The sequence below is a fragment of the Panthera onca genome, chromosome D4 (assembly GCF_046562875.1).
Source record: "Panthera onca isolate mPanOnc1 chromosome D4, mPanOnc1 haplotype 2, whole genome shotgun sequence".
NCBI classification, from domain to species: Eukaryota; Metazoa; Chordata; class Mammalia; order Carnivora; family Felidae; genus Panthera; species Panthera onca.
In genome coordinates, this window is record NC_138351.1 from 82,725,310 (window position 1) to 83,878,742 (window position 1,153,433).

A 1,153,433-nucleotide genomic window follows, 5' to 3' on the forward strand; every position below is an offset into this window, starting at 1 on the left:
TTTTCAAAATCTGATATACATTGATTTTACTTGTTTACTGTCTTTCTCCCTCCACTAAAATACAAGCTTCATGAGACCAGGGATTTTTGTCTGTATATCTAACTTCTAGTACTACTGTAAGGATTCCATAAATATTTGTTGAGCGAATGAACAGCCAGAAGAAATAGTTTCATTCCATAAAATTCACAGATGTAGACAAAACACAAAGTTCTCCATTCCTATCTCCAGTTTATTTTTTCTTATGTAAACATATAGAATAGTTACATCCAAGGAAAAACAGCAAGGATTTTCTCTTGTACCAAAGTAACAACCTACCTTTCCAAGATCCTTTATACATTAATGCAGTAAATGAAGAGGCTGAACTCAAACATGTTGCATCTTTCCCCATCATATCAGAAACACAAACAACTAAAAGTGAATGTTTTAAATGAATAAATTCAACACTTTACTTTGCCATACCTGCATTTTTCAAAAGATTCTATTTTCCTGGAATTGTTTATATACATCATGCAAACAGACACTCTCTAGGAATGTTCTGAGATCACTGTGTGCTACTGGACAGGAATAAATAAAAATAAATAACAACCATCACTTTCACAAAACAACCCTTCCCCCCAAGCAAATATCTCAAAGTGCTTACCAAAAATGTCACAAGAATCTTACAAGGCACACATAAAACTTAAACATAGTTCAACCATAATTTTTTTTCAAACAGCAAAGATAGTAGATACCAATTCCTAAAAAAACAGTTTATTACTATTCTTTTACCCTTCCCTCCCATCTCCATCCCTCCCCCACAAAATTTCATCCTAGGAAGCAACATAAGAAAAGTACTTCAATCACAAACTATTTCTGAAAGAAAAATGTTTTCATACCTACAAATGGTCAATTATAGGTCAAATGGGAAAGAAAATTAAATGTTGTACTATCATGTTCTCCAGTGGAAGAAAAACACTACTTAGTTTAGAAAAATTCTGTCTCCAAAGTAGTACTCAAATAGCAACATTCATAAAGACACAAAACTCTCCTCTCTTGCTTTACCCTCTTCTCTGTTCTTAGGAACTCAGGAAGATTTAAATATAAAATCATGAGAACTTTAGACCTGGAAATGATTTTAGAAATTACCAAGTTCAAATTTATTGTTTTATATATAAGTTTAAGAAAAACTGATAGAGAAGTCACCTGTCCAATGTCACTAAGAAGGACATGGGGGAAGGGATATGAAGTTGGTTTTCTTATCAAAGATGAGAGCTGGACTCTTTAAAGTCTCTCCCAGAGTTAAATTCTATGGAGAATATATTTTTCCCAAAAATATCACAAAAAAGGATATTTAACATTTGTAACAATCAACATGTGATCAATCACAAAATTCTTATAAATGGTACAAAGTATATTACATTTTCAAATGTGGAAGGGCTTCAACAGAACCTAGAGATAGCAGAAATTCTACATAAAGTTGAGGTGAGTACAGGAGGAATAGAACATTTTGAAAGTAAGATGTATCCAGTCAGGCTTCTTTACTAAAAGTAGTTCCTGCATTTTAGAGAGTATGATTTTCCCTGCAATAGATTTTAATCTTTGTTATGATAATTAAAAGTCTCGCGTTATTTGTACACAGGGAGAGTAGAGAGCAATGGCTCATAACACAATAAAAAATATTACTTTCACTAAAATAATCATACAGTCATGGTTTTCCTTTTGGCTCATTTCTGGAAATACAGAAACTCTAGGGATGGTTAGGATTTTTGTCAACTTGTGGTAAATGAAAAATGCATTAATATAAATGAAGTTATTAATAATTAAGAGAACACTAATAGCTAGCCATATTTAAACTATTCATCTAGTGACAACAACATAATATATATGGCCAACTTAAAGTGAAAAAGGGAAGGGCGCCTGGGTGGCTCAGTTGGTTGACTGCCCGCCTCTTGATTTCGGCTCAGGTCATGATCTCGCAGTTTGTGGGATTGAGCCCCGTGTCAGGCTCTGCACTGACAGTGAGGAGCCTTCTTGGGACCCTCTCTCTCCCTCTGCCCCTCCCCTGCTCGTGTTCTCTCTCTCAAAATAAATAAACATGAAAAATAAGTTTTCAAAAAAAAAATAAAGTAAAAACGGAATAAATTATTAAAATACACACAAAGTGGATGACTCTCAAAGTCATTCTGTTTGGTGAAAAAATCATCTCACAAGGGAACACCAGAAGATTCCATTCTGACAATCCACAAAAAGCAAAATTACACAATGGAGAACTATTGCCAGGATTTAGAGACAGGTGGAGGAGTTGACTACAAAGGGGCATCATAAGGGAGTTTTTAGGGATGATGGAATGTTCTGTAACCTGATTGCAGTGGTGGTTGCACAAATTTACATGAATTAAAATTCATGGACATGTAGACCAAAAACAAAGGTCAGTTTTACTACATGTTAACTAGAAAATAAAATAAATTTTAAAAAGGAAAGAAAGAAGAATAGAATGAATATCTTTGGTAAGTTGGGATTTTTTTTCTTTAATGTTTATTTTTTAGAGAGAGACCGAGCACAGCTGGGGGAGGAACAGAGAGAGGGAGACACAGAATCTGAAGCAGGGGCCAGGCCCCAAGCTGTCAGCACAGAGCCCAAAGTGGGGCTTGAACTCACAAACTATGAGATCATGGCCTGGGTTGAAGTCAGATGTTTAACTGACTAAGCCACCCAGGTGCCCCAAAATTGGAATTTCTAAAAGAAACTTTTCAGAGTTTCATGCCAATGGTATAATTTCACTGGTCATAAAATTACTAAATACAACTCTGTTAAATAAAATTGAGAAACCTGGGCCCAATTAATCACTTCTAAATTATGTATACTAACAAGTCATGGAAACATCATTTTAAGATTAGCCCACGTACAAGGAAATTCCGCTACTCCCAAGTGAATTTGAAGTGTGTTCCCTTACAGTTTAAAACAAGTACCTTGGTACTTAGTTAAGAATCCAACAGTAGTTTGTAAATATATATATAGATACACACACACATATGTATATGTGTGTATATATATATATATATACATATATATATATATATATGTATTTCACTAGTTCTACAAAGAACTAATAATGGATCATAGCGGTTTTTTTTAAGTTATTTTCTCTTCCTGTTATCCTAATTCCTAAAAATTATTATATGGTTGGGATTTTACATTTATATCATTTATCTAGAGACTCAAAATCAGAACCTAGAAATACTGCTGGATCCTCTGTCACTGGAATCAAGAATATTTAAGACAGGAACATTATTTCTCTAGTTATACCACTGGGACTTACATATAATACATGAGATAAGACAGCATCCCATTAGCTTTATCATGTCTCCCACACTTTGGAACTGTTCGTAGAAGTTCAGAAAGAATAACACGTGTAGGCAGACCAAAATTAAGACCCAAAGATGGGGGAGGAGGGGAATGCAGTATAACTATACTGCTGCATTTCTACAGAAAAACTTGCCTAACAGAACGATACAAGGCTTACATAGCAAGGTGTGGTTCTAATTATAGTAGATTTTGCCTTTTGAGATCATGCCCGGGTAGTTTTTCACTACTACTTCTGCCATGGACAGAGGTTAAGTGCTTTTTGAGGGCAGATTTGTGTTTGAAATCCATGTCACAACAGTGGCATTTGTATGGGCGATCTCCACTGTGTATGTTCAAGTGGTCCTGAAGTGTGCTTTTGGCAGTAAAGGTCTTCAAGCACACAGTGCACTGAAAGGGCCGTATGCCCATGTGCCCTCGAATGTGCCGGTTGAGATTTTTCTTCTGTGTAAATGTTTTCCCGCACTGTAAGCACAAGAACAGTTTATGCATCTTAAGGTGGCGCAGATAGTTTTCAACATGAAGAAATCCTCGGGGACACCTGGGGCACTGGTGCCTCAGTGAATAAGCATCCTCCAGGTTCTGAATCTCATTCACTGTACCATGACTTCCTTCAGTATTCTCACAGAATAAGCTCTGATCTTGATTCCCAGGAACTTCTGCCACTCTGCTCTCAACTGTAGAATTGATCAGTGAATGCTGTGTTTCAGAGAAATACATGGTTGCTTTTGAAGAGGTACAAGGCTGTGAAAACTGCTCATTTTCTACACCGGCAGTACTGATAGATTCCACATGGAGGATACAAATTTCATTATCTTTAAAACCAATATCTACTGAAGACAGCTCTGGTGACTTCATTTCCTTCCTCTCTGATGTCAACTCTGCTGTAGACTGTAAAACATTGCTTTCTTCTTCTTTTACATGAAAATCTACGTTTATGGGACTGTCTTCTGAAATTTCAATTATCTCACAGTCTTTATCTGAATTTTCTTCTTCATTTTTAACATCTGGATCAGAGGACTGACACAGGTCAGTATGCTGATTGTTATTTTTCATAGAAAGATCAATTTCCAGATACTTTGACAAAGCTTCTGTGCACTTTTCCACAATGTGAACCATCTGCAGGTAACTAGCAGCAGTCAAATATTTCAAAAGCTCTTTCCTTTTAACTTCAAGTGCTCCTGTATAGCAAGACAGCAACAGTTTTCTGCCAACTTCTGCACTCTGCAAGATGGTGATTCTGACATGTTTTGACTGCGTAAGTAAAAACTGATCTCTCATGAAAGTGGAGCAAGCAGCTAAAATCACCTTGTGCCCCTGGAACTCGGTGTCATTAATATAAATTGACACATCACAAAATAAATTCTGCTGTCTCAAGAGATTCATTTTCTGCAAGACTACATCTCCTTGCTGTTCAAACTGGAAATGCAGGACATCGGATTCAGCAGCCATGGTCACAATCTAAGCAAAATAAAACACAAACATTGATGTAAAGATAGGAAATGCTTTCCTACACTGTGATGGTAAAAACAAACACAAATCCCAAACCTGAATTGGGTAAAAGAAGACTCAAATTCTAATCTGAGTACGAAGAGCGAAACCCTATGCCACGGTCTCACAACCCAGAAAATTGGAACGCATTTCTCTATGATCTCTTAACACACTTTTCATATTTTTGTTGCAGTACTTATTATACGGAGTTGTACTTAACAGTTTCTGTTTTTCTTCTTGGCTAAATTTTATCTATATTGTGGTCCAGGACACTGTTAATACCTACGAGTGAGAGGACTTAACATAGTCTCCCACATTAGAAACCTTAATGTAATCTCCAAGCTTCCTATTCCCCGTCAGTACTGCAGGTCCTCATTCTGTTCCCCGCGGGACCACTGCAAGGTCTTTCAACAGGTCTCCTTGATACCACACTCTCCCATATTCCCAGCCTCCTCAGTGCCACCAGAACTAACATCTTTTAAATTTTTTTTTTTTTTTTTTTTACTCTCTTCTACTTTAAATTCTCCATTGTTCTCCTCTACCTCCAGAACAGCCTACTCTTTTTAGCAGATAAAAGATCATTCACGATTTGGTCCTAACCATCTTTAAGGCGTTATCTTTTCTCGATTTTTCATCTGAGCTCCTTCCATATTGAGATTTTCACCACTGCCCAGACAATAAGACCCGAATACACTTTTGCACATGTTATGTTTGCGCTTCCAGGTCCTCTTTTCAGCTAGTGATGTGGCTCCTTTAAGCCCCCAAATCACTTAAGACCGCTGTTGACTCCTCCTTCGGTCTCCCCAACAGTCAGTTCCTCCGAAAAGCACCACGAAAAGGTGCCTGGTTCATCTCAGTTCCCGCAGCGAACGCAGGGGCCGGCACAGAACAGGCGCTGCTCAGGGAACATCTGTTGAACCGACCCGGACCCCAGCTGGCCTGGAAGATCCTGCAGCTCGCCACACACGGGTTCTTCCCGAGCTAAGCCCGCCAAGACCGTACGCCCTGTCGCCCAAAGGGTTGTAGCACCAGTGCAACCTCCCCGCCCGCGCTTAGGGGCCTTCCTCCTCCACCTCGCCCTCTTCAGGCTTCCCCACCGGCCCGTCCCGATCGCGCTAACTCACCGACTCAGAGAGCCAGAAAGCAGCTTTCCGCAGCAGCGGCGGCCTAGGCCGGAAGGTGGACTTAGCCTGGGAGGAAACACATCCGGTGTCAACTAGCTCCGTTCCTCACTGGGGTGGGCTGGCGTCCCGGAAGGACATCCTGAGACAGTCTCCCTTCCTCACTCCCCCCGCTCCTGGAATGACAGAGAGGCACCCGAATTCCGGCAAATCCCATCTCTCCTGCCCCAGTTTCGGCAAGCGAGCCGTTCCCCTTCGTGAGTTCTCCCCAACGTCCGAATCGCAGACGGGTTGTGAACTGGGGTACAGCGCACCTATTCGGAATTCCCTGCGCCGGAACCGCTGGGAGGCCCTCCTGGGCTGTTACGGGCCGGGCCGGCTTTTCCTCACTCGGCCTTCTACGATTTCAAAGGTGGCAGAGGAGAGGAGAGGAGACTGCCATGGGGATCAACATTCGAGATTGCCTAGCTAATGACCATCAGGATCTGACTCCCACCTCTGGGTCTCACTTTACCAATCCTTCGGGTGTCCCCGTTCCCCACCCACCAGTTCTCGTCGAACCCAGGCCTTGTATCTTAACTCTTGGGGCTGCTTCCTCCCACGTGCCCTATCCATCCTCCTCCCTATCATCCTTCAAAATCTTGTTCATAAATCACGTCATCCCTGAAGCCATCCTGAACTGCCCTTGAATTACTTGGCTCCCCGTTGGGAGCCTGTAAACCCTTTGGCTGCCTTCATTATTGCAATTATCATACCTGTAATGAAATCTGTGACCCATCTGATCGGAGGTATTTAGGACAGTGATTTATGATCTCCGCATTCTCGAAATCTGGCACTGAGTAGGCATCAGGTATTTGCCAAATGAAGTTATGTCTGAACCAATTCTGAAAAGCAGCAGCTCTACCCTTCAGTCAACAGGTTCTCCTGGAAGTAACCGACCCAACTAACAATTTCTGGTTAACCAGATTTGCTTCCGAGGCCAAGCTCAGCGTGCTTGATTAATAAACAATAGGAGTGAAGAAAGCATTTCTTTTTCAAATTCAGGCAATTGAAAAGGAAGGCAGGAGGGAGAGAAAAAAGAAACCACTGACACCACAGATTCAATTGTCACACTTTTATTAAGGAAACTTCCCCATAATAAGTGAAGAGGTAGTTCATAGTATGTCTAACATACAACAGACTTAGAACAGCTATTCACCAGCTGAAATAAAATATTCTGGTTTGTTTGTTTAGGACAATCTTTTAGAAGTGGTGACTCTGGTCACCATTTATAGATCTTCTAATAAAGAAACTAAAACAAAACCACATCTGATTTACTTCAGAGCCACTTCAGTTTGGAGTTTGTCTTTAAAATTAAATAAATAAATAATGGTGACACGGTAATTTTTTAAAAACCAAGTTATGGTAAAGACAGTCCTTTTTAGTTATCTTGGGGATCCATAAAATACAAATGCAGAATGACTAAGGTTTTAGAAAACCTTTCTTCTCTATAAGAATATGACTACTTTTGAAAGTCATCTTCCCTTATAAAATGTATTTGATATCAGTAACTTGACCACTTTGAAATACAATCTAAGAAACATGTATAAAGAAGGAGAAAAGTCAAGTCCCACCAAAATTAAGAAAATGTCTCACAGAAACAAAACACCTCTCCAGCCAAGAAATGGAGGAGACTGTAAATCACTTCAGTGGTTTGCAGTTGCAAAAGGTGAGAACCAGTTTTACTGATTAAAAAACCCCATCAAGATGCTGATTTTAAGTGATCAAAGAAAGCAAGGCATTTTCTTTATTATTCCCAGTATAAAATCACCTTCTCTAAGACCACATGAGACCATATGAGACCACATGAGACCATAAGCTCTGTGAGGGCAGGGACCTTAGCAATCTTACCTTCAATATCCTCAGTATCTAGCATAGTGCCTGGCAACAAAGGTACCCAATAAATGTTTCTCAAATGACTCAATGAACCCAGAAATAGTCTCCAACCAAAGAGACCAATCATATTGAACTCATGTCTTTTAGTCTTCAAACCAGTAACAAAAACAGGACATGAATGTAAGTGAAGGAAGCACTCCAACTTCCTATTTCCCTATGATGAAATGATGTTCAGAGAAACACTGGTTAACATTAATGTCTCACTGTTGCATAGAACTGGTACTCTTTGGCTGGATCATATAAAAATCAGAATGCTAGGTAGCATCATTAAACCATAAAATGAGTGACTTTGGGCATAAGATACCTATTAGTCTTATCACTCAATTTTATTCTCATTTTAAGGATTTTAACAAAAGGTAGAAATTATACCTCAAATCAGATTCACATGTAAATGCATCAAATTATAACAGCTCGCAGAATTCCCTGTGACTATTCAAGTTAAACTCAAGTTTTGGTTTATCTGTACATGCATTCTCATAGCTCAAAAGTAAAAACAAAAGCCCAATGGAAACTAAATAAACACTGCTTCCAGACAAAATCAGATTCACATTTGTTTCCTTCTCACATTATTCTTACTTGTCTTTTTTCTCCCTGACCACCACCTAGCAAATCAATCACTTGCTTGAGCAGAAGAATGTAATATTCATTCTAACCAAAAAAAAAATTAACAAAAATACATCCTTCCTGTGATGTTTTGTTTGTAAAACGTGGGCTGTCTCAAAAAGCCAACAGGGATTCCAAAAAGTGAAGCACAAACTAGGAGCTTTTTGCTGATAATAATACCTTTGATCATGTACTAAATCTTTTTAAGCTAAGAGATAGGGAGAAATAAGGAGAGATTAGCTCATATTTTTAGTCACTTCTCTACTTTGGCCAACCTTGGCCAGGCCACCTCTTTGGGCTTTGGATACCCCAGCTTAAATAAAAGAGGTGGAGTATATGATCGCTTAAAGATTCTCTAAGGGACCCTAAGACTCCTATTACCTAAATCTAATTCATGAGTCAAAAACTACTAAGACTCAAAATTTTCTTTCTGAACTATAACATGTGCTTTCGGAAAAACAATTGTGTCTTTCCATATTGGAAGATCAATTCTGCATTAGTGATCTATCAAACATGGCAAGGTGGGACTATGTACCTTTTTAGGACTATCTGAATGCAAAAAACCCAATTGCTCCTTCTGTGATCCACTTTTTTCATCCATCTTAGAAACTAGTGTACATGAAGAAATGAGGATACAGAGATTATTACAGTACAACAGACAAAACTCTGAAGGCCAAACTCACCTTTCGGAAGGCTAACCTCTAAAACAATCCAGAGACTGACTCCCAAATAGCCTCTTTTGAGAGAGACCATTATACTTGAGCACATTTGCAGTGTGCCTGGGGCAATCCTGATTTGAAAAGCATCAACAAGTACGATACACATTAATTATAAGCATTTGGCTTCTTTTCGGGAAGACCTCCCATGTAAGTGCTATTGTAAATTGTACTTCTATCCTTTGTTAATTATGCTTCTCATGCTAACTATTTGTCTGTAGGTGTTGCCGAAAACATTGTACTCTGGTCTATGTGAACAACACAGTGACATGAAGTTGGGCTATAATACTGTTGAAAAGAGTACAGAACAACCCAAAATACTTCATAGCCAGCTCCAAGACAAGTACAAATGGTAGGAGGCAGATTCATTATCAATAGGCAATTAACAATAGGCAGCCAGAAGTTTTATCACATATTCAGGCCAAGAGCAATATCCTCTTATGTCTCAGCCTGTTTTCTGCCAAAGAAAAATACTATTCACTTCTCTTAGCACAGCATCTATTAGTGGACCATAGGTGATGTTATTAACTCACTGGTACCCTCAGGATGTGCCCAGTGAAAAGCCTAAAATAGTGTCGGTCTAAAACAAAGGTCAATGTTAGGTAGACAAACGGAATACTCCTTGGAAAAGTAAAACAGACATCACAGGATAAATAATTCAAAACACGAAATGGGAGAGGGCAAAAGGAAGGCAAGACCACTCCAAGTGGTAAGTTGCCTGGTCTGTTAGTGCTTTGACTCACCCCTACAACCTGCACAGAGGCTTTGGAGAAGTCAAACTAGCAAAATCACTCCTAAAAAGATTCAAGACTATTGCCATGTTTTCAGTCAGTTCTAAGTTGTGAGCATAAAGCCCCTACTCAATTCACACAAGTACTATCGTTTCTTAAGTTCAAGACAGCTTGGGCCAGTTTACCTGCATCCAGGACCTGTGTTGCATCAGGCTGTGGCTGACACCCTTTAGAGTCTGAGACTGTTGTACATGCAAAAGAATCAAAATCCACTGTGAGGTCTTGCACATTTCTTTCATTGGCATTATCAAAACTGTTTTTGCCATGCAGCTGTTTAAGATGTTTCCTCAAAACTGGCTTATGTGCAAAAACCATGTCACAATAGTTACACTTATGGGGCTTATCTCCACTGTGAAGGTTAAGATGATCCTGTAAGGAACACTTCTGAGAAAAGGTTTTCCCACAGATCTTACACTGGAAAGGTTTAATGCCGGCATGCACACGCATGTGTCGATGAAGGTTGCCTTTCTGAGTAAAAGTCTTGCCGCAGAGTAGACACATAAAGAGTTTGTGCATTTTTAAATGGTTGGCGTAGTTCTCCAGGTGACGAAACACCCTGGTACACTTTGGGCACTGGTGATGCCACTGTAGGCCTTTGTCTACACCTCGAATATTAGGCCCAAAGACATCTTTTGAGGCCATGATGATATTATCACTGCCTGCGTAAGAGAGGGCATAATTGTGGAGATGGTTTTGTTCTATTTCACTTACTCTGTTTTCCACAGTTGAATTTATCAGGGAATGCTGGGGCTCTGATGAATGTAAAGCAGTGGGTTCAGAAGAAATAAACTGGTTCTGATCTTTTTTACTTCTAACCTCAGATACATCCCCAATAGATTCTACCTTAACAATCTGAATATCACTGTCCTCCATATCCATACTGTCTTCAGATGGATGAATACAAGGTGAATCCTGTTTTGGGGAGCCTCTGGCATCTCCCTGCTGTTCTTTTGACTGGGGAGAAGCACTCTGTGGTTCACATCCCTCTTTACTATCCATTGGTTGTTTTGGCTTTATAAACTTCCACAAGGCCTGTGTGCACCGTTCTACAATGTGGCTCATCTGAAGAAAACTTGCAGCAGTCAAGTAATTGACCAGTTCCATTTCAGGGAATTCCAGCACACCACTATAACAGGATAAGAGCAATTGTCTCCCCACTTCGGAACTCTGCAATATGGAGATTTTCACCTCTCTGGAATCATTCAGTAAAAACTGGTCTCTTAAGAAGGGGGAACCTGCAGCAAACACAATTTTATGCCCCTGTACCTCAATATCATCTATGAGAACTGTAACATCACAAAATTTATTCTCTTCTCTTAATTTGTTCATTTTTTGTAACATTGAATCTCCATAATTTTCAAACTTGAAGTGAAGGAGATCTGATCTTTCAGACATTTTGGCAGACCTAAAGAACAGAAATGTAAAAAGGATGAATTTAAGAAAATTCAAACAATTAAGAAACCTGGATTTTTCCTTCCAAAACCAAATTTGTGTTGTCATATCTCTTTGTATGTATCCAAATGATATTTTCCTTGAAAGAGGAAGCTATTGTAACAGCTTTCAAAGGCTGTTAAAAATTAGTCCTTACCAACTAAGGAGTGGACTTGTATTAGTGTACATAGCTTGGCATCCATTCAACTTTTTAAGATACTTAATACAAGAACAGTGTTTGAGTTACTCCAAGAGCATTTTCTTGCTTCTCAAATCAGAATTTTATCAGGTTTCAAAAACAAACTGAAAACATCCCAGCAAGTAATAACAAAGTAACTATTTTCTTTTGCATGATACTGTGAAATCCTGCTTCTTCAAAGACAAAATGTTTTCCTTTGCTTTCTATTTTTTAAAATAATGTCTTTTTTTTTAAGTTCTATTTATTTATTTTGAGAGAGAGATGGTGAGAGCACAAGTAGGGGAGGAGCAGACAAAGAGGAAGAGAGAGAATCCCAAGCAGGCTCTGTGTTGCCAGCACAGAGTCCAACGTGAGGCTTGAATTCACAAACCATGAGATTATGACCTGAGCCAAAATCAAGAGTCAGATGCTTAACCAACTGAACCACCCAGGTGCCCCTCTTTGCTTTCTATTTTAAAGAACTGCAGTGACATTGCTTGCCCCATTCCTTGGTAAATCCTCTTCTATTTAAACTGATGTGAATTTATTCATACAGGCATTTCTGCAATAAACTGAAAGTCACAAACTTAAAGGGACAATGTTTACACAGTATCAAAGGCACAGGTCTTTATCCTGTGCATTTTGGACAAATATAACTCTCAAACATTTCTTGATATAGAAAGTAAATAAAATATTTGATATAGAGAAACCAGATGAGCCACTTGGTGGGAATCTGAGTAGGAATAAAGTCGATCAAATGAATAGCTTAGAGATTTTGTTCCTTCTTCTTTATCCCTCTTTATCTATCATTACTCATCAACTGGACTATTAGAATAGGATCATAAATGTTCCTTGGGCTCCAGCTTCTGTACCTTCTAATCCAGCTTCTATACCACATGTCAGCTTTGAAAAATGTTGGCTCTGATTATATCTAACCCCCGCCTAAAATCCTTCTGTGACTTCCCATTGTCTCCTGGATGAAGACTAACCTTTGAGTATAAACTGATGAAGTAAAACCTCATAATAATTAAGGTCAACATTGGTGTAATGCACTCAACCATGGAGAAGGTGTCTTTGCCAAACTCTCTGCCTTTCTGTCCCTTTACGTAGCAATTCCCTTGGAGAAAGTCCCTATGTTTTGATTCCATACTCCCTAAATGATTTTCTGGTAATTTGGCTTCCCATGTGTCTCTCTACAGGGAAGAATGAATTAGCGATGCCAACAGGATAATTCCAGTCCCGCAGTCATTATAAAAAAAAGTAAACTGGCAGCCTGTTTATGCAGCAGTCTTCTGTGACATCAGGTATATCAGCTCTGCTCTTGAGAAATAATCTCAGTGCATCAATAAATTTACCTTGAATTTTGTGCATTCATCAACTCTGTAGTGGAGAATCACATGAGACAACCAGCTGTGCTTGGCCACATCTGGATCCTGAAGCCCTATCTTTACAATCTTATCTTCTACAACAGTGACTAAGCACGGCTCATAGAACATCAGCTCCTGAAGCAGAGTCCAGATCTTATTCATACTGCATACAAACTCATAGTGCATGACAGCACTCTATTGACTCCAGCTCTTAGCACAGTTGCAGTTCTCTCTTTAGTCTAGAGCACTACTCTAATTCGGACTCTTCTTCCTTCCTTCCTTCTTCCCTTCTTTCCTTCCTTGTAATCTCTACACCCAACATGGGGCTCAAACTCATGACCCTGAGAGCGAGAGTCAGACACTCTACCAATTGAGACAGCCAGCCAGGCACACTATGACTCCTTTATTTTATTTCTTGAGGCCCATACCTAACCTCTTACACTAAAACAGTTGTCTTTACTGGACCTATCGCATAGCACTTCCAATGTTAACACTCAAAATACTTTATTAAATACAGTACCCGTTCCTTCCCCTCCAACTGCAAGCTTCATGGCATTAGAGGGAAACATCTCCACCCCACTCAATGAGGCTGATGCTGGGAACCTGCATCTTCTAGGGCAAAACACTTTTTCCTTTTGCTTTAAATTCTACTTATTGTAGCCACATTACTGGCCAGAACCTCTTCTGTTCAAACTGGTGTGTATTCCCATCACCTAAATATTGTACTAAACATATAGTAGGTGCTCAGTTGGTATTTGTCGAACCTACAGGATCTGACAGCAGAAAGAAGGAAGAATTGCTGTTAGGAAGATCAGCTCAGAGTCTGTGAAAGCATTACGGCTCTGAGGCCACGAAAGCCTAGAAAGGAATGAAAGTGGGAATAAGGGGTAAAGAAAAATAGTAAAAGATATTTTGAGGAACTTGGTAAATGACTAGATCCAGAGAATGAAAAAAAAAAGGGATGTATAAAGGTTTCAAACTTAAGAGTTCAACTGAATGAAACTATCACTGAAAGAGGTGAAATATAGGAGGGGGAACTGGTATGGCACAGGTATATTAACAAACATATACAGACATAAATTAAAACTTTTCCTTTGAATGGCATTCTGAATGTACAGGTATGAATAATTACAATAAAAATGAGAGAGGAAGGAGGCAGAGAAGCAAATGCAGCATCAGAGAAAAGATGGTGAATATCAAAAAGGAAAAAATCTAGGAGATACAAGAAACATATCAAAAAAGAAAGCAGCAAAACTGTATTATCACTGGTTAGTTTTAGCAATCACAGTATCCTAATTCAGTCATTCTGGAAACAGTGAATGCCCCAATTTATAACCAGAAGTTATAAAAATGACTGTTGTTTCAAGTGGCCAAACAAAAGGGGCATTCTTTCTTAGAGTTTAGCTTGTCCTTAGTCACCCTCAGGTCAGTATTTTTCTACACATACCCAAAAATGATCATGAATTGCTTCCATCTATAGGATGACAATACACACAGTGTTTGAGACAACTATCCTCAGAAATAACTGTTCCTTGAAGCTCCAAAGATGAGGAGCTGGAGTACTTCCTATCAATCAGCCTCAAGAAACTTAACAGCGAGAGCAGCCCAACAGTTACCCAAAGAAAGTGCTGGCTTTGATTGCTCTGCTCTAGTCTCAGAATGTGAGGAAAATTGTCCTGTTTACTTTAAGTTTTCCCTAACATGTGTCAGTGCACTCTATTGGCTGTCTTTGATACACTCTTATTTCTGGGCCACGTAGTTTATCCCTTAATCAATTGCTGTTACTAGTTTCTCTTTTCAATACAATTTTAGTTATTTGAGGGCAAGGACCAACTGTTACTTGTTTTTTTAATATTTTTATTAAAAAAAATTTTCTTAAATGCTTATTTATTTTTGAGAGAGAGAGAGAGAGAGAGAGAGAGAGGGAATAGGGGAGGGGCAGAGAGAGAGGGAGACACAGAATCTGAAGCAGGCTCCAGGCTATGAGCTGCCAGCACAGAGCCCGACGTGGGGATCGAACTCACAAACCACAAGATCATGACCTGAGCCGAAGTCCCATGCCCGCCACTGGACTGAGCCACCCAGGTGTCTCACAACTGTTACTTTTTATACAGCTCATTCAACAAGACCAGCACAATAATTAACTTTTTAATGTTCCCTATGAAATCATTATTGTACTATGGTAGCGATGCTCTTCATTATCATCTTTTCCGCTTTTGAGTGTCCTGGGGAAACTTTTTTCTTGGGTTTGTTTCCAAAATGGTTTTGACAGTGTAAAACTAAATTTTAAATATATATACACATACGTATATACACATACGTATATATGTGTATGTGTATATATATGTATGTGTATATACATATGTGTATATACATATATATTTTTTTTACTTTTGAAAAATGTCAAAATAGAAAGGAATAACTGTGTTTCTTATAAACTGGCTTAACAACATGAGAAATAGTAGCTAATCTTTATTGAATCCTTGCTATGTCCCAGGTATAGTGCTAAGTGTTTTACCTAAATTGACCCACCTAACCCTCAAAATCTCTAAGAGGTAGGTATTATTATCATCTCCATTTTGCATATGAAGTCTTGGAGGATATAAGAAACTTGTTCAACTTATGAGAGGTGGAAAGTATTAAGTGTTAGAGCTGGAAATTGGGCCCAAGCTACGTGATGCCAAAATCCACGTATGAAACAAGACTAGCTGAAGTTTTATGAATAATGTTAACTGTGTAACTGCTCAGACTTCCCTCCTCATATCCATTCTAGCTGTGCAGTTATGATTTTCATACTTTTGTGTATTCAGTTATGCTTCAATAAAAGGTTTATGTTAAAAAACAAAAGAGTACAATGCAAAGCCAAATTTGTGTCAACTCTAGAGAACTTTAATAGGAAACCATTTGGGTACGAGTCGTATTCTTGATTGCATTTTATTCCCTCAGCCTTGTTTTTTATCTTCGTTTGTCACCTATGTTATGTTATTTTCCCATCTTTTGTGTATTTATATTTGTATACTAAGTCTGAATGTCATTTGCAAATAAAAGGGACTGTAGTTAACTTCTAAGCATAGTAGTTTTTCCTAAATTTCATAAAAATCACTCACATAATTCTAGATTATAGTAGAGCTTCTAGTAACTAAAAGTAAAGAACTTATCAGGTAGAAGAGGGACTTGGTCACCACATTGTTGATTCTTTTCACAGAATGACTTCCAAATTCTCTCTCTTTATTCCAGCATTGCCACAGTTCAGGCCCTTATCATCCATTGCCTAGGTGATTGCAATTATATCTGCATACTGCCCAGTTTCTATTAGCAAGCTCTGAATGACCTATTTCTCACACATCAATGTAACAGGAGTATTCTCACTTAAGATCACTTTTTCTGGGGCGCCTGCATGGCTCAGTTGGTTAAGCATCCAACTCTTGATTTCATTTCAGGTCATGATCCTACAGTTCATGGGTTCAAGGCCCACATCAGGCCATGCACTGACAGTGTGGGACCTGCTTGGGATTCTCAGTCTCTCTCTCCCTCTCTGCCCCTTCCCCCGCTTGCGTGCACACGCATGCTGTCTCAAAATAAACATTTTTTTAAGAGATCACTTTCTCGGGGCGCCTGGGTGGCGCAGTCGGTTAAGCGTCCGACTTCAGCCAGGTCACGATCTCACGGTCCGTGAGTTCGAGCCCCGCGTCGGGCTCTGGGCTGATGGCTCGGAGCCTGGAGCCTGTTTCCGATTCTGTGTCTCCCTCTCTCTCTGCCCCTCCCCCGTTCATGCTCTGTCTCTCTCTGTCCCAAAAATAAATAAAAAACGTTGAAAAAAAAAAAAAAAGAGATCACTTTCTCTTTGTTATATTTATACAATTCTTTCATAATTATCTCCATAACAAATATGCCAACTGATCTGAAAATTCCTGTTCAAACAGGAGTAACCAAAAAGGATCAATGGATATTCTAAGTTGGACAATGTTTACTGCTGTGCTACAGGCAATGAGAAAATATCCAAGTTTCTTATTTCATTTTAAAAAAAATATTTATTTCTTTTTGACTGAGAGAGAGAGCGAGCATGAGCGGGGAAGGGGCAGAAAGAGAAGTGGACAGAATATCTGAAAGGGTCTCTGCGCTGACAGCAGCAAGCCTGATGAAGGGCTCAAACTCATGACCCGAGTCGAAGTCAGAGGTTCAACTGACTGAGCCACCCAAGCACTCCAACCAAGTTTATTTCAAATGCCTCTAATAACGACTTACAAGGAAAACTTTTCTATTCCATATAATAAACTCCCAAGCTGTAGGTCAGTCTCTTTTCTCATCTACCTCATGAAAGTACCCTTATCTTTCAACTTAGCACTCATAACTACGTGGAAATTGTTCTTTGTCTCTCATTAACACCATACTTCATTTTCAAAAAGGTTACATTATATTACAGCCTTTATCTCTGTAAGCCTCAATCTTTTTCTTCTTATGGGTAACTTTTATGGCACTACATTTTCCCAAATTCTCAATCTTTTATTTTGTTTTTACTTTTAATTTTAAGTAATATACACAGAAATACATCTTCCTTGGAAAAAAAAATTTTAACTTTATTTATTTTGAGAACGATAGAGGGTGCATATGTGTGCTAGCAGGAGAGGGGCAGAGAGAGAGAAAGAGAGAAAGAGAGAATCCCAAACAGGCTCTGCACTGTCAGCGTGGAGCCAGACTCAGGGCTTGAACTTACGATTTGTGAGATCATAACCTGAGCCGAAATCAAGAGTCACACGCTTAACTCACTGAGCCACCCAGGCGCCCCTACATTCTCTAAAAAAAAAAATCTCAAAATCCCCATCCTCATGACCACCCTTAACCAAACTTAACTTTACCTCAAGCTACTCAAAAGTACCTGCCCTAGGCCACTATTCTATCATATGAAATGTATGATGCCTAAACTCCTGCACTGTCTAAAACCCAGCAAATCAAAAATAACATAACAGTGGACATGAAGGAGGTGGTATGCTATTACTCTAATAGATCGAGATAGAAATAATGAGGGCCTGAACATTGACAACAATCATATGGATACAGAGAGGAAACAGATTTGAGAGATATTTCAAAGAACTGATGGACTGCTGACCAAGGTGGGGTTCAAGAAAGGATAGTTTAAGATGACTCCAAGACATTAGACTTGAATGACTGGATTAATTTGGCAGATTGCCACTCAATAAGCTAGGGAATATTAGAGGGGATGAAAATGGGTCTGGTCTTAAAACGTTTAGCCAGAGAATCCTACATGACATAATGGGGAAGATCCATTACCTCGCTAGACATGGGTGCGAAGCTGAAGAGGAGACCCAATTATACATAGTAAGTGATCAATGAAAGTATGGCATAAGTTGACCTAATTGTGAAAGACACTGACCTAAAATGGCACTGACTTGAATAGGATCTAAGACAGAAAAAGAGAAATAAAAATCAAATATATAATACAAACATAAGCCCATTACTTACCTGCTCAATTCGGATCTCCTTCCAAGCCTCTCAATTTTTTTATCAATGAATCTATCTTTGCCTAAATTTTTCCCATTCCTGTCAGCCCATATTCAGTCACTGCTTAGTGCAGTGGATTAAACTATGGTTTCTGAAGCCATATTTCCTAGGATCAAAACCCTGTTCAACCACTTTACTAGTTGTGTGATCCTGGGCAAGTTAATTAACCACTTCTGTGCTTCAGTTTTCCCAACTGTCAAATAGTAATATTACTTCATAGGGTTGTTATGGTAAATTAAAAATTAGGTTAATGTTTTAAAGAGCTTAGAACAGTGTCTGGAATGTGCTTGATAAGCATTTGTTAGGTGAATAAACAAATAAAGCCTGTCAACTTTCTTTGTGAAATCCTTCACATGTGGTCTTTTCTCATTCTCATTTAACACCAAACCAGTTGAGGTCCTCATTATTTCATATATCACCACCTCATCACTCTACTAAAATTGTTTTTTAAAAGGTCTCTAACGATCTCTCTCTTTTTTTAAGTAATCTCTATGCCCAACCTGGGGCTCAAACTCTTGACCCCAAGATCAAGAGCCAAATGCTCTATGGACAGAGCCAGTCAGGCGCCCCACTAATGATCTCTAACTAAAGAAATGCAACCTTTTTTTTTTTTTTTTTCCTCATTCCCCAAATGCTCTGCATGCATTGTCCCGTGCACCTTCCTCAAAATTTTCTTCTCTTGATTCTGGATCTTCTTGGACCCTGCACTTTTATACATTATCCCCTACCTCAGTTTTTGCTGTCCCACCAATTCCTCTTTCTGCTTCATAAATGCACCCATTCTCCCCAAATATTCCCATCTTTCTCACTACTTACTTCCTGATGCCAAATATTACCACAGCTTCTACTTTGATACCAATAACTAAAACTTTTACCTCTAGCTACAACACTGGGGTTGAGCTGCGGATTTTCATTTCCAACTCTTTACTGGAGAGTTTTATGTGGCTATTCTATTATACCTTTAATTCAATATATCCAAAAAATAAATTTGCACTCTACACTGATTATGGTTTTGTTGCTGATAACGGCATCAACATTCTCCAAATACCAAAGGCCTAAAACCTAGGAATCAGCTTTGCTACCTCTTTACCCCTCAACATCCAATTTATTACGGAGTCTTCACATCATTCACTCCAGCATACTTCCCTTCTTTCCAGTTATACTGTCATAACTCCATTTCAGGACTTCATTAGCTTTCACTAGGCTTATCCCATTACTGCTTCAAAAGAATTTCCAATAAGAATACCCAGACATTAGCTGAAGAATCCATAATCAGCTTATACGTTCCTTTTCTATAGACTGACTTCTAGAACAACGTGGCTTTCTACAGAGCAAATCTGACTGTATAAGTCTCCTGCTTAAACCTCCTTAAAAACTACCCATCTCTTTTAGGGTTAAACCTTTCACTATCTGGACCTCAGCCTACTTGCCCAGCCTCTTATCTCATCCTATGCACAAGAGCCCCCTATTTCCTCCTCTTCACACACAATTTACCCTCAGTCATTCCTTCACAGCCTTGCAAACTGTTCCTTCTGCCTGAAAAGCTCTTCTCCACTTTATCCTCCCCATTTAGACGTCAATTTCATTCTTCAGCTTTCCTAGCAACTGCCCCTTAAGCAGTTCACACGTATACGACTGATATATATATCGCAAGAGTAATTATTTGTTTATATCTGGCTCCCAAACTTGACCCTGGAAAACTGGAAGGGTATCTTACGAAGCCCCCGTGCCTGGCATAGAGTCAGTAATAGAAAAGGTGCTGTGGCCAGTGGCCGATTTGGGGGAAACCCCGGCAAAAGTGTAACCTAGGGTCAGCACGCATAGTGAGTCTAGCGGGCTGGCACTGCGGCCTTGCCAGCGCCTCAGCTCTGGCACTTCTTACAAGATGCCAGAGTCAGGCGTCCAAGCCAACTGCTGGGCCCTGGGCTGGGGTCCCAGGAAGAGGTCCCTAGGGCATAGTTAGGCTCCCCACTCCAGGCGCGGGGAAGGGAAAGGGGCGGGGCACAGCATGGGCCGGGTCAAGGGTTCCTTAAGTTTCCCCGGGCCTAGGCCAGCTCCTCGACCCCATCCCAGAGCAGGTCCCAGCCAATCTAGGGCCCCAAGGGGGCTCCCTCTTGAGAGACCCCGTACCCCTGCCCGGCGCTCCAGCCGCCTCCGCACTTACAGACCCGGGAGAAGGCCACCGTCAGGATCCGGCACCGCCAGGAGCTCCGGCCCCTCGGGGCTCCGGGAAGGGGGAGGGGCAGGGAACCCGAGCCAAAGGGGGACCCAACGGAACCGGAAGGGCAGCCCTCGCCGGACAAAACAACTTCCAGGTCCCATGGTTCTCTCCACCAATCGGAAGGCTCGGAGGGCCACTGGCCCGGGAGAGGGACTTAGCGCGCGGAGGACCGGGTGCGGAGGACCGGGTGCGGAGGGCCGGGTGCGGAGGATCGGGTGCGGAGGACCGGAAGAGTTCTGCTACGAGGGTCTCACCCACGACACGGTGGCTGGCTGCGTTTTCGCGTCCGGGTCTCAACCCCTGGGTGCTTCGCCCCTTTGCAGCGGCTCCTCCACCTGCTGCCCGCAGAGGCTTGAAGGGCGCCTCCGCACTTAAGCCTTGGTAAGGCCCTCCCGACTAGGGATGTGGACTCGCCGCGCTGGGGCCGTGAAAGTAAAAGGTGGTGTACTCCCCTTGCTTTTGGATGTTGGTGATGCCCAGAGGTTTCTTTCATTCTCTAGCCTTCCGTTGCCTACATCGAGGTCTAGACTGATCTCTTAAGCCCCAGGGCCAACTTGCCCAGAAGACTTCTCCAAGTGGTTGTCCCAATCTTAATGTGTCTTTTAATTATCTCAAGTTCGTATGCTGACCTGCTTCTTAGTGCCTGTAGTCCTTATGTTGGTAAACGGCATCATCCACGCAGCCTTGCAGACCAGAAAACTTTAGTATCGTTCTAGAGTTCTGTTCTTTTTCCTTTCCAATCCAATTGCTCACTAGGCTCTTTTTTTTTTTTTTTTTTTTTTTTTTTTTTGGTACGAGGAGGGTGGGGGAGATTATTGTGATAAAACATATACTTATTTATTTTTAAATGTTTACTTATTTATTTTTGGGAGGGAGGGGGAGAGAGACAGAGACAGAGACAGAGACAGACAGAGACAGAGAGAGAGAGAGAGAGAGAGAGAGATTCCCAAGCAGGCCCGATGTGGAGCTTGAACTCACAAACGGTGAGTTCGTGACCTGAGCCAAAATCTGGAGTCAGACGCTTGACTGACTGAGCCAGCCAGTTGTCCTAAAACATAGTATTTATAATTTTAAGCAGTTTATAATTTTGTAAGTGTAAAGTTTGGTGGCATTGAGTACATTCACAATGTTATGTAACAGTCACCACAGCTGTACCCAACTTCATTCTTTTGTATGTGGATAACATTTTTCCAGCACCAGTTCTTGAAAAGACTTTCCTTTACCATTTCAATGGTCTTGGCACCGTTGACTATGTATGTGAGGGTTTATTTCTGGTCTCTGTCCTGCCACTTTTGAAACGAGAAAGTGTGAGTCCCCAAACTTTATGCTTTTTCATGATTGTTTTGACCCGTTGAAACTCCATGTAAATTTAAGGATGACCTTTTACATTTCTGAGAAAACGGATGTTGTAATTTTGATTGTATTGGATCTGTAGATCACTTTGGGTGACATTGCCATTTTAACGTCTTCATACCTATGAATACAGAATGTCTTTCGAGGTACTTAGGTATTCATTAATTTCACAGCAATGTTTTCAAGTTTAAAGGGTACTTAATTCTTCTTGATAATATTGTAAATGGAATTGCCTTCTTAACTTCATTTTCATATTGTTCATAGCTGGTAGGTAGTAATAACTGATTTTTTTTTAGTTTATTTATTTTGAGAGAGAGAGAGATTCCCAAGCAGGCTCTGAGCTATCAGTACAGAGCCCAGCATCGGGCTCCATGTCACAAACTGTGAGATCATGACCTGACGGGAAAACAAGAGTAGGACACTTAACCGACTGAGCCACCCAAACACCCTGAAACAACTGTTTTTGTGTGTTATTGTTATACCCAGCAAGATTGCTGAATTTGTTTTTGCTTTGGTAGCTTTCTTGTGGGTTCTTCTAGATTTCCTCTCTCTATAATCATGTTGTCTTTCAATAGAGATAGTTTTACCTCTTTCTCTCTATTTGCCTTTTATTTCTCTTTCTTGAGAAAGAAAGAGAATAGTTATAATAGTTCTGGCTGGAATTTGTACAATGTTGAATAGCTGCAGCAAAAGGAGGCATCTTTGACTTGCTCCTGATCTTACAGGGGTAGTTAAATTATTGAGTATGAAGTTAAATGTGGGTTTTTTCCACAAATACCTTTATCATGTAGAGAAATTTTCTCTACTTTTCTGAGAGATCTTACTATGAAAAGCATTGTATTCTGTCAAATGTCTTTTCTTCATCCACTAAGATGATCATGTGTTTTTTTCCCTTTGTTTTATTAATGTGATATATTACATTGATTGATTTTATGTCAAACCACTCTGCATTCCTGGAATAAATCCCACTTGGACATGGTGAGTAATCCTTTTAATATGTTGTTGGATTTGATTGTCTTATATGTTATTGAGGATTTTAGCATCTATATTCATGGGAGATATCAGTCTCTAACTTACTTATGATGCATTTATCTGGCTTTGGTATCAGGTTAATGAAGGTCTCATAGAATGAGTTAGGAAATATTTCTGCTTTAATTTTTTTGGTAAGAATGTGAGGAGGATTGGTGTTACTCATTAAATGTTTGGTACATTTCACTGGTGAAGTCATATGGTACAGGACTGTTCTTTGTTCCGAGGTTTTTGATTACTCATTCAATCTGTTATAATTGTGTTGAGTTTTCTATTTCTTCTTGAATCAGTTTAGATAATTTATGTGTTTCAAGGAATTTGCCTATTTTCTAGGTTTTTTGGCATACAATTGTTCATAGCATTCTTTTATAATCCTTTTTATTTCTGAACTGTCATAAGTAATATCCTCACTTTCATTTCTGATTTTAGTTATTTGCATGTTCTTTTTTGTCAGTCTAGCTAAAGATTTGTTGATTTTTTTCTTTTTAAAGAAACAACTTTTGGTTTCATTGATTTTTCTTTTTCTAGTCTCTATCTCCACTCTGATCTGTTTTATTTCCTTCCTTTTGCTAGTTTTGGGTTTAGTATCTAGTTTTTCTTGGAGTGCCTGGGTGGCTCAGTCGGTTGAGCAACCATCTCTTGGTATGGGCTCAGGTCGTGATTGTGGGGTCATGAGATTGACCCCGGTGTTGGGTTTCACACTGAGAGTGGAGCCTGCTTTGGATTCTCTTTCTCCCTTTCTGTCTGCCCTTCTGTTCACACGCACACTCTCTTGCCCTTTCTCTCAAAATATATAAATAAACGTTAAAAAAATAGTTTCTAGTTTTTCTCATTTTGTAAAGTATAAACTTAGGGTATTATTTTGAGATCTTTTTTAATGTAACCGTTTTCAACTATAAATTTCCCTCTGATTACTGCTTTCATTGCATCCTGTTTTGAAATGTGTCATCATTTTCATTCATTTCTAACGTATATTCTAATTTCCCGTTTGATTTCTTCTTTGATCCATTGGTTGTTTAAGAGCGTGTTGTTTAACTTACACATTTGTGAATTTTCCAGTTTTCCTTCTGTTATTGATTTCTAACTTCATCCCATAATGGTTGGAGAAGATACTTTGTGTGGTACCTATCTGTTAAAATCTATTGAGATTTGTTTTGTGGCCTAATTATATGGCCTGTCCAGGAGAATGTCCCATGCTACATTAAAAGAATGTGTATTCTGCTGTTGTTGGGTGGAGTGTTCTATATATATCTGTTAGGTTTAGTTGGTTTATCATGATGTTCAGGTGCTCTGTTTCCTAACTTATCTTCTATCTGGTTGTCCTATTCATTATTGAAAGTAGGGTATTGAAGTTTCCAACTATTTTTTTTAATTAAAAAATTTTTTCTTTAATGTTTATTATTTTTGAGAGAGAGAGAGAGAGAGGGAGAGACAGAGCGTGGTGGGGTGGGGGGAGGGGAAGAGAGAGAGAGGAGACACAGAATCTGAAGCAGGCTCCAGGCTCTGAGCTGTCAGCACAGAGCCCAATGCTGGGCTGGAACCCACCAGCTGTGAGATCATGACCCGAGCTGAAGTTGGACGCTTAACCGACTGAGCCACCCAGGTGCCCCTAAATTTTTTTTTATGTTTATTTATTTTTGAGAGAGAGAGAGAGAGAGAAACAAAGCATGAGCAGGGCAGGGGCAGCGAGAGAGGGAGACACAGATTCTGAAGCAGGCTCCAGAGCCTGATGCGGGGCTCCAGCCCACAAACTGCAAGATCGTGACCTGAGCTGAAGTTGGATGCTTAATTGACTGAGCCACCGAAGCGCCCCAAAGTTTCCAACTATTATTGTAGAATTGTTTATTCTCCCTTTTAATTCTGGTCATTTTTGCCTCATATATTTTGAGGATCTCTTACTAGGTATGTTAATGTTTATAATTTTTAGATAATCTTGCTTTATTGAAACTTATATTAATAAATAATGCTCTGGGGCACCTGACTGGCTTCATTGGTTGAGTGTTCCCTTTGGCTCAGGTCATGATCTCGTGGTTCATGAGTTCAAGACTTACATTGCTTGTTTGCTGCTGTCAGTACACAGCCCATTTGGGATCCTGTCTCCACTCTGTGCCCCTCCCCCACTTGAGCTCAGGCACATGCACTCTAAATGATTAAATAAATAAATAAATAAATAAATAAAATCCTTCTTTGTCTCTTGTAACCTTTTTTTGGATTTACAGTCTGGTTTGTATGATGTTAGTGTAACCACCCCAGCTCTCTTTTGGTTGCTATTTGCATGGAAATTTTATTTTTTTTTTTAAGTAAGCTCTAGGCCCAATGTGAGACTCAAACTCATGATCAAAAGTCACATGTTCTACTGACTAAGCCAGCCAGGCACCCCTGGAATATCTTTTTAATAATTCTTTCACTTTTAACCTGTTTATATCTTTGGAACTAAAGTGAGTCTTTTCTAGGCTACAGGTGGTTGTATCTGTTTTTAAAATCCATTCTGTTCAACTCTTTGAGGAGTTTATACCATTTACATTTTTTTAAGTTTACTTATTTATTCATTTTGAAAGAGAAGAGAGAGCATGAGAGAGGGAAAGGGAGAATCCCAAGCAGGCTCTGAACTTACAGCACAGAGCCCAACACAAGGCTCTGTCTCACTAACTATGAGATTATGACCTGAGTTGAAAGCAAGAGTCAGATGCTTAACCAACTGAGCCACCACCGAGGTGCCCTACATCATTTACATTTACAGTAATTACTGCTAAGGACGGATTTATTTCTGCCATTTGGCTATTTGTTTTCTATAGGCCTTTGTGCCCTTCTTTTATTACTGCCTTTTTCCTGTATTTATTTGAGTTTTTGCAGTTAAAAGTTTTAATTCATCTCTTTCCTTTTGTGTTTATACTATAGATGTTTTCTTTGTGGTTGTCATAGGAATTACATTTAACAGCAGTTATAACAATCTAATTGAATTGATACCAACTTCAATAGCACACAAAACCTCTCCGATATAACTCTGCCCTCTCTTTCTATTATTGATGTTACAGATTATACCTTTATACACTGTGTGCCCAATAACATAGGTTAATATTTTAATACATTGTTTTTTAAATCCTATAGAAAATGAAAAGGTGGAGTTACAAATTGTAATTACAACAATACTTAGTTTTATAATCCCCCACGCACTTATCTTTACTAGAGATCTTTATTTTTTCATATAGCTTCAAATTACTCTTGATCATCCTTTCATTTCAGCCTGAAGTATTACCTCATTTCAACCTAAAGGATTGCTGTTAATGCTTCTTGATGGGCAGGTTTACTGGTAAACTCCTTTAGCTTTTTTAAAATCAGAGATTATTTTAATTTCTTTTTCTTTTTTTTTTTTTGAAGTTTATTTTTGAGAGAGACAGAGACCGCGTGAGTGGGGGAAGGGCAGAGAGAGAGAGAGAGAGCAAGCATCCCAAGCAGGCTCCACGCGACCAGCACAGAGCCAGACGCAGGGCTCGAATTCACAAAACTGAGATCACCACCCGAGCTGAAACCAAGAGTTGGACACTGAACTGACTGAGCCACCCAGGCACCCCACTTTTTCATTTTTGAAGGACAGTTTTGCCAGATAGAGAATTCTTTATCAACAGTTGTTTTCTTTCAGCATGTTGAATATCATTAACCCAACTGCTTTCTGGCCTCCAAGGTTAAAGATGAGAAATTGGTTGATAATCTTATTGAGGATCCCTTATATGTAATGAACCACTTCTCTCTTGCTGCTTTCAAGAGTCTCTCTTTTCTTGGGCTTTCTACAGTTTGATTATTCTTTCTACCCTTTCTCTCTTCCCCTGGGACTCCCACAGTGGTATGTTGTTTCTCTTGATAGTGTCCCACAGATCCCTTAGGCTCTATTCACTGTTCACATTTCTGTTTTTGTTTTTTTTTTCTTTTCTTTTTGTTCCTCAGATGGAGTAGGAAGCACAGGAAATCCATTTCTCTACCTAGACAACAATTGCACTGGCAGAAACTGTCCGAAATAACTATTTTGGAACTCTGGAGTCCACTTGAATTCTTGCATCTTCCAAGGGAAAGTTTGGTTGGTAAATTGAGTTTAATTTCAGTCAATGTCAGACTTTAGTGTAATAGCACCTCCCTGTTTCCTACCCCTCAACCCTGTGGCAGGCAGCCATGTTCACATTCCTGGTGTGGCTTGCTGGAGCCGTGGTGGGAAATAAGAATCTTGTTCGCCAAATACCGGAGTTCTGTGTTTTGATTGCTGATCACTCCTTTTGAGTTCTGAGATTCAGGCACAGAATAGCTGCCAATGTTTCAACCCTCATTGGCTGAAGCTGGCTCTATGGGATTTGAAGGAACAGCTCCTGTTTTGTTTGTTTGTTTGATTTTTTTCCCTTCAACTACACTCCGGAGCCAGACATTTAAAGATTAGGACATTCAAAAGCAATCACTTACATAGGGAAAATTAGAAAGCCACCATATATAACCAGGAAAAGATGCAGATTCAGAAAAGAACTGAGAAGACCTTAATCTTTCACCTTAGGCTGATCCTGATCCCTGGCACAGAGACATCCTTCAACAATAAAACACAAACAAAAACAGCAATCCCTGGGAAAGGGGAAGAATCTGATTTCCACAGTTACCACATTATAAGATTCAAATGTCCATTTTTCAGCAAAAAAAATAAAAAGTCATACAAATAGGGAAGTATGGTCCATTCAGAGAAACAAAATAAATGAACAGAAACCATCCCTGAGAAAGATTGGACCTATGTCTTACTAGACAAAGACTTTAAATAGTCTTGAAGTTGCTCGCTGAGTTAAAAGAAAACATGAATGAAGTCAGAAAAACTATGAAAAATGGGAATAGCATTAAAGATACAGAAATTATGAAAGGAACCAACATGAAATTCTGAAGTTAAAAAGTACAATAGTAGAAATGAAAAATTCATTAAAAGGTTTCAAAATCAGGTTTGAGCAGGCAAAAGAAAGAATCAGCAAACGTGAATCTACTTCTGTTTTTTTTTTTTTTTAATTTTATTTTTTTTAACGTTTATTTATTTTTGAGACAGAGAGAGACAGAGCATGAACAGGGGAGGGGCAGAGAGAGAGGGACACACAGAATCGGAAGCAGGCTCCAAGCTCTGAGCCATCAGCCCAGAGCCGGACGCGGGGCTCGAACTCCCGGACCGCGAGATCATGACCTAAGCTAAAGTCGGACGCTTAACCGACTGAACCACCCAGGCGCCCCGAAGCTACTTCTGTTTAAAACACCACTTTAGCCCTCTTCCCACACCCCACGCCAATCCCATCTCCTTTCTTCATCATTCAAGCCTTTATTTTTTTTTTAAATGTTTATTCATTTTGAGAGCACATGCATGAGCGGGAGAGGAGCAGAGAGAGGGAGAGAGAGAATCTGAAGCATGCTCCTTGCTGTCAGTGCAGAGCCTGAGGTAGGGTTGGATCTCACAAACCATGAGATCGTGACCTGAGCCAAAACCAAGAGTCCAAGAGTCAGATGCTTAACTGACTGAGCCACCCAGGTACCCCTCAAGCCTTTCTGATCTTAGGCAGCCTCCAAACTGTCCCATTTACCCCATTTTGCCTTTTCTACTCCTACCAGAATGATCTTTCAGAAAATCCAAATCTGATATTTGGCACTGTCCTTGAAAACCTCTAAGGCCACACGTGTGTATCGATTGAATTTCCTTTTTTCAGTTTTAGCATTCACAGACTTTCCCATTCTGGCTCCAACGAACTACATTAATCCATTTGAGCCTTGAAGTATAATTTCCAGTTTCCAGGAAATAACAGGTCTAGAGGAACAAACGCAATGATCTTTGTGGAAACAACCATTCAGATCTAGAGGGTGGGAAATTTTGCACTTAAAGTGGCCTGATTCTTGAGTAAGCCAGTATCTTAACATTTTTCTTAAGTGCTTGAGTAAAAAATACTTGAGGGATAGAACAACCAGATGCAGTATGTGGCCCTGGATTGGATACTGATTTGGGAAAACTAGCTTAAAAAAATATATTTCAGGGTCACCTGGGTGGCTCAGTTGGTTAAGCATCTGGCTTTGGCTCAGGTTATGATCTCCCAGTTTGTGGGTTTGAGCCCCATGTCAGGCTCTGTGCTGTCAGCTCAGAGCCTGGAGATTGCTTTGGATTCTGTGTCTCCCTCTCTCTGTGCCTCTCCACCATTCACGCTCTGTGTCTCTCTTTCAAAAATAAATAAACGTTAAAAATTTTTTAAAAAAAAATAAAAAATATATTTCAGTCAACAGAATATTTGATTATCATAGATAATAGATGAGAGGAAAACTTATGGAAATGATATTACTGATTTGGGAAAGCCAACTGTAAAAATATCTTTAAGTTGATAAAAAATCAAATGTGATCTAGGAATTAGATGAGAGGAAAATTTACTGAAATGGTAAGATGGATATTGTTAATTGAATAAAGCAGATTGCTGAACTGTGATCTCATTTTTTCAAAAACAATATGTTGGCATCAAAGGATATGCATTACAGTATTAACGTTGGTGGGAATGTTATGTTTTATTTTTTATTGTAGTTTGTCTCTATTTTCTATTTTACTCCAAGGCACACTGTACTGAACCTACAATAAAATTTTAATTAAAAATTTTGTTAAGATTTACATATATATTTGGTGTATACATATGAATCAGAGTACATGAAGGCATTGCCACCGAAATATTAAAAGTGTGTCAGGATTTCAGGGGATTTCCAAACACTACATCTATTATTTGATACTACTTTAAAACGGGTGTGTATTATTATATAACTGTATAAGGAGAAAAGGAACAAATCTATTTTCCCGTGGGACTGCAGCCAAGTCTATTGTAATAGACAAGTCACAAAGAGGAAGGACTACGACAGAGCACGTTTTTGCTTTTTCTCTGGTTGATTTGGGTACATTATCCACAGGAAAACATTACATGACTCATTCACCAGGAAAAGAGCATAGGAAAAGAGCATTTGAATAAAGTAAGGGGAAGAGTGAAGGATAGGCTGTAGAATTAGTTTGTAAACTATCATGACTTAAGTAACACCTTTAGGAGCCACTGTTTTTGTTACCAACTACATTGTAAATTCATTCAGGACAGAGGCTTTAAATCTCATTCTGTTCCTTTTGCTTTATATATCACTTTTGAATTTTTATTTTTTAAGATTTTATTTTTAAGTATCTTCTACACCCAACGTGGGGTTTGAACTCATAACCCTGAGATTAAGGGTTGCATAGTCTACGGGCTGAACCAGCCAGGCTTCCCACTTTTGAGTAATTTTAAAATAAAATCCTAGCCCCATCTTTGAGTCTAATACTCTAAAACAATCTTGTTTATTGTCGACCTCTTCCCTGTGTCTCAAGTACCTCAAGGCAGCAGTGTTGTAGCCAGTAGCCCTTGGACTTGAGTCAAAAATTTTGCCTTTTAGACTGAAGTATTACTCAAGCTGGACTCCTTTATAAAATGAGAAAAATCGTAACATTCTCGTGGGTTTGTGGTAAAGTCAAATGAGATAACCATAAAAAGACCTATCCATATCTCGCACATTGCGCGCCTTCAATAAAGGCCAGGTGAGGTCAGTCAAGTAACACTGTCAAGGACTGCTTTTGAAATAGTACATGAACGTGAAAGGTGAGCAGGGGATTCCTTGCTCTTTGCGGATGTACCCCCTTTTGCCTAAAAGGCAAAAGCACTGCAACAGGTGCTACCTAGCCTGATTCCCCTGCCATACTGTTTCCAGTCCTTGAGGTAGTTCACATAGTCACATAGCCACTGCCAGTCCAAGCCCAGATACAGCGCTAAGTTCAGCTTCAATATTACTGACAGCGCAGGCGCAGACACCCATAACAGAGTAAAATCTCAGGTGGGGCTTCGAGGAAAGGAAGTACGCCCTCGCCGCCTGTTGTTGGGCCAATGGGGCTACTCTGTTTAACCGCGGGCCTATGAAACGGGGCAGGAGGCGGGGCGGAGGACGGAAGAAGCTGTTCTCACGTGAGTAGGGGGTGGGGAGGGAGGGGGCAGGGCGGCTAGGGAGGCCCAGGCGGCGGAGCCTCCGGGACGGCGAACGGCGGGCGGCGGAGGAGGAGACAGCGGGTCGGGTAGGGCCGCGTTTCCCCTCCTCGTCCTCGCACCCTCCTATCCACCAAGCCCCGGGGGATTCTCTGACAGCCCCTGCGGAGAGCCAAGCTGTGTTCTCATCCCGCGGGGCTGGGCTGGGCAGATTGCGCTCACCTCCCTCGACGAGCCGGGTTCTGAGGGTGCCGTGATTGGGGGGAGGGGGAGCTGTGGCGGAGGGGAGAGGGCGCATGCGCAGGCGAGAACGCTCCCGCAGCCCCTGTCCAAACCGGTTCCCCCTGTCTGGGTGGGTGTCTTGTCTGCCGAGTCCTGCGCTTGCGGCGGTTCTTCTGACCCCCGGGCAAAGCTGGATTGTCTCTTGACTTGAATATTTTGGGCCAGGTCCTGTTTGGGAATCTGACTACTCCCTACGCCTCAGTTTCTCCTCAGTACCAGCTGGGCCTGTATTTGTGACTTCGTTTGGCTTGGGCCTCAGGCTAGCTTCCTGGGTTGTGCCGAATCTGAAAGACTTGCTTTCTTTTAGCGTTGGCCTGCCAACTCGTGCTGGTCTCGTTTTACCCACTTGCAGTTAAAGTGTCTCACTCTCCCCATGTACTTTAAGTATCTGTTCTCAATACCTCATTGCTGTGTCTTTGATTCTTAGCAACCTTCAGGGTTTTAGAGGGTGAACCAGAGGAGAACCCTAGACTTCCAATTATTCGCTGTCCATTGCCTCGTAGTACTTTGGTCCCTACTCTTCTGGCATTCCGACTGTTATCGTTTGCACCTGTTTTTACGGCATCTCCGTACTGAGGGTTACTGGGGGATTCCTTTATCATAGAAGCAAGAGTCTTAAGAGACTGTTCAAAGTGCCATGCTACTAGTGCTCCGTTAGTTTGAAATCATGTTCCAACTTGAGTTTGCGATCTTGTGGCTTTTGTCGTTTTTATTAGAAAAAAAAAAACTGTCAGGGACAGGATTTCACCATTCATTTGATATTTTCATTCAAATAAACACCTGTGTTCACTTACATGTGACCGGAATAGTGGAGTATGAGTTTGTTTCCAGCTGCTTTATTTAAAAAGAGGAAAACAATGGAGGATGAATTGCACTGTTTGTCACAAACTGATGTTTGAAAAGTTGAAAAACTTAGATACCAAGGAAGTACACATTAAACTTTTTAAATGAAGGACCTGTTGGCTTTAATTCTAGTGTGTATAGGGTGCTATTTTAACATATACTGAAGGCTTTTAGGTGGAGTTTCCTTTAAAAAACTGAAAATATGGGAAAGAGTTCTTTATGATTTTCTTTTATAGACCTTAGATTGCATTAATAAGATTTGAATCCATGATTGATTTGTATTTACTGGTAACATTTAAAATTCACATGGAACTTAAATACAAATTAAATTCGTAATTAAAACTAAACTGCTATGTTGCGGCACACTTACTTTTCACTGTTGCAGTTTTATAACTCAGCATACTGTTGATTAACTTATGTCATTGGTGTTAAGTTATATATTTGGATAGTTAACCTACCAACTATATGCTTATTGGTCTCATTGGCATAATGTTGTGGGTTTTTTTTAATGTTTTTTATTTTGAGAGAGAGAGAAAGAGTGTGCACGTATGTGCTAGCAGGGGAGAGGCAGAGAGAGAGGGAGAAAGAATCCTAAGCAGGCTCTTCACTGTCAGCACAGAGCCCTGTATGGGGCTCTATCCCATGAACTCTGAGATCATGACCTGAGCCAAAATCGAGTCAGACGCTTAGCCAACTGAGCCATCCAGGCACCCTGTATAGTGTTTTATTAGCAGGTCACACATGCTTACTCTGGGTTAAGTGGTTGTTTAGTGGGATACTGTAAAAGTGAAGACACCTGTTTCCTATCTTTTATTTAAAAAACAATTTTTTTAAACGTTTGTTTATTTTTGAAAGAGCGCAAGCGAGGAAGGGCACAGAGAGAGGGAGACACGGAATCCAAAGCAGGCTCCAGGCACTGAGCTGTCAGCACAGAGCCCTACGCGGGGATGGAACCCCTATCTTTCATATTGCATATTGAAAGATGTGTATTTTGCACATTATGTACATGAAGAAACCTCATTTCCACAAATATATCTCAACTTTACAGCCCAGATTCTTTAAAGAAGTAATTTTCTTTTATTGAGTGTATTTCCAGTTAAACTTCATGGCCCAAACTCTTTTAAAGAAGTCATTGTTGGGGCAGCGCCTGGGTGGCTTAGTCAGTTAAGCGTCTGACTTTGGCTCAGATCATGATCTCATGATTCGTTGGTTCGAGCCCCGCATCAGACTCTGTGCTGACAGCTCAGAGCCTGGAACCTGCTTCAGATTCTGTGTCTCCTTCTCTCTCTGCCCCTCCCCTGCTCACTCGCGCGCACACTCTCTCTCTCTCTCTCACTCAAAAATAAATATTACAATTTTTTTAAAAAAAAGTCATTGTCTGTTATTGAGCATGTTTCCAGCTAATACATAGCCTACTTTGAAGGTCTCATCATTTCCCAGTGATTGTTTTCACATGTGACCTTTGAGTAAAAACCTCAGAAAATCATTTGTTTAAATCAGCACTACTGTTGACTGTCTTTTGGACACTAGTGTGCTGAAGTTCATATATAGTTCATATACATGCCTGTAATATCTTTGTAGTTTTCAGTATAATTAGGTATGATTATACTTCTCAGGCATATGGAATAAATGAACTTTTAAATAATCTTTCACAGAGATAGAACTCAAATATCAAAGAATTGCTAATTTAACCAACATGCATAAAGCAGAGTTTGGCATGATATTTGGGTGCTTTGTATGCAACTGCCTTGTTTTATTGGTTTTCTATAGATTTAGATTCCAAAGAAAGAAAATCCAAGGCCAAGGACTCAACATCCCTGGGTATCAATGAAAAAACAGTACATCAATTAAACAGCTTTCTTTTTTGCATAAATTGGTTACCTGGTCCATCCCTAATCCCTCACCTCCTATTCTGTGTTGTTCTGAGAGATCTTGATTCTTTAGAAAACTTTTAAGTCAAAACACTACTGGATAGATATTTAAACTTATAACCACTTTTGTTGACCCTAACAGCCTTGTTTCTCTTCCTGTACAGACTGGCCAATATGGCAGTTTGCAAATCATGACCACTTTAGTTTATAGAATTTAGCCTGGAAGTTTCTCCCTTTCCAAAGTAACCCTAATCTTTGAAGTAATCAATGAGACTCTTTTGAAGATTGTTCTTTCCAGCATAGTAGAGTTTTATCAGGCCTGACCTTCCCCCCAGATCCCCTTTTCTGTGGATCACCAAATAGTAAAAATAAAGCCCTTATTTTTAAGTTTATACCTGACCTTAAAGTCTGTTTGACCTTGGCTCTAAAGTAGGAAGTGTATCTTCTTAATTGTATGGCTGTGCTGCCAGATTTGGAGGTCCATATCTCTCAAGAGTTCATGCATGGTTGTTACATATCTCTAGTTAAGGTTGCATTCACTTTTATATTATAAATCAGTGCTTCTTGGGATCTATTAATCTTTTTGGGAATAAATTCTTCTCCATACTAAAGTCTGTCATTTACTTAGGTACGTTAGCAAATTAGTGTCTATGATAATTTTAACAACAGTGTTATTAAATGTAAAGTTTTAATTTGACTGTTACTAAAATTTATTTTTCTATTCCCTTATTTGTACATTTTGGTAATTATAACCAACAACCTTTGGTTATAATCTTATTTCCCTTTTTTAGAAGATGGCCTTTGTATCAGAAAAAGGAACTGATTGGCAAACTCTTCCTTTGGGAATATATTTTAAATATCAAGGGTATTAAGAGACAGCATGCAAGGCTAAATTGGATTAAATGTTGGGCATTTGTATAATACTGGGAAGAGCCACAAGTTAATCATTTTAATATTTTTAGTATAGAGGTAATAAACTCTTTTATACCCTTGAAGTATGCTGATAAACGGATTTTGGCAATGTAAGAGTGGGAACATGTCATGTAAATCTCTTTTGCTGTGACACACGATTTTCTATAAATAGACCTCTGATATATCTGCAGGAGAGAAATGGTTATATCCTTGTTGTAGCTACCTGTTGAATTCTTTGTGAATTGAAGAAAAATCAGAAATCTGTCTAACCACAAAACCTAATATTTCTTTTAGAAAAATTGTTTCCTAGCAGGAACAAATTTTATTTTTAATTATTTTTTGCTGTTGGTTATGAGAAACAATCTTTTCAGATTTAAAAACACCTGTGGAAAATTTGTGAATTTTTTGATACCTATTTTTTATTAACATAAATTAGATACCAAAATAAGAAGGTATTCTTAAGACTTATTTGTGAAATTTTAAATCTTACACAGTGCCGATTCTGATGCTATGAATGAAGATTGCACTAAATGTTTATTGGTTGCTCTGTAAAACACACTTGTTGAATGTCCCACCACCCTTGTATAACTATGGACCAGGGCCACCTTGTGTCAGAAGGTGCAGAAAACATGTATGTCTGTGCCAAACATTTGTGTTTTGTCTACACACATTTCCCTGAAAATCAAAAAGAAGTTACAGAAAAGAGAAACTGTATTTACTGCATTTATCTTAGGCTCTATCAATTAATTTGCTTGCTTGGCATTAAACTTACATAATTTAAGGACAATTGAATAAAATAAACATTTAAGATTTAAGTGTAGACAGGTTGCCATTCTAAATGGAATAGATCTTCACTGTGGATGAGAAGGAACTATATTGACTAATTTCCTAAAATAAGGGAAAGTCTTTGGGCAGTCCTGCATTGCTTTAAAATATTCATATTTTTAGGGGCACCTGGGTGGCTCAGGTGGTTAAGCACCCAACTCTTCATTTTGTCTTAGGTCATGATCTCACAGGTTGTGAGTTCAAGCCCCACATCAGCCATTGTGCTGACAATGCCCAGCCTGGTTGGGAGTCTGTCTCTGTCTCTCTCTGCCCCTCCCCTGCTCTCCATCTCTCTTTCAAAATAAATAGAAATTTTAAAAATGTTCATATTTTTAGACTTATAAAACACTAATGTAAATTATATTATGCTTTAGAAATTTCCAGAGAAAGAAAAAAATGAGGAAACTTTTTTTTTTCAAATGTGTATTAGAAAGGTCAGACATACAATCTGACTTTGTGAATGAGTAGTACGTTAGCATTAAGCTACTTTTCTTGTGTTCCCAGAGTTAGGTTTCTGTTGTGGAAATGGCATCCAAATAATTTAAATATTTAGTTCAGAGTTACTGTGTTGAAGGCATAAAGTCCTTTTACCTAGAATTCTGGAAAAAATTGAAGTGCTGTCTCCTAAAATATCCACAGGAACATGGGGAAATCACCTATATGGGTTTGTGTGTGTGTGTGTGTGTGTGTGTGTGTGTGTGTGTGTGTGTGTTTTGTTTTTGTTTTTTAATGTTTATTTATTTTTGAGGGAGGGAGAGAGACAGTGTGAGCGGTAAGGGACAGAGAGAGAGGGGGGAGACAGAATCTGAAGCAGGCTCCAGGCTCTGCGCTGTCAGCCCAGAGCCCGACGCAGGGCTGGAACTCACCAACCGTGAGAGATCATGACCTGAGCCAAAGTCGGATGTGCCCCCCCACTCCCAGCAACATGGTTTATTTATGTATTTTTAGGTGTCAACAGTATTGCATTCAAATAATCAACTCAGTTAAATGAATTATTTTGTGTACATTTCATCTTCTTATCTCTTGTACCTTTCATTAGAGGTATCAAGATATAGGGGATTGAGTGTGAACTTGGAATCAGTAATATCCCAGATCTTGCACTTACTTAGTATATGACTGAAAGTAAGCTACTGAATACTCCAAGACTTAGTTTCTGTATTTGCAGAAATGGAACTGCTTATGCTTACATCATGGATTAGGACTGGACAACACCTGGCCTGGCTACTTTCCTGGTTACTCCCATTCATAAAAGAATAGAAAGGTTCAGTACTCTCATTTCACATATCAGAAAACTGCAGCTACAACATTATTTGAGTCATGTCAAGGAGGAGTTCTGTTTTTTTTTTATATTGTACCAGACTATTAACTTTAATAAAGCTTCATTACTCATGACAAAGTGAGAAATAACTCTGAAAACATTGTCTTCCTTAGGCCCTTTACTGTATTGATTTTGTGAGTTTTATTCTAAAGATCCTATAATGTCATAATTAGGCTTTAAAAACTTGTACTGGCCAATGAATGAATAAACAAAATGTAGCATATTTATAATTTTTTTTAAATGTTACTTATTTTTGAGAGCGAGAGAGAGACAGAGTGCAAGTTGGGAAGGAGCATAGAGAGAGGGAAACAGAATCTGAAGCAGGCTCCAGGCTTTGAGTTGTCAGCACAGAACCTGAAAAAGGGCTTGAGCCCACAAGCCACAGGATCATGACGTGAGCCAAAGTCGGACACTCAACCGACTGAGCCACCCATGCACCCCAAAAATGTAGTACATTCCATGGAATGTTATTCAGCCTGAGAGAGAAAGGAAATTCGGACACATGCTATAATGTAGATGAACTTTGAAGGCATTATGCCAAATGAAATAAGTCAACCACAAAAGGACAAATGTTGTGTGATTCTGCTACTTTTTTGACGTACCTAGAGTAGTCAAATTCATAGAGACAGAGAATAGTGTGTTGGTTGCCTGGGAGAATGGGAGTTGGTGTTTAATGGATATAGACTTTCAGTTGGGGAAGATGAAAAAGTTCAAAAAATGGATGGATGATGGTGATAGTTGTACGTAAGTGTGATGTATTTAATGCCACAAAATTGTACACTTAAAAATGGCTAAAACGGTAAAGTTCTGTATTTAACCACAACTTTAAAAAGGTTAAAACTGTAAAATTTTTTAAAAAATTAAAAAACTTAAATCCTTTTGTCTTACTAATTTCTGTATTCCTATAATTAAATTATCCTTTTTTAGTTTATCTGGAATTGAACTAAAAGAGCCACTTCATAGTTTAAAGAAGTGAATTGTCACAGGCATTGCAAATTAAAATTTGCCTAGTGATGACTTTTAGATAAGCCAGTTTTTCTTGCTTTTAAGTGCTGTAGGCCCAAGATGATTGTTTTATTTCCTTTTTTTGGTTTTTTAAGATAAGATGGAATTATTCAGAAGGCTTAAATTAATATGGTTCTCTTAGCTCACTAAAAATAATTCAAAGAAACAGCCCTCAAATTCAGAGTCAGACTTCAACAAAGACACATCTATTGTTTAGCAATTAGTAGTGGTGGAAAGGAATTTACTTTTATAAAGAAGGGATGATTTTCCATTGAGTTTTGTTAGATTTGTCCCACCCTTCCCAGGGCTAGGCTATGAGAAATTCATGTGAAAACCAATGCAGGAAAACAAACTCTGGAGCCAAGGAAAAAAGAAAAAATTGAGATTTATATAGAGTGATTAAAAAAAAAAGAACTTCTTTGTCCACTTTAATTTTAAAGGGCTACAAACCCAGAGGATTGACCTGTTATAGCCTCTTTGAGACTTGATTTTTTTTCTTCCTTTTTGTTGTTTTCTGAACAGACAGCAATCTTATCAGGTCTGTGTTTTAGAAGGATAAAATTGGTAGCTACATAGAAGATGAATTAGAATCGGGAGAGAATAGAGTTAAGAGGAGCGATGTGTTCCGGAAAAGGACAGAAGCACCTAGATACCTGGATTTGGATCAAGATCCACAGTTTTATCTATGAACCTAGGCAGGTTATTGAATCAGTCTAAGCCTCTCCTTGTCATACGAAGTTAATGTCTTTCTGGCAAAGTTTGTGTGAACATTAGAAACAATGCGTGTAAAGCTTTTTAGTACCATATTGGACATTTAATTGTCTGTAGTAACTAATAAGTAGTATTGTCTTTTTATATTTAGCGAGATGATTTAAGTATTCCCCTTAAGATTTCCCAAAGTTGTACTCATTTGCTCACTGGTTGAACAACAAAAATTATGGGTATTGAGAGGGAAGTGATAAGAGAGTGTTTTGGTCCAAAAGGAATCTGAGGTATGTTTTCTGGCTCAGTGTTAACTGCCTTTGGGCTTGACAGTTGGAAATTTGATGAAGAGTCAGCCAGGCACACTCAAGAGTATTTCTTTTTGAGTCTCTTCATTCCAGTTGTCATCCATATCCACTTCCCCAAGTCACAGCATGTAGTATAGCATATTAGTCATTTGTCCTCCTCACATTACTTAGACCGTACCACTTAAACACTGATTAAAGAGTATTGTTCAACTAGATTTATTGAGTGCTGCCAGTAAGCAAGGATATAAAAATAATATGAATAAAATCTAACATCCCTGTACACAGATAGTTCACAGGGACTGTGTGAGCTCATTGTATGCCCAGCATTTACCATAGTGGTTTATACGTTATAATTATTTATGGAATGAATGACCAACCAATATAGTGGAGTAGGAAAGAGGTATAACATTATTTTACTGTGTGATAAATGCTATAGTTCTGTGATAGAATTAAAAAGCAAATAAAAGCCTTAGGAGCCCTAGAGCAAAATAATGAATATTGCAGAAGGAAATGGGGAGATAGAATATGAATATTTGATTGTATCATAAGATTGCTGGTGAGGGAGAAGGACTACCTGGAGAAATGAAGACATTCCTAGATTAGCCAACAGCATGAACAGAGGCTTGAAAGCATAAAAATGCGTGACATATTTGGTGAGTTTCTGGTGTGGTTTGATAGAAGGAGATAAGACTAGAATGATAGATTGTCTCCATATTTAAGACTAGAATGATGGATTGTCTCCATATTTGAAGACTAATGATATAGACAGTTTGGATTTTATTCCATTTTCAGTCGAGTAGTCAAAGGTTTTGAGGAAGGAATGGGATATATGATCAGATCTAAATTTTAGATGTTAGCTGTGGGACCTTGATAATCAATGCCTAGAGAGAGTCTAGAAAGGGAGACTTATGTTGCAGTTAAGTTGAAAGAGAATGAAGTACTCACAAGTCAGTGACATGAAGGACGGCAAGGAAGGAATAGGATTGGGGTATGTTTTGGAACTAAAATCCATTAGAGTTCCAAGAGAGAATGAGAAAACGAGAACTTTTTTTTTGACATCTCTGTCTTGGATCAGTGGTTGTTAACCAGGATAGGGAACCTATGAGGAAGAATATGCTTATGTGATGGATGGGAATTTACTTTGGACACGTGACATTGATTTTGAGGTGGCCATGGGACACATGTAGCAGAGTTGTCCTATGTATTCTCACAACATCCTTTGCATACCATTATTTTTTACCAAGCACTATACTGTTTTATAATTACTTGTTTATTTGTCCATTTTTTCTACTGTTGTAAGCCTATCAAAGGTAAAGACTACCTATTATTCCTCACCATAACATTATACATAGTTCCTAGCACATTGTCAGACACTTAATACTGAATAGAAAGGAAAACATAACACGAGTAGCTATATGGAATTAGGGAGAAAACGTAGAACTAACAGTATCATCAGCATACCAAAAACAAGAAAAAAAGTTACAGCCATGTGAGCTAATGAGAAAGTCAGAGAAAAGTAGAAAAAGAAGAGGGACAGGGTGGAATTTAAAGAATGGGCAGAAGAAAAGGAACCTAAGTGACAGCTGAGAAAAGGTAGTTGGAGGTAGAAAATGGAAGCAAGAAAAAGTTTCAGAATAAGGAAATGGTCAGTATTTTCATTTATTTCAGTGGTAAAAGATGATGAGAACTGTAAAGAATTCTTTGGGTTTTGAAATTTTGTATTGTTGTTGATTGATTTTTTTTTTTTTTTCCTTCCAAAATGATGCTAGGAGAGGGTAAACAAAATGCCGGGGCTACAGATGAGGTTTTAATACGTTTTTTAAGAGGTTCAGTGAGGGTTGGTGAGAGGTAGGGGAGCCAGATTTTTCATTGGGATTGCTTTCTGAGTAGGGTGTCCTGTTGAAGTGGTAGAAGTGGAGGCAGTTAATACTTCTTCAAGAAGAAAGAGTTTCAAGAAAACGAAGGAAATAAAGATACATTAGAGCCCTGGAATAGTGGCTGGGAACTACCACATTTTGTCTCAAGCATGTCAAGTTCAATTACAAGTATCATTCACACCTCTTTTATCAAGTTACGTAGGTCACTTATTGGGAGGTGATTTTTGCCTCTACTAATTGCACATTGGCAAATTCATGCCACTGCAAGTTCACTGTTTATGTTACTCTTCTGAATGTTAGTAACTAAAAAACAATACAAATAATCTGATAGTACTCCGTCCAAATAAAGACTTCAAGTTTTTGAAAAGTAAGTAAACACTGATTATGTCCACTGCTTTTGAAGGACTATCAGAAGAGCATTTATCATGGGCAGTTATTTTTTATTTTATTCTCCATTAGCTGGGTCTCTAGTGTTTAAAAGGAGATTGAGAATGAAAATGAATCTTCTTTTGGCAAGACCGAGGTGCATTCTTTGCCATGATCTTTGTAGAAGTCCATAGTTAAGCATAGGACCCTAAGCATAGTACCCTGTCACTTAGGGTACAGAACAGTGAATTTAGGCAAAAAGTTCATAAAGAGTTTTGATATCGTGAGACTAATTTTCTTTGTTTTATATTAAGTAAGCTCTGTGCCTAACATGGGGCTGAGACTCATGACCCTGAGATCAAGAGTCTCATGCTCTGCTGATTGAGCCATCCACGTGCCGCATAAAGCTAATTTTCAATTAGAAAATCTCTAGGGATCTTTTATAGGTCAGTAAGGATACAAGTAGTGAAAGAAATTGTGAATAATATAACATATTTGAACTTTTGGGTATGATGCAGGAGGCTGCATAATTAAACAAAATTACCTATAGTTTTACATGACTTACTGACTTATAAAAGGAGATAGAGAAGGAAACATCCCTGGACTTGACTCACCAACCTCTCCCTGTTAGTAACTAGACATGCTGGGGTCTAGGGTATCACTTGCATAAAAGAAGGAAACAGTTGGTGCCTACCAATACCAGGGTGTGCATAAGTCTATTATCTTCTTTAAAATGGGATAAAAATCCTTACTCTGTTTATGTTATGGAATTGTTAGGATGATAAAATGAGGTAATGAGTGTATATGTTTTAGTAATCTGTAAAATATCATACAAAGATGAAACATTTTTATTTAGAGTATTCCTTCACATTTATTTACATGTAAACAAATTAGAATGTGGAAAATAGGAAAGCTATATATTTTGTCCTAATATTGTGTTTCCTAAACTGAATTATTTAAATTAGTTGATACTATTTCTCTTAAAATTGGAAGTTAGCTTGAAAAGCTATAACTCTTGGGTGCTTATGATGTTCTATGTGTATTGTTAAATGAGATGTACACCTGTTCCTTAGTAATTTTTATAGTAGTTGTGTTTTCTAGTAGTTATATAGTAGTAGATAGTACCTCATTTCACTTATGAAAACTCAGGCTCGTTATGACGAAGCTTACACTGTCATTATTCTAACTTGGGTTTTTCCTAAATCTTAATTGTGTGCTTTACCGTCATAAATATGATTTCTTATTGTCAGTCTATAAAAGATGATCTTACCTTTTCATTGGGTGGCTCTTGCTCTTTTCCATCTTTATTTGCCATTTATCTTATTTAGTTTTTAGCAAATATTTGAGCACCTAATGTGTGCCAGGCATTGTTCCAGGTGCTAAGGGTATAGCAGTTAATGAAACAGACGAAAATCTCTGCCCTGATGGAATTTAGGTTCTAGCTTACATGATATTTAAAAACAAATGATTAAAATGTAAAGTGTGTCAAGTGGTGATTGATAGTATGGGGAAAGGTAGGAAGATACATGGTAGCGCAGCGTGTTTTGGTGAAGAAGCTTGTTTGCTTTGTCCATTAGTTTAAACTCAGTATTGGAATCTGAAGGATGAAGAATTACAGTAGGGGTCTTCTTGTGGTAAATGGTATGAGGGATTAAAAACAAAATCACTTCATGTGGTCTCAAGACAGAGGTTGTGAATACTCTACAATTTTTCCAGGAGTACACCAAGTTCTGGGACACCTCTTTATTGTGGAGGCCAGAGAAGGGGAATCTTACTGTAATTTTCCTGTACTACTTCATGTTTTGATAAACTCATTCCCACCGAGTGATTCAGTTTTTTACAGGTGCCAAAACAAATAGTATTTTATAAAGTGTATTTTCCTATCACCTCCTCAAAGGAAATAGGTTGAACTTTGAGTCTGCCAAGTCTTCTCAGTTCCATAGTGTAAATACCGAAGTATATTATTTTTTTGAGTCTAGAGTATTATAGAAAGTTGTCAATGTCTCAGATCATAGCTTTAGAGAAATTTCCCAGGCCCTGTGCTATCCTGTTAGTCACAATTTAAAAAATGGGAAAGGACTAATTAAGCATGAAAACCTTGCCTAAATTACTAGTTCTATAAAAGATAAAGGTTCCTTTACCCAATCCTGACTGTTTTTGGACAAGGCTCAAATTTGTGTCGTTGGAAAAGCATCATAATCTGACCGAAAAAGTATAGCTTCTGGAATCATAGATAACTGGGTTCAATTTTTGGCTTTGTCTCTAACCAGTTACATTACAGCCATTATCTTGAACAAGTTACACCATCTCTCTAGGTCTCAATTTTCTTATCTGTGTAATAAATAATATGAAGATTAAATTAAGAGGCACTCACCATCAAATTGTAATACATTGTAATAATATAAAAAATGTAAAATGCTATAGGAGCAGAAATAAGGCAGGCAATTTATTTGGTTCTGGGATGAGGATGGGCAGGCTACTAGGAGAAGAGGAGTTACATCATGAATGATGAGTTGGAGTTGGTGGAGTACAGAAGCAAAGAAATCACTTCAGGAAGAGGATCCAGGGAGGGCAAATAACATGGGAGTATTTAAGTATATATCCTTAGCAAGTACATTACCTCTTCTAATCTATTTCTCTTTTTTTTTTTTGAAGTATAATTGACATACAATATCCTACTGGTTTCAGCTGAAATTAGTCTAGGTCCTTGTCCCAACATGTTCCCATTGTTTTCTTTACCCTAAATCGGTACCTATTAACTTGTTCAATGTGCCTTTGTTTTCTGCTACACTATACACTCCTTTGGGGCAAGAATCTAATTTCTCGTGTGTATCATGTATTATTCTTTATACACTAGACAATAAGTATTCATTGAATGAATGAAGCAAAACTACGTTAAAAATTTTCAAATAAGTACATTTTGAAGTGTCTTTGAATGCCATACTATACATTTAAATTTAGTCCTATGAAATGTAAATCTGTGATAGTCATTTAAGCAAGGGAATTAATTTAAATAGAAAGCAGCAAAGAGTACTCAAGGGTTCGAGCCTTAGTTATGCCTAGTTAAATGACCTTCTCTTGGAGTTGCCATTTTCTCATCTGCTTAACAGTATTGATTATTTCTGAGTTTCTTTTGAAGTATAATATTCAGGGATTGTGTAATTCCTACTGCCAGGTGTTTATTTAGATGTGAGCCTTTGGGGGGAAAATAGTGCTTGGCACATGGTGTATGCTCAATAAATATATGTTCAGTTGAAAGCCCAAAGCATAAATCAGGACTTCTTAATTGGAGAGATTAAACAGACTCTCAGAAACTTTACCTCTCTGAGGTACATGATGAGCATGGAGCTTGGAGCTACTTTTGTTTATTGGTTAAAGCTCTCTGAGTATGTTGTATTGTTTGTTCTGTTGCTGTTTTGGCAACCAAATGGGAACATAGCCATAAAGTATGCAGAACCAGGTTTTTAAATGGTAGATGAGTTTAAGTTTTATTCCAGGAGTCAATAAATAATTGAATGGCTTTTTATAAGTGACATATTTTTATACTTCTTGCTGGGAATTTTTGGCATGAAACTCTTACTGGTAATGTTCGTGTTGAGTTGAGCTCTTAAGAAACCATGGGATGGGAAGATTGAGTTTTTAATGGATTTCTGATTTCTTGCTATGTAAGGTATTTCCCAGCTTTAGAATTTCTGCTTGCTCTGTCTTGAATTTATTTCTCTTGAGGATGAATATGAAATTTTATTGTTTAAAAACGTCTTGTTAATATTTGAAATTTAAGTATCAATAATATTAGAAAAACCTTATTGTCCTATGTGCTTTCAATTTTATTTATGTGTACAGCTTTACAGATTAAAGAGTAGAAAACAGAAGTTTAGTACTTTATAGTGTTCAGAGTCCAAGAATAGAGTTGTAACATATGCCAAAGAAATCACTGTAGGTAGGCAGTTGTTCTCAAGGGATTATGTTTTATTTATTTATTTTAAATCAGAAATATCTTGGCCCTGAATAGCATCAAATTCCTTTACTATCTAGAATAAAAAGCCTAAATTATAAGTAAAGTCTTGGGAAAATATTTTGGAAGTATTATTTTTAAGTTTTCCATATGTATTTTGTAAGAATTAGAGCATAACTGAATATCTGGCAGACATTCTATATGAGTATCTTTATGGTTTTTGTTTTTCAGGCATTTTTAAAATATTTAATCATTCATGAGTTGAGCTTCATTCTTGAGTCATGGATGACAAGGCTTCTGTTGGAAAAATCAGTGTCTCCTCAGACTCAGTATCTACTCTTAATAGTGAAGATTTTGTCTTGGTTTCCAGGCAAGGAGATGAGACACCATCTACAAATAATGGAAGTGATGACGAGAAAACAGGACTCAAGGTAAAACTCCATAACCTAAGATTTTTTTGCTTAGCCTTGCTAAGCTCATTGCACTTGGCCTATAATAGAAAGGTATATGGAGTGAAACTGAAAAAATGGAAATAATATCCTAATTTTCTTAATGCTTAATTTTATTTACAATTAGTGATGGTGACAAATTTATGTTTGATTAAGGAGTTTCAATTTGATTAGCTTCTAAATTTTCTAATACCCCAACTCTGAAAACTAGTGGTCATGATACAAATATTTAAGTATTGTTTTTATTCTCCCATTAAATTAGAGTTTATTTCTAATTATTTCTTTTGGGCCCAGTATATGTAGTGTAAAGACAAGGGCAGGTCAGCAATGCTATTTGTAAAAAAATAAATAAATAAATTTTAGGATTATCGAAACTGAATATTAAATACCTTGGTTATTGGCCACTGCAGTTTGTTATATTTTCTAAGCCAAATAAATGATTACTTTTCACATACTCTGTTGATCATTCTTTTTATGGATATAAATAAAAACATTATTGGTTAATGTCATTTAAAATGTAAATAGCTTTAAAAATATTACCATTCTTGTTTATGTTTATCCATTCAGAAACTATTTATGGAGTATTGATTGTGTGCCAAGTACTAAATACTGGAGATAACAGTGATGAATAAGGCCACAAAGCCCCCTACCCTCACAGAGCTGTTATTCTCAGACTTTAAAACAGACTGTAAGCAGATAAGAAAATGAATATGTTAAGTAAATTTAGGTGCTGTGAAGAAAATCAGAGTGGGATACATGGATAAAGAGTGAAGGGCTGTTACTATTTTAGAGAATGTCTTGAAATGACATTTGAGACAGAGACCTGAATGAAATGAGGAAGAAGACCATGGAGAAAGCTGGGAAAGAGCTTTTTAAAAGGAACAAGAAGATAGACCCTGAGGAGGACCACTCTTATTAGGACAGAAAGATTAGAGCAGAGTGAATAAAGTAAATAAAAAGTGGTAAAGTATGCTATCCAGTGATTGGCAGAGGCTGGATCATGTAGAACTTTGTAGAGCTTAGAAATTTGAACTTTGTTATAAACATGAAGGGAGGGTGTTGGAGAGTTTTCAATGGGGACATGATCTGATTTACATTTTAAAAAGTTCACTGGCTGAGAGATATTTCCAGCATGGCAGCATAAGGAGCTCTCTGGACCCATTCCTTAGCAAAATTGGTGACAATTATTTAAAAAAAACAACCATTTAAAGCCTTTGGAAATGTTCTAAAGGAAATATAGCAACTGAAGAAACATTTATTCAAGGAAGTTTACTAAAATTTGGTAAAGAATCTGTGGTATTTGAACCAAGCCCATTGCTTTCCTCACCTATCCCAGTTGAGGAAGATGGCCACTCCACTCCACATCAGTGCAATCAAGAAGACAGGATTTCCCCTCCCCCCAGCTCCTCACTGGAGGGCTGTCTTCTGGGAAGAGCAGGATGATTGCATTTCTCATCCTGCCCCCAACTACATTTTGCTAGCCAAGTGTGACTCAGTGGTGGGGGCTCCCTTTTTTTGCTCAGTCCTGTTCTTGGCATAGAGGCTCTACTTTGGGCACTGTGCTGCTGAGAATATTGAGAGTCCAGCTGCCTTAGCTTTGGCCTCTAAAGTAGTGGTTCCACACCACTACAGGCAAGCAAAAGACCTGAGACTACTGTATCAAGTCCTACACCCTCCAGGCACTCAGCTTCTAGAGATGGGGTGTCACTCAAAATAAAGCATGTTATTGTCCACCCTCCCAACTTTATAGCTGTGGCTTACAGATTTTCTCTGTAATGAGAAGGGCATCATAAAACAGCTCCTGATCTCTTCCCAGAGAAACTGACTTTATTTATAGCAGAGTATAGAGAAGTTCAAGCCTAAGGGTACTCTCATAAACCATAGAGATTGTGGCGAAAGGTAACTGAGAAGAGTTCGGTAGATTGATTGGACATATAGATTTAACTGTAGGCTTACTAGGAGGAAACTGACTCTTAGTGTCAGAGCAAATCTCAAACATTGACCTCCAAAACTCTCCCTTCAAACTAATGTCAATTTGATTAGTTTATTCTGTGCAGTAGTTTGTACTCAGGTGCACTGTTGAAAACTTTAGAGCAACTGGCCATATTAGTGGAGTTTAACATTTAGGTATGGTCAGAGAAAGAGACCAAGCACTCTGACAAAGTTGCTCTCATCCCAGGATGTCTGCAGGTAAAGCCAAATCATCCCAGAGGAACAATGGCAGAGGCTTAACACTATAGGAATTAGGGAAATAGAATTTCCTAAAATAAGCCATCTAGCTGCTAAATAAGCAAGCATAAAAAATAACATGTCCCAGAGTGGGGAGACCAGTACTGTGACTTGGTACAGTATATTATCTAAAATGTCAAGTTTCCAAAACAAAATTGTGAAACATGCAAATAAACAAGAAAAAATAACCTATTCATCATTAAAAAAAAAAAAAAAAAAATGAGACAGCAGACACTGCTTGTGAGAGTGACATGTTGGATTTAATATGCAAACTCTTCAAAGTAGCTATTAAGTTCAATGAACTAAAATCATGCTTAAAGAAATAAAGTATGATGATGTCAAATCAAATAGAGAATATCAATATGGAGATAGAAATTATAAAAAAGAATCAAATGGAAATTTTGAAGTGGAAAAGCACAATAACTGAAACGGGAGATTCAGTGAGAGGGGCTCAATAATAAATTTCAACTGGCAAAAAAGAATGAGAGGTGATGTCATCAAAATGTAGTCATTTTCAGGATTTTCAAGGAGTTTTCTACCATCGTACCCTCAGAGAACACTGATTTAGACAATTGCTCATGGAAGAGAGAGGCTTTGTGGAAGTTGAGGAACCCGTCAGAGAGGTTTCAGAATACTTGGAGAAAAAACATCCAAGATTGGATCCATTGAAGACAATAAAAGGAGCAGTTTCACTTTACCTGTGTCACCCTTCCCCTAAGACCACACACGTCAGTGCCAGTAAAGACTTACTCAGCCCATGATTTCCTCCGTATGGGGAAGTAAAAGCAGGTGATTGCATACCTGGATTCCACAGCTGTGTGAGATACTCTCCCAAAAGCTTACTTCTTTCTTACTTCATCCAAAATATCAAATTGTGAACTACACGACTTGGGGGGTGGATAGTTGGGAGAAGAGCATCTAAAGCTGGGAATGGAACATATCAAAGAGACACATTTTATTAACTGCTTTGGGAGCTCCATGAGGAAGCCCATTCATGAGCCACTGGGGTTGTCTCCCCTACTGGCTCATGGGTACCTCCAAGCTCTCTGCAGCTCACTGAGACACACCCTCACACAGTGACTGCCTTCTTGTGCATGCCCCTGAGGGCAAGAATGGTCAAAATGAGGGGCGCCTGGGTGGCTCAGTCGGTTGAGCGTCCGACTTCGCCTCAGGTCATGATTTCAGTTTGTGAGTTCGAGCCCTGCGTTGGGCTCTGCGCTGACAGCTCAGAGCCTGGAGCCTGCTTCAGATTCTGTGTCTTCTTCTCTCTCTCTGCCCCATCCCCACTCATGCTCTGTCTCTCTCTGTCTTAAAAATAAATAAAACATTTAAAAAAAAAAATGGTCAAAATGATCCTTTGCAGATGGCTAGTGAGCATGCATAGAGACTGGATTATTCTCTGGATAAGGAGAAACCACATGCTTAAGCAGCCATCACCACTTTAGGGAATGCAAATGCAATGGAAATCATCAAGGGCAGACTGAATCAAGCAGATGAAATTACTATGAGGTAGAAGACTATTTGACATTATCTAGTCTGAAAAAAAGGAGAAAAATGAAAATGAGTGAGGAAAGCCTACGCGAACTGTGGTATACCATTAAAATAAACAATGTATGCATTATTAGTGTTTCAAAAGAAGAAGAGACAGGAAAATGGACAGAAAGCTTATTGAGACATAATGAATGAGACTTTCCCAAATTTGGGGAGAGATTTGGACATCCAAGTTCATGAAGCTTATAGGTTTCCCCAAGATTTCAACCCAAAATGATTCTTTTCCAAGACACATTATGATAAAACTGTCTAAAATAAGAGACAGATTTTGGGGCTCCTGGGTGGCTCAGTCGGTTAAGCATCTGACTTGATTTCAGCTTAGGTCATTATCTTACAGTTTGTGAGCCCCATGTCAGGCTCCACACTGACAGTATGGAGCTTGCTTGGGATTCTGTCTCTGTGCCCCTCCCCTCTTTCTCTCTCTCTCTCTCAAAATAAATAATAAGACAAAGGTATTAAAAATAACTATAGTTAATGAAAATAATATGTGAAATGAATGATATAATAAATATACAATATAAAAAGTTAATATGTACATCAAAACTCTAAAATGTTGAGGAGAGTGGTGTGTTTGTATATGATTAAAGTTTTATGAAAGTCAGATATACTGTTGTATTAGTAAGATGTTTTATGTGAGCATTATGGTAACCACAAAGCAAAAATCTATGATAGTTACATAAGAGATAAAAAGAAGAGAATCAGGGTATACCGCCTTGAAAAATAACAGTTCACGAAGGAAGACAGTGAGAAAGGAACAAGGGAACTACAAAACAACCAGAAAACAATAACATAGCATTATAAGTTCATACCTATCAATAATTACTTTAAATATAAATGAACCAAACTCTGCAAATGATGTAGTGTTGAATGGATAAAAAAAATAAGACCTTCCCACTGTATTCTGCCTGTTAGAGACTCATTTCAGCCTTAAGGACACACACAGACTCCATGTGAAGAGTTGGAAAAGCTATTCCATGAAATGGAAACCAAAAGAGAGCAGGGATAACTAAATTTATAACAGACAAAATAGACTTTAACTCAAAAACTGTAAGAAGAGACAAAGAGTATAATGTAATGAAAAATGGATCAGTTCATTAAGAGGATATAACAAGTGTACATATATATGTACTGAGCATCAGAGTACCTAAATATATTAAGCAAAATAGATCTGAAGGAAGAAATAGACCATACAATAATAATAGGGAACTTCAGTAGTCTATTTTAAACAATGGATCATTTGGACACAAAACTAATAAGGAAACTTGGGACTTGAACTATACCTTAAACCAAGTGGGCCTAACAGGCATATATAAAACATTCTACCCAACAGCAGAATACATATTCTTCTCAAGCATACACAGAATATTTTCCAGAATGGATCATATGTTAAGTCACAAAACAAATCTTAACAAATTGAAGACTGAAATGATGCCAGATATCTTTTCTAGCCATAGTGGTACGAAGTTAGAAATTAATAACAAGAGGAAAATTTGAAAATCAACAAATATTTGGAAATTAACATATTCCTGAACAACCACTGGATCAAAGAAGAAATCAAAAGAGAAATCAAAAAACATTTTGAAACAAGCAAAATGGACACATAACATTTCACATTCCACAATGCGTATGTGGAATCTAAGTCAAAGTCAAAGTGAAATGGTGGTTGCTAGGGGTAGGAGGTGATGGTGGGAGAAAGGAGATGTTAAAGAGTACAAGTTTTCAGTTATGCAGTTATTAGGTTTTGGAGATCTAATGTACAGCATTGGGACTATAGTTAACAATACTGTATTATATAATTAATTGAAAGTACCTAAGAGAAAAATCTTAAATGCTCTCACCACACACAGAAATGGTAATTATGTGAGTTGGTGGATGTATTAACCTTATTGTGGTAATCATTTCACAATATATACACTTATCAAATCATGTTGTACACCTTAAACTTATACAATGTTTTATTTCAATTAAGTCTTGATAAAATTGGAACAAAAGTAAAGACCCTCCCATAGATTTTTTTCATAAAAAATTATCAGAAGTGTTTAAAATCTTTTAAAAAATGAAGTATTTTTACCATAGTCATAAGAAATATCAAAATAATTTGGCTGAGTGGAAGAAGACAGGTCCTCCCCCTGAAGAAGACAGTGCTACTTATGTATAATTGTAGAAGATGCAAACCTAATCTATAGTCACAGAAAGCCATTCAGTGGTTGCCTGAGGGTGTGATGATGGGACAGGGAAAAAGAGTAGGAGTAGAAAGGGCACAAGGAGTTTTGGGCATTATGGATATGTCCACTGACTTGACTGGTGTGTACATATGCCAGAATTCACCAAAGTGCATATTTAAAATACATGCATTTAAATGTACATGTGCTCACTTTGGGAGCACATATATTAAAATTGTAATGATACAGAGAAGACTAGCGTGGCCCCTGCGCAAGGATGACACATGATGCACATCGAGTATACCTTAACATATTTGCTTTTTTTAAAAGAAAGGATTAAACAGATTTTATTATTTTAATTTATTTTTTAATTTTTATTTTTTTTATTAAGTAGACTCCACCCCCAGCATGGAGCTTGAACTCACAACCCTGAGATCAAGAGTCACATGCTCACATAGGGGCGCCTGGGTGGCTCAGTCGGTTAAGCGGCTGACTTCAGCTCAGATCATGATCTCACGGTCCGTGAGTTCGAGCCCCGCATCGGGCTCTGTGCTGACAGCTCAGAGCCTGGAGCCTATTTCAGATTCTGTGTCTCCCTCTCTCTGACCCTCCCCCATTCATGCTCTGTCTCTCTCTGTCTCAAAAATAAATAAACATTAAAAAAAAAAAATTAAAAAAAAAAAAAAGTCACATGCTCACTGACTGAGCCAGCCAGGCACTCCTTAAAGAAGAAGTTAATAAACTTGAAGATTAGTAGAAACATCCAAAGAACAGAAAGAAAAAATAATGAAAAATGAAAAAAGCCTCAGAGAAAGATGAGATGTTATTAAGTGTAACAGCATACTCATGTGTTTCAGCAGAAGAAAGAAATGAGCAGAAAAAGTATTTGAAGAAATAATGTCTGAAAAGTCCCACATTTATTTATTGAAAAATAATAATCTACACATCTAAGAAGCTTACCACACTCTAAGATAAATTCAGAAAGATCCACAAAAAAGCTTATCTTAGTAAAATGTTGAAAACCAAAGACAAGAAATCTTGAAAGTAACAAAAGGAAAATGATTTGGTTCCTAGAAGGAGACCTCAGTAAGATTTATAGCTGACTTCTTAGCAGAAATAGTGGAGGCTTGAAGCCAGTGGGATAACCTGTTCAGAGTGCTCAGAGAAAAAACTCAACCAAGAATCCTAGCAAAGCTATTGGTTAGAATTGAAGCTGAAATAAAGACATTCTGAAATAAACAAAAATTAAGAGAATTTACTGCTATCAGAACCACCTTATAAGAAATACTAAAAGTTCTTCAGGCCAAAAGCAAGTGACTTCAAACAATAATTTTAATCCTTAGCACCATTAAAGATAATTGTATAATAATAGAGACCATATAAGTACATTTTTTTCCTTCTCTTTTGTATATATAATATGTGCATATTCTACCTATAACATAAATATGATGTATTTGCCAGTCACAAAAATGAAGTAGAAGCAGAGCTATATTACAACTTAATAAATGACTTAATATGGTAATTCAAAGCCACAAGAACAAATAAGGAGAGCTAGAATTGATTAATTTATAACAAGCTATAAATATATATTCTCCTCTCACCTTCTTTTAAATAATTCTATAAAGGAACAATTATAAAAATCTTTTGGATTTGTAACATAGATATAATATGTATAATAATGCCATGGTAGGGAATACTGCTAAATTACTAGAATTAGTATAAATCAGAAACTGATTCTAATAAATTAAGATAATACCCAGTACGTTCTAGAGCAACCAGTGAGATGGGGTGTGTGTATATATTTGTATGTATATCTATATCACTAAAGAAATGTCAATGCTATATTAGAAAATATTCACTACTAAAAAAAGCAATAAAAGATGAATAAAGGAATGGAAAATACATGAAACAGATGCATAAAAATTAAAAAACAAAATGGCATACCTAAATTGAACTGTATCAAGAATAACAAAATGGATTAAGCAATAGAGTTAAAAATACCATCAGCAGTGTATAAAACACCATGATCCAGCTGTATGTTCTCAGTAGGAGACACATTTTAAATACAAAAATAGATGGGGCGCCTGGGTGGCTCAGTTGGTTGGGCGTCCGACTTCGGCTCAGGTCACGATCTCACGGTCCGTGAGTTCGAGCCCCACGTTGGGCTCTGGGCTGATGGCTCAGAGCCTGGAGCATGCTTACGATTCTGTGTCTCCCTCTCTCTCTGCCCCTCCCCCGTTCATGCTCTGTCTCTCCCTGTCTCAAAAATAAATAAACGTTAAAAAAAAAAAATTTAAATACAAAAATAGAAACATTTAAAATAAAAGATGGGAAAAGACCTGTCATGCAGACATTATGGGTTACAGCTTAAATATGTATAGGAAAATTTCTACCTGTAAATTCCTGTATTATGGAAGAAGGAAAAATTCAAATCAGTAATCTTTTACTTTAAGACATTGGAAAAAGAAGGGCAACCTAAATGTAAAACAAGCCAAAGTAAGGGAAAAAAAAGATAAGAGCAGAAATCAATGAAACAGAGGATAGAAAAATAGAGAAAAAAATCAATAAAGCAACCTGGTTCTCTGAAAAGATTGATAAAATTGATAAAACCTTGGATTGGCCAAGGAAAAAAATTACTAGAATTAGAACTGAAAGAAAAGACAATACTACCAAACATATGTTAAACAAAAAGGATTATAAGGGACTATTAGGAATAGTAATATGCCAAAAAAGAACTTACTGAAATGGATAAATTTCTAAAAAAACACTAGTGAAACTGTGAATAGACCTATAACAAGAGATTGAATTAGTAATAAAAAATGTACCCATAAAGCAAGCTCTGGCCTACCTAGATGGCTTTATTCCCTGAATTTTACCAGATACTTAAGAAAGAATACCAGTTCCTCACAAACTATCCCCAAAAATAGAAAAAAAAAAAAAAAAGAATATTTCCTGACTAAATCTATGAGGAAGATACTGTGCCAATGCCAAAACTAGACAAAGACATCACAAGAAAACTACATATCTATATTTCTTATAAATTGGGACACAAAAGTCCTCAACAAAATACAAGCATACTTATTAATTCAGCAGTATATGAAAAGGATTACATATTGTGATCAAGTGGGATTTACTCCAAGAATGTAAGGTTGGTTTAACAACTGAAAATCTATTAAGGTAATATAATGTATCAATGGAACTAAAAACAAAACCACATGATCATTTTTAGTGGACACAGGAACAATGTTTGCTGAAATGCAACACCTTTTATGAAAATAAATTCAGAAAAAAAATCAACTATGAATGTAACTTCTTCAACCTGATTAACAACATCTATGAAAAACTCACAGCTAAAATCTTTCTTGCTGGTAAAAGAGTAGATTCTTTCCCCTTAAGTTCAGCCTAAAGACCTGGATGTCTGCACTTAACTACCTCTGGTCAACATTGTACTGGAGGGTACAACCAGGGCACTCAGGCAAAAATATAAAAGGTATCCAGATTGGAAAGAAGGAAGTAAAAACTATGTTTGCAGTTGACATGATCTTGTATATGGAGAACCCTAAGAAATCTAAAAAAAAAAAAAAAATTAAAACTAAGAAGTTTAGCAATATTGTAGGATACAAGATCAATGTACAAAAAATCAGTTTTATTTGTATACATTTGCAATGAACAACCTTAAAGTAACAGTGAAAAAACAATTTACGATAACATGAAAAAGAATGAAATAGTATGAAGTTAAACAAAAGTGCAAATCTTAGGCTTTGAAATCTGTAAAACATTGTTCAAAGAAAATAAAGAAGATCTAAATAAATGGAAGTCCATTCGTTGTTCATGTATCAGAAGACTTATTGTGAAGATGGCATTACTCCTCAAATTGATCTACACATTCAGTGCAGTCTTTATCATAATCCTAGGTAACATCTTTGTAGAGATTTATGTGACAGTTGTAAAATTCATTTTGGATTTCAGGGGACTCTGAATAGGCCAAAATAATCTTGAAAATGAAGAACAAAGTTGGAAGACTCAGACTTTGCAATTTCAAAACTTATTATAAAGCAGTGGTAATCAAGATAGTGTAGTATTGACATAAGGCTAGGCATATAGATCACTGGAATACATTTGAGAAATAGAACATTCAGAAATAGAACCATATTTCTGTGATCAGCTGATTCAGACAAGGTTACCAATACCATTCAATCGAGAGGGGTTTTTTTTTTCTTCCACAAATTATGGTGGGACAGCTGGATAGCCATGTTCACAAGAGTGAAGTTGCAACCTTACCTCACACCATATACAAAAATTAGCTTAAATGGATTACAGACTTCAGTGTAAGAGCTAGAAGTGTAAAACTCTTGGAAGAAACATGGGGTAAATTTACATGACTTCAGATTTGACAGTGGATTCTTAGATTTCACACCAAAGGAGCAAAGGAAAAAAGACAACCCACAGGATGTATTTAAGGCATATAAAAAGCTAAACAATCTAAATGTTTACCAACTACTAAATGGATAAATAAAATGTGATGTATAATGGAATATTATTTGGTCATAAAAAGGAATAAAGTACTGATACATGCTGCAATATAGATGAACCTTGAAGACATGTTAAATGACAGTTAAGTCAAAAAGTCCACAGATTATATGGTTCCATCAATATGAAATATCTAGAAGAGTTAAATCTTCAGAGGCAGAGGGTCAATTAGCTGTTGCTTATTTAGGGCTGGAGTTATTGAGGGAAAGGGGAGTTGATACGTGTGGTGGTGTTTGGGTTTTTTGTGTGGTTTTTTTGAGGTGATGAAAATATTTTAAATTTTTTTAATGTTTTATTTATTTTTGAGAGACAGAGTGAGAGCAGGGGAGGGGCAGAGAGAGAGGGAGACACAGAATCCAAAGCAGGTTCCAGGCTCTGAGCTGTCAGCATAGAGCCTGATGCAGGGCTCGAACCCATGAACCGTGAGATCAAGATCTGAGGTGAAGTCAAATGCTTACCGAGCCACCCAAGCACCCCATGATAAAAATATATTAAATTAACTTTGGTGTTGGTTGCTCCTCTCTGTGAATATACTGGAAACCATAGAATGTATGCTTTAAGTAAGTGAGTTGTATACGAATTATATCTGGCCTACTCTTTGGAGAATTGGCAGTAAAGAGACAAGACTGGTCGATAGTAAGAAGAGTAGATAAAGGCTGTTTTAGTCAGGGCGTCTGGGTGGCTCAGTTTGTTAAGCCTCCGACTCTTGATTTCGGCTCAGGTTATGATCTCATGGCTCTGATTCAGGGTATATTTCAAGGTAGAACTGATAGGGTGGGCAAATTAGATGTGGGATTTGAAGCAAAGAGGGAAATAAATGATGGTTTCTAGATTTTGGTCTGAGCTGTAAGGTATATGGTAGTGCCATTTACTAAAATGGAAAGAGATAGGACCAGGATCAGGTTAAAGGGATCAGAAGTTCAGGATGTTGATGAGATTGATCCTCCAGAGTGACTGTGACTAGCATCAACAGTATATAGATGGTATTTAAAGCTGTGGGACTGGGTGAGATCACCCAGAGTGAGCATTAGAAACTGAAGAGTTAGTGAAGAGCTGATTCTTGGAGGACTTCAGCATTGAGAGATGGAGATAAAGAGAAGCCAGCAGAGAAGAGTGAGAGGATATAACTAGTGAGATACAAAGAAAACTAGGAGATTTGGAGTGCCTTGGGAGAGAAATGAAGAAAGTGTTTCAAGAGAGTGGGAATAACCAGGTATGTTAGATTCTGCTGAGAGGTTGCTTTAGATGGTGACTGAAGAATGATAGGATAGAGGCCTGGGTGATCCTTAAGAAGGGTGTTTTTTTGCTTGTTTTTTTTTTGTTGTTGTTTTCAAGAGAGATGAGATCATTAGCATTAGTGTGGGTTGGGTTGTAAGTGGTAGCTGAGGAAGAAATGGTGATAGTATAGACAACTGTTTTAAGGAGTTTTGCTAAAAAAACAAAAACAGAAAAATGGAGTGGTAACTGAAGAGTAATAGGGATTCCAGTGAGAGATTTCCTGATATGTGTGTACTGATAAGAGTTATTCAGTAAAGAAGGGGACATTACTGGTACCAGAGAATTGCTAAGTCTTTGGTTAGGTTGGGAAGAGAGATTTCCTGTGTGTAAGTGGAGGGGTTAACCTAGGAGCAATTTCTGTAATATGAAGGAAGACAGCATAAATGAGTACACATGCAAATAGATGAGTCTTCTCTCTTTTTGGAGAAGACTTAAAATTGTCTTGTTAATTTTTGAAATACTGTTTGACTTACTCTTCCTGTTTCTAATTTGATGAATCATTTATGGTAAATGGGAAAGACCCTCAGGGCTCCTGCAGAGAACTTTTTTTGTGCTCTCTCATATCTTGTTTACTGAAAAGAAATGTTCTGTTTTTTAGACCAGGAAATTGAGCAATATGTTCTACAAATTAAAAATGTTTCCTGTATGTATTTCCATGTATTTTCAGTACATCTGGACAGTATATTGGTTTACTGTATGTAGAAATGGTAAGTGGAGAAGTAATAGAATTATTGTTGAATCTTTGATATTTTCATCAAAGTCAAGTATAATAGGATTACTGCAAACGTGTTGCTCAGTGATGCGGATGACTCTTTTTAAAACCGTTGTCTCAGCCACTACTAGATTGTAAAATTGCATTGGATTTAGAAAATACATTTTTTCCCCAAATTTTTATTTAAATTCTAGGTAGTTAACATATAGTATAATTTTGTTTTCAGGAGTAGAATTTAGTGATTCATCACCTTCATATAACACTCCAGAAAAATACATTTAAAAGTCTGTCATTCATCCACCCCAAAAGTCCTAATTGAGTGTTTTGTTGAATTATTCAGTTGATAGCTAGTAATCCACCAAATGCTGTTTTTAGGCACCGAAGTTGAGAACTCCCCATTTTTGGAACTATGATGACCTAGAAAACCTAAAAATGTCCTAGTACGAAATATTTAGGAGAGCTGGATGAAATATAACAAATACCTTTCATAGCTATATTCACAAGAAAGTAATCTTGAAAGAATAATAGCAAAGAGGGACACTGAAAGCCAGAACTATACATATATGCTGGCACTGGGTCCGTACTGGGGGAATTTGCTGCTTTATGATCAGTGGGCTTGGGTTTTGACTAAATTGGAGAAGAGATAAAGCTTTGGGTTTTACAGAGAGGGGTGTTGGAACTGAGATTTCCTTATATAACACCTTCAGGCTAACTGAAAGGATAGATTTGGAAAAAATAACTTGTTTATAGTCATAGGAAGAAAATAAGGAAGCTTATATATTTTAGGTTGGGCACAGGTTTAGAGGGGAGTCTTGTTGATAACTTGTTCCAGTGGGCTTGCCTTCAGGTATTTGAGATTTGAATTTATACTACCTGCATGTTCCTGGGTTGGTAATACTCTCAGGGCTCCTGACAGAATCAATTGCAGAACTATCTGGAGGGACATGCTTGCCACCTAGGCTGCATGGTATTTCTACAGATAACTTTGATACAGAATATCAAACATTCCAAAATTTACAAAGACCCAGAGTAGGCAAACCCCAGCAGGATCAAATCTCACCAACACTTGCGCATTTGAATTATTAGCTGTAACTTTAAGATAGATATGATTTAAATGATTGAAAATTTAAAGAAAAATTTGAAAATATTAGGATAGAACAAAATTATTTAAAAATTTAATAAAAGACCAAGCAAACTTCATGAAAATCAGAGCAAGTAAAGGTACAACTGATGTGTTAAATAGTAGATTAGACATGGTTGAAGAGAAAATCAAGTACCTGCAAAATCAACCTGAGGAAATTACTCAGAAAATAGAATAGAGTGGGAGAAAAGGAAATAACTTGAGATAATAGCTGAATATTTTCCACAAGTGATAAAAGATACAGATCAGCTTCAAGAAACAGAGTGAGTCCCAATCAGGATGACAGTGGGGGCACCTGGGTGGCTCAGTCTGTGAAGCAACCCTCCAACTCTTGATCTCAGCTCAGGTCATGACCTAGTGTTTTGTGGGTTTGAGGTCCACAGCAGGCTTTGCACTGACAGCACAGAGCCTGCTTGGGATTCTGTCTCTCCCTCTCTTTGGTCCTCCTCCACTTTCTCTCAAAGTGAAAAAATAAACTAAAAAAAAAAAAAGGGTGACAGTGAAACTGCAGAATATCACAGACAAAGAGAAGCTCTTTAAAGGGTGAATGAGAATAGAGATCAATTGGACATGGTTCCTGCTTATATATATAAGCAGATGCTAAAGCTTAGGGTAGATATATATAAGCAGATGCTAAAGCTTAGGGTAGATGACAGTTCAGATTCTTGTTGCAGTGGATTGTAGTAGTCTTTGCTTTGTAACAAACTACCTCAGATCTCAGAACTGAGTGGCTTAAAACAGTTTATTAATTTTTAATGATTTTATGCATTGAGTGGGTTGTTTTGCTGGTCTTGTTTTGGTTCATATAACTTCATTCAATTGATACATTGGCTGAAGACTGAGCTTAATTGGGATGGCTGAGTCTTTTCCTGTAGTCTTTCATCTCAGACTTCGTCACGGCAGCATGGTGGTCCTAGGACAGATGTGGAAGCTATAAGGTATCTTTTAAGGTTAAGGCTTACAAATTACATGGTGTCACTTCTGCCACATTGTATTGATCACAGCAAGTCACAGGGCCAATCCAGGAAATAGACTATATCTCTTGATGGAGGAGCTGTAGAGATACTGTGGCTATATTTTTAATTTTCAACATTAATGCAGTTAGATAAATGCTACGGTAGAGATTAACAAAGGGTGCTATAGAACAAAGGATGGAAACTTGTCTCAGCTTGGGGGAGGAGTCTGGGAAAGCTTCTTGGAGAAGGTAATGCTTTAGTTAAGCCCTTTAAAGAAGAGCTTTATATGATGATGTAGTTATAAAAAACACAGGTATTTATCTTCATAAAGTGTTTTGACAATTCACATCAAAATCGGAAAACTTTCATAAATTCAGAACATGTTGTATTTTCTCTACCTGACTCCTCTTGTGTAGGAATATTATACCCTTAGCTCTTAATCAAAGATACTCTATAAATCTTGGTTGGGAGTACATTGATGAGCCAATACTTCTTCGGTGAAAAGTTCAGTTAGAGAATTTTTTAATCTTTTTCTTCTTGAAAAATCCACCAAACATTATTTTAGTTGGAAAGAAGTTGCCAACCTGTATTGAAATAGCTGATAAAGAAGTCACCCCTTCTCACTTAGCATTGCCTAAACTAATTTTCTGACTTTGTATCTGATATTACTTGCTTTAGTATCAGGTGATCTTGTCCTCTAATGTAGGTCTTTTATTCAGCAAACAGAGTAACTGAACCATGAACACACAGTTTAATTAAGGGGATCAGGATGATGGTGGGGAGACACATAAGGAACTATGTCATTATAAAATTCATCAAGTACCAGAATATAGATAAGAGCAGATTTATATGAGAACATAATTATTGCCTATTAAAGCGAAGAAAGGTTTCATAGAGTAGGTAACAATTTAGCAAAACCTTAAAGAATGATTAAGAATTACTCAAAGAAGTGAGTCTGTGAAATGTAGAAAAATCAACAGGCTTGAAAAAGGCCTAGGGTTATGATCACTGCATACAGTAGAATTGAACGTGCTTGCTTTCCTTTTTTCTCCCAAATGGACTTTCTGTTATTTGTTTTCTCTAATTATAAAAATAATGTCTGCTTTATACATAAAATTCAGACAGTATGAGACGTAAATAAAACCCAGTCATAATCCTATTATTTATCAACACAATCATAAATATTTTGGGTCTTTCTTAACTTTTCAGGATGAATTTACAAGGTGCTGTTCCTTCTCTTTCCCTTTTTAAGTTAATGTTAGTAATTCCTAATGATAATTTTAGGTTGTTTCTCTGGTCCTTCCTTCATGCAGTAAGATAAAAAGATGGATAGCCAGAACAGCTGCAATTTATAAATGACACAAGGAAATTCAGTGATTTATCAAAGATCGCAGAATGAGTATGTGAGTGGGTTTGAAGTCATTAACAATACTTTCCAGTATCCAAATGGGACTTCTGGTTCTTTTGTGCCTTGCTTTCTGGTAAAACTGAGATTTATGTACTTGTTTCAAGATGCCTTAGCTTTTACACTGAAGCTGAGTAAAATTACTCAGTCTGAACCATTTTCACTTCTATTTTCATTGCAGTCTGACACAAGTAGTGGGAACTGTAGATCATCAGGAATTTGTCTTTAATTTTCTCAACATCTGTGGATATCTCAAGTGCACACTGTCATTTCATAAGCATGCATTTCCTAAGACAAAATCTCTACTGGAAAAAGATCCCAAACTGCCTAACGTAGCTTTGGATAACTGTCAAATCAAGTGGTGCCTAGTTGGTATTGTTGCAGAGAACGGAAACGGGCTATAAAGTTAGAAGTAGAACATTAACACCAGGAAATGACTCTGGCTTTTGCCTTTGAAACGTTTTGTCCTTTGCTTCTATAAATGCAGTTTTGCTCTTAAGGAAATAGACCTGTAGCCAATTCTACCCTATAAATTATTACTTTTATTTGATACATTTAGAAAGGACAAGTGTTACTTCAGTAATGGGTCTTACACATAAATAGTAGGTGTGTTCTTAGTTTTCTCTGGATAATGGAAAGTGGAAGAACTGCTTTTTTTTTTTCTTGTTGTTGTTGTTGTTACTTGGTTTTTCAAACCTCCTCTCCAGAAGGTGGGTCAGAATTTATTTAGAAATAGCTGAAAGTGGGGGTTGCCTGCTGGCTCATTTGGTGGAGCATGTGACTCTTGATCTCAGGGTTGTGAGTTCAAGCCCTACGTTGGGTGTAGAAATTACTTAAAAATAAAATATTTAAGAGGTGCCTGGGTGGCTCAGTTGGTTAAGTGTCCGGTTCTTGATTTTGGCCCAGGTCATGATCTCATGGTTCCTGAGATTGAGCCCCACATTGGGCTCTATGCTGACAGCGCAGAATCTGCTTGGGACTCTCTGTCTCTCTTTCTCTGCCCCTTCCTGCTCATGCTGTCTCTGAAAATAAATAAACTTTAAAAAAATAAAATCTTTAAAAATAAAAGCTGAAAGTGATACTAATTGTATGCTTACTAATTGACAGGTACTGTGATGTAGAAATGAGATAATCCCTGTAAAAATCATATATAATGCCTTAATTATAAATAATAAATGCCCAGTAAGCATATTATTATTGTATCATTGAATCCTCATGACATGACAGTCCTATGAGATAGATATTAACACTTTCATTTTAGAGATGAGGCAGTTGTGGCTCCCAGAGGGTAATTTGCCCACAGCCAACAGTTAGTATCAGAGCCATGTCCCAAATTCAGCTCTTACCGTGGAGCCCAGGATTTAAGTACAGGCTGCTGTTCACATGGTCTATATGTGAATGGTGACTCTGGAGTTGTGCCATAAGCCAGCTCTTGTGCCCACTGTTTTTACTACCACCCTGCTTTATAAGCAGAATTATGAATAAATCACTTGCCATGCAGTCTCTGTCCTTACAAACATTTATGTCTGCGTTTACAGTAGCTGCTAAATTGGCTACTTTATATTTATTGGGTTTTTTTCCCCTCAATTCAGGACTATTTCTTAAAGTATTCTCCCCTCCTCCTCTTAATCTAGTTTACACAGAGATGAACATAAATCTGAATATGACCATTGATTTATCCATACATACCTGCTTTGCTTTTTTTATTTTTATATTTCTGTTAAGTTAGAAGTCTTTGTTGGGCTTCAAAATAAAATTGTTTTGTAGCATGCTAATTGGTCTTGCCCAGTATTCTTAGTAAATGTTAAACCTTTAATGATTCTCTGAATAATAGAAAATGATGCTTTGTTTTTGTTGTATTTAAGTAAACAAAGCTAAAATAAAGCATTCAGATTTCATTTTTTATAACTCAAAATCTGTAGAGTATCCAGTATCAAAATTGGTAAAATAATACTACTTTGGCTTCTATTCTTTGCATTTATAAAACTCATTTCAGTAAACCTATATTGCAGGTACACTGTGCAGTGAATCTATCCAAAGCTTTGGGAATAATGTAAAGATACCTTAAGAAGCAATCCCTGCCACCTAATCCAGACTGGTTCAAGGTCTGGTTCTATAAAACATGTATGCTCATATGGTAGCACTCCCTAAGGAGGGACTAATTAAACCCCATATAGTGGGGTTAAGATTTCCCAGAGGAGGTAACAGAATTTAAGCTTGTTCTTAACAGAAAGGAGAAGGAGAAGAGGACTTTCTAGGAAAGGGAACAGTCTATAGAGTCTTGATGCTTGAAAGTTTATGATATGTCTTAGGGAAGTTGAGTAATTTGACGTGTCTGGTAAGAGATGAAAGCATAAATTGGGCAGAGTTGTGAAAAATTCATAGAATATAGTTACAAATTTGGGCTTTATCTTATGGAAATTGAGGAAACATGGAAGGGTTTGATCAGAACTAAGGTTTGCAATTGTAACTTGAATGGCCATATGACAGATCAGAGGGGAGAAAGAAAGAAGGCAGGGAAACTCTTACCTTTCCAGTAGACTTATGTAAAATGAAAGAAGCTGTCCTGTGGTATTACCTACATAGAGGGTGGAAGAAATGCACAAGTGAGCAAGGATCAGTAAGCTTTGTGAGTATTGTGGGAATGAGAGGAGTGACGGGTGATTGTGCTCTTCATAGGCTCACTAAGTGGATAGTATTACAATTCACTGATTTAAAACAACAACAACAACAACAAAGCAACAACAAAGCAAGGGTGGCGCCTTGCTGGCTCAGTCTGTAGAGCATGTGACTCTTGATGTTGGGGTCGTGAGTTTGAGCCCCACAATGGCGTAGAGCTTACTTTAAAAAATAAAAAGAATACAGAAGGAGGATCGGACAGTGAGTTAAGTTTGACACACTAAGTCTGGAATATCTACCTGAAGAATTCTCTCCAGTAGGGAGCTAAGGAAGGGGTTGTAGGTATATATTAGGGATTGTTTGTATATCATTGGCCATAGATGAGGTGGCCACAGGAGAGCCTGTAAAATAAGGTTATTGCCAAAAACAGAACCCTGGATGAATATCTTTTGGGATGCAATAGAAAAAAGTAAATACTTTTGTTCTTTTTTTGTAGAAACCACTTTTTTTTTTCTAATTTTTAAAAAACAGACTTTATTTTTTAGCGCAGTTTTAGGTTCACAGCAAAACAAAGTACAGAGATTACTTCTATAATCCCTGCTCCCACAAATGCATAGCCTTCCCCACTATCAATATCCCTTTTCTATTTTAAGTTTATTGAGTTAAAGTTTACACACAGTAATATGCAGCCCTTTTAGGTGTATAGTTCTATAAGCTGTAGTGAATATAAACTCTTACATGACAACCACCACAATTAAGATACAGAATATTTTTACTATTCCAGAAAGTTCCTTTGTACTTTTTTTTTAGTGAATCCTCTCATCTCCTTCCTAGCCCCTGACAACCAATGATCTGATTTCCATCGCTATAGTTTGCCTTTTCCGGAATTCCATATAAATGGAACCTTACGGTATGATGGAGTTTTTTGTGTCTGGCGTCTTTTACTTGGAATAATCCATGTTATTGTGTGTATTAATAATTCATTCCTTTTTACTGCTGAGTAGTAAGCCATTATATAGCTATATGGCAGTTTATGCACTAAGCAGTTGATAAACATTTATAGTCAGTTTTTGGTGATTATCAATACTGCTATAAACATGCACAAAGAGGCACAGGTGTTAATTTTCTTTGGGTAAATACCCAAGGTTTTCAGTTGTCATGCATCTTTGCGAATTCTTGGTATTCTCAGTATTGTCTTGTTTTTAATTTTAGCCAATCTTATTAGGTGTATGGAGGCATCCTATTGTGGTTTCAGTTTCTCTACTGGCTAATGAATTGAGTTTCTTTCACGTGCTTGTTTGCCACCTTCATACTTTTTTTGGTGAAAATGCCCATTTTTTAAATTGGGTTGCTTGTTTCCTTAATGAGTTATGAGATATTCTGGGTAGATGTATTCTGGGTATAAATCCTTCATCAGAAACATGATTTGCAAGTATATTCTCCAAGTCTGTGGCTTGTGTTTTCATTCTCTTAGTAGTGTCTTTTGAGTAGAAGTTTCTAGTTTTGATAAAGCGTGTTTTATCATTTTTTTATGCTACTTTTTGTATTGTAAGAAATCTTTGTGTCTCAGGATTTTCATAGATTTTCTCCTTTGTTTTTCTTCTGTAGGTTATATAGTTTCAGGGTTTGCATTTAGATTGTGACCCATTTTGCATTAATTTTTGTATATGATGTGAAGTATTAGCTAAGATTCATGTCTTTACATAGGTATGGATGTCAGGCTAATTGTTCTAACACCATTTATTACCTTTCTCCATTGAATTACCTTGCCATCTTTGTTGAAACCAATTGGTCATATATATGTCAGTCTATTTCTGGATTCTGTTTTGTTCCACTGATCTGTATGTCTGCCCTTTACTAATATTGCAGTGTGTTGATTACTTTACCTGAAGCTACATCTGTTTTAGAGATGATTGTGTTATCTGTTAAGAATGCTCTTGGCAGCAAGGAACAGAAAAACCCTGCTTATGGTGGGTTTATTTTGTGTTAATAACAAGAAGTCTAGCAATAAGCGGTTGTTGGTTTATTTAAGCTATTCATCAATACCAGAGGTCAACAAACTATAGTCTGATGGCCTAATCTGGCCTGCCACCTGTTTTGTAAATAACCTGTGGAGGTTCTTCAAAATGCATATGCCCAGCCAGGCTCTACTAAGGTGGGAGGTGAGGGGAGGGAGGAAGGAGCAAATATTTGAATTTTAAAATGCCTCCTGGTAATATTAGTAATTATACTATAGAGTCATGGTTAAGAACCATTAACCTAAGGTTGATTCTTAAGACTGTGGTCCCCAGACTAGCAGTATCACTATCTCCTGGAAATTTTTAAAAAATACACATTATCAGGTCCACTCAGAATTACTGAATTGGAATTCATTTGGGGCCCAACACTTTGCATCATAAAAGTTCTCCACGTGATTCTGATGCATGTCAGAGTTTGAGAGCCTTGAAAGTCATTGTGAATTATTTCCCAGATAAGCCCAGGGAAGACTGTCTTTAGAAAGAAAACAACAGGGTACCTGGCTGGCTCAGTCAGTGGAGCGTACTGCTCTTGATACCAGGGTCATTAGATCAAGCCCCATGTTGGGCATAGAGATTACTTAATAAAAAAAAATTCTTTTAATAAAAAAACAAAAAGCTTAATTGGTTTAAGTATGTGTATTGTAATGTCACAGACAGTAATTCTGAAATTAAATTGAAGGTTCACAAATGATCTAACAAAATTGTTGAGTACTGTCTTGGACCTAATTATCCAAAGCATATGTTGCATTGCTATTTTTAAGCAGCTTTTAAAAATCACATGTTTGCATGTGAACATTTCTTTTTCCTAGTCCTTAAGGAAGAGTTAAGGAAATGGAACACAGTTCTTATGTTTATAGATTTTATAAATGAGAGAAGAATGCAAGATGAACATGTGTAAACACAAAATACAAACATATAAACATGTTTTCTCTCAGGGTTAGGTATATTTTTGTTATTGTCAAATAATATGAAAATGTACGCAGTCTATCCAGCAGAAAACTTGAGTTTAATTACCCTGTATACCAAAGAACAAAATAGTACTTCATAATATGTAAAATGTCTTCTCTTTGATTTAGTTTGCTCTTTTAGTGATGGCTTCCCCAGTTATAATTACTAATTACCTAAACATGGAATTGAATATCTTTTCTCCATCTGTGTTTAGGAAGCTGTAACTACTACTTATGTATGTTCTTTCTCTCCCCTTGGAAAACAGACTATCAAATAGACCATCTTTTATTTACTGCAGGTGATATAGTAATTCTTCTCCAGTTCTGAAAGAATAAGAGGCTAATTGGAACTAAGCTGTGGTTTGTTTTTCAGATGGTTTAAAAACTTGTGAAAGTAGAACTTCTGAAAAAAGAAATTTGATTGCACTTGGATGTGTAAGATCAGGCAGAACAAAGAATTACAATTACTTGACCTGCTTTTTAGTTCCATTAGCAGTGACTGTTAACATAAAATGAAATTCACGGAAATAAACATTGTAACCGAAGCCAAGAGGCTGAACACTTGTCTGGCCTTTATTTCTAAGGCAAGAGTAGCTGACATGTTAAATTTCCTTGGGAAATGTCAGCAAAAAAAGATTTAAAACTGTTTGTTTCTCAATTATAATTTATAGCCAAAGGAACTTGAAGCTTATAGGGTTATAAAACTATGTTTGAACAGGGTTCTTTGGTAGTCCAGAGGTGTCTGTTATTATTGACATTTTCTTCCTAACTTCTGTGTTGATTTTACTGAGAAGACCTCATTCTCTGTAACAATCTCATAGCCCCACCCATTTTAACTTTTTGTCAGGTTTAGTCTTCAGAAACCCTCCTAAATCAGCCCCCTTTTTTGATTATGACTTTTCCTAAATTAATTCCTTTGTTAAAATTTTTTTTAGTGTTTCTTGAATAAGCATTTAGTGACATTGCTGGGTTTTGTCACTTGTGGTTTTCCTTAGCATTGGAAAGCATTACTTCCTTGTTGAGCAACTAATAATAAACCATCATGACTCTAGACAAATAAATACTTGACATTACTGAAATGGAGTGCTTCTGTTGCTCAGGGCCATTTTATATGTACAAGCTTTATTCAGGTGTCTCAAAGAAACTGTTAATATCAGAGAAGCCTTCCTTAGACTTATTTATAGTAGGAATGGTAAAATACATGTGAAAATTTATTACCTACTAAGTCTGTTTCTATGATAACTTTGCAAGCGAACACATTTTCCCTTTTTCTTAAGGATGAGCGAAGCCCCTAAAGATAATCCCATTAGCAGTGTTATTTCTCAGCAGAGAAATAAAATTATGAATATTTTCATTGCTAGTTGAGGACACTGTAGAAAACTTCTGTTTTATCGCCATAATTTTATTTAAAATTTTTTTAAATTTACATCCAAGTTAGTTAGCATATAGTGCAATAATGATTTCAGAAGTAGAATCCAGTGATTCACCCAACAAGTGTCTTCCTTAATGCCCCTTTATCCATTTCTAATAACATTGACAGACTATCACATACATTTCCGGGCATTACTCTCAAATTCACTATACACTTTTTCATGAAAAACTGTATGTATTAAGGGAGCAGCTGCAGCTCTTACTGCAGATCTTGATTTATTCTGTTTTTAAAAAACATTCAGAAGATATCTTTGTATCAAAAGAAATGCTGACGATCTCTAGAATGTGGACCCATTTGAATTAGTACTGGCCTGTCTTTCACACTTTGATGATTGCATGTATTTGTGACCCTTAGATTATAGGGAATGGAAGTGAACAGCAGCTGCAAAAAGAGCTAGCAGATGTTCTGATGGATCCTCCAATGGACGACCAGCCAGGGGACAAAGAACTTGTGGAAAGGTCACAACTGGATGGTGAAGGAGATGGACCTCTTTCTAACCAACTCTCAGCTTCATCCACCATTAACCCTGTGCCATTAGTAGGCCTCCAAAAACCAGAGATGAGCTTGCCAGTGAGACCTGGACAAGGAGGTTAGGATTGCTGCATTGCTTGCTTTACTGAAGGTTAATGTTTTTATTATGTGAGTGTCCACCCTATACTAGGTTTGATTCAGAGCAGGCAAAAAACATTATGTGTTTTCTAGAATCTTCAGATTTTAGATTTAAGGGGTTGTGTGAGGGGTAGGTATCTGTACCATTCTGATTTCCCTCTAAATGTGTATCATTTATATCAAAGAGATAACAGTAGTTAAATGACATTGAGGTCGTCTTATTTCAGAATGTTTCAAGATTTTTCCAAGAAAGAAAGAATTTGAGTACAGTGTTGGAGATGTGGAAGAATAATGCTTGGGAAGAGATACTTGTTCCAGGCCTGAAAAGCTCTTTGGGAGTAGTTGCCAGGTTGAAAAAGGGAGGCAAAAGGCACCACAGAGGAGGAATAGGGCAGTTATAAAGGCTCACTGGGAAAGTAGAGTGTTAAAACTGTAGAGCTTTGTTGGGAAAGGGAAAGCAGGGCCATTGAGAAAACATAATAAAGTGGCTAAGATGATGAATGAGAGAAATAAAGCAGTGCAGATCAGAAAGACAGAGATAGGATTTTTCAGAGTGATAAAATATTAAATGTTATTTTTTTACTTAAATACAAATTATAAAGTCAAAAAAAATTAGAAGAGGCAGAAATACAAATCAGATCTAACCTCAGATCACATTTTAAATTTGGGATTAACAGTAAAGCAATTCCTAAAAATTTTGGTGTCAGTGACAGAGTTTTAATATGAAATTTCTGACTTCAATGGGCATTTATTGTGGGGCAATGAAATATTATCTCATTAGTACCTTATTGTAGAACCTAAATGTAACCTGTAGATTTTTACTTGGTGTTCATGTCAACAAAATATCAGAATGAAAGTAACCCTCTATTAACATTTCTTTCAGATTCCGAAGGGTCAAGTCCTTTCACACCAGTGGCTGATGAGGACAGTGTAGTTTTCAGCAAACTAACTTATTTAGGCTGTGCCTCAGTAAATGCTCCCAGGAGTGAAGTGGAAGCATTAAGGATGATGTCCATCTTAAGAAGCCAGTGTCAGATTTCACTAGATGTAACCCTTTCGGTGCCGAATGTATCTGAAGGAACCGTGAGGTAAGACCAGCTTCCTGAAATGTTTGTACCATTGGATCAGATTTCTGACCTATAGATTTAGAAATAATAATGAACAAAATACATAACTTCTTATTCATATAATGTTTCATTCTTCTGGCACTTGTGTTATCTTGTCTTCCAGGGATTGTGATACTTGTGCAAATTAGTCACTCATTAGAACAGTTTTTTTATATACATTTCCCCATGCCAATTATGTGTAGTACATTAAAAATTTAAATGTTTGGGGATTAATTAAAATATGTTGGCCTGAAAATATGCCTAATAAATTTATTTATATTTTCCCTGTTCCACCATACAAATACTAGCTTGACACATTAGTTCAGTAAGAAGTTTAATATTGAATCTAACTGAACATATTAGAATCAATAATATTAACATTATCAGAATCAACACTTTTTTAAATTTTTTTTTTATTTTTAAAAATTTATTTATTTATTTTTGAGAGACAGAGACAGAGCGTGAGCTGGGTAGGGGCAGAGAGGGAGAGACAGAATCGGAAGCAGGCTCCAGGCTCTGAGCTGTCAGCACGGAACCCGATGCAGGGTTCCAACTCACCACAAGATCATGACCTGAGCCAAAGGTGGATGCTTAACCAGTTGAGCCACGTAGGCACCCCTTTCTTCAATTAGTTTTATATTATGAATCTCTTTACATATCAGTAAATTTGTGATGGTATATGATGGATTATTTAGAAATCACCAGTCTCTGGAGCACCTGTCTGGCTTAGTTGGTGGAGTGTGGAACTCATGATCTCCGGGCTGTGAGTTTGAGCCCTACATTGGGTGTAGAGATTGCTTAAAAAAATATAGTCTTACAAAAACAAAAAAAAGAACCAATCTTTTATATTAGACATTTTAGTGTTGTTGTTGTTGTTTTTAATGAGAAAAGTACTAATAATGGCTAATATTAAGCTTTTATTAAATGGGTACGTAAGTGCTTTACCTATAATTCTCCTATAAATAGTTATGTTTGAGCTAAATTTTTGTATGTTTGAAATTTCCTTAGGATAAATTCCTAGAAGTAGACTTACTGAGTCAAAAGGTTTCCCCATTTTCATTGTTTTTGATACAATGCCAAATAGCCATCTAGAACTATTGATCTGTTTTGTATTTTTATCAGCATTGTATGAGAATATCTGTTTCTGTGCCCCCAGAAGCATTTTGGGTTTTCATGGTAGTAGAATTGTACCTATATGTGGATAATAGTAGGTTACTTAATATTTAATATTTCATTTATCTGCATGTATAATTCTTCTTTTGAGTTTTTAAAGAACCATTGCACTTAGACTCACAAATCCTAATTTTAATGGTATTTATTAATGTGAAACTTTTTTTTTTTAATGTCTGTTTATTTTGAGGGAGAGAGAGAATCCCAAGCAGGTTCCACAATGTCGGCACAGAGCCCAACATGGCTCTCACAAACCGTGAGATGGTGACCTGAGCTGAAAACAAGAATCAGACGCTTAACCAACTAAGCCACCCAGGCACCCCTAATGTGAAACTTTCAGTAAAATTTGTTCAGCTCTCATTTCTGTATGCTTCTTAGTCAGTAGTCATGCCCAACTGAAGTTATACTTTGTTCTGATATATTTTAATTCTATAAATATGCAAAAGCAATTTCTCTTGCCCTATGTTTTCAAAGTTTTTATCTTATCACAGTGCCTTTGAATGTGAATTGGGTTCCCTTCCTATGTGTTTGCATTACACACAGGGACCCCTGGGGTTTCCCCATCCATGGCCTTGCCCATTCAGTGTTGAAATTGCCGTTTCTTTTCATTCCTTTCATATTTATGTCCTCATTGTCCAGGGCAGAGCCTGGAATGTTGTAGGTATCACAGAAGTATTATTGAACCAATACATTTTTGAGTGAATGACACATCTTTGATTTTCGTAATGATGTCCTTTGATTCTAGTAATTATCTTTTTTGTAGATATTAACGTTTTGTACAGTCTCTCTTATTTGCCATGAATCAGAAGAACATGTTTCATTATGAGAAAGCACATCAGTTTTTTTTTTTTTTGTTAAGTTTATTTATTTATTTTGAGAGAGACAGGCGATACGAGTGGAGGAGGGGCAGAGAGAAAAGGAGAGAGAGAGAATCCCAAGCAGGCTCCATGCTGTCAGTGCAGAGCCTGACACAGGGCTCGCACTGACAAAACCGCAAGATCATGACCTGAGCTGAAACCAAGAGGTGGACACCTAACCCACTGAACCACCCAGGCAGGTGCCCCAGCACAGCAGGTTTTTTATTCTTTTTTTTTTTTAATGTTTATTTTATTTTTGAGAAAAAGGGAGACAGAGTATAAGCAGGGGAGGGACAGAGAGAGAGGGAGACACAGAATCCAAAGCAGGCTCCAGGCTCTAGGCTCTGAGCTATCAGCACAGAGCCTGATGTGGGGCTTGAACCCCTGAACCATGAAATCATGACCCAAGCCGAGGTTGGATGCTTAACCAACTGACCCACCCAGGCACCCCAGTTTTTTATTCTTTAAAAAAAAATTTTTTTTTTAATGTTTATTTTTGAAAGAGAGAGAGAATGTGAGCAGGGAAGGGGCAGCGAGAGACAGGGAGACACAGAATCCAAAGCAGGCTCCAGGCTCTGAGCTGTCAGCACAGAGCCCGACGTGGAGCTCAAACTCAAGGACCTGAGCCAAAGTCGAACATTTAACCGACTGAGCCACTCAGGCGCCCCAGTTTTTTATTTTATTTTTTATTTTATTTTGTTTTATTTTATTTTAATTTTTTCTCATGTTTGTTTATTTTTGAGAGACAGCATGAGCAGGGGAGGGGCAGAGAGAGAGTGAGATACAGAATCAGAAGCAGGCCCGATGTGGGACTCGAACTCATGGAACGTGAGATCATGACCTGAGCTGAAGTCGGTTGCTTAACCGACTGAGCCACCCAGGCACCCCTATTTTTTTAAATAAGAAAGAAGATTAGGTTATTTTTTAGGAGGTAATGAAAAGCACAGCTTTAATGATTCATTTTGGTACTCTAATTTACCCATTGATCTAGTCTTTATTTACATACAGACTATATAAGAAACATGTACTTATTGTTTATGTCTTTCTGATTGCCTCTCTAAAAGTATAAGATTATATAGGTTTTAGTACTGTGGAATTATGTATTAATAACTTCAGTAATCCACATATGACTTATTTATCAAGACTAAAAATTAATATAATTAGCATACCAAAAATGGTTTATATGATCTTGATAGAAAGGGGAGTCTTGAATCATAATATGGATAACAGTGAAAATAGTCCATAATCCCTCTAAGCTCTTTATATGTTTTTTTTAACCAAACAGACTCTTAGATCCTCAGACAAACACTGAAATAGCAAACTACCCTATCTACAAAATCCTGTTCTGTGTCAGAGGGCATGATGGAACTCCTGAGAGTGACTGTTTCGCTTTCACTGAAAGTCATTACAATGCAGAGCTCTTCAGAATACACGTCTTCCGGTGCGAAATACAAGAAGCTGTAAGTCCTTACGAGAACTGTCTGCAAATGAAACTTCACCTGTACCCTCACTGTGTTGAAGTTATTGTAGTGTTTATTATGGTCACTTAAAAGCCAAATGAAATTCTGTGCTAATGTTTTATTTATTCCAGCCTGATGGGCTGAAATATAAAGAAACTAGAAGTTTGGGGAACCATAGTCTTCTTGCTGAGAGTGTCAGAGACCAGGGCTGCTTCTTGATTGGCTTAAATGGGCATCTTGGTTTCAGCAGTCACACATTAACAAACTGTTCTTTTAAAGCTAATTTTGTAGGATTATTTTTTATAATAAAGATATTCAGATCATCTCTAACAATTTAGGAAATTATTTTTCAGTTGGATTTCTCTTGTTCACAATCACTTCTTTTTTAAAAACCCCTTCTCATTTTAATGTTGTTTGCTTTCTAGGCCTAACAAGTTATGATAACTTAGCAAAAGAAATCAATGAGGGAAAGATGTATTACTCCCCCTCCCCACACATACACAAAGCAGGTAACCTTCAGCCTTAATAAAAGTATTTTATTTCTTGTGATAACAGCCTAACACATCTGTTGTAGGTCAGCCGGATACTTTACAGTTTTGCTACTGCCTTCCGCCGTTCTGCCAAGCAGACCCCACTTTCAGCAGCTGCTGCACCCCAAACTCCTGACAGTGACATCTTTACATTCTCTGTGTCTTTAGAAATAAAAGAAGATGATGGTAAAGGTTATTTTAGGTAGGGTATTTTATTCTATTTTTTTAAAGTGTGTATTAAAATGCTACATCATTTGTGGTTCACGAATGTCATATAACTTTCATAGTATAAAATGACTGCTTTTATAGGTAGAGTTTTTTATATTGTAAGTGATAAAGAAAAAAATAGATTTGCAGAGGAAAGATTTTTTACTATTAAAAATGTTTTAGATTTTAATTCCAGTATAATTAATATACAGTGTTATGTTTCAGGTGTACAATATAGAGATTCAAAAATTCTGTATATTACTCCATCAGTGCTCATCACAATAGGTGTTCTCTTAATTCCCTTCACCTATTTGACCCATTCCCAGCTCCCCCATCTCACTGCCAGCCACCACTCCACTGGTAACCATCATTTTGCTCTCTATAGTTTGAGTCTGATTTTTCGTTTGTCACTTTTTTTTCTTTGTTTGTTTTGTTTCTTAAATTCCACATAGGAGTGAAATCATATGGTATTTTTCTTTCTCTAATTTTGGAAACAGCCCAAGTGTCTATCAATAGGTTGAATGGATAAAGAAGAGGTGGTGTATATATATGTACATATACACACACAAAATGGTGTATACATACATGCATGCATATAAGGTGGTATACATGTGTATATTTATACATATATATGTTAGAATAGTACTCAGCCATAAAAAAGAATGAGATCTTGCCATTTGTAACAACATGGATGGATCTAGAGGGTATAATGCTTAAGTGAGATATGTCAGTGAGAGAAAGACTGATTTCTTTCTTTTCATTCTTTCTTTTTTTTTTTTTTTTTTTTTTTGGCTGAGTAACATACCATAGAATGAATGTGTGTGTGTGTTGTGTATGTATTGTATACACAACACACGCACATATATGCACACATGCACATATGTATACATACATATACACACCCTACATCTTCTTTGTCCATTCATCTATTGATGGACACTTGGCCTGCATCCATAATTGGGCTGTTGTAAATAATGCTGCAGTAAACATAGGAGTGCCTATATCTTTTTTAATTAATGTTTTCATATTCTACGTGTAAATACCCAGTAGTGGAATTACTGGATCATTTGGTAATTCTATTTTTAATTTTTTGAAGAACCTCCATACGGTTTTCCATAGTGGCTGTACCAGTTTGCATTCCTACAAACTATTCACAAGGGTTCCTTTTTCTCCATATCCTCGCCAGCACTTGATATTTCTTGTCTTTTTTGATACTAGCCATTCTGACATGTGTGAGATGATCTCATTGTGGTTTTGATTTGCATTTCCCCGATGATTAGTTATGTTGAGCATCTTATCATATGTTTGTTGGCCACCTGTATGTCATTACTTTTTATGTCTTCTACCCATTTTTAAATTGGATTATTTGCTTTTTGGGTGTTGAGTTGTATAAGTTCTTTATATATTTTGGATACTAAACCTTTATTGGATATATGTCATTTGCAAATATCTTCTCCAGTTCAGGAGGTTGTCTTTTAGTTTTGTTGATTGTTTCCTTTGCTGTGCAGAAGCTTTTTATTTTGATGTAGTCCCAATAGTTTATTTTTGCTTTTGTTTCCCTTGCCTCAGGAGGCATATCTAGAAAAATATTGCTGTGGCCCTGTGTCAGAGAAGTTACTGCCTGTGCTGTCACCTAGGATTTTTATGGTTTTAGGTCTCACATTTAGATCTTTAATCCATTTTGAGTTTGTTTTTGTGTATGGTGTAAGAAAGTGGTCCAGTTTCATTCTTTCACATGTTGCTGTCCAATCTTCCCAGCATGATTTGTTGAAGAGACTGTCTTTTTCCCATTGTATATTCATTCCTCCTTTGTCAAAGATTAATTGACCATATAATTGTGGGTTTATTTCTGGGCTCTCTATTCTGTTCCATTGATCTATGTGTCTGTTTTTGTGCCAGTACCACACTGTTTTGCTTACTGCAGCTTTATAGTGTATCTTGAAATCTGGGATTATGATACCTTCACTTCTGTTCTTTTTCTTTTTTCAAATGTAAATTTTGAGAGAGCAAGAGCACACGCGTGTGAGCGGGGATCGGGACAGAGAGAGAGAATCCCAAGCAGATCCCAAATAGATTGAGCAGGGCTAGATCTCAGGAACTGTGAGATCATGACCTGAGCTGAAATCAAGAGGCAGATACTTAACCGACTGATCCATGCAGGCTCCCCTTGTTCTTATTTTTCAAGACTGTGCTGGCTATTCAGAGTCTGTTGTGATGCCATACAAAATTTAGGACTAATTTTTCTAGTTGTGTAAAAAATGTTGGTATTTTGGTAGAGACTGAATTAAATCTGTAGATTGCTCTGGACAGTATGGACATGTTAACATTTGTTCTCTCAGTCCATGAGCGTGGAATGTCTTTCCAGTTATTTGTGTTGTCCTCAGAGTACAGGGCTTTCACCTCTTTGGTTAAGTTTATTCCTAGGTATTTTATTATTTTTGGTGCAGTTGTAAATGGGACTGTTTTCTTAATTTCGCTTTTCCAGAGACAATATTTGAAGAATTTTGAAGCTATTAAAAAAAATTCTTTCATGTGGGAAAATATGTCCTATTACCATGTTCTTTTAGACTGCTGATGTGAAATATGACAGAAGCTAAGCCTGCTGGATTTGTAGCTGCTTTTGTTTTGCTGGGTTTTTTGGTCTTATTGGCTGGTTACTTTGTTTTAATAATCTAAAGATCTTAAGGCTGTTGAAATCAAGTTTTACTATTATAGTTTATCTGTATACATTGGAAGAGAAGAAATGAGGTATGTGTGTCTGAAGTCTTAACCTTGCAGATAGGGTCAGAAATAACTGGCTTGGGGTTTTAGGTATAATGATAACTCTTGGTAGTGAAAAGAACTCTGGGACAGAAATAAAAACTTTAGTTTAATTATTGTTACTATTAACACTGTGGCCTTTTCCAAGTTTCTTTATATCTCCTGGCAGTGGTTACCTTATCTATAAAATGAGGTGGCTAGATTCTAAAGTCCTTTCTAACTTTAAAATACTGTGGTCACAAGATGATTGATTTTTCTTTTCCCTCCATAACCCGTATCACACATTGGGTGCTTCCTGGATCATAATTGATTGCTGCATATTAAAGTCTCTTTCCTCCTTGACTACCTCATAAAATGAGTAAAATGGAATTACATCAAAATATGAATGATTTTCTACTAGTTTGCTTTTAAATTAGAAAGCACAATGGCTGGTTCATTTGTTTTGGAGAACGCTTGGTCTCCCTGCAGACTTTTGGAACTATCCTGCCATCTGGTGGCAAATTTAGTGTACCGTGCAGCTTCACCTTTGATTTGTTCACTGAAGTATGAGACTTTGCTGTGGTGTGTGCCTTGCCATCAGCTGTGTTTCTGCTCTCACAGCAACCAACACTGGGATGTGCTGCTTCCCACCGAATGCATACCTACCCTAGGAAGTGGAAATTATAATCTACGAACTTTGTAATAGTTATTTTCCATTTTAAGGAACAAAAGTTTCTTTAAACTGCATTTTTTTTTCTTCAGTAAAGATATTTATGTAGATCCTGTTTGTAAATTTCAATTACAAATGGAAACAATTTCTAAGCTCTCTCAGAACCGTTAGGACTAGTTTTCTTCCTTCTGAACTCAGGCATGTTCAAGGTAGATCAGTCATCCCTGTTCCATTCACCCTCATACCAAGGAAATACTATATGGAAATGCTATATAGAAAATTTCTGGATGGTCATTTTGCTCTTCACATTTGTTGGGGCTTTGTTCTGTTTTTGTTAATGTGATTTTATTGAATTTGTAGTTTATAGTAGAAAAGAGTGTTGTGTAGCCTTATTATAATGAACTTGTTGAGAAGTTCTTTATCAGATTGAACTTGCTGAATGCAATTTTTTTTAAACCAGTGATTCTGTAATATCTACAGAATTTATCTACAGAAATAATCACTGAGATACAGAGAGAATTATCAAGATGGTTGCTCCTCTTAACACTATATATAATAACAAAATTAAAAAGTGGAAATTGAATGTTAACCAAAATAGCATGATTAAAGTATGATGCATTTCATAATATTAAGTATCGAAACATTATGTTGTACACCTCAAGTTAACATAATGTTGTATGTCAGTTATATTTCACTAAAAACATAATATAATAGTGCACCCATATGATTTAGCACCTATCCAAAAAATAACAGTATATATAAGTAACCATAGCACAACATAAATTGTGGTTTTACTATAACATAAATATACATAAAGTGCTGTGGCAAGAATTAGTGCTCTTCTTTTCGTCCCTGAAAAAGTATACTTCTTACGTTAATTAAAATTAGAAATCTACTTTCCATTTAGCCCTTGGGAAGATGGAGCATTTTCACTTATACCATTCAAAGCACTTTTTTGTCTCATTTAATCTACCACCTAACCCTATTAGATATGCTGGGTATTTAATATATTCCTTGTTTTATGGGTAAAGAAACCCAGAGAAGTTAAGCCTGGACCTCAGTATTGTAATTTATACAGTAGGAAGTAAATGTGAAATTATTTGGGTGGATCCATTCAGTGATATAATGACAATACTAGAAATACAATCCAGGGGCGCCTGGGTGGCACGGTTGGTTAAGCCACCCATTTCGGCTCAGGTCATGATCTCGGGGTTCACAAGTTTAAGCTCCACATCAGGCTGACACCTCAGAGCCTGGAGCCTGCTTGGAATTCTGTGACTCCCTCTCTCTCTGCCCCTCCCCTGCTATTTCTCTCCCTCACCTCTCTCCTCTCTCAGTCTCAAAAGTAAACATTAAAAAAAAAAAAAAGAAAAAAAGGAAGAAATTTAATCTAGAGTCCCTGACAGTAATGAAACGAACTTCCACTGCTTAACAGTCTCCACTCTGCTTCCTGTTAATATAATTTTTCCTTGCACTTCAGCCTTAGGACGCCGGAAGCAACTATATCTTTTGTCTTTTTAAATACTGCTGAAAGGTGGGATTATGTGTATTTCTGTGTCAGCACGCACAGAACATAAACACTAGTGTATCTGTTGTCAGTTGAAAATTGATAACCTGTCTATATCCTTATAGGTGAAATTTCTGTCAACCACAAATACTTTTAACAGTTTGGTATGGAGTTTTTCTTTGCAGATGTTTGTCATTTCTAGACTCCTTTGATAAGGTTCTTTGATTTTCTAATCTGTTTCATGTAGTGTTTTTGAGTTAGTTACTGTGTAAGTGCAGATGGTCTTCAAACTAATTTTATTTCTTCAGAGCCACTTTTTAGTTTGAGTAGGTACTCAGAACTCTCATGTAGCCTTTTCTAATATCTTCTAATGGTTCTGCTGCCATTTTTTTTTGAGTTGTATAGCACTAAGACATAATTTATATTTGCTGCATGTTGGCTGATTGCCATAGGCAGATGTTTGCCTTTGAGAACAAAGGAGCTAGAGCAGGTGGTGTGTGAGAGAGTAGGAGATTATTTTGGTAAACTCTAATTTTAAGAATATTTTCAACTTTTTTCTTAAAGTAATGTTTAACTGTATCATTAGTATTGTTTTTATAATGCCTGCACATGTTTACAGTGTTATCACTGCTTGAGGGAAGTGTTAGGCAACAGCTTACTTTTTGGCCATATCTTATATCTCTGTTATTTTTTGAAGGCACCTTGTTTTGAAATTCAAAGACTCCATGATTAGGTATTTTTTCTTTATTTAAACAAATAAGGCAATAATTATTTATAAAAAAAACCTGACTAAACTGAAAAGAAACTAATGTTTTTTTGAGTGTCTGTGCTAGATGCTATGCTAAGGGCTTTACAAATATCTAACTTAATTTTTACAGCAACAGAAAATTAAAAAAACTAAAGACATTTTAGGGAGCATAAGAGCGTTTTTTCTAGCTTAAATACATTGTTTAGCAGATTACATACAGTAATGGTAATATTTTCACATTAAGAGGCAGATGATGAGTTTTAAATTTCTGTTATGATTTGAAAACCAGGCACAGAAAAGAATCCTAGATTCAAGAGAAGTTGTTCTAGTATATGTCATAAGAAAATACTTTGCAAAATTAATGAAACATGTTGTCCTACAGTGCAGTTCCTAAGGAGAAGGACAGACAATGCTTTAAACTTCGCCAAGGAACTGATAAAAAGATTGTCATCTATGTGCAACAAACAACTAATAAAGAACTTGCCATTGAAAGGTAAACATTTTTAGTAAATTCAGCTTAAATATAAATTCTAGTTTTTATCAGTCTAGTGGGGTAACCATATACTATATTCAAAAATGTATTTGCAGGGTGCCTGGGTGGCTCAGTCGGTTGAGCATCCAGCTCTTGAATTCAGCTCAGGTCATGATCCCAGAGTCATGGGATTGAGCCCAGTGCTGGGCTCTGTGCTGAACGTGGAGCCTGGTCGAGATTCTCTATCTCCCTCCACTTTTCTGTCCTGCGCGCGCGCGCGCGCTCTCTCTCTCTCTCTCTCTCTTTCTTTAAAAAAAAAAAAAAAAAAAACACACACACACACATATATATATATATATATATATATATATATATATATATTCCCATATATATGAAAAATATGTTATTCTCTGGGGAATTCTTTTGGTTATTGAAGTGAATATTTCATTCACTTTGACTTATCTCCCATAAATCTGCAGCTAATATGCTGACTTCAACTGTGTGATAATAAAAGCCAAGCAGAATTTGTTTATGTAAATTCAAGAATTAAGGATTATTTGGGCAGTAGTTAATTTATTAATAATTTTAATGTGTCCTTTATCCATCAAGAAGAATTTTAGGTGACCTAATTTAAGCATCTTGTTTGTGTTATTTTTTTTCCAAATTTATGTCTCTTCTCTTTTTTTGGCAGGTGTTTTGGTCTTCTCCTTAGCCCAGGAAAAGATGTACGAAATAGTGACATGCACTTGTTAGATTTGGTAAGGATTGCTTTTTTTAAAAAAAATTTTTATTTTTATTTTTTAAATATGAAATTTATTGCCAAATTGGTTTCCATACAACACCCAGTGCTCATCCCAAAAGGTGCCCTCCTCAATACCCATCAACCCCCCTCCCCCCGCCACCCCCCCAATCAACCCTCAGTTTGTTCTCAGTGTTTAAGAGTCTCTTATGTTTTGGCTCCCTCCCTCTCTAACTTTTTTTTTCCTTCCCCTCCCCCATGGTCTTCTGTTAACTTTCTCAGGATCCACATGAGAGTAAAACATATGGTATCTGTCTTTCTCTGTATGACTTATTTCACTTAGCATAACACTCCAGTTCCATCCACATTGCTACAAAAGGCCATATTTCATTCTTTCTTATTGCCATGTAGTATTCCATTGTGTATGTAAACCACAATTTCTTCATCCATCAGTTGATGGACATTTAGGCTCTTTGCATAATTTGGCTATTGTTGAAAGTGCTGCTGGAAACATTGGGGTAAAAGTGCCCCTATGCATCAGCACTCCTGTATCCCTTGGGTAAATTCCTAGCAGTGCTACTCCTGGGTCATAGGGTAGATCTACTTTTAATTTTTTGAGGAACCTCCACACTGTTTGCCAGAGCAGGTGCACCAGTTTGCATTCCCACCAACAGTACAAGAGGGTTCCTGTTTCTCCACATCCTCTCCAGCATCTATAGTCTCCTGATTTGTTCATTTTAGCCACTCTGAGTGGCATGAGGTGGTATCTGAGTGTGGCTTTGATTTGTATTTCCCTGATGAGGAGCGACGTTGAGCATCTTTTCATGTGCCTGTTGACCATCCGGATGTCTTCTTTAGAGAAGTGTCTATTCATGCTTTCTGCCCATTTCTTCACTGGATTATTTGTTTTTCAGGTGTGGAGTTTGATGAGCTCTTTATAGATTTTGGATACTAGCTCTTTGTCTGATATATCATTTGCAAATATCTTTTCTCATTCCGTTGGTTGCCTTTTAGTTTTGTTGATTGTTTGTTTCCTTTGCAGTGCAGAAGCTTTTTATCTTCATGAGGTCCCAACAGTTCATTTTTGCTTTTAATTCCCTTGCCTTTGGGGATGTGTCAAGTAAGAAATTGCTGCGGCTGAGGTCAGAGAGGTTTTTTCCTGCTTTCTCCTCTAGGGTTTTGATGGTTTCCTGTCTCACATTCGGGTCCTTTATCCATTTTGAGTTTGTTTTTGTGAATGGTGTAAGTGGTCTAGTTTCATCCTTCTGCATGTTGCTGTCCAGTTCTCCCAGCACCATTTGTTAAAGAGACTGTCTTTTTTCCACTGGATATTCTTTCCTGCTTTGTCAAAGATTAGTTGCCATATTTTTGTGGGTCTAGCTCTGGGGTTTCTGTTCTAGTCCATTGGTCTATGTGCCTGTTTTTGTGCCAATACCATGCTGTCTTGATGATTACAGCTTTGTAGTAGAGGCTAAAGTCTGGGATTGTGATACCTCCTGCTTTGGTCTTCTTCTTCAAAATTACTTTGGCTATTCGGGGCCTTTTGTGGTTCCATACAAATTTTAGAATTGCTTGTTCTAGCTTCGAGAAGAATGCTGGTGCAATTTTGATTGGGATTGCATTGAATGTGTAGATAGCGTTGGGTAGTATTGACATTTTAACAATATTTATTCTTCCAATCCACGAGCATGGAATGTTTTTCCATTTCTTTATATCTTCTTCAATTTCCTTCATAAGCTTTCTATAGTTTTGAGCATACATATCTTTTTCATCTTTGGTTAGGTTTATTCCTAGGTATTTTATGCTTCTTGGTTTAAATTGTGAATGGGATCAGTTTCTTTGTCTTTCTGTTGCTTCATTATTAGTGTATAAGAATGCAACTGATTGCTGTACATTGATTTTGTATCCTGCAACTTTGCTGAATTCATGTGTCAGTTCTAGCAGACTTTTGGTGGATGCTATTGGGTTTTCCATGTATAATATGTCATCTGCAAAAAGTGAAAGTTGACTTCATTGCCAATTTTGATGCCTTTGATTTTCTTTTGTTGTCTGATTGCTGATGCTAGAACTTCCAACACTATATTAAACAACAGCAGTGAGAGTGGACATCCCTGTCATGTTCCTGATCTCAGGGAGAAAGCTCTGTTTTTCCCCACTGAGGATGATATTAGCTGTGGGCTTTTCATAAATGCCTTTTGTGATGTTTAAGTATGTTCCTTCATCCCGACTTTCTCAAGGGTTTTTATTAAGAAAGGATGCTGAATTTTGTCAAATGCTTTTTCTGCATCGATTGACAGGATCATATGGTTCTTATCTTTTCTTTTATTAATGTGATGTATCACATTGATTGATTTGCGAATGTTGAACCAGCCCTGCGGTCCAGGAATGAATCCCACTTGATCATGGTGAATAATTCTTTTTATATGCTGTTGAATTCGATTTGCTAGTATGTTGGTGAGAATTTTTGCATCCATATTCATCAGGGATATTGGCCTGTAGTTCTCTTTTTTGCTGGGTCTCTGGTTTCGGAATCAAAGGAATGCTGGCTTCATAGAATGATTGTGGAAGTTTTCCTTCCCTTTCTATTTTTTGGAACAGCTTGAGAAGGATAGGTATTATCTCTGCTTTAAATGTCTGGTAGAATTCCCCTGGAAGCCATCTGGTCCTGGACTCTGTTGGGAGATTTTTGATAACTGATTCAATTTCTTCGCTGGTTATGGGTCTGTTCAGGCTTTCTATTTCTTCCTGTTTGAGTTTTGGGAGTGTGTGGGTGTTTAGGAATTTGTCCATTTCTTCCAGGTTGTTCAGTTTGTTGGCATATAATTTTTCATAGTATTCTGATAATTGTATTTCTGAGGGATTGGTTGTAATAATTCCATTTTCATTCCTGACTTTATCTATTTGGGTCATCTCCCTTTTCTTTTTGAGAAGCCTGGCTAGAGGCTTATCAATTTTGTTTATTTTTTCAAAAAACCACCTCTTGGTTTCATTGATCTGCTCTCCAGTTTTTTTGGATTCTGTATTGTTTATTTCTGCTCTGATCTTTATTATTTCTCTTCTTCTGCAGGGTTTCGGGTGTCTTTGCTGTTCTGCTTCTGTTTCCTTTAGGTGTGCTGTTAGATTTTGTATTTGGGATTTTTCTTGTTTCTTGAGATAGGCCTGGATTTCAATGTATTTTCCTCTCAGGACTGCCTTCGCTGCATCCCAAAGCGTTTGGATTGTTGTATTTTCATTTTCATTTGTTTCCATATATTTTTAAATTTCTTCTCCAATTGCCTGGTTGACCCATTCATTCTTTAGTAGGGTGTTCTTTAACCTCCATGCTTTTGGAGGTTTTCTAGACTTTTTCCTGTGGTTGATTTCAAGCTTCATAGCATTGTGGTCTGAAAGTGTGCATGGTATGATCTCAATTCTTGTATACTTATGAAGGGCTGTTTTGTGACCCAGCATGTGATCTATCTTGGAGAATGTTCCATGTGCACTCGAGAAGAAAGTATATTCTGTTGCTTTGGGATGCAGAGTTCTAAATATATCTGTTAAGTCCATCTGATCCAATGTATCATTCAGGCCCTTGTTTCTTTATTGATCCTGTGTCTAGATGATCTATCCATTGTTGTAAGTGGAGTATTAAAGTCCCCTGCAATTACCACATTCTTATCAATAAAGTTGCTTATGTTTGTTATTGATTGTTTTATATATTTGGGGGCTCCCGTATTTGGCGCATAGACATTTATAATTGTTAGCTCTTCCTGATGGATAGACCCTGTAGTTATTATATAATTCCCTTCTTCATGTCTTGTTACAGCCTTTAATTGAAAGTCTAGTTTGTCTGATATAAGTATGGCTACTCCAGCTTTCTTTTGACTTCCAGTGGCATGATAGATAGTTCTCCATCCCCTCACTTTCAATCTGAAGGTGTTCTCAGGTCTAAAATGAGTCTCTTGTAGACAGCAAATAGATGGGTCTTGTTTTTTTTTTTTTTTTTTTTTTATCAATTCTGATACCCTATGTCTTTTGGTTGGCACATTTAGTCCATTTACGTTTAGTGTTATTATAGAAAGATATGGGTTTGGAGTCATTGTGATGTCTGTAGGTTTCATGCTTGTAGTGATTTCTCTGGTACTTTGTGGTCCTTGCAACATTTCACTCACAGAATCCCCCTTAGGATCTCTTGTAGGGCTGGTTTAGTGGTGATGAATTCCTTCAGTTTTTGTTTGTTTGGGAAAACCTTTATCTCTCCTTCTATTCTGAATGACAGACTTGCTGGATAAAGGATTCTCAGCTGCATATTTTTTCTGTTCATCACATTGAAGATTTCCTGCCATTGCTTTCTGGCCTGCCAAGTTTCAGTAGATAGGTGTGCCACTCGTCTTACCGGTCTCCCTTTATATGTTAGAGCATGTTTATCCCTAGCTGCTTTCAGAATGTTCTCTTTATCCTTGTATTTTGCCAGTTTCACTATGATATGTTGTGCAGAAGATCGATTCAAGTTACGTCTGAAGGGAGTTCTCTGTTCCTGTTGGATTTCAATGCCTTTTTCCTTCCCCAGATCAGGGAAGTTCTCAGCTATGATTTCTTCAAGTACATCTTCAGCACCTTTCTTTCTTCCTCCTGTGGAATCCCTGTTATACCTATATTATTGTGTTTCATCGCATCACTTAGTTATCTAATTCTCCCCTCATACTACTGGATTTTTTTATCTCTCTTTTTCTCAGCGTCCTCTTTTTCCATAATTTTATCTTCTAATTCACCTATTCTCTCCTCTGCCTCTTCATTCCAAGCTGCGGTCGCCTCCATTTTATTTTGCACCTCACTTATAACATTTTTTAGCTCCTCATGACTATTTCTTAGTCCCTTGATCTCTGTAGCAATAGATTCTCTGCTGTCTTCTATGCTTTTTTCAAGCCCAGTGATTAATTTTATGACTATTATTCTAAATTCTTGTTCTGTTATATTGCTTAAGTTGTTTTTGATCAATTCGTTAGCTGTTGCTTCTTCCTGGAGTTTCTTTTGAGGAGAGTTCTTCTTTTTGTCATTTTGGATAGTCTCTGGGGTGGCACGGAACTGCAGGGCACTTCCCCTATGCTGTCTGGAGTAACTTGTGTTGGTTGGCAGGGCCGCAGTCAGACCCAATGTCTGCCCCCAGCCCACCGCTGGGGCCACAGTCAGACTGGTGTGTACCTTATCTTCCCCTCTCCCAGGGGCAGGACTCACTGTGGAGTGGTGTGGCCCCTGTCTGGGCTACTTGCACACTGCCAGGCTTGTGGTGCTGCTTCTGTGGGATCTGGCGTATCAGCCAGGGTGGATCCGCAAGTTGCACAGGGCGGGGAGGGGTAGGCTCAGCTCACTTTGCCTTCGGTGGTCTGCTGCGGGAGGTGCCCTGTGGCACCGGGAGGGGGGGCAGACCCGTTGGAGGGATGGATCCACATAAGCACAGCATTGGGTGTTTGCGGGTGCAAGCAAGTTCCGTGAAGGGAACTGGTTCCCTTTGGGATTTTGGCTGGGGATGGCGAGGGAGATGGCGCTTCCTAGCACCTTTGTTCCCCGCTGAGCTGAGCTCTGTCTTCCGGGGCTCAACATCTCTCCCTCCCGGTGTCTTCTTGCCCTCCCTGCTCTCCGAGCAGAGCTCTTGACTTATAACATTCCAGATGTTAAGTGCCACTGGATGTCAGAACTCACTCCATCTGGCCCCTCTGCTTTTGCAAGCCAGACTTGGGGGCTCTGCCTTGCCGGGTGGGCTGCCCCTCCACCGCCCGGCTCCCTCCTGCCAGTCCGTGTAGTGCGCACCGACTCTGTGCCCTTCCTGCCCTCTTCCGGGGGCCTCTTGTCTACGCTTGGCTCTGGAGAGTCCATTCTGCTAGTCTTCTGGCGGTTTTCTGGGTTATTTAGGCAGATGTGGTGGAATCTAAGTGATCAGCAGGACGAGGTGAGCCCAGTGTCCTCCTACGCCGCCATCTTCCTCTTTGTACCCTGTCTTTCTGTCCTGGAGGAGGCCTTCCAGAGAAACAGGCACCCCACAAGTGCTAAAGCCATGAGCTCTGTCCAAGTCAGAGTTTGAGGTGTGGCGTTCTCCGCCCAGTCCGCATGGGCTTGTTGTTCCTCAAAGTGGGTGTGAGCCCCGCCCCCTACACAGGCTGCTGCCTTGTGACTCCCACATCTTTTTTTTTTTTTTTTAAGGTAATATACTATTTCCTTGATAATGTTTTCACTTTATCTCAGCCTGAATTTGGTGTTAAAGCACGTTTATCAAAGTGTTCTTGTGAGCTATAATAGCAGTAAACAAAGATAAGGGTATTTCCTTATTTCTGAATTGCTATTTACTAGTCTGGTCTTAGACCCATTTAGTGTTAACCTTGGTTTCTTGACTGTATAATAGTGAATAATCCTTGTTTATAATTTAGGGTTGAAGTGGGAGTCAGAAAATTCGTGAGAGAAGTGTTTACAAACTACTGTGAATTTTATAAAAGTCGGTGGTATTAGTATTGTTGCTTTTATGTGAAAATCTTTATTTTCAAAACTAAAATTTATGTGATAATTATTCACTTGACAACAGAATTCAGCATAGATTTAGGTGGTTAAGTTTCTCTGATGTTTGTACAATTTGATACGATCTACAAGCATTTACTTTATAACTTTCAGGAACAATTATATAAACAGTTGGCACATCTTTAATTTTAACTGTAATTAGTGTCATTCACATATATTTCTACCTTTTTAAAAAATATCTGACCCTTTTTCATACTATATTTTTGCAATTTCTCTATTTTCTAAAGGCAGCAAAATGGCAGTTGACTTATTTTGGCATTTATGTTTGTTTTTATTCTTTTCTTCAGGAATCTATGGGCAAAAGTTCTGATGGAAAGTCCTATGTCATCACTGGGAGTTGGAATCCAAAATCTCTGCCTTTTCAAGTTGTAAATGAAGAAACTCCTAAAGGTGATGCAGATTGCTGACACCATGAACAGAAATTTTAGTCCCAAGAAGATACCCAAACCTTAGGACCACTTATTTCACAAATATCCAGTGTTTTTTTTTAATTGTAGTGAAACCAAAGAATTTGTATAGGTCTTTGAGGTTGTTATGAAATTTAACTGTAAACAAAGTATCATTTTTCCCCACTTATTTCCCCCCCTTAATTTTTCCCTTTCCTGCTTTTTTTCTACTTATGTATTTATTTGTATACAAAATTCTAAGTTTTATTTATTTTTGTAGCGATAATATGTGCATATATGGTTAAAAATTAAAAGGATATGTAAGGAAAAGTAGAAGTCTACCACGGTCCTCAGGGCCCCGTCCCAAGGGGACCACTGTGACCAATTTTTTATGTAGATTTTCAGATACTCTGTGCTCAAGGTGTTTCATCCTCCTCATGAATGTCATTTAGTGGCTGTATAATATTCTGTCCTGAAAAATGTAACCTTGTAGTGCCTCTTATTGAGCATTTATTTTCCCCTTCATTTTTTCTTGTTATTCACAGCACTATAGGTAAATGGATAAATCAACCAAGATTTTAGAAATTGAGAATCCCCTGTATGGGTAAGAGTGGCATGAATAGGCCGTATGCACTTTTACAAAACAATCTGACAGTATGTTTCATAAACTTTAAAGTATCTAATGCTGTCACTAGTTCCAAGGAGTGTACCCAAGCAAAGAATTCTCAATACAGAAAAAGAATTTTCAAAACAGTAATTTATGTGATTATTTTAGATTTGTATTTAATTGATGTATTACTTTAAGGTATCTTGAAAGTTTGTTACAAAAGTGATTTAACAATAATTGTGTGAGCAAATGTATTTCCATTTTTTTATTTGCTTTTCCCCTCTCTTTCTAGATAAAGTGCTATTTATGACCACAGCTGTTGATTTGGTAATAACAGAAGTACAGGAGCCTGTTCGATTTCTCATAGAGACAAAAGTCCGTGTTTGCTCACCTAATGAGAGATTATTCTGGCCTTTCAGCAAACGTAGTACCACTGAAAATTTCTTTTTGAAACTAAAACAGGTACTATTCTTTTTTGTAACTATGGGAGGGGAGTAGATAAGAAAGGAGAAACTGTTTTTGAAGCTGATTTATCATTATGCTGTCCCTTAGATCTTTAAGCAGTCACATGTATTTTAAACATACTAAGAGGAAAAATTGCCTTTTATTTTTACCCACCTATTTATCATTTTTTTTGCTCTTCAATTCTTCCTGAAGAACCAAATTTCTGTCCGATTTCACTTGCCTTCAATCCAAAGACCTTACTTTAGCATTTCTTTTAGTGCTGATCTACTAAAGGCATAACTCGTAGAGGAACTTCCTTTTTTAAAATTTACTTATTCTCAAGTTAGTCAACACGCAGTGTAGTCTTGGCTTCAAGAGTAGAACCCAGTGATTCATCACTTACGTATAACACAGTGCTCACCTCAACAAGTGCACTGCTTAATGCCCATCATCACCATTTCCCCCATCATCACCATTTCCCCCATCATCACCATTTCCCCCATCATCACCATTTCCCCCATCCCTATCAATCCTCAGTTTGTTCTCTATAATTAAGAGTCTTTTATGGTTTGCCCCTTTCTGTTTTTATCTTATTTTTCCTACCCTTCCCCTATGATCATCTGTTAAGTTTCTCACATTCCACATATGAGTGAAATCATGTGATACCTGTCTGACTTATTTTGCTTGGCATAATACCCTCCAGTTCCATCCACATTGTTGCAAATGGCAAGATTTCACAGAAGAACTTCTTTATCTGAAAATGTTTTTATTTCACTTGCATTCCAGTGGGATATTTTCACTGGCTGTAGGATTCTGTGTTGACATTTTTTTTTTCAGCACTGTGAAGATGTCATCCCACCATCTTCTGGCTCTCATTGTTTTTGATGTGAAGTCAGAATGCATTTATATTGTTCCTCTGTATGTGATGAGTCATTTTTTTCTGGCTGCTTTTAAGATTTTTTTTTATCTTTGGTTTTCAGACATTTAAATATGATGTGTCAGGTGTTTTATTCTTTCTTATCTTCCTTGGGATTTGCTGAGCTTCTTGAATTTTTAAATTTATGTTTTGTTTTGTTTACCAGTTTTGAGGGAAATTTGGTCTTTCAACCTTTTATCTGGCCCCATCTCTCTTTTCTCTCATAGGATTCAAGTTACATATATTTTAGTCCTTTTGATATTATCCCACAGATCTCTGTTTTGTTTTTTGTTTTTTGTTTTTTAATTTATTTATTTTTTCTGTTTTCTTCGGGTATAGGAGACTCTGTTTTGCTCTATCTTAAAGTTGGTTTGCCCCTCCCCCCCCCTTTTTTTTTAATCATCCCCAGTTTGCTGTTAAGCCCATTCAATGAATTTTTTTACATTTCAGATCTTATATGTCCATTTGCTTTTTTTATACTTTCTTATGAGATTTCTTTGTTCTTTTAAGCAGATTTTCTCTTACATCCTTGAGCATGTTTATAATATTCTTTAAAAATTCTTAACTGCTGATTCTAATGTCTGGTGAGTCACATTTTCCTTTTTCTTTGTCTAGTAATTTTGTATTGTGTAGTAGACATTTTCAGTAATAGATTGTTATGGTCTGTTATGTTGTGGTCTCTTAGTTTAAGAAAAAAATCTGTCATTTAATTTGGTCAAAGTCAAATTCCATTCTCTTTTTCCTGTGGTGGGCAGCAGGTGAACTGTTTCCTTCTTTTAGCTTCTCTTGACTTCAGTTGCCCCACTACTTCTCCCTTTTTTGCTTTCCTTTGTATCAAAACTTATTGAAAAAAAGCAAGTTCATAGTGACCTAAATTGCTAAATCTGTGATCAGTCTGAGTTTTCATCTTCCTTGGCCTGTCAGCAGAATATGATACAGGTGATCACTCCTGCCTTCTTATCCCTCTTTCACTGTCACTTTCAGGACATCTCCAATTTACCATGTCCAAGAAGATAGCATTATTTCACCTCCCAACCCCCAAAATACTTTACTTGTCTGTCCTTACTATTTCAGTTCATGGATATCTTCTCCTAATTATTGCTTAGGCCAAGAATTTTACTTTTATTTTTTTTATTTTTATTTTTTTTATATCTTTTGATTATTCATAAAATTTTTTTAATGTTTATCTATTTTTTGCGAGAGAGAGAGAGAGACAGAGCGCAAGCAGGGGAGGGGCAGAGAGAGAGGGAGACACAGAATCCTGAGCAGGCTCCTGGCTCTGAGCTGTCAGCACAGAACCTGACGCAGGGCTCAAACTCACAGACCGCGAGATCATGACCTGAGCTGAAGTCTGGTGCTTAACTGACTGAGCCACCCAGGCACCCCTTACTTTTATTTTTTATACCCATATCCACTCTGTCAGGAAATTCTATTTACTATTTTACTTTCAAAACATATCTAAATATGGCTACTTCTTACCATTTAGATTATGTTAACCTCACATCTGAATCATCACTTTTACCTGAGTTACTGTAGTAGCATCTTCACTCATCTCCCTGTTTCTTTGTTTTCCCTCCTTTTGATATGTTCTCAATATAGCAGCCTAAGATAAAATCAGGTCATTTTTCTGCTTGTAACCCTTTAAACCTATTTTATTTTATAAAAACTAGAGTCCTTACGGTGTTCTTATAAGACCCTATCCAGTCTGCTGCTGTTTAGATCATAAACTAATTTCTCTCTTACTGGTCTTGTTTGCTTCCTTGGCTCTAACCATGTGCTTAGGGCCTTTGCTACTAACTATCTCTTCTGCCTAAAATGGTCTTCCCCCTTTTCCCACTTGCTGTTATTCGCCTCCTTCAAGTCCTTATCTTTAAGTTTTTGCTCAGATTTACATCTTAACATTTCATGACTGCCACATTTAACACTGCAGTTTGTCCACTCTTCCGGTGGTGCTGCCAGTCACCCCCACCCCCATGCTAATATACATATTTTAAATTTTGTACAAGACTTTTAACTTCCAATATATACCATATAATATACTTAATTTTATTTTGCTTATTATCTGTTTTTCCTGTTAGAAACCTCTACTAAGGCAGCATTCCTGATTTGCCTTGTTCACTGATTTATCCCAAGCATCTAAAACCTAGTAGTTCTCAGGAAATATTTGTTCACTTGATTTTATTTACATGTTCAATCTTCTGTTTTACAAAATTCTAACATTGCTTGTCAATTTAATTGAATGTACTTAAAAAGATTTTTTTTTAATGTTTTTATTTATTTTTGAGAAAGGAGAGACAGAGTACTAGTGGGGAAGGGCAGAGAAATAAGGAGATACAGAATCCAAAGCAGGCTACAGGCTCTGAGCTGTCAGCACAGAGCCCAACATGGGGCTCAAAACTCACAAACTGTGAGATCATGACCTTAGCTGAAGTCGGAGGCTTAACCGACTGAGCCACCCAGGCGTCCCTTGAATGTACTTTTTGATAGCGATAAATATTTTGGTTGCAGTGTATTCCAAGTTAGTCCTTTTGGTTATAGTTAGAAAAAGGTGGCAAACAGCACAGGAATAGAGATTTCTCTTCAGTGTTTTCTTAGGAGACAGAAAGTAAACCTGGGTCCTAGCACTGTTTTCCCAGGTCTTCACTGTGGCAGCAGAAAAGAATTAGCATAATGTTATCAGCTCTGGAGTCAGAGTATATTGATTTTACCACTAACTAGCTTTATGACTTTGAGGAAGTACCACCAACTCTGTGAGCCTGTTTACTCAACTGTCAAATGGCAGTGTTTTAATCTTGCTCATAGTGTTATTATGACATTAAGTGAGAAACCGTACAACACACTTGGCACATAGTATGTTCTTCATACATTTTAGCTATTATTCAGAGGACTGTGGAACCTTAGTGGGACAGAGGAAGAATAAAAAATTCTAAATCATGAAGTCAGAACAACATTGATATTAGTGGATCAGCCCAAGAGGAAGAACACTTCAGAAAGAAACAATTTACAGGTATCATTTTAAAAGTTTAGGGAGTAGGGATGATTCTTAAGTTTGTAGAGTTAGAGATGATAAACAGAAATTAATTCTATAATAATTTTAGTACAAATTTGTATGTAAGCAAACATACTCTCTTTAGAGTTCTGTCTCTTTTATCTTGGTGAACATAAGATTCCTCTGATCTTACTTTTCCCTTGAGGTCTTATACAACTTTGGATTCAAAGACTGCGGTGAGTTATAGGAATATTATATGGTTTGGTCTACTATAATATATCTAAGTAGGCTAACAAATGACTTGTCAGGGTGAACTCTCCAAAAACACATATACCTGAGACCTAGTCTGATAGACTACTCTAGACTCTGTTAAGGTTATAAGCTAAACATAGACTGAGCTGTCAATATTTTCTTTGCAAAAAGCAGAAGTTTATATGTGGAAGCTAGGAGGAGGGCAAGGAATTCCTGAGAATAATCTTTCATTTTTCTCCTTATTTGGGTAAGTCTTACTTTGGTGGGGGAGGAGTTTTGTGAGGGGTAAGGAATGGGAAAGAAGAGAGAGAGTGTGAAGAATTTGAGGAACTTGTTGCTGTCTTAGGGCACTTAGAACACTGTTAATCTCATTCCTTGTAACATCATAAACTAAGTTTATTTCCTCCTTTACATTCGTGGCATTAAAAAGTAATAGCTATAGTGGTTGAGGGCCTACTGTAGCTGTCACTATCCTAGCAACTTTGCTTTTTTCTGTCTTATATACTTTTCATAGTGATCCAGTGAGGATAATAGTATTTTCATTTTATAGATCCAAAGATGTAAAATATTTTATGGAATATTGTGTGAACAAAATGAATACCCAGGCCTTCTAAGAGTCTCAGGATTCTTTCCATAGGAACATGCTCCCTTTGTCTGTCTTTCTTTAAGAGCATTTTTAGAACTTACTTAAATTAAGCAGAATTTAAAACTTTAACCCTTTTGCAGTTCTCATCAGACAGAAAAGGAAACAATGCTGCCGACCAAATTTTTTAAATACATAGCATATAGTTTCTGTTTATTGCTGTCAGTATGGGAAAATAATTATAGAAATGTTTTTTTGGTTTTTTGTTTTTAAATGTTTATTCTTGAGAGAGAGAGCGAGGGAGAGAGAGAGAGAGAGAGAATGAGTGGGGGAGGGGCAGAGAGACCTGGGGAAACACAAAATCTGAAACAGGCTTTGGGCTCCGAGCTATCAGAACAGAGCCCGACACAGGGCTCAAACTCAGGAATGGCAAGATCGTGACCTAGGCTGAAGTCAGACACTTAACCGACTGAGCCATCCAGGTGCCCCTAGAAATGTTTTTTTTTTAATACATGCTTAAAAATTGATTCTTTCTCCTATCCCTAAAATTATCTGATGACTCAGTAACTCCTCTGTAGCCTGGAAGTCTTCCCAACTGTGCGGTTTATTATATTAAAATGGCATCATATCAGAGAAGAAACAAATTTAGTGAGGAAAGAATGATTGTTTTCTTGGATTTTAATTTTTAGATATCATTTACTAAAAGAGGAAGAAACTAATCTGAAGACTAAATATTCCATCAGTATCATAAGGTGAAGTCAAGACCAGCTAAGCATTCTTAGAACTATAGAATTACAGAATTTTATTGCCAGAGAGACTGCAGGGATCTTAAAATCTTTTATGAAATAATTTTATAAATGAAGCTGATGTCTCCATTGGCCAACATCATATAGACAAGTTATTAGCATAACTGTACTGGAAACCTGGGCCTATTATTTCTGTTTGGGGTGTGTGTGTGTGTGTGTATGTGTATGTATGTATATAGGGATATGCACTGAACCACTATACCTCTCAAAATAAAAAATATGGAAATGCTTTCTATAGTAGAGATCTTCAATTGCTAAATCAGGAGACATGTGATATCATAGTATTCCATTATTCCTGGGAAGTGTCACTGGGATTAGGTGGTGACCAGTGGATTTTTCCTTTGTAAAAACAGTTTTCTTTTTGTATTTAGCAAATAAATTTGGGGTGGTTCTTGGCAACTTCCAACTACCCAGTTCTCTACAACTTTCTAACTAATGATTTTAGTATCCATTGATAATCCTTCCCTAAATCAGTTAAGCTCATTCACATAATTTCAATAGTAATTTAATATTACAGGGTTTTCTTCTTTTCTTTTACGTTTATATATGTTTCTAATATTGAGTATCTTCTTAATTACAGTAATAGTAATGCATTCTTTGCTTTATCCTACTTTATTGAAGAATTCAAAAATAACAGTATTTCAGGAAATACCCTTAATACAGATCTTTATTTATTATTCCTAGCAAATTTATAACAAAATCTTTATTTTAATTTTACAAATCAAAAACTTGTAAAATGTTAAAAAAAAAAAAGGTAGTATTTATTGAATGTGTTTTTGAAATATAGATTTTAGTTATAAAATTTCAGTGAGGACAAGCTTATATATTAATGAATTTACTGATGAGGTAATTAAGCATTCATTAATAAACGTGCACCATTTCTTTTTTTTTTTTTTTTAATTTTTGTTTTAATGTTTATTTTTGAGATAGAGACAGAGCATGAGCAGGGGAGGGGCAGAGAGGGAGACATGGAGTGTCAGCTCAGAGCCCGACATGGGGCTAGAACTCACGGACCGGACCGTGAGATCATGACCTGAGCCGAAGTCAGATGGCCAACTGACTGAGCCACCCAGGCGCCCCTAAACTTGCACCATTTCTAAAATCTAGCTTGTGTTAAACTGCGATTTGTGTACAACTTGCATTGTACAAGTTTTTTACTATTGTAAATAAAACCTATATTTTAATATCCATATATAAAAATCACTATGTAACCTCTTAAATGAAAAGGTTTCCAGAATATTTCGAATATTCTGAACTTTTCTATAGATGCATAAATTTTGGGAGAAATATCTATTAATGTAACTGCAATACCTATGTATTACATAAAAATAGACGTATATAATATGAAATTATTTGAGTCCACACAGTTTCAAATTCCCATTTGTTGATATTCATTTCAAAAAGAAATCAGTACTCCAATTAATAATAAAACTATTGAGTGAAGTTTAAGATTTTATTGAACTATTTTTTCCCTTTGAACTATTCTAGTAAGATTATAAAATCAGTTTCTGAACACAGGTTCAGAAGTTAATTGGAATTTTTTTTCTCATTTATGTTACCACTTGACATATAGTTAGGTTCATTGGTTTCCATATTTTCAATTTGGGGTTGTTGGGTATTTTTTTACCTTTTTGGTTTAATTTATTTTTTTTGAATATTTAAATATAATGGTACAAAAGTCAAAATTATGTAAAAATGTACTCAGCAGTCATATTTACATTCATCTGTTTCTCCACCCAATCCCATAAGTAACCATTATTATTGGTTTCTGGGTTATCTTTCCAAAGTTTCTTTTTGTGAAAATAATGAAATATTCCTACATATTTTTAACTTCCTTTTTAAACAAAAACTAACATGTACTGTTCTACACCTTGCTTTTTTAATATATCCTGATGATCATTCCACAGTAGTTCACAGAGATCTTCCTCATTCTTAATGACTACATGGTACTGTGTTGTTCGGGTGAATCATGATCTTTGATTTTTAACATTTATTCATTTTTGAGAGAGAGAGAGAGAGAGAGAGAGAGAGGGAGGGAGGGAGGGGCAGAGAGAGAGGGAGATACAGAATCCAAAGCAGGCTCAAGGCTTCAAGCTGTCAGTACAGAGCCTGATGCAGGGCTCGAACCTACAAACTGTGAGACCATGATCTGAGCCAAAGTCAGACACTCAACCGACTGAGCCACCCAGACGCTCCATGATCTCTGATTTTTAAATTGTCCTCTATTGATGGTTTTTTTTTCAATCATTTGCTATTCCAAATAATGTTGCAGTATAGAACCTTGTATCATATGTTGTTTTGATTTTATGAAACTGCATCTTAGAGTAAATTTTTATTAGTATACTCATTAGCACATGACATAATTTTGCGTATGTAATTTTGTCATGTTTGCCAAATTCTCCTCTTTCACATTTGTAATCAGAGATGAGCAGGATATGAGAATACCTGTTTCTCCATATGTTTGTCATGAGTATATTGTCAAACTTAAGGATCTGATGGTAGTTTTAATTTATCCTTTGATGAATGAAAACCAGCATTTTTCATATGTTTAGGATTGATTTTAGTTTCCTGTTCTCTGAACTGTCTCTTCATATTTTTTGCTTTTTGGTTTTGGCCTTTTTTCTCTTAGTTGTTAGAAGCTCTTTCTGTAGTTGAGAGATTAACCCTTTGAGATATAAGTTGCAAACATTTGTTCTGGTTTGTCACTTAAGTTATGATGAATCTTTTCAGCTTTTTGACTGTATAGTTTCTTTTCCTGTACTTGAATTCATCGAATTTTTCCTTTAAAGCTTCTGGCTTTTGAGTTATAATTAGAAATGCTTTCCATACACCCAATAATAAAGAAATTTACACGTTTTCTTCTATTACTTATATGGTTTCATTTTTCTACTTTTAGAGCTCTGATTCATTAGTATTTTATTCTGTTATATGATGTAAAGTATAAATCTGATTTAATGTTTTTCCAAATGACCATACACTTTTTTAATGTTATGTTTACTGTGTTTTATTATGTTCTCTTCATTATGGTTTTTATGTTCTATTCCATGGGGTTTTTAGGTTACTCATGCACCAATATCACCCTTTAAATTATGTAGACTTTATAATATGTTTTAATATCTGATAGGGCTGCCCTCCCTCCCCAGTTCTTTTGTGGATTTTGTTTATTTTTCATGTAAACTTTAGATTCAAATTCTGTAGCTCTAGAAAAAAAGGATAGGTATTTTTACTGAAGAGAATTGACATCTTTTTGATGTTTAGTCATCTTACCTGAGAACACGTGATATTGTTCCATTTATTCAAGTTTTTGTTTTTCTTACAAGAGTGCTTTTTTAAAAGCTTTTTATTACAGAAAATTCAAACATACACAGAAATAAAAATAATAGCATAATAAACCCCCACATATTATTTCCCAGCTTCAATAATGAGTATCATTTTTAATAGCTGGAATTCTTGACTTACAAGCAAGGTTCAGTTCATGACTATGTTTATCTGACTTCAAAGGGCAGTGTTGGTCTGGTCAGTGTTATTCACAGAAGAGTTTCTAGGTGAACTGCAATGGTTATCACATTTTATAGTCTCTGAGAAATTTTTTTTAAAGGTAAAGAGCTATTGATCTTTGAACTTTCTTATGTAGTATTTAAGTAATGTTTCAGATAGTAATTTGTAACAAATCAAAAAAATCCTATTCCCTATCAAAGTATAATACTTAAAAATAATTAGAAATTTAGACTGAACATGTGTCATAGATTTTAGTTCAGTTCATTAAGTAACGAGAGAACCAGTAAGATGGTAAAACTGGCTTTATGTATTTGAGGAACTTGAGTTTATATAGTGCTTCTTTAAAAAATAAAAGTATTAGAACAAGATTGCTAGGTTAGAAACAAAACTGGTTAATGTCTTATAGATTAACTTTGGGTTATCTTTTCTACTGGACAGAAATCATTTGCCCATCTACCAGATACAAATTTGTAGGCTAATATATAACTTCCCAGAGTCTGGGTTTTTAATTAATAGTAAGTACTAAGTCAAAATTGTTTATTCATCTAGAAAATTAAATAATCCTTAGGTAGACCTGTTAAAACAAAGTTGTCAAACTACAGTCCATGGGTCAAGTCTGGCCTGGCCTTTGTTTTCATAAAGTTTCTTTGGAATGCAGCCATGGTCACCTTACTCAGTATCTGTGGGTGCTTTTGTACCATAACAGTAGAGTTGAATAGTTGCCACAGACTAGTGGTCCCCAGAGACTAAAATATTTATTCTTCGGCCCTTTACAGAAAATTTTACTGACTTCTATATTAAGCAGGCATTTCTGTACCTTATGAACCTTTTAATCCCCTTTCTGTATTTTTACTTTATGCTTGTACATCTTTCTCATTGGTGTAGCCACCTTGTGAGTTATCTTTGTATCTTTCCCTACAGTTCTGCCTTTTCTTCCTGCTCTGTATTTCACTTTTTCCCTCCTCCTTCTCCTTAAAACTGTCTGTAATGTGGACTATTAATATATTTAAATTTGGTACTGGCAAAGTTTTATATTCTCTGTCCTTAATTTTTAATTTAGGTGAGTTCAAACTGCTATACGTTTGCCTCAAAATACAAACTAATTTGAGATATAAGATTTTTGTGAATTAATCTCTTTTTTTGTTGCCCACCTTTACCCTCCCCCCGAGTTGTAGCTTTCACTGGAAGAAAAGTTCCTACAGTGCTTTAATTAATAAGTGAAAGGAGTGGGAAGAAACATGGAAATAAGAGGACTCTCTTAGTCCTAAACTTTGTTTTAGAATTAAAAAAAAAAAATTTTGTTTTAATGTTTATTTTAGAGAGAGAGAGGGAGCAAATGAGTGCAAGCGGGGGAGGGGCAGAGAGAGATGGAGACCCAGAAAACGAAGCAGGCTCAAGGCTCTGAGGTGTCAGCACAGAGCCCCACGGGGAGCTCAAACTCACAAGCTGTGAGATCATGACCTGAGCTGAAGTTGGAAGCTTAACCAACTGAGCTACCCAGGCACCCCTAGAATTTTTTTTTGTTTGTTGATTTTGAAAGAGAGAATCCTACCAAGCAGTCTCCACACTGTCAGCACAGAGCCCAACACAGGGCTCAGACTCAGGACCATGAGATCATGACCTGAGCTGAAATCACAAATTGGATGCTTAACTTATTGAACCACCCAGGCGCCCCTAAAATATTTTTAAACATTTTTTTTGATGGATAGTTTCATATAGGAAACTTTAAAGGACACCTTAAAGTAACAAGGAAACTATAGATGGTTAACGCTTACTAGATATTGGCAATTGCATATATGATGATACAGTATGAAGACAGTAAAATTGCAGAGCAAGAGTCCTGCCCAGTAAATAACCTATTTTCCTATGGGTTTTTAAATCCAAACATGTATTTTTATATTTAGAAAAGGTTACATTTAGTGTAGACATTCAAAGTGATACCTTTTTATTCTCACATCCTATATGAAATCAGAAGTATAGTGCTCAATTAAAAAATAATTTTACCACTTAGTAAATAATATTTTTTCGTCTTCAAGATAAAGCAGAAGGAAAGAAAGAACAATACTGATACTTTATATGAAGTTGTGTGCTTGGAAAGTGAATCAGAAAGAGAGAGGAGGAAAACTACAGCCAGTCCCTCAATTCGCCTGCCACAGTCTGGATCTCAGAGTTCCATGATACCTTCTCCTCCAGAAGATGATGAAGAGGAAGGTAAATTGTAGGGAGACCTTAATTTCTATTTTGGGGTGGCAAACCATGCAAACCATTATCATTTTGTCAGGGAATTGATAATGTGATGTAGCATTTGGAATTCTTTCAATGCTTATGAGAGTGTACTATATGCAAAGGAGTATGGGAGATTCAAAAATGGGGAATATAGGACATTCTTTAAGATAATTGTATCAGTTTGGAAAAAATGAGATTTATGGTCAGTGCTTTTTTTAAAGAGTCTGCCTATGCTATCTTAGTGTATTAGCACATTTTTAGAGCACATGTGACATAGATTCTACCTGAATACGTGTTCCTATCTCTGCTGATTTATTTTAGAGGGACAGTTTCATTTGCCAAAATGTGGCTTCCACACATGATCCTTTCACAAAATACATGTATTTAAATATACAAATTTATGTTTATACGTTATTGGATTTCCCACTGGTAAACTTTAGGAATCAACCAGTTCTTTTTTTTTTTTCTCCCACCCTCACCCCCCATGGTTATATCCATTAAGTAATCTGTCAGTCTGTTAGTCTCTGTTAAAAGCTACTATGTAGAAGTGAGAAGTGGAAAGAAGGAGCACAGGAAAAGTAAAAGTTTGGGAGGCATTTTCTAACTGATAATTTTGTACCAGGACATTATTTTTAAGAGGAAAAGACTGGTTATGATAGAAAGTCATATGAAGCATGTGTCTGTGTGAGGTTCATATGGAGTGTTCTGGAAATTCATACAGGAGAATCCATTTTTCATTGTGGGGAGATGTAAGGCATCGTGAAGAGTAGTTTTGGAGCTGGGACTCTTAAGGTGCAAGGAGAATAAATGGGCTGGTTTGGGCACTTCTGGCTCAGAAATTGCATTAACAAAGGCCTAGAGGTGGCTGGCGAGAATGATTGATACATACCCATGATTATATGTACTTTTTTCAAGTTAGAGCAAGCCCTGACTTTCCAATTCCCATTGTTCCCTATAACTTTTACTTTTCCTGTGAGTAATCAACAGGCATTTGTTAATATTAATGACCACCTGGTACTAGGTGCTTAATATGTGGTACTTTGTTTCTAAAGTAACATAATACTTTGTTTATATAATTCTCTCAAAAATTCTGAAAACTAAGATTTACTATTATCCTTATTTTGCACGTAAGGAAATGGAATCTCAGAAATATGAATTTGCCCAAGGTCACACAGCTAGAAATTGGCAAAGAGGGTCTTAATCTGGTTCTGAGAGTTAGCTGTCTGAGCTCTATTCTGTAATCATCTCTGTGCATTTAGTTCCCATAAAGCATTTTGAAGTGCAAAGAAAGCACACGTATTGTTTTGGGAGAAGTTAGAGACACAATTTAAAGTCTACCTTGAGAGCCAGTTAAATCATGTGTTAAAGCTGGGAAGGGTGGAATTGTTCTCACTGTTTGAGACTTCTCTATAACTAGCAGTCTTGAGACTTGTAGTTTACCTTCTAAGTCAACACTGCTTAAGGTGGAAGAGCAAGTAATGGTTTGGAGAACTCTTCTACCCTTAAACTCAGCAATAAAAGTAAAACCCACCATAAACTGAGAAAGACACTCTATTTTTATGAAACCAGAGAATGGTCAAATGCTGAATCTGAATGCTGTGCATTTTAAAGAGTATTTACCGGTTACAGAGAAATTTGGGCCCAACTGAAGGATAATATCATGTCTAACATCTAGTTGTAATCTATAGCAGGCATACATTTTTCAGTGTAACTGAGGAGTTCAGAGGACCTCCAGTGATAGTTGCTAACTAGGAGACATGAGGGCCAATGGCGGACCATGAGAGAGGGAACACTAGAACACAAGCTCTGGGAAGGAAGAACATGTATCTTTTTTTTGCCCACGCTGTTTCCCTAGTGTGTAACACCATTCCTGGTATGTAATAGATGCTCAGTAAATATTCGTGGGATGGGTACCCCTGCTGCAATCCATTCCTATAGTGAAAAACTAATGACAGGACCATGTTGCTGAAGAAAGCTGTGCAGACATGCCATCTTTTAATTCTCTAACATAATATATGGACCAAGGAGACCCATCCTGTTGTCATGTGTTTGCTCCCTGGAAAGAAATGTCCATGGTCCTGTAGAGAGGCTCCTTATTCCATAGGACATTTGTGCTCCCAGGACTGGAAGCCAGCAGATGTAAAGGGGAGGTGTTCAGAAGCAACATTTTGCATCTGAGGTTGCCTGCTCCCTTTCTACCCATACCCCTGCCGTAGGTACATGGAGTTGTAACCACATATTTCAGACTACTGTCCACATATGTTGAAAGCATCCAAACCAGAAAAAGACAATTTGATAAGGCAGATATTCCTGATCTCTTTAAAGGAATTGTCATCTCTTGTACATCTTAGTACATTTTTTATTGCTATTATTCCTCAAAGAGTTGTATTATATTGATATTTGAATGAGTGGAGAATTACGTGAGACCTTAGAAAGTAGGGTGAATTCTGACAAAATAATGAAGTTGGGGAAGTTTATCTTCGTGCCCTTGAGCCTTTATCTTTTCCTTATTGATCCTCCCATTTGTCCCAAAGGAGGTCTCACTTACACTCAGTCTGCGTCTTCCCTATCTTACCATGAAAACTGATGATAATGTCTAAGGCATTAGAATGTACAGATGTTATAAGTATCATGGATTTCTGAGCTGTCACTAGTTGAGATGCAAATTCATGATGTAATCATTACAGGTATAAAGATCATTACAGGTATCATTACAGGTATAAACTTTGTTTAGGCAGGTTAGGCCAAAAAACTTAGAAACAGCATTGGTGAGGACACATGTAAGCAAGTACCATTGTACTCAACAGTGGAAATGTAAATTGTAGAGCCATTCTGGAAGGCAATTTGTCAGTAAGTTACAGAATCCTTAAAATTATGCATTTTAGCCCAGGATCCACTTCTGGGCACATACCCAATGAAAGCAAGAGATATATTCATCCTGACACTATTTGTAGCAAAAAATGGAAAACTACCTAAGTGTCCAACAAAAGAAGATTGATTAAGTAAATGTCTTAGTCCATGTTTCCCACCCGCCCCCCCCCCCCTTCATGATAACTTCTAAAAATTCTTTCACAGGCCTTCTTTATCAGTGTCCCTTTTTTTTCACTGTCTTCCTATCTTATAGTCTTTAAATTCTTATTTGAATTTACTTTTCTTAATTACTAGAGTTCAGTTTGAAATAATTCATTTTGATCCTTTTTGATATTTTTGTGCTTTCTGTTATAAATTAATGCATGTCAGTGTAGAAAATTTAGTCATAAGAACATAGGGGGAAGAAGGAAATAAACCATAACTCCGTTACTCAGAGACAGTAATTGTTAGTGTCTTAGCATAATTTATTCCAGACTATTTTGATCATAACAAAGACTTATCAGCTCTTGATATTTTTACTTTATGTGGCATTTTGCCAGATTATTAATGTAAACACATGTCAGTGTGTAATCACATTGTAAACATCATGTATCATAATTTATTTAGCCACTCTCTGCTCTACTCCTGTTGGACACTTAGGTGGTTTGTAATTTTTTTTAACTGTTGTAAATAAGACTGGTACATATTTTCATAGATAAAGCTGTTTGCTTTGGAAGAGGAAAAAGAAGATACCATAATTTGAGTTTTACCATTTTATAATTAAATGGCTCTTTTCCTCAGTTGACATAATGTGGACCTCTATGGAAAGCTAAAGAAATAAAGAGATCACAGCAACATTCTACCTAGGACCATTTTCATTTTCTTTGTATTTACATTTATATGCTAAAAGAAATTATGACTTCATCCTCCCAGTAAAATCTTTCAAATTTGACTGTTATGTTTCCATTCATTCTTCTGGCTAGCATAGCCACTTTTGTTATCCTTTTCTGTGTGTTTTATTAAAGATAATGATGAACCCCTCTTGAGTGGATTTGGTGATGTATCCAAAGAATGTGCAGGAAAAATTCTTGAAACATGGGGAGAACTGCTATCAAAATGGTAAGTTAGAATAGTTCTCCTTTTCATCTGTAATTCTCATTTTCTGGGTAGGATATCTTCCCTTAACTACAGTATTCAATTTTGGAACTATTCAATTCTGGAACGTATCATAGAAACCAAAATATGAGGTTTGTATTCTAGAATCTCTGTTTTTAGCCGTTTTAAGGGTAAGTAGTGAATATCTGCAGTCAACTTTCAGAATATCAGAAACCTAATAGATTCTCATTGCTGCAGAAAATATTAATTCAGACATGGAATATATGAAAGGAATAAATCAACAAAGATGGCCTTTTTATTGATGCACTTAGGAACCACTGACAAAGATAATACACAACAATTAAGACAGTACACCTTTATCAGGGAAGTTTGGAGGATGCTTACACAATGTGTAGAGCCACAGTAGAGGCCTCGGGTGGGATTTTTCCCTATCTGTGTTATGTACAGCAGAGTGTTTTGAATGTGCTGCATACATTGGCTGCTCTAACAATTACTTTTCCTACAAACACTTGTAAGATTCAGGAATTTCTTGTCAAGAGAAATTCTGTGCTCAAGAGATAGCTTGACAACATTGTTAAGCACTATCCTGTAGACTGTCTAAAAAGGATCTACAGGTATTTATACTAATACTATACTAATACTATACTAATTTCAGGTATTTATTAATGAGACCAGAGACACTCTGGTAAGTCAGGTTGGTGAGACATTTATGTAGTTCCTTTTTCCTCTCTGTAGGATGCCAGTATATGCTGGGAAAAAAAGCTTCAAAAGTGATGTGAGCACTTCTCTAATTTCTGACTTTCTGGTTGTTAGAATTGTCATGTGAGTTCCCCGTGGGCCTGTTACTTTGGGGTCTGATTTTCTCAGAAAATTTAACTGTTGAAGCCTTTCACTCTGTTCTTAGAAAACCATGTTTCGGCATTTAAAAAATCTTCGTGTCCTTAAGGAGTGGGACTACAAATGGGCATCATCTGCTTCTAGCTCTCTCACATCTCTCACAGTGCGAGAGCTTTACACTTCTGGTGAAACGTGCTCCACATTGGGAAATGTCAAATGTGTACAGGAGGAGAATGCAAACCAAAGCATGGTTTGTCTTTACACAAGTGCTTTTAATAAATGAACTCTGCAAAAGCCCCCCTGGGATATAGTTCTCATTTATATTTGATATTCCTTTAGCAGTCAGGAGACAGACCTGCTGATGCTCTCGTCACAATTATATTTTCAGTTCAGTGAATTTGGAGTGTTTGGACTGCTGCTGGCAGGCATTTCATCTGAAGAAAAAGGTTTCTGCTCTAAAATAGAAATGTAATTGAATCTTGACATGGTTACATAACACTGTATTTAAAATCATTTAGATACAGCATTTAGACTCTAGGTTTTATTGGATGAACTCAGCAGCGTTTTATACAGTTGTTTGGAATTTGTTTTGTTAACAAGTTTTGTTTCTTCAGTTTTTGAATTTTTTAAATTACGTCCTTGTCCCATTTCCTCAAATATATTAACTGAGTTTACATTTTTGTTTAGGGCGTTTAAAACTGTTTTTGCTGGTTTGGGTCATATCTTCAGAAATGATAATGCAGTCTTTTTCTTTAATTCATTTCATCACTTTTTTCCATCATAGGAAACATGGCGATATTGTGGAGTTTTAGAGCCTAGTAGACCTGGCTTCAAATCCAACCTCTTTTACTTCCAAGCTGTATGGTCTTGGGCAAGTCACTTAACTCTTCTGAGTCTCTTTCTTCATTTAGAAAATACAGAAGTCTTTCAAATTGCCATTCAGGATTATTGTAAATTAAAAATAATGGATGTTGTACTAAGTAGCGATGGTAGTAAGAATTAATAAATTTACCATATGCCAGGCATTGTGCTAAGTTCCGTGTTTTATTTCAGTTACAACAACCTTATGAACTAGTATCCATTTATGCAGATGAGGAAACTGGCTCAGAGATTTAGTCAGCAATTTTAGTTAGTAAATGGCAGACCTAGAATTTTTAACACAGGCAAGTCTGATCCTAAAGCCGGTTTGTTTAATTCCACATTAGATTTTAGTGGCAGTATTAGCAGCAGTACATTTGAGCTCTAACTCTCCAAGTTCATTTAAACGTGACTCTTAGTGCAGAAGATAACTAATGTTGGTATAAAATAGTGTGTTGAGGTAAAGTTAATATGATCAATGACAAAATTATTCTGAAAATAATTTACCAATATAAATTAAGCTAGGGTTAGCAAATAAACCTAGGGTTAGGCTTATTGTTTCTGTAAAGGGCCAGGTCATATATATTTAGGCCATAGATACATATAGGTCATAAATATTAGGCTTTGTGGTGCAGTAATTTCTCTCACAACCACTCAACTCTGCTGTTAGAGGGCAAAAGCAGTCATAGATGATACATAAACAAAAAAGGCTGTCTCCACAAAAGTTGGTTTATAGAAGCAGGCAGTGGGCCACATTTGGTGCACAGACCATAGTGCATCAATCTTTAAATTAAGTAACAACTGCTTTTGTTCTTTCTGCCCCAACCCTTCAACTTTTATATAATTTTTTTTCCCAAGCAAAGACAAAACTATGTTGAATTGTCTATAGCTACTACATTAGGGTACTAGCATCACAGAATTAACCATTTTTAAACATACTGTGCCTTATTCTGTAGAATTCTAGGAACGTTTTGAGAAAAATCTGAGTCCTTTTTGTATTTTGAGAGTGGTCATTTTGTATCAGTAACTTACTGTTTAAATTTGATAGTCACAGGAGCCATTTCACATCAGAGTCCTGCTTTACCGACTCAGTATTGGTAGCTCTCAAATCACAAAGCAGCCATGATATCAGCGCATTCATAGGTCTTAGAGTTTGAGGACTACCTAAGTCATTTAATCAACTTCCCTGAACTTCTTTCTCCATCTGTAAAACTGGAGATACTAGCCACCTACCTCACATGGTGGTTGTGAGAATTGAGTAAGATTTCATGCAAACCACTTTGTAAATTGGTACCAACATTTCAAGATAAGTTTTCTTTTCCCCACTTTATGAGATAAATGAACCTCAAAGACTTTAATAATTTATTTTGATGTTACAATAGTCCAGTCAAAACTTCCTTATCCATCATAATCATTCAAAAATATTACTTGAAGCAAGGTATCACAAAAGCCGCTAAAAGTTTTATTTTTATATTTAAATATTTATTTTAACTTAGAATACTATTTTAACTTAGAACATATAAATATTTAATTCACTTGTGAATTTTGATGCAAGGCCAAGCCCTTATCTTTGGCTATATGTCCAGTGATTAGAATTTTGCTGTGTTTTTATTATATAAGCCACAACCATAAAGTTATGGTTTCCAGTTTTGATTTTTTTTAATTCTTTTTTAATGTTTATTAATTTTTGACAGAGAGAGAGAGAGAGAGAGAGAGAGAGAGCGCGCGCGCATGAGTGGGGGAGGGGCAGAGAGAGAGAGGGAGACACAGAATCCGAAGGAGGCTCCAGACTCTGAGCTGTGAACACAGAGCCTGATGCGGGGCTCAAACTCATAGACCGCGAGATCATGACCTGAGCCGAAGTTGGACGCTCAACCGACTGAGCCACCCAAGCGCCCCTTGATTTTTATTAAAAAAATTTTTTTAAGTACAGCAGTAATTTAAAGATACTTACAAAACAGTCTAGCTGCACAATTCTTTCCTCCACCCAATCTTTTACAGTTATCTTGGCCACATCTAATTCAATACTTTTTTTCTTTATTAGTATGTTACCTTTATTAAGTCTTTAAAAACCTTTTAGTTTAGTTTTCATAAAAATAATACTCTTTAGGGGCTCCTGGCTGGTTCAGATGGTGGAATGCACAACTCTTGATCTTGGGGTTGTGAGTTTGAGCCCCACGTTGGGTGTAGAGAGTACTTAAAAACAAGATCTTAAAAAAGAAAAAAAACCACTCTTTAGAGAATCTTTAATGTGCTTATAGATTATGGCTTTCTTTTTAGGCATCTCAATTTGAGTGTGAGACCAAAGCAGTTGTCGTCCTTAGTAAGAAGTGGTGTTCCTGAAGCTCTGCGAGGAGAAGTCTGGCAACTGCTAGCAGGTTGTCACAACAATGACCACCTGGTAGAAAAATACCGAATTCTCATTACAAAGGTAAGGGGCTGAGAATTCAGCCTCAGCATTTAATCCTTTTAGAAATTTGTTATGAAAAGATTATTGTGGCTATTTGATTTCAATTTTATACAACAGCCCAAAAGTTGTTTCTAGCGTTGGCACAAAAAGAAAAGGAAAAAGGTTTTTCTTCCTTGACTGACTTCACCTTGGAGGCAGAGGATGGCCTCTGTTCATTGTGTATCTAAATCCTTTTTGACCATAATTGCATGTTCAGTCAGATCATTTGTGCCATGCAATATGAAACACTGTCTTTTGTTTATTTTAATTGTTTTCACACTTCACAGAAATGTGCTTTTTCTAGGTAAGGCCTAGTTCTAGTTTCTACAATAGGAAGAACATGATTTTTATTCTCTTATACTGGAGTCCCTTTTAGCTCATTCCTCTAAAATGAAGAATTCTCATTTTTTATAGTATTCCCTCTCAAGTTCATGCATTCCTTAAGGTTTTGCAAACAAAACAACAAAAACTATTCTTGAACAGCATACAAGAATTTAATTTTCTTCAATATTAAGTGATGCTTCATGCCTTTGTGCCCATCTCATTGGTTTTAATTTTTGTTTTTATTTTCTCACACTGTTGAAGTATTTCTCTTTGGAAAGCAGTTTCTCCATTCCCAAACCTGGGTTATGAATGAATTGCTCAGAACCTTGAATAATACCTAAAAATTTTTTAGTATGACAAAAGGTGGGACTTCTTTTAAAAATATATTAAAACCTTCGATGAATAATATCTCCATAAAACTCTTACTGTAAAAAAATCTTATGGGGAAGAACAACATTTGAACATGAAATTGGACCTCTTACCAGAACATGACTTTTATATGATGACAATATTCATGTTCTTCTCATTTTATTTCTAGACAGATGTTTTTTCTTTCAAGAACTAATATTCTGATTTTTTTCCATTGTTGCTGTAACTATTCAAACAGCATTAACTGAGTGCCTGTCAAAACCACAGTGCAGGAGCTAGGAGGTGAAACCTATTGATTGCCGAGTAATACTCCATTGTATATATATACCACATCTTCTTTATCTATTCATCAGTCGAAGGACATATGGGCTCTTTCCATACTTTGGCTATTTTTGATAGTGCTTCTGTAAACACTGGGGTGCATGTGCCCCTTCAAAACAGCGTACCTGTATCCCTTGGATAAATGCCTAGTAGTGCAGTTGCCGGGTCGTAGGGTAGTTCTATTTTTAATTTTTTGAGGAACCTCCATACTGTTTTCCAGAGTGGCTGCACCAGCTTGCATTCCCACCAACAATGCAAAAGAGATCCTCTTTCTCCACATCCTTGCCAGCGTCTGTTGTTGCGTGAGTTGTTAATGTTAGCCATTCTGACAGGTGTGAGGTAGTATCTCATTGTGGCTTTATTTGTATTTTCCCGATGATGAGTGACGTTGAGCATTTTTTCATGTGTCAGTTGGCCATCTGGATGTCTTCTTTGGAGAAGTGTCCATTCATGTCTTTTGTCCGTTTCTTCAATGGATTATTTGTTTTTTTGGGTGTTGAGTTTGATAAATTCTTTACAGATTTCGGATAGTAACCCTTTATCTGATACATCGTTTGCAAATACCTTCTCCCATTCCATCAGTTGCCTTTTAGTTTTGCTGATTGTTTCCTTCGCTGTGCAGAAGCTTTTTATTTTGATGAGGTCCCGATAGATCATTTTTGCTTTTGTTTCCCTTGCCTCCAGAGACTTGTTGAGTAAGAAGTTGCTGCAGCCAACGTCAAAGAGGTTTTTGCCTGCTTTCTCCTAGAGGATTTTGATGGTTTCCTGTCTTACATTGAGGTCTTTCATCCATTTTCAGTTTATTTTTGTGTATGATGTAAGAAAGTGGTCCAGGTTCATTTTTCTGCATGTCCAGTTTTCCCAGCACCACTTGCTGAAGAGACTGTCTTTTTTCCATTGGATATTCTTTCCTGCTTTGTCAAAGATTAGTTGGCCATATGTTTATGGGTCTATTTCTGGGTTTCCTATTCTGTTCCATTGATCTGAGTGTCTGTTTCTGTGCCATAGTTTTGATTATTCTTAAACTTCATTTAAATGCAATCATACAACATTAAAAAAAAAATTAAAAAAAAAAATAAATGCAATCATACAATAATGCAGCTCATACCCGTTTGAGTAGGACTTCTTTTGTTCATCTAATTTGGGAGTGTATCAGGAGCCCGTCTTTCTCTTTTTGTTTTCATTTTTTTAATTGCAGAGAGTATTCCACTGTAGAAATAAAGCTCACTTGAAAAAAATCTATTCTGCTATTATAGGTATTTGGTTTTGCTTTGTTCTTTTCCAGTTTTAGCCATTGTGAACAAACCTGCTATGAACATTCTTGCATTTAGCAAATGTTATGGTGTGAATGTTTGTCTCCCTCAAAATTCATGTGGTGAAATTTAATTTCCAAAGTGATGGTATCAGAAGGTAGAGCCTTTGAGGGGCACCTGGGTGGCTCAGTATACTGAGTGTCCGGCTCTTGGTTTTGACGTCAGGTTCCACACTAAGCATGGAGACTGCTTGAGATTCTCTCTCTCTCCTTCTGCCCGTCTCTCCCACTCACCTGCGTGCGCGCTCTCTCTCTCTCTCTCTCTCTCTTTAAAAAAATGCGGGGCACCTGGGTGGCTCAGTCAGTTAAGCATCCGACTTCAGCTCAGGTCATGATCTTGTGGTTTGTGAGTTCAAGCATCCCATGTTGGGCTCTGTGCTGACAGCTCAGAGCCTGGAGCCTGCTTCTGATTCTGTGTCTCCCTCTCTGCCCCTCCCCTACTCGTGCTCTGTCTCTCTCTCAAAAATAAATTAACATTAAAGAAAACTTTTTTTAAATAAAAAATACGATAAAAAATTTTTTTAAGATGGAGGTAAAGCTTTTGAGAGGTGATTAGGTCATGAGGACAGAGCTCTCATGATAGCAAATAGTGCCCTTATGAAAGAAGCTCTAGAAAGATCCCTCACCACCTTCCATCATTTGAGGGCACAGCAAGAAGTCACCAGTCTGCAGTGAAGGAGAGGGCCTTCATCAGATCCTGACCATGTTGGCACCCTGATCTTGGATTTCTAGCCTCCAAAACTGTAAGCAATAAGTTTCTGCTGTTTTTAAGCCATCCTGTCTGTGGTATTTTGTTATAGCGGTCCAAATGGACTAAAAAAGCAAAGTTTATATATGTTAATATATGTATATAGACAATAATATTTACATGTATATATGTGTGTATATATATATTTATATATTACTAATTTTAGGAGTTTTTAATTTATTCTGGACATGGGTTCTTTGCCAGGTATATGCTTCATGTTCTTAAATTTCACATGTAATATTACTTTAGAGGTGTTTTGTTTTGCTTCTTCATAGACTAAATTTATGGCAGGAAACAGTGACTAGATTTATAGAATGAAGCTCCCCAAAACATTACCTTGCAAATAGAATTGATGAACATCTTTGTCGTCACCTTGCTTTAATTATCAAGCTTGTCTTATAAGGGGATATATGTAGGGTTTTTCCCATGTGACTTTTATAATCTAGGGACAGGTTACCTTTCAGCAATAGAAAATACATAGGTATGTGTGTATTTTGAAGGTGTTTCTTATTTCTAAAAATTTTTGTAATGTTTATTTATTTATTTTGAGAAAGAGAGAGAGAAAGAGAGCGCACGTGTGCAAGCAGGAGAAGGGCAGAGAGAAAGGGAAACAGAATCCCAAGCAGGCTCCATACTGTCAGCACAGAGCCCGACACGGGGCTCTAACCCATGAACCATGAGGTCATGACCTGAGCTGAAACCAAGAGTTGGACACCTAAACGACTGAGCCACCCAGGCGCCCCAAGGTGTTTCTTATTTCTAAAAGCAGTGGAGTTTGAGGGCACTCTTCTCCCTTTTTTTTTTTTTTAAGTTTTTTATTTTTTAGGTTTTAAGTTTTTTCATTATTTTTTTTTTAAATTTTTTTTTTTAACGTTTATTTATTTTTGAGACAGAGAGAGACAGAGCATGAACGGGGGAGGGGCAGAGAGAGAGGGAGACACAGAATCGGAAGCAGGCTCCAGGCTCTGAGCCATCAGCCCAGAGCCCGACGCGGACCGTGAGATCGTGACCTGAGCCGAAGTCGGACGCTTAACCGACTGAGCCACCCAGGTGCACCGGTTTTAAGTTTTTTTAAAGTGAGAACTTCAGATTTTTTTTTTCATCTCAAGAAGGGAAAAATAGTAGTAGTAGCTGCCCTTTTTGAACACATATGTCACATGCTGAATTAAACACTTTATAACCATTATGTCATAAATCCAAAGAAAATCCCTGTGAAGTGGTAATTACTATTTCCATTTTAGAAATGAAGAAACAGAGGTTCAGTGAAGCTTAGTAATTTGCTTATAATCATTCACATAGTAAATGATAGAGGCAGAATTTGAACTCAGAGATGACTCTAAAGCTGGTTCTTTTCCATTCTCCCTACTTGTCTATCCTTGAACTTAAAATTTCTTTATACAGCCATGTATGTACTTACACAAAATTTCCTGTAGACGCATGAACACATTTGTTTTTATGTGTAGTTTTTTATTCAGTTACTCTTCTATTGGATTTCCTTTGCTTTTACTTTTGCTTCCAGATTTTAGCCTCTAAATGATGTTTTACTAAAACATACTTAAACACGTTCTAAATCTCTTCTTTTTATGGAAGAGTGTGTGTGCAATCAGGAGTGTGCAATCAGGAGTGTGATTGCTCTGATTGCACACTCCTGATTGCACACACACTCTTCATTTAAAAGAGAGATTTAGAACGTGTATTAAGTTATTTTTGTAAACATTCATTTAGAGGCTAATAGTTCACCAGCGGTGTAGCAAAGTACCTGTTAACCCATATCCCAAACAATATTAGTTATCAGTAACTATTTAATTTTCTGCTGTCAGTGGATGTAAGTGATACCAGCATATCTTTAGTTTGCAGATCTCTGACTACTGGTAAATGTAAGCAATTTAGTCTTCTGTGAATTACCTCTTCATCTTTTTTAAACATATATTCTCAAAACCAGAGATGGAAGAAGATCACTTAGATAAGATAAAAATTATCAGGGTGCAAGTGTGGCTCAGTTGATTAAGCATCTGACTCTTGATTTCTGCTGAAGTCATGGTCAGCTCATGGGATCAAGCACAGAATCTGCTTGGGATTCTCTTTCTCTCCCTGTCTCTCTCTCTGTCCTTCCCCAGCTTGTGCTCGCTCTCTCTCAAAATAAATAAATAAACTTTAAAAAAAATCATTTACCCAAAAAAAGAACTCTGTACTCTATTATGTTTATTAATCCTTTATCTTCTTTATAAATATCTCTCTAAAACTTTAATTCTTTATTGACTTTACTGATGGTTTCATGCCTTACAAAACATTTTCAATTTTTATGTAGAAAAGTGTGTCTTGGTTAAGGTCTCTCCTACCTCTGAGTCTGTAAATGCAATTTCTGAGATTTTCTTGCAAGATTTTTATTGTATATGTTATATATTTATATCTTTAATCCATCTGGAATTTATTTTTGTACATGGCATATGATAGCGGCCCAGTTTTACTTTCTCCCAGATGGATAACCAATTGTGCTACTCCCATTTTCCTGCTGGATAGAACTGCCATCTTTGTTAGATCTTAAATTCTCATATATACTGGGATTGAGTTCTAGATTTTTCTGCTTATTGATCAGTTTGTGTGTCCCTATACCAATACTGTTTTGGTTTAAGAGGCTTTGAGTTATCTTTTTTCAAATCTTTTTTCACGGTTTCTTAATCCATATTTTTTTCTTATCTATTCTTTCATATATTTAATCTTCCATATAACTCTTAAAATCATTTTCTCCAGTCTTACCACCAGTGCCTCCCTGTAAGGTTATATAAGGATTCTAATTTGAATTTTATTTATTTTACATATTAATTTAGGCTATAAGTTACATTGTTATAGTGTCTTTATATCTAAGAGATGGTATGTCTTACCACTTGTTTAGGTCTTATTTTATGTCTGTTAAAGGCTTTAGAGTTGCCTTCATATATATGTCTTGTGCCTTTTTTGTTAAATTTATTCCTAAGAATTATCCTAGAGCATTCTTGCTGTTGCAAATGGAGTATTTTTTTTTCCTTCTGATTTCTATTTCAAGGACCTAATTGCTACAATAGAGAATAGACATTGGTTTTTTTTAATTCTCTATCCATCTGCCTCTTGATATTTTTATTAGTTCCCCTAATTGGATTCTAGCATCTTTTGAGATTTTCAGGTATGCAGTAATATCAGCAGCAAAAACAGTTGCTTTTTTTTCACTGTTCATGCAGACTGTTTGGTTTTCTTTGTATGTTAGAAACATCAAGACAGTGTTAAATGATGATGATGATGATAACTAGCATCCTTATCTAGTTCCTGATTTTACTTAAGGTGGTTTTAGTTTTTTTTTTTTTTTATTTTTTGGAAAGCATACTGTTCATTTCTTTGGTAAGTCTTAATTTTTATTTTTTTCACTTAAAATTTTTTTAATGTTTATTTTTAAGAGAGAGAGTGCAAGCAGGGGAGGAGTAGAGAGAGGGGGAGACACAGAATTTGAAGCAGGCTCCAGGCTCTGAGTTATTAGCATAGAGCCCAACACAGGGCTCAAACTCACACGAACCATGAGATCATGACCTGAGCTAAAGTTGGACGTTTAACCAACTGAGCCACCCAGGTGCCCCTATTTTTTATTTTAAAAAGTTTTTTCATGTTTATATTTTGAGAGAAAGCGAGGAGGGGAGGGGCAGAGAGGAGGAGACAAAGAATCTGAAGTAGGCTCCATGCTGTCAGCACAAAGCCCAACACCGGGCTCAAACCCATGAACTGTGAAACGATGAACCGAGCCCAAGTTGGATGCTCAACTGACTGAGCTACCCAGGAGCTCCTGTAGGTTTTATTGTATTTAAGTGATTTTCTTCCATCTCTGGCTTTGAGATTTTATTAGGAATCTCTACTAAATTTTATTAAGAAGTGTTTTTTTTTTCTTTTTTAGCATTTAATGTGATTTTTACAGATTTGTAGTGGAATAGATATATAATCTATCAACATTATGATAGACTTCTTGATACTGAACTATCCTTGGCTTCATGGAATAAATTTCTGCAGACCAAATACTCTTAGATTCTTTGTTTTCTATTCGTTCTGGCCTTTGACCAAAGGCTCCGCAATCTTGATCTCTAGATAGAACTTGTCAGACACATTGGGGAGGAACCTTAATAGGTAATCCATAGGGACTCCCATGGCGCTTTTTTGTAAATTCTCAAGTTGTAAGACCTGAGCTGTTTGGGTCTGGTGAATCAAACTGCAGTTGACAATGGAGGGAAAAGGAGACACTTTCTGGTCTCCAACTTCCAGAATCCACTTCTGGCCCTTCTTTCTTTTGATTATTTTTAACCTTTTATGCTATTGACTCTCTATTTATTTATTTAGTTTGCTTAGTAGCAGAAATTTATGTCAAAATTGCTTCCTTTATATTTCTAATTCCTTTTATAACCACTCAGCCTTGTGTTTTCTGAAACCTGTTTGCTTTATTTTCTCTAGTGGTTTTATTGATAAACTTTTGTTATAAGAATCTTTTGCTATGAATTTCAAGTTTGTATCCAAAATCTAAATTAATAAAAAGTCCATGTAACCATTCTTTACATTTTTAATTGTTTGTCCAAGGGAGGTCCTAGAGGCCCAGCCACATTTTACCAGTCTGGAAATTTAATTTAAATTCTAATTAAAATTCCATTATTATGCAGATTGTTTTGGTTTTAATTGAAAATATCTGTGGTAGACTTGGCAGTAGTGAAAGATTCAATAATATATAGCCTTAGATCCTAGAATAAAAAGGAAGTCAATTTAGCAAAAAGAGCACTGGCCTTGGAGTTAGGAAGCCTGAGTACTATTCCAGCTCTGCCACTAGCTTATATGAACTCAAATGAGTTCTTGACTTGTGACCATTCACTTCCTCTTCTCTTAAATAAGTTTGCTAAAGTAAATGGTTGATTTTCCTTTTAGCTTGAACATGCTGGAAAATTAGATATATAGCATGTTTGAATCCTGTCTCCCAAAATAGCCCATGATTCTGTTTCACAGCCGAGTACTCCTGCTGTCTGCTTCTATAAGAAAATAGGTTTTGAGTAGACTTTTAAAACTATATTGTGTGCTCCCACATAGCAGTTGCTGTAGTAGGTCTGCTATAGACTGAATGTATCCCCCTAAATTTCGTGTGTTGAACTCATAACCCTTACAATGTAATGGTATTTGGAGGTGGGCCTTTGGGAGATAACTAGGTCAAAAGAGAGCAGCTCTCATGAATGAGATTAGTATCTTTATCAAAATGACCCCAGTTAGCTCCCTTGCCCCTTCTGCCTTATAAGGACATAGTGAAGATGACCGTGGATCCTGATGGGATGCCAAATCTGCCAACACCTTGATTTTGAACTTCCTAGTCTCCAGAACTGTGCTAAATTTCTGTTGTTTATAAGTTATTCAGTCTGGTATTTTTGCTATAGCAACCTGAATGGACTAAGATACATTTTCTTCAAATTGGTATTTATGAAAATAATTTCAGGTCTCTATATCCTATCTCTGTAATATCATGTCTCCTGTAGTGAGTTTCTGTAAGTCATATCTGCCCAGGGAGTTCTAAAGGTTTCCTGAATTATAAGACTGGAAACATAATAGGCTTGATCATATTAAAATACCTGATTTTTGATAATTTTTGATCTACATATAGGCAATTTTATATGCATCGACCTAATAAATAGGTGAATTAAACTGTTACCATACTAGGGCTTTACTTGAAAGATCTTCATTCAGAATTGCCTATTGTCGGGGCGCCTGGGTGGCGCAGTCGGTTAAGCGTCCGACTTCAGCCAGGTCACGATCTCGCGGTCCGTGAGTTCGAGCCCCGCGTCAGGCTCTGGGCTGATGGCTCGGAGCCTGGAGCCTGTTTCCGATTCTGTGTCTCCCTCTCTCTCTGCCCCTCCCCCGTTCATGCTCTGTCTCTCTCTGTCCCAAAAATAAATAAAAAACGTTGAAAAACAAATTAAAAAAAAAAAAAGAATTGCCTATTGTCTTATTAGGCATTTGTTGTTTAGTCAGCCATAAATACCTTTGAAAGCCTGCTTGATGTCAGCCTTGTGCTAGGCTTCATGGATATGCCAAGAATAAAATATACCTGCTCCCTGTTTGGGAAAGACTATGGTTTAATGAAGGAAACAAACAATTAACTAACCAATTACAGTAAAGTTGTATGAGAGTTACAGAAGAGAAAATACATATTGTGGTGTGGCACATGACAAGGACTTCTCATCTAAGGATTTGAAAAGGTCTCTTGTTCAGAAATTACCAAAGAAGGGGATTGTTGGGCTGGGATAGGGTGCTTCATGGCATGTGTGATGTTAAAAATCAGTGGGAAAGCATGTGCCCAGGGGTGTGAGAGAGCTTGGCAATTTCATAGAGTGTGAAAGGAAATAAGGCCAGAAAACATAGGTAGGGGCCAGATCTTCGGAAGCTTAAATAAGTCATATTTGAGATTTCTGGCAATAGAAAGTCATTGAAGCATTTTAAGCAGACAAATCATATTCACATTTAGAAGGCAGTATGCAAAGTGGATTGGAGTATATGTCTGAAGCCAAATTGTCTTGATTCAAATCCCAGTTATACTATATTTAAGCCATTGACATTGGGCAGTTTAACATTAGACTTGTGTTTCCTTATCTGTAAAATGAGAGGATAATTGTACCTTATTTGTAGAGTTGTTAGAATGAACTTAGACAAAACATTAGGTACAATTTATAACCCATAGTAAGTATAAATTATTGCTTAGTTACTGCTGTTATTTGTGTTACTATTATAGAATGGTCATTCCAGTTACTTGAATTAGAATGGAGTAAGACTAATTGAAACAAAACCTGTTAGTGAGTTAGGCAAGAGATGATCGTGACTTGGATCAGAGCAGTGGCAGAAGGGATAAAGAAAGATATTATTTGAGAAGTTTCAGAGATAATAGAATCTTTGGAACTTAGTGATTGACTGAATATAGGAGATGAGAGGAGTAAAAGAAGAGTCAAAGGCCCTCAAATTTGTTCTGGAATGACATTGGTACATACATACCCACATTAGCTGCACTAAAATAATATGTTAATTAAATAAATCCACATTTAAACCTCATTTTTACCTAATAATAAGTAATGCCCAGAAGTGAATCTTACAGATTAGGGGAACTGAGATTGATCCTTTCTTATCTGTAATCATTAAGCCACTGAATAGGTTGAGAGAAGTATAAATATAATTTGGACAGTTTTTGTTTTGTTTCATCTTTCTGTCTTATTTCTTTTTTAGTTCTCTTTGTTGTTTTAATTATTTAGTATTAGGTTGAACCATACAGAAGTTACCAGTTTTACAGATCAGAAAATCTTTAACCAGAAATGAAGTGGTTAAATGTTGGCCATCTTTACATGGTTCATCCAGTTATATTCTCATTCTGTAGGATTTTTTTTTTTTTTTTTTTTTTGGAGACAGAGACAAGCCAGGGAGAGGGGCAAAAAGAGAGAGAGAGGATCTTAAGCAGGCTCCACAGTCAACACAAAGCCTTATGCAGGGCTCAATCCCATGACCCTGGGATCATGACCTGAGCCAAAATCAAGAGTCAGATGCTTAAGCAACTGAGCCACCCAGGTGCCCCTAATCGGGGCTCCAAGGGTCCATTTTGAGTTGAATTGACCATTAAAGACTGGAAGAAAATTGATGTGATGGCATAAGGACAGGTGGAACTGAACCCCATGAAGTAGGTGACTTAAACTTGGCATCATCCATTCAATGTGGCTCTGGGAGGACATCTTGTGGCCAGAGTTTTTGTTAACTTTACCAAAACGGACATGTTATATATTATTTTGGCTGGTTTTTTTGAAAACCTAATTATAAAACTAGTGCAATTGGCCCTTGACCAATGTGTGAGTTAGAGGGCATGAGCCACCGACACATTTGAAAAACCATAACTTTGGACTTCCCCAAAACTTAACTACTAATAGCCTACTGTGGACTGGAGGCCTTACCAATAGCATAAACAGTTGATTAGCACATGTTTTATATGTGTATTAAATACTGCATTCTTATAATAAAGTAAGCTAGAGAAAAGGAAATGTTATTTAAATCATAAGGAAGTGAAAATACATTTATAGTACTATACCGTATTTATTGAAAAAAATCCACTTATAAGTGGATCCATGCAGTTTAAACCTATGTTGTTCAAGGGTCAACTCTACAAAGAAATTAGGAAATCCAGAAAATACAGAAAAACGTAAAGAAAATTAAAAATCATTTTTAATCCCACCTACCATCCACTGAAAAGTAGAGTTGATTTCCAGTGTTTCCTTCCAATCATTCATATATATATATATATATATATATATATACACACACACACACACACACACACACACACATATACACACACACACCATATATATACACACACACACACACATATACACACACAACCACTATATATATATATATATATATATATATACATACATATATATACACACACACACACATACACACACACAAAGAAATGCTATTTTTTAAAAAAATTGTATCTATATCTATACACATATATACATACATAAGAGACTGCATTATTTTAAAAAAGAAATGTATAACGGATGGAGCTAGTATGCTGAACGAAATAAGAGAACCATATGATTTCACTCATATGTGGAATTTAAGAAACAAAATAAACAAGCAAACCAAGAAACAGGCCTCTTAGCTATAAACAACTAAGTGATGATTACCAGAGGGGAGGTAGGTGGGGCATGGGTTAAATAGGTGATAAACACCAGATGTTGTATGGAAATGTTGAATCACAGTATTGTACACCTGAAACTATTATTACACTGTAAATTAACTGGAATTTAAATTAAAACTTAAAAAGGAAATATATATATAGATTTTTTTTGAAGAAAGTATTTTTCTTTGATCTGAAACAAAACATTTGACTCTTGATTGATTTGATAAAGTGTGGCTCTCAGGCTTTTTTGTTTTTTTTTTTTTTTTTTTTTTTTTGAGTTTCCTATATGAATATTTTGATTATAGCCCCAAGAGAAATTTTACTAAAACAGAAATGAAGTTGGAAGAACTATTATTATGCTAGTGATAGTAATGTAATAGCTTGTATTTTTTATTACATTTTTAATTCTTTAAAGTAATCAGCCAACACAGTGTCTTTTTTATCACCATAATTGTCTAGTTTTATACATGAGACACCTGAGATGAAGAGAGAATAAGTTACATGACAGAATTCACAAGTAGTTAGAAAAGTTTATACTACTGACTTTGAATGCTTTTTTTATTTATTGAAATATAACTCAGAAATCTTTCCTTTTTTCATTCAATATTAAGCACTCAAACAATGAGACTTCAAAAATAAAGTCTGTGGTAAATGTATAGAATAGTGAATAACCTGGTTTGTCTGGAAGGCAAGGTATTGGGGAGGGGGGTGGAATAGTGAGATCAGATTGGAAAGGCAATAGGGAGCCATTGACTCTTCTTAAACTTTGGATACCATAATAAAGCAAATGCTATTGGATATTTAGGCAGAAATGAATGGATCAGAAAAATGAACAAGACTAGAAGCCCAGACAATATTTAATGATGGCCTAAAGTATTAAAAACTGAATTAAGAGCCACCATAGAAATAGATTCCCGGGAACCTGGTGAGGGGGAGAGAGTGGTCAAAATGATTCCTAGGTTTCATAACTGAGTGCCTGAGAAAAAAGAATGTTGGAAAAAAAAACAAAACAGGGTGATTTGTTGAGGAAAATGATTTTAATTTTGGACATGCTGTGGTTGAAGTCTACAGGATGTCCAGGTGGAAGATGTATATATAGTGTAGCAGGCAAATTAGAAATGGAAAAGAATGCTCAGGAGTGAAGTCAGGACTGGAAACATATAGGCAGAGAAATCATTAGTGTAGAGGGAATAATTGATGCCATATCACCATTCTATCTTTTCAGATACTTTCACTGCCTTGCATATGTATAGTCTTAATGCATTTGAGGAATGTGTGACAACAAAGTATCCAAGTGACTGTTGTGGGCCTCAGACCTGGGCATTCACAATAAGAGAATCCCTTTAGGTATCAGAGGACCCCATCCTCAAGCAGTACAACATGGTTGGCGGAAAAGCACAGACTACTTAGGAAGGATATTTTAATTGAGAAGAAAAAGAGTAAAGTTATATACTCTCTATATGCTAAGTATTGATAAGCCCTTTGTATGTATACGCTGTCGCCTTTATTTTGCAACAACTCTGTAAAGTAGGAAGTACCTTATTTTTATAAATGATGAAACTTGAGTGTAAAAGAGGCTAAGTAATATAAGAGCAAGGATTTGAATCAGATGGGTGTTCAGTGCCATAGGGTTTTTTTTATATGCCACACTTTGCTATGTTCTCCAGTAAGACCTGTCAAATATATCTCTCAAGCTTATGTGCAATACGTTCTTCAGTTTCTTGCCTTCATGTAATAAGCACAGTGCTTTTGATCTTAAAATATAATTAATTCAGTTCTGATCATGGGTGGCTGTTTACTTTCAATGAGAAAGCACATATGTAAAGCAAAAGTTAAAATTGGATCAGATAATGTGTATCTCTGTCCAGGTGTGCCGACTTTATAGAATACCTAGAAATGCCAACATTAGTTTATTTTCTTTTACTCTATTGGGTATGTGGAACTTTATTTAGAAGAATAAATTGAGAGTCCAAAGACACCTGGAGGAAAAAATACTAAAAAACACATTTCTAATTAGCTGAAAATTGTCACTACCAGAAGAGCCACGATGTAACTCCAACTTGCATTGTTTTAAGTAAGCACAAACAAGATTGTGTAATCTAAGATACATAAGCTAATTTGTACTGTGCATTTTACAGTTTTAAAGCCTGAGTGGAAATGGGTATATTTACTTGTCCATCATTTGTTTGTATATTTGTGTACCTGCTTTTCAGTAAACTAGAAGCAAGAAATGGTATCTCAAAACTGTGGAGGAGTATTGAATACAGAAACAACATGATTGTGTGCTGTTTCTTCAGTATTCAAAATGAGTGAAGTTTTCTTTATTTTCTCTCTTGAAAAACTGATTGTTTGCTTTGTTATTTTTGTCATCTATCTTAAAATTGGCCAGTATCCAGTGAATTGTGAGAGAAAATGCTAAATATTTAGCCTTCTAGCTAGAACTTCTTGTGCTGCTAAATTATGATTTCTCAGTTGCCCCGCACTGTTAGCACACTTTCATTCTTTAACATTGCTCTTTGTTCCTGAGGAAAATGCTATAAGAAAATAGGAATTTCCTCTCACCATTACGCCTCTGGCAGTGTGTTTCCATCTAATTCCTGGCTGGCACTCTGTCCAGGTTACAACCCCTTCTCATTACTAGCAGAGTCTAAATTCTGCTCATCTACTAAAAGGGGGATTCCAGACAGACGAGGAAACAGCTTTCAAACACTGCACTGCAGGCATATTAAGTTATTCCCCCAATGTGCAGTCGGGAAATCAGGGACCACTTCTCTGGCGATGAATTCTAATGAGCTGCTAAAGATGCCGAAGGGTGTGTGCACACAGACGTTTTCTTTCCCCTCCCCCCGTCTTCCTTTTCCCAAGCCCCCTCTTCTCCCCGTTTCCCCTCCTCCTCCTCCTCCTTTATCCCCTCCCTCTGTGTCTCAGTTCTGCAGTAAACGGGGCTGAGGCACATTCCTGCACTGCAAGGCTTTCTCTTAAGGATGTTTTGTGGCTTTTGTTTGGATTGCAGCATGCAGAATTACAGGTAACACTTTGAAATTGAGCTAGACAGATAAATTCTGTTGAAATGTTTTCGAAGAGGTGAAATAATTACATTGGAATCAGTGAAGAAAACGAGCTAATTCTATTAGTGGTAGTTATAGTAAGATATTTTCAGAAATGCCATAAGCAGATTCTTTTTCTCCCCCGAAAGGCTCAAATGAGAGGAAATGGGATTAGATTGATCTGGCTTGTGATGGTTTTTTATTTTATGTTGATCATGAAACTTGCTGTTGTTTCTCTTCCTCTGTAAAGTAAGGACCAGTTATGTGGGGTGCTGCTGAGAGTAGCCATGAATAGTTGTACCGGGTGGGGTGGGATGGAGTGGGAGGGTTGATACTAGCCTGAGCTAGCCAGGTTCTTTGATTAGGGCATTGGATGCAAAATGTAAAATGCTCTCTCCTTTTCTTCTATCAGCTGTTCAGAGGAGACTCATTACAACTCTTGCTGAAGCTCCTAATCTTCCTCCCTTCTCTTCTGCCCCTAACCCCTACCCTCATTGGCCTGAAGACAATGTACCCAGAGTTTGCCTTACTCCCCTGGCGCTATGTGTATGGTAAACCTGGTACTATGGCCACATCTGGGACTGGCCAGACAACTGCTGCCGGTTCTCCCTATTCCAAGAAGGATTTAAAGGGGAATTACACTGCAGGCAATGCACCAGAGCAGCATCAGGAGCTTGGGGACTAAGGCTCCTCTGGCATTATTACAGACACACAGAGCTGACCGCAATGACAGCAGCTGCTCCTTTGAACTGTTGGCAGCAGCCAAGCGGCAGCATGAAGTGAGAGATCACTCCTGAGCTCAAGATGAACTCTACCTTGGATGGTAATCAGAGCAGCCGCCCTTTTTGCCTCTTGACATTTGGCTATTTGGAAACTGTCAATTTTTGCCTTTTGGAAGTATTGATTATTGTCTTTCTCACCGTATTGATTATTTCTGGCAACATCATTGTGATTTTTGTATTTCACTGTGCACCTTTGTTGAACCACCATACTACAAGTTATTTTATTCAGACTATGGCATATGCTGACCTCTTGGTTGGGGTAAGCTGCTTGGTCCCTTCTTTATCACTCCTCCACTACCCCCTCCCAGTAGAGGAGTCTTTGACTTGCCAAGTATTTGGTTTTGTAGTATCAGTTCTGAAGAGTGTCTCCATGGCCTCTCTGGCCTGTATCAGCATCGATAGATATATTGCCATCACTAAACCTTTAACCTATAATACTCTGGTTACACCTTGGAGACTACGCCTGTGTATTTTCCTAATTTGGCTATATTCCACCCTGGTCTTCCTGCCTTCCTTTTTCCACTGGGGCAAACCTGGATATCATGGAGATGTGTTTCAGTGGTGTGCAGAGTCCTGGCACACCGACCCCTACTTCACCCTGTTCATCGTGATGATGTTATATGCCCCGGCAGCCCTCATTGTGTGCTTCACCTATTTCAACATCTTCCGCATCTGCCAACAGCACACAAAGGAAATCAGCGAAAGGCAAGCCCGCTTCAGCAACCAGAGTGGGGAGACTGGGGAGGTGCAGAGCTGTTCCGATAAGCGCTATGCCATGGTCCTGTTCCGAATTACTAGTGTATTTTACATCCTCTGGTTGCCATACATCATCTACTTCTTATTGGAGAGCTCCACTGGCCACAGCAACCGCTTCGCATCCTTCTTGACCACCTGGCTTGCTATTAGTAACAGTTTCTGTAACTGTGTCATTTATAGTCTCTCCAACAGTGTCTTCCAAAGGGGACTAAAGCGCCTCTCAGGGGCCATGTGTACTTCTTGTGCAAGTCAGACCATAGCTAAGGACCCTTACACAGTTAGGAGCAAAGACCCCCTTAACGGATGCCATATCTGAAGTGATTCAGATATTGGATCACTGTGTGTGTGTGTGTGTGTGTGTGTGTGTGTGTGTGTTTCCTTTTTATCTCTTTGTATCCCTAGCTTACTAGGAGATCTGGGACAAAATAATTCAACTCTAAGCAGTAGCAAACAAATGATCCATTGAACATACCTTCTAAGTTTGCAGAAATTATTTTCTAAAAAGTGCTTTGAATCGGAGAATCAGGATCATGAAGATAAATTGCTCTTGGTTCCAGTTTTTGTAATGTCATGGAAATGATGACATTTTGAAGATTTAAAATAAATAAAACCATATCTAACACCTCTCTTCAGCTGGCATGACTGAACCTGGGTGTGAAAAGCGTCAGCATTTTTAAAAAGTCATTTTCCTGTCGCTTTTCTAGGCTCTTTCTGTTTGGGCTTCATGTGCAATTGAATTCTTTTAAGGGGAATATTAAAAAATAGTGATGAATTAACAGGATTTAAATTTTGCTTTATATATGCCAAAGTAGAACTACACTGCAGATTTCAGCACTGTCGTTTAGAAAGCCAAATGTTTTATGTTTTAGGTCTTCTCTTGAGAGAATTCTCAATACATATTGTTGAATAACATGAACACCTAAGCATTAATTTTAGAATTTTGCAGTGCACCATGAGTGAAGCAAAAAGGCAGTCAAATCATACAATTTAGGAAAAATTGAGCTACTTTCTGTGGCATGCTTCATGGGGATCTAAAGAAATGTGTGCATGGAAAGTGATTGCGCTGTAGTGTTTTTGCCCATGCCTTTGTGTGTGTGTGTATTGAAAATGTTTGAATTTAGATTTCTCTTTACAGCAAAGTGTATTTTAATAAGCTGAAAAACAAATGATAGGTTAATGGCTGCCATTTTTATAATGGTGAAAATATATAGAAATGAATCTTCAGTCTTCTTTTTTTTTTAATCCACAAACTTTGATATGTCAGAATATCTGGGAGAAAAAGATGTCCTAATAAGCAACTGAGTCAGAAAATATACTGTATATTTAACTAGTTCCTTTTTTAAATAGAAGGGGATTGAGATGTTCTCTTTGTGGTTAAATGGAATCAACAAAGTAGCATCTAATCTTTTTAAAAGCTTTTTTTTGGTGTTAAGAAATGCACATTTGAATGTGAGAAGGAGAAATTCAGATTAAGTCTCTTTTATTGCTCTTCTCTTTCTGGACAAAAAAATCCTTTGATGTAACCGTTCTTTACTTAGTCTTTTTTTTTTTTAAAGCCAAAGTACTAGCAAAATCTATAGGATTTTTATTATTTATTCTGTAGAATTATTGAAAGTGCTGTGTATTGTATGTACTGGTGATGTTTTGTTCTTCAAGTGATTATCTTTAGAACAAGAAGTTTATTTTTCTAAAAGGAGAGAAGGATTTCCCAGCAGCTCCAGGCATGAGAGTATTTCCTCTGCTTTTCTACTGGTTTTAATGTTTTGGAAGTCTTCAGGGGGCTTATGTGATCTCTGCCTTTGGCTAGATGTTATAATCTGAATACAACAATGGTATTCAGTGAGATGGAAGAAACCCAAGGGAAATGGGTAAAGTGGAGTTTTGAATCCAACAAAGGATGCAGATATTTATAAAACAGGCAAATAGGCTTTGGTTTTCTGTCATGATATTAGAAAACCTACTACCCCTTTTAATATAAAGGGCAGCATTCTTAACGATTTTAGGTCTTAGATTTTAACTTCAAATGTGTGCTCTACTTTAAACTTTTTTATTTTAAGTGAATAAGTATTACATAAACATTTAAATTTCAGATTCTGAATTCTTCCCAAAAGCTTGCTTGCTCTTTATATTTAGTACTAAAAAACTTGATTCTAAGCTGTTTCAGTATTTAGAACTCAAGTTGAAATTGCAAGTTATATTAGCAGTGGCTCTGTTAAATTGCCATTTGAATTGAAAAACCTTTTCTCTTGGATTTTGAGAAATGGTTATGCATATTTCTCCTTTATTTACATGCCACAAATCTAAAGAAAAACAGAGTTTCCTTTTTCTTCATGCATGTTGGAGAAAGTAACCTGTTCAGATTTGCAGTTTGCTTGTGAGTTTTAGTTTAGCAAAGATGAGAATCTTAAAGATTAATTTTTATAAAAAACTGATGTTAAATCGGTGGAGTTTTGCTTTTGGGGGATGCTGAGCCCTTTTAATTTTTTCCTGCAGTAGCATTCCATCTTGTGAGAAAGAGAAAACTCTTTGAGAAAGATCTTATGGAAATTTTATGGAAAGAGCCACTGGAAGTGGCTAATCAAGCTGATCTTTTTTTTTAATTTTTTAATTTATTTTTTTTTAATTTACATCCAAATTAGTTAGCATATAGTGCAACAATGATTTCAGGCGTAGATTCCTTAGTGCCCCTTACCTGTTTAGCCCATCCTCACTCCCACAACCCCTCCAGTAACCCTCAGTTTGTTCTCCATATTTATGAGTCTCTTCTGTTTTGCCCCCCTCCCAGTTTTTATATTATTTTTGCTTCCCTTCCCTTATGTTCATCTGTTTTGTCTCTTAAAGTCCTCATATGAGTGAAGTCATATGGTATTTGTCTTTCTCTGAGTAATTTCATCAAGCTGATCTTTTAATGACTCAAAAGACACCTCTTTTAATAAGAGCTTTTGTTAACAGATTTTTACATTTTTATCCTGGTACCAAATTTAGATGTTATTAGAAATACTTTTTTCACATAAGAATCTCTGTCAACATCTCAGCCTAAAACTAGAGACTCCATACACTAATTTTAAAGAAAAATCCCCCCGTTCCCCCACTGGTAAACTTGCTTAATACCAGATGTCTTTCCAGTTTATCTGTCTTCATTGGACTGTATAAAGTCTACGTTTTCTTCCAGTTACCAGTTCTTTTCTCACATTCATTGATTGTCTATACTACCTTTTAATTTTTATTTTCTTGTGTGTGTGCATGTTAGGGGAGAACGGGGTGAGCCTGGATGTCAGCAGTCAATCTTTAGTGGCTAGGGGCATTTTCTATGTGATACATGTGGACAGTTCATATTAAAGTAACCTTTTCATCTTGGCATACTTAGTGCAACATTTGATGACGTTTGGTTTAAATACCAATCTTGCTAGTTCAGAATGAAAAAAAGTATATTTTTAGATTCAATTACCTTGGGCTTTGGCAAGACAGTGCATTTAACTATATATGGTATGTGACTGATATCAGAGGAAGCACAAGCTTTTGGTAATTGTGTTGAAATTATTTCATAGTAAATGTTCAGATAAGACAATACTAATTGTTACATTTGTAAATTAGTTATACGTTTTTATACAGTGATTTCAGAGAAGATGTTTTTTTTTCCTCTTAGAGCAGAAAAGCAGCTGCAAAAGGACAAGTGGTCTACTTTAATGAAAGAACTGTCTTACACCAGAAAGGATATTTGAATTTTTCATGGATCTGTTGACTCCCAAATTCCATTTTGTAAAGGGTTTTCCTTAAGCTTTATTGCTGGATGAATTTCTTTTTGAGCCTTTTCTAATGGCTTTTCCTTTTTACTTGAATAATGGTCTCAGTATTTTAAGGATTGGGAAAACTTGAATTTTTATACTATAAATGCATTGTCCACTCACTCTTTGAACTTGAAAATGAAGCAACAGGGTTACAAGTTCCCAGACAGTGGAGTGGTTTCTGGGAGAGTTTCCTCAGCCTTTCAGGTTTGATTGAAAAATCTGCACAGTGGCTTTGTAGGAAATGTTTTAATTTTGCTATGTGTTTTTGTATCATAGAAGACTTGTGAAATAAATTATTGGCAAACCAGAATTTTTTGTTATATGAGCACATTGTGGGAAGATTAAAGTGGGAGAAATGTGGCATTTACGATTTTTTTAAGTCTTCACAAATTGTTCTCTGTGTTGTTTTGCATAATTTTTCTATTTCAGGTTGAAGGAAAACTAACTATTTTATATTAAGTGTACATATTAATATATTTTACATGCCCTGGCATTATTCTAGACATTTCTTATAGCTGAAAATGAGTCATTTGGCTTTTCTTCAAAATTTGGGTGACAAGGGCACCATGATATGATTAAATTGAACTTTGAATTGAGAAAAAATCCAGGTTTCTGTTACAAATTAACTAGTTTTATAAGTGCAAGTCACTTCTCCAAGCACTTAATTTCTTCTATAAAAGGAGATAATAATCCCCTTATCCCTCATAGGGTTACTTTGGCAATTGAATTAGATAATGGATGTAAAAGTACTTTGTAATATGTAAAGTGCTTTGCAATAAAAATGAGTACTATTATTTGTATCTGCCATGGTTTCACATCTGAGGAAGTCACACATAATGGAATGGTGTCCCCCTACATTAAGGTCTTAGAAGCTCAGTGCTGGGTGACTATTCCTATGCTAGTTAGCAATCCCAAATTTGAGAAGAGAGGCATGATAAATCCTCGCCGTTCTAAAATGACAGTAGTGTTAAATTCATAAAACTGTTTTCATTTACTTCCTTTACTTGTCTGTAAAGTCTCTAAAGGCAGGGACAGTGTCTCTTCATATCTTCATCCCCAAAATCTAACATGGGAGCTGGCTCAGAGCAGAAGTTTTATAGTAAACTTTACAAAATTAATGAATGATTCTTTCTAATCATTAGTTCTAGTCATTATACAGCAGTAATGTTCAAAAGGAGGTCCAGAGCCCACAAGCACTTGTGTTTGCTCAAGGCTGTTCTAGACTGTAAATGACAAAAGATAGCTTTTTAATACCAAGAGACTAGTGTCGGAGTATATGTGCGCTGTATGGCAGGTAACTTTACACCTGGAAACCTGGTAGCCTTGACCCAGGGAACTTCAGACACTGCTGTCAAACTGCCAGTTTCTCACAGCATGGATAAGAAACAGGTATTTGGATCACATCACCTTCTTGGCTCTGAATGCAGATAAGGTAGGCTGTAAAAATCTGTCACAAGAAAAGAGGAAGTATATAGACTATCTTGGTGAAAGAAGCTATTCTGTGGTTTTGCTTTGTCTCTCAGTCTTTACCAGTTTTTTAGTTTTGTCTTCCTTTCTTTTCTTAACATGCGTTGGTCATGTATTCAGAGAGATGTGCTTCAGATGACACTGCTGCAGGTTGTGGAAAATTCTATTTGCAATAACAGTGGGTTTAGGGAAAGCTTAAACAATCGGGAAGCCCTTATGCACCAAGCTCCACTCTATACCAGACATTGCAAATAGCTGGTCTCAGAGGGATATAAAGAAGGATCACCGGGGCGCCTGGGTGGCTCAGTTGGTTAAGCGTCCAACTTCTGCTCAGGTCATGATCTCGTGGTTCGTGATTTCGAGCCCCACATCAAGCTCTGTGCTGACAGCTCAGAGCCTGGAGCCTGCTTTGGATTCTGTGTCTCCCTCTTTCTCTGTAGCCCTCCCCCTCCACTTGCACTCTGCTTCTCTCTCTCTCTGCCTCTCTCTCTCTCTCTCTCTCTCTCTCAAAAAAAGAAAAAAGAAAAGAAAAAAGGATCACATGCTTCCTTTCTTGTAAAACTTTATAGTTTTTAGATATTTCATATGGAAAAATTCTGTGATTATTTGCCTTTCCAAAAACCTCACCAGAGTAACCTTATCTGGAGGAATTTACCAAGACTTTCTGGTGGGACGCTAGGTATACTGTGCTTCTGTTTTGGGGGTGAGTTCGCTTGATACCAGTGTATAAAAATCATTATGTCACTTTATTAGTTTAAAATAAATCCATGGGGCACCTGGGTGGCTCAGTCAGTTAAGTGTCTTACTTTGGCTCAGATCATGATCTCATAGTTTGTAGGTTTGAGCCCTGTGTCGGGCATTGTGCTGGATCCTGCTTCGGATTCTGTGTCTCCCTCTCTCTCTGCCCCTCCCCCTGCTCATGCTCTGTCTCTTTATCTCTTTCAAAAATAAACATTAAAAAAATTTTTTTTTAATAACATAAGAAATCTGTAGTGGCAGTAGGGACCAGTTGTTCCCCAATGGTAGATCTTCATGAGAGGCCAAACCATATTCAGTGTGTTGCTTGGTGAAGGTAGAATTTCAGAATGTGGTTTTGTAGTGTGAACATTTATTGGTATCTGATTAAGCCCATCTCCACAATGAGAAAACCTGATCATTAGGATCATAATAAAAGTGGAAAGCATCTCTACTGGCCAACCCACCTTCTCATTGATGTTTAATTGACGTGTTATTTCTTAGGTTTAATTAACTTCTTTTGTACTTGTCAGTTAGTAAAATTGCTTGTAATTTGTAGTAGTCTTACAAGCCTGCTACTCATTCTTTCTTTTTGAGGTGGTTTTATATCACTGGTCTTACCTTTTACCGTACAACATACTGTTTCATGATTTAATATTCAAAGGGTAGCCGGCCATATTACTTTGTCAGTTGTGGGGACCAGCTCATTTTGGTTTTCATGCAGTACCTATATACTGTCTAATTAGAAAAGGAAGATATATGAAAATACTTATAAAAATTAACAGTGTCAGTCAAATAGGATTGAAACATTAAATATACAGAATGTCATATCTAGCAAAGGAGATGGGGAGGGACATTTGGACTATAAAAGATTTTAGTGCTCATTTGGTCTGATTCTCTCTTTTTACAGACAGTAAACCAATCCATTGACCACACATCTATTTATGATAATATCCAGACTTACTTCGAATCCATTGCCTTCTCTTATTACACCATGTTGCTTTTACAGAAGTGTTTGACTTCAATTAGCCAAGCCCTGAATGAGTAAGATTTAAAAAAATTTTTTTTACATGTTTATTTATATTTAAGAGAGAGAGAGAGAGAGAGAGAGAGAGAGAGAGAATGCACAAGTAGGGGAGGGCCAGAGAGTGAGACGGAGATAGAACCTGAAGCAGGCTCTAGGCTCCAAGCTGTCATCACAGAGCCAGATGTGGGGCTCGAACCCAGGGGCTGTGAGATCATGACCAGAGCCAAAGTCGGACACTTAACTGACTGAGCCACCCAGGTACCCCATGAATAAGATTTAAATAGACTAAAATGGTGTGTGTGTCTGTCTATGTGTCTACGTGTGTGTGTGGAATTTTAGGTACTGGACGCATTATGGGCAACAATATAAATGTTAATCAAGGCTTATTATGTTTCAGGAGAATTTTGTAAACTTTGTCTTATTTAATCCTTCCAATACTGCATGAGCTAGTGGCTAGCATTAACCCATCATGTAGATGAGGAAACTGAGATTTAGAGTTGCCAGAATTGTACAGTTAATAAGTAAAAAATCTATTGGAGCACCCAGGTGGCTCATTTGGTTAAGCATCTTACTTCGCTTCGGGTTGTGATCTAATGGTTCGTGAGTTCAAGCCCTGCATTGGGCTATCTGCTATCAGCACAGAGCCTGCTTCAAATCCTCTGTCTCCCTCTCTCTCTGCCCCTCCCCTGATCACTCACACTCTTCCCCCCCGCAAAAATAAATAAACATTAAAAAAAGAAAAGTAAGAAATCTAGGATTCAAAACCAGATCTTTCTGACTCCAAAGCCTATATTCTTACCTCATTTAGTTCTCACAGAAACCTTTCTGGTAGTTCTTTTTTATATCCCTATTTTACAGGTTGAGGAAACTTAGAGAGATGAAGAAAATTTTGTCAGTATATCAGCTGACTCTGAGACTTGAAAACATCACAGACTTTCTGCCAAATACAGCATATTGAGTGTGAATGTTTATTTCTGTTAACTGCACTGAAAAGAATAGCAAGGGTATAATACATGTGGACAGAGAGAAGAGGAGCAGAAATGATGGCAGATAAATGAAGCCAACAAAGGTTTGGAATATAGAAACCTAGCAGATAAGTGGTAAGTGACTCAGCAGTCAACAAAGCTGAATCCTAAAGTCAAGCTGCCCAGGGGCAAAAAGAAGCAAGCTGATTTCACTGTAGAACCTGGTAAATACTTGATAATTGGATCCCGAGATGCCTCTACAGGCAGAGAATAGTATGAAGCTGAAAACTGAAGAATTGTTAGGAAGTTTATGTAAGCAACATTTAAATACCCCTCCACACCACCTTGATCACCATCCCAAGCTGCCCCAAGCAGGCAACTGGTTTTTCACCATCCCAGCAGGAAGTGGGAGATTTCCTCTTTGGAGAAGAGGTCAAACCACAGACCTTCTGGATGCCAGACATAGCTGAGGATGGCACTAAGATACCTTTGAAAAGTTGGGTGTCATGAGAAAGTCTGCATATTAAATACTCAGTCTCCTTGTCCCTCTGCACTCCCAGAATGCTCTCAGCCAGCCTTAAATGAGTCTAGTCTGGGGACTGATGTTTGAAGGCTCCCAAACCAGTCACATTACCTGCCCAAAGCACCTTTAAGTTGGCGCTTCTCAGTCAATAAATTCCACCTATGCGTACAGAGCTTCCAAGTAACTTTTTACTCCTCTTTTACTATTAACAATCAGCCAGAGATCCTGGTCTTGTGAGAAAGTCATCTCATGTAATACACAGCCCAAAACAAAAGAAATCAGAGGAAATAGAAACAATTCAAGTCACAAAGTGTATTTTCCAAAATATATTTTCAGAGAAGCTTTTGCATCCATTAAAGGAGAATAGGATGCTATAAGAAATGAAAAGAAAAAAAGTAAGAGTTCTTATAATCAGAGCATAATCAGATATTTTTTAAATCCAAAAAGTTGGAAGATAAAATTGAAGTAGGCTAGATAGTGAAACAAAAGACAATAAAGTTGATAAAAACAAGACAGAGACTCAACAAAGGAGGCCCAATATCTAACTCATATGATTTTCAGAAATAGAATAGAGAAAAAAAAATGAGGAAATTCTCAAAGAAATATCAGAAGAAACATATCCAGAACTAAAGGCTATGAGTTTCCATAATGAAAAGGACCAGCTTAGTGTAATAAAAAGATTTTATGATGGCGAATCATAAAATTTTAGGATACTGGGGATAAAGTAGAATCTTGAAAGCTTCTTGGTCTGGAGTAGGGATGGGAAAGTGGGAATTTACTAAACACAGGGATCTGAATAGCACTGGTCTTTCTGGCACATTAAAGCAAGAAGATATAGGGAATAACTTCAGATTTTTGAGAAGTGATTTTTAACCTAGAATTTTATGCTCAAACTTTGATTCAAGTGCAAGGATAAAATAAACCCATTTTGAGATACGCAGGGTCTCAAAAATAGTTATCTGCCTTACATCCTTTCTCAGGAAGTTGCTGAAGGATATGCTTCTCAGTACAAGGGATGAAATTTTAAAAGTGGAAGAGGGGCACCTGGTGGCTCAGTTGGTTTAGCACCTGACTCTAAATTTTGGCTCAGCTCGTGATCTCTTGAATCGTGATATTGAGCCTGTGTCAGGCTCTGCACTGGCAGCGTGGAGTCTGCTTGGGATTCTCTCTCTCTGCCCTGTCTCCGTTTACATGCATGCATTCTCTCTCTCTCTCTCAAAAATAAATAAACTTTTTTTTTTTTTTTAAGTGGAAGCTATGGAACCCAGGAAGCAGGGACTCCCTACACAGGACAGAGGTGAAGAGAATTCCCATGGTGATGGGGAAGGGGAGCCCTAGGATGTCAGCTGTGCAGCAGACCTAGAAAGCCACTAGTCCAAATTGGAGAAAAGGAAGTAGGGCACTAGGAAGTATGTCTTTTAGGAAAAAACTGAGAGGAATTTCCAATCCTGTCAAGATTTGTAGGGGAAGAACTGGTGATAGATAACATAGAATACTGGAGGAAAGAAACAGCAAGTAGTAACTGCAGAAGAAATGGAAAATTAAAGAACAAAGGGTATTTAGTCATGATACACTCTGTGATTTAGTTAGCAATATTGATTTAACTAAAAATTGTAGCAAAATTACATTGGGAGTCACGATAAGGGGAAGGGAAGTGTGTGTGGTAGGTGGGTGGTGTTGGGGGCTATAACAGACAGAGTATCATCTCCCATACTGAAAGTCTGGAAAAAACAAAAACAAACCAGAAAATAGCAACTTAAGTATTTTATTTAGAAATAGGAAGGAAAAAAAAAAAACTGAAAAGACAAGAAATGGTTGCCTCTGGAGAACGGAGCAGGGTAGGAGGAGTGAGGGGTCTGGGTCTGCTATTTTTCTCTGTAAGCTTTGTCCTGTGACCTTTTCAATGACGTAGATGCGTTATTTTTTACGAAAAGCATGACTACATTTAGGAAAAAAGCAAATAAATTTGACTGGAAAGCATAGGTTTAGAACATACTCCTGAAGTAGAAAATGAGAGCGTACTAGCACTCTCCTACCTCTGGCCCAATACAGAGCAACTTCCTATTCATCATCTCTTTTTATCCTCCTAGGAAGACAGGCAAAGGGGAAATGATTCCTCTTGTACAATTGTGGAAGCCTAGTTTGGGGGCTCTAAGACCTTTTTGATTCCAGTCTCCTACATCACTATGCCTCATTGGTATTTGTTTGGGTCTTTTTAGATTTTTTTAATTTTGGTTTTTACCAAGGGAAGACAGCAGACTGGAAAGCATCTTCTTTGACATCCTGGGAAGGAAATCCTGAAAATAAACGTGTGTGTGTGTGTGTGTGTGTGTGTGTGTGTGTGTGTGTGTGTGTGATGAGTTTAGGTGTACTGGTGTACAGGCCTGGCAATATGAGATCACGAGAGGAATGCGAAGTGCCATGTGATATTCACAGGTAAAGAGATGTGTGTTAGGTGAATTTCCGTAGAAGGCAGTATATGAGATGGAGCCTGCTCTGAGAAAAGTAGGAATTCTATAATGTTATCTCTGCCCACCCCTTGAATGAAATTTCCATAAAGTATTCAGCCAGACGGAATTAGAGGAACCCAAAAGATCAATAGACAAAAGACCCTAATAAAGTGACCTACAATTATCAAGCAGTATATGACACAAGAACGCCCTTTGCAAAGTAAAAAGCACATCTTTATGTTAAGTTACCACGATTGTACTCAGCCATCAAAAGGAATGAAATCGTGTCACTTGGAACTATGTGAATGGAGCTACATTTTATTGTGCTAAGTGAAGTTAAGTCAGGGAAAGACAAATACCATATGACTTCATTCATATGTGGAATTTAAGAAACAAAACAGATGATCATAGGGGAAGGGCAGGGGGAAGAGGAGGTTGTTAACTATAAAGAACAAATTGAGGGTTCATGGAGGGAGGTGAGCAGGGGATGGGCTAAATGGGTGACGGGTATTAAGGAGGGCACTTGTTGTAATGAGCACTGGGTGTTATATATAAAATACTACACTATATGTTAACTAGAATTTAAATGAAAATTTGAAAAAAAATTACCATGATTGTAATCACTTAATGAAAGATTTATTGGTTTGTTGCAAAAAGATTGTATTGGCTTTGAACAAAATAGAAGAGTAAGAGTCTTTTCAAAGTAAAACTTTAAATTCTTTGTCAGGGGTGCTTCGGTGAATTAGTTGAGGGTCCGACTCTTGATTTCAGCTAAGGTCGTGATCTCACAGCTCATGAGATCGAGCCCCACATCAGACTCTGCAGTGACAGTGGGAGTCTGCTTGGGATTCTCTCTCTCCCTCTCTCTGCCCCTCCCCTCCCTCAAAATAAATAAATAAACATTTAAAAAATAAATTCTGTGTCTATTGGCTTTTAATAAATACATGTTGATTTAGTAAGACAGTATTTAGGGGAGAAAGCAGAAGTTACAGCATTAAACATCATGATTTATTTCTGAATTTTCCTCCAGAAAGAATGGGGAAACCCCCACTGCCAAAGCCATTTATTTATAGCTAGACCAAAAAAAAATTTTAAAGGCCATTTGTGGGTCTCTGTCTTCATTGGTGTCTGGGGAGCAGAATCTGACTGAAAAATCTGTTTCATTTTTTTAAAAAAAATCTTTGTTTATTGAGGGCGGGGGGAGGGAGGGAGGGAGGACATGCAGGGAGAGGAGAGAAAATCCTAAGCAGGCTCTGTGCTGTCAGCGCAAACTGTGAGATCATGATCTGAACCAAAATCAAGAGGCAGACACTTAACAGACTGAGCCATCCAGGCGCCCCAAAAGTCTTTTTCATTTTTAAAAGTTCTTTTTCTCCATGACATGGTATTTGTAGTAACTGAAACCTTTCCTACTTAGATTATGTTAGCGTCATGTGTTATTAACATCATTGTACTAAGGATGTGTGTTGTAGCCTACAGAGTACTAGAAATGAAGTTAAAACAAAATTTAGATCCTAGTTCTGTCAACTGATTAGGTAATCTTACTTTGTCTGAACTTCAGGAGGATACCCATACTTGAGTAATGATACCAGTATTAAAGGAGTTGGTTTAAGGTCAGATGCATGTTATAATAATGTAAAGCTGTTTACATTATTACTGTGATTACTTTATACTCCCCCCCCCCCCCCCCAGGATAAAGAGGAGAGTAGTGGAAAGAGCATGGATTTTGGAATCTCTGGCCCTTTGTTTTCTACTCTGTAAAATGGGTTTGTGCCCTTCATTAGACTTACTGTGAAAATTAGATACCGTCATGTTTTAAGTATATAGAAATGTGCATGGTGGCATCATAGAAACTCAGTAAAAGGTTGCTGCTTTGTCACACAGAGGTCAGAATCTCCCAGTAACCTCCCGGGCCTCCTGTAAAATGGCATATTCTCAGCGGAAAGGCCTTGTGTGAATGTGGAGTGGCTTGGAGCGGCCCACCCTTCTTGCAGGGTTTGTAAACCCCTCAAGTACTGCCATAATGGCTTATTCCATCAGTGCACTCAAGTGCACTCATGTCTTATGTACTTTGTCTTGCTTTTATAGTATGTTCTGCAGGAAGATTACTCCTATGTAATTCTCGGACACTGAGGTAAATGTATTTAGATGGACTTCATCAAGGAACAGGTCATTGAGTCTTACAGCAAGAGCTTTAGGAGGTTAGAGGTAGAAAGGAAGTTTGGGACTACGTGAAGAGGGGTTCCTTTAATTGAAATTTGAAGATAATTTTTATTAGAAAAAGAAAAAAAATAATGTCAAGGGATATTTTAAGCTTCAAAGGCCTGAATGAAGAGGGATTATTTATACACTTAAGGAATAGAAACTATATAATATATAGTGGTTAAAAGTATGTGTTTGAAAGGCAAGCCAACTTGAGTTTGAATTCTAGCCCTGCCACTTAATAGCTGTTACCTAGGGCAAGGTACATAATCCCTCTTAGTTCCTGTTACCTCAGCTATTAAGATTAAATGAGCTAATACATCTGAAGCTCTTGGCACACAATAAGCATTTGATACATGTTAGCAGGTCCTGCTATCTTGGTTGGTATTATACCTATGTGCTGATAAGTTTTAAGTTTTTAGGTTAATAGAAAAAGATCTAGGTAGCTACAAATTTGTACATTAATGATGTAATAAGATAGTTTTCAATATCTAAATATTTTATTTATTGATAATTTTTTCTTAAGATTCATTCTTCAATGGAAAAATTAACATTTTTCTTCTATATCAGGACTCAAGGAAACATCATTTTTGCCTGAAAGCTATATTAAAATATATAACTAAAATAGATACTGAAATCCAGAACATATAGTCTATTTATACAAATGCAGACCTCTTCTAGAATTCTGAATGTAGTTCAGCAGTTCACAGATGGAGATGTTTGTGATCAGTATCATTCAAACACAGATTCTCTTTTAATTGTGTTAACTATCCCAAGACTGGAAACTCCATGGAGTTGTAAAATCATTTTAATATATCGAACCATTTTATAATTGCTATACATTTTTGCTACTCAGTACGCATACTTGATTCTCTGACTTAAGACTTGTTATTTTCAAAAGAAACTAACTTTATTTTTTTAGGTATACTTATTTTGAGAGAGAGAGAGAGAGAGAGAGAGAGAGAGAATATCCCGAGCAGGCTCCATGTCATCAGCCTAGAACCCAACGGGGCTTGGTCTCATGAACAGGGAGAACATGACCTGAGCCGAAACCAAGAGTTGGATGCTTAACTGACTGAGCCACCCGGGTGTGCCCAGAAGAAACTAACTTTAAAGTAAAACTGAGTATTTGTTAAGCATTATGAAATATTCCTAAATATTTTCTTAGAAATCATAATTTGTTTATTTGGTTATATAAAATATAGCTTGAGGAATGGGTGTTGATCTTGTGTATATGTGGTGTCTATGAGTGGGTGATTTTGAGAAGATTTTATTCTTAGCATGTAATGCTTTACAAAGTCTTTAAGCAATTAATATAAGTCAAACAATACAATCTGTATTAAGCTGTACTAAGAAGGCATTTGATACATGGTCTTACTTGGTAATACAAATAATATAATTTAAATAAGTATTTGGAAATCATCATAGTTATCAGAAACATGTGTTTGAAACATGACTTTGTATATAATAATTCTGTGACTTCAAATTTAGCTGACTCATAAACTACCTCCCTTACCACCTTTTTAGTCAAAATGACACTTTTTGTGTTCATTTTTGTCAGGTAACAGTTCTTGAGTATTTCCTCTCCATGATGGATTACTGTGCAGAAGAATCAACAATAACAAAGCAGGAAAAGTTTGACAGTGTAGTTAGCATTTATGCCTTATCTATATATGATTTGGGACAGTTTTGCCAAACATTGAATAATTTTCCTGTGGGAAACTTGAGCCCTAAAAGGAAATGAACATAGCTAAAAGACTGCATATCACATGGGACTTAGACTTATTTTTAGAATGGCACTGTAATGCCATATTTGGATTGAAACAATCTGATAGCAGTGCATTATTTTATTTAAAACTATCTTTTCTGAAGTCATCTAATTTTCTATCACATTGTATGCTATAGAGTTAGTGTTAGAAGTATATAACTGTTTAGCTGACCAGTGCTAAAGCATGTATTAAAATTAGAAGCACTTGTTTGGCAGGCATTGCCAGAGCCCGCGTTCTGAGTCTGCTCTGTATAATAAAGATTCTGTGGCAGTTCATTGTCATAGTACGTAGTTGTCTTTTTGTTGTGTAGGTTTAGAGTAAGTTGTTTTCTTTATTGGAAGGGAAAAAGAGAGTAAAGAAAGATTAGTAGCATTGGGCGTTGGTATAGTTATCTGATTGTGGGAGAGCACTTTCCTAAATGAAACAAAAACAAAGAAACCCAAATGGATTTTGCCTCTGAGAAATGATTTTCTTAAAGATAATTAACAAAGGTATTTCATACTGAGCTCTACTGTGTTTTGGTTAGTGTCATTCATAGGCGAAAAGAAGAGAGAAAAGAACAGAACCCTCTTATTGCATCATTTATATTATGTGTCAGTTTTTCTGCTACCTGATTTATCTCCTTTATAATTTGATTTGGTTAAGATAAGTTATAATGTTGGTAATATACAGTGGATTTCTGAATTGTGTACTGTCTAAAATTGCAGATCCCCCACAGGGCACTAAGTCCCAAACAGGAAAATCTGCCAAATACATATTTTGTCCCTTGGCCTCTCTCCCAAGGTTGGAAATAGGCCAACATCATAAATCTCAAGTCTGATGGGAAAGAGCCACCACTGATGTAAAAGGCCTTATGATTAAGATACATCTTGGAATCCACCTAGCATTTAGGGAAAATGCCATTTGTTTGAATAACTTCTTGAAGGGCCACATGTTGAGGTTTTCTTTACTTGGTTTTTATGTATAAGAGCATTATATATTTCTCTGTCTTCATGTTACTAGGGCTTCAGTTATGTCTCTTTTACACTGAGCAGACTTTATCCAAGGAAGCGCTTTCATATGAGTAAAAAGAAAAAGCATATTGGGGCACCTGGGTGGCTCAGCCAGTTACACGTCTGACTCTTGGTTTCAGCTGAGGTCATGATCTCACAGTTCGTGAGTTTGAGCCCGGCATCGGGCTCTGTGCTGACAGCGCTGAGCCTGCCTGGGATTTTCCCTCTTCCTTTCTCTCTGCCACTCCCCTGCTCAAGCTCTTTCTCTCTCTCTCTCTCTCTCTCTCTCAAAATAAATGAATAAACATTTTAAAAAACATTAAAAAAAAGAAAAAGCATATTTTTTTTTTTTTTTAATTTTTTTTTCAACGTTTTTTATTTATTTTTGGGACAGAGAGAGACAGAGCATGAACGGGGGAGGGGCAGAGAGAGAGGGAGACACAGAATCAGAAACAGGCTCCAGGCTCCGAGCCATCAGCCCAGAGCCTGACGCGGGGCTCGAACTCACAGACCGCGAGATCGTGACCTGGCTGAAGTCGGACGCTTAACCGACTGCGCCACCCAGGCGCCCCGAAAAAGCATATTTTCAAAGTCTGTGTCATGTCGGTTTTAGTTAGATAGAAGACAAAAACTTTGTATCATATGTTAAGAACTGTAAATGCCACTCACTACTGATAAGGGAATTTCTTCCAGTTTTCCAGTATATTTATTTGGGTTAATACTGTGGGGCTAAAAAGCCAAAAGAGTTGGGTTCCAGTCCCAACTTCCCCTTTCTAGCCAAATGATTTAACTTCTTTCCTCATTTGTCAAATAGGGAAAATAATGGAACTCATGTCAGAGTAAGTTACGATAGACAGATCTGTCTATATGATGTGTCTGCATATAAGGCTCTTAAAGCAATGACACCAGATCCATCTTAGCTCTTGTTATTGTTGTTTAATTATTTTTAAGTCTCTAAAAGTGAATTTGGCAAAAGGAAATAAGTGGCTCTGAACCTTACTGAGTGTCTACCATTTGTTGGACACTCTTCTAGGAGTTGTAGATGGCATGTGAGCAAAACAGAAATCTCTGCCCTTGTGAAGCTTCACATTCTAGTGAATCCTTTAAAATCTGTGAACAATCTTCTTAGAAAAGTACACACAAAACATTGCATGCAGTGTCAAAGAATTTATGGTAACCTGGGAGTCTGTTAAATCTCAGAAATCTCTAAGAATATCATGCATACCTTCTTTTTATTTTTCAGAATTCCTGTGTGAGGCATTCCTTAAGAGGGATACTGTATTTGTTTAAGAGACAAGATAATTGTTACTGTTTTCCTTAATCACCTTTTTTGGCTCTAACAAATCGGAAATGCTTAGAAATAACATGATCAATTGAAATAAAATCTCCAGGTTTTGCAGATTTTTGTAGGACCATCTTGGTCTTTTCCAGACACAGGAACCTCTGTTTTCATAGGCATAAAAGTCTTACTCTTTATTTTTTTCACTTAAGCAATTCTGCTGTTTCCAGAACATATGAAATGAAATTACAAATGATGAGAGTTTTGTGTAACGAAGAGAGAATGATTTTACCTCAAGGATGTTTTCAGTCCTCATTTATTCACTTGTAAACACAGCACCCCTTCAACTTCAGTTTTCTTCTTTGGGGTTTTTATCCTAGGGGATTTTAAAAATTAAGTCTTTAAAATCACTCTCACAAGCTATAGCTGACTTTTTAAGAGCAAAGTATAACCAAAAACAACTTTTTTTTTTAAATTTCTGTGTAACATATTATAAAGATAGAACAAGGTATATAATAGATTTGAGTGGGGTTTGGGTGGTTTCCATTTTATTCTGTTTTCTTAAGTGTTGCATGATGACTTTTAACAAATCATTTATAACATTATAGGCTAGTCCTAAGAAGATCTAACTTTTTATTTAGGCAACAAGCTACTTTGGAAATAATAATCTTCCCTATGTTGGTTATTTCTCATGGCAGCCTTCCACTACATTTTCTTTGTTTGGGTACTTTCTTTTTCTTCCTGCCATTCTTAGCTTTCTATTTTTCAACTTGAGTTTACAAAGGGTGTGTATTCAAAGGGTTTCCGCCAGTTCCCAGTACCTTGTTAATCCTGAGAAGTTACCCAGTGGGCCAATTCTCACAGTAAGGTACAAAAATAGTTGTCCAGAAAAATTACAGAATGTGGTACCACTGTGATTTGAGCTAATGGATGACTTTCAAACTTAGATGGAGAGAAAGAAACAGTACATGAGTATTATCATTTCCTTAGATTTTTTTTTCTGTAGAAATTATTTTAGAAGAACCTTAAATATTTAAGAAAGTAACACATCCTCACCATTGCTTTATATTTTGTACACTAAAAGGGCATAAGAGTTGGGGCCAAGAGAGAAATCATCTGTAAATCTGTCACATGAGCAGAGTCTCCTTGTGATTGCTGTTGAGCTTGTTTATACCCACAGTGTTCATTTCACCAGTTTTATTCCACGTATTCAGTTCAGCTTTTTATTGAGTGCCTAATAAGTGCAGATCATTATTAGTATGTGAACTTTGGTAGCTTAACCTTGCTAAGCCTAAGTTTCCATGTTGTATAAGGAGATAATGCCATTTTTTTCTTTTAATAAATTTTATATTTAAGAATGGTTTTAGGGGCACCTGGATGCCTCAGTTAAGGCACCAATTCTTGATTTCAGCTCAGGTCATGATCTCATGGTTTGTGGACACCACAGAGCCTGCTTGGGATTCTCTCTCTCTCTCTCTGCCCCTTCCCCACTTGCATGCATGCACGCACATGCACTCTCTCAAAAAAAGAAAGAATGGTTTTAGATTTACAGAAATATTGTGAAAATAGTACAGGATGTTTCCATATAACCTGCCCTCTTTCCTCTGTCATTAGCATCTTAACATTAGTATGGTATCTTTGTTACAGTTAATCAACCAATATTGATAGGTTAATATTGACCAAAATCTACACTTTATTTAGTTTTCCTTAATTTTTACCTAATGTCCTTTTTCTGTAGCAGATTCTATCCAGGATAGTATATTACATTTAGTCCTCATATCTCCTTAGGCACCTCTTGACTGTAACAGTGTTTCAGACTTGCTTGTTTTTGATGACTTTGATGATCTTAAGGAATACTGGTCAGGTATTTTATAGAATGCCCCTCAACTGGAATTTATCTGTTTCTCTCACAAGGTTATGAGTTTGGGGGAAGAAGAACACATAAGTTAAGTACCATTTCATCACCTCTTACCAAGGGTAGGGACTACCAACATGACTCCCCACTGTTGATGTTGACCTTGGATCATCTGGCTGAGGGCATGTCTGTCAGATTTCTTCACTGTTAAGTCACTTTTTTTCCCCTTTCCATACTGTATTCTTCCAAAGGAAGTCAACTATGCCTAGCCCAAACCAGAAATGGGGTTCCTCTAAGAGGGCAGCATGTCTGCGTAAGTTACTGGGAATTCTTCTGCGTAGGATATTTGTCTCATTTCCCCCATTTATTTATTCAGTCATTTATTTATATAAGTGTAGGTGACTCATGGGTATTTATTTTATACTTTAGATTGTAATCCAGTACCACTTTCATTTATTTTGTTCAAATTGTTCCAGCTTTGGCCATTGGGAACTCTTTTATTTGGCTCTTCTTTCCCTTTGACATACTCCTCTTGTTGTGGATTTGTTTTCTTCATGGTCAGGGTACAGAGAAAGCACTTCCTTACGCTGTGGCACTTCTAGATGTTCTAGGTTCATCTTGTATATTTCCTGCCCCAGTCCTGGAATCAGCTATTTCTCTGAGGGGTCTTGGTTCCTTTTATTTGTAAATGGTGTTAGAAACCAAGATCCTGGCAGTAGATGTGCTCACTGCTACTGGATGTTAACTGCTTCCAGGCCCTCTCATCAACTGACAGAGTAAGGAAATATGCGTACGATAGTGCCTTTTGATCAGTCACCATGTGGGTTCAGCAAAAAATGCATAGGAATTAGTATGGGATAGAGTCAGTAAACTTCATTTGTAGTTCTTTGCAGCTTTAGATGCAGTTGTTAGTCATACATAGACTAGAGGGAGGACAAGTACATAAAAGACTATTCTAAAACAGCAGGGTATTTACTGTAAGGGCACTACTCATTAATGTTGTGTGTACATTGATTGGTATGCTTTTCTGGAGAACAAATTGGCAGTATAATTCACACTCTAAAACATGGGTTAAACTGGATCTTGTGGGGAACAAAGTGACTGTGGAAACTGTTTTTCCTTTAGGAATCGTGGTTTTACTTTACGGCCTTGTAGATAGCAAAAGAAGTAGAACAGCCTGAATATTCCAAAGTCAGAGATTTAGCATAATTATAGCATAGCCACGTGACAGATCATTGTACAGTAAAAAATGGCAGACGTGAAAGGATGATCATAACATTTTGCAGTTAGTAAAAATTAATTTTAAAAACAGTGTAAACTTTTATAACAACAATTACATAAAAAGTTAGGCATATACCTCCACCAAACATTAGTTACAGTTATATCTGAGTTATGAAATTATCTTTCATTTTTCTCATTTCCTCCCATTATAAGACAGCAAAAAATGTTTTATAAAAATAAGAAAACAAAAAGTTAGGTTTTTCCTTTTAAAGTGCAGTAAGGTGTATTGTTAATTTTGGGTTGTGTTTGGGCAACAGTCCCATTTGACAAGAGTATGAAGAGGGGAACTAAAAGAGATTTAGATTTTAGTATGAAGTGTTGATTCTTGGAATTTTTTAGTGAATACATTTTAAAAGAGCCGAAATATTAGGGGTACCTGGGTGGCTCAGTTGGTTAAGCATCTGACTCTTGATTTCTGTTCAGGTCATGGTCTCACAGTTGGTCAGTTTGAGCCCCGTGTCAGGCTCTGCACTGACAGCATGGTGCCTACTTGGGATTCTCGCTTCCTTCTCTCTCTTTCCCAAAATAAATAAACATTTAAAAAGTGCCAAAATTTTAGGGTATAATTTTTTTATTTTTTTAATGTTTATTTTTAAGAGAGAGCTACAGAGTGCGAGAAGGGGAGGGGCAGAGAGAGAGGGAGACAGAATCCAAAGCAGGCTCAAGGCTCCGAGCTGTCCGCACAGAGCCTGACATGGGGCTCGAACTCACCAGCTGTGAGATCATGAACTGACCCGAAGTCAGATGCTTAACCAATTGAGCTACCCAGGTGCTCCTAGAGTACAATTTTTAATTAAACTATTTCCAGCAGTGTGCATTGTATTCCATTATATAATTATACCATATTTTTTTGTCTTTTTCTATTGATGGATATTTGGGGTTATTATGAACATTCTTGGACTTTTTTTTCCTTGGATGTATATTTTTGGTTCTCCTGTGTAATACTGAGGAGGAGAATTGCTGGATCTGGGTAGATGTGTGTTTAACTTTACAAGTAACAGCTGCATAATTCACCAAAGTGGTTGGGTCATTTTACACCTCCTTCGCAACATTTGAGAGTTCCAGTTGTTTCATATCCTTACCAACATTTAGTATTGTCTTTTTATTTTAGCCAGTCTGGAATGTTTCAGTGCATATGTTTATGATTTCTGACCTGTACATATTGTTGGTATTGCTGATTGAAATGTAAGAAACAGGATGTCACTATAATTACAGGATTTCATTTAAACCTTTACTACTCTGGGGATACAGAAGCATACAGACTTTTGGAGAAGGCAGCAAACATTTTTAATGTTGATTATAACATGAAAAAGCGCATATGTTCAAAGGGATATACATTTCAAGTTATTGCAACTCGTTTGTGACAGAATGTCTGTAAAACATGAAATTAATCAACAGTATATTTAATATCATTACAAAATATTTAAAATCACTACAAAAGTCTTCTCTCTGGAGGCGCCTGGGTGGCTCAGCCGGTTAAGTGTCCGACTTCAGCTCAGGTCATGATCTCACAGTCCATGGGTTCGAGTCCCACATCGGGCTCTGTGCTGACAGTTCAGAGCCTGGAGCCTGCTTCCAATTCTGTGTCTCCCTCTCTCTCTGCCCCTATCCTGCTCATGCTCTCTTTCTCTCAAAAATAAAATAAATGTTAAAAAAAAAAGTCTTCTTTCTGTTCATATTGCCCATGAAAAATTACTGTAGTGTATATTTAGAGAAGGCCTTGGCAAACTGTGGCTTGGGAGGCAGATCCAGCATGCTTCTTGTTTTTGTAAATAAAGTGTTATTAGAATGCAGAAATGCGTGCTTATTTACGTATTATCTATGGCTACTTATACTCTACCAAGGGTAAATTTAATACCAGATGACCCAAAAGGCCAAAATTATTTGCTGTCTGGCTGTTAACAAAAAAAGTTTGCAAGATGTTAAGACTGCATAATCATATGATGCTCTAGTTTTCTTCTGGATATTAAAGCTGTTTTTCATAGGATGAAGTGGTGGAAACAAAACCAGTTGATGGGGAAAAAAAACCCCATCTCTGCCATAGCTTTGATAATTTACAGGACACATCTCAACTGATAGTCGTTTTGCCATTCCCTGCTCTTTTAAGGTCTATATCTCGGCATGATTGTCTTACGTACCCTTGTAATATCTTATTCTCTGTAAATATTTATATTTGGTTAACTTTGGGTGTATTTGGTTAAACTTCATCAGTTTAACCATGAGTAGTATTACCCAATATGTATTGCACCAGAAAGTTCCTTGTTTCCGCTACATCTGTGCTTAACTCCTTAGAAGTAAAAGCACTGTGCATTATGTAAACCTTAATGTTATAAGCCCTTGGGTTTGGCTGTTTTGCAGCTCTTTGCTGTGTTCTCTTAGGAAGAAGTCATCTATAATATTACTGTGATTTGTTTTCAGAATCTTTTCAAAGTTAATGATTCTGACAGGAGCTTACTAAATTTGTCATTAGGTTACAATTTCTTTATCATTTTTGTACAGCTTGGCTTCTGGCAAGTCAAATGGATGTATTCCCAATTTTTTCAGCATATTTCCTAAGACTAGATATTTTAAGTAAGTGGTTGACTAGATATTTTAAGTAAGTGGTTATCATTCTTGAAGACTTCAAATACAGCATGTGAATTTTCAGATTTACCTTCTGTAAAGGGCATATTACCCCTTAATTCTCTGATGACTCCCATGGTCAATGGGTGAAGGAAGCCAGATTGATGAGAACTGATCAATTATAGTATATTTTTAGTTTTGTGTTACTTTCCTTTCCTGTGTGCATTTGAATTTCCAAACCATAGCTCTCTGATAACTGTGTCAAGTTACCTTTATCACCAATCTATGACTAAAGTAACTGGCATAGTGTATTTTGAAGTTTTCCGTGTCCCTCTCAATTCTTCATTTAATTAATTTTTTTATGTTTGTTTGTTTATTTATTTTTTGAAGGAGAGAGAGACAGAGCATGAGGGAGGGAGGAGGGGCAGAGAGAGGGGGAGACACAGAATCCAAAGGAGGCTCCAGGCTCTGAGCTGTCAGCACAGAGCCTGATGCGGGCCTCGAACCCGTAAACCATGATATCACCTGAGCCGAAGTCAGAGGCTTAACCGACTGAGCCACCCAGGCACCCCTCTTCATTTAATTTATTTAACCTTCATGCTGTGTTAAGCCACAGTCTGTCATTCTCAGAATGTTTCAGAACTTTCATTGTTGTTTCATAGAATTCCTTGGAGTAAATTCATCTAACATTTTCTTTAAAAGAATTCTCTTTAGAAGTAGAGACATAATTCAAGAATAGAATTAACAAATCCTTTTAGAATAATTTGTAGCTCATTCCAAATATAGGTCAATATCATGTCTGTTCATCATATCTGGAAAGCTTTGTCAATGTGAAATTCATCTTAGTCATTGTTTTAGTGTTTTCAGTCTCCTTTTTTTCTTTCAAGTCCCAAAATCTTCCAGAAACTGCATTAATGCTGCTTTGGTTAATCTTTCTTTAATACTTTGGAATTATAATTCTGATTTTCCAAATCCTTATTGATTAAATTACTTGTCTCAGAGTGTTCCAGAAAGTAGCCCTTCTTATCACTACATATTCTCTTTTGGCACATTTTGGCTGGCTATCTCATTGTGGTCTTAACCTTTTCATTTTCTTACTTGCCATTTATATACTTTCTTTTATGAAGTGCCTGTTCAAATTTTTGTCAGTTTTATTAGGTTGTCTTTTTGCATTCTAGATGTATTTTAGTTTTTTTCACATATATGTACTGCTTGCCGGTTTCTTTTTTAATTGGCATGTGGTATTGTATTCTTTTTAGATTAAGTTTTTATTTGAATTTCAGTGTGGTTAACACACAGTGTATTAGTTTCAAGTGTACAATATAGTAATCCAGCAATTCTTTCCATTACTCAGTGCCCATCATGATAAGTGTTCTCTTAATCTCCATCACCTATTTCACCCATCTGCCCCTCCGACCTCCCCTCTGGTCACCATCAGTTTGTTCTCTGTAGTTAGTCTGTTTCTTGGCTTGTCTCTCTTTGGTTATCCTTTGCTTGTTTATGTTGTTTCTTAAATTCCACATATGAGTAAAATCTTATGGTATTTGTCTTTCTCTGACTTATTTTGCTTAACATTATACTCTAGCTCCATCCATGTTGTTGCAAATGTCAAGATTTCATTCTTTTTTATGGCTGAATAATATTCCTCTGTGTGTGTGTGTGTGTGCGCGCGCGTGCGTGTGTTCACCATATATATATATATATATATATATATATATATACACACGCACGCGCGCGCATACACACACATACACACACACCATACCTTCTTGATCCATTCATCTGTCAATAGACCCTTGGGCTGCTTCCATTATTTGACTATTGTAGATAATGCTGCAGTACACATAGGAGTGCATGTATCCCTTTGAATTAGTGTTCTTGTAATCCGGGGCGTAAATGCCTAGTAGTGTGATTTCTGGATGGTAGGGTAATTCTGTTTTTTTTTTTTTTTTTAATGTTTATTTATTTATTTTGAGAGAGAGAGAAAGGGAAAGAGAGAATCCCAAGCAGGCTTCACACCCAGCACAGAGCCCAACACGGGGCTTGATCCTACAACCATGAGATCATGACCTGAGCTGAAATCAAGAGTCAGATACTTAACCGACTGAGCCATCCAGGTACCCTGAGTAGTTCTATTTTTAACTGTTGTTTTCCACAGTGCCTGCACCAGTTTGCATTCCCACCAATAGTACACAAGGGTTCCTTTTTCTCCACATCCTCACCAACAGTTGTTTCTTGTATTTAAAAAAAAAAAAAATTATTTTTTATTATGCCTATATGCCAGGCAAGGTCTTGGTGCTTTGCATGAATTCATACTGAAAGTAGCTACTATTTTATCTCCCATCTTTTTTTTTTTTTTTTTTTAATGTTTATTTATTTTGAGAGACAGCATGAGCAGGAGAGAGGCAGCGAGAGAAGGAGACACAAAACTGAAGCAAGCTCCAGGCTCCAAGCTGTCAGCACAGGGCCCAATGTGGGGCTCACACCCATGAACAATGAGATCATGACCTGAGCCAAAGTCAGACACTTAACCAACTGAGCCACCCAGGCGTTCTTTTTTTAAATTTTAGCCATTCTGACAAGTATGTGGTCATATCTCATTGTAGTTTTGGGTTTTTTTTTTTTAAATGTATTTATTTAAGTAATCTCTATATCCAACGTGGGGCTCGATCTCATGACCCCCAAGATCAAGAGTCACATGCTTTTCTGACTAAGCCATCCAGGCACCACTCTCATTGTAGTTTTGATTTGCATTTCCCTGATGATGAGCATCTTTTCACATGTCTGTTAGCCATCTGTATGTCTTCTTTGGAGAAACGTCTGTTCATGTCTCCTGCCCATTTTTTTAAAACTTTTTTAAAATGTTGATTCATTTTTGAGAGAGGGAGGGGTAGAGAGAGAGACACACACACAGAACCCGAAGCAGGCTCCAGGCTCTGAGCTGTCACACAGAGCCCGACGTGGGTCTCAAACTCATGAACCGTGAGATTATGACCTGAACTGAAATCAGATGCTTAACTGACTGAGCCACTCAGGGGCCCTGAGCTGTCACACAGAGCCCGACGTGGGTCTCGAACTCATGAACCGTGAGATCATGACCTGAGCTGAAGTCAGATGCTTAACCGACTGGGCCACTCAGGGGCCCCTGCCCATTTTTTTTTTTAATGTTTGTTTATTTTTGAGAGAGAAAGGCAGAGAGAGAGAGAGAGAGAGAGAGAGAGAGAGAGAGCAAGCGGGGGAAGGGCAGAGAGAGAAGGACAGAGGATCTGAAGTGGGCCCTGTGCTGACCAGCAGCAAGCCCAGTGTGGGGCTTAGACTCACCGTAAGATTGTGACCTGTACTAAAGCCAGATGCTCAACTCACTGAGCCACCCAGGTGTCTCCTGCCCATTTTTAATTTTTTATTCATTTTTTTGAGTGTTGAGTCATATCAGTTCTTTTATTTATGTATGTATTTATTTAAATCCAAATTAACATATAGTGTCATAATTCAGGAGAATTTAGTGATTCATCACTTCCATATAATACCCAGTGCTTTTCCCAACAAGTGCCCTTCTTTTTTTATTTTTTTTAATGTTTATTTATTTTTGAGAGAGACAGAGACAGAATGCTAGTGGGTTAGGGGGAGAGAGAGGGAGACACAGAATCTGAAGCAGGCTCCAGGCTCCAAGCTGTCAGCACAGAGACCGATGCAGGGCTCGAACTCACAAGCTGTGAGATTGTGACCTGAGCTGAAGTCGGACGCTCAACCGACTGAGCTACCCAGGTGCCCCAACAAGTGCCCTTCTTAATGTCTGTCACCAATGTAGCCCATCCCCCCACCCAATACCCCTCCAGCAACCCTCAGTTTGTTCTCTGTATTTAAGAGTCTCTTACGGTTTACCTCCCTCTCTGTATTTATCTGTTTTGTTTCTTAAATTCCAAAATCATATGATATTTGTCTTTCTCTGACGTATCAGTACTTTATATATTTGGATATTAACCCTTTATCGGATATGTTATTTACAAATATCTTCTCCCATTCAGTAGGTTGTCTTTTGTTTTGTTGATTGTTTCCTTCACTGTGCAAAAGGTTTTTATTTTGGTGTAGTCCCAATAGTTTATTTTTGCTTTTATTTCCCTTGCCTTGGGAGACATACCTAGAAAAATGTTGCTATGGCCAATATCAGAGAAATTACTGCCTGTGCTTTCTTCTAGGATTTTTATCGTTTCAGGTCTCATATTTAGGTCCTTGATCTATTTTGAGTTTATTTTTGTATATGGTATAAGAAAGTGGTCTAGATTCATTCTTTTGCATATTGCTCTCCAGTTTTCCCAATACCATTTTTTGAAGAGGAGACAGTCTTTTTCCCATTGTATGTACATTCCTCCTTTGTCAAGGATTAATTGACCATATAGTTATGGGTTTATTTCTGGATTTTCATTTTGTTCCATTGATCTATGTGTCTGTTGGTGTGCCAGTGCCATACTGTCTCAATGATTATAGCTTTGTGGTATAATTTGACGTCTAGAAATGCGATACCTCTAGTTTTGTTTTCTTTTTCAAGATTGCCTTGGCTATTTGGGGTCTTTTGTGGTTTCATACAAGTTTTAGGATTATTTGTTCTAGTTCTGTTGAAAGTGCTGTTGGTATTTTGATAGGAATTGCATTAAGCCTGCAGATTGATTTGGGCAGTATAGACATTTTTACAATTTGTTCTTCCAGTCCATGAGCATGGGATGTCTTTCATTTCTTTTTTAAGTTTATTTATTCATCTTGAGAAAGAGCGTGCATGCAAGCTGGGAGAGGCAGAGAGAGAGGGAGGGAGAGAATCCCAAGCAGGGGCTTGGGACGCAGGGCTCAGTCCCACAAACCACGAGATCATGACCTGAGCCAAAACCAAGAGTCAGATGCTCAACTGACTAAGCCACCCTGGCACTCTGTTTCTTTGTGTCATCTTCAGTTTCTTTCATCACTGTTTTATAGGTATTTTATTATTTTTGGTGCAATGTTAATGGGACTGTTTTCTTAATTTCTCTTTCTGCTGCTTCATTATTAGTGTGTAGAAGTGCAACAAATCTCTGTACATTGATTTTTGTGTCCTGAAACTTTATTGAATTCACTTATCAGTTCTAGTAGTTTTTTGCTGGAATCTTTGGGATTTTTCTATATATAAAATCATGTCATCTGCAAATAGTAAAAGTGTTAATTCTTCCTTGCCAGTTTGGATGTTAATGGCATATTTTATAAGAAAATTTTAATTAAATCCAGTTTATTGCGTTTTTTTTCTCTTGATGATGCTAGAGGTAAGGTAAGTTTCTGTCATGCTGCAGTTTTAGAACTGAGACTGAGACTGTTTATAGTCAGTCCTTTGTTGCTTATTTGAGCTATTCATGAGATAGAGACTTACTAACGGTAAAGATTTCTTAATTCCCTATATGCCTATGGTTCTCTCTGCATTGCTGTTTCACATTGTGTGAGTTTGGTAAAATTAAAACTGAGTTCAAGAGATTTCATATATCCTAGGCTGAAAAAAAAAAATCCTTAATCCACAATAATATAGCTTATATTTCTGATATAGACCCCCTTTCCTTCTCATTTCTCTTAATAATTGTAGGATGATTCAACTTATTTTGCATTTTGGACTAAAAGATTCAAAGTCTTCACTCTGTTTTACTTTCCATGACTGGTATTTTCTGTTGCCTGCCTTTTACACAAGGAAGTTACAAATGAACCAATCATTTCGGCATTCTTGGTTTTTTTCAGATGTTTAGTTGGAATGTCTTTGAAATTATCCAGTTAGTAAGGTTCTTTCCTGACTTAGTTTGTTCCTCATTCACATGGATCTTGAATTAAACACTAAGCATTAGAGATCCTGGTTTAGGTAGGGCTGTAGACCACATGAGTGTTGCCATTGCTCAGTCCTAAAGGAGAGTTTGGACTCAGGGCTCCTGGGTGGCTGAGTCTGTGAAGCGTCCGACTTCGGCTCCGGTCATGGTCTCGTGGTTTGTGAGTTCAAGCCCCACGTCAGGCTCTGTGCTGAGGAGCCTGACGCCTGCTTCAGATTCTGTGTCTCTCTGCTCCTCCCCTGCTTGTGCACTCTCTCGCTCTCTCAAAAATATTTTTAAAAAATTTTTTAAAAAGAAGAGTGTGGAAATTATTAGGTATATTTATCAAGCTTTGACTGACTGTATGCTCTGCATTATGCTAATCTCTGTGGAAAATCTAAAACCAAATCACAATCTCTATACCTATGTGAATAGTTTTATAGGGGGGATAAGGTACACAAAAATAAAAATATATATTTTAGGTGCCGTGTGTGTGTGTGTGTGTGTGTGTGTGTGTGTGTGTGTGTGTATTTCACATATCACTGGTGAGTGTACATGTGTGGGTTCAGAGGAGAGCCCCAGCACTCAGCAGTGCTGGATGGAGATTGCTTCCTTTCACTTTTATCAAGTCTTTTCTATGTACATGTCAGACACTGATAGAAGTTGTTCATCTAAGAAACTGAGCCAACCTTCAAACTCGGCTATGTGTGCCTCTAAGCTATACCCCTGTTTTAAGATCTTTAGGTTAATATGGATTTACATCATTTTTATCATTTAGCTGTATATTTACCTAAAGTAGGATTCTTCTTAATCTGAAGAGTTTGAATCATCTTGGGTCTCTTTCATTTGTGTGGGTGTCCTTTTTTATTTTTCCATTTAAAATCAACCTTGTAATTTATACACAGTAAAATACACAAATTTTAAGTGAATGATTAAATACATTTTAACTACCACCATAGATGTAATGGGTAATATTTCCGTATTCAAACTTCCAAAAGTTCTTTCATGTCTCTTAATAATCAGTTTTCTCGGGGCGCCTGGGTGGCGCAGTCGGTTAAGCGTCCGACTTCAGCCAGGTCACGATCTCACGGTCCGTGAGTTCGAGCCCTGCGTCGGGCTCTGGGCTGATGGCTCGGAGCCTGGAGCCTGTTTCCGATTCTGTGTCTCCCTCTCTCTCTGCCCCTCCCCCGTTCATGCTCTGTCTCTCTCTGTCCCAAAAATAAATAAACGTTGACAATTCTTTAAAAAAAAAAAAAAATAATCAGTTTTCTCCTTTTAACTCTAGCCTCTTCAAAACACTGATCTACTTTCTATAATGTACAATTTTACCTTTTTTTAGAATTTCATACACTTGGAATTAATGGAAAATAATCTTTTGTGTCTGGCTCCTCTCAGTTACAAAATGCTTTTGAAGATCCATTCATGTTGCACGTATGGGTTTTTTTTTGTTTTCCTGAGTAGTATTCCACTATCTGGATTGTACCACAAATTATTTATCCATTTACCCATTGGAGCACATGTGTGTTGTTTCCAGTTTGGGCTAATATGGATAAAGTTGCCATGAACATTCAAGGTCAAGTCTTTGCATGTATTCATATTTTCATCTCTCTTGGAGAAATACCTAGGAGTAGAATCACTGAATTAAATGGGAAGTATATGTTTAACTTTATATGACCCTCCAGACTGTTTCTAAAATATTTGTACCATTTTGCATTCCCACCAGCAAATTTTGGGAGTTCCGGTTATTTCACACCCTCTGCCAGTACTTGGTATCTTGGTTCTTTTTAATTTTAGCATTTAGTAGGTATGTAGTAGGATCTCTTTGTAGTTTCAGTCTATATTGTTCTAATGATGTGTGATGCTGAAGTTTTGTCATGTGCTTATTCACCATCTGTATGCCTTCTTTTGTGAAGTATCTCTTCAATCTTATACCACCATACCCCGTTTTTATTTATTTTTTTTTTTACGTTTATTTATTTTGAGAGAAGATAGAACACACGAGCAAGGGAGGGGCAAAGAGAGAGACGGGGAGAGAGAGAATCCCAGGCAGGCTTCGCACTGATAGTACAGAGCCCGATATAGGGTTCAAGCTCACAAAGAACCGTGAGATCAAGAGCTGGATGGTTAACCTCAACTGAGCCACCCAGGTGCCCACCATTCCCCCTTTTTAAAGCCAGTTGTTTTTGCCTCTTTATCTTTTTTCAAAGTTTTATATTCTGGATACAACACCATTATCAGATTTTATAGGCATTTTGTCCTGGTCAGGTTTACATTTTCAGGTTCTTAACAGTGGCCTTTTTTTTTTTTTTTTTAATTTTTTTTTTTTAACGTTTTATTTATTTTTGAGACAGAGAGAGACAGAGCATGAACAGGGGAGGGGCAGAGAGAGAGGGAGACACAGAATCTGAAGCGGGCTCCAGGGTCTGAGCTGTCAGCACAGAGCCCGACGCGGGGCTCGAACTCACAGACTGCGAGATCGTGACCTGAGCCGAAGTTGGCCGCTTAACCGACTGAGCCACCCAGGCGACCCAACAGTGGCCTTTTTTGAATAGTACAGCTTTAAAGTTTTGATGAAGTCCAGTTTATCACTTTTTATTTCATGATTCATGACTCTAGATAGCTCTGCAGATCTCTTTCTTTTCAGCTTTTCCTATCCAGTAGACTGATCTACAAACTCTAGCTGCTTTGCCCTCTCCATATTCTTTTTATTCAACTCAGGGAGACACTCCCCACCCAGCTCTGTTTCAGGTTGCTCTCTGTGTGCTGCAGCCTGGAAGCTGCCACTAGACAATAACTACTGTAGTCTCAGGTCTCACCTTGGGTTTTGTCCTTTTGTCAGGGAGCAGCATGGTTCTGAGTTGCCTTAACTGCTAATAACATATTAAAAACTAGTAGTATACCAGGTAAAGGTCTTTAGAAAAGCAGTTTGGCAATGTCTTTGAAAGTTTAAATAGTTTACTTGTTAAAAAAAGAGCATAGGCTTTAAAGTTAGTCGATGGAGTTTGGGGGCATAAGAATGATAGTGTACAAACTTGTACTGAGTAGTAAATAAACCATTGAGACCTGATGAACAATATAATGAATATATTATGTAATGTAATAAATATGGATACAATGACAATCATATTAGAGTATATAAATGTATCAGAGTAACACACTGTACACCTTAAATTTATACAGTGTTACATGTCAAACTTGTTCAATAAAATTTTTAAATGTGAAGTTCAAATCCCACAACTGTAAAATACTTATGGCCCTAGGAACATGATTACCTAAAAGACTGGAGAAATTACTGGACAAGAGAAGAATATCACTTTGATTTTTCATCTTGAAACAGGAGTATCAGGCTGTTGGATGGTATGCTGAATATGATGTAGTCTCACCAAGGAGAAGCAAGTCTATTGTCTTATGAAAACAATGCATTGTTAAAATAGAAGGTCATGTTTCTTAGCTGTAGTTCTTTAGCATGTGAGCAAATAAAATTTAACAAGGGGTATTTATTAGAAATACCTGGATACTTGCTATGTGGTATGAAAGTTTGCTGATATTATTGACATATATTTAGTTTTCTCCACTGGCAAAAGAAAGGATATTTTCCCATAGCCTACTTGAATCCCTTGACATTTGCTGGTCTAGTTTCCTATTGAGTAGACTCTTGGGTGCATTTTTATGCCATTTGCCCTTAGGATAAACCCCAATTAAGGGACTTCTCTTTTCCTTTTGAGAACCTGGCACATGGGCTTCATGCCAAAGGATCATTTAAAGCAGCAGTTTTTGTACCCAGTTTTTCTAGTGGGAGCATTTTACCTCCTTTTGAGATTAGCTTGAATATTTTCCTATAGGAAGTCCATTTTGATTACATTTTCTCTCTTACAATAGAAAGGTCAGCAGCTGTACTTCCTTGCAACAGAAATGGAGTATACTTGAGGTATATACAGTAAGCAGGTTGCTTTTCTTCCATATTGTTTTTCTTAATATTTGATTTTGCTTTCGCTTGAACAGTTGGTGCCTGAAGATGTAGTAACTCTGGGCATGCATATGTGTATGTATGTCCCTGCAGTATTTTAAAGCATGTAAATGAGAAGACCTTGTTATATAAACTCACACAAGTACGTACATGATTGATTACTAAACCTCTTTCCTAATGTTTCCACAGGAGTCTCCCCAGGACAGTGCCATCACCCGGGATATTAACCGGACATTCCCAGCCCATGACTATTTTAAGGACACAGGAGGAGATGGACAAGATTCCTTATATAAAATATGCAAGGTATCTCACATCCAGAAAAAAACCTCGGTTTTGAATGGTCATTCTGGTTCTTTGAAATTACACAAAAGATAACTACAAAGTGTAATTTGCATTTGGTATTTAAGAAGGCAAAAAAGAAGAGAGTAGACTTTCTGAAATTGTGTTGTTACTTTTTAATTTTACGCTCATAATGAACAGGAAGTCAATTAGAAACACAATGGTTAGGTTTCTTTTACCCTTTCAATCAGGACTTTCAGATGACAGTCCCCTGGCTCCACATTTAAATTTTTGGCAGTGGGTTTTATGTTAAGAGATTCTGCGTCCTGTAACACTGCAAACTCCTTTTTGGTATTCACATTATAAATTACGAACTTGGCACCTAGGACCTATCCAACAGTGGGAAGTGCTGATGCCTATCGAGGTGGACTTTTAGCACTGCAGCATAATAAATGGTGGGAAATACTGATGTCTGTCAAAAAGTCTGTACCGGAAAGCTGTAAAGGAAGTGTTCAATTTCAGCAATCCATTTTCCAGAATATTTTGGTACTTCAGAGCCATAAGGCTAAAAGAGGACCTAGGACCAGAGTTCTTCAACCTTCCTCTGCCCTTAGAACTAGTCTTTAGTCTCCACCCACGTCCCCTCCCCCCCCCCCCCCAAATTAATTAAATACCTAGTTAGCATCTACCATGTAGGAAATACAGATGGGGCATGAGACATATCCTTAAGGAACTTACTATATATTACTGATTGAGAAAGTACAGCTAACAAGTTTTAGGACAGGCTAACAATAAAAGACAGGTTTTCCAGTGATAAACTAGATGCTTCAAACTATAAGGGGAGTTAGATTTAGAGAAATGTTTTTTGGGTTTAATTTTAATTTCCCCAAAGTTGTCCTTTCTTTTGTAATATTCTTCTCTGATCATTCTTTTTTAGCCCCTTCTCAGTTGTGCTTCCCCGTAAGCAGCCATCCAGCTATGCCTCATCTTACTGCAAAATTTCCCATAAAGAAACCCTGTGCCCACTGCCTCTGATCCCCAACCTCCTTATCTCACTGCACTCTAGTTTCCGTCTCATAGTGTTCTTCCTTGCAATTCTCTTTGCTCTTGACCTCTCTCGCCCTCTTGGTTTTGCTCTCCCTTCTCTCACAACATTGCTAACTCCCTTTTGATTTCTTTTCTCTCTCTACCTGCCCCTAAAACAGAGGCCTTCCCCTAGGTGCTCAGTCAGTAGTTCCTGTAGCTCTACCCTGTCTCCCTGGGTGACTCTTTCCACCCCCAGAGCTTCAGCTATCACCACTGCACAGATGTTCCCAAATCCACATTCTCTCAAGGCCTGAACTTCTAGCTGCCAGTTGTTCTTCATGTAAAAGTCTGTTAAGTACATCAAACAAAAATGTCTAAAAATAGAGTTCATTTAAAAACATGTTTTATTATAAGAATTTTCAGATATAAAAGTTGAATACAAATATAAAATTTGTATACATCCTCCACCAGATTTAATGTTTATGAACATATTGCCACAGTTGCTTCATCTATCCCTTTTTTTCCTGAAGTACTTCAAAGCAAATATCAGATATCATGATCCTAAATTCTTCACTATGCATCTCAAAATATAAGATCATTATTCATCTGTAGCTTCCATCATTATTGATCAATACCATCCAGTATCTGCCATATTCAGATTTCCCTAAATGTCCTCATACATTTGGTTAGAATCAGAATCCAGCGATATCCATATGTTTAGTTGTTACGGCTCTTTTAATTAGAAACCATCTTCCTTTTTCCCTCCATGCCATTATCATGCTGAAGATACAGTCATTTCTCTGTTAGTTTTCAGATCTTTCCTTTGGCCACATTGAGTTTGATAAGATTGATGTCTGGGGCTCCTGGGTAGCTCAGTTGGTTAAGCATCCAACTTCAGCTCAGGTCATGATTTCATGGTTTGTGAGTTCGAGCCCCAAGTCAAGCTCTGTGCTGACAGCTCCAAGTCTGGAGCCTGCTTCAGATTGTGTGTGTCTCTCTCTGTCTGCCCCTCCCCCACTCCTGCTCTGTCTCTCAAAAATGATAGGATTGATGTCTCTTATAGCTATACTTCCCTTTCTGAACATTTATTTATTTTGAGAGAGAGAAAAAAATGCACACATGCAAATGGGGGAGGGGCAGAGAGAGAGGAAGAGAGACTCTCAAGCTGGCTCCGTTCTATCAGCACAGAGCCTGATACTGAACTCGATCCCACCTACTGTGAGATCATAACCTGAGCTGAAGTCAAGAGTTGGTTGCTTAACCGACTGAGCCACCCAGGCACCACTTTACTTCCCTTTCTAATCACTGCCTGGTACGGGGCAGGCCTCTGTCATATGTTGCCAGCACTTTTACAAAAGCTGCCTTGCATTAGTCTCCCTACCTTTGAGTTATAGCGAACTTACTTTTTTCTCCATGTTGACCCCAGGATTGGATGATTTCAGGGCTTCCAGGAAAGCCTTTATTGCTTCCTCATAACCCACAGAACACTATCAAAATTTCATAGTTCATTTCCTGGTCCCAGATTCCTTAGCTTAGCATTAAAGACATTTTATAATCTATCCTGGCTTAATTCATAAATACTTTATGCTTCAGCTACATTGAACTTCTTGTTGTACTCTGAGTTGATTTATGTGTCCAAATGTCCCACCTGAACCATGAAGTTCTCAAGGGCAGAAATCACTTTATATATGTTAGCATCTGTAGCAGTTGGCACAGTGGTTGACATATAGTAGGTACTCATTAAATGTTGATGAATTAATGAAGTGCCTTTTCTTCCCCATATTTCATTACAGCTCTCATGAATTTTATATTCCAAACATTTCCCAAAGGTGTCGTGTACTTTCACATCTGTATATATTCCTTCAAGCTTTTCTGTGAACCTGAAAAATCTGCTCCCCTCCATTCTCTACCTTTAGTACATTTCATTCTGGTGCATAAGTAATTAAACCATGTGCTGAGCAATTTACCTGAGAGAGCTGAGAATACATCAAGTCTATGATACAAATACTATGATTAGTCTCATTTCTTACAAGTAAGAAGTATAAGTAATGAACCAAAGGTCCAGACCGAGACATTAGCAGTTGTGGGATTTCAACCCAGCTCTGACAAACTCAGAAGCTTCTGTTCTTTCTTGACCAATCAACTGTTAATTAACTTCACAGACATTGTCAGACTGCTTTCTACAGAGCTGTATTGGCATATATTACCACTAGCTTGTAACACAGTCTTATAAAAATTATTATTAATACTTATTAGTGTTTACTAATTGGACAGGTGAAAAGTGATGCCTTATTATATAAGCAGATTGTTTCTCAAGCCCTCTGCATATCTTGTCTTTGTCAAAGTATATGTGTTTTCTGCTCTGTAGCCCTCTCATTGGATAAGCTTTGATGACATGGGGAATTTAATGAGATTATATTAAATTCTACTTGAATTTATGAAAGCATAATTACCATTATATATATATATATATATATATATATATATATATATATATATATATGTATATAACATATATATGTATAAAATGTATTTCTAAAGCTATAGTTTTACCAAAAGCTAATGGTAAAACACATGTGTATATTAACTTAATTGTCATCTAATAAGCATTCACATCATATTTTGCTAACTGATCTTTTTTCTGAACATGCTCATTCTGAATTGCTTTCTTGGGATGCACAGACAGTGTGTCACAAAAAAAAAAGTGAAGAATAAAGGGAATTTCATCCGAAATAAACTTGTCAAATAGGGAATAGCATTTTCAATCTGTAGGAATTTCCCTTTCCACCACAGCCTACATGAGAACTGTAAATATTAATCATAAAAACAAGACTGAAAAACAAAGAACCAAAAAGAATAAACCACAAGGAATGTTAGATGTCAATATTCTGTTAAAGATAGTGTTCAGAAGAGATGGGTAATAATCATCTGCCGCCAAGAAAAATACAAGAATTCCAAAGGAACCCACAAATGGTTTCAGAGTAGTCCCTCTTATCAGAAAAGTTATTACTGGCATTGCGGAAAGGATTGTATTTTGGTGTCTTTGCCAAAAGATTTTTTCCCAGAAAGAAAAATGAGTAAAGTTAACATTATTTAGAGAGAGCCTGCTGTATGACTGGCTGGGTTGAAGGTGTGAGGTGCTGGCTAGGTTGGATAGGACGTCACCCCCAGCCCCTGAGAAGCTCACAGTCCAGTAGAGAAGATGGACATTTAAAATGCTGTGTCGGGGGCACTTGGGTGGGTGGCTTAGTCAGTTAAGTGTCCTTTGGTTTTGGCTCGGGTCATGATCTCTCTTGGTAAGATCAAGCCCCACGTCGGGCCCCACCCAGAGCATGGAGCCTGCTTGGGATTCTCTGTCTCCCTCTCCCTCTGCCCGGCTCTTGTTCACGTGTCCACGCAAGTGCATGCTCTTTCTCTCTCACAAAAAAGATAAATAAAACAAAGCAAAATAAAATCCAGTATGATAAGTGCATAATAACTATACTTGTGTAGCAAGTACCATAGAAGTACAGAGAAGAGAGGGAATCCCCAGAGAATGGAGTGCTTGGAGCCTGAAGGAAGAGCATATTTTTTAGACAGAAGACGAGACAGCATGAGCAAAGACAACGAGTTACAACAACCTTTTTTCAGTGCTGAAGTGATTTTTGCTTAACTTTACCCACTCCTGGCCTACAGGAAGTGGCATGGTGACAGTTCTGTTTATTGTAAAGAAAAAATTGCAATTGGAGAGAAATATTTGCATCATTCATTGACCATCAAAATGCCATAGTGGAATGTGGGAATCTTCTAGGTTCCTATGTTCAGAGTCCTGTAGGGCAAGTATGGCCCATGAGTGACTACATTCATTTACACCTCCTGTGTTTTTTCTTTTTCCAGGCATATTCTGTGTATGATGAAGAGATTGGCTATTGCCAGGGCCAGTCATTTCTCGCTGCTGTTCTGCTTCTCCATGTGAGTATTAGGTTTCTGTTACGATTTACACATGAGCTGCCTCAGCTTATACTAGCCTTAGACTCGAGCATGGTTTTACATTGGTTTTGGCCAGACCCTGGTACGTGAGTTTTGACTCCTGTATCTGGAAACCTTTACCTTAAATTAATGTAACATTGTCATGGAAGAGAAACATGGTAAGAATAAATGACAGTGTTGAAAACTAGTACAGGGTAGATTTCATTTTTATTGCTAGAATGATTGGATAGTCTCGGTTGAACTCTTAGGGACATTTTATATTCTGTAAGGTAGACTGTTCTTTAGTATTTATTTGGGGGCTCTTTGTATTAGAGGTGGAAAGCAGAGAAGTTGGCTATTTTTAGTGCCATTTTATTCATTTATTTATTCAGCAAAGACCTTTACCCTCCACCTTACTGATATTCTTTCAAATCCACAGCAAAATTGAAAAAAAAAGGTTAGGGTGCAATACCCATAAACTTTTGTTCTATTTTACCAATTAATATGTTATCACACATCTTTCTCCATCTCTCTATGTCTCTTTTCCTCTTTTTTTTTTTTGCACGCATTTTATTTTTTACCAAAAACATTTTTTGAAGTTATTTTTGGAAAATCAGTAACAAACATCACCATACTTCACTCCTAAATACTTGAACATGAATCTCCTAAGGACATAATCATAATACTGTAGTCACATCCAGAAATTCCACATTGATTCAGTAATGTCTTACACACAATCCACATTTGATTTTCCCCAATTGTTTACTTAGTGAAGTCCTTTATAATTTTTTTTTTTTCTAACCAAGATCAGTGACAATTCAAGCAATGCTTTTGGTTGTCCTATCTCTTTATTTTTTTTAATCTAAACTATCCTCCCCTTGCCTTTCTTGTGCTTTATGCCCTTGACAGTTTTGAAAAATTCAAGCAAGTTGTCTTGTAAAATACTCCACATTCTTGATTTGTCTGATCATTTCCTCTTGTTTAAAATTAAAATGCTTGGCAAAAATACCACACAGGTGATGTTAGTAGAGAGTTCATGGGTACTTCCATCTTTAGCACGGTAGATGCTAGAGATCAGGAGTGACTAAGGTAGACATGGTCCCAATCTTTGTGGATACAGAGCTAGTGAAGCTGACTGGTTATAATTAGAAAGTCACACAAGTACATCATTATTTCAATGGCGCTATAAAGGTATAGTAAAAAGTTTGATGCAAGAGTATAACAAATGAGCCTTAATTTATATTATAGACTTCTCTGGAGGTAACCTTTAAGGTGAACACTGAGAAATGAGAAGCGGTATCTATCATTCTCTGTTGTACTTGTTTGTATTGTTTAACTTTTTAAAGCTAACATTGCTAGGAAAATAAGAAAACTATTTTAAAAGCAAGAAAGTGGAGAGTCGAGCACTCCCAGTGAAAGGAATAGTACACTATGCAGAAGCACTGAGATGGGGAAAACTTGGCATATGGAAGGAACGAAAGAAGGGCAGTGTGACTGGACCATCATGGGTGTGATGAGGAATGGGGAGGAAACTGGACAGGTCAACAAGACCAGCTTAAGGAGGGCAGTGGAGGCCAGCTCAGGGAGTTTGGATTTTGTTTCTCTAAGTAAGGGGAAGCTTTTGAAGAGTTTGAAGCCATTTTGTATATAGGTTGTAATATGAGTAAAACCAAAAACCACTTTGTATCTTCTTACTGTGAGAACCTAGCTTATTGGTATTAGTAAGCATGTAAAAATATCATAAAGCTGTGACATCAATAAAGAGGTCAGGTTTTTTTTCCACAGCTCTATCGAGGTACAATTGACAAAAATTGTGTGTGTGTGTGTGTACATACAGAAGGTGTGTAATTTGATGAGTTGATAGGCTCTACATTGCAAAACGAGTACCACAGACAAGCTAATTAATGTCCATCAAAAGGACAAGGTTTAAATTTTTTTTTTAATGTTCGTTTATTTTTTTGAGAGAGACAGAGACAGAGACAGAGAGACAGACTGCGAGCAGGGGAGGGGCAAAGAGAGGGAGACACACAATCCGAAGCAGGCTCCAGGCTCCGAGGTGTGAGGACAGAGCCCCAACGCAGGGCTCAAACCCACAAACTGTGAGATCATGACCTGAGCCGAAGTCGGACACTTAACCTCAGGTGTGCCAAAAGGACAAGTTTTAAAATTTTGTTTGTTGGTTGTTTTTTTTTTTTTTTAAGTTTATGTATTTTGAGAGAGAGTGAGAGCTGGGGAGGGGCAGAGAGAGAGGGAGAAAGAGAATCCCAAGCAGGTTCCACACTGTCAGCACAGAGCCTGACTCAGGCCTCAAACTCACGAACTGCAAGATCATGACCTGAGCTTAAACCAAGAGTTGGACACTTACTCGACTGAGCCACCTGGACACACCTGTTCTGTTGTTTTAATAAGACTTGATATCTCAAAGTCTCTCAGGCCTGTATGGTTTGTCTCTGTTCTCAACTTCGGTCCAAGAACATTTGCCCCCATTTAGGTATCACAGTCTCTTTAAAATGGGTTTCCCAGACAAATCGCCAGTGTCTTGGTTTGAACTCTGTACTGCTTGCCATTGTGTTAAGATAAATGCTTGTTTCAGAGGAAAAGCAGATGTGCTGTCTGACATCAGAAATGCCACTCTGGGGCAGACCAAGTGTCCCTCAGCATGGGGACAAAATTGTGAAATTGCCTTCCACGATAGAGACCTCTGAGATCTGCTCCTTTGCCCCAAATGCCCTTACCTTTTCCAATAATAAATTGCTATGCTTTTATCATTTATTACTGAATCCAATTTGTTCTGTAGTTCTGCTTTAGTCTCTGATTTCTGTGTTCAGCCCACTTCCATCCCCTTGTTCCACAGAAGCCCGCCCACCTTCTTGACATTTTGAAGGCTTGCTACATCACACCAAGCCTTAAATAACGTTTCCAGTGCTTTTTTTTCTGTTTTGAAAACTAGACATTTTGCCAGGTTCTCAGGGAAATGTTTTTCCACCAAGCTATGAAAGATGTAGGTATTATTATAAACAGGGTAACATCTATAAATAGAATTGAATGGTGAGGGGTTTTGTAATATTTTATATATTGCCATGACCATTACTTTAGTACTTTGTGCATTACAATAAACCTTAGGATATTTAAGATTCTGCTATAATTGGCCAGTGAGGAAGAAAAACACTTTCAGTAGAAAGAAATAGCAGCTAAGGAGGCAAAATGATTTAATGAAGGCGTCATGATTTGAGAAGATGAAACCTACACTGTGTGTCGGCCTGTTGCTGCTCAGCTCAGATCCGGTCCTGCAAAGCCTATACTCCGCCCCGTCAGGCAGACTCAGGCCTTCTTGTTCTTGGATCCCCACTGATCTTTCTACCTAATTCATATTATGCTTACTCTACACTGATTGTATGGGAAACTTCTGGAGGATAGGAACAGTATCTGACACAGAATAGGTATCATTAATATTTCTTTATTGAGGGAATGCATGTAGTAAAACACAACTACCTGAGTTACTACATATCACTAAATGTCATAGTATTTAGATAGGGCTGGAAGGATGAATTAAACATACTGAGAAAACTTCTGTATATGTTTTGTGATCCCCACCTCCACCCCCACCCCATTCCCTGTCTGTTACAGATGCCTGAAGAACAGGCATTCAGTGTTCTGGTCAAGATCATGTTTGACTATGGTCTCAGGGAACTTTTCAAGCAAAACTTTGAAGATTTGCATTGCAAATTTTACCAGTTGGAGCGACTCATGCAGGTAAAAAGAGAAACCAGCTTGCATTCGCCACTAAGAGTACGGGACTGGGGAGAGCTGGATCCATGAATTGGTGCCAGGGAGCAGTGGTGGTTGCCTTAGCCATCCAACGTTAAGGACTGGTTTTATATTTTTCATTTCTCACTATGTGATGACAATGCCAAGATTAATAAGGTGTGAACCTGAATGGGTGTGAGCTGGTTTTTCAATCTCATAAACACCCAAAAGATCAGATGACTTTGTGGGGGACTTTAACATAGCAAACTAAATCAAGAAATATCCGCCAAGGCTCTGAAGCTGACTGGTTAGGAATAGCATAATAAAAGTGAAACAAACTTTCCCAAACATTTCATAACTTGGAAAGAAAAACTTTCATTCCAAATATTTGTCACCGTCTTGGGGATTCCTCTCGAGAGCTAGTTTGTGGACCAGAAAAGAGAGCCAAGTGCCTGCTTAATACTTGATGATAAGTGTTCTTTTGAGCACTTTGGAGGTTTGTAGGAAAACACAAATATGTGACTTTTTTGGCCTATTCCTGGCAGATTTATGAGTGGGAGTTGAACAGCTGCATATGTGCCCAAAACTAATTAGTTTGCTATTTCAGGAATACATCCCTGACCTGTACAACCACTTCCTGGATATAAGCCTTGAAGCACACATGTATGCCTCCCAGTGGTTTCTTACACTTTTCACTGCAAAATTCCCTCTCTACATGGTCTTCCATATCATCGACCTGCTTTTATGTGAGGTAGGTATCAGAGGCCAGAACACTTCAGCTTTTGTTTACAGTGCTCTCCCATGTCGGCTCCTTCAAAACAGAATTTGTTCTTAGTTATTTTATTTTAATGCTCAAAAATCCAGATTTAAGTAATGCTTCCTTGGGTTAAAGCGAGTGATCACGTTTTGTTAAAGGTGCTCTCGGCTTAAAAAAAAAAAGAAAAGAAAAACGAAAACCACTACTAGACATTTGTATTAGTATTAGGTTTGGCTGCATTTATTGAAGAAACTCAAAGTCACAGTGACTAAGGTAGAGGTTTAGTTCTCTTCATTCACATAAAAGAAACCAGAAGATTGACAGTAACCTGTCAGGGGACAGGGAGGGTCAGGGGACAGAGGAGGGTGTGTCCCCCTTTAAAAGAGACTTCCTAGATGTTCCACCTGAATTTGCATTTCTCTCTTATTGGCAGGAACTTAGGTACCTGACCACATCTAGCTACAAAGGAGAGTTTTTAAAAACTGGGTAGGAATTTGCTAAAAATTGGAGGGTCTGTTACTAAAACAAAAAAGATATTAGAGTAAGTAATAGTCTTTGCCAAGCATGGTTTGGCAGGGTGATTAAGAAAAGAATAACTAATTTCCAAAATAATATATGTCTGTTTGTTTATTTTGAAAGAGAGAGCACGTGTGCAAGCTGGGGAGGGACAAAAAAAATCCCAAGCAGGCTCCATGCTGTCAGCAGAGCCTGCCGAGGGGCTTAATCTTAACAACCATGAGATCATAACCTGAGCCTAAATCAAGAGTCAGATGCTTAACCAACTGAGCCACCCAGGCACCCCAATAATATATGTTTATTACAGAAACTAGAAAACAAGCAAAAAGTTCTAAAAATACTTCTAATTCCACTCTCCGGAGAGTGACTCTTTTAACATTTTGGTGTCTATTCTTTCAGCTTTTTGTGTGCATTTATTGATTTACATGTGTTATTTCTATATAGAATAACTTTTTCATATGGAGTATTATGTAATGTACATTATGGTTCTGTAGGTATATATTTTAAAATATTATGCTATATATGCTATTTAGTAATCTCTTTTCATTTCATGTATTTGAACATTTATAGACACACATCTGCACCTTCCTTCTTTTTAATTATGCCATATTCAAGGCATACAAAAATCCCTTGAAGAATTTCTGCCTTCTACCCAGCTTGAAACACTGTAAGATACACTATTACCAAATATGCCATTATTCTTACCTGCTACCAAATATCTCATTCTTTGGGTATACCATAATTTATGTAACCAATTCCTAGTCTCAGTCAACCCTTTAAGATTTATAGTTTTTCAGTATTATAAACAACCATTTGTTTTAAGTAGTTACTAAGGGCCTCCTGGCATGCCAAGTAATTTAAATAAACTTTTCAGCTAATTAGCTTAGAAAACCCTTGGGAGAACATTAGTTATGGAAACTGAGGTCCAGAAACTTAAAGAATTTAGCAGGTCTTAGTGCCTCCTCTTATCTTTTCTTTGTTCCTGGCACTCCCAAAGTGGTAGCTGAGGGAGAGGCAGGTTGGAGGGAGCCCTGAGCAGATTATGTTCTGGGGTAGAGGGCTCACACACAGAATGACTGCTGTATTTGGAGCGGGGCAGCACACAATAAGGGAAAAGGCCACCTGCAGTTATTTGCTGAGAGATCACAATTTTATGACTCTTATGTTTTGGTTGGGAAGCATAGAATACTTTGGAAAAGTGTTCTTGTTGAATGTGAGAATAGGGCTAAAGATTTCTTCTCTTGGGGCGCCTGGATGGCTCAGTCGGTTGAGCGTCTCACTTGGGCTCAGGTCCTGATCTCATAGTTCGTGGGTTCAAGCCCCACATCGGGCTCTGTGCTGAGCGCTCAGAGCCTGGAACCTGCTTCGGATTCTGTGTCCTCCCTCTCCCCTGCTCACGCGCTGTCTCTCTCTTCTCTCAAAAGTGAATAAACATAAAAAAAAAAAAAAAAAAGTTCTTAGAAGATTGGGAGACTGGGTCTGTTTTAAGATGTTTTTTAGTAGCAGACCTGTAATTATTATTGTCCAAGATATTTTCAAGTTATTCCATTTCTTTACTTAAGTTTTTATACTTTATCTTAAACTGTGGGGCATTCTGGGGACAGACAGCTGAATAGTCCAGATATGAACACTGAAAATATTCTTTTTGTGTTTTCTCTTCCAGGGAATAAGTGTTATTTTTAATGTCGCCCTTGGATTATTAAAGGTACACATTTATTTGTAAATTGAGTTACATCCCCTGTCCAGCACTTGCAGGATCTTGGTCTCGATCTCAGTCTAAGCAGCTGTGCTGTAGCCCTGACCCTGACAGCAGCTAATGGGCAAGTGGCTCGGGCAACAGCTAAGAAGTATCTTCTGGGGATTGTAAAGGTGCTCGTATTATACAGTGCTTCTTGTGCATCTTCATAGCCAAGACCTCTTTCTGTCCATGGTTGTGTTTTCTTTCTTTCGTCAAGACTTCCAAGGACGACTTGCTGCTGACAGATTTTGAAGGTGCCTTGAAGTTCTTCAGGGTCCAGCTTCCGAAGAGATATCGCTCAGAAGAAAACGCGAAAAAGCTAATGGAATTAGCTTGCAGCATGAAGGTAAAATAACATTTGCATCAATTTAGACTGTTTTGTTCAGTTACTGTCTCACCATTCCTGATCAAACTATGAACATTTACAATACATTAGTAGTAGTAATAATAATAATGTTTTCTTTGTATTTGTTTCCAAATATTCTCTTATGTAGTCTATCCTGTGCATCAAATCTCATTGCCTCTCCCAACCTTTGAACTCTAGTAATGGAATTATTATCCTTATTTAGAAGATATAGTAAAACACAAAGAGTCCTGCTGCTAGGTGGTGGCAGGACTCTGGTTTCGTGATTTCTATGTTGTCCTTTAACTTTCAATATTTGTTGTTATGGTCAGTAATTCCCTGAAATGAAACTAATAATTAATGAAGGGAACTCACTCCTTTTCATCACTTTCAGTGGCATTTATGATTTGTATAGTTTTTAAAAAAAATTTATATATATTTTTTTCATTTTTGAGAGAAAGAGCCTGAGCTGGGGAGGGGCAGAGAGAGGGAGACACAGAATCTGAAGCTGGCTCCAGGCTCTGAGCTGTCAGCACAGAGCCTGATGTGGGGCTCGCACTCACAGACTGTGAGATCATGACCTGAGCCAAAGTTGGGCGCTTAACTGACTGAGCCACCCAGGGACCCCTGATTTGTATAATTTTTTTTTTTTTAATTTTTTTTTTTTAAACATTTTATTTATTTTTGAGACAGAGAGAGACAGAGCATGAACGGGGGAGGGTCAGAGAGAGAGGGAGACACAGAATCGGAAGCAGGCTCCAGGCTCTGAGCCATCAGCCCAGAGCCCGACACGGGGCTCGAACTCACGGACCGCGAGATCGTGATCTGAGCCGAAGTCGGACGCTTAACCGACTGAGCCACCCAGGCGCCCCTATAATTTTTTTTTAAAAAAAGGCAGCATCTCTTTGTATTAATGTAATATGAGTAGGAGAAATTCCATTGTCTGCTGACCGGAGCATAGACTTGAAATCAGATCTGAATTTGAAGTTATTTTATCTGTTTAAGGCACAATTTCCTGATATATAAAATAACAGTAGACTTCCAGTTCTGGTTATATGTCAGACTAAGCTGACTCGAGCTACCATGCTTTAAACACTTGGAGGTAGCAAATAAAATATAACCCAGGAAATGTTTAAATACCTTGATGAACTTGAAAGAAAAAAAAAAAAAAAGAAATCCCAAGTACCTGAATCACAGTAGCTCAAAGCTAGTGTGTGTGAAGTGCTAAAACAGGGGAATGTGGAACCTTGTTGATTTTAATGCTCAGGAAGACATATAATATGATTTTGGGTGTTTGGGAGGCAGCTGAATCTGGAGTATTTGCATAAGTTAAGACCTTGGAATGGCTAACCTCTTTGTGAAAGGAGGAAATATAAAAACTACCTACCTGTTATCCTGAGGAACAGTGGATATCCTAATATAAAATGAATTGAGGATTTGACAAAGAAATAGAACCTCTAGATAATGAAATAACTATTAAAGTTATTATTCATCTTAAAGTGTTACATACTTCACAAGTACTACGGATAACATTTAATGGTATTTTCCCATGTGCCAGGGACTGTGGTTAAGTGCTTTCATATGTGAGGATTGTAACTACAATATGTATACAGTGCTTACGATGGTGCCTGGTAATTAGTAAGGGCTTAAGAATTGATGGCTCTTCCTATGGTTATTCTCCTCTGGCTTTTCAAGCAGTTATCAAATGAACACTTTTCAGTAACATTTTCATGGATGATGGGTTTGTGCACAGGGCACAGAACCAAGTGAGCTCTGAGTTCCTCTTTCCACCTCAGCCTGGTTCACATGAGAGGAAGCTGCCTCTTATTTGCTGATGATTTCCTCCCCTCCAAAACCTCCTTTCTTCGTGTCCCATCTCAAGTTTCTGGAACGTGGTTCCTCAGGCCAAAACCCCTTCTTATTCTGAGCGCCTCTTTCTCTCACCACATCTTGGTCCATCCCAGCCCCGCTGGCACAATACACCCTGAATCTGATCACTTTTCTCCCCTTCTTACTAACACCCTAGTATAACCATCACCTTCACTTCTTTTCTGGAATGTTCCAGTAGACTCCATGTCTCCCTGTTTCCACAATTTTTTTTTCTTGGTTTCTTGGAATAAAACTCAAGAGGTTTTGCCCTGGTGCACAGGGCACTGCACTATCTGACCTCTGGCCATCTCTCTGATTGCACCTCCTACTTTCCCCCCTCACATTTTCCACTTTACACAACCTGGCTTCCTTGCTGTTCTCAAACAGCAAGCATGCTAAGCATGTTCACTCCTCAGGCTTCTGCACTGGCTTGTCTCTCCACCCATCATGTTCTTCTCGATGTCCACATGGCGTCACCATCACCTCAGTGAGTCTTAAGCTCAAATATCATACCATCAGAGAGGCCTTCTCTAATTACAGTGTCTAAAGTAGCTGCTCCCTCAACCCTTTACACCCTGATCTCTTTATCCTGTCTTATTTTCCTCATATCATTCATTGTTACTTAACATTATTTTAGATCTTTATTTGATGCTCCCCTCCCCCCCACCCTGAACTAAACCTTCAGCAGAGGGGACTTTATCTTATTTACTGCCTAATCCCCAGCATAAGAACAGGATTTGGCATAAAAAATTAGTTGAACGAGTGAACAAATGAATGTGCTGCTGAATTTATACCAAGTGGTGTTTTGAAAAGAAGAGTTAGAGAGTTAATATGGCTTTGGTCAAGGCTTAAAATAATGTCCAGCTGAAGGTTTTATCTTTTGGGTTTTCAGTACCTTGAAACACTTTAATAATATATGAATCCTTTATTTCCATAGGCCAGATTCGAGGTGTCTAATGTCTTTTTTCCTTTTTTTTTTTCTTCTTTTTTTTTTTTGGCTTATGCTTTCAAGGAGTTAAGATAGACAGTGCTGCACAGCACACAAATTTTGTGCCTAAATACATAATTCCTTCTGGTCTTGGAGAACTCTGCATGGTGGGGGTACACTTTGGATAATGCCCCCTACTTGCCCATAGTCTCCGGTGAGAAAGATCGTAATCTTTCTTGAAATTGACCCATAGTGTGGAAAAGCCTACATATTGACCAGGACACGAGAATGAAATTTTTCTGCTAAAAGGTGGGATACAGTGTAGTTAGCAATGATTAGTTGTACTCTAGTAGGTTAATACTTAATGCCAAAATTATTAAGGGAAATATAGGCAACAGTTGAGCCAATTATTGGCAAAGGACCTCAGTCACTGTGATAATTTGCCAGCTCAAAAATAAGGAAAATCACTGTAAGCTCAGTCATGAGCGCTGCGTTATGTGGACTGCACGAGGTGGGAGTGCCTCCGTCAGCAAGAAAGTGCATCTGATCATCTGTGGCTTTGACGTCCCCTCTCTAGACATGGAAGAGGGGATCCCTGCTTTGTGAATGGCTTGGAAACTAGCTTTTTAACTTTTTGGTCTAGAATTTAGAAAGGGAGCATTGACTTTGTAACTTACTGAAATCCCATTCCATTATTTTTTAATTTCTTAAAAACCGTGGCTTCTGATTAAGGTGGGAATTAGGAATGCTTTGCCTCACATGCCAGTTGAGAAAACAGTTACCTACTTTTGTTGTTGTTGTGTTTTAACAGTTTTGATGTTGTAATTTCTGGTATTTGTATAGTTTTTATAGGTATCTCATTTCTCCCTCACAGTTCCCTGTGAGGTATGCAGGCCAAGTCGGTTTCCAAGTGGAAACTGAGGCTTATAGAAGTCTTGGCCAACTGGTACTAGCTGGGCAGTGACAAGAGCCCTAGTGGAACTCAGGCCTTCTGACTCCACATTCCCAAAGCTTCCCACTCCATTGCATTGCCTCTTCTCATTGCAGAATTGCAGCAGGAATTAAGTTTGGTGTGGCAATATCTGAAATGGCCACCAGATGGGTGTGTTGCTCAAAAAGGTCTGTATTCCTCTCTGCCTGTGTGTCTTCCTTTTTTCTATACATCTTTCTCTTTGTCTATCTTTACTTACCTCTTTCTCCTTTTCTCTCTTTTCAGTCCTTTTACTTCTCCCCTCCTCTCTCTTTCCCCTGAGTTTATTATGGAACTGATATAATTTATTTTTTTTTAAGTTTTAGATCTCTGCTCTTAGTCTAAAATTTAATAGCATACATCAGAACTCATTATTTGTCCATTGAGTTGCTCCCCTTTTATGGGTCATTGTCTTGAGATAGATTGTTCCTACTTTTTTTTTTTAAGTTTATTTACTTGAGAGTGCGCATGCATGCACGTGAGCAGAGGGGAGGGACAAAGAGAGAGGAGGAGAGAATCCCAAGCAGGCTCCATGCTGTCAAAGCAGAGCCCAACCTGGGGCTCAATCTCAGGAACCGTGAGATCCTGACGTAAGCCGAAATCAAGAGATCCTGACTTAACCGACTGAGCCACCGAGGTGCCCCTGTTTCCACTTCTGATAAAAGATCTAAAAGGACTTTGATTTACTAAAAAAAAAAAAAAAAAAGATTTTTAAGTAATCTTCTGCATCCAGTGTGGTACTTAAAACCACAACCCCCAGATCGAGTCACGTGCTATACCAAGTGAGCCAGCTGGGTGCCCCAGGATTTTCACTTTAAATAGATTGTTCCAGGAGATCATGAATGGTCCTAGGAGCTCCACAACACTTTCATACTCATAACTGTACTATGCATTGTGTTTAGAGGGAGAAAATTGGAAAAAAATATGAATTTGTAGGCCTTGCATTTTTTTAATTCAAGAAGTATGTGAGAGCAACTGTTTTTTTGTTTGTTTCTTTTTTATGTCTACACAGAGATGTTTGAGAATAAGTCAGATACGTAAGGCTAGTTTGGAAGAAGTAGGAGCCATAAAAGAGATAGCTGGTGAGTTTCTTAGATTAAACCTGAATGAAGATTTGACCCTTTCACTGTAGAATCCTGCCTAAGGTGAGATGGAATTCTGAGCCATTGATTGCTTCGTGGGGATTTGTTATTTCAGACTTAAAGTGAATGTACAAGACTTCAAACTACCTGTAGAAAAAGACACTACAGAAACCAAATAGCAGTATCTTGAAATTAATGTAATCCTAACCATTTGCTCTTTGGAGAAACAGAAAACTCTTTGGCATTTGGGTGTATTTGTTCTTGGGGATATTTTTATTTAAGACCTAATAGCAGAATTAGTTTGAAATTCATTCTCTGCTCAGATCATTTGTGTAGTTAGTGTGTGTTAGGATCTTAGGCCCTATGATTGCAGCGGCTTCATCAGTCTTGTCTCTTACTCTATTCACAGAATTTTGCATAGTGTCTACATAGTGACTTCATCCTTACAGTGATCATATGAGGTCATTTTACAGGCATGTATACTGAAGCTTAGAGAACTGAAGAAAACTCCCAAAGGGTATAAAGTTAGTAAGTGATAGAGGTGGGGTCAGATCCCAGGAATTTCAGACTCTAAAGTCAATGCTTACCATCATTGTGCTGTGGTGTAAATGAGGGGGTGAATGAATGGGACGAGAGCCACTTGTATTGGTCCATTTTTGCTGATGTTTGTCATGTAATGGTGGGTAAGCTGAGTCTCTGTCAGTTTGGCAAAGTTGTAGCTAAGTATAGCCAAGTTCAGTTTTCCTTATGACTAGACCAGGCTATAGTTTTACTTCTGTGTTTGTTTCCTACCTCTTATATTAGATTTCATGAGGAAACTTATGAGCGCTCTTTCTCTGCAGTGAACTATAAATTTTGCTGGTTATCACAAGGGTAGCACTGCCCGCTACCTTCTTATTTTATTTTAATAAGCTGGTCTTCCTTGGTTGTTTTCTTTGTTTGGGTTTTCTGCTACTAATTTGTTTCTTACATTTTAGAAAAATACTCTGATGGTGGAACCAGAATGCCTAATTCTATTTAGTGATCTTTGAGGGAGTTTGAGCCTGAACTCTTTGAACAAATTAAATAAGAAGGCTCAGAAATTAAATAGAATGTTGATTTGTTTCAAGTGGTTATAAGTGCGGGCTTGGGAGTCCCGCAGACCTTGGCTCTCATCCTGGCTCTGCCTCTGCTGTGTGACCCAAGGTAGTTTAACGTGACAGGGTTGTAGAGAGGGAAATCAGATGATGCCTTTAAAGTAGCTGCTGCTCTCCTGATGACTATCGTCATCACCACCACCCCCACCACCCCCACCATCATCATCATCATCATCATCATCATCATCATCATCATCATCACCACCAGTGCTCATTTGGCCTGCCCGGTTTTGACCTCCTCTGCCCAGGCGTCTGCTTTCCTTAAGCCAGTTCACGTCAACACGCATTTATAGATTTTCTTATGTGCTCAGTGTTGAACATGCTACAGAGATGGATGAGAAACAAGAGTCACTCCAGATTTGTGTTCCTGTGCTGCTGTTGCCACCTAATAGGCTGGGCCCTTGGCTCTAGATGAGTCACTTTCCCTAACTAGGTCCTGATTCCTCATCAGTGAAATGAGGTGATAATTCCTACTATACCTATCTCAGACAGTTGTTTTGGGAATTAAATAAAATAGTAGCTGTAGAGGTATCTTGTTATCATGAAAGTCCTGTGTAAATCTCAGGTTTTTAAATCATTAACTAAATAAAGCAAAAACCCTGCCCCAAGCATTCTAAAAAAGGAAGATGGACTTGTATCAGATTTCTTTGTTTAGCATTGAGGACTTTGGGGTCAAGATCTCCTCAATATACCAGACCTCTTCATACCCACCCACTCCCTCACACAACATACTTCACCCCTGCCATGTAGACCTACTAATATTCAACCCATCTCTCCTGCACTTGTGACTCCAGCCCAGTGGGGATTCTGACCTTTGCAGCAGTTTCTTAAGCCAAACTTGGGAATCAGCTCCTGTTTCTTATCCACAGCCTATTTCCTGTTCTTATGTGTTAAATGGATGTTGTTTAAATGGCTTGTTGCTTGCAACACATGTTCAGAGGGTAACTCTGTCTCTGATTCAAGATGAGAATGTAGATTTTTTTTAAGTTTACTTATTTTCGAGAGAGAGAGAGGGAATATGAACAGGGGAGGGGCAGAGCAGGAGTTCCAAGCAGGCTCCAAGCTCTCAGCACAGAGCCTGACACGGGACTCGATCTCACGAATAATGAGATCATGACCTGAGCTGGAAGAGTTGGGACACTTAAAGGAGCCACCCAGGTGCCCCATTAATGTAGATACTAATAATAACATGTAATGGCTGCCCTTTTTATTAAGAAGACCTCATGTGTTGGGCACTCTCCTGAACTCTTGATATGTTTAATATCATGCAATCTGGTTAACAGTAGTCCCGTAAGGACTACTGGAATTTTCTCAGATGAGGAGCCTGAGGCTGAGATAAGGCAACTCACCCTCCTTGACAGAGTAAGCCAGTGGCATAGCCATGGCTCAAGTCTGGGTCTGTCCACCTACAAAGCCCAAGTTCTCAGTGGCAAACTGTCCCACCTCCCTCCCACCCATGTTCACGGCCACTCTCCACTTTCTCCACTTTCTCTACCAGATCAGGTACCAGCTCTCCTGGGACAGATAGCACATGTTTTAAGAGAGAGCATCGTCCATTTCCTGTGATAGATAAATGACAAGTGACCCAGGAAGAGGTGTTTGGGATTAAATACATACTTCTATCAGGTTATCAAACTGGCATGATCTAAGTCTCCACCTTCTGTCTGACTCAGTGTTTCTTAACCTGGGACTGTGGTGGCTCAGGGAGCACAGGGATCTTCTGAAATGGTATGCAGAATGCTTTATTGCTGGTGTAGGGTGAGGGCAGAATTGGCTTCTGTGTTTTTTTATGGGATCCATGGCTTTCAGGAGACTTTTGAAGTAGTACTGTCTCTAACAGTGTTAAGAAACAATGTACAACTTGCAGCGGGATATAAAATTGGTTTTATCTAAATTATAAATGTAGTCTTATCACAGGAAATTATTAGTTTCCCCCCACCCCGAAAGTACATTTTAAACAGAAAAAATTTCAAAATTAATCGTCTTTAAGGGCAAAAATACCTGTGTGTGATGCTGTGGTTTCCATAGCCTTCTGATAGGAGTCCACTAATAGTAGGTATGATTCGGAGCTCTGGGGCTGATTCCATAGCTTCCCTGCTTCCTCAATTCAATTAGATGTTATTGGTATAAGTAAGAGACAGATAAAATGAACCTTAGACTTTAAGAGTGAGGACTGTGTCTCTATTGATTATTTTCATGCTTGCTGTGTACCAAGGCATTAGGAATTTTACAGTACTTGGGAGTCCCTGCCCTTGTGGAGCATGCATATTGTGTCCTATATACATCTTTGTATCACTAATGCCTCACAAGGAACACTGCACATGGCAGTGCTCAATTGTTGGATAAATAAATGTCCTGCTGCATCCTTATTAGGTTAAAAGGAAAGCCATTGGCTTTGATTTGTTCAGCATCTGATTATTGAGTCCCACTTATGTTCCAGGCATTGAGCTAGGTACCAGAGATACAGGGTAAGCAAAACAGATGTGGCTTGTTTCCCATTGGGAAGACAGACAATCAAGTAAGCACATAAATAAATAATTGTGAACTTGGACAGGTACCATGGAGGAATTGACTGGATGTTATGAGAATATATAATAACAAAGACCTGGCCTGATAGGGGAAGAAGGTGCCAGGGAAGGGCACTCAAGAAGTGACGTTAGAGCTCTGGTCTGAAAGGTGGATAGGAGTGAACCAGATGTGGGGCCGTCCAGGCAGGGGGACCAGACCTGCACCGTGTGCTCACTTCAGTTGCTATTTTCATTCAGAAGAAAGGTTGATGCAAAAAAGAGGAGGTCCTTTCTCATTAACTTAGCAGGCATTTCTGGGCATTCTCTTTGTGCCTGGACAAGGGACAGTGATGAGTGAGACAGTTCTGACCTGGAGAAGGCACTGATAATGGGACAGACAGGCTAAGAGGTGGTGATCTCTTGTTGGTGCAGCCTAAATAAGGAGGCTGGAATTGCTGATTTTGGTGCTGGTACCTGTTGGTTCCCCATTCAGGTATCAGGCATCTGCCTTTTCATGGGGTCCATTCCTCAGACATAGCCTGAACTGGTTGGCTCTGGTATACAGCTGCCCATGCTCCAAAAGTCAGGATCGGCTGTGAACCCTTTAGAAGCAGTGTTGGTTTTATTTATCTTTTGTTTGTGGTGGGGGTGGGGGGTGAGGGGCAACGTGGTGAAGTGGGGGATGGAGACCAAGAACAAGCGAGGAGGAGAAATCTGGGAGCAAAGCAGAACTGATGAAGTCAGAACTCTGGACCAGCGAGGAAGATGGTGGAGCTCTGTTTGTGTCCAGTCCTGAGGGGTGATCCCTGAGGACTGACTGAGAAGCATAGGTGGGGACCGTCATCTAGAGAAACAAGCGAGAGCTCTATGTTAGAGAAGCCCAGAATAATTATGAGAATTATTTTTCAGCAGCATTTATTTTGTTTATTTAATTATAAAAATAAATCATGCTCAAGGCAGAAAACTTGCAAAATGTGGGAAGTACATAAAGAAATGCCTGGATCCTGTCATGAAAATGTCAGAACCAAATGAGATAGCATATGTTAAAGGTTTTAACATCTATCAGGAACTCTGTGTACGGTAACTGCTGTTACAGTGCTGAGGCAGAATTAACCCTTCCGCTCTGAGAATGAGACCTTTATCATAAGGGGTAAGGAAATGTAGAAGAAACGGTTTTGTAATTAGCCTTTTATAATGTATGTTTATGGGGGAAACATGTTAGCCCTTCCTTACCCCAGAATGAGAATGAAAAGTTGAAGAATCCTGAAGATTTGTGAGAATGTTTTATAGGATTTATGTCAGATTTTTTTTTTTTTTTTAAATAAAGCACTAGGTGGAGCTTTATATCCACTGTCCTCCCTGTCATTTAGCCAGACTGACAGTGAAGAACACAGGGAGGAAGTGTTTGCTGCCCACAAGCCTCATTTCTTTTCTCTTCCTCTACTATTGATCTGTTAAGATTGTCTATGAATTTACTGATCACACAGATGTTTTATTGAGGTGCTTTCTTTGTGAATCACTTATGTACACAAAACATTTACCCCAGCATTGGCCTTAAACCGCAGAAGATCTGTCACTCTCCAGCTTGTGGTCTCACCCCAAGTGTTTAATGGGCATCTTTCTATAGACTGCAGCCAGGGCATTGTGTTATGTTCCTGGCTGCCTTCCTGTAGTAAGAGCCAGACTCCAGGAATAAGCTCTGATTGAGGCAGACCTGTAAACATCCGACGAGGGCAGTATCCATAGAGTCCATGGGAGGAAACACCAGGGCAGCTCAAGTAAGATGGAAAGGAAATCATGGAACAGGATTTGGAGATGCTGCACACTGGGGCTGCCCCACCCCCTTTCTAGGTCTCCATTTCTTTGTCTAGAAAATAAGGAAGTTAGAGGAGCCTACCTCTGAGATCCCTAATTCCTGGAACTGGGGGCTAAAAGTCCCAATTTGTGAGCCAGCAGCACTGTGCTGATTATTGAAGCTTCAGGAAGGAATGAGCATTTGCTTTATAATCAGTGCTTAAATTGCACGTATTTATTTTAGCACTTCTCTATGTCTTGTATTTCATAGTCTTTCAAAGTGTAATTTAAAAAATACCAAAGGGTTAGTGGTTTAGAGGAAGGAGTCAAACAGAAGTGTAAGAGTTGCATCTTGAAAGGATGCCCTTGGTTACGTTCGGGTTGAAGAAAAAAAAAAAAAAGGACCAGCCTATAAGAGGGTAGGGGAGCTGTTTAGGTAGAACGAGAGCCAAGAGAATAAAGAGAAAAAAGATTGCCTGGAGGGAAGAAGAGTCCGTTGGTGATGTTAAAGAGTGAAAGGCTGGAACTTTGTAGTCGAATTGGGGAGAATTATGACCCAGTGGATGGAGTGATAAAGAAACCACCAGTGACCTTCAAGAGAGTATTTTCTATAGAGTAGTCAGAACAAAAGCTTGATTTAGAGAGACTAAAGAGAGGCCATGAAGCAATGGAAGTGAAATGTATACATACACCTGTGGTTTGCAGTGGCTGGTAAGAAGTGTGAGAGAAAGAGGACAGTAGTTTGATGGGGTAAAAGAGCAGCTAAGCAGAGTGGTCGGCAGAATGGTGTTTTTAAGGGCAGAGGGAATTGTGTCTACTTGAAAGCAGCTCAGGAGCTAGTAGAGAGGAAAAGTGATAGATGGGAGGATGGTAAGGTGAGTTCAGCTTGGACTTTGCATGGAGTTTAGCTGACTGGGCTCAAATCCCCTACCTGTCAGTCCCTAACTGAGTGACCTTGGTCAAGTTATGTAATCTCCTTATACGTCCATTAACTTGCCTATAAAATGAGGATGATAATACCATATCTTGTAGAGGTGTCCTGAGGTCACAGATTGAAAGCACCTTTCGGTAGTGCTGGTATGTGTGAAATAAAATGGTGGAGGAAGAAAGTGGCAATTAGGAACAACAGGACCCAGAACTCAGGTAGGAAGGGTCATCACAGGGTATTCATTCTAACACTGTTAGTAAAAATCTTAGGAAGCCATTATCCCGAGCAGAACCCTAGACCCTAGTGATGAAGAAATCTGTGTCCTGAGCTTACGCTCCGCTGCGATGATTCCCCTCCGCAAATAGGAAACACCACTCCCGGAGTGACTGGAGATGCTCAGGTCAGCAGAGGTCTTGGTCTTCAGTGCAGGCCCTGAGACACTCACCACTTCTGATACTTTTTAATTTGTGCTGTGGTTTATCCTACAGATTAGTCAGAAGAAGTTGAAAAAATATGAAAAAGAATATCACACCATGAGGGAACAGCAGGCCCAACAAGAAGACCCCATCGAGCGATTTGAGGTTGGTTTGCTTATGGCCCGGGCGATGTGAAGACCTTTCAGGCTTCCCTTGCATATGATTGTGCCTATAACTAGCTTTGTTGAGTTCTTTTTAAAATTCAGTTCCACTGCTTCTGGGTTCAAGTTTCAGTTTGAATTTGCAAATTGGAAAGTAAGATCTGTTGTGCTTTAAGCCAGCTGCCTGGGTTGTCACAGTTCAGTGGACTTCTGTCACAGTTAATCTGAAGTAACTGCTTGACAGAGTCACTGGAACCAGTTAGGTATTTCTCACCAGAGACAGAAAAGAAGTGCTGGTTGCCAGCACGTTAGGACCAGCCACTCCTCCCATGATTTCCATAGGACTCAGAAATGAGTTTTGAGGGTTAGGCCTGAGAAATTGTCATTTTCATCACATTTCTACATGTTGTATGACTGGTTTCTTTCTACATTTCAGCGAGAGAACCGGCGTCTACAAGAAGCTAACATGAGGTTGGAACAGGAAAATGATGACTTAGCCCACGAGCTGGTAACCAGCAAGATTGCACTGCGCAAGGACCTGGATAACGTGAGTCTTACTTGGCAGAAGGGATGGATTCTGTTGAAACTCTTGGCTTCTCCCCTCGTCGAGTGCAGTCCTTGAATGGTAGTATTTATTGTCCTAACACATCACCTACAAAGTGTCCTTCCTGTGATACCACTTGCTCTTATCACTACTGCTTCCCTCCTTCCCTTCGGGGTTTTCAGTTAAGCCCTCCTTCCCACGTTCTTGTCAAACAGGCAGCCCTCAAACTCCTTTCCCATCATTGTTTGATAAGAGGACTTGTGACTAATTTGTATGCCCTCACAATTGGCAGGAGCATTTAATCATTATAATTTACTTACCTTCCCTGAGAAGAGATTCTGTTATCCTGCATGTTAGGTGCCTGTTGAAGAAGCATTGCTGATGGTTATAAGGCTCAGTGCCTCAGCAGCTTGCCATTTCACCAGTAATTTCAGTTGGCAGATGTTCTTTCTTTGCTCTTCCTAATCGTAAAGATCACGGTGATGGCTTTCCTGGCAGGGTATTTGTCCATTTTCTATACTATAAGCCTCCCCTTGAACAAGTATAGTCTTTCATATGTCGTTTAGGTCAGAAGTTGGCAAACTTTTTCTGTGAAGGGATGGATAGTAAACAGTCTAGGCTTTGTGGGCCATATGGTCTGTGTTGCAACGTCGAACTCTGCCACTGGCACAGAAGTAGCCGTAGACAGTAAGTAAAGGAATGAGCGTGGCTGTGTTCCAATAAAACTTTATTTACAAGAATAGGTGGCAGGCTGGATTTGGCACATGAACTGTAGTTTGCCAACATCTGACTCAGATTTCCTTGTCAGGCTCCTAAGATTACTGTTCTGCTCATTGGTTTCCTGAGGTTCTAGAGAAGGCTCAGGCTGTTGAGGGTTCCCAGGGGACTTACATGATATGTTGAACCCCATAAGATCTATGAACTTCACGGGGTCCTTGACATCCACCAAATATGTATGAAAATGCTGTGTTCTGTTTTTCTTTGAAAGTCCATGCTTTCATTAGTTTCTCAAAGTGGTTCACAAGTGAGATGAGAGAGTGAGACGGCAGTACATACTGGTTTTTATTCTCTTTAGAAATAGAATAATGGAGTAAAAATTTTTGGACAGACCTGTATTCTAGTAGCAATTACACTCCTTTCAAGTAGAGTAAAATGTGCAGAGGTAGAACAGTAGCGTGACAGTGAGAATGCCATGACTCGGTGTGTGTGAACAGCGCCACCAAAGTATTCGCCACAGGCAGTGTCAGTGCCTCTGCTTGGCAGCTGCACAAAGCTGCATGTAACTGGGAAGTCTCCTTTTTCCAGTTTTTGCAGGGAGGCGGTTTCAAGGTCATTAGCCCTCAGTAACCGGAACCTAGAGCTCTTACTGTCTTTTGGTTTACCACAGTCTGGCCATCAGGTTCGAGTCCCCTCCCTATGGTGCAGATTCCCGGCATGCCCTCTGTTCTTCGCAGGAACACAATAGAATCATCCCCTCCCTGTTCAGGCCTTTCTGCCAAGTGCATGGAGGGAGCTGGGTTACACTGAGCAGGAACTGCTGAAGCAGGGCCACCGCGCACACCTGCGGCGGCTCCACAGAAGCTGGAGATCATGCCGAAAGGAGGTGAAAAAGACCAAAGAAGACGGGTCCTGGGTAGGAGCTCTGTGTTCCACAAAGGAATGATATGAAGAGGCAACTTAAGCTAGGATCCAGGTGGATGTTTACTTGGAGCTGTTGCATTCTCATTGGACAGGCCCAGTAATCACACTGGTGTGCCCCTGTTTAAGGTGGATCACAGACTTCTTATGTTCTTGAAGCTTGCCCCTAAAAAGGTAAAGGTATAAACCTTTTTTCAAGTTGTATTATCCTGACACAGTAAAGAACTAGGTCCTTTAACATTCCTGATACCAAAGTGAGAAATAGTTAAAAATGATGTGAGTTCCCATTTCCTGATCACGTATGATAGGCACTGTGATAAGCACTTTGCTAACCTCTGGTATCTCATAACCTTGTCTCAGCCTTCTGAGGAGGGTTCATGAGCCCCATTTATGGATGAGGACTTTTTTTTAACAACCAGGAAACTTGAGACTCAGAGAGATGGAAGCGCCCCAGAGGAAGCGGAGCCAGGAACCCAACCCGGGCCCATCTAATTGGAATGCCCCAGTCTTTTCTACAATGCCACAGTCTCCAAAATAAATACGGAAAAGAGAGGCACCTGAGGGGCTCAGTTGGTTGAGTGGCTCAGTTGGTTAAGCATCTGACTCTTGATCTCGGCTCAGGTCTTGGTCTCACCGTTTGTGGGATTGAGCTCCGTGTCAGGCTCTGTGCTGACAGCGCAGAGCCTGCTTGGGATTCATTCTCTCTCTCTCATACTCCCTCTCTCTCTCTCCCTCTCTCCCCCTCTCCGTCCCTCCCCCCTTGGAATAAACTTTAAAAAATAGGTACATAAATAAGGAGCGAGAAGGTACGATTTGATGTCATTAACTACATCAAAACCATAGATCGTGATACATAACAGCAAACCTTTTTTGAGCACTTAATTAGTTCTAGGCGTTGCCCTAAGTGCTTTTTACTTACTGTCTTATCAGATCCTCAAAACAACCCATGTCATGTCAGGGATAAAGTGTGATCCCCATTTATTTATTTATTTATTTATTTATTTATTTTTAATATGAAATTTGTTGTCAAATTGGTTTCCATACAACATCTCAAAAAGTGCTCATCTCAAAAAGTGCCCAAGGGATACAGCAGGAGCGCTGATCCCCATTTTACTGGTGAAGACCTGAGGCAAAAGAGGTAAACTGTCGGACATGGATCCCACTGTCAGTCAGTGCCAGAGCCCTCAGATTGGAACCCAGATGGCCTGACGTCAGAGCTCACATTCCTAAGTTGGCTCAGAGGAGCAGGGCCCTGAACATCAAACTGAGGTCCCATCCTGTAGTGTCAGCCATCTCCACTAAGACAGACCTTCCCACAAGTCTGTCTGCTCGTTTCTTTTGAATCGTCACTGAAAACCAACTGAGGTTCTGAAGGGAGGGCTGTGGTGTTCTCTCACCCCTTTTTTTGGTTTTGGCCTTCAGGTACTCAGTCAGGTTTTTGAAAGAACTTCATTGTCTTCAGCTTTTCCCTTCTTGCATCCCAGAGTAAAATTATGGTATGTGACTTACCGGGTTTCCAGAACACTTTTCCAGTTGATGTTTTATGTCACTTTTATTGTTCCTCATCTGTCACTTTTGTTAATATGGAAATTACTAGTTAGCCACTGGGTCCCTAGGTGACCCCAGCCATGCTTTCTCCTCTGTGGCCCGGGAGTAATACCCAGATCTAACATTGTGCAAGGCACCTGGCACAAGGCCAACAGTGAGTCCCCTCTGGCACACTTGCTGTCTGCACTGAGCGCAGCGTCAGAGTGAGAGGGAAACTTTCGGGAGCCCTCCTGCTGAGATTTGGATTCTGGCTGCACTAAGCATTATATCTGTGACCTTGAGCAGCTTGTGAACCTTTCCCGAATGAATTATTTGGGCCTGTCAAGAATCAGTTGTGTGTATGGGTCTCCTCAGTTCCATACCTGCTCCATTAATCTATGTGCGTGTCCTTATGCTAACCCCACGGTCGTCATTGCTATAGCTTCACCATCAGAAGATCAGGTCTTGGGAATCCTCTTTGTTGTTCTTAAAAAACAGTTTGGTTCTTCTATCATCTGCATTTCTATATAACTAATAGACTCAATTTGTCAGCTTCTAGAAATAACAGCCTTCTGGGATTTTGAGTAGGGTTGCACTGAATGTATAAATCAGCTTGGGGAGAATTATCATCTAAATAGTATTTGAACCTTCCAATCCATGAATAGGTTATAATTTTCATTTATTTGGGTCTTTTTCAATTTCAGCATTGTTTTTAGTTGTCCGTTAACAAGGCTTGCACATTTTTAAATTTATTGTAAAGGATATTGTTTTCTTAAATGCATTTTCCAATAATTTCTTGCTAATCTCTAGAAACAAAACTGATGAGGGGCACCTGGGTGGCTCAGTTGGTGAGTGTCCAACTTCGGCTCAGGTCGCGATCTCATGATTCGTGAGTTCAAGCCCCGCATCGGGCTCACTGCTGTCGGCCCATTAGTGCAGAGCCCGCTTCAGATCCTCTGCCCCCTCTCTGCCCCTCCCCTGCTCGTGCTCTCCCAAAACTAAATAAATATTTAAAATTTAAAAATAGAAATAAAACTGATTACATGACCTTCTATCCTGTGACCTTGCTGAATTCGCTTAGGATTCTAATAGCTATTTTTGTTTGTTATTTAGGATTTTCCACATACACAATCATTTTATCTCGGAATAAAGACAGTTTATTTCCTTTTGAGTCTTTAGGCCTTTTTCTTGCCTTCCTGCACCGACCAGGATCTTCAGAACAGTGTTGAATGGGAGAGGCCCCCTCCCAATGAGGCTCCCTTGTTGCCGTGTCCCAGGTGTCACCTGTAGATTTTCCAGAGATTGGGTTGAGGAAGTTCTCCTTTCTTCCTATTTGCTGAGTTTTTGTCATGAATGGGTGTCGAGTTTTGTTATTCTTCCTGCATTTGTTAAGATGATTATTTACTATTTCTCGTAATTCTGTTAATATGGTGACATAATTTGATTTTTTAATGTAAACCAGCCTTGCATTCCGAGGAAATTTAGGGTTTCCTTTTTTTCCCTTCAGATTTTTATTTGTATTAAAATTTCTGTGTTCATGAGGAATATTTGTCTGGAGTTTCCTTAATTTTGTGTTGGTGTCAAGGTAATGATGGCCTTCAAAAATAAATTGGGAAGGATTCCCTCCTGTTTTCTTAAGGCCTTTGTGTAGTATTCTTCCTTGATTAAATTTTGGATTTACCTAGTGAAGCCATGGGGGCCTGGAATTTTCTTTGGAAATTATTTAATAATGAATTCAGTTTACTTCCAGACACAGAGCTATTCAAATTTTCTAATTCTTCATGTGTCTACTTTCATCATTTCTGTCTTTCACGTAACATAATCATGTCAGTTATCTAATGTATTGGCAAAGTCATTGGTATTTCCATTGGTATTTCTTTTAATGTTTATACGATCTACTGAGATGGTCTGTCTTTCATTCCTGATATGGAATGAATTTGTGTCTTCTTTTCCCTTAATTTGACATTTCTAGAAATTTATCAAGTGTGTTGATTTCTTCAAAACCCACTTTTTGGTTTCTTTTGTTTCTGCTTGTTTTGTTCCATTGATTTCTCCTTTCCGTTATTTTTTTTCTAACTTCTTTTTTAGTTTAGTTTGCTCTTTTTCTAGCTTTTTTTTTAATGTTTATTTTTGAGAGAGCATGGGTGGGGGAAGGGCAAAAGGGAGGGGGACAGAAGATCCAGAGTGGGCTCTGCACTGACTGCAGTGATCCTGATAGGGGGTTTGAACTCCTGAACCACGAGATCATGACCTGAGCCGGAGTCGGACGTTCAGCCAACTGAGCCACTCAGGGACCCCTCTTTTTCTAGCTTCTTAAAGGGAAAGCTTGATCATTAATTTTGGACACTTTTTTTCTTTTTCTTTAAAAAAATACTTTTTGGGGTGCCTGGGTGGCTCAGTCGGTTAAGCATCTGACTTCGGCTCAGGTCATGATCTCGCGGTCCGTGAGTTCGAGCCCCGCGTCAGGCTCTGTGCTAACCGCACAGAGCCTGGAGCCTGTTTCAGATTCTGTGTCTCCCTCTCTCTCTGACCCTCCCCTGTTCATGCTCTGTCTCTCTCTGTCTCAAAAATAAATAAACGTTAAAAACATTTTTTAAAAATAAAAATAAAAAAACCCTTTTTTTAAATTTATTATTTTTGAGAAAGAGAAAGCATGTGAACAGGGAAGGGGCAGAGAGAAAGAGGGGGGATAGAGGATCCAAAGCAGGCTCTGTGCTGACAGCAGACAGCCTGATACAGGGCTCGAACTCAGGAACCATGAGATCACGACCTGGGCAGAAGCCAGAAGCTTATCAACTGAGACACCCAGGCGCCCCTGGACCCCTTTTTTCCTAAAATAAGCATTTTAAAGTTACATATCCCCCTCAAGCACTATTTCAGCTGCATCCTACACATTCTGATAGGTTTGTTTTTATTTTCATTCAGTTCTTATTTTTTCTTTGACCTGTGAATTGGTTAGTATCAATTAGTATTAGTTTATTAAACAACTATTAGTATTAGTTGTTTAATTTGCAACTATTAGGGATTTTTCCCAGAGATTTTTCTGTTGTTAATTTCTGATTTAATTCATTTGTGGTTGGAGTACATATCCTTTCTGATTTTAATCCTTTTAAAATATATTTATGCTTATTTTAGGGCCTACTTTTGCTCTATTTGGGTGCATGTCCCACAAGCACTTGGAAAATGTGTGTGTTCTTTTGTTGTGGGTACAGTCTTCTATAAATGTCAGTTTGGTCAAGTTGATTGAGTGTTGTTAAAATCTTCCATAAACTTACTTGTTTTCCCTCTGCTTGTTCCATCACTTACTGAGAGAACAGTGAGGAAGTCTCTAATTGTGCATTTATTTCTCCTTTCAGTTATGTCAGCTTTAATTTCCTGTAATTTGAATTTATGCATACATTTCAGATTATTATGCCTTCTCGGTGGAATGAGTCCTTTATTGTTATGAAATGTCACTTTTTGTCTCTGGCAATACTCTGCTCTGAAATCTGCTTTGTCTGATACTAATGTAGTCACTCCAACTTTCATTATATTGCATGGTACATCTTTCTCCATCCTTTGGCTTTTAACATATCTGTGTCTTTCTATTTAAAATGGTCTTTTGTAGCCAGCTTATAGTTGGGTCTTGCTTAATTTTATTGAGTCTGATAATCCCCTTCTTTTAACTGCAATGTTTAGGCCAGTTACGTTTAATGTAATTACTTATATGGTAGATTAAGTCTACCATCTTGCTATTTGGCTATTTGTTGCATTTGCTTTTTATTTCTTTTCTTTCTCCTTTTCTGCCTTCCTTGGTTTAATTGGGTATTTTCATGATTTGAGTTTATCTCCTTTATTACCTTATTAGCTATTCCAGAGCTTTCTTATTTCCAGGCCTCTGTCAGCATCTCTGGCCCCTTAACTCTGCCTCCTTGATGTTTTGAGATGTGCTATTTGGAACTCTTTGCCCTACTTCTTGTCCAGAATGTGCCTCTAGGTAGAAATCCAGGGTGGTAGTAGAATCCATCTTGTTTGTTTTCTTTCTCCCAGGAACCACAGTCCTGCATTTATTATTTTCACTGTCTGAAAATAGTAGTTTCATACATTTTATCCAGTTTTTTGTTTACAGTAATAGGGTAAATCTGGTCCCTGTTAGTCCTTCATGACCAGAAGTGGAAGTCTGGATTTGTATTTATTCTCTCCAGACCCTCCCTCTTCCTGTGCTTATGCAGATGGAGTGTAGGGAGTGTGGTACCCTTAGGGGATGCTGGTCAGGCCAGTCCATTAGTTTCTGTGCACCTCCCTTTCACAGCATTGAGAGTCACTTCTTGGCGTGACAGCACCAACACTGGGCTTAATGTCACGCCACCTGGTTGTAGATTACAGCTCTGCTACATGCGCTGTGAGAACGTGAAGGAATCACTTCCCCATTTGCTTTTCTTTTCTTTCTTTTTTTTTTTTTTTTTAAACTGGGGAGCCAGGGTGGGCAGGGAAGACTTGACTTCAAAGACCCAGTTCATATCCTGACCATTTCACACTTCTTAGAATCACTACCATGATAGTGATGACGAATAGCTGAGAGAACGTACGAATGTGCCGCAGGCTCCAAATTACTTCTCAGAAGAGGATAACTGAGTCCAGGGGAGGGAAAAGAGAGGTAATAGGTTGCTCCACAGAGCAAAGTAAAACAAGTCTTTAACGGGACTTGCCCCTCTTTACTAGTTATTTCCTCTCTTGTTTGATTCTCATTTCCCTTTTGATTGCTTCTTGGGTTTGAGCTGTAGAAGAAGATGACAAGCCACTCCCCAGAAAGGACTGGCCTTAACTCTTGGACCCCACTTAATTGCACACTTGTGCAGTTTGCCTGTAATTAATGCCTTTTTGAGATTGCATTATCATGCCATTCTCAGTTCTCCATGTAAGGCCTCAGCCCTGCAGATCCTGATCCCCCCAAAGAAGATTCATCAGGGGAGGTGGTATAGTGGAATGTGCCAGGGGCTCCATGACACCTCTTTTTTTTTTTTAATTAATTTTTTGTAACATTCATTTTTAAGAGAGAGAGAGAGAGACAGAGCATGAGTGGGGGAGGGCAGAGATGGAGACACAGAATCTGAAGCAGGCTCCACGCTGTAAGCTGTCAGCACAGAGCCCGATGCGGGGCTCAAAACCACAAATTGTGAGATCATGTCCTGAGCCGAAGTTGGACGCTTAACCAACTGAGGCGCCCCTCCATGATACCTCTTTAGCTAGGTGACATCAGAAATGCTGTTTAGTTTCAGGGAATCCACCATCCATTCATTGTTAAAAAGGAGGTTGGTATATAACAAAGACCCTCCATATCTAGCGGTCTGTAACTAGGAGCTTGTGCCCTCTAACATGCTCATTCTTCACTTATCCTTGAAATGTCCAGTCTCAGGGACTCCTGTATCTGGCATAGGTGCATCATTTTCACTTAGACCCACAGATCTACCCACCAGACTTTTGTATGCTTTCAAAAAACACTGGGGTAGAGGGTGGCCATTTCAGATAATGAAAAGAGAGTGTCAGGAGGGAGGTGGCTTCCTTTATCAAGTGATGAGAATGAGGTGCAGAACTTGTTTGATGAAGCACATGAAATACTAAGAGTCTGGAGGAGGAAAACCAGGATTTATCATTACTATTATTAGTGATAATGACAGGTACCTTTTATTGAGTGTTTACTGTATTCAAGGTGCTGTGCGGAGTCCTTTCTGTGTTTTATCCCTCATATGACAAGCCTGAAGTTCAGAATGATTCTCAGTGACTTGTTCAAGTGGCACATGATTCAGGAATGATGGGAGTTGAGCCCAGGCTATCTGATGCCAAAGGCTGAGCCCCTCACCACTGTCCTGCACAATGTCTGTGCAAGAGACTGAGCCAGGCACTTGTGCATGAGAGTCTCTGTGTGACCTCAGGCATGTCATTTCCCCTCTCTGGATCAGTTTCCCAGTCACGTTAAAATGGGATTGTGCTGGCCAATTCAGACCCCATCCGGTTCTCGATTCTTGTTGTGTGACAGCATCTCTTACATGCTTCAGGCTGAAGAGAAGGCAGATGCACTCAATAAGGAGCTGCTTATGACCAAACAGAAGTTGATTGATGCGGAAGAAGAGAAGAGACGGCTGGAAGATGAGTCTGCTCAGGTAAGGGGAGCTCAGCCCTCCCACATGCCTCTGTGTCTTGACAGTCATGAATCCAGCTGGCGGCTTCCTGCTGCCACTGGGGAACCCGCAGACAGCTGGCTTCAGTTTCCCTCCAAAGGCTTTTTTTATTTACTGTGTAAAGCATAATGGTTGTTAATAATTAGAGCGTAGCAGGAGACAGTGGGGCAAAGACCATCCTTTCTTGGGGCAAGAGAAACTCCTGTGTGTCAGCATCCGAGTGTGACAAAGAAGAGAGTTATTTTAGCATTTCTGCAGAAGGAAAGCAGCCATCATATAATGTCTAGCTCTTCCCCTACCTGTCCGCTGGCATCTCCCCCACAGAGCAAACTCTGGAAGGCCTATCCTGAGCTAGCCTCCACAGTCACTGGGGGCACAGACCCGCAGCCGTAGGACGAAGAGCTTTGGATGCTTCGCACCACGGAGGAAGCCCTTTCTTGCCCTCATGGTTCTCCGTAATGGTCATGCTGTTTAGTCTCTGTCAGGACAGCCTGAATGAGAGCAGGGCGTTTTCTCCATCGTGAGGAAGGAGCAGTTCTCTGATGAGCTCTTGAGTCTGTTTGGTTTATGCTGTGTCCTCAGCTCAGGCTCACGGTTGTGCTGCACTGGCAGGGGGAGCCTTAGCCAAAGCCCCACTCCGAAACGGGGTTTGATCTTTCATGGAAGCATTTTGACTGTTCTCTCCCCCTCCTGGCATCAAGACCAGGCAGGTGAACCAGAACGCTTCCTGAGTAGGTTGGTTACTTTTTGGAAAGCCCAGAACAGAGCAGTTAGTGCCAGAGCTTTGTATTTCCTTTCAGACATTCACTTTTCCTTTTTTTTTTTTTTTTTTTAACACCTGCAGTTAAAAGAAATGTGTCGTCGGGAACTCGACAAAGCAGAATCTGAGATTAGAAAAAACAGTTCCATCATTGGTGACTACAAGCAGGTGAGTGAGTGCACTGTTGGTGGGCCACATGCCCTGGAAGCCCTGCTCGCCTGGATGAGTGTGTCCCCTCCACACCCTGGGCTTCCCGGCTCTGCCACCCGCACCGACCGGTCACTGTACTTCACCGGGCAAGTGACGTCACTGATTCTTAACGGGAAAATAAGAGAAATGGTCCCTGTCTCAGAGAACCGTCATGAGGGTTCCATAAGATCGTGTCTGTAGAGGGCCTGGCACCCTGCCCCACCGATAAATAGGCATTTAATAAATGAGAGCCACGCTCTGTTCTTACGGCCTCACATTCACCTATGCTCGTAGGCCGTAGAACCACTTCTCTCCCTGGCTGGTTTCAGTTTTAAGAACATAACTGAACTGGTCTTGTTCTTTCCTAAACTTGGATCTCGTGCCGGCTTGTGAGTCCGTCAAGTGTGTGTAAACCGTTGGCCATCGAGTGGGGCACCAGTGAGTTCCTCGAGTCCTAGGCCCATGGATATGGAGGTGGCCCAACCAGAGGAACCTCTGCTCTTCCCCCGACTCGACTCGTCCCCCCGGCACCCTCCCCCACCCGGCACCACCTCCACCCGGTGTGCAAGTACCGTCCTCTCCGCTCAGCACGGTCCAGCTTCCACTGCCGGATTCATCCCAAACCCAGGTTATGCGGATGATGACACTGCTCAAGAGACTGTCTCATTTCATTTGTTTCTGTAGATTTGTTCTCAGTTGAGTGAAAGATTGGAGAAGCAGCAGACAGCTAATAAAGTGGAAATTGAGAAAATTCGGGTAAGTTTTCCTCTACCAAAGAGATTCTGTACAGCCTACTTCATTTTATGGCTTTGTTCAGCACAACAGATTTTGGGAGAGGGTAGTTTGATTTCCCTTTGATTTCAAACGTGAGAGAAGCCACCCAGTACCCTGTTAGGTTCCTGTCATGGCCTGGCTGACAGCTGGTGGTGTGCCGGTCTCCTCTGGAAGGGAGTACAGATGAGACCCAGAGATCTGGTTTTCAATCTTAAAATACAATTGGCCTTTTCCTTATAAATCCACTTAACATCCTCTGGATATCGTGACTGAAAAAAAAATAAAAAAAAGGCGACCCAGGATTTCCGAATGTCGTCAGTACAGCAGGTGATCACTGCAGGGCACAGAGGTGAAGGAGTCCAGCCAGCAGTGGGTTTTGCTTGAGGGTAGGGGTGCAGAGACCAGGACCCTGTGGTATCACTTGTCATTCCCTGTGTTCTGTACACTGGGACACTCCCCTTCGGAGCTCAATTACTTCTGTTTATAATGGATCCCAAAACAACGAGGACTTTGTGTAATGTTTTTGTTTTGTTGCCAGTTTGGGGGCTTTTGTAACTTGGTGCTTTCTTTCTTTAGGCTGTCCCTGTGTTAGAAGCACTTACCACATTTTTCAGAGATGAGTAATTTACCGAAAGATGCTTTTCTAACACACTTACGACCCCGTGGACAGGAGGGTGGGAGGGATGTGCTCATGGCCTCGCACACACATCAGCAGTTTACCTGGAGCGAGAATACACCTGGCCTCCGCCCTGAGTAGAGTGTAAACAAGCAGTATCTATTTTTTAAATATGACTTATTATCTGATTCTAAAACTGTTAATGCCCACTGCAGAAAATTTGGAAAATGAAAGAAAACAAGCTCTTGTAATTGTATTACCCACAAATAACATCACCGTTATTAACACTTCGGTGTACATTCTTTGAGTTTCTGTGTTTATTTCAACGTACAAAATGCCGTTCATTCTGAGATACTCATTTTTTCCACATTCACATCTGAGAAATTGGGACATGCCTTATAACCGAGGGCTTTCTAAAGTGGCTTAATTGGAAGAATGTTTTCTTAGAGGAACATGAAATGGGGTTTCTTCCAGTCAAGGCCATCTTACTTTGATGAAATGCGGTAAATATTTGTAACCATGCTTTACAGACATTTCTGTTCCTTGGTCACCCAGCATTTAACCAGTTCACCGTGCTATGAAAAATTCCTCACAAACTTTTTAGAGGCTGCATACAAACTACCTTGTATAAATACAGCACAGCTCTGTATTTCCTCTCCCACAGCTGTTGGATAGTTTATACCCCCTGCCCCATTTTGTTTCTGTCTCTGATTCCACAGTGAAAATCTTTGTACATGAATCTTTACTCACGGCATCTTCGTTTTTTTAACCGAGGTTCCTAGAAGGGAGGTGACAGACCAGGACATAAGAATATTTTTATTGCTTTTAGTGTATGACACCACGTGGCTTTTCCAGTAGGGCATCTGCCAAAGAGAACATAGTTTTTCAGAAGCTGTGGTGCTCAACCGAGAAGCCATCTCTTGGCTCCCCAAAAAGGAGGCGCCCACACCTTCCCACAGGGCTGGTTTCTCTTCTTTGCCTCTTCACATCTGACCTTCAATTTCAGCAAAAAGTGGATGACTGTGAGCGCTGCCGGGAATTTTTCAACAAAGAAGGTCGCATAAAGGGCCTGAGCTCAGCCAAGGAGGTTTTAGACGAGGACACAGATGAGGAGAAGGAGACCCTGAAGAACCAGCTGAGGGAGATGGAACTGGAGCTGGCCCAGACCAAGCTGCAGCTGGTGGAAGCGGAGTGCAAGATCCAGGTAACGGCCGCCGCCCTGGGCCCGCCCGCGTGGGCTGGAAACCCTGGAAATGACCTTTATGGTGTGGGGGTTTTTTCCCTTTTAACCTTTGACCGTAATCCCTGTGGGAAGAAGCCCATTACTTACGATTTGCCAGCGGATGTTAATTAGTATTTGGACGGTCATAAGAATTGGACTTTATCAGAGAATTGTCCGTCAACCTTGGGATCTTTCTGGTGAAGCAGAGAACACCTGCTTTGAAATCACAGCTGCACCACCAAACTGTGACCTTGGGTTAGTACAGAACCTCTTTACACTTCAGAGTCCTTATCTGCAAATGGAGACAAGGCCCCCATCTGATAGTTTGTTCTGAAGACTACGTAGGATGATGCTCAGAAAGGGCTCTCGGCACTGTGTCCGAGGACTTCCTAACTGCGAACTCGTAGGTCCCAACTCCCATCATTTAACTAGCTTTGTGACTTTGAACGTGTGACCTGATTTATCTGAGCCTCCACTTCCGAAGAAGAAAGTGGGGCTTACTTAGGTCATCTTCACACTGCCGGGCCAGTTCCACGAGCACCAGTAGAATACGGAGCACAGAGTGGGCCCTAAGCACTGTGTGTGGAAGGGACTAAGTTCAGGACTAAAGCTTAGGGCCTGGTCTCCCACATCACACACATTCACTGGGCATCTGCTCTTTGCCAGGCCCTGTTCTAGGTGCTGGGGTTGCAAAGCTAAGACATGGCTTGTGTGACTGTCCAGGACAATCAGGAAAAGCACCACCAAGGCAGCAGTATGTGAGCTGTGGTCAAAGAATGAACCAGGGTTGCAGCTGCAGAAGAGAGAGAACAGTGAGCATCCCTGGTGGAGGGAGCGGCGTGCTGAGCGGCAGAGGGAGGAGAGGGCCTGCCCAGTGAGGAGTGCCAGGAAGGCAGGGGTGGAGGTGGGCACTGAGCTGGCAGAGTGTCTCTGGGTCCAGATTATGAAACATCTCAAATGTCTTGCTAGGGAGTCTAGACTTTAAAGGTCTTTGCTGGAAATTAGTGGCGTGGTCTTTGAACCAGACCATTAGCTCTGTCTGCCTGATGTGCAGTCGGTGGATAAGAGAAGGAAGCGCTCAGGAGGTTGTTTTAATAAGTAGACGAGGCAAGAAATGAAGAGGTCTTAACTAGGAAAAATCCCAGAACTCTAGGGATTCCAGACCCTTTTATGCCAGGTGGAGACTGGGGAATTTCCAGAGGCCTCTCAGGAATAAATAGGCTGAATTCTCATCTTGGCTCAGCTCTCGGGAGGCACCTCCCTTGACACTGGAGCCCAGCATGCTCACCGTACATTGTTCCCCTTGCAGGACTTGGAGCACCATTTAGGCCTTGCCCTGAACGAGGTACAGGCCGCCAAGAAGACGTGGTTTAACCGAACCCTGAGCTCCATAAAGACGGCAACGGGGGTTCAAGGGAAAGAGACTTGCTGAGTGAAGTGGCTGCCTCCAGACACCTTCAGAAAACACGACACCTTTTGTTGCCTTCTTTGGCCAGATGTGTGATTCTGTGACATGTCCCAGGACCAGAATGTACCTAAGTCAGATCCATAGCAGCATGTTGGTAGGTCATTGGACCAGAGCTCATGAAGCAGGCAGCCTCTGGGGTAAGGCTCTCCTAACTACTGATGCTAACAGGCCTGCTGGCTGAGTGACGCTCTGGACACGCTCTGGGAGACCATCCTCCGTGTGAGCTCCCAGGCCTCTTCCTGGTGTGGGTCACCACCTCACCCAGCCCAAGGGCTGAGTTGACATTATCGGAGTTTGGGGATCCTTCAGGCTTTTGGTTTTTTTCTAAACCTTTAATCTTTTTTTTTGTTTGTTTTTAAATATACATATTATATATATATTGTGGGGTGGGGGTGGGGGTGGGGGGGGCAGGGGATCAGTATCGCAAATAATTCTTATCTACTTCGTGCCAGCATAGGGTCCTCCAGGTAGACGCGGAGAAGCACTTTGTTTTAAATAGGAGGGTTTCCTGGTTGTAGTTGAAGCCACCTAGTTTTGTTAAAGAACACATTGCACAGGTGTTGGGTTTGGCATTATTCACGTTTCTGATCAATTCTATGCAACTCTTCTAGTTCCTCTTGTTTTTAGTGTTAGCTGCCAAAACGTCACAGGGCTGGGCTGGGCGACTTGACCGACTGTGAGACAGGGTTAATCATAACGTGGACAAATCTTATTTTGCTTCATGTGTCGTGTGTGTGCGTGTGTGTGCGTGTGTGTGTGTATAAATATCTTTTCCCAGTGTGCCCAACTGACAGTGTTTAAATCCCAGACTGAGACTGATCTGCACAACCTAATTATGTGGATATTTGGGCACTTAATGTCACTCCAGTTCTGCTGGGCTCCACTCTCCTCCCCCACCCTCTCGGAGCTGGGAAATGCTCCATCACTTCAAGGTCTCTAGTGCTTTTGCACAACAGGTCATACAGGCGAGGAGGACACTGCGCCGTGTGCATGCGTGCGTGCGTGCGTGTGTGTGTGTGTGTGTGTGTGTGTGTAGACACATGTGCGGGATGCACAGGCCCAGGCCCGGTCCTGCTGACCCGTGTCCCTCCCTGGCTGGCTGGGCCCCCGGGCCCTCCCCCGAGTGTGCTGGGTGCAGACCTCGCTGTTCAGATGGGCTGCAGGTTCTCACTTCAAAACTACAGAATGGAGGTTTTAGCACCTTTAAAAAAAATAACCTAGCCTTTTAATTTATATACTGATATGCTGACGGGCTGGCGCCGATGATCTGGTCTCCGCACGCAGGGTGCAGGTAGCTGTTCTAAGAGGCACTGGTTTGTGTATAAAGATTGTTGGGTTGTTTTGTATCTCTTTTCCTGTTGGCTATACTAACGCTTGCTGAGGTCACTGTGACAAGGGAGGTAACAATGGCAACCCCCACCCCCCGAACCACACCCTCCACCGCTTTCTGTGTCTTTCTTGTTCAGTTACCAAAACAGCTGTAAGCCCATCTAAAACTAGGTGCGTGGACATTGTGCTAGGGTAGTTTCAGTGTGTCAACTTTATGAACTGAAATATAAACCAGTAAAATTGTATTACTATTTCTTTTGTTGGTTTTATTTTAACAGCATATTCATTAAATATTTTGGTACAAAGAGCATCACTTTGTAGAAACCGGTTTCATCATTATGTGCTCCGGCCCCCTTCCCTGCTCCCACTGTCCGGGAAGAGCAGCCTCCGCGCTGTCGGGACAGGTGTGTGGGGGCCCCAGGCGCCTCCCCACCCCTACGGCTCCGGCGCGCCAGCGGCACGGGGTGTGGGGAGACGAGCTTCTCCTCTGCCAGGCCGACGCCTGCGCCACCACGGCAGACTTGACCCACTTGGTGAAATCCGGTGCCGTGTTCCCGGGGGAGGCGCCATTCCCGTGTTGGAGGGTTAAGGAAGTCCTACAGGAGGTGAAAGCGTCTCACCAGGCAAGAGATGGGAGGAATTCGAGGCCTGAAATGTGAATGTGCAAGAGAAGTAGCTGTGGGGGAAGAGGCAGTCCGAGTAGCTGGGGTGTAGCCCTAACACTTTTCAGGAAGAGTGGCGGCATGGACAGACACATCTTTCAGAAAGTTCCTTTCTACTTACGGGGGGTCCCCCTCCACCCTAAGGATGCACAGGGCCCCGGCCGTCCCTCTTTACCACCTCGCCCCCTTCTCTGCGGCAGGAAGAAGAGCAGTCTCCCCAAGCCTGCGGTGTTCCCCGTGTGACCTGCCCTTCAGGACCCCTTCTACACCCGGCCTTGAAGAAGGGAAGGCGGTGAGTGAAGCCTCTGCCCTGTCTTCTCTCCGCTGCCCCGAAGCTGGGCGGGTGCCTCATGAGGGGCCAGGACAGCGGCTCCACGGCACATTTGGGAGTCCTCTGCCATTTGCAGGCTAGAGAACCTATCTGTGGGATCCACACTCGCGGCTAGCTGGGGCAGGAGTCCAGAAGGGCCAGCTCGCTCTAGGCTTTTCCGGTCCCAAGGGTCCTGGTGTCTGGGAGTGTAGGGATTCGGCAGAAACCCTCCCCTCCCAGCTGAGCCCCGGCCCAGCGAAAGGAGTCCGTGTACCAGTCAGCCTGGGCACGTTAGGCCTAAGGTCACTCAGATGGTCCTCGCTCTCGGGGAAGTCCCCGAGCTGTGTTGAGACTCAGACTGAGAATACTAGGTGCCACACTGTATGCTAAGTGCTGAAACAGGTATGTGGGGCCCTGTGGGGACAGGGAGGTGAAGTGGCAGTGACCGTTTTCTGCACTGATGACGTGAGGGGGTTGTGGGATGGAGAAGCAGCAAGACATTTAGCTGCAGGAAACGCCAGGTGGGTACGCCATGGTCTGACGGAGCGAGACTGGATAATGAGGTTGAGGCCCCTGAGGCTGAGGAGTTTGAAGGCGGAGGGAACTACTGAAGGGTTTGAAGCCAACTTGCCTTAAAAACGGGGGGGAAGAGTCCTGTCAGTCCTTTAGGAAGAAAACTTGGAGAAGACATCTAGAGTCTTTATAAAGAGAGGTGGTAAAATAGGCCAGATTGGAGACGATTCCTGCAGAGTTACAGAAACTTGGTGAGAGAAAGGGGGAAGGACACAAAGGGAGAGAAATGGAGCTCTTGGTGTGTGGACTTGAGACTGTCCGGGAAGCACCACTGGGAGGTGCCCAGAATCCAGACGGCTGGGAGTCGCGTGGGTTTCGGGACCTTAGCACTACTGATAACCGTTTGTTGTGGGGCGCTGTCCTAGGCTTCTGGCTGATGAAGCACCCCTCCCCCCAACACTGCCAACAGTTGTCACCATCAAAAAGATCTCCACGTCCCTGTGTAGATGTGGAATCCTGAAGGGCAGGTAAGACCGTACGAAATGTACACACTGAGCAAGGGCAAACCGCAGGCCTACGCACCCCCATTTAAAGAGAAAGGGGCCACGGTGTGAGGCTGTGGCCATCGGGAGGAAAAGTGTAGCGTGCTCTACATCACAGCGAGGGCAGGACCAGAAAAGACTCATCGGTGACAGGGAAGTTCACTGGTGCCCAGAGCGGCAGCAGACGTGGAGGTGGCTGGAGGGAACCGTGGTAGAGCAGAGAGCATGAGGCTTCGTGCTGGAAAACTCAGATCACGCTTTTGACCGTGGCCACATCTCTTCCCGGACCGTGCTGTCAGGGATGCTCAAAAGCAGCGAAAGTACGGCACAGGCCGCGTGGACTGCAGGCCCTACTGAACCCCAGCTGCTCTCCAGAGCCTTGAGAAGAATTCCCAGGGAGGAGGCGGCATCTTCCTTAGTCTCCCAGGAGTGCCGCCACCCCATCTGCTCTGAATTCCAAGTCCCCGCAGCGGGAGCGAAGAAAAGAAAATCCACGGGAGCTAAAAATAAGCTGAGACCACAACTCCCGGCTCTGACTGACCCAACAGAAGCGAGCCCACGCACCGGGGAGTAAGGTGATTCGGGCCCCTTGTGACCTGGGTGAGGCCTGTCCTCATCAGTCTGACGGAGGTTTATGGCATTAGAGCGCTTCACTTGCTTAGCCTGCCTCTGACCCTGGGACACCCCCTCTCCTAGGACACATCTGGGGGGTGATGAGGTCAGAAGGATGAAACAGGTGCAAGGATTAGGACCACACCCAATGGCTGGGGCAGTGGCTCCCAGAGCGAGAGGCCTAAGCACTGAGTCTCTGCCCCTTCCCCATTTTATCGGAGAGGAAGTTGGACCCATGGGTTCCCGGCCCAGGCGCCACGGCCGTTAACCCGCACCTCTAGCTCCCCGTGACCGGCAGGGCACTTCACTGCCAACGACACACTTGCATGCTGGATTCTAGGCCAGACTGTGACCTCGGGTGCACCACTCATTTTGGAAAGTCACATGACCTTTCCGAGTTCTTCTCCTCGCCTGTATCCTAGGGGTTGCTGGGGCGCCATAAAGCTCCTGATCCTTCGCCTGTGTGCTGCTGGTCCCTCCAGCTGTCTGAACGCCCCTGGGAGTTCAGTGATCTTATCCTCAGATTTGTAAGCAGCGGTGGAAGATTTCCTGCCCGCCATCACAAGATCTGCCATTTCAACCTTCTCTCTCAAGAGCCACCTCCTCCTCTTCTGGGGCCCGCGAGCAAGACCAGCAAGGCTCCCGCCCTTCACTCCCCCATTTCAACTCCACAGGCTGTTCGCTGTGACTGTGGGGCAGGGGAGCAGCAGCGAGCGGGCCCAGGCCAGCCAGCTCTTCTGTGGCCAGTTCTAAGCACGCTCATGAATCCGGTGCAAGGGCGCGCAGAGAGGAGGTGGGCCCTGACTTACAAAGTGAAGCAGGAACACCCAGTGCCTTCGTCTACCCACAGTGGTTGCACTTACCTGGAAGAGGCATCAGCAGGCCTGGGCCTGGCTCTGCTTCCTCAGGATGTTCTGGGGCAGCTCCACTGTGGGACCCTCACAAGGGGGGGGGGGGGGGGTTGTGGAGGGGTGGAGTGTCAGCTCTGGATACAAACTGTTGCTGCCATTTAAGTTCTACTTTTATCTGTGAGCCTCAGTGTTCTGATCTGTCATGTGTGGGTAATGCCAGCCCTGGGGAATAGGCACGAATATAGTAAGACTAAGATGTGTGAAAAGTACCTGGTAAATTCTAAGGTTTAGAATTGAGCCCTCACTCAGCACCCGTAAGTCACCACTTACTACGCCAGGGTCCCAAGTTAAAGTTTCAGTTCGGTAAACATTTTGCACCATTAGCAGAGAAGCAGAGAGTTGTAAGGAACAGGACCGAGGCCTTGGTTCCTCATCCCTCTCCATGAAGGGAAGATCCTGCCACGTGTTCTGACCTGGAGAGTCATGAGGGCCAGGAAAGTGGTCCTGCACTCGGCCACTTCATCAGAGTCACAGCTTTCATTTAACCAAAGTGGGTCCACTGCTGTTGAAGACAGAAGCTTTTATTTTTATTCATCCAAAAGGGGAGAATGCAACATGTCAGGGCATTACAGACAGACTGCAGCAGCCAGACAAGAGGACCAGTCTACGGCAGAGTCCGACATAGTCAGTGCGAAGGAGCCACAGTGTGGGCGCTGGGGCGGCAGAGAGTCCCTTTGGATGAAGGCCAGGCATCCTGGACGAGGCACTGGTGACAGTCCACACATGCAGGCTGCTGCTTCAACCACGCCGAAGGTTTAAAGTTCAGAGTCCTACATGTAATCATTGCCCCAGACGGGAAGGACAATCCATGGTGGTCGCATTTGCCAATTTTTTCAACATAATACACAACGTAAAGTTATTGCCAAGGACTTTGCACTGCAAATGATACTATTTACACTTGCGTATTCAGAAAAAAACAAAACAAAACAAAACACAGCAAATAGATATACAGATAGATATTTTCAGTTGATACCTAAAAAACTACCTTGGCCATCACCAGACCAGAGTGAGAGTAAGCCATAGCCAGGAGTCCAATGTCATGTGTGTAACCGTGCAGTAGGGAAAGGTTTTCTACCCACAACTACACTCGGCCTTCTCCATGCCTCCTGGACTCCCCACCCCAGGGGCTGAGGCCGAGCAGGGCCACCTTGCTCCTTTATGAGAGAAGCCCCCTCTCGAATAGATCTGGGCCTTAGTTCTGAGCTAGCTGCCTCGTCCCCAGACCAGGAGTTCTGCATGGAGTGGGTGACAAGTCCTACAGGCCACTCTCTGGTAATGCCACATGGCACTGAGACCAGGGTGGGCGGGCTGTGGAGCTAACAGGCCGAGCCAGGCCCATCAGCTTCACTGCCCCCAGAAGTGTCCTCACCCTAATAATTAGGGTTCTCTCAGGAGACTGTCCTCTCCTAAAGCCACAAGCCACTTGGACAAGATGTTCAGCACAAGAGGCCAGCGGATGGGTCCCTGGTGAAAGGCCTGAGTACAAAACACTTTGGGGTAAGCGCTGCTGAGGGCTAATGTACGTAAGATTTACCAAATGAAGGGGCTTGTGCCTCACTAGAAGTCAAGAGGAACAAAGGCAGAGCACTCCCCCGTCAAGCAAGCATTCATTTTGTTTCCTCAAGCCCCAGGAAAGGAAGTACATCTGGAGTTGGGAGACTGCACGGGCGACAGCTGCCTGGGATTCCTAGGAGGTGTCAAAACTAAGGCCCTAGTCGGGGTCTTGAGGTTGCCTACGGTTTGGCTCCCCAGCTGAGTTTCTAGAAACAAGCCTTCCTCTCCAAGAAAGGTAGCAAAAAATGGCAGCTAAGCCACCTCCCACACAGCCATAGCCCGGCCGAGTGCTGAGAAACCACTGCATTAAGTGAGCGAGGGAACGGGTAGCTCTCAGTGTTCCCTCTATGAAGTAGGGGTGCAGTGCGAACCCTACCTGATGGCCCAGGGCTGGTCTGAGCGTGAGATGCCGTCCTGGTCAGGGAAAGGGATGCGTCTAATGGCAGCACTTCTGACACAAAAGGTTGAGAGAAGTAAGTGGGGAATCGGGGCTGGCCCGGCACGGAATTCCAAAGCTCCTGTGGGCATCGTCACTACCTCAGGGGTCAGTGCCACAGATGAGGTTACTCACGGATGCGTCACAGTGACACATATCCAGGAAACAAGCCCATCTGGAGCAATACGTCTTGCCCCTGACACAGCAGACCAACTCCTAAGCCCGAGGTGGGGAGCGGTGCTCAGCCCGGAAAAGGGGAGAAAGAGGCTGGACACTTAAATGTAACCTAATAAATTACCAGTGGAGAAGGGACTCCTTAAAGAGTCTTCTGCACTAACACTCCTGTCCCTACCCTTAGTTTCCATGAACAAAAAAAAAATGTGACTTTCCAGAACAACAGAAATATTTAGGTTAGAGTCAAAGAAAAAAAGCAACCTTCTGACCATTTATTTCGCTAAGAAAACGGCATCAAGCCTACGCTCAGGGATGAGGAGAGGGCAAGGGCCGGGGCCAGGACCAAGCTGCCTCTAACGGCCACACCTCGCATACAGCCAGGCCCACCTTTGTCCTTCCCCTTCGAGGAGCGGAGAAACGCCTATGGAAAACACAAGGAGTGCTCCTCCCTCGGCCAAGTCCCACACCTACCGTTAAGAGCACAAGAGCCCCCCCCCTCCACACCCCCAAAAAGACAAGACCAGGCAGCAAAGTCCGAGAGGCCCACCCTCCACCAGAGAGAGCCTGACAAGCAAGGCGGGCATCCAACATGCCCTGGAGGCACAGCCTCACCAAAACTTCCTTCCATAACCCTCACCTGGTTCCCAGCAAGGATGTCACACAGCTCCCCAGGGAGCCAGGGCAGCCACCAGACCCCTCACTCCTGACCAGGGTGCCAGCGGACCACGAAAAAACCACCTCTCAGTAAGGCCAGTGCGGACGCCACACCTCCTAGCCGCAGGCGCCAGGCAGCCTCACCCCTCCCAGGGGCCTGTGGGGGATTCGCTGAGACAGCAGGTGCACACACACTCAGATCAGGTGGCCTTTCTCCAGTCCCCAGGGGCCCTCCCATGGCAGCTCCCGACCCTCACACCTCACCTTGGCTCAGTAAAAAGCATCCTTCCACCTGCCTAGAAATCTCGGGGGGTGTGGGGGGGCGGGGGTTGTGGATATCGGGGAAATAGAAAGGACTATATACATTTATAGTTGTTTTTTGTCGCCCCAACTACATTGAGCACCTTGGGGCAGGCACCATGAGTGACTCACCTCCGTCTCCCCATGCACCCGCCAGAAGGCCTGGCCTCAGGCAGTCTGTGATACACCCCAGCAGTGTTGGCTTCGGCCTGTCACGTACGGGCATCTTGCCTCAGTGGCCTGTAGGCTTCTCCAGAGTCCTGACCATCCTCTGCACTTCTCGCAAGGCCTGTTTCGTGTGTTGGCTGCATGCCAACGGGAAGGGAGTCTGCTCCGTGAAGCTCTCCTGCCATGAACTCCATTCTGGAGCAAGGGGAACTCACTTTTACTCTCACACATCAAGGCCCCAAGCCAGAATCTAATCCTGGTTTTGTCTTGCCCTTATTTAAAAGGGTAGCAAGACAGAAAGGCCTGGAGACAGAGGACTTATCAAATTCCGCCAAGTCAGAACGGTAGAGAACAACCAATTCTCCGGACCTCTCCTTTCTACTCATAGCAACACCCACCCAACTCTTGCCTAAAATGTCCGGACAAAACCGAGATACCATCTGCAACCACAACTCTGGTCTTCTATGACCAGAGTGCCGTTTCTAAAATGCACCTGTGATCACTTTACTGTTCTAAACACAATCTCTCACTGGCTCCCCAGGGCCCAGAGAATGAGGCCCACGCTCCTTAGCCTGGCATTCAGGGCCCTGCCCAGGCTGGGCCCAACATGCCTGTGTGACTACACGGTTCTTGGTGTCCTCTCCCGAGCAGCTTCCTAGGGCTCTCCTGATTTGCCCTTAGCCCTTCTGTCACTGGGGCCCCGTCACCTTGGACTTCCTTGAGCCCTGTTCTGTTCTACATGTTGCTCTCACCTGTCAGTGCCCCACCCCCCCAAAACCTGTGGTCCTTACGGGCCAGGACTGCCCCTTCCTCCCCAGTGCTCATACAGAACAGATGCTCAGGAAGCCTTCTGTTTCAGGTAGATGGGCCAGGCGGCAGATGGAAGGAAGTTTCCAGTCATAATTAAGCCAAAGGGTCAGTCTCTACAGCCTAAGGCAGGGGTAGGCAAAATAAGGCCCACTCTTTTGTTTCTTTTAAAGTCAATTTTATCGGACCACAGCCACACCTGGGCTTATGCACCATCTCTGGCTGCTCTTGCGTGACCACAACCAAGCTGAATAGCCATGTCTGGAAGATTTGCCGTTTGGCCCTTTCCAGAAAGTTTGCTGACACCAGGTCTAAGGGAGTGCTCCCATATATTTCCACATTGTGACACACACAAGTGATACTTCTGTGGCCCAACAGAGTAAGAAGACAAGTTGCAGACACTTGACCCTCAGGTCTTGGCCACCCCAAAGGCAGACAGGATCACTGTCTCAGTGCACCTGTAACCTTGCATAGTTCTGACCTGAAGGTTCAAAACCACAGCTGCCTCTTTAGCCTTAGTCCCCAAGAGAGCTATATAAATAAGAGAGGTGCAGAAACCCACCCTGACTCCTTTCAGTGCTCTATGCCACCTGTCCAGGATGAGCCAGAGGTGGGAGGACTGAGCTAGACGCCAAAATCTTACATGGTTTTTTCCCCCCTCTCTTTAAAGTGCTCTGTGTGGCAAATCTGCAACTTCCCACTAAGTAAAAACCATGTTCTGTAGGTGCTGAATCCAAGGAGCTCCGGACCTTGCCCGGGTAAAGAAACCAAAACATTACTTTTTTAAAAAGCAGAGGGCCTCTATAGGAGTGAACACTCAGTACCTGTCACTCCCTTTGGTGAGACCAGGAGAGCAGAAACTCGGGGCAAGGGTAAGATGCTGACTGGCCAGACTGCACACCTCTCTATCCACCGCCAAAAAGCCACTAACCCAGACAGCACAAGAAGAGGGCTCACAGCCACCCACTGATGAGAAATTGGGCCCACCAAACCCCCATTTCCCAGCCCAAAAGAGATGGCCCTTCCCACACTGCCGCCCCTCTCCCATCGCCCACTCCTGCCCTGCCAGCACCTTCTTCCCTCCCCACACCTTCCCCATCTTGGCCCCAGGTACCAGCTGCCATCAGCAAGTACCTTCGTGCTGCTCCAGAAGGCTATGCCCTTTCTGTGCACGCTGTGCCCCCTTCTGGAAAGCTCTCCTTCATGACCCCCCTGGCAGACCTCCATCCAGTGCAGATGCCAGTCTCCGTGGGAAGCCTCTGCCACTCCCGTCAAAGCTGCTCAGGTCCTAGGCCTCCTCACGGAGCAGGAGGCCTGCCAGAGTCTTCCCCAACCACAGGAGACGGCTCTGACCTGGTCAGGCTCCTGAGCTCCCCCTTCCTGTGCACTCCACCTCGGTCAGTGGTTTCACCTTCTACTCTGCTGTCTAAACAGAAGATCTTGACATTTTCTCCAGCTGGGAGAGCCTGGGAAGCAAGCAGTAGTTGACAGTGAATGTTTCTCAACGAATCCACGTGCCAAAGAGGGGAGCAGTGGCCTTGGCAGTGTCACCGATCACATCGGCGTGCCATCCGAACCTGACATCCCGTGGAAGAAATCCCTCTGCACTGTGCAAATAGCTGGCTTGCTTAAACATTCCTGGTCACCACCGGCCTCGCTTCTCATCACACCTAATCTCCCAGGACAGCCCCACCATCTCGGGAGGCACACACTGCCCAAACTGCCCAACTGCTTTCCTACAACCGTCTTTAACCTTCCTTCTAGAGTCACGTACAAGTCAAAATAACCCTTTAAAATAGCTGATGGAAAGGTCCGTGATCTGCCCAGGTCTCCCCAGCAGCCTCAGTGAATCTCATTTGGAGGGGCCCTCGGCTTTCCCAAGTTCCCCAGGTGCCACCTTCCAGAGGTTTCTCACCTCCTAGATGATGTCCACGACATTTCCCTTAACATAGCCTCCAAGGACATGAGAGATGTTAGAAAGCGGAGCAACTTCTGAGAACATCTCCATGATGGAAGGGTCCAGTGAGATCCCACAGCATCCGAGCACCGTGGGCAATGTGTTACTGTGAGGATGACTCCTTTGGGTGGAGCAGATAATGAAGGCCTAGGCAGGGACAGACGACAGCCAACAACCAAAACATGGACGCAGAAGAATACGAAAATCACACTTCCAACAGCTTATCCCTCCCTGCCTACCAACCCCTGGGGGTCTCTCCAGCGGCAATCACTGGTCTACACTTGATTACAGAGTTCAGTTCTGGTACCAAAAAACGGTATGGAAACAGGCACAACAACAGTAACAGAATAGGCTGTCAGGCCCAAGGTTAACCAGTCCCCTAAGCCCAGGGGCAAGCTAACAGTTCCTCCAAAGGAACCAGAGAAAGAATAAGCCCAAAGTCTGGATTCTTTTTTTTTTTTTTTCCTCCACATGGCAGGGGGCAGGGCGAGAGGTGGAGCATTGGTTTTTGCTTGTTTTGTTTCAAACTACACAGGATATGTCCCAGAAGTGTGGAAGAGAGGTAAGCAGAATGCCTCAGAGAGAGGAAGGGAAACTGGGCAGGCAAGCAGTCTAGACCAGTAAGACAAACCACCAGTACCGAGCACAGTGCTGGCAGAATGGGTGGGCTCAGCCGCTTACTGCTGTATAATTTGGGGCAAGTCATTTTGGCTAAGCCTTCATTTCCTCATCTATAAAAGGAGATCATTTCTAGATCCCACAGTTGTTGTCTAATTCAACTCTCGTCCCCAAGAAAGGGCTTCTGTTAACTCCAAAAACAGTGGAAGACATGTCATTTCTTCTGTGTGGTTAAAAACTCATTAGGAGCCACAGCGTTTTGCCACAAACAAGCTGGGTGATCTGGAGAGCTCTCTGGGCTTTGACAGCCTTGCCTGCTCAGGAAGAAAAACAGTCCGTGCCCGGCGATTCTCCACACTGTAGGGGCAGGGTGGGAAACAGATCGGCCACTGGGAAAGAACAGCTGCTAAGCGAGTGCTGGGCCAGGTACTCACTCTCCTCACACAAGTCACTGCTCTGGAACTCGTGCAACCTGGGTTTAAAACCATTCCTTCCTCCTGCTCCCCTCCACCATCACGGCAGGTGGCGCAGAGAAATGGCCAAATGCCAAGGACAATGACTTGGGGTGAGGGAGGACTGTCTTTCCCTGGAGAGGATTCTGCCTCCATCCCCATCCCCACCTATCCCTAAGCAGAGACCCAGGTGGCAATTGTTAGCAAAGGAGCTGGCGACATGGTCTGCAGCAGCGGGAGACTCAGCCAAGTTCGGAAGAACGGCTCAAGTGCAGCAATTCAGAGACCTCAAAGCCATCCCAGCAGGGCTCACCAAGCGCGGCGCAACCTAGAGGGCCGCGTGCGACCTTCAGGCTGGCCACTGTCCCTGAAGCCTAGTCTGGGGAAAGTCCTGGCAATCGGAACAGGCCACTGCAATCCGGCACTCCCCAAGCTCTGTTCAGCACAGGACGGCTCCCGACACTTCTACCCCAAACCTGGGTTGCCAGCCCTCCAGGCCCCTCTTCCTTTTACCCTGTGAGTCAGAACCTTGCCAGCCTTGAGTGTCTTGGTTCAAATCTTCTAAGACATCCCCATCACCAATCTCAGGCCAGACAGAACATATACGCAGGAAGCATTAGCTGAATGAAAACCTATACCTCAAGTTGTCACTGATATTCAAACAGAAAAAAAAAAACAAGCTTGAAATACAAGGGCTTCCTCTGTTTATACAACCACACCTAAGTCTTCCAGCCTATCTTTCCAGTTATATAATCTTTCCCAATTGGTCTCACAAAAAACAGCCCCATTTTTAAAAGGCCAGGATATCTGGTCCAGAACAGCCTCAAGTCAGAGAGCCTGGCTTCCAGCACAGGAGGTGCCTGTGATCTCAGGACCCTGTGACCCCGTGTGAGGTGTGAGGCCCCCGCTGGGCCTGGCCCACGGCCTGCACACCTCCTTCCTGCCACCCGGCGCGCTCCTCCCCTTTGTCCAGACGGTACCCACAGCGCACACGGTGTGGTAAAAGAGGCTTTGGCATCGGACGGACTGGGGTTTTGTTCCTAACTCCAGCCCTGAACCCTGAGCCTATTTTTTTTTTTTTATCTGAGAATGAGAATACCACCTCCAAGAAGATTGTTTGAAAACAAGGTCCAAGTGCCCGGCACATGCAAGAGAGTAATTTCAGCATTTCTTCCTTCTCTCTCTTCTGCTCCTTCTCCAATCTACTGCTGCCCACAGCCCAAAATGACCTAAACAGAAGGCTCCTGTTAACTCCATTACCGGAGACATTCAGCTGACATGTGCAGAGACCACCCGTCCCAGCCGTACAGAGACTCGAGGCAGGCTGAGAGACTGGGCCGCAGGCAGCGCTGAGAGAACGTCCGCAGGCCTGCCGGGCTAATCCCGTGCCCTCCTAGGGCCAGAAGCAGCAGAAGAGGTGAGGACCACACATCTCCAGCCAGGACATGCTGGTCAGTCTCCCGTCCACTGCTTGGGCAGAGCGCGGAAGGGCAGCCGCACTTGGCAGAAATGCCAAATGGCAAAATTCTGCCACGAATCACCAAGACCCTGCTTAGAAGGACCAAGGGGTGAAGACGTTAAAACTGATTGGTCAAGGGGGGAAAAAAAAAAGAAAGAAATGAAGAAAAGAAAGGCCTTCCCTCAACCTTGGCTCAATGAGGAAATGACTCCACCAAACAGCCACAGCTGAGGAATGGGGGAACCTCTTGGATTTAAGAAAAGCCTCTTGCTTTGGGGGGACAGCAAGAGAGAGGCCGTTGGAGCCTCCCCTGAAGCTGTTGCTGTCATGCCCCCTTCTCTTTCACTTCTCATAGCTGGTACCATTAAAAAAAGAAGAAGAAGAAGAAGAAGAAGAAGAAGGCACGTCTTGACTATAACGCAAATCTACCTTATTTGCCTTTAAAGGTAATGCTCAGTCCCTACCGACACAGTTTTTATAAACTTGGAGCATCCCAGAACTCAATCTGTAATCCCCACCTAGCGTACGTCGTGCCGGCGGATGGGGATGCACCCGCCCATCCTTCCTCAGAGGTGCCTGAAGCCTGTGCAGAAAGGGACAGGACTATGCTATTCAACCAACAGCATCCGTCTCACCATCTACCCATCTTTCCTTCTGCTGAAGAGAGTGGGATGGAGAGGCAGATGTGTTTTCTGAGAGAAGAGCAAACAGGGGAGGCCTCGTGTAGCGATGAGTGCAGATTATTTCCAAAGTGGTGAAGCAAACTGGAAGAGAGAAGCTGCGGGAATGCTATGAAGGGGAGCGGCAGGGTCAGCGGCCTTCTAAGCGTGCCACCCAGGCTCCTCGGTCTGTGGTTTACAAGAACTATCGGCCCAACACCGGTGAGCTCCAGGCCTCGCTGAAATCACGCACCTCTTTTTTCTTATTAATGTACTGGTAGGAAAGTGGGAATCAGCAGGTTGATATTCTAAGCTCAGCCCTTTTGAAGTTCTAAGCACACTTAAATCCCAAAGCAAGGATTTATGAATCCCTGGCAGCAGACTGGCCAATGATTTCACCACCTCAGCAGAAACACGGGCACTCTCAGTCAGCATGGGTGTGCAGCGACCTCCCCACACTGCCTCGCTCACCAAGCATTTGCTCTGTGTTTCCTGTTTAGTCCCCCGATGCCAGGAGTCCTCTCTCAAAGACTGGAAGCACCCGAAACCTGCGACCACCAAGGAACCAATGCAGCTCCCCTGAGTAGGTCACGCACCTGCTTCTCAGCTACCTGCCAGCACAGTCTCGCTTCCCTCACATACCTTCTGTCACTTCAGCCAACCATGGCAGGAACCGCCAACACTGACCGAGAACTTCTGGGCACCAGGTACTATTCAAAGCACTTTGCGTGTATTAACTCTTCCAATTCCCAAGCCCCACGGGAATTTGCTGGAGGGAGAAAAATCCTTTGGCCCAGATTCCCACATGGTTTCTAGTCCCTATTTCTAGCTGTGCTGTAAAGCTTACATAACCTAATTTGCACTATGGTGCTATTTTTTTAAATCTCCAAAGATCACTGCTTCAAGTATCAATGGAAGCTGTTAGCTCCTACCTAAAATGATAATGTGGGAAAGGATCTCTATTCTTACAACTAACTCAACTTGAATTCTTGACTTAAAACAGTCTTTCTGGAAGATGGGATGAGGAAGGGAAGAGACTCACTCTTACATAAGAAGTACTAGTTTGTGCCCTGGAAGTAACTGCTAGAGAGAAACATCAGACTGAAACTCACCCCAGCAGCAGGTAGTTTCTGGACTCTGCAGCTGTTATTCATTTACTGCCCATCTCCCTGCCAGGCCTCCTTCAGACACTGAGAGACCTATGGTCACCGCATGGCGTGGCATCAGAACCTTTCTTGCTCTGAGGACTTCAGAGACACGCTACATCCTGCTCCCCACCACCGAGGACGCACTGGCCTGTGCTGAGTGGGAGGTACAGGAGGACCATTCACAGAGCAGGTTGTTTTCAGCTTTAACTGCTCTTAATGTCCCTAGTTTTTAGGGCCCTCGACTACTAGAAATCCAACTGCTGGGGGAAAGGGTGAAGGCGCATTGCAAGTCTTAGTTTGTTTCCCTAACTCACTATTGAACATTTACCTCCACTGCAGTTATTAAAGAAATCTAATAAACAGGCAAGTTATAATGAACGATTGATTGTAAGGGTAAAACTCCCCTCACTTGTCAAAAAAATGTGGTCAGTGTTTACAGCAACCACTTTGGTCTTTGCTATACTATAAAAACTGCTTAAAAAGGACTGGAATAATTGTTTTTCATTTCAATGCATTCACTTACTTGGAGAGAGGTCCAGGAACATAAAACAGAGTTGGTTTCAGGCTCTCAAAACTGCCAGGGAAATATTTAAAATGATTGAATTTCCAAATGATGGCCATTTCAGTGGTGTCAGAGGGCTTATATTATTAAATAATGTATAAATAAACTGCTGATCAAGGTCATTATCCTTTGACACTGCTAATGCATCATCTGCCTCCCAATGTAGGATATTTATAATCAACCCAATTTCACCAACAAGGACACTCTCAGACTTAAAATGCTTTCACTGGGCAGAGCCTCTGTTTTGCTAGTGCCCGGAGAAGGATCTGGCACATAACGGACACTAGGCTGTTGGATGAGAACGGGAACCTACGTAGTCCTCATCAGCTAGGCCTCATACAACCTTTTATGGGTGCCAAAGCCACGTTTGACGTACATACAGATTCTGTATGGGAGAAACGTTGTTCCAGCAACCTTCAAAGTTAGTAATAAAAAGAAAACCGCTACTGAGAGACACATAAAACATGAAATTTCATTTTAATCTCTATATATATGAAATACGGCCTCAGCACAGAACATCTATCACATATGAAATGTACTTATGGGACACACTAAATGAAGCAAATCCTTATTAAGATATTTGGCCTAACCCTCACATCTTGTAAATGAACTCCATGATGGTTGAGGAAGGTGGGAAATTAATCGTCTAGCTACCCGACCTTGGAAAAAGCTCGATGAATTGCCTGAAGTCTATTTGGTCTCTGCAGACTGGGTATTTACCATTCTGAGTCTTGCCAGAGTTGGTTCTGCAAATAGTTAGCTTAATGACAGTCAATGACATATTATTTTTCCATAGTTACCTTAATATTTTGGTTTTTTTTTTTTTTAATTTTCTATTGCTTTTTCTTTTTATGGCTTCTTACTGCTGTTGTATTGGGCATACAACACAGATCAGAGATTTGCATTTCTCAGAGAAATTTCTCTCCTTGAGAAATTGGCACTTTGATCCTCTGCTTGTGTAACAGCTACATATAAATGGATCCTACCAGCATTGTTACCAATCTTGCTGCTTATGAAATTCTAGCACTTTGGCCCAAAGAGTGCCCTGACGTTAAAGTCTTCTTAGGTGACTCTTCCCACCACCAAACTCTTTTACTTAAACAGGTGTGTGTAATTCACATATATGTTATATCATAAGTTTCTACACACATATACACATTTAACTCGTAAAAGTGAAATGTCTCTCTTGAATAAAAAGTAATTACAAGGGTATTAAAACAAATGCTGAAAATAACTATTTTACATTTAGATCATAAAAATTTTAAAGGTAATCATGATGACATAAGACCTAAGAGATCAAATACATCCTGTATGATTGTCATATATGCACGTTGTGTTCATTGACTTTTTCTCTTTAATCAGAAAATAAAAGAGCTTACCTTTGTTTACTGAGACCACAGCTTACAGTCACTAGATCTCAGCCTATTTTATACAAGTGATATGGCTACGAAGGTCCGAGGAGAACGAGAATAAAGTGAGATAAACGTGCTGAAAACTGCTTAAAAGTATTAACCTGAAATACACAGAGGGTCCAACACCAGTTTTAAAAATACATTAACGAGGTATTCCCAGCTCTTCAATTAATAACGGTGACTGACTGATTCATGATTTTCAAACATTCACCCAAATTTTAAAAAAAGAAGGAAAGGCTAATAGCAGAAAAATCTATCAGTGGTTTGTTCCCAGGTTAACGATTTCTGTGCGACTACAAACGACTCAGGACTCCTTGCTGCACGCACCATGCGCTGCATCTAGTCAGCATGAGGTATGTTGGGAATCTATTGGACCAATTACCTTGCACAAGAGAGGGGGTGCTCCTGCAGCCGGAAGAAGCCAGGGCTGCAGGCCACATCCCTGGCTGGGTGCCAGCCCCCATGCAAAGAATATGGCTTCAAGGAGAACCCCTATCTCTGAGAAATTATAATAGCGCTAACTGACGCAGTCGGGAATGCAACTACCCAAGTTATGTGCTAAAAAAGTTTAAAAAACTGTCAGAAGATAGCACAGCTCACACACTGATTCTAAGTTCTCCATTGGTCTGTAAACTCCCGGACAAGAGACTACGCTAGGAGGGCTTAAGTACAGATATTGCTAGGTTTCCAAAGGAGAAGTTTTAAAACAGACACCGTGGCTTTGAATAAAAGTATTGCTCTTCTGTAAAATGCTCAGTCATTGCTTTCCAAAGAAGGTGTCAGAGTGGTGTATCTGAAAGCTGGAAAGCCTCAGGGGGTCACAAGGCTCTTAAGACCAAGACAGAAATTGCCATTTCAAGCCAGACAACCTGATGGTTCTAGAAGTCAGAGAAGAAATCTTGAGGGCCCAAGTGAATAATAAATGGTGCGACGCTCAGAGGCTGGCAATAGGGGCTGTCAATGAAAAAACCACCTACAGTGGAGAAAAGAGCAGAGAAGCAAAACTTGGTGTTAATTTCACAGAATTTGGTGAAGCCAAGAGCTTCATTTATATTTCTCTGCTCTTTCAGCTGTAAGTGGAATTTTCATTACAAAATGGAGGGGGGGGGGAGGGCAGAAGGTGGGGAGGGGGACACTTAATTCATTACAAAATTTAAACAGTTGAACTTGCATGGTTACCACTTCTAACAGAGGACTGACAGCTCAATTATTTTAAGTAAAGCAGAGAAATGTAAAAGTTTGCAGCAACTGGGCAGGTTTACAACATGGTTAGTAACTTCCAACAAACAACAAAATTAAAAAAAAAAAAAAAGACTTGGTAGAAACCATTTGAAATGACTGCCATCATGTTGGAAAACAGCACAGCTCCCTTTTCACCATTATAGAGGGGTTAAATTCCAAAGCTGAGTCAGCTACTTCAAAAGAATTTTCTAAAGAGAAATCTCCAGAGAGATTCCAACTTGGAATGCAAATTTGACGATCAATTTCAAATAACAATACAGCTGCAGCTGCCAATTAATAGTATTCCAGAAACAAAAAGGACTATTGTAAATATTTAATTAATAAAAACTGGACACTACCAGCCATGCTTTTTCTTCTCAGTGATGGCTCCGTTTCATCCATAGGTCAGCAAAATGAATCAATGAAACATGAAAACTCCCAGCTGCAATGGGCCCTCTTGTTTATGTCTAGCCACTAATGCACAGGATGAGAATGATAAGTTCACAGCTATTTCTAGCAAGTGATGAGGTTTTATTAAAGTATCACCCACCACTAATAAAGACTAAAGGTCAAGGAGCAGAAGTAACAAGCCATTTCGTAATAAATACACATCTGAGAAGTGACACTGACGTTTGTTTTAAATTGCCCATCTCGTTCTCATTTAGTGGTCCCAGAGAAATCTGGTACATAAATTTGCAGTATTTCATGAAGCCCATTCTCACTGATGGGCACTGTTCAGCTCTGAGAAGCAGAACTGAAAAGGGAAGCTAATTCGTACTCAAAACGGACATTTTTAAGACACAGCGACTTAGAAATATCCACACAGGACCACACCGGTGCCTTCATGGGGGTGAGTACCTTAATGAAACCATTACCTTCTAGTAACATCATAGGCTTTCCAAACAAGGCGAGAATGCAAGGGGAAGGCTCGGGTCTGCACCCTTTACAGGACAGCACAATGTTACCGACTGATCATTTTTCACCAGCTTAATCAGATAAATTTTAAGAAAAACTTAAAAATAAATGCTGACCCATGGCTGAAACCTGTCACTTTTCACAGCAGCACTCAACAAGAACTGGGACAATCGAAGAGCAAGTTTTTATGGGGACCCTGTTGCTGCTTTAGATTCTGATGTAATTGAAGAGGAAAAGAGACCTTTCAATGAATCCCAGAAAAATCGCTAATCTTCTATCTGCATGAAAAAAGCCAGGGAAGTGAACACAATATCTTACAGAGTGAAGAAGGCCACAAGAACAAGAGAGGGTGATTGATCGATTAATTTATTCTCTTTTAAAACTTGGAAATTAGGAAACTAAAATAATCACATTCCTCCTTCCCCATCTCTGGGTAGTGCCATCATCTGAATAAGCAATGCTCGGATAACAGAATGTACCTTTATCATGGGGAGGCCCTTGGACAGCAGTACAAAGGGCTTACAAAGTGAGCAGACTGGCTCAAGCTAACAATTGCCTTTGCTTTGTTTTAGCAGTTTCCTTACAAATGAATGGGTTTCGAGGGCTAAATTATTATTAGTTTTCAATTCCTTGTAATTTGATACCAAAACATATCAAAAATAATAAGCTAAAACAATATTCAAACCCATATTTTATTGGCTTTAATTACACACTTCAGTATTTACAAAGTTAAAGTTTAAATGAAAAGTCTCTATTGTACTGTATTAAAAAAAATAACTACAGCCCAAATTCAAGTGCCCTGGGGCAAATACATATCAATCAGAGCTAAGAATCAGTGACTGCGTCAGGAACCAGGCAGTACTCTGTGTTACAACAAAGCAGTTTATTTGTGATCAGTGTTTGAGACTCTATACATCCTTCACAAATTTAATTTTACATAATCTGATACTCCTCTTAAAACTTAAACTTGGAACTGCTAGACTTATTTCCCTAGAACAGAAGGGCTGGTATAAGTTATTTTCCGGAAATGAGGTACCGTTTCACAGAACTAGTTTCTTTTTTGTTTTCAAGTTTTAGAGAACTAAATTTGCATTTGTTAAAATCAAAAAGTAGGAAAGATGTTCTTTACAAATAATTTTGATCAAGTATGTGTTCAAAGAAAGCAGGATAAAAAGGCTTTTTCTCTAACATTCTGTATTGTACTGTATTTGTTGTTCAATAGGAATTAGCTTCTGTCATTTGCTAAAAGAATGAGTAGTGGGGAACAGGATATGTTGGGAATTTCATAACGGGTAACAGAACCATTCTCTTGGGTAAACCTACAGAGAAAAGAAACGGAGAGGACTCCAAATAAGTTTAATAATCCAATAAAAATTTCAGGTTAAAAAATATCTTACAGTAATTATCGTTAACCTTTTCCAGATTAGTCAGTCAACATGAACCATCTGGGAGGAGACCCACAAACCTCTCAACAGATCTCCTGTTTTGAAATTGCTCCTAATATTTTGATCGTTAGTTATTTTCCACTCAAAATTAAGAGGGCTATATCCTAGGAAGAATGATATTCAGAAGGCAATTTCATTTGAGTGAGCAGCCATGAGTTCCAAAGATCAAAAGCAGTGCTACTGATTAATATTCCAGAGGGACTCCAGAAATCCAGAATCGTTTTCAATTTGGCACATGACATATTACAGGAGAAACAGGGATGGCTGTCAGTCAAGACCCAAAGCACAGCTTTCCGTGCAGGCCTCCGCTCCCCAGAGAGACCGCTCCACCTGGAGTCACGACCAGGTACTTACTTTCTTAATGGCTACTGCCGATATTGGCGTGGCAAATCTGGAAAGATTAACTACTTTCTTAATTTTGTAATGAACGAGTTCTTGTGGCCTCACAAACTTCTGCATACTCAAGCATGATTTGAAATCTGCTATTTCTAGTCTAATATTTAACCTATGGAGAAATCACAAAGCAGCAACAGCAGGTATTCAAGAGCACCAGATGATCAGAGGGAAATTACCCCACATGCAACAGCTTTACAAAGGCCAAAAGACATATTTACCTTACAGCCAAAATAAAGCATTGTTTTAGTAGGTTGGCATCACAGTAACATTTAAAAACCAAATCTTTTATGTGAAAAATGGGGGCATCAAATTTCACCAGCTTTGGAAGTCAGTTATATGGCACATGGAAGAGAGGAGCCTTCTGAAGTGGGGCTCAGAGGCCACAGGGTGAAAGTATAATGTTAGAGGAAAGGGAGGAACAAGAGAGAAAAATTAAAGACTGAGGAAAAACATGAATGCAGCTTAAAGCCTAGACAAACCAGTGTTTCAAGGAGAAAAATTAAGCTCTAGCAAACCTGTACCGAAGAACGTGAGACTTCACTTTGTCTAAAAGAAAGACACAGACTTAACAACCCGCCCCAGCAGGCGGGTGCTCTGCCGCTCACGCAAGACATAGCACGATGGAGCAGTGAGTCAAGATGCATTTGGATAAACTGCCCAGACCTAATTCACAGGAGGGATGAGGTGGCCAGGATACCCACAAGGTGGCTGAATGGGAAAAGCAAATGGCCAAAACCACAAGGAACTAGAGAATTGGAATTTAGAAGCAATTCTGGGTGAAAACATTTTCTTGAATAAGTTCTCACTTCCCAATCACCCCACATCAGGGACGTGGGGAATCTGGGGAAGCCCTGACCATACTGGAGTGTTCCAGAGGAAACATTCCGGTAGAGGAGGAAACCCCAGACTGGGCACTTTGCTGTAGAGAAAACTCGCCCCAAACATTTGACACTTGCAGCTTCTCCACATCTTTCCAGGATAGAAATAGTCTATCTTAAAGGGGAAAGTAGTAAAACTGTTCATTTTCTACTTATTTTTTACAGTTAGGACGTCAGATGAAGCTTCAATTTAGCAGTGTCGTAAGGACCCATAATTTTCATCTGAACAAAGATGGAAAAGCTGACGCATGAAGAGAGAAAGCATGATGAAGGGTCCTGAGACTCGTGTGCAGGGCTGACGCCACAAGCAGTGGGACGGTCCACGTCCTTCCCTGCTGTGCGCGTGCACATCCAGCCTGAGGTCGCACCAACACGTGCTCACGCGTGCGCGCACACCCGCTCGCGCCACGCTCTCTCACGCGCACGCACACCCGCGCTCTCTTCTTCTCGCGGTGGCAGACATCCTGCAGGTGGCGGACCCACAGCGTGTAGCGCCTCGGGGAAAAGGTCTAAGAGGGCATATCACTGACTCCAAACCTACTGCCTCCATTGCCACATAAACCTCATTCAAAAGTTATCCAAAGGGCCACTGAGTTTCATTTCTGCATTTACTTTTATTTTACTTTCTTATTTTTGGAGGGAGAGGAGACAATCCTATGATTCTGTAACACGTACCACAGACTGTCTGCAGTCAGCACTTCAGTAACGCTGCTGGTGAGAGCCCACTGCCACGCTGGGGCTCATTTACGCCACCTCTAAAGCAAAGTTTACGGAAAAGGACGATGGCTACAAATTTGAAGTGAACATTTCCTAACCCTAACTCAAGTCACCCACACGGTTTCAAGCCAGAAACTTCAGTGCAGCCATGTAACCGGCGAGCAGTCAAGCCAGAAACCGGGTTTGGCCCTTCAGTAGCCTTTGAATGGAGTGTAAGTTGGCTGTAAGAAGAACTACTTAAAATATTTAATTTCCATATGGTCAGAAACAGGCAATTAGAACAGGCAGTCCTTCAATCAGGCAAAGCAGAGAGAAGAGCAACTCCAACCAAACCAAGAACCACAAGGTTGTGGCATTTTCAAAGGGAATTTAAGTTGGGTCACTAGAATGAATACGTCTGAGATCCTCCAATTCACTGAAAGAAACCCTGGGTACAAACTGTGCTCTAGATTGCTGTGACAGCACTGCTAAGAGGAGAAATCAGAAACATGGCATACATACCATAGGCAGGGGCAGCGGTGCTGTAACCATACGGTGCTCCGTAGCCTGGTACAAAGAGAAGAAAGCAGATCATTCCAGAGCAAAGGGCACTCGACCGGTCCTGGCCCAGTTCACAAGGACTGCCTGGCCCGGCATCTTGGGCCCTGAGGACTTCTAGATGCTGGATGAACAAGAGCCATTCCCACAGTGGCCGCACCCTCTGTTCCCGCTTACCGTGAAAGATTTCTCGCATGACCTACAAGGTTCTCCTAACCCACCAGAATAGTCTTTCTCCTTGCAGTTACCACGCTGTGTTACAATTATCGACTCCGTGTGTGTGTCCCCCACTAGGGTGACAGACACCAAGTCTGACACCTTTGCATCACCACAACTTGGCAGAAGGTCTGTCACATAATAACCACTCCCTACATATACTTTGTTGAACAAAGAATGCTGAGAATCACTCAAATTACTAATTTCTTTAAAGTTGGAAAACAGAACTTTCCAGGTTTCTTCAGAAGGCAGTGCCAGAACAGGCTAAAGCCTCAACTGGTGCTAAAAATGGGCATGTGGATCAGGTTGTGAGCTTGGGGACAAGGTCCATGTCTCCTGATAATCTGAATTCCTGGCCCCAGCACAGAGGCTCTCAGTAAATGTTGGCAAAACTAACATTAGCATCTGGTGCCTATGGAAAAGGCTCACACTGTCAATAAAAACCAGTCTAAAGAACAGAGAAGTTTCTGAATCAATTTGTTCTGGCTCTAGATTCTTATATGTCCTTAAACATTTCATTTCTGAGTTGTCTTTCCATATCTGCAAAATGAGAAATCTTCCAAGCTTCTTTATAGTGTAGTAGGGATTAGAAATACTGTGTTAACAGAAGCCCCCATCTTTAACCTTTCAATAAAACAACTTTAAAAAATATAAATACTGGGGCACCTGGGTGGCTCAGTCGGTTGAGCGTCCAACTTCGGCTCAGGTCATGATCTCCCAGTTCGTGAGTTCAAGCCCCACATCGGGCTCTGTGCTGACAGCTCAGAGCCTGGAGCCTGCTTCGGATTCTGTGTCTCCCTCTCTCTCTGCCTCTCCCCGCTTGTACTCTCTCAAAAATAAATAAATATTTTTTAAAATATATCCATAAATACTAAATTGCTTGGGTAAATCTTTAGGGAAACTGGGTTCTAAAATAGAATGGGGTGCAGAGGCAGGGGCACGCCTGGGCAGCTCAGTTGGTTAAGCATCTGACTCTTGATTTCAGCTCAGGTCATGATCTCATAGTTCATAGGATCAAGCCCCACGTTAGCTCCATGCTGACAGCAGGAAGCCTGCTTGGGATTCTTTCTCTCCTAGCTCTCTGCCCCTCCCCCATTTGCACTCTCTCTCAAAATAAATATTTTTCTTAAAAATTTTTTTAAACAAAATAAAACAGAACAAAGGGTGCCCGGGTGGTTCAGTCAGTTGAGCATCCAACTCTTGGTTTGGGCTCAGGTCACGATCCCAGGGTCATGGGATCGAGCCTCACATCATGCTCCTCACTGAGCATGGAACCTATTTAGGATTCTCTCTCTCTCTACCCCTCCCCAGCTCACCTTGTCTCTCCCTAAAATAATAAAATAATAAAATACAACAGAATAAAACCTACATGAGCCCTTCACACTGTACCTAAAAAAAAAAAAAAAAAAAAAAAAGGATTTGTTTTAACATTACAACCCCTTTTTCTATAAGCATTTCTGCTGCTTGCAAAGATTTTTTTTCCTCCTTCTCTAGCTGCCCAACTACAACTCATCCTTTAGATCAGGACCAAATGTCACCTCTTCTGTAAAGCCTCCTGGGTTTGCTGTTCACTCCTTCCCCCCCCCCCCCCCCCAGGTTCTAACTTGTATCACACTGCACAGTGTTTACTCAAGTGTCTATTCCTACCTCATATGACCTCAAGCATTCACTGGGGCAGATGTTAGTCAATCTTCGAATGCACAGTTCCAAATCTCTTGATTAAAACAAAACACTCAAATGTATGCTGAATGAGTAAACTGCTTTTAGGGACTAACTCAAACATTTCCAGAGAGATGAAAATTTTCACTTTTTAGTCTATACTTAAGTCACATAAAACTGGGGATAGTACAACGAAGTCTTAGTCTTTAGTGCTCCCCAAATCCTGTCTTTCAAGAGGATGCAATGCAGCCGAAAGCAACACTAGGAAATATGAAATAGGAACAGTATCAGAGGCCAAAAGAGAAATTAATACTTTAAAAAGAAGTTCGTACATCATGTCTATTCCAGGAAAAGGTAGCTGGCTGGACGGCCAAGGCTACAATTTCAAGGGTTTTACCAAAGCCTCCTCAAGGAGAGATAAAACCACAACTACTAAGCTGGCCACTGATCAGGCTGTGGGATTCGAACCTCGACTCCGCTTTTTCACTAGCAAGGTGACTTTGTGCCTGTTATTTAACCTCTCTGAGCCTCACAGTCTTCTACAGTAATTGAGTTGGCAGGGGAATGTAATTAAATAATGTATGTAAAAATACTTACTACAGTCCCTGTTGCACAGAAGACACTCCGCAGATGGCATATAACCTATTCATAATCTAATTGACCTAATCTGAATCTTCTCTAGGCTATAAAAGAACTTCATTTTTAAAAGCTTCAGGAGACAGGCCTTTTCAAAGAGGCCAATGCGATGACATAAGAGAAAAGTTACTATAAAGCCAACAAGCCTGGCAACAAGCAAACACACATGATGCCTTCCACGATGACCACCACTAGATGATGGGTGTTTCCCACTTGGGCGGGGGCTAGGCATCGAAGACCAAGCAACCGCAGACGCTACCCGGATGGACAAAGCCCCCACTGAACACGTAAGCACAGGCAAGAAAGTTCATCTCAATAACTTGCCTGTCGTCATTTAATAAAAGCGGCTTCCTTTAAATAATGATGGAATAAAGCAAAACAGTACTAAGTATCAGTAGAAACAGTGAGATGCACAGAAGAGTGTCTTAGTTTGGGACATATATACAGAATCAAACCACAAGGAACCTTGTCCTCCTCCATCTCCCTCCCTGCCTCATCCCTCAGCAGTCTCCTTCTATGTCAAAGTCACCCACCCAGTTCTTCTCGCTGAAAATGCTGGGAGAAATCCTTGAGACCTCCCTCTTTTTTCATTCTCCACATTAAATCCATTAATTGGGCTTCTGCAGGAGGGTCTTCAATCTGGTCACTCCTTGCCATGCACCCGCTGGAGATACCCGCACTGTCTCTGCCCTGGGCTATGAGTTTACCAAAACCTTCTAACTTGTCTTTTCATATCCACTTCTATCCCTACAATCTATTCTTCACACTATAGATGGTGATCTTTATAAAAAAGTCTGATCTTGTCACTTCTCTCCTTAGAACCCTTCACGACTTCCCACTGCACTTAGCATTCTAAGGCCAAAATCCAAACCACAGACTCCAGGACTGGGATTGCGCATCCGGCTTTAGCTCGAATCACTCCCGTCCCTGTCAAGTCTCCCCCCGCCCCCCACCCAAAACACACAATGCTCTCCACGATACAGATGTCTTGGCCTTCCTCCATCCTTCTCACCAGCCAAGTTCCCTGGTCCAGCAGCACAGGGTCTCTGCATATGCTGCTCCCTCTGTGTGCAACACTCTTCCACCCCAGTCTTCCCTGAGTTAACTCCTCCTCATTCTCCAAAGCTCAGGTCAAGTGTCACTTCTTTGTGGAAGCCTTTAGGCCTCAAAGCCTAGACCCAGTTTCTCTGTTATGTTCCCTCACATTACATACCCTTCTCCTTCATTACAACCTTCACAGTTTATAATCGCGATTATTTCATCAGCATGTCTTACCCGATCATAAGCCATGACAGTAAAATCCCAAAGCAGGCACATGATATTTGAATGAGTGAATATATTCTTTGTATGACACATCTTTGCGCTACGCTCCCACTGGAATCAACTCCTACAAGTCTAATTCCAAAACCACATCATCCATAGAACTTCCCAAATAGCCCATTCTCTTTCTTAAACAAACAAACAAACAAAAATGGGGCACCTGGGTGGCTCAGTTAGTTAAGCTTCTGACTTCAGGTCATCATCTCACGGTTTGTGGGTCTGAGCCCTCCTGCATCAGGCTCTCTGCTGTCAGTGCGGAGCCCACTGCAGATCCTCTGTCCCCCCTGCCCCTCCTATCCCCTCACAAATAAACATTTAAAAAATAATAAAAAAACAAAAGAAAACAACACACACACACACACACACACACACACACACAATGTAAGTGAACTTAAGAATGTTACATAAAATACAATGATGGGGTAAGATTCAATCCTTATGACAATTTCATCCTGACCAACAACTACAAGCAGTTTACTTGTCAAAAGTTCCATACATGCAAATAAATAACCTTAAAAAAAAGTGTGGGTGGGGGCGCCTGGGTGGCTTAGTTGGTTAAGCATCTGAGACTGTCAGTTTCAGCTCAGGTTATGATCCCAGTTTCATGAGTGCAAGCCCCATGTCGGGCTCCGTGTGGACACTGCAGAGCTTGCTCACTTGCTCTCTCTGCCCCTCCCCAGCTCACGCTGTCTCTGTCTCTCTCAAAATAAATAAACTTAGAGGAAAAAAGCTCCATACGTTCAATACTGCAGACAACTTAACTTTAATGAGACAGCTCTGTATCCACTGCTGAAATGACGTGAGTATTAGAACAGAAGGCAAAAAGAGGGCATCTCTTCCCATCTCCCTCAAGCCAGGTGGTGAAAGGGAAAGAATATAAACTCTGCAACTGCAAACACCTACGTTCAAATCTCTGCTCTGATGTCTGCTACATGTCTCAGCCTGAGCTAGCTGCCTTCTCCCATTAAACTTTAGTTCCCTCATCTAGAAAATGGAAATAATTTCTACTTGAGGAAACACTGTGAAGATTAAAAAGCAATTAAGTGAAATCATTTATGCAAAAGTCTCTGACGTAGAGTAAGCTCTGGATTAAGTAAGTTCCCCTTTTTTTTCCTGTTTGTACTTCTGTAGCCTTTATTGAATCCCAAACACTGAGTTAAAGAAATGCTACTAACAGCAGGCTTCACCCCAGTGAGGGAGTCTCTTACCAGCAGCTTCCCTCTCCTGTCACACCCAACCACCTTCTGGGCCCCCGCTGAATGCACCCTGCTCAACGTCCACACCCCTCAATCCGTGGAGCAGCTGTTAGTTTCCTCACTGTCAAAATACATCCCCTCAACCAGGTACAATATCCTTCCTCTGTCACCTCTCTCCAGGAAGCCTCTAGTCACTCAGCAGATGCCAGGGGAAAGCCCATGACATTCCATAGATTCTCTTCTTTTGAATTTCCACGCACACCCGTCTTACACTCCTGCTATGTTTCCAGAGACTGTGTATAATTAACCCCAGAAAATAAAGGAGAGGCTGTTCTTCAAAGTCTGACCCGGAAGAGGAAGCAGGCCTCCTACAGGTTGTACTATACCTGGAGCTATGTAGCCAGGAGCAGCTGTAGCCCCAACAAAAGCTCCCCTCGTTAGAGTTCCTCTTCCTCTGCCCCGAACAGCTTGGACCGCTGCAGACACAGCTGTATTCACAACACCCTTTGCCTGTGAAAAATAACACATTTTCATTACTAAGAAAAATAAGAACTAACATCTCATCATCTCTGTAATGCACAACCTCTATGAGAAACTTGAGCCTGTAGATGAGTCAATGAGTCATCTATGACCTTGAACCTTAATTTATCGTCTATAAAATAAAAATGACACCTACCTTACAGAGCCGTTCTGGAGAATATGTTGGCTCATAAAAATATGCAAATAATTTCTTCTTTTCACTTGAGGGTTACCCAGAAAGAGTTCACTTTCTATACACAAATTTCAGCAGCCAAATTATATTTAAAGTCATTTTAGGCCTGACTAAAGGAATATGGGCACTTGATACCTAGGTTCGAAATCCACTGAATTCTCCACCTACAGACAAAAAAATACTGCAACAACCAACCACCACGAATCAACTGTGAACCTGAGTGGAGTTTAAACACACACACACACACACACACACACACACACACACACAAAAAACAGAACTATGACAGGAAGGCCAAAAATGAGAATTCCAGGAAGGTCACATGATTTCTTTGAGGCTGTTTCTGCTGCTGTATGTGTATGTGTGTATGTACCAATCATTAAATAAACACCACCTCTCAAGTCCCCTCTTGCTCTAAAATGCCATGAGACTCCTGTAAAGTCACATAATCTCTACATCTACCAGAGTCTCCCCACTAACTGTACAGTGAGGATAAGGATACCCACACTTTGTTTTCTTTACTTCAGAGTAGAAACAGCAACTGAGAAAATAGAAAACTCTGAAGAGTAGGATAAGGACTAACAGAACACAAGTCTGCTAAAACATCCCTTTCTAAAACTGAAATTTTAAGAAAATCAAGAACATCTAGTTGTAAATTAAACATTACACTTATTTTTTTTAACATAAAGACACAACAAAAACTCAAACTAGAAACTACAAGAATTCCCTGCTATAACCCAGGTGCAGGGAAGGAGGTGCAGAGAGAGCCTCAAAGCTCACTGTGCAATGAATAAAGTCAACAAGATCTCAAACAGCTTAAACATCAGAGCATACACACATTTCTCGCACACTGAAAAATCATCATCTTTCATTCCTCCTGGGAGCACCTGTACCACTAGAATAACTGGGGAGAAGACAGTTTCAAGGTCGAATGTATCATGCACAGGGACAGCCATTTTTTCTATTTGGCTGACAAAAAATGTAGCCCACACATCCAAAATAGACTGCTTCTTGGCTGTCAAGCACATTGAACACATGAGTTTTATAGCTTCTAGTATGGAAAATTTCTAAAAATGGGTGAACTTCATGAAGACATCTTTTGTTTTTTTTTTTGTTTTTTTTTTTTTTTTTAAACACAGTTTAATCCAAGTAGTCAGGAAGTAACAATCTGGTGGCAGCAGAGTGACTCTACACAAATAGAGCTCATGTCTACTAGAACCAAATTTAACTACCTAATAACTATCTGCACTAGCTTTTTAAACACTAAAATGATCCAATACAAGATGTAACTCATGGTAAAAACATACCAAAACAAACAAGGTAACAATTATCTTTCTACTAATTTAGCAAACATCCTGGAAGGTTTTAGGAAAATAAATTCCACTTATTCTCCCTCCACGTGTGTACCAGTGCAATTTAAACACTTTATTTGTATTTTGTATCTCAGTAAAAGTTAGTTTTCCTTGTTTACAGTTTGAATCCTAGAATTTAGACAATGTTTATTACGATGAGTAAAAGACAAAACAAATTTCTACAATGTCTATCATATGCAACAGAATGCCCACGGTCTTTGGAATTCCCGGAGAAGAACCCGATTTAAAGAGATCTTACCATTAGTTAGCTCTGCTACTAAATGCAGCGTCTTCATTTCTTTGGGCCTTGTTTCCTCATCTACAAACCGGGATCAATTCTACCCTCCTTGAGAAGACTCGGCATATGTAAAAGAAACTAAACCAACTAAAACAGAATCTTAAATAATCTAAGCTACCTCCTATTAGTCTACACATTTTCAAGTGACTTGTTTCTACCACATTACTGAACCAGCACTTTCCACCAGGGAGAACTTTCTACCAGGGAGAGAACATGGCTCATATTCACTAGTGTATCTCTTTTGCCCTCACAATCATGTACATAGCATATGTCTAGAAAATATTTTTGATGCATAAATAACAGAAGAACCTGTTATCCAAAAGCATGTAATTAGGAGGCCATCTTTTCTAAAGACGTTGCTACAATCCTGGGTCTTCAGCAGCACTGACATTCCCATTGTCAGGAATGAACAGAAGCAATACAGGGTCAAGTTTTACTGTGTCGCCCCCAAAGGAAAACACAAAATAAATAATGCAAAAGGACAAAACTGGAAAGGAAATGGAAGTGCGTCTGCAGACTCTGATGAAAGTAAGCCCCTATACTCTCGGCAGCTCCCCTAAACAAATACAACATCTCTTTAAAGTCCAGATCCTTCAATGCTCTACTTCATCAAGAGTGACCGAAAGCCCCCAAGTAATATTGATAGCCTCTTTTTAATATATAATTTGCCTACAAAGACCACAGAACACGGATTATTATGGTATTCACGATCTAACTCAAGGAAAAGGTTGTCAAATGCAAGAAAAAGAAACAACTTCAGAAAAAGTGGCACAAAGACAGAAAAGGAAACTTAATTCTGGTAATATTTTTCAAAAGTATTGCAAAGGTTTAATGCTTAACTCATACCTGAGGGATAATCTTCTTTTTCTTATTATTTGCTGCATTGGGTCCAGAAAACAGCTTCTCCAGGGCAGCTAAAGCTGCACTTGCCTTTGCCACTTTCTTATTTGGACCTGCACCTCTGAATTTCTGTCCATCTACTTCTACCTAAAATCAAGAACAACACTCTGCAATTATCTCATATAATTCCTCTATATAGTATTCATTTAAATGTATCACAACACAGGAAAAACCAAAAGTCACATAGTGCCAAAAGAATTAACTCAGTCTAAAACTTTTTTACATATGAGCTCAGGATATCCTATGTCTTTGAGGAGAAAAGGTTGGCTTGAATCTAGGTACACACCTCCATTACAAAGCGTTTGTCATGGCTTCCACCAGTCTCCGAGATGAGTTCATACTTAAGACCTCTTCTTTTTTCATTGAGCTCCATTACAGGATTTTTGCCACTTGCTGTGAGGATAGGGCCCTGAGTTCTTACCTAAAAGGAGGTTCAATCAAGTAAGATTTTAGAGTATTAAATTTCTCATTAATACAATTATACTAGGTTTCTGCTGAAAAGACGCTCAAAAATTATACTGTCAAGCATTTAGGAGCTAGAATGTGTGATCACCTCAATATACAAATGACAAAATATCTTTAAAGGTATAGAAACTCTACAGCAGTAAGCACGGCAATCAGTCATCAAGCCAATCTGCCTCTAGAGTAGGGCTGTCTCAACAGATCAGTATTCAAGAGCAACATGGCCTTGCCATTACGTGGCACTCTAGGGTCTGCTCTGTGGTGTTCATGATCTAAGAATAATACTTTAAATGACTAACAAAGCGGACAGAACAGTTGAGATTCACATGACATCTGAGTGTTCACTGTTTTTCATCTTTAGGGTTAGGAAGAAATAATTTTCAACTTGGGAGATGGGAACAAAATGTTCCTACACATCTCTCAGTTCTCTCTAAAGAGATTTAAGGGCACCTAAGGTAAAAACAGTAGGCTACAATCTATGGATTCTGAAATTTAAAAAAAGAATAAAAGCAGTCATTCTCTGCCCAAAGGAGCTAGAGTATAGCGGGACAGACATAATCACTTTAAAACAGTATATATTATAGAACAGATGTGTGCTATGGAAACACAGAAGGAATCACCTTCTATGGCAATCAGGATAGTTTTCCTGGAAGTGACATGAGAATTTGACCTTAAAGAGGTAAGTACCAGACCATGATAAGGTAGAAACAAAGGAGAAGGGCATTCTAGACAGAAGAAACAGCCATGGAAAGGCCCAAGAGAAGCAAAGAACATCTGTTTGAGAAACAGCAAGAAGCACAGTGTGGCTGTATAAGGGAGTGAGGACAGGAAGGCAGGACCCAATCAGAAACGCCCTCGAAGGAGCCAATTCATACAGGACTTTGCATGCCATGCAAATGAGCTTTGACTTTATCAAGAAGTATGCGGAGCCACGGAGAGATTTAATCTAGAAAAGTCAGGGCTAGATTTGTGTTGTAGAAAAAAATCATGCCAGGAGTGGCAGAAAGAATTCATTCGAGGAAGGATTAAGACTGCAATAAGGAGAAGAAGTACTTCACGTAAGAGTGTGAAGGCTCAAATGAAGAGGCAGGACAGCACCAAAAATAAAACAAATGACAAAATACTGCAACTATAATCTTGAGAAAGGAAAGACCCAAAGATTGAGCACTTTTTGAGGTTAGAGATCATGCCTCTAATTCTACCATAGTAATTGCTCAAGAAATGCTGAAGAGATGAATGCCCAAAACAATTATTATGTTACAAATTCAATGAACAGCAAGATCCTCTTAACACACTACTCTGTGCTGATTTGGTAAGTGGTTAATGCTGTAGAAAAAGTCAAACACTGGACCACTTTTCAAGCCTAGTTTAATAAACATGCCTGGGTCGAATGCAATAAAAAAAAATCACTTTTTGAAGAGTTTTTTGTAATCTATCTTTTTAAAATTTCAAAGCAAATGTCCAGTCTCCATCTTTAAAAGGTAATGAGTAATTTTTGAAACTAGGTCTATGGTCCACAAAATTTCAAAAACTAGTAATTTTTGAAACTCTCTGCTTTCCAAATCTGAAATCACTTTTATAAAAAATGAGTTAAGACATACAAATATTTGCATTTTAATATTTTAATTTTAAATGAAGAATTTAAATGAAGAATAAGGGCCTTCTTTCCCCCCACGCCCATGCCATGACTACATTATATAGAAACAAAGCATGGATGTGTTCACTACCAAAACTGCCACACATGGATGTGGCTATCAGTGCAGCCCACACTGTTCTCCCTCTCCTTCATTCCCCTCGACTTAATAGTCTGAGTCCCAAAATTAATGAATACTTTCTTTTCTAAGTCTTTATAACACTGCCAGTAAAACATCTTGCCCTGCCTGTGACCATCACCTGTGAACGAATGGGCCTCTCAAAAGCCAGGCGCCACAGTCTCTCCACAATATCCCATGACAAGTCAGGCCTCAGCCTCTCTCTGCTCCCCCACCCCCCACCAGCCCACCTGGTGCCTCTCAAACACCTACTTTCACAACCCCAGGCCATTATACCTCCTGTTCCTTTGGCCCCAATGCCTTCTTTCCACCTCTTCTCCACATAGCAAAATCTTCCTCATCACCTAAAACCTCGCTCACATTTTACTCCCTTTGATTTTATAGTTGTGTAAGTTTCCTAATCACTTCCTCTTTTGAGATTTCACATTATTATATTCATTTTGCCATTACGGTACTTATCATATTACATTATAATTAGTTATGAACATGCCTTTGATGCTTCTAGCCTGAGAACATCTTGAGGCTCTGGACATAATTTCTGCAGCATCTGGCAGTAAACAGGTACTACAAGGGGTTTACAGAGTAAAAAACTACATAGTCTACTAAGTCTCACATAAATACTCATGCCCACAAATGAAAACATTTTTTTAACTTAATGTAACCTCTCTTGCTGTTACTTTGAAGCCAATTTTGCTCATGCAGAATGCAATAAACAAGGGCCCCATGAATTCCCAAAAATGCTGGGTATACTCAGTACTTGGATTTTTGTCCCATTCTATTATCTGTGGCAATGCGCTCATAGGTCAGGACATACTCAGAGTCTGAGGAACATACAAGATCAGGCTATGCCTCCCTCAGGGCTAGACTGACTTGATGATGACCCACGGCCTCCCACAGCTCAGCACAAACTTCAAATAATCCTAAATTTCCTCTGCCAGATCTTCTGGTTTTTCACTCTTCAGTTATTGTTGATAGTGCTGATACATTATAACTGTGAAATACTGGAAGGAACTTCCGTGGCCAGCAAAAAGAAAATGCTAGTTACATGAGGGTACATTTATGTATTGTGCATTATACAGTTATCGTTACAGATATTTTGAGAGTGGAAAAAAAAAAAACCAAGATGTAAAACTGCATGGAAATACAACTGCCATCACAAAAATACTCCCAGAAAAAGGCTGGATGGAAATAAACCAAAATATTAATAATAACAATGGCTGCCTCTGGACTATATACATTTGTATATGCTTTTTTCTTATTCACACTTTTCCACATCTCTCAAATTTTCTATAATCTACATACACTACTTTTTTTCTTAGGAAAAAATATATAAATATACCTCTAAGGTACTGGAGGTTTCAGTTGTAGAATTTCCAGTATTATTGCTTGAGTTTGAAGACACTGTTTCATTTTTGCCTTCATTGTCTGACTTTTCATCGGAACTCATACATTCAATATCTGCATCAAAGCCCGTTGGGTATCCCATTGCTTGTAATACCTGTACAAATTACATTAAGATTCAGTTTTACTCAAACATCAGAGACCACTGAGAACAGATAAAATACTGAGAACAAGTTTCAAATCCACAACATTTGAATCTATGGAACACCTTTCAGGAAGAGCAAGATGGTCTAAATCTACAAATCCTTGGTTAAACAAAATTTACCTGCTAGAATTTCACCACAGAGAATGGGAAAAACATCCTCAGAGTAATTAGGTTTCAATAAAGGATGACAGAAATGCAAACCTGAGGCTGCTTCTGGTTTATTTAGTTTGGAGGCAAGAGGTAGAGAAACAGCATGGCCAAATTCAACCAAGAAGGTGAGGGGAAAAGTAAAACAGCATAATGTAAGAAGTACAATGGATAGAAAAGAAAAGATCTGGCAGTCTAATCCTGTATTTCTCCTCTGGTCCTCAATTTTCCAATCTGCAAAACAGGAAGACTGATTAGCTGACCTCTAAATTCTATGACTCAATCCATTAGGAGGAATTAGCACAGAAAGGGAATCAAGAAGTCTTCAGGTTGGAACCAATTTACCAGTTAATTTTTTGTGAACCTTTCTACTATTGTCCTCTTTGCTTTCAACTTAAACCATAATCAACACTTGAAAGGATTCAGATTCAAAGACTTATTCTCTATACTAAGTGAACCAGGAACAGTTTTAGGTTTGTATTTCCACCCCTGTCTCTCAAGGCCTAGTTACTTTATGACTTCTCCCAATATCCATTCTTCTATTACCATTCAATGCCCAGCATTTCGTATCTTTTTTAAAGATAAAGTTTTCTGAACAGTGTGTGTGTGTGTGTGTGTGTGTGTGAGCACGCATGTGTGTGTGAGCATACACACATTCAAGCATGGCTTTTAACATTTCCTTCCAGGTTATACTGCTTTTTAGATGTTTACAAGACAATATGTTCACTAGCATCTTTATAACCCTCTTTCAAGCAGTTGATGTTGCACTGTCAATTACTAATTTAAAGGTTTATATCAAAATATATGGAGATAGGTTCCTAAGGATTTCTGTATCTATTTCAGCTTTTGACTATTGTTTTAAGTTGCCGGAGCAACTTAATGTTGTATTTCTTTATGATCCCATCTATACCTAAGAGGTGTGTCAAAAAATGGTTATTATAGCCTGACAAGTGAGAGACCAGGCAGCCCAAACTTTATAAACAATAGCATCTTCTATAACAGATTCTGCCAACATAAAATAGTACAACTATAAAAAATGGACATAAGTAGAACTCTGTACCATGAAAACTTGAAACTGATTCACCCAATTCATATGAAGAACTTGGCATTGTGTTGAACATTTCAAATCATAAATACTTTGTCATCACAGGGAGAAAGCCAAGAACCCCTTTTCAATATCTTATGTTCTAGAAGTTCTCAGGTAGTACTACACATCAAGAATGTTAACATCTTATTCTTGTCACTATTTTATAAAGAAAACGTCTTCTCTATTATCTAAGTCCTGTAATACCCTCTCCTAAAATATCTCATCCTAAGAGAATAGTTATCAGTCTGGAATGAACACTAGCTAATACAAGCTACAAGTCGAAAGTCAAGACTCACAAATAAATCTGATTGGTCTATTCCAATAAAAACTAAAGACATGCAGCTTTTCTTAACATATATAATTAAAAGTCTAATGTGAATTATTTAACACCATTTCTCTCTGTGCTTTTCTCACATACCATATTCATTTATTTACTTGTTATTGTAGCAACATATTTCACTATACTATAAATAGTTTATACAACTGATGGATAAGCTCAAGGGATACAGTGTACTTGTAATATAGCCCAACTAACAAAAAAATGTCAAATTAGATCATTTTTCTATGAACACATGAGGGTATTAACTAGTATATGCTACAAGAGTTTTAAAAGGAAAAAAGTAATGAGCTCTCAGACATCTAAAACAAAAATTTGCTTAGAATCAACATTAAAATCAGAAAAACTAGTACACCAAAAAAAAGTTAGGTTTCAAGTGTCTAGCAAACAAATCAAACCTAATAAACACATCAACTGGGCTGAAAAATCACAAGACAATTCCTGGACATAAGGTGACTGGGAAATCCAGTGTAACCATGCCTTTTTTCCCCTGGAAGGGGAGTTGAGGCTGAGACAGATGATCCCCTCAAAGACTATACAAAAGTAAAATGGAAACATACTCTACCCTATGGCTCTCCACTCAAAAGAAAGTCCTATCCGTGACTTCAGAGAGTGAAGAAATGATGGCTCCAAGAACCTCTCCAAAGAGCCTTCGCTCCTCTAGCAGACCTTTTCCCCACAATGACTAAGATTCTTTTCATGGAATATGGCTGATTATGTCTCTCAAGGTGTTCTTTGTGAGGAACTAGCAGAAAAAGGGCCAGAAGAGTAAAGAAAATACTGGCAACTGATTTCCATCACTTCAGGGTGCCTGCGGCTGAGCAGCCAGGCTCCTGTGGCAAGATGGGTTTTTTTTTCTTATTTTGTTTTGATTTCATTCTCTGATATGATTTGTCTTAACAGGTACAGATCCCTACCAAGCTACTGAGTAAGGAATGTAAGAATTTTTATCTACTGGGACCTACTTTCATAAACACATGTTAGATATAAAACATAAAACACTCTGAAACTCTTGCTTTTTAAATTTTTTTCTTACTGTTTATGTTTGAGAGAGAGCACAAGTGGGGTAGGGGCAGAGAGACAGGGAGACACAAAGTCCAAAGCAGGCTCCAGGCTCTGAGCTGTCAGCACAGAGCCTGACACAGGGCTCAAACCCACAGATAGCGAGATCATGACCTGAGCTGAAGTCGGACACTTAACCGCCTGAGGCACCCAGGCGCCCCAAACACTCTCAAACTCTTATAAACAGAATCTGAGGGGCGCCTGGGTGGCTCAGATGGTTAAGCATCTGACTTCGGCTCAGGTCATGATCTTGTGGTGTGGATTCAAGCCCCACATTGGGCTCTGTGCTGACAGCGTGGAGCCCACTTTGGATGCTCTGCCCCCCTCTCTCACTGGCCCCCTCCCCACTGCTCAGGCACATGCACTCTCAAAACTAAACATTTAAAAAAATTTTTTTAAAATAATAAACAAAACCTGAAACTTACCATATATAGATGGCAATTTGACAATATATACCTGACATATAATAGGAAGCCCAACACATATTTACTGAATGGATCATTCAAATGTGCCCCTTCTTGATGCAGAAATTCCATTTCTAGAACACATGTTTACTTGTTTCTTTCTTTTTTTTTTTTAAATGCAAGCTTTACACCCAACATAGGGCTTAAACTCACAATCCTAAGATCAAGAGTCGCGTGCTCTACAAAAAGAACCAGGTGGGCACCCTAGAATATATATCTTAAGGGATAATTAGACTAATTCAAAAAGATATAAAGCAATCAACTAGAAGCATCGAAATCTAAAAGGATTATACATTACAGTACACTGATAATAAAAAAAATATTAGGCCATCACTAAAAAGGAGAGTAATCTTTGTGATAACTATAAAAAACTCATAGGGGCGCCTGGGTGGCTCAGTCAGTTGAGCGCCGACTTCGGCTCAGGTCACGATCTCGCGGTCTGTGAGTTCGAGCCCCACGTCGAGCCCCACGTCGGGCCCCTGTGCTGACAGCTCGGAGCCCGGAGCCTGTTTCGGATTCTGTGTCTCCCTCTCTCTGACCTTCCCCCATTCATGCTCTGTCTCTGTCTCAAAAATAAATAAACGTTAAAAAAAAAAAATTAAAAAAAAAAAACAACTCATATTTTTTGGATGAACAAAAAAGTACTTACTTTAAATATATATTTTATATACATATTATGTATGTCCTACCATTCCTTATCTAAAACCCTTGGGACCAGATTATTTTGAGAATTCATAGTTTTTCAGAGTTTAGAAAGCTAATACAAAATATTTACTATATATTTTCCAAATCCCCAGTAAGTTCAGATGCTACCCCACGTTTGTGCAAAGAAACATAAAATATTCACATTAAATGAAATAATAAAGACTAAAGTACTCCTGCATCAATTCAGGTCAGGTTTTCCCATCAAGTGAGTTCGTATCAAACGTAGAGAAGTATTTTTCATTTTCAGTGCTTCCTGGATTTTAGAATTGCAGTTTAAAAAAAAGGCTTGGAAAAATACATACCAAAATGTTAAAAGTAATTATGAGAACAAACGGCTCTAAATCCTGTCATATTACAAAATCAGCCACTGCTCTTACTCCCCCATATTTTACTGAATTGCAACTTGCTATGAGGCCACTAGCTTACATTAAAGGCGATTATAACAAACAATCCACAAACTGTCACTGCATAATAGATAACTTTAAAGGATATCACTGCTATCCTTTTAATGAAAACCTACTCAAGGAGAATGCCCACTTGATCTCTATACTAAAACAACTGTAACCCTCATACTCAACTGTCTGTTCTTATGTCACAGACAGTGACATTTCACAAGCTTTTGAGTCAGATGTTAGAGATCTTAGATCTAAATTTGTGACTCATTCTCAGCATACATTATAGCTAAGTTATTAAACTGTATTTTTAGCTTTCTTCCTGGATTTTTCCCTCATTTCTCATTAATTCTTTTTCTGCCTCATTTTAAACTCTTACTATTTTATCATACTTAAAGTACCCTTTTGTAAACAAGACATAACATAAATAATCTATTGTTTTATATTTTTACAGCTTATTATTTTTCTGCATTGTGCTTATTACTACCTGACATATAATTTACTCATTGGTATATTTGTTGTCTGTCTCCAATTCTTTCCACACTAGAATGCAGGCTCCAGGAGGCCAAGGGCTTTGTTTTATTCACTGATACATCCTTGGTATCTGGAATAATGTTCACATCTACATTAACAATACTTGCAAAGTGGAATGATCATGAAAACAGACCAATTCTATCTTATGCCATACTGTTACATAATAGAACTTTTCTTAAGTGAAAACCAATCTTTGGTCTACATGGTCTTTGACATTTTCACATTAATCTACGAGACAGCAAACGCACTCATGGAAAAATTCCAGTATTTAGGAACTTTCTACAAACCTACATGCATGATTGCTTGGTTCAATCCTGAACCTATTCCCTATGGAAATACTCTGGAATACAGAAAAGGTACCATATGCACAAATACAATAATTAAATTTATTTATGACAGGGAAAATCTGCAAACAAGAAAATATTCAATACTAGGAAGATGTTTAAACAAATAATAGTGCATCCAAATGTTATATCATAAAGCCATTAAAAATTATTTGTGAGGATTTTAATAACATGAGAAAACACTGACAATACAGTAAATGAAAAAAAAATCAGTGGATAAAATTACATACACACCGTAAGCTCAAGTTAAGACAAAAAAAACAAGGGTGCCTGGGTGGCTTGGTCAGTCAAGCATCCCGACTTCAGCTCAGGTCATGATCTCACGGTTCGTGGGTTCGAGCCCCGCATCGGGCTCTGTGCTGACAGCTCAGAGCCTAGAGCCTGTTTCAGATTCTGTATCTCCCTCTCTCTCTGACCCTCCCCTGCTTGCACTCTGTGTATTTCTCTATCAAAAAAAATTAAAAAAAAAAAAAAGCAAACAAAAAGATTGGAAGTAAATAAAACCAACATACTATATATAAATATTAGTGATCTGCCCATTTTTTATGTCTTTACTTTTTTCTGCATTTTCCAAACTCCATATAATCAACACATATTAATTTTATAACCAAAAAAGAAATGTTTTGTAATCCAGAGGTAACAGAAGTCTCTATGTCATTGTCATTAAAATCTTTAAAAATACTGTTATTTTAGGAAAATAAGCACCTTATTTATGACATATAATAAAAAAGCCCTGCTAAATAAAAGCAATACTGTACCTTCACTGCTACATGAAGTTTTGCTGTTTTCTTGGATGGCCCTGAGGCTTCATACGTTGTACCATCCACATCTACAGACATTGTGAAGACTGGGGCATGGACAGGGCCAGACTGAGATAAGAGCTTATATTGAAGCCCAGGCCTGATCTGATTTAGCCTCATTAGTGCATTCATAAGGTCTATTGCTTTACTATCCAGAACTGTTAAAAAAAAAAAAAAAGAGATAAAAAATTAAACCATTTTGCTTTAACCTATGCATTTGTAGGTTCCCAGTGATCACTATAAATTCACCAGGTTTTAAAAAGCAAGAATTTGAAGACACATATACAAATTAATTTCACTTCATAATTCTAAAGTCACTTAAATTATGCTAATATCATTATACAAGTGATATGAATTACTACATCAATTTTAGTTTGTCAATACTATACATCAATTTTAGTTTGTCAATACTAATATATCTTAAGCAATGAAACTTGAAAACAAAAGAAAGTTCTTCAATCATCAATTTTTGTTAAGATATGCTCTTAAAATTCAAATTCAAATCAATCAAATTCTTCACTTTGAAATTTTTTTTGTCTGAGACTACAAATCTTTTCTAGTTCACATCTGTAAGAATACACACTTTTCCTTAAGTTTCGTTTCATCTTCTTATTGGGATCTTTATCATCCCCTAATCCATCTTCAAATGGCCTCTTCAGAGCTGAAGACCCAGCACCTAAAAAAATTATAACAAATTCATTATCAGTCAAAACAATGAGGTCAGGAAGGAAAACCTTAGGAATCACAAGGACCACAGTACTTTCACTGATCAATTAAATTGCCATAGATATAAGCTTATAATAGCAAAAAATTGCTAATGAATCTTTAGGAAACAATTTAATACTATCCTTTTATATATTTATTTTCTCATTTACTCATATGAATTGGCATTCATTCATACAATATTTTTGCATTTTTCACACCTGTATATGCAGAAAGAGAAAAAAGTCTACAAAGATATATATCAAAATGTTAAAGGTAGTCATCTTTGATGGTAGGGTTTATTTTTATTTGTGTCTTTTCAAATATATCTGTAATTTAACATGTATTACTTATAGAAAATTTTTAAGCCCACATATTAAAATCTTATGCTTTGGAAAATCTAATCATTTTTCACACTAAAACAGACTTCCGCCTATTCAAATCCTACTCAAGATTTTATTATCAAAACAATATGGTACTGGCACAAAAACAGACACACAGATCGATGGAACAGAATAGAAAACCCAGAAATAAACACACAACTATATAGTCAATTTATCTTGAACAAAGCAGGAAAGAATATGCAGTGGAAAAAGGACAGTCTCTTCAACAAATGGACAGTAACATGCAAAAGAAAGAAACTGGAGCACTTTCTTACACCATACACACAAAAACATTCAAAATGGATTAGAGACCTATATGAGACCTCAAACCATAAAAATCCTAGAAGAGAACATAGGCAGTAACTTCCTTGACATTGGCCATAGCAAGTTTTTTCTAGATATGTCTCCTGAGGCAAGGGAAACAAAAGCAAAATAAACTAATGGAACTACATCAAAATAAAAAGCTTCTGCACTGCAAAGAAAACAATCAACAAAGTTAAAAGGCAGCCTAAGGAATGGGAGAAGATATTTGTAAATGACATATCCAATAAAGGGTTAGTATCCCAAATATATAAAGAACTGATATAACTCAACACCCAAAAAACAAATAATCCAATTTAAAAATGGACAGGGGCACCTGGTTGGTTCAGTGGGTAGAGTATGTAACTCAATATTGGGGTTGTGAGTTTGAGCCTCACATTGGTGTAGAGATTATTTTTAAAAGGAGGAGAGGGGGGAAGGAAAAGAAAAAAAAGAATAAAATAGGCAGAAGACATTTCTCCAAAGAAGACATACAGATGGCCAACAGACACATAAAAGATGCTCAACATCACTCATCATCAGGGAAATGCAAATCAAAACCACAATGAGATATCACCTCACACCTATCAGAAGGGCTAAAATAAAAAACACAAGACAGGTGGCTCAGTCAGTTGAGTGTACAAGTCTTGAGTTCAGCTCAGGTCATGATCCCAGGGTTATAAGATCAAGCCTTGCACTGGGCTCTGCACTGAGTATGTAGCCTGCTTGAGATTCTCTCTCTCCCTCTGTCCCTCTCCCTGGCTCGCTCTCTCTAAATTAATTAAATACACACACACACACACACGAAACAAGTGTTGATGAGGATGTGGAGAAAAAGGAAACATTTGCACTGTTGGTGAGAAGGCAAACTAATGTAACCACTGTGGAAAAATATGGAGGTTCCTCCAAAAGTTAAAAATATAGACCTACCCTATGATCCAGCAATTGCACTACTAGGTATTTACCCAAAGAATACAGAAACACTAATTCAAAGGGATATACACACCCTGATGTTTATAGCAGTATTATTTACAACAGCCAAAATATGGAAGTAGCCCAGAGTCCATCAGTAGATGAATGGATAAAGAAGATGTGGTGTATTATATTATATGTAATATTCCATTGTGTGTATATAAATATATATTATATATATATTCAACCATAAAAAAGAATGAAATCTTGCCATTTACAATGACATGGATGGAGCTAGAGACTATTATGCAAAGTAAGTCAATCAGAGAAAGATAAATGCCAAATGATTTCATTCATATGTGGATTTTTTTTCTTTTAAGTTTATTTATTTTGAGAGAGTAAGAGAGCACAAACAGAGGAGGGGCAGAGAGAGAGGAAGAGAGAGAATTCCAAGCAGGCTCCATGCTGTCAGCACAGAGCCCAACACGGGGCTCGACCTCATGAACCATGAGACCATGACCTGAGTCAAAATCAACAGTCGGATGCTTAACTGACTGAGGCATGCAGGTGTCCCTCAAATGTGGAATTTAGTGAACAAAACAAATAAGCAAAGCGGGGAGAGAGGGAGAGAGGGAGAGAGGGAGAGAGGGAGAGAGGGGGAGAGAGAGAGAGAGAGAGAGAGAGAGAGAGAGAGAGAGAGAGAGATCAAGAAACAGACTCTTAAAGAGAACAAACTGATGGTTACCAGAAAGGAGGGGGAATGGGGCGAGGGGTTGAGTTAAATATATAATGGGTATTAAGGAGTGCCCTTGTTGTGACAAGCACCAGGTGATGTGCAGAACTGTTATTCACTATACTGTATACCTAAAATGGTTTATCAACTAATTAGAATTAAAATTAAAACTTAAAAAAAAAAGAATTTCTTTACAGTTCATCTTTTCCATTAAGTTTTCAACAACTTTCCTCTCAACTTTCTAAAATAATTTCTATGATATCAGAAACATAAAGTGTCATACGTAGCCTTGTGTCATTGCCTATTTCATACATAGAGATCTTGTATTTCCGCTAAACTATAAATGTTAAAGATATTTGTTCCTTGTCTTTTATCTTATAAACTATGTGCATTAAGACTTATATACAATATCATGCAAAATAATATAAACAATATAAACAAAATCTAACTGAACTTGATATCAATCAGTTTCTTGGATAAAGAAGCTAGCTCATAACACTGTCAGACATAAGGCAGGAACTTGGCTGTCCAAGTTAAAAACAATCAGGAAAAAATCTCATCAATATGTCCAAGTACTTTAAAGAACTCTGTGTCTTCAACTTAAAAGATGGTTGTTGGGTTTTTCCAAAAGCAAAGTTATACTCAAGAGATTCATTCCACAAGATTTTCAGATACTTCTAATGAAACTCTGAGATTAACTACATATTCTCTGATCATCAAGATTTACTGTCCCTTGCGGTAAACATTGACTTCAGCATTTGCTTGAGTCAATACTTACCACTCAGGTCAATAAATCTTGATGTTCTCTTCAACAGAAAATAATATTTGCTTATATCTGCTTAGTATTGTATTTCACTTGCATTACCTAAAACTGAGAGTGTGCCAGCCTCCCAGAATGGAGTCCTTACGAGATCAAAGTTAAAAATGAACGATGTCTATTCAATCACTCTCCCACTCATTAAGTTACATTAAAAGCTGCATCCTGATTGCCTGGAAATCATAAGCTGGTTTAAATGCACAGATCTATTCTCTAAATCCTCCAGCTACATGAATAGAGTCCCATGGATTAAGCTTCATTCTACCATCCCAGCCCCAAGGCTATAAAATCTGGGGTTAATCATAATATGAATGTAAGCAAAAAAAAAAAGGGGGTGCTTTAAAACAAGCAAGTCATTTTCAATCTCTGCCGTATCTAGAAATGAGAAGTGATCATTTGCGAGGCAACAATTTTGAGAAATACTATGTGAGTGCTTACCATATGCCTGGTATTGTACTTACTTTAGCTGCAAATGGCTTCACTTAATTGTATTAACTTATTTAATCCTCACAAACACTATGAAGTCTGTACTTTTATCTTCATTATAATTTCATTCTTATATTCACTCAGCAACAAATATTATATTAAGCATTTTCTATGTGCAGGACAACTTTAGGTGCTGGACAGGTAATGGAAACAAAACACTGTCTCAAAGAGCTTACGCATAATGATGGAAACTAATCACGTCTTATGGTCATCAGCAAAATGAAGAAAAATAAGAGGCCTGAGGGGGTGGAGGTGTTGCTATTTCATATGTGGTGCTCATTAGCAAGGTCAAAAAGGTATCACTGATGGGGTCAAAAAGGTGACCCTCTGATGAAGACCTGAAGAAAATACGAGTGAGCTATTCAGCAATATGGGGAAGAGTCCCAGGGAAAGAAAACAGCAAGAATAAAGGTCTTAAGATAGGGACATGCTAAGAAACAGCATAAAGGCCTAAGTGGGTAGAGTAGCCTAGATGAGAAGGGGATGATTGTAGAAGATGAGGAAGGGCCACAGTTGACAACCCTAGCTGCCACTAATTCACCAAAGGAACTTATACAACAAAGATGTTCCACTACCCAGTATGAGAAAGTAAATTCAAAAAGCTTTTCTGACAAGAGCAATTAGAAAAGCTGGACAAAAGTGTAGAAAAAAAGATCTACTCCTGGGCACTAACAAACTGTGGAGTCAAGATCTGGGAGATAATGGAAACCCTGCACCTAAGGCCACATTTCCCCTAGGGGCATCTACCAAATCTATAAGAAGCCACTAAGAACTGGACAGAGTAACTTTTAACAGGCCCTCAGATCTCAGGCATCTAAAACTGAAGCTCACCCAGCAAAGACCTATTGAACCCCCCACACTGGGGTCTGAGCCTCTACTATGTCATACACTGGAAGTAAATAAAGTAGAAAGAGTCTGGATCTCACATGGACTAAAAAGTCCAGCTTCAAATCATCTCAATCCTTGATTGCATTAAAATGATCCAGGACTGCCAGTTCCACTAGCCAGCTCTCAGAAACAAATGTAAATCCTCCAAGATACCATTACTCTAGGTTTTAAATTCTCTACAACTGCTCATTTTACAGTCTCCAGCACTCATAATAACTAGGTACATGAGAAGACAAGATGTTGTGATTAAAAATCAAGAGAAGGAGCAGACAACGTGAACAGACCCAAAAGGGACGCAGATGATTGAGCTTTCAAAAACACACTGTATTAAAAAGAATGATCAGAATGCTTTAAAAAAAAAAAAAAAAAGACGACAAGAAGAATTTCTGGCAGAAAATCTGCATATAAAAGAGCCAAAATTCTAGAAATGAAAAATACAGTATAAATTAAAAGCTGGCAGACCTATAGGCAGAAATAGACCATCCACCAGAGAGAGGAAGAAAACAAAAAACTACAGTACAGGTATAAAAGATGTGAACAACACAATAAACAAATGTGACCTGACATGTAAAGAACATTCTGACCACCAACTGCAGAATGTACATACTTTTTCAGAGTATGAATCACTTACAAAAAACCATGTACAGGGCCATAAAATAAGATTCCAGAAATATCCAAGGACAGAAACCATACAAAGCATATTCTCAGATCACTCAAGAGGCAATAAAGAGGTAACTCGAAAATCCTCATTTTTCTAGAAATGAAGCAATGCTATCTAAATGGTTCCTGTGTCAAAGAGCTGATAATAAGGAAAAATAAAAAATAGTTTGAGTGAGAATGAAAATACTCATGTCAAAAGAGTGGAATGCACATAAATCTGGGTTTAAAACAAAAAATTTACAGCCTTAATAGCATGCATGATAAAATAAGAGGCCAAAAGAGAGCAATAATGTATTCAGCGATCTAAAAAAGTTAAACAAACAAACAAACCAAAAAACAGCAGCAAATTAAACCCAAAGAAGGTGGTGAGGAAAAACAAAGGATAAGAATACAGATCAATGAACTGGAATATAAGCATATACCAGATGATGATCAACAAAGCCAAAGCTGATTTTTTGGAAAAGACTCATAAAACTGATAAACCTCTAATGACAGTGATCGGGAAAAAAAAGGAAGCATAAAATGCATACAAGCGGACATCACTACAGATATTGCAGACAATTAAAAAATAAGATCTTACAAACTATTTCTAAATTTGGATAAAATGGACAAGTTCCTAGAAAAACACAATTTACCAAAATTCTGACATGAAGATGATAGTCCCTTGCCTATTAAGAAAATTAGACCCATAACTGAAAACCTTCCCACAAAGACAACCACATGACCAAAAGGCTTTGCTAATAAATTCTTACGAACATTTAAGAAACATCAATCTTATACAAACTCTCCCAAGGAACAGAAAAAGAGGGGATACTTCCCAACTTACTTTATAAGGCCAGCATAACGTTAGAGCCAAAACTTGACAAAACATTACAACAAAGGAAAGTTGCTGGCCAACCTAACAAATAAAAATTTATATTTTTGTGAACTTCTCACAAAAACCTACACAAGATTGTTTGCAGCAGCTTTACTTGTTTGCCCAAAGCAAACAAGGTATCCTACAACAGGTGCATAGCTCAACAAACTCTGGCTCACCCATACCGCAGAATACTACTCCACAGTAAAAAGGAATTAACTACTGACACACACCACAACTTGGATGGACCACAATGGAATTATGCTGGGGGAGGACAGGGTGGTGAGACTCTCAAAAGATCATATATAGTATAACTCATTTATTTAAAATTCTTGAGGGGTGCCTGGGTGGCTCAGTCGGTTAAGCGTCCAACTTCAGCTCAGGTCATGATCTCGCGGTTCCTGAATTCGAGCCCCATGTCAGGCTCTGTGCAGACAGCTCAGAGCCTGGAGCCTGCTTCAGATTCTGTGTCCCCCTCTCTCTCTCTGCTCCTCCCTCACTTGCACTCTGTCTCTGTCTCTCAAAACCAAATAAATGTTAAAAAAAATTTTTTTTTAATAAATAAGTGAATAAATAAAATCCTTGAAATGACAAAATCATAGAGATGGAGAAAAATACATGGTTTGCAGGGCTTGGGAATGGCTGAGAGGAGAGGAGTGGGTAGGTGTGGCTACAAAGGAGCAACACGAGAGAGATCTTGGTGGTGGTGAAATAGTTCTGCAACTTGATTGTGATGCTGGTTACACAAATCAACACATGTGATGAAAATGCCATAAAACAAATACAAGTTGTATCAATATCAGTTTTTTGGTTTTAATAGTGTACTTAGTCACATAAGATGTAACCTGCGAGAAATTGGGTGAAGGGTACATGCAACCTCTCTGTGCTATCTCTGCAACTTTCTGTGAAATCTGTAATTATTTCCAGATAAAAAGTTAAGAAAAAGAAATGAAAAAAAGAAAGAAAGAAAGAAAGAAAGAAAGAAAGAAAGAAAGAAAGAACGAACGAACGAACGAACCGCAGCTTTGTCGAAAACAGACACTGGGGACAAGGGCAGAAATAGGAAGACCAGATAGGAGAGACAACTGCAATAATCAGGGTGAGAGATGATGACAGGTTAGGTCAGGAACACAGCAGTGAAGGAGTTAAAGAAATAGCTCAATTCTGGACATACTTTGAGAGTAAAACAGACAGGATTTGCTGATGGTCTGGATCAGAGTCAAAGAAAAAGAGGACTCAAGGGTGAAGGTGTCTGATTTGAGTACATAGAGGGACAGAGTTCCCAACGACTGGGATGGGGATAACTATGTCAAGAGGAGATTAGAAGCAGGGTTAAGGACAGGAATTTTGAGTTTTAGACATCTTAAGTTTGAGGTGTCTCTTAGACTTCCCCATGGAGACACCAAAGAGGACTTCGGATATCTGGGTCTGTGGTCAGGGCTGGTAGTAGAGATATATATATTTCATGACAAGGGACTAGATGAGGTTGCCTAAAGAGGGGGTATAAATGAAGAGACGAAATAGTCTGAGGACTGTACGCTGGGACACTTAAATATTCAGAAACCAGGAAGGTGGGGAAAAACAAACATAACTGAGGAGAGGGCGGTGTGGCTAGAAGAACCAAGAGGAAGTAATGATCTACAAATCAAATGAGAAGTAGTATTTCATGTCAGAAAAAGTATGTGACAATGACAAATGCTGTTGAGGATATAGGGCACCAGGAACTTTTCATACACTGCTGGTCAAAGTGTAAACGGATATATATAACCATTTACTAGATCATATCCTAGCCTACAGTAACTCCTGGATATACACCCCAGGAGGCATGTACAAAAATGCTCACAGCAACATTGCAGGTGGATGCCAACAAATGAAAAGACCTCAAATGTCCTGCAAAAGTAGATGGGTAAATTGTAGTACATTCATAATGGAAACTATGTAGCTATTAGAATCAGCAAACATAGCTATATGCAGCAACATGAACTTATCCCAAACAATGCTGGACAGAAAGAAGTCAATCACAGAATTCAGTTTGTTTCCCTTTCTATGAAGTTATAGGCAATGTCAAATTGTTTATGAAAGCATATACAGGTGGGAAAGCTATACAGAAAATCAAGGAAATGACTATCGAAAAGTCAGGAATGGTTAGTCCATGGGGCAAGGAGGTGATGTGGAGAGATAAATAGGTGTTTTCTGAGAAGCTAACAATATTGTTTCTCGACCAGGGTGGTGACTGTATATAATTTTTTTAATCATTTTTTAAGTGGCATATGTTTTATACCTTTATGTATACATGAAATATCCTAGCAAAATTAATTTGGGAGAAAAAACAGTGCTCATCTGTGTCAACTGTGGCTAAAAATTCAGCTAAGATGAGGACTGAAAACTAACTGCTGAGTATAGTTAACATGAAGGTAACAACAGAGACTTTGGTAGAGCGGTGAAGGAAAAGAGCCTGATTAGAATAAGTTTTTTAAAAGTGAAGAAAAGGAGATGGGGCGCTTGGGTGGCTCAGTCAGTTGGGCACCTGACTTCAGCCCAGGTCATGATCTCACGGTCCATGAGTTCGAGCCCCACATCGGGCTCTGTGCTGACAGCTCGGAGCCTGGAGCCTGCCTCTGATTCCGTGTCTCCCTCTCTCTCTGCCCCTCCCGCTCACACTCTGTCTCTCTCTCAAAAATAAAAAAACATTAAAAAAAAAAAAAAAAAAACTTTTAAAAGTGAAGAAAAGGGGAAAAGAATAGGCCACCCTTTAAAAAGTACCTATAAAGGGGAACAGAAAACAAGACTCTGTTGGAGGGGGCTGCAGAATCAGGGAGTTTGGTTTCATCTTTCAAATGGGAGATATTACAGCAAATTTTTACACTGATAAAAATGATCCAGTAGAACGGGAAGAGTTGATGCTAGTAAGAAAAGAGAGAATTATTGGAATAACGTCCACTTGTAGGCAAAGGGGATCGGATAAAGTAGACAAGCAGAAAGATTGGTCTTAAGAGTCTGGACAGTCTGTCCACAGTCAAGGGAGTTTATCCAAAGTACATGAGTCCTTTGAACAAACAAAGTCATCAGATGAGAGCGAGGTGTTGGAAGAGGAAGTATGAAATGAGAAAAGGTGTAAAACTGTCATCTAGGACAACTGGAGAACTCTAGAACTTACAGGAGGATTGCCAGATACACAAATGGTCTATTTGCAATAGACCTAAAAGGAAAAAAGTCAAGGTGACTGTATTTTTCCCCCAATGATGTTCAACAGCCTGGTTCCGGCAGAGTTGGATTTCCCCAGTTAGAACTGTGCCAAGAAGAAAGGATCAAGGAAGTGAAGGCATGTGCTAGGGAGTGATCATAATGATGGGCCACTGAATCTAAGCAGAGAAGGGACAGAAGAGAACATCAGGAAGGTGAAGGACTCTGAGAAGGCAACAGAATCAATGCTGAGGCTCAATAACTGGAGCAAGGGTACCAGAGCGATGATAAGAGGCAGTCAGAGAGTAGGATTCTTGAAAATAAGATTATGGAGAGGGTACAGTTATTGAAGACAGGTCTAGGGTATGTCCACAGAATGGATAACTCAGGTAGGGTAGAAGACAAAACATTTGTGGGAGAGGAAATCAAGGAATTAAGAAGTCGGAATTTTGGAAAAAATCGTCTGAGTGCATCGTGAAATCACCAAGAATTACAAGAATAAAGTGTGAATACCAATGCCAGGAAGCTAGGTGCTAAAAACATGAAGATATGAGGAAGAAGACCATAAGGGTCTGGAGGCAATGGCCACGGTCCCTTCCTGCTATAGCTAAGGCACAGACAGGTAAGTGACTTGCCAGGCTCATGCAGCTAGTAACTGATAGTGCTTGAGTGGAAACACTTGACAGTCTGGTTCTATTTTAAGCTATAAATTGACAGACCAATAGTTGCCAAACTAATGAGAAAGACCTTTAAAGTTAAAAAAGAAAAAAACCCAACAAAGTCACATAACAGTAGATACACTTTTACTACCTAGTGAAAGACAAAAATACAAAACCAAAAGAGCTGCTATGAATTCAGTAATTCAAACAAAATTTTCCATACTAATCACAAAAATCTCTAAAGATATTTGAAAATTCTATTCAATCCACAGACAGTGCTTAATGTCACATGGCTATGTGAATCCTTTTCAAAAACTCTTTGCTGCTGTGTGAGCACCCACTGGAAGGTGTCTTTCATTGCACAAATACTGAGCACTGGTTGTTTTGTTTTGTTTTTTCTTAATGTTTATTTATTTTGAGAGAGAGAGAGAGAGAGAGAGAGAGAGAGAGAGCGCACACATGAAGGGGGAAGGGGGCAGAGACAGAGAGGCAAGAGAGAGAGTCCCAAGCAGGCTCCACACCGTTAGCTCACAGGGCTTGATCTCCTAAACCATGAGATCACGACCTGAGCTGAAATCAATCAAGAGTCAGATGCTTAACTGACTGAGCCACCCAGGTGACCCTCGAGCACTGGTTTTTAAGTTATACAGTAGGACCTGGAGAACTCCTTACCTCTGAGGGGTTTACAGCATAAGGCAGTGATTCTCAAAGTTTTAGTCTCAGGATCCCCTTATCTAAAAAAAAATTACTGGGGACTCTAAGAGCTTTGTTTTGTGGGTTATACCTATCAATATTTAGCATATTAGAAATTAAAACAACTTTAATACAAGAGTATACAAAAAACATCCCATTAAACATCAGAGAGATGATGCCATCACATGTCACATGCAGTCTCTGCAAAACTGCACACTATGGGACAAAGAATGGAAAAGACCAAAAAAAAGAAAAAAAGAAAAAAAGAAAAAAAGCCTTGGTGCTATTATGAAACAGTTTTGGTTTTGTGGACTCCCTGAAAAGTCGTTTAACCCCTGGAATTCTGCTGTCTAAATAAACAGACTGGGCCATTACACTACTTTTGTCCTATAAAAATTATTAGAGTAATATCCATTGTGGGAGATGGGCTGGGTCCCAAGTGAAGAACAACTAGTGGCCAACATCCTACTTTCTAGTATAATAGGAGATGGGGGATGGGGAGGGAACATCTATTGGGGCACCATGAGGTGACAAGTGATTCACATTTGAGTATCTGCTATATAATCCAGGCACTGAGTTGGGCATTTTAATCTGACATCAGACAATAAAGTGGAGGTAATAACACTACAGAGAGAGAGAGATGAACCCATTGCTCAAGGCTGAAAGCTAGTAAATTAGTGGAGGTTTTAGCTGGAACCCAGGCCATATTAGGTTCAAAACTCTGAGTTCAGACACATTAGGTCAAACGGAATAGTGTACTGAATTTTTCAGTATACTTTTTTCTCCTCCTCTATATCTTTCTCTTTCTTAGTTACACAACACTTCCAAGCATGACAAAGATCGAACTGGTCAGTGACAGTGGTAACAACTGCCTCCTAGCTTACGGCTTTTCTTCTTCGACCAGGGGTTCTCAAAGTGTGGTCCCTAAATCTATGCAGTAAAGTGGCTTGGAATTTGGTCGACATAGCTAAGTGAGTTTGTCACTAGTAAGAATAAATGATAGCAAGCTAAGTCACTGATGGGACAAAAGAAAAGAAAGTCAGGAAGAAAAGCAATACATGACTTGCATTAACAATAACACTCCCTTAGATCTAACAAGCGATGCATCCCATGAACATCACCACTGCCCACGTCCAACCCCAGTAAAACACTCACCTTCTTTATCAGTAACTGACCAGGAATATTTCTGAAAAGGTTTACTAGATGGAAGGGGGTCCATCTCCAGCACTTTATAAATCTGGCCAAAGGCTGATAGTCTGAGTGCATGCTAAAGAACAAAAGATTATGTTTATTCACATTTTAATGGCCACTCATAAAGCCCTTATGACATTTAAAGACATTCATTAAATGCTATCCTTATGATGGCAAAAGACCCTAGTAACAGACAAGAAATAAGTGTTTAAATAGAACACTTCAGAAAATAAAGTTATGATATCTCTCTAATAGATCACTGTGACATGCCCCATCTTCTACCTGTGCACTGTGGGTAATATCTTCCTTTTGCTGGATGGTCATATAGCTCAAAGCATCTGTTGGGTCTCGCTCACAAGGATCATGAAGACCAGGACCACCTTTGGCAAGGGCAAAAGAAAGACACAAGAACCATTTAGAACTGAGTTTAGAATTCCATGAACTAACACAAAAGAGAGAAAAGAATGGAAAGAAAAAAAATAGCTGAGGAACTAGGTTAAAAATCTGCTCAATTAAATGGAATAAAAAGGACACTCTCATTTTCAATATGTTAACACTCAAATGTCCTTATTTTACTGGAAGTCACTTGCATCTAACGACAAAATTGGGTCTTACTCTGAGAATTTAGAAACAGCATGATGAACCATCCCAGATCTTTAAAGGGATTACATACATAAAATAAGACCAAATTTAATTTTTCCAAATTAAAAACCTGACTGCAAACAGAACGAACTTCATACATTTTAACCAAACATCTACATTTGAAATTCAGCACTCTAGGTAAAGCAAATTCATAGCAGACACAATATCTTATTAGTACCTTTTATGTTAGTACATATAAAACAAAAATTACAGTTATTGAAAGAGAGTTTTATATCATGTTCCCAACATTCAAACATTCTAGTTGCTAACATTCCAAGCAAAATAACACCTACGCATCATTTTCCTGTGCAGAGGACAAATATAGCACATATTTAGAAAAATAAACTAAAATGAAATTTTTCTGATTCTTCTGCCTCCAGAGTTTGAAACCCTTACCAGGAAGTAGTATTCCAGATGCCAAACACTCCATTACTCGTCTCAAGGCCTCCCCAGCGCCCAAAGGTCTATTACAAGTACCTATAGACTTTTCACATATAAGCTCTAGTGGCTAGAAGATATTAAATTACAAATTAGTACATGCACCAAGTGTTAAAAGGATTCCAGTTAAATGTGAGCTGACATTTCTATCTACAATGGAGGCCAAAAAAGTGAAAGTCAACTTAATATTTAGGGCCCAATTAACTCTTCCTGCTTGATTTATCAACTTTTACCCCACCAGAGTTTTTAAATTAATCATTTTTGAGATAACATAGAAGACATTTTGTTACAAAAACTTCATTTTGGGCTACCCTGAAAGGATCACTTAAGAAACTGTGGTCATCTAGTTGATTTAACAAGCTTTATGTATCAGTTAGTAATAGCTAATAACTAATCAATGTTTAAACCCAGCCCACTTATCTCCTACTTAACCTAGGAAGCCATCAAACCACAATAAGACTTCACACAGCCTACCCCAAGTACTACAATTAGAATAAACAAAGGACCAAATCTCCACAGTTAATAAACTAAAAACGCATGTGCTATGTCAGAGTAATAATTGCTTGATTAATCTAAAATGATCCATTAGAGCTTTATTTGTTTTATAATGTTCTTCACTGTGGTATTGATTAGGTCAAGCATAATAATTTCTAAATGAAATAAGTTTTTGCACGATACATTATAAACCATGCCTATAGTTGTAATAACTGTACTGTTTGCCTGACTTTACTTACTAAAACAACCATATTTTTAAATGTCTATACTCAAAGAGAAAGAGGATAAGGGAGCCATATACAAGACATATCAGGTAATTTTTATTTTAAATGGAAGTAGCCCTGAAAGAGAAATGTGTCAGTCAAGGAGGCTTTCAGGGGCACTAAGTGAACAGTAATCAACCATCAGTACAGAGTAAAGTGCAAGAAGTCTCTTCTAACAGGCATAGAACGTTCTTGTCAGAAAAAATATCTCAGGCTCTGTAACATGAATATGATGAGGTAGGAGGAGACAGGCTATATGTGTAAAAAAGTATCTGAAAAGATGTACAATTTTTTTCTAGAACAAAAACAGGTAAGGCGCATCTAACTCAGACTGCAGCCATTTTACAGTAACGTGTAATTTCTACAGGATTTCATCTGACTATAGCTACAGAATTTGGTTTTAACCATAAGTACTTACCCATCCTTTTAATGGTGCCCATGTGGGAACTCTGTTGCACAAATCACGCAGAATGCGGAGGACAATTACACATGATTTTAATCCGTTTGCCCTTGCCTAAAACAAACAAAATGATTCCAATATCCCTGTTGAAATCCAATCTTTATTTTAAGCACATGGGACATGGATAGGTTTTTTAAAGTGAATACTAATTATCCAGTCATTCATCAGTTGTCAAGCAAACCAAAAAATCAAGTTATTAAAAGTAGTAAAATTGTAGTGTAGAAAGGCAGATTTTAAAGAAGAGGAAGCATATTATTAAAATAGCTTTTATAGCCTCCTGGTAATCCCATTCTGGGCAACCATCTATCTTAAATTTCAGCTTTTCTCATCCCTGTTTGTATTTTATAAGCCATCATCTGAAATTCAGAGTACTAAGCCAAAAAAGATTATGTGATAATTAAACATCATTAACTGTAATAGAAGTTGTACTCTGCATTTTACCTAAATTAACTCATTTACTCCTAAAATAACCCTATGAGGTAAAGCGCCCCCATTTTATACATTATGTGCACAGAAACCATTAAGTGGCAGGTGTTCCAAATGAAACCTGCACAAGGCTACAATAACAATAAGATAATAACAAAGAGCCAACCTGAAACCATTTGGCATGTCGAAGAGACGCCAAGGCGTCCAGGCATTTCTGCCTGTCCAGTAAGTCCGGAGGATCTTTCATCGCAACCTTTTCTAATAGGAAAACGGGATAAAGAGAGACAGATACAATTTGACCAAGGGGTTCCTGTCAAATTACCAAAAAATAAAAATAAAGAGAAGAGCAGCATCTGAATGAACTAATAAGACTCCCAGAAGATTTCACGATTTGGTTTTGTTGCTTTCTTCTTAAATTACGTGCACGATGATTACATAAGTAAACAGTTATCAGAGCCATTCTGTGCACAAGTACAACAGGAGCACAAGAGCATTCATCCAGTAAACAAATACATGACCACTGCTACATACAATCTGGGATCTTATTAAGCGTATGTATAACATTACAGGGACACAAAATAGGTACATAGCACTTTTGCCTTTGGTGGGGTGCAAAGAGCACAAATCTGGGACCAGGAGCAATAACAACTTTCCTTTACAGAAGAATTGCTGATGAGTTCTTGAGGAAAACTGGGACTCTCTCATGTAATCAATTTGAAATTTACCAAGAATACACTGAGTATAATTTTTTTTAACAACTAAATAAACTCATCCAACACGAAAACCCTTCACAGAAACTCTGCTCCACTGATAAGAACTCTTCAAGCATCACCTTAACTTCTCTCATTACTTTCTTTTCTAAAACAAAATTATTAAAACTATAATAATGGAATACACTGGAATATTTCAGGTTTTATATACCCTTTTTTTAAGGGCAGCAAAGAATTGTATCTAATTACAGTTATCTGACTTGCCTTAACATTTTAAAGTTGGATTAGATGGCCCAGAGCAGCAGAAGTAAGAATTCAAACATGTGATTAATGATAAATATCCATATCTGAGAGGATGTCACAATTCTAAATCCAAATTTGGATCATTAAATATATATTTCCTCTAAGCCACTAGGAAGTGAGTTTTTAAACGATATTTGCTGCAATATTTATAATGCCTACAACATACAAATATTTCCTGAGGAATCATTCTTTGTCTAATCCAATGCAATCAGATGCACCGTTCTCTTGTAAGAACTCTCGCAGATGTAGGAGAGTCCACCCAGTGCTTTTTCCTAGAATAATCATAACAGTCACAGAGGCAATATGTTTGTATAGGCCAAATGATACATTATAAATATTTTTAAATGCAACACAAGATCACTGATACTTTTTGGATTCCTTAGTTATTATAAGATTCTATTAAGGCACTGTACAATATATTCTGACAGACTGCCATTAACTAAAACCAAAAGCATGATGCCCAACAGAAAACAAATCTATGAAAGAATGAACTGTGGCTCTATCAGCTGCAACACTCGAAAGGCTAAAGTGCTACACACTTATTTTCTGACCAGGTGAGCTCTACAGCAGATATTTGCATTGTTTCACATTAACCTCTGCCAACAAAGCCACAACACAGGCTCTCATTCATTGCCCCATTTTACTCACAGAATGGGAAGCCTCAAAAAAAAAAACCAAAAACAAAAAAAAAACCCTATTAATGTAATTTATAAACACAGATATATTATGAATATGCAGCCATACACTATGGGTGTTCACTTTACCAATGATCTAGTTCCTGATTTGCTTAATTCTTTTTAATAACATGAAACATACAATGAACTCATTTTAATGTTTTTAAGTCAAAATGCTTAACTGTAGTCAATACAAGCATCTGTGTAAAGCTCATGTACCAGATAAAACAAACTACTGTAAATGAATGATTAGACTCTCTTAAAAGTTAGACATGACAAAGGTTGACTGACTGCTAAATCATGTAATCTCAAGAAAAGGCATGAACAGTACTTTTATTTTTTTAAGACTTCAATCTTCAAATTAAAAGTGATGCAAGCTAAGTTTTATTCAATCATCTTTGTAGGAGTGTTTGGAAGGTGCGGGGCGGGGTGGGGGGGGGGGGAGGGAGGGCTGCAGCGGGCAATGTAAGACAGGAGTGAGTCAGAGGAAGTTTGCATAGGAAAACACAAGGCAAACAAAAGCTCTTTTTGACCTTTCTGGAACTTTCATCCAGTGGTTGCAGCTTATAAGTAACATCTTATGCTCACTGCAACACATATATTTTAAAAGGGGAACAATGGCAAAAATATTTAGATAAATTCATCCCCAAGGTCAGATTATAATCACAAACTCTTATAAAAAAATAACAGACATCATCTTGCTACAGACAGTCAACATTTGGAGGCAGTAGATTCTGCTAAAAAGAGATGAAAGGCACAGGCAGTGAACAGAAGGCTTGCACTGGACTCCCTTCACATCACCACCAGAATGACCATGTTTCTTCATGCTCTCATAGTCAAAAAGTCCGAAGATCCAGAATGTTTCAATATTCATGAGGTAGGAAACAGGAGAGGAGATGTAATAACTCATCTCATTTTGTCTTCTTCAAAGCTTATTTTAAAACAGTATAAATTCATATGGCACTGTAGTGCTACTTATAAGCCCCGCTTGCCTATTTGCTTTCTAGAAAGATAATATAGTTTTATATTTTTTTATTCATTAAGAAAAATAACTATCACAGACTTGCTGCGGGAAAAACAATGCTACTTCTCGTAGCAGAACCTGAAGCTTAACATTTCTGTATGAACTTTAACACTGGTGTTTCAATTTTGTGAAGAAAAACTTTTCTGATAAAAAGACATTTGGAGTCTTTAAATTACAAACAATGGTATGGTGAGCCATTTCATTTTCCTACAGTGACCAGTAGAACAGATGAGAAACAGCAGATGGGATGGGCTTGGTGAGTGACAAAAATGCCGAAAGCAAAGGCAAACAGCTTTTCCAGCAAACTGGCAGAGGGCATGAAGGTACATAAAACATTCTGAACAATGGAAGCACTGGAAGACAAGTCTACTATGCCTAACTTTGCTTATTTGGTTAGAGGTTAGATCAGTGACCAGAAACACACCACACTGCAGGAAATGTTGGTCAGTTTCTCTCAATCCCTTTCCATGCAAGCAAACCCTCTGTCTCTTAACAAAACACTAGCCTGTTTTGGGGTGGGGTGGGGAAAAGCCAGAACAGGACTGTGTTAAATGAAAGTTACAGGTGTGGAACCTGGGCTCTTCTAAGGTAAAATAATTGTGCTGGATTATCATAAAGGCCTCCTTGACAATCTGGATGTAGCTGGGCTACTGAGTTCACGCCGACAGAATTTTCTAGTTAGCCTGAAGATATCCTGGCAGCCCCCTCTCTCAATTCTTGAGGCTTTGTGAGAGCAGATATTAGGCACCAAACCATTGTCCGTGCAAAACATCTGGCCACAATAATGCAGACAGTCAAATGAGGCACTAAGGTAGAACAGAGAGAGCACTGTTCTCCTAATTTATGGCAGAAGTATCACTCGGTAACTTTTCTTCAATGCCTCAGTAGGCAGCCGGCCACTAGAAAGATAATGGCTAAAGATCTGCCCTGGATAGTGTGGGGTCTAGCAGCTGTGGAAGGCAGGAAAATAAAGCCTACTGCATCATTATAATCCCAGTTGTGATCTCTGGACTGTGAGAATCTACTGCTTTCCACTTAGCAGGGCTCATGCTAGTGAGATGTGTCAGAAGTTATGTGAAAGGGACTCTTGGGCAACTTCTCTGTGAATCCCTAAATATTGAGGACAGCGGTTCACCTTAGCCTTAGCCACAAGAGTCGCTGTAGGCTCCCTATCCACCTGGTTTCACACTGCATTGTAAATATAATAAATAGCTGATTGACTACCCTCACAGCAAGTATACTTCTTAAAATCACAAGCACTAAAAGAAGCTGAGGCTGTATAAGGCTGAGCATAACTAAATCAGCTAAGAGGCTCCTACACTCATTCTGAAGAGTAATGTGAGCAGAGGGTACACTGGACTCCAAGTGGGAGGAGCTGGGAGAAATGGGAGACGTTCTTCATTTATCAAACACGGCAATTATTTACCTCATAGGGCTGCTGTGAAGGTTAAATTATATATGAGAAAGGCTTCTAACGCAGGAAGTTATAAAATACTTTAACACAGCTAAATCTTCAATATATACTGCTTGAATATCAAGATGCCCATTGTTAATGCTTCTTACACACCAGACAGTCCTATTTAATCCGGCAATGTGCTCACTATAAAAATTCATTTAACAGATTTGGGTGGCCACCTACCATGTATTAGGTACCACTGCAGGCACTAGGGATAAAGGACACGGGTAAGGAAAAACATACCTACCCTTGACGAGTCATAACCTTTATAACAAATCAGCTCATGATTAGCACTGATTAGCACTGCAGCAAATACAGAATACCGATTCTAATACTACACTTCAGTGGATGGTTAAGAGTTTACCTGTGTTTGGGTTCAGTTCCTCAGAGCTATCAAGTACATGCCATTCTCACTGTGAACTCGAGGCAGTTTGAGTGAGAGAGTTTGCACTGGGAATCTTTTTAGGAAGCTAAGTGTAACTACCACTATTTATTGAGCAAATACTTTGTGCTGGGTATTGTATAGCTCACATTACATAAATTCTCTCATTTGACCTCAAACTACTTTCTCAAGTATTTATTAGCCGCAATTTAAAATGAAGAAACCTGTCCGAGATCACACAGCAAGAATACCTAATGGAGTTAACGGGTGCCTGGGTGGCTCAGTCTGTTAAGTGTCTGACTCTTGATTTGGGCTCAGGGCATGATCTCACAGTTTGTGGGTTCAAGCCCTATGTCAGGCTTTGCACTGACAGCACACAGAGCCTGCTTGGGATTCTCTGTCTGCTTCTCCCCAATTGCACGTGTGCTTTCTCTCTCTCTCTCAAAATAAATAAGTAAACTTAATAAAAATATATTTTCTTAATTTTTTTCATGTTTGTTTATTTTTGAGAGACAGAGCATGAGTGGGGGAGGGGCACAGAGAGAAAGAGGCACAGAATCTGAAGCAGGCTCCAGCCTCCGAGCTGTCAGTACAGAGCCCATCATGGGGCTTGAACCCACAACCCATGACATCATGACCTGAGCCAAAGTCTGACACCCAACCGACTTGAGCCACCCAGGAGCCCTTACACTTAATTAAAAAAAAAAAAAAAGTACCTAATGGAGTTAAGAATTGAACACCTGACTGCCAGGCACAAAGGTCTGTGCTTTTTCTCCAATGCCTTCTTTAGCAGGAAGAACATGGTAATGGGGAATGGTTATTCTACAGGGCCTTCAAGTAAAGGGTCAGAGTATGGCAAGAAGACTGACAGCACAGGAGGAATCTTACCTGTGAAACAGTAAACAATACCAAAAAGATTCACTCCGCAGTCTGGCCACTGAAAACGTAAACAGTGATCTGAGTGAATAGTTAGACCCACTTCTGCAGAGACAACCCTGAGGAGCTAGGTGTGATGTTTTCACCTGCCCCAGTCCTCTGCTTCTCCCTGCTTGCAACCATGCTTTTTTCCTTTAAGATTTTACCCAAATATGTAGCAAGTGAAGAGAGGGAAGAGAATGATGTGAGTGTATATGTATTGTGAATAGTTGGTTTGTTTGTGGGGAGGGGAGATGTTGAGATTCTATAGGAAAATGTCTCCTCAAATAAAGTTACATCACATATTGTTTTAAACTTTGAGAAAAAAACTGAGTGGACATTTTGAAAAGGGGTGTATCTCTCAGTCTTAGAAATTTCTGGAACCCAAATGAATCCTGTACCTTTACCCCATGCAGCTGAAAAGAACTGCATCAAGGCAGGAGGAGTTGTCTGGTGTGAGGAAACAAGTCCTATAGAATCGTACAGCCCAGGTCTCAAATGCTCAGTTCATGCTGGACCCTCAAAGTTGCTCAGGAATACCCGAAACTGCAGCGCAGATCAAAATGAATCTTGAAAAAGCCCAGGTTAGACAAAATGTGCAAATTATAAGAGATAACAGTGAGTCAACATAGCTGGGAGGTTAAGGACAATATTTGCAAAGCAAATCTTTCTTCCATTCAAAACGAGAGGAAGTAATGTGTTTTACACATTACATCCAGGCAGATTCTTTCACCTTATCTGATCCCACACAATAACGTTAACATCAACTGATGAGATTCAGCTCATAAGGGTCTTGGGATCCCTTAGTAACCCGAACACCCTGAACAGAGACTATGACTCTCCCACTTTACTACAAACTCCATTCTACAATAACTAGTCTTCTAGTAAGGGTTGTGTACACTAAGAATTTGTTTCCAGCTTCTCTGTGTACAGAAATTAAAGTTATAAAGGTAACAGACTAAGCTTAAGGGTATCACAGAAAACTATGACATAATCTCACTTAAGTACACAAAACCATGAGGAAAAAAAGAAAGCCTTATGTTCTCTTAACATTTTCAACGAACTAACAAAAGAGATACCTACAGCTACAAGCAGATGTATAATTAATCTAGTCTTTGGCGATTTCAGTCTTTTTCTCACCTCTCTATACTATCTCTATTGTTAATAATACCTATAATTATAACTATTCTTAGAAGTGGTTGGCTTTACACTAGAGGGTCAAGTAGAACACAGCTTACCAGAAATAACAGAATTATCTTGACACTTCAGAAATCATTTTATAGTTCTACAGTTAATGGTGAACTGTAAAGCTGTTAAAGAAATTAAGCTGCTTAAGATTGGTTCTTCAGAGGTATTACAGATACTATATACAGCAAAAAAAAAAAAAGAAAGAAAGAAAGAAAGAACTGGCATAAACCCAATTACAGATTGGATGCACTTTAATTTCGAAATATGACTCATTATGTGTCTAGTTTATATTTGTGGGGTATGGTACAGCTGATTTTAGTTACCCCAAAAAACTTTTTTAAAAAAGAGTCTATCACTTTTACTTTAAGAGATCCTATGAGTCATGTCTGCCTAAACTCTAAATTCTAACATCACTAATGTGTCTTTTACTACACCTTTATTACCATCAACTTGACATAAATAAGGAAACTGACCAATATTTCTTACTGCACTGGTATTTCAGGGAGGGGACCTGCTGAATGTCTAGTGATGAAGAAACAGCAACAGCGAGTCCCCACTGGCCCAGAAAGGCCACACTGCCTCTAAACTGTCATGACAGAGAGGGGCCAGTTGGTCAAAGGTCTGACATAGGACAAATATCACATGGCAAGTGTTCCTAGGGATAGGACTCAGAGGCAGAAACAAGCTAACTTGACAGGATAAAAACATCAGAAAAAGAAGCCCATTATTCCTTCTCAAAACTGAATAGACTTCTCACTCTACTTTTATGAGGACGACACTGCCATCCATACAAGAATGCTTTTTAACTTCAGAAGAAAATTAATTTAAGGCATAATTCCCACATATGTCATATATAGAATGCTAACAGGATGACAAACTTCCTAGAAAAAAATGTACTAAAGATTAATTTTTAGAAAACAATGTCCCAATTTATATCTCTTACATTATAAAACATATTTACACATGGACAATTAGGTAAAGCATAAATCTTACAGGATTATAATAGTTACTGGAAGTCAAAAGCAATGTGCAAATGAGTCATTTGAAACAAGTGAGTAAATTCGAAAGCAATATTTTTCTGGACATTTAATCTTAAAATCAAACTACAAATCCTAATAGCCAAACCACATAGAACAGATTGGCTGATACCAATCACAATGCAATAGTAGACAAAGTGAAACAAAATACTAAAGTAGTATAAAAACAAAAGCAGAGTTAAGACCAACATGATAATCAACAGATTTTTTTGAATTAACGTATATCTCAAATGTATACATTTTTGCAAAATATGGCGATTATGCAGAAATAAAGCTTTTTAAAATACTAGGAGAGGTATAAAACAAATGAAGATAGTTACTTCTATGTCCATAAAGCACACTTAACATAGCATTCAAGAGAGGTCTTACATGAACAAAACAAATATATATACATGTGTACCTCCATCCTTCTTCTCCAATTCGTCCCTAATTAGCGGGGAAGTAAGTATCACCTTCAAAGTTAGCGTGGGCTCTTTTGTATTCCGAATTATAATAGAAGCCTCATCTACACATTGTTCCACTTCATATTTCTCTTCTGTGAGTTTCTGAAAGTCACCAAGATTTCAAAAACACCCAATTAGATTAAGATCTCAAAAAATGAATGACTCTTAGTTTTCAAATGTTATTAACTATCAGTATTACTGTGCTGGAGTAAAGTCTTTAATAGCTCTTTAGTTTAGGAAGAACATTTCTCTCTCCTCCCAACTTACCAACAAATCTTCTTTCTCCACCCCTCAAAAAGCAATCACAATGTCAACCATCTTTGCAATTATTAAACAATCTTTAAAACCATTCTTTCTAATATTTGAAAGTAAAATACCAACAGCATCATTATGTGATAACAGGTATACTGTTATTCTTGAAATTCTTACAGAGAACAACTGTACAATAATAAATTGCTGAGAATCCTCTCTAAGCCACATCCCTTTTTGACAGGACCATCTCAAAAGAACTCCTACTCGCTAAGGACATACAAATATAAAATTAATTGACTTTTATATAAGATTACATAGATTTTTAAAGAGAACTAAGTAAGAAAGAATGAAAAAGGATCTCTACATTGGCACTTACCAGGGAAAAAATCAGTATAAACAAGTAACTTCTTTTCCCAAAGAACAGGTAGGTCTCAGAGATCACTCCAGTGAGACCTATCATTATGGGACACGTTACCTGACATCCATAGGAAAACACACCGCTTCATCTAACATATAATTACATACATGTAATTCAAGGGCCTCCCGCAAAATAACATTTAGAATCACATATTAAATTACACTTAACATTATACATTAAACATATAGTTTAATAATTTATACAAGGTCTTTCTTGGTGGTGAAATTTATATCTATTACCTGACATAAATAGCTGAACGGAAACACTACTAGGTTTCTCCTCATTAGTGTGCACTAAAAGAACTCAAACCCATTTTCATAAAAATAGCATTCTGCCATTAAACATTTATATCAAAAAAGATAGCAAATAGAAAATTCACTATCCTAATTTTGAATAGAGGAAACCAAGGAAGGGAAAGACCACACAGTAACTGGAAAAACCAGAACTAGATTATAGAGAAAAAGCAGAAAACTGCTCACATTGCCACTATAATAATAATGATGTGGAGCAGAGAATTAGTCAAACTAACTTTCACCTATGCATGCAGATCACCACGGTATAAGTTTTGGGTTCAAGGAAGTTCTAAAATCGACCTAGAAAAGAGTATATAGGAAAAAGGTATGGTACAACTTTAATTAATTAAGGTAGTTAGATTACTGAAAGTTTTCCTATGGTAAGTGCTAAGGAAAAAGATTTTTTAATTCATAAGAAAATAAGATAATTATATCAGAAACTGATTTTCCAAACAAACACCAAGAAAACAATAGGGAGGTAGAGAGTAAAGGCAGAAATCACACTTAAAATGATTTTCTGAAATATTAACCATAATAGTAATAATATGTGTGTGTTTGTGTGTATGTATATTGGCAAATATGTGTACATGTATACAGTTTAATCTGAGATGGGGGTACAATTAATTATGTCCCCATTTCACTTGGATACCTTTACCCAAATACCTATAGTAATGGATCTAACCATCACACAAAGCAGTTGGTTTCAAGGGCTGGATAATACTATTGGCTATGTTAAAGTGAAATACCTCTCTCATGATGTCTACCACTGGTCTTAAGAGTTCAGGCCTCTTTTACCTTCTCTAAGAAGCCCTTCAAAGATCAAAAGGTATCTGTCTTTTTTCTTTTTTGTCTTCTCTAGCCTAAAAAGCCCCGGTCTCTTCAAATTTAAAATGGTTTACAGAGACTGCACTCTCTCCTGGGTCATTCCCTTGAACACTTACTTGAGAGCTCAACAAAAACATGTTAAAACTGTGGTGCCCAAAAATAAAGACCCTCGCCTAGGAGAGAAAAAATGCAGAGTTTACACAATTGTGATCTGCACAGAGAAAGCTCTATTACTGCAGACTAAAATTTGACCCAATCTCTCATATCAATACTGGAGACATGTGATAGATTTTCAGAATAAGAACTTTAGTTTGTTATAGTCCTGGTTCCTAACCCCTTTTCCACCCTGGCACAGCTGAGGAATAGGACCACTCTCGCAAGAAACAGGACTCACTGCAGGAGCAGAAGTGGAGGTGGGATGGTTGAAAGCCTCCATGTCCCACCCTGGGACTACTATTTTTACCCTAGATTTGATTTAAGAGTAACAGTGTTCACCATAATAAAAGCAGGAATACAGATTAAATTTTAAAACATAAAATACAGAAATGAGGAATTTTATTAACATGCTAGTAATAAAAAGTATAATTAGCCAGAAATTCGTTATTGAGCTGTTTCTTCAAAGCCCTACTGTATTCCACATTGCTCACCACTCTCCCTTCCCAAATGATAACAAACGGACTCAAAATAATTTTTTATAATAAATTTAACCCTTTGAAAGACCAAGAACATTTCTTCATGAGAAATGAAAATGGAAGCCAAATATATGCTCAGTAACCTAGAAAATCTTAAGATCTAAGGCAAAATGAAACAATAGTGCTCCAAAAATTAATATAGGTAAATGTGTCGATAAGTAACACAAATTTGAGTGCCAAAAACAGTAGATAAAAAAGTCAGGAAGGTGGTTTTGAAGATCAACTGGTAAATATGAAAGAAAATTATCCAGTAACAAAGCAAGTAAAAACAAATTTAGAATTCATATTACTTGGGGGAAAAAAAAGAGCCTGCTTACAAAAGAAACCGACTAAAGAAAAGAGAGCATTCAACTCAAAGGACTTTGGGGGACCTTGTGGGCTGTTATCTATTTATGTGACATGAATATAAGGACTACCAATATGAAATCATCAAAAAGCTACAATCTAATTATACCACTGACGACACATCTATAACTGAAAGGTGATCACGGTTTCTCAAACAGTGATGCAGCTGGCCTTGGAGCAGACTGGCAGAGCAGGTCCTAGGGTGGCCACAGCCCCAGACCAACCTGTTGTCTTCAGCCCTGAGGAGCCTTCTGACTTCACAACAGCATTTGCCAAAAAGGCATGCCAACATCAAAATTTTCTAAAAGCATCCAACTGGAAAAAGGTTTGGAACAAGGAATTAACAGGGACTTTTCCATTAACAGAATGAATGAATGGGTGACTATTAAATTAACTGAGTTTTCAATTTGAAAAGTTATCACCTACAAAAGTCTCTAGTTGTCTAGGCTCTTTTTGATCTTTTCTGCATTATACCACCCCTTCCAAGAGGTTTACAATGCTGAGAGACCTAGTCTGAAAAACATGAAGCCTCTGAGCAAGGCACACCTGAAAATTGAAGGGCCATCTTAATCCGATAAATATATCCTGAGTGCTAACCAGCAGAAGTTTGTTTTAAATGTGATGGATGAGTCACTGACCCAGAGTAGCAGCATTCCTTTCGTCTGTACCCTACCCTTTACTATTACCAATTTCTTATCATTGATTTCATCAAGGTCACTGTTTTCACCTTTTTACAAATTCTCCTAGAGGTGCAATTAAACTGTACTCACCTGAATCTGAATAGGAAGATTATCTTTGACTGTATTTAACAGGGTCTCTGTGGGTTTGTCTTTGCACATTAAAACCAGCTCCAAGTCCATATCATCTTTAATCAGCAAGCCTTTTGCAACCAGGCCAATCCTCATTACACCACACAATGTCCGACCACCTTGATCCCTAAAAATAAAAGTCTAAATGATTACTTTTACAACCTATTTCTCAAACTATCACTTAATCATCACTTGGCTTCCTGGATATTCATATGATCAAAAATTAAGTCTCGGAATTAAGACTAATAAAGTATCTATCTTCCCTAAGGAATCAATAGGGAGCATATTTCATACTACAGATCTTTTAATTCTTTATTATATCTATAGTGCTTATTAGCAAAGTCCCTAAATAACATTTTTTAAATTATTTTTAAACTTCCTCCTTTTATCTTTTTATTAGTAATTAAAGAATTTGTGAAAACCTGAACACCAAAGTATAATGAAAAAGAGCATCAGGGTGGAAATTTAAAAGACCTGAACTCTACTCTTAGAGCAGAGTAGAGCCTGCTGGCTCAGTATCCATAACTGCAAAACAGCTATCAGCTACATGAGCCTTCTAGCTGTATCATTCTAGGAATCCACAAAAGATTATGGGGAAAGCAGAATAATGCAATGAAACTAAAAAGCTGAGGAATGAAGGAAGAAACCGAAGATATTCTGCCAGTGTATGCATTCCAAATCCGGCTGTGGCTAAAAGAACAAACATTCAAAGAACATAGTCATGAACTGGTGCATCAAAATAATATGAACATCTATCCTTAATTTTAATACTAAAAATCTCTTATTGGTTCATTTCCCATATCGCAAAAATGTAACTAATGTTAGCCGTCATTCAACAAGTAAGCCTTTGAGAACAGAAAACATACTAAAGGAAATCCAATCTCCCCTGCTTCTGAGGCTTACACTCTAGTTAAGTACAAAAAGTAACCTGCTTAAAAGGGACAAACTGTGTGTCACAAACTCTGATTTAAACTTCACAACAAATTTGCATCTAAAAGACAAGGAATGTGGGGCGCCTGGGTGGCGCAGTCGGTTAAGCGTCCGACTTCAGCCAGGTCACGATCTCGCGGTCCGTGAGTTCGAGCCCCGCGTCGGGCTCTGGGCTGATGGCTCGGAGCCTGGAGCCTGTTTCCGATTCTGTGTCTCCCTCTCTCTCTGCCCCTCCCCCGTTCATGCTCTGTCTCTCTCTGTCCCAAAAATAAATAAAAAAAAAAAGTTGAAAAAAAAATAAATAAATAAATAAAATAAAAGACAAGGAATGTGAATCTCAGAAAAGCTGACTAACTGTTCAAGTTCAGAGAGATGGTAAAACACAAAGCCTGGGTTCAAACTTAGGTTGGTGTAATCACAACACTCGGATTCTTTACATTGTTACAGTTGCTTCCCAAGTTCAGAGAAAGAAGAGGTCAAAATTAGAGAGGTCAAGCAAGGCAATCTGAAAGTCTGACTTCAGCAGTCTTGATACGGTTAAAGAGAGAAAAGGTCATTCTGGCTAGGGCAGAGAATCAGCAGAGTGGAGAGTGGAGAGTGGAGAGTGGAGAATGGAGAATGGAGAGTGGAGAGTGGAGAGTGGAGAGTGGAGAGTGGAGAGTGGAGAGTGGAGAGTGGAGAAGGGAGAAGGGAGAAGGGAGAAGGGAGAAGGGAGAAGGGAGAAGGGAGAAGGGAGAAGGGAGAAGGAGAAAGGAGAAGGGAGAGAAACAAATTGTGGCAGTAGAAACAAGACAGGAATTAATCCATCCTGGTTAAGTGGCTGGCACACCTTAGAGATTCAATAAACATTAAATCAATAAAAAAACTATAAGGGTAGTACGAATACAGAAAGAAAAAGGGTTTTAAAGCAAGTGATCCAAATAGGAAATTATCTGATATTAAGAAGAGAGCCTTTCATTCTTTCTTCTTCTGTATCCCTGTCCTCTCATCTTCTCATTCTCCCCAAACTAGTAATAGTGATGAATTCTCCCTCCACAATCACCCTCAAACAAATGCCTTCAAACTAGCTTCTTTCCAGGCTCGCAGTGCCTCTCACCTAGACTACCTCAATAACCACCTCTTCATTGGCCTTAACGACTAACTTCTGCCACCTCCAATCTACTATATACAGTACACCACTACCAGAATAATCTTCCAGCAGCACTGCATGGATGGCACTTTGCCTATTTCTTTCCAGGTGTCCCACCGAACACTTAAGTAAACATTTAGCATCCTGGGAGGCAACTGAGAAGACAACATGACTTCCTGGTCCAGATTCTGGCTCTGCCACTCACCATGGTGACACTAGGTAAATTACAAATTACCTGACTCTTCTGAACTTACTTTCTCATTTGTAAAACAGAAAAAAAAAATACCTTCCTTACAGAGTGGTACTAAGAATATCATGTAATTTAATGTAAGTAATGAACTTAGCCCAGATCCCGGCATATATTAATAGCTCAATAAACAACAGCTATCATTCCCTAAATGGTCCCGATGCTTTCTCACACCTAGATCTTTGCTGAGATTTTTTTTCCCCCCACTTTTCAGCTGCTTACAGAAAGCCTAGCCATCCTCTGAGCCTACTACAGATGCTACTTCCTTCATCAAGTTTTTTCTGGTCCCCAGAACCAGCATACAATCTCTCCCTGATCTACATAGCCACAGAAATTTGAGACAAAGATGCGAAGAAAACTGGACCTGTGGTCCAACAGATGAATAGGAATCCTGACTCCACCACACACTCATTCACTGACCTAAAGCAAGTTAAAGTTTGTTAATGATTCTGAGCTACTCTTTTCATATGCAAATTCGAAGCAACTGAAAATTCTATAGTAAAATGGGGGCAGAAGAGGGAAACGCTAATCACAGAGACTAACAGATTTGTCATAACATAATGTGAAAAACAGTCTGGTACAGTAACTGGCACTCAATAAATGCGAGCCATTATTAACTAACCACTATTACTTGCTACTTAAACTCTATATCATAATTAGGATACGCTTGGTCTTAGGCAGAAGACAACAAGACTGAACAGAGAAATGAACTCCAACTTTAGTACTGAATTTAAATATAGGAGATATTGTAAAGCAAACACAGGGTATTACTTAACATTAAGAACAGAGCCCTCATATTCCTAATAACATAAATAGTGGGACCTTTCTTTGACTTTTGAGTAGTCTGTAAAATGAGCACACGGCGGGGCACCTGGGTGGCTCAGTCAGTTAAGCGTCTGACTTAAGCACAGGTCATGATCTCATGAACTGTGAGTTTGAGCCCCGAGTCGGGCTCTGTGCTGACAGCTCAGGGCCTGGATCCTGCTTCGGATTCTGTGACTCGTTCTCTCTCTGCCCCTCCCCTGCTTGCACTCTTTCTCTCAAAAATAAATAAACATTAAAAAAAAGTTTAAAAAAAAGAAAGAGTACACAGGTACAAGCTGCTTAACAGTGCCTGGCAATAGAAGGTGCTTAATAAATAGAAGCTAGCCCTCACCCACTTTGGTGCCCTCTGTAGTAATTAGCATACATCAGCAGCTCAATTCGTGTTTATGATCAGAAAACAGCTCTGTTCCTGGAAGATGTGCCTGCCTCTGTTTTATACAAAATAAGGATCCAAACATTCTGCGCTCCCTGAGCTCTACCACATGGGAGGAACTGCAAAAAGTGCTCAGCCTGGGATTGTTCACAAAAGGGAAAGACTTTACAAAGACAGTCAAGAGTACCCACACACAGAGCTATATTTACAAGTCCAAATGAAAATGTGGAGCACATGATCTTTTAAAAACTTTTAAAAACACAGTGACCCGATCCAGTTAAGCAAAAGTCTGCTGGAACACTTTTCAAAAGTCTGTCCAGCCTTAAAAATAAACAACGGAAGAAGTATTAAGAAGGCCTGAATTCCAACAATAAATGAAACTCCACTTAAAAATGGGTAAGCATCTGGGGCACCTGGGTGGCTCAGTCAGTTAAGTGTCCGACTTCAGCTCAGGTCATGATCTCATGGTTTGTGGGTTTGAGCTCGGCATCAGGCTCTGACAGTTCAGAACCTGCTTCAGATTCTCTGTCTCGCTCTCTCTCTGCCCCTCCCCTGCACGCACTCTCTCTCTCTCAAAAATAAATAAACTTTTTTAAAAAAATGATGAATCGTCTGACTCTTGATCTCAGGGTTCCTGGGATAGAACCCCCCATTGGGCTCTGCACGACAGCCCAGAGACTGCTTGCGATTCTCTCACTGCAAAATGGTATGGGGCACCTGGGTGGCTCCATCGGTTGAGCATCCGACTCCAGCTGAGGTCATGATCTCACAGTCTGTGAGTTCGAGCCCCGCGTCGGGCTCTGCGCTGATAGCTCAGAGCCTGGAGCCTGCTTCAGATTCTGTGTCTCCCTCTCTCTCTGCCCCTCCCCCACTCATGCTCTGTTTCCTTCAAAAATAAACATTAAAATTTTTTTAAATAGATAAATAAAAATAAAAATGGAAAAAAATGGCAAATTTTGTTATACACATTTCATCAAAATTTTAAAAAAGTTTTTGAAAGGGCATAAACACATTCCAAAGTACAATTTAAATATGGAGTGCATGACTATTCAATTTGCACAGAGACTGGGGCTAGATTACTGGATTCTACTACTAATTAACATAAGCCTCAAAATTTGGAAGTATCTACTTTAAAACCATAATATACAAGAAAAAAATTACTGCCAAGAACCTTCAAACTGACAAGGGTAGGACTATACACAATGTAGACATTACCTGCAAAGAGTTAACAAGGTTAAAGAATTATGTAGTTCAACTGAAAACTGAAACTGATTACCTTGCATCTGAAGATGAAACGGTTACACTGTCAGTGAAGAAAATCAATTTATCAATACTTCCCCACTATTCTTTATCTATTTATCACTTTTGTTTCTTTGTTTATTTCAGAGAGAGCGCGTGCACACAGAGGGAGAGGGAGAAAGAGAATCTTAAGCAGGCTCTCTGCTCAGCGTGGAGCCTGACGCAGGGCTCAATCCCACAACCTTGGGATCATGGTCTGATCCAGAATCAAGAGTCAGACGCTCAACCGACTGAGCCACCCAGGCATTCATCCTCTTATTTATCTAACACTTAGAAATGAAAGCTGAAGAAAAAATTCTATAACCTCCATGTTCAATTTATAAGTTGCAGCCAAAGCAATGCTCTTAATCCTATAAATACAGCAAGTCAAACGAGCTTCTCCTTTAAAGTAAATCATACTCATTCCAATCATAATGACACTGCTCAAGACAAGAAGCTTACTATTACGGCACACAGAGTTCCATGATGTGACTGCAGTTACCCTGCGGCTTCATCTAACTCATCTCTTACTATTGTTACAACACTGAGAATACTCTGCTATAAAGCTGAAGGCTCTGGCTCCCCTTAGTCCTTCATTCATTCCTCAAATACCCAATGAGCATTTACTAAGTGCAAGACACTGTGCTGAACACTAGGAATCAACAAGGTAGATATGGTCAAAAATACATTTAGAAACACATTTTCCTGCATTCTCTCTTTTCCACCAGGATTTTTAAGTACCTTTAAAAAAAAATGACATTTTATGATTTCCCCAGAGACCCAAAACACAACTATTTATTTCTGAATTTAGGAGGCTAAGCCAACACATGAAAAAGGTGACATTTCATAATCTCCAGAAATGACAGTTTTAAAGGGCTTGGTGCACTCTCAAAAGGCATCCTGAACAAGTCCATCTTCTTTTTCTGGTCTAATTATTATTCTTTTCTTGCTTTCGTTTCAAATGTAACTCAGAAAAATTCCACAAACATTTACTTCCTTGTCTACGGTCATATAAATGAGAAAACCTAAAGAACCTAACATAGCCCAGCGGAAGAGAACCCTGAGCTTTTCTGAGCGCTGCAGTAAAGCACCACAAAGGTCAGGCCACACTCACTTGGAATAGGTGTCTACGGCCTCATCCTTCTTCACTTCTGTCTCACCCTCTGCTTTTGTGCCTTTATTTGTTTCATCAAGCCAATCTGAGACATGTTTAAGAGCACATTCAACAGTAGACACCATATTCTGAACAGCTTCAAGTTCCTCTGGAGATGGATAGATTGTTGAATGTTTCACCATTACATGGCGATCATCATTGGCAAAAGATCTAATAGATCTCTGTCAGAAGAAGAAAGAAAACAATTACTTCAATACAAGGAATATTACCTGAAAAGTAGGATATGCAAATATTGAATATTTAAGTCAAATCATAGCATTAATTATCAAACTACTGTGAAACAATTAATGTTGAGACAATAAAAAAATTGCACAGGAATATGAAGAAAAACCTCATTCTACTAAACCACATCAGAAAATTAGAGATCCCAGGGCACCTGGGTGGCTCATTCGGTTAAGCATCCGACCTTAGCTCAGGTCATGATCTCACAGTTAGTGAGTTCAAGCCCCGAATTGGGCTCTCTGCTGTCAGGGCGAAGCCCACTTTGGGTTTTATGTCTCCCTCTCTCTCTGTCCATCCCCTACACCCTCTCTCACTCATGCCCTCAAAAATAAACATTAAAAAAAGAAAGAAAATTAGAGATCTTTCCTTCATGTTTTGGTTAAGATTCATCCAGGTTACTCTTGGTATAATGCACATTACCGTTTACCTCAAATCTAGTGTTTTGAATACCACTTCAAAAAAGGTCATCTGTATCACACATCATCTACGAGAAACAGATACTTCTTAGCTTTGAGAAAGTATCTAGAAATGCATGATGGTGACTCATGATAACCAGTCATTCCTTTCCAAATTGCTGAGGACTTTGGCACCTTAAAAAATTGAGATTTCATAATACAGTAATAATATAAAATACAAAGTTATGTGTCAACACTATAGAAAAACTATGGATCACATTAGAAATCTATTTACTATTTGGCATTGAAACCTCTGGTGCAAGGCCTTGATTTTTAAAATAGATTTGTAGGAGACATTCCAAACTCCAGAATGGGGAAAATATATACTGCAAAAGAATCAACTTCCCAAAGTAATTTACAAATGTATTACATTCTCAATCAAAATCCCCTCAAGATAGATTTACTTAATACTCAACAAAAATCATTTTAAAGCTCCTTTGGGGGGAAAAAAAAATCAATGAAACCATCAAGAAATATTGTACAAAGATGGATGAGTGGTATAATTACACGAAAACAAAATATCAAAAATTTAAAAAGCAATAATTGAAGTGACACGCTGGCCCAGAAATCAGTGGAGCAGATTAGAGCCTAGAAATAGAATGAATTTCATGAAAATTTAATAGACTATATCCTCCACACTCATGACTCACACTTCCAAAAACTTTTGAATATTTCCAAATTTACAAATACCATGAAGACACTTGTAACAGTACACTGCAAAATGAACAGGGATAAGATAGTTCAGTTTCCATAAAGCCCAAAGTATTCCATTTAAAGGGTGGCTATAGTGTCTTTATATGAACTTTTATGTGCTAGATGATAAATATTTTGTTGGTTTTTTTTAAATTTTTTTTTAACATTTATTCATTTTTGAGAGTTAGAGAGAGAGACAGAGCATGAGAGAGAGGGGCAGAGAGAGAGGGAGACACAGAATCCCAAGCAGTCTCCAGGCTCTGAGCCATCAGCACAGCGCCCGACACGGGGCTCGAACTCACAGGTTGCAAAATCATGACATGAGCTGAAGTCGGACGCTTAACCGACTGAGCTACCCAGGCTCCCCGATAAATATTTTGTTTTAAAGGCTACCACAAAATAAAAAATTCTCAATTCTTTATCAATCCTGTCTCTTTTGTTTTGTTTTTGAGTATTAATGTTTAAAAATCATACTAATTTGGACACTAGTAAATACTATAGTATTACTGTCCCCTATAAAATGAAGCAAACTATAAAAGGTAAATAATCCTTTGAAACCCTCAAATATAATAAAAGGATGAAAATCAATCACAAAGCTTTTTTTCTAGATAAAAACCATTTCTGTCCAGATTTTCTCCTTGCTCAAAGTTCACAACCAGTTTTCTAATTGGAGCCTTTTCCCACAAAGAAATAAACTTTTTCATCATTTCTTGAGATTTACTCTCATATCCCTAAATAAGTAACAAGAAAACAAAACAGACCTGTAACAAGTTGGAGACGCTAAGTTGTTCTAGGGATAAATTATTAAATTACTTGATTTGCTCTTTAGACAAGAAGAAATTTACTAATTTTTTAGTTATGGATGGCCGCAGGCCATGGGAGGTAGGTGTTAACTTGGGATCTTCTCTGTTATTTAGTTATAGGGTGAGTTACTAAATTACTTAGTTAGCTAAATTACTCAGCCCTCCATACTGGCCTCACCTTAACAAAATTACATATCGCTACATACCACAAACCTTTGGTGTTTCTCTCACAAATAACATAGACTGGCAATGTTAAATCCAAGAATCTTAAATCCATGAGTCTACTGGATGTGACAGGACAAGCAGCGTGAAACAATGATGAATGGAAGAATAAGAGGTAGGACAAAAAAAAGGGGGGGGGGGGTGCATCTTATTTACCCTAACAAGGTCCAAATGGATTTGTTTAAAGATTTATACATTTAAATTGGAAAAGAACTATGCAGAAACAGAAAGTTACCATTCAAATCTAAGATCTAAGAAGTAAAGCAATAGCATTGGAAAACACCTACCAACCAATTAAATTACTACACCAGAAAATCTAAATTTAAAATGAATAAACTAGGAAAGGAATTTGTTTTATCAACTATGACAAGTAATATTAAAAAACATTTAAATTGTAAAAATATCAAGACTATAATAAATAAATGAGCTAAAGAGGCAAATATTTCATATTCGAGAAAACACCAAGTCCCAGTGTCCTTTCTTACATCTCAACTAAAACTAAATGACACAGAAAATCCCAAGTTAACTAACATTTGCCCCACCATCCAGAACTAAAATATTTGGAGAATTTCTTCTCTAAAGAGGAAATCAACTAAGTTATAATCCCTAGAACAAATTTTTTAAAAATCAACTAACACTTAAAGAAATACCATCAGGCTTGCTAAACAACATATTTCAAACATACTGATGATTAATATTTTTGTGCTTTTTCTCCCACTTATAACATCTTTTTTAAGCCTTTTCTCACTTATACTTAGGGAAAAAATTCACACAACATCCTCCAGAACCAAAATACTAGAGGAAAAAATTCAACACATTTTACCAGTTAATACACTAGGCACCAAAGGCTATGATCTCATTTAACATCTCATTTGAGTATGAACTTCCCACAAAAAGCAAGGTTTCTTGAGAGAAGATTCAGTGCCCCCAATACACTCAACACTTGATCCTGTTACTTTGAAAGCATGTGGGAAAAGGTGACTTTTTGAGTTCAATACTCAAACTTCATAAACTCCTACACCATTCACATCACTCATTAAAGGACTGGTTCAAGATTTTTAATTTCCACTGGAAAAAACTAAACTTCAGAGAAACGACTAGTGAAAAATTACATAATTTCAAGTTCAAGGTCACCTAAGCCATCCTCCTATCAGTTTGCTAACACCAGTTTTATTAGAAAATATTATTTATGAGTATTTAATAATTTATGGCCTGAAGGCTCATGGGGCTCCATCTTGTGGTTTAAAGGGCTCATAATAAATCTGAACTCACTGGCTTTGCTTAAATAGTGGAGGGCCATCTTTATCTGATGCACGAGAGCCAAAGTTTAACACCATTGTTTTTTACTTGCCCTCGTCATTAACATTTCCGATTTTAAACTAATTGGAATTTATTAGAACTAAATTAAGGAAACATGAATAATACCTACCATGGTTTCCTATAGTGTTTTAGCTTCTTTTTCCAATCCTTTCCCCACTTTCTTGTCGTCTTCACTAGACACTGTTTTGTGTGACAGTACCTCCTCATAAGCCTGAGTCCCCTGACAGCTCAGAGACAATATGGCAAAGGTGTTTGAAGACTTATTCTCTGGAATACACCTGCAAGACAAAAAGAAAAACAACTTTTCAAAAATGCTTATTTACAAGCAGTTTCATATCTGAATGTGGAGCTTCTAAACATGCGTATTGACTAAAAAGAAATAATCTTTATAGAGGAAAATGACCTCATTTCAAACAAAAGCTAAACGTATCTTTTGAAGGCCTGGGGCCGAGAGCCTAAGTGCTAAGTGCTATGGCCAAAAAAGTAACCCCCCTGGTAGCCACAGTGCGGCAGCTGGCTGACTCATACTCAGTGAGATAAATACATTAACAGACACAGATTCAGTAAAGAAGTGTTACCTGAAGGGTGGCTCAGTCGGTTGAGTGTCCGACTCAGCTCAGGTCATGATCTCAGGGTTCATGAAATTGAGCCCCGGGTTGGGCTCTGTGCTGACAGCACAGAACCTGCTTGGGATTTTCTCTCTCTCCCACTCTCTCTGCCTGGCCCAGGCTCGCTCTCTTTCTCTCTCTCAAAGTAAGTAAACTTAAAAAAAAAATTTTAAATAATAATAAAATTAAAAATTTTTTTAGAATAAAAAATAAAGAAGTACTACCTGAAAAAGTACTACCACTACTGGTGGCAACAATGTTGCAATTAATCATAAGACTTTCAATTAGAGATTGGCGTTAGCCACAGGGCGCCTGGGTGGCTCAGTCAGTTGAGCGTCCGACTTCAGCTCAGGTCATGTGATCTTGTTCTAGTTCATGGGTTCGAGCCTTGTGTCTGGGCTCTGAGCTGACAGCTCAGAGTCTGGAGCCTGATTTGGAGTCTGTATTTCCTTCTCACTCTGCCCTACCCCCACTCATGCTCTGTCCCTGTCTCTTAAAAAAAATAAAATTTTTTAAAAAATTAAAAAAAAAAAATTAGCATTAGCCAGACCTATTCAAAAAGTAGATAATCCACCTGAAAATATAATAACACCATTAATTGAAATCATGAAGCTTTTCCATTTGATGTTGCCATCAGACAGTACATGTTGGCACAATGTTTCTTCTTTAATCATTTTTAGGCCTAAAATTCAGAATGCTTTTTTGGCTCTGTTCCCCTAACTCCTGAGAGACCCTGCTCCCAGATTTTAGCCTATATGTGCTATTATGCCAAATTCCTCAATATTCACTAGATCCTGACTTCATTACCCATGGATGACTGTAGTCAAAATCCCACCGTATATTTCTGCCCAGAGACTTAATTACTATTACCCTTTTATTCCATCTTTATGAGATTTTATTCCAGATAAGGTAAAAGTAAACTCTTCTGAGCACTGATGAAATCCTTATAAATTATAAGCCAAGATGTTTAAAAAAAAAAACAAAACAAAACAGAGAGTAACTATCAAAACAGAACACATGATTACCTACGTGGATATCAGGGATATCAGAAGTTATTTACACACCACAAAATAAACACAAAAAATAGCTTCCTCTTCATCTCAATATCTTTCCTTTAAATTTCCTTTAAATAAGGAACTTCCCCCACTCCATATTTTTGCCTGTAACAGTTTCCGAATACTATCAGTTGTTCCCTTAAAGAAAAACAAATCCTTTTTGAATTTTTGGGACTAGGAAAGTTAGAGGTGTAACATAACACTCCCCAATACTGCACATTAAAAAACAAACCCACAATTTTAGTCAAATGATACTCAGCTGTGACCTACATGCAAAACTATTCATATCCTGTAACCAACTTCCCTGACTCCACAAAATCCACCTGAAATAAGCTGAAGCTTGATTTAAAAACAAAAACAAAAACAAAAGATTATGTAACTGAACTCATCAATGGGGTTTACTTTATCACACATAACACACAAAGGAGAGAACACAGACATGCTACAATTCTTAGGGTCTTTTCATACAAAGAAGTTAAGAAACATGATCCCATGGTAAGATATGTCTCAAAGGTCCTTTTGTATACAGATCGTACTACACAAGTTAAGTCTGGCCATTTCCCATTCCCAACCCTGCTCCACCATTCTAGCAGATTCAACCATTTAGTATTTAGCTGTGAATCCAGCAGCCAAAAAAGATTGCTATGTGTTCAGCTGAGAACTGATAGCAAAGTTCACGTGCTTCACTCTAAAAAAGTAAGGCCAAAAATTCAACCATATTAAGATGGCAGACTGAAAGCAGGGAAGAATGCTGAGAAAAAGCTGGGGCGCCTGGGTGGCTCAGTCGGTTAAGCGTCCGACTTCAACTCAGGTCATGATCTCATGGTGCGTGGGTCGGAGCCCCACATGGGGCTCTGTGCTGACAGCTTGGAGCCCGGAGCCTGCTTCGGATTCTGTGTCTCCCTCGCTCTCTGCCCCTCCCCCACTCACATTCACTCTCTCTCCCTCTCTCTCAAAAGTAAACACTAAAAAAATTAATTGTTTGGGCGCCTGGGTGGCTCAGTCAGTTAATGTCCAACTTCTGCTCAGGTCATGATCTCATGGTTCAGGGGTTTGGGCCCCACATTGGGCTCTGTGCTGACAGCTCAGAGCCTGGAGCCTACATTGGATTCTAGCTCTCCTTCTCTCTCTCTGCCTCTCCCCTGCTTGTGCTCGCTCGCTGTCTCTCTCTCTCTCTAAAAAATAAACATTAAAAAGAAAGGTGATGTTAGTGGAGAAACTGTGGATCACCAGTGTCAAAATACAGCATTCCTCAGTCATTTAGCACAGAGAGTAACCACCCTATGCATGCATCAAGCAGCTCGAGGAACTTCAGGACTTATAGCACAGTTCAACAATCCATGATAAAAGCAACGTTCTGCTGGTGCTGTAAAAGCAACTTAGAAATCGTCTGGCCCAACGCCACCCACCCCTCAGCTTACAAAAGAACTATAGATATTAAGGGCCATACAACTAATCAAGGACAAAGGCCTCCTGGTCCCAAACCAAACTCAGAGTCAAGAGTTTTTCTCAAAACAAAACAAAACAAACAAACAAAAACAATTAACAGATAAAATTCTGGCCTTGAAATAAAAAAAACTCAACTTTGCCACTTAATAGCTAAGTGACTTTAGAAAGTTACATGACTCAGAAAATAATTTCATTTCTTTGGGTCTCAGTTTCTTTTATCTATGAAATGAAATTCTGCTACTAATTAATAAGGTAACATTTATGTAACTCATATTCTGTACCAGGCACTGTTCAAAGAGCTTTTCATATATTAACTCATTTAATCCTCAAAATTTCAATTACTATCTCCATTTAACACATAAGGAAACTAGAGCATAAAGAGGTAATATAACCTAATTGAAAACACAAAGCAAAAGTACACAGTAAAGCCAATTTAAACCTAGACAATCTTCAATAATATTTTCACTCGAAAGGCACTTACACTTATGTTAGGGGCTAAACTTTAGCAATCTCAAAAAAATCTGTCTATGTGAATTACCAAGTCTATATAGCACACAGGCTTTTGAGCCAAATGGGCCTAGACTAAAGCATCTGATTTGCCATGTCACTTCTCTGAGCCAGAGGTTTTCCACGTGTGCAATGGGGGAAATAGGATGTACCTCAAACTAAATGAAAAATACCTAAGAGTATTTGCCAAACAGTACACGCTCAATAAATGGCTTTAGGAGGGAGGGGGAAAAAAAGCCCTCAAATATCAAATAAAACATTTTGTTAACACATGAGTTATGTATACATTTAAAAACAGAGCATAGGAAAATATTAGGTGTGCTCTACTTATTAAATAAGAGCAGCTTTATGCAGCAGGTGGAATGTATATGTATAAGCATGTGCATGTGTTTCACTTTTTTAATCAAGCACTGCTTTTTCTTTTCTTTTTTTAATAGAGAAGGACAGTTACTATTCTTTTTGTTTAATGTCTGTCTGTTTTGAGAGAGAGAGAGAGAGAAAGAGAGAGAGATATTGAGAGAGAGGTAGATACAGGAGAGACAGAATCCCAAGCACATTCCATGCTGTCAGTGCACAGCCTGACACAGGGCTCAATCCCACAAACCGCGAGATCATGACCTGAGCCAAAATCAAGAGTCAGATGCTTAAACTAAATGAGACCCCCAGGTGCCCCAGCTACTGGGGATTCGAGCACTGCTTTTTCAAACAGTGGATTTTTTTCAGAGTTTCAGGTTTATAGAAAAATTGGGTGAAAAATAGAGAAAATCCTATGTACCCCTTCTCCATACCACACACATACAGTTTCCCTTATTAACATCTTACATCAGTGTGATACATTTGTTACAACTGCTGAACAACCAATGTTTATGCAACACTATTAAAGTCCATAATTTACATTAGGGTTCTCTTTGTGTTGTACATTCTAGTTTTGACAAATGTATAATGACATGCATCCACCATTACAGAATCATACAGAACAGCTTCACTGCCCTAAAAATCCCATGTTCCACCTATTCAAACCCTCCTTCTTCCAAATGTCATATAGTTAAAATCATACAGTATGTAGTCTTTTCAGATTGGCCTTTTTGATTTAGCAATATGGATTTAAGATTCCTCCATGAGTTGACATTTCTTTTTATCACTGAATAATATTCCAGTGTCCGGATGGACCACAGTTTTTTATCCATTCACCTACTTTAGGACATCTCAGTTGCTTCCAAGTTTTAGCAATTATGAACAAAGATGCTATAAACATTCGTATGCAGATTTTTGTGTAGACACAGGTTTTCAACCCATTTGGGTAAATACCAAGGAGAACGATTATGGGATCATATGGCAAGACAATGTTTAATTTAGCTTTGTGAGAAACTTCCAGACTCTCTTTCATCCAACACAGTTGTACCATTTTACATCCCCACCAGCAGTAAATGAGCCCCTACTGCTCCACATCCTCATCAGCATTTGGTGTTGTCAAAGTTTGGGACTTGAGCCCTTCTAATAGGTGTGCAGTGGTATCTCACTGTTGCTTAATTTGAAATTCCCTGATGACACAGGATGTTGAGTATCTTTTCATATGCTTATTTGCCATCTGTACATCTTTGGTAAGGTGGCCTGTTCAAATCTTCTATCCATTTTTTTTTTTTTTTTATTGGGTTGTCTGTTTTCTTGGTCTTTAGTTTTAAGAGTTCTTTTCATTCTCTTAATAGTCTCTCGTTGAGCAGAAGTTTTTAATTTTAATGAAGTCCAACTCATCAACTTTTTCTTTCATGGATTACACTCTTGGTGGTGATGTTACATCTTTTGTAACTGACCTTGAAAGGTAAAAGGCTTTGGGGCACCTGGGTGGTTCAGTCAGTTAAGAGTCCCACTCAGGCCTCAGAGGCTCAGGTCATGATTTCACAGTCATGAGACCGAGCCCTGCATCAGGCTGCATGCTCTGCTCTCTCAAAAATAAATACACTTAAAAAAAAAAAAAAAAAAGAAGAAGAAGAAGAAGGATGGGGCACCTGGGGGGCTCAGCTGGCTAAGAGTCCAACTCTTGGTTTAGGCTCAGGTCATGATTTCGTTCATGAGACCAAGCCCCATGTCAAGCTAAGAGCAGAGCATAGGGCCTGGTTGGGATTCTCTCTCCTCCCCCTTCTCTCTCTGCCCCTCTGTCCCTCTCAAAAATAAACAAACTTAAAAGAAAGGAAAAGGATAGGGCTCCTGGGTGGCTCAGTTGGTTCTATGTCCAACTCCTGATTTCGGCTCAAGGCATGATCTCACCGTTTGTGGGTTCGAGCTCTGAATGGGGCTCTGTGCTGACAGTGCAGTTCTCTCTCTCTGCCTTTCTTTCTGCCCCTCCCCTGCTCACCCATGTGCTCACTCTCTCCCTCTCTCTCAAAATAAATCAGTAAATTGTAAAAAAAAAAAAAAAAAAAAAAAAAAAAAGAAAAAAAGATGGGTAAGGTAAAATTAGAAAAAGACCTCACTGATACGCCAAGATCACTTTAAGATAATGAGATTCACAAGCAAATACATATGTACTAATTAACTGTCTATTCTGTACCCCGCACCATGCTTGGGAATACAACAGGGTATGAATCAACTCAGACACACAAAGAGCAAATACTCCTCCCCCAAATACCTTCAAATAAACTTTCTCTACATGGTGGTACGGAGTTTATATATAATACTCACACAAAAAGAACACCGAATTTCAGGAGTGCCTGGGCGGCTCAGTTGGTTAAGCATCTGACTTCAGCTCACGTCACGATCTCACAGTTCATGAGTTCAAGCCCTGCATCAGTCTGTTTGCTCTCAGCATGAAGCCTGCTTTGGATTCTTGTCCCCCTCACACTCTGCCCCTCCCCCCCACACATTCTCTCTCTCTCTCTCACTCTCTCATACACACACACACACACACACACACAAATAAAAATAACACTGAATTTCACAATGTTCCCCTGGAAATTCTCTTTTATTTTCTACATAAAAAAGGTACATAAGGAAAAACCAAAAAACCTACAAATTACATATACCTAGTCCAAAAATCTAGCTTTTCATCCTTACCCAAAATACCTAGAATGATGAAAAAGCTCAATCCCACCGTGTCATTTGAAGCCTTGCAACACTGGGCTCAGGTCAAAAGGTCCTTTATCAACTAACAGGATTTGTTTTTAAGATTTTATTTATTTTTTAAGTTTATTTATTTTGAGAGAGAGAGAATCCTAAGCAGGTGCCATGAAATCAGCACAGAGCCCAATGTGGGGCTCAAACTCACAAACCATGAGATCATGACCCAAGCCTAAACCAAGAGCCGGACACTCAAGTGACTAAGCCAGCCAGGCACTCAGTCCCAATTAACAGTTTAAACAAGAGTGGTACCCATGGCTACAATCCTAACATAGAATGGGCTGTAGGAGGGGCGCCTGGGTGGCTCAGTCGGTTGGGCGTCCAAATTCGGCTCAGGTCATGATCTCATGGTCTGTGAGTTCAAGCCCCGTGTCGGGCTCTGTGCTGACAGATCAGAACCTAGAGCCTGCTTCGGATTCTGTGTCTCCCTCTGTCTCTGCTCTTCTCCCGCTTGTGCTCTGTCTCTCTCAAAAATAAACATCAAAAAAAAAAAAAAAAAAGAAAAAGAAAAAGAAAAAAAGAAAAGAAAAAAGAATGGGCTGTAGGAGCTAGCTACATTGAACCAGAACACTTTCTGAATACTTACTGTCCCTGAGCAAGATGAAAAAGATGTTAGCAAGTAACCAGAGTGGTAACAGGAAAACATCTCCTCACTGAAACAGACACCAGTCCTTTCCAATCCTTGACAGAACAGTTACATGACAGAACTGTAGCCACCCAGTTAGATGGCTTGTTTGGTGAAAGAACCAACAGTTCAATGCATCTCAGCAAGTCTTTATTTGAGCACCTATAATATGCCAGCCAATATTCTAGGCTCTTAGGATGTAGCAGTGAACAAGACAGACAAAAATCCCTACCTTTGTTATTTAAGAGCAGAGAGGGAAAAACAACAAAGCCATAAGTACAAAACTAAGTAAATTAAACAGTATGCTAGAAGGTGTGAAGTACTATGAAAAAGAAAGAAGGGGGCAGTGCAAGTGCATTAAGGCAGTATACGAGGGGAAATGCAACCTTGCAGATGGTCAGCCCTTACTGAGGAGACACCTGAGCAAAGAATTGACGAAGTAAGGGAGTCAGCCAAGCACACATGTATGGAATGAGCAATCCTGGCAGGGAAAGGAAGAATGTGCCTGGTGAGGTGGAGAACTAGGAGCCCAAAGTCAGCGGAGGGCTAGAGAAGGATAAGTAGAGGGAGAAAAGGGTAGCAAGGACAGAGCGGTAAGAGTGAGGACCAGATCACTTAGGACAGAGGATGACAAATGTTTTCTTTAAAGGACTAGATATTAAATAGTTTAGGCTTTTCAAGCTGTAAGGTCCTTACCACTCAATTCTTCCTTTGCAGTGCAAATACAGCCACAGATAAGATGTGAACAAATGAGACTGGCTGTGTTCCAATAAAACTTTATTTACAGGCACAGATATCTTGATTTCATATGATGTTCACCTCACAAATATCAATTTTTTTTTTATTTTTTAAGGATTTAAAAATATAAAAACCATTTTAGCTTGCAGGTCATACAAAAACAGGCAGTAGGCCAAATTTGGTCCGTGGGCGATAGTCTGTCAGCTCCTGAAACAGGGGGTCCTTCTAGTCACTTTAAAGACTGTGGCTTTCACTATGAGATGGGGAACCCTTACAGGGTTTTGAGCAGAGAAGTGATAATTATCAGACTCATATTTTTATTTATTTTTTTAATGTTTATTTTGAGAGAGAAAGTGCGTGCTTGCACAAGCAGGGGAGGGGCGGGGCGCAGAGGTGGAGAAGAGGGAGAGAATCCCAAGCAGATCCCACACTGTCAGCACAAAGCCCGACACAGGGCTCTATCTCATGAACCTAGAAATCATGACCTGAGCCGAGATCTAAGAGTTGAGACGCCTAACGAACTAAGCCACCCAAGTGCCCCTTTTAAAAGATCACTATGACTGCCATGTGGAAACACATAATAGAGAGGACAAGGGTGGAAGAATGGAAACCACTGGGAAGTTAGTGATCAGATTATGTATATATTCTGAAAGGAAAGATGACGGGACTTAGCAAAACGGATGTGTGAGTGTGAGGGAACTGGAAGCATCAGGACCAACATCAAGGTTTTTGGCCTGAGCAGATGAGTTAGGAAACGTGCAGGAAGAGCAAGTTTTGGGATTAAGATCAGGAATTCAGCTTTGTACATGCTGAATCCCAGACACTGATTAGATATTTTAAGTAGTCAACTGGGTATTAACTTAGAGTTTAGAAGAGAGGTCTGAATCAAGATATAAATTTGGTAATTTTCAGGATAAAGGCAGAATGTAAAGCCACAAGACCACCAAGAGAGTAAGTATACTAATGAATGGGAGAGAGCAGAACGAAGAGGCACAACTACAGTCAGAGAAGGAGTGGCCTGATAGGTAGGAGGTAAATAAAGTAGGACTGTGCTATTCTGGGGGTGCCTGGCTGGATCAGTTGGTAAAGCAAGCAACTCTAAATCTCAGGGTCGTGAGTCTGGGCCCCACATTGGGTACAGAGATTACTTAAAACATAAATAAACAAACAAACTTAAAAAAAAAAACAAAAAAAAAACTGTGCTGTTCTGAAAGCCAAGTAAGGAAAACTTGTAAGACAAGCACTTTGAATTAAAAACAGGAAAAGGGATAGAGCATGAAAATGGAAATCCTGAGTTCTGCTCCTTGCTTTACTACAAAGGATGTTTCTAACTCAAAGATACCTGTATTCTCAAGTCCCGTATACTACAGTATCGAGTTTTGCCGTGTTTTACCATTTATAGGAACTTATCCTCTCCTACACTATTCTCTCTCCACTCCAGCCCTTCTTTATGGGAAAGTTTACCTAGAAAATATCACGTTCCCCTCCAAAACCTTCAATGACTAATCATTACCCAAGCAACCGGCATTCTATTCATCCACTCTGTGTGGCACCAAGGTCCTCCATAATACAACACTAATGTAATTCATTCTGTCCTTTCTCTCACCACTGCAGTTCCAGCCAAAATAAGAATAATGACTCTTCCCCCAAACACCTTGCAGTGTGCTAGCGCTAAGCTTTAAGTTAAACGTTTCCCTTATGTGGACTGCAACCTCTACTCCACCATGAATTTGTCATTGTTCTATTTATTCATCAACTGTCCCGTCTCAAATATAGCCCTCCATGAAGCTTTATCCAGTGCTTGAGTTGAATATAATTCCTCTTTCTTTGAGCCATCCAGCATTTTTTCAACTTCCTAATACTCAGCTTCAGCTATTTTTATCACAAGCTCCTGAATGAAATAACTTACCTTTATCCCCATAGCACCTAGTACAATGACCTGCACTCAAGAGAGGCTCAATAAAAATGTGAATTCAACCCCGGATTTATCTTTCCTTAGGGAGCACCTAACTGAAGAATCCAAGAAGTTTCCATCTGAAAGGTCACCATCTCTTCCCTTATCTCCATGGGAGATCATCATCTCAGTCATCATCACAGTGACTTACAGGGAATTTCTGACTCTTCCTCCATAAGCACAAATTCTATTATTTACTTGACTTATTTCACCCATCTTGGATTAATTCCCCAAACCCTCTCCCATTCCTTCAGGACTTTACTACTTAGCTCACTGACACACAATCAACTTCTACTCCTGGCATAATTCTTAGCAATTTCAATAACCACACAGATGATCCTTCTAAAATTCTGGACTCTCCATTCCTTGTTTTCCTTTCCTTGCATGTTTTCATCTTCTTTCCTACTTTAGACAACCACTCTCCACCAACGCCGGTAATCCCCTAATCCTACCACCTTTCACGATCCCTCACCCTTTTCATGCCCTCACTTCTATCCTTATCCAACTGAAATTACACAATCCATTATGTGTCACTCATTTACATCAGCAACTCCCTTTGTTATCCTCTCCCGGCAAAACTCCAACTCTGCTTAAATCCAACTCTCCAGGTTACGCCACACCGATAACCCTGGACAAACGGTATGACTAGGGAGGGGGAAAAAAAAACAACAACACACAATTGTGTTTATTGGTCGTTTTCTAAATTCATGATCAATCCTCAAAAGGCCCAATAATCAACAGTTCTCAAACAGTGATGGTACTGCAACCCTGTGGGATTTGAAAACGTGAGGTAGAGTTTCCTGGTTTTCATAATGACTAGGTGAGTAAGCCCCACATTTGGTATCCTGGGATGCTAACCATCCTGCAATGTCCAAGAAGCCCCATTGAAAAAAATAAAACTCATTCACTTTATTACTGATTATTTCCAATCTTCTCTTCTCTTTTCAAATGCCTGTACCTCCCTCCCATATCCTCACACGACCGCTCATCCTGCTTTCTACTTCATGCAAAATACCAACCTTGCTGCATCTTTTCCCATATATTGTTCTTCCTTGTTACTATGAATGAACTGTTCCTATTCCTATTTAATGGAGAGCTCTCAACTCAAACCCTCTTAGAACCCATCCCCTTTTGCCTACTCAAGAATATAGCTCCAGTAATCACTCCCTCTGCTCTCTGTCTCGCATAACTTTCCTTGATCTCTAGCTCCCCACACCCAATTCTCTGCCCCTTTTAAAGCAGAATTCTCTGATTACACTTCTGTTTCCATTTCCTCACCTCCCATTCTCTCTTAAATTCACCCCAATCAGCCTCTCACACCAATGCTCTACTGAAACAGTTCATGCCAAGGTCCCCTAGGACTCCCATAGTGTTTAAATGCTGTGAACAATTCTCAGTCCTCACCTCAGCTGACCTCTCAGCAACAGGTGACACAGCTGACTGTTCCCTACTCGAAACATTTTACTTCCCTTGGCTTCCATCCAGTACTCTACTCTTAGTTCTCTTCCTACTTCATAAATTACTCCACTGGCTCCTTTCTTTCTTATCTCCAGAGCCTCTGACTGCTGGAATGCAGCTGGACTCAGCCCTCACACTGAATCCCTTCACCACTGTACCTGCACTCATTTGGCAATCTCACTCAGGCTTGAGGCTTTAAATACCACCTATACACTGAGGGCAACCGAGTTTATATCACCCTTAGTTCTAGACTCACACTCAAATACATAATCAACACATCCACCTGGATGTCTAATAAAAGTTTTAAATATGCCCCAAATTAATTCCTGACCCATCCCCCCGAAAAAAACACAAAACTTTACTTTGCTCCTTCCAGTGTTCCCTCTCTCAAGAGAAGGCAACTACTCCTTCTGATAGCTTATCTCAAAAAGAGTCATCCTTGACAGCTCTCTTCCTGCCACACCCCACATCTAATCCATCACCAAATCTTTCACCTTTACCTTGTTCTCTTTACCTAGAGCAATAGCATCCACAGTGTTCCCTTTAAAATTTAAATTAGGTCATATCATGCTTTGCTCAAAACCTTCCAAGGGCTTGGTCTCTGCTTAAACACCTCTCTAACGGCCTACAAATCCCTAATAATCTGATTCCCCTGAACTTCTTGGCCTCCTCCCCTACTGCTCCCCCTTCAGTGTTCCATCCACACTGGTAGCCTTGCTTTTTCTCAAACAAGTCACACATTCCCCTCCTCAGAGCCTCGACATTTGCTATTTATTATCACAGATATGCACATACCTCTTTACGTCTTCAGTTGTCTTCTTAAACATCCTTACTACGAGCCCATCCCTGATCATCATATATAGCATAGCAACCCCTCCTCTAGGACTTCTCTGACCCTGTTTATATCTCTCCATAGGATTTATCACTGGCATATCTTTGCTTACTCTCTGTTTTGTACACCTAGAGCAATGCTTGGCACAAAGGAGAAACTCAAATGAATTTCTCAAAATATTTCTTCATACAGCATCATAGTCAATGTTCACAATCCCCTGAAAAGTAGTAAGATATGGAATTAATGGTATAATTTATTTTATAATCTTTAAAAATATGAAAGCACTGGGGTGCCTGGGTGGCTCAGTCGGTTGAGCGTCCTACTTCCGCTCAGGTCATGATCTCAAGGCTTGTGAGTTCGAGCCCCGCGTCGGGCCCTGTGCTGACAGCTCAGAGCCTGGAGCCTGCTTCAGAGTCTATGTTTCCCTCTCTCTCTGCCCCTCCCCCACTCATGCTCTGTCTCTCTCTGTCTCAAAAATAAATAAACATTAAAAATTTTTTTTAAATATGAAAGCACAAATATACAAAAATGTTAAATAATTTGTCTATGATCATACACCAGCAGAGCCATCTCTACAACTGGGATTGGGTCTCCAGCATTTTCCAATTCACATTACTGTGGCCATGAATAAATCAAAGAGCAGGTGTATATTTAATTTTGCATGGTAATCTTTAAAAGCTCAGCCTGGAGTGCCTGGCTGGTTAAGTTGGTGGATGTACAACTCTTGATCTCAAGGCTGTGAGTTCAAACCCCACACTGCATGTGGAGCCGACTTAAAAAAAAAAAAAAATTAATTAAAAAAAAATTCAAAGCTCAACCTGAAATCTAGTCCTTTATACCACAATCAAACATGAAGTAGTACCTAACTGTACATGCCTCAGTGGCTATTTATTTTCTTCCCACTAAAAGGCTGTGATAGCATCAGGCTATTTGAAATTTACATATCTTATTGTGACAATTCTGATCAAAAGGAAAAGGGAGCAATGAATGTGCCAAGAAACAGTTAAGTATTCAAGTATTCTCTATCCTTCCGTGCCCAACGCAGCACACTTAACTCTGAAGGGTAAGCCAGCACCTTGGTAAACAAGCTTCAAAGGGTATCTTTGGTTCTCAAAAGACTTTTTGTTGCCGTTGTACAGAACAGAGCATGGCAAAGAAACTGTATCTGGAAAGAGAATGGACATGATTATTTTTCTTAATTAGTTAAGCTTGCAAAACCACCTCAGAACCTGCAATCTAGTTATAAGCAAACAGTCATTTAGTGTTTTAAAAATCACCAATTTTAAAACAAATAGAAGTCATTCTTCACCTTGGCAAAATAAACAATTGGTTTAGTCTCAAAAAAAATGCATATCTTCACCAAGTATTATGTCAATACAGAAAAACTTTTCATATGTAACAGTACTAAAAATTAAGAAACAGATTAGATCCTTTAGTAATATAATAATTTAATTTCTAGACTCTTGCCAACACTCATTCTCCTCTTTCTGGCATCCTCTGCCACAGTTGAAACTGTGTATCTAGGTCAGAAAAGACAAGTAGCTTTTCAGAACAGTTCGATATCTTTGGCACAAGTGTTGATATTATAATTCAATCCTTTCACAAACTCCTTTTAAAATACACTATGATGTAAATCACAAGATTAGTACTGTACAGACAGTAGTCTAATATTGAAGAAAGCCACTGAAACAAATACTTTAAAATGCTAGATTTAGAAAACTGATACAGGTCCTGAGTTTGAGCCCCACGTTGGTGTAGAGATTACTAAAAAGTAAGCAAATAAACCAAAAAACAAAACAACAAAGCTGATAGAGGTAATGAGCTACAAAACAATATAAGGTAGGCAATACAATGTAATTCATATTAGAGCAATGGGTTTAGGGTAAGAAGATCTGCCTTCAAATTCCAGCTCTGCTACTAATAAACTGGCCAATTTTGAACAAATCTCAACCTCTCTGAGCCTCAATTCCTTCAGTTATAAAGTAAAAGGGTGAGACTACACCTAGATTACTTTTTAGGTACTGTCTTTAAACATGATTCTGTAATAAAAATAGAAATCTACAAGTAACATTTTATATGAGACAGATTAAACTTAATCCTTAAAAGTATATGTTTTTACAATGTAATCATATTTTAAATATTATAGATAAAACTAAAAATGAGATAGGTGAGAAAATTTGAACATGGAGTAATTTGTCAACATTATGGAATTAGTTCTAGAGGGTGATAATGGTATTATATAGGTTTCTCTTGGTGGGGGTATTCATATCTAATTTGAGAGATATTTACAGATGAAATTATATGAAAATCTGGGATTTTCTTCAAAGTAATGTAGTTGAGGGATAGTGAAGTAAGACTAGACTTATGTTGATAATTACTGTAAGCTGATGACACGTTATCCATGGTTCAAGGGGGTTCTCTCTACTTGCGTATGTTCAAATATTTCCTTATAGAAATTTAAGAAAGGTTTTTAAACAGGACCACATTTATCAAGAATCTAAACAGCCAATTTTCAATTTACCAGTAGTAAAATGAGATTTTCATGTCATATTTTCTTCAGGCACAACATATCTGCTTTAGAGAATCCATATTAACTGCACAAAACTAGAAATATAAAACCATCTTGGGGAGCAATTTAGTAATAACCAACAGTCAAAGATGTGGGTATCCTATAAACAACAATACTATTTTTTTCTTTTTTATAAGTTTTTTATTTCTGGGGCTCCTGGGTGGCTCAGTCGGTTGGGCATCCGACTTCGGCTCAGGTCATGTTCTCACGGTTTGTGGTTCAAGCCCTACATCGGGCTCTGTGCTGACAGCTCAGAGCCTGGAGCCTGCTTCGGATTCTGTGTCTCCCTCTGTTTCTGCCCCTCACCTTTAGTTATGACTAAATTAATATATATAATATTATATATAATATATATTAACATATATTAACATATGTAATAACATGTATTAACATGTTATATAATATATATTACATATATATGTTATATATATGTATGTAATGTATATATACATACATATAATGTATATGTATATGTATAATATATATATATGTTAGCATTTGTAATTACTAAATTAATATAACCTTTAGTTATTACTAAATTATGCCTCTCTCAAAAACAAATAAATGTAAAAAAAAACAATTTTTTTTAAGTTTTTATTTCTTTTGAGAGAGAGCACACATGCACAAGCAGCAGAGGCACAGAGAGAGAAAGAGGAAGAGATAATCCCAAGCAGGCTCTGCACTGTCTGCCCGATATGGGGCTCAAACCCACAAACTGTGAGATCATGATCTCAGAGAGTCGGACACCTAACCGACTGAACCACCCAGGTACCCCAACAATATTCTTTCTGGTTACAGTTACATTATCTAGAGAAACTCCAACACAAACACAGGTAGACGGGTTTAAATCAATGTTCAATGCAGCACTTTTTATAATCACAAAACACTAGAAAACTAAATGTCCATCAACAAGAGAATGGAGATACAAACTGCAGTTAAAGAATTACAGTGATACATTTCATCATTTCTAAACCCACAACAATGTTGGGTGGAAAAGCTAGTTGCAGATGAAGTATAAAGTGATTCCTTTCATGAAAGCTTAAAAATGCATAAAATAATGTTATATATAATTTATGGGTACACACGCACACTATTTTTAGTATAAAAATCATTCAAGGTAATGACAAACAAAAAATTCAGTAGCGGTTATTACTGGGAAAAAGAAGGAACAGAATACATACACAGTATGTATCTGAGTACTACTTCTTGGGAAAAGAATCCACAGCAAATTTGGAAAAAGTGAAAAGTTGTGTGTGGTGAGTACACATTATTTGCTATATTCTATTTTGTCTATATGCCAGAAACAATTTATAATTTCCAAATGTTTTCTTTTAATGTTTCTTTTATTTTTTGAAAGAGAGAGAGATAGAGCACGAGCACAGGAGGCAGGGGGTGGGGGGGACACAGAATCCGAAGCAGGCTCCAGGCTCTGAGCTGTCAGCACAGAGCCTGATGAAGGGCTCGAACTCATGAACCATGAGATCATAACCTGAGCCCAAGTCAGATGCTCAACCAACTGAGCCACCCAGGCGCCCCTTAAATTTCAAAATGTTTTTAAAATTATGCCCACATATGTAATACTCAGAAACAAAAAGGAACCTTGGTCCTCTTAAACAGAAAATTATTTTAGCTGTCTTAGCCCTTGGGGATTACATTTTTCAATTTAAACCAAATATTGCTATTGAATAAAAGATACAAAAAGTTCCCCCAACAAAGAAGATTATGAAGTGTGTGTGTATATTTAAGTGGAACAAGACATATTCCTACACAGATTTACCCAGGGGAATAACCAGACTTTCAAAGTATTAGAGTATAGGCTAAAGTCACTGTCAGTGCTTGAAGGTCTCAAACACTGCAGGGGGTAATACTGCTCAGAAACATTCTAATTCTAAATAAAAGACCAAGTAGTACTTTTGTTAGGGCAGAACTATGGAAACCCTAATACATTTCCCAAGTCCCTATATAACCTGGCAAAATTCAACCTCCAAGTTCTGTCTTCTCAGAAGGTTTTGTCAGGATTTGATTATAGGCTTTGTTATGGGAAGGCTCAGAGTAGGCTTTAACTCCAGGGCAGAAGTCAGAAAATCTTTTCTTTACAGGGCCACACAGTAAGTTTTTTTTTTTGTTTTTTTTTTTTTAAGTTTATTTTTGAGAGAGAGAGAATGAGAGGGAAGGAGGAAGAGAGGGAGGGAGAGAGAGAGAGAGAGAGAGAGAGAGGAAACACACACACGGGAGGGGCAGAAAAGGAGGGAGACAGAGAATCCAAAGCAGGCTCTGCATTGTGATCGCAAAGCCCAATATGGTGTTCGAACCCATGAACCATGAGATCACCACAGGAGCTGAGGTGGGACGCTCAAATGACTGGGCCACCCAGGTGCCCCCCACATAGTAAATCTTGTAGGCTTGCCAGGCCTACAGTCTGTGTGCAACTATTTAACTTTGCCAATCCTTGCTTTACCTCATGGTCTTTCTAGTGTTCCACCCACACGCCCAGGGTGTTGATCAGGTCTCTCTCTCAGTTCTGCCTGGGCCAGAGCTCCAATATCCCACAGCTGTACAACCTCTAGCATCTCTGTTTCATTCCCAGCTTCGGGGCAGCCACTCTGATGAACCTTCCAGCTTTTCTCCCCCATGGACAGCCCAACTCTTCACCAATAATTCACAAGGAACCCACACAAAAACATTTGGAAGCCCCTCCCATAGAGCTCCTCTTCTCCAGTGTCCTGCCCTAAAGATTCTAGCCATTTTAGCTGCCCCAAATTCTGATTCAACACAGGCTACCATGTTCTGCTTGGATTCCAGCTCAAGAAATTGTTCTCAGGCAGAAAGCAGGGGCAATTGTGGGGCTCATTTTACAAATTTCAAGATCAGAGGCCTGTTGTCCAAAGCCTGAAAGAGTTGCTTCACATATTTTGTCCAGTTTCATGTTTTTTATAAATTTTTTTTTAACATTTATTCATTTTTGAGAGACAGAGCATGAGCGGGGAGGGGCAGAGAGAGGGAGACACAGAATCTGAAGCAGACTCCAAGCTCTGAGCTGTCAGCACAGGGCCCGACGCGGGGCTCGAACTCACAAACTGCGAGATCCTGACCTGGGCGGAAGTCAGACGCTCAACAGACTGAGCCACCCAGGCGGCCCTAGTTTTGTGTTTTTTAATGACAGAAAGGCCAGTCCAGAACAAGATACTCCATCAAAGCCAGAAGTAGAAGTTGTAATCAATAAATATTCTAGTTTCTATTATATATATCAAGACCTGTACTGGCACATAGCTAAATATGAAGCAATGGTTTAATCCAAAGGGCATGAGGGTGAGAATAACTAGCCATTTATTCATTTATCCATCTATCCATCCATCCATCCATCCATCCATCCATCCATCCATCCAACAAATACTTACTAAGCATCTTATTGTACCAGGAAAGTGCTGACTTTATGTCTTCAAGCCTCGGTATTAGCACAGCCTACATTAGGACCATAACCTGCCCTGCCAATCACCCAGGTTTTAGGAAAAAGATAAGTTGAGAAAATGCATATAAAAGCACTTGACAAAGGCCTACACAAATACACATTATTTCTGTGATGGCAACAATCATACCCTTATTAATAAAGCACAAGTTCTCTGTGTACACTTGCCCAACAGCAGAAACATGAAAAAGGATGGCTGTGAAAGAGCAGGATATGTGTGTGTGCACATGCATGTGCACCCATGCTCTGGAGGGGAGGAGATTTCAGAATTCAAATCTGCCAGGGAACAAAGTGCATATACAAAAGTGACAGGAGATATGGGTACCTGCCATACAAACGCTTGTGACAAGATAACTGAATAACAGAACTGAATTTAAGTGAAGTCCCTTTTTGAAATTTAAAACCAAAATATAGAAAAAATAATCTTTGAAAATGTTTTATTGCAGAATGCTTTAATACAAATTTCTTTAAACTTTATTCCAACTATTTTAAAATTCAAGAATAAAAATAATTTCTACTATAAATAATATATTCATATCACATCCTTTTAATAAAATGGGTCAGAATGGTCATAATCATTTTCTCACCAATAGTCATTATTCAAAAAAAAAATTTTTTTTTTTTTTTTGGGAAACATGTAATAAGGTCCAGAGAAAAGGTAAATCATTCAAGAAACATAGAGGCTGGTGAGAGTTTAGGGAAAAATCATGACAACAGACCACTGATCTCCACTCGGGTAGCTGAGTTAGCACAGATGTGAATCTAGCTTTTAACAAGGGTTTATTTTCTATTGGGGTTAGGGATGAGCAATGAGTAGTCACAAACATCTTAAGCTACATTCTTCCTTCTCCGTTGTCCTACTACTGTAATCTCAGGCCTTTAAATAAATGTCAGCTGTAATGTTAACAGATATTGGCATACAAAATAAGAAAAACAAACAATTCCTTAAAGACACAGAAGTGTTGACCATAAAATAAACTGTATTTGAATATGTTAAAATGAAGAAATTTGGGCATCAAAAAACACCCTAAAGAAAGTGAAAAGCGAAGTCACATATTGAAAAGACTTTTGGAATACATACCTCCAACAAAAGTACCAAAAACACATAAAGACAACTTAAAATCCAAAAGAAAACCACAAACAAGCTAGGCGAAAGAAAAAACAAAATAAAAAAAAAAAAGAAGTCATGAACAAGCATTTCACAGAAAAAAAAATCACAAGACCAATAAAAACATAATACCATTTCTACCCACTGAAGCTGCAAAAATTTAATCTGACAATTCCAAGGGTTGGAAAGGATATATTCATAGAGACTTTCATAGACTGATAGTGGGAAAAAAATGTTTGGCATAATGTCTACAAACTGAATAATCCCATGTTCATTACCCAGGGTTTTATTCCTCAGTATACATGGAAAGAAACTTACGCACAAGAGACATGTATTAAAATGATCACAGCAAAACTGCTCACAGCAGCAAAAACCTGGAAAACAAGGAAAATGTCCATTCACAGGAGAATGAATGAATAAACCATGTTACATTAATGTAATGGATTATTCCCAGCAAAGTAAAGGAACTACAGTGACATGCAACAACGTGGATAAATCTTAGCAATGCAACATTAAGTAAAAATATTAAGTCTCAAAGGATTACATATAGAATGTCTTTTTTGTAAAGTTACAACCAAAATAAAAATATACACTTTCTAAGAATCCATAAAGATGTGATGAAGCTATACAAAATCAGAAAACTAGAGAATTCAGGCTGTGAGGTCTGGGTGAAGGGGGAGGAATGGGGTTGGGGAACCTAAAAGGTCAGATGTAGATTATTAAGGATCTATCCTTTTGTTCTGGTAGTAGGTTCACAGGGGCTTATTAAGTTTTTAAATATAAATTAAAAACAGGCTATATGTGAGCTAATAAGAGCATGCCCTAAACAAGGATTATGGCTAATCCACTATCTAATTCTATCCACAGTATATCCAATTTTTTATTTTATCTTATTTTATTTTTTTAATGTTTTTAATTTATTTTTGAGACAGAGAGAGAGCATGAACAGGGGAGGGGCAGAGAGGGGGGAGACACAGAATCTGAAGCAGGCTCCAGGCTCCGAGCTGTCAGCACAGAGCCCAACGTGGGGCTCCAATTCACAGAGTGTGATCATGACCTGAGCCGAAGTCGGATGCTCAACCGACTGAGCCAATCAGACACCCCTATATCCAACTTTTTAAAAAGCTTCCAAGCCTATGTTAACTAGAGCCTATGCTGACTAAACTGAGTTTTCATCTTCTTGATTGGAGTATAACTTTTTTTAAGTCAAATCTACTCAACTGTAAATAGCTGTTATTTTTCCTAGTGTGGTAACTTTAAAAATATGAATTGCTGACATAGTATCCTAAGTTATTATGCCAGTTATTATGTCTAAGTCACATACTATGATTGTACTCCTGGCACACCCAATACAACGATATTCATGAAACCGCAATTTAGTAAGTACTCTTAGCTTGCTACATACTGGAAAGGGAACAAAAACTTCCACGATCCATAGAAAATACCCTTGCATTTTACAAAATGACTTGTTTCTCGCCTAACCCTTAAAATATAGATGCCAACTCAAAAGAGTCTCATAACTCATAAATGACACTTTTAAGTCAACCTCGGTATTTTTTCCACAAACTTCTGTTCGGGAAAAGATCAAGTGCAAAAATTTTTCCTTAACGCAGATTTTCTCAGCTATCAGAAAACTTAAACTTAGGGTTTTCATAACAACGCAACCATTTAAGTGTCTACGTATATATTTAACATTCAAAAAAAATAAGACTGTAAAAACAATTTGTTCTACTCAATTTGTGCATTTTGTAATTTCCAGCTAATATGGTTTTTAAGAACTCCACATTTACCTACCTCTGACACAGGTTCAAGAGGAAAACAGCACATAAATAACTGACAAACACACATGAAAAATAATATTCATATGTAAAAGAGGTCCCCTTCTCTATTGTTTCTCTCTCTTGTTTCGGTGCGGGGGGGGGGGGGGGGGGGGGACGGGACAAACTTCAAACTTCTGAAATAATCTATTTATTAGCTGGAAAGTTTTAAGTTGTTTAACCATTTGGGTAATAACACTAAACCAAAAAAGTGAGAGAGAAAGATAAAAGGGGAACGACCAAGGAACACAAGTAATAATGTGAAAAATGAACTGTTATTTTGTGAAGTGTTATTATTCACCTGTCAAACACTCCCAGATCTAGGTTCTCCAGGCTACAGCATTCACATCACTATCAAGGATGTTACTCTCAAGTAAGTAGGATTAGAACATTAAAGGCAATATAGAAATAGGAATATTTCCTACCGGCATTATCATTAGGCAGATAAGACACCAACTAATGAAGAAACTTGTGTCTTAATACACACTACCTTACAACATTATACAAAACAATTCTCATAAAGCGATTCTACAAAGTAAATTCAGCATCACACACAATCCTGTGTGATTCAAAGTCTCATCATCTGACAGATGGAAAAACAGACTCATAAATTTAAGAACCCTTACAAGATCACTCAACTAGTAAATGGCAGCAATTAAATGCAAACTAGGGACACCTGGGTGGCTCAGATGGTTGAGCCTCTGACTTCAGCTTAGGTCATGATCTCACCGTTTGTGGGTTTGAGCCCCGCGTTGGGCTCTGTGCTGACAGTTCAGGGCCTGGAGCCGGCTCCAGGTTCTATGTCTCCTTCTCTCTCTCTCTGCTCCTCCCCTACCTGCACTCCGTCTCTCCCTCTCTCAAAAATAAATAAACATTAAAAAATAATAATAAATGCAAACTCAAATCTACTGACAGACTTCGATTTACAAAAAACTAAATGAAAAAAAAATAGAATATAAGTCAGGAGACCAGGGCTATCTAGTGTTGGAAAAGAGCCACAGAGACCTTTCCCCTGGCCCTGTGGATTCTACTTCCTGAAAAATAATACCTCCCACCCTATGTGCTTCACAAGGCTACTCTGAGGATCACAGACTAACAGTTGTGCAAAGACTTTGGAAGTTACAGTGTTATATAAACAGGGAAGATGACCCTTCCAACCTAACCAATGACAGTGAGTCGTGAACTCAAGGGACAGCAACACAACACCATGAGCTTGTGACTGGTGTTTTTTTTTTTTTTTTTTTTCAGTCTGCAACAAATTCTGCAGTTCAAGAAGAATTCAGACTAAATCTCAATTATTCAGTGTGTGATTCATAAATGGAAAAATACAACCACTGGGTTCATTTATCAAAATTTGATAGTTTATCAAGACAGGAGAACAGAATAAATTCTCTCTTGCCTAAAAAGGCCTCCTCAATCCCTATCAGTAATAATGATGAGGCCACAGTAATAACAACAATGCTTGCTATATGCCAAGGATTTGGCTAAGCATTTTACATGCTTTACTTCATTTAATCCTCAAAAACCCTCTGTAGGAGATGTGATTATATCCATTTTACAGAGGAAATAGTCTAGAAGAATGATTAATTTATCTGAGATCAAGCAGCCAGTCAATGGCAAAGTCAGGATTCGAAACAGACAACCTGTCTACAGAGTCGACAACCTGCAGCTCCTCATGACTCATTCTGCTCTGAAGCATCCACCAAAAAAGCCCACTCATCTCAAAGGCTACCTCTCCAGGAAGACTTCCTTCATCCAAGCCTAAAACCAATTCTCTCACAAAGCACCATTTCATTCCTTCTGTAGTGACACCTCTATCTGCCTATCTTATACAGTTATGAAAGAACAAATGCAAAAATCTATGAACATTATTATGAATCTTGACATCCATATACATACGTACACACGCATATGTGCATAGAAGAGCAAACATGTAACTATCTGAGTCTTGAGTGCCTCCACCCTAAAGAACCATCCACATCAAGACCATTTTGAAACTAAACAAGAATGTCTTCAAACATTCTTAACAGAGACATGAAGTTATTTGCCCTGTACCATAGGGTGAGTGACAGAGCCAAGATATGAATTCATGTTTATTTACATAGTAACTTACATTACTCAGTCAGCTGCCTGATTCCAAAGGCCAGTGTTCTTAGTACTATCTACATTGCTCACCTAATCATTTAGCCTCTCAGATCTTAATTCATTTTTAATTTTTTTAAATTTTTACTTATTTTTGAGAGAGAGAGAGACAGAGCGTGAACAGGGGAGGAGCCAAGGGAGGGAGACACAGAATCCAAAGCAGACTCCAGGCTCTGAGCTGTCAGCACAGCCCAACACAAGGCTCCAACACACAAGTCAAGAGATCCTGACCTGAGCCGAAGTCGGATGCTTAACCAACCGAGTCACCCAGGCGCCCCTCAGATCTTAATTCTTAAGGATGAAGGTGGGGTAGGGACCAGGCCATGTCAATCTCATTTGCTACTGAATCAACAAATATTTACTGTAGCAAAATTATAGAAATTAAGTACATTGTTGGTAATGTTTAAAACTCCATGAGAGAAAAAGCCTTCAGCTTCCAAGGGAGATTCTGGACTACAGGTTTTCTAGAGCACAAAGTCAGGCCTACTCCCTCCCTATCCCCAATAACAATGAGAAAAAGAAAGGATTTCTAAAATCTGATTTCCCAATTTTGCTGAAAATTAGACTCAAGCATGCTTACTCAGTAACCTATTCTCAGAAATAAGATGCTTGGGGCACCTGGTGGCTCAGTCGATTAAGGGTCCAACCCTTGATTTTAACTTAGGTCGTGATCTCGCAGTTCCGTGGGATCAAGCCCCTGGTCTGTGCTGCCAGCACGGAGCCTACTTGGAATATTCTCTCTCTCTCTCCCTCCCCCCTAACCCATCTCTCGTCCTCTCTCTCAAAATAAATAAACTTTTAAAAAGAAAAAAAGAAAGAAGATGCTTACCTCTTGGAATAAAATTTTCAAAATACCACCCTTAACTTCTTAAACCCTTTACCTTCACTAGGCCCTCAGCTTAGACAGCGCCTTCCGCACATAGCCTTCCCTGATCTTGAACTCTGCCTCTTCCTAACCCTTTGCCCAACCTGGACTGAATTAATTAGCCCTCCCATATTCTTCCACTACACTAGGGTTGCCTTATGTTGCACCGCTTACCAGTTCTGTAACTACATGATCCTTGAAGGCAGATACTATGTTTTGCTCTCTGCTGTATTCCTTGTATATATCACAGTACCTGGACGGTAAACTCTCAAATATTTGTCAAATGAATAAATGACTGATGACCCAATTATGACTCTGTCTTGGTACTTTTGTGGGAGGCATAGGAGAAACCTCTTCATCGTTCTCCATAGCTGTAGCGTGAACTCGTAACTTAAACAATCTTGCCATAGGGCTGTCTCTCTACTGGGCTCTGTTCAAGCAGGTGCTATGACCACAGTTACTGTGCACCCTTTGCTTGCTGGGAAGTAAATTAAAGCTTATAAGCGTGTACTTCAACTGAGATGCTGACTGCAATTCATTCTGCAGGTGCTTTATTCCCAGATAATTCACTCGAAGGACCTGCTCATATAAACAGCAAACACTGCCACCACAGCATACACAATTACATGACCTATCCTGTGAAATGATCACCTTGGCAGTTACTTCATTTTTGATCCTCCGTGCTCCAGTGTGTACAAGACACTTTACATTAATCATCTGATTTTCTATTTGCATCAGCCCATGATCAGTCTCCATTTTAAGGTTCCTCGGTTGAGGAAATGAAACTCACAAGGATAAATCTATAATTTGAACCCAAATCTGTTAGGTGCCACAAACCTGTGGATCTCTACACTAAAGTGTCTTCAAATAAAAGATACCTGCCTTGATTGTTTCATAAGGTATGGTCAGTTAATCAACTAAAAATTGAGCTAAAGGGGTCAGAAAGAAACAATCATCCAAGAACTTAAAATGTAAGATGAGGCTTTCCATTCAGCTTTAAATAGATTCAAACTCAACTCAAAAGATAAAAGGAGCTTCAAGAACCAAAACTGTCAAGGCTCCTGGGTAGCTCAATCAGTTAAGCATCTGACTTCAGCTCAGGTCATGATCTCACGGTTCAAGAGTTGGGAGCCCTGCGATGACAGCAAAGGGCCTGCTTGGGATTGTCTCCCTCTCTCTCTGCCCCTCCCCCACTCTCTCCAGTGCATACGTTCTCTCTCAAAATAAACTTAAAAAAAAATAATCAAAATTGTCATAATGAGAGTTATACAGTCTTAAATGAGGCTGTCATGAGAACATTTAAGTCACTGTTAGAAGCTGAGCTTTTTTCGAAACAGTTAATCAAAACGATGAGTACAAGGATAAACTGACCATCTGTTAACAGGGTGGTTAAAGGTTAGGAAAGCAGACCAGAAGAGAGGAAGAAAGAAAAAAAATCTCCTATTCCAAGAAAAACGGACCATATGCGAAGTTGTTCCCTTGCCAATTTACAGAAAACACAAAGAATATGGAAAATAGGAAAAATGTGACAGTATTTACAAGAATTTTCTTTTTTAAAAAAAGCTGCCAATTAAAACAAAAGGTTCAAATCATTAGTAGAGACCACAGAACATCTGACATACAATCTAAAAAACTGCACTATGTGTTTAGTTCCTCTAGACTTAGAGTATGTTCACTGAAAGGCAATTTCTCTAGCAAAATCATTCCAATAATGCATATCTACAAGATTTTTAATACAGTGACTAAAGTTAAACCTCACTTAAAATTACAATTAGCTACTTGCTGCCGGTAAAGGCATTTGGTTTAATGCTGAACTATTCTAACCTTAAAAGAAATACATAAGTGGTGTCCATTCTTAAATCATTTCCCTTTCTGCTTTATGACAATATTTGAAGACACTGGCATTTTAATATTGTAAATCCACAATGTTTCTCTGACATATGTTTGCTTTTCTATTTCTTAAAAGATTAATGAGCCCTCACTTAAATGCATTCCCAGTCCGTCAGTCCTGATGCTTCAATGGCTTTATACAATTTCCCTTGGAAAAAAAGGGTTTTTTTTTTTTTTTTTTTTTTTTTTACTCTTCATACCTATGGCAGAAGCTTAGTTAGCATCCTGAGGTTACACTCCATTTCCCGAAGAGACCATATTAAACAGAACCCAGAGATGTTTCTAAATTCAGCAACCAGTACAATTCCTACATCTTTCCTATGACATATTTACAGCCCCCTCCTACGATACACTGTTCTGTCACAGGTTTAACAATACCTCCTTCCCTCTCTTCTGACTACAGATTCTTAACATGGAATGCTTTCTTCACTATTATTGTTACTGACAAAATGAATCAACTGAGGAACAGATTAGAAATGATACGTAATATATAATCACAAAAGTGATGTAATGGGGAAATGACCTAAGTGAATTACATAGCTTTATATACATTAACACAACTTCAAAGGTTTAATATCCCCTACACCTAGGTGCAGAGGTATGAAACAATAATTTGGTTCATACTACTTACCCTATACTCATTCTACTGGTAACTAGGATTGTGATTCACTACATACCATGCATTGGTTACTATAATGTACATCATCTTATTCAGTAATAACAAGAATAAAATGATGTCGAATACTTAAATTGTGCTTACTCTGTTCCAACTATTGTTCTAAATACGTTGCATATATTAATTTATTTAATCCTTACAATTATGAGATAAGTACTATGATTATTTCAAATCCACAAATAAGGAAACAGGCTTTGAAAAGTTAACTAATGGACAGCATAAGTAAGGAAGTGATAGAGCCATAACTGAAACTGAGGTTGGAATATGGAGTCAGGACAAGCTCTTACCCTGTAAGTAATACTTTCTGCTTTCATTATAGCACCCCTACCCCCAACTTCTCTTCAAGGACTCCCTGTCACCTAAAAGACAGAGAAGAGGAATTTATGGCTCTCCGTAATGAGGCCCCACCTCACATACAACCTTATCTCCAACATTTACAATCTTCAGCTAGAGCCAATCAACGGTGCTGCCATCTCCAAAACCATTATCCATGCCTTTCTTCATGTGATTTGGCCCTGCCTAGAACAGCCTCTACAATTCTCTACCCTCAACAAATTCTGCCTGGGGTTCAGACAACATTCCACCTCCTTTCCAGGACACTCTTTGACACTTCCAACGAATTGTGAGATTCCCTGTGCATAAACTCTTTCAGTAATTACTGCAACCGATGACCATTTTAGCTAACAGCAATATACTGCCTCATTGCAACTTGAATGTTTTTGGCATGCTTTTCTCCAAACTATAAATTGAGGGTCAGAATTATTTCCCAAAATCTGATATCTGCCTCAGTCTGTAGCAGTGTTATACATATAACAGGAGCTGGATAAATACTGTTGAAAACATGAATATAGGGGCACCTGGTTGGCTCAGCAGGTTAAGCGTTCAACTTAGGTTCAACTTAAAAAAAAATGAATATACACTTTTCTTTAGTGACAGGCAGTAAGGCAAAGTGGGGAAAGTATAGGTGTTGATGTCTAATAGACCTGGATTTTCATCTTCCATTTGCTAACTGTTTGACATTGGCAAGTTGTCCTGAGTATTTCTATTCTCATCTGTACAAACAAAAATAAAACCTACACCCTACAGGGTTGTTATAAAATTTAAGTGAGAGAAAAAACACAAATTACCTTCAAAGGAGAGGCAGACTGACAGCTCTCAATATGTACAATGGAAGCCAGAAAATGGAGGAATATCTTCAATGTGCTTAAGAAAGTAACTTGCAATATAGGATTCTGCATCCAAGGAATATATCCTTCAGAAATGAATGCACTTTCCAGAAAAGAAAAAGAAAGAAAAAAAAAAAGTTTGCCACCAGCAAACTTTTAACACCTGTATTAAAAGAAATTCTAAAGGCTGTTCTTCCAGCAGAAAGAAAATTATCACAGATAAAAGATCGGACAGGAGGGGCGCCTGGGTGGCTCAGTCGGCTGGGTGTCCAACTTCGGCTCAGGTCATGATCTCACAGTTTGTGGGTTCAAGCCCCACATCGGGCTCTGTGCTGAGAGCTCAGAGCCTGGACCCTACTTTGGATTCTGTGTCTCCCTCTCGCTCTGCTCCACCCCCATTCACGCTCTGTCTCTCTCTCTCAAAAATAAATACACATTAAAAAAAAAAAAGAGGGGCGCCTGGGTGGCGCAGTCGGTTAAGCGTCCAACTTCAGCCAGGTCACAATCTCGCGGTCCGTGAGTTCGAGCCCCGCGTCAGGCTCTGGGCTGATGGCTCGGAGCCTGGAGCCTGTTTCCGATTCTGTGTCTCCCTCTCTCTCTCTCTGCCCCTCCCCCGTTCATGCTCTGTCTCTCTCTGTCCCAAAAATAAATAAAAAACGTTGAAAAAAAAAAAATTAAAAAAAAAAAAAAAAACAGATCAGACAGGAGAGGAGCAAACAGTTGACCCTTGAACAACACAAGGGATTATGGGTGCTGACCCCTTTCCATGCAGTAGAAAATCTGCATATAACTTTTGACTCCACCAAAATGTAACAGTAGTACTAAGAGCCCACTGTTAAGCTGAAATGGCCCCAATAACATAAATACTCAATTAGCACATACTGCGTATGTTATAGGTATTATTGTACTCTTACAATAATGTATGCTAGAGAAAATATTATTTAAAAAATCATAAGGAAGAGAAAATACATTTACAGTACTGTCCTGTATCAAAAAAATCCACATACAAAGGGACCTACGCAGTTCAAACCTGTGTTGTTCAAGGGTCAACTATAAATCCAAATTAATGTTAACAGTTCTAATGTTACAAAAAATAACAATACTGACTTATGGGGTTTAAACACATAAGTACACAGCTAATAACAACATAAAAGTTGAGATGAGGGTAAAGGAAGTTAAAGTGTTCTAAGATGCATACACTGTCAAGATAAAGGATAATGGTACCAAGTAAAAACGGACTCTAACAACTCAAAGAGGCATGACAAGAAGCACCTGGCTGGCTCAGTCAGAAGACTGAGCATGCAACCCTTGATCTTGGGGTCGTGAGTTTGAGCCCCACATTAGGTGTAGAGATTACTTAAATAAATAACTTAAAAAGATGCATGATGAATTTTCTTTAAAAAACCATCAAAAGAACTGAAAAAAGACTATACAACCTCCAAAGTAACCAAAGGGAAAAAGGTTATTTAAAAAGGCCCCAGTCAGGGCGCCTGGGTGGCTCAGTCGGTTAAGCGTCCAACTTCGGCTCAGGTCACGATCTCGCGGTCCGTGGGTTCGAGCCCTGCGTCGGGCTCTGTGCTGATAGCTCAGAGCCTGGAGCCTGCTTCAGATTCTGTGTTTCCCTCTCTCTCTCTCTGCCCCTCCCCCATTCATGCTGTGTCTCTCTCTGTCTGAAAAATAAATAAACGTTAAAAAAAAATTTTTTTTTTTAAAATAAATAAAAAGGCCCCAGTCTCCTTACCTTTTTGTTTTTTGTGTCAATGTCTTTTTTAGGAGTCCAGGTCAACTATCTTATGGAATGCCCACATCATGATTTGTCTGATTACTTCCTCATTTCTGGCAATAATACAACCAGAGGTAATGTTACACAGTTCTTACTGCATCAAATCAGGAAATACTTGATGTCAGCTTGGTGATCCTAAGTTTAATCACTTGGTTAAGGTGGTAAATGCCAGGCAGGTCTCCACCGAGTAAGATTATTTTCCTTATCTAAATAGTAAGTAATCTGTGATGTGATACTTTAATACCGTGTGAATATCCTTTTTCCCTAACAATTTAGCAGTTTTAGCATTTACTAATGATCCCTGCCTGAACCAAATTACACTGGGGTATGCAAAAAGGTGATTTTCTAATTATATCATTCCTTTTACATTGATTTTTCTGGTCATCTTATGCAAAGAAGACCCACAATCTTTCTCTCCACATCTTTCCTTCCTCCCCACCCTACTCATTATTAACTAATAGAATATTCTTAAAATTCAATGCCCATTAGCATCATTCTTTGTCATGCATACTCAAGTTGTCTCCAATTTGGCCAGTAGCAGGCTTTACAAGCTTTGAACCTTTGAACCTGAACTGCTAGTCTTTGATAGCTCTCCTGATTTTTGGTACAAGCTGTCACACAGTCAGCTAGCACTTTTCCTGTCCCATACCTGGAACCAGCTCCAAGGAACATTTCTCTAAGACTCCTTTTAGAGGGAAATAGTACTGAAAACTGAATTATCTGGGCACTGGGTATGCTTTTCTCTGCTGGGCCGGTGCTGGGCCCTTTCAGGAGACAGACCAAGTAAATGTATTTATTTATTTATTTTTTAAATATTTTTTTTTTTTTTTTTTTTAATTTTTTTTCAACGTTTTTAATTTATTTTTGGGACAGAGAGAGACAGAGCATGAACGGGGGAGGGTCAGAGAGAGAGGGAGACACAGAATCGGAAACAGGCTCCAGGCTCCAAGCCATCAGCCCAGAGCCTGACGCGGGGCTTGAACTCACGGACCGCGAGATCGTGACCTGGCTGAAGTCGGATGCTTAACCGACTGCGCCACCCAGGCGCCCCTTATTTATTTTTGAGACAGAGAGAGACAGAGCATGAGTGGGGAAGGGGCAGAGAGAGAGGGAGACACAGAATCTGAAGCAGCCTCCAGGCTCTGAGCTGTGAGCACAGAGCCTGACGCGGGGCTGGAACTCACGAACCGTGAGATCATGACCTGAGCTGAAGTTGGACGCTTAACCAACTGAGCCACCCAGGCGCCCCAATGTATTTATTTTTTAAATCATAAGTTCATATTGATATTTCCATGTCAGATTTAACATTACAAGGTTTTTTTCTTCTTGGTTTTATTTTCTTCCACTAAAAATCTGATTCTAAAAAGCACTTTATGTATGTGCTTTTTAGTTAACAAAAGTTTTGAAACGAGGCTTGACATCTCTTTATGGTATAAGCCTTCAGAGGCAAGACGCTTCATGCCACTTTATAAATGTTTTATTTTTGATTTCTGACACAAATAACAAGGGTGCTAGTAAAATAACAACAAAGCAGAAGAGAAGGTAGACAAGCCACTCTGGAAATACTATCATTAGCTAGTCAAAATTCCACATGGATTGACACTGGCAGAAGGTGAACGTCCTTTCTTTCCTAAATTACACTCTGTAACATACATTTTAAAGTTCCAAATCTTGGAATGCCACAGAATAAAATATGCTGAGAAAAAGAAAAAAATCCATTCACATTTTTATATTAGTTCTAATCTTTATAAAACAGATGTGAGCTCCCTTTGTAAAGATACAGCTAAGTGGCGCCTGGTGGCTCAGTGGGTTGAGCGTCCGACTTCGGCTCAGGTCGTGATCTCACAGTCCGTGAGTTCGAGCCCCATGTCGGGCTCTGTGCCGACAGCTCGGAGCCTGGAGCCTGCTTCGGATTCTGTGTCTCCCTCTCTCGCTGCCCCTAACCCACTTGCATTCTGTCTCTGTCTCTCTCAAAAATAAATAAACATTAAAAAAAATTTTTTTAATAAAATAAATGAACAACTAAGAACTAAGAGATAAAGCTGACCAAATAGATACCAGACCAGGCCTTGTCTAATCTGTGTCCAATCATGGGCCCAAATCTTTTTCTGTAATCTTTTTTCCTAAGAGCTGGGCACACCGTTAAACAAAAATGCAGTTCTTCATTCATAGAACAAAAAAGCTTTCATTAACTCTCTCTCCCAGTTCAGAAACTAAAAAGGGCTATCTATTATTACCTACAGAATCCAATCAGATTCCATCTGACTCAATTCAACCCCATCACCAGTTTCTAACACACCACTCACTTTTTTTTTTTTTTTTTTTTGGAAAGAGAGAGTGTGAGCACATACATACACATACACACACACACACACACACACACACACACACACGCACGCACGCACATGCACGCAGGGAAGGGGCAGAAAGAGAGGGAGCCAGAGAGAGAATCCCAACCAAGCAGGCTAGGTGCTGTCAGCACAGAGCCCAATGCAGGGCTTGAACCCACAAACCATGAGATCAAGACCTGAGCTGAAACCAAGAGTCAGACAGTTAACCGACTAAGCCACCTAGGTGCCCCCATACCACTTCTAATTCGGTCATCACGAAGTTCTCGCCCCTCAAAAAATGCCAAGATCATCCCAGCCTACAGTCTTTTACCTTTTTCATGCAACTTCCACTGAGTATTTACTACACACATTCTATCTTGATGAATAGGATAGCTCATATTTGCTTTCGAGTTTCCCTTGATATACATTCTATACCCTGTACTTACCACTAAGATAGAGATTTTTTTAAAAAATGAAATCTCATATCAAAGAGTTAATAATATAATAGACACATGGGACTGATTAGGTAGAATCAAACAAGTATTATCCTGGGGTACAAAGTCTTACTGAAAGGAAAGAGATGTCAAAAAAGATGTAACCAACTGGAACTCACATGTACTACTGACAGGAGTGTAAAGTGGAAAAAGTAATTGAGAAAACTTTTTGGCATTCTCTCTTCAAGCTAAACCGACACAGAATCCATGACCCAGTAACTCCACTCCATGTTACATACCCACAGAAATGTGTATATACATAAACCAAAAGATGTGCAAGAATGTTCACAGCAGCACTTACTTGTATTAGTCAAAAACTGGAAATAACCCATACTTCCATCAATAGAATGGATAGTGTTACATTCATACAACAGATCAATATGAAATAAACTCTTAACACACACAAGAACATGGATGAAGCTAATCAATGTTGAAGTGTTGAAAGAAATCATACATACCAAACATAACATACAGCTTTGATTATATAAAGTTGTTAAGAGACAAAACTAGTCAATGTCAAGATAGTTGTCACCCAGTGGAGGAGAAAGTGGGGAGTTTCTAGGAGAAGGCATGAGAGAGGCTTCTGTTAGTAATACTCTATTTCTTCTTCTGGGTACTGGTTAAAAGGATGAATTCACTTCATGAAAATCCATATTGTAAAATCCAGGCTCTATATACTTAGGATTTATGCACCGCTTCATTTTCCTTCAATGAGAAATTTATTTTAAAAAGACAAGTGATGGCGGGGGGGGGGGGGGGGGGGGGGCAGTGCCTGGATGGCTCAGGCGCTTAAGTGTCTGACTTTGGCTCAGGTCCTGATCTCACGGTTTGTGAGTTTGAGCTCTGCGTGGGGCTCTGTGCTGACCGCTCAGAGCCTGGAGCCTGCTTTGGATTCTTTGTCTCCCTCTCTCTCTCCCCCACCCCTGCTCATGACCTGTCTCTCTCTGTCTCTCAAAAATAAATAAATGTTAAAAAAAAAAAAAAAAAAAAAAAAAAAAAAAAGACAGCTGATGGAGCACCTGGGTGACTCAGTCAGTTAAGCATCCAACTCTTGATTTCGGCTCAGGTCATGATTTCACTGTTTGTGGGATGGAGTCTCTCATTGGGCTCTGTGCTGACAGCATGGAGCCTGCTTGAGATTCTCTCTTTCCCTTTCCCTGCTCCCTCCCCTGCTCACATGCTCTGTCTGTCTCTCTCAAAATAAACAAACATTTTTTAAGAAGACAGATGAGAAAGAAGTAGGTAAGTAAACTAGCATTTACATCCTACTAAGTGGAAAGCACCTAATAAGTTCTAGACACTGCATGGAAATTATTTTATCTAATCACAGCCACCTCTGGAGGTAGATATTTGAGGTACACATGTGTCATTTTAGTAGCCCTACATCTGAACCCCCTTTCCTATGTTTGGGGATCCCCCCTACCTTATGAAGCAGAGCCCACTCCGGAAAGTGATTCAAAAGTAATGACTCAAAAAGCTAAGTCTTCAGAGAATCCATTCAGGCAAGTGTTAGCTGCACTGAAACTTTATCAGGTTTCCAGGGACAGCAGTTTGACTTACAGTGTCTGTGTCCCCTGATGGTTTTGGCAGTTCAAACTGTAGTGTCGGTGCCTAGGATAATGTTCCTAGACACAGAACTTCTGAGCCTCTTTCTCTAGCCCTCCAAGGGATTCTTTGAACCACCAAATAATATCCTATTCCTAAGTTCCCTTGCCAGAGTCCATTTTTCTTGCTTGCCATTAAGAGTCCTAACAACCCATTTGATAAATGTACAATAAGACTCATCACTCTGAAAAACAGGCAGTTTTTTATAAAGTGAAATACACTCTTACCATCCAGCCCAGCAATCCCACTCCTATTTATGAAAACATATGTCCAGGCCCCCCAAAATATTTTGAATATACATATGATACACAAAAATGTGTAACAGCTTTACTCATAATTGTTAAAAACTAGAAACAGGGGCACCTGTGTGGCTCAGTCAGTTAAGTGTCTGACTTTGGCTCAGTCATGATCTCATGGTGTGAGTTCGAGCCCCACATCAGACTCCTCACTGACAGTGCAGAGCCTGCTTGGGATTCATTCATTCATTCATATTCATTCATTCATTCATTCTCTCTCTCTCTCTCTCTCTCTCTCTCTGCCTCTCCCCCATTTGCTCATGATCTCTCAGAATAAACTTAAAAAGTTAGCAATAAAATACATCAACTGGTGAATGAATAAACAAATTGTTAGTATATCCATATACTGGAATACTACTCAGCAATAAAAAGATATCAACTCCTGATACATGTAATAACATGAATGAATCTCAAAAGCATTAGGGCTAAATGAAAAAGGCCTGACTCAAAAGGAGTCACACCTAGTGATTCCATGTGTATGACATTCTGGAAAAAGTAAAACTATAGGAAAAGAAATTAGATCAGTGGTTGCCAGGGATGGGAGATAAAGGGAGGTGACTGACTACAAAGGGACCCAAAGGAACTTCTTGCAGTGATGGAAATATTTTATATCTTGGTTGTGGTGGTAGTGACATGATTGAGAAATTGTCAAACTTCATAGAATTGTATACCCAAAAGAGGGTGAACTTTACTAAATGTAAAGTATGTACCTCAATGTATTGACTGTTTCAATGTACAGTGTCCCTTGACTGTTTTAAAATACTCATATATACAGTAAGAAGCAGATTCAGTCCTAATTCATATGCCCATGTCCCGAAAGACAGAATTTGTGAAAGGCACAGAGAAGAAGGGAGTGGGAAGGAAAACAGATTCTATGCTATTCTTTTCTCCCCCAAACTTTTGCTTATGAAAATACTTCAAGACCTGCCTCTGATACCATCTCCCTCATACAGCCATCCATTTATTTGTTCATTCCACAAATATTTGTTGAATGGCTACTATGTGCCATCCACTGTCCTAAATATTTAGGACACATCAGTAAACAAAACAAAAATCCCCGTCCTTGTGGAGTTTCAGCCTAGCAGAGGGGTTGGGGGGGGGGGGGGGGGGGGAGCAATACATCAAAAACATCATAAATAAGTCAATAATACAGCCAATCAATGTTAAAGTCAAGTGTTATGCAAAAATAAGAGAGCAAAATAAGAGGAACCCAGAGTGTGGAAAGAGCAAATTGCAGAATTAAAAATTAGAGTAAGCAGGAGCGCCTGGATGGCTCAGTTGGTTAAAATATCTGACCAGCTCAGGTGGTGATCTCATGGTTCATGAGTTCGAGCCCTTCGTCGGGCTCTGTGCTGATAGCTCAGAGCCCTGGAGGCTGCTTCAAATTCTGTGTCTCCTTCTCTCTGCCCCTCCCCCGCTCATGCGCGTGCGTGCACAGGCTCTCTCTCTCTCTCTCTCTCAAAAATAAACATTAAAAAAAAATTAAAAATAACTAAATAAATAAAAATAAAAATTACAGTAAGCTTACTTCACAAGTTTAAAGAGGTGAAGAAAATTTTAAGCACAAGGAACAGCAAATGCAAAGGCCCTGAGTCTAAAGCATGCCTCACCTGTTTGAAAACAGCAAGGAAGCCAACTGAGTGAACCAGACAGAATAATGGTAGATGAGGTTAGAAAAGTAATAGGGTCAGGGGCCCCTGGGTGGCTAAGTCGGTTAAGTATCCAACTTTAGCTCAGGTCATGATCTCCTGGTTCATGAGTGGTAGCTAAGAGGCTGGAGCCTGTTTGGGATTCTGTGTCGCCCTCTCTCTCTGCCCCTTCCCCAATCACTCTCTGTCTCTTTCTCTCAAAAATAAATAAAAACACTAACAAAACATTAAAAAAAAAAAAAAGAAATAGGGTCAGATGAAACAGAGTGAAATGGAAAGCCCACGCAGAGTTTCGGCAGAACATGAGTAGGATAGGACATATTCTCAAGGATTATTCCAATTATTGTATTGAGGTAGACTGTTGGAAGCAAAGATACCTTAGCAGGGGATCTAACTAAGAATCTTTTACAAAGATCCAGGTGAAAGATGATGACCAGTCCATATGATGGCAAACAATAAAGGTGGTGAGAAGGGATATGACTGTGTATACTTTGAAGGTAAAGCTGTCAGGGCTTCCTAGAAGATTGGATATGGAGTGTGAGAAAGGAGGAATGAAAGTTAACACCGAAGTTTTTGGCCTGAACAACTGGAGGATGGAATTTTCATTAGACATGGGGAGACCCATAAGTAGAACAGATTATGAGGAGAAGAAAAGGGGCTTGGTTTTAGACATTTTCCATTTAAGATGTCTAGTAGACATCCTGGTGAGGCTATTAAGTAGGCAGTTGGGATATATAGCTCTGAATTACAAAAAAAGAGATCTTAGAGATACCAACTTGGGAGCCAGTGTACTAATAGTATCAAAAGATGTGTAAGTATGCATAAGATCCCTAATGGGAACTCCAATTTTAAAGAGGAGAAAGGAAGAAACAACAAAGGAAACTGGTAAGAACTAACCAATAAAATGGAAGGGGGCGGGGGGTGACAAAGATGTGTGGTATCCTGGAAGCCAAAAGTGAAAACAGTGTACCAAAGGAGAAATGAGTAATTAACCGTGTCAAATGCTGTTTATAGGACAAACACAATGAGAACTGAGAACTGACTTTGAATTTAGGTGAAAGGTTGCTTCAACTGAGAAGTAGGAAAAAAAGCTTATGAAAGAATGAGATGGAGAAACTAGAACTCACAAACATTGTTGATGGTAATGTAATGCAGTCCTTTTGGAAAAGTTCGATGGTTCCTCAAAGTATTAAACATACAGTTACCATATGACCCAGCAATTCAACTCATAGGTATGCACCCAGAGGACTGAAAACACCCATTCACACAAGAACCTGAATATGAATGTTCATAGTAGTATATTTTGTAACAGCCAATAAGTGGTAACAACCCAAATGTCCACCAACTGATGGATAAACAAAATGTGGTACATCCATTCCAACAATGGAGTATTCAGCCATGAAGAGGAACGAAGTACTGATACATGTCACAACATGGATAAACCTTGAACACATTACTAAGAAGCCAGCCAAAAATGGTCATATATTGTATGATTCCATTTACATGAAATATCCAGAATAGGCAGATCCATAAAGACAAAAAGCAGACTAGCAGTTGCCAAAGACTGGTAGCAGGAGGAAATAGTGAGATATTGCTAAGAATGAGGTTTCTTATGGGATAATGAAAATGTTCTGGAATTAAGATAGTGGTGATGACTTTGTGAATGTACTGAATTATACACTTAAGATGATGAATTTTATGGTATATGAAGTATGGTATGGTATGGTATGGGAAGAAAGAAATTAAACAGTTGAATAGAGACCACCCTTTCTCTAAGTTTTGCTACAAAGGAGGGCAAATAAATGGGACAGTATCTGGCAGTGAAAGTGGGATTAAGAGAAAATATTTTTAAAGTGGGAAAAATAACATGTTTATATGCTCTGAAGGATCCAATACATATCAAAACAGTGATGCAGGAGAACTGGAGTTAGGGGGGATTCTTGGAGCAATATCCTTGAGTAGTTGAGAGGGGGTGGTATGTAGTACACAAATAAAGGGATGGTCTTTGACAGATGCACAGACAGTTGAACTATAGTAACAGGAATGAGGGCAGAAGGCATAAGTACAGAGTACTTCAGTTTTCTTAGTGAAGCAGAAAGCAAGGTCATCTTGCTTGAATGGGAGAGGTGTTACAGGTTTAAAGAGAAAGTAGATGGTGTAAAAGAGCAGTCTAAGAGAGAGTGACAAAATGAATGGACTAGGGACATATGATTGCCTGGCAGCATTAAGGACCCACTCAAGGTCCAAGGTCATGATTTAAAAATAAGATCAGTTGGCACGGGTATGGGAGTGCGTGAGTGCACGTGTGTGCAAACACCTGTGTGTGCGTGTTTTCTGATACATTCAGATGTACTGGTGCACATGGAGTAGAAGAATCAGGTTTAACCAGAGTTATAACATTAGCTAAGTCAGTGATAAAGCAAGAAGGGCCTGGGAGTTGAGGGTATATGAGAAGTTTGTATAACTATGGAATTTAAGCTGGGTGAGGAAGGCAGTGTGTACATCAAGAAGGTAAAAGACAATGAAAAAAAATGGTAGGATCAATGGATCTGAGGTCCATGATCTGACTGATATCCACAGAAAACAAGATCGCTAGAGGAGGAGAGTTCAAGGAACCAGAGGCCAATGTGTTAGAAGAATCATCTATGTGTCAGTCATCCCTAAATGCTCAGGCCCAAGAAAGCATTCTGGTTTCTGAACAGCAAATGGATTCTTACAGTTACCAGATAATTTTGCATTCAGCTGTCATTTACATGCCCTCCTCAATTCAAACACTGGCATGCCTGGTGCAAGTCCCATGCATTTTTATCTATTCATTTTATCTATTTGTTTAGTAACTTACATAAATTTCCCAATATACTCCTGGGCATATTCCAGGTGCTATTAATACTTACTGATGGATACAGAACCTTGATGAGTTATAAAGCCATGCAGTGAGAGAATGACAGAACAGATGAGTGAGCAATTGTCCTTTCCATAATACAAATATTGGAGACAATCTCTCACCATTTATAGCTGTCTGCCTTCCAGACTACATTATACACACAATTCATTTACCAATCATTGTCCTTCATATTTACTATTCAAAGACACTGCAGCTGATGAGGCAATATTCTATGTTTGGCTGCAAAGACTATACACTATTAGTAATTGAAATTAGAGAAGACAGCCATTTCATCAAAGGAAAGCTGTTTTAAAACTGTTGTAACTAAAATAGCTACATCTTCCACATATTTCTAAGAATACATGTGCATCACTGTTTTAACAAAAAGTATAATTTTTTAATCTCAAGTATTAATGGGAGAAAAGCAAAAGGCATATGAATTATGTCCCAAAAAAAGAATAAACCTATACCGAGTTCTAAAGCAATTGCAAAATCCTCTTTGCACAACTCTCCCTCTGTCACAGAATGTAGGGAATAAGTGATCTTCCTGTAACCCACTGGTTCTCATTTCTGTGCATTAGAAGCAGAGGGAGCTTTTTTAGCTAGATATTATGCCCTCACACCCCCAGAGACCAATTAAATAGGCCTGGGGTGGGATATAGGTTATTGGTAATTTTTTAAACTCTCCAGAAGATTTTACTATATAGACAGGCTTGGGAACTACAGACCTAATCTAATCTAACCTAACCCCTTCTTAAGTATTGGCAGCCCATACTTTTATACTTCAGATTTCATATCCAACTGCCCTAGACACCCCAAATGCAAATGTGCAATCCTAAAGTCAGCATCTTTTTCCCCAAATGTATTTCTCCTGTTGTTTCTTTTTTCTTCAACATTTTAGATTGTGAAATATAACTTAAATGCAGAAAAATGCATCAAAACATACATGATTAAAGCACAATTTAACAGTCCTAAAAAAGTGCCCTGGTAATTAATTAGCTGCCAGATCAAGAATTATACCACTAACAGCACCTCAGTTTCCTATCTCATATCTTGGATGGTATCCCAATTCATCTAGTCACTCAGGTCAATAGATCAGGGGGCATCATCTTAAGAATTCTCCTTCTTCCTTTACATCCAATAAATCCCAAGTAGTAAAGACTTTACTGCCTAAATATCTCCCCTCTTCTTTTTCACCGCTACTTTCTTAGTCCAGGCTCTCAATGAACCTGCCTCCAGTTCATCCAGTGAAATGATCTCTTAAGGAACAAATCTGATAGTCACCCACTCTTTCTGGCTTCCCATATCTTAGCAAGTTAAGGTTTCTCCATGATCTGGGCCTGATCTCCCTCTCTAGACACTAACAAACCTGCCCTACTTCAACAATTATACTACAAATGTATAACATGCTTCAATTACCAAACACATTATGCTATCCGCTATCTTTCTACTGCTGCTCTTCTGTAGGACATATCCTTCCTTCCCATTGCTGTACTTGATTATCTTTCAAAACCCAACTCAGCCACCAATTTCTCCAGGAAGCTGTCACTGACCCCCACTCCATCCCTAAATAGTGATTCATTTGCCCTCTATGCTATTTTTGTACCCTGTTCTTGTCTATAGAATTATTTATCACACTTGTAGTTAGAAGCATTTTTCAGTGTCAGCCTCCTCACTTACAATAGCTTCATACTTGCTCTGAGAAGTGTCTCTTCTCTTCCCTGTACTGCGCTCCATCTACAAAGGTAGGATTCCAACAGGAGATAAGTACTTCAAAACCCTGCCAGCGACCAATGCTGAAGCAGGACTGAGCCAATGAAGATTCTACCTCCCAGGAATTTGGAATTGAAATTAAAATAGAAAATTAGTGTCTCTGTGTGGCTGAGAATTGTTAGTTTTAAAAGAAAGGCTGTGGGGGCAGCCATATTCTACCATATGTACTAAAAAGAGGAGAAAGCATATCTTCAAAGAGAAAAGAATGAACAGATGGGCAAAGTGAAATACAGGTAAGACAAGACAGTCACATGGGTAACTCAGGTCTTGGTTTCAGTCCGTCCAAAAGCTCCTCTGAATTCCTGCTCTTGGCTTCTAAAAGCAAGATCTGCATCTTTAAATACTGCCAGTTTCTATAATTTGCGACTAAAAGGTTTATGTACAATACTGAATTTACTTTCTTACACATCTTTCCCCTATTTATCCTACGAGCACCATGAAGGCACAGACCATGTTGTCATCTATTTCCCAGGCTAGCAGAGACCTTAGAAAATGTCAGGTACTCAATTAACGACTGGCCTCCATGGCACACTTAAGAACTGTAGATTTTTACACATGTAAATTTTAACTTAAAAAAAGTGTAAACTACTGAACTCTAGCTAATTACATGCATATCCAAGGGTTTAGGGGTAAATTGTAAGGATGTCTGCAACTCCTTTTGAAACACATCAAAAATAAGATGGACTTGGGACACCTGGCTGGCTCAGTTGGTATAGCATATGACTTTTGATCTCGGGGTTGTGGGTTCAAGCCCCATGTCAGGTGTCTATATCTCTTAAAAACAAAATATTTAAAAATATATATATATATATTTTTTTAAAAAATAAGATGGTCTGATAGATGGGACAGTGGGATAAATAGATATGGATATGTGATAAAGCAAATAAAACAAAATGTTAGGTACTGAGGTTGAGTTAGTTGTAGAATATGTGTTCACTGTATAATGCTTTCCATTTTTCATGTTTAAACTTTTTTAATAAAATGCTTACAGAAAAATGTAACAGCAATACATTTGCACTGACTTAAATGGAAAAGGTCCATTCACATACTCATATTAACTGATCGTATTGTCCTGTGCCTAAAAATGGAAATTCAAAGAACTTTAATACGTGCAATAGATACCTAGGAGATTTCCTTTCACTGATGAGGTTTTCCAAGTGTGTTGTCTGTCTTTCCAGTTCACATGCTTATTTTATAGTAGTGAGAGCAGTGAGGCACAATTACCATGTATAACCAACCTGGTTTTGTGGTGCAATGGACAGCACAGTGGCCTTCTAAAATATGTAACAAAATATTTCTAATTTTATGCCTCCTTTAAAACTAATTTTAGAAAACATATTAAAGTTAGGATAAATGGGGTGCCTGGGTGGCTCAGTCAGTTAATTCAATTCCAATTGACTCAGTCCAATTCTTGATTTCAGCTCAGGTCATGATCTCACAGTTTGCAGGATCAAGCCCCACAACGAGCTCTGCACTGACGGCGCAAAGCCTGCTTGGGATTCTTGCTCCCCCTCTCTCTCTGCCCCTTCCCATTCTCTTTCCCTCTCTCTCTCTCTCTCTCTCTCAAAATAAATAAACATTAAAAAAAATAATAATAAGGTTAGGGTAAGTTAAATCATGTTTTCTATTATCAAGACTATTCATCAAGACAAAAGAGAAAGAACTGGCAGCTTTATATTGTTAATTTTCTCTTGATAAGACAGAAAAACACCTTAGGAGAATTAGGAGATAATTAGAAACACAGAATGCTTGGGAATGCAAGCTGGTGGAGCCACTCTGGAAAACAGTATGGAGGTTCCTCAAAAAACTAAAAATAGAACTACCCTACGACCCAGCAATTGCACTACTAGGTATTTATCCAAGGAATACAGGTGTGCTGTTTCAAAGGGACACATGCACCCCCATGTTTATAGCAGCACTATCGTCAATAGCCAAAGTATGGAAAGAGCCCAAATGTCCATTGATGGATGAAATGGATAAAGAAGATGTGGTATACATATACAATGGAGTATGACTTGGCAATCAAAAAGAATGAAATCTTGCCATTTGCAACTATGGGGATGGAACTGAAGGGTATTATGCGAAGTGAAATTAGTCAGAGAAAGACAAAAATCATATGACTTCACTCATATGAGGACTTTAAGAGACAAAACAGATGAACATAAGGGAAGGGAAACAAAAATAATATAAAACCAGGGACGGGGATAAAACAGAAGAGACTCATAAATATGGAGAACAAACTGAGGGCTACTGGAGGGGCTGTGGGAGGGGGGATGGGCTAAATGGGTAAGGGGCACTAAGGAATCTACTCCTGAAATCATTGTTCCACTATATCCTAACTAACTGGGATGTAAATTTTAAAAAAGAAAAAATATCATTGTTTCACTATATGCTAATTTGGATGTAAATTTTTAAAAATAAAAAATAAAATTAAAAAAAATAAATAAAAAGAAAAAGAAAAAGAAATGGTGACATACACACACACACACACACACACACACACACACACACACACACACGAATATCAGCCACAAAAATAAAAAAGAAATCTTGCCATTTGTGATAACATGAATGGACCTTGAGAGCCTTATGCTAAATGAAATAAGTCAGACAAAAAAAGAAAACTACCATGTGATCTCACTGATATGTGGAATCTAAAGAAAAAACAAAGCCAAACAAAAAATGAGCTCACAGATGTAGAGCACAGACCAGTAGTGGGGATGGGGAGTGGGCAAAACAGGTGAAGGGGTCAGAAGTTATAAACTTTCAGTTATAAAATGAATAAATCATGGGGATGTAAGGTACAGTATGGTGACTATACCTAACAATACTGTATTGCATATTTGAAAGTAGCTAGGAGACCAGATCTTAAATGGTCTCATCACAAGAAAAAAAACTATAATTATGTACGATGATGGATGTTAACTAGACTTCCTGTGTTGATCATTTTATAGTATGTACAAATATCAAATCACTATGTTGTATACCTGAAACTGAAATAACGTTATGTCAATTATACCCTGCTTTAAAAAAAGATAAAAGAATCAAACTGAAAAAAAAAAAAAAAAAAAAAAAAAAAAAGAAACACAGAATGCTAAAACTGGCCAAATACAATGACAAATACAGTAACAATACAAGATCCTTACTTTTCAAAGAGAAAAACTAACATCTAAAGAGGTGAAGTACCTTGCCCAAAGTCACCAACTTTCCAGCAAGGCTCAGACTCCATCAAACCCTGGACTCATGTCTAAAAGTCCAGTGTTCTTTCCATCCTCCTTTGTAGTTTTAGACTCTTTCCTTTCTTTAAAGAGCAATATTGCATGTAATGCCTCATCTCAGCTCAAATATTCTGTATTTGTCCAACTCATCTAATTTTTTTGGACTAGGCATTCAGGTTATAAACATGAATGAATACAAGAATCACATTATATCCAGGATTCAAATGACATACTTTATAATTCACTGTAACTGAACTTCATTAAAATGGCCTGAACAGTCCTGTCCCGTTTTAGGCAAATAAAGAGGCCCTAAAAGAATTTTAGCAGTACATGTGTTTGCATTCCTGGTCTGTGGTAGAAGGCCAAAAGTCTACAAGTTATTTCCCAAAAAGCGCATAACCCAAAGCTATAAAAGCTGGAGAATAAACTTTTTTTAATTCAGTCTATTTTTTGGACTTTTTATTCAGAGTGTATATGTTGAAATAAAGGATTATAGAAGATCTGGGTAAGTGTATTTTTATTACAAAAGCATTCAAAGAATTCTAGTCTTATTGTATGAGGACCTCAATTAGGCTTCAGTGAATTTATGATTATAACCACTATATTTCTATTGAGATCTTACCACACAACTGAAAATCTAAGAAAAGACTGGATCATTTAAGGTGAAACCTCAGCAAAATACAATGTCATCCCAGAGAGCTATAGGTCACCAACCAAATGCAAACAGAATGGTATTTCTTTGTCTGATCTTTGTACCATTCGTGGCAAAATCAAAGCCATAAGGACTGTCAAAAAGGGTAGTTTATGATATGGAAAATAAATTTAGATCATGCTACTTCCATCTATTAAAATTCATCTGTACTAAAGTCACCTCTACTGAGATAACTTAGGAATAGAGCGCTTAACAAGACAGAGTTCCAAGAAAAATAATAAAAAATAAGTCAACCAGAATGAGCTTGCTGCCTTTGTTATATTAAAATGGGAATGTATAGCTGTCTCTTACTTTCTGATTAATAAGCAATCCATACAAATACTTAACATTCTGCCACAGTCTATAGCTTCCAATCCCTAAATCAGATTATCACAAACTCTGCCACTGTAAATGTACTTCACCAAGACTTCAACATTGATGAAATACTCAAAATACTAAAGAATGGCCTCTAACCTCCTAGGGTCAACAAGGAGAAAGGCCATCATATTTCCCAATCCCTCTGCAGCTACACAACACAATGAAACTAAGCCCTCAGCAATGGAAGTAAGCCGACATTGTATTCGCACTTTTTACCTCACCTGCTCAAGAGAAACTCTCTTGCCCTATACTTCCAAGCAGAACCTTGGAAGCCATGTATTGAAGACAGCAGAATCCCCACCGGCCCTAATGCCTGAAAGCCCTAAATGCCTATACAAAGGAGAACTACATGCTGACGTGGACACTTGCTCTGGACTATTCTACACTGTGTTTGAGGTTTTAGGCAATGTATTTCAGGGCTCTAAAGCAACAGCTAGGGTTACTTAACTAATACAATGGCCAAACCCCTCACACAAGGCGACGGGTACAACTATTAAAATCTCTACCAGGAACTTAACAAGCTTACAATGAATGCCCTCCCACAAAGTAACACATAAAAGTTAAAATTAAATTCCCAATATGACAGTTTCCCAGGAAGACATTATCTGAGAAGACTGTAAAGCACGGTGGATAAGAGAATAGGCCCTGATCCCTGCTCTACTACTTAAGTAAGTGTGTAACCTTGGGATAGAAAAACTAACATCTGTCTCACATCTAAAGTGAAAAAAAAAGCAATACTCATCTCACTGAGTTGTTGTGATATTTAAATGAAAAATATTCTATACGCAATTTTAAATCCATAAGCTTGGCAGAGTGCATGACACAAGTGTACTCAGTAAATGTTAACTTTTATTACTAAAATTATAAAATTCATCAGGCTACTGTACAATTTCACTGAGTTGGTCATGTATCAATAAGAAAGGCTACTAGAATGCTATCAAAAATTCCCTATAGTCCAGTTGGTGATACACAGTATTCAAGTAGATGTGCAACTAAACCTAGATTCCCTTAAAGGCAAATTAAAAGCATCTAACTTCCAGTAGCCAAAAAAAGCTGCATAAAAGAAGCATGACCTAGGGTCTGGCTATTTACAAATCATTACAGTGACCAAGAGAGAACAGTGCATTGTATTACCACAACCCAATTTCAACACAGGCTGTACAGGGACTCTGACGGCACTATTTTCCAAAACAAAAAGAGTCATCCCAGCACCCCACATATGTATGTGAATTTATAAATAGTTGAGATGCAAATAATCTAAAGATGTGAAGAGAGATTACCCAAGGAAATTTCAGAAATCTGCCCCACCTTTCTCACAATAAATCTTACAGCATAGAGAAGGCTTTGTGATTTAGACACATAAAAAGAAACCCCCTAACAGACATTAGTCCTAGGTATATCATAAAAGCAATTCCATATTTAAAAAAAAAAAGACATTACCAAAATAAATTCTATCCTATAATGCCATCTGGAGAGCAGGCACAAGTTCAATAAATTGTACAGAGAGAAAGGTAAATTTCATTATAACATTACAGAAGTTCCAGAATGAGAATTTTTTAAGTGTTACTAATGATTTCCTCAGCAGTGGCAATAACATTTATGCTTCGCTACCCCTAAAAATAAACTACACGTAAAATAAAATAAATAAAACAAAATAAAAGCCCTCTTAGTATACAGAATGTCTATCCCACCCTCCCTGACTGTCCACATTTTACCTTTTTTTTTTCTAGGCCACATTTAGTCTCATTGCCACAATGAGGCCCAAGGAAGACTGTCCTCTTTATTTGTATGTGTACCACAAATTTAGGCACTGGGGCGGAGACTTTTGGTCTGCCTTACATTAGCATGAGTATCACTTACCACCCAGAGCAAAAACTCTAGAATGGCAGAGATCATCATCTCCTTCTGCTCTGCAATTCTGACAGCCACAGCAGAGAAATAATAATGGTTTTATCACCTACAATTTACTGAATGCTTCATGTTGAGCTAGGCACTACACATAAATAATTTTTAATGGAAAGTTATGAAATATTTGATAATACAAATTACTAGATGAAACATTTGAATTTATGAAGCATGTTAATAAAGTGAGTACCTGAAAACCAACCATCCAACATGAGAATGAGTGCATTGCCATTACAGGTGAAGCAACTCATAGTCTTATCTTCCCAGCAGCCCTATGAGGCAAGCAGGTATGCCACCAGGGGAATAGAGGTTCAAAGGGACTCAACCAAGTTCACAGGCTGTTATTAAGAGATATAGCTCACATTCAAACCAGTCTTCTGACTAAAAAGCTGACTGCCTTTCCACCACACCTTATTCTATTACCTGGATTTGCTCTTCTCCTCTGCCTACTTAAGTCCTACTTATTCTTCAAGCCCCAATTCCTCTAAGAAATCCTCTGCAGCTACACTAGCTTAGACATTAGTATTCTTTTTTGCCTCTTTTCATCAAAGTTCAATAAAAGCAAGGTCTACATTTTACACTTCTTTTGTATCCCCCAATTTTAGTACTATGCTAGACCCAGAGTAGTTACTCAATCACTTACTATGTATATGCTTTCCTGATGAAGCCATTCCATTCTTCCACATAAAAATTCTAAGTACTCCATAGACCAATTTCCCTGATGAACATGGATGCAAAAATCCTCAACAAGATATTAGCCAACCGGCTCCAACAATACATTAAAAAAATTATTCACCACAACCAAGTGGGATTTATACCTGGGATGCAGGGCTGGTTCAATATCCGCAAAACAATTAACAGGATTCATCACATCAATAAAAGAAAGGACAAGAACCATATGATCCTCTCAATAGATGCAGAGAAAGCATTTAACAAAATAGAGCATCCTTTCTTGTTAAAAACCCTCAAGAAAGTAGGGACAGAAAGAGCATACCTCGAGATCATAAAAGCCATATATGAACAACCCAATGCTAATATCATCCCCAATGGGGAAAAACTGACAGCTTTCCCCCTAAGGTCAGGAACAAGACAGGGACATCCACTCTTGCCACTGTTATTCAACATAGTATTGTCTGATTGTCTTAGCCTCTGCAATCAGACAACACAAAAAAATAAAAGGCATCCAAATCAGCCAGGAGGAGGTCAAACTTTCACTCTTCGCAGATGACATGATACTCTTTATGGAAAACCCAAAATATTCCACCAGAAAACTGCTAGAATTGATTCATGAATTCAGCAAAATTGCAGGATATAAAATCAACGCACAGAAATCAGTTGCATTCTTATACACCAACAATGAAGCGACAGAAAGAGAAATCAAGGAATCAACCCCACTTACAGTTGCACAAAAAAACATAAAATACCTAGGAATAAATCTAACCAAAGAGGTGAAAAATCTATACACTGAAAACTATAGAAAGCTTATGAAAGAAGTTGAAGACAACACAAAAAAATGGAAAAAGATTCCATGCTCCTGGATAGGAAGAACAAATATTGTTAAAATGTCGATACTACCCAAAGCAATCTACATATTCAATGCAATCCCTATCAAAATAACACCAGCATTCTTCACAGAGTTAGAACAAATAATCCTAAAATTTGTATGGAACCAGGACCGAATAGCCAAAGTAATCCTGAAAAAGAAAACCAAAGCAGGAGGCATCACAATCCCAGACTTCAAGCTATACTACAAAGCTGTAATCATCAAGACAGTATGGTACTGGCACAAGAACAGACACTCGGATCAGTGGAACAGAAAAGAGAACCCAGAAATGGACCCACAAACGTATGGCCAACTAATCTTTGACAAAGCAGGAAAGAATATCCAATGGAATAAAGACAGTCTCTTCAGCAAGTGGTGCTGGGAAAACTCGACAGAGATGCAGAAGAATGAACCTGGACCACTTTCTTACACCATACACAAAAATAAACTCAAAATGGATGAAAGACCTCAATGTAAGACAGGAAGCCATCAAAATCATGGAGGAGAAAGCAGGCAAAAACCTCTTTGATCTTGGCCGCAGCAACTTCTTACTCAACACGTCTTCAGAGGCAAGGGAAACAAAAGCAAAAATGAACTATCGGGACCTCATCAAAATAAAAAGCTTCTGCACAGCGAGGAAAACAATCAGCAAAACTAAAAGGCAACACACAGAAAGGGAGAAGATATTTGCAAATGACATATCAGATAAAGGGTTAGTATACAAAATCTATAGAGAACTTATCAAACTCAACACCCCCAAAATAAATAATCCAGTGAAGAAATGGGCAAAAGTCATGAATAGACACTTCTCCAAAGATGGCCAACCGACACATGAAAAAATGCTCAACATTACTCATCATCAGGGAAATACAAATCAAAACCACACTGAGATACCACCTTACACCTGTCAGAATGGCTAACATGAACAACTCAGGCAACAACAGATGTTGGCGAGGATGTGGAGAAAGAGGATCTCTTTTGCATTGTTGGTGGGAATGCAAGCTGGTGCAGCCACTCTGGAAAACAGTATGGAGGTTCCTCAAAAACTAAAAATAGAACTACCCTATGACCCAGCAATTGCACTACTAGGCATTTCTCCACAGGATACAGGTGTGCTGTTTCGAAGGGACACATGCACCCCCATGTTTATAGCAGCACTATCAACAATAGCTAAAGTATGGAAAGGGCCCAAATACCATCGATGGATGAATGGATAAAGAAGATGTGATATATATACACAATGGAGTATTACTCAGCAATCAAAAAGAATGAAATCTTGCCATTTGCAACTACGGGGATGGAACTGGAGGGTATTGAGTGAAGTGAAATTAGTCAGAGAAAGACAAAAATCATATGACTTCTTCACTCATATGAGGACTTTAAGAGACAAAACAGATGAACATAAGGGAAGGGAAACAAAAATAATATAAAAACAGGGAGGGGGACAAAACAGAAGAGACTCAGAAATATGGAGAACAAACTGAGGGTTACTGGAGGGGTTGTGGGAGGGAGGATGGGCTAAATGGGTAAGGGGCACTAAGGAATCTACTCCTGAAATCATTGTTGCACTATATGCTAACTAATTGGGATGTAAATTTTAAAAAAGAAAAAAATTCTAAGTACTATCTGCCCACCACACTGAAATCTAGGGATACTGCATTTTCTTTAATGTTATCAAGTTAATGGATTCAAGGGGGCAAACTAAAAAGAGCCCGGCACCAAGGCTAAACCTTCTTACTCTTTGCTGGCTCTGCCTCCACCTCTTCCAGACCTTGAAATGTTCCAGTGTTCAAAGGCCCTGTCCTGGGCCCCCTCATCTACCATCATACTTTCTTTTGGCCTATCCCAGTTTCATGACTCTAAATATTGTCTATGTACAGATCACCATACTATACCTGTAATTCTGGCCTCTACCAACTGCTGACTGACATCACTGAAAACAAAGTGATCAAAACAGGACTATGAAAATCTTCCCCCAAAACCAACTCCTCTCCCAAGTCTCACCAATCTCACTAAACACCATAACCTTCTACCCAAACTCTTAAAAAAAAAAAAAAAAAAAAAAAAGTCCTGCTATACAGACTGTCAACATATCCTATCAACTTGTACCTCTAAAATACATCCTGAATCCTTTCCCAGCATCATCTTTCACCTGAACTGAAACAACCTCCTAACTGGTCCTCCTGCTTTTATTCTGGCCCCTAATACAATCTCTTCTCCATACAACCAAATCATCGTTTAAAACATCAAACCTTTCACTCCCTTATTCAAAATCTTCCACCATCTTATCATCATTCTCAGAATAAAAATCATACTCCTCAGGGCACTTGGGTGGCTCAGTCGGTTAAGTATCCGGACTCTTGATTTTGGCTCAGGTCATGATTCTGCAGTTCTTGAATTCGAGCCACACCTTGGGCTCTGCCTGCTTGGGATTCTCTCTCTCTCCCCCCTCCCATAATAAATAAACTTAAAAAAAAAAAAAAAATCATACTCCTCACCCTGGCTTACGAAGTACCAGTTGGTCTGGTCATTGCCTCCCTCACGAAATTCATCTGTATCTGTACCTCTCCCTCTCTCCCCTACCCCCCTGCTTCTTCTCTCTCCCTCTTGCTCATTATACTCCAATCCCTCTGTCCTTTTTAGTTCCTCCCACATAACAATTGTGTCCCTGCACTGCTCTAGCTGTTCCCTCTTACTGGAATAGTCTTCTCCCTCTTCTTCCTAATGCTGACTCTTTAACATTCAGATCTAACCATAAACAACATCTCTTCAAAGGCTTTCCCTGGTCATCCAGTCAAGTAGCCACCCTATCACTCTACTCTAATTATCAATCCATTTTAATTATCCACATAGCACTTAACTGATGTATTTCTTGATTATTTGCTTACTACTTCCCCACAGGAACATAAAATCAATGAGAGTAGGGACCTTGCCTGTCTCATTTACCACTGAATTCCCGTGCCTAGAACAGTGCCTAGCCTACAACAGACACTCAAAGAATGCTGAATGAATACAATTATGAATAAATGAACAACTGCTTCCATTTCCATTGCTCTGTTAATGGTGTTTTGATAGCACCAAAGAAGGGGGGAGGGCCTAAAAAGTTAACATTTTGTCAGTTACAAACAAATCTCTCTGTCCAGTTTAAGTACTTTCTCTACAGAACTACTTCTTTCTAATCTCATTCCAATCTATTAAAACCCAGTGGTAAAGACAGCCATAGTAAAGCTATCAAGTCTCCCCAAACTGATCCACAGATTTAATGAAATTCCTATCAAGGTTATTTTTAGACACAAACTTATTCCAAAACTTATATGGAAAGGTACAAGACCTAGAACTGCTAAAACAATTTTGAAAAAGAATAAAAGGGGAGGAGTCATTCCACACAATTTACACTAATTATAAGCTACCATAATCAAGACTGCCTGGTATTGGCAGGATAGATACACACAGCTCAATGGAACAGAGTACAGAACCCAGAAATAGATCCACACAAACATGCCCAATTGGGTTTTGACAAAGGTGCAAAAAGCAATTCAATGGAGGAAGGACAGCCTTTACAACAAATGATGCCGCAGGAATCAGATATCCAAAGACCAAAAAAAAAAAAAAAAAAAAGAGAGAGAAAGAACTTTGATCTAAACCTCACATTTTATACAAAAAATGGATTCAAAATGGATCACAGACTTAAATGTAAAACTATAAAAACGTTCAGGGAAAAATTATAGGAGGAAATCTTCAGGACATAGAGTTAGGTCAAAAGTTCTCGGAGGTGACATGAAAAGCAAGATCCATAAAAGGAAAACCTGATAAATTAGACCTCATCAAAATTAAAAAAACTTTTGTTCTATGAAACAGCCAGTTAAGGAGAAAAAAAGGACAGGGGCATCTGGATGGCTCAGTCAATTAAGCGTCCAACTTCAGCTTGGATCATGATCTCAGGGTTCATGAGTTTGAGCCCTCCATCAGGCTCTCTGCTGTCAGCCCAGAGCCTGCTTTGGATCCTCTATCCTCCTCTCTCTGCCCCTCTTCTGCTGGCAGTCTCTCTCAAAATAAATAAACTTAAAAAAAAAAAAAAAAAAAAGATGAAAGGACAAGCTAAAGACTAGGAGAAAATATCTGCAAACCAAGTATTCAGTAAGAATTCTATCCAGAACATATAAAGAACTCTCAAAAATCAACAGTAAAGGGGTGCCTGGGTGGCTCAGTCAGTTAAACATTAAACTCTTGATTTTAGCTCATGATCTCACAGTTTCATGAGTTCGAGCCCTGCGTTAGGCTCTGTGCTGGTGGAGTGGAGCCTCCTTGGGATTCTCTCTCTCTCTCCCTCTCTCTCTCTCTCTCTCTCTCCCTCTGTCTCTCTCTTTCTCTCTCTCTCTCTCTCTCTCTCTCTCTGTCCCTCCCCTACTCATGCTGTCTCTGTCTCTCTGAAAATAAATAAATAAAACTTTTAAAAATCAACAGTAAAAAAACAAGCAATCCAACTGTTAAATGGGCCAAAAACATGAAATTTAACTGAAAAGGACATACATATGACAAATAAGCATAAGAAAAGATATTCAATATCATTTGCCATTAGAGAAATACAAATTAAAACCACAACGAGGTATCACTACATATTGATCTAAATGGCTAAAATAAAAAATAACTTGGGGTGCCTGAGTGTCTGTTGGTTAAGTGTCAGACTCATGATTTCGGCTCAGGTCATGATGTTTTGGTTGTGAGATGGAGCCCCACGTCAGGCTCCGCACTGGGCGTGGAGCCTGCTTGGTATATTCTCTCTCTCTCTCTCTCTCTCTCTCTCTCTCTCTCTCTCTCTCCCCCTTTGCCCCCTGTCATAAAAAATAAAATTAAAACTAAAAACATATTTTAAAATAATGCTGGAAGGAATGCAAAATAGTACAGCTACTTTAGAAAAACATCTGGCAATTTTTTACAAAGCTAAGCATAGTCTTAACATACAATCCAGGAATCGCAGTCCTAGGTATTCACCCAAATGAGTTGAAAATTTATGTCCAAATACCTGAACATAAATGTTTATAGCAGCTTTATTCATAATTTCTCAAAACTGGAAGCAACTAAGATGCCTTTCAATAGGTGAATAAATAAACCACAATATATCCATCCATACAGTGGAAAATTATCCAGCAATTTTTTAAACGAGCCATCAAAAGAAGAAAAAGAGCCATCAAACCACCAAAAGACATGGAGGAATTTTAAATGCCTATTTGCTAAGTGAGAGAAGCCAACCTGAAAAGGTTACATATGTACAATTCCAATTATATGACATTCAGGAAAAGGTAAAACTACAGAAAGTGAAAGATCAGTGGTTGCCAGGGTTAGGGTGGAATGAATTGAGTACAGGAGATTTTTTAGGCTATTCTGTATGATACCATAATGGTAGATACATACGCACTTGTCAAAAACCCACAGAATGTACAACACAAAGAGCAACCCTAAAGTAAACTATGGACTTTAGCACATAATAATGTATCAACATTGATCCGTCAATTTTAACAAATTCACCATGCTAACACAAGATGTTAATAAAAGGGGAAGCCAGTAAAAGAGGAAGGTATATATGGGAACTCTGCATTATCTGTTCAATTTTCTATAAACCTAAAACTTCTCTAAATAATAAAGTCTAATATTTCTTAAAAAGCAGTGATAACATCAAATGCCAGTGAAGATGTAGAGAAACTGAACCACTGATACATTGTTAGTGAGGATGTAAAATGCTACAGCCTCTCTGGAAAGGTATAGCAGTGACTTAGAAAACTAAAAAGGCATTTACCATTCAACCCAGCAATTGCACTCTTGGGCACTGATCCCAGAGAAATGAAAATTTATGACCATAAAAAAGCCTGTATGCTAATGATCACATCAGCTTTATTGGTAATAGCCAAAAACCGAAAACAATCCAAATATCCTTCAACAAATGATTAAACAAACTGTGACATACCTATCCACCATGGAATACTATTCAGCTATAAAAAGGAAAAAACTATTGATCCATGCAACAACTTGGATATCTAATGGAATTATGCTGAGTGAAAAAAGCCAATCTTAAAAGTTTACATATTGTATGATTCCATTTATGACATTCTTCAAATGATATTATACAGAGAAATTATTATTGAATATTTCTTACAACAGCAAGCGATCCTACAATTATCTCAAAATAAGATGTATTTTAAGCTCCAAAGGTAAAGATATAATTATACTTCAAAATCAAGTATTTTCCCTTGGGTGGGCTGACAAATTTCCCAAAGCAGTGGGTCTCATGGCTCATGAGTTTGAGCCCTGTGTCGGGCTCTGCGCAGACAGTGCAGAGCTTACTTGGGATTCTGTCTCTCCCTCTCTCTCTGCCCCTCCCTCCCAAAATAAATAAATAAACTTAAAAAAAAAAAAGACTCCCTTAAGATGAAACCCAGGCATCTGTATTTTTTAAGCTCTCAAGTAATTACAATGTGCAATCAAGACTATCTTGCAGAGCAAGTCTTTTAAACAGCAACCTTTTATTAGCATGCCAAGATTATTAAAAAGCATTAAGGATTTGGCCATTAACAATTTGCTAAAATCTTAGCTACTAAAATCATTTCACTAATAAATGGAACTTTAATACAAATCTCAACCACCTTACAGAAATAAAAGACTCAAAAAATTAGCTCAAGAAAGACAACAGTTCGGGGCGCCTGAGTGGCTCAGTTGGTTAAGCGTCCAACTCTTGGTTTAGGCTCAGGTCAAGATCTCACAGTTTGTGGGTTTGAGCCCCTGCTTGTGATTCCCTGTCTCCTCCTGCCCCTTCCCCAGTCATTCTGTCTGTCTCTCTCCCTCTCTCTAAAGAAAAAAAAAAAAAGACAACAGTTCATTACAGTATATTTTTAAATAACGTCCCTACTTGGCAATCGAGTTTGAGTCAGAAGTTGAATACTAAATTCATTTTTATCTGTGAAATTTCTACAAATTCTACAAGTTCTAAAATGGAACTAATTAATCTGCCTTTCTAAAATCTTTCAAGCAAAAAAGGTTACCATATTCCATTTAGGATTTAACCTAAAATCAAAAGGATATAAAATGACTTTCACAAATTTAACTACCTACACACAAACCATGAGAACAGGGTACAGAACATGAAGAATTTCAAATGAAGTGCTCTTTTCCCCCTGCATGTGAAAAAGCAACAATGGCAGCAACACAAAAACTGGTTTAAAACTAAATGTCATGCAGGAACACTAAACACACCCAAACAAACCCACATACCACATAATTCAACACATCCGGGCAGCAGTGGCTAAGGAATGGAACAGCATGGATACTACAAGGATTTGGCAGACTGACGTAAAGAGAATCATATTTCCTTTGCCTTTAACCACGCCTATTATATTACCAAAGTAGTTTTGGGTTTTAGGTTTGGAGTGAGGAAGGTAATTAAACTATATAAATTATTAATGTAAAACATTCTCAGCCCAGGAAAATTAAGTAAGAAAACGAGTACACTATAACATAACAAAATTTGACAGTTGTAAGTTGCTTGAAACATTGAAGTGATAAGGTCATTTTTAAATATGTGTAATCTTTTTACAAGTTCAGAAGAACCACAAATTATGGAGCTACAAACCACCAGCTATTCAAAAGAAAATTGTAGCTTATAAAATACTGGCTGACTGCCAGTACAAATGAATTTTTTTCCTCATACAAGCTTTGTAAGCCACAATACTCTTTCAAAAGTGACTATAACCATATTATCCAATCAAAGAGTAATGTATTAGACAGTAAAAGTAAGTCAATTCTTGGCCTAAAACAAGCTGTAAAAGCCCACAAACTGTTCCTCACCAATATAGTGAAATGTCACCTTGAAAAAAAGAGATCTTGAAAACTTTAATTCATTTCTATTTGACCATGATTTCATCAAGCAATTAAGTAAATGACTCAAACATTAAAAAAACAAAACAAAACTCTGGAATCCAAATACCAATACATGTAAAAGGGGAGAATAACCACCATCCAGCTCCCCTCACCCACACACACACAAACAAAAAAATTGTCCTTTGAAAAATAGCTAAACCCCTACTACATTAGAAAAATTTGCCTTCAACTTGCTGCTCAAATGGAAAGGTAATAGATAACAAACACCTTGGAGATAAATGAGGGTTCAAATCCCAGCTATACAACTTCTTAGCTAGTAAGAACCTTGAGCAACTAACCGTTCCCAGCCTCACTTTTCCCATTATAAAATGGAAGCCTCATAGTGAAACTGTTGTAAAGATCTAAAGAGGCAATGCATGTAAAGCACCTAGCACAGTGCCTGAAACACAATAATAAGCACTCCACGAACAGAGGCCACAACACTTGAATTACTACCATTCAACAAATGGATATCACAATACTCTAAATCTTTTTTTTAAGTTTACCTATTTGAGAGAGAAAGAGAACAAGCTGGGGAGGGGCAGAAAGAGAGGGCGACAGAGGATCCAAAGTGGGCTCTGTGCTGACAGCAGAGAGCTCAACGTGGGGCTCAAACTCACAAACCATGAGATCGTGACCTGAGTTGAAGTCAGATGCTTAACCAACTGAGCCACCCAGGCACCCGTGGATGTCAGAATACTCTGAAGAGTGAGAAGTTGGATGTCTTATCAAACTGGTACATTCGAGATAATTCTGAGCTGAACAACTTACAACAGCAGCAACAATAATAATAGCTGTCATGAGCACCTTCTAGTGCCAGGCATTTTATAAATTTTTTTTTTAATCTTTATAACAGTCCAATAAGCGAACAACCAAGCACAAGGTATACAAAGGCACCTTAGGAAGCATTAAAATAGTTCTACAAAGTCTTGAGTGGAGATATACACCGTGTACATGCATTCATATATATTTTTCCCCAAAGAAAGGAATCTAAGTATTTTTTATTCTCCTCTGAGTATACATGTATTTTAATATGTGCAAATAACATATTACTCATATATATGTGTGCTCTTGGCAGATTTTACTTAATCTTGTTTTCTTATCTACCAAATAATGGTAACATTTTGATAGATATTTGATAGATCTATCCTACCCACATAACAGTGAATTCGTCTTTAAAAAGGCAAACAAGAACCTATAAAAAATACTGGAAACCATACAATCCTACAAAAATAGAGCAACAATGTAAGAATAAAAATATAAACTGCAACTTAATTTTGCAAGCCTACCTTAATTATTCTATATGAACTTTCCAGTGTAGCCCAACTCATGTAATGACTATCTTAAAGAGCACTGTAGTTCTCTTCCCAAGAAAAATGGCCTCTTCTCTCCTTTACCTATGTAAAACTCATTCTACCCAGCACTGTACGTCACACTTGTTACCAGAGGACACTGTATGATCTTTTCACGAAACTATGTCTTAACCTCTCCAGCTAGACTACAAACTACTGCAAAAGAATCCTTTTTCATAATATATCTTTAGTAGTACCTCAACACAATGTCTTGTCTATAAAAAACACTATAAAAAACCAATAAGATGGTTTCTAAGACTAGGGCTTGTACAACAATCTATTCCATTATAATTTCCAGATTATCCATTATTAAAGCTGCAGTCTGCAATCCTGGTCACTACCTTCAATTAGTTAACCTACAGTTAAAGTAACTCCATGGGTCAGGCACACTAGGAGTATTCAGGACCCTTTCAGGGTCATACAAGACCAAAAGTATTTTCCAAGAGGTAGGAAGGCATTATGTGCCTTTTTAACTCTGAGTGTAGTTTTCCAGAGGCTACATAATGTGTGGAGATATATAATGAAATGTGTCACATGTGGAAGCTCAACATAATTCAGTGAACCAACATTTTCCAAATGACCAATGCATGATATTATGATCATGTATGGATAAAAGATCCATTTGAAATACAACAGACCACTGGATTTTAATGTAACAGAATAAGAAAAGTTCACTGATCTGGCTTCAGATTCCATTAAGAAACTACAATCTGTCAAGTTTTGGTATAGTATATCAAAGAAGAACATTCACAATACTCCTACCCTTTTCCAGCTTCAAATCTTATGAAGCCAAATTTTCTCCTTTGTATACTTCAACCAGAACATAATACAACAGGCTAAATACAGCACCAATCAGAACCCAGCTGTCCTCTATTAATCTATACATTAATGAGATTTGCAAAAATGTAAAGCAATGTCACTCTTCTCATTAAATTTTTGTTTTGGAAACGTTATTTTTCATTAAAAATGTATCATTTGTGGGGCACCTGAGTGGCTCAGTCAGTTAAGCATCCAACTTCAGCTCATGATCTTGTGGTTCATGAGTTCGAGCCCCCACATCAGGCTCTGCTGACACTCAGAGGCTGGAGCCTGCTTCGGATTCTGGGTCTCCCTCTCTCTCTGCCCCTCCCCAACTCACACTCGCACGTGCGCACACTCTGCCTCTCAAAAGTTAATGTTAAAAAAAATTTTTTTATGTTCAATCACAAACACAGACACATACATATCATTTGTAGGAAGTGGGGGAAATGGGTAGATATTGGTCAATGGGTACAAAGCTGTAGCTACGTAGGATGAAAAAGTCTAGAGATCTAACGTAAAGTATGAAAGCTATAAGGAATAATGCCGTATTAGATACTGGAAATTTGCTCAGAGTAGACCTCAGGTGCTCTCACCACACACACACGCGCGCGCGCACGCACACACACACAGTAACTGTAAAAGAGACAGATATGTTAATTAGGTTGACTATAAGTAACCATTCACTAGGTATATGTATATCAAATCAAGTTGTACATCTAAAATATATACAATAGGGGGCACCTGAGTGGCTCGATTGGTTAAGTATCAGACTTCAGCTCAGGTCACGGTCTCACGGTTCGTGAGTTCAAGTCCTGTATCAGGCTGTCAGCACAGAGCCCACTTCAGATCTTCTGTCCCTGCTCTCTTTGCCCCTCCCCTGCTCATGCTCACTCTCTCTCTCAAAAGTAAACAAACATTAAAAACAATTTAAAGGGGCGCCTGTGTGACTCAGTCAGTTAAGCGTCCAACTTCGGCTCAGGTCATGATCTCATGGTCTGTGAGTTCGAGCCCTGCATTGTGCTCTGTGCTGACGGCTCAGAGCCTGAAGCCTGCTTCAGATTCTGTCTCCCTCTCTCTCTGCCCCTCCCCCACTCACACTGTCTCTCTCAAAAATAAACAAAGATTAAAAAAAAATTTTTAATAATGAAAACAATTTAAAATAAAATATACACATTTCTAAAAAGCAGCTCACCAAAGAACATCTGCAGTATGAAAGACAGAATTTATAATCACATAGAAATAGTTCTAGAAGAATACATGCTAAATTCTTGACTGCAGGAGTTGGAATGTGCATATGACAGGAATGAAATAATTTTTTACTTTGATTCTATATTATTTTAATTTACATGTACTACTTTTGTAATTTGAAACAAAAACTTCAAAACCTAAAATCTTAAAATATATATTTATATACATAATTGTATATATATTAACATATAATGGGTATTTTTAATGAATAATAAATATGTAAATTTTATCAGATATAATTTCCAATAATCCAAATAACAACAGATACAACACATAAACAAGAGGTCTTTGGAGTCCTCAAAAGTTTCTAAGGAGTGTCAGGTAGTACCGAGTTTAAAAGTTTGAGAACTGCTGGCCTAACCACATGTACATTGATTTGGATGTTCCTCATACTAGGTCCATTTCACTTGAGAAATGCAAAAATTACCCAGAAAGGAACCGTGTGGACACTGTACAACTTGGAGCAGTATTCACTAAGCTCTTGATGAATGTTCTGCACTCTTTTTGCAGTAAGCAGTCCTCCTACAATGAATAACTACTTAGATTTTCAGTGAAAGGATTTGGCAAAAACATCAACCATTCTCATTGATTCCTATTTCGTAAAGAATAACCACTTAGCTATACAACCTGTTTTAAGTAATCAAGAAAAACTGTACAATGCAACAGACAGCATTTATTGAGCCCGTAACATATGCCAGCCACCGTGCTTTACTTACATTACCTCATAATCTTCACTACCCTCCAAACAATGTGTAACAGAGCAGCTAAGAGACTCAGATGCACTTGTCAAAGGTCACACTGTTAACAAATGGTGGAATCAGGACTCAGAACCAGGACTGTGTGACTCCAAAGTCCAGCACACTTTCCACTCTACCAGGTTACCTTCGTAACAACTAGACTGGAAATCAGACCTGTCACTTGTTCAATGTCCTTGAGCAAGTCACAACTTCCGTCAGCCAGTTTTCTCCTCTACAGGATAAGAGGGTTAGTCTACCTGATCTCCAAAGTCCCCTCCACAGCTAATAGTCTTGGATTATGATTCATCACAACTTCAACCCTACAGTTGTAGAGTAAAAGGTCCTCTGTCTGCTTTTCTGAACACACTAAGAGAAGCAATACAAGTAATGGGGAAGTAATGAACACAATTGATAGACCAGGATATAGCTCTTCATGCTTAATATTAACAATCATCATAAAATATACTATAAACACTAAGCAGGCACTATGTACTCCTTTCATTCCAGGCAACCAGGCCTTCCTTCTTTGACAAAAGCTTGGGCATTCTGCCAGCAGACATCTCTAAAGGTGGTAAGAACCTGTTAGCATGCAACACAATAACATCTAACTGAAGGATTGCTATGGGAAGCAAATGCCTCATCATTAACCTCTATAGGAAGCACCATCTATTCTTTGAGGTAAATTATACAATAATCAATGGACATATTTGCCAAGCATTTCTGAGAAAAGGAGGGCAAGCTACAGGAAATAGGGAAAACTGACACACGGCACTTCAACACACACAAAGAAACAAAAAAATCCAAGAAGTATATTGATTGCAGGACAGTGTACATTATGAGATGAGGTTTTACTGTTTATTTATTTTTTAAATTTTTTTTTTTAACGTTTATTTATTTTTGAGACAGAGAGAGACAGAGCATGAACAGAGGAGGGGCAGAAAGAGAGGGAGACACAGAATCTGAAACAGGCTCCAGGCTCTGAGCGGTCAGCACAGAGCCCAACGCGGGGCTCGAACTCACGGACCATGAGATCATGACCTGAGCCGAAGTCTGACGCTTAACTGACCGAGTCACCCAGGCACCTGGAGGTTTTACTGTTTTTGCATACGTTGATATTTGTCCAAGCTACCAAAATTTAAGACTTCATTGTGCAACAGTTACAAACAACACAATTTAGTATGTGCCACACATTGTGCTGAGCCCCTTTGAGACATCACCCTCTAATCTTATCCTACAGAATTGTGAGGTATCATGTGCATTTTAAAAAGTGAAAGGTCTTACAGCTAGTAAGTGGTAGAGAAAGACTTTGAAAATAAAACTAACCAACTCCAAGGCCTGTGTTCTTTACAACATACTTTGGCTGGTTCCAGAATGAATAAAACTTGATCTCTAGGTCAAAACAGAAAAATAATGTGTAATGTTTGAGCCAAGTTACAAGGGCATTTTAAATTTTTTAAATAAAAGTTTTTAAAAGCTTGAAATCCATTTATGGAAGTACCTACTATTTAGATATTACCAAAGTCACAAGGTCACTGTCAAAAATCTATACTTCTTTGGATACCTATCAATATACTTAAACTCAAGTCATTTCAGGTGGCTGCTGTTGCTATAGCTTATTCTCGGTATGTATGCTCACATAACCTAAAAAAATCTCTTCTGTCCAAAGTAGCCAGGAAGCTATCTTTTACTTTACTATCCCTCTTACCCTAAACCCAGCATAGTGAAGCAAACTATTCCAAGAGAAGAGAAGTCATGTCATTCAAAACACAGGAGGAAAAAGATAAGGGGGCCCCTGGAGAGTTCTGTCAGTAGAGCATGTGACTCAATCTTGGGGTTGTGGGCTCAAGCCCCACGCTAGGTGTAGAGATTACTTAAAAAATAAAATATTTAGGGACACGTGGGTGGCTCAGTCGGTTAAACATCCAACTCCAGCTCAAGTCATGATCTCACAGTTCATGGGTTTGAGCCCCGTGTGAGGCGCGCTGTGTGTTGACAGCTCAGAGCCTGGGGCCTGCTTTCAATTCTGTGTCTCTGTCTCTCTCTCTCTCTCCCTCTGTCTCTCTCTCCCTCTCTCTCAAAAATAAATAAACATTAAAAAAATTTTTTTTCAAACAATAAAATAAAATCTTTAAAAAAAGAAGAAAAAAGGGGCAGCTGGGTGGCTCAGCCAATTAGGCGTCCAACTTCAGCTCAGGTCACGATCTCACAGTTCATGGGTTCAAGCCCCATGACGGGCTCTGTGCTGACAGCTCAGAGTCTGGAGCCTGCTTTAAATTCTGTGTCTTCCTCTCTCTCCCCGCCCCTCCGCCACTCACACTCTATCTCAAAAATAAACATTAAAAAAATATTTTAAAATTGTTTTAAAAAAAGAAGAAAAAAGGAAAATAACAAGGTTTATGAAGTGACTTCCTAGCCACTTTCAGAAGAATGACTGGAAACTATTAAAAACTATTAAAATTCTTTCAAACTTTAAAAAAGCTAAAAGGAGGGGTTTTTTAAATTGGGGCAAAGTAGAATTACAAAATCTTTCAACACCAATGTAATTTTACTCTTCATTGATATGAACTTTTAAAAGTATCTTAAAATGGGAAATCAACTGAGTTCCAATACTGTTAAAGATTAATAATTAACTAAAAAAATAAATAAAAATTTTAAAAAGCCTAATTTTTAACTACTCAAGCAAATCAACGATTTTAAAATCACACCAGTAATTCACTAAAAATAAATGATCAGGGGAAAAAAAGAATTTCTAAAAACAAAATCTCAGATGCTAGATTTTGATTTCTTCTAATCATTTATAATGTCCTCTAAAGAGTTCCAAAGGTTATTTCATATTTTGCTTTCCCTATATGCAATACAGATCACGACTGGTCAGGAGAAAGTGGCTACTATTGCAACCAGCAAACTGAATTCCCCTTCCTTTATACACTGCTCTGCTAAAACAGTACCAAATCCCTATGCAAGATGACTCCTTCCTTTGGTGCTTTTTGCCCGTCTACTTCCAGATTTAGTGAAGAGAATACCCAGCTTTTGGAACCAAATAGACATGGATTTGAAACCCAGGTCCACAACTTACCAATTAAGTGATTCTGGACTTACTGAACAGGCTGTTTTCTTATCTGAAATACAGCAAGGCTCCGAAAAAGGCTACTGTGAATATAAATAAATAAATAAATAAATAAATAAATAAATAAATAAAGGCTAGTGTGAAGATTCAAGATAATATGCATAATGCATACCTACTATTAGTTATTGTTAATCATTATGTGCCTGACACTTTCTTTCTTAATGTTGTCACTGTTTCTAAGTATAATACATCCATTACTAATCAACATAAAGAGGATTCACTTTATTTCTGACAAACCAGAGACAGGTGGCAAAGAACTAGGGGTGACCACAAATACAAACCTGCTACTGTCAACCTCTTCATGTAAAGACTTATATTTTAATTGCTAAAAAATTTTCAAACTATTTAATGAGTCAGGGGTTTCACTCTGGCGTGATGTAAATGTTCTGGAAATAGGTAGGGTGGTGGTTGCAACAATGTAAATGTACTAAATGTTCAGTTTAAAATGGTTAATTTAGGGGCACCTGGGTGGCTCAGTCAGTTGAGTGTCCGACTTCAGCTCAGGTCATGATCCCACAGCTTGTGAATTCGAGCCCCATGTCAGGCTCTGTGCCGACAGCTTGGAGCCTGCTTCAGATTCTGTTGTCTCCCTCTGTCTCTGCCCCACCCCCGTTTGCACTCTCTCTCTCTCTCTCTCTCTCTCTCTCTCTCAAAAACAAATAAAAACATTAAATAAATAGTTAATTAAAAAAATTAATTTTCAGAGGGAACAAGGAAAAAAATACCATAATTATTCCTACTTAAACATCATTAGACACCAGCAATGTGACCAGTTAAACGGAGTTTATTCAAGGTTTTCTAGTCAACATTTCTTTTTTTTTTTTTTTTAGAAAATTTTTTTAACGTTTATTTATTTTTTGAAACAGAGAGAGACACAGCATGAATGGGGGAGGGTCAGAGAGAGGGAGACACAGAATCTGAAACAGGCTCCAGGCTCTGAGCTGTCAGCACAGAGCCTGACGCGGGACTTAAACTCATGGACCGTGAGATCATGACCTGAGCTGAAGTCGGCCACTTAACCGACTGAGCCACCCAGGCACCCCTCTAGTCAACATTTCTAAAGAAGTGGCCTGACATAGTGGAAGGAGCCCAAGCCTGAAGGTCAAGATATCCACCTCTCACCTCAACTCTGTCACTAGTTAGGTGTGTGATTTTGGACAAGTCCCTTAACGACTCAAGATATATGCTGAGTTCTTCATCTCTCAAAGAACACAGCAGGGCTAAAAGAACCTCACAGGTTTCTCATAAGATTAAGATGTTATACTTTACATTCTTGGCAAACCAATTATGTGAAATAAAATTGCCTAAATTAAAAAAAAAAAAAGTTTAACTATAATATATGCCAAATCTGACTGACTAAAAGCCACCAAACCTCCAGTGAGCTGAAAAATGTGTTATCCTATACAGGAAGATTTTCTCATTTCAGGGTAATTGGGTCCTACTGACTCCTATTTACTGGAAAACAAAAACAGACCCTATAAAGACAGTGCCAAGATCACATTCACTGACATTATGATCTAAGCACAAAGGAAAAGACTTAATTCAGAGATGACTTAATGTGGTAATCTCAAGGTCAGCATTCTAAACCAAGCTGGTAAACTACAAGTTTATAACTGATAAACTCAAGGATGTCTTTTAATCTATTAAAAATGCATTAAGTATAAAAATATAAATATAATGCATCATTAGCCTATAAATAAAAATTGTACACATTAATCAACATTATTTTGCAAATATTTATTTTTTCCTATAAATGACCTTTGGGTTAAAAACTCTTCCTGCTCCCAGGTTCTGAAAAAGATATAAATCTAAAGGAATCTTATTCTGTTCTTACATATGACTGGAAGAGAAGCTAAATCCTCTGATATCTTCTGGTATTTTGTTAAGTGTAGGTTGTTAAAGACATGTTTTGGCAACTAACACCTTAACTACCACTAATTAGGGTAGAAGGCTTATCTTCTTCCAATATGCTTCTAAGTCCTAAGGGGAAGAACAGGGGGGTTGGCATGATCATGCAAACCTTTTAACTCAACATGATCTCAACGAAGTGATCAAGGTGACTTAGTTGGGAACTCTCAATCTGTTGTTTTCAAAAGGGTGGGACAGACACTGCTTAGATATGCATAGCCCATGAAGCAGTTTTTAATGCTTTCTTTTGAAAGCTCAAAGGATGACATCTAAGTTGTAACAAGTTGCTGAGAATACATGAAGTACTTTACAACCTAGAGCAACTAGAGCCACTTACAAATCAAAAGTCTGGATGCCTTATCAGAAGCTTTCCAAATCAATTATCTAGATTCAGACCTCAGTAATAGATTCAGCAATCAAGTCTTCTCTTTCTGGCAGTTAGTATCAAAATGAAAGCACAGAGCCTGCCTGAGATTCATCCTCTCTCCCCCTCCCCCCCCCCAAAAATAAACATTTTTAAAAAGTGAAAGCATAAAGCCACAGATGCATATCCTTTCTAAAGATTCCTGATTTTCTTTTTATCAAACCAATCATCACCTAAACCACACTTGCAAACTCAATACCAAAACTAAACCTGCCTCCAGACCCCACTTCTCTTGGATTCCCTACTTCTCTTCAGGGCACCCTAGCCTGCTTGAAACTTTGCAGACTGTCACTTAGCCCTTACATCCAGTTACCAAGTTTCATCAGTTTGAAGGCATCCCTTCTATACCCATTTATTTCCACTACCTTTATCACATTTTTCTACAAAATATTACAACAGCATCTTAGTGTATACGTTTCAGCCTCTCTTTTCACATAAAGTTATCAAATTCATAAATACAGCCCTAATAGTGCCATCCCTCCATTCTTGCTCAAAAACCTTTCATTAAGCCTTACTATAGAGTACTAAGTCTGTGCTCCTCACTCTTGCATTCAAGCCTTCTAACAATGGCTCCAACATTCCTCTCCAAACTTAGATTCTTACCAATTCGTTCCATATTACCTCACCTTTAACTACTGAACCACTTGTTCTTTCTCATATAGAAATCTTGAGCATTCTTATTTTGCTAATGCAATTTCCTCCATATGCAATTCTCTTCCCTATTTTCTCATTATCTAATCCTACTTGTTTTCTGTGGCTGAACACAGATACACATGTCACATCCTCTCTGAGGTCTCTCCCTTATTCTTCTCTTAGCTAGAAATAATTCCTTGCTCTTCTGAATTCCTGAACCATTTTATCAAAGTACATAAACTTTAAAAATATAGGGGCACCTGGGTAGCCCAGTCAGTTGGGTGTCTGACTCTTAATTTTGGCTCAGGTCATGACCTCATGGTTCGTGAGATTGAGCCCCGAGTCCAGATTTGCACTGACAGCACAGAGCCTGCTTGGGACACTCTGTCTCCTCTATCCCTCTCTCAAAGAAATATTTAAGTGTGTGTATGTGTGTGTATATATACATACACACACACACACACACACATATATATATACACACACATACACACACATGTATATGTATACATATATACATACACATATATATGCATTTATATGTATACATATATACACAGACACATATATATACTCACACACATACTCAGATATATACATACACACACATAAATATACACACACATACACACACACATCATCTGTCCTAACAGACTCTAAGCTCTTAAAGATCAGCGTCTATGTATACTTTATTCTTGTATCCCCCAATCCAACTAGCACAATGTATAATACAACTCAAAACTGGGGGGCCTGGGTGGCTCAGTCAGTTAAGCATCTAACTTGGGCTCGGGTCATAATTTCATGGTCTGCTGGTTCGGGCCCCCATTGGGCTCTCTGCTATCAGCACAGAGCCCATTCAGATCCTCTGTCCCCCTCTCTGCCCTTCCCTACTAGGACACATGCACAAGCTCTCTCTCTCTCTCTCTTCTCTCAAAAAAATAAAAATAAAAATGAAAAAAAAGATTTGGAGCGCCTGTGTGGCTCATTCAGTTAAGTGTCCGACTTTGGTTCACAATTAGTTGAGTTCAAGCCCCAGGCAGGGCTCTGTGCTGACAGCCCGGAGCCTCTGGATTCTGTGTCTCCCTCTCTCTGACCCTCCCCCACTCATGCTCTGTCCCTCCCTCTCTCTCTCTCTCTCTCTCTCTCTCTCTCTCAAAACTAAATAAACATTAAAAAAAAAGTTTAATAAATAATTTTTAAAAGACTCAAAATTATGATGAACAAATTAATAGTAAAACGAACAGCAGTCTTATGAAAGGATACTCATAAAGAAGAAAAACAGAAATACATCATAAAGACCTCAAGGTACATAGTATTCCATAGGAAAACCTGGAATTCCAACTAAAACGCTAGCACTATAGCATCTTTACCAAGTAATACTACAACTAATAAAAGAATAATTCATTCAACAAATCCTCAAGGACTTACTTAGGGCCAGGCACTGTTCTAGGTGCTCGGAATCGACAGAATACAAAACCAGCATTAATCCTCACCTTTGTGGAGCTTATACTGTAGTGAAGGGGAAAAGGCAATAAACAAAATAAATACGCAAAATGTAAGTTAAATGGTTTAAGTGGTAATGAGAAAAAGAAGGTGGGAAAGGAAGGCGAGGGAGGGCCAGAAATGGAGGAGCTGTCATTTTAACAGGGTGGTAAAGGAAGGCCTCACCAGAATGGGCAAATACGCACAAAAACTGACAAAGACGGAGCTGAGCGTATATGTGAACAACAGCATTCTAGGCAGGGCACACAGCAAGTGCGACGGACCTGAGATAGGAATATATGCCTGACACATTAAAGAACAGCAAGAAGGCCACTGTGGCCAGAATGGAATAAGCAAAAAGTAAGAGGAGACGAGGTCAGAAAGGAAAGAAAAAGGGATCTGATCACGTAAGACCTTGACAGGACCTATTCTGAGCAAGATAGGGGATGTGACCAGAAAGAAACAAAATCTGACTTACCTTTTGAAAAGGATCATTCTTGCTATGATATTGAGAACAGAATATAAAGGGGCAAGAGCAAAAAATGGACTAATAATTCTTCTGTAATAATTCAGAAGAGTTGATGTAAACTTAATTACTAGAGTTAATGAAAAGTGGTCAGAGTCTGAATATATTTTGAAGGTAGAACTGGCAAGATTTCCTGATGGGTCAGATATAGTGTGTGAGAGAGAGTCGAGCGTGACTCTTAGTTTTGGCCTTAGCAACTAGAAAGATGGAGGAAGTTGCAATTCACTAACATGGGGAAGACTACAAGGAGGGCAGAAGAAAGAGCAGGCAGGGTAAAGATCAGGAGTCTGGTGGGAATAAGTTTAGTTTGAGATGCCAATAAAATACGTAAGTAGAAGTGTCCATACAGGCAGTAGGACATACGAGTCTGGAGTTTCAGAGATAAAAATTTGGGAGCTGTCAGCATATACACAGTATTTAAAGCCAGAGATTGGATGAGATCACCAGGGGAATGAGAATAAAGAGAAGAGATTCTATGAAGTGGTCCAATATCAAAAGACAGCAGTAATGAGGAAGAACCAACAAAGGAGAAGCCAAGGAGGTAGGAGGAAAATCAGCCGAGTATGGTGTCCCAGAAACCAGAGCAGAGAGTATTTCAAGGAAGGAGACATCCACTGCACCACATGCTGCTAACAAGTCTAGTGAATTCAACTTGGTGGTTTCGGCAAGAGCAATTTCAGTAATTAGGTTGAAAGTCTCACTACCGTAGGTTCAGGAGAAAATAGGAGAACTGGAGATGAGCAGAAACAACTTTTTCAAGATGTTGAGAAATTGGGTTGTATCTACAAGAAACAATGTGGTCAAGAAAGGACTGTCTTAAAAAAACAGACAAAGTAACACCATGTATATACTGACTAGAATGAGCCACTAGACAGGGGAATAATGATGTTGCAGGAGGGAGGGGGAGAATGAACAGGATTTCAACTGCTCTAGAGTTTCACTAAGAGGGTCAAATAGCCCAATGAAGAAAAATTTCACTGGGTTAGTGGGCAGTAATTCCAGAGTATCTGTTTGTGATACTAAAGAAGGAGGGAGGGCAAGCCCATACTACTAATTTACATGCCACAGGAGGCTCAGAAGAGAGACTGGGCCATTTACTGAGAACTTTCATGTTAGGGCTTTCCTGTTCCTTCATTTAAGCTCAAAATAACTTCATGAGGTATTATCTTTATGTTACAGATAAGGAACCAGAAACTCAGAGAGAGCAAGTAATTTGATCAACACACAAAACTGGTGAGTGGTAGAGCTATGTTTCAAATCCAGCTCCTCCTGAGCATTAGATAAGGAATTACAGTTAATTTAGACAGTTAAAAGTTTTGTGGTTATGTCTTTTTTAGATTCCTGTTAGAAATACATACTGAAGTATTTATGGATGAAAGAATATGATGTCTAAGATTTGCTGTAAATACTCCAACAAAAACAACAGAAAGTAATTGTGAGGAACGGATGAAACAAAAGCAGCAAAATGCCAGTCAGTAATTGTTGAAGCTAGCTGACGGGTGTATGGAAGTTCACTGTTCTCTTTCATGTACGTTCGACAATGTCATGATAAAAAAATAAAAATCCAGGTCCTTCTGAGTCAAATTTTTCTCATTACTTCAAAGCTTGCCCTTAATTTCTCCTCAATCCTCCCTTCAAAAAAAAAGTTATGTGCTTCAGAGCTTACAGTTTTCTTCTTTAATCCTCACTATAACTCTGTAATTAAGGGTTTTATTCCAATTTTATACATGAGGAGAGAGATCCACAACTAATAAATAATAGGATCAGACCTCAAAGCCAGGTCTTCTGGTGTCAACAACATTCTACTGTCCAATACAGCAGTCAAGGTTACACCCAGGCATACAGAAAAGGAGAGTCCACTCAAGTGCTAGCTAGCCACTTTCTTTAGATTACTACTGCATAATCCTAGGACCCCAAATTTCCTAGGAAGGCCACGCATTGACTTGCACTCAGAGGCTTGACTCAAACAGGCAGGTTTCAAATTTGCCCGGCCATCAACCGTCCTGGCCAAATTTGGGAACCAACAGGTATTTGATATGGAATCTCTCAAACAGTGTTCTGAGAGTCTGCCTATCTCTGCTCTAGAGTCAACTCTTTGGACCTCCATTTCTCCAAATGTAACACTCTGCTGTCCACCCACATTATACAACTACAACAGAGACCAAAGTCCAGGTATGTGAAACCTGAGCTCTAGAAATAAGGAACACTACCAAACAATAATACTGACCAATTTCAAAAGCCAATTTTGAAGATTTTATTTAAGTAATCTCTACACCCAACATGGGGCTCAAACTTACAACCGCAAGATCAAGAGATGCATGCTACTGACTGAGCCAGCCAGGCACCCCTCAAAAGCCAATTTTGTATAATTCCACAACATTTACCACAAAGCTGGCATATGAGAGCATCACAGTTAATACTTATTTTTCAGATACCACCTTTTTAAAATTTTTTTTTTATTTTAGAGAGAGAGGGCGCACAAGCAGGGGGAGAGGGCAGGAGAGAAAGAGAATCTCAAGCAGGTCCCGTGCTCAGTAAAGAGCCCAATACGGGGCTCAATCCCACAACCATGGATTATGACTTGAGCTAAAATCAAGAGTCTGATGCTCAGCTGACTGAGCCACGCACGTGCCCCAAGACAGCACCTCATCACTAATATGTTTCATACCTGTTCTTCCATACTAACCTTGACATTAAAAGCCTATTTACAGCTTACTTCAAAAACAACTGAAAATATGCATACCAAGGGCTCCAGATGTTACTCTCTGCAGCCACTAGCCTACATTATCAAAACTGTAACACCTTTCCCCTCTGGTTCACTAGCTTTGCTAACTAAAACTGAATTTTCCAGAGTTAAGTCAAGAGCTACCCATTACCCTGTACTTCATTAGGTTAAAATGTAGGTTGTCTAAGTCACACAAAAGCCTGTGATTAGATCCAATGTTTGAGGACTTTTAGATTTACTTGGAGTTATAAATATCGTAAGAATAAACTGCCTCCATTTTAACTGTTAGAAACAAATCATCTCTTTATCAGGTCACTACCCATCTGTCTTTTAAAGTACACTGATTTTCAGTTATGCCAACTGAACACTGGTAACCAAAGACACAGACCCCATTTTCACATTAAGGGTCAATCTACCTAGGGAAGGATCTATTCTTTACTCAAAAGAGTATTATTAGGCCCTACTAAAAAATCTTCGGTCTGGCACAAAACATGCCTTTGAGCCTAAAGTCAATGCATGATTGCTGAATTAAACTGGCAGAACAGGTAGGCATGATTAAAAAAAGAAATCTAGACAGTCTTTAGGACAATTACTATTCGCTTTATGCCAATTGTATTAATACGGTTAAATTCAATTTATAAGCAAAACGCTGATCTGCCCAATAGGATATTGTGTAAAGTCCTGGTACCTGGAAAACTGCAAAGAACAGGAAATTCTGCAGGTGCATTAAGAAACTACACCTTATCCATGACCCAGAAATGCCTCAGAATTTATTACACAACATGCTGCAGAATTCTCACTCTTTAAGTGGAAATGAACCATGAAGTCACACAATGCAAGGCTGTGATTTTATAATGGATATAATGAACTATAACCCTTCAAGTTGTGCTAAAGTTAACTAAAGAAAGCAGATGTTCTACACAGTGTTAGCTATGTCATAAGTTAAGAGAATTTTAGTATCAAATAACTAAAATTTAGGATGGCATTCATTCACACAGCAACACACATATATGGAATGTCTTGTGACACAAACACCATACTCCTCAAAAAAGATGTACTTCAAGGACCCTTCAAACAAGATCTAGGTTAGATTAGGCATGAAAGTGACAATCCAGGTCATGTGGTTACCTCACTATTCAATGCAAGACCTAAAAGTTACAGACTTGCAGATCTTTCAGGCTCAAACCATTTAAATATTTATATCACCACTAATTTGGCCTCATTACTTTACTCTTTTCTGTTTTAACTGACATAAATTTAACTTACATTTCTCAATAAAGTTTTCTAAAATTAGACTGGATTATGAAGCCTCTCATAATTACCTGTCAGAAACAGATTTTCCACAGTTGAACAAATTTTTAAAAACAACTAATTTTCCAATGAAAGGAACTATGCAAAACAAATGAAAACAAAGAGCAGTAAGATGGGTAACGGGGAGGGGTCCAAACCTTATATAAGAGAGTAAAGAACAGATCAGCAGGGCACCTGGCTGGCTCAGCTGGTGGAGTATGGGACTCTTGATTGCGGTTATGGGTTTGACCCCCCACATTAGATGTGGAGATTACTTACAAATAAAATCTCAAAAAAAAAAAAAAAAAAAAAAAAATAGATCAGAGTGCCTGGGTGGCTCAGTTGGTTGAGCATCTGACTTTGATTTTGGCCCAGGTCATGATCTCACAGTCATGAGATCAAGCCCTGCATTGGGCTCTGCGCTAGCCTGCTTAAGATTCTCTCCCTCTCCCTCTGCGCCTCAAAAAAAAAAAAGAGAAAAGAAAAGAAAAGAAAGTCAGCTAGCACAGAAAGACTATTATCGGGACTGGGAATTACCAAGCCCAACTAAATTAAGGTCTAAAAAGCAACTTACTATTTACATTTTTGTAATGTCAATCACAACCAGCATTTTGAAGACTTTTTACAACTAATAAACATTTTTTTAAATATTCATTTATTTTTGAGGAAGGGAGAGAGAGGGAGGGAGGGAGGGAGGGAGGGAGAGAGAGAGAGGGAGAGGGGGAGGGAGAGAGAGAGAGAGAGAGAGAGAGAGAGAGAGAGAGAAAGAGAGAGAGCAAGCGCGGAGGGGCAGAGAGAGACAGAGACACAAAATCTGAAGCAGGCTCCAGGCTCTGAGCTGTCAGCACAGAGCCCGACATGGGACTTGAACTCACGAACTGTGAGATCATGACCTGAGCCGAAGTCAGACACTTAACCAACTGAGCCATCCAGGCACCCAACTAATAAACATTTTTAAAGCATTTAAATATCATTCCTCCTCAAACAGTGTATATAACCTGTCAGAAATGCCAAAAGAATAGGTAATAATTTGAGAATTAAAACTTGAAAAAGGAAAAAGTATTCAATAAATCGTAAAAATGAGGTTTAATGGGGCACCCGGGTGGCCAAGTCAGTTAAGCATGGGACTCCTGATTTCAGCTCAGGTCCATGATCTGTTGGTTTGTGAGTTCGAGCCCACGATGGGCTCTCTGCTGACAGTGTGGAGCCTACCTGGGATACTCTTGCCCTCTCCCTCTCTCTCTGCCCCTTCCCCAAACGCTCTCTCTCTCAAAATAAATTATAAAGTACAAAAAACAGTAATAACAAAAGAAGGCTTAATGCCACTGGAAGAGGAATAGCTTTATTCTCCTGTTCAAGTCACCTAGAATTAGCTGATTTCCTGCAAAATACCTAGGAAAATGTATTTATTATTCCTGATTTAGGAAGTGAATTCACTGAGTGACAGAAGTGCTCCATCCCTGGAAAATTTGCGCTTAGAAGCAATCTCGGGCTACAGCCACAACGCAGAATGTCTCTCACAATCTTCTGCTCATATGCAAGAATTCAAATCAGCACCAACACTCAACTGCAAAAATGAGCCAGGAAAGATAGAGACAGTAGAGCAAGAATGAACAAATTTCAATTTGCAGACATCTCTGACATTCACAGAAGTTTCATCTCTATCCAAGTTTCTCACTACAAATTAATCCGCCTAACACCAAATTCTTAAGTACCAATTATTACTTGACCACGCTAAGAAGAAAAAAGGAACCAAAGAAATAACATCTATTCCCTGTATTTTCATACTTGTAATCTTCCCGAAAGACTTAAACTTGTTTTATATAAACCATCTCAATTCTCATGGGAGGTAGATAGAGTCAGGTTTCTGGAGGAAAAACAAGCTCTAAGGGATTAAGTATCTTGTCCAGCAAGTCAACAGCGAAAATAAAACCAGACCCAATTATTTAGCCTACAAAGTCTAAATAACCTGCTTTCCTTGGTTCATAAACTTAGGACAGTATTTTCAAGTGCCTACAATGTATCTCAAACCACAGAATTTCACGGAACAATACATATAATCACAACACTATTCCAGAATTGAGTATTCAGAGCAAGAAAGTACTGCTTGCCCCAAATCAATAAAATGAACTAACACGATGGACTTAAAAAATACAAGGAGGAAACAATAGCCATATTGGAGAAAATTTTCAAAGGTCACTCTATTCATCTTACACCCTACTCCTCAAATTCTCTGCCAGGGAGCCAAAGGGGTCAAACATGTTCCTGATAATTACATTCTATACAAAAATCAAATCTCAAAATACTGCAAAGAATTTCAATGAAAGGTGTATTATACTTTAAAAACCTTTCCGTCCAAAAATAAAATCTTACAGCAATGACTTCAGAGCATTATTTTGTTGCCTTCATGATGCACTTCAAGCTTGGATTTTAAAAATGATTAGCTCCCAGTTTATTTTTTAAATATTTATATTTACAGATTCAGATTACTTAAAATGTGTTATTCTGCTCAGCCCTCATTATATTTAGGCAAGGTTCCCATTTCCACTCAAACTTTTTATCTGAACATACAATGGCTGCATTAAGATACTTCCTAAATTGACAAACGGAGAAAACTAATCAACCCAGAAAGCTTCCCAAGGTATCAAAGCAGCCCTTTTATTTGAAATCATACTAGGTACTACATTACACACTACATGAAGCTCTCAAAGCGATAATTGAAGTTATTTCTGCAACATGATGAAATAATTTATTTTTTTGCAAAATCTGACAGGACTGAATTTTCTACTGTCAAAAGGGAAATCGTTTTTCAAGATTCTAGAAAACCCTGCTTACTAAGGCAGTCTCAAAGTAGTTTCCTTAATCCTTCCAAATCCCAAAGAATCTAACACAAGCCACAGAACACTGAATGAGACCTGCGCTGAAATATCTGTGCTCAAACCCCTGAAGGTTATTTCCTATGTGTTTGGCAAGCTGATTGGCTTTATGTCCACACAACCCAAAAGTCTTTCCTCAATAAAGCTACCAATATACTCCCTAACTCAAATCAAAATACCAGAAAATCCAACAGCCTCCAACTAAATTTTTCTTCAACTATTTGGGAGAAAAAGTCGACAAACCAGGATCAGCTCTTTGCACCCTGAAAGGGAGTTAAAGAATCTCAGAGCTCCATTGCTGCCACTTTTAGGAGCTGGATGTACATTACCTCTGTCTGCCTCTAGCATGGGACTCAGATATTACATCACTCAAAGCCTGAAAACTGCCCCATTACCCAGAAAGCACCAGGGAAGCTGAGACACTGCACCAAGGTATCCCTTCCTCCCTGATACATAGCCTTCAAAGGCTACTGACACCGGGCCCTGCTCTCTTGCAGTATCTTCACAAAGACATCTGCCCTGCACCTGCTACAATCCTATTTCTATTCACTTGTGGTACACTCCAAACAACCCTGGATGGCTCTTCTACTTGCCCACTTGTCAGGCCAATGTGCTAGGACAATATCCCACCACACACCTCCTCCAAACTTGGGAGTGTGTACTACTGAGCTCTCCCTTATCCTTTCCCCATTCACAGAGTTCTGGAACTAAAATTGGGTTTCTTGATCTCTCTGATCCTAGAGGCATGAACTTCCAGGTATGGTACAAGGGCTTAATGTCCTCCATTTTTCATTAATATCATTCCAGGATACATACACACACACACACACACACACACACACACACACACACACACTCACACACACACTTCAGTTCCATGCCTAGAATGTAATTCCCTCTCTTTTGTTTTGCTTTTTGTTTTTCCAACTTCTGCACTCTGCCTTTTCTTATATTTCCAGTGACCTAAAATTTTTGGCTCTCTTAATTTCTCAAGACTCAAAGTGTTCCAATCTCTCACTTTTCAGCATCCTGCTCCTTCATTCTCTTTTAAGCAACCTGTTTTCCTAACTCCCTCCAACCTGAATAGTCTATTTCCTGCCCCTAAAACCTAGGTAATCTGCTTCCATTACCACCACCCCAATACCATACAGAACCTACCCCTTTCTAGTCACAGACACATTCACACACCTCCCTACCTTGCTCTTCTTTTACCCCATTATAGACACTATGCATTCTTCTACATCCTCTATCCAAAAATATCCTGTCTTCCCCGCCTTTCTTTCCTCTCTTCCCTGCCTAACCCCTTCTACCAGACAAAATCTAGCACCCCCAAGCCACACTTCCCTCTCTCTACATACTGTACTCTAGACCTGCATCCCTCCCCTCCCAACCCATCCCCTACCACCTCCCTCTACCGATTTCCCTTCACACTCGTACCACCCCCCTCCTCCCCAACTTCCCTCCACACTTCCTGCCCCCAAAACATTTCCTTCCATCTGTTTTCGTACCTCAGCAGCCACTCCAAGAACATTCCCCTCACCCCTCACACCTCTGGCCCTCTACCTCACACATACCCCACTCCACTTGTCCGCTCTGATGTCCAACCCCAAAGTTTCCTCTTTCTGCTCCCCCACCTACATCTATACTTCCCACAAGAACACCCTCCATTTCACTCCTCCTGCTACCCGCTAAATACCCTGCACACCTCCTGTCCAGACATCTCCTGTCACTGCCCATCACCCTACTCTAGTGTCCTCACTTCTCTCAAACTCTGGCCCTGTTCCAATCGCCTTCCTCCTTCCCCCCCATACTGATCTCCCCAGAGCAACACTAACACCTGCCTTCTCCTCTAACATGCCCTTCCTTCACATGGCCCACCTGTCCAGCCTCAACACCCTCCTGCCTCCTTCCTGTCTCCCCTACACACCTGCTGGCCAGATACAGTCCTCACATCCCTCACAGGTCTCCAGAAGCCTCTGGGCCTACCCTCACACACACCTCCTGCCTGGAAACCTCCATTTCCCTCACCATCACTCCAGAGTTCCCTAGACACCTCCGGTCCCTCTCTCCCCCACCACACTAGCCCCTACCTGGACACCTTCCTCCACATTTCTCTTCACATTTGTCCGGTGGCCTTCCTTCTGTCTGCCCCCTCTTCCTGCCCCTCACACGCAGCCCCAACCGGGACATCCGCTTCTTCTACTCCTCCCTCGAGTCCCTAATCTTCTCCTTCTATGCCCATCACACTCGCCCCTACCGTCCCCAAGGCCTCCCTCACACCCTCCCGAACCCCCCACAGACTGCCCCCCACACGCCTCAATGTCCTCCATCCCTCTCGCACTCGCCCTGGCCCCAGTGGGCCCCCGGACCTGCCCGAAGGCCCTCCAGCCCCGTTGGGCCGGATCCCTCCACCCTTCATTCTCCCCCCAAGTCTGCCCACACCCTCCACCAGCCCCCCGAAGCCTCGCTCCCTGCCCCTGCCCCCAACGTCCTCCAACACCTGCCCGGAGCCCCTGGCCCTCCATCCTACCCAGAGCCCCGGCGCCGGGTCCCCCCACACTGCCCACGCCCTCCCCTCGCTCGGGGCCGGGACCCCGTCCCCACGAAGGTGAGGAAGGCTGCCCGCTGCCCTTGCCCGAAGCGACCGGGGCACCGCAGCGGCGGCCACAATGCCGGAGCCACGGGGGCCAGGATTGCTCCCGGCTCTCCGCCCGGGCCGCCGCGGCCGCCGCCGCCGCTGCTAAGGACGCACAACAAACAATGCGGGGCCCGGGCCGGCTCCGCCAACCGCCTCAACCGCCGCCTTAACCGCCGCCCGCCCGGGACGGCCCGCCGCGCAGGCGCCTACCCCGCCGCCGCAGCCTACCCGCGCCGCCGCGCTCTGCCCGCGCCCGGTCCCCGCTCCCGCTCCGCCGCCGCCGCCACCTCGTCCGCCCGCGTCTCCGGCTCCTCTGCCCAGCGGCGGCGGCTGCGGCGGCTGCTGCCCTGGTGGCGCTCGCGGCTCCGGTCTCCGCTTCGGCGGCGGCGGCGGCGGCGAGCACGTGACACCGCCCAGCGCGCCCATTGGCCGAGCCGGGGGGCGGGCCCCGCGGCTGCTGGGGAACGGAAAGCCCGCCCCTTCGCTCGCTGCGCGCCCCCTCCACGCGCACTCTGCCGTACCTGAGAGCGCCAGCCAGCGCCCGCCGGCGCCGTGCCGCGCCGCCGCCTGCGCCAACTGCGCACCTGGGAGCGCGCAGGGACCACACGCTGGTGGAGGCCTCATGCACCTGCGAGCGGACGCTTACGTAAGCTGCGTCCCCGCCTTTCTCCCGGCGCCAGGCCCCCGCCCGCTGCAGCACCTGAGCCCTGCTGCGCTAGCGGCGTAACTGCTGCGGAGCGGGGACGAGCTGCGCAGGGAGGCAAGCGAAATCCACGGAAACTTCGTAACTTCCGAATCTGGGAGCGGCTCCCGGATGCCGCGGCAAGCGGGCCTCTTCGGCCCTGCGCCCCGGTGCGGAACGCCCCCCAAACCCAAAGGCTATGCTGCCGAGTAGGCTCCGCTACGCCTCCCCAGGTGAAGGACGGAGAGGCCAGGGGGCTTTGACTTAAAAGCTTCTCTCCCAGCCTCCGCCCCTCCTACACTTACCGGCTGTGTGACCTTGACCAAATTAGAGAACCATTCTGATAGTCCGTGTTATGGTAAGGGAAACTAGGTCAATAATTCCGATTTAGGAGCTGTTGGAGACATGGAAAAAGACAATAGGTGTGAATTCTCCCACCACATAGCAGGTACTGAACAGAAGTTGCAGCTTAGCAACCACCTCTCCTTTTCCCACCCCAGTGGACCTACCTGGAATTGAGTTTGAGGCCAGGACCTCTCTGACCTCCTTATAGTTGGGTCAGACTGGCTGGACACCTACCTGGACAATGCTAGGGAAGAAATGAAGTTTTGCTTTTTTATTTTACAGAATCACGCGTGGGCACTTTCTTGGTACAGCATTCTGCCAGCCAGTTCAGCCCCTTACTGAGCCCCTGCTGCATACCAGGTGCTGTGCTGGATAAGATGCACAGGTGAATGACACAAGGTCCTTGCCCCAAAGGAGTTCCCAGCCTAGGGTAGAAATGACCTGACCACCCAGCAACAGGATTTGGAGAGCTGGGAGTCCAGGAGGGATCCCCCACAACAGCTCCTTCTGGGCCCCTTTCTAACACGCCAGATTCAAATATTTTAACAGCTCTGCGTCATTCACGGAATACAATATGACTACTCTAAGTCAACTTAAAAAGTTTGGTGATCTGGCCTTAAGTTTCAAGGTACTTGTCCTTACCTTTGCCCCTCCTTCAGGCCACCTTAACCCTCCAGCCACACTGAACTTCAACACTGTAGTTACCAGAATCTGTAACACTTCTGAGCCACCTGAGCCAGGCCTCAAATCCCTTTCTACACCTGCCCCTACCTCCAATCGCCCTCACCTTTCTTTACCCTCCTGAAAGAGTCCTTGAGGTTCTTAGATCTTAGAGCACCAGATCGTAATTGTTTTGACTGTCACCTCCCCAGACTGTAAGCACCTTGAAGACATGAGTGGGTTAGGGAGGACTACACATGCACATGCAATGAGGTCATTAAAGCTGGGCTTTCCAAGAAGAACATGAATCTGCTTCAGGGAGAAGAGATGCTGTGGTATACAGGTCTGGGTTCTGTGCATACTAGCTGTGCGACCTTGGTGAATCAGTCTCTCCAGGTCTTAGTTAACTCATCTGTCAAGTGAGACCTTAGTATTGCATACCTCGTAGGATTGTTATAAGGATTCAATGAGACAGTATATCTCAGGCACTCAGTATAGTGCCTGGCACTAGATTAATTTCTAAATTGTTTTAAATAGGTGGATGGCATGGCATGAAGCATTCAATGGTATCACTTATTCCAATATCTTTATTGGGTTGATAACTCCAAACATTCCTGACCAAAAAAAAAAAAAAAAAACAAAAACATGCAAATGACAGGAAAGTAAAGAAACTAAAACTTTCAAGTGTGCCTCTCCCTTCCCACCCCCATTCGACTCCCTCCACCCCTAATCCCATATCCCAGAGCAGCTACTGTTAACTTTATCGTGCCCTACAGTGTATGTCTAGAGAGAGAAGAGAGTTGCAAAAAATATGTATCTATAATGTGTATGTTATCCTTGGATTCTGTGTAGAAAAAAAGGCTAGACAGGGTTAAACACCAACTACTACTGTTATGCTTTGAAAGTAGAGCTAGGTGTGGGAATAGAGCACTTTAAATACTTGTGCGTTGCTTTAATTTTTTTAAAGATACATATAAATAGAGGCACCTGGGTGGTTCAGTCAGTTAAGAGTCCGACTCCTGATTTTCACTCAAGTCATGATCTCAGTTCATGAGTTCAAGCCCTGTAACAGACTTCGCAATGACAGTGCAGAGCCTGCTCGTGATTCTCTCTCTCCTTCTCTCTCTCTGCACCCCCCCAACATCTCTTTCTCTCAAAATAAATAAACTTAAAAAAAAGAATATCTGTAAATATATATAAAAGAAAGAAAGACTTTTTAATGTTATTGAGGCATATTTACATATCATAAAAATTCATGCATTTCAAGTGCACAGATCAAGGATTTTTAGTAATGTTACCAAGTGATGCAAATCAAATCAGTTGTAGAACATTTACAGATTCTCCATAAAATCCCTCAGACTCATTTACTGTTAATCCCATTCCCACTCCCAGCCACAGGCAACCATTGATCTACTGTCTCTACATTTTTGCTTTTTTTTGGAAATATTAGATACATTTTTTAAATCAAATAGATGTTTTAGAAAGAAAAATAAGGGGCACCTGGGTGGCTCAGTCAGTTGAGTATCCAGGTCTTTATTTTGGCTCAGGTCATGATCTCACGGTCATGAGATTGAGCCCCACCGTCAGGCTTCACACTGGGTGTGGAGACTGCTTGAGATTCTCTCTCTCCCTCTCTCTCTATCCCTCCCCCTCCCCTACTTGAGCTATCTCTCTCTCAAAAACAAAGAAGGAAGAAAGAAAGAAAAATAAGTGTTTCACCTCTTAATCCCACCCAGTGATAGTAATAATTGTTCATATATATATAGTTCCAAACTTGTCCTATGCATATAAATATACAACTTTTACAAAGTAAAATTATAGTATACCTTCAGTTTTTATTTTTTCATTAAACAATATAAAGTAAACACACCATTTATTGTGGCATTGAATACTCTCTGGCATAACACATCTTAAGAATCATGTAATTAGGGGCACCTGGGAGGCCCAGTCAGTTAAATGTCCGATTTCAGCTCAGGTCATGATCTCATGGTTCATGTGTTTGAGCCCCGCATCAGGTTCTGTGCTGACACACAGAACCTGCTTCAGATTACGGCTTCAGATTCTGTGTCTCCCTCACTCTCTGCCCCTCCCCCACTTGTTCTCTCTCCCTCCCTCTCTCTCTCTCTCTCTCTCTCTCTCTGTGTGTCTCTCTCTCTCAAAAATAAACAAACATTTAAAAAAAGTTTTTAAAGAATCGTTTAATTAAACCAGCCCCCTATGTTGGGTATTTGGTTATTTTCCAATATTTCCACTGCTATAAAAAAGGTAAAATATTAGATATTGTAAACTTACAGAATTCGGTGAGCTTTTAAATCACACCTAAGTTCAGATACTAGCACTTGTTTCATCCATTCATTGCACAAATATTTACTGAGAACCTAGTATGTGCTAGTCCCTAGAGATATAAAAGCAAGAAAACAGCTACACTGCCCTACCCCTGTGGGGCTAGAGGCCAATGTACATTAATCAAATAACATTGAAGGGCCCCACAGAGAAGGGAACAGCCAACACAGGGGGACAGATCTGGCTCTCAAAGGGTTTCTGAAGAGGCATCTCGGGAAGACACCCTTGGCACAGCACTCTGTCATTCTTGGTAAAGGGATGTGGATCAGCCCCTGTATGCACAATGTGTAGCCCTTCACAGTTTACACCCTTAGCTCTATTGATCCACTCGCTGCACCCCCTGAAGAGAACAGAAGATATTGAGCCCAGATAAGGAAGTGAACTACCCAGAGTCACCAAGGGCACAGCTGAAATTGAACTCTGGTGTTACTCCTAACCCAGTGTTCTGGGCCACAAATGACACTGCCCTCTATAGACAGGGCTCATCTTTGAAGAACCACACAGAGATAGAGGCAGAAAACACACAACACTGGACTCTCTGATGCAACAGACACTAGCCACATGTGGCTATTTAAATTTAAATAAATTAAGGGGCACCTGAGTGGCCCAGTCGGTTAAGCGTCTGACTTCGGCTCAGGTCATGATCTCACCGTTTGTGGGTTCAAGCCCCATGTCAGGCTCTGTGCTGACAGCTCAGAGCCTGGAGCCTGCTTCAAGTTCTGTGTCTCCCTCTCTCTCTGCCACTCTCACCTGTTCATGCTTGCTCTGTCTCAAAAATGAATAAACATTAATAAATTAATTAATTAATTAATTTAAATAAATTAAAATTAAATAGGGGTGCCTGGCTGGCTCAGTCAGTATAGCATGTGACTCTTGACCTCAGGGTCATAAGCCCCACGTTGGGGGGAGGGGATAACATCAAATAATTTAATTTAATTTAAAATTTAGTTCCTCAGTTGCATTAGGCATGTTTTAAGTGTTCCATAGCTACATGTGGCTAGTGGCTACCATATTGAACAGCACTGATGTAAAACATTTCTGGGGTGCCCAGCTGCCTCAGTCAGTAGAGCGTGCAACTCTTGATCTTGGGGTTGTAAGTTCGAGTCCCCTGTTCGGTGGAGAAATTACTTAAAACTAAAATCTTTTTTAAAATAATTTAATTACTAAATAAATAAATAAATAAAATATTTCCATCATTGCAGAAAGTCCTATTGGTTAGTGCTGATCTAAAGGAAAAAAAATAACAATAGTATAGTAGTAATAGTAATAATACCTTACTTGTATATTATTTACCGAAGCACTTGCCCTGGGAGATAGAGAGGTCAGTCCGATTTCCCTACGCCTCTCCCTACCACAGGCCAGCTCTACAGAGAGAAGCTGAAGACAGAAAGGTGGCTAGTCATGTTGTGGCTGAGGGGTGGGACATAGGGAATGTTACATCCTTCAACTTCTTGCTGCCATGGTTCTAAATCTACCCACACACCTCCAGTCATTCTCTCCTTCCCCACTTTTACAAAAACCAACTCCTTTCACCAAAGACCAGGTCCTTTTCCTGGGCCTGGATGCTCTTCTTTCCTACCCTCTAAAGAACTTCATTCTTTAATCCACCCCCTCTGTTATGTTAGCCTCTCCCTTCCTTCTGATTCTTTAGATCTTATTGCCCAAATATCTTTTCTATTCTAAGGGAGGATGAAAGGGGAGGGAAGGAGTGGGAAACAAGATTCCCAGGTGATCACATACACCTTACAGTTGAGAAGCATGGCCCCAAAATCAATAGCTACAGATGCCAATTGAAGACTTGAAGACCACAGCAGAATTGCTGTCGCTGACATGATTTTTAGAAATGGTGAATAAGGGGCACCTGGGTGGCTTAGTCAGTTAAGCATCCAACTTCATCTCAGGTCATGATCTCATGGTTCGTGAGTTTGAGCCCTGCATCAGGCTCCGCAGTGACAGTTCAGAGCCTGGAGCCTGCTTTGAATTCTGTGTCTCCCTTTCTCTTTGTCCCTCCCCCACTCCTGCTCTCTCTCTCTCTCTCTCTCTCTCTCTCTCTCTCTCTCTTTCTCTGTCACAAAAATAAATAAACATTAAAAAAATTAAAAGAAACAGTGAATAACTCTTGGTAGAGTCTGAGCACACCAAGGTATAATCTTCATTCATTTTACATGGTATTTGCCTCCATGGAATATTTTTTTTAATTTTTTAATGTTTTATTTTATTTTTGAGAGAGAGAGAGATACAGAGTACAAGCAGGGGAGGGGCAGAGAGAGAGAGAGACACAGAATCCGAAGCAAACTCTGGGCCCTGGGCTGTCAGCACAGAGCCTGGCACGGGGCTCAAACTTATGAATCAGGAAATCATGACCTGAGTAGAAACGGACTGAGCCACCTAGGTGCCCCACCTCCCTGGAATATTAAAATCACACTAGAATGTACTTGGTCTCTATGTGAAAGATGGAGTTAGTTGTTAGGCTCAGATCATTGCATATAGGACTTTCACCTACATAAATGTCCAGTGCAACATTCAAAAGCCATACGATACTGTCCATGCAGTACAGGACATTTGGCATTCCTGGCTTCCCTCTGGTAAATGCCATTATGACTACCCATTTAGACTCCACCACAATTGTCTAAAAGCCCAATGTGAGAATGATGGCTCTAGACTCTCATTCAACAGCTTACTTGGACTCAGGGTCTCTATTTGGAAGTCTCAGATGCTACTTGACTGTTCATAACAGCCAGGTCTTTCCCCTAAACCTCAAACCCATTCCCCCCTACAGTTCTCCTTTTCAATTCCCTTATCAAGACTATGGTAGCTACTGATATTGAATGATCAGTAGACTGAAGGTTTCATGTGGGCAGACTGTTTGATTTATTCCATTTGCATGCTTTAGAATGTGCCAGGCATAGAGTAGTTACTTAATAAATATTTATTGAATGACTACCCAGCAAATTTTCCCATTCCCCTTCCTCAGGGAACAAACCCCAAAGAAGACAAGAAAGTAGCAAGGATTCCTGGTCAGGAAGTCCTGGCTTCTTACAGAATTTCTTCCAATATCCCTGATACTTTTATCAGTCAAAGATGCAAAACAGCCCAGAGCTACTGCTGAAACGCTCCCACCAAAGCTGTCTCACAGCAGGGGAGATGGAGACAGCCTCCCTAAGGTCTGGGGATGAAGCCCAAATTCATCAGGCTCAAGTACAAAATTTCTTTGAAGTCTCATGTTTTATCTTTATTAAAATTTTTTTTAATGTTTATTTTTTATTTTTGAGATAGAGAGAGGGAGAGAGCATGAGCGGGGAGGGGCAGAGAGAGAGGGAGACACACAGAATCCTAAGCAGGATCTAGCTCTGAGCTGTCAGCACAGAGCCCATTGTGGGGCTCAAACTCATGAACCGCGAGATCATGACCTGAGCCAAAGTCAGACGTGTAACCGACTGAGCCATCCAGGCACCTCATGAAGTCTCATGTTTTATCTTTAAAATCCATGCAAATTTTACCTCTTATTCCCATGTTTGTTTTAACATGAAAATAATGTTTCTGATTACTTCTCTTTAGGAGAAAAATTCGAACCCTCTTTTTCCAACTCTTCAAGTAGAAATTCACACTCCATGAAGATGCTCCTGATCTATCCTGTGGCTCTGTATTTCCTGGCACACCACCACCTAGCCCTGGTGGTAATTATACTAACAGCCAACATTTATTAAGCACTTATTATATGCCAGGCAGTAAGTATATTAAGCATTTAACATGCATTATGTCTTTAATCCTCACAACAATCCTATCAAGTAGGTACAATTTTCCTCTTAATTTATCATTGGCGAGACTAAGGCTCCAAGAAGGTAAGTCACTGGCACTACATCACAGAGTTGATAAGTTAGAGACCTAGGATTCAACCCGGTGCTCTCAATTAGTATCCTGTCCACCCCAGTTTGAAAAGCAAGCTTCTGGACTTTTAGAATACGAAAGATTTCAGGCAGCGGGAAAGCCCTAAGAAATCACCTAGCCCCAGGGTTTTGCAAAGCAGGGAAAATACGGAGGTGTCTGGATCTCTAGGTGGACACATTTTCAGGGGCCACAAGTTATAGGAGAGGTTTCTAAATGTATGTCTCAGTTTCAATTACAATCTACAAAAAACAATAAAATAAGCATATTCTGGAGCACTGTGACAGTCACCTTGTAAATGATTCCTGGTACCCCAAATTTAGTGCCCATGTTGGTGTAAAAGTGATTGTCTAAAGTGACAACTTTAATGTTAAATGCAGATATCTTAGATCAGAGGTCAAATTTTCAAGCCAGCAAGAAACTGTCTCCTTTAAAATGGTGATTCTTGGGGCACCTGGGTGGCTCAGTTGATTAAGCGTCTGACTTCAACTCAGGTCATTATCTCACAGTTCGTGCGTTTGAGCCCCGCGTCAGGCTCTGTGCTGACGGCTCAGAGCCTGGAGCCTGCTTCGGATTCTGTGTCTCCCTCTCTCTCGGCCCCTCCCCCACTTCTCAAAAATAAAATAAACATCAAAAAAATTTTCAATGGTGATTCTCAAGTAGGTGTAATGTTGTCCCCCCACCCCCCCCCACACGTTAGCAATGTCTAGAGATATTTTTAGTTACAACAACTGGCATCCAGTAAGTACATACCAGAGATGCTACCAAATACCCTCAATACACAGGATCACCCCCCCTAACAAAGGATTGTCAGCCCAAAATGTCAATATGCTCCCAAATATGCCCAATATGACATCAGCCCAAATGTCAAATGCTGGGGTGGAGAAAGCTTTAAAAGGGTTTCTATAGGATGGGCACCTGGGTGGCCCAGTTGGTTAAGCAGCCAACTTTGGCTCTGGTCATGATCTCACAGTTCATGAATTCAAGCCCTGTGTTGGGCTCTGTGCTGACAGCTCAGAGCCTGGAGCCTGATTCAGATTCTGTGTCTCTTACTCTCTTTCTGTCCCTCCCCTACTTGCACTCTGTCTCTCTCTCTCTCTCTCTCTCTCTCTCTCTCTCCTGAAAATAAACAAACATTTAAAAAGGGGGGGTTTCTATAGGGGAGAAAATGAACAGAGTGGAAGAGAAAAGATTGGAAGTGAGGCTTCTCTGAATGAGCCTTCTTAGATACCTTTGACTTTGAAATCACATAAGTGATTCATGTAAATATTTAAATTATTAAATCATACAAATTTTTAAATAAGCCCTAAAATGAAAAACAAGCCAAAACATGGACATGACTTTATAATCAGGTTGATAACATGACCACAGAAGAAAAAAGAATCACTCCAATTGACCCTAAAACAAAGTATTTTTGACCATATATCATTAATGAGATATATTCTAAGGATAAAGTTGGGGGGAGGAATCTTAAACTTTTCTCAATAGTCTTACTGTTAGTAATGATATTAGTGCTGCTACTTTAAAATAGGTCTATCATGGAATAAAACATATTAGCAACAACATCAATGTTGTTAAGATTCAAAATTTTTAGGACAAAAGTGACAAATGTAATAGCAGAGAAGTAAAAAAAAAATTTATGATCATTTAAATTGGTAATATCGTCATTGCTTGGAAATTTCATAAAAACTGGAGGGTTCTGTTTTTAAAAAAAGTTGAGCATTTATTCTGCCTTTTATTATGAACTAAATTTCAGGTAATCAACAACCCCCAGAGGATAAGAAAAAGTTCTATACAAAACAATTTCAGCTAATAAATCAGAAGGCATGTTAAAATTAGATCATCGTCATTTTGCAAACCCTAACAATATACCTGATTTAGGCAATGGTCATCAATAGATGGTAAAATTTTCATCAAGGATTGACAGGGAACATGACAAAGAAGAAATAAGGGTGTCACTACCTGAATCCACTAACAAATGTTAGCATTACTAAAAGTTACATAAAAGTACATTCTGTGCCTCCAGGTGAGATGCATTCTAAACTACACAGCATCTCTATCTGGGCCAAAAAGGTTAGACTGAATGCGATGAAGCTTTTAAATCAAACTTACCATCTATAGGAAGTCCAAGGGCTAGAGGAGCAAGTAAATGACACACTATAAAGAAGCAATTGGCTAAATTCAGAACATGTAATCTACAAGACAAGTGGCCCAATTACTTCAATAAATCAATAACATGAAAAAAGAAAAGCTGGCAGTAGGGAGGGGAGGAAGAAGGGATTGTTCTAGATCACAAGTGACTTTAAGAGTTTTAACAACCAGGAATGCCTGACTGGCTCAGGTGGTAGAGCCTGTGACTCTTGATCTCAAGGTTGTAAGTTAGAGCCCCATGTTGGATATAGAGATTACTTAAAAATAAAAATCTTTTTGGGGGTGCCCGGGTGGCTCAGTCAGTTAAGTGTCCAACTTCAGCTCAGATCATGATCTCACAATTTGTGAGTTCGAGCCCCGCATCAGGCTCTGTGCTGATGGCTCAGAGCCTGGAGCCTGCTTCAGATTCTGTGTCTCACACTCTCTCTCTGCCCTTCCCCCTCTCATGCTCTGTCTCTGTCTCTCAAAAATAAATAAATGTTGAAAAAAAATTTTTAAATAATAAAATATAAATATTTTTTAAAGAGCTTTAGGAACAAAATACAAACTACAATTTGTAAATACAAATACCAAATATATCTACTTTTGAACAAACTACCAGTGAGAGACGTTTTTTAGACAAACATGAAAATTTAGATGTGTACTACATATTAAATGCTATTAAGGAATTATTGTTGATATCATCAGGTGTCGTCAGAACCTTGTAATTGTATAATAAAATCTCCCTTTTTAAAACTGCAAACTGAAGCATTTAAGGTAGGGCTGCAAGATAAAATACAATGTTGCACAAAACATACTTATACTAAAAAATTATTTGCTGTTAACCAATTTAACTGAGTGTCCTGTATTGTCATTTACTAAGTCTGGCAACCCTAATTTAGATATGCCATGTTCTAGTAAGGGGGGGAAAAGGTGGGGACAAAAATTAAATACAGTATGGCAAAATGGAAATGATTTATCAAAACTAGATAAAGGGCACATGAAAGTTCACTGTGCTCTCTGCATCTGGGTATGTTTGGAAATTTTTATAAGAAAGGTTTTTTACATGGAGGAATTAATATATTACTCGGGCTTTAGAAACAACCCAATTCTACCCCAATCACCTTATTCTCAGAAAAGGAAATGAAAGCCCAGGGAGGGGAAGTGATTTGCCAAAAATAAAACGGCAACTGAGTGGCAGAGCTGGGACTCAGCTCCAGGTCTCCTGACTCTAAAGATCCAAGCTGTTTCCGTTTCAACCAAGTGGACAAAGGCAGTGCAGGCGTTTCGGGCTGAAAGCTTGGGCAGTCTAGCACCCCTCTCTGAGCCGAAGTGCTCGAGAGGAGGGGCTGGGTTGAGAGAAATGAAATGATGTATATAATAGGAAAGTGTCCAGCTGTAGCACCTACGGGACACGTGCTAGAGTGGTATGTGGTCAGTTCTGAAACATCTCTGAGCATCGTTTCATGTTCCAAAAGGAGTATAATAATACTTAATTCCAAGTTGTCGTGAGCAGTAAAATGAAAAGTGCCCAGCACAGTGCCTAGTGTTAGCAAAGATTGATGAAAATATATGATATTCTGGTTAGCTCTTTCTGTGTAACAAACCACCCTAAAATTTACCAGCTTAACACAATTTATTATTGTCTCTCATGGTCCTGTAGGTTGACTGGGCTCAGCTGGGTAGTTCTCACTTGGGGTCACTCACACAATTGTACTCAGATGTCAGCCAGGGCTGGATTCATCTGAAGGCTCAATGGGCTCAATGTCCAAGATGGCGCGCTCATGTACTTAGCAACAGACACTGACTGTTGGCCGGGGAGGAGCTGAAATGTTAGCTGGACTACCCATATGTAGCCTCTTCATCTACCTTGGGTTTCTCACAGCAATAGCTCTTATAAACTATTAAAGATTAGTTGTAGGACTGGCCCAGAGTCACTTCCCCTGTGTTCAGTTGGTCAACGTAGTCACAGACCAGACCCTATTCAAGGGAGCAGAGGCATAGACTCAATGGGGGAAAGGGATGCATGCTCTGGGAGGGAAGGAAAGGAATTAATGGCCCATCCAACGAGGAGGCCAGCTACATAGATGGGTATATCAGCCCTTCTGGGGCATGCGGAAATATCTTTCCCTTTGTTCACTGCACCATTTAAACCCCTCTCAAATCCACCCCCTTCTCTCTGTCTTCTCTGCCACTCTGAGAGAGTGCTGGCCTCATCTTCCCTCATTCTGTTGTTGGATAATTGTTGCATGCTTCCTGAGAGCTTTCTAGAAGACCAGATAGCCAAGATAAAATGAGCAACTTAGTAAGGTGAAACTACTCACTGGCTCACTGAAACATTTAAAGGGAAGAATTGCCAGGTCCTCTGATTCTGCCACAGCTGGTCACTATGTTCCTTTCCAAAGCTCACTTCTTGAAAACAGGTCACAGAACTCGTCCGTGCTGAGTCCCAGTGAGTTTGGATTTCTTTAAAAATAGCTTGTTCTTCAAGTGCAAAAAATAACATCTGAGACGTTTGTTTAAGTGTGAAACACACCTTTGTCATGACTCAGTACAGGCTGAACGGAAGTTTATTAAACTTTCCAGAAAGAAAAATTTCCTCTTGAACTAAGCAAGCCTGAGAGACGACAGCTCGGGAATGGGGAGGGGAGAGGTGGGAAGAGGCAGGTGGTACAAAAAAAGAAGTAATAGATCTTTCTCATCTCTGAGGTTTTCGCTGCGCTGCATGAGTTCTTTCCACCTTGAACGACCTTCCTCCTCTAGCCAACCTGATAATGTTCTCCTCCTCCTTGAAGCCTAATTTAAATTTCACCTCTGTGAAGCCTTTTCTGACCCCTCCAGACAGAGTTACTCACTCCCTCTTTGTTCTCAAAATGCTCTGTACACGTCTTTATTAATAGCACATTGTATTGAAGTTGTCAGTTTACTGGTCTGTCTCCCTTCTTAGACTGTGAACTTCTCATCAGCAGGGGCACCGGGTAAGTCATCTACTAGCCCCTCTGCCTGGCGCCTGGCACAGACAGGTGTTGGGAGAGGCTGTTGATAAGAGATGGCCTCACTGGGACATGCAGTAAGTCCTGAAGGGACTCTTTCATTCCTGTTCTGCTCTCCGAATGCCTCTCCTGACTCTCTCCACACCCTACTGCAAAGTCTTCCGATCTACCTTCATCTGAGCCCGATCTGAGCCCGTGTGGTCTGCCTCCACTCTGGACACAATGGAAGAAGTGTCCTCCCTGCTGCCTTAAGGCCAGCTGCTCCCCCGTGTCCACTGGCTCACATGCCCTTTGTTCCTTCATTTGTCCCCCTTTCTCCTGCATCATTAATAATTTCCCTTTCTAGTAAACTGCTTCCACAACAGAGAAATACTCTGTACTTTTTCTCAGCTAAATGCACACGCATACACACACACACACACACACACACACACACACACACACACAACCTGTCTCTGTGATTATCCTAATTCTTTCCTCAACCCCCTCCACTCTGCTCCATTTGATCTTAAAATCACCAGTGGCTTCCATGTTGCCACATCCAAATGGTTCTTTCTCTGCCTCAGCTTACCTGCCTCCTCAGCAGCACTCAAGAGTATTGATCCCCCTCTCTTCTAGAAGTACTCTCTTCCTGGGCTTCCAGGATTCCACACCTCCTCTGTATCTTCCACCTCACTGGCCACTCCTTCTCAGTCTCCTCGGCTGGATCAACCAGTAAATGTCGCAGTGCCCCGGGGCTCAGTCTTCAGCTCTCCACACTGTCAAACTCACTCCCTAAGTGATCCATCCAGTCTCCAGATTTGACGTAACCCTTGATAACACACAGATTTCTATCTGGAACTCCATCCAATGTGGACTCCAGACTCAGTGGCTAACTGCCTACTCAGGTCTAAAAGGTATCTCAAACTTAACATACCTAAAACCAAATGTTTGATTAGTCTCAACTCATTAGTTTCTTCCCCAGGAATATCCCCCTTATCCCAGGGAGGATAAGGTTCCCCCTTATCTCGGTAAATGGCACCACAATTCACCCAGTTGCTCAAGCCAACAGCTTTGGACTTCTCCTTAATCTCTCCTCCCACACCTTATAGCCAATATTTCAGGAAACCTTATTGGCCGTGCCTTCAAAATATACCACTTTCTCCATTCCAAATATTGTCCGCGTAATAACCTCTCAATCAACCCTCCTGCTTTTTCTTTTCTTTAAAAAAAAATTTTTTTTCACATGTATTTATTTTTGAGAGACAGAGAGAGACAGAACATGAGCAGGGGAGGGGTAGAGACAGAGGGAGATACAGAATCTGAAGCAGGCTCCAGGCTCTGAGCTGTCAGCACAGAGCCCTACGCGGGGCTCAAACCCGTGAACCGTGAGATCATGACCTGGGCCAAAGTCGGATGCTTAACTGACTGAGCCACCCAGCTGCTCCCCAACCCCTGCTTTTTCAATCTCTTTCAACCCAGTAGCTAGAATGAGCCTTTTGAAAGAAAGCTCAATCTTGCACACAATCTTCCAATGGCCTCTCCCTTTATAACTGAAATAAAAATCCTAAATCTTTATGCTCTACAAAGTCCCACACATTGTGAACCCTGCCTGCCTCTCCTACCTCATCATCTTTCGCTCTCTCCCTCATCCCCTGTGCCCAGCCACATTGGACTGGCTGTTTCTCAAACATGAAACCTGTTGCTGCCTCAGGGCCTTTGTACTTGCTGATCTCCTCCCAAACTCTAAACGTCTGTATGGTTCACTTCATTCAGGTTTCTGCTGCTTTCACTTACCCAAAGAGGCCTTCCCTAACTATTCCGTCTGGAAGAGCCCTCTCTAATCCCTTATCCTGCTTTACATTTCTTCATAGCACTTTTGAATTTTACATTATACAGTATATTGATTTGCTTTTTGTGTGCCTCCCTCCCTAGATTGTAAGCTCCACACTAGCAGTACTCTGCCATTGTCTCCCCAATGCCTTGAAAAGTGCCTTCTATAAAGGTAGTGTTCAATAAATATTCATTCAGTGGATATTTACTGAACACTGACTGACTGAATAAATGAATTCACTTTTTTCTGCTGCCCCTGCTTTAGGCCAGGCTTCACCATCTTCCATCCGTGTGGTAGCCTGCAAAATATGGCCACAAACTCATCCTATCAGATGCATCCTCCTTTGCAATGTGACTTTGCCACGCCTCCTATCAAGAGGTAGAGCCTGTTTTCCCAGCGCTTGAGTCTGTGCTGACCTTGTGAATTGCTCTAAGAAATGAGGCAGAAGTAACATTACATGACTCCCAAGGCTAGGCCTTAAAAGACCTTGCAGTTTCTACCCTCATTCTCTTAGAATACCGTCCTGAGAGCACCATGCAGAGAAGAAATCAAGGATCAAAGACCACGTTGAAAGAGGTCCAGCTGTTCCAGCTAGGCCAGTCCCCAGCCAAGCCACCAAGTGAATTCAGCTGTGCGAGTGAGGACAGAGCACAGGTCAGGCCTGCAGAAGAAGTGCCCAGCCAACCTACAGAATCAGGAGAAATAAGAAATCACTGCTTTCAGCCCCTGGATTTGTGGGCTATTTTGTTACCTGGTGTATGGAACCCTCCGTGACCCAGCCTCTGCAGATCTCTTCAACCTCATCTGCAAATACGCCCTCGGTGGGCTCAGCCCGGGCTGGGAGGAACGGTTCTCATACTCTCTGTACATTAGAACTACCTGGGAAATTGCAAAAATTCTAGTGCTCAGGTTCCTCCCCCAGAGACTCAGATTTAATTGGTCTGAAATGGGACCCAGGCAACAGCATTTTTTAAAAGCTCTCAAGGGGGATGCTAATGTGTAGTCAGGGTTGAGAACCATTGAGCTGTAGGATCTAAAAGTGTATTTTAAAATTGCTGATCTTGCCTTCAAGGAAATTCAAAAGCTTCAAGGAAAGATTAAATTATGCTCAGTGCCCTTTTAGCATTAAGTAAGCAATATTGTGTTCTAAGTTTTGGGAAATTGGTAATAGACTCTATGAGAACATTCTTTAATTATGTGAAATATTGAATTATCAATACTTTATTTCCTCACATTCTAAGACACACCCTTTTGATCTTTCAATGCTTCTGAGGTCAGGCTCCATCTTGTCATTACATGTGTACCCTTAACGTTATTTTATTTCACAAAAAACAGTAAGGCTTAGACTAAAGGTGTGTCTTATGCCAGTGGGGATTATAATCAAGGACACCTCTTTCTGGGACACAGCCTTATGCCGTGTGCAAAGTGCTATATGCTCTTCGATTCTAATCGATTCTCCCATCAACATCATAAGGTGGGGCTCTTGAGCTTCATTTTATTTATTATAACCGCTACAATTCATTGGGCATTTACCTTGGCCAGACACTATTCTAAGTACTTTATAAATACTATCTCATTTAAGCCCCACAGCACCTAAAAGGCGACCACATTTTAGGCACGGGGAAGCTGAGGCCCATCGTCACACAGCTGGGAGGCTTGGGGAATGCAGAGTATTATCCACAGGGACTCTGAGAATGTCATGGGGTTTTCAGGAGATGGTGCACCTTACTTGTTTCTCAGAATAAAATACAGATGCCTTAAACACAGCATTCAGAGCCTTTTACAATCTGTCCCAGATCTTTATTGCAACGGTAATGAAAAATTCAGAGCCCCTAGGTACAGAATAGCCATCAGCTGAGAAGAAGAATCCCAGTAGTTAAGGGCCTATTGTGTGCCATGCATTTTGCATGTACTATCTGTGATCCTCTGAAGGATTTATTTGCAGGAGACCTGGGTTGGCTTTGCTGCTAAGTGCCTCCTCCCCTTTCTGCTGGATTCTCCATTGGGTATCACTTCTGCCCCCATAGTTTGGTAGCCTCAGTGGGGCTGTCAGTCAATACTCTCCAGCCTCTCCTGGAGTAGGGGTGTAGGTAAGCCCCATCATATTCCCTAGGGATCTTACCTTGGACAGAGCCATGCACAGTCAGAGAAACTAAGTTGAATCATCCCAGCAACGGGGCCCTGTCAATAATAATAATAATAATAATAATAATAATAATAAGGCATTCCAGACGTTAATTCATTTAATCCTTGATATCTTCCGTATCTTCCCTGTCTAGCAGACGAACAGACCGAGGCAACAAAGCAAAGCCACACAGCCTTTCTGGGCTGAGCTAGGTTCAAGCCCCTATAGCCTGACTCTGGACCGCATGCTTCACCAGAAGTCCATAGCTTCTCAGATACTCTTCTTTAGATTCTGTCCCTTGGGTCTTTTCTTTCTGAGCCCGCCCTTTGTCCTTTTCTCTAAGTCGGTCATTTGCACTGCATTTTCCAATGAACAACTCCTTTTTCACTCAAGAGCCCAAGTAGGTGTCTGTTGCCTCTGACTAAAAAACCCTAATTAAAGTATCATTACTCCTGTTTGAGGTGAGGAGTCAGAAGCTCTCGGAGGTTAAGGAAGTAAAATCACCAGCTAGTCTAGTAAGGATAATAATGGTCATAGTAGCTAGCATTTATTTGAATTATGCAGCGCTGAATGAGTGCTTCCTGCAAGGCATGCTCTGTGCTAGGGGATTTACCTAAAGGCTCTCATTTAAACTTCACAAAAAAACCAGATTATGTTTTTTTCTCGAGATGTAATACACATACCACAGAATTCATTCTTTGAAGTGTATTTATTTATTTTGAGAGAGAGAGAATCCCAAGCAGGCTCTGTACTGTCAGCCCGACGACGTGGGACTTGAACTCACAAACCAAGAGATCACGACCTGAGCCAATATCAAGAGTCAGATGCTTTACCAACTGAGCAACCCAGGTGCCCCAAAATTCACTCTCTTTAGGTATACGATTCATTGGTTTTTGGTATATTCACAGAGTTGTGCACTCAGCGCCACTCTCTACTTTCAGAACATGTTTGTCACCCCAAAAAGAAAACCCCCTACTCCTTAACAGCCATTCTCCATCTTCCCTCGGGCCACCACCTAGCTACCCTCCATCTCTACGGGCCCGCCTATTCTGGACATCTCATACAAGTGGAATCCTACACCATGCGAGCGTTGGTGACTGGCTCCTTCCACTCAGTATTATGTTTTCAAGGGTCATTCACGTCGTATTCATGATGTAGCTCATCTTGGCACTTTACTCCCCTTTATTGCTGAATACTAGCCCATTATAGGGGTCTACCACATTTTGCTTATCCTTTCACTCACCGATAGAGATTGGGGCTGTTTCCACTTTTTAGCTGTTAATGAATAATGGCACTATAAATATTTGTGTACAAGTTTTTGTGTGGACATCTGTTTTCCTTTCTCTTGGGTAAACACCTAGGAGTGGAATTACTGGGTCATGTGGTAACTGTATGTTTACCCTTTTGAGGAACCTGGCAGGGCTATTATTATCGTCACATTATAGATCAGGAAATAATGGCCAGAGATGTTAGGGTATTCAGGGCCACAGAGCTAAAAAGTGGTAGCTGGGCTTTGGGTCTGGCCTAGCTGTCACAGGAGCAGACATCACTGGGCTCTCTAAGGAAAGCAACTCATTGTTCTAAAAATGACTGCTAACGGTGTGGGATTTTCCAGAAATTTTGACACCTGAGGAACCTAATGCCACCTCAACTCTCAGCAAAATACCCTTTCTTCTTCCTCCTTCCCCTCCTCCTCCTCCTCTTCCACATTCTTTATCATCATTATCATTATTATCAGCTACCATTTGCTGAGTGCCTACTATGTCTGTGGTATTTTATATACTACCTGTTTTAAACTCTAAAACAGATGGGTGCCTGGGTGGCTCAGTCAGTTGAGCGTCCAACTCTTGGTTTCAGCACAGGTCATGATCTCACGGTTCGTGGGTTCAAGCCCTGCATCAGACTCTGTGCTGGCAGCATGGAGTCTGCTTGGGGTTCTCTGTCTCCCTCTCTCTTTGTCCCCTCCTCTCTCTCTCTCTCTCTCTCTCTCTCTCTCTCAAAAATAAATAAATAAACATTAAAAAAATAAACTTTGAAACAGGGAAGCCTAATCGAGTCTTGGGGGTCAGACAACCCTCAGGTTTGTGTCCTGCTCTGCCACTTGGGCAAGCAATATAACCTCTCAGAGCCCCGGTGTTCTTGTCTGTAACATGGGAACAACAGTAGTAACTATTTTACAAATTGATTATGAGGCTCCATGACTTAGCACAGTAGATCAACAAATGCTAGTTTTAGCAAGAGCTTATAAAACCCATCTCCCAGGCAGATTTTCCAGTTGAGAAAATGGAGAGATTTGATGTGGCATTCTCAGGGTCCTGAAGATAGGGGTGGCAAAAATGACGCTTTTTCACCTTTGCTGTTTCTGCTCTCGGGCCATCCCTTGCTTTCCCTGCTCCATCTGTGGACCATTTGCACACCGGGGATTTCTCCATCCAGCCCTTCTTATGAAAACAGAGGAAGGGCAACTTTTGCACTCCCTACTGATTCCTGCTCGCATCCCTTTCCCCTCACATCTGTGTCTCCCAGGACATCTCCCTCCCCAGGAGCTCTGGCTGCACTTCATCTTCTCCGTACCGCTGGCTGGACATGCTCCCGGAGGACAACTTCATGAAGCAGAGAGAGCGGAGGCTCTCTGCCTACATAGTCTTGAGTTCAAATCCAGATCCACCACTTACACAAATAGCTTAATCCCTCTGATCCTCAGCTTCCTCAAACACCAAATGGGAAGAATTGTTACACTTTGTGGGACTGACGGGAAGATTTGAGAATGTCTGTGAGGCATCTTGTACAGATGCCTGCTGCACCATAGGTACTCAATAAATGTTCATTACCCTGTCTAGCCCGATGCCTCTGCTGCGGTAGCAAGGAGAGGCTGGGGTTTCTATAAGACAAAGCTCGAAGACGGGTTCCAAAGGGCTGGGGAAATAGCTTGGCAGCTGGAGTGAGAGCTAGGGAGGATTGGGGGTGGCCTGAGATCAAAGGCTAAATTATGCAGATTATTCCTTTGTTCCTTGTGGTTTGCACTTGCCTTGATGCCTCCTGGGGCGTGAAGAGAGGCAAGCTTACACCATATGCACCCAGATACACAAAAGCACGCATGTGCAAACATGCACACAAACCGAGATGCACGTGAAATACACCCTACAACACTACACACACACACACACACACACACACACACACACACACACACACACACGGTCATGGGCACACATGCATGCTCACAAATGCATGTGCATATACCCAAGTGCATTCTCATCTACATGCTCAGGCAGTCATTCACAAGTTCACATGCCTGTGAACATGCGTAAATGCACAACCATGTGGGTTCATGCAAGCACAGGCACACGCACGTTCACAACTATAAGACCACACGAGCAAGCACACAAATGCTTATCCACGTGTGTACACTCTCTTTTCAAATCCCCACCTCTAAATAGAAGCATAAGCTGCAGCATATGTGCCTTCCTGCCGTTTGGAGAGAGGAGGCTTCAGAAACACAGCTTTGCAAAATAAGGTAGAGACACTGACAGGGGTTTCCAAGTACCGGCAGGAAGGTTGAAGGGACAGAGGTTGTCCAGCAGCTGGGTGAAGGGAGACGGAGGACAAGAGGGGTCTCTTAGGGAAAGGACATGACCCCTGAAGTCACCCACCATTAACCTGAATCCAAATCAATCACAGGTTTGCAGCAGGGGCTCCCAGACTTATTGATGGCTCTTCACAACCAAATAAGGCTTGATATGAACACTTAGTACCTCCAATGGAGTCAGGCATCAGGCACTGTTCCAAACCCTGCATGCGGATTAACTCATTTAATCCTCAACAAAAATAGTCCACAGCAATTATAAGATAGCTATTAATAGTATTACTATCCTCTTCAATTTCCAGCCTGGGGAAACTGAGGCACAGTACCTGCCCAGCCCAGCTTCTGGCTTGACTCCAACTTCTGAGCACCCCTCTTAACTTGTTCTAATGCCATCTCCAGACTCCCTTGCCCCCTCCTCACTCCTGGGGTCTCTGCCACTCCTTAGCCCTCTGGGCACAGGCTGAGCCTGTGCCCTCACTCATTCATTCATCACCATATAGGACATGAATCATTTACTCATACTCATCACATATACCAAAGAAGGCTTATACAGCTTGGAATTGGAGGTGGGGACTGGGGGAGTTCAGGACCTGTCTCCCTGAGAAAGTGGCTTCTTTTTTTACAATTTTCTTGAAGTATAATTTATATTCAATAAACTGAACATATATTGAAAATACATGTTTTGGTACATTTTGATATATATTATACCCATAAACCATCACTACAATCAAACCTAATCTTCATCTTCAAAAGTAGAAAACGACTTTTAAGATAAAACATGAGGGGCGCCCGGGTGGCTCAGTCGGTTAAGCGTCTGACTCTCGATTTCAGCTCAGGTCATGGTCTCACGGTTCGTGGGTTCAAGCCCTGCGTGGGGCCCCGTGCTGACTCTGTGGAGCCTGCTTGGGATTCTCTGTGTCCCTCTCTCTCTGCCCCTCCCCTGCTCACTCTCTGTCTCTCTCTCTCTTCTCTCTCTCAAATAAGCATTAAAAAAATTAAACATGAAGTACACGTTGCCCAGGTGACAGAGGAGTGGGAAAGGAAATGTTTCGGGAGAAGGGACCGTTCCAGCTAAAGTTTCTATGGAAAGAAAAAGGAAATTTCAGGTGAGAGAATGAAAGAAAATCTGAATTGCTGAAATGCAGTGGTGGGGGTGGGTGGGTAAGGAGGTCCGACAAAAGGGGGGCAGGAGCAGCTCCAGGAGTCAGATGACAGCAAGCCTGCCCAGGATCCCACCCTTGGTGTCTAGGCTTCTCCAGCCTCCCTGTCCTACTACGTGTCAGCCTGGTCCCCAGGAAAAGGCGAACTGGAAATGTTTCTTCCATGGATCAGACAAGCAGGGTTCTTGCTCATCCAGGGACCAGGTTGCTGCTTCTGTAGCCTATTTCTGGAGACTAACCTTGCAGAACCCGTGGTAGCACTCGCTCTTAGCTTTGAGCCTTCAGGACGGCAGTTAACTGGTGGGTTTTAATACCCATAATCTATTTCAAAATCTGTAAAGATTTTTTACACTTGTTTTGAAAATTATTATTTTGAAGATATTTTAAAATAGCCATAATCCCCACCTACCCAGATATGACCAATATTAGCATTTAGGTGTATATTCTTCTTCTTCCAGACCCTTTATGTATACAACATATATCTATAAATATAATATATATAATACAGAAATATATATTTATATACATTTATATATCATATATATAAAACTTGGTCCTTATTTATTTTGAGGGGAGACGAGGGGCAGAGAGAGAGGGAGAGAAAGAATCCCCAGCAGGCTCCATGCTGTGAGTGTGGAGCCTGACATGGGGGCTCGATCCCACAAACCATGAGATCATGACTTGAGCCAAAATCAAGAGTCAGATGCTTAACCAACTGAGTTACCTAAAATTTGTTTTGTTTTTTTTTTAAAGGGATCACACCAAGGGAAGGTCTTGATCTATATTGAAAACATTTTAAATACGTAATACACATTTCCACATCCATAAATATAGTCTATAACATTACTGTAAATACTCTTTACTAGTATTTTTTTTAATGCTGTGGAAGGTTTTCCTGCTCATAAACTTGTACACAATTCCTTAACTATGTCTTTAAGTTATCTGAGGAATACAATTACAATACAATCTTCTTTTATAATTTTTTAAGTGTTTATTTGTGAGAGAGAGAAAGACAGGGAGAGACAGAGCATGAGTAGGGGAAGGGCAGAGAGACAGGGGGACACAGAATCTAAAGCAGGCTCCAGGCTCTGAGCTGTCAGCACAGAGCCTGACACGGGGCTTGAACCCACGACTGTGAGATCATGACCTGAGGTGAAGTCGGACACTTAACCAACTGAGTCACTCAGGCATCCCTGCACATCTTTAAAATCAGGGGCTCTTGGGTGGCTCAGTTGGCTAAGCATCTGACTTCGGCTCAGGTCATGATCTCACAGTTCATGGGTTTGAGCCCCACCTTGGGCCTGGGGCCTACTTCAAGTTCTGTGTTTCCCTCTCTCTCTACCCCTCCCCTGAAAAATAAACAAATAAACATTAAAAAAAATCTTTTTTAATGAACTTTACAGGGGCGCCTGGGTGGCTCAGTCGGTTAAGCATCCGACTCCTGATTTTGGCTCAGGTCATGATCTGCTGGCAGCACAGAGCCTGCTTGGGATTCTCTCTCTCTCTCCCCCACTCTCTCTCTGCCTCTCCCCTGCTTGCTCCCTCTATCTCTCTCAAGATAAATAAGTAAATTAAAAAAAATAAATAAAACCCACTTCATAGAGAAATTACACGTTTGGAAGGATTCTGAGGTAGACTGGCAAATTGTTCTTCAAGAAGCCTGAACCAAATTATACCCAGATCTGCAGCATACAAGTGCTTCTCTTCACACTGTTGCCAATGCATACTGTGTAACTAGCAGGCTCTTCTTCTAAAGTTGGTCCTTTAAAACATAAGATCACAACAATGCTTTAATTTGCATTTTTAACAATTAGCAAGGTTGAGCCTTCTTTGGGTTTATTAGTTGTGTCATTTCCATTTTCATGGATTTCCTTTGCCTTTTTTTTAACACAAAAAATAATTTCATTGCTTTTTCTAATTATTAGAACACTACATCCTCACTGTAGACAATTTAGAGAATAATAAATATAGGGAAGAAAACAAAATTTAGTGAGATAGCCACAGTTAACCCTACTGTGGATTTTTTTTTTCCAGATAGAGAGGGTTGGAAACAGATCACTATTTAGAAAACCAAAATAGGATCATGTTCTGTATAGCATTATATACTGCTTTTGAATGTATTACAGAACAGTACTTTTCCTATGTTATTAGGTATTATTTTAAAAACTGGATTTAATATGTGCAAAAATACAGTTTGACCACAATTAACTTAAAAACTGCCCTAATTTAGATATATACTCCCTTCCACTTTTTTGCTTTCATAAATAACAGAATGATAAACATCTTTACCCTCAAGGCTTTTTCTTTTTTCATTTTTTATTATCTTTAGCATAAATTCCTGGAGGAAAAATGTTTAGATAGAAAGATGCAAAGAATTATTTAAAGGTTTGCCATACATCCTGTCAAACTCTGTTCTGATGCACACTGCCGTTACCATATTAAAAAAGTGCCTGTTTACTGACACTCTCGTGAAAGTGGGTTTCAAAATATTAGTTGAAATAAGGTGTCTTGTTGTTAATTTCAGTCTTGTTCTTTGATTGGAAATGAGACTGAGAGAAACAAGATGGGGATGTCCACTCTTACCACTTTTATTCAACATAGTACTGGAAAAGCTAGCCACAGCAAATAGACAACATGAAGAAATAAAAGGCATCCAAATTGGTAAGGAAGAAGTAACACTCTCACCATTTGCAGATGACATGATGCTATACATAGAAAACCCTAAAGACTCCACAAAAAAGAATAAAAAACAAAACAAAAAAGTAGAACTGATAAATGAACTCAGTAAAGTTGCAGGATACAAAATCAATGTGAGGAAATCTGTTGGATTTCTACACACTAATAATGAAGAAGCAGAAAGTGAAATCAAGAAAATAATCCCACTCACAATTGCACCAAAAACAATAAAATATCTAGAAATAAACTTAACCAAAAAGGTAAGAGACCTGTACTCTGTAAGCTATAAAACACTGATTAAAGAAATTCAAGGCAACACAAAGAAATGGAAAGACATTCCATGCTTATGGGTTGCAAGAACAAATATTGTTAAAATGTCTATATTACCCAAAGCAATCTACAGATTTAATACAACCCCTATCAAATTCTCACAAAATTTTTCACAGAACTAGAAAAAACCATCCTAAAATTTGTATGGAACCACAGATGACCCCAAATGTCCAAAATATCTTGAAAAAGAAAAACAAAGCTGGAAGTATCACAATTCTAGATTTTCAGTTATATTACAAAGCAGCAGTAATCAAAATAGTGTGGTTCTGGCATAAAAACAGACACATAGATCAATGGAATAGGATAGAAAACCCAGAAATAAACTCACAATTTATATGGTCAATTAATCTTTGACAAAGGAAGAATGAATATACAATGGCAAAAGACAGTCTCTTCAACAAATAGTGTTGGGAAAATTGGACACCCGCTTGTAAAAGATTGAAACTGGAACACTTTCTTACACCATACACAAAAATAAACTCAAAATGGATAAAAGACCTACAGAGGTGAGACCTAAAACCATAAAAATCCCTGATGAGAGCACAGACAGTAATTTCTCTGACATTGGTCATAGCAACATTTTTCAAGATATGTTTCCTGAGGCAAGGGAAATAAAAGCAAAAATAAACTGTTAAGACTACATAAAAATAAAAAGCTTCTGCACAGCAAAGGAAACAACCAACAAAACTGAAAGGCAACCTGTGGAGTGGGAGAAGATATTTGCAAATAACGTAATCTGATAAAGGGTTAGTATCCAAATCTATAAAGAACAGATACAACTCAACATCCAAAAAACAAATCCTCCAATTAAAAAATGGGCAAAAGAACATGAACAGGCATTCTCCAAAGAAGACATACAGATGGTCAAGAGACACATGAAAAGATGTTCAGCATCACTCATCATCAGGGAAATGCAAATCAAAACTGCAATAAGATCACACTTATCAGAATGGCTAAAATCAAAAACACAAGGCACAAGTGTTGGTGAGGATGTGGAGAAAAGGAACCCTCATGCACTGTTGGTGGGAATGCAAACTGGTACAGCCATTGTGGAAAACAATATAGAAGTTCCTCAAAAAACTAAAAATAGAACTACCCTACTACCCAGTAATTGCATTACTGGATATTTACCCAAAAATACAAAAACACTAATTCAAAGGGATATATGCACCCTTATGTTTATTGCAGTCATTATCTACAATAGCCAAATTATGGAAGCAGCTCAAGTGTCCATCGACAGATGAATGGATAAAGAAGATGTGGTACATACATATGTACAGTGGAATATTACTTAGCTGTAAAAAAGAATGAAATCTTGCCATTTGCAACAACATGGATGGAGCTAGAGGGTATAATGCTAAGCAAAGTAAGTCAGCCAGTCAGAGAAAGACAAATGCCATATGATTTCACTCATATGTGGAATTTAAGAAACACAAGTGAGCAAAGGGAAAGAGAGAGAGAGACAGAGAGAAACCAAGAAACAGGCCCTTAACTCTAGAGAACAAACTGGTGGTTGCCAGAGAGGAGGGAGTGGAGGGATGGGTGAGAGAGGGGGTGGGGATTGAAGAGTACACTTCTCACGATAAAAAAAAAAAATTTAAAACAAACAAGACTGAGAATGAACTGATCATGAGTCTTCCTTCTCCAATCCAGCTGACGGTGTTGAGGTGGAGAAAGTATGTTCTCTATGCTCAGTATCTTCCTCTGCCACTGGCCATAGAGCTAGGCATGATGTTTTCAAGCCATCTTTGTTACTTACTTAGAATTTTAAAATACTTCTAGTAACATAAATAGCTTTATTTAAAAACCTACTAGTCTTTTCTGCCTCCAGCTTTGCCCTCTTGCAAATCACTCCCCAAACAGCATGAGTGATCTTTCTAGACCAGAGCTCTGATTGTGTCATACTTCGGTCTAAAGCCTTCAATGACTCACTATCGCCTAGAGGATAGAGACCAAGCTCCTTAGCCTGACATTTGAGGGCCTTCATGGTTTTGCCTCAACCTTTCTTTCCAGCCTCCTCTCCTGTGCATATCCCCCAGACTTTGCCTCTTTGACCCACAACTAATCTCTTAGCCACACCAGACCCCAACTTGCTATGTCCCATTCAGATATATTACCCATACTGTTCCCCCTGTCTAGAATCCTTCTCCCTTCTTCAGCTGACAAAGGCCTCCTGGGCCTTTGAGATCCAGACACTGTCCACATTCCTGATTCCCCAAAGAGAGAGAGCTTTGGTCCCACCCCTGTGCCCCCATAACGCAAGGTTTATACCTTGTCACTCGTGGTTCCTCCACTACACTCTGCGTCCTTACAGGCAGGAACTTTGTGCTCACGTCTACCTCTCCAGTGCCCAGACTAGTGCCTGGCAGAGAGTAAAGGCTTCATGCTGAGTCTCTCACATAATTTAATATTTGATTATAGAGCACACACCCTGACACAAAAACTGTCACTGAAGATGTATAAATTAAAACACAAAACTTCTCATCAAAATGTCTCCTAGGAACAGCTGGGTCAGAGCAGTTGGCTAGCTGCTAAGGTGTTTAATAAAACCCTAGTTAATTAACAAGAAAAAGATTCCTTTGTGGTTTGCTTCGCAGCGGAGGACAGCAAGAAGCTTGTGCCAGAGACGGATCTTGGCCCGCTTCTGCATCCTCTCAGAACTTTTAGAGTTAAGAGACTTACGGGGGAGCCAGGTGCTGTTTCTAACCTAGACCAAGCCACAGAAGGGCTGCCCTAATTCTCCTGAGTTTGGCATCCCCAGCCCTCCACACACTCCTGGAGGATTGGCCAGAGGATAAATTAATTGGTACAATCTCCTCAGAGAGCAAATTGGACAGCGTGACAATGTCTAACCACTCTGACCTCGCATCCTACTGCAAGGAACCCACACTATAGAAATACCAGCTCAAGTGCGTCAGGGTCTGCATCTGAGGAGGAGCGGTTACTGTGTTGTTCAGGGAAAGCATAAGCAAATGATGCTTTATCCAGGGGCGCCTAGGTGGCGCAGCCAGTTAAGCATCCGACTTCGGCTCAGGTCATGATCTCGCGGTTTGTGGGTTTGAGTCCCGCATCGGGCTCTGTGCTGACAGTTCAGAGCCTGGAACCTGCTTCAGATTCTGTGTCTCCCTCTCTCTCTGCCCCTCCCTGGCTCGCTCTCTCTCTCTCTCTCTCTCTCTCTCTCAAAAATAAAGAAACATTTTAAACATTAAAAAAAAAATTATGCTTTATCCAGGGCTAGCATCCAAGCAGATGTTCAAAAGAATAAGGTAGGTGTTTTGTTGTGAGATGGCAGCAAAATCCTATACAGGATTCCATTCTACAAAACAGCAACAATAGATTACAACCACAGGTGTGCACACACACACACAGTTTGTAAAGGTAGGGGAGAAGATTAGCAGGTTACACATCTAATCTCTTGGGGGAGAACAGTGGGGAGGTGAAGGAGTGCTTTCACTTTCACCGTCAAAGCTGTGGGCTGTTTCAATTTTAACAAGCATGTATTAATTTTATAGTTCAGAGGAAGATAAAGCCCTTTACAAAGCTGGCTTCCAACTATCTTTTCAACCTTGACTCATAGGGCCTCCTCATTCCAGGGATGATCGAGTTAGGATAATCACTAACAACTGTAAATTGTGTGTGTGTGTTTAAAGCCGACAATGCACCCTATGTGTTGTGATTGTCACCACAAATCTGTGATAGATACCACTATTAGCCCCTCCGTTTCCATCTCAGGAAACTTGGGTTCATGAGTGCTGGTCTTGAATTTATAAAATTCACGAAGACAAAAATCGCACCCCATGTTCGTGGAAACACTAGAACGGGCACCCTATGTTCTGCTGGTCGGAATATAAACAAGTCCAAGTCCGGGGGGCAATTTGACAACATGTATTGAGATTCTTTAAAGTCTGCATCGTGGTATCCTAGCACTTCCTTTACTAGAAACTTATCCCAAGGACATAATTAAGGATGTACAGCAAGTTTCAGCCACAAGGATGTTCATGTAGAAGACGCTTATGATATTGAAAAATTGGGAACCACTTAAATATCCAAGAATAGAAAATTACTTAAATAAATTATGCGCCATTCATATGAGAGAATACTATAAAGTCATTAAATCGTGGTGAAGAAGAATATCTAGTGACAGGGAACGCAGTTCATGCTGCATTTTTAAAAGTAGGTCACAGACAGTATATAGTACATGAGTCCATTTTTGCTTTTTTAAAAAAGAAAAAGAACAGGTATGATGAACATATGCTCATTAAAAGAGGAGGAGGAAACCACACCAAAATGTTAGAACTAGTTACCTTTGGGGAGTGAGGATCCCCAAGACTACCTCCTTTCCTTAATTGTATTTTTACAATTCCCCCTCCCTGCTAAATGTCTTACAACCAAAGTGCATCACTTTGAATAAGACAACATTGTATTAGATTTTATTTTTTTAATGTTTATTTATTTTGAGAGCGGGGAGGGGGGCGGAGACAGAGAGAGAGGGAGAGAGAGAGAGAGCGGAAGGGACAGAGAGAGAGGGAGAGAGAGAATCCCAAGCAAGTTCCATGCTGTCAAAGCAGAGCCCGATGTAGGACTCAGTCCCACCAACTGTGAGATCATGACCTGAGCCAAAATCAAGTGTCGGACGCTTAACCAACTGAACCACCCAGGTGGCCCTGTATTACACTTTAAAAAGGAGATTCATCTCCTTGCTCTTTCCCCCTGAAGCAACTTTTGTTGCTTGTGCCTGCCTTTGTGCCTCTCTCCCTCCCAGATTCCTGCCCTCTCTAGATTCCCTGCGAACCCTGCCCATCCTGCAAGGCCTGCTCCTCCAGGAAGCCTGCCATGATCTCAGCGGGCTTCTGGGCTCTCTAGCTCACACTCGGTTTTCTGTCCCACTTGCATGAGATACAAGTGTCATGCGATGCTATCAAACATGCTGGGATGTGGCTCATCAGCCTAGGAAGCTTAAGTCATCTCCAAAGCAACTGCTCAATCCCTGGTCCTTTAAATAGATCTGGCTGCTTACCCAGCAGGTATTTAGGTATCTAAAAGCCCTTGTCTCAGTGCCAACTCCATCCCCTTCACCAGTGCTCTATGCTGCTCCTACACCACCTGATGGAATAGGCGTGAGAGATGAGAAAACGGAGTTTGGGCCAGGTCAAGTCATAGTTCAAGGTCATTTCAGCAGAGCATCAGAGAGGCCTGGGAACTCAGCTGTGAGCAGATCCTGGTCTGGGTGAGGCACTGGATAAACGGGAGGGTCACAAAAGAGGAGAGTCTGGTGTAGGTCAGGAATGGGACAGGGGCCCCACCAGGAAGGCAGAGAAGCAGGTCTGGCCTCCAATCAAGGCAGGAGAAGTGAAAGCTGGGAAAGGAAGCTTCCCAGGGCTTCCTCCCATCCAAAACACCACCCACCTGTCTGGCACGTCACAGCCATTTCTAGATCATACCTGCCACCGTTCCCCTTGGCTTTGGGCTCAGGAACCAGGTGGGGCTATGTCTGCTGACAAGGGTGGAAATGGGGGCTCAGGGCCTTCTTGTGTCTGGGATGGGGGTTGAAAAAGCTAGAGCTATCACCGTATACCTGCTAGAAAGTGAGCTGCCGTGAGCAGAAGCAACAACTTATACCACTTCTCATCCATTGGGGGCACAATGTAAAACCCAGGTGATTGATCCTGCCTGGGTGCCTCAAGTGACATAATAAATCTGGGCCCCAAAGTTCTTGGCTCAGGTCCTGGCTCTGCCACTAATTGTCCCTGGGACTCTGGCATATCACTTTCCCTCCCGGTGCTTGGGGCTGTGCAGTGATGTGTGTGGGAAAGTGTTTTGAGAGCTACAGTCAAGAACAGCTGGTGCAGCCGCTTTGGAAAACAGTCTGGCGGCTCCTCAAAAAGTGAAACACAGAGTTCCCGCGTGACCCAGCAATTGCACTCCTAGGTATCTACCCAAAGAAATGAAAGCATATGTTCACACAAAAACGCGTACCCGAATGTTCATGACAGTATGCTCAGAATAGCCCCAAAGTGGAAACAACCCAAATGTCCATCAGCTGACGAATGAATGAACAAAATATCCTTACAATAGTAGAACGTGATTCAGCCTTAAAAATGAATCAAGGGGCGCCTGGGTGGCTCAGTGGGTTAAGCGTCCAACTCTTGGTTTCAGCTCAGGTCACGATCTCATGGTTCATGAGTTCGAGCCCCACATCAGGCTTTGCGCTGCCGGTGTGGAGTCTGTTTGGGATGCTCTCTCCCTCTCTCTGTCTCTCTCCCTCTCAAAATGAGTAAGTAAACTTTAAAAAAAAATCATAAAAAAAAAAAAGAATCAAGTACTGCTTCCATACTACAACATGTATGAACCCTGAAAACTTTATGCTCAGTGAAAGAAACCAGGCATAAAAAGCCACATATATATGTATGATTACATTTTTTAATGTTTATTTATTTATTTTGAGGGAGAGAGCGAGAGCAGGAGAGGGGCAGAGAGAGATGGACAGAGAGAGAATTCCAAGCAGGTTCCGCACTGCTGACAATGGGAGCCTTGTGTGGGGCTCGAACTCACAAACTGTGAGATCATGACCTGAGAGAATATCAAGAGTCAGATGCTTAATCGATGGAGCCACCCAGGCACCCCTGTGTCATTACATTCCTATAAAATGTCTGGGACTGGCAAATCCATAGAGACAGAAAGTATATCAGTGATTGCCTGGGGCAGGGAAGTTGGGGAGAGTGACTGATAACAGGTACAGAAGTCTCTTTTGGGGTAACAAAAATGTTCTGGAAACAGTGGTGATGGGTGCACAACCTTATGAATATACTAAAAACCATGAAATTGTACACTTCATTTATTTATTTGTTTGTTTATTTTTGAGAGAGAGACAGAGCATGAGCAGGGGAGGGGCAGAGAGAGAGGGAGACACAGAATTCAAAGCAGGCTCCAGGCTCCGAGCTGTCAGCACAGAGCCCGATGCAGGGCTCGAACTCAGAACCATGAGATCATAACCTGAACCAAAGTCGGACGCTTAACCAACTGAGCCACCCAGGTTCCCCTAAATTGTACCCTTTAAAAGAGAGAACTTTCTGGCATGAGAATTAAAGAAAAAGAAAAAAAGGATAGCTAGCATTTACTTGGTGTTTATTCCTCCAAGCTCTGCATTAAGCTCCTCCTATATTGCTTTATTTAAATTTTTTTTTTTCAACGTTTTTTTTTTATTTATTTTTGGGACAGAGAGAGACAGAGCATGAACGGGGGAGGGGCAGAGAGAGAGGGAGACACAGAATCGGAAACAGGCTCCAGGCTCCGAGCCATCAGCCCAGAGCCTGACGCGGGGCTCGAACTCACGGACCGCGAGATCGTGACCTGGCTGAAGTCGGACGCTTAACCGACTGCGCCACCCAGGCGCCCCTATTGCTTTATTTAATCCTTACAACAAGACTACCAGGGAAGAACTTTCTTATACCTGTAGACAAGGAATTGAAGCAGAGAGAGGTTCAATAACTTGCGAGAGGTTGCACAGCTATGGTGCTACGCACATGCAAGTTCATTGGAGACTGCACGCGCCGCCTCTGAGAGCCCACGCCCGGCACTTTGCACCTTTTCACGTGACCAGTCTCACTGTCCATGGAGGCCTGGGGAGCAGACGTCTTATCTGATGACTCCCTGCTCAAGGCCTGGATCACAGTCATTTACTGAATGGACGGAGTCTGGTGCTATCTTTGCCCTCTCGGCCGGTTTGCAGAGAAATCGACTTTTCACAAAAGCACAGCATCCGCTGTGACATCTTAAGGCTGCCAGGTGCTGCTTCACACTCACCCTGAGGTTGCTGAGACAGAGGCAAGAACCACCTCAAATCGAGACAAAATGCATTTGTGGTTTTGGAGGAGAGTCGTTAGAAGACAAAGTCTGTCTTCCAAGGCCAAGGTTGCTCCAATTCCGCTTACTTAAAGCAGAAAGAAGACGATCCCTGCCCCGTGAGTCCGAGCCAGCTTGCAGGAAGGAGGGTTTTTTTGCTGAGCATCCACCACTAACCGCAGGAGAGAGCAGACGGGAGACAGTGGGAGCCAAAGCAAACATTCTGAAACCAGAGATAATGAGAGAAGGTAGGAGGAATGGGAACAGGTTTGGAGGCCAAGCAGGAAGCCGGTCCGAGAGGAAGGGTGGGAAGGCAGGAAGTTTTCCACACTTTTATGAAAAGATGGCCCTCCTGAGCTTTGGGAGGAGCCCCCAGGAGCCTGGGTCAGCTGAACAGGGATCCGAACCACAGAGGTCCGGCTGAAACTACTCCCACAGCCTCCTCCTGGGCCTCCCTGACTCCAGCCTTCCCCCTCCACCAAGGTGTCCTTCTCACATACAGATTGCACCATCCCTCCGCTGCTCAAAACCCTCCCACAATGCCCCATTTCCTATAGTTCAGAGACCCCTCCGTACAACGCCTTCCAGGCCTCTGTGTCCACATGCTGGCCCCGTCTTCGTGTCTCTTCTGCCTCCCTTCCCACCTCGCTCTGTGGTACTGCCTCTTGTTCTTCCCTAAATGAACTCTGCCTTTCCCATTTTTTTTTTTTCCTTTTCAGATATATCGTGCCTTCTCAATTCCTTGAGGGACTGTCTTCTCCACTTCTTTGAGTCGCCCTCCGTGTCTAGCCGGTGCTGGCTATGGCCCGGATGCTCACTAATTGCAGCAAGAACTAACCAAGTCACCAAACAGTGGATAACAGGATTCCGGACAATGAACCTGTCTGGTAGGCTCTTATGTAACCTGATGTATTAGGTGGGGTGCCCCAGCAAGCAGACCCCGAGAAAACGACTGGGGTCCAAATGAGGCATTTGGGCGGTGAGCACCCACATAGGGTCCTTTCATGAGCAGGTGTCATTCCGAGCGCCTGAGGCCCCATCTCCCCAGAAACTTCTGGGAAATGGGGTGAAACATGGCTTAGAGTTGTTCCACTCCAAAGGGCAAGGGACACTGGGGGTATTTACCTGCCATCTTCCATTTGTCTTGGGTGAGGGCAGATCCCCCCGAGCGTTTACTCCTGGGCATCTGTGGATCTGGAGCCCCACAGGCAGGCTCCAGATGAGTGGGAGGGGGTGGAGGGGACAGCCACAGGGGCTGCTAAGTTTGTTAGTCTTCGTCTCAAATGTGGGCCCATTCTCCCAGCCTCTGTGACTTTGCTTATGCTGTTCCCATCCCTGAACTTCCCTCTTCTGGGCCTCTTCTCCACCACCCGGTGAACTAGGACACCTCCTTCACGGCCCAGCCAGATGGTCTCTCTCCAGGAGGCTTCTTCTGACCCACCGTGGAGGAGTTGGTGCCTCTCTCCTACCAGCTCTCATGGCACCGGCCCTGTGTTGTCACCATGTACGGTAACGGCCTGCGGTCCTGCCTGCCCGCCTGCCCATCTGGACTGAGAACTCCATGAGGGGAGGGTCTCATCTGGTTCATCTGTGTCCCTAGAGCATAGCAGTGAGGGAATAATTGAATGAATAGGCAACAGTAATATCAGATAGTTACTGAGTGCTTACTGTGTGCCAGACTGTGATCTAAATTCTTCACTCAGGATGACTTACTTAGTCTACACAGCCACCTACCCTAGAGGGAGGTGCTGTTACCATCACCAACTTACAGAGGAGGCATCTGAAGCACAGAGGACTTGAGGAACTTGCCCAAGGCCCCACAACTCTAGGGACAGAGTGAGGAATGACTGAGGGGCCCCTCCTAGTCCCTCAGGTGCTCCTCACCCACCAGGAGCAAGGCCAGGACTGGAGACTGGCAGCTGACCCAGGGCTCCTGGAAGCTGTCTCGGGCTAAGAAAAGGTCTGCTGGGAGGATGGTGAGCGAGGAAAACACACAGGGCTGCAGAGAGGGGCCTGGAGCCGGGGAACCTCACCATGTCGTAGATGAGTGAATTACAGAGGATCAGAGTGTGGGGTCCCACGAGGAGCAGCCGGGGTCAGGCCGTGAGGGTGTCAGGTCAGAGGGCAGTGGCAACAAGAGGTGCTTGTAGCCACACAGCCCCCTACAGACTTCCCATGTGCTTCTCACCTCACCCCAACGCCATGGCATGGGTTAAATGAGTCTGCCCAAGGTCACCACCAAAGCTGGGACTGGAAATTAGGTGTATCTGACCCTGAAGGCCACGCTCTTTCCACTGTCCCTAGTTCTCAGTCAAGATAGACCTGGGGGATCAGGCTTTCCTTGAAGGCTGGGGGGGAGGGAAGGGGAGACAGAGTACCAACATTAAGTAGGGCTCCCAGTCCATACCAGAAAAATCTCAGTGCTTTCTCATCACAACCTTAGAAGAAAATGGTGACCTCTTTCACCATTAAAGAAACTAAGGCTCGGAGAGGTCAAGCAACGCAGCCAAAGATACACAGCAAGGATGGGGTCCCAGTACAATTAGGCCCCAAAGCATAAAGTCTAGCAGGTAGATAGAAGAAGAGGGCATTGAAGGGATTGTAGAATGGGTTTTGCCAAGATGGATTTGACACTGGACTGTTTACCTACAATCTACTGATCCATATCCCTCATACCCAGAGATCCCGCACAGGAGACAGCCTGCCAGAGACTGGCAACTCATTGTCAGTCTCTGGCAGACATCCGTTCAGAAAGGATGAACATTTCATGGGAATCACAGGGCAGGTTTAGAGAAGACAGTCTTCTAAGTATTATGAGTGAGACTTTGAGCGACAAAGTTAGCTTTTAAGGAATGCTAGGCTTCTCTTTATTACGTTACATGGGTTTGGGATCAATAGGGAATTCAGCATGTAGTTAGGGTGGAATACACATAACAAAAACCAAAGGTATTTAAAAATTAAACACCAAGGGGCGGCTGGGTGGCTCAGCTGGTTAAGTGTCTGACTTCAGCTCAGGTCATGCATGATCTCATGGTTCATGAGTTTCAGCCTCTCATCGGGCTCCATGCTGACAGTTAGGAGCCTTCTTGGGATTCTCTTTTTCTCTCTCTCTCTGCCCCTTCCCCAAGCATGTATGTGCTCTCTCTCTCTCTCTCTCTCTCTCTCTCTCTCTCTCAAAATAAATAAATAAACTTAAAAAAAATTGCCTGGGTGGCTCAGATGGTTGAGTGTCCAACTTAAGCTCAGGTCATGATCTCACAATTCATGGGTTCAGGCCCCACACGGGGCTCTCTGCTGTCAGCGCAGAGCCTGCTTCGGATCCTCTGTCCCCTCTCTCTCTGCACCTCTCCTGCTTGCATTTGCTCTCTCTCTCTCTCAAAAGTAAACGTTACAAAAAAAGCATTAAAAAAAATAAACACCGGAATGCAAACTGGTGCAGCCGCTCTGGAAAACAATGTGGAGGTTCCTCAAAAAATTAAAAATAGACCTACCCTATGACCCAGCAGTAGCACTGCTAGGAATTTACCCAAGGGATACAGGATTGCTGATGCATAGGGGCACTTGTACCCCAATGTTTATAGCATCACTCTCAACAATAGCCAAATTATGGAAAGAGCCTAAATGTCCATCAACTGACGAATGGATAAAGAAATCATGGTTCATATACACAATGGAATACTACGTGGCAATGAGAAAGAATGAAATATGGCCTTTTGTAGCAACATGGATGGAACTGGAGAGTGTTATGCTAAGTGAAATAAGTCATACAGAGAAGGACAGATTCCATATGTTTTCACTCCTATGTGGATCCTGAGAAACTTAACAGAAGACCATGGGGGAGGGGAAGAAAAAAAATGGTTAGAGAGGGAGGGAGCCAAAACATAAGAGACTCCTAAAAACTGAGAACAAACTGAGGGTTTATGGGGGTGGGTGGGTGATGGGTATTGAGGAGGGCACCTGTTGGAATGAGCACTGGGTGTTGTATGGAAACCAATTTGACAATACATTTCATAATAAAAAATAATAATAATAATTAAAATAAAAATAAAAAAAATAAACACCGAAAGTTGCAAGTGTTTTTTGTCTTCACAGTGTTTCCCAAACCCACTCAATTTTTATGATATCACATGATCTGCATAACCCTAATATGGCAGAAGAGTAGGCAGCATTACACTTTTTATTTTTATTAAAACATTTTTTTAATGTTTTATTTTATATTTGAGAGAGAGAGAGACAGACAGAGCATGAACAGGGGAAGGACAGAGAGACGGAGACAGAATCTGAAACAGGCTCCAGGCTCTGAACTGTCAGCACAGAGTCCAACGTGGGGCTCAAACCCATGAGCAGTGAGATCATGACCTGAGCCCAAGTTGGACGCTCAACCGACTGCACCACCCAGGTGCCCCTATACTTTTTATTTTTTAAAAGCTTTTTTGTTTGAGATATGATTCGCATACCATGTAGCTCACCCATTTAAAATGCACAATCCATTGGCTTCCGGTACATTCACAGACTTGTGCAAACATCACCACTATCTAATTCCAGAACATTTTTGAAAATAAACCCTGTACCCATTAGCAGTCATTCCAAATTCCTTCTTTTCCCCGGTCCCTGGCAACCACTAATCTATTTTCTGTCTCGATGGATTTACCTATTCTAGATATTTTATACAAACAGAATCCTATGATATGTAGTGTTCCAGGTTGTACTGTGCTCCCTCAAAATTTCCCCTCAAAAGTCAGAGCCCCCAGTACCTTAGAATGTGACCTTATTTGGAAATGGGGTCGTTGCAGATGCAATTAGTTAAGATGAGATCATTAGTGTAGGCCTTAATCCAACATGACTGATGTCCTTATAAAAAGGGGAGATTTGGACTTGGGGGGAAACACTCTGTGAAGGTGAGGTTAAGGCTGAGGGCAGTGTTTCTCCAAGTCAAGGAACACCAGTGATTCCAGCAAACCACCAGAAGCTAGGTGAGGGGCATCCAACAGGTTCTCCCTCGTGGCCCTGAGAAGAAATCAACATTGCTGATTCCTTGATCTTGGACTTCCAGCCTCCATAACTGTGACACAATACATTTCTGTTATTTAAGCCACCCATCTTGTGGTACTTTGTTACGGCAGTGGACTAACACACACGGTCTTTTGTGACTGGCCTCCTTCACCTAGCGTGTTTCAAGGTTCACCCATATTATAGTAGGTAGCAGTACCTTACTGCCTGTTTATGACCAAATAATAGTCCATTGTATGGATTACATCATATGAATATACCACATTTTTTATGTATCTGTTCATTAGTTGAAGGACACTTGGGTTTCATTCCCCATTATATGAAAAACGCTGCTGTGAACATTCATGTACAAGTTTTTGTGTGGATACAGATTTTCGTTTCTCTTGGCTATCTGCCTATATTTCTGTTTGACAGGCGCGGAAACAGGCCTCATGAGGTGACTTGCCCGAAGGTACCAGCTAGAACATGGTCGAACTGCCCCTTTAACCTTGATCTGTTTGAGTTCGAATTCTGAGTTCTTGCAACTGTATTAGGCTCCATATACTCGCACTCATGCAGAGACATTCATACATATGTGCATCATGCTATAGCAGCACCTGGGTGACTCAGTCGGCTAAGGGTCCAACTTCGGCTCAGGTCATGGTCTCACAGCTTGTGGGTTCAAGACCCACATCAAATGGCCCAAACTTGGCCTTCAGTAGTGGGCACACAACTTCTATTGATTGCAGCGAGATTTCTGGAAACAAATGCGCTTTACCAGAAGATAGCAGGCAAATCAAGGATGGCTATGTGTAGAGAGCCACATTTGAAATCTGCTCTAACCATCCGGTTACTCGCTGAGGGCAGAGGAAGCTTGCGAAAGCAAAGTCACTTACGACGGGGTTAGTGCAGGAAGATTTGATCTCACCGTTTCTGTGAGTGAGCAGGGTCAGAAGCTATTCTGAGCGGCCTCAAAGGAAAAGCGCCAGAAATCATAAATAAAGAAGAAGTCAAGCGTGTCCAGTGGCCATAGCAATTGTGACATTCCTAATGAACGTGTGAACATGGTATCTTTCAAGCTGCTGATTCTTTGAAAAAAAAAAAAAAAAAAGAAAGAAAGAAAATACCTCGTCCCCAGCAACAATAGCATTCACCGCAACTGAAACCTAACATAAGGCAAAGTAATTTGGGACAGAAAGAAAGAAGTCACATTTACAAAAGTGCAAGATTCAGCCATTCGTGCCACAAATATTTGTTTTTGACGCTCCATGCCTGTCATTCTGTCCCCACCCTTCTCTAGTCCCTCATCCTGCTTCATTTTTTCTCTTACTTGCTCACTGCTACCAGAACAAATATTGTAAGTGTATTGTTTACTCGCTTATTGCCTGTGGTGGTCAGTTTTGTGTGTCAACTTGAACTGGGCTCAAAGGTGCCTAGACGTTTGGTCAAACGTTATTCTGGGGGTGGCTGTGACAGTGTTTTTGGATAAGATTAACACTTGATTCAATAGACTCAGTAAAGCAGATTGCTCTCCCTAAGGTGGGTGGCCCTTTTCCAATCATTAAGGAGATAAGTAGAACAAAAGTACTGAAGAAGAGGGAACTTTACCCTCCTGACTATTGAGCTGGGACATTGGATTCTTCCTACCCTCAATCTGGAACATGCACTGTGGGCTGCCCTGGTTTTCGGGTCTTTGGACTCAGGCTGGAATTAGATCACTGGCTTTCCTAGGTTTCCAGCTTGCCAAACTCAGTTCCTGGGACTTCTTAGCCTCCATAACTGCATGAGCTAATTCCTTAGAATAAATCTCTTGATATAGATATATAGATACAGATCTAGATATAAATATCGGTGTAGATAGATCCTGTTGGTTCTGTTTCTCTGGAGAACCCTGACACATTGCCCATCTCCCTACTGAAGTGTGAGCTCTCCCACTTGCCTCACTTCCTGATGATGCCTCCAGCCTCCTCCTTCGTCTGTCTGGTTCTCCTTTCGCCTCTTCCTGTACCATTTCCCACAAACTGGGCATGTCCTTCTCCTGCTTAAAGTCCTGAAGGTTTCCTGTGGGCTACAGAAGGTCGTATAGTGAGAGATGTCCAGGCTCCCTGTTCTTGAGCACCTGACAGCAGGCGGCCACAGATGGAGACACTTTCAGAACCCCTGTCTGACTTAGGTGATCTGATTTGTCTCCAGGTGACCACATGTCTCAGGCCGGCTCGCTCCCCTGATTTCAGCATCACCCCCTTGGGTGAGAGATCCCCATGGAGATCTTGGAGCACCTGTCAGCCAAGCTGGGCCACTTGCCCCCCTTCCTCCTCACCTTCCTCCAGGAATTCATACCAGCTCAGGCTCACCAAGTAGATCAGCCCTGTCCCTACAGCCTGGTAACAAACTCAGGCATACGCTCAGCTCACTTGCTGGCACACTGTAGGCACTCAAAGACTGGTACTACCTAAATTTGCTTCACAACTGCTTTTTTTAAAATTTTTTCTTTTACATTTTATTTATTTTTGATAGAGAGACAGAGCACAAGTGGGAGAGGGGCAGAGAGAGGCAACGGAGACACAGAATCTGAAGCAGTCTACAGGCTCCGAGTTGTCAGCACAGAGCCTGATGCGGGGCTCGAACTCACAAACTGCGAGATCATGACCCGAGCCGAAGTCGGACACTTAACCGACTGAGCCACCCAGGCGCCGCCACAACTGCCTTTTTGAGATTGTAATTCACATACCATGAAATTCACTCCTTTAGCTTTTATTATTTTTTTTTAATGTTTTAAAAATTTATTTATTTATTTTGAGAGAGACAGAGGCAGTGTGAGTGGGGAGGAGCAGAGAGAGAGGGAGAGAGAGAGAATCCCAAGAGGGTTCTGCACTGCTAGCACAGAGCCGGATGTGGGGCTTGAACCCTCAGATCATGACCTGAGCTAAAACCAAGAGTTGGATGCTCAACCAACTGAGCCACATGGATACCCCAAAATTTACCCCTTTAAAGTGCACGATTCAGTGATCTCTTCAGAGTTGTGCAACTATCATTCTTATCTATTTCCAAAACATTTTCGTCACCCCCTAAAAACCCTGTACCCATCAGGAGCCCCTCTCCATACCCCCAGTTCTCTAGTCCTTGGTAACCATGGATCCACCTTCTGTCTATATGGATTTGCCTATTCTGGAAATTTCATACGAAGAGAATCATACAAATTGTGGTCTTTCACGTCCGTCTTCTTTACCATAATGTTTTCAAGGTTCATCCATGTTCTAGCATATGCATCAATAATTCATTTTCTTATTGCCAGATAATGTTCCATTAAGTGGATGTGTCACATTTTATTTATCCATTCCTCATTTGATGGACATTTGGGTTGTTTCTGCTTTGGGTGATTATAAAAATGCTTCTGTGAGTATTTATGTACAAGTTTTTGGGTAGACGTACGTGTGGACATGGGTAAATACCTAGTAATGGAAATGCTGAGTCATGTGGCAACGGTGTATTTAACTATCTGAAGAAATGCCAAACTTCAAGCGTGGTTGTAGCATTTTACCTTCTCACCAGCAATGTGGGAGGGTCCTAATTTCTCCACATTCCCATCAACACTTGGCTTCTTTGTCGTAGTCATTCTAGTGGGAGTAGCACTTAATATTAATTGTTCGGTCTAGTGTACATTCTGGGTTCAAGAGTCCACCCAGCTTCCCTGTTGCCCATCTTTGACCACACTGGCCCATCTTTGACCCTAGACCTCATACTTGTTTCCACCTAGCAACCCACATCCTTCCCCTGGTTCTATCCCTCACCTTCCTATGCAAGGCGACACCTTTGTCTCCTTGTACCATTGTGATTGCCCCACTCCAAACTAGACAAACATCTAGAACCATGTAAGGCCACCTGTATGAAGAGCACACCTGCTATCTGGAGCCTCAGCTCTTAGGAACTAATGTTCTTGGCTACCAAGTCCAATCCACATTGAGCCCAAGTACCCTTTGGGTACTGTCCTTTTAGATACAACAGGGAAGGAGGAGTTAGCTCTGATTTGAGTTGTCCCAAAAAACAGGTAATGATGCATGGTGATAATAATAATATTGGGTAACATTTATTTACTCAGTGCTTACTATGGGCCTGGCACTAGGCTAAGCACTTACACATATGCTCTTTGTTCACCTTGTAATCTCATGAGGAAGTATAGTTACTCCCATTTTACTGATGAGGAAATTCTAGAGAAAGGACAAGTCATTGCTCAAGGCACACAGCATGCCAATATTGGAATACAAATCCTGGATTATCCGAGGCAGAATCCGAATGCTTCATTGGTGTGTAGTGTCTCCCTATGCTTCTGAGATGAATTAGGTATGGCCTGGCACCCCACTTCCAGATACCATAATCTGCATTAGTTTCCTATTGCTGCTATAACAAGTTAACAAAACTTCGGGGCTTAAAACAACACAGATGTATTATCTTATAGTTCTAGAGGGCAGAGTCCCCACTGGGTCTTACTAGGCTAAAATAAAGATGTCAGCAGGGCTGCATTCTTTCTGGAGGCTCTGGGGGAAAATCCACTTTCTCATCTTCTCCAACCTCTAGAAGTCACCTGTATTCCTCTGCGTATGGCTCCTTCCTCCATCTTTAAAGCCAGCAATGGCTGCTTGAGTCTTTCTCCCATGTTTCACTTTAACTTCTCTCTCACCTCCTTTGTTCAGTTATAAGGAAGGACCCTTGTGGTCCCATTGGGTACACCCAGATAATCCAGGATAATCTCTCTATCATAAAATCAGTTGGTTAACAAACTTAATTCCATGCACTACCTTAATTCTCCTCTGCTATGTAACCTAATATGCTCACTGGTTCCAGAATTAGGACATTAACATCTTTAGAGGCTATTATTCTGCCTACCACAGGTAGCTCAGGGGTTGGATAGGGTGACTGGCATAGATATAAATCCTTTCATCTGAGGGTGGGGGGAGGGTCTTAGTAGAAGGAGAATGTGCTGAGTTCCTATGGCCTGAAATCAAAGCTACTCAAGCTAATAATTTCACCTGTTCTTTTCTAGGACTCTTACACCACCTTATTCATGAAAGTCTTGTCAATGACAACCTACAATCTCTGTATCTTAGGGTTTTGCCACTTCTCCCCCACTGGTTAATATCCAGGATATAAGTGATTTTGGTAATTGCCTCATCTATTGGTGACGGACATGGGGGAAGGACCCCGGGGGACAGAGCTTGTACCAGAGACAGAGATGTCTATAAAGTCTGGATTCTTTCATATTTGTGAGTAGAGGGTCTCAGGATGCCAAGAGCTGTTGAGATAGGATGACACATGTCAGGATGAACAACTCTGAGTTCAGGACAAAGATACAGTGCAAAGCTGACAGATAACGCCTGTCATTAGACATTGTTACAGTTTGGAGGGGGAGCTGAATTTTGGGGAGGAAGGGTTATGAACAGTTGGAATGGAGAAGTTCTGTTCTTTGCCTTTTGATTTTAATAAACCTTCTAGGATGACCACTTTGGATCTAATAGGACTCTAAGTCTATGGGTCTCTTTTTCACTCAACTCACCCCAGGACCAAAAAGGGCGAAAGCAACCAAATGGGGCTCCAGGTTCTCACAACCCTTAAGTGTCCTGATACATGGAACAACATGGATGAACCTTAAAAACGTACCAAGTGAAAGAAGCCAGTCACAAAAAGCTACATATTGTTTGATTCCATGTATATGAAATCTCCAGAATAGGCAAATCTATAGAGACAGAGAGTCGATTTATGATCGCCAGGGGCTGGAGGAATTGAGGGAGAATGGTGAGGGACTACTATAGGTATGGGTTCCTTTAGGGGGTGCTGAAAATATTCTGAAATTAGAATTTCAGATTATTCTGATTGTGATTGTTATTGTTGCACAGTTCTGAATGTACCACTGAATTGTATAATTCAAGAGGGTGAATTTTGTGCTATATGCATTATATCTTATTAAAGCTGTTCCTTTCAAAAATGTAAAAGTGTTCCTTTCAAAAGTGTAAAAGGTGTTTTGGGACACAGAAGAGATCTTAGTCAAGCATGGGCTTTGGGAAAAACTCTTCAGTAGAGATGATGCTATGGCCACGGCTGGACGATGCGTGTCAGACGGTGGAAGATGGGAAGGGCATTCCATGCAGAAGGAACAGCATGGATAAAGACATGGAGGGGTGGGGTGCCTGGGTGGCTCAGTCAATTAAGCATCCAACTCTTGATTTCAGCTCAGGTCATGATCTTGAAGTTCATGGGTTCGAGTCCTGTATTGGGCTCTGTGCTGCTGACAGTGTGGAGCCTTCTTAGGATTCTCTCTCTCCCTCTCTCTCTCTCTGCCCTTGCCCCACTAGCTCTCTCTCTCTCTCTCTCAAAATAAATAAATAAACTAAAAAAACAAAGACATGGACGGGTGAATAAGTATGGCATCCCAGAGATCCCCTCCTAAGCCCAGTCTGCCTGGACCCAAGGCTTGACAGATGACAGATAGATGAATGGGCAGATGGATGGATGGACAGTGGGTGAATGGATGCAGTGGCCACAGAGGGACACATACTCCAATGATCTTATCTAACACTTAGCCCTTATGAAGCACTTTCTGGATGTTTGGGTCATGTTAGGAATTTAGGGAATGTCAAAGAAGACATTTGCAGTCTATTTGGAGAGAGAGAGTCCCAAGGGCAGAACAAAGGGGTCAGTTGCAAAGCCAAATTACTCTGCCGCTGGGGGACTTCAGGTGAGAGGGACCAATGTTACATTCAAGAGAAGAACAGAGGAACCAGAGAAAGAGCAGAGTCAGAGACATAGAACAGGAAGCAGCATGGGGTACCCTCACCCCTTAGCTCTGCAGGGAGACAAGCAGCCCTGGAACAGGCTCTCAGGACACCTCCAAGGCAGCACGCTGTGCAGGGGAGAGTCCCAGCCTGGGACTTGGGAGACCAGGGTGCTTGTCCCCCTTTCTTTGAATTCCTGTGTGACCACGGGCTGGTCACTAACTGTCTCTTTTTTACTTCCTCGACTATATGTTGATGAATGTGACCTAGAAAGCTTCAAAGGCCCTTCCGTGAGGCTGAGTCGGTGAAGTCTGAGCCGTTAGCAAAGCCAGGGCAGAAACACCGTTTCAAGTCCATGGCGGGCAGTGTGCTAGCGGAAAGGACATAATCCCTGGAGTTCGACGGTTCTGGATTCTTAGCCAGCTGCACCCCTTACTAGTGTCTTGAGCAAGTGCCTTAACTTCACAAGTCTAGCTTCCCTCATTTGCAAAAGCATGTTATTAATGCTTATCTCACAGAGTTGTGAGGATCGAAATCAATTTAAAACTGTATGGACTGTTTCTGAAGCACTCAATATGTCAATTTTTAAAAATGTTAATTCCTGCCCCCTGATCTTAGTTCTGTTTCGTGCACACATTTTAGGTCTTGGTCTGCATTGTCCTCCCTTTTCCCCCTGAGAAGCCACAGTAGCCATATCAATGCTACACAACCCTGTTCCCTTGGCTGTAGTTGAACCAGAGGTGGTCACCTGACCCAAACTGGGCCAGACTGAATTTAGAATTGGGACAGATACCAGTCAGACTCTGCTGGGTGCTTGAGACAGCAAGTGACTCATTTGAGAGTCAAGTTTGCTTGAGGAAACAAGGAGGGAGAGAACAAAAGAGAAGGGGAGGGAGGGAGGAAAAAAGGATTTCTTTATCATATCTTGATTCAGTTTGGTCAGCTATTAATCAAGGAGTTGGTCATCTCTGATGAGATATACCTCTGAACTACTCAGGCTGAAGGCAGGTGACATCCTGACTGATGTCACCACATCACAGCAGGGTTCTTCCTTTAGTCTGCCCCGCCCCCGACAGGCACCCCTCTGGGGAAGAGAAGGTTCAAAAGCAGACAAGAGGAAGGCTCCTGCTGAGATGTGCTGACACTGGCCAGAAATCACCTCCGCCTGGCGCCTGGCGCCTGGCGGGGCTGGGGCTGAAATGGTGCTGTAAGGCTGCCTTAAGTGATAGAGGACTCAGGTGGTTACTGTTTAGGGATTCCATTGAGGATACCTGTGACAATAAGGAAGATGGGAATCTATGCCACCTGACTGTGTTTTGTGGCGACAAAACCCTGAATGTGCTTCAGGGTCCATTGTTGTTCTAGCGCCCAGGCCACGGGCTGCCATCTGCCAAAACTGTTCTCTGTTTAGGGCCCTTCCCTTGTCTCCTCCACCTCGGCCAGCCTGTTGCTTCCCCTGCCCGTGAACGTCTCTCCCGTACCTTCATTTCTACCTTCCCGGCTACCACCGTCACTTCTTACTCATTCTTGGCTTCTAGTCACTGCCTTCTCTGTGTCTCTTGGCTTCTGCCCTTGCAAAAACAGAGCGCTGCCTCTCTCTGGAGGCTCACTGTCAAGCCCCAAGAGAAAGGTTGTGTTGGCTCCAGTGGTCACTGTGATCTGTGCTGGGGACTGGTCTCTTGCTGTGCCACCTCCAAAGCTGCTGCCACCGTGGAGGGGCTACCTCTATGTCAGGCGCAAACCTTAATCCAATGTGCGAGGGATGGGTCACACGGGTAGCTTTATTCTAGAAGGGGCAGTGGGCGTGGGAACTCTCAGAGCATAACACATCTCTCCCCAGAACAGATGGAGAAGGAGCAAATGAGGCTGTGAAGGTGGATATGCTTTTGAAAAGTATAATGGGCTGTACTGGCACAAAATATTAATTATTGATAACACTAACAAGGCCATTAGGTCGCTATTTGTGGAAGTTTTGCTCCCCTGGTACTTGTTGGCCAGGAGCCGTGGTTACCAATGGCCATGGTCTTTGATGCCCAAACCCTCTCTGGGGAAGTTGCTAGGACACCCAGCCTCTCCCTGCCTTCTCCCATCAGTGCTGTTCGTCTAGAATCCTCCTTACCTGCTTCCCCACTTCACCGCTGCAGCTCTGGCAGCTCAGGGCTCACAGCTCTCCTTCAGGCTCCCAAAGGGTCCCCAGGTGCTTTCACTTTAGAGCTACTTCCACTGGGAACCTAGAACATTCCAATGGGCTGGGGAATCAGCTTTCTAGTCTTTTCAGCCCTGCCCACAGGGACTTTGGGGAAGGAGGTGTGGCTGTCTTAAAGCCCCCTAGTTCACAAATTCTAGCCATTGGGAGAGAAGTCCTTTTCCTCTGTCAAGACCCCAAATTCCAGAGAAGGGACCATGACTGATTCAGCTTGGGTCAGATGTTCACACCAGGACAGTCTGCTATAGCCAAGGGCCCCGCAGCACAAACTTGGCTGCCAGGAGCCCACCTCTGTGGCTAGAGAGTGGGCAACAGCGGGGGTGGGGGGGGGGTTGTTGAGAGCCAAGCAGACACCACTAATGGTATCAGCTAGAGGTCCTCCACACAAAGGACACTGGCATCCATCAGAAGCTGCACTGTGCCTACAGCTCTCTCCTCAACATTGAACCCATGACCCACGCTGGTGATGCTCTGCTTCCTTATGGAGCTTCCCGCCCACCTCGGGTTGTCAGAGACAGCCTTTCTCCTCTCCCCTTTTTTCATCTGAGCATTTTTCCTTTATGCCCCAGAGCTGGATTCTCAGGCCCCAAATTCCTTTTACTTGCTTTGGAATCCAAGGAATGAAAGGTGGGGAGGGGGCCAGCTTATCAGACCTTTGGCCCCCAGAGTTCCCAGGCTGATATGTGCCATAGGCTCCTCTTCTCCTACCTCCTAAAAAATATAGATAAATAGATAGATATAGATACAGATATATGTAGATATATCTATATATATATGTAGATATATCTATATTTATATCTATATACATAATACTTCTTTTTTGGTAATAGCTTTACTGAGATATAATTCACATACCATACAATTCACTCATTTAAAGTGTACAATTCAATGTTTTTTGTGTATTCTCAACAATCACTTTCCAACATTCCCCCCACCACCAATCCCCATTAGTGTCACTTTCTCCCCCTAATACCCTCACCTCTGCCCAGCCGTAGACAACCCCTCCTCTACATTCTGTCTCTATGTATTTGCCTATGCTGGACATTTCATTCAAGTGGAATCTCATAATATATGATGTTTTATGATTGGCTTCTTTCACTTAAGAAGATTTTCAAGGTTCTGGCCAATAGACACATGAAGAGATGCTCAACATCACTCATCATCACGGAATTGCAAATCAAAACCACAATAAGCTATCACCTCACACCTGTCAGAATGGCTAAAATCAAAAACACAAGAAACAACAAATGTTGGTAAGGATGTGGAGAAAAAGGAACTCTCGTGCACTGTTGGTGGGAACACAAACTGGTGCAGCCGCTCTGGAAAACAGTATGGAAGTTCCTCAAAAAATTAAAAATAGAACTACCCTACGACCCAGCAATTGCACTACTGGGTATTAACCCAAAGAATACAAAAAACACGAATTTGAAAAGATATATGCACCTCTACGTTTATTGCAGCATTATTTACAATAGCCAAAATATAGAAGCCACCCAAGTATCCATCGATAGATGAATAAAGAAGATGTAGTGTGTGTGTGTGTGTGTGTGTGTGTGTGTGTATCATGGAATATTACACAGCCATAGAAAAATGAAATCTTGCAATTTGCAGAACATAGATAGATCTAGAAGGTATAATGCTAAATGAAATAAACCAGTCAGAGAAAGATAAATACCGTATGATTTCACTCACATGTGTAATTTAAGAAACAAAACAAAACGAAGGAAAAAAGAGACAAAAATCCCCCAGAGACTCTTAACTATAAAGAACTGAAAACCAGAGGGGAGGTGGGTGGGGGGATGGGTGAAATAGGTGAAGGGGATTAAGAGTACAATTACTGTGATGAGCACTGAATAATGTATAGAATTGGTAAATCACTATATTGTACACCTGAAACTAATGTAACACTATATGTTAACCATACGGGAATTTAAAAAATAAATCAATTAAAAAACCCTAAATGTATTAAAATAGGAACCAGGCCAACGTGGCCTGTGGACCATAGTTTGCCAACCCTAAGAATCCTTCTAGCTTTAAAATAGAAAAGGTTTGATGATCTGCCAAAAGAAAGAAGGAAAAAAGACTTTCAAGGTTCAACCATGTGGTAACAGGTACCAGTTTATTTCCTCTCATGGGCGAATCATATTCTGTTGAATGGATGTACCACATTCTATTTATCCATTCACCAGTTGATGGACATTTGGATTGTCTCTACTCTGGGAAATTATGACTAATGCTGCTATGAAGATTCATGTACAAGGTTTTGTGTGGACATGAGTCTTCATTTCTCCTGGGTGTATGGCTAGGAGTGGAGTTGCTGGGTCATACTGTAGCTCTGTGTTCAACTTTTTGAGGACCTGCCAGGTTGTTTTCCAAAGTGGCTGTACCATTTTGTATTCCCATCAGCAATGTATGAGGGCTCCAAGTTCTCTGCACCCTCACTTACACTTGTGATCATTTGTTTTCTTGACTCTAGCCCTGAGTTCTTGCTGTCCATCCTTGAGGGTCCCTCTGCAGTGATCCCTTCCTCGCTCCCTGGCGTCTTCCTTGGGAGCTCCCCACCTCCCCATCATCATTCCATGTGATGGGGCATTTAAAATTCAAGTGATGCCATGCCAGAGCCTCATGCAGGGGCCAGAGTCAGAACCAGCTCCCCTCTAGCATGTGGTAAGATTTGAAAAGAGATTAAAGAAAGCCCAAGCAAAACCAGATCTCCAGAAGCTGTTGTCACAGGTGGAAGTTTCCATTAGAGGTGCTCTTCTGGGACAAGAGGCTGGCCCTGAGCTTATTCAGGGCTTCACTGGTTGGTCAAACAGAAATTCACTTAACTCCATGTTAGAGATGCTGAGTGTGTGTGTGTGTGTGTGGTGGTGGGGGGGGGGGGCATTCATTCCCCATGGGTCTGGAAACAATACTTTGATTTTTTTTAAACCATTCTTCATCCTCTTAGTTTGTTTGGTTTAGGTGGGCCTGATCCTAATCCCCAGATCCAGAGGTAACGGCTCACTGTTTGACCAATCACAATGAATGGTTCAGGGTGGTCACATGATCCAAATCTGGGCCAATGAACATCCAAATCTGGGACCTTTACCTGGATGAGCCAGCAAAAACACAGCTCAGCAGAACTAAAAAACAAGAAGCAGATATGCAGAGAAAAAGCAGAAATGGGAGATTGTATGTGTTGGCCTGAGAGAGAGAGAGAAATGGAGTCAGAGGAACCTTTCCATTCCTGTGATTTCTGGTTATACTTCCTGCAGTGAATTCCATGCTATCCCCCCTTGCTTTATAATATACCCCATTTGTAGTTGAAATTCAAGATTCAACAGTCTTTAGTCAAGATTCATCCAATTTTACATGACAGAAGCTCAAATCAAACCAGCTTAAAAAAGAAAAGGGGGATTTCTGGGCTTATATGATTGGAAAGAAAACTCAAGAGCTGAATCTAAGTGTGGTAGGTTGCAGGAACTCAAATGAGATCACCCAGAAACTGTCTTTTTGTTTATGTTGGCTTCATTCTTAGGATTTCCCATGAGGTAGAAAAAACGGTCCCACAGCAACTCCAGGCTGTGTAGGAACCCCTGCAAAGGGCACCTCTTTCTCAATAATTCAGGAAAATCGAGCTAATTCCCATGAGGCCCCGGATCTGCCACTGCTGGTCACGGCTATCCACTTTCAGCCTAATGGGGAGCAGGGTGGGGAGATAGAGAAAGAGGAAGGAAGGGCATATGTTTGTTTAGTATTTACCACCACCGTAGGGTCACTGTTAGGCCCATTCACAGTCTCAGCTGGCCCCCTTTCAAAGGAGGGTCAATCCTGTTCAAAGAATAAGTCTTTTCTGTGCCTCAGCCCTTCCAGGGCTTACATATGTACAGATGTGCAGTATTTGGGATAATGCCCAAGAAGGATGAATTGTTCTGCGGAGGAGAGTAAGAAGAGAATTTGGAGGGGTTAATAATAATAGTAGTAAAAGGGGCGCCTGGGTGGCTCAGTTGGTTGAGCGTCTGACTCTTGATTTCGGCTCAGGTCATGATCTCATGGTTTATGGGTTCAAGCCCCATGTCAGGCTCTGTGCTGACAGCTCAGAGCTTGGAGCCTGCTTCATATTCTGTCTCCCTTTCTCTCTCTGCCCCTCCCCAACTTGTGTTCTTTCTCTCTCTCTCTCTCTCTCTCTCTCACAAAAAACCACTTAATAATAATAATAATGGTAGTAGTAGTAATGACTAACATCATTGAGCTAACACTGTGCTAAGGGCTTCCCATGAATTGCTTTATGAAATCCTCACCACAAATCCTGTTACCTTCAACTTTTACGATTCTCATAAAAGATAAGCTTGAGGTTCAGAGAGGTTAAGTAATTCTCCTATGATCACACAGCTGATAAGATGCACAGCCAAGCTCACAGAGACAGGCCCTTGCATTGAACCACTGCACTATTTTGCCTTTCAAGGAAGAGACATGCAAACAAGGAAGATAAAGAGCCAGGACTGGCTGGGGAACTGAGTGAGGTCAAAGGGCTCATGAAACTTCCCAGGGGTGGGGTGACCGGAGAACTTTTAAGAACAGGACGTCCAGTGTTCCGTTTGAAGTTGATTTAATTGTAGCACTTGGAACCATCCACCCCACTTCCCTAAATCTCCCTGTGCCTGCCTGCCTTACACACAGATACCTTCCTCAGAAACCTTCCTGGGTTTCTAGTGGAAATAGCGGAAGGTGGCCACTGCATTCCCTGTCTCGGCCAGAGCTGTGTAAAAACGAAACAGCAGGCCTGGGTCAGCGGCCCAATCCAGACACTAAACGAATTTACCAGAAGCCACAGCTCTGATGCAGAGGGGAGTGTGAAAAAACAAACCATTCCAGAACTCTCCAAAGGATATTAAAGATATTTTTGCATTTCCACAGGCTGTGGAATATGGATCTGAACCGGTATTTTTAAAATCGTATGGGACTGGGGGACCCCAGCTGACAAATGGGTTGCCTACAGATGGCCGACTGAGGCTTAGAGAGGCCCCGAACCCTGAGAATATCAGCTCCCGTCTGCATCCCTGTGGCTGCAGCCTGGAGCTAGGGTCTGAGGATCCTGACTCCAGTCTGTGTGGCCCAGGTTGGGCATATGTGACAAACATGGGACAGAGACCAGTGCCGGGGGCTCAGTCTCAGACACGGAGCATAAACCCTCTTGTCAGAACTGGGTGTGAAGACAGACGCAGACGCGCTTGGAAGGCTGAGAGTGCTAGCTTGGTGGGAGGGGTCCCCGGGCCTGGCACGAGGCTGTGTCTGCAGAAGGGGCCCCAACTGGCTCCTGCTCTAAGGAGAGGAGAAGAGAGGGGCAGGGAGCCAGGCAGAACTTGGCGAGAGGCTCCGGAGAGGGAATGAGACCAGGCTGGTAAACTGATGAGGAGAAAGTCTGGAACGTGGGGCCTGAGGGGGGAGGGCAGCTCTGGCTGGCCCCGGAGAGCGGCCCAGAGCAGTAGCCGACGCTGGAGGAGGGGGAGGCAGGAAGCGGGGAGGTGAACTTGTCCCGCTGCCCACCTGGGCAGACGCAGGCCATTAGGTTTCCCAGAGCAGCAGAGATGCGTCTTGGCAGCTGCCAGAGGGGGTCTGGCCCGGAGGGTGGCCAGGATCTGGCAGCTGCAGGCTCTTAGGCGAGTTCCTGCAGCTCTTCCTCTGGTTTCCAAAAGTTGGCTTCCCCCAGGCTCCCTTCTCCTCACCGCCTCTTCTCCTCCTCTCTGCGTTTGCACATTTGCACCGAGGTTGGAGGTATCCCCCGATGACTCCGAGATTTCTGTCTTCTACCCAAGTTCTCTCCTGAGAGCCCCTGACCTCTTATCCTTCACCCCTGGATATGCCACAGGCCCCCCCAATTCAGGGCCCAGGCTGAACCCCTCTCTACAGCCCTAGGCATGGGGAGCTGGGGGAGGCAAGAGCTCCCTCCTTCACCCCCTTGCTTCCCTTACCCCACCTCCACCCACAAGGAACTAGACGTCAGGAGTCAGATCCCTGGACTGAGCCATGTTTACCAGCAGGTGGGTGCCAGGAGGAACCCGATGCCTCATGCTGGTGTTCTCCCCTCCTTCCTTCTGGACCCTGTGCTCCACCTCTGCTACCTTCCCAGCCATGCTGTAGAAGCGGTGGGCTAAGTGGGGGCCAGAGGCTTGCTTCTGTTGGCTCCTTCCCCCCTGGAAGGTCATTTGTATGATCCCCTGCCTCACACCCATCCCACTGGGCCCACTTAACAAAGGGATCCTGAGATTTGGGTCTGACTTTGGAGGAAGCTGGCCTAGGGAGGGCTCGGAGTCAGGCCTGGGAGCAGAAGCCCAACCAATAACACAGTGACCCCGTTTCCCATAAATACGGCTCCCCCAGACCTTGTAGGGAGGGGTGAGTGCAGAGGCAGGTATCCAACCTTCCTGGGTCCCTCTGCCTAGTTCATTCAACAACACCTCACTCCATCCTTATGTCTAATCATCTTTCTCCCTTCAAATCCAATTCCCTTTTGGGGTTCCCTTTGTAAACAGCTTGTTAAGGACTTTCAGCTCATTAGGTTACAGTTATTTTTCTAATAATGGCTACCAACCAGGCCCTGTGAACTCTCCTACCAGTTGGGAGACATGCACCTTTGACAGTGCTTTGGTCCCTTTTTTAGCTCTTAGACCTTTTGGTTATAAAAGAAGGATCAGGGGTGCCTGGGCTGCTCAGTCGGTTAAGCATGCAACTTAGGCTCAGGTCATAAACTCAGTTTGTGCGTTCAGTCCCCGAATCAGGCTCTGCACTGACAGTGAGGAGACTGCTTGGGATTCCCTCTATCTTTTTCTCTCTCTCCCTCTCCCTCTCTCTCTCTCTCAAACTTAAAAAAAAAAAAGTCTCATTCTGGTTAACACCTGATCATTTTTAGGGGCATCTGGCTGGCTCAGTCAGTAGAGCAAGTAACTCGATCTCAGGATCATGAGTTCCAGCCCCATGTTGGGTGTGGAGCCTACTTAAAAAAGAAAAAAAAAAAAAAAACACCTGGTCATTTTAAAACTTCAGGTTCAGATTTGACCCAAAACTTTCTTCTTTTTCCACAAGGTAAGCTAAGCTGGGAGTTCAAGGTAAGCTAAGCTAGGGCCTCAAATTGTGTGTGTGTGTGTGTGTGTGTGTGCACGCACAAGAGTACATGCACTTGGGGGAGGGCTGGAGAGGGCAGGGTGGTCTCTGTCACACACACACACGCACATGCACACACCTCCAGGTTCACCTCTAGGGTGGAGGTTGGGAGAGAAGGAAGAGGGAAATGGCCGTTCCTCTAGTGACATCTGGCCAGGCTCTGGTTCCCTTGTTGGGAGTCAGGGCTGGGGCGGACTTAGCTCAAAGCCTGTAGGTCTGGTGATAGTGGGCGGAGGCTCCCAAAGATCCCACGGACCAGGGACTCAATTCCCGGGCCCTCCCCCGGGCACCGGTGGTCCCTCTCCAGACAAGTCTGCACCTGTCAGCTGGCTCCGCAGCCACATTGCCCCCCCTGCCGAGAGGGTGCCAGGGAGTCTGCAGCCCCCGCTCCCTTTGGCCCTCCACAGACTCTACTAGGCTCGGTCCCTGCTCCTCTCCAGAACCAGACCCCAGGGCCTTACCCTGGCCGTGTGTCCATGTCCCACTCTGGTGACCCTGGGGCAGGTGGCAGCCCATGGCTAAGCGGACATCCAACCAGGGAATGAAGCGTCAGTTTCCCTTTGTGGAAGTCACCCTGAAACTTTGCAAGCAGCTCCCTTGGGCTCCCATTGCTCAGAGATGGGGCGGGAACCACTGCAGGCCCCCCTTCTCCTCTGTAGGGTCCTGAGGGGCAGGGATGAGATCTTTGTGATGGTTCATTCCCTCAAAAGGCAAATTTCTCCAGGCCCCGGTGCTCTCTGGTAACACCTGCCGAACCAGTTTGCCCCATCCCCATCCTGGGGGCACCGAGTCTAGGGTGGCCCTCTCCTCGGAGATCCTGCACTGTTTGGTGACCTCTGGAGCAAAGCTTCCCATCAGGACCCCCCACAGTGCTGACACACCTGCCTGGCAGACAGTGTGCTCCCAGACTCCAAGTCAGGCCCCGGGGAAGCCTGGGAGGCATCCTCAATGCCTTCTTCTTCTCTTCCTGCCCCACAGCATCTGCTCAGTCATCAGACAACCTTCTCTGCTCCCAGTTCAGGGGAGGGGAGAGGTCTTCCTCTCTCACCTGGATGTCGGCACCCCCTCACTGGCTTCCCTGCCACCTCAGCAACCTTCCCGAGACTCCTGAAATGTTAGTCTTTGGTACATCCCTCCCCCTAACACGACTCCCTAACACCTGGAGAAGATTCCAGCTCCTTGGTCCCGCATTCTGGGCCTCTCTCTATTTGAACTCCAGCCTTTTCTCCGGCTAAGTACACCCTGTACCCATTGCTGAGCCCCTTGTGGCAAATAGGTTTCCTCTAGTGCACAGCTTGACAGCTGGAAGTGACCAGCCCCAGCATTGTGCTGAGGGCTGGCAGGTTGAATCCATGGGAAGGAGAGTGCAATGATCAATTGGTGATGCCTGCCATGGGCCCAGGGGTGACAGGTCTTGCCACTCTATTCCACTTGTACCGAACTGTCCACCTTTCCCCACCAGGAGTCCACCCTGGGCTCTCCTCCCGCCCCCTCTCCATGGTCCAGGTACCGGGTTATGGCCACCATAAACTCTCCACTTATCTCCAAACTTGCTGCATCCTTGCAAGTGCCATTACCCTGGCCAAGACTCCCTTCTCCCTGCCCCTGCATTCATCAAGTCTCTCCTCACTTTTCCATCCTTCTATTGAACTGCGGTGACCTCCCATCTCAGTTTGCTTGGGTTGATGCTGTGCTCCCAGCAGAACTGTTAACAGCACCCCTTTGCTTTCACGCATGTCCCAGTTTGGGATATGAATCGTGTACACTCACCCTGCCTCTAGCACAGGCGATGCTAAAGGCACTCAAGTCAGTTTTAGGTCTGTCTTGTCGGCGCCCAGCAGCCCGGTGTCTGACACAGATCGGGACCGTGGAGCGGAGTGGCACTGAACTGGCAGGAAGAAAGAGAGAAAGCAGACAGAGGGGAAAGAGGTGGCCAGTGTCAACTGGCAATTGAGTGTGGGTCCCTTGACCCCAGGGGACCGGTTACCGACTGTGTGGGTGAAGCAGTCAGGGCTTCAGGGGCTTCCGATCAGCCCAGCAGCTCAGGTCTCCGAGGGGAGGGCTGTGACGGAGACACCCGCCATAGGAGACTATAAAAGTCCCGAGGAAGGCCCAGATACTGCCAGCCCACCAGCCATCGGAAAGTAAGAGTTCTAAAAATACAGCTGGCAGACAGAGAGGAAGTGGGCACAGTGAGGGGGAGGCTGAAGCACAGCCGTGGCCCCGTCTGCCTGCTCCCCTTTGCCCAGGCCCAGAGGGGGTCCTCCCAGGGCACTGGGGCTGCAGGGTCTTCCAGCTGGAAGTGCTACCGCTGTAAATGTTCCTCCTTCCCTGGACTCTTCCCCCCATCCAACTCTTCTTCCCGAAGTTCTTGGCTTAAAGGACACTTCTAGAAAGCCTTCACTGACTCGTCACCTCCTCCCTGCAACCTGGATAGATTAGTTCTGATCTCTCCTCCACAGCTCTGTTAGATCATTACATATGTGATCATCTACCTAACCCCAACGAACCCCCCCCACACACACACACACAACTTTGATCAGAGGCTGAGAGCAGGGGCTCGAAATCAGGCACCTGGGCTCTAATTCCAGCTGCATCATTTGCAGAGGCTGTGTGACCTTGGGCACGTTTTGTACCTCTCTGTGCCTCACCTGTAAAATCTTGCCTTGCCTATAAAATGGAGACAGCTCCAGCAGCCACCTCACTGGGTTGTTATGAGGGTAGTGTGCCTTGAAGCATGTCGAGTGTTTAGAACCTTCCGTGACACATCAGAGTTCCCCTTATTATTAGCATTAGTGCTAGTATTACTCAAGGGCGGGGCCAAATTGATATTCTTATCTCATCCACAGCACCTAGCAAAGTGCCTGACCTGTTCAATAAGCAACTATCAAATGAACGTGTTTTTATTTATGTATCACCTGGTTCCCAAAAAAGGCTGGAGGCCACATGATGATGCATGTCATGAAAAGTTTGCAAATTTAAAGCACCCTGAAAATGATCATTATTTCTCCTTGACAGTCCAGTCTCTCTGTGTGACAGCTGTGCCTCCGGATGGTGGTCTGCTGCCCACTAGCTTACACCTGCCGGGACCTGCCTCAGGTAACTTCCGGCCATTGGTCCCAGCTATGCCTTCAAGGCCTCAGCCCCCTCCCCTGCCTTGGCCCAGGAAAACCTCCAAGACACCGCCTGATGAAGACGCTCTCAAGTCCTAGATGGACATATGGGTTGGGGCGTGGGAGCAGGGGCTGGGTCAGACCTCTGCCTGGCTGCTCCAAGAGGCGGCCCCCCCCCCCCCCCCGCCCAGGCCTCTGAGGGAAAGTTGGGTGAGTGAGGACAATGGAGCCATGCTTTAGTTAAATCGTTGCTCTTGGTGGAATCCCAGGGAGCCTGAATAATTGACAGTGTGGTCAGCAGCTGACCGCTGACTTCCCAACACGGTGGAAATCGATCTGGTCAACGTTTACTGGCCGGGCCCCCGGAGGCCTGGGGGTCAGAGGTGAGAAATACTGCCCCATCCTGAGTCCTAATCGAGCAGCATGACCGGAGTCAGGCAGACACTCCATGTGCTCAGTCCTGCCCTCCTCCGAGCCCGTTTCCTTCCCTCTCCTCACAGGCTCTTCACAGAACAGGAGGCGGTATGTACATCAGGAGGAGGGTGCAAACAGTGGGCAGGAGGGGAAGATGATGAGTCTGATTTGGGATGTGTTTGCGTCCAAAGTGCCCACGGCAGAGCCCGGAGGAGAAGGTCCAGTCTCCGGATAATTGCGTCTGGAGCCGATGGGAATGTGCAGCTTGAAGTGGTCCCTGAAGCCACGGGAGGGGAAGGGGCCATCCAGGGGGAGTGCAGAGCGAGGGAAGGAAGCAGTACAGGCACTGAAGGCCACTGATATTTAAGGAATGGCTGTGGGTCCAGGAAGAAGAGACCTCGAGAGGGACAGACAAGGAGCTGCGGGGGAGAAGCAGTGGGGGTGAAGGTCAGAAGGTGGAAGGCTGCCCAGAGGTCGGTGAAGGTCAGGACCTGCTGGATGGAGCCACAAGAAGGCTTAGCAGGGACCGCCGTGGGGGCAGTCGGGGATGAGAGAGGGTGTTGGGTGGGATGGAAAGAGAGCCTGATTTTCCTATTAGCAGGGTCTCTAGAGGCAGGGCCATGAGGGGAGCCTAAGAGCACCCACACGTTTGCTCATATAGATGGAGCTCAGGCATCATTAAGAACAGTTAGAATTTAGACCTAGATAAGCCACTACTTGTAAAAATCCCAATTAAAAAAAAAACTTTTTTTGATGTTTATTTTTTGAGAGAAACAGAGAGCATGGGGGGGGGGGGGAGGGGCAGAGAGAGAAGGGGACAGATGATCCAAAGCAGGCTCTACACTGACAGCACAGAGCCCAATGAGGGGCTCAAACCCATGGACCCGTGAGATCATGGCCTGAGCTGAAGGCAGACGCTTAACCTTGACTGACTGAGCCACCCAGGTGCCCCTAAAAATCCTAATGTTTAATCACTAAATTCTACTCCTGAAACCATTATTACACTATATATTAACTAACTTGGATTTAAATACAATTTAAAAAAAAAACCCCAAAACCCTGGGGCTCTGGGTAACTCAGTTGGTTGAGTATCTGGCTTCAGCTCAGGTCACGTTCTTACGTTTCGGTTCATGAGTTTGAGCCCCACACCGGGCTTGCTGCTGTCAGCACAGAGCCTGCTTTGGATTTTACATCCACATCTCTCTCTGCCCCTTTCCTGCTCACACTTTCTCTCTCTCCCTCTCTCTCAAAATAAAGAGGCATGAGAAATAATTTAAAAATCCCAATTTTTAGTCTGATAGTTAAGCCTTTTTCAACCTAGTCTCTGCTGTCTTTTCCAGCCTCTTCCCCCACAGCTCTCATCCAGAAAGCTCCTATTAACCCTTTAAATCCCACTTTGAACACCACCTCCCGCCCCATATGATTCCTGACATCTCCCCACGTAGACACACTCACCCTCTCCTCCGTACCTTGTTCATTCATTCATTCCTTCATTCATGGGTGCTGACTGCACACCTACTATGTGCCAGTCTCTGTGCAGACCCTGGGGATTCAGTGGGAATAAGACAGACAGTGACAAACTACATTTCCAACTAGCTGAGGCCAAAAATGGGGAACTTAAGGAAGCAATGAATAACCATACCTAAATGAATACCAAACCAGCAGGGTCACAACTAAACAAACCATGGGCCAGGATGCAGCCAGCTCCCTCTCCTTCCCTTTCCCCTCCCCTCCCCGCATCCCCCCCTTCTCTTTCTTCCTTTCTTCTCTCTCTGTCTCTCTGCCTCTGTCTCTCTCTCTTCAGCCTCTCTGTCCTACTCAATTGGCTTCCCTTACTTTGTGGGAAACTTGACCACTCTCAACTCTGAGCCCCCACAGGGAAGAGTGTAACTGGTGACCCCGAGTTCCACTTTAGAAAATCAACTGCAGAGGGGCACCTGGGTGGCTCAGTCAGTTGAGTGTCCAACTCTTGATTTTGGTTTAAGTCGTGATCCCTGGGTCATGGGATCAAGCCATGCGTCCCACTCCATGCTGAGTATGAAGCCTACTTGAGAGTCTCTCTCTCTCTCTCCCTCTGCCCCTCTCCCCTGCTCATGCTCTCTCTCTCAAAAGAAAGGAAAGGAAAAGAAAAAAAGAGAAAGAGAAAGAAGAAGCAAAAAAACAGCAACTGCAGAGAAGGGCCTGTCTGGCCTGGCTTGGGTCCAGAGCCCGGCCCTCCCTAACCAGTCAGCTGAAGCTGGAGAGTGGGGTTATGTGACACCATGGCGGCCTCTGCTGGGACCACCTACCTCTAGGGTGGGGAGAGGAGCTGGCCCCAGAAGGAAGTAGGGATCTCTTTCCAGAAAGAATGGCCCCGGGAGGATGGGGTGGTCCTCCAACCCATTAGGGGTCTCATAAAGCAAAGGGGCCTTGCATCATGGAGGAGGGAATCCTGTTACCAGCAGTCCAGGGGGGATCCTCACCTTTCTGGCGCCCCAGACCCCTCTGGCACTGAGCGAAGACGATGGACCTCTTCTCAGAATAACAGTTTCAAATGCATAAAATACACAGGATTGCAAAGAAAACCAATTATGTTGGTTCTGCCCACAGCCCTCTTGAGAACTTTGGATGTCGAAGGAGTGTGAACAGACAGGTTAATTAGAGATTTGCTCAGAATCTCCTGGAGGAAAGAGCCAGGAGCCTTGGCTTCTCCCTTGAGTGTGGAAGCTGTTAGTCCTGTGTGTGGGGGTGGGGGAGGTGGGGGGGGGGTCTGGGATGGCCCTGGGTGAAGCTGGCAGCAAAGGAAATCCTGGAGGGCGTGGGTTGGTGGCCTGGCTCCAGCACGGGCTGCATAAGAAGGGTTCTCGGCTGCAGTTAGTAAAAACTGACTCCAGTTAACCTAAAGGAATTGTCTGGAAAAGTGTCAGGTGGTGCATGCAAGGGAACTGGAGAAACAGGCTTAACAGGAACCCAGAGAGTTAAAGCCCAGCCAAGGTGCCATCTGCCAGCTGGTCCCTGGAGCTCCTGCTGGCACCTTGGGACATGGAGATGATGTATCACACATCACTAGATGCCATTCTGCTGCAGTGGCCTTTAAAGTTCGACTGGCCCTGTGCCTGTGTCACTGTAAAGATTCAAAGTCCTTGGGGTGCACCTGGGTGTCTTGGTCCGTTGAGCATCCGACTTTGGCTCAGGTCACTATCTCGCCGTTCCTGAGTTCCAGCCCCGAGTCAGGCTCTGTGCTGACAGCTCGGAGCCTGGAGCCTGCTTCGGATTCTGCGTCTCCCTCTCTCTCTGCCCCTCCCCTGCTTGTGCTCTTTCTCTGTCTCTCAAACATAATAAATGTTGAAAAAAATTAAAATACAAACAAAGCAAAGTCCTGGGAGGGCACGTCCATTTGGCCACACTCTGGGCCACATGTCCCTATTCTAGCTGATGGGGGTGCAGATATCTGCCCCGATCACCTTCTGTAATGGGAGGTCCTCTCACCATCTTGGGATCCCCCAAATAGATACTGGTTAACAAAAGTGGCAAATGTGTGCTATAGCTAGTTCTTTTCTTTTTTTTTTAAAGTTCATACATGTATTTTGAGAGAGAGAGAGAGAGAGAGAGAGAGAGAGAGAGAGAGTGTGTGTGTGTGTGTGTGTGTGTGTGTGTGTGTGTGTGAGCTGGGGAGGGGCAGAGAGAATCCCAAGCAGGCTCTGTGCTGCCCGCATGGAGCCCAACAACGCGGGGCTTAAACCCACGAACTCCAAGATCATGACATGAGCTGAAGTCGGACACTTAACCAGCTGAGCCACCCAGATGCCCTGCTATAGGTGGCTCTGAGGGACGTGTGCATACATGCATGTGTGCACGTGCGTGTGCACATGCATGCAGGTGAACTGAGGAGCCAGGCCATCTCTCCAGAGCTGTTCTATTGAGAGCCCAGGCCTGTGGCAGTGTGAAGTGACAGGTGACCTGGGGAGAGAGGCTCCCTCCACCTCCCCCGAAAAGGAAAGACTGCAGAGAATAGGGCCTTTCAGAAAATGAACCAGGCGCTCCAGTTTCTTCTCTGCAGTCTTTTAGAAACAGAGATCGCTGACTCCTTTTGGACTGAGTTGGCAAGGACCCCAGCAGTCTCAGTCTTATCGTGGGATAGGGTCTCTCTAGAGAGAAGTAAATAGACTTCCAGTGATCAATGGGAGGGAGGGCTCAAAAAGACAAGTCCTTATTCTGAACCTCAGGCTGAGGACATTAGCTGCCTGCACCTGCTACCGCACCCCACCGCCTCCACGCTGTGAGCCCCAAGAGGGCAGGTCTGCCTTCTTAGCCATCCCTGCCCAGGCAGCTTCTAGCCCAGGGCCAGACACTGAGACCTGGTCCACTACCCACCAGTCTGTGTCTTCTTCCTTCTGAACACACAGCCAGACTACACTTCCCAACCTCATTTGCAGTTAGGTATGGAATATGACTTAGGAATGGCCAGTGGAACATGCATAGAAGCAACATGGGCCACTCCCCAGCCTGACATTAATTACAACAAAAAAAAAGACTCCAGGCACTTGGGTGGCTCAGTTGGTTAAACATCCATGGTTAAACATGGCTCAGGTCATGATCTCATGGTTCATGAGTTCAAGCCCCGTGTCGGGCTCTATGCTGACAGCTTGGAGCCTGGAGCCTGCTTCAGATTCTCTGTCTCCCTCTCTCTCTGCCCCTCGTCCACTCACACTCTGTCTCTCTCTCTCCCCAAAATAGATAAGCATTAAAAATTTTTTTTAATTAAAAAAAACCTGTAAAAATCTGTAAAAATGTGCAATCTTCAGAATTCTTTCCCCATCCAGCTGAAAGTGGATGATTCTGAGGCCCTAGAGGAGGGTGCAGCCACAAGTAAGGAACCTGGGTCCATGAGTTACCATCTAGAAGGCTCATTCATTAACCAGAACACCTGCCATGTGAGCAAGAAAGACAACTCCATTGTGCCACTGAGGTTGAGGGCCTATCTATTACAGCAGCTGGGGCTCACTAATACACTCAGAAAACGGTTGCTGAACAAGGTGTTCTCTGATCTTGGACAAAGGACAGTCCTGGGCCTCAGATTCCTCCACTAGGAGAAGACTAGACCTGGTAATGTCTAGGGACCCTTCCTTCTAAAGAAAGGGAAGATTTAAGCCACGCCCACATATGCTCCTGCACTGGGAGCTGTTCCTGTAAGGACACCCTGGAATGCCTTTCTAGATACTATTTCTCCCAAGCACCCAAAGGAGGACAGCATTCTGGAACCTTGTTTTTAACAGACGTCAGTGCAACAAAAACACACGCTAATGACCAGTAAAATGTGCTGACCAACTCCAGTGACAAAATGTGTTTGTTTATATGTATTTTTATAGTTTACTGGATAATAAAAGGAACTGTATTTTAATCAGATGCTTTTGTAAATCAGGTGCGGACCTCCACACGCCTCTCTATGCACCACCAGCACTGCAGGGAAAGAGGAAGAGGCAGTTTTTGTTCTTAGTGCCTTGTGATCCTGTGGGACTATGTGGCCGTCCTTGTCACTGTTTTCTCCAGCATCTCCAAGGCTGGCAGGAGGGGGAGTGCGAGGGGAAGACGGGGAACAGCAGAAGTTGTTGTGGAGCTCCCTAGCAGGAGCTGGGGTCCTTCTCCCCTTTCTGATGGGGAGAACAGGCATGGGCTGGGACTCGGTCACGCAGGCCCTTGGACTGTCGTGATGGCTCACACTGTGTGTGCCAGGCACTGCTCTGAATGCTTCACATACGCTAACTCATTTAGACCTCACGATCACCTTTTGTGGGGACGAGGGCTCATTTTACAGATAGGGAAACCGGGGCACGGAGAGGTTGAGAACTAGCCCAAGGTCACACAGCTGGTGTGCTCTCACCTGGCCTGACTTTGGTTCCAGAACTGCCTCTCTCGGTGGGGAGAAAGATTTTGACCCTTATCCTAAAAGCCACCGACAGCAGAGGAGAGGAACAGCCTAGTAAACACAGACTCTAAAGCAGGGGCTCTCACCGGGGCGGAGGGGGATTTTGCCCCCGAGGGGACATATGGCGATGTTCAGAGACATTTTCGAGTGTCACAAGTGAGGAGGACGTGCTACCAGCATCTAGAGGGTAGAGGCCAGGGCTAAGACATCCTATAATGCACAGGAGGGCCCCCCACCCCCAAAACAAAGAATTACCTGGCCAAAAAGATGTCAATAGTGCCAAAGCTGAGAGAAATCTGTGCTCAAGTCAGACAGGCCTGCAGCCTCTGCCACTTCCTAGCTGTGTGGCCCTGGGCAACTGACTTCCCCTCTCTGAGCCTTAACATCTTTGGAGAACACTGGGCATGGCAATGATGAGAGCAAGCCCTGACACATGGGGAGGGCTCAATAAATGCCTCCTCTTCCGCTTCCCTGTGCTTCCCCCACCCCTCGCCCTGCCCCAGGCCCCGCCACATGTCTTGAGCAAGAAACAGAGCCCGGCCTTCCACAGTGAGTCTGGGAGAGTTATGAGTTTATATTCCCCTGCTCACTCCTGGCTGTGCCGACGTCCTCAGCTCCTCTAATTACTTATTTAAAGGCTATCGATTCCTTGGCTGCTGCCGGGCGGCCTCGCGGAATTGCAGGTCTCGCAAATAGCTGAAGCGCCCGGCAGCCACTGGGGCCTCGGCCTGACATAACCAGGCAGGGGGTTATTTTCGCCGGGGATGCTTGTGAAATATTCATGTGCTGATTTAAATACCGAGGATGTCAGAGCTAGAAAGGGCCAGAGAGATCATAACGGCAAAGCTTACCCTGATTCAGAAGAGAATGCAGCTGGATGTGGTTCGGAGGGAGCCGGGCAGAAGCGGAGACCCGTGCATGTAGGTTCAAGACAGATACAAGGCCCCGTGCTCAACGTGGGACCTCGGGCGGGTCGCTTGCCCATTCTGGGCCTTTCAACTGTAGTGAGAAAAAGGGGTTGGTGAGGCTGAACTGAGATGGGTATATAAGAATAAAGCCAGCACATAGTAGGCCTGCAAAATTTAATTGCATTTGAAGTCAGCGAGCCCGTCTGAGCCTGAATTTCCTCTTCTAGATATTTCCTAGGGTTGTTAAAGCTATATGAGATCACACATGTGATCACCATTTATCAGGCCAGAGACAAAGTGATAGCTGATAAATTTTAACTGTGTGTGACTAGCACATATTAGTGCCCAGGTGCTGTGCTAAGTCCCAGGTGCTGTGCTAATTGCTTAACAGGCAATAGTTCTCTGAATCTCCCAACAACCATGGTGAAAGTTGATTTATCGGAGTCCCGGTGGCCGATGTGCTGGTGAACTGACTGTCAGGGGCAGAGTGGGGATGGAAGGGGAGGCCGGGGAAATCCTGATTTGCAATGTTTGCCAATTTACGTGGTGTCAATACTCCCACCGTGGCCCACTCCAAGCTAGCGACATGACGTCACCAAACAGAGTTGCAGTGAGATGTGCACACTGCTGGATCTCTGTTCACAGATGAGGAAACTGAGGCTCAGAGAGGTTGAGTGATCTGCCCCAGAGAATTGGCTGAAACAGATCTATTCACCCCCTTAAATGTCAGCCCTCACCTGTCTCCCGGGTCAGAGCTGAATGGGGTCACCGAGGCTGACTTGGCCAAGGTCACATATCATGATGGGTCAGCACTAGAACATTCTCCCAGGCCGGGGTTCTTCCCGTCAGGTACTGAGCCAGGCTGGGGGCCCCACGTGACCTCCCCTCCCACCCCCGTAGCTTGGTCAGGAAGGTAATGGAACCACACTTTATGGAGCACTGGCTCTAGGCTGGACCCTGTGTTAGGCGATTGATCCCAGCCAACCTGTGCAGTAGGAATTCTGTCAATTAACAGAGGACACCGACATGCACACAGCTGAAGTGACTTGCCCAAGGCCACAGAGCTGGGATGCTGGAGGACAGGGTTCAAACCCAGGTTCTCCAATGCCTGCAAAGCCCACGTCCCTTCCTCTCTCCCATCTGGCCAGGCCCTCACCCTGAACCACCAGCCTACCGACAGCCTGCTCCTCAGGGGGCCCGATGTGGAAACCCCACAGGCATTACAGACAGATTAGTTTAAAAACAAAAAACGAAACACAGTTCTTTTCTCTGTGTCAGGGAGGTATATTGGAATCACCTAGGACTTTTAATAAATCAATCACCACGTCCCACATCAGACATTTGTATCAGGTCTTGGGAAGGAGGTGTGAGGCCCAGGTGGCTCTGGTGGTTAAATACTTTACGGGGAGTAAAGTCCCAGGGAGTCTGATGGGAAGCCTGTCCTGGGAGCCCCTGCCCTGTTTCTTTGTTGCCCTTTGTACCCCTCAGGACAGGCTGTGTTAGACCCTAAAGAAGGACCCCCGAGGGTTACTGTTCACGCGGCCCTCGAAGGAGCCAAGAATGTGTTAGCACTGTGTCGTTTCTGGGGCCTGAGACGGACACACATCAGCTTCAGCCTCGTCCTGAATTAGTCCCTCTGCCACAGAACTGACCTCCAAGAGCGAGAGGCCCCAGACAGCCACAGAAAGCAACTTTCTCAGTCCCCTTCCTCGGTAGCCCCTGTCCCACTCATTTTTACTTGCTACATATTTACCAAATGCCTAGTGGGGGCCAAATACTGGGCTGGGGGCTGGGGATACAACAGTGCGCAGGGACATGGTACCAGCCCTGAAACATCACACAGACCCATGGATGCAACTAGATGAAGCAAACTCGCATTCACTACAATCCCGGGAAGAGCCTGGCTTGGTTCAAAAAAATGAGGTACGCTGCGGGAGGCAGAAGGCAAAATGTTGATGTCTTGCTCCTGAAAAGGGAGGAGAGGAAGAGAAGGCAGGGCAGGAGGGAGAGAGGCAGAAGCCAGCAGGTGGAGAAAGCCTGGGGTGAGCTCAGGGAGACGGCTCTGGAGCAGGTTCCGGTAGACCCTCCTTTGCGACACCTACAGCTTTGTATAAGGAGCTCAGACGAGCTTCCACTCTGGGGCCAACATCATGCAGTCCAGGGACCATAAGGAGATGGGGCTGTGAAAAAAAAAAAAAAAAAGGTTTCTGCAGAAACGGCAGGGGCAGAAGACTCTAGCTGGATGAAGAGGTCCCAGGGCCCCAGCTGTCATCTGGGTCACATGGTAAGGCAGGCTTTTTATCAAGGAATTGCCCAAATGTGAGGAGGCACAGGAAGGGGAATTGCATGGCCTTGGGAAGTACACTGGGGTTCCCCACGTGGTTTGGGGAGAGGCAGATCACAGTTACCATTGATGGAACAGTCCTTAGGTGCCATTTTGTGCCACACAAATACTCACCAGCTTTTTGCAAGGTAGCAACTATTATTATACCCATTTTATAGCTGAGGAAATGAAGGCTCAAGGGGCTGATGTGACTTGCCTAAAGACACAAAGCTGTGTGTCACAGAGCCAGGATTTGAATCCAGGTCTTTAGGACTTGAAATGCCATGCTCATGACCCCGAAGCTGTAAAGGCTGCCTCACCTTCTATTTCTCCCTTATTGGAAAGCCCACAGGCCTATGGATAGCAGAAGGGACAGAATTTGCATGCACACCAGGCCACCTAAAGGCTGCACGCAAATGTGCATTATCAGGGGCGCCTGGGTGGCTCAGTCAATTAAGCACCCCACTTCAGCTCAGGTCATGATCCCATGGTTCATGAGCTCGAGCCCTGCCTTGGGCTCTGTGCTGACAGCTCAGAGCCTGGAGCCTACTTCAGATTCTGTGTCTCCCTCTCTCTCTGCCCCACCCCTGCTTGCACTCTGTCTCTGTCTCTCAAAAAATGAATAAACATTAAAAGAAAATTAAAAAAAAAAAAAAAGAGCATTATCAGTCTAAGTTACAGCTGAGGGACTCCCGGCTCAGAGTAAGGGAACTTGCCCAAGGTCGTAGGTGAGAAAGTTGCAGGGCTGGGATTGGAACCCAAGAACCTGGGGCCTTTGCACCGCCCCCCACATCTGTTTGAAGGCAGCGGCCTCCACCTGCCCCCAGCCCTTGAACCCCTGCTACTCTGTCAACTCGGGGGTAGCAGGCAGTCTGGGCTGGGTCTCTAGAGCAGGCCCAAGTCTGGGCCTCAGAGCAAGGTCATCGGGCAGCCCAGGAGCTCACCACCTTCCCAGCCCACAGGGAAATCTTTAAATGGTGTCAGGTTCATTGCCTTTGTGGTAGAAAAAAGAAAAAAGACAAGGCAGAAGTGCAAGGAAGATGGGGCCCAATTCCTGCTTAACTCATCCGGTTTGGCTGAGTCAGCAATGCAGCGAGGCCTCCCTGGCCTCAGAGGAGAATAGCAGGAATCTGCAGATGTGCTGGAATTTCTCCGCACTGGCTGGCATGGGTGGCGATGGTGCCGAGATCAGAGGGGAAATGGGCTGCTGTCGTGATTCTCTGGTTCTAGTTTCTTCCTCTACCCGCTCCCACCCTGCTTCTTGCCCATGGCTTTGAAAGGCCACTCGTTTCAGACTGGCACTCGACAGTCTAGAAAGCCCTTACAAAGAGCCCTAAGGTCTCCAAAGTGATTTATGAATTTGAAGTGCCTTTCAGATTATAAAAAGCTAATCTGCAACAGCCTCCTTAATGCGGCAACGTTCACAAAACACTTTGCAAGTCACTGTGTGGAGTACAGTTTGCAACCTCGTTTGCAGCCAAAAAGTGCCCGCCTCTCAAGAGAGGACTTTACAGTTTGTAAATCCCAGTTGCACCCCTCGCCTCATTTGAACTGCGGACCGCTCCCCTGTGAAGGCTAATAATAATATCTATCACTTTCAAAGCACTTTACCTACGTTAACACATTGCAGTGGCACGGCAATCGGATGATTGTTATCCCCGTTGACAAAGAAGGAGTTCCAGAGGTACAGTGAGACAGAGTATCACAGGGCTGTAGGTAGCAGAGGCTGGGTTTGAGGCACTGACATTCGATGGGACGAAGGCAGGTTTTGTGCCCATTTTTCAGATGAGGCAAATAGAGGCCCACTTCTGCCCTGTTCACTGTGTGACCTTCTCTACAGAATCAAAGGGATAAGCGCTGCCCTGCTCTCTTCCTAGCTCTGAACAAATGTGAGATATGGAAGTGACCAAGGAGGAGGGCCAAGCCCGAGGATACATGGTAGACTCATTCCCTGTGCCACGGCTATTTTTGGCAGGAGTCCACTGAGGCCTGGCTCTGTTCTGCACAGAAGGTCACCTGGAGGCCTCTCCTGAGACCTCCTGTCTCACACACAGGAGGAGGGAGAGTGGGGTAGTTGGGGGAATGGGGCAGGGAACTTCCCTGGGGGCCTGACATAGGGAAGGCAGCTGCAGAGAGGACAGCAGCCTCCCCCTGAGCATCTCTAGTGAAAGGCAGAGAAAAAAAATCATGCAGTCCAACCCACAACCCATCGTACAGATGGGGAAACTGAGGTCCAGAGAGGGGAGGGACTCACTTACGGTCATGCAAAGGCTTGGATGCAAAAGTGGGACTGGAATTTATTTCTAGGCTCTTCCCATGGCACATGCTGGGAATCTGGCTTTTGATCTAACAAGGTCTCAGATCATTTGTTCATTCATTCATTCTTCCATTTATCCAGTCGGTCAGCCAGTCATTCAACAAACATTTCCTGAGTATGTGTTACATGCCAGACCCTAGAGATAATCGTGGTGAATACAGTCATGGTCCTGGCTCTTGTCAGGGCATCGTCTAGAGCAGTGCTTCCCAGTGGCCAGTGCAGTAGCCGCATGTAGCCGTTGAGAACTTGAAATGTGTCTACTCCAACCTGAGATGCGTTGTAAGTATATAAGACACACTGGATTTTGAACATTTAGTAAGAAAAAAAAGTTAAAAAAAAATCTCAACAATTTAAAAAATCTGGATTACATGAAATGATATTGGAATCTACTGGGTTAAATAAAACATTAAAATTTGGGGCGCCTGGGTGGCTCAGTCGGTGACACGTCCGACTTTGGCTCAGGTCATGATTTCACGGTTCGTGAGTTCAAGTCCCCTCAATGGGCTCGCTGCTGTCAGCACAGAGCCTGCTTTGGCTCCTCTGGCCCCCTCTGTCCTTGCCCCTCCCCTGCTCGAACTCTCTTTCTCGCTCTCAAAAATAAACACTAAAAAAATAAAACATTAAAATTAACTTCAGCTGCTTATTTTTTTTTTTAAGTGGCTACTAGAAAATGCAAAGTAAAAATGCCGTAGGTGGGGCATTGTATGGGGCAGCGCCGGTCTGTTGGGAAGGTCTGAAGACGAACAGGGAACCTGCTGGCGGCCTTACCTTTGCCCCCACGCTGGCCAGAGGTGCAGACAGGTTCAGACCACATGTGGAAGGCTGGTCCAGACACAGCGAGGGTCCGAGAGACGGGGCCAACTTACTCCCATGACTTCTCAGTGGGTATCCAGTGCCCTCCGCAGGGGCCCCGGGAGCCCCCTTGCCTCTCTTCCTCCTCCATTTCCTTTCCTGCTCACCCCGGAGCCCAGAGGCCGGCTCCCTTCCACGTCTGTCTCACGCCACCCCAGATTGTCTCTGACAGATCGAAGGCCACTTCACCTGGTGTTGGTCATTGCCCGGCCCCGCCCATGCATCAGAGAGGGGCATTTATGTGACATGGCACTTCCTGAGGGGCCGAGCACTTGGGGGCACCCGCCCTGTGGCCGCGCTGCCTGCAGCTTGCCCCGTCTCCGCCCTCACCGGCTGTGGCCGCCACCCCTAACGACCCACCGGGTCACAATGGGGCTTCACAAATCGCAGGGAAAGCACGGGAGGGCCTCAGCTGTGGTGGGAGGTCGGGGGGAGGTGGCACTTGAGCTGAAGCCCCTAGGTAGATGTAACCAGAGAGGGACAGCATGCCCGGCAAAGGGAACGGGAGGTACGGAGGCACAGATCTCTGTGGCACAGAGAGCAGGACATGGCGGGAGGTGGGCTCCAGAGATGGTCAGAGGCCAGAGCACAGGATCTTAAGGGCCTCACTGAGTTTGGTCTTTATCTAGAGGACACTGGGGAGCCATGGAAGGCATGGAAGCAGGGGAGTGCCTGGAAGCCTAAAGCTCTCTCTGGCCCCGGACGGGGAGTGAGGGAAGCAGAGCCTGAAGCCCGCTTGCTGTTCTTTGGACGGCTGGGGCTGGCCCGTGGCAGGGCTTGCGGGAATCCCAGCTCCACTGCCTCCTCGCTGTGTGATCTTGACCAGACGACCTCCCTCTCTGAATTTGAGTTTCCTCACCTGTGAACTGGAGACGACAGTAGTGATTCTCTGAGGGGGTTTTGGGGTTTGGAGGAAGAATCAGAGACGTACTACTCGTGAAGCTTTTGGCACAAAGTGGGGCCACAAGTGGTCGTCCCCTTTCCTTTCCCTTCCGAGTTCCCACCCCACCTGTCAAACCCCGTGCCCCCACTCCTCAGGCAGCAGGAAGCAGGATCCGCGGAATGGTGCTGCACCGTCAGAGTATTTATAGCTGTGTTCTGTCAGCACGTTGTTGTTCAGTTACACATATATTTTTACATTCTCCTCCGTCACACATGGCTTCTCGGTGTGGTTGAGAAGCGGGGGGGGGTGGGTGGATGCAGAGGGTGGCAGGGTTGGGAGGTGGAGACAGATGGCCCAGGACAGCACCTAGGGACCTGAGGACCCAGCCTGGGTCATTTCTCTCCCAGCTCAGAAACCATCAGTGGCTCCCCACTGCCCTCTGCACAAAGTCCAGACTCCCTCACGGGGCCGGGAGGGGCCCCTCAGGACTCCATGGTGGCATTGTTTTGCCACTTGCTCTCGGCTCCACCCGTCTGAGCAGGAGAAAGGGAGCTGGACTTCACTGCCACTCGGCTCACCAGCTGTGTGACCCAGAGCAAGTCTCTTTACCTTTCTGAGCCAACCCGTGGTTTCCTCTGAGCTGGGGGCACAGCTTCCAAACTCTGGAGCTTCAGTAAGGACTAAACGTAAATGTGCCTGGCCGTGGGCAAATAGTCACTGCGACTGGGTGGGCTCCCGTCTCTGGCCTCAGGGCCTTAGAAAGGATGTTTGCTTCCTCTGCCATCCCCACTGAGGGAGGTCCCACAGGCCCACCTCCTCAGGGAGCCCTCGAGGCCTCCACTCCCACGCAGGGCACGCTATCCTCTCTTGGAGGGGGCTGTGACAGGTCTTCGCCCCAGATCTTTCTCCTCTAGAAGTGGCCGGCACACTCCTGGCGTGAAGGCTTGCCTGGCCCCGCTCTATTCCCACACTGTCCCCCCGACGAGTGGGCACCGTGTCCCCATTCTACAGATGAGGAAATGGATTCAGGAAGGGAAGTGACTCATACAAGATCTCCAGCCCAGGGCTTTGAACTCAGGGCCCCAGGTCACTGCTCTGGGCAGCTATGAACCCAGTGCCAGATGGACAGTCTGCAGAATAAATGGAAGCAGCCCTTCCCTTGGGTAGGTCTTGGGGCATTTCTCTCAGCCTTGGAGCCCAGCCAGGCCCACCTCTCTGGCCCTGGCCTTCGTGCCCCCAGCCTGAGAGCCCAGGGTCCCCATTCCCATGGGGGGCTTGGGGCTGGCTGCTTGTGCCCCAGCTCTGGCCAGTCAAAGGGGGAGGGGCCGGGGTGAGGGCATTGTTGCTAGGCAACAGCCTGGAAAGACCCCAGGCCATCTTGGGAGCAGAAAAAGCCCTTTTCCTGGGAGCTGGAGGTGGGACAGGTGTAATGGCCTTTACCTCTCCTGCACGCCACTGAGACCTACATCTCACCTTGGCTCCCTCTGTCCCTCCTTCAACTCCTTACTTACTTATTTACCTTTGCTCTTATCCATTCACTGGTCATTACTCACGCTTATCAATGAGTTTGCTGATTTATTTACCTGCTGCTTAGTGAATCACGGCCTTACCCCCTACTAGCCGAGTCTCAGTTTCCCCACCTGTGAAATGGGGCTAATAATCGTATCAACCTCACAGGGCTGTGCTGATGTGGCACATGGTGAGCACTTAGGATGGTTATTTATTCACGATATTTTCTAAGCACCAGTTGTGGGTGCAGTGTCGTGCGGTGACAGAGGTAAATAAACTCTGTTTAGTGGGAGGGCCAGACAAGACCACAGTGGAGTGAGCATGGGCGCTGCCCATCATATATCCGGATTTCCTCCCACTGTTTGCTGAGCACACTAGGGGAGTTGTTAAGAATATGGGCTGGGATTTGAAAAAAAAAAAAAAAAAAAAAAAAGATCACGGGCTGGGATTGAATCCTGACCCTTTACTTGCTAACTCTGTGCTCTTGGGTGACACAGTTAACCTCCCCTGGCTTTGGTTTTGCTGTCTGTAAAATGGGGTCCAGCTGCAAAAATCTTACTGGATCTGGTGAGGACGAAGTGGGGGTCACACATGACCTTCTTGGGGCACACAGCTTTCCACAGTAATCACTACTACTGGTATAGGGTGGGGACCAAGCTCCCAGGGTGCTAATGAAACCCCTGAGGACCACAGCTCAGTTTCTCCTCCCTTTTCTCTCCTTGCTCTACCTTCCTGAGTCTGTCTACTATCCCCACCTCCACACGTATGCTCATGCTGTTCCCTTCTCCTGAAATAACTTCTCTTGTGTTTCCTAAAACTCTGATACAGTTCTTGGAGGCTTCAGGCTCCAGCTGGGAAGGCTCACAAAGGAAATCTGGAGGGAGATTTTCAAAAGACCCCCAACCCTCACTTACCTCCCGACTTACTTCCTGCTGCAGCCAAGGAACCCCCATCTGAAGGTGGACTGGCTGCAGCCTCACCGGGCCAGTTGGCTCCGCTGGGGCATCATTCACCCTTTTCTCACAGCTTCTGTCCCCTGAGGCCAAGCCCATGGGGCTGTCTCAGCAGGTTTCCCGCCCACTAGTTCCCTGGGGCCCAGAGAACACTCCCAAGAGAGACGTCCTTGTTACATCCACTCACGACATCCTGAGCTGCCTCTTCCCAGCACTTAGCACAGTGGTGATGCATCCGGGCTTCGTGGGCTGTTTGTTTAACACGTGGCTCCCCTGCCAGCCTGTACACTCCACGAGGACGGGCTGTGCCCGCTCTGTCCCAAGCACCCAGGCCAGACCTGGTCCACAGTGAACGCTCACTGCACAGTTGTGGATGGAAGAATGCATGGAAGCGTGGGTGGATGGATATGTGCATGGCTGTAGGAATCAAATAATGGGAACTGGAGGGCCCTGAGAACGGCGGCCTGCCTGAAGCTGGGGCCAGGTCACCTTACACGGGCCCACGGACTGCCCACCACTCTTTTCCTGACTCCTTTGCAGCCCTGGGCACTTGCAGGGACTTGGTGAACAGCTTGTTCAGGTGACCCATGGGGCCTAGAAGCCCCTTCTGGATCTTGCTTTGGGAGACCAGTCTCTGCTTGAGCCTAGATCCCACAGAAGCACAGAATGGTCCAGGGTTCGAATGCTGGCTCTGCCATGTCTGAGGCACAAGGCAAGTCATTTCAGCTCTCTGAGCCTCAGCTTCCTCATCTGTAAAGTGGGTGATAATGGAACCTCATGAGGCTGTTCTGAGGAGGCAGTAAGACCACCACGTAGACCCCATGGCACGGTGCCCAGGACACACACTCCTTGCTCGAGAAATGGCAGCTATTAGGACCATTCTTATCATTCTCGGTTCAGATTTGGTTTTTCCATAAAGAAGATCCTGTTCAGTTGTCTCTGAAAAAGCCTTCTCTGGGAAGTGAGATTCTGTGACCCCCCACCTCCTGGCTGACTGGGCTGTCGGTTCATCTTCTCCAGGGAGGTCTGCTTTGGTCCTGTTCTCAGTCTACACCAGGCTCCAATCCCCTTCAACCTTCCATTTATTATCTCTTACTTCTGCCTTTGTCAATCCTCTGCTTCCCATGGGATACCTGGGCTCAGTGTGGGACGAGAAGCGGAGCTCGGACTGGGGCAGAATGTAGGCTCGGCCCATAAGCGGTACTGAGTACTGGTGACCTGGACTGGGTCCCGTTTGAGGCTGAGATTGGGCCCTGTCTGTGACAGGTACGATACGCAGAGTTCCTGGAAACCCGCTGAGCTGGAGGGTTACACACAGGTTTGTCAGGGCATGCCCTGGGGAGATACCATGGAAGGAAGGAGGAAGGCAGGACTGGGCAGAGGGAGAGGCTGACCCACAATGAGGCTGCAGCCGAGGCCCCTGTGGAGACCCCTGGGGCTGGGACAGTCCTTCAGGTTGTCCCAATTGGGGCAAGAGAGCTGGGCCTTGGTACCTTCACATGGGTCAGGCACTGGTTCCTGCTGCCCTGGCAGCGGGGGTAACCCAGTGAGCCATCAGCAGTCGGGAGTTCTGAGCAGCTGGGGTGGGTAATTGGCCCTGGAGCACCCAGTATCCCCTACAACCAGCCCCGGGCTCTGGCTCAGACCTGGCTTTCAGCCGGATACCGGGGATAGAAGATGAGACACAGGAGACTGAGCATCCCCGCAGGACGGGACCTCTGTCCCTAGCTTCCAGCACAGGGCCTGGCTGGGCAGCACAAGCCTCAGCCCACAAATGGAAGAAGAAGGGAACGTGTGAAGTGGGGTGGGCCGGTCAGCCTCTCCAGAGGCCCAGAGAGGGTAGGCCACCTAGCTGAGGTCACACAGCTGCTCAGGGCAGAGCCAGGATGGGAACCCAGAACTGGCGGAGTCCAGAGCTTATGTTCTCTTAACAATGCCAGGCCGTGAGCTTATTAGAAAGCAAAGGCTGCGAATGGGAGGAGGAGAGTCCCTCCCCCTAGTTCCCTGAGCAGCCCCGGCACCCGCCAACACTCTGGCAGCCTCTGGCTGGCCCACCAGGACCCATGCCCAGGGGAGGGAGTAGCATCTTGCGGGCGGGGAGCCCTTCTTGGGTAATGAGGCCCAGCCGGCCGTTTGCAGGCCCTACAATGTGAATAATTCATTTGCAACCAAGTCTGGGAATTAGAAACCGTTACTGGATGATTTATTTAATAGGGGTTGCTTGCTGCTTGGGAGAGGGGAGGACTTTGAGCCTAAGAGGGAAATGCATGTCTTATAGATGGGCTTAGAGACACCGACAGACCTGGGTTCCAATTCCATCTCTGACTTCCAGCAGCTGTGTGACCTCAAATAAGTGACCGGGACCTCTCTGGGCCTCAGTTTCCTTGGCTGTAAAACAGGGATAATAGTAGAGTTGCTAGAAGGATTAAATGAGTCAGAATTTGGAGAGCCCTTAGAATCATGCCTGGTTCACGGTAAATGCTCAGCAAGAGTTTGGTGAATGAATAAGAGAAAGCTTATACATAAATATAGGAACTGACTTACTTGCACATCTGCTTTGTGGCAGGCCCCATGCTTTTAGGTACACTATCCCACTGCATTCATATAAAGTATTATTATTACACAACAATTATGGATGAGAAAGTAGAAGCTCAGAGAGATTAAGGAAGCTGCTCAAGCTCACACAGCTAGTCCTGGCAAAGCAGAGATTAGAACCCAGCCGGGTTTCTCTGACTCCAGGGCCCATGCACCTACCCACAGTCCTATACCATAGATCTGGCACACAGCCGGTGCCTAATAAATGTCTTATTTTACTAAAACTTTCCCATTCCCCCCAAAGCGCTGCCACATCCATCATCGAATTTGATTCTAACAACAAACCTGGCAGGTGGTCAGGGAGATTGCGGTCCCTATTTCTCAGATGAGGAAACTGAGGCTCAGAGAAGAATGTGAATGCTCAGTGGCCCAAGGCCTCAGATGCAACCCAGATCTCTGGAGGCCTCGTAGATGTTGTCACAATGTGTAAAACAACAGCACAGCTCTGGGTGTGCCTGCTCACCCCTTAGACTGCACTCCTGGGGGCAGAGGCTTTGTCTATTTGTCTTTGTTTTGCCTGATTCAGAAAATGTTAAGTATCGAATGAATGAAAGAAGGAATCCTAAACCCACATAGTAGCTGAACTCCTCCATCTTTACTCTGCCCCTGTGCCCCCCCCATTAAGGAACACCCACCCACTTACTCCTGTTGGGTGGGGAGAATGTGGGGGCTGAGCTCCCGGCCCCCAGCTGCCTGGGCACTTGCTCCAAATCACCGCCAGCTCTTTCCAGAGGGCGTGGTGTCCTTGGCCTCTTACAGGCCCTCGTCCGTCTCAGATTCCCAGGCCCTTGCAGAGGCATGGCAGGGTCTCCGGGACACTCCACGCTGACCTTGGTGCCAGCACAGCCTGGGGGTGAACAAGAGGATATGGCTGTTTAGGCCAGAGTGTTGGCCTGTGGGTCTCACGGGGTGAGAGGTATGCTGTATGTGTGAGCATGTCTGTGAAAGTTCTAGGAGTCTCTGTGTCTGTTGATGCGTGAGTGCTGTGTTTGTAGATGTGTACTGAGGGATGTGTTGGTGGGTTTTTACTTTTTAATTTTAGAAAAAAAAAGAGCACGTGTGAGCAGGGAGGTGGGGGCAGGGAAGTGGGGCAGAGGGAGAGAGAGAATCTTAGGTGGGTGGAGCCTGACGCGGGGCTCGATCCCACGACCCTGGGATCATGACCTGAGCTGAAATCAAGAGTCAGACGCTCAACAGCCAGCCACCCAGGGGCCCCCGAGGGATGTTTTTGCATCTTATGTCTTTCTGTAGATATATGCATGTGTGCCGTGTGCAGGTACCTGGATACATTTGAGGATTCAGATTTGGACTGATCAGATAGTTGTGTGCACAAGCCCCTGTGTGTGTGAATGTGAGTATGTCTGTTTAGGTGTTTGGGTTTTCTGGGGGGGAACTGTGTGGATGTCCGCATACTTCTATGTGAGCATATCTGTGAGTTTGTGGATCTCATATGTATGCAGATATTTGCACGTATGAGTTTTCTTTTAATTTTATTATTTTTGAGAAGGAGACAGAGCACACGTGGGGAAGGGGCAGAGAGAGAGAGAGGGAGACACAGAATCCAAAGCAAGCTCTAGGCTCTGAGCTGTCAGCACGGACCCTGAAGCGGGGTTCGAACCCACGAACCGAGAGAGCATGACCTGAGCCAAAGTCAGACGCTTAACCAACTGAGCCACCCAGGCGCCCTTGCATACATGAGTTTGGAAAGCATTTCCTGTGTGCTGTGCAACGGTGTGAGGTGTGTGTGTGGGTGTGTGTGTGCAATGTGTGCAGACAAGCAGCCTTGTACTGAGAGAGGAGACCCAAACTTGAGAGTCAGGAGTCTTTGTTCCAGTTCCAACTTTGCCATATGACCTTGGGTTAGTCCCTGACCCCACCCAAGCCTCAGTTTCTCCATGTGGGCAATGAGCGCTATGTTGTCGAAACAGACTTCAGGTTCAGGGTTCTTGGTTCAGCTGAGGAGGCAGCTTGGAGTGAGTTCTGATGGCATTGCGTGTTTTGCTACAGATTATTAAAATCCTGCTGGTATTATTTTGGGGTGGATGTGCTCTTTCCATCAGATTTAAAAGGAAATGGATTTCCTCTTTCAGGATCTCCATTCGTTATTCATTTTTTGTTTTCATAAAACTTTAAGAGATTGTACCATTTAGACTCAAGTGGAGAGGCCACTTTTCCAAAAACTGTTCTGCCACTCCCCTCTCTGCAGCTGGAGTGATCCTTTGCAGATGCCAGGCTGTTCTGGCATTGAGCTCTCCTGGCACTCCCTCGCAAGAGGCCTGCTGAAGCCCCCCCACCCTTGCTCTCAGGCAGCATCTGGACTCCCTAATGGTGCCCCCATTCTCCCAGCAGCCTCTGGGCCACTTCCCTGCTGCCTGTACTCCAGCCAACTTGCCCTCTGCCCCATTCCTTAAACCTGCCAGCCTTTCCCTGCCTCCAGGCCTTTGCCTATGGACAGAGGCTCCCCCCCACCCTGCCCCGCCCCGCCTGGAATGCTATCTTCCCCATGCCTGGGGGTCCCAGAGGATGCAGGAGGTGGCTCAAGGGATCTTCCCTTCACCCCAGGTTCTTTTAGGAAGAGTCAGGGGGTCTCGTCAAGGTCACTTGCACTGTCCTAGTTCAAGAGCCGCTCTGACTTGGGGAGCTCTGGCCCATTTCCATCCCCAGCTGAGGACAGCAGTTCTGGCTGGCATTGGTGATTAGTATTGCCTCTGACAGTGATGTGAACTCGAGTGGGTTGCTCCCCTTCACCCCGTGAGAATAGAGGGTGAGGTGCAAGGTAAGACAGGACAGGCTGTCACTGCTGCTTGCCACAGTCCCCAACCTCTGCCTGCCACCTGCTCTCAGTTCAAGAAGTGCCCTTCCCCTCCGGCAAACCCAGTGGCTGGAGGACGGGGTGACCCAAGTCTATAAGCACCTGCACTTGGGCCAGGCCCTGGTGGGCCCTCCAAAGCCCACATCTGAGCAGTGTGGTGTCCTATCCCCTGGGGAAGGGGTGGAAACTGGCAGCTGGCTAGAGAGGGGAGCCTGGCCTATCCTGGAGCTCCCTCTAGTGACTCCAGGGGGGCCTGCAGCCAATCCTGTAGGGTGGGGAGGACTGAGTTTTGGGGGACCACCCTCCCCAAGCCATCCTGACTCTTCCCATCTCCACCCTGATCATTGCGTGGTTCACCAAGCGAGAATGCTGCAGTACACTCTGGCCTTCCTCTCTTTCTCAGCCCCAGCAGACCCGAAGGTCTGTTGTTTCTGCCACACAAATGCCCTCCCTTCTCTCCACCCTCGTCCCTGTCCTAATTAGACTTGTGACCTTTCCCTGGATTATTTCTACTCTCACCCTCCTATAGTGCATCTTCTACACTCCTCCCAGAGGTTGCAGACCGATCGTCTCATTCCCGTGCTTCAACCCCTCCCATGGCTCCCCAGTGCCCCCAAGGACAAAGCCCAACCTCCTTGGCACCTTAGAAGCTCTACATGAACTGTCCTCTGCTGATGCACCAGCCTCACCTCTGATCACAGCCCCTCAGCTCCTGACCTCAGGCCACACTCACCTGCCTGCAGTCCCTGAGGGCACGGTGGCACGGTGCCCTCTCTCACACCTGACCTTTGCGCCCACTGAGTCTTCAGCCAGGTAAGCCTTCTGCCTCCTCTCTACCTGGAAAACTATCCACACCCCAAGGTTCCACCTCCTCTGGGAAACTGCCCTTTGGCGGCTGGCCTCTCTGTCCTTGGGGCTCCCAGCAGGCTCTGAGCGAGTGTCTCCTGGCATTGTCCACGTGTCTGTCCTTCCACTAGATGTGAGTTCCTGAAGGCCGAGGGCTGAATGGCTCTCACCCGCTATGTGTTCTGCCTTAGGATGGTGCGGACCTAAGACTAGACTGGTAACTAAAACACGTTATGGTCAGTGCTGAGGTCTTCCGGGGAAGCCCAGAGTTCTGTGGGAGCACAGGAGAGGCCCCAACCAAGCCTGGAGGTGACCCAGAACCCAACCCAGCCTGGAGGGGGTACCAGAACCAGGTCTTAAAGGATTAGCAAGGCCTCAGCACAGCATTGAACCAGGTGGAGGGAGGAGTGGTGGGATTTCCAGGGAGCAGACCCTGGGAGCAAAGACTTGCCAGCAAAAAGCCAACTTGGTGTGTGTGTGTGTGTGTGTGTGTGTGTGTGTGTGTGTGTTCAGTTGGCAGCAAGGAGCAGGGGGTAGGGGAGAGGGCGGGGGTTACTGGTATGGATCCGCATCTGGAGGAAGGTAAGCAGGGAGCTGAATTATGAGGACTTTGGGCATCAGGCTTAGGAATTTGAACTTGGCCTGAGGTAATCGGAAGTCAACAAGCAGGAGACACAATTTGGGATTTGACAAAGTCCTTCTGGCAGTTGCTATAGAACTCGGGGAACTCCTAGGTGCTTTACTGGGGGGATTTTGGGGGTGCTGTCTGCTTTCATTATGACTGGGGGCCACCACCGGCATTTAGTGGGTGGGGCCCGGGGTTCTGGACACCCTGTGACGTGCAGAAGAGTCCACACCATGAAGAATGTCCCATATGCCCTTTGACTTCGGAACGTTCTACCAGACACCTAAGTAGAGGAAAAAACACCTGTCTGTGTCTGAGCAAGAGCCCAAGTCTTCCAAATAAATACAGAGCATTTTTGTATGAATATTCTGAATTTCGACATACACTGAAATTGCCAGAAATACAACTCCCATGTAAATTGAGGGAAGATTGCTCTTTATCCTGCTCAGAACCTTACCCTGAGTTGTCACCATTTCGGAAAATTACATACTTAATGTCAACACTACTTATGGTATTTGAGTTGCCAACTTGACATTCTCCTTAACAGTCCACACTTGTGGCTGTCACATTCGGAGGGGCTCTATGTATAGGCAGAAGTGTCTCGTTACTTTACCATGTCTTCTAGTGTGGTCGATAAAAGTATTTACAACTTGCAATACACATCCTCTTAAATTACTTTCCTTATTAGTTTAACCAAAACTTGCTTAGCTCTTAATGTGTGCCAGGCACTGTTCTAAGTGCTTCATGAATAATTAGTAATCCTCATAATATTCTACGCAGCAAAGTGCTGCACAGAAGAAAAAAAGATCCCTCCCCCTCCCTTCTTTTTTTACTGGAGGGCTAACTTAGGCACAGAGAGATGAAGTGACTTACCCAAGGTCACACAGCTGGAAAGTGTAGAAGCCACGATTTGAACCAGCATCTGTGCATTTCACCACTAGCCTCTAATGGCTTGTTCTGATATTTCAGTTAGGGCATTGGGATGGTTCTCCTTGGGGAACTATATACAAACATATGCCATTTCATTTCAAGGGAATAAAGGGTGATACAAGATATCTGTCCAGGGGGCACTGAAATGGTTAAGACCCACTGGCGGAGAGCTCACAGGTATAAACAGGCTCACCCAGGGAGGGAGGTGTGAGAAGGGTAGGGGGCTGGGAACAGATCCCAATGCACCCCAACATTTTGGGAGGAAAGAGAGCAAGAGAAGGCCAGGAAGACAGAAGGGAAGCCAGGGGAGACGGGGAGACTCCAAGGATGGGGGAGTAGGTGAGAGTGGAGAAGGCCTCTGCGAGATCAGAGAGATCAGGGCTGAAGGTGGCCCCATGTGGCCACAAAGGGTTACCTTTGAGCAGGTTTGCTCAAAAGAGCAGGGTTACCTGAGCTGGTTTGTGCTGAGGGAGAGGAGGAGGAGGAGGAGGAGGAGGAGGAGGAGGAGGAGGAGGAGGAGGAAACGCCCCGCTCCCCCTCCTCCCTCCCTCTTCTCTCCTGCTGTGCCTCCACTGGCCCCCTCCCAGAAGCCAGAGGGAAGGCAGTCCTCGGGACCAGTGGGGTGGAGGGGAGGAGAGGAGGGATCTGTGTAGAGAGTGGGAGATGGAATAGTGGACACGGCCCCTGGAAAAGGGAGATGCAGGACCCGAGTGGGGGGATCCAGGGCAGATGTCACCTTGGAGATCGCCTCAGTGGGGAGCAGCCCCGGGCACCATCCCCTCCCCCATCCAGTCCCTGGTGGCAGCAGCCCCCTCCTCACTGTACCCTGAGGTAGATACAATTATCCCAACTTACAGATGGGAAAACTGGGGTCCAGAAGAGTAAAACAGACCAACAAAACCCTGCCTAAGGCCACAGGGTAGAACCAGGATTCATACAAACCAGGGGGGATGCTGAAGCTGGGGCTTTACTGGCATATCTCCCTAGGCTCCAGAGGGGGTGGGTGCCCTCGACCAGGGAGAAGCCAGCAAATAATTCCTGAGCAGAGTGGAGTGCAGCTACTCAGCCTGGAGTCAAGGATTCAAGGAGTGGAAAGGGCTGGTGTCAGGGCACCCCGAGTTCAAATCCCACCCCTGCACTGACTAGCTAGCTGTGGGACGCCAGCAGCCAATCTCACCTCTTGGAGCCTCCGTTTTCTCATCTGCAAAATGGGGACAATGCTCACCTTGCACTGCTGTTGAGGGGGTGAAATGGTTATGCTGGTTCCCTTTCCCCCTCCTCACACCTGCCCCCCAGGCTGGGAGGATGGGAAAACGGACTCTCCTAAGGGCCCGTCTCTGCAGAGGGGCTGGCCTACTCTCACTGTCTCTTCTCCAGACCCGGACAGGGAGCGGTTTGCCCTGTCTAACTTCCGCCCGCCTGCCATGCCGTGGCTCCTGGCCTCCTCCTTCTCGCTCACGTGGGGCTCCCTGGCCCAGGCTGTTCATTTTCTGCATCCCTCCCTCCCCGTCCACATCCACCCGTCCTCCAGACTTCACAGGGCACTTCCAGGCCTGGCCACAAGGTGGTGCCCAGTGGCTGCAGGACACGGGCTGGGGCACGAACAGGAGTTTGGGCTGGCGTCCTGACCTCAGGGCTCATTGTAAAAGCGTGGATGTTTGTGTCTGTGTATCCAGAGCCCCAGGGGGCTGTGGGAGCCTTGCTGTCCTCCTGTCCGCCTCCTCCCCGGCTGCTTGGATCTCTTAGGAACCTCTGAGACACAGAATAAACAGACGTTGCTCTGCCGCTGCAGCTCATTAAAGAGCTTTACAGGGTGGGAACTTATTTCTGTTTCACAGATTAGGAAACTGAGTCCCAGGGAAGGAAGTCATATGCCGAGGTCACTCTGCTAATCACTGGTAGAGCTGGGTGTAAACTGGGATCTATCCAGCTGTGGGGCCTGTGCTTTTCCCTGCAGAGTTGAGAGGGGCTTGGTGCTGGTGGGGAGCTCCTGGTATCTGTGAGAGGCAGGGAATTTAAATAAAGGTGGTTTGGGAGTGAGGAGGGTCCCAGAGACCAAGGAGCACCTCCCACCCCAGAGGGAACAAGACTCCAGGGTGGGGATGGGGTAGGATGTGGATGAGGGGACCACCCAGGCCCTCGGCTCCCTCTCTGAGCACTTTGCCAGGGTTGGAGGACCAGCGGGGCCATAGGCCACGCATGTGGCATGTGATGCCATCACTCTTCTCCCTGCTCTTCTGTGGACCTGCTAGCACAGCCTGAGCTCCCCCAGTCAATCAGTCAATCAGTCAATCAATCAGTCAGGTCTGTCTCTCCAGACTATGCCCTCTGGGTGTCAGGTCACATCCCACAGCCCAGCACAAGGTCTGGGTGGCCAGAGTCCATGGTCGTTGAATTGAGCCCAATGGGGTGCACTGGCAGAGGCCAGTGGCTAGGTTCAGAAAGTCCTTTCAGCAACAGTTTCTTCCTCCCCCGGAGCTGAGTGCAGGGGAGGAAAGAATGGGCTGCTTTTTGATGTTGTGGTGCCTTAGAGATGGCTTGGATTCCCGGGTCCAGGTCCCCCAAAGAACCTCTCCTCTCCATGCAAACAACATTCCCTTTTCCAGCCGGCAGCAAGCAAACATCAAATGCAGCAAGAGATGGTAAGGTCAGACAACAAGAAGGACTTCCCAGCAGGGGAGAGGGAAAGTTTGCTTAGCTAGAGCTGCCATTCAGTAGAATGGGCTGCCTTGGATTGCAGTGAGGTTTCCCGAGTTGCAAACAGCAGAGGCAAAGATTTAGGCCAAAGGGGAGAAACAGAAAAGGTTCAGTTTGGCTGGTGAGGGAGACAGGGGCCTTATCCTGAGGGCCATGGTATGAGGGGCTATGTGTGGCAGCGTGGGGCCCCAGGGAGTGAAGGGGAGGGATGGGATTAAGAGATAGTGAGAAGAAGAGCCCCCAGGAGCTGGCGGACTGAGTGTAGGGAGGGGAAGGGGGTTTTGGCCGCAGGGTGGCCGAGGCCTTGTTCAGGTGGGGAGCACTGGGAGGGAACGGGCTGGGTGGGAGGGGCTGGGGCTTCTGAGCAGAGAGGAGGTGTGAGAGGCTGCTGGATGCTCAGGCCTAGGCTGGGGAGGGAGGCCCAGGCTGAGAGGAGATTGGGAGGGGGGTCCAGCAGGGTGGGATAACCTAGGATTTGGGAGTAGCTGGCATCATCTGGGGAGAACAGAAATCCCCCCTTCCCCTAGAAGCTGAGGCAGCCGGACCTGAGAGGTGGGAGGAGGGGGGGTGGGGGGGCACGGAGATCAGATCCGACTGCAGGGGCCCCTAAGGACTGTCTGGAGCCCTGGGGCTTGGGGAGACGGGGGTGGGTCAGACCCCTCCTCTCCAATCTGTCCCCAGTGGAGCAGCCTGGGAGGGCCTGGGGTGGGGGAGGAGGCGGGAGGAGAGGGAGGGAGGGGCCGGGCCTCTGTCCACGGCATTAGTGCTGGTTGGAGGGAGAGGGGGGTGTGGAGCCAGCCAGGCCGCCTGTTCCCACAGCCGCGAGCTGAGCGTGCTGCCATGGCGCTGGCCAGGCCGGGGACCCTGGCCCCCAGGCCCCAGGCCCCTCTCCTGCTGCAGCTGCTGCTCTTGAGTCCTGCCCTGGCCCTCCTGGGTGGTGAGTCGGGGCACAAGCCTTGGGGGGTGGGGGGCTGGGGGTCTGTCTCCCAAAGCAGACACGCCAGGCCCCGGGGCTCTCTGTGTGGGTGCCAGGATGGACTGCAGGGCTGGGCGCAGGCCAAGATGTGGGTGCAGAGGGGTGTGCTGCTGCCGGAACTTGCGTGGAAGAGAGTGCGTCCTGGGACTTTGTTGCTGTGTGGGGTGGGTGGGGGGGCTTTGTGAAGGGATCCTGGGATGGGCTGTGCGGCTTGGGAGGGGTGCTGGGGCTGGGAAGTCCTGGGCTGTGAGTGTGGGGGGTTGCAGGTAGTGTGAGCCTCACCCCAGGGTCTGCTGTGAGCGTGCGCTGGGCTGTGGGGTGCGAGCCGTGGGTGTGTTAAAGTTGTGAGCTGTCCCGGGTGAGCGGTGAGCCGTTGTCTGAGGCTTTCTGGGTGAGGTGTGCTGTGTCCGAGCACAACTTGTGGGACATAAGCTGTCAAGTGGGTTGAACTGTGTCTTAGCTCTGGACATGGGGACACGGGGACGTGGGGTGGGGGCAGCAGACCCCAGCCCAGTGGATTGCAGTGAAGGGGGAGGAGGAGATCAGGGAAACCCGGCAGCTACCTGCATCCCTCCATTTGTGTATTAGCCTTGCCTGCACTGGGGGGCTGGGGGTGCTCTGGGGCCCCTGGGGGTGGCCAGGCACTCAGGAGCATGTGTGCCCACCGCTGTCCCCTCTTTGGCACTCCCACGCCAAGCTGAAAGGGCTTCCTGAAGTCCGACCCCATTCGCCAAACGGTTTTGCTTTTGTCCGAGCAGATTCATGGATTCACGTGTGCACGCCTGGACTTCTTCCTGGGGGGTCTGGGGGACGCTTTGTCTCGGTCACTATAGCTACAGGGCCAGGCCTGGGAAGTCCCCTGACCCCGCCTCCAGTGCTGGAGGAGGGATGGGGAGCCAACCTGGGCGGGTGGCCTGGGCCTCACTGCAGTGGGAGGGGAGGCTGTGAGGGGACTCACCCCTCGGACTCTCAGGATGGGAGGTCAAGCCTCCCCAGGCCCCTGGGGGCTTCCTCCCCATTCACGGGGCCTGCCTCACGAAGGCTTCATCTCCTCCTCTCTGCAGGGCCCTTGGGGAGGGCGAGGACCCCATTTTGTAGTGGAGGGCACTGAGGCTCTGGCAGGGATGGGGGCTTATGAGCTGGGCCCCTAAGGCAAATCTGGGCTCATGAGAGGAGGTGAGGGTCTGCTCTCTGCTCTCTGCACGTGAGGGGCATGAAATCCTGGTCTGTGGATCTGCTATCCGTCCCTGCCCTCCAATGTCTGCACTCGCATATGCACGTGCACACAGAAAAATGACAGACTACCTGCAAACACATGCACACGTGAACACACAAATCACACATGCATGCACGCACACACACACACCTGCACACTGGTGTGGCATGCACAAGGGCACACAGCACCACATGAACAGGTGTCCACAGGCACACGCCTGCACACACCAGTGTGCGTGTGTCGACGTGTGCATTCATGCTGAAATGTACGTTCACGTGAACCCCGACGCAGAGTCGACACAAAGTAGATGGGTGCTACAGAAAAAATGGACACTGATGTACGTGCTCACCTCCGCACAACCCTGCTGGGGTGCCCAGGGGCGGCCTTTCCCACTGTGATTGCTGTGCGGGGGGCCTCCTCTGGGATCCCCAAAGGCTGGGGTGAGGGCACCGTGGGCATGAGCGTTTCTGGATACCAGCACCCGAGGCCTGAGTGCCAGGAGAGGGGCTGGGGATTGTGCCACCTGAAAAGGAGTTTCTATCCCAGAGGAGATGGGGGTTTCTGGAAGCCCTTGGGCCCCTGGCTCCGCTGCTCTTGCTTGCCAGGCCCGGAGCTGAGCCCCTCCACCCTGGGCCCACGCTGCCACAAAAGCCTGGCTGGTTGCTGTGGAGAGGGCCAAGCATCTTGGAGTACAATGGGGCGTGCTGGGCTCTCACATCCCTCCCCACACCCTGGGAGCCCACTGACAAAGGGACAGCAGTTCAGTCCCCCAAGTCTGGCCCCTCCTCCAACCGGGAGGGCCGGCGGGCGGACTGTGGGACAGAGGCAGGGGTGGAACGGGGCGCCACACACATGTGAACCAACCTCAAGACTGGCTGGATAGACAGCCTCTGCTCCAGGTAAAGGTTCGTTGGTCAACGAATAAATATTATCAGTGACCGCCACCTGGAAGATGCTGTGCTAATGAACTAACATGATGGGCTTTGTTATTTTTGTTTTTGTTAAAGATTTTATTTATTTATTTATTTACTTACTTATTATTTTTAAGTAACCTCTACACCCAGCGTGGGGCTCGAACTCACAACCCTGAGATCAAGAGTCGCATGCTCTACCGACGGAGCCAGCCAGGCGCGCCACAGGATGGACTTTGAATCTCACCATTGCCCTGTGAGGTCGGCTCTCACACCCCCAGTTTACAGAGGAGGAAATGAGGCCCAGAGAGGGTCAGGAACTTGCCCAGAGTCACAAAGCTAGTGTGTGGCAGGGCCTGCATTTCACAGCTGGCTTCAGTGCTAGCCTGTGCAAAGTCACGCCCCTTCTCCGTGCTTCTGCTGAAAGAGGGCAAGCCATGTAGCTCTGAGGGCCATCACAAGAATTTGATGAGAAAACACAGTGGTTCCCCAACTTAGGTTTGGCGTGGAAGTCCCAGTTTCTAAGCACATTTTAGACGGAGACCACTAACAGTTAACAGTGGCCTGTTTGGGTGGCAGAACCTCACCAAGTCCGTCTGGCCCTCACAGGGGCAGTGTCTCCACGGCCCTATGGCTCTGAGACCAAAGCCAGTGCTAGGCAGCGGGGAGGCGGTGAGTCCTGACAGCCATCGTTGCCATAACTGTTACCAAAATTATAAATATTTACCCCCTGCCCTCTTTTAGCCTTGGGGGGTAAACCTTTTTGTAAAAGAGTACTCCAAACTCTCCTGTCTTGTTAGAGTAACTTAGCCCTCTCCTGATGGCTCTGAGGCAGTATTTGTATCATATGGTACTGTTATTCAGTCCTGTCCTCGCGGCCTAGTGATATTATTAGATGGACAGTTTTTGCCCCTGTGTCAGAAGCTCCCACATCTTACAAGATCTTGGGCCACTTCTGAGAAATATCCTCTTTCTTGGAGTGCCTGGATGGCTCAGTCGGTTAAGCTTCTGACTTCGGCTTAAGGGCATGATCTCACAGTTCGTGAGTTCAAGCCCCGCATCGGGCTCTCTGCCGTCAGCACGGAGCCCGCTTCAGATCCTCTGTATCCTCTGTCTCCCTCTCTCTCTGCCCCTCCCCAACGTGACGGTGCCCTCTCTCTCTCTCAAAAGTAAACATTTTTTTTTAAGCATTAAAATTTTAAAAAAGAAAATAGAAGAGAAAGAAATGTCCTCTTTCTTGCTTTGTCAAGACAAGAAGCTTCTCAAAATCCACCCATGAGTAAACACTTCCCATGAGTTGTCAGCAGTGATCACTAGGCCTGTTATAAGTACACGTAAAGTAGGAGTTACTAAGCACTGAGTGAAGGACAGCTCGCTCTGCCCAGGCGGATCCTGGAACCTCCACGCCTGCTCCAGCCTTTAGAGACTTTTTCCAGTGCCTGGGGAAGGCTGGGCTGGAATGCACTAAAATGACAATACATGGCTGGTGATTTGGCATTTGCAAAGTGGGAATTTCACAGACTTTGGGAGATGTGGACCTTTCAGAAGTCTGGAGATGGCAATCTACTTAGTTTTTTGAGGGATGATTTGGGGCAAGTTTATAACCTCTCCGAGTGGGAAGACGGTTTTCTCACCCGGGCCCACCTTTCCTGGTTTGAATCAAATGTAATAATGTAATAATAGATGCAACACGTGCACCACAGCCTGGAGCACATAGTACGAGCTCAGTAAATGATTGCTGTTATATTATTATGATCGTTCTCTCTGGGGAGAGAATTCCCTTCCTGGTGTCAGGATCTGGGCCTTCCGGGGGACAGGGCAGCGGGTCAAAGGGGAGGGGCATGTGTCAGTTAATCCCTCCCCTGCCAGGTCGTCCCAGGCAGCCTGAGAGGTCAGGAAGGATTTGTAAAGATAAGCACAGGCCCCTCGTTGCCCTGGCGACAGGCCACGCCCCCCCAGGCTGGCTCAGGGACGGCCCCCCTTTGCCCCACTGCCCTCACCTCTCTGCCTCTCAGCCCAGGGCCAGTCTGGCTTTATGGTCTCACTCCTGCAACACAGAGGACCTAAGGTCAGTGGTTCCGTGCCTCGACGTGCAGAGGATTCCCAGGAAGCATGCTGCAGTGCAGATTCCCAGGCCCCAGGCCCCAGAGCTCTGAATCTCCAGGTCTGGAGCAGGGGTCAGAAATCTGTATTCTTAACACAGGCCGGAGGGTCTGGAAACCCCTGGGGTGAAGACCTGCGTTTGGATTCCAGCCTCTTATGGGCTGTGGGACGGTGAAGTCACTTCATCTCAAGCCTCACTTTCCTTAGCTGTAGAACAGGAATAACAGCACCATCTATCTCCTAAGGTGAACATTAATTAAGATTAATGGGAATACACAAGAAAGACGGCTGTCTCTCACAGGCAGGCTTTCGGGGCTACTGCATGCCTTTTGGGACAGGCAGCTCCCTCCCTCTCCACCTGGCTCTCACTGGAGGAGCTCCTTCCTCCCCTGTGGCTGGACTGTGTCTCCTGGGGTCATGGGCCACCTGCCCCACGGTGATGCAGCACCCGCCCCATTTCCCTCACACACTGTCTCCCCATCCTGGTCCCATCTGCTCTGAAATGGAAGGCTCTGAACTGGGGGCAAAGCCCCAGATCCGGGTGGGGGTCCCTTAGGCCACACGGTAAGGAGCAGCGCCTTGTTGGCATTAAATGAAGGGCCTGCTGGTGCAGGACCCGGAAGCTAGGGCTCCTCAGAGTGGGCGCTATGGTTACTGTCACCCAGTCCTGGGCTGTGCTGGGTTGACGGACCCTGATCAGAATGGCCACAGCCCTCACCAGGCACCAGGCTTCACGCAGGTCACCTCAGTGGCTCCTCACAACACCCCATGAGGTGGCACTGTTAGAACCCCGTAAGCCAGGCCTGTCTGATGCCCAAACTTGTGTCCTTTCCTCAAGGAGCTTGATTCACCCCCACCCCCATCCAGGCATCTTCCCACCTCCCTCAGACCATCTTTCCACCTCCCTCAGACCATCTTCCCACCCCCATCAGACAGCCTAGCCCTAAGGGACATGGCTCTAAACCGATCAGCCACAGTGGCTGGGGTGGGAAAAAGAAGGATGAGCTTCCCAGAAGCCCCTCAGAGAGACACAGACACCCTGCCCTCACCTACATGACCTGGCTTGGGAGGGGGGCTGGGGACTGATGCCTTGAGCTGGGGAGGGGCCTGTGGATGCAGGAGTCCTACAGGGTTATGTCCGCCTGCCCCTTGCAACGCGCTTAGCCCTGGGTGGGCACAAGAGCCCCGGTCAGGGAGTGAGGGAGCCCGTGTTGAGCTGTACCAGGTGCTCTGGGCACTCGGGGGTGGGGCTGACAGCCAGGTTCTCTCCCTGGCGCCATGGTCCACATCTCCATATCCCTGTCCCCCATCCTGCTGGGCCCTGGCTGGGAAGGGTGGGGGTCGGCCAGTGGACGGCCCTGCCTGGTGGAATGTGGATGACTCTGGAGAGGCTGTTGAGCCTTATCTGGGGGGTGGGGGGGGTCTTCACCAAGGTGGGGGAAGGGAGGCACAGGGCCTAAAGCTGTTCCAGGCCTGGTTAGTGTCTGGATGACAACCTGGGCAGAGGAGGAGCACCTCTCAGAGCCCCAGGTTGGGGGGGGGGGGCTCCTGCTCGTGGGTGGTTCCTCTCCCCCCATCACTTACTGAGTTCCCACAAGCGGGCAACTGCATACCTGAGGCTTTGAATCCTCCCACATTCTATGAGGCATGCCCTATTAACATCCCTTTTCTGATGGGAGACAGAGGCTCAGTAGGAGAAATGACTTGCTCAAGGTCTTAGAGCTAGTAATTGAGCTGGGATCTGAACCCCAGGCAGTTTTACTTAAAGCCTAAGTTCTTTTTTTTTCTTCCAAATTTTTATGTAAATTCTACAGTGCAATATCAGTTTCACGAATAGAACTCAGTGATTTGTCAATTACATACAACACCCAGTGCTCATCCCAACAAGTACCCTCCTTAATACCCTTAATACCCATCCCCCATCTAGCCCCTCCCCCACCCACCTCCCTCCACCACCCCTCAGTTTGTTCTCTATCATTAAGAGTCTCTTATGGTTTGTTTCCCTCTCCCCCCACCCCCCCTTTCCATATGTCCATCTGTTTTTTTCTTAAATTCCTCATATGAGTGAAATCATGTCAAAGACTAAACTCTTAATCCAGCACTACAGGCTCTCAGGCAGGTGGGGCGGGGGGGCGGGGAGCTGGCTCTCTCAGTAACTTGGCTTCTAGAGCAGCAGGTGACCCTCTAACATGGTGGAGACAGCACAGTGGCCTGAGCCAGGTGTCTGTCAGCAGGTCTCAATACCTGTCCTGTACCCTGTGACCTTGGCCATGCCAGCAGTCAGGCAGTTGCTGAGGGGAGATACAGTGAGTGCCAGGGATCCCCTGAGAGGTTTCTAGGCCCGAGGGGAAAGAAGAGGGTGGGAAGGAGGGACAGGGAGGGGGCCCAGCTCACAGTCCCTGCCTTTGAAGTCCTTCATCTCCGGTTTCACACGGGGATGGAGCTGCCAGACCCCTAGCAAGAGAGGCGGAGGGGACAGTGGGAGGACACCCCCCCCCCAGGAAACGGAGGAGCCACAGAAGGGAGACCCAGAGCAGACTCCCCTCCCCCCAGGGGGCTGAAACATGTGACAGGCTTGAAGGTCGTCCCAGTGCTAACTTGCTAACTTGCTGTGAGATCTCAGGCAAGAGTCTTTGCTTTCTCTGGAGCCTCAATTTGTTCTTTTGTAAAATGGGCATGACAGAGCCTGCCCCAAAGGGCCCCTGCAGGGAGGGGGTCAGACAGTGGAGAGCAAAGCTCCCAGAGTCAGAGGGGTCTGCCCTCTAATCCTGCCCGGGTGGGGGTGGGTAGCCAGGCATCCGGGTCCCATTTCTCTGCTACGGAGACCCTCCTGATGTGCGTGGCCTGTAGAGTCCCTGGCCCTCCCTCTATCCTCCTGAAAACAGACAGAGCCATGCTGCTTTCCGGCTCTGGGGTGCGCCTGAGTTGTGGGGAGGGGAACGTCCTGGCTCCCCCCACCCAGCCAACTTTCTCTCTTTGCAGGAACGGTGCCATCGGAGACCCCAAGTGTCTGTGCCTCAGACCCGTGCGCTCCAGGGGCCGAGTGCCAGGCTATGGAGAATGGTGGCTACACCTGTGGGCCCACAGAGCCCCGGGGTTGTGCCAGCCAGCCATGCCACCATGGCGCTCTGTGTGTGCCCCAGGGCCCAGATCCCGATGGCTTCCGCTGCTACTGCGTGCCCGGATTCCAGGGCCCACGCTGTGAGCTGGACATTGACGAGTGTGCATCCCGGCCCTGCCACCACGGGGCCACCTGTCGCAACCTGGCTGATCGCTATGAGTGCCACTGCCCCCTTGGCTATGCAGGTAACAGCCTCAGCCGCCCTGGGAGGAGGTCTGTAATGTCCATCCTGTCCATCCCGTCAGCGGCTCAGGGTGTCAAATCACGAATTCAGCTCCGACTTTAGTGTAGAGACATCCACTCTGGGTCTTGCTACAGAACTGATGCTTCTCGGGCTGACCTGGCAGCTCGGGATGAGAGTGCGAACGTGTGAGCGCGCATGGTGCCTGACATTTAACAGACACTGCCCAAATGTTATTTCAGTCCCTTCTAGAGTTCAGTTTGGCGCTGGGGGGTGGAGACACCCCCAGGCACCTCTGGTGGGACCGGAGTGCAGGTACGCCTGGTTTGGTTTTAGTAAGGACAAGCCTAGACAGTATATCTAGCATCTATTTACTCCAGACCTGTGTCAGGCTGTAGTGTAGACACCGTCTGGCTCATCTCATGGTTCTAGAGTCTCTACTCCTGGTATGGTTCAGCTTGCAACGTGGGCCCTCCTCCCCTCTGGGTAGGCCCTAAAGCTCCAGCAGGGAGACACTGTTGGTCCTGTTCAAACTGTGGACGCACCCCCAGGGATCCCTGCTATCCACAGGGGGATAACGCATAGACAAGTGCTGAGAAAAGTGACTGGCACCAGCACACGCTGGTTCTCTCCTCCAGAGCAGGGCCCTGTCCCAGGCCCATCCGCGTTCTAAGGCAGGAGCATCCTGGAGTGACTGCCTAGAAGCCAGGAGGGAGGGGGCAGCTGGGCACAGGTCTGGAAGAGGCCAGGTCTACTGCCCCTTCTGGAGTTCAGTTTGGTTCTGCAGTCTATACCTCAGTGGGGAGCCTGCAGTATAGACACTGCTGGTTCTATGTCAGCCCTGAATTCAGACAACTGCGCTCTGAGGGCAGAAGGCAGTTTCAGGTCACCCCGGAGCAAGGGGTACAGGCCAGAGGGACTGGGTTCCAGGGGAGATGGATCTCGGCACTTTGGAAACGGGTCCCATGTGTCTTTCTCACCACTTGAGAGTCTCGGTGTCTGGAGTATCAGTTGTGTGTGTGGGAGGGAGGTCACGCCAAGGGCCTGTGTGTCTGCCAGCATCTGCGGGGTGTCTGGGCTCCCTGAAGGTATTTGTGGGAAACGTAGGTGTGTTAGCAGGTGTGCGTGTGCCAGATGTGCGGTGCTCGGGCGCTTTGGGGGAACACTTTCTGGCTCAGTTGTGGATGTGAGTGGGGGCAGAGTCTGCCATGACTCATTTCTCTCCTCCTCCTTCCGTTCCAAGCCAGGCGGGGGAGGCTGGGATTCCAGGCGGCCAGGGCCTGGCTCCCCCTGGCACAGGGAGGGTGGGAGTAGGACTGGGGTGGGAGGAGTGAGGGGGTCACGGGAAGGAGGGGCCATGCTTTGTGCTCACTGAGCTGGGAAGGGGGGACGTTTCCAGCTGGAGCCAGCTGGGCTCCTGGCCCCCCAGAACCAACCCCGCTTAGGTGGCAGGCGGCAGGGCCTCCGGAGTCTATCATGACATGTGGGCTCCTGGATGAACTCAGGCGGCACATCCCCAGACCCCGAAATTCTCCATTTCCCTCTATCTCCACACATCCCCAGTCCCTGGCCAACTGTCTCAGTTTTGGCTCGGATTGAGGGGGTTCCCAGGACTTGCAGTTTTCGAAGCAAGACGGTACAGGGGGAGCCAGGAGAGGCTGGTCACTCCAGCATTTCTCGCAGGGGCACGTCCCTCCACCATGGAGGCCCTCTCTACACGCTCTTCAAAGCCAGCAGAGTGAGCCTTCTACAGTGTCCACAGCACCGGGTGATTCAGCTGCTTCCAACTTTTAGGATAAGCCCAGATTGGGGCCCCCAATGCCCCAATACCTCCACCCCTGCCTCGCCTCCTCCCCTCTCTCCTTTGCTCCTGCCCCTCCATGCTCCCCTTCCTGAGGGCATCATGCCCCAGCCCTAAGCTACTCCTGACCAGTTCCCCACCCTGGAATCCAGCTGCCATCACAGCCCCATCCCAATGTAGTGCGTGCCACTCATCTTTCAAAGGGCTCTTCTTCCAAGAAGCCTTCCCTGACTCCCAATACCCAAGGCCAAAACCCTGGCTCTTGCTTTTTTGGGATCCAGCACGCTCCCATTGCCGAGTTTATCACAATTAAAAGTCCTCATCTATGTAATACTGGCCCAATCACCGTCTCCCCGGCTAGACCGCTGTGGGCTCAGGAGACAGGGACGTCTGTCTGGTTTCTACCCCATTGCCACTGCTGGCTCAAGAAATACCTGCTCTAGATGAAAGGACCAACGGCTTCTCTCTGGAGCCTCAAGTTTCCACTCCATGTAACTGTCTGGAGCTGGTTTCAGGGCGGCCTGCCTGGGCCTCTTTCGACCTCCCTCTGGGAGTCCATCCGTCTGTCTGTGTCTTCGGCCCTGTCCAGGGGTGACCTGCGAGACGGAGGTGGACGAGTGTGCCTCGGGGCCCTGCCTGCACGGGGGCTCGTGCCTGGACGGCGTGGGCTCCTACCGCTGCGTGTGCGCGCCGGGCTACGGGGGCGCGAGCTGCCAGCTGGACCTGGACGAGTGCCAGAGCCAGCCGTGCGCGCACGGGGGCCGGTGCCACGACCTGGTCAACGGGTGAGCGGACGGAGGCGTGGGAGGGGGCTGCGCGGGGCGGGAAGGCGGTGGAGGCAGGTGGGCCCCGGGTGCCGTAGTGCTCAGTCCGGGCCGGCCGGGCCTCGCTCCCCGCTCCAGGTTCCGGTGCGACTGCGCGGACACGGGCTACGAGGGCGCGCGCTGCGAGCAGGAGGTGCTGGAGTGCGCGTCGGCTCCCTGCGCGAACAACGCGTCCTGCCTCGAGGGCCTCGGGACCTTCCGCTGCCTCTGCTGGCCAGGTGCGTGCGCGTGCTGGGGCGCACGGGCGCGGCCCCGGGCCATGGGGCCGGTGTGCGCCTGCGCTCACCTGCCCTCCGAGGGTGTGAGGGTGACCGCAGCTTCTCTGAACTCAAGGTTTGCAGTAATCTGCCAAATAGGGCTCATCACAGCACCTGCTCCTAGCATGGTTGCGAGGAAGGGAAAGGTGTAATGCCCGTGGAGCCTCGACAGGTGCAAAGTGCGCACTAGTGCTGCTAATAATGGTAACAGGACCCTGTTGAGGGCTGCCACGGTCGTCCCTACCCTCCTCATTGCATCCCTCCCTCACCGTTGGTGCCCCTATTCTGAGTTGTCGTCCCAGCCTGGCCCCGGGTTGGCCTGGCACCAGTGGTGGGGTGCGGCCCGGTGACACCGTGTGACGGGCTGCCCGCGCACGTGTGCCTCCAGGCTACAGTGGCCAGCGGTGCGAGGTGGATGAGGACGAGTGTGCGTCGGGCCCCTGCCAGCATGGGGGACAGTGCCTGCAGCGCTCAGACCCAGCCCTCTACGGAGGCGTCCAGGCTGCCTTCCCCGGCACCTTCAGCTTCCGTCACGCTGAGGGTTTCCTATGCCGCTGCCCTCCGGGCTTTGAGGGTGAGTCCCCCTACACCCTTCCAGGGAAGCAGGTCCCTCGGTGTCCGGATGCAGGCCTGGCCCTGCCACACAGGGTGCCACCTGCCTGAGTCGGCACTTCTTGCCGGGTCTCAGTCTCCATAGCTCTGAAATGGGCCCTTCCAAATCTAGTCTGGTTCTGAGGGCACAGGTGGGAACCACGGCTGGCCCTCTTGCAGGGGACGAATGTGACGTGGATGTGGACGAGTGTGCCTCACGGCCATGCCTCAGTGGAGGCCGCTGCCAGGACCTGCCCAATGGCTTCCAGTGCCACTGTCCGGATGGCTACACAGGTGCCTGGGGGTGGGCTGGGCTTCGGGGCAGAGCCAGGGCAGAGTTGGCGGGCCTGGGGTGAGAAGGTTCCTCTGGCTGATATGTGGAGGCTGGATTGATGGGGATGAGGAGATCAGGAAAGAGGCGGGTGTGGGGGTCCAGGTGACAGCTAAGAGGGGCTGAGTGGGGACTGACCGGGCTTTGGAGGTGAAAGCAGAGGAAACTAATTGGACTGAGAACCCTTAGGAGGGACACTCTTCCGGCCCTAGGGGTTAGTCCAGGTGTGAGTGGGAGATGTCAGGAATGCTGGCTGCTTCTGCCCTGGGTGATGTTGGGTGAGCCTTGTCCGTTCTGAGTCCGGGTGTCTGTGGAGCACCCTTAGGGAGGAGCCTGGGTGGGGGTTGGCAGTCCTGGGACTGGGGCCCGGGAAAAGCCAGAGACTGAGGGTCAGGAGTACAATTGTGGCAGCTGGGGCCACGGGTGGCCAAGGCTGTCCGGGAGAATGTGTGCAGTCATGCGCAGAGAGAACTCTAGACACCTGGCATCCAAGGGCTGGGCAGAAGCCGACAGGCCTGCAGGGAGAGGACAGCAGTTTGGCCAGGACAGAAGAGGTAAAGGGGGGCATCACCACTTGACCTCTGGGGAGCTGCTGCCTATGGGGCAGGAGTTGGGCTGCAGAAAGCGTCTCCCTGCCTCGGGTACCGCAGATGCGTAGACACACAGTTGCCCTTGCGCAGATACTGGTGAACCCGAAGAACTCACACACTCTCTGAGTGTCCCTGCCCCCTCTGGAATGCCTGTGACACTTCCCCCACACCGGCCCACATTCCTGCCTGGGCACACTGCCTCCTCTCCCTGGCAGGTTTCCTGGGCACTGGCTCCCCTGCCCAGGGGAACGAGGTGGTGATTACCGTCCCTCCCACCTCAGCTGCCCAGAGATGCTGGGCTCGGTGTCCCCTACCCCCGGGGTGGCCACCACCCCCGGGTGCCCTCAAAGCCCGTCTTCTGTGCCCCGCGGGCCGAGATTCCCAAGTCCTGCCCGGGAGCAGTGGCCTTGCAGGCCCCTGGCACACACTGCCCCCCCCCCCCCCCCACAGCACACGCTGCCTCTGAAGAGCGTTTCTGTGCATTTCGTTCCCTCCTTGTCACCCCACCCCCGTGAGGTAGGGTTCTTACACATGAAGTAATGGATGCTTGAGAGAGGGGGTGTCATTTCCTTAGGTTCACCAGCGTCAGCCAAAGCCCAGCTCCTCCCCAAGCTGAGCTCAGCGGACGGGTGACAGGGAGGTCAGGTCTGAGGTCAGGGACGGGGCGGGGGAACCCCGCTGTAGGGCTGTGCTGCTTGCCACTGTCCACCCTCATCCTCCCTTTGGGTCGTGCTGGCCTGGGGGAGGCCAGTGCCTGGCATTCCTGAGGCGGTTCTGAAGGAGGCGGCTGGCCAGGCGGGGAGCTCTGCTCCCTGGGCTCAGCACCCACCCACCAGTCTCGGCCATCCATGGGAAAATGCAATGGGGCCGCGGGCTCTGTGGACCTTCCTGGGGGGCCTGTGGCTCCTGGCAGGTATGCAGGGCCTTGGACAGGGTGAGGTGTGGCCGGCTGTCCCCAGGAGGCTGTGGTGTCTGTGGGCCGACTGGGACCAGGATTCAAATCCTGGTGGCTTTTCTGGGCCTGGGCCCCTCCAGCGGGGATATGGGTCGGGTCAAGGGCCAGCCTTGGTTGTTTCATGGAGGCTCTGACTGAGCTGGGGTTGGGCTGTGGTCTCTTGACCCAAACTGGGACCAGAGCACCTCGTGTGGGAGCTCTTGGAGGGGAGGGTGATGTGGCCCCTTCAGCATGGGGCCCTGGGGGCAGAGGGACTGGGGACTGAAGACTGGATGCATATGCCCACCCCCGCTCCCTCCTCCATCTGGCACTCTGTCCACAAAAGCTGTGCCAGACCCCTTGCTGGGCACCAAGGACATATTCAGGTCCCTGGAGGAGATCCCAGCTGAGGAAACAGATACTTTCAGTACAGGGTTCTGGGGAGCTGTGTCTGGGGGTGGGCAAGGAGTCGGGAGTGACACAATAGCTTGGGAATCAGAGAAAAAGCCCCTTAGGGCTTTTGAATTTGGGCTTTGCAGGGTGAATAGGAGTTTGAAGGCAGGGTCAGTGAAGAGGAGGCGGAGGCATTCCAGGGAACAGTATGAGCAAAGCCCCCAGAGAAATGCTGTCCAGGAAATGCCTGGAGGCACAGGCAGTTGGAGGTGTGTGGGGAGCAGGGTTGAGACTTGAGGGCCTGGGAGGGCCCAGCCCCTGAGGGATGTGGAATGTCAAGGTGAGTGAGTGAACCTTAAGCAGCAGGGGAATCTGGCCAGGCCAGGAGATGGATGGTAGGGGTGGTTGAAGGCAGGCAAAGTAGAGGACACTAGACTGTGGCCCTCAGAGCTGATGAGGCAGACGGGTGGAGTAGGGGAAAGGCGGGGGGTGGGCAGAGAGTGCTTAGGGGATTGAATCCACGGGGCATGGAGGCCCACCAGACATGGTAAGGGAAGGGGCATCTTAGATACCAGCCTCCAGGGACTTCAGGAGACCATGAGAAATCTTTTGGGAATTAGGAATTGGTTTGGTTGACAGGTGCTGAGATCCCTGTCCCAAAAGGTGTGTAAGTTCTGCATCAAGATTGTGGTTCTTGCCTCGAGTGCTGAACCTTGGCCTGGTCTCTCCTGAAGGCCTGACGTGTCAGGAAGATGTGGACGAATGCCTGTCGGAGCCCTGCCTCCATGGCGGGACCTGTGATAACACCGTGGCAGGCTATACCTGCTGGTGCCCGGAGACCTGGGGCGGGCACGACTGCTCTGTGCGGCTCACCGGCTGCCAGGGCCACACTTGCCCACCCGCTGCCACCTGCATCCCCATCTTCAAGTCTGGGCTCCATAGCTATGCCTGCCGCTGCCCACCTGGTACCCACGGACCTTTTTGTGGCCAGAACACCACCTTCTCTGTGGTGGCTGGGAGCCCTGTGCGGGCCTCGGTGCCAGCTGGAGGTCCCCCGGGTCTGGCACTGAGGTTTCGCACCACACTACCTGCCGGTGCCTTGGCCACTCGCACTGACACTCAGGACAGCTTGGAGCTGGCACTGGCGGGGGGCACGCTTCAGGCCACACTCTGGAGCCATGGCAACGCCACCGTGCTTCCCCTGGGGCCGCTGGACCTGGCCCTAAATGATGGCCACTGGCACCAAGCCGAGATTTCGCTCCGCCCGGGGGTCCTGGAGCTGCGGCTCTGGCATGAGGACTGCCCTGCCCGGCTGTGTGTGGCTTCCAGTCCTGTGGCCCCAGCTCCCGTGGCTTCCGCGGCCCCGACGCCTGCCAGGTTCTGCTCCGCCCAGCTGGGTGGCGCAGCCTTCGAGGGCTGCCTCCAGGACGTGCGTGTGGACGGTCACCTCCTGCTGCCTGAGGATCTCGGCAAGAATGTCCTCCTGGGCTGCGAGCGCCGTGAACAGTGTCAGCCTCCGCCTTGTGCCCATGGAGGGGCCTGCGTGGACCTGTGGACTCACTTCCACTGCAAATGCCCCCGGCCCTACAGTGGTCCTACATGTGCTGATGGTGAGGAATAAGCCCGGGGGACCCTGGGGCAGAGAGTATGCCTTCCCCTCGCTCACAGGCCTCTCACCTGATACCCTCTCTCCCCGCAGAGGTTCCTGCTGCCACCTTTGGCTTGGGGGGCACCCTGAGCTCTGCCTCCTTCTTGCTCCACCAGCTGCCAGGCCCCAACCTCACCGTGTCCTTCCTCCTCCGTACTCGGGAACCTGCTGGCCTGCTGCTCCAACTTGCCAATGACTCAGTAGCTGGGCTAACAGTATTCCTGAGCAAGGGCCAGATCCAGGCTGAGGTGCTGGGCGGGCCCGCTCTGGTGCTCCCTGGGCGCTGGGATGATGGGCTCCGCCACCTGGTGACGCTCAGCTTCGGGCCTGACCAGCTGCAGGGCTTGGGGCAGGAGGTGCACGTGGGTGGGAGGCTCCTCCCTGCGGACGCCCAGCCCTGGGGTGGGCCCTTCCGAGGCTGCCTCCAGGACCTGCGACTCAATGACCTCCACCTCCCATTCTTTCCGCCGCTGCCGGGGAACTCAAGCCAGCCCGGCGAGCTGGGCAGCAGGCAGTCCTGGAACCTCACCATGGGCTGTGTCTCCGAGGACACATGCAGTGTGAGTTCCCTGGGGAAAGGGGTGGGTCCCTTTCTCCAGGGTCTGTCGTGCATCACGGGGTTAGCATCCCCTTCTACTGGTGAGGAAAATGGCAGGAGGTGAAGCACCAGGTCACCACTGCTAGAGACTGGATTCACATTATTCTCTCTGGCCCAGCTGCTCTCGCCCTCTGGTGGTCCCCATACCTCCCTCCCCAGTCTTGGTCTGAGACAGACACCCGGGCCCAGGCAGAGGGCTGGCTGAGCCTTTCTGTAGGAGCTACCTGGGGGACAGGGACATCCCTGGGTCCATGAACAAAGCACCAGCCTTGGAATAGACGGAGTTTGAACTCTGGCTCCTCTATTTACTGGCTGGATGAGTCAGGCAAGTGGCTTCTCCTCTCTGAGCCTCAGTTTCTTGATCTGTAAAATAGGGACAATGGTGACATCCTCTCTAATTGTCTGTGAGGAGTTAATGTGTCTGTAGTGGTTATGGAGGGGTGGTGATAGCCCCCAGGCCTGAGCCAATCCCTGCCCTGATTCTTCTGCAGCCTGACCCCTGTCTCAATGGTGGAATGTGTCTCGTCACCTGGAATGACTTCCACTGCACCTGCCCTGTCAACTTCACGGGGCCAACATGTGCCCAGCGGCTGTGGTGTCCTGGCCAGCCCTGCCTCCCGCCTGCCACCTGCGAGGAGGTCCCCGATGGCTTTGTCTGTGAGTGTGTACTGTGGGCAGCCCACATGCTGGATCCCGGACACCCAAGCTGAGTTAGAGCCCACCCTTACCCTGAGGGCACATAGTGGACCAGGATGCCAACACCCCCAGCCCAGCATGGTTAGGCCGCTGCATGCAGAGGGACAGGTTTTCTGGAGGAAGACAGCATTGACCAGGTTTCCAAGGGCAAGACTGGGCATAGGGGAGGACATTTTAGGGAAGGACAATAGCACCCGCAAAGGCCCTGGGGTTTATAAGAACAAGTGAAACATAGTTACAGGTGTTGGGGTGGAGCTATTGCCAGGAGGGGCCTTGAAAACTAGGCCAGGCAGCTCAGGACTTGTTCCCAAGGGTCGTGGGGAGCCATGGGGCCGTTTTAAGCAGGAGAAGGACATGATCAGCATTTTAAAGAGATGACTGCATTTTATTAAAATGCATGATCAGCATTTAAAAATCTGCGTTTAAAAAAGATGCTGCAGTGAATAGCCTCAGTGATGAGACAGAGCCAGTACACTGAGGAGGGAAGGGGGCTGACTTTTTGAGGCATAACTGTTGCCTGGTCTGTGACCTGGAGGGTAGGGTGGGCCATGGTAGGGTAGGGGCAGGTGTCCCCAGCACGGCCGGAAGCTGGTTCTCCGAGGTACAGAATTATGAGTGGGTGGAAGCCACAGCCGGCGGGGGGGGGGGGGGGGGGGGGGGGGGGCGGGGGGGGTTAGTTCCTGGGATTAGATGACAGGCCGGTGTGTGTGACCCCTCGAGATGGGCAGGGGCAGTGGGGACGGCAGGTCTCTCACCCGGGTGCTTGGGCCCGGGTGGAGGCCGCTAGGGCATTCCCTGACGCTCCCTCTCCCCGCAGGTGTGGCCGAAGCCACGTTCCGCGAGGGCCCCGCCGTCGCTTTCAGCGGGCACAACGCGTCGTCGGGGCGCTCGCTCAGCGGCCTCTCGCTGGCCTTCCGCACGCGCGACTCCGAGGCCGGGCTGCTGCGCGCCGCCGCGGGCGCCCACACCGTCTGGCTGGCAGTGCGCAACGGCTCCCTGGCGGCTGGCGTGCGCAGCGGCCGCGGCCTGCCCGGGGCGGTGCTGCCGGCGTCGGGGCCGCGCGTGGCCGACGGCGCCTGGCACCGCGTGCGCCTGGCCATGGAGCGCCCGGAGGCCGCCGCGTCGCGCTGGCTGCTGTGGCTGGACGGCGCGGCGACGCCCGTGGCGCTGCGCGGCCTGGCCGGCGACCTGGGCTTCCTGCGCGGTCCGGGCGCCGCGCTCGTCCAGCTGGCCGAGAACTTCACCGGCTGCCTGGGTCGCGTGGCCGTGGGCGGCCTCCCGCTGCCCCTGGCGTCCCCGCGGCCCGGCGCGGCCCCCGGCTCGCGGGAGCACTTCTCGGCCTGGCCCGGGGCGCCGGCCCCGCGCCTCGGCTGCCACGGCGCGCGCGTGTGTGTCCCCTCGCCCTGCCTGCACGGCGGCGGCTGCCGAGACCTTTTCGACGCCTTCGCCTGCGCCTGCGGCCCGGGCTGGGAGGGCCCGCGCTGCGAGGCCCGCGCCGACCCGTGTCGCTCGGCGCCCTGTGCTCGAGGCCGCTGCCACTCGCGCCCCGACGGCGGTTTCGAGTGCCGCTGCCCGCCTGGCTTCGTGGGCCCGCGCTGCAGGTGCGGAGGCCCGGCGCGGCCTGGGCCCAAGGGGCCCTGTGGGTTGTCCGCGCGGGTGGGGGTGGGGGTGCGGCCCTCAGGGGTGCCGGGTGGGGCGCCAAAGTCCCCCCCCCCCCCCCCCCAGCCGATGCTCTGGTTCCGTGGGCCAGCCACTTCCCTTCTGGGAGCCTCCGTGCCCTCATCTGTGAAATGGGAACAGCAGGCCCCTAGGGTTGCCAGCTAAGACCCAGAACAGTTTGAATTTGAGATAAATAACGCTCTCGTCTGGGGGTGCAGGGGGAACACAGGGCTAGGTTTGGAAGAACACCTGGAGGCTTTCCTGCCTAGCCTCCCACCATTCACGTTCGTGCCCATTAGTCCCCTGAGGATGATGACGGGGGCAGAAGGAGGTGGTTGGACACTTCCCCCTGTCAGTCTGGTTTCGACTCCCTACTCCGTTTGGAAGCAAGCTTAGGGAGGGTTGTCTGGCCTGACTTCCCCCTTCCCCAGGCTCAAATTTTACGTTTAGGAACATGGTTTTTGTTCCAAGGAGAGTCCTGACATGTCATCAGCTTCTCAAAGGACTCTCTCTGTGGGGAGAGGTTCCCATCCAGGGTCTGAAGGTTGTGCACTATGTTGGGGGTGGGGACCACCCTATGCCCCATCCCTTCCACCTCAGACACCACTAAGTCTGTGGCAGGTGGGCCCCGAATTCCACAGCTCAGAACACAGAGGCTCCAGTGGCCTGTTGTAGCCTCAGGGGCTGGGGCCAGGTCCCCCGCATGCCACCCCCAGCGTAGACATTGTGTTTTCTCCCCAGACTGCCTGTCCTGCCAGAGGCGTGCAGCTTGAACTTCACCTGCCTCAATGGTGGCCCCTGTGAGGGTGGGCCCCGGGCTGCCAACTGCAGCTGCCAGGAGGGCTTTGCTGGCCAGAGGTGGGTCTGGGGGCCGGGGGCCTGGGAGCTGGGCACGGTGGGCCCCTGGATGCCCTCCAACCAGGGCAGGCAAAGTGGGGTGTGGATCCTTGCTCACCATCCCACCCCTCACTGTGATCACAGTGCCAGACAGCCTACCTCTGCCACTCGAGTGCTTTTCTCCTGGGCTTTCCAAGGCCGTCCTCTGTTATGCTGTCACCTGGGGAAGTAGTTGCCTGGTGGTGTTTCTTAGAGCCTCGTCCTCAGCCTGCCTGCCTCGGGTCGCCCAGGGAGACTGGACAGGTGCAAGTTCTGGGCCCACTCCGCAGAGAGGGCATCAGCACGCCTGGGCAGCCGCCCTGTGCTTCCGATGGAGCCAGTCATCCTCAGCCACAAGCTGGGGCAGAGGGGGGTGGTGGTGGAGGTCCCAGTATGCTTCAGTCACCTGGCAGGGACAGCCCATGGGGACAGCGGATGGACACCTGTGTATTGGTTGGGGGTGGGGGGAGTGTTGAGAAGCTAAAGCAGACGGGGGAACAAGGCAGCTTCCTCAGCCTTTACCTTCTCCGCTTCCCAGATGTCAGATCCCCTGTGAAGCCAACCCCTGCTTGAACGGGGGCACCTGCCGGGCAGCCGGTGGGGTGTATGAATGTATCTGCAGTGCGAGGTTCTCAGGCCAGTTCTGTGAAGTGGTGGTGAGTGATGCTACAGGGGCTTGGGGGGTGTCCTGTCTTGGACGTTAGCGAGATGATTGGGGGATGGGGGGTGGTGCGGAGAGCATGTACGGCCCACTGTTCCTGGACCAACCCTGTCCTGGGGTACGGACTAGTGGGGAGAGCCTGGGGGGGCCCGCCCTCCCTCTGGGGACTGGCAGGGAAACGGCTGGGCACGGCCAAGTCCTATTGGGGATCAGGATTCGGGACCCACAGGATCTTGGAATTCTGGGATTTCAGTTGGCCGATACACGAGCCTGTAATCTCCAGTGGTTTGTGTGCCAGAATTCTAGAGCAGGACGATTTGGAGAGCCCAGGATTCTGAGCCAGAGCAGGCTCTGCTGCCTAAGAGAGCCCGTGACCGCAGGGCGGCTCAGCTGAGGAGGGGCCCAATAGATGGGGCCCAGCAGGCCGCTTGAGCTTAAACCCCCTCCCCACCGAGGGGTGGAACAGGTGCCACAGGCCCAGTGGGCAGTGAGCCCACAGTGGGTGCTAATGGGAGAGACGTAGGCCGGGAGGCCTGGGGAGGAGCCTTGATCTCCACAGGCTTCTGGCAGCCCGGGTCATAAACCCGCAAATCCCCTCTGCTTCTGGGGAATGTTTCCTTTCAAGTTGAGCTTTACGGCCTCTGTCTCCTCCACCTACCCTCCTCCCAGGGCCAAGGGAGGAGATGGCTTTACAGCTCCCCAAGAAGTGCCCAGGGGTGGAGGCTGGTGAGGGCCCACTCGGGGCTGCTATGAATTTTTCTCTACAGCCTTGGATGCCTTTTCTCATTCAGGGCTGGGTACTGGGACTTGGGATGCAGGTCACAATGGGCTGAGAGGCTTCACGGGACAGAGGGAGGGCCGAGCAGTCTGAGACTCTTAGGCTCCAGAATCCAGGAATTTGGTGATTTAGTGGGAGGTGGGGGGGGGGGGGGTGGTTAACAATTCCAGGCCCGTAGAATCTTTGATGGTGGCATCCTGGCAGTCTGTGACTGGAGATGGAGAGGTCTTCTGGGCTCCCTAAAGCTTGGTCTCAGTCTCCCTAGCTGGGCAGACCCTGGTGGATTCTGAGCTCCCCATCAGCTAGGTCGGCCTGCCCCCCCTTTCCTGCCCTGCACAGGCCACCTGGCCGGGGAGCCTCTCTTACCGCTTCCCGAGAGGCCTCCCACTTTAGAGTTAAGCATGGTCTCCACAGACACTAAAAAACCAGACCACCCTTTGGGATGGGGAGGGATCAAGTCCCCGTGGGCTCAGATTGGAAGAGTTTACTGCAGGGAGGGGGAGGCCGAGTTGGGAGGCTGGGTGGCAGGGGCCATCTCTGGCCACTAAAGGGAGGGCCTGCAGCTGGAATTCAAGACTGAAGGACGGTGGTGTGGCCACGGCATGGGCACTGGGGGCAGACGGAGGAGACTGCCGTCCTGGCTTGCTAGTCGTGTGGGGGAATCTGGGCAAAGCCCCTGTTTTCTCCTTCAGTACTTACCAAGAGCTACCACGCAGGCCTTGCTCTGGGCACTTGGAATTTACCGGTGAACAAAATAAAGATTCCTGTCCTTAGGGACACGAGGGAGTGTCCTCACTCCCCCTCCGTTAGACCACTGTAAGCGTCACATAAAACCCCACGCACAGGCTCGCACCCTCCTGCTCCCCGGTCTCAGGCCTGGTGACTTGGTCTCTTGCAGAAAAGCCTGCCGCTGCCACTGCCGTTCCCGCTGCTGGAGGTGGCGGTGCCCGCGGCCTGCGCCTGCCTCCTCCTCCTCCTCCTGGGCCTCCTCTCAGGGATCCTGGCGGCCAGGAAGCGCCGCCAGTCAGAGGGCACCTACAGCCCGAGCCAGCAGGAGGTGGCTGGGGCCCGGCTGGAGATGGACAGTGTCCTCAAGGTGCCGCCCGAGGAGAGACTCATCTAGGCCTGCCTGGCTGCGGGCTCTGGCACCTGCGAGGTGCGCCTACCTGAGGACCCAAGGAAGCCGCTTCCAGGAGCCTGCAGGGAAGTGGCTGGCCTCTTACCAGCCTTGCGGAGCTGCCGGAGAGCCTGGGAGACCTGCTGGGCAAGTGTCACCTTTGCCGGCAGCCCCTGCCTGCGCCCCATTTGTGGACGGGAGAGGGGAGCACCGCGGGAAGCACTCAGGGAAGCAGACCGGGGCCTGGCAAGGCCGTGGACGTCTCCATCGGACCTGCCAGCTCTTGCCCCGGCAGGCGGACTGCTGTGCCGGGGAGGGGCACACGCAGGTGCACACGGTGCATTCAGAAGTGCGTGTGGGCACGTACCTGGGGACTGCTGATCTGCAGATGCCAGTGAGAGTGTTCTGGATGGGGCTTGTGGGCCTGTCCGTGCCTTTGCTGTGGGCGCGCAGGACCGTGTAGTGGGTGCAGGCCCCCCAGAGGTGCGGCTGGGCAGCGGGGATACCCTTCGCAGCCCTGGGGCAGGGGCAGTACATGTTCTCCGGGAGGCCAGGCCAAGGCTTGCCCAGGGACCGAGACCCCCCAGCTCTGGCGTCTTCTCCCATGTCTGAGGCTGTCCCCAACCTGGAGGCAACTGGGAAACCGTAAGGAGGGTGGTCATCAGCCAGCGGCCCCTGGCTCCCAGGACAAATGCTCCTTCCGGCAGCTGTGTGGCAGAGTCGGACCACAGCCAGGGCGGATCTGCGGGAGCAGAGGACGGGCTGCCCCCAGCCGTCCCACCTTGCGGCCTCCGCCTACCTCACAGCGCTGTGGTGAGGACCAGTGGATGACAGCGGGGAAAGAGCCCGGGACGGTGTGCGCTACTGGGTTGTCTGGGTCACCCTTTTAGCTTTCAGGAAGGCTTGTCCCTCTGGCTGGAGCCGAGAGAAAGTTGGGGGTGGGCTTTCCCGGGGGCCTGCAAGCGGGCCAGAGGATAAAGGAGCAAAACTTCTGCCTCCCCCCCGCACCCCCCGCCCCCCGCCACGTCCCGTCTGACCACCTCTGGTTCTCCAGGGCCAGCACTCCCCTGTCACAGCTGCCTGGTGAGGCCACTCCTTCACCTACAGACCAGTCATCTCTCTAAATGGCTGGGGGCAGTGGATTCAGGACTCGCAGGAAGGCCTCCGAGTTGTTTGCTGAACTCAGCAAATGTTGGCATGGCCTCTTTGTGTCGGGGCTGGTCCTGCAGACACAGACACAGACACAGGGGAAGAATGTGCTGCTTTCCTTCCAGTCGGTCCCTTCCCTGTAATGTCATCACACTGATCCCAGAGGAGCACCCGCCCTCCCGGCCCCCAGTGCCGGGCCTCCTCCCAGCCCCACGGAGTCCCTTTGTCCCTGACCTGGAGACATGCCCTTCTGTCTCTCCTGTTTCCTTGGCCAGCACCTCCTGTGCCAAGACCAGGGGACCCCTTCCCAGTTTTAGATTGGCGGTTGACTTTCCCCGGCTCCCCTCGGGGTCTCAGGCAGCTTCCAGAGGCACAGGATCAAATCTGTGGGAGAACCACGTGGTGATGAGGGGTAAGGGAGCATGTGGGCGGCTCAGACTGAGGGGTTCAGCTGAGGCTGGGACAGGAAGGGCCCTGAACGGTAGGGTAAGGGGCTTGATGAGTCCTTATCCTGTAGGAGGTGGGACCTTTCCCCCAACCTTCTCCACTATGACTCCTGGGAAGGTGGGGGAGGAAACATCCGGTACCAGCACCTTAGCCACAGCTGGTGCTTTGGTTCTTTACTTTATTAAATCAGGGATTTGACAAACCTATGTCCTTGCAGACTCCTAAGACACACGGAACCCCAATAAATAAAAGTGCCACTTTTTGGGGAGCCCTATGTTGTCCTCCTCTCTCGTCCTTTTCAAGGACAGCCCAGGGACGGGGACACGACCGGATGATGGGCACATGAAGGGTGACTGGGTGTGTTTAATACCTACTCTGGGTGCTTGGTCCCAATCTCCCCCAACACAACAGAGGTGTTGGTTTTTAAGGCTCTGCCCTTGCTAATGACCTATCTATGGGACTGAATTTCATGCTGTTCCCTTGAACTTGTTCCCTGGAGCGTGGGCACTTTCAACACCACCGGTGACCTGCAGCCCTGCTCCAAGGACTGGCCAGGCCTGGGCATGCCTGTGACTACCCCCCGCCCATGCCCTACTCCAGAGGGAAAAGGACCTGGTCTCAGAGGCTGGGGAGTGGGCCAGGGGTCAAATTCTTCCCTGACTGCTCTGAGCCCTCCCTTTCCCCCAGAGCTTCCTCAGGACACAGGGATACCAACCTTCTCCCCAAGAAGATTTTATTGAACGCACACACAACATTCACCCTTGGGTGCAAATTCAATCCAGCCAGTGAAGAGACAACAATGCTCTCGAGAACACGGAGTGCTCGCCACCAGCCCCCAGCACAGCCGGGGAGACCGACCACGGAGTGGGCTCTGCTTCCCTGGGGCCCCACAGCATCCCTCATCTCACACTTTGTCTCCGATGGGGCTTGGGGGGCTGCCCGGGGTGGGTGGGCGGATCTGGAACCGGTGCGGAAACACCTGAGAATCCTGGAGGTGCCCATGTGCCCAGACACCACGTGGCTCCCTCGCCACCTCAGCGGGCCGAGAACACGCAGAGATTGAGAGAGAGAGAGGGCTTGCCCAAGGGGCCGTGACCGGCTCAGGAAGGGGCTGTGTGCCGGCAGCTCCTCGCACCTGGTGTCCGAGAAACTCCGGGCCAGCCCTCCCGGCCTCACGGACCCACACAGGGTCCCTCAGACGATGACAAGGCTCCTTGGGGTTCCGGGGGCCTCCAGGAGCCCCCTGGCCCTGTCAGACACCTCTGAGACTGTGTGTCTGACCATTCACAAATAGGAAATGAGAAATCAGGTCAAAATGCTCACAATTTCCTGCATGTCTCAGATGGTTGTTTTCTTAAATGGTTGGGCCGTATTTTAACTCGGTTTATTGAAACTAGTCAATTTTAAGAATCGTCAAATCAATAAAGTAGAAAGGAAAAGATAGATAAAAGAAACAATAACAAAACATTTCAATTTAGCTTTGGTGACGTGGGCCTCAGGAATTTCTACGCTATGTGGGCAGGGGAGGGGGTGGCTCCTGGCCCTTCTCCGGCCTCCAGGCTGCAAGAAGCCAAGTTCATGCACTCCCCCAGGGCCTGGAGAAGGGCTCAGAGCCCCTGCCCATTCCTGAACAGCAGCTGGGACTCTTGCATCAGTCTGTGGCATTCAGCTTGGCTTCCCAGTTGGGACCTGGGTGCCTGCTTCTCAGCTCTTCCCCCGAGGTCCCACGCGACAAGAAGCTGGGCCCCATTTCAGTACATACTAGAGGCAGAGCACAGGACGGCAGCCCGACTCCTCCGGATGCACTCAGTTTACCTGTTGCTATTTTCTCTTCTACGAATCAAGAGTTGCTGGTGCTCCCAGCCCCCACGCAGGGCTGGCTGCGACTGTGTTTGGCTGTCAGAGGGTTCCCAAGGATCCCTCAGCCCCAAATCCCTCCCAAGCCAGAAACAACTGAAGGTTGGGGTTGGGTGAAGACTCAAGAAAGAACGAACGAGTGAGGGTATTGCTAGAGAGGGTTGTAAATGCCCTTCCAGGTAGGCAGGCTCTCCAGCCCGGGAGGGGGGCTCCTTACTCCAAACTCCAGACCACATGTGTCTGGTATAGACGAGCTCACACCGAGGCCACCACCGATGCCTGTGCTGGTTCCTGCGGGGGTGTGCAGGGCCGGGCTGGGGCAAGAGAACAGAGCTGGGGAGGGGAGGCCTTGTGGAGCCCTGGGGCTCCCGGCGGGAGGTTTCCAGGAGGACGGTGGGTAGGACTTGGTCTGGGGCAGTCATTCGCCCAGCTGACCTCTTTAGTGCAAAACCTAATCAAGGGTGCAGGGGAGGGGTGATGGCAGGGCTACTGGGGTGGGCGCCCAGGAGCTGGGTCCATTCCCAGGCCGGAACTGGCACCATCTGCTAGCGGCCAGACCTCAGAGATGGGTGGCGTGGAGGGGAAAGAGGGGCGGCAGAGAGGGGACCCATCCCTTCCCACTGGCAGAACCTGGGCGGAAACAGAACAGCAGGGGAAGCAGGGCCCGCCAGCCTCGGAGCACAGTGGCGGGCGGCACAGCGCGTGGCCCGGCTTGCCCTCGCTCTCGGCGCCTGGCTCACTCGAAGGTCTCCCACTGCTTCCTGAGCTGCTCTACTGAGCCTGGGGCAGGGGCCGGGCTCACATCTTGCTTGGTTTTCCGTAACAAATCCTCAAAGGGGTCTCTGGCCTCTTGAGGAGCAGAGGGCTGCAGTGCTGGCTCCAGGCCCTGCGGGGGTCTGGGAGGAAGGAGGGGGGCTTCTCCGGGCCTCAGGGCCAGCCCCTGCTTGGCCTCAGCGGCCCTGGCACTTGAGCGGGCCAGGGGCAATGTTCGGATCCTCGAAGGGGCGACCATTGGGGGGCCCAGGGGCTGCAGGGGACTGGTGTGGGCACCCATGGGCATCTGGCCGAAGAGGTTAGGCATGGAGAGGGCAGACAGGTTGGGCTGAGATCTATGTGGGACACAGAAGCCAGAACTGGACAGCAGGAGGCTGGGGGCAAAAGCTGGCCCCAGGGGAGCAGGAGGGGCCCCAAAAGGCCCGGCTGGTGTGGAGACCAGGGGCATGGCGGGCAGAGCCGCTGGCACGGTTGGCACAAAGGGATTGAGCGATGGCTGTGGAAATGGGGTGGGGGTCCCTGTTGGGGGGAAGCTGAACTGGGGTGTGAATGAGGTGGCTACGTTTGGGGCTGAAGGTCCTGGTGGAAGGGTACTGCCTGGCCAGGCTGTGTTAAGTGGGTCCAGGAGGGCCAGCAGGGCGTCACCACTTGTGCCTGCAGCCCCTGGGGCCAGGCTGAGCGGCTGCAGTGGTTCGGTGGGTCCTTGGCGGGTGGCGCTGGGGAGGAGCCCGGGGAACGGGGCTGGACTCAGGGGGGCTCGCCTTTCCCACTCAGCCTGCGGCCGCTCTGAGAAGTCCCCGAGGGCGGCGCTGGCCGCCTGAAGTTTGGCTGGGCGGGCAGTGGGGGGCGGAGGCACGATGCCCAACTCCGGGGTCTTCCTGCCCTGAGGTCGGGGGATGGTAATGCTGCCCGGAGTCGGGGTGGGCGCCTCCTCCTTGTCACTGGGGTTCAGGATGCTGTCCTGGGCTGGTGGCCTGCGGGGCAGAGCCAGGGAGCTCCCAAGCAGGGATGAGGGCTTCTCAGGGGAGCTGGCCGGGAGCTTGCTGGGGATGGCCATGTCGTCCTGGCCCAGGCTCCAGAGCTTGTTGTACGGGTGGGTGAGCTTCAAGGCCATTGGCATCCCGCGGCTCCTGTCGCTCCTGTTCAGGTCCAGCCTCTGTTGGAGAGAAAGAGGGAGGCAGTGACCAGAGACTGACCTGGACAGACTGGAAGGCAGCACATATCCATCCCCGTGCCCCTCCCGTGTGCCGGGTGGGCGCTGAGACTGGGATCCCAGGCGTGTGGCCGATCGGGTCCCTGGGACTCAGAGCAGCCGGGCCCAGGGCACCAGCAGAGAGCCCGGGTCTGTCCGGACGCCAAGCCCAGGCTTCTCTGTTTTCCTCTTTTCCGACTCCAAGTCACGCTTTTTTCTCACCGCACAAAGGGATTCCAGAGAAAGCCCTTGTCCTCTTACGTCAGTGTCGCCAAGTAGTTTTAGGAAAATGACTCCATTTATTGACCATCTACTGGCTGGGCCTTTTTTACTTTTCAAAGCATGTGGGTACTTTTAATCACCTGTGAGCTTGAAGGTGAGTGAGGCACGGGGTCTGAGCAAAGGTTTCTTCCCTGGCTGGCAGGAAAACAGGACTGGGCTCATGTCCCGGCTCTGCCACTCGCAAGCGACACGACCTGGGCGCCACTTTCCCCTCTCTTGGCCCGGACTTGGTCCTCAGCGGCAGGGGAACAGGGGACTCCCCGCAGGAGGGTGCGCTCGAATCACTGTACCCACGGGAGCTCCTGTCAGTTCCACAGACCCAGAGACTCAGCAGCCTCCACTTGCAAGTGGGGAGACAGGCGCAGAGAGGGGATGAGACACATTGGAAGTCGCGATGGCGGATCAGCGGTCCCATGCAAGTAATCCGGAATCCAGGAATTCTGATCCAAAGGTTCTCCAAGGAGACTTGATGGGCACGGGAGCACGCCCACTTGGATCAGGCGTCAAAGCCCCGCCTGGGGGTGGGGCTGGGGCCCTGGGAGAGTGGAGCACCAGCACACCCCTGTCTGATGCACAAATGGAAGTGAGGGGTGGATTTCCACCAGGTGTAGCATCTTCTACGGTGATCGCCGTTGAGGGTGGCTCACTGGCTGTCGGCCGGGCTGTTGGCCCGCCCGGCAGGGTTTGCAGTCAGACTGACCCTGAGCATCGGCCGAGGACCCTGGAAAAGTCACTGTTTCTCCCTTGGTCTCCTTCGCTGTCACACGGGGGGTATCTGCCTCGTGTGTGGAAGGCACCGGCCCTGACAGGTACCCACCCCACCCCGGTATCATACCTGATAGTCAAAGGTTCCTGGCTGCTCCCTCAGGTCTTTGGGGGTCCGGAGATCCTCCAAGCTCTTGGCCTGGCCCAGTGGCTGCAGTGGGACATCCATGTCCAGGTTGTTGAAGACGTCCTCCAGGAGGTCGATGCTGGCAGCTCGGTCAGGTGGAGCTGGGGCAGGGCCTGTGGGCTCCCGCACTCGCTGCTCTGGGCTCTCTGCCTCGTCACCTTCTGCGCTGTCTGACTCCTTGAGTGTCCGATATGGCTGAGGCCTGGGAGGAGGCAGAGCAGGCTGGATCCTCCCGCCCAGAGCCTCCACGGGAGGAGCCAGCAGCCCCCACCCCCAGGAAGAGTACACCCGGGAGGCCTGGGGACAGGTGAGTGTCCTGGGGTCCCTGTGAGTGCCGGAGTCTGGTCACTGGCAATCTGACAGACCTGGGGCTGAATTTGGGTTCTGTTGTTTATTGTGGGACCCTGGGCAAATTGCTTTGGCTCTAATTTGCACTAAGGGGATCCACTTAGTTCCTCTGAAAACCACAGGACCCACCATATGACTGGGAAGGGGGCTTGCAAGCCATCCAGACAAGGCATGAGGAACGGGACGTGATTAGAAAGGGAACAGGCAGCCTGCCCATTCCTGAGCCCAGTCTCTGCCCTCCCACCTCCCCGTGGCTCATGGGGAACTGAGCTGGGAGAAATTCTCCCCCCGGGTAACTACCCAGCACGCCTCAGGACCCTCAGGAATAACTGTCTGGGCCTCAGCCTGTGCTGACCTCTGTTCTAGCTCTGGTCTTGCCATCACTTGCTGTGGGACCTTGGGCAAGTCTCTTAACCTCTCTGAACCTCAGCCTCTTCCCCATTCCAGAGTGTATCTCCCTTGCTGGTGGTGGTGGTGGTTATGTGAACTACCTGCCACGGTGCCTGGCAAATGGCAGGCACAGAGGCTGTTAACAGCCTTCTGTACATTTGACTCAGGCATAGGTGACAAAAGGTTTCTCTAACTTTCCTTTTTCACAATCCTCAGCCCCCAGGGCACCACTGGGTACATGGAGAACGGTGCCTGGATAAACCCTGACTTGACTCTAGTGAAGACCAGGACAGAGGCTAGGGCTGGCTCTGTCCCCTGTGTCTCAGCAGAAACTGCTCACGGCTCTGGTAAAGTGGGGGAAGGGCGCCACCTGCTGGTCCCAAAGTCACACTTGCAGGAACCAGGGTAGGGAACCGACAGCAGAGAGAGGGCTCAGCAGTCAGGACTCCATCAGCCTTTAGTATCTTGAAGTTCAGAGAGGCTAAGTAACTCACCCTAGGTCACAGAGCAAAAGGTAGCAATGGATGCCGAGTTGGAGAGACTTCAAAAGTTTCCACTGACTCTGAGCCATCTGACCAAGGAATTAAAGACCTTTTAACCAAGCTTGAACACAACCAAGGAGTAAAGAAAAGTCAATGTGCTCCTTACACTTAAGGAAGGAAATAGTATTCTTTAAAAAGAAACCATTTTATTTGGACTTACGATGGGCCAGTTCCTTGTCTTTCCTGTGCGACTTATTTTTATTTATTTTTACTCCAGTATAGTTAACTTATGAGCCAGTTCCTGTTTAATAACACACACCACACACAAGAACCTCTACTTTTCTTAGGTCATGGCCAAAGGAGTGAGCGCTATTCACTATTTAAATAATTAAGGCATCAATTAATTTAAAAAGAACGAGACCCCCGCACTCTGTGGTAGGGGGTCCTTGGACATCACTTCGGCAGGGTGTTTTTATCTGCAAGGTGATTTTGAGTTGATTATGTGGATGAACAGGTCTTATTCCAATGGTTCTACCTTTATTTTAACTAACAGTAGAGATAATAATTGACACATTAGGCCTATGATATTAGAGATATTATTGCTGAGGAGAAGGTTAATTTTTTGAAGTTTTGACAGAAAAATTTTAAAGAAAAAGATTCAAGGTACAGAAAAGGTGGTCTGTGAAACTCGGGCAACACTGACTTAGGCCACCACCTTCTGAGTGAGGACAACGGGAGGGGACTGACTTGCCTGTGGTCACAGGTGAGCTGGTGGCAGAACCCTGCTACCCCAGGGGGTGATGGTAGGAGCAGAAGTGGTGGGTTTATCAGGTGCCCTGAGCAGCTCACAGGCCTGGCTCAGGGGAAGGGGCTGGGACGGGGTGGAAGGGAAGAATCCCCTCTTCCCTAAGATGGTTTTAATAGCTCACTCCCTAGAGGCTGGTTGTGGCCCCGTGGGTGTTCAGCAAAGGGCAGCTCCCTTCTGTAAAAGGCTCCCATTAAAAACATTACAACTTCGTTAACAAATGCAGACAAAAGCTGTCCCTCTGCTTGAGCCCAGCTGGGAAAAACTTGTGGGTAGATGGGCAAGAACTGGTAAAGAAGGGGTAACTACCAAAGCTTAACATTGGGCGGTGGCTGGATTGTGGGCGAACCTTCTTTTTTCTAAGTTGCAATTTATAATTAGCATGAGGCACAGGCGATAAACAGCGATGATATAAATTATCTTAAAGTCAGGCAGATCGATACAACATTTGGATCTGTCAGCAATAACATATACGCTCCATATCAATACGTGTTTTTTCTTTTAAGGTTAAAATCTGACCCTCCGTCTCCGTAGTTTTCTGAGATGGGCTGAGCTGGAGGAGGACCCAGGCATCCACAACCACTTCCATTAACGGTCAAGTGCAGTCTCCTGGGTAAGGGACAGAGACTCATGCTCCCGTCTCACACCTGTCGGCCCTGCCACCCTCCCGTCACCTCACTCCTCACCACAGAGCCCACGGGGCTGGCAGAATGAACACCCTGGGCAGAGGCACACACGGGGGACACTCACTCACCCCACGTGGTGGCACAGGGGCACCGGAAGGCAGTGGCTCCAGACGGCCCTCCCCACACACAAGGGCAAGCAGCACTGGCCCCCCTCCCCCACGCGGCCCAGGAGAGTCACCAAGCAGAGCTCAGGGAAATGGAAGAAGGAAGGAGAGACCATTCAAAGGGAGCGGAGAAGAAAAAGCTTTCGGTGAAGCCAGAGCTCGGGCCCTCTTCCCGCTGGCATTCATCGTCAGAGGAGTCTTCGGAGAGGAAGACCGCATAGTGTCGCAAGGGCTTTACCAGGCTGGGGCAGAGGAAGACAAGAGAGAAGAGGCAGTTAGGAGGCACCCTCAGAACTCCATGTGGCCGGTGGGAGGGGGGCGTCTGCGTTCGGCACCTGGCCCCCGCCTCCCTCTGCCAACCTGGGGTAGAGGCTCCCTGGAGAAGGCCAGAGGGGGCCTGACCGGTCCCCCAAGGTGAGGAAGCTGGTCCCGAACAGAAAAGAAACCGTGAGTTTGCCATAGGTGTCGAGAGCCTTAAACACGGATCCAGCCACCTATGACCTCGCAACCCCACGTCTGTCTAGAAAATCCTAAATGTAGCAAAGAAGGAGACACAAAGACATTCACTGCTGCCATGCTGAGGATATCAAAACACGGGACATCTTAAACTTCCAGCAATAGGAGTCTGCTGGAGTGAATTATGGTACATTTGGCTGAATATTACCCACCCATCAACTATAGTGTGTCTAAGAAAGAAGAATCTAAAAGCCAGGATGCAGAATTGTAATTGCACTGCGTTCTCTCGCAGCTACTTACGGGAAACCGCACAGAAAAAAGACCGGAAAGGGATGTACCTAAATGTCCACAAAATCTAGCGGGATTAGGGGCGAATCCCCCCCTCCCACACTGCCTCTTTTTATTTTTCTGTGTCTTCTACACTTTCTTCAATGTGCATACCTACTTCAATAATCAGGGAAAAATAAAAATAGAAAGTTAAAGAAGAAAGTGAGCCACGTGGAGGGGCACTGGCTAGAAGGCCCTTTTCTGATTAGCGGCTGTTCTCTGGAGTCTCCCTCACATGCCTCTTCAGAGAGTCTTTTTCATCTGTGATGTGGAAATTAAATATTCATTGTTATAAAAAATACATCTCCCTTGTCAGCCACCTGTGAGCTCTACCTCTATAAACACAAACACTACACAGCCCCGAGAAAGTCCGCGTGGCTGCCATGAATTATACACTGACCAGGGCCCGGGAGAGGTGCGGGCTTGGGAGAGGGGGAGCTGGGCCGGACAGACCCGGGGTCACATCTGGGCCCCACACACCGGGCTGGGCATGCTCAGATACCAGTGAGGGGGGCAGAGGTGAAGTTCGGGGGACGATGGAGTAGGAAGCGTAGGGGTGCCTGGGTGGGGGGCAGTCTCCTCTCCAACACCCCCAGCCAGAGCTGGCTCCTTTCTCTGCTTTTTTTTTTTTTTTAATTTTTTTGATATTTATTTTTGAGACAGAGACAGAGCATGAGCAGGGGAGGGGCAGAGAGAGAGAGAGGCAGACACAGAATCTGAAGCAGGCTCCAGGCTCTGAGCTGTCAACACAGAGCCCGACGCGAGGCTCGAACCCGTAAACCACGAGATCATGACCTGAGCCGAAGTCGGAGGCTTAACGGACTGAGCCACCTAGGCACCCCTCCTTTCTCTGCTTTCTGATGCACTTCTTTCCAGGTTTCCTTTCATAAAAGGGCACCGTGTCCATAAGAGTGAATGGGAACCACACCGGAGGGTCCGTGACGGGCAGCAGCTATTCCTGGTGGACCAGGAGAGCAGGCTGGGCTGTGATTTGCCATCGCCAGTGCTAAGGCAGTTGTCACCAAGAATATGCTATTCTTTTAAAAGGAGAACCCGGGGCTGGCTCCCAGAGCTGCAGAGCTCCCCGGCACTCGCATACCCAAACCCCCTCACTCCTTGCGTCATCCTTGGAAGTTAGGCAGGCTAAGCGGTTTGTCCTCATACTGAGGTGGAGACCGAGGCTCCCAGAGGGGAAGCCACTTGCCCAGGGCCACACGCAGGGAGGTGGCGGGTCGCTGGGCTCTTCCCCTTGCCCAGGCTGCCTGCCTGGGTGTCAGGGACTTGTCCTTCCCAGACCAGAGATAGCATCAGCCTAGGTGGGGTGTTCTCCTCCGGACTCAGGACAGAGGGCAAGAAGATGTGATTCACAGAAACGAGGCCACCCAGCTCCTGTCACACCCACTGGGGCATAAAACAAGGCACAGACGGGCCACCCCACACAGCCACTGGAATCCTGCTCTGATTCACCAACTCAACCTTGTCACTCTCCTGCTGGACACCTGCAAATCTACGACACCGCAGAGCAATTCTGAGGCAGCTGGTTGTGTGGTGAGTAGACCCAGTAAGTGGTAAGAATAATAACATCCAGGTATTCACAGGATGATTTACTCAACTGTTTAAATCCAGCACCGGACGGCTCTCCTGAGCAGGTGAGGAGGGGTGGAGGGTGGAGAGGAGGGTGGCCTCCTGCTCCACTCTGAGGAGCTCTGGAATGTGCTGGGTGGGCAGGGGTGAGGGTTGCAGGGAGGCAGTGCCCAGCGCCAGCTGCAGGCAGGATAGACACCACGCTGTCCGCCTGAGCCTGTCCACCCCTGCAGCCTCCTCCTGCCGCCCCCCTACACGCCCCGCAGACCTCCCTGACATCTTTTCCTGCTCTGCCTGCTGCCCTGACTGCGGTCTTGAAGACTTGGCTCAATGGGCCCTCTAGAAAGTCTCCCTGGAATCCCCAGCTGGAGCTTTCCCCTCAGATGAAGCTAGCTTCCCCTTGGGCTGAATGTTTTAGCACTTCATCCATACCATTTACCTCTTGCAATTCTGTTTCTAAGTCGAGTTCCTCAAGGGCAGGGGCCTGGCTCCTTCTTCTCTTTATCCCCACATGGGGCACAACATTAGTGCGATGGAGGTTTGCAGTCAAATGTCTGGAAGCCAGTGTGCTGGGGAGATGAGGCAGCCCCCATCCATCTCACCCACCTTTCTGGAGCCCCAGCACAGCACCTGTCCCTTTCATCAGCTTGGGGCTACGGTATAAAAGTGTCCCCTGAGGTTCCCCGTCTATCCTCTGAGACGTTGAGGCTGCAGAGTGGGACCACATTTGGGGGTGAGGGTGCTGGGTACATAGGAGCAGGCAGGAGTCTTGGAAAAATGTGTAAAATAATATCCACTGTGCCAGGGGCTTTACACAGATTATTTCCACCCCTCCCAACAGCCTAGCAGGGAGGTGTATCACTGTGCTGATTTTACAGAGGATGGGACTGTCATTAGTCCGTCCGTCCGTCTGTCTGTCCGTCCATCCAACCAACCATCCATCCAACCAACCAACCAACCATCCATCCATCCATCCATCCATCCATCCATCCATCCATCCACCCACCCACACTTCCAGGTAGAGGCACTTCCCGAGTGCTAGGTGAGCACTGGGCATCTCTGTGAAGGAGAGAGAGGTAACCACGTGACCTGGCCAGGGAGTGACAAGCAGAGATTCTAGGCCAGGGCCCTCACTGTCCCGTCAGCCGGGCTGCTGGTAGAGGCGTACGAGGGGACACACACCTCTGCTTAGGTCAACCTGAATGAAGCTCTTTGGTGTCCCTCAAATCCATCCCGAGTGCCCTTCCAACACCCATCCAAGTACGGTCTCCTCCTCTGGCTTCGACCAGAAAGCAGCAATCACAGCTTGGCACGTGAGCCGAATGCCAGGAAGGTCTGGACTCACAGAAGAGCAAGCAGCCTTTTGGCTTCACTCAACCCGGCTGCCGCAGTTCACACCCCCGTCAGAGTCCAGGGCCTCCCCACATCGGTGTGGTCGCGTAGCAGGCCTGCGGGGTGAGAGGGGCAGGAGGGAACCACTTTCCCTCTCCAGTCAGCTCTCCTGGCCTGGCCAGGCCAGGCGGGCCGGACAGTGGCTTCCACAAGAGGCCCAGGGTATCTCCGGAACATGCCGTCTGTCTCTCGAGAGTGACGAAAACCCTCGCCGGGTGGTTTGGTCAGATCAGAGTGTTTTCAGGCTTCGGGCCACGTGGATGATGACGACGATGCAAGCTAAACGCTGGCCGTACAGTTTCCTTAATTCCTTTATCACGTGCTCGCTTGGCAGAGAACGCCAAGGCTCAGAGAGGGCCAGTCGCTTGCCCAGCATCACACAGCAGCCATAGGTGGAGCCAGGAGTCTGGATCTGTTTGACTCCAAACCACTTTGTGATCCCGCCTCTTCAGTTCTGTGTATCTGAAACAACGCGATAAGGGGCAGGGTGTGCCCCCTTCCACTTTTAATAAAAGGTGAGATTTCAAAATAAACTGATTTAAATTCAGCTGCTCATGTCCTCCTCTGAAACACAGAGTCAGATATTTGTCAGAGATAAAGGATGAATCGTTGAAAATGTCCAGGTTTAAATTTTTTATTAGCTTAAGGCAGAATACGGGGAGAAAAAAAAAAAGCGTACCTCTTCCCTCATTAACCCAATTCAGCTAGTAGCCTGCAGTCTGCCACCCACCACTCGCCTGGATTTGATTACACACAAAGAGCTGTCTGTGAAAAGGCAGGTCGTGGTGAACTTGGCTACCCAGCGAGGGGCTGCCAGAGTCTTGGCGAGAAAGAAAGGCCCGCTGTCCATCACCATTCAGACCCCATCATCTCCCACGGCTGCTCCCGCCTCTGCCCACCTCATCTCGGAGTTCCCATGCAGATGACTTCCCGAACCCTTTCTAATGTTTGGTTTAACGTGTCGCCGGTTAGCGCACGCGTGTGACAGTGGTGACAGGCGCGGCTGTTCCTTTTTAAATACCATGTCAGAGACACGGCGTCAGGAAGCGGGGACGTGCTCTGTGGCTCTCCGCCGTGCCGGGATCGCATGGGCTTATTTTTTAATGAGGAAGATCTGCATCTCGAGAGTTTTTTTCATGTGTCACATCGCGTGGACAAATCAGCAGCACGTCACGCTGGCCCAAAATGAAATGCTGACAAATGTAGATATTTCAAATTTAATTGACATTTAAATGTACTTGAGATAAGGAAGGGAAAAATCAGCAAGGACTTGGTCTCCAGAGGTAACGAGGGGAGCCGGTGATCATTTTTTAAAGGATCATTTCACTCCAGCACAAAGGATCTTCGCTTTGTAAATGGCCGCCCTGGCATCCTTTGATTACAAGGCTCCTGTTGGGCCGATGAGCGGGGACAGGCCCCAGGACAAGGCCAGGTCCTGCCTGCCCAGTAGATGTGCCATTCTGTGCAGCTTCCCATCACCCCCCACTTCCCAGCCAGATGACCTTGGGAAAGTCATTTTACCTCCCTTCCCCCTAATATCTTATCTGCAAAATGGGGGTTCTACAGCCCTCCTGATGGTGTTGTCACGAAGTTGAATGAAATTATTCGTAAAGGGCTTGGCCTCATGCCCAGGGATGGTACATACTCAATTACTATCCATATGCCACATTCACCTGCTGACAGACAGATTCTGGGCATTTTCATCCGGTGTAGGGTCTTCCCTAGGTGTTCAAGGACGAATATAAGGTGGCTCCTGCTTTCAAAGACTTTCCTGGTCAGGGTTAGTGGTCCCCTAACTGGTTAGGTCAGGGTTAGGTCCCCTAACCTAGAGGGTTAGGGTCAGTTGGGCCCATGGTAGCACATCACAATTCCCACGCCATGTGTTGGTGGTATAGGGGTGAGCGTGGCTGCCTTCCAGAACTCCCACGCCATCTCTCCACCACCATAACACAGGACCAAGACTCCAGACCACACCCGGGCATACGCATAGATGAAAACAATAGAACAGAGCCCTGAAGCAAGTCAGAGGGTCTTTGGGGGAAACAAGTTGGTGCACAGCCCCCAAGGGAAGCTCCAGAACTGCACTGGAGCTATTCTCTGTGTGACCTGGGTTAAGAGCTAGGACCATTCTCAGGGAGGAAGAACTGGAGACAGATACAGAACCTCCTGGACACTGGATCTTTGCACTCAGTTGTATGTGATGATCTACTCTAAAACAGGAAGACTGAATCACTGCTGTCATGAGTCAAGATCACCAGCAGAGGGTGTTCTTCCTGTCAGGTCAACTGGTCTGGTGGGGATGGGTGGGTGTGAGAGCAACTTTTTCTCACCCCACTGGGAACGTGCCCTGCCAGAGGGCAGTGGGGGGGGGGGGTACCCCTGGTTCAGGGGCTCTTGGTTGAGGCTCCATTCGGGAGGTGATGTGGGAGCTGGGCTTCCAATGCTGAGTATGGAGGAGGCTGCAGGATGGCCTGGAGGGGTCTCTGGGAGGAGTGGGCACAAGGGGCTTGAGGTCAGGGCGGGAGTTTCAAGAAAAGACTGGCAGGGTTGGTAGGGACCAGGTGGTGGAGGAGGGCCTTGAACCCACAGGAGGACTGAGGTGACGTGCCAGATTAGGGGGTGATGTGAGGACTGGGGAGGGGGCCTTACTGGCTTGGCCTCATCTCTCTCGAGAGGGTTGGCTGTACCCTTTATCTTTCCAATCTTCATCATTCCATCTGTCTGTCAACGTTTATGTTCATTTATTCATCCCTTCTTTTGAAAAAACACTAGTGTCAACATGTTCCACACCCATCCCCGAGACGCCCTGAGAAGTCCTCCTTCCCAGTCCTTCTCATAGGCAGAGAAGCCCGAACACAGGACCCGGGCTTCACCTTCCCATTCTTCAGGCTCTTTGGTAGAGAGAAGATGGGGGTGGGGACACCGTCTACACGTTTCCTACCCAGAAGAGAAACTGTGTAGACTGTAAACAACAAGTAGCCCTCACCCCAAGGACCGCCTCTGCCTGCCCTGAGCCTGAGTCTCCTGTGGGGGCCCTGGGAGCAGTGGTGGAGGACAGGGTGTCTGGTGAGAAAGCAGTGGACGTGGCCATGGGACCCTGCAGACCTAGCTGCACATCCTGGATCTAAGGCCACCATTCCACCTGTTAGAGCCTTGGTTCCCTCACTGGCTGAACAGGTGAACACACCTGAGCCGTGATGACTTTTGGGGGCGTGTGTGTGTGTGTGTGGTGGGGAGAGTAGGTTAACCAAGGAGACACGTAGAAGTGCTGGGCCTGAAACAGGCCCTGAGAAAGGGTGACGGGGCTCCTGGAAGAGGGAGGGGCTCAGGAGAGGTGGCAAAACTTTCAAAGGAGGCTGAAAGCAGCAGGTCTTGGGGGTGGGGCACCTTCTCTCCCGGGGGTGCGCTAAAGGCTTGGGTTCTCAGCTGGAACTAACTCTCCCTGTCATGACAGCTCCTGGGAGGGCTCCTTCCTTCTGAACGGTAGGCAGAAGTGGCTGGGGACAAGGGAGACCTGTGTTTGCCTGGGCTGCTGCGCATCCCTGGGGACTCCTCAGCAGTTCCTTCTTTTCCGATCTGGGCTCAGGCTCCACGTCAGACTTCTGCCGTGTGGCTTTGTCTCCAGGGCCCAGAACCTACTGCTGGAGAGGGGAGGGGGGCCTGAGTGGGGTCAGGGGCCTCTCTCACATTGCTAATTGGGTCTGGGACCCTCTGCTCCAGGGTTTGAACTCTTGGCTGCTCAGGGAGTGGGTCCTGGCAGGCTGCCAGGGGGTCAGTACCGAGACAGCTGTCCCTACCCCTGGGGCCCAGGGCCCAGCTGGCATCTTGGAGACTTGCTCCTGGGGCTGATGGCAGTTTCTGGCTCTTAGATGGCCTGGGCAGGACAGGTGCTAGTAGCTTCACAGTCACACCCAATCATATTTGGCACACAGTAGGCGCTCTTTCCACATTTGTGGTTAACTGACATCCCTTCCCCATCTCCAGGGTGCTATGAGCTATGAGCTATTAGCTTCAACCTGTCTTCAGTGATTCCCTTGTCCATTCATTCAGTAGATGTCCCCGAGCAGAGCCCTAAGCTAGGCTCTGGTCTGGGAGTTGAGGAGTCAAAGCCGAAGGGCGCGTGACCCTTGCCCTGGAGGGGCTCCTAGACCCCTGTGTGTGTGACGTAAGAGAATACAAGGGGCAGGTCAGTGTGGTATTGGGGGGGGGGGCGCGGGGCCAGCCAGGGGGCTGTGGGCATGGGAGGGAGGGGCAGCTGATGAGGGAGGGCAACAGGGTGGGCATCAGATTGTTGACAGCAGCAGTCCCTGCAGGAGGGGAGACTGCTGTGCCCCGCCAACCTAGCATGCCAGTGTGGCTCTTGTGGGCGGTTTCCCAAATCATGTTCTTTGGGATGTGAACAGGCATTGTGTTAAAAAAAAAAAAAAAAAAAAAAAAAAAAAAAAGGGCAGGGGCGCCTGGGCGGCTCAGTTGGCTGAGCATCTGACTCTTGGTTTCGGCTCAGGTTATGATCCCAGGGTCCCTGGTCTTAAGCGTGGAGCCTGTTTGGGGTTCATTTGTTCTCTGTCATTCCCTCTCTCCCTCTCTGCCTGTCTCCCTCTCTCTCTTTCTCCCCCTCTGCCCCTCAGCTCATGCTCTCTAAAAAAAAAAAAAAAAGAAAAAAAAGGCAAAAAGTCTTGCCCAGGGTTTCTGGCTGGCAGCTAGTGGGCAAGATGCTGACCCAGGTCTGTCCCTGGCACCAGAGTCTTAGGCCACTGCCCTGGCAACAGTTCACCAACCACACCCCTGGGGCAGCTCTGGGCCTGGGTAGGAGGGAACGGGGCTCTACCCCACTGTGCTCTGTGGCCAGCACCACCAGGGGCTGTGCTGAGCCCTGGTCTTGAGGACATGGCAGGGTGTGGAACATCGTCTTTGGCCAGAGCACGTGTGCACCTGGCCCAAAGAGATACAACTGCAGTGTTCTGAGACCTTGTCTGTGGGTAGAGCTCTCACTAAATGCTTCTGGCAGCTTCCTCTGATCTTATTTTAATCTTCTGGGGCTTTGGGTGCTGGGGTCACGCAGTGCAATTTGGATGATCAGACTCTACAAATTCCTAAGCAGTGGGGGCTGGCCATTTGGTGCACAGACTATCAGCCCAGCCAGCACAGCCTGCGGAATTTCTCCTTGGTCAGAAGGATTCCTGGGGCACCTGGGTGGCTCAGTCGGTTAAGCATCCGACTCTTGGTTTCAGCTCGGGTCATGATCTCGTGGTTCGTAAGTTCAAGCCCTGCGTGGGGCTCTGTGCTAACAGTATGGACCTGCTTGGGATTCATTCATTCATTCTCTCTCTCTCTCTCTCTCTCTCTCTCTCTCTATCTCTCTCTCTCTCCCCCTTCCTCACTCACTCGCACTCTCTAATTAATAAGTAAATAAACAAACAAACAAACTTAAAAAAAGGATTCCTAATGCAGCCACATGCTCCTCTGGGTCCCCCCAGACTCAGATTCGCAGGCAGTCCAGAGTTTTGGTGGGAGTGCAAAGTGGTACAAATCTTTCAGCAAGTTATTTAGCAATTTAGAAATTTGCCTCTATGACTGGGTAAGGGTACAGGGCAGTGACAACCTCTCAGGGTCTCAGCTACTTCTTCTATAATATAGAGCTAATGATACTTTACCCTCACTCCCAAGATTTCTTGCGAGGATTAAATGAAACGGTGTATATAAAGTGCTTGGCCAGCATTAATGGTAGTTGTTAATCATTCCATTCCTTATGACGATATCAGATGAGAAAAGCTTTAAGAACAGGGGCATTTTTTTCCGGCGTTTCGGGTCTACAGATCCAATCTAGAGCAGTGTACAGATCCAATAGGAGGGGGCGTGGTGAGGCGGCCCACGCATGGACGCAAAATGCGATCTTGGCACAGTCACGCACGGCAGGGGTTACAAGGACACGGGCAAGTCCACAGGACGGAATACTGCAAGGACGCTGCAGCTCTACAAGATATATATAGGAAAAAGACCTGAGGGGAACCTGCAGAAATGCTGGTAGGCAGGGAGGTTCAGAATGATCTTGTCTCTTTTGCCCAACTTCTGGATTGTAAGGTTATTGGGTTATTTTTATAGACAAACAAAATCACTTGAAAAGAGCAGAGGCTCGCAGATCTGGCCAGCGAGGTGAGCAGGGCAATGGCTGGTGGGCCCTCGGTGCCTGAATCCTGACCATTCCTACTTAGTACAATGAAACTTCAAATAAGCAGCCTGCAGCCAGTCAGGACTCCTGGGGGGGGGGTGGTGCCTGGCTCGCCCGCTGGAGGGGAGACAAAGGTGTGCCGTCAAAAGGGTTCAGGCTCTGCAGCTGGTCGGCACGGGGCTCGTCTCTGATCTATACTGACTGCAAGCCTCTTCGCCATTAAGACTCAGAAGACAGCCCTACCCTTCTGGGTTGTCGTGAAGATTAAGCGAGGTGGAGGCTGTACGTGACTCTGTCTGTACCCTCAGCAACTCTGTGAGGGCCACTGCCCGAACCCCCACCACGGGGAACAGATGACGAGCAGCCCGGCCCGCGAGAGGCACCTGGGGACCAGCAGGCCACTCCTCTGTCTGCACACCGAGCACCATCCTGAGGGGCGGGCGGTACTGAGCCCAGCGCTGCCTTTGAGAGTTTGCCGCCGGCTCCTTCTAAGCGTCACGTTGGATGAGAAATTCTCCGATCCCTGGCAGGCCAAAGGGAAAATAAGTTGGGGCCTGACAGCCATGCACACTGCGGCCGAAATAACCTTTAACAGGTGGGAGATGGGAAACTCCTCGTGCCCACCGCAGCCCCCACTGTCCTCATTACTCACAGTAACTCATGGTCATACTTAGGTTCGTAACCAAAAAGCTTGGATGGTACCGAAGAAGGGGTGAGGCCTGTGTTATCAGACGGTCGATCGCACCATTTTCTAGCCCAGAGACCTTCAGCCAGTTCTAGAAGTTCTCTCTCTGAGCCTCAGTTTCTCTGTGAGAGGGGAAAGCCACCACCTACCTTTCTCAAGCTTAAGGGATGGTTCAGTAAAGGTCGTAGGCAGAGGCACTCAGGCACCAGGGGACACTGCTTCTTTGCCAGGAAGACGACTGAATGGCTCTAGATCCCAACTTCCAGGAGCCAGACAGAAAGGGTAGCGTGTGGGGCAACTCATCTTAGGACACAGAATCACCAAAATGACGAGGGGACCCCGTGGGCGGCAGAGTGTAGCGGAGAGAATGAAATCAAGTAGCATGTGGAGTCCTGGCCCCGCCACCTTCCGACCAGATGACCCCGGGAACAGCGGTCAAATGCATTTTCTGAGCCCTAGTTCCCACTCGGTGGAAGAAGAAACAAATACCCGCCGAAGAGGGCCTAGAACACAACAGGCGCTGGGCTGTGCTTGCTGCTAACTGGTCTCTGACCCCCAGCCCGCACTGCCTGACCCCTCCCAGCCCTGGCTCTCACCCTGGGGAATCCTCAGGGCATTCCGGCAGCCCGTTCTGAATAATGGAAGTAGCTAGTACTTCTGGAGAAGAAATAGTCACTGAATATTAATTAGCAGGTGTTAACTGGAAAACAGAGGGAATGCTTTCCCCAGAAATCTTTCTGAAGTGTTCCTCCAGTTGTCATCAGACGGTTGTCAGGGGCTGGGACACCCACCTTTGATTCGGAAAGAGCATTTGACATAGGAGAAAATTTCATTTTGGGGAAATGCAAGTCAAAACAGAATCGGCACGGGGATTCTCTTTAAAGGCTGCCTTTAAAAGATCCCAAATAGCTCACACCTGGTAGGGTTTTGAAGCTATTTGCTGAATGAATGGATGCATGAATGGACAGATGGACATCATCTGGAAAGAAAGAACTAGAGTCCAACGGGTGGGCCAGCCAGAGAGCTGGCAGCCGATATTCCTGGGCCTTGATGAATTCCAGACTCCGAGCTGCTGCGGGAGGCCAAGGAGACTGTCTTCTTGTTAATCAGCTCCATCTTGCCGTCCACAAAGTTAATTATTTAATGGTCTATTTGGAAGTGAGAGTTGGGGCAGAAGCCGGGAGGACGGAACCTCTTGCTCCACTTCAAAGATCTCCTGTCTCTTGCTGCCGTCCGAACCCTCTAAGTTGCCGATGCACTTTGATATTCCCAGCGGAGACAAAGATCCGTGAGTCCAGAAAATCCAGGCCAGATTAAAGGGCCAGGCACCGAGTCCACGTGCCCCACACGGAACCACCGGCAACAAAGGCCCATTAGGATCTGGCTCCTGCCTGCCGGCTTGTCTTCTCGTGTCTCCCAACACAATGCTGACAGATTGGTGGAGCTGCTTTCTTTCCCCCCCAGAACAATATTTTATGAGGAGTCTGTTTTATTAAAATATTTTCCGCTGGATGCTTCCTGTGTTTCAAGAACTTGGTCTTGCCAGCTGGAGCTGATGACAGTTGAGAAAAACACATCCAAGTGCTGTTGTGACATGGCATTTGGAAGTGGAGGAGCACAACGGGGGTGGGGGGGGTGGGGGTGGGGAGGTGGGGGGGATGGGTAGGCAGCATGGGAAGAGATGCAGGAAAATACCCCGGTTGCACCAGAAATGTCGCTGGTATTAGGGGAGAACGGCACCCCTCCCCCCCACTAAAAAAACGCGAACAAAAACTCTTGGAATAACATCCCCAAACGTACTTCTCTACCACCTGCAGGGCTGGAGCTGCCGTGGCGGACAGAGAACCTGCCATTTGCGTTCTATCACTGCCAGTGAACTAGCGCCCGTGTTCCCACTGGTTCATTTCAACCCAAATGTTTCCGGAACAGAAACCTAAAACACGGCGTATTGCACAAAGAAATGAAAAGTGATACTGGCGCAGTTGGGCTAACGACCAGGATGATGGGATGGCCAGACGCTGGCTCTGGGGCATGGACTGAAGAGGCTTCCCCTATCACTGGGCTGGGACAGCAGCGGCATAAATGAACGAAATCAGGAATTCTAACCTCTAATTGGTGCCCTGGTCACAAAATAGGAAATGGTTTTCAGTAACACGTGGAGTGTTGCTGGCTCTGGGTGCTCTTGGGCATGCACGGCGACTCTAGGCTTGCATTTCAGTATCTACAGACCCACAACTCTCTATCCCAGCATGGTGTCTAAAAGGTTTAGCCCGGTTTTAAAGACGTGGTTTTAAAGGAAAGTAAACTAATTTCATCTCTTCCTAAGGAGAAATCTTCAGGGTCTGAGGAACTCTGGAGCCATGGAGGACTTTCTCCACACGGGGGCAGTCATAATCCATGCGAGTCAGGGCCAGAACTATTCCTTAAGATTCCCACCGTCCTATTGTGCAGAGGACAAGTTGTACCTACAACCAACTTCAGGACTCCTCTCTTCCACAGTTCACATAAACAAGCATCTCTCAAGATGTGCGTGCTCACACACACACACACACACACAGGCCATCTCCCAGCGCTTTCTGGGCAAGGTTGTGTAGGCCTAGGTCAGCTGGTTCTGTAACAACACAGTGGCCTCCAGCAATGCCATACTGTAAACCAGAAATCCTGGAAGAGCTCAAGTGTGCTGCAACCTGGGTTAGGTCACAAGTGGACATTTCAGAATTTCTTCTTCCTTTTGGCTCCTTTTCTGGCTAGGGCCTGCCATTTCCTTTAGCTTGTTTCCTGACAACTTTTCTGAAGGTAGAGCAGACAGGAGGCACGTTCCTCGCCTCAGCCAAGGGACTTCAGGGTCCCCGGGGCAACAGTTTTGGTTCCCCTAACAAACCCTAGACTGAGAGGCTTTCGTGGACTTTTTCAAAGCATCGCAGAAAGCTGGTGTGTAGCTGCTGAGTTGTTTGGGGAGAGCCCCAGGGCTGTGGGCCTTGGGGACAAAGGGAAGCACTCCAAACAGTTTGGGACTTGGGGCCGTGTGCCGCTTCAAGCCTCACATCATCCGGGCAGCTCAATCTCAGGCGTTGCTTGCCCACCTGTCGTCTCCCTCGTCTATCCAGCATCTGTCCTGCATCGATTCTGAGTCGGGCCCTCTGCTGGCTTCTGGGCAGAACACCCAGTGCTTGCCTGCAGAACTCTGGGCCCGAGGGGAAGTGGAAAAGCCAAGCCCTAGTAAAATAAATGCTATGGCACAGGTGAGCAAAAGTACTGACGGGTGTGGGGCGACGGATAAGGACTGTCCTGGGTGTAAAGCCAAGCTTTAGAGACCTTGAGCACCCCAGGCCTAGGAGGGTGGTGGCCCTTGTTAAATGGGTCAGCTCCTTGACCAGGTTCCTAGCTCTCTCCTGCTGACCTTATACCTTTGGCATAAGAAAAGGCCTGGAACCTTCTTCTGAGCCTGTTTGAGTACGCTCTGGGTGTCACCACTCAAAACCCAGCCCAGATGCCTGGCTGGAGGCCTCCGGGGCCTCCCGCCGGCATGAGAACTGCGAGCAAACGCCGATGCGGAAGATCAAGCCTAGCTCCCCGACTGACCTCTTTGTTGAAACACCCGCTCAGGGCTCCAGGAAGCCCTTCAAAGGCCAGGGTTGCAGCGTGGACACCGCAAAGGCCTGGCCCACTGGGCTCTGGCAGACAGAGGGGAGGTGAGTGACGGGGTACTCACTGCTCGGGGCTTGAGACGGACGTCCTCCGGCCTTCCACCGTGATGTTGCTCTTTGGTCTCTTTACCACATGTGGACGGGGAGGGCGCACCTGCAGCGGGCACAGAGGGAAGTCCCCGAGGAGTGAGTTGGAAAAGCCACACAGGGACATTCCACACATCTAGATGAGCAGCCCCAAAATAAACGTGGAGGCATTTGCATAGCACAGGCTACAAAGCCTCTGCTTCTCGTGAGAACGTGGCACTGAGTGTGCAGCAGATACCCGCACGGGAAATCCGTGGCCTATTTAAGTGGGAAAGGTTCTTCTGAAGAGCTTGGTCTCCTCATCTGCAAGGAGGGGACGGCTCCACCTGCCCCCTCCTTGCGGGGCTGCCGTGGGAGTTCGACCAGACACTGTCCACGCGGGACCGGGATGCGGAGGCCCTCCTTGATGGTAAGTCCCCCCTCGCCTTCTTCTAGAATGCTGAAACTGGTTTGGTACAATGAAAAGGTTTCACTCGGGCTTTATTTTTAGGGTACACGTGCTTATTTCCTTCTTTTTACAACTGAATTACAGGATGCTTATTTTCCTGAGGAGGAGCGGGGAATAAAGCAAGTGGTCGCCATCACCGAGCACCAATAAAAATCATTTTTCTGTTCCCCAGGCTGTGTCCGTGCAGTCCTCCTGAGCACGGCTCGGCCTGGATGCCACACACCCCGTGGGGCTCCTACATTCACGGGGACCTAGCTTGAGGGTCGGTGGTAGGGGTGCGTGACGGGGAAGCATACGGCTTCCTAATCCACAGCTGGCCTGTGGCAACAAGATGTGGGCCCACAGAAAAGGACACCTCCCTCCTCCCCCACCAGAGCCTGTGATGGGAGTGAGGCTAAGAATTTCTAGGTGTCCTTAGAAGGATCCTCGTCTGTTCCAGTCCACGTTACGTGGCTTTAATTTTGGCCCCATCATCTCTGAACATTTCCAGTGCCAGAGAGGGAGTGGAGACAGCTAAACCAAGAAAGTCTATCTGTGACTTTTGTTGCCAATAAAAATGCCTGGACGTCCCCATGCAGGGGGCTGGCTCTCTCTCTGCAGATGAAGGGCCAAAGTGGATACAATGCCACAATTTGCTGAGGTCCTCAGACAAGACAAGGAAGAGCACACACATGCTCCGTTTATTGCCCCCCCTTTCCTGAGCCCCCTGCTCCCCACCCCCCAGCAATTTGTGGGCAACACAGCACAATGGCTGAGGAACACAGATTACAGAAGTTGGCTGCATGAAAGACAAGTCTTTATAGAGTCTCATCAAGCCCTCAGGTCTCTGCATGTCTGATCTAACCGAAGTTTTTCCTGTGGAGTGGCCAGTCTGATCTCAGCCTTGTTTGGCAAATCAGACACACGGTAACAGCCAAGTGCATTCCACGAAACTTGTGGTCTTCCCCCCACCCCATTACCCCCCCCACCCCCTCCACCAGGGTTACTCTGAATGAGGATCCAACCTCCCCCCCACCAGGGTTACTCTGAATGAGGATCCAATGAGATGGTCGCGGGAAAGCACGAGCAAGGAGTCTGGCACCAGCCGGGCTTCCCCGTGACCTTATCAGTAACAAAAAAGAGGAGGAGGGTGGGCTATCTCTGAATTAGAAGATGCCATCCAGGATGACCCTTGCCTAGCATCCTGCTCCGTGTGTAGTGTTACAGTGGTCACTCAGCAAGACTTTGAGGAACAGGTGAATGTTGCTGCTTGGAATCTAAGAAGCGCATAATACCGTTGCTATTATTGTTACCACGGTTATCAGAACCATGTCTGCTCCGAAGCAGACGTCCAGGCTCCGTCCGCTCAACCTCTGAACCGGTTTCCCCGCCCAGAGCCAGACTCCTCTCCCTCTCGCTGCTGCTCAGCAGGATCACGGGGCTGGAACGCTCCCCCAGACTTTTCAGCACAAAGGCGGATGTGCAGAGTGGGCTGACGGAGCAGTTCTGCCCTGCCCCAGAGGTCCCGGGGTGGGGGTTTCGGGAAAGGTCAGATATTAAGGCCTGTCAGCCTGTCCTCTTCGCACACGGCTGCTCCTCGCTACAATAAAGGCGGGTTTGGAATGTGAACTTGTGGCTGAAATGGGGGGATTAAGTTTGTGGCGACTTCAACTGAACTTGCAACGTGGTGAAACATGGGGAAAAAGAACAACAGAGCTAATTAGACGAGCTGAGCTGTCAGAGTGCCGCCGAATGGCTCAGCGCCAACAAACAAAAGGAATGGGTTGGCAATCAGCAGGATCGATGGAGAAGACTGCTTCATTAGGGATGATAAAACAGACAGAGCAGGGAGAGGGGGTGGGGGAGGGGAGCGGGGAGGCAGGGAGGCGGGGGAGGGAGAGGAAGGCACAACAGACCCGGAGACAGTCAGTCACCTGCACAGCTACAGACACACCCAGAGTCACACACACCTGACTGGTGTGGACAAAGCCAGACACAAATTACACTCACAGACAACCATCCAGAGACACGCACAGAGGCCTCCAGGCGCCGGCATTCAGCCTCACAAATACACACTCACGAGAGTCGAAGGTACGTGCACGAATCACACACTTGCGTGCACACACACAGCCAGAGACGTTCAGCTGGAGCCGCAACCAGGCACACACACGCGCGCGTACACACACACACACACACACACACACACAAAATGGTTTAATGAAGCCCGAATCACAAGACGATGCCGACTACTGGCCCGTCAGATTTCAGCGATCACATCGTCTTTGGGGGGTGCTTAGCAGGGGCGGGGGCTGGGGGAGGGGGAAGAAAACACATGCACGCACCACAGCCACCGGCCCCTCCAGTGTTGGGATCCCAGCAGCGCCAGGGGAGAAAATGCTAAACAGGGATTTTGAGCTCTGTTCAAGGGGGACTTGTGGGGAAAGTTGGGAAACCAGCCAATTCCCCACTGGATTTAAAACCTGAGAAATCTAAGTCGGCAGGGTTAAATGTGTATTGAATACAAAAGCACCGAGTACATTTGATTTTAATGGTGAGCAAGAAAGAATAAATACCGAGCTTATAAAGCGCTTCACATGCGGCCGGGCGCAGCCTGCCTCTCCCCTGCACGCCCCAGCCCACTCCCCCTAGTCCACCAGACACTGGCAAGGCTTTCTTCTGCTCTTTCCTTTCTCTTCTTGTTAAAAAGAAAATCTAAATCCTCTGGTAACATCTGAACTCCAGCCACAGGTGCCTGGCTACAAAGCTTCTTCCAGAAGGGCTGAACGGCTAGCCCCCATGCTCCTGCCACCCCGGGGCCAACGGCCGCACTGCTAACCAGACGTTTGTGGCCAAGTACGCGGTAAAGCCCGGCTGGGGGCCAGAGGCTCCTGACAGGAGAGCCGGTCGGGCCATTCTTTTCAAGGCCCTCGAGGGGCCCCGTGTCTCCCAGGGTCACCCGTAGCGGACAGCGGTGCATACTGGAAAGGCTTACACGAGTACACTCAGCGGGCAGATTCCGGGGCACGGGGCACTGCCGGGCCCAGAAAGCACGAGCCTTCCAGGACCCCCAATTTAGTCCCATAGTGACCCTGCTTGGCAGAGGGTGTGTGGGGTGGCAGAAGTGTGGTATACATGCCCACCTCATGCCAGGCACCACACACATGTGATCTCACTACCCTCACCAGGCCGGGGGCTGCTGAACCTATTTTACAGATGATCAAACTAAGGGTCCGAGAATTAAACGTCTTGCCTGAAGTTATACAGTCAGGAATTGCCAACCTGTGATTCAAATCGGGTCAGGCCTCTTCGACTTCCAAGCTCAGGAGAAATGGTTCTGCCAGGCACACTGCCCCGAGGGTACCATAACGCAGGGTGGGCAGAGCCCAGGGTACCGATCCGCTCGCCTCCTACACCAGAGCAGTGGCACAGGCGGGTACTACTCGAGTGTTTCTTGGGGTAAGGTTTGCCTTCCCAAGTCCTCAGTTGCCGGTGGGTGTGGCTGGGCCTCCCCCAGTCCACATGGATCCCCACGCTGGTGAGACTGCATGGAATCCACAGGAGCTGTCTCCAATACCTGAGCTTTCCCAGCAGGAGCAGTCCTGTCCCGGATCATGCTTTGCAAGAGAGCCCCTGCCTGCCTTGGATCCCAGGTCTCTACAGGGAATTCTGAGAGCAGCCCTCTCTGTAGGGCTGGCTGAAGGAGAGGCTGCTTGGTGAGGAGTGTGGAGAGGCAGGCCCGGGCTCCGTGGCCAGCTTGGCCTCTTAGCATCTCTGTGGTCTCGGCTGCCTGCTGGGTAAATAGCTCTGCCTCCTCCAGGCTGTGGTGGGGACACATGAGATCATAATTACACGAGGGCCCAGCACAGTCCTAGGCACGGAAAAGACGCTCAGTACGTAATTGTTAATTCTCTTCACCTCTGTGTCTTTGCCAAGCCCCAACACTACCCCAGAGATTCCACAGAAAGCCCAGCTCACTGCTAATGATTACTTTTTCTCCATCAAAGGCTCTGGCCCAGTATTTCACACTAAGGCAGATTCCATGGAACTGCAGGTGGAGGGTCTTGGGAGAGCTCAGTATGCCGGAAAGACCATGGGTTCTAGAGTCTGGTGACCCCTTTCTGCGTTTGAGGGACTTGGGTTAGGTTACCAAGCATCAGTTTTCTCATCTCTAAAATGGGTGGAGATGATGTCTACTTCAGAGAGTTACTGTGAGGCCTAGCTAGGATTACTTGCTGACTATAAAAAATCCTCGGCAAATGATAGTCACTAAGAAACTGAGTCACTCCTTAGAACTTCTAAGGTTCAGGGGCGCCAGGGTGGCTCAGTCGGTTAAGCGACCGACTTCAGCTCAGGTCATGATCTCCTGGCTTGTGGGTTTGAGCCCTGCGTCTGGCCCTGTGCTGACAGCTCAGAGCTGGGAACCCACTTCGGATTCTGTGTCTCTCCTTCTCTCTGCCCCTCCCCTGCTCACACTCTGTTTCTCTCTTTCTCTCTCAAAAATAAATAAATAAACAAACAAACAAATAAATAAATAAACAAACATTAAAAAAAAAAAAGGAAGTTCTAAGGTTTAAAAGCCTGTTAAGAGTATGAGCCACTGCTGTGTGGCAGGCACTGTGCTCGGTGCTTTACAAGGATCGTCTATGTTTTCTCTCTCAAGGCCTCTGGGGAATGAGGGCATGTTAGACAGAAGGTGGTTTTTTTTTTTTTTTAATGTTTATTTATTTTTGAGACAGAGAGAGACAGAGCATGAATGGGGGAGGGTCAGAGAGAGAGGGAGACACAGAATCTGAAGCAGGCTCCAAGCTCTGAGCTGTCAGCACAGAGCCTGATGCGGGGCTCGAACTCACGGACCGTGAGATCATGACCCGAGCCGAAGTCGGACACTCAACCAACTGAGCCACCCAGGCGCCCCCAGAAGGTGTGTTAAAGGGAGAGAGGTGGGGTGCCTGGGTGGCTCAGTTGGTTGAGCGTGCTTTAGGTGAAGGTATCTAAGTCCCCACCGCCCTCGCCCCCCCACCTCCACCCCTGCCCTCTAACTCCTACACACAGGAGGGAAGGGAAGGAAAAGAGCACCACAGAATTTTCCAACATCCGCACAGAAAGCAGCCACCCAATCGATGCTGGGCGTGTGCACCAAGTATTAAAAACAGACACGGTAGGGCCTGGCCACCTGCACCCCTCGCCTGCCACGTGTCACAAGATCAATTTGGATGTGTGCATTGGAAAAGGGGGAGCAGGGGTTGGGATGTGGGTTTGTGGGGCACTCTGGTCGCAGCTGGATGGGAACCTGACCTCTTGCTGGGCTGCAGGAGCAGTGGCTGCTTTGAACATAGAGACTGCTGCTTTGAGTCTGCTTTGAGACATAGAAACTCTTCTCTCGGTAAACAGGCCTCACCAAACGGTCCTGGCAAGTTTCCACTTTGAAGGAACCCATTAAAGTGGTTACGCCTCAGCACAGCCCAAGTCTGAGCTTCTAAGGAAAACGGGGCCCCACACCCAATACTTTTCCATGACTTTTGTCTTTAAAAACCTTGGATGGGGGGGCACCTGGGTGGCTCAGTCGGTTAAGCGTCTGACTTCAGCTCAGGTCATGATCTCATGGTTTGCGAGCTAGAGCCCTGCGTTGGGGTCCACGCTGGCAGTGCAGAGCCTGCTTGGGGTTCTTGCTCTCTCCTCTCTCTCTGCCCCTCCCCCCACCCCAAAGAAACAAACTTAAAAACAAGAACAAAAACAACTCGGATGGGTCTCTCTGCTTCGCCCACCCCATTCCAAGGTGTCGGTGGGTGTGTCACCCTGACTTGGGACTTCACTGGGCAAGGTGGAGCTCCACATGAGGCCTGGAACAGGAGGCCCTGTCTCCATCCGAGCTAGCTCGAGATTCTCTGGGCGTAGCCTCTGCCCTCGCAAAGGGACATCAAACGCATTTCCAAACCAAGAGCAGGCAGGAATGAGACCCCTGCTGCCAGACTTCTGCTTCCTTTGTGAGGAAAGGCAGTTGGAGCTGGGTTTTAAAGCTCACTGGCTAGAAGTAGGAGTCAACCTAGATGTGCTCAAGTGACGCACACACGCACACACGGCAAACACATCACACGGTGGCCCACGGCTACCTACAGCTCTGGCCTACAAGTCGTCAAACTGGTTCGGGGAAAAGGAGACAGAAGCCCAGAAAATGCAAGTTTGGGTTCATGCCACGCAGAGAGGGAAGCTGAAAAACCCAATTCCCGGTTTTGTTTTGCAAGGCAGCTGAGTTCAAACTCCCGAGGTTTAGTCAGGCAGGGAGGACGGCTCAGGCAGTGTTAGGCGAAGGGCAGAACCACTGGCTACTCACGGGCCTCGAGCGCTGTATCTTGGGAGGCGGCGGGCGAGTGGGACGGAGTCTTTGTGGCTGCATTAAAGCGAAACTTAAAACATCAGTACACATGGAGACGGTTTGATGCATTTCCACACACGGCACACGAGAGGACGCATCCAGTCGTCCAAGCCAGACCCCAAGAAGCGTCCTCGATGCCTCCCTCTCTCTCACTCCCATGTCAACTGGTCGCCGGACCCTGCACATGCATTTCTGAGGCCTGGATCACTGTAATCATCTCCCAACAGGATCTCCTCCAGCCCTTCTCCACATGGGCCCAGGGGGATCTTCTAAAATGCAATGCGACCTTGTTGCACCCCAACCTCGAGACCTCTGCTGCCCTTCCTGCCTCCTTGGGGGACAGCTCAACAAGGCTGTGGGATGGCATTCTAAGACCTGGGTTCTCTTGTGCCCCACACAGACCCCTCCCAATCTTCATCCTTGCTCACCAGGGCAGACCCTCAAATGGCCCTGGACTCTCATGCCTCGTTTCCTGCCTGCCCCTTAGGGTCGAATGACCCGCCCCATCCTGATCTGCCTGGCAAATAAATGTCTACTTGTCATTCAAGATAGTGGGTCACAGGCTGCCTTCAATGCTCCCCCTGCCCGGTGCTCCCTGCTACCTGGGACTTATCACCCGCTGTCTCCCTCCCAGCGCCCCCTCCCCTGCACTATCTTTCAAATGTTCATTTCCTTGAGGGATTCATCCCTGTTCCCGGGGGGGGGGGGGGGGGAATACCTGCAAAATAAATGTCTGATGAACAAATAAAATGGAACAAAACGCTTGGCTTTTGAAATCAGGATTTGAATAAAAACCAAGAGAGCACAGGCTTGTTGGCTGTCTCCTCCAACCCTTTATTTTGAAAGTCTAGCTTTGTCCTTTCAATGGCCTGCGTGCATAGATGCCCCAGACAGGTGTGGGGGGTGGGCAGGCAGAGGAAGGAAAGGAAGCCTTTACACTAGACCAAACCACGACCCTCCGCAAACCCTGGGAAGCTTCCGGTTGGTTCCTCCCCCTTCACCCAGGAGGTTCACAAAGTCTACACCTGCACTGCTCCCTTCGGCAGCCGATGGCCATGGGTGGCGGGTCTGAATTAAGATGTGCCATACGTATAAAATACACACTGACTTTCAGATACTCAGTTAGAAACATCTAAATGTATGTAAAGCATCTAAACAATTTTTTATATTTATTACTTGTTGAAATGAAAGTATTTTGGCTATTTGGTTAAATATCATTACGATTAATTTCATGTTCCTTTCTACGCTTTCGATGTAGTTACTAAAACATTTTTAGAATTCCACGTGTGACTTGCATGGGAGGCTCCCGCTAGGTTTCTCCTGGACGGTGCGTTAAAGCCTCATTTGGTTGCAGAAATTCTTTGGATACCAGACCTGCCTCGGAGCTCACTCTCTGGACCCAACTCCTGGAGAGTAGGGGCCATGTCTCAGGGGTCCCTGGGTCCCTGGGTCCCGGCACAGGGTCTGTCAGAGTGGCCCAAGGGGAGAGATGGCGGAGGCACTCGGTAGAGAATTTGGCCCCCCCGTAGCACGTCCAGAGCATGTCTGGATGGAGATACACTGGAGATACACTGAGGCTTTCTGGGCCCTGTGCTGTTTAGCTGGCAGCGTGGGCCCAACCGTGCTCACAGACCTGTCCTTGGCTGGAGCCCACCCGGGGGTTGGAAATGCCACCTGGGTGGAAATGCCAGTGAAATGAGCCCGGCAACCCACCGCACCCTATTTCTTCTCCATCATGTTTACAGGAAAAGTGTGGGGCAAAAGGGAATGGAGTCCCTCAGCCCACACTGATCAAGGGAAAGTAAAAGGACAGGGAGGGGGTGCCTCCTGCGGTGTGCACAGGCTGCCGCCTCGTCCCTCCCCCGCCTCTCCTCGTCACCCCGCCCTTCCCCCCCCAAGCCCTGCTTCACTTGTTTCTGGCCACTCTACTTCTGGATGACCAGTTCTCCAGCCCACACTCCTTGCGGCTCATCGCCTCTGACCGAGTCATTGTCACCCTGCTGGCGGGGGTGGCAGAACCCCCAGGAGGCGGCCTCTGGGGTCAGAGAGTCTTGGGCTGAACCCCAGCCCCCACCCCACCATTTGGATTTCCACAGGCCCATGATATAACCACCTGTGCCTCACTTTCCTCATCTGTAAAAGCAGGTAGTGGATTACCCACCCCAGGGGGCCGTTAGGGAGATTCAGTGAGACATGTTCGCCAAGATCTTCCCACTGTGCCGCCAGCAGACTTTAGCAACCATCACCGTTAGCAGGTCTCTCCCCCTCCAGCCTCTCCCCTCCCCATCCATCTCCACGCTTGTTCCAGAGTGGACTTAAAAAAATATATATATATACGCCCAATCGTGTCATTTGCCAGCTTAAATCATCTCAGCGGAAGGCCAGCGTCTCCCAAGGCATCTCCCACTGCATCCCGGGAGATGCATTGTATGAAGGAAGAAAAGGGGGTTCCCTAGCCTGACACGTCCGGGAAATGCTGCCTACCCGCCTTGCTCCTTTTGGAGATTCACAATGCCAGTTAGCACAGCAAAGGCTGCCAAGGCTTGCAGTAAAAAAACCCACCTTAAACAGGCAAATCCCTATTAACTTTTTTTCTTGTATCTCCTATTTCTCCCAATTTATTTGAACACAGACTCACTTTCCCTATAACAGCTGTTAATCTTCCCCAGAAAACGCTACCTGCAGCATTCAAAGCCCTCCAGGCACTGGGCGCCACCCACAGACCTCTGCTGTCTCCTCCCTGGTGTTTCCCCCCCCCCCCCCCCCCGCCCCATCCCTCCCCAGCCCCTCTACCCCATCCCACTCGGCTTACCCTCCTGTTCTCCCTGAGTGCTTCAATACTGGTCCCCTTGCCTGAAACACCTTTTCATTTCCTTGCGTCTCACCCTGGGTGCCTCGTATTTGTCCTCTGATGCCTGGCTCAGGTGTCACCGCCCCTGGGAGTCCCTCCCTGCACTTCCCTGCTACCAGTGTATTCACAGCACACAGGGTGTCATTTCTCTGTTTATCCTGGGATCTAGTAGAGTGCTGGTACATAATAGGCGCTCAGCAAAATATCCTTGGCTTAAAGTTCCTGGCACGTGCAGAGATTTGACAAATGTTCGCTCTCCAGATTTCGTATTTAACTTCTTTCCCTTTGACTGTCACCAGGAAGTGCTGGTCCTTTTGCAACTGAATTTATACATGGTGGGGGAGAACGTAGACTCTCGATCACACCCGACCCAGAAGCCAGCAGAGTAAGTCAGGGGGATTTAAAGTCACTATGAAAGGGTGATGTGGTACCTATGTTAGGGCCCCACTGCTGGGGTATATGGCACTTCCCACAGGGCCACGCACCAGCGGACACACCACTCCGAGAACTTCCCAAGTCTGCTGGCGTGGGATGGCAGCTGGGGACACAGGCTGGGGAGAGCTGAGTGCCCTGGGGACAATCAGAAGAGGCCACAAGGGTGAGTGGTGGTGATTTGGGTGGGAAGAGGGAGTGAAGAAAGAAGTCGGGGAAGGATAAACTCAACACACCACTTTGCAGAACGTGGCCCCAGTGCGCGGAAGCTGATTCGGGGACTAACTGAACGTGGCGGCAGGGTGGCCTGGGTGGCTCAGTTGGTTAAACATCTGACTCTTGGTTTTGGCTCAAGTCACGATCTCCTAGTTCGCAGGATCGGGCCCTGTGCTGGGCTCTGCGTTGAGGGTGCGCAGCCTGCTTGGGGTTCTCTCTCTCCCTCTCTTTTGGCCACGCTCTGATAAGGAAATAAACATTAAAAAGAAAAAAAAGAAAATGGGGGCTCTGGCAGTGTGAGCGGGGGCCCAGGGAGGCTGCAGAGCTGGCCAGGAGCCCTGTCCCCTACTCCCCAAGGGCAGAGACCCGCTCACATTCTTCTCTGCACCGCAGTCCCCAGTCCAGGGCCGGTACCGGCCTGTTCTTCTCTTCACATGGCCCTAGTATGAGGAGCATATCTATCTGTGAACAAGGAAACAGACTGCAGCGAGGCAAAGTAACCTGCTCATGGCCCCAACTGGTACTGGGGAGTCCTGGGAGTGGGTCTCAGGCCTCAACTCTGGAACCAATGTGCTTCCCACTGCTGGAGTAGGTGGAGACAAAACCAGAAGAGCCTTAAATCAGAAGGAGCAGAGCACTGAGAAAGCCAGGTCCGGGCACCTGTGCACAGAAATCACGTTGTATGCGGCCCTCAATTCCCTGGCTGGATCAAAATGCGGCTACACTGACTGCTGTTTCTTAAGTGAGTTCAAAAGGCTGGGCCTTTGGCAATCTTTTGCTAAGAAGAGTTCCATTCAGCATTTCATCTGGCACTTCCTGAGCTGGGCTAGGGTAGGAGGGATGGTGGGGCTGGAGGTTTTGATAATCAACACATACACCTGTTTTCCTGAAGGTTGTGTCCAATCAGGGAAGCAGACTCATGCTCACAGAGCGGAAGCATTCCTCCTACGTATGTTTGCAGAACAACTGCTTGGGGCCAGGGCCCAGAGACTCAGGAGAGTAAGACACAGTTCCTGTCCTTAAGAAATGTATGGTCTGGTGGCATTTGACCTATCGTAGAAAAACACCTTTCCGAGTTTATAAAGAGTATTTGGGCTAAAACCAAGAGATATACGTCGAGCTAGAAAGACGTGGGTTCATGTGTCAGCTCTGCCGTTTTCCAGTTGAGTTCAATACTGGTTCTGCCACTTGGGTGAGTTATTTAACCCAAGTCCCAGTTCACTCTTCTGCAAAATGGAAATAACTCCTGAGTCACATGCACTGGTGTAAGGATACTACAACAGGAGTTCAGTTGTGGCCTTGGGGGCTTTGGCCCAGCGCCTGATGATGAACAGGACCAGCCAATCCCCTCTTCCCCTGTTGGACTGACAAGTCTTCCCAGAAAGGTCCCGTGGATGTGAAGACCTTGGTTTTCCAAGGGACTGTATTGTCAGCAAGGCACTGTTGAAAGTGACTGGATTTTAATAATAATCTCTCTTATTTATACGATGTGTTTTCCTTTCAAAGCATTTCTGCTTCTCCTCTTTCCTCTGAGACTCCTATCCCTCAGTGAGGCAAGTTAAAGGAGGATCATTTCTCTGCTATAGTGGCAGGAAACAGGAGGCCCGGAGAGGTTAAGGGACTAGTATGAGGTCACACAGCTAGTAGCAGGAACTAAACAAGCAGGTATTCTTAGTGCATTGCACTACCCTTGTCAACCCAAATTTCCAGAGTCCTCTGGAATCCCTTCTGATGTGATTTTTCTAATCCCTCTGCAGACAGAATCTGTTGTTAGAGATCTGTGCCTAGGAGAAAACGTGCATGAGAGAGTGACTCACATCTTCCCCTTCCTTCCTTGAGCACGTCTTTCCAGTGCCTTCCAAAGGAGGTATGAAATTCATTTGTTCATTCATTTAACAAACAGTGCACATCAGTGAAGACGACACAGTCCTGTCCTCCAAGGCCTCCCACTCTGATATAATGGGTGATGATGCAGGGGGGATAGAGGGGTGTGGAGGTTGTGGAGGTCCACAGGGGGAGCTTCTCTACTGGATAGGGGTGGTAGAGAGTTCGAGTGCACGGTACAGGGGAACTACGGTGGCCCAACATGGCTAGAGCAAGGATAAATGTGAAGACAGGTCAGGCCAGGACCCTGGATGGGCCGGTGGGGGTCACATAATATAGGTCCTTGAATATCAGGCTAAGGAGTGTGGCTTTTCTCTTGGGAGCAGTCGGGAAGGATTTAGGTAAGGGGTTGGGGGGACATATCAAAGCCTTGGTGTAGAAGTTGGATGGGAGGAGGAGGATGGGTGGGCTTCTAAGGACAGGCATTCCCCCTCTCTGCCCACCGCCAGCCACAGGGCCCTGCCCAGGCCTCCATGTTGTGAACTCACTGCTCCCGGCCACCTGACTACTGCGCGATGTAAACGTGAGAGAGTAAGCCCGAAAGTGTGATTGACACGGAAGTCCCAGAGAAGAGAGGAACGCTTTGGCCTCTGCCCGGCCCTTGGCGTTTGTATCTGTCAGCCGTGTGAGCCAGGTGAGTATGTTCATTGGCTATGAAGCCCACATTTATGAGGACAGCATCTGATTTGCAGTTAATTTGTTGATGCAGCAAAACACATTGTTTCCAAAAGGTCAGGAGGGGAAGCCGTGTTGGAATATCAACTTAATTACCTGGGCGGCATGGATGAGCGGGTGCCCTGCACAGGGCTCCTGGTGGCAAATGCTTGACTGGAGGCACGGCCCTGGAGCAGAGGGTGCAGTGCGTGCTTGGTGGGGGTCGGGGTGGGGGGGTCAGCCTGCACAGTAGGCACAGCCAGAGCACTGCCTGCCTGTGTGGTATGGCGTCTAACCAGCTTGCTTGCTTGCTTGCCGGGGGAATCCTCTGGATGGAAACGAGGGTCGTTACCCCATTTCACAGATGAGGGGAGGCAAAGACTTGCCCAGGGCCACATAGGGCAGTGGATGACAGGCCTCCGAAAGAGGGTCAAAGAGCTCATCTGAAGTCAATTGTGGGTCGGGGCGGGGTCCTGTGATCTAAGTGGGAGGGGCTGGCTGTTTAGGAAGCAAAGCATGGATTTACTCAGTCCCCAAGGGGGACACATCTTAGACTATCCCTTCAACATGTTTCGAGGTCACAATCAGCATCGCCATTAGGCTGTTGGGAATGTAGGGGCAGGAGGGAGTGGAGGGACAGGTGCTACCTAAGGCCACACAGAAGGTGAAATGTCAAAGTCAGTGGGGAGATAGGCCAGACCCCAATCAGAGACTGGTGGCATGGCAAGGGAGGCATAAGAACAGAGATGCAGGAGGCCCACGGGATCCACGAGCTTTGTTGAAAGCAGAAGGCTGTGCATACAAAGCTTGGGGTGTGGAGGCAGCCAGGGCCCTCGCACTTCCCCCTTCTGAGGGCTGGAGATAGTGGATGTGCCTGATGGCAGCTGGAGGTCTCGGGTCCTATGTCCGAATGGTGCTCTGAGCTGCCTCTTCCCCGTCAGACTCTGTGTAGCCCATAAGGAAGCTGCCCCAGCGTCCCCAAAGGGGAGGCTGGATAGATGCCTGGGATTTCTCTATCCTAGGGATGTGCCCCAACCAGATATGTTGCCAGGAATGGAGAGGGAGAAAGAGGAAATTCACAATTAAACTCTGTCACTGTTTAAGGAGGAAAGAGTTCACCTGGTTAATTTTCCTGGCTAGTAGCCACATCAATTCTCTGACCTGTGCATGAGACGGCCCTGGTTGGGAGAGGAAGGCAAAGCGTTCTGTGGCTTTACAAAGGGCCTCCGGGCTGAGAGTAGGCCTCCTCTACTCCTCGGGACTGGAAAGCTGCTATTATGCAAGATACGGAAATAAAAGAAGGTTCCTTTTGATATGCCTCCAAAAAGGACTGTACTGGCGCTATATTTTGTGGAGAGCGTCGCCTTTGAAATGCCCAACCAGCTCTTTTGGGCACAGCTCCTACCTGTTTCCTAACTCCTGTCATTACCTGCAGTCCTCTCGTCCACCCTTGAGAGCTGGTCCTGCCTGTGGGAGGATCAAATGCCTGCCTCTGCTTCAGCGTTTCAGCAAGGACAGCTGGAGGGGCTGGGCGCTGGTGTCCCGGGGTACTCGCTCTGTGCCGACAGCGCTGGGCAGGGCCCTGGGCCCCTAGACAGGATTCCGGAACCTTCTAGCCCTGAGCACCCGCAGAGTTACCTCCATGCTCCAGGCTGTAATCTTGGAGGGACGCTCCTTACAAGATGCGGCACAGGGTGGACTTTCTACATCACGGCCGAGGATGAAGTTTCCAACCTGCCCACAGCGGGTGGCAAGGAGGTGCTTGTACATGGGAAAGGGAGGTTGGTGGGGGGCTCTTATCTTGGAGCACCCTGGATGGGCCAGTGTTACTCCAAATATCCCAGTCAGTCCTAAAACTCTGGACAGAGGCTCCATCATGATCCCTGTTCTATAGACGTAGAAACTGAAGCCTCTTGCTGAAACTCACACAACATAGTTAGGAAGTCAGTGAGGCCGGCTGCCGGGCAGAGGAGGGTCTCAACATGCCGTGACTTGCCGTCCTGAGGCATCATCTGTGAGAGGACACTCAGGACCAAAGGTGGTCCTCTGAGAGAAGCCGTGGCACCTGCCACTAGGTCTGTAAGCCATCATCTCCGGAAAGGGGATGCTTAGGTTACAGTCCCCTCAACAGGTCACCTTGCGAGGCCATTCTCTCAGGTTGGTCCCGGGCACTTTCTCCGCAGTGAGTGTGGAGCTGAAAGACCTCTCAGCCCGGTCCCGAAGAGCGGTGCGTTCCTCCCTGATGTTGACAGGAGTAGTATTTTGTAGTGGTGCTGGTTAATTTGTAGTGGCATTTGTGGTTTGAAGCCTTGTCAAGATCCCTGATTACCTCCCGTGCAAGGAGCTTGGCTGATGGGGAAGTTCACATGCTGAACAAAAGCGGCGAGGCAGCTGTGAGGAAGGCTGCGAGGGGGCCGGGTGACCCCAGCCGCTTGGGGGACAGAGGCGGGGGTAGAGAGGAGGGCCGGCAGTGGGGTGGGGGAGGGGTGCCTTTTGTTTTTAGTCAGGTGCAGCTGCTCGGTCTGAATAGGTGGCATCCCATTGGTGGCCGGAGGTCGGGCCCCAGATGCGGCTGGTGGCTGGGCAGGGAGCTTTGCTGACGCGTACCATTCTCTGCCCAGACAGAAGCAGGAGGCGGGTGCTTCGCTGCTACCTACACCAGGGTAGCCATCGGGGATGCCATCAAGGGTGCCTGGGTGACATTCCCAGGAGGTGGGGGGTCATGGGGAGGGGCTTCCAGATGTCGGGAGACAAAACTCCCGCGATATCAACATGGGCTACTGTTTTCTTGGCCCTTGCTACATACCGGGGCCTGTGCTAGGAGCGTTACACGTAAGGCCTCTAATGACATCAACAACCCTGCAGAGAAGGGAAAAATGGGGAAAAAATCCCCATTTGGTAGATGAAGAAACTGAGGCCGCATGGCTCAGTGACTTGCCCAGGCCAGACCTCACAGCTAACAGGTGGCAGAGCCAGGATCCAAGCCCAGGCAGGTATGTCTGACTCCGAAGAGGCCCACATTCCTTCCATCAGACCCGATATCCCACTAGCAGAAGGAAGATGCAGAAACGTATCCCCTCAAGGCCGAGGGTGCTCTCCTCTCCCTGGGGAGATCTCCCACACTATCCTTTGAGCTTTTTGCCCTGCTAACGTCTGTTCTGACCACACAGAAGCGTTCACCTCTGCAGCCACCTGCATTTCACCGGGCCTGTGTCCTGACTCGGTGAGGGTTTGCTCAGTGCATTTAAGGGCCAGGGCCAGCTCAGCAAAACCGAGGCTAATTTATCATCTCCGGAATGATGTCCACCCCAAGCAGTACGCCACTAGCAAATTAAAATAAAAATCTTCTCCTGATTTTGCAGTTGTACAGCTAGAACTGCACGGCATCCTCTGGACAGAGAGCCTGATGTCACGAAAGCCTCTCCACCGCTCTCCCTGGTCCGCTCGCCGCCTAGGGGAGCTGGGCCCGGCCCCACAGACTGTCCTTAGCAGGCTGTCCAAGGCCAGCCCCCACCAGCCCCATGACTCACCCCACAACAAGCAGCCCCTTCTGTCTAGCCCCAAACAGACCCCGCCCTGTCCGTCCTGTGCCACCCGTCTTCACGGTCAAATGCTCATCTCGTGTGCCCCTCTTGCTCTTGCCTACCCGATGGATCCTTCTCATCCCTCAGGCCTCTGCCCCTTCCCTGGAAGCCACCTGTCTCTTCCTGGCTCCGCAGGGCCGGGCTTCTTTCTTCTGTCCCTCTCCTGATGACACTGGGCCCCTCAAAGGTGGCACCGCATCCAGTTCACACCTGGACCACCGGCTCTGGGCGCAAGGCCGGCGCGTGGTTAAGTGCAAAGTACTTGCTTGCCCAAGACTGTGGAACCGGGACCAAATGATCAGGGAGGCCATCGCCCAGCATTTGACTCACCCAGACCAACTAGTCATTGTCCCCGGGCCCCAGCCGCTATGCCCAGAAGGCTGGCGGCATCTCCGGCATGCTTTTGATCAGGAAAAACTCCCAACCTAGAGGTATCCCGGTCCAACAGGTTGAGCCCCAGGGCCATGCCGAAAAGCAGGAGACTTTTTGAGAGGAATGCAAAAGTGAGAAGCAATACGATGCCCAGATGTGAAACATCCCCAAGTTTCCCCAGTGTGTCTGTTAAAGAAAGACAGTCAGGTTCAGGAGACAGAGGTTTTTTTTTTGTTTTTTTTTTTTTTTTTCCCCCTCCCTTGGAACAAATGGATGGAGGACCTGGTTTTAAAATTCCTGGACCCTGGAATACATTTCTATCTGTGTCAAAGTCTACCCCTCCACCGCCTCAGCAGAGTTTAAAATCCTAGCTAATAGGTTAACAACTGTTTTTCTTCAGCTTCAAATGGAGAATATCAGAAGGCCGGGGGAATATGCAGCTCTCCAATTTGTACGGACTGCACACAGCTCCCTGCAATGTGTGTTTGACAGGACTGACATTTTGTACCGCTGTGAGATGGGAAAACGTGTGACATTTTTATTCATGGTGGCGTACGCCCTTGTAATGATCAGCTCTGGTCGATGTGCTTACCGCAGCAGCCCCAGAGCCCTCGGAGAACAAACAGGAACCCAAGGTGCCAGCAGTTCGACTGCCTTATTAAACACCGCCAGGATCCTAACGAAGACCAACTACTGGAAAATCTCACTGTCAAATCCTCAAGGACATTGTCAGCGCACAGCTAACTGCATATACTTTTCATTTAAAATACTGAAATCCAGCATTGTGCCATTACGAGCGAGGGGAGGGGCGCTCGCTCCAGTGGCCATTCTGTCAGCCGCTTCTTCGGAGCTCCAGATGCTGGAGCCAGATGCCCAGTGGGGTTCACGGCTCGGAAAGGGGCAGCAGAGATGGGGAGCCGACCTTCTGAAAAGCCCAGCCCTACCTTCAGGGCGAAAGGCTGAAGGTTACAGGCCTCGGCTACGCGTCACCTGGAACGTCGACCCACGGGTTCTCTTTGTAAGCTGAAGCGAATCTGCGGAATTTGAAAATCCGCTCCCCTCTCCACCCCCACCCCCCACCCCAGCCAGCCATCTTTCTGTAGGCACAACCCATTACATCCTGCAACTTGGTGCTAATCAGCCTTCTGTTTGGTGGCAGACCTTAAGACATCTGTAGGAACACACGGCCGCGGCAGGTTTCAGACCCTGGCAGGAAGGCTGCGTGCCAGGATGCCCACCTGCATCCTCACCACTTGCCTCAATACAAAGGCCTCGAGGTCAGCGGGCAGGAGGACCCCCTCCCTTCCACTGATACACACTGATGGATGGAAGTCAATCACGTGGCCGACCCTCGGAGCTTTTCGGGTTGTTACGCTGGGTGATTTGGTTATGGCTGCATATACTAACATACTGATGTATTTATTTTGTAAATATGTGTTATTTATACGGTGCCTCCATTTCCATACTCCAGCCCTGACGCACCAAGGCACGCTCTGCTATTTATTTATGGGGTCCCTGTCGCAACGGGCCTAACAAGACGCCTGTGCGTGGTTCTTGCAGGTTTGCAACAAACCTTAAGTGGTCGGCTAAACAACCGGATGTTCTCCATCCATCACGGGCAGAGGCTTGCATTTTAAGGGGCTGCCCGTAAAGTTTAGCATAATACCGTCCATCATCCTTGGCAGAGATGACCTGGGACACCGGAAAGCTGGCAACCCAGAGAGCAGGAGCCGTAACACTCCACACTCCGGGAAGGGGGAGAGGGTGAATAAGGTATGGGTAACAGGACCCAGAGAGAGTGGAAAAAGAAAGGCGGCTGGTAGACAGCCTTGGGGCAAAAGTGGGACAGAGAGGGTGGAGGTCACTGTACCCTATTTCCCCCAAGCTGGCCGTTCTGTCCCTCGGCAGAACCTTTCACACTGGGCTACGGAGGGGGATGTCCACCCCGAACAGATACTCCCGCTCTCATGGGCTGTGCCTCAAATCTCATGAGAGCACGTTGGCGGGAGGAAGAGAAGCTCAGCCTGTGTCTAGCCTTGGGTCATTCTAAGGTGAACTTCAATAGCTCCCGCGGAGGGCAGCCAGCCGACCACCAGGTTGTGTCTCCCGGATCTCTCTCAAACCTTTCCCTTCTCTTCACCCCCATAAGCGGGGTCGTAGGTCAGACTCCCACTAGCTCTTGACTGTGAGTTAAAGGCCTCTTCGGCAGCCTCCCTGCTTCACCCACCTCCCACCCCTTCCCATGTGGCCTAGAAAGTCCCCGGATGCCACTCCCTCAAATACAATCTTCACTGGTTCCCTGACACCCACAAGACGCATTTCAAGCTCCCCCGAGACCTGGGCACTGCCCACCTCCGCGGTTTGGCTCCCAGCCCTGCCAATTGCTTCCTGGCCTCTTGCTTCCCCGTGTTAGCCCCCCTCTTCTCTGAAGAGTCAGCTTCTCCTATCCTTACATAGGTCACTCTGCTTCCCTGGAATGCCCTCCTCCTCCACCTAATATACAACTTATCTTTTAAGATGCAGCAGAAATGTCACCTCTTCTGAGAAGCCTGCCCTGGTTCGGCCAAACATCTTAGGGCCCCTCTCCAGCCAGTACACTATGTCCATTAGCATTTCTCTCTCCATATGGTTTGGAAAGAATGCCATGAAGGCAGGACCATATCTTATTCCTCTGTGACCCTGGGGCCTTGGACAGGGCTTTCAGCCGATACGCCTCGTTATATGTTGGATAAGTGAAGGAAGGCATTAATGAGGACATAAAAGAATAACTCAGAGTTCTGCCTGGCAAAAAAAAAAAAAAAAAACAACTCCAAGGCTTCAGGATTTTTACTCCCAAAGACAGAAGGGCAGCAGGGGAAGAAGAATTCTTAGCTGGTCATCATGGCTTGGGCAACTGAAGGTGTCTGGGAGATAGCCCTGGGGCAGAAGCTTCCCTCTCACCCTGCTTCCCCCATCTGTAGAAAGAACAACCCCTTGGTTAGCAGGCCTGGGAAGTGACAGTCTCCTGGGCTTCCTGACTGCTTTATTCCAGCCGGCCTCAAGGCACCATCTTGCCAAGACCCCACCTACTGGCCCTCTGCAAAGATTTTGCTGTCTCTTCTCCGGAAAGAGAGTGCAAACAGGGATCCACCTAGAAGGAGTTTGGGACCGGGGCATCCCAGGGAGGGCCGGGATGTACCCGTAACCATGGAACCGGATGGCTGATGGGGAGCAACACCTCAGAAACTCAGTTTCAACGGCTCCCAGGCAATGATAATCCCCTACCACACTTTGCATTTCAAGTGGGATAGAATCAACGATCCCTTGGGAGCAGTCCCTTTTATACGTTCTGTTTTCGTACTTTGATTACATTTTAAAATTCTCTGCAGTATCAACAAACAAACGCACCGCAACACTGCAGAAGACGCGGAACCAAGCAGACTGACGATAAAACCAACGTGGCAAAGCAATAGCTCAAATGAGGGACACGGTCAGGGCGATCCCAGATCCAGTGTGCAGGAGGCTGGCACGCAGCCTTTGCTGCCAAGGTGCCCCAAGATCAGGGGGCCTGGAGGTAAAGGGAAAAGCAGCTGGGGCTCTGAGTCTGAATCCATCGTACCAGCCAGGGGATTTAGGGTGAGGCCCTTGACCCTACTGAAGAGGAGGGCGGTCTAGATACCACTGCATCAGTCTGGGTAAGATAATGTGAGAAAAGGCAAGCACCCAGTACCCAGGCATTCAGAAGGGCAACATCACTGTTCCTTGTACACTCCTCACTCCATGGTGGTAAGGAATCCGGGACTCTGTAGGTTTATTCTGGGGAGAAAGCCAGGTCCCAAATCCAGGCAGCAGCCATGAGCAGAGGCAGAACAAAGTGCCCTTGACCCCCACGGCCATCCTGTCCACACTGCTGGAGTCTAAACCAGGCGGAAATGACGGCGAGAGTTTGACGAGAGGCTCAGAGTGAGGGGAGAGCCTGGTCTCCGGCGTCAGACAGACCTGGTGTGGAATTCTTGCTCTGCCACTTACTGTGTGACCTTGGGCAAGTCGCTTAACCTCTCTGGGACTGGCTTTCTGGAGATAATAATAACTGTATCAATCTTACAGGGTTGTTGAGAAGATTAAGTGAGGTGATTTGCCGGTGAGAGGCCTGAATCCCACAGAGTAGGTCCACGTTATAATGAAAACCAACCCAGTCCACCTGACCCATCCTTATGGTGCCACTGCTCAGTCTGTCATCCCTTCCTTCTCGGCATGGCCAGGTTAATAATTTACCTAGTTCACAGATGTGCTTAGGGATGGACGGGGGACAACACGACAGGCAGCTCCTGGCATAGCACGCTTGTAGCCATGGGGTGGGGACTCCCGGCATGGCCCCTGACACCATTCGAGTCCATTCTCCCAGAGGATCTTGCTTGTAGGAAATAACTTATTTTCAATATTTTATGTTTTATTTCCCCTTCCCTACCGTGATAAACTCCCCACCTTTGGCACAGAGAATTCTAATCTGAGAAAATGCCTCCTCTGGTCTCGCTGAATCAGATTTCCTGCTCTTGTCCTGCTGGGCTCAATATCTCGCTGGCAGGGAGCTGGATTCGGAGCTGCTCCAGCACAGACCTTAAAAGAAATGCTGTTTTTAGGCTCTGGTCAGTCCTCTGGCAAAGAGGCCCCGCTGTCACGCTGCGGAGCGTGCACAGACTCGGGGGACGCAGGAGGCCTGTCGCTCACGCACGGCACCACGCACGGGGGTTTCAAAGGGAACACGGGCCCTTCAGAATACCAGCCACCCCTGTTTTCAGTTTCTCCTGCTCTGCCGAACTGAGCGGCTGCTCAAGGCGCGCACGGAGCTACTCCCACCTTTTCCTGCAATTCTCCACATTTCACGTACTCACTCAGCACTCGGTCATTCCCCAAACTCTGTCTGCACAAGTCCTCTGTGCCAGGCCCCGTGAGGCTGCCAAGGTCACAGAGCTGAAGCTGATACCGTCCCCGTCTCGGGACAGTGTGTCAGGCATGGGGATGGGGCCGATCCAGAGCAGGGAGGGAAGAGCTCTGCTTGGAGGAGTCAGGGAGGGCTCCTCGGGAAAGAGGGGCTTGAGGGGGGCCCTGAAACATTGATGGGCTTTTGTCAGGAGGAACAGAGGAGGAAGGACATTCCTTCCTGGCAGTGGACAAAGTAGGAGCTGGTTCACCGAGGGGCTCCCCCCGGCACCCAGCATGGGATCTGGCCTGGAGCAGATACCCAGGAAGAGCAGTGGAATGAACGAGTACAAATTGTGTGCTGGGGACAAGAGGAAAGGATGGGACCCTGTCCAGGTTGGAGGGCACTTAGCAGAGCCTCACAGGGGGAGAAGCACTGGCCTGACGTGGAGGATGGCAGGTACTTCCAGCCCAAAAGGCTCAGCGGTGGGCAGGGGAGCCTGAGAGGGGGGTCATTCCGGCAGAGCCCTGAAGACTGGGTAAGTTCTCCGACCACCAGGTGAGTCTGTGATCGGGGACGGAAATCCTGGGGAGGGTCCCATATTCTGGAGGGCCAAAGGGCCTGCCTATCTCATTGCTTGCTGATGTTCTCTGATGTCCCTATGCCTCACAGACCAGTTGAGGAGAGCAACGTGTGACCCCAGAAATAGAGGGATGTATGGGTACAGTGGGCTGGCGTCCTGGTAGAACTGGGGTGGGGCAGGTTTGGGGGAGGCCAAGGGCACTGAGAGAAGCTCACGAAACAGGAATGAGGTAAAAGCAGATACCGGGGCGACCAGAACAAAGATGCCGTGTTCTCAGCACAGAGCTGGGGTACAAACCCAAGCTCTAGTCACAAATGACACGGCTTGGAATCCTGACTGTTGCTTCTAAGCTGTACACCCTGGCTAAGTCTCCATCCTCGCTCTGTCTGGCCCGTCTTCCCCTCTGCAAGGGGAGAGAATACCTGAAACTCCCCCAGGTGGCCGAAAGGATTGTGGGCTAACCTGTGGGTACTGCCGAGCACCGTACCTGGGGTTGGAACACAGTTCTCCGGGTCTCCGCTCAGTGCCTGGCGGGCGCGACATGAGCAATTTGTCCTCACGCCCCTCCCACAACTGCCCTGAGACCATCCAATGCCTCGCATACAAGAGGTGCTCAAACTGTTGGTAAACTGCTCAAAAGTTCTGGAAGGTGGGTGGTCAGGGAGGGAGCTGACCATCCTCACGTGTGCCGAGTGGAGACCAGGTGCTGTAGCTTAGCCAGCTACATTGCTGTCCGAACCCGGATTTTCTCCTGGCTGCTGACACTTCCCGGCCCTTCCAGGGCGCATCAGGAAATTCACCCCGCAGTGCTGAACTCTCTGGCCTTCTCAAGCTCCCGGCGACGAGACGAATAGCATCTGAGAAGGCTTAATCAGAATTCTCCTGAGTTTTCCACTTGTTATGAATTTCCGGAATCTGAGTTCTCTCTTTGATTGGCAAGGTTCCCCTCCCAAATCGAACATGTGTGCCCAGAGGAGCAAACCCTGGCCTTGTTAACCTTCCATTGGAAAGCTGTCTCTGGGCTAGCCTGGGCTCCTGAAAAAGTGAGTCCGCGTGGAAAGACAGGCCTGCCAGCCACCCTCTCCAGGCCTGACAGACCCACCAGCAATTAGGGGCCTCGCTGCTTTTGGAATGGCAGTGAATGAGTCCCAACAACTCTGGACAGCCACCCCACCAGGACTGAAGGCAGAGTAGGCTGTGGCCAGGCTGCAGCTGGCACAAAAGCTGGAGTGGAGCCAGAGGGGCTGGAGTGGGGGACCACCACAGTAGCATCCGCCTTCTCACGCACAGACATGGCTGAGAGGGCAGGAAGAGGGGCGATGGAAAAAAGGGGAACCAGGATTTGGAAACAACGGGGACTCTGGGGACTGTGAAAACACGGCTGACGAATCAGAGCACGAAAATGACTTTGGACTACAGACCACGATGCTCATCGGCTTCCTCCCGTCTGGTGCCCCAACCTGCCCCACGGCCTCTTGTGCTCTCTGTCCTAGTCACATCTGCTCCTTCCGGCGCCATCTCCTGGCCATGCCACCAGCCCCTCGCCCTCTCTTCCATGAGGCAACCCCTGCTCAGTTGAGGTGTTGGCTTTCCCACCAAGAGCTGTGGGGACACAGGTCAGTCACCAGCGCACACAGGCAGGAAGGCTGCCATTGAGGGGTATGGGTTCTGAGAGCCACGATGATGGTCAGGGCCTGGGCAGCCAGGCTGGCTGGGGGGCCGTGTCAGTGGGTGACCACCAACCAGCTGGCTCTTGCTTCCCCACTGGAGAAATACACGTATTTACCGAGGGCCTATGTGCAGCACTTAGCTGGACAGATAATATCACACTAAATCCTTACAACAACCTGGGACATGGGTACTACCATCCCCACGCCCAAGACGGGAAAACTCATTTCACTGAGGTTAGGAACAGCTAGTTAGTAACAGAGCTGAAATTTAATTCCAGAGCTGCCTGATGCTAAAACCTGTGCTTTATTCTCTCTACTACCCTGTCCCCCAGCAACCGATCAGCATCTGCCTTTTCAGTAGTTACATTTTGAGGGGTGGGGGGGACGCGGGCTGTGTTTGCTTTTTCTGTCTCTGTGAATGGATGGTATATACGCGTGTGTGTGCACGCATAATATTTTGACCACGCGACTTGAAAGCAAGTTTTAGACATCATGGTTCTTTGCCCCTAAATGTTTCAGTATGCATCTCCTAGGAATAAAGATAGCCCCCCACCAACCATGATATTAACAATAATTCCATCATATCAACTAACATCCTAGTCCATCTTCAAATCTGCCAACTTCCCCAAGAATGTCTTTAAAGCTTAAAAAAAAAAAAACCCACCATAATCCAAGTTAAGTTCTTCCTTTGCATTTGGTCATGCAGTTTAGTCTCTTCTATAGACAAAATCTTTGCTTTATGTAATTCAAGGGATGCCAGACTTTTCCTTCCCTTGACTGCTCTCCCTGGCTCCCCTCCTCCCTGGCTCAACCCTGGGAACAGGGGGTACCCCATTCCTCTGCCTTTTCCCCCTGCCTTCCTTTCCCCAGGCACACGGGACTAGACCTTGGGAGCTCCTAAAAACACAAAATAAGAGGATCTAAATTCCTATAATACAAAGCTGTTTCCACTTGGAAATAAACCCCTTATTTATGGAAAGTGATTTGGAAGTAGTTTTTGGCCACTAATGGAATATTCATTTTTCTTCTTCACGTGAACAGAATTATAAGCAGAGCAACTGCAATAAAACCAAATGACTGGCTGGACACACCGCAAGTACTTAAACAATAATCAATCAATTATTAATCAATTTAAAAATCCACATCAATACCAAAACCTTAAGATGTTTACGGAACGCCAGTTCAGAGCCAGGTCTTGTGGCAGGCTTTCCAGAGGCTCACATTCTCACAGGGGAGGACAAGCATCAAAGAAATAATTACAAGGCTGTGCGAGACGCACGGCGTGTGCCAAGTTCTAGGGTAGCACGGAGACAGGAGCAGCTAACTCTTCCCAGGAGAGGATTTACAAAAGGGTCCTGCTGTGAGGGCAGACAGGTAGACCATGAGGGGCCTTGTGTGCTAAGCCAAGGAGGAAGGGGGAATGTTTGGGGGTGGGGAGGAGCAGGGAGGTGACAAGGCCACTTGTACACGCTTCAAGTGGACCCTGAGAGGCCATGTGGGGTATGTAGTCGGGGGTAAGTCTGGAGGCCAGACGCCAGTCAGGAGACGGTGGGCCAGTCCATCTGAGTGATGACACAGCTTGAACCAAAGCTGTGATGGAGGCCATGGAGAGGAGAGGGACTGAGCAGTGTCCGGGAGGCGGAAGGGAGAGGCTCTGAGGAGGGCGTGAGTGGACCCAGGCTTCTGGAGAGAGAGCGGCCATTCACTGAGGTGGAGACGGAGGTCGAGGAGTGAGTTTGGCGGGGAATGTGTGTGTTCAGACTGCAGGCTTGTGGTTTGAGGTGCCTGGGGATTACGGGAACGTCTGTGGGAGGTGGTTGGGAGGCAATGGCTAACTTGAAAGGAATCTCGGGTGACTTCCAAGCTCAATGGGGCAGAAGGGGTTTCTCAGGGCACTCAGAGCCAACAGTGCTGAGAAGGCAGTCACGGGCTGGGCAGCTTTTCCAGCCTAGTGCGAGACTGGCACTAAATGGCCCAGCTCATGCTTGTCAAGCAAGAGCTCTCCATATGCACAGACGAGCAGGCAACCATATTCCAAGATTTGCTCCCGGGGGTGTATCCAAACCACTCTGTCCCAGATCTCTGGAAGACACGCTAGTGCCTAGTTTGGGCTTCGGTTTAGCCAGCTTTTCAAACTTTATGTTAAAGAGGTTTAGAAGCCTCTGCTCAAGTGGGAGAGCAGAGCACCTTTCGATGCGCTTTTGGGGATCTCCAGGTTGGAAGGCAGGCGATCGTGTAGTTTGCAGGACCAATCATCTGGAGGAAACACACGAATGGGGCCCTGGAGGGGGTTTACCATGATGTTTTTGCTGGTGGGGTGGGGGGTGCTGTCCTACTTCTGAGACGCATAGCGTGGCCAGCACGTAAGCAGGACTAGAACCCAGTCACTAGGCTCTTGCGGCCAGTCGGGTCCCACCAGCCAGGGTGGGGGCCGAGAAACAGAGGTGCCGTTGGCTGCGCGGTGTGAATCAGCTACTCAAGCACGCGTCTCCCGAGCCCCTTTCCTCATTTGTACAACGGGTGTTGTGCTTTTCTTCCTTACCAGCACAGAGGTGAGAGCACCTAGCGGCCTGTCCACCTTATTAGACACAGGGAGCAAAGCAGTTTCCAGGGTGGTGCTACCTTTGAGGACTTCTCCAAAGAAGGGGTCAAGGCAAGGTGTTCTGGCTGAAGGGTGAGCGGAGGACGCGGCTTCTTCACCCCTCCACTGCCACGGAGAGGAGGGAATGTCCATTCCCCCTCCCAGGAGAGAAAAGCTGGGGGGGGGGGGACCCCTTAGCTTCTCTCTGCACCCCTGCCAGGGGGGAGGAGTGCTTCCCCAGGGGCGGGGGCGTGGGAGAAGAACTGCCCATGCGCTTCTCTCCCTGCACCCTGGCACCTCCCTCCTGCAGAGCAGCCAGTCGCAGGCGCTGCCTGCAACTGTCCCCCTTCTCCTGTGTGGGGTAGCTCGGTCTTTTTAATTCTGAAGTGAAGTTTTAGCAAGCCCATCTGGCCTCAGGTCTAAAACAGTATTCTCCTTTCAGCCTTATCAGTAAAAAAGCTGGCATTCTTGTCTCATTTGACTATCTCCTCCTGGGCCTTATTTCTCAACTATTCCGAACTTGGGAGGGGAAGAAAGAGGTATTTAAAGCCTCTCTAAACCTAAATACTTTCCAAGGTAGGAACGGGCATTGTCAAGTTCTTTGAGGTTGTTTTTTTTTTTTTTAAATTTTTTTTACCGTTTTTTTATTTATTTTTGAGACAGAGAGAGACAGAGCATGAACGGGGGAGGGGCAGAGAGAGAGGGAGACACAGAATGGGAAACAGGCTCCAGGCTCTGAGACGTCAGCCCAGAGCCCGACGCGGGGCTCGAACCCACGGACCGCAAGATCGCGACCTGAGCCGAAGTCGGACGCCCAACCGACTGAGCCACCCAGGCGCCCCTGAGGTTTTTGAACTCTTTAAGAGAAAGCACACGTGATCAGGATGCAGGGGCTAACTGAGGATCCATTTACTTCGCTCTTGTCTGGAACCATCAACACGAGCGGCCATACGTGCGTCTGCTTTAGGAAACAATCGAATCCTTTGTGAGGTCAGTTTGTTGACAAAACATTTTTTAATTATAGGGCCCAACTTGGGACTGTGGGGAACGGTCCTCAGGGGGAAGGGATTGCCTCTGGGGGCTCTGAGAGTGCCCCAAGCTCACCCCACATCGGTGCTCATCACTCAGGGGTGGACTGTCCATTTGCTAGTCTGTCTCCCTCATTACGCCCCACAAGGACTTATTATTGTTTTTTGTACATGGTAGGTCTCAAGACACGGATGAACAGATAGATGCATAAATAAATGGAGGGATGGTCAGAGCCTCAGAGGAGGAAGCTGCAGGGAGGCAAAGAGGCAGAGAGCACCTCCTCTCCCCACCGGCAGAGTCGGCTCTGGCCCCGCCCGGCTCCTCGAAGGCCTCCCTCTGCCAGCTCCCGGGCACAACCACCCCCCTCCCCCCGCAGTGTCCCCACCGACCTCCCCTGGCTGGCCACACGTACTCCTCGAATGTGATAACCGTCTCAACAGTCTCTGGCCCAGATGGAAAGCTAAGCGTCCTTAAAGAATGAGATCCACAGAAACGCACAGCCAAGGCCAACTCTTTCTGAGGTTCGCCTGTACTGTCTGGCTAGTTCAAATTCTTTCGCTGGGACACATTCGCTTTAAGAGACACATCAAACAGCTGAAATCCCTGCCTGGTGAGGGAGCCGGAGTGGGCTTTGCAGGTGGACTGTCCTAGGTGCTGGCACTGTGGCCCCGGCCAGGTCCCCCTGGGTCCCCGGGCTTTAGTGCCAGATCCTTGAAATGTGCCTAATGATCCCTTCCTCAAAGGGCGAGGGCACAGATGACACATTTTCCAAAAACAGAATGTGTACTGTTGGGGTCACAGGAGTATTTCAGGTGACATATGGACGGACACTTAACGAGATTTTTTCGATATGCCTTAGAGAAAAAAACTGGACTGAGACGTCAGACCTGTGATTCTGTCAACGTCATTACTTAGGACGAGGCTAAAGCTGGTACCGACGTCAGGTCTGAGCCTATTTAAAGAAAAACAGCAAGTACAAGAATAGCGCAGATGGTAGGAGGGTGTGGCCAAAATTTTTGAAGTGGAACTCAAAAGCCTGTTCTTTGAGAATAGAAAGTCCCTAAAATTCCTGCTTGCCAGTAGTAGGCGCTCTAGAAACACCGCGGGTTTGGGTCAGCGGCCCACCAAACCGGGGTGCCTGGAAAAGCACCGAAGGACACCCCAGCCTGGGGGGGTGAGGGGCAAAGCCGGAAAGAGTTAAAAGAAAGGGGTCTGCGGTTTCCCCGGCCCATCCCCCCCGCAGCTAATCTGTCACCTAATGAAGAAGCGGCCGGCAGCAGTGAGCTGGCTGGCAGTTCACTTACAGCAAACTGATTAAGAATGTTCAACCAACAGCAGACTGTAGACCTTTCCAGAGAAAATAAATAGAGTGTAGACTGTATGCAAATGTGTTTGTCACTTTGACAGCACGTCTCAATTAAGGCATCTCGCGGCTGCGGGTAGGCTCTGTGGCTGCAGCTGTAAGGGAGAGCCCGCTGCATGGCTGATACTTGGGGCTTGACCTTAATCCGCATGCATGCATTAAGAAAAAAAAAATCCTGCCTTCCTGTACACTTGCATAATGCTGGCAGCCACGTGAGGGAAGTGACAAACGGGGAGAAAAAGCCACTTTCATCCTCTCCAGTTTACAGACCTGTGAAGGCACAGACAGTTCTTATTTCAACAGAGTTTGGGGTGGCTTTTTTAATTGTTTATCCCCCACCCGCACACATACACTCTTATTCTGCATTTAGCTGGGAATGACATTAAAGCGTCTCTACTTCTTGCTGAAATGGAAAGAAGGTTTTTCTCCATTTCAAATAGGGCCTCCTTTTTTGTGTTTCGAAAATGGAATGTTTAACACCATGAAATCCCTCTCCCCCGCCCCCTCTTTCTCTGTAATGGGCTTCAAACTCCAGCGAGGGGCTCTTTTCATGGGAAGGTTAGTGTGTGCGGGAATGAGGACAAAGGAAAGCAGGAAGCTGGCTCTAGAATGCCACGCTGGCTACAACGGGGGCTGTGCTTTCAGCAAACTCCGCCAGGGAAATGGGGTGCAGATGTCTCCAGCAGGGCCTGAGCCCCGGAGGAGGCCGCTCTTGAGGGTGCAAAAGCAACAAACACAGTCTGAAGATAAGCATTCAACCAAGGGAGCACTGCCCCCAAGAATGCCTCTTTCTTGTACTACATTTCCATTTTTATCACGTCCCTTTTAAGTGTAAAATCAGGAAAAGGGGTGAACCCCCCCGCAACTTCACGACATATGAACGTATCATCTGAAAATACTGATTACAGAGGAAGATTCTTATGTGTCAACAAACTCACCCCTTACAATAATAACCCAAAGCAACCATTTCATTAATTCTCTTCATTCCTAAATAGCTCAATGCCGGTACACAGTAGGCCCTTGATAAATAAATGTCTGTTAAAAACAGGGCATTTAAAAATGTATCTAGATCCTTTATGTGACGAAAAAGCAATCATATTTAAGATAAAATAAAAGAGGCTATTTTAATTATGCTCCATCTGATAAATGGCTAAAGAGTCAAGCGATTTAAAAATACATAACCTTGCGAATTCTTGTTACAGTCACATCTTGCTGACAGCCATTTTTCACAAACCAAATAATTATGACTTTTGCTCATCAGGAGAGTCAATTCGAGAGAAATAAGGGAGAGTGCACAATCCATTTCAACTAAAATATAGCCACCGCTTGGAAATAGGTTTAAAAATTCCGTTTTTCTACAGAATACAATGTTTTACTTAAGGGGGAAAAAAATCAAGCAAATAAGACAATTTTTCAAATGCTCAGGTCATCAAAAATAGTTGGTGAAAGAATCGGATCTCTAGAATAGTAGCGTGGGTGTTTACTCTGAGAAGCACCACTCCCGATATTGATTTTCAGGAAGTACATTAATAAAGAACTCCTAATTGATTTTTTTTTTTTAAGACTTCGCTTGTTGCCTTTTATTTGAAGGTGCAAAGAAGGGCCTGGGATGCTAAAGTGTTCTAATGAGATGCTTAGCTAACGGAGGCACCTTAAACGGAGTGCCTTGGAGTGGGGGAGGCGGTAGCTGCATTTAATGACTTCATTCAAGAGTTGAGCTAGTTTACGAGCAGAGCCACGCTGTCTCAAAATTTTTGAGAGTTCACCTTCAAAACACGCTTGTAACCAAATAAACGTTCAAAGGTGTGCAAAACTCCACGGAGTTGTTTTGCCAACGAGAGCGGCAGTGGAAAGCCGGTCTGCTGCAGGTGCTATATATAGCTTCTGCTAAAAAACCAAAGGGCAGGGTACATACCTGTCCGAAGTGGACAGTGATTGGCCTCCGGTCTTCTCGGAGCTTAGGGTCCTTGGTCTCCACCAGTGGGGACGGCACAGTCTTTGGCGGCTGCTCTTCCATGGTGGGGGCACAGCCATTCTCGGTGATGTCCTGCAGAGAGAAGCCAGTGGAGGTTGGCGTTGGGGTCGCGGCACCTGCTGTGTGCAGATGCTCCCTCCAGGCCCATGGCCAAGGGGCCTGCCCCGGAACACACCCTCTGGGATGTTCAGAGCCCGTTCTCCTCCGGGCGATGGAGGAAGCAGAAGGCTAACTAGGCTCTTTGACTTTTAAGGATTAGAGAAACCCAAATCATACCCGTTAAATTACAAAAACCAGGTAACAATTCATAACAGTGGGGGGAAAGTCTTTTTGTTCTATTACCTTGCACAGCTATTTCCATTTTTACATATTCACTTTGTCCACATGCAGACATTTAAAAATTACTTGCAATCACAGCTCATGCATAATTTTACATTCTATTTTCTCCTACTATATTATAAGCATTTCCACAGTACTAGTCATTTTAATGATAATTTTAATAGATGCATAATATTTCATTGAGTGGCTATATAATAACTTAATAACCCACTCTACTGTTACTGGGCATTTAGGCTATTCCGTGTGTGTGTGTGTGTGTGTGTGTGTGTGTGTGTGTGTCTTTCTAAACACCATAGTGATAAACATTGCAGTTTTTCTTTCTTTTGATTATTTCTTTTATAGAAATCCCTAGGAATAAAATTACTAAGTCAAAAGATATAAACATTCTAAGCCTTTTTATTCATTCTACCAAATTGCCTCCAATTTACACCAACTACTGACAATGGATGAGTTATCAGCTTCATGGTACTTGTTAGCCTTATCATTTAAAAAAATGTATTGCTAATTTAAGAGGTGCAAAATTAGACCTCATTGTTGTTTTAATTTGCATACTTTGTTATTTGTGAGTGTGGACACTTTCTCCACACTTGCTTCCTGATGATGTTACTGTCTGTGAGAATGAGGTGTTTATGCTCTATCTTTCTTAGCCTTTATCTTTCTGGCAAAGAATGATGAGACCCAGGTCTGAGTTAGGATTTTATGACTTGGAGAACACTTAAGGAACCAAAAAGTAATATTTTTAAATTCAGAAATTTACACTGAATTTGGACTTCTGGTGAATGAAGTCAAAGCATAAAGAAAAGAAAAACCCCACTGTGCAAAAGGCAGGGAATGGTTCCTTTGGTTCTTTGGGAGGATGATGGTGCCCACTTGTGCTCTATGGACCACGTGTTTTACTCAAGTCATGAACGTTGCTTAGATTCTCATTGGAACAAGGCAGAGAATAAAGGTACAAATAAAAACATTTTTAAAACCCCATTTAAATGATAATAATTTTTTTTTACCAAGTAAAAATAACTCCCAGTCGGAATGAAATAATAAAGGAAGGGCTCCTGGGTGGTTCAGTTGGTTGGGTATCCAACTTCGCTCAGGTCATGATCTCACAGCTTGTGAGTTCGAGCCCCGCATCAGGCTCTGTGCTGACAGCTTGGAGCCTGGATCCTGCTTCGGATTCTGTGTCTCCCTCTCTCTCTGCCCCTCACCCGCTCATACTCTGTCTCTCGCTCTCTCAAAAATAAATAAACATTAAAAAAATTTTTTTTTTTTTTAAAGAATGAAATAATAAAGGAAATTTCCAATTCTTCTCCTTGCTAAAACAAAGACATATTTCGGTCAAGACACACGCCTTTAGTACTCATTAAATTCTGCACACAAAAGACTTGACAACTGGTTGCTTTTAACCTAGCCAAATAAAGAGAATGGTGGCCAATGGAACAAAGTGGTCCTCTCTCGGATAATAATGCATTAAGGAAGAAACACACATAACATTTGTGAGCCTCAATCTCCTCATCTGTAAAATGGGGATATGGTAGCTAGGAGGAGTAAAGGAGATAAAGCAACACAAGTGCGTCTAGAACATTATTACTCAGTAATGTCCTACGTACAGCACTTAATAATAATGGAGTACTTACTAATAATAAGGTATAGACTTTATTATAATAAACTCCAGGGATCTACCTATCTATATGCAACCCCACACACTCAGCTGCAGACTCTGGTCCTGCTTGGTGACAACACAGGGAGGTGATGGCCTCTTGGTTTCACAGGAAGGGCTTGCATTAAGTGGCCCCCAAGTCTTAGCTTGGCTGAGGCTGCGTGATGAGAGGCTGCCGACAGCCAATTAGAAAGGGCTCTTTTGGAAAGGGGCTGCCCTAAGGTGCTCAGGTCAAGTGGAACAAAGAGGGGGAGGGGCTCCATCTGCACCAGAAAGTAACAAAGGGCAAAGGGGGCATTCTGGATCCAGGTGGGGTTACTGAGAAGACAGACACAAAGGTTGGGTAAAGCCAAAGAGTAAAAAAAAAAAAGAGAGAGAGAGAGAGAAAGAAAAAATAAATCCACTTTTAGTTCAGGAAAAATATTGTGCGTGTGTGTGAGTGACTGGCTGTAAGAAGCAGTAAGGTTACATGGTAAGAAAATATTCACAGTAATAAAACTATAAGATGATAGCCTTTTTAAAAAATGTATGTGGTGGTTTGGGGCAAAGTGTCTTAGTTTAAGCTTGTAAGTAAGCACTGTCTTCTAGTTTTGTTTTTACCACCAACTAGCTGATCTTTCCAACCTTTTTGTACCTATTCATTTGTACAACGGGGAGACCACCACCCGCCTGGTGAACTTCAAAGCTACGGGAAGAATGAATTAAAGGAGACAGAACACAAGGGAGCTTGAAAAATGTTACATTCCCGAGCAAACGGAACCTTCGATCTGTATCCCCGGGGGGGGGGGGGATGGATGGAAAGAGCGCTATCTAAGAGGAGCTCCCTTCGTTGTGTTGAGTGCCCACTATTGGCAGGCACTTTTCCAGACCCTTGACCTTCACCATCGTACTTAGTTTCCACAGCAACCATGAGGTAAACAGGATGATGGCTCTTTTATAGGTGAGGAAACAAGGCTTAAAGAGGGCAACTCACCCAAAGCCACACAAGCTAGAAAGTGGAGGAACCAAGAACTACAGGATTTCTGGCACTTAGACTGACATCAACTCCTAACAGCAGCATGCATGAAGACATCCTGAGCTGAGGAGGTGCTCAAGAGACCGTGAGGTGTGATCCCTGGAAATCCCTACTGTTAACACTGACCTTATGCTTCCGTGCCTCACGGTCTCTTTGCACGGTCTCTTTCCCTAAAGACTGCCTGCCTTCCTTGGGGTTTGGGTTCTCTGCCCCAGAGCCTGCAATATATAGTAGTACATGCTCTCTAACAAATCTTTGTAAATCGAATTGAACATTTGGAAAGCAAATGTGTCCAATATACAAATGTGCTGTGTATCAAAAAACAATGCTGCACGTTAATTTTCCTCAGTTAGAAGATCCTGAAGTGCGTAAGACTTCTCACAGTCCCGTGGCTTGCCCCGCTAACTTACTAACTTCTTCACTCTTTCCTGCCGCTGGGGAAGGACACCTCACTGCTTCCTCCCAGGGAGAGCAGAGCTGGGAGGAGCCCTGGTAAAGAAAGAAATGCGGCCAACTTTGTTGTACCTACCGGCAGAGATCTCACACATAATAGAGATCCTGTGATTAAAGAAATTGTGGTCTAAGAACTGAGAAGCTGTCAGCAAAGGGTTTGGGAAAATAGGCACTCCCAAACCCTTCTGGAGGGAATACAAATTGGCAATTTATATCAAAACCTTAAAAGAGGTGCATGCCCTCTGGCCCATTAATTACATTCCTAGAAATTTATCCTAATGAAACAATTAAGAATTCCTGCAACGTTTTACTTATGAGAATACCTGCCTAGGAGAAACTGGAACTAACTTAAGTATCCAACAAAGGGACTGACTAATGTATATATGCCCATCAGATAAAATTTTCTGCAGCCACGCAAAACAAGGACGAGCGGAAGGGAGAGACCTTTAGTGGTCTGGGAAATGCTCAGAATATAGTAAGTGAAAATGCAGGTTATAAAACAAGGTCATTTTCTTTTTCCTTGTCTGATTTGTTGAATTGTCTCCAATAAACATGTTTTTGTTGTTGTTGTTTGTTTGTTTGTAAACAGAAGGGGAAAAAAAAGACTATGGAAATGTCATTTTGAAAAAGCAAAACCAAGAAGCTGACAGGAAGGGTAAATCTGTTCCTTCCTTCCCGAAGGGTCACAGGGGAGGGAGGCACTAGACACAGCTGTAGATCGGAGGCCACGACACGGTGGCGAATCTCTTACCAGGAGCCCTGGGGGCCCTACCAGTTCCCATCTCTTGGTAAAGCCAAGGAGTCAGAAAATAATTCAATTCCCATCACCTTCCCTAAGGGTTTGCTGGAATCAAAAAGCATGACTAGGGTCTAACCTCCACCTGTCCATGGAAGAGGCAGGGACATGTACAGTCACCGGACAGAGTACCAGAAGAGTAAGGGACATGTACAGTCACTGGACAGAGTACCTCTGAGAAGGCAGAAGGCAGAAACCTAGGGGAGGCGGGGGGCGCTGAGTGGCCTTGGGTACAAGCTAGGGAGGGGGCTGGACCCAGAAGGACCTGAGGACAGGACTTCATGAGGCAGAGATGTAGCTAGAGACTTCCTGGCCCAGGGGCATGTAGAGAGCACAGCCCGGTTAAGGAAGGGCAGGTGACCCAGTGGCTGGGGCATTTCAAGAACCCCCTGGCTGAGGTGGAGGAAGGTTTGAAAAGTCTGAAAGGTTTTAATCAAGAGAGTGACTCAGAGCTGTGGCCTAGAAAAATTGCTCTGGTGGCTGTGTGGATGACCAAAAGGACGGTGACCCCATGTCAGCCATGCTCTCAGGGTATATGTACACGTGGGTGTCTGGGCAGATCGGCTGCTCTGATGTGGGACATGAGGAAACGAATAGGATGAAAATTCCCACTTAATGAGTGGCTACTAAGTGTTGCTGTTGCAAGGCATTACCTCTTCTAATCCTTACAACAATCCAGTAAAAATGGATCCTTCTCCTAGTTATAGATGAGAAAGAACTAGGTTCGGAGAGGTCTAGTAACTTACTCAAGGCCACACAGTTAATATCTTACACAACCGGCTTATCTACCTCAGGAGCTCAACTACCACCCCGTGGTGTCAGAGGTTTAAAGGCGGGTGTGAGGCTGAGCCCTTAATATCTGCGACTCAGATTACTGGTCTCCAAGTTCAGATTCGTGCAGCGCCCTTCTTTTCCAGTCTACCTCACGCCGCAGCAAATGAAAATTAAAATATGGATATTGATATCGAAACAATATCCAAAGTTGGAAATTTCTGTGAATGAGGCTGCACCGTTATTTTAATGTGTTGGAGACAGGGAGCTGACAGTTGTGTGATAAGGTGTGAAAATGTCTGTTCTACGCGAGTCTACCTAGATCTGCCTGCCCCACACGCGCTTACTCCCTTCAGTACACCAGGAGATGTTTGGCCAGAAACTCGAGGCTTCGCTAACCCAGCTGTGAATTTGCTCCTTTCCATCAAAAGCTCTTTATCAACAAGCTCGATTTGTGTCTCCAAGATCAAAGATTTAAAACTTTAAAAAGGGCTGTGAAATGGGCCCATTCGATTCAGTCACTCTAATATGGAAGAAAAAAGGTAATTCTTCAGGGGTTTCCCAGGAGATGACAAAATGACATTCTGATGTGAATATCTTAATGCTCCTTGCAGGTGAGAAGGAGCGTGTGTGTGGCCACTGTTTTCCAAACAGCACTCCCATGCCACCCTCGTGTGACGCTGTAGGAGTGCAATCTGTTGACAGTCACAAACCCAGCCACACGGTGGCGTTCTTCTGGAGGCCAGGTCTGGTGTGGGGGGGGGGAGATGCTCTGGAGGAAAGCACTACACTCTCTGATTAGAAAGCGACAGCCGGCAAGCATCTTGGCCATTTCTTCTTCTTCCTAATTTTGAGCTTGACTTCAAAGAAGGCCAAGCTACAGAAGAACTTGACCACCTTGCTGCATTTATCCAGAGAAACATGTTATTATCCATCCTTCTTCTTCTTCTTCTTCTTTTTTTTTTTTTTTTTTTTTTTTGTTGTTGGGCTGAAGCAGAGCAGGTACGGAATAAAGCCACACTATAGTATCTATTAACAATTATTTGCCAATGGTCACACGGATACCGTGAAAGCTCCTCTTTCAGATGCTTTGAAAATCTGCTGCACAAATGAACAAGGGATGGAAAAGGGGCCCTGTGCAGTCATATTAGAGATGGACCCTCCACACACCATGGTGACCTCTCCGCAGGTCGGCCCCACATTTTCTATTTGCAATTCAAACCCAAGGCGGGAGCACAGAGGGCAAGATTGGGTTCTTGATTATATCTGCGAGGTCACCATCACTATGCAGAGTTAGAGGAGGCCAGGTGGCAACCCAGTACATTTGAAAATTGGATCTTTGTTGGGAACTGCCTCAATTTCATAGCAGAAACCAAACTTGAGATGTCTGTATTAGACGCATCTGGGGAGCCACACGGATATGTTGCTGTGTGAAGGGGGGTGGGGGGTGGGGGGTGGGGGGGGGAGGGGAACAAAAAAAAAGCCAAGGAAATATTTTCTGCCGCAGTGAGAGAGGTCAGATGAAGCCAAATCCTAAATTAGCTCAAGAAAGGGAGCAGGAGAGCACATCACTGAAGACCAAGTCCTGTCTGCACTGAACAATGCTAGAGTTTCAATTACAAAATAGCTCTTCCAAGAACAACTGCAAAATATCAAGCCTGTAGAAATCTGTAAGACCGAAGGGGGGAAAAGTGAAAATTGAAAAAGGTGCACTAATAGATCTGTCAACAGTCCGATGGTGACAAGCCACATTTCTATAAAATGCCTTCACCATTTGTGTCACCTGAAATGTACTGACACTTTCTATAGAACATTATCTCCTGAAGCTATTCTTGAAAAGACTGGCAGGGGGAAGAGGAGAAGGGGAGGGAAAAATCTGCTTTAGATACTATCAAGGAGAGGAAGGGGGGGGGCGGCGTGGAAGGAGCGCGATCTGGATTGTTTAAGTGAACCTTTGAACAACAACATCACAAAACCGGAGCGGAGCCGGTTATTTGCAGAAATGTTACGTATCATAAAAAGGGGATTTTCGGAAGGCCCAGCGCTTCCGTGTACCAGGAGGGAGGCGACGGCCTGCAGAGAGCAGATCCGACCAATAAGGAACATCTGTCCTCCGCCTGAGGAGGGACCCCTTTCTTTACTTACTTCCAGTAGTATTCTAACACCAGCTGAGCCGAGATCAGGTCATCAAGGAGGGAAAATTTGGTGAGAGAACTCCCCCCTCCCTGTCACTCTGTATTTTATCCCACTCAGTTACACGCGGCTGGGGTAGGAGATAAAAAAGTATGTATAGGACTTAACATCCAAGAATTCCACCTGCCGGCCTCTGGCAGGGTGCAACAGACCACAGTTAAGGTCTATCTGGATTTACATGACAGGAGTTTTATTTCGGGACTTGAATCTTGGCCGTTAAAAATTCACTCTCAGCTGAAACTAGGAATTTAAATGCTTAGTCAGAACAAATTATTTTGCAATTAAAAGAAAGGAATCAATTCCTTTGACCATTGCAAGTTAATGAGAGGTCCTTTCTGACTTCATAAAATTAAAACTGCTTTCAATTTTTTAAAAACTGCCAAGATAGACAAAGGCCCTTGTTCGAGTTGCACACTGGGGGGTGTGGGATAATGAAGTCAAGTGCTCCCAAACATCTTTTGGAAAAGCAAACACTTGTTTTAGACGGGCAGTAAGAAATGCTGTTGTCGTAAGAGCATGGATGCTAGAAATGGACGGGTCTGGAACCTGATCCCATTTCTGTAGGCTCCAGCAGTGTGTCCTTGGGCAAATTCCTTCACCTCCAAACCACAGTCTAGTCTCTTTACACACAAAAGAGGAATAATACCCCGCCCCGGGGCTGTTCTAAGGCTTAAATGTAAAAGCCCCCAGCACGGACCATCCTTAGGAAGTGGTGACTGAAGGGTGACAACAGTAATACTGATGACATTCATCATAATATAAAAATACCCTCTGCTCTGTTCACCTCCCTGTACAAGGCTAGAGAATCAGGCAGGGGACTCTGGGCCAGCGTGCAGCTGTAGGTTTCATACCATTTTACTGATGGTCCAGGAAGATAATCAAAGTCCTCTCCCTGTCTCCCAAGAGTCTGAAATGGGAACTGCTGGGCTCCTCTTGGTGAACCCACCACCGTGAGGAGAGCCCGCGGAGTCCTCCAGAAACCCACCCTTTGTGCCCTATGTCTGCATGGTGGCCAGGTGCCTGCTGGGATCATGGCAGTCATTTCCCTGGAGATGCTTCTGGGTTTTGGTCATAAGCAGCCCCAGGGCAGAGGTCGGCTGTGGTGCCCAGATGGGGGGCGGGGGGTGGGGGTGGCGCTGAGCCAATTTCGATACAGCCCGGTGAACCCCAGGCCTGGTGGGGTGGGCAAGGGGCAGACTGGCAGTGGGGACTCTGAACTTGCTTGCCTTTGTGGGTTTAAGCCAGTCTTAATGTTATTTGAAGACAGTTTTTTGTCTGTGAATATTTATAACAGTGTGAAAACTCCCGGACAGCTGGTAATGCATTTTGAAGTGTGCTAACAACACTGTATCAAACAGCCCTCTATTGATCACATCATACTTTTTTGTGGCCACGCATTTCATACACGGTGCTTATACATTTTGAATAAGAACTTCAAGTACCTTTTGCTTCAAGCGGTTTTTCACCTCTTTTATTCCCATTTTTGCATGATCTTTTGCCTGCATGAAAAATTAATTTAAGTTAAGATTCCCTCTCTGTTTCCAGCAGGGACTATGCTTGATTTCAATCCGTCGTGAATCACCTTCTCTGATTACTAGAAAAAGGAAGGAAAAATGGGATCATCAAGTCGAAAACATAATGGCTATGAAAACAAATACAATGTTAAGAGGTTAAAAAAAAAAAATCCCTTAAAGAGGCTACGGAGATTTTATTTTCTGCATTTTGATGGCACTGATTTTTTCCCCCCCTTCCAAAGCCCTTCATCTGCTCTCTATGATTATTTATCTCAGCAGCCCGGTGATAGCCACCAGTAAGTGTCGAGCAGCAGCTTTTGAGGCTGCCAGAATCTGAATGTCTATTACATTTCACCAGGGCAGGGCCTCAGGACCAATTTTCTGTCGGGGCTGAATGGCCTGAGCAGACACATTGCTGGGTGCCCCTAGTGCCGTTCCTTAAATCTCATTTCGGTACACACCCTGGCTTTTATTTTCTGTCGTTTTAGACCTGTGTGGTTCTCTTGGCAGGCCACCCGCCCGGTTAAAATAACTGCAGTTTAAGCACGGAAAGGACTAACAAAATTAAAAATGGAAATAAAACAAAACCACCCCAGTTAAGTGGCTCACAGTCAAATTAGCAAGCAAGAGAAACCATGAGAAAAAAAAAAAAATACTTGAGGCTTGTAAAAGATGGCACATCGGATCGGGAACTGACGTGTTCTCCTATTTTCTCTCTGCTTGTGGGCATGGGTTTCACAAACAATGCACGTCCTATAGGGCAGTGGTGAGAGAGATGATGAAGAATTTGGGACAAAAATCAGGGAGTGTGTCCCACCGTGAACAGTCTTCAGTAACCAGCAAAGGAGCTGCTTTATTTTGACGTGATAATGGGGATACCCACAGGAAAGGTTTTACCAGAACGCTCCGCAGACCACGCCTCCAGGTCCCAGGGACACCGGCACAGAACAGCCAGCATCTTAAGCCACCCAGTCTCTATTTTAGTACAAGCTAAAACCAGTAGCTTCCCATTTCTTGAGGGCAGCAACTGTGAGCACAAACAGTTTCAATGAAAAACATCACCGACCTGGTCACAAAATATCAACACTACATAATTCTAAGAGCCTCGGAAGCTTTAGGATACAGCCAGCCCCTGATTCACCTCTGCAAGGCAGGGTCAGGTGTATTTAAGGGTTTTGTCATGCTAAGGAACAGATCTGTTTGGATCCTGAGTGTAAGACCCGTACTCACAAACTTATAGACAGTCTTCATAGCTGGGTTCGCCTTTGTTTTTACGGTATTCAGAATGGCTCCGCTTCCTTTCTATAATAAAAACATCAATTGGCAACTTGGACTGAAGAGAACAGTAGGCCAACACCAACAGAAACCTCTTCCCTTTAAACAAGTTAAGCAGCATTCCAAGAGCGTGTAATTTAATTAGAGAAACAGGCCTAGATGGTAACTGGTCCTGGGCAAGTAGTTACGGCCATGGTAGGATCACGATGGGTGGTTCTGGGAGAGCAGGGTGCGGATACAGACACTGATAACTAGGCGCAGGGGGGCCCAGTATTTTGGTTGGCACCAGTCTGCTGGCTGGAAGAAAAGCTCTTCCCAGGCTCTCTGAGGCAAGGTTTCCCCATAGCAATCTATGACTTCTCAAGATATTCTAGTTTATTTGGCTACCCGGAATCATGTGCCTTCCTTTCCTCACCTTGGTTTTCTGTGTTGTTAGTTTTAATCACTCTGGCAGGCTGCCTCCCTTAACATTGATATCTTGAGAAAAGGAAAGAATGAGTAGCCATCAACATTAATCATGGCTCTCGTACACATCCGACATACCGATTTCTTGGTTTAGGTTCTCTGGGAGAGCGGGGAGAAGAGGAGGAAAGATGGCTTTCCCAGGACACAAAGGAGGCCAAGGGATGGATACGTAGTGCACAGGCTCTAGGTATTTTGTGAGCCCTCACTGCAGAGGCACCTGTGTTAGCCTTGCAGGATATGGAGTCATGGGAAGGCTGGCCTAAGCCGTCAAGGACCTCCAGTATGGGGGGTGGGGGGGTATGTGCCCCAGGGTAAACAGCCGCAGCTGAAGGTCCTGAGGGCCGCACTACCTGTGTGCGCAAGGCGCGTGGAGGCAGCTCGTGGTCTGCAAGGTCAGAGAAGGAGTTAAGGGGATGAAGCATTTGGCCTGGTCCATGAGGGATGATGAGGAGTTCACACAGGGGGATAGGATGGGTAAGGGCATTCGAGAGATAGGGAAGAGCACATTAAAAAAAGTGCAGAGGCTGAAAAGCCATGCGATCCTAGGAAGTGGTCAGTGCATCATGGGAGGAATGACCAGCGGGGCTGAGGCCAGATGAGGTCAGCTCACGAAGGGCCAGGATATGGAGCCGGCACTCCAGAGGATTTTTAATCAAATGTATCACATAATCTGATTTGTGCTGGTTTGGAAAGATAATTCTAACTGATTCGAACAAAGAGAGTGGATCAAGTGGGTATATAAAAGAATGAGATACAGTAATGTAATTATTAGGATTAACACTTAGCACAATTTTTGGTAACAGCCCGTATTAGAAATTTTGAGCTTTAATTAAAAAACACTGCAGTCTGACCCAGAAAGCATTCTGTGTCATAGGACAATATGAAATTTTGACCTGCTCATTTATTCCATACTGCTTTCCAAAATTACTCAGTATCCTATTTCAATGGTCCTTTGGAATATTAAAACTCCTTTTATCAATCAATCAGCAAGTCCTTATTGCTGGTCTGTGATTTGCCAAGTGCAGTGTTTGGCCATACAAGAAGAACAAAAGAGGTCTTTCACTGAGGAATTCCTTACTCTCGGCCAAATGCAGCCACTTCCAAGGGACCTGACTTGGCAGTGGTGTGCTTGGCTCGTAAGCAGAAAAGAACACTTATCACATTATGTTGCAGTTGCCTGTTTACGTGTGCCTCCCCAAGAAGACAGCAAGCTCCCCAGGGCAGGGCCTGTGTCTTTCTGCTCCCCACTGTGTCCCCAGCATGGCCTCCGGTACACAGGAAGCCTTCAGCACATGCACACTGATAAACCCGGGCAAAGGCGAGAAGTTGAATTCTTTAGTGGCTTCTGAAGACCTAGGCACCTGGCTTCTAACACGGCCAGAAACTGTTCATAACCACAGCAAAGGGATAAAAACAAAAAAAAAAACAAAAGAAACCCCCCAGTGATTCCTGGGAGCCTTTGCTGTGAAAAACACTGCAGGGTGGCAAGAGGGACACATTTTTGGTTTTCCCATGAAAATGTCCCAATCGTGCTGGTCTGGAAGGAGACACCCCAGAAAACGCTCTAGGATGACAACATCCCCTCAACACTCCTGGGCCAGCTTCCTGAGACGAGGAAGCTTCTCCTGGCTCTCCTTGCCCTCACAGAAGGATGCTTCGGACAGCCTCCTCCTGCAAGCCTCCACCTGGCACTCGATGGCCTGGCTTTACAAACAGAAGCATCTTCAGCCGAAAGAATGGAGGGCCCCAGGCGGGATGACCACCCTGTGGGTGGCAGGGGAGGCAGAGGGCTACCAGGAGGCTCAGAGGGGCCCGGGTAGCTCTGAGGGGGTGCACACTTACCCGGACTGTGGAGAGCCACTGATGGTAGAGTTTATCGCTGCCTGGGGAAAGAGGAATCAGAGAACGGGTTAATGTTATGTGCCCTCAGGAGTTCCTCCAATTGCTTACAGCGAGCAGGACTTGGAAAGTTCAAAATCTAGAGAAACACGTGAGGCTCCCGTGCTCTACTCCCTGCAGGAGGCAGCCGTGAGTTTTCTTTCTCAAACTGAGATCTGATCCTATCAGTGCCCTGAGTGCCGACCCAAATCCTCCTCCCCCACTGCCTACTGGATAGAGTTCGGGTGCAACCCCTTAGCAGCCCTAATCTCTTCTCCAGTCTCGTCTGGGCCCCTCCCACATTCAGCCTTTCCATCCCGTACTTCCATTCCCCGCTTTCTCCATTCCCTCACCAATGCTGTTCCCTTGGCAGCCGCCATTCCCCACTCTCTGTGCTGAGTACACTCAAGGACCGGCTCCGATGTCATTTCCTCGCTAAGCCTCTCCCTCCCCGTCCTCTGACCAGCCCTCTAAAACAGGCAACACCCACTCAGAAGTCCACATTCTCTGAGGTTCTGTGAGCCAGCCCAGGGCAGGAACCACAGGGCTGCGTGTCCCCACACTGCTGGACACACACGCAGCCCCCAACACACCGGGGCAGTGACAGGGAAAGGAAAGGGAGGCGCTGTTGGGGAACTTACTCATTTTATCTGGGGGGGATAAGGAGGTCTTATCACCGGACAGCTTTTCTAGAAGCTCTGAATGACTTGACTTAGTTTAATAACACAGAAAGCCCCGTCTTGTCCTCAGAATTCGCATTCAACTCTGAGAGTGCGGTCTCCTTTGTGAAGCTCTCACGTTAGCATGAGGATTAGTGGAGTCCTAGTCTAACCGCATAAGAGCCTATTTCTGCTCTTTTTTTCCTGCACTGGTTTAATCTGTATCTGTCTTTAGTTACGCATCTCTTTCTCCCACCACTAAAAGCTCCTTGAGGGCAAAACCGGGTCCTCCGGTTCTTACTCCATGGGGCTCTGGAAATGTCTATCAGTGACCCGCTGTCACTGTCCACAGACTCGGTTTATTGGGGACTTGCGCTCCCCGTGCAGCACAGGCTGGTCAGGCCTGTAAACGGGGTTTTATAGGTGAGATTCTGCCCGACTCTAGGAGTTGGGATTATAAACTCAGTCCAGACCAGACACACACCCAGCAGTGAGGGGGCTGACAGCATGATTATTATGATTTTGCACTTGGTTTTGGCTTCACTGCCAAAGACTAAGGCTTTGGGACTCGGAAAGAAGGCCAGATCGGGATTGGAGAGTCACTAACACCTCTCTGGGCCTCAGATGCCTCCTCCGAAAGAGGAGAGGCCGACCTCTCCAGGTCTAATAGTCTGTGGCGACCGGGCACGCTGTGATGACTGTCACCTTTTAAAGAAATGCCCACTTAGCAGTGAACCTGTGCTAGCATCCTGTCCTGATGGCTGCATGGGCCTTTCCTCATGGACTCTGAGTTAATCTCCACAGGATTCCTGTGAGGTGGGCAGCGTTCTCCTCGGTGCTTAGACGGGGACGCTTCAGCTGAAGGGGGGACATGGCCTGACCAAGTTCTCACCACTTTACTGGAAGTGGGGGCCCCGATTTGAAGCCAGCTCTTCTAACTCGACATCTTGAGTGCTCTGTGCTGTAGCAGGCTGGCCACTACATTTAACTAGACTTTGGCCACCCAGGGGAAGCAGGTGACCTCAGGACAGAAGATCTCAGACAGGCCAAGGTACCTCTGTCGTATCAGAAAATGAAGAGGGATTCCTCAAGCATTTCAAGGGTGAAATCAGTCTCTCCCTAACCCCCACTGAAGGGAAAAAGAAGCTAATGTCACTCCTTGCCACGCACACTCTAGTCCCACATAACGGCCCACAGCACGGAAAGGAAAATAAAACGCTTTCTCACCAGCATACTCGCCCATGCTGATCTCCTCTTCAAAAACGTCACTGAAACCTTCGCCAGAATTGAGAAGATCCAGTCTACCATCGATAAACTATATAAAGAAAGAACAAAAGCGTAACAGCTTATGCAAAGAAACAGAGGGAAAACCATTCAGCTGGGCACCTGAGGGTACAACCAAAGAACCGCTATGTTTCCCAAGACAGGAAAGGGCCTTTGGAACCGTGAGGTTTTTGTTTTGTTTTTTTAAGTGAGTTTTCAAAATACCGGCTGCATGTTTATGATAACTTGTGAAATCGAATGGCACATTTGTGAAGGGTCTGTCTGGTCGCTGACCACCCTCTGCGCCCACTCCCCCTCCCCAGACGCTGTGCCCCTTCAGGCTGAGCCTCGGTCCATCCAACACGACAGCTGCAGACAGCCCCATCGGGGGTCCAGACACGGGCCACCCTCAGGAGGGCCGGTACCTGTTTGAAGAGCTGTAGCTGGATGGCATTCTGCAGGAACTGCCTCATGGCTCCCGAGCGATAATGGGACACAAAGGCTTCTTCACAGAAGGTGATTGGCTCCTCCTGAGAAATGGAGATGGGAGAGGAGGGTTGGAGGCACGGGGTGAAGGCGGTCAGTTCTTAAACTCAGTTAGACGGCACTTCTCCATCTGCTAATTTATTTAATCCTCGTTTACCTGGCGAAGTGGCTACTGTCATTGAAGGCATTCTATTCTGTGGAAGAGGAGGCAGCTTCAGAGAGGAAAAGCCACCCGCCCGAAGTCCCAGAGCTGGTGGGAGGCAGAGCTTCTGAACCCCACCCCTGGCCCCCTCCATACGAGCCAGTCATATCCCGACAGCAAGCCAGTGGGATGTGCCTTCCAAAGCGATTAATTTCCAAGCTTTTCTCTTCACTTTGAAGAGAATCCTTTCTTCGGGTAGCACCTTGTACAGATGGAGCCCTGATAGTAAAACTGCCCAGATGCTCTTTGGGAAGCAAGGGGCAGGGGTGGTGGTGGCTGGGCTCTCCTTGCTGGGCCTCCTCTCTCACCCCAGTACCTTTGCAGTCCCTGAGGCCTCGGCCATGGAACACAGTTTGGAAACCATTTACACAGGGCTCTCAACCATTAGCAAATTATAAATTTAAAATATTTACTTATTTACTTTGAAAACGCTTATGAGGGAGAGAGAACGAATATCCCAAGCACACTCCATGCTCAGCACGGAGCCAGAGGTAGGCTCGATCTCACGACCTTGAGATTGCCACCTGAGCAAAAACCAAGAGCTGGATGCTTAATCAACGAAGCCACCCAGGCGCCCCTAAAATGATTATTTATATTAAAAAGCAAGGATGATGAAAAATAAGATTTACCATCCAGTCAACTGTGTGCTTATGACGTTTGATGAGGAAGGTACGCTTTAACCAAACTACACTTTATGAGTGAAGAAAATAACACCCTAAGCGGAAGACACAGCCCATCCTTGTAGTCAACACCTCGATCCTTCTTTGAAGGTATCTGGAGTGCTCATCTACTCAGACAAGTCTTTAATTCCAGTGGTGGAGCCTCAATTCTGAAAGATCAGACTTTTCTACCTTGAACTGAATTAAAGGGACTCCTCCCTTCACAGACTTGGTGGCAAACACAGAGATGTTTGAAGCTGCACTTTTATCCTGTTTTAATGAGTTGTGTGAGTGTTAAATTTACTGTCTGGTTGCTGTAAATTCCAAGGGTTCCTCCTGCTTCAGTCTAGCCAATATTAGCTCAGCAATTGGGCAGACATTCTACAAAAGGTGCCAGGATGCCCCCCCCCCCCCAATTAGGGTGGGGGGAGTGCTTATTTTTATACAGTTAAACCCCACCTAATTTTACAAAGGATTGGAGACAGCCTACACCGGCACCTGAAACAAAGAAAAAAATCAGAGCTGAAGAATACGTAAATATATAAAACGTGTTTACTTAGGAAAAGAGTATCTGGATATGCACTGTCCTGTACATATGGTTCCTAAAACAAAGTTACAAAATTAGCTCTGAGTTTCCTGGCTGCAAAAGCAAGAAGGGAAATGTACAAACTTTACAATTGTCCACGAGGACAAAAAGCATAGTGGTTCCTCAGGAAAAAAGAGCTTTTCATGACACTTGCTACTCTGACATGTATCTACACCTTCCTTGTTGACCAGCTGAGATGGGCTAGTGATAGCAAAGGCCCACCTAACATCCCATCCTTGTGGCCTGCAAGTTCTGCTTCCCATCCTGGGAACCACAGCAGGGCAGTGAAGTCCCTCTCCAGGCCATCTCATCCATGAGCAGTGTCACCCATACACGGATGACTCCTGATAATACTGTTGCTTGGCATCCTTCGCTCTAAAACCGTATCTGTCTCAATCCCCATCTGGATGGCCCTTTAGCACCTTAAACTCAAAATGGCCAAAACTCTCAATTATAATCCCACCCAGACTTTACCCCAAATCTGTTTCTTTCTAAAACAATTTTTTTTTTAATCTTTACTTTTGAGAGAGAGAGAGAGAGAGAGAGAGAGCGCACGTGAGCAAGGAGAGGCAGAGAGAGAGGGAGACACAGAATCCATAGCAGGCTCCAGGCTCTGAGCTGTCAGCACAGAGCCTGATGAGGGGCCTGAACCCATAAGCTGTGAGATCATGACCTGAGCTGAAGTAGAACGTTCAAGTGACTAAGCCACCCAGGCGCCCCATGTTTCTTTCTTAAGCTGGCACTGTCCACAGCTACCCATGAACCTATCACACTGCCCAAGTCCTCCTTGGTTTGCCAGGGAAAGGTCTCAAGTTTGTCCCTATTTGCCATCACTGCCTGGCACAGGCCTGCTCACCATGGTGGAGACTGAATTCTATGTCCCCTCCTGTCTACTCCGGCTCTTCAGGATTTCTAAAATGCACGTTAGATCATGCTACTATCCTACTCAGGAACTGTGACTGCAGAGGGGTTAAACTTCGTGATGATCTGGTTAATGTTCACTTCTTCCACCAGACTATAAGCCTCACACTGGCAAGAGGGCACCCGTTTCACTCAACATCGCACACTTAGCAGCTCGGGAGTTATGGACACAGGGTCCCATGTGGGAGAGGAGAGAAACGGTCCTAGCTCCTTAGCTGGGCAGATAAACCCTTCCTAAGCTGAGCCCAGCTTTCTTTTCCAGAGTCCTTTTGTGTCCCTTATTCCTCCCCATACCCTCTCCCCCCGCCCCCCCCACCACAGGTACCTTCTGCTCTAAGTGCATTTCTCCTGATCACAGGGCATGTCCTTTTCCACTTGCTTCCTTGCGTTTGCCAGTTTTGTTCCTTGCACCTGGACTATTTTCCTCTTTTTTTTTTTTTTGTTAATTTTTAAAAATGTTTTTATTTATTTTTGAAGGAGAGAGAGAGACAGAGCATGAGCAGGGGAGGAGCAGAGAGAGAGAGGGAGACACAGAATCCGAAGCAGGCTCCAGGCTCTGAGCTGTCAGCACAGAGCCCGACACAGGGCTTGAACCCACGAACTGTGAGATCATGACCTGAGCCGAAGTCAGATGCTCAACCGACTGAGCCACCCAGGCACCCCTGGACTATCTTCCTCTTAAACACAGGCCTCTGTGTGGCAGTCACTCACCCCTGCTCAATGCTCCCACCCTGCCTGGCATACTCCCTGGGTGCTGAGTAATCTTCACTGGTGTCCCTATGACCAGGAGCTAAAGAGGGCAGAGGTCCTGCTGGACTTCAGGCTACACTGCCCAGACACAGTGCAGAGCCCCCCTCTATATCCCCAGGATAAAGAACCATAGGATGAGCCTGACCCTGGTTCCTGCCACAGGAGCCCCGTGGTCTTGGTGTGGCTGAGACACCACTTGGCCTGATGGTAAAGAGGTCTCCGATCACGATGCCAGGTGAGTGACACGGGTGTCCAGGGAGCTTAGAGCTCCTTGGAGGAAATGCTCATTGGAGCTGTTAGCATTCACTCCTAGAGCTGTGGCCCAGTATTGCCAGGAAGAAGTCTGCTGAGGGACCAATAAATTCGAGAGAGAGTTTGCAACCAGATTTGTATGTAAGGGTAGCCTGAGGCAGAATTTAGTTGTAGGAGAGCAGAAAGAATCGCAGCTTTAGGGAGACATGAACATTTTGGGCCTGTTGCCTACTTACTGGAGGTGACATCCCCCCTGGATCAGATGTCTGCGCCATAAAAATGGACAAAAGGGCAGGGATGGGAAAGATTCAGGGAAAATGTGACAATGGGGGCTTTTTCTGTAAAAAGCTTAAAGGACAGCATCAGCAGTGTGAGTTAGACACGGGGACAAATGCTAACATACAGTGTAGAGCTACTGGAGTGGGGTGGGCGGCAAAACGTCCACAGGAGCCAGGAGACAAAAAGGCTAATCCTCCCAGGGTAGCAGGCCAGAGACTGTGCGAGAAAGTGGGCACATCTTGGCGGATCCTGAAAGCGTGAACAGAAGTCAGGTAAGCAAATCCCATCTATGTAGAGCAACTGTTTAATTCTAATCCTGGTGAAGAACAGGGACACTGTCACCCCTTGTCACGTATAGGGGTCTGGCTGACCACAGGCACAGAGGGCTCAGTTCCCTGGAGCTACTCACCATCTAAGGAAATGGTAATCACCACAGTTCACCTAAATCTTTACAGAATAACAGGGAGGGTCACTTGCCCAAGGTCACGAGACCCATAAATGGCAATGGCCTTCAAAGCCCAGCCATCACGCATGAGGTCCACTCCAGGCCCAGGTGGTCTCCGAGGCCCCAGTTCTGTTTGGTCATCTGTAAGAGAGCATGTGACTCCTTCAGGTTGGGACCCCTCATGTTTTCAGGGTCATGAGCTTGACCCTGGTTGCTGCCACAGGAGCCTGTGGTCTCAGTGTGGACAGATGTCCCACGCACTAGCCCCACAGAGATGAACACTCCCGGGGTACTGCCACAGGTCCAGACCAAGGAAGCTGAACCATTTGCCCAAGCTATTCGGTTCTCCCTCCTGTGGTTGAAAAGGCCACCCCACTCCACTCCCTGCAGTGGAGAGGAGTAAGGGTGGGTGTCTCCTGAAACCCTTCTTTGTAAGAATTGCTGATTTAGTTCTCCTGTTATGCTGATTAAACCTTTTGTCTTCTTAGGCGACATTTAGCGATGGGACCACTGGCGGACAGCTACATGAATGCAGGCAAGTCAGACCGTGAGTGTTCAAGCTTAGATCACATTAGTAGAGTTTTCCATCTATGACCCGGAGGACAGTAAAACACAGCTGCTTAACCCTATCGAGGACTTTGGTACCAACAGACAAGTTTTACTCCTGGATTATCTTCTTGACATATGGAACCAATTGAAAACTTCATTACTAATGAATCAATCTTTGTTAACAGGTGAAGTTGGTGATTCCAAAGGTTTTTGAGACTTCTAGAAATAAATGGCTTTTATCCACAGCATTGTGGGTACTGGCGTAAAAATAAAATCTCCTCTTACAGTCTTCTGAGGAGACAACTTTCCTCGTTCTGCTGGTCTATACTTAAAGTACTACACTCCTTATTTTCCTGCACAAATTTATCAAAAAAAATTTTTTTTAATTTTTTTTTTAATATTTATTTTTGAGACAGAGAGAGACAGAGCATTAGCAGGGGAAGGTCAGAGAGAGAGGGAGACACAGAATCTGAAACAGGCTCCGGGCTCCGAGCTGTCAGCACAGAGCCCGACGCGGGGCTCGAACCCACGGACCGCAAGATCATGACCTGGGCCGAAGTCGGACGCTCAACCGACTGAGCCACCCAGGCGCCCCGATTTATCAAAATTTTATGTGCACATTTACTCTGCAATTCTAAGGGGAAAAAACGAGGCACTCCTTTATGGCCCTTGCTTAAAAATATATAAATAGTAATTTTGCAAGATTGAGCCATGCAAACATTTAAAAAACACCCACTATGTGCCAGGATCTATATTAGAGGAATATAAACATGAATAAAACACATTTCCTGTAAGTAATACCACTATCAGTTGAGGGGTGGGGAGTAGCCGAAGGTGGAGATGATCCAAGAATGGCAGGATGTTATGTTTACAGACATTACTCAAAGTAGCCAAAAAGCCAGAAGCAACCCAAAGGTCTGTAGGTGAATGGATATACGTACAACGAAATATCATTCAGCTTTAAAAGGGAAAGAATTTCTGGCACATTCCGTAGTATGTTTGAACCTTTAAAACATCATGTTAAATAAAATAAGCCCAGAACAAACGGACAAATACTGTCTGATTCTACGTATATCTAGAGTAGTCAACTTCCTGGGGACAGAAAGCAGAAAGGTGGTTGCCAGAGGCTGGATGGGGAGGGATAGGGGGCTGGTTAACAGGACTTTCCTCTTTGCAAGATGGAAAAAGTTCCAGAAATGGATGGTGGTGATGGCCGCACAACAATATGAATGTGCTTAATGCCACTGAACTGTACATTTAACAATGGTTATTGTGGTGAATTTTATGTTATGTGTGTTTTACTATAATTAGAATTTTTTTAATCTATAAACAAGACAGAATGTATATAATTGTGGAAGCTGGGTAATGGGTATGTGGGAGTTCATTTACTTTGCATAAATTTGAAGTTTTCCATAATAAAAAGTCCAAAAGAAAAGTTCCTATTATCAAGGAATTCCGTCTAGTTCAGGCAACTAAAAACCACAATACAGTGCGAAAACTGGCGTACCTGAGGGCTGGTTATTTTTGAATACTGCGGGGCGGGCAGGGGGTAAAGGCACTTAAAAAAAAAACAAACCTTAAAAAAATTTTTTTTTTGATCCAGTTAATGTAACACAACACAGTGGAGAGAGAACGTGTCTTGGAATCAGAAAGACCTGGTCTCGATCTGTGACTCTGACCACACTAGTTACGTGATGTCAGGGGACTTTCATCCCTCACCTGTGACACTTAATCACGCCTGGTCCATCAATACGGAAGGTGACAACAAATTACAGCAAGTAGGTTTTCCACAAATAACCATTTTCTTTCTTTCTTTCTTTTTTAATGTTTAATTTTTGAGACAGAGACAGAGCGTGAGTAGGGGACGGACAGAGAGAGAGGGAGACACAGAATCCGAAGCAGGCTCCAGGCTCCAAGCCATTAGCACAGACCCCCACGCGGGGCTTGAACTCACGAACCGTGAGATCATGACCTGAGCTGAAGTCAGACGCTCAACCGGACTGAGCCACCCAGGCACCCCAATAACCATTTTCTTAAGGGCAGAGATTGGGTTTTACCAGGGCTGGCAACATAACGTGTGGGACACAGTGCAACAAGAATATGCAGGAAAAGAAAGTGCTGTTAAGTCTATAAGCGCCATGCTAAAATATAAGGCTTTTTCTTTCTTTCATGGTTTCTTTCTAGGCCCATAATGGTGCTTTTTAAGTTTACTATTTAATGTCATTCTATGTAAAGAAAAAATAAAAATTTAAATTATTAGCATGATTGCTAATATTAGCAATTATTAGCTAATAATATAGCTAATTATTAGCATTATTGCTCAACTTTACACTGTGCAATGTGCCAGTTTTAAATGCTAACATGTGGGATCGTATTTCATAACTCACAAATGCATTTGTGTTTTGTTCTTATCAGCCAGTGGAAATGCTGCACAAAACTAATTAAATGTTTTTATTTCAGTTCCTGATATACACACATCCTAACACTCTCTGTCTTCCGCTTACTGATGAGAAAGGAAGAGGAACTATGGTTGCTCCATTTTTTCCTTTCCTTCTTGGTCATCATTTTCACGGTAAGTAGGCGGCTAATACCGCGTGAACGGGAAATGCGATCATTTGAGGTTCTTACAACAGCACTGCCTTCTGCTGGCATTGAAACAAGTTTTAGTTCTAACATAGAACGTGGCTCTCTTGGGGCTGCCAGCGCCCCTCTCTCTCGGTTGTGGACATGACAGCTTTACTTTGTCAGTGCTTTGAGTCTCGCCAAACCCCCAGACCCTGTGGGTCCACTGGGACTGTGTGCGTGGGGCTCCGAAAAGTTCTATGTGGCTGGGATGGCAAGACTCCGGGGAGGAAATCTGTGCAGGCCTTCTCTGCTCATGCACACGCTCCATCCTGGATGGATGCCGCCTCGGGCTACTTTTACCGAACACAAGTTTGAAGGTAAAATTAAGAATTTCAAGATGGCAGAAAAGCATAAAAGTGGGCACAGGCCTGACACTTCTCCCCTTGCCCTTTACGTGATAAATACTCAGTAGGGGCTCTGGAGGTTGACCTCTGTTTGCCATCTGACTTAGTAACAGCAGCCTAGAATAGCTTCAAGCAAGTTTATGGGCCCATGGAAGTGGGGTTTCTAAACTCGTGCGCAGGACGCTTCCCCAGCTGAATTTTCTGGCTACGACATCCTGTCTACTTCATCCACACACTCATCTCCTGCCCCAGAGACTCTGGACTGCCCGCCACACCCAACCTCTCCCCGCACACGCACTCCTCTGGCTTCCTTCTTCACTTTATGTCCTCTGAGAACCTTGCCTGATGACTTCAGGGGGAGAGAAGCCCTCAGTTCCACCCGCCGCCTCCACACCAACGCCACCTGGGCCAGCCGACACCCCCAATGCGCTGCAGGCTCCCTGGAGGGCGGGCTGCCCTCAGGACCGGGCATGTGGCGTCAGCTGCAGGAAGAGGCAGGCAGGGGAGTGGGACACGGAGCCGGGTTCCAGTCCCGGCTCTGCCCTGTGTGCAAATGATGCAGATGACAACAGCTCTCAGATCCTCACTCTCCCGCCAGCCTCAGTGGGGGTGCCGGGGGTTACACTGGGAAGGATGCAGTGCTGTGGTCAATTGTGCTCGACCCTGGCCACGCACTGGGATCACCAGGGGTGCCTTTCAAATCCCCATGCCACAGGGCCGCGGTTTCTTTTTTTTTTTAAACAATTTTTTAATGTTTATTTATTTTTGAGAGAGAGAGAGAGAGACAGAGTGTGAGTGGGGGAGGGGCAAAGACAGAGGGAGACGCAGAATCTGAAGCAGGCTGCAGGTTCTGAGCTGTCAGCACAGAGCCCGACGTGGGGCTCAAACCCACAAACCGCGAGATCATGACCTGAGCCGAAGTCGGACGCTTAACTGAGTCACCCAGGCACCATTACGAGGCCGCAGTTCCTAAAACTCTCCAGGACTCCAACGTACTCGAGGCGGATAATCACTGCTGTAGGTACAAGAGACTAGCACAGCGCCTAGCCCAATCAACAGTTTTTAAAATGTACAAATGAGGAAAATCGGAAAATCTGGCCCCATTTATCACCAGCAGTCCCAACCTGGCTGCATCTTGTTTCAATACCTCCATGTTCCTAATAAAACACCCGAGTCCCTGGCTAAAGTGCAGCATAGCCAGGAACCCTGTTCTGAAGTGTGCAAAGGGGGTTTCTACAGCCCCTGGCGGGTAGCTAATACTACCCCACAGGCCACGCTGGGAATCTCACGCTGAGCCCCCTGCCCAGGGCCATGGTGCCGCTCCCAGAGCTGGGTCCCAGGGGCCGCTCTTCACACGGTCCGCTGTGGCGGCTGCCAAGAAACCAGGGTGAGTTCCCAGCCAACACAGGAAAGGCTTAGCGTGGTGTCTCGCCTAGAGAATGCCGAACCCTTCCTGGAGGCAGAGGAGGAGGGGTGGGGCGGCAGGGTTAGAGTACGATGATTTCAGGTTAGCCACAGCAGCCACGAGTCCAGGAGAAAGGGGCCCAGGTCGGCCGAGCTCTCGCCGTGGGCCTACCTGACCCTCGCTCTGACCGAATCCTCACCAGAGCTCACAAACGTTTATACAGGCCTCCCATTCCACAGATGAGGAACGGACGCCCACGCGGGCCAAGTGTTTTTGCTTGAGGTCCTCCCGGGGTGGGTGGGTCCGAACGACTCCCAAGTCCACACACGCTCTCCCCTCACCAAGGTGGGCCTGGCAGGGTGGGTGCGACACGGCTACAGTCGGACGGCTCAGGCTGGCCCGGGCTGAGCCACGGTCTGGGGTGACGGGACCGAGGTAGCCTTGTGAACCATTTGTGCGGCGGTCCAGGCACGCCAGGGGCAGACTCCCAGCCTGGGCCCCTGTCACTGTAACAAGCCCTAAACAAAGAATCAATGTGTCCCTGGGAGGCCGCCTCGCCGTTCGGATGATTTAAGTCAGGGGGAATGTGGGTGCCCAACAAGAGCTCCTCTGCTGATTTGCACGGGGCAGGGGCTGCCGGGATGACAGCATTTGCCCGTCCCGGCCAGCCGCTCCGGTATTGACAGAAGCCCCCACACACACACTCGCTAGATTACAGTAAAGACATTCAAATCACAGGCGCGTCGGCCCACGCCTGGCTCCTCTGTGCCAGCAGCCCCTTCCTTCTGCATTAACCGAGACAAACAGGGAGAAGTCAGGAAATTCTGATTAGCACGGGAACGGCAGATGAGCGGGGAGGCCTGTGGAAGCTGAGGCACAATGAAGAGGGTCTCCGTGCATACTGGCTTAAGATTTGCTTTCCGTAAGAAATGCAGATGGGAATCGGCTCTACTAGGAAAGCAGGTGCAGTGATTAAAACCAGCTCCCGCTTACTGAGCGCTGCCCCCCGTGCTAGGTGGTTTCACATGCATTATCTCACTTACTGTTCCCGGCAAGCCCGCGAGGTTAGGTGGAGGTATGATCTCCATTTTACAGACAAGGATATTGAGGCTCCTGTAGCTGAGTGCAGAGCCAGAGTGGGAAGCAAAGTCACACGATGGCATTTGACCAAGCAGCCGCCCGCGGGGGGTGCTCTAGCAGTTTAAAGAGATAGATCGGAGGGCGGCGAGGAAGAGAGCGGGCTTCGGAGAATCGAGCGTGTTCTGGCTCCACCATCGGCTTGCGGAAGCCATCTCACCACCTGGAGCCCCTGTCTGCTTCCCGATACGCGGGGAATGATACCTGCCGCGCGCTCTAACCACCCAGTCCCATTATGGTGGCAGGTCCAAGAACGGTGCCCGGCTGGAAGTGAGAGAAAGCTGGTGGCCGTCCCCATGCTGCAGGAGAGCAAAAGTTCCCCTCCCCGGTACGGACCCTGCACCGGACATGCCGAGATCACGGTGTCAAACTCCTGTTCGCTCAGCCATCTTGGCCACACCAGACTTTGCCTGTCACTGAGAGCCAGATTCTGGGTTTAACACAGTGACGGTCACATCCCTAAGTCCCAGGAAAGGAGGTGCTAAACTGATTGGAGAAGAGGGTTTCGGTTTCCTGAGAGCAAGGAGAAGACGACTTCAGGGAGCATACTGCAGAGAGGGTGGCCTTGAAGGCCTGCTGGGTCCCCGGGACAGAAGACAGTGGGCCTGAAAGTGACCGGCAGGAAGGCTAACAGTAGTTGTAGACGCAGGAAAATGGGGGATTCATGGGTCATGAGGCTAAAGGACATGGAGATAAAACTGAGGAAGCACAAATAAGTCTGTGGGAAGGAAAAATCCCAACCCTCTGAGGTGAGTGCTGCTCGCCAGTCCCCAGGGCCCTCCGGGTGGTCCTCCGGAGCAGCACTGTCCACACTCTGAGTTCTCGGGCTCACTCGCTGCTTCACTCAGGATCACCCCTCTCCCGAAGGTCACTGATCCAGGCCCGATCTCTGGTGCCTCGTGGGGGCTCGTGCCCAGGCGGCTTCGGCAGCGAGCTTTTAGCCATGAACGGGTGGCAGCAATGTGAAGGCGAAATAACCCAAGAGGCGTCAAAACACCCAACTCGGCCTTGATTCCTTTTCTTTGCTCAGGTCTCAGTGTCTTCATCTGTAAAATGGGAAGGTGCAGAGCTGGGAATGGAGAACGAACTCGAGTGGGAAGGACGGCTCTACTTAACTGCATCTGGAATGTGGTGGATAGCCTAAACCCTCTGAGGCCATTTTCTCATTCATAAAATGGAGGAGATACTTCCCCGCAGGGCTGCGTGGGATCAGCAGGTGATTCACATAAACTGCTTGGCTCGGGGCTTGACCTCTAGAGGGGCTGAACATTTATCAGTCTTCTGCCCCAAATAATGACGGTTCTCCGCCCAAAACACGCTTTCAGCCACGTTTCAGGGCATGGGACGTGGACTGCCTGCCCAGGACGCGTGTGGGGGTCGCTGGAGTCAAGACCATGACTCAGAGCAAGGAGAAGAGGGACCACCACCAAAGCTGTCTGCCACCGACCGGGCCCAGCAGGCACAGGCTAACTGTGGTTGAGGGTTGGACCTGAATAACCCTATTAAGAGAGGCTCTTTTATCCCTCATCTTACAGAGAGAGGGGATGTGACTTGCCCAAGGCCACAGAGCTGGGGAGAGCCAGAACTGTACTTGAAGTCAATTCTGTCTGACCCCGAAGCCCAGGCACACTCTTCCCATGACACCCCAAGGCACTCTGAGCATGCTCAGTTGCCCAAACATATTTTTTTTCTCCTTTGGGTTTCTGGGGATTTCAAGATACAGCTGATTTCCCACACAAAAATGTCCTTTTCCGCATAGTGCAGCCCCAGTCCAAGGAGTCCGGCCTCTCTAGGTGGGGATTATGTGTGGTCGGGGGACTCAAAAGAGGCTCAGTGCAGCCCAGAGCTCCACGCATGGGGAAGCCAGTGAGCCTCTGTGAGCATCACTTTCCTCATCTGTAAATTGGGGATATTACCTACATCCTATTGAGAGTTTTGAAATGATACAGTATTTGTCAAGGTGAGACTACTGAGTAGCACACAGCAGGCGCTTAATGGATGTTGAAGTCCTAACAGCTCTTTCAGATGCCCTGTGAGAGCTGAGTGTTACATTTGTTGGGACCTTTTTTTTTTTTTTTTTAGTTTTATTTATTTTTTGGAGAGAGGAGAGAGAGAGAGAGAGAGAGAGAGAGAGAGAGAGAGAGAGACTAGGGGACGGGCAGAGAGACAGGGAGAGAGAGACAACCCCAAGCAGGCTCCGTGCTCATGGCACAGTGCTTGATGTGGGGCTCAAACTCACAAAACATGAGATCATGACCTGAGCCAAAGTTGGACGCTTACCCGACTGAGCCACCCAGCCGCCTCTTGTTGGGACCTTCTGTACCTTTCACTCGACAAAAACTTGTGACAGGGGTGCTGAGACAGCACTGCCAGGTGGCTCTGTTGGGCGGGGGTGGGGGTGGGGTGTCCAGGAACGGCCACACGGGGTAAGAGGTGCCGTAAAAATTGAGGAGCAGGGACTCACTAGATGGAAAAGCAGAGGACAGCGTGAGCAGGAGTGGGGCTGTGACAAGGTCCCGTGATGGGGCACAGTGAGGAGCTGGTGTCCTCGGGGCTGGAGGGGCACATCACAGGTGGGACAAGTGAGATGCTGACACTCTCCTTCTTCACTTGGGGGCATCTTCACTGAGAAGCGGGGGATGCCGGACCCCGGAACACCCACATGCCCGGCATATGCCGGGAGCTGCTGCCCGAGCGACCCACCCGGCCCTGAACTGAACCTCCTGTGTCCAAAGAGCAGACCTCATCCACAGGGACGACTGCCAAAGGGGCTTCGTTTACTCGGAGGCTCGCCCCTGAAAGCACCCCCTATAGGCCTGGCCGCTGCAACGGCCACCACGTCACGCCCCCTTCCCAGCTCCCAGCGCCTGCGCGTCCAGGCGGGGTGCGGAGTTGGAGAGAAGCGCTCCGAGCAGCGTGGCCCTGTGCGGCCTGTCAATCGCGGCTCCAAGCCTCCTCAAATGCCCTGCACTCCCGCAACACAGACCGGCCGTCCAGACTGGTCGGTGGCTCCCGCCTCCGCACGCGCTGTGCCCTCTGCCAGGAGGGCCTCCTGCTTTCTCAGGCTGCAGAAGTCCCCCTCATCCTTCAAGCCTTAACTTGGGGACGGCTGCCCCGGACGCACTGCCTCGCCTCCCTCCTGCCTGGGCTCGGGTTTAGGTGTCCCTGCTCCGGGGTCCACAGCTCCTGTGCTCACCTCCACCCTGGGACTTGCAGCCGTGTCTGCACTGCCCGTCTGCCCATCAGTTCCCTCGCTAGATGGCAGGCTCCTCGACAGTGCGGGCAGCGGCTTATTTGTCTCTGCCATCGCCGGTTCCTAGCACGGGGCCCGGGTCAGCGCAGACAATCCCGTGCTTGTTGGATGAATTATTCACCACAGACAAGGCAACAGGAGCATTTCTGAGGAAGAGGCCAACGGGGTGGAGAGCAAGACAGACAGACTGAGGACGTGAAGAAGAGGGCTGGCGGGAGGGAGGAAGGGAGAAGAGAGAGTGCGGTGTGTGTGCGAGGAGGGGCCGAGGAGGGAGGCGGGAGGCCGGGAACACCGTCTAATTAGACCACATGTGCAGAACAGCATCTGGCTCAAAGCACAGCAGTTTACACGGCTCCTGGAGTTGTCGTGGAGACAACCACATGACCAGCCTGGAGCTGAGACTCAGGGGCAGCAATCCAGATGCACTCGTAACATATTCTGACAGAGAGCAGATGGGCAGCTATTTGCAGGGCCAAAAAATGCCAACTCCGCTCCCCTCCAGACCTGCGTGCCCTCACTGATCATTTTCATCTTGTAAAGTCATTCTCATCTGCCCTGGAACCACCAGTTCCGCCCATGTAGGAATCAGTGTGAAAGCTGCTATTTTTGTAGTTCTCCGACCATCACAACTTCCGGCCTGCTCCTATGGGTGAGGAAATGTCACCGCCTTTAACGAGGGGATGCTCGACGGCTGGGCTCCACTTGCCATCGGCTCCACCCCCCCACCCCTATCTCTTTCGCGATGAAAAGGGTCTAAATTCCGCACTCTTGGGCCCTACAGAACAGATCCAGAGCTGGGAGCAACGTTGTGAGTGTGCAGAAAACATGAGCTTTGAGGCGGAGCACTGGCCGGCCAGGTATTCACCTTGGGTATGCACTCGGTCCCTCTGAGCTCAGTTTACTTCTCTGTGAAACGGGCCTCTGTGACACCTACTTTCAGAAGACTATTATAAGGATTAAATAATTACAGAAGATCCCTGAAAATTATAAAACTCTACATACATTTTTTTTACTGGGATAAAATTTCTTTACAAACCTCAAAAATTTTAAGTAGAAAGACTTACCAGCAGAGTCCTAGGAAAATGACAAAATCTTAGGCTCCGTATGAAACCATACTTTTTTGCCCACATGTGTGGCAAATGTCTCTCATTAAGGTCTCAGCTGACGTGAGAAAACACCTCGTGTTGGAGAGTCAAGCTGGGTTTGAATTCTGGCTCTGACACTTAGCGATGTGATCTTGAGCATGTAACTTAAAACTCTGTACAGCCTCAGTTTCTTCATCTACAAAATGGGAATAATCATTCTTATCTCCCGTGAGCTAATTCCACTTGCGAGAATTAATTGGGACGATATATGCAAACTGCCCAGCACGTAGTAGGCACTTGGTAAATGTCAGTTCCATTTTCCTTCTCTATTGGCTGTGTAGTCTTGGGGAAACACTCGTCTTTCCTGAGCCTCGGTGTCCTCTTCCGGAAGAGGAGGGCAAAAGGACCTACCTTGTCATGTTGCTGTTGTGTGGCTTAAAGGGAAGAATGAACATAAAACCAGCCGTGAGCATCCAGCAAGCGACTGTTGCTGTGATCCCCCCTCACCCTTACTGGAGAAATCCTCCACCCTTTTGGGAAAAATCATGTCTTTTATGTGGGTCCAGCCCGGGGCACAGATGCCACACGGTCGCAAGAGAAATGCATTTCATTTCTGATGTTGGGGAAGCAGAGTGAAGGAAGGACCCCGAGCGGAGGTGTGGGTGGCCCTGGGCACACATCAGGACAGCTGTCCACCAAGGCCCACTGGCCTGCTGCCCGAGTGCCGTGCAGCAGGCTCGTGCAGGTGCAGGGAGGCTTATTTATAAAGCACGCAGGGCTTCCCGCTGCCGCGTGCTCGCCTGCCATCACAGGTGTGGGGAAGGCCCAGCTAAAAATACTGCTAACGTGGGTTTAATGTCACCCAGCAGAGACTAATGATTGTTTTAAGTAAATATTAATTATAAGAGTCACCCAGATAGAGTGCTGGAGTTGTGTAAATATTCCCGCATCTACATATGCAGATGAAGAGACCATTTGGGGGAGACAACTTCTCACACACCTCCTCCAAGGAGTTATTTCATGGCTGGTGGACTCTAAATATTTGGGGGTGGCTTGGTTAAACTATCTGGGCAGGGTCTTGATGTGCCTGATATAGGGATTCCCTTACTTGAGAGATGATCTTCTCCAGACCAAATAGCTGATTCAGGTCTGCTGGACCCTTTACATGAGAACTTGTCACAATGGAATGCAGAACCCAGATGTGGTTCAAGGTCCAGCAGTCTGAGACGGTGTTCTGGGTCTAGGGCTTGCTAGCCGTGACCCCTTGGGCATGCTCCCCTCCGTCCCCAAGTCTCAGTTTCCACACCTGTATGGGAAGCTAACTTTGATCAGTGGTTCCTACATCTGCTATCACAAGGAGACTCACCTAGGGAGGTTTTTAATGCAGATTCCTGGGCCACGGTTCAGACCTTTGCAAAGCTGCTCAGAAGATTCTAATGCGTTTGGGAACCTGGGGGGTGGGGGTGGTAAGTATAATGGTAATAAGAGTAACAAACGCCTGTGCGTTCTCTGTGCCAGGTACCTAAGCGTTTTACATACACCCACTCATGTAATCCTCGTTAACAACCCCGCGATGTAGATAATGCTGCTGTCCCACTTTACAAATGGGAGACTGAGGCACAGAAATGTAAGGCGACTTCCCTGGGTTCACACAGGCAGGATTCACCCCGGGTAGTCTGGCTCTGGTCTGTGCCTGACCTAGACTGTAAGCACCACTAGGGCAGGGGCTCTGCTCCTCTTTTTCGTCACCATATCCCCGGTGCCCAGGGCAGAATCTTCTGGAGTAGGTCGTGGAATATTGATTAAACACGTAGGCACTTTTACATAGGCTGTATCACACGCTATCCCAAGGAAGCTGGGATCACATCCCTGCATTTTCAGACGAAATCGAGGGCTGGACAGCGCATTAAGCAACTTGAGGCCATTTCACAGTGAGGGCGGGACTGGGATTTGAGGCCAAGCCTGGCTCACTCCTTCATCTCCTGCCATAGCCTAGTGGGACATGGTAGCAAATTCCTGGCTCCATGAGATGGATGTAAGGATTAAATGGACATGAGACGCTGTTATAGACTAAATTGCTTTTCAAATCCTTCTGATTGATGGCCTCGGTTTCTCCCAAGGTGGTTAGCTTCAAAGACAAGGGGGCTCAATGAACATTTGTTAACTGACTATAAACATACCAATTGTGACTATGACCCCACATCGTTCTTGGGAAAGAGCAGGTTCTCAGAGTCTTTTATATCCTGGGCTCTTTCACTGGGACATGTGGACAATAACAGTCCTAGGTGAGGCCAAGGCCACTGGTCAGTGCCCCAGATGCTGACTTACTAGAACCTGTACTCATGACCTTTCAGCTCCTGACCTCTGTGCCCCAGGTCCCTTCTGTGATAGACAATGTTAAGAGAGGAGGATGGGACTGTATCTGACCCAGCAGAACTTCGGACAGACCAAGCCCAAATAACCAAACTCCAACTAGCTCTGCAGAAATCCATTGTGAAAATCCAAACCTCCCTTTTACAGTTGCATTATTGAGTCTTCCCAAGGCTTTTGGACATCGTCAATGGGATGTGCATCCAGGGGATGGGCTGAAGTCTGAAGTCTGTGCCTGGGGGCACCACGGTGCCTGTGACTTCCAGTCATTTCCTTGCCTGAGGCTAGTCCATGAAATAAGGACAGCCTGGTTCCCAGGAAATGGCGGGTTCGTCCTAACACCAAGGCTAGCAGGTGTCTTGTCTTTGGGAATATCAAATCACCACGACTGTCCTCCTTTCCTTGATGATGATGATGATGATGATAGCAACAATTTACTGAGTGTGTCTGCTATTCATAAAAAGTATTTACTATAATTAGAGATATACATGTTCAATTGTTTAGAGTAAAGGGCTGATATCTGAACTGACTTTAAAATGCAGTGATTAATGGACAGATAAGTCTATACAAAGTGAGCGTAGTAAAATGTTAATGGTACAGTCTAGATGGTAGGCATGAGAACGTTCACTGTAAAACTCCCACAAGGGGACACGGAATATCAGACTTTGGAGGGGCGAGGGTGGTAGCAGGATGTGCTGTTCTATAGTCAACTTGTCCTGACGAGACTCCAACCATGACACCGTGTCATCTAATTTACTGCTAATCTAGTGACAGGAGGTATTAAAAGTGAGTTATAAATGAAAAAACAAACTATCGTACATCTACTGTGAGCCGGGCACTGTTTAAGCACCGGGCTAGTAATGGTTAAACCAGTCAGGGTCCCTCCCCTGAAAGAGGTGGGGAGATCTCTCTCGCTCTCTCACGTGGGCACATACACAAATGTACATGTGACAAGCACATGGAGGCATCTACCCTCTTTTTACAGCTCCGGAAACAAAGCTCTGAAAGGTCAAGGGACTTGCCCAAGACCATGTAATGAGGAGGTGGGGGTGTGGGGTTCACATCTAGGCATGTCTGAGTGTAAGGTCTGGGTTCTTTACTGTTGCCTGCTACCTTTCAAAAGGCCACTACCATCATCAAATCTCATTCGCTTTTTTTTTTTTAATGTTTATTTTCTATTTCTGAGAGAGAGTGTGTACATGGGGGGGGGCGGGGAACAGAGGATCTAAAGTGGGCTCTGCAATGACAGTAGAGAGCCCGATGTGGGGCTTGAACCTACAAACCACAAGATCCTGACCTGAGAAGTCGGATGCTTAACTAACTGAGCCACCCAGGCACCCCAAATCTCATTTGCTCTTGATGAGAGGAGCTACACGGAAGAGCAGCATCCCAAGGTCACTGCCAAATTTCCAGTCCTTCTTTTCAACCTTGCCCCTCATCAGACTAAGTCCCAGCACACCAGCAATGAACAGTTTGCATTCTTTTCCCTTTCACCCAAAGGGAAACCTTTCGGCTTTTAAGGTGGCTTCCCAATCATTACCGCATTTAATCCTCACGTGACCCTAAAAGATGGCTCTGGAATTCCCGTGGTAGTTAGCAACCCATTTGAACTGTGACAGGCTGTCTGCTCAGGCCTCCACTTCCCTCTGCCCCAGGGCTCCTGGGGGCTGGTCAGTCTGGAGCATCTGGATGAGAACTGGCCCGACAGTTCCAGGCCTTTCACTGCCCACTGGGTCTGTCTGCCCCACCAGGACCCCAACGGCCTCTTGCCAATAACTTCTCTACAGGGACCAAAGGATTCTCCCTCTTGCTCTGGTCGTACATCGGGAGCCTCCCACTTCTTCCTTTAGAAAGTAACTGCAGGGTAATCTGTGGTCCGGCCAAACACTTCAAGAGTCAAAACCATTTCAAGAACCCTCGGAAAGAGATTTTATCTAGTAACGATGAGGAGAAGGCAAGTGTCAGCTGAACTCATCTTACTAGCAATTCGTTCCCTGTGTCGGGATAGACCAACGCAACACAATACAGCAACAATAAAAGCCAGCTGGTAACTTGGCTATTAGGAACAAAGCTGTTTTAAGAGAAACACAAGATAAGAGATTTTCTGCTGCAGGGCCACCTTCTTTACCTTCTAAAAGCTCTGATCTCCTGAGCCCTCCCTCTGACCTTGTCAGGCCGCCCCGGTTGGTTCGAGGGTCTCCTCATCAACCCCAGACTTTGCTTCTAGGCTCTCTCCACCCAATGTTGTTGCAGCGCTACCCCGAGGGATCTTCCCAAAGGGTCCCTCTGACCCCCTGGTCACATCACACATGCCTAAAGCCCACACTGTTCCTTGGTGTCTTTGTGGGGGCTCCAAGGCTCTTGGTTGGCCTGCGAGCCCCCCAGAGGCCTCTCCAGCCATATTTCCTAACACCTCCCCCTGCAAACCAGACATCTCAGTCACCGCACACTGTCTACAGCTTCGGGTACAGGACGCCGTTTCAGACCTTCCTGCTTCTCCTTTTGCCTGGAATGTCCTTTCCTCCCTTCACAAGGCTAACCCCCCAAGCCGTCCCTGTCCCCACGGCCTCCCCACTGTGGAACATCCTCTGGGCTCCTGTGAAACCCGAGCCTGTCTCTACCACATGACATATAGTTACCTGCTTACCCACTGGCCTCCCTCTTGAGGACGTAAGCTCTTTACGGATAGAGAATATCGGTTTGCGATACCTTTCTGAGCACACAGCCTCACACACAGCGGCACTGACTACCTGCGTGTTGAATGACTGAATGAACTAAGCATCCACAATCCTGTATGGGAGTCAGTCCCAGGAAATGAAGTTGATTTCTGAGAAGTAAAAGAATACCAAGATAGTTCGAAACAGACCTGCGCTATCCCAGAATTCTTCCTGAAGCAGACGGTGTCACAGCAAGGCTGCAATTATAGACGTGTGCACACACATGCACACATTGTTTAAAAAAATTCATAGAATGCACTTAACACTGACTTTTTTTTCCTATTGGAAACCTGTTTACAATCTTGTCCACTGTCAGTCTTAAATGTCACTTTTCAGAGAGATGGCTGCTGCCAGGAGAAATTTATTTTCAAATTGAATCACAGCATGTTCATGCAGAGAAGCGCCTCTTTTGAATCTCCAAATTGGAGGGAATTCAGGGAAGAGAAAGCGAGGTGATTAGAATCTGCAGAGGCTGATTCAGAAGGAAAAATTATGAGGCTAAAATATGCATGGGCGAGCTAAACAGCAGTTATTAGTTGGTGGAGACAGTGAAGGCAGGATGGCAGCTACCTAGAAACCTACAGGAGCAGCGACGATGCACAGGAAGAAGTGGCAGCGGGGGAGGGTGGAGCGAAATGGCGGGGAGAAGCCTAAGCCACAGGAAGCGAACGTTTACCGAATGCCTACCTGTGCCGGGTGCTACGGAAGATGGCTTCACGCGTGTAGCCTCTGCCCCCCTAGGTGTCATTATTCCCACCGTGAAGGTGAAGACACGGTGGGTCTGAGAGGTTAAGAAACCCAAATAAGGAAACGGTAGGTCGGGTTCCACCAGCCATGCTGCCACCAGCTAGTGACCAAGAAAGGGTTTGCCGTAGGCATCGCTGTCCCAGCTATTTGCCATATGTGGGGGGATCAAGGAAGGCTTCCTGGAGGAGGAACGCTTGAACTGAATCTGATTACGCTCCTCTGTCCCTGCTCAGAAAAGAGTTGTTAGCTTTTAAGAAAGTGGGTCTCATCTCAGCAAAGCCTCATGAGCAGACAACCCCCCCCCCCCCACCCCGGTGTCATGAGGTTTTGAACACGCCTGTCCTCCATGGCGGATTCTGTGTCCCTGCTGAACCAGTGTGGCCGGCACCTGTGAGCAAAGCGAGCCTGGGCCTGTCTGAACCTACCTATCTCCCCTGGCAACTGGAGCTGATACCGCCAACCTCAGGGGGACGCCGCCGGGACTGAAAGCGCTGGTGTGTGTCAACGGCTCAGTATGTAGGTCACCGTTATGTACGTTGTGCGTTCTACGCGTGGTGGCTCATTCCCTTGGTCTGGCAAATGTGTACTCATCCTTCAGGACCCGACTCAAAGGACTCTGCCTTCCCAAGTTTACGGGGTGGTCCTTGCCTTTCGCTCATCGATTCAGCCAGGAGTTGCCAGGGTCCTGCTGGGCTCTCACGGTCAGCTACCTGAGGGTAGTAGTCAAGCAACCTCGCGCGGTGCAATTCCCACCTGGGGTAATGGCTTTGAAGGAGTTCCTGCCGCTGGCAGAGCATATGCCAGGGTGCCAAGATCCGGTCTGGCCCGGAGGCAGCAGAAGATGCTCCCGGGGGAGTGACGGGTGTGCTGACAGAGGAAGGCACGCAGGACCTCCCCCAGCCTCGGTGGGGTGGAGGGGCGCAAAGGAGCCGAGAACAGGGCCAAACCAGCTGGAATACAGAAACCGAGGGGCAAGGGTGTGAGTCAGGGCAGGGAGGCAGGCTGGGCCCACATCACGCAGGCCCTTCTAGGCCAAGATGTTCTAAAGCAACGGGGAAGCCCTAAAGCTTGGGGGCGAAGGGGGAGGAGTAGATATTTGCACTTCGGGTCATTCTGGCCCCCGGAATGTGTCTGCCAAAGAGGCACAGTGGAAGCAAGGTGCCCGCTGAGATGCCGCCAGGGGAATGCAGGTGAGAGACGCGGAAGCGAGGGGGCAGGAATGGAAACGGAGGGACTCAAGAGCTATTTCAGGAGGTCAGAGTTGACACGGACTGGCACGGCCTAGATCCGGCAGATGGACCATCCCCCCTACCAGGCCGAGGGCCCTGGAGAGGCGGGTGGGACCAGGTGAGAGCCCAGCAGAGGCCCCGAGCAGGGGCTGTCATGCTCACTGCTAAATCCCCAACCCTGAGGGCAGGGCCTGGCACACAGAAAGTGCTCTCCCACTCCTGACTATACAAACCAGGGGCTAGCGAACCGCTCCAAGGCTAGCAGCTGGGCCCTTCCGCCCGGCTGCCTGATGACCCCTCACGGCAGCCCCCAGGGACCCAGGAAACAAGCTCCAAGCAGAGCAAAGCGTGTGCCTTGCATGCTTGCCTCTGTGTGCAGACCATCTCTGTCCGGAAAGGATTGCCAGCCCGGTCCCGGGGGTGCTGCCAGGCGCCCCGGTTCTTGTCTGACCGAATGCTTGCACACTCAGTTTGCCAGAGTCTGTCCCGCACTCCATCTGTCACGAAGCAGGAGCCCCGAGTTGATCGGCGTCACGTTCCGGGCGGCCGAGGGAGGGCATTCTGGGGTGGCTCGGGCTCTGAGGTGGGACGGGCTGGGCTGAGGATTTCTGCCGTTCACTCTCCGTGGGACCGTGGGAAAGTTTTTAGCTCTCCCAGCCTCAGCTTGGCGTTTGTAAAATGGGGATGACACAACCTACCTCACAGAGTTGTCGTGAGGGGCAGAATTTATGCAAAGCACCTGACTCGGGGCCAGACATGTAATAGAGGCTCGGTGGTTGGGGGCTGTCACTACTGTCCTTGAGACATGGCTTTGTTTTTATAAAAAAAAAAAGGTTCATTCTCTCTCTCCTGGGACTATACAGCAAACTGGTTAGTGTCGCCTAGTGCACGTGCTCACTGCATATAAGCTGTTAAATGTTCTCTATTCATCTTAAAGTTCGTCTAAATTGGTCAGAGTGACTTGGCTCTGCTGAGTTGGCTGCTCTGGTTTTTGGGAAGCCTGTGCGCCTGTCCTCAGAGTTTCTTACTCAGCATCCAAAGAGCCCATGCCAGGAAACTCTCTGTTTGCACTCCAAGACATTTAGTAAGCCCCCATCTAGCAGGCCACACAGTGAAGACAGACAGTTGGACTCCGCGGGCCCACGGGTCTGGGTTTGAATCCCACCCCCCGCTACCCAGGGTGGGGCAGCCCAGGGCAACCCTCTCACTCAGGGGCAAAGGGCTTTGGCAAGGACTTGACCCTCAAATCCCAGCGTCCTCTCATCCATCAGAGCACGAGCAGCGGGAGATCCACCCAGGGATCCCTCCAGCCAGCCCTCACGCACCGTCCCTCCGCTGCCTTAAATCTTTCAGTGGATGTCCTACCTTCAGGCTGGGCGTCCCTCTGTTTGCCAACATTGACCGCAACCTACTTTAAAAGCCATGCTAGGTACTGGGGAGGGTGCGGGGACACGGACAGGAAGTCCAAAGTCTTCACCCTGCATCGCAGGGCCTCCTGCTCTGGTCCCGGTCTCCCCTTCCTGCTTTGCTGCCCCATAGCCCAACCCCCGCCCCCAACCCTCGACTTAAGCCGTACTAAAGGCTGGCAGGTCTGTGGATGCACGGGGCGTGCTCTCACTTCTGAGTCTTGCTCGGGTTCTTTCTGCTTGGGTAGTCCTTCGATGGTCACCCACCTGCCCGTAACTCCTGCCCGGTCCCAGGTTCACAGCACGAGCTCGCGTCCACCGTGGCCCCCACGGCGTGGCGTGGCATGAAACGGAGGCCCTGGGTGAGAGTGGGGAGTACACTGGCCATAGAGGTCAGAACAATTGTCCACGTAGTTTCCTGCCTGTCGTCTCACTAGACTGTGAGCTCCCTGAGGGCAAAAGCTGTGCCTCCGCCATCTAGAGACGACCCATGTGAGTGGCGGAGCCTGGTGTGCTTGAAATGAGCAGCTGTGAGGTCTTGGGGAAATGTGTCTCTTTAAATCAAAAGGCTTCTTGGTGTAGAGAGAGTTAAAATCTGCTCATGCTTATAAACAAGCCCCATCTCCGCTCAGCACTATCACTGGGTGTGAGTCACAAGGCTTAGCAGGTGTGGGCAATAATTAAAGGCTTCAGCAATCTACCTGGGCAAGGTATTTTTGCCTCTTATTCCAAAGAGGAAACTCTCTCTATGGAGAGCAGAGGAGCTCATTAATGAGACTAATTAGGTGTAAAGGGGGTAGAGGCTGGCATCAGCTGCAGCTTGGAGGAGCTAATCATTAAGCTCTGTAATCTCCACTGAACACAAGCAGATCAGGCTCAGGGGCTGCGAGCAGGGCTCCCACACCTGAGTACCTGACCACAGGCTTTGGAGAGGCTGAAGGGCCTTAGCTCTCCCCCCGCCATGCTCCGCCAGGAGACGCACCACAGACACACACACACACACACACACAGACACACACAGACAGCATGGGGTCAGCTTCCAGGGAAAGGAGCCAGACCATCCAAGGAGATGCCTCCCTCTTAGTGTTCACTGATCTTTGAGGAGCATGTTACCGGAAGCTGCGCATTGGGTTTTTACCACAAGCTTTCCTAAACCTAAGGAATGGATCAAAGGATCTCCTTTTTGGCTTCCACATGTGGAAGATAAAACCCTCATGCCTCGATTTCCAGATTTTCTAGCCACCACGAATGTTTAGCTAGCACTGGGCACATTTCTCTTTCTGGATCTACCTCCTCCCTGGCCTGTGAGCTCAGTGACCCGCGGACAGGGGAGTGATTCCCCCTGGGATCTTCAGTGACCGGCTTCCCAAGAAATCATCAATACGGTGCATGTGCGCGGGGTGGCAGGGAGAGAAGAGATGGAGGGGTTCCGGCACTGCCTCTTTTCTCAGCTCTGTGGTGGCTTTGGTCAAGTCACAAACGGGCCCTAATTCCCTCATCTGTAAAAGGAGCGTAAGAAAATCATGGCCCAAGAGCATTTTAAAAAAATAATAAACCGTTTGTAAAAGTAGTTCACTTACAATTATCGTGTGTTTAAAACTTCCGTAAAAGGAGAGAGGGGAGGATCATGACGGAAGGGGGAAAATAATTCCAATACAGCCCCCACACTGGGCTTGAGTTAGCCAAAGGGCAGGGCGTCCTCGGGCAAGGTCACTGGAGCGGAGAGACTTACACCTGGGAAACTGGAATCTGGATGCTGGCGCCGGGGAGGGTCTGCACTGTTTTTGTTTTTTTAATTTTATTTATTTATTTTTTTAATGTTATTTTTGAGAAAGAGAAAAACAGAGTGTGGGTAGGGGAAGGGCAGAGAGAGAGTGGAGACACAGAACCCGAGGCAGGCTCCAGGCTCTGAGCTGTCAGCACAGAGCCCGATGCGGGGCTTGAACTCATAGACCGCGAGATCATGACCTGAGCTGAAGCTGGACGTTTAACCGACTGAGCCACCCAGGCGCCCCTATGTCTGCACTGTTTACAGAGTTCACTTGCCATGGCTTTTGGGCCCTGCCACCAGCCCGCCCAGGAGGCTTCGCATCTCAGCAACATGCCCTCAGAGACTCCTGGGAGGCAGGGAAGGAGGCAGCTTGGCAACCTGTTCCCCCCATGAGATCCACTCCGCAGAGCACACCCCACTGATCTTCTACACCTGCAGCCATGTCCAACGGGAGCTCTCAGAAAGTCCTACCAACTGAGCCGCAAGGGTCCAGTTAACAAACTCTGAGGGTCACTTTGCTGGTGATGTCCTCCTTGTCCTTAGAGCCTCAGCTCCTACGCAAGTACCTCGGTGAAGCCCTCCATGATAACCACTTCTCCCTCCGCCCCACCACTGACCTGCTGTCCGGATGCTTCGTTCCCACATTTGTCTCTTCATTCCCATGTGAACGGAAAGTAGCAAAATCCCCTTTCCCGGCCGGGGTTCATCTTGCCAACCCACACCCAGCCAACGGGTGGGCATGTGACCCTGGCCTGACCAATGTAAGGACCCCAATCCTCTGGTCACAGCGATTGGTTCAGGGGGGCCCAGATGTGGCCAAGCTGGGCCAAGCAGGCTCCTATGAATGTGCATGCCTCACTTCAAGCTCTACGGACCACACGGGCCCTCATGCCTCTATCAAAAAGCAAGAGAATGTTTGAAAATAAAAACTGACGGGAAAAGAAGAGCCAAACAGTGGTCAGTGAGAGATTAGCCAACATCACGGGAGCTCCTGAATCCAGCCTGCTCGTAGTAAGAGAAGCCTGGGACTTCTCAGTCACATGAGCCAAGAAATTCTCCCTCCTGCCTTTTCTGCCCAAGTTAGGCTGGACTTCTATCATCTACAACCGAGAGAGGCCAAGCCAGAGTTTAACCAGGTCTAGGGCCGTTTCAGTCTGCCCGCAGGTATGTTTTTCTTCCGTCCTCAATCTCACTTCTGCTACTGTCCTAAATTAGAACAGTCTCCATGGTCATTTCTACCCCCCTCCTGTCTTTTCGTTATAAGCCAAAGTCTCAGTTCTTGATATGAGGCAAACAAGGACACGGCAGGGCCCAAGGCTGCTTTCAGATCAATGCCTGTGGCCCCCAAATGGCTCTCCTGGGTGCAGATGTCCTGTGGACACTTTCTGGCCCCACATGCTCCTTATAAAGGCCCCTGTCTGTTTCTCAAAGTTTGTTTGTTTGTTTTTGCCCGAAGATCCCTTAGAATGTTTTCCATCATTTTCTTGGTCTGAACAACAAAAATCACAAAAACATAAATATACACAATATCCTATAATATCAATAGCTTTCAAATAATTGGGAAAAAGAGGAGGGAGGGGGAACCAAAGATCTGCCCATTGAACAGTATGAAGCACTCTGAAAGCAAATGCTGATATGTTTGCAGCCTTTATGTTGTAACGGATGTATTATAACCCCCTTTTACGGATGTAGAAACTGAGGCTTGAAGAGTGTTAAGTAAGTTGCTTTCTATCACACTTCTTGGCAAATGCGTTCTCCTCCCCTCTCGAGGCCCAGCTCCAGTAGTGTCTCCCATGTGAACTAAAGCCTCCGTCCTGGAATTCCAGCAAAGTCCCCAATTCCTCCATCCGGAGATTACCACAGGGTATCCCTCCCGTCGGTTACAGGTGCGCCTCTACCATTAGACAAGATCTCAAGGCAGAGACTGGATTTCACCCATCTGCACATTCTATCCACCAGCACAGGGCTTGGCCCAGGGCAGGGTTGCAATGAATGTTTGCTGGAGGAAAGAAATGGATGAGGGAGTCGTGATCTGAACCCTGCTGGTTCAAATGTAAGCCAGCCAGGGCTTCCCCTCCCCCAGCTGCCTCCGTGACTGCCAGCACCTCTGAGCCTCCCTCTTGTTCTCCCCGGAGGGAGTCAGGCTGGGTAGCAGAAGTGGTTACAAGACCAGAGGGAGCACGGACAATGGTAATAAATATGTAAAACCCAGAATTCATTACATCCAGCTAATTCTAAATGCAAAGGACACCATGTCTTCTGAGACGGACCCCAATGAAGGAGTCTGGTTTGCAGCGGTTTGAAGAGTGGACCAGAATTGTTTGGTCCGACTCAAGAAATCATGCTCTTCTTGCTGGGCAAGATATTCACAAGGCTCTCCATCCACCACCCCCACCCCCACAAGCCTGCCTCAGTTTTAGTTCTGTAAGGGACCCTCCCTATGGTCCTGGAGAGGCCTTGTCACCTGATGGTGCTGGACTAGTGACCCTCGTGGCAAGAACTTCAAAATCTTTTATTTATTTATTTATTTATTTTAGTGTTTATGTATTTTTGAGACAGAGCACCAGCGAGGGAAGGGCAGAGAGAGAGGGAGACACAGAATCTGAAGCAGGCTCCAGGCTCTGAGCCGTCAGCACAGAGCCCGATGCAGGGCTCGAACTCACGAATCCGCGAGATCATGACCTGAGCTGAAGTTGGACACCTAACCGACTGAGCCACCTGGGCGCCCCAAGAACTTCAAAATCTTTAAAGCAGAGGATGTAGTTTTCTTAAAGAGACGGTGTTACAGAGAGATGTCTGCTTACACAAAGTAAGTTCTGTCCTCCCGGAGGGGGGGATGCTTCATAAACTAGAAATAAAGTGAGTGTCCCTCATGCAGTGCACTTGAAAACAGGCACCTTTGTGTGGTGCCTGCCTTCTTCTTCTTCAGCCCCAAAGAAAGGGAGAAAGGGCCTGCCAAGCCACCCAGGAAAAACAGCTAATGCTTACAATTCGGCCAGGCAGGAGGTCTGCAAATGCTCCCCTCTGGCCTCCCACACTCAAAACATTTGTTAGAGTAAAGGCTTCAAAGGTAGAAATGGGAAAAAGATTTTCCCTCTGCCCTATAACAGCTGAGAGAATATCTTTCTGTTCCCTCTGCGATGCATGCGTGCGAGTGCACACGCGCGCGCGCGCACACACACACACACACACACTCACACACACACACACACACAAACCACGTGCACACAGCTGCAGAAGAGAACCAAAAGTACACGCCTAGCTAGAAAGGAGGGGACTGGGCTTGAGACTGCAGATGAAGGTCACGCCAAACCATGTGATCTAAAGTCAGAGGCTCAATTCCTAGTTCCAAAAAAATATGAAGACTAAAGGAGATTAAGACAGAGGGCGTGGGGGGCACCTGGGTGGCTCAGTTGGCTAAGTGTACCGCTCTTGAATTTGGCTCAGGACATGATCTCATGGTTCATGGGATGGGGCCCCACCTCGGGCTCCACGCTGACAGTGCAGAGCCTGCTTGGGATTCTTCCTCCCTCTCTCTGCCCCTCCCCTGCCCTCACTCTCTCAAAATAAATAAACTTAAAAAAAAAAAAAAAGACACACAGTGTGGGTAGAAGTGCTCATTGAACTGCCAGCACTGCGGTGGGTACACAAAGGACATGCTCCCATGGACGAATCCTGGCACTTGCTGGATTACACTGACTGGGTCTTCATCATCAACTATAGGAAAGACTTGAGGCCCCTATTCCTCCTCCACTAAGTCTCAAGACTTCTTCCCTGTTGACTCTGCCTTAGCGGCATGAGCTCCAAATAAAGTTCTCCACCTGCCTGTGGTACCGAAGGCCCCGGATAAATCATGTATTATTATTATTTTTTAACACAAAGGTGAAGTTCAGACCTTACCAGTCATTAACACTTTAGTGAAAAGGAGTCCATCCATTTGGTGTCTAAAACCAGAAGAAGTCATACCACATTTTGTGTTCCCACTCTTAATAGGGGGTAAGTCAGCTTGGGGGTGAGACTGGGTGGGAGAAGAGGAGGCTACTTTAGATACAACACAGGCTGGTGTTCATGAGACATCTGGAAAAACCCAGTCTTCATGTGGGCAGAATGGACAAACATGGGCTGAACAACCACAGCTGGATAATGGGTTTGTAGCTGTTGTTAAAACTGCTGGCCAATGTGCTTGGTGGGCAGTAGAACTCTCTACTTTGTTCTAACCTGGACCAACATCATCGATAGTGACTTAGAAACATAGAAAATGTTGATCAGATCTGTAAAGGAGCTGGTGACAGTAAGGATTAAAAAAATTCTCAGGAGACTGGAACCATGGGCTGAAACTAACAAGTTGAGATGTATTTGGGACAAATGTAAATTTCTACACTTAGGTTCAAAAAAATCAACTCTAGATATACTAGTCAAGGCTGACCTGTTTTAAAAGCAGTTTATATGGTAGGTGTAAAAGAGGCAGAATTTTATGTTTGGTATGTGTTCAGCAATGGCCCACGTGTGATACGGTTCAAGAAAAGAATAATGCAACCCGTAACCATTCACAGAAGTAGACAATCTCAGACTGCACTCAAGGGCAGTGGAGTCTAATTGAACAATAATGCGAGTCACATACGTAATTTTAAGTTTACTAAGTAGCACGTGTGGAAAGTAAAAAGAAACGTGGGAAATTCTACACTTGATCTTAGCCAAAAGGCCGAGAAGCAATAGGGAAATTCTAATATATTTCACCCAGCGTAGACAACAATTATAATTTCAACCTGTAATCTATATAGGAAATTATTAATGACTTTTACATTCTTTTATTCATACTAAGTCTTAGACATCTGGTGTATATTTTACCCTTACGGCACATCTCCACCCGCACTAGCCACATTTCATGCGCTCAGAGGCCAAACACAGACGGCGGCTCCTGTATTGGACATTGTACGGCTAAAGTAAGGTTGAGGGGTCCACGGAGTTCTGTTCTCGTCAGCCACACCTGGAGCATCTGGTGTTCCAGACATTTGAGGTTGGACAATGGCAAAGCATAGCCCTCCAGAGACCAGGTGAAGAACTGGATGAGAAGGCTCAGTCCAAAAGGACTGTGCCCCTCTAGTACCAGTAGAAAAATCACCAACGATACTGACGTTACGTGACTACCAAGGGAAAAAAACAAAAACAAAAACAAAAACAAAAAACCAAGAGTAGTGGATGAAAATTGTAGGAAGATTTTGGCTCTGTAAGAGTAAGTTTCCCCAACATCAAAGGTGTGCCAGCAGAAGCCAGCTGACCCACAAGAGAGTGATACACGCATCCAAGTTGCCTACCAACTCTGGGATTCAAGGCTTGGAGGCACTAAGTACGACCACCAAGTAAAATGACTGTCTAGCCAACAGACCAGAACATACACACCCAAAGATGTCTTCTCCTTCAAGTAGTCTTCTTGGGAGGGGACAGGTTTATTCTGGCCAAACCTCACAGGCTGCCTGTATAATTCTGGTTGTGGGAAATAGGGATCGTAGGGCCTTACTTTGTATAGTTCCAGCCCTCAAGGAGCTTGTAAGTGAGTGTCTGCAGTGAACATTCCCAGAGTAATGTTGTCAGCGTGCTGGCCCTCAGCTGACTATGGTGAGCAGAAAGTACTAGAAGGGTCTCTGAGGCCCTCTCCACCTAAGACTCTGTGTGAATGCCCCTCTTGCCATCTCACGGAAAAAGAACACTTCCAGTTGCCCTTATGGATTTCCAGGCTGGAGGGGCCTCTGGCTCTTCAAAGATCCTGGGAAGCCCAGAGCTCTGCTTTGAAGGTCTCCGTACCCATCGGTCATCTCTACCTGAATGTGCCATGGACACAACAACAGTAACATGTCCCAGACGCGGCTCCTTCTGTTACCCCAACCCTCAACTTGTTCCTCTGTGAGTCCAGATTTGGGGGAGCTCGCCATTAAGCTAGTCGGCCCTCTCTGAGCTGGGTGCTGGACCTCAAATCCCTCACGTGGGGGACCTCTCGGGGAAGGACTTCCTTTCCTTTCCCAGATGTTCATACGGGTCGCTGTGTGTCAGGCTCTGTGCTGGGCACCAGGGACCACCAAGGACGCTAATGGGGATGGGGCTCCTGTCACTGAGGGGCTTGGACGTTAGGTAGAGGCTTGCCTGGGTAGAAAGGAGGCCGGAAAGAAGAAGGTGCCCATCCTACCTGGGCTGTCAGTATAAGTGTCACAGAGTAACAGAGGGTGGTGACGCTGGTACTGAGCTTGGAAAGCCCGGTTCTGCAGACCCCGTGGGGCGTCTCCCCTACAGAGATGAGCAGGAACGCAAGAGGAAGAGGTGGGGCCTTTGGGAACAAGTGTCTCCACAAGGGGCCTGAGGGTGACGAGAGGAGACTGCGAAGTGAAAAGAGATCGCTGACCAGGTCGTGAAGGTCTCGGATGCCCGGCCAAGGAGTTGAGACACTATCCTGTATGGACCAGGGGACAGAGGAGGGTTTTAAGATCAGATCTGTCAGGAGTAAGTGTACACTTTTTTATTATAAGAATTTTTTTGTCCTGCCTTCATTTTAGTAAAAATGAAGCATTATGGGGCTGGCAAATCATTTCTGCATCCCAAAGACAGTGCGACATGCGATAATGACTGTGAAGCGCGGCTAAGCCTGTTAGCAAGAATGACCAGGGAGCGAGAGGCAGGAGTGATGCATTACCCTCCACCATCGTCTCTTTGTTTGAGGATCATTAGGAAGGGAACCATTAGAAAAATGCCAGCCAGGTAATAGGAGGGAAACAGGTCTTGGCAGGGCTGTGTTTCCCATGGAGAAATTAGCAAATAAAATTCAGAGAAGAAAGCGGGGGCTTCTGGGCTCACCCCGTGGGGCTCCTGGGGAATAATGGCACATGTGGCTCCCACCTGAGGAACCCTTGATGAGGCAGCAGACGTGTCCGACATTCTGTGACAGGCTTCGGGTGAGCAGAGCGTCCTTCCCAGGCAGGGCCGTGGTCCCCAGGCCCATCACTCCTGGGGCCCTCTTCCAGGCACCGGGTGATGCACCAGGCATGCGTGACGACTAAGGCACCACTTGGTCCCCAGGAAGCTCACACTCCCTGATGTGGTGGTATCCGAGCCTGGAGAGGGGCAGGGCGGGCCTCGCCTCGTCATCCCCATCCCGTAACTCTGGGCCATGGCAGGGAGGGATGCCGTTTACTCACACGCCCATTCCCTGCTGCTTGACTTACACCAGGGTCCTCTTGTCATTGCAATCATTCAGATCAAGAGCATAAGAGGAGAGGCGACTCACTGGTCAGAATGAAAACCGAGGACTTGGGAACTGCCGTTATGGCAGATGGCGGTTATCCAGGGAGTGGGGCTATCACATCAGCAACTCTCCCTGGCTTCCGGTACCCCCTTATCCAAGAGTTTCCCAGGGCGCCTACCTTAGGCCAGGAGCTAGGGAACACAGAGGAGTAATCACAGCCTGTGCCCTAAACTGTCCCGTTGGGGCTGGCATTTCTAACCGGGGTATGCATACTTGAAGAAATGTAGCTTGGCCAAGGACCTGATTTCTGGGGGTCAGAGTTGGACACACTGCCTTCAGGGCATCTGAGAAGTGCACCCGGGTGATGAAGAGCTGCCTGAGTTACAGGTGGGAAGGGACAGGGTGTGGAGAGCGACGGAGGAGACAGTAGAGGCCAGGAGACCAGAGGGTGACAGCTTGTACCACCATCACTTCACGAACAGCTTCTGGCCCTCTCTCCTGGTGGCAGTTTGGATAAAAAGCAGACATCTCAGGGGGAAGGAGGGTGGTGATCTGTCTCTGGGACTCTAGGAACAGCCCGCCCCGGTTTCTGGGGAGGTCCCCTCCACCAGAGGCGCTACCTCCTAGGGATACAGAACCGGGCAGGTGGCCGGAGGCTCGTCACATTTCCTGGTAGTGTGGCAGGGTGCATTCGAGGGGCCAGGGTGGAGAGTCTCTCAACCGAGGGCCGCTTCAGTGGCAGGGATTTTCACATCACCTTGTATTGCTAGAGGAGGTTCCAAAGAGGAGACTGGATCTCCCCCGAGCTTTCCCACTTAGCTGATTCTCACACTGGTTCTCCAAAGGAACCTGGAGCAGTGTGGCATACAGGCCACGGAGTTGGCCTAACTTGAGTCTGACTCTGGATTCTGACACCCACCAGCAGCCAGGGGAACCTGGGCATACGTAACAACGGCATCCTCTTAAATCAAACCTGACCCGTCGTGAGGCTGACAGACAGAGCGGGTGCTACCTCCATTTCACAGATGAGAAAAATGAGGCCAAATGACTTTTGGGGGATTTACATGGCTTTTAGGGAGTAAATCTAGGGCTAGAATCCAGGAACCTTATTGCTGAGTTCAAGATTTGGCCACAGCCTCTCGGGAGCATTGGCCAAAGGTGCCTCAAGGTCCCAGAACACACCCTGGAGAGTGCAGCTAAGAATTCCACTCCAGTTTGGTCCTAGATGGATCATTAAGGCAGCTCCTCCCAGTTCAGGACACACAGACCACCCTGCACGGCGGCCTCTGTCTAGAAGCCCCCGATCACTTCCTAACTTTGTAGCAAACTCCTACTCGTCTTTCAAGATCAGCCTCTTAGGTTCTCTTCTGAGAAGCCCTCAGGCTTCCCTTCTCTTAAACATCCATCTGTTCCAATCCAGCACCGCCTCATTCTTTCCTTTCCTTTCCCTTCCCCCTCCCTTTCTTTCTTTATGTCTGTCCCTCACAGGACTTGAGGAGCTCAGGGATGAGGGACTGTGCCTGATTCATCTTTTTGTCACCAGCTATCAGCAGTGCTGGACACACGATGGGAGCCAGGTGAATGCTTCGTAAGACTCAGGGGGTTCGGAGAGCTAGAGATACCCCCAGGATGACAAACTTTCATTACCACCAGCACCTCTTCCCTCCACGGGTAGACATTCAGATAGCCCATATGGCTGAGTTATAACCCCTCGAGACAAAGGCCACTTTTTCTCCTCAAAGGAAAAATGTAATAAACCATGGGTATTCCACATTGCCACTTTCTCCATTGTGAAAGACCTTTTAGGGTGGGTGGGCGGGTGGGGAGGAGGCAAGATATGAGGTCTGAATGGTCAGAGATTATGATACTTCCTGAAAGAACCCCCAGATCAATACTGAGCCAGCGATGCCCCAAATTCCTTTGGAAGGATCTAACCTATTGGTTAAACTTTTGGATTCGTTGGAAGACAAGAGAGTCCTGCTCTTAGAGACTCCTCCAGTGTTTGTCCATGTCTTTCTTTCCAACATCCCCCTCTGAGCGGTCTTCATGGCTCATGACTAGTATGGAAAGTAACTCTCTGAGTGTTTTAAAGCACTATTTTTCTATTGTTTTAATGGCCCCAATAAGGGCACCATTGTTCCTTAGCGGTATACACGCTTCATTCTAGTAATTAGCTGTCAGAGAGGACCCGACAGCAGCCTAATGTTGTCCGCTCAAATCATATTAATGAAATGCAATCCACTCAAATGTCCTGAATGCATATCTGTAATTGCATTAAGCAGAGAGACTGGGGACATCAGGATCAAACTTCAGTCTCTGAACACGGCGTTACGATCAAGCACATTAATCCATTATTTCTTCAGAATCTGACAGCCAATTAATATACCAGGCCTTCATACACCAGGCAAAGGATTGATGTCCCTGTCATGATTTTGTTTTTAAAAAAAACATTAAAATGACTGTTTGTACTCAGGAACGTCAAAGTAAATGCTGGTGTAATGTTTCTAATCAAAATCAATTGCTCAAAGGTGGAAAGGTAAGAAACAAACTTTAGAGGAGCACTGTCATCGCTCCCAAAAAAGGAGATTTAAAGATCTCAAAGTCTCGCTGCTTTCCTCTGGAGCTTTACCCAAAAAAAGTAGCTAAAATTAAGTTCCAGTCAGAGTTCAAAAAACTCCGCTTCATCAAGTGATTCTGAACAGGACACGTTTGGCGCGGGTTCTTTTTTATCTTTCACACAACCAGGTCGTCCTTGTTGAGGATTTCACCGGTATTTACAACTAAGCACACGAACACGCCGAGCGAGACGGCCGGGCCCTGAGTCCTCCCGCTTCCCTCCACAGAACACACTTGGTTAATTACCGAAGCCGCCTCACACAAACTAGACCTTCTGCCGGACCAGGAAGCAACAATGAGAAAAAATACCTCTTCAGGAAATGTGCAGAGCCGCGCAAGCGTCCTATGAATCAGCCCCACTTGCAAGTGCGCGCAGGTCAGCGGTGCATCCAGGACCACGATAAAATTTTCATTAGAAGCCGCTATTAGGACGTTGTCCTTCGCGTGCTGGGGGGCACCGTTTCGGTGAGGCCGCTCACGCTGGGCTGAAATCCAACTCATTTCGGGTCCAGGACCGGAACGTGCATCCCTCGGTTTCCCAGGATCTGGACCCCGTTTGCTTGTTCCGTGCAGTCTCCCGACCTCTTCTGGGATGTTCTAGCTACACGGCCACCCGTGCAGCTCGCCTCCATGACAGGTGGAGTGACAATTTTCCTGGGGTGACAGCGTTCAACACTGAGTCCCTGCAGCCCCTTTTTGGGCTGGATTTGGCACGCCCTCTGCGGGGCGCCATAACTTCTGTGCTCCCCTTTACTGGGCAGCTCCTGATGCCGTTTTGGAAGCGTTTTGGGGCGGCTGACCCCCTTTACTCGAATGTGCGCAGCCAGAGCAGAGGGATGACTGCTAACGCGGGGCTCGGCACGCGGCAGGGACTCAAGGAAAGCTCGCTGAGTCCACTGGCATGAGTGTTTTGGAGGCTCTTGATGCGATCTGCTACCCTGCTTCCCTAGACGAGGGCCTACGGGCATTATTCAGATCGTAAAAACAGTACGCTGAATCCATCTTCTGTGGCTAGCCACACAAATATTGTCTGTTTTGAGTTTTAGTTCCACAGACCCATCTCCCTCCCACCTAAAAAAACAAAAACAAAACCCCAAAACCAAAAACCAAAAAACAAAAACTCCACTCCTCAAGTTACATCCCAAACCTTGGGAAATGGGACACGGATTTTATGAGCAGAACCACAGAAGTAGCAGTTGCCTCCTCAAGCCAGACCCCACGCTGGGAGAGGGAAAGGCCGTAATTACCGGGCAAGGAGTCCGAAGAGTGTACGTGGAGACGGACGCGCTATGGAAAAAAGATGGGTGCGATTTTAGGGTTCGTGTCAGAAAGACACTTCTAATAGAAGAATTTACATGCTGACGCTAAGAGATGGTTTAAATATGTCCAGCCTTGAATGCAATCACCGCGGGGGAATTCTAATTATAAAGAAGGGTTTTGTACAACACGGAAGGGTAGGGAAAGACAAAGGGACACTTGACATTTGCAGAGTCCTTACTCTGTGCACTCGGCACACACTAGCTTTACACACATTTCTCGTTCGCCTCCACGACCGTTCCTGTGAGGCAGGAATTAGTGTCCCTGAAGAGGCTCAGGAAGTAAGGGGACTTGGGCAAGATCACCAGTGCACTAGGCCAGAGCAGAGTCCGAGACCACCAGTGTGCCGGGCAGGAGTGGGGCTGGGAAGTGCAAGTCAGGTCTTTCTTGTTCCAAGCCCATCCTTTCTCTCTCTACCATACTCTGACAAAGGTCAACAATTTTCCTCTGAGGAAGAGAGCTTTAACTATCATTGAAGCAAAAACACCATTCACAAAATCCCGGAGCTTGGAAGGAGGTACATAGTAAAGATGTGAGCACAGAGGAATGGAGGGAGTCAGGGCTTCGGGGCCCGGGACGCTGGCATTCAACTCCTGGCTCAGCCACGTACGAGGCATGTGGTTTTAGGTAAATCACTAGCCATTTTCAACACCCGGTTTCCTCATCCAGATGACGGGGATAAAACCACACACCAGGAAGGCTTGTGGGGAGGAGCCGAAGTACTTATAATCCGGCATCAGGCACAAGGCAATGGTTGTTTACTGCTCTCACAAGGTACCAGGCAGAGTTCTACTCTCTTTACAAATAATGACTCAATTCATGCTTACGATAACCCTAAGAGGGGAGAGCCTATTAGCGAGTCTTACAGACGAGGAGACAATGCACACGGAGATTAAGGACTTGCCAAGGGCACTCAGAGCTGGCACCGGGACCCTGCAGTTTGCCTCCCAAGCCCACATGCTTCCCCACCACCTCCTCCTGCTTACAGGTTGATGGCGATGGTGGTTCATTCATCCTTCAAGGCTCAGCTCAGTCACTGCTTTAGGCAAATGCTGCTAAGCAACCTCTCCTCTGGCTGAGCTGGCTGCTCCCACAGTACTTGTCACCCACAAACACCTCTGACTCCTCTACTCATCTGTGAGCACTTGGCAAGCGGGCCCTGTGCCCCCGTCCTTGTACCCTCGGAGCCCAGCCCAGAGCAAGCATCCTGCCACCACCGAATGAATGAGCAAGGAAGCATGCGATCCCTTCACACCCGGGCAAACAACCCCCACCCCCGCCCCCATTCATTCCAGCCAGTCAGCCCACGTGGGGGGAGGAGGGTGGGCGGGTTTAATTAAAAAGCAGAAAGTCTAATAATTTATTTACTTTTTCCCTAGGTTTCATCATTTGAACGATTTTAAGTGAAGCATGTCACCTGGATACACTAGGGTCTCTAAATGAACAAAGATTTGTAAACGCCGCTCAGAGAAGACAGACGTAAAAGGCCTCCACAGGTCACCACATCTCAGGATTCCAATCACGTCAGGCTGGCAGACAGGGTGGGATTAGATTTTTCTTAACAGCAAATCAAGACAATGAGGGCACTGATTTCAAGCTCTGTAGGCATGCTGCTGCTGTTCTTAAGTGGATCATCAACATCCAACCCAAGAGCGAAAAATAAGCTTGGGCGTTTCCCCTTCGCTGTTTGGCAAACTCCTATTCATCCTTTAAAACCCATGGCAGACATACCTCCCGTGAAGCCTGCCCTTATGTCCCAGATGGAGTTAATTTCTCCCTCTCCTGGGTTACCTTCAACAGGTTTCTGTGATTGCACTTAACACATGGCACTGAGAATTCTCTGTATGGGTATCCCAGCTGACAGCAAGGGCAGAGGCAGGGTTCTGCTCAAGCCTGGGTCTCCAGCTGTGAGCCCGGCGAAAGGCCTGGAGTAGGGGCTTGATAACGTGCGATGAATTTAACGCAACAACTGCTTCACTCAAATCTGGGTTTTGCATCGCCAGTGTCAAGGCAAGGATCGAACCATCGGGCTCAACTCTTAGCCCAGAGCTGGAATTTTGTTGCACCAAAAATAAAGCCCACCCATTTCCTAATTTTTTTTTTTTAATGTTTATTTTTGAGAGAGAGAGAGAGAGAGAGAAAGAGACAGAGCGTGAATGGGGGAGGGGCAGAGAGAAAGGCAGACACAGAATCTGAAGCAGGCTCCAGGCTCTGAGCTGTCAGCACAGAGCTTGATGCAGGGCTCGAACTCCTGAACCGTGAGATCATAACCTGAGCTGAAGTCAGACGCTTAACCGACTGAGCCACCCAGGTGACCCCCCTAGTATTTCTATAGAGAAACATTTCTGAGCAATTTCTTGAACAACCTCCTCAGAATTATTTAGGGGGAGAAGAGAGCAGCCACACTGAAGTTCAATTCCTGGCTTTGCAATGTCCAGCTATGACTTTGGCTACTTGACAAAAGCCTTAGTTTGCCTGTGGATCAGGCAGGGATAAAACCACTTGCTTTATAGGGCTGCTGGGGAGAGTAAATGAAATAACACACAATGCTTTGCACAGTGCCTGGTAGATGGTCAGTGCTTTTAAATGGAGGCTATTTAGGGGAGGCAGGACAGCTCTGTTGTAAAGGCCATGAACTTAGGTTAGTCAGATGGGTTTAAGGCCTGTCAGCCATGGTACATTGGGATAGTCAACCACCCTCTCTATGCTTTCTCTTTCCTCATCCAGGTGGAACAGCAGCAGTGCCTTTAGATGGTTTCAAGGAATAATTGGGAGTGTCTGTACAAGTACCTAGCACAGTCCTTGCGCGTAGTAGGCCCTCAAAAATGGCTTCAGGGAGCCATGGAGACTTCAGCATCAGTTTTCACCTCCTGCCTCCAACATCCCAACACCAAGTTCATTCCTGTGCCAGTCACCAACGTTATCTGTGCGCTCCTGATAAACGTCAGCATCTGGAGAGCTCCTGTTGGTAGGACTTGTGCAAGGCTCACAAATCAGCGTGGAGAAGGCGTGGCTTGTATCGGGACGGGGTTCTCCTTGAAATGCACCTCAAACAACTCCAAGCGTAACCAGGGGTCTAGTCACCTTCCTGATATCCGTGCCATTGTCCCTGCCATTCTCCCCCAGCTCCACTTCTCTTCCAGGCCAGAATGATCTTTCTAAAATGCAGACCGGATCTTGTATTTCCACTGACCACAGCTCTCCAGCGGAACTCCCCATCTCAAGTTCTCGGTCCTAAAGTTGGCCCCATGGCATCAAGAGGTCTTCTGCTTCAGAAGGGTTCAACGGCCGAAAGACTGAGCAACACTGGGTTGAACCAAGTTTGGCACACATGACTGCTGAGGTGTACGTATTTACCGTACACTGTCTACTTTAAAAAGGGGAACTAATTCAACTGCATTCCCAGAATCTCCAAACCACAGAATCCTTTATATTCAAAGAACGCTCATTACTACCAGTTTGAAAAACATTGAGCACGCACCTTAGAATGGAACTTGTAAGAGTTTAAGATTTTTCACAAAGCCTTCCTTTCTAGTTTTATTCCTCCCTCGGCCCAAGCCCATGTTCCGATAGTGCAGAACTTACTGCTTTGCCCCCACATTTCTGTGTATCTCTGCCTACAGTGAACACCCGTCTCCAACTGGAAAAATTGCACTCACCCTTCAAGGTCCAGCCAAAATATCCCCACCTCTGTGACACCTGCCCCTCGTCCCATCTCACCCCCCACTCCCTCGGTCCCAGAGTACACTTTTAATAAAGGGCTGACCTCTTCACTTGCTTCTCACTCCCCTGTCCTCTGCCCAGCAGATAAGCTCGTGAAAGGCAGGGCCGCGAATAATTTGCCTCTGTACACCTTGCACTGGGCGTGCACAGAATAGGTGCTCGATTACACTGAGTCAATGCCCACTGAATGTCAGAAGGAGCCACTGCACGCAAAGTCATAGATTTTTTTTTAACGTGGTTTAAATGCCTTAGGTTTTATAGTCTTAAAGACTTTTTATTTCTCAGAACATAAATCCTTAGCATCTGACTATAAATTCTTAGTGGATTTAAAGCGTCTTGTACTTTCTGCTCTACTGAATGCAGAATCTGAACAAGGCAGAGCCAAGGGGCTTTTCAGGGATCCACTGACCCTGCTCAGTGATTTTAAAGATGAAGAAACGGAAGCCCTGAGATGGGAGGGGCTTGCCCGGGGGCAGGTGCCCTGATGCCCAGGCCACCCTCTTTCCCTTTAGCGTCACAAACTACACAGTCAAGTCTTCAGAGGTGTAGAGATGACCCATCGGGGTCTTGCAAGCCAGACACCTCCCTCATGCCCAGCTGAGTGAAGAGAACTTCCCACAATGACACTGAAATGTTCTGCTTGGTAATTATGAACTCAACAGTCATGATGGGCTGCAGCACATATAGAAAAGGCTACAAAAAAGTGACAGCACGACACCAGAACCACCCCCCCTCCGCCACCCACCCCCCCAGAAGAGTTGGCTGGTGTTCACTCTTAATGTTAAATGATGAATTCTTTAGACAGTCACATATTTCTTCAAGATAACTCTGAAGGAACTCGGTGATAATTTGGCATCAATATCCAACTTATGTTACCTAACATATTTTAGCAGCTACAACTCCCTGTGTGAGATATTCTATATGGACAGATCTATGGTGATTGGTAAATTACAATATGTACAAGTACAAATGCTTCTAGGAAACGGGGCTTTATGTAAATATGTGATATTTTATATAGAACCCATGCTACCTACATACACAGGTTGCCGTGATAGATGTATCAACAGATAAGCCTTGAAGATGTTTGTCTTTAAAATGACTTGAACTTATTTCTTCTCTAAACAATAGATTGTGAGGTGGGCTTTACAAGTACCCTCTACATCTTGAGGCACGTAGGCAACACAGCTTTAAAAGAGTTAACATATCCCTACCAGAAGTCCTAACAAATTGAATCTTATTTAATTAGATATTGTATTTGGGGGGAAAAAATGAAATAAAATTCTTTCATTAACTAAACCAAACTCCCTTAAAGGCAACAATATGTTCCTCTCTGTCAGGACAGAATGGAATGAAATCTTTATTTTAATTGGGGTCAGACGAGGAGCCATTTGGTTTCAGATGCTTTGTTTATCAGCCCTGAGCTTTATGGCTGAACCGGAACGTGAAATATTCCATTACACAACCGTTCCACTTAAAAGCCCACTTTCCCAATGCTTTTTCATATGCTAAACGCTGTAAATATAGCTCAAACTAGCTTTGAAATTTAGAAATAGCATATTTAGAGACTCCCCAGTGACATGATGATCCCAGATAGCCTTGGGTCAGAGGTGCTATTTCTTCTATTCAGCAACGTGGCTTCCCTTGGACGAGCGCGTTGTGGTCAACAAGAGTGGGCTAGAAATGCCATCTATCGTGCCACTGCCCCTCAGCAGGCAGGAGTATGCCCCCTGTAAATGCCTGAGCTGGAAGGTTCCAGATACGACAGGCACTTATCAAACACCTCCTGCATGCCAGGCTCTGAAAGACGACGTAGTATGGTGACCAAGGGCCAGGACTCTGGAGCTAGACCCTCTGCGTCAGAATGACAACCCTAATGCTTACCATCGGTGCGACCTTGGGCAAGTCATTTTCTGCTTCTGCTGTGGTTCTCTCATCCGTACAATAGGAAAAATAATAGTGTCCACTTCACAGGGTTGGTGTGAAGCTAGATGGGTAACGTGTCAAGTGCTCTGAAGAGTGTTCGGCACCGTGTAAGCGCTGTTACCACTATTGTTTTTAATATTTCCACATTTGTCCTCACAACAGTTTACTGAGGTACGGGTGAGTACAGCCCTTTCACAAATGAAGAAACAGGCTCAGAGAGGGTGGGTTATCTGTTCACACAGCCATCTCAACCCAGACTTGTCTTCAGTTCAGGCTCTTTTCCACTAAGAGATGTTGCTTCTGGCATAAAATGGAATAAATACCTATTGAAACTTCAGAACCCAGAGATGGCTCAAAATTTCCACATATGCTGGAACACTTATAGTATTTTTGTCTGGGTAACTGGGCAGAGAGGAGTAAGTGTAATCACTACCATTTTCTCTTGCGAGATCCATAACTTCTGTCCAAAAGGAAATTCCAGTAGATTTTATGATCTCCAAAAAGATGACCTAAGTCATCTGATGTAGCAAATGATTCAAGCACAAAAACTGGCATCTTTATTATAATGGAGAAGAACAATAGTTACGATTAAGTGTATTAACTCCTTCACTGTGCGTTTATGGGCAAGGCTCTAGGCTGAGAGCCACTCAAGTTGATTCTGTGAGATTAGGATTTTCTCTCCCAAATGGATGAAAGCAGGGAAATATTAACATAGGAAAATAATTTTTTTTTGTCTTAAAATAACTAGTGTTCAGACAGTCAAAAGACAGTTTTCCATTTCTACAGTGAAATTTCGTTCCATTTTGTTCGGTTTCCCTTAAACTGCGTTCACTCAGAAAAGAGCTCTCTTTTTACCTTTCAAGTTCTAACATCAAAATCCATCTAGAGTTTCAGAATTTTTTGTCAAGCACGTCGGCAACGGGTTAATGATGACATTATCTGACAGTTCCCAAACAGCAGAGGCAAAGAGGGATGGAACTAATCAAGAAAAACATTGCCTCAGTTAGACTTGGCAAACCCAGAGCCAACGTTATACAAGACAAGCCTCCTAAAATGAAACTGGGAAAGTAGCAAAAGTTTTGGCAAAAGGCACATTTTTTTACTTTCATTCTCAGTGAGGACGATAGATTATATTATCTGCACCTGATAGGAAAGAGTTGCATCCCAGTATGTCTTGAAATTTGCATTCACACACGCTTACAGAAGGGAGAGCCATTTTCAAATAAATGCGTCATTCATGGTTTGTAAATTCCAAGACGACACCCATGAAGTTCTCGCTCTACGTTTTCCCAACTTCTGTGAGAGGCTCTGTTCTGGGAAATGTAATAAAATGAGCTGTTTCTTGCAACTTCACAGCAGGTATTCTGATCTGATGGTAAATCACTTTTCTTTACTATTTTCACATAATTGTGCCGTGATCCTTTGACACGTTGAAAAAAGGTAAAGGGATGTCCACATGTATGTAATTCACTAATTGCATTTCTTCAGTGAAGAAAAAATGCTTATGTTAAAGTTATTGATTTTCTTAACCAGAGTTCAAAGCGAAGGTGCCATGAACATCTAAATAAATATCAAGGAAGTGTCAAAGGTAACCAAGGAGGGACCAGGTGAAGTGTGAAGTGTTAATTGTATCTAAAAAAGTATAAAAGAATAGAGGAAAAAGACAGATATACTGAACTTCCAATTATCATAACATTGCCTTCTTCCTAACACATTTTCAAACTTGAAAAAAAACCCACAGAAGCCAGAGGAATTCAGAGTCGGGGACCCCCGACCGTGGCCTGCATACATCTTACGCTCCGTGTGCACACAGTTCATTTAAATATAAAGCAGAATTACGACTTACATAACGCATATTGACGTCACGATCTACCATCAGCCCTCAGAAGGCGCAGCGAAAGAACCGGACAGGAAACGAAGGAAGGAAACAGATGGGGGAAGACCGTTTTGGGCTGTGCAGTAGGGATACTGTTTCAAAGGTGAGCAGGGGATGGTTCGCCTGATGATCTTCACGCTCACACACACACCAGCACATGGAGATAATTTGCAAAAAGAAGGTGCCCGCTGGATAATGAATACACACACGGAATCGCGGACGGGCTCGGCTCTGAGCAAACGTCAGGAGCTTTAGTCTGTCGAAGGCGCTCACCGCTAGACAGCGCACGAGCAAGTACAGAGGCACGGGGTGGGGGGGGGTGTCTTCTAGGCACAGTCGGGTGCCTAAACTCGTCTGGACCTCAGTTTCCTTATCTGTAAAGTGGGGATGGCAACACTCACTGGGAAGGGCTGGGGGGGGGGGGATTAGGGGCGCTGCAGCGCAGCATCTCACACGCGGAGGTGCTCGCTCCACAAAGGGACCTGGCAGGGACTGCCCCATCTTCACCACCTTCTTCCCAGCCTTCCCCCCGGGCTGCCGACGGAATGCACACTCCCAGGGAGCGCACAAGGGTGCCTTCAGTACTCCTGGGTGGCACCAAACAGGCCTCTACAATGTTAGATGAACTGACGAGGGATAAAAGCCTTCTGATTTTCCAGCTCCAGGCCCGACTTTCCTCTGAAACTCCAAGGCCTGTCTTCCCAGCACGCTGAGCGCCACCCCTGGGATGACCCACGCGGTCCTCAAACCTGGCACTCCCCTCACTGAAGTCTCTGCCCCGCCACTCAGCCTGTAGGCGTTCCGGGCCTCGGCCAAGAAATCTCCACTCATTCACTCGCTGGGTTCTGTGTTCGGCCCCGTCTCCAACTTGCCCGTCTCTGCTCCTCCTCCACTTCTGAGAAGCCACCTACTTCGGATGAAACCACCTGCAAAGTATCTCCAGCTGTCCCTGCCTCCTCGCTCCTTTTTCCTCCCCCTCTCGGGTCAGCAGAGTCGGCCTCTTCAAGGACAGCTCACAAGTCCAGACAAACGTGCCAAGCACCGCTGTCCTCCCCAAAGCCCCAGCAGCACTGCCTGAGGCCCTGAGCACCCCAGAGTTTCGCTCTCGTGCCTCCTGCCACACTGAGAGCTCCTCATGTTCCCTGCGTCTACCCCGGCACTGCATCATTCCGTGGCACTTTCTGCCTCATTAAGCACGCGTCTGCCTGCCGTGTTTAGTGAACGGCGGCCACCTGAGATGGGTAGAGTGGGGGGTTGTTATTCCCATCCGACAGGGGAGGAAGTTAAGGGGAGGAGAGTAACCCACGTGAGGTCACACAGCAAAACTGACAGAGTGAGATGTGACCCAGGGCTTGGGACTCCACTTGGCTGGCCTTTCCGTATTTCCCTCCCCGCAGCCAGAAATGCACACACCTCACCTCCACCTCACATTCCAGGTACTGCTGTCAACTGCTTCCAAGGAGCGTCGTGGCCCTGAGGCATTCTCCCACCCGGAGGGGGTGGAGGTGTGTGTGTGTGTGGGGGGAGAGCCTGGGTCCTTTTCACTAAAATAAGCAAAGCTTCCTAACAATAGGAGCATTTTAAAGACGGAACAGTTGCGTCAGAAGAAAGCGAGCTTCCTGGCACGGGAGGTGTGCAAGCAGAGGCTGGAAGGCCTCATGGTGGGGTTGGGGGTGGGATGTGGAGGACTGTCATGGAAGAGACTCAAGTGTGGAACAGGTGATAAGATCCCTCTAGTCTTAAGATCCTCAAATGCAAAATACAGATTAGGAAAACAAGATGAGCCCAGAACAGGTCAGGAAGCAGGACACAAAGAAGTCATCTTCTTCCTGTGACTGCCGAACTCCTACTCGGCCCGAAGTCCCCATTCGAATATCCCTGCCTCTAGAGACACTTCCCAGACTCCTTTGCAAGGCAAGAATCCCTCTGCTATGCTTTGTTTTGTTTTTGTTTTGTTTTGTTTTAGTTTACTTATTTGAGAGAGACAGAGTGTGTGTAAGCAGGAGAGGGGCAGAGAGAGAGGGGGAGAGTGAGAGAGAATCTCAAGTAGGCTCTGCACCGTCAGTGCAAAGCCCCACATGGGGCTCGAACTCACAAAGCATGAGATCATGGCCGGAGCCCAAAGCCAAGAGTCAGGCGCTTAAACGACTGGGTCACCCAGGCGCCCCCTCTGCTGAGCTTCTGGCTCTCTGCTAAGAGCCCAGATGTCAGGGGGAGCCAGACCTGGCCCCAGTCCCAGCTGTGGCATTAGTAGGGTGACCTCAGCAAAGCTCCTCTGCCGCTCCGAGCTCAGGTTGCCGCGAGGGTCTGAGAAGTAACGTAGGCGAAGAAGTTGGCCCCGTGCCTGGCACGGAGCAAGTGCTCAGGAAGTGGCAGCCGTCCCGGCATGGGCAGCTTCGCCGGACAAGCTCATGCTGGGGACAAAGCAGCTGCTCGGCCAACGTCGGCCGACAATGGAAGACACTGACAATCGACCGATGACAGCAGCGGTGGCACCTCAGAACACAGCCTGGCTTCTCAGCAGACCTGGGTCTGCTCCTAGGTTGGCCACTTTACGGGCTTGAAACGCTGGGAAAGTCACCTCATCCTTCCAAGCCCCAGTTCTTTCCGTTGAGAAACGGGACCAAAAACTAGTTCTGTGCACCTCCCCCCTTACAGCGGGCTTTGTGGACCACAGAGCGCCAAGCCATCGGCGACTGCATGACGCAGGGCGAGGCTGGGATGGGGGACAGAAAAGCTGCCGCCCAGCTTGGCTGGGCGGCTCGGGGCTGGCTGCAGTCCAGGGTCCCTGGGCTCTCAAAACAAAACCCCGCAGTTATCAGGGCCTCGTGACTGGAGGGTCTCCACTTCGCTTGTATGTGGAAGCTGTGTGCGGTCAATCACACGGGAAACCAAAATCAGAGAGGAAAATGACAAAGGGAGAGAGAGAGAGAAGAGTATAGAGGATCCAGTAGGTCAAAGTGTTCCTGGAAAATAAAAGCTCCAAACAAGAACCAGCAGAATGGCAAAAAGGCAAACAGACGATCAAAAGCAGGAGAACAAAATGCAGGACGGGAAGTCAGTGCCAAAGAATTGATTAGTCAAACATATGAATCTCTCATGCTGAAGCAGAAATATCACAGCCCCGGCTCCTCACTGTGGAGCCCTCTCGTCATAATGGGAGCTATGAAGAGGCCGGGGAATAAAGCAACTTTCATTTTTCCTCTGTGAACGCCGAGGGCCAGGCCCCATGAAGACCTCGCCTTGTGCTAGCTTCGGGGGGGAGCGTGGCCCCTGGCCACGGGAGTGGGGTGCGAGTGAATGGGCCGGCACTTGGCTCACTTCACTTGAAAGCTCAGAGGCCTCTATACATACAGATCTCAGGCAAGAACAGCATCCTGGGACGTGGACTTATAGATTCAAATGACGAGAGGTGAGTGTCCTCGGCATCACGGGGACTAGAGTTCCTTCGCTCCTCTTTTCAGCGGCCTTCCTTGCTGCACGGCCCCCTGGCTGTCGCAGCAGCCGGCGACGACAGAGTGCCGCACGCCTCAACAAAGCCGCAGGCAGAAACTTACCAGAAGCAATACAACTGGGAGACTCCCAAATCTGCGGGGTGGCCCCAGAAAGGGTGTACGTAAACCGGGTTGGCAACAATGAAGACCTGTGGGCAGCTTGGAACAGTGGAAGGAGGAGTCGATTCGGAGCCAGCAGATGTTGGTTCTAATACCAGCTTTGCCAATAATGGTTATGTGATCTTGGCTAAAATTATCTCATCCCTCTGAGTCTCGGTTTCCTAAACCGGAAAATGGGGATAATGACACACACCTCAAGAGCTGCTGTGGGGGTGAAGCTAAATGAGATGGGAAGATGCCCGGCAGGGTGTCTGCCTCACAGTTGTTCGGTCGAGGCAATCTGAAGAAGTCATGCTGCCATATTTGAAAACATGTCTGGTATTTCTGGAAACTAGAGAACGAGCTGCATCACTTGTGGCTCTTTTCTGAATGGGCTACAGGAACTTGGATCTTTCAGGTTTATTACCATTGGAATGTCATTCTGAGGTCTGTTTACCTTTTGGCCTTTCTTCTCCAGCGCCCTATGAGGCGGCCCTGGACTGAGCTCCGGATGAAGAGCTCAGGGCAAGTCTCTCTGTCGACTCCTATTCTCAGTGCAGCCCAGGCTTCCTTGTTTACTCCACAGCCACAACAAGGGTCAGCCTGGCACAGGGGAAGGAGTTCAGGCTTTGGGGTCAGAGACTCTGGTTAGAGGCCCAAAACTACCCCTGGCTCGCTGTGGTAGAGGTTGTTTCTCTATACACATTGCATGCATGCGGTACCAGAAATTTCAAGCAGGAAATACTTTTTTTTTTTTTTTTTTTAGGGTGAGTCCTACTGGACAGAGGCGATCCAACAAAACTGGCACAACTAGAAGATACGCTATAGACTCCAGTGCTACACGATAATTTTCTCAGTCAAGATCTCTACCTCTTTTCCTGGTTGCTAGGAAGCCAATAAGGCCCAGGGTCTAAGGATGTCAGAGCCGGAAGAGTCTCTGGATTTCATCAAGTCCATCTCTTTCTTTTACTGTTGGAGCAAGGGAAGCCCAAAGGGTCAGGCAATTTACCCCCAGGTTACACAAGGAACTGGAAGTATTGGTTGGGGTCGGGGTTGGTGCTGCCCTGCTCTGCCTCTAAAGACAACATACAGAGCCTTGCCCTTGACCACTGGTAGGAAGGGGCTGGTTTGCTGCTTCATGGACAGGACGGGGTGATCAGTACAGCCGGGCTTACTGCTGCCTGGAAGGCTAATGGCCGTGCAGAATAGTGAAACATCTCCCCGCTAATGATTTCCTGCACTGCCTGCTATAGTGTCTGCTTGAGATAGATCCTGGATGAGAACTCAGAACCTTCCATACCTCCTCACTGTGGCCTTGCCCAACACCTATCCCCAAAGCCTCTATTCTGTAGGATGAAAAAGATAGGAAGGAAACAGTGGGGGTCAAACAGAAGCTATATATATATATATATATATATACATATATACATATATATGCGTACATATATGTATATGTATATATGTATGTATATGTATACATGTATGTATATGTATATATGTATATATATGTATATATGTATATATATGTATATGTATAATACTCGAGAAATGCAAGGTCAACAGTCGTTTTATGAATTCCCAGCCTGAAAAAAATATTTGTCATCTGTATCGTAAACAAAGGCGTATTAACCTAATACATAAAAAGTTCCTAAAAATCAAGAAAAAGAATAAATACTCCATAGAAAAATGGACAAGAGAATCCTATAGTTCAGAGCACAAGAAACACAAATTACCCTTAAGTGTAAGAAAAGAGATTCAGCCCCACTTGCAGTAATAGAGCTATATGAAATTTCCCTGAGACATCACTTTGTACCCATCAGATTGGAAATAATCCATAAATTTAGCAACACACTTTACTGGTAAAGCCGCAGGACAAAAGGACAGAATGAAAGAAGATGCAACCCTGTGGAGGGGGATTTGGCAACATCCAGCAGAGTTATATATGCAGTTGCCCTCTGACCCAGCAATCTGACCTACCCCAAACATATATTTAGGAAAACAGAAAATGATTATATGTAGTAGCTACCTTGTGTGTGTGTGTGTGTGTGTGTGTGTGTTTAAGTAATGGAGGGGGTTAGGAGGGAGTGAAGATCTGGGGTAGAAGGAAGTGGGATGAAAGCCTGGTTTGCATGAACCTTGTTATATATTTAAAATCATGTTGGGGCGCCTGGGTGGCTCAGTTGGTTGAGCGTCTGACTCTTGATTTCAGCTCAGGCCATGATCTCACAGTTCGTGAGTTGAAGCCCCACATAGGGCTCTGCGCTGACAGTGTGGAGCCTGCTTGGGATTCTCTCTTTCACTCTCTCTCTCTCCGCTCCTACCCCACTCGTGTGCATGCTCTCTCCCTCTCAAAAATAAATAAATAAACATTAAAAAAAATCATGTAAAATGTCCACAAGATCGAGGACTCCTAGTTGTAGCCCAGGGGCACCGTAAATGGAAATGTAGATAAGAATGGATGGCAGGGGCGCCTGGGTGGCTCAGTCAGTTAAGCATCGGACCCTTGATTTCAGCTCAGGTCATGATCTCAAGGTCATGGGATCAGGCCCCACGATGGGCTCTGTGCGGACAGCATGGAGTCTGCTTGGGATCCTCTCTCCCTCTCTCTCTGATCCTCCCCTGCTTCTGCTGTCTCAATAGGAAAAAAAAAAAAATTACAGACGGTAGTAACAGTTATGGAAAATAATTTGGCAAGTATATTAAGAACCTTAAAAGTATGCTGGTCTTTTAATCTAGTATTGGAACTGCTGGGGGTTTAGTTTAAGGAAAAACTCAAATGCTAAGGAGTCTCTGTATACAAAATTGTTCAAGCAAAACAACAACAAAAATTTAAATTTTCCTCGGGAGGGGCACAGTTAGGTACATTGTTTCACAACTAGTCAAAGGAATTATACAACTGTTTATAAAGACGCTGTCTCTAGGTCGGAGGAAAATCCCTATGAAGAGGGCCACATGAAAAGAGAAGAAAACTGTACGGACTATATGTAAGCTCAATTATGTAAAGAGGCATAAAAACATGTGAAAAGATGCACCAAAATTTAATGCTGGTTGCCTCAGGGTAGTGGGAATGTGAGTGACCTTTTTTCACATGTTCTTCTGCCTTTTTAAAATTTCTGCAATGAAAACATATTACTTTTATAATCAGAAAAAACAATACTCATCATGATTTTTCAGATGTTGTCTCAACCTGGCCCTTCGCCCTGGTGTAAATTTCTATGATTGCTCCTGTTATTATACCAAGAAGATAAACTTCGCAACTGACTGGGTAGCCCTGAGTGGTATTAGGGCTACACCTACGTGGGACGGATTTTAACTAGCAGAAAGGACCGTCTAAGTAGGAACACTCAAAGGCAATTAGTTGGTAACAATATTATAAGTAGAAAAGGAGCCAAATAAATGTTTCCTGGGTATCATTAATTTAGTTGTAGAACAGATTCAGAGTTACTCTGATAACCCCATACCGAAGAAGGCACTCATTATAAAGACAGCCGTGTGTTACACAAGGAAACGTAGACACAGACATGGTTCTGCTGCACCCAGCGAAGATTCCCACGGAGACAGCAGTGCTGAAAATCACCCTTGAAAACAAAAACTCCATCCAGGCAAACGAGCCCAGTGCAACACCGATTGAGTGGCCCCGCCCACCTCTCCCGGAACCCAGCTCCTCTCCTCCCCGGACTTGGTCTGCATGCTATGACCCAGTGCAGGCCACTTCTTGAAACTTTCTTATTTATAAAGTGGGCATACTAATTTACAAAAAGAAAACTCTGTACACGAGCACAGAGAAGACTGGACGAGAGAGGCATGGGGATGCACTTAGCACAGTGCCTGGCGAGTCTTAGGGACCCCATTTCCCGAAGAACTTTTCCCTCCGTTCCCACTCTCGCCATGAGAGTCCAGGAACCCTCATCTCCTGCCTGGGTGATCACAGGCAGCTTCTAATTGCTCTCGGTGCTTCCATGAAGGCCCCCCCCCCCCCCCCAGTAGCCAGCGTGATTTTTTTTTTTTTAGAAAGCATACAATTGATTGTGTTACACCTGTTTTAAACACCCTCACGGCTTTCCACTGAGAATAAAGTCCCAACTCTGTGTGGCCTGTAAGACCTTATGTCATCCAGCCCTGCCTAGATCTCTAACTTCAACTCAGGCCACTTGCCTCTTTGCTCGCTCCATCCTGGGCTCCCCAGTTCCCTTTAGTCCTTCTAAGGTGCTGGGTTACCTCCTTCCCTCTGCCTGGAACATTTTCTCCCCTCACCCAATTCATCCTTCACCTCTTGGGTGAAATGTCAGCTCCAAAAAGACTTCCTTGACCGCCCCGTCTGAAGTAGAATCATGGAAGAACTCAGATGACACGTTTCAAATGATGCGTCTGTCTCCGTTTTCTGTACCTATTTTACCAGAATGTACTCTGTTCCTAGTCCCTACTGTTGGCTGCCTCCCCAATCCTCATTCTCTCCCCTCTCTTTCCTAACACAACCCCCAGTTCGTTCATGCTGCCATCCCCCTCTATGAGGACAAGTCATTTAGGTCCTATCCCAGAGGCAGGGGGTGGGTCCTCACAGCCACAGCCAATCCCAGTGGTCTCATGCCCTCACCAGTGATTGGTCAGGGTATGGGCATGGGACTCAATTCTGGTCAATGACACATGAGAAGTCACCAGGAGAGTTTCGGGCAAAGGTTTTCTGATCTTAAGAGATACCCATCCTTTCCCGGCCTTGAAAGATTGTTGTGAGGAAGTAATGCATTGAAATGACATAGTCATCTTGAGACCAGGAAGGAAGACTGCCTGATGGCATGACCAACAGGCTGAAGTTACGAGACTCAAGAATAAAAGAACAGAGTTCTTGATATCATCAGTCAATTACTAAAGCAGCTAATCACTGAACTGCTTACCTCTGACCCTCGCATGATTGATCATAAAGGCCACATTCTTTTAGTCACACCTGCAGCTGAAAGCTTCTTGGTACAGTATTCTGTTCCTCCATCTGGTGTAGGGTCTAACACTTAGTAGGCTCAATAAAACTTATCTGAGTGAATGAATCAGTGTTCACTGTAGAGTATTAAGAAAAAAAAAATCCTGGGGCGCCTGGGTGGCTCAGCCAGTTGAGCGTCTGACTTCGGCTCAGGTCATGATCTCGCAGTTGATGAGTTCGAGCCCTGCGTTGGGTTCTGTGCTGACAGCTTGGAGCCTGGAGCCTGCTTCAGATTCTGTGTCTCCCTCTCTCTCTCTCTCTGCCCCTTCCCTGCTCATGCTCTGTCTCTGTCTCAAAAATAAACATTAAAAAAAAAACAATTTAAGAAAAAAAAAATCCTGCTACTAAAGTAGGAGTCATACCATTTCTATGAGACACGTATCCAATTTTTGTTCCTCCTTTTTATGACACCAACTTCATTAAAAGACAAAGGAAAAAAAAACTGTAAGCACAGTTCTACCATCCCAATGTAGTGCAGAAGTGAGCTGTTAAAGTGAAGGTTCTTCTGGAAACACAGACCCCATGCACTGCGGCAGCTTACGGAATGCAGTTTCCCTGGGGGTACTGGCAGTCCCTCTGTGTGCAGTCTAAGTTTCAAGTAACTTTACACATAGCTCAGGAACAGGAAGAAAAATTTCCCCTTGGTGATTAAGCTTCCCGGAATATTCACAGGAAAAGTTTTCAGTGGATACGGAGTGAGTATCCGTTTCCGAATCAGCCCCAAGGGAGGCCGCCTCTTGGTTAAATGGCTTTGCAGTCAGACCTGGATTTGAATCCTGGCTTTGTCACCCCTACTTGCTGTGACTTTGGGCAAGTGACTTGCCTTCTGCGAGCCTCAGCTTCTCCGTCTATAAAATGGGAACAATATCAAATTCATAGATTTTTTTGGGAGGCGTGAGATTAACTGTGGTACTCATACGGTACTGAGCTTGGTATATCGCTAATTCTCAAAAAAAGCTTTAGTTACAGTGAAGCTGCTCCTAGGGCAATCTTTAAGTGTCACGATTCCTTAAAGAAGGGCCTTACAGGTTGAAGGACACGGGAGTTAGCAGAATGTCACGTGCCACAAGGCAGGTGAGATCTGGATTCCCAGTGTTGCCAAAAGCTGGCCTTCCTCCTGGGAGACGGCGTGGCCCAGTGCAAAGGGCATAGGCCTTGGAGTCAGTCAGAGTTGGGGGTCTTATCCCAGCCGTACGCTCAATGGCTGCGACCTTGGGTTTGACACCAAATCTCTGCTCTTCAGTTTCCTCATCCGTGACGGGGATCATACTGCCCCCACCCCCAGCCCAACGTATCAGTGGACTGAGTAACCGCGCACATGGAAAGTGTCTGGGACGGTGCCTGGCACACAGGAGAGCCACAGTACCTGCTAACTCCCTGCCTCTGTTCTTCCCAATCACGTTCGGGTTAAAACCAGAAGTTCTCACTACACAGTGAACTGGGTCCCCTGGCAGGAGGGCACAGGAATGGTACCGGTGGCTTGAAAAAGATGACTAAATTGCCCAACAATGGCAACTACATATAATAAACCTACCCCACAAATGTTTTCTTTGGTTTCAAGGCCCTGCTGTGCCTGCATCCTGCCACCCCCTTGAACGTGGGGGTCTGCGCCTCTCGCTCACACAGAGAAAATTGGCAGACCCCTCTCCCCTACTCGGAGCTGCTGCTCGTGCCCTCTGCCCGAGGATGGCAGTGTCACAAGAGCAAGGGAGCCGCACAATGCCCAGAGATTTATGAAAATACGCATGTGAAAAAGGGATTGCTGTGCAGAGAGTGGTCGTGTGGGCAGGCCTGGTGCATGGGAGCAATTAGAGCCGGTTTGCAACAACTCAGTGCTGTTCTATTCAACTGCTTAAAGAATTGCCATAGCAACAGCAGCCACACATAGTAAAGTGGCAGCAAGATGGAGCAAACACTTGAAAAAGACTCTCTTGTTAAGCCCCCTCCCCTCCCCAAAAATGAATAAAGGGCCATTTTGTTTCTCTAAAATAGTCTTGCAATCAATGTCCACGCTTCATGCCAAAGTGGGTGACTAGATAGATGCCTACCTTCTTTTCCTTCTTCTTCTTCTCTTCTCTTTCTCGCTCTCTGTCTTTTGGTCCTAATAATGATAACAGCAGCTACCTTTTAATGAGCTCCTACTATGTCCTGGGCCTTGTGCTGATGACTTCACTTAATTCCATCAGCTGGCATCTACTGAGTGCAAACTCTATCTGCTCTGGGGACATGAGACGTCCTGGATGCTGTCCCCGCCTTCAAGGAGCCTGAAGTCTAGTGAGAGAAAGCCAGAAGCAAATCTGCTTAGGGGAGGGGGTGGCATCTGAGCCAAGTCTTGAATGAACACTCAGTGGGCATCCACCAAGATGAATAAGAAACTTCCTTTTCCTTCAGAAAACTCACAGTATAGTATGTGTTCCAGGGCGGGGCGGAGGGAAGAAACATGGAGAAAACATGTGAGGCCACATCTAATAGTTAACATATGGAGTCAGGAGACCACAATCGGTAATTTCCTTAACAAAACAGATTTCAGGATGACAATATACCTCCTGTACATGTTACGGCACCAGTAGGCTAGTCCCCAACCGCAGGCCACATGGTCTGCTCAACACTTCATGTTCCTCATCCTGTTGAGGCCTTTCTCACCAGAACCATGGGAAGTGATAGTTCTGATTCCACGTGGACAACAGGATATGGAACCAAGGCTAACTAAGTTGTGACTTGCATTCAGGGTCATACAGCTAAGAAGTTACAGAGTAGTGAACCCAAGACATCTTGGTAAAACACCCGTAGTGTTTATTTGGTAGGCTGAACGGATTTCAGGCTGACACGTCACTCATTGAAAAGGTCACAGCTTGTTCTTGGAATAGTTGAGCTGACACTGAAAGATACCTCATACCATTAAATTAACCTACTTCTAATGAAAAGGAGGACTAGTTAAATGGCGGGTGGGGGGGAAAGAGTGGCAACTCAGAAGAGTGGAAGAGATCTCATACCAGAGATGCTAAGTGGCTGGGCGCCAAGGGCTCTGCTCCTCAGCCTGCCTTGACCCGGAAAAGGCGAACTGCATCCCGGGGTCAGAGTTTAGAATGAATTTACCTGGAAGTACTTCAGTGTATGGGATACTTGTAGAAACTATCTGGGTCTGCTCTATGGAATCAACTTTGCATTCGACAAATTAGAAATTTAGGCCACAAGCTGGAGCTTCTGGGAGGTGATGAAAGCAGGAGCCCGAGACTCCCTAAAAACTAAGGAAATGACAGAGCAGGCCCTTTGCACCTGTAGAAACAGCATGGTGACAGAACGGGTGATCTGAGCATGCAGTCTGAGAGAGAAAGAGAGAAGGATCCGGTGGCGTCTTGGGGATGAAAAGATATGTAAATGGGGAAGTTGACTTGGCAATGAATTGCACCTATCTGAAAGAGGCCACTTATGCTGGGCTTCCGACAGAGGGCACAGAGATGCTGAGAACAGGGTATATATCATACTTGGCACATAGTAGGCATTCATCCAATAAACAGACTTTGAATGAATAAGTGAATAACATCCCCAACAATACCCTTCGGCAAATACAACAGGAAGATTAAAAAAAACTCAGTGGTGTCTGTGGGGTTAATGGTCAGGCTTACTTCAGGACTGAAACTAGAGTCGATCTAGAAATAAAGGCTGCAAACTCAAAACGTCCTCACAGACCCACAAGGAGCACAATAAACGAGATGAGTGATGGAGCAGGGCGTAAGACAGCAGCGAGTGGTGTAGACAGAGCCATCACGTCCTGTCTCCGTGTCCTCCTATTTGCAAGCATCCCCCCATAAAGGTTAAAATATAAAATATCACTTGACAAACTACCACCCATAACTGGGTTTGTTGAATGTGGCCCACAGGCTGCCAGTTTTGACCTCTGACAGAGGAGTGGATGGATCACATTGGTCTTCCCATCAAAAATGCCTCTGCGATTAATGTCTCAGACTGGCCATGGACAGGGGCCTCGTCTCAGAGAGGGAGTCTGAAGGGCCGTCACTCTGTCGTACTGATGAAGCATTTGTACCTTTGGGTCCTTCAGTGCTCAGACGAGCGGATGGCAGTGTGCAACCTCATTACGGAAACTGAGGCGCATAACCAAATGCTTATCTCTGACTTAGCCACCTAGCAGGAGGTAGATGGGGCTTCAACTCAGCATGTTCCCACCTCTGAAAAGCCAGTGATTACTCTTTATTTCAATAACTGGAAGTGGGGAAAGGACAGGGAACAGTCATGAATTTCCCTGAAGCATGCTGGGAAGTAGGTATAATCACTCCATTTTACAGATGATAATACTGAGACTCAGGAAAGGGGGAGACACATTCAAGGTCACACTGTGAATGAGCCTCAGAGCCAGGATCTGAAATTAGGCAAGGCTTCCTTTTAAACACGTGTTTTATTTCTACAGGGAGACTGGAGATGTCGGTGCAGGAACCTGGCCCAGGAGAGAAGCCCTCCTCCGGGAGAGGTCTCTGTAGGAAGGGCTCTTCCCCCACGCTCAGGGCCTGCCATTACGTACGACCTGGCCTCCTGGGTTAAACTGACCCTTGCTGGGGGAGTGGGGGGTTGGCCGAAGGAAGGAGCAGAGCAAGAATTGCAGCCTCCCATTTTGAGGGCATCCCTGATATATGTGCTAACTGTTTAAACTCCAAGAGAGAAGACACGATTCAAGAGTTCACCTCAACCCCTGTGTACTAACATAGGTGGCGGGCAAATGCCACACGCCAGAGGGCAGAGGGAAGACTGCTTTAACTGGATCCTTCTCTCTCTGATCGATAACTCACTGAACAGTAATCAGCCGGCATTACGACCCTTCTCCACAGGAGCCATAGGGGAAAAAAATTTGAGACCGCGTTGCAAACCGGACAAAACGAGGCAGACCATGGAAAGTCCACTTCCTCTCCACAAATGGGTAAACCCCCCAGCATTAGGTCAAAGAAAACCATGAACCTTCCAGGTTCACTCGCCTAGTGCTCTCCACCATTCTCTGTTGAAACCTGCTCCACTCTCCCCAGCCGCTGACCCCTGTTCCTCTTCGTCCTCAACCACTGCCCAACACACACACACACACACACACACACACACACACACACACACACACACTCTTCATCTGGGTGTCACAAACTAGAGCCATCAGATAAAAGCCCCTCCCCCCTCCACCCTTGTCCTTCCTGGATCTCCACCCCCAGGCTTCCTTCCCCAGTGATGCTCAGGCAGAGGGTCTCTCCCCTGCTCCAAGGCCAACCCAACACTCTGCTTTGCCAAACCCCTTCCATCTCAGCGCCTTGCTTCATTCTCATTGCATTTCACTGTGCTCGAGTTTCTTCCGATGTTAAAGCAACACACACACACACACACCAACCCTCCTCCCCCAAGTTTTCCCTCATCCCTATAAAACCACATGGGTGTCACCATCTTTCTCTCTGCCTCCTACCAGTCAAACTGCCCACAGAAGATATCTAATTTCACCCAAGGTTCCCAAGACCTTGTGGCTAAAGCCCTCAGAAGATTCTCTGTCTTTATCTAATTAGCCTCTTTTCAGTGGCTGGACACACATAAGCACTCTCATCCCTTGGCTTTGGTATGTTATCCTGGTTTTAACCCCTCTCTCTGGATGGACCTTTCCTGGTTCCTCTACTGCCTCCTCTGTCTTTGGTATTTTAGATACGGATGTTCTCTGGCTTACATTCTCTTTACTTCCTACTTTATACCCCTTCCCCGGTTAATTATTTACCATCCGTATGCTGACATCTCTTAAAACTGTGTCTCCATCCCACCCCTCTCTCCTGACCTCATGGAATCATATGCAAAGCTGCCTAACAGGGCGTTTCTTGGTCAGATGTCCACTGACACACTCAACATGAATAAAATTGAACCCCTCGTCCTTCCCAAGCCGGTTCTTCCTCCTTCATCCCAGTGAATGGCCCCACTTAGTCTCGAGGGCCGGTCTTGCTTTACTTTTCTGTCTCCTCTCTGTCCCCTCGGGCACCAAGACCGGTGGATTCCGCCCGTCTCTCAAGCCCATCCGCTTCTTCCATGTCTGTGGTCGCTTCTGCAGGCCAGGTCACCATCCTCTCACCCCTGGATCACACAGTAACCACCTCCCGGGTGGTCTCTGCCTTCATGCTTGTCGTTTCCCTTTGGACACTACCACCACAGCCACCTCTGAAAATGCCTACATATTCATGTAACTTTCCTGCTTCAAAACTCTTCCAGAGCTGCCCCAACTGACATTAGAATTCATCTGAAGCTTCCTGATTTGGCTTATAAGGTCCTCCCTGATCTGACCCAAATCTATCTTTAAATTCCATCCCCTACCATGCCCTCCCTGGGCCAGTGTCCGCTACTCCCTGTGCCTGGGGGCTGCTTTCCCTCCTGCTCCTGGCTACCTCTCACTCACTCCTCAGGTCTCAGCCTGGGTATCACCTCCTCTGGGGCACCTTCCCTCAACCCCGGTTCCTGGTTGGGCACCCCTCCTAAGATCTCCCACATCATCCACTGTTTCCCCTCCAGAGCACTCGCTAGACCATATTATAATTGCCTATTTGCTTCTCATTCTCTCCACTGGTCTCATTCCTTGTTGCCTATCCAGTGCCCAATCTGCTTACTGACACCTAAGAGGGGCTATTTGTGGTTACAACAATGAATGGACGAATGAGAGAAATCCCAAAGATGCATCTGATAATGAAAAGGAGTTCGAGTTCTGAGTGGACAGCCACAGACTGGTAGAAAAAAAAAAATCCACAGATTTGTGGTATGAATCAGCTTCCAACCTTGATTCTGCAACTGATTGACTTTGTGACCTGGGATTGATTATTTAATGTCTTGGAATCTCAGCTCCTCATCTGTAAAACTGGTGTCACTACCTATCTCTCAGGTTGCAGTATTAAATGAGATGGCACATGAAAACTCCTGCCACCATGCAGGGTGCATAATAGGCATCAGAGATGAGTTGTTTTTTTTTTTTTTAAATTAAGTGAAAAAGTCTAATTATTCAAAAAGAACATTTTGAGGCACATGAGAATAGAGCTGGCTGGTAAGACACATGACCAGCACTCCATCTGCAATGATGAAAGAAAGCTAAAGGCAGGAGTCACGAACTCAATATCAAAGCTCTTCTGTGCAAAGGAGAGGATTCCTCCAAAGACGTTAAATCAGAAGAACTAAGTTTCCACACGTTGTTCTCATTACTTTCTTAGCAAGCAGCTGAGAAAGTGAAGCCATTTTTTCCCTCGGGCGGCCTCTCTAGGACGCTGTTCTTGTGGGAAAGCAATATTGTTGGTTCCCTCCAGGACCGGGGATCGCTCGTCAGAAACCAAGGTGCAAAGAAATACCTGTTGGATTTCCTGCTGGAGGCTGACGGTGTCCTCCATCAGGATGGATGTCCCAAGCCGGAGTCCTCGAGAGCATCCTAGCCCACTCGCGTTCCAGCTGGCCCCTCGTTTTTGACAGATTGACTCCACCTCTTCTCACTCTCCTCACATGTGTTCTCTTTGCTCCATTTCCACTGTTTTAGAGTTCTGGGTTGTTTTTCTTCCCAGAGCGATGACAATAGCCTTCTCACTGGTCTCTGCCAGGGTCTCCCCTCCTTCCAGCCAGCTTCCTTGATGCCCCCAGAAATGCAAATGCTTCCTGCTTAAAATCCTCTGCTGTCACTGCCCACAGAAAGACACCCAAATTTCCCACGAAGCAGAGAATTCCATCCACAGACTGGCCCCTACCTCTTGGAGACGTCTTTCAAAGACAGCCGTATAATCCAACCATGCAGAACAGCTGGAGTTTTTTCTAAAGGGTTGCTTTGCTGTCCTCTCAATTTAAAGTAATATTTTGCTTTTTGGAAAACTCCTTCAAGACCCATTTCGAGTGAGTATCTCCCCCTGTGGGAAGCCACCCCTAACCTATCCGAGCAGAGCTCATCACGCCTTCTTTTGTGCCGCTCTCTTATCTAGCACGTTTCTTCATTATGCTGCACTGCAACTGCTTTTCGTGTTTGTTTTCCTTATGGGACCATGAGTTCCCCTGTCAAGTAACAGATGATCAATATAATATTTTTTTTTAAATGAGTGAATGACAAATTAATATATGTGTCACCCTCCTCTTTGGCTGTAATGCCCAAGCTGGGTGGTGTGAGCTCCTTCAAAATGTTACCGAATGACTTGAAATAAACAACAGATATAATATTACAAAGAAATTTTAAGAGATGTGATTTGCACAGAAAAAAAATTTGTGAGCTTGGACCCTTCCTCCCCGCCACCACCCCCCCCCCCCCAGTGATATTCAACACCCAGCACTCTGTGGGCGCTTAACAAATGTTGAATAATAACAACAATGGACTCTTTTATATTTATAGAATAACATTGTAAACATTTCATCACTTCCCTGTGGTTGAAAAATTCTAAGTTTAACAACATCTGCCCAATAAAACAAAACCAAAATTCTGCCACTGAGAAGAGACAAGTGGTATACAAACAAATCTTGGTAAACAATCTATTTAGACGGCCAAAAGAATGGGAAAGATGGAAATTTGTGTATCATAAAAGACAAAGAGGAATTAAAGTTCTCTTTCTCAGAAGCAACTGAGGATGACGATGGGAAAGAGGCCAAATAAAACTCTTAACCACATCCCAGGTCTTCCAGCACGTGGCATCCTGCTCAGTCTGGGCTGAAGTCACATTCATCCTCCCAATTACATCCACTCACATGACAGGATAACACAGTGATCTGAAGCGATTTCACTGTTCTGGGGTTTTAACTTTTGGGGATGAACTTATTAAGTCACAGATGATAGAGCCTAGGTCAGAAGTTAGGCAGACCTGGGGTCAAATCCAGGTTCTCTATATTACTAGATATTTTACAATCTCAGGATTTTTTAAGTCATAGAATTAGAAAATGATCACCTATTTTGGAAGATACCTCTGAAGAGTTCAGTAGAACAAAACAGATCAAGAGGAAAAGAAGAACACTTGAAGGCATGGCTAACGGGTTGGGAAGCTCCAACATATTTATATAAGAGTCTCCAGAATAAAAAACAAAAACAAAGAAACCCTAGGCTTGGCAGAGAAGTAATATTTGAAGAGATCGTGGCTACAAATATTCCAGAATTGAGAAAATACATGAGCTCTTGGATTGAAAAGACACTATTAGTACCAAGTAGATTAATAAAAATAAACCCATTCCTAGATATAGTATAGTAAAATTGCAGAATATAAGATGAAAAAGTTCCTAGAGAGAAAAGATGATATTTTTATAAAAAGAAATAGTAGTTGTATTGATAACAGACTTTTCACCAATAAAAACAGATGAGAAAAGACTAAACTTTAAAGGGCAGCAGGAAAGCTATTAATATATAGTTTCATACCCAGATAAACTATCCTTTCAAAAGTCATAGCAAAATAAAGATATTTTCAGACCTGCAAAGACAAAAATCACCCCAAGGAGAAACAGTAGTGGACACACTGATAAATTATAAAAGTAATTACAGTTTTATTGGTAATGTTCTTTTAAAAAGTGAAACTAATATTCTAATAATGATAAGATTTGTACATGGGGGTGTCCAAATAAGTCTAGTAATACAGGAATTCTGTATTATTTAGGAAGAGAATAAAGATGCTAATTTAGAATTGTTAATTTATGTGATTTCCATATATGTAAGTTTATTCTGTTTTTCAGTATTCTGGGCTAGACTCCCAAAAAAAATCTTCCTGGAAAAGCAAAATGTCTCTCTTTTCCATTTTGTAGATGTAGTCTTCCTATAATATTTTATAAATGCTTGCTTCAAACTCAGCTCATGTTTTAATCTACTCTGTGGAAGGTGTGTTTAGGATCCTCTCCCCCCATCTGCTTTGCTCTTTTCCCCAGATGAGTCCTTTTCCCTTCTCTTTTAATTTCCTTCCTTTTCACATCTGAACTTCAATTAAAAAAAAATTTCCTGGGGTGCCTGCGTGGCTCCAGTTCTGTGCTGAGTGTGGAGCCTGCTTAAAATTCTCTCTCTCTCTGGGGCACCTGGGTGGCTTAGTCATTTAGTGTTTGACTCTTGGTTTCCACTCAGGTCACGATCTCACGGTTTGTGAGTTTGAGCCCCGCACTGGGCTTTCCACTGACAATGTGGAGCCCTCTTGGGACACTCTCTCTTTCTCTCTCTCTCTCTGCCCCTCCCCCATGCTCTCTCTCTCTAATAAATAAACTTAAAAAAAAAAAAAGACTCTCTCTTCCTCTGCCCCTCTTCCCAACTTAAGTGCTCTGTCTCTAAAATTAAATTAAAAAACATTCCCCAATACTCTACTCTTTTTTCCCCCTTTTAACCTTTTATTTGACATTATTTTGACACAATTTCAGATTTATAGAGAAGTTGCAAGAATAGTATACAGAATTCCCATTTACCCTTCACCTAGATTCCCCAAATATTAACATTTTACCATAATGGCTTTATCCTTCCTCCTTTCCCTTGCATGTGCATGTGAACATATACATACAATTATATATTATAAATACATTTTATCTGCATAAAGTATTTTTTTGAGCCATTTGAGAATAAATTTAAGACATGCTATCCTACCCCTATATACTTAAGTAGAATCAGTTATGCTACATTGTAACATACATGCTCCTAAAAAGCACCATGCTTAGGGGCATACTGCTCAAAAACTTCATTGGCGACATGTTAGAAAAAGACCTGAAGTTCACTGTGGAAGTGTGTGTCAGGAGGACTGCAGCATATGGGCAGACTGTGGCGTGGTGGGAAAAGGATGGAGGGATATAACACTGCTGTGGACAGAACGTGTGGCTCATAACACATGCGGTAAACTGAGGCAGCCAGCAGATACGAGGGGTGTGTGCCGGTGTGCGTTCTGTGTATTCCTACACATCTTGGTTAATCTGGGCACAGTTTTCTGCATTCACCTGGCATTTCTCACGGATGAGATCGTGCATAACCAAACATGAAATTCACATTATGCTGCAACTGTTCCCGAATCTACCAGTTGCATTAGAACAATCTTGTGTTGTCAAAACAGGCATTATAGCAAACTGACTCTATTTCCTAAAATCAAGAACATATCCACAGTATAATGATCAAAATCAGGAAATTTAACATTGATACAGTAAAAATCTCATCTACGGACTTTATTGGGAATTCACCAATTGTCCCAATGATGTCTTTCCATAGCAAAAGAAAATCCTGGATCATATACTACATGCAGCTCTCCTCTCAATCTCCTTTTATCTAGAATAATCCTTGGGTCTTTCTTTGTTGCAAGACATTAACATTTTTGAAGAGTACTGGCCAGCTATCTTGTAGAACGTTCATCAACTCAGGTCAAACCCTCTACTCTTACCTCAAACTATCACTGTTGGATAAAGCACTAGGAATGCCTAAAGTCTTCTGAATGTGATTCAAGTGCGGAGGTGGGGTCTATAGCTTCTATCATAGCTCTCTTTGAAAACTCATGTGAAATCTGCATCGGGGAACCTAGAAAATAGCAGTTAAAATAAAATAACTGCCCTGAAAATAAAAATCCCTTCTTTTAAGAGAATTAAAAACTAAAAGACACACAGAAAACCTGCTCATGCCAGAAAGTCATTGGCTTAGCATCACCCAACATGTAGGAAGTACATATTCTCCACTGGCCATTTTCCTAAATCTGACATTCGGATTAACATTCCAGGAAGGCTGTGGTGACTGAGTGGGGAAGGAAGACTGGAAACTGACATTTTCTGAGCATCTACAATGTGGTGATTATACACGTTACGGTAATATGCACCTCATCCTCATAACAGCTTCTGAAATTGCTGGTAAGGTTCCACTTTTATAGATAAGGAGACTCAGCCAGGATGGACTCTTGTCTGTTCTCTAAATCTTGCACTCTTTCTCACTGTATCTTCTAAGAATTGCAAGGGTTCTTCTGTGTATTAGTCAACAGAAAAGGAACCAGTCTAGGGAGGAAAATGAATCAGAGAAGCGAAAATGAATCAGAGAAGCAGCATGTGAGATATGGAAAAGTAACAGGGAGTGGCGGCCACTGCTTTACCCAGAGGTGGCACTCACCCACGCACGAGTACGTCTAGGGCATTTTATGTGGAAATTGCAGGGCTACAAGTTAATGTTTGGGTGAATTCTCTCATGTCGGCTTCCTCGGTTTCTGCTGTTGCAATGTGTTTCTCCGGCAAAAGGAAAAGCACATTTTCTCCAGAGCCAAGTCCCATATCTGGATCACAGTTCTACCTCTAACGTGCCATGTGGCTGCAAAGTGCTGAGCTCTGTGTCGAGCACAGAGTAGGTACTGAACAGATGTTGTAAAAAAAAAAAAAAGCATTAAAAAAACGCTTTTTGGGGCGCCTGGGTGGCTCGGTCGGTTAAGCATCCGACTTTGGCTCAGGTCATGATCTTGCGGTTTGTGAGTTCGAGCCCCGCGTCGGGCTCTGTGCTGACAGCTCAGAGCCTGGAGCCTGTTTCAGATTCTGTGTCTCTCCATCTCTCGGCCCCTCCCCTGTTCATGCTCTGTGTCTGTCTCTCAATAATAAATAAATGTTAAAAAAAATTTTTTTTAATGCTTTTACTCATTTTAGTGGTGGGCTTTTTTCCCCCAATGGGATTCTTAGCTTGACGAAAAAGAAAATGGCACAAATCCATCTATCCATCCATCCACCAATTCACTCACTTTCCTTAGCACTCCAAGAACAAGGCTAAGGAATCTACAGGAACATTCTGCTATCCTTTGGCATTCTTTTTTTTTTTTTTTTTTTTTTTTTTTGAGAGAGAGCGCAAACAGGGGAGGGACAGAGAGAAAGGGAGACACAGAATCCCAAGCAGGCTCCAGGCTCTGAGCTGTCAGCACAGAGCCCGATGTGGGGGCTCAAACTCACAAACCATGAGGTCATGACCTGAGCCGAAGTTGGATGCTTAACCGACTGAGCCACTATCCTTGACATTCTGAGGTTTAGAAGAGGACAGTTTTAAATAATAGATAAAAAGAAATGGTGTAATAATACTGTAACTTCTCCACAACAGCGAATTCCTCTAGCTGGTGCCACACTGGAGTCTGACTTTCTCAGATTCTAAAGTTGACTTGCTGTTCTCTGTGCTATAAATGGGGTTCAGAAAGATAGACTTCTTGGAGTTTTGAGGCTGGTGACCATGATTTGCATGGATGCGTCCTGTGGGGTGTCTGAAGTGTTGGCAACTTGAGAAGAGTCTTCCAGTGAGTCACGTAGTCTTAGAATAGGAGACATGACGAGGCCTCTATGGAGAGGGACCTGGCAGATCATTCTGAGACTTTCTGTTCAAAGCTGCAGGGAGCAATGCATCTGCTGAAAGTATTTCTGAATTCTTTCTTGCTTTTGGCTTTTCTGTGTTTGGTCACCAAAAACCTGGGAGAGAACGTGTACTCACGTTCAGGTTGGGCCACCCCCTCTCTTTCACAGCCAGGAAGGAGATCCACAACCTCAACATACCGGGGTGGGGGGGGGGCGCATTTTGAGATCCTTTAAGAGGTCTGAAATGTGTTATACTAGAAGGGTCCAGATCTCACAGACTCTGAGCTGGATATTAAACATCATGGTATGAGATTATGGGATTTGGAAATCATTAATACTTTACCTACTTTGTAATTCCACTGAATTTTATTTATCATGCAATTTATATTTATGCACGAGAAACTATATGTAACCTATACTGAGTTGTGCAGCATAGTAATAAAATGAGCATCTGTGAACCCACGGCTGAGATGAAGAAAACAGACGTTATCATTGCCTTGTCTTGGTATCCCCTCCACTGCCTCCTCTTGTCCCTCTCCCCATCCTCCACAAATTCCTATTCTCAAGTCTATGCTTCTCATTCCCATTCTCATTAAAAAAAAAAAAAAAAGTTTTTAGCACACATTATGTGGCCTAAATAATAATTAGTTTTACTTACTATTGAGCCTTAAAAACTGGTATCACATTGCAAGTTGCTAAGATTCATCCACGTTGTTGCTTCACTAACTCACTGTTTTTCATGGTGGTATAATAAATACTGCACCATATAGGGGCGCCTGGGTGGCTCAGTCAGTTAAGTGTCTGACTTCAGCTCTGGTCATGATCTTGGTGGTTCGTGGGTTTGAGACCCGCATCAGGCCCTGTGCTGACAGCTCAGAGCCTGGAGCTTGCTTTGGATTCTGTGTGTGTCTCTCTCTCATGTTCTGTCTCTCTCTCTGTCTCTCCCTCTTTCTCTCTCTCTCTCTCAAAAATAAACAAACATTTTTAAAAATTGGGAAAAAAAACCCTGCATCAAATAAACATACTGTACTTTGCCTACTATCCTTCAATGGCGTTTGAATTGTTTCTAGTTTTTTTTGTCGCTGTGGCAATTTTTGTGCGTGTCTCTTAGCCTAAATGAGCCAGAGTTTCAATTTTATAAAATTCAGGTACCAATTTTATGCTTCAACCAGCGAAATAAGAGCTCCCATGGCTCCACATAGTCACAGACTTCCTAAGTTTCACCAGTTCAGTAGGTGCAAAAAGTGATGGTGGTCTTAATTTCAGTTTCCTTGATTTATTATTATAAAGTTGAGTATATTTTCAGTAAGTTTATGGACCACTGATGTTAATTCTCCTGTATAATGTCTGCTCATATCTTCGCCCTGTTTTAATGTTTCCTGGTTTACAGAAATTCTTTATATACTCTACAAAGGCTCTGTTCAGTTGCAAATATCTTCTTTCAGTCTGTGGCTTGTTATTTTTCACTTGCTTTACAGTATTATCTATTTATTTGTTCAGGAGCAAAGTTCTATTGGATCTTCTCAGAGAAATAAGATTCAAAAACACAAAAAACTGAGGGTGCCTGGGTGGCTCAGTTGGTTGGGCACCTGACCGGCTCAGCGTTGATCTCACGGTTTATGAGTTTGAGCCCCGTGTTGGGCTCTGTGATGACAGCTCAGAGCCCGGAGCCTGCTTCGGAATCGGTGACTCCCTCTCTCTCTAGCCCTCCCCCGCTCACACTCTGTCTCTGTCTCTCAAAAAATAAATAAATGTTAAAACAAATTAAAAAAAAAAAAGACAAAAAACTGGAAGTAGACCAAGAACCTAGAAGAATCCCTGATTCTTCTCTTACCCTCATCCAACCCATTAGCAAGTCCTGTCACCAAATTATACCCCAAATCTGACTACTCCTCTCCATCTCCACTTGGCCACAGGGTCTCTCCCCAATGGTCGGACTCCTTGATCATTCCCTGACTTCTACTCTGGAGCGCCCACAGCACTTTCTCCACACAGCGGCCAAAACAAGCTTCTTGAACCTTGAACCGGTCATGCTACGTTTCTGCTTAAAGTTCTTCCGCTGGCTTCCACTGTACCTGGCTCAGAATCCAAACTCTTTCCCGAGCCCGAAAGGACGGCGATTCCTTCACGATCTGGCCCTGGCTGCCTCTCTGGCTTTGTCTCCTGGGACTCTGCCCGTGTTTGCTCCACGTCAGCCACACTGCCTTGCACTCTGAGCCTCAAATGGGCCAAACCTACTCCTACCTCCAGTCTCTGTCCTGGTTGTTTGTTCTGCCCAGAGCACTCTCACCCCGGGCGCCTGTATACCCGTTACCTCCTATCATTCATGTTTTAGTGCAGATGCCCGCTCCTTGGAGAAAAGCACCAAAAAGGAGAGCACCTCCCCTACACCCCTCACACTGATCACTCGCTACCTGTTCTGGTGTTTTCTTTTCTTCACTGTCTGAGATCATACGCTTCCATCTTTTGTTCATGTTTACTACTAGTCCTCCTCCAGTGCAACGTAAGTTCCACAAGGGCACGTCCTACACTTGTGGGTGATACGTTACCTCTCCCGGACTTCTCAGGAAGAAATGGGAAATCGGAAAGGGGAATTCTGGAAATTAGGAAATTCTGGATAATGGCAGCAGCACAGGTTTTTTGTTTGTTTGTTTTGTTTTTTTTAGTGTCTTCAAATCCCCACCTTTAAAACTAAGGTACAACTAGGTAGCAAAACCTCAAAGGTGCAACATTGACGACAAAACGAGATGAGCAGTGGGTCCCGGAATGCAGGCAGGTGAGTGCAAACCATCAACACCGCGAATCTACAGACCTGCTCGGTGCCGGCATCGTCGCTGACAGACAGACACGAGAACAGCTGACAGGATCTTGCAGAAAGCTCGGTGGGCCAGTCTGAGAAAAGTCGGTGAAACTGGGATGGTTCTGACCTCTGTGACAGCAGTGAGCACAAGGGGCCGACAGGAAGAAGGACTGAGGGTTGGATGGGTCCGCCCCAACAAGTCTTAGAAGCCCCTGTGGATACTGGACAAAATGTGTCAGGACCCCGTTTCAAGAAAGGGATCGACGCTGGGGAAAGAAGCTTCTGGGAGTGGAATCAAGAGTGAGCAAAACGGAGCAGGACGGAGACACGAGAGAGGAAGGGAAAAGAAGAGCTACATCAAAGTGGGAGAAGGGAACACAGCCAGAAAAGTTCAGAAAGCAGCTGCAGAATTTTTGAACGCTACCAAAAATGACAGAAGAGGGAGCTCTATGAAGTTAGGAAAGCATTCTTGAACTCCATCTCATTCTCAAGTCAGGAAAACGAAGTTCACGTAAAAATTACTAACATAAAGGCACTGATCTGAGGTCAAATCCTACAGAAAGTTATAAGAAAAAAAGAAAGAAATGTCCACAAAAATATATCCTGAACATATGTCTACAAAATAGATTCAAACTGAAATCTGCGGTGTCCACATGTGCTAAAGACATTAAGAAAATACACAAAGCATCAAAGAGCAACATATATCTGAATCATAAAAACTTAGAAATGAGAAGACAGAATGCAGAAAAGGATTAGAAACAAACTTAGAGGGGATATAAGGGCAAATCAACTGGCCAGATCGTTTTAACAAAACAGAAAAATGTTAAAAATTAAAGAGAAATTCTATTTCAATAATAATATAAGAAGTTAAAAAAAGAAATAAAGAGATAAAATTTTTAAGTGAAAAAGACTGAAGATACAAGTATGATCAAATATAAGAATTGAAACCCCTGAAGAAGAAAAATTAAGCAAAGAACAGAAGCTAAAGCCTATCACTTGAGAACAATTTTCTTGAAATTAAAAAAGAAAAAAAAAAAACCTTGAAACTATCTGCTTCACATACATTGTAAGACATTATATCCCTGTAAGACCCAGAATGACCACCCAAGATAGTTTAATAAAATTACTGGACTTTAAAAGAGAAAGAAAAAATCCCTGGCACCTAGTAAAAGAGAACATGTAACTTAAAAAAAATTTTTTTAATGTTTATGAGAGAGAGAGAGAGAGAGAGAGAGAGAGAGAGAGAGAAACAGAGTGTGAATGGGGGAGGGGCAGAGAGAGAGGGAGACACAGAATCCGAAGCAGGCTCCAGGCTGTCAACTCAGAGTCTGACGCACAGCTCCAGCTCATGAACAGTGAGATCATGACCTGAGCCGAAGTTGGATACTTAACCGACTGAGCCATCCAGGCCCCCCAAGAACATGTAACTTAATGAATGTTAGGATTATCATCAGACTTTGACAGCAACACTTTCTGTCAGAAGAAAATGGAATAACATATTTAAGATCCTTGAGGTAAGAAAGTATGAGCCAAGGATTTTATATCCAGCCAAACTGACTCATGTGGAAAGGGCACAGGAAAATGATCAATCTTTAATAACAAGAGGGAGTACTTGTTCTCATGAGCCTCTCCTGAGGAATCCACCAGGGAGTGAGCGTCTGATACAACCAAAAATGACTGAAGAGACATCACCATTCAAACTGGTTACTATGACCTGAAGACTAAGACCAGGAGGGCTGAGAGGGAGAGAGAAGGGCAAGTAAAGGCTGAACATTGCAGCAGTGGAAAAACAGTACAACTAGCCAAAAGCTGGGGAGAATAGGGACAGAATATGCAAACAAGGATTAAAAGGTTTTCTGTAATCGTGCTGCTGCTAGCGTTAGTATTGTTTACTGAGGCTGCTGTGTATGAAAACAAATTAGTAATTATGGGATATTCTAATTCTATTATCCACTGTGTCCTTTTGAGAACCAGAATTCTCAGTATGGAAGAAAGGAAATACAAACCTAACAGAGAAGAGGTTAGGCAAAAGTTCTATAGTCTTGAATTTGGATTGGAAGCATCAATATATATACACGTGTGCATGTGCATGCGTGCGTGCGTGCATGTGTGTGTGTGTCCTAACTCTTCCACTGAAGAGGCCTGGAAACTGACCAGTCAAGGAGCAGCAAGTATACTTAGCACCCAGGTTTTAGTCTTGAGATATTCTTTCCCACTAAAACAAACCCAGGGCTACCTGAAGAAATGTACGATTCCACGTTTGGGGGTGGGAAATGTCCACGATAAGCCCTGGAACGTCTTGTAATATCAGATAACAAGGGAGCTATCAAAGACTACTAGGATCACGTTTAAAAAAAAAAAAAAAAGAAGTACTCAGGCACAAACCTGAGTCTGAATTTTATTAATAATAACAACTGTAAGAGACCCCAAACCATCAAATGTTTAAATCCACCAGGTCATAATCTACATATAAAAAAGAACTGGCCCATTTTGAGGGTGTTAGAGAACTAATTCATTATATTAAAACTGGCACATAAAGGGAAAGAACCAAGTATTTATCTTACCCTTGCCATATGAACTGTACCACTGGGTAACAAAATAGTAAATGAGGGAAAATGTCTCTTTATAAAAATATTCCAACCAATAAATGAAAATTAAGTGATAAACTTAGAACATCAATTATCATTTTGCAACTCCCAACGAATAAACAGAGGTAGGCTTAAGCATCACTGGCTACTAAAAACACTACAAGAGACACAACCAGACTTTGACATCCTTCTGATCGTCTTGCTAAATACCACCCACAGTCTTGACAAAGGGAGTGAACCACAGTGTATCCAATCTCAGGATCCAGTTGCCAATTAGCAAGAAATACAAAAGACAGAGGAACATGGTGAACAGCACCATGATTATACAACTGGCAAAACCCACCCTGGAAATCTGTAGGTCAGGGGTCTTCAACAGATAAATTGTAATGAAATGAAAGGGGTGGAGGAGGAACATATAAAAGGGAATCAAAAACCATACTGTTTTTTAAAATGGCCAATACTAAACTACAGAATCTAGGAATAAACATTTGGGTAATAAAACTATTTTTAAAAAATAGGAAATTTAGGATGGTGGTTACTTTTGGCAAGGGGGAAAGGGCTTTCAGGGAAGGGGGTTTCTGTGATGGGTAGTAAAACCTTATTTCTCATCTCAGGCAATGTTAGTCTTATAAAAATTGGTTAAGCTGTTTGCGTGATTAGGGCAGTTTTCTCAATCTATTTTACAATACAGTACTTTTTTTTTTTTAAGCGTATAATAATATCTATCCAGTGGGAAGAATTGTAAAGATTGAATATCAACATTTCTTTAGAAACTGTCATCATGATGAGAATTTTTACCATCGTTTTCATTAAAACACGTATACGGTCTTCACTATGAAAAAGGATACTTCCTATCTACTGTTTCCTCATAGGATAGAAAGTAGAGAGAACTCAGCTATAAATTAAAGAGTTATTTTTATATAAAAATGAGTATTATTAATGGAGGAGGCTATGCATGCGTGGGAACAGGAGGGATTTGGGAAACCTCGATACCTTCCACTTAATTTTTCTGTGAACATAAAACTGTTCTGAAATATAGTTTACTTTTTAAAAAGCCCAACTAATATGAAGTTCCTTTCATATGCCAGGCACCATGCTGTATTACTTCACTGAATCTTCTAATCCTCTGGGGCAAATAACATTTGTTCTGTCCTTTTACAGATGAGGAAACTGAAGCACAGAGGGCTTAATTAACTTGTTCAAAGTTACATAAATAGACAAGTGGAACCCAGGTCCAGCTGAATCCTGTGGGCACGTTCCATACTTGGTCCATCTCTTGGTGCCCAGTACCTACTCATGGAATTCAACTGCCTTACTGAATACTAAAGATCAGGAAACAGAAATCAAGACTACATAAGCTACTACCTGTGACATCACTTTTTGGAAGTAGAGAGAAAAAAGGCAATGAGTTCCTTTGAGCCAGCAGTCACAGGGACCCTCCTCTAGGACAGACTGGTCTGCTCAGCACTAGGGCTTGAGTCCAAGCCGGCAAGATGCTTTCTGCACCAAGATGAAATGTGTTTGGGAAACCAGAGAGATGAAGGAAAAGGCTACATGCGGCTGACAGCAGGGAGTGCAGCAAAAATGTCTTTTGTACCCTTGGAATGCAATGTCACCGCCCCGAAACACTGAATTGTCAAGTCCAGACTGAGAAGCAAAATGTCCGAGTTTATGGTGCTTCACTGAAGCCATCACCAAAGAGGACCAGCAGCAGACTGGGACCAGTGGCAAAAACATGAGTTCTACAGGCAGACAGACCTGGCCCCCAATCCAGCTCTCTCTCTTATTATAGCATCTACCTCATCCGGGGCTCTCTATCCCCTTCCACGGCTTTCCTTTTATGCACACTTATCGCCACCCGACACATTACATACTTTCATCTTTGTTTCCTGTGTCTGCCTAGAATATAAGGGATTCAGGGGCTGGGACTTTATTTTGTTCACTGCTCTATCTCCAAGCATCTAGAATGCGTCTGGGAGAGTAGGGTCTCGGTAATGTTTGTTCCAAGTTGCTGATGTAAATTATTTCAAGTCTCTCTGCTTTAAGTTCCTTAACTATCAATTTGGGGATAATACCGTACACGTTTAACCAAGAAGATAAAAATAAAAGGCAAGAAGCACGTGTTCAATAGATGGGCTTCCCCCCCACACTTTTTTTTTTTTCTTTTTGCTTAACACTCATCAAACGAGGATAAAACTAATGAACTCAGGATAAAAGTTCCCCTTCAAAGGATAATGACCTTTTAAGCTGACAAATGACTTGCTCAGGACAGTCTCAAAACCTACAGACCATTTTGAAAGGAGGAGAAGAGGAGACTAAAAATGCATCACAGTGGGAATATGGGCAAAGAAAGTCTTAAGCAAATGGCTTATGAATAATGCCAGTGAGCTGTGACCGACGAGAAGAGGGGGAGCAGAGGCCTGCCAGGTCACATCACCAACAGGGACAGCAAACCAAACACAAATAATCTCCCATTAAGGCTTCCCCCAAATCCTGCCACACCAACACGCAATGTGGCTGCTGGCGAATTGGACATTCGCTGGATAAAGTGGAAGCTGCCTCCACAGTTTTCTGCGGAGGGCAGAGAACAAGTACTTTACACGTGCCATCTCCTTTAATTCTTAAAGTAATTATAGGGGCGCCTGGGGGGCTCAGTCGGTTGTGTCCGACATTGGTTCAGGTCATGACCTCACGGTTCGTGAGTTTGAGCTCCGCACTGGGCTCTGCGCTGACAGCTCAGAGCCTGGAGCCTGCTTCAGATTCTGGGTCTCCCTCTCTCTCTGCCCCTCCCCTGCTTGTTCTCTCTCTCAAAAATAGATAAATACTTAAAAACATTTTTTAAATAGTTTTATGAGGATAGCATTTTTCTGCTCACAAAATAAAAAATCTGTGGTTCAAGAAGGAAGTGATTCCCAAGGTGCAACATCTCTTCAGTGGTCTTTCTCCTGGAATCTCAATTTTCTTTAGCTGGTACTGAACTGGTAACAATAATACATGCAGAGAACCTCTCCAGCACGTGAATGTTCCAGGGCACATTTTTCAAGCTTCCCCCCAATGTCCCTGGGATGTGAATACATTAAGATAAGAAATAAAACACCTACTAGGTAATGACTGCTGCTAATAAAACTTCAGCCAATTCACTGAAGTTCAGAGTGGTCAACCGACATACATGACTTGCGAAACACTCCCGTTAGTTTCACGCTAAGCTCGAAAAGCTGTAAATACCTCGTTCGTATTTCATTATAAAACAGGAACCGGCCACGAATATGTCAAGGAGGCCCTGTGAAGGTATCGTTTCAGTGGAGATTCTTTTTCCTATTTCACAACTGAAGAACTAAGGTTCAGAGGGGCAGAATAATTGGCCCAGAGTCGCACAGCTGAGAAGAGGCAGGGTCCAGGTTGGCATCAAGTCCAACTAGAAATCAGGGGTTTTTAACTTTACCAGGTTGCACATTATTTGCCAGGGGTGGGGGTGGGGAGCGTGCTACTACATAGATTATCTGGGTTCTGGTTGCTCCCTGTCTGACCTCGGACCAACTCTCCGCTCTTCGGTTCTATTCTGTGTAGAAGAAGGAAGGCTGATGCCCGGGCGCCCAGGTCGGCTGGCTTCCTGCCCGGTTGGGCCCATGCGAGGGCCTGTGAGGAGTGATGAGGAGGGGGAGGAGGACAGGAGGGAGAAGCTGAGCTCTTCTCCTCTCTCTCTGCCTGGGTGGGTCATCCAGCAGTGGTTCGCCTCCTCTCTGACTCAGGCGCCCAGTGCACACACCCAGAGGGTCCAGCTTTAGTCCGGTGACCCTGACCCTGACGCTGGAACTCAGGTACATCACCTCCGTTGTTGCTGATCTCTGGATTACCTCCCTGCCCTGAGTCTCATCTCCTCTATCAGCTGGATGACCATTCCTTTGAATTATTTTCCCTCTTGTAAACATCTGAAGGGGTTTTTGTCGTCCTGGATAGATCCTGACTCACACCCTGATCGAGGTGCTGGACTGAGGGGACCAGGTGGCAGCCTGTGATCCTGAACTGAGAGAGTCTAGTGATCGCTGGGCTCTATGTCTCAAGGCCACATGTTGGCCACAAACCTCTGTCTGGCCAGACAAAAAATGCTTTGGAAAAGGAGCACGCTTTTCTCTGAGGTTCACAGCAAAGAGACAGGGGTAAAGTGACCACAGTTGGCATCCTAATTCCATGACCTCAGAGTGAGAAAAATTCATCACCAATCACTAGCTACAGAAGTGTTTCCCAAACTGTGGTGAGGATAGTAGATGCATGGAATGCTAATAGGTATTTTGGTCGGGGAAAGGGTTTTGGAAAAATGCTAGGTTAAACAAAGTTAACCAGATTTCTTTACAGCAAGGCTTCAGTAACGTGCATAGCAAATATCTTAAAGAAAAAAAAAAAGAGTTACAGTATGCGTTGTGTGACAATCCCAAATTTTATGTGATCAGAAAACATAGTATCTTGTGGATCTAATATTTCCAGGAACATTGTTCTAGAAATGCTGGTCTATCGTATTGGTGCAAAGACTCTTTTGTGACCATCTAGGTCTTTCATGGACTGGACCTGACCCCTTCTCCACTTTACCCTGGGTTAACTCTCCTGTCCACGCTCCAGTCAGGCGACGGTCCTCGGCACTCAACCATGCCGTGGAGTTCCAAAGCTCCTCGCCTTTGCGTGAGCTACTCGCTGCCCTGCTCCTGGGGAACTAACTGCTCCTCCTCTCGTAGTGCCACATACGTGCGTCCGTTCCTCGGAAACTTCCCCTTCGCACCTAGGCGGAGCGATTCGCCTTGCATTCGGATGCCTACCACCTCATACGACATTCTACCGTCGCCATTACCACGCCTCAATGCAACTCTCTCTCTGCCCGGCACTGTCTTTAAGCACAGCGATCGAGTCTTAGGCAGTGTGTGTGCGAGCCAGTGCCCAGGGCAGGGTGGTTACTGGCTAAGTCTGGGGGGGGGGGGGGGGCGGGCAGGAAAGCGTTGTTTGTCCCAAGAATTTATATTTCTTTTTTTATTTACTTAATTTATCTCTATGCCCAGTGTGGGGCTCAAACTCACAAACCTGAGATTAAGGGCTGCAATGTTCTACCAACTGAGCTAGCTAGGCACCCCAAGTACACCAAGATTTTCAATACTTGTATCATTTTCAGCTAGCAAGGCTGGATTATAATTAAATCTCACATTAAATCAAAGTTCCATTGTTATGATGCTCCCTCATAAGTTAACTTTATATGAATGCAGCTACTTTTATGATGTAAATAACTGATTTTTTAAAAATCCTAAAATCAACGGACTCTCAAAAAAGTTCAGCACCCAGATTAACACTGCCATGACAAAACTCACCACTAGGTGTCAGCCCAGGAAAAGAGGAGGGCGGGCTGCCCTTTCAAATGTTTTACTTTTTCATCCAATTATCACCACAAGTATCAAATATTTAAACAACAAAATATTAGGCAATTAAAATTATATATTAAAGGAATGTTTTTTTAAAAGATGTCTAAAATTTTGACATTTCCCCTTTGCAAAAGAATTTATAAATGGTGTTAGTTTAACCTGTATTTTTCAAGAAACATTTGCACAGATTGGAGACATTGACTCCTAAGAGGGAACCAGCTCAGTTTGCTTCTGAAATGCCCTCAAACTGTACGTAACATGGACCATATGGTAATCACCGTTGCGGCAAGTGGTCAGAGGAAAGAGCACGGTTGCTAGAATCAGACAGATGGACGGTCCGAATCCTGGCTCTGCCACTTCTTGAAAAAGTGACATGACCTTTCTTAGCCTTGGTTTCTCATCAGTAAAATGGGGACACTCTCTCCATATGGGGGCTGTAAAAATCAAATAACGGACAGTCTAGCACATAACAAATGTTTTATACTGTTTTCTTTTAAGACTTCAGGTCTTAATGATGTACTTAACAAAGCTGTTTCAGCTCCCAAACAACTAAGGACATTATAGGTAAGGACTATTATAATGTCACTCCCTCCACAGATAATTATTAAGCCCCTTCTGTGTATCAGGCTCTGTGCCAGGGATACATGAGTAATCATGACACTCTACTGCCTTCCAGAGGTTTCTATTTCTTTGTGAAAGGGCAATACAAGACTGTGATACAGCCGGGTATTTCTGAGAATACCCACATCCCACAGAAAGTTAGCGTGGATGCATGTCTGGGAGGTGGGGAGAGGGAAATAAATCCACAATGTTATCTTCTAATCATCACAAACACCATAATGTCCTCCAGAGAACAAATCCACCATCACTCTGTCTTAGGTTACTGAGCCACTACTATGTGCCAGGGGTATAGAAGAAAGAATAAGACAGAATCCTGTTCTTAAGCTCAGTCTGCCTAGTTCATGGAGCCACAGCTCTGTTGCAGGCTCTAAATTGTCAAATGTTATCACTGCTTGGAAATGGATCAGAAAGGTTTCCTTTTCAGAGTCTCCATAAAAAAGTAAAAGACCCTAAAGTGAGATCATTTGACTTAAAACTCCAATAATAGCAACCACTTCTCTTTGCTGCTGCTTCCGCAAAGATACAGTATTGAAAACTGAGTTTATTCCATTAACACACTCAACCTCTCGAATGCTCCTAACTAGAACTGAGCATTTACTGCACATGGCGATTTCGTGCAGGGGGATCTTCTGCAGACCCTAACTGCCTGTGGTTAGCTACCAGGTAGCTGCTGGGTTGTGCCTTTGTTTTACATTTATACATTCACAATATGGTGTTTGTGTCACATTCTTCTTCTCACACTCTAATGGAGCTGTGTTTTGTTTTGCTTTTTAAACTAAGCATCTCTATTATGTAACACTGGAATATGACCACTAGTCTTCCCGATGCACAGCATGGGAAAACAGGTACCATTCATTCATTTGTCCATCTACACATTCAACAAATATTTAATGAGCACCTGCTAAATACCAGACTATGTGAGGGACCCCAAGGAGTACAAAATGTGGTCCCATCCTATAGGAACAAAGTAAGAAAGGAGCCAGGATTATGATAGGAGATCAAGTGGAAGCACAGAACTCCTCCTGGATGGTCAAGATACACTCGCTGGGGTTTATTTTTTCAAGTATTTTAGGACATACAGGAATTTCATTTTGGTCATATTCAGTGATGCTTTTCGAACTCTTTCAGATAAGCTCGGTCATCGTGTTTAAGAGGATTTCCTTCCAGTTCTCATCTTCTTTAACGTAAGGACCTACGTTGTCCTTGGGCAGTCTAGAGCAATGGCTCTCAGGCAGTGAGCGTTTGTGGTGTGGCTTCAAGATGCCAGCAACATAGGGGTCCCCGCCCCGGGAGGTGGACCGTGGAGATTGGGGCCAATATCGAATGATGGTCATCTTCTCCCAAGCGGCAAGACACGTTTGAATGAAACAGAAAAAAATATTAACCATATTTTCTCTTGTGCATTTAAAGAAAATCGACTCTAATGTATTTCTTAATTTTAAACCCTTGGTACCTACCACCCCCGTATTTGCCTGTAAGTGCTGGTGAGCAATACCATTAATAATTATTTCCTTCAGTATTTATTTGATATTATGTGTCTTCTTACACATTCTTTATGAAGCATTTGAGATAAAAGCCAAACTTTCAGTTACTTCAAAAGACAGGAATAAATGGGCTGGAATCTCACTGTGTTGTGACTGGTTTCAGGTAATCTGACACTTAAGCAAGAATGGACCCCACTGTTCCAGAAGATGGCATTCTCCTCCTTTACTCCCTTGACCCAGGAATGGTCATCACTATCATTTAGTTAATATCTACTGTCAGCAGAAACACTGTGCTGCGCTTGACATACATTACTGCTGTTTTTCTCAGCAGCCCTGTAAGGTAGGCATTATTTGCATTTTACAGATGAGAAAACTGAGGCTCAGAGAAGTTAAGTGGTTTCCAAGGTCATCTTCTGGCAGATGACAGAGCCAGGACAAAAACCCAGGTGGCTCAAGACATCTTCTGTCCATCCCACTCTGCCTCCTCGGCTGCTCAGACCCACGGAGCTACAGTGGTGGTCCCTGGGGTCCCGGAGGTGTTCACACCTCTCCTCTCCCTGCTTCATTCCCAGGGTTGTGATCTTGACCTGGGATGAACACTACACGGAGAAAAAACGGTGACCAGTAAGTCACTAGCCCCTTCTCTAGTCCACTCAAGGTTCCTCTCGTCAATGCATCTGTGTAGCTCAGGACTGTAGGTTTTGGCTTTAATTCCCTATCTGCTTGCCTAAAATAAACTGGAAAAATAAAATCTTTCACCAACTTTTCCTACAGAATATTCATGGGTACATATCCATGCTTCATAAACACACCACTGTCTGCTTAAAGACAGCATGGGCTCTGTGTGGAAAACAATTTGGTGGCTCCTCAAAAATAAAATTACCGGTATGACCCAACAATTCCACCCTAGGTATATACCCAGAAGAACTGAAAACAGGGGCGCCCGCAGATAGATGCACAGGAATGTTCACAGCAGTATTCACCATAGCCAAAAGGTGGTAGCCACCCAAGTGTCCATCAGCAGAAGGATGGATAAGCAAAATGGGGTATGTACATATATACGGTGGGATATCACTTAGCCTTAAAAAGGGATGAAGGGCTGACACACATTACAACGTGGGACGAACCCTGAAAATGTTACGCTGAGTGAAATAAGCCATACACAGGAGGACAAATATGATCTAATTTCACTTACATGATGTATCTAGAATAGGGAAATTCATAAAAAGTAGATGAGAGGTTAGCGAGGGCTGGTGGTTTGGGGGAATGGGGAGCTATTGCTTCCGGGGCTCAGAGTTCCTGTTTGGGGTAATGAAAAATGTTGAAAACACATAGTGATGGTGGTTGTACAGTATCGGGACTGTCCCTACCGCCACCAAACGGCATTAGCGATGGTTAAACTTAAAAAATTTATGTTACGTTTTACCACCAAAAAAAAAAAAAAAAGGAAGAAAAGAGAAAAGCGTGGGCTTGGAATACAGACGTGGGTTCCACGTCCAGCCCTATACTCCCAAGCTGTGTGGAGAATCTGACAGTCAGCACAGAGGCGCACACACCGGCCTCTTCCGGGCTTTCTCCTCCCCCCACCACCCCCGCTTCCCTCACATCCTGACTCTTGTCTTGCAGTACACATTGTTTTGAAGGGTCCTCAAACCTTTTTTTAGCACAAGATGGAGGCATAACTTAGTAACACCCTTATATATGTTCTGGGTGCCCTCCGCTCGCCTATGTGGAGAGCAGGCCGCTCACACCACAAAGCGCTCTTCATGCTTCCCCCCCCCCCCCCCCCCCCCGCCCCGAGCTGTTAGACGGGGTCAGTGTAAATCTGCTCCTTCCCACCTGGTGACGCGCTGGCACCCCGTCAGGTCCCTGCATCTCACTTGTATTTCTTCTACTCGGGAGCCCTCGAAATGGTGTTTCAGAGCTTTATTCACAAAGATGTTCGGCGCAGTATTAACTATAGCGCTACAAGACTGGAAACGACCTAGAGGTCCGATGTGAGTAGTTCCAGAAATTATGGTAGCTATGCCTGAAAGAATGCTCTGCAGCTATCCAGAAATGCGTGGGAGGTGATGTTAAACGGAAGGGGAACAAACTTCTCACTTAGATTTGACAGCAGCTATGTAGACGCTTTGCAAAATGAAAAAATAATTTAGGAGAATATTACGAAAGGTGGTTGAGGTAGTTGGGCTAGTTCAGTGGGACGGTCGTGATGTTTTAATTTTTCTGGTGTCTAAACATTCTTCTATTTTCTGGCACGCCGAAAATAAACACACACACACAGTTGCGCTTTTTTGAAACCATGAGATCAATGGTGTCACTCAACCAGGACACAGACATACGTGGTGTTTTTCCGACCCGTTCCGACACAGCCTCACCCGCTCATGCTTGAAAGCCAGGCTATCAATCTGCTTTCATCTTAACTTCTCCGTCTTTAAGGGGTTTTTTAGGTGGATAAATATGACTCAGCAGAATCACGTGCAAAATCAGGGGCTGTAAGGTGGATGATGCCAGCATACCCACAGCTGATCTGGAAGCTGGGCCTCTTGGGCTAGACGAAGCGAGCAGGATGCTGCCCACATGGCCTCCTGCAGAACATACAACAGTGATGCTCACTCGGTTCACTGCCTCCACCCCAGCGCCGGCTCCCTGAGGGCAGGGGCTGTGCTCCATTCATGGGGAGGGGGTGCGGGGGGTCTGGCTGGCAGGCTGGCCCAGAGACAGCCGCACCGGCTTGCCGAGTCAACAACTCTCATGGCGCTCCATCTATACCGGCCTTTCGGCAGATGACCGGCCCAGAACAGGAGGCGTCAGTTTTGCTCTCTAACATTTACCAAGACGCGCAGCGGGCCGGAGGTGGGAACGGCTACTTTCAAATGCACTGCCTTAAGATGACTCCACGTGTGAGCTGCGAGAAACTCTGAACAGGAAAAGGGATGAAATGGAAGCACCCAATTCTCTTTTGGAAAGTTCTTTAAAACTGAGGCCACTGTGGTTCGTCTCCCACAGGGAGGGTGGTAGGGTTAGTCTCGTTCAGATTTCGCGATGATATAATTTTAAACAAAGGAGTGTGGCAAAAGTAAGAGTCTTAAAAATTCATTCGTTCGAGGCAAATTCAAGAACCACACTGCTATCACCTATCCTCGAAAAGTTGCAATCTTCCACCAGGCACAGAAAGGATCCTTGGGCCAGCAATTAAAATCATTTGTCTTTCATCCCCTTCTTGCCAAAAAGGACCCCAGCCCTAACTAGTTAATCCCTAACACACACTGCTCCTCCCAGAGTTGCCTGGCAACTGCTAGGGAGGCGTGTCAGAGAGCAAGAAAGGCCTAAATAAATGAGCTGGAGCCTGGGCCGCCGCTTGACATGGATAAAGGGGGTTTTTCCGAACGGGGCTGCCTTGCTGCTTGTGGTTCTGTCCTTTAAGTGGAAGAGAGCAAGTTGGCGTGGCCGATACTGTTAAATATCTTGGGCCTTGCGCCTCATATTCTCTGGGTGACTGAAAAATGGGTCCCATGATCTGCAGACACCCTCCCCTCTGCCAGGTAGCACCAACCTCCAAAGCCTCAGAGACAAGGCAGGATGCGGCGGGTTTGTGTTGAACACCCTGAGCACAATCCTGGCCTCATACACTTCTCTGTTCCTTACTTTCTTTCAACCGTCCTGCCACCTGCTATTCCAGAACATACTCATTGATGCCTGCACTGTGTCATGCCCCGGGCCCAGCGCTGGAAATGCAGAGACAGAGTCGTTAACAGGGAGCATGAGGAAACCAGAACAAAGACAGGCAAGAGGGTGTGGTGGAAGGAACCTGAGTTTTGGAGTCAGGCCGACCTGAGGTTGCCTCCTGGCTCTACTGCTCACCAGGAAGTCACCGGCCAGCTCGGCCTTTGTTCCCACATCCGGCCCCCCCCCCCGCCCCGCCCTGTAAAACGGATAGTAAGGGGGCATTTGTAGGGAACTGTTGACATCACAGATGTGGACCGACTTGGAGATGAACCAGGCTCCAGCCTCGTGGGAGGCCGCCGAGCAGGTAGACTTGGCTCTAACTGGACACCCTTGGTGTCTCAGTCTCTGACCCTTGGGAGAAAGACTTCACGGGGGCCCTGAAGAGACACCGCCAGGGAGCCAATGCAGGCCCTCCTGGCCGGGCACAAGCACACGGCAGAAGGCATGGACGGGAGCAGCCTAGCTCTGGCATGTGGCCGGCCTCAGCAGGGGGCTGCCTCCCTCTTCCCTTCCGGGCAGGGGAAAGAAAATGAAGCTCAAGATTCCCCAGCCAGCTGCATTTTGAAATTTTTCCAGTAGGAGAGACAAAAAAAAAAAAAAAAAGGCCAAAGAGTTAAAAGTCTCCAGTGAGCTCTGGGCCCCTCAGCCTGGGGCTCGCCCTCCTCCCAAAGCCAGGGGGGCACCAAGGGGCACAGCAGGAGCTGGACGCCAAGCAGAGTAGAAAGGAGCACAAGTCTAGTCTGTCATGTCTCGTGTTTTAAAAAACCCAAACGCTGTGACTTTGCGGTGACCCAAGTCCCGCGACTACGCGGGTTGGCCCAGGGTGGGAGGCCGCCACACCGTAGCAGCGTGGTGGTCACCGTGGGCATGCGACAAAGTGGCCATAGCAGACAAGCCACAGGAGCTCCCAGCGGCTGGCTGTGCCCTCAGTCCCGCGGGCTCTCCTCTGCCATCAGCCATGGAATGTTCTCCGCACACAAGGCTGCTGCTTGGGCCCTGTGCTGCAGTCTGCCTCAGAGGCTCTCCCCTCCAGGCTACCGCCTGCTTCTGGCCACCAGCTTTCTCCCCTCCCCTTATGTCTCAAAGGCCTCAGTGTACCCCGATCCTTTGACCGAGTGAATCCACGTCAGGGATTCTGCCTGAGGAAATGATTCAGCCCGTGCACGAAGATTTATATAAAGATGTTCATCACAGTGTGATTTAAAATGGTGAAAGGTTACCGACGATCAAAAGAACCAGCGTTAGGATAAGGTGGTGGGCCTCAGAACGGATGGCAGCCTGTGGGAACTTGACACAAACCTCAGACCCTTGCCTTTTTAAAGAGCCCCACAGGTGATTCTGATCCACACCAGGGTTGAGAACCACTCAGGTCATCTGATGAGATATGTGCCACCATTACAAATGATGTTTAAGAAGAGTTTTTATATAATGTGAAAAAATGCTTGCAATATACTAAAGGCATAACCAAATTAACTGGGAACTGGACAGCTTTGCCAGGAATATCTCAACTGTCTGAAAGTGAAAAACCAAAAAAACAATCAGAATGAAACAAAAAGGACCCCCAAACCCTAAGGCCTAGGTAGAAACATGCTAACATGTCTTAATTCCAGATGATGGGATCACGGGTGTTTTCTCATTTCTAGTTCTCTGTTACTTTAAACTTTTTTTTTTTTTTTAAACCAAGAACAGGTGCTATTTTTATAACGAGAGAAACAACTAAAAGACAAGTGGCCCCGGGGAGGTCATCCTAACCTCCCTCTCAGCACTGTGCTGACTGCCACCCAAGGCACCATTCCCCACGCCACCCCCATGTGGCCGGTGCTCCCTGTCCGTCATCCCTTCTTGGGCTCACATGTGCTTTGCAGTCAATATTTTAATTAATCCCCCAAACAATCTTGCATGGAAAGTGTTATCCCATCTTTCGGATGAGAAGAACTGCCTAGAATTAAAACTATGGTTCAAAAACCATCCAGGTAACATGGTGATGATTCTTGGCCAGAAAATTTTAGGCCCTCTGGCTTCCCTCCCGGCCTTCCAGAAAAAACGTCTTTGGGAGCAGATGAATGGGACAGAAAGCACGACAAATCTGCCATATCTCACTGATTCTAGGACGCAGATTTCTTCACACAGACACACACATCTCTGGAATCTGGATGTGTCTTACAACTGATGGCATCCAATTGTCATCGGCAGCACCCTTTCCTGTTTCGTAATGGTACCTAAAGTAAGGGTGCATTTTACGATCGAATGGCAGCTGAGACTCCACGAAAGGTACCATGTTTACAACCAAACTCATTATCCTATCCTCAAAATGCTACTTTTAACGACTATGTAATATTCTATCAGATGGATATTTTTTAATTTATTTAACCAGTTGCCTATTCGGAACACTTAGTCTGTTTATGATTTTACCATGATGAATACAGCTACTGGGAACACCTTTGCATTAAGTTTTTTCTTTTTCTACTTATGGGCATCATCATCTTCTCCCAGAAGTCTTGGGAAGCATTTTGACATTTCTTGCCCCATAATTTTTTATCTTTGCCCTTTATTTTTTACCTTTGTAGACCCATCTAGACATTTCTTCTTCATGGTACCTCTTCCCGGTGTCACCACCAGAGGGCTCTCTTCTGAGTCCCCCTGACGGTCTCCTGGTCCTGCTTCCTGTATTTACTGTTCAAACATATCTCTGCTGAAAAACTAACATTCCCTAGGGGGTGAAGTTTACACTTCTAGTCTAGCATCCCAGGCTCTGTCAAATTTGGCTCCAACCTCTCTCCTGCAGCCCCCTCTCCTTACCCAAACTCACGGCCCCAGACAAAGTGGCCGTGAGGGGTACTGCCTCCAAGCCTTTGCTCGCTCAGTTAATTCCACAGCCACCACACCAACGGAGGCTCTTTCTTTTTCCAAACCTAAACCATCAGACCCAGGTCAAGTTTCACCTTCCCTATGAAACATTTTATGGCTTATTTGATCCTTATAACCATCTGGGGATGCAGAATGATAGGTATTCTAATCCTCATTTCACAGGTGAAGACACTGAAGTTTAAAGAGATTAAGTGGCTTGTTCAAGGTCGTACCGCTTGGAAGTACACAGCCAGGCTTTGAACTCCAGGGCTTCTGTCCTTAAACCCAATGCCTTTTAGAGCCAAGTGCAAAGTACAACCATAAACTTCTTCTGAGGAGCAACTTGTGCCCAGATCATATATCCAGCAATGCCTACCAAGATTCAACAGCCTTCGGATTCTCGACACATACACGACGATAACGAGATCGTTTTAAAAGTGGAGACACCGCACGTCTGTCAGTTCCCAGCAACACAGGGGAAGGACCGGGCCAGTTATCCCATTCTCCTTCTAGGGATGGGAAGACAGCCAAATTTTTCTTGAATTATACGGGCGCTCAAATCAGCCCTAAACCTGACTGGTTTGGCTGGGCCCGAGGTCAGGACACAGAACGAGAGCTGCCTCGCTTGGAGACCAGGAGGCAGACCTAGAGAATGTGCTTTAACTAAGGGCTTTAGAGGACCTCAGGGAAGTCGCTCACAGGAAGCTCGAAGAGAGTGCATCCCTTATGTTACGTGACCATGACACTGCCTGAGGCTGAGGCAGCTCAGCAAGTGAGGCCTCAGTGCGAGACAGGAGACAAGGAACAGGAGGCTGGTGGCACGAGGCCGCCGCTCCCTGACCCCCACTTTGCGGACAGTATGTCCTGGGTGAAGGGAAAGCAGGTGTTTGCTCCTATTCTGGGTCTCGCTGAGACACATGACCGAATCAAAGTGGTAAAAAAAAAAAAATCTTAACATATAACTGTGGCTCATGGGGAAGCATAACCGAGAGTCACTGTCAGAGTTTGCACATGAAATGTACCGTCCGACATATACTCACCTGCTGTCATTTAAGACAATAAAATGCTACAAGTTAAAACAAAAGACAGAAACAAACAGGCCTGGCCGACAGCGCAGCCTAAGCTGGTCCCTCATCCCCACTCCGACCGGGGGTCGGCTGCCATCATCCGCCGGCTCAGGATGAAGGGAGCTCTGTGCTCCTGACAGAAAAGGGCTGTCGGCAAGGTTGCCCTCCACGTTCTCTCCTATACAGAGTGACCCAGGTCCCCAAGCCAACTTCTCCGTTCTCCTTGGCCAGGAGTGGGCCGGGTAGAGGGTATTAGATGAAAGCTTCCCACTGAAGCTGGGACAGTCGGTACTTTCTTTGGTTTGACCCGATGTCTTGAGATCTCCACAATAACTTCTCACCTCACAGGGCAGGCGGGGGACATGGATGAGGCAACTGAGGCTCAGGAAGGCTGAAGGGCTATGGAGGCGGGTAACACTGTTTCCCAGTCCTCTGCACACTCCACCCTGGCCGCACCTAAGAAGTGAATCCCCAGGACACCTTGCTTTCTCAAGGGTGGAGTAGAGGCCCCTTTAAAGGAAAAGGGCACTGGGACAGAGAGGGAAAGCACAGGCTTTGGGACTATCCGGCTCCTCCACTGGTTAGCAAGTCGTGTTGCTTCTCTGAGCCTCAGTTTCCCCATTGGTTAAGTGGAGAGGATCCGCAGTGAGAGCAGGTGAGTGTGAGGTCTGGGCACCATATTTACATGCAGCTGGGGCTACCCGGGAGGGGAGGGATCTTAACAGTCACAGGGGCAGTACGACCTCTTTATGCCAAGAGGTAGGGCGAGGAGAGGGCGCCCTCCTGGCCTCACCACTCACACACACACACACACACACACACACACACACACACACTCACTCACTCTTCTAGGTGAATTCAACAACCAGATGAAGAGCTGGCTTCTTGTGACCCCTGCGGTACATTTCTCAGCCCTGACCAAACATGGATTTGTAAATGCCAAGAAGCTACTCACCGGCTCAATTTTCAGAGCGTTTCGGTAGCTGCCAAAGAAAGCGGCCTGGGCTTTGAGGAAGGCCCTGGCCACACCATCCCCCGTAGTTGTGGAGACCTTCTTCAGCCGGTTCTTCAGTGAAGAGATCTGGTGAGAGAGAGAGAGGAGACACAGGTTGAGGGCAGGGTGGGAGCATGGCCAGCTAAGCCCAACACGCACGGAGCTCCAGCAATTCCCCGGGCGGGGGATGGCTTTAATATCGCCGCTGCTGGGAGGACAAAATTGCATTCAGTATTAGGGTAGGTTTTCCAACTGGAATAGAAGGTCGTTCCTATTAGAGGGTATCAGATAAGAACAAAAACAAAACCACTTTCTAAGTAGTTTCAATGTACCAGGTAAGTGCTTTCACATCAATTTTCTAATTTAATTCTGTCAACAATCTTGCAAGGAAGGGATTAGTGTTCCTGTCTCACAAGGGGGAAAGAGTCTCAGAGAGGTTAGAATACAGGTCTAGGAACAAACCCAAGAAGTGGTTAATTGGAATATGAATTGAAAGTCTTATAATCTGAGCCCAAACCACACATATTATCTTGGTGCCAAATTACTCTTCCTCTTCAAATTACTTACATATTATTACTTACTTATATATTAGAAATAAATGGTTTATTTAGAACATACAATATATATCTCACACCTCATACTCTATACAGTAAATAAGTATATTAAAAATTGTTTATCAAATGTATATAAATATATGTATAATATAAATTATTATATACTTCATGCTCTGAAGAAACAGTAGCAGCTTGTAGATATTTCCTCAAGAGATTTTAAAAAATAGACAAGAAAGCCATGGAACTGGGAAAAGCCACCAGAAATACTTAGTATATAAATGTAAGCTATAAGGTCTTACATGGTGGCTAGAACTATATTGCAAATTTGACTTAAGGGCCTCCTCGTGGTCAAAGCAAAAAGAGAAACACGAGTTGTGAGATTCTTTGTATCCACGTATTACAAACAAACCAGCCGAACAAATGAAAACACGTTTTCCTGGAAGTGGGAACTAAAAGAGATTTTCCCCTGTGAATCCTCAATGCAGGAAAAACTGTGTAACATGGTGGCTGTTGCCCCAGTAACAGAGACAACATCAAGCTTCCTGGTCTGTTTTGAACATGCTTTCCGTCCCCCCTCGGGATGCCACACTGCACAACTTCCGGGCACACCATTCAAACTGTGTTCCATATGAAAAGTACCCCGGGAACATGGCAATGTGGTAGCCTTGAGTCAATGGTGAGCAGGACCAGACATGGGCCCTGCCCTCATGAAGCTGACATTCCAGTAAGGAAAATACCAATCCGTGTGACCTTGCTACTGTGATGTGTGTATGACAGAGATCACTAAGGAGGTCAAAGAAGGCTTCCTAGAGGGAATCAGGCTTGAACAGAAATCTAGAGGGTGGGGGTGCCTGGGTGGCTCAGTCGGTTGAGCATCCGACTTTGGCTCAGGTTATGATCTCACAGTTCATGGGTTCCAGCCCCGCATCAGGCTCTGTGCTGACAGCTCAGAGGCTGGAGACTGCTTCGGATTCTGGGTCTCCCTCTCTCTCAAAAATAAATAAGCATTTTTTAAAAATTCTAAAAAAAAAAAGAAATCTGGAGGGGGAAGTATAACTTGGCAAAGAGGGGAAGGAACAGTACCAAACACAGGGGAAAAAAACCCGATGGTGAAAAGGAGTTCAGCGAATAGAAAGGACTGTAGGTTCCGTGGAGAGAATGGTGGAGAATATGGCTTTTATAAAACGAGGCGGGGGGCGGGAGGGAGGCAGAGGTCAGAGGTGCTGTGAGTACATTAAGGAGTTTTTTCCTTCTTCTTGAGGGAAATGTAAACCTAATGACGGTTTTTAAGCACACAGGTGACATTTCAGGAAGGTGTATGGGCTTAGATGTAGGACTATGTAACGGCCTGACATTATTCAAGAATAAAATAGAAAAATTAGATGCAGGCGGCCCATGAATCATCTACAAATTTTAATATGAATGAGTGATGCTCATTTTTCTGGGCATAGGCTCCACACTTTTCCTCAGATCCCTAAAGGTGCCTGTGAACCTAAAAATATTAAGGATCCCAGATCTGGGATAGATTACATAGACTTTAGAAATGCTCCTAGGACATTATTTCTTATTAACAAGCTTCTGATAAGGGATTTTTTAGTGGTTTACGAAGATATATTTTACATACCATAAAATGCACTCATTTGAAGTATATAGTTCAGCCGTTTTTATTTAGTATAATGACAAGGTTGTAGAACTATGACTATTACCCAATCCCCAAATATTTTTATCACCCCCAAAAGAAACTCATCTTACCGTCAGTTACTTCTCATTCCCGACCAGTCTCCCCCCACCTCCCTCCTTCACCCTGTCCTACGTACCCAGGAATCCCCCTTCTTTCTCTATGGATTTGCCGATTCTGGACATTTCACATCAATGGAATCACACAATATGCGGTCTTTTGTGACTGGCTCCCTTCACTTCGCATCACGCTCATTATAAACAAGGTTACTCTATGTTGTAGCACTTATCAATACTTCATTCTCTTTCACAGGTGAATAATATTCCACCAAACGGACATACCACATCTTATCTATCCTATGTATTTATCTAAGGAATGGGGACCTGGGTTGTCTCCGCATTTTGGCCATTACGAATAACGCTACGGAGACAGCAGAGATTTTGAAGAAACTGAAGGGATAAAAAATCCTCTGTTGCCAGAGCCTGTGAAGATGAGCTGGAAGGGCACACGAAGTCATGGAGCGCTTGGCACACAGTAAGTCACCATGGAGGGCTTGCCGAGCTGAGGGAAAAAAAATCCCGTGCTGTTGCTATGTGTTTGAGCAGTAAACTGAGCGAAGGTCGGGCTACGGCTGATGTCCTTCTCTGGGAAGTCGAAGCGATGGGAATATTCACAGAGGGGGGTGGTTACCCTCTCTCTGCTTGGAAGTAGGCCAAGGAAAACAGTTTTCCTCTAGAAGGAGTTCTGAGTATGTCTCAACACCTGGGAGTAAATATCCCATTGATGGTGACCTCTCCTGCTCTGGGGCACATAAGCCCCGCGCCAGTCGTGAGAGCCCATGAAGAGCAAGGCAGGCCACTCGGCACCCAGGCAGACTCTGTCACGGACTTTCAACTTGAAACAGCAATGTGAAAAAGAAACATGGTTTATTAAAATGTTAAAAAAAAAAAAAAAAAAAAAAATATATATATATATATATATATATATATATATATGGCCCACTTCCCACCCTCCCAGTAACAGAAATGCTGCCTCTCCCAGGGACTAGGGTGACATTTCCATCCTTTGAAATGGTGCACGCCACTGTCACTCTCCTAGCTCCTCAAAGGCCTTGGGCCACCTGTGCTGCAGATTATTCCTCACTTAACCTTCCCCGGCCTTTCCCTTTCATTCGGGAGGTGTTTAATTACCTTGGATTCACAACGCTGCACTTCAGGTGAGCCTCTCCTAATGGCCTCATTATCATTTTACACAAAGAAGTCGTTGCTGATTGTAACTGAGCAAATACGAGTGTGTGCCTTCCCGCCTGCCCCAGCTGGTCTGAAACCAGCCAAGTGGTCCTGGGCTCTCGCTGCCCCCGTGACCACTTAGGCCAAGACTTCGGAAGACCTCTCCTCACCCGGCAACATGGAGAAGCTGCCGTCAGCACTTCCAACTTGGAAACTTCAAGCATATGTGCATCTGATAACCGGTGATAGCATTTTGTCCTTTAAATAAAAGCGAGGGCCGACGAAGGCTTAACATAACCCACAGTCATACATCTAAAACTGAACTTGCCGGGAGTACTCGCGGGGGTTCTGGTCAAATCATTAACATCGGGGTTCGCTGGGCATAATCTGGGGGCGATGGAAATGCTGATGAGGATGGCTTCCTCCTTTAATGAGGTATCGGGAGGAAGACAAACAGAAGAGGATACTGAATCGAATGCATCAGCTTCTCCCCCCACCCCGCCCCACATCCCATCTTGGTCACTGCAGTGTCACCCAGCTCCTCTTTTCCAGGGCCAGAGGCAGATGTTAGATTCCACACTTCTCCTTCCTCACCCACTACCACCCTCCATATCTTACCAGCACCACCCCAAACAGGTCCCAAATCCGCCCTCTCCTCTCCGTGCCCATGACCAGGGCACTGTGCCATCCAGCTCCACCCACCCTCTCTGGCCCAGACTGGTGGAGTAGCTTCCTAGACGAGCTCTCGGTCTCCAGTGTCCCCTCAGTGCCACCCACCCACAGCTGTCCCAGTAACGTCAGAAACATACGAATCCAGTCACTTCAATCCCTCCGTCAAAATCCTTCAACGCCCCCGCCCTTGGCCATCACCGCCTGCAGAAAAACATCGCAATGTCTCAAGAGTCGTTGTTGACGCTCTGCTCAACTGGCCTCACTTCCCTCAGCCCCACTTAACGTATATTGGACGGGTAGTGAATTACTATCCAGAAGCCTACACCACTCTCCAGCCCATACACACGGTGACTACTCAGACAGCGTGGTCTCTTGTCCCTTCCTGTCCTTTTTGTGAACATCTATTCACCCTCTGAGAGAGCATCCAGATGCCCATAAACGGGGGCCAAGGAAGTAAATTATACCACATCCTCACAACGAAATATTGCATAACTGCTAAGAAGTATGTGATAGCAGTTGAACTGATGTGAAAAGATGTCCACCAAATACTGCCAAGTGGGAGGAAAAATGAAAGTTGCAGAGCAATATATACAGCATGAATCATTTAAAAATTTATATATGCATATACATATATATATGCTTATATATGTAGTAAAAATCTAAAATGCCATGTATCAAACTTTAAGTATGCAGGGATGCTTTTGTTTTCCGTTTTATGCACTTTTGATTGTTTTGATTATCCTTTATTAAAAAGCATATGTTCCTTTTATAATAAAGAATTTAAATGAGGTATTTTTCCTTAATGGTCAAATGAAAGATTGCCCTGGGTTAAGGGAAAAGAGGGAATCCAGATGTCCCCTCATCTGCAAAGCCTTCCCTGACCCCTAAAACAGGGTTAATGACACCCTGCTGAGGCCGCTTGGACCGCAGAGGTGAACTGCGGCTACCACGTCTCCTGCTCGACTGAGTTCCCAGAAGGGCCAGCAGTGCTTGGCTGGTGTAACCATTCAGCCCTTGCTGCTACATGAAGGAACAGGCGAAAGAATGTTTTGATATCCTAAGTGGCATTTCCAGGGGCTGAGCCATTCTGCTTGGAGGAAAGTCTAGGATCACATTCTTCAAGCAGACTGATCACTACAAGAACCTGGTCTCAGTCGGGAAGGACTGGGGGAGAAACAGCTACCCATCCGTTCCCCTTCTGCAGAAAGCCACCGCTTGGATGCAGCCGGAACTGCAGGGAAAACGAACCTCCGGATGCTGAAGCAGTCGAGGAGGACAGCCAGCCCAGCCTTAACACTGTAAATGCAACATGTGCAACGACAAAAGCAGTATTTCCCACCCCACCCTCACCCCCCGCCCCCGCACTGTGTTCTTGTTTCACCTGGTCACTGAAGGCTCTACCTCACAGACCTTGATTTCACCTGCTTCTCTGTCCCCATGCACTCCTCAGGTGGCAGGGCAGCCTGACTCACCTAATTTTAAGATCAGAAACCTGGCTTTCCTACTTTCTTAACCTTTCTGAGCTTCCATCTCCTTTGCTGTAAAATGACGTATCTGCAACCTACTTACGTTGTGAAGATTACAATATAATGGGCGTAAAATGGATAGTGGATATAGCGGATAGCCTAATTTGCTTTGGTATTCATGCTTCCTCTTTTACCTGGACTATTGCGACCATCTTTCAAGTGGTGGCCCTTCTATTTTCACCCTGGTCTAAGACAACCTTTGCGTGAACTTGCCTTTCTAAAACAAGAGGCTACATCATATCACTCCCTTCCTCTAAAATTTTTGATGGCTCCAGTGGTGCTGGGTGGCTCAGTCGGTTAAGCCTCTGACTTTGGCTCAGGTCATGATCTTGTGGTTCTTGGGTTCAAGCCCCATGTTGGGTTCTGTGCTGACAGCTCAGAGCCCGGAGCCTGCTTCAGATTCTGTGTCTCCCTCTCTCTCTGACTCTCCTGTGTTTGCGCTCTGTCTCAGTCTCTCTCTCTCTCTCTCAAAAATAAATAAACGTTGAAAACAATTTTTTTAATTTTTGGTGGCTCTATAGTGCTCACATAATCAAAGTCCAAATTTCTTAGCACAATATTCAAGGCCCTCTATGGGCTCGGCTCAAGCTCCATTTCCAACGCTGCCTTCTACTGAATTTCAGAGGTCTCCAAACCACCCCTAAGCCTGGGATATTCTTTATCCTATTCTTGAACAAAATCCTTTCATTAAAAAAAAAAAAAGCCCCTTTCTGTGACACCCTCTGTCAGAACAAATACCTCTTTCTTAGGGCACAGTAGCTTACTCCTTCCATTGATCCTAATCTTCGCAGGCCCCATGCTGGAGATGTGCCGGGAACAGGTGCGGATGGCCAGGACCCAGTGCAGGAGAGCTGTCTGTAGTCAGGCTCCCCCAGAAGAGCCACAGGCAGCTTGCTGCTACTCCAAAAGGGGCTCTCGGGTGGTATATATCATCATCCTCATATTCAGCTTTCTGAATAACCAGTATTTTTACATATCTTCTTCCCCACCAGAATGAAGATAACTTATCAGCGCTCAACAGATACAGGTTTCTTTTTATTTTAGTTTACTTTTTTTAATGTTTACTTATTTTTGAGAGAGAAAGAGACAGACAGACAGACAGACAGTGTGTGAGCGGGGGAAGGGCAGAGAAAGGAGACACAGAACTCGAAGTGGGCTCCAGGCTCCGCGCTGTCAGCACAGAACCCAACGCAGGGCTCGAACTCACGAACTGTGAGATCATGACCTGAGCCGAAGTCGGACGCTTAATCAACGGACCCACCCAGGCGCCCCGGATTTATTTTGTTATTACTCGGTTGCAACTTGTGGGCGGGGAGGCAGGAAGGTGGAGATAAAGACGGCCCACGATTCACCTACCCCCCTCTAAGACGCTCCTATCCACTTCTGACAGGAAAAGGGATCTACAAAATACTGCCAGACGGGGAAAAATGCAAGTTGCTGAGCAGTATATATGGCAAAAATCGAAAGCGCCACGTATCAAGCATGAACTATGCAGGGATGCTTTCACTTTCTATTTTATGCACTTCTGATTGTTAGGATCTTTCAGTAGCATCCCCACTGCTTGGAGGATAAAGACTAAAGTCCTAGCCTGGCCTGCAAGGCCCGGGGTGATTGGCCTCAGCCTCTCTCAGATTCGAGGCTCTGTATCCCCTCCATGGCGTCCACCCTCTGGACTCCGGTCACACTGGCCTCTCGTGCACCCCAAGACCTCTGGTGGGCCTGGTCCTCCGGAGTGCTCCCAACACCATGACCCCCTTGCCCACAACCCAGCGCTGTCCAATAGGCCCGTCTGCCAATAATTTATTGCCTGTGTCGTCTGCTGTGGTAGCTGCAACTGAGTGCTCGAAATGCTCCTGGTGTGATTGAGGAACTGAAGTTTTTATCTTATTCCATTGTAATCAATTAAAATTTAAATAGCCACAGGCGAATAGTGGCTACCGTACTGAACAACGACCTGTCATCCTCCAGGTCTCAGCTCAAATATAATCACTTCCTGGGTCTGACCCCTCAGAGTAGACCAAGGTTCCCTGTCACATACTCTCCTTGCACCGTTCCTTCAATGTGAAATGGTGCATGTTGCAACAATCCCATAAATGTCTCTTTTCTATTAGGCTGGACATTCTAGGAAGGCAGGAACCATGACCATCCTCAGGGCTGGCACAACACTTCAAGCAGAGAGTTTTAAAAAGTCTGACTCAGGTAGCCTGTGCAAGGGGCCCCACTTCTCGCCTTAACTGCCCAGTGTTAGAAATGAAGTCAAAAGGGGGCGCCTGGGTGGCTCAGTCGGTTAGGCGTCCGACTTCGACTCAGGTCATGATCTTGTGGTCTTGTGAGTTCGAGCCCCACGTTGGGCTCTGTGCTGACAGCTCAGAGCCTGGAGCCTGTTTCGGATTCTGTGTCTCCCTCTCTCTCTGACCCTCCCCCGTTCGTGCTCTCTCTCTGTCTCAAAAATAAATAAATAAATAAATAAATAAATAAATAAATAAATAAATAAGTAGATAGATAGATAAATAAATAAATAAAAGAAATGAAGTTAAAAGATTTTTTTGTTTTGCCCAGACATCCAGCAGCACCTGGAAAGAGGCACTAGAATCACACTTTCTTTCTCCCTTTAAAAATGGCCTGTAAGGGGGCTCCTGGGTGGCTCAGTTGGTTAAGCGTCTGACTTCAGCTCAGGTCATGATCTCCTGGTTCAGGAGTTTGAGCCCCATATCGGGCTCTGCGCTGACAGCTCAGAGCCTGGAGCTTGCTTCAGATTCTGTGTCTCCCTCTCTCTCCGCTCCTCCCTTGCTCACACTCTGTTTCTCTCTCTCAAAAACAAATAAACATTAAAAAACAATTTTTTTTTTTTAAATGGCCTGTAAGGACCAAGCCACATTGATTTTTCCTTTCCTGAACAGACTAGATATCAAGGCTGCTATAAGATCCCCCGGGCAATGCCTGGGTCTGGAGAGGAGAGAAGGAACTATTGCCTTGTTTTCCTATTTTCAGGGACACAGATACATTGGCTCCCTCTACTACCTTCACATGGGCAATGAAAAATGGCAGTGTATCTACCAATGCCTTCGTTCTTGCCTCAAATTTGAAGCACAAAGTCTTGATGTGTAAAGGCAATCCCACCCTACTGTCTGAAACCAGGAATTCATTAGGAGAAAGGAAGAGGAATTAGTATTTATCAAGCCCCTGACTAGGTACCAAACACCATGGCAGGTGTTTTCATACCCAGCATTGTATTAAAAACGTTACAACTGGGGGCGCCTGGGTGGCTTGGTCAGTTAAGTGTCCGACTTCGGCTCAGGTCACGATCTCGCGGTATGTGAGTTCGAGCCCCGCGTCGGGCTCTGTGCTGACAGCTCAGAGCCTGGAGCCTGTTTCAGATTCTGTGTCTCCCTCTCTCTCTGCCCCTCCCCTGTTCATACTCTGTCTCTCTCTGTCTCAAAAATAAATAAACGTTAAAAAAAATAAAAAAAAAACAAAAAACGTTACAACTGGGCTAGACAGGCATGGTTATCCCCACTATATAGATAAGGAAAGTGAGCCACAGCACCATGTCACATGGCCAGACCAAAGTCAAGCCCAGGTCTGTCTTACTCCAAGTCTGTGCAACTTCATGGATTCTCACTGCTGCCAGGATTTCTTAAGACCAGCAAATTAGATTTGTCCTTGATACTGGTTTATTTCTTCCTCAACTTAAATCTATCTCCATTATTGCTTCCTCTCATTCCTTGTTTTTCTGTTTCTTTCTTGAGAACATGGTTGTACCTTGACCTCAGTTGGCTTTAATTGCTTCTTCTGCATCCCATTTTCCCCTCAAAGATCCTGGTTCTCCATGGGGGAGTGGAGACCGTGCTAGTTACGTGGAGCTCCAAGCAGGAGCTGGCTATGACCCTCGGGGCCCAGGCTGCTGCTCCCCTCTGTCTCTCTCCTGACATCTCACTGGTTGAGCATTAAGTCAGAAAGTTAGAGGCAAGCCTTACAATCTAAGCAGTTTTTGTTAGACAAAAGGATCAATTTTCATTATGTGAATGGCTACTTCACTATACGCTATAATGGCTTTGTTGAGCATCTTAAAAACTATCAAGTCCTTAAAATGCCACTCTTGGAGTAAAAAAGTAGAATTTTGAAACAAAAAGGCCCATTTCCACTATCTGCCTAACAATAGTGCACCACATACTAGAGCCCTCCAGCCCCCCAATCTCATGCATTGAATCTAAGTACCCCGGCATTTTAAACTGAAAAACAGAAGCAACAACTTTGCATTCTTCTACCTATTTGTAATCTTCTTCTTCTTCCAAAAGCCCCCCCCCTTTTTTTTTGCCCAGAGGAAGTGAAATTGTCTTTGTTTTCCCTATAAAACAATTTAGCTTTAACACACACACACACACACACACACACACACACACACACACACACAATTAATGCAGCTGAAAATCCTGCCCAAGCTAAAGGAGGCTACAAGCAAGAGCTGAGCTCTGAGTAAATGTGTATTTATATTATTAGGTGGTCATTCAATAAAGGGATTATTTCTAACCAAATATGTGCATGCGAGTATGCCTATATATATACATGCATCCGGGGAGTATTTTAAAAGAATGGTTTTCTCCCCCATACTTCTGGCAGTTTAGGTTTAAAGGTCAGATTTAAACTATCACCATGTTTCACAATGCAATCTGTGCAGTGCCGCGTAATGAAATGGTTCAGTAAAGGTGCTCGTGGAAATTCTTTTAATTAGGTCTAAGGCTTTTCAGTTGTCAACATGAATAAACCAAGAACCATTCTCTTGCAAACACAAGGCACAAAATACAAATGTAAGTTACCTTTGAAAAAACAGATACACACTTGCAAAAGGGAAGTTATACTTTTTTTTTTTTTTACAACATATTCTCTGCCGATTTTTTTTTAAATGCCAACATCTTTCAACAACAAAATGGACTGCAAATCAAAAATAAAGGGGTTGGTCTATTTTTAATGAACCAGGACACTAATGCCTGGTTCTAATTTGAAGTATTTGCAGGAAGACTAAAGTTAATCATAACTAAAAATGTTGATCAAGAGATTAATGACGTTCTTCATGGGCAAAAGCCATCTATCCATTTAACTATAATTAATTCTATAGATCAGCGGTATTTCAGTCAGACATGTGAACGTCTCAGAATGACTCCTGCAAATTGAATGATATCTATTAAAAATGTACCAAAAGGCACTTTTGCCCTCACCACCACTATCTGAGACCTAAAAGATGAGTATATCACAGCAGGAACATCATCAAGACTCCTGCCTTTCAAAGCGATGTTGACAAACGAAACTACTCAGACTGGGAATCTTTAGCCATCAGTTCAAAGCTAAATCTAGGGATGGAAATTCTCAAAATGAAAACTGTAAGAACACGGTACCATTGCTTGGGGAAGTTGGATTATATTCACACTGAGCTCTGATGGAAAAAGCAAAACTAAATAAATAATTCCAAGTACCACCAGCAGCTCAGATTTAGATGGATGGATACAAAGGTGCTTGGTTGCTAAAAGCCAACTGGCTTTTGGACTTGAGGAAGAATGAGGCAACTCAAATGGAAGGACCGCAGCATGTAACATGCATGTGTAATGAATCAGTGCGTTGACTGACCAATGAATGAATGTATGTCTAGCAAACCCTGAGCATGAAGGTACAACACCCAAAAGTGTGCTGATTTAGTCTGGGGTCAAATTCTGCTTTAGATGCTGGCTATTTGCTGGTGACTTAACCTCTTCTCTTCATCTATAAAAAAGGGGCAAAGTACCCCCCCCCGCCCACCACCACCACATTTGTTTCAGAACTGTTACCCAGATTAAATGTCAACATTTTCTGAGCCTCTAGCACAGTGCCTGGCACAGAGTAGGAGCCTCATAGATGGTGGCTATTTTTCCATACAACTCCACTCCAAAGCCAAAACAACCCTAGCCACTACTGTAGCATAAAAATAAAATAGCGGACTCACAATTAACATTTTCTAGGGCATCAATTACTGAAATGTCACTCATTATGCTATGCTAAACCCGGTGGGTTTATTTAGTGACCCAAACTCGGTGTGTATTTGGGAGTTAATGAAGTGCCCGGTGTTTACAAAGATAAAAGCGGGATTTGTCTCAGCAACAATCCTGGGCTGGATGGATGTAGATTTCCACGCTCAGGGATGCAGCCAGGCCGGATCCATGGTAGATCACATGGATATATCCCCACAGAGTGAGATATCTTCCAATGGGATCTGGGCATCTCCACCTCCTCGGGGGAGAAAAAAAACAGGAAGGGGGGGGGGGTGGGAAGTGTGTATAATAGATGTGTTTCACAGTGTCCCTGCTGTGATGAACAACTTGATCCACTTACAGTTCCAAACACATGATGCATAAAAGAGCTGACAGAAATTCAATTCTTGCAAAGAAAAGCATCTGCTCTCTAGTGGGAACGGCCAAATATTAAGCAGTTTTAAGGCAGGGCAAAGACCTAGAGGAGCGCACTTCATTATCTGGATAGCCAGAGTAAAGAAATGCAGAGGATTACAAACGGACGGACGAAAAAGTAGCCGAGATTCCAAGCATTAATTACCCAGAGTACAAGGATTCAAGTTAAATCTTTGTTACGACAAATATTAAACCCAGCTGTGTTTATGTAGCAGTTGTGAAAAAGGAGAAAAAAAGAAACCCATGTACAATATCTGTGAGCTCTGCCAGTTAATTGAATCCGCTGGCAGCCCTTCCTCTACCACGAGCCAAACATCCTCAAAGATAAAATGTAGCTTTTAAACAGACCTGGGGAAACGGAATCAAGAAATTTCAACCAATAAAACACAACTCTTTAATGGTATAAAAGTAAAGTAAAATTCAGTAATGAAAGGAAGGAAGTCTTTTAAACATTTACTGCATTCCAAAGCTTGGAGTTGCGGTTTATTGCTGAGGTCTCTTCTGATGTCCCACAGTGCTCCTGCTCCAGCATCTTTAATGAAGTCCCATAAACCCCCATAAAATACTTGATTGTTGACAAATCGTACGCACACACTCAGGGCAAGGCCCACTGGGTCAGGATGCTCCTGCCCTCGCTGTATGAAATTTACAAGTCATGGAGTGGACACCGTCAAGGAGAGTGGCCAACACAGAACAGAGTCCTACAGACAAGGACTTAAAAGCATGAGGGGTGAATGGTGATAGGTAGACACCTGAAGACATACCAACCAGGAAGCCCAAAGCCCAAACATTCAAGTGTTTCAGATGAGGGGAAGAAAGATGATTTTTCTATCATAAACCTGGTGATAATATTATAGAAAATTTAGAAAAATAGAGAAAAATGTTAACTCATAGCTTTACTACCTTTTTTTTTTTTTTTAAATGTTTATTTATTTTTGAAGGGGAGAGAGACAGAGCATGAGCAGGGGAGGAGCAGAGAGCGAGGGAGACAAGGAATCCGAAGCAGGCTCCAGGCTCTAAGCTGTCAGCAAGTGCCCAATGCGGGGCTCGAACTCACAAAGTGTGAGATCATGACCTGAGCCGAAGTCGGACACTTAACCGACTGAGCCACCCAGGTGCCCCACAGCTTTACTATCTTAACACCCTACTGCTGGCAATTTGGGAGATCTTTTAAAAATCTTTTACTTCTGTGTATATGGCTATTTTTCTTCATTGTCTCATAGTAGATGTGTCATTTATTCTGCTTTTTTTCCACTAAGTTGCATCTTTAGCATTCCCTGTGTTGCCCACAGTCTTCATAACCATCATTTTTAATGACTGTAGGGTGCACTCCACTGAATAGCAAATGGATACATTACCTTAATTACTCCTCCTAATTTTGGATATTAAGGTTGCTTCCAACTTTGGTTAACAAAACATCAACAATGCTATTTGGTTAGGTGGCTTTCTCCATTTAGAAGTATTTACCAGAAAAAAAATCTTAGAAGTCGAATTATTGAGTCAAAAAAAGAATACACATCTTAACGTCCTATTTAAATATATCATGATATAACAAAGCCTGTTATAAAAGAGCATCACTCAGGCTACAAAAAGCATGGAGTGAAAAAAGGAAAAGAGTAAGCAGACAGTAAAGGCCTCCACATACATTTGCTTACACAAAAGCCTACAAATTTCAGGCCAAAGAATATTAAAAAAAAAGGCCCTAACTGAGCCATGGGAAATCTTGTTCCCCAGTAATAAAATGTGGTACGTCCACATCACTGGAAGCCTGGAAGAATTTGAGTTCCCTTTTATCAAGCTTTTTAAAAGCTCTCCAAACTATGTACTGGCCAAGCAGCCTATACTTACTTAATGAAGGAACAAGAGATGTTATTTAAAATTTAGGAGAGAAACAGATGAAGAGTGTTTCGTTAAATGGCTGTGGAGGGAGGGGACATTATGTTTCTGTTCTCAGCATCCACATGGGCTTGAGATAAACATGAAGTCTATAAACAGGCGTGGAAATCAATAAGAGACGTACTATCTTTGCAACATTCCTCCTCTAAAATCCACAGCTGGGGAACAATACAATATTGTCAGTGAGAACGGCAAATCTGCAAGTCTCATGGAACCCAGCAAAATACAATAGCATTAACCTGGTCAACCTGTTTTTCTTCCTTTTTTTTCTTTTTTTTTTTTAAGGTAGAAAAAGATAACGGACGTAAGATTACAGAAGTTGAGACGAAACTATCTAGGTACCTACTAGAAAGCCAGAACCACCCTACCTCCCAACTTACCCCTTTCCCTGTGTTCATAGATCACATGAAAATCAAGAGTGATGTTCTGAAAGCAACTCGATATTGGAGCCTCCTTTTTAAATTTATTTCCAAGTCCTCTCGTTTTTAAAAATGAACATAAGTCATAACTGATGTATGACAGAATGCATAGAAAGTACAGCTGGAGGAGTTGTGACAAATGTATGGACCCGTGTAACCACCACCAAAATCAAGACACAGAATGCTTTCTTCACCCCAAAATGTGCCCTGGTGCCCTTGTCAGTCACTCCTTGTCTTCTCTAACCCAGCCCAAGGCAACCACTGGTCTGCTTTCATCCACCAAAGACTAGCTTTTGCTCTTCTAGAATTCTATATAAATAAAATCATATAGTATATTCTCTTACATCTGGCTTCTTTTACTCAGTGTTAGGTATTTCAGATTCGTCTATGTTGTCGGGCAGATCAGTTGTTTCTTTTTGTTGCTGAGTAGTATTCCATAAGTATATCACTGTTTATACAATCACCAGGTGACGGACAGCTGGGTTGTTTCAGTTTTTGGCGATTATGAACAAAGCCGCTGAAGACATGCACATACAGATATTTGTGTGCACATAAGTTTTAATTTTCTTGGGTGAATACTTAGGAATGAAATAGTTGGTCAAATAGTAAACCTATGTTTAACATACACATTTATAAGAACTGTAGTCATTTTATTTGGGTTGTACCAGTGGGTATATGGTGGTACACTCACTGTAATATTAACCTGCTCCTTCAAGGAGCATGTGTTTGCGTATTCATTGGCCATTTGAAGATCTTTTACTGTTAAGTGTCTCTTCAAGTTTAACTGGGCTATCTCCTTATTACAGGGTTTAAGACTTCTTCATATAACCTGGATAAAAACCCATTTTCATATATAGGTAGGGAGAATATTTTCTCTCAGGCTATGGTTTGCCTCTTCATTTTTTCAATGATGTCTTTTGAAGAGGGTAAGTTTTTACTTTTATTAGGTTTGATTGATTGCTTTTGCTTTTATGATGCGTGCCTTCTATGTCTACGAAATCTTTGCCTACCCCAAGCTCATGAAGATTTTCTCCTCTATTTTCTTCTGCTCATTTTATAGTTTTTGCTTCTATATTTACGTCCAGAATCCATTTTGAACTAGAATTTACGTGAGGTAAAAGTAGATTCATTTTGTTTCTGTGTGGATATCCAGTTGCTCTGGTAACATTTGTTGAAAAACCTATCATCTCTCTATTAAATTACTTTGGCATATTTGTTGGAGATCAGTTGGGTCTAATTCTGAAATATTTATTCTGTTCTATCGAACTATATATGTACACTTATTGTAATTTTATAGTAAGTCTCGAAAGGAGGCAATGTAAGTCCTACAACTTTGTTCTTTTTCAACATTGTTTTGGCTATTCTAGATCTTTCGCATATTCATATACATTTTAGAATTAGCTTGTCAAGTTTTTTTTTTTTTTTTTTTTTAAGCCATCTGGAATTTGGGTTGGGAATATATTGAATCTATAGATCAATTCAGGGAAAATTAACATCTTTAAAATATGGAGTCTTCCAATCGAAAATATGGAATATCTCTCCATTTGTTTAGGTCTTTTAGGTTTTTTTCTCAGAAATATTTTATAGCTTTTAGTATACAAATCTCACATGTTTTGTTAAATTTATTCCTCAATATTTTGTGTGCCATTTTAAATGGCACTTAAAATTTTTCACTTTTCAACTGCTTATCACCACTATATAGAAATATATTTAGCTCTTGTATACTGACCTTATCCTACGTGCTTGCTAAATTAATTTACAAGACTCCTTAGGATCTTCCATACACATGATCATATCTGAAAAAAAGACGATTTTACTTCGTCCTTTTTTTCTTCCTTGTCTTAGCAAAGCTGGTTAGAACCACTAGTACATTGCTGAATAGAAATGGGAAGAGCAGACATTCTTTTGGTTGTCATTCTGAGAGGAAAAAGCATTCATTCTTTCATCAGTAAGTAAGATGTTAGCTGTAGGTTTTTCCAAGATGCTCTTGATCACAATGAGGAAACCTCGTTTGTAAAGAGCTCTTAACATGAGAGGGGTTGAATTTTTCCTAAAATATGTGGTTCTATGAGGTATTAGCCTTTTTATAGATTGTATTCAATTCGTCAAAATTTTGTTAAAGATTTTTACATCTGTATTTATGAGGCATATTGGCCAGCACTTTTCTTGTAGATTCTTCATGTGCTTTTCATGTCAGAGTAATGCTAACCTCCGAAAATAAGGCGGGAGCTGTTCCTTTCCCCTTTATTTTCTCAAAAAGGTTAGTGTAAGGTTGCTATTTGTTCTTCCTTAAATGCATGATAGAATTAACCAAACTATCTGGCACTGGAATTTTCTCTGTGGGAAAGTTTTAATTACAAATTCAAATTTATTTAATAGAAATAGTGCTACTTTTTCTGTTTTCTGTTTTCTATTTCTTATTGAGTAACTTTTGGTAATTTGTGTATTCAAAGAATTTGATTATCTAATTTATCAAAATTATAGGCACAGAGTTCTTTATAAAACTCTCTTATTTCCTTTTTAAAAAATATCCTTTTGGGGCACCTGGGTGGCTCAGTCAGTTAAGCATCCAACTTCGGTTCAGGTCATGATCTCACAGTCCGTGGGGTCGAGCCCTGCGTCAGGCTCTGTGCTGACAGCTCAGAGCCTGGAGCCTGCTTCGGATTCTGTGTCTCCCTCTCTCTCTGCCCCTCCCCCACTCATGCTCGCTCTCTCTCTCTCTCACAAAATGAATAAACGTTAAAAAAACTTTTTTAAATATCCTTTTTATTTTGCAATATTTTTATACTTCCAGAAAAGTTGCAAAGATACTACAGGGAGTACCTATACACTCCACGGTTTGTTTCCCTAATAGATCTTATATTACTAGAGCACATTTGTCAAAACTAACACATTATTAACTAAACTCTAAACCTCATTGTGATTTCACCAATTTTTCCAGTAGTGTTCTTTTTCTATCCCAGTATCCAATCCAGAATTCCACCTTGTATTTAGTTTGTCATTTCTCTTCAGTCTTCTCTGGTCTGTGACAGTTCCTCAGGCTTTCCTATGCTTTTTATGACCTTGACAGCTTTTCAAATTTTATTTTAGGGAAAGAGAGAGACACACATGAATGGGGGAGAGGGAAAGAGAGAGTGAAACTTAGGCAGGCTCCACACTCAAACCTACGACCGTGGGATCATGACCTGAGCCGAAACTAAGAGTCAGACACTCAACCAACTGAGCCACCCAAGGTGCCCCTGGCCTTGACAGTTTTGAAAAGTACTAGTCAGGTATGTTATAAGATATCCCGCAATTTTCGGTTAACTGAAGTTTTTTGTCATTATTTGGGTTTTTGGAAAGAATGCCTGAGAGGTCATGTATCCTTCTCATCATATCAAGGTTACATAATCGTCACACAACATCACTGGTGACATTAAACTTGATCACTTGAAGAAGTGCTTGACATCTGTCCATTCAAGTTACACTTTCTCCCTTTACAGACTCTGTTTCTTGGAAGTAAGTCCAGCCCCCACTCAAGTGTATGTGTGTTGCAGGGGGTGGGGTGGGGACGATTAAGCTCCTTCTCCTGAGAGGACAGTATCTACAGATATTTGGAACTCTTCTATGAGCAACATTTGCCTCTCATCTCCCACCAACTCTCTATTGGCTGGTATTTGCATGGTGTACCTTTCCCATGCTTTTACTTTTCATCTGGCTGACTCTTTGAGATGAAATTCTTGTGGACAGCATCCCATTGGGTCTTGATTATTTATATAATTACTCTCCTTTAATTGGAATATTTAGACAATGTACATTTAATGCAATAATCAATATAGTGGGTCAATCTCTCATCTTGCTAACTTTTCTACTTGTTCCCTCTGTGTTTGGTTCCATCATCCTTCCCCCTCCCTCTAAATGGTTTGGATCTTCAATATTGGCTTATTGGCTGTACATCTTGTTTTCCCCCTTAGCGGCTCCTCTAAGGTTTACGGTATACATCTTTAACTGAAGAGTCTACCTTCAAACAATGTCATACCATTTTACATAGAATTTAAGAATCTGAAAACTGTATGCTTCCTTTCTCCACCTACACACTGTCCTCTGTTGTTACCGCTGCCATACATTTCATTTCACTTCTACCCATGTTACAACACACAATACGTTAGTATTTTTTAATTTAAATACTCAAGTTATCATTTATAGAAATTAAAAATGAAGAAAGAAGTCTAGGGGCACTTAGGTGGCTCAGTTGGTTAAGCGTCCGACTTCGGCTCAGGTCGTGATCTCGCGGTCTGTGGGTTCGAGCCCCCACGTCGGGCTCTGTGCTGACACCTCAGAGCCTGGAGCCTGCTTCGGATTCCGTGTCTCCCTCTCTCTTTTCACCGCCCCTGCTTGCATTCTGTCTCTCAAAAATGAATAAACGTGGGGCGCCTGGGTGGCTCAGTCGGTTGAGCGTCCGACTTCGGCTCAGGTCACGATCTCGCGGTTCGTGAGTTCGAGCCCCGCGTCCGGCTCTGGGCTGATGGCTCAGAGCCTGGAGCCTGCTTCCGATTCTGTGTCTCCCTCTCTCTCTCCCCCTTCCCCATTCATGCTCTGTCTCTCTCTGTCCCAAAAATAAATAAACGTTAAAAAAAAAAATTAAAAAAAAAAAATGAATAAACGTCAAAAAAAATTTTTTTTGGATACAAAAAATGACGAAAGAAGTCTCTTACATTTACCCACATATTAACTATTTCTGGCACTCTTCCCTCCTTTATTGTTGAAGTTTCTCAATGGTTTCACTTTTCTTTTATCTGAAGAACTTCCTTTAATATTTCTCGTAGTGTTTGCTGACAGTGATTTTTCTCTCACTTTATTCATCTGAAAAGGTCTTAAATTTTGTCTTCAATTTTGCAGGATATTTTCATCCTGTTGAAGGATATAGATTTCTAGGTTGATAAAAATTTCCCTTCATTACTTTAAAAATGTCATTCCATTACCTTCTGGCTTATGTAGTTTCTTATAAGTAGTCTTCAGTCATTACTTCTTCCTTTTACGTAATGTGTCTTCTTTCTCCAGCTAATGTTAAGCCTTTGTTTTTATCAGTGGTTCTGAGTAATTATCATTCTGGGCTCTGGTTTTGTGTGGATCTACTATGCTTGAGGTTCCTTGAGCTTCTTGGAACTCTGAATTTACAATGTTCATCAAAAGTGAAGAAAAATGCTATAATTTCTTTAAATATTTTTTCTTCTGTCTTTCCCCACCTTCCTCTCCTTCTAGGATGATAAGCATTTTAATCCTCTTAATATTGTGCTATGGGTCCTAGAGGGTCTATTAATCTTTTCCAGTGTTTTCCCTTTCTCTGCCTCACAGTGGGTAGTTTTTATTCCTATGTTTTTAAGTTCATTGATCTTTTATGCTGTGGTGTCTAATATCCTCTTAATCCTATCAATGAAATTTTCATTCCAGGTATTCTGTTTTTCACCTCTACAAGTACCTTTTCATTCTTTTTATATTTTCTATTTCTCTTCTCAAATAGTTCAGGTCTTCCTTTAAATTCACGAGCATATTGATTTATAATCCTTTACATCTCAAGACCTTTGTCTAATTCCACCATTTCTGAGCTTGTTTCTTTACTGATTTTTCTCTTTGTTATGGGCTACATTTCTTCTGATCTCAACACTTCTCATATATTTAAAATAGGTTGCCAGATACTGTGAATGTTACATTGTTGTATATGGATTTTATTGGCTTTTTTGTCTTTAAAGTAATCTCTACACCCAACATAGAGTCTGAACTCACAAACCTGAGATCAAGAGTGGATGCTCCAGTGACTGAGTCAGCCAGGTGCCCCTACTGTCTTCTTTTAAAGAGAGTTATAGTTTATTTTGATGGGAAGTTAAATTCCTTGCATATGAGGTTGAACCTTTCAAGGCCTTTTCTTTTTAAAGAAATAGTTTTAAAACTTTTACTGAAGTTTAAATATACAACACACACATAACATTGGTGTTCAGCTTGATGAATGAATTCCTGCCCACGTAACTGGTACTCAGATTAAACAAGAGAGATTATGCTTCTCAAGGCTTGCTTTTAACCTTGGTTAGGGCCAGGCTAAAAGAATCCTTACTCTAGAGCGAACTTAGAGTCCTACCAAGGCATGGTCTCCGGCGGTCTCTAACGACTGTCCTCATTGAACAGCAAGATCTTACTCTGGCTGGTCAGAGCTTGTGTGAGCGAGAGTCTGTGGAGCTCCACCCTACACAGGGGCAGGTCAGTCTTTAGCACATTAGTCAAGAGGACTTGAGTCAGATTTCTGGAGCTCTTGTGATGAGTGCCTTCTTCCAGTCCGGTACTCTGACCCACAAATTTAAACCATCTCGCCCTTAAGCTCAGCTTTCTGACCCCTCGACTCAGCAAAACTGGTGTGCTTTGCTGGGGATCCCCTCCTGGCACCATGGTCCAGAAATGCCTCAAGGCAAAAAGCCAGGGGAATGGCAGGCCTCACCTCACTTGCTTCCTTTCTCTCAGGAATCGAAGTCCTGCACGGCCTGTTGTCTAACATGTGAAAACCACTGTTTTTTAAAATTGTCCAGAGTTGTAGTTGTTAATGGTGGGAGGATAAAGCCAGTTTCAATTATTCCATCATGGCTAGAAGCAGGACAGAGGCCTCCTTTAGTAAAATTTCCAGCACGGGTGCCACATTTTGCAAGATTTCATCTACCAAAATAACCCAATCCATGTGTCCCTTCTGCCCTTCTACCTATCTATTCAGTGGCTGCTGCATCTCTGGGAAACAAAGATGAATAAAACCTGACTCCTGCCTTTAAAGAAGTCACAATTCACAGGAAAAGCCAGAAGTATATACTCAATTATACTGTTGGGTGAGACGTATAATTACACAAGTATAATTACACAATTATACAAGGGGCTGTGAACACAAAGAGAAAGATATAGTGAAATGACCTGTAGAGGTGACGAAAGGTTTTATTTATTTATTTATTTATTTATTTATTTACTTACTTACTTACTTCTTTATTTATTTAAGTAGGCTCCACATCCCATGTGGGGCTTGAACTCACGACCCTGAGATTAAGAGTCACATGCTCTACCAACTGAGCCAGCCAAGTGCTCCAGGGAAGATTTTTATAGTTTTACATTTAGAGTAAGTCTTGAAGATTGAGTAGGAGATTGGCGGGTGGGGCAGGACATTGGGGGCGGGGGGTGGGGGACTATATGCAAAGTTTGAAGTTATAAAATAACATGCAAGGTTTGCAGAACTAGTAACAGTTCCAATTATGTATGGAGTTTGGAGCTGGGAAGGGAGAGAGCTAAAGCTATCAGAAAAACACCCAGGAGAGTCAGAATATGAAAGAGGACCCTGAATGCCATGCTCATCGTAAATATCCATAAATCATCATCCATAATCATCATCACTAACTACCATCTATCACACTCATAGGATGTATGTTTTACATATATTATATACATTACCTTCAATTCCCACAACAACCTATGAGGAAACTAAGGCTCAGAGAGCCTAAGTAATTTTGATCAAGATCACACGGTTAGTACGTGGAGAAGCCAGGATCGAAAGACGGGTCTGTCTGATTTCAAAGCCAACAAAAGGAATTCGCCTCTAAGCTATAGGCACTGAGAGGTAATGGGTTTTTGTTTCGTTTTGTTTTTCGCTTGTTTGTTTCTGTTTTTTAATTATGTTCATTAATGGAGTAGTTTTAAGAGGGAAATGCAGTTAAATTTATTTTTGGAAAGGCTGCTCTGGTGCAAGAGGAGGACAGGCTGAGTCAGAGGAGCAAGTTCACGGGCTGGTGGTTAATGGTGTGGGGAGAAAACGAAGAGCCTGGATTAGGTGGTGGAGGGAGAACGGGAGAAGAGAATTTGACAAACGGCTGAAGAAGCAGAATCTGTCAGATGCCACAAACAAGCACCTCCAACCAAAGGGGAAATTGTGAGGTCAGCTGTGGACATGGCGGTGCCCTGCAAGTCCCGGCTCTGTGCTGAAGGCAAGGGACACGAAGATGCACAGCATGTGGTTTCTTCTCTCAAGGATGTGACAGTTCACACAGCCTTATGGGATCAAACCTATGCATTCCCCGGAAACACAATTGCCTTACGGACCACATTCCCTATCCATTATTTGGAGTCTTTCATGGCTCTGGAGCCCCATGCTGAATACTGTTGTAGAACGTTCTCAACCCTGCCACAGACCTCGTTTTTGTGTAGGCAGAGGACTTTTAGGGAACCTAACTGTCCTCCAACTCTGGCTGCAATGATTAACAACAATTTTATGAAAAACAAATGCAGGTACCATTTATTGAACACTAACAATACGTGAGCACTGTTCTAAGCATTTGAGGAACATAACCATCTTGTTTATTTGCTACAGCAATCCTAACTACAGGGCTCACACTCCTCCTTCCAACACGGGAGCCTGAGCTCAGAGAGAAAAAAATAACTTGCCTACATTCCTTTGGTTCCCCGAGACCACTGCGACGATCATTTAAAAAGCATCTTGGAATGTGCCATCTTCAGGAAGCCTCTATTTCTGTCTCCCAAATTTTGTCATCCCTGGACCCTTCTGTGCCTGATTCCTATTTCCCTTGTGACCCCTATTATGCTACATCGTGATATATATATATTATATATATATGTTTATATATATATATATATATGTTTATATATATATATATATATTTTTTTTTTTTTTTTTTTTTTTTTTTTTTACATATCTGTTTCCCCTACTTTCCTCTTTGAAGGAAAGGACTAGATCTATTTCATCTTTGCTGTTTGATGCCCAGCACTGGGCCAGCACACAGCAGATGGGACCAGTCTACCTCACTGTTTCCTAGCTATCAGCCAGTCATTCTGGGCTGCCCCAGGCCCCTGGCCATTCCTAGCATCTGATACCTCAGGCTCACTTACAAAATTCACTCAGGAACTGCCAGGTCCATACCTATGGCACCCATGGATTAAGGGGAAAGCTTTTCCCTAGGAAGGAACCAGGGTGGAAGCCACATATTCTTTGGACCAATGATTCAAACTATCGTCAGGAGGCCCTGAGATCCCAAGCCCATACCTTGTCCTGACACAAATAGGTAGAGCCTCATGGTGTCTGGTCCTTTCCTTTTTCCTGCTTCTGCCATCTGTTTGCCTCAGAAGGGGGCGGGGGGCAGGGTACAAGGAGAGGAGGCAGTGTGGGCTTTGGTGCTGTCCAATCTCAGCTCTGCCCCAGCCAGTCATATGACCTATAGCAGGGAATGTGCTCTCTAAGGTTCATCTGCCCTATGTAAAGGAGAGAACACCTACTCCACTGGGCTATAATGCTAACTGCATGCGATCCCTGAATGCAGACGGCCCCTAGAGAGGATGTGGGGCTTGGCAGCTCTCAGGAGAGACGGAGTTGGGTTCACTTCCTGGCTCCTCCTCTTTCTAGCTCTGGGCATGAAACAGGAATAAGGAAAATGCCTTCCTCAGGGCAGTGTGAAGAGGAAATAAGGGGTCAGTACGAGCTCTTAGCATAGAGTTTAGCACATAGGAAGTCAATGAATGGTAGCCATTGTTTAATTAGACTACAAATGGAACATCTTTAAATTTTGTGGGTTTTTAAATTTTATTTGAGAGAGAGAGAGAGAGAGAGAGAGAGAGAGAACGCACGCACAAGAGCAGGGGAGTGGAGCAGAGTGGGGGCGGGAGGTGGGGAAGACAGACTCTTAAGCAGGCTCCACGCACAGCGCAGAGCTGGACACAGGGCTCAATCCTGTGACCCCGGAATCATGACCTGAGCCAAAATCAAGAGCCAGACGCTCAACTGACTGAGCCACCCAGGTGCCCCAGAACATCTTTATGTAGCACAAATGACTTCCCCAAAAAAGAGTAGAGGAGTTTGAAACCATGTTGCAAGTTGTTCATCAACAAACAGCAGCATCTCTTCCAGACAGCTAACCCCAAAGTGCCACGGGGACCTCCGGCAGGAATGGAGCTCCACTTCCCACGACACAAACCCAGCAGCACAGACCCGATCCCACGTCAGCACATGGGGCCGGGAACATCTACCCCCTTCAGCCTGGAAGTCAGAATAACTTTATAGATCCTCCAGCAGACAGAGCCATGGAGGTCACACCAGAAACATCAAAACCCCATTTCCCAGTGAGCCCCAGTCCTCCTCATTCCTGTGGACGATGGGGAAGATTGGGTCTGCTTCGCACAGCTGCCCATGAGGCAGCCTGAGTAGCAACGTTGAGACAGGTAGGTGGTCAGGTGTCGGCGTGGCAAATGTGGCAGCCGGTTGCTTTTGCTGAAGAGAGCCCACTATCTGTCTAGACATTAGGTATTTAAGATTTATGGGACAGAGAGCCACATTCAGAGCACTGTCAGCAGATATCTTGCTACATGGGAAAATGGCTGCTTGATGATGGTCCAGGAAAGACATACAGACCTGAAGTGTCCCATATCGCTCACACAGAAAGCCCTCCGGAGTTGCTCAGGGGAAGCTGTGCTGTCCTCGGGATGCGGCAATATGCTGGAGAGGGGACGCAAGTCCCCGAGGCTCCCACACAAAGAGGAGCTGACTAGACGCTGGGATCACTACAGAGCCCCCCAGATGCACGTTATGAGAGCAAAGCAACTAAACAAAATGAACCACCCTCCAACTTTCCTTCACTGAGACAAAGGTGGCAGACGCAGCAGAGAAACAAACTGTAGTTCTTAGGCCAGAGGAAAACCACGACCGTCTCCCCTCCTTTCCGTTCTCGAAAGTCATGTTCATGTCCACTGCCCGAACTCACAGGAGTCAGACCTCAAGAGCTCATTACCCACCACATCATTTGGGAGGCTCTGGAGGTCATCAAAGGGAGTTTCCAGGGTGTTGGTGTCCACGTTGAGGATCACGACATCATCCAGGGCCATGTTTCTGACTTTCTGCAAATAAAAAAATTCCGAAAGAAAAAATAATTGAAGCACCATGAGGACACGGATATTTCCACTGGCCCTCTCCGGGGAAGCGGAATAAGGAAGAACAGTGACATTTGCCAAAGGCTCATTTTGTGGCAGGCCCAATGCTAGGTGGGTCACATCTCTTAGGCCTTTTAACTGTCACAAAAACTCTGGGGGCTCTACATTCCGCCCCAAGTCCCAGCAAGGGAAAGGGTTTCACAAGAATGAAGATGACTAAGTTAATATGCTCAGGTCACACGGTTAGGAAGAGAGATCTTTACACCTCAACTTTTTTTCTTATCTTTTCTTTTTTTAACACTAGGAGCTATAGTCTAAACCTCTGGCTGCAGGAATTCTGATGTACAGCTAAGCCCAAATGACACCCTTCAATCTGTCCCCACTCACTTACCAAAAGCCACTTGCCCATCTCTCTTTTGGATCTTACCATTCTTGGGATGGAATATGGTAGATGGACTGGTGTTACCATGTCAACATTTCCCTTAAACACGGAGTAGGGAGGTCACGCTTTCAGTTGGGTCCCATTTTCCACAGAAACCCAGCAAGTCAGTCAAGGCTCAGAGGCTCTGGCCATGAGCCATTACTCTACTGGCGCAGTAATGGAAAAGATAAGGGAGGCGTGCTTATTAGGTGCGCATGTTTGTGCGGGGAAGAAGGGATAGGTAAAATATGGAGAAAGGAAAGGCCCACCCTCTGGGAGCAGCTCTCCATAGTCTCCAGAAGTACAAGATTATGTGTAGCTTGAGCTTTTAATTTTTAATCACACTATTCACCCACTGCTAGAATCCTCCTCCATTTTTCTCCCGCCTACCCACTGCTCCCAATCTCATTCAACCCTCTTCTCCTGTCCAATATCAAAGCTCATTCCTTTAGAGTCTAGAACTTCACAACTGTGTCTTTATCTCACTTGGCCCCAGTTAATTAGGAAGACCTTATCATTTGTGGTCAAAACTGGAATGCTTGTTGGTGTGAAAGAGGGCATATTATGCTAGGGCAGAAGACATCCAACGGGACATACAGTCACCTTACATATATAAGCGATCAATTTATTAGCTACTCTCTGAGGCACTGAATATAACCGTGCAGGTATGCACTGCCCAGGGACGTCCCACCAGCCACCTGGGGCTGAAATCGGCTAAGCCGTGTGTCTGGGTCAGGGGTGGTGGCCGTGGAAGAGAAGAGATAGACGCCTTTTCCTAATTCATCGAAGAGAACTGCACAGCCTAGTGATGGGCCTGGACCATCCCGATGGCTGCTAAACCCCAGTCTCTAGGACACAGCCTGGTACCTAAGTAAACGTTTTGAGATTCCTCCCAGCAGGAGGGTGGAGCTGAGCTGGTCAGAAGCCTCCTAGGGTTGAAAAATGGTCCCAGGTGGCAGAGTCCGGGAACCCTTCCACTTAACACACCTAAGAGCCTCAAACTCCTTTTGCTGTTGAGTTTTCCACACCACCAGGGGCTAGCCCGCAAGCCTTTCAATCCATTCGTCAACATTTCCTAAGTGCTCACTATGGGCTGAGAACCGCAGAGGAGAGACAAGATTCCCTGCCTACTTACAAGTTTATTCTCCCCTCCAAACATTAATTACAGACTAAAACTTTTACAGAGTAAAAACTTGGCAGCAAACAGCCTTGATAATAATACAAATCACCAGGGTTTCATAAAGCACAACCCCCATTTTTCAGATGAGAACGTTAAGATTCCTGGTGAACTGTCCGGGGCTCCACTGCCACCTCATTTTTCAGTCCAAAAACTTTAAGACCTAGCAGTGTGCTGGCAGGAAGTTACAGAAATAGCCTCAGCAACAATCTCTTTCACTCATATCACCCGTGGAGCTCACACACATTCTTTCATTGTCAACAACGTAGCTGGAGGCAAAGTATCACCATTCCCGTTTGCAGGAATGAGAAACTGAGGCTCAGAGAGGTGAAGTGGCTCGCCCCGGATTATGTGGCTATAGTTTGGCTACCTCATCCGTAAAACTGGTCCAATGACTGTGACCACCATCCTCTAACCCCTGCCCCCCGGGCTGCTGTGAGGGAGTAGAGGTAATACGTGCACGGTGCCAGGCACACAGGATTTATAAATAGTGCTTGTTATTATTACTTTCATAATTCACACATCTGCTACAGCAAGTCTGAAAGCCGTAGTGCCAATGGCCTAAGGGCAAAAACCGTCTGGTCCCTTCTTGGAGGCTAATGGGCTCTCACCTCAAAAGCTGAAACACCAGAAATGGAACTGGAGAAGAGGCCACAAGGAACCCCAAAACTCAGCAGGGGACTCCAGGCCTGGAGGACTGTGCTGAGGGCCACTGCACCTCAGAACTGCCTCTTCTGTCTCATCTGACCTTCTAAAAGAGTCCCAAACAGAAGGGGACAGGGGGCTTGGCCACTGGAGAGAAGCCTCAGGGGCTGAAAGGCCCAGCAAGAGGGATGTTGATTCTGGACCAGAATTGGGCGTTGTTTCTGTGTTCCCAGAGGGGCCCCAGCAGCACAGACCAGCCCTTGTGGGCTCTCCGCGGCCTGGGCTGGAACAGGCTTTTGATTTCTTCCCACTCCTGACTGGAGGGCCTGCCCGTTAAGCTGTGTGGAGTGTTTACTTTTTTCAACAATGGCAGCAGGCTGAAGAAGAGGAAAAAACCTGGCCCTTTTTTCTGACTTAGCAGGCCAGGGTCCCCTTAGTAACCAAAATGCCCAAGCACCAGGCTCCAGGCAAGGAGCTGGGTCGGCACAGTTTCCTCTTACAGGACAAAGCTGCCCTCCTGGCAACAAGGCCTCTTCCAAAGAGGCTGGCGTAGACTCAAGGGCCTTCCTGAAGCTCAGTGTTCCCAAGGAAAGAATCGGAGGCCAGCTCAGCCGGATGGTGCCTTATCCCTGAAAGGCTCAAGGAAACAACAGCAATGAAGAAAGGCCAAACCCTCCCTCGTCAACACACACACACACACACAAAACCAGCCCCACAAAACCCTTCAAACTGGGGTGGGGGTGGGAAGAGCTGGTGGAGGAGGAAGCTAGACCATTACTGGGAGCCTGCTCACTGAATCCCGACCACGCCAGGAGGCAGATACTACCATCTCCGTGGTAGGGATGAGAAAATAGGGCTTGGAGACGTCAAATAAACTGCCCCAAATCACACGGCTGGTGAGTGGCAGAGCTGACTTTCGAACCCGCTCTGACTCGAAAGCCTCGCTATTTCTGAAGACGTCCCAAATCCAACTGCTCAGACCTCAGAACGAGTACCTGTGGGGCATGAAGCTATATGGATCCTCTCAGGGCCGAGCTTTCTCTTACACACACAAAAAAACACTTGCCTTTTGTATCATAAAAATCACATGGGTCTGTTCAAAAAAAAAAAAAGGACAGACAAAAAATTTCAAAAAAGGAAAGTATAGTGATGCTCATCCCTCCATTTGGAGATCGTGTTTTGATGTCTCCTTCCATATCCTTTCATCTCAATCCCTACTTTTAAAAATATAGCTAAAATAGTTCTTAATATTTCTTCCCGATTCTCTCTCATTACAATATATGAATGCTCCACTTCATTAAAAACTTTGTAAAGATCACTGCTAATTGCTACAAAATGTTCCACTTCGTGGAAACAAACTCGACCAAGCCCCTCCCGTTGGCCGTTACCACCGGTTTTTAAGTAATTTTTATATATGATATTGTCATGAAATTTGTAGGCATAACGCCTTGGGCTTTAGGACAGGTTCCTAGAAGTGGAATTTCCTTTCCACTTCTTAAAAAGTGTCCCTCTCAAATTCGACTTTGAGGGAGATATCTTTACTTCCAATTATTTTAAAGTCATTTTATCCACAGCTTGTGTTTCCTACTCTAAGTGAAGAAAAATCAGCAAAGACACGAGCAGATGTCAAAATAGTCCTCCAAAAACCCTACCCAATTAAAACACTTACGAGTACCGCGGCACACCGAGACAGCTCTCCGGTAGCTTGTCCCACCAACACGTTCCCTCTCTTTTTAGTTACAACATATGCCAAAGCTCCTGCCAGCTGCAAACCCTCCCCCCACCAGACTCTATAGGCTTTTTCTCAGAATGAAAAAAAAAAAAAAATACTGACATGCACACCGACTTTCCAAATGGCATTTCTTGCACAGAGAAACACACAAAAATGGCATCCTCCCATAAATATTGTTAATCAAAAATGTCTTTCTCTTTATGCTTTGTCACAGACAGACTCAGCCTGACCCCGGCCTTTCAGGACAGGGGAGGGGAACATCATAGTCGGGAGGTGGTGGGGGCAGCAGAGAGGTTGGGTTCTAACACACAGGCTTCACTTAAGGGTTGCCCCCTACCTCCCGGGCTGCCTTAAGGCAATTCACTCAACCTCCAAAATCCTCCAGGTTTTCATCTGTGAAATGGGGATCAAGATAGTACCCCCTCACAGAACTGCTGGGAGGATTGGATAAGCGAATGTACGTGGAAGAGTCGGCAGGATTCCAGGGACACCCGAACAGGCATTCATCAAACAGTGGCTCTCCTGCCCGTCTGTTCCCTTTCCTTTGATGGTTCCTGAGAACTCAGCAAAGCCTGGCCAGCCTCACTGCAGAGGGCCCCGGCTGGCAGTAAGTTTGCCTTTCCCTGTGCTGCCCTGAGGTCATTCCTACAACCAGAATAATATGCCAACCTAGAGTTATTTATAGAAGTATTCAATTCCTCCCCTAGTCCACAGGCTTCTTAGGGTAATAAGACAGAGAACTCTACACTGTCAGCTCCTACTCCAGCACTTGGCCCACAGGAGGCAATTCCTGAACGAACGAATGAATGAATGAATGAATGAAAGAATGGAAGGCACCAGAGGCAAGAGGTGAACACAGGATCTGGAAGCCAGTCTGTGAGTTCTAACCCAGCTTTAACACTCACCAGCTGTACAAATGTGGGCATTTCACTCTCTCTGTGCCCCCTGTGTCATCCTCTATATACTGCAGGTGACAACAGTGCCTCCCTCATAAGAATGTGGTAAGGATTAAACGGGTTAACATTTTTTTTTTTAACGTTTACTTATTTTTGAGACAGAGAGAGACAGAGCATGAACGGGGGAGGGGCAGAGAGAGAGGGAGACACAGAATCTGAAACAGGCTCCAGGCTCTGAGCGGTCAGCACAGAGCCCGACGCGGGGCTCGAACCCACGGACCGCGAGATCGTGACCTGAGCCAAAGTCGGACGCTTAACCGACTGAGCCACCCAGGCGCCCCAACATTTTAAAAGTGGTACAGTGGCACCTGGCACACGAGAAGCTCAAGATAAGCGAGCTTTATTTTGTTAAATAAAAACGAACAATCACTTGGGGCACCTGGCTGGCCCAGCTGGAAGAGCACGCGACTCTTGATCTCAGGGTTGTGAGTTCAATCCCCATGTTGGGTACAGAGTTTACTTAAAAATAAAATCTTTAAAACAACAACAACAACAACAATCTTTTGAGGGTGGTGGGAATATTCTATATCTTTACTGTGGTGGTGATGATTTCACAAATGTATGAAACTGTCAAAATTCATTAAATTGTATGCTTTAAATAGATGGTCTGCACATAAACTGTAACCCAATGAAATTGATAAAAACATTAGTACTATGTCCAGAACACAGAATAAAATCAGAAAAGACGACAAAAAATTAATAATGCACGAATGGTGAATGAATGCCATCTGACAAGGTCATTTGTCCCTGCTACATTCAGATTTGCAGCTGAGTTTGGCTCCCTGTTCCTTCTTTTCTTTTGTCTAGCTCAGGAATTTTTTTTTTTTTTAACTTTGCTTTTCCACTCATGACCTCTTAGGACAAACATAAAAATCCAATGCCCCTAGAGATTCTAGTATACTTCTCTACATTAAAGTGGAATCTATTTGAGAAACACTCTACCTTTGGTGTTTCCCCTGCAACCAAGACTTTATTGAGCCTCACTTTCTAAAACTGGTGGTCTGAAAACAATGGATTTCCTCCCCTAACATAGGAAGTAGTGACACTAGTTCAAACCACACCAATACCCCCCACAGATGGGGATGATCCTGCCTGTCCAAGGAAGGGATTGGACAACTAGTGACGAAAGTTAGGACCCAGAAGAAGCCTGTAAGATGAAAAGCAAGGGTTTGCACTGGCAGTGTAATCCAGGGGATTCAAAGAGTGGTCAGGAGAATGTGATACTTCCCTGGCTGAGGAAGCTAGGAGCAGGATGTGGAGGAAAGCTGGTCCTAGACATTGAGGAGCAGGGGCCCAGCTCCACTCAGCCTCTTCAGCTGAGCGTTGGGCTGGCTCCCTATGTAGGGTGGAGGTCAGCGAGCCAGCATGCATGGAGTCACTGAGCCAGCATGCAGTGCATTTTTATTCTTGTCCTTCCAGTAGGACCATCGCCAGGGCAGAGCCGGGGCATATATGTCTCTGCCTCTCCAGTGCCCAGCACGGTGCCTGACGCAGGGCAAGTGCTCGTCAACCGGAGAATAAACTAATACTGTGGCTGGACCCACTCTGCTGGGAGGCACGCCTGGAAGCAGATGTCAGTGTAAAGCCCAAATGGACAATGTAAGCCCAAAGTAGGCAAAACGGAATTTGCTCAAGGAAGTGAGAGGGGAATAAGAATAATGATGGCAATGACAATAATTATGTGAAATTATCATGATTAATTAGTGTAGAATTAACTCATAGTTGACACAGGAAGATAGGAGTTAACACGGTGGTTAAAACCGTGGGCTCCGGAATGAGACGGTCAGATTCAAGCCTTGTCTCTGTGACTGTGTAACCTCCAGCAAGCTCTTTACCTCTGAGCCTCAGTGTTCTTATCTTTTAGATGGGAATGCTACCTACCGCACAGACGACCCGTGAGGGTTAAGTGAGACAACGTGTGTAAAGAATTAACACAGCACCTGACTGCAGTGGGTGAGCAATACATGGGGGGTGGGGGAGGAACAGAAGTGAGTTTCCATCCTTGCAATTTCAAAGTTATGCCAATAAAATGGATTAGAGCTCCAAGACTGTAAGAATTTAATTTTTTAAAGCACGTTCATATATTTATTTTTTGAGAGACAGAGAGAGAGAACAAGCTGAGGAGGAGCAGAGACAGAGGGTGAGAGAAATCCCAAGCAGTCCCTGTGCTGTCAGCACAGAGCCCCATGTGGGGCTCGAGCTCACCAACTGTGAGATCATGACCTGCGCCGTGATCAAGAGTCGGACGCTCAGCCAACAGAGCCACCCAGGGGCCCCAAGACTGTAAGAATGTAAATTGATTTTCAGACCAAAGGCAGAAGCTAGTAAGATTTCACTCTGATGATTTTGTGCTATTACAATTCAAACCACCACCAATCTAGTGTTCTTTTCCTGGCTTGGTCTCAGGGATATGAGCACATTCTCTGGAGCGTCTGCCTCAGTCTGAATTCCCAACTCTGCCAGTTACAGCTGTGCTACCGCGTGCAAACCCCTTAAGCTCCCTGTGCCTCAGTTTACTCATCTGTTCAATGCGATTCAAACAGGACACCGGGAATAATGGTTACCTTTGGGTCAAAGGGAGAATGACTACAAGAGGACACAAGAGGAGCCTCTGGGGGACTAGTAACGTTGTTTCTCAATCTGGTGGTGGTCACACGGGTGTACCTGCCTCGTAAACACAAATCTCGTTGTGCACTTTGGATGAGTGTACTTTGCCCTATCAATTTCATATTTCAATAGTATGTAGACAAAAAGCAAATAACATGGACTTCACTGGACTGTTATGGTGATTAAATGAGTTAAAACACGTGTAAGTACTTAGGATAATGTTTGGTATATAATAAACACTGGGCGTTTATTATTATTATGAAAAACAAAGTAACAGTAATTATTTTGATAAAAAGGATTCACTCTAGAATGTATTTCACTGTAGGAAAAATCTATCCGTGGGTGGCTCAGTAGGTTGAGCGTCTGACTCTGGATTTCAGCTCAGGTCATGATCTCCTGGCTCGTGGGATCAGGCCGTGCGTGGGGCTCTGCGCTGACAGTACGGAGCCTGCTTGGGATTCTCGCTCTCCCTCTCTCTCTACCCCTCCCCTACTCACACTTTCTCTCTCTCAAAATAAATAAACGTTTCTTAAAAAATTAAAAAAAGAAAATCTATCTGTAAAAGTCGACACCTCCAGGGTACATGTTACTTCTTCAATCTGTCCTGTTGCTTCCCCATGAGGATCGAAGCAGCAACGTTATCTGCGTACCTTCCGAGAGACCCCCGTGGTCCTGTGACAGCTCGGTTTGGGGGAGCAGCAGGACCAAGTGGAAGAAGCAGGAGTCATGTGGACTGGGCTTTGGGTTTTATCTTCTTTAATTACTGCAAATGGGACCCAGGGCAGGGAATTTAAATCTCGTTGAACCTCAGGTTCTTCGTTTATAAAATGTGGTTATCACCACATACTTAGCATTGTGAGAAGATTAAATAACCAGAAAAAAAAAAAAAGAAATATTTGTTTGGCAACACCATGTCCATGTTCCCATCTGACCCGGGCACTGGCCTTGACCACAGGCAGGCCTAATCCCTGCTGCCGTGACCTCTGAGGTCTGCAAGCCTAGTCGCCTCTCCCCAAGGCTGAGGCAGCACCTCTGAGACCAGCAACTAGAGCACCAAGCAAAGGGGACAGGTCCAGACAAGGTCCTTCCTGCAAGGACGTCTTGTTTCAAGATGACGCAGCATCTTCCCGAATCAGAACACAAAATGCTCTGCTTTGGCTCCAAGAAAGTCTAGTCTTTGTCCCTCCGGGAGGGAGGCAAACTGATATGGCTCCTGACACTATGTCTCCCTTAAGCCTGACTGCTCAGCCGCTGTTTTAATTTTGGAAGGTAGTGAATATGGCTCTTCCATCTTAATAGGGTGTTAATCCACGTTATACTACATGATTGATGCTGGGTTCGTGCAGTCCCCTCTTAGGCCAACCATGCGCCTGATGGGCCAAGCCACAGCTAGGCTGACAGAGGGTCGGCACGGGCTGGGGACTGGGGCACACGCTCTGCCTCCGTCATCACACGGGCTCTTACAACAACGACGTGAGAGCTGTTAGCTGGTGTGGTCCTCCCACGGCCCAAACCTTTCTGAGTACCATACAATGCAATGCTCATGACACTCCCGTGGAGAGAAGGAAATTGAGGCTCAGGGAGGAAAAGTAGCTGGTCCAAAGTCGTAGGGCTTAGAAGCAGTGGTGTAACACACTGCAACCAGCTGAACACCAACGCCCAGTTACCCAGTGCATCTTACTAACTGTTCTGCCACTGTTTCAACCAACAAGCATATTGAGCAACTGTAACTTAGCAAAAGTTTGTCAAGCACGTAGCAGAAGAATCAAGCCCTTCAGAGCTCGATGGTTGGCCCAGACTCCCATTAAAATTCCCCAGGGAGAGGGTTTTCTGCAGAATATCATACCCATTTGATGGATGAAGAAACTGAGCCTAAAGAGAGTAAATGGTTTGCCCATGTTCTTACAATGTGGTGTGTGTCAGAGAAAGGATTTGAATCTGGGTTCCACGTGCCAATGTTCTTTCCACTATACAGCACATATAAAATGTGCTCAAATGCATGCGCATATATATGAGCACATAACAAAGAACAGCATGGGAGCTGGTGGCCTCCTAGGAAGAAAGGAAAGAGAAATAAAAGGGAAAGTGGAAAGGACAAGAAGAGGAAAGGCAAACCTTCAGGTACTCTAAACTCTTTATTCCCTCCTGAAATCTCAGATATACACAGAGGCAAGAGTGACATTTTCCTTCCCTTCCTCAGGCCCCAAAGGTCACTGAACTGCCAAGCGGTTGATAAACGCAGTGGTTTTTCTTTGGAGCCAGGAGTCACTGATTTGCTCCTTCCTGCTCCACAAAATTAAAAATCTAAGCCCGACAGTTCAGAGGACCCCTGAAAACACCGCTGGAATTTCCCAGTGTGCTTTAAACAGAAACAGAAGCTTGACAGGGGAGGGAAGTGGTGTAAGCCCCTCACAGGTCAGGCCAAATCCACTCCTCACAAGGTAATAAGCACTGACTCTCATTAACAAGTCCAAGGACTTTCAACCCGGGTCAGCACAGAGCTTTTTCTCCAGTGGACTATTTTTCCTTTCTTGACCATACATCTCCTGGGCATTCATTCACTCACTCACCCATTCATTCACTCATTCAGTCAGTCATATGTCAGTCGGTCATTCATGTCAACTCCATGCTAGGTTTTAAGGACAGAGAGATAATAAAGCATGATCTCTGAACTGAAGAGGCCCTCGGCCTACCTACGAGACGGCCTGGATAAGGACTGGTGAGGTAAACTATAACCAAATGGCCTAAGAAAAGGCACAGCCGGGGTGCCTGGGTGGCTCAGTCAGTTAAGTGTCTGACTTCGGCTCAGGTCATGATCTCGCGGTGTGTGAGTCAGAGCCCCACGTCGGGCTCTGTGCTGACAGCTTGGAGCCTGGAGCCTGCTTCCGATTCTGTGTCTCCCGCTCTCTCTGCCCCTCCCCCGCTCATGCTCTGTCTCTCAAAGATAAACATTAAAGAATTTGCGAGAGAGAGAGAGAGAGAGAGAGAAAGAGAGAGAGAGAAAGAAAGAAAGAAAGAAAGAAAGAAAGAAAGAAAGAAAGAAAGAAAAAGAGAAAGAAAAGAAAAGAAAAGAAAAGGCATAGCAACGTATAGGGGAAGAGAGCATCTCTATTCACACGGAACTTGCTCGATTTCCTCTGCTGGACGGTCCAGGGCCCAAGGTCAAAAAGTCACGAGGTTGGTGTCCTGGCTCTTTCGCTCACTAGCCAGGTAGCTGCGGGCGTGGCACTTTACCTCCCTGGGTATCAGTTTTCTTCCGTGTGACATGGGAGTCACTGTCCTTAGCCTCAGGACTGTCAAGAAGACTAAAGGTTAAGCAGGGCACGTATCTCACAGAGGGCCAGCTAGAAGGCAGGTAGGTGCCAGCAGCCTCTGTGAGAGCCCGGTTCTGCCAGTTCTCCTGGCAGCGCACTGGACAAGTCCGCCCTTGGGCTGGTGGTGTTTTGCCTCCAACTGAAGCACCCTCCCTATGCTGGAGACTCCGCTTCCTCGTCTGTGAACAGAAGACGAGGAAGGCCTGTTGCAAAGCACGAACGAGAGACGAAGCGTGGAGCACTGGGTGAGACGCGAAGACGGCCCGAAAGCCGCCGTCATCATCTCCGTCCCACGAGGCCCTGCTCTTCCACAAAACCTTCCTGATTATTCCTGTCCCACAGCACACTGCCTTCTCAAAGGCCTAAGCGCCAAGCACGGTGGACAATACGGGGCTGGGCCCTCAAAACACGAGAACGAAAATAAAACTTGTTTAGTGACGTCTCCAACTGTTTCATGCTGCCCCTATCACTTTTCCTTTATTTTCATTAACTTATTTATTTTAGAGAGCAAGAAGGCGAGTGGGGAAGAAGGGCATGGGACAGGGAGAGGGAGCGGGAGTGTGTGTATGTGGGGAGAATCTTAAGCGAGCTCCATGTTCATCGTGGAGCCCGACACGGGGCTCAATTCCAGGACCCTGGGATCATGATCTGAGCCCAGATCAAGAGTCAGACGCTCAAGTAACTGAGCCACCCAGGCGCCTCTTCTTTTTAGATTTATTTTTTATTTTTTCCATTTTATTTATTTTAGAAAGAGAGAGAGAAACCAGGTGGGGGAGAGGGGCGGAGGGAGAGAGAGCACTCTGCCTTTAAAATAACTGTTTTGGGGTGCCTGGGTGGCTCAGTCGGTGAAGCATCCGACTTCAGCTCAGGTCATGATCTCACAGTTCCTGAGTTCGAGCCCCAGATCGGGCTCTGTGCTGACAGCTCGGAGCCTAGAGCCTGCTTTGGATTCTGTGTCTCCCCTTCTCTCTCTGCCCCTCCCCCGCCCACTCTCTGTCTGTCTCTCTCTCTCTCTCAAAAATAAGTAAACATTAAAAAAAATTTTTAAATAACTGTTTCAACCTTACTATATCCACAGATACTGCACTAAGGCTTACTACTGTCATCTATAAAGTATAATATAAACACTATTATTTTAAGATACCTTATTTCATCTGATCCTCAGAGCAGTCCCATGGAACTGGCATGATTATTCCCATTTTATAGCACAGAAGACTGAAACTCTTGCACCAGGCCCTGGGGTAACAACAGAGCCAGGACTAGAGCTTGGGGCTGTCCGACCCCAAAGCCCAGTGGTCTCCTTCTCCTGTCTGTGCAGCCCCTTCCACTTTCCTGGCTTAGCAAAGACCGGACAGTGACGAGGTCACATATTTATTTTGTAACCTTCGTGGATAGACTTACCAGAGGCCAGACACCTAAGAGCAAACAGACCCTAAAAGTTGGACCAGTATCATGTTCTTCTTTTGTATACACTAAACCACTTCACACAATAAAATAACTGGGTTTGGATTCTGGTCCTGTGATTTTTAGCAATGTGACTTTGGACGGGTCACTTAACCTCTCTGTGACCAAATTTCATCATCTGTAAAAGGGGGCCACCACTATTGGAACACAGGCTTGCTGTGAAATTAAATAATGTGTGCAATGTGGCTGGCAGTATTTCAAAAACAGCATCCGTCCAATTTGAAACCGTGAAACTTGAATTTAAGAGTTTCACTGGGGGTATAAGGGGACGTTGATTCCCTAGTCCCAAAATGGTTTGGGGTCACCCTCCCATAAAACAGGGCCTCATTCCTCCCACACAACTGCCACTTGCCATCATTCATTCATCACTAGGCACAGAAAACCTGGACTCCCATCTCCACCTGCCTTTTATTTGAAATGTCAATTTTTAAAGAGTGGAGAGGTTGGAAACCCAATTTAACAAGCACGCTGAAACATTGTTTATTGCCCCCATAAACATGGCTTAGTGAGAATTACGGACTTAATCAGAGTGAACTTATCTCCCGGTGAAAAGGAACACTTTAAATTTCAGAAATGGCACCTTCACTGTGAAAATCTCTTAACTTTTCAAACAAACTACAGGGGGTCTTAAACATATGGGCAGTAAAGGGGCAGCCATTACTGTGATTTGTCTTGCCCAAGAGCCAAGGAGCCCTAAAGGTCCATAACAACTTTAAGATCTAGGAAAAGTGTTTGGAAAATCATATTCAGGAGACACGTCTCTAAAAACACCCAAATGGTCTGCCGAGTGGGAAGTAATGCCTGTAGAGAGGCTCGGGATGGCCCAAGAGGACGGACCCCGGAGTCATTAGAACAGGGGCTATTTAATACAGCACTGAGAAAGCAAAGCTTTCCTCCTACGTGTAAGATTAAGCATTCAGCAATACGTAATACTTTGGTGACCTGCTTTTCGGAAAAGAGGTGTTACATAAATCACAAAGGCTGCTAACCAGTCTGTGCGTGCGTGCGTTTAAACCATTCCAGAGGATGAGGTTCTGTGAACCCCAACTTCCCAATGTGAAGCTTCACCAGGGCTGCTCTGATCATTCCAGGAAAGCTTTTCATAAAGACGCCCCATTTTGCAGAGAATGTATCAGCCTGGCTGCCAGAGGCAGGAAAGGCAACAGATATAAAATTTTATTATTTCAATGCCCCAGTAGCAGCCAGGAGGACTTAATGAAATCGCCAAGATTTACAATCTGAAACAGCTATTGCACAGACAGATATGGTTAAGGGAGCTGCGCCCTCTGACCTTTCAACCCTTTGATCCTCACACAGCAGGTGGCCTAGAGCCCCCTCCTGGGCATCTTCCCTCTCTTCCGACACTGCCGAACCTTGATGTGCAATAAGCCTGACCCTACACAGGTGACTCTCACGGTGCTTATCACCAGCAGCTGCTGCTGATGGAATGGCCCAAATCATTTGGCCTCGAGATTCTAGCTCCCAGACGGGGGGAGAGGAGTCGGCTGCTCAGTGTCCAAACGGTGGGTGCCAAAATGATGCTCAATAATTCTGCCCCGAGTCCAGTTGTTTGGCAATGTTTAACGATGTCATTACAAAAAAGCTGTCCTAGAAATGGAACTCTGTCTCCTCCGATTTATACTTTGAGTTAGGGGAGAAAAAAAAAAAAATCACCTTTTAAAAATAAATCACAAATCTCAAAAAAAAAAAAAAGGAAAAAAAAAAAAAAAAAAAGAAAATCAACCCCGAAGTCCCAAATGCATCTCTCAGAACTTCCCTAAAACCATGTGCAGCAAATTTATACCAATGAAAATCAAAACAATTTTTGGAAACCTAAAATTGACTGTTTTCAGTTCCATGAAATTTCATTTAAAAAGCCCCATATGCCAAAATGTCCAAATTCTCTTATTTTTAAAAATTGGGATGACTTCCAAACTCATAGCTATCTTTTTCTTCCTTTTTTTTTTTCTTCTAAAGCTAGGGATGGGTAATGTGCATATGTACTTATCAAGCTTCATAATTTAACCCATTCGGTCAGTACAAAATATCTGCAATAAAATGCTGAAGAGGCGGGATATAAATTTATTACCATCGAATCATTCAAAAACAATAGATGCCAAAGTTTAACAGGTATTATATTTGGTTAAAGCCATGTCCAGGCCCCCGGGCAGCCCCAGCCTGCGGATTTTAGTTTCTGTCAGATATTTGTGTCTATGGAGGGAAGAATTTTACGCAGGACACATAAACCACTCTGTGGGATACCGATAACTTCCAAACACACAAGGAAAACTTTAGCGCCACTGTTGATCAGGAAGAGCTCTGAGCCAGTGTTTTACTTCTAACAAATATAATGCGGTGGCCCCACTCTACCTGCAAAGGCCAGAGCTTAGGTCATTAATGTCCGCATCCAAAGGCAAAGAAAAAACTCACTCCTTGTGTAGCCCACATGGCGTAGATCTTATTCAACTTTAAATGCATTTTGAAATCAGCTGAGAATCAAACAATATGTAAAGAGAGGTTTACAGACTCCAATTTTAGTCACACTTTTCTCTATGGGCGTTTAAGTTTAGTACAGAAAGCAGTTTATGGAGAAATCAGTTTAGCAGGGGGGAAAAAAAAGGTACGGTTACTACATCAGAGTTTGACCGCTTTGCACAAAATTAGTACTAAGCTATCTTCTTCACAGACGCCTACTAGAAACACTGTATTAATAATAATATGTACCATCCAGTGAGGGTCTACTAACATGCATGGAACGTCAGCCATGTTACTTCTAGCTGTCATCACTTTAAGGCAGGCGTCCCATTTCACAGATGGAGGTGTCAAGGCACACACGCACAGGAGTTCAGTGACTTGCCCGCGGCACACTTAGATAAATGGTGGAGCTAGGATTCAAACTTAGGTTCACTGCCTGCCCCAAAAGCCCATGGTCCACCCATGTCTTCCCCCTAAAAGCAGAAGAATAACACGCAATAATCTGTGCAGAAAATGCCAGATTCCAGCCTGCTCACCTATTGCCATGGCCCATTTAAAGGCCTTCCGAATCAATTATTTTAGGTCATTAAGAGGAAGTTTAATTTGGTTGACAAACACCCCTACTGTGGTGACCTCACATATCAACAACAAATGTCTGATGGTCACAAACTCGGACTGTGAGTCTGTGGAGCATGGTGTTAAACAAAACCACATGTGCCCGGATTCCAAGTGGGATCTGCCTAGGCCAAGGGTACGGCTCTTCAATCATCACGAGACTGGTCTCTGAGCTCCCACAACAGCCCCGCCCCTATTCACTTCCAAGGACTTTAAGAAGTCACCAGTCCCATGTGGCTCTGCTCAGTTAAAAGTGCCTTTGAGTTAATGTCAATTTAGAAAAAGTCACTCACTAAAAAATACAAAAGGAAGCTGAAAAAGAGGGCAGAGTCAAACTTAGGTAGATGCCTTTTAACTAGCTTTAAAGATTTCTCGGTTCTACACAAATATCGATACACATATAGCCCCTTCCATTTATTTGGCACCTACCATGCGTCAGGTACCAATTCCCTCACTTACTCCTCATTAAAAACTCCCACGAAGTGGGGAACGTACCCATTTTATGAGCGACGTGTCTAAGGCTCAAAGAAGCACCCGACATCCTGCAAAATCTACACTTCCTTCACGGGGGTGACAACTAGAAACGACAGGGCTCAAGTGCCACGTATACTGGCAGACCTTCACTCAATGCTTGATATCACTGAGTACTTCCAACACGCATCTCTTAAGAAGATAACACAATAATCCTTTTGCACAGAGTGGTCCAACTGTGTGATGCAATGACAACACCCTCCCCGCCTGCCAAACTGACCTCTCAGCTCAACAAAGGAGGTTGTTTAAAGTCATCTGGACTTTAACCAGACGTTAACTAGGGCTAGAATTTGAATCCAGGGCCATCTAACTCTAGAGCCCAAGAGTCCTTTTCACTCCGCCACACGCCCCCCCTGCGTGCAGCTCTTTCTCTTAACCTGATAGGATTTTGATTAGTTCAAGCTTTCTCTTAGTAACAGTTTATAAACTAAATTTTCTTTGAAGTCGGTTTTCACATTGCTAAGCGGAACTTACATATAATGACTGGCTAAGTGATGATAGGAAAATTGGCAAACAAGAGCATCAACGATGGTTTCACATTTTCTACTGGGATTCTCCCTCATAAATTACTCAGTTTTTCTAATCTATAACAGAGGCTTATCTCATCTCACAAGAGAACATTTCAGTCACAACAAATTAGACTGAAAATGTACTGACTGCAAGAGATACTTAAATCAGCCAGAATTACTTGTTCCCTTTGATTACATAAATTACTACTAGAGCTTTAAATTGTTTTGTATTAACTAATTCAACATCAGGATAAGTGACATTTAAGAATCGCATTCAGGGGCGCCTGGGCGGCTCAGGCAGTTGAGCATCCGACTCCTGATTTCGGCTCAGGTCATGATTTCACGGTTGTGGGATTGAGCCCTGTGTTGGGCTCAGTGCTGAGCACCGAGCCTGCTTAAGATCCTCTCTCCCTCTCCCTCTGCCCCTCCCCCCAGTCCATGCTCTCTAAAATAAAAAATTCTTTAAAACCTAAAACAATTCAGAAACAAAACAAATCCCACTTATTGTAAAAGTAGAAGCCGCTGTGAAGAGGAGAGAGCTTCTGGGGGAAACTCATCAGGCACAGTCCAGGACCTCCTTCAGGCCCCAAGTTGAACGGAGCTTCTGAACGGTCACCCTGAACGCTGTGCGTGTGACAGACTCACGTGTGACGATTCTGCCGGATAACAAACAGTATGCTGAGGAAATTCCAGCAAAGCCGAGCTACTGTCTGATTACTTTTTTTCTTTATATAATAAAGCAAGTGCCAGCAAGTGACCTAAACTTTGCTCTTAACTATAAAGAATCATGTTTGGCGTGGTATTTTTTTTTTTTTTTTTTACACATAATTTATTGGTGTAGTATCTTTAAAAAGCCCTTCACATCTGTTATATCACTGAATTCTCACAACTCCTTGAGGGAGCAAAGACAATCCTAATTTTACTGACGAGAGAATGACGTCGTGAAGAGGCTAAGTAACCCAGCCCCGGTTACAAGTATAGTCAGAGCCCTTCTCTGGACACACATGAGGCCGCCAGACACGAACTCCCGGGTCCCTTGGCCACCATCCCCCGTCCGTGCACGGCATGGAGGCCACCCGAGAAGGAAAACCTCAGGTGAAGCTGGGCCTCTGCTCAAGACTGAGGCGGGGTTAGGCACGATCCACACGGCCTGAGTAGATGGTACACAGGGCAGAGTCTCTGGGTCCTCACAACCTCATCGTGGCCGAGGGACTAGACAGAAATTATTTTACCTGAGCCTCAGCCTCCCCATTTGCAAATGTGGATACCCCTTCCTGGCGGAGAGATTCCGAGGAATGCTCCAAAGTGAAAACGGGTAGAGTACCTGGCACCGTGTCCGGTGTTGAGCAAGGACTCAGAAGATGTCCCAACCCTTGGCCTTTCTTGCCAGAGCTCTCCCCGCGAGCCTGCGACTGAAACTCCCAGGTGGAATGTTTCAGGCAAATATCACCTTCTTACAAAGCAGGACGAGGACTACTCAGCACTAACACACCTCACCCGGGATTTCTCAACTCCTGTAAGGATCCATATACAGGTCCCCACTCCCATCTAGAATAGAATTGTGGCTCCGAGCTCTGCACCAGTCTCAGCTTTAACAAGGGTGAACTACATCTCATTACCCTCTACCTGTGGAGTCCTGCGAAGAAGCAAATGGCACGATGGTGAACAGGAAACACTCCCCACTCATGAAACTGTTTAAAGATAAATATATATCTATTAAAAAAATGAATAAAGGATTAAAGGCTTTCTCTGCTGAGGGAAAAAGGGAAAAGAAAGAACTAGTTAAAATCGTGCCTACTCATTTGACAGAAATTCAGATTCTTTGAGATGCAAAGGCAGGGGGGGAAGGGTGATTTTTCTTTTCTGTAAATAAGTAAATCCTGTTATTTTGTGCAAAAAGCCGCTACTTACACCGGGAGCCCCTCTGGCTCCCAGAGACTGAAAGGAGCTCTGCCTTGGCACCCGGGTGTGGCCTCAGGAGCGGTGCCTCAGGGCTGTGCCAAGCACCTGGTGCATCTGCAAAATCAGGTGTCTTTCTAGGAGCTCCCGCCAAGCCTCCCCAGGGAGAGGATGGCAAGAAAGAGAACAGAATGCTGGAAGCCTGGTCTCGTGCCCTCGTGAACCCATCACACGCCTCTTGAAATTGCGATGGTGGCAGAGGTAGCAAGGGGCCGGGGAATTTGGTTTCTGGGTCGCATTCCCCCTGTTCCGACTGCCAGTCTAAATGTCTATCCTCTGGGCGCCTGGGTGGCCCAGTTGGTTGAGCATCCAACTTCGTCTCAGGTCATGATCTCCAGGTTGGGGAGTTCGAGCCCCACGTCGGGCTCTGTACTGACAGCTGGGAGCCTGCTTGGGATTCTCTGTCTCTCTCTCTCTGTCTCTCTCTCTCTGCCCCTCCCCCGCTCATCACACGCACGCACGCTCTCTCTCTCTCTCAAATAAACAAACATTTCATGGATTAAAAAATAAATCTATATCCTCAAACTGGGCTGTAGAAAGAATATCTAATTCATGAAAAGTACTTAGAAACAGAGAGGAAAAGACAAAATCTAGTAAAAGCGGTGCTTAAACCCTCGAAGAAAGTCATCGCTGCAAACACCTCGGCCACAGCCTGGTAGCAAGGGAGCCGTTCGGAAGCTTGGGTTTGGGATGCCAACACATCTGAATTTTATATATATGGTTGTGGTGTGTAATTTACTTAAGAATTACCTTGATCTTTATAAATATCAATTTACTTTATTAACATGGTTAAGCAGTTTCCAAGCATTTTATATGGAAGGACTGTGTTTCTAATGGCCCAGAAGGAGAAGGCCTGACCATGTCCCTCCCCTATTTACACACTTCAATGGCTCTCCATTGCCCTATAAAGTTCAAACTCTTTAACAAGGCTTACAAGGCCCTGGATGGCCTGGTCCTTGCCTGCCTACCTCGGCTCTGCTCTCTCCCTTCGGCTCTGTGCTCCCGTCACACACTGAACTACTCCTACTTCCTGGAAAGCTCCATGGTGGTCATTTTAAGTCTTTGCAGATGCTGTTCCCGGTTTCCCTGGCTTCAGCTTAGGTGTTCCCTTCCTGTCAGAGGCACAGCCCTCGAGGCTAGATTTTGGTGTTTCCCCTACCGGACCCATGGCCTCCCAAATTCACTGTAATGACTTTCGACTTGCCTGCATCTGCTCTAGACAAAACCCTGTGAAGGCAGGGATTATGTGACGCTCACCATTTCGTACAGAACCCCTAGCAGGATGCAGTAGTTGGTACTCAGAAGGCTCTCAAAACATCACTGTAGAAGGGGACGTAGACCGTGTGCCTGGCACAGACCAGGCACTCACGTATGCTGGACACACACAGGACTCATGTATTTATTTAATCCTTCCCATGATTCTAAAAGATGGGTGCTAACCGCTATTACAGATGAAGAAAGGGAGAGACAGAGAGACCAAGTATCTTGCCGGAAATTACTACAACAGGACAGCGGTCAAGCAGAGGGTCGAGAGTGCATTCAAATTCTACAAAAGGACTGCTCCCATCCCCGAAAAAGTGTCTCTAGCACTGCAGACCAGGAGAAAATAGGGCGACCACAAACTCTCCTTCCCTAGGTAATGAGGACGATGGCCCTGGTAACCTAAGAGTCTCTAAAACGTGCTCCCAAAGCTACCGACTTAACAACGTAAATGGCTTTAAGCCCACTGAGGAAATAAAAACATCAACGGTTGTTGATCTCTGTTGAACTCTTTATGTGCCAGGCACTATGTGAGGCACCCAACAAGCATTATCTCACTGGATCTCCCAACAATCCTGTAAGGGAGATGTGGCCACTGTCCTCGTTTCATAGGTAAGACAACAGACGTTAAGAGGTCATTACCTTCCCCAGGACCGCGTAAGCAGGAAGTTCGGAGGGCTAAAATCCAGAGTCCACGTTCTAAACACTTCACTTCACCGCCTCTGTGTACAGGTGGGGTATGATACACAGGCTAACCCGAGCCTCTGTCTGCAACTGTGCCATAGCTATCGCTTCTCCTTCCTCCCTCCTGACCACCGGGATACACGCATACGACATTCTGCCTACATCCCTCATAGCACTCTGAGGCCTGGACACAAAGCATTGCTTGTGAGGCTTGGAGAGGAAAGTCTTCACTTATCAAAACGGAGAAGCACCATCCACCAGATGTAACCTGGCACCTGCTACCAGACCAGGCACAGAAGAGGGGCGGCAGAAAACGTCTCCTGAACTGAACCGAGGTGGAGAGAATGAAAGGAAACAGGCCCTGCGGAATCTGGCCACGTTTCGGTATTTCCTAGCTGCCAGCTAACAAGATCACTCTCTCCAAGAAGAAACTAGGTCCATGCCAATACCCTTGGCTATCCTGCTAACGTACCACTAGCCTCAAATTAATGTTTGCTTAAATGAGAGAAAGAATATAAAAAGGCGGAAGGAGGGGTAAGAATCCGGATTGACTATAAACTTGTCACTTCAGAAGGAAGGCAGACTCTTGAAGGTGACTGGATTACCATTCAACAAATAGCAGGGGCACCCTGTTAGAACGGAAGACCAGAATGAGGTCTTTCCCCAAAATAACCTTTTTTTCAAATGAGAACACTAGGTTATAATTTATATTTCCTTTTGTGCAACAAATTTGAGTGTCATAAAAATGGTTAAAAAGTCTTCCTATGGTAGCTTTTTCTAAACTTTTATGAACATCTGCCACATTCATTTGAAGTTTAAAAAATTCTGGCACATATGCAAAGGCATAATAAGGTGCCTATAGCTTTCAAGAAAAAATAACAAGACAGTCAAAAATAAGCCTTTTGCTGAATTGCCAGTAAGAAAACTAGTGTGCGAGAGGAGATGGGCCTTCCCAAGCTCCTTCCTTAAAGAGCTTTCCTTTGGCCCCAGGTACGAGCTCCTCCCCAAGCGTTACAGCCCATGGTGCCTGGAAGAAATCTCAGGGAAGCATTTCTCTCCCTTGAAGAGTATAACAGAACCAGATAAACCCAATCAAAAAGAATAACTAGAGCATTCCGAGTCTGAGCTGAAATCCACGCAAGGAGATTAAGAGACTAAATTCCACGATCTGGTAGTTCACGGCTACCCAACACACCCAGGAAACACGACTTTGCTTGGAAAGTGGTTTAGCTGGCCTCAAGAATGGGGCAACGACTGATCTGGCTTTTCTTTTACTGCTGATCACACAAGAATTTGGCATGGTAAACCCCTCCCCAACTTCAGTCAAACAGGTCTAAGACTGATCTTGCCCAGTGCTTCCTGAACCTTCTCACGTAAAACCCCTCAAAGGCTGAGGAAGGAGAGTGGATTTGCACCCATTCACCTAAAGGCAAAACTGTCTCAAGTTTCAGCTTCAGAATTTACGTATATTTTGCATTACATGTTTTACTACCAGAGGTCTTTTCAAAAATTCCTTACGATCATATAAAAAGTAAAAAATTTACTCCACCTTTAAGTAAACTTATGGTGCTGGTTCCCCGGAAACAGTGAGGCTCTGAATGTGTCCTGGAATCCAGTTTTCCAAGCACGCGCTCAATCCTTTTCAGAAAGTACGTGCTCGGTGTCCTGCTAGGTGCTGAGGCCACCACATGAATGCAGCACAGTCTTTGTTCTCAAAGAACTCATACTTCTAGGGATGACGGAGAGGACAGAGCAGCAGACAGCTATCATCCAGGGCAAGAAGTACAGTACGTGAAAGATGACAACTGGGGACTTCTGGGAAGAGGTGGAGAAGGGCAAGCTTAGCCGGAGGGAGGGGGTGTTGAGGAGGGATGTGGGTGTGCTTATGGATCAGGGAGAGCACTGGCTAGCAAGGGACAGTGAGAGGACAGCAGTGGAGACAGCAGGACATGGGGGAGGGCAGAGAGAGGCTGGAAGGCGGGCTACGGAGGTATGGCGACGAGGTGGAAGGCACCCCACCACGTGTTGGGACTTTGGCCTGAGTTCATGTCCGTCTCCCTCTCTCTACGGCCTAGCAAACTGTTCAGAACACAGAGGCCTTCATTTTGCTTATCACAGGAATGAATAAGCCTTCACAGGAATCCAAGAAAGCAAAGAAAAAGGTCATCGAAGGCAGTGAGGAAGGAACAGGTGGTGAGAGATGTCAGAGACCTGGTGACTATTTCGAGAGAAAGAATGAGGAAGAGAGGAGAACTCAGCCATGCTTGGTGTGTCCCACTTTGGTGCCTCTGCGGGCAATGGTGCCACTCAGAGACCAGGAACACCAGAAGGTTGTGTGTGTGTGTGTGTGTGTGTGTGTGTGTGTGTGTGTATGTGTGTGCGCGCGCGCGCGTGTACATAACGCATTGTCTGGGGAAGACTGAGTCTGAGACATCTGTAGTACATTAGGTGACAATCCATCAGCACTTGAAACTTGGCATCTGAAGTTCAGAGAAAGAGAAGCCAGAGGAAGTTCAGAGCTGAGAGTCACAAATATCACATTGGTAGCTGAAGCAAAAGCCTTACGAGAGATGACTAGAGGGCATGTGGAGAAGAAAAGCAAGCTAAGACTAGAAACGTGGACAATGCTGAAGGTAAAGGGACATGAAAAGGAGTCTGAAAAAGCCTGTACTAGAACAGCCTGGAAGGCAGGAGGAGGGGCCGGAAAGAGCTGTGGACTCTGATAGACCAAATGGTCTTTACATTTGTGTCTCAAACTCTGCAGCGACTGGCATGAAACGTCGGTTAGAAAAGTATTCACTTTCAATTTTCCACACAGGAGCCTTGAATACACCCCTAAACTTGACAAACAAAGGTAAAACACAGAAGAAATCTCTTCAATCTGATCTAAATACACCATCCGAGATCGTCCATAAACTGTGTACTGTATGTGCTCAGGGCTGGGTGACGACAAGGAGGAACTGTTAACAGAATGTAGGAGCCACATGGCCGTCCTGTCAAATTAGAAATTTGAGCAGATTTCTGTGGTCTATTTTGATCAAGATTCTCAATGTCAAACAAACAGGTTTTTCGATAACCAACTTGTTTCATTTTCGTAAGCACAATAGCACAGTGTGCAACAGTTAGTGAAGAAGCAGGTGGTCCTCGTCGACGTGAAATGAAGGCAACAGAAGAAGAGAAGTAGCACTTCCTTTAAGACATGCAAAGCATCATCACAGACGGACAGGGCTCTAGATTTTCCCTCTGGGAACTTATCTCCTGTGCAAAACAGGCAAGCCCCCACCTCCCACCCCATTTTGCTCTAGTACAAATTTAAGCTCTCTCTCTCGAGGAGGGAAAAGCTTAAGGTTCATGTCTACAAACCAATGGCACTTACAAAAGCACACAAAAGCCCTTTAAAAGAACTGCTATCTAATTGGTACAGCCATGCAGAAAGCAATCTGGCACCAGATTCCTAGCTTTGACCAAGCATTTCTACTTTGGGGCGGCGGGGGGGGGGGGGGGGTTCTGTGCTAAAGAAATAAGTCAGGGTGCGGAGAGAGCCTTATGCATAAAGATGTTCACTGAAATGCTATTTATAATAGTGAAAAATGATAAACAACCCAAGTGTCCAACAATTATAGGAAAATGGTTAGGTTGTGGTATATCCAAACAGTGGATGGACAGGCAACAAATTAAAAATTATTCATATTGAGAGTGGATTAAAATATGTAGAAATCTCCATGCCATAATATTAAGTGAAACAGACCTAAAACTATATATATAATATGTATACATATATATATCAGTTATGCATATTTATACAAAATATATATTCACAGAATATAGACTAGGAGGAAGAATAATAAAATGCTAATAGTAGTTGAGTCTGAAATAATGGCATCGTGGACACTTTTCAACTTTCTTCTTTATATACCTACCTACTTTTTTATACCATGTTTTTGACAATGAAAAATGTCGTACTGTTACAGTGATTTATAATAAACATCATTTTGAAAAGCAAACAATTTCCCTTCCCTTTCCTCCTGCCTCTCTGAACCTCTCTCCCTCACCCATGAAAACTGACAACCTCCAAGCAAAGCGGAAAAACACTGGAAAGCAGAGCCCAGTGGAAAGGGCCTCCGCCGGATGCTCAGCTCTGTGCACCTGCGAGGGGGCTGAGCATGAGGTGTTGGTTCGACACGCTCCCATGTGCAGAGCTGTGAATCCCGAGACTGTGTCTTTTCCACTGCCGCATAGCAAAACAAAGCCGCGAGTAGAGAGATCTGGGGAGGAAAGGCGCCAACTTACCTCCATTAAACTTAAATGGATTCCTATGAGGTAGGGCATGGGAGCACTGTGAAGAGAAACAGAGACACACAGCTGCTTTAATGTCTGTTGCTTCCGACAGAAAATTACAGATGGTTCACTATTTGGAGAAAAACTGTTTTAATAAACGTATGCACAGTTACATTTCCTTTCACAACAAAAATCCTAATGTGACATTTTGTTCCCAAGCCTAGAAACTTCAGAAGAATTTCAAAACGTGGGCAGCATTAGAGGCAGCATGGGCGGTGTGGGAAGAGCACTGACCTTGGAGTCAATCCCTAAGTAGCCCCATGTGAGCACACAGCCTCAGTTGCCTTATCTTTAAAATGGGATACCGGAATCAAACTGGCAGCTTGTGATCAGAACGAGAGAACATACACGCAAAGCGGTTAGTAGAGTTCGTGGCACAAATGGACACTAGTGACAACAAATCGCCACAGTTACAACAGAAAAAGCAGTTAACAAGGTTGGACGCAAGGTATAATAGGTTTCAAAGAAGACTTGATTTTTTTTTTTTTTTAATTTGATGTTTCCTTCTGACCTCAAGAGATGTGATCTAACTGTCCATTCTTACTGGCCTAAGTACATGGGGAACTTCGAGCAAGCCTCCCCTCCCCGACTGCACACACACCACCCAATTCAAAAAGCCCCTTCCGACTGCTTCATTCACAGGGCAATGGTTCCCTAAGTCATCAAATGAGCAGAAGATGAGAACCCAACTCCAAAGCTCTTAAAACCTGGGCACTATGGATTGACCTTCTTTGGTTTCAGGAGCGCGCGTGTGTGTGTGCGTGCGTGTGTGTGTGTGCAAGCATGCTCGCACACATTGTGTGCATCACATTATGATGCTACTTACCAATAATAAACGTGCTAGGCGTTATGTGAGGAACTGCAAATTCATCTTTCTTAATCCACACCAACAATGGCATCAGGTAGGCTTTATCCCCAGTTGACAGAGGAAAGAATAGCCCCCAGAGAGCTGAAATCACTTGCCTAATGCCACAAAACACAGGAAGCAGCAAACCTGTGGTGGCTCTGAATTTCCTCCTTCTGGGCCACGCTGACTTCATAATACTGAACCTAAAACCCCGGGACCCACCTCCCATGCATGTATTTCCTGGGGAGTAGGGGACGGCAGTCAAGGAGGAGGAGGAACGGAGTGTCTCTCCAGTATGCGACACATCCTATGAAAGGTCAAGGGTGTTCTGTGGGCGTAGAGGAAAGGTTCCTGGCTCCAACCAAGGGGACCAGGCACCTTCCCTCTGGGGCAGCCAGGAGAGCGGAAGTGCACCTACAAGGATGGCTTTCTTGGGGACGGCGTCGGGAGAACCACAAGGGTAGAAATGAGAAAGGAGAGGGGTGCGTCCACTTGAATACTAAGGAGTTTAGGCTTTATTCTGAAAGCAATCGATAGGGAATGAAGGTTTTTAAACATCAGATGTGCATTTTAAAATTGCTCAAACATTTAAAAATAAGAGAGGGCACAATTCCCTCATTACCATTCAACAAATAAAATTCTTCAAGCAAAAATCCTTCCCCAGAATATAAAATGTCCTCCTCACTACAGATCTCAGCAGTAATAGATCTTGGGAGCCTGTAAAACAGACTTGAATATTAGCAGCACAGTTTGGGAACTATTCTTCTAGAAGACTTTTTGTGTTTGATAATAGCCAAAGAAAGAATTATACACACAACTGCACTGAAAGTGGAGTTGTCTTTTCTGTGCTTTCTTCTTCTTCTTCCTCTCTCCTTTTTAAAAAAGGTATCTGCTGTGCACATTCAGCTTCTCTTCGCTTCTAGGGGCAAGGAAATGCCCTGCGATATTTTTTCCCCTTAAACTGTAAACCATTAGTTTAGCTGCCAGTTACACAAATACTCGAACTTCCCAGTGTGCCGGGCTCTGCTGTCCAAGCTTTCTCCAGGGTACGCTGAAATGAATGTGTTTCTAATTAAGTAGCTTCAGGAACACGACAGCTTCAATGTCAAAAATACAAAGTCTGAACCCTGGCAGGAAGTCTTAAGACTGCAAATGTCTCATCTCGTGGAACCTTGCCTAATGTAATGAAAGGAAGCAGGAAGAGAGAATTCCAGAAAAATGGCCACTTATTAATTTGTCCAGCCGCACAGCCTAACACATAGAGGGGAGGAAAAACTCCAATCTGTAACATTTAACCGAATCTTAGCAACTTTTCCAGCTCCTGCATTGACTCATGCAATTGACAAATGACGTGGGGTTTTCATCAGAATTTCAGAATTGAAATTCTAGCCAGTGAGTTAATGTACAGAAAAAGACCATTCAAACAACTGTGAGGAAAAGGTGAAAACAAATACGGAGCAAGTCTCCGTCTACCTCAAGTCTCTTACCTGAAAAAGAAATGTTTTCTAGAATTTTAAATGCATAGGTTTTAATGCCATGCCCTTTTGTCCTGCAATAAAAATCAACGATATTTTGAAAGACAGGAACAGTAGTCTTGCAGAAGTGACTGCACGTGCAAAGAGGGACAAAGTGAGACTCACCATTCAGGTATCATTAGGTAGGCATTTTTTTTTAAGCCCAATAATTTTCCAAAGAGTAATTACGGCCTATCATAGAAGTGCAATTTCTTAGCCAAGTATTGCTAGGGCTGCAGCAGCTCTGTATTTAGAAAATATTGAAAGCACACTTACTCTGAAATCACAGCAGCCCCAGCTTTTGTATAAATGCAAATTTGGACAAATACCTTTTACACTGTCATCATTTGCTTACAAAGCCTCAAATACTTCCCTGAATTGACTGCATTTTCACTAGGCAAAGATACTAATTACAAATTCCAAGTGGGGAGAGGAAAATGGAAAAAAAAAAAAAAAGGAAAAAGAAAAAGAACAGAAAAGAAAAGAAAAAAGAAACCCAGAGTCCGCTTAACATCTCAATGTGGCAAATATGTAACTGGGTAATCCTAGGTGGGTCCTGAAAGTTTCTGTTCTCCATAAACCTCAGTAGTTACTGCAGATACTGACTCGTTTTCTTTGGAAATCTTCTTTTCTTTGTCTTTTTATGGTAAGGAGAAATTTAGGGGAGAGGGGATCACCTCACCTGAACGGTACTTTTGTTTTCACATTTTCCTCACCCAACATTGGCCCACAAATAAGGAACATATATCTATCTTTGAAATTCTAGAGTGCATATAATTTGTTTTCTCTCTCTCTCTCTCTCAAAAATAAACAAACATTAAAAAGGAAAAAAAAATTTAAATAAATAAATAAACAGGCAGGCTCTGTTAAGGTGGGAATCCTTCAGGACTACTGCAATAACCCACGAAGTGCCAGGCACAGGAGCAGCACGTGGTAGGCTCGGTAACCTATCACGTCCAGATGGGTTCTCTTTGAGTCCCTGACATGGCAGGTCCTACTGGACCCATTCTCTGAGCGCCCAAAGAATGGTTTCTTGTTCCCGGCTCTGAAGGGCACCTGGCAAAGCCATGGTGAGGACAGTCACGGCTTCGTGAAGAGAGGTGAGGTGCTTGATACACGTCACGTCAACACAAGGGTGTCTGACTCCAAGCACACTCTCTGGTCACCGTCTATGTACTGAGTTCGGTAAGTTGCTTAACACTTTTGCAGGAAGGCAACCTTTACTCTTGGTTTTAGAGAACCACCAAGAATGCAAAAAATCACAAGTAAACTATAATTCGTTACTTTCTCACCACTTAGAATGACAAACTTTCAAAACCACTTAGTCCTCTTGAGCATACATTAAAAGGCAAATATGGCAAAATAAATTCAAGCCGCTCCTAAAAAACTCCTTCACATGTGGAGTTCAACCATTCTGGATCATTTTGTGACTCGGTCATCAATGTCCGTGTTTTTATTTCAGGAACAAGATACAATCAAACCTCATCTAGAACCTGTCTTCCTTTATTAGCTCCCCAAAAGAACTTGTCCGTTGCTTCTCAAGAACACAGCAACGCAAACATCTGTTCAACAGCAAATGAACACCATGCTTATCTGCTGTTGGTGCCTTTCGGCATTCGCAGTGACTTTACATTTTAATGGCGATTCGAAGTGTGATGTTGAAGCCATTTTAAATGGCATTTAGACACAACATGTGCAGAACCAATAATGCACATAATTAAAGCGGTGATAATGTTAACAGCTATGACCAAGTTCACACAGAGGCAGGCCATGACAACTGTGTCACAACGACCCTATGGCCGATAGCAACTGTGGGATGCATCGTGCTTCTCCGAGTAGCATCACAGGGTATGTCTCTATTAGGCCTTTGTTCTCTGGGAATTACTGCAGTATCTGACTTCATCAGTTACATTCTGGAAGAATAAAAACTATTCTTCCTTCCTTCTTCCCTGCAAAGGGAAGCTGGTGTCAAGGCAGTGACCTTTACCCGAGAGGTATGTTTAATTCGAATCCTACTAAGGGGAAAAAGAACTAATATTTATCGAGCTACTACAACTCAGCCGCTTTTAGGCGTTACTTACACACAGTTCTCAAGACAACACTGCAAGGTAGCACTATCATCCACATTTTCAGACTGGGAAACAGCCTCAGAAAGGTGAAGTAATTTGTCCAACGTCACACAGCTAGTAAACGGTGAACCTGGAACCAATGTTCCAACCTGGGGCTGTCGGATGGCTGTGCCCATGCTGTCTCCTGAAACACGCTTGGTACTTAAGCCAAAAGAGGTGCTGATGTCCCAAGGGGGCTACTCACCCAATCCTCCTATGAACTCAGGCCTTTCTTACAGCTGAGTTCTACGCAGGAGCTCATTCCCCACACCGCTATGGCTCCCGCAGACTTAGGAATGGTGCTGCGGCCCTGTTCATGATTACTGCGCTTCCACAATTTGTTTCATTCCCTTCTCCAGACAACTAGAGGCCTCTTAATTATGTTCCCCTGAGGTGAGTGGCTACTAATTGGAAAAGAGTGAGGTTTAATAAAAGAAGGTTGGCTGCTCAGAGACACAAAACAAAGCTTCCCAGGACAAAGGGGGAGGGGCGGGAGGACCCGCGGAGAGGTGGGGGGCCCCCCCACCCCCAGGTGAGAGACACCTCTTCTTCGACCTCAGGAAGGAATCAGCTACTAGCCCCTGGGGCTGGAGGGGGCGGGGAGGGGGGATGGAAGGTCCACTGCTTTGCTCATCCCCATAAAAATGCAAAGTCAGCACTGGAGTTCGCATGCTGCAGGGCCCAGTGGACCTCTCCGAGGCACACACCTCCTCAATCACATCCTGGACGGACCGGCTACGGGGAGCCCAGGAGTCTTTCCTCAGTCCACTACTTTCAAAGGAAAGGCAAACTCTGAAAGAAGTCTTAATCATTTGAGCTTCTCTTTCTTCTTTGGAAAAGAAACAAAAGCGCAAATACAGCTTGCCAAATGGTTTCCAATTCTGCTCTGAGACAGCGGGGCCCGGCATGGGTGGGCAGGTTAAAGGACAAGAGGTGGGAGAAAGGGCTCGAGCCAAGACCTCACAGCACATCTTGTCAGAGAGCGCACACGATCGTAGTTCTGGTCTCCGACGGATGGCGTGCAGGCCGGTGTAAGGGCCAATGTGCACAGGGAGTCGACAACAGCGGCCACCGTTCACCGCACGCCCACCGAGAGCCAGCCAGCATCAGGCTAGGGGCTCACCAGGCATTTTCTCGGCGGCCCCTCGCGGCAGCAGTGTGAGGCAGGCACTACTGCTACTGCCACCATAAAGGTGAAGACGTGAAGGTCATGCAGGTCACACAGCTGGCAAAATGACAGAACAGACCAGAACCCAAGTCTGCTCTGCTGAGACAAGATGTTTCCCAGAAGCCCAGCCTAGGCGAGGCCAGTGGAAGGAGGAGGGGAAGGAGATTAGTTCTCTTCTAATCTGCTTTCTGAGGGCCGGTCAGCAGCTGGACCAGGTCTCAGCCGTGTCACATCATGTCCCGTCAACGCCAATCCCCACCTCCCCTCACCAGAGGAATCCTCTTGTTCCCAGCCTGCCTCTGAGCCCTTAGTCATACGGTGTCCCCTGGGCCTCAAGCCCTCTTCCTTCAGGTCCTCCTGAACCTGCGTGCCCATTAAGCACCACTTCTCACAGAACCCCAGTGGTTGCAAACACCTCCCTTCTTAGAGGCTTCTGTGTGGGTTGCCCACTTGGCATAAAGCACAGGTTAATTTGCACAGTTTTTCTAGATGGTCAGCCACAGGAGAACCCAACTGTTTCCTGTTTCCCGGAGTCAGAGGGCTGTGCGGGAGGCTTTAGCTACCTTATCTCATTTAATCCCCCAAAGAATCCAATTTATACCATCCATTTTACGGATTAAAAAAAGGATTCTCAGAAACCTGCCCATGGTCACAGTTAATGGTGATTCCAGCTCAAATCCCTCTACTGCAAAGTCTTTTATACTACTCCTGCTAAATATGAACCTCCCTTAACCATTATGCTAACTTAAAGAAAAAAAAGTCATTTGACAACTGTAATTGAAAAATAAAACAGCAAGCAGATACTCCACAGAATAAATCCGTTAGCCTTACTCCCTTAAATGAATTGATACTCTTTTTTTTTTGTTCTAAACAAGCTTTAAAGCAGGTTAACACAGCAACAAAAGCAGGAAAGGAAACAGGGGCAAAGGGAAAAATCGCAAGCTGGGGTGAGGTTTCGCACACTGGCTGGAAGGGCCACAAATTAGGCTGTGACACTCCAGCTGCCGACACCCAACCAGGAAAATAAGATCGTAACAGGATTCATGGCGTCCGTAGAGAAAAATAAACTAGCCGCTCAGGAGCTTGAATTTTAAAAAGGCAACTGGGGACAGAAAAGAGAAAACTAACATCTTATGGTACATTTATTATGTGCTCACTGTCTTTCATATGCTGGTCAGTCAACCAACAAATATTACTAGGTGTCAGGCATCACATCGGGCTGGGGACACAGGAGAGAACAGTTCTGGTCCCTGCCTATCTGGAATTTACAGTTACGAATAGGCATTAAATAAGCGTATTAGAGTATGTGTATAAAGTGCTATAAGGAAACAAACAAGGCGTGGTGGGGCGGACCTCAGATGACCTCACTTCATTGTGGCAGCAGTCTTGAAAGGCTGATCTCCATAATTTACAGAGGAATCTATGGCTCAAACAGATTAAGTGACTCGACAAAGGTCACAGCTGGTAAGAGGCAGAAAATATGGCTTGAAAAGTGGAAGGGGCACAAATGCCATGAGTTAATCAAGGTTCTCTTAGGGGAAAAAGGTATTTAACTTCGTGCCTGGTTTCCACCCCGCCGTCCCTGATTTATGAGCAATACCCCAGGATGAGGACCCGTGAGAGGACAAGAGCAATCCCAGACCGGGAGAGGAGGCACAGACTGTCCACTTTCATGTGTGCTTGGGTAACCAGAGCGCAGGGCTCACAACAGAGCACAGAGGGAGCTGGGTGTGCATGGTTCGGGCGCTAGAGATGGTTTGCTAACGCGACACATGTCTATCGCTGCAGCTGATGCATGAAAGGGGGGAGAGGGGACAGTGCCCTTCTGAGTGGGGCCCTGTGGCTTCCTGGGGTAACCCTGGAGGGGGTTGGGGGAGATGGCTTTCAGAGCTTTAAGCTCCCCGAACCCAACCTAAACGAATACATGAGCTACAAAGATAACGCCTGGGTGAAAACCTGGAAAGGTCAACATCAAAGCCTGAAGTGGTCCGCCCTTTTGTGCCTCCTCAGTCTACCGGAAGGAGACATACTTGGAAAACATCAAGCAGGGCTCCATGGCTAAGACCGCTGCAGCAGGAGACGTTAATCACAGAAAAAAAAGGTCAGGAGACAGGGCTCTCTATTGCCCCAGAGAGTTCAATGAGAACCATAACAGCCGGAGCCAGATGCAAAGGGAAATCTCAAGTTGGGATCCACCAACAGCCCGTGAGACTCTCACAGAAATGCAGGAATGAATGAGGGAGGTTTGAAAGAAATGAGGAGAGAAAGAGAGAGCGTGAAAGAGGTTTATGGATAAATCAAAAGAAAGCAAGCCCCTCTGGTCAATGTAAAAATTCAGAATGCAACTAATAAGTGGGGAAAATTTCTTCTTTTTGTCTTTCCAGGACTAAGATATGTCACATGTCAAGATGCACGGCATCCAATTACTTCTTAGCCTGGCCTCTCAGTCTTTCAAATATTTAAGGGCAATCACAAACCCACTTTGGTTGAGAGATTATGCTGAGCCTAGCACTGTGCTGGTGGCCCCATGGACTCTCCCTTGTCCCAACAATGGAGAGAGGCAGGGGCACTTGTCCCCAGAGTCCTGCCATGAGGTAACTTCTTCCACTGCTGAGGCACGACGGCACTACTGTGGCTCCTGCTCTATTGGCGTCCAGGAACGTGTCTAGAATCTTTTTGCTATAGAGACCGCTATGCTGTGCCACAGTTTTCTAAGTACTGGGTCTAAGACAGGCTCCATGTCAGGGAGGAGTGAGGAATCAGACACAGAATGTGTCTCAGGAAATGGAAAGCCAGGCCAAGGCTCGGTCGTATAAGCAGAGGTCAGGGCCAGCTGTGTTCCAGGGAGGCCAGTCAGACACCGGGGCAAGGGAGGCAAGCCGTGCTGCCCTGTAACACATCAGGCAGCAGGGCGGGTTCTGCCGCTCAGAGGTATATATGGCAGCAGAGGAGATGGAGGGCCGCAGGGCGGGTGGGTGAGCCGACAATCCCCACCCCCAACTGGGGAAGGGCCAATCCCGTGGTAAAGGGGCACGATGTCTTCTCTAACCCTGCAAGTCTCTGCCCCGTTGCGGGCACGCGATGCTGAGGCCGGACAAGCTGTTCCGCTGCATCCCTAGAGTCTGGGCCAACAGGGGCACCTTGGAAGGGCCAAGTAAAGGGTCTGATGCCAACCACCTACATGGATTGCTCATTTTCACAGGACATTTGCTTTCTGCTGGATATGTTTGTGGAAGGTTAAAAAAAAAAAATGTATGTTTTAAAATAAGGATGAACTACCTTACTAACAATAAAGAATGTATCAAATTTCTAATGGATCCAGGTCAGGATCCATTGATCACTGAGCTCAGGTCATGATCTCGTTTCATGATCTTGGTTTGTGAGTTTGAGCCCTGCGTCGGGCTCCGCACTGACAGCTCAGAGCCTGGAGCCTGCTTCGGATTCTGTGTCTCCCTCTCTACCCCTCCCCCACTTGTGCTCTCTCAAAAATAAACAAACATTAAAAAATATTTATTAAAAAAAAATCTAATGGACCTGGAAATAGTGGTGATGGTTGCACAACCTTGGGAATATACATAAACCCACTGAATTGTAGAGTTTTAAAAAGGGTAATTTTTGCAGTATATGAATTACATTTTAATTAAAAAAATCAAATGGGGGGGGGGGCGCCTGGGTGGCTCAGTTGGTTAAGTGTCCAACTTCGGCTCAGGTCATGATCTCACAGTTTGTGAGTTCGAGCCCCGTGTCAGGCTCTGTGCTGACAGCTCGGAGCCTGGGGCCTGCTTCGGATTCTGTATCTCCCTCTCTTTCTGCCCCTCCCCTGCTTGTGCTTTCTCTCTCAAATAAATAAATAAATAAATATTAAAAAATTTTGTTTACATCAAATGGAGAACTTGAGCCTATAGAACCTACAGAACCCTACCTTCCTACAGAATCTATAGCATCGATAATACAAAGAGCCCAGTCTCTTCTCTCTGCCATTTTTCCACCAGGAAGACACTTTACTCATAAACTGTCCAAAACATCCTCCAAAGGCTCTCAGCGTTCTCAGTCTTGGGTGCTGCTGCAGGAAATGCACGTGCATCTTGACGTAGGGCTCTGATGTGGACAGCAAACAAATTTTCTGGTTGTCAGGCTTTTCACGGACAACCATATTTTTAGCTATACTTTGGTGGATGAGGAAACTGAGGCTTGGAGACATTATGTGATTCACCCAAAGACATGTATTCAGTGGGACCAGAGCCAGGATTTGGATCCAAAACTTAACTTGTCTCCTACTCAGCCTCTCTGTTCAAATGTCAGGGTCAAGTTCAGCCAATTCTTACTAACAGATTTATCTGGAAATCTGTAATTTCCTTTTATTCAACCAACACACACGGTGCATTTCCCTGCTTGTTCTACCTGGGACTGAAACCCTGGCCCTTATCCCATCCTCCTGCTCCCAGAGGAGCTCCTGGTGTGGTGTTCCACCCTGTCTTGGTGACTTGTTGTTTCTTAGCTTAAAAAAATCTGTTCTCCCATTCTTGCCTGGAAACCTGAGTTCTTTTGTGAAGGACTGTTTTCTCCTACCTTTCTATGCCCAATGCCAGGGTTGTAGTAGGCACTCATAAATACTTGCTGCACAATAGAAATGACAGTTTTTGTTCACTTATTGGAATTCAATCTTTAAAATCTTTTTTTTTAGCATTTATTTTTGAGAGACAGAGACAGAGCATGAATGGGGGAGGGGCAGAGAGAGAGGGAAGACACAGAATCCGAAACAGGCTCCAGGCTCTGAGCTGTCAGCACAGAGCCCAACGCAGAGCTCGAACTCATGGACCTTGAGATCATGACCTGAGCCGAACTTGGACGCCTAACGAACTTGAGCCACCCAGGAGCCTCTAGAATTCAATCTTTAACAAAACCTACCTATCCCAGGGTTTGGTATAGATAGGAGAATTTTAGCCACACCTGTCTACCTAACCTACTCCCATTCTACCTGGGGGTTGTGTATTTCGACTGGATTTTCTTGGGCCATTTATATACATTCGTATTAATAGAACTATAAATACATATATGTAGTTATTAATAACAAAAAATAGTACGTACTAGTTATAGAACACCTGCTTTGTGTCAGTAGTAATTACTATCCATGTTTGACAGAAGAGAAAGGAGGTTCAGAGAGGTTCAGAGAGGTTCAAGCTAGTGAATGGGGAAGCCAGAACAAAGCCAGGGTTTTCTGTTTCCACCACACCACACTTCATTGATTTTTATTTCTGTCACTAAGAATATCAAGAATCCCACTAACTTTAGAATCAATTTACTCCCTATGCAAAATCTCATGGCATCAATGAAGACAGAGATTCGACTAGACCTAGCTCCGGTCATCCAGAAGTCACTTCATAGCTGTGTCCAGACTGATGCCCTCCACCCACATGGACCATGCACCCTGGCACATTTCAGACCGTCTGCTAAAAATTCTAGACAGAATGCATGATGCAGCATGTGGGGACTGATTCAGAACATGACAGGCAGCATGGATAAAGGATCTAGAACTGGTATCTCTCACAGAGAATCTGAGCATGCCCAAGCTGAGTGGAAAAACGGCTTACAGAATCCTCTAGAAATGTCAGGAAATAGAATGCATTTTACAAAGACAAGTGCAAAATTCACACCTTAATTGTACACATAGGATATAACTTTTTGGTTCAACCGTGTCCTCAGAGAGCATCAGAATTAGCTACTAACGTGGCTCTTGATCTGGCTGGCCCCTGGGGGACAACGTGAACTTGGCCTGATCTGCTCTGGAAATATTTTGTCACAAAGGTGGGTCCACAAGTGTCCAGAATTACCCAAAGACACAATTCAATTTGGGAACTGACTGGAGTCCTTATTTAGGACTACTTCTGAAAGAATAAGGCGGAAAAAGGAATTTATGTGGGAAATACCATGTGGTTTCTATTGGGACCTTTTATTAGCAACATTTAATTAGCATAGTGCCCAGTACACAGTAAGGGTCCTATAAATGTTTTCTGAATGAACAACGTAAGTCTATAATTAGCAAGTTATCAAGGAGCCTACATGAAAAAAATTTTCACCAACTCTTGGTGATGGGTGCAACTTATTCTCTAAAACTTTGGAGGATATTAATAAAGAAAGCTTTAACATGAGGTGGCTTTACATTTCAAGGGCAAGCTCTACCATTTCTTAGCTGTGTCACAGTGGTTGAAATCACTAAACCTCCCTGAGGTTCAATTTCCTAATCCATACAGTGGAGCCAGTACTATTTACTTTATGGCCTGATTTTGAAGATCTGCAATAGTGTTTATAAAGAGTTTGGTACACACTACTCAAGAGACGGTGATTATTATAATGAAAGGAAATGCAGATTCTCATCAGCAAGTTAGTCCTTCTGTCCCAGAAATGGGCAGGCTCTCCCAACACTGGCCAAGGTCAGGGCTGCCATCAGCCAAGGTAGGGGAACATTCTCATTTTCACTTTCAAAGTCAAGAAAATGGTACAGATCTAAAGTAGAAAGGAACCAGCAGCACATGTTTTTAAATATTCATAAGGGCTGGAAATGTCTTACTCCTTTCGTTTTCTCTGCCATCTGCTTTTGTTTCTTTTCTTTTCATTCTTATGCCACAGCTGCAAATGAAAACAACCATACAATAACTCAAGTTAAATAAAAAAAAAAATCAAAATAAAAACAATCTGAGGGGTAAAAAGAAAAGATGAATTATAAAGTTTTCCCCTGAGCTCACAAAGCAGCAGAAGCAAGAATGTTTGATGTGAGTTAAACCTTCTGGAAACCAAAAATCCATGTCCCATGTTTATAATAACCATGATAAGAACTAAATGGCCTGTGTACCACTGGATGACCAACATCTCTGATTCCTAAAGCTGTTCTTCAAAGTAGGTAAATTAAACCCACTTTCCAGAAAAAGATACCGCAGATCAGAGAGATAAAATAGATTTTTAATGGTGACACAGCTAATAAGAGATGAAATTGAGATTTGAACCCAGGTCTGTCCGAATCCAAAGCCTCAGCACTTTCTTTACCACCCTCTCCAAAAATGGGAAGGGAGCTGAAAATTTTAATTTGGGAAATATTCAGGGCAGACTATTTGTACTAAACTGATTTATTCAGATAATTAAAATCTGTGATTATACCTCTAATTAAAGTTAACTCAGATAATTGGTTGCTGTATTTGTGAATGTGCAATTAGTCCACATAATTGCGGGGATTTCAGCATCATACTTTCCACACATTCACCGCATCCCAGAGCTTTGGGCTCCTGGCCTCTGTTCTACACTAGGCTGCATTAGAGCTCTTGGGGGCTCTGGGCCCAAGCACCATGACTTGCGATACCAACAGCGGGATCTGGACTCAGCCTCATTTAACATGTCTTTGTCCAGAAGTCAATGAACACCTCATCTTCAAGTGCCATGTAAAAAGCTCTTACAGCCTACACTGTTGTCCTGAAAACCCCGAGCAGCATGTACCTGAAGAAAAACTGGCAGCAGTGGTCCTCATGTGTTAATTACACTTTCGAAGTCTATTATGCATAGAAAGGGCACCTGCTGGCAGTGAAAATGACTAGAATCTGCCCTTCCTGTGCAGTGAGTAAATTGAGAGTTCATTTCTACAGGAGATAATAGTTTTCAGATTCCATTTCGTGTATCCCCTGCATGGGGACGTACTTAACATTTAAATCATCTGCAGAGGAACAAACCTCCTTCAAATTTACATGTTTCAAGCTCCTAGCACTTTACTCAAAATGCTAGTTATCCCTGCTGGCTCTTACCACCAAGGATTAAACTCAACAGTGGTGAAAGTCACCGAGCACAATAGAATAAAGTTATTAGCATTGACTCAAATTTCAGGACATTTGTAGTTTCTGACCAAAGCAGTTGGCAGCAGGCTGAAGGTGATCAAATCAAGCCTTGAATGGAGGATCTGTTTTTCCTCTTGGGGTCTTTTATTTCATCATTCTTACATCTTGTAGTTAATAAACAGACACCAACCCCCACTGGCCTGCAATCATCCTCTGGTCAAATGTCAAAAAAAGTTCTACTGTGAAAACAAGAGACCAGGAGAGGGACCGCGATCACATACACAGAAACCTCTAAGATGGAGCCTAATCGAAAAACCTACTCAGGCTCTGAAAAAGACAAGTCTTCACTTGGATTTTTTGGAGTGCAAGGTGGGGGAGACAAGGGCTTAATAGTTTTCATTGTCAAGTCTCCCTCCTAAGGAAGACCTGTCGGCATCATCGCTCTTGGACAGGCCGCTACCACAGCTCATGAGAGGGCTGGCGTGAGAGAGGAAGTTGGAAAGACGATCTGGGATCACCTTCCACAGCAAAGAGCAATACAGCCGATAAATCCTTTAAGCAAACAAGAATGGAGGGCTGGAAACAACAACTGGCTAGAATAAATGATTTTCTTAAAGGGAAACTTGTAAAGCTATGGAAACCATACTTTTTCACTGGAGAAACAGAATAAAACAAAACAAAAATCATGCAGCTATCTTCTCCCTCTTCCCCATCACCAATCCCTGCTAACACCGTGGTGTATGTCCTCTTTGATTTCTGCCTGTGTGTATCTGTGTGTGTCTACATATATCCACATTCATACATCTACATATGTACATATATCCACATTTTTGTGTTTTATATGCACACACGTTTGTTTTTATAAAAATGGAATCATACAGTACACACTATCTATATTGGATAGTTATTACTATCCTAAGTTACTAAACTTCTTGGGGCCTTGGTTTACCTATCTGTGAAATGTCCTCAGAACAGGATATCTGTGAATATCCTAAGTTATTACTATCCTAAGTTACTAAACCTCTTGGGGCCTTGGTTTACCTATCTGTGAAATGGAGCTAATAATACCTGCCTTATGGGGTTGCTAGAAGAATTAAGTGACATCACAGACTGGGGCACAGGAGATGTTCAACAATGGCAGCTACTGTTATCGCTGTAACTGACAAAGCATTTTTCTCTGCACGGTTCTGGGAACGTAAGCTGCTAGTTTTAAGCTAGCTGACAATTTAGCCACCAAAGCTTCCCAAATAATGGAAAAATAAAGTTGTACTATTTGGGAGGCAGAGGAACTGCAATGACTCTGCCCCCTCCTACCAATACCGGCACTCAGAAGCCCACCAGTGCTCCAATCTGAGGCTCAGCATCAAGACATACGGGGGAGTTTCTTCCAGGGACAACCTGAGGGCTTCTTCTTAGAGCACGTGCCTGGGCTGAGGTGTGCAGGGGGAGTCTGTGGGTGGGTGGGACCAGAGACACAGGCACAGGGAAGGGACCCATGTCAGTGCGTATGTATGGGTACAGGGGGCCCCCTGTCTGTGTGGGAGTAGGTGCCTGTGACACTATTACATGGTGGGGGGCAGGAGGTGTGCTAAGGAAACTGGGACTCACTGTGTGAGTCTTAGGGAACACATGTCCCTTTCTACCTTTTCCATCTACTCCCCTCACCATCCTCCTCCACCTCCCCTGGCTCTGTGTCTTGTCCTCTTTCCCCCTCTCACTCCCCCTACCTCTTTCTTCCTTTCAGAGCCTCACGGTCCTCCTCCACCCAGCTCCCCAGTCTTTCACTCAAACAACAACAAACTACTAGACAGCAAACACAGTCCTCTCCTCTGAGATATGTGGCAGAATGGGAAAACCAAGAGAGTTGGTTTAGAAGCTCAAGAGGAAGTGGCAAGTCTAAGCAGAGGGACAGTCCCTTAATTTCTTAAGAGGTGGGAGAAAGGCACAGATAAAAACACCTACCTTGATAAGGTACTAAATGCCCTGCACTGCCCTGGAGAGGGTGACTGATTTTTACTTGACGGCTCTGAGTTACATCTTGGTTGTACACATGACTTGTTGGGATGAGAGCGAGCACAACACATTCAGATTAGGAGTCCTGCGGAATACCTTTAAGCTCCCAGGACAATTTGACTACCTCGACGAACCTTTTCAGTGACAGGACTGCAAAATGGGCTGGAAGAACCCAAGCAAGAATTATGACCTGGACTCAATCTGAACTGATGGCAAGTATCCTAAATCATCTTTTTTTTTTTTAATGTTTATTTATTTTTGAGAGAGAGAGTGTGCGCACACGTGAGCAGGAGAGGGGCAGGGAGAGGTTAGGGGAGTACCAAGGATCCAAAGCGGGCTCTGCGCTGACATTAGTGAGCCTGACGCGGGCTTGAACTCGCAAACCAGGAGATCATGACCTGGGCTGAAGTCAGACACTCAACCAACTGAGCCACCCAGGTGCCCCCTAAATCATCTGTTCTTAAGTGACAGAGCTGTGATCCCTCAATGGGTCCTTTCCTCCTGAAGCTCTTAATTTCTCTCAGGCGGTATTTTTTCCTATACGTGTACAGTGCTCCCTTATCAACGTCTGCTGACTTGAGCTGTCTGGAGACAATGTCTTTAGTAACATTACACCAGAGAAAGAAATTACTCAGAAGAAAAACAGACCCAAATCAGTTACAGACACACTCTTTTTTGGCAATCCGTGGAGGACAGATAGTGACAATGCATCTGCAGAAACATTTTGTGAGTGCCTACCATGAGTCAGGTTTTCTACATCATGTCCTTTATTCTGCTGTATCATTTATCTTCATATATTATTTATGGCACAACTTCATTTTACAGATGAGGAGACAAAGTCTTAGGCTGAGCGACTCGCCCAAGGTGGCAGAGCGGACTCTAAGGCCGCGTGCCTTCCACTAAAATACATTTCCCCTGAACAGCGAAACTCCCGTCAAAGAAGTGCAGAGGGCTTTGAAGTCTGGCTTGTGCTCCCCAACCACAGCCAGAGCGACTCCTACAGAATGTGCCAGGGTATGGCCGAAACGTGAAGACCTTGGGTACCTCAAGTGTTCTTCTCACCAGTCCCCAGTCCACCTTGGGGGGAAGAAATCACACCACTACTTGGTGCTTTGGTTTCCCCAAAGTGAGAAATGGGAAGTACGATCTACCGCCTTGAACTTTTAAGAATGCCATCACATAGATGAGAACAGTTTGGAAACAAAAGGGCCATGTAATCGCATGGTCTAAAATCCATGTCATTTTCCAGTTACTATTTCTAGTTTAGTCACCAGCTGCATCACAAGTTACAGACCTAACATCCTCATCAGTTCCTAGAGAAGGAACAGCAGAGGACAGGGGGAGTAGCAGCCTTACCAGCAGTAGTCCAACAGGTGTGGAGGAAGGACGGGGATGTACACGTGCTGCCAGAACATGGGGTAGAGCATCGCGGCAGACCCGTGGATGCAGGCAGTCAACTGCAACAGAAACAAATCAAAGAATCAGAGCTAAAAAACCACAGTGAGGGGGCACCCGGGCGGCTCAGTCTTTTAAGTATCCGACTTCAGCTCGGGTCACGATCTTGTGGTTCTTGAGTTCGAGCCCCGCATCGGGCTCTCTGCTATCAGCGCGGATACTTTGTCCACCCCCCCTTCCCCTCCCCCACTCATTCTCTCTTCCTCTGTGTGTGTGTGTGTGTGTGTGTGTGTGTGTGTGTGTGTCTTTCTCAAACATTTAAAGAAAATCAAAGTAAGGAGATGCTCTCACTGGAGTTGAGCAATAAAATTAAATACATAATTTTAAATACATAAATACATAATTTTAAATACATAAATAAATACATATTTAAAATTGTAAGCTAATCCAATCACTCTAATTAAAATTTAGTAAGAGCTTGCTTTTCAAAAGAAATCTCCCCCCACCTGCCCCGATTATGAGGCTAATGCACAATGGACAGTAAAAGTTTTAGAAAATGGAGAAAAGGGATAAAAGAAAATAAAAGTCTTCACCATCTGAAAATAACTTGACATTTTGGGGTATTACATACATAGGCACTTCTATTTCCTTTTCCTTTATTTCCTTTTCCATAGGCACATACATAGGATTACTGTAAATACAGTGCTCGTTTACTTTTTTTTAAGTTTATGTTTATTTGCTGGCATTTTCCCACGTCCTCAAATATTCTTAGAAAACATTATCTTCTAATGACACTCAGTGAATTTCCCAAACTACATTTAACTACTCTCCCACCATTATGTTATATAATCAGATCATGTCCATACTTTTTTTTTTTTTTTTAATTTATTTATTTGAGACAGAGAGCCTGAGCAGGGGAGGGGCAGAGAGAGAGAGAGGGAGAGAGAGAATCCCAAGCAGACTCCATGCTGTTAGCACAGAGCCTGATGCAGGGCTCAATCCCACGAACCAATGAGATCATGACCTGAGCTGAATCAAGAGTCAGACGCTTAACAGACTGAGCCACTCAGTCTGCCCCATGTCAATACTTTTTATACATGGTTCCTAAATATAGGATTCAGAGACAAAGGTTATAAATATTTTAAGGCACTTAATAACTATAATATAATAAATGTAATAATAAAGAATGGAGTCTCTTTGCACTCCCCCAGCCATGTACTAGAATGTTCTCTCCATACTTCACCAGCACTAAGAACGTAGTCAAGTTAGTAGCTTTGAAAGTGTATCTATCTGGATTTTCTTCTTATTCCTCTGATCATGACTAAGGCTTAACCTCTTGTCACTGTTCTTGGTAATATTTCTTAGGTAAATGGTCTGTTCGCATTCTTAGTATTTTGAGCATTAGTATTTTGAAAAAGTAATTTACAAGCAAACACTGGATATACAAAGGATGCTAATCCTTTGTAACATTCCTGAAAATAATTTATCCTTCTGTAATTTCCTTTGCACTTCTGGGGGAAGAGAAGGCTTAAATAATTACACAGACAAATCTTTTCCTTCATGATGGTTTCTACTGCTGTTATACTAAGAAAGTCCTCCAAATTCTTCCCCAGTATTTAACTCTTTGATCCATCTGGAATTAATTTAGGTTTAAGGACGGAGGTGAGAATTTATTTTTTCCACATAGTTAATCAATTGCCCCAACACTGTTTATTGACTAATCCTTCCGCTCCGTCTTCTTTTGACATATTCCTTCTTTTTCTTAAGAGCTAGACACATCATATGAGGATTTGAGAGAATTAAAAATTAGGGACAAAGATATAATGGAATAAAATTGCTACAAAATTCAATATAGAAGGAAAAAACCCAACACCTTTGGAGATATGGCTATGAAGCGACAAAAGCCAACAACACATGTTTCTCTCTGCCTTTCTTCTTTAATGTTTCTTTGGTTTCTGGGAAGCCTGTTCCCATGAGGACTTTGCTTCTTTTGGAAGCTGTTAACTGGCCTTTGCTGACAGAAGGACATTTACGTGGCGAAAGAGTGACGTGCCAAGGCCCAGTTAAAAGAATCCCAGAGGTTAGTGTAACATGAACAGCTTTAAATTGGATATTCTGCTGATGTTTCACAGTTGTGAGAGCTGTGTATTAAATCCAGGGCCGCTACTTTCTCCCCCGCCTCCTTTTCCCTCCAGACCCTGTTCTTTAAATCAGGTACATGTCATGAACAGGAGCTGATCCAGCAAGCTCTCAAGAGCTGTTCCCAGCGACTCCGCCAAGGCTTGTAGGTTTAATCCATCCCTTCTCAACCCATTTCAGTAGGATTCCATATAAAGAAGGCTGTCACGTTTTACATGACTAATCTCTTCGGGGTTAGAAGAGATGAAAAATCTTTGCTGGTGTCGTATGAATGGAAAATGAACAAACTTCACTCCAACTGCACCCTGAAGTCAGGCCGGAGGGCTACCCTGGCTTTGGGCCCCAGCTCTTCCTGCCATACTTTAACCAGCTGCCAAAGTACTCATCCTAAAATGCAGGTCCGGTCATGTAACATCCTACTTGGAGACTTTGGGGGCACGTCTGGAGCAGGCCTGTCTCCATCAACTTTCAGTCTACCTGTAGAGCAGCTCCATGGTCTTTACTGCCTTCTCCAACTTTATCCTTTGAATAAATCATTTCAGACTTAGGAGTAGCTATGTACTCCTTTCCTGGATCTGTGCCCCTAGCAAACTCCTCCTCTTCTGGGTCTCTGCGAAAGCACTGCATTCCCCTCATGGCTCTCCTGGGTGTAAGCCCCCATTATTAATGGGACTAGACCTGTCTGCATATTTGTCCTCTCACTGTAAGGCCCAGAAAGACCATGTCTCTCTTCTTCCCCATGTTCTCTCAGTGGCACAGCACAGATGTAGGTGGAAGTTAATGCAATGTTTCTTCCATAAATAAAAAAACAATTCCAACTTAAAATATACTCACAATATAAAGATAGTGGCCTGGCTTTCCACTATCGGACCAACATTTCCATGAGTCTCACAGAGTGGGGTATATGACTCAAATTCCAAAACAATAACGGCAAGCCCAGACACACAAATATGCCACTTTTGGGAAATCGTGTCAATGGATTCATTCATCCATTCATTCAACAAATGTCTATTCTATAACTCTGCAACACATCAAATAAGTAAGTAAAAGCCCTTCAAAATCTATAAGGTGACATACAAACATAAGATGTCCCCATCACACGAATTCACTTGTAATTCTCTTTGAAAAAGTCATTCAATAGAATGTTCCTGGTTGAGATAGAACTTGATTCCCTGCCTCTCTTTAGCTTAAGTTGGTTTGAGTCAAAATCCTATTTCAAGCAATAAAGTGGCAGAGATCTTAGCTCCAGACAATGTTCTTTTCATGTCTCCTTTTCCTTAAAAAAACAAAAAACAAAAACCCTAAAAGTTAAATGTCAAGATTTTAAAATTACCTATCTCTCATAAAAATCAAACTTTTAAGGTGTTTCATCATCATCTTCATTGGGAGTTTTCTAAAGGCCAAATCTCTGCAATTGAAGTAAAATGCATTTACCCATTTGATTACGAAAACAAACAAACAGGAAAACTGTTTGACTCTTGTCCAAAACACTAAGTGGCAAAACAATGTACATCGTTACTTAGGAATAGTGGTGAGGCAACCACAAGAAAAGTGTTGGGATTTATCAGAGCTTCATCAGAAATAACATTATATCCCATAAATTATCATCAGCCACTTAATTTAAAAACACCTCTAAGGCCAACTCCATTTTTAAAACTAAGGTTCCTAAAAGCCTATGCTCGTTCCTTAAAGAATACAAAATTTTAAAGTAATGGAAGTATACAATTTGGATTATAGGCAACAAAGGGGCATTGTGAATATTTAATTGAAGTGCAAGTTGAAGAAAATGATCCTATCAAAATCTCACTCAGTGGGAGAATAGAAAGATAGTATGTGTAAAATTTGCCCAAAGTCATTAGTCACAATGAATATTCATCAGAAGCCAATTATCAATCCCATTTAATGACACCCCAAAAGATTTTGCCCTGAAGCAGCTGAATAGTCTAAGACTCCAGACAAAACTAGACAAATTATACAGCCAACAGCCAGTCTAGCCAGGACACAGATTGTAAAGTAAACCACTGGTGGGTTTCTAGACGCACTTTTAGTAAATTCTGTCCTCAATTAAAGGTGCACAAGGTCAGTTCTATCTTGGAGCTTTCTGTATGGCTCCATTAGTTTTCTCTGAGGCAAAGGGAGAGAAAGAAAGAAGGCAATAGGGATAGGACATGAAGAGTGATCAATGATAGAGCCGGAAAAATCACAAAGAGAGAGAGAGAGAGAGAGTGTGTGTGTGGGGGGGATGGGGGGGGGTGTAAAGATTCCTAATGGCAGCTTAGCAGTTCAACATGAAACAAAAGTAAGACTCTCTCCATGGAAAGAAAAAAAAAAAAGGAATCCCAACAGTGTTATGTGCCAGGTACCATGTTGGGGATTTTAGGATATTGCAAAGTATTGTTTAAGAAGTGTGCAGGTTTACATACATATACACTCATCACCACATTTCAGACATGGAAACAGCCTCAAAGGTGAAATAGCTTGCCCAAAGCCACACAGCTCATAAGTGACAGAACTGGGACTCACGTCCAGGTCTGTCAGGCTATAATAGCCGCTGTGTTTCCACAACATGTAAGTTAACTAAAAAAATTTCTGAGTGTCTACACTGTGTCTACACATCATACTGAGGATTCTGAGTTAGGCAAGATACTGTTCCTATCAGTATGGCCACGTTATGTAGAAATACATTTGCCTTGCTGTTAGATGACCAAATCATCTGGTAAAGTGCCAATTAACAGAAAATAATCATTTTTAAAACAAACACAGATTTGATAATTTCCTGGGGATTAGTTATACTTAACTAAAGTGTTATGCTGTCTTCAATCCACTGGAAATTCTAGACAGTGGCGTAATGATTGTTGGTCAAATGGAAAGGCTTATACCCCAATCTGGCACACCTATTTGAAAGCCCGGCTTTCTCTCATGTTCCCTTTCATATACTTCCATGGAGCTTCCATTAACTCTTTTTGATCTGAGCAAGCTGCTTCCTCTCCTGGGTCTCAATTTCACCCACATGGAAAACGAGAAGTTGGACTCGGTAATCTCTGTGCCCTCTTCCAGCTCTGACAATTTCTGATCTAGAGGAACTGCCATCCTTTGACGTGAAGAATGTGCCCCCTTTGCCCCAGCTCACCTTCCTCAGCTATACTGACTAAGCTATGACTGACGAAGTAAAACAGGGTCTGTCTCAAAGCCAGTCTTGCTTTTTCGTGTCTACAGTTATAGGGGTCCACCTGGAATTCATGTGCTACCTCAGAACCACTGCAGCCTTATCACCTGACTGTGGAGGGCACAGCCTTCCTCTGTGCTTGACCCCCAACACTCTGGATATCTCAGAGGTAGATGATCTTAGGAGACCAGGGGCGTGAAACCAAAGATGTGAGTTCCTCAAGGGCAGAGACCACATTGGATTTCCCTTCCTCATCTCTTACTATGCTGGACACAGAGCAGGTGCTGAGCAAATGCTGGGGAATGTTAGGATGCCTTCAGCTTCACATCATGAGGAACGGCAGGCAAAATTACCAGACATTTAACAAATTGTAATTGCTTAAGAGATCACAATTGAAGCTGCACATCTCTAAAAGGTATTGAGATTCTGAGTTCCGAAGGCTGACAGACAATCAGATGGGCACAGTCCCTCTTCACAGCCTAGAACTCAGGAAAGATCAAACTGACACCTGCTTCATCACGGGGTTAGTCAGAGGCAGCATCTGGATCTCCCCTCTGAAGCCAAACACCAGGAAACTGATTACAAACAAACACAGAGTACAGAAAGAATACCAGATTTCTAACTTTAAAGATAGGGCATTTTTAGGTCGACTCATTTCAACCAAGAACTTTCCAAAGCAGGACAGTTGCAGAAAATGTTGTATGCCTTGTAGAAGTTGTCAGCTCTCTCAGTTTGAGAACTAGATTCTTCTGTGTAATTATAAACCACCTTTGTAGTCATCAGGAAATAAACGGTGCCGTGAATCAAATAGTGTTGTGGATTTCGTTTGTTTTTGATTTTTACTTATTCTCAAATAGAAAACCCACAATGAAATCAACAAAAAGGTTTTTTGCAGGATCTATGAAAGTTAATCTACTCAACCCTTCCAAGGGTATAAGAAAAACCTTTCATTACAAACGGTTCAGCTATGGTCACATTGTGTTTACTATATTTAGTGAGGGAAGAGTTGGCTTTTAAGAAACTATCAAAGATGCTTTAACATAAAGACAACTTATAAGGCCTCAGAAATCAAAGACCTTCAGCTGGTCTAGACAGATGCCAGACATGTGCGTGGAAAGAGGGAAAAGAGCAAAGAAAGTCCTGCTTTTCTTAGAAGCCAAAATGTAATGCTTCTTTATTTTTTTTGCAGGGGGTGGAGACAATCTTTCTTCCAGTAGTTTCTCTTTTAGTTGGATGGAACTCATCCTACCTCTTGTTTCTCCACTATCCTCTGGGGAAAGGAAAAAAAAAGCAACCCACCAACATGGAGTCAAGCAGAGTGCGTTCCTCTGAGAGCAGGAGCAGCCAGTCAAGAGGAAGCTTTCTCAGGCGATGCCCTGCTTAACTACTTCTGGCTCCCATTTTTTTTTTTTTTTTTAAAGCTATCTACTAGGTAAAGTAATTAGAGTAAGTTATTAGCCAGGACAATAAGCTTTTGTGTCAAGATTTGACACTTCAAACTATCAAAGCAACTGAAACTGCCATAGTAAAGCTCTAGCTTCCAAGGCAGGGGCAGAAGCTACGGGATGGTAAACTATTATGTCAATAGGCCCCTAGCACCAAGAGTGAGGAAAGTGAAAGAGAAAAAGGCAAAGTTACATGGGGATTGATAATTCATTTAAACACAGGGACGGCAAGGTGCTGTCTTCCATTCTGTGCCTGATGGACATGAGTACCTACGGAGTCAGGCCACGGCCTGAAGATTCCTCCAACCACGCAACCGTTGCCAATGTATCCAAGCTGGCACCCAAAAAGAAATGTGCCGCCTCAATTCTTGGGTAAGTGGATATTAACAGTGCTTTGAAAATATTCCTAAGCTCTTCATTTATGTTTAGCCAATTTACACTAATGCTCTAATAAAGGATCACATTTTTTTAAAAAGAAAGATGGTGTAACTGAACATGGAATCATGAGTACCCATCTCTCAGGTCGCCACACGTGAAGAAACTGAGGAAACCTCAGGTGGTGGGAGTTACTAGATATGTAGGCATGAGGGGTGGGGAGAATCGCCCCTGTAGCATTTTTTCAGGCAAATCCAACCTTAGAAAGTACCAGTCAACTCAGACAGATTGAAGCCATGCTCTAGCCACCACGACCACTTCCTCTGTATTCACTACCGCCAAGCACTGTACTAAGTGTTTCTATATACTCATCTTCATAATACCGCTGTAAGGTGGGTAGCCGCAGTGTCCCCACTTTACAGATGAGGAAACTAAGGTGACTACATACTTAAGGAGCTTGTGCAAGGTCACAGAGCTAGTGCCAGAGCTAGGATACGAACTTAGGGAGTCTAGCTCTGGAGCCTGTGCTCTTAGCTCACAGGAAACTGCCTCTGTGCTAGGATCTGTATTAATCTGACAATTACTGAGAATCCACTATGTGTACGAGCCATGCCCTCAAGCAATTCAAAATAGAGAGAGAAAGATCAAAATGCCAACAATCAACTTCAACACAAAGGCATTATGAAAGAGGTGCTATGATAGAGGTTCAAGTGTGTTAGCCTATGAAGAAGGAATCATTAATTCTGCCTGGGGCAAGAATCAGGTCTACTTCAGAGAGAGAGAGAGAGAGAGAGAGAGAGAGAGAGAGTGAGAGAGAGTGAGAGAGACAGAGAGACACAGAGAGACAGAGAGAGACAGAGAAATCAGAGCCTGGTAGGATGCAGACAGGAAGCTGCTAGACCTCTCCCTGGAAGCCTGGTCATGTGGTAACACCGGGTCAAGTAAATAGAGCAACTTTTTAGGCCATTCAATCTCTATGTAGTCATGACTGTGGAGACTTGAACAAGAAATGACAATTTAGTCAATGACTAAGTGACTAATGAGAAGTGGGTAGATATGGAAAACCTCATGAGTTGCCATGACTATCCTCTGTTGCCTAGATTCATTCAACATCTACTATTACCGTTTATACAAATTAAATCCTCACAACACTTCCAGGATCTCTACAGCCTTCTTTACTTCTAAAAGTCAAATCAGAGTTGGCTGCCCTTTGGAGCCCACTTACTTCTGCTGACTGGGCAGTATGTAGCCAGCACTGGGCAGCGTGCTTTCATATCTACGACCACTGAATTCTTTCAACAACCCTAAGGTGGGTGTTACTACTGTCCCCATTTTTATTTTATTTCTTTAAAGTTTATTTGAGAGAGACAGAGCTCAGAGTGGGGGCAAGGGCAGAGACAGGGAGAGAGGGAGAATGCTCTGTCCGTGTGGTCAGTGCACAAAGCCTGATGTGGGGCTCAAACCCACAAACCATGAGATCATGACCTGAGCCGAGATCAAGAGTTAAACACTCAACTGAATGAGCCACCCAGGCGCCCCAATACTATCCCCATTTTTAAAAGAAAAGGACAGAAAGATTCAGAAAAATCAAGTAAGTGGCCCAAGACCAGATGGGTAGGCAGGATTAAGTACACAGGTAGGAACTGAACATCACCATCCTGATTTGAAGTCTGGTACTCTCTCATCCAGCCCTGCTGTCCTTTTTCTTGGGAAAAGATCACCAGCACGCTGGCTGAATCATCTAGCTGGCAGACTACATAGCTATCAAGATAGCAAAAGAGAAAAAATGTGAGTTTTCATAAGATCTGTAGCAACCCAACAGCACAGCCTAATCTCGCATCAGGCTCTAGCTCAAAGTGACCACACTTTCAGCCTCCAGACACCACAGGAAATCAGGACTCCTTGTTCTTGCTGACTTAGCACCTGGTAGGTGCTCAAATTTCTTTAACAACATCAATATGACATCTGCCAACATGGGTGCCATTTAGGGCTTTTCAAGCATATTACGATACCAATGACTTGAATACATTACGCATTAGTGCTTTGGGGTAGAGATTTGGTTCAGAAGAGGCATAACAAAAAATAAGCTATAATCAGTCCTATAACCTAAAGAATATACTATTTCACAAATTGACCACACCACTAAAATAATAAATAAAATTCTCTGCTGTGCTCTCAATGCAATGGCTGGAAAGAAACATCACCTCTCTAGGTCTTCTTTATACACATGCACCCCAAATTACAACCGCGGAATGCATCAGCAACCAACATTACTGACAGCTTAAATAGGTTATACTTAGCTGTGTCCTATCCTAGACTCACTAGTGCCAAAATCAAAGCTCTCCTAAAGAGAAACATGGAAACAAAGAATTTTTTAGTGCTAGTCTACGCTCACGTCTTCTAAACAAACTTAATCGGCCTCCATTATGCAGCCTCAAAATGAAAATTAGTCTAATGAGGCAAAATAACAGTATTCAAAGTAAAAATATTGTTTTTGTCTTAGAGAACAGTCTATTCACTGTTTCCGAATCTGGCTGTGTATCAATCATTTAAGGAACGTTAAAAAAAAAAATAGACTTTTGTGATTTCGTGCTAGACCTTACGAACCAGAATGTCTGGAGATGGTGGCCAAAACACTGAATTTTTAGAGGAGTACTCTGGGCCATTCTAACACAAATAACCCACGGATGAGCGTTTGGGAATCACTAGCAATCTGAATCCTGTATCTCGTCTAAAGCAGGTGCTTGATGCTTACCGAAGCAATGGGAGCAGAAGCAGGAGAGGTACAGCAAGAACTAGTTAGGGATCCCAGGGTTGGTTGAATCACAGCAATTTTTTTTTTAATATTTTCTTATTTTTGAAAAAGAGAGCGTGAGCCAGGGAGGGGCAGAGAGAGAGGGAGACACAGAATCCAGCAGGCTCCAGGCTCTGAGCTGTCAGCACAGAGCCTGAAGCAGGGCTTGAACTCGAGAGCCGTGAGATCATGACCTGAAGCCAAGTCAGACGCTTAACCGACTGAGCCACCCCGGCGCCCCGGAATCACAGCAATTTTTCAAGTCTCACAAATTAAACGGTTGATTCTATATTACGTAGCCGCTGTAACATCTCCAGGTTCTTCTTTCTAGTTACAGCTCAACATGAACAGGAGAAAACCAATGCACACGTAATTAAATGAAGAACACAGCTCAAAAAGCAGGTAATTGTATTTATGTTTCAAAACCAGAGAAAAACCCACATAAAGAAAACATACCAATCTTTTCTCTCCTACTTCCTGCCAGTGGAAGTTCCTTTCATTTCTTTCTAAGTTTTTAATATTCTCTGAGCCACAATAAAATTTTATGTGATGAAGATTAGAGAGGCTACGCTGTTTGAGAGTTTGGCTGCAGAGTCTGTATTTCACGCCACTTCATTACATTTTGTGAAGGATTTCCCTCTTCACCAAGAGGATTAGTTTTCTTCTCACTTCTTTGAATACTCTTCTTAGGTTGTTAGTGTGAACTAGGTTAATCTCTCTTTTTTTAACATATAAAAGATGAACAAACAAAATGTTCGATTTTATTTTATTTTTTAAATAGAACACTAAATTTAGTCTTAGAATTCTCTGTTTGGTAAGTTTCCAGTTACAAGGTCTTGGCTTCCCTTGAGCACAGTTTGAAACAAAATAATGCAGTTTGTTCCTACGGCTGGAACATGCAGAGTGGAGTGTGCAGGCAGAGAGGGCCTGGCTCCGGTCCAGTATTTCCAACCTTCTTAAACTGCCACTCTCCTCTCTGCTTCAAGAGCTGCAGATAAGCAAACAGGATTAGTTATTTCTAGGCCAGGAGAGCTAGGAAAGCTTTACACACATCATTCGGGTACCCGTCCCATGACACAGGCTGGCATAGTCAGGAACAGGTGGAGTTCATCAGGAAAGGAGCGAAAATGAAGCCAAGTCTGAAAAAACAGCCTCGTGCACAAACTGGCCCTCTTAGGTGACGAGACCAGGTGGCACCAAGGTAAATGGATGCTGTTAGCGGGAGTGGGTGGGATGGGACTGGGGCAAGGTTGGGAAGGTACCCGTCTCCGCACACCTACGACACTCAGTATCACTCACCCACGTCCTCCACCACTACACTTAGGAAGAAACTGACAGGGAGAAGACATTTGGGGTTTTTTCTCCCCTAAATGAGGTACTATCAGAAAAGTAACCATTCTTTTCATAGTTGTGAGTACTACACAAATAATTAGATGTGGAGGCTCAATTAATTAGGTGATGGTCTTGTCACTAAACTGTGCTTCCTTCCTCAGAAATTGTTTTAAAAAACGTCTGCTGAGGGGCGCCTGGGTGGCTCAGTCAGTTAAGCGCCTGACTTCAGCTCAGGTCATGATCTCACGTTTCGTGAGTTCGAGCCCCGCACTGGGCTCTTTGTTGATAGCTTGGAGCCTGGAGCCTGCTTTGGATTCTGCGTCTCCCTCCCTCTCTGACCTTCCCCTGCTCACGCTCCCTCTCTCTCTCTCTCAAAAATAAATAAACATTAAAAACAAGTCCGCTGAATAAAACAAATTAATTAATTAAAACAAATAAAATACTTTCCTTTAGAAAGTAAATATGCCTTTGTCATCATTTACTGGATAGTCTCGGTTTACAAAACTTCTTGCACTACCCCTAAATTATAGAAGGAGCGATTAGGGCCAAGATGCCCAGGGGCTGACAGGAACTGCAGTAATAGAGGCCTGAAGCCACAGTGAATTGGGGAAGATACCGCCCAGGGACCCACCAAGGCCGCGCTCACGGCTGGGGTGAGGCTAGTGGACGGGTGAATGTAACAACCACAGACACAGTGGGTTCAATCTGAGCAGTGCTCATGGGCGAGTGCGTCAGTTAGAAATTCACGTATCGCCCTTCTTTTTCCCTGGTGCTGGGTGGGGCCAGGCATATAGCAAGTGCTTACAAAATCTGAAATAAAATGTTCTGAATGTGCATTCAAAGGTGATGGGTTTCCATCCCATCTCTGCTGGCAGAGACAAGCATCTTAGACAAGACACTGCAACCTTCCCAGGGCCAGATACTCTCATCTGCAAAGGGAGAAGAGAACCAACCAACTAGCTCCTAGGGTTGCTGCAAAAACTAATGAACACACACACACAGGATTAGCACAATGCCCGGCACATCGTAGGTGGTTGAAAAAGGTTAACTTAGAAGAATTTTAACAGGGTGTGAGGGAGAACCGGGGACCTCCCTTATAAAACACAGGGGTATGAATCTGAATGAGGGCGTTCTACACACTTAGTCCACTGATGCGGTCAACACACCTCTTTGGCAGTCTTGGAACGATTTACAAGCTACACAAGAAGTTCCTCTAATTACTATACAATCAGGGACTTATTTTTTACCCAAACCAGTATTAACCAGCTCCATCAGCCACCTTATCCTTCGGACTGGGCTCAGACTATTTCTTTGGCTCTCTAGGAGAATTCTCAAATTCCCTCAGTGGGAGGATATTTTAACAATGTGCCTCTGGCTCCTTTGGCAGTTCCCACGGCTAGGGTTCTGATAATAGTTTGAGGTGACACCCAATAAACATACCTGATCCCCAAGGCAAGCGCTGTGAAGGGACTATGAGTCATTTGTATGTATCATCCTCCTGGCTGTTTCTCCCTTTCCTAAAGCCACACTGCATCCTAAGGCCCTAAGGTCCTAGGACCTAACCTTGGTCAGTTTACTTCATCTCTCTGAGGGGATGAACCATTCTGTGAAATGGGGATAATATTGATCTTCCAGGACTCTTCTTGGAATTACAGGACACCATGTCCATAAAGGTCTTGTCTTAGACCGACCTGCTATCCATAAGACTTACAAAAAAAAAAGCACCAGGAGTTAAATTCAGATATAAAAATCTGGAAGAAAAATGGGGCCTTTGTGCCAGAAGAGATCACACTGAAGTATTTACATTAGAGAACAAGATTTAGGTAAGCCTTCCCTATTTATCATTTATAAAGGAAAACAATCAATATGAATTAACTGAGCAAAGAGAACAAAAACTCACATTTTTCTTATATAGAGTATCACATTATTGACCAAGAAAAGCCCGAAATGAGTTATCACTTGACTCTGAACTAAATATTGCTGGGTTCATCTCTATTGACACAGTCATCTACAGTCATCTATATAGAAAATGGCACTCTGGAGTGTTCGACAGTTTTCATCTTTCAGATGCTTGATGGTCCTGAGGAGGATCAAGCCTACATCTTATCAAACAAAATTGAGAAAAATGTGGTTTGCCAAGGTAATGATAGGCCACATCTTGGTTTATCAAGAGAAGGCCATCAGAAACCTCAGGCAAGAGGGGCACCTGGGTGGCTCAGTTGGTTAAGCATCCCACTTGGGCTCAGGTCATGATCTCACGGTCTGTGAGTTCGAGCCCCATGTCGGACTCTGCTGACAGCTCAGAGCCTGGAGCCTGCTTCAGATTCTGTGTCTCCCTCTCTCTACCCCTCTCCTGCTCATGCTCTGTGTCTCTCTCTCAAAAACAAATAAACATTAAAAAAAAAAAAAAAAGAAGAAGAAACCTCAGGCTATTAAAACCTTTGCATTCCCCGTGTCATTGAAAAGACAATGAAAAGTCACTACTAAGGAAATAAAAGGCAACAATTAGAAAACTTTAGGGGCACCTGGCTGGCTCAGCTGGAACAGCAGGCAACTCTTGGTCTCAGGGTCATGAGTTCAAGCCCTACGTTGGGCACAGAGATTACTTAAGTAAATAAAACTTAAAAAAAAAAAAACCACTTTAAATTCTGAAGTTGGAGAAGTACAAAGGCTTAGATAAAATTGATGTCTGCTCACCTACTGTATCCCTGGAGAAATTACACATCGGGATGCTGTTGACCACATGTGAGATATAAGAAGAACCACCCCCTTCTTCCTAAAGAGGTTTCTACTATCAATCAGCAAAATTCAGAAGTTATTTAAAAATCAACTGTTTTTAAACAAAAAGTTTAAGTCAAAGTGATACATGTGTATAGCCATAAAACAAAACTACAAAAAGCTCAAAAAAAAGTCCTTAACCTTAATTCCTAGTATTCACATTCAACACAGTATTTATCTATTTCTAAATAACGATTTCCTAATTTTAAACAGTATTTTACTTCCCATTATAGATGTTATTAACTTCTTATATATATATTTATATATATATAATACATATTTATACACACACACACACACACACACACACACACACACACACTATAGGCCAGACTCCATTCTAAGGACTCTGTAAGCACTAATTCATTTCAATTTTACTTGATATGAGGTCATCGGTGCCCTGAACAAAGTGGTTTCAGTGGAAAGGATGGGGCTAAATCCTAACAGCAGACTGGGGAGAGGGGAGGGGAAGAATTAGACACTTAATAGAAGTAACTCTCAAGGAATTTTGTTCTAAAAGGGAGACTAAAAATGGGACAAAGGGGATGTGGAAGTTTTGTTTTGAGGTTTGGGAGCTATTCCACCATATCAGCAAGCTCCTAAGAATAGCCAATAGAGAAGCAAACAGACACATCAGAGAGGAGCTCAATGTCAGAGGAATTCTCTTAAGGTAGTAAGAAGGAACCTGTAGCATCACCTTCCGAATAAGGCATTCTTTGACCATCGACCTAAAAATGCAATGCCTTACCCTTCCCATTCAGTCTCCTTCTTCATTTTATTATGCTCCTTAGTATTAATCATTAGCTACCGTACTATATATTTAGCTTAGTTTACTGAAGGTCTGCCTACTAGAACGTAAGCTTCGTGAGGACAGGGATTTTGTCTGTTGTATCCCCACTGCCTTAAAATGGGGCCATGAAAAATACCAGTTGAATGAAGTCAGGTGGATCAGCAGAGTGGTTGGCCCTCAAGAGAACTGATGGTGTATCCACAACCGAGAAGGCAGAGTGGAGGAACAGGGACCTCAGGAGGTTGATGAGGTATGGTAGCGGCTTCCATTAGATACACACGGAATTTCAGGTGAGAAATCATTTTTCCCCGAGAAGCACCAGATACTGCTGCACCATCTTCTGGGTTCTAGAAGTGCCCCTGCCAAATCTCATGCAATTTTAATTCTTAACCTTTGCATAAGCACTGCTTTGTCTCTATGTCTGTGTTGTAACATTTCATGATGAAGGGGCTTGGTATCTTCTTTTTCAACTTTTCAAAAATTCTGAAATATATATACATATAAAATTATGTATATCATATAATCAACGTAAAAAAATTTTTTTTTAAGTTTATTCGCTTTTGAGAGACAGAGTGAGAGTGGGGGAGAGGCAGAGAGAGGGAGACACAGAAACCAAAGCAGGCTCCAGACTCCCAGCTGTCAGCACAGAGCTCAACGCAGGGCTCAAACCCATGAACTGTGAGATCATGACCTGAGCCAAAGTTGGACGCTTAATCGACTGAGCCACTCAGGTGCTCCCATATAATCAACTTTTAAAAGAAAAAAAAAAAAAACAAAACTTAAGAATCTGAAATCCAGCACCCTGGCTTCATGGTTGGCAAACTACCGCCTGAAGGCCAAGTCTGTCCTGCCTATTTTTGTAAATAAAGTTTTGCTGGAACACAGGCTCTCCCACTAGTTTACGGATTGTAAACTATAAGGTTGTAGTCCAGTAATTACAAGACCGTTTGGATTACAAAGCCATATTTACTATTGGACGCCTGACAGAATAGTTTGCTGATTCCCTAACCAAACTCAAGACAGAAAACAATACTGCTGATGCCCCTTGTATGCCTCTTTCTGACTATACTGTTTTCACTCCTTTTGAGGAAACTGCTACCTAAATTTTGTGTTATATCTTTTGCCCCCATGGAGTTTGTATGTATCCCTAAGTAATATCCCTTTTAATTTCTCTTACTTGAATTTTATGTGAATGAAACCATACTGTATATTCTTCAGTAGCTTCTTTCACTCAAAAGTCTGTATTAGAGACCTAATCATGTTGGTAGTTTAGTTCTTTTTCAGTGATAACAGGACTCCATTGTAGGACTATACCATAATTTATCTGTTCTCTGTTGGTGTTCACGCAGCCTCTGTCCAGGTTTAAAAAACAAAAGACCCAATGCTGCTATGAACATACTTGTACATAAACCCCACTATAAATGACCAATGAGTGCGTGTAGGTAGGTGTATGCACACACACATGCATGCACATGTACACACACACACACACAATTCTACCCAGGGATGGAAGTGCTGAGTTTTGAGTGTATGCAAATAATTGTGCCACATACTTTTCAGAGTAGTTCATGAATTCCCCAATGCAATTTCAATAGAACACTTGACTTTATCAGACATCGCATTTTTGCAAACCTAGTATTTTAATCATTGTCATTTTAATTTGCTTGTCTATGATTACTAAGGCAGTTGAGCATCTTTCCACATATTTTATTAGCCATTTTCTTCTGTGAAATGCCGATTTGTGCTTTTGGCCAATGTTTCCGTTGATAGACTTGTCTTCTGCTTTTCAACTGCAGTTCTTTATATATTTCAGATATTAATACTCTGTCAGTTGTTACATATGGCAAATATCTCAACTCCAGCTTGTGATGTGTCTTTTCATTCTCTGAATATTTTTTAATGAACAAACTTTCCCAATTTTAATCTTTTCCTTTATACAATGTACATTTTGGATTATTTGGTTAAATTTCTCCCTACTCCAAGATCACAGATATTATTCTATTTTGTCTTCTAGAAGTTTTAAAACTTTGCCTTTCACACTTAAGTCCTTGAAGCATTTAAGATTTGGTTTTGCAGAGAGTGTAAGATAGAAATCGTCTCCCTTTTCTTCCCCATGTGGATAATCAATTATTGAAAGCTCCATCCATTCCCTCAGATTTTACAATGCCACTTCAGTTGTCTATCGAGAGCCCCACACACATGGCCTGTTTCTGCAATGTCGATCCTGTTCCGTCAAGACGATTTGTGTATTCCTGTCCATTACTAGCATCTTAATTACTACAGCCCTACAAAAAATGTTGATATCGGGTAAAGCAAGTTTCCATAACCCATTCTTTTTTTTCAAGTATGTCTTCGCTTTTCCTTGGACTTTTCTGCATTAATTTTAGAATCAGTTTGCCAAGCACTGTGTAAAATCCTAATGGGATTTTCAATGGAACTGTATGCAATCTGTATAGATCATTTTAGAGTGGAATGGCATCTTAAATACATTGTCTTCCTATTCATGAACTTACCATGCTTCTCGGTCTATTGGTGACCCTATGAATCTTCCCTTTTAATATGTTAATGTGGTAAGCTATACGAACAGACTTTTCTAATATTATCAACCTTACATTTCTGGAATAAACCCAACTGAGTTATTATGAATTATATTTTTTATACATTTGCTACCAGTTTCTTTAAAACTATTATGTTTATGACTGAGATTGGCTGATAAACTTTCTTTCCTGTATTATCTCCTGTGTGGCTGAATGTCGAGGTTACACAATTATCACAAGAAAAGGTGGAGTGTATTCCTTCTTTCTAGACTCTCAAGAAGTTTGTCTAAGACTGCAGGGATCTATCTATTTCTTGAGATGTTTGATAAAACATATCTGTAAAACCATCTGAGTGTTTCAGAAAAAAAGAAACTATATACTGACTCAACTTCTATAAATTAAATGACCTATTCGATTTCTCTTTCTTGATTCAATTTTGATAAATTATGTTTTACTGTCCATTGCACCTTAGTTTTTAAATATGGGCGTAACACTGATAATAGTATTTTCTTAGTATTTTTAAAAATCTCTGCTTCATCTGCTCTTTGTGCTTGTTGATTTATTCTTGAATTCATTTTAGTTTTGGGAAAGAACAGAAATACTTTTGTGTGTTTAATCTATTATATTTACCTAACAAAAAATCACACAGAAGGTACATTCTTCCTTATCTATAAAAAGGAGGCAATACCAGAACCTACCACACACTGTTTTAGTGAGGATTAAATGAGTTAGTAATTGCAAAGTGCTTAGCACAGTGCCTGGCACATATTAAGAGTTCAAAATATCATAATTTTATTATAGGGAATTTAAATTAAATCAATATGATGTCTTTTTGTTCTACTGAAATTTAATACTCCAATATAACAGTAACTGGTTATGGACTACACTTCAAAAAAATTTTTTAGTGTTTGTTTATTTTTGAGAGAGACAGAGACAGAGCATGTGGTTGGGGTGGGGGGGGGGGAGGGCCAGAGAGAGAGGGAGACACAGAATCCAAAGCAGGCTCTAGGCTCTGAGCTGTCAGCACAGGGCTCGAACCCATGAACTGTGAGATCGTGACCTGAGCTGAAGTCGGACACTTAACCGACTGAGTCACCCAGCCACCCCTAATGTTTCTTTATTTTTGAGAGAGAGGGAGCAGGGCAGGGACATAGAAAGAGGAAGACAGAGAATCCTGAATAGGGTCTGCACTGCCAACGCAAAGCCAGCCCAATGAGGGGCTCGAACCCACAAACCATGAGATCATGACCTGAGCCGAAATCAAGAATCAGATGCCAAACCGACTGAGCCAGACAGGCACCCCTGAACTAGACTCTTTCAACTGTACTTCTATTCTTTTTTCATTTTTTTCCCAAAGTTTTATTTAAGTAATTTCTATACCCAACATGGGGCTTGAACTCACGACCCCGAGAGCAACAGTCACACGCTCCTCCGACTGACCCAGCCAGGTGCTCCCTGACTGTACTTTTATTCTAATTGGCCTCATAAAGACACAGCGGCAATCCTTTAGTTCTGAAACTCAGTCTGGGTGTTCAGGTCCTAAGATTATGAACTGCACTCCTACTTTAAAATAAAATGCAAAACAAAGCAAGAGGTCTACTCTGGGATGTTTTCCCCTTGAGGGCAAGGGCCATGCTTTTATCACCAAGCATATGCTATGAGCCTGGCACAATGAAAAAACTGTGAGTTCTTGACAAGCAAACAACACCAAAGAAATAATAAAATAATGAAGTTATGATGAAAATCATAAAGAAAACTCTAATAGCCTCACAAAGTTTTCATTATTAGGTGCCTTATAGTAATATGTAAACACTCAACTGATTTTATCCATAGACCCTTCATTAGGGAAACTCTCACTATAAGAAGGTCTTTCTACCCTCTCTAACAGAGAGGTACCTGTTAGGCATTCCACTCCCAGTCAATTTCTGTATGTAAGTTTAACCTCAAAAGAAAAATAATACTATAAAGAGATACTGAACTTCAGTTAATAATAAACATGCTCAATTATTTAGGCGGATGTATACTGATGTCTGTGATTTACTTTAAAATGCATCATAAAATATGATGGATTGATGGATAGCATGTGGGATGGGCAGGTAAATAAACATGTGCCAAAACAAGCACAGTCAAGTGTTAATGGAAAAACCTAGATTGAATTCTATGGGTGTTTACTGTAAAATGATTTCTACTTTCTGTCCTTGAGAATTTTCCTTATGAAATATAGGGAATGATACAAACTCCTATACTTGGCAAGTTAAAAACAAAAAACTAAAATAAAAATATGAAAAAAGGTTTATATTATACATATAGCAAAAGCTATTACAATATAAAAGACCTCATTCCAATGTATTAAAAAACAAAAAACAAGAGTCCTATAAGATAAATGGGAAAAGACATTAACAAAATATAAACAGAAAACAAACCCATGGAAAATATTCAGTAACCTGTAACCAAAGAGAAATAAAGCAAACCTGCAATACCATTTTATACCTATTTCATTAGCAAAATTAACACACAAATGCATGAACACACACAATTCTGGCAAGGCTGCAGCAGAAATGGTAACTCATATGCAGCTGGCAGCATTCACTATAAACAAATACAGCCTGTTTGGGAAGTGGTCTGGCAGTCCCTAAGTCACAGTGTTCATCAAGTCCTTTGACCTGATGGTCTAACTCATTCAAATACGAACTGCATCCGTCCAAAGCAGCCACAAGATGTTCACTGCAGTATTATCTACTAAAGGATTAAGCTATGAACAACCTAAATGGCCATCAAGAGAAGAAAGATCTAGGGAATGATGACACATCAATACAATGGAATATGATACAGACATGTAAAGAAAATGACAATGACGGAAGCTTATGTGAAAATATGCAAAGTGTTCATGACACGACCAAATGGAAAACTATTTATAACTGATTGTGAAGCTAGAAGAATAAATGAAACATGCACTGTAAAGAAACATGAATAATTAATGAAAATGACATGTTGAGGGGATTGTGGCTGATTTTTTTCTAAAATTGTCTTTAATCTTTCTGAGCCATCTTTCAATTACAGCAATTAAAAAGCCCATCTCATGACTCTACTCACAGTGCTGAGTTTGCTGCAGATGATGAGAATCCGGCGTTCATACAGCATACTGGCATACAGATGTAACATGTTGTTTACATCCACAGCCACAAAATATTCTGTCAGATTTCTCTAGGAGAAACAAGAAGGGGAGATCGTAGCTTATTTTGTTTGCTCTTGTTACAGGCGGTATCTAAAAAAGCATGTGAAGCAAAAAATCATCAGAAAGTATACTCTCCTCTGCCCCTGTCCTATTCTTTCCACCTGGGAGGCTGAATCCCACTGTGTGTAAAATCATGAAATGCAAAGTTGGAAGAGACTTTAGAGACGAAGCACTTGTGTGTGGTGATTACAGTTTACGTGAGGTCACAGGCAGCACTGTGTTGCTTTTCTTATCAGTTCCAAAGGGTGAGCAGGACAGGAAGTCTGCAATCTTACAAATGAGGAAACCGAGGCTCAGAGAGGGATGCCAAGATCAAAGAGTCTCATGAGCAATAAAGACAGGACTGCAGCTCCGATCTTCTGACTCCAGATCCTAAGACTTTCCCAATGCACTGCACCATACGCATAGTCAAGAGAAAGTACCCAAGGACCAAAATGCTTTTGGCACAGAGCCCGTTTCTGTCCAACAGATCCCACCCGCAAAGGCTGGGCACGCTCCTCTCTTGTCATCACTGCTGGCGTCCCCCTCCTCCACAGTTTACACTCTCTGAAAGGACTCGGCAGGAATTGGAGCAATTTCGAAGATTTACAATTTCCAGGTATTTCACTCAAAAGGCAAAAAAAAATTGCAGACAAGCAGCAAGTGGTGGTGACAAAGCAGTGTTTTAACCAGCTTTTTGTCTGTAGCCGGGACTTCATTTCTTTAATTAGTACTCTAGATTGGCCCTCTTTAGGTTTCAGAAAAAATACAATGTGTTTCATTTCTGCAATCCTTTCTATACCCACCTGACTTTAATAATATACATGAATATGTTAATTTCCTCAATGTTACAGGTTTTCAATGCCACACAATATAATCCTCTGAAAATGAAGGGGGTCGGGGAGGGAACACTACTGCCAAGGGGTTGCAATGTATAATGATGAAAGAGCCATAACCCATAAATTCAAGAAAACCAGGTGGATTTTCCATGCAAAATAGCATAAAGTGCTTTTCAACAATATTACAGGTTGGGAAAAAGAATGGGCACTTATCTTATGATTTATTGTTGTTTGATTGGAATACCAGGTTAACCAGTGACCTTTATAGCGAGTGAATTAACAGTTCCATATACTGACTACCTACCAAGTACCAGGTACTATAGCAGATACTTTGGATGTGTGATCTTACGCACTTTCCACAAAACTCCAATGAGGCATTTCTCCCCCAATATATAAAGTAAGTCTGAGAGAGATTCAGTAGCTGGTAGAGTCAGAATTTGGACTCAGATCCAACTCCAGAGCCCATATATTTTCCCTTACGTTACATTGACCCACTTAAACATTTTTAAACATCTACAATACACACAGCTTTACATACATTATTTCATTTGATCTTGAAACCACTCCTTGAACAGGTATTATCATCTCTACATACAGATAAGAAAACAGAGGCAACAGAGAAAATGAAGTAATATGACCAAGGTTACACACTATGTACATATTCAGTCTTGGGTGAGTTTGTCTCTAAGCCTGTGCTCATCGTTTATATCACTAAAAATTGTAGGTAAAAGTTGTATTCAGGAAAGAAAGCACAGCACAGGAACAAAGCAGGATCAAAGTATGCCTGCTGAAAGAGAAACACTGCTGTTAAGAACTGTTATCCCATTTACTGAGTAATCCTTATGTGCTGGACAACAGGTACTTTACCTGTGTTCTCTCTAATCTTTCTCAACAGCGCTGAAAAAGGCAGTTTCATTTCCATTTTACAGATGTAGAAACTGAGGCTCAGGAGGGGTAAGTAGTCTGCAAAAGTCACCCAGCTAGAAAAGGCAGAGCCCAGTTTCAAAACCAGGTCTCCTGAATCTGAAACCCTTGCTCTAACCACCACGCCGACTTGCCTCTTAACAAACTTGAAAACCAAAAACAAGAAAGGCAGTCTCAATGAGTCAACAAGTGCATCTCTTGCCCGGTGGACTGAGGAGTGCTGAGCTGATGATGTCAGGGTGGGGTTTGTTCTGAAGACCGTGACATGGCAGAGCTATTCTCGCAAACAAAAATACAAGGCCCTCAGCTGAGCATTTCAGTAAAATGCTTAACTGCTGATGAATTACATAAATTTTTCTTTTAGGAGAGGATGGAAGTAAAAAGAAAATAGAAATGAGGAGCTTAAAGAAGGCCAGAAAGCCCATTAGCACTTTTGACAGATCCAAAGATAACTCTGAAGCCACCAAAACGTGGCCTCAAGAGTCTGCCAAGAAGCTTCACGCTGGGTAGAAATATGTTACACAGCTTGCCGTCCAAATAAGGAGACACAGCGTCAGAGACAAATCCTGCACCTTATTTTGGTGGGAGAAAAAAAAAAAAAAATCATAAGGATACTTTTGTGGATGGGGAAGGAAACATTTCTGAAATAAAAACACCACTTGGTTGAGGCATAACCCCCAGGCCCAATCGGGTTCGGAGGGATTCAGGTGCTTGTTCCAAAAACTCTACACAGGTATGTTAAAAATATGTAACATTTAGCCAAATTCTCTCTAAACTGTCATGTACTTTTTTTGGTATTTCTCATCCCATCTGTGCTGATTACCAAGATATTTGTGTCTAAACAGAAGCTGTCTTTCTTATCTGCTTCCTCCCCTGCCTCTTTCCTTCTGGGAAGCCACCCGCCCAGGCGGGTGGGAGTGGGTGGGAGTGGCGACAGCCCCGGGAACTTCACTCAGCCTTGGGAGCACCTGTGGGGCAGAGCAGACCATGGGAGCACCTGTGGGGCACAGCAGGCCTTGGGAGCAGCTGCAGGGAACATTTACAGTTTCCACCATGCTTCATCTCCGAAGAACACCCCTTGGAGAAAGGGGTTTTCTCCCTTGTGCCTTAAAGGATCCAGTGGCTTAAGCCCCACCAATCCCCAATTTCTCAAACCTGCCATGCCTTTTCTTACCCTCAGGTCTTTACTTCTGTTGTTTCCTTCTCCTAGAATGCTCTTCTCCTCCTTGAGGACACCCATTTACTTTCCAAGACCCAGCTGAGATGTCACCTCCCCCTGGAAGTCTTCCTAGATTCCTCATTTGTCAAGCTCCTCCACTTTGAGCAGGCATGGTGATTGGTCTCTATCTTATAACCACTCAGTTACAAGTAGGTTTCTGTCACTTCACTGAGGTCCCTCTGGGTATAATGACATATCCCATCACCTAGCAGTTTGATGAAAGAATCAATAAGTAGAGAAAGCAGTGACTAAGCCTCCTTAGCTGGACTAAGAGGAACACACCAGCCTGGAAGACAGACAAGGTGGTGTATTAGGAAGAACACAGCATTGACGTCAGAAAACCGCGGTCTGAGCTGGATGAAGTGATCAATGGTGAAGGGCTCATGGAAAACAAAATTGACACTAGCAACTCACAAAGTCAGATAAAATGGCAGGGGGATGGGATTGGGAGTTGTTTAAGGTGTGTGTGGCTCTATTTAGTACAAGTGTAAAGAAATAGGTGGTTTGTTCATCAGGTAATGGGGGAGGGGCTGCATGCAGAAGCAGGTGTTTATTTCACAGCCAGCTCAATCATATATCTCTGATGGGTAAGACAAGAGTATAGGGAATAACGAGAAGAGACGACTTCCATAGCAAGTTGTCCTAGTTCAAGACTGCAGCCAGAATATACTGTGAGCTTATACTTATAAAGGACACAAGGTATACCACCCTCCTAGCACTTTCCTTCAGTGGGACTAAATCTTCAACCTCCCATTTCTGTCTCCTGTAATCAGCCAATCAACAAACATATTTAACTCCTACTATGTGTTTAGTACCAACCTGGGAGCTGGGCCTGCAGAGATTAAAGAAAAGATGATCGCCATTTTCCAGGAATTTAGCCTGGGAATGGCAATGGCATCAGTATGGTGTGCAAAGTACTGTGGTCCAGGCCGCACACACTCCAGGGCCGCCTGAGAAGGGCAGATTCAACTTTGCTGGACCGATACAGGAGGAAGGCTTGACAGAGGAGAAGATATTAGGTCTGGGCCTCCCACCAACGGTTCACTCAGTGGACACAGGAGGAAGCGTATTCCAGGCAGAGACAGAGGCAAGGAGGAGAGAAGAGCTCTTAGCAGTTCAGTAAAATGAAGAGCAGGGTTTAGAGCAGGGGACATGCTGGGGCAGGGGAACTGGGTGCAGATTCTGTGAGAGCCTAGACTTCCCTTGTGGGTCAGAGGGAGTTGCCGAAGGATCATGATATAATCACATATGTGTTTTGGAAAGATCTTCCTGGAGGTCCTATGGAGGACGCACAGGAGAGGGCAAGCAGGAAGCAGCACAATCAGTTAACAGGCTGGCGCCATATTCCCGGAATGAATGATTACAGCAAAAAAAACTATTGAGATGAAAGCTTTGGATATGGATGCGACAGATCTCTGTAAAGTGGAATCACAGGACTTGATAATGAATTAGACCTGAGAAGTGGAGAGGGGAGGAAGAAGCTCAGACAACGCCCAGGACTTCCAGGTTACAGAGTACCACACTTGTCCACTTCCCCGGTTTTTTAGAGGGAGAGTCCACTCATTTAATGTGGGATCAGTCCTCCTTCTAAAGAACCATCAATCCTGTCAAGCAAGGTGTTGCCGCTCATCTGGTCTTGGGCCTAGTGTCCTGGATTATAATGCCACCAAGGCTAAGTCTAAATCACCATTCCCTTTATTCCCTGACAATGAATTCTCTGTGTGACTCACCTACTGGGAAGGAAAATCTTGCTTAGAGGGACTATTTCCAGTGTCCAGACTCAGAAGGGTTCAGTTTTCTCAGTGCCAGTACATTTTTAGGTTTAAGGACATTCTGTTTCCATTCATAGAGCTCAAGCATTATTTCAGTTACATATCAATGATGTGCCTTGTGAGCATTCTCCTATCTGCCTAGCATGTATTATGGGCTTACTCTGTAGGGCTGGGTAGCAGGGATATGAAGCTGACCACTACTTGGGCTGGGAAGGGCTCAGGTCCAAGGAAGGTTTCTAGTCAACAGGGTCAAAACAGCCTTGAAGTTGAGTTTCGGAAAAGGTGTGTGCTGCACAAGCTCCTTAGCCTCTCCAGGCTCCCGTTTCTCATCTCTACAAAGAAATGACAGTAAAGGTCCCTTCCAGCTCTAACCCTCTGTGGCTCTAAATCCAGACAAAGAGGAAGGGAAGGCACCTGACAAACCTCATTTCCCCCAGGAGAAGCCCCATAATAGCTGCTTACTTCTAGCCATCCCTGCTGGCTCCTGTGCCGATCCAGGTGGCTGGGGACTTCAGGCTCACTGTGATCCACGCCCGGGGTTAGGAAGCAGGTGGGGGTTTGGGGGGATGGGCCAAGGATGGGAGGGGATATAGTGGGGCTTAGAGAAAAAGCGTCTTAGGTTCAATACCTTGGGGAAATGAGATAATCCCCAAACCAAAGAACCGACTCTAAGCTGGGTACTCCTTGGAGCCTTCGAAACAGATGCTAATCCGCCCCACGGTCTGTCATTTTATTAGTCTTTGTGACTTTCAGCTTCATACACAGTACACATGATAAAGACTTACTGTACTGTGTCTGGAGGAGGCTTCTAAGGCAAGAGGCTTGGTTTTGCCAATGGGTCTTATTTCCTGAAATAACTCTTGCTCAGATTATTTTACCATAACGTAAACCTTTAGAATCCTCAATTGATTTTTTTTTTTTAAAGAATTTAGGTTACTTTAGTTGTGTGGGATTCTTAAAAGGGAATTATAAATTTGCATTCTAAAATAATCTGTCTAAGAATTCCACAAACTCACTTAAGCAATCACATCAGAGAAGTATATTACAGGAAAGAAGGCAGGGTTTACCCAGAGGTCAACTTTTATCCCTCCTATGTGAATGGAAAAACCATTAGAATAAACAATTACCTGACAACCCTTAAGAGCAACAATGGAATTCTCTACAATCTCAGTACTTGATAATAAGCCTTCTAGTACCACCTCAACTTTGTTTATTTTTCAAAGTCACGATGAGTTCATAAATCTTTTCTATATCATGGTACATCTTTTGACAAAGTGGAGCCTGGGCAATGTTATATATAACTGTCCATTCTAAATGCTTTTCCTGCATCATTAACCACTTGGTATGACACTGACCAGATAATTAAGACAGGTTTGTTTAATATCCCAAATGAAGGTCTATATGATTATCCATTAATCAAAAGTAAACTTCAAAACCTGGGTGCTTAAAAAAAAAAAAAAAGTCCCTTATACAGCCAGTTTACAATGTTATTATTACTACCCATACCTAATATTATTGTTCCTGATCTGGGATTTCTTTTTAGTGCAGGTCAATTGTTTAAAATTTATAAAGATTTATGCTCATTTGACTATTGCCTGTATAAAATTCACTCCTACATGTGTTATCTTGATGGAGAAAAACCCTGGTGAACAATTACCTAGTGATGCTTTTTCAGTGAAAAGGAAGAAAATATTTCGACGCAGAAATTGCAGGATTAATGAGAATTAACTTCAACAGCGATCTAAAAGTGGAAAGAATTTTCTGTTTGCTTTTCATTAATGTCTTGCAGACACACTGACCCAAAAGCCAAGTGAGAAGAATTGTTATTTTCCCCTTTCCGTGGGGTGGCTGCATTGCTCACTCATTCACTCAGTCAGCCAGCCAACCATTCAGTCATTCTATAAATATATATTGACAATCTACTATGTTCTAGGTAAAGTGCTAATTACAGAGATGCAGCGACGAAAAAATACTAATCCCTCTCATTCTGGAAGGAGAAATGACATTAAACATGTTCACAAAATTAATGACAGAACTGAAACTGCCGATGAGCAATTTCTTAGAAGGGCATAGGAAGCCATGGAGCCTAAGGCCCAGGGCTCAGCAGCATCTCAGCGCTGGGATCAGATTGACCTGCGTGTGATGCCCGGTTTTAGCATTTATTGGCCGGCTGACTAGGGGCAAGTTACTTCAGGTCTCTGGGCTTCATTTCTTCTTCAGAGCAGGGAGATCAACCACACCACAAGCTGCTGTGAAGATCCCATGACATAACAAATACTGCCTGAACTGATCCATGGTAGGTGTTATCTCTTTCTTACATTAACCGTTCTCTGAAGCTGTCCAGAGCAACAGGATTCTCTGGCGGCAGAATTAAGTTCTATGTGCCAAAGTCCTTCCATCCTTTTCTTTGCTTATTCTCTTAAGTTCAGTATGCCCCTTAGAGGAGATAGTCAATAAATGTTTACAGAACCCCCCATGTGGTAGGCACTGGAGTCCTGGACTTCATTCCTGGCACCATTTCTAAGCTTCAAAAATCACGGTGTCAGTGGAAGCTGCTAAGACACTTGTGTGGTCAGACACACACTCCATGAAAGGAAATGATCTTCACAACCCAGAATGTTAGCAAAAACCCAGAGAAAGACAAGCCCCCAGAAGTAATGTGCCCTAGCCCGTAGCCACAACACAGACCTCAAAAGAGGTTAAGACTAGGATTGTAGGAAAGCAAAGAGAAGAAGGGAAAGAAAAGGACCATCAAAAGCTATATCTCTCTTGCACCAAGCATTGCACTTGGAACTTTACATTCAATGCTTCATTTGTTCCTCCCATTTTTTTTTTTTTTTTTAATTACATAAGGACACTGAGGCTCCGAGAATATATGTAAGTAGTCCAAGGTCCCCAAGTGGTGGAGCCCAGTGTCGGGCTGTGTCCACAACTCATGTTCCTTCCACTACCGCAGACTATGTCATATTAACAACCCCGTGGTTACTGCTTGTTTCAATCTGCAATGCACCAATTTAGTCATTTTAAATTAATCCTTGAAAAATCACCAAGAGATTAAAATGCAAATTTCAACATGGCTAGAGCTCAGTACTGACTCTGTGTCAAAAATCACACAAATTGGTCCTACAAAAGTTCAGATTCTCCTTAGAGGAAAAGCGTTCCTGCTTCACTTCATATTTGAGACATGAAAAATAATTTTTTTCTCTTTCCTCATGAATATCAAAAGCCAACTGCAGGGAGGCAGGCTGGCATAATGAAAACAAAATGCTTGGTTTCCTTACCAACCTCAGTCACTACACCCCACTTAGGTACAGACCTTGGGCTGGTAACCTCAGGTCTGGGAGCCCCGGGTCCCTACATATAAAATGGGGCTCACGTCTACCTCTCACAGAGGAGCTGTAAGGATTTAAATGGAACCATGTATGTTAGGAGTCTGGCAGATTGTTTTTATTATTCCCGCTTAGAAACAAACAAGGCCAGCCTTTTACCGATTTGCAAAGGAGGATTTAGGGGACAATGGGTCATACACAGGGAATTGGTTCATTAGTGGCAAAACCAGCAGAGGGAATGCAAAAAAAAAAAAAAAAAAAAAAAATTTTTTTTAATGGTGGGGGCAGTGCAGACAGGAATTGGAGCTGAGGCTATGAAGAAGACAGGTTTGTTTTTTCCTCCTAACCTATTTCTAACCTTAGTTATAGCAGTTTTGAAAATTAAGAAATTATCAGAACTTTCAGGTACCTTAAATTTAAGTTCTTAAGGAATTCTCAGTCCTTAAAATTAAAAAAAACTAAAATAATGAACCTCACCTAGGCAATAATTGTTATAACATTATTTATAATAGCAAGACATCAGAGACCATCTAAACGTCTATTAGTAGGAGAGGTACAGTTAAAACACTAGAGGGACTTCCAGTAAAATACGGCAGACTAAATACACATATTTGTCTTTACTTTCTGATACCATCCCTCCCCAATAACCCCCCAGGAAAAGTCACAGTGAAATCATTTTAAAAGACATAAACCCCAAAGAACAAGAGAAAAGACATTACTGGAAGAGAGAGGTCAAATTTTTAGAAGCCAGAAAGCAGATGTTACTAAAGAAACAGTTCTCAGGCTGGGTCATTCATCCCAAGAGACATGTGGCAATGTCTGGAGACATTTCAGCTGTCACAGCTGGAGAGGTGTGTGCTACCATCATATCACTACATGATCTCAGGAATGCTGCTAACACCCCACAACACACAAGACCATCCCACACAACAAAGAATTATCTGGCCCAACGTGCCCACAACACCAATCACAGCACCAACTGAGGTTGAAAAACTCATGGAGGGTGACTTGGAAGCTGACAAAGGGCTGAACACGAAAGCTGGGGCAGAGGGATAGAGGGACAGGGCGCAAGCTCAAGCCCAATTCAGGCCACAGAACTCCAAAAAGGCTCAGGAATCAGAGACACCCAGAACCTCTGAAGGGTGCCAGTGAAAATAAGATTCTTCTCTCTCAAGAGGCTCACTCTGACACCCCCTCCAGCAGAAAGGCACTGAACCTTTCTGGAGGCACTGAACCAGAAAATCTTGGGGACACCAGGTATAGTTAAGGACAGAGGATAAAGCATTAAATAAAAAATGGGAGGGGGACTTAAAGAACACATCCTACATATTGATATCCCATAACTCACCACCCTCCTCAGCTTCCAGAATGCTGGTAGGTGAAGCTTATGCTCACAGACACAAACAAAACTTACTAGATCTAAAGAAAAGATTCTGATACTGACATTTAAGAGCTCCCCCGTAGACCCCCTAAGTAACCAGACCTCTGATCCATCATCTACAATAAAGGCCCCAGGTAACAAGCCCCATTCATGAACACAGACCTTCCACTTAGCTTTTTAGTGCCTCAGTCTAAACAGGGCTGGACAGCCACTTGAAGAAAGCCTCTACAATCAAAGATACAGAACGAAACAGAAGAGAGAAAACACTGAAGAAAAAAACATGCAAGAAGAACAATTTTTTAAATCTATACACAATAGTCTCAAAGAGACGAGAAAAAAAAAATATTGCACTCCTAAAACAAGATGCCATTAAACAACAAGTTATTGAACAGAACCAAAAGACTCTTCAATAAGAAGGGAAAGAAAAGGACCATCAAAAGCCGTATCTCTCTTAGACCAAGCATTGAACTTGAAACTTTGTAATCAATTCTTCATGATATCAACAATGACAGCAGAAGAAATTCATCAGGGAGGAAAGATTCATTGGAAAAAGGAAAACTAAAAGGGAATGACAGAAACCAGAAAAGAAAATTAGAGGATCAACACAAAAGCTGAACATCCTACCATAGAGGCCCCAGAGAAACGAGAAAAATAAAGAACAATTTTTTCAAAGAAATAATGTGACAACACTTCCCAGCTCTAAAGGACATGAGTTTCTAGACTGAATGAACCCACCAAGTGCCCAGCACAGCAGATAAAAATGAGCCAGAGCAAAGCAAATCGTTGTACAATTTCAGAATACCAGAGACAAATAAAGGATCCTAAAAAATAAATCAGGAATCAGAAAGGCTTACAACTTCCAAGTTTTAACAGGAAAACTAGAAGTCAACACAGTTCCATCTTCAAAATTCTGAAGGCAAACTTCCAACTCATTCCGGAGTAGGATAATCATTCTCAGTGATGGAAAGTTTCAAAATGTTGCCCCCAACACAATACTTTCTGAAGAAACTACTGGAGAATGTTTCACCAGAAGGGAATAAACAGGAAGATGTGAAATCCAGAAACTCTTAATTGACAAAAAGTTGTACAAGAAAGGAAACGCAATCATAATCGAATGTCTCCTTCCGCATGCTTATTTATAAACATTATGGATTTAAAATTTTTCCTGAAGATAGAGGAAAAATGGGGGAGGGAAAACATGCAAGTGATAAAAAGGTTTTTTTTCTGGGGGGAGAGGGGCTCAGAGATGGTAAAAGACCTAAACTCTCAACTTCCATAAGAAAATTAACAGGTGATATCTGAGACAGAAAAATTAAGAGGTAGCCATATATACACATTGGTTTAAAACACGGACAGAAATACTGCAAGAAGTGGAAAGTAAGGAGAATTTGAAATTTTCATCAACAATTATGTGGTACTGTATGATTTTTTAAGGCATTAATAGGCATAATTTTCATAAGAATAGTAATGCCGTTAAATTAAAAAAATCATTATTAAAAAAGGATGAAGTAAATATAAACAGGTTTTAGAATACACTAAACTAAAAAAGTGAGTTGTAAAACAATATGAATAGTATCACATTTATGTCTTAAAAAAATGTCTACAACACACCCAGGTACTCACACATACGACACTGCACATACATAGAGAAAGGCCTAAAAGGTCTGGAAGGACATACAAATTTGAGGGAGAATGGGACTAGGGGTAGGGGACGGACAACGGTAATTCATTTTCTATATGTACTTCTTACTTGTTCAATGTTTTTTATAACAAAGATATTCTGTAACAAATTTTAATGACAAGGGTAGATGTCCATAATACACTGTCATAAAAAAAAAGTTGACATAAAGGTATATATTTGGTATGATCCCCACTGTGTTTAATTATTTTTTTTTAATGTACATTTATTTTTGAGAGAGAGAGAGACAGACAGACACACACAGAATTGAAGCAGGCTCCAGGCCCTGAGCTGTCAGCCAGAGCCTAACGCAGAACTTGAACTCACGAACTGTAAGATCATGACCTGAGCCAAAGTCGGACGCTTAACCGACTAAGCCACCCAGGTACCCCTCCCCACTATGTTTTTTAAAACGTAGCTTCTAAAACTGTTTTTTGTTTTTTTTTTTTTTTTAAATCAAGAGGACACTTTTATCTCAAAGTATTATCTAATTCCCAACTTAAGTGGCTAGAAATAAACTTGCTATGAATAAAGCAGGAGCAGTGACCTGTGCTCTGGCCAGGCAGACACCTATCTCCCCCCGGCCATCCAGGGTCCTATAGCAACCTTGGGGCTCTAGGCTGCATAGTGTGAAAACTAGTACTATTGTAAAGAGGAAGGAAAGAAAAATTTGGAACGTGACTTTCTCTGAGATATGGGATTACAAGTGATTTCTTCTTTTGCTTTTGTATAATACATATATGTACATACCTTTCCTATGATTTGGAAGAGTTTACATAGTATCTGTTCCTTAACATGCCTATACAACCACCTAAAGCTGGCACATTTGTAACAGCAGGGTGTAGAGATGGCCAAAAAAGCTTCATTAATCTTTTCAAGTTCTGGTTCTATATTCATATTTCCTGTTTCTTAGGTTGACTTCAATCACTTATATTTTTCTAGAAAATTTTCTACTGCCTGTTCTAAATTTATTGCATAATTTTAATTTTACTTTAGTTTTCTTTTCAAAAATTCAGTTTTTAAAAAGTCTTATTTTTCAATTCTACTTTAACAAAATTTTTTACCTAAACTGTAATTCATTTTTCTACTTTGGCTTTTTTATTGTTATTCATTTTGCAGCTTTTTGAGCTAAAAGTCAAATTCATTACTTTCTAAGTTTCTCATTTATAATAAAGCATTAGAAGCTATCAGTTTCCCCCTGAGGGTAGTTTTAGCTGCATCCGTTGGCTTTTTGTTGTTTGTGTTGTTACCATTAATATCTAAATAATACACAACTTTAATGTTTTATCCTCTTTGACCCAGTCACTATTTCAAGTAGATGATTATTTTTAAATTTTTATTTATCATTAATTTCCAGTCTTATGCATTGCCATAAAAGAGACTGGCCTGTAAGACTTCGAGTTTCTCTCTTTAAAAGTTTTCAGTGTGATCTGGGACATAATCAATTTTTATAAATGTTTCATAGCATTTGAAAATAATCCCACGACAAACAGCCTTTTGCTATTTGTCCACAGTAAGACCCTGCTTCTTCTCTTCCACAGGATTTTTCTAGTTCTTTTTTGGGTTCTTCCAGTGTCTACTTACTGACTGCTAAGTATCCATAATCATCTCCTTTATGTTGTGGAAATTCCTGAAATTTTCTGGTGCATGGCAGCTCCCTCTGGAACTATATTTTATAGTTCTTTTGTCATTTCCATGGAATTTTTTGAGAGGTGAAAGGTAAAATTGTGGGCTCGAAGTGTAGCATAGCATATGAAGGCTCATCTCTAGAATAAGAAAGACCATTGTTTGAACTCTAATCCTACTACTTCTTTGCTGTAGAATCTTGAACATGTTACTTAAATTCTCAGGGTCTCTGTTTCCATATATAAAATAATAATTATGATAGTTAGCAACTAAGCTTGTTAAGAGTGGTAAATGAAAAAATGCAGGTAATCACTGAATACACCATTTGACAAGCAGTAGTACCCAGTAATATTAGCTATTGTTGCTGAAATGGGAATGACAGTCCAAACTTTTTACTACTTAATGTCAAACAAAAAGAAAACAGTGTTTTACACCAGAGCCTGATCATATAGATAATAAATTTTATGGATATATTTGATAGTCCCAACTGACTAAGATGTTTACCTAAGGACAATTCTATAGTCTAATAACTTCATTAATAAAGCATGGTTACTTGACACTTATAATTTATCTGTTTTACAGACAACATTTAAAAGAATTTCCTTTCTGTGCATCTGTAGTAGTTATAAAGAAATATACCACTTATTCCAGTACTTTAATAATCAAATATACACCCAAAAGAATGAAAAGCAGGGACTTGAACATCTAGATGTTTGTACACCAATGTTCACAGCAGCATTATTCACAATGGCCAAAATGTAGAAACAACTCAAGTGTCCATCAATGGATAAACAAAATGGAGAGGGCTGTTATGCCTACAGTGGAATATTACTCAGTCTTAAAGAAGAAAGTTCTGATACATGCTACAACATGGATGAACCACAAAGGCGTGATGCTAAATGAAATAAGTAAAACACAAAAGGACAAATATTCTATGGTTCTACTTAAAGGAGATACCTAATCAAATTCATAGAGAGAGAGAAAGAAAAAATAGTGGTTGCCAGGGGATGAGAGGAGAGGGTAAATGGGGAGTTGATTTTTAATGGGTACACAGTTTCAGTTGGGAAAGATGAAAAAGTCCTGGAGATGAATGCTGATGATGACTGCACAACGATGTGAATATATATACACTAATGAAATGTATACACAAATATGGTTAAAATGGTAAATTAGATATTATATATATTTTGATACAATTTTAAAAAAGTAATCAAGTGCCTACATGGTGGTGAATCTATATTTAATTCAACATAGTATTATTTACTTATTTTTAAATGTTTGTTTGTTTATTTTGAGAGAGAGAGAGAGAGAGAGAGAGAGAATGAATGAATGAATGAATGAATGAATTCCAGGCAGGTTCCAATGTGGAACCTGATGCAGGGCTCGATCCCATGAACCATAAGACCACAACCTAAGCCAAAATTAAGAGTCAGACACCCAAACGACTGAGGCACCCAGGTGCCCCTACATAGTACTATTTATAATCTAAGTAAAACATTTTGGAAATATGTCTTAAGGCTAGATACATAATTCATCTTGTTCAGAGGGCAAACATTAACCTCTGCTCCCTCAGACTCAAGTTCACTGCTCCAAACTCTTTAAGAGGTGGGACTGGAGGGGCCTCACACTCATACCCACAAATATTTTCTTTTACTCTCTTAAAGCGAATACAGAACCATAGTATAATTGTACTTGAGTAGACCTACCTGAATAAAAAAATCTTTACAGGTAAGTTCTTCATATAGAAGCATTTTCTTTATAAGAGAAAAACTAAAAACCATCTAAATATACAACACTAAGGGAAGAGCTAAGTAAACCACATAGCAAATGAAATACTATGCAACCACCAAATATGATTTTTATGAATAAGATAGACAAACGTTTATTCGATAGGTGATTTTAACTATGTGAAACATACATTCCCAAAAGAATAGAATGAGACATCAACATGTTAATAGGGGATTACCTTTGAGAAGTATGAGTAATGATCCCTCCTTGTCTTTACACTTTCTCTTCCTTTCAAATATTCTCTATTTGCCTTTGCTTTTGTAATGCATTATTTTTATAATGGGAAAATGTATCCTTTTACTTTATTTTAAAACTAAGTAGGGGCGCCTGGGTGGCTCAGTCAGTTAAGGGTCCAACTTTGGCTCAGGTCGTAATCTCATGGTTTGTGAGTTCGAGCCCTGTGTCGGGCTCTGTGCTGACAGCTCAGAGCCTGGAGTCTGCTTTGGATTCTGCGTCTCCCTCTCTCTCTGCCCTTCACCTACTTGTGCTCTGTCTCTCCTTCTCTCAAAATTAAATAAACATTAACAAAAATAAAATAAATTAAGTAAAAAACAAGATGAAAAACTTAACTTTTCTCCCCAAGTACTCACATTTTCAGGTATGCTGGGAAGTTCTCTGGTATCAGGCACAGTAAAATAAGAATGCTGGAAAAGAAAAGCAAATGCTATTTATTTTTGTAAACATTTGCCACAAGCACATTACTCAGAAATCCAGTAAGGGATCTGAAGATAGTTCCTTACTCAATTGAGGAAAGTTTCACTCATAGGAAACGACCACAGAATATTTTCTTTGGATAATGTTGGATTACAGCCAGACATGTTAAATCATCAGTTTGGTAGACGGAATTCTTTTCTATGAGAGATGAACATCTTTAGGAGATATAAATGAACAGCTCAACGAGGTTAAAGGCTAAATTCCCCTACAATGTTTGCACATTTCTGAACACATGAAAGCTGCAGGCTTCATAATTTATTGTTCAATGAGGCAAGTGGACTCAAGGGACCAAGTATCACTAGGTTCACTCAGCAATGGTCTTACCAACCAAACCTGCCATTTCATTTTAGCATCTGAGGTTATATCCATATACAAGCTGCGGGCAAAATCTGCCCCGAAGGCCCAAGTGACGTTAAGGACAGCTCTAACTGAAGGTCTGCTGCACTGAGATCACTACAGATGGCTAACAGTGGAGAATTCTGTCCCTTATGCAGGCTCTGCAAATAAGCCTCCTGACTTCCAGTGTAATCTCCAGCGAAGGGAGTGGGAGACTCAATGGAGCTGAAAGCCTGACCTGTTCAAAGAACTTTCAAGGAGGCATCCCCATGTATGTAACGAGCATATGTCCCTGAGTTAAATGACAACAGGCTGAACTGATGACACCTCTTCTGTGCTACTAAAGACAAGGAGGACAATGGCAAGCAGGACGGGAGAGGCTGGTGCTAGCCAATTAAAAATGGGATTGTGCAGAGGGCAGGAAAGGTCGCAGCAGAGAAGGTCAGCTTAGCCACGGCCAAAGTTCAAACCTGGACCCCCAAGTGACATTTCAGGAAGTCCCTCCCCTCCATTCTTGGATAATTGCAAAATAAGTAGGTCTCAAGAAGAATGGGTCGTATAGACTTCCTGAAATGAAAGGCTGGGTGACAACTGCAATAATGACCACAACAACAATAATAGTATAAGCGACTTGCCTGATATTCAACAGATACTGACCGTTGGATACCGCTACACGGAAGGCTTTATGTCAGGGAGTTGTATAAATGCTATCTCTAATTTCCATAACAAATTTTAAGACGATATTATCTCCATATTATAAATGGGTAAATTAAGGCTAAGGGCACACAGCTAGCAGGTAACAGAACCAGGAACTGAAACCAGGTCCAGAGAACGAGAGCTATTCTCTTCCCACTGTAACAGACTGCTATACCTACACTTTTCATGAACAAATTATAGCTAAAGCCTCTTGAATTAAAGTAAACTAAAAGGCAGAAACAAAAATTATGAAAAGACCACTTAAAAAAAAAAACCCTCTCTGCAAAGCATCATTCCAAAAGCTGCATGTCTGTGCCAAAATACCACCTATGAAGTCTTATAATAGAGACTATGCAGCATGAAAACTAGTTAACAATTGGGGCACCTGGGCGGCTCAGTCAGTTAACTGTCCAACTCTTGATCTTGGCTCAGGTCATGATCCCACATTTGTGAGTTCGAGCCCCTCGAACTCTGTCAGGCTCTTAGGATTCTCTCTCTCCCTCTCTCTCTGCCCTTCCCCTGCTCACAATCTCTCTCTCTCTCTCTCTCTCTCAAAAATAAATAAATAAACATTTAAAAAAACACTAGTTAACATCCGATTCAATTTAACAGTGAGTTGTAAAATACAAGGTTAAATTTGATGCTATGAGATACCAACTTCTATCACAAACGGCTAGGGGGAGTCCCAGGAAATGTTCAGTAATGGATGTCCACATGGTGATGGAGTGACAAAATAGTGGCTGGCACAGCAAGGGAGAAGGAACAAGGACCACAGAGTCACCATTTAATAGTTACGTGAACTTAGTCAACTTCGCTTGATAGCTCAGAACTTCAGTTTCCGAACCTGTAAATGGGAAACCTGAGGTCTCCTTCAAAACTGTTCTGAAGAATAAATGTTATACACGTGGAATGCCTAGCATTCCATACATTATATTTTAATAGAAAATTATTACTTCTCGACTGCTAATTTGCATTTGTATTTTCTCTCAATTGCCTCTACCAGACACACGGAAGTAGTCTCTTCTGGCCAAAGACACAAAGTCCAGGATTGCCATTTTCCCACATTTCAGGTTTTATAAGCTGAATGTGACTAGCCCTTCAAAATCCGAAATGCAATATGGAGAGAATTCCTCCCGAATAGGAAAGAAACAAATATCTGCCTTTACAGATGCAATGGATTGTAAATAGTGAGGCAACGCAATTCCAAAACCAAGTAGTCCCCAGGCTGTCCTTTGAGATTCTGTCTTGCTCCATCACCCATGAAATGCAGCAACCAGAGGAGGTCAGAAACATTCCTAGGAACCACTGGCACGAAACAGCTGCACCTCCTCCCCCCAACAGTTTCTCCTGCCCCTGGGATGGCTTGTCCTTGAGGTCTGGCAGCCACTCAGGGGAAGGAGTGGCCCTTCCTCCCCAGCAGCTGGTGACCCAGCCAGGCTACTCCACAGCTACCTGTCGGATGTCATTACAGACTGAAGCGGAGAGATCAAGCTGCTTGAGGAAAAGGGACAGGGACAAAGGCAAGGTTGCTTAGCTATCTGGCAATGACCCGAACAGGTTTAAAGCTCATTTCTTCATCATCTTTTCCGTGCAGTCTTCCCTTCAAGAATTTCTCTAACAAGGTTCCTTTCCTTCCTCTCTTCTATTAGAATGAACAAAAACCTCTATCAGACCAGTTTCTTCTTTGCTCCCTTTCTTTCAACACTCATGGCCTAGTGGAAAGAACATGGGCTTGGAAGTTAGCCCTGGGTTTGAAAACCCCAGTCTTCTCACTTATTAACCACACAGCCTTGGGTGAGCAAGTACCTTTTTCTCTCTAAGCCTCATCTATGAGACGAGAATGCTACTATCTGTTCTGTAGAGTTGTTTTGAGCATTAGAGATGCATACTTGGCAGAAATTAAGAACTTAACAAAATAGAAGATCTATTATTAGTTATTGGTAGTAATACTGCTTTCAATTTGATCATTAAAAAAACCCTGTGAGATATGTTTTCTTTATGAGGGCAAATACACTAACCACTGAATACCAGTGCTGCACCTGGTCCTAGTGAAGCTGAACAACAAAACTTTCTATTATTTCAAAAATAAAGCTTCTTATCTACCAGACCGGTCGGTCAGTCTGTCTGTCTGTCTGTCTATCTATCTATCTATCTATCTATCTATCTGTCTAAAGAAAGGCAGACTGCCACATGCAACACCTCATTTGGATGTACCTAGAGCCTTGGAAGCTTGACTACCCTATGTTCTCCTACAAATGGACCTTGAGAGCTTGTTTGGAGATTCTAGCAGGAGAGCACAGCTACTCCTATGCCCTGGACTAAAGAACGATCCTCCTCTATCAGGGGAAGGTCGTGCTCTTCGACCGAAGGCACAGCTTTGGGAGGGACACACATGGAGAGGTGAGGGAGGAAGGGGATGGGCAAAATCAGCTGGATCCTGTGATCAGCGGGATGGCAGATGTCACATCACACATCCAACACAACTTTTTAAACATTCAGATCCCACAACATAGGGAAAATAGCCCCTGGGTAATCAGTCAATAGCTGGCCAATGGGTGTCCATCTGAGAATTCTGATGAAGGTGGTGGCAAAGGTTTGACCTGGAGAATCAGAGAACTCCAGTAACTGAAATATGAAAAAGATCCCCTACACCTCTTCTGACATCTTATCCGATCAATGAGGAGCTTGGGACCCACAGGCTAAAGGTTTTAAGATCACCGAGGTCACCAGCAAAACTACAGCTAGACTGAAACTTCCCAGTGTGGAGGGTTTTCAGCTGAGCGCACCACACATCACGTAGCGTGTACTTAAAAGAGTTCAAAGAAACAATCATTCCTGTGGGCCAGGAACCATGCTAGGCTCTCTCCATTCCTGTCCTTGAGGGGCTAGTGGCCGAGACCAGAGAACAGATGTGGTGTGACTAAACACTGCAAAGCGTACAAGATGCTCGGGGCAAAGAAGAAAACCTCGTCTAAGCCTTGCGGAGAGAAGGGAGGCAAGGGGAGGATTTCTCTATAAATAAAATCCAAGGTGAGTTCTGAAGGATAAATGTGGGTTACCTTAGTTAGGAGGAGAGAGGCAGTGTTGAGGGCTCAGGGGCGACAGCATGGGCTTCAGCAAAGGGGCATGCACAGCAATGATGAGAAGGGAAGGAAAGCATGAGGCAGGGGGCTGAGGAGGCGGGAAGGGGCCAGCCATCACATCCCAAGCCCGGCACCTGCCATCCAGGAGATGCTAGTGATGGGATGCCAACCAGGAAGAGGGGAGCCCTGGGGACACTTGGGACCCATTCCTCATGGAATCCCAAAGAAAGGGAAGAATTTTAACTCTCTGGCCTGTCTTGAGTCCAGAGGCTTCAGAGGCAGGGCTGGGGAAGGTGCAGACAACAAAAGACGATCCTGTTCGGCTAACTCCATCTTACTGTTAATGATGAAATGGTTTCTCGGCGATCGTTCATTTTCTGCCCCCACTTACCACGCTGAGATGAACAGACACTCCTGGGTCAGGAATGGGAAGTTTGTGCAGAGTTTCAAGAAGCTCATTCCACTGATTTTCCTGAAAGAAATAAAAAGCCTAAGTAACAAAAGCAAGGCTGGGCCCTCAGTCAGAGGCCAGCAGGGAGGTCTGGGCACACAGTGAGCTGGAAGCCCTCCTGACAGAGGGGGCTGGGGAGGTAGTGGCCGCAGCATAGAAACAGCCTTGATATTCAAGTAGGTTGGACAAAAGACACTGCTTTATGGCTCAATAGAAGAGCCAAACAGATCCTCCTACACCAAGTTTGACATTTTCTACTGAGTAAGACACCTACCATGACCGCCTTTTATGGATCATATACCATAAGCTCTCAGCAAACCTACCCTCTCAACTCCATAGCAACAACTTTTAAATGCAAACAATCCCAGCTTACAGGGCGGGGGTGGTTGGGAGAAACAACGACGACACTATAGATCTTGTCTTCATCATCATTACCCTCAATTAATTTTATTGAGTGCTCGCTGGATGTACACAGCAGCATCCAATTATGGAAAGTTAAAATGAACTACATACAACAGCATGCAATATAGTATGGTGGCTGTGCATTTTAATTAGTGAAATTGAGCCACAGAATGAAATACAAAGCAGTACAAATTATTCGATTGAGAACAGATTCACTTTTAAAATGCTCAAAAGAACACTGCTTATAGAATTATGCAAAAGCCATTTCTCCCACTCTGTGGAATTCTCTGTGCTGACAGAATAGTATTAAGCTTGCAGTTGTATCCATTTGTTACCTGTTTGATCCTCACAACTACCCCACTTCACAGATTGAAAACTGAGGCTCCGAAGGGTGCAACAACTTGGCTCAAGTCAGCCGGTTAGTAAGTTGCACAGCCAGGAGCCGCATGCAAGTTTTCTGCGTTCAAGCCCAGAGGCCTCTCCGCTGCTCTATGGCAGTCTTTGGAATAAACTTAAAGGAGAGGGAAAAGAGGATGAGTCCAGATCAAAAACCTGTTTCAGGGGCACCTGGGTGGCTCAGTCGGTTAAGCGTCTGACTTTGGCTCAGGTCATGATCTCGCGGTCCGTGAGTTCAAGCCCCATGTCAGGCTCTGTGCTGACAGCTCACCTGGAGCCTGCTTCGGATTCTGTGTCTCCCTCTCTCTCTGCCCCTCCCCGACTCACACTCTGTCTCTCAAAAATGAATAAATGTTTTAAAAAAATTTTTTAAAAACCTATTTCATTCCGAACTCTGATAAATCGTTCCAGTCTCTCACAGATAAATGAATGTGTGCACATGCACACGTTTACTTCTGGCCTGCAAAAAATCTCGAATTTACAGAGTAATTGTAAGACAGCAACTTTTTATTTCCTGAACTATGTACAAGTGAGTTGCTGACATTATTCCCCATCATCCATATATACAAAGGACATTCTCCTGTATAACCACAATTAATCATCAAAATCAGGAAATTAATATTGATAGAACATTCCCATCTAATTCTCAGATCTCATCAAGTTTTATAAATGTGCCCATAATGTCCTTGGTTAGCAAAATAATCCAATTCAGAATCACATGTTGCCTTTAGTTGTTAGGATTCTCTGGTCTTCATCAGTCTGGAACAGTTTGAGTCTTTCTTAGATTCATAGGCACTTGACAGTGAGTCCAGTCGTTCTGTGGAATAACTCTCAATTGTTTGATGTTTTCTATTGATTCAGACTTCAATTTGTTCCATGATTGATGATGTTCCACTTTGATCATTTCATTAATTCATCTGAAGTCTCTATTATGAAGGTACTCATTTTCCCTCTGTGTTTAGCAAGCATTTTGTGGAGTGATACTTTAGGTAAATACCCCATTCCTCATCAAACTTTTAATTTGTCTATTTACATACACACACACGTAAGGACACACAGTTTCCTATTTTACTCAATGACTACAATCCTTTGCTATTGCTATTTGTTTTGATGCTTGAAATTGTCCCAGATCGGACCAGTGGGAACCTATTATGTCTTTCAAGCTCACTTTTTTGGTCTTTCTGACATGTCCCCATCATGTTTTGAGCATTTCCTTTGAGCACTTTTTGGCACAAAAAGATATTCCAGGCTCATTTTATACTTTCCCTGCTCCAGCCCTGGAATTAGACATTTCTTCAGAGTTCTGGCTCCTTTTAGTGGAAAATGTTATTTAGAAACCACAATTTACACACTAGGTGTGCTCACTGCTACTTGGGTATTGCTAATCCCAGACTCTCTTAGTGGTTAGAGCCAGAGAATATACCACACACAGAGAGATCCACAATATACACATCTTTATTGATTTCTATATCTACCACATATATCAAAAGCCATAGGGTTCATACTAATGGGTCTAATTCCAATCCAACATAGGAATCCTTCTGGTTTCCTTCCTTTTCATATTTGTAACTAAATTCCACAGAAGTGAACAACCGATCCTATTTTCTTAATATACTTACTAATTTGTATGTAACCTATCTTTTACGGCTGACCCTATCCACCCAGGGGCCCTTCTTGCCCTGCTTGAATATGGCTATCCAGTGCTAGGCCACCACTGTTCACTCTTTCCCAACAAAAAAGCCCTCCCCACCCTGGGTTCCAACCCTCCAGTGCTGGGCCACTGCCGTCTCCTTTCCTTTGTGGATCCCTCTAGATCCTCCCAGCATTCGGATATCTGCTGCCAAGCCACTGCCACCACTATCCCACGTAATGAACCGTTTCATCCCTCAGGCTCCAACACTCTCAACCAGGCTGCTCTCTGGCTCAGATGCCCTCTTCAACCCCTGCCAACTCTTCCACAGGGATGCCCTCCATGCCCCATCCACAGTCTGATAACCAAAAATAACCAAAAAGGGTCAGCGACCCAGACAGACACCCTCATCATGTAGCTGAGGTTCCAACACTCCACTCTGAGCCATCATGGTCACCAGCCACACCTAAGCCCCCCAGCTGAAGCCTAACTTCCTAGTGACTTTTAGATTTGGGGAGGGGATTCTGTTCTTTTAATAAAAGCTCTTCCTCCCCGTTCTAATCTGATAACCCATGGCTTGCCGACAAGTAAGCCAGTTGTACACAGATTCCCTTTCATCTGCGTCATAATTCCTTTAACCAGAAAGAATTTAACAGAAAGAGTATTAGGTACAGTGGAAAGAGACTCCACTAAAACACATCACTGATCTCAACTCTTCACTCCAAGAGGCAGGGTCCTTCCTGGGGCAATGGCCCAGAGGACTGGTACACCAATTTTACAGGGCAATAATCCTATCTTCTCCTACGTGTGGGTTGTGCACACCCAATCTTTCCTGTATCACAAGACATGTTTTTAAAAGTCCATTATGTTTTGACTGGAGCATGAATATGGAAGAAAAAAAATTACATGAGTCAGTCTCCAATTCTAAGACTGTTAAGAGCTTACGTGTGATGCCATTCTATTTACTAAAGACATCTTTCAAATCTGAGTGAAAATCTGAATGTTTGAGTGAAGTGAATTGTGAACAGAAATCGATGAAGAGACCCAAGATGGCCTCTGAATTCATTCGTTAAAGAATAAATCACTTCCTGTGTGACAGAATTCCCTGATACCTAAGCACCCTTTCAGAGTCATTTCTATTAGTTATTCCTTCTGTTTACTGTGGCCTCTGGAATATATTGCTGGCGAGTAAATCTAACTTGAAGGAAAGATTTGATTACACACACGATTTCTACTTTTTCTCCAAAACGGCATTTCCTAAAGTATGTTCCAGGCAACACTAGTATCTCAGAATATTATTATTTGTCATGGAATAAAAAGGGTTTGGGGCCAAACAGGATGGGAAGCACTGAGTAACATAGATTTCTCCACTGCAGGACCTTCTCAGAACCACCAGGACATGAATCTTAAGGAGACAAAAATGAAACACAACGTTCCCTCTCCCCAACCGCAGTATTACTGAACTACGGCACCTTTTTGCATGGACCATTTCTCAGAACTAATGTTCTGTAGAAAGTATGGGGGGAAAAAATTTCTGTAGCATTGAATAATAACGTATCACCAATTAAAAAATCTTACGCCACTTACAAAAAGGAATATATAAGAGGTTGGATATATGGACAAACATCCAACTCACTAATAATCAAAGAAATGCAATGAAAACAGTGGGACTATTCACTTATCAGATAAACAGTGAATTCAACCAACGATACTGGTGAGAGCTTGGTGACCAGGCATTCCTGTATGTTGGCAGCAAAGGGTATCTATTAAGAAACTGGTACAATTCTTTTGGAAAACAGTTTGGCAAATAGTTTTTAAATGTTTATGTGCATTGCCCTTAAAAGGACCCATCTGAGATTCTCCTCTTAAGTAAATAATCCAAAATGAAGGAAATGCCTTACATTCAAAGATGCTAATGGCTAATGGCTTATGGGGGGGGCGGGGGGGGGCGGGGAATCCCAAGTAATAAAAACTCCCAACAGTAGGGAAATGCTTCCAAGGTCCATAATAAAATGCCATGCAGCCATGAAAAATATTCACAATGTTTTTACTAGCATGGGGAAATGCTTCTGTCGTATTGCACCTGAAAACTGTGAGCTATGAAAGTCTAAACACAGCTCCCGTCGACCCTTCACAACCATAGAAGACCTTCAGCCTATCATTTCTTCCAGAAGTACAATAAGGTACAGGTAACTTTTTAAGTAATTCCAAGACCCTTAGAGAAGTTACTGAAAGAGCACAACAAAGCCTTATGGAAATGGGAACTTGGGACAGGTGGCTAGGTCACTTGCCAGTTAAGTGTTTTATTCACAGATCCGAGCCCTGCAAGCATGACATGAGCAATTCAAATTCAGCAAAATTATAATTTAATACATGTCATGAACTTTAAGGGCTGCTTGGGAATATCAGATATTGTGAATATTAACTCTGAATGCTAAAGGTCTATTTATTTTTCAACTCAAAAAGCAAAGGAAGAAACATCTCCAAATACTAGCGATTCTTATTTTAGGGAGGGCGGTTAGGGGGACATATTAGGAGTCATTTTCTCTTCCTTCCTAGTTCCCGAATTTCCCAAACATTCTATAATGGGCATGCATTACTTTTGGTAAACATTTTGGTGACACATAAGGCATGTATTACTTTAATAATCAAAATTTTAAAGTTACTTGCTAAAAAGAATAAAATATAAGGTAAATACCTGGCCTTTTGTCGTGTAATCCGCCAAGATGTTAAGCAGCTTATAAAATACTTCGAACCAGGGGAGATAGCTGTGGAAAGAAGGGCAGAAACACGAACTATTAGTATGCAGGTCAAAAACTTTAACCAGGAGCTAATGCAAGACTGGTAGGTTTCAGATTTTCTTCTACATCCTGAAAGAGGCTTCCCGTCATAGGTTCCTGGAAACACAGACTAGTAGAATGCTAATTATTTCTGGGATTTAAAAAAATTGTCTATATAAGGTAGAGGATTGAATGTCCATTATAAATTATTCCCATGCCTCAGAGCTAGAACAGGTTCACAGAGAAGAAATTCAAAGCAGACTCTGCTATCAGGAACCATCTCTGAATAGGCCCCCAGGCCTCTCCCACCACACTCGCCCTTTCCAGGAAAGCCTCTAATCAAGTGCCCGTGACTGGACACACACGGACACACAAGCAAACACACAGCACTTCCCCTGCTACTTTGGTGTCCCAAAGGCCCCACGAGCCCGAAACCAGTCATAACATTAAATCAGACGTTGCACCTGTACCGCATGCCCTCCATACTTACTGCAGGACCAGTTCTAATTCTGTCCCCACTGGCCTCCGCTGGGTCCTCACCATGCTGCTCCTTCACTCTGAGGACAGTCTGGTCCTGACCTGACTCTACCCTCTGTGGGGCTTCAAGAATGCTCCTTCCAAAATGCACATCTAAGTGGCACGCTGACCCAGCTCCTGCAGTGGTGCCCCATCACTACCGGACTTTTTAGGTTAATGTTGGAGACTCTTCACTGTCAGGTCCTCGACTATCTCTCTGGCTGGCCTCTCCACCTCCCCACATGCACTCTTCTCTCACTGCAGCCTCCCTCTGAGAATGGCCAGGCATCCTGAAACCTGCCCGAGCTTGCAGACACTTGGCCCTTCCCTCCCTCTGACCTTCATGGTCTACTCTAGCGGGTTTCCACTCACCCTCCTGATGTTCCCCCTTGCACGTCCCGTTCCCACCCCTGATGTCCTAATTCCCTCTTCTCTGTGCTGCCCGGTCACATGCATATTCCCGTTATAACATTCCACACGCCATTTGGCACTCAATGGCCTGTCTGTCTTGCTAACACACTGTGCACAGACAGGAAGGATCGCATCTTTCTTCACTTTGTCTTTCCAGGGCCAAGCATGGAGCCCAGCGCTTGGTGTTGACTGAACAAACAGAACTATACAAAGACTACGAGCAAAAAGCACGTTAATGTTACAGAATTGTTGCTGAACGATCCCCCCCCCCCCGCCCCGCTTCCCAAGAAGCGTTGTCACTTCATTGAAATGGCTTTGTTTTCCATACGAGACTTTTCCAAAGCGACAGAGAGTCAAAGGAGGAGAGTGGCGTACCAGGCAAGCTCTTGCTGTCCTGCTCACGTCCGCCCTGCTTAGCTCACAGGGTCTGTTCCTGATAGAGCTGGACGCGCAGAGAGCGCTGATCCTGCCGGCGGAGGGAACTCAGCACCCCGTACAGATTACCAGCTGTACGGCCGAGGGTAATAGATGAAGTGAGAGGCAATCCAGGGGACAGATAAAGTGCACAGTTCTCCATCATTAACGTCTGTCTGAAGCCAGCACATGCTACTGTAAAATTTAAGTAGCTTATCAAAATATACTGATAAGCAACTTAACTTTTCACTTCTATGACAGTATTATCACTTCTGTTAATATGTTTCAATCAGCCCTGGCAGCTGCATATTGACTATTACACAGCAAATGACTGCTGCCACTTTACGCAGCATTTACTTTGGCAGAGCAATGTAAACATTCAAGAGGGATTAGGGAGGAGATAAGTTTCTCCCTTCCTATTCTGTTAAATAAACCTCGGCTGAGTTAAAAGCCATTATAGTGGGAACAATAAATCCCCTCAGACGAAAACTCTTGCCCAGATTAGAGGACTCTTAGTAAACAAATTCAACCAAGGCTTACAATTTTTTTTTTTTTTATCCCTTGAAAGAAAAAATGCCACCAGTTAAATCCAGCAACTCCAAGTCAGGAAGGAAGGAGGGGGGGCGGGGGTAGGAAAGGAAGAAGAGAAAATATTTTCTCGCAAGGAAACCACGGCCTCAAGTAAATGAGAGAAAAGCTGAAGTCATTTTAGGAATGCTTGATGAAGTGATGGGGCAGGCCGGATTCTCTGGGAAGTCAGGACTGCAGTATACGTGCAAGAGGCTTTTGCCGCTAGGTTCGGCTGATCAACTAGCACGGGCCCTGACCCTCAAGCCTCTACATGCTCCGCTGCTAGGGGACGTGGGCAGGCAGCACCCAGCTTCTCACGCTGGGCCTCCACCTCACCGAATCAATTCTTCTTGGCTACACTAAGCAGAACCCTCAGTCCTGGGAGGTTTTGCAGTTACCCTGGAGATCAGCCATTTCTTTCTCCCTCTGGCCTGACCGGACACAACTGTTCCCCACATGTTGTCCCCTGTTCACTGACAGATGAATATCCAGTGATGGCAGTGTTAAGGTCTTGAAACCAAAACCCAGCTGTCTTCTTCTTCAAAGGATCCCTCTTTTCCCCTGTTGGGAGGCCAGGGTTCACAGCTGAACTTTATCCAGTGGCGTTTCCTGTATCGCTTCATTAGTGCTGGCACAACGGCTTTGCATGGCCTGCGAGGTTGCAGGTGAGGATATGGAGACCCTCCACTCCATTCTGTGCGTGTCTGTCATCATGGAGTAAACACTACTTCCCGGTCCAGAGACAGGAAACAAACACTCCATTACACTGTTCGTCCCTAGACATCTAAAGCAGTTCCAAACATCCCTGGGCCTGCTCTGCTTGCTACCTTTATGCAACTGCTCGAGTCTGCGATGCAGAGCATCACTGTGCGGTGGGCTCAGTCCAAGGCCAGGGCACAATCGCCAGAGGACAAAGGGTCCCTGTATTCAGGAAGGCCATGGTCCTAGTAGGGAAGAGAGACGTACACAACAAAATAGTTTGGGTAGGGGGAGCTGGAATTCTTTTCCCAGGGCTTTATTTAGCTCACACTTTGGATCAATTTATAAAGCTATCATAACCAACCAGCAGAGCCTCGATGGGACAAAGCCAAAACAGGACAAGCTCGCTTCCAAGGCACTGGCCATGATCCATGCTTCTCTCACCAAACTGTGGCTCAGGTAACTTTGTCCCCGAGGCTCTGCCGTCACTCCCTGGCCTAACAGTCAAATGGACAACAGGCTCTTGTTTTGTTTGAAGCAATACAGAGCCTTAAACTTGAGAATTCAGGTAGTAGCCGAGTATTCCTACATACACGGCCTCACTGACATGGGGCCATCACAGGCCCTGGTAGGATGTGCAGGGGTAGGTTCCAGAGACCGTGCTTAGAGTCAAATGGCCCACAGTAAAAATCACCTGTAAAAGTCCTTAAATTGCCCCCACCATAGAGCAGACATGGTTTTGTAGACACCAAGTAGCCGGCCTGAGTTTGGGGGACACGGTGAATGAAAACTCTGTTCCAATCTGTCAGCTTGGAGAGCTGCTTACCCTCCGGCTGAACTCAGGAACCAAGTCCAACTGAGGACAGATGACTTACTTTTCTAATCTCGCTCCACTGAATGGACTGTCAGGATAATCGTTCCCACTGTTTTGTGTGTGTACACGTGTCTAAGTGACCTTGTGTAAGTGTATGTATGATGGGATTCCACGCCAGTGTCGTTAAGCATTTAGATAGAAAGCCATCACAAATTTGAAACAGCTCTCCCCACATCTCTTGCTAATAGTTCAGTTCAGAGACATCAGACGAGCTCAAACAAGGCAGGGGTGTGCGTGATAGGGAGCAACAGAGGCAGCCACTGACCAAGGTGAGGAAGGTGGCCACCTGAGAGAGCAAAAGCTGTGAGCAGGAGGTCAGAGTTCAAGCGTGAGGAGGAGGGGAAGGAGGAGAGCCTCCTTCAGGGGCAACCCGGCACAGAGTGCTGGGGTCTGAGTGGGGTGAGGAGGGTTCCCTGGCAAGGGAAAGCCAGGGCTCCAGCAAGATAAGAAGAGCATCCACACAGAAGGTGGCCTGGCTTGGAATGTCAGCACTCAAGAGGGGGTAAAGATTTAAGTAGGGGCAAAGGCCTGGTACTGGTAGGAAAGCATCTAGGTCAAGAGAAAGAGGTTGGCTAGACTGGTATTGGAACCTAAGAGGAGCGAAAAAAGCATCTGGAAGGCAGTTCAGTGTGGGGTGGCAGAGCCTAACTGGGTAGGAGGGCTTCCATGAAGGGTGGTGAGGCAGAGTCCAAGCAGTCGAGAAGAATGTCTACGGTAGGAGGAGGCGGCAGTGCCTCAGAGGTCAGAGTCCAAACAGAATAGCCCTGCCTAAGATGTCAGAGTCCAAGTGGGGTGAGGAGGGCGGCCACGGAGGAAAGGACCTGCAGCGGAGCGAGTCCGATCAAGTATGTAAATGCATAATGGAAACCATTACTACTATCAGAGAAGAGAGTTACAAGTATGGACCAGGAAAAAACAAGAATGAACCTATGGTGTCACGTTGGAATTCGATGAAACTGTGTGAAATCATGGAGACAGATAAAATGAGCAGAAAGACAAATGTATGTGTGTATATAATGTGCATATACACCTTATATGTACATATATTCTCTAGCTCTAGCCACTGAGGGGGCACGGAAGCAGAGACACCCCAATTACGATGAGCATGCTTAGTGTCCAGGTCTTGGTTTCTAAGGACCATCTGCCACAAAAAGGAACCAGAGCTCCTTGAAGAAATGTCTGACTTCAAGGCTGGGGCTGGGAAATATCTTGTTGTACTAGAAAAAAGGCAGTGCTCAACACATGATCAGGACATGCCGACAGGACACAAAAGCCAGTTGGGGGAGGGGGGTTCTGGCTGACAAAATCTGTGACAATCTGAGCACCAAAACAAATTATGATAGAAAGAGATAAGAGAACAATAAATAAATTAGGAAATCGTGAGTCTGGGCTAATAGGAATAAATGAATTGAAAGTTTGATGAGGATGAGAGAAGATGAGGATATTCACAATACACTTTTGAACTACAAAGGGAAAAAGAAGGAAAAAGCCTGGGAGACATGACCTCAATCAAGTAACGGGATGAACTGAACTGGCGTATCAACTGGCAGAATGCAATGAAACAGGACAGAATACTTCCATCACGTTCTAGGCACGGAAGGAAGAAAAATCAGATAAATCCAAATTGAGGGACCTTCTACAAGCTAACAGCCAAATGTCAAGTTCACAGAAGTGTAGGAAATGTTGAGGAGCTCTTCCAGAGTAAGACAACGAGAGAGGCACGAAACTAAATGCAACACGTGATTCTAACTACAGCTTGCGTCTCCACGTATACAGGTGGTCCAAGTATTACACGGCAGCACTGTATCAAAACCAATACTAATTTCCTGATTGTGATGATTATAATGTAGTTATGTAAAAGAATGTGTCCTTTTTAAAAAATACACTAAGGTATTTGGGGGCTACTGGGTATTATTTTGGCAACATCTCTCATATGGAGCATTTGTGTTGTATTCACAACTTTTCTGTATGTTATTGTTTCAAAATTGTAATAAAATGGACAGGAGAGAATCGAAAAGGTCTTTTGTATCATCAGAAATACAGTAAGTAGGGGCACCTGGGTGGCTCTGTTGGTTAAGTGTCCAGTTTCAGTTCAGGACATGATCTCAGGGTTGGTGAGTTCAAGCCCCGCATCAGGCTCTGCACTGACAGTGTGAAGCCTGCCTGGGATATCCATCCTTCCATCCTTCCATCCTTCCGTTCCTTCCATCCTTCCATCCTTCCATCCTTCCGTTCCTTCTTTCCTTCCTTCCTTCCTTCTCTTTCTTTCTCTCTCTCTCAAAATAAACAAACTTTTTAAAAACATAGCATACGTAGACCAATTAGAGCATACAGAATAATAATATGAGCTAGGAAAATAAAAAATCTAAAGCCATGGCTATCGGGAGGAGCATGCAATAGAGAGAACAGCTGCTTGCAATGGGGGAAGTCAATCCCCAGGGCACAGAGAAGGTTGAGCAACAGCTAAGTTTTCAAGAAGTCGTTCTCCATGTATGGGAGGAAGGCTGGCAGGGGCGGGGATAAAGAGCATTAGAGACAGAAAAAAATCTCAAGAGCCATGACTCTCAGCCTTGTCCCTCAGGGCCCGATTGGAGACCTGTGCGCAGCTGGAGGAGCCAGAGAGAAGGGGGTGCTGGCTGCAGGACCCAAGGCAAGGTAGGGGTCAAAAAAGCCAGACTCCAGAGGGCCTGTCACATGCCGAACTGATGGGCCTCCCCTTCATCCCTTCATTCTGTTATCACTGGGAAACCAAAGCGACAATTAAAGAGAAGTAACAGTCTGAGGACGAGTATTTAGAACTAGGTGGAGAGTGATGGTTTCCCCCTCGGCACGGTCCAGTGGATCTCAGCCTGCCCAGATCATGTCCACTTTGTTACCCGAAAGTCTTTGATAATCTAGTTATATACCTAATTTTTAAGACAATCAAGAGGATGTTTGGGCTCTAATATAAATAATAAAAAGTACTTTATAATAAAATTTTAGCATTTAAACACTGAGACACCATTATATTAGAAATACAATGAAGTAGCACCTCCCTGAGCACTCTACAGCTGCTTTAACTGACGTCTGGAATGAACTTAACGCTAAAAAGAGTGACACAATTGAATTGAATACGCTCTTCAATTTTTCTCAGTGATTTCCACTGCCTAAGGAGTTTGTAAAACTCCACGTTGGGTACTTGAAGAGAAGAGACATATCCCTCTTTTCCCCTGTTTCCTGTCAGATGTTGCCAAGATTCATCGGATGACAAAGCATCCTTTGGTTAAGGCTATCTGGCATTCAGTATCTAAAGTTTTCAAAAAACCACCCCCGGCCCACAATTAAGGAAAAAAAAAAAAAATGCAGAGCAGCGCGGCATGTGCTGGAGAGAAATAACCCTGGGTCAATCTCCGTTCTGAAACTTTCTAGCTGTGCCGCCTCAGGAAAGCAATCTCTTGAAGACTCGGTTTCTTCTTCCATAAGAAGATATACGCCACCTAACGAATTTAACTGAGGGATGCAGACGCACCCAAGTCTGGTGCCTGGAATCTCTACCTAACGTTCTCGCCAATCTCAGCTTTGAGAAGCTCTTTTTGATTCTGTCTGGGGCAGAGGTGCCTTCAGGACTCTGTACAGGAAATCCTCATGCCCTGCAGTCACGAGAGTGAATAGGAGAGCATGAGCCGTTACGAGGGGAAAAACCAATGATGTGGCCACTTAAACCAGTAAGTCCCCACTCGCCCCTTCTGGTTTGACATAGTATCTATCCCTGCTCCTCCGTCAGGGTCTTGGTGGCCAAACATCTACGAAAAATGTAAATAAAACCACAACCATTGCAAAGGATGCAGGATTTCATGAAGCCCTGGTTTAAGATGCTGGCCACGTGCTTGGATTTGAGGAAAGTAACCCACAAATGAAGACGTGGGAGCTTCAGACCAGATAACAAGGGACAAAGAGAAAAGTCAAGAAAAGCAAGGATGGAGGCACCACAGTCACATCAAAAGAAGATGAATTCAATATCAAAAGATTAAGAGAGGCCTTGGGGAAATTGATAAAGTCGTCAAATACTTTTGGAAAAATGGCTTTTTATGACTATGCTGAGAAAGTCAAACATAGAGTGTCATTTTGTCAGAAAAATCACAACCTCTCCCCTAAAAAAACAAAACAAAAAAAAACCATTGTGGACTCATTACTCTTTCTAAGAAAGAATGTATCATTGGTATAAAAGCTAGGTTTTGCCAAACTCAATTTATTTCCAAAATTTGTGTTTCATTTCTTTCTAGATAAACTCCTAAAGGAAGTTTCCCCTAATTTTTACTATAAAATTTTGGTCCCCACTTAAATAGAGATTTTATTCCCAGACCGTTAGGCCCTCTGGGCTCACCCTACATGCTGAGTCACCATGGTTTATAATGTATGCTTTCTTTTCTTTGTCTTCTCCATTAGTGTCAATTCCATGCGAGCAGGCATCACGGCTGTGTGTTGACTATTTAATCTCTAAGGTGTGCCTGGCACATGTTAGACATTCAGTAAGTCAGAAGTTCCCTTGACAGTTGTAACTCATGACTGCAGTTTCTACTAGGGCCACTGCCACTAGAGTTAACAGTCAATCAACTCTTACTGGAAGACAGGGCATTTGGGTTAGGAAAATGATCCAGAACCAAAACTGACCCCTGCCAGTGGACTGCTGGAGTCTGTGACAAATAATTGGAGTGAGTAAAAGTCAAAGTAGATCACGAAGGACCCACAAAGTTACGATTTCTTGCCCTTAGCCCACCCATCCAATACAAGTGAACACCAGCACCTACTTTTTTTTGTTCCGACTTCAAGCACTGTGGGGAAAATGTCACAAAACCAAGCTGATTGTTTTAATTTGGCCACTTAATTTTTCAAGCACAGGTGAACCTTTAGAATTACTCAAGAATCCTCTGTCAGGCCAAGTTCCCCAAGAGAGTCTGCTCTAAACTTTCCCTTCTTCTACCGTCTCTAACCCATTTCTCCTGCTCTTCAGAAGATACTCTGGTCTCCACACTTACCTGCAGAGAAAAGCTCCACCATGAGTTTTCCTCTCTTCCACTTCTAGACTTTTCATGCCTGCCCTCCTAACAGGAGCTGGGAAGTAGAGAAGACCCTAGATCCCAACTACACTGCCTTCTAGAAGACCTATCTTCTTAGCACTCCCATCTGTACGCATAACAAAACCACCCATGTGTGCCGGTCCACAGTTTTCAAACTACAGCTTTAGCACCAAAGAGTCCACATTCATCCTTATGAGAAAAGCACACCACATCCTCCTGAGCTAACCACATTAAGCTTCAATAAATGCTTTCCTGGAATTTAAAACCGAAGTGACGTTTACAGTCCAAACATCACACGTTTCCAGATCATTCATTCTGCAAATGTGACAGTCAATCGTCCGTCAAACCACACATTTCTCCACACTTACTGAGGCCCATCCAGTAAATGCCTGGCATTGTATCAGGTACACGGGGAAAGAGACCAAGGTCTCAGCATTTGGGGAGCCCACAGTCTAAGGAAGGAAAAGCAGACACATGGGCAGATGACGTCAGCAACGGAGGGCCTGTGTGAGGGCAGAGGTGCATAAAGGGAACAGAGGAGAAGTTCTGGGAAGGCTTCCCACAGAAATGACCTTGCTGATCTCTTTTACACAGAGTGCAAAGTCAGAAGACTGACCTGGGTCTGAGTATCACTTCTGTCCCTAGCTGTGGCCTGAGGCATTTTTCCCCCCTCCATGTATAAAATGGGGATACACTACCTACGCTCACACAACTGTTATGAGGGTGACATATGTAAGGGTGCCTACCACTGTGCCTGGAACGCAGTAATCAATGTTTTTCCCTGCCAAGACCATACTCGTAGTGCTAGGAAGATCAGAAGTCAGAGGAACTTGACTAGGGCAACAAACAACCCCCTTTGGGAGATCAAAGCTAGTCTCACTCAATGTGAGCATTCTGCTTTGCTCACAGCTGCTAACGTCGAACTGTAAATTTATTACAGTAGCCAGTTAAGCTCAAAAATCTCTGATTTATGTCCATAATTAGCATCCCATTGTGATACCTACTACATCTATGCAGGAAAATATATCGCATGTACTGAATGAGTAGAAATATTAATTTGCATTAGGAAAAAACACAAAAAGTTCCCATAAAACATCTGTGCTTACATAAATCTACCCAAACACACACTTGGATTTGACTTTGGTAAGAAGGCTCTTTTCTCTCCTGATGGGTATTCAATAATTGTTGCTTTTAGAGAGCAGATCTGCTGTCGTCTTCTCGATGACAGCGTCGCTGTGATTGAGGGAGATTGCTCAGGAGGAAAGCACAGAGGCACTTTTCTGTTATCACCGGTGAAGTGTTGGTAACAGAAGATCTTTGGAGTAATGACACCTGCACTGACAATTGAGTGTAATTCTCAGATATTTTCCATTGAGCCCAGAGAGGGCGAGCGCACAGGCCTTTCATCATTTTCCTAAGAGAGCTTATGATGCAGCCCGCTCCTGTATTCACACACCTACAAGTTTTTCCCCCCATTCAGAGCATCTTATTCTATGGTTTTAAATTACTACCATAATATAATATAATGGGTTAGGGAGGTTCTAACCAAGGCCCACCTTACAGAATCTTTCATAGACTAAAAGAGAAATACATTGTCTCTACTGAAAAAAAAAAACACAGCAAGGAGAAGAAATGGCTACACAAGAAATCCTGTCCTACTTTCAGGAGTAAACAACAAAATTAATGAACCCACTGAGACACCGTTTGATGATATTCTCGTTTCAGAGCGAAAAGTGGAGAAAGAGGGAAAACATTTACCAAGCTTCAGGAGCTCTGAAGTATTATTCTTTACAACTCTAGAAGATGGATCATCATCCCATTTTACAGGTGAGAAAAACGGAGTCACGGACAAGTGAAGTGACCTACCTGGGACAACACAGCTACTAAAAGCACAACGCAAGACACAAAACTAGTCCCGTAGGATTTCTGCCCTGCCCGCTCCATGCAACACATTATTAATTGCACAGCACGATCCCATGCAATGATCAATCCTGAAATTAGGATTTAGAATTCTTACCTGTGGTTCTCACTGTGATGCCCTGATAAATGAAAGCCTGCCTCCAAAAGTCCCTCTGCTGGAAGTGTTCTGAGCAATCCAACTTTGGCTTCCTCCCAGCCATTCAGCATGTTTTCTTACTCTGCCAGCTCCACGGACACTAGTCATGTGTCAGCTCTTTATTGCTTTAGGTATTAGTGTACATGTTAGATCCAGAAACACAAATATAAATGGCTGGATTTAAACTGTCTTCAGTGTTTTCAGTTTTTAAGTTTCCAGAGCTTCATGCCAAGACCTAATGCCTCTGCTACCTTAGATCTGGATTTCTAAGAATTTATCTAGACAAATCATGGCCCGGGTCACAGATTCTTCAACAGGCTGTGTTGCCTTTTTAAATTTAGAGTATAAAGCTTTAAATGTATGCTTATGGTGACAATTAAGGAAATGCTGGATTAGACAGGGCATCAGTTTTCCACGAGTAGCACTCATTTGAGCTCAGGTCCGCCCCTGATCTCTGCTCGAATGCTGTATCATTCCATCGCAAATCTCTCTATAAAAGTGTCTGGCTGTCTCTTAAACCCATTTACGCTCTATGCTTCAATGCCTCTCCTTGGCAACTTTTTCCATATGCTTCACTTCTTTCAGGGCAGTTCTGTCTCAATTCACAGAACAGCACACCAATCACGACAAGCAGGCAGGCAGGTAAAGAAAGGAAGAAGGACAGACAGGCACATGGAGAGAAAGTAGGATGTGAAGGTAACTGGTCCAATAAAAGTAATGTTTTAAAAGGCAAAGAGATTTTAGGCCCAAAGAAAACCAACCGGGCATCTAACCTCAAGCAATCAGAGAGCCCTGAACTTGAATTTATAACCCAAACACCCTGTACCATATGCAACTTGAGACACACAACTGGTAGCGCTACTGGGGATTTATGACTTATGACTTGTTCATATTTAATTTGTAACCAAACACTTCCCCTTCCTCTTAGCTACCTTAGAACTCTTGATTAACTCTTGTTTTCACAGGTCAGAGGTTAAATAAAGGAAGGGAAGCATTCTGGGGTGAGATTGCCCAGAGCACCACATCCGAGAGTGACCTGTGCAAGGAACATTAAAATAAGTGATAAGACTAGGGATTGTTCGAGACAACTGATGTTCAAAGCCTCCTTTGGGTACAAAGCAGGACCTTACTAAGAGCTAGCAACAAGGACAGACAGGAAACTGCTCTCAAGTTACCTTTTGTGACAGAGCAACTCTCTCACCAAGAGGTCTCTCCCAAGATGTTCTTGGAAATGAGGCTAAAGGTTTTGAGGGAAGGAAAAAGGAATTTGTGCAAGCCCAGCAGCCCCTCCTCTGCTTCATTCTGCCACAGGCCTCTGTCTTGCTCATGGGATTCTCTTACCCTGGAGAAAACCTCTACCGGTATCTCATTTAGCGCACATGGGCCAGGCTGAGGGAAGCAGATTTCTTTATACAAAATTAATCACACAGAGACACAGCCACCCCGAACAGGGTAGTATCATCTATCCAACTGCAAGACCCATCTAGATCCAAGAACCTTTACTGCTGTGCTCCTTATCATGCACCAAACATAAAAGTAATAATGGTAGAGACCACCAATATTCTGAAATTGCCATGTGTCAAGAGCTTTAGATGCGTTTGCCTATTTATTCCTCATAGTAATTCTATTAAACAGGTACCATTAAATCTCCCCAGTAACAAATAAGAAAACTGAAGCACAGACACGGTAAGTAACCCGCTCAGAGTCCCGCAGCCACAAAGCAGATCAGGGGATCAGGGTTAAATTCAGGTAGGTGTGTGTGCTTTACTACACCAGCAGGTTCTTTACTGAAAAAAAATCTCTCAGGGAATGGTATCAATGAAACGGCATCAGTGAAATGCCATAGATGACACGTGCACTTGACATTTGATCAGGTGTTTTCAAACTGTCGCAACAGAACAACCATTAAACTCATCTGCTCTGTAGCTAGCTCTTATTCATCCAGTCACTGCCTAATATAAGCCAAGCACTGGGTAGAGGCGAATAAAGGGTAGCCTCCACGCATGTAGGTCCCTGGTTTAGATTTGTATGTGAAACCACTATGGCATTAGGAATGATCTGACAGAGGCAATAAAAAGACAACTTGAAAATTATGAGTAGCGGTTGGGCCCCCCTGAGAAGAGGTGAGGTGTGCATTTCCTCATAACCACATAACACAGCCATAGCACGAACCAGTTTCCTCAGGTGAGCCCTTCGACAGGCTGGGCAGACCCAATCCTGAGCCGAGGAGGAGCTGAGGATCCACTAACAGAGAGACTGAGTTGAAACAACATGCCATCAATCACTCTCTGTTTTGTTGCCCTGATTTAAAAACAATAATACATACAAAAACAGCCCTACACCTCCCAGCCACTTATTTTTTAAATAATATTGGTGCCTATGACTTACTGATTTATTATAAACCTAGAAGAGCAGTCGGCAATGTTACAAAAGCCTAAAACTGGTGGTGTTAAACTCACTCAAGACATGGTAGCTTAGAGGGAGGTGAAGTGTTTGGTTAAAAAAGACGTAAGTCTTAAATCCCCAGCGACAGTACCAGTTGTGAGTCTTCCTCAAAAGAGTCCCTAAAAACTAATCTTTAGAGAAAGGAGGCTCAAACAGCAAACCTGGCAGAAACAGGTTTCTTGGATATAAATTCTTAAACTCACATAGTTTGAAAGAGAGCAGTAAAGTTGTCCTTCAATGAGTAACTACTAAAAGCAGAACATTAAAATGAAGGTCCGAAAATGTACGCATGAATTATTTTTACTGTGTTTTCACCAGCATTAAATGTTGTGGCTTAATTTTGGGGGGAATATATTTTAAACGGTAGTTCTTTATTATGTATAATAGCAATACATTCATACACACACCTAAACATGTGCTAAGAGAATGGTTAAGTAAATTAGGTTAAATCCAAGAAACAGAAAATGAGGTTTTAAAATGTCCTTAATGAAAAGAGCCTAAATGTCCATCAACTGATGAATGGATAAAGAAGTTGTGGTTTATATATATAATGGAATACTACTTGGCAATGAGAAAGAACGAAATATGGCCTTTTGTAGCAACATGGATGGAACTGGAGAATGTTATGCTAAGTGAAATAAGTCAGTCAGAGAAAGACAGATACCATATGTTTTCACTCTTATGTGGATCCTGAGAAACTTAACAGAAGACCATGGCGGTGGGGAAGGAGAAAAATAAAAGTTACAGAGAGGGAAGGAGGCAAATCATAAGAGACTCTTAAAAACTGAGAATAAACTGAGGGTTGATGGGGGTGGAAGGGAGGGGAAAGTGGGTGATGGGCACTGAGGAGGGCACCTGTTGGGATGAGCACTGGGTGTTGTATGGAAACCAACTTGACAATAAATTTCATATTTATTAAATAAATAAATAAATAAATAAATAAATAAATAAAATCCTTAATGATACAGGAAGATATCCATGACATAATATAGATTGAAAAGAAGCAGTGTCCACAACTATGTTTCATAGGTAATCATATACATTCAGAGGAAGACTAGAAGATAAATTAACAGTGGTTATTTCTAGGTTATGGAATTCGTAGACAATTTTTGTTTCCTTTTACATTCTTTTCTCCAATTTGTATGGCTTATGTACTAAACATGCAGTGTCTTAAAAATTAGGAAAAAAAAGTTGGGGCACTTGGATGGCTCAGTCAGTTAAGCCTCCAACTCTTGATTTTGGCTCAGGTCATGATCTCATGGTTCATGAGATCAAGCCCCGCGTCAGGCTCTGCGCTGACAGTGTGGAACTTGATTGGGATTCTCTCTCTCTCTCCTTCTCCCTCTGCCCCTCCTTTGCTCTTTCTCTCTCAAAATAAAATAAGTAAACTTAAAAAAATCTATTAAAAATTAGGAAAAGGTTGTTTCATCTTTTAGTACTCTGTACTGTTCGTAAGGGCAAGTACTGGGGCGCCTGGGTGGCTCAGTCGGTTAAATATCCGACTTCAGCTCAGGTCATGATCTCACAGTTCATGGGTTCAAGCCCCACGTCGGGGTCTGTGCTGACAGCTCAGAGCCTGGATCCTGCTTTGGAGTCTGTGTCTCCCTCTCTCTCTGTCCCTCCCCTGCTCATGCTCGCTCACTCGCTCTCTCTCTCTCTCTCTCTCACTCTCTCAAAAATAAACATTAAAAAATTTTTTTAAATAAGTGCAAATACTTGGAAGCAAGCTAAATGTACAGTAAATACTTGGAAGCAAGCTAAATGTACAATAAATTATGAACTATCCAAATGATGGAGTTATATATTCATTAAAATCAGACTACAGGAAAATATTTTAACAGAAAAATATTTGCAATAGATTTAGATATAAAAGCAGGCTCTGTAATATGTACAAATAATTTTTCATTTTTGTGTTTTCCTATATTCTCCAAACTTTCTACAATCAATACATATTACTTTTATTAACTTTCAGGAGTCAGATGCCCAACCAACTGAGCCACCCAGGCACCCCTACTGTTATTAACTTTTAAATTAAAAAATAGCCACATGTTCAATTCCTCTCTGCCTACCAACTTCCAAGTCATCTTGCTTGGTGGTAGGGAAATGAATTGTTCAGGGAGTGGAATCAAAAGCCTACCTTCTTATTTCCTTAAGCATGCTTGATAACTATGATGACCCAGTTCCCCAACAGGCTCTCTGGATGAAATGGAAGTTCGCACTCTTTACTGGTCATGCCAGAGTCTGTGCTCTTTCCACTGCACCATGTTTATCATAGATCTCAGTTCAAGGGAAGGGGTGGTTGGCTAATAAGGTTTTCAGTGACCTTCCTTCATGTGGGAACAGTTAGTGTCAATAAACTCTAGTGGGCCTCAGAAAGTGAGACACCCTCACTTAGCCAAGGCTACCCTAACTTGAGAAAGGAAAGAAGATTTAGATCGTGAGGCCAAATCTTTAACACCAGGGCATTTATATGAACATTTAGTAAGCATCAATACCTGCCAGCCCTGTGCTCAACAGCCAGGATAAATACATGACACAGTGTTGCCTGTCCCCAAGGGACATAGGTCTCTAAGGAGAAGACAGACATGTAAACAGTTCATCACAGTGCAACATGAGGATGCTGTGATACAGGTGGGCACCAAGCATTATGGGAACGTGGAAGGAGAGAGCATCTTGACTAGACCAGGGTGTCAGCCAAACGAGGAAAGCCAAAGGAGCGCTTCTGTCTGAAGGGAACAAAATTTTTCAGAGGCAGAGACAAGGAACCATAAATGACTTGAGGTGGTTGGATCCCACCTACCGGTGGGGCAAGAGGGTTCTCTATGTAATGTTTTGTGAAGTGGGGGAGGGGCAGGGAAATCCTGGCAGAAGATGACCCAGAGAAGTCCAGAGAGACCAGCTTATGAGTTTTATGTGTGAGACTAGGGAGTTTAGTTCTTTTCCTGAAAGCAGAGTTTTTTTTTTGTTTTTTTTTTTTTTTTTGTTTGTTTGTTTTTTTTTTTTTTTTTTTTTTATTTATTTATTTTTGGGACAGAGAGAGACAGAGCATGAACGGGGGAGGGGCAGAGAGAGAGGGAGACACAGAATCGGAAACAGGCTCCAGGCTCCGAGCCATCAGCCCAGAGCCTGACGCGGGGCTCGAACTCACGGACCGCGAGATCGTGACCTGGCTGAAGTCGGACGCTTAACCGACTGCGCCACCCAGGCGCCCCACCTGAAAGCAGAGTTTTAAGCAGAGGAGGAATTTAATCAGATTTATCTTTTTATAGGGTATCACTTTAACAGAGTGGAAGTCTGGAAGCAGATAAACTCAAAGGTCTTAAGACCCATGTAGCTGGCCTAAGTCCTCAAGGAAGAAGGAAGTTTCTGAAAGTAAAGGCTATGTCAGCGCCCTTTTAATTACTTAAAGAAATTACTAAATGCAATTAAATCCTAGGATTTGGCTCTAGGAGAAGAACTAAAAAAAATGAGCTCCTTTTAGGCAAAGGATGGCCTAAAGAGGGAGCATTGCTGTGTGACACGGTGGGAGAAGAGGTTGATGTGGACAGCCCAGAGCAACAGGTGTGGTTCCCCCACCTACCAAAGGGCCCCCCGAGTTGTTCTTCACCTCTCCAAGCCCACTTTCTTCTACAAAAGGATGCCACTTCCTATTGACCCAACAAGGCAGAACAAATTAAGCAACTCAATAATAAAGTAACGTAAATAATACCAAGTGCCCACTACAGTTCACAGACCATATCAGGTACTCAAAATAGGTAACTCCTGTTATGATTATTGGGTAGAAGAGGTCTACTTGCTCTCTCAGGCCACGGAGTGGTTCTAAGCCATATTCTGGATTATTCTAAATGCCTTTAAAATGCTAAGGTGCCACAGGCCTATGTATATTCTTCACAGTTACTTTTAAGATTGTATTTGTCACAAAAGAATGGGCTAGGTCAATAGGGATTTTATTAATATTTCTCTACTTGATGCAAGATAAAGATTTCATTTCAAAGACAGAATGAAAGCAAAAGAAAAAAAGGTAGGGATCATAACTGTATCACCAGTATTTTTTTTTCAATCATTCTTCAATGAATGACTCTTTTCAAAATAACACTGCAAATAATTCCTTGTGCTTTCCTGACTGAAGGAATACCATATATTGTTCCTAATTAAATAAGACTTAACCCTATAAGATTTAGTATGCTATGGTGATATAAAAGATAGCAACAGTAAAGACTATAAGAGCTATCATTAAACAAACATATGGATGTTAACATTTTTACCTTTCACAAATGTTTGAACTTAACTTTTATGGGTATAAAATAAAGCAGCTTCAGCTAAAGACCAGTTCAGCATACTGAGCCGTTTGTGGGATGGGAGTGAAAATATCTAGTACACCTCAGCTATGTTAGGCATTGGACTACACAGTTTCAAGGCCATTATCTCTCCTCACCTCAGCTACATGACATAGGTATCTTCAGCTGCGACTGACAGATTAAGACATGGAGGTTCAAAGATGCGTAGCAATCACCAAGGTAGTTAAGTAGCAGTCAGGATTTGAAGGTCTTCCTGTTCCAGAGCTCATAATCCTCTTTTTTTTTTATAAATCAACTTTGAATTATGGTTTACATATAATAAAACCCATCCATTCCACGTGTGCGCTTAGAGGAGTTTTGATAACTCTGCACACAGCTGTGTGCACCACCACGATCAACACATAGAACATTTCCAGGACCCCAAAATGTTTCCTTTTGCCCCATCTAAGTCAACCCTCCTCACCCCGTATGGGGTGTCCACTAATGTATCCCAGTTCCTACCACACTATATTGAGATCATCTGTTTACCACCTGTTCTGACCACCATCTATCTTTTTAAAGTTCATATCTTTTAAATATCAATTAAAATTCGCTCATTTGGGTATGCAGTCCTATAATTCTATATATGATCTCTTAAGCCACACCATATACTTTAGCCTTGTCCCCAGTGCTGACCAATGAAGGACACATTTTAATAGTAACATATCCCCGTGGGCATGCCCGTGTATCACAATTTCATGGTGCGAGCTGTCACTCTATCCCAAGTGAGGAGATATTACAGGAATACCTCCAGTCCACCTAACGTACTAAAACAGTGTAACATTCACAAGCTTCATTAGCTATGTAACTTAACATTAACAGATTACTTGAGATGCATCTCACATGTGAATGAAATAAACCAGTCTGTCTACACTGGGGTGGTAATGTATTGTACCTCCGTATTGTATCATGTCTTCTCCTAGTTAAGAAACCATGCCCGGTCCAGAGGTTTAACTACAGTACTATGGGCGGTGGCAAGGGGTTGCTCCATGATCAGAAAAGGCATGACAAAAGTTCTCTGCCACCTGACCCATGCATGTGAGACAAAGGAGGTGTAAGAGCAGCCAGCCGTTCCGAACTACTCAACACTCTTATTTTGTAGCAAGAATGGGAGTCAAAACCCAGAGCCACACATTTGCACAGCCAAAAGGACATCCCGACAAACCCAGAAGTAGTTATCTCTGTCCCTAATGCATGGCCCTGCAACCCCCTGGTATTATTCTCTTTTTTCTGCTGTACCTCCTACCAAGAAGAGTGAAAAAACAAAAAAACAAAAAACAAAAAACAAAACCAAACGAAAAACAAAAAAAAAACAACCATGGATTCTCTTGTCTGAGAGAACGTAGAGCAGCTGTGGTCTTCAATACTTAGAATTGTCCTGAAACATCAAAAATTTAATTGGATTCCACATGGTATTACCAGAGTCCTTTACTAACCAGGATTTAAAATAATGCCTGTTCAACTCCAAACATGATGATCTTTCTGTCTACTGTGTATTTTGACATCTACTCTGACCCCCATTTGCCTTTAGTATCCCATGGCTCATTTGGTCATCAAACATTCATTGACTGGGAGGCTCTTTGCTGGGTCCTGGGGCTAACAGGTACCACAAACAGTCTCTAATTTTAAGGAGCTCAGTGCCCAGAGGGAGAATCAGATGCATAAATCAACAAGTGTAATTACCAAGATAAGTGCTGTGAGAGAAGTATGCACAGGCACCAATTATCTTTCTCATGAGAGACACACACACGTGGCAGATGACCAACTCCATCAGATGTGACAGAATTTCCTTAAGCCCTAGGAGGGGTTGTTAATAATCCTAAAATCAAACAGAAATGGTCACACTAGAGGATTCTTTATTTTATAGAAGGACAGTTGAGTAAAAGCTACTGGCGCACAGAATCCAATAGTGACCCCCAAAAAGAGCTCACCTGATTTTTATGAACAATTTTCTTCTTCCTTTTTCTGTTAATATAAAAAACTGGCACCTTTGTCTGGGTTGAGAATGTAAAATCAGGAAATAAAATGGCGAGTCTTACAACTGTGAACTTCAATCAGCTCATTACAAACCAAAGAGACATATTTGAATGCATGTTGCTACATTCATTTACCTGTTCTGCCAAGCCATTCAATTACACGATTTCAGATTTTGTACGAAAAATACCACCATGTTTCTTTCAAAAGCTGGTATTTGGAGAAAAGTGATTAGAACAGCATGCTATGATACGTTAATACGGTGGTTTCATTTAATGGACAATGGCAGTTTCTCAAATGCTCTCTGTATTTTAAATTATTGCACTTAGAATTCACGACTACAACATGTCTCAACTTTTTTTCTTTCTGCTGCACAGTGCACTCCACTGCCACTGTGAATACAAACAAAACACATTATCAGAAGGGTTTTATTAGCATCTGTAATCTTAGCAAAAGTCGTTCTTTAAAGGTGGGGGTTGTTCAAATCGTGCGAACACTGAAAAGGATAAAGCATCCTAATTGAGGAAAGGGTGAGGAAGGGAGAGAAAAAGCTAAAGCAGGAGAAAAGTCTTAAACCAAAATTTAACATCCCCTTGGAGAGAGAGGGCACAGAAGAGATGGAGTTTATTCTAACCAGAAGCAGCTGCTGCTGTTCGAATTAGGAAGCATTCCTAATGAATCAGCAGTTCTTATAATAAATATACTCCCCTTTGAAATGTGAGGATTCTGCTATGAGTCCTTCTTTTGATATATTTTTTACATGAACTCATTAGACGGAGAAAGACAGGGATCGAGCATGTTCCTTTCTAAATTACGATGGCTATTTTATACATATCATGTCCTCTTAAGGTTACTTAAGGCATATGAAAACAAGAAATAAAAACCACAAAGCTCACCAGGACCCTTTGTGGCTCACTCTAAACAAACTTTTTAAGATGCTACCTAACAGTATGCCTTACCAAATACCTGCCACTACACTAATTTAACCAAGCCCATTAAATTTAAAATGGAAATCAGAGCTAAACAGTGAAAGAGGCATGCCTTATGCATTAAGAGGAAACCCCAAATTCCAACAAGGTAAAGATCTGCTTGTAGAAGAAGCACATTCTGTTCCCCAGATATCCTTCTTGCCATTTTAGGAAGAGAAAAGGAAGAAAGCATGCATATTTATAAACATGCACACATGCATAATTATTTAATCTCCACCTAGGTTCCGTATTCCTCTCTTCTTGCACTTAAAAACAATCATCTTTAACAGAGGTTTCTCTAAGCAAAAATCACCACGGCTCTATTAATATAGACAAAATTTAAAAGTGCATGCTCCCATCAGCAGAAGTGAGTACAAGTGGATGGGCATTATTCTACCTACTAGCTAATCTTCTCCAACTTTTAATTTATCAGCCTTTCTCCTCCTCCTCCTCCTCTTCTGTGGTGGGTTTCTGAGATTCTTGGCGCCTCAGTGCAAATCCCGGGAACTGCAGAAGGAGTTATAGACTGACACCAGGTGTAATGGACAGTTAGAGTTGTCTTTATCTTTCCTCCCCTAACACCAAGGGTGGGTACTTAAGCCTTAAGCTTGGAAATGAAAATGAAAGGATATTCTAAACATAAACACAATCCTTAGGCTGCTTAAAAACAATTCTTTCCACAAACTTAGACGTGACCTCCTATCTCACTTGGGTCTTACGATCTCAAACAACAGGTTAAGAGAATGCAAAGGATAATAGACCTGCAGATGACAGAAGTCAAGAACCAGGAAGATTTAACTCCACCATTACCATGTCATATGGAAGAGGCTGAACTGAGTAACTCCTCAGAGGAAGAAAGGCTGGGATCATATGAAAGCGGGATTACCCTGCTTCTTGTACCCTAATGGGGGGGTAGGACGTGAGGGGGGAGGGCGGCAGTGTGTGCACTGGAGAACAAACCAAGGACTCTTGAGATCCCTTTGTTTAGAAGATCAGCATGTGTTTGTTCTACATCCTGAGATATTAGAAAAGTGGGGCTGAGCCTCAGGAAATGTGTGTGAGATCACTTGATAAATGTTAGGGCTATATTTGAATCCAGCTCTCTTTGGATCCAAAGCCAAAACACCATGTTGCCTCCTTAGTGTCTTCCCAATCAAGAATTGGTAAGGTTTTGCTCACTGGGAAACACTCCCTCCTTAGGACACTTCACTTGGCCATAAAGCTATAAACCTAGTGACCTTCTCACAGACAGAAAACAAGTCAGAGAAGAGTTAAGTGACTTGACCAGCATGATGTAATTCCATTAAAAAAATTTTTTTTAATGTTTATTTATTTTGAAGGAGAAAGAGAGCATGAGCAGGGGAGGGGCAGAAAGAGAGGGAGACACAGAATCCGAAGCAGGCTCCAGGCTCTGAGCTGTCAGCACAGAGCCCGACACAGGGCTCGAACTCACAGACTGTGAGATCATGACCTGAGCCAAAGTCGGACGCTCAACTGACTGAGCCACCCAGGTGTCCCTCTTTTTCTTTAAAATGGAGCTAAATATCTTAAAGTTGTCATAAGGATTCAACAGTAACATTCATGTAACATGCTTAACAGTTCCTAGGTAGCGAGTAACCAATAAATGGCAGCTACTATTACTATTATTAATTTCGACAGTGAAGGATCAGTGAGGTATGGAAACACCTTCATGATTTAGCATTATGTGGCCATTAAAATGTCCTTCAGGAAAAAAATGTCCTTCAGAGAGGACACGTTAATGTTACAAAAATATGTAAAAAGGGAGTAAGATAAAAAAGGTACATGATTTCAAATATGTAAATTTTCAAATACGTACATGTGTACCATATGTATATTACATGTATCATTAGAAAAGATTGAAAAGGAAACACATAACAATTTCTATTTTAGGATGGTGTTAATTATTTTTTGGTTCTGTACTGAAAAGAAGTACATTCATTCATTCAAAAGTCACTTTCATTTTTCCTCTGTGGATATCCAATTGTTCCATTGACATTTTTTTAATGGACTATCCTTTCCCCTCCCCACCCATGAATGACTCTGGCACCTTTGTCAAAAACAAACAAACAAACAAACAAACAAACAAACAAACTGATTCTCTATTCTGTTCTACTGATCTGTATGTCCATCTTTGTGCCAATACCACAATGTCTTGATTACGACAGCTTTACAATAAGACCTAAAATCAGGTAATGTGGTTCTTCCAACTTCATTCTTCCTTTTCAAACTTATTTTAGCTAAATCCTTTGCCATATAAATCTCCATACGAATTTTAGAATCAGCTTACTGAATTCTAGAAAAAAAGCCTAGTGGTATTGCACTGCACTCCATAGGTCAACCTGGGAAGAACTGACATCTTTGTAACAGTACTCCAGGGAAACACCGTATCTATAGGGGGTGTACACACACACACACACACACACACACACACACACACACACGCGCGCGCGGAAAGATTTATTTTAAGGAACTGGTTCAAAATCTCTAGGGCAGGCAGCAGGCTGGAAACTCAGGTAAGAGGAGATATTGCATTCTTGAGTCCAAAATGTGTAGGGTGGGCCAGCGGGCTGTAAACTCGGACAGGATTTCTATGTTTTAGTCCTGAGGCAAAAATCCCTTTTTCTCAAGGAAAGCTCAGTTTTTGCTTTTAAGGACTTTAATTGGATGAGGCCCAACCAAGTACTGGAGCATTATCTCCTTTATTTCAAGTCAACAGATTATAAATGTTAATCACAGCACCACCTAGATTAGCGTCTGACCCAACAACCGGGCATCACAGCATAGCGCAATTGATATGTACAATAAACCATCACGACATCCTGACAACATTGAGTTCTAGAATCCATGAACATGGCTTATCACTTCATTTATGTAGATCTTCTTTGAACATTTCTCAGAAAGGCTTCACACCTTCTGCTGTCTAGGGAATGCAAATATTTTGTTCAATTTACCCCTAAGTATTTCATTTTTTTCAAAATTAAGGTTGACACAGAATATATTAATTTCAGGTATAAGTATTTCATATTTTAATGCTACCAGAAAATAGTATGTTATTAATTTCAATTCATAATTTTTAATATCAATTTCCTTACCTCACATCAAATATAAAAGTAATAGAAATAGATCTCTAAATATAAGAGAAAAATCTATGAAACATCTATAGTATAGGAGAAAATGTTTGTGTTCTTGGGTCATGCAGAGATTTCATAAAACACACAAAACAAACACGAACCATTAAAGAAACAATTGGGAAAAAACTGAACTCTGAAATTAAGCAAATGTTATGGAAATTTAAGAAAAGCCACAGATTAAGAGAAGATATTTGCAAACCACATATCTAATAAAAGATTTGTACCTGAAGTATATAAAGAACCCCTACAACTGAGTAACAGTAAGACAAAGAACCCAACTAATAAATGGTCAATAGATTTGAATAGACATTTCACCAAAGGAAATACATGATATAGTATCTTCTAGGAAATAAGCACATGAAAAGACTTTCAACATTGTAAGTCATCAAGGAAATGCAAATGAAAACCACAATGAGACACTACCATGATTTTAACAGAATGGCTAAAATGAAAAAGACAATAGCAACAGTTGATGAAGTCAAGGAGCAATTGAACGATTATATATTGTTGAAAAATTTGACAGTTTCCTATGAAGTTATTATACCGCAAGACCCAGAAATCATACATTCATACAAAAGCTTAAACATATCACTTTTATTTAGGGTAACCAAAATCTGGAAACAACCCAAATGGCCACCAACGAGGGAATAAACGGAGATATATCCATATGATGGAATATCGCTCCACAATAAAAAGGAACAAACTATTCATATACATAACAACATGGATGAATCACAAAAATGTTAAGATGCACAAAAGAAGATGGACATAAAAGAGTACCTAATATATGATTCCAGTCACGTGAAATCCCAGGACAGACAAAGCTAATCTCTAGTGAAGGAAAACAGGTCTTCAGTTGCCTAGGGCCAAAGTTGGGAGGGGATGACTGAGAAGGGGAACGAGGAACTTTTCAGGGTAACAAATGTTGTGTATCTTGACTATGGTAGTAGTTACACAACTGTATACTTTTGTCAAATTTGCTGAACTGTACACTTAAAATCGGTGAATTTGTGCTTGTGTGTGTTTGCATATTGTTAGGTCTTCCATTTTGGCGTACGGAAAATTAGATATTCGGAAAAACAAATTGTTAATCTGGCAAAAAGCAAATACTCCAGAGAGCAGAAGATGAAATGGAAACAGGAACTCAGGTAAATTAGCAACAAAGCTGGCTTTTACCCTGAAACCCTTTACCAAGCTGTGGGCATTTTGAGTTCCCAAATGATGGAGATACAAGGCAGAAGTGAAAAGAGGTAAAGCCTAGAAACCTCCTAAGTATACTACAGCCTAAATTTAGGTGCTTGAGGGCTACATCTTTAGTGTAAAAATTTTTAAATCTGCATAAATTCTGCCAGCAGAAAATGTTCTATTCTGGATGCTCTTGCAGGGTGGAAACAAACATCTCCACTGAGAATTTCAAACTAAAATATGCTCTCACATGGATTTGTAACCCAAATTCACCTACTATGGTCTCATAAAATGGCAAACAGATAATTTATAGGGCAGCATAATTAATTATCAGTACATCTAGGTGACAGAAGCATAAGTGAAATACAGATCTAGTGTAGAGGGACTCAAAATTTAACCAAGGCCTCAAAAATGTCCTACAAATATCGCTTTATAGACAACTAAAATAATCAGAATATTAAAAACTGTTCAATATGTTTAAAAAATAAAAGACTGAAAATGAGTACAAAAGACTATAAATAGCCAAGCAGATCTATAAACGAATAAAATGGAATTTCACAAATCGAAAAAATTAGACACATGTAAAGGTAAAATTAGTGAACTGAAAAATAAACCCAGATATGTTACCCATAATATGGTCTAAATAGACAAAGAGAAAAAAATTACATGTGAAAAAGAAGATAGTCTATGGCCATACCACCCTGAAAGTCTGCAAAAGATATGCAACTAAGAAGAGAGAGTGAAAAAGCCTAACTAACACATTCTAATCAGATTTCTAAAAGAATGTAATAAAAAGAATGGAGAAGAGGCAAAAGTCAAAGAAATAATGGCTGATAATATTCCAGAACTTCTGATCCATATATCCCAAGCAAGAGAAATAAAAAAAGCTCTATATCAGAGATAAAGCACTGTGAAATTACAGAACTCCAAAGACAAATCAGGAAGACGGAATAAGCAAATTCATTTAAGATCAACAATTAGACACTAATTCGTGGCAAGTAAATGAAACAAACAAGTAAAAGCAAATCAGAAACACAAAAGAACCTCTTTAGCCTAATAAATAATTAAGACCTATCTTACTGGAGGAATGTTAAATACTCTTTAAGATCAGACACAGTAAAAAAAATTCACTATCTTTAATTCTACTCCACACTGTATTAGAGATACTGGACAGTACAACTGGACACACACACACAAAAAAAAAACGAAATAAAGGGTATAAAGAAGAGGAAAGTGGGGCGCCTAGGTGGCTCAGTCGCTTTAGCATCTGACTTTTGATTTCGGTTCAGGTCTTGATCACCCAGCTCCTGAGACTGAGCCCCAGGTCAGGCTCTGCACCGACAGCGCAGAGCCTGCTTGGGATTCTCACTCTCCCCAACTCCCCAACTCCCCAACTCAGCCCTTCCCCAACTCACATGCACTTGGGCACCCACGCGCACGTTCACTCTCTCTCTCAAAATAAATAAACATTTTTAAAAAGGGAAAGAAGACAAAATAGTCATTTATAAATTACATGAATTTCTATCTGAAACCCTAAAGAACATGTAATAAATAACTAGAATTAATTAGGTACATGGGCCAAAGATCAAGATATTAAAAACTGAATTGCTAAACAACAGAAAATTAAAGATACATGCCATTGATAAACTCACACACAAAAAAATAAGTTCTTCAGGAAAAAATGACTCAAAGATGTGCAGGACCACTATGGAAGATATGTTTAGATGTTATTAGAAGATATTAAAATGAGACCTAAAAAAACCGACATCACATTCGAAATTGGATAGATTCATTAACATAAAGATGTTAATCCACCACAGACCGATCTACATATTCAATGAAAGTCTAATCAAAATCTCAACATGGCTTTTATGAAACTTAGTAACACAAGTCTAAAATGTATATGGACTAAGAAAAGCAAGACATTTTTGAAGAAAAGAAGGTGAGGAAACTTTATTGACAAATATTAAGACTACAGTAACCAACACAACAAAATATTAGCATAGGGATAGACAAAGTAGCTAACAGAATGAAAAACCCGAAATAAGACCTATAGATAAAGGAAAACTTGATATAGATATATGACGAGGTGGACAATGCAAACCCCTAGGGGAAAGAATGGCTATTCAAAGCATATTACAGGGGCAACTAGATTTCCAAATGGAGAAAAAAAAAATGAAATTGGAATTCAACTACAGAATACCCATAAAAAGCAATTCTAGGTAGATTAAAAATTTAAATGTGAAAGGCAGAAACTTCAAACATCTAAAAGAAAAATAACCCCAATAATAATACTGAACAAAGATATTTAAAAAATATAACCTCATATCTCTCATGGACAGAGACAAAACTTCTACACTAAATATTCAACAAAGCCTAGTAATATATAAAAAGGATAAAATATTATCAAGTGGTTTAGTAGAACATTTAAAAGCAATTGATTATAATTTACCATTTTATTTTTTTAAGATTACTTTTTTCAATTTTCAAATGTTTTTTATTATTTATTTATTTTGAGAGAGAGAAAGAGAGAGAGAGAGAGAGAGAGAGAGAGAGAATGAGCAGGGGAGGGGCAGAGAGACAGAGGGAGAGAGAGAATCCCAAGCAGGCTCTGTGCTGTCAGTGCAGAGCCCAATTCAGGGCTCAATCCCACAAACTGTGAGATCAAGACCTGAGCCAAAAATCAAGAATCAGATGCTTTACCAACTGAGCCACCTAGGTGCCCCTGTAATTTACCATTTTAAGAGAATATAGGAGAAAGACAGGTGTTCATAGCAATAGATGCAGAATAACAAACAAAGGTCAATACCCATCCATGATAAACAACAACAACAACAACAACAACAACAAACACCTCTGTTAACTTGGAATAAAAGGAAACTTCCTCCCTTTAAGGGCATCTCTAAAAAAAATCTACAGTTCTTTATTATACATTATAGTAAAACACTGAAAACAAGATAAAGATAAAGATAAAAAACACCACTTGTGTTCAACATTCCACATGGCACTGGAGGTCCTACCCAGTGCAATAAGGAAGGAAACAAAAATTAAAGGCATAAAAATCCAAAAGGAAGAAGTAAAACTGTCTCTCTATATATGTAGAATACACGATTGTTTATATGACCTAGAGAATCTAATAAAGCACTATAACAGCTAATAACTAAAATCAACAAGGTCACAGGATACAGTGTCAATATACAAAAAAATCAATTACATGTATATCAAACAACTGGCTAATACAATAAAATAAACAATTCTGTTTACAGCATTGTAAAACGAAACAAAACAAAAAACCCTAAAATGCCTAGGAATAAATGTAATGAAAGACATGTAAGACCTTGAAACTGAAAAGTAAAAAATACTGCTGAAAGAAATTAAAGATATGTATAAATGGAGAGATAGGCCATGTTCATAGATTAAAAGATTCAATACTGTTATGATGTCTTCTCTCTGAACTGAGCAATAGATTCAATACAGTTGCAATCAGATGTTTTTGTAGAAACTGCCACACTGATTCTAAAATATACATGGAAATGCAAATGATCTAGAATATCTAAAGCAATCTAGATACCACAGTTGGAGCATATATACTACCAGTCTTCAATAGGCACTCCAAAACTATAGTACTCAAGACTGTGGCATAAAGATAAATAAATCCAACAATGGCACAGAATAGACTCACACTTATACAATCATTAAGGCACCAGAGCAACCCAACAGAGAAAATAGTCTTCACAACAAATGATGTGGAAAGACTGGATAAACACATGGAAAGAAAAAAAATGAACACCAAATCCCCACCTCATTCCGGACACAAAAATTAATTTAGGATAGAGAACAAATTTAAATGCAAAAATTATAAAGTTTCTAGATGAGCGCGTAAGAGAAAACATAAGAGCAACTTGAGGGCAGGCAGAAGTTTTGTAAAGCAGAGCAAATATTGATCATAAAGGGAAAGTATTAATAAACTTCATCAACATAAAAAAAAACCCTGTTTATCAAAAGAGGCTATTAAGAAAATGCATAGGCAAGCTCTAGACTGGGAGAAAATATCTGTGAAATATATATATCTGACAAAGGATTGGTATTAAAATATATAAAGAATTCCTACAACTCAATAAAGAAAAAGTCAAAGGTTTAACCAACTTTCTGCACGTGCCAATAAGCACATTAAGTGCTTATTAGTCCCCAGAGAAATGCAAATTAAAACCACAGTGAGATACACCTACCAGAATGACTGAAAATAAAGAGACTGACAACACAAAATATTGGTGCAGATGCCAAACTGGAACTCTCACACATGGGGGGAGTGCAAAATGGTACAACCACCTTAAGAAAAGGCCTGGCAATTTCTTATAAAACTAAATATACAACTATCCTATGACCCAACACTTTTACTTCTTGTATTTCCGAAGGGAAATGACAATATGTGATCACAGAAAGACTTCTATAAGAGTGTTCATAGCAACGTTGCTCACAACAGTCAGACACTAGAATGACCCAGCCGTCCATCAATAGGAGCAAGGATAAACAAACTGGGACATAATCATATAATGGACAAATATTCAACAATAGTTAGCAAAGAACTGTTGATAAACCAACACCACCATGGATATCAAAAACATCACAATGAGGAAAGAATCCTTACACAAAAGAGTACATGAAGTTTTAGAACAGGGAAAACTCGCCTATGGAAGAAAATAATAAAAGTAGCTTCCTTTGGGGACAGGTGCAGGGTTTGGCTGTGAAAAACCATGAGGGAACTTTCTGGGGTAATGAGAATGCTCCATATTTTGAGAAGAGCTTGGACCACACAGGTGTATGCATTTGTCAAAACTCACCAAATAGCTGACTTAAGACTTATACATTTCATTGTACATAACTTTTCTCTAGGAAGGGTGGGGAAAGAATGATAAACAAATACTGAATTCTAGTTAGTAATACATAAGCAGAAGTGTTTAGAGGTGAAGTGTACTAATGTCTGCAACTTCCTCTGAAATGCATAAAAAAGACGTATTGATGGATGGATAGACATGTGGTAGAGCAAGTATAGTAAAATGTTAATTTTAAAATCTAGGTGATGAATATATGAATGTTAAAAGTTGAAGAAAAAAGCACAAAATGAAGTGGGAAATGATAACAGAAAAATCAGGTTTCCTAGGATAATGAGAGCAAATGGAAGGATGAGAAAAAGAGAACTGAAATAGCATGAAACAAGTAAGTCAAGGAAGGGGGATGAGGTATATAAAGGGGTGATTTTAAACACAGGGGTCGGAGAAGGTCTCACTAAGCAGGTGACGTGAATCAGAGGTGAGAGCAAATCATGTCGTTATCTGGAAGAACACTGACCAGACGAAACAATGCAGGGGACAATATGTTTGGAGCAGAGTGAGTGAGAGGAAGCGTGAGATGGAATGAAAATAAGGAGAGGTAAAGAGGGGACCACATTACCTCGGGCCTTGTACTGTGAAGACGTGGCCTACAAAACGAAACCACTGGAGGATGGGGCCAAGGAGTGGTCTGACAATTTTTTTAAAATCCCTCGAGGTGCTGTGCCTACTGTAGACACTGTCATTCTCTTCTCAAAATTCTAAGGAAAGAATTAAGCCTTAATGCACTGTGGTAATCACTTTATAATGTATGCATGTATCATTGTATTGTGTGCCTTAATACAATGTTGTATGTCAGTGAAACTGGGGTGGGGGGAGACTTAATGCCTTAAGTATTCCTTTGTATGTGAAGGATTAACTACATTTCTATATATCAAGAGTGATACTATTTATGTTCCCTCCTTGAGAGAATTGAGAAAATAGTCATTCAAACCCTTTTCTGCATTGTGGGATCAGATGAGGAATGCTTTTTGAGAAAAGTTGCAGCTAAGAGGTTAAGACTGGGGGTGCCCCGGGTGCCTGGGTGGCACAGTTGGTTGAGAGTTCGACTTCGGCTCAGGTCATGATCTCACAATCCAGGAGTTCGAGCCCCGCGTTGGGCTCTATGCTGACAGCTCAGAGCCTGGAGCCTGCTTCGGATTCAGTGTCCCTCTCTCTCTCTGCCCCTCCCCTGCTCATGCTCTGTCTCTCTCTGTCTCAAAAATAAATAAAAACATTAAAAAAAAATTTTTTTTTTAAACTGAAGGTGCCTGGGTAGCTCAGCTGGTTGAGCATCCAATTCTTGATTTCAGTTCAGGTCATGATCCCAGGGCCATGGGATCGAGCCCTAAGTTGGACTCCACGCTGAGAGTGGAGCTTGCTTGGGATTCTTTCTCTCTCTCTCTCTCCCACTCTGTCCCTCTCCCCAACTCGTAGTCTCTCCCTCTCTCTCCAAAATAAAATAAAATAAAATAAAATAAAATAAAAATAAAAATAAAAATAAAAATAAAATAAAATATAAAAATATTTAAGAGGTTAAAACTGAAAACCAGGAAGCCACTTGTAATCCAGCAAGAAATGGTTATGGCTTGGGCCAGGGTGGTAGCAGTAAGGTGAAGAGAAGTGATTACATCCTTAAGATATACTTGAATACAAGCGAAAGCTGACCAGGAGACTAGATACAGAATGTGTGAGCAAAAGAGAGAGGTCAAGGACAGCTCTAAGGTTTCTGGCATGATCACAAGGCAAGATGGCATTACTATTAAGTAAAATGGGGAAGACTGAGAGAATCAGAAGCTGAATTTTGGATATGCTATAAAAAACTGCCTGTCAAACAGCCAAGCAGAGCTGTAGACAACTGGAATTCACAGGGAAGTCCAGGCTTGAGATTGATGTTTAATTTTAAGAGCTGTCAGATGGTACTTAGAGCCATCACATGACACTGGATGTAATCAGCGGATTAAATACATTTCAAAGAGAAAGAAGTCAGTCCAAGGACTGAGCCCTGGGGCACACAAATGTTGAAAGATTTGGGAGACCATACAAGAATCAGCAAAGGAGACAGAAAAGCCTGGAAAGTAGGAAGAAAACTGGAAAATAGGGTTCCTTGGAGATCAGATGATGAAAGATATCAGAACTTGGTTCAGGGGTGCCTGGGTGGCTTAGTGGGTTAAGCCTCCAACTTCGGCCGGGTCATGATCTCACAGTTCGGAGGTGGAGCCCCACATCGGGCTGTCTGCTGTCAGCACAGAGCCCGCTTTGGATCCTGCGTCCTCCTTTCTCTCTTTGCCCCTCCCCCCACTTGCGTGTGTGCGCGTGCGCGCGCTCTCTCTCTCTCCCTGAAAAATAAACATTAAAAAAAAAATTTGATCCAACAGAGTGATTTCTCACACCCCCTCTAAGATGGGGGAAAACAGCCACATGCTTGTACAGTGAGGGGAAAGATACAGTAGAGAGTGAGGGAAGCGATAATATAGAATAGAAAGGGGAGAGGTGATGGAATCACATCTTGAGTAGGCGAGAGCGATGGAACCTAGCAGATGCGGGTTCTCCTCTTGCCAAGAATCTGGACAGTACATCCATGAGAGCAGGAGAAAAAGTAGAACTCACAGACAAATGTACAGATGGGTCAGAAGATGTGGTAGCAGCTTCCAGGCTTTCTCTTCTGACCATCCATAATAGTGTTTGTTACAGCAAAATAACAACAAACAAGTGAAAAACAACTGGAAACAGTCCACGTGTCCCACAGGAATAGTTTTAATGCCAGTGGTCATATTCTTAGGGCAGCAGATTCTCAGGTATTCAATTTATGACACCTTATACATGTTCTGTTCTTTCATATGCATCACATAACACATGTAATAACTATGCATAAAAGTGATATTCTGGATGGAGAAGTGGAATTGAAGGGTTGTCAACTGTACCCTTTTATTAACCTGTATTATCTCAATTACATATTTCTATATTAACGATTTACCAAGAAAATGTTGATATACTGCTTGCTTAATAGTTTTGGACATCTACATTCTCAGGGTAGAGGGGATTATGGGTCACTTTCTTCAATTTTGGCATGCTCTACATTTACGCGAGAGCCTAAATATATTCATGACGGAAAAAATAAATTTTAAATAACCATATATAAAATATAAGTACATGAAAAACACTAAAAGAATATGTCATAATTGTTGCATGCAGATGGTAGGGTTGTGTGGGTTTTTTTCTTCTATTTTCTTATAGCACCTTCAATTTGCTAGGGGAGTAGGCTGAGCAATGAGCGTATATTGATTATATAATCAGGAGCCAAATTAAAACAAAACAAAACTCCTAGAGACTTCTGCTTCTTTCCACCTCTTTTAACATACCCAAAACTGAGTTTTGTTTTTAACTGGATTCTAATCTCTTAATAAATGGTCACTTGATTTCTTTGTGATGTCATTGGTTTTGACCCTTCATTCTCAGGTATTACATAATAAATACGTGACCCTGGGTTAAACATATGACTTGAATTTCATTTACAGTTTTGTGATAACTACTTCTGTCTCAGCCTCTTTTGGCTATCAGTAAGTTTCCCACTGTTCCCCTGGAATCAACCTTGAGGCAGCTGGTCAGCATATCAAGAGCTGTCGTTCCACAACCCAGCAGGATGGAAAATGGTCAGGTCTGTTCTCTGTCTAAAAGTGGAGATGCCAAGCATTATGCAACCCTATCAGGGGGGAAGGCCTAAGTGGAGTAGACAAGTCTCCTGTCAGCTCAGCGGCCCCTCTGTATGAGGTCTCCTTAATTCCAGGGACTTCGCTTTCCCAGCCCTGCCCCTGCCTCTGGCCCCTCTCTGAGCACCAGTGCCCCCGTTTCCAGGTGAGAAGGTATGTTCTTTGTTCTCATGCCTTTTGGATGGAATTGTTGTAATGATCAAGAACTGACTCACATTGGGATCAACTCTGCTCTAAAGCCTTCTCTGTCTCATTCTCCCCAAAGTGATTTCCCTTGAGTCTCTATGCTTGGCCTGGCACTGCCTCTGCTTTGCTAACTCCTGAACTTGACCTCAGAGGACAAATGTCAGAGGCCTCTTACTCCCTACACCTCTCCCCTGGGCACTTCCCTAGTCCTGTTAAGTGTTCTGCAAATACCCACCTTCCTCTAGCATCAAGGCTTATTTCTACCCCCTTGGTGCATGGCCGCCTCAACAATGGCTACTATCCACCCATATAGGTCAATCTCTACAAGGGTCAATTCTGGCAAATATCCCTACATTATGAACTGTATTTCTGATAGTACCTACTGAAATTTCTCCTAAAACTTGGCCACACTCATGAAAGCTGGAAAATGTATGACAAACTTTCCACTTAGAATTTTTTTTTTTAAGTTTGAGAGAGTGTGCAAGTACGTGAGCAAGGGAGAGGCAGAGAGAGAGAAGGAGAGAATCCCAAGCAGACTCTGCACTGTCAGCACAGTGGCTGGACTGTGGCTCGATCTCACCAACCATGAGATCACGACCTGAGCCAAAATCAAGAGTTGGATGCTTAACTGACTGAGCCACCCTGGTGCCCCTCCACTTAGGGTTTCTAAGGAACTTGAAAAACCAAAGTTTCCTCAAGCCAAATGATCTAAAAATCACTGGAATAATGGGGAAAATTAATATTTGTTCAGCAACTACTACCTGCCAAACATTTACCTACACAAGCTATTTAATCCTTGTCACAACTCAATGAATTAAGAATTACCATTAAAGAACCCATAGCACTCGGTAGAGCAAGTTTTGAACTCAGGTCTTTCTGATTTCAAGTTAATGCTCTTTTCATCAAACCAACATACTTATGAGCTACCAAAGCATTTGCAAGTTCCTTACCTACCTATGTAAATAATACTCAGATTTATAAACATTTTATATTTGCTAATCAAAAAGCATGCATTTAAAGTTATAAAAACTAAGATAAAGTAATTACAGAGCATTCTGATCCAAGAGTCTTTTGTTTGTCCTGTTCTGTTTTATTTATTTTTTTTAACGTTTATTTATTTTTGAGACAGAGAGAGACAGAGCATGAACGGGGGAGGAGCAGAGAGAGAGGGAGACACAGAATCAGAAGCAGGCTCCAGGCTCTGAGCCATCAGCCCAGAGCCCGACACGGGGCTCGAACTCACGGACCGTGAGATCGTGACCTGAGCTGAAGTTGGAGGCTTAACCGACTGAGCCACCCAGGCGCCCCTGTCCTGTTCTGTTTTTTATACCACCAACCAAATTTCCTAACAAGGCACCACGTATCATGAGTTTCGACGGCCTTTTTTTCAGTTGCAAGCAACAAACAATCGGGATATCATTATCAGAGTCTGAAAGCCAAATGTGCAAGGTTCAACAAAACTATTGCTCTAGGGAATACTTTCTGGTCACTCACCAGCCAATGAAAGATAACCCCAAAGTGCAACTGCCCTGCATCTAACAGTACCTTATTTTTTAAAAAATTCAGTATTATATAAATTTGGTTTGCACTTTTTTTTTTTAAGTTTTTATTTATTTATTTTGAGAGAGACCAAGAGAGCAGGTGCAGGGGAGGGGCAGGGGGGTGGGTGGGTAGGTGGGGAAGCAGGAGGGAGTATCCCAAGCAGGCTTGGCAGTCAGTGCAGACCCAGACACGGGGCTTGAACTCACGAACCGTGAGACCATGACCTGAGCTGAAATCAAGAGTCGGACGCTTAACTGACTGAGCTACCCAGGCATCCCTGGTTTGCACTTTTAGAAAGTTCTGATAATCTTTAAATGTTGCTAGGGACCTCCCACCTCCTTGAAAATTATAATATAACTAAAACATCTTGGAAGAGGTTGTTTCCATTCGTCTCCCTCACCTACTGGGATGAGTAATATGTACCTGAGAATGTTCATACAAAAGGGAATAAACAAATATACATCAGTATTAATGATTCCCCTGCTACTGGGAAATATTACCTAAAAACAGAAGTGCATATTTGACTGCATCCAATACCCTGGCCTCTCAGGAGTTTCAATGGCCTGTCATCTTTCTGACCATCTTCTGTACTGCACCTCGGCCACCTTCTGTACTGTACCTTCTGTACATCTTCTGTACTGTACCTTCTCCTTTAGTGTCCCTCTGACCTTGCCACTCCCAAACCTCTTCTGCCTCTGAAGTCACCAATTCAGAATCCCCAATTCTGAAACCAGTTTCCTGTCCCTGGTGCTTACTCATCTCACAACTGTCACCAGACCATACACCTCCCCATGTGTTAGACCCTTCATTCTTCACTGCTCCTCACCTAGCTGAGTTCTGTGGTCTATCATGTTTCTTTCCGTTTCATCACATATGCATGGAAACACCTAATTCCTGAATGAATACAACTAGTTACCTTCTCTGTGCCTACATTTGGGCTGATAAGCATGGTCGGGGAAAAAAAAATCCCCACAAACATATTGCGCCTCTAAAAATTCCACACTTCCAGAGTCTACAGTACCAACTAAGCCTTCAACACCACCCAGCAATTCTGTTTTCACCAGTCGGCCTACATAACTATTTTACATCTCCTCCATTCTCCACTCAAACATCTCATCTCCACACACACTCTTCTTCACTCTCAGTGTCTCATCTCACCACCTACTTCATCAAGAAAATAGAAGCTAACAGACAGGAATTGCCTCAACTTTCCAAAAACACATTCATTCAATAAATATTTATTAAACGCCACTGGATGGCTGGGCTCTGGAACCAGATCACCGAGGCCCTTATTCTCTCCCTTGTCCTTTGGGTAAGTCAACCTTTTTGTGCTATTTATTCATTTCTAAATGGGAGATAAGAGTAGCACCAACCTCACAGGACTGCAGGAAAGTCAAATAACATATTTGGAGCATTTAGAATGGTGGGTGGCACAGAGTAAGCATGCCATAAATATCAGCCATTACCACCACCAGGACGACAGCTACATGGCCAGACATGGGACGTACATGCAAATGTACGTTCGTCTCGTCTTCCTTCCCTTCTGCTAAAACACAGGAAATTGTCTACGTCTCCTTCCATCTCAAGCCAAGACCTCCACTCCCCTCCTTTTCACTGGGTTTGGGGCAGGATGAAAACAAAACCACTGCAACAGCCTAATGCGAGAAGCCTCAGAAGCCGAAATACTAGGCCAAGGTCATAGAGCTGTTAAGATGTACAGCTTAACTTAGACATCAAGTCCAGCTCTGTAATGGACTTACATACTTACATACTTAAATACTTCCCATCGCATTTAATCTGACAGAATGTTCTACCGAAATACCTCAACTCCTGCTACAGAAGTGAAGCTCAGATGTGACACACGAGAACTTCCCCCAAAGTGAATGTGGGCTTTGAAAGGCCTGAACCTACAAGTATGCATAAAACACTCTAAATTATGGGAGAGGGAGGACTGGATTCTGAAGGTGGTCAGGGAAGGTTTCCTAGCCCACAGGATGCCAACAGGAATACTGTGAACAGAAGTATGCAGAAAATCCCAGGCCGAGAGTTAACAAGGGGCAGGGAATGCCTTGATGGTGAGAAAAAGTTAGAGCTGCTACCGGCAGGAAATCTCCTGGACATGACAAAATCTGTTTAATAAAAAAGGAGAACATATTAAAAACTATTTGGCATGTGGGCTCGAATCAAACAGTACAGCATGAAAGTCTGGAGATCACCTGAGGACTAAAAGCAGCATCCCTTCAAGTAGGGAGTTAGAGTTCCAACAGCTGTCAAGGAACCCCGATCCTTCAAATACTATTAAAGAGGCGATATAAAAGAACTTTAAGGAGTAACCGTGGAGGTGGCAGATAAGAGATTTCACAATGTTCAGAACACCTGGAATCACTTAAGAGACATCTGTTATCATCTGGGAATCAGAGACTAGAGCACAGGACCACTGGCTCAGGTCAATTCAGAATAGCATTTCCATTTCTTCACAGCAACTGTTCATAGGAGCAGGGCAATGGGACTTCGGGCTTTTCATCACGGCTTTGCACAAACTCCTTATTATGGCATTTCAAACTACACAGTTTTCCCACAAATCACGGTAAAGACAATGAATACATTTTAAAATTTAAAGAGAATGAGAACATGAAAAGGCTGGACTCTCCTAAGCATCACAATCTGCCAATATTTCTTATATACATTATATTTAATTCTAGCAACAATGAGAGGGGATTAATTTGTTAATTAATTAATTGGTTTTCTCTCGAAACTGGAGTTTGGAAGTGAAATATCTTGCCCAGGGACACCTAGTTCATAAAAGATGAGCTGAGGTTTGAGTCTAGACATGACTTTGCCGCTCTACTTTTTCATATAGGGAGGGGAGGTTAAAAATAAATCATAAGATGATGTCCCTTTTTAAAGCTAGACCCATGGCTTACAAACAAAAGCTATCCAGAAATTGAAATTTACTTCTGAAATTGCTTAAAAATTAATGTGTATAATTAAAAGCATTCTTGCCTATAGCAGGCACGTTAGAATTGATCCAAGTAAGCAAAAGGCAAAGTACGGGCATTATCATATGCTGGAAAACGTACATTTATAGTGGGATCAGCCTGGGTGGCGGTAACCAGTGCCCACCCTCGAATACTCCAAAAAAGTCATTCTGGCAGGCTGGGACTGGTGTCCTCTTGAATTTTCACTGAGCCTGCTTCAGTCACAGACATCAGCCCCAGAGGTGTGGGAGGCTGTGCTGGTGACTTCCTCCGGGCCACCTTGTTTACCAGCAGGCTGGGAGGACAAAACCTCTCAGAGCCAGCCCTTCTTGGAGACGGAGCCAGGAGTGCTGTGGCAGGAGAAAAGCAGCATGCTTTCACACACTACCACATGCCTGTATGTTACCACAACTATAAAAATGGTGAAAACTGGGCTGGGGTAGGGGGGAGAAGGGGAGGGACAGATAAGTTGAAAATGGATTCCCTTCTAGGCTCTAGCTCCGTAAGAAAAGTCTTCAGGTTGGTTGCCAGGAACAAACATTTCTCCGTAACAGATTTCACTGACTTCTTAAAAATTCTTTTTTTTCACTCACTTCTAAAATATATTTTGTTCACAATTTAACTTTCTGGATCGGCAAGAAAAATGAGAATACAAAATTATTGCAAAAAAGTAACTCTGTGGCTTAGAGACCCTGGGGTGGGGCCATATCACATGAGGTTCCAGAACTCCTATAAAAACTGCCTTGGTCAGACCATCCTTTGAGGGACTGGGAGCTACCTCAAGACAGAAAGTAACTCACCCAAATAACGTCCTTCCCTCCTTCCTTCACATAAATGCCTGAATAAGTAGGTACTTAATACATGCTTGGTTAATGAGTAGAATTATTTAGCAAATGACCTAGAGTTGGCTTTCAAATCTCTGGATTTAAAGTAAGCTAAATCTACCCTAAGGTACGAGATTCCAGGGTCATCAACCGTAGGACTGGAGCTCAGGGAAATTAGTGCTGAAGCACTGGATCTTAAAGCCCACAAGAAATGCCCCTGAAGAGCATGACTTGCACTGCCCTGGACCACTCCAGGGAACAGCCTCTTTTAGTATACATGTGCATCTGGCCACTACCTAAAGCACAGCAGAGAAAAGCAAGTGTTCATCTATTCCCTTCACAAAGACACCATAAGCAATTCCAGAGGGTGGTGGAAAGGCCCTGCATAAGAACAAGGGAAATTACTTCTCCTGCGATCATTGTTTTTCAGTTAGCATCCTCCCAGATCGCTACTCCTGGGTCAAATTCGATCTGATCAAGTAGAGAGGGGACCCATGGACAACACTTACCTTCAAAGAGGAAAGAACACTTACGATGCTCATTTGCTTTTACAGGTTCCCATACACTAACGGTATTAAGCTCTCATTTTCAGCATTAGCTGCAAGACTGTTCAAAGCCTTGGAGGGGGTTGGGTGGGGGGGCCCGAGGCGTCACAGCTGCCGTGAGAGCTGGAGGACCGCTGTGGTCACAGCCCATCAGTTTCTTGCCTGCGGTTTCCTTTCATTCTCAGAGTCAATTTAAATTACTAATAATCAGGAAACCTACATGACAAGACATCTATTAAAGACAACTACTAATAAAATCAAAACTAAATATCAAATCGGATCATGGTAGGACTGGCTCCTGGGTTATAATTTAAGCTTGCATGAAGTGCAAACGAATGCAGTGGAGGCACTGCTCTGAAGAACAAAATTAATTGCCTTTGTGAGTTCTCCCAACTCGCAAAACTCCTTTGGGTAAGTTACTGCTTTGTTAACAAACAGTAGCCACTTAAAATCCCAGATGCTCTTAGTATCACATGCATTCTTGGCGGGATGGAGGCATGAAGAATACATTTTTATGTTAACTTCTCAATAAACCATGCCAACAACTTTAAGACAGGGCCACCCCACTGTAATCACACGAGCCACAAATGCACCATCTAGTTTTTACGTCTGATAAAACAACTCCGGCTTAGTGAGTGAATGCACGTGGCTGCTTTTCACTTCTTACAAAATTAATCGAGAAGCCGCCAGATTAGTCAGGTGACCCAAATACGACTCTCAGATCTGGTCAAATAATCTGGGCAGGCGACACCTTCTCTGGGACTTACTGGTAAACTGGGGGAAAAAGGGGATCTGACACCAACTGTGGCGGTAAAATTTCCTGAGAAACGCAGAGTGTCTGGCTCACCACGGTAGTCCCAGTACTCGTTTGCTGAAAAAATGTATGGAATACATATCATGGGCCAAGTTCTGACCATAGATGTATATAATTCATTCAACCCCTGCAACAATCCTATGGGGGAAAGGATTACCCCCACTTCATAGATAAGGAAACGGAGTTCAAAAAGAAAGCAAGCCAGCTGTGTAAAATCACACAGCCACCGGGTAGAGTGGGGATTTGAACCTAGGTTTGTGTAACCAAAACCTAACTTCCTTTCGGTGAGAGAGAAATACTACTTCCTTGAAACTGAATTATTTTATTTTACTTACACCACACATGCCCCAAATCATTTCAGTCCATTCAAGAAAAGAGAATAGATCATTTTAAATTCCTAAACCCTATTTTAATTTAGGACTTTTACCCCGTGTTTACACTTACGGAATTGTGAGTAATAGGGGACGGAACACTGCGGGAGCCCTTGACCATCTCCTAGAGGCTGCCTTTTGGCCACTCCATTTCCTCACAGCTTTTGCTGTGAGTTTATTCTCTACCATGCTAATCCATCGCTGAGATGCCAAGCAGTGTGTCGTTGGAATGGCCCCTATCCCTCCAGCATGCATGGTCCAAATTTTTGTAAAGCAGCTACAAAGGCAATTTTGGAAACATACAACTCTTCACAGCTCTCCCATCTGGTTTTCACACGGGCTCCTTCCTCCATAAGCCCACAGAAGTCACAGTCAGCTCCTGTTTTCTGGGAAACCAGCAGTCTTTTCATCTTGCTGGGTGTATGTTATGTCTGTCTGTCAGCAAATTGGGAAATGGCCTCCATCCTGACAGATACATTTTGTAAAGCCTTAAAAGCACGTACACTAATGTGAAGGAAAAAAGGAAATTTTTCTGGTTTTGGACTCTGGCTATTTGCTCTTTACGGCTTATGTGTCAAGGGAATGGGATTTCCCAGGTAGATGTACTAATGTAAAATGCATTAGTGTTAAGGTGGGGGCTCCCAATCCACCCAGGGCCAAAGGGTTAATACAAAATGACAGAATTTAATGACTGCTATTATGGTTGCCAGGCAACCAAGAGAAGGTGTGCCATAAAGGCCTAATTAATGAATGAGGTAGCAAGAGTTTCTGTTAAGTTGGTAAGCAGTTCACAGTTCACCATTGGTTGGCTTTGCCCAGATGGTAATACTCTTAAGCTTTCTTAGCTCCACTGAGCAGCAGCAAAATAATGTGATTATAGTTGCAGCTCTGGCTAAAGTTCTGACATCCTTTCCGTACTCAGTGCAATTTCTCAAGGCAGTTGAAACGAGAGTCTCCTACCAAGATTCATATCGAGGATTATATGTTTGCATTTGATTCCTCGTACATTCCAGGTTCAGAGGAACACTGGAATGATTATTTTCTGGGCGTACTTCTGTTGCAGCAACGTTGAGAGTAATCAAAATTTGAAGCCAATGTTGAATTTGAATTAGGGGCTTTGTTGGGAAAAAAAAAAAAAAATGTTTTCAAAGGAGAGTCCAGATGACATTGACAAAGGTCTGCGTTCGGGATGCCTATGACTCGCCAAGGTCTGGACTAGTGCTGGACGTTCACCATCTCAGTTTCCACAGCCCTTTAGGGTAGAAATCGCAGCCCTTGCTGTATAAGCTAAGGCTATGGGAGGCGAAGTGCCCCCTCCTCAGCATCACACCCACCGCCAGAATGTGGCTTCGGGTTAGGACACACACCCTGTCCTGACCCCGGGTCCACTCGCTCCACAGGGCACTATGCTGCCACCACTGTGGATGACAATCATGAGGACAACTGTCCTACAGAGAGTTCTCACTAGGTGTCAAAAACAGAGCTGGTACTCAATATCTGTTATTTTATTTGACCTTCATTCTTTTCAACAACCGAGATTCTGCTGGTGTTATTAATTCCCATTCTAAAGAGAAGGAGAGTGAAGCCAAGTTTAAGTATTTGCCCAACGTCACAAATCTGTCAGTGAGGAAACCAACACTTGAACTCAAGTCTGTGGAGTCAAAGCCTTCCCCCTTTTCACCATGGCGCACTGCCTCAGTAACTACCGCAGCTCTTAATTAAAGGCTGGCTCTAATTTAATTTCCATCCTGAAAATGGACAATATACTCAATTACTCTATTCCCTCCATGCCATGATCATCAATTAAATATGTGAACTCTTCTTTAAAGACTGCACCTTCTACATCAAAATGTAACTCAAAATCACCATGTACTCAAACAGGGGAAGGTCCCTGAGAGCAGTGTAATGGATTGGTGAGAGGAAAAAAGGTTTTCTTCACCCCCTCAGCTAAGTCTTAAAGAAGACAGAAAACAAGAGGGACTGGGGATGGGGGGCGGGGGGGGGGAGGGGGGGAGAGAGAAGGGGCAGCTGTCTCAGACGGCCTGAGCTCCAGAGGAAAATGCTCTTATTCTTTAATGGAAGAAGGTCTGCCCATGCTGAGGGACCAAAGAGGGGGGCCCCAAATGAACAAAGGTAGAGACAAGAGGAAGAAAGATTGGTCTGAGACCAGCTAAAGTGTTCTCATTAATGGGCCTGCAACTTCAAATGTCATCAAAGTGGAGGACTCAGTTCAGCCTAGCAAAAGATCAGAAGAATTGACCCTCCGATCCTTTCATTCAGCAAAATACGGTCTTTTGACCAGGCCCAGCAAACAGTACAGACACATGCTCACCTTTCTGTCAGGGCAATTCAAAACACATTCAAACTATTTTCTGACTAATCTTAGCAGAATTAACTTTACCATTCCTTCACGGTTTGGTCCACGATAATTTACAACTCACTCTTACTTATCATTGGCAAGTTTCGGAAGCCAAGATTGGCTTCCTGCTGCCACCCAGGATCTGTGTGCGTTATTTCAGTTCTGTGGTTTGTGAGCATACACCTGGGAAACACAAGATAGGAGAGTTCAAGCAAAATGGAAGGAGAAGACTAAATCGGCCACCTTTGCCCAAAAGAAATGGCGTTCATTCTTCCAACAAACATCTCATGGGCATTTAAGAGACAAAACGCTAGGAATTTAGGTATACAAAACAGGACCTTTCAATTATTAGCCTTCAAGATTTCTAGATCATAAATGATAGTCTTTCCAAGTGTGGAAGTGACGGCCTGTCTCTCACCTTCGACCGCAAGCTTGCTTCCTCGCTCTCCTCTACCCCTCGGCACTAGCACGGGTCAGGAAGCGAGGCTTGGGACCCACATCAGCATCTCCACACTGGAGTGCAAAGGATTTTCTCAGACACAAATCCGATTATGTCACTCCCTTACTTAAGATTCTCCAGGTCACTCCTCACTGACTTCAGGTTCAAGTCCAAAAGCCACGACGTGGCATGTGAGGTCCTTGCTCTCAGGCTCCCCCTGCCAGAGGCACTCTGCTGGAGGCACAGTTAATGACTTGCCACTAGGCAGAGGCACCTGGCCGTGCCTAGCCGCCTTGCTGCCTGGCCTCTCTGCCGTGTGATTCAGTCTGCCTCTAATGCTCTTTCTATTCCCCATTCCTACCCCTGCTCCCCAATTCCCTGGGTTAAACATGCTCACTTGCCCTGTCAGTCTCAGTTTACTTCCCACCTCCCCCGGGGCTCTCCTCTTTCACGCACTCACCACGTTGAAACTGTTGGCTTGACCACATTCTCCCACAAGAACACCTCGTCTCCGCACTGCTGCTTCGTGTAGAACACAGTAAATGTTTACTGAACCGACGTTTATTGAATGAAGGAATAGACTGTAACACTAACCATATTCTGGTATGATCTTTGTGCCTGCTGCCCTGATTGCTGAAAGAAAGAAAGAAAGAAAGAAAGAAAGAAAGAAAGAAAGAAAGAGAAAGAGAGAGAGAGAAAATTCCAGATTTCCCTTCCTTCCTTATTCTTCTCAAAGGCACTGAACTAGTCTAACCTTTGTAGTCTCAGCAGTCGGCGCCCGCTCCCATTTTTAAAGTCAATTGAGTTGCTCCAATTAACCTGCATTTCTCATCCTAACCCCCAGAGTTGGAAACTGAGAGCCACAATATAAAACCAGCACCACTCATCAGGGCAGACGGGAAAGAGGGAGGGCCAGGGTCACAGATGTGGAGCATCCAGTCAGGTTCTAAAACCACACACACCTAAACTTTCCTCATAAGACTTGAGCATGAATTTCATCCTTTAGTGGTACTGAAAAATAAACACTGTCTTCCCAATGCTGGCTCCAGGCCAAATCTGTCTTCAACTTTGGCACTGAGAGTTAACCACCTGGAGTGAGGGGGAGGAGAGGGGAGGAGAAGAGAAAAGTGAGGAGAAGCCGGAGGAGCACAAAATGGCAAATATATATATATATATATATATATATATACATTCGTGGAGCAAACTTCAGAAGAAAAGCCGGGTTGATTTCAAATGAAAGCTAGGATGCAGACAGGAGGTGGCAGCATGGACTTGAGGTCTGAGCATCAAAATGCCTGGCCAGGCCTCCCCACCCAGCCTCTCCTTCAAGGCTGGGCCACAGACGCCGGATCATAACCTCTCTGAGCACATGTCTGTCCTCTGAAAAAGGAAGGAGCAACTCACCTCTGTTCGTCTACAGGACGCTCTAAGAACAAAAAGACTGAGAGGATTAGCAATTCTTCAAAGAACCAAGCTGTAAAAAAAATTACAAACGATCCCTAAGTGTTCTGAGAGTGGATACAAAGTTGTCAAAATGTAAACGTGCCTTCTAATTTTGCCTAATATTCTAAATTGGTTTCTAATGACTCAAGACCATGAAACTGGCTTTACTCTATACCATTTCAGTCTGGTTCAAAAGCCATTAACAAACGCATCATCAGGAAAATTCTCAGCAAAGAGAAACTCAAAGGCAACTCTTCATTCGGTTCCGAAATCTCATTTTCAAGGAGTTCCAAGTTTATAGTATATCATCCCGGCAACTGTAATGCCATTCAGACGGCAATGATACCAATTATACCCCAAGCCTCACTAACTATTAAAGCTTTAGATTTAGCTAAAAATGTAGCTGCTGCATATGAAACTGGCTCATGACCCTCATTATATTTTTGCTCAAAAAGTTCCCAATATTAGTGCATAATTGTGAATTAAATGCAAAAATTCAGTGACGTTCAGAGACAACTTACAAAGCCTTTTAAGACACTTAAAAGCTGAATGGCTCAGGTCTTTGATGTGACTGAATGCTTTACAAACCAACTTGGGAAAAGTTTCCTTCGCTCCAGTATGCAAAGTCAGCCGCCCGTGACTCCAGGTTCTAGAGTGTGATTTGGAAGCATTTTAGCATCGCACTCCTCATAATTCAAATCCTGGTTTGTGCCTGTCTTTGTATAGGTCATTGTTGGCCAGATGGAAAATATTAAGGAAAAGATATTGCAACGAAACCAGCAGGCTGCGGCACCCAGTTGCAAGGTCCCAGCTAAGCTCGCGCAGACCGGCAGGCGGGCTCTGCTCAGCCACAAGCAGGGCCCTGGTGCCTCCTCTCTCTCTGCCCAGCGGCAGGAGGGCCCCAGGCCAGCTGAGAGCGGCCACTGTGCCAAACAGACTGTGCGAGTCTCACTGCTCGGATGCTTCCAGAGAAAGAGGGAGAATCGATGGGCTCCTTTTGTAAACAACTTCTTGTGCTCTCAGTCTGTGACTGACTTCAAAGGTGGCATAACTTAATCCTGTCACAAATTATGCCATGGAAATCTTGAGGCAGGGTTCGTCCTGAGGAAATACCTGTGTGGTCACTTAAAAACTGGATTCTCACAGGTCAACGGCACACGACAAAAGAAAACCGAGGGCAGCTCTTAGCAAGGAAGAAAAACTGCACAGCCAAATAGAACTTCTCCTCACTGTTTAAACCCATTGTCAGTAAAATCTGGCCGGATATTAGCAAATACAGACCTTAAATACCAAAGTTTCTGTTGCGCTAGGCTACTGCTCTGTCTCCATTAACAGGTCCCGACTCACAGCACTGACTCACCCTCAAACATTTTAGAATAAAGTCTTAATTGCTAATAACGATGAAACATTAATAAAGGCTAAGTCTGCAACAGTCATTCTTCTGAAGACTTTATGTGTATTAAATTTCTAGAAAAAGTCATTTTTTTCAACCAGGAAAAGCTCTCATTTAGAAATGACGTAAGGTAGGTGCCATGATCATTATTCCCTTCACACAAAGGCCTAGAATAACTCAATAATAACCTGCCTAAGATTTAACCCAGGGGCTGACTACAAATCCAGATTCTTCCACTCCTCCATGCTGCCTCTCTGCATCATTGGAACAAACTTTAGCCATTCTAAGCATGACTATTTCCGAAATGCACTAGACCATGAAGCCCTTGAGGACAGGGATAGGGTTTTATTCACAGCTGAATCCCCAGGGCTAGCACAGACCGAGAACGAATGAAGAAAAAAAAAAAAAAAAAATGAATGGAGCGAGTAGAAGGAAGTGAAGAGAGTAGGAAGAGGCGCCTGAGGCCTTTCCCCCTTGCCCACAAGCAAGCATCCATGCTGGGGAGGGTCAATGAGCATCCAAGTGTCACAGGAGAGAATACAGCACTTGGGTGGCTCTTGGTAACTGGAAAAAAGAAATTAGTGTGTAAAGAGGAAGTCCTGAATATGGATTTTCATCCTAGGATTCAAGACCATAGAAGGGGTTCTGTGAAAACCCTGTAAAACTTTATAAGGACATCCCTAAAACACTTTGTTGAAAATAGTTCCTGGAGCTTTTAGCAGATTTTCAAAGGATTCCCATCACCCCAAAGGTTAGCCCCACAAAGTATTAAAATTGGAGAAGAGATATCTTGAGAGAGCAGAGTAGGGAAGACCAGGAATCCTGGTGCCGGGGGGGTCTGTGTTCAAGTCATGCCCTCCGGCAGCCACTCGACATTGGTCATGTCACTGCTGACCTTCAGGTCAGTGCTGTCATCTGTAATTTACATAGTTGTCAAAAGAACTAAATCAGACGATGACTGTTGAAAGCATTAAGGCAGGATATGTCCTCTCTACCTGGTCGCACACCAAGTGCGTATGCTATACAACAATAAACCACGAACAGGAGATGGTACAGAACCACTGAAGGAAATACAATGGAGGTAACAGCTGCTGTTATTTTCCCTGAAACTATTCTCTTCTTAAGTCATCTAAGAGGAAAGACCCGGAAAACACCCTCTTTTTCCAGAGTGTATACTACAAAGCCTCATTCTAAATCAAGCTAAAAGTTAATACACATACTTTAGACAAGATTTTGAGGTAAAAGGAGTTGAATTGTATTTTCACATGCATAGCAAAACAAAAGAAATTCTAAAATGCTATGACACCAACTGAAAGAAGGAAACATGGATTCTCTCTCAAAACTAGTCCACAGAGAACCCTTTTCGGATCCTCCCAGATGTATCCTCTGAAGCTTCTGCTTTGACATCATAATTACAAAATGGTGTAAGGGCCATGAAGTCACAAATAGATGAAGAATCAGAGAACAAACATCAAGAAACAATCTTTTACTCGCTAAAGACCTTAAATGATAGGAAAATACCTTCAGAAAACAAAGATTCTAAGTTAGAGTGAAATTAATGAAAAAGTAGTATTTAATTTTTTAACTATACCATTTGCATTAGCACCTCCTCCCTCAAAAAAGCCAACAACAACAACAAAAACAGGAAACATTTAGGTATAAATGTAAGAAAATCTGTATGGGAATTGAATGCTGAAAATCTCCAAATACCAAAGAAAGAAATCAATTCAGTCCTAAATAGATGGAGAGATGTCCCGTGTTCATGGAAGACTCAAACATCGTTAAAATGCCAAATCTCACAAACTGATTTGTACATTCAACTCAATATTAATCCAAATCCCAGTGGATTTATGCAATAAGGCAAAAGAACTAGAATAGCAAGCACAATTTTTTAAAAAAACACAACTAGAAGAACTGTGCTGATTTCAAGACTGACTATAAAGCTACAGTAATCAAGACAGTATGGTATTGACAGACACAATGACCAGTGAAACAGGATAGAGTTCATAAACAAACCCATCCAAATATAGTTCATTTTGACAAAGGTATAAAGGTAATTCAATAAAGATGAACTTTTCAAAAAATGGTGCTTAACAACTAGACATCCAGATGCAAAAATCAAAAACACCAAAAAATCTCAACCTCATACCCTAAAAAAAAAAAAAAAAAAAAAAAACAACTCAAAATGGATCACAGATCCAAATGTAAACTATAAAACCACACAAAATTCCCAAAAATAAAACACAGGAGAAAATCTTTGTGGCCTTGAGGAAGGCCAATAGTTCTTAGATGTGACACTAAAAGCATGATCCATAAAAGACTGACGTGTTAATAAATCTTCCCAAGATGATAATCCTTTGCTTTGTGAAATAACCCTGAGAGAATGAATAGACAAGCCACAGAAAAAATATTTGCAAATTGTAACTGACAAAAGGTTTGTATCAAGAACACTTTAAAAACTCTTAAAACTTAACAATAGATGAACAAACCAATTTTTTTAAATGGGCAAGACATTTGAATAGACACTACCAAAAATGATACACAGATGGCAAATAAGCCATAAAAAGATGCTGAAAATCACTAGTCATTAAGGAAATGCAAATGAAAGCCACAACAGATCCCACTAACACCTAACAGAAGTAAAAAAAAAAAAAAAAAGTGACAATACCAAATGCTGGTGAAGATGTGGAGCAACTGGAACTCTCATATGTTGCTGGTAGAAATGCAAAATGATGCAGCCATTTTGGGGAAACAGTTTGGCAGTTTCTTGTAAGGTGGAACACAGAGTCAGCATATGACCCAGCAATCCCACTCCTAGATGTTTACCCAAGAGAAACAAAAACTTGTGTTCACACAGAAATCTGTATGCAAATGTATGTAACAGTCTTATTCATAATCACAAAAACTGGAAACAACCCAAAAGCCCTTCAATAATGAATGGATAAACAAACTGTGGTTACATCCATACAATGGAATGCCTATTCAATGATAAAAAGGAATGAGTCACTGATATGCACCACATAGATGTATCTCAAATGCATTTTGCTATGTGAAAGAAACCAGTCCCCAAAAGAAACAGATCATATGATTACGTTTTAGTGGCACTGCAGAAAAAGCAAAAATCAGGATGGAGAACAGAGTCGTCATCAGGGGTTAGGAACAGGAGGAGGATTTGACTATAACAGGCAACACAAGGAAATTTGGGAGGGAATTTGGAATTGTCTGCATCTTGACTGCAGTTTAGATATAGGCCTATGCACTTGTCAAACTTTAAAACTGTACATTAAAGAAGTGAATTTTATTGTATGTAAACTGAACAATGTTTAAATTAGCCATAGTATCTACTTTTTAATTTTATTATTATTATTATTTCTAAATTTACAACCAAGTTAGTTAACATATAGCAACAATGATTTCAGGAGTAGATTCCTTAGTGTCCCTTACCCATTTAGCCCATTCCCCCTCCCTCCCATAACCCCTCCAGCAACCCTCTGTTTGTTTTCTATATTTAAGAGTCTCTTACGTTTTGTCCCTCTCCCTGCTTTTATATTACTTTTGCTTCCCTTCCCTTATGTTCATCTGTTTTATACCTTAAAGTCCTCATATGAGTGAAGTCATATGATATTTGTCTTTCTCTGACTAATTTCGTTTAGCATAATACCCTCTAGTTCCATCCACGTAGCCACAAATGACAAGATTTCGTTATTTTTGATTGCCAAGTAATATTCCATTGTGTGTATGTATGCATGTGTGTATACATGTATATATAGTGTGTGTGTGTATATATACATGTATGTATGTACACACAAACATGCGCGTGCGCGCGCACACACACACACACACACACACACACACACCTACCACATCTTCTTTATCCATTCATCCATCAATGAACATTTGGGCTCTTTCCATACTTTGGCTATTGTCGATAGCACTGCTATAAACATTGGGGTGCATGTGCCACTTTGAAACAGCACACCTGTATCCTGTGGAAAAATACCTCCTAGTGCAATTGCTGGGTCATAGGGTAGTTCTATTTTTACTTTTTTGAGGAACCTCCATACTATTTTTCAAAGTGGCTACACTAGTTTGCATTCCCATCAGCGGTGCAAAAGAGATTCTCTTTCTTCACATCCTCCCAACATCTGTTGTTGTCTGAGTTGTTAATGTTAGCCATTCTGACAGGCATGAGGTGCTATCTCAGTGTGGTTTTGATTTGTATTTCCCTAATAATGAATGATGTGAAGCATTTTTTCACGTGTCAGTTGGCCATCTGGATGTCTTCTTTGGAGAAGTGTCTATTCATGTCTTTTGCCCATTTCTTCACTGGGTTATTTGCTTTTTGGGTGTTGAGTTTGATTAAGTTCTTCATAGATTTTGGATACTAACCCTTTATCTGATATGTCATTTGCAAATATATTCTCCCATTCCATCGGTTGCCTTTTAGTTTTGCTGATTGTTTCCTTTGCTATGCAGAAGATTTTATTTTGATGAGGTTCCAATAGTTCATTTTTGCTTTCGTTTCCCTTGCCTCTGGAGGCGTGTTAAGAAGTTGCTGCGGCCAAGGTCAAAGAGGTTTTTGCCTTCTTTCTCCTCTACGATTTTGATGGCTTCCTGTCTTACGTTTAGGTCTTTCATCCATTTTGAGTTTATTTTTGTGTATTGGTGTAAGAAAGTGGTACAGGTTCATTTTTCTGCATGTCGCCGTCCAGTTTTCCCAGCACCACTTGCTAAAGAGACTGTCTTTTTTCCATTGGATATTCTTTCCTGCTTTGCCAAAGATTAGTTGAACATCCTTTTGTGGGTCCATTTTTGGGTTCTTTATTCTGTTTCACTGATCTGAGTGTCTGTTTTTGTGCCAATACCATACTATCTTGATGATTACAGCTTTGTAATGCAGCTTGATGTCCAGGGTTGTGATTCCTCCAGCCTTGGTTTTCTTTTTTCAGGATTGCTTTGGCTATTCAGGGTCTTTTCTGGTTCCATACAAATTTTACGATTGTTTATTCTAGCTCTGTAAAGAATGTTGGTGTTATTTTGATAGGGATTGCAGTATCTCTTAATTTTAAAAGGAAATAGATTTAAACTTCTCTAATATCCTTATTTGATCAAGTTTGTTTAGAAATGCAGGATCTAGGGGCACATGGGTGGCTCAGTCGGTTAAGCATCCAACTTCGGCTCAGGTCATGATCTAGCGGTGGTTTGTGAGTTCGAGCCCCGAGCCGGGCTCTGTGCCAACAGATCAGAGCCTGGAGCCTGCTTCGGGTTCTGTGTCTCCATCTTTCTCTGCCCCTCCCACACTTGTGCTCTCTTGGTCTCTCTCAAAAATAAATAAACATTAAAAATTTTTAAAAAGAAATGCAGGTTCTAGAATCAGAAGAATCCTGTCATTTTTTTACTTGTATCACTTTAGGCAAACTACTTAATCTCTCCAAGTCTCAGTTTCTTCATCTGTACAATGGAGACCATAGCACCCTCTCCTAAGGTCCTTATAAGGATTAAATGAGAAGTGGCAAGTGCATGGAAAGCATTCAGCAAATATCAAGTATTTAATAAATATGAGCTGTTATTGAATTTGTATGCATATTTTAGCAAGTTTTTTAAGTTATGGAAATAAAGGATGCTGCATTCACTCAAAAACCAGAACTACTTTAAGGTTATAAGGCTATATGATACCTGAAAAACCAAAAGAAGTCAGTTCTTCAGAGGAAATTGTTTAAAATACACAGATGACAACCATTTACACAGTCATCTAATATTCTGTGTTTTTCTTAGCAGTGTTCAACATTACAACTGATTGGTTATATGTCTGCCATCAGACCCCTGGGCCTCCAGTGGCATATCCAGACCTATAGACACCTAATAATTGTCTCTTTAACCTAACTCTGGTAAGACAGAAAGTATGGGATGGGGGCAGCAGAGAAGAGTCGAATGCATACAGGTTTTAGAATCAGATGAGCTAGGTTCAAATACTGACACTATTAGTTAATATCTAATATTAACTTATTAGCTAATAACTAATGTCCAAGGCTCCTTTTCCTCTTCTATAAAATGAAAATACAGTTTCCCTTGCCAGACTGTCGTGAAGACAGAATGGGATCATGTTCATCACCATAGCAAGCACTCAGTTCCCCAAATGTAATGGCTTCTACCTCTATGGCAAATTTCTATCTCATTCTCTTATATTAACACATCCAAAACACGGCGTGGGAAAAATTTTTAAGTAATAAAAATTAAAAGCCATATTAGATTTCTAGTTGGTCACCAGGTAAAACTTGTATAGGGATCAATACTACAAAGTTGTATCATATTATTTTTTTGATACTCATAACAATCCTTTGAAGGACTTATGACTGTTCTCATTATATAGATGAGGAAAAGAAGTCCAGAAAAGTGAGGATATGCTTATAGAGATGTAGCTTAAAAAAACAAAAGCTGGGACTTGAACCTTCTGAGTTTATATTCTTGGCTTTTTTTTTAATGTTTATTTTATTTTTGAGAGAGAGAGAGAGCATGCAAGCACATGAGTAGGGGAGGGACAGAGAGAGAGGGAGATACAGAATCCCAAGCAGGCTCCAGGCTCTGAGCTGTCAGCACAGAGGCCAACGTGGGGTTTGAACTCACGAACCGTGAGATCATGACCTGAGCTGAAGGTGGACACTCAACCAACAAGTTAGCCAGGCACCCCTATTCTGGGCTTTTCAACCCAGGAGAATCAAGGAACAAATAAAAAGATACAGCCATCTAAAGGCTCAGTGACCTTCCCAGTATTAACCAGTTGATGAAAATTAAAATAGTCCAATTGAGGGGCGCCTGGGTGGCGCAGTCGGTTAAGCGTCCGACTTCAGCCAGGTCACGATCTCGCGGTCCGTGAGTTCGAGCCCCGCGTCAGGCTCTGGGCTGATGGCTCAGAGCCTGGAGCCTGATTCCAATTCTGTGTCTCCCTCTCTCTCTGCCCCTCCCCCGTTCATGCTCTGTCTCTCTCTGTCCCAAAAATAAATAAAAACCATTGAAAAAAAATTTAAAAAAAAAAAAAAAATAGTCCAATTGCTACTATGATCACTTCTCAATGCTCTACACCTGTCAATCCAGGGAGGCATGCATAGTTACCATTCAAAGTCCCTACTATTTACCAGGCACTCTGCTGATTTGCAAATACCGTCTCAAACAACAACACCTTGAGGCAAATCTTTATGTCTGAATTTCAGAGATGGAGGAAAATGGTTTCAAGGGGTTAGATAACTTAACAAAGATCATAAGCTGTCAAGTGGGGGGCTGGGAAGCAAACACAAACCCATCTGATTCCAAAGCTCCCGTTCTGCCCACTATACCACAGTGCTCACTTCCGGAAGCTTTAGGATGTTATTATGATTTTTAAATTTCCAAAGGGGCCAACTTCATGATTTCCTTACATCATCCTCACTGCATACACAAGCACTGAATATTCGCCTGAACATCTAGAAATTATCCTTTCAAAATAGTAAGCGTTGAGACCTATTTCCTTTAGAGAAGTTTTTATTATTAACCAAGAATTCAGAATTGCCAAAGCAACATCTACCTTTTAGAAAAATCACTGAAGGCAGTTAGACTGCACCTTCTCCATAGGTACTCAGACCTAGACATGCAGTTCTATTGAGAGGCAAAATCCCTCACAATAAGTAAACACACCAATAGCAATTTTGTCTTAATTGAGGCTGACGGCACGAATAAATGAAAAGAAGGTCTTCAGTAAGTGTTTGAGAACAGGACCTGTGAGCTTGGAAGGGCTAACATTATCATTTCCATTTAACAGAGGGAGAAAAATCCAGCATCTTAACCAAAGTCACACAGCCCATGAGTCTAAGCAGAGTCTAGATCAAAGGTCTTGACTGTTCTTATGCAGTGGTCTTCTCTTACTACACCAGGGTTTCAGGCTAGGTCATGTTATGTTGTGGCAAGGAGAAAGTCCCTTGCTCTCTTTGTTTCCCCAGGGAGAGCTGTCAGGGGGGAAAAGATGATGACAACATAAAGCCACTGTTTCTACCTACTTTAAAAAAAAAATGGATGAGGTCTCATATTTAATGTTCCATCTAAAAGTTACGAAAATGCTAATAATCAAATGCAACTTTAAAAGTTTTAAACACTGCCACACATTAGCAAGAATGTACTAAAATTTCTATAATCCCTCTGATCGTGTATCTCAAACACATTCATGGGAATAAGGAAATCATCCAGGAAACGTGCATCACGGCAATAAAGCTCTAATAAGCTCATTGGAACTTAATAAGATGGTGTGATTTAAAAAAAAAAAAAAATCACAGGGGCACCTGGGTGACTCGGTCAGTTAAGCGACCGACTCTTGATTTTGGCTCAAGTCATGATCTAGGGGTTCATGAGACCGAGCCCCACATCGGGTTCCATGCTAACAGTGCAGACCCTGCTTGAGAGTCTCTCTCTCTGCCCCCTCCCACATGCGCATGCACGTGCTCTATCAAAAACAAATTTTTTTAAAGTTACAGAATATTTGAGTCTTAAGGGATGATGACAACTATGTAATCCAACTCCCTCATTTTACAGTTGAGGATACTGGTCCCATGTCACCTGGCCTATTAGTGCTACATGTATGAAACTTGAACCTGGATATTAAACCTAATCTTTTCTATACATATTAAAATGCTGCCAACGAAGACTGCCTTAATTGATTAAGATCAGTAGCCCCACATTGGCACTTAAAGTTACAGAATGTCAATATAATTTATTCAGCATTTTTAAGACAATTTTGTTAAAGCCAATGAGGAGACCTAAAGGAGCACAGTAGTTAATCCTGCCTGAGTTAGGATTATAATTATATTAGGTTTGAATTAGTGTTGGCATCTAATATGGAAAACATTTAAAAATTTTTTAATGTAACCTTGAATTGAACTCAGTCCTGAAAGGGCAGCCCACCATATAATTGAGTAATTTGAATGAAATTTCCTAAGAAAACCTAGTTGTGTTTGGAAGAAACATAACAGAAGCAAAGATTTTTGTGTGCATCCCTTGATCTTTAAAATAGGAGTATGTGACAACAGGGCATCCTCTCTCCAACCTCTGAAAACAAATTTCTAACCCCACTCTCTTCAGGGGACTTAGCAGCCATTGGAGCACTTCAAAGGGGGCCAAGGGGGCCAACAATGGATTGGTGTAAATTATGAGCAATTCCCATCCTTTGAAAATACTTTGAAAACAATAGTCTTAAAACAAATACACCTGACTTCCAAGTAAGTAAATAGACTGCCATTTGGTAGCTGTTATTGAAATTCACCATTTACACTTGAAGCTATTATGTAACCAAAAACACAAATATCCCTCTGGGAAATTTACATGAGAAAATTCTTTCAAAGACCATATAAAAGAGTCCATGAGTTTAATGATCTTAGCTGAGAAAACTTCCTATAAGAATAAGAAATTGAAGTAAGAGGAACAATACCCAGAATGAAAAGCGCTGAACATATTAACATTTATCAGGGGACTCGTAAACAGCATTTGTTAAAGAGGATTTTAAGATTAATAGCTAAAATGAAATGAAATTTAATACATATTTAACCTAATCTATATGTTTATTTGTTACACAGGATTTCAAAAACAGTCACTAAATGGAACTTACAACCCTAAACAATTGTTTGCGGATTCTCCTTTTACAGAGTAAAAACCTGAAGATAAATAATCATCACAAAACTGCGCATTGCTGACATCTGGGCCAGATTACATCAAACACTGCATTTCTGTTCAACATAGCACAAGAGAATAAAAAATTTTTTCCCAATTTAAACCTGTCCCTAGAGCCATAAAGAATGAAAATCTGCCGAGTCAACAGCTTCTGGGTTTGTGTGTGCGTACATGTGCATGTGCGTGTGAGTGAGTGGGGGGTGATGTTTTTGTTTGCTTGCTTGCTTTTCATTTTTTGCTTCATGCATTTGCAATACATCTATGTACTTTTCTCTCCCAACCCCCCTACCTCCGCTGCCCCACCATTTGTTGGCTACGTAATGCTCTGAAAACTTGTACTCTGATTTATTATGGAACAAGCCTCATATGCTAAAATGCCAAAAGAATTGGCTCCTGGCTCAGAAACCATTTGAAGGACACCAGTAACTTTTGTTAAGGCTATTGTTTTATAGTTAAATACCATTCAGAGCAACTTGAACTGGATGGACCTTTCTGCTATCAAAGAGAGCAATTCAGTGGGTTGCCTGGGATTTGGCTGGCAGGCCATCCTAATATTTATCTGGGGGACAACCTTCACCTTTGGCTAGAAAATGCTAACACAGAGCTTGAAATTGACCAAAGTAAGGAAAGTAAATACCATGGAAAAGGCTTAATCTGGATTTGCTGTGGCTATTGATGGAAATGATGGAACCCATAAGACTTTGTTATAACATGTTCATGTGTGTGTGCGCGCACACATATGTACAAAAGCAGCTAAAGATACTTAGTATGGCTTTTATAACATTCCAGCCTTTACCTCAGTCTACAAATGTTTTCAAAAATAAAATCTAAAGGACCCAATCTGTTGTCCTCCCATACTCTCAAAAACACTGCCAACCCCTCTGACTTTAGTGTTGCTTTTCACTAGCAAAAGGTAGGAGAAAAGGAATTTGTGAATTTTCAGAGCTGACTTAAGTTTTAAGTAATTATCTTGCAGACACTAGGCCAGGCAGTGCAGTTAGGGAGTATGACAGCCTAGCCCAAAACTAGGAGAAGAGGGAGGGAAAAAAACAGGCACACCCTAGGCTTTCTTCCTAAGCTTCGGGATTCCTTATTTTCTCATTAAGAATAAATTCTAAGGCATTTATCATTCCTAAGCTCTACAACTAACTTCCTATACTAAATAAAGATAATCTTCACATATAATAAAACTAAGGGGGGGCAGACTTTAAAGCATCTGGAGTGACAAATTGAGAAAAGAAATGTGGTAACCCATGGAAAAATCTCAGTCTGGCTTAGATCTGACTTGTAGCTGAAAGTTATCTCAAGTTTTCAGGTCCTACTCTTCTGAGATGATGAACTCATACTATCATTTTTAATGAGAGGCTCATATCTGCCTTTGATGTGTGAAAGACACTCCCAGCTGGAGGAGAGTACAAGAAAGATCTAAAATATTTGCTTCAGCTGCAAAGAGCTATTAATGAAAGTTTAGAAAATGAGGTAGCATTAGAGGGGCAAATCTTTAGAAAAAAAGATGACATACTCTCATCTTATGAACTCTTGGGTGGGGGGCAGGGGGGAGAGGGAATATTCCAGTAAAATGAAATCTGAAAAATAATCTTCCCTTCTCTACACACCAGAATTCCTCGCCCTCCTCCGCCTTGTCCAGACCACATTCTTAATCCCCTGGTATGTAGGAGACAGAAAATGGGCTTCCTATAATTTGCTATTCACGCAAAACACCAAGAGACTCACACAATAAATACAGAGGTTATGAAACCCAGTGGATTCATCAGCTCAAATGGAGGAGACTTTTAGAATTCTTATAAAGCAACTTTTAAGTGTGTTTAAGAAAGAGATAATTTATAGTGAATTCCCATACGAAGGGGAACTCAACACAAATTTGAAGAATTCTACATAATTCTCTGTACTGCTTAATGTTCTGAGATTACTATCATTCCTTTTTTGTCAAAAAAGCAATCAAACATAGAATCTGGCTTTCTTAATCACCTATTAATCTATCTAAATATCTTGTCTAACAACATAATCTATTCTTAGTATGGTAAGCAACCATTAAACAATTTCCACAGAACACTAAAGACTTTTTTCAATTTAATGCAAGTAATAACTATTTGTTGTATTGACATGTTTATAAAATACTACAAAGTGAAATATCACTCTGATTCACCGTATTACACAAGAGCTGCATAAGGCAAGAAAGTATATGGAAAAACCGTCTACTTCTGTCTTTGGTACGGAAATCTACACAAATCGCAGCATTTAAATTTTCCGATACCAAGTATGAAACACAAAGATGCAATCAGTAATGTCATGAAAAGGGGCTCTGTAACGATTTTCTATGTGGAGTCTGGGACATTTTCAATCATTCTTAGCTGGTCTACAGAGTAACTACATTCCCTGAATGAGCAGTGAGAGTCACAGAGGCAGCAAAGTATTTGAGACCTTTTCATTGGATTCCCTTTGATAGAAGGAAAAGAGAAGCAGATGATGAAAATATAAGTTCCTTTCTGGAAAAAAAAAAATCCACATTACTAACTCCCCAATTAGATGTTTTATATAACATTTTTACCTGTATGTTAACAACTTTACAAAGTAGGTCTCATTATCTTTATTTTATAGATACGGGAAATGAGGATCAGAAAAGTGTTCTGATTTGTCACATGGCTAAGAAGTCAGAACTTGAGTCTAGTTCTGACTAAATCTAAAAGCTTTTCTTTAGAACTTTAGGTGACTCAACATGAGAGCATCATCTATCTTCTGTGGGAGGAATAAATGCTCTAAGGTAAGGGTGGTGAGGAAGGGAAACTGAGACTGGGAAATAACTTATTTCACCCACTTTATTCATTCAACAAATACTTACAGAGCGTCTTCAGATCAGGTACATGTGAGTGTTCTCTCTTAATTACATCTAAACTCTTGTGAAGTCTCTAGGAAATCATATAATTTCTCTTTCCAGAGTTGTCATGTTCCTAAGGCCTATGTGCCATTGATTCCTAGGCCAACATGACATCCCCTTTTTTCCCCTCACACATGCCTGGCTGAAATCACACCAAACCTCAGCAGCTTTTAGAAGTGATGGGTTTGCTAGAGCATTTATGTTAAAAATAACAATTTCCACAGCATAACGGAAAAGAAGTATTATTTCCCAACCACCAAAATTTAACAAATGGTTAAATGGGGAGAGAGAGAGAGAGAGAGAGAGAGACCGATGGGTATGACTGTGTATCTCAGGATGACAGCTGATAACTAAGATAGATTCCCTACCCACCATCAACATGTTGCAGTATTAAAATAAATAAACTTTGTAAGCAGAATAACTGTTTCCTCTTTTTAGTAGGATTAACTTACTCATTTTTCAACGCATTTTATTTGCCTCCCTGTCTTCAAATTCAGATAATGTAGTCTTTGGATTAAAGACAAGAACTAGGAAAAATACTGGTTTTTTGTTTAATTAAGATGCTGGTTTGCAGAGGCAGCCAATTGTGTAAGGCCTGTTTTTAGGATCCTTTTTGATAGAGAGCTTAACCTCTCCATGCCTCAGTTTCCTCAATAAGTAAAATTGAAGAGATACTCTGGCTGCCCCTTCAGCTTCAGTTTTAGAAACTAAAATCTGTCACGTAAAGCTCCTGAGTGGGGGAGGGGTACCGCTCAGCACTAACAATTCTCCAATCTCAGTTGCAAACTCTTACTCTGTATCTGAGCAACACAACACAGATGAAAAGAAGATTAAATCAAGGGTTTGGAGGGGGAGAAGGGAAAAGCTAGGCCTAACACCCCTGAAAAGAAAGGGCAGTTTTCTTTTCCTCCCTCATATGGAGAGAGAATCCAGAGTTGTCCCAGCCAGAACACTAGGAAGACGTGTCCAATTCAGGCCAGAGTGTGGCTTTTGGAGTGAAGGGGTATCGCAACGCTCTGGAGTTCAGTCTCCCCTGCACATACACAAACACAAGTGCACAGCGCCCCAACGCTGTTTGTCCCCTCGGCCTCAGAGCCCTGCCAGTTGGCAAACCCAAGCCAGGAAGTTGTCAATTCCAATTGCGTTTAAGGCCATGTAGTCCTATTAAAGAAGCCTTGCTGGTTAAGGGGCGTCCTCTGTTTCCAAAGCATGGGAAAAAAAAAAAAAAAAAAAGGCGCTCTGCTTAGATTGGAGCTGGCAACTTTCACTGACTAGAGTTTTCAAGGAGCTATGAATGAGTTTAACAAAGGAGGTCTGTGGCTAGTTTCTGGCTGAAGTCCATGTCAACAGTTTTTAAGGTCACAGGCCACACTAACTAACATTTATTCCCAGCAGACCCTGTTCTAAACACAAGCTGTAAGTAGTACAAATTTGGAATTTCTCTGTAATCCCTTGAGATATTCCTGATCCTTCCACATGTTTCTGCCCAATTAAAAACAATTCTCACTTTGCACCACAAGAGAGGCCGAGCTCAGCGATCTCAGTCCATCCTTAGGGTAGATGAACAAAAACCTGGCAAATCAAAGGGCTCGAGTGGGGAAGGGAAGGAATTCAGCTGGATCACACTGAAAAGTGCAGACAGCTCCCCAGGGGCTCAGTTTGTGAAAGAATAAAACGGGTTATGACAGAGATCCTGAGGCCATAAAAAGCAGGTTTGAGGCACGCATTGGGAATAGGCTCCTAGTCCCTTTACACAAATAAGATAGAAATTTCTGAGAAAATTAAAAGGTCAACTAGGTGACTGGAGAATAGCAATAATCTATGGGACAGACGCTAAATATCCCGCTGTGAAATTAATACAATCATTTCTCAGTTAAGATGAACTCTAACTCACTTTTAACATTTTTGAATCAAGATGCTTCTTGAAAGCAAGGAAAAGCCGTTTTCACATCAACGGTACATTTCATAACTGATGGTCGTTATCTTTTTTTTTAATTTTTTAACATCCATTTATTTATTTATTTATTTAATGTTTGTTTATTTCTGAGACAGATAGAGACAGAGCATGAGTGGGGGAGGGGCAGAGAGAGAGGGAGACACAGAATCCACGGTGGGGTCCAGGCTCTGAGCTGTCAGTGCAGAGCTCTATGCGGGGCTCAAACTCAGGGACCGTGTGACCATGACCTGAGCCAACGTCAGAAGCTTAACCAACTGAGCCACCCACCCAGGTGGCCCTTGATGGTGGTATTTTAAATCTTGCAAGGCAACACAGGAATAATGACTTTGGATTGAATGTCAAAAATCTCACTTAATCCTCACACTGCCATGGGAACTATCTTCTATTCTGCAGACCAGGAAACAGGCTCAAAAAGGTGATATGACCTGCTTACATTCTGATCTAGTAAGTGGTAGAATCAACATTTGAACACAGGTCTTCCTAGGGCTCGAGTCTACACCACAAACTCAGGGGGAGAAAAACCCACTACAGCATTAGTCATCCATTGGGTACTTAAAGCACTACTGTTTGTAGCATTCTGTATTTGAAATCATGTGCTATATGATGGTAGATATCATTTTTCCAAGTTAAAAAAAATCTGTAAACTGTGGTACGAAGAACATTTGGATCGGGTATGACAAGAAAGACATAAAAGAAGAAAATTTTTTAAAGACAAAAAAAGAAGAAAATTAGAATCCTCATAATTCTATTACCTAATTATTCTTATTGTTAATACTTTGTTACCCAATCAACCCATCGCTTTTCTAAAAATTTCTTACAAAACACAGATCATACCATAATTCATCTCTTGCTTCTCCTGCATAACATTATGTCCAAAATGTTCTCTAAGTCATTAATCACCAAAAAACATCATTTTAATGGCTATATTGTAGCTATCCCCTCTCCACAAATGGTTTCTAATTTTTCATTCTACATGCTAATAAGCATCCTCATGCATGTTTCTGTACATATATTCCTGAGTTTTCCTTAGGAACAGAATCTCAAAAGTGGGAATAATTGAAGGGTTTTGAATATATACTGCCAACTGTTTTCTAAGAATGCTGAACCATTTTATACCCTCAGCCACAAGTTTGTAAATGCCTACCTCATGGCCACCAAGTGTCATCTTTATGTTGACATGACCAGGTTCATGTAGACTTGGTTGTGTACATGCCCACACAAACCACACCTATGCCAAAGACATGTATGTTACAACTGGCCTATCCTTCTAGCAATAACTCTAGCACTGTGTAATACTGGAAGGTGCCAACAACTGCCCTGCCAACATCTTTGCTTATATTAGCTCTAATCCTCACCAAAAGAGTGGATAGGAGGAAATTAAGATTCAAAAAGAGTAAATGGGGCACCCAAAAGCCCACATCCACACTGGCAGCACTAGGATTTAAGCCCTGTACAGACCGCTGACCATGCTCTTAAGGCCCTGCCACCTCATAGCTCATTTTACCTTTCAGGGACGGTTGACCTTCCTCTCACCTCCCCAGGGACTGCCTCCTTCTCTAGAGACGCCTCTTTAGACAATGAGGTCAATGAAGAAGGACAGTCCCTGGATCTCACAGGCTTTGAGAAAGGAAAGAGCATGTTGCACGTCTTTAAAAAGCAGGATGTAAGCAGCAGCGTGGGACTATGGCAACTCTCATACACAGCTGACAGAACCATAAGATTCTAATGCTGCTTTAGAAAACAATTTGGCATTATCCAATAAAATTGAAGATACACGTACCCTATGACATAGCCATTCGGCTCCTAGGTTTACACACCAAAAAACCTAGTGTCTGTACACAGCGAGCTACCTGTTCAAGAATGTTCATTAAAGCCATGAACTGGAAACAGCCCAAATGGACACTTATAATTGCATGCTCAAACAAACACGATGCGGAATGCTAGATAGCAAAGAAAACAAGCTACAACTATAAGCAACAGCATGGTTGAATCTCAAAAGCGTTCAGCAAAAGAAATAAGACTTACCAATTCCGAACTGTAGAATTCATTCATACAGATTTCAAAAACCAGACAAAACTATACCAACATTATTTAGGAATACATACGCAGCTGAAAAAAATTATTCTGGGGTACAGATTTCTCACAGGAGGATTACGTGGATATTTGCTATATAATTATTAGTGTGTACTTCAGTTAGTGTATGTGTGTGCATATATATAAATATGTATATATTTATGTGTATATGTGTGTGTGTGTGTACGTATGTAGTTAAACTCAACGCACTTTTCTATTTGCAGGTTATATTTCACAATTTACAAAAGGAAGGCACAAGGTTGTAATTAAACATAGTAAATACAATATATAAAGAGCTTTACCAAGTGTTCACTATTTAATCTCCTACCACAATATTCTGAGTTAGTATTATCCTCAATTCACCACTAAAGTAACAGAGACAAAAATGAGTGACAGATAAGTAAAAAACATGTTTATTATAAATGCAATTCTTAAGAAGAAGATTTTTTTTTTTAACTCACGCAGCGCAAGTGTTTTCTATCACAACACAGGGACTGAAATCAAGGAAAGGACAAGTTCAGGGAGGAGCTCCACCATATGAAAGTTAAACTACCTCTTCAAATAAAAAGATCTAAAATTATAATAGTTGGGGATATATATAACTGGGAAATATTAGTGAATAGTAAAAAAAAAAAAAAAAAAACAAGTATAGTCTCCAGTGGTCAGGAAACATTGGTTATCTTTAATGAGGATGATCAACATTTGGTATACTTTCTTTTTTTTAATTTTTTTTAATGTTTATTTATTTTTGAGAGACAAAGCACAAGCAACAGAGGAACAGAGAGAGAAGGAGACACAGAATCTGAAGCAGGGTCCAGGCTCCGAGCTGTCAGTGCAGAACCCAATGCGGGGCTTGAACCCACAAACCACAAGATCATGACCTGAGCTGAAGTCAGACGGTTAACCGATTGAGCCACACAGGCGCCTCTAGTATACTTTCTTATACTAATAAAAAAGAGGAAGTACAAACTAAAAATTTCTCTAAAATTGGTATCCAAAATTCATTTTTTTTTTTTTTTTTTTTAAGCAGAGGGGACCATAAAAATCCTAACTTAGCAGAACTTAGCAGAATCCTAACTAGACACTAGGAAATATACTTTCCTAGAGTCTTTGGGCTTGGAGTTGTTTTTGCTTGCAGTGGCTTTTTGTTTTTTGCTTTTTATTCCCCCAAAGACTTCTTGCTTTCCTATGGGACTATATTTTAAAAAAAGAAAAAAAAGAAAACCAGTCATTAAGAGCTCAGGCAAAAAAGTACAGGGCACTAAATTTCACCCAACTCCGTTTTCCATCACACTTTTTAAATAAGGTTTTTTTTTTTTTAATCTCAAGTTTTTCAGAGCCAAGGATTTTTTTGCCGCATTTTGGGCTCATTAATACAAATAAAGAGCTAGTTAAAATACCAGACTGAATAAATGAACAATGGGACAATTAACCCCACATACAAAGCTCCACCCACTTTACTTCAAAGGCATCTGAAATAGAATGGATTAGAAACCCTAAACGATGCCTCTCAGAATTAATTTTATAATAAATATTGCTTTGTGTTATAGATAAGGGATTAAAAAGCTCCAGAGTAGCAGCCTAACACCTGTGAACTGAGTTAAAGGGCAACCGACCTTGGCTGTACTGAAGATTGCCAATAGTTTCATGATGCATGTCTAGGAAATAAAAATCTAGGCAATTTCCACTGCATACTAGAATGCAGAACTTAATTTTGCCTACAATGTTTAAAACTTCCGTACAGTTTTACATAAAGTCTTGAGATATGTGTAATTAGTTCTCATTCAGAATGTATTGCTATCTAACTTTAAAAGTATTCCCTTTATGCCACATTACTGTTTTTGCCATTCACAATACAACTCATACTGATGAAAAGGATTAAAGACGTAAATGTACAAAGGGAAATATGGAAAGGAAAAATAAACTAAGTACATTATTTACCACCTGATTTAATGAACACTTTGATACTATTTCCATACTTTTATGTTCATTGTTTTCAGAAGCTAAGAACCATCTTCCCTATCGAGAATCTGGTAATATCTCACATTTGAAGGCAAAAAGTAGTTGAGGGCTTTTGGGTTGTTTGGGTTGTTTTTACGGAATTACCAAAGTAATTAGCGCAATGACAAATTCACTACAGCAAATGCATTTTTTAAAAGAACATAAGTCTTGACAAAAAATACTTTCTCAGATTTTACTAAGAGCTTTCTTCCCTTGTAAATCAGCCTCACACAAAGTACACAGTCAAAAACATTCCCAGGAAAGAATATTTAACGATATGCAAAGATGCTTACAATATACTAAGTGAAAAGGCTAGGTACAAAGCTCCACCTACAGCATGATCCCATGCAAGGAACAAAACACCTCTAGTCACTATTAGAGTCATGGGATGATAAACTCCTTCTCTTACTTCTGTAAGGTTTTCTAAATTCCTCTAATGAGGAAGTATATCTTCACAGTCTCATAAAATAACATCCTAAAAATCAATGGCTCATAAGTGATTACGAGAATTGTGGCATCTTCAAACTTTAGATGGCACAATGATTTTTCTGTTTGACATGATATAAAGAGGTACACAATTATCTCAGTCTTCTGGAGCTTCTCCACGAGGGACAAATGCTAGGCTTCCCACTGCTTCTAAACTGATCACTGAAAGGGCCAGACAACCTAAATTCAGACTCCTCTTTGTATTCACAAATCTAACTTGCTCTTAAAATAAGAGTGCAGCTTAGATCCAAAGGGCAATTTTAGGTGTGAAGCATATTGAGTTATTTTCCTTTCCACTTCCTGCCCAGTGAAAAGCAAAGATAAGGCTCAAATAAATGCCTTCTGCTTGTTGTTGCTGTTATAGGAAAGTGGTTTGCTTGCAAGGGGAGGGGGTTGGGGGTGGGGGTCCAAAAAAATTGCTGACACTCAAACTCCACCAAAGAGCATCAATTGGCTTCTCCTATAGAATGTTTTCCAACTCCCAAAAAGAGTCCCTCATGTGGAATTCTTAAGACTCTTTCTTTCAGAAGGCAGGCTCAGTTTTACTGGTTTTCCATTCAAACAGACTTTGCATCAGATTTAAACAGAGCAGATCATTTTCTTTACTCTATAATCATATGGTTGGATTGTTCACATAGACTGCAATGATGCTGGCCAAAAGGCAACGTGACTCCTTGATGCTAACTGGAGGTTACGGAGTCTTAAAAAAAACTTTAGGTCCAGGTGGCCTTGGCCTTATTCTCCTGAGTTGGAAGAATCATTGCCATATCCTGGACAAACTCTGGACTGGAGTGGGAGTGGGGGGCAAAAGATTGCTATTAGCCAGCTAAAGAACTTGGCACAACAATCTCTCTTCAGGTCTCAGTTTCATTATTTATAAAATGAGGGTGGGCTGTATGTAGTATACTGATTTTTGCAAGCTCACCTCTGAAATCCTGGAGCAGTGGCAAACTACCCATCATGGCTCTTTTAACTAAATATACACAGACAAAAAAACTTTTGAAACTCATAATGGTTGCTCTAGTGGCAAGAAAATAAAATTTGAAACTTTGAATCAGAGCCAAAAGGAAGTTATGAGAAATAAGCCCAAAGCTGTTGAGCGCATGAGCTTTGGGTTGGATTCTGGGTTCCAAACCAAATTCCCTCACTTACTCCTTCCTGGTGAGATCTTGGCCAAGTCACACGGCAACTCTTTCAGTCTCGATCCCTACTTCTCTATAATGGACATAATTTCATCAAGTTGCAATAAGAATGAGAATTATATAAGCCACCTGCCATATTAAATAAATGCTAACAAATGATCATTCCCACCCCCAACCCTGCTCCTTTCCAAATCCTCTGTAATGAGTTCTCCTGACTTAGTCTATCCATCTACGAAATGGTATAACAACATTAACCGTCAGCAGTAGCTGGTGGAGGTGGCGAGATGAGTGACGTATGGGGGAAACTAACGAAAGAACCAAAGTGCACTCCTGGAGCTCCTACTTAGGGTGGTTTCACTTGCTGACCTATGGTAAGCTTTGTGATCATTAAGACAAGGAAATGTTCTGCTTTCAAAACAGATCAACAAGGGGCGCCTGGGTGGCTCAGTCGGTTAAGCGACCGACTTCGGCTCAGGTCATGATCTCGCGGTCCGGGAGTTCGAGCCCCGCGTCGGGCTCTGTGCTGACAGCTCAGAGCCTGGAGCCTGTTTCGGATTCTGTGTCTCCCTCTCTCTGACCCTCCCCTGTTCATGCTCTGTCTCTCTCTGTCTCAAAAATAAATAAACATTAAAAAAAAAAATTCAGAACAGATCAACAAAATACCGTGTCTCTTGTCATCTCCAACTCATCCAGTCCCAAAAGGAGAAATTTCTTGTAGCCAAAGTCTTGAAGCTTCAAATACCCACAATGCTGGGCTCAGGTTGCTTGAGGGAAGGCTGAGCCAGGCTGGGGTCCTTTGAAAAGGACCAGGAAGAGAAAAGAAGCTTCCTCCTACAGTGGACAGCTCTGAGGCTGGCCGTTGCTACAGAAGATACACCTGTCCTTCCAACTGCCCAGCTTCCCAGCCCTCAAACAGCAGGCTCTGCTTGGACAGTAAGAGCAGTTTCGTTTATGTCCCTTTCTTCTCTTCAAAGGTGACTTTTTTTTTAAACTGTACAGCTTGTTACTATTGTTGAATTGTGGCTCCCCAGAGGATTATACGTTTCTAAGCATGGAGGCATCTGTGTGGCAATAAAATGTGCAACATTCCCCAACCAGTACATTTTTTTTAATTAAGAAAAAAAAAAAGTTATCACATCCCACAAAATGATGTCCTGATGAACACATTCCCTGTGCAGGCCTTTCAAAATACTGAAGATGTCAGAAAGGGTCCTGAGGCTACTAAACCAGAGCCTTCACAGGACCCAAGCCATGGGTTCAATTCCTGACAGATCCACAACGGGTGGAATTATAATCTGCCATAGCAACTGGGTCTTCTCCCAGCTGACCATTCAGAAGACAACACTGTACCCTACCATACTTTTAAGGGGGAGAAATTAAGAAGAAATCAAACAGCTCCAGAGAGATGGAAACACTTGAAAAGCAGAGGAAAGTTCTCTGTTAAATAGTATGAAAGATCCAGGTTTCCCAAATGGTATTTAAGGCATTGGGAAGAAAGGCTGATTTCTCCCAGAGGGGCCCCAGCTTTGATGCCCAAACTGCCCTCAAACATCAGGCTGTGTAGTTTTGTATAGCAGGGTACCCTCAGGCGAGACAACCATAAATAGCTTAAAACAAGAATAGGAGATTCCATCTGTTTCTGGAATATTTCAGCAGCACCTGCTTTCAAGGTAAAAATCTGGGAGCCGTCTCCACTGCCTTCCTTCCCGACTCCCTTCCCCACCCCCCATACACTTATTTTAAACCAAAGCAGCTAACACACAATCCATCCAAAAGGGCTCTGCCACCGCACCTGCTTAAGGAAAGAGTCCTTTGATTTTTCTCCTGAACTATATGTCTTGTTTTAAAAACACTAGAGCAGTTAGGGGGAGAAACCAAAGTTCTTAAAACCACACTATTTTATTACTTCTAGCTTCTTTTTTCTCTGTGAAAACTGAGCTCTTCTGTGTTTATAGTAGAAATGAGTACAATTCAGATGAAAAAGGACGCAATAGTTGTTCCTGCCATTAAGTCAGAAAGTATTCCAGAAGGAAGATGGGTTATCACTTAACACAATTAATGTTGAAACACAAGCCCATATGCCAATCTGCATGGAAAGAAAGACAGTAATTCCCCAGCAAGGTCCCAGAAATGTATTTCGTTGTTATAGTTTAAAACAAACAAACAACTAAAGTTGAGGCTTAAAACTTCTCATCTAAATCAGAGTGCTACCCCCAAGGTGATATGCAGCAACCCTTCTAACACTATCCAGAAAATTCCAAGCATGTGTAAATACCAGTTACATGTATAAAAAGCCACTTTCCTTTTGGTCTATAAACATCGATATTTCTAACGCCTGCCCTATCATCTGAGCATGCTCCATTTGCTATGGGGTAAATCCAAATTCTTGAGCATGTCCCACAAGGGCTTTCCCAACCTGGCCCCAAGACATTTATGGTATCATCCCCTACCATCACATCAGTATTCCATCTTGCCATATCCTTCATTTCTCTGGGCCTTACATGTCAGTTCTCACTGCCTAGAAAGCTCTTCTCCAATTCTCCTCCAGACCAGCCCCCAGTGATTCTGTAAGACCTAGTTTAACTGGAAACCATCAGCAACACTTTCTCTGATTCCAAGCCAGAGATGGGCACTTCCTAATCAGTGACCCCAAAGAACCTCGCACATACATATTTTTGATTTAAAGAGCACTTATCACATCATATTTTCCTTGTTTACATAGTCCCTTCCCAAAGACTTAGTGGCTCCTAGGACAGTAAGTGTAGCCGAACCGAAACAGGAGGGGAAGTAACAAAATCAGAGGTGGTCTGGGAACGGTGCACCCAGAAGCATATTAAGTTTTAAATTTGGTAAAGGACCAAAAGTATATATTGTTTTCAGTTTGTAAGACCAACTTTAAAAGTTCAGCTCATCGAAATCTTGAATGACATCTGAACATGATATCTGAAAGGTTCTTATAGAGAACTGGGGAGAGATCTTTACCTCTGTATCAAGGGAACTTGAAGTGAATAAAAAGCCAAAGACCAAGTGTTATACATTGTTCACTCCTGGTTTATACTACCTACTAAGATACTCACTAATTGAAGAAAAATCTTACATGTTAAACTAAAAAAAAAAAATTTAGATCCTGTCTTGATGAAACAAGTTATTTCTTCCCAAAATGTATAATAGGGACTGAACAGTTTGATATAGGTACTAAGGCAGTTACTCAGGGGCGTCTGGGTGGCTCAGTCTGTTAAGTGCCCAACTTTGGCTCAGGTCATGATCTTATAGTTCATGGGTTCAAGCCCCACGTCGGGCTCTGTGATAACAGCTCAGAGCCTAGAGCCTGCTTTGGATTCTGTGTCTCCCTCTCTCTCTGGTCCTCCCCCACTGGCACTCTGTCTCTGTCTCTCTCAAAAATAAACAAACATTAAAAAAAAAAGCTACTCAAACTTTCTCAAGAGCTTAAATAAGATTCCCATACATAAGAAAATTGTAGAACACAAATATGAACCTGGACCACTTTCTTACACCATATACAAAAATAAACTCAAAATGGATGAAAGACCTAAATGTAAGACAGGAAGCCATCAAAAGCCTCGAGGAGAAAGCAGGCAAAAACCTCTTTGACCTTGGCCGCAGCAACTTCTTACTCAACATGCCTCCAGAGGCAAGGGAAACAAAAGCAAAAATAAACTCATCAAAATAAAAGGCTTCTGCACAGCGAAGGAAACAATCAACAAAACTAAAAGGCAACTGACGGAATGGGAGAAGATACTTGCAAAGGAAATATCAGATAAAGGGTTAGTATCCAAAATCTATAAAGAACTTATTAAACTCAACACGCAGAAAGCAAATAATCCAGTGAAGAAATGGGCAAAAGACATGAATAGACACTTCTCCAAAGAAGACATCCAGATGGCCAAGAGACACATGAAAAGATGCTCAATATCACTCATCATCAGGAAAATACAAATCAAAACCACAATGAGATACCACCTCACCCCTGTCAGAATGGCTAACATTAACAACTCAGGCAACAACAGATGTTGGCGAGGATGCAGAGAAAGAGGATCTCTTTTGCATTGTTGGTGGGAATGCAAGCTGGTGCAGCCGCTCTGGAAAACAGTATGGAGGTTCCTCAAAAAATTAAAAATAGAACTACCCTACGACACAACAATTGCACTACTAGGTATTTATCCAAGGGATACAGGTATGTTGTTTCGAAGGGGCACATGCACCCCCATGTTTATAGCAGCACTATCGACAATAGCCAAAGGATGGAAAGAGCCCAAATGTCCATCGATGGACGAATGGATAAAGAAGATGTGGTGTGTATACACACACACACACACACACACACACAATACAGTATTACTCAACAATCAACAAGAATGAAATCCTGTCATTTGCAACTACATGGATGGAACTAGAGGGTATTATGCTAAGTGAAATTAGTCAGAGAAAGACAAATATCATATGACTTCACTCATATGAGGACTTTAAGATACAAAACAGATGAACATAAGGGAAGGGAAGCAAAAATAATATAAAAACGGGAAGGGGGACAAAAACATAAGAGACTCTTAAATATGGAGAACAAACAGAGGGTTACTGGAGGGGTGGTGGGAGGGGGGATGGGCTAAACAGGTAAGGGGCATTAAGGAATCTACTCCTGAAATCATTGTTGGACTATATGGTAACTAACTTGGATGTAAATTAAAAAATAATTAATTAAATAAAAAAATTTTGTTAAAAAGCTCCTTTTGGGGCTCCTGGGTGGCTCAGTTGGTTAAGCGACCAGCTTCAGCTCAGGTCACAATCTCACGGTTCATGAGTTCAAGCCTCGAGTCAGGCTCTGTGCTGACAGCTTGGAGCCTGGAGCCTGATTTGGATTCTGTGTCTCCCTCTCCCTCTGTTCCTCCCCCACTTGCACTCTGTCTCTCTCTCAAAAATAAATAAAGATTCAAAAAAAATTTAAAAAGCTCCTTTATAAAAAGTAAAACATTTAATTATTATGTGACATATCTCCCATAATCCACGCCCACAAACAACACAGTTATGGCTTTGAACTCTTATGCTCCTTCTGTTTCTCCAAAACCAGAAGTTGGCTATAAATAACATATTTCATTACAGTTTTAGCCTTGATGAAACATGTGCCATTTGGACAAGTCGGAAGTCATGAAAAAAGTATAGTTCTAGGTCACTTTATGATACTTGAAGGATTTCAGAGGTAAATGCTTATACCATAACAGACTCAGCTGGTGCTACCTGAAAATGCTAATTCTGCCTCACATTCCTGGGTTTATAATGAAGAAGGACTAACTTACACGTATCTATTGCTCTCTAGCTGTGCTTTTTTAATTCTTTTAATGTTTGTTTATTTTTGAGAGAGAGACAAAGAGAGAGAGAGACAGAGAGACAGAGAGACAGAGGGGGAGCAAGGGAGGGACAGAGAGAGAGGGAGACACAATCCGAAACAGGTTCCAGGCTCTGAGCTGTCAGCACAGAGCCCGATGCAGGGCTGGAACTCACGAGCCATGAGATCATGACCTGAGCCAAAGTCAGATGCTTAACCGACTGAGTCACCCAGGTACCCCCACCCCCAGCTGTGCTTTTAAGCCAGTATTGACTACCATCCAACAAATAGTTAAATAATATTATGGCGAATCTCAAGGAAAAGTAAAATGCCTAAATATAAAGAACTAGTCAACCGCAGGACAAAATAATGCATTTGAACTTTACAAACCATGGTATTTGTGTTAATGAGACTTGTTCATACCCTAGCACAACTACATTTCTGTCAAGGTTAGCTGGTGACAGAATTAGACCTGTGTTAAAAATAAACACAGGGCTTATTCATCAGGAATTCTTTCCTTCATGAAACAAGTATTACTAAGTGCCTACTATGTATAGCCATTACTCTGTACGTTGGGTATATTTGGGAACAAAACAGATAAAAATTCCCAGGCTTCATGGAACTTATATTCTAGGGGGAAGGAACAGACAACACTTCTAACAATGGACCCAATAACTTATATTGTATGACAGGTATCTAAGAACCTTTCATTGTGAAATTAAGTTTAAAGTTTCTAACACTGATGGCCTAGTCCTTTACGGATTTTATGGACACAATGCCTGTCATTCAACACTAGATCTCCACAGTAAGATTCAAGAGGACCTCTTGTAACTAACAGAAATAAGTCTGGGAGTATGAACCACATCTCTCTACTACTGTATTTCACACTTTCTCTTGAACTGGTGTCCCATGAGGCCTGTCCTGTCACTCAGAGCCTTCAGTGTCCTATTCTTGCATTCAAATGGAATACATTTCCATGTCTGAAGGCCATGCACACAGTATGTTGGCCAAGGGCTGCACTAAGTGCTGGAGATACAAAGTTGCTTAAGACACTATCTTTACCCTTAATGAGTTCATTTTAGAGGAAGAGGAGGAAGAGGTAAAAGGATGATGCAGGCTTATGAGCATGTAACTGAAGTATGCAAAGCATGCTAGGTGCCCCCAGAGGTGAGGATGATTACTTCTGCCTGGAAAAGGCTGCTGTGGGTGGATGGATAAAGGTGTGAAGGCAGAAAGGCCCAGAGACTCATATGGGCCAGGAAGCACATGAGCTTGGGAGAGCAGTCAGAGAGGGAGCGATCCTAAGAAGCGAAATTCTAGAACAGTGCAGACTATGTCTGCACAAGACACAATCACTGGGAGCTACCCAGCCCTCCCCACCATGAGAAGAAATGGAGAGCACAAGTAGAGGTGGCTCATGAGCACACAAGCTAGAGCACCGGGCACACTGCGAACAGACACTGGACCTCAAGGCACTGGTGAACTAAAGGGAAGGCGTCTATTGCTGGTGAGGATGTGGAAAAACAGGAACCCTCTTGCACTGTTGGTGGGAATGCAAACTGGGGCAGCCTCTCTGGAAAACAGTGTGGAGGTTCCTCAAAAAGTTAAAAATAGAACTACCCTATGACCCAGCAATTGCACTGCTAGGAATTTATCCAAGGATACAGGAGCGCTGATACATAGGGGCACTTGTACCCCAATGTTTATAGCAGCGCTTTCAACAGTGGCCAAATTATGGAAAGAGCCCAAATGTCCATCAACTGATGAAAAGGTAAAGAAGATGTGGTTTATATATACAATGGAATACTACTCGGCAATGAGAAAGAATGAAATCTGGCCTTTTGTAGCAAGGAAACTGTCCAAATTGTAGCATGGAACTGGAGAGGGTTATGCTAAGTGAAATAAGTCAGTCAGAGGAGGACAGATATCATATGTTTTCACTTATATGTGGATCTTGAGAAACTTAACAGAAGATCATGGGGGAGAGGAAGGGGAAAAAAATAGAGGGACGGAGGCAAAACATAAAAGATACAGAGAACAAACTGAGGGTGGATGGAGGGCTGGGGGAGAAGGGAAAATGGGTGATGGGCATTGAGGACGGCACTTGTTGGGATGAGCACTGGGTGTTATATGTAAGTGACTGAACCACGGGAACCTACCCCAGAAACCAAGAGCACACTTTACACACTGTATGTTAGCCAATTTGACAAGAAATTACATTAAAAAAATAATAATAATAAAGGAAAAGCATCTGGAAAAAAAAGCAAGGAGATGAAGCATCTCGAAAAAGCAAGGAGACTGAAAATGCTAATAATAGAACCTAGGCCTAAATCGCACCTGCATTCTCCCGGCAGACCTCTCCACTCTTCACTGAACATGCTGCCAACTTGTCACCCAAGGTGAACAGCAGACCCTTCCATTCAAATGCCAGTCTCAATTCAGCAATGTTCCCAAACGAAGCCACAGGGGGAAGTGGCCCTGTGCATGCTTTTTGCATATGTACAACCTGGGCAAGGGAAGTGAGCTTTCCGCCCGCCATGCTGAATACCCGTGAAACGCGTGTCCCAGACTTCATCTGGACTCTATTTTTAACCACAATCACTATCCTCTGGCCCTAGAACATCAATAGTGAGGAGACATTGTGCCGTGGAACCGTCCTATGCTTTATATATAGCATACTACAGCATGATCATACTTCTCCCCAGTTTGTTCTGGGAACTCCTCTAGGGCAGGGACCAGCTAATAGTAGGCACTCAAGTAAGGGCTGAGGAACAAATGAATGAATTAACCCACCAAATTCTTCCCACAGTTCCAAGCTGGGATAACAGAGAGAAAACAGACCAATTGCTGCTTTTTTTTCATTCTAAATGATGGCAGCATGAAGGCTAATCAACTAGCTTCTTGTAAGCACGCCATCCATGACCCTACGCACAGACACGCAAAGTCAAATACACACTGTTGATGTTTTTACATCAACAGTTTTCCACTCTCAGAAATTTGTTGAGTGAACGAGATAGTGCCAGTTCAGAGTCCCACCCCGCCCCCCAACATGCACATCCCAGCTTTGAAAGGAAGAAACATTGTAAACCAAAACATTATGCAAAAACAAAAAACAACAACAAAAAAGCCTTTCTGCAAAACTTTAAGAACTTGTCTTAAACATCTCCTCTAAATGACTCCATCTCCTCTAAATGACTATGTAAATATCAGCGCCCTAGCCAAGTCTCCATCTCCTCTAAATGACTATGTAAATATCAGCGCCCTAGCCAAGTCTAAAATGCAACGTTAGGCAAAATGGAAGAGAAAACTTTGTTTAAAAAGAAAAAAAAAATCCAACATTGCTGAATCAAAATGTAAATCATCATTTACATCAGACGCTAATGCTCCAAGTGGGTAACCCTTGGGCCTGGGCTCCTGAGCCAGCTTGAGAGCAGTTACACACATTTAATCTCACAGAGCGTCCGCATTGTATCTCCTTCCCGTGGTCTTTCCAGCGGTTGCCCTCTAGGGCCGAATTACAGACCTTATGCTTGGTGAAGAAGAGAGCTGACTTTGCTGATTAACAACAACAATAACAACATTTGTGCGGAGAAATGTAAACCAGACTGACAGTTATTGAGCAAAGGTACTTCAAAAGTCAGCCCCTCTTTCTCCTATGGTAGGAGTGTGTATGTGTTTGGGGGGCTGGGATGGGAGGTCTTTTCTTGGTGAGGAGAGGAAGAAAGTGCAAAAACTAATGTACCAGAGAACCACTCTTTCTGGAATTCATAGAGTCTGGCCTTTTATCCCTGGGCGCAAGCCCAAGACTGGGGACCCGGGTTTTGTCAGGGGCGCCTCCCTGCTGTCCTGCCCGGGGCTGCTCCACACGAGCAGAGAGAGACAGGAGGCAGGCCCCTCTGACACCTACTTAACCGAGGCAGATGGAGAGGAGAGTGTGTGGGATGCCTTTACTTCCCCCTTAGGAGGCGCCCAGCAGGAGCCCACAGAGCCAGCAGCTCCAAAATCGGATTTCCACACATCCTCCCCCTCCTCGCCTCCTCGGAACACACCTTGGCCCTCTGGCAGGAGGAAACAGAGCATTAGGCCAAGTGTGGCTCTGGTGTACAAAGGGGTTTGGAAGACCTAAAGAAGCCTTCTTCCAGGATCCCATACTTTTTTCAAACCTCTAGAGAAGTAGCCCAGTTGGGGAAACAGTTACTCCCTCACTGACCCAGAGAGGGCAAGGGTGTTACTTTGAGGAGGACACAATCAGTGTCTGCAAGACGTCCTGAGCTGCAGACACATACTTTATTAATAATCTTACATACACAAAATGTCCAAGGGAAAGCCTAACAGGCGAATTTCTGACAGCTCCAGATAACAGCGGGACAAACCGAAGCCATGCTGACTCCCCAGCTTCCACAAACTCCACAGAAGCCATGATCCCTTTCCCACCCAAGGGACGTGATGCAAATAAATAAATACAATTATCTGCAGAACTTAGAGTGCAGGAACAACGCTGTGGAGTCCTTCTCCCCGAATGCAGTGACTTGTGGGAAACAGATAGGAAAATAAGGAGAACAGCTGGAAAATTTAATTGCAGAGGAACAACGTGGAGGCTGACATTGTTTCACGGAAGTAGCCAAGAGCCAAAGCCACTCTCCCTTACCTTAAGATACAGAAGCAGCTCTTCGCCCCTGAAGATAAGCGGCAGAACCCGAATCTCTGTTTGCTGTCAATGTCAGTGAGCACGAACGTGAAGTTCTGGCCAACTTGGCTAACTGTGAGGCTGCGGCAAAGACAGAACAAAGGGAAAAACGAATGTGCAGTGAGTTTCTTGATAAAGTATCTAATCACGACAAGTCGTTGAACCTGTAACATTTCCTTTCTCAGTGAAACTCTACAAATGAACTCAAAATTTACACACTTGAAGGGAACAGACTGTGAGCTAGTAAAAAACAAACAAACAAACAAAAAAGACCACAAGCAGCCCATTCTAGTGACCACCTCACTACCAAAGTAGCTACCAAACCTTCCATTTACGGAGTTCAGGCAGGTAGCCCTGTTAATCATCTCATCAAATCCTGAAGATACATCCTATTAACCTCATTTTATACATAGTGACCGCCTCATCACCTCATTGGAGCTCCCATGCCTTCCACAGATTGAGTTCAGGCAGGTAGCCCTGTTAATCATCCCACCGAATCCTGAAAGGAGCATTCTATTAACCTCATTTTATAGACAAGGCAACAGCCTAGGGCAGCACTGCCTAAGGTGCCAGCTGGTTAGCTGCAAAAAGCTGGGTTTTAAACCTAGGCCTTTGTGACGCCAAAGCCTACCCTGCCAGCTTGCTGTTAACCATGTTCACCTGACCATTCCGCTAGTTCAGAAAACAAAATGGCAACAGAACTTAAGCGTCTACTGTGTGCCAGTCACCAAGCTGGACACTTGATATATTCCATCTCATTTACTCTCCAAACAACCCTGGAATTTAGATGATGTTCCCATTTTACAGGAAAAGCAACTACAGGACGGAATAGGCATGTAAGCGAATCATGTTCACAGAGCTTCCAAGGGGAGGAGGTGGAATTCAAGAGGGCAAGGTTAGTTACTACTGTCCTGAATTCTTGTATCTTTCACAACATTGGGGTTCAGGGGGAACATGTATGTTACAGGACAGAAATACCAAATGTCTTAACAATGCAAGGTGCTAAGAAATGGAAACAGGCTTTAAAGACAAACAGTAAAGAAAAAAAGCCAAAAATTCCTGCATCGACACAAAAATCAGCAAGCCACGCATAAAACATAAAATAGGAAATATGTTTCAAGAGATTAAAAAGCATGTTACTAATCAGATTAATCTAGAAACGTTTCTGGCGTTTGCAAAATGTTTTTAAAACCCCCTTTTTAAAATCAGTTTACCACTTAGTTTGGATTCCTTTTTAAAAACTTAAATATTCCAAATTCTAATACACAAATCTATGCTAGCGTAATATTTTAGAATTTGACATCGAATTATTCAAACGAACTCATTAACTTGTATTTTACATATATTGTATTTTACAAAATATACTCAAATTGATAAATATTCAAATCAATGCTCTCACCTGTAATTTACTTTATAAGTTGCCAGCAGAAATGAAAAATCATTCACCAAGCCCCTTCCAAAGGCAGACAGATTTACTGAGTCTTTGGAATAGGATACGTAGTTAATTTTTCAAATATGGATAGCCTTCATTTCTAACACTTCCTTATACAAACCACACAAGAAAATTAAAATGAAAGAGACTTTCAAGGTATCCCAGTACAACAGGGTCAATGGACCCTACCTGGTCATGTTTAAGGAAACAATTCCATCCCCTAGAGGGTGGTTACAGAGTACCAGAAAATAATTCAGAAAGAAAAGAAAGTGTTCCACTCTCCCTTCTTAACTAGGAAGGTGAGCGAAAACAAGGTGGCAATTTAAAAGCAACGTGGTAATAAAACAGGTGTAAGTAATGCTACCCCTCCACCTTACACAAGCCAGGAGAAGGAACACATTTCTATAAAAGTTATAGAGCTGTCCAGGGGACACCAAACTCTACCTTCCTATGGCTGTTATGTTTTATCAATAAAGCTTGGATACTGTGTTACTATGGTGATTTAATACTATGTTTTAAAGGGGGATTATATGATTAATTTTAACAAGGTTGAGAACTGAAGATGTGTGAGAAACAGGATTCTAGCTCACATAATTAAAGTGATTGGGGAGAAAAGTGGGCCTCACTGGGGGGAGGAGAAAAAAACTTGAATTATTAAAATATTTAAAGCAACAGGTCACAATGATTTCTAAATTACAAATAAGGTCATGCTTTTGTGACATAGTATTATGTGATCATATAAAATATGACTGTTCATTATTTTAACTCAGGGTGTGATTTCACTTCTAGAATGTTTAAAATGAGGCATCTGAGAAGGAAGGGGTATTGATAGGACTGAATGAAAAGAAAACACCCGGGATCCTTAGGAAAAGGACACAGAATGAACACAACTTGGTTTGTGAAGTGAGTGTCATTAATTTCCCTATTTATCTTTTCACCACCATTAAAAATGCTGAAAATGCTTTTAGCGACATCCTAGGCTCAAAGAAAGATTCATTACTCATTTACTTGGTTCAAATCCCAACTCAATCACTTGCTAACGGGGCCTTCATTTAGCAAGTTACTTAACCTCTAAGCACCTCAGTTTCTTTACCTGGAATAACAATGAGAGACCACTGCTCAACCCAAAGGAGGTTTTGGGAATAAGTGAGGTAAGCATTTACCATAAAGGCCAGTCCATAATAAAAACAATTAATAAGAGAGACGCAAGCTGTCAAGTTACCGTCGGAAGGAAAACAAAAATTCATATTAAAATCATGCATTTGCTCAGCATCTTCCTGACGGACTCATTTTTGTAATCCTTACGAGTGGAGAAAGGAAGCCTGCCTTTCCCTCTTCTCAGTTGCATCTTTTCAGTAAAGGACAGTCCTTTGGGAGACCAAGGGAGCTGCTCATGCTTAGAGTAATGTAAACGAGTAAAGGGACACAGCTTAGGAGACAACATTTGTTATTCTCAGTTGATTCACCGTTTTTAAATCCTAACAGGGTAGGGGTGCCTGGGTAGTAGTAGCTCATTCAGTTAGGCATCCAGCTTCAGCTCAGGTCATGATCTCGTGGTTTGTGGGTTTGAGCCCTTCATCAGGCTCTGTGCTCATAGCTCAGATTCTGCTTCAGATTCTGTGTCTCCCCCTCTCCGCCCCTCCCCCAATCGTGTACACTGTCTCTCAAAAATAAAAAAAGATTAAAAAAAAAACATTTAAACACTAATAAAGTACAAGCCACTTAAACAAACAAGCAAAAGGGGTCCTAAAGCAGCAAACTCTCAAATCTCTTCTCCTTGGACAATCTGCAATAAACTAAAAGTTAGGCAAGGGTGCTCAGAGGTTAAGTTGAAGGGTTCTCAATCTCTGAGGAATCTTGTCATTCCCTCTCCGCTTGCTGCTGTACTGTGGGAGAGTGTTCACTCTTTCTCCATAAAAATGACTTTGGGGAAAGGGTCTGCTTCGCTAGACGCTGCAGGGTTTGTGTCTACCTCCAGTATCAGAATCCAGAACTTTTTAACAGGGATCAGAGATTTCACAATGATTAAAACGGGGAGGAACTGCAGAAACCATCTGGCTCGAGTCTCTTGCTTTATAAGATGGGAAAACTGAGGCACATGGTCTTTTTGTCTTGTTGGTTTTGTTTTCTCAAGGTATCAGGACTAAAACGAAACTCCACGCCCCATTCTGCTTCAAAGCCCTCTCCATCCTGCCAGCCGCCACTAAACACAATGAAACCCTTCCCTCACCTCCAGCGTTCAACTCCACTGAAGGAACTCAGGTATGTGAGGGATCCAGATAGTTGTCTTCTCAAACAGACCCACTGCCCACTGAGCAAGGGAAACCAAATTTGAGTATTTCCAGAAATAAGCCCAGGAGACCAGGGCTAACACCACCCTTCACTGCACTTCCCAAGCCGAGATGAATATGGAAAACAAGGGAGAAAAGCAACGAATATTCAAACCAGATGTTAACATTCAGGCTGACTTGGAAATGCCTGTGAACCATTCAAGGCTCCTCCAGCAGCATTTTGCTTAATCTCGAAGTTATTTACAGGTTCAGTGTATACAGGACAGGAAGCATGTCAACAGACAGGGTGATTTCAAACTTCCAGGGAGAGATGGGATTTTCCGTATTATCTCACTTTCAGTTTAGCTGTCCATCTTACGAGAGCAACTACTAGACTACTATCCCGTAAGAAGTGCTCACCATCTGTCCTGCTACAGAGATTCCCAGCTAGCGGGAAAGGAATAATAAACAAGTGTACCACAAAGCATACAGCTTGTACCAGTGTTCGGTGAAACCAAAGCAAGAACAAGGAGGGAAGAAAATGCAAGAAAAGGCAAAGCCCTATTCAGACAAGGAGGTTAGAGACAGCTTCTCAAAGATGACAAAAGACGAGCCGGAGCAACGACTTCAGAAACAGGGGACCGGGTGTTTCAGGCAGAGGAATGAGCAGGGCAAAGATTCTCAGGTGGGAAAGAGCTAGGCATGTTCAAGGATCTCAAAGAACACCAGTGCAGCTAAGATACAGGAGCTAAAGGGAAAGTGGCATGATAGGAAGTTGCTAGATAAAAGCAAAAGCCAGATCATACAGAAAGCCTCATCGGTTATGGTAAAAATTTGGTTTTGTTTTTTTTTTTTTTTTTTGTAAAGGTGATGGAAAGCCACTGACAGGTTTTCATCAAGGGAATAACAGTCTAATCCAATTGTAAATGTTACGTGGAGAATAGTTTAGGAGAAGGCAGAAGTAGAGGCAGAGAAAATAATCAGGAGGCTACTGGACTAGTCCAGGTGAGACAAGGTAGAGGCTTAACTCATGGTGGGAAGAGTGAAGGTGGGGTCCGGGTGGAGAGTTCCAAATTACAGCCAGCTGGTGTGCATAATGACAGGCTTGCAGATGTACGGAGAGTGAAAAGACAGCAAATTACTCTTTCATGATACAAAACACCAGTTTGTGGGGAGAGCTAAGAGTTCCATTCAGGACATGGTAAGTCTGAGAAACCCTGAGATAGAAATGTCAAGTACGTGGTTGAACATACTACCTAGGAAATCAGAGGGAAGGTTTGGGTTGGAGCTATAAATTGATGTCATCTACACCCAGATGTATTTAATGTCACAGTAAAATACAAGGTCACTTAGCGAGAGCATTCAGAGAAACAAAAGAGGATCAGGACGAGATTACCCATAGATAAAAGACCATCAAAGGAAAAGTGGAGAACAGGCAGGAAGGAATGGTCAACTGTACCCATGAATCAAGATGGGACAGAAAAATTGAAGTGAGCGATATACAGGTTGCAGATGCCCTTGATAAGAAAAGCTCGAGGTGAATGACAGAGGCAGAAGAAAGACTGAAGAGGGCTGAGGGGTAAGCTGGAGTGTGTAGCTAACTCTTCCAAGAAGGACAATGAACGGGAACAAGAGGATAGAGCACTAGCAGAACTGGTTTTTTAAGCTGCTCGTGATGATTCAACAGAGGCAGAGATTCATGACGCAGGAGCGGGAAGAAACAGGCCTTTGGATTCGAATCCCAGATATGCTGGTCATTAGCTCTGGGAGGGCAGGCAAGTTTGTACCTCTCTGACCCTCACCTACAAAATGAAAATACTTTGCAGAGTGGTTTTGGGGAGTAGAAACAATGTATGCAAAGTAAACTAGCATATAGTAGATACAAAGTGAAAATAACTGGTATGAAATTATAAAATTCAAGACATGGAACCTAACGTTCTGTCATCCTCAATTTAATATGGCTCACTAACAATTACCTGTCAAGCACCACTGCCGGGCCCCCCTAGTGCTGCTTTTCCTTTCCTTCTGTGCATACAGGACATTGGGCAGGGATCAAGTTTTATCATACTACCACATCTCAACCTTAAGTTACATGAGCCTCAAAGCTTCCTTCCATAAACCTTTCATCTGCCTAAGACTCAAGTTTCTCACATTCCAAGCTCAAAGATCCAAGTGGCAAGAGTGGCATTGACCCAAAATGTCTGGGGACCTAGAGTAGGTTACACACTGCCAGATACAGGGCAATACCTATCTGCTCGAGAAACTCACCAGATAATTTAGAGAGAGCTCTCCACTCCTTTGCCTACATGAACCTGACAAAGCAAAACTGAATCCTAAACTGGAAAATCAAAACAGTATCAAAACCAGAAGGAACAGGAGAGATCTAACCCAGTCCCCTCATTTTACCCATGAAGAAAACTAAGGCCCTTAGGGGAAACGTCACTTGCCACACATCAGGGACCAAGTCAGTGGCAGAACAAAAAATAAAACCTAGGTCCTCCAGGTTGCTACCCCCAATGATCTGCCCACTAAAGCCCCGCTGCTTCACTGTTATCAAATGCCGTGGACAGTGACCACAAGGCGCGAGGAGCAAAACAGAGGTTGCAGATGACCTTGGTAAGAAAAGTCACGGGACAAAACCAAAGACGACAGACAGGGATGAAAGTGGGCCAAACGAATCCGGTTTCACAAAGCAGAATATGATGAATGTGTAGACGCAGAATAAGGGCCAAGGTCTGGGCAGGCAGAGACTGACACACTAATCATGCACATTAGTTTCATTTTCTGCCTTAGGTTTCGTTCTCTTCCGATTTTAGAATTTTCTGCTTTTCTACAACAAATATACATTGCTTTGAAAGAAACTTTGATGGGTTTTTTTTTTTTTTGGTATTTCTTTATTTCTTTTTAATTTTTGTAATGTTTATTTTTGAGAGACAGAGAGAGGACGCGTGCACGCGTGCACACAGGGGAGGGGCAGAAAAAGAGGGAGACAGTATCCCAAGCAGGCCCCGTGCTGTCAGCAGAGAGTCTGATGCGGAGCTCGAATCCACAAACTATAAGATTGTGACCTGAGCCAAAACCAAGAGTCAGACACTTAACCGACTGAGCCACCCAGGTGCCCCTGGTTACTTTATTTCTGGTGTGATGGATCTAATGGAGGTGGTGTGATAGAGAAAAAGTAAGGTGGAATTGGAAGTCAGATAAATGTGGGTTCTGAGAGCTGCTCTACCACTTACTAGGAGTGGGACCTCGGGCAAGGTTTTGAAGCTCTCTGAGCCCGTTTCCTCATATTTGGCATTATGGTGATGGTAAGCTGTCAAATGTTTAAACCTTTAGTGCAGGAGAACACAGCACACTGCCTGGCACATAACAGATACATAACAAAACAGCAAACAGCGTGTGAATCCCATCTGCGTCCCTGGTTACATCCTAAACCAACAAACTGCACCTTCCCCTGACCCTTAAAAGATCATGTCATTTCATCCTGTGCTCATGTCATCTGTGTGTACTGGGGTACAGGATGATTTATAGGGCAATCGAACGGTAGCTGACTTGCTGGGTTCTGAAAGAGAAGCACAAACCTGGAAGGAAGGAAGAGCTTTTCCATCCTCCAGCGAGTCTCCTGAGTGCTCCGACTGAAGCAGGTTGCCAGCTACCAAGGGCAAGCAAGTAGAACCACGGTATGAAATGGCACATAAATCTTTTTTCTTCCCTTTTTTAAAAAAAAATTTTTTTTTAATGTTTATTTTTGAGAGAGAAAGAGAGAGGGGGAGACACAGAATCCGAAACAGGCTCCAGGCTCTGAGCTGTCAGCACAGAGCCTGACATGGGGCTCGAACTCACAAACCGCGAGATCATGACCTGAGCCGAAGCCCGACGTTTAACCGACTGAGCCATTCAACAGGTCAAGTCAAGACTCCTTTCCACCAAGAGCCTCAAGTACAGCATAGGGTGGAAATAACTCTGCACTAGGAGTAAGAGTATGTTTCTTTCCCAGCTGTGATTACTTCGTTGTGACCATAAGCAAATCATTTCACCTCTGCAAATCCTGGTTTTCCTTCTGTAAAATGGGACGTCTGAACCAGATGAATTTCATCTTGCTCCCACACACTTTCAAGGCCTCCTGTAGCCAGAGCCCAAGCTATCACAGTACACGTCACCCTCTCCCCAACAGGCTCCATCTGCTCTGGCTGAGCAAGCTCTAAGCTCACTGGTGGTTTCTCCTCTGCTTTGCTCTTCAGCACAGATGGGGAGGGAGGCTCTCCCTTCCACTTACCCCCTTCTTACTGTCCTTGCAGACTCAACTCACGTCTCCCCCACCGTGAGAAGTTTTCTCTGACCATCTCAGTCTTCTCTAACCTCACTGTCCATTTGGAGAGATACTCTTTAATGTGTGCTTGTAATACTTCCTGAACTACACTGAGAAACACATGGTGGGCGGGACCCCAAGTCCAATACCATTTCCGTGCCGCCCGACAGAGGGCTACACATTTGGAGACTTCCTTTGCTCTTTTGTAAAAGAGATACCACCATCATCCATCTTTTAGAAGAAACAAATGAAGTACCAGTGTGGACGTGTCCAGCACGCAGACTAGAGTCAATTAAGGGCTCAAATACAAATTTCCTTCCTTTCTGCTCTGTTTGGTGACTGATGCTCCCACAACATGTTCTAGAAAAATGTATTCATTTGGGAGATGGACATCTACGTTGTGCTAGCAGCCTAAGGGGGCTGTGGGCAAATCCTAATTTCTCTGCAGCTTAGAGTTTGTTCAAATGAGGATAATAGCACCCGTTCTCATCTCTTAGGATAGGAGGATAAAGTGAGGTAACACATGAGAAAGCACTTTCTTTTGAAGAGCCACTGGCATTATTATTTTTCATAAGTCCTAGTTTCAGAAAGAAAAATCTTAAAACAACACAAAAGACAGTAAGATGTCAATGTTAACGGGTGATTTGATGATGACTGCGAAAATCCCACTCTTGATATAGACTAGAAGTGTCGGAAAGTTGTATTACTGTTCCTTGGGGTAGAAACTACAAATACTAAAAAGATTAGGAAGCTTTCTTTTTTGAACGTAATCACCTAGGGCATTACTCATCTCTCATGCTGACATATTTTCTAAAGCAAACGATATCATAAATACATTGGGGGTGGGGGGGGTTGTGGGCCTCAGAATCTGGGCATATCCATTCGACAGGGCCAACTGCAAAGTAATAAAAAAAATATTAACATTAAAACCTTTGTGTTTATTGTAAGTACACTCCATCATTATTATCTCTTCGGCATTAAAGTATGCAAAGGTTACAAGTGGGGAAAGAGAAGAGAAAAAAATACAGTCCCCAAAATAAAGTGAGGTTTTTTTTTTTTATATCAATAAAAGTTATCAACACTTACAGAGTGTGGAACATAATGAAATGTAAGAAAGAACCATTATAGGGGCACATGGGTGGCTCAGACGACTGAATGTCCAACTCTTCATTTTGGCTCAGGCCATGATCTAACAGTTCATGAGACGGAGCCTGCATTGGGCTCTGGGCTGACAGTGTGGAGCCTACTTGGGATTCTTTCTCTCCCTCTCTCTGCCCCTCCCCCACTCATGCTTTCTCGCTCTCTCTCTCAAAATAAATAAACAAACATTAAAAAAAGAAGAACCATTATACAAGGCAAGGGTTAAAACAGATCCATAAAGGGACATGTCTGTCCCAAATCATTCTGTTTAAAAATATGAGAAACATGATTAGGGGAGAGTGATCTAAAGAGAAGCATTTTAGAAGAAAAATATTTTTCTAACAACAGAAAAAAAGGTATCAGGGGATTGGTGACCAAAACAAAAAACCTTTAGAACTATTTAAAGACTCTGCTTTCTCTCAAGAATGTAATCACCGAGACAGGTAGGGAAGTAGAGGGGTGTGGTTGCCATGAGAGGAAAAGAGGGGATCTAATCACATTGTGCATTTCTTCCCAAGTTCGATTTTAAAGTCAGTTAAGGAATACCTCTCCCAAACTGATCACCACTACAAGAAGTCATGTAAAAACGTGCTCTCTCATTTTTCTTTGTTAGATTCCTAACCACATTTTAAAACATTTCAGCTTTAGGGCTCCAGGCCTGGCTGGTTCAGTCACCAAAGCGTGCAACTCTTGATCTCAGGGTCATGAGTTCAAGCCCCATGTTGGGTGTAGAGACTACTTCAAAAAAAAAAAAAAAAAAAAAAAAAAACTTTAAAAACTTAAAAAACAAAATAAAAAAAAACTTAAATAAAAACATCTCAGCTTTATTAATTTATATAAATATGCCCTTGCCATAATTTGTAATACATTTTATAGGCGACTGGAGGAAATTTCATGCATCGCTAATTCATACATATAAATGTGAAGTTTGCATTAAACGTCTCTCAAGAAAACCCTACCTCCTTGCTATTTTAAGAAGGAACAGGATAAAGAAGAGACAAGAGGACTCTCATTACAAAGACTGACCCTCTTAAAACTAAGGCTATTCTGTTTTGAGCATGAATCCACTGCTAAAACAACATGGGTACCAGGATTTAAAAAGGCCCAAGTCTGGAAATACTACAATGGCTGATTGGCTTAAAAATAACATGTTAGAACCAGGGAAAATAGTGATTATAAGTAGTTGGCAACATTCCAGTGCTGCTTTTTAGTACTCTTTTTCCTTTTAATACTCTTTTAAACTCCTTTGGCTACCAATTCTCATCTCACACCATTTTCAGGTTGCTGCCAAACAAAGCGGAACGCCCCTCCTACCAAGTGTAGAAAAGACCAAACAGCACACTCCCCACGTGCTCTCTAAACCACCAAAACCCTTCAGACCTGCCTGGTTTGGGCACACTAAAATACAAGACAGAACCTTCCTGAAGATGGGCCATTGTGTAGTTTCCTTAGAACACATTATGGCAGCTATAACTTATAATGATATTTTCTAAAAGCCCTGTCACTAAAAGTGGGCTTTTGAAGGCATAAGGTAGGTTGCAAAAATAATGCTTAAACTTTAATGAAACACACAGGAGACATTTCTTGAAAATAAGATGAAGAAGACTGCTTCGACATTTTATTAATATTGTTAGTCAAGTATAGTTTTTATACAGTTAAAAAAAAGTTCTTCCAAAATTGTTACCATTAACTAGTGTTTTGTTTTTTTTTTTTTCTTAACCCTCGGACTATTTTAATTATCTTGGAGTTCTTATATCGATACCTTTCCAACAGCTTACCAGAACGCAAAATCTAAGGTAATATTCAGATGGTTTTGTTTGTTTTTAGTCTAGAAAGCTATAGAAAATGCTTATTTGCCCATAGATGCCATTCTTAGCCACCTAAAATGCAAGATGCTATTTAGCAACATGTCTTTTAAATAGCTGAACACCTTTAAACAAGATAGGCCTGTGATCATTTAAATTTTAAGTTGAATCAAGGAAAAACAAAGTCTATATAATATTCATAAGGCCATGGAATAATGCAACATTGCTTGCTTAAGTTAAATATATTCATATTTAAGTAAAATTAAATAGCATTGGAATAAATACCAACCATTCTTAATCATGGTTTGAGACTGATAACCAAAATCAAAAATTTAATGCCGGGTGAAAAACATCTCACAGACTGACCAATGCAAAGCTCTAAGCTTTAAACTTTTTGATAGTGTCAATAAAATCCCCAGGAAAGGAGAATATTGCAACTCTCCTTCAAACATAGATGTTTTAAATCTTGGTTAAACAGACAGAATGTTAAGAATGGTGTGGTTTTTATTTTCCATAGCAGGTTTATTGACACTTTTTTTTCTAGTAAAGTTTGAAAATCTGACACTACCTGTCCACATAGAAGGGGAAACAAAACTTGGTCAAAGTCTGTAGAACTTCCTGTGGAGAGAAAGAGAGATAATTTATACATCTAATGGGACCAATAAATCTAGCATTAACCACGGCACACAATCTAGCAACTTTACCCTAAAGAAAGAGGAGACAGATGAAGAAATATGGGCTTTATCAATTACATGGGAGGAGTACAGGCAGTCAATCATGAGAAATAATAAACATGATCAAACTTCATTAAAAATGAAAAATTAATCAAGAATCACACATGGGCGAGCAGCAGGAGCCGTGCAGGAAAGCTCTGAAGGGAGGGAGGCGGTTGGGTTGCTGAGTGTTAACACCCCTCCAGGGACCATCTCCAGCCTGACCATATGGATCAGAGTGAATAACACCGAGCCACATGGGTTTGGCCTGGCAGGGCCGCTGTTGCTGGCACCGTTTTTGCCTGTTACCTAGGAACAGAGGGGGCCGGGATTAGACAACGCTTCCCTACATCAATAGGCCAAATCGCAAGCAGAAGAGAAAGCCAACTTGACGGTAATTGTCCCTGAACATTGTCAACTACATTTTTTAGAGTTTAAAACTTCATTTACTTACTTTATAAAGAAGCTGCCATCTCTGGCATAGATTTATTTTGTAATCACAACACCAGCAATTTTAAGTATGCACTATTTTCAGTTAAATGTCATTATAGATGGGCACACTTACCTGCTTGTAATTTGTGAAAATCCGAAGCAAAGTACCAGATTAGATACCTTTTTACAAACGTGTACATAAAACCAAACATAATATTTAAGGGAAGTGTACAAAAAAGAGAATAATAAGCAGAGCAACATTGCGAAGATGCATAAAGGAGAGGCTTCTGACATTAAGACCACCACTACATAAGACACAATACAGTGTGTGTGTGTGTGTGTGTGTGTGTGTGTGTGTGTGTGTGTGTGTGTGTGTCTTTTCCCAAGAGACACATTTCCACATATATGGCATATATACACATAGCTAAACACATATACAAGTAATTAATTATTACTTCCTTCATAAAATTTTCTCTAGCTTGACTTAATTTAACTGCAGACTTGGACAGCCCACAGTTGGTGCTTATCATAAGTTCACAGACCAATGTTATAAATTTTAAAAAAGTATTCCTCTCATGCATTTGATTTCCTCTTTAACTATTTAAAATCCCAACCTCAAGACAAAATGAAGAACACATTGTTCGGCCATTGAGAAGCTGGTTCAAATTAAAACAAACCTGCCCATTGCAAATCCTAATCCAAGTGGTAAATTATAGATCAGTTTACAAATGTAGCACTTTTCTAACCAATAATAATGAATTATCAATGCTAACTGAATTGATGCTTCTCGCTTCATTTATTTTTAAAACCAGTTCTATCATTCAAGAAATAAACCACATCAATCTAATAACCCACTCAATGAAGCAGAAAGCACACTGACTTGCTCTGCCAGGCATGTTCCGCCTACATAATTCAATTGAGCATATCCTATTTTTTAATATCATCTTGGACTGCTACTGTGTATATTGCAGTACTGTTAAGGCATGTCATGAAAGAGTGAAGGCAGAGGAAACTAAAAAATGAAAAAGAGTGGATAAGAATACTTCAGCATGTTCTATGAGGCATCGCTGACACATCAGTTAATTCCATAATGTGGCATTCAGAAGTCCATATATATTGTTTTAAAACCAGTCATGTTTAAATGAATTGCAAAAGCTAATTGAGAATCAGAAAAAAATTAGCCATTTCTTAGTGCATAATGTCAGTATCAGGCAAATATTGGGAAAACGGTCACAGAAAACATTCAACGTCTGCCGTCTTAATTCTAAAACATACTCTAACCCACGTATACAAAACTCTTACGATTTACATGCAAAAAAGAAATCCTTGAAAATTCCTTTCCCGTCAAGTTCCAGATACCACAAAGCATCTCCTGACTTCAGTATATGTACTGAGCATCCTTTAAAACTCAGTACCCGGTGCTCACTCACTGCCAACATCAGCTACAAAGACAGTTATCCTCTCCCCTCAGAAGTGACAGGTGCAGAAGTGCTTCTCTACTCTATGCTGGAGTGGAGCTGCCAAAAGGCCTCGAGATTTTTGAAAGAAAGGACCCCCATGGCTCCGAGGAAGCATTGTGCTCTACAGCAGAGTCAAAGGAATCTAATATGCCCAACTTATTACTCACTACAATATAGAAACTACTTACCACTTTCTAATGTCAAGAGTAATAACCAACCGTGAACTTGTCTGTCAGATAATATTAGAACAAATATCAAAATACCCAATGTGGGCTGGGTATAACCCACCTCCCAAGAGCTTTCCTTTTACCCAAGAAAGCAGTGATAAGTCTAATTAAGCAATAGGGCAGGAGAAGAGGAGGAGGGAAGGGAATATAGGCAAATGTAGGCACATGTTTGTGCATTACAATATGTTTCTTCATGTTTGTGATATTACAAGAGCTTGATATTCCAATTTAAGTCAAACAAGACAGTGGTGTGCTGTCAGAGGAGAAAACAAAAATGAGCATCTACTCTGTGTTAGGCATATTCACACATTATCTCAATCAGAACTGAAAAATCCACGTCTTAGTTTGGGAAGGGGGAAACAAGCAATGTATCTTATACGTAAAAACTGCTGAAATAGACCAGTTTTCTTAATACTGATTTCTCCCTATATATACACATCTAACTACCGTATCGTCCTTTTCCAAAGGAAAAAACACAATTACCTGGATAGGAAAAGTACCACTCCCTAATAGAGGGGACTTCAAAACCCTGATATAAATATATTTTGAGCATTATATTTATGGCAGAGTGTCTTTCAATGTTAACTCTACTGGCCAAAGTCACTAGGCAGTTAGCAACCCCTTTTTGCCCTCTCTGTGTCTTTGGCTGGGGAACTTTCTTTGTAAATGGTAATCTTCCTGTTTTCTCCCCTTTTTCTCTTGCCTACACAAGCTCTTTCAGACAACCAGCCTCAGTACAACCTCAACTACTGCCACATAAATCAGATCTTCAAGATGTAGTACGGCTGATGAAATGTAAATGACCTCATTGCTAAGGCAGGGGGTGGGGAAAATCGTGCCAGCTCTCCAGATCAATTCCCAAGTTTATATTTTCACAAATCTTTTTATGTACAGTTTGATTTCTTAACATTTTAATGAGCAAAAAAAAGTGCATCTATAGTAGCCAGTCACCACAGTTAAAGTGCAGGGCATGAACTAGATCCCAGGAGAGAACCAGTCCACCATGTCACCGCTGGCTTTAGGACATTCGCCACCTGGTTCCACGTCCCCAGGTTCCAACTCTTTTCATAATCAAAACACTGCTGACATTATAAACCCCAGACGGGTTTTCTAAAATCCTTCCCAATCAATATATCCAACACATAACTTATTGGAGACAACACCGAGCTCATTGATTAAGGTGAGTTCAGTAGCAAAGTTTTCAAAATAAATGAGACAAGAATGCAGCATTCAACCCCTTGTGTCACCAGACAATTTATGAAATAGGCAATTTCTGAAAGGGCTTTTCTTCCTAACAAAATCAACGATACTTCATGTGGGAGGAAAGCAGAGCAGAGGGGGTGGGGAGATGCATGGAGGACAGTTGCACAAACCTTCAGTTATGCATATATCAAACAGCAGATTGCACAGTATAGGAGAGAAACAACAGCTACAAAGCTCTGCGCACAAGGAGATACCAAGCCTCAGAGTATGAACCAAACACGAAATCAACACACCTAACACTGGTTTCACTTGCAAATGGAAATCAGAAAAGAACTCGAGATTCACATCAGTCTCCTTTGGATTCGTTTCCCCCAGTGTGAATTCTCATCTGGTGAGAAGGCCCATCGAGGGGACTTGCTCCAATCTGGATAAAGTAAATTGAATTTTCGCTGAAACTGAGATGTGCTCTTAAAAACCTAGTAAAGTTTACGGGGCGCCTGGGTGGCTCAGTCGGTTAAGCGTCCGACTTCGGCTCAGGTCATGATCTCACGGTTCGTGGGTTCGAGCCCCGCGCTGGGCTCTGTGCTGACAGCTCGGAGCCTGGAGCCTGCTTCGGGTTCTGTGTCTCCCCCTCTCTCTCTCTGCCCCTCCCCTGCTCATGCTCTGTCTCTGTCTCTCAAAAATAAATAAATGTAAAAAAAAACGGTAAAGTTTTTAATTTATAATATTATTCATCATAGAATTCTATCTGGAAACAAAACTTCGAAGACTACATTTGATGCAGTCAACTGAGATTATGAATAATGAGGCTAACCAGTTCACTCTGAATTTGGGGTGTGGGTGGGGAGATGTACGAGATCCTGCAACGGCCATCAATTTGGATGTCAATACTTTGTTTTCATTGCTTCACTGAAACCCATAAACAAAAATTAGTTGTATTCAGCAGATGAAAACCACCGACAGTCAGACACAGACATACACACCCCACAAATAAATGCCATCTGAAAGACAAAAGTGCAGGCTGACTATAATGTCCACTGGGGTTATAGAATGCTGGGAGATGAGACACATTTTCAATAGTTCAAAAGGAAAAAGGAAATGTGTGCAGGCAAACATTCAAATAAAGGAAGCAGACAGCTTGAGTAAATGAATGTATATTTTAAAACACGGAGAGCTATAATCAGCCCCTCTTGTAGGTTGCTGAAAGCTCATACAGCGGTCGATAATTTACCTTTGTCCAAAAAGAGTTAAGGAGGGACAGACAGGGAAACAGAGTGGGAGAACGTTTCCTGAGTTTTTTTATATCCAATTTATTTGTTCATTTCAAAATGTAGACTGTGATGAAAAGATCAGTGGAGCTTAAATTCCTAAAATACTCTATTTCAATGTTTAATTTTTTGTTTTTAGTAGCATGAGGGAAATGCTGACCGTCCAAGTCCTGCAATTGAGATGAGTGGCACTGACTTGAAAGAAAAGCCTTTGATTGATGATCTTAAAACTCAAGCTGAAAGTTAAAAACAGAACACACACAAAATCCAAACACGCAAAAAGCTAACAAAATTTCGATTTTAAACCATTTCAGGTTAAAACCAGGGACTCCAAGTAAAAGCTACCAGAGGTTTTAATGCGTACGACTGAGAAGGGTAAAGCAGAATGGTAACAAGTTTTTAGAGGCCTAATTAGCACCAAGTTCAAGAATGTTGATCAGAAATTTCTAAATATGAAAAGAGGAAATGCAATTTTTTTCTTTCTCTGTAAATGTCAAATTAAATCCAAGATCCATATTACACTTACAACCAAACTTTAAAAAAAATGTTATTCAGTGAGAAAAATCTTTGCATAAGGGATTTTATAGAAAGGCCTTTCAACCCAAACATAAAAGCCAGGTCAAATTTCTAACAGGGCTGCTCCAATGCTACAGAATCTGCTTCCTTTCTTTGGTATATTTCAATGTTTACTCCTACCTTACTCTTTTTTTAAATATAAATGTTAATTTTGAGTTCTACCTATGTTATCATGCTAATTTGTGCAATACCTAATATACACATTCGCTGTTGTCATGCAAAGATAAAATTACAAAAGAGTACAGAAATTCATTATATTCTGTAACATGTATCATATAAATTTTATATCTAAATTATCATGGATAGTAAGTACATCGGTGGAATGCTAACAACAGCAGAAGAACCACCTCTCTTCTAGAACTACTTTTAAGTACAGAGCTTCAGGAAGTGAAGTCCAAAAGCAAAAATACTGGATCTTATTTAAAAAAAAAAAAAAAAAAACTAACAAAATTTCTCTTTCTATCCCTCTTTTTCTTCAAAAAAATTACTTAAAGTCGTTCCCAAATTACAGTGTTATGTAAAATCCTCTGTTCTAACATTTCATTTTATTAACGTAAAAGCTTATAGCAGAGAGGTGAAAATGAGAGAGCTACATTTTTAAGGTCAGTATTAAACACCAATAAACTTCTTGACACTTGTTTCAAATACTTAGAAGATGGACAAATGATTTGGTTAGAATCTCTTACAGTTAGCATTTGGTGGCACTGGTTGGCCCTAACATTATTACTATAAAATATTTTGCCTTGTTTCATTTCCTTAAACATTTTAAGTCCTGTCATCTGAACGTTTATGTTATCAATATACCTAAAAGGAAGAAAGAATGGGGAAAATGGGCGAGGAGGGAATACAAGTCAACACCTACCAAAGGAATAGAGTCCCAACAGTAAAACTGCAAACGTGATTTCACTGAAGAAGTAACTGGCCCTCAGGAAGATGCTATTAAAAAAAAAAAAAAAAAAAAAAGAGCACTGATAGAAATAGTATTTTGTAAGCATATTAAAAGCTGTCAGCTTTTAAATATTTTAAATGCACACAAAAATGTGCACAGATGGGCAACTTTTCTGCTCACATTAGTCTAGAAAAAAAAATCTTTCATTATCAAGCTCAAAGTCCTTGAATTTTTTAAACTTAATTGTGCCTCTATTTCTAAGAATTCACACCCAAAGGCCAAAGCTTTCCTGCCACCAGTCCTTCAAATCTGACTTGGACATTACACGGGAGGAGGCTCCAAGCCTCCCTGAGGTCTCACTCCTTTTACAACACACGAAAAAGCAGTCGATAATGGGCCCATGCTGAATTCACTGCTCTCCACGTCTCCTCTTGGGACACAAGCCTAGCAGATGTGATAAAAACTGTGTCAGAGAAGTGGCTCTAGTTTGTGCCTTAATGACAACTTAAGCCTCTAAACCAATACAACCAAAGGACTAACAGAACTGGCTGTTACCTCTCTCTCCTGCCAATCTTTGAATATCTCTGAACTGAATTAGCACCTCTACCCACAACATCCCCTGCCACCCCACAAAATCTATTCTAATTTTAAAAGATAAATGAATTCAGCAAAACACGTCGGCGGCACAAGTGTCTGGGCTGTGTGTGTGCGTGTGTGTGTCCTATAATTAAGCCCTAACACATATTTCGTGTAGTTTATATTTTCTCAAGGTATGATTGTGCATTCAGATGTCTTGAAGGAGTGTCCGATTTCCTCTGATCACCACCCCAGTAACCGTGTTAAACACGCACAACTGGTAGGCTTACAGTTTCCAAAGAGTGCCTCCAGGTCTAAAAATTATTTTTAAATGTGTCCAACCGTAGGAAAGACCGGTGATATTCTGAGTTACTGAAACGTCCTGATTATTAAAATGTATACAGAAGAATTTTTAAAACCGGTGGGCAGTTATACTTTTAAACTTGTAAGCACTCTTTGTCTTACCTAATGACACGGTACCAAAAAAATAGATTTAAATGTGTACTTCTGATAACATTTTCTAAATGCTATGATTCGGCCTTCAGATGATAGGCCTTTTTACCCAGTATCTTGAAAGCCTATTCAGTCACAATTGCATACCCACTTAATCAGCAATCATTGTTCTGGGATGCAGGACTTTGTTGTCCAGACAAGCACCAAAACCTTAAAAAAATTTTTTTCAGAACTGGCATAAGAAAAAAGTGATCTCTGTCAGACAAGGACAAATTTATGCAAATCTTTTATAAACATTCACAAACATTTATTTAGCTTTTGAAATGTTGGCCTCATTTGAGAGCATGAAAATGAGGGGGAAGTAGGGAAACGCAAAGGACAGCTTAGAAGCTGGCACACTACATAAATATTCAGAAGGAAGATTATAGGATTCGTGTTAGGCTGTCTTAGGCTTCTCCAAAGTCCACACAGAATAGCAAAGAACAAAACTAACGAGAAGTACAGCAGATGTTAGACAATGCATCAGCCTCTTTCCCTCTCTCACTTGGCTATACTTGGACGCTTTTATATTTTCTTTCAATATGGTTAGGTCATTCAAGGATTCTCCTATAGACTCTGTATTGTGGCTGCAGATCTATAAGCTGGAGGTCTGTCAGCTTTCCAAAAGTTTCCAATGAAAAGGCATTATGCAAATTCTACCTCTCTTACCCTCTTTCAGGGGGGAAAAAAAGCCTCCAGTATGCAGTCATCGGAGTATTGGAAGCCCCAGCCTTCATTTCTGTATAGCTGTGTTTGCCTCAGGGCCACGCTGCTTGTTTTGACAGTGGATCCCCCTAGATAGTTGGGATTAGTCGAGCTTGTTTAGATAAACTTGAAATCAAGGCCTTCTCTAGGTAGACAGCTAGATGTAGCTACCGAGTTTCCAGCTGCCTCCTCCTTTCATCCCCAAACAACTGGAGATTCACAGTAGCTATCACAGCCACAGGCTATGTCACATACATAAGTACAAAATTAAAGGCTGCTAAAAGAAGCCTTTGTAAGTCTTAGTGCTAAAATAAGGAATCTGTACTGCTTGGTTTATACAAATTATTCTAGCACTACCAGTATGGAACTGAAATCATCAGTTAACAAGGCATATTAATCAAGGTTCCCAGCTTCTTTGGATAGGCAGGATCATAGTTTGATAATATATCTAACCTTCTGCTTCTCAGCTCTTGTATGAGAGTAATCGCTTAAAACGTTGAAAAGGAAATAATAGGCTTTATTTATCCAGTGGCAGGAGATGTCAGACGCCATCAACAAACACTGGGAACAGACTATGAAGATCAAAATGTAAATATCAAATCTGCTTTTGAGAGAGAATTATTTAGCAATTGATTAGACAGGGCCTCACTGAACAGTCATCTCCAATTACAGAACGGTTTCAAATCAACTTTTATTTCCCACAACTTGCAGATCCTAATAAAATGGTATCAGGAGGACTCGAGAACTGAGGAAATTTATACTCAGAACAGATCAATGACATCCAACTATACAGACAGAAGGCAGGTGATATGAAACAGTACTGAAATAAAAAAAAGTTTGCAATTTAAATAATTCTCCAAAATCTAATACTCAAGGATTTCTTTCTTTTGAAGCTAGAGACAGCTCTTCAGAGGGCCAGCAAAATGTAAACAAAGAAAATAATTCCACATATATGTTTTATTTTACTTTACATATCTTGCTCTAATATGTGGATGCCAGTGTTTACCTGAGGCTGGGATAAACTGTAAACACAACAACAGTATCTGAATAGATTTAAACACTTTTCAGATCAATTCTAGAAGATACCATACAATCTTGAAAGCCTCCACCCTCTGACCACACTATCAAGTCACACAAGGCAGTTATCCATCAGTCAAGTGTTGATTGATTGACCAACGAAAACATGTTCTCGTAATTCAACAGCTAAGTCACTATTTAAAAGAAAAGCTTTATGACATGCAAGACATTCTGGAACAACAATCATCAATTTGAGGTTTTCCTAAGGAATTTTTGGTTCATTCCACTTACAACTTACCAAGTAAAGAAGGAGTTGGCAAACTTTTTCTCTAAAGGGCCAGATAGTAAATATTTGAAGGCTTTGCAGGGCATTTATGGACTCCATCAAAGATTCTTCTAGGGCTTTTTGTTTGTTTGTTTGTTTAAATAACTCTTCATAGGAGCACCTGGGGTGGATCAGTCGGTTGAGTGACTGACTCTTGAATTAGGCTCCGGTCACAATCTCAGTCATGAGATTGAGCCCCACATCGGGCTCCATGCTGAGCTTGGAGTCTGCTCAAGATTCTCTCTTTCCCTCTGCCTCTCTCCCTGCCTTGCACTCTCCCTCTAAAATAAAAATTAAATTAAAAATTAAAAAAAAAAAAAACCTCTTCATAAAAGTAAAAACCACCTTAGCTCAAAGGACACACATAAGAGCCACCCCGAGGCAGTACTTGGCCAGGTGGCTGTAGTGTGCCAGCCCCCAATCCAGAAATTTCTGAAAGGTCAAATGGCCATGCCAATCGTATTGGCTCTATGGTGAGCCAACAATTCACACATGGTTATTGCTAAATGGCCAAATATCTACTGCATTCCAACATGCTCTCTTTTTAGAAAATTATTTAAAATACAAAAACAGAAACAGGGGCACCTGGGTGGCTCAATCACTTAAGTGTCCAACTCTTGGTTTCAGCTCAGGTCATGATCTCATGGTTCATGGGCTTAAGCCCCACATCGGGCTCTGCTTCTGAATCTCTCTCTTTCTCTCTCTCTCTCTGCCCTCCCCTGCTCATGCTCTCTCTCTAAACAAAATAAACTTTAAAAAATTGTCAAAAATAAAAAACAAAGAATTACAAACCAACCATATTTCACTATTCAAAATTCACAACTGTTTTTTGGCACAAACCCCTCAGAGAAACAACTTCTTAAATTAACAGTTCACTATTACTACAGGTAAGGTTCAGGGTTTTCTTAACAGATAGACTGATGTTCTCCGGATCATGGACAGCTCTTCAATTTGAGAATTATTTTGTTTACAGTATCACAAAAAGCAGTATTAAAAGAAAAGTCTTTTCTAGCGCTTTACTCGCCACTCATGCGAACAACATGTTACGGACCCAACGTGCTATTAGATGTAGAATGTACCAGGGCCTTCTCACTACTTAATTTCTGGCCCTTCTTTCAACTTCTTCCCTGTAAGTGTGTTTTCCAGGATATTATCTTCTTTCTTCTAACTCTGCACTCTCCTCCATTCATAGTCTATTTACACTTTAATTCCAATTATCATTGCTTTGTAAAAGAGTCCGATTCAAATCTTCACTTCCTAGACTACATCTAGCACCAGGCTCTATTCCAACTGCCTTTTGGACATTTCTTTTTCTCTTTTTTTTTAATTAAAAAAAAAATTTTTTTTTAATGTTTATTATTTTGAGAGAGAAAGAGAGAGCAAGCAGGGAAGGGGCAGAGAGAGAGAAACACAGAATCGAAAGCAGGCTCCAGGCTCTGAGCTGTTAGCACAGAGCCCAATGCGGGGCTCAAACCCACAGACTGCGAGATCATGACCTGAGCTGTAGTGGGCCACCCAACTGACCAAGCCACCCAGGCGCCCCACCTTTTGGACATTACTGCCCCATGTCCCCTAAGTACCTCAAGCTTAACATGTTGAAAATCCAGATGCATCATCTAGGTTCCTGGAACCCCACCACTCATTCAGCTCTTTCACCCCATTGAAACAAGAAAAGAACTCAGGGCACCACTATTACTCGCTGGGGGACAGACGATCCATTTGTGTGACTTAGATTCAACTTATTTGCCATGGTTGTTGAATTTTGAAATAAATCCGTGAAGAAAAGCTTCCAACTCCTTAAAAGCTTCTCCAATGTTAACAAACAAGAAAGGAGACACAAGGGAGCCCCTGGAATCAAGAGCATTTCAGTCATCTTAGAAGAGGAATATTTTTAGAAGATGTATTTTAGAAGAAATATTTCAGTCATCTTAGAAGATGAAGAGGGTTATTTTTCCCTAAGCAAGATAATCTTTTCAAACCAATGTGTTAAAGGCCCCGTCTGTGCAGAGCTCGTGATCTGGTTGGAGAGATGGATGCCTCGCAAAGGTAGAAGGTGACCGTGGCAGGAGCTATGACAGAAGAGAGTGCTCTCCGACAGAATGACAGGGCCTGAAATTAGATGGAAGGGTCACGAAAGGCATCTCAGGAAGTGGCATTCTCAGCTGGGATGTTAGGAACAAGGAGGTGTTCACCAAAGATTGGAAGAGGAACAGGGAGAGGTAAGGCAAAAAAAAAAAAAAGTAAAAGCATGAGCAGGAGCCACTGAACAAGAACCTGGGCACGTTCAAAGAACTGAAGTCAGCCTAGCATGTTGAAGCAGAGGCAGCAGGGAAAGAGAACGCAAGAAGATGAGGTTGGACAAGGTGGCAGGGGCCAAATCATGAGGGGCCTTACAGGGCATGTTAAGGAGTCTGGACGTTATTCTAGAGCACTGGAAGTCACGAAGAGGGTTTGAATCCTTTACATCCATTTGCATGCTGCTTTCTAACTTTGCTGCCACCCGCAAAGTCTTCCAGATTGTGAGGGGTTCAGAAGCTACCCTCAGTGAGCTCTTCACCTGAGCTCCCACGCCAATCCTACTGCTATCATTCCTAGCATTACACTGACCATAATCTTAGGACCCTACATTCTTTCAGGACGGTAAAGACACACAATTGGGTGCCCGCCAGCCCCCTGAGAAGGAAGAGGGGCCTCACACAGGAGCCTTAATAATAACCCAGCAACATGGAGAGGGATTGTAGTTGAAGAGAACAAAAGATGTGTAACAAATTTGAACACAGGATCAGCTTAAATCTCTCTTCAGAACATGCTCCTGATAATCTGTTATTTCTTCTGAGATTCCCAAAGTCCATTTTCCCGTATACAAAGAAAGCAGACTTCTTACTGCGGTAACCTGTTGGATATCATTGCATCTAAGAAGCCACTGATTGTAAGACTATTATCTTTCAGTACCACTAGGGGAGAAAATGGCCATAAATGATCTACCATCGACTCTAAGATGCATCCCAATTTCAGAGACGTTAAGATGTTAAGATGTGAAAATGTGTGCCTCTTAGAATTGATGGAATACATTTATTTACAGATCTGTCTTTCCCACTAGACTGAGCTAAGAATGCTAGGGATTACACCCACTGCCAATGTCCAGTGGAGTACCCAGCACAGAGGAAACTTCCAGTGAAAGATGGTGCTGAAAAATGATTGGGCGATATTAAGGGGATTTAGAAGAAAAAACATAGCATTAACTGAGCACTTGTTACTACCAAGCACTGTGCTAACAGCCTACATGTCTTCTTGTTTAACTTTCATAGGAAACCGTGAGACCAAATGGGCCAAAGGAGACCGGAATTTACCAGAGAATCAATATTTATTTTTGATATAGAAAATGAAAGGAATGGAAGAAATGATTAAAGTTGGTATAAATGTAGTATCAGTCATTTCTGTCAAAAGCTTACCATCTGTGCCCAATAAACATAAGAATTATGTATATAATTTAGGGGCACCTGGTGGCTCAGTCAGTTAAGTGGCCGACTCTTGGTTTCGGCTCAGGACATGATCTCACCTTTTAAGAGTTCAAGCCCCGCATCTGGCTCTCACTCATAGTGTGGAGCCTGCTTGGGATATTCTCTCTCTCTCTCTCTCTCTCCCCCCCCCAATAAATAAACATTAAAAAAAAAGAATTATGTATATAATTTAAAGTATCTAATTGACCTATGTAAGTCTCTTCTGATTCAGCCTTCATTATGTTCCTCATATACCAATGGTCATCTGCTCTCTGGAGGGGGTAAAGTGACCAGTGGAAGGAGACTGGAAAGCAGCGCTCTCTGGAGGGGGTAAAGTGACCAGTGGAAGGAGACTGGAAAGCAGCTAATACATTGCACAACCTGTGCTAGAAATACAGATGCTCAACGATCCTGCCAGTAATCTTATGTATTATAACGATTATCAACTTCTTATGAGTGAACTGAACTTTGAAAGCAGAATAACATTAGTTTCAGATAGAAGAGTGAAATAACTTGCCTAACTGCAAGTAGACAGTGAATGGACAAGCCAACATTCAAACCCAAGTTCATCTACCCCTGGAGCTTAAGCTGTTCTGACAATTCTCAGCTTGCTGCTTTGCTGACTACAAAGGAGAGTCTCATTCTTGGTCCCTACTTGATTAGGATTCTGTCTCCACAGTTACAAACACTCACACAGCTACACCTTTGCAGTGGTAGCCCTCCACACCAAATGAAGCTAAAGCCTCTCTCCCACCTCACTTTCCAATTGCAGCAGTGGAGCGAAAGATTCATGTTGTTGGGTCACAGGCTCTTAGGTAGGGGAGTCTCATGTGCCAGCCTGCCCAAGACATCCTGGTCTGCTCATGATTTCTGTGTTATCATGGTGCCCATTTCACTCTCGAAAGTGCCCTAGATGTTATGGTCATCAGAGTCTTAGAGAGAAACCCATGGCTTGTCTGGAGGGTAGTGAAAGAACACACAGCTGTTCTATCTGCCTTGTGATGGGAAACTGGGGAGAGAGGTTAGAATAGTTTTTATCACTTGACTCTAGGCTCTTTATCCACATTAAAAACTTATCTATATTCTAGGACTTAATACAATACCAGACATCATCAATTACATGGAAACAGAAAAATCTTCTCTTTGCTTCATTCTCCTCATGCTACATCAGATAACCTTTATCGAACCAGACTAATCCAGGTGTTGTGTATATATCATGCCCACTTCTCCTGCCAGTTCTACAAAATTACTATACTTCCTGTTTTAAAGATGAAAAAAAAAAAATAGGCTGAAAAACTACAGCCTTTGCCCAACGTGACCTTTACAAAGCCAGACCTCATATAACATGGGGATACTTGCCTTCTACTTTTCTTTGGGCCACATGTACACAAAAAAAGGGGGGGCACTTAAAATTGTAGGGGGGATTATTGTTAAGATGGGGCGCACCTGGGTGGGCTCAGTCAATTAAGCATCCGACTCTTGATTTTGGCTCAGGTCATGATCTCACAGGTCATCAGATCGAACCCTGTGTTGGGGTCTCTGCTGATAGCTCAGAGCCCACTTGGGATTCTCACTCTCCCTCTCTCTAAGCCCCTCCCGCCAGTCACGCTCACTCACTCTCTCTCAAAATAAATAAGTAAAATTTTAAAAAAGAAAGAAGTGATACATGAATAATGCAAAGATTTTAGCTGCCATTAAATCTGTTTATTATAACAGATATATTTTAGAAATTTAGAAACACTCAATTTACCAGCAGTTTAGAGCTCTAGAGATGAGAAGTATCTGGGAGGTTGGAAGAGTTCTCTGATAAAAATGATGCTCTCAACAATTTACAGTTTACACTTCTAAAATTAGATGTTACTAAAGAGGCATCCTGTTTGAAATACATTCAAATACAAGAACCTTAAAAGCCTCTGCTAGGTAAGATAGGATTCAATAAATGTGGGTTTTGGTTTGTCCTACCTCATTCAAATTCTGAGCCCAAGATCACAGTGGGAACGTTATTCAAACAATCATTTATTATTATATAGCAAATATTTGGAATACAAATACCCATACACAGTACCAGGTCCTAGAGATACGGACAGGAAGCAAGTAAGATTTCCTGACTTCCTGCCTAGGGGAGGAAGAAGATACGTGCATGAAGATACATGCAATAAAGTGTGCTGGGTTTTCTGACAGAAAGTATGGTCAAGGAATAAGGAAGGTACTGTCAGGTTCTACCAAGGGGATGTGGAAGACTCCTCAGAGGTGGTGACATGTGACCTGACTTTTGAGAGATGAGTCAGTATTTATTAGACAAAGTGCCGGGTAAGAATATTCCAGGAATAAAAGCAACGTGAAACAGTATTATATCACACATTTCACAAGGTTGATATATAAGCAAGTGACTTTGGTCAACTCAATGCTCTTTCAAAGACAATCTTAATTCTTTCATAAATACCATTTCATTTCTACCCACCAATCCCCACTTGCAAATACACACACAGGCACACACTACAGAGTAGTCCAACAGTCTGGGCTTCATGCTAGTTCACATTTGAAATCTGAAACTGACCAAAGTTGACAGTTTGAAATTATGGTAGCCACAAGACTCTTAACTCTGCTGCATGTAAGTACTTAAAAGATAAAAGCTAACACAATAGTACAAATCACTATATGCAACAAAAAGGGCTAATTCACAAGGACTGTGGGCCCCGTTACTAAATTTCTGGGGTTTTGAACATGGAAAGTCTCAAAACAGATTTCACGACGGAAATGAAATAAATGAAAAATAATTAGTTATTTGAAACCCCTTCATCACCATTACAAGAGTTTCCACATTTTCAGTACATTTTAGAACATAAATACTCAGAAACTGTTTCTGATTATATCTCTTCATCTCTACTTGACAAAGTACTCTCTCTTCCTTTTATGACTTCTCTAAAATTTGGTCTGGAATAGCGCAGGCTTATGAAGGAAAGGTTTTCTAGAATTCTTCTTAGGACCTGTCAAATTCTAGAGGCAAAGCTCATCACATATAACCCTAATACGTGACAAAACAAAAGTACCCAAACCGGGGTAACTGCTACCTTAAATCTGCCCCCTAGAAGGAGGAGGCACTACGTAACTATTGGTTATTAGATGCCTGTTCTCATTCTGAGCACTCTTACACATTTCAAAATCACTTAACCCTCGCAAAAGTCCTAGGAGGTCTTTACTCTGATTATCTCTAGTTCATAGAGAAGGAAATGACATCCCAAAGAGGTAAATCCCACTAAATAACAGAGCTGGGATTCAAACCCAATCAGTCTAGCTCCAAAGTCCATGCTCTTGATTACCACTGTCATGCACCTGGAGTCTCCTTTCTGGAACCTGGACTCCTTAACAATTATGTCTGTGTATTACATACTTCATATTCACAATTATTCACGGGCCTGTAATTTATCCTATCTGCTGAAAAGAGTCTCTAACATGGACTATAGTCATTCCAATACTCGAAGAATTCAGATTGACAGACAATAATACAGTGTAAGGAGTCAATGTTCCAAGTGCTCTCCAAGTGCTGAGATGGAGTAACTGATCAGTCAGGGCAAATTTCACAGAGGAAGTGATATAAAGCAGGGCAATTAATGCTGAACAGAAGTATACCTGGGGGATACCTGGTGGGAGCTTGAGGAAGGCATTTCAACCATAAAAACAGCTTGGGCAAAAACAGAAGTGGGAGAAAGCAAACCGTGTTGGGAAACAGTGAGGTGTTCTATGTCTGCTTATAAGGTGAAAAGTGGTAGGACACCAGGCTGGAGGCTGAGTCAAGGTCAGGCTGTGAAGGGCCTTAAATCCAAGTTAAGAAATTTGGTGTCAATCTTGAAGGCACCACGGAACCATCGAGAGTTTTGACTAAAGAGAAATGGTGTGATTTGACGTAGGTTTTAGAAAATTATCTTTGGCCATCTTATGGAAGGTAGTGATTATAAGGACATTGGGTTGTAGGCCATTAGGAAGAGTCCACATGAGAGAAGTTGAGAGTTGAATGCAGAGAGAAATGGCACACTAGGGAGACTGGAGAGCACCTGAGGAGGGATAATGAATGAGACTGGATGACTACAGACTTGCCCTATGTGTAACAGACTGGTTACGTGAGGCTGAAGTTAAGACTCAGACTACAACTCTCAAAAACAGCCACAGTCCATTTAGTCATAATCATGGAGTAACTCACCAGAAACAAGACCATCCAATAGTATTCACAGATGTCTAAAATTTAGTGGGGCTTTTTTGGAGCCAGAATAAAACCAGAAGAACACTTCTAATAAGAATGTGTAAGTAAGGATTGCATAATTACCATTTCCTGGCGTTAGATTCAAGTAAGTAGTAGTACAACGTAGCTGCATAGCCTGGCGCGCTTTCAGAAAGAATAGCTCAGAAAGAATTTGTCTTTTTAATGAGTTCCTTCTATATAACTGTAACAGCTGGGGAGTGACCAAATTGGGAAGAAATCTTCAACTTAAAAGAAAAGCCTTAAGTCAGAAAATGTATCAATTTTTCAATTGAGTTCAGCTACATGTTTAAGGTTTTGAAATACAGTTTTCGTTAAGAAGTCAGCCCAACCCTATCCCATTCTTAAATTCACCCTTTTCTGGAAATGGGGGAGAGGGGGAAACTCATGATATAGATATGACAGGATAGCTGCTCTTATATACAAGGTGGCTTTCTCTTCAGCACACACTTTAACAAGCATGAATTTTGACATTCATCCAAGGTGATAAATTTGACTTGTAACAACACTGGGAGAAATAAAAGCAACACGTGACAGATTTTTTTTTTCTTAGGATTATTGTTTACCCATCCGTGAACCTATACTCGAAAAAACATTAAAACCAAGACAATCATCAAGAACAGGACACTCTTAAACATATACAAGGAAGCAGATGTTTAATCTGGATTGCATTTATACATCTGCAATCTATCAATGAATCTTTTCAAAATCTGTAATGTGGTCCATCAAAATGGCTACACTGGATGGCAATCGTGGATACTGACGCACTACTTGAAGAAAGCTGCTTCGGCGGGGTGCTCTGTTGCTATTATGCTAAACAATCACCTCCTAGGGTCTAAAGAGATTGAGAGTTTATATCTGTGGATGAGAAAATTATGTTTCCATCTACAGTCCCAGACTGCCAAGTTACTAAGAAATATGGAAACGGACCTTTTTGAGCAAGAGGTGGAAAAATCCATAAATCAACAGTGACTCTTGGAAAAAGCACACATCTAAAACAAACTTAAAAGATGATCTTTAAGGGCAGCTTCAGGACTTTCCACTTGGGTTTCTCTGTACTACTCTGATTAACTTTATTACCTTCTACAGTGTCATGACACAAAGGACAAGAAATTTGAGGAATGTGATTACATGGTGGCGTCACTACCCAAAGGTCCTAGTTTTCAGAGACATCCCCAATTTCTGGTCATGCCATTGTTCTAACAGTCCAACAAAACAACCCCTGTAGCCTACTAGACCGTAAGGTCTAGACCCCTACTAGACCCCATTACCCCTGTAGCCTACTAGACACTAAGGTCCTTCAGGGGAAAGATGGAATCTACTACTTCTCTCTTCTTTACCTGATACGGTATCTGGCTCACAGTGTTCAGACACTACACTTATCAATCTCTCATTCAATGAATGCATAAAATCAAATCTAGTCTCCCAGTTTCTGCCATCAAAGGCACAAGGGGGAAAAAAAATCAGAAAATGCAGCCACTTATAAGTTAGTCTTTTAAAGGTCGGGTTGTAGAGCCCTTTAAAAAAAATTTTTTTTTAACATTTATTTATTTTTGAGACAGAGAGAGGCAGAGCATGAACAGGGGAGGGTCAGAGAAAGAGGGAGACACAGAATCTGAAATGGGCTCCAGGCTCTGAGCTGTCAGCACAGAGCCTGACGCGGGGCTCCAACTCACAGACTGCAAGATCATGACCTGAGCCGAAGTTGGATGCTTAACCGACTGAGCCACCCAGGTGCCCCTGTAGAGCCATTTTAAAGTGTGATCTATTTGACCCTCTGGCTGAGATTCAAATGAATCAATATATTCTGTTCCCATGTATATGGTTTCCAGGACCAAACTTGACCTCACCATTTAAAGTGGATCAAATCTGAGATTATATGAGCAGATTGGAAGTATGACAGCACCCACACCTTGGAGAAGAATGAGGGTGGGGGGGAAGGAAGCTCAAGTTTCCAAGAGAAATGGGATATACCCAGGTCTGAGTCCACTCTTTGTGAGTTTGGTGAAAGCAAGGCCCAAAGTCTCAATTCCAATTTGAAGATTCTACAGCTTAGACAAGTCACTATAGAAAGACTGGCAGAATCCTTCTGGAATCAATGTCACATTTTATGCAAACCAGGCGCACAGCACTGTGGTTCTCCACCTAACAATAATGAGAAAAATCAAATTGTGTCATTTGTTTTAAATCTTGTGTGAATATTACACACGTATGTCATATTATATAATGTCACTATGAGACTTCCTTTCACAGTAACAGAAAATTTAGGAGCTGTGGACTGTATCTGTAATTTTCTGTATTATTATATATTATATTGTTACTATATCTGTATTCTTTCAATGAATCAGGGCATGAACAAGTTTTGAATAGAAATGTTTAGTCTCTGGCTTATCAAGATTTAGAAAAAAAAAAAATAACACAAAAGTTTTTAAACAGGAGCTCACCAAAAGAACTGAGGCCATCACCAACATACAGGCAGTTTAAGTCTTGAGTAAATATTATCTCTGTTGTCTTTCTAACCAGAATCTTCCAAACCATTTACATAGGTTACACTATGAATAATTGTGAGCTTAAAAAATGTTTTCTTTAGAGCATACCTGAAGTATGAACAGATGAAAACTCCATATTTAAGCAATTACACGCAACTCACAAATGCCAATTTCCATCACAATTAGCCTAAGTTATGCAACATATTTTGGTTCCTTTTTAGTATATAGGTGATGTATGTTTTTATAATTTGCTTAACTGCCTATAGTGAAATTTTAAAATCACACAGACCATATAAAACCATAAAAGAAAGGGTACCTTTTTATTTTTCCCAATGTCCCATGTTTCTACATTGCTTATAGAGCTTGTACAAGAAACACTGTTAGTTTCTATATAAAGATTTCCATAAAATTTTTATAGTTTCTATAAATGCATAAAGATTGTTGGTTTCATTATAACCTCTGTTTCAGTGCCAGTGGAAAGAAAAATTACCTGCAACTCTAAACAGCAAACTATATAAATAGGGTGAGTAAGGGTGCTCAGACCTCTATTCAAAAACCTCTAAGACACTGGCTATATTTCACCAAAATATAGATGAGCACACTGGAGAAGCAACTTCTCGCACACCCCCTCTAAGCACTACTCTTGGAACAAACAGGCTGTAAAAAGTGCAACTGTGAGAACAAATTATTAATTCTTCATGTTTTAGGACAAGAGGTAATCGTATTATAACTAACATGTTTTAAAATGGTATGTGTAATGCCTATTACACTTGACATATTACAAGGCTATTTATGGAAATCTTCTGATAGGTTACCATAGCTTTACTCCAAATTATCCCATAGTACATGTTATAATTACTAAAGGCCCTTTTTAATCTGGAAAAGCATATAATGTTTTGAAACCAAAGATGGGATTTTGATGAGAATGGTTGACCATAATTTGCTAACATGTTAACTATCCTTTCCTCCCTTAATTCAATTAGTATTCATTAAAACTACACTAATCACAATGAATAAAGTTTTACCAATTATTTCCATAATTATGAATGAATACAGTAAACAGAATAATTATAAATCTACTTAATTAACTACAGGCTGTTTCCAACAAAAAAAGGTATTCATGTTTTGTATTTTATTTTTAACGCTAGATTGACATGCTCATATCTTTCAGAACCATTTCTAGAAATGAAAAATAATCTTATTGCGATTCTGGTCTTTTTTAACAAATTTTTCTATGGTCCAGGCTTTATTAAGAACTTCATTATCTAAACCTGGAGTGAGAGATTGAAAAGAATGTGGTTTAAGCTACCAAAACCAAAGTAACCAAAAAATCATATCCGTGATTTCGGAATCTTAACACCACCCGCCCCCCTGCCAAAAAAAATTTAGACTACTTCATATTACGCTTAGGGACACAATTTTTTAAATTTCTTAAATACGTTGTTACAAGATTTATTTTTTTAAATGCAGGATTCAAGTCAGGATCCTATCAATGCTGATGTTTTAGTATTTAAACCAGCTAAGCATTAAACAAAAGCAGATGAATAAATAATGTGAACTCTGAGAAGCCCTTGCTTTTGCCTTTTTGGTTTGTTCCTCTATTTTCAAAAATACAGGAATTGCATGTCTTTCCGGAATTAACAAAGCCTATACTTTCAGGTTTCAAGATAGCAGGCTTACCAGATTTTAAATGAAATATTGAGTGCTACAGTGATTTAATGGTTTTAAACCATAGATGTTGTTGCGGTCTGAGGGTGTCACAGACAACTTAAGGAAGAAAAAAAAATGGGGCACAGAGAAATCACTTTGTCAGTAATTACAATCAAGAGTCCTAAGATGTGGCTCAGGCTGCTCATTACTTCTTCTTTCTGAATCGAGACCCTTATTTACATTTCAGATTACATTTTTTATGAAACAGTAAGATCTATCAGAGCTGAGAGGAGCGAAATAATGAGGGGAAAACATTTTAATAAAACGTGTTGGGTCTGCATTACTTCCGTGTCAGAAAGAAAGGCTACTTCTGTAGTGATGGATCATTTATTCTGCTTCTAAACGAGAAGCAAAAAGATGAAACTGATGAACTTTTACTGCCCATTTGTCTTTAGCAGACAATTAAGACAGAGAAGATCAAAATGGATTATCATACCACGCAGACAACTGGCCCAACAGTAATACATCTCCGGGACCACAGATTTGTAACTCTCTTTTATCCCTCCCCTTTCTTCTTACTTCTTTTTCCACTCTAAAGGCAGTGCTAGCTTTGTGGCTCAAGGAGAGCCAAAAGGCTGGTCATCATTATTCAGTCACAGATGTCAATCTAACCTCCCTTTTTTCTCAGTTTCTAAAGCAGTGAGCCACAATAATTTGTGACAGATTCTTTTACTGTAAGGTACAAAGAACACACAGAATAAAACATCTAGCAGCAGCAAGTGTCTCTGATCAAGTGTGCTGGTACATGGGAAATACACTATATGTAAAAACAAGCACTGGTAGGTTAGGCGAATGAGGAGGAAAACTGGAGGAGGGAATTTTGTGTGCGTGCGTATGTAGTAACAAGCACTATGCTTTGTGGTGAATTAGCTCCCATATTCCTTACGGATTACATCATAAATGTTTTAATACTAGAAATGTTGTCTAGATCAAGCACATATTCAGCATTTAAGGTTTCTATGGACTAAAACATTTCTAAGAACCCTCTAATATAGTACACCAAGGGGAAAGATAATTTGGTTTAATCCAAAAAATGCTGAGAAGAGGAGGAAAAAATAGAAGATTGGCACCCAACTGATAAAAAGGTAAATAAGAAACATGCAGGTCTCATTCCCTTGACCATCCAATCAACTGTCAAATCAATTTCTGAGAACGTGGAGGTAACTTCCCCAAAAGCAAAGCAGACCTTTCATTCACCCTTCGTTCTCGAGTTATATGTGATAAGGAAGGGAAACCACGTATGCCGAGTTGGAAGAAATGTTAAATAAGACTCTCCTAAGTCTGCATCTAGCCCATGAGTACCGTCCTCCAAATTTTAACATTATGTTAACAGATCTAAACAAAGAAAACAAGTAACTATCCTGTGAATACTTTAAAATAGCTGAAAATCATCATTTTTTTAGGTTCTTACCGTAATTTTAAATTATTCCAACTTCAACATATGAAATACTTGTGATAACATCCATTAACCAAAGTAAAGGGAACTAAGTTCATAACATAATATTTAATCTCTAAACTGAGTTTCACATGCAACAGAAGAGTATTTCTCTATATACACACACATACTATATATATGGGGACTGTACATACATATGTGTATATACACATATGTGCCTCCCAAACATACAAACATATACTCAGAAAAACAAACATGGGAAGGTAAATACCAAATTGTCATAGTGGTTATCTCTGAGTAAAAACTATAGATGAATTACGTTTGCTTTCTTTTCATTCTTTTTTAAACTTATTGCTGATTTATCCATATTTCCTAAGTATTTTGTCATGAACATACTACCCATGTGATTTTTAAAAGTTACACCAAAAAGAGGAAATAGTCATTCTGGTCAAAAAGTTTCAGATATAGCAAGAAACTATGTTTAAAGGAATAGATGCAGATGTTAACCCTGTTATTTTCAGGTTTGTCCCACAAAATTTTCTCTTGTTGGCTAATTCAGAACCTGGGACCACAAAGGTTATTTACCTAGACAAAAGATTTTAGAATAATGATTTTCTTAAGAGCTATGGACTCAAGTCTATTCAGAACCACACTTTGAGATTTTTCACTCTTTAGACATTGTTTGACGACAAAAATTAATAATGAGGTCTTATAATCTTTGGATTGTGCAGTTTAAATCCAATGGGTTCAATCAATCACACAGCAATTTAAGGCAAGATAAAAATGTAACTCTCCTGTTGGAAGACGAAGCAAGGGTTAGAGAAGATTAGTATTTTTAAAATCTCATTCAAGAGTCTTGAGATCACACACAAAGCAAACCATACCAGTTCTCTTGGGTTCTTGTACAATAAAATCTCATTACAAAGCATCTCATTATACTGATTATCCAGTTATATTCCTGGTCACATTATGTCCCCTGTATTCATAAAGATGTCTCAGATACCTTGCCCTCTATATAACAGGCCACATTGCAAAGGTGTTACGACTATTGTACTGGATATTTCTATTCCATTGTACTTATCCTCATTCAAGGACATTTTTTAATAGACAAAATTCAATGGAGGTACTTCAGAAACATGTTTTTATTGTGTACAATATTCTACATGTGAAAGACCTTATAATTGTTTTACTCAGTGTAATCAAGGATGCTTCTATCTTGAAATGGCTTTAAAAAGCATCCCAAATTGCTTATTTGAACTAAAAATGTAAGATGCCCCCCAAAAAGCTATAAAACATCTCTAATATTTCTTAAGATAGACACTGGAATCCAGAATGTATAACCCGGATCTAATTATCAAGAGTAGAGCAACATCACAACTTCAGCGCTATTCTGTGACTAAAATATTTCCTTTCACTTCACTCCATGCTTGCGGGATACAGGAAATTCGAGATGGCAGGGCCAACCAGCCAACCTCAACTTTCACTACCATCATTAGAACTAACCTCACCCTGAAGACCGTTCCTGAATGTGTATCTTCTTCTTGGAGTACTACCATAACACACAGCTTCATAATCTATTTCAAATTCCAGGAAATGTTATAAACTTCCCTCCACATCATCTCTTTTTTTGTTATGCTGGTTCTTGATTGCTTAAATAGCATTTAAATAAATAAATAAATAAGAAATAAATAAATAAATAAATAAATAAATAAAAGTTCACAGGCAGCCCAAAAAGGATTTCCTAACGAACTGCAGACTACAGCATACCTCAAAGTAAAAAGTAAAAATTTGTGATAGATTTTTCTTCCTTACTTTTTGTGCATTTGTTCCTGAAGGTTAACACCCCAAATCTAGCACCAATATTTTCAATCCGATACCTCATCTGTTTTTACTTTTTGTCTTGGGTTCCTAATTGCTATTTCTCTTCCCTCTAAAAATTCATTTATCTCTTTCAGTAAAAAGAACAGTAATAATATGTTGAACAACTCTGAAATAAATTTTGTCATGTAAAAAATTAATTACGCATTCCGAACCTGGTCACTGTAGTCCTCCGGGAATTGCCTCTGCACCTCAGGATCTGTAAATAATTGACAGATAATATTAATTGGCTTTGGATTAGTGAGCAAGCAGAGGATCACACATTAATATTTGATCAGAAGATGATAGCAGCCCTGGCAGGGGATCCAAGGGGGGCAGCTGAGGCTGCTATGTTGATGAGCACAAGGACGGACTCGGCAAGGCACTCCCATTACCCTCCTCCAGAAATATAAAAAAGAAAAATTCTGAAGACCTGATGCTACTGTTAACTTTAGACTATTACCTAATGCAAAAATCTTGCCCGCTGAAAATTGCACTCAATATATTTTTCCAAAGAAAATGAGTCTTAAACCTGGCTTGACTTTTTTTTCTCTAATCAGAAGCCTCCTTTTCACAGTTACAGATGTGGGCTTGATAAACCACCTTAAACACCAGTTTCAGATTGCATGCGTGTGTGAGTGTGTGTGAGTGTGTGTGAGTGTGTGTGGGGGGGGGGGCGGGAGTGGGGGGGAGTAAGAGAAGAATTCTTTCAAGGAACAAATGCAAAACTCTTTGCTTTTCAAAATAAAATATACCCTTAGCAAAACACTCACGAACTCTTGAAAATACAGATAAAACCAGATGAAGTTTTCTTCAAAACAGAACCAAACAATAGACTTTTGGCTTGGCAGTGCAGACAAAATATCATGAAATGAGATATTATGTTCTACTGAACGTAATAAGACTTGCATAGAAACTATAAAAATACATAGGTGAAAACACCTTTTATGGCCATCTGTTTAAAATGGAATTACCAAAGGGTTCACTTGATTCCTCAATCATAATTGCAAGATAATCCAATGCCATCGTCTGCAAGTCAATACAGAAGTGTACTAATTAAAAGCTATTAGCACTCCATTTGCTATTGATTAGGAAAACATTCAATCTTTTCTAATAAGAGTAAGACTTGGTTCCTCAGAGACACATTATGGGGGAGTGATAATAATATTACATATTTGAGAAATCACATATCAGTGCAAAGGCTTGTGGAAAAGCATAGTATTTGAGGGTCCCCTCGCACACTGATCACAAAATACGCTACTCGGTTTTCAGAGCTATCTTTTTTTTTTCATAACTACCTTTTAAATCATCAATTTACTTCTCGATGAGTGAATCCACATTAAAAGTTAAAACCCTCCAAATCACAACACAACAATGCAGCCAATAACCTCTCTGCAGCAAAGAATCAAAAAGGGAGAAAACAAAGAGCCTATTCACATACTACATTTAAACCCTAGAAATACCAGTTTTCAAGTCATTCAAGTCAATGGATGTTATTTTTTCAAAACCCAAGAGTAGTAACAAAAGCAGGAATATTCAAAAAGGCATACCAAAAAAACAAAGCTTCCACCAATGGGTGATGCAAAAAAGCTGAAACTATCTGTAGACCATTTCAACTCTTCTTGAAGGATCTTCTGGTTGACTTACAAACTGGGGACCAATTTCCTTCTTAACCTTCATCTGCAAGTAGTAGATGGGACAAAGGACCCGTGTAGACTGTGACCAGCAGAATTCTGGAGTGACCCCCTCTGAGGTACTGTGCACGGCTGCCCCAGTAAGCCTGAGGAAGCTGAGAAGCTGTTGCTTCTCTCTGGCCGGAAGGGCTGAAATCACTCAAGAACTTGGCCCTCTTGGGACAGGAGGCCAGAGGGCGCTAAGGTGTGGGCTGAGCAGCACTAGGTCTACAGGGAAGAATTAGTCAGCAGGATGCAAAGATACAGCCAGATGCCTATCAAACCTCTCAAAGTGTGCTGCTGGGGTGGGGGTGGGGAGAGCTTCCGTAAGAGGCAGGGGTTCCAATTCCTGAAACATACGTACGTCACCCTGGTGCAGAGAAAAACTGGTGTATTAGGATTTAAAATTTGCGCCCAAGACTGAAACAAAAATGCACTTGTAAGCAAGCCACTGAGGGAAATGGTAAAAAACAAGTTCAGAAAGCCACAAAATAATCTAAGGCTTCTTTTTCTTCCAACTGTCATGTGATTAACACTCTTTAACCAGAAAACCTCATACAGAAATGACTCACATATACATCTTTAATATCATGTCCTCTTTCTTGCAGTAGTTGGTGCTTCTCAGGAACCACAAAAATACTCATGAAAATAAAGATGGCAAAAAACACAAAGACTTATCTTCTTATCACCATTCTCTGAGGGGACAAATGTCAAAAACCAAAATTTGTGATATATTCTTCAAGTTAAAAAATAAGTTTCCTACTCATGGGTGGGAGAAGGACGGTTTTTACATCCTTGGTCAACTACGTTAATAAGAAACTACATTAATAATTAGAAAATGTATTTTATTCATATATGCAGTGCAGAACTTTAAAACGAGAAGAAAGCACAGATAAAAAGAAAACTCAACTTATTTTAATATACTAACGGTAAAGATGACCATGGAATGCCAAGATGGAACTCATTCAAATCATGCCATCCTCAACACTGCCTCAGTGGTAGGCATAACCACCATCATCATCAAATTCCTCCAACTGTCCTCAGACTAACCCCAAAGTGAGACGTCCAGAGTTTTACAGAATCACGTTCCAAGAGAATACATGGATTATTATTTACTATGATCTAAGCATAAAGCTTGTGCTTTCCTTTAAGGCCTTGAGGGTCACAAAAGCAAACTTCATGGGTTCTTAACATTCTCTAAAGCAGTATTTTTTTTTTAAAGCGGAATGGGGGCAGATAGGAAGGGCAATGCTTTTTAAAACCCAAAGCCCAACCTACTAAGTCCCATTCCATTAGCTAAAGATCCGATCTGATAAAACACTATGAAAGGAATTTTGTAAAAATTAACAAAAAAGACGAAAATAATTGATTTGAGTTTCCTTAAAATGTCTATTTTGCACAGTAGAGTGAAATCCTCTTTTTTCACATTGAGTCGATCATAATGCCATAATGTCACCAAAATATCGACATTGGAAACATCTGAGTTTAAAAGGTCCAAATACAATCTGCTTTTCTCAAGCAACACAACACCCGCCTTACTAACAGTTTCAGCATGGCACATTGTGCAAAACGTAGCACCCTGCAGTTAAGCAAACCGCCTTTAAATTTTCTGTCTGGCAGCAATCCACTTGCGTGTCTGTATGTTTTTACAAGGACTCTATGTATTTCATTGCATCAGCTGCATTTCTTTGAGTTTTAAATGGTCTGGGAACATTTTATGAAATGTTCTATATCTTTATATGGAAAATAACATACACTGGAAAACTGTGCATCGGTCTAATATTTATATATCTATTTCTTTATCCACCATCCAATACTATAATTGCTAATGTTCCAAAACACCTTCTCACATTCATACCCTCACCGCCAAATGCAGTGTCACCAAACAGCTAACTTTCAACACAAAAATCTGCAGATCAGAGAACTACCAAGGAAAAAAGCAACAATTTGCTTAGGCAATTGGCAGTGAGAAGAGAAGCATGGGCATATGTCAAGCTTTTTCTCTAAGAATTGTCCCCCTGAAGGAAAATTAAGAACATTCCTTTTCCTTCTCTCTCGGCAACTTTCCCCAGATTTAAGTGGTTGATTCTTAACGAAATTAAAAACTAATTTCATCATCTCTCAGGAAAATACTTTTCGACAAAAAATATATTAAAAATATCTCGCCACAAGACGCATGGTATGGTAGAGTCCATACATCTCTTAACTACGTACACCTCAAAGAGGCAGCTGGCTCTGGGACAAGGCTTTGCATTATGTCCATGTGATGGGCTACTCCCTGCTTCCAGCACCGTGGCCCTGCAAGAGGAGGTCTCCACAAAGACACATGGGCACCACTTCCACTGGAAGCCACCAGAAGCATTTCCATACTTAAGACATTTCACAGCACGGGAATCCCAACAGCACGATCTGATTCAGGCACCGAACATGACCATGCTTAAGAGGCTATGTCTTCACAGCGGGGGAAAAAAAAAAAAAAAAGTCTCAGAACAAATATGTCTTGATTTTTTTTTTTTAAAGAAAGGTTAATTTTCTTCAACTTCAATTGTTCATGTTTTCTAGTCTTCTACCGTAACATACTTTAAATCTTTAAGATATACCAGATTGCCACAGGATGTTTAATTAATAGAATAAGAGTTTGGGCAAGACTTGCTGGAACGGTGCTATAAATTATTTTACACAGGCTCCAAAACCTTGAGTTCTGCCTTAGGCTTCAAGTTCCTAGAAAACGTGGTAGACAGATCTTTTACAACAGAAATGCAAAATAATTCATAAAAGTACTGTGGTTATGTATGAGGGCTCATTTGCAGATCAGGAACCAGTATGTGTGCACACACTCACACCTTACCAAGTTATTTGCCTGTTTTTCTCTGTCACACCAAGGACTCCATTTGAAGGGTCAAGGCATGACACTTGAACTGACTATTGAAAAACACACCGACTTCATTTTTCTATGAAATGTGTAACAACGGCACACTCACCAAACGTCACAATCTTCTAGAGCTGGAGCTCTTTTAGGAAATTTCAGAGAAACTGCAAATGTAGCCGTCAACACGGGAATCTACATTGCTTTCACTTTTAACATGGTAGGCATCAAGGCAGAAAACATTACATTTAATGCCCTCTCAGTTTATCCAGTCATTACCTCTAGGAGATTTCAGTCAGTAAGAAACAAAACAGTGAACATATTAAAGCTTACAATTATAAAAATCTTCCCTTCAAAAGCTAGCCTTTAAAATTAGCTATAAACGATAGAATCTCATTGTTCAATTCCATGTTGTTTAAGGTACCATCTTCCTCTCTCCCACAACCGTAAATGTTAATCCGAGCTGTAATCATATTTAATTTTCCAGATGAGAAGATGAGAATATGCTGCAAACGGGGAAATAGTCCATTACCCTGCTCTTTCCCTAATGACATTTTCAAATTTTATACACTGAAAATGGTCACTCTCAGAAAGTAGTCTGAGAAGTCGTATATTTTGAGGACGAGCTCAATCTTCCCCAAAACGCACTCAGAAATAAACTTTTTTTTTTTAATCTTCATGAAGAGAAGTTCTTTTTTTTTTTTTTTGTATAATGTAGCATTAAAGTTTCTGGACAGTATGAATGCAAACTGGACTGCACTAAAACAGAGCTTTAAGGACACTACCTATTAAACTCATTACTGTTATAAAGAGTCAGTTTCACTTACTCTATATTCCAAAATACCTAAATCATTAGTTAGCATTTTAACTAAATACAATTATTCTACTAAACTATTCCACTTATCATAGTTAAAATTTACTTATTAAAAATAATGTATTTTTGAAAGGAATATTACAAATGTTGTACACAGTTAAAAAAAAAAACCATCAACATGATTTCCTTCTTCTTAACAGTGGAACAAAATAATTTATGTTGTCTTTCCTTTAAAAATGTTTTTAAAGGGGCGCCTGGGTGGCTCAGTCGGTTAAGCGGCTGACTTCGGCCCAGGTCATGATCTCGCGGTCTGTGAGTTTGAGCCCCGCGTCAGGCTCTGTGCTGACAGCTCAGAGCCTGGAGCCTGTTTCAGATTCTGTGTCTCCCTCTCTCTGACCCTCCCCCGTTCATGCTTTGTCTCTGTCTCAAAAATAAATAAACGCTAAAAATAAATAAATAAATAAATAAATAAAATAAAAATGTTTTTAAATTAAAAATTACTTCTTCTCAAAAAATTATTGATTTCAAAATGCAGGTTTTACCCTGAAATTACAAAGGAATATAATTCACTATTATAAAAAGCATTTCAAAGTCCTTTAAATGAACATTTGGTTTCCATGTAAAAGTGGAATTTCTTAAACAAAAATTATTGTAGGTTTTAACTTTTTGCTCTAAAACATAAAGGCGGTAAAACATAAAACTTTGAGTCATCACTGGTTTTAAAACTATGTATCCAGTCTAGCCTTTTCCCTCAACACTGGCATTTAAAACACATTCAAATACTACTTAACAGCAGCCAGCTTGATAACACAAGAACAGGTCACCGTCTACACCTACAACAAAAACCCAAACAACATTATTCAGGGAAGGAGACCACGACCCACCTCAGAAGGGTAAGCAATGGAACCATTCACGTGCCAGATTCCTCCACAAACTAACAGATTCTGCCTTTCAGACATATCCTGCTCTGATGTGACTATTTATGCATAAACAGCAGACACTGACCTATTGTTTTCAGTTGTTGGACTTATGAATGTAGTACAGTTACCAATTAAGTGAATCAGCAAGTCCTAAATGCATCAACTGTTCTACAAATAATAAGTCCACTGACATTACGCAGTAAAATCTTGGGAGTTTCATCTCTCTTTCTAGGGAAGGGTGATAGACTTTTGACTAGCAAATGCCGCTACTTACCAATAATTTGAAATATTTTTCATAATTAATGCCATCCACAAAAGGTCTATGAAAACCTGATTCTCAATCGAACTTATGCCACGTGAACCCCAAAATCAAACACAAGTCGAATTCCAAAGGGGGCTTTATTTTTTTTTTTAATGTTTGTGTGTGTGTGTATGTATGTATGTGAGAGAGAGACACAGACAGAGATGGAAAGAGAGAAAGGCAGAGAAGCAGAGAGAGAGAGGGAGACAGAGAATCCCAAGCAGGCTCTGCACTGTCAGTACAGAGCCCAATGTGGGGCTCGAACCGATAAACTGTGAGAGATCATGACCTGAGCTGAAATCCAGAGTCAGACACTTAACCAACTGAGTCACCTAGGCGCCCCCCAAAGGGAGCTTTAAAATGGAAAAAGGGGGTGTACTGGAGGGAGGAAAAAAGTCAAGAGAATACGTGCACTTACACTTCGCTTTTTTGCCTGCTGAACATCCTAGTTTTCAACTTTCATTGTTATTTAAATATTTAGGTTCTTAAAAATCAGTTCTAAGTTTGGAACTAATTGCTAAAATCTATCAAACTGATAAATATTGATGAAGGTCCTTTTTTGTTTTTTTTAACGGTTAAAATCCCAGGTTTCCATTTAACTTCCCTGTAAGTTAGGATTTGTTTTAGCCTCTCTTTTGAATGTGTACCATAAGTGTCCGACTTTTATTCCAATGTGAATAACTACTTCAGACTCAACCTAAATGAAGCTGTGTCCTTTGTGTACTACAAATGTAACATCACTGCATACAGTCTTTTCACAAATAGATAGAACACCTCTATCAGATCCAGGGGGAAGAGAGAACTTCATCAGTTATTCAAATACAACGACTGACCATGTACCCACTATGTGCCAGGCTCTGTGATAGGAATTTAAAATAAAATTTCTAATTTTATCTTCATAACAAAGCTATGACATTAGGACTATCATAAGTGCATCATCATTAAAGAAAGCAATAGGTTACCATTTGTCCAAAATTAGAAAATCAGTATTTATTCACGGCATAAATATGCAGAAGTGACTGGCCCAGATGAAGAAGGGGCCAGTCCTTGCTCTCTCAAGGAGTCTACAGTGTAACCCTAGCAGAGAATCCGCAGAATTAAACAATAACCACAGAGCTTGCCAAGTGCTGTGCAAGGATTAGAAGAAGGGCATCGAACCCAATTTTCACAAGGACAGGAAAAGCTTCAGGGAAGAAGTGACAGAGCCAGACGTGGAATCTAGGACCAGACCATGCATGGTTCATCTCGTGCTACCACAAGCCCCCTTGTGAACAGTCCAGGGGACAGGGAATCAGTATTTGGTGAGGCCAGGGCCCGTGTTCTACTTAGCGTGGTCTCCTGCAAAAGGTCTGCCCTGTTACAACTGCTCAACACATATTTTGGCAAAATAGAATAAACAGAACACACTCCTTAAATACCCACCTCTCTAAATGGATAAAAGGCCAATTTTAAAACATCCCATTGAAAACAAGCCTCTGAATGCTACAGGCTTCCTTCCTAAAGACACATTGGCATATAAGTAAGCACACAATAAATATTAGTTGTTGTTTTATTATTAACCCCAGTGGAGAAATAAGCAAGCACTATAAATTAGATGGCTACAGATGTATAGGTATGCCTCAAATTGGAAGTACATGTGTTCCTGAAATAAACTTTTATAAACCCAATTAAAATTTTCCCATTGCCTGCCACTACGTACTTAGAGATGTTATAACTTTATCAGAAACTGCTTTTCTCTTCATCGTCAGTGGTTCGAAAATCCTTAAGCTACAGTTTATTTGCCTCCTGGCATCTGTTTGCTAATGATCTGTAAACATCAAATGCACTAGGGACTCTCCCAGATTTACAGAAACCCTGAGGTGAATCTCTGTATAAATGGAAGGACCTTTCTGCTAATTTCTTTGCGTTCTAAGTTTGCATTCCAGGGTTCAGAAACAGTTCCGTTAAACATTTTTGCAGTAATAATTACAATATTACCTACCAGCTACCATTTACTGAATGCCTATGTATCCCAGTTGTTGCCAGAGATGGTTTATTATCTTAATTAATCATAACAACAACTCTGCCAGGTAAGTACATGTATCCCTGTTTTATAAATAAGAGAAGTGAGGCTAAGAACAAATTCAGTTAAGAAACAGAGCTGGGATTCAGCATGGATCCATCAGACTCCCAAGAATCCAACAGTGGCTTTCTTTTTTGGCTTTATTTATGTATGTCCTCCCGTGGATCTGTCTTCTAGTTATTATTGTGACTCAACAATGAGAATACATCTGGACAAATAACCAAAACATGTTGTCATGAAATAGGCCTTAGCAGATTATGAATGAGAGCTTTCCAATTTCTCGATTTAAACTCCTTTGCCAAGTTGAGGATATAAATAAAATGACTCCAAAGTAACTAGCACTCAATTCAACTAGTAAATATGATAATTAAAAGATGAATTCCAAGGGGCGCCTGGATGGCTCAGTCGGTTAAGCGTCCGACTCTTGATTTTGGCTCAGGTCATGATCTCGAGGGAGGGATCTGCCCCTCCCCTGCTCAAACTTGCTGGCACTCGCTCTCTCTAGCTCTCAAAATAAATAAACATTAAAAAAAAAAAAAAAGAATGAAAAGATGAATTCCGATGAACTTTGAGTATTTTTATAGAGTAGAAGTTATCCTTGGATTATCTACGAAAGAAATTATTTGCTAAACCGAATGAATAAGAACACAGAGAAAATGTTTTCCTACTTGGGAAATGTGTTTCCACTGCCTCTAAACCATACTGAGAACCCCAATGCTAAGGCCAAACTACCACATTAGTACTGATAGAGCTGACACCTCAGCAAGGGATATATACTGTGCCTGTCAACCAGAAGACTTTCTTGTAGACAGAATTCTGCCTCTCTTTCCCTGGAAACAAGCTATTGCTGCCTAGTCCTTGTCTGTACCATTAAAGAAGCAGTACCTATATATCCTATACCACTTGTGGGGGGTGGGAGGGTAGCAGAGAGTAAAATATATATATAATTTGCCATTTTAACATTTTTAAGTACACAGTCCAGCTACTGAATTACTGTACAACCATCACTATTGCCAAAACTTTCTCATTTCTCTAACTAAAACTCTGAACCCACTAAATAACTTCCAATTTTCCCCCCTCCCCCAAACCCCTAGCAATCACCATTCTACTTTCCGTCTCTAGGTGCCTCATATAAGTGGAATTATCCAGTATGTATCCTTGTGTGACTGGCTTATTTCACTCAGCACAAGGTCTTCAAGGCTCATCCATGTTGTGGCCATGTGTCAGAATTTCCCGTTTCCCCCCTGAGTTTATATATTTATTTTGAGAGAGACAGAGATGGCGTGAGCCAGGGAGGGGCAGACAGAGAAGGGAGACAGAGACAACCCCTCTCGAACTCACGAAACTGAGATCATGACCTGAGCAGAAACCAAGAGTCAGATGCTTAACCGATTGAGTCACCCAGGCGCCCCTCCCTCCTTTTTAAGGCTGAATAATACTCCACTGAATGGGTATACATTTTATTTATCCATTCATCTATCTGTGGACACTTGAGTTTCTTCTAGTTCTGGCTATCATAAATAATGCTGCTATGAACAGGAGTGTACAAATATTTGTGCAAGTCCCTGTTTTCACTTCTTCTGCATATATGTCCAAAATTGGAATGGCTGGATCATGTGACAATTCTACACTCCATTTTTTTGAGGACCTTTTCCACTTTTAACATCTTTCAAGACCTTTGTGTTGTAAAGCTAGACTTGTCTAGAATCCTTGGCCTGGCCATTAAGACCAAACCACCCAATTTCATCTCTGTTTCTTAAAAATCAACCTCCAAACCTAGCCAGCCTGATCAATCGGCTTTGCCACAAAACGGGACATGCTCTGCTCATCTTTCTCCTCCTCCCACATCCAAATCAGACCCTTCCGGTTCATGCTGTCAGGCAGCACAACCTACAAACATGGCCAACTGTATATTCTTATATGAATTAACATTCAATTACACTGGCACTTCAAAAAATTAAAAAGACAGAGAACCATGTCCTCCATCACAAGTGCAATGAATTTGAAGTGTAGCTGGCAAAGGAACAACAAAACTGGCACACTCACTGAAACTCCTTCACTCGCCTTCTGGCACTCCTGGTCAGTGATCAGTAGAATTCTCAATCTCTTCGCACTAAGCTCCCTTCCCACTCCTACGTTCTCACCCTGACCTAATGCTGGCTTCCTCTGGAGCCCTCTCCACGGCCGAATGCTTCCTCTCCATCCTGGAAGCCTCTGTTCCTTGTTTCCACTTCTGGACCTTTCTCCCTCATCGTCCAAAATTCCAGATTTTAACCTGAGGTCATCAAACTACTCTCCAACTACACTCCCCAACCCCCACTCTGTTCTCATCTACCAATCCCGGGGTTACTCCTCGTTCCTTGAGTCACACGGATCCTGGTGCACGGACACTGACTCCACGGCCACTCCCACCACAAGTCTTAGTGATCCCACTATGCACACAGACAATCCTTCCGAATCCCTGAATTCTTGATTCCTTGGCCTCCTCCCGGCCAAGGATCTGATCCTCTACCCAATCTCAGCTACTCACTCCCATGGTCATACCCAAACTCTGCAGTTACCAAAAACGGAAAATCCCTCAATAATCAGTTTCCAGCACCTAAGCCTCCAACCATGACCCTCCCTTCTAGTTCAGTCCCTACAGTATTGTCTTCATTCTTCAACCCCACAGGGACACTCTACTAATCTTTTCACTCCCCTTCATCCACCTCAGGTCCACACTATCCTCCTCACCCAGTTGAAATTCTATTTTATAACCATTCTTTTCCATACTTCGACATCTTTATGCCTCCCTTACTTTGTCAACCTTACTTGGCAAAAATCCAATGATCCACCTGCACCCCGGTACCGGCTAGAGAAAAACATCCAACTCTGCTGACTAATCTAGCTTTAAATTTGGATTCTTTACTCTAAGTGAGCGTAGGTAATTATACCACATTCTCCTTAATTCATTCACTCTCTTGTTCTCCACGGTGAGGATTTCATACTTTCTTCTCTCCCCTCAAACCTTCTCCATCTTCAATTGCCACTAATTACCTTGTTTGCCCCTTCACTGAGAAAATTAATCAGAAGAGAACTCCCACAAGCTTCCGCCACGTCTTCTAGCCACTTGAGATCACTGACCCACAGACTCCGCCTTTGTCCTACTGATACGATCAACTGTCTGTGCCCTTGCCAAGGCCCTTCTTCCACTTGTGCACCAGGACCCCATCCCCTCTCGCCAACTCAGACATTGCTCTACCAATTCTATGTTATTAATTTTACCTCTCTACTGGATCTTTCCCATCAGCATGCCAACGTGCAGTTATTTCTGCTATGCTTTTTTAAAAGGTCAAGCCCCTGGGGTGACTGGGTGGCTCAATCAGTTAAGTGTCCAACTCTTAGTCTCAGTTACAGGTCATGATCTCACAGTTTCATGAGTTCAGACCCCACTTTGGGCTCTGTGCTGCTGGTGTGGAGTCTGCTTGGGATTCTCTCTCTCCCTCTCTCTCTCTGCCCCTCCCCCACTCACATTGTCTCTCTCAAAATAAATAAATAAACGTAAAAAAAAAAAAAGTAAAAGGGCAAGCCCCCCATAGCTACCACCCCATTTCTTTCACTGTCTTTACAGCTATATACTTCAAGAGTATACTCGCGCTTGCCAATTCCTCTCTTCTCACTCTCTTTGAACCCATGGCAACCAAGCTTCTATGCCCCAGCACTTCTGTAAAACTGCTCCCGTACTAATGACCACACCAACTCACTTCTTACTCCCAACATCAATTATCAGTCCTCCTTCCTCATCTTCCCTGGCCTATAAGCACCACTCGACACTCTTCCAGAGCGTCCCTCTGACTCACGGCTTCTCTTTTAAGCTCCTTGCTAACCTCTCCCTGCTGAAGGGCCCCAGACCTCAGTCCTTGGACTTCACTTTTCTTTCTTGATGTCCTCCTTCGCCAGTCTCTTTCAGTCTCATCACTACAAATACAAACATGCACTGTCAGCTTTACACTGATTTCTCCAGCTCAGGCCTCTTCCAACTCCAGTCTCATTTATCTCACTGTCTACTCAACATCTCCACTTGGATGCCTTAGCAGACATCTCAAATTTAACATGTCCAACGCCAAACTCCTGATCTTTCTCCCACATTTCAGATCCAATCTGTCAGCCAATCCTGTCAACTAAACCTTCAAAATAAACTCAAGTTCTGACCATTTCTCTCCATCGCCACCACTATCACTCTGGTCTAAGTCACCATCATTCCACTACAACAGTGTCCTAACAAAGGGTTCTCTTGCTCCTGCCTCTGATTCCCTACAGACTGTTCTCAACACAGCAGCCAGAGTAATCCTATCACTTAAGTCAGGTCGTCCTTCACCAGCAACCCTCTGACCTCGCTTCCTACTAGCCTGCCCCCCGACTCTGTTCCAGACGTACAGGTCTCCTTGCCTTTCTGCAAACACGCAAGCCGTGCTTCCACTTCGCGGCCCTTTCCCTCACCGTTCGCTCTGTGAGATAAATACCCAGGAATGAAGCATGTGTTATCTGTCTTCATTCACAAGTTCCTTTCCCAGCGCTGCCTTGCCCAATCACCTTATTTAAAATTATAATTTCCCTCTCCCCACAATTCCTTGTTCTCTCTCCCGGTCTTATTTTTCTCCTTAGCACATTTTATCATCCAACATACTACATACTTTCTTATTATCTGTTTCCCCCTACTAGTGTGTATGCTTTCTGATGGCAGGGAATTTTGCCTATTTCATTCACTACTATATCCCCAGAACCTGGAATAGGGCCTAGCACATAAATACTGAATGAGTCAAAGAGAATGAAGGAAGAAAGGGAGCATAAATTCAACCACTCCTTCCAGCAAATAATTTGGCAACATGTTTCCTGAGCCCACAACCCATACCCTCGTAGTTCCACTTCTCAGAATCTATCCCAAGGAAATACAATAATTGCTTTTATGTTTTTTCAAACATCATTTCAAAAATTGGGAGTATTAATAAACTCAAGTGACCCAACACCGACATGCCACCATCAAAATTCGGTTTTGTCTGTAATAACATGGGAGAATACTAACATCACTGCATTAAGAAGAATTAACTCACAATGGAATATAAAGATGTATCACACTGTAACAACAACTGCTATTAAAAAAAAATTTTTTTTCAGAAGACACAAAATGGAAACCCAGCAAAACTTCTAGCTACGTGTCTGAGTTGTGGAATTACAGCGTTTTTTGGGGTTTTTTTTTGCCTTATTTCCTGAATTTTTCACATTTTTAAACAACGTTCATAATTTAAAAAGAAAAAGAAAAAAGGAGAAAAAAACTCTGTAAATAAAGGAATATGCTCCTGAGAAATTTGACTTAAACGGCCCACATATAATGTCCCCATCTGCCTCTTCCAGGAATCTACCCCTGATTACTTCAATTCACAATGACTGATTTCCTCTGAGCTTCTGTAATATTTACTGTTTTTGTAGCATCATAAATTATTAACACCTGACTGTGCATCTAATTATTTTACTATCTTAGACTGTTACTTCCCTTGTCTAAGTACTTGTCTTCTTAATAAAATAAGCAGTTCCCAAGGCCGGGACCCACATCTCTCTACCATCTGTACTCTTCCCAAGAATCAAGGCACCATGGCATTCAAGCACAGTGCCAAACACAGAGCAGACTGCCTGCCATAAATGCTTTCTGAATTGAACTCTACTCTGAAATGCCTTTATAAAATTTCCCAAGAAAGATTAATATAAGGGTGTTTCTCATCAAGTCTCCTCCAAAAGACCTTATGCCCATCCTGCGTCCCATCTGTGAGAGGCATAGACCCGTGTCACTGAAGCTCAACAATTCTGCAAGTATTGTTATCCCCAGAAGACCAGGAGAGGTGACGTCACTGGCTCTTAATCACACAGATGGGCTAATGTAAAAGCCAAGATTCAAACCCATAGATTTGACTCAAAAATCTATAGATTTTAATCACTGTGCATATATAGCTTATTATGCCCCCCACCAGCCTCTTCCAGGAATCTACTACCGCTGACTACAGGTCTTACTCACTGGACTAACACAGCAGAGGTTATGAAACTTGGGTGTGCATCAAAATCACCTGAACGGCTTCATTCAGCTTTTGTCTCAGTAAGTCTGGGTGGCACCCAAGAAATTCCATTTCTAACAAGTCCCAAAGTCGTACTGATGTTGCTCGTCTGAGGACAGAGCTCTGAGGATAGCTATTTTACAGACCTGATAAATACCAGGGTACGTTCCTCAGAAAAGGTGAGACAGCTTCAATTCCATCTTTGAGTCTCAGGTCAGGTACTCCTTTCAGTGAAAATTCTCTGGCCTTTCTTTCCCACCACTAGCAGGTTGATTGCCCCTCTCAGGCCTTGATCCCAGTTAACTATAGACTGGCTCACTCTACTTTGAGCATTATGTTACAATTACATTACGTGCGTGCGTACACAATGTATTATATAAATCATGTGTTCTATATATTATATGTATATATTACGTTGTTATATGTATATATTACATTGTTACTATTACTATGTTTTGTTTGTTTTGAGAGACAGAGAGCAAGCATCAACAGGGGAGGGGCAGAGAGAGAAAGAATCTCAAGCAGGCTCTGTGCAGTTAGCACAGAGCCTGATGCAGGGCTCGAACTCATAAACTGTGAGATCATGACCTGAGGCGAAATCAGGAGTCAGACACTTAACCGACTGGGCCCCCAGGCGCCCCATTACTATTACTAACACTATTACTAGTAAGACCCCTACTATAATCTCCTTCTATGGGTCCTCTAGTATTATAAAGGCTGGAAAGTTAAAAATTTTATTTCTCTAAGGCCCCTGACACTAGGGTACCAGCTATGATTTGGGCTCCACCAATCAGATCCACTTGGTGGGACCTGAAATCAGAGCACAGGCAAGAAGAGAGCCAGGAGGGAACAAAAAGATTTTTTTTTTTTTCTAATGCAGAACTAGCAGGAATGGCATGATGGCTCTGGAGGCAACAAATTTGTTAGACACTTCCTAAGCCCAAGTGGTCAAAGGTGGGAATACCCTGGGGCTGACATTTGGGATAGCAGCTTCCAGAATCTTCCAGCTACCTCTACAGTGTGACTCTGAAAGTCATTCCTGGAGACTCAACTTAAAGCGTATTCCTACACTCAGGATTTCTAATGATTCCGTAAGACTGAATTCTCTGTATTCACTCCTTTTCTGATAGAGTGGTTTCTCTTATCTTCAACTAGACCTTGACTGATACGCTTCCTGTGCATACCTCTGTGCTATTATCACACTGGACAATCTTCCATGTACTTGCTGACTTTCCCTACCTAACCCTACCCTTCTTGAACGTAGAACCACTTTTATTTATCTTTGTGTCTTCTGCACCTAGAACAATATCTGACTCTTAACACACAATCATTTTCAGTAAGCTTTCAGAAAATTGCAATAACCATTGTAACATGAAAAAGATTTAGCACGAATACTAAAGTATCAGATTGGGAATCAGCAGGCCTAGATTCTGCCACTATGTGATCATAAGTAAGTCTTTGAATGTGAATTCTCTGAAATATAAACTGGAAGTGTTGACTAAAGAGTGTTTTGTACTCTAAAATTCTGTCATCCTATGATCTAAAATCCTCAGACAACTCACTGCTTTGGTAAAACATCCATATCTACAAGTATCCTTTAAAGGAAAATGGCCCTGAGGAAAGCACTTCTTTCTGGTTTTCCCTGTGGCCAACCATCCTACCGAGTTAACAAGACTCTCATAAAAGACAGAAAACAAAATAAAGTCCTTTCAATGAAGTGAAATTTTAAATTTAAGCAGGAGTGGCTAATACTGAAATACCATTCTATATAGGCCCTTTTTAAGGATTTAGGAAGTCTGCACACTGAAATATTTATTTTACATTAAGAAGCAATTAACTCAGGGCACCTGGGTAGCTCAGTTGGTTGAGCATCTGACTTTGGCTCAGGGCATGATCTCACTGCTCGTGAGTTCGAGACCTGTGCCAGGCTCTGCACTGACAGCTCAGAGCCTGGAGCCTGTCTTGGATTCTGTGTCTCCCTCTTCCTTTCTGTCCCTCCCCCACTTGCGCTGTCTCTCTAGTAAATAAATAAACTTAAAAGAAAAGAAAGAAAAGAAGCAATTAATTCAATAACTGTCCTGAACTAGACCGATACACTTGACATAACAATGAGAATTTTAAAGACTCCTTTTGTCCTCTGCTTGGTTCCACGACTTTGCTTCTGTGGTTTTGCCTCATTTTCTGGAGGGGTTTCCTCCCTCCTTCCATTGCTATAAAACCTGCATTCTATAAAGGCCCAGCCTCCATTTCAACCAATAACACTTCGTAGGAGATAACACAAGAATTCTTGGCTTGGAATAACGCTGTGAGATCTCTCCTCCTCCACTTGCATTTCCTCAACAGTCTTAAAAGCACAACTCTCTTCTGGATGAAGTTCACTCAGGGTTTCCCTACGCTCTGGACTCTGCATCCATGCTGAATCACAAGGGAAGGCAAGCTCTGTAGAGCCAGGTGAGGAGCCAGGGCTGGAGAAACAGGACCCACAGGAAATGTGGGCCGGCAGGGGAGAGAAGGGAGCAGTTAAGAAGGCAGCAGAAGGCTGGTACACAAAACAGACCCTATGCAAACCCTATAGAGCCTAAAGCTAACCACTGTCAAAATTCCAGTAAGTTCTTCAAGCTCTTCAAGACCAAATAAACTAGGGTTCTCAGAGAATTAGTCTGTGCTCAGGGCACATTGAGATAAAGATGAAGCAAAGACAGTTATGGCTCTTCTCTCAGACTTGCTCACACAGTCCCTCACATAGATACCTTTGTATAAACAAGCAAATCATCCCCCAAGAATACGAATGGGACTTTGTCAGGGTTGACTCTTCCCAGACGCAACAGGGGACGGGGGTGAGTAACTGAGTTCACAGGATGCAATAAACTCTGGCTGTGGAGTGTTAATCTCAGGACATTGATCAGACCTTTCTCTCTACACATCCTAGTCAGGACAAACCTGCCCCACACCACCATGGCCCTCTCCTAGGACTTACACAGTCCACTATCTCACCTGATGGAAGACAACCCATATAAGTAGCTTATATGGGTTAGCTCAACATACACAGCCAACTCTAGATCTATTTCTTCTGGAAGCCCCTGGCACCTGCAGGATTATGCAAACGGTGAACTGTAAGGTGATCTTAGTGCCTGACAGGAGAAAGCTGCAGACCCTCATGGCTAACGAAGTTGTTTGGACACCGTTTGGGCAAGATCATTCCAGACTACAACCCGAGAAGCTGGCGTGAACTGGATTTCGACACTTACTCTTCTAGTAATCAGCTGTGTGACTTTGTGTTGGCTATTTAACCTCTCTGGGCTTCGCTTCCTCATCTGTAAAATGGGGATTAAGACAGTATCTGTTTTATAGGGCTGCTATGACACAATAAATAAAATAATGCACTTAAAGAAGTTGAACTAAGGGCCAGCATGTGTAAGCTACCAGTATATATTAGGCATTACTATCATTTTTAATATTATTATTCATAATCGTGTGGCAAGCAAAAAAGAGAATGAGCACTGAACTCAGTCCTAAATTAGAATCTTGATTCAACTACTTATCAGCTGTGTGATCCTGCACAAACCTGTTTTTCTGAGCACCAGGGCCCTGATCTATATATAAATTGGGCATAATAATTATCTGCCTCACAGAATTTTCAAGATTAATACTGGATGTGAAGCACTTTGAACAGTAGCTGGCACCTAGCAGATGTTTAATACTCATTTTCCTCCCAAGGCCCCCATTATGCATAAGGCAGATAAAAACACTAAGAGGCTTTGGGGTGCCTGAGTGGCTCAGTCAGTTAGGTGTCCGACTCTTGATTTTTGGCTCAGGTCATGATCTCACAGTTCAGGGGTTCGAGCCCCACATTGGGCTCAGTGCGGAGCCTGCTTGGGATTCATTCTCTCTCTCTCTGTGTGTGTGTGTCTCTGTATCTATCTTTCTCTCTCTGCCCCTCCCTCACTTGCACTGCCTCTCTTTCTCTCTCTCAAAATTAATAAACTTAAAAATAAAAAAAAAGACACTAAACAGCTTCCAAAGTAGCCAATGATTCAGTTCCTCTCTGCGACCGTCTGCTTACATATGATTGGAGTCTTCACCTCAGCTCTATTTCTGAGCTCTACTTAAAATCCTGACCCTTCCTGGTCAGCCCTGCTGTCTTAGTGCTCCCCTTCCTTTCCCGGTAAGACGTTTGATCTTTTACATTTGTCCTATTATCCTGGTTCCGCCAGACAGGAGCCTTTGCTAACCCACACTGGGCTCCTAGCCTGTCCTTGCCCTCAGTTGATCACCATTGGCCCTCCCCAAGAAGGTCTAATCTTGAGCAGTAATACGAGGTTGTCAAACTATCCTGATATTGCCTTTCCAAGGTGATAAAAAAGAGTCTTTCAGTGAAGGAGTCATTCACCGAAAAACTATTTTTTATACACCCACTTCTGGTAAGCAGCATGTTAGGCACTAAGAGGGCATCAAGAGACATGACCTGTGTTCTCTCCCTCATAAGAGGTAACAAATACTCTGTCGAAGTTGCTCAAGTACAACAGAAATTAGGACAGTTTTGAAAGAAAGGGTCAACAAGGACTCTCATTCCTACTCAGATGAGGGAAGAGAGGTGGCAGCCTCTGCCAAAGAAATGTGTCTGCTCCCTATCCCACACCAACATAGTCCACAGTTATCTAGGTAGCCAATATCTCCATTTGAGCTTGAATTTGTTCACCTTTTTTGCACGAAGCCTTGACTAGATCCTGTTAAGCGATCGACCTGGCCTTCCTTCCCCTCGCAGACTCCAAAACTGAAAGCAATTCCAAAGGAGATGGGACACCAGGCCCCATACCTTACCACCCTGCAAGATGCCAGAAAAGGGTTGGAAAGAGGTGCTGAAATTTTACAGTCCCATAAGTCCTGTCATTGTCTTCCCCTCATCAGGTAAGCAAAGGTTAAAAGTATGGAAAACTTCTGGAGGCCGAAGCATCTGGGGAAAGAAGCACTCTCACACAGTCAGCAACAGAGAATGTGGTTGGATGGAAAGTAATTAATTATAATTTTTCAGAAGCACAAATAGAATCAATTTTAAATGCCCATGCCTTTTAAATCACCAATTTTACTTCTAGGAAAGCATTTATAGAACTCATGGAAGCCACTGCCTTCTACAAAAAAGTTCATTAGAGTGTTTTTCAAAATACTGTAACTATGAAACCACCCAAATATCAATCAACAGGGAAATGGGTAAATAAATTATGGTAAACCCATGCAATGGAGCCATTAAGAGTGGTTTAGGACGATGTGGAGCAACCAGAACTCATATACTGCTAGAGGGAGAATAAGTTCAACAACCACTTTAGAAATTTGACAATATTTAGTGAAAGTCACATACACCCACCTCATGACCTAGTAATTCCCTCTTAGATATATACCCAGGAGAACCAAATGTATATGTACACCAAAAGACATGTACAAGAATATTCACTGTAGCTTTATTGCTTATTGTAGCTTTATTATAAAACAAAAGTGTCGATCAACAGAGGGATGAACTGTAGTATATTTACAGTGGAAGACTGTATAGCAATGAGAAAGAATGAACTATATGCAACATGGGTGAATCTCATAGACATATTTTTGAATAAAACTATATGAACCCACTTCTATGAAGTTCAAAAATAAGACTAATACTTGGCAATAAAAATCAAATCAGTAGTTGTCTTTGGGGGCAGGAGAAGGGAGGACGCTAAGAGGAAACACAACAGAGCCTTCTGGGGTGCCACACAGGATGTTTCACCCAATCTCTAGTGAGGTATAATTGACAAACAAAAAACTGTATACATTTAAGGTATACAATTTGATGTTTTGATATTCTTATATGATCACCACAATCCAGCTGCACAACATATCCATCACTTCGCACAGTTACCGTTTTTGTGTGTGGTGAGAACACTTACTGAAGATGTACCCTCTTAGCAAATTTCAAGTACATAATTCAGTATTGTTAACTATAATCACATTGCTGTACTCCAAATGATCTTGATCTGGGTAAGGGTTACAGGACTATATACATTCATGAAGCTATATACTTACTTTCGTGGATTTAACCTCTTTCTAAATCTCAATACATTTTTAAAAATAATAAAGTGATCTGGAACTGTAAATGACGTGAAAAAGTGTCCTTTTTAATAATTTTTTTTACAGTTTATTTCAGAGAGAAAGAGAGAGAGCGTGCATGCATTTGCACAAGCAGGGGAGGGGCAGAGAGAGGGTCAGAGAGACAGAATCCCAAGCAGTTTCCGTGCTGTCAGTTTGAAGCCCAATGCAGGGCTTGATCCCACAGACCATGAGTTCATGACCTGAGCTGAAACCAAGAGTCAGGACACCTAACCAACCGAGTCACCCAGGCACCCCTTAATAATTTTTAATTGGACCCGGAAATACTTTCATATTGACTGCTACAAAGATTTAATATTAACTTTTTATGGGATGACTTCAGTACATTTTACGCATGACATAATTCACCAGTTTGAACTGTATACTTCGATGATTATTAGTAAATTTACCAACTTGTGCCACCATCACCATAAATCAGTTTTAGAACATTTTTATCACCCCAATGAAATCCTCATGCCCCTTTACTATTTAACCTATTTTCCTACCCTTAATCTACTCTAACCTTCTAGATTTGCTTTTTCTGGACATTCACCTAAATACAATCGTACAATACCTGGCCTCTTGTGTCTTGTGTCTTTCACTTGGAGTAATGTTTGGGAAGTACATCCACGCCATGGCATATATCAGTAGTTTCTTTATATAGCTGAATACTTTCCCATTATACGAGTCTAACACATTTTATCTATTAATTCACCAACCGATGGGCAGAAACATTAACTTCTGCAACATTTCCATTTACAAATCTAGCTAAAGCACTGCCTCCTACACTCATCCCATTCTCCTCCTTCTAGAGAATCACCATCATCTTGAGGTTAGTGTGCAGCCTTCCCCTTGCTTGTACACTGTTAACACACATGAATGCACGCATGGCAAAAATATAGAGTTGTTTTGCGGTTTTAACATTGACATATCTGGATACTGCCTTTTCAGCTTGCTTTTTTACTCAATTATATTTTTTGAGATTTGTCCAAAAAATCTCAATGAATCTTTGGATTCATTCATTTTAATGGCTATAAAATTCTCTGATTACACATAAGTCATAGTTTATCCATTTCCTCTACTGGTGGCCATTTAAGTTTTCAATATTTAAAAATATTTAAGTTTTCTATTTAAAAAATGATGCTATGAACATACTGATTATACCTCCTTGTGCATATGTGAGAATTTCCTTACATTATCTACTTAAAACTGAAACTGTTGGTTCCTAGGGTATGAGCACCTTTCACTTTACTAGGTATTAACAAAAGAGTTACGAGTTTTTGTCCACCCACATTTTCACCAATACTTGGTATTATTCAACTTTTAAATTTTTCTGCCGCTCTCATGTAAGAAATGGTATCTCTTGGCATTGATTGTTATTTCCCTGATTTTTAATGATGCAATCTTTTTATATGATTATCAACCACTTGGATTTCTTCTTCTGTGACCTGTTTAATACTTTTTGCCTGTTTTCCTATTTCTTTCTTGCATATGTTCCCTTATGTATTTGGGTCCCAAGCCTCACAAAAATTTCCCTTTAATCTGAAATTTTTGTTTATAGTTTCTTTTGCCATACCAAGGTTTCAAATTTTAGGTGTTACATCAAGTCCTTTCCATCAGGATTTGTGCTTTTTCATATCTTAGTCAAGAAATTCTTTCCTATCTATAACTCTAAAACTATTCTCACATTTTCTTCAAATATTATGAACTTTTCCTTTTTTAATGTAGGTCTTTAATCCAACTGAAATTTATTTTTATGAAGGCTATGAGCAAGCAACTGTTTTTAAGTGGATAGTCAGTTGTTTCTCCAAAATAGCAGAACAGTCTGATCACAGCCATTTACTCCTAATTCCTAAGGGCTCTTGGCAAAGCCCTCCTCATCAAAAAAAAAAAACAAAAAACAAAAAACAAAAAACAAAAAAACCCAAAAAACGTTTAAAGAAAGGGTTGGGTATTTTTTAATATCCCTTCAACATGGCAAGCCATAGCTAGGGATATTTGGTAGAACAGAACATACTGGGTCAACTTTTCTTAGACCCAAGAAAAAAAGACCAATATGTCTTTATCCAATAAAAGCACAAGGAATCCAGATACAAAACCATCTAGCAAGTGCAAATACTGGGCAATGAGCAAAGTGGTCAGACATTCCTACCAGCTTTCTTTAACAGTCACGAAATACCAAATTTTAAGAGTTTCATGGGGACACAAACCCCAACTTTTACCTAGCCCTCAAAATTCATACTCTCATGGCTTTCCTTTCTTTTCCAAAGCTTAGATTTAGAAAAGGGTCACTTAAGTAATGTTTATTTCAATAGTTACAACATGAAGAAAAGAGAAATGCTTACTTGCTACTGCTGTAATCATCACTAAACTTCATTCACAGTGATATTCTTAAATAACAAAAATTATTTCACTGGATAGAAATCCTCATAACTACTACCACTTTATAACTACTTGGGAGGCTTTTACATAATTTTACATTTACCATAATAATTTACATAATATAGCTAGTATCAAGCAGTTAAATGTAAATTCCTTGTTCTCTTGAAAAAGGGAAAGAACACCATTTTAAGTTAATGATATGTTTCTGAATATGACACTCCAAGGCATTCTTACAAAGGTATGTAATACGGAGATTGATAATTTACCAAATAAATTCACTGTGATCAATTCTTTTATAAAAATTCACAGGAACTATTAATGAAAGCAAATGTTAATTTAATATTCTTTACCCCTTCCTTCTGCCATCTATTAGAACTTATTGAGAATACAATTTTTAGCAGTATTTCTTTGGAAATGCTATAATGTAACTGCTGTATAATTATCTTTTAGGCTGCAAATTTTCAGCACTCTACCTACTTCATAGTATGTTTTACATATACTTAAAAACGTAAACTCAATGGTCAAGGAAACAAAAAAGGTACTCTTTGGCTTAAAATTCATTAAGCATTATCAATTCAATTAGACACAGTATGAGGTTTTCCTCAAAGCCATACAATAATAATACAAGTTTGTATTGTTCAAATATTCTCATTGTTATACAGGTTGTCACATTTCACTTTTAATAGGAACTGACTCAAAGAGACCTTGGAACAAAAGTATCCTAACCAAGTAGCAGTTCCCAAAGTGTCATGCTAAAAAAACATTACTCTCCAATTCACACAATTCAAACAATCAAATCAGAGAACAACCACGTCTTTATTAAGAGAACAATGCACGTTAGTTTCCTGTGTCCAAGTGATGCTACCTAAAAGATATTTAAACAAGAAAAACCAAAGATGCAATAATTGGAATAATATTAATACTAATAAAATATGTTTAAAGCCAATCAGTTACAGTCTTATTCACTGATATTTGTGTGAGGTTAACAACAGTTCCAACTTCAGCTGAAAACAAATGAATTAAAATGCCTTGCAGGAATTCCTAATGCTGACAATCTTCTTCATTAAAAATATAAAACTAGAAACGATTCAACCTATAAAGACTAAATCCCACTAGAAAAGAAGTGATGTGGTTAGGTAGGAAATTAAAATCTTATTGAAAGTAAAACGATGGAGATAAAATGGTACCTTCATTACAAAGATATCACAAACAGCTGTATTCTTTAAAATTATTCGTTCAAGATATAATTTGCTCTCCTGCAGTGTCAGATGCTAATGCAACCAATTTTATACCATCTAAGCACTGTCTACAGATGCACCTTCTGTTTTTAAATCAGCAGGAACCATTGACCAGCATAAGCAGTATTCCTAACTAGATAATCAGCAAATGTGTAAAGTCTGACATCCCCCCTCCCAAATACACATTTGACCACAGAACCGCTTCAATAAATTTGCGTGACTATAAACAACTGCACACACTGAACAAATCTAATTCATAAAAGGATCAAAAAGTCAGTTATTGCAAACAGCTATTGTGCGGCAGATCAGGAATAACTTCTAGTACCTAAAATGGGGTAACTGTTTAATTAATTAAAAGCATGTTTTCTAAGAAAATTCCTAAAGATACACATTATTATGACCTACCTAATTTTCCAAACTGACTTTATTCTCCTTTATTACATAACATCTACCAATATGAAGAGGCTAAAACATATCTATAATTTAGTCGTTCAGGGCAATCTAGCAATCTGTACCAAAAAAACAAAAAACAAACAAACAACACCCAAAGGTATTGTAGTAACTCAAAAAGAATAGGAAAACTTACAACAATATATTCAGAGGGTAAGAAGAAAGAAAATGATTATTGAGGACCTGTTTGCCAATGGGCCCCAAACTGACTTCACATTTTCCTTTTTCAATCTTCACAGCCATCCTATGAAATAGGCACAATCATTCTTTATGGAAGAAGAAAGCACATCTCAGAAGTTAACAGGTTTCCCCAAGGTTATGCAGCTAAGGGACAAAGCCGAGATAGAACCTCAAGTCTGTATGACTTTAAAGTCCAAACTGTCATTTGCACCAAGTTCTCCTCACCAAAAACAAACAAACAAACAAACAAACAAATGATGAAATGGCCTGTGTGGACTGGTCTGAGAAATTAAATGCTGTGGATGAAGTTGTGTCTAAGGAGACTTATAATTCCAAATACATATTTTATAAACTTATTTAAATGACCCCCTCTTAAGTTGGGAACATTCGATACCTCAAAAATCCATGACAAAGATCTGTAACAAAAATCTGTAACAAATATCAGAAAACAATTTAGAGGAATATAAATAATTACCTGGCTCTCTAATACTAACTATCCTCGGGGACCATTAAGTGATTCTTTCCATTAATCTCTGAATAGAGCCAAACATCATGTTACTTTGAGTTCAAAAAAGACTATAGTTTTCAAAGAGCTTTCACATGTTTTAGCATTCATAAAATCCTCAAAACAATCCAGTGAAAATATTAAAGGAATGTAGCGGATACCTAAACAGGAAAATAAAGAGAGGTATTCTCAACACAGGCAAGAGTAGTCATCAGTCCCAAGCTAACTCTATCCCCCACACCCTCTCAAGGCAAAAACATGGCCACCAGGATAAAAAGTGCAGTAATCCATCAACTGGTCTCTCACTGTCATCCTCCCTTGAGGCTCACACAAGGAGGTGACTTCAGGCAGAACTCCATGGGCTATAGCAAGAGAATACGGCCCTGTTCCATAAATACCCAATCTCTCTACATAAACAACTCCAAGGGTACTGTCATTTCAGAAATGACAATCAGAGCTTACATTTTTTTTTTTAACGTTTATTTCTTTTTGAGAGAGCAAGAGAGAGACAGAGTGCGAGCGGGGGAGGGGCAGAGAGAGAGAGAGAGGGAGACACAGAATCCGAAGTAGCTCCAGGCTCTGAGCTGTCAGCACAGAGCCCAACATGGGGCTCGAACCCATAGGCCGTAAGATCATGACCCAAGCCGAAGTCGGACACTTAACCGACTGAGCTACCCTGGCGCCCCAGAGCTTAGATTATTAATGTAGTCAACAAAGTAAGTGGCAGACATGAGATTCAGATCCAATCTTTAGCCTTCAAGATTAGAAATTATTATCCCCCGAAGAACTGCTTTGAAAGATATCTTTATAAAAAAAAAAAAAAAAGAAAGATATTTTTATGTCAAATTACAACAGGAAATGAAAATTACAGAGATTTCACTATAAGATTATAAATGATAAATGGCATGTTGGTCCACATGTTGGGAGGGTTGAGGAAGACATATTTAAAATCCTTGTGCAATGCTTTTTTAATATATTGGAATTTTTACATCCAAAGGAGTACTACCCTCACAAAATAATAACCTTATGTTGGCAGTACATTTATTTCAGTTAAATTATTTTGAGAGTCCCATTTGGAAACGTCCCTCAGAGACTTTGGAATGTTCATTTAAATCTCTCATATTTTCCTAGTTGGGAATATAATGAATACAGTCTTCTGGCATATGATTAGGCATTACATACTAAAGGCCTTAAGAATGTAACAACCCTTTGGGGCACCTGGGTGGCTCAGTCGGTTGAGCGTCCAACTTCGGCTCAGATCATGATCTCACGGTGTGTGGGTCCGAGCCCCACGTCGGGCTCTGGGCTGACAGCTCAGAGCCTGGAGCCTGCTTCGGATTCTGTGTCTCCCTCTCTCTCTCTGCCCGTCCCCCGCTCATGCTCTGTCTCTCTCTGCCTCTCAAAAATAAAGAAACGTAATAAAAAAAAAAATTAAAAAAAAAAAAAAAAAGAATGTGCCAACCCTTTGACCAGGTAATTCAACTTCTAGAAATATATTCAAATGAAATGCTAATAAATGTACATGATGATCATTACCATATTGTTTATAATAACAACACTAGATACCTGACTTATATGGGATTGACTAAATAAAGTATGATACATTTATGTAATGAAATACAATACCTCCATTAAAAATCATATTGTAGAACAGAAGTTCTCAGAGTGTGGTCCCCGGCCCAGCAGAATTGTAACTTAGAAATTTAAAAATACAAGTTCTCAGGCCTACACCACACCTACTTAAATTTTGGGCTTGAGGTCCAGCAAGCTGTGCTTTCACAAGCTCTCCAGGTGACTGTCATGCACACTAAAATTTGAGGACTGTGACAGAATAACATTTGTCACCTACTTACTAAGACCATTTCTTCATCCTAAACTTTAAAATGTTTTAATGTTTATTTATTTGGGGTGGGGGTGGGGGTGGGGGGTGGTGCAGAGAGAGAGGGAGACACAGAATCCAAAACAGGTTCCAGGCTCTGAGTGGTGAGCACAGAGCCTGATGCGGTACTCAAACTCACGAACCACGAGATCATGATCTGAGCTGAAGTCATATGCTTAACCGACTGAGCCACCCAGGCACCCCTCCCCATCCTAAATTTTAAAGAGCAGCATTTCTATATGATCCTCTGCCTCCTTTGCTTAAAGTTACACACCATACAAACACACACACACACGTATCTCATCCTTCACTATGCAAACTCTAATCATCCTAACAGAGTCAAATAATGTTTAAATGAATCTCTAGTAAATCCAAGTTCTTGCCATTTGTCATACAAAATTCAGGAACCAGTTATTACAAAATCAGATAAAGCAGAAGTCCTTACCACTCTAACTCAAGAAATAGATTCAGAGAACAAGAGATGTTTGATATAAATTTGGGGGTATACACACCTGTTAACATATACCAGAATGTTACCAATGATTATACCTAAGAATTGGGAGCAGAAGCTAATTTAGTTTTGTTCTGGTTGCTTCTCTGAGTTTTGTAAATAATCTTCAATGTAGGTACTCTAAACTGAAACTTCAGAGATCACTCGAAGAAATATATATGTCAACCATGCAAACTAAATAATACATTATTTAGAGATACCTACATATGTGGTAAGCGATCATGAAAAGCAAGACAATGAAAACAGTGGGGGGAGGAGCAGAGGTTATGCAGGACGGGAGTGAGGGACAAGAGGAGGGTAAATTCAGGGAAGGAGCACACAGACGGCTTGCAGACCTTAGCAATGCTCTGTTTAAACTAATATGGTAGACTATCCTCAGACATGTCCCTCGCCTCTGGCACACGCCACCTCCCCCCCAGCCATGGAGCCTGCTGCCGTCTCCTTCAGTCAGGCTGCCTTAGTGACTTGCTCTGAACAACCCAACGCAGCAGAAATTACACGGATCCACTTTGGGACCTGGGCCTCTGCAGGCTTGGCAGCTTGGAGCTGTTTGCATCCTTTTGGAATCTGGCCGCCATGTATCTCAGGCTGGGCTCCCGAAAGGAGAGGGGCCACGGAGACAGAGAAAGGCCCAGTTTGGACCCAGCTGTTCCAGCCACCCAGGTGAAGCATGAGACACAGTTGTGAAGCCATCTTGGACATCGGAGCTCCGAGCTGAATGAGTGGCTCCAGCCAACAACGCATGGAGCAGAAACGCTGAGGTGAGAGCCCAGCCAACCCACAGAAGTGTGAGAAATAGTAAGTCAGTACTGCATCACGTAAGGCAATTTCGAGGTGATTCTGAGAGGCAGCCACAGAGAATGGAAAATAAATTTTTTATTGCTGTTTTTGATATCTTAGAGATGATAAATCATCTTTTGTAGGATAAAAGCCTTAATGTATAAGTTATTTATATCTAAAGTGAATAATGTAATAGCATTTTATATTCAAAATATAACGAAGTTTATTTTCTTGTGGGATTTCAAACACATGGCTGGAACACCACCACGATTGCGGATTATCCAATGTCAGTTTCCTTGTCATAAATAAGACCAAAAAGAAAAGTACAGACTGATCTTATCTTTTTGTCCAGCATTTTTGTATTTGGGTTACAGCAACTTAGCAAGATGAAGAAGCAAGACATCAAAAAGCATATTTTAGAACAATTTAAATAACACAGGCATCCTCTACACAAAGATGTGAATACTGACTGGCTAAGCCATCTGGAACTAGCAACTTCTTACGAATAGTGTTTTGACAACTTTATCAAATTCCTCCATGCACATCACTCCAGGTAAGTGTTCTACCTCTTCTTCATCTACTTTGGTAATGTATTTTCCCTAAAAATATTCATTTCATCTCAAATTTATCAGCAAAAAATATACGCAGTATTCCCTCATATGTAAACAGACAAAAGACTGAGAAATATACGTTATAAAATAACAGGAATTTACCTGAGTGTTGGGAAAATTTTATGTTGCATTTTAAATATTCTATTTCCCAAATTTTCCAAAACAAGTGTCACCCTTTTAAAATGAAAAATGTGAAGAGTAAACAAGGAACCACTGTCTGGCTCCTGCTCGGAGAACAGGACCACACCGAGCTCAACAGTCTGCAATGGCTGACAGAGACCAGTCATGAGAAAACCTGAAAACTAAACTCCGTGGCTTGACTGCAATCTTTCCTTATGGGGGGGGGGGGGGGGGGGGGTTAGAGGTAACAATGTGAATTATTTGAGCATTTGCCACTAATCCCTACAAAACAGATTAACTGTGAGGAAGGAGACAATCTATGCTTGCGTGAGATTTCCTAAGATCCCCAGAATAATTTTGGTCCATCAAGTCTATAAGAGTTCCAAACAGATGAATAGGACTACTCTCGTGTCTTTTAAAAATTCATTGTTGTCTCTAGCTTTGCAGGGAACGGGATCCAGTTCTCAGCCCAACAATCTGCAGAGGACAAGCACACAGAATACACCATCCCAGTGGACACAATAAGGCAGCAGCAACCACAAGCTTCAGCCCTCCTCTTGCTTCCATTATCATAATTTATGCATCCTTGGAGACCTGAGCATAAAACAATGATTAATGCTGAGGAAGCCAACAGCATCAAAGGTTTGGAAGTGACCACTGGCCTTAAAGAAGAAAATCGTAGTTCAGTTACACAAATGCTTATCGAACCTGTATTTTAAAAATTCATTGAAAAATGAAATCACTTACCAAGCTACCACAGTCATAACTATTACGGTCTTAATCTTGAAATGCTTTGGTCTCCTTTCGTCTGGGTCTTTCTATGACCATAAATATAATCTGGGTTTTTATTTATCTGTACAGCGCTTGATTTTATCAAACTAGTAATACTAGCCTATAAAGTCACTAAGGCAATAAAATTTAATAAGAGCAATACTTTGAGCTATTAGAGAATACCATTATAACATAATGTTACCATCATCACTATATGGTTTATATAAGACAGATGTCACCGTAATAAATACTAACAATACTGGAGCTATCTTTTCAATACCCTGGACGAGGTCATGGTGCACAACATACAGAAGTAAAAATTACTTTCAAAAAATATGCAGGTTAGAGATAGATCGTTACAGGCTGTATATAAAAGGGAAAAATTAGAAATCCCAGAAGTTTTGGTGATAACATTGATGCCTAAAAAAGATTCCAGGGACTTCAGCAATACTAACAAGTCAGCAAGAGTATATGGAATTACCTTTCTTCAACGTTTTTTTTTTGTTTTGTTTTGTTTTTTTTATTTTTGGGACAGAGAGAGACAGAGCATGAACGGGGGAGGGGCAGAGAGAGAGGGAGACACAGAATCGGAAACAGGCTCCAGGCTCCGAGCCATCAGCCCAGAGCCTGACGCGGGGCTCGAACTCACGGACCGCGAGATCGTGACCTGGCTGAAGTCGGAGGCTTAACCGACTGCGCCACCCAGGTGCCCCTGGAATTACCTTTCTTTAAGAACTGGATAAATTCACATTTAGCTGCCCTAACGTAAACACTGTGTTGCTCAGAAGGTATATACTATATTGCGTTACAGCTGTAATAGTGGCTTTCAAACTTCTTTTGCCCATTAATTACCCACATTAAGAAATATGTTATATCTCCACTTGTACACACATTATGCCCACAGAACAAAAGTTTCAGGAAACAATGCTTTTCCTTACTAGATGTTATTTTCTCTGAGAACTGCTATTTTTTTTTCATTTACTTTAAGATCCACTGAATTGATTTCATTACCCACAAGTGGGTCACAACCTAGTTCATTTAAAAACTACCAGCAGGCCTTTTGTGATGCTTAGGACGAAGGGGAAAAAAGAATAATACCACAGACCCACTATGTGCCACCTAATAATATGCAATAAGATATAATTTGTGTCCTAATTCTTACACCAACCCAATAAGTCAGGTCATGTTTAGTCATTTCAACAAACGTAACTTCCTTTCAACAAATGTTGACTGATCGCTTATTCTGTGTTAGGTACTAGCACTAAAAATCTGGGAATAACCGAGCAATGAACAAACCCATACAGTCTTTGCCCTCAAAAAACTAGATTCCATGGAAGGAAGACCTTAAATGGGAGGTAAGTGTTACAGAGAAAAGCATGGCATGCTATGACGGTACCTAACAGAGAGATCCAACTTAGAAGGAGAGATTTTAAAAGGTTCCCAAAAGAATTATCACAAGACTTCAAGGATGCAAAGGAATCAGGCAGACAAAAGTAGGGAAACATGGTATGGGTGGAAGGAAGGAACAGTGTTGACGAGAAGCACGCTCGAGACAGGAAGGAATTTGGGTCAAGAGAAGAAATAAAAGAAGGCCAGTGTAACAATCGCTGAGCACAAGGGAAACGAAGCCAAAAGAGCCTGGTGCCAAGCCATGCAGGGTTTCACGGGGCACATTAAGGGCTTTGGACTTTATTCAGGTGTACAAGGAAGCCACTGAAAAGTTTTGGACAAGGACTGGGAGGTAGGGAACAGGATCAGATATGTTTCCCAAAGAGTACTCTAGCTGTTCTGTGGAGAATTAACTGTAAATAGGCAAAGCCTAAAGTAAGTTTAGCTAGGCGGCCACAGCAATCGTCAGAGTGAGAAATGGGAGGGGCTTTGATGCAGGTGATGGCAATGGAAGACAAGTTAGCAGACTTGAGATGAGAGACAGAACTGGACATGAAAGATGAATGAGTGAGTGAGAGGAGAGATGAAGACAGAGAGAATGACTCCCAGGTTTCTGATACAAACAACTCTAAGATGGGAAAGCTGTAGAAGGAGCCAAGTTTGAGGGAAAGATCCTAAGCTTGGTCTAAGATGTCCATAAGGAGAAATTCAAGAGGAGCCTTCAAGCAGACGGTGTGATACCACACACCTAATAAATGTCAGAGACAGACTGGAATCTTGCCAGGTCTACCTGACATCAAAGTTCTTTCACTACACTGAAATGCAGATGAGAATTATGACGGTGATAATGAAGAATACGATACAGCATCAACAGTTACTGAACTTCTACAGTGTGCTAGGTACTCACAACCACAACCATGCTTGGAGCGGTGAGGAACGTTGAAGAAGCTGACAAAGGAGCAATACTAGGATTTAAACTCAGATCTAGACATACTGCAAAAGTTATGCTCCTAACCTCTAAACCACAATGACACTGAAATCCAGAGTGGGACCACCAAGACCTTTAACTCCCAACCACCTGCCAACAAGAGATTTAAAGTTCTATGAAGGCAGGGGCGTCTAAGTGGCTCAGTTGGTTAAGCGTCTGACTTCGGCTCAGGTCATGATCTCACGGTTCGTGAGTTCGGGCCCTGCATCAGGCTCTGTGCTGACAGCTCAGAGCCCGGAGCCTGCTTCAGATTCTGTGTCTCCCTCTCTCTCTGCCCCTCCTCTGCTCATGCTCTCTCTCTCTAAAATAAACAAACATTAAAAAAAAATTTTTTTTTAAATAATAAAGTTCTTGGAAGGCAGAACAGTGCTCAGCTCGGCTCTGTAAATTCTACCACAATGCATCATTAATGGTTTGCTGAATGGAATGTCAAGAAGGCACATTCCCTTGATTTGCTGTTAAATCAAGTTTTAGATTTGGTAAATCACCAAGAGATGGCATATCATTAACTTTTATAAATAATGTATGTAATTTAAATTCAAAACATAAAGGTAACTTCAAAACCGAGAGGGCTACAAAATGAAATAAAAAAGATGTCAAAAATATTCTTCCAGATGTGTTCTTATACGTATCATCCAATTGTTTTCTGATACCAGCATACCCCCCCAATCTACTACTATAAACTTATTTCGTTTCAAAAGAGAAGGTTTTAGCCACCTACCCCAATTTAAGATTAAATTAGAAAAATAAAACAGGGGTGCCTGGGTGGCTCAGTCGGTTGAGTGTCTGACTTTGGCTCAGGTCATGAACTTGTGGTTTGTGAGTTCAAGCCCCACATCGGGCTCTGTGCTGACAGCTCAGAGCCTGGAGCCTGCTTCGGATTCTGTGTCTCCTTCTCTCTCTGCCCCTCCTGCACTTGTGCCCTCTCAAAAATAAATAAATGTTAAAAAAAAAAAAAAAAAGAACACTGGTATAACTAATCCATCTTTTATATATCTTACTTAAAACTAGAATGAATAAAGTTAGTTCAAAATTAATCTCAAGGCATGTACTATAAAAATGCCTTCTAAGAAAGAAACTTTGGCCCCATTTACCCAATAAATACTGAACATTTTTTAAGTATGCAAGAAACAAGTTATTGTACTTCAGAGAATCTCAGAAACCACTGAGAGTAAGATGCACCAGTCTATCACTATCCCAAAAGAAAGGAGGGAAAATTAAATTACGGCGCAATGGTTTCTTAAGTAAAAATAACTTCTTCAGTTTTTTAGAACAGAGTTTTTAATCAGACACTACTGTGCATACATAAAACATAAAATATAAGCATGATAAATTAATGAAAGTATTCCTAAAATGTTTCCACATTCAGAGTGCAACTCTTCTGAATCACTTTTCAACTCAGAGTCCTCCATCCAGGTTTTCCACACAGTATGACCCCTTGTTGCCAGGAGCACTTGATAATGCAGCTTTTCTAAAACAAAATTAAATGTTTCTCTATGGCCTCTGAGACCTTTTTCCCAAGTTGCTGACACTCATCTCTAATAGATGCTGATCTTGCAGAAGGATGTCAAGAGAAAGTTTTCAGATTAAAATCACGCCTCATATTACTTTCTCAAATGATCCTGAAAGGTCAGTAGTTGCAGGTGTCCGATCGTACCACCAGGACTCACAGCCAAGTTCTTCCATGCCTACGCAATGACATCACAACAGCTGTCGGGCTTGCAGCGATTATAAGATCCCATCTACTGTAGACGCATCATGATTTCAGACATTAAACTATGGGAGAAAAGCCATCCTAGAACCAGGAAGGTAAACTGGCTTGAATTCTACAAGATCATCCATTTATCATATGAAAGGCTCATCTGGAAAAGAAGATGTGGCTGATTGTAAATTTTGTACCCGGTTTTTCACTGCTCCTTCCTGGAGGGAATTCTGCATCCCTGCCTGTTGGCACATGACTTGCGTGGCCTTCTCTGTGGAAGTCGTGGCCAAAGAAATGTGAATGCAGATTTTGCATCAGACATAAGGTCCAAACAACAACTAGATTCTCTTAGCTGGAGATCTACCAAAAAGTACTTTAAAAATTCCTCTCTTGAATATTACTCGGTGATCAAGAAGAATGAAATCGTGCCATCTGCAACAACATGGATGGAACCACAGTGTACTTTGCTAAGCAAAATAAGTCAGAGAAAAATATCATATGATTTCACTCATATGTGGAATTTAGCAAACAAAACAGATGAACACAGGGAAGGAAAGGAAAGTAAAAATAAGACAAAAACAGAGAGTGAACCAAACCATAAGAGACTCTTTTTTTTATTTTTAATCTTTATTTATTTTTGAGAGAGAGAGAGAGTGGGGGAGGAACAGAGAGAGGGAGACACAGAATCCGAAGCAGGATCCAGGCTCTGAGCTGTCAGCACAGAGCTGGATGCAGAACTTGAACTCACAAACCACGAGTTCATGTCCTGAGCCGAAATCGGATGCTTAACCACTGAGCCACCCAGGTGCTCCCATAAGAGACTCTTAAATATAGAGAACAAACTGAGGGTTGCTGGAGGGGAGGTGGGTGATGGGCATTAAGGAGGGCACTTGTTAAAATGAGCACTTGGTGTTGTATGTAAGTGATGAATCACTGGGTTCTACTCCTGAAACCAAATACTACCCTGTTATGTTAACTAACTTGAATTTAAATAAATTAAAAATGAAACGAAATAAAATACAATGTTTCTGAAAAAAAAATTAAAAGTTCCTCTCTCAAACTGAATGTGATCCCAAGCAGTATGGAAACAGACAACAAAGTACAAAGTACAACTCTAGAAATAATTTAAATGCGACTGAAAGCTGGAAAATAATTCCTGTAATTCTAACACACCCAGGATTAATCACACAGTATGGACTGAAAATTATACACAGAGAGATTCAACAAGGAATCAAAGCTTGTAATGTATGACAAATACTTGGAAGATGATTTTTACATTGAAAAATAGCTAAATACTACTCAACTGATTGTGTGGGAGGATTCACACCCAATTATTCATGCATATGAAATTAATTATAGGTTTTCTATAGTCTACATTACATATATACACCCACATAACACTCATCTTCTTTGGACTCGTTTCTCTATCACTTAGATTTCCTGTGTACCTGCCATACAATATCGAGGTACTTGCTATTCTAAAGTCCAAAGTCTGAAAGAGAAGTAGGCCTGGAACAGAATTACTTAGTGTCTCAAGGTAACAATTTTGTTGTGACCTTAGACAACTTCATTAACCTATTCAGGCATAGGTTTCCTCATAAGGAAAATGGGGATAAATACCATCTTCCTCAAAGAGCAAATGTTAGGATTAGGATATATTATAACAAACTTAAACCACTGCCCGAATAAAAAGGGCTCCTTTTTAAAAAGCGAGCTGGATTTCCACTCCAGTTAAGGTGAATTAGGATTTAGATCAATGTTCCTATTCAGAAAAAATAGAACAGATGAATAAAATATAAAAAAAGAGCAACTGTTCAAAGGCATCAAAGAATTACCAAAAAAGTAGCAAATTACACTGAGCCGAGATCCCGGAGAAGAAATCTTCAAAAAAAAAAAAAAAAAATTATTCTAGCGTTTGAGGCCACATTTCTCCTAAAGATACAGACTGATTCCAGGAGAGGAGGAGGCTAAAAGCTGATCAGAGTTTTCAAATCACCAACAGGTTAAGAGGACAAAACTGGAATTCAGAGCCTATAAAGGGGAAAAGGTCCCAGGAAGCACGTCAGGTTTTGGTTTGGGACCTTAGATAATTAGAACTTCCCATGAGAAAGTAAAAAGGAAATAGGTGAACCCTCACAGATCTAAATCCCTGGTTGGGAGAGAAAGAAAGATGGCAGACTGCTAATGCTCCTAGCCTCAATGCCAAAAATAAATGTAAATCCTTACCCTAGGCCTTAAAATAGATCTGCACTTTTGAATAGCTAATAACTGGTACTCAAAAAATAACCAAGAAAACAAGAAAAGCAAAATGACTGAAAACTAGAGGGTCCCAGAAGCAAGAAAGATTCAAATAATGGTGTTAAAAGACACAGACACTAAAATAATGTTGCCTAAGGGTGAAGGGAGGAAGGAAGGAAAGATGGAAGGATTCTGCATAGAATTAGAAACAATAAAAAACAGATTTGAGAACTGGAAACATAATTAAAAACTCAATGGACAAGACCTGAGCCAAAACAGAGTCAGACACTCAACCAACTGAGCCACCCAGGTGCCCCTCTGGACAAATTTTAACAGAAAGTCAAATAAGGTGAAAAGTTAGTCAACTGGTAGATAAACCAGAAGAAAACCTCCAGATTAGGCCAAAATAGACAAGACTGGAAAATAAAAAATAGAGAAAAAATATATGAATTACTATAAATAAGTCTAAATTATATGTAATTGGACCACCGGGTTGGGGGCAGGGGGGGTGCAGCGTGAGGAGAGACTAGGATTACAAGCAATAGTTAGGCAAATAATGGTGAGAAAGGCCCAAAACAGTTGAGAAAAATCCAATCCTAGATTCAAGAAATACTCCAGACTTCAAGCAGGACAAATATAAAGCAACACAACATAGCACAACTGTTGAAGACAAAAGATGAGGGTTCCTGGGTTGCTCGGTTGGGTGAGCGTCCAACTCTTGATCTTGGCTCAAGTCATGATCCCCGGGTCACGGGATCAAGTCCTGCACCAGACTCCGTGCTAAGCTTGGAGGCTGCTTGGCATTCTCTCTCTCTTCCCTCTGCCCCTCTTCTCTCTGCCCCTCTCTCCTGCTTGTGCTCTCTTTAAAATAAAACAAAACAGGGGCGCCTGGGTGGCGCAGTCGGTTAAGCGTCCGACTTCGGCCAGGTCACGGTCTCGCGGTCCGTGAGTTCGAGCCCCGCGTCGGGCTCTGGGCTGATGGCTCGGAGCCTGGAGCCTGTTTCCGATTCTGTGTCTCCCTCTCTCTCTGCCCCTCCCCCGTTCATGCTCTGTCTCTCTCTGTCCCAAAAATAAATAAAAAAACGTTGAAAAAAAAAAAAATTTAAAATAAAACAAAACAAAAAAACATGAAGAGGAAAACCTTAAGAGCAGCCAGAAAAAAGAAAGAAAATTACCACTGAAGGAACAACAACAAGACTTAAGGATGACTTTCCAGTAGAAACAATGGAAGCCAGAAGACAATGAGATAATACTTTTAAGATTCTGGGGGGAAAATAACTGCAGATAACTAGATTTTTATAGCCAATTAAAATATTACAGATGAAGAGGATATTCTGAGGAGGAGGCTGGAGGACAGCAGCTTAATTTTTGAAACTCTGAGTCCTCATATAGGGCTCTCTTCCAGGATACGGCCCTCCACTAAAGGGAAACTGCTGCAGTGGAACCAAAACTGAATAGATAGGAAGTTATAATAAGACAAATCAGAGTAAGATTCAGACCGATATCCCTACAGCCAGAAAAACAGGACCATGAGAATCAAAACTGTAACTTTCTATTTCAAACTAGTTAAAATACATTAAGAAAACTGTAGAGACATGAAAGAAGACAGAACTGTAAAAATGTACAAATGAGGTAATAAACTCAGGAAAGAATCAGAATTAGGAAAAAAGGATAGGAAAATGAATCAGAGGAAACACAAAAACCAAACAAACACAACCTGAAGAGAAACCGAAGGTAAGGGGAAAGGGGAGTCATTGCCAAAGTAAGTGAAGAAACAGATGAAAAGAATTCAAAATAAAGTAGCAAATATTGAAGAGAGGCAAAGAAAATCAAACACATGCATAATAAAAGACAAAAAGAACAAAAACAAGGAAATACTAAAACAATTCAAGAAAACTTCTCAAAATTAACAACAACAAAAAAAGACTTGAAATTACATATTGAAGAAGCACACCTAGTCCCGAAGAATACTGACCTAGAACAACCAACCATCACATAGTCTAGTAAAATTACTTGGCTTTGGCTCAAGACGGAATAACAAGAGACAGGATTCACCTCCTGCCGGAGCAACAACAACCACAACAATAACACAAAAACAAAAACATGAAACAAGAGTTTTCAGGAAATGAACAAAAGTGGCCCCTTAAAATGGCAAACAAATGAAGTAAGCCTACAACTGCACCAGCTTGCTGCCTATAGAAGGTTTCCAGGCCAATGCACAGAAGATCCCATTAGATACCTTGAGTTGAAAAGACACAGCTAAGGGTGTAAAGGAACTCAAAAGTGATTAGAGTCAGCATGGAAGTATACCAAAAAGGAAACAGCTGCACAGAGAACTCTAGAAATCTTTGAAGGCTCCCTTAAGTATTCAGAACCCTGCTGATCTACACGTGCACATGAGGAAACTACCCAAAGATGAGGAAAGAATCACCCAAGAGAATTGGAGGGAACAGTGCCCATACTAATACAAGGTCAAGAATAGTGACTGCTCTTCCAGTGAGGCTGGAAAAATACTCATGATTCACTGGGCACCAGGTAGGGTACAAAGAAGGGTCTAGCCTCAGTCCCAGATTAAATGGTGCTTTGGCCCTAACAAATCTTAAGAGGAAGACCCAAAAGGATCAAATTGCTTCCCATTCGAACAGTAAATTACCTATGTCCCAGAACAAAGATCACTAATATTTATAGGAATACAAAAATATCCAGCGCTCGACAAGGTAAATTCACTATTTCTGGCATCAAATTAAAGATTATCAGGCCATGCAAAGAAGCAGAAAAATACAAACTAATTCATTATCCTGAAAACTGGTAAAGGGAAAGAAACCACCATTATCCAACCTTTATCATGAAGAGTAACACATTTAGCAAATAGTAAACAAGGGATAGTGTCTCCCTATAAAAGTAGTCCTACTAATAAGTAGATCTAGACAGTGGGCAACAACAGCTGTTAACATAAAAACAGAGGTCACTAGACACTAGATGTCTCCGCATGAAAAAACATGCCACCCCCTATGCCTTGACAATGAGATCAAACATAATTCCAATCAAGCCTATGGACCCAACAGCCAATTTGTAGAAAATACAAAGAGAAAGGAACATGTTAAAGTGCACCCTGAGTACACAATCAGCAAAATAGAGACTATGGGAAACTCTATTAGTCACATGACTGGTATTCATTCATCAACAAATATCAATAAAAACAAAGCAATGAAAGGTAAGTTTCTAATGTAGAAGAAATTTAAAGGGAGACATTAAAAATCTTTAAATGGGCAAGATTAAACTATGCTGCCTAGGAGGTACATTCAAATGATAAAATGATAAACACAGAAAGTGATTACTGTAGAGTTATGATAGTGATTATTTTAAGAGAAGGAATTAAGATTAGGGTGGGCAATATGAAATGTTATTCAGTCATAAAAAGGAATGCAGTGGTGATAAATGCTATAACATGGATGAACCTTGAAAACATTATGCTAAGTGAAAGCGGACAGACACAAAAGGCCACATACCATATGATTCCATTTCCATGAAATGTCCAGAATAGGTGAATCCATAAAGACAAAAAGTAGACTAATAGTTACCAATGGATGAGGAGAAAGGGAATGGGGAGTAATTGCTAATGGGCATGGGGTTACTTTTTCAAAGATAAAAATATTCTAGAATTAGATAGTGGTGATGATCGTACAACCTTGTGAATATACTGCGAAAGCACTGACTAGTACACTTTAAAATGGTGAATTTTGCGGCATCTGGGTGGCTCAGTAGGTTAAGTGTCCGACATTGGCTCAGGTCATGATCTCATGGTCCGTGAGTTCAAGCCCCATGTCAGGCTCTGTGCTGACAGCTCAGAGCCTGGAGCCTGCTTCGGATTCTGTGTCTTCCTCTCTCTCTGCCCCTCCCCTGCTCACGATCTGTCTGTCTCTCTGTCTCTCAAAAATAAACAAACATGAAAAAAAAAATGTTTTTAATGGTGAATATTATAGTATATAAATTATATCTCAATTTTTAAAATATCAGATGAGGTAAACCTTAAGGCAAAAACCGTTAATAAATATAAAATTCATTTCATAATAAAAGGATCAACTTACTAGGAAGAAATCATTCTAAGTGTACAATGCCAATACCACATAAAATATAAAAAACAAAAATTGGGAGTGCCTGGGTGGTTCGGTTGGTTAAACGTCCAACTCTTGTTTTCAGCTCAGGTCATGATCTCACAATTGTGAGATCAAGCCCCGCATCTGGCTCCACGTTGAGCATGGAGCCTACTTGGAATTTTCTTTCCCTCCCCGCCCTCCCCAGCATGTACATGCTCTCTCTCAAAATAGACAACCATTAAAAAAAAAGAAAGTTGACAGAACTACAAGCATAAATGAAAAACAACCATAATCACAGAATAAAATTTTAATACACATATCTTCTGCAAGCAACTGAAAGAACAAGAAGACAAACAATTGGTCAGGGCATAGATAAATGGAAAAACACCTGATCTGATGTAGACAGAACACTGTAACCACAACCACACAATATACTTTAAAGTACACATGGAACATTTAGAAGAATGTACCAAATTCTGAGCCGAAAAGCAAGTCTCAACAAATTTCACAGAATTAAGTAATATAGAGCAGGGGATCGGCAACACTTTTCTTTGCCCCTGACGCCCTATCACCCTATACCTCATCGTGTAGGTGTGTGTGTACACACACACACACACACACACACACACACACACACAATTCCAGGTGAATTACAGACTATATGTGAAAGGTAAAATTAAATGTTAAAACCTCAAGAAGATAATATAGGAGAAAATCTTTTAAATCCCTGGAATAGGGAAAGAGTTTTAAAACAGGACACAAAACACTAAGCATAAAGAAAATTATTAATAAATTGGATTTCATGAAAAGGAAAAATTTCTGTTGAGCAAAAGATTTCATCAAAAGTGGAAAGACACGGGGCACCTGGGTGACTCAGGTGGTTAACCATCCGGCTTCGGCTCAGGTCACGATCTCACAGTTCACGAGTTTAGGCCCCATATCAGGCTCCGCGCTGATGGTGCAGAACTTGCTTGGGATTCTTTCTCACTCCTTCTCTCTCTACCCCTCCTCCATTTGCGTTTTTCTCTCTCGCTCAAAATAAATAATTTTTTTTTTTTTTTTTAAGTGGAAAGATAGAGGGCGCCTGGGTGGCTCAGTCAGTTAAGTGTCTGAGTCTTGATTTCAACTCAGGTCGTCTCATGGTTGTGAGATCCAGCCCCCTGTCAGGCTCCATGCTGAGGGTAGAGCCCACTTAAGATTCTCTCTCTCTCTCCCTCTGTCGTTCTCCCCAGCATGCACTCTCACTCAAAAATATAAAATATATTTTTTTTAATTTTAAAAAAGGAAAAATGTTTTAAAAAGTGGAAATATAAGCCACAGAATACAAGAGGACTATAACGTATATAACCATCAAAGGGCTTATAACCAGAATACACAAAGAAAAAAAAAAGATAGCCAAATAACCAATCAATATATTAAAAGATGTTCAATTTTATTGCTAATCAGGAAAATGCAAACTAAAACCAAAATGAAATACATTATACACTACCCAGAAAAGTTAAAATTGGACAGATATTTTATATTAAGTGTTGGTGAAGATATGGAACAATAGAAACTCTTACACATAGATGGGATGCAAACTGGTTCAACCACATTGGAAAACCGCTGCATTTTATGCTAACGTTAAACACACACACATATACCACGGCCTAGCAATTTCACTCCTAATTATATTCGCAGAACAGAAATGTGAGTACGTAAGCACCAGATATAGTCACAATAATGACATATGGCTACATTACTCGAAATAGCCCAAACAAGAAAGAAATATTAACGTCTGTTGATAGTGGAATGGATCAATTATGGCATATTCATATAATGGAACACCGTATAGCAATGAATGAAACGAGCAAATCACAGGACCACACAGCAAAGATAATCTCACAAATTTAACGTTTAGCAAAAGAAAACAAAATTCACTCTTGACTCTATTTAATGATTCCACTTCCAGATATTCAAAAATGGGCAAAAATGATCAAAGCTCTTAGAAGATAATGTTTCTCTTTAGAGAGAATGGAAGGGTAGTGATTGGAATGACATGTAAGAATGGTTTGTAAGACCTAAGTAATGTTCTATTTCTTGGCCTGGATGGGAGTTACATGGATCTTTTGACTCTGCGTTAGTTCATCAAGTTGTTAAAGTATGCAGGGAGAAAAAAAATTAGAATGTAACATGTTTTGTCAGCCAATTTCTTTTCTGAAATCCTCAGGGAAGGGGGAGTATTTCCCCTAATGATCAAATGAGGACCCGATTAATTCTGAATCACTAGGACACACCATGAGGTTAAAAGGCGTAATATAGGATTTCAGAAATGGAGTGGCTGAAAGCCACCATCAGCTTCACCAGCAGTGAAGATTCCCGAATTTGCATCCATGTTTGATTTAACTGGCAGGGCGGGATGCAGAGGGGGCAGGGGAACAGCTCATGGATTTTTTTGCACCTAAGCTTTCAAGTGAGCAAATGAGAGAAATTTACCTTTCAAAATGTTTTAAGAAATCACCTGTACTGACAATCCACATCAGTGGGTCTTAAAACCACAGTTTGAAGCAAAATACAGTTGTTTGTTTCTTATTATCCTTCTTAAAAGAATGAGTGCTTGAATTTTATATCCTTGACACAAACCGAGACCTTCCAAATTCCTTTGCCAAAAGAAAAATAGACGAAAGGAATCCACCTACTCCAAATTTTAGCAAAGCACCCTAAGAATTTGTTCAACATAACACGATGATGAAAGTAGTCATTATTTACTGAGTCTCACCAAGTGCTAGGCACTGGCTAAGCATTTAAGATATTCACTTTATTATAACAACAGCACTACAAGAAAGATCACTTTCCCCATTTTACAGATGAGAACACTGAGGCATAGAGAAGTCAAACAATTTGCATAATTCACACAGTTAATCAGTTCTCTAGTTTGGTGTGAAAGATGTTTTCTATTTATATTTTCTGCTTTGTGTCAATCTTTTTTTATCCTGAGATTTTTAAGCCTTAAGTACTATGTAGAGCAGGGAACTGCACATACACGTACAGATATACACACTTAACGATGGTTTTAAAGACGAAAAACTATACTCACGTCTGCAAATCTCCTGTGTATCACTGCACCCGAACAGAGCTTAGGTTTGCTCCAAGAAACAAAACGGACTTCTCAATGATAGCAGAGCAAGCCAAAGCACTGCATATAGTAAGTCCACAAAGCATTAACTGGATTAATTAGCAAGGGATTTGAGAAGCAGCTTGGAGCTAGGAAACCAAAACACTAAATTGTTTAAATACTTTGGCAAAAGATCAAGGTTTCTAGGCAGCACTGGGTCTCCTTCCATCCTTTTCATTCCATGTTTTAACACATTTAACCTGTCTGAGGTACTTTTTCATGAGATATGAATGACATTGTCAAAATACCAAAAAGAAAAGTGAATTAAAAAAATTCTGCAAGCTGTTACCAATTCTGCCAACATGTGAGAGCCCAGGCAACATTAATTACAAATCAATCGCTTAGGACATAAACAGCTCTTATCACTAGTAAACTCTCTCTCTAAAATAACTTGCTTTAGAAAAAAAAAACAAAGAAAACGTCTCCTCTATTATACTTGGTGAACTCATCAGGACAAAGAAGTGAAATAAGACAGGAGAAAATGCACCAAATAGCAAACGTGAAAAAGGAATCCTAGCTAGCTGAATGTCTGGAATGCTCCAGAGCAGCACTATCATTTAGAAATAACGAAGAGGAAGTGGTCAAGGCAGGGACACTTACTGAATGGGTTTCTGGTTTCCAGGAAGTAAGAATTTTTACAGCGCAACTGATTTTCACAAACACATATGGCAGCAAAATGATAAAAGAAAGCTTTCAACTATACAGTCATGGAAGGAAAACAAAAAAATCTGTTGTCCCTCTGGTTTATGAGGGCCAAGCACACACAGGACCACTCCCCCAGCCCCACCACACAAATATCCAAGCATAATAATAATAAACTCAAAAATCCAACGGCCCTTCCAGAAGTCTGGTTAATCTAAACTCTGCCCACAAACTACTAACTTCCCTCACTCTTTTGTCTTGGATATCAATGTTTTCCTCTTCATTTTCATAAGACATGAGAGAAAATCGAAGTACCTTTCTCCCGTTCCTCCACAGCACATTTCATGTACTCCAATGGAAAACACAAAACAAAAAACTAAGCAGAAGAGAATCACTAACTTTCCATCAAAATACATTCTGATTTCCACTAGCTCCATTGGGGTTGCTATGAAAATAGAATATAAAAGTGGGGAGAGCTCCAGCTATGAAGCCTGGCAAAAGCAGTGTGGCTGGGGCAGTTTTCTTCGCCTCCATCAAATGACAAATATGTTCCATTTTGCTGTGATAAGGATTGAAGATCCTATCTGTACAGTATCCAGCAGTGTGTCTGACACACAGTAGGTGTGTAGCAGTTACGATCATGATTTCTTCTGGACTTGTGGCACACTGTAGGTTAAGTTTCAAGGACAATAAAAAGTCTTTGCTGAACCAGAAATTTTACTGACATAAACAAGGCACCGGCAGATTATGGTACTTTGTTAGGTGCCAATTGTGAACAAAATTTACCCCAGTAGGTCCAAGGCACTGTGTCTCCAAAGAGTTCACAACACTCACACGTCAATTCTGACTTTCACAAAATAACTGTGAGGAAAGGCTAATGGGCAATAATAGCCCTGGGTTCACTCACATATGAAATAACAGGACTGAAGGAAAGCCGGGAGTTAACGGTGTAACCCAGCTCATGCAAATTAGCTGACTATGGGTGTTTCACTCACTAGCCTTGGCCGCCTGTGAGAGAAAAGAAAGTAATACAAATTTATTTTTTCAAATAAAATTACAAAGAAGAAAAACGTGGCTTAAGAAAAAGAGCTAATATAGTTTTGTGGTTTGTTTTTTTTTTTTATTAAAGGGGGAGAATCTAAAGTACAATTTCCAAAGTGACCCAAAAGGTAAAATATATTCTACTTTGAGTCTAAGCTTTTAAATATTTCATATCACAGGATTTTTTGAACTGATTTGACATAATCAATTCATTTCAACTTTGAGAAACGTATTCATTTCAACTTTGAGAAAATACTGCAGTATAACAAATTTTTATACAGATGTACGTTGCTTTTTTAAAAATAACTTTTAAGGCTGTCTTACAAGTGGTTATTCACATATAAGATTCGCCAGACTTTTTCCAAAGAAGTTCCATTTCTTTTTCACTTGACAGTGACTTATTACAAAAACAGTAACAATGTGAAATTATTTGGAGTATTTATTGCACAAAACACATTACAAGTGTATCTCTGTGATCTTCTCTAGTTCCCTTCCTAAACATTTATTAAATACCTACTATGCGTGAGGCACTCTGAATACATCATATCATTAAATTTCTAATGTCATTTAGACATTAGAACAGTTCTCAAGAGAACTATGTGAGGCAGACGAGGATAATTCTGTATTATTGGTGAGAAAACGGAGATTCAAAAAGATTAAGTGCCTTGTTCAAGTCAGTTTACTGGCCACTGAAGGGCCAGGATTTAAATTCCAAGCTGAGAACAGAGCCTGTAGCCTTTTATACAACGCATGCTGTTTTCTTCCCATATTACTATGTTTTTGTAATTAAAATAAGCAAAGCAATACACTGTCCCAAAGCATTCAGACACCAGTGTCTCATCACTCAAACAGTCCACAATTAGCACCCCCTTGCTTGCTCCTGAAAGGACTGTTTTTCAACAAACCAGGTGAAGTTAAAGGAGGAGAAAACAAAACTTCAAAATAGTCTTGTTAGATCACCACAACCCAGAAGCGACTACATTCTCCTGTCCGGGGAGTAAAAATATGGATAAAAACATACATACGTATACAGCTTTTCTGAAAACTGAAATACAAAACTATTTTTAAATTATTTTTCAAAACTATGTAATTTCTACAAAGAAAGGCAACAAGCATTAATTCAGGAGTCCTTACCCTATCAGTGCCAATCCCATCCTAAACCTCAAGGTCAAAACCTCTCTTCCTAAAGACCTCCCCCCAAAAAAGGCAGAACTTACAGTGGAAAATCTGCTCAAAGGTAAAGACCAAGAAAAACAGCATTAATCTACTTTGAATTCACCTAATGTAACTTGGAAGTATAAAATATACAAACCAATGCAACTTCTACATTACTTAACACTCCTCTCTTTACCAATTGGCTATGAGTGAATTTGCATGACAGAAACACATGTGACAAAAACTGTACTAGATCCTTTATTCTTCATACCAAGCCTCTAGGACAGGCCCATTAATAATTGCATTTTACAAATTAAAAAATAAAGAGCTAACTCACACAGCCTATCATCACACAGCTTATAAATGGCTATACTTGAACTTATGCTTTTATAGCTGAACTATACTGGAAAAAAAACAAAACAAAACAAAACAAAACACCTTGCTCCATCAGAGAAGCTGAACATTCCAGAACACAAATGAACCACTATCCTTAACCGACTGAGCCACCCAGGTGCCCCTGAACCGCTATCCTTAAACAGAGATATCACAGACAGCGGTGTATATTTTTGGAGGCAGCATGGTAGAGTGGGGAAAAAATAGATCTAGAATCAAATCACCAATCCACTACTTAGTGGCTCGATTACCTTAGGACAAGTTACTTAATCTCTCTGTGCCTTTGTTTGCAACAGCTGTAAAAGGGAGACAAGAATTCATACCTTATGGGCTCTAGGAAGAATAAAATACACACACGTGTGTGCGCATGTATGTGTGTGTATGTATACAGCAAATAGAAACTCAACAAATGTCATATCTGATGTGGAAATGCTGGGGTTTGGAGCAAATGGTCAAGAAAGAATTAAGACCTCTTGAGTGCAAAATGGTGTTTTTATTAAAGCACAGGGACAGGACCTGTGGGCAGAAAGGGCTGTACAGGGGCTGTGAGGGTTGACAGATTATCATACATACTTTCAGGTTGGGAGTGGGTTAGGGACAGCACAAGCCTCCAGGGAATTTAGGAAACAAGATTTCCAGGCCCCTGGGGGGAGGGGGGTAGGCTAGCTATTGTTAGGAAAAGGTCATTTATTACTGTTTAGTAAACCCTCAGTCAGGAGACCCTTCAGATGTTTATTAGTGCGCCCTATGCCTGGAGGACGAATGCTAACATATATCTTGGGGGTAGAGATAAAGGAAGTTGCCAAAGGAATTTCTTTATGTTAAAGCAGACTTACAGGATCCTAGGGGGTAGGGATAATGTTAAGCTAAGATTGCCTTTTGCCCTTAGCAAAGTGTCAACATGGAGGCAGCCAGCTCCCAAAAGGAAGGTCACTCTGCCTGTTTCAAGGACTTGTCAATGGGTTGTAGGTACTAAGGAAATTTAATTTTTTCTTTTGCCTCTGTTTCCCACATCAATATCCACAATCTTTACTACTCCCCTGAAGTTTGCTCCATTTCAAGGCTCAGTTATAAAAGAAGAAAGATGAGGAGACGATGGTTGAAAAGCAAATGCAAAAATCTACTAGTACTTTAATTAGGTCATTAGAAAACCGAAATGTTGAAAAGTAGGGAAAGAGCCATATCAAGACTCATTAGCCACAGTGGACACAACTCCAACACTGCAAAACTTCCTTCAACTGTATCAGGTACTTCGGCCAACTGTTCAGTGCTGCACACACCTGGAAGGAAAACCCAACTAAGAAAGAAGTTTTACTTTTCTTTCTAAACTCGGTTTCTTTGCACAATTGCAGGCAGGATCCAATTAAGGATCTGGACCCTTGAGGAGTCCTACCTCGGAAATGTCATTCCAAAAGAAAATCATTCCATCTGCCCTCAGTGGTAACCCCCAAGCCCTGTCACCATTTCCTCAGTCTCCAAACATCACAGATGACTACAACAGTCCATCCGTTTTTATTTACAGGGAAGTCCTCAGCACATTAAGTAGAGACTATCCTTTTTATGTGCATCATCATCCTCACAAAAGGTTGCCCACAGGCAAAGGCCATGTCTTAACCATCCGGTTACATTTCACTCTCCGCTCACCCACAGGTGAGGCATGGAAAGGCATGCAGCATGGCACCTGGGTGACCACAGGGATCATCCAGGGCCTGAGCTGAGCCACATGCTCTGTGCTGGGAACAAACACAAAAATGTCTCTTAGCCATGGGAAGCCAGGTCTGAAAGATCATATAGTCTGCGTGCATCAATGTGAACTGTGTCGTGACAGTAACCAAGGAAGCCGGTGGGGGTGGGGGATGAGAATGAGGAAAGCCACAAAGAAAGAGAGAAAGTCACTTGGTCCATGACTTTCCAGTCCTAGTCTGTCCTCAGGAACCCCAGCCATATTTGGCTTCCTGTTCTTCCCTCTACAACAGATCCCTCCATTTCCATCCCTGCCCTTCATGAGCTAGTTTTAGTGAAATTCCTCTCCTTGCATTCAAAAAAGCCTTCACAAGGACATCAGCCCACGGCCTAGCACACAGAAGGGATTCAGTTAAATGCATTTAAAAAACAGAAGCACAAACCTTACCAAATACCTGATGTTAGGTGGGTATTCCTATAATTACAGCTCCCTCGACAGGCCAATTTCCCTTAATCCACTTATCAAATAATTGTTAAGGAAATAAACAGTATTTGACACAACATGACACTTTATTCTAACTTATCATCTAATAATAATTAAGCATTCAAAGCTTACAATGAAAGCACAGCTCCGTAGTTCATATTGTTCTTTTAAATTGAATAATTTGGAATCCTGTGAAGAGTTCCACCTTACAGCATATTCCCTCATTCTTGTGCAAATACAATCTGTCTATCAACATATTAGCATTTCAATCACCCTTGCTTTTTTTCATAACTGGGAGAAGCTGTCTTCATTTATTCCTATGGAGCATCTACCTCCTATGAATTATTTCTAAAGCTAAGCAGTAAAATTGAATTTAAATCCAAGTAAATGAGAAACTGAAACTATTTTCAAAAATAAATGGAGGACCTTGGTTTCAGTTACATACTCCCAAATATTATAAATACACTCTTCAATGATTCATTTTACTTTAAGCTGAAAATAATTTCCTCTGAATTAAGTTGTCAGAATAGTTGGAAACAGAAATTCAACCCCCCACTTCAAGAGTTTTTTGTTATTTATTTTTTTAAAGAATTCTGCATCAATTTATATTCCCAGGGTAAATGCATCCGCCATTTTAAGAAAAAAAAATTTTTTTAAGTCCCTGTTAAGCATCCCTTTAAGGCACTGACCATAAATGGTGTAATTTGCCCTGGACATCATTAAAATGTAAAGTTAATGAGGATTCAGCTGAAAACAGAAGGAATGTAACCTATTTTCAGGCAAAAGTTCTAACACAGCAATCAGAGGAAAAAGCTCTTTGATGTTTCTTTGTCTCTTCTCATTAATTTTTTTTTTGTCTCAAAAAAAAAAAAGGCTATTTAAACTAAAAAAAAAAAAAAATTACACACACACACACACACACACACACCCCAAAGTTTAAACATAATTATAACAGAACTCTAGTGAGGTCATTAGAATTTTTTTTATGACATAAACAAGAGTCAGTCACATATACATGGGGATAACACCACCTACCTGGGAGAGTTGTTAAGGTTTAGATTTTAAGTGAAGTGTGTAGTCGAGTAACTGACACATGGAAGGTATTCACTGTTATTAATTCTCTCCCCTTTTGTCCCTCTCTGGTCCCCAAAGACCCAGTACAGTGCTGGCACAAAAATACTGCTCAAAGAGTAGCCATTATTATTATCACATATGATGTATTCTTTTTTCCTGCTGAAAAATTCACTATATTAACCCTAACCTTCTTTTCAAGATTTATGCAAGACTCAGCACCTCCTGTCAGTAGGCAGGTGGGGCATTATCCAAATAACCAGCATGGAGTAAACAGTCCCGTGTGACATTTTATCATGTGAAGTGCCTGCACAGGTATAAATATTATATCCTCTCTGGTTTTATTGCCTCATTTTACAATTATACTACTAAAGAGCAAAATAGCATGCAGAATGTTAAGTGGCATTCTGCTGCTTGGAATTTCATCCCAAGGCTCCATTCAGAATAACAAATGTGGGAGCTATCTCATCTCTGCTCTATTGTGAAGAAAGTCATCACCTTTACTTGAATATATACGAAGGTTTGGCTTTCTGCAACCCATTTTGTGCTAAGTGAAATCTTAAACCAAATGTGATTATTACCAAGAAGGTGTCATTTAGGAAGTCTTATAGTGTTTCCTAGAGAGACCTTTCCATACCCTTTGTTACTGTCATACTAACTCCATAATCCAAGTAAACAAAATCTAATCAGTAATAAGTGAGTCTATCCAAGATGATCCACCGTGAAGTACCACCAGACCTTGGAATTTCTCTACACCCAAGCAAAATACTGTAAATTCAATCAAGTAATCACAGTTATTCTAAATGTTGAGATCATCAAAATAATATGTGTTTCTCTAGCAATTTTCATTTTAAAAGTATTTCCACATAAGTTAGTTCATTTTCACTGGTTCATTCATTCTGTATTTATTAAATCTTCTTAGTGTTCAACACTGGCCATATAGCAGTAAAGAAAACAGAAGGTAATCCTACCCTTACAGACTTGTGGCAGCTTAACTGCAAGCTATGATAAGTGCTACAAGAGCCTACAGTGTAAGGAACAAGTTTACTCTGGTGATCCGAAAAGGTTTCCCTGAAGATGTAATGTATGAAGTATGATCTGAAGGAATGGGAGTCACCCAGTGAGGAAAAAAAAGGGGGGGGGGGGACTTAAGGATGATGATAGTTGAGACAACGAAATACCTAGTTTTGGGGGTGTCTGGGTGGCTCAGTAGGTTAAGTGTCCAACTCTTGGTTTTGGCGCCAGGTCATGACCTTGTGTTTATGTGAGTTCAAGCCCCGTGCCGGGTTCTGCACTAGTAATGAGGGGCCTGCTTGGGATTCTCTCTCTTCCCGTCTCTCTCTGCCTCTCCCCCACTGGCGCTGTCTCTGTCTCTCTCAAAATAAATAAACTTAAAAAAAAAAAAAAAGGAAGAAAGAAATACCTAGCTTTTAAAGACATTTAGGTAGGGGCGCCTGGGTGGCTCAGTTGGTTAAGCGTCCAACTTAGGCTCAGGTCATGAGCTCACAGTTTGTGGGTTCAAGACCCTCATCGGGCTCTGTGCTGACAGCTCAGAGCCTGGAGCCTGTTTCAAATTCTGTGTCTCCCTCTCTCTCTGCCCCTCCCCTGCTCATACTCTGTCTCTGTCTCAAAAATAAACATTAAAAAAAAAATTTTTTTTAAGACATTTAGGTAAATCAATCAAACTTTTCTTATATATTGAATATGGAGGATGAGTGAGAAGATAGGCGACCAGGACAAAGCTAACAGGTTTCTAGCCAATTATACACTGGATTAAAAAAAAAAAAGTGTTGGTCACCAGAAGGGGACCAGATCTTCGATGGGGTTAACCTGATAAAGGGCATCTTCAAAAAACCTACAGCTAATATCATACTTTAGGGTAAAAGATTGAATATTTCCCTTTAGGATAAAAAATAAGACAAGTATATTCACTCCTGCAACTTCTATTCAATATTGTATTAGAGGTTCCAGTCAGGGCAATTAAGGAAGAAATAAAAGTCATCAAGATTGGAAAGCAAGAAGTAAAATTATCTAGGGGTAGCTGGGTGGTTCAGTCGGTTAAGTATCCAACTTTGACCCAGCTCAGGTCAAGAATGTCACAGTTCTTGAGTTCTGTGCTGACAGCCCAGAGTCTGGAGCCTGCTTTGGACTGTGTCTCCCTGCTTGTGCTCGGTTTCTCTCTCTCTCTCAAAAAAAAAAAAAAAAAAAAAAAAAGTAAAATTATCTCTATTCACAGATGACATGATTTTATATAAAGAAAATCCTAAGAAATTCACTAAAAACTATTAGAACTAGTAAACTAGCTCAGCAAAATTGCAGTAGGATAAAGATCAATATACAAAACTGATTTTTTTCTATACACTACCAATGAACAGTATGAAAATGAAATTAAGAAAATTCCACTTACAATAACATCAAAAAGAGTAAGACACATGGGAATAAATTTAACAAGAGAATTTACAAAACTTCACTCTGAAAACTACAAAACATTATAGGAAAAAATAACATTACCAAAACAAATTGAAAGACATTCTATGTTCATGGACTAAAAGACTTGATGTTGAGATGGTGATGTTAAGATTCAACTTAATCCTTTTTTTAAAATTTTTTTTTTAACATTTTTATTTATTTTTGAGACAGAGAGAGATAGAGCATGAACGGCGGGAGGGCCAGAGAGAGAGGGAGACACAGAATCGGAAGCAGGCTCCAGGCTCTGAGCTGTCAGCACAGAGCCTGATGCGGGGCTCGAACTCACGGACGGTGAGATCGTGACCCGAGCGAAGTCGGACGCTCAACCGACTGAGCCACCCAGGTGCCCCAGATTCAACTTAATCCTTATCAAAAACCCAGCTGTTTGTTTCTTGCAGAAATTGATAAACTGACCCTAAAGTTCATATGGAAATGCGGGGAACCCAAAATGGCCAAAACCACCTTAGAAAAGAACAAACTTGGAAGATTCACACTTCTCAATTTCAACATTTAAAGCTACAGCAATCAAGACAGCATAGTATTTGCATAAGGATGTGAATGGAAGAGTCTAAAAATAAATATTTACAATTGTGCACTGTAACTGGCAATTTTTAACAAAGGAGCCAAGACAATTCAATCAGAAAAAGAACAGTCTTCTCAATAGATAGTTTTTTTCTTTTTTAAGTTTATTTATTTTGAGAGAGACAGAGATACTGCAAAGCGAGGGAGGGGCAGATAGAGAGGAGACAGAGAATCCCAAGTATGCTCTGCATGACCAACACAGAGCCCAATGCTGGGCTTGAACTCATGAAACCGCAAAATCATGACCTGAGCCAAAACCAAGAGTTGGACACTTAAAAGACTGAGCCACCCCAGTGCTTCTCAACAAATAGTTCTAAGACAACTGGATAGCCACATGCAAAAGAATGAAGTTAGACTTGCTCTTTATACCATACTCAAAAATGAACCCAAAACTGATTATGGACTCAAATGTAAGAAATATAACTATAAAAATCTTAGAAGAAAACATAGGAATAAATCCTTGTAACCTTAGGATGGAAAATGGTTTCTTAGATACAACACCAAAGCACAAACAACAAAACAAAAAATAGAGAAGGCATCATCAAAATTAAAAACTTCTGTGCTTCAGAGGGCGCCCGGGTGGCTCAGTAAGTTGAGCGTCCAACTCACGGTTTATGACTCAGGTCGTGATCTCACAGTTTGTGAGATCTAGTCCCTCAGCGCTGTCAGCGCAGTGCCTGCTTGGGATTCTCCCTCTCTATCCCTCTCTGCTTCACATGAACAGACATTTCTCCAAAGAAGACATACAGATGGCCAACAGACACATTAAAAGATGCTCAACATCACTCGTCATCAGGGAAACAAATCAAAAATACAATGAGGTATCACCTCACACCTGTCAGAATGGCTAAAATCAATTACACAAGAAACAACAGGTGTTGGCAAAGATGTGGAGGAAAGGCACTATTGGTGGGAATGCAAACTGGTGCAGCCACTGTGAAAAACAGTATGGAGGTTCCTCAAAAAGTTACAAATAGAACTACTGTATGATCCAGTAATCACACTACTGGGTATTTACCCCCAAAAATACAAAAACACTAATTTGAAAAGATGTATGCACCCTTATGTTTATTTATTGCAGCATGATTTGGAATAGCCAAATTATTGAAGCAGCCCAAGTATCCTTCAATAGCTGAATGGATAAAGAAGATGTGGTGTATATATATAATGGAATATTACTTAGCCATAAAAAAGCATGAAATCTTGCCATTTGTAACAACATGGATGACACTAGAGAGTATAATGCTAAGTGAAATAAGTCAGCGAGAAGACAAATACCACATGATTTCACTCATATGTGGAATTTAAGAAACAAAACAAATGAATAACGGGAAAAAAGAGTGAGACAAACCAAGAAACAGACTCATAACTAGAGAGGACTGATGGTTATCAGAGGGGAGGTAGGTGGCGGGGGAAACAGTTGTCCCCAGATTACCCACAACTTCTGTCTGGCTTGGCCAAAAGCAAAGGTTCCCTTGACCTCCTCCCCTTTGAACTGGATTATTTGCTAGAGCAGCTCACAGAACTCAGGGAAATACGTTTACCAGTTTATTATAAAATCAAAGGTATGATAATGGAGACAGTGAAATAGAGACATAGGGCAAAGTCTATGAGAGTCCCGAGCACAGTACCTTCCATTCCCATGAAGTGAGGGTATGTAACCCTCCCAGAACATAGATGTCTTCATAAACTGGAGGCTCCCATACTATTTTTGCAGAGGTTTCATCACCTACGCTCCATCAATTACTAACTCCATAGCCAACCTCATTCTCCTCTCTAGAGAATGGAAGTTAGGGCTGAAGATGCCAAGCTTCTAATCATGGCTTGGTCTCAGACCAGCCCCCATCCAGGAGCCATCCAGGAGCTCACTCAGAGTCATCTCATTAAAATAAAAGACACTCCTATTCCCTAGGGAATTCCAAAGGATTTGAAAGCCCTGTGCCAGGAACTGGGGTCAAATCCACATAATAAAATAAAACATGCTCCTAGTGCTCTTATCACTTAGGAAATTACAAAGGTTGTAGGAAGTCTGTGCTGAGAACTATGGCCAAAGACGAAACATGAGAACAAAAGATTCTCCTAGTATCTCTACTTACAAAACTTTTAGGAGGCCTGTGACAGGGACCAGAGGCAGAGACCAATATGTATTATTTCTTATTATTTCGAAGAATGGAAAACGGTGCATCTGCTTTTGAAAAAATTTTGGCAGTTTCTCAAAAGGCTGAAAATAGAATTACCATAAGATCCAATAATTCCACAGCGATACCCAAAGGAATTGAAAGCAAGGACTCAGATACCTATATGTTATTATTCGTGGCAGCACGATTCACAACTGCCGAAAGGCAGAAACCCAGGTATCCGTCAACAAATGAATGGATAAACAACATGTGGTATGGACATACAATGGAATATTATTCAGCCATAAAAAAACAAAAAACAAAAAACGAAGTTCCAATACATGCTACAACACAGACAAATCTTGAAAACATCACGGTAAGTGAAATAAGCCAGCCACAAAGGATAAACATTGTGTAACTCTGCTCATCTGAATAACCTAGAATAAGCAGATTCAGAGACAGAGTAGATTAGGGGTTATCAGGGGCTGGTGAGAGGGAGAATAATGAGTTACTGCTTCATGGTTCCAGAGTTTGTGTTTGGGGTGGTGAAGAGGTTTTGGTAATAATAGTGATGATGCTTGCACAACAGGGTGAATATAATTAAAGCCACTGAATTGTACACTTAAAATGGCTGACATGGCAAATTTTAGGATAGATATTGCCACAATTTAAATAGATTAATGTAATACACCAAACACCACTGAATGGTACTCCCTACACAGAAGAACTGAATGATATGTGAATTATATATCCCCACAAAGCTGTTAAAAAATAATTAAACACTAAATTGATGGCTTTAACAGCAATTAGACACAGCTGAAAAGAGAACTAGGAAACTGGAAAAAGGAAAAAAAAAAAGACTGGAAGTGATAGAAAACACAAAATAACATGGTTTAAAATTGTGAAGGAAGGGGTGCCTGGGGGGCTTTGTCAATAGCATCCAACTCTTGATCTCAGCGCCTTCAGTTCAAACCTCACGTTGGGCTCCATGCTGGGAGTGAAGCCTACTTAAAATAAATAATAAATTAAAAAAAAAAATTGTGAAGGAAAAAGTGAGAAGGAAGGAGAGAGTGGGGAAAGAAATGAGAATCAAATATTAAAAAGGTCTCAGTCTTCAGATTCAAAGAGCTAAATTTTAATCAGGATATTTAGAAGAAAAATCCACTGCCAGACATAGGTGATTGCTAAACTGGATAACTAGAATGCAAAGTGACTTCGACAGCACCAAGAGAAGCCAGAAGACAATTAAAGGATATCTCCAACGTGCTTAAAGAGGGTAACTATCAATCTTGCGGGGGGTGGGGGGGGGGGGGGGAGAACAAACACAACAATAAACTTTTCAGATAAACAAAAACTGAGAGATTTGCCAGCAACAAAAGAATATTATTCAAGCTAGAATAAAAGTATACCAAGTAGAAAAACTCCAAGACACAGGAAGCCATGAAGAAAAAGGAAAATGGAAAGTATGTGGGTAAATCTAAATAATCGGCTATATAAAAATTAATGTCATATAGGTTTAAAGTAAAATACACCACAATAAAAGCATACAAGCTGGAGAGGAGGGATTACAGTTTAAACAACATCAGGTCCTTTACATTTTTCGGGAGGAAGGAGAATATGCTAATTAACTTGCTAAGTTACATAAGCAAGCTAAAATTGCTCAGAGACTACATATTTATTTTAACGAACACCATGGATTCTAAAGGCATGCTATGTGAGTAGTGTAGTACTAGAGTGGATCTACTACTTGATGGCTGTGTGGCCTTGTGCAGATTACATAACCTCTCCATGCCAACTGTTTCCCCACCTATAAAATCGAGACAATGATACCATCTGTCTCACGGCATTTTAATGAGGATTAAATGAGCTACATACATGTAAAACGCATAGAACAATGTGTTTTACACATTCCACACACAGAATAATAGCTGCTATTATTTTTAGTGTAACTGTTAAAAATATAGAGGGGTGCCTGGGTGGCTCAGTGGGTTAAGCGTCCGACTTTGGCTCCAGGTCATGATCTCACTGTGCATGGGTTCGAGCCCCGTGTCGGGCTCTGTGCTGACAGCTCAGAGCTTACAGCCTGCTTCAGATTCTGTCTCCCTCTCTTTCTGCCCCTCTCCCACTCGCACTCTGCCTCTCTCTCAAAAATAAATAAAACATTAAAAAAACACTAAGTTGAAACTATAAGAGGGAACAAACAAAACAATAAAAATGCTTAATCCAAAAGAAAGCAAAAAAAGAATAAAATATGAAACATAAAAAAGCATTCTCTCAGTGAAAGATACAGATAATCAGACTGAACTGAAGAAGATCCAGCTAGGGGTGCCTGGGTGGCTCACTCGGTTAAGCATCCGACTTTGGCCCTCGTGAGTTAAGGCCCCACGTCAGGCTCCGTGCTGACAGCTCAGAGGCTGGAGCCTGCTTCAGATTCTGTGTCTCCCTCTCTCTGCCCCTCCCTAGCTCACGCTCACTCTCTCTGTGTCAAAAATAAATAAACTTTAAAAAAAAATTTTTTTTAAAAAAGAAGATCCACCTAAATGTTACTATAAGAGACACATTTCAACACAAGATTGAAAAAATAAGAAATTAAGAGGATAGAAGTGTACAATTTGATGAGTTTTAACCTATTTTTTCACTGGTGAAACCATGGCCACATCAATCACTCCCCCAAATTTCCTCCTGCTCTTTTGTAATCTACCCCTCCCCTCTACTCCGCACTACCCATCCCTAGGAGACCACTGATTGTAGATTAGTTTGCACTTTCAACCAGATTATATAAACGGAATCAGAAAGTATGTATTCTTTCTTGTCTGGTTTCTTTCACTCAGCATCACCAGGTTGAGATCCATTCATGTTGCTGAGTGTATTGATACTTTGTTCCTTTTTATTACTTACTAGTATTCTATCACATATGCATATAAATCAATTTCTTTATCCATTTCTAGCCTCTCCAGATAACAAATTATGTTAAGCTTAAAGAAATGGCCTCTGAGTAAAGATCAAATCCAGGGCATTCCTAGGAAAACACTGTCTAAAGATGAAGCTGAAGGAAAAAATTTTAAAGTCCTTGTAAGACCAGTGAAAGATCCAAGGTGCTATTACAGAGAACCATTCAGTCAAACAAGAGGGCTTTTTGTAAGATTAAGAGTATAATTCCCTCAGTGGCCTCATCAGAAACCCAAAGCAGAAACAGGCTAATCTCAAAGACATTTGTGGATATGAATATAACGTGAAGGAGTAAATTCCAAAGATTCAGAGGAGAACCAAGGACTTCACAGAAGTGTGTTGGGAAAGACACTGCCAACTAAAACTAACAAACACAACACAAAATGAAGAAAAACAAAACAGGCATTGGAATCACCAAACTCTACAGGCAAGAAACAGGCTGCAAAAACTGAGTTACAAACATTCCCTTTTAATTAAAAAATAAAATAAAATATAAAAAGATAACTCAGAATCCAAAAGCCTAGAAGGTGGGACTAAGAGCCCTGAAGAATCATTCTCAGGAGTAGGACTGAGTCTCCATCAAGACATTTCTGATATTTGCCAAACCTTATTTCAGAAATGCTATGGAGCAGGGCCTTCTGAGTGCTCCTGTGTGCCTTCCACTATCCCGCTTCTAGAAGAAAGGTGTCTACAGTAGTCATCCTATGACTGTCTCATCATTATATGTTGGGGTGGGGGAACAGATAACTTCTCTTAGTTTACAAGTTAGGGGGCACCTGGGCAGCTCAGTTGGTTGAGCTTCTGACTTCAGCTCAGGTTATGATCTCACAGTTCTTGAGATCTCAAGCCCTACATCGGGCTCTGTGCTGATGGCTCAGAGCCTGGCGCCTGCTTCGGATTCTGTGTCTCCCTCTCTCTCTGCCCCTCTTCCACTTGTGTTTTGTCTCTGGCTCTCTCTCTCTCTCTCTCTCTCTCAAAAATAAACAAACATTGAAAAAAAAAATAAATTTTTTTTTAAAAAAAGTTAGAAGGGCCTGTGCTTGAGAAGCTGTACTTCAGGAACTGTATCTAAGGTGCCTCATCCCCATCTAGGCCTGATCTAGTTCAGGGGATAGAGGGCTCTGAGCTGAGGCTGTAATGGAATGAAAGAGGGGAGGGGCTTGAGAGATGCTAGGTGTACACAGATTTCCATCACAATAGGGTGGACAATTGTTTGCTCCCTGCTCCCTCTATTAAGCTCCCACAGCACTCTAGCCTATTTCCTTTTTTTAAATTATTTTTTTAAATGTTTATTTATTTTGAGGAGGGAAGGGGCAGCGAGAGGGAGAGAGAGAGAGAATCCCAAGCTGTCAGCACTGAGCCCAATGGGAGGTTCAATCTCATGACTGTGAGATCATGACCTGAGCTGAAATCAAGAGTCAGACACCAGGGTGCCTGGGTGGCTCAGTCGGTTAAGCATCTGACTTGGGCTCATGTCATGATCTCACTGTTCCTGAGTTCGAGCCCCATCTCAGGCTCTGTGCTGACAGCTCAGAGCCTGGAGCCTGCTTCAGATTCTGTGTCTCCCTCTCTCTCTGCCCCTCCCCTGCTCGCACTCTGTCTCAAAAATAAATAAACATTAGAAAAAAGAAATTAAAAAAAGAGTCAGACACCTAACCACCTAACCAACTGAGCCACCCAGGCACCCCTGGGCATACTTCTAATATACTTATCCCAAATATCTATAGTTACTGGTTTAATGTTTGTTTTCCTCACCGGATTTAAACTCCTTAAAAACAAAGTGTTTTATTTATATCCCCCACACTTACTGGTCCCTCAAATACCTGTTTGAATTACATCAGTCAGTATACGAAGAAAGCCCAGACCGTCAGGGAGTCAGACCATGCAAATCCATGCTGACGGCAATGACACCACATCGTGAGTGCACTTGTGAGTCCCCAGGAAAACATTTTTAGGATCACTAATCGATTAAAAACAAGAAGGGTCACTTTGTGGACCACAGCAGCATATGGAATATTGAAACGCAGGACTGAGTCTCAAGAACATCCTGAAAACATTGCCCTATGAACTGTATCTTAATAGCCTGACATACTCAAAAATATTGTCTGATCAGAATACAATTGGTTAAGAAAAAAAGTCCCAAAGATGATTATCTTCATTTTAAATTTGACTATAAACAACCAGTGATAGATTATGCACAGGGCAGGGTACAGATGACTCCCCCAGATGTTGTGTAAGAGAAGAGGGAGGGATAGAAGGAAATATCTCATTTAAAACAACACTTTCATGAAAGGCCCTGAATGGAAGATACTGAAATTATGAGTTCTAGCTAGTTTACTCTGCTAATACTCAGGTTTTCAGGAACAAATTCTTCCGTGAGGGTTTCTAAGAGATTTCTTTCATGACACAATAAGGGCTAATGACAGAGTAAAGAAACCACTCAGTATCACTCTAGGGCAGCACTTAGAGACAGCTTTCTGTCTGGAGATGTCTGCTTCTCCACAAGGCTACTGTTCCTCTCTCACTGGGCTGGAAAATTTCTCAGGTTAAGAATCACCTCTTTCAGATACTTATTACAATACACCTGAATGGGCTACTTCTAAAATAAAAATTAAGTATATACACCTTCAACTTCAAGTCACTTGTATTATCTGAGCGTACAATCTGCAGGAAAAAGGAAACCCACGGGGACACAAGTATTGGGCAGCAATAACTCAGGCAGGTGGAAGTATTTACAAATCAGTTTTGAATTTGTTACATTATCTCACTTTAAGCCTGATCATTCATAGTACTTTTCTTCTGACAATCAGCCCTCCTAGTCTCTCTTAACAAAATGTTAAGTAGTGAACATTCATTCCAGCCCTGGGCTAACTCTCCTGCCCGTGAACCTGAGACTATTTCTTGATCCCAATCACAACCTTTCTAAAGAACTACTGCAGGGTGCCTGGGTGGCTCAGTCAGTTGAGCATCCGAATTTTAATTTCTGCTCATGGTTCGTGAGATGGAGCCCCATGTCAGGCTCTGTGCTGAGCATAGAGCTTGCTAAATATTCTCTCTCCCTCCCTCTCTCTGCCCCATCCCTGCGCGCGCTCTCTCTCTCTCTCTCAAAAATAAACAAACAATTATTGTAAATTATAGGACCCTTGAGGTTACAACTTTGCCTAAGAGCAAAAAACTAAATTCAAACTGATCCAGAAAGCAAAATAAACCAAAAAACAACGAATTGAACAATTTCACCATTTAGGCAAATGGTTAACAATCTAGGTGAAGTCTGTCTCCCCTCTTCTCTCAGTCAAGCATATCTTTATCAGCTACCTAGATAGTGGCCTACTGCATGCATAGTGATAATAAATGCAATGGATGAGAAACAGAAGGTAATGAGCCAATCTTTGCTACATTCTAAATCTCTTTTTCACCCTGCTAGGAGAAAAAAGGATAAATCCATGGAGATATTCTAGAAGTAAATGTAACTATAGGTAAAACCCCAGTCTAAAGAAATACAATTACAGTGTCCAGTCCTATGTAAATGGGGCTACTTCAAAAGCTTCACAAACAACTGATACTAATATTGCCTTGCTTATTTGGACAAAACAAATCCCACTAACTGAGAAATACTCTAAAACAAGTACTTTTAAATATCTCTTCATTTAGCCAGCTACTTACTGAATAGGGTAATCCTTTGGAAAAGAATTTGGACAATATGGTTCCTGCCCCTAAGTATAATAGGAAAAGACAGTTATAATACAATATGCAGGGTACCAAGAGGAAAGTCATCTTACCAAGTCTGCATGGGGTAAGGGAGAGGGAAAAGTAAGAGAGACAATTAAGGGCAGCCTTCTAGAAGAGGGGGTACCAGAACTGAGTCCTAAAGGACAATGTAAGTATATCAGGAAAAGAAGGAGAAAGACAATGGTACACAAAGGAGAAAGCAAGTGCCAAGGCATGGAGGTAGAAGAAATTAAAGTGATTCAGCTAGAGCACAGGTCAATGCCAGGGGTTGGTGAGAAATGAGGGAGAAGAGGTCAGCCAAGTCATGAAGGGCTTTGTATGTCATACTCAGGAGTATTGCCCAGTAGGTAATGGAAAGGTGTTACAGAGTTTAAGCAAGGGACAAGCATGATCATATCTCTTTAATACACACTTCTCATTAACTGCAAGATGGAAGATAGATAGAAATGGGAAAGACTCCAGCCAAGAAAACCAATTAAGTGGCAAAAATCCAAGAAAGAATAAGAAGGGCCAGAACTAAGACAATGGAGTAGGATGACAAAAAAGAAGATAGGAACGAGATCAAGACATTAAACTTCCCCTTTCCCTTCCCCTCTTCCTAGTTGACTATTTAATTCTAAGGGCAAGGAACACATCCACACTTGCAAGAGTAGCCATAGGGGTCCAGAACAGGTTAAGGACGGTACCTACAACGGAAGGCACCTAACATGGGGAGACAGAGTCCAAGCAATATGAGGAGGGTATCCTTGTTGTAAGCACAGGGTGTCAGAACCCAAGAAGAATAACAAAGGTGTCCATACAGGGGGAGCTGCCCAGTGCTGGAAGTCAGAGCACAAGGAGGGACGAGGCATCCACAGGGAGCAGCTGCCCGATGTGAGGTGTCAGAGCACCTGAGTAAGCTAAAGGGCCATCCATGCACAGTCCACTTAATATAGGGTGTCAAATCCCAAACAGGATGAAGAGGGCAACATGGAGGGAAGTGGCAGTCATATATGAGGTCTCAAAACCCAAGAAGAAGAAAGCATGCATAAGGAAGGACCAGCCTGTCATGGGTTGTCAAAGCCCAAGCTGGATGAGGTGGGCATCCAAGCAGCTGAGGCAGAGTAGCATTCAGTATCAGAACCCTTGTGGATAAGGGCATTCGTGCTGGGAAGGGGGTGGTGGCAGCCATGATCGTCATATACCAGAGATTGACAAAATAAGTAGATGTATTAAGTATAATGGGAACCAGGCTGCTTGCTGCCAAAGGAGGAAGTTACAAATATGCAAAGGGAGAAAACTAGAATGAATCTCGTGGTGTTAGATTGAAATTGGAAGTACTGGCACGAACTCACACTTTTCAATATACACAGATGGGTACAGAAATACATACAAATGTAAATGTGTGCGCACATACACGTCATATACTCTCTAGCTCTGTCCACTAAGAAGGCCTACGGGCAGCAAGACCCAAACAGCAATGAGCACACCTACCATCCAGACTTTGGCTCTTAAATAGCCTCCTCCACTAAAAGGAACTGGAACTCCTTGGAGAAATGGCAGAGGTCAGGTCTAAGAAAAGGAAAGTAAAAGATGACCACAGAACATCTTATGCAAGAAAGCAAAGAATAAGGAGGATATGTCAAAAGGGCACAAGAGCTCCTTCAAGCTGGCTCCTGCTGGTCAAAGCTGGAACAGACTGAATAATGCAATGTATTCAAATAATAATGTGAGTAATTCAATAAGAGCCTTGAATTAAAAAAGGAAATGAGTCCAAAGTCAAACAAATTGAAAGTGTCATGGAACATCTGTATAATTTCAAAGTACTGTCCTCAAAACATTTGTTAATTACAAAGCAGTAAAGAGTAACTTTTCAATAAAGAAGGCTGGCAAACATGATTTTAATCAAATGATCATCATCAGTAATGGGACAAGTTGAAACTGTCCCATTATCCGATACGAGAACAGCACAACATCACTTCTATGATTTTTCTGCCAAAGATCCTTATTGACCTATATCTAACCATAAGAAAACACCAGACCGACAAAAACAGGAGGCCTGAGAATCTTCAGATATCATCAAGGTTACGAAAATCAAGGAGAGCTTGAGCACTCTTCCAAGCTGAGACTGAGAGAGACCAAAGACACATAAAACGAAATGCAGTATGTGGTCCTGAATGGAGTCCTTTTGCTTTAAACAACATTACTGGGACAACCGACAAAACTGTGAGAATTAAGTGGCAGGACTGGATCAATGTTAGTGTCCTCATTTTGATGGGTATACTGTGTTAATACAGGAGAGTCACCCGGTTCATGGCAAACACTCACTGAATTATCTGAGGGTGAAGTCTGCAACTCATTCACAAACGGTGCAGGAGAAAACAAGTTCCTTGCAGTGTAATTGTAGCTTTTCTCTAACTCTGAGATTATTTAAAATACTTTTAAAGGCTTTTAAAAACATGAAAAAAAAATATTGAGGTTTAATTGGATGTACAGGATGACTTTCAGGTTTCTGGCATGAGCGAGTGAATGGGTATTAATGCCATTCGACAAGACCCCAGAACAGAAGGAACAGTTTAGGACTGGCTTTTCAGTTTTGCTTTGCTGGGTGGCCGCGGGGAGAGGGGTGGGGGGGTAGAAGCCTGGGAGAACAGATGTGTTGGGGGGAGGGGGGGGGTGTTAAATTCAATGTGAGTTACCTGTGGCACATCTAGAAGCAGCACTGGCAAAGGATCCAAGCCTGTCACTCAAGAGTCTGGGCCAAAGACACAGACTGGGGAACTATCTATCGGTCTGTAGGTGACAGGAGAAACCAAGGTAGGACTAAGATCACACTGGAAGAGTTTACACTCCGCCACATTCTAGAAACAATTTGAGGTATCTTACAAAAATATATATAGTTCAAAGGATAAAAAATACACGTGTAAACTAAGAGGCTAAGAATAAAAGGAGGACACATCAAGCCGGAGATCATAACAGCATACAAAAATGCATAGTATCAAAAAAAATGCATACAAAAACAATAGCTTACCCAAAGAGTTGCATGTAGTTCACAGAACTGGAAGGCAAGAAAGGCTCTAAGGTTCCTGAGCAGCAACCCAAGGAGAAGGCAGAGCAAAGACAAGCCTCTAAATGCTACATGTGAACACCAGCTTACCACAGAGTGTGTGCTTCCTTTGTTAGCATTTACTAACAGTATAAACCTGACATTTTCTTCATGAAAGAAAACAAGGGTATACTGTTTTCTGTTTGCTATCAAAGTGGGCTTATATTTTCACACGATATGAATAAAACAGTTCTGATGTTCTTTCAGTCATTAAAACACAAATCTATCTATATCCATGAATGCTTGCTCTTCCTTTATAGGACCTGGAATACAGTAAGGATATTCGCAGCAGAAACCAACATTTGCATGGGGTTTATAGTTTGAGAAGCATTTTTATTTACTGCGCATTCTTTCACTCAGACCTCACACCGTCTAGCGTGACAAGGAACACCACTACACACCTAATTTTACAGATCAGCAAATCGGCTGAGAGGTCAAATTACTTAATCTAAAATTACATGGCTAATTAGAAGAATTTGGACTGTCACTCCTGTTTTCTGACTCCACAGTTCACTCATTCATTTATTCATCCATCCATTCAAATATTAAGTACCTCTCAGAAAACATGGCCTATTCTGTATTGCTGCTGTGAGAAGCAAAGAAAAGAACACAGCGCTGTTTACAGGGTGAAGCCTATACACATGTTAGCTGTTTTCAAAGCATCAGCATCAGATCCCCCCTTTAAAGATACCAGCCTTCTTACATTTTCGGGAAACCAGATAGGACACAGAAATAGAAAACATGCATGCACTTTGCTTGGGACATACTGGAAGATGCCTATTTAGCAGGGAATGAGCTAGCCAAGATGATGCTGGGATAGGCAGGGGATAGATCACTGAAGACCTCATCGGCCCGGCTAACAAGCCTGACTTGAGCTTGTGGGGATAAGAGGACACGGAAATCTCTAAGAATGGGAGTCCTGTGGTCTCAGCTGTGCTTCCGAAAGAGCTCTCAGATGACAGCATTAAATACGGATGTGAAGGAAAGCATAAAGGCCAGTGAGGAGGCTATCATAATAAGCTGGGAAAAAGAGAGTAGATGCCTAAGCTAAACCGAAGGTGGCCACTTAACTTCATGCTAATTTTAATCCGCAACATTATGTTGTCTCTGGTCTCTAACACCCTCGGGGAAACTGAGGCAGCCTGTGAGGCCCTCAGAAAAAGCAAGTTTTAAACAACCTATACAGTCATACTGTGGACACCTGCAAAACTAAAACAATCATCCCTGGGATTTTGTTTCCACAATGAATCACACAGCATAATTACCATTCTTATTAATCTACAGGGAGCCTACTTTAAAGTCATTAGTTCATTGTTTCTTTTTAATCAGAATGATTCTCATTAATTAAAGTTTTTTTTATCAGTTACAGAATTCTCTATAGTGAAACAGAACAGCTGACTTCAGATGTATTACGCTTTAAGCAAAAAATAACACTCATTAACAAGATTACCTGTTGTGATTAAATAAATACAAACTGTTTACAAAGTTTGTAAATGAGTACAACAACAGCATAAAAGTAAAACTTACCACTTAGCACAAAACCTTACTTTGTTAACTCTTCAAGCCCATGTACCAAACGGGGCAGTTCCCTCATTTTCACAGCTTACCATTTCCCCCCGCTGCATTGCCTAATAAACACCTCTACTTCACTCTCTGCAGCTTTAACTTCCTCAATTGTATCTGCTAATAATGCCTAAGCATGTTGAACAAAGCAGCAGCACATGAAAGAAAGCCCGTGTCCTCTGCTTTACAGTGCTCACGTGGCTCAGTAGAGTTTCTAATAGTGCATCAGGTCGTAAAAGTTGTACATAGTATGAAATCTCTAGATAGCTATTTTGTGACAAACGCATCAATTAATATTTACAAAAAGCTCTTAACCAATCTTTAGTAAAGGCTGCAATTAATTTATGGAGCCATGAAAAGTCTACAAAGGGATCAATGATAGTAACAAAAGAGGAAGGAGTTTCATCTGGCCTTAAACTGCTAAGTTCATGTCTACTTTGGTAAGAGGCAGACCACAGACTCTTTATTAAACTTGGAAGGGACCTTAAAGGTAGTGCAGTCAAATGCCTATGCCCCAGCTCCAAGGGTAAAACCCTCCTGGGAGACCCAGCCTGACCAACGCTTATGTTAGCCTATTCTGCTACCTCAATTTATTTAAGAAAAAATCTCCTTCACATATTCAAGTTTCGATTTGGCAGTTAATTTCAGTCTGCAGTTAAAAGGCACTAGCTGTCAGTCAGATCTCTCACCCAGCTCCCTCCTGAAAAGAAAAACTGACAGATCACAGGAGCTTTCTTTTGTAAACCAATTCTGGAACTTTCATGCTTCTTATTTGTTAGGTTAAAGGTTAAATTGCTGACCTGTGCCCTCCTGCTTAGCGGCCTTCCCCTTTTTCTGTAAAGCTTTATTTTGGGGCTGTATTTACATGGATTAGTCCCTTTTCACGCTAAGAAGGAATCTGTTCACAGCCAAAGCCTTAGTTCTGGTTGTACAAAAAGCAGCCACAATTATTCACCACCAGACAATGACCATATTGTGGATTTACAAAAAACCCACCCCAGCCATGGAAAGATCTGTTCTTGCTGCACAAAACAATAGAAGAAAAATCTTATCAAGCATTCAAGAGAAAGCAAACAAAGCAAGCCCACTGTGAACTTGATGAAGATGTCAAGCTCCTTTAAAATATATATATATAAATCAACAAAGAGGGGTTTTCTTGTAAAGTCTTGGGAGTGAGACTTTTTCTACTCTGAGTTTCCCTTTCTGGTTAAACACAGTCAGTAGCAGCAAGACATTGACAGCCAAGACCAGCAAATGCTGCCATTTTCTAAGCACGCTTACAGACACTTTTCTAAATGCACAATGCAAAGAGGCTTTCCTTTCCAAATATGCCCAGTGCAAATGCCAGGCAAATCATTTTCAGGCTAGTCCCTAACTACATAAGCTCTTTCAGCAAAGGCAAAATTCTTGTCCCAATCTCTAAGGAATGAACACAGGTTACCTCCCCAAACCCTGACTAAATTCCTTTAAGGAAAAAAAAATACACACACACACACACACACACACACACAACTGGGTTTAATTAAACTATAGTTCCAACAAGATTTCTTCATCTGACACCTAGGAAGTATTATACATACGCTGTTTCTTTGGGGTGGGTTTGAATGACAGTCCCAAGTTATAGAAACAACCGTTCACTGGGAACATTTTATGTAAGGTGAGGACTTCACAGCTGCTACAAAAGCTAACTCCAGTCCAGAACACAGCTGTCTTAACAAGACATAAGAGCAAATACAAAGAATTTCTCCCACCAACCAGTCTTTTAGGTAGATGGTTCCTATTCTCTTTAAGCTAAAATGACCTAAATCCACCAATGGTCTTCAAGTAAAATAAGAAAATAAAAATCAGTGATAGAAGCATGCATTAAAAATAACCCAAGAATCCCTAAAGTCTAATTTTTTTAAAGAATTTGTACTTTAATCCATGATAGAGCAAAACAGAAGTATTTTTTTTAATCTCAGAAAATGGCTCAATTTAAGGCTTTTTACAAGATGTAGAGTTAGGAAAACATTTCCATCTGTAACAGTTAATCTTTGGCAAAGTCCTCGTCAGCTCTCTGTTCCTCTACCTGCCTCTCCATGTCCCCAACCCTTCTCTGTCCCACACAGCTTTAAAAAAAAAAAAAAAAAAAAAAAGGCAATACCAAAGATTTGGTCCCAAAAGTCCATAAACTTGTGAGTAGTATTGTCTTAAAGGGGGCCGAATTTGTATGTGTAATAATAGAGAACTGATTAACAAACTGGAAGACTTTGAGAGAGCCTTCAAACACTGATCAAAATGTTCATGACAAATAAGGTGTTACTTTCCCATTTAAAATTATACACCAGTCGCAACGACGTCAACTGGAATATTCAAAACTCTGGGGTGGGAATGTGACAGAGGTGATTTTATCTGCTCTATTTCACACTTCCTTTAATATTCTGTCCTTCTTTATGGTATTTTTTAGTGTGGTAATCCGTGCTGTGAAAACAAGGACCATTCTGGCCAGTGACCCCGCTCAGAGAGCTGTGACAACCACAGAAAGCATTTCCAAGCAATGCCAATGCACATTGTCTCCGAAGTTTGCTTACTTGGAATCAGGAAATTTATGATCCCGGAGAAAATTAGGATGGCACTACAAGGACCAGAACACAAAGTAGGAAGTACTTAAACTCTTCACCAACTTCTAGGAGGAACGAGATTAGGGCACAAGCTACACTCAGCGCTGATTCAAATGTAAATGTTCTGCTTCCTCTCAAACAATGATCAACTCCCTCAGAGTTAATAGTTTCTCCCTAAGAGATTCATCTCTCTTTTCAATTTAGAGGTATGTTTTGGAGAAAAGGAAGAAACACACGGAGGGGCTTAAAGCAAAACCTTTTAAATTCTTTGTCATAAAAGCTGCAGAGTAAACTACATTTCCTTTACTAATCCTTCCAACGCTTGTTAAACTTGAGTGGGCTGACAACTTTGCCACGGCAATCACATTTTGGTTCCTAACAAGTTAAAGAAAAATACTCTGGCTGTACTAAATTGTATTACCATCTTCCTTGAACACCAAGTGAGAATTTATGCTGCCTTCAAAAACTGTTGAAAGAGACACTCCCTAGGGAGAAATAACTTTTGGCACATTGCTCAGAAAGCTAAAGTTACAAAAGCAGGCTAAAATATCTCTTTCACCACACATATTTTCATTCTCTCTCTCTCTCTTTCTCTCTCTCACATACACACGCTCACTCACTCACCAACACATAAACACGAAAACATGCTATGCCCTCTATAGGAAGCAGAGTATGGGCATAGGATCGGCCTTGGAAGATCCTTACTTTAAAGGCCACATTGTGGAAAACTTCTAAATTAAGTTTACGAGGCGGTTTTGTCGTTGTCGTTTTGTTTTTTTTTTTTTAACGTAGCTTCTCCATGTTTTTGGAAATACATTAACAAAACTCCACATTGCTTCACCAAATACACACACACAGAAAATTCTTATCGAGTGTTCCAAAGACTAAGTTGTCCGAGCGAGGAAAAATATGGGTGTCCTTTTGTGTCAGTAGGATAAGAGTGGAAAACAATAATTTGATGTGACAGAAGAAAGAAAACTAACAAGGCACTGTTCATTATTTTGCTGTTAGTGTTTGATTCAGTCCGCACAGCAATCTTAAGCATTATCAAACTCATATTTGCAATTGAGGAGACTCAGCAAAAATGATGAAGAACTTCCTGAAGGCCAGAATGCTATTATTAGTTGTGGCCAAAATTCAGATGCCAAGGCCAGAGCTCCTGCCACTACACCCGCTGCCTCTCCAGAAGGAAAGGGTGGAGAAAGAGCTTTCAGTGAGACAAATTCCCATGATGCCAGACCACCAGGCAGTTTCCCAGGGGTGGCAGAAAAAGCCTAAAATGCAGAAAGTACGGGCTGCCGCTGAGGCCTTGGGTAAATGCCTCATTGTACTCTGGGAAGTCTGATGGACACTTACTAAATGAAGAGGAAAAGGCATTCCTCGCCTAGTGAGCCGAATGTGAGTGCGCCTTCCTTTAAACTTTTCATCCTGAGCACATCTGCTCACAGAAAAGGCAGAAAGAGCTCTTCCAAAAAACTGCTGGACAAAACTAAGACAACTCTTGCTTCTACCATAAATACCCTCCCCTAGTGCTGTCCAAGAATTTCCATTAAAAAACAGAATGTAGTGAATTGAACAGCCATTAGCTTACTGGACATGACTTATTAGTCTGCAATGAAACCGCAGAGATTAATCAAAATATCAAGGTTCACAGCAATCAAAGGATCCGATCATCCTCAACTTGGAATTGTGTTAATTCATTTTTCCAACAGATATAGCTACTACTATGCAGCACTCACTGTTCTAGGTGCTTGGGACGTATCAGTGAACCAAATAAAGATCTCTGGTCTTGTAGAACTGCCAGGCTGAGTGTGATTGTACAGGGTCTCCTCAAATTGATCTGGCTAAAAATCGTATTTTTATTAATTAAAAAAAAGTATCCCTCCATAGCTTGGCAAATGCTTTGCCTTCTGTCTGGAATCCCCTCCCCACCCCCACCCCACCACCTATCACACCACAGGCTTGTAACCAATATTGCTGGAGGAATGTAGGGTGATATAAAAAGATCTCCCTAAACAAAAAGGAGGAAATAGAACAGTGGTCAGCCTTAAATCGCAAATTAAATTGGTCTAGACCTGAGCTTTTATCCTGCATCAGATCCAGAGAAGCCCAAATAAAACCTGAGTCAACTCAATCTCCATTCAGCAAGAGAAAATAGGTCAGCTTGTTCCAGGGTCCACCCCAGGGATTAAGAATTTTTTAAAAACCTAAACCGGACTTGCAGGGGCGGCTGGAGGCAACAGAGAAACCTAGTCAAGCCTCCCAAAGGCCCTGGGCCTGGGCCTTCCTTAGATCCAGTCTTAATGCCCTTCTATCCCGAATACAGAAGGAAAGAACCTACAACAGGAGCAAGTGACATTACCCCAGTTCAGCCCCACAATGATCCTCAACTTTTAGTTCGAAGAATCAAAACAAACCCAACCTATTTTTCTTTAATGAAAGCTCAAACTGAGAAGTACTCATCCTATGTTTAATTCTTCAACTTTTATTTCTCATTTAACCTTTACAACAACACTAGGAGATACTATTATCGTCACCCCATTTTATGGTTTAGGAAACTAAAACAAAGAGAGAGATTACGTAATTTGCCCCAAATCACATAGGGATGGAAGTCATAAGTGGTGTAACTGAAATCTGAATCCAGATGATCTGATTCTAAAAACCATGCTCTTAGCTAGATTTTGCTGATTATATGTTTGAAATTTGGGGCGGGGGAGGGGGGCGGGGGGAGGCAGGGAAGAAACTCTTATTAACGAAAATATTTGGTAGGAAGAGGGAATAAGGTAAATGTTTTGCTTAGTTGATTTTCTACCTCACTAACAGCCACGATGAAAACATCCTTCACTCCAGTCTTTATAGAAACTCTTTCCCAAATTCTTTTGTCAATTTTCCTTTCATATAAGCACAATCTAATAAAACTCTTTCCTTTCATGTTTTAGAACCCAATTCCATCATTCTGAATATCAGTGATGATTACTGCTAAGAACAGAGAATTGAGCTACATATACATGAACTATACACCAAATTTCAGAAATGGGCTGTTAATTATTAAGTCCCTGATACCAGTTTATTTTCTTGGTATCTGGCTCGCCTCACAAAAAGCCAGTTCAAATAAGAAACTCTGGTAACTAAAATTGATCATTGTTTTTGTTAAAGTTTAACACGTAAGTAGAGGGAAAATATACATAAGTTAATCATTTGAAATTATCCAAAGTATGCTTTTCTGGAAACCCAGAGTAAATCCTACATTTTCGGAAAGAGAAAACTGGTCACTCAGTTTTCTTTTCATCAAGTTTCAATCTTCATCATACTATTATTCTGGTATTTGAATGCTTTTTTTTTTTTTAATGTCTATTTATTTTTGAGAGAGAGAGAGAGAGAGAGGGAGGGGAGAGGGGGGGAGGGGGGGGAGAGAGAGAGAGAGAGAGAGAGAGAGAGAGAGAGAATACCAAACAGGCTCTGTGCTGTGAGCACAGAGCCTGACTCAGGGCTCAAACTCACAAACCATGAGATCATGACCTGAGCAGAAATCAAGAGTCAGACACTTAACAGACTAAGCCACCCAGGTGCCCCTTGAACCCTTTCAAAAAGGAATTTAAATTAATTCTATCAGAAGGAAGATTTAATCTCTTAACAAAATCACAATTGCAGGAAGTTTTGTTGTTTGGTTTTGGTTTGGAGTTTAGGTTTTTTGTTTTTCATTTAAGTATAATGTTGAATTAAGTCATTCCAAGAATGCCTAATTTGTACAAGTGTCTATGTTAGACATTTAAATACATATTGTTTCTAATTTACAAAACAACCTGCCAAATAGATATAAGTCCCATTTAAACAATGGCCAAGTTAGAATTCAGTTTAATAACTTCCCCGAGGTCAAACAATTAGTGAGTGGCAAAAGAAATCTGATTTCAAAGCCTACAGTCTTTCCCATTACATTGTTTTTATTACAAATTATCCATGAAGATACTTAATGACATTGTTATAATCTAGACAGCAATTCATCTGCATCTATTTTCTCTTCAAATAAGGCTTTGTGATAGCATAAAATTCTAATGCCTGTGAACACATTAAAGGTAAGAAAACTGTCTTTAAATCAAGCAACTTATTACAGTTTCCTGCTGGGCAAAGCAAGCTCATAGTGAAATCTTCAGTAAAGCTTTCTTTTTCTAATGAAAGCCTCTGAGCACACCGCATGCTTTCAATGTAACATAAAGAAGGAAATGCAAAATGTGTTGTGAAATAATACCAGAGAAGTTCAAAAGCTGGAATACAATTTCCTAAAGGTTTAAAAAAAAAAAAAAAAAAGTCTCTTAAGCATTTAAAATATGAAGTCTAGTTCCTGTTTTATAGAGCTTACACTCCACTTTCCAGAGAGTCTAGCACAGTGCTGAACCTAAATGTGAGTGCTCAAAGAATAAGTGATTAAAGAACTCTAAAAATTAGATGGATGATGATAAGATCTCAGTCACAGACTCCTGGGGAATCAGGCTTATATGGCAATTTTTGAAAAAGCTGAAGACCTATACTTTTAAGCACTGAAACATTTTGGTTGTAAATCTTTCCAAGCTAGATTATACATCTCACTGCTTTTCTGAAAAGAATATTTTGAATAAAACATTTTCTTGATGACTGCAATGGACATCTGTTTTGGCTGCCTAGCATCCATTCTCCCTTCTTCTGCTAACAGCACCAGATTTTCTCTGCAGAACTCCCCTGCCCCACTATCAGGCTACAGAATCCAGGTGGCACTGAACAGGCCCCCACAGACATACTCCCTCAACACCCAACCAATATTTCAGAGTCCCCACCCAATCTCTTGGTGATTGGTTCACAGATCAGCCTATGACCCAAACTGGGCCTGTTACAGTCAGCCCTGGGACTATGGCTCAAAATAATGTAAGACCCTCTTTTTCCACTTGGGTGACTAGACTGATAGAATATAAACTTGGATTTGCCAGGAGCCATCTCTGGCACTGTATGGGAAGCACTTGCCCAGAAATGAACCCAACACACTAGACAGAAAACCAAGAGATAAAGAGGTGACAAATCTCTGAAAATGCAAGTAGATGACCTAGATGTACCAAAACCGAAAGCCAGCTTTACCACTAGGTTTCGAGGTACTGAGAAGCAAAAAATCCTCTCCTTTGCTCGAGCCAGATTTCACTGGGTTTCTGCCACTTAAACAAAAAGAATCCTAATACAATGATACAATGTCATCAACGTGATCAATAACCCTGCTGAGCAATCAATATAATAGAAAAATCCTTGGGGCACCTGGGTGGCTCAGTCTGTCGAGCTTCCGACTCTGGCTCAGGTCATGATCTCACGGTCTGTGCGTTCGAGCCCCGCATCGGGCTCTGTGCTGACAGCTGGGAGCCTGGAGCCTGCTTCGGATTCTGTGTCTCCCTCTCTCTCTGACCCTCCCCCACTCATGCTCTGTCTCTCTCGGTCTCAAAAATAAATAAACATTTTAAAAAGTTTGAAAAAAAGAAAGAAAAGTCCTCAGGGCAAACCAAAGCACATAGGGCGTAAGTAAAGGGCTTTTCCGTGAATAAAAGATTTAAGTTTAAATGCATGGATTCTGAGAAATCTACTTTGGCTCATCACTTTTATTTACTTCCCATTTTTCAGCTGTGTTAGCTTGATTAACAATTGCTGAATAACAGAGTTCTATGCAGACATGAACTCTTGACTTAAAAGTAGTATTTTAAAATGTTACTTAGGTATACATCTAACAAATGTACAAGAACTACATGAGGAAAACTATAAAACTCTGATGAATGAAATCAAAGAACTAAATAAATGGAGAGAGACTGCATGTCCATGGATAAGACAACTCAATGTCAAGATGTCAGCTCTTTGTAATTTGATCTTAGACTCAACGCGATCACAATCAAAATATCAGCAAGTTACTTTCTGGATACTGACAAACTGACTTGAAAGTTTACATGGAGAGGTAAAAGACCCAGAAGAGTGAACACAATATTAGGGAGAACAAAGTTGGAAGACTGACACTGACTGACTTCAAGACTTACTATGAAGCTACAGTCACCAACACGAGACAGTATTGGCAAAACAATAGATCAAGAGAGAACCCAGAAAGAGACCCACATATAGTAACTGATCTTTGCCAAAGGAGCAAGTTAGTCCACAAATGATGCTGGAACAGGTGAACATCCACATGCAATCAATTGAATCTACACACAGACCTTCCTTACGCTCTTCACAAAAATTAACTCAAAATGAATCCTAGATCGAGGCACCTGGGTGGCTCAGCCAGCTAAGTGTCCAACTCTTGATTTTGGCTAAGGTCATGATCTCACAGTTTGTGGGATCAAGCCCTGTGTCGGGTTCTGCACTGACAGCAGAGAGCCTGCTTGGGATTCTCTCCCTCTCTGCCCCTCCCCTTTTTGTGCATGCGTGCTCTCTAAAAAACTTTTGAAAGTCTTCCTTAAAAAAATCGTTCATGGGGCGCCTGGGTGGCTCAGTAGGTTAAGGGTCCGACTTCCTCTCAAGTCATGATCTCACAGTCGCAGTTTGTGAGTTCGAGCCCCGCGTTGGGCTCTGTGCTGACAGCTGGGAGCCTGGAGCCTGCTTCGGATTCTGTGTCTCTGTCTCTCTCTGCCCCTCCCCCACTTGTGCTCTGTCTCTATCAAAAATAAACATAAAAATGAAAAAATGTTTTAAAAAATCGCTCATAGATCAAAACATAAAACACACAAGTATAAAACTACTAGAGATAACATAGGCAAAAATCTAGATGACTCCAGGTCAAGGAATTTTAGATATACCACCACAGACATGCTCCATGAAAAAAATAACTGATAATCTAGACTTCTATTAAAATTAGAAACTTCAAAAATAAAAATAAAAATAAAAATAAAATTAGAAACTTCTGCTCTACCAAAGACACTGCCAAGAGAATGAAAAGACAAGCCACAAACTTGGAGCAAATATTTGCAAAAGACACATCTGATAATGAACTGTTATCCAAAATATACAAAGAACTCTTAAAACTCAATAAGAGGGGCACCTGGGTAGCTCAGTCGGGTAAGTGACTGACTCTTCATTTTGGCTCAGGTCATGATCTCAGAGTCATGACATCAAGCCCTGCATCAGGCTCCATGATGCGCATGGAGCCTGCTTCAGATTCTCTCTCTCTCCCTCTCTCTTCCCCTCCCCTACTCATGCACATGCTCATTCTCTTAAAAAAACAAACAAAAAAAAAAAAAACCTCAGTAGGAAAACAATCCAATTTTTTAAAGTGAGCCCAACACCTTAACAGACACCTCACCAAAAAAGATATATAGATGGCAAATCAGCATGTGAAAGTTCCATATATGTCATCAGGAGACGCAAATTAAAACAAGATACCAGAGAGCCCGGGTGGCTCAGTCAGTTGGGCGTCTGACTTCGGCTCAGGTCATGATCTCACAGTTTGGGAGTTCAAGTCCAGCATCAAGCTCTGTGCTGACAGCTCTGAGCCTGGAGCCTGCTTCGGTTTCTGTGTCTCCCTCGTTCTCTCTCTGCCCCTCCCCTACTTGCTTGTTTGCTTGCTTGCTTTCTCTCTCTCTCTCTCTCTCAAAAATGAATAAACATTAAAAATTTTTTTAAAAATAAAACAAAACAAAATAAAACAAGATACCACTACACATGTATTAGAATGCCCAAAATCTGGAACACCGACAAAACCGAATGCCGGTGAGGATATGGAGAAGTAGAAACTCTTTATTCACTGCTGGCAGAATACAAAAGGGTCCAGCTACTTTGAAAGACAGCTGTGGTGGTTTCTTAAAAAAAAAAAAAAAAAAAAAAAAAAAAAAAAAAAAACTAAACATCCAGCAGTCACACTGGTATTTACCCAAAGAAGTTGAAAATTTACATCCACCCAAACACTTGCACGTGAATGTTTAGAACACCTTTATTCATAATTGTCAAAACCTGAAAGAACCAAGATGTCTTTCAGTAGGTGAGTGGATAAATACTCTGTAGCACATCCAGACGATGCAGTGTGATTAAGCACTATATAGAAATGAGCTAGGAAGCCATGAAAAGACATGGAGTCACCTTAAATGTGTACTATTGAGGGACAGAAGCCCATCTGAAAAGACTACATACTGTATAATTCTAGCTATATGACATTCTGGAAAAGGCCAAATCACGGAGACAATAAAAAAGGTCAGTGGTTGCCAGGCTAGGGGGTGCATGAAGGGATAAACAGGCAGAGCACAGAGGATTTGGGGGGCACTGAAAATACTCTGGATGATACTGTAATGATGGGCCCATGTTACTGTACATTTCTCTAAAACCACAGAATATACAACACCACGAGTAAACCAGGACATAAACAATGGACTTGGGGTGGTTACGATATGTCAGTGTAGGTTCTTGGATAGTTAACAAACGTCCTGCTTCGGTGGGGCATGTTGACAATGGGTGAGGCTGTGGAAGCCTGGGGTGGGGAATACGGGAAACCTCTGCAACTGCCTCTCAGTTTTGCAGTAAACCTAAACCTTCTCTAAAATAACTTTTAAAACAAATGATAAATAATAGCTCTCATTTACTAAGAATTTTCCATGTCTCATGCTCGGTGCACTCCCATTTGACCTTTCAACTAAATGAAGTAGGTACTATTAAGGCTTCCATTTTATAGTTGACAAAATGAGACTCAAACTGTATTTTGAGGGAACTAAAATCTGTATCAACAAACTTGCTGCTCACACGCATTTTATGGTTTAGTAGATCAATGAACTGCTGTTCCACCTAGAGGGCCAAAGGCCTTACACTGTGAACCACAAATGCAGCACGAATCATACTGCCACGAATTACCAAAAATCCTGAAACTCTCCTACACTGTAATTTACACCCAGATGGCCCCTAAATTGCACACTTTAGGATGAAATCTGGAATCAGCTTCAAATAACTAAATATTAAGAAAATATGTGGCTCAATTTCTGTGACTTTTTAAGAACAGCAATTCAAAGTCATTCTACCTCACCAATTTAGAGCATCAGCATAGTGTAAAAAAAAAAAAAGCATAAGCTTCAAGCAAGCATACATAATTAAGGTAAAACTCAAAATGTAATCTCAGTAGAGAAAGGCAACTTGAGAAGGGATTCAAAGATACAAAATGTTCTATTTCCTAAATTGAGTGGTGGTATGTACATTTTTGTTTATTCTTTAAGCTGTACTCACACATATAATTTGCATGACAGTTTTCATAAACTTGTGTAAAGAACACAGTCAGACTAGACTTCAAATCACAACTCTTGGGGGGGCATCTGGGTGGCTCAGTTCAGTTGAGCCTCTGACTCGATTTCACCTCAGGTCACGATCTCACGGTTTGGGAGTTTGAGCCCCACTCCATGCTCACGGTGCAGAGCCTGCTTGAGATTCTCTCTCTCTCTCTCTCTCTCTCTCTCTCTCTCTCTATCCCTCCCCCACTTTCACACGCGTGAGCTCTCTCATAATAAATAAATAAGCTTAAAAATACACACCCATTCCAACTCTGTCCTTTGGACAAGTCACTTCTTATTTCTACGCTTTAATTACCCAATACTTATTGAGGGCCTACTATATGCCAGGTACTGTTCTATCTGCTGGAATATACAGATACAAGAAAGGAATTTCTGCCCACATGGAATGCTACTTTTCTTACCTGTATAATTCAGCTAATACTTTTTACTTCATTAGGTGGTAGGCAAAAGCTTTAACACAATGAGCTCAACTAGGCTCAACTATAGTTTAAAGAAATATTCCAACAATACTAAAACATAGGCACATTACGATTCTCAAAGGTATCCCTTTTGAAAATCAGCTTCAAAAGTACAATGAGGGGCGCCTGGGTGACTCATTTGGTTAAGCATCCGACTTCAGCTCAGGTCATGATCTTGAAGTCCATGAGTTCGAGCCCCATGTCAGGCTCCCTGCTGACAGCTCAGAGCCTGGAGCCTGCTTCAGATTCTGTATCTCCCTCTCTCTCTACTCCTCCCCTGCTCGTGTTCTGCCTCTCTCTGCCTCTCAAATATAAAAAAAACATTAAAAAACTAAAAAAAAAAAAGTACAGGGAGATGAGGTTCCACATCTCTAGCCCAAGTAAGAGGTTTTCCAACAAGCATGTCAAGTACTTAGGAGTCAGGAAAAATTACGAAGACTTTTAGGGAATCCATATCTTTTGAGTGAGTGGTAATCTGTCCCTACATCACTGCCAATCATGGTTCATACCTTAATACTCCATAAAAATGGACTCACTTTCACCGAAAAATTCAAGAGAAGAAAAAGAAAGAAAAGCTAAAGTAATCATGCTGACTCGTTTAAAAAAACAACAAAAAGAAAGAAATCCTTGTACAGCTCATGAATGAAAACTGCCCTTCCCCTGATTTTCTGTACAAGCCTGATTTTTCTTCCCTCCCAATATCTGATGTTTCTAATTACTGCATATGCAGGTATTCTTAGCCAGTACTATTTGGGACGATGCTACAAGAATGAAGTTAAAATCCTGATTTTACAACTTGGTGGTTGTCCAATCCAAGCAAGCAAATTAACCTTTCTGAGCCTCAGTTTCTTCAAAAATAAGAGCCATCTTATAGGGTTAAGGTGTAACAAAGTAATACTACGAAAAGCCAACTTTTGACTATGAAAAGTCAAATACTATGAAAAGTCAATACTATGAAAAGTCAGTAAAAGTCAGCTTACTTTATCACCACTCTTCAAAAGCTTGCTATGATTACATTACTGAAAAGAAGATAATAAATTTAGCTAGTACCTCTAATAGTATTTTAATCTGAAGTAAAACAACTCTCAAAGGGCTTTTCTTTTTTTTCCCTCCGCTCCACTTCTAAAGAGACAGCGTAAATTGTTATTTTTTTAAATCAATTTTTTAAAAATATCTAACAAAGTTGAGTGTCCACTGGGGTCACAGATCTAGGCGAAGTTCGTAGAATTAGGAGTCCTGCAAAGTGAGAGCTCAAATTCAGAATATAACAAATCAGGCTCATTCAATCCCTTCAGTTGGATGAGACTCAGTTTTCTTCAGGATACTGCTGATCCAGAAATGGGAACAGATATTCAAGGGACATTGTAAAGCCAGGGTTTTTGTTGGTTTAACGTTAACGGATTAGAGCTGCAAACCTCAGCTAACCTCCTTCCGAGTTCCCACAAGTGTCTCAACTGGGCCGTCCACTTCACTTTACCAGCCGGCCCCTGGGCTACTGCCTTAGGACACTGGGCGGGGAGCCGACACCGCAGGAAGCCGGTGGGGGCACGAACAGCCTTGGAGAACCTGATGCTGCTGCCAGTCTCCGGGGCCAAGCGGCTGCCCACGCAGTGGCCCAGGGATGCCAGCTGTAAGGAGACACTTGTGTCTGGAATGCATTCCAGAGTTTCGGCATGGCCAGAACCATCTGATCATGGGACCGGCCGGCTCATCCCTCTTGCAAGAGCACCCTCTTCCGAGACCTTCTGTCAGACAGGCTGAACTCAGCTTCGGCAGCTTTCACGGCTCGAGATGGCTCTGTTCGTTTTCCAGGATCCCTGGGTAAAGGTGGGCTCTTGAACAAATGCATAAGTTGGGAGTACACAAAATGGGACATGGCCAAAGAAGCATAAAAATGAAGAGCAAAGTAGATCAAATCTCTACTCGAAATGTTCCAGCTTCTTTTTAAAATCACACACCTAAGTAGCGAGCACTGTACAGAGATGTCTGCCGGCATTATTTACAACAAGAGAACTCTGGAAACAGTCTAAAGATCCAATTATAAGTTACTATTGCTCATTAACATGATATAATAATTCACAGCAACTGAAAGGATTTTCACAAAACTATACAAATAATTTCAGAAAAAGCTTAATGATTTGGGGGAGATGGCAAGGAAAACACACATACAGCAGGAGTTCGGGGAAAAAGTTTATAGGTGTTATTTATACACACCCACCCACAAAAGAAGACTACAAGGAAATAAGTATACCAAAACATTAACGGTGTTTACCCACTGAGTGAGGATTTTTCTCTAATTTTTCAAAAATGTCTAAATTGTACACATATTCAAAACCCAATCAGAAAACTACTAAAAATTTAAAGAGAAAAAAAAAAAAAATCAACCACACAAGCTAGGATAATCAGTCAATATGTACTCAAATAACCTGAGAAAATTTTTAGGTTTTTTTTTATTTACAATGAGGATATAACATACCACAGTATAAGAAAAATTGTAAGAATGAAACTCCCACAGAAGTTTATAGAACAAAATGTATACTAAATCCTCCAATTAAAGGCCCGTAAAGTAGTTTCAGTGCTTTCTAACCCACCTTCTCACAGCAGGGAATTAATCCCTCTGGGGGATGCAAACAAACTTCAAAGAGAAGATTATGCCCAGACACCAGTACTGTAGAGCATAAGGTTTATACCTAAGTTTGCTCAGATACTTTGGCAGAGATCAGAGATGCAGATCCAAGGAACAAAGACTAATCTTAAGGGAGATTCCTTGTAATCATTTAAAGTGGCAGACAATAATACACTCAATAACATCAGAAAAAGGCAAACATAGTAAGTTTTATTAAAAACAAGAAGATTGTAGAAATAGACAAAGGGTACCTTAAATCAAATACTAAGTGACAGCTTAGTTCCTGGTAATAGCAAGTAAGAAGTCTTACAAATTCCCAAAGAAAGCGAGCGGCACCGTGAGTTCGGTTTGTGTTCCCAAACCCTACGGGCACAATGTTTCCAAGGTGTCCCATTCAGTGTCATGGGTCTTGATGCACTAAGTGAAACTGACAGATCACATGTCCCTTCCATGGATGTCATGGGATGCTCTTCAGAGCACAGCACACAGAGAGCTTATGATACATGTCTTTTGTAATGTAGACATGTAATCGAGGGGAAAAGAACTGTTTTTAAAGTTTAGTAATTTTTCTTACTGCCCTTTCTCACATCTGTCATTTTTGTGGGGGAATTTTTTTTTTTTTTTTTTAGGTATGATTTTGAAGTACCTGATCATTTTTTTTCTATGATTTTATTTTTGAGTAATCTCTACACCCAGCATGGGGCTCAAACTTACAACCCCAAGATCAAGAGTTGCACACTCTACCCAACCAGGCACTCCTAGAAGTAAGTACCTGATCATTTCCTTAAGATGTTTTAAGTAAAGGAGTAGCAGATCCCAGTAATTCATCCTTATTTAGTTTCCCAATTTTTTTTTAAAGTAGGCTCGGGGCGCCTGGGTGGCTCAGTCGGTTGGGCATCCGACTTCAGCTCAGGTCATGATCTCACAGTCTGTGGGTTTGAGCCCCACGTCGGGCTCTGTGCTGACAGCTCAGAGCATGGGGCCTGCTTCAGATTCTGTGTCTCCCTCTCTCTCTGCCCCTCCCCTGCTCATGCACTGTCTCTGTCTCAAAAATAAACAAAAACATTTAAAAAAAAATTTTAAGTAGGCTCCATGCCCAGTGTGGGGCTTGAACTCACAACTCTGAGAACAAGAGCTGCATGCTCTACTGACTGAACCAGCCAGGTGTCCCTATTTAGTTTCCCATTTTTTTTTTTTTTTTTTTTTTTTTTGAAGCAGGGGGGAGCAGAATGAGAGGAAAGGAGAGAATCTTTTTTTTTGATGGTTATTTATTTTTGAGAAAAACAGTGAGCACACACACACACACGTGCGCTCGTGAGTGGGGGTGAGTCAGAGAGAGGGAGACAGAATCTTAAGCAGGCTCCACGTCCAGCGTGAGCCTGAGCCCTACGTGGGACTCCATCTCACAACCTTGAGATCATGACCTGAGCCGAAATCAAGAGTCAGACACTTAACTGACTGAGCCACTCAGACACCCCCAGTTTCCCAATTTTTAAATCAGCTAGTCACCTAATAGAAAACTAAAATCCTTAATAAAGACTTAAAGGCAAAACTATAAATTTCTTAGAGGAAAACACCTTCATATCTGGAGGGTAGGAAAATATTGATCAACTCTACTACATTAAAATCTAGACGTTCTGATCAAAGGTAACATAAAGAGAGTGAAAAACCATACAGTGGAAGAGGATATTCCTAATATCCATAATTAGGATAATTATGGCATCCATAAGACAAAGATAATCTTATAAAGCAATGAGGAAAAGGCAGAAAACTCGGTAAGAAAAATTAGCAAGAGACTTGAACAGGCACTTTAAAAAAAGAAGCTATTCAAGAGGCCCATAAACAAAAGGTGCTTGGTTTCATTAGTCATCAGGAAACTGCAAGTAAAAACAACAAGGAGATACTGCTAAAGAACCATCAGCTTGGCAAAAATCAACACATCTAATCATACGAAGGACTGACAAAGTTGTAGGCCCATAAGGAGTCTCAAACACTGCTGGAGGACGTATAGACTAGCACAGTCAATTCTGAAAAACAGTTTAGTATGATCCAGTAATTAAGTATGGTATCCATCCTAAGGAAATATACGTTTAAGTGTGCCAGGATTCATGTATAAGGAAAGATCACGGAAGTATTGCTTCGGCAAATAACAGCAAGTGTTTTCAACAGTGGAATGGATAAAATGGATATGATCCTAATGTGCATTGACAGTAACGAAAATGAATGTTGTGCTACACACAACATGAAGGACCCTACAAACATAGTCTTGAGCAAAAAAGCAAAACTCCACAAAAAAAATCATCCTATTTCTATAAAATTCAGAAACAGGCACTAAGTTCTATTTTTCAAGGAGGTATCCTTATGTTGTAAAACTAGAAAGAAAAACAAAGAAATGATTATCCTAGAAGTCAGGATAGTTGTTACCTCTAGAGAAAGCAAAGGAGGTACCTCTGGGGTGCCAACCAAACCCACCTCCAACATTTACAGGGCCTCAGCAAGAGTACGAATAGAGGCCCACATACCCCATGGGTAAATATTTAAAAGATATGAAGCAAGCTTACAAACTATTACATAAAATCTGATCTATCCTCCTATCATGACAAACATACCTTTATAATTGCCTGGAAAGACAGACTCATACAGAGAATTTTTGGATTCCTTAGCATTCCATGCAGAAACATGGTGGTACAGAGAGAAACAGCCACTGGCCCACTGCTCATCACCCCCTTCTCCATCCCACACTGCCAAGGACCTCGCACCTCCACTCACAAGTCCAAGCTCCACCCCATACCCTACTCTCCACAAACAGCCACACTTAGGCCATCTCTTGTCTACACCAGCAGCCTAGTCCACCCTCAGAAGGACGGACCCTAGGAAAGGGACTCACACAGGCTCTGGAAACAAGCTCAGAGCCATGTGGGCAAGAAATTCTGAGATCCTAGGTACTTAAGTGTGGTCTACCATGGAAGGGTTCAGGCTCTAAGTGGGCATGTCCCATGGGCTCCACAGACTCTCTGCCCCACAGAAGATGGCCAAAGCAAGGCCCACTGAAGCACAGGGCCAGGGAAGAATTCCTCTTGCCAGGAACAATATTTCCTTAGACCCATGCAACATTTTATTTCTTAGCCTGGACAGCAGTAACATGGGCACTGACTTGCTAATTGTTTGTTAAAATGTACATATAAGTTTCATGTACTTCTTGCCACAAACAATGGGATAGGCATCATGTGCATGCTGATCTGATACACCATATCACAAAGAGACCCCTGCCAAAATCCATAACCTGAATCTAATCATGAGATGATCAGATCCAAATCTAGGGACTTTCTGCAAAACAACAGACCTAACTTCTTCAAAATGTGTCTGTCGTAAAAGGTAAAGAAAGACTGCAAAACTATTCTTTACTGAAAGAAACAAAATACATGTGAAACTGAATGGACTGCATGATCCTGAATCGGATTCTGGATCAGAAAGGAAAATGCTATAAAGGATACTACTGGGACAACTGATTACATTTAAATATGGACAACTGACATTATATCAACATTAAATTCTCTGATTTCAGTAATTGTACTAGAGTTATGTAAGAAAATTCTTAGGAGATATATGGTGAAGTAGTTAGGGGTAGAGGGTCACTATGTCTGCAACTTATTCTCAGATGGCTCAGCAAAAATAATATGTATACACTACAGCGTGTTAAAGCAAATATGACAAAATGGTAACAACTGATGAATCCAAGGAAAGGGCATACGCACTTGACCATTCTTATAACTTTCATTTTTTTTTTAATATTTTCATAATAAGTTCTCAAAATACAATAAAGGGTTAAACAAGAAAGATGTTGTCTATGGGAAGAGGAACTAGGTGACTGTGTAAGAGAATTATGATAAAGACTTTGCATTTTGCCTATTTTTCCATCATATTGGTATGTTTCACATTTTGTTCATATTCGAAAAAAATTTCATCTTAACTTCAGGGGTGGGGGGGGAAGAAATCCTAGAACATTGCAAGAGGAAATATTCGCAACTGCAGAAATAAGAAAAGGTTTGTCCTTAAATCTGTCAAATCATAGCCATCATCAAATGGTCACTCTGTAAAGTCAGCCTACCGAGAAGCTGCTGCCAGGGCATACCTAATAGCAGATGCAGAATAAGAGGCATAACTTGACATGGATATTAACATTCTACTTCTGGAATGACCACAAATTTGTAACATGTTTCACAGCCTTCATTCCATAATCCAGAAAGTGAAGCACACAGTTATCTCACTTTTGATATTAAGAGAAATTCATGCATTTTAATATTAGTGACCTTCTGCAAAGCCCTGCAGGTGACATGAAGAGACGTGCCCAACATGGTCACTGCCCTCAACTTAGCAGAGTAAAGAAGACTTGAACCAAAAATCTTGGTTATCCTACACAGTAGCTATGTGATCTTGGGAAGTTATTTGACCAGAGATTCCATTTTCTCGTAGGTATAATGAAGATGCCACCCAGCTACCTTTAGAGGGCTGTTGTAAGGATGGACTATGTACGTCAAGCACATAGGACAACAGAACAACAGAGACTGAATGAAAGGTAGCTATGTTGGGAGTGTTACAGTCTAACATAATGAAATTGAAAATCTTGCATAGCCAATTAAGAGCATAACTATCACTGGAATCATGATTATTCCAAGTTTCTAATCCAAGTAAATTCACTCCCCTTAAAACGCCAAGTAATATAACACAATTGTCTGTGTGTGTGGACCAAGAGTTGCTCCCTGACATACCTCTGGCAAATGCATCACTCTCTTACTCACCAAGAAAAAGAGCACTAGGTTAGAGGGTTATTTTTTTCTCATTAACCAAGAAAGATTTTAGGTTGAGAAATAATATACTCAGCCTTTGCAAGATACTCTTACTTTATCAAGACCCTGTTTATCCAGGAATACATGTCCAAATTATTCCAAAAACTAAAGCCAGAGGAGGTACTTCCTTCAACTAATTTCCAACCTTCTTTTACCGGCAGACATAAAACTTATACTACATTAAATCCATTTCAAACATCTCCTTCCAGGGGCGCCTGGGTGGCTCAGGTCACGATCTCGCGGTCCGTGAGTTCGAGCCCCGCGTCGGGCTCTGTGCTGACAGCTCAGAGCCTGGAGCCTGTTTCAGATTCTGTGTCTCCCTCTCTCTGACCCTCCCCTGTTCATGCTCTGTCTCTATCTCAAAAATAAATAAACGTTAAAAAAAAATTAAAAAAAAAAAAAAAAAATCTCCTTCCAGTTTAGTGGCCGCGATTGCCCTTTATATTATTTTGTAACCTAATTCTTAGCCTTCCTCGTTAGCAAGGTGACAATAGTTCATATTAAACAGCTGACTTCCAGGTATCTGTGAAAGATACAAACCGAAACCCGATGGTTACAATGAAAAGAGCCATGTTTCAAGCCTCTTATAGCAGTGACTCTAAATTGTTCACTGTGCTTATTCTCCATTCCTTGGGATGATGCGGGCACATATAAAAAGAAAAACAATTAAACATAAAGATAAACCACTGTTTGAAATATCTGCATACCCCACATGCACAGCTATCTCACACAATAAACATATCATAATGGAATGTGCAAATACCTGAAAGAGTGCCACCTGTCCTAGGATAGGCCACTTCAACATACACTTCAAACGTGGTCTCTGGGTTCTGCCTACAAAAGAAACAGATCGTGATTACTGACAAGGATTGAGGCAGCGTGATATAGAACATGTGGGCTATGGTATAAAACAGACCTTCATCAAAATCATTAGCTCCACAACTTAATAGCTTTGGCCAAGGTCCTCAGCTTCTCTGAGCCATGCCCTTCCTCATTTATAAAATGAAAATACCTAACCAGAAGAATTATTGTGAAACTTAAAACACACAAAAACTGTCTAGGTTCAATGCCAGGCAAATAACAGGCTAGCCATTATTATGATTCCATAGGTGTCATATTTTGAATTTACACAGCTGTATCTCCAAAGCCACAGGAAGAATTCTGAGGAAACTCAAACCCAGGCAACACTAGCACAAAGTAGCTTTCCCACATATTCCAGGATACAATACATATGATGAAGTCAGCTTGCTTATTTTCACTTAAAGACTGAAACAAGAGAAACAGTACCCTACACCACTAGGCTATTACGAAGACAAGATGCTAATCTAAATAAAAGATACCATTCCTGGGGCACCTGTGTGGCTCAGTTGGTTAAGCGTCTGACTTCGGCTCAGGTCATGATCTCACAGTTTGTGAGTTTGAGCCCCGTGTCGGGCTCTGTGCTGACAGCTCGGAGCCTGGAGCCTGCTTCGGATTCTGTATCTCCCCCTCTCTCTACCCCTCCCCTGCTCATGCTCTCTCTCAAAAATAAACAAACACTAGAAAAAAAAATTTTTCTTAACGTAATATTCCCACAAAGGGGGCTTCACCAGTATCGGCAATGGCAAGCATATGAGTGTTCATTATTATATCCTTTTACCTCTTTATGTCATAAATATTTCATAATAAGTTTGAAAAAGATCACAGCACTAACAGGATATTAACAGTTGTTAATTCTGAGTGACAAGAACATTGGGTTATATTGTCTTTGAATTTTCTCTTTGATTCTGAAACTATAGTAAAAAGGTATTTCCAGATTGGGACACTTGGGTTGCTCAGTTAAGTGTCCACTCTTGATTTTGGCTCAGGTCATGTTCTCTCACAGTTCGAGAGATAAAGCCTCCGAGCTGCTTGGGATTCTCTTTCCCTGCCCCTCCCACACTCGCACTCTTCTCTCTCCCTCCCCCACCCCCTCCCTCTGTCAAAATAAACATTTAAGGGGCGCCTGGGTGGCTCAGTAGGTGGAACATCCGACTTAAGCTCAGGTTATGATCTCCAGGTCCGTGAGGTCTGAGTTAGAGTCCCACATCAGGCTCTGTGCTGACAGCAGAGCCTGGAGCCTATTCTCACTCGCTCTCTGTCTCAAAAATAAACATTTAAAAAAATGATTAAATGAAATTCAGATTGACTAAATTTCAGATTGACTGAAAATCGTTCAGAAGAAAATGTTATACTTTTAATTTTTAATGTTTATTTACTTTTGAGAGACAGAGCGTGAGTGGGGGAGGGGCAGAGAGAGAGGGAGACACAGAATCCCAAGCAGGCTCCAGGCTCCGAGCTGTCGGCACAGAGCCCGACGTGGGGCTCGAACTCACAAACCGTGAGATCATGACCTGAGCCGAAGCCGGACACTTAACCAAACACTAGCCACCCAGGCGCCCCAAAAATGTTATACTTTTAAATGTCTGTAACTGAATTGTATTCTAAACCTGACAAGGCTCAGAGAAGAAACTGAGTCACCTTGTCAGTTCTAAGGGTTAATTTCAATCAAATAAATACTTTGAATTTGCTCAGTATACTCCACGTTTCAAAATAACTCTCATTCATCTCATTTCAACCTCATTATAATCCTATGAGGGCAGGTGGATCAGTTATTATTCTTCTCAACATACAGGTGAGGAACCTGAGGCAAAAAGATTCTATGTGACCTGCCAGTGGTCAGAATTCACCCTCCTGGTGCACAAATTCTGTGCTCCACTGACTCTAAGATGAACTTTTTCCCCACATTTGCACACCTCTTACAATCTATTGCATCTTACAATGCTAAATGGCAGCATTTTTTTTTCTTTCTTAGTAATACATATAACAGTGCATTTTACAAATAATGGCATCTTAGATTCAATAAAATATGTTAATACTCCCTCTTCTTAGAAGTAAGAGAACTCTGTTTTATCGATCAAGGGTCTATTTAGTTGTCTTGTGAAGATCATCACTCCTTCACTAAAGAGAAACTTTAAGATTTTGCTTTAAATAAGTACCTACAGTGAAAAGAGTTGGCTGCTCTAATGTTCAAGGTATTTAAATACACATTGTCAAACATAATTTTAAAAGCAGATAGTAAAGCAGACTATTTTATTTGAAAAGCTGAATAAAACAAAGTAAACTGAAGTTTTAAAAGAGCCTGAAGGGGCGCCTGGGTGGTTCAGTCAGTTAAGCTTCCCACTTTGGTTCAGGTCATGATCTTGTGGTCAAGGAGTTCGAGCCCTGTGTCAGACTCTCTGCTGACAGCTCAGAGCCTGGAGCCTGCTTCAGATTCTGTGTCTCCCTCTCTCTCTGCCCCTCCCCTGCTCATGCTCTCTCTCTCTCTCAAAAATAAACAAACATTAAAAAAAAATTTTTTTTTAAAGAGTCTTAAAATTTTTTGTGCTTTTTTCCCTGCAGGAGGGTACAAAAAGCTCTACCAGGTCAGCATCCTACAGCCACCAAATATTGTGGAAAATGTAATATGGAAACATGCCTCTGATTCAAAGGATCTCAAAGTGGAGTGTTTGATGAAAGAAAAGGAATGTTCTTAGGTCATCTAAAGAACATCAGAAAGATTCCTTCTAAGACCTAAACAAAGCTTTCTTAAGCCTATTTTGCAACTGGTTTTATTTCATCTCAAAATTTCATTTGGAAAATTAAAATAACAAATAATGCGCATAGAAAGGTGTTACATACCAAAGTTTTAAACACTGGAGCTCTGATACACTAACCTGTGCCACTAGCTTGAAGCATTTTGTACAGACCTACTAAGTGAAGACTGTCCTAACGTTGTCTATACTGTCTCTGCTGCTTCTCCTCCCTTTCTCTAATCCACTTCAACCAGGCTTCTGAACCCACCACAACACTGCAACAACTTGTCACGATTACCAATGACCTCCACATTGCTAAAATGTGCTAAAATGACCAATTCTCAGGGTTTGTCTTAATCTCTCAGCAGCATTTGACGCAGGTGATCGATTTTTCCCTACTTGAAACACTTTCTTCTCTTGCCTTCCAAGATATCACTCTCTCTATTGGTTCTCTTCCTACCTTACTGGCTGCTCCGTTACTAATCCCCTTGCATTAGGGTAATGCAAGAGAGGGTAAGCTCTCCTACCCTCGAATTTAGTCCTGGACCTCTCCTGGTCTCCACTCATTACTTAAGATGATCTCATTCAGCCTCATGGCTTTAATTACCATGCAAATACTGACAAGCCCCAAAATCATGTCTCCAACCTTCCCCGACTCCAGACTCCCTTATTCAACTGCCTACTCAACATCCCCACTTGGATAGACATTAGAAGCATTTCTAATTTAACAAATGGTGCTTTTCTTCCTTAAATCCGCATCACCTGAAATCCACCAATTATTCAGACCAAAAAAAACTTGCTATCATCTTTGACTCCTCTGTTCAATATACCACAATCATTTACATGTCATAATCAGCCAATACCATTGGTTTGATCTTCAAAATATATCCAGAATCTGAATGCTTCTCAGCATCCCAACCCTACTATCCTTGCCATGTCACCATCATCTCACCTCGATGACTATAATACTCTCCTGATCTTGCTTCCTCTCTTGCCCTCCTTCAGTCAGATTTCACCTCAGTGGCCAGTAATCCATTTATTGTAAAGGTCAGTTTATGTTAGGCCTGTGCTCAAAACCTCCCCAAAGTGTTCCATATCACACAAAGTCAAAGTCAAGTCTTAGTTCTGGCGATGGATGATGGGGATGGTTGCACAAGATGCACATATTTCAAACTACTGAACTGTACACTACAGAAATGGTTAAGATGGTCAATTTTATATGTATTTTATCCTAATTAAAAGCAAAACAAAACAAAACAAACCTACAACCCAGCAATTGCACTACTAGGCATTTCTCCACGGGATACAGGTGTGCTGTTTCAAAGATACACATGCACCCCCATGTTTATAGCAGCACTATCGTCAATAGCCAAAGTATGGAAAGAGCCCAAATGTCCATCGATGGATGAATGGATAAAGAAGATGTGGCACATATATACGATGGGAGTATTACACAGCAATCAAAAAGAATGAAATCGTGCCATTTGCAACTACGTGGATGGAACTGGAGGGTATTATACTAAGCGAAATTAGAGAAAGACAAAAATCATATGACTTCACTCATACGAGGATTTTAAGAGACAAAACAGATGAACATAAGGAAAGGGAAACAAAAATAATATAAAAACAGGGAGGGGGACAAAACAGAAGAGACTCATAAATATGGAGAACTGAGGGTTATGGGAGGGGGGATGGGCTAAATGGGTAAGGGGTACTAAGGAATCTACCCCTGAAATCATCTAGCATATGTTGCACTATATGCTAACTAATTCGGATGTAAATTTAAAAAAATAAAAAATAAAACAAGTTAAAATTAAAAAAAAAAAAATCAAACAAAACTGGGGCACCTGGTGACTCAGTCTTTTGAGTGTCCAATTCCTGATTCCAGCTCAGGTCATGATCCCAAGGGTCCTGGGATCAAGCTATGTGTTGCATTGCACATGGAGTCTGCTTAAGAGTCTCTCCCCCTTCTCCTTCCCCACTTACGTGCACATGTGTGCACACACACACTCACTCTAATAGAAAAAAACTAAAAAAAACTGAGGAGGGGAAAAAAAGTCCTTACAAGGGTCTACATGATCTGGCCTGTATCTCTCCAACTTCATTTCATACATTTCCCCTGTGCTCACTGCACTCCAGCCACACTGGCCTTCTTCCAGCTCCTCAAACACACCGAACTCATTCCTATCTATAGTCTTCGCATCGATCTTCATACGGGTGACCCTTCCTGCCATTCAAAACTCAGCTTCTACTTGACCTCCTCAGAAAGGCCTTCCCCAACACATTCTCTACCATCTAATTTTAATTTTCCACAGCATACCTGTCACAATCTAGATCATTGTCAGTTTCCCTCCTTTGAATGTAAACTGCAGGAGAGCAAGGATTTCATTGATCATACCCACTAGTGTTTCCCAGGTACCTAAACAGTGCCTGGCACATTAATCAGAATCAAACACTAAGTAGAAGGAATAAAGGAAGTACAGACTAGCCTTCCTGGGGTCTGAAAGATTTCAATAAATGACAGAAGTGATTATACACTTCCATGATTGTCAAAATGTGAAAAGAGAGATTTCCAGCCCCCTCCAGAGTTTGGGGGCTGGGGGGGGGGGGGGGGAGGGGGGAAGCAGGGTAGGACCCAAGCATAAGCATTTCTAACGAGTACCCAAGTATTTGTTTACTAACAGGTAACAGCGACGCTGCTGGACTAGTGATCTCACTCTAAGAATGAACCATTGATCTAGTTAAATGGAACTCTTCTTCCAAATAATTTAGTACACACAACATAAAATAATCCTAAGGTCTACCTCAAGAATCCATCATTTCCACAGCGCTTTTGCAATAAAATAATTTCAAAGAAAAGCAGCATTTGTAGAAGCACTGAAGCTTACTCCTCTTCTCTTGCTACCCATGGTTACTGCCTCATTCTAATGAGTAATAATAAAACTACTTAAGTTTTTCACTCAGTTCAAATAGCTGCCAGAGTTCTTATTACATGGAGCCAAAGATTATGACAGTTTCTTTAAAAAAAAAAAAAAAAAAAAAAAAAAAGGCAAAAAGCTGACTAAAAACACTAAGAACAAATTGGACTATAATTATAAGTTATAGTCATGCTTATCCATGATCACTTACATGTTGCCTTATGGAAGAAGTGGTGACTAATGCTGTGACAAGTTATATAACATACCAACAAATATACATAAGTTATTTTAAGGGCCAGTGAAGCCAATGCAGATGGAAGCATTTTCTATTTCTCTGCAAATCAAAAAAACAAAAAAAACAAAAAACAAATTTAAAAGTGTCTCTTCTAAATGCAAATGGCCAAGAGACTCTTAATATTTTCATTAAGCCTATAAACAACTAAGCCTATAACACTTTCCAGAGAGTCTCTGGGACTACCTTGAGACTGCTTATTTCCTCCATTACTCTTCAAGATGCTCAATATTTTTAACTACTTGGCTAAAGGAACCGAAAATCCTATTTCTGTCCTATTAACACTCACTGCTAATTCAGTACACGTAATGATGCTGAGAATACCATATTCGGAGCCAATTTTCCAATATGGACCCAAGTTTTCCCAGAACACTTCATGATCTAGCTTAACATATTACCATGGAAATGTCCTGGTTCTGCCATGATATCCCACTACTAATTGCCTTACATTCGTATACCTCAATGATCTGGAACCCTGCCCACCTGCCAACCAGTATTTTTGCCACCCACCCTGATCTCCTGCAGTCTTGTACCCGAACATCCAGCTGGACAGAACTACTTGCAGCCGTCTGAACAAACCATGCTCTGGTTCTCTAATAACATCGTTACTGCACACTTCCACTAGTGACTGTTTCTATGTGCCAGGCGTGATGCTAAGCACTTTGCGTGCATTATCTCAGTTAACCTTCAACCACCCTGTACGTGTTGTTGTCCCATTTAAAGAGGAGGTACCGACACTCAGAGGATAAACTAACCATAGTCAAAGCAAGGGAGCAGCTGAATCAACACGGAGCAGCCAAAGGATGATCGAACCACTTTACCATTCGACATTATTCAGGTGCTCTTCTGGGAGGAATAGTCTTTCCGGTCTTTTGCCCTTGACAAATGCACTCATCAAGCCTCGGCTCAGCACTTCCTCTTTTCTGGGAAGCCTTCCTCAATGCCCCATACCCATAACCCAGTCTGGGTAGAGCCCCCCCTCTACCTTCCCAGGGCTCACTGTGCTTCCCCCACTCTTGCTGTTCTTACCACATTCCACTCTGATGCAATTACAATTGCCCGAGGGGCTTTTTTTCAAAGATTATTTTGAGAGAGCGCGTGCGTGTGCCCATGCACACAAGCAGGTAAGGGGCAGAATCCCAAGCAGGCTCCACGCCATCAACACAGAGCCCAACATGGGACTCAAACTCAAAAACCGTGAGATCATGACCTGAGCCAAGATCAAGAGTTGGATGCTTCCAGGAGCCCCACACGAGGAGCTTTTAGAAGTCCTAATGCCCAGGCCACACCCCAGAACAATTAAATCAGAATCTCCAGGCATCAGTATTTGTCTAAAGCTCCCCCAACTTATTCTAATGGGCAACCAGTGGAGAACCACCCCTGTACCTCTAATCAAATATCCATCTTCCCCACTAGACTGGCAGCTCCATGAGGGCACCGACTGTCTTCTCATAACCCCAGTCTGACACCTGGCATAGTAAGTGTTTGACAAATGAGTCTTCCTCCAACACCTGACATGTGGTTTCCAACTCCCAATAATTGTTTCTCTCTCTGACAAGAGGTAACTTACTGAACACACTGCTTACACACGACTGTTAGTCTTTAGAGATATTTTTCTTTGGAATCAATAAGTCAATAAGTCACACCTGCTGACAACAGCCTTGGCTCTTAAATACAGAAAAATGACACACCAACAGCTAAAATGTGTTTGAAAGAAGGGAGGTCTGTTCAGTTCTTGCTTCTGGGAGAATGAAGCCTGAAAGTAAGCCAAGAGAGCATTTCTATTCAATACCACTCTTCTGAACACAATTCTCAGTGATTCACTGGAAGGGCCATGCTCAGTGCTCAGGGCCATGTTCTCAAAATGATTAAGTACACTCAGCTTGAAGTCATGAAACAGACAAAGGCTTTGACAATATTCAGGCAGCAGGAAAGCTTAATGGGTTTTTTTGTTGTTGTTGTTTTAGAGCATCATGCTATTGATCACTCTGCTGGATCATCAGCTTTCAATTAGGATCTACTTTTCTTCAATTACAACGTATTATGAGATTAGGAGAAAAATGTAACACTAACTCCTCACAAAATGAATCTTCCCCGCATATGGTAACCATGCTATAATGCTAGGCCCTCATCCCTTTAAGTGTTACTTTGAGCTACAAACTGCAACACAGTGTTAGGACCCCTCGCCCATTTCACAGCATCAAATCTTCACACACTAGATAGCTACTATCTATCAAGCAAAATAGCAACCTAGTCTAATGATCTGACTTTACCACACTGTTTCTTTAGTTACAGACTTATATGCTGAGGCGGCTAAGGTATGTTTCAAAATTCATACCAGTTGAACTGTCTTCAAGTTGACAACATAGTCAAGAGAAACTGTATACGCTTCGGAACATGCTAGCAAACATCACCTACTGAACATTGATTCCTTTAAGCCAGACAAACAAGCAAAAGAGTAGTGTTAATATTTCCAACAAGTCTCCATTTGTTTCAGTGAACTCTGAAATTAAAGCCGTTTTCCAGGCCGAAAATGCTGTATCAAAGGGTGCTTTCTAACCCATAACAAGTTAACACCTCCATAGAAGAATGCAGTCATTGTTGAGACTTGTTAGAAAATGATTAACTTAGTTGTGTAATTATACAAACAAGTCGTTTCAAGATTTTACACTTAACTTTTCATTTCTAATAATGCTCTCAGGATCAGATTAATAAAGATACACAGATCCTGCTGTGCGAGGACTTTCAAAGTTTCACTTTTCCATATATGCCTATGGAAAGATTCTCATGCCACTATGAGCAAAGCAAATGGAAGAAATTTAGCTGGATTTCAAGAAAAACAGTGCCTGCACACCCCTCAGCCATGTACAATACTCCATACAGTTTTAAGAAATTCTCTGCTGTGCTGAGCTGCAGTGTGAAATAGAGTCTTCAACCATATTTATAACATGTGCAAAGATCATATCTATTTCACAACTGATAAACTTTTGTTCTTAAAAAATACTTAAAAGCCTCCCTTTCCCTAACATTTCCTCTGCTCTTTCTGAACAGTTTAGTGCTAAAGTTATTACATAGGCAAAGCAAGGTAGATGTCCACGTGGACAATGGCCCAGTGTGGGGTGTCAGAACCCGAACACGGCGAGGAAAATGTCCCTCAAAGACCCTGACAAGGCATGTCAGAACATGAGCACGGTAGGAGGACATCCATCCTCAGGGATGACCTCGCAATACAATGCAAAACCCAAGTGGATAAGGAAGACATTCACTCAGGGGGAGCCAGAACTTGAGCGGAGGGAGAAGTGTGTTCACACACACGGGCAGCCGGGCCAAGGATATTGAAACATAAGCGGAGTGAGGAGTGTGCTGCACAGAGGTACATGGGTGTCAGAACCCAAGAGGGTGAGGAGCATGTCCAAGCACAAGGGCACCCTAGAGTGGGGTGTGGAAGCCTGGGTAGGTATAAAGAGGTTGGCCATGTGGGGCTGGGTCAGGCTTGCTCAGCATGATGGAGCATCAGAGTCCAAGCAAGGTACCCACAGGGCAGCAGGGACGGCAGTGGCATTTCAAACCACCAGAGTAGGTGCTGTGATCCCAGGAAAGCAAGGTGAAAGAGGAGAGCATCCACATGGGGTAGGGGTGAAGGGGCAATGTGCCTAATTGGAGCCCAAGACCAGTAAGGAGGGCCTGCTTTCTTACAAGCGAAGTTAACAAGAAACCAGAATTCTGTAGAGTTAGGTTTGAATTGGAAGTATTACTGTGAACACAAAGTTTTCAATAAATATATCCATAAGGAAATAAAATGTAAATGTAATCTTTTTTTTTTATAAGGGAAGTTTCTTTTAATGTTTATTTTTGAGAGAGACAGAACGAGAGCAGGGGAGAGGCAGAGAGAGAGAAAGAGACACAGAATCTGAAGCAGGCTCCAGGCTCCGGGCTGTCCGCACGGAGCCCAATGCGGGGCTCAACTCACGAACAGTGAGATCATCACCTGAGCTGAAGTAGGATGTTTAACCAACTGAGCCACCCAAGAGCCCCGCATTGTAATGTGACTTTTGACCATACACATATTTCCTGGCTCAGTCTGGAAGCAGCAACACCCAATAGCAATGAATATACCTAGTACCCAGACATTAAGTTCTAAATACAATTCTTCTCTAAAAGGAACCAGAACTCCTTGGGGAAATAGCCGATTCCAGGGCTGGGGCAGAGAAAGTACAAGATAAGTTTGGAACATCTTATTGTGTCAGAAAGCAAAGAAGTGCTCAAAGAATGATAGGAACTGTCAAAAAGACAAGCTTGAAAAGGTTCCCGCTGGCCAGATCTGGGGTCATTTGAGCATCAAGTTCAATAATGACATTAACAGATTACTAACCCATCAAATAAAATAGGAAAATGAGTCCACATTGACATAAGTAAGTGAATAGGTTGAAAACTGAATGAGAAACAAAACACTTACATAGTTTCAAAGTACCTTCCCACAAAATACTAATTGCAAGAGGGAAAACAATACCTTTTCAGTGTAGAAGTTCAGCAAAACCTACCTTAATTAACTCGTTAAAGTGATCAACTTAAGTAATGAGACAACCTGTTAGAAAGCAATGGGAAAACTAGCATCGTTTCCATGATATTCCTGCCAAAGATGCTTGACCAGCATCTAATCTTAAGAAACCTCAGACAATCAAATTCAAATTGAGGGATCTTCTAAAAAAATATTTGGCCTGTAATCTTTAAAAGTATCAAAGTCATGAAAATCAAGAAAAGACTAAGAGTTCTTCCAGACTGATGGAAACCAAAGAGACACGACAACTAAATGCAATGTGTGATTCTGACCTGGATTTTTTTTTTTTTTTTTTTTTTTGCTATAATAAAAAAAATGTTATTGGAATTACTGAAATGTGGATGGGGTCTAAGGATTAGAGTAGTAATGCATTGATGTTAATTTCCTGATTTTGAGGTTTAGATTGTGGTTTCATAGGAGAATGTCCTTGTTTGTAGGAAAAGCCCACTGAATTTTTCAGGGGGCATCAGATCACCTCACTTAAAACTGTTTTGATTTGGGTTTTTGTTTTTTTTTTTAAGTTCTTCATATTGTATTATCAACTTTCTGTTAAGATTTTGGTTGTTTAAAACCAAATAAAAAAGTTAAAAAGCCAAGCCAAGGCGGAAAAACTCACGATTCATAGTGCATTGGATAGAAAAGGGTATTACCTTAGGAATGGGGAACAATTGGCCGTAGGTTGATTATTGCTTCAGTCCCACCTAGCAAATCTTAAAGACAAGACCCAGAAGGATCAAACTCTTTCAAACTCAACTAATGTAACGTATGAAACAATGTTTTTCAAGATATCAGGCAGCAAAGCACAGCAATCCCTTGAGAGATGCAAAACAAATGAGAAGACCCTTCAATTGCCTCCAATCACTGCCTTAAGTCCAAGATTATTCAGAAAAATACAAAAATACCCTACACCCGACAAAATTAAATACACAATGGCTGGCAGTCAATAAAAAATTACCAGACATGCATAGAATCAGGAAAATATGACCCATAACAAGGAGAAAAATCAATTGAAGACATCCTAGAACTGACACAGATGTTAGAATCAGAAGACAGGACATTCAAACCACTGTTCTAACTGTATTCCAAGTGTTCACAAAATTAAGAGACACAGGAGATTCAAAAAAGACCCAACTGAATTTCTAGAGATAAAAACTACAATGAAAAATCCACTGAATGAGATTAACTGCAGAGTAAACACTGCAGAGGAAAAGATTAGTGAACTTGAAGATCTTTAGAATATACCCAAGATGAAACACACAAGGGGAATGGGGAACAAACTAACAAACCCAAAGCATCACTGACCTATGGAACAACATCACACAGCCTAATATATCAGTAATTGGAATCCCCAAAGGTGGAGAAGAGGCAGAAAACCTATTTTAAGTAAATAATGACCAAGAACTTTCTAAATTTGATGAAAACTATAAAAGCACAAATCCGAAAAGCTCAACAAACCTCAAGCACAAGAAACAGGAAAAAATCTAAGGCACATCATAATCAAATTGTTCAAAATCAGTAATAAAGAGAAAATCTTAAAAGTAGAACAAAAAACACATGTTACATTCACAAGAACAAAGATTAGAATGACAGATTTCTTGTCAGAAGCAAGGCAAATGAGTGAACAGTAGAACAACATCTTTTAAGTACAGAAAGAAAGAAACTGACAACCTCAAATTCTATTCCCAGAGAATATTTCAAAAGTGAAGGCAAAATAAAGATTTTTCAGACATCACAAATGCTGAAAGAATTCAGCAGCAGCAGACCCACACTACAAGAAATGTTAGAAGTCCTTCAAGCAGAAACAAATGATGCCAGATGGAAATGTGGATCTATACCAAGAAATAAAGAGCATCAGAAATGGTACTACAAGAACTATATAAAAAAAGTCAAATGATCATCTCAATAGATGCAGATGGTTTCACTGGAGAACTCTACCCAACATTTAAAGAATACCAATTCTACCTTTCGCCTCGTTGCACCCAAGAGAGCAAGACGTCACCAGCAGCTCTCCTGGAGCCATCCGAGGAGATCTGGCGAGGGTTCTCATCCTTGCCGCATCTACTCAAATTGGCACAGTCTGATCCGGAAATAGGGCCTTACTGGGTGCTGCCAGTGTTTCCGTCAGTACATGAAGGATATAAGGTTCGTTAAGTTGGGTTAAATGAACTTCCTTGAACGGGTCTTCCAAGATGCCTCCCTTACTACAGATACCCCAGATACCTTAACTGCAGACACCCAAGATACCTACCTTAATAACTCACTGTACATAGAGATACTTCAATGTAAAAACAAACAAACAATTCTTTACAGTATCTTCCAGAAGACAGAAGAGGAATCATTTCAACTCATTTTATGAGGCCAGTATTATTCTAATACCAAAACCAGACAAAGACACTACCAAAAATATAACTTCCACACATACACACAATAGGTCAATATCCTTCCCAAATACAGACAAAAAAACTCCTTACCAAAATAGTAGCAAATAGCAAATAGAATTCAACAAGATACACCATGACCAAGTGGAGTTTATTCCAACGATGTAAGGCTGGCTCAATATCGATAAATCATTCAATACAGTCTATCCCATCTTAATAGCCTAAAGAAGAAAAATCACAGTTCTATCAATCAATCCACAAAAAGCATTTCATAAAATTTAATACACATTCATGATAAAAAAAAATTCAGAAAACTAGGGATAGAGGAGATCTTCCTCAACCTAATGAAGAACCTCTATGAAAAACCTACAGTTAACCTTATACTTAATGGTAAAATACTGAATACCTTCCTTCCAGGATTGGAAACAAGCCAAGGATGTCCACCAACACCACTTCGCCATTGTCCTAGACAGTCCAGCCAGGGAAATAAGGCAAGAAAAATTAAAGGCATATGGACTGAAAAGGTCATGTTGTCACGCAGACAACAGGACCATCTATGCAGAAAGGAATTTGGAACTGAAATTAAGATAATTTCATTCTCTCTCTTCCATCTACAACTCTTCCATTTCCATCTAATCTCCTTCTCTTTGAACTCCTTCTCTGATAGTGTTCAAAGCCCAAACCATAGATCTGGATAGTGAAGGATAGGAGACTTTCAAAAGCACAAACCAGTGGGGCACCTGGCTGGCTCAGTCAGAAGAGCACATGACTCTTGATATTGGGGTCATGAGTTCAAGCTCCACGTGATATGTATAGATTACTAATAATGAAAATAAACTTTTTTAAAAAGAACCATATGTGAAAAATGAAGAGGTTTGATTATATAAAAATTAAGAGTTTCTGTCCAACAACAGAAATTTTTACTTTAAATGGAAATATTCTGTCCATTTATGGGGGGGGGGGGGGGGGGATGGGGCAGAAAGAGACAGACCTGGGGAAAAATATCCAGCATCATTCAATTTTAACAGCAACTCATGGAAAACCAAAGTTCTATGGGAATATAGCTTGAAAACTGCTATAAATTCATCCATCACTAAGAAGCAAAATATAGGACTATTCAATTAGAAAAAATACATGGACAAGGATTGAGAATAAGTTGAATCAGATTCTCTCTCCTAAGAATCCAGAATGAAACCTCAGAGCTGATGTCAGTTATACAACTGTTCTAGAACTTCGGTCAGTGAACTGTTTGAAGAAAATCACCTGAGGAAACTTTTTGAAAATATAGATTGCCACGTGTTCCAGAGGTTCTGGTTCAGAGGATCTACAGTGGCCCTCCCCCCTCCCAAAAAATTTTTAAGTTCCCCAGGTGATTCTGGTGCATAGCCAGCCAGGTTTAGGACCCACTTAAATAACAGTGCTTAAAAATGAAAGACTAAGAAAGACAGAAAATCCAACACAAGAGTCTGTATGGTCCCTGAGAGACTAGAAAAGCCTAAACACTGTCAGAATGTTTTGAGAGCCTAATTGCAGAACCTTAGTTCCCGAGTGAATGTTCAGGAGCATGCAGGCTCTGTGTGACCAGTCATGGACACCCATTCAAGGGTCTGCCATTTCCTTAATATAAAGACTATTAACAGAGAGGAAAACAACTGTAATTTTCCTTATGATTTTCAGCTATGGTGGGTCTGCTTACTCACCCAGGTAAATAATAATACCCACTTTTAATTTAGAACATCTTTATTTTTCATAGTTTACCTACATCCTAGATTTATGGATAGACGGTTATTAATCACAGCTATTAAAACTTAACAATATAGGAAAGGCATCTTGGAATACCTAATCAGCCCAAGTCCCAACCCTTAGGTACTTTCCGAGAGCTCTAAGATCAATCAGGAGAACAAAAAACAACCCATGGACTCACCGAGTAAACTTTCACAGCAAAGTCAACATTAAAGCCAAGAATACATACTGCAAAACAGCAAGAGGTAGAAGCAGCAGGACTCCTAGAATGGTGAAAACTGTCTGCTTGCCCTCCTTCTGGCAATGAACTGGCTATGCCACTCTGGGCAAGAAATGAGACAACACTGGGCCAAAAGGTCTAAAACATGAGCACATGGGGACTGGCTATAGCACAGCTTTAAAGACCTCCCTCTGTAGAATCCAATTTCCCTATCTATAAACAGATCACTAAGATCTTTTCTAGTTCTGACATCTTGTAGCTCTAGCATTCTAAGTCAAAAAGATTTGCAGGGACACCTGGGTGGCTCAGTCGGTTAAGCATCCGACTTTGGTTCATATCATGATCTCAGGTTCATGGGTTTGAGCCCTGCATGGGGCTCTTTGCCAGCAGTGTGCAGCCTACTTGGGATTCTCTCTCTCCCTTTCTGTCCCTTCCCTGCTCATGCTCTCTCCCCCTCTCTCAAAATAAATAAATTTAAAAAAAAAGATTTTGCAAAATCTTTTTTTTGTAAAATACAAAGTTATGTTTTAATTAATATGAAGGCTCATGATTTTTTATCAAAATATTTAGATTAATACAAATGCTAACTTCCCAACTTTCATAAGTTATTTGCCCTGAATATCAATTCAACGAACAAGTGAAAGATGGTCACTTTTCTAGGGCAGTGGTTTTCAGTGTAGGGCAGACATGTCTCAGAGGCCTTAGGGGGAAGGGAAGAGACCCATCATATAGATCTACTTTTACTGCTTTTTAAAATTCTAAATTTTAAATATTTCCTCTGACACCTTTAAAAAAAAGAGTAGCTCAAGAGCATATATGCAAACAAAACAAACATGTAAGATAGGTTAATTTACAATCCAGTTTACCAGTGAAGAAACTAAGGTACAGATAGGTTCAAGTACCTGTCTGAAGTCACACAATTAGGAAATGAGGAAGGTGGGACCCAGAACCCAGGCATTTTGGCTTCAGAGTCCATGCTCCTAACTACTGAGCGAAGCTCTACGTGTCACAACACGGTTTAGTCAATAAAGACAAAAACATAAATCTCCAAGACTCCCAAATGCATTCAAAATAAAGATACTGGGGCACCTGGCTGGCTCAGTCGGTTAAATATCCGACTCTTCATTTCAGCTCAGGTCATGATCTCACAGTTCGTGGGATGGAGCTCCACATCAGGCTATGTGCTGACAGTGTGCAACCTGTTTGGCATTCTCTCTTTCCCTCTTTCTTGGCTCCTCCCCCACTTGTATGCCTGTTCTCTTTCGCTCTCAAAATAAATAAACTTAAAAAAAAAAAAAAAAAAAAGAAGGGTGCCTGAGTGGCTGTCAGTTAAGCAGTCGACTTCAGCTCAGGTCATGATCTCACGGTTCCTGACTTCCAGCCTCAGTCGGAGTCTGTGCTGACAGCTCAGAGCCTGGAGCCTGCTTGGGATTCTGGGCCTCCCTCTCGCTCTGCCCCTCCCCAGCTTGAACTCTGTATCTCTCTATCTCTCTCTCAAAAATAAACATTTAAAAAAAAATTTTTTTTAATAATAAAGATACTAATTAACATGACAAGCAAGGTTGTTTCCAATTGAGCCCCAGCCAGACCCTTCAGCTTCTGCCACTACTCACTAACACACACACACACACACACACACACACACCTCCCATGTTACAGTCACATTCAGCTTCTCATCAGGCCTCAATCGCCCATGGCTTGTATGTACACTTACTTTTTATTGAGCTGTTTCAGAAGGGCAGGGAACTGTGCTAACTATTTTATATACCACACCTCATTTTATCCACATGACGATCCTGTGATGTAGGGAGTGTCTGTGGATTTTACAAACCAGTCTTGTAGATGGGGCGCCTGTGTGGCTCAGTCAGTTAAGTATCTGACTTGAGATTTCAGCTCAGATGATGATCTCACAGCCATGAGATCAAGCCCTGAGTTGGGCTCTGCACTGGGCATGGGCCTGGGATTCTCCCTCTCCCTCTCCCCTGCTCAAGCTCTTTCTCATACACACGTACATACATAAATAAATGCCTTGTAGAAATTAAATAACTTGCCCCAAGGACAAATATCTAGTAAGTAGCAGTGTATGAACTCAGACCCAGGTCTGTTGTTCCTTCAAAGGGTATGTTCTTGATCACAATTTTCCTTCCTAAAATGTGCTCTACCTCCAAACATCCTGTTCATTCAAGATGCATCTAGAACAGTGCTTGGCAAATAATAGGGACTTGAGATTATTTGCTGAATCAATGAATAAATGAACAAATGCCTTCTCCTCCTCTCTGGAGGCCTCTCTGACTCCCTTACAAAACTCAGTTGCTCTCTCCACATTGTCACAAGACCGGTTTCAAAGCTCTATTAAAAGGCTTCCCAGGTGGTATTCCATGCTTTCTACTTTTATGTACATATTACCCACTAGACTGGAACCTTGTTTCACTTCATCTTTGTATTCTCAGCCTCTAACAAAAGGCCTGGCTTTTAACAAGCACTCAGTAAGTTTGTTAATTGAATGAATTTCCCTGAGGAGAAGGGAGATGAGTAAGAGACTCATGATTCATATTAGAACTTCTTTTTCCTCAAGAAATAAACAACATTCAAAGCTGTGATATACTCAAATGTGTGCTCTATAAATATTTCTAGGTTTCAACTATCATCAGAGGCATCTAAATTTAACTCATTCAACACATATTTATGAATAATCTAAATACATACATATAATGGCTCTTAAGGAGCTTACAACCCAGTCAAGGAGATAAAATATAATAAAATGTAAAGGTATGGGGTGCCTGGTGGCTCAGGCGTCCGACTTCGGCTCAGGTCATGATCTCGCAGTTCGTGAATTCAAGCCCCGTGTTGGGCTCTGTGCTGGCAGCTCAGGGCATGGAACCCACTTCAGATTCTGTGTCTCCCTCTCTCTCTGCCCCTCCCCTGCTTATGCTCCAACTCTCTCTCAAAAACATTAAACATTAAAAAAAATTTTTTTAATAAAATGTAAACAAACATGAACTGCCATGAGAAAATACATGACTATAGGTATGCCCCATAATTGGTAATAAAATGCTGTGGGCTTGCAAGTTGAAGACCTCATCCTGGCTGAAGGCAATGGGTCCAATTACCTGCGGACAGTCTGCAATGAGGCTATTTACAGTCAGAAGCAAAATGAGGGGGAGAGCAGGGACTTTGCAGTGTGGTCTCCATATAAAAGTGTTTAATTCAATTTTTAAAACCGTCCTTAATCTGACATGTTCTTCCTGCTCTTTGCTGTAAAAATGCCATTTCTTTTCAAAAATAATGATGGAAGATAATCATTTCCATGTGGTTCCACAAAACTTGTTTTTGAGATTTTATTGGTACAAGCATTCCAAACAGTTGGGAAGTACTGAACTAGGGCATTCTGTGATGCTTCTCCTGAAGAGGTAGAACTTGAAGTGAACACTGGACAGTGAACAGGATTTGGCTAGGTGGGGAGAACAGGAGATTTTAAGCAGGGGAAACAGCCTGATCAAAGTACTGAGGCATAAGTGTTCCTGTAAAGTTTGAAGGATAGTAACTAAATCAGGCTGAAACTTGGAAAAATTGCAGCTGTGAATTCTATTTCTGGCAATATGACAAGCTAAGTAACTTTCTGATCCTCTACTGAAAATAATTACAAATAATGGATGTTTTTATCTTCTCCAATAAATACATTAATGAGCCTGGAAGAAAATCAGGAAGATTCAGATGAAGAAGAACTAAGTGCCGAGAGAAACCCAACAGGGTAAGCAAAACACAAAAACTAGCTTTCCCCTTGAAGGCATTTGCATAGTTCAATGCAAAATTCATTCTCCCATTTAAGAGGGGCTCAAGGAATACAAGACAAAAGTAACATCCAGCCTGAGGCAGAAAGAATAACATATGCTCCCCACCTCATAATTTAAACTTGGACTACAAAAGGTGGTCAAGATAGAAACCCATCCACACACATACACATCAAGAACTATAATGAAAACCACTACTCTCAAAACTTGGCAATCTTCCTGCAAGTTCAACCACAAGCTGGCCCTCACAAGGGGCTGCTACTGAATGGTCAAAAACCTCAGCCCAGGAATTCAAGTTGAAGTGGTCACAAACTGAAAGTGGCTGCAGAACACTAACAAAAAGTATGTAAATCTTCTCTGGAAAAATTCACTTCAACCTTGGCCTAAACACACACACACACACACACACACACAGCTCTAAGAAATATGCGTTTGTGGGCAAAAATTAGAATCCTCAGGGAAACAAAGCCCATAAACAAGAACCTCAGAAATAAAAGATGGCAGAATCCGACTTTTGAAGATTTCAGATATTACAATTACAAACGACAGGATATGGAATAAATGTTCAATAAGCTTAAAGGAAAAAAAAGGATTGAAAATTAGTAAAGAGTAATCAACTATGACGTGACCAAGCAAAACTGAAGAGAACAAAGCATTTCTCAAAATAAGAATAACTCTATGGTTGGTTAAGAGCAGAAAGGTCACAACCAACATGAATTAGAGATACAACCAAAATGAGTTCAAGAATTTACAGAAATTATTTAGAACAGTGTTCAGAGACAGAAATTATTAAAGCAAAAGACAAAGGTAGACACAGAAATTATGAGACTAATTAATACTCCAGAAGAGGTAAAGAAAATGGGGTACAACCCAAACTGGTTTTAATGCTCTATTTACCTTTTTTGGGTTCCCATCTTCACTTAGTTCTCGGTCTGAAAAAAAGCTGACAATGTTCCAAAACTGACAACAGATACACATTCAAGAAGTCCAATCAATGCAGAGCCAGATAAAAAGAAATGCAGAAGTTCTGGTTCCAAGTAAAAATATAGTAAGCATACTCTACCTGGTCTCTCATAGCTACATCTCTCTACAACCAGGGCAAAATTCATGGAGCACCTGTCTGAGGAATCAAGAAGGGAAATAACAGTATATGGATTGGGGTAGAAAACTAGAATTCAGTTTCACCAACCCAGTGATAAACCATACATTTACCGCTTTCTTTCCTCTGGCATCACTCAGCATGGATGTAGGCAGCATAAAAACTAGAGTTGACAACGGCATAGACAGAGTTCCAGGAAAAGCACTCTAGTTCAGGCTCAAGGAGTGGAAAAGAAGCAGGGGGATCAACAGGTACCTAAAGCAGCGTGTGAAGAACCTTCCTCTCCAATCAGTAGTGCAACCTTAAGAGAATGGGGCAAATCCCAATTACTTTCTTTTCCTCCGTGTCCTCCCACTGCTAGGTCTGGACTACAGATGTAGTCGTGGGAAATGCCCAGAACAGGATAAACAAAGCCCCAGTTTTCTGACCTGCAGAACAAACGGAGAGGCCCAGGGAAACAGGGAGATAAGAGAAGGAGAGGAGCTCAGGAAAATGACCCCATGAAGTGGGTTTTGACGACCAAGGCTCATCTGAGTCTGTCAGCAATGCATGAGGATGCCAACTGCTCCACATCCTTACTAACCCTTCATAGTGTAAGTCTTTTTAATTTTAGCCACTCTTCTGGTTGTACAGAGCCTTCCAAAGGTAGTTTTAATTTGCATGTTCCTAACGACTGATGATGCTAAGCGTCTTTTCATAAGCTTATTTGCCATCTGTAGATCATCTTTGATAAAGTGTTCAAATCTTTTGCCCGTTTTTCTTTACTGGATTTTCTTTTTTTTTTTTTTTTTTTTTTTAAACGTTTATTTATTTTTGAGACAGAGAGAGACAGAGCATGATCGGGGGAGGGTCAGAGAGAGGGAGACACAGAATCCGAAACAGGCTCCAGGCTCTGAGCTGTCAGCACAGAGCCCGATGCGGGGCTCGAACTCACGGACCGCGAGATCATGACCTGAGCCGAAGTCGGACGCTTAACCGACTGAGCCACCCAGGCGCCCCTGGATTTTCTTATTGAGTAGCAAGAGTGTACAAATTGAGTTTTCAGAACTTGATGGCTTGTCTTTTCATTTCCCTGAAGAGTGTCTTTTGATGAGCAAAAGATTTTAATTTTGATAAAGTCTAATGTAGCCATTACTCTTGTATAGTTTCACTTTTGTGTCCTGCTTAGGAGGGTGAATTTGACAGCACTCCCTCACTGTACTGAAGGGACAAATGATATGGGAGATAATCAAGGACAACTCCTAGATTTCTGCCTTGCGGGAGTGAATTAGTGGAACACCACCCTGAGACCATTTTCTCAAAGGACATCCACAACCCACTGTTAAACCAAATCATCTTCTCTGGATTCCCATTTCCACTGAGATCCCAACAGCATGCTACGCTGCTTATCTTGGTCAGTCCTCTTTCCTCTTAGGTCCAAACCCTGAACTGTGCTTTGCTATATTCAGTCTGAAAACAACGCTCATAGCTTCATGCTTCTCATCCGTGCCAATGATTTCCAAAGCTCTACAGTCTCTTCCTGGTAACAGTGCCATCCAGTATTTTTCTGAAGGCCATACTATGTGATAGGTGCTAAAGCTACCTTCTAACTGCCTGTTGCATTTTTCTCGTTGACCTGTCATTAAGTTTACCGTCAACCGAAGTCATTCTTCTTGACCTCACTGCCAGTTCTCCCTCCTGACTCACCAGTTTCTGTCAGTGGTGTTTTGATGCTCCCAAATTGAAAACCTTGACATGGTCACCTTCTATTTTAGTTCTCTCTTCTCTCCCCCATATTCAATGAATTTAATAGTTCTTCAGCTATGCTACTTAAAACACTGGAGGTTTGGGAACTAGACTAAGAGGCCAAAAATGGCCTCTTCTCAATTTGCATGAGAAAAATAATGTAATCTAATTTTAAGTTTTCCTAAGTTTTTCTTAAACCTTTCTCACCTGCTATTCCCTGTCTCTTCTAAAATAGAATATAAAATAGTATCAGATTTAGGGAGGGGAAATGTAGTTTGACATTTAATGTATAAATATTTCAGAGTATTCCACACAATACCATGACTTTCAGGCACTCGATCACCGGAACACGTTTGAGCACCACTGAGCTAATAATGTGCAACTCATATTCCTGCTAGATTGTTCTTTCCTACGCAGTGTGAAACTTTTCCAATGAGGAAGTCAGTCCAAGATGGGAAAGGTGAGACCAATTTGCCTGAGAAAAGATTAAGAAGTAGGCCATCAGAACACTCTATAAATTTCTTCCTCTTTAATTCCAGGCTGTGAATGCCCATCCTCTGGCACCAAAGAGAATAACCATCTTACAAGTAGAGTAGAAACAACTTTCAATGATCAGTATAAGAATAAATGAATTTATACTGTAGTCACCACAAGTGAGGCACATCCAGGCTGCATCCTCCAGTTAAATCAGCACTTTCTGGACTTTCTCTGCTCCAGGAATAAAGCATAACAATATTAGTCTCCAAAAAGTAAATATTTACAATCCCAAAGGGAATCTGCCAAAAACCACATGATTTGAGGATCATTAGTTATTTGGAAAAATCATAAATATTTGGGAGTTAAAGATACGAAAAGACTACTGATTATATACTCTTTGAAGATGAAACCTGGTCAACACCAAACTTCTACACTGTATTAAACATTAATTTTTCAATCTGTATTAACTGAGTACTCACTATGTGCCATGTACTGTGCAAGTCCTTCAAAGTTTAATAGTGAGCAAGGCTCTCACAGCACCTGACTTCATGAAGTTTGTACACTCTGGGGAAAATCAACAACAGTAACAACTAGGGCTGATGGGCAAAGCTCCTGCAAGTGCAGCAGGAAAGGTAAAGGGGATGCTCAGAGGTTTCTCCAGAGCTCTGTCTGAGCTAAAACCTGAAGAATGATTGGAAGTGAACCAAGGGTACATGCATGTGTGCTTAGAAGTAGGACATAAGGGGTACTGGAGATGAGGCCAAGGTCAGACAGAATGGAGGAGAAAACACGCTCAGGGTCACACAGATCTGGGATTCGATCCCAATTCCACCACCCATAATCTGTGTCATCTGGGCAAACATCACCTCTGATTGGAATTACTTCATTTGTAAAAGAGGGTAGCAATACTTACCTCCTAGATTTATGGTAAGGACTACATAATATACAGTAGATGCCCCTGGTCAGCTCTGTCACCTTAGGCAACTGGAAATCTCTCTGTGTCTGTCTCATCTGCAAAATGTGGATCATAGCAGTACCTTCTCCATCAGGTTGTTAAGAGTAAATTGAAAGATTAAGTGTGAAGATTCAGGGAGATAACACATACCAAGTACTTAGAATAAATACTAACATTCAAAAGACTTCAATGAATGTTAGTCGCTATTTGTATAATAACAGAGTCAAGATCTCAAAGGGCCTCATAAGCCATGTCAGGTGTGTGGACTTTAATCTGGAAGCGTGGGGAACAACTAAAAGATTTTAATCAGTGAGTTGACAGGATCAGATTTGCCCTCTGGAAGGCTCACTGTGGATACTGCAGAGATAGGACTGGAGAGAGGCAAGAGTGGTAAACAACCCAGTCGGGAGGGATTACAGCCACTATGGTGAGAGATGGTGGCCAGGACCAAGAGGACAGCAATAGAGAAGGAGGCAAATATATATATATGTATGTATGTGTGTGTGTGTATATATATATATATATATACACACACACACACATACATACATACATATACACACACACACACACACACACACACGACTTGATGTTTGGATTTAGGAGGTAAGAGGTCTTACTGACCCCTCCCTTCCTCCGGCCCTCTATCTGCCTGCTAAAGATTCATGAAATGTCTTTAGTTCTTCCTGCTCACCACTCTGTAGCCAACTCGCAAACTCTATCTTTAGCTCCCACCTTTCCAGTGACCTTCAGGTCCAAGATTACGACTGTCACTGGAGAGCTCCACATGGACAGTAACCTCACACTCCATAGAACCCAAATCAAACCAATAAAAAATCAAAACCCAGAAAATCTCAATTTCCCTCTTCTTAAAGCAAGTTCTGTCACCTTTTTCTTGGTCACCCAAGTGACAAACCTTTGAGTCATCATCCATCTAGCTGTGAAGACTTTCTCCTCTTCTGATATTACTTCTTGACAACTGTCACTGATAGCTGGACTCTTGAAGACAATGTGATGTAAACCAAAAGGAAATACCCAAATATCAGTCCTCATTACGGCTCTTCTATTATAATGGGTTACCTTTATTCACTGTGCCCTTCAATCCTGGTTATAGTCATGGATTGTACACACACACACACACACACACACACACACACACATTTTAATAGGTAGGTAGAGCCACTTATCTCTTGAATTACTTTTAAAATGAGTTATACTGGTTATAATAATTGCACACAAAAAGTACGGTGAGAACAGAGACAAGAACTCTAAAGGAGTACACTTTGGGAACTGTAGTTTTTCTGTATATCATTAGTTGAAAATAGGAGAGTATCAGGCAGTGAGGGAATAAAATTCTACCTCAGTGGCATAAATGCCTGCTAGTCACTAGGAGTTCAACAGGAACAGCGAACATGAACCAGTTCTTCAGCTGCAAGTTCTGAGAAGGGGACCGGATAGTCACCCAGGGCACAAAAAACAGTGCCCATGGTAACCCATTCACCCCGCTTATGGCAAACAGCAGATCTAGATAGGGCTCACCTAGCTCAAGGCCATGTGGAAAATAAAAGACCTTTTAAAAATGGAGGAAAGGGAACATCATCTCTTGGAAGAAGAATATATCTCTGAAAATGATTAAGAAATATGTTTCAGGAAACTGGTATCCTTAAATAGAACAGGAAAAAAAAAAACATGAGTTTTACAAAACAGGAACAGAAAGCTACAAGAGGATAAAAAAGATGACAAATAAAAGCCTTTAAAAAAAAGGGGGCGGGGGGATGGAAGAAAAAAGAGTAACAGAGTAACTCCAAAGAGAATAAAAATGCATTATGGGCACGTGAGTAGCTCAGTCGGTTAAGCACCCGACTCTTGATCTCAGCTCAGGTCTTGATCTCAGGGTTGTGAGTTTGAGCCCCATGTTGGACGTGAAGCCTACTTTAAAAAAAAAAAAAAAAAAAAAAAAAAAAAAAAAAATGCATGGCATTAGACACATTACCTATTGTTTTGTTGCCAAAATGTTTAAACATGAACTTAAGCATGAGGAAACAATGACACAAATTCTAAATCAGAGACATTCTATAAAACAACTGGTCTGGATGCTTTAAAAAGTCAACTTCAGGGGCGCCTGGATGCCTAGGGGGGCTAAGTGTCCGACTCTTGATTTCAGCTCAGGTTATGATCTCATGGTTTTGTGAGATCAAGCCCGTATCTGGCTCCATGCTGGCAGCACAGAGCCTGCTTGGGATTCTCTCTCTCCCTCTCTTTCTGTCCCTCCCCTGTTCACACACTCTCTCAAAATAAATAAACTTAGAAAAAAAAATTTTTAAGTCAGTTTTAGAGGCAAAAGGTGGAGGGCAGAAGAACTGTTCTTTTTTTAATTTTTTTTTAACGTTTTATTCATTTTTGAGACAGAGAGAGACAGAGCATGAACGGGGGAGGGTCAGAGAGAGAGGGAGACACAGAATCTGAAACAGGCTCCAGGCTCTGAGCTGTCAGCACAGAGCCCGACACAGGGCTCGAACTCACGGACGGTGAGATCATGACCTGAGCCAAAGTCGGACGCTCAACCGACTGAGCCACCCAGGCACCCCAGAACTGTTCTAAGTAAAAGGGAATAAGAGACATGACAACTAAATGCAACATATGATCCCTAACTGGACCCAGGTTCAAAAATAAACAGCTGCAAAAGACATCACTGGCACAAATGGGAAGATGTAAACTTGGATTGTTTATTGGATAATATAGTGTATGAAATTTCTTGATGGTGACAAAAGTACACTCATTATATAGAAAAATACAGGTGTTCTTAAGAGACATGCACCAAAATACGAACAGATGAAACATAATGACGGCCTTCACCTGACATGGAATTATCCAGCCAAAAAAAGTAAAATAAATATGTGTATATAAGGAGGGTGGGAGAAGGGATTACTTATCCCCTCATATTATAGGGAAACACAAATAAGCACTGGGGTTAAGGAAATGCTTATGAGTAATGTTTAATTTTCCTAAATTCAATGCTCATCCAAAAATCTACAATCACCAATAACTTATTATACTAAAACCACACCACTTCTGTAACAGTTTTTTAAAATATTTCCTATCCTTTTTGTGATGCCAGAATGACCTTGATACCAAAAACTAACAAGACCATTACAATAAAGGAAAATTACAGCCAAAATCTCTTATGAATATAGATGTGACCATAAAATAAATATCAGTAAATTGAATCCAGCAGTATATATAAAAAGAATAATATATCGTGACCAAATGGGTTTGTCCCAGGGATGCAGAGTTAGTTTAACATTTGAAAATAAACATCACTTACATTAACACATGGGAAAGAAATCCTATGATCATCTCAATAGATGTAGAAAAAGCATTTGATAAAATTCAACCTCCATTCATGACTAAAGCTGGCAACCCATAAATCCCAATTGACGCAGACCAAAAAAACTCAAACAAAAGTCTGCCAAAGGGCCAGACTAACAAGTCAGAAACCTTTTAGTAAAAGAAAAACAAAGACAAAAACCCACCACCAAACACCAGCCAAGCACCCCAGAAAAACCTGTTCAGCCTCACCTTCACTCAGGTCAGCAAAGGACAAACAGGGAAGAAACCAAATTTCTACCTTGGCCGGGCTGTCATCAAGAATCCCATCCACCCACCACTGCCAAGAAAGTCAAGTAGGGGGCTGGGACTTTCATCATCCCCAGCAGTAATGAGGAGCCCCTCGATGTGGTTTCGGTGGAAACTGGAAAACCTGGACGTCCGCTCACCCGTGGCAGTCACTGAGGCCATGGGGAGAGCAGCAAAAAGGCACCACTCTACCCAGCCAGAGAGGTGTCAGCAGAAGCCTCTTGGGGAATGAGAACTCCCACCTACTCCCTAGGTAAAGGGAATTCCCTACCCCGAGTGTTAACAAAGCCTCAACAGGGAACCTACACATATACCCTAACAGTCAACAGGAGGGCAAGTACTCCCTTCCCCTTCCAAAGCAGTGTCAAAGGAAGTCAGGTGAAAGCAGGAAACTTTCTTCAAGTTCTTTGGGCAATTTTTTCAGCCCAGAACTCTAGCAACCATACAAACTACTGATCACGTGTAAGAGAGTAGACATTTTCAGACATGCAAAAACTCAAATGCATCCTTCCTGCAAGTCCACTGGTGTGGTTGTCTCTTACAAGAACTTGAGGGTCTCCTGGGTGGCTCACTTGGGTGAGCATCAGACTCTTGATTTCAGCTCAGGTCATGATCCCAGGTTGTGGAATCTAGCCTCCCATCAGGCTCCAAGCGGAGCGTGGAATCTGCTTAAGATTCTCTCTTTTGGAGTGCCTGGGTGGCTCAGTTGGTTAAGTGTCCAGTTTCGGCTCAGGTCATGATCTCGCAGTTCACAAGTTCAAACCCCACATCGAGCTCTGTGCTGACAGCTCAGAGTCTGGAGCCTGCTTTGGATTCTGTGTCTCCCTCTCTCTCTGCCCCTTCCCCACTCATGCTGTTTGTCTCTGTCTCCATCTCTATTTCTCTCAAAAATAAACATTTAAGGGATGCCTGGGTGGCTCAGTCGGTTAAGCGGCCCACTTCGGCTCAGGTCATGATCTCACAGTTCACAGGTTTGAGCCCCATGTCAGGCTCTGTGCTGACAGCTCAGAGCCTGGAGCCTGCTTCACATTCTGTGTCTTCTCTCTCTGCCCTGTCCCCACTCATGCTGTCTCTCTCTCTCAAAAATAAACATTTCAGGGGTGCCTGGGTGGCTCAGTCAGTTAAGTGTTTGACTTTAGCTCAGGTCATGATCTCACAGTTCACAAGTTTGAGCTCCATGTCAGGTTCTGTGCTGATAGCTCAGAGACTGAAGCCTGTTTCAGATTCTGTGTCTCCCTCTCTCTAACCCTCCCCGACTCATGCCCTGTCTCTCTCTCTCTCTCTCTCTCTCTCTCTCTCTCTCAGAGATAAACATAAAAAAAATTTTTTTAAATAAACATTAAAAAAGATTCTTTCCCTCTACCTGTCCCCTGCTCTCTCCAAAATTTAAAAAAAAACAAAACAAAAAACTTGAATATGTACCCCAGCAAATAAATTAAAAGAACACAGGGGCCAGGAAATAATGAAATAGGGACATTCCAGGATTACAACAAAATAGCTAGCTTTGCACAGATCACAACAGGAAGATGGGAAGAAACCAAGAAGGAAAAAAAAAAGAGCCTTAATAAAACTGCAAGTATGATCTCAAGTTTGAAAAAATTAACGATGTGAGAAAGCAAATAATGCAAGAAGAGAAAAAAGACGAGAAACTGAGGGAGAAGGGGAAGAAGAGACTTATGATTTTAAAAAATCAAAATCCAGATATAGCTCGTTATTTTCCAGTCTCAAGCACTTTCTGGACTGCGGGCAGCAATGCAGACACAGCCAAGTCCAAGAACCACACCACACATAATCAGTTGCAAAATGGGTCAGAAACGGCATCAGGAAGCCCTAATCATAAAGATACACTTTGTCAAGTTCCTGAGAACCTCAAACTTTGTCAAGAAAACACACGAAGGATCTAATGAAGATGCAGAACAATAAAATAAAACTAAGACCATCAGGGCACCTGAGTGGCTCAGTCAGTTGAGCCTCCGACTTCAGCTCAGGTCATGATCTCACTGCTCATGGGTTCAAGCCCTACTTCGGGCTGTGTGCTAACAGCTCAGAGCCTGGAGCCTGCTGTGGATTCTGTCTCCCTCTCTCTGCCCCTCCCCCGCAGAGAGACACTCTCTCTCAAAAATAAATAAACATTAAAACAAAATTAAAAAAAAAAAAAAAAAAAACTAAGACCATCAAGGCCTTTGTCAAGTTCAATGTTCTGAAAGGCATGGGCCCCAAGCTTAAGAAACAAGCTTATTACAACACTGCCAGGGTGCCAGCCTCTCTCTGCTGGACTGAGACTACCAACAAGGTCAAAATCAAAGCCAAGGCTCATGCTCCCAAAAGTGCCCCAGCCCCCACAAGGACTGCAAAGTAGAGGCTTCTGTCTGCCAACATGAGGATGGCAGTACTCACATGACACCTTGTGCTGCTCTCTATACAGGGAGGTGTCCCCCTGTGTTTTTTGTGCAAATAAATGCAACACTAATGTATGTATTAGCATATAGAGCATAATTTTTTATTCTAGATGGATTATATGGAAAAAAGTTTCTGTGACCCTGATGTTAAGCACATTCTCCCTCAAACGGGATGGTAATGCACCAAGAAGAAAGAAAAGGTTATTCCAGCACCCTACCCGGCCTATGTTGAATAGTATTTAAATACTCACAATAACATTTAATTTTTTTAAATGCTTTAAAATAATGTTTATTTTGAGAGAGAGAGAGAGACGGAGAGCAAGCAGGGGAGGGGCAGAGAGAAAGGGAGACAGAATCCCAAGCAGGCTCCACACCATCAGCACGGAGCCCAGTGCAAGGATCGAACCTATGAACCGTGAGATCGGGACCTGAGCCAAAATCAAGACTTTGGCACTTAACTGACTGGGCCATCCTGGTACCCCAATAACATTTAATTTTTAAGCTTAACCTAAGCATATATAATAAAAGACTTGGAGGGGTACCTGGGTAGCTCAGTTGGTTAAGCTCTGACTTCGGCTCAGGTCATGATCTCACGGTTCGTGGGTTCGAGCCCCATGTCAGGCTCTGTGCTGATGGCTCAGAGCCTGATGCCTGCTTCAGATTCTGTGTCTCCCTTTCTCTCTGCTCCTCCCCCACTCATGCTCTGTTTCTCTGTCTCAAAACTAAATAAAGATTTAAAAAAATAAAGAAAAAAAAATAAAAGACTTGGTTCTGGCCATGGATCAGAACTAAAATAACCACATAAAAGTACAGCTTAGAAGAAACTAGAAAAAAGGTATCCTTCCCTTAGAGAGTAAGGAATTAAGAGACATTATTGAAAGTTAATGGAATAAAAAGGATTAAGTAATTATGTCAAAATAAAGCCATTCTAAGAATTCGAAATAATATAAATATATAAAACACTAGAAGAGGAAAAGATAATTACTATAAAGGTGCTCATCGTCTTTCACTTCAGGGAGTTAACAAATATTGCCCGCTTAAGATTCTCACTCTCTGTCCCTCTGTCCTTCTGCCCCCCTCTCCCATTCACACTCCCTCTCTAAAATAAAAAGGAAAAAAAAAAAAAAAAAAAGGAAATGAGGATGACCCCTAGACACTGCTAGAAGGAACTTCTTTACAAGGTATAAAATGAGAAAAAGAGAGAAAAGCACATTCAGAATGCTATCATTACCTGAGGGACTGGTGGAAGAAGGTGTAAATACACACATGTATTTACCTTTTTTTCTTAATGACAAATTAACATCTTTTTAAAAACTACCTACGAAGGAGGGAACACAGCGATGAGGGAGGGATAGAAGTTAACCATTTTTTTTGTTTTGTTTTTTGTTTTAAAGGCTACATTAAAACCTTGTTTATACTATGTTTATTTTTGAGAGAGAGAGACAGAGACAGAGACAGATAGCATGTAGGGGGAAGGGCAGAGAGAAAGGGAGACCTGGAATCCACAGGCTCCAGGCTCTGAGCTGTCAGCACAGAACCCAACGCAAAGCTTGAAAGAATTGCCAAATTAAAAACAAAACCAACCAGTTTTCAGTAATCATATTGTTTATAGTAATGTCGGTGTTGCTGCTGAGTTATGTGGGTCTTGTGTGATAAAGCAAAGATACTTATGTTGGTGTCACTGGAAATCAGCACTTTTTGGTACGAATGACAGGAGATTCAGATACAAGAGTGATAAAGTTAAATAACAATGCTATAGACTTGAACTGGAAATATCAATATGAAGTTTACCTTTAACACACACACACACACACACACACACACACAACTTCCTAGTGCTGATCCCTGGAAAAGCCTAGAATAATGACTGACAACAGTAGTCATTCAAAACAAAAACAAAAACAAAAACAAGAGTCCTAAAACCCAAAGTGAAATCTCTAATACCATTTCCCACTAAAAGGAAACAAGACTCCTTAAAGAAACAGGAATACAGGTCTGGAGCAGGAAAAATACAAGATAAGCCTAGAACATCTTGTCATACCAAAAAGCAAGGGAGATATTAAAAACTACTGGGAGGGTTGCCTGGGTAGCTCATCGGTTGAACTTCCGACTTTAGCTCAGGTCATGATCTCACGGTTCATGGGTTCAAGCCCTGAGTCGGGCTCTGTGCTAATGGTGCCAAGCCTGGAGCCTGCTTCAGATTCTGTGTCTCCCTCTCTTTCTGCCCCTCCCCTGCTCACACTGCCTCTCTCAAAAATAAACATTTAAAAAAAAAAAACTACTGGGATCCTGTCAAAAGGATTCTGGAAGTTAACTTGAAGCAGTCACTAGACAAAGGACAAATTAAACATCATTGAGAACTACAGTAGATTCAAATATAATAAATAGGTTTAAATTCATGTGTTTAAAGTGACACTTGGGAAAAAAACAAAAACAAAAAACAGTCCCCTCTGGAAAACACTAGCCAATTAACTCAGTTTGAAAAATGATTAAAGGAAACAAATATTTATCCTGCTTTTCCTAGATAAACTATACCTCAGGGTAACCAAATAGTGGATATGGTAAAGTTTTTCTATATAGAAGTATTCTAGCTAATATGAAGCAATGATAGAAGCAAAATATCACCATTTAATAGCCCCTAATAAATTAATGGACCAAAAAGAGAGATAATCAGACATAATGTGCCTCCTGATGGAAGTACCTATCACATTTTAAGTATGCTTGCCAAGAAAATGAACTTGAATCTGATCAAGTAACTAAATCTAACTACCAATTTGTAGGAAGTAAAGGGGACAGAACATATTAAACAGGATGCAGTGTAAACTACATAGCATAAATAACACACTTCAATAAATAAATTGCAAAAAAAAAAGATACACATCAACCAATTGAAAAGTATGATCTTACTTGATTTAAATAAATCAACCCTTAAAAAGAGATGTAACTAGAAAACTTTTTAGTGACTATAGATATTTGATGACACAAAGGAATTTTTTTTTAGGTGTGATGTCACCTTTTTAAAAATAATGTCTCTCTTTTAGAGACACATATGGAAATATTTAAGAATGAGATGACAGTTGGGATTCGCTTCAAAATAATTCAGAACTGGAGGGCAGAAGGAGTTATGGGTAGTTACCTATAAATGGAACTAGATACGCCATAAATTAGTAAGTGTTGAAACAGTGATGGTCATTTGAGGGCTCATTATACTATTCTCTCTACTTTTGTAGATGTTTAAAATTTCCCTAAAAAAAGTTTTACAAACAATCATTTTAAGCACCCAGGAAAAAGAAATCAGCAGTTAAAGAGTAGAAGTGAACAACCATAAAATACCTAGGAATAAACCTAACCAAAGAGGTGAAAAATCTATACAACGAAAACTATACAAAGCTTATGAAAGAAATTGAAGACCGCACACACACACACACACACACACACACACACGGAAAAATATTCCATGCTCTTGGATTGGAAGAATATTAAAATATTGATACTACCCAAAGCAATCTATATATTCAATGCAATCCCTATCAAAATAACATCAGCATTCTTCACAAAGCTAGAATAATCCTAAAATTTATATGGAGCCAGAAAAGACCCCAAATAGCCAAAGCAATCCTGAAAAAGAAAATCAAAGCTGGAGGCATCACAATTCCAGACTTCAAGATGTATTACAAAGCTGTAATCATCAAGACAGTATGGTACTTGCACAAAAACACTCAGATCAACAGAATAGAGAACCCAGAAATGGACACAAATGTATAGCCAACTAATCTTTGACAAAGCAGGAAAAAATATCCGATGGAGCAAATATGGTCTCTTCAGCAAATGGTGTTGGGACAACTGAACAGCGACATGCAGGAGAATGAACCTGGACCACTTTCTTACACCATACACAAAAATAAACTCAAAATGGATGAAAGACCTAAACGTAAGACAGGAAGCTTCAAAATCCTAGAGGAGAAAGCAGGCAACAACCTCTTTGACCCTGGCTGCAGCAACTTCTTAACAGGTCTCTGAAGGCAAGGGAAACAAAAGCAAAAATAACTACTGGGATCTCATCAAGATAAAAAGCTTCCGCACGGTGAAGAAAACAATCAGCAAAACTAAAAGGCAACCTATGGAATGGGAGAAGATATTTGCAAATAACATATTGGATAAAGGGTTAGTAGTCAATCTATAAAGAACTTACCAAACTCAACACCCAAAAAACAAATAACCCAGTGAAGAAATGGGCGAAAGACAGGAATAGATGCTTCTCCAAGGAAGACATCCAGATGGCCAATTGACACATGAAAAAATGCTCAACATCACTCATCACCAGGGAAATACAAATCAAAACCACAATGAGATACCACCTCACACCTGTCAAAATGGCAAACATTAACAACTCAGGCAACAACAGATGTGGGCGATGTGGAGAAAGAGGATCTCTTTTGCACTGCTGGTGGGAAGGCAACCTGGTGCAGCCACTCTGGAAAACAGTATGAAGGTTCCTCAAAAAACTAAAAATAGAACTACCCTACAACCCAGCAATTGCACTACAAGGTATTTGTCCAAAGGATACAGCTGTGTTGTTTCAAAAGGGCACATGCACCCCAATGTTTACAGCAGTGCTATCAACAATAGCCAAAGTATGGAAAGAGCCCAAATGTCCATCGATAGATGAATGGATAAAGAATATATGGTACCTACGACCCAGCAATAGCACTACTAGGAATTTATCCCAGGGATCCAGGAGTGCTGATGCATAGGGGCACATGTACCCCAATGTTTATAGCAGCACTTTCAACAATAGCTAAATTATGGAAAGAGCCTAAATGCCCACCAACTGATGAATGGATAAAGATGTGGTTTATATATACAATGGAATACTACTTGGCAATGAGAAAGGATGAAATCATGCCATTTGCAGCAATGTGAATGGAAGTGGAAGGTATTATGCTGAGTGAAATAAGTCAGAGGACAGATATGTTTTCACTCGTATGTGTATCTTGAGAAACTTAACAAAAGACCACGGGGGAAGAGAAGGGGGAAAAAACTTACAAACGGAGAGGGAGGGAGGCAAACCATAAGAGACTCACACAGAGAACAAACTGAGGGTGAATGGGGAGTGGGGGAGAGGGGAAAATGGGTGATGGGCATTGAAGAGGGCAGTTTGGGATGAGCACTGGGTGTTGTATGTAAACGATGAACCATGGGAATCTACCCCAAAAACCAAAAGCACACTTTACACACTGTTATGATAGACAATTTGACAATACATCATATTAAAAAAAAAAAAAGATGTGGTATATACACACAGTGGGGTATTACTTGGCAATCAAAAAGAATGAAATCTTGCCATTTGCAACAATCTGGATGGAACTAGTGTATTATCTAATTGAAATTAGTCAGAAAAAAACATATATGATTTCATTCATATGTGGAATTTAAGATACAAAACAGACGAAGCTAAGGGAAGCAAAAAAATAGAAAAACAGGGTCGGGGACAAAACATAAGAGACTCAAATATAGAGAACAAACAGGGTTGCTGGAGGGGTTGTAGTTGGGGGGATGGGCTAAATAGGTAAGAGGCATTAAGGAGGACACTTGTTGGGATAAGCACTGGGTGTCACATGTAGGGGATAAGTTACTGGATTCTACTCCTGAAATCATTATTGCACTATATGCTAACTAACTCGGATGTAAATTTAAAAAAAAATTTTTTTTTAATTAAAAAAAAAAAAGGCTAGACGTGAACAACAGCACCAGCTACACAAAGATAAATATAAGAAGGTATAAATCTTATGTAAAGGTGAATAAAATCTTCAAATAGTTTGTGAGAGAAGAGACATGATGTTAATCACTATTGTTCTAATTATTCGCATGCTTCTCTTATCTCTCTCAGTGGACTTTGAGCTTTTCTCCCAACCAGCAAGAGGAACAGTGCCTTGCATAGGATCACAAACCTTCAAATAAATTCAGTAAAATGTAAAACACACCATCCTATCATACTCACGGAGAGCAAGCAAATACTTTCTCTCTGGCTTTTAAAAAAAAAAAAAAAAAAAAGCCTATAAAAAAGAACACTTGCTTTGACTCCAGGTGGTTCAGACAGGCGTGCTCGTCCTCTCCAAGCAGTAGTAGTGACAGCTGCCATTTACTCAACAATCCTTTCTCCACTGAAGGCGAGATGCAAGGTCGCTTCTAGCCCTCACAACAACCTTACAGGTGAATCTGTTAGCTTCAGGACTCAGATCGGGACTGCACAGGTCTCCAAAGCCCACATTCCCCAGCTCCTCTCACACCCTGGAGTACAAGAACTGTTTGCTCGGAGTCAAACAGCATCTTTCTCTACATTAGTTTCCTTCCTCCTATTTATTCATACGGCCTAAGCGAGATCAATGAAACATCCCTGAAACCTTTCCTGTGGCTCAAGTGAGTTCAAAAGTTTATTTCTTCTCTAACATCTAACATGGACAGATTTCCCTTCAGCAACTTGGCTCAGGCCACTTAAAGTCTTACTCATCAAATGAAGCACACACATTCACTACGAGGCCCTTAAAAGATTTCTTCCCTTCTCGCTGCAGACTAAAACGCCTTCTCCCAATTATAACTTTCCACTTTTCCTCAGAAAAGCAAACACATTACATAACTGGCCCTCACCTTCCAAACACTCATTTCTAATGTAACTTTGCTAACCTCGGCAAATCGTCTTTGATTCTTCTCTCGCCCCTTACATGTAATTTGTCACCAAGTCCTGTCAATTCTACCCAAAATCTCTCTCAAATCTGTCCTTTTTCTTTTGACAACTAAAACTTCACATCAGGCCTTGATCTTCTACAGCATCTGTAACACAGTTCCATGAACCAGTGGTCTCCAATTTTTTTTTCCATGCACTCCTTCCCTATCAAAAAATTTAAGCATACATTTGATACAATGATTTATAAATTATAAGAATGTCTTACTATACTAATATATACACTTGAAAACACAAAAGAAAATTTTGAAGATTGATAAAAAACATATACATATAGAAGGGGTACCTGGGTGGCTCAGTTAGTTAAGCCCCCAACTCTTGATCTCAACTCAGGTCTTGATCTCACAGTCATGAGTTTAAGCCCCACGTTGGGCTCCACACTGGGTGTGAAGCCTACTTTAAGAAAAATAAGAATAAAAACAAAGATAAGTTCTAACATATTCTTTTCACACCCCAGTGCATCATCTTGTACAAGCCTGAGATATCACTGTTCTAAACTACTGCTGCCACAGTCATCTTCCTAAAAACCCAAATCTGATCGTATCACATTCCCAACTCAATCTTTCAATGGCATCATGTCCCGGTGGCATAAGCTGAGTTTTTCAATTTCACCCCTAACCTTTATTCACATGTCCTATATTTCAGCTCTACCTGTCTTTTACACAGTTCCTTCTGCCTACAAAGTCTTTGACAACCACTGATTCATATATAGTAACATGTCTCTAAGAAAAAAAATACATTCTAAATACTGTAACCAATTTACAAATGAATTTTGGGAAGGTAACCTATCTTTTCTATAGGAAGTCAAATGTTTTGAACATACCTTTTGTTACTTCCTTTATTTGGCTCCTTTTCAAGTCCTAAGTACTTGGAAAGAATGGGTATGGATTCCAATAAAAGTCAAGGAGACCAACTTTGTTTTTGTTTTCTTGGGTTTATTTTTCTTCCTTGTTTATCTTTCCATTTCCCAACAAAATCCTTTTAAGCAAAAGGATGTTGTAAATCCAGAGATTAGTTCCCTCTAGGGCCAGGAAAAAGGCTGAATCTTTGCAACCCACAACTAGAATTCCAGCTAGGAGCTTACACACAGATGTAACAGTCTGAAACATATTTTCCTAAAGCAACATTCCAGGTTTTACATTCCCTATTTCAACCTTCCTAGCTGCTGTGCAAAACCCTTGAAGTTGACTGCAACGGGCTAAGACGAGAACAACAGAGTGGCACCCAATACACTGTTCAGAAGAGTCATGACAATTCAAGTGACTGATTCTGGGCACTGACAATGGGGAGCACGGTCTGCAACAAGACTCTCATTCCACCACCCTTCGTACCATCTTCCACGGGGACTGGCAGGGGAGCACTGTGGTGGCGAGAGGAAATAGAAGAGACAATAGTGGGAGAAGCCCTGGAGGAAGGCACGTATCAACTTCTGCTCTCATCCCACACTAGGGAGACATGTCGGCCATGCTACACACAGGCCTCACAAAGAAGGAAGTCTGTAGTGTATTTTGGTAATGGGATCCTTTGAGGAGCAGTCTGAAAACAAGACTGGAGCCGAGCTATCCTAAGAAACCAAAGCTGCTTCTCTGTACCAGAAAACAATTAGAAGGGGTTCTCCCACTCCCAAGTCATAAAACTCCCGCTGTTCTTCCTCTAGGAATGCCTCCTCCCTTCTCCAAATATCACCTTTCTACAAGAAGGCCAACATGGTGGAGAAGTAGGGGGATTCGTACTTCCCGCGTCTCCCAAACAAACAAGGGCTGAAGCCAAAGGACTTTGAACCCCAAGAGTCTGGGAGGAAAACAGACAAACATCACCTTTCTTTCAGTTCAAGTTCCAACCTCTGCTGAGAAACCTATCTCTTTCTATGCTGATCTTTTGTTTTCCACGCAACTCATCTGGGCCAAATCAAAACCACAAGGAGATAACCACTTTACACAAAGTGGTACAATTGCTTCGGAAAACAGTTTAACGGTTTCTTAAACAGAGTTACCATATGATCCAGCAATTCCACTCCTAGGTATATACCCAAGAGAAAGGAAAACATATGCCCACACAAAATGTTCACAGCAACATTATTCATAACAGTGGAAAAGTGGAAACAACCCAAATACCTAACAACTGATGAGAGGATGAAAATGTGGTTTCTCAATACAATGAAATATTATTCAGCAATTATTGTATGATTCCACATATGATTCCATATGAAATGCCCAGTATAAATCTACAGCAACTATAAATAGATTAGTGATTGCTCAGGGCTGAGAGGGTTTGGGGGGAATGAGAAACAAATGCTAATGGGCATGAGGTTTCCTTCTGGGGTGGATGAAAATGTTAAGTCGGATAGTAGTTATTGACCACACTTTTGTGAGCAAGCTAAAAATCATTTAATTACACGTTAAAAAAAACAAATGTTATAGTTGTGTGAATTACATCTCAAGTTGTTTTCTGACTGTCATGGCCTACAAGGCCCTACTCAGGCCCCAGTCTTGATCTCAGACCTTACAACAAGGCTCTGTCCCATCAGTCACTACCCAAACCTGTGGACTTCTAGCAGATCCTGAAACGGGTCTAGGACCGTCTTGCCTCGAGGCCTTTGTATACGCTCAACTCTGTCCGGAATGGAAAGTCTTGCCCAGTCTCTTTACAGGACTAATGATTTCTCATCCTTGAAGTCTCAGCTCAAATGTCAGCTCTACAGTAAACCTTCCCTCACTGCTTTAAAACAGGACAGCCACCCTGCATTGTCACTCAATGTTTGAGTGAAACAAAGGAAGCATCTTGTTTCCTTTCTAGCACACCCACATAGCTTTATGGGAATTGATCTGTGATTTTTCATCTGTTGGGTCCACCAGACTATAAGCTCCATGAGAGTAGGAATGAATATGCATTATTCAGCACCGTAATTCTCAGTGTCTAACACAATTCCTGGCATGTGCCTAAAAATGGTAATTAACATTTTTATTTTCTTAGTATGCCACATCTTCACACATACTGCTCCCTCGGTGGGGACTACTGCCACCACTTGCCCTTTTCACACCCTTATCACCTCTCCTGTCTCAGCTAAAACAGCTCTATGAAGCCAGCTGGCCTTCCTTCCTTGAAGCCACCTCGGCAGACAGCCTCTCCATCCCTTCACCTACTCAGCACGAGCCGCATCCCTACCATAGCACTGCTCGTACTGTATCATACTCGGGTTTTTTGGTGGGGAGGGGCCCCAGAGGGAGTTTGTTTTATTTTGCATTTCTGTCTCACTACTATTTTGGAAAACCTTAACGTGAAGGAAAATCTTTATTTTGTATTTAGTTTATTTTTTTAAGAAAAACTTTTATTTTTGTGTCCCGGGCACTCAGCCCACTACCAGGCACATGATAGAGTACTACTAGTTACGACAATACTAACATAATAATCACCAACATTTTGTGGGTGAATGTTCAATATGTGCTTCACACTTAGTTCCACAGTGAGTAAATGAATAAACGGATACACTTCTGGGTCACCAACCTCAAAGAGGTCACAGTCTGACAGGGACAGAAGACAGGTACACAGGCTAATGCAAAATAAATACCACCACAAGGCCAAATGAGCTGCTCTGCCCTGTCCCTATGCCTTCAAATCTTAGAGTATGCTCTTCTCTGCATCCATAAATGTCAGGTTTCCTCAAACCCACTTAGAATACTTCCTTCGATTACTTACAATCCACTTCCTGCCCTCGGTGCCTGGAAACAATTTCTAAGATGTCACCACAAGCAATATTAAACTGCCACACAGTTTCCTGCTATATGTCTGCATTATCAGTTAAATTGCTTCACATTAACCACATTCTAGTCCACCGGGATCACTCAAACACTAAATAAGATTTAAACATACCTGTCGAAGACTGCCAGTTACCCCTGCTCCTTTCATCCCTCTAGATAAAGGTCTGCTTTCCAGGGTGCTACCTGCATACTGGTGACATTTTCCTTCCCTGGTCAAGTAAATGTTTGGTCTGAAGCCAGACGATATTCCTTTACTTAAGTGAACATGAACTAAAAAACACTCTTCAGAAAAAAATAAGTAATTCTCTGCATAGACCAGGGCAACTTGACTTAAAAACATAAAAACTCTTGTCCTCAAGAGTTTAGGTAGCAAACTATTCTTTTAACTCTACGTGTACTCAACCCAGAGCCTTAGTTAGGATCTTAATTCAGATCCTAGCAGACTTCTTAAATCATTCCATAAATTCTTCCTAAACAACCTTATATGGCAGGTACTGGGTCTGACACAGAGAACTCAAAGACAAAGAGAGTCCCTGCTCTCAAGTATGCCTGGCTTAATGTGGAAGACGGTCAAGGAACTAACTTTAGTGCTGTGATGGCGATAAACACAAGGGGCACGTGGCCTCGGCTGGGCAAGGGGTGCACAGACAAAGGGCACCTGTCCTAGGCTGAAGAGAGGACACACAGCTGAGGGGCACCCAGCCTAGGCTGGGGAGGGGGATGCAGAGATGAGGGCAGCTGGCCCAGGCTGGGGAGGAGACTCAGGGTGCAGAACCAGCATCAGGGCAGGCTTCCTGGGGATGGCATCTAACCTTAGGCAATAAATTCCCATTCTCTCATTTGAAAAATGTGGTTAGTAGTACCTACATCATTGGACAGTTGTGGGATCTGATAAAATGGTTCACACAAGGCAATACCACCACGCCTGACACAGAGATTGTGCTCAACCAGCCTTAGCCTCAAAGTCTGATCAAGCACTAAATCTCAGCACCTGTGCCTGGCAACTCACCTGCTTTACTGATGATACAAGAGACACCAGCTGCATAATTACACACATTGTTTTTCATCAACTTTTATTTTTTTAATAATGAGAGTGTTAAGTCCTGCTCTTCACATTAACAGTCTAATTCCTTGATCATCAAAACTTTCTTCCATTTCTCATAGCATGCCATTCCCTGACATTCCTGGCATAAAACAGACTGGTTTTCTTAGGTTTTTTTGATAGAGAAGGTATAAAAGAAAACTAACAGTTACTGAATTTTTAAATCCGGGCCCAGCAATCACGTGGACACTGCATTTATTTGTTCATTATGACTCTGCAGCATTATAGTCTCCCCCATTTTACCCTCAGGGAAACTGAGGGTGAAAGAAGTAGTCTGTGCCAAGTTTCACAGTCAGTGGACAAAAGCTGGAATTTGAACCCAGATCTGATTCCACATCGTCAGCCTGACTGGGCCACACGGCAGCAAAAAGTGGGAAGCCTGGCAGCCACAATGCTCTCCTGCCCAGAGGGGCCCCACAGTGCTTTCTGTCCCACACTCCCCCTACAAGTCCGCCCCCCCCCCCCCCCAACTGTCCCTACACAACAGAGCCTGTACACTTAGATTTCAACTCAGGCAGCTCAACACCTTGAGCGAAGTCTGTTCTTTCCTGTCAGGGTGCAACAGGCAGTAGTGGCCAAAACTCTGTTTCCTCCAAAGACTAGGGCAGCATCGAAGTAGATGGTCCCAAGCCACCTGTCCATCCCCATTCCCAGCTGCACACAGACGCTGCTTAGTCAGAAGTCACCGTAAATTACAACTACTTTTCAGAGCTCCTCTTCCAGTCTCACCACAGGGAAAGCAAACGTATTTCCCCAAGCCTAAGTTTTTTATCCCAGAGCAGTCTAGTTTCAAGACCAAGAAGGTTATTCTTTATGCTAATTTCACACCTTACTAAGTTCCCTTGCCCAAGTGCTCAGAACACTTATGGGTTCCACAAAACGCGCCTGAGATGCACGTTAACCTGCAACCTTCAAGATCAAGAGAGAGACCTGATGCCCCGTCATCTGACCCTCCACTTGTTGGATTTTCACGTTAGTTCTGACACTGACCGCCTCAGGTCGGCCAAGTTTCTGAACGTCTCTGTAACAAGGGTAAGCATCGTCACAAGCATACTCTGCGACCGTAAGGCGGCTTTTTGGGAAGTGTTTCTAAGTGCTATCGAAATCCAAGTTTACAACTCTTACTTGGAAGCAGGAGCTGAACTTGGAGTACCTCCTTAATCCCGAGGCTTCACACACCACGTCTTTTTACCTCCCAAACCCCTTAAGCTCTTGTTTGGAGCACACTTGTAACTTTCTCCCCTCCTTTCCACAAAGTCAAGAATGAACAGTGGGCTCCCGCACCTCTTCCGTTTTCATTATCATAAGCAAACTTTCGCAGCTTCACTTAGCGCATGTCTCAGGGCTGTGGCAGCACAGGAGACATTTAGTGAATGGGAAGCCTAAGTCAATCAGGGGACTACAAGGATGGGCAAGGGTCACGCTGCAAGGTCACGGACTGCACCTGAGAGGCAGCATTTGAGTAAGTAGGAGAGTTCATCCTCAAGGCCCTTCCCCTTTCCAACTTCCCAAGCAACATTCTCAAAGCGCTGAAATAAACACATTCCGCAGACTTTCTTGTAAGCAGGTTTCAAGTGTCCTATGAAAGCCGTTTAGGGAAAAGCCTATGCTGTCCACTTTAAGTGCCCTTAAACAATTCTATTACTCATAGAGAAAACTGAACATTTGTTAGTGATTAGAGATAAGGCATCTCATGCTCTGGAGCTGAGGAAGGGAGAGGCCGAAAAAGGACCCGGCTGGGAGGGGAGATAGAGTCCAAAGCAACACACCCAAATTGGACTGCATAAAAGTTTGCACTTTCCAAAGTCAACTTCTAGGTCTAGAAGCAAAGGCAACAATGTTTCCACGGGTTCTGAAGTTCCATGTATCAACAACATCCCCGGAAAACGAATCCCCCACTGAGGATTCCAGGTGAATGAATGAGTGAAGGAATTTGCCAGATTGGATTACAAAGCCTTTCCAACCACCATCGGGATCAGGTGCTCAATTACGACACAGAGGCATCTTCATAGCCTTTGGCCCTTGCTGTGTGGAGACTTTCACAGATAACAGGGCTTTTAAAGGAGGAAAGAGAAAACGGCCCTCCTCCCTCAGGCCATCCAGACCTTAAATCCACGAGTGGCCCCTCCGAGAACCGCAGGCCCTAAGCAGACCTCTCAGGACCTGCCCAACTCTCAGGGGAGCCCCAAACACGCCCATTTGGGGAGTTGCTTCCGGAGGTTTCTCGCCCTCCCCCCCCCCCAACAGTTGTATGAGCGTTTTCAGAGATTCTGTTACCCCAGGAAAGGGGCCACCTCGTAATCTCTGCGGCTCCCGCCCTCAGGTGAACAGGGGACACCTGACCACCAGAGCCCTTCCACCACCACCACCCCCCACCCCGCGTACCCCGCCCTCGCGCCTCCCTGGATCGTCATGGCAACCGTCCCCCTCCCCGCGTGACGCCGGCACGCGGGGCGCCCCTCAGGCCCCGGCAACAAGTCCCCCGCGCCGCCCGCGGCCTGCAGCCCTCGCCCGGCCTCGCCGCCCGGCCGCACTCACTTGATCCTGGAGCCCATGGTCCCCGGGCCTCCTCATGGGCCCGCGGGCCCCGCTCGGCGCTGCGCTGCCCGCCCGCCCGCGGCCGACCGGCCTCCCTCCGGCGCTCTCCCCGCCCCTTCCTCCCTTCCCTCAGGCTGGGCCCGCCCGCTCGCAGCTCGCTCCCTCGTCGCCGCCGCCGCCTCCCGGGGTTAATGTACTCGCTCCAGCCCGGCGAACGCCATGGTCGCCGGCGCGCGTACCCGGCGCGCACCGCCCCCTCCGCCTCTCACACAGCCGCCGCCTCCTCCTGTCCGCGCCGCCGCCGCCGCCGCCACCCGCGGGGGCTGCCGGGAAGTGTAGTCCGGCTGCCGGGAGGCGGGGCCGCCTGAGGGCGGTGGGGGGCGGGAAGGGCGCGTCTGTCCGCCGGCCTCGCGGAGCTGGGGGCGCGGTGTTCCCGAGGGCCTCCCCCACTCCGACTGCGCTCCGGTAGAAACCTTACAGTCCCCTGAAGAGAGACCCTCGTCCCTTAGAGACTCCCGAGCTCACCTGAAGAAGCCTTCACCCATTCCTCCCCTTGGAGTCCTCCCGCTCAGTAGCTTTGGCGTTGAGATCATGTCTCCCAATCAGGCTTCCGTGAAAGCACAAGTTTTCCCTTTTTTAAATGCCATACCTTCCAGTAAGTTCCTTAAGGGAACCGCAGACCCTCTCCTCTAGCACACTATCCACTTCCCCAGCATGGTGCTTGATGGAAGCCCCTTCCTCTCCCCTTAGAGCCGTAAGGAGACCTCATACACTCGCAGGAACGCCACCTGGGGGCTTTGTACTACCCGTTTAGTGGCTCTGCTCCGCCCTACCCTTGAGGACCTCTGCCTCCCTTTATAAGCCATTTGGGAGGTTCCCATGCAGGAAGGTCATGTCACCGTAACGGCCCCTGACAAACAGTAACAACGCAAATGAACGTATTTGAGTCAAGCACCAACATGCTGCCTGCCTCCTTTCCCCCTTGGGGCTACTTTCATGAACACCTCAGTATCATTCCCTCTAAGCCTGGAGGAATCACAAAGGGAGTAATAAAGACAGCTACCAATAGCTACTGTTGGCTGAGTGGGTGAGTGAGTGTTCTCACTGAACCGGGCACTATATTTCCCCTACATGGTTAGCATCTCACAATAATCTAGTGAGTTTACAGCACACACACACACACACACACACACACACACACCCCACCTCCATCTCTCAAAGAGGAAAGGTTACATAACTAGCAACTGGTGGACCGGAGATTAGCATCCAGGCTGAATAATTCCAAACACATGTGACACAGTTATGCTTTAGGATGGCACCTTTGGCCACAAGTCAGAAAACATACCAGGTTCATGGTTCACTTTTGAAATTAGTCTTTTCTTTCTTCTCCTTCTTCCTCCACTTCTTTTTCTTTTACACTCTTCTGCCCTACGATGCCATTCATTCTTTCTGCCGTTTTAGCTCTTGTAAATTTGTGAAGTGTCCCCCCACCCCTCAATCACTACAGTAACTGGCCCTAGGTCCCAGCCAGGCAGGGAGCAAAGAAAGCAAGAAGAACTGCTTCTTTTGGAGTTGTATTCAGTATAAAGGTAATTTCTCTCTTTGACCTATGCCTTGAGATTGTTAAAAGAATAAACTTTTTTGAATTAAAGCAAAAAAGAAACAAGAAAGAAATTGAAAATCCAAACCGCCATTTTGAATTCAAAGTCTTCTGCACCCAGACACCAACACCGACTTATAAACGCCCCCAGGAGCAAAACTCTGCTAGACGGGCAGGGCCTCTGTGGTGTTTATTCACCTTGTTTCTTATGGACCCTCTCCAAAGAACAGTTGTTATCAAGATCTTCCCTGGAATGAGCAGCCAGTTCAAAAGCTCTGAGCAGGAGACTATAAATAAAACAAAGTTATTTGGTGGAGGGCAAAGCTGGCTGCCTTTCAAAGGAGGTTGTAGCCATCCTGGCCACAAAAATGTCTGGGTGCCTGCTGGGTGGTGTGTGTGTGTGTGTATGTGTGTTGGAGGGGAAGACTGGAAGTGGGCTTGGGGGGTTATGTATCTGTCCAGGTGGCCTCTGAGACTACAGGGTGGTCTGGGGAGAGAGCATTGAACTGGGAGTTAGGAGTTTGGCTTCTAATGCTAACTGCACCACTGTCTAGCAGAGCAATTTAAAGCAAATGATCAGAAAATTGCCTGCTTCAGTTTCCTCCTCGGTCAAATGGCTATAGAGGATGAGGAGGAGCTCGCATCATAAGAGAGAGTATAATGTAGGAGTTAAGAGCCCAAGATCTGGAGCCAGGCTACCTGGGTTCAGATCGCAGCTCTACCTCTCACTAAATGTGTACCCTTGAGAAGGTATTCACTCTCTCTGTGCCTCAGTTTCTCTGCCTGTAAAATGGAAATGATGGTCATAGATCTTGCTGAGTTGACCTGAGATTTAAATGAATACATGACATCTAGAAAGTATTTAAACAGGGAAGAGCTTATGAAAAGCACACAAAAGTTATCAGCAACTATTATATGCACAACTCGGCCCAGTTTTGGTTTCATGATTAACAGTAATAATCTTCCTAATAAATAGTCCTGTACTTGGATTCGGGAGACCTGAGTTTCCAACCCAGAATGCAATTGTTTATATTCTGAAGCACAATTTAGTTCAACTGTAAATGATGGAAGACTCAAATAACAGTGACAGAAAAAAAAAAAAAAAAAAAAGAAATTTCTCTTTCACCTAAGGTCTGGAGCTGCACATTCCAGAGCTGGCACGGCAGTTCTACAAAGCATACTCTAGGATTTGAAGGCACAGAAACAGGACAGGGCAGCTGATTTGGTGCTGTGGTAGTGTTTTCTCTGCATTAGCCTGTGTACCTGTCCTCTATCTGTGTCAGACTCTTTGGGTGACCCGGAAATCTATCATATTGCTCCCCTGTTCTCCCAATCTTCTACCTCGTGGTCCAGGAAAGCTGCTTGAACTCTGGCCATCTAATCCGCAACCCAGCCAGCAGGAAGAAAGGAGGTCATGCCCATCCCAACCCATCTTTAAGTACACTTCCCTGTAGTTCCTCCCACCACTTCCATGTACGTTCTATTGGCCGGAACTTAGCTATACAACCACATCTCGTTAAGAAATCTAGCCCTTTTTTTCAGACAATCATGTGCATTGCTGAAGAGGGTCATTTCCAGGGAAGAAAGGGAGAGCAGACAGTGCAAGACAACCAGCAGTCTCAGCCAAGCTGGGTGTGGCTATATGACCTTGGGCAAGTCACGGTGTTTCTCTGGGCCTTAGTTTCCCTATATCCAAAGTAGGAGAAATAGGCCAGACGACCGCTCTTCAAAGTCCTTACCAGTTCTAAAAGTCTATAACTCATTGGCTTATTGTTTTATAAACCTAGGTAAATCTGATGTTATTCAAATAAAAGGAGGCCTCTCTGCCAAGTACATGGCATAATCAATTGTTGGAATTGAAACCTTCCGGTGATGAGGAAGGGCTTGGGAACTTTGCCTTCTGGACTGTTGTCAAAATAGGCTAAGCGTACCTGGCAGATAAATAGTCCAATGGTGTGTGTGATACCACCCGCACAGACACTTTGATGCTCCTGTTTCCAAGCTTGCCCCCACTCTCTGTACCTGTTTGGGTTTTGCTGCTTAGGATTTTGAGATCTGTATCTACTTAGGGAAGGACCTGCAACCCCAAAGATTTCTAATACCTCATCAACAATACAGTATGAAACACCGGGACCAATGGGTCGGTGACATGTTGTTCTTAGCACACTTAGTTGTGATTATATATTTTTTTTTTAAAAATGGAGATAGAATTCCCATGCTATAAAATTCACCATTTTAGGGGCGCGTGGGTGGCTCAGTCAGTTAAGCATCCAACTTTAGCTCAGGGCATGATCTCATGGTTCGTGGGTTTGAGCCCCGCATCGGGCTCTGTGCTGACAGCCCAGCGCCTGGAACCTGCTTCAGATTCTGTGTCTCCTGTCTTTGCCCCTCCCCTGCTCGTGCTCTCTCTCTCTCTCTCTCTCTCAAAAATAAACATTAAAATTTTTTTAAATTCACCATTTTAATGTGTATAAGTCAATGGTTGTTAGTATAGTCACAAAGTTGGACAGCTATCACCACCTTAACTTTGTAACACTTCATTCATCACGCCCCAGAAAAGTCTGTCCCCATCAGCACACACTCACTTTTCCTGCCCTCCCCCCAGCCCCTGGCCTTGAATCTACTTTCTGTCTTTATGGATTTGTCTATTCAGGATATTTCATACAAGAGGAATCATATAATAATGTGGCCATTCTGTCTGGCTTCTTTTACTTACCATAATGTTTTCAAAGTTTATGCATCTTGTACCACCTCTCAATACATCATTCTTTTTTATTGTCGTATAATATTCTATTGAGTGACTAGACCACATTTTGTTATTGATGGACATTTAGGTTGTTTCCACTTTTTGGCTATTATAAATAGTGCTGCTATGAACATTCACATACAAGCTTTTGTGCAGACATATGTTGATAATTCTCTTGGGTGTTGTGGTTATATTCTTTGGAGAGAATCCACAGCTCATTAATAGGGGGTACTGCTCCCTTCACCCAAAAAAGAAGACATTATATAATGAAGTAAGTTTGGGATATACAGAACCATATCAAGTTAGTTTTTTTTCCCTGAACATCTCATGGACGTTCATGTGGCAAAGTGTATCGGGGATCTCCTAAGAGGGGAGCATAGGCGCTCCCAGTAGTTAAGAGAATGGACACCGGAATCAAGGAGACCCAGCTTGCTAGTTGAGTGAATTTAGAGAAAGTTACTTAAACTCTTTGAGCCTTAATTTTCTCATTTTTAATAAGGGGATGATAATACCCACCTCATGAAGATGAAATGAAATAAATAATGTAGGATTCCTGCTGTGTATATATTTGGTATTCGATAAATGGAAATATTATTGTCATAAATGCCAGATTGATAAAGACAGAAACCACATCAGGCTCATTCATACCTAGACCTCAATATATAGTACAGAGCCTGGCATGCATGCAGTGACCAACAAATATTTACTGAATAAATAAATGACCTCAAAACCTTCATTTTGAGGCTCATCTCCTAGAAATAATAAGCCACAGAATAAGATTTGGGAAATGCTTTTTTTCTTAAATTTGAACTTAGTGTATTAAATTAATATATTTCTTCACTTTCTATTTTTTTAAGTTTATTTATTTACTTTGGTGGGGGGAGGAGCAGAGAGAGAGGTAGAGAGAGAATCTCAAGCAGGCTCCATGCTGTCAGCACAGAGCTCAATGAGAGGCTCAAAGGCACAAACCATGAGATCATGACCTGAGCTGAAATCAAGTGTCGGATGCTCAACTGAGCCACCCAGGCACCCCTTATCTTTTCTTTTTAAAATTGTGATAAAATATACATAACATGTTGGGGCGCCTGGGTGGCTCAGTCGGTTAAGCGTCCGACTTCGGCTCAGGTCATGATCTCACGGTCCGTGAGTTCGAGCCCCGCCTCGGTCTCTGTGCTGACTGCTCAGAGCCTGGAGCCTGCTTCAGATTCTGTATCTCCCTCTCTCTCTGCCCCTCCCCTGTTCATGCTTTGTCTCTCTCTGTCTCAAAAATAAATAAACGTTGGGGCGCCTGGGTGGCTCAGTCTGTTAAGCGTCCGACTTCAGCTCAGGTCACGATCTCACGGACCGTGAGTTCGAGCCCCACGTCAGGCTCTGTGCTGATGGCTCAGAGCCTGGAGCCTGCTTCCAGTTCTGTGTCTCCCTCTCTCTCTGCCCCTCCCCTGTTCATGCTCTGTCTCTCTCTGTCTCAAAAATAAATAAACGTTAAAAAATTAAAAATAAATAAAAATAAAAATATACATAACATGAAATTTACCACTTTCACCATGTTTAAGTATACAATTTAGTGGCATTAAAGATATTCAGAATGTTTTCCTACCATCACCACCATCCATCTCCAGAACTTTTTTTAAAATCTCCCCAAACTGAGACTCTGTACCCATTAAGCAATAACTCCCCATTCCTCCCTCCTCCAGCCCCTGGCAACCACCATTCTACTTTCTGTCTCTATGAATTTGACTACTTTAGGAACCTCACGTAAGTGGAATCATACAGTATTTATCCTCCTGTGGCTGGTTTATGTCATTTAGCATAATGTCCTCAAGGTTCATCCATGTTGAAGCATAAGTCAGAATTCTCTTCCTTTCCATTTCATGTGTATACCACATTTTGTTTATCTATTCATCCATCAATGGACACTTGGGTTTGCTTCCACCTTTTCGGCCACTGTTTTTTAATGCTGCTATAAACATAGGTATCTAAATATCGTGAATCCCTGCTTTCGGTTCTTTTGGGTACATATGCAGATGTGGAGTTGCCAGATCATATGGTAATTCTATTTTCAACTTTTTGAGGAACCCCCATACTGTTTTCCACAGGGCCTGCACCATTTTACATTCCCACCAGCAGGGCACACGAGTTCCAATTTCTCCACATCCTCACCACCATTTGCTGTTTTCTGTTTTTTCATAGTAGCCATCCTAATGGGTGGGAGGTGATATCTCACTGTGGTTTTGATTTGCATTTTCTTAAAGATAACAATGCTAAACATCTTTTTACATACTTGCTGGCTGTTTGCATAGGTTGTTTTTTGTTGTTGTCATTGAGTTACAGGAGTTATTTATATATTGTGGATTTTTTTTAATTTTTTTTAACGTTTATTTATTTTTGAGAGAGAGAGAGAGAGAGACAGAGCATGAACGGGGGGAAGGGCAGAGAGAGAGGGAGACACAGAATCCGAAGCAGGCTCCAGGCTCCGAGCCATCAGCCCAGAGCCCGACACAGGGCTCGAACTCACGGACCGCGAGATCGTGACCTGAGTCGAAGTCGGACGCTTAACCAACTGAGCCACCCAGGCGCCCCATATATTGTGGATTTTTAACCTCTTGACAGATATATGATTTGCAAATATATTCTCCCATTCTGTGGGTTGCCTTTTCACTCTGGTGATAGAGTCCTTTGATGCAGAAAAGTTTTAAATTTTGATGTAATCCAATTTATCTATTTTCCCTTTTGTTACATGTATCTCTGGTGTCATGTCCAAGAAATTATTGCCAAAGCCAATGTCATAAAGTTTTCTCCTGTGCTTCTTTTCTATGAGTTTTATACTTTCAGCTCTTACACCCAGGTCTTTAATGCATTTAGAGCTAATGTTTGTATGTAGTGTAAAGGTCTTTACCTTCTTTTGAGGGCAAACAGGGATTGAACCCTCCCTCTCATGTGATTAGTAACCCCAGCGAGAAAGCTCACCTGCTCTCTGAGTACAAGGTTCATTCTTTTTCTAGTGTTTAATAATACCACCTTGTAAATACTTAATGGTTTCTATTTTTCTAACTGCTCAATGATTGGGAAGAACTGTTATCCTTGCTTGCTGATACACAGCTGGCTTAAGCGACTTCCCTGAAATCAAACAGCTAGAAAAGAGGAGCCAGCACTCAACTCACCTTCCCCAGCTCCCACTTGTGGGTTTATTTGTTAGTTCCCTAGGATACAGCGTTTTATCTCCCTCTGGTTTTCCTTCGTTGATTTATTCATTAATTCATCAAATATTATTTTTCTTAGTGATATTAATCATTTTAAATTATTAAAAAAATTTTAAAAAGAATAAATAGCACACACAATCCCTTTGCAGTCCTTTCCTGGCTCTACATGAATTTGAAATTATGTACTTAAGTCTTTTCTGGTTGAAGCTAAGAAGCATGGACTCTGGAGCCAGGCTGCCTGGCTATGTGTGTGAACTCGGGCAAATTACTAACTTCTCCCAGACTCAGTTTCCTCATCTGTAAAGTGGGGATAATAGTACCTTCCTCATGGGGTCGTTGTGAGAATTAAATGTGTGAATATATATGAACCACATAGATCAGCCTTGAATTTAGTAATGGCTCAATGCGTGCTGTTATATAGTGTCTTCTTAACAACAAACACTAAAAGACAAATTTTAAGAAAGGCCAATGAGAATTGATGATTTAAGGCTTTGCTTCCCATAATGAGCTCTGTGCATCAGCACCACTGGTGGAGCTTGTTTGTAATGTGGAGTCCAGAGTTCTGGTCCAGGAAACTCTGATTCAGAAGCAAGATCAGAGCCTCTGTGTTTTAACAAGTTCCACAAGTAATGCAGATCCACAACCAGGTAGGGAATCACTGATTTAAGCCTTACCCAGTTGCCAATAAGAATTGAATTCCCATTAGTACCTACAGAGCTCAGCAAGGCACCTGCTCCTCTCCCAAGATTCACCAGCCTCCAGCTCTAGATCCTGCATTCCACCTGCTGGCTTCCTAAGACAGTCAGTGCATTGGGCTGAGCCTCGTTAGTACTCGGAGACCCAAGGGAGGTGTCATCAACAAACAATTCACTCATGCACCAAATTCCTCCTTCGTGCCAGGTCCGGTGCTGAGGACTATTTCTTGCTCCCAGCTGAGGCCCATCCCTCTCCCCACCCCTGTGGTGTAGCCTTCAGCAAACATTCCCTGTGAGATTACTGTGTGGTTGATCCCCAGGCCTGTGCTAAGGATACAGCTACAAATGAGATGGTCAGTAGATTAGACACAGTACAGGGTCTGGCCTGGTGTGATCCCTACAGTCACCTTGCTTGCTCCTGGTGTCTCATGCTGGACACCCTGCAAAAGGACCTCTGTGTTCTGGAACTTGCTTCCAAGACCCTTACCCCTGTCCCGGTCCTCAGATCTCTGAGCTCTCTGGCTCACTCTCTTGCAATGTGTTATTCCACATCCTCCTCTCGGCAACTCTGGGATTCGACACCCATTGTCTTCCCAGTCCTGACCCTTTGTCCTAGGGCTGCTCCCATTTCCATCTGTTTAACCCAGTCTTCTAGGCAAGACTCAGGCCTGAAGTCCAGAGGCACAGCCCTGTTCCTCCCTTCCACGTTGAAGATGGTAACCACGGGCCTCTACCCTTTTGGAAGTAAACCAGAGAGTTTGCAGGACTCTGCCCCATTGTACTCTTGGACTCTCTTGCTAGTTTTCCTTTATTTTATACTTTTCCACCCCATATGCATATATATATATATATATATATATATATATATATATATCATTACTATAGGTATTATATGTTATTTTTCCCTCTTGATTTCAACTACCCTTTCTCCTAAACTAATATCTCACCTAACCATTTTAGTATTTGGGTTGTGAGCAAAAAATCAGCTGAATTCTCAAGTTTCAGTCCTAGCATTCCTCCCATTTCCCACATCTGGGCACACAAAATGAGTGACAGTGGTGGCCTGCCTAGCATCCGAGTGGAGATTAAGACCCCTGTTCTCTGACCTCTTGGCCTGAGCAGGGCTTCCACTGGTCAGAGTGGCCATGGTATTAGAGAGATCTTCTGACCCAGTTCAGTGGGTCTAGACTAGGACAGTGTTGTTCCTAGTTTGTAGGGAGCTTTGTGAGGTTCTCAAAGGAGATTCTTCCCCCTAAAAACAATGACCCTCCTGTGAGCTCTGCTTCCAGTAGTGAAAGTCCAATCTCTTTAGGAGTGATGCAGGCAGCATTGAATGGTGGTTAGGGCACAGGTTGCCTGGGGTTGCATCGTGACCCTGCAAGAGCAAATTACTCAACCTTAATTTAGTTTCCTCATCTGGAAAATGAAAATACTGTCAGTACTTGCTTCATGGTATGGTGATGAGGATGAGATGATTATATCCATAAACACCGAGAACCCAGTGACAATGAGTATTTGATAAATGAATAATTATCATAGGTACAATGGGTAACCAGTGACCACATGCTTTATTCACATTATCCTCAGTTTTTACAACACCCCAGAAAGGTTGGTACGGTGATACACATTTTCCAAAAGGGAAGGTGATTTGCCCACAGTCACCCAGCCAAAAGCAGTGAGAACTGATAGTAATGTTAAAGGGCTGTCTGATTCCCAAGCTGCCTCTTCTTCCAAAACAACTTCTACCAAGCTCCATTCTCTCACCCTCTCTCTCAGCTCGGCTAAAAATATCTAGAACAGCATCCTCATCAGCTAATATGCGTACATTATTTTTTGCTTTTTTGAACATAATCAGTTCATTCAAAGAAAAGGCTCCCACCAACATGAAGGAAGGAGCTGAGCTGTTCCTTTCCTTGAGTGAAAACTCATCTGAATTCAGAAAAGGGAGCTGCCTGTTGAACCCCTCCCCCCCCACCCCCCTGCTTCCAGGCTTGTGTCTCTAGCTGGATGGCAGCAGAGCAGAGTGGAAAACAACCCCCCATCATTCACACATTCCCACCACATTTGGGCAAGTCCCTACTCATTTCTCAAGAGCCAGTCTCCCTGGCTGTTACACTGAGCTCATAGAAGCACTTGCCTTAGAGTTCTGGTGAAGATTGAGTAACGATAATCCATGGAGCCTGACATGTAATATGTGGTCCGTCAAAAGCTGGGAGCTTCTGCGATACAGGCCGCGTGCGTGGAGTAGATCACCAACACTCGCAGGAGAGGCAGGATAGCCTCGTGGTTAACTGCACAGGAGGGGGCTGGATCAGACCCCAGCATATAGCATGCTCTGGTTCTCTGACAGTTTCTTTCTCTCCCCAAGCCTCGGTTTTCCTAGAGTAAAAAAGATATAATACATATAAAGAGCACGATAATGAACGGTGGCTGCATTCACAGCAAGCCTTCCCAACCAGATCATCTCTCTAATAGCAGTGGGAGTAATTGATTTCTGCTTCTAGGGCAACGCATACACGGACACCACAGAGTGTTCATCCTGGGGCGGAGCACACGTGCTCCGGGCAGCTAAAGCCGAACTGTCTGCCCTGGCTTCTCCTGCTGGTAATGTGGCCGATGACAGCTTAATGGACTCTTTACCCTTGAATGCTAAGGAGAAAATAACTCATGGCATTATAACATATGAATGTAATATGGGGTTTTTCTCTTGAGCAATGTGGAGAGAAATTCAGAAACATATGTGGACTTGAGTCTATACTCTGAATCTCCCTCGTCCCGGCCCTGTCTATACAGGGAGAAGATTTAGCCACTGCAATCACCCAAATCATTCACGTTTATGAAGTATAGCCATATCCGTGTGTGTGTGTGTGTGTGTGTGTGTGTGTGTGTGTGTGCTTGTGTTTTCTGGAATGATCTGAGGCTAACAAAACAGAATATGCAGTCAGTTTATAGACACAGGACTGTGAAGGCCCCTAAGTTATTGACTTTCCAGGGGCAAGCATTTCCTCTTGGAATGGATGGGTAAATGTACATATTCATGCATGCACACACACATACACACACTCTCTTTGTTGTCATGGGGAAGCTGGTCCAGGATCCACCCGCACGAATTTCAGAAAGCCATGCCACCCTCACTAGGCAGATGGGGGGCCCCCACTATGGGAAGTTAAAACTTTCTTTAGCCTCACAGTCTGAGAGAGGAGGTCGTTAGTGGCAGCCGCAGACACCTCCATTAGACTAAAGAACTGCGTAGGCAGGAATGAGGGAAGGGAGAATTATGTGGGAGAGTGGGGGGATCAGAGACCTGAAGAGTCAGGTGGAACGGGGTTCAAACCCACCACTTTGACTTTGGGCAAGCCTCTTTCTCATGTCGGAGCCTCGGTTTCCCCAGCTGTGAAATTGGTTTCATAACAGCCATCTTACGCGGTGCTTGAGAACTAGTAATAAAGCAGATAAAGGCCTGGCGGGACATGAGGCACAGTGCCAGGCTTAGGATTGTGCTGGGTACAAGGTGGCTCTTCTCCCTTAGGAGGAAATCCAGGCCAGGTGGGAGGTGTGCACAGTCCCAGCTACCATGCAGCGCAGGCAACGTCCTTTCCAGCCACCCAGAGCCTTGCCGAAAAGGAAGCGTGGGGAAGCACGGCTCTCCATCTGGCTAATGTTCACTTGTGTTTCCTACTGGAGAGCATCGCTTTTTTCACCTCACCTGGTTTGTTTACCCAAACAAGCTGCTCATTAACAACACGAATTGCATTTTTTGCAATTCTGTTGACAGCACAAATGTCTGCAGTCAGCTTGGGAGTTTGGTGGGAACTGTCGCCGGATCCCACCCAGCCCAGCCTGCACAGCTTCTGAGGAAAGAAATCAAGGCCATGCTGGGGTCTGGAGGGAGGTGGGGGGGGGGGGGCCTGGCTGGGGCCCACCGGCAAGTCCAGCCCAAGGTCTCCAGCCCCTGAGTGGAGACAGCCCTGGGCCTCCTGGGAGAAATGAGGCACTTTCCAGAAAACAAGGAGACGGATTTTCAAGTAAAGGGGAGGGGCCAGACATGAAAGAGTGGATGAAACCCCAGGCAGAGGTACAGATCTGGCGGGGGGGGGGGGGGGGGGGGGGGGGGGGGGAGGCAGGCCTCCAGCAGAGAGACCCTGAGGGGCTTTCCTTGGGGACTCAGCAAAGCCCACAGTTCGTCGGCCTTCAGCACCTACGGCAACAAGAAGCGGATGAGAAAAATAAAAAATAATTATCCCTCTACTTGGTTTGGCCCCAAAAGGCTGAGTTCAGCCTGGTTTGCCAAAGCACCGCTTTCTCATCTCTGCTGCACAAGCAGGAGGAAAGACAAGGGTTTTTAATGTGTGTGTTCATTTATTTCATATTATTGCCCTCAAAATGCTTTCTCTTCTGTTCATTTCCTCACTCGATAAGGTTCTATAGAGACCTCACTGATTGCTATGCAATTGTTGCCAAGGGATATGGACCTGAGAAGAGACGCCACCCCTGCCCCTCCCAGACTTGGCAGTCTAGCGGGGTGGGGGGGGGGGAGTAGTGATGTTAAATTATGTGACAAATAATGGCAAATCATGATGAGTAGGATGAGGGAGAAGTCCACGATGTTAAGGAAACGGGACCTGACCTCTGGCATGGGCCATCAATGGCATCTTTTAGAAAAAGTGAGCTTTAAGCTGACATCCCAATTAATAGAAGAAGTTACCCAGCCAAAGAGCAGCAAGGGGCAATGGACCTAAGTGGTTGGTTTCAGGTTTCATCAAGACATCAAAGAAAGTCTTTGGTTTTCTCTTCTGTCTGAGGGAAAGCTTCTATGGCACCTGGGAAGTCAATGGTACCTGCCATACTATTTGAGCTAAGCTCTAGGAAGCAAGGACCCACTCAACATTGGTGTCCGGCCTATAGTACACATACATGCATATTTGTTAATTGACAAAGAAAATAGCAGGGCTGGCATGGGGGTTGGGGATTCCATGCAAGGAACAGCATGTGCAAAGGCTCAATATGTGCCCACCCCTCTTCTCCTCTCTTGTGAACATTAGTAAGAAATCCATAAATAATACTGTTTAGGGGTGCCTGGGTGGCTCAGTCAGTTAAGCATCTGACTCTTGATTTCAGCTCAGGTCATGATCTCACGGTTTGTGGGTTAGAGCCCCACATCAGGCTCCACGCTGAGTGTAGAGCCTGCTTTGGATTCTCTCTCCCTCTGCCCCTCCCCTGATAGTGCTCTCTCTCTCTCTCTCAAAATAAATAAACATTTAAAAAATAATGTTATTTAACATGTACCTGTATATATACATACGTGTGTGTGTGTGTCTCTGTTGGACACACACACACACACACACACACACACACACATATATATATATATATATAAAATCAGAGTTCAAACTCACAACATTCAGTGAGGTTAGGCACCATCTTCACAGCTAGGGAAATCCCAAATTCCGAGTTCTTCCATTCTTCCATTATGATAAGTCACCATTCACTCATGTCCCACTTGACCTTGGCAGACTAGGTTCTTGACACAGCTCTTCTCTCAGGATTGGGTGATGCCAGGTATCAGACCAGACCCCTGCACCCAGAGGTAGAACAGACAACACTGGGTCCTTCCCCTCCCTGCTAGGGGATCAAGTGATCCTCATTGTGACTTCTACTCTCCCCACCGCCCCAGCAAATGACTGATTCATTTTGTATAGCCTCCTGATCCAACCTAAAGTCAAGAGGAATAATATTTAAAAAAAATTTTTTTTTTACATTTATCTATTTTTGATAGAGACAGAGCACAAGCGGGGGAGGGGAAGAGAGAGGAGGAGACACAGAATCCGAAGCAGGCTCCAGGCTCCGAGCTCTCAGCACAGAGCCCGACGCAGGGCTCGAACTCACAAACTGCAAGATCATGACCTGAGCCGAAGTCTCACACTTAACCGACTGAGCCACCCAGGCGCCCCTTGGAATTAGATAATATTAACAGTGGAGATGTATTGAGAGCTTACCCTGTAGCAGGCACTGTTCTAAGTGTGTTACCTGTATTAATTCCTTTAATCCTCCCATTCACCTGATGAGGAAGACGCCTGATCATTCCTCTTTTACAGATGAGGAAACTGAGGCATCAAGCTATTAAGCAACATGTGAGTGACAGCACCCATCGTACCTCCCCACCGCTTGTTCCTCCTCAACTCTTTCTGGTGGTAGGTCAACAACTGTTGACATCTGTGCACCAATATTCATACACTGCTTTGTTTACTCCTCACATGAACCACCGGGTGGGCAGAGGTCCTTACCTCCATGTACAGAGGAGAAAATGGAAGCTCAGAAAGAGAAGCGATGCATCCCAGGCTCCTGGGTTAGACCAGATCTTGAACCCAGGTCTGCTGGATTCTGAACCCCGGATGCTCACACAAACTCCCAAGTCAGGCAGATTCTAGTGCAAAGAGCACAGAATCCATAAAAAACATCTCAGTCCTTTCTTTCTAGCCCCACTTTTACCCACTCTGCTGCCTCCTGCAATTCTCACCCTGGTAGTATATCCACAGTGGTATCATCACCCTTCACACAGTTGGGAAATGCTAAGACAATGTGGGAGAAGGAGCATCCAGAAAATATGAGAGAAAGAGGCGAAACTTCAATCCCTTCACTTGAAAATGGAAATAAAAATTCCTAAATCCTAGGATTATTTAGCAGATTAAACAAGACATGTCTCTTAAATACCGGGCACACAGAGGCACTTGAGGAATCCTTCTTTGCTCCTTCTCCCAGTTTGTTCTTCCCAGTCATTCAGACAGTCCTGGTTTGTGCCAGTCCATTCAGTTCCTATGGGCACCCATTCTCACCACCAGCCAAGGCAGGATGTCCCTTGAGGGCGGAAACTTTGCCCTCTGTCCCAGTTTCCTCTGGGCATTGTAAGGGGCTGTATACACCTACGGCCCCATACAAATAATCACTAATAGTGGCAATAAACCCCTCAGCTTTCATTTGCCGCCAAGCACAACGTATCCTGACACGTCTCTCCAGAATGGCAAGCCTGTGGCTGCACAGACACGGGAAGTCATTTTCCAAATGGGCATTTTCTTTGGAAGAACTAATTTGGCCTCATTTCCAGCAGGCTGCATTCCTGAGGTCTCTAAGTCCAGAAATTCCAACTGGCTGGCTGCATCCGGGGCTCAAGTGGGGGCCAGTGTTCAAGAGAAAGAAGGCTATCGACGTCAAGAAGCACACGTTGGCTGGAGCGCATCATACAGGTGGAGAAATTATACGGAAAAGCAAAGCAACAATAGCAATCAGCCTAGCTTCTGTTTACCTAGCTGAAGAGGATGGTAGAGACAGTTCCAGAAAACTCTCCTCCAACAGGAAGCACCCACCAGGTAGAACCATCTAAATGAGCCTAAACATTCTTGAGACTGGTAAAAAATTTTTCAGCCTTTTCAGAAAGCAGTTTCGTGTACACATCAAAAGACTTTTAAAAGTTAATTCTCTTTGATATAGTAATTTCCCTCTCAGAATCTGTCTGACATTAACAATCAATGCTGTAGACAAAATAAATGCATAAAAATGGTCACGGCAGCATTTATTTGTCTCATTTTTTTAGTTGAGCACCTATTATATGTCAGCTAATGCATGATACTGTCCTAAGGTTGATTAGGCCTCAGTGTACCCACAGTCATCAGTCCCCTCCTCTGGAAGGTAACGTGGCAGATTAGAGGGCACTCGGGAATTGCAAAAACCTGGATTTCTAGTTCTTTCTTTCTTTCTTTCTTTCTTTCTTTCTTTCTTTCTTTCATTTGCTAATTCATTCCATAAATATTTGTGAAAAGCCCCCACATGTAGACGTGGAATTACCATTGACCTCGCAATTCTACTAGGTAGATAACCAAACTAATTGAAAACAGGTATTCAAGCAGACACTTATGCATGTTCTTATCAGTATTATTCACAATAGCAAAAGGCAGAAACAACAAAAATATCCATCCACTGCCAATGGATACACAAATTGTGGTATATCCATACAATAGAATATTATTCAGCCATGAAAAGGAATGAAGGACTGATGGTGCTACAATAGGGAAGAACCTTGAAAACATGATATGAAGTGAAAGAAGCTGGTCCCAAAGGCCACATCTTTTATGAAGTGCCCAGAATAGGCAAATCCATAGAGACAGAAAGTCGACTGGTGGTTATCAGGGGCTGAAGGCAGGAGGGAATGGGGAGCGACTACTTAGTGGGCACAAGGGACACTTCTGGGGTGATAAAAATGTTTTGAGACTAGATAAAGGTGAAGATTGCACAACATTGTGAATGTACTGAATGCCACTGGATGGTCCATTTAAAAATGGTTAATTTTATGTTATGTGAATTTCATCTCAAAAAATAAAATCCGGGCCACTGGGTTGGCTCAGTCAGTGAGGTGTCTGACTCTTGATTTTGGCTCAGGGCATGGTCTCGTGGTTTATGAGTTTGAGCCCTACATCAAACTGCACTGTCAGTGCAGACCCTACTTGGAATTCTCTCTCTCTCCCTCTCTCTCTGTCCCTTCCCCACTCTTGCTCTCTCTCTCTCTCTCTTAAAATAAATAAACTTAAGAAAAAACTTTGAAGGAAAAAAATCCTAGGGACATCTGGGTGGCTCAGTCAGGTGAGCATCTGACTCTTGATTTCAGCTCAGGTCATGATCCCAGGGTGGTGGGATTGAGGCCCCATCAGGCTCCGTGCTGAGTGGGGAGCCTGCTTAAGATTCTCTCTCCCTCCCTCGGCCCCTCTCCCCTGCTTGCTTTTGTTCTCTCTCAAATTAAAAAATAACATAAATAAAATAAAATAAAATAATAAAATCCTTATGTGATCTTTAGGGGCTTAGGCATTTAGGCGCTTGTTCTAAGAATGAGACAAAGCCCTGCTTCCATGGAGCCTAGGACAGGCTGTCAACAAACAAGCAAACAAAACAAAACAAAAACAAGGTGATGGCAATGCAAAGCAAGGTAAGGAATTAGAAAAAACTGGATGGGGAGGGGGGTGTTCTAGGTCAACACTCAGGCTTTCTGAAGAGGTGTCACTTAACAAAGACCTAAATGAGGTGAAGGAGTAGGGGATGTGGCTATCTGGGGGGAAGAAATTTCCAGGCAGAGGGAAGGGCAGGCACGAATGTGCTAGAACAAGGATGAGCCTGGCAAGTTCTAGCTGAGCAAGGAGGCTGGTGTGATGGAAGCAGAGGGAAGAGGAAGAGCCTGGGAGGGGTGCCCACGGTCTGCTGGGGCTGTCTTCTCTGGATCGAATCCTCATTTATAATGGGGCGTCTGGGTGGCTCAGTTGGTTAAGCATCTCTTGACTTCAGCTCACATCGTGATCTCACGGGTGGTGAGTTTGAGCCCCACGTTGGGCTCTGCTCTGACAGCGTGGAGCCTGCTTGGGATTCTGTCTCTGTCTCTCTCTCTGCCCCTTCCCCCACCAAAATAAATAAATAAACTTAAAAAAATTTTTAATAAAACTGGGGCCAGAATTCCTACCTTGAAGATCAGCCACAAGGGTGGGAAAAGATCTTTGGCTTCGATGGCCTTGAGGACAATGCATTAATTAGTACACCAAAGTCTTCTCTCTCTCGTTAAGAAGTCCAGGCTTTCGCGGTTGCAAAGCGGTTCTGGGATTCTCAGCGCGCCTACGTGTGTCTGCATCACAGACCTGGACGTTGGTTGCTATATCACCCGGCAGGGTGGGACCCACACCCATCCCTGCTTCGACCCACACCTGCACAGAGGGGCACTTCAGGTGCCTCTGGGCCTATGTTTGAGCCACCATCTAGGGACCAGGAAGCTGGAAAGCTGGAAGCCCCCCTCATGACCCTTGTCAGGTGAGGAGAACATGCCTCCTGTGTGCTCAGTTGGTGAGAGCGGGTCCCCAGAGCAAGGCTGTTTGAGCCCTGAGAGTCACAGAAGTCAGAGAGGTGTTGAAGTTCTTTCCATTCGAGAACAAAGCTCTTTGCTCCCCGGGGCAACCGCAGGACGAGTTTCATTAGTGCCTATGTTCACCTTCCTTGTAAAGTCTCACTCATTATGCCAAACCACTTGATGTTAAAGTCTCTCAAGCCCTCATCCTTACCCTGCAGTGTGGCTTTTGCAGGGTCTCCATCACCCAACCCTATCTTGTCTGGATATGTCCAAACCTCCGTGGTGCTTGGGATTCAGTGCGTGCTGGGAATTCTCCGGGTACTCCCCAGATCTGCTCTCCACTCTGCTCTAGGCCCTGGAGGCTGAGCATACAGACTGAGTCCACCAGGCTCCCTTATAGTCTGGCTTCCGGTCAGGCCCAGCCAATGGGAAACACCAGCAGCAGATTGGAGGGCGGGAGGGGGAGCGGGAGGGGGAGGGGGAGGGGGAGGGGTGGGGCTGCATGTGGTTTGGCAGAGGCTGCCTCTGGTCTCCAGGGCCACAGGTTCTATCGGTGACATCTGTCCTCAGCTACTACTCTCATCAATTTCCAGTAACTTCCCCTTCTCCTTGCCTCCTCACACCAAGGAGAGTAATGTCGCCCTGGTGTTGCCCCTGTGGTGTTTCACCATCCTCAATGCTGCCCGTCCTTGGAAATAGTCCCTTCACACCAAACTCTTCTTAAGCATTCCCTTTTGAACGCGTCCCTTCTTCCCATCCTGGCCCCTGAGCGATATGAAGTCTTTTCCCCGGAGCTCCCCAGCTCCCCTGCAATCAGCGAATGTAAGTAAATGTCACCAACCCAGGGCCCGTTCTCGGGCCAGACAAGTGGCCGTGTTCCTTAAAGAAATGAAGAGGGAGCTCTTTCCGATCCAAGTTAGAGATGAAGAAAGGTTAAGTAAGGTGAGGCACTTGGAAAGACATCTAAGGATGAGCTCCTTTCAAAGCACGTAGAGCTTTGGATCAGTGGTAGGTTGTGTTATGACTGGTGAAAGCAGGGATGGGCTACAGCTAACAGGAACCTCTGCTGGGTTCTCAATGTCATGGTTCCGACCCACAGACATTAGGGACCGAGAGGAAGGACTGAAACCCCAGGTCTCACTGCCGGAAAAGATGGCAGGATGCAAGCATGTTGGAAAGGCCCAAGCTAATAGTTTGATGGCTCTCAGCTTTTCACAGGGAAAAAGGAGCAAAGGTGAGACGTTTATTTTCAAAGCAAGCAACATTTTTCTTATGTTCTTACATTTCTTATGACAATATCTCCACTTAATGGCCCCATCATGTCTAATAACTTAGGAGATAAAATACGTTTCTTTGATCTGAGCTAGTCAAGAAGAGTGACAGCTGGCATTCTGCACAAAAATTTAGTGCCTTGTCTAATTGTGTTGACTTCTCATTATTGCAAAGTCTCACAACCAGTAGAGGATTTTTTTTTTTTAACTTTATCAAACTGTTAACCATTTTCTGGCTCCCATCCCCTCCCGCCCCCACACAGCTCCACTTGGAACTGACACCCTTTTAAGAGAGGAGTCAAAGTTGAGTATGACTCAGCTCTGGGCTATGATTTGCATGAGGGGCTCTGGGGAATTTTGCTAATCAAGAACTCCTCAATCCCGTGTGTATCTTCTCTTCCAATCTGAGGTGGTTATGTCCATTTGAATGTGATGCGAGCATTCACCGGGACTGACTTTTTAAAGGATGTGTGTGATTTTTCACCCAGCCATCAGAGGTCACACAGCACTTGTGTTTCAGGCCCACTCGTTTATAAAGATGAGAAAAAAGGAACACATCAGTCAGTCTTGGTCTCTTCTGGGAAGGACTCACTATCCAGTGGAGGGATAGACACGTAAGAAATTGCACTGCTGTGTGCTCATAACGTTAGAATCCTGGCCCAATTGTTTCCTCCCTAAGTGGTCTTGGGGATGTCACTTCCTCTTTCGAAGCCTCAGTTGTCCCAAAGGAAAACAGTTTCCTCAAAGGGGAGTGGCTTGCCAACTTCGGATTACATTGGAATCACTTGGAGGTAAAGCACAGGTTGCTGAGCCCTAGAGTTTCTGATGGGGTAGGTCTGGGCTACGGCTTGAATTTGCATTTCTAACAAGCTCACAGGGGGACCACACTTTGAGAGCCACTTCCGTGGCCTGATGGGGCCAATTCTGTGAGCTAAGGTGTGTGCAAGGCCCGGTGCAGTGCTCAGTAAGTTCTCCGTAGAAACCATAGAGCTATGTGGGCCAGTGTGACAGGGGGCTGGCCAAATAGGAGAGGCGTCTTCCCAGAGGTCATTTGGCAACAGAGGCCAGAAGGAAGAGGTAGGCTGCGAAGCTCATTTGGGGGGCTAGCCAGCCCTCTCCTCTGCTCCTCCTCCCTCTCTGCTGAAAGCCATTCACCATTTGCCTCTGGAGGCATTGGCTTTTTACCGTGACCCACTGGAAAAAATTTCGTTAACTTTGCAACCCTGAGCACACACATGCGTATGTATTATAGCAGAAACATCAAATAGGACATTTCCCTACTCTGTGTGACGCACTCTAACTTCTGTTTTATTTGACATTATAAATATTGACTGCAGAATTCACTTAATATTAACTAACTTAAACAGATTCTGTAATAGATTACAGATAAGTCAGATTTAGAGAGGCATTTAAATCGGAATTGGGGCTGGGGCAGGGAGGAGGCTGGGAAGTTTTCGTATAATAACTAACCCTGGGAGGTACTTACTATGGGTCAGCCTCTGTTATAAAATCGAGCTAAATTTTACGTGAACAGATTAAAACACACACACATTTATTCGTGTGTGTGTGTGTGTGTGTGTGTGTTAACTCAATCTTCATACCAGCTCTTTAAAGTACATAATATCATCATCTTCATCCCCCATTTTATAGACAAGTTTAAGTGATTTGTCCAAGGTCAGGCAATCAGTAGGTAACAAACCTAAGATTCAAACCTGAGAAGCCGGGCCCCAGACTCCCAGCAGCTATGGCATACTGTGTCTCCGTGCGAACAGACTGCAAACCACAAGGTAGAAATCTCTCCCCGGAGACCCTAGCCATGGCCCACCAACTGGGTCAAAAAACATTTAAAGAGCTCCTAAGTGCCAGCCAGAGTCGTGAATGTTGGCCCAGATCGAAGTGGTCTGATTGATTTATTTCGTCTTTTCTTGAGTTCCTAGCAGGTGCCATGCTTGATGCCGGGTACTGGAGTACGTGCAAATTAATTAATTCACTTGCTCACACGCTCAACAGGTAATCACTGGTACCTGCTCTTTGCCCAACTCTGTGCCAGAGCAGCCACGCCCGGGCTCAACATCCAGGGTTTAGGGGTCCAGGAAGGATCGGGGCGCCCTTCCTCAGTTTTCCGCGCACTGACTGTCCGATCCATCCGATCCTTTCTCTTTCCTTGAAGACACAGAATGTCAGGACCCTCCTCTTGTTTCCCCCTCCCTGGAGCTTAGACACATAAAATGCCAGGCAAGCAGGGACGATTTATAGTAGGTATTCATCAGGTCAAATTTGCGGTAGGTGGTTTGGGGGCAGTCACTCCATCGTGTGCACTGGACAGCAGGAGCCCCCGGGAAACACCTATTAAAGGAATTCTGTGGTCCTGTCTCTGGCCCTCGTCCTGCTGACTTCCTGCCTCTACCAGGGTGCTCTGCGATAGGCTTTGCTGCCAGGGTGTGAGCAGTCTGGCCCTTGGAGGGACCCCCTCTGCCAGTGGCTAAGCCAGAGCTTAGCTTGATGGCTTTGCATGACTCCCAAGGTACACACTCACCAGCCGGAGTCTCTTCCTTACTGAACAGATTACCCGGACTTTGGCTGTGTTTCGAGTAGCTCATGCTGAGTTAGTATTCTAAAGCTGTAAAGCCAGTTCTCTGTGCTTTAGTCTTTTTTTCTCCCTCTGAGCTTCTTATTCTCTGTGTGCTGATGTGATTCGGAACATTGGACTTCTTTCCGATAATTTCTTTATGAATGGTAAAGACTGGGGCTTTGAGTCAGACAGACCTGGGGTGGAATTCTAACTCCACCCCCTACTGGCTCTGTGACCTTGGCCAGGGACTTAATTACCTGACCCTGGGTTTCTTCAACAGAAAATGAGAATAAAAGAATGCACTTAAAGATTTGCAGAGACGAAGGAGACGTGACTAAGTGCAATGTCGTGTCCCGGATTGAACTGTAGGACAGAAAAAGGACATTAGTAGGAAAGCTCAGAATATCTGAATAAAGTCTATCACTTACTTAATAGTGTCATACGAATATTAACTTATTTTGACAAAGGTGCTTTGATTCCCTAAGACGTTAGTTAACATTAGGGGAAAGTGGAGTGTACTATCCTTGCAACTTTTTTATAAATCTAAAATTATCCCCAAATAAAAAGTTATAAAGCGACACAGATAAAGCCCTGAGCACAGTACCTGGACCCAGTAAGTTCTTGAAAAATATTAGTTATTATTTTCACTACAATGGCAATCTCATTTATTCCTCACAGCAAGCCTATGAGGTAGGTACGGTTATCAGCCTATGTTGCGAACTCGGAAACCCAGAGAGGTGATATCCTCACCCAAGGTCACACGGCCAGGAAATGGCAGAGCCCAAATTCAAATGCAGCTGCAATCTAGCTCTAACATCCATGCTTTTACCCTCTCTGCCTCCCACTCCTCCGTACTATCGTTACTATAGTAAATGATGACAAATAACGAGGAGGAGTAGAGAAGAGCAGGTATAAAACAAGCATAGGTTTTAGACCCAGAAAGGCTTGGGTTCAAGAGCTACCTCTCCAAGGCAAGTTGTTTAAACTTTCTGAGCCTCAGATCCTTTATCATTCACACGGAAATGAACTCTCAGGTATAACCTGAGAGGGTAGTAAAGGGATTAATACAGAGGAGGAGCTCTGTTAATCTCAGCTCTTGGAACAAGAAAATACTTGACCACCTGGTTTGGACACCTGCCTGGCTGTCGGGGAAGGGGCAGGCGCTCTTACCTGACTGTCAGGTCTGACTCTGCTATTTACTCATCGTGCAGCCTGGAGCAAGCTACTTCACATCTCTGAGTGCCAGTTTGCTCCAGGATTAACTGAAGATAGAAGTCCCTGCTTTGGAGGATTGTTGAAGGCATGAACAGATACATCCGAAAAACCCTCAGCACAATGCCTGGCACGTGATAAGTACTCAATGAATGGTGGATACCAATTGACAAATATTTCTTTTTTTTTATTTTTAAAATGTTTATTTATTTTTGAGAGAGAGACAGAGCGTGAGAGGGAGAGGGGCAGAGAGAGAGGGAGACACAGAATCCGAAACAGGCTCCAGGCTCTGAGCTGTCAGCACAGAGCCCGAGGCGGGGCTCGAACTCACGGACTGCGAGATAGTGACCTGAGCCAAAGTCGGACGCTTAACCGACTGAGTCACCCAGGAGCCCCAACAAATATTTCTGATTCTCTCCACTAACAGGCACACAATAGGCTCACCTTGACCCACTGGTGATTGCTTGGGCCATGTGACATGTTCTGGCCCACAGAATTGTGAACAAAAAGTGACATGTGTCACTTCCAGGCTAGCGCAGTTAATTAACCCTCGGAGACCCCCTAAATCCCTTTTTCCCCTTGGATACAATAATCATAAACAAGATGGTGGCTTATCCTGACTCCCTCTGTGACTGCAATGAACAGCATGTTCTCATGTTGACCCATGATGAACACGGAACATGAGTGAGAAATAAACATTTGTTGGGGTGCCTTGGTGGCTTAGTTAAGTGTGTGACTCTTGATTCTGACTCAGGTCATGATCTCCCTGTTCACGAGTTTGAGCCCTGCATTGGGCTCTCGGCTGTCATCGCGAGCCCACTTCAGATCCTCTGTCTCCCTCTCTTTCTGCCCCTCCCCTGCTCATTCTCTCTCTTCCTCTCTCTCTTTCTCTTTAGAATATAAAATGAACATTAAGAAAAAAGAAATAAACATTTGTTGTGTTAAGCCACTGAGTTTTTGGGGTTGTTTATTATTATAGCAAAATCTAGCTTATTCCAACCTGTATTGCTGTTATATTAAATAACTATTATAATTTTTACTTCCTACAATTCTAAAAAGGAAGTAAAAAAATAACATGCATAATAATTTACAAAACATGTCATTATTCCAATAAGCCATGATTGATCTCCACTGTACAGACTCAGACATGGAGGTCAAGGACACTTGACCAAGGCCACATAGCTGGAAAGTAACTGAGTCTGAGTTGGAACCCAGCTTCAAATCTTCAAATCTGTCTATTTACAGCATGGTTCCCACCCACAAGCTATACCATTGAAGGTGAATTTGGGTCAGAAACTTGGATCCTTGAGAAGTTTCTGGAAGGTGGTGACAAGGCTGAAGTTTACTTTGTTCTCTTTCCATCTCTGCCTTTCACATCTTGCTCTGCTCTTTCATACTTTTAATATCTGAAACCTCACACCGGCCACGTTGAGTGATGTGAATGTTTTCAGAAAACATGTGCTGGGCATATGATTTCGGCTTAAATTCTAGTGCTTTGTAACATCCGTATTTTTTCAGCCAGACGGATGCTTCTCCACTCTGCAGCTCCGTTGGATGTTATGTCTTCCCTGTGAGTTTATTTTGGGGTCTCGCCCAAGCTCCAGCCTCTTATTCTTCCTGTGGCCCTAGTGCAGTTACCGCACAAGCTTCATCTGTGAAATGGGATCATGAAACCTACCTCCTCTGTCTGATGCAAAAGACAGGCATTCTGTAAACTCTGTAGAGCACTATACACATCTTAGTGATTATCTAGCACTTTATGTATTTATTCAACAGCAAAACTTATTGAGCACCTACTGTATATGGTGCTGGGGGGCTGGAGAGAAGAAATGAATGAGATGCCATGCATGCCCTCAAGGAGGAAGTATGTTGTCATGGCTAAGAGCACAGATGGTAGAGACAAAAAAAACCCGGGTTCTGTTCCTTATTCTGGCACTCATTTTTGCCCTGAGTCCTTTTTCTTCAACTGCAAAATGATGATGATATTAATATTTAACCCAAAGCCCTTTTGTAAGTTTTTTTAAAGTTTTTTTAAAATGTTTTTACTTATTTTTGAGAGAGAGAAAGACAGAGCATGAGTGGGGGAGGGGCAAAGAGAGAGGGAGGCACAGAATCCGAAGCAGGCTCCAGGCTCTGAGCTGTCAGCACAGAGCCCAACGTGGGGCTCGAACCCACGAACTGTGAGATCATGACCTGAGCCGAGGTCGGACATTTAACTGACTGAGCCACGCAGGCACCCCATCTTTTGTAAGGTTTAAATGAGATGATGCCTTGAAAGTGCAGTGGCTGACAGATGGGAAATATCAAACAGGACCATTGTAATTAAGCAGCGTTCAGAAGCAGTAGAAGTTCTATTAACGTCTGTTGAGGAAAAGAATGAAGAGCGTTGAATGCACACGAGTTAATATGAGCAAAGATCCTGGTTTTCCATTAGGGATCTGGCCACACTGACTTCCACATGCGCTAAGATGAGGCCCACGGGCCTAGACCCAGGAAAGGCTGAGCAGCCTCTAGGTTTTCCACAGCAGAAGCGCCGCTCAGGGGTCAGGAGCCCTCAAAGCTACCAGGACATTCTTGGCCCCACCAGGGTGCCTGAGAAAACATGCTTCTAGCCAGCACTCCCTACTTGGGTAAGCAAGGGTTAACATGAGAAGCGAGAAATGAGGAGTGAACATATGGAATGCCAATGTAATACAGAGACGTGGGATTAAACAACTCAGTGGCATGGGAACAGCCACCCTCCAGGCTCCAACACTCTGCTGGGCTCCCTCTTTCTCTCTCTGCTTGCATTGGCAGTTACTACACGTTCCAGTTCTGGAAAACAAGCTTCCGTGCAGGGATGAGGTCACGTGTGGGTGACCCCAGGGCTCTGGAGTCAGGAAGATCAAGGTTTGAATCCTGGCACCCCAGTTTCCCTCTGCAAGTTATGACAAGACACATCACCCCTCCGAGCTCAGATTCCTTATTTGTGAAATGGGAATGATAACACCTTTCTCACCAGGTTTTGGTTGTGTTATTATGAGTGGCTAACATTTATTGAGTGCCTTTTATGTACATTTCCTGAATCCACTCAATTAACACTGACAATAACTCTTATACGGGTGATTCTTATCCCCATTTGACAGGTTAGGAAACTGAAGTTCAAAGAGGTTCTATAACTTGCTCATGGCAGGTGAGAGGCTGTGCCGGGATCTGAACTCAGGTCTGTCAGACATTAACACCCATGCTTTCTCCACTTTCCCACTGGAAGACATTTGGCCCACATTTTCTCCACTTCTGATACCTCTAAATCTAGGAGGACATGGTGGGGGAAGAAACCCCATTTTTTTTTAATTACCAATTTGAATAATTACATTTGGCAGCAGAAAGCTTGGTATCGGAAATACATTTCACCACCCGATTGCTGAATCTGTTTAATGCATTCGAACCAGCCTAGCTCGGCTGGTTAGGAAATGGAGTAGGAGTTTCAATTTGAAAGTGGCAGCGAGGGGTCACATCTATATGTTGTTCAGGGAAGTCTGCGTTCAACCCTGGCTTGCCACAGGAGTCGTGGGGAGGTCACCCTCACCTCTGAACTCATCCGGGGCTCTTTAAAGGCAAGAACAGCAAGAGAGAGGGCACGAAGGAAGACTTGAAGAAAGCTTTGCGTCTCAAGCCATTTATTTCCATAACAAGCACGTTTCATCTTCAAAGCCCTTTACAAGCCATAATTAATCTTTGCAACACCTTAGTGAGGTGGGTGCATGGCATTACCCGGGTTTTATAGGCCAAGGTGGCCCAGGGGAGGCCTTTGGATGGTCTGGCAGGCCAGTCTCAGATTTCCCAATCCCAAACCAGGCCCACTCGATTAATCTTCAGAAAATGTTTCCTGATGTGAAGAAAGGTGGATAGGAAGAAGAGGCAGAAAAACTGGGGACACATGCAGAATGTAAGTCCTGGTGTTGTCGTCATTTAAATATGTTTCATTTTAGGACACGTGGGTGGCTCAGTCGATTGAGCGTCTGACTCTTGGTTTCAGTTCAGGTCATGATCTCACTGTGAGTTCGAGCCCCACGTTGGGCTCCACCCTGGCAGTGCGGAACTTGCTTGGGATTCTCTCTCTCCCTCGCTCTCTGCCCCTCCCCCGCTCTCTCTTTCTCTCTTAAAATAAATAAATCTAAAGTGGCGCCTGGGTGGCTCAGTCGGCTGAGCGTCCGACTTCGGCTCAGGTCATGATCTCGCAGTTCGTGAGTTCGAGCCGCGGGTCGGGCTCTGTGCTGACAGCTCAGAGCCTGGAGCCTGCTTCAGATTCTGTGTCTCCCTCTCTCTCTGCCCCAACCCCACTCACGGTCTGTCTCTCTCTCAAAAATAAATATACGTTAAAAAAAATGTAAAATAAATCTAAAACCTTAATTTTTAAAATAAGTAAGTTTCATTTTATTGGGATTATACATTGCTGGTTAATTTCACTTAAATAACCATGAGTAATGGTTATTTAATAAGAGTAATAAGAACTCCCATTTGTGTATATATATATATTCAGCATTTCCAAGGGCCTTTCGTATGCAGTATCTCAGCTGATCCTTACAAGAGTCGTTCCAGTCAATATACATTTATTGAGTACCTACTTTGTGCCAGGCTCTGAGAGCTTGGGGATGGAGCACCTTATTAGGGAGGGTTGCTATTATTTCACCTACTCCTCCTTTTTTTAACAGAGGATGAAATTGATGCTTACGTTCATGCGATGAATGGGTGGTACAAGTTGAACTCCTTCCAGGATTGCGTAGCTTCTGTCCTAGCCGGGCATAAAGATGCTCATCACAGTGTTGTTTAAAATGGCAAAGGACCGGAAGCAACCTGTATGTCCGTCAGCAAGGAGATGAGTAAGTCAAATGTGGGAAATGCATGGGATGAAATATGACACCTGTCAAAGGGAATGACTTACATCCACTTACAGATAATGTCAAAAGAAGAAAGTAAGAAACAGGATTAGATGTACGCCGATATCACCTCTGTAGAATTTTAAAAGTGCACGCAAAGCAATGCTATATATTTACGTACATGTGAATAAAGATATAGAAGATGGACTGAAAGAACACACACCCGATACGCAAAGGTGGATGCCTTGGGGGAAGGGTCAAGGTTATGAAAGAAAGGTAGTGGACCAAAAAACTAGGGGCGGGGGTCATACTAGATGAAGACAGTGGGATGCCACGAATCTGGGGACCTGGCCGAACGGACTCAATGCACGTATGTACCTTCTTAGGGTCCCTCTAAAATCAGTAACATCACGAGACACGCACGTCGTCTGCTCTTTTACAGGCTATATTCTCTCCCCTCGATCTCAGTGTTGAAATTGCCTGTCGAACTTGAACCAGCCAAAAATCTAAATGAAAAACAGGAACAAAAAGAGCAAAATTTAAAACCAACTTGAGAAGTGAACAGTGTCTGTTTGGGCTGCAAATGGGTGCTGTTGAGTGTGTGTGACAGCGTCACGGAGCAGAGACCAGTAAGCAGCGGAGCTGTGAGCCCTTCTCCGGCTGGGCCTGGCCCGCAGGCCAGGTCGGCCCCGATGGCATAGAAGCCGGGAGGGGGGGCAGGGGAGGGGGCAGCTGAGGAAGTCGTGGTTGGAGGTTGCCCACAGAACCTTGCTTATCGACTTCTCAAAGCCACACTTGCCTGCTTCTTTGTTGGTTTCCTGCCACAACATGATCGATTCTTACAGATATGTTTTCTAGAAGTCGAGTTGTGCCAGGCAAACCATGCCAAAGCAGCCTCATTTCCATGTGTGGTCGGGGTGGATTGGGGGAGGCTGTAGGCAGAGTGAGTCTGGATTTCAGCAAGCCGCTCGAAGGAGGGTCTCGCCTACCTGGAACTCCCCAAAACACAAGTCTGACCTGGCCCTCCTCTGCTAGAACCCACAACTCCACATTGCCTGTAGGATAGATAGTGAACTCCTCAGCTGTGCATGTAAGACCTTCAGTGATCCGGTCTCTACCACACCTCCCGGCCTCCTATCCTGGTGCTCTCCCCGGCCCTCCCCTTGTCAGCTACACTAAAGAACTACGGTTCCACAGAACATCCTCACTTCTATTCCTCCAATATCTTACAGAGGCTGCCGCTGCCCGCTGCACCTTCTCTGCCTTGTTGCCATGGTTAATCTGCGCTCTGCTTCAGGCTCAGCTGAAGCGATGATTCCCCACAAAACTTCCCAGGCCTTTCCCTGTCTCCTGCTCCCCCCAATCGACATATCCACTAAATCACCCACTTCGCATAAAATGCTTAGGACAGTAAGCGTCAGGGCTGGGTGGGCCTCGAAATTCGGAATTTTCTCGATCTTGCAAAATATATAAAGCTCATATACCATATTGTATACAAGAGCTTAAACAGAATATGGAGCAGGTCCCCATAACAAAACTCATTAATGTGTCTGCAGTGACTGCATGAATATTCACACGCTAAATGAGGACTAAAATAGCTTCGTGTCAGGTCAGGTGAGGCTTTAGTCAGTTCTGAAAGAAAACGTTGGTGTGTTGGTGCTGTTTTTCAGGGCATTTAGGATTTTTGAATTGGGGGCCTGGATGATGATGATGATGATTCCATCTTTGGTTCTCCCGGTGTAATAATAACGATCTTTAGGATTAATACAATGGCTTGCTATTCACTAAGAATTATGCAAAGCAGTTGACATAAATGATCTCATCCTTATGGCACCAGGAGGGATGAAAAGTCTCAGTAACTTGTCCTAGTAAGTTAACAGCTGAGACTTGAACTCTCAGCCTTTCTGATGCCACGGCCCACCCTCTTGGCCCCACCTGAACTGCCGTTCCTTGCTGCCCTTGACATCAGGGTGCTCAGTTCCTTGCCGCAGTTCATTCTTCATGAGTTTCTCTCTCCAACTTGGCTGTGAGTTCCTCAACTGTGGGGACTGGAGCTGAGCCATCTCTGCCTGTGAATGAATGAATGGAATTCATATGCACAGGGTGGTGAAATGCTGTGAGCTTGATAGGACTCCCTTGGCTGACTGTGTCACATGTTGAGAGGGTTGGTGCCGCCCATGTGTTCACGCACCAGCAAGGATCGCGCACCTGACTGCTAAGGGTCCTAGAGTCGGGCAAAGAAACCAAGCCAGAGTCCTTCCCTTCAAGGGGTTCACAGTCTAAGAGGAGAGACGGGATGCATCTCTGTGCCACTGTAACATAAGATTGAGGAACATCCTCACTAGGAACTCAAGGCTGGAGCGCCAATGCCACTGGGGATCACACAGGGCCTCGGGGATGTATCCATTAAGTATTTTTGCCTAACACATCATCCCAAACCTTAGACTTAAAACAGTCTCTTTAGCTTATGAGTCTATAGATGAGCTGGGCAGTTCTACTGCTTCAAGCCAGCCTTGGCTGAACTTTGTAAAGCTCTCCAGTGACTATGAGGTCAGCCTGTGGGTGCACTGGGGGCTGGTGGTCTTGGGTGGCTGTGGCTAGGTGACTCAGCAGTCTTCTACATGAGCTCTCTCCTCTTCCAACAAGTTAGCCCAAGCTTATGCATATGGCAGAAATTGGAGGCCAATAGACACTGAGGAAGTGTATAGGGTGCCTTAAAGCCTAAGCTCTTCTCTAATGCTTCTGGGAGGATTAACTGAGCTGATGCAGGGAAGGTGTGATGGTTAATGTTATGGGTCAACTTGACTGAGCCACAAGGTGCCCAGATATTTGGTCAAACATTATTCTACGTGTATCTGGATGAGATGAGATCAATTTGACTCAGTAGACAGAATAAAGCAGATGGCCCTCCTTAATGTTGGTGGGCCGCATCTTATCAGTTGAAGGTCTGAATAGAACAAAAAAGCTGAGTTAGCGGGAACTCCTTCTGCCTGACTGCCTTTGAGCTTGGACTTCAGTCTTTCCCTGTCTTCTGACTTGACGTGAAACATGGCTCTTCCTGGGTCTGAGCCTGCCAGCCTTCAGACTCAAACTACACCGCTGGCTCTCCTGGGGATTTAGCTCGCCCACGGCAGATTTTGGGACTTGTCAGCGTCCATAATCATGTGAGCCTATTCTTTATAATAAATATATATCTCTTGTTGTTTCTGTTTCCCTGGACAGCCCTGACTAATACAGAAGGTGTCAGGCACAGAATAGATTATTGGTGGCATGAGAGTCATTTATGCATGTCTCCCCAACAACAAGGTTAGTTTTTTTTTCTTTTTTAACTAAACTTAAAAAAAATTTTTTTTAATGTTTGTTTATTTTTGAGAGAGAGAGAGACAGAGACAGAGTGTGAGCAGGGGAGGGGCAGAGAGAGGGGGAGACACGGAATCCGAAGCAGGCTCCAGGCTCTGAGCTGTCAGCACGGAGCCCGACACGGGGCTTGAACTCACAGACTGTGAGATCATGACCTGAGCTGAAGTCGGAGCTCAGCCGACTGAGCCACCAGGCGCCCCTAAACTTTTTACTGAAATACAACAGGAACACAGAAATATTCACAATTTACAAATCACAAGCTTGATGAATTTTCTCAAATAAGCACCCCAGTGTAACCATCATTCACAAGAAGATAACCAAACATTACCAGCACATCAAAACATCCTCACTGCTCCCTACCTGCTCCCCTAAGATGACCATTTTTCTGACCTCTAACACTATAGGTTCATTTTGCTTGTTTTTGAACTCTACGTAGATGGAAACCGGCTTCCTTCACTCAACATTCTGTCTGTAAGATTTATTCCTGTGGTTGCTTGTAGTAATGATTTATTCATTGCTATAGAGTGGTAGTCCCTTTTTTGCAATCCCTTATATTGCTATTTATTGTTGCTATAGAGTGGTAATCCCTTATACAGAGTTATCACAATTTATTATCCATTCTATTCCCTTTTGTTTCTGATCCGTTCTATCCTGAATGGATATTTAGGTCATTTCTAGGTGGATGAATATGAAAAAAGGTCACTCTGAATATTCTTTTCTTTTACTGTGGCAAAATGGACATCATAGTGACCATTTCTGCCAGGTTTCAGTGCACAGTTTAGGTCATTAAGTACATGCACGTTGTTGTGCAACCATCATGGTATTCATTCCCGGAATGTTTTTATCTTCCCAAACTGAAAATCTGTACCCGTTAAAAGATAGTTCCCCACTCTCACCTCCCCAGCCCCTGGTAACCACATTCTACTTTCTGTCTCTGGATCTATGAACATTGTTGTACGTACATTTTGGTGCATCTGCACTCTCATTTCTATTACTCAATACTTAATAATGGCTATGTTAAGTGTACATGTGATCAGCCTTTGAAGATAATGCCAGTTTTCCAAAATGGTTGTGCAAATTCACACTCCTACCGGCAGAGTACAGAATTCTGTTGCCATACATCCTCACCAAGACTTGGGAGTGTCAGATTTTTATTTCATTTTTTTATTATTTATTTATTTATTTATTTTTTAGCGTTTATTTATTATTGAGACAGGGAGAGAGAGAGCATGAACAGGGGAAGGTGAGAGAGAGAGGGAGACACAGAATCTGAAACAGGCTCCAGGCTCCGAGCTGTCAGCACAGAGCCCAACGCGGGGCTCGAACTCACGGACCGCGAGACCATGACCCGAGCCAAAGTCGATCGCTCAACCGACTGAGCCACCCAGGGGCCCCACATTTTTAAAAAATTTTTAAATGTTTTATTTATCTTTAAGAGAGAGAGCACAAGCAGGGGAGGGGCAGAGAGAGAGGAGGGCAGAGGATCCGAAGCGGGCTCAGCTCTGACAGCAGAGAGCCCGATGCAGGGCTCAAACTCACGAACGGTGAGATAATGACCTGAACTGAAGTCAGACACTCAACTGACTGAGCCACCCTGGTGCCCTAAGAGGGTCAGATTTTTAAATCTTAGCCATTCAAGGTGTGGGGTGATATCTCACTGTGATGGTGACTTCCACCTCTGTGATTTCCTTTTTTTTTTTTAAGATTATAAAATTTTTAAAAAATTTGTTTAATTTTTTTAAATTTATTTTTGAAAAAAAATAAAATGTAAATAATTCAAATAGAAAACATGAAAGCAAAAAAAATTTATTTTAGAGAGAGAGAGAGAGAGAGAGAGAGACAGAGAGACAGAGTGCGAGCAGGGGAAGGGCAGAGAGAGGGGGAGACACAGAATCCGAAGCAGGCTCCAGGCTCTGAGCTGTCAGCACAGAGCCCGATGCGGGGCTCGAACCCACGAACCGTGAGATCATGACCTGAGCTGAAGTCGGAGCTCAGCCGACTGAGCCACCAGGCGCCCCTAAACTTTTTACTGAAATACAACAGGAACACAGAAATATTCACAATTTACAAATCACAAGCTTGATGAATTTTCTCAAATAAGCACCCCAGTGTAACCATCATTCACAAGAAGATAACCAAACATTACCAGCACATCAAAACATCCTCACTGCTCCCTACCTGCTCCCCTAAGATGACCATTTTTCTGACCTCTAACACTATAGGTTCATTTTGCTTGTTTTTGAACTCTACGTAGATGGAAACCGGCTTCCTTCACTCAACATTCTGTCTGTAAGATTTATTCCTGTGGTTGCTTGTAGTAATGATTTATTCATTGCTATAGAGTGGTAGTCCCTTTTTTGCAATCCCTTATATTGCTATTTATTGTTGCTATAGAGTGGTAATCCCTTATACAGAGTTATCACAATTTATTATCCATTCTATTCCCTTTTGTTTCTGATCCGTTCTATCCTGAATGGATATTTAGGTCATTTCTAGGTGGATGAATATGAAAAAAGGTCACTCTGAATATTCTTTTCTTTTACTGTGGCAAAATGGACATCATAGTGACCATTTCTGCCAGGTTTCAGTGCACAGTTTAGGTCATTAAGTACATGCACGTTGTTGTGCAACCATCATGGTATTCATTCCCGGAATGTTTTTATCTTCCCAAACTGAAAATCTGTACCCGTTAAAAGATAGTTCCCCACTCTCACCTCCCCAGCCCCTGGTAACCACATTCTACTTTCTGTCTCTGGATCTATGAACATTGTTGTACGTACATTTTGGTGCATCTGCACTCTCATTTCTATTACTCAATACTTAATAATGGCTATGTTAAGTGTACATGTGATCAGCCTTTGAAGATAATGCCAGTTTTCCAAAATGGTTGTGCAAATTCACACTCCTACCGGCAGAGTACAGAATTCTGTTGCCATACATCCTCACCAAGACTTGGGAGTGTCAGATTTTTATTTCATTTTTTTATTATTTATTTATTTATTTATTTTTTAGCGTTTATTTATTATTGAGACAGGGAGAGAGAGAGCATGAACAGGGGAAGGTGAGAGAGAGAGGGAGACACAGAATCTGAAACAGGCTCCAGGCTCCGAGCTGTCAGCACAGAGCCCAACGCGGGGCTCGAACTCACGGACCGCGAGACCATGACCCGAGCCAAAGTCGATCGCTCAACCGACTGAGCCACCCAGGGGCCCCACATTTTTAAAAAATTTTTAAATGTTTTATTTATCTTTAAGAGAGAGAGCACAAGCAGGGGAGGGGCAGAGAGAGAGGAGGGCAGAGGATCCGAAGCGGGCTCAGCTCTGACAGCAGAGAGCCCGATGCAGGGCTCAAACTCACGAACGGTGAGATAATGACCTGAACTGAAGTCAGACACTCAACTGACTGAGCCACCCTGGTGCCCTAAGAGGGTCAGATTTTTAAATCTTAGCCATTCAAGGTGTGGGGTGATATCTCACTGTGATGGTGACTTCCACCTCTGTGATTTCCTTTTTTTTTTTTAAGATTATAAAATTTTTAAAAAATTTGTTTAATTTTTTTAAATTTATTTTTGAAAAAAAATAAAATGTAAATAATTCAAATAGAAAACATGAAAGCAAAAAAAATTTATTTTAGAGAGAGAGAGAGAGAGACAGAGAGACAGAGAGACAGAGTGCGAGCAGGGGAAGGGCAGAGAGAGGGGGAGACACAGAATCCGAAGCAGGCTCCAGGCTCTGAGCTGTCAGCACAGAGCCCGATGCGGGGCTCGAACCCACGAACCGTGAGATCATGACCTGAACCGAAGTCGATGCTCAACCGACCGAGCCACCCAGGTGCCCCAGATTTTAAAATTAAAAAAAAAAATCTCTATGATCAATGTGGGGCTTGAACTCATAGCCCCAAGATCAAGAGTTGCACACTCCACCGACTGAGCCAACCAGGCACCCCTCCACCTCTGTGATTTCTAATGATGCTGAGTATTTTATCCTACGTTTACTGGACATTTGGATTCCTGATTTTGTTAAGTGTCTTGGTAAGGTTTTGGTCCAGTTTTCTATTGGGTTATCTGGGGAGTTTTTTGGTATTGATTTGTAGAGCTCTTTGTATATACTCGGTAGAAGTTCTTTGTTGGATAAACACATTGCAAATACTCTCAGTTCGTGGCTTGCTTTTTACTCTCTTCATGATGGGTTTTGATGAACAGAACTTTTAGTGAAGTTCAATTTATCAATATTTTTCTTTACGGTGGAAGGTTTTTGTGTGTCCGGTTTTAAAAAAAAAATCTTCGCGAACCCCAGGTCATGAAGATAGTCGCCTTTGTTTTCTTGGGGAAGCCTGTGTTTCAGCTTTCACATTTAGAGCTGAATAAAAGCTACTTTCCTCTGTGAGCTTTCTGACTCCTCTGTGCCCATGTCCCCTCTCTTTCCCCGCAACATGCTCCATCACCTTCCCTCCTTACCTTGTCCTGGCTGATGGAGGAGGAGAGAGCGGATGTCCTCCTCTCCAGGTGGGCGAAGAAACTCGGGACCCCGGTTGGCGGACATAGTGGGGAGAGAGATGCTGGCTGGACCGGCAACCATCACAGCTGCACCCGCTGCACCTGCCGCCCGTTTTCAGCTCAGAACTGCTCAGCAGGGAAGCCAAGGCTGCCCTTCCTCAAACAGACACTCCTTTCCCCTTCCAACCCGGTGGGTCCTCCTAAGGTTGGCGTAGCACTGGGCGTATATTTCTTGCAGGTCCTATGTGAACAGTCTGGGTCCCTCAAAACCAGCAAGTCAGCATCATTTTGGTGGCCTAATCTCACAAGATTCTGCAAAATTCTGCATTAGCCACCAGGAATGACTGGCTTGCCAGGCCACCTTCCTAGAACTGGAGTCTGGCCAGCCCGCACCAGCACAAGACTTGAAACTCTCCAGGCATCGGACTGAGGGGAAGAAATGGTTTCTGTGGTCCACAAATTTCTAGCCCGAGCTCAGGGTGTCCCAGGCAGATGACACAGCGAGCTTAACCAGTGCCAGCCGTGAGAAGGGGGCCCAGAAAATGTCAAGACACCCCAAAGCATGTGCCGTTCTGGGTCACACCAGAGTGCCAACAGGGTCCCCTGGTAGGCCTTTCCTGATCAAACCTTCACAGTTCCGTTTCTCTCTCCTGCTCACTTTTCCCTGGCTTCCGTGTCACCTGAAAGTCCCGTGGGCCAGCTGAGTTCTTGGTCCACTCGCTGTCTAGCTCCCAAGAATCACAGCCTCATGTCCATTTCTCTTTTGGGTAAATGTTGCCTACTTCCCCCACCCCCACCCCCGCCTTCTCCTCTCCATCCCACCTTCTCTTTCTTCTTTCATCCTCCATCACTCTCTTTTTCTCTCTCCTCCTCCTTTCCCTCCTCATTTATCTCCCCTGCATCCCCTCGGTTCTCCCCTCCTCCTCCCCGCACCAGGCACACACACACACTTTGAGCCCTGCAGCCCCCAGAGCCCTCCCGGCTCAGCCCTTCTCCTGGGCAGGCGGGCAGGCGTGCAGACCATATGTGGTGCCAGGAACAAGCAGAGCCTGGCGGATGTGGCGTGGCAGCCTGGTAACCATTTGTTTTCACCTGGTCCTCACGCTGCTAACAATGTTGGAGCATCTCCATGCTTTAACCCTCTTGCTGCCAGTCTCACAATCTTGAAGGAAAAGAGGCAGAAGGGAGAGACTTTGAGGGTCTCTTGTCTATTATCCATTCATTCACTCAGCAACCATCGCCCGAACGGTGACCTGCCCTCCACGGGGCCTGGCGAGGCTCGGGGGGGCTGGCGGTGAGACACCCCCAGTCCAGCCTGAGAGAGGAGGCGCTCATGGGCTAAGGAGGGAGACACACAGAAAACCAGTTCAACTCCAGCCTGATACACACAGTGACGGAGGGAGGAGGCACGAGACACCAGGGAGGGCACCTAACCCAGTTTGGGGGTCAGTGAGTCTTTCTGGAGGAGATGTTGCCAGAGCTGAGTCGTGAAGGTCAACGTGAAGGAGAAGTAGGAGCTAGCCGGGTGAGGAAGGGGGACAGAACATTCTAGGCAAAAGAAACAGCAGATGGAAAGTCATGGAAGCTTAAGAGAGCTTCCAGGAAACTGTTCAGAATGGCAGTGTGTGTGTGTGTGTGTGTGTGTGTGTGTGTGTGTGTCTGTGTGTCTGTGTGTCTGTGTGTCTGTGTGTGTGTGTGTCTGAGTGTATGTGAGTGTGTTTGAGTGTGTGTTTAGAGTGGGCGTGGAGGATATGGTCAGAAATGATTCTAGAGAGGAAGGCAAAGGCCAGGTCAGAGGACCCTCCAGTGAGGACCGTGGGCCATCTTCCATCACCCTCTGCCTCCACTTTGGGCTTGGTGTGCCAGAGACTAGCTCATTACCAGGTGACCACACTCCCTTCTCCAAGAAGGCCTGCAGGACTGGCCAGGAGGGGCCGTCCCACACAGGGCTGTCCTGACCCCAGGCATATCCTTGGCCCACAGTGCACCAGGCTTCTGGACTTATCTTGACCAGGGCGGGGCGGTGGAGGGAGGGCACAGACACCTGCCCTTTGGGCAGGTGGAGCCCAGGAGCAGTCTGGCCATCACCCATCTGTACCCATGTGTCTGGGGGAAACTCTGAGGCCCCAGGTGCACCCTGGGCTCAGCTCTTGCCCACCCACCTGCTGGCTGAGGGTTGGCTTGGTAGGAACACCTCAACATCAGGCCACAGAAGGGTCTGGGTAGTGGTATCATGTCCTGTAGGGGCTTATGAGTCAATCCGGGTGCAGGGCTTACAACAGTGTCTGCTACATAATCAACTCAGAATATTATCTTCTTACTAGGTTTTCCTGCCTGAATTGTACTATTTTCTCCGGTTTGGAGCTGGCTACTGAAGCCAAGACCCCTGAGAGCCAGCTTGAGTCCGAGCATCCCCCAGGCTCGTATTGGATGAGGAAGTGCGCCTGGTGGGATTATGCCTAAGACGTTTCACAATCCAGACTCTTTGGGCAGTGAGATGTGGGTTTTGTTCGGTGAACTGTCCAGCTGATTTCCACACTGGGTGACAACCACAAGTCACTTCTAGGTTCGAGTAGTTCGCTCATGTATTCGGTCAACAAACTCCGATACCTTCTCTGTGGCAGAGAGGGATGCTGAGCAAAGCACCCTGAAATCACCACTTCTTATCAGCAAGCAGGCGGGTTCCTGGATTTTCCTAGGTGGATGATGTAAGCCAACTCCACTTCCCTGCAAGAAAACCCAAGGGCAAAATTGTTTCTCCTCTTCTAACGATTCCATATGATGCTTCCAGGTCTGGCAAAGGCACTCCCTCCATTTAAAACCACCGAGTTAGTAGCTTTCCGAGAAAACTCTAAGGTAGCATTTGCAGACGACCCTGCGAGGGAGAGATCATTAGATCCTTCCCACAGAGGAGGAAACTGAGACCCAACAATCTATGCAGGGCAATCTATGCAATCTATGCAGATTGCCAGCTACTTTTCCAGGATGGCAGAGCCAGGATTAGAACCCGCTTCTCCCCAACTTTGAAGTTCACACTCTGTTCACTGCGCCATACTGACATTTACAGACCTTTCCACTCCCTAATTACTGTGATTCTTGGCCTGGGTGGAAGGAACTGTGTCTCCCAGAAGGAAGATCCCACTCTCTGAATGAGCCTTGATTCTGGATGGCTGGATAGTCACAAGAATGGTCGGCATCAGATTCCACCCCCCCATCTTTATTTTTGCTTTTTACCAAGGTATTGCGTGTCTATTTTTAACAATTCAAACATTATCGGAATGTTTAAAAAGTGAAAGTCACAGGTATTCCCCTCCCCCAAAATAACAGCTGTTAACAACATGCAACATATTCTCCCAGTCTCTTCCCATGCAAATATTAATAACACACACAAATAACATAATAATTGTTAGTGTTACAGAAATTAAGCACACCATACACCTTAAAAAAAAATTTAACACTACATCGAGAACATCTTTTACTGTCAGCGCATTTAATGTGCCTCATTCTTTTTAACAGATTGCTGTAGACCCAATGTTTGTCCCCCACCCCCACCCCACCCGCCAAATTTGTAGGTTGAAGCTAATCCCCACGGTGAGGGTACTGAGAGGTAAAGGTTTGAGAGGTGATTAGGTCATGAGGACAGGGCCCTAGTAAGTGGGATCAGTGCCCTTATAAAAGGGACCCCGGAGAGCTCCCTCAGCCCTTCTGCCGTGTGAGGACAGGGCAAGAAGACAGTCATCTGTGAATCAGAAAGTGGGCCCTCACCAGACACCAAAGGTTCTAGCACCTCGGCCTTGGACTTCTCAGCCTTCAGAACTGTGAGAAACGAATGTTTGCCGCTCATAAGTCACCCAGTCTGTGGGACTTTTTTGTTATGGCAGTGCTCACGGACCAAGACATAGGTGCACGGGAATCCCAAGTATGGATGCACCCCAACTTCCCTTGCCGCTAACCCGTGGATAGATACCTGGGCTGCCGCCTTTGTTCACTTGCAAAAGCATTGCTTGTACCTTGTCCCACCATGCCTTGCGTTGCTCACTTAAAGGACTTGGTATAATCTCAACTAAGGAGCTCTGTGAATGGCTGTTCGACTTTTCTCTCCCCCACTAAGCTCTGAGATTTTTAAGGCATCCTAAGGGATCACGTCTGTGTGTTCATGAACACATTCTTAGTAACTAGTTCGGTGCCTTGCACCTAATAGGACCCCAACAGTTCATTTTATGTGAACAGTGAAGGAACAACTTCCCGTACGAATCAACGCATACTTGTATTAGCTTCTACAGGGCACAGTCCTCAGGAGACCCACCAGGTCCCAGGGTATGCATTTTCAGAGCATGTTCACGGGTCGCAAAGTTGCCCTCTGGAAAAAGTGAACCAACGTGGGGAAATGAGAGGGCTGGTTTCCACACCGCAAGGAAGACACTTGGAGCGTTCGTGAGAGTATAGTGTCTTCCACTTAGTCCCATACAGGATATGGGGAAGCCAGCCATGAATCTTCCCGATGCTTCCTTGTGGCGCTCTCACCTGCTACCGAGAGAAGAAAGCAAATACGAACCTGCTTGGCCCCAGCAGGGGAGACGGCCCCCTCCCCGACCCCAGCACGTGCAGCACTGCCCGATGCAGGCCGCACCCCACCCTGCCCGCAGCCCCTTGGCCTCAGGCTGCCTGGCAATGAGCGGTTAAAGAAGCAGACTTTGAAGTCTGTGTCTGCCTTGCCAGCCGGGCTATGGCTGCCCCGTGCCCCGTCCTCTGAGGAAGAACAGCAGCAAAACCCAGTCTGGCTTTAAAGCCCGGGGCTGCGCCACAGCTGCTCGGGGCCGGGAGCTCGGGCAGCAGGCAGCGACGCGACGCGGCCCGGGGGCCAGGAGTGAGGTGAGCGAGAAGATGGCCTGCGGGACCTCTCTGCTCCGAGTCAAGTTCTTGCTTCTGACCGGAGGGATGGCCCGGTGGGGTTTCATGCGTGTGCCTGTTGAGAATGTCAATGTCCTCGATGTGCAGACATCTCACGGCCTGCTCTGCGGCTCACCCACCTTTAAGGAAGCAGTGGGAGGGCCAGGAGGTTCAAGGCCTGTGGCTTGATTGGCCTGTGGCTTTGCTGGCAGGCGGGGAGCAACGGAACCCCCCCCCCTTGTTTAGGCTGCCCCACTCTTAGATAATGGCTCACATTGTACCTTTCCCTCATTCATCCAACAGATAAGAACTGAGCACCTATTACGTGCCAGGCACCACTCAGCGCCCCAGTGACAGCAGTAGGAAGAGGTCAGATAAGGTCTCTGCTCTCATAAACTTTGTATTTTAGAAGGAGGGCGCAGAACAGAGGAGCAGAGGCAAATAAAGACACTAAATAACTTCAGAGGAAGTGTTTTGAATGGAATAAAACAGAGTGTGCACTAACGAGAGCAGTGGAAAGTTGCTTTAGACTGGGTGGTCAGGGAAGTCCTCCCCGAAGAGGCAGCAATTGAGCTGGGGCTAGAATGAGAAGAGGGAGCCAGCCCAGCGATGAACTGGAAATACAGTGTTTCAGGAGGAGGGCATGACAGGCGCCAAGGCCCTGATGCAAGAATGAACTTGCTGTTTTGGTTGTCTGCAAGATGAATGGAACTGAACATGGTGGGCCAGGGTCAGATCAGGCAGGGCCTGGGAGGCTGTGGAAAGGGGGTTGGATTTTATTTTGCCTTTTCTAAAGATTTTATTTTTAAACAATCTCTACACCCACCGTGGGGCTTGAACTCTCAACCCTGAGATCAAGAGTCACTTACTCTACTGACTGAGCTAGCCAGGCACCCCTGGGTTTTATTTTATTTTATTTAAAATTGTTTTAATGTTTATTTATACTTGAGAGAGAAACAGAGTGAGCAGGGAAGGGGCGGGGGGGGGGGGTGGGCGGAGGGGAGACACAGAATCCAAAACAGGCTCCTGGTCTCTGAGCCGTCAGCACAGAGCCTGACATGGGGCTTGAACCCATGAGCCATGAGATCAGGACCTGAGCCAAAGTCAGATGCTTAACTGACTGAGCCACCCAGGTGTCCCATCCCACTGCATTTAAAATAAAATCCAGGGGCACCTGGGTGGCTCAGCTGGTTAAGTGTCTGACTTCAGCTCAGGTCATGATCTCATGGCTCATGGGTTCAAGCCCCGTGTCAGGCTCTGTGCTGACGGCTCAGAGACCAGGAGCCTGTTTCGGATTCTGTGCCTCCCTCTCTCTCTCTGCCCCTCCCCTGTTCTCTCTCTCTCTCTCTCTCTCTCTCTCTCTCTCTCAAAAACAAACATTAAACAAATTTTTTAATAAAAATAAAAAATAAATGCAATGGGAAGTCATGTCCATAAGTTGTATGCAACTTATTATCGGACATTCATTCATTTGCTCATTCATTCACTCAGCCAGTTGACTGGTCAGTCAACAATCCTTTTCTGAACACAAGCACAGGGAATGAGAATATGAAGATGAATGAGAGACAGTCCTCGCCCTTGCAAAGCTTATAGCCTAGTGGGCAAATACAGTGTGGACACAGATACCTGGAGGCCAAGAGGATAAGCAGAGGACTATCCAAAGTGCTGGGAACCCAGAGCAGAAAGCATTTGTGACTCAAGTGAGAGAATCAGGGAAAATCTCCAAGAACACATGATATATTTGTACTGAATCTTGAAACACCACGCACTGTGCTGGCACACCGAGGTGCTCAGTATATATTTATGAAATGAAAGAAGGAAGGGAGGGAGGAAGAGAAGGAAGAAGGAAGGATGGGAATTTGCCAAGTGCTAAAGAGAGAAAGGGCATTCGAAGCAGAAGGAACCATGTGTGCAGAGTTTTGGCAACGTCACAGTGTGAAGAAGGGGTAACTGAGCCCGCCAGGAGTCCCCAGGGACACCCCAGGGGTAACGCGGGGGCAGAGCACTTCCCACCTCCCATTCCGGAACTCCTACCACACATGCCACATAGTAGGTGCACAGTAAATGTTGATGCATGTGGTTGTAGTTCGTGCTACTTGCTAAATATTTCCGTTGCTCTGCTTTCAAGGCACATGCTAGGATTACACTTCTCTGCCAATTTGTAAAATTAGGTTATGTGACTTGTCTTGGCCAGTGAAATATGAGCAGAAATGACGTGAGTCACCTCTGAACAGAAGCTTTAAGAGCTAGCGAGCGATTTGTGGTGTTGGCTTTTCTCTGCCTCAGCAATCATAGGGGCACAGAGAAGGAGCCTTCCTGAGCTTGGTTCCCTGAGGGAGAACAATGGAGAGAAGAGGTCCCCGGCCACCCTGCAATGTGCACACAGAAGGAGCCACTGAAATTCTGGGGTGGTTGTTACCGCAGCAGATCTTATCCTATTCTGACTTCTGGAATCAGTAAGGAAATGGAGCGGAACTAAGGGAAGGTTTCTGGGTTTGGACAGGGGCACGAGGCCCCTTCAGAAGTTATGAGTGTATGGGGTGCCTGGGTGGCTCAGTCGGTTGAACATCCGACTTCGGCTCAGGTCATGATCTCACAGTCCATGGGTTCAAACCCCGCGTCGGGTTCTGTGCTGACAGCTCAGAGCCTGGAGGCTGCTTTGGATTCTGTGTCTCCCGCTCTCTCTGGCCTTCCCCCGCTCACACTCTGTCTCTCTGTCTCAGGAATAAATAAACATTTAAAAAATTAACAAAAAGAAGAAGTTATGAGTGTAATGAAGCTGTCAAAGAATTAGTTGTCCTAAAGCCCATTAAAAATATTTCTTGAAAAAGAATCTTGGGGCATCGCTTTTCATTTAGCCAGTCAAAAGAAACTGGAATCTCCCTACAGCCACGCTGACCTCTCCCTCAGGCTTTTGCTTCTCTCCTTTCCCAGGGACAGCATTTTGAGCCTCCCATGACCACATCCATAACCTTTGTCTATCCCCTTGGCTCATCTGTTCTTTTCCAAGCATCTCACATGCCTAGTCTGTACTGCACCCTGTGCTAGGGACAGAGAGCTAGAAGTGGAGGTAGAAATAAGAGAGAGAGGCCAGGGCCTGAGAGGCTCAGTCGGTTAAGTGTCCAACTCTTGATTTCGGCCCAGGTCGTGATCTCACAGTTCATGAGATCGAGCCCTGCATTGGGCTCTGCACTGACAGTGTGGAGCCTGCTTGGGATTCTCTCTCTCTGCCCCTCCCCCTCTGTGCGCTCTCTCTCTCTCTCTCTCTCTCTCTCTCAAAATAAATAAATAAACATTTAAAAAGAGATAGAGGCAGGAATAGAGGTAGAGAGAGAGACAGAGATTAAGAGAGAGAGGAGATGTCCCAGCAGGAAAGATTGAGTTGGTTTCCCTGATGTCTGAGCTCGGTGCTGAAGAATGGACAGGAGTTCACCGAATGGGAAAAGCAGGAAGGGGATCTCAGGCAGCTGGATCAGCATGTACAACGGCACAGGGCTATGGAAGAGTGGTGAGGCTCTCAGGAGGGGCCGAGTGGCAGGGAGTAGGGCTGGGGGGTACAGGGTTAGACGTGGAGAGCTTAGGAAAAGCCTTGCGTGCCAGACAGGGGTTTGTACTTTGTCCCAGCATCAACAGGGAGCCAGCAAGGGTCTTTGGGGTGAGGGACTAGGTAAGAGTTGCGTTTGGCTGTGAGAAGCACCCAGTGGGGTCCTCCAGCCCCCTGTTTCCACCTTGGTCTCTGGCAGTGCAGCCCCAAAGAGACCAGTCCCTGCTCTGTTTCCAGTCTCTCCTTAGTGAGACTTAGCAACCTCCTGTAGACTCCACTACCTGCCTTTCAGATTGCAACAAAGCCCGGCCTTGGCCCAACTGATAGGATCTTTGCCCCCATCCCCTTGTCTAGCCAGGAGCTTTTTTTAAAGTTTATTTATGTATTTTGAGAGACAGAGAGTGAGCAGGAGCAGGGGAGGGACAGAGAGAGAGGGAGAGACAGAGAATCCCAAGCAGGCTCCACACTCTCAGTGCAGACCCTGACGCAGAGCTCGAACTCACGAACCGCGACATCATGACCTGAGCCGAAACCAAGAGTCCAACGGCCAAACAACTGAGCCACCCAGGTACTCCTAGAAAGGGTCTTTTTAAACAAACTGAAAAGTGCAACAGCGATAGGTAAAGGATCTAGAGCTCACAGACCCAGATTCGAGCCCTAGCCTACCAGTTCTCAGCTCAATAACTTCGGCAAGTGAAGTAACCTCTGGGAGCCTCAGTTTCTTCATCTGTAAAGTGGGACTAGCAATTATACATCTCTTGATGTTGTAAAGAGAATGTGTCCAAGGAAAGAACTTAGCAAGGTGCCTGGCACGCAGTCAGGGTCAAGAAATGAGAGATGTGATTATTATTAACAAAGGGCGACATCGTAGGGGACAAGAGTGACATTTAATGTGTGTGCAGAGCTGAGAGGGAAGGAATATGACATATTCTCAGCTACTTGGTAAGCCTTTGGGACTCATAGATTGCATCCAGTATGCCTTGAATCTCCTGAAGTTCCCTCACTTCCCCATGTCTTGGGGGGCAGACTAGCGAGGTGGATGGAAGGTCTGCATCAGGGACATCTCCCTGAGCACAAGATCTTGTGTCTGCGTCACTCTGGTTATAAACTCTGCAACCAGGGATGGGCAGCTTTGATGTGCGGCTACAAAGGTCCACCTGCCCATTCCTGAGGTGATGGCACTCCAGCCATTTTGGAGGGTGTCTTTAATAAGGGGTGTTGGAGATGCTGGGTGTGTTCCAGAAAGTCCCGAAGGCTGCTTCTGGAAGGAACCTGGTTAACATGGGCATAAAACAGACCTGGAGCTTTGGTTACACCCAAGTCCTTTGGCTAATTGGGATAATGTCCCCCTTAGGCCCAGAGAGGAAGGAGTGAGCCTTGGTGTGGTGCCCACCACACCCACGGGCGCTCGCGCATCCAGAATCCCACCCAATCCCCTCAGCACCCTTGCAGGTCAGTCTCCTTGTCCCTGACTCACAGTGAGAACTATAGGCTCAGAAAGGGCCAGCCACCTGTCACACAGCTTTAAGAAGAGCCAGAGAGGAAGCAAGGCCTATCCGACCCCAAACCCAGTGACTTATTTCTATGAACTTAGGGGAATCATGTTTTATGTGCCTCCTATGGAATCTCTTCTGTCAGTCTCAGCCCCGGCCATGCTCTTTCCAGAGAGTGAATCTGGTGATGCCACCTTCTCAACCTCACCTTCAGTCGCTCGGAAACGTGCCATGGCCCTCTTGGCCTACAGCTCAAAGCTTCCTTAAGATGGCGGCTCCCTCCACCCTTCACTGGCCAGTGCCCACCCTCCCCCAGCCTCCTCCAGCCCCAGCAAGTGCCCAGTCCTTCTGATCGATTTGCCGTTCCTCAGTGGTGCCCCCATACCTTTGCCCACGCCTCTTCCGCTGCCTGAAGGATGTCCCTCCACCTAAATCTCTGCCTTTTCTCTCCTGGTAAAGCTCCAGCATTGCCTCATCCGGAAAATCATCCTTGGGGCTCCCACCAGGACCCCCCTACCACAGCCCTCTCTGTCACTGTCTATGAAGGGCCTTTCTCCCCCATGGCACCATAAACTCCTTGAAGGTCAAGGTACTTATGCCTCAAACTTCTAATTCTGGAGCTCATAAGATTTCTTTTTTTTTTTTTTTTTTAGTTTATTTATTTATTTTGACAGAGGGGAGGGGCAGAGAGAGAGAGGGAGAGAGAGACTCCCAAGCAGGCTCCTCGCTATCAGCGCAGGGCTCAATCTCATCAACTGTGAGATCGTGACCTGAGCCGAAATCAGGAGTTGGACGCTTAACAGACTGAGCCGCCCAGGCGCCCCTGGAGTTCAAGCTTCAAAGGAAGCTTGAGGGCTATGATGAGGGCACATTTACCCCAGCATATGGTACCTACAATTTGCTAAGGCCTCACAATGAGTGAGTGTGCCAGGCACTTTATGTAGAATCTCCCATCGACTCCACACCCCTTGTGAGGTAGGGCCTTTTATCATACCCATTTTACCCATGAGAAAACTGAGTCCTGGAGAGCTTGAGCATCTTGCCCAAGGCCTCTCCAGCTGCGTAGTGGCAAATCCCAGATTGTTAACAAAGTCTGAATGTATTTTTTTCAATTAACCAAAATGTACTGAGGGCCTGCTCTGGGCCAGGTGTTGCTGTAGGCACTGGGGACGCAACCGTGAACACTAGAGAAGGTCTGTGTGAGCGTGCGTGTGAGTGTGTGAGCACGTGAGAGTATGTAAGTGTGAGCATATGTGTGTGTGAGAGTGAGTGTATATATACAAGTATCTAGGAACATATGTGTGGTGCAGGCTGCATGCGAGAATCAGGGAGGGCTTCCCGGAAGAAGTGATGCGTAAGCTGAGTGAGACCTAGGAATGAGAAGGGATTAGATCAGCAGAGAGGGGGTGTGAGGGTGCCTGTGGGAAGGGAACAGCAGGGGCAAAGGCCTGGGGAGAGAAAGAGCACAGTGGCTTGGGGGAGTTGGGAGGAGGGAAGACAGAAGCTGGTGACAAATGAGGCTGCAGAAGCAGGCAGGGATCTGTGCATGGAGGGCCATCCCAAGAAAAGTCACCTTCACAGATCTTTAATGACTTAATCAGTCCAGTGCCCTTTGGGGCCGGAAGAGGATTTCTGTAGTTTCAATGCCAAGAGATTTCCTGGGCCCACAGCCCTGCTGGGTGTTCCTCTTGCTGGACAACCAGACAGGGGGCCCCCAGAGGCTGGGAGGGAAGCAGCCTCAGCTCTCAGAAAGCTCCAGAGTGGAGGGTAGTATCTGCTGGGTCCTGGGCCAGAAGCCAGAAGCTGGTTTTGGGCCTTGGGAACTGACCAGCTGTGTGGGCCTAGGCAAGTTGCTTTACCTCTCTGAGTCAAAAGTTATTCCAGGTGAAATAAAGAGACAACATGCCACATAGGTGCCCTAAAAAATGCTTGCCCCTTCATTTCCTCCCGGAGAAAGGAGCTTATTTTGCCCAAGAGAGCCAGCTCAGGATAGAATAAAACATTTATTGGACATGCTCTGATTCCTTGCAATTCCCAGCAGGCAATAAAACATGGGGAGGAGAAGCTGCCCCAAGGACTTTTCTAAGATACAAAAAGGGTGTCCGCCATAGGAAGGGCTCCCTACCGGCCTCTCATAGACCCTCTTTGCCAGCCCCTGGGCTGCCTGTCCACCCTGCCTAGAGGTCAAGTATGCCAAGGACTTGGACTTCTCCCCGCTTTTCACTCTGTCTCTGCACCAAAAAGAGTCTGACAAACAGGGCTGCCACTTTAGGCTGTGCTCCTTTGGGCAAGTCTCCTGTGTCAGCACATGGGCTCCGGGCACCTGGGTGGCTCAGTCGGTTAAGTGTCCCACATCGGCTCCGGTCATGATCTCGCGGTTTGCGAGTTTGAGCCCCGTGTCCGGCTGTCTGCTATCAATCAACACAGAACCTGCTTCAGATCCTCTGTCCCTCTGCCCCTCCCCTGTTCATATGCGCGCTCTCTCTCTCTTTCTCTGTCTGTCTTTCTAAAATAAATAAACATTTAGGGTCACCTAGGTGGCTCAGTGGGTTAAGCGTCCCACATCAGCTTAGGTCTTGATCTTGCAGTTCGTAAGTCTGAGCCCCGTGTGGGGCTCTGTGCTGACAGCTCAGGGCCTGGAACCTGCTTCAGATTCCGTGTCTCTGTCTCTCTCTGTTCCTCCCCCACTCAGGCTCTCTCTGTCTCTCTCTCTCTAAAACAAATAAACATTTAAAAAAAAAAACTGTTGAAGCAAATAAAAATAAATAAACACACATTTAAAATCACACAAAAAAGGGAGTCTGGGTGGCTCCGTCCGTTAAGCAGCTCAGGTCTGACTGCAGCTCAGGTCTTGATCTCACAGTTCATGAGCTCGAGCCCCACATTGGACTCTGTGATGTCAGCACAGAGCCCACTTTGGATCCTCTGTCCCCCTCTCTCTGCCCCTGGCCTGCTCGTGTGCTCTCTCTCTCAAAAAATAAATAAATATTTTAAAAAATTAAATTAAATTAAATTAAATTAAATTAAATTAAATTAAATTACAAAGTCACAAAACAAAACAAAACAAAAGAGCACAGGCTTTAGTTACTTCCTAGCTGTAAGGCCTGGGGTGTATCTCTGTGATATTCAGCCTCCTCACGTGGAAAACGGGTACCGCCGTGACGGTTCCAAAGGACTAAACAGATGATGCATGGAACTCAGTTGCCACGGTACCCGGCATGCTGTGAGCCCTCAGTAAAGATCACACGGCACAGGGGCCCCTGGGTGGTTCAGTCAGGTAAGCATCCAAGTTTTTGTTTGTTTTTTTTTAATGTTTATTTGCTTTTTGAGAGAAAGAGAGACAGAGCATGAGCGGGGGGAGGGGCAGAGAGAGAGGGAGACACAGAATCCCAAGCCGGGTCCGGGCTCTGAGCTGTCAGCACAGAGCCTGACGTGGGGCTCGAACCCACGAACCGTGAGACCGTGACCCGAGGCGAAGTTGAATACTTAACCAACTGAGCCACCCGGGAGCCCCAAGCATCCAACTCTCGATTTCGGCTCAGGTCAGGATCTCGAGATTCACGAGTTCGAGCCCCACGCTGGGCTCTGTGCTGACACTGCAGAGACTGCTTGGGATCCTCCTTCTCTCCCTCTCTCTACCCCTCCCCTGTTCTTGCGCTCTTGCTCTCAAAATAAATAAATTAATTTTTTTAAAAAAATATTACATAGCACATTGTTCTTGATTTTTGTTTTTACCTTTTCATCTGGGAAGACATTTTATTAGAAATAGGGGCGGAGTGACTGGGTGGCTCAGTCGGTAGAGCATGCAACTCTTGATCTTGGGGTTGTGAGTTCGAGCCCTGCACTGGGTGTAGAGACTACTTAAAAATTAGATCTTTAAAAAAAAAGAAGTAGGGACAATGCCAGCTTTGGGTTTTTTAATGGTGTTAAAATATTCATAATTTAGAATTTATCATTTTAACCATTTTAAGTTTTCAGTGCCATTAAGCACATTCACACTGTTGTGCAACCCTCACCACCATCCGTGTTCCACTTTCTCATCTTCCTAATCTTTTTTTTTTAAGTGGGCTTCATGCCCAGTATGGAGCCCAAAATGGGGCTCGAACTCACGATCCTGAGATCGAGACCTGAGCTGAGATCAAGAGTCAGACGCTTAACCGACGACGGGGCCACCCAGGTGTTCCTCTCATCTTCCCAATCTTCAACTCTGTCCTCATGAACATGAGGACTCCCCATTCCCCAGTCCCCAGCCCCTGGCAATCACCATTCTGTTTTCCATCCCTGGGAATTTGCCCATTCGAGGTACCTTATATAAGTGGGTCCGTACAGCACTCATCCTTTTGTGTGACGGCTGAATGTCAGCACAATGTCCTCGAGGCTCATCCGTGTTGCAGCAGGGGTCAGAATTTCTTTCCTTTTTAAGGCTGGATAATAATCCACTGTATGCAGAGACCATATCTTGTTTGTCCTTTCGGCTGTCAATGGACCCTTGAGTTGCTTTTACCTTTCGGTTATTGTAAATAATATTGTATGAACATGGATGTTAGAGTCTCTGCTTTCAATTCTTTTGGACGCATATATCTAGGAGAGGAATTGCTAGATCATGTGAAAATTCTTTTTTTTCCAAGTTTATTTATTTATTTTTAGGAGAGAGAGAGAGAAAGAGAGAGAGAGAGAGAGAGCATGAGCACAAGTAGGGGAGGGACAGAGAGAGAGGGAGAAAGAGAGAATTCCGAGCAGGCTCTATGCTGTCAGCACAGAGCCCGATGTGAGGCTCAATCCCACAATGTGAGATCATGACCTGGGCTGAAATCAAAAGTCAGATGCTTAACCCACAGAGCTACCCAGTCACCCTAATCCTGTGATAATTCCATGTTTCATTTTTATAGTGTGTGTTTTTTCATGTTTATTTATTTATTTTTTGAGAGAGAGAGAGAGAGAGAGAGAGAGCACGAGCGAGCCCGGGAGGGGCAGAGAAAGAGGGAGACAAAGAATTCCAAGCAGGCTCCATGCTGTCAGCACAGACCCTGATGCGGGTTTTGAAGTCACACACTGTGAGGTCATGACCCAAGCCAAGATCAAGAGTTGGACGTTCAACCGACTGAACCACCCAGGCGCCCCTATATAGTGTGTTTTAAAGTCTCCATTTCTTCAGCTTAAACAGAGACACGATGGCCAAATCGGGGCTCTTCTCCATCTTTCCCAGGCCCGGCACAGAGTTAACGCAGGTTCTCCCCACCACCAGGCTTTGCACCCAACCCAAGGCTCCTCTGGGCCATGCTGACCTCCACTATGATGGTGTCGTTGTGTGTTCCTGGCCCTCCGCTGACACACGCCATCCAGCCATCCCTCGTCAGGAGCTCCTGCTTCTTGCTCTCACTTCAAAGGGGAATTTAGGAGCCAGCCCCTGTTTCATGGAAATCCCTAGATGAGGCTGAAGCATAGACACCATGGAGCCCAACTGCCTTAAAGCGCCACCGACTGGGAAGATGACCTCTTCCTGCTGACAGCCCAGGGGACCCCACTCCCAGGGCATCATTGTCTTCCAGCCCCACCGGCTCTCCAGAGTGTGCATCCAAGCATCTTAGTGTCCTAGTTACAGTCATGGGCTCCGGGACCAGACAAATTTGGGCTTGACACATAGTTCTGGCAGTTGCTGGCCGTGTGACTTGGAGAAAGTCACTTCTCCCTCTGAGCCTCGGTTTCCTCACCTATAAAAGGGGACAGTGATAGGCTCTGTTAATAAGAAAAGTGAGCCAATCCAGTGAAATCCCTAAGCCCTCTGCCTGGTACCATAAATGGAACTTTCACGACCAAGGCCATCATCTGGTCACCAGACTGAAGGAGGTGAAGCTTCCAGATGGAAGGGAGCTAGGATGGTGAGACACTTCAGGGTCCCAGCTGAGGACATTTGGAAGCAGATCTCAGGTTGGCCAAACCTCTCTCCTCTGCACAGGTCTATCTATCTCCATTTAATTTTTGTTAAATGTTTATTCATTTTTGAGAAAGACAGATGGCACGAGCAGGGGAGGGGCAGAGAGAGAGGGAGACACAGAATCCAAAGCAGGCTGCAGGCTCTGAGCTGTCAGCACAGAGCCCGAAGCGGGGCTCGAACCCATGAAACCGTGAGATCATGACCTAAGCCGAAGTTGGACGCTCGACTGACAGCCAAGCAGGCGTCCCGGGCCTATCTCCATTTAAATTCCCCTTCCTTAATATAAACCGATGGTGGGGAAGCAAACACACATTTATGGAATATCGCTAGTATGCCTTGTGTCTCACAGAAAAAGTGTCAGTCCCTACAACTTAATTTATCCTTCTTTAATTGAAGAGAAAAATTTTTATCAGAAAATTGGTCCTGTTTTTTGCCACTAAAATATGACTAAAAGGGCATGAGGCAGTCATATGGAGGTTGCTTCCTTATGTTTCTTTAATTCCCTGTATTTGAACAGGGCTTTCTGTTCAGTTTTTCTGTTCAATTTTCACACAATTCTGTCACGTGGTGCGTTGGTCATCTTGGCCCACTTTACAGATGGTAAAAATGAGGTTCTGAGATGGGCGCCACAGAGAACTGGAGTTGGAAATTGCTCTATTTCAGGCCACCCTCACTAAGTCCGTGTCGTGTGCCAGGCACTGAGCTAGGCGCAGGGCCTGGGAGATGGTGATGATGTGGGTGTGGGTCTCTCCCTCCCTCCCATGGAACAGGATTTCTTCTGTCCTTGGCCTGGGAGTAGACAAGTTTCCTAGAAGAGTCAGTGGCTCTGTATCTCCAACCCTCCTTGCCCCCCTCAACCCATGCTGCTCTGGGGTGGCTTCTAGGGCTCCTAAGTCACGGTCAACTGTATCTTGGCCTGGGGTGAGGGAGGAGGATGCCACACTGCCTCCCTCCCAGCCACCCCTGCCCCAACCCTTGGTTTTCCAGGTCCCACAATAATCAACAGTATGATTCTGAACCTTCCTATTCTTGCCTCCAGTTGCCCTTAGAATCTTTACCGCTCCCTGTCCCCACTTTCAAACCCTCTTCTATGCTACTCTATAGAAGCGGAAAGGCTCTACATGAAATTAGAGAGTGCAGGTCAGCCAAGGTCCAAGCATGACAGGGCCGGAGGACCCCCCACCCCCCATCAGTGCCCTCTCCACTTCACTTGGGCTGCTGTTGGCCAGGTCTCCCTTCTGAGCTGATGCTGTTGGTGTTTTGGAGCCAGGGGCAGGTGTTCATGTTTTCCCCTGCCTCCCCTCATCTTGTAAACCCCATCCTGTTGAGATCATTTTGGATGCTTATCACACTAAATGTGCTTCTATGATTTCTCCACTGAACAGTGAGCTCTAACAGGGCAGGTACCTGTCTGTCTCTCTGTCTGATTCTTCATTATTCTACCAGAGCCTAGTTCAGGTCCTGGCATAGTAGGCACCCCTCTACTACTCCCCCATCAAAAAAAAAAAAAAAAAAAAAAAGAGTGTTATCATTCAGCAATCTCTGGTTCTTCCTTCCCAAAACCATCTGCCAGTGGGACAAGCAGGCTGTCCAATGTTCGGCACCATCACATGTGACTTGGATGGACAGAACAGGGCCTAGTAGAGAGGAGCTAAGGTACCCCACTAGAGTTCCTTTTCCATGAAACAGAGACCTGTCAACACCCTTTGATTATGGGTAGTCAACTTCCTAGTCATCTTCAGATCCATCATACGTCTCTCTGTCTTGTTCGTAAGAACACAGTGAGAGGCTGGGCTCACTCCATTCACCACATCCTTCATGATCTACCCATCCAGTGACTCCGGCAAAGAAAGAAATGAGACTGATCTGGCACACCTTGTTCTTAGGGAATCAGTGTGCAGTCCTGAGAATCACTGCCTTCTCTTCTAAGTGCTCTTGCAAGCCCCGAGTTTTCTGGAAAGCTGCTCAGAGTAATGTCAAGCTCACCACCACTGTGTTTGCCGAATCTCTTGGCCTGCAGACTTTGAAAATGCAAACCACCCTTGTCCACTTCTTAGGCTCTTGAGCCTTCTCTGGTTCTCCCAGATTCCCTGGGAAACCGGAACAGTGGCTTGGCAATCCTATGGGCAAATTCTCTTGTTGCCCTGGAATGAACTCCTCCCAGCCGGGATATATTAAATTCTGTGCCCCCTGGTGCCCTCTCACCACTGCCTCATCTTTCCTGGCCTCCTGTTTCTAATCGGCAATATTCATTCAGGTCTCTCGGGGTCTGGTGACCATTTTCCTTGCTGGTTGCAGTGGGTTGACCCCAAAAAGTCACGTCCATGTCCTGGAACCTATGAACGTGAACATATTCGTGAAAAGGGGTCTTGGGAGACATAATTAAGGGTCTTGAGATGAGAGCATCTTGTATTACACAGGTGGGGCCTATATCCAATCAATGGCAGGTGTCCTTCTAAGAGACAGAAGAGAAGACACGGAGGAGAAAAAAGCCACGTGAAGACGGCAGCGAGATGGGAATTAGACAGCCACCAGCCAAGGAACACCTAGAACCAGCCATAGCTGGGAGAGGGAAAGAAACATCCTCCCCTACAGCCTTCAGAGGGAGTCCGACCCTGCTGAGTCCCGAATCCGACCTCCAGCCTCCAGGGTTGTGAGGGAATACACCTTCCTCGTTTTCAGCCACCCAGCTTGCGGTGATCTGTTACAACAGCAGCAAGAAACTCGCGTACTGGTGGCGACCAGAGCTCCTAGCTCTGCCTGCTCTTCCTCATAAGCCGTCTTGGGTGGCTTCATCATAAGCCAGCCTCCCCTCTGGCCTCCTTGCCTCCAAGCTCACCCCCTTCCGTCGCTCGGCTACACCGTGACTGACAGAGTGATGTCACTAAAATACACATGGTGTCACATTCCCGTTTGAAGCCTATCAGCTAGAATTTCCCGTTCCAAGTGACGGAAAACACAACCCAAACTGGCTTACACAAAAAGGAATTTATTGGCTCACGAAACGGGGGGCTAGGGCTAGCTAGCTTCATCTTGGCTGGGCTTGAAGGCCAAACAATGTTACTGGAACTCCTTTTGATGTGTGGTGCTGCCTTCTGCTCTGTTGGCTTCGGTGTCAAGCTCTGCGTGGCAGCGGGAGGGTGGCAGCAGCCCTGGGCCCTACATCCTGCTATATTAGAGAAGGACGGAAAACTCAAAGACCTCCCCCAGGCCCTTGAGCCTGAGCCCAGGAGCGGCTCTCCCCCATTGTCCATCCCTCAGCCAATCACTGTGGCCACAGGAATGGAATGTGCTGATTGGCTTGGGCCTAGGTCACGTGCTCCCTCCGTAGGCGTCTTGGTGGAGTTGCTTCTACCAGAACCAGGGGGACTGGAAAGGAAGGAGAAAAAGGCAGGGAAACACAATTCCCAAAGAAAAGTGCCAGTCTGAGGATAGCAAGTGCATGCTGAACAGGCACAAACAAACAAACAAACAAACAAACAAACAAACCTTAAATGCCCGCCCTGGTGCTCGTCAACGGTTATGCCAAGACGCATCAAGATTCGAGCCCCTGGTCTCCTGCCTGACCTCAATTCCGATTCCCTTGACATCCCAGATGTATCCTGCCGTGTCTTGCCCACATGGTTTTGCTCATGGTCCCCTTTACTCAGAAGATTCTTTTCCCCTTCCCCACACTCTTCATCTGACTGATTTCTACTCCTCCTTCAAGATTGCTCAGCTGGAGGCTTTACCTCCACTCTGGATCCCCCACAGCATCCCGAAGTGCGTCTGTGCCGACCCTTACTCCACTGGAGTAAACTTGACTGCTAATGAATGTATCTCTTCTTTCGAACTCTGTTCTCCATGAGGGCAGAGATTTATTTTATTTTATTTTTTTATTTTTATTTTATTTAACACACACACACACACACACACACACACACACACACACACACGGCCCTATCCGGGGCCGACCACCATTCTAAGCTCTTTACAAATATTAACTCAGTTAATCCTCATAATAAACACAGAAATTAGGCTCAATTATTAACCTCAGCTTAAAGATAAGGAAATTGATACAGGAAGATCATATCTGATTCATCTCTATTTCCTGGGCCCAGCTCAGGGCAAGATACATGGTTGGCATTCAAAAAATAGGTCTTTTAGGTTGTCTCTCCTGGTTGTCCAATCTTACCACAATAGCCATATCCTCGCATTGCCCTATTTCCCAAAGTGGGCCACATTCTGGGTCTTCCCAGCCTGGAAAGGGGCGTTGCTGAGGCAGCCTCAGCCAGAACACCCTGAGCTGTATCTCTCTGGCTAAGCATCTGGTGCCCAGGCTAGTGACCCAAGGGCTGGTACAGAAGTCAATGAAATGTGAGGGGCACCTGGGTGGCTCAGTTGGTTGAGTATCCAACTTCAGCTCAGGTCATGATCTCGCAGTTCATGAGTTCGAGCCCCACACTGGGCTTGCTGCTGTCAGCCTATCAGCACAGAGCCCTTTTCGAATCCTCTGTCCCCTCTCTCTGTCCCTCCCCCACTTGTGCTCTCTCAAAAATAAATAAAACATTAAAAAGAAGAAGAAGAAGAAGAAGAAGAAGAAGAAGAAGAAGCAGCCTATGAAATGTGGAAGGGACTACAGTCTGGACCCTTTCGGCCCAGCAAATCCCTGTAATTAGAGGATGAGCCCAGGAGACGCCCCAGGGTGGTCTTCTTCCTCATCTGTCTCAGTGTCCCCCACCCTTCTGTGTTCCAAGAGCCCAGCCCTGGGGTCCCAACCTGATGGTCACTTGCCTGAACAGACTCTCGAGGATGGCTTCTGTCTCTGGAATCCTAGCCTGAGACCTCCTGAGCTTTAACTGGCTTGATATTAACAAGCATCCACCTCTGCAGACCCTTCTGGTTCTGTCTCTTTGTCTCTGTCTCCTTACTGGACTCATTCTCCATCCCTCCTCCACCACCCTATCCCAGCTGCCTCTTCCTCACAGGTCCTGTCTGACCATCCATTCCTGTCCTTGCTCTGCCCCTCTTCCTTTGTCTCTTGTCCCAGTCTCTTTCTGTCGGCCTATGTCTCTTTCTCCTGTCTCTTTCTCCTGGACTCTTCTCTACTATGTCCCCCAGTGTGTGTCCAGCTGTCTGTGTCCCCTGGATCTCTGCCTGTCTCTCTCCCCGTCCTTGGTTAGTTGGGATGTCTGGAAATAGACCTGGGACCTCTTGCTTTCGCATCAGAGTGAGAGAACCCCTCTGTAGCAGGGCAACCTCAGGATCCCTCACTCAGGACTGTCTCCCATTCTATGAGCTTCCTCCCTGCTCTCTCTGTTCCTACAGGCCCCTCTGCCCAACCCAAGAGGCAAGAACCCTCAGGGCCACATGGGCAGGGTGGCCGTCTGCTGCCCTGAGGACCCAGGCCGCAGCAGCTTTCCTTAATGAGCGCGCCTTCAGTGACACATTCATTATTCCTGTTTGGTCGCTGAGAGTCAAAACTGATTAGTTACACTTACCGCTGCAAAGATGTAATGATTTTATTGTTTATCTTCAATTTATTTTGATTAACATCTCCGTTCTTTTCATTGCAAGAGCAATTAGGTGCAATCTAACAGCGACTACTTTAATTTTGTTGAAATTAAGATGAATAAGTGACGGCTTATGGTGCTTTGTTTAACAAATAAATCATAGTTAAGAGGAGCGTATTAGTAATAAATGAAAAAAGACAGCTTAATTAAAATGCATGGAGCCAGCCTCTTGATGTACATCCAAAATCCAAATCTGAATTCCAAAAATCAGAGGGAGCCGAGGGTTAGGAAAACCCTTCGCCGCTGCTCGAGATGGTGATCACGAGAGGACAGTGAGTGTGGTTTGGTTTTGAAGCCGCTGCCCAGAGAAGAGCAAGGTGTATTTTTATAATAAGCCTTGGGAGACGGTCGCACCTGGTCAGTAAATACCACCGGGAACCCTGGCAGAGACCAGGCTTGGGAGGACACAGGAAGAGAGGCCTTATCCATCCAGGAGGAAGCTGCTGTCAAGCCCACATCCTGAATCCTCCCTGGAGACCCACTGAGGGCAGGGGGCAGTTTGCCCTCGCCCCACTGAGGTTGCCTTGGGAGGCTCCCTGCCTTGGGAGGTTGCCTTGGGAGGTGGGGGAGCCCGGTGCCAAGTGGGGAACCCCAGGGCAAGTCTCTCAGTGCGATCTCCTCCCCGCTGGGCTGAGAGGGACTTCCCCATCTCTTGATTTGGAAACAAAGTGCAAGAAGTCAGCCCTGGAAAGTTTCCCGTGTGAAGTTGAAAAGCGCTTGTGCTGAGGAGGCTGGCTTTGAAGCAGCTTGCCGGGGCCCCTCGGCAGGCTCCTGCGAGTCAGAGGGCCGGCCTCGCCTCAGATCGGCTGCGCCAGCCTCTGCAGGGCTGGGAAATGGGAATTGTTTTTAAGCGGAAAAATTACTCGTGGAGCTCACTCCTTTGCCACAGCTCTTCTTTTGTTCTCGGTTGTCTCTTTCCTCTGCCTTTTCCCTCCTCTTTTGCTTTCTTCTTTAGTGAAGGAGAGCAGGCGGACCTGGGTTCAAGTGCATATGCAGTCTCTTACTAGCTGTGCAACCTGAGCCCAGTGACTTCACGTCTCTGGGCCCCAGCGCTTATTCAGAAAATCGAGGTCAATAGTGCTGATGAGGCAGGGGCACTGTGGAGGTCAGCTAAGGTAACTGCACAAAAGTGCCCGGTACCCACCTGGCCTGGAGAAGCTCAGTAAGCATTATCTCCCTCCCTGTATACAGACTCTTGGGTCTCCTCCCATCTATGTATTGCTACTAACCAGATCTCCACAGGCAAGTCTCCTTATCCTCGCTTGGGTCACTGAACTCCTACTTGTCCTTCACCCTTAGTTTAACTATAGGATCATTTAAACCTTAGTTTTCTTTCTCATCCTCTCAACACATGTCACCGAGTGCCCACCTTGTGCCACACCCTTAAGACCACACCAGGCGAGTAAACCTGGGACGGGCCTGCCATCAAAGAGCTTCCAATCCCACATCCCAAGTTCCTGTGGGACTCCTTCCTGATGGCCATCCTAGTCCTGTCTGTTCCAAAGTGTCGTCCCCACAAAACGAGCACTTTGTGATGGCAGGTGCAATGCCCAGCATAGAGCCTGGCACACATCAGGCACTTGGTAGCTACTGATTGTTCAAATATCAAATGCTGGCTGTGGGCACCTCCTGTGGGACTGACTGTTAAGGGCCCAGAGAGGAACCAAGCCTGGGTGTGTGCCCTCAGGGGGCAGGGACATAGGTGCCAAAGCAGGCGATGACACTGTGGAGTGGACAGTGCTGGGACAGAGCAGAGGAGGGGACAAGAGATGACATCCCCAAGAAGGACCAAAGGCAAAGGACGTATATGGGAAGTGGGTCTGGCTTCAGTCTTCCTTCCACTTCAGAACAGGAGAAATCAGGACTCCTGGGGTTCCCCTGTACCTTGGTACAGGCTCCTCCTCAGAATCTACAAGCCCCGCCCCCTCCATGCCGGGCTCTGCCCACCTTTCCAGCCTCATCCCCACCCTTTTTAGCCTCATGCCCCTCCTTCCTTCTGGTCCAGCTACACTGGCCTTCCTACCACCCGCCAGGCTCCCTGCTGCCTCCCAGCCCTGTCACATGCTGGTCACTCTGCCAAGAACAGTCTCCCTTTAGCAGCTCCTTTCCACTTCCTGCCAACTGCAACCCTCGCCCCACACCTGTCTTCAGGTCTCAGCTTCTATGGCACCTTGAGAAAACCCTTCCTGAGCCCCCACCCAGGGCAGTTTCCCTGATGTTAGGTCTCACTGCACTCTGTATTCCCCCATGGCACTTGTACAACTGTCGTGAAATAATTATGGAATTGCTGTTCACAGTCTGTCTCCCTAGCTAGACTGCAAATTGCACGAAGGCAGAGACCATGCCTGCTTTGCGAATTGCTGTGTCCTCAGTGCCAAGCAAAAATACTTAATAAGTATTTGTTGAATAAAAGTTGAACAGAATGAATAACCTTCTATAGGCTGGGCACTTTATGCATACTACGGATAATCCTAAAATAATCCTAGAAAGGAGGTAGTTATTGTTCCCATTTACAGATGAGGACACTGAAGCTTAAAGTGGTAGGACTAGCCCAAGGCCATGCACTAGGTAAGTGGTCTTGACCCCGAATCTGTCTGACTCTGAAATCACACTCCATCCAGGAAACATCTTTGAAACTTAAAGTCACTCATGGTGTGTGTGTGTGTGTGTGTGTGTGTGTGTGTGTGAGCGCGCGCCGGCGCGCGCACGTATGCGGGTGTAAAGTCGGGAGAAATAGGTTTTCTCCTGCTTGGGTCTAAGGACAGGAGAGTACTGCCCCTCTGCTTGGTGTCAGTGAGGGAGAACCAGCAGGTGACAGAGGCTGAAATGTCGGTTCCAGCTCTGGGGAGGTGGAGAGAGGTGGCACAGAGGCTTCCCAGGAGGGACTTTGGGGACCCTAAAAAGCCCTTGACTCTCTCTGCTCAACTGGCTTTCTGGTACTCGTCCTGGCCCTCAAGGCTGGCGACAAGGGTTTTGCGGGGCACACGTGGCACCCCAGGAGCCCTGGTTCCAGGCGGCTACCACAGTGACTGCTGCCTCCGGGTAAGTATGAACTCCGAGAGGGGAAACCAGAGTCACTGAGCACCTCCTGCGTGCCCCCCACCCAGTGCCCCTCCCAGCCTCACCACCAAGAGCCGCTTAACGCCTTTTAGAGATAAGGACACTGCAGCTGGGAGGAAGTGACTTGTCCGAGGTCTCAGCGGAGAAATGACTTAAGCTGCATTCCCGGGCTGCCGTTCCAAGAAGGGATAGAGGGAGGGACAGCGAGTCCTCCTAGCAAAGGGAGAGAAGGGTGGAGAGTGAGGGGAGGTAGCAAGAAGGAAGAGAGGGAGAAGATGGTGGGAACGACCGAGGGGAGAGGGGTAAGAGTCAGCACCACCATCCAAAGAGAAAAAGAGAGGCGCAGTGAGCAGGAGCGCTGGGGACACAGTGAGAGACCGGCAGAGGAGGGCAGACAGAGAGACGCGACAGAGACCGGGAGATGAAGAGAGACAGAGGGAGGACGGCAGGGACGGCCAGATCCAACAGCCAGAGCTAGTGACAGCGACCGGGGGCTGGGGGGCCCAAGAGCGCGCGGAGCGGGCGCGGGACGGCGGCGGGCGGGGCGGGGGAGGCCGGGGAGGGTGCGCCGCGGGGCCGCCTCCTCCCGCCCCCTCCCGGCGCCGCGCCACCGCCCCCGCCCCCGCCCCCGGCCGCACGCGCCCGCAGCCCAATGACCGCAACCCAGCCGGAGACGCGCGGCCCGCGCCCACTCGAGGCGGCCGGCAGCTGGCGGCGCGGGGTCGGCCGGGGAGCCGAGAGCGCCGCAGACACGGTGCCAGTCCCCCGGCTCGGCGGGCCCTGATTGATTTGTCAGCCGAGGCGACAAAACAGCCCCTCTGATCCGCGCGCCCGGTCCTCGGCCGCCCGGGCGCCGGGCCTCCCTCCCCGGCGCCTCGGCCGGCTCCCGGGCCGGTCCCGCAGGCTGGAGCCCCCCGCCCCCCGGCCCGGGCCCCGGCGCCCCTCCTCGACCTCCCCCATCTCGCACCTCCTCCGGCTGGGCCGGGCTCGTCCCCACGCCCCGGGGCTGCCAACTGCCCCGTCGCCCCCCCTGGGCACCGTGCCAGCCCCCCCAGCTCTCACCCTGCCGCTCCCCCCCAGCCCGGCGCTCCCGCCCCCTGCCCCCCGGCCCCGGCCCGGGGCCGCCCGCAGAGCCGGCCACACCCGCTGCGGAGGACTCGGAAAGGTAAGGAGGCGCCGAGGCTCGCCCCAGGAGTCTGGGGGCTGCGCGGGGGTGGGGGTGGGGGCGGCGCGCGCAGGGGCCCAGAGGGCACCCGCGGACTCTGACCCGGAGCTACCTCTGCCACCGAGCCGGGGACGCGCGAGAGCCCCGCCGGGGCCGGGAGGGCTTTGGACGAGTTAGAATTGCACAGGGAGGACCTGGTGGGAAATGGGTGAGGTAGTTACCCGTCCTTCCGTCCTGGGATCGGGGGCGAGGGGGTGGGGGTGGGGGTGGGGGGTCTTGCTCTCGGGGACAGAGATCTCTGTTCTTGTCGTTTATCTTTCAAGGAATCCTCATCCTCTCTCGCCTTCATCTCTGTGTCTCTAAAAATTTATGGGACCGTTTTCCTGTGTCTCTTTTGAGGATTCAACTCTTTGCCTCTCTCTTTCTCCGGCAGAAAGAGACTCCTCGTTTCTTTCCCCAATTAAGCGTATTCTCTCCCTGCTCCGATTTAGGATTTTCTTCCTCTTTCTCACTCCCCAGTTTATAAGGAAGTTCTCTCTTACAATTTACAACCGTCTTCTGTCTCACTCTCCCATTTTGAAGCCTAGATCCCCTTCTCTGTCACCTTTTTAGCCCACTTAATTCTGAGTGTGCAGACTCAATTTGAGGTTTCGGCCAGGGGTTGGACCTTGTGTTTTTCTGGTGCAGGGGCCAGTTATGGGGACTCATCACCCAAAGCAGGGTACCAGCCATCCATGTTAGCCTCCAGGCAAAGGGCAACTTCCCCAGTGAACAGGGCATTTGTTTCCAGGGGCAGGGAGGGAAGACTTTACCCCGAAACAAAGAATTGAGGGCAAGGAGACTGTCCCAGCCCCTTCGAAGGCTGAAGAATCCCAGCCTCTGGGCTGAGGGGCCACATCGAGCCTCCCTCCCCCATCCCTTTAACTTTAAAATAGTTTAATGAACACAGAGAGAGAAATCATTTTTTTTTTTTTTTCTGCGTGGTGAGCAGTCTACAAAGAGAATGGGGAAAGGAGAGAGAGAGCTTTAACTCTGATCCCCGCAATTAGTTCCCTGGGATTGGGAAGGGGGGGTAACTGGGGAGCCTCAGTTCTTCAGATACAAAAGCATTTAGATCGCTTTAGACCGGTTAATCCTGAGTCTGGCTCGGGTCTCTTTTGTTTCCCAACTCCATTGTGGGTTTTGTGCAGTTTCTCTCTGTTCGCGTGATTGACTAGCCAATGGATGGTAATTATCCAAATGTCCCCTCTGTCCTTTGACTGACTTCTCCGTATTATGGGCAACTGTCATGCATTCTGTCATTCCATATCATATTACACGTATTATCATATGAAGTCTCCCCCCCCCCCATATAAAGGAGGGAGCCTCAGCCCAGATGCTGCTGCTTTTAGAAGGAAGGGCCCCAAGAAATTTGTCCCGGGCACGGTTCGGAATACAGAGCAGGGGACTCCCGAAATGGGAGGTTCTGCAGGTAATATGTTTCACTGGCTGGGAGAGGGGGGTGAGGGTGATCTCTGGAGCTGGGGTTAGATGACTGTGCTGTAGCCTTGGAGCAGGCTTGCCAGCTGGTATTCCTGGGCTGGACCCTTGGAGCAGCTTGGACAGATCGGGCATACCTTATGGAGAAACTTAGAACCAGCCTTCTGACCCCTGAATATCAGAAGAGTCTGCAGGGCTAGGTCCTTTTTGGGGGTACTGGAGGTTACTGGCACATGCTCAGGACATCAGCCCTTGAGATCCCAAAATACACCTCTTCTACTTGTGGCCCTTTGCAAGACAGACCCTTTGGACTCTTGTCCCTGTTTGCTGCCAAGCAGACTGAGGACAGAGGAGCCAGCCACGTCTATTTCAAACCCTCACAAGCTGATGCTGAAGGTCTGAGAAGGGACAAGCTTCCCCAATGATGCTTTTGCACAGATAAACTTAGTGCCCCTTGGTGCAATTGTGCGTGCCATCACTTAAGAGGGAGGCAGGATTTATAACAAGGAGGCTTTGCAGACGGAGACTCTGGGGTCCTCTGAATCTGTGGGCAGGACTAGCCTTTCTTCTGCTAAAATGGGAAAAAAGTGTTTTATTATTGCAATGGATATGAAGTGCCACCCAGATGTACAGCCTCGCAGTTAATTACCTTGTTCTTCATCAAATATATGAGCAATAAATTCTCCAGAAGGGAGGGGCGTGTGTGTGTGTGTGTGCCTGTGTGTGTGTGTGTGTGTGTGTGTGTGTGTGTGTGTGTGTGTGTGTAAATAGATGGATAGATAGATAGATGAATGCAGAAGAGAGAGAAGCTCACACTCTTTTCAAGACCACAGAAGAAGGCAGGCTATTTTATGGGAAGCTTGATACAGTGCTGCAAGATGCTTTGAATTTTTTGATGATCAAATATACATGATCAAGCTGTGCATGTTAGGGTGTGGGGTGCACTGACGGTCAATGGCTATTGATCAGGCTGTTAAGTATTTCTGCTCGGTTTTATAAATATAGATGGATCCCAGATGATTTTAAGAATTGGATAGTTACAAAAACTGGCATTCTGCATTTCTTTGGAGAAGTAGAAATAGCTGGTCAGTTACAAAAAACACAAACCATTGTTTAACTGCCCCCCCCCCCACCAAGTACTTTGGAAAATGTGAACTTCATTTGAAATGGTGTTCACAAATAGGGTAACGATATTCCAAGTGTTTTGGGGGGGAGTCTACCCAAAACAGTCACTTTATTTGAGGCTTATTCACAGACTGGGAGTATACTTCCTTCTCTCTCTCCCTCTCTCTCTCTCTCTCTCTCTCTCTCTCTCACACACACACACACACACACACACACACACACACACACTGGTAGCCACAATTTTGCTCCAGACTGATGTGCTATTAAAGAGATGGAGAAGGTGTCATTTCTGGGAGTGGAGTCTAAGGTCCTTAAAACCTTTTTGGTTAGGAACAGGGTGAACTGGCCACAAGTCCTTTCCAATTAACTAATTTCTCGCTAATCTAAAGATCTATTTAGAAAGGTGTGGAAGGGGTGGAGGGATAGAGATTTAAAGATAACCTCTAATTGGTCTAAAAAAAAATCAGTCGACGTCTAGAAAACCTTTCCCTTTCATTCTTTTCCCCTCTCTCCTCCTCTCCTACTCTCTTTCACATCTCTTTCTCTCCTTTTGCCTTCTAGAATTTAAAAGTGGACTTTGGAAGGAAGGGGTAATAAGAAATAGTTGGGAAGGGGGAGGAGAGAGAGCAAACTTTTCATTTTTTTGATTGAGTTGCTTGGCAATCTTATTTGCAATCATCCAATTAGCTATTTTATAGAAGGATCATGCTCGAGAAAATCAGCCTTCACCCAGATCAGTGAAACTTAAGCATACAATTTATAGTTAGGTTTTGGTTTCACATCTTAAAAAGACAGAGTGTAGATTTTAGATTTCTCTATCTGTAGAAAAATCTTTTCCAGCTAAGAGCCGCTCACTGGGGGAGCTCAGGCATTCCTATTGATAAATCCTCCCTGGAAATAGAACTGAAATTGGCATCCCTCAAAAAAGTTGATCCACCAAGAAATGGATGAATCAGTCCTGATTGGGTGGACATGCCCTTTCACCTCATTGTGTCTGACCTATCACTTAATTAATCTCTCCCAGATGCAGAGCTGTTGACAATGCCAAAGATAAGCAGTATTTTGAACAAAGCAGGACGCTTTTTAAAGAACAAGGCATAGTGAGGTTTGAGGCTCTTAAAAATGTGTAAATCATCAGCATTTAGATGGAGAGTTTGTTATAGCATAGCTGGAGCCGAGGTGGTCCCATCTCTGCACAAAACTTTCTGTGTCTTTCTTTAACCACTGATACCTACCTACATTCATTTTCTGCCTCTCCTCTCTGATGGTCCCCTTCCTTCTGCCACTCCTTCTCTGGATTCAGACTATCCATGGTTGGTTTACTGAAAATTGTCTTCTGCTTCCCAGCCTTGTCTCTGAGTCTTCAGATCCTTTTTATAGCTTTAGGACAATCGAGGCGGTCAGCTTCGAAGGCTTTGGGTGACAAAATATTGACTGCATTTGCTAGTACCTTGTGAAGGAGGACATTTGTACTGGAGGCACCTTGGTGACTTACAGGGAATAGTTCATTAATTAAAAGACTTGCTAATTGCTACTTGAATTACTGTACAGAGAGAATGAAATGAGTTTATAAAAGATAACAATTTGGAGAATAAATGTGTGGGGGGTTTTTGTTTTTTACTTTTTGCTTAAAATATTTTTATAAACAGGTCCTAGAAAATGTGTTGCTTTTACTCATGCCTCTATCGTCAACTATTCAATTGAGCCTCAATTAATGATAATATATGGTCCGGGATCCTTAGCTGGGTTGACTGATGGAAGAGCTTTGTTGAATTTGGTGCAGGTGGCACTGTTTAATAAGCACAGGAAAGAGTGAATAATGTAGTGCTTGCAAAGAGAAGTAAATGCAAAATAGATTGCTCTAATTATGGCAGCCCCCAGAAATGGAGATACAAGCTGAAATGGCCAAGTAGCTGAGAAATTCCAAATAGAGCTGATTGTCCCCTGCCTTTTTTTTTTTTTTTTACTTTCGAGGACTAGCACAGTAATGTAAAAGTGAATTTGGATCAGCTCATCTGACTCAACACAAGCACAAATTCAAAACCTGTGTCTGATGACCTATCAATGTTTGCTTTAACTGTCTAGAATCCTTTACCAGGTAGTATAATTCAGCTCTAAAACGGGGGCCATCTGAACACTTCTAGTAAGAGATCAACACAAGCTTGTTACTACTAGTCTTCCTGCCTTATTGCAAAGTGTCAGGAGATTTTGTTTTTGTTTTTGTTTTGTTTTGTTTTGTTTTGTTTGAATTTCTTTATGCCTGAGAAAATGAGTCTATTGGAAATCAAAGTGTGAATACTTAAGCAAACAGAATTTCCGGTATACCTGCAAGGGCCCATAATGATTTTCATTCACGCAAAGATAATCGATGGGACATTAGTTGTTTTAATTAATGGAAGAATAAAAATGGGGGGGGGGAGGCATGAGGGGCTGGGCTTCAGCTGAAACATGTGGGAAATGACTGTTCCTCGCCTAAAGAGACAATGCCAGCTTCCCAAATAGCAGTAGAGATTTGCTAATGGGTCCAGTGGGAAGTTGGGCTGGGGTAGGGGAAAGGTTCTGCCGGAAGTTCAGGGTGAGAGATAGTGGCCACAGTGAGCATTTTCCCTTCCTGCAACCTTACTGCTCCCCTCAGAAACGTACATCCTACATCACCTCACAGAAGAGGAACCTTCTTACCTCGAAGGAAGGTTCAATTTCTTCTAGGAGCCTAGAATGTTTTGTGATGGTAAAATAGTGCCAGTGGCTGGGAAGCCAAAATCAACATTCTTTAGCCTAAATTAAGTAGACGCTGGCGCTATGTGTGGGTTTCTTCGTGAACTGGGCTGAGAAACGTACTGGGTCTGCTAGACACAGGGTGATCTATACAACAATGCCTACAGCGAGTGTGTAGAGACTCTCATCCTATGACTGGGGACCCAAGGAGGAGCCAAGTCCAGCATCTTTAGCCAAAAACCCCTCTTTTTGTTCTCTGGAAATGTTTACCAAACCCATTCCCTGGTATGGTCAGTGCTGGCTGGGCACCCGCGTCGATTAGTGTATGTAAAGCTCATAAAATGTTTATGGGGAAACCTTCGCTTAGAAAGAGTTTAGGGGTATCCTGCTGTCAGAGAGGGATGGCAGAGATGCCTCTAAATTAAAAAAGACTGTGGTGGGAAATACTCCCAGTCTCCAGGGCATGCATGTAGATACAAGAGTTGCCAGCTAGTCGAGAGTTCAGCTTCTTCCTCCCCCATCCCCCTTTTTTTCACACAAAGTCTTCCTGATTTTCCTTTCAGCAAAACGTGGTTCCCTGTGTGAAGAAATTTATTGCCGTTTATTTGTGTTTCAACCTAAAAGGCAGTGAGATTAGCAAAATGGCCCCTCTAGGACTGGGTCGTATTCTGGGTTAGATTAAAAAGAAATTACCCTCAAGGAATGGCTGTAGTTATACCGGCTGAAAAAAAAAAATTGACCATCTTGTTGCAATATTTACTGTGTGTGTGTGTATGTGTGCCCCAGCCCAGGGCAATCTACATCTTTGCATGGAAATTAGTAGGTGGGGGAGATACAATCAGCTATTGTGTATTTTGTTACAAGTGTTCTTTAAGAATAATCTGATATGACAGATTTACATTGTTGACAATGTGATTTAAGCAGGACCCAGATACAAACTTTCCCCACCCAAATCAATAAGGGTAAATCCGTTTGCTGGGGTGAACCGTCTCTGACCTAGTATTCATATTTTTTTTACCGATTCGCTGTAATAAAATTGAACATTTTGTCACCACTTTGAGAAACACTGCCAAACACCTTAAAACACATGTCACACGCCAGCAGCCCCTCATTTCCCTCCTCCGGGAGTTTCTACATCTGGAATCATAATCACAGATAAAAACCTTGACAAAATTGCATCTGAGCATATTCCTCTCTGCAGCCCTTACTTCCTCATAACATTTAATACAATATTAATACCTGCTACCGAAATGCAGGAGGGAGGAAAGGGGCTGCCAGCCTCCACGTATCCTGATGCATCATGTTCAAACCTGAAATTCACACTTCGTGTTTCATTTTAAGTTCTGTGCATTTAACAGGGCCCTAGAGAGAGGGCCCTGGTTAGTTCCCCAACCTGCTCAGCTGACGCCCAGGGAGGCGGTTTCGGAATTGTTCAGATCGCTGCAGGGAGAAGGGAAGGAAGAATTGGGCTTTCTCTGCCTGAGATGGGCATTTATCTGTCCACAGACATGAGGTTCTTCTTGGAAACAACTAAGGCCCCACCAGTTTTTATTATCGATAGCGGCGACCACCGGATTTTCTCTAAGGTGTGACCAAGGCAATGAGCTGATTTCATAAAGAGGTAGCCATGCCTGAGCTGATTTGCTGCTGACTGACAGCCTCTCACATCAATATAAAACACTCCCCCTCTTTGCTGAAGGAGGCCCACAGGCCTGGGAAGGGAGGGGGGAATCCTTGTTGAAGATACGGGGCTTTTCTGCCATCCCTGTGACTTGGCCTCACCCCATCTTTTCTTGAAGATGTCCACAACCCCACATTCCTGCGCAGTGGCAAAGAACCACCATTAATCCCTCTGCTGTATAAACAGGAGACAGAGGTTAGAAAGGGGAAAGTGCAGGAAGCCTACCCCACTGGAGGGCAGCAGGGGGGTGGGGAGCGGATCCTGGGGGCTAGTGTGATACCTTCGAAGTGGACTTTCAGATGTTGGTGGCTTTGTTCAGTCCCTGCCATTCTCTAACCAGAATTAGGGTCAAGACAGACTATAGCAATCCCAGGGAGCAATGCTCCCTCTTCTTTTAAAATTTAAACCTTCAGGTTTCTGGAAGGAGTAACCAGCACTTCTAACAGCAGCCTCACTGTAGAGGGACACACACACACACACACACACACACACACACGCACACACGCACACACACGCACACTCCCCTAAGCAGGACCCACTCCCGGGAGCAAGGAATATAATTTGTTGAATGGTGCTACTGGAAAAACCGGCGACATTACACTTGACGCAGGCAACGGAGGCAGGCAACTGGCCTTGTGACTGCAACCAGCGGCTTTAAGAACACAGTCCTTTCTGCTTCAAGGCAGAGAAGAAATTGTTTTTGCCTCTTTTTCTATTTGCAGTTATTATCCGAGAGGCTTCCCCGACCCCAATCCCCAAGACCATCCTCAGAGTTTCAGGTCATCCACTGGCAGTGCCCAAAGGGGGGGCCCTAGGCAGCCGGTCTGGGGCCAAGGAGGGCGGCTCCCTCCGCGCGGAATCCTTCCCTAGTGACTCCCAAATCCGGCGATTTCTCTGCCTGCCTTTCCCTCGGGGGAGACTCTCGGAGAGGCTGCAAAAATCTGGGCGCCCGCTCGCTCGCTTGTCAAGAAGCAAACTGTCTTCACATTCTCCAAGAGCAACATCCCTGCCTAGGAAGAGGAAGGAAGAGGCAAAATAAATAAAACCAGTTAATGTTGTAGTTAACTTGCAAATCAAGTAAATCTGTTGGTGCCGTATTTGAGAAATAAACCATCAGAGCGTCACAGCAAACACACACTTCTGAACGTCTTCATTTTGATTTAATGGTATATCAGCGTCAACTATCGCTTCCTCTGCTGGTACACACGGCCTGATGCCGCGGGAGGAGGGTGCCCATGTTTATCACCGAGTGAGATGACTAATTACACCTTGTCAATCACCGGCTATGAAGACATAAAACCAGCGCGCACAATGAAGTAGTTGCCTGCAGCGTCAATTAGTTGGCGATTCGGAGGTTATTGCGTGGCCCTGCTTTGGCCGCCTCTAATAACGGGACCGAGCGCCGGGAACAGCGCACTGATCAATCACCCTCCTTCCGCGGCTCCCCGGATCCCACCCCCTCGTCCCCCGCCCCGCCCGGCCTCACTTTCTCTGGGCCGCATGTGCTTCCTCCCTCCGCGGCCCAGGCTCCGTGGCGCCGGCAGCCCCGGGAGCCCCGGGAAGTTTGCGCGCGGCAGCTCCGCAGCCGGCAGCCGGGAGCCCCGCAGCCTTCGGGGAGCGCCGGGGCTGGTGGCCCCTTTGTTGGAAGAGGCGTGGAGGGAGCGCTTTTGTTCTGAGTTAGTCACGGTGGCCGGCTGGAGGCTGCTACCTCATTATGCGCCGGGTCTGCTTGTCTGCGAGGAAGCAGATGGTGGGGAGGTAGGCAGCGGCGTGAGTAGCCAGACCTGAATCCCGTTCACCTGTCACCTCCCACAAAAGGCAGGTTCTGGGGATTTAGGGATTCTTTTTCCCTATCTGGGGGAGGGGCGTCGAGGGGTCGCCGTTTCCGACGCCTCGGAATATTACTTTTACCTGCTCCCCCTACCCCCTGCCTTCCCCTCGGCTGCGGCTTCTCGAACCGTGTAAATGTCACTCACGTGTCAGGATGTGTGTTTACAGCCTGTTCCTTTCCTTGTTTAGTCTTCACGGACAGGGCTCAGCGGTTGTGCGACGTCCCCCCCGCCCTGCCCCGCCGCTGGGGGAGATTAGCAAAGTTACCCGCCTCTGAGCCCAGGGCTAGGGCACCCAGATCCCACCCCGCGGCGGGAGATGCTTTTGAATCTCTAGCGGACCCGGGCGCGTCCCAGCCTGACACCTAGGGATGCTTAAGCGGGCGCACCGGCGGGAATCTTGACTGCCAGGGAATTTGGGGTCGGTCAGGGATGGGCGTGGGCTGCAGGTCGGACAGGCGGTAAAATCGTGTACTTACATTTGTGGGGGGGGGGGAGTGAAGAGGCGCAGGGTGCGTTTCCCTGTTTCTTGAGAAGCCCGCGGCAAGAGTTGCTGAGTGCTCCTCCTCCCCCACCCGCCCCCCTCCTCCTAAAGCAGCCCCTAGAATTCTCGAAAGCGTATTGTATCCATCTAGCCTGGGCGCGGAGCTGCACCAAGGACACCCTCTCCAGCGTTGTTACAATTTTTTCTACCCTTTGGGCGACCTCCAGATGAACCCCTGTGACTCCCAGATTAGGTTTTCATTCCTTACTTTCTTTGAAAGAAAGTGCCCCAGATGCGTCGGTAAAACATGCCTGTGTATACGTGTAGGCGTCCGCGTGCCTGGGCGCGGGCCGTGTGCAGGCGCCAAGGCACACGTCTGTGTGAACACTCGCGCACGCGCGCATCTTTGGGTTGATGGTCCTTCCGTCGCATTGGGGCATCTGTGCATGTGCAGCGTGTACACACATACTTGTAATTTAAGGAGTTTTTTCAAATATGCAAAACGTGGCCTCGGAGAAGCGCACGCAATGATTTAGGTAGTATTGTCTGAACATGCAATTGCATGTATAACATGCAATTTACCCGTTTACAAGTGCATCCTCCCGCCTGGCACTGGACACTTACACTTGATGTGTCTGTGTAGACCCTAGCTCTACATCGCTGCCGGTCGTATTTTATGCCAACAGAGATGAACATGTGTGTTTGCACACACGAACACTAGTGCATGTGCTTGGGCAGTACAAGCACACATATATTTATATTTGAAAGTTACGTCCGGTAGGTAGAAGGTAGGACTTTGTGCCCCCCCCCCCAATCTCTGCCCTGTAAGATGAACCGCACAGATCAGACTGACCCGCCTCCAAAGCAGACCCAGAAAATGGGACTCTGTCACTGACTTGCTCACTGAGTTTTTCCCCACAGTCACTTTTTATCTTCTAAATTTCAGCTTCACCACACACCGAGGTGTCATCCTTGAGTCCCCAAGAGACTCTAGGTTGAGCCTGAACTCTGGGGGCTGGGGTGGCAGTTGAGATTTACCCACAGGCCGGGTTGTTGATCTTGGAGAAGTGGTGCAGTCAGGTGGCAGGGTGGACGTCTGTCAACAGCTGGGTCTGTGGCATGATGCAACCAGCCAGCAGAGGATGGGCCTGTGGTCTTTAGGAACCTCAGCAACGCTGAATGTATGTTGCAGTAGGAAAGTTTTTAATAGGGGGAGATGGAAAAAGAAAAGAGGGAGTGATGAAAGTTTGGTGAGTGCCTACTGTATTCTAGGTACTTTAAATCCATGATCTTTTTTTTTTTTTTTTTTTTCATTACATCTGTATGGAGGGTGCTGTCTTGGCCCTCGGTGGAAAGATCAGAAACAGGCTAAAGGAAGTTAAGTCACTTGCCTAAGGTTACATTGCACGTAAATGGCAGAACTGGGATTCGAACCTATTCCTTTCCTAGTCCCTAAAGCCATGCACCCGTCCACTCTTCCAGGCTGCAGAGGGACAGGGAAGTGCAGGAATGAGCTACACGCTCCCATAAAGTGGGCCCTAGCTTGCTTGGAGCGAGGCTATTCCGGCTGGCCCTCCTCTCCCCGGAGTCTTAACAGCTCCCGCTCGCTCTTGCCGCTCTGGCTCAGCCCGGTCCTCAGGAGGCCTGCGCCGCCGCCCGCAACCCGCAGCGCGGAGCCTGGGCCGAAGGCTGAGCTCCGCGGGAAGCAGCCGAAGGCTCCTGCAGCTCTGCCCCAGGCTTGCCTTCCCAAGCCTCCCCAGCCGGTGCCCGAGGCGGCGGCTCTGGGCCGAGGGGAGACCCGAGTGAGAGCTCCTCAAGCATCCTCTGGCTGCGCCTTCTTAGGATGGAGACGGCGGGGAGAGAGGGTTTAATTTTCCGTCCCAAAGAATCGCAGGAAACTGTTCGTAGCTTAAAAACTCCAAACCCCGCGCTCACCCTCCTCCCTCCCTTCCTCCCGCCCCCTCCCTCCAGCCTTGCCCACCAGCTCCCACCATCTCGTCGCTCCTCTCCTCCTCCTGCTTCTCCCCTCCCTCTCGGGTCTCCCGCCTTCCCGGAGCACGCGCTGCCAGGGCCCGGGGTGCTGGGCGGCCAATGGCGCGGCGGCAGGACGTGATGTAAGGCGCGGCTGTAGAAAAGGCGCGGACGCTTGGCTGGCGCGGACTGCAGAGCCGGGGCTGGGCTCGGCGCGCTCTTGGAGAGCATTGCGCGCGGCTGGGCCCGCGGTCGGCGGCTCCACCTCCCACTCTGCTCCTCCTCCTTTTTCTCCTCCTCCTCCTCCTCCTCCTCCTCCTCCTCCACCACCACCACCACCACCACCACCACCACCACCACCAGCACCACCACCACCACCATCACCACCACCACCTCCTCCTCCTCCTCCTCTTCCTCCTCCTCTTCAATTCTCTCGGTGTCTCGGCTCGGCTCGCTGGCTTCGGAGAAACCCGTACTACAGTCGCCGACCCAGCGCCTAAGCGGGTCGCCTAGGGCTGGGGGCACACCCCAGGGAGGGGAGAGGTCCAGGCAGCTGGGCCGCCGCGGGCACCTAGCTGTTCCCGAGTGAGCCCCGACCGCAGCCGTCGCCGCCTCGGGCAGAGTTTGCGCTCCTGCTTTGCGCCCGGGGCGCTGAAGCCGGGCGGGCGATGCCCGCGGCGTGAAAGCGCCCGCGGCGGGCGCCGACCTCTGCCCTCGGCTTCCCCCTTCCCGCCCCCCCCCCCCGCCCCTTGCCCTTGTGACCCTGGCTTTGGCGCCGCCGCCCAGGCGCCCCGCGATGTAGCTGCCCCTGCGCCTCGGCGGGAGGCGTCCTGGCCCGCGGGCGCCCGGGGCCCGGAGCCCGGCCTGGGGGCGCAGCCGAGCTCGGGCGGGGCCGGGGCCGCGGTGGCGATGCACCGGGCCCGTTAGCGCCGGGAGCGCCAGGCAGCTGAGGCGGGGGGCAAGCCCTCCCGCGGAGGAGCCGCGCCCCCGGCCCCGCCGGTCCCGCCGCGATGCTGTTCCACAGTCTGTCGGGCCCCGAGGTGCACGGGGTCATCGACGAGATGGACCGCAGGGCCAAGAGCGAGGCTCCCGCCATCAGCTCCGCCATCGACCGCGGCGACACGGAGACGGTAGGCGCACGGCTGCGGGGTCGGGGCTGAAAGCTGGGACGGGGCCGGGTCGGTCCGCGCTTCTGCTCTCCGAAGTTTGGGGGCACTTTGGGGAGCGTCCTTCGTGCCGCACGGGACTGGGCGCTGGGGATCCGCGGACAGGATGCAAGGCCCGTAGCTCCCGGCTCGGGGGAAACCCGGCTGCTGGGGCGGAGGAGGGAAACAAGGTTTAAACCGAAATTTCAGACCCCGAGGGTGCAAGAGAGCATTTCTCCCGAAGTGGGAGCGAAGTCCTACCCGCGTCCCGGGATGGCCCTCTTCTCACTACACCGGGCCCCTCTGGTCGCCAGCTCCGCGTTCCCCTCCACTACTCGGCTGTAGCTGCTGGCGGCGCCGCCTGCGGCGCTGGGAAAGGCGAACCAAACGGGAGCACTGGGGCTCCAGCCGGCGTGGGCCAGTCGCGTCCCGCCTCCTGGCAATCGGAGTTCCCTCCCCAGCACAATTTCAGGGGTCCAAGCCTTCTGGGCCAGTGCTTTTCGTTGATCACGCCCCTGGCCTCCTGGCCGGCCGACCTGGCCAGGCCAGGCCAGGGCTGGGACTTCAGGCCCTGGCCTGGCTCTTGTGGAAGGGGAGTCCATTTGGATCTCCACACCTGGCTTTGCCAGCCCAGCTCCAAATAGCCAGTTCCTCACCTCAGACCTCCCAGAGGGCCAGGCAAGCAGTCGCTATCCAAGTTGGGCCCAGAAGTGACCTTTAGAGGCCAGGCCGAGGAGGTGGGGAGCAGGAGGGAAGCCTCTCCACTTGGAAAGCAAGGGCAGCAGCCTCAGTGCCTCCGGCTTCTGAGTTCTTCTTCCTGGATTAAACTCTCATTCTGTCCTGCACTCGGAGACTTTGAGGGTGCCTCTGCACTCCACTCACCATCTCCCAGAACCCAAGAGGGCCCCAGCCAGTGTGGCCAAGGTAGTGGAGGGGCAGACGTGGCTGCGACCTGTCCTGGCCTAAACCTTTGGCATACGGATCCAGAGATCACTGGGGCTCGGGGCCAGGAACTCTGTGTGTCTCCTGAGAGGAGAGGAGTCTGTGTAGAGAGAGGGGGACTTTTAATGGTCATCTTACCCCTTTTCCTGGGGCCCCGCGGAGTGGCTCCTTTAAGAAACAGTTTTGAGAGAGCTTTTGCAGGGCTTGACTGGAGTAGCCACTGCTGCCCCAGCCCTCAAACACAGCCCAAGCCTTTCTGGGAAAAGGGCAGAGGGGGCAGGAAGGGGGAGAACTAAGGAGGGAGATCCGTCCAGGCCAGCAGCCAGGCCTGGGCCTGTGGCCGGCTTGGGCTGTGTGGGCGGGCCTGGGTTCTGAGCCTCCTCACTATGGGCCTTTTGGGGACGAGGAAGCCACCGCACACCCCGGCGGCCCTCTCCGGGTTTAGGGCTAGCCGGAGCAACCGGGGGGGCGGGGGGGCGGGGGGGGGAGCTGAGGGTGCCCGTTTCCAAGCGGTGGTGAAGTCGCAGGCTGACGCAGGCGCTGCGGTCTCCCGCCTCCCTCCCTCCGCAGACCATGCCGTCCATCAGCAGTGACCGAGCCGCGCTGTGCGCTGGCTGCGGGGGCAAGATCTCAGACCGCTACTACCTGCTGGCGGTGGACAAGCAGTGGCACATGCGCTGCCTCAAGTGCTGCGAGTGCAAGCTCAACCTGGAGTCGGAGCTCACCTGTTTCAGCAAGGATGGGAGCATCTACTGCAAGGAAGACTACTACAGGTACCCCCAACTCAGGACCCTCTGCCCCCCAGGACCCCCTATTCTCAGACACAATCTGACCCGGTCTTCTTGGCCTCCAGTCCCAAGGGAGGGTTCCCCACCTGGGTCCCCCCTTCTCCAAGCCAGTACAAATGGGGTGACAACCTTTTCAAACAGGAATTTGAGGGAACTCCTGGAAAGGTCTGAGAACTATAGGGACCCAGAGTAAAGGGCTCTCTTCTGAGCTTAGACCATAAATAAGCTTGGGTTGGGGGGGGGGTCTTTGCACCCCTCTCCCTTTGAAGTTTCTTGGGTCAAGCAGAGAGAACAGAAACAGGCAGCACCACCTCCCCCCCCACCCCAAGCCCAGGCAGCCTGGGCTGGTGTGCGACAAAGTTGGAGGGAGAGCTGGGGGATCAGTTGGGTGCGTTTCCGGGTCTTTCGTGGAGATGGGGGTGAAAGCTGCCTGTAGGGTTAAAGAGCCAGAGTCACTAACAGGCTGCAAATTTCTTGTTTCTCCCCTCTGGTTTAGGGTTAGGGTCTGTTTATATTCCTTCTCTCTCTCTCTCTCTTTCTCTCTCTCTCTCTTCTTTCTCCCTTCCCCTCTCTCTTTTTCCCTGTCTCTGTTCCCCCCTCCCCCCTGCCAAATTACAAAAGTCTGTAGGATTGTCAGGTACCGGTATGGAGGGCAGGGGTAAAGGTTGAGAAAGGGTAAGTGGGTAGTCCCCCTCTCCCTGCGTTCCCAAGCAAAGGCTTTCCTGGGGCTTGCCCAGACTCTGGGTAAGGTCGAAGCATTGTGGACATACATATGCTTAAGGGAAACTGTATTTTAGGGTAGGACAAGACCTGGGCCAAAATCTAGTTCCCTCTTTCCCCATCCTCCAACTTAAGACTGGTTCCCATTTTAAGGAGTAGATCTCCCCCCGTGGCAGCAGCGGCACCTGGAGGAGGGATATGGGGGGTACCCAACCGTGTGTCCCCACAGTCCCTCCCTCCATGGTCCCTACAGGCGGTTCTCTGTGCAGCGCTGCGCCCGCTGCCACCTGGGCATCTCGGCCTCGGAGATGGTGATGCGCGCTCGGGACTTGGTTTATCACCTCAACTGCTTCACATGCACCACGTGTAACAAGATGCTGACCACGGGTGACCACTTCGGCATGAAGGACAGCCTGGTCTACTGCCGCTTGCACTTCGAAGCGCTGCTGCAGGGCGAGTACCCCGCGCACTTCAACCACGCCGACGTGGCGGCGGCGGCGGCCGCAGCGGCGGCGGCCAAGAGCGCCGGGCTGGGCGCAGCCGGGGCCAATCCGCTGGGTCTTCCCTACTACAATGGCGTGGGCACGGTGCAGAAGGGGCGGCCGAGGAAGCGCAAGAGCCCCGGCCCCGGGGCGGATCTGGCGGCCTACAACGCTGGTGAGTTCGAGGCGCACCGAGCGCCCCCGTCGGGTTGGGGGAAAGTGCGTGGCTGACCACCGCCTGAAGCCAGAGTGAATCTCAGTGTGATACGCATATGTATATATCACTCTGGGTACTCTAGTCCTTAGATTCCCCAGACCCTAGGTGCCACAGGACCTAGCAGAAGGGACGTTTAGGCTCCTCGGCTCCAGCCTCCGCACACTCGGCTGGGGTGGAAGGAGAAGGTGCATTAGAGTCTTGCTGACCCCGGTGCAGGGCCTCGTCGCTGAGAAAATTTTTAGAGGCAGTTTTTTGGTTTGGGCCTTTCCCCCACTTTGTTGGTCAGAAAGCGTGAGGATAGAGAAAGCAAGGAGGAGCCGGCACCAAACAGGCTCTGGGTTGGCAGGGCTGAGGACAGGGAGCTGGGGCGATGGATGAAGGAGGCAGGGCAGCGACGGTCCCAAGAGAAAGGACTGGTGGTGGCCTGGGGTAACTTGCTGGGCCTGGCGTTGGGCCTGTCAGGTGAAATGTACTGAGGGCAGCAGGCTCCGGAAACTTGGGCCCAGGACCCTTATGAACAAGAGCAGGTCACTGTGCCCGGGGGAGGGGGGGGGGGGATCCTCTTGCTCCGCCAGGTCTCAGTTTTCCCCGGGCTCCTTCCTCGGAGTTCTGGGCGCCAGCGGGGTGCTGGGATGAGAGCGGCGACCCTTGGAGGCCGGCGCCCGGGGATGAGAAGACCGGAGTAGGCCTGGCCTCTCACGGAGTCGGGTGGAGGGCTCGTTTCACATTTCCGGCATCTCAGAACCCCAAGCCTTTCCAGGAGAGGCTCTGCCCCCTCCCGCACCCCTCCCTGCTGCTCTGGACAGCTGTGGAGGTTCTGGGGCCCGGCAAATTGAACCGTCAACATCTGCCCGACGTCTGCAAGGCCGGGAAAGGTTTATGACTCCCCGGGCTTCTGAACTAGATAGAGTTTATTTGCAATTATTTTCTTTCTTTCGTTTGCGACAGAATCGGATTCCGGGATTTTGTTTTCTTCCTCCTTTTCCCCTTAGTCTAATGCGCAAGTGGAAACAAAACAAAACAAAAACCCAGGATTGGGGGGAGAGGGCAGCGTGGGGAAGTCAGGGTTATTTTGATCTTTAAAAATCTGAGCTGGCTGGGGAGGAAAATTCAGCCAGGGGCAGGGTGGGGTGGGGGTTGTCCCCTGTTCGATCCAGCGAAGTTGCTTGTTGGAAGATGGATGGGTGTATGTGTCTCAGTATGTGGAGTTGGGAGGAAAATGCAGCCCCCAGTCTGGTACATGGTGAAGTGGCCGCAGACAGGTCTGTGGCGGCAGGTTAAAGATTTGTCGAAGGTTCTGCCGGAGATGCCGGCTCTCAAAAACTTCCATCCTTCATCTCTCAGCACCCTGAAAATAAACTAAATCGGGTCCAGGCCGGGTCCCCCCCCCCCCACAAACAAAGCCACGTCTATTTATCAAATGGGGTCGGCCCCCAGTAGGAAGCAGCAGGCTGACTCGGCCGCAGAGCGCGTGGGGAGTGGGATCATGTTTTTCTAGGTAGGCAGGTTTGCAACTGGGTTTGGAATTGAAAGGCAGAAGAGTTTCAGAAATTTATTTGTGCTTCTTGCTGCTCTGCCGCCTTCGCTGGCGAGGTCCGGCGGCACCGAGCGAGAAGATGTGACTGGAGGCTGAGTTTCAAGGGATCTGACACCACTGCAAGGCATTCCCCACCCATGCCATCTCCTCGGTTTTTGTTTTTTGTTTTTCTTTGACCCTTCTCTCTTTTTTACCTTTCAACTCTCTCGATCCCCCTTTCTCTCTGTCTCTCTCCCTCTGTGTGTTTTTGTCTGGGTTTCTCTGTTCCGGTCTTTTTCTCTCTCCCGGCGCGCGTCTCTGGCCTTGACTCAGGCGGAAGAAACCGCACACGGCGCGCCGGCGGCGGTGGCCGCGCTGCTCGCGTATTCGGGGCTCCCGGGGCCGGGTTGGGAAAAGGGGGCGCCTGCCTGGCCGCGCCGGGCCCAGCCAGGCCTCCCCGGGTCTGGCTGCCGTTCTCCTCCTCTCCCCGCACCGGGCAGGAGAGAAATGGCCGCAGTGTGGGCCGTGGGGCGGCTGGAAAGGGCACCGTGGAGGGTGGAGGGTGCACTGCGGGTCGTGTGTATGGGCAAGAGCGTGTGTGCGTGTTTCTGACCGTTGAGGACACGAGCTTGCTGGTGTGAGTGTCCCACACCCGGGAGCCCAGCTACACCGACCCCTTGCAAAGCCCTTCGCTCTGTGGGCCAGTCGGGTGGCGGAGCGGCGGCACCTTATTCCAGGGCGGCGAGCTCGGGCAGACTGGGGAGGGACGGCCGTCGGTGCGCCCAGCCCGCCGCCTGGGGAAGGGCAGCCAAAGCGGCGGGGCCGCAGGGTCGGAAAGTCCTTCCGGGGCGGTGGCCGCGGCAGCCCTGCTCCGGCTGCCCCTCGGGTCCGAGAGCGCAGCCCCGGTCCCAGAGGCAGAAGGAAACCCCTGAGCGGGGTTGCCAGCGGGCCGGGGCGCGGACGAGGCCCGGGCCGCGCACTTTGCGCCGGGGTTTGTAAGCCACGGCCGCGGGAGTCCCGCGCGGACCGGCCGGACGCCCGGGCCTCCCCCAGCCCCAGCTTTTTGTGTGTGTGCCTGGCGGCGTAATTACTGATTTGATTCCAATCCATTATTTAGACAATTGAACCTACAATCTCGTCTTTAGTAAAATGAGGCGAAGTCAGATTTGATTACAGGTTCAGTCCCAGCGACAAGAGCTCGAAACCCGATGGGTTAATAACAGATCACGAGTAAATTATTCATGATTTTACGAGCTCTTTAGCTCCATTGAATCGGCCTAATTGAGAGGAAAAAAAAAAAAAAAAGGAGAGAGAAAGCCTGTTCCTCCCCCTCCCCTCAGCCCCTTGCTCCTCCCCGGATCCGATCTTGGGGAATCTCGACCCAGCCGGGGCGCGGGGAGGGAGGCGGGAGTGAGGGCGCCTGGGGTACCGGACAAATCTGGACCCAACGGCTGCTTCCCGGCTGCTTTCACTCCCCCAGCGCAGCCCCCCTGCCCGGGCCACTGGCCACCTCGGCCTCCCAATCTTGGGCCAGCTCCTTTTCTGCCCTCCCCTCTTTTCCCCTCTCTCCCCTTTTCGCCACTCCCCGGCCAGTAACGGCTCTGGAATACGCTTCCCCGAAGGGACCTGGTTTCCTTGAGATCCGGGATTCTGTTCCTTAACCTGGGCCCTCCACCACACAGTCCTCCTTTTTTTCCAGGCCTCGCTGTCCCCTCAGGCTCTCTCTGTGTCTTTCCTGATTTTTTTTCTGTCTTTGTAGCTGTCTCTCTCCGGTTCTCCCCATCTCCACTGTTTCCTTTCCCTCCGTCTCTCCTCTCTTTCTTCCTGGCCCTGTCCACCTCCCCTCCCTCCCCCCTCTCCTTTACTCTCTCTCCCTTCTGTCTGTCTTTCTACCTCTGTGTCTTTCTCTCCTTTCTGTGCCCTTTCTGTCTCCCTCCCCCAAACTACCTCCTCCCATCTAGGCCGCACTCAGGGCACGTCCCTTGGGTGAATGGGGCGCCGGGGTCCCCACGGAGCTCATTAAGAGCAGCAAGGCCCAGGCGGGGACTGGGCAGAGGGATGGGCCCACAGATCCCCCGTGGGGAGGCCTGCACCCCCCCCCCCCCCCCCGTGGAGCTGGGGACTGGGGGCAAGGAGAGGGTCGCTCCCTGCAGTGGGGGCAGGGCAGTTTCCATGGATTCTGTTTGGAGTCATTTTCTGATCCCTTTTAAATTGCTGGACCCCTGTTCTTCACCCTGGGCGCTCTCAGTGGGAGTACAGCCCTGGTGGGGGACTTGGGTGCCTGGGTGCATGTGGGAAGGGACGCTTAGGAAGTGTAGCCACTTGCTGACAGCTTCAAGATTTGTGACAAGACCAGCATCTTGCAAATTCTTTCTGCAAGGGACTGATCCCCACCTGAGCAGTGGGTGGAGTAGGTCACCAGGAGATCGGGAATACTTCTGAAGTGGTTTTGCCAGATAAAATGCAGGACATCCAGTTACACTTGAATTTCAGGTAAACAACAAATACATTTTTTAGTGTGAGTATCCAGTGCAATATTTGAATTTTAAATACATGAGTAATTTTTTAGTGTAATTGTCTCCAATGCAATATTTGGATTTTAGGTAAACAGCAAATTAATTTTTCAGTAGAGGTATGTCCCATGCAAAATTAGAGCCGTACTAAAAAACTGTTCATTGTTTATCTGAAATTCAGATTTAACTGGATGTCCTGCATTTTTATTTGCTAAGTCTAGCAGCTCTGTTACGGGCATGTGATGGGGCACAAGACATATTCCCAGTTGTCCGCTTTAAGGGGACTGAATTGATCTCCTCTGAGGTTTTCCCCAAACCAAGACTTTACATGTAGGATGGCTGGGGATGTGATGAAGGAATCTTGGAGTTCTTGATGTCCCCATCAGGCACCGGGTTACCAAGCAACTTTCTGAGGCCTTAGGTTTCCACCCCTGTCCCTCACCCCCATTGCCTTCCAGGCATTGGCAGCCAGGCCCCAGCTGGGCCCCTTCTGGATGGGGACCGGCTCCCCAAAGAGTCGTGTGTCATCTTTGCCTGCCTTTGTGGCGTGGTGGAAGGAAACGGGCAAGGACTGCAATACTGAATCTAGGCTCAGCCCTTACCAGTGGTGTGGCTGTGTACACATGGCTTCATTTCCCTTCGCAGGAGTTTCCTCATCTCAAAAATGGGATGAAAAGCAGTAGCCACCTCTTGGAGCAGTAGTGAAGGCCCTATGATGTATGTAAAGCCAAAAGCATACCCTGGGTGTCAGATACATGTCAATTTCTTCCTCCAACTTCCTTCTCTTTCGGGTTAGAATCCTACCACTCCGTGAGATTTCTAGAGATCGCTTAACCTCTCTGGCCCCTTCAGCCCATTTGTATAACTGGAAAACAAGTACTTCCCAGGGCAGTGGTGAGGATCAGGATTAAACTGCAAGATACAATTTCCGACCTTAGCCCAGTGCCGGCGGCCCAGTGTCATCCAGAACTTCTGGTTTGGGGAACCGATGAGGGTGAAATCAGGGTGAGTGGAGAGATGTCAGTCAGTCATCCACTTTCAGGTGCCGGGTGCCGGACACTGTCGGGGGAGACAGCCTCCCTCCTTAGAGAGTGCAGGGGGAAACAGGAAGAGTGTGGGCGCGGGAGTCCTGAACACTGCTCTGTATTCAAGTCAAGTGACTCCCGTTTCTAATCAACGTTTGTAAAAAGGAGGAAATAATGCTAGGCTCTTAGAGTTGTTTTAAGGATTCAGTGAAAATATATAAAGCCTTTACGCACATCATCCATCTGGAGTCGAATAGCCATCAACAAGTTGTAGCTGTTGGTTATTATTCTGACACGATGGCACAGAATGGTTTTTGGATTCTCTTAGAGCTGGGTTTGAATCCCGCCATTTCCTAGCTGAGTGACTCGGGCAGGTGGCTCTCGGGGAGCCTCAGATTCTCCTATAGATCTAGAAGATGGGGATAATATTTTCACCTCAGCGCGGTGCAGTTCACGCTGTGTGGTCCTGCGGCTAGAAGCATTTGGTGGCAGGTGGGGCGGTGTAGGGGGCAGGTCAGGAGGTTCACCCGCCGCCTCTGCGTCCCCTCCCCAGCGCTGAGCTGCAACGAGAACGACGCGGAGCACCTGGACCGCGACCAGCCCTACCCGAGCAGCCAGAAGACAAAGCGCATGCGCACCTCCTTCAAGCACCACCAGCTTCGGACCATGAAGTCTTACTTTGCCATTAACCACAACCCCGACGCCAAGGACTTGAAGCAGCTTGCGCAAAAGACGGGCCTCACCAAACGGGTCCTCCAGGTCAGCTGGGCCGGGACAGGGGCTGAGGGCGGGGGCACCCGGGGCCTGCAGGGCCTGCGGCGGAACCCCGTAGCTGCCATGGGCTTTGGAAGGACCTTCCCTTCTATGTGTGCCCTTCTCTTTGTCATTCTCTACCCTTTCTCTACCTCCTCAGACTCTAGCTGTATTTCAGGGATTTTTTTTCTTTCTAACTTTTCCTCTTCTCTTCCAATTTTTTGTCTAATCTTTCTATTTTGTGTATGTGTCCCTCTTCCTCTTTGTCTCTACACTCAGCCTCTTTCTTTCTTGTAAACACTTCTTAGTTGCTCTTTATTACTAGAGTGACACTCAAATATGTTCATGTAGTAAAAGGTTCAAGCATTTCAGATAAACGCAGCGCATCCCAGGATGGCTGTCCAAGCTAATTGCCGTTAGCTCTTCCCTCCTTCTGCTTCTTTTCCTGACTTGCCGTCTCCAGTTTCTCTTTCTTTCTCTAGATTTTTCTTCTGTCTCTTTGTTGTTTCTTAGACTCTCCCAGAAGCAAGGTTGGGGGGGGTGGTGTGGGCTGATCCCCTGGGTGGGCCCGGGAGGCTCATCTGCCTGCAGGGAGCTGGAGGCAGATGGGCACCTCTGAAACTGCGCAGAATTGCACTTGTATGTGAGGGCGCTTTCCGGATAGAGGATCCAGAGCTTTCCCTAGACTTTGAAGGTCCTGTCCCTACCTCAGAGACGTTAAGAAGCCCAGTTTGGGGAGTCCCAGGCTCCTGTTTGACCCAGATTCATGGCAGGGATTTGGACTAGCACTTCTCAAATCTTTAGCTCTTCCTGTTACTCGTTTCACAGTCCTGGGCAAATCATTTAACCCCTCTGGGCCTCAGTTCCCTCACATGTGAAACGGACACAAGAAATTATCTCGCTGCAGGCTTATTTGAGGAGCCGTTGAGATGAGGAAGTGTCCACCACCGTAGCTAACGCTTACCTGCTCAGTGGATGGTAGCTAAGAATAACATGAGCTAGGTTAATAAGTCAACTGGTATTAAGTAGCAGGAACGATTCTTCTGGTCACTGGACTTCAGTTTTCCCATCTGTACAGCGATAAGGTGGGACAGCATCTTTCTTTACAGCACAGTGTAACCAGTTTATTCTTTAGAACCTGTGGCTGTGGGGAGAGCAATTTACATTTGGCGGGGAGGAAATCGAGAGAGGAAGATCTGACCAGAGTCTCACAACTGAAGGGGAGGTACTGAGATTCAAGTCCAGGCCAGTCTGATCTCCCCCTCCAGCCCCAGGTGGTTGGGGACTTAGGGCTGGGGGACTGCAACACTGCGGGGATGGGGGTGTGTGTAGTGAGAATGACGATAATGGAAACCAAGGGCTACGCAGTCACCCTAAGATCTCCTGCGAGTATGTCATGGGGGGCGGGGAAGCATTTTGGGTGTGATGGCTGCGCGGGATGGACTGTGACTGGGGCGCGCTGGTTGGTAGATTCCTGTAGTCGGGCCTGCACCCCTGCGCAACGCGAGGGGAGCCCGTGTCTGGAGGGCTCAATGACGTAGCTGAGGGAGTTGAGTGCTGGCCAATGGGGCGCCGATGCGCCTCTCTGGGCCCGCCCCCTACCTCCGGGGTTCTGCTCCTTGTGGGACGCTCCCCTCCTTGCGTCCCTTTTGTCTGAGGGGTCCCTCTGGCCTGGGCTTGAGAAGGGGCGAGGACCTTGCTGCGCCTGACTGGGTCTCAGATTCCCCCTTGTCCATTTCCCTTGGACTTTACCTTCTTGGGTTAGGTCTGGGGACCCTTCTTGGCACCACCCCTACCCCCCCTCCCCCCCCCCCCCCCCCCAGCGCCATTCCTCAGCCCTGGGCGAATCTGGTCATCAGCCTCTTCTCTGGTTATTAGGATACTTTGTCCCTTCCCTTCTCTAGAGCCCCTTATGGCATGTTGGTGGGAGCCATTTGGTGAATCAGGCCAGGACAGGAGCAGGCACTTGGAGTCAAGCAGAGAGCTCGGTTCAGGAGGGCCTGGGTTCAGTTCTGTCCCTCTACTCACTCGCTGGCTGTGCATTTTAAACAAATTAATTACCCTCTCTGAGCCATAGCTTTCTCACCTATATAATGGGCACCATTAGGACATATACCTCTCCCTGGTATCCTGACTAAATGATAGAGACTGTGTCCATTGTTGAGTCTGAATCCGCATAAGGAGCCACACTCTGCTGGCCTTTGAGGCAAGAGGCTTGGTTACCTGATTTAGGAACAAATCGGATTTCCAGTATCGTTGTCTCTCATTCTTTCATCTGGCCAAATATCTGTTGGCACCGTGGGGTGCCAATATCTATTGGCCTTGGAGACACAGAGATGAATGAACCACAGTCCTGACCCAGAAGAAACTCACCTATTAGCTATAGAGACAGACCCACATTCGGTTTCTCCGCAGTGTGATCAGTTGGGAGGGGCGTTCTGTTGGAGACCAGAGGAAGAACTAACTGTTCTTTGTTTAAGGGAAGGTTCACCAGAGGGACCTGGGTGAATGCTTGCCCTGAGCCTTCCTCCCCTACAATCCCGAGCCAGGCCTGCTCACACCTGTGTGTCCCCTCTACCATGGGGACTCAGAAAAGCCAGGGACATGGAACTAGCTGAGAGAGAAGAGCACGGACAGTCATGGTGGGTCTACCAATCAATGAATGTTTGAGTGCACTACTGTGTGTCAGGCACTTTGAAAGGCCCGTGAAATACATTTGCTCATTGAGTTCTCACTGGTAGGCATCATGATAACCTCCTCCCCACTGCATAGATGAGAACATTGAGGCCCAAATGCTTTCCACTTGCCCCAAGTCATACTTTGCTAGTAAGTAGCAGAGCTGGACCCAAATCCAGGCCTGTCTGGTCCACGGATGTAGCTCTTTCTCCACTAAGCCAACCCGGCAGTGCCCGCTCCTGAGTGGGAGGATCATGTAGGGCCTGTATGTTGCTGGGAGTGGGGGCGTACTAGACCACTTTTCTCCCTCCTCTCAGACATCCAGGTCTCTTGCACTGATCCTTAATAGTCCCTAAAGCACAACTGTTCATGATTATGCAGCAGTTTGCAAAACATTCTCTTTCCAGCCACTCATCTACCTTCCCTTAATGTTTTCCTGCCCATGTTACAGATGAGAAGTAGCGAGATGAAGTGATTTGCTGGAGGTCTCAGGAGCCAGGCATTGGCAGGGTGGGGCTCTCTCCCAGGGGTTCTGACTGCTGCTGGGCCAGCTGGGGGAGGCGGGGTGAGGGCAGTTTGGGGCCACGCAGGCGGTGGTGTGGCTTTGGAAGGTAACAGAGTGGTTCAGATCCTTTTGGACTTACCAGCAGTGTGATTTAGGCACTTTAACATCTCCTCCTGGAGCCTGATTACTTATCTACGAAACGAAGGTAATAATAGTTTGTATCTTGAGAACTGAGGATTGAGAAGGCGTTGGCAGCGTGCTGCCTGCTACAAAGTAGGTGCCCATGAAATGGTTCCTCATCACTTGTCTGCACCAGCTTAATGGTACTAGGCCTTGGGGGCCCCACGGAGGTGGTGGTCAACCTCCACCCTTTGGAGAGAGTCTGTGTGGCAGGGACAGGTTGAGATTGAGGCTGTGTTCCCAGAGGTCAGTGATATAGGGTGTGTGTGTGTGTGTGTGTGTGTGTGTAGGTTTTCTGGGATGTTCCTGGATCTGTAATGCAGAAGCACCATCAATATGGGAGGCCTGGGATGCAGTAACCCTGCTGGAATTTGGAGTCAGTTGATGTGAGGTCCAGGCTCAGCTGTCTCACCTACTTTCTGAGCAATATTGAGCAAGTGACTTAACCTCTCTGGGCCCCAGCAGCCTCAGCTATAAAATGGAGACGATACTAATACCCACTGGGTGTTTGCAAGGAGCCAATGAGATGACTTCAAGTGTAATGTATAAAGTACAGATTAGGGGGGCTCCTGGGTGGCTCAGTTGGTTGAGCATCCAACTTCGGCTCAGGTCATCATCTCACAGCTCGTGAGTTTGAGACCCGCTTCAGGCTCTGTGCTGACAGCTCGGAGCCTGGAGCCTGCTTCAAATTCTGTCTCCCCCTCTCTCTGCCCCTACCTCACTCATGCTCTGTCTCTCTCTCTCTGTGTCAAAAATAAATAAAAACATGGGGCGCCTGGGTGGCTCAGTTGGTTAAGCATCCAACTTCAGCTCAGGTCATGATCTCACGGTTCGTGGGTTCGAGCCCCACGTCGGGCTCTGTGCTGTCAGTTCAGAGCCTGGAGCCTGCTTCAGATTCTGCATCTCCCTCTCTCTCTGCCTCTCCCCTGCTCATACTCTGTCTCTCTATATCAAAAAATGAATAAATGTTAAAAAATAAATAAAAACATTTAAAAAAATTTAAAGTACAGATTAGGGATTCAATGCACATGGACCTCACACACACTTTTATACAGTAGGGTTCAGTCAACCTACCTCTCATACACAATAAAAAAATTTAATTATCTTTATTTTGCAGATGAAGAAACTGAGGTTCAGAGAGACTAGGACCCTAGCCCTAAGTCCCACAGCTAGTAAGTGAGGAAGCCAGGAGTCGAGCCTAGATCGGTCTGATTCCACAGCTCTTTCCAGCATCGCCCAGTGTAGGGCTTTGGCCCTCCCGCCTTGGGTCTAGCTGTAGAATGCAGCGGTACAGGTGGAGAGAAGGAAAGGGAAGGGGCGGGTCATAGATGCCATGTCTTGGTAGCAAAGCATGTTTCCTGCTGTAAAGCCATAAATGCATAAAAAGTGCTCAAAATTGTCATCACGGCACGGCCACCACAATTCTCACATTCTACCAGTGGGCGAGGTCACTGGGAGAGAGAATGGTCCCTTGGACAGAGGTCCACGAAGGCCTTAAGCTTTGTAAATGCTTGCAGACCTTCCCGCAGCACATAGATGCCCGTCTGAGCAGTCCCTCTTCCTTCCTGGGGAAGGGTCAGGAAGGCAGAGTAGGCCAGGTTTCGGGACGGGGGAGGTGAGCTGACTGATTTGGGTGGCTGAAAGTCTCCTTAGGGCTTCCTGGTGTGACTTTGGCAGAAAATATATTTTAGCCACCAACAGCTTAAAAACATTCTTCAGATGACTGGTTAGTGGTCACTAACTTGTGTGAGAACACAGGAACCGAGAATGCTAGCTTTTCTCTGGCCACCCATTTGTTCTACGCTGACCTTCCGCCATGTTCTGGGTGGGGTGTGACCCAGACGGTGAATGGGACCCGCTGGAGCTGGAACTCCAATCCAGAAGGGAGACAGATGTGCAACAAAGAATTGCAAATGGCAATCGTGTTAGCGCTCACTTGTGGGGTGCCCGCGTGGCTCAGTCGTTTAAGTGTCTGACTCCTGATTTTGGCTCAGGTCATGATCTCTCGGTTCTGTGAGTTTGAACCCGCCTCGGGCTCTGTGCTGACAGCGAGGAGCCTACTTGGGATTCTTTCAGGTTTTTTATTTTATTTTTTGAGAGACAGAGAGAGACAGAGCACGAGCAGGGGAGGGGCAGAGAGAGAGGGAGACACAGAATCCAAAGCAGGCTCCAGGCTCTGAGTTGTCAGCACAGAGCCCAACACGGGGCTCAAACCCGTGAGCCGCAAGATCATGACTTGAGCCGAAGTCGGACGTTCAACTGACTGAGCTACTGAGGCACCCCTCAAAGTAAATAAACTTAAAAAAAAAATAATGTTAGCGCTCACCTTGTAAAGCACTAATGAGTTACTATGTGTGAAATGCTTAAAACTCTCCTTAGACAATGCCTGCTACTTAGTGAGTGAATATTATTTGTCGTCATTACTTTCTTTATGAAGTTGCTGTACCAGAGGACAAATTCTCTCTCTCTTTTTTTTAAGCTTTTGTTTTTAAGTAATCTCTACACCCAAAGCGAGGCTTGAACTCTCAACCCCGAGATCAAGAGTCGCACACTTCACCGACCGAGCCAGCCAGCCGGGCTCCCCAAGACATAGCCTCTTTATTCTTTTTTTTCCTCATATAACATTCATCATAAGACATTACCCCTGCAACTGCATGGAGTGTCTGTGTCATGATTTCCACTTGCCCCATCTGGTTGGACACTTTGCACGCGGCCATTAGTTGATGTTATTTAAAAATACCACAATGGAAAAATGAAATGTTAATAAAGCGGGGGGGGGGGGGGGGCGGGTGGGTGGGAGGGGGAACGGTGCCCGGCTGGCTCGGTCAGTGGAGCACACAACTCTTGATCTCCGGGGTTGTGGGTTTGAGTCCCACATTGGGTGTGGAGATTACTTAAAAATAAAATCTTTTTTTTTTTAATGCCACAATGGACATCTTTGGGCATAAAGCTTTTGTCGTTGGGCTGGTTCCCTTAGTGACCTAGAAAGGGATTTGTGAGGCAAAACGGGTTTTTCACTTACTCCCTTGGTCCCCTTGATGAAAGAATCTTAAGGAAGGGAATTTGTGAGTCAAAACACAGCGTGCAGGGCCAGTGGGTGCCTGAGGAGGGGCATGCGGTAGTGTGGGCTTCTTCATTCACCCAGGACTTACTGGGGGTCCCCTGGGCACCAGGCGAAGGCACCCCTCGTGGATGAAGAAAAGGGGCTGCCAGTTTAAGAAGACAGGTGGGTGGGGCAGATCGTCTCGCGCCTGCTGGCAATCCCAGACTGTCAGAACCCCAAGGGCCATAGAGGTCATGCGGGGGTGGTCCGACCCTCTTGTTGTGCAGGTAGGGAAACCGAGGCAGACCCAGAGGTAAGGGACTAGCACAAGGTCACTGGACTGGTCAGTAGCAGAACCAGAACTGGAAACTGCAGCGGGTGCTCTGTCCACCTCGCCACAGTTGCTTTTGTGCTCATTCACTCATTCACTCATTCATTCATTCATTCATTTATTTGCTGACTCAGGATCATGTGGTAGGGAGCGTATGGACTTAATGGCAGATATTCCTGGATTCCAGTCTCAGCTTGGCCTCTGTGTGACCTTGGGCAAGTGACTTCACCTCTCTGAGCCTGTCTGGTTTCAAATCTATAAAGTGGGGATGCTTGGCTTATCTTGAAGATAACCTACGACTGCATGTTAGAGGGTGGCACGGTGCCTGGGACATGGTGGTCCACAAATGTTATCTATCATCATTGCTATTAATTCAATGCATATTATTGAATCTTAGTCTTTGCCGGTCCCTGTACCACATCCCAAGGACATGAAGTGGACTTAGGGGGCCCTGCCCCAGCAAAACGCTCAGGAGGGGACTTTGTAAAATGGTCAGGAGAGAATTCTGGTGAAGCCCTGCTTCAGGTGAAAAACACAACACCAAACCCCACAGCAACCCGGCTTCTAGTTGAGTTGTTGATTTTCACCCGCCAGATTTCCAGCGCCTCAGATTCAGTAAAGCAGAGAGGGCGGTTGTGGAAGATGGTGTCATTGTTTACAAATCACTGTTAGGGGCAACGCAGAGGAAAGAGCAAACAGCTGGCAGCTAACTGGTTCCAGCCCTTCCCGAGGGCTTAGAGCCCTGGACCTGGGAGCCGTGCACCCCACCCCCGGGGCTCCCTGCTCCAGCTACTGCTTGGAGAGAGACACACAGGCCAGGACAGAGGCAAAGGGTGGCCCCAAGGCTCTCGCCTTGTCGGAGGCCATGAGACTTTGGGGAAGTTGCTTCCTGTCCCTGAGGGCCTCTGCAGACTTTATCCATTTTACCATCAGCCATTCCCGGGGCCAGCGAGACAGTCTCACCCCTGCAGACATCTGCAGGCTGGGCAGGGAAGGATTCCCTACCCTAAGAGGAGCACGTTGAGGGTGGTCTTAGAAGCACTATACTTATCTGCAAACCTCCAGAAGAGGTGATGGGCTTGCTTTGGGCAGAAGGCCAGGGGAAAATGTGCTTTCTTCCCGGGAAGATCCAGCACGCTGGGGAAAGAGCTTTATTTCCTGACTTCACAGGGTCCAAGTCTCTCTCCTTACCCCAGGATTCTCCTGGATGTGCTTTTTAAATGAGCACAAATCTTATCAGGCAACTAGAAAGGCTAGTTTGACACCATAGGCCCAAGTCGTGGGGTGGTCCCCAGGGGAAGGTGGGGCCAGGGGTGAGGTCTTCCCACCCCTGCCTGAGACACTGGGAAGACAGGCAGATGCAGGCACATCTGGAAATATGCAACTGGACACCCCAGAATCCGTAGAATTCTCTAAGGCCCTTTGTTTTATGGGGAGGCTTCTGGCGGGTGTTTTTCTCATGCAAAGGGAAGTGAAGGGGCCCTGCCTTTCAGGCTTTTTTCTTTAGGAGACACAACCCCCCCTCTCCCCCCCCCACCAGCCCCACGGTGGCCTGGATTTCCTAGGCCTCTCTCAAAGTACTCTGAGGACCTCTGGGTACAGCTAGATCTCTCTGTGCAGTTAGACAGGTGGTCATAGTTGGGGGAGGGGGTGCTGTGGAGATGAGTTTCCACACATGTCTTCCTGAGAGCGAACAGGCTTGTGTGCAAAGGTATGGGCGTGGATGGGTGTGTGTGTGTGTGTGTGTGTGTGTGTGTGTGTGTGTCTGTGCCCAAGGAAAAATGAAAATAAACCCTTATTCTTTCTCTTTGGTATTCTTTTCATACCAAGCTCAGTTCTTTTTAAAAAAATTTTTTAATGTTTATTTATTTTTGCAAAAGAAAGAGAGAGAGCGGAGGAGGGGCAGAGAGAGAGAGAGAGAGAGAGCAAATGCAAGCAGGGAAGGGGCAGGGAGAGAGAGAATCCCAAGCAGTCTCGACACTGGTAGTGCCATGTGGGGCTACAATCCACAAACCATGAGATCATGACCGGAGCAGAAGACAAGAGTCAGATGCTTAATCCACTGAGCCACCCAGGTGCCCCTCTGTTGCCTGCTTAACGGTGACTTTCAAGGGGGAAAAAAAAATCTCTCAACCATTGTGAACAATGATCAAGATTTGATTTGTGCACATCTTCCAGAACAGTGCTGTCAAATAGAAATGCAACGTGAGCCACGTATGTAATTTTCCATTTAAAAATTTTTTATAAAAAAAAAAAAAAAAAAAGGGGGTTGTCTGGGTGGCTCAGTTGGGTAAGTGGCCAACTTCAGCTCACGTCATAATCTCATGGTTTGTGGGTTCGAGCCCCATGTCAGGCTCTGGGCTGACAGCTCAGAGCCTGGAGCCTGCTTCAGATTCTGTGTCTCCCTCTCTCTCTTCCCCTCCTCTGCTCATGCGCTCTCTCTCAAAAATAAATAAATGTTAAAAAAAATTGTTAAATTTTTTAGCAGCTACATTCAAAACACAAAACGAAGCTGATAAAATTAATTTTAAGAATATATTTCATTTAGCCCAATATATCCAAAATATTATCATTTCAACATATAACAGGTAGAAACATTATTATTGAGATATCCTACCTTCTTTTTTTCATACTGAATCTTCCAATGTAATTCTGTGTTTTCATCTACAAAGGAGCCACTTTTTGGCTAGTCATACTTTTTTTTTTTAAGTTTATTTATTTATTTTGAGAGAGAGAGAGAGAGAGAGAGAGTACAAGCAGGGGAGGGACAGAGAGAAGGAGAGATAGAATCCCAAGCAGGCTCCCCGCCATCAGCACAGAGCCCTATGTGGGACTCGAACCCACAGAACCATGAGATCATGACCCAAGCTGAGATCAAGAGTCTGAACATTTAACCGACTGCACCACCCAGACGCCCCCTAGTCATACATATTTCAAGTGCTCAGTAGCCACCTATGGCTAGTGCCTACCATGTTGTTTAGCTCTAGAACCTTCTAACAGAAAGGGAAACCCAGTAATAGCCAATTAGGGCAAAGGCAATTTTATTTTATGAAGAGCAAAATATTGCCAGCCCAATTTTTTATCCCCCCTCCCCCGAAAACCCAGATTAGCATCCCTGGGGAATGCTCTGCTACTCTCCAGTCCCTGCCTCTCTTCCCCTAACCAGTCCTTCTCTCTCTCTCTCTCTTGCCCCACGCAGGTCTGGTTTCAGAACGCCAGGGCCAAGTTCAGGCGCAACCTCTTACGGCAGGAAAACACGGGTGTGGACAAGTCTACGGAGGCAGCGTTGCAGACCGGGACGCCTTCGGGGCCAGCCTCGGAGCTCTCCAATGCCTCGCTCAGCCCCTCCAGCACGCCCACCACCCTCACAGACTTGACTAGCCCCGCCCTGCCAACTGTGACGTCAGTCTTAACTTCTGTGCCTGGCAACCTGGAGGGCCACGAGCCTCACAGCCCCTCACAAACGACTCTCACCAACCTTTTCTAGTGACTCACGCCCTCCCCACCCCCGCCCCCCGCCCCACAATTTCTTTAAAAAAGAAATTATCTTTAGTTGAATTCCAAGTGTATTTTAAAATAGAGGCTTTGAGCAACTAACTAACCACATTTTAGGATCTCGCCTGGAAACAGAGGAAGAAAAAATTGTGCGTCCGGCTAATGCAGCGGTGTGGATTGAGGAGTTACTTGGAAAATCTATCTGCAACACAACATTTGTGTCACTGTACAGTTTTGTGGACTGAGCGAGGAAAAACAACAAATAATTTAAGTTGGCTAGAGCTTCTGTATTTTCAAAGACTGCCACGTGCCTTAGGAATACTGTTTTATGTCCATACTTTGGATGACTTGTTCATTTTTCTCTCCCTCTTTTTCTCTCTGTATATTTATGACCAGAGCAAAAATGCAAAAAAAAACAAAAACAAAAACAAAAACAAAAAAAAAAACAAAAAAAAAGTTTGTTACTTTGAATAGTCCTAAAAAAAGAAAAGAAAAATCAAACCCCCTCCAACGGTCGCTTTGTTGTTTTAGAATTTTAAGGTGGAAGTCTGTTCGAATATCAGAATTTGTAAAATCTAACCAGTAATAAAACCACTTATTGAAACTAGTTGGTGTCACTGCCGTTTAGTTGGGCGCGGAATTCACAGGACTTAACCGTCTTACTGAAGTCCAGACGTATATCCGGGGTCTACCCTTATTTATCTATAATATTTATTTTTAATGTGCATGGGGCCCCTTCTTCTGCGCCAGGCTTTGGAATGCCAGAAATTTGGATCCAGAGACGAAGTCCGTACAGGCCCTGCCATCAAGGAATTTAGAGTGGAGGCAGAGACAGAAGAGATCATCTTTTTTTTTTTTTAAGTTTCTTTATTAATTTTCGAGAGAAAGCGAGCAGGGGAAGGGCAGAGAGAGAGAGAGAGAGAGAGAGAGAGAATCCCAAGCAGACTCCGTGCTGTCAGAGTGGAGCCCTATGTGGGGCTCAAACTCACGAACCATGAGATTGCGACCTGAGCCAAAACCAAGAATCAGATGCTTAACCGACTGAGCCACCCAGGCGCCCCAGAAGAGATCATCTTAACATGGTGCCATAGGTGCCGAGTGGAGAGTATGTCCACAAAGTATATCATTAGTTCATTCATTTCAAATATTATGTACATCCTGCTGAATACAGAAGTCAAAGGTCATCACGTCTGCCTCTTCTGCTCTTCTTTGGGCTGGGAGGGTGGTTCAGGCAACGAGGAAGGCCTATCCCTATTAGGAGTGAACCCTGTCACCAAAGGGCAGCTTAAACTCCAGTTTTCCTAATGAATAAAAAATAATTCATTAAGTCAATAAATCATTTGCCTAGAGGGCAGAAGCAAATGAATTTAGCTCCTTTATTAAGGCTTCAGGCAACCTCAGAAACCCACAGAAAAGACACATCCAGGGAGGACAGAGGACTAGCGACAGGCGGAATGGGGCTGGAGTCTGTCCTGTAGCAGTGTGAGTTAAGGAAGTCACTTTACCTCTGTGGGCCTCCATTTCCTCAGCTGGAAGATGAAGATAGTGACCTTTATAAACAGTTCTAGTGAGGACGAGGCAAGGTGTGTTGAAGGGCCCGGCAAAGGGCCTGGCATATAGCAGAGGCCCACTATCTCTTACTGGGTCACAGACATGACTCATGAGGATGTTGCAGGTGGAGAGCAGGCATGTGTGTATCCAGGCATCGCCTGTCATTGCCGGATGCATCAAGCGGGTGTGGTATCTGTCCACTGGGCATCTTACATCCCTGAGTTCTTGCTCTGAGCCCTGCTGCAGAGCATTTTGTTCCCAGCTTCATCGAATGCCAGCAGTTACCTAGCAAAATGTCCCTTAGTGGCCTGCCAATGTGAAAATCCAGAGGGAAAATCAGAGCTGCCCTCAGGAGAAAACAGCCAGGAGAGATTGGGCAGGGGAACAATCCAGCCCAGGACTGGGGTCTCCCCTGTCCTCCCTGTGCCATCCTGGTGGGGACAGGATTGGGGAGGAATGGGTTGGGAGTGCTTAAAGCCTGGACTGACTCACTTCCCGAAATGTTAAAAACACACTCACAGGGGCGCCTGGGTGGTGCAGTCGGTTAAGCGTCCGACTTCAACCAGGTCACGATCTCGCGGTCTGTGAGTTCGAGCCCCGCGTCAGGCTCTGGGCTGATGGCTCGGAGCCTGGAGCCTGTTTCCGATTCTGTGTCTCCCTCTCTCTCTGCCCCTCCCCCGTTCATGCTCTGTCTCTCTCTGTCCCAAAAATAAAAAAAAAAAAAAAAAAAACGTTGAAAAAAAAAAAAAAAAAAACACACTCACAAACACTACTGCGGTTATTGCTGTTGAGTGCCTGGAAAACGGCAGGAGCTCAGTAAGTTTTTGTAAACTATTCTGTTGATGTATAATGTACATAAAGTGCCCACATCTGAAACGAACAGCTTGATTAATGTTTTCTAAAAGAAGAGCAACCATGCAAACACCACCCAGATCAAGATATAGGACATCGACAGCACCCAAAAGGCTCCCTTGGGCCTCCCCGCTGTGAACCCCTCCCAAGGTAGCTCCTATCCTGACTTCTAGCACCATGGATTAGTTTTATCTGGTTTCGATCAATACATTTCTGCTGAATGAATTCAGGATTGTTCAGGATTAGCCAACTTGCCTGAGGTCAGGCGGCTAGTGGTGACGGAGCCAGGATTTGAACCAGATCTGTCTCCAGACCCCAAGTTCTGTCAGACAGGGTAATAGGATCTGCACCGCACGGATGGCTGCATGAGAGAACGCGAGCAGGGGGCCTGGCGTGTTGGAGGAGCACAAGATACAAGTGCAGGTACTCCCGGGGGCTTGTACACGTGCCCACAGACAAGCGCACGTGTCCGCTCTGGAGACGCTCATGGAGGCTGCTTACACCCAGACAGCCCTACATACAGACACACATACAAGCTCGCAGACAGACATAAACAGGCCCAGACACTCACAAATACATCTAGACAGACACCCAGACCACCCCACACAGGGAGACCCGCACACAAACCCAGATGTGCACACGTGCAAACGTTTGCAGGCACCCAGGCGCCCCCGCATAGCCTGGTTGTGCCCCCTTGCTCAGGCCCGGACAGAGCCGAGTCCGATCCCTATCTCGTCTGTCAGCACTGCCACCCAGATGGAGCAGACCCTGGAATGATGCCCGGGGGTCCCCCTCCCCCTGCATGGGAGCAGCTTTAGAAGCAGGGCCTGCTGTCAGGCCAGGGATGGGGGCGCTGTGGAGGAGACACTGCTTTCCCCAGAGTCAGAGACTGGGAGAGACACACACACAGAGACTCAGAAAGATAGTGCTCGAGACAGGGAGATAGGGAGGGTGGCAGAGAGATAGTGCAGAGTCTGGGTGACAGAGAAAGAAAGGGACAGTGACAAACATACAGGGGGCAGGAGGCAGAGACAGACGGATCAACAATAGACAGACTTTTGAAAAGAGAGAAACAGCAGCAGAGTAGTGAAGAGGCAGAGAGGCAGACAGACAAAGACGGGGGCCAAGATTCAGAGTGTCAAGGCACAGAGGACAGATGACAAGACAAAGAGACTGAGAAGAGAAGCCTCAGAGATAAAGGCAGACCCCGGGACAGATTCGGAGGCTGAGAGAGGCCAAGACAGAGAGAGCCAGAGAAACAGTGAAGGGCGCTTAGAGACTGACAAAGGGAGACTCTCAGAGAGGGAGAAGGGAGACAGAGTCCCAGGCCGAGGGAGAGACAGACATAGGAGGGCAGGTGCTTAGTGGGGAAGGCGCTGAGGCTGCCAGTCCAGCTAGGTCTACCTGTGCTGGGATTGAAGGAGGAGGTCCTCTCAGCACTGCCATCTGTGGCTCTGGGGCACTGTCCCCACCTCCCCTCATGCTGCCACAGAGGAGACCAAGGCCCCGTCTCCAAGACCCTCTGGGCTCCCCACTTGTTGTGAATATGGGGAGTCTCTCGGTTCTTGGGACGCATGCCCAAGATCGTCGTTAGGCACCCTACAGGAGCTGAGGTCTCGGCCGTGACTTTCCCCCCGTCCTGTCCCAGCCCACCGAGTCTCCTTTTCCCCAGAGTGGGGAGGTCTGGGGCAGATCTTCCACAGTCTTCTCTGTTTTGAAATAATTTTGGCAAGGTACTCAGCCACTCTGAACTCCAGTGTCTTAATCTGTAAGATGGGGCCAAGGGTATCCACTTGACAGGGGCATTGTCAGGACCCATGTGTACGTGCTGTATTTGTGTACATGTTGTATTTGACCAAATACGGGGGGGGAGCCATGGAGGAGATGTGAGGAAGCGTCCTGCGAAGTGGGGAGACTCCAAGGAGGAGATGATATTTGAGCTGGAAACTTGGATGAACCAAATGTGACTGGGTGCAGGAGCGGAGCAGGGGAGCACTCCTGGCTGGGGAAACAGCCAGGGCACAGCCGAGAGGCCACAGAGCACATTCAGGAGTGGAGAGTGATTTAACGGTGGGGGTGCCCCTGGACAGGTGGGTGAAATTTCAGCACAGATAACCTTGAACACCAGGAACTTCGTCCTGGGGGCTACGGGTAGCTGCCTCTGACACCCTTCTTCTCTCCCAGGCTGCGGGCCCGACAGCCCCCCTTTCCTACCTTGTGTTCAGGCTGGAGTCCCACATGGGACTTTCTGGAGAGAAAGTGTTTGCTGCTGTGACCTGTGTGTCCTGCTGTAAGAGTGGAGGCTGTCAGGCTTCATCTGCCAGCGGAAGCCCCAGGGAGGGCCACCTGGACCCTCTGGCCCCTGGGGACTGTAAGCGTGCCAGTAGGCCCTTCATTTCTCCCTTTCCACCTTTCCCTTCTTCTGCCCGCCCCCCCCCCCTCCTTGGCCCAGTGCTGGGCACTGGGGACCGGGGGCATGGAGATTATCTGGCCAACAGCCCCTCCCTCTGGCTCCCGGGGCTCTCTGGGAGACGGACGTGTCAACAGCCAGCCACTTCCCAACATGAGGGAATCCCAGGGGGTTACAGGACCCCCCCCCCCACCCCCAGGAGAGAGAGGCTGGCTCTGCATGGGGTGACCATCTTGCCACACAACTTGCCACACCTTTATAGTCATGATCTCACTGAGTCCTCCCCACAGCTTTATGAGACAGGGATTATCATCCATTTCACAGAGTGAGAAGCCAAGGAGAAGCGTTTTGCCCAGGATCACACAGTTTTGGGGGCCCCAAAGATACCTTCATCGCAATTCAGCCAATCCAGTTGACCCGTATCAATTCCCCCGTCATGCCAGGCACTGTGGCGGGGGGCACCTTGACAATTCAGGCCCAGGCTAGGATCTTACAGAAGCAGACCGGGTGCGAGTGTAGCTGGAACTGGGGTTTCCAGATGCGGGGGAAGCCCAGAAGAGGCTCCTGGCAGAGACTGATGTTGGGGTGGGGGGACTTTTTGAGTTGGAAGATCAGGCGACTGACCTAGAAGTGTTTGGGGCCACAGGGGGATTAAGGGAGAGGACAGAAGCGTGCGCTCAGGGTGTGGTATTTTTCCACCAGTGAACGGCACTCACGTGGGCAGGAGAGAACCACTGCCAATTTTTGGAAGCAGCCTCAGAGAGCCTCTAGCCAGAGACGTGCTTCCGAACCGTTCCAGCAGCTTTTCCCAAATACCCTTACTAGCTCTCCACCACTCACTGGGGAGGAGCCCTGGCTGGCGTATCCTATAAAAAGCTTTTTATTTTGAACAATTTCAAACATATACAAAGTAAACAGAAGAGTGTACTGAACGCCCGCCCGTGCACTCACTGCCCGGCTTCCAGAGTCATCAACATTCACTCCGTCTTGTAACGACTGTACCTCCATGCACCACTCCCAATTCGATGATGTCGATGGTGGTCACCTGGGCGGTTTTGAAAAGTCCCTCAGGGATTCTGATAGGCAGCGCCACTTGGGGACCTAGCGCCTTCATTTTAGGGAAGAGCAGTGTAAGCTCACAGAGGGGAAGGGACTTAGCTAAGGGTGCCCTGTCAGGAAGCAGCAGAACTGGGTTTATCCTGTGTAAGGACCCTTATTGAGTGGCAGGTCCTGTGTTGGTCACTGGGGATACCAGTGAATGAGATGGTCCTTGCCCTCCTAGTAGGGCAACTCAGAGACTAGTGGAGAATACAAATGTCCAACAGCCTCGAGAGTAACTTCTTAATGATGTCTGTGATAAGGCATATGTGGGACCATGACAGCGCATACACACAGGAGGAAAAGGACAGCTTCCTGGAGAAAGGTATCACTGAGAAATCAGACAAGCGAGTGGCAATTAACTTAGCAGGTGGGACGGGGAGGTGGAGAAAAAGGAGTAACGGTGTGTGCAAAGGCCCTGAGCCCAGCTGGTCCAAGGCATTAAAAGGTGTACCCCTCCAGTGTGGCTGGGGCTCTCAGAGGAAGGGCCAGAATGGTGGTGGTGGTGGGGGGGGGGTGGCTGAAGACACAGATATGGGCTTTCCTGGCAGCATGATTAGGTATTCATTCTGGTAGCACCAGGAAGTTGGGAATGATGAATCAAGGCAGGAGGGGACAGGGATGGATGAGAGGAGGCTCTTGAGATCAGTCAGATGATGAGGCATCTGACTGGGTGGAGAGAAGGCAGACCAGCTATGAGGGGGAAGGAGGGAAGCGGGGGACAGAGCCATAACTGGGTAGATGGTGATGCCCTTCACTGCAATGGGAGAAGTCACTGGGAAAAGGATGTCGGGGGGGGGGGGTGGTGGAGGGACGAGAATTAAGGATTTGGGGTTGGGACTTGCTGAATTTTTGATGCCTTAAGACATCATAGCGCTAGCTGGTTCTTCCCTTTGGGGCCTCCCAGCCACATGAGAAAGGCACGAAAGAGACCTGGGACATTTACCCATTGCTTCTCTTCTTTGAGTTTCCCATCCCTCCTGAGCAAGTTGGTCCTTAAGCTGGTGTTTGAGACTTGGGCACAAGCTGGTCCCTGCCCACCTCTCCGGCAGGACTTGGGACCCACCTGTCTCTGGGCTCAAAGTCAGCCAAGTGCACCAAATTCATCTTTACATGGCAGGTGGGCCCTCCCTGCCACGGCCAGCACCTAGCTCCTAGTAACACATCTTTAGTAAGTGAGCCAATTAATGATGAACTGTAGGTGCGTATTCTGGGACTATTTTACTATTTTTCCTGCCACTGTAAGTTCCATGACTCAGTGCGTCTGTCTTTATATTACACCCAGACGATGCCTGGCAGGTAGGGGGTGGGTCCTTAAATACTTTCTAAATCCTGCAGAGAAGAAATGTTAGTAGGGGCAATCACTGTGGTTGAGGGTCTGTCTAATCCTTAGAAATTTGGCCCTAGACCCTGTCCTGCCACCTCATGCTCCAAGGATCCTGTGCAAAATACTTAACCTCTCTGAGCTTCTAGCCTTTTAAATCTGCAACACGGGTAACGGTAACACCCGCTTCCCAGGGTGTTGTGAACACTGTTAGAACTCACGCAGCCGCAGCGTCGAGCAGGGTGCCTGGCACGCACGCAGGAATGCGCTGCTCGAGGGAAACGGCGGTCTTTCAGTTCAGGCACCTCTATGAGTCCCTGCGTGCGCTGTGGGATGGTCTCCGAGGTTCTCAGAGCCCGGGGTGGGGGTGGGCTTGGGGCGGTTCCGGGCCGAGGGGGTGGCCGCGGGCCCGGAGCTGTTGGAGATGGCCCCTGGGGACCAGGGAGGGGGCGGAAGCCGGAGCCGAGGTCGGATCCGGCGGGGTGGGGAGCCGAGACATCCTGCGGGGGCGCCCGCCAGGACCTAGGGAAGCTCCCAGGGGAGCCGCGGGGGCACCGCGGGCACCGCGGGGCTGGGAAGAGGGACGCCAGACGCGAGGCGACTGAGCCCCCGCAGGGGCCGGGCGGAGGGCGCCCCCTGGCGGTGCACCGCGGCATAGCCCTGGGGTTTCCAACCCCCGCCCGCCCCCGACACTCCTGGCCAGGAGGTGTCTACGCTAAACAAAACTCGCAGGAGAGAATCAGAGACCTGAGATCTATTCCAGGCTCCGGACTCTCTCCTCAGTTTCAAAACGGGAGTGATAATTTTGAGCCCCTTAACGTGTGTGTCCGGTCTAGTGGCTGTGACAGCATACGGAAGCCCACAGCGCAGAGACTGGCACACAGTAGGTCCCCCCATTGCCCTCCTTTTAGGTTCATTCCTGTGCTCCTATGGGCAGCAGTGTTGGGCTCAAGCCTGAAGAGCTCCCCAAGTACGGGAAGGGGTGAGGAGGTGCAGTTCCAGGCACTCATCCTGGGCTCCCCGAGGGGCTCACTCTGCCCTCCAGTGGCCTCCTTGAGCACTGGAGCCCGTGTGTGATGGGGGCGGGTTGTGGCGCGGGGGTCGGAGATGTAGTGTGCACTGAGGTGTGGTGGGTGTAAGGGGTGTGTGCGATCATGGTGTGGGTGTTAATTTGGGGGCGCCTTTGTATTGTTGAGATGTGTGTGTCTGTGATCAAATGTGTGTGTGTGTGTGTGTGTGTGTGTGTGTGTGTGTATTCCGGGGGTGTGTCTATGTGTGTCTCTTACTAGGAGTGTGTCGATATGGGTCTATGTATGCCTGTGATCAAGGGTGTGTGTGTGTGTGTGTGTGTGTGTGTGAGATCAGGGATGTGTCTGTATTCAGGTGTGTGTGTTAGTGTGCCTCTGTGTGTTCGGGTGCACACAGGCGTTCAAGGTGGTTGCTGTGTACTGCAGGTTGGGAGGTGTGTGTTGGGGTTCAAGGGCGATCGGGGCCTGTCCGTGGAGGGGGTGAAAAACCCTAACCACGTTTCCACCCAACAGAGAGGTGGCCAGGCCCCCGCCCTGTCCCTTTGCTGCAGCCCTCTCAGGACCACTATCTTCTTTTCCTCTCCCTTCCTAACCCTCACCTGTACCTGAGTCCAGCTCTCTAAGCCTCATTTTGGAGATGAGGAAACCGGGCTTAGAGCCAGGAGGGACGGGCCCAAGGACCCTCCACCAGAAAGGCAGTGGAGCCAGGGTATTGGTCAGACTCTTGACTCCCGCCTGAAGTTTTTCCTCTCCCAGAAGGGCACTGCACACCCTTTGCCCAGCCCGGGGCAGGGGTGGGGATAGGTTTCGGGGCTGGGCCGCGTGGGGAGCAGGACACAAAAGGCCCAGTGTCTGCCCTCGCCTCCCCTTTCTGGCCCTGCCCTGCTCCAAGAGCCGAGTGGGTGTCCAGTGACAGACTGGGCAAAGATGGCCACTTGTGACATTCATGCTCCCCTGGGAGCCAGCCCAGCACTGGACCCACTAGCCTCACCACCCCATGGGCTGACTGTCATTGGGTGTGACCAGGAAATAAAACTTTGCCCACAGTTTAGGCTCCTGGCACCAGCTCTCAGCTGGCACCCACCCAGGGCCGGAGAGCTCCAGCTTGCCCTGCTCGAAGAAGGGATTGATGAGTAATTAAGATCGTGATGATATCAACACATATATTAATAAAATCATAATAACGGCTACTGTTCGCTGAGGCTGGACCATGTGCCATTTCTAAGTGCTTTACGCAGCTTCGGGGAGGCAGGGAGGCAGGGTGGCCAGGACCTTGGACTCCAGTGCCAGCCAGACTGCCAGGATTATTTCCTGGCAACACTTCCCAGCTGTGTGACCTTGGGTAGGTTGCTTAAAATCCCTCTGCCTCAATTTTCCCAGCCGTAAAATAACAGTGGACAAATTCATAAATAAAAATCACTTTAAAGCCCTGTCTGGCATTGAATACGTGTGCAACAAGTACGATCTCTTACTGTGATTTTCTTGGCTCCTCACGGCACCCTGGGAGATATTGTTATCCCCACTTTACAGATGAGGAAACTGAGGCTGAGCCATTAGTCGTAGGTCACAAAACAAAAAGGTGTCCAGGCTGGGTCCTGAGACCAGGTCTGATGCCAAAGCCTTGTCCGCGGCTGTATTTGCCCCACTGGCCTTGATAGGATAGTTTGTAGCTGATAGAATAAGCCCTCTGAGAGCCTAGAAAGTGCTTCCACCTGCATCGACTTGTTTGAATCCCACTGGAGCCTCCCAATGGGTCATTAATAATAGCATCTCCCTTGATAATCAGAGAAACCGAGGCCCCAAGAAAGAGTACTTCGCTAGAGCTTACACAGCAAGTAAGCGGCAGAGTCAGTGTTTCATTCTAGGCCTTTCCACTATTAAATAGTATCGCTTTATGTAATTAAGGTTTGGGGGTGTACCTACTGTGTGTCCCGCTGCATGCCAGTGCTCTGTGCACGTGATCTTATTGTAATTCCCATAACATGCTTAGTGATGTCCAAATCCACTGGGTTTCCTCATTGCCCCTTGCTCTGTGTACCCATCTTTACCCCACCAGGCTAGGAACCCCTGGAGGAATGTGGGCCAGAATGTGATTTACCTCTGGATGCCCAGGGCCAGCACGAAGCCTGGCACACAGCGGGTGCAGAGTCTGATGGAGAAGACACAGGTCTGGGGTGGTTACGTGGGCAAAGAGGGCTTCCAGGAGGAGTGGAGAAGGGGGACTTGGGAGGGAGTATAACTGGGGCGCCTGACCTATGGCGGGGGTCAGGAAAGGCCACCCTGAAAGGCAGATGTCCATGCTAAGATGGAAAGGCGGATATTTACATCTACGGGGACATGCTCCTGTGTGATATTCTGCGCCAGACATTATGATAGGCATACTTTAAGGGTTTTGTATTCATTATCACATTTAATCCTCAAAATGTCTCGTTACGGTCTCAAAACTTGAGGTTGGTACAAGAATCAGCTTCATTTTATAGATAAAGAGACTCGGGCATAAGGTGATGAGGTCGTGCCGCTGGCAGAGCTGGGATCTGAACCCTGGTCATCTGCCTCCCTCCTGGCAAAGATGGGTATGGGCTGGGGAGGGGGGACGTCCTCCCCGGTTGGTTGTCTCCTTTCTGTCTTTGACAGCTCCGTGAAGGTCTGCCTCAGCTCTCCTTCATTCTGAAAAGCAAGAAAGGAGGCCCCGCGGACGGCTGCGATTCCCCATTAAGGTTCTCCTAGCACAGGCTCATTCTCGGCTCTTTCCTGGTTCCCATACCTCCATCGCCGCCGCCCCCCGGAGCAGGGCCAGGCATGCAGCGAGCGCCGGGTGAAGCGGTGCTGACGGATGCCTGAAGCGGCCCCTCCTGGGCTCCAGGCTGGGGCGGGGAGAGGGCCAGAGCTGCCTCCCCGGGAGGCCCAGGCCGGTGCTGGGGCCGGAGGGAGAGGGGTGAAGACCGCACTGATTAACCGCCTCCTGCATGCTGGGCTCAAGGGCGAGGCGGCCTGGGCTTGGCGGTGGGGCTCTGGGTGGCCCCCTAAGAGCCAGTCTTCCGGCACAGGGGACCCCCAGAGTTTCGCCTGAGCCCCCCGGGGAGCTGTCTGGACGGAGCCTCTCTGGGGTGAGCCAGCGTCTGGGGCCCGCGGCTCCAAGCAGGCCAGGAAACGCCTGCTGGTGCATTTGTTTTTCCATCAACAACAGGCTTACGTAAACTCCTCGCCGGCTCCGAGGGCTGCCAGCGCGGGGGAGGCGGCCTTATCTGATGGGGGCTGGGCCAGGGCCGGGGTTCCCTGCGTGTCCCGGCACAGGCCCCGCGAAGGGAGCCCTGGCGGTGGGTGGGGGGCGGGGTTTGGCGCCTGGGGCTCGGCTTCTCTCGCTCAATCCCGAGGCAGAAAGCGCAGGGTCCCCTTCCCCAGTCTCTGTCCCCAAAGCCCGGTTCCCAGTTCCCTGTCAGGCAGGTGCCTGAAGGGAAAAGGGCCCTCTTTACCTGCGCCCTGGAGGGAAGCGGCCAGCAGTGAGATGCTGGGGTGGCCCAGTCACCAGGCTCGGTCACCTGGCTTCTCGCCCCACCTACGTCCTGGTCCGGTGGTGCTCAGAGTACAAGGGTGCTTGGGAGAAAAAGTTGGTTTGCCAGCCTTACCTCCAGGGGTTCTGACTTAAGAGGTCGGGCGGGGACACAGGAATCAGCAACTTTTAAAACAGAAACAAAAAAACCCCAAAACCCTTTATTTGGGAAAAATTTCAAAATTGCAGAGAAGGCGATAATACAATAACGCCATGAACCCCTTTGGAGATTCACCAGTTGTTAACCTTTGCCACTTGTGTGCCTTCTCTCCATCCTTAGGTGGGCAGTGTTACCATTCTCACTTTACAGCTGGGGAAGCTGAAGTTTAAGAGCTGAAAAAAAAACGTGTCCAAGAAGATGGTGGAGCTAACAGTTAAACTCGGATCTCAGATGAAAACTTTCACTTTTTTGGGCTTTCTTCAGGATCTGTTGTGGTTGTTTGTTTGATATATTCGATTTCTTTTTGGATGAGGAACACCTGTATGTAAAATAGGAAGGTTTTAAGTATGTAGTCACCTTGATCCAGCGTCCTGGTTCCTTAATTAAAGGCAGTCTCTGTTATTCGTTTTTTCTGTATCTTTGGAGAGACGTTCTATGCCTATGAAAACACGTCCATAAAGTAGGTCTTATACAAATGGTATTATACTGTCCGTGTGGTTCTGAGCTTTGCTCCCCGCCCCCCACTCCCTGCTTTTAACTACATATCAGAGATTTTTTCCACGTCAGAAATATAAAACTGCTCCATTTTCAAAACGGTCCATAGTATTCCACAGAATGGATGTTCCAGAACTTATTTCACCAGTCCCCTCCTGGTGGAAAATCAGTCTATTTCCCATCCACCGCTACATTACAAGCTGCAATAAATACCCATATCCATAGTCAACTTGCCATGCGCATGTATTTTGTATGGTAAATTCCTAGAAATGGGGTTGTTGGTGGAAGGGTATGTAGATTTCTAATTTACTTAGATATTGCCAAATCCGCACTTCAGGGAGATCGGACCAATTTGCCCTCCCACTTGCAATGAATGACAGAGTCTGTTTCCCACAGCCTTGCCAACACAGCATGTTATCAAACTTTTGGATCTTTGTCAATCTGTTAGATAGAAAATGATATCTCGTAGCTGTCATTTCATTTCTCCTGCTACAAGGGAGGTTGACCATGTATTCGTATGACTAAGAATCATTTACATTTCCTTTCCTGGGAACTGTTTGTTTATATCCTTTGCCTATCTTTTAATTAGGTTGTTTTTTTTTTCTTCCTGATTATGTAGGAGCTCTTAAAATAGCAAGGCTATCAGCCCTTTGTCAGGAACATGTGATACGTCTATAATATGTGCCTTTTGACTTTGTTTATATTATTTTTCATAAAGAATTAAACATAATTTTGTGTAGCCAGATTTATCAATCTTTTCGTTTATGGATTCAGTAAATTGTTTTATATTTCATAAGGCCTTCCTTAGTCTAAGAACACTTTTGAAATTACTACCAGGTCTTACTCACTCTAGAATTTGTTTTGGTGTAAGGTGTGAGGTAGGGGTTCAGCTCTTTCTCTGGTTGGCTACCGAGTTGTCTCAACATCTATATTGAATAATCCATCTTTTTGGTACTGATTAGCAGTATCGCTTTTGTTCTAACTCAATTCCTGTACACATTTAGCTACTGTATTAATTTCCCAGGGTTGCTGTAACAAATTAGCACACAAACTGGGTAGCATATAACAACCGAAATGTCTTCTCTCAAAGTTCTGGAGGCCAGAAGCCTGAAACCAAGATGTCAGCAAAGCCAGACTCCCTGTGGTGCCTCTGGTGGGTCACATCATGCAATTGGACTGTCCTAGCTTCTAGTGACTTCCAACAACCCTTGCCATTGCATGAGTTGTTGCAGTGTAACTCCAATATCTGCCTCAGTGTTCATATGGCCTCTCCTGTGAGTTTATGTCAATGTCCAAATTTCCTTCTTCTCCTAAGGACGCCAGCCATTGGATGACGGCCTAATCCAATATGACTTGAATTCAATATGGCCTCATCTTAATTTGATTATATCTGCAAAGACCCATTTTCAACTAGGTCATATTCACTAGGTTAAGACTTGATCATAACTTTTGGGGGGGACACAATTTTATCCACTACAAGTATGCTTTCAAATGTCTTATTCTGCTCTATTGGTCCATCTATCTAAAATTAGCACACTGTTTAAAATATTGTAGTTAAAAAAAAAATTTTAACGTTTATTTATTTCTGAGAGAGACAGAGTGTGAGCAGGGGAGGGGCAGAGAGAGAGAGAGGGAGACAGAATCCAAAGCAGGCTCCAGGCTCTGAGCTGTCAGCACAGAGCCCAAGGCGGGGCTCGAACTCATGGACCGTGAGATCATGACCTGAGCTGAAGTCAGATGCTTAACCAACTGAGCCACCCAGGCGCCCCTTAAAATATTGTAGTTTTATATTATGTTCTAATATCTAAGACTGGTCCCCACTCATATTCTTCTTTTTTCAGAATTTTTCAGAATTTCCTTTTATTCACATTGCCATAAGGACTTTAGAAGGAGCTTCCTATTAGCCTTTTACCAGAATATATGTATTATATGTATCCAGAACATAATACATATATTCAGAATATATATATGTACATATATATATTATATACAAATATATAATATGTAAACTAGGAAAGATTTGGTACATATTTAACCATTCTACATGTTCAAGCTTTCTTCTAAGCCCCTCAGCAATTTATTAAAGTCCCTTTCTTTCTTTCTTTCTTTCTTTCTTTCTTGTTTTAAATTTTATTTCCAAAAATAAAATAAAATAAAATTTAATTCCAGTAACTATACAGCGTTATATTGTTTCAGGTGTAAAGTACATTCCTAATAATCTTGTATATTTTATTTTTGTTAAATTTATTTCTAAATATTCTATCGTTTTTGCTTCTATTGTAAACAGGGACTTCTCTTTCATTATATCTTCTCACTGACTGTTTTATTTTTATGAAGGCTTTTCATTTCAGTATATTAATTTTGCACCCAGCCATATTACTGAAGTCCCTTATTATTTATAAAGGTTTTTCCGTTGATTCTGTAAGTAATGATCAATTTTCCTCCTTTTTGATTTTTATACCTTTCGTTTCTTTTTCTTGTCTAATCATAAGGGTTGGTATCTTCAGACTATTTTAAATAATAGTGTTGAAAATAGACACGCTTTTCTTATTTTTCATCGTAATGGGAATGCCTTTAAGGATTTCCCCTAAAAACATGACACTGGCTTTTGGGTTAAAATAAATATATTCTAGGGGTGTCTTGCTGGCTCAGTCATCTGAGAGTCCAACTCTTGATTTTGGCTCAGGTCATGATCCCAAGATTGTGGGATAGACCCCCACGTTGGGCTCTGGGCTGAGCGTGGAGTCTGCTTAAAATTCTCTCTCTCTCCCTCTGCCCCTTTCACCTGCTCTCTCTAAAAATAAAACTAAAATAAATATATTCTATTGCATTTAAATATTTTCCTATTTTATCAAGAAAAAAAATTCTTTCTAAACTGCCTCCTTCTCTGGCCTCTTCCACGTACAGCCTAGACTCTGTGGTACAGAATCCCTCGTTAATCCCTGAGCAGCTCTGTTGTTTCATGCTTTCTAGTCCTTGCCCCCAAACTAGTCCCTCTTTCACGGAACACCTTTCGCCCCGGCTTCTCTCAGGCCCAGAATGAAGTCACTTCCTCTGGGAAACTTCCCAGGTCTTTCCCTCTGTCTTGTCTCCTCACAGCCTGTTTCATGCTGGACTATAACTGCCTGTGTCTTCCTCTGCTTTCCACACCAGCCTGTGAGCAGCTTGGTGTGTGTGGGGCGGGGAGGGGGAGCATGTCTGGGTTATTTGTGTGTCCCCAGTGCCTAAACTGGGGCCCAAAGAGACTAAATATACGATAAATGTTTTTGAATGAGTGAATACTAGAATAAAAGCTAACAGTTTATGAGTAGTTACTAGATACCAGACCTTATGTGAAACATTTCCCATTCATTATCTCATTTAATATGTACAAAACTCCTGGGAGGTAGATGCTTATTATCTCCACTTTGAGAAGACCAAGTAGAAGCACTGAGAGGCTAAGTAACGAGTACAAAGTCACACAGCCAAAATGTGAACCCAGGTTTGTTCCGAAGCAGCACCCAGGCCTGAACGTCTCTAGGCCATTCTGAAGGGCTATATGTAAATGTAGGAATGAAGACATGCTACGCTATCAGGCCTGGGGTGGTGGCTGGGCCTGGACGTGGTACCCGAGGGAGAGGATCCCTGAGGCGATGTCTCCTAACTGGCTCAGAGGGTGGAGCTAGGAACGGGGCGACGAACCTCCCGGTTTGCTCCAGATTGAGGGCTTTCCTGGGACCCTGGACTTGCAGCACCCGAACTGGGAAAGGCCCGGCCAAACTGGGACAAGTTGGTCACCCTAGTGATGGAGCTACAAGCCACGGATTTCCTCTCCTTGAGAGCAAGGACTTGTTTAGTCAGGACCAGTTAGGGAGAGGAGAGGTACCTTGGAAGGTAGTAAGCTCTGCATCACGGGAGATGTAAAAGCAGGAGGTGGAGACTCCTTAACTTTCCTATTTTTCTCCCTAACTCTTTGGGGTTCTTGAGTGATCTTATCTTGGGTGGAGGGGTGGAATTGTTGCTTTGTTCCAAGTTCCAGGGTCCCTGGAGAAGACAGAGACAAGCCGAAGGCTCAGTTGCTAACTGTTTGGTGGCTGAATGTTCCTCTGTATGGCTTAGGAGGAGCATGAGTGGGCAGAGTTGGCCTATATGTCATGTGGCTAGTGGTGCTCCTGCCAAGCCCGGGGGGTCCTCCTCCTACTACCCCTCCTGCAGAAAGGGCCCCAGAAAGGGGGACAACAATCTGAGAAAACTAGGCCTTGGAAGGGTGGGTAAGGAGCTGGGCTGCAACTCGTCTCCTGCCTCCGTCAAGTGAATGGTGGGTTTCTGGGGGCGCCTGGGTGGCTCAGTTGGTTGACCATCTGACTTTGGCTCAGGTCATGAGCTCAAGGTCCGTGAGTTCGAGCCCCACATTGGGCTGTCTGCTCTCAGCACAGAGCCTGCTTTGGATCCTCTGTCCCCCTCTCTCTCTGCCCCTCTCCCGCTCTCGTTCTCTCTCTCTCAAAAATAAATAAAAACATTTTTAAAAATGAGTGGTGGGTTTCTGGAGGCAGGGAAGTCCGCCTGGTTCATCTCCCAAGAATGTTCCTCCGGACGGACTCCAAGACCCACAATGGAATCTGACACTCAGCAGGGAAAAGTGGTTGGTGTTGGGAGAAGGAGAGCTAGAATTTCTTTAAAGAACTTTGCATTTGTCAACTCCTATCAGTGACCGTGGGCTTATTTCTTCTTTATGTTAAGTAATCTCTACACCCAGCACCGGGCTCGAATTCACGACCCTGAGATTAAGAGTCCCATGTTCTCCTGACTGAGCCAGCCAGGCACCCCCATGTACTTTTATAGCTTATATACACTGAAAACATTTTTATTTTTGAAAGTGGCATTACATGCAGTAACGTGTGTAAAAATGTATGGTTTGGTAATCTTTTAACTTATGTATGTACACCCATGTAACCACCCAGGTCAAGGTGTAGGCATTTCCAACACCCCAGAAAGTACCTCTACGCAGTATGTATCTGCCCCCAGAGGTAAGTGCTGTCCTGTCTTCTATTGTCTGTAATAGTTGTACCTGTTCTTGAACTTCATGTGTGTGGCATAATACAGAAAGTCCTCTTGTCTGTCTGGCTTTCTTGGTTCAGCATAATAAAGGTGTGATTCATCCGTGTTGCTGCACATGTCGGTGGCTCATCCCCTTCTTACTGCTGTGCAACACCTCATCGTGCAAACACACAACTCATTTATCCCTTGATGGCATTGAGTTGTCTCCGGTTTGGAGCCCTTCCAAACAAGGCTGCTGTGAACACGTGCGTCAGGTCCTTTCGTGGCCATATGCACTCATGTCTGCATACACGAGTAGGAGTGGAATTGCTGGGCCGTGGAGTCGGTGTGTATTTATTTAGCAAAGCATGTACCACCTTTGTTATAAAAGAAATTTGGAAGAGTCGACAAGTGATTTAATATCACTTTAGAAGGAGCACATAGAGAGTGCCATATGGAAGGTGAGCCCGCAACCTTCAGGGGCCCCAGTTCCAGCTTCTGGGTATGTGGTTTGGATTCCAGAGGGGAAGGTCAAGCACAGGTATTTGGGGGTGGGCTGGGAGATAATTAGCTGTGCCTGGGCCCTCTCGGGTCCCCTTCCAGGGAAGAGAGGACAGGGTCTGCCTGTATGTTTTCTCCAATGGGCAGATCTGATGGGCATTCCTGTAGAGTCCGATTTGGGGCCTCACTCTCCCTACCTGTGCAATGGGCCGGAAAGTGGTGGACTCAGTGACTTCTGAGGCTTTGGGGTCTTGGCAGTCTTCTGGCGGTCTTCTCTTTTAGCCCCTCTCCTCCGACCCCCTAGGCTGCTGTCTGCGGCAGTACTGACTCTGGCTGGTTTTAAGGGGTGGGGCAATGCCCTGGGCCCCAAAGTTCTGCCAGGGTAGGCTCCGTGGAACTGGGCCCCAGAGGCTTCCTCCTACCCTCAACCTGGCCTCAGCTGTGCCTCAGGCTCCCTGGGAAGTGGGAGTGGGGGGTCTGGGGGAGGCAGGGGGAGAAGGGGTAAGGTGTGCCAGCCTCAACTATTTCCATGGAGTCAGAACAGCTGCTGTGTACTTTGGGAAGCCATCCTGCCAGGGAGCACCCAAGGGAGGTGCCAGAGCCAGGGCTCTGGCCACGGCTGTGTGCTCAGTTCACCCCCGGATGAGCTTAGGACTTGCACCCATACCCAGCCGCTGGGCAGAAGTGCTTACCAGCGTGATCAAATACTCCTCGGCCTGGCGACCAGACTCAGCAGCACGCTGAAATGACTCTGCAGCCCAGTGACACCACTCACAGGCGGCTGAAGACACTCACTAAGCCTGGAGTGGTGCGTATCCATCCACAAGCACTCGCTCTCTTGGAAAGCAACAAAAACTAAAAACGTTGGACTGCATCTGGGTTCACGTCCTGGCCCTGCGCCTTCCTGAGCTAAACTTCTTCTGTAGGGATATTCACTCCGTGTGTGTGTGTGTGTGTGTGTGTGTGTGAATGTGTTTACATTTATTTATTTTTGAGAGGCAGAGAGAGACAGAGTGCAAGTGGTTGAGGAGTAGAGAGGGAGACACGGAATCTGAAGCAGGCTCCAGGCTCCGAGCTGTCAGCACAAAGCCCGACATGGGGCTCGAACCCACAAGCCATGAGATCATGACCTGAGCCGGAGTCGGAGGTTTAACTGACTGAGCCACCCAGGAGCCCCATGGGGTGGCTTCTTTGAACAAAACACGTGAGCATTACACACAGCTTGAAACATCATTCGACCCTTCAGGGTATCTTTTCAGGTGTACTTTCTGGTTTTCCTTTGACTGTGTCTTAGAAAGCCCTGACCCCTACCCAGATCCATTTCTCCTTCTTTAATCAACAACAGCCACCGTCTAGTTTTTTCTGGGCTCTGGCTTCAGAGCTATTGGATTTGAGCCCTGTGTACATGGTTGATTACAGTGTGTTAGGAGTTGTAGTGACACTACTAATAATATCAATATAGTTGATATAATTCTCCCCTTTTATCTTTTTCCACATTATGAAGAAGTAGCCACATGAATTGTTTGGAGGGTATGTTTGGGATGGTCTGACTGGGTGTCTTTGTCTGTTTGGGCTGCTACAACAAAAATACCACAGCCCGGGTGGTTAATAGACAACACAAATTTATTTCTTACAGTTCTGGAGACCCAGAAGTCCAAGAATAAGGAGCCGGAAGATTGCGTGTCTGGTGAGGACCTCTTCCCGGGTCAGAGCAGCCATTTCTTGTGGTGTTCTCACATGGTAAAAGAGGTGAGGAAGCTCCCTGGATCTCTTTTATATGGACACTCATCCCATTCGTCAGGAATGACCTTATGGCCTCCTAAAGGCCCCATCTTCAAATACCATCACATTGCGGGTTAGGATTTCAACATCCGTATTTGGACAGGTGGATACATCCAGTCTAAAGCACTTGATGTCCACCACATTACTCAAGAGTGGTTTAGGACTGGGGGCATGGGGCAGGGTCAGAGAGATGGGCATTACCCATCCTTGTCCTCCAAGGCTTCTCACATCAATGGTTATTGACAATCCATTGCTTGCTGATCGGGAGGTCACGTGTATTAAAATGGCAGAGAGAACAACTGGGGTTTAAACATGAATTCCAAATCAGCGGTCACTAGGGAAGTCACTGAATGTGGGTGTTAATTTATAATCAAGCTGCTTCAAATGCTGGCAACTCTGTATAGCTGCTTCATGATAAATAGAGGCAGGTAGTGATTTATTTTACTATGGGTTATTATCTCCCCAGCTAAGCAGGGGAAGCCACTCGGTAAACATTATAAGAGCCAGCATCCGTTAAACATTTTCTCTGTGCCCGGCACTGTGCTAGACCCTTTTATGCATTTTATCTCCCTGATTTCTCGAAATAACTCAGGGGATGAATGTGATCGTTAGTTCAGAGAGACTAAGTAATTTATCCAGCTAGTAAGTGGTAAATCCAAGACTCAAACCCAGGTTCACCTGTCAGATGGCAAAATCCGTGCTCGAAACACATAGCCTACACTGTGTCCTGACTTGGGTTCTGTAAGTCAACAAGTCCAAAGCTCCCCATCTTTCTTCCTGGAACTAGAAAGAAAGGGATTGACATTGCTGGATATGAGATTAACATAGAAAATCCATCATGTGCTTATCTACCAGGAACCAATGAGACTGCAAATGTAACAGAAAAAAGATAGGATTTTAAATGGTCTAGTAATGAAGGAACAAAGAATGTGTAATAACTTAGTGAAGAAAATACAAAATATTATTGGAGAACACACACACATACACACACAGAAATGAAGATATGCACCATGTTTACGGAAAGGAAGACTCAATTTCATAGCTACTTTAATTCTTCCACAATTAATTCATAAAATCTACGTAATCTCGATTTAAAATTCCCCCAACAGCATTTCTCATCAAACTTGTTAAGCTGATTCTAAAATCCACCCAGAAAGGTAAAAGTGCATGAATAGCTAAGATCACAAATAAAAATCTGAGGATAAATCTGAGGAAGAACAAGGTAGGCCTCTTATCCTAAACGTATCCAGATTTATTACAAAGCTTTGATAAGAATGTATCCTGGTGATTAGCACAGGAGTGGACTAATAAATCAATGGAACAGAAGAGAAATCCCAGAAACAGACCCAACTTATATGGGACCATAGTGTAAGTTCAAAAGGCATCACAAATCTGTGAGGGGAAGGGATGGACTATAAAAAAATGGGGGTTGGAGAAGCTTTCTGTATGGGAAAAAATGAAATCCGGCCCTATCTCACAATATACACAAAATAAGCAAAATGAATTAAGGCCTTAGATGTGAAAAACAATCTTAAAAGTTTGTAGAGAATAAATAGGAGAATTTCTTTACGACTTGGGATAGGAAAGGAGTAAATTATAAAAGCCAGAAATCATAAAGGAAAATATTATTTGCTTTAGGCTCAACCGAATCCAATACTGTAGTGCAATAAAAGGCCCTTTGCAAAGTTAAAATCTGACCAAGAGTCTGCGGGAAGACATTTGCAGCATACGTAGGACTAACGTCCACATATGTAAAGAACTCTCATAAATCAATAAGAGAAAGACAAACCAATAGAAAAACGGGTAAAGGCTATGAACGATTCACAAAAAAAGGAAGCAGGAATGGTGAATAAGCATACGAAAGACACTTAACCTCACTGCTTCGAAGCGATGCACATTAAACAGCAGAGATTCCATTTCACGCCCATCGATTGGCAAAGGTTCAAAGCTTGACGCTATTAAGTGTTGGTGAAGATGTGGGAAAATGTGAACTCTCAAATACTGCAATTTGGCAGTAACTTACGCAAGTTGGAAATATGCATACCAAGTGGCCAGCCGTTCTGCTCCCCAGAATGCACCCCAGAGAAATCCCTGCACGGTGGTCAAGGAAATGTCATGGATATTAAACCAGGACACAACTCGCGAATCTCTCAATAGAGTAATTAAATAAATCGGTATTACCTATTTATAAAAGAGAACATCATACCGTACACCAGAGGGCCTCGCCTTACATCTATCAACACTGGATAAACACTAAAGAGTATAATTTTGATTTTTAAAAGTGTTACGGAGGGGCACCTGGGTGGCTCCGTCAGCTAAGCGTCCGACTTCGGCTCAGGTCATGATCTCACGGTCCGTGAGTTCGAGCCCCGCGTCGGGCTCTGTGCTGACAGCTCAGAGCCTGGAGCCTGTTTCGGATTCTGTGTCTCCCTCTCTCTGACCCACCCCCGTTCATGCTCTGTCTCTCTCTGTCTCAAAAATAAATAAACGTTAAAAAAAATTACAAAAAAAAGTGTTACGGATTGAATTGTGTCGCCCTGAAAGATATGTTGAGGTCCTACCTATGAGCGTGGCCTTATTTGGAAACAGGGTGTCTGCAGATGCAATCAAGCTAAAGTGAGGTCATTAGGGTGAGCCCTAATCCAATATCACCGGTGACCTTACAAGAAGAGGGATATTTGGACACAGACACGCTCAAAAGGGAGAATGCCAGGTGAAGGCAGAGACACAGAGGGAGATGGCCACATAATGACAAAAGCAGAGGCTGGAGAAATGCAGCGGGAAGCCAAGGACTGACAGCCAACCACTGGGCATCACAAGAGGCCAGAACCTCAGAGGAGCACAGTCCTGCCAACACTTGATTTCAGACTTCTTGCCTCCAAAACTGCAAGAGAATAAACTTCTGTTGTTTCGAGCCGCCTGGCTTGTGGTACTTTGTTAGAGCAGCCTTAGGAAACTCATACATAAAGTAAGTTGGAAAATGCTAAGTATAACATGACATCATCTGTGCAAGATTTTAAAACTCACACAATACTATGTATTGACTGTGGGTTTTAAAAAACGGCCTGGGGAGGAGACATACCAAATTCTTGATGGTGGTTGCTTCTGCATAAGGAAGGGAAATAGGGCTGGGGAGGGGTATCATAAAGGACTTCAATTTAAAAGTCTTCAACATCGGTTTCTCTCATAAAAACCGTCTAAAGCAAAAATGATTCATTGCATCCACGTATTAACTCAGGGTAGCAGGTGTGTGTGGGTTTTGTTACGCTATATTCTCTGGGTTCTCTGTTACTCCTGACTGTGTATGTGTGACCATATATGAATCATGCACATATGTGAATTTCGCATCTTTGCTTAAGGGATATGCGCATCTCTGTGTATTTCCCGTGTTCCTGTTTGCTCTGGCTGCCTTGCTGGCACCTTCTGCTGCTGTACACATTCTTGTGGCATGGTGGGGGCAGGCTTGCTGGGTCTGCACCCAGTGACTTGGGTGACAAGGACAGCTTGATGGTATATCAGAGACCTACTTTGTTCATACCGCTCCTGAAGTTTCCGGATAACCGACAGCCCCAGAGTGGGAGGCTACAGGGGCATGAGGCTCATCGGGATCTGGCAGGAGCCTGGGCAGAGGCAGGGGCAGCCTCCCACAAGCTTCTCAGTCCACTCTGCATAAGTTAATTCCTAGAAAACTCACAGATGGGGAAGGAAGCACCAAGAAAATTTCTCCCCGAGAAAGCAGGAATGATCCAGTGCCAGATGGGGGGAAGAACCTGGCCTGGGCAGTGTCTGTCTCCACTGGGCACCATCTATGTCCTTTGAGACCATGGGCAAGTGGCTCCCATCTCTAAGTCATACACTAAGTTAGGGGGACGGGTGAGAACGGGATGACCAATAACACTTCTGTGCTCATGGAACACCTCGCTGATCAATCACAGCACCTTTTCTGTCTGAGGTCCCACATAGCCTCAAGCAGGCCTCCAGGGCCAGTCCGCCCAAGCGGCATGGGAGATGAAACCACTCCTGGGGTCGGGGAGCCTTGAGGCTCTTTCTGACTCGAATGTTCTGGGATCCTGACCTCTGGGTGGCAGCAAAACACCCTGGAAACTTTCTCAGTTATCTCATCTCGAAAATGGGGGCGAGAACCCCGTTGAAGTCTGTTATTAGCCTAAACGAGGTAAGAGACAGGAAATACACGCATAGCGGACAGTACTGAGCATGTGGGAAGGACGTTCGTGTCCTAGAAAGTATAGGAGAGGCTGGTATGGAAACTGGGACGTTCTCAGGTCTCTCCTCATGTGTCTTCCCCTGCCTTCTCCCCAGGCTGGGAGGGGCAGCCAAGATGTCCCGGGCTCCTATGGGCACTGTGCTGAGTGCATTTAATTTCACGTTCACCTAAACTCTGCAATGTTAAACATAATGATTATAATGATGATAATCATAATAACAAACAGCTATAGATTTATGTGTCTTGCATGTTTATTCTAAGTTTTTACATACATTAATTCATTTTACCTTCATAACTACGAATAAATAGGTACTATTATCAGTCCCTTCTTATACATGAGAAAAACTGAAGCACAGGGTGGTTAAGTCACTTGCCCAAGCTCACACAGCGAGCAAGTGTCAGAACAAGACCTTGGACCTAGAGAGTCCTGAGTGTGAGCCTTTCCCTGCCTTTCACAAGGGGGTGCCCCCGCTCCCATTGAACAGATGCAGAGAACGAGCTGTGGAAAGGGCAAGTGCCCGGGTTGCCCAGGCCTCCCTGAGTGAATAGTGCTGATTTCAACCCAGGCTGCCTGGTTTTTCTCCTGCACCATCCTGATGTGCCCTGGAACCCACGTATCCCCAGGAAAAATGGCACAGCATAGGGGTTCCAAACTGGGGGTCCTTTGAGCCCTCAGGTTTCCCATGCAGAAGCCAGGCCCACTGCCCCTGGAAAAGGGTGAGGCTGCCGGCTGGAAAGGTGGAGGTCCTCGGCAGGCCCAGGTGGGCAGCCTCTTTGGGCTGAGGAGGGGGCAGGGCTTGACATTACCAATATGGCTGGGCCCTCCTTGGGGTGTAGGACTGGGCAGGGCCGACCACCTTCGGACCGCTTGGGGCCAGGAGGGCAGATGAGGTGGGGCCATTTCTGGGCTGTGCCCTGATCACTTATGTCCAAGTGTTCTCCTTGGGTCCCAGATCCCTGAGGCTCCCTCTGCCAGGGTTATTTAGACGCGTCTCTGCACGGGGCAGGCGCCCCTATGGAGGCCATGCTGCCGGGACCCGGACTTATCAGAGGAAACTTGAGGAGGTGGGCCAGGCTGGCACCGAGACCGTGTCAGGAACATGTGCGTGCACACGCACACACACACACACACACACACACACACACACTCATCTCCACACATACACATATGCCCAGGACTTACACTATCACACTGTCACCTGCAGACACTGTTACCACACCACCCTCCACACACCCATTCTCACACCCACACTCACACAGTCTCCGGTTCACACTCAGTACCCCCACCCACGAGAGGCCGTGTGAGGGGCGGGAGGATCTTGGCTCAGGAGCTGCTCAGGCCCGGGTTCCAATACCAGCATTTCTTGGCCGTGTGGCCTTAAACAAGGTACTTTGCTTCTCCTGCGTTACTCTCCTCGTCTGTGAAATGGGCATAATAATAACCCAGTAGAAACCTCTCAGCTAACAAGTAGTTGATTAGCGGGGCATCCGGGTGGCTCAGTCGGTTAAGTGTCTGACTCTTGATTTCGGCTCAGGTGGTGATCTCGTGGCTTGTGGGATCGAGCTGCAAGTGGGGCTCTGCACTGACAGCGTGGAGCCTGCTTGAGATTCTCTGTCTCTCTGTCTCTGTCTCTCTCTCTCTCTCTCCCACTGCCCCTCCCTGCTCGAGTGTGCTCTCGCGTGCTCTCTCTCTCAAAATAAATAAACATTAAAAACAAAACAAAACAGGTTGATTACGTAATCGAAAGTTCGGCTGAGAAAGGTAGTCACTATAATGGATTTATAAATACTTTAAACACTTTATTGTAACATAAAATAATCACAGCGGGCTGGAGCTGCTGCCCTGGGTTCGAATCCTCTGGCTGGAGTTCTCCTGTGCCTGTTTGCCTGCGGCCACAGAGCCCTGCGAAAGATTTCCAGCCCCTTTTTCTTTCTAAATGGATCGTTAGAACCCTTGTGAAGCCGTCTGAATTTGTAATTCTACATTGTTATTATTCCCTCCCACCCACCCTACATCTTCCCCCGAACTACAGCAACAGATCTAATTTTAGCAATCCGTCTTTATTGCCTATTTCCAAAGCATCGGACTTAGTTGTTCTCAAAACATTACTTCCTCTCTCTCTCTCTCTCTCACAGTCAGATTTCACTTCTTGTTTTATTTAGCTAAATTACATAATTATAACAATCAACGCAAATTGGCCAATCCTTGCTGGAGACAAACTCTGCAGATTCTGGTAGCTCACAGCTCAGCCAGTGGGAGCAGAGCTCAGGCAGGGTGGAGAAGGCTGCAGAAGGTTGAGCTGTCAGCCTTGGTGGGCAGTGTCAGTGTGTTTCCACCGGGGAAGGGAGGGTAGCCATCAGTCCCGCAAACCGGTTAAGTGCAGGTCGGTTTAGATAACTTCTCCCTCGCATACGTCACAAGGCCCCAGGGAGGATCAGGAACATTCAGGCCTCTGCCCAGCATGGGAAGGCCCTCGGCAAACTGTTGTTCTGGCCGCTCCCCTGAACCCCAGGTCCCTTGTACGTCCTGTCACGGCACTTGTCACCCTGGTTTGTGAGGGTTAGTGACTGACTCCTTACACTGTGGGGGCTTCTCTGTTTCCTTAGAGCCCAGTGCTGGGGTTTGATATGGTGTCTGCCTCCAAAACTTGTGCCCTTGACCGCTAAACCATACGCTGCATGTGCACACAGGTACTGGGGCACAGTGCCACTATTCAGTGCCAGGCATCCTTCCGGACACCAGGGAAAGACCCAGCCTTTATCACCCAGTTTCCAGGTCCCTCGTGAGCACCCTGTGGAGAGCCCTGCAACTCAGGTTGGGCCCAGGCAGCTGTGGGTTGACCTGCTCTCACGTCTAGAGCTTGTTCCTGGCCCTGAGTGGAGGGAGGGAGGCAGGTGGGCTAAACCCCCCATCTGGACACCCCGGTAGTCCCTGTGGTTTGTTCCTTTCCTGTGACCTTCTAAGATGGCATGCCCTAGGCTCCCCCTGGGTAAGTCTGGGCAGGTGTGCAGGGGGAGGAGATAGTCTGGGGCAGGACAGAGGGTTGTCCTGCCAGGTTTCCTTTGCTGGAGAACAGGTGCTGATATCGCTGGGTCTGCTCTGGCCTCCTCCCCCAGGCACATGGGGGGGGGGGTGTTTGTCCATGTTGAGGTGGGACAGGAATGAGAGAGGCAGGAAAGGGGCAGGGAGAGCTTTCACTCACTAGAGAGGAATGGTTACTCATCCAAACTCTTTTTGTTTTCTTATTTTTTATAATGTTTATTTATTTTTGAGAGGGGGGAGGGGCAGGGAGAGAGGGAGACACAGAATCCGAAGCAGGCTCCAGGCTCTGAGCTGTCGGCACAGAGCCCGACGTGGGGCTCGAACTCACGAACCGTGAGATCATGACCTGAGTCGAAGTCGGACGCTTAAACACCTGAGCCACCTGGGCACACCTGTTTTTTGATTACAAAAGTAAAATGCAGTCTAGTCATTAGGGAAATGCAAACTAAAGCCACAAGGAGATGCCACTTCACACCTACTCGAATGGTTAAAATAAACAAAACAGATAATAGCAAGTGTTGGCGAGGATATGGAGCAGCGGGAATGCTCATATAGCACTGGGGGGAGTGTAAAATGGTGCAGCCACTTTGGAAAATAGTTTGGGAGTCTCTCAAAAAGTTAAATATGCACTTACTATAAGACCCGGCAAATTCACACCTAGGCATCTTCTACCCAAGATAAATGAAAATGTATGATGTCTACACAAAGACTCGTACATGAATGCTCCTAGCAGCACGATTCATAATAGCCCAAAATTGTAGCCAACTGAAATGTTCATTGACTGGTGAGCAGACAGACGGAATGTGGTATATCCGTACAATGGAATAGTATTCATCAAATAAGGGAACAAATGACAGGCACATATCATATTATGGACAAACCTTAGAAACACGATGTTGAGTGGAACATGCCAGATATAAGAAACCACATATTGTATGATTCCGTTGATATGAAATGACCAGAAAGGGCAAAAATATAGAGACAGAAAGAAGAGTGGATGCCTGTGGTCAGAGTGCTGTGAATGGGGATCAGCAGTAAACAGGCACGAGGAACCTCATGGAGAATGAAATTGTCTGAAAACTGATTTATGGTGATGTTTACACTGGTCGGTAAAGTTGCTAAAAATTGTTGCATTATGCACTTGAAATGTGTGAATTTTATAATATGTAAAAATATGTCTCAATAAAGGTGTTGAAAAAGATAAAATGCACATACATCATAAAAATGCAAATATCACACATCCATATACCAAACAACGTGTGTTGGGTACTTACTATATGTCAGTTTATATATATAAACTGTATAAACCGTAGTTTATAAGGTAGTTGTATTTAAAAGCTGTTGTACTAAGGTAGTTAAGTTCATGCTCATCTGATGCATGAGACAATCGAGATACAGAGGTTAAGTGACTTGCCCAAGGCTTCTGAGCAGTGGAACAGGGGATCCAACCTGTTGGGTCTGCCTGGCACAAACCCTCAATGTTGAACCTCTACGATTTGCAGCCTCTGGGTCCACCGGCTCATTTTAGTCCTCACCCCTCCCTGAGATAAGTAACCATCATTCCCACTTTATAGAGAAGGGGATGGACGACTGTCGAACGCCTTGCAGAAGTCACTCTGATTGTTGGTGTTGCAACGGGGCGCTGTCCCATCCTGGGCAGTGAGACTGTAGTGTTGGTTCTTATTACCCACTGCATAGACTGCCTACAGACACTAATATAGTAAGCAAATGTTTCCCCGTGGCTTTGCCTGGCAAGAGAAATCTCTGTGAATATTTTGCTGTCTAATCTTCTAGACAGCTTTTTCTATGCAAAATGAAGATCTGCAGTAGTAATGACTTTTTCAAAAAATGGCGTCATCATTCCATGCACACTCTTTTGCAACTTTCTTGTTTTCATATAACGGTATGCCGTGATCATTGTACCCTATCTGTAACGACTTCATTTAGACAAAATTGCTGCACAGTCTTCCATGGTACTGATGTCTCAGAATAAATTTCACCCCCTCCCCTTACTGAGGGACGTTTAAGTTGTTTCTAATCTTGCCAAGTTATAAGCAACACTGCAATGAACATCCTTATAAACATATATGTTTGGTCTCTTGTATTTCTGTAGGATGAATACTTACAAGCGTCACCGCTAGGTCAAAGAGCATACACATTTTTAATTTTAATAGATATATTTGGATCAGAAGTGTAAGGGCAGCCTGGCCACCTTGGACTTCACTAGTCTATAAAGACGAAGGCTATGTCATCGACATTAGCCCCCAAGTCCCAGCTGGTCCTGGTCTCTGCCTAGTTGCTCGCAAGGCTTCAGCTGTGCCATCAGCCTCTCCACTTGTTTGATTTGTCCCCAGGGATGGGGGGACTGGCAAGTGCTCAGAATGCATCCTTCAGTTCCGGGTGCCACGTGGTCATTTGCCAACCACTCAGGGAGGAGCAGCCACAGGTGCCCTTCCTGTTTCCTTAGTTGCTCTCTTAACCATGGATACGTGTACATTCAGTAGGTGTTAAATACATTCACATCTCTGTGCCACCAATCCCCGGAACTCTTTGCATCTTGTACACCCCAAACTCTGTGCTCGTTAAACAACAACTCACCGCTCCTTTCTCCCCCCACAGCCCCTGGCAACACCATTCTACTATCTGTCTCCAAGAATTTGACTGCTGTAGTACATCATGTTGAGTGGAATCATACAGTATTTTTTGGGGGGACTGGATTATTTGCTTACCTTAATGTCCTTAAGGTTCACCCATTTCGTGGCACGTGTCTCAATTTCCTTCCTTTCTAAGGCTGCATAATATTTCATTGTATGCACATAACACACTTTCTTTATCCATTCATCCCTCAGTGGACACTTGGGTTGCTTCCCCGTTTGGGCTACCGTTAGCAATGCTGCTATGAACATGAGTGTTAAAATATCTTTTTGAGAGCCTGCTTTCAATTACTTGGGGTATACAGCCAGAAGTGGGACTGCTGGATCATATGCTAATTCTATTTTTAATTTTTTTGAGGAACTTGCCTACTGTTTCCCATTGTGACTGTGCCATTTTACATTCCCACAAACGGTGCACAAGGGTTCCAGTTTCTCCACATCATCTCCAATACTTGTCATTTTATTTTATTTTTTTGCATAGTAGCTATCATAAGGGGATGCATGTGAGGTGGTATCTCGTTGTGGTTTTGATGGCTTGCATTTCCCTAATAAATTCTACCCCGTCTTCAAAGCCTAGACCAGTTATCTCCTGCATGTAGTTTTCCCCTCTCTTCCTGTTTTCACACAATTCCTCTTCAACTGTGACCTCTCTCTCTTTCCCCTTCCCTCTCCCTTGTCCTCTCTCTTCCCCACCCCCATACTTCCTCTCTCTACTTTTCTCCTTTGGTTCCTAGTGTCTATTGTTTGCATCTCGTTGAAGGTCTGGAAGAAGTGCCTGCTTGACTACCTCTGCCCAGAATCCAACGGAGACTTTTGTACAGAGTGGATTCAAAGGGTTTTTGCAGTGACTGAATCGATGCGTGGATGGATGTGCAGATGGAAGGAGGCAGAAGCATGAAGGAGTGGTGGAAGGTTGGGTAGATGAACAAGATGGGCAAAAGACGGAAGTGTGAATGATAGGAGGAAGTCAGGTTTCTCTCTGTTGAGTGCTCTCCTATCACCTCTAGACACCGAGTGCCTTCACGATTCTGCCTGTGGGACCTGCAAAGATTGCCTCTGTTAGGAGCTCTCCTGCTTCTCTTGAATCGATACAAACTGGCCTTTTTGCTCTTCTGATTCACCTTCCTGCTCAGGGGGACCAAGCAAGGGGAAAAGAAGGCCCGAAATCCAGCCCTCATTCTTCTTGCCAAATCTCATGCCCTGGGAAGAGCTTCATCCATCAGTAGGAAGGGACATCTTTTTTTTTTCTTTTTTTTTTTACACACAATGTGTTCCTTGCAGCTAAGCTTGTAGGGCTGCGATGGCTCAGAGGGGTGATTTTTCCTAATATGGATGAAGACTCGTGTTAGGTAACACGAAGCTCTGTCCCCACAGGCTCTCCCTCTTCTACCCCTGTTTCTCTCCTTTCCTTCTTCTTCCTTTCCCCACTTTCTCTCTTCTCCCCACTCCTGCTCACTGTTCCCCTCTTCACTCTTCCCTTCCACGGTGTGGCGGGGAGAAAGAACCAGGATGGTGGATTGATATTGACTTTGGTTTTAAGCTGCTATGTCTTTGATAAACTCACTGCATCTCTCTGATCCTCAATTTTCCATCTGTAAAATGGGGCTCACAGTTCCCGACCAGCAGGGTTGTTTGAATTAAATGACATAATGTGTGCAAAGTGTCCTATAACAGGGACAGAAAGTATAAACTGTCCCAAAACAGGGACAGCAAAAATGGTACTCATTGCTTTTATATGCCAGTCAGAGGCCCATGGTGGCATCATAAGAAAGAAAGAAAGAAAGAAAGAAAGAAAGAAAGAAAGAAAGAAAAAAGAGGCACCTGGGTGTCTCAGTAGGTTCAGTGTCTGACTCCTGATTTCAGCTTGGGTCATGAACTCACAGTCGTGAGATCGAGCTCCGAGTCAGGCTCTGTGCTAGGCATAGAGCCTGCTTGAGATTCTCTCTCTCCCTCTTCCTCTGCCTCTGTCCTACTTGCGTTCTTTCTCTCTTAAAAAAAAAAAGACAAAAGGAAAGAAGAGTCTTTCTGCTTCTATATGCTTGTTATCCAGCTATTCAACAGTATCTGTTTCTACTAAGAAAGCCTCCCGATCTACTCTCCTGCTTCAGGGAAGTGTGGGTGTGAAGGGCCAGCCCGTGGGTAACTTCATGAGGGCGGAGCTTGTGCTGGTCGATCGTCTCTGTAGCTCCAGGGCCTGGGACAAGATCTGGCACACACACAGGGGCTCCTGTAAGGATTTATTGAATAAAGGGATGAAAGGTGTGGCTGTCGGGCACATGCTATCAGCGGCCTCTCCATGTCCCTTCAGCTTATCCCAAGGTCACAGGCAGACAATTCCCTACAAGCTGGGAGCCTGCTCTCTCTACCTGAGGCTGTTCTCTGGTCATGCTCTGCCCACCTGTGGGCACGGGGAAATGCTGGAGAGTTGCTGCCCTAGCAGCAATCCTCAGCAATGAGGGGATGGAACTGGTGGATGAATCCCCCAACTTCTTGCCCCTCAGCTGACCCTTTGAGGTATGTTCCATGCCCTCGCTTGAAGATCCCCAGGTGGGCTAAGCCCAGACTGCCCACGGTGGTCACCCCTGCAGTAATGCACCGTTACCGGCTTTGTTCCTTTCTCTGACCCGCTTCCCTGCTCCTTCACCATCCTCCTTGGGACCATCTCTCAAATAAGCTATTTGCACCCAAATAGTTGTCTCGAAGACTCCAAACTAAGATAAATAGTATGAAAATTTTGTCTTTCAGCAAATGAATCACTCAATGTAAGAAAGCTAATTTATTTGAGTCCTTCTGAATCAATCCATTGCTCGAGAGACCAAAAATAGTCCTGGTATTTTATCCTGGCATTCATAATTCCCCCCCGCCCTCTAAATGCACTAGAAATTTTCTGTATCTAAGAAATCTGAACAAGCCTCACTCCAAATTATAAAGTGCATCTCAAGTAACTATCACAGGGTGACTTGAGACAAATAAAGCACTTCCAACGAGTGATTGCATGAGGATTGTATGTGTGGATGGACGTACACACTGGCTCACCAGAGAGGGGCAGAAAGAAGGCAAGTTCTGTAACTGAATAAGCCTGGCTCAAATCCCAGCTTTGCACCTTCCCGCTGGAACCTTGGGCAAAGACACTGCATTTCTCTGAGTCTTTTGGGATTCTGTGTGTGTGTGTCTCTCTCTCTGCCCCTCCCCCCATTCATACTCTGTCTCTCTCTCTCTCTCGAAAATAAATAAACATTAAAAAAATAGAAGAAAATTAGATTCTTACATTTGTTTTTGGCATTCTATCTATTGTGATATGTTGTTTTGGTTGAAGTATGTAAGAAAACTCTGATCTCATGCAAATAGTAGTTGGGAAAAGGAGGAGAATTTTAATAGTTTTTTTCAGATAACTATAGATATATTCTTCGATACTACACTAAAACTTGAGAAGTAGTAGTTTTTTAAAAGTTTATTTATTTATTTTGAGCGAGCGAGAGAGCAGGGGAGGGGCAGAGAGAGAGAGAGAGAGAGAGAGACAATCCCAAGCAGGCTCCACAAGGTCAACACAGAGCCCAACGCGGAGCTCAGACTCACAAACTGCGAGATCATGACCTGAGCAGAAATCAAGACACAGCTGCTTGACTGAGGCACCCAGGCGCCCCGAGAAGTAGTAGTTTCTAAAAACCTCGTTGCAATGTTTACTCTGAATCATAGCAGTGAGTTTTTCATATTCTGCTTCATAAAAATCCACTGGTCTATTTTGCATTTTTAAAATAAAATACGTCTATTTTTTAAATTTCGATTTTGAAAATTTGAGTATAGTTGATATCTTGCATCTTGAATGGAGATTTTGCATAGTTTTATATTATAACTCATTGTCATTTGGAAAATATTGGTTGACTGTATTGTGCAGAGCTTCCAAATATTGACACATCTTGATATACAACATCAGAAAGCTGCACTTGACGACATCTCGTTAGTCTTTAAGTATAAGGCGGTTGTCAAACTCGGTTTTCACTTGAATGCTCAAGTTTTGATCGTATTCAATTTCTATTTTGTTATATTTGAATTATAAGTCAGATTGCTTTCCGAACATCCAAGACAATCCATCTCAATGAGAGTAATGGAATTTTTCTGGAAGCTAAGGGAGAAATAAGAGGTCACTCTAGAGCCTTGCTCCATCAAGAGACAAGCAGCCTGGAAGATGTTCTAGGTATTGGTGAGGTGCAAGACAAGTGTGAGAATGGAGTCAGACGGGGGCCATGAAAGGGGAGAAGTAAGATCTCAAAGACACAATTGGCTGAATTTTATGAATTGACCTCTTCATTTGACCTGGAATACAATGCCATGCTGGTGTCATTCTTTCCTTTCACTTCTTCAGGGCTATCCTAGCCTTTTGGGCCAGAGTTTCTGCCATGGTCCATCAGTAAGTCATTGTGCAGGACATTCACTCAATAAACATTTCTTCAAGACCTTTCTACTTCAGGCTTTGAGTTGGATGCTGGAGATACGGACTCTGCTCAGCCTCTGTTACTGCCTGATGGCTCTTGATCTTATAAAGGAGTCAGATCGTCAAATATAACTCATTGTGGTGAGGTTTATGACCAAAGGATGTCCATGAGGCTGTGAGTCCAAGAACAGCTCCCCTACCTGTTCCATGATATTAGAGTGGGGCCTTGAAGGATGAGTAGGAGTTTGACAGTCAGGGAAAGGTCCTTCTAGGCAAAAGCATATGCAGAAGCATATGGAAGTATGAAAGAGCATAGTTTACTCTGGGAGAATGAGAAATTATAGGATTCATGGGAAAAGCATGGAAAGTGAAAAGAGACCAGGTGATGAAAAGCTTTGAATGTCACTGAAAGGAGTTTGAACGGGGAGAAGTCAGCCAGGTGGAGTCAAACTCAAGCCATCGTTTGCATAACACTCAGTTAAAGGAGTAAGAAGTCCCCTGACCTGACCAGGCACATCATATATACTCCCTCATGGAGTAGAAAACAATTCCAGGATGTTGGAAGGTCTAGAGGCAGCTGCATAGCAAGCAATGTGATATTCCTGAGTGTGAAAGGCAGGGACGGGATAAGGACAATTCAATGCATTTCCAAGTCATCCAAAGCAACGCAAGTCTCATTTAGCAAGTATTTGTTTAGCTCCTACTGTATGCAAGACAGAAGCTCTCGGTGTGTTCCAGCCAAAGGTTAAATACTCATCCCTGAGAACTGGATTATATTCTGCTGTTGATTCGCTGCATGAACTGGGGCACATTGCTTCTCTCTTCTGGGCCAACGTTTCCCCATTGATGCATTGCAGGAGTTACATTTGAAAATTTTGACTGTGACTTCTGGCTTTCATGTTCTGTGACTCTGACTTGCTCTTTGATCTTGGACAAGCCCCTTCCCCTTTCTGGGCCTCAGTTTCGTCATCTGTAAAATGGGACGTAAGGCTAGACTTAGCTCGAGATACATGGAACCTGTGCGATAGACACCCAAGTCTCCCCCTCCCCCCAGCCCGGGGTCCCGAGCCATCCCTGCAGCACACTTTAGCTTCCTCTACATTTCTCATCAAGATGCAACATACTTTAAATAGCATCTGCATGACTGGCTGGTTTTTTTCTTCCCGGAGAAGCTCTCTACAAAGTGTGCCAAGTGGCAGCTGTCAGGGCCGAGGTGGCATTTCCCTCAGTGATGCTGACAGCAGCTGTCCCGGCGCAGGCTGAATGGAATGGAAATGACATCATGTTTATTCAGGAAAGACGTTCTCAGACCCAGATCAGTGTCAGCAAGATGCTGGGATGCTCGAGGAGGGAAAACACGCCTGAGACCAGTCCCTGGATCTCCTCTCCTGGAACACACGCTATGCCACACATCACGCACCCCCCCCCCCCCCCACCATTACACACAGCACACATCATAGCCCACAAGCCCATGCCACTCCACACAAACAGATCTCCATATATATCGCAACCTCTCACACACACACAAACACATACCAACACAGGACTTACGTTACACATACCCCCATACACACACACATATCACACAGACATATCGGCACATGCTACAATGATAGCACGCACCACATGTTCACAGACACACAAACATCCAGAGACACACGCAGATGCCCATGGTCACTCCCCACCTCCATATAGGCAGCCGCACATCACATATGCACTCAGGTGGGGGCATAGCAGTTAAGGTGGGGAAGAAGCTATAGGCGCTGAAGTGCATAATCTGATCTTTCTTTTCCTTCTCTGTTTCTTCTCTATTAGGTATTGCACCATCCAGTGCTTAGGGCTGTTTCAGGGGCTGAACAGCAGAAGCAATATCTTGTGCTAGGAAGATCCCAGGCTTTGGAGTTAGGCAGACTTTGAATGGAGTCCAGATTGTGAATTCTAGCTGTGACCCCGGGTGTGTTATTTAACTACTCTGAGTCTCAGTTTCTACATCATTAACATGGGATGTTTTGAAAAATGGGATGCCCAGAAAGCCTTAAAGTCTCCAGGAAAAAGAAAAAAAAACCTGTTAGAATAAACAAATCCAGCAAAGTTGCCGGGAACAAAGTCAACACAGAAACATCGGTTGCATTTCTATACACTGACAACAAACTCTTTGAAAAAGAAATAAAGAAAATAATCCCCCTCACAATAGCATTACAAACAATAAAATGCCGAGGAATACATTTAAACAAGGAGGTGAAAGATCTGTACAACAAAAACTGTAAGACACTGATGGAAGAAATTGAAGAAGACACAAACAAATGGAAAGGTATTCCATGCTCAGGGATTGGAAGAACTAATATTGTTACAACGTCCATACTATCCAAAGCAACCTGTAGATACAATGCAGTCCCTATCAAGATTCTAATGACTTTTTTAAAAAAAGAAATAGAAAAAACAATCCTAAAATTCATATGGAACCACAGAAGACCCTGAAAACCCAAAACCAATTCTGGAAAAGAAGAGCAAAGCTGGAGGCAACATGTTGCCTGCTTTCAAAGTATGTTACAAAACTATAATCAAAACAGTATGGTACTGGCATAAAAATAGACCAATGGAACAGAGTTGAGAGCTCAGAAATAAACCCAACAATCTATGGTCAACGAGTATTTGACAAGGGAGCTAAGAATACTCAATGGGGAAAGGATAGTCTCTTCAATAAATGGTGTTGGAAAAACTGGATATTCACGTGCAGAAGAATGAAATCAGACTCCCACCTTACACCAGTCCCCCAAATTAACTTGAAATAGATTAAAGACCTGAAACCATAAAGCTGCTAGAAAATAAAACATAGGAGAAAAGCTCCTTGGCATTGGTCTTGGCAATGATTTTTTGGATATGATATCAAAACCACAAGCAAGAAAAGCAAATACAAACAAATGGGGCTCATCAAATCTAAAAGCCTCTGCACAGTGAAAAAAACAATCAACAAAATGAAAAGGCAACCTATGGAATGATAGAAAATATTTGCAAAATATATATCTGATAAGATGTTAATATCCAAAATATATGAGGAATTCATACAACTCAATGGCAACAAAACAAATAATCCAATCTCAAGATGGGCAAAAGATCTGGAGAGACATTTTTCTAAAGAAAAGGTGCTCACCATCATTAACCATCAGGGAAATGCAAACCAAAACACAATGAGGTATATCACCTCACACCTGTTAGAATGGCGGTTATAAAAACACAAGAGATAACAAGTGTTGGTGAGGATGCAGAGAAAAGGAAAACCAGTATAAATGGTATAGCTACTATGGAAAACAGTATGGAGAGTCCTCAAAAAATTAAAAATGAAACTACTCTGGGGTGCCTGGGTGGCTCAGTTGGTTGAACGTCTGACTCTTGATTTTGGCTCAGATCATGATCTTGTGGTTTGAGTTCAAGCTCTGTGTTGGGCTCCACTCTTAGTGTGCAGCCTGTTTGGGATTCTCTCTCTCCCCCTTTCTCTGCCTCTCTCTCTCTCTCTCAATAAATAAACTTCTAAAAAATGGAACTGGGGCTCCTTGGTGGCTCAGTCAGTTAAGCATCCAACTTCAGCTCAGGTCATGATCTCACAGTTCATGGGTTTGAGCCCCGCGTCGGGCTCTGTGCTGACAGCTCAGAGCCTGGAGCCTGCTTCAGATTCTGTGTCTCCCTCTCTCTCTGCTCCTCCCATGCTCATGCACTGTCTCTGTCTCTCAATAATAAATAAAATTTTTTTTAAAAAGTTAAAAAAAAATGGAACCACCTTATGATCCAGCAATCCCACTTTATGTGTATATCCAAAGGAAATGAAATTACTATCTCAACGAGAACATCTTCATGTTCTTTGCAATATTATTTACTATAGCCAAGACATGGAAACAACCTAAGTGTCCATTGATGGATGAGCCAATAAAGAAAATGTGTTAATATATGTACGTATACATGAAAATGTGATATGTATGTGTATATACACATCTATTACACATATAATGGAATATTATTCAGCCATAGGAAAGAAAAAATCCTACCACTTGAAACAATGTGGATGGGCCTTGAGTACATTATGCTCACTGAAATAAGCCAGACAGAGAAAGACAACTACTGTGTGATCTCACTTATATGTGGAATCTTAAAAAACCTGCACTCATAGAAAAAGAGAGTAGGTTCATGGTTGCCAGGGGCAGGGGTGTGGGAGAAATGGTGAAAGTGGTCAAAGAGTACAGACTTCCAGTTAAAAGATCAAGAGATTCTGGGGATCTAATGTACAGCACAGCAACTACAGTTAACCATAATAACTGTGTTGTGCACTTGAAAGTTGCTAAGGGAGTAGATCTTAGATGTTCTCACCACACACACTCACAAGGCTAACAGCATACACATGTATCACATCATCGTGTTGGACACCTTAAACTTACACAAGGTTCTATGCCCATTATATCTCAATAAAGGTGGGGAAAAAATAAGTGCTCCCTGGGTCAGTGCTCATTGCAAGGTGGGTCAAAGAGAGCAGGTGTTGGATTGAGGGTTGCTGGTGGTGGGGATGGGGATATCCTTCTCTATCCTTCTGCTGCACACAGCTGGGGATAGCATAAAAACACAGGGTCTGAAATCAGATGGTCCTGGGTTCGAATTCCAACATTGCCACTTCCTTGGGCAAGTGACTTCACCTCTCTGGGCCTTAGTTTGAAAAGTGGGGATAATCAGAGCACCTACATCATGTGCTTGCTGTGAGGATTCAACAAGATAATATATGCATAAGTAGAGAGCTTAGCATATGGTGGTGGTGGGGTGCATAAATGAAACAAGATTAGCAAAACATCAATAGCTGTTGAAGCTGAAGCATGAGTACATGGGGGTTCATTATACCATCCTATTTTTGTACATGTTTGAAATCTTCTATAGTAAAAAATGTTTTTAAAGAGTTTATCCCAGTTGCCTGCCACTAATGTAGCTATTATTATAAGTGAAGCCTGTTCTTGGAAGGCAGGGGTGAGGCGGAGGTGGGCGAGAGTGGGAGGAGCTTTTCCATAAGAGGACCCCACCCTGCTGCAGTTGAGGGAGATGGGAGTGTCATTATAATGCAAGTGTCACTTTAAGACAGGCGCAGCCACCCAATGGGACAAGGGTAACTAACTGTTAAAAGATCTCACTGACTTGCCATCTTTGTCTAGTCTCCTGCTTGTGCCTCCATACTCCTGATAAGGTCCCACTTGTCACCCACCCCTACTTCAGCCTGGGTCCTCCTGGCTTCATCCTGTCACTGCATCATGAATGAAAAGATGATATTCTGGCTTCATTCCTTCTTTATTTCCCATCTGTTTTCTTCTTTCTTTTTTTACACAGCTCTATTGAGACATAATTCACACACTGGCTACTGGATAAATTCTTTGAAGAAACGTCTATTTAGATCCGTTGCCCAGTTTCTAATTGGGTTATTTGTCTTTTTATTATTGAGTTGTAAGTATTCTTTGTATCTTCTGGATACACATCTTTTCTCAGGTATATGATTTGCAAATATTTCCTCCCACTTATGGGTTCCTTCTCTCTTAAGTTGGAGTCTCTCATTCCAGATGCTGCTCTGATCTCAGCTCTTTTTGACTGTGTGACCTTGAACAAGCAACTCAGCCTCTCTGAGCTTCAGTTTCTTTACCTGCAAAGGGTAGGCAAAAATGCCTGCTTCACTGGGTCATTGGGAGAACTGGACATGGTGAGGAAATGAAAGCCATCTGGAAAACAGAGTACCCAACAGCCATTACAATTAGAATCTGCCTTAAACCTAGTTCAAATTTGTAAAAGTGTTACCATTTGGTGGACAGTCATTTACTTAATGTAAATTGTAGATACTGAATTATCTTATTCTACAAACTTACTTTATTTAATGCAAAGTCATTACTCTTACTGTTTAGAACCTGTGAAATGTGGTACCCATTGGTCATTCCTAGCAGAATCCAGGCATTCAGCACTTCAAGTTTAAGATGAACCCCTGGACCCATGCCTTTGTTCCCTATCTTTGATCTTGACATACCACTGAAATAAAAGAAGAAGAGTTAAGTTAAAGAAAGAATACGTCCACAATAGCAAATGCTGGGGTTGGGGAGGTTCACCATCTTTCTCTTAAAACAACAGATTCAGCAAATGTGTAAAAGGTAGAAAACAGATAGGAGAGGGTTGATGGGTAGAGTGGGCCCAACATAGAATACACTCCTAGAGGGTCACAGAGAAGATGGCAGTGGAGGTCCATGGGCACATTCAGTCCTAGAGTCAGCAGGTTTGGTGGAGGACAAAAGAGAAGAAGGGGCTAAAGGCAACATGTTACCTGTAGGCCTGTACATGGGATTACATGTATGTCTCTTCAGCCCTGTCTTTTACCTTGCATAGAAAGCAGGTTGCAGCATTTACCCCAGGCCAAAAAACAGAAGATTGATTGATTGATTGATTGATTTAAGAGAGACCATGAATGGGGGAGAGAGGCAGAGAGAGAGAGAGAGAGAGACAGAAACTTAAGCAGGCTTCACATTCAGTGTGGAGCTCAATGCAGGGCTTGATGCAGGGCTCCATCCTGTGATCCTGGGATCATGACCTGAGCTAAAATCAAGAGCTGGACACTCAACCAACTGAGCCACCCAGGCACCTCTGGAAGACTCTTTTATAAAGAGCTAAGAAAGTTGTCTGGGAAAGCTAAGTCTCCTGGTATGCGTTTTAGTGACCTAGAGTGAAAGTTTTCTCATTATAATATTTGGGGGCTGACTCCTGGCATACTTGCCTTAAAACAAAGCCTTGCCAGTCACACACTGCACCCTACCATTTGCAGTACATGCAGTCAAAATCTTCAGTTGGTGGGAGTCCCAGTAGAAAACTAAACTTATTGCAAAAAAGCAGAGGAAACCCACTGTCCTTTTATAAATATTAACAGACACCCAAGGAGCAGCAAGCATATGAAGGGAACCAACATTATTAAATTTTCAGAAAAGATCAAGCTAAACAGAAAAACTGACCTGAGAGGAAATAGAACTAATTCTGAGAACAGAAGAAATTTTTAAAATATCCTCTAATTAATATACTCAGGTTATAAAGTATTATGCCCATAAAACCAAGACAAGCTGTCATGAAAAAAATTAACAGAGGATAAGAAATAACTCTGAAGGATTAAAATTATGATTATAAAAAATTCACGAGACCCTGAAACACATAGGTATGTATCTCTTAGAAAGATAAATCTATATGGACCAGTTTGAGCCTTCGAAAGAGTGGACAGAAAACAGAAGGGGTTGGAAGCAGCCAAAGAAATAGGAGCACACAATTTTGCAGATAATCTTTACATTGAAAGGACCACCAGGTACCCAGCACAAAGGATCAGAAAATACCTGCAACTAGGCACATCTTTGTAAAATATCAAGGTAAAGGAGAAGTCCTAAAAATTTTCAGAGAGAAAAAGCAGTCCACCAACAAAAGAATGGAGTCAGATTAGCACTAGCCATTTCATCAGCAACACTGGGTTCAAAAAGATGAAAGAAATATTTTTTAACATTCTGAAAGAAAATTATTTTCAACTTAGATGCAATGCCCATCATTATTTACCAGTCCAAATGTGAGGGAGAGACTATTTTTAGGCATGCGATGACTCACAAAATTTTACTTTCCATGCACCCTTTTTCAGGAGGTTATTTGAAGATGTCTTCTAGTATCAATAAGGAAATAAACCCAGAAAGAAAAAGGCATGAAAATTAGGAACAGTCAGCCCAATCCCAAAACAGAAGAATGACAGTGAGTTTCTAAGGTTAGAAAGGAGAGGAGGAGAATGGGTGGGTTAGAAAGAGAAGTATCTGAAGGAGTGGGGATTAATTCAACAGATTAGTGGATAGAAATAGAAATAGAATATATAATAGAAATAAATAGAAATATATAATAGAAAATTTGAAAAAAAAATGGAAGATGTAATGAAGCATAAAAAAGAAAAGAAAGGCAATTATAAACTCCAGGAGAAGCAAACATTTGTAAGAAAGTCATGGTCCAAATACAAAGTACACTAAACTGTGGCAATGTTTTTAGTGTTTGATAGATCATATGAAAAGAAAATCGATTTGACTGTGATGTTAGGAAAAGTTTCCCACCAGTGAACCAAAGGTCCTGAAATTTGATTTTAAGAGCAGTGAGACCCTAAGATATCACTTGACTCATCAGTAAGTAATATTTATACCATGTTAATAATTTAAATGCTATTTCTTGACTCTCAACCTACAGTCAAACTGTGGACCAAGCACAGAGGTATTAGTTGTGGTTGAAGATCAGAATGTAAATGCTAGTGACAATGTGAATATAAAACTGAGTCTGACAGAAAGGAGAAGCAAAGGGCAGGAGTGCAAAATACTTACTTTCAAAGTAAGGAGTCAAGAAATATTTTTTTAAAAAGTAGTTTATGTGTTGTGAACAAGACACAACGGTTTTAAGTAAATTACTCACATATCATTTAGTTTCAAAGGTAACAAATAGGGGATTTAAAAATAATTAAGCACCACATATTGGGAGAAAAAGAAAAAAAGAGATAAACTCAGTGAGCCGAATTCCCATCTTTTAGATCATGGAGTTGATATTGTACAAAGATGATAAACCAAGAAAGAGAAAGAAAAACAAATTAGCTAGACAGAGTTAGAAAGACAAACTATTTTTTTTAAAGTTGTTTTTCCCCGGTGGAATTGGGTAGGTGGGAGGGGTAGGAAGGAGTGGAAGACTTGCTTTTGATCACAACCATTTCTGTACCATTTGATTTGTTGCTGTGTGTGTGCACATAGTGCTATGATTCAAAAGGGATTGTTTAATCGGGGAAAGAACGATTTCAGGTATTCTAAAAGAAACAACTCGAGTGGGTATCAACACTCCCTGTCTGCCATATGGCTGCCATTTAGACAATTTCCCCTTCTGTTGAAATCCTAGCTTTGCTTCCTGACAGTTCTCTGATTTGGGCATGTCACTTCTCTCTGCCTCAGTTTTATCCCTGGTAAAGAGGGAACGATATCCTTACCTGGTCAAAGTAGCACAGACTACATGATGAGATATAAACATCCCAGTGCCTCCCTCGTTCCCTCCCTGCCTCTCTGCCTCCCTCTCCACCATCCAAGGGGGCTGTTTGGAACCTGAGGTGTAAGACTGGCTTTAAAAATTCAATAGAAAAAAAAAAAAGAGGCCTCAGTGTCTGAGAAACGGTCTTTGCAGCACAGCGGTGAATGGATGTTTTGCCTCCGTGCTGCCACAGCCTTCCAAGGAACGGTCTGGACCAGCTGGTGTGTGTGCGCGCGCGCCTGTGTGCGTGTGCGTATGTGCGCGCGCACGTGTGTGTGTGTGTGTGTGTGTGTGTGTGTGCGTGTGTGTGTGCATCACAGCCTAGTGGTCCCTATTTAATACTTGGGAAGGGGGTGTCAGCTGGAGGCTGCCGTGCGGCAGGCTTCTCACTGAAAGCGGAGGGCAGGGGGGTGACTGCTTAATGACTAGATGTTAAATGTTCCAAACAATTTATACATTTAGAATCCTAAGTTTTCAAAACTCAGCCCGCCGCGCAGTTCTGCAGATCTTGTTTATAACACATTTGGCTAAAATTATCTCAGCGCATACTGCACCTCCTATAGCACAGATGCTCCGGAACCTGAAGCTCTGTTTTGATCCCAGATATTCGTGCTGAAGCTATTTGTGTTCGCCGTAAATGAAACACGAAACCGAGGAACAGTGGCTCTGGTGATTTTTATAAATATATGCCTAATCTTCGCAGCGGGCACAGGGGTTCAAGTTTTATTTATGTGTGTTTTTGCCTCCTGGTGCCCCAAGGGGCTTGTTTTCCCGTGTGCCTACAGGGGCTGCTGCGTGCAGGGAGGAAGAGCCAGGATGCAGCCAAGTTTCATTCCTGAGGACTATCATTGTCCTTGTCCCAGGAAGCAGCTTGGAGCAGGACAAAGATCGTGGGCTTTGGACTCTGCCACTGCTTTCGGCAATTCTTCTCCTGGCTGAGCCTCACCTGCCTTGTCTGTGAAATGGGAACAGTATTATTTCATACCTCACAGGGTCGTTGTGAAGATTGTATGAAATGCTCAATAGATGTTCGTTCATTCATTCAAGGGGTGTCTACTGAGCAGACCGGGGGTTCGTAAGCTCTGTTGTACATTAGGATCATGTGGGGAGTTTTAATGCTCCAGGTCTGCAGGCCCCACCCCAGATCAAGTACATCAGATTCTCAGGTTGAGGGGGCCTCGGTAGTTTAAAAGATTCCCCAGGACTTACCAATGTTTGAGAATAACCGACCTGAATGAGGGCTTCTCAGACTTGTATGTGCACATGAGTTCCCTAGGATTTGTTAAAACACAGAATATGGTAGACTAGGTCAGGGGGTGGGGCAGGGTTGCTAAGAGCTGCATTTTTTTTATGTTTATTTTTTGAGAGACAGAGACAGAGTACGAGTGGGGGGAGGGGTAGAGAGAGAGGGAGACATAGAACTCGGAGCAGGCTCCAGGCTCTGAGCTGTCGGCACACAGCCAGACGTGGGGCTTGAACTCATGGACTGCAGGATCATGACCTGAGCCAAAGTTGGACACTTAACTGACTGAGCCACCCAGGTGCCCCAAGAGCTGCGTTTCTAACAAGTGCCTGGATGACGGTGATGCTGCTGGTCTGAGGACCACACTTTGAATAGCAAGGCTCTGGGCACTCTGTTAGGGGCTTGGGTACCGAGTTAGGCTGGGCAGAGGTAGTTACTGCCCGCATAAATCTTACAAAGAGTACGGGCAATTCAATAGGTGATGACAATGACAAATGTTATGACAAGGGAAGACTGTGTGGGGGACCATTGGACCAGGCTTTGGGAGTGGGGGTGGAGGGATCATGAACGACTTCCTGGAGCAAGCTAAGTGTTAGCCAAGAGAAAGAGGAGGGATCCCGGGGAGATTGATGCAGGCAGACAGAATATCATGTGCAAAGGCCCAGAGGCAAGAGAGGGGAGCAAAGGCTAGTGGTTCAGGGTGATTGGAGTTTCCAGGTGAGCTGGAGCTGTAAGCAGGGCTCAGATCAGGTAGCAACTCATCAGCCCTTAACATTAAGGGGCTTGACCTTTATCCAAAAGGAAATAGATGGGGAAAGCAGTGAAAAGCTCAGAGAGGGGAGAGATGTAATCAGTGTGACCTTATGGAATTATCAGCATCCATTCGCTCCTGCTTCTCACCAAGCCCCATCAACAGAGCATATCTGCAGAATAAAACTGGATTATCAGCAATCAATGAGGAGGACAGTTAAAGTCCCTACTACGTGCAGAGCTCAAGTCTAGCTGCCGCTGGGTAACACAGAGATAACCCTGACCCCATCCCTGTCCTCTAAAAGCCCTCAACCTTCGTGTGTTTGGAGGTGTGGGGTGGTGGCAGATCCACAGAGAGAACGTGAACATGAGGTGGATTCCAGAAGATTCTGGCAGCATGAAGCATGCTGGGAATAAAAGGGACAGAAGGGGGAAGCCCATGTAGACTGGAGATTCTGAGAGGACTTCTGTGAGGAGGAGGCTGGCTGGAGGCTGGTATGAGGTCAGAGAAGAAGGGCAAGGGCATTCCAGAGGGAAGCCCGCAGGGGGCCCTGGGAGAATGCACAACCTATTAAGGAGTAAGAGGGCGGGCCCAGCACTGTCTTCAACACTATTGATCCCAGCACCTTGCACAAAGTTGGCATTCCACAAATGTTTGTTGAGTGAATGTTGATAGTAAGGTGGTATTATGGACTGAATGTTTGTGTCCCCTCAATATCCACATATGGAGCCCCTAAACCCCACTGCAGTATTTGGAGGTGGGGCCTTTGGGAGATGATTAGGATTATATGAGGTCATGAGGGTGGGGCTCTCATGATGGGATTAGTGCTCTTATAAGAAGAGACCCCAGCGAGCTTGTGGTCTCTTTCTCTCCCTTAGCCATGGGAGGACACACTAGGAAGGCCACATAAGTCAGGAAGAGAGTTCCAGGAACCAAATCAATTGGCACCACGATCCCAGCCTCCAGAACTGCAAGAAAATACATTTCTGTGGCTTTAGCCATTCAGTGTGTGTGGCCACCTGAGCTGGCTAAGAGGTGGAGTCTGAGTGTAAAGGCTCCGGCTGTATTGGCTTGGCCAGTTCTGCTGGCAGGTATGGCTTATTTGCAGCTGGCATCTTCTTTAGATATTATGACACCTGTTTGGTTGGTAACTAGTTGCTGGCCCAAATCCCTGGCAGCAACCCTTGCCCACTCTGATACCAGGCCACACTGGCTCTTTCCGGAACTGCTAGATCTCTCCATTCTCAATTAAAAGGTTAATGTCCTGAAGACCAGAGGACCTTGGGACCCTGCTCCAGGAACCAATGCCTCTGATTGTCAGGGTCACATGGCCCAATTGTGATATTTGGAATCTCGCTTCTGGTTGCTAGTAACGGGGGGCACCTCTAGGAGACTCAAGTCCAAGAGAAGGAGAATTGGAGGGCCTGGCCAGTTCCCTGAGGGCATGCGTTGGGTGCAGACAGAACCAGGGCCTGACATCTGCAATAACCAACCCAGAAAATGCTCTCTGTCTTACACCCCACTTCCCTCTAGGCTTCCAGTCTGCTTTCTTCCCTCTGACACCTGGCCTTTTCTTCTCCTGGGTCATGGCAGGGCATAGCCAACAAGGCTGTTAGGTTTCTGTGTCTTAAGGTTCAGCCATCCAAAGAGCCTGACCTTTCATTTCAGCTCCAGGTCTAAATTTCCAGGCAAGTCCTCTGATCGATGCAGCTTGAGTCATTTGCCCACACCTTGACCAAACGATTGTGGCTCAAGGAAGGGTCATGTTGACTAACACAACTGCTCATGCCAGAATCCTGTAGATGGAATGCACAGATGTGTCTGTTAGGGATGGGAGATGAAGAAGTTTCCAGAAAGAGGACGGGAATCCCAGAAATAATAAGTGTCCACTACACTATGTTAGGGAATGTGGGCTTTGTTAAACAGGCTGTGGAAGCCATGGAAGGTTTCGGAGGCATAGCATGATCAGAGTTAGGAGGGATTATTCCCCTAGGGGTGCAGAGGAAGAAGGGAGGAGACGGGGAAACCAGCGGAGGCCACTACAGTTTTCCAGGAGGGAAGTGACGGGGACCAGCATTAGGGGTAACAAAGCAGGCAGAAGAGGAGTGGGATGCAGGTAAACAGTGGGGAATGTGTGGTAGGAAGCAGCTGGGACGGACCCAGTCTATGGTCCCGGCGATGTGGGGCCCATTCAATACTGCGTAGGGTGATGGGAATGAGGCTTCCCATCTGGAATCCACCTGAGTCCCTTCCCAGGGTGGCTGAAGAGAGAAGAGGGCCTGAGTTCAATTCTCATTGCACGGCAGTGAGTTTAATTCTGTTAATCTCGCAAAGGGCCCCCGAGACTGATGTTTGCACGGCTACCTTTGCCAAGAGGCTCAAGGAATTTCTTAAAGGACAGACGATCTTCTGTATCCGCAAATCATGCCTGTCTTGTAAATACAGTTGATTCGAACACAACCCGCTCATTCATTTATGTATTGTTTTGCCTGCAAAGCCTAAAATATTGATTTTGCTTTCTACGGAGAAAGTTTTCAGACTCTTGTTCCACACCGATTTGGCCCCAGCTCCTTCTCATCGCCATTGTCACCTAGCCCCAGAAAGCGACGACTTCTACAGAGCGGGACTCGGACAGCCCCCGAGATTAACAGATAACGATCTCCATTTTTAATTCGAAACTGTGAGTCCTGGTTTTTCCTGGACCCACCTGTCCGTTCCAAAGTCATTACCAGGTTATGTCCCTGGAAGCCTGGTGAGTCCTCATGCAAATAGGATGCCTGGGTGTTCCCAGCTGTCCCCGCATCCTGCCAGGCCCCACATCAGACTGCTCCCTGGCTTTCCACTTCCTTTGGAGAGTGGATGTCAAAGAATTTGCAGGAAGGCCAAGGCTGGTTATTAAGTTGCAGAATGAGAGAGCAGAGAGGAAATTCTGACAATCTAACCGCGAGGGGGCCCATGAGGAAGGGGACATCAGTGGGAACAACCCCAGTGCGCTACCCAGGGTGGCAGGAGGAGCGTAATTAAGAAGGATCCAGAGGAGCGCAAGAGGGTTTTGAAGGTTTGAAGGCTGGGGAAAAGTCAAAGCTTGTGAAAAATGTTTGCAACAAACCGAAGGTGCTTCAGGGGTGTGTCTGGGGAGAGAGACACAAGATACAGACTCACTGCTTGTTGGGAATGTAATGCTAACAGAAAGACAGAACATTCTGGTTTTCTTCCTGCCCCCTCATGAGGGAGAACATTCTTCACAAAGGAGAAGGAGGAGCTAGTCTTAATGGGAGTCGCTATGATGTACCAGGTGCAAATCAGGCATTAGGCAGTCTTCTGTTATTTTTACGTCCTTTTGTGGCGGTAACACACGCATACGAAAAACTGCACACACAGGTGTACAACTCAGTGACTTTTCACCCACACAGCCTGCACCTCTTGTGTCCCCTTTCCAGGCACCATCTCCCCCAAGGACAGCTACTGCCCTGATTCCTGACACTGTAGGTTGGTTTGGCTCCTTTCTGAACTTCCTACAAGTGGAATCACGAGGTATGTTCACCTCTATGTCAGGCTTCTTTTGCTCACTGTTGGGAGATTCACGCCTACGGGTGCACATGGCTGCGGTCGGCTCTTTTTCATTGCTGTTTTGTGTACACACAATGTATGTATCCACTCAATTCTTCTTTTTTTTTTTTAATGTTTATTTTTGAGGGAGACAGAGACAGAGCACAAGCAGGGGAGGGACAGAGAGAGAGGGAGACACAGACTCCGAAGCAGGCTCCAGGCTCTGTCAGCACAGAGCCCAACACGGGGCTCGAACCCATGAACTGTGAGATCATGACCTGAGCCGAAGTCAGCCACTTAACCGACTGAGCCACCCAGGCGCCCCAACCCAATTCTTTTCTTTCTTTTTTTCTGCCTTTACTATACAGTCCACTTTCAATCAGGATTAGATTTCTTGAGTAAGAAAAGGTATGTAAGAGAATGTCCTTGCATTAAAAAATGTGTGTGTGTGCGTGTGTGTGTGTGCACGCACGCACGCACGTACACACACACACACACATTGAGAGAGAGAAATGAAGGAGAGAGAGAATCCATTCTATTCTGATGAACATTTGTGTGGTTTCCATTTTGGGGGCTGTTATGAATAGCTCTGCTGTGAACATTCTATAATTGTGCTTTGATGGACATTTGTACGTATTTCTGTGGTCTACACTTAGGAGTGGAGTTACTGGTCATAAGATAGGTATAGATTTAACTGTAGTTGATACAGATTAGGAATAATTCTTACATTTTATAAACAAAAGGATGGAGAGTCAGAAGATTTTGTCCAGTTCCTGGGCTCCAAAACCTCCACCATGCCCTCCCACGGTATTGGCCTTCGGGCAAGTCTCCAGTAGTGTGCCATAAGGCTCTGTAATTTAATTTAACATTTTCAGACAATTGAATAAACTTGTCAAAGACACCCAGAAAATTGATCTGTGCTGATCTGAAGTTGGGAGGAATGGTGCAAGTGTTGGGACTTTAAAAAGTGTCATGGATTTCATTTTAAAAAAATCATTGTCATGGGGCGCCTGGGTGGCTCAGTTAAGCATTTGACTTCGACTCAGGTCATGATCTCACGGTGTGTGGGTTCAACCCCTGCATCAGGCTCTGCACTGATGCAGCTTGGAGCCTGCCTCGGATTCTGTGTCTCCCTCTCTCTGCCCCTCCCCTGCTCAGTCTCTTTCTCTCTCAAAAATAAATAAACATTAAAAAAAATTAAAAATAAAATAAATTGAAAAAAGGAATTTTCAAGGGCTCCTGGGTGGTTCAGTCGGTTGAGCATCTCACTTCAGCTCAGGTCATAATCTCACAGTCCATAAATTCGAGCCCTGCGTCGGGCTCTGTGCTGACAGCTCGGAGCCTGGAGCCTGCTTCGGATTCTGTGTCTTTCTCTCTCTGCCTCTCCCCCGCTCACACTCTGTCTCTCTGTCTCTCTCTCTCTCTCAAAAATAAACATTTAATACAATTTTAAAAGAAAACAAAAGGAATTGGCAGTTCACCGGGTGGGTGTTAGACTGAGTCCAGGATCCAAGGGTGGAGTCTGGGGACCAAGTCCCTGTGGACGCTGGGAATGTGAACATGTGGAGAAGAGGTAGGACTGAACGAGATCAAGAGTTGGGCGATCGGGAAAGGACTTCAGAGGCAGTGACACTGGGAACAGGTGCTGGCCAGTGGGTTTGCTTCCAGCTTCTGAAAGTGTTTGGCTACCTTTATTTTTTTTTAAGTTTACTTATTTTGAGAAAGTCTGACTGGGGGAGGGGCAGAGAGAGGGAGAGGGAGAATCCCAAGCAGGCTTTACACTGTCAGCACGGAGCCCGATGTGGGACTTGATCTCACGGACTGTGAGATCGTGACCTAAGCCGAAGGCAGATGCTCAACCGAATGAGTCACCCAGGTGCCCCCACCAGAGCGATTTTAGTGTCAAGGCCTCACCTGTCTGACCAGGCTAGGCAGAACCTTCCGGATGGCCTGAAGGCTGCTGAGTGTGTATACAAGGGCCAGCAAAAGGGGTTGGTGAATGGGCTCGTGTGGTGTGTGATCTCTGAGTGCACGCATCCAACGGTGGGTAAACGAATGTGAGCAGGTGTGAACAGACCCAAGGGTGGCCAACATTCACACCTGTATAATCTCTTCACTTTAAGTGTCGTGGCATCTCTGACTTACTTCTAACCGACAGAACATGGCAGAGGTGATGGGATGTCACTCCTGTGATTAGGTACCACACACACACACACACGCATGCACACGCACAGAGCTCTGGCTGGCTAGCACAGACTAGGGAAATTCTCCCGGCTGGCTCGATGAGCTTAGTGGCCACGCCGAGGAGGCCCGCGGGACAAAGAACTACGGGAATCTTCAGCCAGCAGCCAGCAGGGAGCCGGGCCCTTAGTCATAGTCCAAAAAGAAACTCATTCTGCCGACAACCTGAAGGAGTTTAGGTGGGGATTTTCTGGCAGCCGAGCATCCAGGTAAGAATACAGCCCAGCCACCACGTTGACTGCGGCGTCGGGAGACCCGGAGCTGAGGACCCAGCCGAGCCACGGCCAGACCGCTGACCCGCGGAAACTGTGAGGTAATAAATATGTGTTGCTTTAAGCCAACGGGTCATTTGCTGAGCGGCAAGAGAGCACCAAAACAGTTGGGGCATGCGTGAGTGTGTCTCACGTGGTGTGGGTCACGTGGTGGGTGTGCGACAGTGGGTAGGGATTTGGATGGCGTGTGTTCGTGTGTGTGTGTGTTGGCAAGGGTGTGCTAGTTCACGCATGTACCTATGAGTGAGTGTGTGCGTGCACACACGTGTGTGCAGTGTCCCTTCCCCCCCCCCCCCCCCCCCCGCACACGTTTATGACTTCCTCCCTGGGTTTGATGTTGTGGGTGAATAAAATTTAAAGAGCTCTAAATTTTTTTAGAAGAGCCCTAAAGGGAGCCGAGCTTTCTGCGCGTGAGTCATTACCAGGAACACCTGTGAACTGTTGATTTTAATTGGGCCACAGCTGTCAGGTTGCCGAGCAGGAGGGGTTGGTCCCTTGGCGTGTCTGTCCCCAGCCCCCCACCTTCTGTCAGATCTTTGGGCAGGCAGCGGGCCCAGGAGGGCAGGAGGGCCCTGGGAACCCCGGTCTGGCTCAGGTCCTCCGTCCTCCCAGGAGGCAGCGGGAAGGGGCTCGATGCCTCCGGGAGAGGAGCCCGGCCTGGGTCTCGCCTCGGGCTTTGGCTTCAATGCCCGGCTGCAGGCCTCAGGCCTCCCGTCCATCTGTCTCCTAATTCCTTGTGCCGGGAGTCACCTACCTGAGACCGGGGACTCCCGCCCCTTCACGAGGGCGTGACACACACACGCTCATGCTCACACATGGGTACTCACGTAGGCGAACTCACACTTCAGTAATAACAATAGCAAGCGTGGACACGGCGCTTAACGCTTTCCAGGCGCTCTCTTGGGTCCACGCCAACCACCTCACGGAGCCCTCGCCGCAAGCTACGAGGTGGGTACCAAGGATCCTCATTTCACCCCCGGGGAAACTAAGGCACAGAGGGGTTGGGTAACTCGCCCAAGGTCTCCCGGTGGATAACGCACAGCCACGGCGACCTGCAGACACGCACCCACACACGGAGACGTGCGTCTGTCTGCGTCCCCCAGTTAACCTCCACCCTCTGACACTCGCAGACACTCAGGGACATTTCCCAGAAACAATCAAATGCTTGCCCCCCCTCCCAACCGGTGCTCACACGCACCGACCGATCCTTGCACGTGCACACACCCAGTTACACACGCAAATGTGTACCTTCAAGCACACGCGTGTATCCGCCGCCTTACCCCCCATTCACGCTCAAACACAAATATGCCACATCCCCTCCCCGCCCCCCCAAAAGCCTCACAACAGGTACCCAGCTGCTCGAACTAAGCCCAAGCGTGGTGAAGGATGTGTGCCCGGACGTGACCGCAATCTCCAAACTCCCCACAGGCTGACATCTTACAATTCTTAACACAGACCATGGAAGTTCCCCACGGATCCGCACCCCCCCCCCCCCAACCCGGTCACTGAGGGCAGAGGCTGTGTTTGCTTCTTTGTGGGCCCACGGTGTGCAGCCCACAGAGGCCCGTGGTGGGCCAGCTGAGCTTTTGAGACTCCCACCACTGCCGGTCTGCGGGGGCTGGAGGAGGCCAGTGCCCCTCGGCCCCAGAGATGGCTGAACCCGTCCACCGTCCATCACCAATCCAGCCCGTTATCTACACCCGTGCCGGTGAGATGAGACATTTTCTCCCACGTCACCAATGTGACATGTGACATTCATGTGAGCCACTCACTCACTCCCTGGCACATGCAGGCACTGGCTGAAATGCCCACCCCTTCTCTCCCACTCAAGAAGTCAAACAGAAAGCCAGAGAGTGGGTGGGATGTCCTCACGGAGATGACCCTAAGCCACGGGGCACGTAACTCGCCATTAGTGCTGCCCGTGGACCTCCAAGGCCTTTGCAACCCCGGGGTCACCCTTAGCCTCAATACTGAAACAAAACGACCACCCTCATCCCATGAACAGCAGGACCTAGCCCCCTTCCTGCCTCATTCTCACATTAGCCCTGCCCCTAAAGGTCACCTTGTCACTTTCTTTGGGGAAAGGAGTTGTCTCGAGACCGCGTGGCAGCCTGTTTCTCTGATGCCCCGCTCCCTCTCAGGCCACTACTGCACCCCAGGCTGTGAGCACAGCGTGGAAGCTTGGCACTGCTCTCCCTCTTCCTCATTCCCCAAAGACCTACCCACCCAACTTGTCGTTGAGTGCAAGAGGAAGCGCCTTCGTCTGGAAGTCAGACATGGTCCCTGCGGGCTGAGCTCAGGCCCTCCCGCCACGGGAACTGCCCGAGACTCCGCTCTGTTCAGCCTGCTGGATTGCATTTGTCCCCTCTCCAGATCCTTCTCCCCCAGGGCCCCTCCCTCTCAGTGCCCACGAGCAGCTATGGGCAGAACCACTGACTCCTCACTGCCTGACCTCCTCCCCCCGAACCCTACCTGACCAAACTGGCCCGTGGGGGTGTTTTGCCTTAATAAGGGAGCAGGGTTCCCCCAAGAAGGGCTCTGCACCCTCCCAAGCCAGCCGGCTCACAGCTCCTGCCACCTTTCATAAAAGTAGTTTCTCCGGTCTCGTCACATCAGCACACGACTTGCCCCTCAACAATCATGCCGTGAAGAAATGCTGAGCTAAGTCACCTGGCTGAGGCCACACCTCACTCGACTGAGGCTGTGTCGGGAGCTGGAGAAGAAACTGGGGCATGAACCCACACCCCGAAGTGCAGGGAGGCCAAGCAGGTCTGTGCTCAGAAGGAAAATTCCCGCCGCCGTAGAGAGAAGGGCTCGCCTCTCCCTCTCCGCTGATGGTCAACTCGCTTCCTTCATTCAGCAAACCCTCTGGGAGTCCTCTGTCCGGGAGAGGGGGGCAGAGAAGACCCAGAAGCCACGAGGCATGGAGGAGACCGAGCAGTGGGGACCCAGAAGGCTTCACAGATGTGTGCAGACTGAGCACAGAGGATTTCTGCAAAGTTCCTGGCACTTGTCCCGAAGCCCCTTCTTCCCCTCCTGCTCAAGAAACCGCACGAGAAGGCAGGTGAGGGGGAGCTCACCGTGCTGGACACAAATGTCTCGGGGTCTCTCGCGCACTCCGGGATGATGTGTCTGATGGCTAATGAACTGGTCGTACGGTGCCGGGTGTCTCCCAGCCGACGCAGAGCCCATCACCCTCCCTGAAGCCTGCTTGTCCTCTGCTGCCTCATTTCTGTGCAGGGGTTCTGGGGTAGTGCCGGAGGCCACCTTGCACGAGGCTGAGTGGGTGTAACTCCAGGCTCTCTCCCTCCCTCCACTCTTCTGTCCCAGAGGAGGCAGAGTGACGGTTCTGACTGATACATGTAGGGAGAATAAAGTGGATCTGGTGCTTTCCTTTTATCCCTGGGAGCAAGCTGACCACAGGGAGCGGGAGGTCTCATCTGCTCCCCCTCTGGGCCACCAGAGCCTCCTGGGCAGGCTCCCCACTTCAACACTTCCCAGGGGGCACATGGGCCTTATTTTCCAATGCCTGCCAGCACGTTCTCTTGGACCTCACCCTTTCACTCCACCACCACGCCCTCCCCTTGACTAGGGCATCGCCGCGTCCCACGTCCAGAGCAATCACAGCCTCCTCACGGGGCTCCCCACTGGCACTCTCGCTGCCCCTTGTCCTCTCCTCTCCTGGCCATGTGACAGGTGCCCAGAGTCCGCCTCTGTCCCGTGGACCCTCTCACTACTTGAGGAAACATCCACATTCTATTTAGAGAGGACCATTCCTCATGTCTCCGCCCTGCCTTTTTTTTTCTCACTTTCCCTCTGGACAAGGAGTCTATTTTTATTTTATTGCATGGAATTTGTCTTTTGAAATAATTAACCACCTTCTTGTAGCAATTTTTCTTCACCCAGGAATGCAAAATCACATAACACATTGGAATATTTTTTAACACCCACTTTAAATTATGCAGTTGCTGTATTGTGATAAATATATAGATCAGGGGAAGTTGGGGTAATACATTCTGAGCCTGAAGCTGGACTCCATCTATCCCGGTCCACAGAGGAGGTCGGCTAGGAGTGGTCAGGGGGCGTCAGCCACCTCCTGCAGTGGCCAAAAGCGAGAACTATCCCCAGCTTTTTCTTCCTCTACAAACCTGAGACCCAGATCACTGACCATTCAACCAGTCCACTGCCCTCTTCTCCTGGGCAGACGTTTTGTGTGCCTTACCTCACTTCGTGCTCCCAATCACCTTGGAATCGGGACTCCACGTTTACAGATGTGCAAACCGAGGCTCAAAGCGACTGAGCAAATTTCCCAGGGGCACGTGGCCAGGAGGCGGGCTCTCGGAAGTGGGAAGTGGGAAGAAGTGGGTTACACCGTCCAGAAAGTTTCCCGGGCGAGATGACGATTTTCTGACTCCGAGATGATTGCTGTATATCTTTGTCTTTCTCCTCGCCTCTCTGGCTCCCTTTCCCCCTCCTCCTGGTCAGCTCACCACCTCACCTTCTTGTTTCACTGAGTGCATGAGGCGATCGGAAGACAACTGCCTCTTTGGATTGGATGTGTTGGAAAAGGTTCAGCAACCGGCTGTTGGATAAGGCGGCCCTGATTTCTGGGGCAGCTGGCTGGCTCAGTCTGTTAAGTGTCTGATTCTTGGTGTCAGCTCAAGTCATGATCTCATGGTCTGTGAGACTGAGCCCCAGCTGGGCTCTGTGCTGACAGCACAGAGACTGCTTGGGATTTCTCTCTCTCTCCTTCTCTCTCTCTCTCTCTCTGTCCCTCCCTGGCTTGCTCTCAATCTCTCTTTCAAAAAATAAATAGGGACGCCTGGGTGGCTCAGTTGGTTAAGGTCACGATCTCGTGGTTTGTGAGTTTGAGCCCCGCGTTGGGCTCTGTGCTGACAGCTTGGAACATGGAGCCTGCTTCAGATTCTGTGTCTCCCTCTCTCTGCCCCTGCGCCACTTGCGTGCTCTCTCTCTCTCTCAAAAATAAATAAGCATTAGGGGCGTCTGGGTGGCTCAGTCAGTTGAGCATGACCTTCAGCTCAGGTCATGATCTCGCCGTCTGTGAGTCTGAGCCCCACATCTGGCTCTGCGCTGACAGCTCAGAGCCTGGAGCCTGCTTCGGATTCTGTGTCTCCTTCTCCCTCTGTCCCTCCCCCACTCGTGCTCTGTCTCCCCCCCTCTCTCTCAAAAATAAACATTAAAAATAAATAAATAAACATTAACAATTTTTAATAAGTAAATAAGTATTAAAAATTTAAAAACAGAAGGCCCTGATTTGTAGCACCTGCTGATTTCCGTGGTGTAAATGTTCCCACTACAGCCTACTTCAAGCTGCCGATGGCTTAATAACCAGCTCGTGAAAAGTCCTTAAATAGAACCATCTGTTCTTCTGAGTCGGCACCTGTGCAGCACAGGGCTGGGTCGACATGCCCCAGTCTCCCCAACCTTCTTCCACCCTTCACTCGCTTTTCCACCTTCCCTGCTCCTTGGTGGGACCAGGACCCGCGTGGAAATGCCCCCGGACCCTCCCGTCTCGCCAGCAAGGATCTGACCTCTGCAGTGACTGCCCCTGCTTCCTGAGCCCTCGCTCTCCCCCTCCAGTGCATCACACCCATCACACAAACACGTCTGATATCCCCTGGAAGAAAACCTTCCCGTGACTCCACATCCCCTCCAGGCACCACCCTACTCCTCTGACCTCCTTTGGAGCAAAACTTCTTGCCAGAGCTACCTGGAGTTGCGGTCTCCATTCCCTCTCCTGTTCACTCCTCAGCTTTCCAGGTCAGACCTTCATCCCTACCCCTCCTGAGGACACTCTGGTCAAGACACCGAAGTCCAGGAACTGCGGCTTCTGGATCCTTGGCCTCTGCCCTCTGGAAGGGGTTAGGAAGCAGCTATAAGTCAGCCTGTCACCCCTGCCAACCCTTTGCTCCTGCTGTTCCCACCACTTGGAGTGTACTTGCCCAGATTTTTGCTTGACTCAATCCCTTCCCTTCCTCCAGGTGTCTGCTTCAATGTCATTTCCCTAACCACCTGATCTAAAAAAAAAAAAAAAAGTATCCTTCTCTCCGTCTGTGTCCTTTCCCCTGCTTGACTTCCGTCCACAGCTTTTATCACAACCTGCCATGTCCATATTTAGTGACGAATTTGTTTATTGTGTATGGCAGAACGGAGGCTCGCTCCAAAAGAGCAAAGACTTTGTGTTTGGATCACTGACGTATTCCCAGTGCCTAGAACACATAGTAGGTGCTCAGTAAATATTTGCTAGCCAAGCAAATCGATAAAGACATGAACAAAATAGTGGAGCTAAAATTCATACCTGGATCTGTTTGACTTAAAAGCCTGTGTACTTCCCTCTCCTCTATGGCCTGCTTTGGAGCTGTTTCCATGAGCCAGAGGCCTCAGGGGGCCATTTCCAAGATTTGTTTGTTCTGTCATCGTCTTGTTAGGTATTTTGTTTGGTTTTTTTTTCCTTTTGGGTACCTGTAGTTAGAGAACTGTTTCTCTCTTGCTTAAAAATTTCCACGGCACTGCACGGCCTTTGGCAAAATCTAAAATCTTGAGCCTGGCATGCGCAGTTCCCCCATCTTCTGGTTCTGGCTCCCTCTCTAGTCTTGCCCCCGCCCCCCTGCCCAGGACAGCCCACAGCAGCCAAGCACTTGCAACTCCTCACACTTGCCTTAGGCCTGCCAGAACATGGTACCTCAGACCGGATGGCTTAGACAACAGAGATTTAGTTTCCCACAGTTCTGGAGGCTCGAAGTGCAAGATCATGGTGTTGGCAATGGTAAAGGAAGGATCTGTTCTCTCTTCTTGGTGTATAAATGGCCATCTTCTCCCTGTCTTCATATCATCTTCCCTCTGTACGTGGCTGTGTCCTAATATCTTTTTCTTATAAGGACACCAGTCATATTGGATTAGTGTCTATTCATATGACCTCATTTTACCTTAATTACCTCCTCAAAGACCCTTTCTCCAAATACAGTCACATTCTGAGGTACTGGGGGGTTAGGACCTTAATGTGAATTCCTGGGGGACACAATTCAGCCTATAATACTTTGCCTGGCTGATTCAACTCCACGTTATTCCGCTTCTCTGACTCCCCACCCCGCAGGGTGCATTGGCCACCCTTCTCTGCACTTCCACCGTCCCTTGCCCTGCCCACCCTGCCCCCACAGGTCATTCTGGGTTGGAATAGTTGTTTTTTCTGTCTCCATCTCTCCTTATCGGACCTTGAGGTCCTTGGGTTCAGCTAACAGACCCACCTGGGAGCCAGTCTTTGGCCCTAGCACAAGGTTATGCACACGGTGGATATTTAGGATGGGTCTGAGGATAAGCTGGAGGAGGCAGGGAAGAAATAGGTTTTTGAGGAATTTCTCCCTGTTGCTAAAATCTCTCTGCTTCTTACTATTTCCTGAAACAATACCCTGGGGTAAGTGAAACGACAAACTGCCAAAAACTACATCTTTCCTGAGCCTATAGCCAAGGACGAGAGTTCAGTCTGGCTTTTTCTGGGGGCAATTGTGTGTTGAGAAACTGAGGCCACTGAGACCCCTTGGATCCAACTCTCACTGCCTTCACTAATCAGCTTCGTGAGCCCTGGGCTGCAGCTCACTTCACCACTGTGAGCATCAGTTCCCTGATAAACGGGCACTATACCCCCTGACCTGTCGTGAAAATCAGAGAAAACAATGTGTGGTTAAGGGTTTGGAAATTTTCTTCTCTGTCCAGATGAAGGGATTCTATAGTTAGGTTATTGCTATTGAATTCTAAATGGTGACATAGAAATTATTTCCCTTGAGTATTGGATATATTGCTGTTAAATAATAGAACTTTCCTGATTTGGAATAATTGGAGGGAGGGTGTTGGTGAATTAGTGATAAGTCTGAATTATAGAACATTGCAAAATTTTTATTACTTTTAAATTAATGCGAATGAATGGCTAACATTGTATTGTCAAAAAAAGGTCCCTCAGGAGAGTTGCTTTAATGAACAGATAAGAATCTCGGGTAATTAAGCACTCACTGTAAGCAAGGGGTTTCAATCTGGGTGGTTTTAAAAGTACTGGGGAACTTTGTCTTTACAAAGCTAACCATATTCCCAGTACCACTTATGTGCTTGGCAAATCTTTTCACAATCCCTTGCCTAGGTCAGATTATGAAAAATTCTGAGTAAGCAGGATTGTGAGTCATCGAAGCATGGCTATTCCTAAAACAACGGGCTGGGAATGCTCCTCAGAGTGGCAGGTGCTGGCAACCAGCAACTTCGTGAATGGCCCCAGATGCCTCAAGCCTGCAGATGGCTAAAGAGCTGGCACCATGTCTAACAGCTACACCCACACACACACACACACACACACACGTGCACAACCTCACACACACTACTGTTCCTCATTTGCACATGTTCTTATGTGCCATATTACATGTAATTCCATAAAAAGTTACCTACAATCACATGACATACCTATTTCTACACTCAGATATACATACTCATAATCTTGTGTATGTTGGTGCACAGACACAGACACACATACACACACACACACCCCAAAGCAAAAACAACCACAAAGGCTGAACATTCCCCTTGGGATCGCAACCCTAGGTAAGAGATAAAGGTCCCAGAGGACTGAGGATGTGCTCCATGCATGTCTTCCCCTCCAGAGATGAAAGTACACCAGATGAGCTCCAAATACAGGTGTTCACTTTGCTTCTGAAGAGAGGACAGCAGCTGGAGATATGATTCTCTACTCTCCAGCTTGTTATAGAGAAGGCAGAACATCCCGAGAAAAGAGTGGTAGAAGCAAAAATCAGGAAGTCAAGAAGAACGATAATAAGGACAATAGGTATTGGGCACTTGCCATGTACATCTGTGCTAAGACCTTTAATGCATTTTCCCTTTGCTCCTTGCAACAATCTCATGAGGAAGGGGATGTAGCCATCACCATTTTATAGATGAGGAAGCTGAGGCTAGAGAGCCTAAGTGACTTGCCCGAAGCACCACAGCTAGCAGGTGCAGAGCCAGAATTCAAACCCAAGTTTGCCTGTCTTTCTCAAATAGATATTAACCAAACTCTGTACAGGATGGACTTGAACCAAACAAGAATTGATAAAGACAGGGAGTGAGAGTGGGCAGGTGTTATCCTGAACAGATAAATAAAAAGAAAGGAACTAGTATCCTGGGAGGTACAACAGCCCATGCTAGTAGAAGGAAAGCCAGGCCTCCATGACAGTCCCCAATATTAAGGGGTCTGCAGCTGACTTTACTGGAAAGGACACATGGTGATTGGTGTTGCCTCATTGAGAGATTCAGAGTCAGATGTCTGAAGTAATAATAGCTACCAATTAATTGAGAATTTATTGAGACACTACTAATCATTTTAGGAACAACATCTCCTGTTGGTCCTCCCAATAGCCCTAAGGAGGAGGTACAGTTACTGACTTCACTGTGTAGATGAGAAATCTGTGGCTCAGAGAAGTTGCCAAAGTCATAGAGCTGGTGAGGTAACACAGCTGGGACTCAAACTCAGGTCTGGCAGAGTCCAAATTCTATACTCTGTTGTGTGTGTGCCTGTGATTCATCCTGCTAGAAGATGTGCTGAAAGAATCATCAAGGGTTTGACTACATCCCTGACTACAGTACTGGGACTGAGAGATCCAGGAGGACAGGTGCTTTTTTTCTACAGATTATCACGACTGGAAAAGAAGAGGAGACAAGAATTTTTCAAGTCTTGATCTCCAAGACCTCTGCAAATGCTACAGTGGTCAATAACATGAAGCAAGGGGGAGAGAATAGCAGATTGTAATCTTTTATCAGAACCGTGGACAGCAGCCAAGCAGGCAAGGGTGGGGAGCTGTCCCGGGTACTAGTGCTAACAGCTGGGAGAAGAGGACATTTATCATATCGACTAAGTGCCAGGCACCATTCCAATGGTGTACATATGTCATCTCACTTAATATGCCCAATGGACTTGAAATGTAGATGTCATTTCCCCCATTTTGCAGGTGCAAAGACTGAAGATCAGTGACACAGAGCACCTTGTCTATGTGTACACAGCAAGTAATAGAACTAGCATTTGAATCTAAAATGATCTGGCTACTGATCTAGTGCCTCTTTCATGCTGCTGCCACAGATCTCAGAGACCTCCCACTCCCCATCCTCACAAGGTGGGGAGTCCACCCCGGATTTCATCATCAGGCAAATCATCAAACACTGGTGACCTTGGTTCCACGCTGGTGAAGGGTTGATTTGTGAGTCTTTTTGTCCTAGGAGTATCTGGGAAATGGACTGTCCTATTCATTCCCAACCACCCACCTGTCTTCCACCCAGAGCCAAGGTTTTGGTCAGTGGGAGATTATGGCAGCCCTAGTCAATAAAGTGGATGAGGTGTTATGCAGGTCACCTAAGAAGGAGGCACAGAGATCTCCACCCAAAGGCTTGGACCCCCATCCCAGAGCCCTTACAGACTAGCAGAGGTTGAGACCGCATTAGTACCCTCCCCTAGTGGGTGCTGCTCCATTGACATCTACCACCTCCTGCTCTCTGAGCCTTACTGCTGAGCTCTGCCATGTTCTGTGGGAAAGATAAGGTGGAGAAGCTTGACTGAGGTCCACTTTAGAAGAGTTTTGAATTATGAACTATAGAATATTACATTATTTCCCATGGAAAATATGGAGCCCCCTAAAAAAAAATCACCATCCATAGGGACTCTACTAAGAACCAGGCACAGGGCTTGACCATTTCCATATATTTTCTAATTAAATCCTCACTACAGTTTTGTAATGAATTACCTTGAGATAGTTATAATCATCCCCTTTCTTCCAGGTGATGAAACTAAGGCACAGAGGAGGGAAGGGACTTGTCCGAGGCCACAAAGCTGGTTCTGGGGCAGAACCAGGATGAAAACTCTGGTTTTTGTACCTCCTAGTCCTTCCTCTCATGGCCAAGGGTCATTGACTCTCTATAGGCCAAGGGCCTGGCTCAGGAGAAGGCCTGAGCTGGAGGATGGGCAGAGGGGACTGCAGCGTCTGTCTCATTAGGAGTGTAGTCACCACAGTTACAGTCATAAACCCAACTCACAGGGAAATTACTTGGGAACCATACAAATTAATGGAATTTTCTAGGATTCTTAGAAAGTTTTATTTAAGACTGTCAACATGGACATGGGGGTAGGTAGTCTCTGGACTCTCAGGGAGGGGGTTGAAGCTGGGTATGGCATGAAGCAAAGCAAAGGAGTGCCTTTTAGGTCACACCAAGGTTGGGAGACCCACTCCCACCCAGGAAGTCCAGCTTTGGTCTCTGGTCTCTGAGGCCCCTTTCTCTAGGCCCCTCAGCCCCACTAATTCTCTCCTGTCACTCCCCTCACCCCCACCCGGATAACAGCACAGGCTTCCTAGGCTGCTTTCCCAACCACACCCAGAGGGATCTTTCTCCTCATGGCTAGCTCTGGACAGATCATGCTCTTGCTTTACAAATTCACCTCTTCAAGGCTCAATTCCCTCACTTGTAAAATGAGACTACTAATACCCACCCAGAAGTGTCACTAGCTTGGCTCATGAATGTGAGACATGACCATTGAGTCATCTGAGCAAGTCCTGGGCTGCCAGGCGGCCCTAGGACAGTGAGCCAGTGCTCTGGGTCTGAGAGCATTCATGGAGGCCTGAATTAGTGACCGCTCTGGCAGTTGCCCAAGGCCTTTGTAGTTCTGAACTCACCTCTGTCCCCCAAGGAAGGCCCAGCCTCCCTGCACACAAAGCAAGGCTTTTGATCATTCTGGAATCCTCTTCATTCCCTGTCAGTCATGATGAATCAATTGCAAGTCCCTGAAGGTGTTATTTTCTCTCACTTCTGGGACTTTGCACATGCTGCCCTCTGCCTAAAGTTCTCCTCTGCTCTGACTCATGCACTAATTCCCATTCTACCTTCAGGTTAAGAGTTCAGCTTAGATGCCTCTTTCTTCAGGAAGCTTTCCTTGACTTCCAGTCTGGCTAGGTATTGCTGCTCTGTGTTCCCTGGGGCCCCACATGCACCAGGGTGTGGGGGGGGGATCTTGGGGGGATGAATGGAAGGTGAGACACAAGAGGTAGGAGGTCATTGCCTCCATAATCCACACCTGCGACTGCAGAAGGTGCTACAAAGCAGCAGGAGCTGTGGGCTGAGTCTGGGGAGAGCCACTGTGGTGGCCACCTGGAAGTTTTCTTGAATTCAGACTCTCCTGGGTGGGGGCCAGGTGTGGCGCTTTGTGATGCTGGCCCCAAGGGTGGTTCTGCTTACCTGATGGATGGGAGCAGGAGGCAGGAGCCTGTCCCCAGAGGATCTGAGCCACCAGCTGGCAGGGCTCAATGCAGCCCTGCCCAACCCTGCAAGCACTTACCTGCCAGGAGGGAGCAGGGCGGGCAACAAGGGCAGGAAGTCTATGCCAGAACCTAGATCTAAGTCTTAGATTCAGCTCCGTACGGACTCATGTCCATAAGCTCAGTGTGTATGAATGCGTGTGGTCTACATTTAAATGTGTGGCTATGAGTCTGCTGGTATCTGACTGTATGTCTGTGTGTATATGTGTCTCTGTGCACAAGTATGCCATATGTGGGGGTCCATGTGCGTGTGTATGCCTATAGGTGTGAACCAATGTGTCAGTACATGTGATCTATGTGTGAATTCACAAGTATGTGATGTATGCAGTTGTGTTCGCAAATTGTCTAATGATTATGCACTCTGGTTTCAGACTTTCACCCACGGACGTTCAAATCTCAGCTCAGCCACTTCCTAGCTCCGTGACCTTGGGAAGTGAAGTGATTTTTCTGAGCTTTATTTTCCTTATTTGTAAAACAGGGGTGAAAATTAGAATGCCCATATTGGTTGATTTTTGCAAAGGGATTAGTAAAGCAGTGCATGTAAAATACTTAGCACCATACCTGGATCGTAGGAAACAGTTAATGAATACTGGCAATTATTTGTTTTATGTGTATTTATGGGTATATGGTTGTCTTTGGATTTATGTATCTGTCTAAGCAGGTGTTTAGGGGCCAGTCTGTGGTTAAACACATAGTATTGTATGTTTATGTGTAAGCATGTATGTCAGCATGATGCTGTATGTATATTGCAGCTTAAAAAAAAACTTCCTATGATCCTCTGAGAGCTCAAGTGCCAAGGAAACCACTAGAAAAGAGATTGATGCTCCTATCACCCCTTAAAAGCTCCTTCCCTGACCCTAGGACTTTGAAAAGAGATGACTGTTCTTTCAAAAAGAATCAAAAATTGAGTCATCTGAAACTCAGACACACACGTTTTGAACCCCCAGACCTAGGTAACATATTTGTGGTACACGCGTGTGCCCACACATATTAGTAGTACATCCCAGCCCACAGCCCAGGAGCCAGTGTAAGCAGAAAGAGTTTGTGGTCCCCTGAAAAAAAAAAAAAACAAGACACAAGAAAAGTCATTTCAGGCTCCTGCCCATCTGTGATATGCCCGACCAGCACTACTTGCCCAAAGCGCCTTTCTTGCAGAACTTCCTGGAATATGTTGAAATTGCAGAAGAATAGACCTCAGTGGATAATGCTTTTAAGGGAACAAAAGAATGTAAGAACAAACAGCCACTATCAGGTCGGGAGATAGCTCAATCATATCAGGAACAATAAGTCAGTGGTAAAACTCCCAAGGCTGATTCAAAAGTAAGATTGACCTGATGCACATTCTTGACCTATCTCTGCAGGATCTAAACCCCTTTGAGCACTCAGATACCTGACCTACTAAAGCCAGAGAATTGACCTGGACTCTGTCACCTTAAGATGACTTTTGCTCCAATTCCATGCTGAATTTTCTGTTCGAGGAGACACTGCTTTGGCAAATATCCGCAGTATTCTTTTTCACTTGTTGTAAGTGAAACCTTTCCTTTTCCTATTCCTTGGCTTGGTTGTGTCTTTTGGCTCAACACCCACCAAGAGAACCCAGTTTCAGGTAACACCAACACAAGGCAGACAACAACTAATACTTCTTGACCAGTGACCCCACCTTGAATTTGGAAATGAGTAGAAGTCTCTGCAAGCCATAAAAATCCTGAGCATGACAGCTAGAGAGAGGCAGGCCTTGAGTTCTGTCTCTAACTCAGGGCTATTGTTACTGTGTGTATCTTACAGCAAAGAATACAAACCTGGAGCCAGACAGATGTGGGTTCAGACCCCTGCTCCCCCAATAGCCCCCAGACAGGATTGCACTGAGTCCCTTGCCTGGGCCTTCCCCCAACCCCAGTTAGGGGATAGTTAGGGGCTGCAATTAGAAAAGACTCAAGCCTAGTGCTACCTCAGAGAGCCCTGCATCCCAAACAGGACACTCCAGTGGGTGTGACATAGCCAGGGAGTTGTGGGAGATAACTGGGGGCTCAGGAAGGGTAGGATCCAGCCAGCCCAGGGAACCGGCCACCTTTGCTACCAAAAAGGCAGACTAGGGAGATGGATAATAAAATTGAGAGTAAGTGCTTAGCAAATGGACAAAATAGTTTTCTGTGTGTTAAGTCTAATAGTTTTTCAAAATAGGTCTTGAGGGGCACCTGGGTGGCTCAGTCGGTAAGCGTCCAACTTCCGCTCAGGTCATGATCCTGTGGTTCATGGGTTCGAGCCCTGCATCGGGCTCTGTGCTGACAGCTTGGAGCTTGGAGTCTGGAGCCTGTTTTGGATTCTGTGTCTCCCTCTCTCTCTGCCCCTCCCCTGCTCATGTTCTGTCTCTCTCTCTCTTTCTCTCTCTCTCTCTCTCAAAAATAATAAATGAAATAAAATAAAATAGAATAGAAAAAAATAAAATAAAATAAAATAAAAATAGGTCTTGCATTTGCACACCAATGTTCATAATGGAATTATTCACAACAGCCAAAAGGTGGAGCCAACCCAAACGTCCATCGACGGATGAATGGACAAAATGTGGTATAACAATGAAATATTATTCAACCTTAAAAAGGAAAGAAATTCTGTCATCTGCTACAACATGGATGAACCTTGAGGACATTGTGCGGAGTGAAATAAGCCAGTCACAAGAGACAAATACTGTATGATTCCACTTATGTGAGGCACCTAGAAGAGTCAAATTCATAGACACAGAAGCACCATGATGGCTGCCAAGGACTGAGGGAGAGGGAAACGGGAGTTGTAATTCATGGGTACAAAGATTCAGTTTTGCGAGATGAAAAACGTTCTGGAGATGCAAGGTGGTGGTGGTTGTACAACATGACTGTACATTGTGAATCAACTTAATGCTACTCAATTTTACACTCGAAAAGGGTTAAAATTGTAAATTTTACATTGTGCCAATTTTAGCACAGTAAGAAAAATGGAGTTGGAGTTTGCATTTTTAAAAATTTTTTTTTCAACGTTTTTTTATTTATTTTTGGGACAGAGAGAGACAGAGCATGAACGGGGGAGGGGCAGAGAGAGAAGGAGACACAGAATCGGAAAGAGGCTCCAGGCTCCGAGCTGTCAGCCCAGAGCCTGACGCGGGGCTCGAACTCACGGACCGCGAGATCGTGACCTGGCTGAAGTCGGACGCTTAACCGACTGCGCCACCCAGGCGCCCCTAAGTTTGCATTTTTTAAAGAGTTGGATCTATTGGAGCTAACGTACACACAGTGAAATTCACCCTTTCGACTGTATTGTTCTGTGAGTTTTGGCAAATATGTATAGTCGTGTTACTTCCACCGCAATCAAGATACGGAACATTTCCTTCATCCCCAAAAGTTCCTTCATGCTCCTTTGTCATCAATGCTCACCCCCGCCCCCCTGCAATAACCCAGCTCTTGCAACCAGTTACCTGTTTTCTGTGTTTATAGTTTGTTTCTTCCAGAGTGTCATATAGACCAGCTCATGCAGAATGCAACGTTCTTTCATTTCGCGTAACGTATCTGAATTTCATCTATGTTGTGAGAATCAGTAGTTCTTTCCATTTGTTACCGAGTGGTAGTCCAATGTATAGATGTATCACAGTTTATTTATCCAGTCACCAGTGAGGGGCATTTCAGTTGTTTCCAGTTGGGCGTGATCGTGATAAAACCACTGTACGTGTTCTTGTACAGGATTTGTGTGGGCATATGTTTTCATTTCTCTTAGGTATGTGCCTAGGAGTGGGGATTGCTGGGTCACATGGTAAGTGAATATTTAACTTTACAAGAAACTATTATTTTCCAAGGTGGTTTTTCCTTACTTTGTTTTCCAATTCCCCCCCTAATTTTATTGTGTTTTACAACAGCACTTCTTCATGATGGGCTGAAAGGGAAAAACCCCAACTTGATCCCATCCCACAGTTAGTTTGAGTTTTCCTCTGGGAGGAGTCAGTAGGAAGTACTTGGGGTAAAAGCTTTTTGGCAGAGAGAACAACATGTGCTAAGGCCTGGGGTGAACTTGGAGCCTAGGGTGAGGGAGGGGGGCAGCTAGTGAGCCAAGAGGCTGGTATGGGGTCAGGGACCAGACAGTGTACGAGGAGGCTGAGATGGCACTTCATCTGGAGGGACAAATGGGAGTCATTGAAGGATCTTAAGCAGGAGAGGAAAACGATTTGATTTACATTTCAAAAAAGTTCCTCTGGCTGAAGAGTAGCAGCTCCCTGGAGGCAGGGAGCTCCTGGGCCGGCATCCAGGCCATGAGGAAACCAAGATTCGGACTGGGGGTGGCATTGGTGGGGCTCAGAAGGTAAAATGGATAGGATTTGGGGGTGGGCCAGATGTGAGTGGGGAGTAAGGCTTTGAGAGGAGTGAGGGCTCCAATTTCCCTGACTTAGGCCAGATGCCCCTGTACAGGAGTCAATGGTGGGGTGGGGGGAACTTGTTGGGGGTGGAGTCAGGCAGGAGCCTGGACACCACCAAGCTCTGTGGCTATAGGGCCTGCCTCCAGGAGTGCCTCCCCCCTGCCCTTTCTGGACCTGATTCAGCTGTCACTCAGGCAGGCCAGGCCTTGAAAGGCCCCCAAAGAGCTGGTGATTTGTGCAGGCCTGGCTGGCCCATTGTCCCACTGGGATTCGGTCTTTGCCAAGAGTAACAAAGAGCTCAGCAAAGAGCTGGCTCTGGGCTTGGAGGGAGGGGTAGGGAAGTGGGAGGGGGGGAGGCAAAGGGGGAGGGGCTCGCCTCTGGCCTAGGCCAGGCCCAGAGTGTTGCTTTCAGCCTTCCTTACAGGCCAGTGTGGGTCTGTGCCTGTTTGAGCTTGCGTACACAGAGCTCTAAACTGCATGCAGGCAGATGTACACGTGTGAACATGTGTGCATTGTGTATCTTTCTGTGTGTGTGTGTGTGTGTGTGTGTGTACCCTAGTGCCCCTGAGTGTGGGCATCACCACACGTGCACGGATGTTAGACATACTCTGTCCCCCTCAGACTTGCTCTCCACCCTGTGTCATGCCCCCCAAGACCCCGACCCTGGGAACACATCAATCAGACACTTGTCTGGTTGGGTTTGGTCAATGGGAAACCTGGCCAACAGATCGCAGGGCAGGGGGCTGGACAGGTTGGCTTCTTCCCCATCAGGCTGTGGCTCAGTAGTGGCTGTGATCTGATCGTCTGACTACCACAATTTCCACTGGGCAGTCCTCTGCAAAGCGACAGCTCTCCCCGACTCCCACATGGCTCCTTCCCCTGACCCTCCAGGCTTAGGCTTGGCAATCTGGCTCCTTGCTATTGCCAGCCCCCAGGTGCATCACTATTGCTTCCAGTTTCCCTTTACCCTACCCTCACCTTTGTGAATGGCCCCTTTATTAAATTCTGTTCACCTTATTTGAGTGTTCCAACTATTTCTTGCTGGAATTCTGAGACAGCAGGTGCATACATTTGGATATGCACTGCATCTTTTAGTAGAGCTGTACGTGGAAGGACCTGTGTACACGTTTCTATATATTTGTGCACACATGTACATGTGCTTTGTATATGTGAGCATGCTTATAGGTGCATGTGTTACCTTGTATCAATAGGGCCACATAACATGTATGTCCATGAGTGTACACACACGTGCGTGCATTTTTTATTGAGTTTCTGCTGTCCCTCCCTCGGTGTGTATTTCAGCTGTGTTCGCTGTTCTTGGGTGACACCGATTGTGAGTGGCTATGAGTGTGTGCTGGCAGAGGCACAACAGGGAGGAAGCTTGATGGTGTCAGGTGCAGTCTCCTCCTACAGCCTCCCAGGCAGCGAGGATCCAGAGTTGCCCCTCCCAGACTCCCCCTGGGGCCTCTTAAAAAGCTTTGCCCTTGCAGAGAGACCTGCTCCTGGGAGTTCAGCTTGTTTTGTTCAACAAACACCACTGGGGGGCCCTCACTGCCTCCATCATCATCCTCTGGGATGCCCCCCTTTTTAGTGCCAGGCTAGGGGGAGGTAACCTCTTTTGGCTGCAGTCTCAGGACCTCAAATGGCAGCATCAGACAATGTTCAGAGAGCAAGATCCAGCCTTACTGACAGGGTTAATGCCTTTATTTCATAAAGGGCTTGTGGAAGAAAAACAGGAAGCCCAGAAGTTATAAAGCAAATGATAAAGAGATCCAACTCTATAAAAATATTTTTTTGTGCAGTGAAAGGAATCAAGGAAATTTAAAGGATAAGCAAATTGACTGGAAATAAGCCTCTAAAATTTATATTATGGACAAAGAGTAATATCTATAACATATAAAGAGTTGCTGTCAACAAATAAGAAAATAGCAGCAATCCAATAGTACAATGGGCTAGATACATGGTCAAGTATTTCAGAAAGAAATATCACAAATGGCCAGTAAATGATGAAGAAAGCTTAAGCTCACTAACAGCAATTAAAACTAAAATGTGTGAGGAAACCACTTTTTGCCCAACAGATTTACTAAACTAAGAAGCTTGATGATATTCAGTGATGGAGTGGGTGTGGGGAAATGAGCACACTCAAATGTCTATCAAAATATAAAATATGTATATTCTAAATCCCAGCAATTCCACTTGTAAAAATCCATCCTACAAAATTACTAGCACATGCAGGCAAAGATATATCTGTAAGGTTATTCCCTACAGCATTGCAGTAATACAGAAATATTTAGAAACAACTTAAATGTCCTTCAGAAGAATTATGGTTGAATAAACTGTGGTGTATCTATACTCTGGAACAGGAGAGCACTGCTTTTTAAAAAAATGTAGATCTGGGGAAGCTGGGTGGCTCAGTTGAGCGTCTGACTCTTGGTTTTGGCTCAGGTCATGATCTCACGGTTCGTGGGACCGAATCCTGCATGGAGCTGTGCATGGAGCCTGTTTGGGATTCGTCCTCTCTCTCCCTCTCTCTCTCTGCCCCTCCCCTGCTCTCCCTCATGCTCTCTCTAAATAAATAAATAAATAAACTTTAAAAATGTAAAAAATAAATTAAAAATAAATTAAAAAACAGATCTGTATTACTAACATAGAATCTATAATATGCTTTCTAATGTAAAAAGTACATTTTTAAACGGTATGTATTAGATAATCCCACTTGTGTTTCTGAACCATTCTGTGTGCAAACTGACTTAATGGTTTTAAAAATTATCAATGTACTTTTTAAAAATTTTCTGATCTTGGCAATGGTTAATTAGGGAACATCCATCTGCCTTGGGGGAATTAGGAATGTTCCAGAAGAAATAAGAGAAAGACAAATTTCAGCTTTGGACATTCAAAAATAGGATTTTGTGGCCACACAATAGTCAACTTCTTGTTGGTCTTATTTATCAATTAAATCTATAACCATATGGATAGAGCCAGGAGGAGGGATGTGACATTGAGGAAAGCCTGCCCCAGAGATAAAAGTGGGAGAGAAAGAAAGGCAGAGAAGGCAGAGACACAGTGAGAGATGAGGGCCCTAGTTCCTACCTTTTGGGACCTGGGCTTGGAGGAGGGTTATCAGTCAGTTAGTTAAGGGTGTTAGTCAAAGGATGTTATCACTAACAACAAAGAGGCTATGGCCTCCATTCCCCACTTGTTGCACCAAGAAGAGATTACCTAAGGATGCTGCTACAGAACTTGAGCTGTGATAGCCAGCCTCCAAGGTGACGTTTCACCTTCCTGGGCAGTGCCTGTTGGGAGACAATTCACCTGGAGCTAGATATGGACTGAATTGTGTGCCTTCAAAATTTTTATGTAAGAGTTCCAACCCCCAATGTGACTATATTTGGAAATAGGGCTTTTGGGAGTTAATTTAGCCCTAATCCCTTAGACTGATGGCCTCATAAGAGATCTCTCTGTCTCTTTGCTATGTGAGGACACAGTGAGAAGGTGGCCATCTGCGAGCCAATGGGAGAACTCTCACCAGGAACCAAATTGACCAGTGCCTTGATCTTGGACTTTCCAGTCTCTGAAACTGAGAAATCAAGTTCTGCTGTTTAAGCCCCCTAATGTGGTATTATGTGACAGCAGCCCCAGTTGACTAAGACAGAGCTCACATTGGGCATGACTTGAGAGCCAGGCACTGACTATCCTCTGTTTTGGGCTCTCTTGTCATGGACGTTTGTGTGGCAACCCCCCTAGAAGACATAGTGCCCCCATCTGGGGCAAAGAGCAAGCGTGCTACTGCCTGTGATAGAAGATTTGGGTCCCCTAAGCTCAGATTTGCTCCTGTAACACAACCCACTGTGTGTACAGGTGATTTCTAGCCCTCTTCATACTGATCTTGGGGAATCAGGGTTCCTCTGTTATAATCCTGACTACTGCTATTGTTGTGAGTATCAAACTTCTGGTCTGTTTCACATCCTCTGCCAGCACCCAAGAAGCAGAGGCAGGCTAACTTATTAGCATGCAATTAGGGTAAAATTTCAAACTCTGCACAGTCCTTGACAGTCCTTCCCTTGCAGCCAGAATACCATGGAAGTGCTGCTATGTTACTTCAAGACCAAGTCATAAAAGACAAGATAGCTTCTGCCTGGTTCTCTTGGGGTGTTCACTCTTGGGTCCCTGTACCCATGCTGTGAGGAAGTTCCAGATGCCTTGAGGAGAGGCCCACATGGAGAGGGATTGATAAGTCTTGCCAGTTTGTCAGACACATGAGTCAACCAACTTGCAAGTGAACGCTCCAGTCCCAGTCCAACCTTCAGATGAGTGCAGCCCCTCAACATCTTATTGAAAACTCAAGATCAATAAGGAAGACTTCCCAGCCCAGCCCACCCCCAGATTCCTGACTTAAGAGAAACTGTGAAAGATATCAAATGATTACTGTTGTTTTAAGCAATTGCAGTTGGGGACGATTTTTGTATGGAATAGATAACTATTTTGTATGGAATAGATAATACATAGGACATGGGTCTCATTCCCCCCTGTGCCACGTTATCCAGCAAAGGGAAACTCAGGGCTTTCCTGAGCCCCCATGCAGTGTGGCAGTTGATGTCAAAGCCAGCAGACCTGCCACAGGGCCTTAGAGCCTCAGTTTCCTCATCTATAAAATGGAGGATGCTAGTAATACCCCTTTCTAGGATTGTGGCAAACATCCAGTGAGATAATCCACATAAAGCACTCAGCACAATGCCTGACATCAATGTTCACTTTTATGTATAATAAACTCTATCACATGCATATATTGCTTTTGTTTAATTATTTTGAGAGATTAAAAATTCAGAGAGGTCAAAAGAATAGTGTAGTAATCACTCTTAATCACACCAACCAGATTAACAACAAATTACTTTTTTTTGTCACATCTGCTTCAATTCTTTTTACATGTAGTAATATATGTACGTATTCTCCCCTTGGGAAGTAACCCAAACATTACAGGTGAAGCTGAGAGCCTCCCGGCCCGTCCCCAAGTCCCACTGCTGCCTCCTTTCCCTGGACAAGCCTCAGCAGGAGTGTGGTATACTTACTTCTAGTCCAGCTTTTCTCCCAACAGTGAGTGATGGATGGCCACATCTGTGGGACCCCCAAGAGTCAAGCACAGATGCAGAGAGATGCCAGGGGAGCAAGGCAAGGAAGTGAGCAGAACAAAACAGGAGCCATGGGCAAGAGAAACCCTAAGAAGGAGGCCCCATGAGCTGCCCAGAGAGACAGGGAGTTAGAAGCTGGGTCAAGCTTGTGACAGACTATAGGGGCTGCTGTGGCTTCCTGACCTTTGGTTAGTCACTGTCACCTGCACAGTCACAGGGCCACTTGCTATGTCACCTGCGCAGCTAGCCCCACCTCCCAATGTCACCAATAGTCACACGCAGTGTCACCTGCACATAGTGAAGCTCACTATGAACAGCCATCACTCACTCATGGTGTCACCCGCACACAGCCACACGGTGTCTCCAGCTCAGTTGCACACAATCCCACAGAGTCCTACAACGAGCCTCACACAGTGATCTGTTGTCCCTTACTCTATCAGTGGTGCCGGGGATATGACATCACACGCTATGTCACATGGCATGGGCGGACCCCTCCCCCCACAGAGCCCTGCCCACAGGTGTCACCGCACATTGTGTGCTGTTGGGGCCCAGGGTGTCTGACTCAGCGTCCTGGGCCCTGGCCCTGCCCCTGCCAGCCAGACCACCATTCGCCGTCCATCTCCAGGAGCTGGGGAGGCGGGGGCACTGCAGAAGCAGAGCAAATCCAGAGCAAAGGCTTTGTTCTTTGTGGGCAGGTCATTAAGGGGAGCCGGAGCCCTCTGCCAGCCCCTCCCCCCCAACAAAGGAACAAAACAGCAGCTATTTTTAGCTTCGTGTCAAACTCTCCCTCAGACCCTGGGGTGGGGAGTCCCGTGAGAGAGGCATCTGTGAGGGCTCTAATGAGCAGCAGCAGACCCTCCAGGCAGCTGGCCCCCATCTCCGCCAGGGGAGGAGCGAGCCCCGGATGCTCCTCAGACAAAGAGAAGGCCGAGACAATGAGAACAACGCCCAGCCTCCCGGAGGCCTGCTTCCCTGGAGTAACCCCCACTCTGGAAGGAGGTCCCCCTGGGCACAGGGCGTGAGCGTCAGGACACTCCCTCCCTTGCTGAACCCACTGGCACCTCACAGACCCCATTTCCCAATGGAGGCTACCTGGGATGAGAGGCTTGCCCAGGATGGGCTCTTCCTGCCACACAAACCTCAGGTGATGGGAAGCTTTGGAATCATCTACACCTAAGAATGAATCCCAGCTCTGCCCCCTACAGCTATGTGGGCCTCAGGCCTCAGTTTCCTTGCCTGTAAAATGGGGATGATAATTCTCACCTCCCAGGATTACTGTGAAGAGTCCAGAGATAAGAACTGGGTCCATAGTAGGTCTTCAGCCAGTCCAGGAGCCCTGGACTGTGTGAGCTCCAAGCAAAGCAAGGGCCTTGTCTTGTTCAACACTAGGCAGGAGAGCTCAATACACCACCTGGCACACAGTATGTGCTCACTAAACTTTGTTGAAAAGGTTACTAAGGATCTTTACCAGACTTCCACCCTATAGGCTTGCCGCCACTTGAGTCACGTCTTTCCAAGCCCCGATCCCAGTGTCCCCTCAAAAAGAAATTTGCCCTGCTAAGACCAAGCCAGCGGTCAGGGGGGTGAGTCAGCCTCCTGGGCCTGGAGCCCTGTGCTGCAGTGACAGAGTCTGGCCACCAGGGGGCGCAGTCTCTTAAGGTTTCAGCGCCGGTCCCGAATCCTTCCCACCACTCAGGGCCTGCAAGGCTGGAACCCGCACCACCCACCAGGTGGGGTACCTGTCAACCCCCTCAGCTGGAGACTGGGGCCATTCTCCTAAAACACTGGAGGAACGGCATTCCAACCAAGCCCGTCATCTCACAGTGGTTAGAAGGAAGCGCTTCTTCAGGTCTGCCTCCTCCCGTTTGCCAGTGTCCTGTCCTCACAGACTATGGTGGCCTGTTGCTCCCCAGTGCTTGCCCCACCAGACTTCAGGATTCCGTGTTCTATCACCCTCGCCTCCCCAGCCAAAGAAGCCCAGGCCATCAGAGCCAGAAGGTCTTCGAATTGATGTGTTTCCCATCCCATTTTACAGATGGGAAAGCTGAGGTCCACAGAACAGAATCATTGTCTCAAGGGTACACTGTGGGGACGTAGCTGGACCAAGATCAAAACGTAGGTCTTCTTTTTTGACTTGTGCTACCTCACACATGCATTGTTTTCCTATTGTTTTAGGGGAAGGGAACAAAGGAGAAGGAAGATGATCTTTGAGGCCTTCTTATTCTGTTCTGGATCTTTGGCCTTACTCTATACCTGCATTATTCTGTCGACCCCTACACCAATCCCTTAAATAAAAAGTTCTTATTTGTATTTATGGGTAAGGAAAGTGAGACCTGGTGAGGTCGCCTGGGTTTCACAGCTATAAGCAATGGTAGCACGGGTATTTGTCCCAGGACTGATTCCCAAACCCACATTCTTTCTGTTGCATTAGGTTGAACTATATAAACTTGCCATTCCCATAGGTCAAAGTTTTACAAATATCTGGTATGCTTAAGTTTAATGCTATGACAAGGGGACTCCCTTATCCTGAAGGAAGGAGTCATTAATTGGAACATTCTGGTGGCGGGGTGAGAGGGGGAATCTCTTTGGGAGCAAAGCCTCCTGAGGAGGTGACTGGAGAGATTGTCCCCTCCAACCCCAAAGCCCACATCAGGATTGTGGCCAGATGACGCAAGAGGCCCAAGTTCAATGACCTCTGGCCACAGAGGGATCGTGTATCTTGGGTAGGAGATTTGGTGGAGGCTCTTGAGGGGGCATGAGGCTTCTCTGGCTACACCAGGGGGCTCCTCAGAAGAGAGGTATAAATTTAGAATGTCACAGAATGCCACAGAATATCACGGCTAGAATGCCATAGAGTGCTGTTGAATGTCAAGGAATGTCGTAAAATGCTCTGGAATGTCAATGTCACAGGATATCGTGAATTCTTGTAAATGTCACAGATTGTTGTAAATGTCAAGACATGTCATAGAATGCTGTAGATGGTTGTAAATGTCATCAGATGTCAAGGACCAACCTTCCATGTCATCCGAGAAGGCAGTAGATGGCTGTAATGTCACGGAATGACTTAGAACGTCATCCTAGACCGTGTGGTTGGCTATTATAGAAATGTCAGCATCACAGAATGTCATAGAAAGTTTGAGCCGGCTGGAAGGGACTCTGGGAATTGTCCAGGTTCAGCTGCTCATTTTGCAGATAGGAAAACTGAGGCCAAGAGAGGGGAAGGGCCTTGTCTGATAGAGCTGACAGGCGTTGGCAAATGTAGATTCGACAGCCGGGTCTCTGGACTCCCAGCCCAAGCAGCCTTCCTTGGCTGAGGCTCGTGGGGACCAATTAACCCTGTGATGGAAACAGTGGTGCCCAGTGGGTATTTAGTAAAACTCTCGATTCTGGCTGGCACTAGCCCTAAGTCAGGATGGGGAATTAACTCCATGCGTGGGGCTTTCTGGGCTGGAAAACGAAATAATGAGTTCTTTGCGCTAAAATCAACAACATCCTTGCTCTGCAGCAGAAAGATGCAGAGCTTCTTTGGGGGAGCCCTCAGAGGCCTCTCCCAGACCCTGTGCCAGGATGGGGCCTCCAGGCTGTCCCAGGGGCCACTCCTTGCACAGCCAGGGACTCAGAGGTGTCCAATCTCATGGACAATTCTTGGCAGAGACTCTGGGGCCTATGAGGCTGGATGTGGGTCTGAGAGGCAGGGCAGCAAGAGGGGAGGCTTGGAAGGAGAACATCTGATGTCACACTGGGTCTTTACAGCCAGATGTCAGGGAGGGAAGATGCCGCTTTAGCTAAAGTGATCGCAGTGAGTGGGATGGAAGTTAGCGGTAAGAATTCAGAGTTCTTCTGCTCTCTTGGCAGATTCACGGAGGTGGGAGCAAGATGGCAACATGCACGTGTCTTCAGGAGGTGGTCATCTCTGGCTTCTACATCCAACAGGAGACCCTACCCATAATATGCTCTCTTTTTCCCTCCTTTTGTCCCCAAGCCTCTCCCTTCCTCTCTTCCCCACACTTTTCTTCCCTCATGTAGATTCCCAGAACCAGCCCTCCCCTCCTGTCTCCTGATGCTGTGAACCACCCAGTAGGTTCTCTGACCCACACAAAGGGACAGAGCCCTGGAGCTCCCCACCCTGCAAGGGGAAGTGAAACAGGGAGAATTCCAGGGCTCTGCTCACATCCTCACTGATGCAGAATCCCCTTCTCCTGGCTGCTGGTCTAGAGACCTTTCTGGGCGCAGAGCCCAGCGCCAACCCAGACTGTCCCCAGCCCCGAGGGGAGACTTGGCAGAGGTACTGAGCCAGCTTGCCAGGGAAGGTCCCTCCGGCAGGCCTCGGAGCTGGTGCAGGCTGACCACAGCCACCATCCCAGCTGAACGGGGGAAAACTTTGCCCCTCTAGGCTGGGCTGACAGTGACTCAGAACATTAGGCACCCGCCCTCTTAGCAAAGCCTTCCCTTCTCTCTGAGAGTTTGCTCCCTGCAGCTGTAAAAATAACAAGGTCCCAGCAGAGCCTGGTGGCAGAGCTGAGTTCAGGAAAGGGCACAACGAAAGAAATGTGCAGGGGGGAAAGGGGGTGGAGGGTCTCAGGCAGGGGCAGGCCCCAGTACTGGGGGGACTGGGAGGAGTTCAGGGCCTTGGAGGACCACAGGGGGAGCAGTGGGGTTAGCCTCACTCTTGTCCATATTAATGAAGCTTTTCTAGTAGAGGATGCACACGTGGGTTGCTGGAGACTATACTGTGTGTGGACACGTGTGCCCGGGTGTTGTACTCGCCCCTGTGGACGCGTGCACCACTTGGCATCCACAGGTTATTCTGCATGTTGGAGTGTATAGATGTGTGTGAATCTAGATATGTTTCTGTGTGGTTGGATGTGATTATGTGTGTATATGTGTGTGTATCTTAATATGAATACAGTGGTCTCAGCATTAGCTGAAAGAAGATTTAGTTTAAAAGACAGGAGAGCTGGGGTTCCTGGGTGGCTCAGTTGGTTAAGCATCTGACTCTTGATTCAGCTCAGGTCATGATCTTATGGTCGGTCATGTGAAGCCTGTTTAAGATTCTCTCTCTTCCCCTCTCCCCCTGCCTGTCTCTCTCTCTCTAGAAAAAAAAAGAGAGAGAAAGAGAGTAGTGTTTAAGAGCTGTACCCTGACTGCTTCAGATTCTGTGTCTCCCTCTGTCTCTGCCCCTCCTCCTCTCTCTCTCAAAAATAATTAACCATTAAAAACAAACAAATGAACAAAAGAGCCATACCCTGGACTCAGGAAGACCTGGGTTCAAATCCTGCCTGTGGCATCTTAAGCAGGTGATTTCATTTCTTTCAGTTTTTCCATCTGTACAATGGGGACTATATTAGTCTCCACCTTCCCACGGTTATCATGAAGTTCTAGTGAGACAGGGAATACAAAAGGGCTTTGTAAACTATAAAAGGCAGACAAGTCATGGGAAAAGACAGGTGTCACAGGATTGCTGCAAGACCTGAGGATAAATATGGTAATGATATGCAAATTGTGCACAAGACCAGTGTCAGGAATAAAAGACTAACAGAAAGTGCCCGGTTCCCTGTGTACATGGTGGGGATGATATTTATCAATGTGCCAAGGTCAGGTACATTCCCTACCCCTGCCCTGTTCTCCAACCATCATTTGCCAACCTGGTTCCCCGGTTGTGAAGAATCGGAAGAATGGGTATAGGGGATAGGAGCAGAAAGAAGGAAGGAGACAGGTGAGAGGTTAAGACAATCTACGTGATAAAGAACTGGGAAGAAGGAAGGAGAGAAAAACAGAAACCTAAGGGGGATCTTGGGGATTTGGTGTGTGAAGGGCAGTGGAGCAGGTGCTAGTGGGGGCGGGGAAGAGGGAAGGACAGGCAGGAAGTGCTGCTGTGAGTTCTAGTCTGGGTTCCTTCATTGTTCTTAACATTCAAGTGAAGGCTGGAATTCTTTTTAATTCCCTATTTGATGGCTGTGGTTTATGTCTTTGCATCTGATTCTGTGCTGAGACTGGACATTCGGGGCCACCGCCTACAGTCTGATCAGATGTGTCCAAGGGAGCTGGTCCACCACTGGACGGGAGAGCAGTCTGGAGGAGAAGGCCTTGTGAGCTGGGCAGAGCCCTCCAAAAGGCATCTTCCAACAAGGGGCACTCCTGACCCTGGGTGCCAGGGCTTCCTCCCACAGCAGGTGCTTCTCTGTCCTCCAGGGAGGCAGATGGAAAGGCTAAAGAGGATCTCGGGGCCCAGGAGGAGGGCCACTTGGCATTCCCAACCTCAAGCGGGGTGTGGCTCGTCTGCATATGGTCTCTGCCTCCAAGAGCGTATATTCTAGTAAAGGAGACAGATGCCATAACTCCACCTTGCATTGTAAGAGTAATGATAAAGGATAAAGGCGTTGCAAGGCAAGGGTGGAGGGGAGAGTGTTGGCTAATTCACCTGGGCAGAGAAGGGGAGCCACAGAGGTGGTGAAATTGAACTTGAGTCTTAAGGTCTGAGCTGGAGAGTGCCAAGTGGACATGGTGGGGAATTGTGTCCTAGGAGGCAGGAACTGCATGTGCAGAGGAGAGGGTGTGCGAGGAGCCTGGTAGGTAAAGAAAAAGGCCAGGGAATAGAGTGTAGGATGTGAGAGGGAGAACCCAGGGCAGGAGGGGCAGAGGAGATTTGCCAGGGACAGAACATCAGAGGCATTATCAGGGAGGCCTTGAATTCTGGGGGAAAGAGAGAGGATTTGTCTTGCAGCAGTGAGGAGACTTGGGGAAATGTAGAATGTTTTAACCAGGGAATAATGGGATCAAGATGGCTTTTATTTTTTTAAGAATTGATTTTCTTGTTTTTAGAAAGACTACTCTGCCTGCTGGGTGGTGGGTGGGACTCAGCAGGGGAGGTGGGAAGCAGGACGCACCATCAGCAATGAGATAGTAGGTACCGTCCATTGAGCCTTACGTGCATGGCTTCCTCCTACCTTCTCCACAACCCGAGTAAGATCAGCGTGTCCATTTTACAGATGGAAAAACTGGGACTCAAGAGATGAAGTGAATTTCCTAAGGCTACACAGCTTGCAAGCTCCTGGGAGCTTGGCAAGAACCCAACTGACCTGGAAGATTCTAGGCAAGAAACAGGGAAATTCCAGTCCAGACCTAACAGATAACAGAGCCCTCACTCTCAGTCTCCAAGCCTGGATCCAGGCTGCCTAGATTTGAATCCCATCCTTACCGCAGCATGTGACATCTGACATAATGTGGCAACTGACATAAGAGGTCCAGGCCTCAGTGTCCTCATCTGTAAAGTGGGGTTAATAATAGCATCACCTCATGGGGTTGTGAGAACAAAGTGCTTGGCAAGGTGCCTGCAGGCAGGGCACTGTCACTATGTCATAGTGTCCTGGGGGAGCACATGCCTTCCATCATGGAGTCACAGCAGTTAACCATCAACCTAGCAAAGAGGCCTAGATGTGGAAAGTAGCTCAGGGGTGGGGACAAATGGGGAACTTGAGAGATGTAGGGGGGTGGAATGGGTGAGACCATGGAGAGGGAAAGGATGGGAAAGGAAGAGTCAAAGATATATCCTCACTCTGTCCTGGTGGGGGTGGGGCCTGGGAGGGCGGCAGTTCTGCCCACTTATTTGGGGGACCTGCAGGCTGAGCAGGTTTGGGGAGGATGATGAGTCTGTGGCTCCTGTGAGCCCCCCTATCCCCAGCCTCCAGTCCCCACCTGCCCTGCAGCCTGGGAGGAGACCCATGGGCTTCCTCCCACCTTTGACTCTCACCAGATAAAGTCCCACTCCGAGCTGAGCCTCCAGGGAGAGCTTCATGTCCCTGACAGAGTCTAGGGACCTGGCCAGGTCTCACCAGAGGCTGTTGCCTCCACTGGATCCCAGTTTCTCGCTCCAGTCTCAGAGACTCTTCCAGGTCCTTACTGGACTCCCGGAAGAAATCCATATTGAGTGCACCTATAACCCCTGACGGAAAAATACTTTACTTGTGTTTGCAGGTGTGAGGTGGAGGGGGCACACAGCTTCCATGCTCTAGGTGTGCCATCCTCTTGACACCTTGGAGGTCCTGTCACTGGAGACATGAAGAGTAAAGAAGCCAGTGCCAGAGGGTGAGGCCCTGAGTGAGTGTTCCATGAACATGGGCCACTATGAAGTGCCAGGGAGTGAGGATGTGCCTGCCAGAACCACACAGCTGAGATGAGGGCAGGAGAACAGGGCTGGTTGGGACTTGGGGACAGGTGGCACGGGCTTGGCATGGTGACTGTCTGTGCTTTATTCTTTTTTTCCCTCTAAAATAAAATTGGCTTTAAAGAAATAAAAGTAATAGTTATTTAAATGATTCAATGCAAACAAAAAGATTCACTGTGTAAGAGTCAGGTAATACAGAAAGGTAAAAGGAAACACAGGTCAGAAAAAGCCCACCTTTTTATTATAAAAATAAAACATAGAGACAGAAGCCACAGTAAGATGAATGTATAGCTTAATGAATTATGATCAACACCATTGTGACCACCACCTGGTTCAAGACAGAGGACTTGGCCAGCCTCCCTAATGCCTCCCTGTGCCCTGCTGGGCCACAACTGTTCCTTACACCCCAAAATAACCACTGTCCTTATTTTATGTCAATCACTCCTTTGCATTTCTCTGTGGTTTTGTCACCCAAGTGGAAATACTTAGACACTGTAGTTAAGTTGGCAATTTAAAAAAAAAATTGATATGTCATTGAAGTTCTTTTCACCTACAGGTTTGCCTCCTCCCTGTCCTTCTCTTTAAAATCTGACTGTTAAGAAACGCTGGCTGTTTGGCCTATAGAGTTTCCCACAGTCTCGGTTTTGTCCAGTGAAATTCAATTTGTCCCTTGTCTTCTGCAATTCATGCAAATTGCTTTATTTTTAATGGTTGCATCGTAATTTGTAACCAGTGCCTTCTGCTTGCCCAGCATATCTTTTTGAATTGCTATAATTAGCCACGCTACGAGGAACATCCTTGCACACACTCCCTTGCCTGCTTGTGGATACCTTGCTCTGATAGGGCATGGTTGGGACACCGGTCTCACCTTTGGGCCAGGCCGTCCAGCCCTTGAGGGCTGTATCAGCAGGCTCAGCCTGTCAAACTACTGCCTGGAGCTACACGTCTTCGCACTCTGCATCCCACTCCCTGTCTGAGTTTGACTCACTGGGTGCCACCTGGAGACCCTCTCTTCTAGCCCTTCCCCACCGCCATATTGCTGAGATCCCAGCCACTTTGGGAATGGGCCCACCCAAAATATAACAAGTGTATTTTTCTTAGTATGTGGTTGAAGTATTTACATATTGAAAAAAAATGCAACAGAGCCATGCTATTTGTGGCCCACACCATATCCGCTTGACCCAACTCTAAGTTCAATTGCAGCTATGGTGGCCACTTAGGGATTTTCCAAGGCAGCTGGGAAGTCTAGGGGAGTTAACAGTCCTGCGGTCAGCTTCTGCCAATAGGGGGAGGGAAGCCAGTGGACAAACGTCTCTACTGTCTTTTAGAGAGACCATTTGCAAGTGTGTATTCTACATATTTCCTTAGAGATTTCCCAGAAGACTCTGTCACTTGTCCAGTCTAATGCAACCCCTCCCTGGCATTTCCTACCCATTTCCCATTCCCCTTCTCCCTTACTCCAGTTTTGTGATATTACCTCAGCATGAAACTCTTGGTTCCCAAGTTCTTGACTCTGGCTCTACTTTAGGGAGGAATACAAATTAAGACATCAGAATCATATTTTGTGAAGTCCCAGCCTGGTGACTGGGCTAACCAGAATTCTCCAGAAGTGGTCAGCTTGAAAACCCCCGAAAGAGCTAACAGTCACTGGACCTCTACAGTAAAGACAGTCTCCTGGGCTTGAGAAATAGGCTGCAAGTTAGGTGCAACCTGAACAGGAGATTTGTACCTTCTGGAAAGAAGGGAACATAGCAATATTTTTAATTTGCTTGCTCCAAGGTGATGGCACTTAGAATGGCCACGTGGAGACCTGAACTACCAGAGAGAGAGACGAAGACAAAGTGTGTATGAATCCATGAGGAATAAGTCACCAGGAAGAAGTTACCTTATGTGAGGCTTAGTGAACTTTGTCTTTTTTGTGATTTGTCTATTACTTTCTTCATTTCGGTTTTGAACTAACATTTTTTTTAAGTTCCTTTGACAAGAAAAAGAGTTATCTTTAAACTTTAAAGAGCTCATTTGATCAATAAAACTCTCTAAAAAGTCAATGGAAAATGGACCAAAGACCTGAAAAATAAATCATTGTACAATAAAGACAAATGGTCAATAGGAAATGAAAACATGTTTTTCCTTTCTAGTGAACAAAAAATGAAAATTAAAATGACAAAATATGGGGCACCTGTGTTGCTCAGTCAGTTCAGCATCCAACTCTTGATTTGGACTCAGGTCATGATCCCATGGTCATGGAATCAAGCCCTGCGTTGGGCTTCACACTGAGCTTGGAGTCTGCCTTAAGGTTCTCTCTCTCTCTCTCTCTCTCTCTCTCTCTCTCCCTCCCTCCCTCTGCCCCTCTTCCCCACTACCAGTCTCCCTCTAAAATAAAAAATAAAATAAAATAAAATAAAATAAAATAAAATGACAAAATACCATTTTTTGCTTATCAAACAGGCAAAGATTTTGAGATGTTTAAAATGCTTAGGCAATGTGACAGACTGCTATTTATTCCTTCAAACACATCCTTTTTTTCTGCCATTGTAGCAGAGTTACAGGTGGGCACATGGACTCACAGCTATAGACTATATTTCCCAGGCTGCTTTGCAGCTAGGTATGGCCATGTCACTAAATTCTTGCTAATGGAAGTGCTAGAAGGGATGTGTTTAACTTTAGTTTCATTTATTGTACTAGTCAAGGTCCCAGTAGGAAAGAGATGGCACCCTCAAATCAAGTAAATTAAAGGGAGCTAAATATAAGGATAATTACAAAAGTACAGGCAGAGTGTAATAAAGAATTTGGCTGGTCTTTGTCCCTCGTCCCTGGGAGGTACCACCAAATCCTTGGAATTTTCTGGGTAATAGGAGTATCTTTGTTATTCATGATGGGCCCCTCAGAAATCACCTGATGGCTTACGCTAATGAGGTGACTTATAGACCCCAAGAAAGTTTATGCTAATGAGAAGACTTAGGATGGACACTGAGCATTCCAGAAAGTCAAGCCATGTGATTAGAGGGTTGGGTCTTTGAGCCACATGATAAAGAAGTAATCATGAAGAAATAAGTATCCATTAGCCAATAAGGATCGTTTCAATTGAATTTAATCAATGTCCATATAATTCTTTGTCACTCACCTTTCCCAGTGCCTGAATTTGGTTCTGATTTCCTGTGTCTGAGATCTGCTTCATCTTCACTCTGTCTCAGGTGTGCTTCAGGTTGAAAACATTAGATTCTCACTCCCCCACATGCACACCGTCACTCATAGTTTGCAGGATGCTCTAATGTTCACCGAAGTTTCTCTGATTCTGACTGCCACAATTACCTGGGTTTCAGAATTAGTTATTTCAAAACTGTTCTTTACTCATCCTTTAATATAGTCTGGGTCCTGTTTATTTACAAGGTACATCTCTGGCAGCTATAGGAAATTTGGACCATGTGAACAGTGATGGCAGGGTAGGAAGTGGCAAGATCCAGGGACCTACAGGCAAATGGAGACTACTTTTCAGCACCAAGGAGAGCTCTGAGGGAGCTGTACTCCTGGATGATCTGGGGACAAAAGACTTTTATCCTGAGAAGTTCATGAATACCCCTATAAGTCACATCCATAGGGAAGAATTATATAACCCTGGGGTGTCAGATGGCTTCACTTTTTATGCCAAGTATAAGGAACTGGTAATAGCTGCCCAATGTACTCTTTTGGACAGAACTGTGAAAACTTGTATAGGTTCAGCAGGAAATTGTTCTGAGATTGATTAATGATGTCTGCCACAAGTGGAAAATCAGTAAGCCATGAGACGTTTGCTATTTGCGTATTCTAGATGAGCCCTTAGGGTACATATAGAATTTTATATATGTTTTGCCATATATATCTTTTTCTTTTAGGTTTACTTTTGGTTTTGGTTTTGGTTTGGTTTTTAATGAGGGTTTTCCTGCCATGAGATTTTGAAAATATTCTTTTACTTTTTCTTCTAAAACTTTTATGATTATTTTTTAAATCCCGTGTGTTTTGTTGGTTCATTCATATCTTCCCTCATCAATACCATAATGTTTTAATAACTATAACTTTATATTTGTATAGTTTATAGTTAAAGATTCCATTGTTGTTCTCTTTATAAAGTTTACAAAGTTTCTTTACTATCCTTGTACATGTTTCCTCCTTCAATAAGCCTTAGAATCAGTTGGAAAAATTCCAGTAGAATTTTAATTGGCATTGCATTGAATTTATAAACTTAGGGAAATGGAGTTGTTTTTTGTTGTATTTTTTTGTTGTTGTTGTTGACATAAAGCCTTCCCCTTTAGGAATGCTGTGTGTCTTTCTTTAAGTCTTCCTTTATTTACATCAATAAAGTTGTGTACATTTCTTCATAGATGTGAACAAATTCCCTGTTAAGTTTACTCCTGGGAATTTTTTAAAATTTTATTTGAGAGAGAGAGAGAGAGAGTGTGTGTGTGTGTGAGCAGAGGGAGAGTGGTGGGGGGGGGGGTAGGGAGAGAGAGAGAGGGAGAGAGAGAGAATCTTAAGCAGGTTCCATGCTGAGTGTGGAGCCTGACACGAAGCTCAATTCCATGACCCTGGCATCATGACCCGAGCCAAAACCAAGAGTTAGATGCTCAACGAACTGAGCCACACAGGTGCTTTATACTCCTGGACACTTATTACTTTTTGATACTATTGTGAGTGGGGTTTTCCCTGGGAAGTGTTGTAATTGGTTAGTACCAATGGCTCAGAAAGCTATGGGTTTTTGTGTGTTGTTTTTATATCTGCCTCTTTACTGAATTCTCTTATAAGTTTACAATAGTTTTTCATTATGTTCCTGTTGGATTCTCTACTTTTATTGTCTTCAAAGAAGGACAGTTTTAATTTATCCGGAATATTTGAAAAATATTTTCACTAGGTAGATAATTCCAGGTTGCTAGTTTTTTTTCTTTAAAACATTAATGATGACATTCTAAGCGCTACTGGCTTATGTGGCTTCTGGGAGAAGTCTGCTAGATTCCCATCTTTGTTCCTTTGTATGTAATGTGACTTTTTTCTCTGGCTGCCTTTAAGATTTAAGGTTTTTCAGTTCATCTTTAATTTTCAGCAGTGTGAATATGATGTAACTCTCTTTTAAAAAATGTTATCCTCCTTGTTGTGTTCTGAGCTTCTTGGATCTGTGGTTTGTTGTCTTTTATTAATTTTGGGAAATTCTCAGTTATCATTTCAAATATTTCTTCTGACCTGGTTTTCCTCTCTCTTTTATTTCTGGAATTTCAGTTACATGTATATTAGACCATTTGATATTGTTCCATAGCTTCAGGTCTTAAGTTAGTCCTATGTAAAGGTAAAATATATGACAATAATACCAAAAAGATCAGGAAGTGGTAAATAGAGTCAAACTGCTGTAGTTTTCTTATATCCTTTTATCATTTTCTGAAGGATGTAAGAAAATTATAGCAGTTTAACTCTATTTACCTCTTCCTGATCTTTTTGGTACTGTTGTCATATATTTTACCTTTACATAGTTTCTAAGGTCAAAACACATTTGCCTCATTGTTGTTATAAAGAGTTTTTAGCCTTATGTTTATCTATTTTCTTCATTCTTCATTCTTTCCTGTAGTTTCATACACACATCTGAGCTTACTTTCCTAGTCTGAGAAAGCTTTCTTCAGTCTGAAAAGTTTTCTTCAGTAGTTCTTGTAGTACAAATGGTCTGGCAATGAATTTTTTTACTTTTATTTATTTTAAATGTCAGTTTTGAAGGCTATTTTTGTTGTGATAGCATTCTATGTTGACAGGTTCTTTTTTCTTCTATACTTTAAAATTTTCGTTCCATTGCCTTCTGGCTTCTGTGGTTTCCATTGAGAAGTCAGCTGTCTTACTGTAATTCTTTGATGGAAATGTAGTAATGTGTGTCTTCCCCTTCTGTGTCTCTTTCTGTTTTTGAGATGATATCAATGCCCTTACATGTGGTTTACCTGTTTTAATCTCCTTGTAGTTTGCTGAACTTCCTGTATTTGGGGGCTACTAACTTTCCAGTCTTGAAAAGTTCTTAGGCATTATCTCTCTGGATATCTTTTCTCCCTCATTTCCTCTTTTCTCTCCTTCTTGAACTACAGTTATAATAGAGAAAAGGGAGGGGCGCCTGGGTGGCTCAGTCGGTTAAGCATCCGACTTCAGCTCAGGTCATGATCTCACAGTCTGTGAGTTCAAGCCCCACGTCAGGCTCTGTGCTGACAGCTCAGAGCCTGGAGCTTGCTTCAGATTCTGTGTCTCCCTCTCTCTCTGCCCCTCCCCTGCTCATGCTCTGTCTCTCTCTGTCTCAAAAATAAATAAAAACTTTAAGAAAATATTTTTTAAAAATAGAGAAAAGGGAGATAGACTCCCTGTTTTCATTGTATCTCATATGTCTTTGTCTCTTTTCTGTGTATTGCATTCTTTGCCTCTCTCCATACCTCTAACCTATCTGAATATTTTCTTCTGACCTATTCTCCACTTCACTAATTACCTCATTAGCTGTGTCTAAACTGCTGTTAAGCCCATTTAATGAGTTTTTATTTAAAAAATATTTTTTAATGTGTATTTATTTTTGAGAGACAGAGAGAGACAGAGCATGAGTGGGGGAGGAATAGAGAGAGGAAGACACGGAATCCAAAGCAGGTTCCAGGCTCTGAGCTATCAGCACAGAGCCTGATATGGGGCTCAAACCACGAACTGTGAGATCATGACCTGAGCCTAAGTCAGACACTTAACTGACTGAGCCACATGCATCTCTTAATGAGTTTTTAATTTCAGCTTTCATATTTTTATTTTAGAATGCTCATTTGATTATTTTTATTAATTTCAAATATCTTGAAGTTCTCCATCTTCTCATTCATATTTCCCATTTTTTCAATGATTTAATTTAACATATTAATCATAGTTATTAAGTCTTTGCTTGATAATTCCAATATTTCATTCATCTATGAGTTTTTTTTCTATTGTTTATATTTTCCATTGATTATTGGTCACATTTCCCTGCCCTTATACACATTTAACAATTGTTTTAAAAATGTTATGCCACACACTGTGTATAAAACAATCATAGATGCTCCAGATGAAGGCTTACCCATCCCCCTGTTAGACAAGATGGAAGCTGATCAGTTCAATACAATGAGGAATTGAGTTGGATGAGGGCTGAGTTGACTTAAAAATTTTTTTTAATGTTTATTTATTTTTGAGACAGAGAAAGACAGAGCATGAATGGGGGAGGGTCAGAGAGAGAGAGAGACACAGAATCTGAAGCAGGCTCCAGGCTCCGAGCTGTCAGCACAGAGCTGGATGTGGGGCTCGAACTCACGGACTGTGAGATCATGACCCGAGCCAAAGTCAGACGCTCAACCGCCTGAGCCACCCAGGCGCCCCCTGAGTTTAGAAAGTCTCAGCCTATCTCTGATTTATTTCTGTTTTTTTGGGTATGGCCTCCTGAGCTTCTGACTGAGAGACTGGAAGGTCTGTCTCCTCATCCCTACATGACTGAGAGATCCTATTCTTCTCTCTGGAGGTTTGGCCTCTTGATAGAGAGAACACTAGTGTTTGAGGCAGTCTCCTCTCTCTATTGGGACCAAGTACTGTGAAACCACAGATTTCACATAATTCTTAAGAAGATTCTGGTCTAGCCAGTCAGCCTCCCACACAGCCCAGACCTCAAGAAATGTTCTGTGGGGACAGTCCATTGTGGGCTTCTGCAGTTTCCACCTACCACACTGGTGCTACAAGACCACCAAAAGCTTTGCTGTTTTTTCTTTGCTTCAGTAAAGCCTCTCACCCTGAGCCAAACAGGATCCTCAGACAAGCATAGAATTGGGAAATGTTCCCAAGGCTGATCACCAACTCCTCTAGAAAGGGCTCCTCCTGCTCTGGGTTTTAGCTCATCTAGTCTTCATTCCCACAGCTTTGTGATGTTTTTAATAGTATGATTTTGTAACCTATCTTTTTTTTCCTAGCTAATGTAGTGAGAGGCTGACTTGCCTTAGCCACTATACCCTACTCAGAAAGAGAAATCTCCTTCTCTTAACACGTATTTAAACTTGCACTGTTCTATATATGTCTAGATCTATATCCTCTCCTTGAACAAGTTAAAAACACTTTCAATCCTCATCCCCACTCCTGAGTACATCCTACATTGAGATCACCTGGAGTGCAAGTTCCTGGGTTGTTATTGCTGTTATTCTGTTGATGCTGCTACTGCTGTTATATTAAGCATCAAAATTTAGACTTAACTACAAAGTTTTACCGCTTTTTAAAATATTTTTATTTATTTAATTTGCATCCTAGTTAGTTAGCTTATACTGCTTTTTTTTTTAAATCACTGTTTCCCATACCCCATGTCTTTTTTGGTCTTGTATTCATTTTATTTTTCTTTTATGGCAGTAGATCCTTGAGTAATTCTTTTAGAGAGTCTGTGAATAATATATTTGTTCAGAGACACTCTGTCCAAAATATCTTTGATCCTCCCTCGCTCTTGAAGGCCAGTTGAGTTATGCACAGAATCTTAGGATCAAAACAATTTTCTCCAG

General features: G+C 43.7%; 8 protein-coding genes, 1 non-coding gene and 1 pseudogene across 48 annotated transcripts; 4 read left to right on the forward strand and 6 right to left on the reverse strand.

The window, feature by feature from the left end:
• Window positions 1-208: 208 nt before the first annotated feature.
• On the reverse strand, window positions 209-20,768 carry ZBTB6 (zinc finger and BTB domain containing 6). 3 transcript variants are annotated; one of them, XM_060608753.3, is made up of 3 exons: window positions 20,660-20,768; window positions 5,958-6,130; window positions 209-4,803 (listed from the first exon to the last, which is right to left on the reverse strand). In XM_060608753.3, exon 3 carries the CDS (start codon window positions 4,792-4,794, stop codon window positions 3,523-3,525), a length of 1,272 nt encoding a protein of 423 aa, XP_060464736.1. In that variant the 5' UTR covers window positions 4,795-4,803; window positions 5,958-6,130; window positions 20,660-20,768; the 3' UTR covers window positions 209-3,522. The 3 variants fall into 3 exon arrangements, with proteins under 3 accessions (XP_060464736.1, XP_060464738.1, XP_060464734.1); XM_060608755.3 differs by lacking the exon at window positions 5,958-6,130 and having other exon boundaries at window positions 20,660-20,724; XM_060608751.3 differs by lacking the exons at window positions 5,958-6,130; window positions 20,660-20,768 and adding an exon at window positions 5,434-5,947.
• On the reverse strand, window positions 7,054-20,763 carry ZBTB26 (zinc finger and BTB domain containing 26). 2 transcript variants are annotated; one of them, XM_060608748.1, is made up of 2 exons: window positions 20,664-20,763; window positions 7,054-11,404 (listed from the first exon to the last, which is right to left on the reverse strand). In XM_060608748.1, exon 2 carries the CDS (start codon window positions 11,392-11,394, stop codon window positions 10,069-10,071), a length of 1,326 nt encoding a protein of 441 aa, XP_060464731.1. In that variant the 5' UTR covers window positions 11,395-11,404; window positions 20,664-20,763; the 3' UTR covers window positions 7,054-10,068. The 2 variants fall into 2 exon arrangements, with proteins under 2 accessions (XP_060464731.1, XP_060464733.1); XM_060608750.1 differs by having other exon boundaries at window positions 20,660-20,751.
• Window positions 20,769-20,869: 101 nt separating the features above from the next.
• Window positions 20,870-198,707, forward strand: RABGAP1 (RAB GTPase activating protein 1). 6 transcript variants are annotated; one of them, XR_013551668.1, is made up of 27 exons: window positions 31,115-31,211; window positions 45,618-45,817; window positions 69,170-69,404; window positions 70,308-70,512; window positions 73,843-74,017; window positions 74,592-74,749; window positions 80,801-80,911; window positions 81,582-81,648; window positions 88,463-88,565; window positions 89,461-89,630; window positions 100,693-100,867; window positions 104,758-104,851; window positions 108,824-108,974; window positions 158,217-158,330; window positions 163,209-163,283; window positions 166,908-167,033; window positions 167,635-167,778; window positions 169,964-170,005; window positions 170,256-170,384; window positions 182,084-182,176; window positions 182,609-182,719; window positions 191,917-192,021; window positions 192,884-192,967; window positions 193,673-193,744; window positions 195,385-195,582; window positions 196,267-196,412; window positions 196,910-197,021. XR_013551668.1 is itself a non-coding variant. In XM_060608737.3 (26 exons), exons 2-26 carry the CDS (start codon window positions 45,668-45,670, stop codon window positions 197,030-197,032), a joined length of 3,210 nt encoding a protein of 1,069 aa, XP_060464720.1. In that variant the 5' UTR covers window positions 20,870-21,097; window positions 45,618-45,667; the 3' UTR covers window positions 197,033-198,707. The 6 variants fall into 6 exon arrangements, 5 of the variants coding, with proteins under 5 accessions (XP_060464720.1, XP_060464721.1, XP_060464723.1 ...); XM_060608737.3 differs by lacking the exons at window positions 31,115-31,211; window positions 196,267-196,412 and adding an exon at window positions 20,870-21,097 and having other exon boundaries at window positions 196,910-198,707; XM_060608738.3 differs by lacking the exon at window positions 196,267-196,412 and having other exon boundaries at window positions 196,910-198,707.
• On the forward strand, window positions 51,983-52,093 carry LOC132664009 (U6 spliceosomal RNA). Its single transcript, XR_009603381.1, has one exon. It is a non-coding gene; the product is annotated as a U6 spliceosomal RNA (small nuclear RNA).
• Window positions 198,708-202,450: 3,743 nt separating the features above from the next.
• Window positions 202,451-353,648, reverse strand: STRBP (spermatid perinuclear RNA binding protein). Of its 8 annotated transcripts, none has more exons than XR_009602775.3 (19): window positions 353,473-353,647; window positions 275,091-275,259; window positions 271,207-271,427; window positions 265,272-265,437; window positions 261,634-261,778; window positions 253,711-253,802; window positions 253,077-253,172; window positions 251,859-251,970; window positions 251,103-251,200; window positions 250,785-250,896; window positions 238,941-239,033; window positions 238,316-238,515; window positions 232,279-232,437; window positions 228,992-229,126; window positions 228,652-228,792; window positions 225,830-225,953; window positions 220,381-220,425; window positions 214,275-214,408; window positions 202,451-212,907 (listed from the first exon to the last, which is right to left on the reverse strand). XR_009602775.3 is itself a non-coding variant. In XM_078436508.2 (19 exons), the coding sequence occupies exons 3-19, from the start codon at window positions 275,091-275,093 to the stop codon at window positions 217,686-217,688; spliced, it is 2,019 nt and encodes a 672-aa protein (XP_078292634.1). In that variant the 5' UTR covers window positions 275,094-275,259; window positions 288,397-288,486; window positions 353,473-353,647; the 3' UTR covers window positions 216,794-217,685. The 8 variants fall into 8 exon arrangements, 7 of the variants coding, with proteins under 7 accessions (XP_060464730.1, XP_060464725.1, XP_078292634.1 ...); XM_078436508.2 differs by lacking the exons at window positions 202,451-212,907; window positions 214,275-214,408 and adding exons at window positions 216,794-217,762; window positions 288,397-288,486; XM_060608747.3 differs by having other exon boundaries at window positions 202,451-214,408.
• An 83,734-nt stretch (window positions 353,649-437,382) lies between these two features.
• On the forward strand, window positions 437,383-460,727 carry CRB2 (crumbs cell polarity complex component 2). 4 transcript variants are annotated; one of them, XM_078436496.2, is made up of 13 exons: window positions 437,383-437,538; window positions 444,790-445,113; window positions 447,500-447,695; window positions 447,813-447,952; window positions 448,380-448,565; window positions 448,763-448,876; window positions 451,565-452,440; window positions 452,530-453,038; window positions 453,568-453,733; window positions 454,590-455,373; window positions 456,173-456,289; window positions 456,846-456,963; window positions 458,645-460,727. In XM_078436496.2, the coding sequence occupies exons 1-13, from the start codon at window positions 437,442-437,444 to the stop codon at window positions 458,867-458,869; spliced, it is 3,852 nt and encodes a 1,283-aa protein (XP_078292622.1). In that variant the 5' UTR covers window positions 437,383-437,441; the 3' UTR covers window positions 458,870-460,727. The 4 variants fall into 4 exon arrangements, with proteins under 4 accessions (XP_078292622.1, XP_078292624.1, XP_078292623.1 ...); XM_078436498.2 differs by lacking the exon at window positions 458,645-460,727 and adding an exon at window positions 458,439-458,615; XM_078436497.2 differs by lacking the exon at window positions 448,763-448,876.
• Window positions 460,728-461,175: 448 nt separating this feature from the next.
• On the reverse strand, window positions 461,176-970,820 carry DENND1A (DENN domain containing 1A). 21 transcript variants are annotated; one of them, XM_060608722.3, is made up of 25 exons: window positions 947,139-947,201; window positions 946,973-947,035; window positions 927,346-927,416; window positions 840,177-840,220; window positions 815,479-815,528; window positions 803,916-804,035; window positions 727,473-727,542; window positions 722,287-722,367; window positions 717,657-717,710; window positions 702,390-702,500; window positions 681,902-682,002; window positions 665,031-665,076; window positions 640,257-640,358; window positions 615,016-615,141; window positions 528,213-528,317; window positions 527,752-527,839; window positions 525,830-525,870; window positions 523,478-523,549; window positions 522,176-522,232; window positions 513,453-513,584; window positions 489,377-489,433; window positions 482,597-482,685; window positions 468,385-468,513; window positions 465,400-465,658; window positions 461,176-464,246 (listed from the first exon to the last, which is right to left on the reverse strand). In XM_060608722.3, the coding sequence occupies exons 2-25, from the start codon at window positions 946,987-946,989 to the stop codon at window positions 463,053-463,055; spliced, it is 3,216 nt and encodes a 1,071-aa protein (XP_060464705.1). In that variant the 5' UTR covers window positions 946,990-947,035; window positions 947,139-947,201; the 3' UTR covers window positions 461,176-463,052. The 21 variants fall into 21 exon arrangements, with proteins under 21 accessions (XP_060464705.1, XP_060464704.1, XP_060464702.2 ...); XM_060608721.3 differs by lacking the exons at window positions 946,973-947,035; window positions 947,139-947,201 and adding an exon at window positions 970,507-970,632; XM_060608719.3 differs by lacking the exons at window positions 946,973-947,035; window positions 947,139-947,201 and adding an exon at window positions 949,548-949,720.
• Window positions 557,571-557,719, reverse strand: LOC132663977 (U2 spliceosomal RNA; annotated as a pseudogene).
• A 61,092-nt stretch (window positions 970,821-1,031,912) lies between the features above and the next one.
• LHX2 (LIM homeobox 2) lies at window positions 1,031,913-1,064,145 on the forward strand. Of its 2 annotated transcripts, none has more exons than XM_060608716.3 (5): window positions 1,031,913-1,032,029; window positions 1,045,971-1,046,173; window positions 1,047,162-1,047,565; window positions 1,053,215-1,053,420; window positions 1,063,349-1,064,145. In XM_060608716.3, exons 2-5 carry the CDS (start codon window positions 1,045,974-1,045,976, stop codon window positions 1,063,634-1,063,636), a joined length of 1,098 nt encoding a protein of 365 aa, XP_060464699.1. In that variant the 5' UTR covers window positions 1,031,913-1,032,029; window positions 1,045,971-1,045,973; the 3' UTR covers window positions 1,063,637-1,064,145. The 2 variants fall into 2 exon arrangements, with proteins under 2 accessions (XP_060464699.1, XP_060464698.1); XM_060608715.3 differs by lacking the exon at window positions 1,031,913-1,032,029 and adding an exon at window positions 1,044,203-1,044,443.
• On the reverse strand, window positions 1,039,297-1,044,316 carry LOC132662961 (uncharacterized). The gene is made up of 2 exons (XM_060608718.3): window positions 1,040,516-1,044,316; window positions 1,039,297-1,040,039 (listed from the first exon to the last, which is right to left on the reverse strand). Exon 1 carries the CDS (start codon window positions 1,043,692-1,043,694, stop codon window positions 1,042,978-1,042,980), a length of 717 nt encoding a protein of 238 aa, XP_060464701.3. The 5' UTR covers window positions 1,043,695-1,044,316; the 3' UTR covers window positions 1,039,297-1,040,039; window positions 1,040,516-1,042,977.
• Window positions 1,064,146-1,153,433: the final 89,288 nt, after the last annotated feature.

Coding starts and splice junctions, on each gene's coding strand:
- LHX2 (XM_060608715.3), top strand. CDS start 1,044,324: ATGCTGTTCCACAGTCTGTCGGGCCCCGAGGTGCACGGGGTCATCGAC. Junction 1,044,444..1,045,970: donor ACCGCGGCGACACGGAGACG/GTAGGCGCACGG, acceptor CTCCCTCCGCAG/ACCATGCCGTCCATCAGCAG. Junction 1,053,421..1,063,348: donor TCACCAAACGGGTCCTCCAG/GTCAGCTGGGCC, acceptor TGCCCCACGCAG/GTCTGGTTTCAGAACGCCAG.
- ZBTB26 (XM_060608748.1), bottom strand. CDS start 11,394: ATGTCTGAAAGATCAGATCTCCTTCACTTCAAGTTTGAAAATTATGGA.
- CRB2 (XM_078436496.2), top strand. CDS start 437,442: ATGGCGCTGGCCAGGCCGGGGACCCTGGCCCCCAGGCCCCAGGCCCCT. Junction 447,953..448,379: donor CCGCTGCCTCTGCTGGCCAG/GTGCGTGCGCGT, acceptor GTGTGCCTCCAG/GCTACAGTGGCCAGCGGTGC. Junction 448,566..448,762: donor CTGCCCTCCGGGCTTTGAGG/GTGAGTCCCCCT, acceptor GCCCTCTTGCAG/GGGACGAATGTGACGTGGAT.
- LOC132662961 (XM_060608718.3), bottom strand. CDS start 1,043,694: ATGGTGGTGGTGGTGGTGCTGGTGGTGGTGGTGGTGGTGGTGGTGGTG.
- STRBP (XM_060608742.3), bottom strand. Junction 232,438..238,315: donor AACTTCATGTAGCAGTGAAG/GTACAGTATTGC, acceptor TAATTTGTACAG/GTATTACAAGCAATGGGATA. Junction 228,793..228,991: donor ACAAACGCTTTGTAATGGAG/GTGTGTACCTAG, acceptor TCTTGATTTTAG/GTAGAAGTAGATGGACAGAA.
- RABGAP1 (XM_060608737.3), top strand. CDS start 45,668: ATGGATGACAAGGCTTCTGTTGGAAAAATCAGTGTCTCCTCAGACTCA. Junction 69,405..70,307: donor AGTGAGACCTGGACAAGGAG/GTTAGGATTGCT, acceptor CATTTCTTTCAG/ATTCCGAAGGGTCAAGTCCT. Junction 192,968..193,672: donor TCATTGGTGACTACAAGCAG/GTGAGTGAGTGC, acceptor TTGTTTCTGTAG/ATTTGTTCTCAGTTGAGTGA.
- DENND1A (XM_060608719.3), bottom strand. CDS start 949,705: ATGATCCTCAAATCATGTGGTTTTTGGCAGATTCCCTTTGGGATTGTA. Junction 722,368..727,472: donor ATTACACGACAAAAGGCCAG/GTATTTACCTTA, acceptor TATTTCTTTCAG/GAAAATCAGTGGAATGAGCT. Junction 717,711..722,286: donor TGTCTGTTCATCTCAGCGTG/GTAAGTGGGGGC, acceptor TTTCTTTTCCAG/CATTCTTATTTTACTGTGCC.